Genomic DNA, 965,133 nt, shown 5'->3' with positions numbered 1-965,133 from the left:
GTGCAACTCAAGATACCTAAACCTGCTGTGTTCCCGTACTCGATGCTCGGTTTCCGCCGGTTGAGCTGAGGAAACTGACTTCCAGACTGCTGAAGCTCTTCACACCCTTCCCGGAGAATGCGCTGCTGCATGGAGCTATGGCCATTGGACGGACAGGGCCGTTGCATCCCATCCCATCCCACATTCACGTCGCAACGGCAGTTAAAGTAAGATGAGATGCCGGGGTGAGACTGTCATCTTGTCGTCAGAAATTGACCGGTACGGATACAGGCGCAACAAATGAAAAGCTTACATGTCGCAACTCGCAAACACGCAAGCAAAGTGAGTGACTCGGGATGATGAGTGGTTTCGTTCAAAAATTTCAGGGATGTCGTCCTTCATCTGGATGCTTGGGCCGTTGGAAAGAGTTTGTCCCTCAGTCATAGCCTATGGCAACTTAGCCATGTGTGCAACCGATGAAGAGCTCGAGGGGTAACCCTCACAGGCCGAGAATGTCGCATCTGCCCCCCTCTCTCTACCTCTTTCCCCGTGGTGGCCTGCTTGCTCTTCGCGCCTGTCACATATCATATCCCCTAGTAGATCTGAAGGCTGCTTATCTGCCGTCACCAGCCTTCTTGTCACCTTCTCGAAGGGTAAAGCCCCCCCCCCCCCAAAAAAAAGATGAACAGAGCGTCTCCGGATGCGCCTAATTGCTGAAGATAATTATGATAAGATTAGCCGGGCAAAGTCGATATCATCAGGCTGGTGGTATCTTGAGTGACATGTCGTGACAGCATCTTTCCTCTGACCTGGCCGCGATAACAATCTGCCAAGGGAGAGAGAGTGTGAGATGGTCCTTTGCACCTCGACTGGTTTCGGCGTGTCTCGTCCCGGGCTCTGCATTTGGTGGTTTTGCGCGGAATCCTCCCCATTGAAACGATTCTTGTGGTCGCCCGTCACCTGATTGACTTTGGCTGCGCCATCTAGGCCGAAATGCAAACCAGCAAGCCACCCCCGAAAAGGTTGCGACGGGCAAGCTTTCTGGACTGGACACTCGCTCATCGGCATCCCTGGACTTCGTTCCCCCCTCGCCCTCATCCTCACTCTCGACCCCTCCCCTTCTCAAGTTCTCCCCAGCACTCGTTTGATTGACCGGTGCGGGGCCTTTGAAGCACTTGTGTCACTGTGTATTTGAAATGTAGTTCGGTTCAAGGTGGCCGCCAACTTGAGACAGGATTTCTATGGTCCATCATTGCAGACCGCTTATTAGATGGCAAGGCTCTGTCGGTCTGTCCAAGCGTCTAAGACCGCAAATCCACAAACCCCCGCAGATATTCTAACTGGAGAAGAACGATCCCGAGCTGGCTGATCGACCCTTCGTCATATTGTCGTCGTGCCGAGCTTCCTCAACGGTCTGTTGCCTCCGAACCCCAGGTCTCCACTGTTGCCGAAATGTTAGTGGGCAATGCGGTTTTAGTTATCCGACCTACGGATATTTCTGCAAATTTCCAAAGTGACGAGCCAGACAAGCCGCATGTCGCCAGCGACATCCACATCCCGAGACGCCCCGTCGCGCGGTGTTGCAGACAAAACGTTCAGTGGATAGCTATCACTCAAAACGTACCGGGAGCCCCATCTCAATTGGGGGCCACAGTACCCTAGTTGCCGACACATGCGAAAGGATGGGATACCTAGGTGCTAGTTACGGAATAAAGAATTTGAGCTTCATCTTGTTTCCGGACTCTGGCTTCTTAGGGGTTGACGTAAGGCCATTCCGACCTTCTTCAGAAGGACTTTGCGACCGACCGAGTCTTCGAAGAACCGGGGTCTATATTAGCAGCGCTTCGGTCTAAGATAGTTGACTTGTCGAAGCATCGTTGATGAGGGGTAGCATGAGAACATGGAGGGTTTCCACTGGCAAAGCTTGGTCACCGAGCCATCCCTCTAATTCCGGGCTGCTCCAAACCATCCAAAAATTGGACAAGCCAGGCCAGGTGAGGTGTACTGATCCGGGTGATTGTCAACTAGGGGAATGTCGGCCACGCTCATTCATGCCCGATGAACCTGTACGACCGTCAACGAGCTGCACCCATCCCAGGAGTAACGAACCTAGCTCTGCACACCCTCCCAAGATGTCCTTCCTAGGTTCTCCGTACAGTTTGACGGCGGCTCTGCAAGTTCCAAACCCACAGATGGACGACATTCATTTGTCATCTTCCGTCACCTAACTTCGGCGAGCGATACGCCGCAAGTACGCAAAGCTCTTCGAAAGGGAATCGTCTGCTGTAGCCCGGCCATCCCGCGGAAAATTGAGACGGGCAGGCCTTGGTACCGAGCGCGGCGGGCACGGAGCCGTCGCCGCAGATGTTGCCATAGTTCGGCCACCCTGTTGAGTCTGTTGTGCAAACGTGCCCCTACAACCTCCATCAACAGACAGAAACACGTGACCGGAGCTCGCCCGAGTGTTATGTATCTGTACTTCGGTTACTTCAACTCAATTAGTCCCTTAAGTCCAGGGCAAGTGTCAATCATGGTCCCCTAACAAGGATCGGTCTCCGGGAGGATTTAAGATTCTCACAAGCGCACGGTGGCTCGTCCGGCGACTATGTACTGGCAGCGAAGAAACGGTTCAATTAACAAACGGGAATGCCAGGGGCCATTGCATTGTTGTCCCGTTGCTCCACAATGGCAACTGGAGGTTATTAATATTACCCTGTATCCATATATGTGTACGTGCGGATAAAGGTCTCGTTTGTGCATTTATACTTCTGCCACTTCATGAGTACCCCAATACTGTGGTTGATGTTCTACCCTTGGAATGGCGCAGCAGCAGCTGAGGCATGGAGATCGGCAATCCGCCAGCAGCATAGTTGGTGGTAGTCGGTGAGGGAGATGACGTGTCGAACTTGGAAAATGAGCAATACGACCGCCGCGTGCCTCTCAAGTTGACGCTCAGGCGGCCAGGAGGAGGGTCCGGCTGGCGGTGAGACCGAACACGCTATTCACGGTGATGAGAAGAGAGGACCCGTATGACTGAATGCGTGAATAGACCATCCGTATCAGAGCGTTACAATGTCTTTTGAAATCCCCAACTTGGGGAAGCACTACGGAGTACACAAAATGCATCTCCGCATAATGCACAAATGGCACCTGGCTTCCTTGCACCAACGTTGGGCCCCAAATGAACCAGCCATCCAGCCAGATATTGAGGGGCGGTCTGCTCTGCCTCAATTCATCACCAAGCATCAAAGGCTTTGACACTGCTACAGGCAAGCCTCTTCTTATCCCTGCCCAGCGAGCAAATCTCCTCAAACTTTACGGGTCCAATTGAGTATAGCACAGCCGGAACTTTTGCAAGCCTACGCGGTACTCACCCAAATCTGATCCAGGCACGCCAGGGCAGCCGATACGAGTGGACTCCAACTGACAGCAATCCACCGGGGCTCGACCGCTCGACAGTCGGAGACTCCCGCTCAACCTCATTCACTTTCCATCTCCAACGCCCAAGCGTAACTAGTTCTGCTTCATAGAACCCCTCATCCCCGAGGCCTCGACCACTGCTCTTCGTCGCTGAACCGCCATGGCCTCCGTTCCCCCCGGTCATCAAAAACCGCTTTAGGGGCTTTGACTGCCCTGAATTGATGTCTTGCAGCTGTCAGGAGGGTCCTGGGTATTGCTGATGTGACTCAAACCCCCCGTTCGACCCGCTCAGAGCACCCTGTCCAATATGCTGATCCTGCCTACTCTGCTAGGGGGCCGCAACGTCGAGGCCGCACCGAATGCAACGGGGACAAACAACGAGTTTCCTCGTTGCATTCGAGAAACGGTCTCCGCAGAGCGACTCGCAGGTGTCATTGCTCATGTGACGAGTTCCGGCCAGGGTGCTACATATAGAGTTTGCACGTTTTGGGTGGGTGTTTGGGCGTCAATCCTGCCACTTGTCTATGGATACGGATATGCCCATTGCCCCCGTCCTCCACTTTCCAGATTGAAGGGAGCTTTTGAAAAGGGCCGTACTGGGTCTCCCAGCCCTGCCAGACTCCTCCTATCTTTGACACGTCCGGAAGGATATGCAATAGAGGCGCCCCTGGCTAAGGACGAATGTATTCGTACATGCAAAGTATCCGTAAAGCCCAAATATCGTGACCTTGCACAGTGCCCAAGAACAATGGACAAGGATCAGGTGTATCAGCTTCCACCTCACTCTCGCTGGCTTTGATATTCAACGTGGCTTACCGTCAATTACTGAGAGTTGATTCCTTCAATGCGTGGGCCTGCAGCTGTCATGGAATCCCAATCCCGATTCCCCAGCGTGAAAGGCCCTTGAAACCCAAATCATGCAGCCTGCCTCATAGCCGAAGAGTCAATTTTGCCCGGACGGCGAGCCGGACCGACCGGCGCATCCAGCCCTAGAGCACGGGGCCGAAATGGAACAACATCCCGCTCCGCCAGCGGCATCTTGAATGGGGAAATGGTGTAAAGGGCACGACTTTGCGCAAGAGCAAGACCGACATCGTGTTGATACTCTCTCACACGTACATTGCTTTATGTATCCATAGATTTGGTTAATTGGACATCGTCGAGCTGGGTCCGCTTTCTGACCAAACTTGCTAGGGCATCTGAATTGCAGGTCATTCATGAGATACAGCAGTTGGGTTCCTCTCCAGTCTCTTATCTGGAACGACCGCCCATGACTATCTGTGAGGTGCAAACTCATATTGGTTGTCATTTTCTATCCTAACACTCCCACTGGTCCAGGCTATACCCCCGTCTTCAGACGAGCGAGGTATACAAATCTATGAGAACGAAGGTTTATTCGAAGCGAACATGATACGAATCGTTCGTTCCCAACATATGCAGGCTAATTCAGCCCATCCAGCCAGATAACAGCCACACAAAGGCGGAAATGGCATTATGAGATTGGCTGGCTGGGCGCTTGCTTCTCGGTCACTTGGCGTTGAATACAGCCGTGAAGCTCACTTGCGCTGTCTCCTGTTGGCTGTCTAGACGAGCTGATTGCTAGGAGCCCGGGAGATCCATGCAGAATTTGGTCTCCAACATCACTTGATTCGATGCGTTTTGTGATAGCTGGCTTGTGTGACGTGATAGAAGGTGCGCTCTGCAGGTGGTTCGCTGCAAGCCGCTGTCTGTTTTGCTATAGTATTTATGCAAGCTTGACAAGTCTGCAGTCCAGGTTGCTGCATCTATCGTACGAACACACCGTCATTTTTTGTTGGTGTGGAGTCATACCTGCACACGCCCGCAAGGTAGACTGTTGGTTGATTCGATGCATGTGCTAAATTATGCTCCGATGAGATCACGATGCTGACACAACCCAGGGGGTGACGGGAATCGTTGACGATCAAGAGGCACATGAGATTGGGGAATCCAATAAATTTCCATCTGAGTATGGAAAAGGTTCGGACCTTTGACCGACTCCCCGATGTCACCTCGTTCCGCTGCGGTCATCGTCTTAATGCAGACATTATCCCGCTCATCTCATGTAAGTGCCGCCAACCAACAACCAACACAGCAATCATCCAAAGCCCAACGATGAGATGGATTATTTTGCAGCCACCAAAACGCAAAGACCCCTGCTGAAATCACACAGTTTCCGCAATCTGTTAGAGCTTCTGTACATTTTCTTCTCATAGCTAAGCCGTCATATCTTGGTTTCCTCCAATGGTGGTTGAGCCAGTTTCCAGGACCCCGGGTCTAGAGTTGCGTGGCACACACCATGTTGTTGGTGCTCATCGCGATTTACAAGCCGGCCAGTAGATCTGCATCGGTGACAGATAACGGGCGTCTCAAGTCTCGGCGGCCGACGCTACCTCGATCGGGCTGTGAGAGGTCTTGAATATCCCTAAGCCATCTTCAAATTTCAACGGTTCTACCAAATTGTTGTCGCTGTCTTGATCAAGGGGTCCTAGTCTAACGGAGTGGCAGAATATGAGTAAGTGATGCGGCCTGCCGGAAACCCGGGCCAAGAACTCTTCATCGACGAGGATCGCGATCCTCCATGTTATTCCCGAGATCATAACCTTTTCTTTGTTATTGGCGCGGCTGACTTCTTGACCGATATTCCAGAAACGAGCCTGCCGTCCGGGAGGACTTGCTCACTTCTCCGCACTCCTGCGAGAATGAACGGATACGCGGTGTCGCAAGCCAAACACGTCGTCATGAGAAAGATGCCCATGAGATTGACGAAGAAACCATGGGCCTCTGGCCAGTACCACCAGAGCAGACCGGTTGAGCCAATCCAACCGGTGAGGGTGCCAAGTGCCCTACAGAGCCTTTCGAACAAGTGATCAGCATAAGATGTGTGCTCATATGACCCGAAACCCCCTCTCACCGAATGCAGCGGGTGCTTATCCTGACTGAGCAAACATGACCGTCCAAATACGACAGAATGAAAGGAACGATGAAAACGAGAACCGGGAAAGAGACCCCACACGTCAGAGCAACTCCAGCGGCACAGCATTCGAACCCATGACCTGCAGATAGCTCTTTTGGAATGGCATCAACACGCGTCAAGATGACACGTTTCGAGGATGAACGAGAAGAGGAAGCGGGTGTGCGTATATCGCACACCAGTGGCAGGGGAGACGACGCAAACACGGCATACAGTGAGATATTCTGACCCAGCACGTCGGTGACCCTCATCACGTATGGATGTTTTCTCATGAGACGAGAGAAGCCAACCCGCCCACCGATCGGATGAGGCAAAGACAGCGAAGGAGGCCCAGACAAACGGAAAACACTCACCAGATCGCATAACTCGCGCCCCCAGAGTGACCCCTGACGAGCAACATGGCAAGACATCCCGTCCCAAGGGCGAACTGCGCCAGACCAGCCGTCCAGAAGGCGAGCTCCGTACAGTCGAATCCCTCCCGTCCGGCCCACCACTTGCCACTCTTGTCTCCGTGCCCGGTACCGGGCGCCGACAGCCACCAGTCCGCGACAGCGTAGTTCGCCGCGCAGCCAAGGGCTACCATAATCGCAAGGATAGCGCCGATATTCTTCGCGACAAGCGGCGCGTGGCGCCACTCGTGTTTCGCGTTCTTGAGGGTCGTGTAGACGAGCGGTACGTCAAGAAGTAGCCAGACAAGGAAGCCGAGACGTTCGAGAGGGTGTTCAGCGACGCGAGCTGCGTAGATGAGTTCCCAGGAGAGGTTCAGCGCAAGGGCGAAGAGGGGTATGCCGTATGATTTTGTTCTGTGGGAGCGGATTGACATGAGTACATAGCACATGTCCCAGAAGATGGCGCCTGTGATGAGAAGGGCTCCGGAGGCTGGCACGACCCACGAGGGGACGTGAGGGGAAGGCGTGTCCGTCAGACCCATTTTGAAGGTGGTGATCTGCTCAGACGCGCCGATTTGGGTACCTTCGGACTGATGGTGATCGTTGCAAATTGTGATAGGGTATGGGTTTGGGGGAGAAATCAGACCATAGTAAGCGATAAAGAAGTATGTCTGCCTAAACGCCAAGGATACTCTGTAAGCAGAATGGACAAGCACCATCACCCACAGTTGGATTAACTAACTGAGAAGAACACCTTATGCTTTTATTGGCTTCGTGTTAAGATGGCCTGAAGATAATTCTAGTTCAGTAAACCTTCGTGCAGGCACCTCATCAAAGAGCGCACTCAAGAGCCAAAACCGGGCTAACGCGTCCAAAACGCGTCCAAGTTTGACGCGATACGGTGCGAGATTTGAAGGTCTCGTAAACTCCAATGATTCAAAATCGCGTCTGGAGCATACAGCCGCTCGTGAGACGCACTTCGGCAGTCATCGGTACCGCTGTCAGTACATGGGTACTAAAAATGGCGAGTGGATCATCACCACATCCGCATCTGTAGTGTAGTGGTTATCATCCTTGCCTTCCATTCCTATTCGGAATAGCAAGGGACCCGGTTTCGATTACCGGCGGATGCATCACGCGGATGATTAAATTTTGTTTTTTCCCTCTCAATTCAGGCAAAGAGAGAGAACCTGGCCAACTGGCATTGCTGACACATCTGGTTCAATTGGCTTTGATTCGTTAATTCAGGCAAAGAGAGAGAACCTGGCCAACTGGCATTGCTGACACATCTGGTTCAATTGGCTTTGATTCGTTGTTGGTATGTTGAAGGCCCAAAATGGCCGTTCCGGGCATGAACCAAAGCCAGAAGCAGGTTGATGTTGCGTTGAGAGGACTGGAAATGCCCATCAAGGATGGGTATAAAGCCAAGTTGAAGTATGTAATAAATAGTAGCCTTCTTCGTGACATTCCAGCCAGAAGGAACCGAAAGAGACCGTCCAATGAAGAAGCCTCATCGATATGCAAGGCTAAAGGCAAATACGCCGCTGATGCTTGATTAACTGTATGCACACACGCAAGCTCAACATCTACGCCAATGCAACTACGCAAATTTAGAACAATGTTTTTTAGAATCTTTCAATCACTATTTCTGCATAAAGGACGTGTCCTTTGTCACGATGCTGCTTGACAGGTTGGCTAGACTTGAAGTTACTAATGGTCAATGAAAGAGAGAAACTCGCATATTTCCTGTGCCATCAAAGACTATTACGTCGGCAAGACTGAATAAACTTTTCGAAAATGGATTGAGAGAATGAACTCGGTAACTCTACCCATTTATTCTGTTATTGCCCAATGTCTGCTACCTATCGTGTCAATCGGTGAAGCTGGCACCGAAATCCACTGCCGGGGGGCATGATACCTACCCCTCACTCAGATTGTCGGCACTGCTTCCGAGATAACGGCTTTTACCCGAGTGGTAGCCCAATGATCGTCGTCCAAACCACAAAACGGCGTGCTTTGTCTACAGAATTGAACATATGGTAAAGTCGCATATCAAATCATCGCGACAGGATGTTCCCAAGAAGGCCATCAGCGCCTCAGGCATTCTACTTCGTGCGCCGGTCGTCGACCTTTTCCCGAGGCTTGTCAGGTCTTAAGATCAACGCCGATCGTCTTCAAGAAACAATTCACCATACTTGTCAATGGGGAGCGGCTCATCGATATGGCAGGTAAGCCTAGTCATCCTTCCGAAGGAGCCTCTTGAATCGCTGACAACTCACCAGAGGCCCAAATGAAACTGGCATGGCCCGGCTGACTCTCTCAGATGAAGATGCCACCGCGAGACGATGGTTCATAGAAGAGACGCAGAGATTGGGTTGCGATGTTAAAGTTGATCAGATGGGCAACATCTTTGCTAGGCAAAGAGGATCACTGGGCTCAAAACTGCCCATGACTGCGATGGGCAGCCATTTGGATACTCAGCCCCAAGGCGGTAGGTACGATGGCATCCTAGGGGTCGTTGCTGGTATCGAAGCACTTAGAACGATGAAAGAGAATGGCTATCACTCTAAATTCGATATTGGAGTCATCAATTGGACAAAGTACGCAAATCCAGCTTCCGCCCGTCGAGCCCCTCATGGATTTAGATTCGCTGACTTAGCCCCATAGTGAAGAGGGCGCCAGGTTTCCTGGCACAACAGTCTCCTCCAAAGTCTGGGCAGGAGAAATACCAATACAAAGGGCTTGGGATCTGAGAGATGTTTCAAATCCCTCCATCACAATGAAGTCAGAACTCGAGAGACACGGATACTTAGGGAACACTTCGTGTTCGGCAACTCAAGGTTACCCGGTAGGGGCGCACTTTGAGCTACATATCGAACAAGGTCCTTTGTTGGAATCCAGAGGGAGAAAGATCGGAGTTGTTCGAGGCGTACAAGCCTGCAGATGGCTCACTTTTGCCGTAGCCGGCCGGAGTGCTCACTCGGGTACGACGCCTTATTCAGCGAGGAAAGATCCGCTATTAGCTGCGGCGAAGATGATTGCGGCCTCGAATGAACTGGCCCAGACATCTGGGGCTTTCGTGACCACAGGAATCATCAAAGTTCCTCCGGGATCGTCGACCAATGCAGTTGCTTCGCAGGCAATGTTCACACTAGATATTCGCCATCCAGATAATAAGACCATCTCTGAGGTCCAGGATCAATGTCTCGCCTCTTTCCAGGAGATTTGCCGCGAAAACGGCGTGGAGCTGAGCTGGAGCATCGATGTGGATTCCCCCGCCACCATTTTTGATGAGGACTGTGTATGGGCTGTCGAAACAGCAGCGAACGGTATCGTGGGACACGATGGCTGGCTTCGTATGACGAGCGGCGCGACACACGATAGTGTGAATACGAGCAAGCATTGTCCAACAACGATGATATTTGTACCCTGCAAAGACGGTATCAGTCATCACCCAGAAGAGTATTGCAATCCGGAGGATTGGTAAGTCATGATCGTATTCGAAAGGCAAGGAGTCATGTACTAAAGGTTGGTGTTATCTAGTGCTTTGGGGGCGCAGACACTTCTCGATTCTGTCATCATTTACGACAACAGGAGACTAGCAAAGCTTCAATAGTTGCCCACGACGTCAACTTAGAGCCAAATTACTCGGTGCTTTGAGCTTCTGCGGACGAGCAGTGAACACAACTCAATATCATTTGAAATCGCCAACTTCTGCATTCATTGCTACATGCAATTACAGCTTGAAAAGAATGACGAACATGATTGACAAACAAAACAGAAAAAATATGAACATTCCACGCCTCATGGGATACATTACACTGCCTTGCTTCTATAACACAAAAGCACCATCGCTACCTTAAAACTATTGACTCAAAGGCTGTTTTCTGTACTAAATGAGGATCCAACTTTGCGCGAAACCATACATGATAGTGCCCAGATACAGCCCGACCATAGTTTGAGTTACGCAAGCATCGGAAATTACAAATTCACTGACACGATGCGAGCCCAAGACCTCATTTATCAAGACGTTAGGATCCATGAAGGTTTTTCACTCTTAGTGAGTCGCTGTTCAAGCCATTGCATCTGATGAAAGTTCCATGTCGGTCGCGATGTAATGACTTCACGATACTTCATCCACCCGTCTCTCGTGCCCATTCAGCCTGCCCTCTCTTAGACTCTACATCGCTTTGGTGCTGGCCCTGATTCTGCGTATCTCCCAGAGTCCCCGCAAAACGGAACTGAAAAACGTAATAACGGCATAGGCGGACATCAATAATGCCACCCACGCACCACGAAACACCAAGAGCGCCACAAAGCCGGCTTGCATCGCGATCGCGGTCCATAGAACCACCCACGCACACCATGGCACCTTTTCTGCTGTTACTTGCGCCAACTGCAGTCTGATATTTCTCATCCTCAGTGCTGCTTTGAGATCTTGCTCGTATTCAGCCTGCAAGTCAAAGTCGTTGGGCTACAACATGGATTATTGTCAGGTCAACATAGATGTTCTGTAGTTATCAAACAAAACTCCCACATCAAAAGCAAGCGAAAGATGTAGGAGAGAAGAAATAGACTCACAGTGGCTCCTGACTCCATCCAAGAGGTCCTTGATCTGCCAGGTGTCGAGAGCCCGGAGTCTTGCCCACCGGCAAGGTTAGATTGTCCTGTTGTCGAGGAGTTATGGACGTTCAGTGCCACATGACTCTCCCCGGAATTCTCTGAGTTCTCCTGTATCTCATTTGTTGATACTACCCTGGTGTCTTCTCTTTCTTCTACAAATATGTCAGTCAATTTGTTGTTATTAGATTCACTTGAGAAAAAGAAATGTAAGCTACCTTCGGCGTCAAATACGTTGATGATAAAGACTATGAGGAGGATTAGAGGCAAGATTTGACCAAACTTAGGTTCTAATAACGATTCGACTTCTTCTTCCCCCGCCAAAGCAATCATAGAGACTAGGCTGTAGAGTAGATACACCGTATATGACATGTCTCGGAAGAGGCTCCAAAATATGGAATCCACCATGTCGTCGATCAAAACCGGGATCGCCAGTCTTGGAGTATGAAAAAATTTCGTGTCCTTGCTATACAGTTTCCGGAGCATTGCTTTGTGTTCTTCGGTTTCCTTTTGCGTCTTTTGCTGATAAAGAATCCTGAAATCCTTTCTAGACTCATCGGTGAAGCACAGAAGGCGCAAAGTGTTGTCTTGCAGAGGAAGAAATGAGTAAAGCCGGGCAACGGCATCGTAATAGCTCATGCCGAAAACCCAGATAAATGCAACTGCGGCGAGAATTGACAGCGCCAAGTAGTTCCTGAACCTCTTGTTGCGCATGCGGCAAGTTTCTCCCAATTCAGACCCAGGGAAGTGAATAAGTTATCAAGGATACTGCTAACCAGAAGACAGACCACTAGTAATGTCAAGAAAGTTATGCGTAACTTTGCCTGCCTTTCATGTAGTCTTAAGTATGGTGTCAGGCCATTTAGGCAGTTTGTATGAACACCGAAGGAGAGGAAGGCAAGTGATACGCCCACAGAAAACGAAAAGGACGAAATCGTGAGTATTTGTGAGTATAATGCGACAAGAAGCGCGAAGCTAGTGACTGAGAGCTGGTCGCTGATGGTCAAGAGAAGATGCTCATATCTCACACCACGCAGGCGAGAAATTTTCGATTCGTATGCCCCTAGTCTCTTGTGTATCATGGAGTCCATCTGGGTAAAATCCTCAGGGTTCGCCCTGCGAGTGACGTAGGCCATGGTCATGATGACATGGGATACTAGGACTGGGAAAACGAAGGATAGCAGGACCTTTTTTGCGTTAGTACTGAGACAAACCCCTCGAAAGATAAAGGCTTACCCCAAACCCCATGATATCAGGGTCGGTCAGGTCCTCGGCATCATTTTCGCAATTAACCATGTTGCCGTGCGACTAAAAATGTCCGCCGTAGTAGGAAAATTGTTTTTAGATGCCCTATGATGTGATAATCCATGGGAAGAAAGCGTTTTTAGGAGAATTTCGAGTGCATATGTATATATACAATCAGTCTGCACTCGGGCAAACCAGCTGTTCTCTGGGCCCTTTATAGCTAAGCAGCAGGTTCCGGCCAGCTTTCATGCTGCAATTTCTTACGCCTCACGACACAAATTCAGAAGAGAAAATTGTTCTTCCACTTCGAGAGTATGCCTGACAATTGTGACGTCACGAGTGGGCGAAGCTCTCAATAGTTATGCAGGCTGTCATTCACAAGCTGTGCCGTGCGGCAGGCTCTGAAGATGGAGGTGGACAAAGCTGGCTGTACACGCAGCTAAATTCATTAGCCGCCACTTGATTGGCGAATTACGGTAAAAACTTGCAGAACTTTTCAATACGAACACGAATTCTGCTTGGAAAGTGTTTTTGGCAACAATGGAAAGGCGATGTTGGCTTGGCATGATATATCGCATAAGGTGGTAGGGGTGTCTATCAGTCCCAATCCCACTTCCTGCGACGGAATTACGGCCAATGGCCACATATAGAGAATTCTAGTAATAAATAAGTGTGCATTGACGGTACAAGGCGATACATTCATATACATCAACGGTCAAGGACATATGAGTTCTCGCGGAAGTGAAAGAGGAACGTGTGAAATGTCTGTTCCCATGTCATACATCGTTGATGTGAGAAAAAGAAGGCCATTTTACAAAGATCCTGCTGTGTTTCCATCCAAAACTTCTCACCAAGAGCTTCAATAAAGGTTCAGCGCATTTTTATTCCTATCGTCATTCCGAGCACACCCTCCTCTAAGCGTGATGTCGCGGCATTCTAACCTGTCATTGGTGACAGCTGCCGCGTTGCATAGGTATGGTCAGCTCCCTGCAGCAAATGCCGAATCTGGGAGACCTTATGTGGTTTATTTGAGCCATTACTATTTGTGCTCATGATTAACGCTTGCGGCCTTGGCTTCTTATAGCCAATGCACTCTTAGGGTATGATCGGGCTGATTGGCTCAGAAGGAAGCAACGTTTCGACATTTCTTGAGGCTGGCGTTGTTTTGCTAGTTACTTCTCTACTTCAGCGTCTTGAAGCGCAGACTCCTCTAGATTCTGCTATCATTTTCGACAACATGAGAGGAAGAAAACTCTAATGGCTGCCAACGTTCGGATTCCACCCAGAACCTATCGCTCGAATTCCTGCGAATACCCTCACTCGAAATTTTGATACTTCAACGTCTACCAACTGTACTTGATTCCATCTATTGAGGTGATTTGGTGAGAGAAGTCATGCTGAGCGGGGATGACTGGGTTGATCTTGGAAGTGTACCGATACCGTAGTAGTTAGAAGTGTGTTCGAGGTTTCTAGCAATAGGCATTTTGTTGTTGTCTTCGCTACATACTTGGGTTATTGATTGAGTATCAATGAAGTCAATATTGCAGCCGAATCCAAGTAAGAACTTAGGAGGGAATCTTTTCCAAAATATCACCGTAATAATCTAAGACCACATGCAGCATCCAGCAACACCTCTTGGACCTAAGGTACTTCCGTATCCAAAAGTGCACACCCTCTGTTTGTCTACGAGCAGTTCGCAATTCCCGAACCGATAGGAATACATCCGTTGCCAAGTGTCTTGCACGGGTGGTCCTATCACACAAACAAATCAGCAACTTGACCCGTTCAAACCAGACAAAGATGGTGAGAATCATGTCCAAAAGTAGAAGAGAGAGCTTTACCTGGCCACAAGTCAATTCCGTCTTCAGGTCGCCATCCCAAAGGCATGTACCGAGGTCACCTCCCTTAGGAAGTCTGCAGTTCTATACCCATCCGTCAGCTACAGTGCGTCATCAGACTCCTTCGAGGTTTCAACATACCCACCATCCCAGTACTGAGGGAAGGAAGCTGACGAAAAGAACGGCTTGGAACTTCATGTTTGCGTTTGGGTAATTATTTACAAGAATCGCTGGAACGTATTTGCGACAGAATATAGGGTGCAAGGTAGAGACTGACAGCAGTCGAGACATACTCCAACAACAAGGTGTGCACAGAAAGATGACGGGCCAGCTATAAGTATCAAGAATGATTACGGGGTACTCCGTAGTGAGGATCTTCAACAACGGACAAGCCGCGTACCCGAAACAAGCTACAACGGGAAACTCTATACTGAGTCGCGCGCAACGAGGCTTGGGGGGCACGTTCACGGTTCTACGTGTTATTCAAACTCTAATTGATAAGTTCATCCCAGCAACAATTATCAGACGGGGCGAGTGCCCAACACACAATAAGCATAGGCAATACTGCCCTGTGCCGTCTGATCCCGCGGGACGCACGGCTTCAGGGCTCGCCCCCATAGGTTACAACTGCCGGCGGTTTGCGTTCAACGGCGCCGAGAGTAGTATTCTGCGAGCATTGTCCCGGCCTATGGAGCCTTCCAGAGTACAAATACTCAAATTCATCCCTCAGTGGACTTATATTTCCGTCGGGGACTGGTTGCCGATACTCTTTCTCACTTCCTACGCCTCGCGACGCTACTGAGTAAAGGGCTACTCTATGGTCCGTGATGCTTGCGAGACGCGGCAGGGCAGGCCGTCTTGGAGAGCGTGCGCCATTCACATCCTAGTCAGGACGGCAACGAAATGAGTGCGCCAGGGCCCAGGACAGACCGACTCCGCCGGGTCTGCTTCAATTCTAGAAAAGAGATTGCCAAGCTGTCAGTCGCTCTCTGCTATCTCTTGGCTTTCACGAAATAGAAGACCGGATGATATCACCCGATCAAACCCATTGCCATATAGAGTTTAGCACTGTTCAGCGTCGAGATGTACACGCATAGGGGGATGGAAGAACTTCATCTCATGCCATTTGTCGAAGCCTAGAATGTAAGATGTATGCTCCGTAGCAAACGCTTCAGGATTGTTCCAGATGGAAGGCAACTCTTAGTCAAGATACATTCTCGGCTAACCTAATTGTCATAATAGTCGTGGCCATACTCATCAACGTAGTCATCGCCATAGTCATCGCCGCCACAGTCATCGCCGCTATGGTCGTCGCCTCCATCATCATACCCGTCATCGGCATAGCCGTCATCAAAGGTGTCACCAGCATAGTTATCGATGTTGCGAGCCTCGTCAGCACCCGGCTCATCATCATAAATAACCTCGCCATATCCGGTGGTGTGCATGATACCACAGTCGACGTCGATGCCGGCATCTTCAGCGCCCTGCATATCATCATGAACAACCTCGCCATACCTGGTGGTGTGCACGAGATGATCAACGCCGCCATCGTCCCGATACTCCTCTGGACCCCTGTAAGTCTGCTCCTGGACCTCTTGCTCATCCTCTTCCTCCAGGAACGGTTGAGCCCCAGACGGCGGTACTTGATCAACCTAATCATCATAGTAGTCGCCGCCCTCCTCATAATCCCCCCTATCAGACCCCCGATCGCTATCATCACGACCGCGATAATGGTCCGAGGACCCAGACGAAGAACGACGCTCGTAGTGGTGCTCGTGATGATCAGAGTCTGAATCGGAATCTGCGGAAATTGTCAGTTTTCGCGGTCAACAATCGTCCAGACCGTGGCCCGGGAGAGGTGATTGATCGTTACCTAAAACATTGGCGATAAGCGCGCCTCCTAGCGCACCCACCGCGAGACCACCCGCCACGCCGAGGAACATGTTGCTGTTCCCGCTCTTCTTCTTTTTCTTCTTCTCTTCGCTGCCGTATCCCTGTTCATACTGCTGTCCATACTGCTGTTGAGGCTGTTGTCCGTAGGGCTGGCCGTACTGCTGTGGTGGCTGTTGGCCGTACTGTTGAGGCTGCTCGTACCCCCCATGGGGCTGGCTCTGTCCGTATTGCTGTCCTGCATAGTACCCAGCTCCGGCTCCCGCAGCTGCCGCAGCGGCACCGCCCGCATAAGCTCCGTATCCGGGCTGTGGAGAATGACCTCCGTACCCAGGTTGTGGAGAGGGTCCGCCATATCCCGGCTGAGGCGGTGGGCCTCCGTATTCGGGCTGTGGTGAATGTCCTCCATAGCCAGGTTGAGGCGAGTATCCCGGCTGTGGCGAGTGTCCGCCATATCGAGATGATTCCCCATACCCTCCATGGCCTGGGGGCGACATTGGTGGGGGAGACATGGCCGACGGTGGCGGAGGAGCCTCCCACTGAGAAGAGCCAGTTGCTTGATTGACGTAGTACCATCGTCTGCTGCTGTCATCAAACCGCTTGACCCATCCCTCTGGCAGTCGCGGCGAAGGCGGTCTTCCGTAGCCAGGTGAAGGGGGCCTGCCGTAACCAGGAGAAGTGGGCCTTCCATAGCCCGGCGAAGGAGGCCGTCCAAAGCTTTGCTGTTGTTGCTGCTGCTGAGGATACGGGCTAGATGATGTGGAATCGCCATACCTACCGGGATGCGGAGTGGGGTACTGCGGCGCGGTACCGTAAGCACCCGCGGCGGCGCTGGCAGCTACGCCAGCGGCGACGGACGACATGGCACTTCCCTCGGAGACGGGGTCGGAGTAGGCGGAGCGCGTGGGGTCACTGGAGCCGAAGGCGGCGGGGTGCTCGCGCTTGTACTCCTCGGCGCCATTCTGCGGACCACCGGCGTATCCCGCGGGTGGTCTGCCATCGTAGCCTTGGCTGTGGGAACCGTAGTTGCTGTAGCCGTAGTCCTGGTGGCCTGTGATGTGTGGTCAGGAATTGTTGCTGTGATGCTTTTGGAGATAAGGAAGGTGGGGATCTTGCGAAATTACGAGGGGCAGAGAGCAGATTGAGGTTGGAGGATTGTCGCAAAGTATCTCATTCGCTCACTCACCTTGGTTGATGATCTCTGGGTCGTCGGGGATCTTGAAGTTGCCCAGCTGTGATGCCAGCTTGGCGACGTCAAAGTTGCCAAAGAGCGACATTTTTATTCACTCCAGGCTGTTGTGTTTCTTCTCTTTCTTTCGGTAGTGACAGTTGGGAGTTGGAGGGATGAGAGAGAATTGCACGTGGTTGGCGGGGGATTTGACGTGTCGTCGCGGGGTCAAGTGACCAAGGTCAGGAAGGCAAGGTGAGTTGGGCCGTAGGGGGCAAAAAAAGAAAAAGAAAAAAAGAGAATGGCTGAGGTAAGAAAATAAGGGGGCCTCCCGACGGGATCGGGTTGCGCCTAAGGGAAAGAAGGTGCGCGCCGTGTGACGGGCGATTCGTAATGGGATTCCTTGGGCTGCAGGTGCGACTGCACGTCAGATTGGCTTTCTGCCCGTTTGTTTCGGCAGATCGGAACGCTGATGGCGGGTATTTTTCTGGGCTTTTTCTGGTCGCTTCCAGGTTCCATCTTGATGATTTGACCGTCTCCACGTTTACTCGCTTCCATTGCGTCGTCCGAACTTGGCACTCGGGACCACCCGTTCATCTCATAGGGCTGAAGACTGTGCGCTCACTCGCTCATTCATTCACCCAGCTGATGATCACCTGTGAGGAACTCAAATAAGAGGAACCCGAGTGAGAGTCAAATCCTTGAAAGATGAAATGAGATGAGCGGGCGAGAGGTCAGACTTAGACCAGCTCCAGCATAATCAATACACGCTTGAGCCAATCAGGTCAAACACAAAGTCATCTGCGTAGGATTCAAGCCTTTACATCAAAATGCTACATCGCTATACTATGAGCCATGAAGAACGGAGTCTACTTTGTAGGCCTAAATGCCATACATGGAGATGCTACACATCCCAATGTCAGACGACACTTTCACACTTACTCAGTCCCCGCTGTAGCAGCCGGTAGAGCAGGCTTCTGCCCATACACCACATGCCTACGCGCACAAAGCTTGTTAGCCACAATCAATCTTCGAGCCACCGTCCACAGTGAACAATGAAAGGGAAAACAAGGAAAGGATGTCAACTCACAAATCCAACAAAGCATGAAAAACCCCCGTCTTCAACTCCCTCCTCACCTCCGCAAGCTGCACCAACACCTCCTCCTTACTCCTCCCCAAAACACCGCACAGCAGCTTCAACGAGAACCCTTCCAACCCCTCAAGAATCTGCGCCAGGTTCAGCAACCCCTGGTCCTTGAAATGCCGGTGCCGCGCCCACGGCCCGATGGGCGTCTTGAACTTGTGGTGCGCCACGTGCTCGAACCCGCCGTGCCCGCGCACCCAGCCCTCGAGCTTCGGTCCGGGCCGAGGATCGCGCCCGATCTTGTCGAGGGTTTCGACAAAGGTCTGATTCCATTCGTAGGTTGCGTGTTCGGGTTTGTAGCTGCCGTCGTCGGAGTAGTATTCTGTGCTCATGTCTTGGAACTCGGCCCAGCCTCCTGGGTTGAGGTTGCTGTGGAGGGGGTCATGAGAATGAAGATGGGACAAGTTAGAGGGAATGGGAACAGGGTTACGTACTCGTAAATGTTGGCGATCAGCTTCGGCCAGTCCTGGATGGAGGCGGCCATGTAGCGGCACATGATAAAGTCGTACTTTTTAACGCCAACCCATTCGCTCTCGACATCGTCAATCTCAAACTTGACGTTCGGGGGTACCCTAGAGTCCAGAGAAGAAGAGTGAGCTTTGGAATCATCAGAGAGGGATTCATGACGAGACTTGACGCACCATTCAGGTTGGATAGCACTCAGATCATTCCCAATAACCTGCCCATCTCTTAGCAAAGCGAATCATCACCAATCTCACTTATCACGAACTCACCTCGGCGTTCTCAAAAATGTCACCAATCTCAACGGCCCCTACGGCCCGCAAGCGATTAGCAACGCATGGCTTCGACGATCACTAAGTTGCGCGATGGGACGTACAGATTCCAGTACCCGTGCCGATATCCAGGATACGATGGACCTTCTCCTTGGCCAGTGGGGCCAGCCAGAGCTTGCTTCCAATCGCCCTCACCATCATGGCATGAGCCATGTCGAGGCGCTCCATTTCGACCTCGTCGTTCGGGAACGAATACGCTACATTGAAGCGTCAGTGGACTGAACATGGGCTGTCTCCCTCCATTCTCATCATAATGCTGCAGGAAAGGAAGACTCACAGCCCGGTCTGAATGCATGATAGCGACGGCCATATTCTTCCGGGTAGTCGATGACGCTGGATGATAGGGACGCGGTGTAACTCGAACTATCTCGTTCATCTGGGTCAGGAACGAAAAGGCGCAATGAATGAGATGGGGTGGTGGGAATCTCAGAAAGCCATTACATCCTATCATCAATCGAAGAGTCGTTATCGCTCTACACCGGAAGTATTAGTAAACCACTGGTCAATCTACAAGAAAGGAATCTGGGCTGCGACGCACTGCAAATCCCTCATCGGCTTCAACGGGGTCATCCTGCTGAGCTGGTTCAATAGCCACCGCCGGAACGACTCGCGATGGACTCGTCGTCGATGCCGGGTCTGCGAATGCGACACCGGCTGCGGGTGCGGCTGTGGGAGGCGGTGTGCCCGGTGCTTCAGCCATGATGTGCGCCTTTTTCGTCTCACGGGTATGAAATGAGTGTAGGTATGTGAAAACGTTGAGAATAACACTAGTGAATCGCGCCGCTGCTCGTAGTCTCCCGTGTTTCGCGAAATCACTGTTCTACGCAAGGCAGATAAATCGTGACTACGCGCAAGATCAATCAGACTGGGCTTCCTCCGTCTGAAAGGTAAGGTAGGGGAGCTCTAGTTTTTGTATCTGCCCGTTTCCAGGTCCCCCTTCCCTTCCGTGTCTGCCAATGTGTGGCTTGCTGAGGGGTTCATCTTACAGCAGGGAACCTTATCCGTACTTGGATCAAAGGACAAGCATGGCAGGCCTAAATGGGCCGCAGCCAGTCTTACAGGCCCGACAAACCGCTCGGATGCAGAAGAGTCAAACGTCCTCCCGTGGGATTCGCTAGCCCGCATCCCGTTTTCCCACCGCTCACATCGAATTGCAGGACATCCGCCGAGATAACCCAGCGTTTCCAGCAAAATGCGTAGAATCCAGTCCAATGGAACTTGGGACCGGCATTGCCATGCATGTTCGGCGTTGCTACCCCTCTTTTCCCCCTGCACAGTGAATAAGGGTCTTGACCCGTTTGGGCCCTGATCCGAGTTCCCGGTCTACGGTATCGCAGAGCAGACACCACATTCGGAGTCAAGGCGACGTTTGCGACCGCATGCGGTGTGTCAGTAAACACCCCAATGCGCGTCACATAAATACACAGCACGAGTGGTTCTAGATTTATTTCAAGTTCATCATCATCATTCATAATAATAAAAGTCCCATCCGCCTCTGTCCGCAACGAAGCAATAGGGTATAGAACAGGAGTAGAATAAGAATCGAAACACTCGCCTCGCCGGGCGGCCATGATGCAAACAAAGGTCAAGAAAAGACCAACAAAAAATATCAAACAGTCCCAAACGCCCATAGCTATGCTTTACTTTTTGAAGTCCCCCATGCGATGCGAATGCCGTTCGTTCCTCCCCTTCCATGCAATTCCTCCATCCATGATTCTTTCCTTCAAACGGCGAAGCCAATTATGCTCATTCGGCAAGTGCTCACTTCTTCGTGGTACGAGCACTACGCTTGGCAGGAGTACCGTTGGCACTCAGGCCCAGCTCCTTCTTCGCCGCGGCAGTGGGCTTCTTCGCAGTCTTCGACACCTTTGCGCCCTCCGTCTTGGGGGCAATAGCCAACTTGGACTGGCTTGCCTTGGTTGCCTTGGCTGCGGTCGCTTTGGCAGGCGCGGTCTTGGTCGTCGCAGTCTTCGTAGTCGCAGCCTTGGAGGTCGAAGCTTTGGCGGTTGAAGCCTTGGTCGTAGCGATCTTACTTGTAGAAGCCCTGACCTTTCTCGCCTTTCCAACCTGCTTCTCCTCATCGGGGCTGAGCTCAGCAGAGCTAGAGCTTGCCTCGTCAGAATCAATTGGAGCCGTAGACGGGTCTTCGGACTGGCTTCTAGCCAACTGAGCTGCCCACTGAACACTCTTATTGTTCCTCTTAGCAGCAGCAGCGGCCGCCCGAGTCTCTATCTTGGGCGGCGCAGTCTTAATCGCCTCGAGCATCTCCTCAGCAGAAATCGCATCTCCCTTATTGTTGCGGGTATTCTGGCGAGTCAAAGCCGCAAGGTCCTTCTCCCCAGCTCTAATGTTACTCATTCCCTTGTTTCTAACCGGGATCTTGGTAACTGCCGGGGCCTCTCCACGCGCGACGGCGAGCTGACGTCTGGTGCGCACATTCGTGACAGGCGCAACTTCATCCTCATCGGCGGACTTATCGCTAGCCTTGCCTGCGGCCTTCTTCGCGTCTGGAACGTCAGCCTTAGCTCTGCGCTGGCGCTTCGGCGGCTGCGGCTTCTCTGGCGATGCCTCTCGTTCGTCAACTTCCTCAGCTTTGCGCTTGGCTTTCTTGGGGCTCGGGCTGTTAACGTCGAGCGATCCAAGAGGCTGGCGTCCGGTTGACACAGCTGGAGAAGCCCTTCTAGGAGGACGGGAACGATCTGCCGACGACGTGATCGAGAACGCCGGTGTATCGGCCCAGATGCTTTGATTGCGCTCTGGAGTGGCCGCCAGAAGGATCGGAGCGGAAGCAAGAGGGTCGGGCGAAGAGTGTGCAGCAACAGGTTCAACCGCTGGAGTGGGAGAAAGAACCGCGGGTTCGGCGGGCTCGACGGGCACGGGGAGAGTAGCCATAGCAGCTTTCCTGGCGTTGTGTCTGGTCAAAAAACCCCTAAGTAAGACCATAGAATCGTCGTCTTCCTCAACCGGGGCGGGCGCCTGTGAAGGCTCATGCGCCACCTCCTCTTCCTCCGCTTCGATCTTGGCTTCCTCTGCCTCAGTGGTCAGGCGAATAGGCGATAACGCGGTAGCAGTGGCCGGCTCGGTGGCAGAGTCAACAGCGTCGACAAGCTCTTCGATGGGTTCTTGCTCTTGGGCGAAGAGGGCAGCATGTTCGTCCGAAACCTTAAATCGGACAATCAGACGGCCTCCCTCTCTGCTGACAACAACCTTTCCATCCATATCCGTCTTCTTGGCCTCCTCAAACACGCGAGCGAGAGATGCAAGCGCCTGGATCGGGGATCCAGAGTGGTCCTGGAAGGAGCCAAAGATGTCCGGGTTCTCTCTGGCATCGACAACGACTGGCGAAGGAGATGGTGGCGGGGTTCTCTCTGGAGTAGCTTGGGCAGCTGCCGCAGATGCTGAATCAACCTCGAGGGGATTCTGCACCGCGTGGAGCTCAACCGACGAATCGGGAGCACCCACCAGCGACCCGGATGCTGGATCTTGAAGATCCTGCACCACAGGAAGCTGGGCGAAGCCGGCAGCAGGAAGAGATGCTCGGCGGAGAGGGGCGGAAAAGGAAAGACGACGTGCAGCAGGCAATGACTTGCGCTTCTTGAAGGGCGAAGTCTCGTTGCGGTTCTTGAAGAAGACCATTGGACTCGCGACTTCGACGGCAGCGGACTCGTCCTCGTGTTCAACCTCAGTTGCATCATGGTTCGTCTCGGTGACCTCGAGAGTCGATACAAATGAGGGCATTGCAAAGGTGAAGCCGGGTCGAACGGGGGATGACAAAGGTGAAGGCGACCTTTCTTCCATGACTGATTGGAGCGTGGCGAGCTTAGCCTCCAGATTGGCAGCGCCTCTAGCGAGCCTGGTCTTTCGGCTTGAGCTCGAGTGGTGTGTTGCCGTCGACGGGAAGTGAGGGAGCTTAGCAGTCGGGCTTTGAGGCTCCTCCTCTTCTTCAATGACTGAGAAGTCAGACTCTCCAAAGATGGCAATGGGCTGCCTGACGTTGCGATGCTTGGGCTGCTCGCGACCATGAACCCTATTGGATTCGCGAATGGCAGTCTCAAGCACCCAGTCGAAGCTTAGCTCTGGCATCGGGAACGCAAGAAGAGGCGCCATGATGGTGTGGGTCAGCAGGCCATTGTTATAGGCTCGCTTCTTCTCACCGTCATAGCTCCTCTTCCCACAGGTCGGCACGATGGGTTCGCCGTACTTCTCCACCTCCTTGTGGTATTGACGGCGCTGTTCGTGAACAGAGAGGCCGGCAGGAAGCGCCTTCAGGTCGTTGCGCAGGACGCGGCGAGCTTCGATCATGTTAATCACGCCGCTTTCGTCCACATCCTCCAGCCAGTACGGCTCCGGGTCGTCCTCTGCCGTGGGCTCGGCCACCCTCTGCCTCTTTCGAGGACAGAGGGCATACGCCAGACCGCCCTTCATGGCAATGTGCCGGAAGCTGGCGGCGGCCTCGAGCTCTTCCATGGCGAGGGACTCGGCAACTTGTCTTGCGACGGCCTTCTCGAACACAATGCCCCTGGGCTTCCGGTGCTTTGTGAGGGGAATACGGGCCCGTTGCCGGGCGAAGCTGGGCACTGGGGCGAGCGCAGACGTGATATCGAAATCGGCGTAGCTTTCGGGGTCGAAGGGAGTACTAGAAAGAACAAGTCAGTGAGGGAGTATACAAATGGGAAGGTGGTAGGCATACGAGAACTCCTTTGCAGCTTCCGAAAGTTCGATAGTGGCGAACGTGTACGGCTGCTGAGACTTCTTGGGCGACGGGGCGAAGTCAGAAACCATGGTGATATCGGCCATGGTGATGTCGAGCTTTGAAGGGGACTCGAACCCGCCAGCCTCCTCTACACCTCTTGAGGGCGACTGGCCGGGCCTGCTGCTTGTTTGAGACTCCTCCTCATCGTCGTCCTCATGTCCCTCCTCCTCTGCCGCGGACTCGGCCTGCTGTTGATTCGAATCGGAATCGCTGCGCGGGGACCGATCGTTGGAGACGAGGGATGCTGTCGGAGAGGTAATTGACATGACTGAGTAGTCGGAGACGGCAGGCTTCGAAGGACTCGACTTCGGAGAGAGATTGCGAGCGAGCTTGGGAGTCGACGCAGTCAAGGATTGGAAACTGGCGTCGGCAAATGACACCTTCTTCGGGGATGGGGTCTTGGTCGGGGCATCTAGCGGCATTGTCGATGAAAGTCTTGTAACGCCGGCCTTCAGTCTCGGGGTCTCAGCTGTGCTGAACTTCTTGACTGGCGAAGTGAAAGACATCGGAGCGAATCTTGCGGGCTGTGTTGTGGCCGCGGAAATGGGTGCGCCGCCTCCCTTGGTTGGCGTGGTGAAGTCGAAGTTAGAGAAGGCCATATCGACATTAGCGGTACGGTCCTGAGTGGGCTCAAGATTCGAGAAACCGGCCGGCGCCCTCTTAGGGCTGGCGGTGCGGTCGCGGGAGGAGCGCGCGGTAGGGGAGGGTGTGAGGTTGCCCGAGGGCGGGTTAAAGGTCAACTTTGGAAAATTCATCGCGTATCCGTATAGTGGCGGCGACTGCGAGACATTGACCAGATGACCGGATGACGAGGATAAAGTGTGTTGGAGGGATCTAGCGCGGGAGCTATGGCTTCAATGCGACGCGGCGCGGAGAAGGCTCTCGGACGTGATCGTGGGAAAAGTGGCCGCGGAGGCGCGATGCGATTTGGGGGCGGAAAAAAGAAGATAAACAAAGCGCGACTGCGCAGGGGGGAGGGAGATGGGACGCAGAACAACCACCGGATTGAAAAGCCAGGAAACGGCTCAGAAGAATCCGAATGACGATTGTAGTGCAGTGTTGACTGTGTCGTGGATTGTTAGAGTACGATACCCTGAATTGGGTGAGGTATCGGCTTGTGTCGCGATTGGGTTGTGGTTCCTGGGCGCGGAAATTGGAGGATGGATTGGGGAAAGAAGAAAAAAGGTTCAAGGTACCTCCAGGTTTCTAAATCGAGAACCGGGAAGGGGGAGTAGGAGGGCAGATATTGCGCAGGAAGGGGACCATTAAGTGAAAATCGGTGTGGTGGGCTGGCAACGGGCAACGCAGAAAGGGACGCTTTCGAGGTCGCCCTTTGTTTACATTCGAGGCAAGGCAGCCAATCGGGAGCTCCCGAGGCCCTCACACACCCTCACACAATTGAAGTGCCGCTTGCAGTCGCAGCTCTGGGGGCATCCCAGGCGCGCTGTGCACGGTGGCACGGTGGCACGGCTTTCTGCTACCGTGTCTTGCCCCACCATTCAGACGCCACAGCGCGTTTTTGGCCAATCAGCAACGTTGCAAGGGATCGACGAGGCTGAAGACACGTGATTGGTGAAAAAAAAGTTCCTGGGGGGCTCGCATCAAAGCTTTCGCGATGGCGTCCATTTGCGAAGCATCGGGGAGCTTTCCTGGTAGAGGTGTATGACGACGGACGCAAAGATCCACCAATCGACAACCGAATCCGACGATTCAACGACAGGCGCATAGCTTGCACAGCTTTCAAAACGACCCTACGACATAATTGACCGGTTAAGATACACGCACATTGCCCATCATGCCGCAAAAACCGATGCGCCTGCCGCCTGTCAAGGTCCTCCGTGTTCGTAACCCCAACGGCAAGGTAGAGCAGCCTTGCATGCAGGTCATGACCTCAGTTCTTGGTAATTCTACCTACCATGTGTTCGCTCGTCAATTTCCTCTCTGGCATATTCTCCTGTCTCGATGGAATTGCCTCATCCCAGCCACCAGATGAACAACCCCTGGACGGCATCGCAGCGTCTTCATCATCATACCCCTTGCGCTACATGGACTGACACTTCTTCTCCTACAGCATGCTGGGCCTCAGCAGGGTACAACACCTCTGGCTGCGCCGCCCTCGAGAACGCCCTACGCGGCTGCATGGATCAGCCCAAGAAGCCCAAGGAGCCTTCGTCCACCGTCAACTACCACCTCGGCCGTATGTACGACAAGATGATTCCCCACTCCAAGGGCAAATAAAGCAGGTCGCGCGGCGGAGACGGAGCTATACACCGAACTTATTGCAAATATGGAGGGGGCGACCAGGGCAACCATTTGGAGATGGAGGTCTTCCCCGAATGGCACACTCCGGGAAAGACCGCGAGGGCGATGGCGCTACGTTCACGACAGCTGAACCGACCATGGCAGCAGCAGAGGCGGATTCGGCCGATGACGGTTATATGAGCCGTCTGGAAGTGGTGAATCGAGCACAGCTTGTGGCATATGAGATGTACAACCATACTATTACACACGGAATTTGGCGTTCAAGAGGATCGACGTTGTATACTATGTACCATACAAGGCGGATAAAAAAGAATACTCGCTACCTTCACGTTTCAATTCCTGCAGACTCCCTTCATCTGCGACCTGATCTGATGAATCGACGGTCTTCGGCTACCCTTACTTCCACTCGCCGGGCAGAACTAACTCGACGACCAGCCGTGGATCATGACCTAACCTGATGTATAGCCGGAGCAGATGTACATCGTTTTCATAATCCTCGTGACTTGCATCTCTGAGACGTGGCAATTTTTGCCAGGGATCTTTGAAGGTACCCAACGTAGTCAATCGGTGTGGAAAGACAATTACGGATATCCATCAATACCAAGAGCCTGCATTCCCGTCTCTCACCCTCGAATCTCTCGCAAAACATAGGAACGCGTGTAACGAGGGCCTTGATACCTCTGTCCAAAGCATACCCGCATCAGAATCATGAGTTTATCTTCACAGCCTCGCTTTCGACACCAGTGTCCTTCATAACGCAACAAAGAGCGCCATCACTTGCTGTGACTTGATTCATGAAGCACTCAGATACCAAAGGCCTTTGGACACGCGAAGGTAGTTTGATCAGAACACTCTGTAGGGAAGTCCATTAAGTAGGTACTACCGTCATGAGGCTAATACGCCACTGCTTAACCAAATGGCGAGGGCGATTATTCAATCTCATAGACACAAAACCTTGACATTACACGCGTGCTACCATGGGAAGTTCCCAAGTCATGAGGAGAAAACACCCAAACTAGCCAATTAAAGCACCAACCTTCCATATATTCGATACGCCTGCGGGATTCCCTGACTAATTTATTACATCAACCACTCAACCACCTCGCAAACCGTTTGACCCAACCCCCATAAGCGCTGCTGTGGTGGTAACAGGCACGTTATTGGAGGTTCTGTATGTAAGCTCTGCTGTCTACGGCAGACAAAGGACGGTCAGGTGACCAGAAGTCGTGGATGGGCGCCTTCTATCGGCCGGTTTGGCGAAAGGAGAGTTAGAAGAAGAGGAAACCCGAGGGACGTATCCTCCGTGCCACGCCCTTAGGTGATGTCAGGGAGGCCATTAATGAAGCCCAAAAGATACAAAAGAAAAAGTCCTCCACGAGGAATCGAACCAAAAACTTGAGTGTCAGATCAATGGTCGAGGGGACTGAGATCCACACTCGGGTCTTCCCCCATGAACCCCTCGACCACCTCACCCGAATCACTCAAGTGACAGGATGACCATTGAGTAGTAACATATACCTTCTTGGTTGCCCAGGGGGAGGTGAGAAGGTGAAATGTCAGGTGACCGCGGACCGCGGGCGGTCAGCGTTCTCCCAAATGAATATGCCAGAAGGAGGGAAGGAGACAGGTAAACTTAGGAAGCCCGCAAATATAAAAGGGAAAAAAAGAAGAGCTCCTCCACGAAGAGTCGAACAAAAAGCTCAAGTGTCGTATCAGTAGCCAAGAGGACTGAGATCCACACTCGGGTCTTCCCCCAAGAACCCCTCGACCAACTTACCCGAATCACTTGAGTGATAGGAATGAAGAAGGAGGCACACAAGTACCTACTCTCTCGCCCTCAAAGATGCCCGAGTTGGCTGAGGGGCACGTTGCTCTGGTCCGGGTAGGAGCGTCCAGTGACCCCCCTGTTTCCTATTCTGAGGTATTCTTTAGTAAGGTACTTGTTGGACTTAGTCGTGAAAGGACCGGCTACTAGGAGGAGTCCTACTTTCCCTCGCGCTGTCGTTAATCTATTGCTAAATTATACTTCTGCTCAACTCCCTACGGAGAGGCTGTATCTTGTTTCCCCATTCTCCTTGTCCCCTCGCCGTACCCTCGAGAAACTTGAGGTACCTACAGATCAGGATGTCCGGGTCATTGTGGTCTTCGCCCCCGTCACGAGGCGATATGTAAACAAACACAGATCATATGCAGACTTGATCAGGCCGCGACGCGGATGGTAGGAGTGCGATCGCAGAAAACATCTTATTTTCGTCAACCCAAGAAAATAATGCGAGAGAAAAAAGTTGTCGATAGTGCAACATGGTGTAACTATCCCTTCCGGGGGTCTATTCTATCAACATGTACAGAAGCACCATGTCCCGACCTAGAGAAGACGATCGACCAATCCATCATGAATCACAGCAGGGCACTAGAATTTATAGACTCCTCCATCCAAGGAACTAGAGGTCCACCAAGTTTTCTTGCGTGACAAGGACATGCAGAAAAGATAATGGTTAGCCATGACAACCAGGGGAGGAATTGAAAATAATCGAGCCAAACATCAATAATCACTACAGAAGCAGGCAGATATCTCTTTCTAAGCGTCGCTAATTCGTGTGGACCACGTAAGCTGGGATCATCATCGTCCATGAAGTATATCAAACCACACATCACAAATCACAGATTACACAGATTTCAACACCTAGTAATGACGATGGAAGACAAGCAATCAAACGTCACCAAGCAAGGGAGGCTCGACATCATCATGAAGGAACAGTAACGCCTGTTCATTGTTCGAATAACCTTTAGCTAGCGCCAGTCAAGAACCCGATCCCCAAAACTGTAACGAGCGACATGGCAGGCATTCTCATTCCCTCCTGGCTGATGGCAGCTCAGTTGCCACCCAGCCAAACCGCACCCAACCATTTAGGCAAAAGCCAGATATCACAATTCGTCCCCCATCATCAAAGTCGTAACGATTGAAAGTAGGTTAGTCATCCCAGAAAGAGTAATCAACCAAGAGAAGAAGTGAAAGTGAAATGATGGGAGCCCTGGATGTATCTGCCCTGAAGAGTTCGATATCGAAGAACCCCATAGAGACGTATGCAAGCAACATCCAGAGTCGCCCAGGGTAGTTTGATGTCAAGTATTTCCAAAAAGAAGAAAAGGAGCGATCCGGTGAATGAGTGCCTTTGGATACAACCCCTGCATAGGGGACCGTGTCCTTGAGGGCAAGGAAATATGTGGTCGTGATGGAACCGTCTAAATTCTCGTGCGCGAGTCCGAATGCTTCTTAACCGCAAATGGCTGCCGCTACGAACCCCGTGATGTATGGTAGTCTAGCAGCCACGTGCTTGTTGATGCGATGCTGAGAGGTATAAAATGAGGTGAAATAAACTGCTCCGGACGCCATGTATGCAAAGAAATGCCCTCCGGTGGGTATATGGGTATGATGCGCCTGGGAGAGTCCCAATGTTCTCTCAAAAGACCTACTTCGACATAGAAATGAGGCGCTTAGGCCGTTTCTCCAACGCAGAACAGCTCAATCTCGCCTACCCCTCCCGGCGCAGTGGCGCGGGCTCCCTCGCGCCATTCGATAAAGGCGATCTGAATGTCATCGTCACTGGCAATAGTGACAAAGTCGCCATCCTCGTCCTGGTATCGGAGCTTAAGCATGCCCTTGCTGATACTGCTGTTGGTGAACCGCGCAAGTTTGGCGTCGATGCGGTCAATTAAAGACTGGTATGTGATGTTGAATGCAACAACCAGTGTGACGTAGTTGCCGCTGTCGACAAAGTTCACCTTGACCTTCAACTGCGTGGGAATCGGTAGGTCGGGGCTGGCAAGCGGGTTTGACTGAGATCCGCTGATCCCGCCAGTGCCAAGAGGAGGAGACAACATGGCATTCATAGACGCAGCCGCATCAATGCTGAGCTGCCGGTCATGGACAGAGTTTGGCGTTCCCTGGCGGGGATAGATTGGCTGAGCGGGGAACTGGGACATGGTGCCACCGTAACTTCCAGATTGCTGGTGGCCGTACTGGCGTTCTCGCTGAGCGCCCGGGCTCTGCGTGTTTGATCTGATGGGAACGTCATTTACCCTGGGCGAGCCGGTCTGCGACCGCGGGATATTCTGGTCGTGGGCTGGGTGTAGATGCGCCGGGATGCCAGGCACCGCCGGAACAGGAGTGCCCCCTTGAGTGCGACGAATGTTCCCGGGGGCGTTGATATCAGGAGTGCTGTACGATCTGCTGCGCTGCTGCTGTGCTGCAGTCTGACTGTTGGAAGCCATTGCCGGCAAAGACGGTCCGCGAGGATTCCTGTGCTGCGAAGAACCATCTCTCGAAGGAGCTCGAGGCATTGCGGGGGCCGTGTATCTCTGATTGGGATCTTCCCACCCAGGCTGAGGGGTCAGCGACTTGGGGAATTGATATGCTGGATTAGGGAACATATTGCTGGCGGTGCTCGTGCGCGAGGAAACAGGCGAATCGGCTACGGGTGAAAAGTAAGAGTCGCCGCCGCGGGCACCAGGTGAAGAGGCACCCGGAGCAGGCACCTGGGTCGAAAGACTGAGAGGCGCCGGTGGTTGCGGCAGAGGGAATCTAGGAGGCGGAGCCCTCACCATACCGGCAAGGCTCTCATTAGTTGCGGCGCGTTGCCGCAGGCTTGTGCTCGATGCGTTGCGAGGCAACATGCTGCCTCCTGTAGACTGAGTCGGCATGGGAAACTGGGCAGGGGCAGAGGCTGGTGGCCACAGTTCCTCGTCATCGTCATCGTCTTGCTGGTTAAGATACGGGTTCTCGAGCTTGCCAGCGTTTTCTCGTGTCCAGGCAAAGTCGGGTGCCGCCGAGTCGGGACTCGTAGCAGATTTGCTGGGCGTGTTCTCCTTACGTTGCGCCTCAAGGGCGACTGCCCATTTCTTCATCTGCTCCTCATTGGTGTACTTGATCATGAAGTTCTCCACGCCAGGATCGCCTTTCCACCAGATTTGGACAATGTAGGATCCTGTGAATTGGTTAGCAATCGAGGGTTAGGACTAGGGTTACTTCCTTTCCATACCGGGCTTTGCGAGGGAGACGATGTCAGTAACGTTCGTCATGAAGATCCTGCCCTTCAACTGAAGTCTCGCATTCTTGTTCCTGATCTTGGGCCCTGTAGACCTAGTCTTATCCTTCTTGTCCCTGCTCTTGTTCGCCGAAATTTCCTTGCAGCAGAGTAGTATGCATTCGAAGAGATAAATCTCGTACTACGAAAATCAGTGTTTGGTCCTGGTTGGGGATGGCAAATTTGTAGAGCAAAACTTACGTCCTTTTCTTGCTCGCTCTTCCCTGTGACGACAGTGTAAACACCATGCATCAGCAGCCTGCCGAACTGCTCCACGCGATGATTCTTCCAGTCGTCGACTCGGTTTCGCAAGTCGTCCAGAGCCTCGTCCAACAGATCTCGGTTGACTTCTTCGTTGGCCTTTGACAAAACTCGTTCTGCAGACTCGATACCGCCTGCCAGATCGGCCTTAATATCCTCGTCCTCGCTCTTTTTCATCAAGTCTTTCAACAACAGAGGGTACTTGACGAGACGCTGCATGGGCTTGAGGAGGAAGCCATCCAAAGTGTTGAAGTCTGCGGCCACGGGATGCCCGCTCGCTTTGATCTGGTCAAAGACTTGATTGGCGACTTGGGCTGCTTTGCGCTGATTGGCGATGAAGGGACGGTAGATGTCGAATGCATCTTCGTATGTGACAAATGGAGCACCCCAATGCTGTACAGTCTTGGGCATGGAGTTTGTCGTCTCGACACGGATCAGGAAACGGCGTTGGAAATCCAGGATAGCGTTGATGTTGAGGAAAATCTGATGAATGGTGTCGCCAGTGATTATTCCCTTAGTCTCCAAGCTACTTTTCAGGTCGTAGAGGTTCTCCAAATCTTGGACGTATTTTCGCTCCGTGTCTACCAGTTCCTTCACGATATGATCCCGGTAGCTCAGCTTGGAGCCTGGTTCCATAGGAAGATCATCTTCGGGATAAGGCTGGAGTTGCAACAAGAGACCCCGTTGCTCAGCGATGTCGAGAACGTAATTGACGACTTGAGTTGTCTAGGACGAGGTCAGATTTGGTCATTTTCAATTTACATGATTGATGGTGATCTTGAATCAGAGGTCACCGTGGAGGAGAGACAGCAGTCGTGTCGCATACCTTGACAAAACCAGTCGTGTCATTTCCTAGTACGTCGCTGATGACGAAGCATTCCGCCGAGGGTATACCCAAATCCTTTAGACACGCCTGAATGAATTTGAAGAGAGCAATTTTTGCCTTTTTGCTGTCGCTGGCACTGGCGTTTGCGCCTTCGATCTCGAGGGGCTTCTCTGGTTGCAGGGCGTTGTAAATGTCGAGTAGCGGATAACCGGTGCGGAACAGGGCCCACAGTGATTCGACAGGGTCGTTGGGGTCGAGCTCTTGCAGATAGGGGTCGAAGCCAGGTACCTGTGATAATCGCTGCTTCAACGACATGCAAATCTGGTAAAGGGACCGCGAGGCATCGGCCTTTTGGTTGATGATGTTGGCCGTAGCCTGAACGGGACCTCCATTTTGCGGGGGCGTCACCGTGGATGCGCTGTTGAAGGAGGCGAAAGAGCCAGAGGATGTGTACGCTGTCGAGCCGGAAAGCTGGCTGGCGCGGGGCGCATTACTCATGGTATTGGGTAGGCCGCCGATTCCGTTGGATTGCTGGAATACAGGAGCCGTGTTTGTTCTTAGGAGAGGAGCATGAGCCATGACGTCCTAACCCATCCGGTGAATGGAGGGGAGAGGATGGAAGGACACGACGGTCGACTACAACGACGACGGCAACGAAGAGGATCGGGGATCGTGCGAGGACCGAGGGGCGAGGCGGTGGAGGATCGATGAAGCGGTTCGTGGTCCTATGTCGAAGACAGGGTCACGTCATTCGGCACCGGGGTTCTCGAGAGTCGGTCTGGTCGAGTGGACTCGGGTTCAGGATATCGGTGCTTGGGCGGAGCAGCGACAATGTAGCGGTGGGCGTCGGGGAAGGTTCTCGTGGGCGATGGGCGTCGTCGGGAGAAGGGTAGGTTTGTTCTTGGAGGGCGAAAATGAGAACAAGGGGTTTGAGCGATGGGCGTTCGGACTCTAGTATTTCCCCCCCTTGTGGTGATCGAATAGGGCCCCCCTCTATGTGTTTTGCCGGACTTGGAACAGGCGGATAACGATGAGGAATAGGGACGTCTTCGTGTACGGGGTTTGCGTGTGCGTATGCGAGAGAGAGAGAGAGAGATAGAAGGCAGTATGTGTGTGTGAGACAGAAGTGCCGGCGCCGAAAGTCGGTGGAGGAGGGAGGTTGGGCTGGTTGGGCGGGTCTGTTTTTCGAGTCGACGAGTCGAAGTTGCGGAGCGGTGCGGAGCGATGCGGGCTATCGGGGCGAAACAAGTTGCCTTTTTGACCCCTGTCCGGTCCTTGATCCTCCTATTAGGTGTCACTAGTGGTGGGCGATAGCGTGTATCTCGAACAAGCCTTCGTGGGCCAAGAGGTATTGCGAAATGGATATCGTTTGGGAGTGTCGGTTGAGGAGTGCTAGGTTGCCGACAGAGAATTGCAAGTCGAGGTTGGAGTTGTCGCTGGATTTGGGGACGCTGTTGCAGGACGCAGGCTGATGCAGTTGGCGTGCATGAGGGTGTGTCTTGATTCAACCTGGAGGGGGGCTGGGTTAGGTACTAGGTAGTGAACGGCAGCATGGGGGAACGTAAAGCAAAGGTTTAGGGGGTAAGGCGAGAGGCACAGGCACAGGCAAGCCGCAAAGGCAAAGACAGAGGGGGGGGGGGACTATCCGTACCCTTAGGATCTGAGGATACAGAGTGTGGAAGCGCCTGAGTCTCTGTGGTTGCTTCAACTTGCTTGGGTGCTGGGGAAAGATCCAGGTCAGGCCAGCCAGGTCGGGTTTCCAGTCCCCAGTTCCTAGCTCCAGTTGCTGTTGCGGTCCAATGTGGTGCAGTGTCTCGTCGCCCGTGCTCTGCTGATTGCCTGGGCCCCTAGAGTAAGGTATTGGCAGCAGGAGCAAGGGGGTGATGGGTACGAATGGTGGGATAGTGGTGGTGGGCGGATGTTGTGTGAGTGGGAACGGGTTGGTTGGGCTGAGAGGTCTGAGGATGACAGATTCGGAACCACGTCCTTTGAGTCTTTGAGCCTACCGCGGTGAAGGAAAGGCAGAGAGACGCCCGGCGAAAAGAGAGAGAGAGAGAGAGAAAGAGGCACAAGTGGGAGCGGAGGTACAACTGCGCGGTACTGTGGTGGAGAGGCGGCCTCAGGTTGGCCGCATTGATCTGATGGAGGTTTTGGGCGTTTCAAATTAGCGGGTGATTGCGCTAGTCCAGATTGGGCTTGGTCTCCCGTCGCAGTGGACAGATTCACGTCTCCCATTGATTGACTCTGCCCTCGTGGTGCGCGCCCGGTACGTATCGCGATCCCATCAGCCTTCAGCCTTCAGGCGCGAGAGTACGTACATACGTATTGCAGGGCAAGCCTCGACGGGGAAGGAAGGAACAATTGATTAGGATGGGAATGGGGATATCTTGGGTGCGTCACTGGCCAGGAAGACCTCTATCAGAAATCAGCATCTGTGCTCTCAACAACTCTGCAGCATCACAGAGGAATATCGAGATCTCTATCACGGACAGAGCGACCGTCCACACCGTAGATCCTTGGAGACAAGCCTTGAGGCATACGAGAAGGAGGGCACTCGGACTGACAAAGAGGAGGGGGTTTATTGAGCACGAGGCAGAGGAACACAAGACCTGGACACATCCGTAAATCTACTTGGCCGGCACTGCATTGTTCGAGAAGGTTGATGGAACAAAGATAGGGGAAACTTGTAATGGAGGGTACGGATAGACCGGGGGCAGACTCTAGCACATGCAGACTCAATGATACACATTTTCCTGAAAACTCACTATCCAAACTATACGGATTGAGGAGGATTGTTGACTAACTACTTACTGTCTTGAGCAGATCCTCCATTCTGCCCGTCCCGTGTCCCGCATCCTGCGTCTTGTTTTCCGACGGCTGTCATTGTTATGCCCTGGATGACGAGCATGGAGGAAACGGGCCTTTCCTGGGGACGGGCAAGTACATCATCCACTAACAAGCATCGTATCAACGATATAAGGTACTCCGCAGTCTATACCGTACAGAAGTCGTAATCCAACGCTGTCTTGAGCCGATTGCAGACATCTTTAAACCAACAAATCACAACCATCAAGCTGTATCTGAAATTACACAGTATTCATATGCTCGAGCGCCTTCAAGCCGGTGTCGGGTTGATTGCCATGCCCCCATTGCGTCTGCAAGGTACTCGTCGCACGACATGCCTGCCGGGCCCTTTGTCCCCCCGCTGTAGAAATCAATCATCCATGGTTGCTCTGCACAATGAGCCGACTGCCCACTTGATGGTCCAAACCCCTCAGGCCACTTGCGCCCAACATGATTCGTATTGCTCAGTCAAGTTCAGCCGGAGACATGGAGATGGCAATATCATACGGTGAGCTGTTCGGCAAGTTAGGTAATCAGTCAAGATGGACTGCAGAGCACCTTGATATCTTTCAAAAAAGAATATAAAACAAGCTGGAGAGGTAGGTACCTTACATTAAGGGAATCTGGAAACAACTTCAGCGTAAGGTACCTTAGGTAGGTAAGGTGAGGAAGGTACGGAGCACATTGGGACCTGAGAAGGTACAGATAAGCCATCTCGGCTTAGCTAAAGCACCGGCCTGTGCTCCGATAAGACACTTGGGGAGTCTCGGGAAGGCACCAAGAAAGAAGGGTTCCTTCCTGCGCTCTCAAAGCCAAAATCTCCATGACCCCCTCCTGCCCTCTGAGCAAAGACATCCTGACCAACCCTTTTACATCCTCCGCAGTCAGACTTGATGCCGCATATTCCCTATCTTGGGGGTTGCATTCGACAAACTGACCTCGATGCGCATCGCCATCTCGGCCAAGACCCGAACAAGACCTGACCGGCCTGCATCAATCGACAACTGCCGCTGCAGTCGCAATCAGTCCATCGCGGTTGGTCTCCTCCCAACATTGAAACTAACGGTGCGCCAGGCGCCTTCAAGCACAGCCATCCGGTCGTGTCTGCACTCTTCGGGCCTTCCCCCCTTCGCCCGCCGTATATCCTGCTGCACATATCGCAAGGCGTCTTCTCTTCGCACACTTTGACCACATCTTGCGCTGCCGGCTGCTAGGAGGGATACAAACATTTGCCCCCCTCGCTCTCCAGACACCACTGTGCTATGCTGCCCGTCAGCAATTCAAACCGCCCGACCGACAGACTCACTCACCCACATACGCAGACGAGATCGGTGGATGGGTTCTCAGACAACCGCATGAGCGTCTCCCATCCGTCTGTTGTTTCGATGCTCCAATGCACGGAACTACCCTGCTCTCACGCTGCAGACAGGACATGCGCCGTGCAGCCTCGCACTGCCATCCCGGTCTCTTCTGACTCTGCTGTCGAGTCTCTTCAGGGTCTCTTGCGCCCACACACCGCTATCAAGGACGACGCTCACCCTGCAACTGTCGCTGTCAGTCTGTCCGGGCACACGGCTACCGACCGCCCGTTGAAGGGCATAGGTACCGTCATGTCTAGCTCCATGGCCACAAAACCTAATTCCCTGCGAACTAAGTCCTGGCTGGATATCCAATCCACAGCCGCGGATCAAGTCCCGGTAAGCCACCCTCCATGAGCTGACCAAAACACGTCAAAGACGTTGAAACACCATCTTCATGCACCTAGTAGGCTGTCCCACAAGGTCTAGGAAACAATGGGAGCCTCACATGACGAATTTATTTTGGGATTTTCTGGACCACTCAACCAACGCCTAACATGGGATGGCCGACATGGGTCACGACGGCTAGCCTCCAGAAAGGCGAGCGGAATCCACTCCGAACGAAGGATGTCCCGAGCAAATGTTCTCACCCTTCAGGATGCGCTGCAATGTGCTTCAGATTACCTCTTGTGCCTGTGCTGGATTGTGGGATGGGCTGTCGATGCCAAACATGGCGCTCGTCCTTGTTTCTTCCCGTGTACATATCCTGCAAAAGAGAATTACCTATGCAAGTCCAGTATCGCAGCTGGCCACCTCAGCCCCAGGCTTGGAGGCTTCAACGGTGCGTCTCACTCTCGGCCTGGGCGGTCCGGGCTGGGGCGGTGGTGCGAGCTGCTCGGAGCGAGAGGCGTTTTCGGTGGCTTGATGATGAGTACCGGCCCCGTCTCAAGGCGGCATGGTTGAGACTCGGCGGCCGCTGGATAGTTCAAGACCGATGCGATGCGCCTGAGCTGCACAGTTTATGCCATTCGCAGTTTAGCAGACGCCGTCAAAGAGCATGGGGATCAGCCGCGGCACCCGGTCTTTCTTTGCCCGTTGTTTGTTTTCCTCCAGAAAATTGTTTGAGGACGAGACATCACAAAGACAGGTGAGAGTCTATGATAGCATGAGGTTTTCACCAATGGTATTTTGCAGAGGATGCCAAGATGTCACCATTGGGCTGAGGCTCACACAGGACGGACAAACTGGGGATAGTCTATCGGGACAAATCTCTCGTGCATGCACCCACGCAAACCACGGCATCTCTCGCGGCCCATCCCTTAACTGGTAGGACTAGACCTCACGGATACGAATAGGGACCGTAGGACTCGTGGTGGATCCACGCAAAAGCCGAAGTACCCCGGAAAATCACTTTAGGCCGATTGTTCACGGAGTGGCCTGACGAAGCTCGGGGATTATTTCGCCTCATTCTGATTGTCCATTATCACAAACAGGCGTTCCATTCTGAGAGCACTCATCCAGAGCCTGTGCTTTTACGGACACAGCTTGCCTTGACTCATCGCAGTTCGGGAAACAATCTGATTATTGAGCGTCGCCTCGTGATCTTGTGCGCGACTCGATGCGCCCGGCAATGACACGCCTGCACTCACACGAGCAGCCTCTAATAGAGAAAGAACGTCATACCCCCTTCGGAGGCAAGCATTCAGAGAGGGGAGTCCCGGGCTGACGTGCAGAAGAGGCGAACACCCAAGAAACTCACCCGGAGGTTTTCTGGAGAATGGCAAGGTCAGCTCCGAACAGCGCGCGCACAAGAAAAGTTTCGTGCGACATGACTGCGGGCGGATGGGAAAGTCATTGAAGCCAAGCCGGCTTCCTCATTGGAGTTTTCTGGCATGTGCGACGTCGTTCCCGCCGCCTCTGTTCGTGCTCGACCTGCATCTGTCAGGAGAGTCCCTTAGAGATCACGATGAGGGATCCCTCGTGTTTGTCCTAATGAGCCTCCTGAACTTCTTGCCGCGCTTTCAGTACCTGAGAGGTAGGCGCAGTCATACGGATACCCGGACCGGGCGTTGTCACTTTTCGGAGGCTCACCGGGGAGGGCAGAAGCACCTGGTGTCGACTCATGGCTGAAGCCGGATGAATCGGCAGAGCGATCATGTCCACCTCCTTTCATGGTAGGGCCGAGAATTGGCCATTTCAAATCACGAGTGAGAGAAGAGAAAGGGGAAACTATTGATCAGGGCGGGACGTTCGCCGCCGCCGATCTGCACCGTACACGTGTCAGTTGACTTATCATTCGGCTTTCCGTTTTTCCGGCTCTCTCGACAGCAGCTCGTAGGCGCAAGGGAAACCATGAAGGTAGGTGGCGAGAAAATGTCTATATAATTTGCCTCACCTTATTTTTTCTTTTCTTTTGCTTAAGTGGTGAATGATGAGGCAGTCAACAGTAAGTACAACCGGCCTTGGGTAAGTGGAATGGGCCAGTATCAAAAAAGCGTCCTATGGCACCGGCCAGTGATGAAAGCCAAGATGCATGGGAAACAACTTGGAAGGTAACATACAGGAACCTAAGAGGTAGAGCTGAGTCTGGACACATAATTAGCATTTCATGTTGCGATGAACCATACTAGTCTCGGCAGCCCGATGGGAGTGGTAAAAGAGGGAACATGGGCTTTGCTGTCCGATGGACAAGTCGGCGTCGGAGGGGAGGGGAATCGTGAATGTTATTTATGTGTAGGTAGTCAAACAAGATAGAAGGGGATTCACTGAGAAGAAGAATAAACTTTCTTGGCCGATTGAGTTGTGAGCTTAAATTGGGAAGGGAGGTGTATCTGCGGGTATGAGGTATATGTGAGGGAACGCTACGGCTCATGATATGGATGGGTATTATGGTGATTATGTTTCAAGTAAGCTGAGGGGGGATGAGATCAAGGTCATTTCTAACCTGGGATCTCTGGGTAGTTGCAAGATCTAGATATGTGTCTCATGTACTATGCGAGTATCTGAGATCACGAACTCTCCAAAGGACAAGATCTCACCCTGCGTTCGTGGGGATATGCAAAATGCAAGACAAGTCGTCGGCCGGCAGCGGGTGTGTCTAAATCTGGATAGGCACACATGTGTCATACCACACTCTTGCCCAACTATAGTTAGTAAACTTAGGATTCCCCATAAGCTTGAGGTGAGGTCTTTTTTCACTTTTGAATCTTGCTTTCTGCTGGCACGTTCTGAATTCAACTCCACTCGAAGCCCCTCCCGCATTTTTGCCACCCGTTGCTGCTCATTTGCGGGTCTTTTGCGAAGCCTAGGTATTGTATGTATGTATTTCGTGCAGTGAAGCGGCAGGCACAAGCGGGAGGGGGAAAGTTGTAATTTGAGGAGTATGGCAACTTGAAAGTAGATGGGAGTGAGAGGGCTGGATGATGCATCATTATCTTTTGCTTCCTTTCACATTCTTCCCGGAAGCCGTTCTGCTTCCAGGAGGCGTTTGGGAGAATCTGCTGTCTGAGAACGCGACGGCTTTGGCGTATGGTCTGACCCTATGCCTTGCCCGCACCATGTAAAGTGATTGCTGGAAAGCTTTATAGGAGTAACGCAGAGTGAGTGAGTGGAATGCGGGCGGTGGACGGACGTGGCGGCAGACTCCCGCGGCCGGTGGTCGCTCCGCATTGCTTGGGCGGCCCCCTTGTTCTTGCGGCTTATTTTTTGCCTGCCGGTCCTTGCCTACTTTGTCTGTTGCATGTCCACACCTCTTGTCACTGACTTGGTCTGGGATCCGCACTCAGTATGGATATCAGAGGGGGTCGATGGGGGGATGAGGATGAGAGGTTGGAGATGGGCACCGTGAGAGGATGCCGAGGGGATAAGGGGATGCGATGCGATGATGATATTGGTCAATTGCTCTGATCAACAGACATGGAGACTGAGGAGAGTAAATAGCAATAGAAGTGTGAGGAGCAATGTCTTCAGACAAGAGAACAAGGATAAGTGATAATCGCCGGACCCGTCTGTTATTGCTCCATCATCCCCATCCCATCCCGCCACCTCCGCCCTCTCTCAGTCTGTCAAAAACTGGTTTGCATGAGGTATCCGTGGATCCGTATGCATAGTACCGTAGTTGCTCAGCGGTCAACTTGTTGTGATGCTGTGGTGCTGTGTTCATGTGTTTCCATGTTCCATGGTTCCCTCGTTTCCCCTCTCCTATCCCAATCACCAATTTTCCAGGTTGAGGTGATTCCCAGGGACCAAAAAACAGGCTTTCCAGGCTGCAAAGCAATCCCCGCCCAGTGCCCACTTGGCTTCCCTAAGGTTCCCGTCTTCTTACCGCCCGCCGCCGCCGCCGCCGCCTCTCGCCCTTCCGCACTCCGCTGCCTCGTCTTGCCTTCCATTGCCTTGTGTTCACCTTGCTCACCTGAACTGTCACCTAATTGTCCGGCAGGTCTGGATCGCTTACCTGCATCCGTAATTATTGCCCTGCCTGCTTACCTCACGGCGACATCCAGGCATCTTCAACCAACAACGGCCAAGCGCTCCCGCTACATTTCCACCCGCCCTGCCGCCCCCGGTCAGCCCAGCATCCAAACATCCAAACCTTCAACCCGCCGTTTAACATCATCCAACCAACCCTTCCTTTCCCCAATCCAACTCTCCATCTCAATCCCAAAATCTCAATCCAACCATTTTCCCACCCCACACCCTGTCCCATCTCCTCTTCTCTTTGCTTGCCTTGCTTCTGCTGTTGCATCTACACTCGCAGCTCTCTCGCCGCACCCATTCCTTGCTTTATTTTCTGGATGCGACACAACTAAGACAACATTCTACACTACCATTGCATCACCACCAATACGTAACCACGCCCATCAAAGGAACCCTAGCCGCCTTGCATCACGTCGCCCAAAGACTTCCCTGGATATCAGTCCGCCCATAGTCTCACTTGCCTCTCTCTCCCGCTGCATACTCTCGGCCAAGAAGACGACGACGACGACGACCACCACCACAAAGCATTCCAGAGAAGCCAATCGACCGTAGTCCACCCCGCGACCGAGCACGAACCCCGTCTGCCCCTCGCACGCATGGCCCGCGACTGCGCATACCTTGCCATTAGAGAAGAGCCGTAGAGACCAAGTCCTGCGCGACATCTCCATAACCTCTCGAACTACACACTCTCGCCAGACATGTCTGCCTTTACCTCACAACAGCCCGACGAGGGCTACTCCGAAGACCCTCTGAACCCTAGCTTCAGCGGCACTCAGGATGTCTCGGCCTCGCGTCCACCTGCAGACCTGCCCGCCTGGCTCGCCCAGCATCTCCCCGGCCTGTCCACCTCTGAAAAGACTGGTACGTTTACCTTGCCCTGTGATGCAGCTGCAGCAGGGCAGACGTTTGCTCTGCTTGCTCAAAGTCCTTGGGGTAACAACTGACACGACACTTTGCCAAATGAACAGAGCTTGCTATTGCTCTTCTCGACCAGCTACCCACATCGACCATCGTCGAAATCGTCGAGCGTCTACATCCTCGCATGTACATCAACTTCGTTCACTACTTGCCGACAGAAGTTTGCCTGAAGATTCTCGGATACCTCGATCCCCTCTCTCTCATCCACGTCGCCAAGGCTTGCCACGCCTGGCACGAACTGGCCCTCGACCGCAAGCTATGGGAGAAGCTGTACAATATGGAGGGCTGGAAGGCCATCTACTCGGAAGTCAACAAGTGGGAAGAAGATGCGAACAAACCTCAGAACCAATCCCCCAGCTCGCTCCACAGGGTTCGATCATGCGAGGACGGCCACACGCATAAGAAGCGTGCGATATCCGAAGACAACGATCTCGAGATGACGGACGCCGGGGCTTCGGTCACCAGGGAAGATTCGATGAACTCAATCATGGGCAACAGCATCTTTGGCAGCCCTGCCTCGTCATTCGGCTTCTCTCGGAGTTCAGCTACGCCGCAACATGGAGATATGGATCTGGACAGGTCGGCTTCGGGGTCCACACGTCGAAGTACAGAGAGAAATTTCGGCGTCGACACCAAGGGCAAGGGTAAAGCGTCGCCTATGTTGCGCGCCGCTCTTGTCAAGGAAGACTCGCTGCCGCCCATAATGTCCACCGACGCTCTCGGCAGAATCTCGCGGTCGTCACTATGGTCCTGGGACGCACCTAGCCGACGGTACAGGCTCGACTGGAAGTATCTATATACGATGCGCTACCGCCTGGAGCAAAACTGGGAGCTTGGGAAGTTCACCAACTTCCAGCTGCCCCACCCGGATCACCCGCAAGAAGGCCACCAAGAGTGCATATACAGTCTGCAATTCGACAGCGAATACCTCGTTAGCGGTAGTCGTGACAAGACCCTTCGTATCTGGAGTCTGCACACCCAGCGATTGTTGAGGCCCCCCCTGGAAGGCCATACTGGATCTGTGCTCTGCCTGCAGTTCGATGCGGACAAGGACGAAGATTTGATCGTCTCTGGAAGCAGTGACTCCAACGTCATTCTGTGGAAGTTTTCAACAGGACAGATGATTCAAAGGCTCAAGAATGCTCACTCTGAGTCGGTTCTCAACATCAAATTTGACAAGAGGATTCTGGTCACATGCTCAAAGGACAAGACCATCAAGATTTTCAACCGCCGTCCTCTTAAATACGGTGACCCCGGCTACGGTGATGGCGATGTCGTCTTCAACGCCCCGAAACGCGTCAGGGACTACGGATACGGCAATCCCATGGACGACCTGCCCCTCAAGCCTGCGTATAGCCTTATTGGTTCTCTGGACGGACATGGCGCGGCTGTCAACGCCGTTCAGATCCATGGCAACGAAGTGGTGTCAGCCAGCGGTGACAGAAACATCAAGGTCTGGGACTGGACAAAGCAGGTCTGTATCCGGACAGTCGTTGGCCATAGCAAGGGCATTGCCTGCGTGCAGTACGACGGTCGGAGGATTGTTAGCGGCAGCAGTGACAACGAGGTCAAGGTGTTTGACAGGTTCACGGGTCTCGAAGTCGCCAGTCTGCGCGCGCACACGAACCTTGTGCGAACGGTCCAGGCTGGTTTCGGCGATCTTCCTTATAGCGCTGAAGAGGATAAGGCTGAGGCCAAGAGGATTGACGAGATCTACTTTAAGGCGGTAGCTGATGGAGTCGTCAGCCCCTTTAGCGATCATGGCAGCCGCCGTGGTCGTGCCCAGGCCCGTAACGCGGGTAGTCAACGACCGGAGGACATTACGGCGTATGGTGCCATTCTTCCCCCCGGCGGCGGTGGCGGCAAATACGCTCGCATCGTGTCTGGCTCCTACGACCAGAGTATCATCATCTGGCGCCGTGATAAGGAGGGCGTCTGGAAGGACACGCAACATCTGCGTCAGGAAGAGGGAGCCGCGGCAGCGCAAAGCCAAGCTCAAGCTGCGGCAAGAGCGGCTTCACAGCTCACCGCACAAGAGATGCTGGCAAACTTGGAGTCAAGCTCCTCATCCACGACGCGCGGCACTCGGGGATCTTCTCCCAGGACGACCGTCGACAATCCCATTATTGCCACCATTACGCCCGATTCGGCACAGGCTTTTATGAACCTGATTGACGCGGTTGTGCCTCGGGGACCGACACAGCTGCGCCAGGCTTTGCACCATTACCCGACAATGTTGGTTTACAATTCACACATTCAGGCTGCTATTAGCAGAGAGCCAAACCCGCGCATCAGAGCCGACCTCCGCAATGTGCTCAACGCTGCTCTTTTGGAGACGCAACTCAACCAGTCGCGCCGTCTTATGGCGAACCGCGAGACGCAAACAATTGATCCGCCATCGCTGCCACCCTTGAATGGATTCGCTCCGTCGTCAAGCACACAGGTCCAGCAGCCGACTCTTACCAGATTTCATATGGAAGTTGTGCGCCAGCGACACGCTCAAGAACAAGAAGCTGCCGCCGCCACCGCCGCTACACCCGCCGCCGGACCTGCGACGCCCCAGGTGCAAGGACATTTACACATCCAGGGACAAGCTCAGAATCAAGCACAGCCGACGCAGCCGGGAGCGCCTGTTCAGACTCAGGCGACGCCGGTGCCGGTACAAGGTGCGCAAAACCCTGTGCCGGACGCGGCGCACCACCCGCACATTGCCAACGGCGACAACGGCCCTGCAAGGGTGTTTAAGTTGCAATACGATGCCCGCAGGATCATTTGTTGTAGTCAGACGAGTGTCATTGTGGGCTGGGACTTTTGCAACAATGACCCGGAGCTGGAGGAGGTTGCGCGGTTCTTTGGGACAGTGGACTAGAGGCGGACGACGTGGCGTGTTGAAATAGCAGTAGTAGTAGTAGCAGCATCTCACTGGCATAGCGAATCGTATCGGCAGAGGGAGGGCTCGTTGGTTTTATTTTTGGGAAGAAGAGGAGTGTCGGAACAATAAGAAGTGAATTCGAGTTGTGAATATGAATAGCCACAGTGCCTGGCACTTGTAATGAAGTGGATATGAGGTATGCCATTACGCCGAGATACGAAACTCTCCAAAAGCTTGCCTTTGCTCTCCCATGTAGTCTTTATCTCATTTCCTACACGACACTCTGCAAGCATATTAGCCAGCAGCCTCCTTGAGCTTGGCACCCTCCTTGGCCGGCTCCTCATCCACAAACTCGGGCAACTCCTCCTGCAAGAAACTCGGCATAGCGCCCATCTCGGGCTCCAACTCAGCCTCCATCCCCAACGCCTCCAACTCGGCATCCAGCTCCGCCTCGTCCACGTCCTCGGGCACATCATACGACCTCGCCAGACTCTCCTGGATATCATTTCCAATATCCATCAAATCCGCCATCTCATCCTGCAACCTTTCAATCTTGTCGATATCCACCTTCCCGTACTGCTTCTTGAGTTCTTTATTGGTCGTCTTGAGCGCGTCGACGGTGGCCATGGTATTTTTCAGGTTATCCTGCATCGTCTGCGCCTGCTCCATGTTCCAGACCTGGGACTGGAGCTGGTCGCGCTGGGACTCGTACATTTTGCGGCGCTGGAGGACCTTTAGCGCCTTTTGCTTTATCGCGTTTTTGCCGGGGCCGTCGCGCATTTTGGAGAGTTTTTGTTGGTAGGTGTTTAGTTCTGCGGTGAGGGCGGAGAGTTTCACGTCGATTGAGGAGATGCGGTCGTCGATGTTTGTGATTGCGCTGTTTAGGGTTGGTTTTGGGCCCTTGGGGGCTGCGCCGAAGAGGCGGTTCATGGTTGCTGGCGATTTGTGTGTGTTGCTGAGGTTCGTGGGGGAGGGGATCTTTGTCTCTTGGGGTGTCGGAGAGGAGGTGTGGTGAGCCTGGTGAGGTTGTGAGTATCTTTGGGTTTTGGTGGGCGTTTGTGTCGTTGCCTGGATGACGTTGCGTGGTGATGAAGCTGGGTGACGGTTATCGATAGGACCCCGCGGTCGGGATGGTGGTTGCGGGTGGTTGGGCAGGCCCCGCTGAGGCGCCAGGCGAAAGGGAGAAATGTAAGGCCGGTGCTCCGAGAGGGTTGGTCTTGGTGGACCCCGGATTTGCGAACGCGACCTCCCTTACCTTACTCTTGCCATGCCCGGCTTGGCGGAGACAGTGATGAAGCCCGGGTATCCGCTGTTCAACGGTCTCCAGATTGCCAGTCTATGTCTGATGACCTCGTTACATTCTATCAAACTCTGCGATTGGGACAGAAGTGACTGGAAGGTGGAGTGCTTAAGTCCACGAACAAGCCTGGAATATGAATGCTAAGAGTTCCCGGGCGCAAATTCCATGAGCATCAAGAGGTGTAGCTATACCGGTGGTGAACTCTTTTTTGTCTCTCTCTTCGGGTTGGATGCTTCCTCCCACAACCAGTCTGCTCTGGTCCAAAGCCTTCAGAGTTATTGCCTTCAATTCGGGATAAACGTAATGGATCCATTGCTACTCCGTTTTGACCCTGTGCCTTCTACATGCATTCCTGCCTCACACGGAGCTTTCGCTGAAGATCCTATCTGAAGCTCAAGCTTCCGTTCTTTCTCTAGACTCCTCGTCCCTCGTTATTTGCTTCCACCGGGAGGCTCATTTAGCACGGCTTCGGTGTTTGGCGCCTTGTCAGGGGTTACCGGCTACGCGCGTGCGCAGCGACTCGCAGTTACATAATGGTTTCCTCCCAAATCCTGGGCATCGCGGCTGGTGTCTTGTAATGAATCGCCAAGATTCCATGACTAAAAACAGGGCCCCTTTACCCCAGCTGTTCCGTATTGTCCTTTTTAAGGGGATGATTCGTCAGTGGACAATTAGGACAGGTGCTAGTTTCTCTGATTGTCCATGGCCCTTTGATCTGCCTGCCGTCACCATTTGCCTCTTGATGTATCCCATAGCAAAAGTGAATGTATTTGCGACGCAGACGGACCACACCGACCTGTGAGAAGCTGGAGATGAGACGGTCGCCGACGGAGGAGATGGCGGAAGAGGCCAAGTTGTGGACGGGCCGTCAGAGGTGTCGTGGTGACGAGGAGGACGACGACGAAGGTCCTGGTGTCGCTGGCGGCTCCGAGACTGAGGCTTGTCTTGGTGATGGTGATGATGAAGAGAAACCAGGGATTACGTCTTCAGTTTCTGAGCTGCCCATATATGTTTCAATGCATCGGTACGTCCATCAAAGCCCGGAATATCTGATGTTCAGTCAAATTGGGGTAGTAAGATGCTGACCTTTAGATAGCGTCCGCCGGCTCATCAATGCAAGTATAGGTAAGGACCAACTTTCAATGTCAGGAAACAAGTGTACTCACACTGAGATCTAGATGATCCATACACACTGAGCCAGTTGAGTGACCCGAGGATGAACATTCTCATCGTCCGGCCTCTCGTTGAGCGTCTGTATCATCCCAACGACATCACCATAGGTATGTGATCCCCCTTCTCTTCAGTACTACTCATGACTAACACCAAAACAAGTTTACTGCCTCCTTGCCAACCGCCTCTACTTCCTCCGCCAGCAGGCAACTTCAGTCCACCAACCCGTCAACGTAGCACGTGCAACGCTCTGCGAACTCGTAGCAGCCCGCGTCCTCCGCCGCTTCCACGAAGCCAACCCGGGCTCCCAAGGCCTCCTCTTCCTCTCGCGCCTCCTCGTCGGCGGCTTCGATCCGTTTGAGGGCGCCCCCGAAGCCGTAGAGTTCGAAGGCCGTCGGCAGTGGGCACCCCAGGAACGTGGTGGTCTCGAACGCAAACTCACCGCCCTCGAGCTGGCCATCCTCTCCGAGAGCAAGACCTTTATCTCCTCGCCCGGGTGCCAGCGCGTCATCAACGCCGTCTACGAGGGCCGCGTCGTCTACACCCCGCTCTCTTTTGTCGACATCTTGCCCGACCACTACGAGTACCGCCCCATCTCCCTCTACGACCCGCGGAAAGCACCCCTCCTGAACCACTACCGCCTCATCGTCCCGCGCTCCCGTAATTCCATAGAATTCGTTCAGTTCCTCATCCTGATGGTACTCTACTTCCTCGCTATGCTCTACCGTCGCAGCAGCAACGAGGTCTTCGAGTTCCTCTTCTGCATCTACGCTGCCGGCTGGGTCCTCGACGAAGTTGCCGCCGTCGCGGAACATGGCTGGGAGGTCCACGCGCAAAACCTCTGGTCCTGGCTTGACGTCACCTTTTCCGCAATCTACGCTGTATACGTCCTCGCGCGCATCTACGACGTAGGCGCAGGACACTTCCCCGACGGCCATGGCCTACACATCCTCCCGCTCGCGGCGCCGATCCTCCTCACCCGCGTCGCCTTCAACATCGCACCCGACAACATCGTCCTCATCTCCCTGCACGCCATGATGAAGGATTTCTTGCTGCTGTCGTTCCTCGCGTGCTGGTGCTTCATGGGTTTCCTCCTTGCGCTACAGTGGCTCATCGACTCCAACGATAACCTCAACGAGACGCCTTCGTGGTTTGCCATTTGCAAGTGGATGCTCTGGATCTGGTTCGGTCTCGACGGTACCGGCATCCAGGAGTCGACGCAGTTTCACATCATTCTCGGCCCGGCGCTCATGGTCGGCTTCGCGTTCCTCGGCAACACGCTGTTCCTGACGATCCTCGTCGCCGTTCTGACAAACACCTTTTCCAACATTATTGCCGACGAGGCGGCCGAGGTGCGCTTCCGCCGCGCGGTGCTGACTTTCGAGGGTGTCAAAAGCGATGCCATTTTCGCGTACCCGCCGCCTTTCAACATCTTTGCGCTTGCGACGCTGCTGCCATTACGGTTCGCCGTGTCAGCCGAGACGTTTCACAGGGTCAACGTGGCGCTGATCCGCGCGCTGAACTTGCCGACCCTGCTGCTCATCAGTCTATACGAGAGGCGACAATTCTCGCGCCGGATGAGGAAGAAGATGAATGGTGGCGGTGGCCGCCGAAGGTTCTTGGGGTGGCAGCTTTCGGGATTTTCGCCGCACGGTGATATCCAGGCCGTGTTCGATACGGCGCCACCGCCGGATGTTGCTGATTTGATCGAGGAGCTGGATAAGATTGGCGACGAGGGGTCTGTGACGAGCGAGGTTGTGCCCAAGTTGCCGGCTGATCTGGGCCGACCCATTCGATGGAGATCAAGGCTACGGAATGGGGTTCAGGAGCACGATGATTAAAGGAGGTTGAAGAAGTGCGGTCGCAGTCATAGTGGCTTATTATTGATTACATCAAGGCATCATAATACATCTATTCATGTCCGTCATCGTCCTTTCTTCAAAGCTTCCATACCTGAAGGTTACGATATCTCGCAACAAGAGGTTGCATCTGTCTGAACCCAATTCTTCCGTCCCGGATAATAGGTCCCGTGGACTTGTCGTCGTAAAACTCAAAGATGGGCAAGTCGTTGATGCGGAACTTCACCTCGCGCTTGTCCTTGATGACCTCAATCTTGTAAAACGCACCAGCGGCATCAGGGACGGGGGGCAAGGGGTCCGCGCCTTGAGAAACAAGGTGGAATCCAGGTGACTTGCGCAGGTTCGCCAGATGGAACGCCCTCTCTTCGGGCCAGCGCCTGCGGAAGTAGGACGCATGCAGCGTACGTATGTCGGAGGAGTGGTACTGCGGGTAGCTCCCGTTCCTGGGCTTGAGGGACGGGTCAAAGATGGACCCCTTGCCGTCGTCGGCGACGGTGGCGGCGCCGAAGAAGAACATGGCCAGGCCGGGTTCGTTGCGCGGGGAGAATTCCCAAGTGATGCGGATGCCGTCGGGGAAGACTTCGGGGACCCAGTAGACGAAGTAGTCGTCTGGGTTGCCGCCGCCCGAGAGCTCGAGGGTATCGTTGACGGCTGCGATGGTGAGGGGGCCTTCTGCCACCCAGGTTGCGACGTCGGCGGTTGAGTTCAGCGGGTTGCTGTAGAGGAGTGTCTCTGCCATAGTCGAGGTGGCTAGGGCGAGGAGTGCGGTGAGAATACGCATGGTGGATGGTTAAGAGGAGGAGAGCAGAAGTTTGAGAGCTTGATGACTTATGTGATGATCTCGACCCGGGGGCTTGGATGCTGATCTTCTGAGGAACCTCAAGGGCATGCTCTAAGCTGGAGAGACAATGAGGATCACAAAGGTCACATTGGAGCAGCTCCGGTGGATATATGAGATGTTTTGTAGCTGCACGGAATAGAAGACCGGTCACATCGTCTCAAGCGCGGCAGTAAAGTTTGCATCTTGGAGCGGAGTGATGCTGCACCGAGATTCCCGAGTCCGGGGTGTTCCCCCGGGAGTGGAGAACCGGGAGGTTGACAGGTGCGCCGAGCTAAGCTGAGAGGGGCAACTCCCGAGTCCCGCCATTCAAGTTTAAAGTCGCGCAATGTTGTCATCTGAAAGGTAAAAGGTGTGATTAATATAAACGGTCAAAATATTACCTTGAGAAGATGTCTCAGCCGATAGAGCTGTTGAGCCATGTGCAGTTTGTAGGTGGCATCCGAAATGCTTATCTTATGTCGCTTCTGCAGCCCTGTATCACGCCACATTGACCCAGAGTGATGTCCATAGAGGTGAAAATTTAAGGTGGAAACATGTCTCCAAAGTTAAGTTCTCTGAAGACTTTGTGCCCGGGCTACTCCGTGACCCTGCGTCCGAATCCGAACTCTCGACATTTAAGTGAAAATTCATGAGTCTCTGCTGGGGGAGCAGAGTTTCCACCAATTGAGGGGGTGGAGATCAGCGTCGCATCCGGTAATGAGCCTAAATAACCGATTTGAATGAGGCGGAAATTGCAAGTGTTCTTGGACAACATCTTGGCAGTGCCCGTGCTGTCCGGAGAGATAGTCTCCGTCTCAACTTTTACATTTGCAGAGCTGATCGGATGGCGTAACGTTGAATTGGTAACCGGCCGGACGGAGTGACACTGGCCGGGCCCGGGTTTCCGACGGCGCTATGGACGATGCCGTAGCGGCGCTGGCCCGCTCAGGTGTTGCCGGCGCCCATGTCTGCTTCACTTACCACAATGCTCTTGTAATAATAAAAGCCAAACGATGTACCATGCTTTCAATTAGGACCCATCCTTAGTTCCCAGAGTTTTCACCCAAAAGGAATTGACGCATATCGCAGCGCTGTTGATCCATCATCCATCATCATGAACTTTTAATCCCAACTTCCGAGTGGCTTTTCTCATTATGTCTGCGCACGCCTTTCCAAGCTTCCGCTTGATCAATAAGAGCCGAATAGTTCTGGAATAAACAGTAGTAGCCAAACCATGTATAGGAACTCCCCTGAGTTGCATGTATCTGTGACGTACCTTAGGCAAGCTACCTTCCCTCAAGTTCTCGATAGGACTTGAATCATTCAATTCTCGTGCCTTGGTGTTCATATTGCATGAATTCAGGCCTAAAGGTGAGGTAATAAGGTACGAGGAGAACCACCGCAAGTTCAAGTATGCCGTTCTCCCGACGACCAGGTGCTTGGCTACCATTAGATGACCTCGGACCCTGAGGCTTTGTTCAATTTCCCTACAAATAGAGCCCGAAAGGACCAATAATGGACCCCGAAGACGATATTGGGGCCCGAAATCACGGGTCTGAGCCGGAGAACCCCCACTTTCTACCGTTTCGTCTACTTTGAGATAGACGACAAGGCTCCTGAAGCTCCGACAGTGGATCTCTACCCGGGAAACTCCTCCGCCAACTCCGCCATCGGAATAGTATGCCCATGACAATGATGGGGACCTCAAAAACACCCAGTCTCGCTTTGCCCAGCTGGGCTGAGATGTCCCACTTAAGAGGTATTAACACTATGATTCTTCGTACGATGGAGTCATTCAGGCAACAGCTATATCTATGAGCCTTGTGACTCGACGCCTGACAGCATAAGTCGAGGGACGAAAGAAATAACCGATACACAAAAGCCTTGACATATCCAGATAACATTCTTACTATACAAATTACCCCCCGTCGAAATCATCACAATGGCTCCCGGCTGGCTTGAAAAGTTCATCGTCCGCGTAGACGCCACCCCGGACAAACGCCGCACCGAAGAGACACCTGCCCTGGAAATCCACTACACCGCGCTCAAAGATCATCGCCGCATCCTCGGCGTAAAGGGCGACACAATACCGCGATACGAAGTAAAACGGCAAGCAGTCCTCGCAGCCTGGGGAGACAAGTGCTATGTCACATCACCCTCGAATGGAGGCCAAGAAGTGGCCGTGATCGATTTCCACACCCTGCCTGCCCAGACCGAGATCCAATTCTTGCAACGTGCGCTCAAGATTGATATCAAAGAGAGCGATGGAAAGTACGAGTTAGGCGAGCTGGGCAATGTGCATTGGAAGGCGACGGGTATGAAGGCGTATGGACGGGCGTCGTGGGAGCTGAGGAATGAGACGGAGATGATTTTGTCTGTCACGATTGACGATCATCAAGTCAATGGTGTGATTTCTGTCTGGAAGAAGAATATTGGACAGGAGGCTGTCGAGGAAGTTGTCATGGTTGGGCTTTCCAAGATTGAGGAGTACAGGAGAATGATGCGGCATGCCAAGATATCTAGCATTGGAGTTGCTGCCAATGCGACGTGGTTGGCGGCGTAGTAAGACGTATTGGTGTTGTACTACTCTGTATCAACCTCACAACGACTTGTGTAATTGTTCAATCATCAGAAGTCAAGAAATGCGGTCCTTCGCGATTCTATCAAGAGATCTTCGGTACGAGATCAAAAGCAAGTCGGGCATTTACCTATTTCGTGCGTTTCCCAGAGGTTGTCAGAGTACAGAAGCAGACTTGCAGTAAGGCTCTGTCAATAGTCTCAACAGTGCGTCTCAATCAAAGCCTCTTGTTGCAAATTGGAGCCAGGTCTAAGACAAGTCAAATTTCGATTTTCATGGCAGACTTCACGAATTTCGGGTCATACGAAGTTGTGCCTCGAAACATGTTTACATTAACCGTGCCTGGAACCTTTCCGGCTTGATTTGGTAATAGTTGTAGAACACCTAAGACCTACAATGTTGTTCTTATCTTCTAGACATGCGATCCACAGCTATTTATACCATTATGCTACATGTCAAGTCCAGCCGCCTTCTTCGAAAGTATTGATAGAGTCTTCAACGTATGCTTGCTATACAACTGATGCCATATGATGAATCATTCACAAATCACTATCCGTAGTATTTGACCAAACCAAGCACGATGCCCTATTACTTCACACTCTAAATTTCACGTGCTCTTCCAAGTAAGGTATTCAAACGGCTACGGCAATATGCTTCTGACTGTAAATATTAGAAAACCACAACATCGAAGTTCCGCATAAAGTCAAAAAGCGCCACCTCTACAAACCTCGTATTGCCAATTATGACACAACCGTGTACGTTTCTCTTACAAGTTCCTTTTTGTCACTGTTTGAGAAATGCTGCTGCCTGGGGCTGCGTATCAAAGCGGAGACAATTACAAAGGTTGTTGTTTATTAACAAATACTTACGACCCAGTCTTGGCCGAAATAAAGACCCCGCAAGAAGCAAATGAGTGTCGTCTAATGCTGAAAAGCGCCAAAGCAATGCCGGCAGCCGAAGATATCGCACCTCTCGGAAGAAAACGCTCGTTGGACAAGGTTACAAGATGGGTCGTTTTGTTAAGAGCCGTAGGCGTAATTTATCCAATCACTGCCTAGATGTACACATAAAGTGCCACTATGGTCACGAACTTGGCATTTTCGTCTGAAGGGATCTTAAAACACTTAGGCATCAGGTTTTCTCACTAGACAAATCCTTTCAAAGTCTCACACCCGCTGGCATCAGGCCTTTATGCTCACACCACGACCACCTCGATTCTCTTCAGCAAACAGAAAGAGGGTCCCTCCAGCCCTACAGGCTCCAATATTCTTTTCCTTGCACAGCCTCGGAAGTGCCGTTAGCCGGGACAGACCACAGTCCCAGCAAGCAAAGGGAAACAGGGAGAGTGATAGAGGAAGATAGCAAACAACCCCCTCCCGTCCCGACTCGCTCTAGCTTGGAAATAGAAGGCGGGGCGTGCGCGCGCGGGGCGGTCTTTCTTCCCAAGAAATTTCCTAGGCGGCGTTTCTGGTCTTCGGAGCCCGAGTCCGTGCCGGGATGGTGATCCTTCGAGCTGCGAAAAAAGGATGGCAGAATAGGGGTCAACGTTTTGGGGAAAGAAGGAACTGGTGCGCCAACATCGCGAACGAAACCGCTTACTTTCCGTAAGGGAATAGATCTTCTTTCGGCAGCACTCTGACAGATGCATCTATAATGGGCAATACTGTCAGCTCCTCTATGTAGTATACCCGGCTGAGGGTCAAGATGAAAGCAACCATACCGACATGGAGGAACTTCATCCATGCCCAAGACTCCATCCACAATGAAGCCCCCACGCACACGGACGCTCGTGAGCACGGATACCCGTTGTGAGATTGAGAGAAGGACACCAAGCTGAGAGAAGGGGAAAGATGATCGTACACCCTCACTGCAGCCTTAGAGCTATTTCTTTCGCCATCAGCCCAAAATCTGCCTTGACTCCTACGAGAGGCCCACGAACTACATAGTATACCCCCCCTTAGTCGAAGGAACACAACAGGGACATGGAGAGGAGATACCTTGCATACACAGACGCTTATAGCGGCAGGTAAGAAGAACCCCGTACGCCAGAGAGCACTAGCATTCAGAGAAATCATACCCCTCCTTCTCTCCCCTTGCTCCTTCGCTCCCAACGGCATCGTGACAGGCTAGACTCGTCTTACGATATGCGTTTTCTTTCCCACTCCCTCTACCTTACAAGCGTAGGATTGCACCACTGCAGGCCCGTCGTCGGTCGAGCATGGTGTGGACAGTAGGTAGCGAGCTTATGTGTCCTCTGTACGGCGGAGGTTCCGCTGGGTATCCGGCGTAGGAGCATCAGTATGCTGGCCGCTGCTGCGCCTCATTGACCAACACTAGCAAGTATATGCCCGTTGGATGTAGCAAGGAGGGATCTCAATCGATGTCGAGATTAGTGAGCTCTAGGGGGCCTACTATGGATTGAGGTGCAGTTTTGCCCTCAATCTCAGCGGACGGGCGACGATCCGGAAGGGGAAGCCTTAAGGACAGGAGGGAGCTGGTTATTTGCGGATATGTAGCCTGGTCTGGCTTTCAAGCTGGTCAGAGTCTCAAGACCTTGTTCCGCTCGTTTTGTGAGTAGAGCTTGGCGTACACTTACACTCAACAGTCCAAATCCAAAAACCCGCAGGCGGTCGCTAAGGGAGGATACTGCGGCTTGCTGCCTAACCCAGTGACTCTTTCACGCAGTCAAGGTTGAACATCGAGGAGGATATGAGAATGCTCGCTTGAGCATGAAAAAACATGTCAAATGTATGTTGGCGGGTCGCTTTACGGTCAAATTTATAACGATTCGCGACATTCAGTTCTGTACTTCGCCTGCTATCGTCTTCTGGGTTATCCGCTCACTTATTGATGAATGATCAGCATCACAAGTGATTCAGTAGAAAGCTGGATTTTAGTAAACGAGAATTGGAACGAGATTGTCAAGAGACCAGAAGGCGTGTACAAGGCCGCGCGAGACAGATCCGAGCTACAGGGCCTTATTGCATTTCTATCGCGCTCTGGATGACTGCCTCTGGAAGAGTGCCATTCAGGGGTGTCATCGTGATGTCGTCCTGATCTTCGTCCCGCTCATCGACCCTTCCGCTTTCCATGCGTACCACGCCTAGGAGAACTTCTCTTAAGCTAACCCTGGCCACTTCTTCTCCGAACGTCGAAATAATTTCCAACATAGCCTTATAATGCAACGGCACCGCATAAGTGATTATAACCATCATCGTAGACTCCATGTCTTCGCAAAGTCTCCAGACTCCGACTAGAAGGGCCCACCCCTGAGACCCAGTACAGCCTCCCAACTCCCAACTCCTTCCGTAAGCGAAAGCAGGGTGAAGCGCCCTTCACTTCCCCGACATCGACAGAGGCGAGAAGGCGTTGGGCTCACAGTGCTCCATCTAGACCAGGAAGAAACAGAAAGAAATTCATCAGCCTTGGGTCCGCCGTTTCGTGGGTGATGGCAATGCTCTTCACTCTTCCCAGTCTTACGACGATCCCTCTGCGATCTAGAATAGGGGCTGGGATCTTCATTCAACCTCTAGCCCCTCACATCGACCCCACGGAAAACATCGTTTGCCGAGAACTAGACGTAGGCAACACCAACTTGGCAAACCTCCGGAACCATTACCACACCCCCAAGCAGACAATCAGCATCATCTCCGTTGCCCCCTCGAACATCCAGAATTCGCCTGCCTAACATTCTTTCCGCGGGACATTACGGATAGTTGTTGACGCTGCCTTGCGTCTACATTAGACCTCGCGCATCTAGCTCACTGCAGGCAGCATTTTCTCCATCTTCTAGAATCCAAAGTGCGTCTGGTTCCGCCCCCACTCTGACAGAAGAGACCAACTGCCGTTCAGAACACTAGCAATCGATGGGTTTGGCCTGCCTCAACTGTACGGATATGGATCACCTACCACGCCTCACCTCACCTTTCCTGCCTCGGCTCTTCCATCTCGGGCATCCAGGCAGCAATCTTACCTCCTAGAAAATTTCCATCTCGTTCTTAACCCCTCTGCAAGCAAGAAGCATCCCAGTCTGGCTCCAACTGTACATGCATCAAAAACGGGCCGAAGTAATACAACGCCCCAAGAAAGGAAGATGATCTTGGAAAAGAAACAGGGTGTCTTCACAGTGCTTCGATAGCAACCTGCGTCTGTGGTCCGATCCACTCATGTACCGAGATGTACGAAGCTCGGGATAAGGTAAAGTCAAGTTTCCCTCTCTCGCTGCAACGGCTCGGAGTAACCTTCAAGGGGAGCACGCGAGCATACATGCGTACTCTGGGAGTAGGAATCGTCGCTAGTCGTACGCTGAAAGAGCGTTTGGTTTGAAGCGAACCTTACACAGTCAGTAAGTAAACATATTCAACGAATAGAGACACATCAGTGACTACTGGGACGAGTAAACTTCTTCATGGCCAGCGTCAAAGCGAGGTCACATTCATCAACAATCTCATTGGGCACTCTAAGCGTGGATAAGTATCCGTACGGCAATACCTTGATCCAAGGCAACCATGAAAATAGGCAAGGTATCCAGCCATTCACATGTAACAATCCATTGACGGAGCCAGATGTACGTGCAGTTCAAGAGTCTGCAGTCAGCGAGGATCATCTAGAACGAGTCTCCATGCCATCTAGGAATACCCTCCCGTCTCCCCTGTTCCAGGCTGATGCAACCGTATATGTCATGCGATCCTTCCCTCTCCCACCCAACTCCAGGCCAAAGCCCCCTCTTCCAACGCCTTGCCAAATGCACATTCTTCCACCATGTATCCTCACCATCTACATCTAGCTCTAGCTCTAAACCGCAGGCTCTGAGCCAACTCAACGCTTATGCATCTACAACCTCCCCGAACCAGGCGGCATCCGAATCCCCATCGCTGCCGCACCCCCAGCCCCAGGAACCCTCGCAGCAACCTCGTCCACACGCCCCTTTTGCAGACTGAACCCGGGTGTAACCCACCCGCCGCAACTGCACCGGAATCCCCGCCAGCTGTACCTCCCCACGGCGGCGCCGCACTTCTGATTCGGGCACGACAGCCGTCCCTCCAACGTCCCCTTCTCCAGCTCCTCCCTCATCCACCCCAGCGGCTCCACAAAGACGTGTCCGCACGGCTGCTGTTGCTGCCGCTGGTCCCTAGGGGCATCGGGCTCGTGATCGAGTACGAAGCGCGGCGTGGCCAGCGTCTTGCGACACTTTTTGCACCGCACCTCCATGCCCTTGACGCTCTCCGCCTCCTCCTTGCTCGTTTCCTCGTCCTCGAACCGCAGCTTTGTCGGTGCCTGACCCGCGGCAAGGCTCTCGTCAATCTCCCTCTGGAACTCCCACCGCTTGTAAATGGGGTGCGACGCCACGTCTTCAGGGCAACCCATGATCCACCACATCTCGAGTTGCTTTATGAAGCCCGGGTTCGGCTCCGCAATCTCTCGCGTATTGCGAACCCACTTCACGGCGGCGGCGACGGCGGCTGCAGCCCTCTCTTGCGCTGCTGCGGCTTCCTCGGCGGACTTGGGCGCCCCTCCTGATGCTCCGTTCTGCGCGGCGGCCGTCGAGGCCGCGGACCTGCCGAAGCGGGAGGGGTGTTTCCAGAGGAGGTAGGCAACGATGGCAGAGACGGAACGGGACTTGCCCATGGCACAGTGGACATAGACGCCGCCTGGGGCATTGGGGTCCGGCTTCTCCCCGTCAGAACTGAGATCCAGCTGCTCGAATAGGGGGGCGGGGAGAATGGCATCCGGATCTGTGGGCTTCGCCTCTGCCGCCGCCGCTTTAGCCGAGGCAGCCTCCGTCTCAGACTCAGACTCGGTCTCCAAATCCTTGGCCACAGCCGCCTTCAAGCGCTTGGCCTTCTCCTCAAAGCTCTTGTCCTTCTGGGCCTCCTCTTCAGGCCCATCCGTGACGCTCTTCTTGCTGCTGCCGGGGTACAGCGCATCCTCGATGAAACGGACGGCCTTGGGCAGGTGAACGAGCAGGTCCTCATCCTCGACATCGTCGATGTCGATGACCATGTGCTTGTAGCTCTTTCCGTAGTTCTCCCAGGTGTCGGTCTCGCTCTTGAGACCGGCCGGGTCGAATCGCAGCACAGACAGAATGTGGGTGATGTTGCGCTCCTTCAGCGCTGAAGGGCGGCGCAAAGCCCATATGCTGGTAAATAACGTTAGTGAGCCTCACAGTGAAGATGACGACGGAGATAACGTGTCTCACCCGCCGACATAGAGCTCCCCCTTGCCATCGATACGGTTCATCGCCATTTCGACGCAGCTCTTTTTCAAAAGTCGGTGTAAAGCTTCAGTTTCCTCGCTGCCTTCAGGCTCGCCTGTGTAGATCTCTAACGTATTGGTCGGCGCTTCTTTTTCCTTGGGGGGTAGCACCTGCGCCGCGTCCTGCAATGCCGTCGTGGTCGTGGTCGTCAAGCTTGACTCGATCTCTTTCAATCGCTTCGTCACGTCCTCGGTTGAAATGTGGCCACGGACCATGCGAGTGGCTTTATCGATGAAGGGTTCAAAGGGCAGCTTGGCACAAGATACATGAGCGTAGTATGGTAGTGTATGACGGTGTAAGTTTCCCTGCTGTCTACGGATATTGGTGTGTGACCAAGAGAGAAAAGGGAGAAGGGGGAAACGAAAGAGTCAATGTCGGTGTCCCAAGCCCAAGAGCTACCAGAAAGACAGACCCCTCTCGCGTGCCAATCTCAGGATGCGACAAACGCTGGTGGTAGTGGTTGGGTGGTGGTGACGAGAATGACGCAGTTGTGCTTGTGGCTCGGCCTGAAGTTGCTCTAGCTTTGTTTCCCAGAATACTGCCGTTGCCGAAAAGAGCCAAGCCTCCACCTTTGTTTTCGTCGCCTCAGTCGTTGTGTTGTACGTACCCTCGTTCCCTCGTGCTCTTGGCTCCTGCCACTCGGCCGTGTGGTGGAAAGAAATGTCCGGCGTCCTGTTCCCTCGTGCCCGCGGTGTGGCCCCCCTTTCCCCCGCCTCAGGTCCAGGTCATTTGCCCCTTCCCCTCAGGGCACTTTCCCATGCCCACTATCTATTGTTACTAAGGTAGGGTACATTGGCATATTGGGTAAAGACAGAAAAAAGCCATGCGCCACCGCCACATCTCTCTGTGGCTCATAGGGCTGAGATCATGTGACCTTTTGTCAACCGGCGGCCTCACTGCGGCATGCCGAATTGCCGCTGATGAAGCCTTATGGCGACTTGGCGTTTACACAGAGCAAGGTACCAGAGCATGTGTTTGTTCCTTGCTCAACAGACACCAACATGGGGTACTCCGTACTGTAGCTACTCGTAGGCTGTAGCCAGCTGTGGATCTGATCAGGTCTCCATTGACTGTCAGACTACCTTCCTCTTGATCCCATCATGCCGATTCGGAAATCAAGTACTCAACCACATCACATAATTACGAGAAAGCAAATCCAAGCCAGGGACATGTCATGGATGGAAACAGTAACTTGTTCGAGATTTGGTAACTTTTTATTCTTTTCTCACTATTGCCCAACCTGTGTGCCCTGACCCTACAAAATACATTGCTAGCTTGAACTCTTCAGTCTGGCTGAAGGATGTGCTGCATTTCTTCTAATACCAATATCATTTCATCGTATCACCCCACCACTGACTGGCCCGATCATGCCTGGTATTTCCTCCAAATGGAATGCGCGCAACAGACAACTTGCAGATATGTTTCTGGTGCCTGAAAGCCCCTCATGGCAACCACTTATACTCCAAAGGCCCCAAAGTATGGGTGCTTCCAAATGGCCAGCCCATCAAACCCGAGGATGCTGCCCACATGCTTCAACAAAATGCTTTTGATTTTTTCTTTTTTGTACGGCGCATGGCACTGGCAAGGGAATTGCTAACCAGACCGTGGCGTTGGATTTTTCTCGACATGTTCCACTCGGCCCCGTGCGTCAACGGCCGTCTTTATCTTGACTGCTTGTCCAGTCTCAAATCGTTCGCTCGCATTCGGTGTATTAGTTGGACGCATCCGAGTAATGTCGCGCTACGCGCCCCGGAGATTTGCGTTCAATGAATGGCCAGTCAACCTATGCCATGGTCTCCGACGAGTCATCGGTAAGTCGAGCTTGATAGCTTGGCTTATGCTCATCTCGGAGTAGGATCTTCATCCAGCATGCAAGCATTTTCCAGCATGTTCGTCCATTTGCCGCTTGTGCCTGCGTGGCTATGCTTCAGATGCTGCCGAAAGTGATCTGCGCGGAAAAATTTCTTGCTGCTGTTGCACTCCCTGAACTTGTGTACTTCTTGGAGGTGGCGAATGCGCTCTTCCCAATCCTGGTCGGTAGCGTGTCGCGGTGCGGAAGCACCAGGGCCTCTCCCGTTTCTAGGGAACTCCTCACCACAGTAGCCACAAGAGTCTGCTTCACCGGGGCGATTGGTACTGTCGTGGAACGCACGATCATAGCCATTCAGGGCTGAGCAACTCCAGCTGTGTCTGCGAACATGAAGACTATTCTGGTGGCGTTCGGCCTCATTCTTGTTCTTGAATCGATTTCCGCAGAAAGAACATTCATACTGCTTCTCGGCTTCATGAGACCTGTTGACGGTTAGCGAAAAGCTTATGATATTTGCAGGGTCGGTACTTACGCCAACTCCTCAGCCGACTCAAATTTCTTGGGTTTCTTCGGGCAACAATCGCACATGAAGAATCCCGAAATTTTGGTTCCACCAGGCTTGCTCACCTCCGTAAGCTTGCGGGGAGAAGCGAGAGGCCGGCTTTCGCTAATGGTCCGCTGGTGGGGTGCCCTGGAAAGGGAACCGCGAGGCGAGGGGTTGAGCGACATTGATGCACTGTAGGGAGAGCTGCAGCTGGGGTCGGTTCCGCCGGGCGAAATCCCACCTGGGGAAAGGCCCCCTGGAGAGACTCGGCCAAACGACGACGAGCCCATGCTGGTAATGCTCCCGGTGAGTAGTGATAGGTTAGAGCTGTAAGACCCTGCGCGACCGGATGGCGAAGAGATTGATCCTTGAGGGATGACACTCAGTCGAGGCGTGGGGGATCCTCTTTGGTTTCCATCGCGACGGCGTAGCAAGTCACTCTGGGTGGTGAAACCAAGTGGTACGCTGTCGTCGGGATCAGCGGATGCACGGCGCTTCGCCCCAGCACCATCGTAGTGTGCTCTCATGGGATCCTCTATCCGCAATCTCTTCATAGAATTGGTCTCCTCCATTTCCATCTCCTCCACTTCGTAGCTGTGCGATGATGCATCGTCGCTGTTATTCCTTCTGGTGCGAGTAGGTGGTGACCTGTCGAGGTCGGAGACGGACCGAGGTGACCTATAGTCCTGGCCGAGATGGAATGGCTGGCTTCTAGGGGAAGGTGAGAGGGCAGAGTGAGGAGTCTGCGTGTATCTGTCGGGAGAGTCTAGTAGGTTTGACGTCTTGAGGTGCAACGGAAGACTGGTGGGCACGGAGAGTGGCGGTACCCGCATGTCGCCAGAAAGCCTCCTCGAGAAAGGGTCGCTAGTTGATGATGTGCTTGACGCACTGAGGAGTGAGCCAGGCGGCTTGTTATCGAACGTCTTTAGGGGAGCGAGCTTCTTCTTCATGTCGGTGAAAGCGTCGGCGCCAGACTGGAACTGGAACTGGTTGTGGTGCAGACCAAACCCGGCCGAGATGCTCGGCAAGGAACATTCAGATCTATCAATGTGAAAATGTTAGATGGGCACCCAAAATCTCGACACTCTCAAGTTTTTTTCTTCTAGAACCAAACTAGGCCCGATTGAAAGGTTGGGGATTTCCTACCTTGTGGAAGCCGAAGCTGAAGACGAACCCATGCTGGCATAACCCTCATCGTGCCTGTAACCGGACCTCATGTAGTGTGGCCTGTCATCCAAACTTCCCAAGCTGTCGTGGTAACTATGTTCTCTAGGGCTGTATGATGAGGGATCGCGGTAGTGTTGTCTGGGCTCCTGGTGATGCATGTGAGGATCGTCAAAGGGAAGTCGTGGTGGTGGTAAGGGCGGCGGTGCGTTGATTCTGTCTCCGGAACCTGGGATGGCGACAGAGGAGGAGTAACTGCTAGAGTCGAAGCGGTTTGAGTCTCTTGGGTTTGAGTCTATAAATATGCTGGGAAGACCCGCAGGCTCCCTGTATCTCGAAGGTGCCTCCATGATGTCGGCTTGTATCTGTGCAGTTGCTGGCTGAGGATTGACAATTCCAGCTGAAGCGGCGCCACTAAGGTTTATAGTGACGGAAGCACGGGCGTCATGAGTGATGGGCCGGGAAATATCTAGGGTTCTGATCGCGGTGGGATACGAGAAGCGTCCGAGGCCAAGGCGGTCGTCTTGGAGGCCGTGGGTGGCGATGGCAGTCGGGTTCGCCGTTGGTTGAGAACGGGGGCCAATGCAAGCCGAGAATGGCTGTCTCTGTCGGTCTCTCTCTCTTGCGTCACGCAGCGGTCGGGGCCGAGAGGAGACTGAAAAAGGAAAGACAAGACTAGACGGAATCGAGCAAAGCGGCGCGAGTCGTAACGTAGAAGAGGGAAAAGTAGCAGACGTCGATGTGGTTGGACTGGATGTACAATTGTTGAGTCCGGCGGTCTAATCGCGGGACAAGCAGAAACAGATCAGGTCCGGACGGCGTCGAGGAATGCGAGGAGCAAATGTTGTCGGAGGAAGCAGAGTGGCCGGAGCTGGGGTGGGTAGAGTTTACATCCGTAAGTCAGGTCAGGTCGTGGGGGGGAGACGACAGCTGAAATAAGAGGCGATTGTGTGACGACGCCAGCTGCTGTATGAATAAAAATAAAATAAAATCGACACCCCCAGGTATGGCAAGGTGAAAGAGGCGACTAGTACTTATGAAAAAAAGGCGGGAGAACGAGTCGAGTGGAGGAGAAAGACCTGGTCAAGGAGAGGAGAGGAGAAGGGGGTGGAGGGGGAGCCCAGGGAAGCTGTCGGCAGCGTCAAGCGAAGCTCCAGCGGCAGCAGTAGCGGTATCCGTAGGTAGCGGTATTCGTAGCGGTAGCGGCCCAGGGACCCAGATGGAGGCACATCCAAACCTCCAACTTCGGCGTAACGTGGATTGGAGAAGAAGCCCCCGGGTGGTTCCTTTTTACCCCCAGCAGGGGCAGCAGCAGGGGATACTGAGAGACAGAGGACAGCCCAGGCAGAGAAGAGACCTGATTGAGAGAGAATACCTGATACCCTAGCTTAGCACGCCTACTGTGAACGGATACACTAGGTCCTGAGGTATCCTTAGCCCAGGGCCTTACAGGGCAGGGCAGAAGAAGAGGAGGTGGAGAAGAGGAAGGCCGAATGGAAGACAAGAGGGGAGGGGTGACGGGAATGATTTGATGGGTGAACTTTGGAAGAGGGAGTGTATGTACTAAGTTGAAGGGGGTGGTGATAAGGAAGAGAGGGGGGGGGGTGAATCTCTCTCGTTGACGGGTAGAGTAGCGGGACGCTTGTTCGGCGAGCAGCCCTAAAAGGAATAGGATGCGGATGGGGACTGGCTAGTCATACACCAGGGAACCACGAGCACGACGTTGGGCGTGTGGCTGTTTCTTGTAGCCCTTTGAGTTAGTGCCATGCAAGCACATAAGCAGCAATGCAGCCCTGTCTGTCAACTTCTTGTCGCCCTTCCTTCACGCTGCGTCGGGGTGTGGGTAGCACCTAAGGTAAGGTAGGCAAGGTGGTGTAGTAGACTAGGTATTCGTAGCGGTAATGGTTGTAGGGAAGGGGGTTGTTGCTCGGATCGAGCGTTCGAGGGGAAATGGAAGAGAGAAGGAGGGCTGGGGACGGAGAGTCATGGGGGTGACGGAATGAGGTGCGTTGATGTTGATGCGACCAAGGCCACCCAGGCGATATAAGCATAGATAGCTCAAGGTGTATATGTGCGTATATGTGTGTGCGTGTGGTGTGTATGCCGTGCTGTTACTAGCCGCGTGCGTGGGCTACCTTGAATGGGCAAGGTGAGGCGATGGATCTAGAAGGCTCAAGGAAGCATCCGAGTCGGATCGAGTTGTTGGAGGAATCGAAGTGCGTCAAGGACGGCGGGGTGAGGAATGCAGTAATTTGTCTTCCTTGGTGATATTCGGAGAGGTGTGGGTAATAAGACGGCGGTGATGGCGTGCGGCGTGCGGTGTGCGGTGTGCGGTGTGCGGCGAGCCGTGGAGTCTAGACGGCGTCCGGGTCGTGTCCTTTGCCCGGTGCTAGTCTCCTGACGTACGAATACGGTATTCGTAGGTAATCAATAGTAATATGCCTTATGAGCCAAGGGAATCCGCAGGTCTGGGTCCGTCCGGACGAGGGCCGGGGGAGCGCAACAATGGAATGAAGAACAAAAGAAGTCGAGAATGGGATTGTGTCCGGGCGGTCTGGCAGGTGTCGCGACGGAACCTCGCTCGATTCAGCAGAGACGTGGAGGCACCTGAGTAAGAATCAGCACAGAACCTGAAAAAAAAGGTACGAGTTGTAGGTGAGAGAAAGCAAGGCAGTCAAAGTACCTTGCGTTCAGGTGGATGAATACCTAAGGCACCTAGGTAGTAGGTACTTTGAGGTAAAGTAAGGTGTGATGAAGATTGCTTCGACGCTCGCTCCGTGCGCGAGATGGAATGGCGTGTGAAGAAAGACCAAGGCGGGAATGAAGCGCATTTGAGGTTTCGTGGTCCGACTGATGAGATGGAAGTTGGGAAATCATCCCGAAGCCGAGGACGATGACCAAGCAGCGTGAGGTGAGCTGTTCAGCTGTTGGAGCATTTGTTTGCTACCTGCATGTTCCTATCGGACCAAGTCATCAGGTAAAGTACCTACCTAAGGTAGGTAAGGTAGGTAGGCACGATTTGGTAGGTACCTTCCATGCGAATTGATACGAAGAATTACATCACACGCATCATCTCAAGGGAAGAGGACAGGCAGAAGTGCTGCTGCCTCTTGCCCTCCTCTCGTTACATGTCCACCTTCCCTTTCTCCTTCCCAAATCAACGCAAATTCTCGTTGACGAAGCCACATGCATCACGAAGTGGGTAGGCGTGAGAACTATCCGCAAGGCAGGAACGATGCGCATCGACAATGAAAGAGGTACCGCACGAAGCGATGAGCACAGATCCATACCTTAGTTAAGATACCAGGTACCTTGGATACCTTTGGCGTAACTTCCCTTCCGTAGGTAGACACGTCGGTGAGGCAAGTACTCCGTACGGATACAGCAGGCACGAACATTCAGGTTGGCGCCAAGGCCAAGGAGGAACTGGAGGAATCAGGAAAAGCAAGAGGGGAAATGATGCGAAACGGGACTTTGGTGGATTTGCATCTCGCTTTTGCATCTTGCAGCCTTTGGGCTTCACTTAAAGAAAGCTACCTAAGACTAAGGCACATTTGGGTTGCCCGAGTTGCCTGCCTGGGTAAGCAATGAAAAGTAAGGTCGGTCGGGCTTAGATGGGGTCTGATGCTGAGCTCATACTGATGCTGATGCTGATGCTGATGCAGAAGAGGCAATGGATGGCCTTGCCTTGCTTGCCTCATTGCGGGCATAGAAGTTGCAGGTGTAGAAGAAACACACAAAGTGCATATCTCAAGTGCCACAAGCATCTTGAGGCAGCGGGGTGAAGGATCTCGCAACGGTCTCTTGGGCTCTTGAACAAGTGCTTAGATAAGCTGGGTGGGGTCCTTGAGAACCGTAGGTACTCCGTACTCCGTACTTCATCAGGTCTTGCCCATCTCACCCAAGAAAACACGACCGAGGGGACTGATATCAACCATAAGGTAAGAAACGTACCGCATTGCGCTCCCTGCTTGTGGTCCCTCACAGGCTCACGTCGTGATTCTGTCCGTCTCTCCGTTGAAAAGAGGAATGCGTGTGCAGTGTGCTCCAAAGATGCAAGTCCAAGGCGACACAGGGCAGAACAGGGCAGAGAGCGGGTTCCGTTGAATCATTCCATTTGCTGCGCGCTCCCGGTGCGTCCCTCCCGCGGTCCAGTGTCGTGGCTGCAAAGATCAGGGGTATCCGATCAGGATTAGCGCGGGTCCACGACGACGGGGTAGCACCGCATGGTGGCCCGTGGGAGGGGAGAGAGAGCAGACAAGGCAGGCGCAAGGGTCTCCGAGAGCAGGGCAAGGACCACGGCTCTCTCGACCTTCTCGTGCTTCCTTCCAAACAAATATCCCAAGTATCATCAACAAGTCCACTGCCCAAGCTAAGGTAAGTCCCTCGAGATACAATCCTGGCGTTCCATTCTGTCTGCTCGTTTGTTCTTTGCAGCCAAGAAGCGCATTACGCGTTTGGATACTATTTCGGCGAGGTATCTTGAGTCTCATTTCCTCGGTACTCCTACCCGCAGAGAGGCCTTCTCTGCAACCGTTCGGATAGAGCGTCAGTGTGAGGTATTTGGATGGAGAAAGAGTCAGAGTCTGGAGACAAGGGCTGCTCGGTAAGGCAAGGAGGAGGAAGAAGAAGAAGAAGAAGAAGAAGAAGAAGAAGAAGAAGAAGATTGAGTGGAAGACTGGAAGGCCCTGAGGGCATGGGGAAGGAACTTGGGACGGGGGGGTGAAAGGGTGAAAGGGGTGAGCACTTTCAGGATCATGTTCTCTGCCCAGGCATACAGACCTCAGGGCGTGCGCTAAGCGGATGGCTACTATACACACACCCTAGCATCTAACAGAGCTAGGGGTATGGAAGGAAAAATGAGGGTGTAGAATTGAGCCCTGCTGGCCCTGCTGGCCCTGCGCCTACCTCCCACACACGGGAAGGCAGGAGCGAGGGTGGGATTGGCACTGGGGAACCTGATGGACCAAGGAGAATGGATCGCTCCGATACGTACCTTGCCTCGGACCTCAGGTTGAACCTAACGTAACCCAATGGGAGACGAACTACAAAGTGCAGACTCCCGTCGTACATAGAGACCACCTCAGGCGGCATAGAAATACCCAGGCAAAAAGGTACCTTGGTCTGCAGCACACACACCTACAGATGGCATCCGACAAATTTAGAAAGACAAGAACGCACTCACCACTCTTTCCCATCCATCTCAGTCAGCAGCTTCCTGTAAGGTTACTAAGGGGCCAAGGTAGTAAGGTAAGGTAGGTTCCCAGCTCCAACATATGGTACTACGCCTACCTGCCTCTGAGACAGGATAGTAACAACGACGTACAGGGAAGGTGTGCAGAGGGAACCTCACCTTCCGCGGTTCCTTGGCTGACTAGAATAGAAAAGAGAGCACCATTAGCTAAGGAAAGGGAAGGCAGGCACGAAGGATAGGTACCCTGGTACATGGGCATTTTGGGTGAGGGTACCTTACCTTACCTCGCCTTACCTAATAGAATAGTTGCATCATTCATCACCTCTTCTCGCTTTTGCCTTCCATTGGGTTGCTGTTGCATTCACGTTACAATCCACCTCCCTACACTACATCTCCTTCCTGTGCACCGTTCCGACCATGTCGAAATTGTCGTCGTCGTCGTCGTGCGGCATGTCAGTGTCATTGCGCTGCAGTTCCTGTCCTCCCATCTTCTCGTCTCATTCGACCAAACGATGGTTCAAGACCCCGAGTGGCACCTCTCCACAACCTCACCTCTCTGCCTTACACCGTTTGACCGCAGTCTACACTATCCGCACCGCACCGCGGCGCACCGTAATGACTGCACCCTATCGAGGCAAATTCCAAGGTTCCAAGTTCCAACCCTACGCCTTGCTGCACCACCGCTGTCAACTCCAGACCCCCTCCCATCCAGCCCAATCCCGCCTCATCCTGGGACAACGCTTGTACGACCTTGCCTCCCCGCCACAGACAGGCCGACAGACTGACTCCCCAGTCCGGCGTTCAACCGCCGCTACTTTGGCTCGTTCCACCATCACGATGCTATCTTGGAGCTGCCTTGCCACTCTTCACTCCAGGCACAGCAAAGCAAACACCCTCAACGATGCTCGATCTCATTAACGCAGACATTGGCATTGTTCCCAGCCATCACCTGTTGTCTGCGGCACTGCTGCCCACGCCATTAACTTCTACCTCACCGCATCTATCAATGACCTCCTCGACTCGAACCGCCTCCACACAGGCATGGATCTCGAACCATTCGTACCCCTCCCTGCAGTTACCCCACCGCCAATCACTGCTATCAGACACCAGGGTACTCCACGCCGCACCCATCTTATCTTCATAACCTCATACAGGTACACTCACCACCATACGTACCTACATTATGTGTCTACGCTGCGAACGAACATACTCAAAGTCCCTGCACTCTGTACGTCCGACAACACAAGGCAATCGGCTCCATGTGGTTTTTGTTTTTGTCCGACATTGGCAAGAAGCAGTTCCAACCGCCATCGTCGCCTCTTTTGGTGACCATCATTGATTGCAAATATCGTTTTGGGTCGGTATCATGCCCTGTCTCTTGTTCAGAATTGCTATAGGTGCTTACCGAAAATCGGAACCCACTCACTCAATCTCCGCAGATTTTTGATCAAATGCCTACGGAACAGGTGCAAAATTGAGGGCCCTTGATGCCGCTATTTCCAAAGTCCCTCCCACTTTAGCCAAGCAGGCAGAGAACTACGGTGCCAATGCCGAATATTGGCGCCGTCTCGCCTAGCAAGCTTATTTATGTGCACTTGTTTGGTACAACCTCTCCACAGCGTATTCACAATCAGATATCGATAGGCACTGCAATAATCTTTGACAACGAAATAGCTCCCCAAACAACGAGTGGACAACCACCGAAGGGCAACTCGGCTTGCGTACTGACAAGCTCACAATGGCAGTGCCTCATGCGCTACTACAGAAGCTTCAATATGGCAAAACGCAATTTCCACGGTCTAAAGCCTCCGGCCTGGTTTGGCTAATTCGACGATCTCCAGGTTGCGGCGCTGCTACTGCTGCTGCTTTTTGCATCTCGATCTAACCACATCGATCTTCCCGCAGCCGCTCAGTCTGCCAAGCAAGCCCGCCTACGCGAAAGATCTCAAATCCGTGGTCGCTTTTAGCACTTTCAGTCTCGGGGTTCAGATGCGCGGTCAGCCTGCCAGGCCGGCCATCTCTTGACTGGGCTGTGCACGTCGGCACTTAGTCCTAGCAGCCAATAATGGGAATGAAAAGCGTCGGGGATTTCGCCGTCAAACCCTCCTCTCATTCCGCCGTTGCGCTGCAGCTCACCGTTTGCATGTTCATGCCAATCAGTCAGTCAAGGCCCGCTTGTCGCCCGACTGAGCACGGCACACCCACAGCGATACAAACGCACCGCTTGGTTCAGGATGACTGTGTTTACGAGCGGATCCTTGGCCAATCTTGACGCTCAAAATTGCGTCAGCCTTCTCCTCTTGCGACGACCACGACAACGACGACAGAGCATAACTCTGTCACCAAGGAATAGCTGTCTCGCCATTGGTCTTCAACACGGGACGTCCTTTTGGTCCAAGCCAGCTTCCGCTGACTTGCCTTGCGGAGGGCTATTCAGTTCTCGGTATTCACCTATCGGTTCGGGTCATTCTTTCACGCTCTCTCTGCGATCAGGTGATGAGTATCACATCATTACTCTTCACACTAGGACACCCAAGAGTCCGTTAGAACGAGCTAAGACGTACGGATAGCTTGCCCGGACTTCGTACAGGCCTCGGTTTGCTCCGTTTGGAAGGGTGGCCCCTGTCGAGATCCGAAGTATTGGACGCTATTTGGATTTCTCTCCCGCTACTGGAAAGTAGGGCGTAAGGCCCCAAGTTTGACGAGCCGCCAGCTGCCCCTTGTCGGCAACGCTGAAGCACCAACAGCGTCAGTCTTTTCGGACCACAATCCATATTTTGACTAAGCGCCTACAGCCCCCCGCCGGCGCATGGCTGAAAGCCTTCGCACCTTCTGTCGCCTTGGGTTCTGGCCATGGCTTTGAATACCAAGTGTTTGCGAGTTCCATTCTCCGTTCCGTCATTTAGGGCTGACAATGATGCATTTTCCGAACCGTGCCGGTACGGGCACCAAAGTATTGTCAGACAAATGGCCCTACCCTCCGTGAAAGGCAAGACCGCCGAGGGTCCGGGGCGCTAGTAGCATTTCCCACAGAGACTTTTAGGGCAGCCCTGCATGCCCACGTTTTGCAGGAGAGTACCGTAAACCCTCTCAGGCAGACCAGCAGTATCTCCTGGCCCTATCAGGCTGGCAGGCTGACGTCTATCTCCGTACCTGGAGGCTGGTGCGCCTTACCCAAGATGCCGGGCAGCCCAGTTCGCCACCAAGCTCCCTGGGTATTGAATGGTACAACCGAGTGTTATATTAACGAGATACGGTAGTACTAAGGTTGCGATAGATGGACAAGAAGAAACGACCACGCCAAGGATAACGTCTGCTTGTTGTTAAAGGGAAGAGGCATGCTTTCCAAGCAGACGGCCATCGAGGAAGTCCAGGCCTGGACGTTGGCTCCCTGCGCATTTCCTTCTTAAACGTTCGTACGTACGGATACACACACCACCACCCTTGACAGAGCGGGGAGGGTCGTGGTCCGGGCTTTGCAGCGAGGTTTACAGCGTGCGTTGTCAGTTCCCTTTCTGGCCCATCGGCAGGCCCAAGACACCGGCGGCCGCGAGCGATCTAGGCCATCCCCGTCTGAACTCGAGTACCCAATTCTGCGTGCGCAGTACTGATCACCTTACAACCCACGCAGTTCGGCGTGTGACGACCAAATATGGTGATTCTGCCAGGTCCTGTGTCTTCATCGGACACTACCGCTATGCCTACAGATGCAATCGTGGTGATACCGAATCTCGCCAACGAGGCCGAGTTCGCTTTTGTCCGCGGATAAGTTACTCACGGCGGCGAAGAGGCTCCCCAGACGCTGTGATCTGGCAAAGTGTGGCCTGTGACATGCACTGGAACATGCTATTCGCCAATCATGAAGAATGATTCCAAACCGGGAGACGCGTTAATAGAAGCCAGCGTCGCTTCCATTCAGCTCGCTTACAATCGTGCAGACTAGCAATCAACCAGACTTTGCTTACGGTCACATTTACGCTACGCAAAGCCAGCCACCCGTTGTCCGCCACTGAAGGGAGGCGTCTGACCCTACTTGCTGCGGAGTCTTCTCCGAAGACCACCTCGCAATTCCACGAAAGGGGAGAGTGACATTTAAGTTTTCGGAATCTTGCGCTTTCACTAGCCCTGACTGGCGCGAGACTTGTGGCAGTTGGCCATGTACGGTAAGCATGACAAAAGCTCATGCTCGCACGCTCAAAGCCCTTCCCTTCAGTGGATAGTGGCTTTCTTCAGTGCACCACTTATCAACGACTGCGCCGCGTCCGTCGATAGTCTGTCGATGCCCAGGCAGAGTCGTGCTGGAGCGTTTCGGAACGAATCGAGTACGAATACCCCGCACCGTAGGCGGTTTGATTTTGGAGCATCGGCAAGGTGGGGGTAGAACGGGGCCAATCGGCTCCGATGAGGGTTTCCCTGCTGCCCTGCAGTTCAAATCTCCACGCTGCAGCTCCAATGCTCCATACCCTGATCATGTCAACCAACGATCCAACAATAACAACAACAACAACAAACGGTCAACGAGGTTGGATTCTGGAGACAGGACATGTCCCTAGCGCACGTGGGTGATGGTTCATCTGACGAGTCATGCAACGACTCGAACCCTCGTCACATGCAAACCACATACGGATGGACATTGTTGGAACATTCATCAGCCACAAAAAGACAGCTCCGGCGCGCTTGCCAATCCAAGAAGAACGAATACCTACTGGTTGAGTGCGGAATGTTGGCAAGAGCCCGTCTGCCTTTGGATAGACTAGGACGGTATGATGGCGGAAATCCAACCCCAAAGCCACCTCCTCAGCCCTACACCGTTTGGGCCTCGCTGCCGCGGCTTGCTTAGCTTCGTGCCTCCAACTTGGCGTCTGTCTGTCGGCCTGTCGACAGGGGTATTCGTACTCCCTCGTGCCCCAAGCGGAGATAGGGCGTAGATCCTGCTCGCACGAGCCACTCCAACACGCTTGCGTGGGTTCAACTTGTACAGTATCTGTACGGAATACTTAGTCAGGACCCGGACAAGGCCGTGAACACGGATTTCACCAATGTCGAAGCAAAATGCGGCAGCAATAGAACTTCCTGCAGGCTCATTGCCATTCAAAAGTGACTAGAGAATAGGTACTCGGATTCTGGAGGTATGGTTGCATTTTCGACCAGGAACGAGACAGCTCTACTCATACTTTGTACGTCAAGAAAGCTTCGAAACTCGGACTGACGTTTCCGAAGCCTACCTCACGTCGATCTAGCACTCACGGCCGCGAGGACGCCGATGGTCCGGCTACTTCTGTGCGTTCTGCTCTAATGAGAGGGTCTAGTTCAAATCCAGGTCGACTTGCGAATGGCGTTCGCTGGGCAGAATAGACATACGCCGCCGGGATACATGAAGATAGCGCAGCCAGATTGGCGCCGCATTACGGGGCTACCACGGACGTAACCATCATAATTTCGACGATTTGGAAAACATTGCAAAAACTATGTTAACCTTCAGCGAGGCTTATACAAGTTTGTAGCTATTCGAGCAACGATATCGAGTTGGAGGCTTGGCCTCTTGAACTGACCGAGCCGGATTGCACCACTGTGCGCGATGGCAGAAAAGCTCTTGCTAAGGACACGCAGCGCCTACATGTTCTGAATCAACATTACCGCAGGCTATACTCGGGAAGCTTTCTGGGAGGCATTTTGGACGAATCTCGTGAACCATCACTGCGTGTCCGAAGTGATGAAGTGCGTACGGATACGATTGCAAATTCAATGCAAATGGGACATATGGACAATGGCAGGTACTGAACGAACCGGGATGCCGATTGAAAGGCCTAAAGAGGACAACGACCCCAGACCAGCCATCTCGAGAACCCCAGAGCGTCGCCACTGAACCTCAAACCGCCGCCGCCAGACGCCAGTGCTTCATCGCCCCTCACAGACTGCACGTCACCAGAGCCCGCGACTCATATTGAGCATCTCCACATTTCCACCGAGAGCACCGAGATCACGGGCGGAAACACACCTCCTAATCCTATCAGACTTGGAAGGCAGCAACGCTGACCCCATTGTCAAAACTCAGAATCCTACCGAGTATGAAGAATCAACAATGAGGCTCTTTGCTACTTCTGGTATCTCAACTCGAAGCCTTTCAAGGCCTCCCTGTCCGCCCTGTGCCTTTTCAAGGGGCCTCATTGGCCATTATCATGGTGTGACACCGTTAGAGATGCAAGGCAAAGGGGCCGGACCTTGGACAGCTGGAATTCCATGCCTCGGCACATTCAGACCCAAATCCTAGGGGCCTGCGGGTTCGGACGTCCTGATAACTGGAGATTGGGGGAGAACTGGAGAATGGAAGAAGGCTGTGCAGCGCAGTGTAATGGAGCTTGATGGAGTCGCTCCGATGGGTGACAAGGCGATGGCTTCCGTATTGGAGCGACCCCCGAGTCCCGTCATCCAATGGGCCATCCACGACCAGAATGGCATGAAACATTGCCAGGCTCGCCAACCCATGCAGCCATCCCCGAAAGCCCAAGCTTTCGTCTACTGCACTGCACACATAGCGTACGATTCGACCACCCAAAAGCTCCAGTCCGTCTCCTGTGATCTAGTGTATCCTCCCATGAGTCCCATGGCACCTGTCTTGATTCAGTACCCGGACACCCGCGGGGGGAGCCTGGCACACCCATTCACTCAACTGGCAACAAAATGGAGCTTGGCTATGCCTTACCCCTTAAAGGCTGCAACTGCCGAAGCCTCGCAATTGGCGTTTAGGCGCATGACTTCCCTACGACTCAACGAAGGGGACAACGAAGGGGACCACGACGTTCAGACGGCATGAGCTACTTGTACACTTGATTGCGAACGAATACGTACGCTGAGATCGCCCATTTTAGTCACACGCCATAGGCTAAGCATGTCTTCCTCAAACTGGGGCCTCCATGACACTTCAATAGGCCATTGGAATTTGCGCCACAGCTTCTCAGCCACGGGGTGTGAGTGCAGCCGCTAGCCTCTCCGCAAGGCTCGATGCCCGCTATACCTACCTCAATACCTACCTATTATGGCTTTCGATTCGTGTTCGAGACGAGTCACTAGGCATGGGATCAGCCGAGTCAGAACCACTATCCGTACGGATACAGAGTAGATGGCTTTGGTGCCCAAAGCTCCTGTAGAACATAAGCACACCGAAAGAAATAAAAAAACTCACCTCGGTGAGAACGAAGCTCATCTCTACTCCATACCTCTCTGTGCCTCCTTGCACGCCAACGGGTCTTCTTACCCACTTCGACTCTATCCATGGAGAATTTCCGTTTTCTGCTCTCACGGTGTGCTGACACGATATCGAAATCTCAACAGTCAATCCTAAAATGCAAAAGAGAGTCGAGGTTTAACGGTTCAAACTTCCAGGTCTTGCAAGCCCCAGCTAAGGATCCAAGACAAGCAATGGGAATCAACAATCCCAATGTCCGTAGGGCATCAGACCCCCCGCCGATCTTTGCTGTGGGCCGAATAAGATCTGCCATTCTAGCGGCCAAGCTCAGATTGCTCAAGAGCGCGTGCGGTGTCTACACCTTCTTCACCTTGAAGCGATCCAATGATGGAGAGGCAGAACTTCAGACGGACGATGCTAAGGATGCTGAGCGAAGAGAAGGCGGCACCAGTGCTGTTCTTAGCAACGGTCCATTCCCTATGTGAGTGGTGCAGCGCAAGCAATGTGGACTTGAGAAACACAATGTGCTCCGGTGCGGTCTCGAGTAACAGTTCTATGGATACGGACGCCTGGAATAGCGTGGGCATCTTAGTGCAACGATCGACTCCACTGCCATGGACAGTAAGCAGGCTGCAGGACGCTATCCCTCGGGAACAATTTCAAATCTGCCTCCCGAACTGCGCTTCTCCTAAGCTCAAGTTGTGGCAGAAGCCAATCAAAAAATGACTGCCTCTGGAGGTATCGGAGAAGCACAACTCTATTGCGGGGGAGAAACAGAACAGGCACGCTGGTTATCCACACAACCATCATTCTCGGCCGTATTGTTCGCATTACGCTCACTAGGCGCCATAATCACTACATGCCATCAAAGGCTACAGCCATCTCAAGTCAAGTTACCAAGCCAAGACCACGATTCACCTTTCCAGCTAGCACCTGACAAAGTACTCGAGTGGTTTGTCACCACATCGCTGGGAGCTGGGAGCTGGGAGCTGGGTGGCACAGGTAGCTAGATGTCATGGCCACAATGCATCGATCGAAGACAGGGCCGCATGCCCAAGATCAAATTTTCTTCAACGGCGATGACGTTCAAGGGCTGGTGACGACTGTGGCGCGGACTGCAAAGTGAGGGTTGGGCTTCAGGACTGTTGGTTCATGACTGCTGATTTCAGAGCGAGTTCTCTAGTCGTTTAGCGACCATGCCAAGGGCCCAATTCTTTGGGCACTGCTACCAATATCCTACTTTGAACCTGGTCTTCAACTCACCTACACTTGGATGTCAAATGTCGCGGCATAGCTCAGGCAATGGAAAGAGGGCAGTGTTTCCCTGCGATGTCTAGCTGCCCATCGATCGGTCGCAGGTCCAGACGTGTGCGGACGTCCCATTCACCTCCGGCCTGGTCCGTTCGCATGATGGCTTGGGGTTGCTGAAAACCGGCACGCCCGCATCAGGTTGAAGAGCAACCCGGACGACATCTCGGAAGGTGGGTGCGGGCGCGGAAGAGGGTCCTGTATCTACATCACCATCCTTCCGGAGAAGTTTTCAGGTCCCCAGGTAATCAATCACCTGGCTGCGTGGCGTTTGGACAGCGTTCCCGATACGCCGTGCCGGCGTCGTCATCCTCATTTGACTGGCTGTCATTCCAGCGAGCAGAGTCATCGACAACAGGAAGGGACAGTCCCGTGGGGCGGTGCTAAAGCTTAATCTCTAACCCGTCGTGCCCGCCAGGATGGTCATGGTTTCTGCTCCATGGTTTTTGCTATGGAGGGTGCGGAAGAGAGGCAATAACAGAACACTGCTAAAGGGTGTTGGCAGTTCGACGAGGACTATCGAGCCTTTCCCTGCCGGTTTGGTTGCCATTGTCGAACTGATAAACACCATCCACTTGGACGAACACGGTAGCCCTGCGATTTCGATGTCTTGGGCCCCTGGTCTAGGTACAGTATCTGTCCGTCTTGTGAGAGGTTCGCCGATTATCCAATCGCCCACCAAAGCTGCCAGGCAGTCCCAATCAACTTGCTTCGTCGGCGCCTCTGTACATACATCACTAAGTACACAACATGTCAGTCTAGGCCGCCACGACAAGCCACGCGACATCTAGCTAAAGCCCTGCGAGTAAAGGGAAATTGCCGCGGGCAATACCTAGCTGAGACAAGAGGTAATCCGAACCGACTCATTACACTCTCAGCCCACCGAGGCATCGTTGTACCTAAGCCAGGTCCAGTCTCACTCTGTGTCCCATCTGATAGCCGAATTACCTATATCTCCATGAATAGGACTCCCGCAACGTCGTGCTGTTGCAGCGGAGAACGCGAAAACGTAGGCATGCACGATCATCTCAATTCCACAAGTCCAGGCAGCTTATCGGAATCCCAAACAATGCCGGTTGGTAGTCAGCCCGATGAAATACAAGACATGCGCGCCCTGCGGTGACCGGGCGCTACGGTCTCATCCTGGAACCGAAGACCTGCAAGCAGCCGCGAGTACCTACGGATACAGGGCTGAACAGACAGTGACCAGATATCGACGGGTATGGATGTGGCGTTGCCCTTTCCGGCGACATGCATACACATGCTGACACGAGACAATGCGACGGCAGCACATTGTGGACTAAGCCGGCCGGCAAGGCTCGACTTTGAAGTAGAGTACCGCGAGTACCATCAAAGTGGCGTGCTGAGAAGGATGAAGGCGCACCGTTGCTTGTATCCATGTCTCAGACGCCTTAACACTAACGGTCTAGGTATTCCTTTCTTTCTCTTTGTATGCCCCATTGCCTGATGCATTCTACGCCGCTGCTCAGCAGAGCTACTGGCATTACATGTACAGCAGGCCGACTTGTCATGACATCTAGTTGGTCTACGCAGTCTGCAAGACGGCCGGCGAGCAAGGGGCGGGGCCATGCCCGCTGTGTCGGTAACTTCAACTTCCTTCACGAACCACCTCCCCTCCATTATGACCTCTTCTGCGTCCTACGGCGGTCATATGACTCAAAGGCGTACAATTAATAGTTGCCAGGATTATAAGCTGTCATCTTCGAAGCATCCTTTGTTTACTGGGATAATATTAGGCAAACAGCTGGCGGTGAAGAACTGCAGCCTTGGCCGCGAAAACACCAACGTCCCAACATGGCCTGCAAGGCCGAGGCAACCTGCATTCGCAATTGCTACGGCTCAGGTTGCGCCGTGATGATTAACTCATGCGCGTCGTCACGATTTTGAAGCCCAAGGTTTCGCAACTCTAAGGCACGGCATAAACGCTCCCATTGTCAATACGCCAATATCTCTTGCGGCGCATGCAGACGCCCGTCGATTCCGCCTCCCCTCTCACCTGACTCACACTTGATCCAGTTGCAAGATCATAACCCCAGCCACCATTCGCTCGCTTGGCCATATCATGCGAGGAAGTCAGACATAACAGCACGAGAATCGCGAGGGAATCTTCGCAATACTTAGGCCTACCTACGTACCTACCTACCCGTCTCCCTTGGGATGCGGCCGCTAAGGCCTGACAGCATATCTCCCCGCTCCGTACCCCTCTCAGCCGTCACTCAGCAGGAACTGTGCCGTTCAGGTACAGCATCGATCACGGTACAATAGACATGTCCACAAGATCCTTTATTCGTCTTGGTGCGTATTTGGACCAACGAAAAGATGAGGAACTCAGTCCTTCCGTGGACTAGCATTGAGGGGAAACGTTTTGAGTGGCCAGAATCCGCAGCCAACGGATAGGCGGTTCGACAACATCGACTGCAGCTCCCTCCGGAACGATGGAATGGCCCACGGCGTTTATCGGTTTTCGAATCTGTCAGATGGCATGGCTTGCTCCGTGACGGCCAGCTGCGAACTCCTACTCTGCACTTCATGCGCATCAGAGTAAGATCCTTGTAGTATAGCAGCAAAATCTGCAGCTTATTTTGGGGTCCTAATTCAATTCCACCGGCATCATTGAAGCCATTATTCAATGCTACAAGCTACGATAGAGGCGCCTCACTCATATCAGCCTTGCGTCTACTAAGATCTGCACGGTTGGTTCGCTCTCTCCAACGACCCTCGGACATTGACGTCCTCCCCACGCTACCTGCCACACAAGCGATCCGGCTTGCTACGCCTCGTGCTGAAAGGCTCTTTCGTCGCTGTAGCGAAGCTGACATCGGATGGGGGCTATAGCAGGGAATATCAACTGTGCCTCGGGCATATTTCGTTCACACTTTGTGACCTAAAGGCGAATACACGCTGTGATGAGAGACAGGCATCGAGGAAGCGGTGTGTCGGCCGTATGGTTGTCCGGTAGGTTCACAACAGAGCCTCCGGAACACGAGACGATGCCAAGGTCCGTACGGAGGTGAAGCTAATCTTGTGGTCGGTCAGGCTTCCGAATCAGTCGGTCGTCCGCCGGGCGAAGCGGGGCCCGTACCGAGGTGTCGGTTTTAGCGGGCACGGGGGCAGGCGTTCGGAACTTCAAACTGGCACGCGGAGTGATACCACTTGGTCCTGACAGGGCTGATAGCTTGGTCGATTTGACTCTTTCCGGGTTGTTACTCTTTACTTGAAGCTGATCTGCTGCCTTTCGGATCCATCCCTATCAGCATCGCCACCCCCGTTGTCTCGATCAGTCATTTCCTCAGCAACAGATAACTATTTGGGAATGCTGCGTCACTTACTCACTCAACATCCGGCATCAAGCCCACCTTGACAGTCGCAAGAGCCTACATAACAAGTACGGAGTACGGGTTGAGGAATTCGCAGCATCAGTGGCCTTGGGTACAACGGCACGAACTCCCGGTGAATGGGACCTGGTTTGGATATGGGCCCCCACTTCACTACCAAAGAGGATAACTTTCAAAAGTCCAAAGAGTTTCGTCATTCTCGTGTCTTGAGGACAGGCATCAGCACGTCTTTACCAGCATTTTCAATAGTTCCGGGGCTCTGCTGCATCTAGATCCGCGGCTGAAGCCTGGCCACTGCGTGTAACCCGCATGGCGTTGTGCGAAGTCGAGGGTCGTTACACTCAAATTGTCAGCATTGTGAAGGAAAATTAAAAATCGGCATGGCTTCTTCATCGGGACACGGAGCGAGGACGGAGGGAGTGCCCCATTCGGCAAGCGCATGGAAGCGGCCTAGAAGGATTTCGGAAGTTTGCGTGGCCTACCCGCCTGGCTGCCTGTCATCAGCTCATGTCGGTGATCCCTTCCAGTCAGCATTTAGTTACCAGCTTTTTCAGCTCTCGACGCTTAACTTGCGTGGAGTTGAACAAGATCGCTTCCAAGTTGCGCGAGACGTCGTGCCACCATCACGTACCACAAAGTGGGTATACGAGTACAGAGGCCCACGAATGACTAGCCGTATATGAAGTCTACGACGTTGCATGACAAGGTCGCGCAGTTTGACTCGCTGTCGAGAAGCCTTATTGGGCACGACAGGCGCGTCGACAGTGGTCCTCAGTAGGAGACTTTTGGTTGGATCGACGGCGATGATCTGCCGTCCTGGCCCCAAAGCCCAAAGGGCCCCGCGGTAGCACCGGGCGAGGGGCATGACTAGGACAAAAACCGAACAGGGCCATGCCTCGGGTTCTGAAGTGTGTAATTGCGCCGAACAGGCGGTGGTGGTGGCGTCTTGGAAACCTAGATTTCATCTTGGCTGCGGCTGCCTCTACTTACACCACCTATACTATTTTTTTTTTCAGCCGCCTAGGGATGATGGAGATGGGCCAGTTGGGCTGGCTAGACACTAGGGCCCCCATCGGCCACACTATGGGTGTCTCCGGTCAACCGAGATCATCAGAGTGCCATTCTTCTGGCCAAGGTGGTTCACATCAAGCGACGATCGAGAGGCATGGCGGCATGGAAGCATGGCAGAGGGGAGCCAGTCGTCAAGGAGTATCGGTCTTTGTCCCATGCCAACCGAACCCACCCCTGAGATCTCCAGTTCAAACGAGCTGCGCCCAGCGATCAGCCATGCCGGAGCAGTAACACCCGGGATGGAACCTCCCATCGGCGCGAGTGGAACAACGCAGGCAAGCAGAGATCAACTTGCGACGCGCATGTTTCCTGGACCTGTCCGGACACTTGTTGTGAACGGCCGGGAAGTTGTCGTACTGCTTCATTGTCCATTTGTCGCTTTCCCGGCTGGCGTTCGGTGCTTACGCGGTCCACGGAGGTAACGGTAGAGTGGCGGCGGGGACACACACGGAGCATTGACAAAGTTGCCAAAGCAGCAGCCCCCTGGGCCCCTTTCGAAGGGGCAGGCAGGTCTATGGGATACATACCAAGCTGCCCACGATGAAGCAAGTTTCTGTCAACAGCAAGATTTCAGTAGTCATCCTCATCCAACAAGGACAATTCCTGACTGAGGAGAGTTTAGCCTTATGGTCCCCCTTGCAGGCACCACGCTCACGGCATTGGGTTCGCAATGGCGTCGCACCAGGTGGGCAACGGCTCGTCGATGGCCTCCCAGACGGACAAGCGCTGCCCATCCGCCCCTGGGCCTCCGTGTGCGTTCCATGGGTTACGCGTGCTCCTCGCCGGGCCACAGCCAATAGCCGGCGGTGCCCCGGCCGGAGGTATTGCTCTCTTGGAGTCCCGTCACCGGCGTCTCGACTGCCGGAAGCCCTAACCATCATCTCCTTCGTCTATCCTTGCAGCCCCCATCCTTGGACGACGACCTCTCCCACGGATTGCACAGGTATTAGCTGTTAAACTGTTCCCTTCCTGCTGGGTACTACATAAAATCCCGCGACGCCCCCGTTTTAGGGAGATTGGCATCATGGCCCTGTCCCCCCCGGTGGCCCCCTCTCTGTCCCCGACCGGCCGGCCCTGTTTGTGGATACCTCTACTCTGAATTCGACATTGGATCACCGGCACGAGTGTGGCAGTGCAAGAAGCAATGTCCAGGAGGTTGCGAGCGTTCTCGACGAGTCATATTCAGCCTTTGGTAGAACCTCCAACCTGGCATTGCGTAGGCTCCCTTTATGATGTATCGCTATTTGATAAACCTTTGTCTTGTTTTTGGCTTTCTGACAGGCACACACGCGCTTTCTTTCTCCTTTCTGGACCACTACCCGGTCGAGGGAGAGCTTTGAATGCAGTTAGCTACGGCGGGGTTTCATGTGCTTATTTTTGAGTTCAATCTCGGCAGAACCTCCCGTCTGGTACCTGGGACCTCATTCCTTGACAGCTTTAGAACGGCGATGATGAAGCTGCAAAATGAGGGGTTGAGAGGCCGCGATAGCAACTCATTTCCCTGTCCCGAATCTATAACCCAATTCGGCAAGGCGACGATGTCACTGACCTGAAGCGATTGATCGCTCGCAGGCTGGTCAAGAGCCAGGGGGGACGGTCGGCGACTAACCACGACTCCTGGCCTGGGTTTACACACCATGGTATGGACCTGGTCCCTCTCTCTCACAGCTTGCGCTAAATCGCGAAGTTGAGAAAAACTCCCCTTTTCCCACCCCCTCCTCCTCCCCTTTGACGCCCCCCTTTCTTCTCTGCCCGGCTCTTCCCAGCCAGTCCCTGACATGCCGAGGTCGAGGACGGGGATGCCCTCTTGTTTGGGAAAGGCTTCAACCTTCTGGCAGCGTCAACAACCACGACGCGCTGATCAATGATCCCGCACTTTCCGCCCTACCGGCCACAGGCACGCCGCACAGCTAGTTAACTCCTCTGCCTGGGACACAACGCCAAGGGTCCGTCTGCCGCTAGGGCAGTGCGCTAACCCTCCAGTTGGGAACATGTCACACGTTTCGCTTGTAGGGCCGCGCAGGGCGGAAGGCCTACGCTTTTTGGCAAAGCACAAACCTTCAGGTTTCCCAAGCGTCCAAGGTCCCCACATGACGAGGAGAGGCAGCAGCAGCGGCAGCAGGTCAAGGTTCGGCTGAACGGGGGGACGGACACGGGGACCAGTGCCCAGTGTCCACCACCCGTTCTCGGTTTTTGTGTGCTGTTGCTTACTTAACCTGTATTGGTTGTACGAGGTTTTGCTAGACGTCTTCTGGAAGAACACGAGAAGGTCGTATATGCGAACTAGTCTCGGACTCCAAGGGGGGTAGGCACGAGGGGTCGACCACCAGAGCCTGGGGACAAGAAATGCCAAAGACGAGGCAATATCCGTGATTCAGCTGGCTTGACGGGCCTCGCCCCCAGGAGCAAGAGACAGGCCCATTCCAAACGGAGTGCTCAGGGCCAAACAATTGCTGCTGACCATTTGACGACTGGCATCCTGTAAGCATTTCTCTGGCCAGTGCCGGCACAAGAGAAGCAAGGCAGCGTTACGCGCGGGGTTCTTCCCATCATTACATTCTCCGATGCAACATCAAAGCTCAACTCTCATGGGGAGACGGAACACGACCAAATCACGAACTATTCCCCATGTGTAGTGTATCGTCCGCTGTCAAATCTGCTTTTTTCCACACTGTTACACTACTCCATCGTCAGGGCATGTCAGCGAAACCTGCGCCCGGAGACCTGAACCCTGCGGAAGTGTGTATATCAGATTCTGACCAAGGCTGATTCTGCCCGATGCCATAACACGCATAGGGGTGGGTGTAAGTATGGTTCAGTCCGGTCTAGAGAGTAAAGATACGGACACGGATAGAACGCTCTGGGGGCGACCGGGGAGGGGGCCGAGAGGTAATCAATCGGCGAAAATCTCGACTTGATCCTTGGAGTACGGACACGGGTGACGGGATCGGATAGGATAGGGAGAGGGAGAGGGCTGCCGCCGCCGCGCCATTTCTTTTCTTTCCCTCGCCTTCACCTTGGACCTGGGCTCTGTCCGTGGTGCCTGTCCCGGCCGGGTGCGTACGCAGCAGTCCGTAGGTACGGCTTGCTGCTCCATCAAAAACCCCGTTCCCACGTCGGGGATACATACGGATGGATCATCCAAGGGGTCTTGCATTCTTTTTGAGTTTGCGCCCTGTGGATGTTGCAGTTTGGGGGCCAAGTTCAACGAGGTTACGGGCAGGGCAGGGCAGGGCAGGCTGGCAGGGTAAGGCAAGGCAAGGCAGGGCCGCAGGGTTCGTCCGGGACATGGGCAAGGGGAGACGGACTGGAGGACTGAAGTTCTGCACTTTCTGCAGGCCTGAGGGACGCAGGAGAGACGGCGATTAAGTCCCTACGGAGGGGGAAGAGAACCCGGTCAGACGTACGAATACACGCTTCCATACCATGCCATGCCATGCGATGGTCCATGGTAATGGGCAACGACGATAACGAGTACGAACCGCCCTAGCGTTGCAGGCGAAGGGGTGTCCCGTTGCGCAACGCGGTCCCGGCATACATGTAGTGCGCCTGCAACCTGCGTATCCGTAGGGCGATGATCCCGTATGCTGGTGATGAGGATGAAACGCCTTTTACGGACAAGCTTCCTTTCTCTATCTTGGGGCCCGGGCTTGTGCAGAGGTTCAGAGATACTTACACTACATACACTTCACGCAGCGATCAGCGGTGCGACAAGCTTACTGTGCAGTGTTAGACTGCTGGTAACACGGAGGATACCGTCAGATTTCCAATCCTCTTTTTTTTCAAAGATTTGAGAAGCAAGCATGCTCGGCCCTTTTTCAGGATGAATGGAGCATTGGAGTCATGAGTCTCCACATTCTTCAGCGTCCGTCTCTGTTTTGACTATTAGTACGGTTCTCCGCGAATTTGCATCTCCGAAGCCACGGGAGCCACGGCCCACGGGGATATACGGGGTTCAAAAAAGGGTAATCACCGTTTGGCTGACCGCTGACCTTTGGTGCAAGATGTGTAATAAGGACTTTGCGAAATGGACAAACTACCCAAATGGGCTCAAGCTCCTGATCCTGAGTGTTACGTCACAAGGGCCTGACAAGTACTGTGCATTGCAGGTCCTGTTACTGCTGACTGTTCTTTAGGCTCTGGCATGCATTCTCTGGCATGCATTCTCTCAAGGGGGATGTTCCTTGCGGAAGATGCCGCCCGCGACGGCGTGTAATATGGCAAAACAGAAGCGCGAGTAGTGGCATTGCTTACGACAAAAAACTCTCTCACACCGCACTTTTGGCAAGTCAGGCAAAGAATCGCCGAGGTTCAACGAGGCAGGCCGCAAAGTAAGAAGGACGCTAAGACGGTATCTAGATTCTACACTATGAAGTACACTAAAACCACACAGCCTTGCCCGCCGGACCCTGGGGGGAAAGATTCAGATCGGACATGGTGTGGTACTTACTATCCGTCTCATCAACCATTCGCACGGCACACGTTTTTCTGAAGCTTTTACACTAAGACCAAAACCACGATGACCGCGACGACACGGACCAGAAAGTGTTTTCCCGGCGATGGCCCCCACGGCTTGCGACGATTTGGTGAGTTTTGTTGATTGATCGAGGTCGATCTTTGTTCGTCTCGAGTATAGTATACTGTTCCCCCTGGCTCGGTTTTGATAATGGCCACATGGCACGATGGGAGGTGGCTTTCTAGATCTCCGATTTGTTTTTACCTTACTGATAAGTTTTGGTCATTGAATGTTATCGACTGGTTAGGCTCTATCGTAAAAGGCTTATAGGAGCGGATAAGTAGTGTTTAATGAGCTGGCGATCTACTCCGGTGACGATGGCTTCGCATCTAAGACTGAATAGAGGCATTTTCTTGTCAGATCGTTCTGTCTTTGGATGATACGGAATTCGCTCTTCTCAAGAGGCATCGAATCTTTCTGCTTGGGGCTCGTTACGTTGCATGCCCCAGGTACCGGACACGAAGGTCCATGTTGCTTGGGCGTGCAGGTTCTCGATGCATGTCGTTTTCGCCGGTGCAAAGCATCCGACTTAGCAACGGGACAGTTCATTATCAACATTCTTCGTTGTTCTTTGATCATCCCTTCCAAGTCCTCTACGACTAGGTTCAGGCATGGCTTCATCGAATTTACTTGTTGGGCCATCTGTCCTTTGGCTTTTGCTCTCGTCAGCTCCGCTCAGTCCATGTCAGATGGTCGTCCGCCGTCAGTCAAAAGACATGCATTGAACCATTTTCAATACTATTGAAGAAGTCCGGACATGACCTTGAGGACACTACTGGGGCTGCATTATGCCGAAGCCTGTCATTCACAGGTCCTGCATTGGCTTGGCCTCTCTTGAGTTCCAGCTCAACTGGGTATCCGTAAATTTGCCCAGGTCCGGAGCAAATTCCGTCTAATGGAGACGATTTGATTTGACAATGGGACTTCTGTCCTCTCTCCAGTCTACGTTGTCTTCCATCCCCTCTCTTCCCCCTTTGCAATCTTTTCTTCTTCTCGTCCCCATTTCCCATGTGAGGTTGTGGATCAAGAGTATGTGTCGTCATTACGATCGGCTCGGGACTTGAATGTAAACCTCTGCCCAAAGAAGGAGATATATCACCGGGGGGTTTCCTTTGCTGCGCCTACTCTGTCTGCATTTGGGTCATATTCCCCAGGGGCAGATTGGCAGAAGAGGAGCCGTATCTGGCGATGTTCCAATATTTCTGTTCGGCATTAACCGAACATTCAGGGAAGGTGGTAGAGGAAAGACTCAGGTAATCCGTACGGATACTCTCAGAGCAGGGAGAAGGCATAGCTAGTGGTCAAGGAGCATCCAACCCGCCTGGGGTAGGGGGGAGGGTCGAGTGGGTCGTTATCAAGCGCTGTTCGTGTGCCTGTCAGAGTGGAAGGGGGGCGGGTAGATTTGGGTTAATGAGTAAGGCGAGTGCATCTTTTCTGGGTCGGGTTGCGAAAAGGCAGTGCCGTGGAGTTGCAGCCTTGCTGGATACTTGCGGTTGCTCCGCTGCCATTTGGGGGGTGTTTATTGCTATTCGGGGACACCACTTACTTTTGTTACTTTTGCTCTGCTCCATTGACCAGGAGCCTCCAAAACGACAATGCTTTGTCAACGGTTCGTAAGATGGCTCCGGAGGGGTGTAATCGTCCCAATTTTCACAGAGAATTGACTCTCACAACTCTCTGTCATATTCTGTCCGGCTTCTCCATCTCTCTCTGTGTGACTTTGTAGCCTGTCTCTGTTGATCATTCATGGCACGGACGGAAGTTCCGAAAGGGAAAAGAGGAATGAAGGTTCCACTGCGGGAACCTTCCCATCTCCTGCCATGAGGTCGTGCAACCGTGGTTCGTCTATGGGCATGAGAGAGAGAGCGATTGATTCGTACAACCTCGTGTTCGTCTTGCGTAACAGTCGACTTTGTCATGTATCTGTAAACTGCTTTGCATCCGTATGTTACGGATACTTGTCACTCACATCACGTTCCACTCTATCTCGGTGCGCGCGGGTGGGGTGGTTCGGTATTTCTTCATAGAAAGTAAGCATTTACCGATAGGGATCGATGACGCTCGCCATTTGAGTCAGATATCGCGGGTCCGTAATAACTAGGCTGCGTATCACTCATTATCTCAATGGTACGTGTAAACCTGTCAAATCTGCCACTGCAATCCTGCATCTTGCAGGGAGGCATCCAAGGGAACGGGGAAGGGGTACTTTTCCCGCTAACTTGATGCCATGAGGAATCAAGAAAACTAGCCAGATGCTGGGAAAATGGGGATCTTCTAACGACGGGACCAGGAACGGAGGTTCGTCTCGGATGTAGTGTAGTGTGAAGCAGTAGTGCCGTTTGCTAGTGCCGTTCAAAGGGTGACAATTTGCGATTTTCGCGATTTATTCATCGGGATGGCCCCCTTCTCGGCCTGGTTCATCCTAGACAAATCGCCGCACATCAATCTCACCAAGCTAAACTTTCCTACTGCCGCTACTACCTTCCCACGCGTGACTAACACTAGCCCCGATTGCTATGTAAACTATCTCGTCGATATCAAAGCAGCGTGCGTACGCAATCGCCTACTGGGTCCTCCATACTCCGTAAGTTAGGGGTTCGTTCCCATGGTTGACGTTGGAGGTGAAAATGAAAATGTCTTGGCAATTTCTCCTTCGCCCTGGTGCTAGGGTCAATAATGTTTTGGTCCGACACTGCGGCGAAAGAAGAGGATGCGCCCCCCTTTCCTCTTGGCACTATTCACTCCCCCGGAACCACCCCAGCGCATTACAACCGCGGCTTAAGTTTCGAGCGCGTAGGCGATGGGACGGACGGCTTGAACTTTGTTCCCCATATCCCATCTTCACCCTGCGCCCTAAGGCTCTTCATCATGAAGATGAGCGCAAAAAGTGAACCCCCTCCCCCCTTGAGCCAAAGAATCCTTACCGTCCTCGCCGCCTTGCCCTACCATGCGGTCCATGCCACCGCACCCCCTTCAACCCTTGAGCGTCCTGTATTCCTTCCTGCTCGCCTGGTGCCCTGGCCCTGATTCTGCCCTGCTGCCCAGTCTACTCTACGTAAATAATCTCCGATGGGGCGACGGGGCCCTTACTAGCACCTGGGACATCGCAACTGGGCTGTGAAGGGGGGAGGGTGTGCGGAAGGGCGGTGGTTTTTGGGTCGTTTTGATGCGTTCACATGGTGGGCGTGTGTTCTTGCGCTATGGGACTACACCGGGTCCACATCTTCACTCACCCCGTTCTGAACGGGGAAGGGGGGGGGGGGGTCCGGTGGTTGGGCGGAGGGAGGCACGTTTATTGTCAGATGCGGACGGGTTTGTTGTTTGGTTATGGATGTTATGGCCGTAGCGGACGTCGTCATCATGCAAAACTTTTGATGTGGGTTTGGAATAGGAGAGGGATAGAGACTTGGTGTTGGAGATTGGTGGCGCTGGGCATTCCAGCCCTAACGGGTGATGTGGGAGAGACCAAGGCCGTAGGGTCCGGATCCGATTATAGTCGCTCTAGACCCATCATATGAGCGTTTAGTGTTGATTCTAGGCTCTTGTTTTTTGCGGGGTGAAGGGTGAGAGGCATTCGGTCTAGAAGGTTGGGATGCGTTGGTGGAACTCCGGCACTTTTTTTTTTGGTTCATTTGATATTGGGACTTTGGAATTGTCTGGCAGCCTGGCAGTCTGAACTAGCGCGTGAGAGGGAGCTTATTCTACGCCGTCTCTCATTTGGCTTGGCTTAGGCTGAGACCATTGGCGATGTGATCGGGCTTACTCTATGGTCGGACCACGCAAGAGACGGGATGCGAGGAAGATGCGGAATTCCGAGGTGTTTCGGGGGTTGCTGACTGTGAAGAGCCCCGTATGGACAGCAAGGCTGGCCAGTGGACGGTGGACCAGAGACGAAAATGAGGTATCGTAAATGAGACTTGGCGATAGCGAGTAGACGTGTGGGAGAAGCTCTTTCGAATCGATCTGACCATGATTTTAGTCAAGTTGCTTAGGGTTGCATCCCCAAGACCTGATGTAAGCGTCGCAGAATGCTGACGATGATGACGGTTCCTGAAAGTCAGAGGGACGGCGTCACATTTCCTTGATCCGCCATCTCTGTCGAGGGTGATGCTCAGTCAGCCCCCCTCTTCCCGAATGTTGCGTGACGCGGTCCGGTGGGCTGTGTAGTTGGTGATGAACATCGGGGATCTCGACTTCACGTGGTTGATCGTGCTTTCCTGCGGCACAGGGCTGGCTACATGCGTCGGAGACTAGTGTTCGATGGGCTGTCGGTAGGTGGGATGGGAGGGTAGGGTGAGTTCGATGCGGCGGGATGCTATCAGGCGTGTCTCTTTTGTGGGTGTGAAGGTTTGTTGGCTCAGCTGTCAAATGTTGAGATGAGCCGTATGTTGTCCAATCCGGAGACGCGCATCTGGGCTGGCATCATGTCAGATTCCGGTGCCCGAAAGATGTTTCCGCATCTTCATCCTCCTCCGCGCTGATCCCTGGTGATCTCCATGTTGCTGACGAAGTGCCCTAGAATGCTTCTTCGGAATGTCGTATAGCGTTGGATGGCTTGCGGAAGTCCTCACGCTACGTCGAGCCTCGTGGTCGACTCGTCTTCGCAAGGACCGGTCTCGGGGGCGTTGTTGTCGGAGGCACACTTTGCCGGCCAGACGCTGGGTTATCGAGCTGTAGATGCCTTCTACTAGCCTGATCTGACATACTGTCAACAATGGCGGAGCTGGCTATGAATGCTGCAGCAGACTATTCGAATCCTTGACGTCCTCTGACTGGCCACGGTCTTAGCATGAGCTCCGTCTCTAAAGTCCGCTGACCAAAGTCGAAAGAGTGATGATCTCGTCCCGGGTATCCGACAAGATAGATACATGGGCGGCGGTGGCGTCGTGGTCATCAAAGGCGAACCTCCCCCGTGTCTACTCTACCGGGACGGAACGGGGGCGGAGTAGTCCGTTGTTATTGTCGTCGCGAGGAGACGGCAGAACTCCGCATCAAGGCGCACTCGGGGGCCGTTGGCCGAGATAGTCGCCGAAACCGACGCCGAAACCGAGCCCGAAGTTTGGGAAAGATTCAGAACTGTCCGCCGCCCCTCCTAACTCAGCCTTGCTTCCAACCGCATGAAGTCGGCGGGCCTCGAATGCGGTACCCGTGAGATACACGCCGGCGAATTAGTGCTCATGGAAGGGACTAGGCTTAGCCTTCTTGGTGCCACTCGTGGGAGGCGGAGGGCGTTGAATGGTTCAAACACGGGGTTGAGGTCTTGTCAAGGACGTCAGAGGTTGAGGACGGAATACTTGCCAGATCCAGGTTCATGAGGATCGCGCGATACTTTAGGGCTGCAGATTGATTGAAGTACTGGAAGCTGGGGGCGATGTGATGCTTTAGCTAAGAAGCTTAGCCTCTTCGTTGTTTTGAACGACATATGAAGTCCAGTGGAAACCTCTTAGTGAAGGGGAGTTACCGGACTTTGACGGTATGTCGATACTTCCGGAGAATAACATTAAAGGTGGACGGGGGTCTTGTCGATCCACGTGAATACGTGGAAGTGGATTTGAAACTTGGGGGCTATGATTGGCTGTTCCTATCCGTACGGCGTATTGATGCTTGGCCTACATAGCCGTGATCTCTAATGTAAGCTACTTACGGCCATTGGCTTGGCTGTAATGCCGTAGACGGGAACAGATTGTTCCAGACGGGCCTTGACGTGCAACGTGGTTGACCGCTCGACTGGGCTCTCTGAATGGGCGGTGGGCGGTGTCGTGGTATTTCTATTGAGAAATCGTAGTTCGTCTCCAAACTCCGCGTATTTGAGCGTCTTTATGTTTGGTGTTGTGCGCTGTGGTAGGTCGCCATGACGTATCGTAAAGCTGTCTCCGCGTATAGGCTGGCTCGGCAACGCCTGAGCGGCACCGCGTTTCACTGGGAATAGATGCACCTATGCCTGTAACCACCCACCACCTCCGCAAAGACAACCATGCAAAATGGTCATCATACAATCTCTGATTGGCTCTCGAAATTTCCCGTGGAGTTGTAGATGGGGAGTTTGGAGCGATACCGAAATGTTCGGACGGGACGATCTGCGGACAGCGATATGTTGGCATGATTTTGAATCAGGGGCGAATGGACGGGGAAAAGACATAGCCCCGGTGTGAGGAGAGGGCTGGCCGTCATGATGTATGGTCACCTCTGGATAAAACGGAAACGAATGTAGGGGGCGGGAGATGTACGTACAATGAGCTCTCGGCGTTATTGAATATAAATAAGAGACCGTGAGAAGGGTTCGTCGGAAGAAAATTGGCAACAGACAGAAATCATCTCATCTTTCATTCGTTTCTTAGCTCCTCAAACTGACACCAATATTCAGCAACTCAAAATGAAGCAGTTTTTCACCTTCATCGCCGCTGCTTTTGGCGTGGCCTCAGCCAATCCTCACCTGACTGCTGCTCACTTGGCCAACCCTCACTTCCGCAGAGCTTCCCCCACTGAGTGGACTCCTGCTGGACCTGATGACTGTGAGTACACTATACTGATGAACCAAACCTGAGCTTCCAGTGCTGATAATGTAGTCCGTGGCCCATGCCCAATGATGAACACTTTGGCCAACCACGGCTTCATCTCCCACGACGGCAAGAACCTGACGAAGGACGTTGTTGTGAAAGGTCTTCAGGACGGTCTCAACTTCGGGACCGATCTTGGAACCCTGATGTTTAACATGGCCCTTATTGCCAACCCAGAACCCAATGCCACATTCTTCACTCTGTAAGAAGCCCCTTTGAAGTCTTGGCGCAACGCACCACTAATCCAACATGTATCAGGGACCAACTTAACGTTCATAATGTCCTGGAGCACGATGCTAGCTTGAGGTAAGTTTAAGCTCTGCCCGTCTGTAGGAGAACAATGCCTCGACATATTTAGGCTTTGGTTCTTCCTGTTCGAGCTATGGAGCGATGAGTATATCCAGACTTGGCCTACACTAACACCTTGTCCACAGTCGCACCGATGCTGCCTTTGGCAACAATCATGTCTTCAACCAATCCATCTTCGACGAGTCGAGAGCCTACTGGACAAAGGATACCCTGGATGCGCAACAGCTTGCCAACAGCAAATTGGCACGACAGGTCACCTCAAGAGCTTTCAACCCCAACTACACCTTCACTGCAACCGTGGAGAACTTCAGTCTTGGCGAGGTCGCTGCCCCCATCATTGTCTTTGGCGATGTGACCGCCGGAACCGTCAACAAGACACTGGTCGAATACTTCTTCCGTAAGAGACACATCAAACATAGCTTCTTGAGACAACTGTAGACTAATATGTGGTTTGCAGAAAACGAGCGCCTTCCTGCTGAGTTGGGCTGGGTCAAGAAGGAGAACGCTGTTACACAAGATGACATCCTCAAGGTGGTCGAGATGATTAGAAACGCAACTGTGCTTACCACAGGTGGCGCGGCTGAGGCCCCTCACAAGCGTATGATTAGGGACTTGCACACTGGCTTGGGCCTGCTGTCCCAGTGAGGCATTTGATCTTTGCACTGATCAGTACATGTAATTATGTGTACCTGAGCGCCACTTTCTCTTCACATGTTATTTATCGTAAGGAGTTTGACATATTAGCACTGCTCTTTCTCAAAGATGTATTCGAAGCAACATTACCAAGCATTGCAAGATTTCCTAAACACGCTGTGGTCCACAGCCGCCCGGTCAATTACGTGAGCTTTCAGACGGAAGTTCTTATCATAGACCATAGCTGGCTCATAGACCTAGTCGCACCGAATCTTATGTGTAATTGAAGTGCGGACATAACGGTTTTTATTCTAATCACATAATGCCAAAATATCGGTATCACAATGAAAAGGGTGTCCAAAGCTCCTTCTAAATGATTGAGCAAAATTCACAGGTGGCCGCCTGTTAGTGATTTCGACACTAGCGTTGATAGCATGTAACTTCTCCTCATGAATACCTCATTCTGAGGCTTGGTAGGCGCGCCGAAAAGTATTGGTAAAAAAGTTATCGAATCGTTATTACTTTGCGCGAACCCCAGCTTTTGACCCACAACCTTAACATGGGATAACCGCGAGAGATTCCACTCTAAGAAGCACGCTCTAGCGCGCCCGTGACGATGTGCTCTAGTTGACTAGTGCTAGGCTCCCATTGGTGGATTTCACCAAGGTTCATGTGAGGTAACAGTCTTTCGGTTTTTGATATGACGAGGTGCAGCATTCAAATCAAAACATGGGGGCCGGACAACCGGAGTAGCTGTTCATAGGTCGGTAGGTATGAACGTCGACACTGCATTGCGCGGGGTACCCGGAGTAGTTGTTGATATATATCTAGTGGCCGTTCCTGGGCTGAACGATCATTGTAGTAAGATGTGAGCTAAGACGCACAATCCCTGATTATATACTGTCCTTGGCGCAGCTAAGAAATATGAAGTCTGTTTTAGCATTGGCCTGGGGGTTTCTCCTCAGTGGTGCAGTCGTAATGTCGACGGAGGTCAACAGCGATGGATTTCTCGATGCCCATAGAGTTGTGAAGAGGTAAGAAAATCGGAAAACACGTTGATAACTACTTCGTTCTAACAAATTCTGTAGACTCAAAACATCGCAAATCACGTACTTTCCGGCAGAGAATTCGACTGGTACCGGAGTTCTCGTTTGTCCCGGAGGCGGATATGCCCGCGTGTCCATATCAAAGGAGGGCTACATTCCTGCGGGGTTCCTGAACAAGCTCGGCATTGATGCTTGGGTTCTTGACTACACTACTATTTCAAACGCAACGGCACCGCTCTATCCAACACCACAAAATGAGGCACTGGACGCCCTCGAGTACATCAGAGCGCAGAACCGCACCACCAAACTCGGGATTTGGGGCTTCTCGGCAGGCGGTCATCTCTCTGCCGTAACACTCACCAACCCGGAGGCTGGTCTTGATTTTGGCATCCTCGCGTACCCTGTCATTACCCTTGAGGGAAACTACACGCACAAAGGCTCGCGAGACAACCTCATTGGCGCCAATGCGAGCGCGGAGTTGCAGCACGAGCTGTCAGCGCAGAATCGTGTCTCTGGGACCACCCCGCCAACCTTCCTGTTCCATACTTTTAGTGACACCACTGTTCCTGTGCAGAACACGCTCATGTTTGCGGAGGCCATGGCAGTCTACAAGCGGCCAACGCAAGTGCTCATCATCCCGGAGGGAGGACACGGACTTGGCTTAGCCCTCGATGACCCTAAGCGCAGCTGGACACCCGAATTGGCGCGGTTTTTGAAGTATTCGATCTAAATTGTAGAAGCTAATCGAGTCTTGGAAATCTCAACTATCGCTGAGAACTGTGATGGATGTGATATCTCGTCGAGGCAATGGATAGAGTCTGAGCAATAAACTGTTACGCGATCAACGTTACGTGCTGTTCATTCTAATGTGAGTGGCTCGTCATTTCTTCCGAAACTTGGCCAAGAGGCCCTTAGCGACGACATATGATCAATCGTCGTGTTTGAAATTGCAGTTATTAATCGTTGCCTCCGAGTTCGCTCCGGACCGTTCAAGCAATGATTCGAAAGTTTATGAGTAAGCAGCATTGCACCACGCTTTGAACAAGGAACGTCCCTTGAACTCTGACAGCCAAATGACACGGTTTCTAGAATTGCCCAACGCTTCTGCAATGACATGCAGGCGTACCCTGGAGATTTGGCAATAGGGGTCGGCAACTGAGACGAAAAAATTTCCGTCAATGACTCTCGGTGATGGTGATCGCATTTCCGCTCAGGAGATGGTGGAATTCTTTCATTCTCACTCCTGTAAGCGTTGATTTTCTTCATCACCACACTCGTTATCACGACGTTCGTCATTAAGTTGCGATATAATAGAAATCATTGCTATAGAACGCTCGTCTTTACACTTATTCCATGCTTGGCTTGTAGTGCCTGAGTTCAGAATGGCCCACTCACGTAAGTCAGCCCCAACTGCGCAATCCTCACCGTGCCCACCGGCATCGTCGGAACGTAGCTGATCTTCAGACTAGATTTTCCCGCCACGGCCAACGAAAAGGTACCGGCACTCTTCGGATGTCCATGTGTATGGAGCCATGTGCCGCTGTACGGCGATGCACAAGAAAAGCGCCGATATCACCATGCGCTGGCTAAGCCGAATGCCCCTGGCATTGCGCGACGTCTGCCCTCTGAAATTATCCTCTGCATTGTGGATGCACTATTCGATTTGTACGCCAAAGAGGTTTCTCTCGGTTATGAAAAGTATTGGGAGTCATCCTGTCTACCATATGAGACCGAAAAGATGTGCCCCTTTTGCATGCTTCCTCGCTTTGACGTTTGGCGAGACGTTGCAAACTTGGCAGCTTCGTGCCGCGCACTCTACGAACTTATCACGCCTGTGCTCTATCGGAGGGATGCGGAACAGAACCATTCTTCAGCTCTGCTAATCTCAGCGAAAAGGGGCAACGTCCGGGCCCTGAAGCTTGCGTTGGAAAACGGCGCAAATGCAGATGCGGACGATCACACAATGCCGCTGCAATGGACGAACGAATGCTTTCGGTATTGTGAGCATTGTGAGTACCAGGTTTGGTGGAGGGAGCCACGGAGACTCGACATGAGTGCACTGCACTGGGCGGCATTGTGCGGAAGGGAAGATGTCCTTGAAATTTTGTTGAACCACAAAGCCGGCGTGGGCCCCAACAAGAGGGCAGTAGTGCAACCGGGACTGGATGCAGGGAACTATGGCTCGCTGCCGTATGTGGAGGACTACTGCGACGAATATAACGCCAGCTTTCCCTGCCTGGCGCTGCAGACAACGATGGGCTACAACCCCGTGAGCTCTCACGGAGCTAACGCCCTATACTTCCTATTAGGAACCGGTAGAATGCGAGCGCACGAAAGGACCGTGGACATGGCGAGGCTTCTTGTTGACGCAGGCTCTTCATTGACGACACACGAAGCTGCGGAGCTTCATGCTCTCCATCAAGCAGCTGCATACGATAACGCAGAGCTAGTGCAATTTCTCCTTTGCGAAAGGAAAGTCGACCCCAATATCACGGATGCTGCCGGAAATACGCCGTTACACCATCATGTCGACTCAAGGTTCAGGGTTGAGGGTGGCGCAAAGGATACAAAGACGTTATCACTCCTTCTGAAGTACGGTGCGGATCCCAACTTGCGGAACGTTGATGGGTTATCGCCGCTAGACATTTGCCTCGTCACGACGTTGCTGGGCGCTGACAGAATGAAACTCTCCGTGTTACTTGCTCGGAGCGGAGGGACGCTACGAGATCGAGACTTGGGCCTTCACAGGTCAAGGCTGACCGATGAGCAACGAGAAGAACTAAATACTGCATTTGAACAAGCTAGACATTCCGGGAGAACTGAATGGACCGGAAGCATTTGACGGCGTACGAGGATATATAAGTACAGTGTCTGGGGTTTTGCGTCTAGTAATAAACTGTCTGACGTACTTGTAAGCATGGGTAGTCGGTTTTGGTCATCTATGAATGAAGTCTTTGTAGTTAACTTTAGCTCCTTTTTCAGGCAAAGCTCATCGATTTGAAATTAAGTGATTCCGGCCATTCCCTGAACTCTAGCAACCTTTCAACATGACCAGATATTTGTTGTTCGTAAGAATTACAGAACTCAAGGGCCGGCTGTGGAAGGCAGACTGAGTGGAGAAAACTACTTACTCCGTACATTTACCACCGTTTGGCCCCATAGTCGTCGTCTGCATGGAAGAGTTTAGTCGGGCGTTCAAATGGAATCCAGGCCACTTTCCGATGTCGTTGTTCTCTTGGATCAAAAGCACTTCAAGGTTGTCAAGTGATCGCCTTATGTGTCACTATATGAGTGGGTCATAGCAAAGTCCGAGACTTATGGCTTGTTTTCCTAGGTCCTTCGGCTCGGAAGAATCAGTGACGATCCTAGCATAACCTGCAAGTTTGGTAGCAACAACTGTATTAGAGTGGGCAGACAGCATTTAGCTTCGATCCCTACTTTGAGAGCCGATGGGAAGAAACAAGCTTCCTATACATGTGAAGAGATGAGACCACGAAATACCATCTCTAGTTTGACCAACTTTGGGTCACATTGGGTCATCGGTAGGCACCGACACGTGGAACCCCCACCCCCAAGTGCCGGTCCGGCGTTCGCCCACAATCCAGCAAACCCAGGAAGTTCAGACTCGAGCCCACAAATTCCGTTCTGACAGGAGAAGCCTCCAATGGAATTGGCTTTCTGGCTCCGTATTGTTTCAATCGCCTGGGTATCGGATCTGCACATCGGTGTCGGCATTGGGCCGAACCCACGTTACAAACGTGAATCGCTGCCCCTTTTCTCGGCGTGGAGTTCAACCCTTTCGCAAGCCGCAGTGCGTGGTTTTCCTGTGATAGAGTCTTCGGCGTTTCTATTTAGTTGGATGGCAAGCGGACGCTGGACGTCTGAGGACGCGTCTCCAGGAGGCCAGAATGCTCAAAGCATCTGGTGATGGGCTGGTGCCGTCCATGCCATTCTTTATTGGGGTTACTAATACCTGTCTTGCCCGACGGCCGTAACCTACTCATTTTTCTCATACAACGGAACAAGCGGACAATTTCTGACCAGGGCAAAAGGTAACCTCGTAGCCTCGGATTTTGTAGCCGCCCCAGCAGTCACGCTCACCGAGCCCGGCGCCTGGATCCGACCTCCAACGGGGCTGTGGACATGGCTCGTCGTAAGCTTTGCACCACTTTTTGCCTACGTCCCCATGTCTTGTGACTTCTTGAGCCGAAGGAAAACCGATGCAGTAGAGCAAGAGGTATCATGGCGGTTGGTACAAGAGTTGGGTCTTGGCAACTATTGTCTAAGTATACAGAGCTGAACTCCGATCTTGATTAGGGTACAGGTGCTAATCTGTTGGTGGTCAGCGCCTAAGTCATTCATTTGTCTCTGACACATTAGTCTTGCAGAGTCGAAAAATTGCCCCTTTCAACACACCCGAGTCATCCTCCCTGCTCTACTTCTTAGGTGTGACAGCACCTTCTCCAAAGATGTACCGCCCATCAACCGCCTGGGCTCTAGCTATACTCACTTTTGTGACTGGCACTTTGACCGAAGATGCTTCGGCCAACTACACAGAGCAGCTCCTGAGTTCTGGCACGGGTAAGTCTCTTGAATGTGCCCTCCTTACTTGATGATGAGCAAATGCTTACCAATATGTCAACAGTCAAGCTAGGAGCTTGGCAAGATGCCTATGACAAGGCATCGGCGCTTGTATCTACGCTCACAACCGAGGAGAAGATTTCAATTGTTGCAGGTGGTGATGGAGGCAACTGGACCGCGTTACACAATCTTGACTCCGCTACCAACCCTCTTACCTACTTCTACGTCACGACATGGCCCGCCGGTTTGGCGATGGCCATGACATGAGACACAGCAGCCGCAGAGGGCCAGGGACATGGCGTTGGCCAGGAATTCAAGGGAAAGGGTATCAACATGGCTTACGGACCTACACTGGAACCTCTCGGACGCTCAGCTTGGGGCGGTCGTTCCGGTGAGACGTACGGCGTGGACAGCTATCAGGCTGGAATTATGGCCGGCGCAGTCGTGAAGGGAATGTCATCTGCTGGTGTAACAGCTAGTGCCAAGCACTTCATCCTCAACGAGCAAGAGACAAATCGCATGAGTACAGGCTCTGGTGGAGGCGGCATGAGAGGAGGCGGATCTCCTCCAAGTGGATCAACCAACTCGACCCTGACAGCGCGCCAGGCATCATCGACGAACACCACAACGAATGGCACGACATCTGACGACGACTCTGGTTCTTACACTATTACCATCGGCGACAAGGCGTTTCACGAGACCTACCTGTGGCCCTTCTACGATACCGTCTACAATGGCATGGGTGGTGCCATGTGTGCCATGAACAAGGTTAACGGAACATGCTCATGCGAGAGCCAGGATCTCCTCGCCAAGTATCTCAAAGTCGAGCTCGGGTTCCCTGGCATTGTGTCTGCCGATGTCAGCGCGCAGAAGACGGGCATCAACGCCGCAAACGCTGGCATGGATCTCGCCTCGAGCAGTTACTGGTCCAATGAGACACTGGGCGTGGGCCTCACCAACGGCAGCTTTACCTCGGAGAGACTCGACGACATGGTGATTCGTAACATGATGGGCTACTTTCACTTGGGGCAGGATAACGGTTATCCCAGCCTGGCAGGCGTAACGGACCGCATCGACGACCGCGGCAACCACAGCGCCATGGCGAGACAATATGCTGCTGGGTCTATTGCCTTGCTCAAGAACACCAACGGCGCGCTCCCGCTGGTCAACAAGTCGAGTATCAGCATATTCGGCTTCCATGCTGGCCCCCGGTACGTGGGCGCAAATACCGCTCTTGGCGTCTACGACGGCGAGCCTTCGACAATGCAAGGCCACATGGCTGTAGTCGGAGGATCCGCCATGGGCTCGCTGGCATATTTGTCCACGCCGCTTCAGCTCTTCAACGAACGTGCCGCCAAGGATGGCTTCATGCTTCGTTGGTGGCTTAACGATACCTCCGAGACGTCCTTCAGCGGCATGCAGGGCTCCGGCACCGAACTCACCGAGTCCACCACTGGAGTGGCCGAGGACTCGGATGCGTGCACTGTCTTTCTCAATGCCTGGGGCGGCGAGGGTGCCGACCGCACGGAGTTGACCAATGCCGGCCAAGACACGCTCGTGACTACCGTCGCCGACGTCTGTAACAACACCATTGTGGTGATAAACACTGTTGGTCCTCGCTTGGTTGATGCCTGGGTTGAGCACGAGAACGTCACCGGTGTGTTGTATGCTGGAGCACTGGGCCAAGAATCCGGCAACGCAATTGATGACGTTCTCTTCGGCGCAGTCAACCCTTCTGGTAGACTCGTCCACACTATTGCTAAGAATGAGAGCGACTATAACCCGGATACGATGATTAGTGAGACGGAGTTGAACTTGGATTATTCGGATGGCAACTACATCGACTACAAGTACTTTGACCAGTACAACATCACGCCTCGGTACGACTACGGATACGGCTTGTCTTATACCACTTTCGAATACTCTTCTGATGTCATGACTGAAGCCTCCTCCAAGCTTACCAGCGGATTCGCGACTGGAGACAAGGCAGTGGGTGGCCGCGAGGATCTCTGGGATATTGTGGCAACTGTCTCGACCAGCATTACCAACACTGGTTCCTTGCAAGGCGCCGAAGTAGCCCAGATGTACATCTCCTTCCCCGAAGCAGCTGGGGAGCCAGTCAGACAGTTGCGTGGGTTTCAGAAGGCTGTGATCCGTCCTGGAGAGAAAGCTGACGTAGCTTTCCCTCTGAGACGGAGAGATCTGAGTGTTTGGGATGTCGTCGGACAAGAGTGGAAGGTTGAAAGCGGAGAGTACGCGATTTACGTTGGCTCTAGCAGTAGGAATCTCAAGTCTCAGGCTACCTTGAGAGTTGACTGAAAGGCTGGATGTAATTTTTTCATATAGTTGTTATACACATGTCTATATCTTGTATTCACAATGGCAGTGCCCAAAGCTCAATCTCAATAAGTACGTTTAGCTGGGCTCCCATCTCTTTGGTCTCTAGACACCAAGGATTATTCAATATTTTGATGAGAAATCTGTTCTTGAAATCTCTCAATAACCTACCTGCCCATTTTGATATGGTCTTGCGGTATGCTTGTCACCCGATGCTGATTGCTGATGCGGCCACTGACCTACCGACTGTCGCTATCGACCAAGCTCTGCTTGAAATACCATGGAACTCAACATGTGATGATTGGTAAAAAGCCTCATCCTCGGAGAACAGAGAGTCAGTCGAGTTGTCTAACATTAGTTTTCAGCTCGCAGGCTGCAGCAGTCTAGGAAGATGAATGGTTCTGATTTCACCTCAGGGGTACAGTTACAGCATTAAGTTGCATTGATGAAATATGCACTCCTATCCATGGTTGTATGACAGCTCCTATGCCATGGACCTATGACATTCTTTCTTAATGTCATGTCCACAAACTATAGAGATAAAGTCATATTCCAGCTTGAAATTATCTCTCAACTCAAGTGATAGACTGAATAAGGGATTCAAAGGCGCACGTTGTGAAGGGGTTTGCATTCCGTCTACAACTCGCCACTGCATGAGAGGAAAAGCTTCTGCTTACCACGCCTCAAATTCATCACCCGGAAATCCCGAGCTGGTCTTGCTACGGCTATTTCTCTCTCCATACGTGGCCAAGGCAACGTGATCACATCATCTACACATCTCACTTTAACGAAGCGCGCGGCTTCAAGAAGACTGATATCAGACTCCTGGAATAATGACCAAACAGAGATATCGATCGTTAGGCAAAGAACCGAGGTGTGACAAGTTGAACTTGATTGGATTGCGCTGTCATAACCCCAGCTTGACGCCTCATCACCATTGTGTCACGATCACATCAATTGAGCGAGTCCTGAGCTGTCACAAATAAGCTGTCAGCATCCATGATGCCTGTGCCTCTACAAAAAAGCCCACATACAGGTAGCTTGGGTCTTGTGATCGACATCCCGCAGAGCTAGATGCTTGCTCAAGTGCCTTGCGAGACTGGGCAAGTTTGTGGCTGACTGACAAGCCGGGCGATGGATAGAGTTCTCACGTAAGATATCCCCTCCATCGACTACGCAATCTTGGTTCTCCTCCTGTGAGGTACATGGTAGGCTATGCACCCCAAAAAGCGACACCATCGCCAGTGTTTCAAGCCCACTCACAAGCACTTCTATATATCATGCCGCGTAATGACTCCATTCTTATCATGAAACGGCCGAATTCTCATGTCAGCAGAGTCACGGCGAGGGAAAAGCCATCACGATCCCACTGCCGTCTTGGCTTGCAGAATAGGTGACGACAGATCGAAAGAAGGGGAAGTAGGTGTGCAAGCCTATGTCCTCTCCCAGACCCGGCGCCATCGTGCTGACAAGCTGACAAAATGTGGAATCTAGAATCAACGAAATCGCATCGTAACCCTGTCACCCGCCGTGGGAGCCCTAGCCTACACCAATGCCGGTTTCTGATCCCCGGTGTCAAACGCAACTTGAGCTTTTCCCTATGCCTACATGTAGTGTCGAGATTATCCTGGCTTGAATTGTGAGGTACTTGAATGGCTTCCGAGCGCCAAGTCCGAGGCGTCCAATGAGTCACAGTGACTCGTAAGCAGAGATGCTCGCTAAAGCGGGCGTCTGGATCCCAGCAGTTTCGAACGGCATCACACAGAAGTGGCGTAATTGTTTGAAAGCTCGCTACTCGAATAATGCGATATCAAGATAAACTATCGACATGTTTTGTGGTTTTCATGAAGAACCGCCACAGGGGCTGTTGTTCTCAAGTATACAAAAGTCAACCAAAATGTGAAGTCTATGGCGGTGAAGACCTCAACTAACCATCAGTCATGTGAGATTTAACGGAAGTGGAACGTCTGATGATCATGACCTGCTGACAATTCATCTTCCGCGGAGACTAAAAACCACAAAACCAACGATAACAACGAGCTCGATGAAGATATCACATCTCCCAGCCCACTGGCAAACGATATACAAACACTATGTACCTTCAGCAAAACCATTCAGCATCAAAGATCTGTCTCACAGCTAAAGATGGGTCAGCCTATAAATCCGAAATTCCGGCAGGCAAAATGATCAGCACACACTCCCGCATCATCAGAGTGACCGCTAGAGTGCACTCGTACCTCCTTTGCCTCTCGCCCCCTCGTTTCTCTTCCGTCCCCTGTATTCCTCACAATCCCCCATTATGACGCTGCATGGCACTTACACCCCTCCGAGCCATGCGCTATGCACTCTACCTCGACACCGAGGCGCGAGCTTCGCGACTGTAGACACGCCTGTGGCGTGAAGGATCGCGATTGGCTCACCCCCTCCCTCGTCCGGATGCAATCTTCGTCAATCCCATGTAAGAGCTATGATCTGTTGCGCAACTTCTATCTCAGCTGGGTACGGGAAGTGGACGGGATGGCATAGAGCTCAGAAAGGAAAGAGTGTGAGCCTCACACCAACTCTAGTTCACCCGCCCCCCCCCCCCCCTGCAACGGGCAAGACTCCTCCTCCTGTAGGTCTGCTGCATCGCCTAGGTGTGTTGTGAAGGTTTCGTATGTAAAGTTTGGCGTCACAGGAGAGCCCACCTCTATGCTGGAGAAGCCAACGGTGATCGACTTGCCAAAGTCTTGTAAAACTTGGCAGGCGTTGAGGGTGTTAGTTTGGCTCAGGAACTAGGATTGCTCGAGGCAGTATCCAAGCTCTTACCCAACCACGGTCTAGGATTTTTCGGTGACAGAGCTAAAAAGGCAACAAAAGCCACGCGAGGCTTCCAGCAAACCAAGACTCTATGTCCCCATGTCTAGACCACCACATAGCCGTAAGGCTGGCACTGTTCAAGGTGGTTGGCCTGACTAGTCCATAGATCAGCAACAAGTGCCGCTTGCAGGCCCGATGGTTGAGATAGGCTGATTGTACCCGACAGAGGCTCAGAGAGCCGGACTGACAAGTGCTCCCAAAGTCCCATCAAGCCTTTGCTGACCGCTCGACCAGGGCAGATTTTGGATCTTTGCCCAGTTGAGTGGCGGTTTCGAGTTATGAGGGACCGAAGGCTTAAGCTTCGTGCGAGGCGTACCGTAATTCTGACGATAGTGATTACGCCAGGGCCACTGGATATGCCTATCTGATTTGCCTCGAGTTAGGATCAATCAACAAAGTTCGGCACCGCGAGAGCGTCAAATAGAGACACAGCATCGGCACTGTCACTGTAGCTGTGCATCTCACGCAGCCTGGCATATTTGCTGCCCTGTAGCCAGGGCCTGAATCAGGGGGCTCAAACCAGAAGGCTTTCTGCAACCATGCAGTTAGCATACATGTACTTACGGTGCCTACATGCACCCTGGAGAGTCCCGCCTCTATCTTCGTCTGCAGCATTAATACCTTCGTATGAGCCTACGCCCGCTGCCCCTTGCCGATGTCAGCGTGCGTATGCATGTCTGTGGCGGCCGCCCGAGGCAGAAAGCACTAGTCGACAACTCGACGTTGGTTTGAGCGGGCTTTGGGCCCTCCCCGTTTCGTATTGCCCGAATAAGCAAATTGCCCTGATCCTGTACATGCTCATTCGCGGCACTTACCGTTGCCATGGCTTTGCAAATTGCAGGGATCCATTTCTCCATGCCCCGAGGATTTACGGAGAGATGACTGGAACCTCATAAGCAGGTTGTAGGCTGGGAAGTACCGGTAATATGGAGGGGCTGGAGTAGTGTAAGCCACGCCCAGCTTGAGAGGCAGAATTGGCCTTGTAGGAGCCTCATCACACCCTTCAATATTCATGAACTGTTAATTCGCCTGTTGGGTAGAAGCTAAGCTACGGCTTCTCGAATCATGAAGAAGTAAGTTGTAGGAGGGATTTAGCAGACGTATTAAGCGCTAGCTACGTTATGCACCAAACGCTCGGGAGAGACTTCTAAAACAGGAACTCTTCGCAGCAGTGCTCACCAAGGCGTGTCGATTGATCGCCATCCGATTGACATCGGGTAGCACGCGGATCCAGCAGTCCGTGTCAGCCCTAATCTTCTCTTGGACGGAGATGCATGCCGCCTACCGTCTACTGTAGGATGTTGGGGGTGTTTCTTTGGCCTTGTGGACCACGACGAACGTCTCGGCAGCATACATTCCCAGTCTCCCAGTAGTGTCTCGGGAACATACCACCATCAACACCATTTCCTGCAGGTTGGGGCGGCCTGTGCCATCCTCGCTTGCTGCTTCATGGAACTCCAGCTGTCTCCTTCACGCCACTCAAGTGCCTTGTCAGGCCTAGTGCTGACATGCGTCATGGCTTACGCTGCCGGGCAAACTTTGCGTGTGTCCCCCTCTCCTCGGGCCTCGAACGAATCAGGGCGTATAGAGATTCGCAGTATGCACTGCATTGAGATGGCCAAGAGGGAATCAGTGGAGGATATATGATCAAATTGTGCTGTTGGCAACATAGAGGGTTCCATCGCCGTGGGGCGGCATCTTCGGCCTTTAGTCGTCCGCGTGATCCTATCGCCGGCTTCCTTCGTCGACCCGACAGCAAGGGCCCAAACAACATAAATCTACCCAATTGACCCCAGTTGTGCATCCTTCGAGCATCGAGGTTAGCGGGGTAAACCGAATCATCATAGGTTTTCTCCCTCGGAAGTCCCTAGTCCTTCGGCAAACAGCCGCTATGATCCTCCGCGCCAGATCGAAGCTCTGGATCTCTGGAGTAATCATTGGCTTGGCCAGTGAGAAGTTGCCAGGTCTCATAGTCACACGCCCATGATCGCCGCCAAGGATACTGACGGAAGTGCCCTCCACGGCAGCTTGTGGTTCCCCAGCAACTCGCCGGCCCACCAAGGCCACTACAGTCGTCTTACCTGCATATAGGTAAACCAAGTCGCAACCAAAGAGACGTAAATGAACCAATGACGAGCTGTTCCTTGGACAATGATGTCTTTTCCCCTAGTGGAATGCAACCTCGAAGCGTTGTCCGCACGAGAAAAGATGACAGCCGGTGCCGACTCCAGATAGAGAGAGCTAATGCAGCAGGACTGATTAGGACAGAAATTGCTTTAGAATCCGTGTCCTAGTAATGGGTACCATCTTGACTTGGGGGTATATACAGACGAGTAGGTATATGAGGACAGGCTGGTCCGGGTGGTGGCATGGAGAATCATGTGCTCCGAGTGGGCTGACGGTCATGAAATGGCTGCGGAACCGGCGATTGTGCTTGTACTGCGGTCCCGTCTTTCGGGCTTCGGTGGTGAATATCTCAACTACCCGGCATGCCTTTCGGAACTGATGGAAATAGGTTTGGTTGCTGAAGACGTTCCCGGTTCCTCTTTGCGATCTCCATTTGTCGCTTCTTCTCAAGTCGGGCTCCGAAGAAGTTCCTAAGCCGTGTTAGCTGAAGCGAACTTTGTTCATATAGCACGCCAAAAGAGCTCATACTTTTGAAGTGCGAATACGCGTGGCTCCTCTTCCGCGGCCGGAGATGGCGTTTCGGTGCCGTTCTTGAAGTTTGTTAGCCGATATCCCAAGAAACCAGTCTTCCGATAGACTCAAGAAGCAACAAGCGGGATATCAAAGAGCTTGCCTTGACGCTGTCTTCCTTCTTCTCGTCCTCTGTCTTTTTGTCGTCCTTGTCTTTCTCTTTCTCCTTGTCTTTGTCTTTCTCTTTCTCCTTGTCCTTCTCTTCTTTTTCCTTCTTCTTCTTTTGTTTGTCTTCGTACTCCTTCTTCACACGCGCAACCTCGTCCTCGAGAGCCTTCTTCTTCTTCGCTTCAACGGCCTCTTTGTCGATGATAGGTGAGCAGAAGTTCTTGTCTTTCAGATGACTGGGGCAAACGTAGAAAAAGTCCTAAAGATCGAATTAGCTGCGCATTTCAGGGAAGAAACTATGGGCTTTACCTTATTTTCGGGAGCGACCAGGACGCTACTTGTGGCACGGTAGCAGACATCGCAGCCCTTGGCCGCCGTTTCCGCGACCTTGCGGTGAGTGTAGATATTGGAGAATGACATGGTATCGCTCAGCAGTGTATGATTATTTGGGAAGATTAGGGTGCCGTTGAAGGCTCGGTATTCAAAGCCTACTCCAAGGGCGGAACTAGCGTTAGCAAGACTCGAGGTTGGAGGTGCAAAGTCCGTGATGTTGCCTGACCTCCGAGGAAAGGAAGCTGTGGGGCACCCGGCAGTGACTTACCTAATGTGCTGTTCGGCTGGTGACAGCAGACGAGTGGAAACCGCGGGGTCAAGATGCGCGCCAAATCAGTGCCACTGCATTTGGGGCCTTGGGCGCATCCTCCACTGTGACGTCGCATCTTTCAGGGGCAGCCAGGGGAATGCAAGTCCCCCAAGGATGGTCCAAGCTCCCTTAGCTGGCGATAAGGAAAAAGATAAGACAAGGCTGACCTCGCACCTGTATTTTTTTCTCCCTTCACTGCGACTTAACTTCTGATGATCAAATACCTATGCTATTATGAACGAGCTCCTCTACGCAGTATTACCAACTTGCTTTGCTTTTTCCCTCGAGCTAATCTGGAATATGTCTCACACCTATATCCAGCTGGCGAAGTAAGGATACTGGAAATAACAACAATGATGTAAGGTTCTTGGGCGACTGCTGTTGTGGTGGTCGGAAGCATGGAATTGGCAATGAGAAACGACCACCATACATTGGAAATTGTAGATATTGGAGAAATATTGGGATGACCAAACATACCTATGCTGAACTATCAGAGTACCTTGGTCCACAGGGCTCGAGGTAATTGACAATTAGGGCCGTAAATGCCGAGTATTGTCATCGCTTTTGTCTCCTTGGAACCTTGAAGACTCGACTGAATCAGTGGCCCCTCGTAAGAAAAGGGGCTGCTGCCCGCCCCGAGTGTTCGCCGTACAAATTGCTATAGGCCTGTTACCGCCGCATTATGTAAGTCCGTGCCGCAGTGCACCAGGAACAGCCGCTTCAGCAAACAGCCGCCAGCTTCAACACGTCACATCACATAATTTTTTATCGACGTCGCGTCGAGACAGAGAAAACAATCCGGAAACTTCACTACATTCAAAGGGACGCTTTCCTCTACCCAGACGTTTCGAATCAGCCGCCATCTCGTTAATTTCATCGAACCCATCATCAAGAAGACACCGAATTTCTGGGACAGAAACAAATATTTCACCAAAAAATGGTTGCCGGCCTCGACAGCCAGCGGCTGGAAGCCGTCTTCCAGTCGCGACCCGACATCTTGCAGGGCATTCAAAAGGCAGCCAGTACTACCCTCCGTTCCAATTGCGCAGTTTTCTTTTCTTGAATTCTCAAATGTTGATTCTCGACTACTCAGACACACCCGATCGAGTCGCATTGTTCAACAATATCGCGAGTTTCGTTCACGAGCAGATCAACGGACCCGAACCGGCATCGAAACGCAGACGGATAGAAGAAGGCCCTACGAACGGTTTCAAGGCGTCTAACACAAACGGGGTGGCTGCAAAGCCTGTACCGAAAAGCATCGGAACCGGAAACGCTGCCGATGAAGAGGTTCTCCTTGTGACTAAGGAGATTTCCGTCTCCGTGCCCCAGCGCAAGAAGTACGAGCTCTGCTTCACAGCGAACTTCTTTTACGCGCGGTTGCCGAATACCACTGCACCCGTCGAGGGCATCATCTACGCTTGGGATGACATTGGTGCGTCTCCAACCGCACAGGAACTTAACATCCCAGCCAAGCTAACTTGCGCTTCAGAGTACCTCTTCTGCCTCCCCGTACCCGAGAAGACTCAGGTGCAGCACAACTACGTCCTGTTTCCCCGTGGAACATGCCTCCCGACGAAAACCTCACCCGAGAAGGAAGCTCTGGTATTCACAGTGCCTGCCACAGCCCCCAAGCCCGGCACCATCGAAGGCCCGAAAGCGAACGCTGCATCAGCAGTCTCCGACACCTACCGTGGCCTCTTTGATTGGGCGTTGACGACACACCTCAGCTCCGCTGGCAATCCTGCCGAAATCGTCGCAGCCGATCCCAACATCTTCCACAGCCTCGTCCGCCAGCCGCACAGACCGAATGAGAAGGCGGTACACGTCAAGGCCTTCCGCGGCTCCAAAGACGGATACCTCTTCTTCCTTCCCAATGGCATTCTCTACGGCTTCAAAAAGCCTCTAGTATTTCTGCCCGTCGACCGCATTGTGGCCATGAGCTACACAAGCGTTCTGCAGCGTACATTCAACATCGTGGTGGAGGTGTTCACCGAGGGTGACGCCACCGAGGAGATTGAGTTCGGCATGTTGGACCAGGAAGACTACGGCGGCATTGACGAGTCCTATGTCAAGCGCCACGGACTGCAGGACCGCAGTATGGCGGAGCAAAGGAAGGCGAAGATGGAGCTGACTGAGAACCTGAAGAAGAAGGGCGCAAACGCCGACGCTGATGCCAGTGGAGACGCGGATGCAAACGGCATGACGGAGCTCGAGAAGGCTCATCTTGAGGCTGAGCAGGCGCTCCAGGAGGATGAAGATGAAGACGAAGAAGACTATGACCCTGGCAGCGAGGGAGAAAGCGAGGGCTCTGGGTCGAGCGATGATGATGACGACGACGATGATGATGATGAAGATGACGATGCCGGGGAAGAAGGCGAAGATGGTGACGAGGAGATGGGTGAAGGTGAAGGTGAAGGTGAAGGCGAGGAAGAGAAGTGAGTTGCTAGGAGTCATGTGTGTTCAAGATGAGGCGGTTGTAGGATCTCGCTGTTACGGCTCGTGATCATGATAAAGGTGTACGATAGAGACGTCGGTCGTTAAATCGACTCCAGAGCATAGGCGTCCTCATACTGGATACCCGAGGGTTCAAGGTGAATCCACGTACAGCAATGCAACAACGGTGGAATCCACAGCCGTCTCTTAATCGCTGCACTTCCACTTGCTTGTAAATTACGGACACGAGGAAGAGAAGCCGTATTCTCCAGTTTCTTACAAAGACACAGAAGCTCTGCAGGTCCTGACTCAGCGAACACGGAACGCTGAAACATCCCATGTCAACTGAATTGACAGCCCTCCTAATAGACATCCAGAACGGTCGACTTGAGCCGAATACCTACTCCGTTACCTCTCACCCGATATTTCAAAGATGTGCATACGGCAGGATCCGATGAGTGTAGACACAGGCACTGGACCTTGCTTCACTTGTCTTACGAATGCGCATGGTTCAGGAAATTTTAATGAAGCTTACATTCAGGCACAAAATTCCTCTAATGAGAAGGTTCGGATCAAGGTAGCCTTTGTCTGGAGCATGTAAATAATAATATTGAGTCCAAAGAGATATAAGAGAAAGCACTCGGTGCCTAGCTGCTCGTTCATGTAAGCTCTGCCTACTCATTCTCTGTATATATTTATACTCCTTGATTGCTTACCATGATGAAGGCTACACTTCTTTGTCTAGCGTTCTTCCTGGCCTCATCAGCAGCCATCGCCATTCCCACCAAGACAGTCGTTGCCACAGCCTCCGTCCAGACGCCCACATCATTCAACGTCACCAATGTTCCGCCGCCTACAGGGGGCGATCGAGACCATGGCCAAGATGGCGAGAAAGGCAACCTCGCGCCCTGGGAACAATCGTTCTGTTCTATGAAACACCATCACGAAACAAAGTCATCACATCATAAGATGAAGCATCCCGCACATCTAGGGGGGAAAGACACCAAGGGCAATCAAGCGCCAAATTGGCAGCACTGCAAGAAACATCTCGGCAAGCATCTGCCTCCCAAAAAGTCGCCTAGAAGCTTAGCAGAGACAAACGGGACACGGGCATCCTCAGCGGAAGGTCATAGAGGTCAAAAGGAGCATGAGGGCCATAAGGGTCACAGGAGTCATGGGGAATGCTTCAAGAAGTGCGTTGGGTTCAAGATACCCTTCATCTCGAAGCTGATACCCGAGGGCATGATGGAGCCTGTCTGCGAGGGTATCTGTGGATGCAAGGGTTCTGAGCAATGTAAGGGTAAAGACTCGGGAGGCGAGAAGGAGCCGAAGGAAGAAAACCCTCCTATTCAGTATAAGGACATGAATGAGGTGCATAACTGGAAGGAATGGATTGCAAAAGAAAAGGAGATCAAGCCGGCCAAGGATAACGGAGATGCTCCGCCCACGACCAGAACGCTGAAAGATGTCTCTACGACACATGTATGAAGCCCAACAAGTACGCTACGGGCTTCTTGCTTAAGACTGCGCGGTTCGAAACTGTGTTCAGGAGCGAATAGTAAGGTTTGAGACAGGAAACTCAGCACCTCGCTCTCATGTGAATACACGACAATGTTACAGCTTACTTGTTGTTGTATACTACGAGCAAGACATCTAGAATGAAAGCTTTACATTCAGATAGCTTATACGGATTAGATATCCGGGGTCTACATCAGAATCCAGTGCGGCTGTTGAACCGCAAACATGCTAATTTGGGGCTCAGGAGCTTATATTTGTAGTGACGGAACAGACCTTTGGCTAGTTGGCCTTGCCCCAATCGTTACTCCTCGTCCACATTTGGAACTTCCTAGGGTCGTCGCCGCGATTCAATGGTACGCACTTTAGTGATCATAAGGCGCATCGATCATCGTGACAAACGATCGTTCCTCCCAGTGCAATTTAATATCGGTTACCTATCTGCCACGTGCGCAGCAAACCAAAACCCGTGGCTTATGCACATGAGGTCAAGCCAGACTCACAGACATGTGAGATTGAAGAGCCAAGCAAGCCAGGACGAAGGAAGACAAAGGAGCCCAAGGGAGATTACGAGGCGTTGTGATTGGTCCCCAATCCAGGCGTGGCTGACAATCCTCCCAATCTCCTGTAAGCGCTAGAGAGCTTCCCGCTGGCAGGTCCAAACAATCATCGGACGGGTACTTGAGTACAGACGAAGAACTGAGAAGGTCAAGAATTACGCATTCCGTGGACGAAAGCTCCAAACTTTCTTGCCATCTGGCACAAATCGAGAAATTTGGGTTCTTCTCAAACACTGTTTTGCCCAGCTCAACGCAACAACTCGCAATGATGGGTGAATCTACGACGGAATATACACCAGACACCACGCCTATATATGATTGCGTGGTCATCGGTGCCGGATACTCCGGTCTCGCGGCTGCACGACTCCTGAAGGATGCTGGAAAGAAGGTCCTTTTACTCGAGGCGCGCGATCGCGTTGGTGGACGCGCAAAGACAATACCGCTCGACAATGGCGACTACTGGGATGTCGGGGCCTCTTTCGTCGGTCACAAGCAAGATCTCATGCACGCTCTGGCAAAGGAGTTCGATGTGCCATTATTCAAGCCACCCAGCCAGGGAAAAATTGTCCTGGCTTATCGGGGCAAGGCGCGAAGCTATGCGGGCCTGATCCCGCCGGTGAGGCCGTGGGAGGCTCTGGACACGGGTCTGTTCGTCCGCCGATTCGAAAAACTGTGTGAGACGGTCAACATGGAAGAGCCGTGGCAGACACCAAACGCGGAGGAGCTTGACCGCATGACGGTGCATGAATGGTTGAAGAAGCAGGCTTGGACACAAGCTACCATTGATTTGGGCAACTTGGCGTTCGAAGGAACGATCGGGCAGAATACGTCTTGCATCTCGATGCTTCATGCCATGTTCTTTTTCAAGGGCGTGGTCAGTCTCACGTCAGGCTTGAGCTGCGAAAATGGAGCGCAGCAACATTTCATACAAGGGGGAGGCCAAGCCATTGCCGAGAAGCTGAGAGAGCACCTGGGAGACGGAGGCATTCGCTTTGAGGAACCAGTTTGCGGCATCACATACACCGAGAGTCTTGCGACCATCCGGACGTCTAGAGGAACATACCGCTCACGACGAATCATCTCCGCCATCCCGCCACCGCATATTCTCAAGATCGATTTCGAGCCAAGGTTACCGGTAGAAAAGACCACACTGCTCCAGCACATGCCGATGGGAGCCTACATGAAAGTCTACGCAACCTACAAAACCCCCTTTTGGAGGGAACGAGGCCTGACGGGAGAGAGCACGAACCCGACCGGCTTCCTCAGCGTGACCTACGACGCGACGTCGCAGTCCGGGGGCCCGGCCAAGCTCACAGGCTTCATCGTCGGCACCAAGGCGCGAGAGTTCATCAGCTTCAGCAAGGACCAGAAACGGGCCGTCGCCCTCGCTGGTTTTGCATCCGCGTTCGGTCCGGAGGCGCTCGACCCGGAAGAGTTCTTCTTCCACACCATGATGGAGGAGGAGTGGGCTCTCGGGTGCCCGATGGCGACGCCGGCGCCGGGGATGTGGACGCTGCTGGGGGAGTGGGTTCGGAAGCCGGTTGGGGCTATTCATTGGGCTGGCACGGAGACCTCGACGAAGCATTATGGGTACATGGAGGGCGCGGTATTTGCGGGTCAGAGGGCTGCAAGAGAGGTTTTGGAGGAGCTCAAGTGGAAGATCTGAGGTTGACGGTTCGAAAATGGGACGTTGTTTTTGGCAGATGGCCTGATGCAATTGAACATGTGTCTACAGGGGCAGTATCGGAATCACTGGCTTTTGGACTTGACAAATGACTTCGAGTGCATCACTACGCTGAATTAGTCTAGCATACCCCTAATTGAAACCAATGTGAATTGGAAGCCATATTCTATCAAAACCCAAGGCCGGAGATCTGTGTAAAGGCAGGGACTCAAAGAAGACCCTGGGGTAATCAAAGAGACAAGGTCACACAGCCATCGATGCTGTCCTCCTCAAAGATGGAACCGAAAATGATGCCCTCGTTGATTCCAGACTCGTGGAAACCGGACTTGGTGAGGTCACCGGTGCCGTTGATCGACTTCTTCAAAACGCCAAAGTGAAACTGTCCCTGTCCCGAGATGTCGTTCTCGATGGGCTGGCCCTGAGCGACAAGAGGGGCATTCCCTTGAGAGTAGTACACCTGTGTCAAGCTACGATATCAATGTCAGTAAAGCCGGCTACAGTCACAGAAGCAAAATCATGCACTCACTTCTTGCCAAAGTCCAAAGTCAGGGCAAAGTTGTGGAACACGCCCTCAGTGAACTTGGTCTTGAAGAGCTCCGGCGACGGGTTGGTGTTGGAGTTGCCAAACAGGTGGAGAACATCCGGGTCCGCCGGGTGAATGCCGATGAGATCGCCGTACTTGAGTGCGAATTGGTTCGAGCTGAAGATGGAGCTCTCCAAAAAGACCATTTGGTATTCGTGGGTTAAGTTAAGCGGCTTCTTAGGGTCCTTCATCATGCTCCAGTGGACCGTCTTGATGCCGGAGGTGGATGGGTCGGTGCCGTTATTGCTCATGGGCAGCATCTCTGCGCGGCGGAAGCCCGTTTGCACATTGGTCTCGGTGGGCGCGAAGATGGATCTGTCGTCAATGTTGACTTGGAAAGGCTTGTTTGCCGGGCCGTCGAGCTAAGGAAGATCGGTCAACTGCTGCCAGAAAGATTCATGTTGACGTGTGGCTTACCAGAGACGACAAGCCTGTCGGAATAGTGACAACGTCACTGGCCTTCAGACCCTTGCCGAAAACAAAGCCATTGTTGAAGGGACTCGCAGAGGTGTCGAAAGAGGCGGGTGTGAAGTTTGTTGGGATTCTGCCATCGAACTGGATAGGGCACTTTGCGGCATCGGCGGCACCAGCCGCGACCACAACAAGGGCGCCAAGAGAAGAGGAAGAGAAGTGCATGGTGAGTGGAGCGAGTGTCGTAAAATAACTTGTTAAAGAATGAGTGTAACTGACTAAAAGTCTTGAGCGAATGGAATAGAACTTCGCGACAGACGATTTGCACAGGGCCAAGCAGACTACAGTTCAGATGACAGATGCGACACTTGTAGCCGCATGCGAATCTATAAGTACTTGGGTGTTTAGTATCCCACCGGCCTACGATATTGGATAGAGACCTCCTCTCTTCGTCAATTGGTCAGTACAACAAGGCCATGGCCATGCTGGTATGGGTTAAAGAGAGTTGTTGACGGGGGTCGTGGAGTGGTTAGGGGAAGGATGCTTTATCTGGCTCGGTTTCGCTGTTGTACGAAGTTTCCGCCATTAGTCGTTACGGAACTGGCGGAGAATAAGGTGGAAGAAGAGCCTCAGCATGCTAAGTTGCGACTCGGTGGTTGCCGGTGGGATGAGTTTCCAATTTGTCTGAGACGCAATTAGAGTTTGCTTCATTCCCGAAGCTTTGGAAACTCCGCCGATCTTGAATCGTGTAAGGGGCAGAATGGAGACGGTTCATCCGTTGTCGGGCAGCCAATTTGTCGGATGGTCTGACATTGAAGTTGATGCCCGGAATCATTCGCGCCCTTCTTCACTCAAAAAGCTGCATCGCGTCGAGCTGGGGTGTATGGTTTTGTGTGCGTAACTTCATTTCGCTGCATTTCAAAGGGATCCAGGCTCAGTCTCCATGATGGAGCATCTGACTGCATACCTTACACGAAGGCACCCTCACTGTTCGAACATTGTCGAGTGCCAATGACAGTGAATAGCGATAAGCTTGTTAGGTTGACACCTAATTGACGCTATGTGTGATGACGTAGCAATTTGGAATATGTACAGTGAACGCATCATGGCCTGCGCATCATTCGCACTACAAAAAGCTCCATTATCTCATGGTAGCCAGAGTATCTGAGCTGACCTCGAGCACACATACCTTCTCCGCCGCGTTGCTATCCCCTAGGCGAATTGGCAACCCAACTGCTGCGGTGTTGCTGTGACGCCAAGCGTAGCCAGAGTGTTGATGGCGTACTCGCAATGAGCCGGCGAGGTAATGTGAATCGTGTCGTGGAAAAGGTACTTGCGAGCAGTGTAGGCACAGTTAGTCGACTTGTAGTCAGGATTCGGAGGCCTGCAAGGTTATAAGGCAGTCAGCGTCTTTGTTCGGAAAACAACGATGTTGAACAATATTTCGGGCCTGGTGTTGGAGTGCTTCACTACTTACACGACAATGCCAATGGGCAGAGCGTCTGCGCAGTAGCCGTTTCGATCAAGGTAGCCCGCGGTGGGACCGGTTGTCAGCGTGCCAGCCTTAATGGACCTCAAGCTCTGGGTGAAATCCGGTGCAAAGATGGTGATCTGCCCGCGATACGTGTTGTTGTTTCTAAGTTCTGTGATGAGATTGTTCACTGCTACACGGTAGTTGTTTGCGAAGTCGGCGACCTTGTCTCTGTCTGCCTGGGACAATATCTGAATTCTGGGAATGAGCTCCGCCGGCAGGACAGAGAGGAAGACAAAGTTACGAGCTCCGGCGCCATAGATCTAGGGCGAGGGGCCAAAGTCAGTCTCTAGCTCAATTGTTTTCGCGCTCTCAAGTCATGACGAAAAGTGGGTGCGTCGAAGGGGCGGACAAATGTAGCTCTTTACCTGGGCAAACTTGGTGCGGATGACTCCGATCAAATTGTTGATAGTTTGGGCTTGATTAGTGGTGGTGTTGTAGGTACCAAGAATATCATTGCCGGTGTTCGACGCCAGGAAGATAAAGAGAGAATCCCTAGCCGAAGCAGTACCTGCCGTACGAGCCGCTGTGAAAGCGGTAACGATCTCATTGATTTGATCATTCCAGTTGATGATAGGACTGAAACCGGGAAGAACTTGCGTGGGCACCGCATAGCGAGAGTCCGTTACCGCCCCGGGGTATGCAAACTTGTTGAGGACAACATTGTTTGCACCGCGTGCATTGGCGATGTAGTTTATATGGTTCGGCCCGTTTGAAGTCGTGCTGTAGCTCCTACCATCACCCTCAGTCAGCTTATTCGAGAAAATCCCAAAAGGATAACTGAGACACATACAAAGGACCACTTCCGATGTAGTCGTAAGATGCACCAGCTGTCCAGATGTTGCGGATTGTGTTGAAACCTCCCCAGTTAGCCCCTTGGGCATCGACTGCACCAGCGAGCAACGCGGCACACAAGGCGAGGGACGAGTTCCACTTGAGAATCATGACTGTCCCTGAATCAATTGGCGTCCGAGATCTTTATGTGAGCAGCTGAAGAGAAAAACGAATGGTGGTGACAGCTGAGCGAGTGATTGCCTGAGATGAGGCTGGTTGCGAATTGTGTAAGTGTAGATGCAGATGACATTGCTCAGAATGGGATCGCCGCCGTCCTATATATGATAATTGACCTCAAAGGCACTCCGGCATATTATCCTTGAGTAAGACGGTCTAGACCGCGATCACCGTTAATCAGGATCGCATTTATCTGAGCCTCAAACCTCGTCCTCGGATACGGATAGGCACACAAGCCATCCATTGTGGGCTGCATGACGTGTGGGATCGCTGAATTGCCTGGGTAACAAACCTTGCCGTACTTAATGAGTTGCTGTTCGGCTTGCACAAGTGTTCCTGGCTTTTAAAGCCTGTTCGCGCAATACCGTCCGAGGTTTTTAGCCTCCCCCGCGATCCGATGATCGGATGTTGGGAGGAAGACCCTCCTCAAGGGGCAGCAAGACGCATTGACTACGAAATTAGACAAACTTCGTCTGCCATCCGAAAACCCTAATCAGCATTATATTTTGGGAGTTGGTGTGATCCAATGTGAGCTCTGATTCGGCTTTGAGAGCATGGACGTGTTCATGTACGATACCGAGCGAAGGAATGAGGCAGGATTTGTGTTCCTATGTGTTCACTGACTCCCCTTCTCAGACCTGAGCCGTCGCCTACGCAACCACGGGCGTGCACAGGGGCCAGTGCACCGGGCAGTTTCCAACTTGAAGAAGAGCCAACTGGCCACTTACGAGTAGCCGACTGCGCGATTTTGAAGATCTTTCCAATGGTGATAAAGAACTTGTGGCTTTCTCAGACTGACCTTCCTGGGCTGCCCGACCAAAGTCGAGATGGGTGCCGTAGGAAGTTAAGGTCAATTCAACCGAGTCTTCCATCCGTGGTTGAGTTGTGACACTGGCTTTAATCAAGTCGTTATGATCATAGACCTTAGAAACCCCCTCTTTGTGCATTCTTTATTCTGACTAAAGTTCATCCTGTTTTCTTTGTGCAAATGTGTCTTTCAGTCTGATAGTGAATACAGAGGAGTAGGTTCGAAACAGGCGTTGAGTCGTGAATAGAACCCTCCCCCCATAACCAAGTGGTATAATACATAAATTCGCCTGCATCATCCGTCAAGTAAACGAGACATAGTCCTCCAATCTCTTCGCAACCGAAACAACAACCAAACACAAGAGTCACCATTGTTAAAGATCCATCCACCGAGCAATCTCAACAATCGCGTAGGTCAGTCCGTCTGTCATACCCAAACACAACACAACACCGAGCATACAATGTGTGAGGTCAAGCAAATCCGCGAGAGCTGTATCCGCTGCAGTGAAGTAGTTCGCCATGTCACGGATATGAAGCCTTGTGAGAACCACCTCCAAGTCAGATCTAAGAATGGAACTCTGGCTCACTGGTGCAAAGGCAAAATCACAAGAAGTATCCACGAGACATACTTTCCAACTCGCCATCCATGTAACGACGCTTCACATACCGCTGCCTTGTCGCGTTGGACTTCTCAACCAGCCAGACAACCACCGCCCGCTGGCCCCCAGCGCGTAGAGCGCCTCAGCGACCTAGGCATCCGACGTGGGAAGGTAGTAACCCAAGAGCCCCAGTGTCAGAATGAGACATGTGATAGTCTTTGTTGTTTGGAGCATTTCGAAGCTTGGCCCGAGGCGGTGCCAGAAGCTGTCAAGCAGCCCCAGACAAAGTACATTGGCCATCAACTCGATCCCGCCAAGCCCTCTCATGATTTTGACATAGTATTGGGCGTCTCGGTGGCTCGATTGGAGACACATCGAGTTTTTCGGCAGTTTAACCAGTGGCTTGATGTCCCTTCATTTCGTGTTAGACGCCTTGACGACACTGACTCTTTCTTTGATGACGATATTACTCTATAAGTAGGTGATGAGATCCAAGGGTATTGGGAGGAATTTTGTTGGTTCCAATTTGCAATCATGAGTGCGTGCTTGGATCTCGATATTGCACAGTTATGATATTGCACAGTTATGATATTGCACAGTCATGGATTGGCTCATCAAGACGATAGATTGAGGCAGACTAGGTAGGTAATAGAAGTCCTGGAAGTTGGCTTGAGGGTGCTTTAAAGTTCCAGCAGTGCGTGGCGAAGGAAGATGAAGTGACCAGGGGCTCTTCTCTGAACAACCTTTGTGGTATCTCTCAGACAGAAAGTCGAATACGTAAAATTATGACCATAATCCACCTCTCAAAGTATGCAGAGGTAAGTATGATTCAAAAAAGAAATGTCGACTCATCGGATCGTTAAGAGAGCAATTGAAGACGCCGGCAAGCTGAAACTGTCGTTCAGGACTTCGTCTTCCCTTACATCGCCCTCGGGCTCCCCAGACACAGTCTCGAAACTCTGTCCCGCCCACGTCCTGCTCACGACGTTCAGTAAGCTTGCAAAACAATTACAAGATGAGAAGTCCACTTACAATCCAGCATTAGCAGTCGTATTTTCCGAGAGCAGCATCTTCACCGTAGTTGATAGACCTGATCCAAGGCCCTTCAGATTAACGCTGATGCTCGGCTTCTCTTGTCCCCCGAGATGGACTTGCGTGTTCAAGACAACAATTCTGGCAAGTCGCTCTTGCTCCCATATGCCATACGCGGTAATAGTAATATTACTGGTCGGTATTTCGGCAACATACGCTTCGCTAGACTTCCCGATGGCTTCGTTGACAATCAGAAAGGCGTGATAGGATGGAAGAATGTGGGGACGAGTAATGTTTAGACCGTCATCGGAGTCGCTTGTTGGCTGTATCAGGTTGTATCTGAAACCTACCCCGTGGTGGAAATGAAGCCTTTGTATCCCAAAAGAGGCGCCAAGTAAGAGCCAATCGGTTGCCCAGAGTGCACTCTCAACAGTATTACTCAGCCCAGGTTGGCCATGGCTATAAATAAGTCACAAAGTTAGGACATCGTCTAATTAAGACGAGCGAGACTCACTTTGCATAAGAGTTTGTCTCGCCCTATTCAGATGTCAGTAGGTAAAATGAGATGGTGTGTAAAAGACACTCATACCAATAAATAGTCTAAACCCACGGATCTCACTGCTTGTATACCGGCCATCTTAGTAGTCAAGTTGCCGCGCACGTATATCTTGTTCATCAGATCTCCGGGGTTGACGACACGGCGTGGATCGAAGCCGCCAGAGTAGGCATGCTCCGTGAACTGAGTCGTCGCATTTCGAATGGTCGGGTCGTTCAGTATACCCAGCTGTAAGGGTCCTGCTGGCGTCCATTCTGGGGCGTTAGCTCCAGTAAAGGCCCCAGGCGACAGTGTGGGCCGATCTGAACCGGTGTGATTGAACTCGATCTCTCTGCTCACTGCCTCGGCATACTGTGCCCAGGTATCTGTATAGTTGGCAGTATCCCACTCAACGCCGTAGGGACCATTGTACACCGTCCGCGTCAAGCCATAAAAGTCAGGCTCATTTCCCAACTCGACGTTGACAAGTCGCACATTCTTGGTTAAGTTTGCCCGGTCCCCTTGAAAGGTCTGCGCAAGCAACCGGGCCTGAGCAACGGTCTCAGTCTGGTTCAAGGACTTGAGGTTGAGACCCCACATGAAGGGCGTTCCAGCCGGTAGATTCCCCGATAAGGCATAAAAGTCTCGGCCGATGTAGATGTGATCTGCCTCTGGGTTGGGGACAGTCTCAGTCGGTTCCGGAAAGGTTTTGTTCATGACCTCGAGGCTTAGGTCTAGAGTGGCTCTGTCTTGCGAGTTGGCTCCTACACGAAGGAATGGCATATGCCCGGTCCTCTCGCCTAGGTTTGAGAGAAGCCGGTTGAAGTATTCGTTTGGTTTGCCGACTTCTTGCCCGGCCCAGTCTGGCCAGCGGTCCATCTCTATGCTGAAAGCTGCGAGGTGAGGAGAGAGCTTTTCGGCCCATTCTGGTCGGTGACTTGGCAAATGCAGATTGAGATTATACCCAAGACCGTCGCCGAATGCTTTGCCCAAAAGGACGAGGAGAACTAATGGTATAGACATTTTGCACGATGCAGCGACTGCGCTTGGAGGAAAAGATGAAAAATAGAGCAACAAACTGCCGGTCTATGTAAACAACCTAGAAATCAGAACTTTGAGAGAACATCGTCAGTGACTTAAATACACTTCGGTGAAGGTGTTTGCCGAAACACCCAGCCGAACGATGATACGTCATGTCAAGATTCTGCCAACTTCGAACGGGGACCTAGCTCATCTTGGAGACAATGGGCAGTATCAATGGCAGGCTCACGGGTGAACATATCCTCCAGACAGTCACTTTCAGCTGTATTCCCACAAATCGCTGTATTTTCGTAATTGTCTCTGCTCCCGCTGTAGGTAGACGGGCAGAGCAGGGTGACATGGTTCCCCGCAAGAAGTCAAGTGTCACTGCAACACTACTGCACGGAATTGAGCTTGAGCAGCTACAGAAAAGCGCGATTGGCCATGCACTAGCCGATCTCCTTTGCCGTTGTTCCTGTGTATACGCGTATTTTGACGACGTAAACGGTAAAATTGATCAAGTGATCGCGAATGGGACGCCGAACCGGCAAAGGGCTACGTGGTGAGAAGCTGCACATGTAGCTGAAATTGCCGAATCTGTCGCACTGCGACTTCGTAACTTCGAGTACAGCCCAATCACGTAGCAGCAATCACTTTGAAGGCAGCCTTATGCTTGAGAAATGAGCTGCGGACGAGGTCCCACTCAAGTTGTCTTCAGCCAAATTGTGGTTTAGACTTAGCAAGTCTTGGAGATTGGTCCAGTGTCCATGAATCAAGATTAGATATGGGGATGCATTTGAATAACATAGTTGAACAAATTTGATGGTAAGCATAGATCATAACATCGCTCAAAATGCGTAGCTTTGTGTTAATTTAGTTTGTTCTGCCTTCTCTTTGTGGCGATCCACTTGTTAAGAGAGATCGAAGATACGTGAATCACGGGTACAACGGGCTGGAGTGAGTTTGTGTGAACGTAGCCGATCCTGCCCAAATAAATCGTGGCCCATAGACTTGTTCTGGAAAACAATTTTCTTTGACTCCATTGTGACTCTTTGTACCAGGACACTCGAGACTCAACCACAGGTCTAGTATTCACGAATATTACACCCATATAATACAACGGCCTCAAGTCAGTCTACGTATATCTGAAGGCTCTCTTACTATCGTCTTCCAGCTCACTTTAGAAATCACCAAACGCAAGCAACTTCAACACAACATTTCAAACAAGAACAAGAGTGTATAACCGCTTCTTTAGAGAGATACTTTTTCAAGGTAGCAAAGATGTGCATTATTTACTCCTGCACAGAAAGATGCATCCGGTGCAGACGCCCAATAAACTACTATGAGCGACGATTCCCCTGCGCAGAGCGATATTGGTACATTGATGAGATCTCTGGTGCCGAGATTCCCACGTGTCCCAATGATCTTAGATGGATTACAGGTATGGAAGGATGGCGGCCTCATTGTGGTTGGTGCCCGCTCACGAATTTAGCATTTGACAATCCCCCAGCACGGCGATAGTTGACGAGGACCGGCAGATCAAAGAATTGGGGCAAAAGTAGGCATGCATTACATGATTTATCTATAGAAATTCCTCCAAAGTAATTAACTTTGTGATGTCCAAGGCTCACGTGTGGCTCTTGTGGGTTTGAAACTCGGAAAGACTTCATCAGATCCTCACTTGATCTTCTTGAGTGACTGCAGCAGCCAATTATGCACTAGGTTCAGTCTTCGTGTATCATCATCTTCCGCTGTTTAACTAAGTAATCCTAGAAGGCATTCCAAAGTTTCATATATCCCGAATATCAAAACCCCGGTGCTTGTTCTTCAAATACTTTCTCTGCTAGAGAGCTGTCTTTTCTGTCTATTTTTGGACTTCAATTCTCTGTCTAGAAACTTGAATCTTCGACCTTGGACAAGACAAAGAAAAAGAACTCTGAACCCTCGATATTTTGGCTCTCTACTTTGGCTGACCTCGAACGTACCAATGGTTAAGCCTCTTTATCGGGATGGGCTGCTGACATCAGCGCTGTGCCTTGCATCTTACATGCATGGCTTGCCCAGTTGTCCCCCAACCTCACCCATATCATAGGAATCCTTTTCCATCTCCAAAGCGCAGCGATTGGCCATATCGGAAATCCCACTCGAGACCCCTCAAGGCGGTTGCCAAGCCTGCGAAACCTAACGACTTCTCATCTTCTCTCTGGCGGGGAGCAACGTATGACACTCGTCTCAACTTGATTGGAGATGGGACCTGGCCCAAGTTAATCTGACCGTCGCAGCGGGATGTGGGAAATGGAATCAAGTCTATTAGTGTCCTGTTAACCGTCTTGACGTGTTTTTACTTGTAGAAAAGAAAATTGCTGAAGTATTTCCATGCGAAACAGCGCCAGAGCGCATTTGATTGCCAATGAGCATCATCAATTTGATGAAATCTCGCGCAACAACCAGAAGAGACAAGTAGAGCACATTCAATCAAGCTACGGACCCTGAAGGTAGTAGTCCTGGAGGGTGCATCGGCAAGTATCCACCCGAAGAGCCGGCGCCCCGTTGCGGCATTCCAGATATCAGACCCTAGCGGCATATCAGGCAACAGTTGGAAAAAGCCCCCCTTACGGTCAAACGTATCATCAACGACCTGATTGGAGAGCGAATGATACAAGCCCATAAGGAACATCAGTTGGCCAAGATGAACCGGTCTCCAAACGAAGCCCCTCGTCCACATCTTTTTGGGCGAAAAAAGATAGCCCTAGAGGAGGATTCACGCTAAATTCTGACAGGCGCGCCCGCAGAGGATGGTGGATCAACTTGTCGTTCCTTGGATCCAAATTGGTATTAGTTTCTGGATCTTTTCCCAGGTCTGCGTAGTGCGCCACGTTGAGGACGGGCTTGTCTGGGATGATATGTAAAGACGATATCCCTCTAGTAGATGACCGTTGAGACTTTTCTCCTCCTAGTCACCCTGGCTGGTCTGCAGTTCTGGTAGACGACCAAATCACAATCAAGCTGGTGTTCGTCAAGTTACATCACTCAACAACCACGGCCAAGAAAGATGGCAAGTCAAGTCGGCCAAGGGCTCGGGAACATGGCGGGCAACGGTACAGCCACAGCAGGAAGCTTCCTCGCCTTCTTAGTCGAAGACGTGCAAAAGTCGACTTCCTCGTACGCTACGGTAGTGATTCTCCTCGTCTTTGCGATCTTTGTCCACAAGTTCTCGTCGCCCGAGCTGGACAGTCGCGAGCCGCCAGCGATGAAGTCTCGGGTCCCAGTCATTGGGCACTTGATTGGCATGATCCAGCACCAGAGCCGGTACTTCAAGGTCTTGGAGTAGGTCCAACTACACCCGGAATAAGACGTAGACAGGCGATGTATGCTGACACTGACACAGACGCCGGAACATGGGCATCGCGACGCTACCTATCCTAAATGGCAAGATGTACGGCATTTGGGACCCGATTCTAATCCAGGCCGTGTACCGAAACCGTAATCTTTCATTCGAGCCATTCGCAGTTGAGTTCGCGCAGAGGGAATTGGGCTTCAACAACGAGACGCTCAAGATAATTGAAAACGGTACCTTGTTGCCTGAGTTCTTTGAGGGTATCCACGTTGGCATGGCGGCAGATAACCTGCATCGCATGAATGCCTCCGCTCTCGCATACGTATCTGATGCGTTGGACGATCTCTGCAGAGGGAACGAAGCTTATGAAGCGACTAATTTCTGGATATGGGTGCGGGACTTGATGACTATGGCGACTACCGAGGCCCTGTACGGGCCCGGAAATCCGCTAAAAAAGGATGCAAGCCTGATGAAGGATACCTGGTGAGTTGTATCTCGTACACTTTGTGCAACGATCAAGAGGTCTCATACAAGTACAGGATCTTCGAATCGGACCTACCGGTGCTGATGCTGGGCATCGCGCCGTCCATCACGGCACCCAGATGCTTCAAGGCGAGAGCACGGCTTCAAGCGGCGTTGGGTGAGTACTACGGAAGCGATGGGGATTCGCACAAGGATGCATCGCAGATCGTCAGGAACCGCGCCAATGTTTTGCGAAAACACGGCATCCCGGGCAGGGAGGTGGGAATATTCGAGGTTGCGCTGCTGCACGTAGCCACCTCCAACACCATTCCGACGTTGTTCTGGTTCATGGTACACGTCTTTAGCCGTCCCGAGCTGGTGGCACGTCTGAGAGACGAACTCTTGCCGGTGGCGCAACATGGTGGTAACGGAGAGGTCACGCTTGACATTGGCACCCTTGACGACCGTTGTCCCTTGCTTGTGCGCTGCTATCGCGAGGCGATTCGCGTATCAAGTAAGGGAATGGGCAACCGACGCGTGCTGGAGGATACGACGATATCGGATGGTAGTGGGAAATCATATCTCCTCAAGAAGGGGTGCAACGTGCAGATGTCATCTCAAGTCAGCCACAGCTTAGAGAAAGCTTGGGGAAAGGATCAGGAGTCGTTTGATCCAGATAGATTCATCGTCAAGACTGGGAAGGAACATGCCGAGACGGAGAAGCTGAAGCGAGCGGCGTTTATACCCTTTGGCGGTGGGAGACACCTGTGCCCTGGACGCAACTTTGCGTTTGCAGAGAATCTCGGCTTCGTGGCGTCTCTGTTGCTTGGATTCGATGTTGTGCCTCTGGACGGGAACATGGAATCGACGGCCAAGGTTCCCAAAGCAGCGGGATGTTCGATGACTGGAGCCGCCGTTAAACCCGTCGATGATGGCGAGGGTTATGGAGTCCGAGTTCGGAGGAGAGAGGGATGGGAGGGCGTGAAATGGCGGTACATTAGCTGAAACGGTTTGAGTAGATGTCTGGATATAGTCAACGAAAATGGATTGAAATCTCCCCCAAGCCGTTAAGCGCATGATCCCGTGAAGTGCCATTCCTTGATGATGTAAGGCCTGTAGGACCTTCAGTTGATCGCCAAGACCTCATGTCCGGAAACCAGGTTTAGGTATTGTCGGCGTGGCACAAGATCGTAGTGATTGGAGTGAATAAGCTAGTTCCCACGGAAATTGGGGTACGATGATGATGCTACTGCGAGATTCGAGGGCCAGACCAGGGTGGAGCTGTCATGGAGCTTAGCTGGAGCAATCTGCCAAGAAATTTGGAGCTGGAGAGCTGGAGCTGTAGCTCCGGAAGCTCAGCCACACGCTACACGTGACTGTCATCACCCATTGACGTCATGGCAGCATTGTCGGGTTGCAGCTAAGAACTGGCGGAAGGTGCGATACTTGGCCCGGCAGAGAGCTCTTTCTTCTGTTGTCAGTGCTGTTTATTGTTCTTATTCCCTAGATTCCTTAATAGAAATGCTTCCTTGCCCATAGTTGAGCGCACATTAAACACCACAAACCAGAAACAGACGTCGAAAATGAGCTACGCGTTCCGTCGCGTATGCCTGCAACTCCCTACCAGCTTCGGACCTAAGCATGGTCCGTTGCGTCAAGCTTTCCGCCCAGCCGGGCCCGGCATTGTCACAAGACAGATCCCGGTGAACAGACGCGCGTTTGGGCTCTCCACGAGACGGCAAAGTGACCTCGACGACGCCAAGACCAAGAAGATCAGCCAAGATGACATGAGCAAGGAGGAAGAAAGGGAGAAGCTGGAGCGTGACGAGCAGATTGCGTTGAGAAAGCAAGAGGAAAGGCCATGGCACCGCGCCGGGGATGAGACTGAGCAGCGAGAGTTGTGCAAAGATCCCACAAACGGCGATAAGACTCGAGGTATGCCAGCTCTAATGTCACCTGCGCCCGGGCACACGTGCAGTGCATGATTACTTACTGTGAGCCAGGACGACTACTCACGACACCAACGAGGCTCTTGAAGCTCATCCTACCGCTGCCCTTCCACGCCGAACAAGCGCGGAACATACAGTCTTCCAAAGATAACAAGGACGATGACAGGGATTCAATCGCCCCGCTTGCCCTGCTTGTCCACCCTCAGCAGCCGTTGTCCTACCTCGAAAGACTACTCCAGGCTGAAATCCCGCCCATCGACGATGGTCGCCGAGAGCGAATCCCAAAGATATACTTCCGAGCAGAAGGAGACCACAAAGATGAGAACCAGGACAAGAGCGCATCGCAGAAGAAGGAGGGCAACGTCGCCTCTTACTCGGGTCTAGGCCACAAGGGCCCAAAGAAGGACCGCGATGAGACGAATTGGGTCAGATGGAGTAGCAGTACCGAGGTTGGCGACTTCATCCGAGACGCTGCGCGCGGCCGAGAGTTTGCAATTGGTATCGAGGGTTACAAAGAAGAGTTGCGGGTAGCTGTGCCGAGCTTCAATGACCGCACATACTACATGCGCGTTCGATTGCGAAGAATGTCTCGCCGCGTCGAGGAGTTGGCGAAACTCAAGCAAGAATGCGACACCCTTGCGCACCGTGGAGCACATCGCATGGCACAGGGAGGGTTCGGCCTCCTCGCCGGTTGGTGGGGAGTCGTATATTATGTTACCTTCCACACCGATGCCGGCTGGGATCTCGTCGAGCCAGTAACCTACCTGGCTGGCTTAACAACCATCATGGGCGGTTACCTGTGGTTCCTGTATATCAGCAAAGACCTCAGCTATAAAGCGGCCTTGAACATTACCGTCTCAAAACGACAGCAGGCACTGTATCAGGAGCGGGGCTTCGATCCCTCGGCTTGGGAGGCGCTCGTCCACGAGGCCAACTCGTTGCGTCGCGAGGTTCGGTTTGTGGCGACTGAGTACGATGTTGACTGGGACGAAACAAAGGATCTTGGCGGCGAGGAAGTCATGGAAGTTCTAGACAAAGAGAAGAAGGGTAGACGTCGGAGCGACGAAGACGAAGACGACGCCGAAGAAGAGCGAGCAGAGCATAAACGCAAAGAAGACAAGAAGAAGGAAAAGTCTGAAGATGGGAGCGAAAATAAGTCAGCATCATAGCCAGTTCCTAGAAACTTTTTCCAAGTGCGATACCCCTATATGAATATATTAGCCACATTCTAGCATGATTAAAACAAACACGTTTCGGAGGACCCTCGGGTAGCCCTGTCCTCGTTTCGCTCTGACACTGTGGATGTTCTGATGATGGGTGACTATTCTTTCAAAGACACAGAATGCTGGAGATGGCATGCCGTCCGCAAAGATCTGTCTGTTGTCGGGAGACTTGTCATGTGGCGAGGTGGTATTTCTCCAGAGTCAAATCGCGGGCACCGATCACCAGTTGTTGGGGGAAATATTTTCTCATGCTATCGAGCTCCATCGGGTGACCGACCACCAGACTCGGTGTGTTCCGGTAATACCTGCCGAGACGGGACGGATCGGCTTCACCGAGATGCTCCGCTTTCAACCGCTACGGCCCACCACATGCCAATTCCACAAGGCGTGCAAGGCCAAGGGAGCGAGGAAGGCCTTGAAAGGGAGGGGAGCTCTGACCCCCTAGGCGCCCAGACACCAAACTGCCCAACACCACCATCCCCGCCGCCGACGCCAACGGGAGAGCTTCACCCCACTTGGTTAACGCATCATCACACCACCACCCAACCAACAGGTCTCTGTTTGTCAGAATCTCGCAACCTTCCATATGGCCCTTCACTGAATGGCTGCGTTGACCTTCGAGAAGGGACACTAGAATCCATCCCCAGATCTGACGATACCTCTCCATCAACCGGGGGACATCAAGGCCTCGTCCGACGATCGAGTACAAAAGAACGACCGCTCGATATCACTCTGAGAAGTTGATCGACCCCGCCATTCTCCTCTTCTAGGCGTATCCCAAACGGCCACGACCCAACCCCCGATTGGACAAGAAAGACGCCTTCCTCTCTTGTCAGTCTGTCCTACCTCGCCGGGTCCCTAGGTACCCTACCTTGCCTTGCGTGCTCGCCCTCCGTCTCGTCCCCCTCCACCAGAAGCTAGAGCTTGGGCTACCAAGGTGTATCCGTACGGATAGAAGCGGTGCAGCTCCACCCCGCCGCCATGGCCCCCCAAATCATCCACCTCCCAGACGGACAGAAGTTTACAGTCACGCCAGTCTTTGCAGGCCTCTTTTTCAAGTCCCACGAGCTCAACACTCACAACAATCCTTTCCCCATCGGCTGGACGATCGTGCTCAATACCGAGGATGCACAACTCGAGGTGGATGGTGTCGACGGTGAGCAGGGCGAGGAAGACTGCACCCGCCGGCGGCACATACACAGCTTCAAACAACCCACACTACAGGGCGATAACCTCTTCATCTCGTCGATATCACAGCCTTCGAGCACCGAGTTCAAGCCCGCCGCGAGCCCAACACGCCAGATCGCCATGATGCTCTGGGTGACGCTCTATTGGTACTTCCATCAACCACAACCGTCACCTTACCTCACGACCGATGCATCGAGGCTAACGCCGGAAGAAGCGCGGCCGAAGGGTGAGTGGCGCATCAATATCAAGCGAGACGGGGTATTGCGGGGCAGAAACCTCATACCAAAGCTTGAGCGCATGGGACTTATTGCATCGCTGGACTCTGCGGTTGGGACGAACCTCAAGGATAACGGCGAGGAATGGTCGCAGATGTTTGTCTCGCGGCGCATGTTTTGGCAGATCCCGGGCCGGCTCTTCTTGTTCACCCTGCAGCGTACCAGTGCCGCATCGACAACGAACCCCGAATCGCCAAACGGGAGCAGGCCGACTTCACCTGCTCGAACCGAGTCGATTCACTCAAGGCATCATACGCCCATACACTCTCCGCACCAATCCACGGGGGGCCGTTTCGATGTCGACCTCCCCGGAGGACCACCGCCGATGACCATGGTCACGACATTGAACTTCCCCATCGGACCGTTCTATTCCAGTTCACATCTCCCAACGTATTACCCGCCAGCGCCTTTGATGTATACGGTCACCAACGGCGTGCGCCACCCCATCCGCAGGAAACCAGGCCGGATGGGCGAAGTCTTTTACTCGCGCTATGTGCCGAGCGTTGGGCAATATCTGTCATTTAGGGTAGCGTCACTTACACCAGAGCCTGTCCCATACCTTGGACCCCTGGGCCCCAAGCCTGTTGAGAATGGCCACCTCGCCAACCTCTCCGACACAGAGCTGCTGCAGTCGTGGCTGTCGAACCCGCGAGTACAGAAGTTCTGGGGAAACTACTCGCCAGACTTTTTGAGCAATGCGCTAAGCTCCAAGCACTCGTTCCCGGTGATTGGCATGTGGGACGGAGTGCCGTTTGGATATTTCGAGATTTACTGGGTCAAGGAAGATATCCTGGGCCAGAAGCTGGGGAACGATGCTGGGGACTATGACCGTGGCATCCACGTCTTTGTCGGCGAGGAGTGGGCGCGGGGACGGGTGCCGGCGTGGCTGACCAGTTTGGTGCACTGGTGCCTTACTGACGACTATCGCACGATGCATGTTTGTTTGGAGCCACGGATAGACAACGCGAGGTAAGACACTTCAGGAATATCGAGGGCGAACATAGCGGGCTAACTCTGGGGTCACAGATTCCTGCAGCATCTTCAATACGCGGGCTTTGCCAAAGAACGCGAGGTTGCGTTCTCTCACAAGCAGTCCTATCTGATGAAGTTGAATAGGGACGCCTGGGAAGGGCCAGCCTTGTGATGAAATGCGTAGGTTCCTTTCTATGAGAAGTCTTGGGAAATAAGTACAACACTATACAATAATATAATTGAAGTGAAGAAGTGATGGTGGATCGCATTACAGTGCTTACATGTGGTAGAGCCGATGTTGTACTCATGATGGATGATATAGGAGATACCCGATTTAAACCTCAGAATAGAGGCTAGAACAATCGAAAAAATAAAATAAACATGTCATTACGTCACATCGTCTTGCACATGTATCTATGAGATCGTGACCGAGATTCATCAGGTGCTGTTTCTCTCAGGTGAGCCGTGTAATTACCTAAGGTGCTTAACGCGACGACGTCACAGCGTAGTGCCCGAGTCGCGTGTCTGAGACGGGGGTTCCCAGTCCAGTAGCTTATGTGGGTCCCATTCCCTCCGACTACCTTATCCCGAGAACGTGGTTGGCTGCACGGCACGTGGGCGACATACCCCGGTCGAGTGCTGCGCTGAGGCACTGAGACAGCGGTTATCTTGTGACCGACGTCCGACAATCGAAACCATCGGATGCCAACGCCTCAAACCTAAACCTTTCCAAAGAACGACTGCTCGCGATCAGACAATTTGACCGCCTCTCCCGTCTCTCGATGCCGTCCTCTTTCTGGATTCAATAACAGCGCTGTGCGAGGGAACTATGACCGGCCGATCGCCTTCGTCTTCCGGCCTTCTTCCCATGCCTGGATCGCCATCGTCGTCTTGGGCAATGTACCGCGCCCGCTTATCTGCTCTCTTCCGAAATGCTGATACTCAGGTGATCGTGGCCTTTTGGCTACTGGGTGCGCTTTCTTGACCTCTTTGCGCTAGGTCTGTCTTTATGCTGACATGCGGGATAGGCCTCATCAACAATGTCCTCTACGTAATCATCCTCTCCGCCGCCCAAGACCTCGTCGGCTCGTCGGTCCCCAAAGGCGTGGTCCTCCTCGCCGATGTCCTCCCCTCATTCTTCACGAAACTGATCGCCCCCTACTTCATCCATCGCGTGCCCTACTCCCTTCGCGTACTGGTCCTCATCGCCCTGTCTTGCTCGGGCATGCTCCTCGTCGCCCTCACGCCGCCTACGAAATCCGTCGCCGTGAAGATGGTCGGCGTCGTCATCGCCAGCCTCAGCTCCGGTGGCGGCGAGCTCAGCTTCCTCGGGCTGACGCACTACTACGGCCCCATGAGCCTCGCGGGCTGGGGCAGCGGGACGGGTGCGGCGGGTCTGGTCGGGGCGGGTCTATACGTGGTGCTCACAGACTGGTGGGGCTTCAGCGTGCGGAACAGCCTGTTGTTCTCTGCTTGCTTGCCATCCATCATGTTCGTGAGCTTCTTCGTCATATTGCCAAAGGAGCCGCTCAAGGCGGGGCGGAAAGAGTACACGGTTGTTCCGGAGCAGGATCTGGAAGAGGAGGACGTTGAGGAGCTGTCGCAGAACGCCGCGTCGTCGGCTCTGCTTGCGCCGGGACCCGCGACCACTTCGACGGCGTATTCGGTACAGCACACTGATGCGCACAGCTTCCAACACAACTTGAAGAGGGCAAAGTCGCTTTTCTTTCCGTATATGCTGCCGCTTTTACTGGTATACATTGCCGAGTATACCATCAACCAGGGCGTTGCGCCGACACTGCTCTTTCCGCTGGCGTCATCACCGTTCAAGGAGTTCCGCGAGTTTTATCCCATGTACGGATTCCTGTACCAGCTGGGCGTCTTTATTTCGCGGTCTTCGACGCCGTTCTATCGGATCCACCGCCTCTATCTACCATCGCTGTTGCAAATCGCCAACCTCGTGCTCCTGACGTGCCACGCGCTATTTGACTTCATCCCGTCGGTGTACGTGGTGTTTTTGATTGTGTTCTGGGAGGGACTGTTGGGCGGCGCGGTATACGTCAACACCTTTGCGGAGGTCATGGAAAAGGTACCGAGCGAGGACAGAGAATTCAGCTTGAGTGCGACAAGTGTGAGTGACAGCGGGGGTATCTGCATTGCCGGGTTCGTCGGCATCGTCATGGAGGTGCAACTTTGCAACTGGCAGGTTGCGCATGGGCGGGATTGGTGTCGCAAGATCAAGGTTGGATGAGAGGAGACGATCAAGATGCTATTGCTGTGCAGCACCTGGGCAGCGGCCTGTGTCGAGCGTGGGGGCCCCGCGACTGGAGAGGGTTCTGGTACGATATCTTGCAAGGAGGGGTTGTCCCGTCGTCCACGATACAATCCGGGAACGGGCGCTTAGGTTACACGGGTTCGGGCCCGGGGGTTGGCCGGACGGGGGCGTTGATTAACGACGCTCAGCACGGCGTGACACGACTTTTATTCTCTTCCCTTTTTGATTCGAGAACAGTGTGATTCACTTGGGAGCGATCTGCATTACAGGCGTCAGCCACAGGATAGAACGGTCGGGGACTCCCTTGTCTCACTGGATTCGGCAACGCATGTCAATTGGGGAATAGCAAAAGACATGTGTGGACGGGCATGAAATCAAGCCAGGGCCCAGGGTGGTGAATGAGGCTGTTCCGACGTCAGACATTGTGCCACTTGCACGAGGGTCCACAAATACGTTTATAGGGGAGAATGGGCGCGCAGTCGCTTGATTTTCTGGCATGACTTTTTCCCCGTCTGGTTGAAGGAACAGCTGACACAACATGCCATGATGGGTCCCCCTTTCGTTTTTAATACCACAAATCATAAATGAGATCAATTAGAGGAATCTGACTGGCAAAGGACAGATGCTAGATTTCAGATTCAAGTTTCAGTGATTTGCTCATTGCACCATGATTCATGGTGGTTGAAGAGATTTCCCGGGCCAATCGGGCGTTGATACGTTTGTTCTCGGGAGGGTCCCGGGGGCTAACGTTAGGGACAACGCTGCATGGCAGACTGGACGGTATGTTCCAACGGCGTTGCACTGACCGCCGGGCGGCCATTTGTTTGCATTGTTTTTCAACTTGGCGCGGAAAAAATTCAGTAGGTAGAGAAATGGAAAGCTGAACTGATTAAAGTAGCTTAGGCGGACTTGTTCCGTGTCCGGCGTTGCTGCCACTTTACGGCGGTCAGCGGCGAGTGAGCGGCCAGCGACCAACCCGAGAAATTTTCTCATTCGCAGTCATTTGTTCTTCGGCGTCTTCTTGTATTAGCTCCCCATTCGCCTCGGGGTCTTAGTCTCGGTGGTAATTGTAGCCAAACGTTGATTCATGTAGGAAATGATATTTGTTATCCGCCACTACTCTCGGTCCATTTCCTTGAAAATTTCTCGCCTTCTCTACCGTAAGATCGCTTAAGGTGAGGCGTGCGGTCACCGGTGTAAGGCAGAGAAGGTAGTCACCGCTGGGCCTGTTCCGGTTCATCTTCGCCCAGAATTCTGAGTTCTCTTACACTGAGATTTGGATCTGGCAGTCTCTTTTGACCAAGATTCCAGGACTCGCCTTATCTGCACAACACGAAACAATTCTCCTTCCACTTCACCCCTGCTTTCATCGAACACAGATGGTATCATCAGCCCAGATACCTATTCTAGCAGTCACCGCTTTCTGGTCTGGTACTACCTTATACCCACGGCCTCCTCATCCGAATACACCTCCAAGCTCCGAATAGGCCTCAGGTCTCATTCACCTCATCTAGAGCTCGACCCTGAGCTTCTGAAGTGCCAAGTGGTTCTAGATTACGGATCCAATATCCGTCGTTCCTTCCCCCTGCAACCTTCCCGCGCCCCTGCCGCAGCTTCCATTTCCATTTTCCATCCCACCTTCGACCTCGACCTAAGGCTCGGCCTGCGTTGCTCGTCCGTTGCCTCATTCGGCTCTGACGACCCAAAGCCTGAGGAAACGGAAAGTGATACCACCACCGCCCTTTCCTCCTTCCCCTTGGAAAAGCGCCGCACCTCGACCGGACTTTTTATAGCTTCAACTTTTTCTGAATTCTTTCAATTCTTCCACCTTTCTACCACCTTTTCCTCTCTCACAAAAGGAACCCTCACGCTTCTACTCTTCACACCTCTTCCATTCACACATATTCACACCTGTAGGCGGCTCGGGCACAACTACACAATGGACGACACAGTCGAACACAACGACGGCATGGGTGACCCGCATCACGACGTGTCACATACCTCACCACAGCCCGCTTCCCTCATCACAGACCTAGCAGACCTAGACCTCTTTGAAGAAGTGAAGCCACGCACATTCCACCTCTTCAAGGACCTTCCGCCCGAGATCCGCACAAAGATCTGGCGTCTTGCGGCACCTAAGCCCGCTGTCGTGGAGCGCATATCCAACAGCACTACCTTGGCCTATGAACTTCACCGCCCTGTCCCAGCGCTCCTGCAGGTTTGCCAGGAGTCTCGTGCCGAGATGCTCTACGACCCTGAGAACCCGCGTGGTCTTAGAGATGAGCAGTTTGAGATGCTGCATCTCTCCAGAGGACACCAGGCGCAAGGCAAGGGTGTGTACATGAATTATCGTCATGATACACTGTTCATCTACAGAGGTAAGTTCTGCCTTTCACCCAATTACCTCACTTTCCCAACCAAGAAAAAAGGCATCAGAGACTAATACATTCACAGGACCTGCTCAGTCAATCATGCCCAGCGCTCTCTCCTTCATCAACCTCCGCCATCTCGCCATGGAATGGGGCCTCCGCCCCTGCTGGGTGCAGGGCCACTGCCACAAGGGCGCCCGTCTCCTCCGGCAGTTCCCCAACCTCAAGACGTTCACGCTCCTCGTCACCTTCCATCCCTTCAATACGGTACCTCTGGGCGAGTCGGGCAGAAAGCACCGCGAGCAGACGCAGAAGCGGCGGGCGCTCAATGAGATCAAGTCGTGGGTTCTTGGAGCCATTGATCAGGCTCTGGAGCAGGATGCTAATGCTCGTGCTGCTGCTGCTGCCGCTGCCGAAGCTGCTGCCAGCAATGATGCCAACGTCGATACTACCTCTGGCTCTTCATCTGAGCCTATATCCACAACTTCAGCTACGCCTCAGTCTTCTACACACACGACTGTGTCTCCGGCTATCTGGAATCCACCGGAGGTCAGAGTTGTCCCAAAGACAAAGTACTGGAGCATGCCGGCGTTGGCCTAGAACGTCCCGGACGACATTGCTTTCCAGACTGCTATCCATATCATAATCGATGGATCTCGGGCACTGGGCGAGGAAAACATGGATATATATTTCCCATGGGAAGTCATTAGCCGTGTTCCTCGTTAGTATATAGAAGGTTCCGTTTGCCAGCTTTACCTGGGGGTTCATGGGTATTAGCGGGGGAATGATACCCGTAAAGGAGGGAGAGGACGGCGGTTCCCACGGCACGGTGGAACTCATAAAGAAACGTGATAACCTGGATTACGGGGACATGAGGAAGCGTTGTTCTCTTCCTGGTTCTTTCAGCAGCATAGCATTGAGGGGAGGGGGGCTTGGCAAAGGGCCATGGCTTTGGGCTTGGGTTTTGCTTTCACGAGGGAAAAGGGCATGACTGCGATGGGGCGTTACTTGATTTTCTTTGATACCAAATCGATAGATGGATCGATTATACACAGCACCTCTCAGTTCTTACCTCTATGGTGGATTGATGAAAATAATGCCCTATCCTCCATAATTGTATTGTTCCGAATGCATTGAAACATCCGAGACAGGGCGTTGGTGAGAGCCTCAGGGCGGGATGCGACGCTGCTGAGTATGGTCATTCAGGGGAAGGGCCTATCACAGTACCGCTGCAAGTACGGCCCTTGGCCGACTTGGGGGCTTTGGTACAAAACAGGCGCCGTGGGTGACCCCCACGCCAGCCACACCAGCTGCGGAAACCAGAGCCAGGGCGCATCTTGGCAGAAAGTACGACGTTTGGTCCAAATTTCTCACCGCATTTATGTCGTGGAACGATTGTCTATCTTCTGGGACGGGATCCGTTGTATTGCCATTTCCGAGATCCAGGTACGGCAGGCACCTCGGTGCAGTTATCTCGTGCGAGTGCGAGGCGCGATAGGGACGGTTGTTCGGGAATACGATGGGTGGCTTCGGAGGACGGGGGAAGCTCGGTCGGATCTTTGGGTGCGGTATCCAGATGGGGTCTTTTCGGATTGTGTTGGTTCTGGTTTTTGATGGTCTAGGCTTGTTTTATGGGTCACGCTCTTATAGGGTACTTGTGAGGTATACAGCCTATTCTTCCTATCTAGGTCTGACGGAGGATCCGTACTCTGTTTGTTGCATTTTCACTTGCATCTGCACTTACATGCGCATCTGCAATGGAATCTGCTTGGCTGACAGCTTTGCGGAAGGAATGTTGGAGATGTGACCTGGCCGATGCACTGTCCCGCGATGAGTGGGCGTGTGAGTTGCTGGTGACTGCTGCTTTTGCAACACTCAGAATCTCCCCGTATGCCTGGAACATCATTTTTATCGTCCCTCTTGTCCTTTTCAAATCCATACTCTCGTTGGTGTTGTACTTCCATACGCACGCAAGGTAACTTAAGCAGATACGCATCAGGAAATCCGCGATGGACAGCAGCGTCTCGCTTGCCCATCGTACCGGGAGTAAGAACCGGGACTCCAACGAAAAGCATTCTGGAATCTCTCTTCGTTTGCTCAACCCGCTCATCGAATTGTTCTAGAAAGCTTCCACGCATGTTCTCTGCTATTCCTTCATTCGTAGAGATTTGGGGAAGATTTGGGGAAAGGAAAGGGAGGCATACTAACAAGGTGCAGCTCGGGGAAGGTGATGCACCTATGACGCACCTGCCCTCACCACACGCTCTTTCCCCGGATTCGCTCAAGCGTCCTGGTGTCGTCACCGTCCAATTGCAGGACAGCCTCCCAACATTCAACTTCATCGTATTGTCTAGCCCTTTTGACTCGCAATACTGAAGCCATTCACTGCAAACGAATCCTGTCGATAAGAAGAAACCCCAATATCAACAGAGACCGGAAGCATTAAGCTTCATCAAGATCACTATCTCTAGCTTATAAGTACACACACCCTCATCACGCCACAATGATCCCCGCAAGATCTCTCCCCCTTCGCCGCCTCGCCGCCGCGCGACCCGTTCCCGGCCTTGGAGCCACGACCCTACCAACCTTCACCGCGGCGCGCCGGGTTGGGGCTCAGGTCCGGTGGAGCACGCATAACCCCAAGGAAGGCGACCTCGGTGGACCCGGCGGGCAGGAACCTGTGCCGTCCACGAGCAGTGCCGCGCAGAGCTGGTGAGTGATCCCCGTCTCATGTGACAAGATTCCCAAGGGGAATCTTTGTGGTTGGATGTGTGTATCGTGATCCTGTGATTAACGTGTTTGGGGGACTAGGCCTACGCTGGTTGCTATTGCTGCTGTTGGACTCGGTGTTGGGAGCTATCTTGTTCATATGACGGGTAAGTCCAAGGGGCAGGGGACGGTGATGGAGAAGGGGGAGTTTGATAAGTTGGCGGAGAGGGTTGCATCGAGGAAGTAGAGACTGCTTGGTTGGTGATTGGGTCTGAATGGGTTCAAGCTTGGGTGAGGTTTGAGGGATGTTAAGGCCAAAAGCTGTAAAGGACCTGTGTAATTTCGAGATTGTAAATGAGCTTGCAGGCTTTCTGGAGAAAGATAGAGTCTTTCTAGAGACGGAAGCCGACTATCTGACGTTGAAGTTGAGGGATTCTGTTCATCTGATTCAACATTTACTGGTGGCGACAGTTCTACATACAGGACTTAAGGTAGGCATACTATACTCATCAACAGGTTGTCTAATATCACTACCTGTGACTTTGAAAACCTGAAATATGGACATCAAGACCGCATTTTTCCTCGCCAGTCCCCCGACGATCGTTTAATCACACTCGAGGCCGGTGCAAGACTTTCTGAGGAGCATCCCCACCCTAACACCACGTCGCCTTCAATATTCCTTCACGGGCATTACTGTTGTCAAACTTGATCTGTATTTGAGTGCGCCATAACTCTGAGTTGCCCGAGATAGTACTGGCACAACCCAAAACTACGGCTTTACCTGACTATTCGTCTCCTCAACTGCTATCCTATCTTACTCTGGATGAAAAATACGCTCTTCCAGCAGACGAGTGAGCTTACCGACTAATCTGGCCTCAAGATGGACCAAGGTAATAAAGGCTTACACCTCCTCGGTGGCTTTATCTCATGTTCTTTTGGCTGATTGAACTTGGTCCAGCTAGGAGTCTCATGAATTCTGTGGAGACATTGGTCTTTCGTCAAAAAGAATGTGTCTTTCCTGACCGACTTATTTACCTACACACAAGGTGTCGACTTATTTGGTAAAACCGACCGTCGGCCTCCAGAACGGATTCGCCCTCTATGTTTAGGGACTTAGGGGCATCGCGAACACCAGCAAGTGCTTCTCTCCAACTCTATTATGTGATACTTTGGATCAACGTTCGATTTGCAGGAGGGGAAAAAACTGAGTGAGCTCAAACCGGATAAGGAGGAAAAAGAGGCATAGCCGCAGTTCAATGTCTACGATGAGTTCTGCATCGTTTCTCTGCATCGTTTCGTAAAGGGGGACGCTGTAAATGATTGTGACACCAAGATCTACCGAACTTAATAGCAGCGGTATAAACCAAGCATGTTCGTCTCAAGTTCACTGCTCGAAGTTTCATTGGACATGGGTTCGTTCTTTCTTGATGTTGTTAGTGGAGCATCCGATGCTTATTGTTCTCTTACTTAAGCGGTAACTCATCCAGACCCAGTCGAGAAACCCACATCGAAAAGTTGTTTTCGGCCCTTTATTCATTCAACAACTCAGAAAGCGAGCATGACACACATGGGGCTTAGTATTCCCTTAATTCCCTTGATTGCTTAGAAAGCCATAGCTTAGACCCGTTGTTGCTTGTTTTTTCGAGGGTTATGCCCACCTTCTGTATCTGTATTTCCGTAAACCCGTGATTTCATCAGATAGAACTTGCATGAGTGTTGCTACGATCCACATATGCGAGATCCTTTCTTGATAGACATCACTTGGCGGATGCATTTGGCAACTGAGCTTAAAATCTAATCGCCGTACCTTAGCGCACAGCGCTATATCGAAGCGACTGTCCAGAATAGCACTTTGAGCATGAAAAGGCCTCCATTGCGTGAGGTTGCAATCGTTTTCGGGCATGACGTATGATGCCAAAGCTTTCCATGGTTGCCGTCCTCAATTTTGGACGACAATTGCCAAATCAGTCGCGGGAGCATGATTCAAACGTCCGCCACCCTGTTGCGCACTCTCCTCTCTGCTCAGCCCTCATTGGCCTTACGGGGCTATGCTGGTGAGCCATGAGTAGGAGCCCCCTGCAGGGGTCCCGCCGATCTACGTAGATATTTCCGCAGCGACGGGTTCCAGATCCCAGGAACGTTGGGTTTCTGATGGTTGATAAGCATCTCGCGCCGTCAACTACCGGTGGATCGGTCCGATCAGATATGCCCTCATTGCTCTCAGCGGTTGTCGACCGGCCAATGGCATTCAGAACCGCTGAGCCCCAATTGTAACTCGGCTTCTGCGGCTACGCCGTACTCCACCCTGCCGAGTCTTGAGTAAGTTGGCCCGTATGGATTGCACTGACGAAATGGTAGGGAGAGCACAGCTTTTTCGGTCAGCTCTCGGAGGGTCATCGCAAAATCCGGTTTAACGGGGATGGCAGCTGTTTGTATCCGCGCGGGTGACGTGATTGAGGGATTTCAAGAGCTTGGATTGGTTACGATATTGTTGAATCCTCTCCTTTGGTGTTCAATGATATAAACGCAGGCCTTCGCCTTCGAGACTTCGGCGTTGGCTCGATAACCATCTCAGTGAACATTCTTTTGCCGCACTTACACTCACTCTAGACTTCAACCTTGTACATACAGCTATGCGGGGCTTCCTCACCACATCTACCCTCCTCTCTGGAGCAGCGGCCTTGGCTGTCCGCTGTAACAACGGTTCCAGCAATGGCTACGACTACATCGTCGTCGGAGGCGGTACCAGCGGTCTGGCTGTTGCCAACCGTCTCTCAGAAGACCCTGCCGTGTCTGTCCTGATCATCGAGGCCGGTGGCTCAGTTTTCGACAACGTCAACGTCACCAACCCCAACGGGTACGGTCTTGCCTTTGGCACCGATATCGACTTTGCCTTCCAAACGACCAACCAGACTTTCGGCGGCAATTCAGTCCAGACTATGCGTGCTGCCAAGGCTTTGGGAGGAACCAGCACTATCAATGGTTTGTGGCGATCATCGATTAAGAAAGACTAGACTCAGATGCTAACGCCCAGAAGGACTGGCCTACACCCGCGCTGAAGCCTCCCAGATCGACGCATGGGAGCAACTTGGAAACGAGGGCTGGAACTGGAATTCTCTCTTCCCCTACTACCTCAAGAGCGAGCATTTCCAGACCCCGGAGCCCGCTCGTCAGGTTGCCGGTCGTCTCGAGTACGAGGCTGATGTCCACGGCGAAGACGGACCCCTCCTGACCGGCTGGACCTACGGCCAGACCAACGGAACCATGCCCGCCGTCCTGAACTCGACCTTCCAGAACCTCGGTCTGCCTTGGAATGAAGACGTCAACGGCGGAAACATGGTTGGCTTCTCCGTCTTCCCCCGCACCGTCGACCAGACCAACGCCGTCCGTGAGGATGCCGCCCGCGCCTACTACTACCCCTACCAGAACCGCACCAACCTCAAGGTCCTTCTGAACACCAGCGCCCAGAAGCTCACCTGGAGGAATACCGCTGCGCTCCCCACCGCTGATGGTGTTCAGATCGTTTCCGCCGATGGCTCCAGCAGCGTCGTCAAGGCCAACAAGGAGGTCATCCTCTCCGCCGGTGCCCTCGTCTCCCCTCTCCTACTCGAGCTCTCCGGCGTCGGCAGCACCAACATCCTAAAGCAGCATGGCATCAAGACCGTCGTCGACCTCCCCACCGTCGGTGAGAACCTCCAGGACCAGATGAACAACGGTCTCTCCTTCGACATGAAGAACATGAGCATCGACGGCACCCTCACCACCGTCGCCTACCCCTCCGTCGCCCACGTCTTCGACAACGCCGAAGAGGTTGCCGCTCAGATCAAGGCCGCCCTCCCCGCCTACGCCGCAAAGGTCGCCTCCGTCAACGGCAACGTCACCCACGCCTCGGACCTCCTGGAGTTCTTCCAGCTGCAGTGGTCCCTCATCTTCGAGTCCCAGATCCCCATCGCCGAGGTCCTTGTCAACGCCGGTTCGGGTTCCTGGAGCAGTGAGTACTGGGGACTCCTCCCCTTCGCCCGCGGCAGCGTCCACATTGGTGGCAACTCCACCTCCCGCGCCGTTATCAACCCCAACTACTTCATGCTGGATTGGGATCTGCTCGAGCAGGTCGAGATCGCGAAGTACATCCGCAAGCTGTACAGCACCGCGCCTTTCTCCACTTACACTGGAACCGAGACCCGTCCCGGCACGGACGTCGTCGCTGCTGATGCGGATGATGTCGCGGGCTGGGAGAGCTACATTAAGGGCAACTACCGTTCCAACTTCCACCCCGTTGGCACTGCTGCCATGATGCCCCGCGAGAAGGGCGGTGTTGTTGACTCCAGCCTCAAGGTCTACGGTACCGCCAACGTCCGCGTTGTCGACGCCTCTGTCCTGCCTTTCCAGGTGTGCGGTCACCTTGTCAGCACCTTGTACGCTGTTGCCGAGAGAGCGGCGGACCTTATTGCCAAGAGCTCGTAAAGAGGCTATAAGTTCTCAAGACGACTCGGTCGAATTCGACCATTCCTTTTTCACATTTCTCAGTAAATATTTTAAGCACAATTAGATGTTCATATCCATAGAGTAGAGTGTACAAAAGTCACTCGACTTAGTCAATTAAATTCGAGTTTAGATCGTATCTCTACATCCGCATGGAAACCAATCTCAGGTCGCTGAGATCTCGCATGACTGTCGAAGATTACTTACAGAAAGCCAGCCCCTAAGCAACGGTGTAGACAACCTTCTCTCCACTAACAGAACGCATGTGATCCTTCGGCGGCTCATTGACTTGCTTCGGACCAAAGAGCGGGATGCCTTCAGATGCGATGTTCTCGAGTCCTCCTGGCATCAGGCGAACCGGGTTTGCCTGCAACTTGACTTTTCCCAACGACGCTTCCGATCCGAGATAGTTGTAGAACTGCGTTGCAAACTCGAGGGCTTCGGGGTTGGCTGGAAATGTGACACCTGTAAATTGTCAATAAAGTAGGCCCATTGTGAATCATTTGGCAAAAAGCCTTAGGCCACGCACCTTGGTATTGGATCTCTACGCCAAGACCCTCCCAGACTGCACCTGTGATCGGCTTGATCCTGAACTTTGACGGATCAAACCCTGCTAGAGCCGGTGCTCGGAACACCGCCAGCTTTCCCTCGTTGACCAACGTATCATGCACACGTTCGACGGACGGAGACTGCGAGACCGCGTCTATGCCGTAATGGACTCCGCCACTTATGCCGCAGACTTTGCGTACCAATTCTTGCCAGTCAGCATCTCTGTAGTCAACTAGCTCGTCGTACAAATAAGGGGCTTGACGCAGCATGTTGTGTTTTGCGCTGCTGGCGGCACCGATGAGACGGATCTGAGTGCCGGAAGTTTTCTCAGCTAGGCGCACAAGCTGTGCGGCAAAGAGACCTAAGGATGTTGTTGCGCCGTAGATGAAGACGTTCACGGGCTCTTCGTTAGTGAGTTTGAGGTGGTCAAAACTTCGAGATTGGGTAAACGGTCCCGGGAGCTTGAGTCGGCTGAAGACACCTTGCGCGGCTGTAAGTCCACACAAACTGACAGTAGCAGCTTCTTGGAACGACATCCCGATGGGAATATTCCATGTGAGGTCATAGTCAATGACGACGTACTCGGCAAAGGCTCCTGGTCGGTAGTTGACCGAACAAGCTACATATCCATAGTCAGTATATCACTGGTCTGTTCAAACGTCTTGGGTTGTTCAACTGACCGCCTTGAACGAAGCCAGCCACATGTATTCCAATCTTGACACGGGGGTCATCGATGTTCTGGATGTCTGTGCCAACACTGGCGACCTCCCCAGCGAAGTCACTACCGATTACACGGTACTCTTGTGCCGCAATTGGCTTGTTTGTATAGAGCGCATCCACATGATTGAGCGCAACTGCTCTGACGCGGACGAGAATTTCTCTTGGTCCAGGTTCCGCAGTCGGGATATCTTGTACAGAAACGGAATGATCCTTCGGTTTTAAAATCAAGGCTTTCATCGCGGTGGCAGGGCTGCAACTTGAGGCTCAGTTTCGGAATGAATGTGAATATCGAGTGAAGTTTATTCAGAGCTTCTCCCAAATGGAGTATGATAGAATGTGTTTATATGACTACTTAAGTACCCGAGGTAGGTACCTGACTAATGGTAGGCATAGAATAAACCCAAAGCTAGGTCATACAATCGACTAACATGGCTTACAAATTTGATCTACTGATGTCGCGAGAACGAGAAAGTCCGTGGACTATTATGTGTAAACCCCGGTTTTCAAGCTGACGACGTGGACTTAAGCGGCCTGCTTTGTGAACTTAAGTCCGACCTTGTCTCCCACACACACAATCGGACCTTGCTTGAGTCAGTTCTCGCGAAGGCTAAAAAGTTGTATGCTTCTAGTCTTGGGAACCTTGAGAGATTGCCGCAAGACTTCACTGTGTAATCGCGTGTAGGTAAACAGCAACTTCAGAACTGAACATGCGATCTTCGACAAGGCAGTCCGCTGCATCCACCAGCCATGTTTGGCAGTCCTTGAGGGTCACCTTTTTACCTGACGTATCCTTGAAACTTATGTTAGTCAAGTATTCCGAAGGCATTGCGGAAGCAGATGTTTGCATAAAAGCACCTCTGACAACCTGCCTAGTAGGCAATCATACACTCATGAAGTGGTCTGTTTAGAGGAATCGCGGCCGTTAGGAAAAGTCGATCGAAAGTCTCACCTTGTCTTCGGCTGCATTCAAAGTCTTCCCGGGAGCCTTTGCCTTGTATGCACAAGCCTCGAAAGCGCAAACAGGCCTCTCATCAATCTCTTCCACTCCCCAATTGAGCATCGCGTCTTCGTCAAAGTGGCGAGCATCAACCCACTGCAGCGGGACCCTTTTTGTAGGGATGTCTGAAGTGTTTGTGAGGTCATGACTGCGTTTGACCTCGAATTTGAAGCCATTACGCACATCGCCGGTCGCGTGGATCTTGACACCGGTATCATCATCGGCACGAGAGCGTACAAAGTATGCCCAGTGGTCTTTGAATGGCGAGCCATTGTAGATCAGTAATTCAACCAAGAAAGCTCCAGGGGATCCTGTCGGGGGCACGGTTGGCGGCGGTGGGGCTGGAGGCGGAGTTCGAGCCTTTTCGACAAGCGGCCGGGGCGGAGATGGCGGAACATCGCCGGCATAAGAGAAGGACATTGGAAATAACTAGGGATGTTTTTGAGTGTTTTTAGTAAAGTTTCGCAATAGAGCTTATTTGATTCTTCAATGTTGAAGTTGAAAGTTCTTGATCCTGTTGGACACCTTCATGCACAATCAGGCAGCAACAGCAAACGCTACCGGCCCCAACATGATGTCTCAGGATTTCTTTGTTGCCTGGGGATCGCTTTAGCCACGCCATGCCATTGGCTCAGTGAACTCGTCCTGTAAGTGTAACCTTCATCGTCGTGTTTGGACTTTATATAACTAGGAAACGGTTAACGGGTGCAGTGTCGAAGGGACGAAGAAGCTATCAGTTGTTGTAGGTTCCAGGATACAGATTATGTTGTGAGGAGCGCCCGCGTTGAAATAGCGACGCATCCCTCTGCGGCGCTTACCTACGCAAAGATACCTGCAACACACTATTCTGGGCGTGCCTTGGCCGCCTGGCAGCCTAAGATTTATTCTCCCCAGATTCCGAGGCTCTACCGAGAATTTGTTCCCCTTGAGATCGAATTAGAAGATTCGGAAGCTTCACTACCTGTTTTGCAGAGTAGGTCGTCACGTAAAAGAGCCTTTTGTGAACTTTTTATCTGAAATATTGAGTCTATGAATCTACTAATTTGGTTGAGGATATCCAAAACAACGCTCGCTATATAAAACATGGCATATTAAGATATTGATATGATTTTCCCATGAAACATCAAACTGTAATCGTTGAGACCATCAGCTTATTGTGCCGCCGTCACCTTTCCCTTGGACTCCTTCTTGGGCTTGGACGAGCCGGAGTTCCACTTCTTGACGCGGACGAGGTAGTAAGAAATAACAGCAATGAAGATGTTGAAGAAAATGAAAGCCCAGACGATACCGAAGTTGCGCCAGCGCTCATCGTAGAAGATGTTGCTGCCGGCCAAGTACTGATCGGCATTACTGAGAGAGCAGTACCGGCAAGCCTCGGTAGCCTCGGGGTTCTGGAGCTGGCCGGGGGCGAGCTTGAGGTAATCCGTCAGGTACTCGCCGCATGTCTGATTGGCAGGCGGGTTGAAGACAGAGGTCTCGGTGGCGGAACAAGTGACGGGTCGGCCGGAAAGTTGGGTACCCACGATACCAGCAACCCAATAGGTGAAGGGGGACACGCGGTACATGAAGATCCAGAAGCCGGGGAGGGCAGTGGGTGACTGCAAGACACCGCAGAAGGTCAGACTCATGAGGACCAAGAGAGTAACCACACCTGAGGCGGTCTGGGCATCGGGGAAGGCAGCGATGGTCATGTGGGCGAAGGAGGACGCATAGATTAGAAGCTGGATGGCGTAGAGCATGACCAAGACCTGGCGGACGGAGCCCTGGATACCGATGATGGGGTAGTAAAAGCAAGCCCAGATGAGGATACCGGTGACAATTTGGTAGGGGATTTCGACAATGATGTTAGCGAACATGAATGCCTTCCAGGAGTAAGCCTTGCTGGGGCGTTCGCGGACCTCGTAAAGGGCGCGCTGTGTGACGAAGTGAGGCTGGATCTGCTGCACGATGGTGGAGAAGATTGTGATTACCATGAAAACACCAAAGACAACGTTTTGCATGCCGGCCATGGTACCATCGGCCTTCCAGAAGGAGAAACCAATGAAAAGACCTGCAGCGATACCAAGGAAGAACTTGGCGAAGACGTAGTTGGGCATGCGCCAGTACTGCTGGAAGACACGACCGGTGACCTCCATAAGCTGTGTGCTGAAGGGCATGGCAAACTCAGAGTGGGCACCAGCATCCTCGCTGCCAGCGACCTCCTCGTGCTGCTTCTCGAGGTGGATTCTCTCGATCTCGGCCTCGACGCCGTGGCGTTCATTGCTAGATTTCCAGACGCTGTGCCAGTCTTCGCCCCTGGAGTTGGTACCGTTGTTGACAATCTCGAGCATGTACTCAGCGGGGTTCTCCTCATCACCGCATCGGCGAGCGCCGTGGCCCTCGAAGTAGTTGAGAAGGGTGCGGGAGTTGTCGCCGATATCACCAAAGTAGACAGTCTTACCGCCGCGGGCGAGGAAGAGCAGGCGGTCAAATTGCTGGAAGAGGATGGCGCTGGGCTGATGAACGGTGCAGAGAACGGCTTGACCGGCATCGGCCAGCTTGCGGAGGAAAGCGCAGATGGCCCAGGAGCTCTGGGAGTCGAGACCACTGGTAGGCTCATCAAGGAAGAGAAGAAGCTTAGGCTTAGCTGCCAATTCGACACCGATGGTAAGAAGCTTGCGCTGTTCGACGTTCAGGCCCTCGCCGGGAACACCAACGACGGCGTCGGCAAAGTCGCGCATGTTGAGCATGTCGATAACCTCCTCGACGAAAGCGAACTTCTCCTCCTTGGAAACAGTCTTGGGCTGGCGAAGCATGGCGCTGAAGCGCAAGCTCTCGCGGACGGTGGCGGTAGCCAAGTGAAGATCTGAATAATGTTAGTTGAATGTTCAAAGAATGTTAAGAATGGAGAAGCTGCATACCTTGCTGCTGAACGTAGCCAGTCTTACGTTGGAAGCTGGCGTCAAGAGGCTTGCCGTTGACAAACATGTCGCCAGTGATGACACCCATGGTGGTTCGCTGAGCCAAGACATCGAGAAGAGTCGTCTTTCCGGCGCCGGAGACACCCATGAGGGCAGTGAGAGTTCCGGGCTTCACCCAGCCATCGACGTGGTCAAGCAGACGGCGGGGTTCACCCTTGATCTCAATATCGTAGACGACGTCTTTCCAAGTGAAAATATCCTTCTGGGGCGGGATTGAGTTGACGTTGGCCTCAGTCTCCTGGTCCTTGGGAACAGCCATCTCCTCATTGGTGACGCTGCGGTTGACGCCATCCTGGAGATGAGCAGGGACGCGGCCACGCTGGAAGACGAGAACCTCGGCGGCGCTGGTGGTGGAGGAGTTAAGCTCAGTAGCGACGAAGTAGATGATCATGAAGAAGAAGAGGAAGGCCAGCAGGATGCCAAAGTTGCGCCAGACGTGGGAGTAGTAGTACTGGTAGTTGGTCTCGATGAAAGCGTCGCCACTAACGGTACGCTGGCCAGCCACAGAGCCGACAGCCGAGCAGATCCAAGAGTCGCCAATCAGAGGAGTGTATGCGGGGATAATCTCGGAGCAGACGAACTCGCGGCCGTGGAACTCGTTGGCGATGAGAATCTCGAAGGCGTAGAAGATGGGGTTGATCCAGCGAATCCAACCAAACCAGTCAACCATCTGGGGAACTCTGATGACAAAACCAGTGTAGATGACAAGAGCCAAGACAAGCACACCAGCCAACATCATAGCCTGAGAAATAGTCTTAGTGATGGCTGCCATAGTTCTGAAGACGGCGCTCATGACGAAGGTGGAGATATAGGTGATCAAGAAGTACAGGAAGAATTGACCGGGTTCCCGACGAAGACCAGCGAGGAAGTACAAGATGAGGTTGAAACAGGTTGCCGTGACGAACTTGATCGGGATATCTGCGACGATACCGGCGATGGCTTCAGCTGATGGATGATAGAAGGCGTAGGAAGCATGCTTTTCGACAATGGGCCGCTGATCGTATAAACTGTTGATTTCGGAAATAGCAGTGAGAGCGTTCATGAGAATAGCCTGGAACAAGACCGAACCCTTGGAGTAAAAACCTGAAGTAGCGTCAGGAGTGCCGTAGAAGACCGAACCGATGATGAGAGCCAAGATGATGTTGAGAACAGCCGCTGTAGCTGTAGCCGAGATATCGTTCCAAATACGCTGGTAAGCGCGCTTCGTGGTCAGTCGCACTTGCATCGCCAAACTGATGAGGTAAGGAGACTTGGGGCGGACATGCTTTGCCTGTCTGTCGTTCTTCTGCTGGCGAAGCTCAGTGAGAGCATGACCGTGGGGATCAATCGGGTTCTCGTCGGTGTGCTGCTCGATCTCCTGGCGGAGAGCTTGGTACTCGGGAGATGCACGCCAGTATGCCTCAAAGTCCTCGGGGGTTCTGGGAACCTGGTTCTCCATGCCCGGACGAGCCTTGCGCTCGATGGGGTTGGTGACCGAGGTCAAGAAGTCTCCTGTGGTCTGACGCTGGGGGCATTCCCAACCCATGCGCTCGAAGTAGGACTTAGCAGCAGTGGCAGGGCCGAAGAAGATCTGGCGACCTTCGTAAAGAACGACAGCCTTATCGAAGAGGTCATAGATGGCCTGACTGGCTTGGTAGATGGCAACAGCGTTGGCACTGCCGGTGAAGTCGGAGGCAAGGCGCAGCGACTGAACGAACTTCAGAGCGGTCGCGGAATCCAAGCCACGAGTACTGTTATCCCATGCGCACATGGGAGAGCCAGCAAGCATCATCTCAGCGATGGAGACACGCTTTCTCTCTCCGCCAGAGACGCCACGAACGAAGTCGTTTCCGACCTTGGTGTTGTAGGTGTGGCTGAGACCACAGACTGCCATAACAACCTGGGCTCCTCTCTTGTGAGCCTCCTCGCGACTAAGACCCAAGGGTCTGTTGGATGGTGTGCGAACTGCGCCGGCAAATTCGAGTGTTTGACCGACGGTAAGATGGGGGAAATGTTTGTCAACCTGTGTCGAACGTTGTTAGTGAATATCAAACAAAACATTGGGGCGTGGGAACGAACCTCCTGATTGTAAACGGTTTCTCCCTTAAACTCCTTCATCATCTTCTTTTGTGGAATGCCGTTGTAGTGGATGACGGACTCGTCTCCAATGCTCAGACCCTGGAGTTCACCAGTCATCGTCTTCAGGAGTGTACTGCATCCAGAACCAGGGCGACCAAGAACGATCAAAAGCTCGCCGCTCTTGAGCAGGCCATCGAAGCTGTTGAGAATCCTTTTAGGCTCCTTCTTTCCGAAGCTAATGTGCTCGCCGATTCTGAGAGGTGCTTGAAGGAAGTCACCAACGGTCTGTTGCAGCTGCAAAGCAGCGCCAGTACCAGAAACGTTGAGATCCTTGTAGGCGACACCAGCATGCTTGAGGGTGATACCCTCATTCTGCATGGCTCGCATGAAAGCCTGGAGCCATTTTGAAAGATCAAAAGACTTGCTTGCAGGGTCCAAGGCGGGATCGTCTTGGCCGTAAGAGATATGTGTCGAAAGAGGACGGCCATTGCTGGCCAAACTTTGATGCCGCGAAAGGTTTGTTGCGATTCTCTGAAGTTCCCTCCTATCCTCCTCATCGATCATCATCGTATCGCGGTGGGTATCTCTCGTAGGGCTGGAAATGTCTCCATATTCTTCATCGGAGGAATCGCCATTCTTTCCCGTGTTGATGGGAGCAAAGCCGCCAGTGGGCTGCTCGGATGATGTTCGTTGTTCTCCGTTCATTGTGACTGAAGAGGTAGTTGTGCCGTAGCTGCCTCGGGTTGCTGTTCTGTCCTCCATGGTTGTAGATGTGATGACCAGGGGCGAAGCTCAGATGAGCTGGAAATTAAGGTTGTTGGTATTAGTCGCACAGCCGATTGGTGATGGTGCTGGAGTGTTTGCTAAAGTATGTTGCAACGTGTAAGATGCTCACAGACTGTATGGAATATTCGATGAAGACTAAAAAGCGAAATTGGGATGTATGGGTTTCGGATGACTATATTATATCAAGAACCCATAGTAGAAGCAGATCTACGGTGTACGCTTGCGGACATGGCCAACCTTCCGGGGCCACCGAGCTAGAGCCGTGATCCCGCCAAGCCAGCTGGGCTCTGAGTTTGTTGCGCGACTCTAGCAGACGGCCGAGACCATTTGGTGCGGAGTTCGCAGTGCTCCCGCCAACCGGCCGGCCGGTGGCTATGAGGTCACCCCTTGCCAAACATGAAGGCATTCTCCCGGGTCAGTACTCTAACCCCGAACTGTCGCGCACATGATGTGTAAGCTAGGGGAGAAAGCGAGCGTGTTCCTAGCGCACGGAGTGCATGTTGGGCTTTCCGAGTTCCCACCAGCATGGATGGCGGAGCGGGCGGGCTGTTGTCTGCCATCACAGTCCGTCCCCGACTCGGGGACTTGGAGTGACCCGAGAGTCTCGATAACTCTTCTAGCTTGGGTGCAAGAGCCATGCTGCGGCCCTAGAGACGAGTCAGAAGCTAGGCTTTGCTAAGCTTGCTAAGCCGTTTACGGTCAGAACATGGGCTAACTGTGGTCGAGACGCTCTGCTGTTTTCCGATTGCATCATGGTGGCTCCCAGTTTGGCCCCGTTTTGTCTCTGGCACTCAGCCAAGCATGCTATTCTGTCGCGTAGGCCCACCGTACATCTCTGCGTTGCTCGTAAATCTGGCGTCACATCGGGATGGGGCCACCGGCAGACATACGGGAGATTTACGCTGGGCAGGGCTGCGGCTGTTCACAGCGCACCGAAATGAAGCTTACGCAGTAACGCAGTACGGATACGCATTCCACCAACGGAACTCCCGTCCCCGAGGTACCGATGATTGTCACCGAGTGGGTATTTTGTGTCGGAGTTTGCAAGTTGTGGATTGTTGATTGATAAAGACAAGAAATTTCCCCCTTACTTCGAGAAGATGCTTATCGTTTCTGTCGCTGTGTTGCGGAGTTTAGGTTTCGATAACCCAGCGCAGTTGTTGTGATCAATTTGAGAAGTTGAGCCAGAGTCTTCAGCGAGCTAAACAAAACTGCGAGTCCGTCGCCACCAAGTAGACGTCACTTTGCAGCTACCGAAGTTCGGTGCATAAGACTTAGATGTTAGACCCATCGATGTGAGATTCAACTTCAGATGGAACTACGGATCCCGACTAGCGAATGTGCATTATTATTCAGCATCGTTGAGTGTTTCCACGTGAGGTGGGCGAAACATACATAATTCTCAACTGATGTGAATCACCCCTTTTTGATCCTTTTCCACATTCTCGGGTCCCGGGGTCCTGCAATCGGCTGAAATATCAGACCGCTGAGTCAGGCCTTGCATTGCAGGTCAAATCGTAGTGCTCTGCGCGACGACGCAGATCGTCCCTCCCGAACGACCGAGAATTTCCTAGGAATCTCCCCGCAGCATAAGCTTCGACTAGAGAGGAAGTTCAGAGCCTCTTTTTGAGCGGCGTTGACGTGGTTTTCTCTTCATACTTCGGTAGGCATTAAGATGGCATCTCTTGGCAGAAAAAGTCCGCTGCCAAGTAGAGTTTCCGCTGCGTCACTGGAAACTCTGTTGGTCATCTCGCAAAGCGAGAAGCTTCTGGCTGGAGAGGAACGGGGAGGGTTACTCATCAACCCGTTTGCCCCGTTGCCCCGGTGGTTCCCCCAATTCCCTTTTCTCGGTTTCCTATTTACTCCTTTTTGACACCCACTTTGCCGATCTTTCTGAGTCCCCAAACCGTCACAAACAAGGTTGCGCCGTAAAGCGCAAAGCAGTACCAAAACGACGCCCGGTAACCCTCCAACAACGCCATCGGGCTCTCCTTGTCGGCGAGGTTCGACCGGGCAGTCACGGCACTCGCAATGGCGCCCGATGAAGCCAGCCCTACGCTTTTACCGATTTGGGCAATGGCGTTATATACTCCTCCGGCCACGGCCTGCTTCTTGGCCGGAAACAGCGATGTGATCAGCAGATTAGAGATTGTGAATAACGTGTCAGCGCCAATAGCGTTCATAAACATTGCCCAGAAGACGCAGATCCAATAAGACCACGCGGGGTCAGCGATCGCCATCAATAGCGGCGACAGGCACGCCAGGGCGACGGCGATGAGAATCGCTAGGTCTGCCCGGACGCGGTGGACCACGAGACCGGCGACGATGTTGGCCAGGACTCCGCCCACGGGAGCCGGCAAGAAGCGCACCGATGTGTCGATTGCGGTGAGCCGCTGTACGTATTGGAAGTAAAACGAGCTGAGCTGCTCGGTCGCGTTGAAGGCACCCCATACCATGAAGACACTGATGCAGATGCCAGTGAAGCTGCGATTCTTCCAGAGTGAATTTGGGATTATGGCTGGTTTACCCAAGCGCTCTTGTCTTTCTACCCATGCAACGAACCCGCCGATTAGCACGGCAGAGATAGCGAGCAGCGCGATATTCTCTGGCTTCTTGATATCCTGGGTGCTGTCGGTGATCGCACTGTCAACGTCCTATTAGTTGATCTCGCTCTCCAAGCAGAGGGCGCATGCCAGACTCACGCAAGCACATAAGAGACCATTGAGAGGAAGGCACTGGCTAGGAATGCTCCAACCCAGTCAACCTCGGTCCTGAACCTGTGCCAAGTGACCGGATCTCTCTTGCCGATACCAGGCAACCACTTCAGCGCAATAATGAAGATGATTGTGTTGATGATTGCGGCGATGTGGAATCCCCATCTCCAGCCAATCGTATCTGTGAACACACCACCAACACTGAGGCCAACAGAGAACCCAATTGGTTGGCCTCCGCCCATTGATGCAAAGGCAATATTTCTTCTCTTGCCCGTGGGGAACGCGTGCGTTATGATACTAACGGCGGATGGGAGGCACATGGAGATGGCAATACCGGCAAAGGCACGGAACATGATGAGCTGGATCCCCGTGTTCGCCAGCCCACAGGCAAGGGTGAAGACAGATTGCAAGAAACATCCCATAAGATAGAGTGTTCGAGCACCGTAGAGATCGGCCATGGCGCCAGACAGTAGGAGTGTGCATCCGCAGGTCAGGGCGTAAACAGAGGCAGGCCTTGTTACTATCAGAATGAGTGTCCAACGACATGGGTCTTTTAGCATTAGTCCCTACCATAAGAGAAGGTTGCCATCAAGATGAACATCTCGAGCCATGGCCGGAATGCAAACAGTAACTATGCCGGCCAGAAGGGAGCTAATGCCTGTAATACAGGTCACTGAGGAGATGACAACCATGGTTTTACCCTTTGAAAGGTCGCCATTTTGACCATTCTCGGGGAAAACAGTAGTCGGGTCCAGCGACTGCGATAATGTTGATGTGGAAGCTGAGAGTTGTGGCAGTGGTGTTGCTGGTGCGTTGACCAGCTCCACTGTGGTCGTGGTCGACATCGTGAGTTTCTAGTTTGGTGGTTGGTGATTTATGGCCTTGAACCACCAAGCAGGCAGGCTGCACTCTTCACTTATTCAACTGTGGACTGAACAGAAACAATGGGGATACTGTCATTTCAGAGGGAGTGCAGGGCGCAGAAGACGCATTTTCATTATGCAATTGCGCAAATTTTTGACCAACCTGCCCGATCTCGGCCGAAGTGGACGGACCACCGAGTTGGCCCATTTTCGGGGAGGTAATAACATAATAACATTACACCGTTCGAAATTCACTGAGTCGCCATGACTAATGGCCACAGTTGAAATTACCACCAAGGTAGATTGGTATTTCTGTTGGTGTTCACGGAGTAGAGATGCCTGAGTCTTGCTGGGAATGCAGCGACTTCAAAGGGGGCTGATTGATTTTGGGGGTCTATGGGATGAGATAGTATCGCGCCATTATATTATTAAACTCCTCGGGACCGAAATAATCCAGTCTTTATAGTCATGTCTCGTAAAACTAGGTCGTCAAACAGGCATAAACACCCATCTCGAGACCTGCCTGCTTTCCTAATACACTTTCCCACGATCGGAGATTTTTACAAACATTTCAGCATCTAAAGGCTGGAATTCAAAGTTCCGAATGAGCTGCATAGGATTAGCACAAGCACCCGTAACATGCAATTAGATCACGAGGAATTGCTCACCTGGACAAATATCTTGTTCAATTCCAAGAAAGCGACAGACTTGCCAGTGCATCGCCATCGGCCAGCGCCAAACACGAGCTCAGTCTGTTTCTTCCACGACTTGACCGTCTCAGCATCGGCCTCAAGCCATCGCTCAGGCCGGAATACCCCAGCATCTTGGCCAAAGAGTCTCTTGTCGTGGGTCGCCGACGTCACGTCGTGCCCAATTCTGGTGCCTGCAGGCAGCTTGATGCCATTATAGATATCACCCTCGGGCCCAACCTGCTTCATTACCAGACCAGCAAAAGGGGGTTTCACACGGAGGGACTCGTATATGATTGCCTGTTTTCGACAATGATTAGTAGACGGATTCAAGGTAAACTGAACAGACCGGCTCTTCATACTCGAACTTACTTGAAGATATGGCAGTTCCTGAGCTTCTTTAAATGTGATGGGGTCTGATATCCTTCCTTCTGAGACTGCGTCCTCAATCTCCTTTATAAGAGACCCATACACAGAGAGGTCAGAAAGGATATAGAGCATCGTCCATTTTATGGCCTTTGCTGCTGTATCAGAGCCAGCAACCATCGGGAACATGATTTCGGACTGTGCTGAGCGCTGATCAAGGCCGCGACGTATGAATGACCCCTGTCGAGTTCGCGTTAGTGGACTACAAAAGTCTCTTTAGACCATCTTAAAGCAGTTGATAATTTACAAGTAAGTCAGGCTCATCCTTCCCGTCAGGGCCAAATCGAGCGGCAACGTGTTCTTTGGCAAGTCTGTCCACATTAGTTTTGTTATTCCAGCAGAGGCGACGGAATAAAACATGCATAGCAAATGCAAAGGACTTACCCCATGATCTTTCCAAAGCCATTCTTATCTGTAGTCTTGGGGCCAAGAAGCCGTAGAGCAATATCCGATGTGAAAATCCGTTGGAGCGGCGGAATATCCGTGAAGAACTGCAAGATGTCTATGGCCAAGTTTGACATAGCAACCAACCCAAAGACGTCTGAATTTTTCCGAAGAAGCCCAAGGGGCTGTCCAAACGACATCCTCGAGCGAGCATCCATAGCATAGTAGTGCGCCAGTCGACCAAAGTCAACAGGCTTCTGCTCTGGAAGCCCTTTACTCTCTGAATTTTCTGCTCCCGGCGGAGAGAGCTTGATGGCATAACTTTCTCGAATCAAGCTCACCAAGTCCGATATACCAGAATCAATGCTGGCTTCTAACCCAGGAATATCTTTGCCTTGGTATCCCGGTTGAAGCTTTGTTCTTAAGGCATGATGGACAGACTTATCGAGTACGCTGCCCATCATATCGTGATATGGGTCCAGCCGGGTGGCTTTATACCAGCTGCTCCGCCCATAAGTTGACTTGGCCGCCGACATGCGCCTGATGAGTTGTACATCAGACGTAATCAAGTCATTGGGGCCAATGCGGACAAGCTCGCCATATTTTGTCGATAGGTTAACGTACTCGAGGTACCCGCGAGAGCCTCGAGTGCGGATCCGAAACATAGACCAATAAGATAGGGAAGAGAGAAAAGGGCCAGGGATATGCGATAAACGAACCCATGATCTCAAGGTGGTGATAACCAAGTACACCGCAACTATGAGTCCGAGGAACTGGCCAAGCGGTGTCCAAGGTAACGTAATTGCGGACTGATACAGTAGAGGAAGCATTTCTTCTCGATATAAAATTGTCAAGGACGACTCGAAATGAGAAGCGGGGTGCTTTCTGACTGAAGAAGACGAATACAGAGTTTAGGCATCACTTTAAAAGTTGCTATAAAGCAGGCAGAAAAATCGATATTTCCAGTCCATTTTGGTACCCCTTGTAAGCCAACACCCATGATAATATTGAAGGAGTGGATATCGCGATTGTCCAGGGCTAGACCGGCTTACGCCGAGCTAGCGCGCTGCGTCGCTGACCGTAAGCTCGCACCGACAACCTATGATAAGACGAGCTGAGAACTATAAGTGTGATGGGGATGCATTGATTCCTTCCTTCCGCATACCGTGGGGCCTCATGTCTGCAACATGGAAGATTTGAGGCAGCCATTATGCCCCTTTGCGGCGGTGAAGAGACGGGGTCCATTCCGTGTATCCGTACTGATCAATGATATTCAGGCTGTATGACTTGGGGTGGCTCCTCTTCAAACGACAAAGACTTGAAAAGATACAGTGGGCCTCATCCCCTCCACTGGTTGGTGAACTCGGACTTTGATCAGCATCATAGACTGCAGCCTTTGTGATAGCGATATGCTTCAACCACCGATGGTAGTCCAGACCGATCAACTTGATCAAGGCGCGGATCTTCGGCAAACGCTGTCATGTCTGATCCCCACGTTTTTGAATGCCATCAACTACGTCTCGCCTCCAGAAGTCGACAAGAAAGCATTGAGGATAGCTCTCCTCGACAGAGCTCTCCGAGGCGGTATCCATCTCGAAGCCGACGATGCCTCGCAAATGCGATTCGAGGCCGGACTAGCTGTCGCTGCCGTAGGCTCTACATTAACGTGCTCCCCTTGACACTTCTGAACTCTCTCGATAGGAAATGTATCCTCTCCACCCCCTCGAAGTCCAGATTCACATCGGTCTCTTCACCTGGTACGGCTTCATCATCGACGACAAGAACGTCGAGCTAGGGCCAGACCTAGAACAATTCCAGACACGGCTTCTGATGGGGGAACAGCAGCCCTCGGCAACTTTACAGGCTTTTGCCGAAGTGCTCAAGTCGACAAAGAAGTACTACGACCCAATAGTCGCCAACTTGATCGTGCTATCCGCTCTAGCCTTTGTCAACTCCAACGCTATTGAGATCCGGCCGCAGTACCACACAATCGTCCTGTCAAAAGAGACAGTCAGCTGGCCCTACTATTTTCGAGATAAAGAGGGCCTTCCAGAGGTATATACCTATTTCTGCTTCTACAAGGAGACATGTCCAGATATCGCGTGCTTCCTGCCGGCTGCGCCTGAGATGGGCAAGTTTATCAATCTGACCAATGACATATTATCGTAAGTGCTCGTCCCTTCACTTGTGATGACCAAAAAGCAACTAGAATCTTAACATGGAATTGCAGATTTTACAAGGAGGAAAAGGCAGGTGAAATCAGGAACTATATCCACAAACAAGCCTTGAGTCTAAACCAAAGTCCCTTGTCTATACTAGAATCCGCCATTCTGGAAACCGTAGTTGCGTACAATCGGTCCAGGGCAATTCTGAAGAACAGTCATCCGTACGAGGGCATATGGCACGCTTACGCCATGGGATATGTAGCTATGCACTTGAATACCCGGCGCTACTACCTTTCTGAGATAGTACTGTAGATTTCTCTGCCGCCTAATAAACCTTTCTTCAATTCAAAGTATAGCATACTGTATAGATAGTCATGTTCTCCACAAACGACAATTGAGTAACTTTCTATACTGGAGTCTCGTTTAGCACCAGGCACAAATCCCCGGCGCCATGGTGCCAAGTAACGTCGGACTGGCTGCGGGTGTTCGGCTCTTACAGGATCCCGATCTTCGCCTCCGGGCCCCTGCAGCCGTCGCTGTCCATGTCGAGACCGGAACCGAAAGCGGGCGTGCACGCGTCGGGATGCGTCTGGGTTTCCACACCTGTTATTGTTCGCGCGATGACGTGCGAATTGCATTTCGTGGGTGATTTCTTATTGTCGATGGCGTTCTCCGAGGCACGCTAAGATGATGTGCAAAATATACTGTTGAGAGCTTGGTAGATAAGACTTCCAAGCAAAAGGGGCCCAAACGAAATTCTGAGATGGGATCTCAGCCCTCAGCTCTTTACCTTCCCCCAGATAACTATTAGTAAAGAGAGAACGGCTTTGTTTGAACGATTTCCAATTGTCCGATTCACATATAAACTGCAGAGTCATTCTTGGGTTACATCTTGGAGTGAAAATGTTTCCTCGAGATGTCGGAGGAGTGACAGAGCATATCTGCCTTCGCAGACTTTGATAGTGACGAGAGTTGGTTCGTTCCAGCTGAGGCCGCAATGTCATGGTCGCATCCATTCCAGTCGACAACGTCGTGAAGAGATTGTCTGAAATTGAGTAGTTCTTTCTTGGTGGTCCCTGGGATATCCTTTCTACAAGACAAGATAGATACGCCAGTCCCAATGCTGCAAGTATTTGTACATTATTACACATCTTTATACACTCTCAACCGCCTCTCGCGTAGGGAAAGCCATCAGAGCCCAGACGGAAGCGGTCCAATGCCCTCCCCTCTCAAGCCAACCCAACACCCCTCAAAGCCCTCATCTTTACGCCCTCCCAGCTATTCAGCTTCGGCCTCACGTCCAGGTAGAAGCTGGGCTTGCCGCGTGCGTCGGGGCGTCCGGCGTAGAAGTCAATGACGTACTCGACCTGTACGCCGCAGCGGTCGACGACCCAGTCGTGGCGGTCAAAGGGCGGGGTGTAGCCCAGCAGGGTATTCACGCGCGCCTTGGGGGACATGTTTGTGCTGAGGCCGAGGAAAGAGTGCAGTTTGGGGCCGTCGCAGCTATGGGCTTGTGTTAGGTCTCTTCTACTTCGTTCTTTGATGGTGGACGGGCTGGATTGAATCCAGAACCATGGTTGGAGACATGACTTACGCTGTGCCTTCGAGGTAAGGCGCCTCCCACTCTTTAATTTCCTTCCACGCCCTCTCGTTGACGGCGTTGTGAATCGGCACCACGGTCGCCATGTCTTGCGCGCGGGTATCGTGGCCCTTGCGCTTCATGGCGTCAAAGAACATCTTTTGGGAAGGGTATATCCAGTTCCCCGTCGCCTCGTCCGAGCCTGTTTCCTGCTCGTGGTTGGAGGGGCGGCTGGTTCCCGGGTACGCTGACGTCGCAGTCCTAGGAATCGTCGAGACTTCGCGCTCGGTGTCGAGGCCTGATTTGGCGGGTGTGGATGGTGGGAGGTCTGGTGTGTTTGATTGTGTGGTTGTTGCTGATGAGGTGAAGGGGATGTAGGACTTTAGGGACTGCGCCCATGATTGCGAGGGCTGTGGTGATGATGGCGCGGCTTCGAGAGTGTGGTGGGGGTGTGGTGTGTGAGGATTTGAGGAACCGTTCGCAGCGGAGGCTGTGCGGGCTTGTTCGAGCCAGGCCTCGCGGGATTTGTGGTCTACGGGACAGACTTCAGCGGCGGCATCGGCGGAGGCGGCGGGAGCTTGTGTCGCGGGGGCGTTCGTAGACGTTGGCGGCGGCGCCGAGGAAGAGGAGAAGGGCGTCAGAGACAGTAGAGACTGCGTCCAGGACGATGATGACTGCGCATCCTGGGACTGTGGTGACCCTGCCTGGGTCGGGGGTATCGGGTGCGGCGGGTGAGGAGGTTGCGCAGCGTCTGGGTTCGCGGCGCGGGCGTGCTGGAGCCAGGCTTCGCGGGCCTTGTGGTCGACGGGGCACGTCTCGGGTGCGGCGCCGTTGCTGGAGTCTGACATTGTGTGGTGAGGATGGTCTTCGTAGTCGATTGCGACGGAGGAGGATATAGTAGCTGCTGAAGGTTGGAAGCGGGTTAGGAAAACGAGGTCTACGAGATCGGCGTTCATTGTGGAGGTTTGGTATGTAGTTGAGCAAAGGTTGTATGGTTCATACCAGTCAGAGATATTCAGGAATGGAAGCCCTCGAAGAACGAAGAGGCAAAGGGATCTGATCCTTTATGAACCCCTCGATAGGTTTGGCGGCTTGACAGGTAACCAGATGCGGGACGGGGGCCTAGATCCAGAACCCGGGGATAGGGTTGCAGTGGTGTTTCTTTCTTTGTTTGTCTAGATCTTGGGGCGTCGTAGCTGGGAGGGGTCTTGCGACGGGAACCGCATTGAATGTCTGCGTTGGCGCAGCTGAAAGCCCAAGGGAGAGGGCGCGTTCGTTTCGTTGGTTCTTGGCTGGTTTCGTGAAGGGGGTTGATTCACGATTCCGCGACGAACGAGCGGGATGCAACGACTTTTTAGGTGGAGACTTTTTCTGTCCGTGTCTTCCATGCGCATCTGTTAATTTTTATTTTGGGATGATGTGATTGACGCCGTTTGATTGGGCGGTTGGATGATGGGACTGTCTGTCGGGTGCTTCCGATGACGCCGGGATGGCCACGGTCCACGGAAGCTCTGGAGGATTGATGCGTCAGCAAAATCCCGAGCTGCTGGATCCACGATCCGATATTCCACCGACAACCTGTGGCTCAAGCTATCAATATGTGGCTGGTGCTTTTACACAGAGATCGCCTCAGTCAAGCTTGTTGATGCTATCCCTAGGATTTCTGCCTCGGTGAGCTTTAGTGCTTACTACCACGTGATACTACGTAGATATCTCTCTACTTAGCATGATCTGTTGATGAAAAGAAGGTCGGAATAGATTCGTGCCGTCAGACTACCTTTAAATCTATTTGTACTGCTATTGTATGCCTTGGGTAAAGTCAAAATGCAAGCAACCATGTCGCGCCAGTTCAGACTCCCCCATCTATTCCCGCTATTCGTCGCAATCGCTCACACCCTCGGCGGCATCGTCCCATTCTTCGCCCAAGATGCTGGAATTCGTTCCTTCGGGCTGCCAGAAAGATTCGCAGAGTCACCCATAGCACAGTCGTGCTTCATCCTCGACGGCGCCCGCCTATCTATCCTAGGGATGGTCCAGCTAATCATGTACCTTCGCGGGGACTACGTGGGGGTAGACATCGTCATGGCTTTGCTGGTGTACGTTGGGCTCGTTGACGGGTACGTTTGCTGGCGTGAGGGTCAGCTGGGATCAGCTATGTTTAGAGCCACGTCGGGGATTGTTATTGGGGCATGGGGTATGTTGGGATTGACTTCCAAGCTGTGAATTGTTTGAGATTACCTGTATTTCTCAGAAGGAAAGGTAGAAAAATCCGATTTAGATATATGTTGTAAGTACCTGCAAGACGATATTTCCTCCAAGGCGGACCGAATTCCAGGGACATCTAGTCGTACATTTGCTCCTGTGAGTGGCTATAGCCATTGTTCACATGTGTTTCTTTCATCTGATTGTATTCCATAGACCATGAGAACCTCATAGTTGAAGCAACCGCAAAGCGGTCCTTGATATCATTGAGACTCATAAAATCATTGTACATCTAGACACGTACGGGTGCCATTCTGCACGGACCAGCAACCGACGTCAAGCCTCGGACACAGGTCACATCGCAAAAAATCGGTGGCTGAGGCTCCAAGCTCGGGTGGACGCTGGCAAGTCGGCTACCTCGGGAATTGACGGAAGCGGGTAGCTCAAGCCTCGAGGAAATTATCGGATGAATTTTACGTCCAAGCTGCCTTTTTGCTTAGGTGCCCGGTAGCTAACCTTAGGATACCTAGTTATAACACCTGCATGTGCCTATAGAAACAGACCAGAACTTCCCCATGGGCCAAGGGAAATCAAACGTGGCACGATTTCCCCAAACTGTTCCCGGAGCTACGGACGCAGGGTGCGCGTTTCTCCAAAGCTGCGGGAGAGAGAGCATATCACATGCGGGCCAACTAGGTGGTAAGCCGCGCCTGCTAAGCATTGGCTCGTAGTTCCGAAAGACGGTTACATTACATTAGCTGCAGGTGCTTCACATAGACTCTGAATAGTCTCAGGGAAGCATCATCACATGGGATTGATTTCAATGAAGCTCGGCTCGGCACACATGATTACGAAAAGAGTTCGGAAGATGTTGAAGTAAACTTGCTTTTATGCACGGGGTCTGTTGGTGTGGTGACGAGTCTAGACTATCGGTACAGGATCCTGACGTCGACGGTAGAAGGAAAAGTTGAGGACTAGGTATAGAAAATGGCCAAAGCAAGAGACAGGTCTTTGATGCCTGTGTCCGCTTGGGTGTTGGATGAACTCCCAGTAGAAACTCCCATAGTATCCCAGCAAAGCTTCTTACTTGACGGATGGGAATCGCTTCCATTGTAATGGATATCACGAAGCCGCCATAGTAAATCGCTTTTGTAACTTTTCCCTTGCCGTTGGTCACGAGCGTGCCGTGACGAATCAATATTGCCGACTGTTCCGTGCCCTGCCGAAGGCCCCAATCCCGGGAGCATTTGTGGTCGACGGTCTACGCGGAGGGTGGGATGTCCACCGTCGCTGTAATCTCGTCGTTTCGTACACACGTGTTGTCATCGCCTACTTTTGTGAACCTCGCCAACTCTCCACTCAGTTCCGTCTCTTCCTCGTCTCCGCGCCATCATCGCTCATTTTTTCGTAGTCCAGCCCGCGGATGTCATGGTAAATAATGTCTCCCTTAACCGTGAGGTCACAAGGGCGCGTTCCGTTTTCCGTTCGTCGTTCCGACATCACACTCAGCCGAAGAGGGCAGCGCCGCCGGACTCGACAGCCTCGATCTCAGCCATGTCGAGGGGCTGGCGGCGGAAACGGGCAGGGAGCTCGGAGCGGTCAAAAGCGACGCCAGAGGGGGGAACGACGGAGCCGAGCTGGTGGCCGGTAGAGCCACCTACGCCGGAACCGATGGTGCGCTGGAGGGGACCGTGCTGCTGGGCGTGGTCGCGGTAGGAGCTGAAGCTGGTGTGCTTGGGGGAGGCGGAGCCGTTGCCAAAGTTGGCGGGAAGCTTGCCGGTGGGCGAAGCTGGGTGAGGCGCGGGGCTGTGGTCGATGGAAGCTGGTGAGGTCTTGTTAGTATCGTGGGAACGGACGTTGGTGAGAACTTCAGTTAGAGCAGACGTACAAGGAATGGAGCGGCGGCCGAGGAACTTGATGCTCGGGGTACGCTCGGCGTGAGCGGCGGCCTGGCGGAGGACTCTGGTAGCGAACATTTTGAAAATGAGTCGAGTGGAAAAGGTCTCGAAAGATATGCTGGAGTGGTGATTCCGACAGGGTCCAAAGCTCGTTCGTTGGTGTGGGCGGTGGTGGACCGAAGTGTGTAGGAGGGAAAAAGAAGTTTGGTGGTTGAGCTCTCCTCCTCGCCTGTGATGATAAAGCTGGGGTGTGTGCGGTACGCGCTAGCGACGGGTATCAAGGGTGGTTATAAACTTTTGGGTGCCTGTGGCTTTTTGTGTATTTGACGGAAATGCAATTGGAATGTCTGGCGGGTGGCAGAACTTTATCAGCAGGGAGGAGAGCGATTTGGTCGGTTTTGGTGTTGAAGGAGGGAAGAAAATGAAGAGGTGAGAAGAAGGAAGAGAGGAACCAAAGGCGGGAAGGCTGATGTGGAAGGCAGACACGTCTTATTTCAGTAACCAGCACTGCACGCTGCACAGAGGTATGGGGAATTTTCTTCACAGGCCGAGAGACACCGCGCCGCCTCCGCCGCCGGCCGTGCCCGCCTGCTTCTGAGGTACCTCCACCATCCTGGCGGCGGCGTCTGGCGCTCTCTCACACACTCTCTACGCAGCAATGGTAGGTTTTTTTTTTCCTTCCCTCCTCCAAGGTTCCATTCTGTGTTACAACGCTCGGTTGGGTGTTAGCTGGTGGGTTCACTGGGTTGGGTGTCGCTGCACGGCCTGCTCACCTCAGCCAGATGGGCGGCTTCGGGAGGAAAGGCGACAGGGAACGGACAGGGAGGCAGGGGATGGCAGGACGAGCTAGCGGTGCACGCTGCAATGTGCATGGTGCCATGGTGGTAATGGGTGGTGGAGGTGGAGGGAGAGGAGCACAGGAGCACAGGATGAAGGCTGCAACGGAGGAGGGGAACAGACGATGGGGGTGAATCTTGTTCTCATGTCTTAGCGCGCCAGCCCCGAAACCCGAACCTCGGGCAGTGATTCCCGTCATCAAACAAGTCGTGGAGTTTCTAGAGACTCTGGTTGTGGTGTCTAGAGTTGCAAGCCCCGAGGAGACTCTCGGTTCGGCTGAGGAAAAGTTGCCATTGTCTCTTGGAAGTTGCAGTCCAGGCGAGGCTTGCTACATGATCAGAATCAACAACATCTTCTCTTTCTCCCACATCTTCTTGCTATGAACAATAGTTGAGCAGGAACATGGAGCTCCTCATGGGCTCTTGGGCTGTCATTCTCACGCAACTCGACCCAACTCGACTCAGTGACATTCGAAATCTTACAAACCTCCATTTCTAACAATCGTCTAATGTGCTCCTCCCCCGTTTCAGGCAATCTCCACAAACCCCAAGCGTCCTGGCTCGCGTCCCCAAGTTCCAACGTCGGACCGACCACGCCATTCCCAGACCACCTGCGGGCGACCTGCATAGGTATTGGACAATGAGACGCCGTCCACATCTGGGAACCCCGAACGCGTGGGAATCCAGCGGTCCCCGATCCCTTCCTTGTTGTCGGTCTTTGACTTGGGTCTGTCCAGTCTCCAAAATATCCTAACTCAATGACAATGATCTGTCTAGGACTCCAGATTCCAGAGCCTAGAGGTGTTCACTCTTCAACGAACAACTGCCCCTCCTCGTCGTCACTCCTCCGCTCTTCCGTCGAGTCGGAGCCCAGTAATTAATCACTCTGTTAACTAAAGTCTAACTAGTGTTAGTTCTCCGCCCTGAGTAGCCCTGACCGGTGACAGGACCTCAGTGACAGGCCACCGCCGCCGCCGCCGCCGCCAACCAGCGGACAGCCAGCCAGTCGCCGTAATGCGGGACACATTGATTTTACACGTGAATTGCACCTTATCTCTGCGCTCCCGCGTCATGGCACCGGCATCGAACCATTTTCCCCTCCTCCACCCATGCGAAAAAGTCTCCATGTCCCCATCGTACAGAGACAATGGGGACCAAAGTCCACACACACTAAATTCAAGAGTCGGATATCCGTATTCAGAATGTGAAAAACACACCGTCTCAGCCTTTTGGGGTATGTGTTTGCAATTTCGTCTCTTGTGCTCAAAACCGTTTCTTGGCGGCGGCAACTTTCACATCTGCTGTAAGGAGTATCTTTTGTCTAGACTCTACCTAGGGGATACTTGACGTGGCCGATGAGGAATCCCACTCATCGAACAGACATTGTCAGAACCGCAGCATCGCAAACCCGGTCTCTTCTGAGCCAAGCAAATGTCAATCTGCATTTCGGCATACCACCTCACCTAGGGCAATAAGCTCTCGAGGTCTGCCAAGACACATTTTCGTCCGACCTTTTGTGCGAGCGAAACCGAGCTCCAGTGGTCACCCTTGAACTTCCCCAGACTTCTGGCACAAGCCCAAAATCTGGAGATTAGACTTTTGTGCGACTCTGCAGTGTCTCTCTCGCTCTCCCTGGACTCCAATGTTTGTACAGTACACTGTCTTGACTGTCACTGTAACATGCTACCAACCCCCCAGGGCACTCTGCCGCGAGTGACAACAACTGCCGCGGTGTCCGGCGGTGTCCCGCGGTGCGGCGGTCGGTGTTCGGGATTTTTAGCCTAGTGGTAGCTGTAGCCTGTAAGGCCTGCTTGGGACTCGGGAGATCAGTGATCAACATGGCGCGGGGAAAGGGAAGGGGGAAGGGAAGGGGGAAGGGAAGGGATGGTGATGCGACGACCCCAAGGGCCCAAACCCATTGGCGAATTAGCAGTATTATCAATCAACTGAAAGCGCTGGGGAACGGTTCGCGAGGACAAAATGTCACATCCGGGGGAACCGGCGATACGCGATACTTTGGGGAAAACTGAGTGAACAAGACGAGGAAGGCAGCTGTTCAGCAAGGAATACGCAGTCCTCCTCCATGCTTCCCGATCCCGGTCCATCCACACCGCAACACCAACGAAACCTCTTCACGCCCAAAAGGGACAGGACTCGCAGTGTAGGAGAGTCTCTTCGACGGAGATGGGCGCTCTGCATCGAACGATTCTGCGGGCGACCGGGACATGATCTTGAACCAGCCAGTGGGCACGAAACCGCGACCGAGACACAACTTCTTCGCTTCTCTTCAGGCAGAGCACGCGAGCAACAGAAAGAGAGGGTGTCCTCGTCAATGAGACTTGGTCTCGCTGATGTGCGAGCTCTCTGCCGGTCGTCACATCTGTACGGAGTACATCTGCCTCTCCCGGGCAGTTTTTGCCCAACACGGCAAACCCTTCCCACCGGATCTAAGCAAGCCCACCTCCAGCTTAAGTCCAGCAAGCCGGACAAACCACAGCGAAGCCAGGAGTGACATACAGACAGACCAGCTCCAAGTTCAAACCCCCACGGCACGGACGCTGGGGAAGGAGAGGTGAGGTTGCAGCAGACGGCCAGCAGAATGGACTTGGAATCCCGGGCCCTGCATTGCATTGCATCAGCGCCGCTTGCGCGTGCGGCGCGCTGCTCTGTGTGCCTGTGTGGGAGTCTGCCTGTCTGCCCTTCCCGCCGGGGCCCTGGCCGGTTTGGAAGGGTTCTGGGTGGTTACCGGGCCGGCTAACGAGGTAAGACGGCGCGAATTGCAAGCCGCTGGGCACGTTTTTTTCCTTTCTTGGTGGGGTTTGGTCTCGTTGGGTTGCTTGTCTCTTACTAGTGTTGCCTCGACTAGAATTACCTTCTACAATGGGCGGCTACTGTGAACCTTTGGCGTCTGTAGCTCTCTTCTGCATAGGAGAAGACGCTCGGCTCCGGTTCTTGCTACTTTTTCTTTCGGTACTGTCCTGTGTAGGATTTCTTGACCAAGAGCCTTTCCTGAATTGCGACTTGTGGATAGGGCTAGCTTTCCACCATCAGTGAACTGCCCGGACTTCTCTCTCTGCCAATGTCTCCATGATCCATCTCCCTCTCCGACCGATGACGTGCTCCCGAGATTAAAACGTCTATTCCCCCCTGCCTGCCGTCTTCAAGAACCGAAAGCCGGGTGTCGAACCATTCCCGGCGCGAATCGCGCTGTGGGATTGCCACTCACTATATCCGTAGCAGTCCATCCCGATCCCGGTTGTACGCAATAGCACACGGAGCACCCGCCGCACCGGAGGTGTGGACGTCTACTACGCAGTATGGTGGTCCGATAACGGCGGCGCGGCTATAGTATGCTAATTAACTTGATTTGCAAGGCGAGGCGGAGCGCGGAGCCCCCAAAGACACTGTACACAATGCGGCGATTCGTGCGGCTAGGGAAAAGAATTCTTGAGGGTCCGCTTCAGGAAATGGGAAACGCTGAACCTAGTCCCCTGTCGCGCTTCGGGCTGCCTTTCCTTTTTTCCCTCTTGTCTAGTGGCCTAAATTGGGCAGGCTGCGATGCGATCGGAGCCGAATTGATCTGCATGTCTCCGTTCTGGGGAAGATGATCCTCGGGATCTGTTTCCCGTATTGTCGCTGTCGCTGTTTCGAATTCGGAACTGCTTCATCCCAATTTGGTGTTCAATTCCCATACTCCGTGAGGACATGGTGCAGTTTTTGTTGTTGCTAACTTGCTGCGAACGCCTTTCTGCCTCGACCAGCTCCGTAATAGGAGTATGTTGCTGGAAATGCACAATGATGTCGGGTTTCGGACATGACCTAGTACGGTCTTCATTCTATTCGACATGGCAAAGGAAGAACAAGAAAGGAAAGGTCGGACAGCCCAAGAAACTTCGAGTAAAGATTGCAACTCAAGGTCACAATACTTGCATCCTCCTTCTCACCATTGTTCATCAGCCAGACAGCCCTTTGCTTGGTTGTTGTGACATCACTTTCCATCGCAAACAAAGTCCAGTGTACATCGAATTGAGTTGTTCGCAAAAGTGACTGCCTCAGATCGGGAAGAGGGTCACAGGTATCATCAATCATACATCATGAATGTCATCCATCCCAAACACCTAGTTTCCCTTGAGCCAACCATTGTCCCAGCCATTGTCCCTTTGTATATTCCATCAGACTACAGCTCCTTCTTGTCTTCGAAGCCAATGCTGATACGCGGAGCAAAGGCGTCTAGGTTGGGCTCGTTGACATCCCAGCCCGCCTGCTCAAGTGCCTTAGAGTCCAACTTCTCGTTACTTCCGCCAATCTCGATCTCGTCCACGGGAATAGCGCCGTGGAGTAGCTTCTGACTGCCAGTCTTCGAAGCCAAAGTTCTGTCGTGGGCGAGCATGGTGGCGTAGTACCATGCCATGAGGGTGTCGATGTCGTTCGCCTCCGTGGGGGACCAGTCCCCCAGGAGTAGGATTCTGATCGTAGCGATGTCTCCTCTCTCGCAAAGGCAAAGAATGAAACCCGGATGAGCCTTCTGACCTGCCTTCTCGGTAGACTGCTGCTTCGGCGTGACAAAGCGGACGCGAGCGCTCTTGAGGTCCGCAGTCATGGCGTGGGCATAGCTCTTGGCAAAGCCAATCTTGGTGATGACCTCCCCGCGATGATCCTTGATAACGGGCGTCCAGAAGACGATACTCTCGCGCGAGGCGACCTGAGCGGGGGAAAGAATCTGCTTCGTCTGCATGTAGTGCTTGAAGAGGATCGTAGCGCGTTGCTGGTTGAGGACGTTGAGCTGAACGCAGCGGACCCCGAGGTAATTCATGCCGAGATGGACAAAGACGAGCACGACCATGAGCGCAAAGACGGCTTCCCTACTCTCAACGTAGCGAACGACGATGGAGCCCACGAGCAGACCGACGAGGCCGACAGCGGTCTCCTGAGATGCCTCCTTCGCGTTGAGCTCGCTGAGGTTGTTGCGACGAGCAAAGTGCTTGGAAAGAGCGGCCTTACTGGCGCCTGCAGCAACGCCACACATTGCGCGAAGAGCTTCTGCGAGAACGAGGGCGAGGACTTTGGTCCAGGGGTCGAAGTAGGGGCTGAAGAGGTCGAGGAAGAAGGCGCTATCGTTGAAAATATCAGCGAGGTAGCGGTATCTCTTGCACTCTGGCTCAATGACCAGGCCGAAGCGGTAGGCGAAGACAATTGTGGCGACGCGAGAGATTCCATCCTTGAGGATTGTAAGGAGCAGGGCGTATGTCGCGGAAGACGACGCGTCGCCAACTCCGAGGCCTTGAAGAATGGCCCGATTGGCAAGAAGGCCGGTGATTGTAGAGAAGAAGGCCTGGAGAGAGTCGAAGGTCTGGTAGCCAATGTAATCAGGAGTAACCGAGTCCGGGTAGCCGATTGGCAGGAATGCGTCGTAGAGAATCTGACGCATGTTGGCGAGCCCGGCTGTCGTTGAGGTTGCGAGGGCCGTGGTGAGAGTCGGGATGGTGTTTTGGTGAGACTGGCGCGCAAGTGTTATTTTTTGTGAGGCGGTATTGTGCAGCCAGCGGTGGGTAATTCTTCCGGTTCCATCTCTTTCCTCAATGAGGACTTCTTTCTCCTCGGCTCCTGCCATCCTTTTTCTGTTTTGTTGTTCGTTTGAGGAATCTCGCAGAGGGATGGCCAAGGAAAGAGCGATGTGGCAGGAAGGCAGGAGTGAGGTTGAATGAGAAAAGTGGGTCCGACCTTGAAGGCAAAAGGGAGAACTTTCAGGACGAGGAAATGCTGCCTTGCGATACGTCAATCAGCAATTTCTCTGAAATAAGCTCTCAAAGACACTGAGTTCGAGCTGATGTTCTTACCATCCCGGTTCTTGATTTTATTCCTGTCCAGATTGTTGGAGAATCTGTGCCATGCTCGGCTGGCATACTCAAAGCTGGCGACACATGCCACTTAGAATCGCGAGAGAGTACCCATGAGATATTCACTATTGTCTGTGTCCCACTGACGACACAGTCGCCAATACTAGCAGGAATTCGAAATGGTATTTAATTAGGTGTTTCTATATGCACAAAGAGAACTTTTGAGCAACTTGAAGCTTGTTTAGATGCCGCCAAAAATGGACTAAACAGATCATCGCTTAACCGGCTCACCATCCTCGCCAACAAGGTAAATATCCGACTTAATCGGGCCCTCACCAACGCCAGTCTGGATAACACGGCTGACACCGCTCTGGATGATCCCAGCAACAGTCTCGTCCAAGGCCACAGAGGACTTGAGATCCTTGGCGCCCTCCTTCCATCCACCGACGGATCCCAAGATAGGGGAGAAAGCACCAACGACAGCAGCAGTGTTCTCCTCGAGGTAGTAGATGACAGCGTTCGGGCCGGCGTCAAAGGTGTACGCAGCAATAGTCTTTCCAGCAGCAGCGTTGATCTGCTCTACGGCGCGAATGGCGGCGCGCGAGACGTCGTTCATGTAAAAGATGGGAGGGTAGGTATCCGCGCACGAGGAGTGGAACGAGTTAGAGTCGCGCATGGTGACTTCGGCAAACTTTTCGAAGTCGCGCTTGGCAATAGCCTCCTCCATCTCACCCATGTGCTTCGGCACGACCTCGGCGACGCGCTGCTTGAAGAGGCCCGACGTCGCGACCGTCTGCTGCATACCCGAAGTCGACGAGACGCCCTTCTTGGCCGCGCTGACGACCAGGATCAGGGCGCGCATCTCGGGCCAGTGCGACGCCTCGGCGACAAGGTCAGCCTTGGAGTCCGTGCCGTCCGCCTTGTCGCCCATCCTCCACGCGACGTATCCGCCAAACAGACTGCGGCACGCGGAGCCGGAACCCTGTCTCGCGATGAGGGACAGCTCGGAGGGGGACTCGGGGAGCTCGTAGAGGTCGGCGATGGCGCGGACGAGGGCGGCGAAGCCGGCGGCCGAGGAGGCGAGTCCGGCAGCGGTGGGGAAGTTGTTCTCGGTGACGATCTTCAGGGGCAGCTTGGAGAGCTTCGGGAGAGAAGGGGTCTTCTCCTCGAGGGCGGCGCGGCGGGCGCGCAGCTCGCGGAAGCAGGCCTGTGTGCGGGCGCCCGAGACATCGGAGGCTTCGCCGTTGAGGATGAGGCTGTCGCCTTCGGGATAGGAGGCGGAGCAGGATGCCGTCGTCAGGGTTCGGAGGTCGGCTTGGGAGAGGGTGACGGAGAGGGAGCTGTTTGTGGGGAGGTTGAGCTTCGGGTCGCGCTTACCCCAGTACCTACGTTTCTTAGTATTGAGACATTTTGAATACGCATCTGCAGCTTGGTATAACACACTTGACAACGGCAATGTTGACAGGTGCCGTGGTGCTGGCACGATAGACCTTGTTGTCTGACATATTGCAATCGAGTCTGCGGTCTGCTAGAGGCGGTCAGTGAAATCCAAGGCGGGGCAAAATTAAATGAGGTGATATTGGGATGCATTGAGAGGCAAAGAGAACTCATACCTTGTGGAAAAGAATAAAGACTTGAGGTATCACAAAGAATAATCAGTACTTGGAACTGCGTTGACTCCCGGAGGTTCGAATCTCTGCGGACAAGAACACTGGGATGGAGTTGGTGATAACTTGGCGGGGTTGCGAAGCTCGTCCCCTCACAAAACAATAGGCAAACAATAATTAGCATCAATTTCCAGGATGGGATTACCTGCGGTCTTTGCCTGAAGAGGCTTAGTGCGGGGTCCTCAGGGGAAACGGCGCTTGGACCCTGCCAAAGTTACGTACTCACTCTTCATTCAGTGAATGTCTCACAAGCTGAATCTTCAACTTCACCTTCCTCATTCATTTGATAACTCAGAAACACATTCACTTTTTTCAGCCTGTTCATATACAACTTGTCGTATGCAAGGCGCAACCATTAGAATTACACGTCTATGAATTCAAAATTTTGTAATGACCAAACGCCGATGCAATGCTCCAATACTCCAAGCGATCCCAGTTGCCTGATGCAAAACCCCCGTCTAATCATCTAGTCATGTCTCATTGCTCGTATCTCATATGCTCGTCGTCATATCATGAGACTGCTGTGTCCCGTAGTCACCAAGAATTGTAGGGCTTGAGCATCTGGCTCTGTTTCCTTGTGTTGCTTGCCCTCCTCAGCAGGCCTTCATGCTCTACATCATCTTTCTCCCTTCCATCTAGCCCATGAGCTCAGGAGGTATATTCTCCTTGTTCGACTCCTGTTCTTCATCATTGCAGAACCAGACACTCTGAGCGAGAGTGTCTATGGCTTCAATAGCGCGGAGAACAAACGGGTAATCGAAACTGACACTGGCTTGCATCGCAAGGTCTTCAATGTCGTCAACGGTCTCAGGCAGCTCAACCTCCGGCGAGTTCTTGTCGACGCTGATGCGGTACCTCAAGAGCTCTTGGCGACGCATGTCCAGCAGCCGCACAATTCGGCGAATAATCTGTCGGTCCTCGTAGATGAGGGGATCGTGAAGTTGGTCGATGGCGTCGTCCAATGCGAGCATGCGAGCCGAGCGTTCGACTTGCTCGGGAGTGAGGTGTCGGCCTGGGGTACCCTGTTCTGGGTTTGGATGAAGATAATGAAGAGATGCAGAGACTTCCCTATTGCCAGACGCATGCTCTTTGGTCATGGTGGCGGGTAGTCGACCGTAGTGTCTGTTGTGGTCGATTGCTCTGCCCATGATGTTGGGGTGTCGCTCTTGGAGAACGCCGACGGTACCTTGCAGTTCTGGGATTGTGTACCTCGATCCATCTTCGAAGCCGATGTTGATGTCCCCATTGGCTGGACGGAATTTCTCTTCAGACTCATCACAGAAGATGGTAAAGTCATCGTTGCTGAAAGGTTGTTGCTCCTCAGACATAGTGTTGTCTTCATCATCACCGAAGATGGCGAAGCCTCCACTACTGGTAGATCGTTGCTCCACAGAAGCGCCGCTGTCTCCGTCATCACAAAAGATAGTGAAGTCGTCGCTACTGAAAGGCTGCTGCTCATCATGAATAGCGCTGTCTTCGTTGAAAACAGGGACATTGTTAAGCGGCATGCGACGGAGAGTGGTTGTGGTGTCCCCCTGAGCCCTTGAGGCAGAGGAAAGAGTAGCTTCGATGAAAGGCATGTTGATTATGGCAATAGAAGTTAAGGTGGGTTGTAAAGAGAAAAGAGCCGCAGCTAAGACAATCTCGGGTCTTTTTGTATAAGAGCCAGAGATATGAGATGAGATAGGCGGAAGTGGAAAGTGAGTGAATCGCCGCAGTAGCCAACTGAGAATGAGATGAAGAGTAGAGAGTGGATTGTGTTTGCTTGAGGTGAGCCTGCAGAAGGAAAGGAAAAAGAAGCAGGGGATGGGCTGGCTTTTATTCCCAATTCTAGGAGGAAGAAAGTTTTGAAGTGATTTGATTGAGGCGTTGTGGCAGTCAAGGTCCTTCAAGTCCTTGATATCGGAGATAGCAGTCGACGATGTATGTACCCTTAGATCGTAACAGCCGGCTTAGACCGCAACTGTATACCGCAGTACCTTCATGTTCGAAAGCCGTCAAGGTAAATGAAGAATTTCCATAGCGTGAAAGTTAGCCGTGTGGCCTGAAACTTCTTTCTTGACCGTTTCGCCCCAGAGGAAGAATAAATATGTGAGTCAAGTGTTTTGATACCGGGTTTTTCTCAAAGTATCGTGAGTGATTTTGAGGGCATCGTTAGTTAGCTTCAGCGGGCTGGGAGGCCACACACGGGTTTTATGTCGCACCTTTATAGCAAGGGCTAGAATGAAGAATGACCTTGATGGTGCTGTGGAATAGAGACACCCAGAGGCTGGTCTGATACATCTGGAACTTTTATACAGCACATTTGATCTCCATACCCGAGGTGGGGTAGGACTCTAGTGGGCAGTCAGAAGCTCAGCTCATCTTTGCGTTTTGCTGCCAAATGCATTGGAATCGGAAATCAAGTACATTCCTTCGAAACAACGCGATTGTATAGACTCACTTCTAGTCTTTCTGGCCAAAGTTTACACTAGCGGATAGGATATAGGTGGGAAGGTCCTTAGTTCCAAGGAAAGGGTTTTGGGGGCCGGGGGGGGGGGGGGTTCCGGACCATGAATCTAACAGATCTCAAGAAATGCATCACCGCATATGAACCGTGCGATTACCACCTAACATGAAATCCTCTGTGTTGCAGCCAACAAGGTCAAAGCTACCAGGAAAGAAACCAAACAACATTGACAGAATTCCCTGTCAAAGGGACTCAGAGACGTCGCCTCGTCTGCATTTTGGCTAGGCTGACAGTCGATAACACTTCGCCATAGGGCTAATAAAAGCCCATCTTGACCTAGTTCTTGATGATCTTCTGCTCAAACCAGTCAAACCTGACCTACTTAGTATACCTTGCAGCACCCACATGGCAATGGTCGCCTGCCGCGTCGTCTGCCGTGATTACAACCTACCTTAGTGGGCTTTGTCACCCCAAGCATCCCGCATTGCCTCAGGTTGTCCTTTGAAAAGGTGATCGTCCGCGGCATCAGCAACAAAATACAGGACACTGAATTTTGTCGGCTATGCCCTTCAAGCTAAAATATGAAGCTTTGTCCAGGTACTCTGCCGGGGTTCGAACTTTGAAAGCCCATAAACCATGAGACAGGGGCCAGCGAGCTGTCGTTGGGACACCAGGGTCCGTGAAGACTTTCTCTGCTGCAGCAAAGTCCTGGACTCCCGAGTATTGAGCCAGGCCCTTCTCGGCATCGAAGACGGGGATACCCATAAGATTGTATAATCCATCGATACTGAATACCGCAGCAATGCGGTGGGCGAAAGCAGCAGCGCGGGCGGCAAGTATTTTGCCATCGAGTTTCCGACAATCCCAACCTACTTCATATTGACGATTGGTAGAGTTTCCAGGAAGTCCAGAACAGGGGAGACGACTGTTTCCCACTCGTGGGTGAAACCGATTCCTTGATAACGGCGTGCACAGATCTGTTCTGGGCCGTCGTAGCATAGCACATTCCAACCACGCTCTAGAATTCCGGCGCCATACTGATGGTGCATTTCTTCTATTGAGCCATCGTAACCATTACCCAGGACAATGGTCGGCAACTTCTTGTCGGCAGACCTACATGCCGGGAAGAAGATGACGGGTATGTCGAAGCTCGGTTCCTTGACCACGCGCCTATAACCATGGGCAACCGAGAGTTCGCCTAGTCAAGACACGACGTCTGCTTGTCGCAAGAAGATAGTATGCGAGGATCTTCCTAGTCGCCGTGTAGGTAGAAATCGGTAGCTCTATAATAGGTAGATGCTCGAAACATGGCGTCGCGGATTGAAACCGGATTCGTCAATTTGTTTGGTGAAGGTTGAGATCAAGAGCTTGTTGAAGAGAGTTAGCTTCTTTATCATCACCTATGAGTACGCAATTAGGCAAAGAGGCTTATCAAAAGATGACCATAGGCAACTTACTATTACGTCGGACGACAAAACCATCGGATCGTCAGTAAGCGCGACATTCTAAAGCCGGTAATCACGATAACGCCGAAGGGCGAGCAGTTTCCCATCGGGTTCAAGTTGAACAGTCCGCGTTTGCGAAAGTACTTTTACTGGCGAATGATATTCCATCACTTGCTTGGCAGCTTTGGCACATCCGCCTTGAATATTTCTCTAGTTAGGCTTTTTTTCAAGATTGTTCATGCCCAACTATGAGGTAAATAATCCTTGTGAAAGTAGATGTACTCATGTCGATGCCATATTGGAGTTGGTTGGTAAGTATGACGATTCGACCTCAGTTCAGTTGTTCCTGCGAAGCATGAAGTCAACCAAGGCATGAGTTAGAAAAAACTAGAGATGAATTTGCTATAGTCCACTTGCACCCGGTGTGATAGTAGGAGATGGCCAACCCTTCAAGGGAATTGAATCCGGAGTTTGTGGTAACCCCGAGACGCGATGAGTCTCGAAGCCCCTTTTGCTCCCGACATAATACTGGGAAGGGTTTTTGCACCAACACCAGCGACCCTGACTCGCATATACTAGCCAAAGCCGGCTAACAAGAGCACCCAGATACAGCCCACCTACTTAGGAAGACTTCCCAGTCACGTTGGGACGTAGATTGAGAAGTCATGGTTGGTACAACGTGGCCTAGTGGGTTTATTCCGGGTTTGTAGACCCATAAGACTGTTCTAAACGACAGGATCTGGCTATCAAGGAAAACGACTCATCAGGTACGGAACATAGTTTGATTACACGATGTCCACGTTGTGCTTCAAGCTCGCGCTCAACTCAAAATGCCAATCTAGACATCCCGATGTAGTACAAATCTGGGGAAGTTACCATGGCTACTGTAACATTATCACTTTTCTATGCGTTTGACTGCTAATTCTCATTGATTCCGAGAAGTGTTTCATCTCCGGTATGAGGAACGTGGAAATGGACTTTTCGTTTCTTACTACGCCACCCTTCCTGGTTTTCAAAATCCAGCCTCACAGAACGATACCACCTTCTACACAGAGAAAGTCCCCAGACAACAGGCATGCTACGATCGGTGCCGCAAAACACTACAGATTACAGATAAACTGGTCCCTCGTCACCCCCTCTGAGAAGAGGCATTGTAGCCCCTTCAATGTATGACAATGTCTGCGGCTGTGCGGGAGCTCTCATACTTAGTAATCGGACGAATCGAAGAGGTAAGAGTATTGTGCTTAGCGCATCGAGTCCGACTGGCACATTTTCGAGAGGAGAGATCAAAGCCTATGCTACTATATGTCCGACCTATGAAACCCATCCTACTTCTTCATACGCAGATTTGCCCGCTCTATAAGGGTTTGGCTGGTCATCTACCCACCTAACCGCATTTGTCGCCGTAAATTCCACCATTCTGGTTCTTCTGGCCATCTGTACGACAACAGTCTGCCGACTGAGTTGAGTTAGTTATCATGGGTGTTGATACTGCATAGCCAGCATGCTACTTACGCACTTGGCCTTCACTTCGGCACTGCAAAGTGGAGGAGGGTTGTTGCTTTGGCAGCCTCCATATATACCCTTGTTCTATCAGCGTACTATCCCGAGCTCAAAACCGAGATTTCCGACTTACCAGCCAATAGACACAAGTGCCAACATCTTTGAAGCAACATCCTTCGCCAGGGATGCGCTTCCACGGTTTGCACTGTGCTCGTGTGAGATTGCGAAATAAGCCTGTAATCAGGGTCTCTTACCGCACTGGCAACCGATGGGAGCAAGGCGGCGTATAGCAAAGCGTTCAGCTGCATGTTGTCTTGCTGTATAGTCAATACTTGTATAGTCTTCGATCTGGTGCGAAGGAGATTCGTATGAGTGAAACTGCTCGTACTATATAATATTCTTCTGCCTCCATCATGGACGAGTTCAAGCAATGCCGGGAAAGAACAATAAAACTCAATCTTTCTTTATTCAACTATAATTAAGTTTCGATATGAACCTTTTTATATGAATACGAAGAAAGAAATCATTTGTTCTATGACAAAAGTCCTAATGAATCTTGAGCAAATTCTCACACTGCTCACACTCATATCAATTTCAGCGATAACACTAGCCAAATCCGTCCCGAACTTAGTGATCGTAAAGTTCGCAGGGGCTTGATGTCACAGGACCCGTCTCGACACCTTAGACTAGGGCAATATTAGATTCATTCTTACATTATCCATAATCCTTTACTTATCGTATTGATTCGCTCTATTAAGCAGCGATTAGTACATAAGGGTTTAGTAGGGATGTATCAATAATTGCAGGAAGTAGGTAGCTACGGGAATATACCGACTATTTATATGATAAATAAAAAAAACAACTCTTATACTAGCATATCTTTAACAACCTCGGTTATGCTTACATAAGACTACATTATCTTATAAGTATAGTATGATAATTATTATAACGGCTGTAAGGGGATGGGTCCGACAGGATGTAGCTTATAGTTAATTCTGAATTCTATCCGTTATTCTCTTCTCTAATCGAGCACAGAGTTTTGCAGATGTGAATGCTGGTGCTTACCAAGACGATTGACGTCTCTAATGATAATCGTTGGTTCGTTACCATTTAACTAACTATACACTATTTCACAACTTCAATCATTAACCATATTATTTGCTATTCGAACTGTCACTACCTTACTTTGCAAAGCATGCAGTACATCGTCGACGTGAACAAGAGACCTAGTGAAGAGTGTGACTCTACACTTTGCCATATGAAGCATGATCATGATTCGCAACCTTCAAATATCCACCCTCATCGCCATAGAACCGTTCCTTTACGGGGGTCATTTTTCTTCGTTGTTTGGATGCTAAATCATGACATCTCAGCGCCAGCCAAAGATAGTTCTGATACTTTATTTACTCACCAGACTGTATTTTATTTGCCTTGTACAGTTGCGATGCATTCGCCATCGAACTGAGCAGCGTATGTGGTGCTCTCTGTCTTGAGATTGCACGACTGGTCTGCCGTGACACCAACGCGGGTTTTAGCTGCCCAAGGATAAATTGTCCAGCCCTTTCCGACGCAGCCTTGACCGACATTCTGGCCCGTAGAAGTTTCTCTGATCCAAAAATGGCAGCCTGGGGCCGTAGCGGCAATTGCAAGGCCTGCGTGGGCAACAAAGATAAGAAAGCGCATTCTGGGTTTGAAATGTGAGGTTACGAGTCTTCGAGCAAGTGCGATACAATCAGACCTTTGATTAAGAAATTTGCTATTGGTGCTGAAAGTCGAGCAAGGTCTGAAATATAAAATAACCTAAAGATATGGGCCGGGAGTGTAGTTGAAATGGCAACATGTGAGCCTATGAGGAGTCATGTTATGTTTAAATAACAATGGAACTGCGAGTCAGACCTAGGATCCAAATAAATTGGAACGGATATGACCGACAGTAGCGCTGTACAATAGAGTTCAGGAGACCAGACACCTGCAATCAGCCTTGCGCGGAATGTGGATTTGGCATCAATCGAAACAACATCATATCCGGTGGGATAATGACCGAAACCACCTGGAATCAATTAGTTGTGCGTAGATTCAGCAACAGGCGACCGATTGACGAAGTCCCCTTCTTTCTAAACTCAAATACGACCCAGAATCATACACAACCGAGGATACTCTGGCGTATTTCTGGACAAGTGCGCCGAAAAGTCACTGATGGCGCTATATCTTGGCCTTGGCCCAAGGGAAAAGTATTGACCACGATTGATTCATAAGTCGTCCTGATAGGAATGAGTATCAAGATTTAGCTCGAGAACAACGCAGAAGTCAATATAGAAGCCAGATAAGGTGCCAAAATTTCGGTAATTGTTTGCGAGAAAAAATAGATGAATAGCGAGAAAGATAAATGAAGGACCGGATACAAAGATCAGCCAGGCCACCGGATAGCGCAGCCACACAGGGCAGAGTTGCGGTTACACCATTACCACTGCCGCGTTCTGCCCAGTTTTGCACAACATTTAGTAGCCATTGGGACAGCGGATTATAGTGTTGGAAGCAGTCACACGGCCGCCGCATCCGTGGTACGCCATGGAGTAGCACAGTCCTTGAGCGCTAGCACCACCAGCAACCTTCTCAGTAGGCACGGTATGAACCTCGCAAGGCGTGACGTCGATGAACCGGGTATATTGTTCATTTATAGTCAGCCCCCTTCTCCTTATTCTCTTAGTTGAGGGTAAAGTATATACTTATACTAATGACGCCCTTACGAGACGGTAAAGCGAGGTCTTGCCTAGAAGAAGTAGACGTTGTAGGGACCGCAATTGCCACTATAGGTAATACCGGTAGGAACACTAAAGCAAGTCGTTGAAAAAAAAAATACAAACCTCTTGGATAGTTAATGTTGAATTATAACTAGTTTGTAGTAAGGAATAAATCATAAAATTAGAACGTTCTTATCGTTAATGATCTAGTACTTTTCTCTACGTTTAATTAAAAAGCACTTTATAAGGTAAATATCAAAAAACTACCCTCTACTTAACTACGCAACTTTTTCTTTTAAATTTATAATAATTATGTTAGTGTTTAATAATTTACTTCTTATGATACTTATTTTGTTTTCTTTTATGTATAAAAAAGTAATTCTTCTCTAATAAGTACTATTTTCATTAATCGATGCTGTCTAGTCTGATCCTATATAATTATTCCCAAGGCACAAAAAAATCATACAAGACCTGGAATTTGTCATGATTCTATCCCATTAGCTAGGTACGGTCTATGGAATTTGCTGAATGCCTTCCAGGTTGGGTCGACACCTCATGCCTAAGATACCTACCCACCTTTTGAGCCATATCTTACTCTACTGCACAGTAGGTTAGCATCTCAGTGTGGTAACAGCAGCTTTACACTGCCTACTGTAGCCGAATTTCGCGTACATAGGCGATTGAGTATCCACAAGACCCGACGGATGCAGAACGGGCATTGTAGGACAAAGTAGAGACCAGCAACAGAAAGGGGAACAAGGTGTATGATTGTGAAGAACACAACATCTACAGGCCATGTTGGTGGTGGGACTTGGCCTCCTCAAACCATTGAACACCGTGCTTCAATCTCGGCCGTAGATTGGCTACCCAGTTCAACGTCGCCAAGCACCCATCTTTAGCTTCGCAGCTCCTTCCGCCCATTTTCAACGAGCGGCTAGTTGCCGCCTTCATTTTTGCAGCTTACATACACAAACACAGCATTTTCGCGCTGGCCTTATGCCATGCTGACTTTCGAGATGTAGAATGACCAGAATCAGAGTTCGTGGGGGTCTGATGGGCTGCATATCCATCGGTGTCCGCAACGAGGTGCATCCCGAGCACATCGTCGCATCCGCAAGCTTCAGCCGTCTCAAACCCCTGGCTAACTATCTCGAAGATGGTGTTGGAGGAGATGCCACACCAGAGTCCCCATCCGCCCTGTCGTTGACGTCTCCCCCGCCTCGTGGCCCAGACCTTGGCCAGAAACCTCGACCACATTCGATGTACGGCTTCTAGCCAGAGCCAGCGTCCCCTGCAAAACCTAAGAGCTACTGCATACATGTAACTTCTAAAAGCTCGTCCTGAAGCAGGCCAGGCACACAGTCTTTGCCCTGGTTCCCATGTCGAATGATGCGATAGGGCCCCAGTCCCGTTTCAATCTCGGTCTACGGCAAGGCGAACCCATATAACCATCTGACCCAGGCCGGCGGTACGCAACGACTTCCACAATGATTGATCAAAACCCAGACTTCATTCTTCTCCTACTAGCACGGAACAGTTCTGTCTCAGATCAATACCGCCTCCTGATCAGCTATCAAGACTAGCATCATCATCATCGACGAGCATGAGATCGAATTAGCACAACATGTCTGGAAGACCGGGATCCGCCGAAGAAACGGGAGCCGACGTCGAGACTTCATCGGCCATCTGAGTGTTTGATCTGAGACCATCTAAGCTTTTATCGCTTCTAAGAGCGTACCACTGAAGACTAAAGCCCGGCGAGCTATCATGGCCGCCGCACTGCATCAATATGACTACATCTTCGCCATCACCACCATCTTCTCTTTTCTCGATGCTTGGAACATTGGTATGTCTCACCAGGTTGTGCTAGAATAGACCTGCTGCAGAACTTCGATGGAGCTGCCCGTACACATACAACTGACCATGTGGAATCCAGGCGCAAATGACGTCGCAAACTCATTCGCGACGTCTGTCTCCTCCCGCTCCCTCACAATGAAACAAGCAATGGCCATTGCTGCCGTCGCCGAGTTCTCCGGCTCCGTAGCCGTCGGTTCTCGTGTGACAGACACTCTCCGTAACAAGATCATCGACCCGTACCTCTACGCCGTCCAACCTAGCGTCCTTTTGCTCGTCATGATGTGCGCCATCTTCGGCTCCTCCGTCTTCCTTAGCATTGCTACGCGCAACGGCTTGCCCGTCAGCACGACGCACTCCATCATTGGTGGACTTGTTGGCGCCGCGACCGCGAGCGTGGGTATCTCGAAAGTTAGTTGGGGGTGGGATGGGGTGTCGCAGGTGTTTGCGGCGTGGGCTGTTGCGCCGGGCTTGAGCGGGGCGCTCGGCGCGGTGATGTTTCTGGTGACAAAGAGATTCGTCTTGACCAAGGCGAATGCTGTGCGAAATGCCTTCTTTACGATTCCGTTCTACACCTTTTTGACATTTGGCTCGTTGACGAGTGAGTCCTCGCATTTCGCTCCCCTACCCCATTGTACGAGAATAGTGATGATTCCTTCACACGCAGACTAACACGCTGAACAGTGCTCGTAGCTTGGAAAGGCGTCCAGCTCCAGGTTGAACTCACAGCAACCGAAGTCCTCATTGCAGTCTTCTCCGTCTCCACTGGCGCCACGCTCCTTCAAGCCTTCTTCCTCCTGCCCTATCTCTGGCGGAAGATTGTTAACGAAGACTGGGAGCTCACTTGGCTCATGATGTGGAAGGGCCCCTGGCTCCTTAACCGGCCGCCACCACCACTACCTCCAGCCGGAGTACGAAGAGTCAACATCAAGGACTATTACCGCGGTCACCTCACGGCCGACGAGCTCGCCTACGTGAGAGCATCGGAAACCCTCTTAGAATCAATTCAAAGCAGCCAAACGCCCTCAGACCTCTTCAAAGACGACCAACCCATCCTCTCGCCGCCAGTCCTCGGACCCCCTCAAACCCCAGGAGCAACATCGACAACATCAGCCTTGACAGAAACCACCCGCCAGCCCTCCTCATCCTCCTACTCCTCTACTTCAGAACACATCCCGCCTCGCCCGCCAGGACCCAACACGAGCCTCCCCGTCCTCGCCTGGCACCTCAACCGCATCCTCCTCCGCGGCCTGGAACAAGACGTCATCACAACGCAAAAGCGTAACGCCGTCCTCTCCTGGGACATCGCCGACATGCACGCCCGCGCCCCGCATTACGACAACCGCGCAGAACACATGTACAGCGCCCTCCAGATCCTGACCGCCTCCGCCGCGAGCTTCATCCACGGCGCAAACGACGTGGCCAACAGCATCGGACCCTTTGCGACGGCCTACGACATCTGGCGCACGGGGGGCATCGAGACGTCGGTGGGAGTGCCGGTGTGGATTCTCTGCTTCGGGGGCGGGGCCATCGTGCTGGGCTTATTGACGTACGGGTACCACGTCATGCGGAACCTCGGGAACAGGCTGACGCTGATTTCGCCGAGTAGGGGGTTCTGCATGGAGCTCGCGAGTGCGGTGGTGGTGATGATGGCGACGAAGCTTGCGCTGCCTGTGTCGACTACGCAGTGTATTGCCGGCGCGACGGTTGGGGTCGGGTTGGCGAATGGGGATTGGCGGTCTATTAACCCGCGGCTCGTGGCGTGGATCTATTTCGGGTGGTTTGTTACCGTGCCCGTGTCTGCGTTGTTTTCGGGGTCGTTGATGGCGTTGATTCTTAATGCGCCGCACTGGGAGGCGGCCATAAGGGGAGGATAAGGCATAGAATTTGCTTTCGATCGTGATGACGGGCCGGTAATAGGCCTTGGTGGATGTCGAGTCGTTGAATATGTTACGATACCCAAATCGTTGTGTTTTGGTTCTTTTGAGCGGGAGTCAACAGGTTCAGAGAAGTCTTGAATACTGCCTAGTAGAGAAAACCGCTTTGCGCCAGGAAGCAGCATTATGAACGCGTGGGTATCGCCGCTAGCTAGTCTCGCTCACACAACTCAGTGCAGTGCAAAGATCCGCATATCAGACTCTTTAGGCAGATACTTCAAAGCCCAGCCCACATGCCCATCAAGATACGCCTCCCCGATGACCGAAAAGTGCTCGACCGCGAACTCACCTTGCCTAGGAACCCTCCACAACTCCTCCTCCTTCTGCTCGTTCGTCATCGTGACAACGCCGCATCCAGGCTGTCTCAGAGACTCCAGCAACACATACTCAATCTCTGGTCCGTAAACCCCAGCATCCCTTGAGCGAAGCACGACGGGCGTGTTGCTGCCTACTAGATACGCAAGCACGTCCCCCGCCGAAGCTTGCGCCGGCACGATACTCATCCTGCCGCCTCCTGTGGAGGCTAATCGCCTGCCTTCAAGGTCGGAGTCGCCACTTGTCCGGGCAAAGTAGCCATAGAGGCGTTTGATGACACCGTTTGTGCCCGAGCCCACGAACTCGCGCTTCTTGCTGGCTTCAGAGGCCAGCCAACGCGCGAGGGTTTCGAGAAAGCCAGCATCTCCTTCTCCCGACTGGTCACCGGAAACGGATGACTGCCTGTGGAAATTCTCGAGTGCCCCGGCCCACGTAGTACCGACGACCTGACAAAGACGCTCATGCTCCGCTTCCTTGCCCTTGAGCGGAACGTGTCGATATTGACCGAACCTGTCCCCCGAGGCGTAAGCGTTTCTATACATCCCCATCAACTCGGATCTCGCGGCGTCATAGTCTCCAGTCAGGTACGAATTCTGTAGACCAAATGGCATCACGCAGCTGACGTGCATGATCGTCTCGACCTTCATGCCAATGTGGCCCAAAACAAGCGGCAGATCACTATTCGAAGACTGGGTAAAGGCATGGTGGACCTCCTTTTTCACTCTGATGTGGTCCAAGCTGTTGTCCTGGATCATGCAGAGCGGATTCCTCTTGGTGTACGAAGCTTCGAGATTCCAATCGGGTGCCCAGGATAAAAGGCCATCTAGTCGTTTCGAAGCGGGAGCATCGTCTACGTGAAACACCATCTGCTCAATACCAAGCTCGTAGAACATGTACTGGGCAACTTTGCCAAATGTACGACCGACCGACATGTTGTAGTCAATCTTCAAGTACTGCTCAACAGTCTCGAGATCACTAATGATGCCAAACGTGGCGTATACAAAGTCGGCTGGGTTCGTGGCGCCTAGCCCTCTGCGCGCCTTGACGGCGCGGTGTAGAGGGAGCCTCGACTGGCTGGCCCAGCTCGCGTTCATATCCGCCAGGACGCGCCGCCTCTCTTCGTCGTTCTGCGCCCTCGGTGACGAGCCTGGGCCGCCGCCACCGAGGAAGAAAGCGCAGAACTCGCGCCATCGTATCCGTCTGCTACCGCATTGGACCCAGGGATCTCTCGACAGGACAAGCTCCTGAAAGACCCAGACGCGCTCAAACCATGTCTTGGACAGCAAGCTCAAAGGCCCCCCTTCTCCTATCGCGGCGACGGCGGTACTTTCGCCGTTACCCGTGCCGGGCTCGGGGGCGAACTCACGGGGTACGGAAAACACTTCAGCCACGTCGGGCGTGAGATGGCCGAGGTGGATGACGGTGCTGTGGGCAGTCGAGTAGATTTGCCCCATCAACCTTACCTGGGCGTTGCGCTCGTCGACATTATCCTGATCAATGCAAAGGGCGTCCGCCCAGACCCTCCTCACGCGCGTGGGGTCGCGCAGGTCGCGCAGGGCGTCGTCGAGCGAGGCTGTGATTGCAAAGAGGTGCTCACGGCCGCCGCCATCGACGAGTCGGATCCGACATGCCCGTTCTGAGGTGCCCCATACGTACGACAGGGCTGTGTACGGGTCGATCAGGTCGTAGTCGCACTCGGCGAGGGTGGTGTTGCGTAGGGATCCCCTGAGTTGGTCTGCGCGGGCGGCGGAGGGCTCGAGGAGGAGCAGCCTGAAGGCGTCGTTGTCGTTACCGCCACCGCTGGTGCCGGTGCCTGTGGATGAGAGCGGTTCGTAGTCGTACCTGTGCTCGCATTCAGGCTCATACGCGGACATGGTGGGCGGAGCGCGGGGTGCAACTTGGCACTGGGTTTATCTTGTTCGGGGACCCGGGGTTTACTGAAGGTGCCGTCGGTGATCGGTCCGATGCCGCTCACTACCAAGTATCCGGTTCCGTGAGGTGAGGGCCTGGATGGAAGTGGAGACCCTGGCCTCCGCGGGAGGGAAGGGTTTCTCCCCTTCAACGATGACTAGATGGATGCTATTTTGGCAAACTCGGTGATAATGCAGATTCAAACTTTGCTTATCTTCGCGCGTACAGCTCGTTCCGACGGGATTTTGCCTTTTGCCCTTTGTTCTGGTTCTTTGGTACACCCTCTCCCGGATCGTCTTGATGTGAGGCAAAACGAAACGGAATTGGTATCTGCCCGCGGCTGAATCTTACATGCTTTTCGTCCCAAACCGGAGACGGGATGACAACAGATCTTACTCCACGTGACTCGGACGAAGGCCGATTGTTTCTTGGCCGAGTCAGCTTTAGTTTCACGGCAGTACGGTACTTTCGTCCATCTGATGTATGTATTGTTTCTTGCAGTGAGAAGATTGTCAGGGTCAAACGGCGAGCAGATGAGTCAATTCGGGTATCGGGATGAAGGATGCAATGATTCGAGAACACTGTTCTTCTTGGAGGACATTGCGCTTCATCTTGCCAAACGTAGATGTCGGCCGTGCCGTGATAACCAGTTATTAGACGACTCGGCCGGGGCGATTCGGTGTGCGTGAGGGAAAAATGACGACCAGCTGCGGTGGCGACCGAAACAGCTTGAAACCTTAGTCAGCAGGCTCAACGTCCAAGGAGAGACAAGATTATGCCTGAGGCTGAAGCTATCTAGAATGGAGCGGTAGGTACCTATAGAATGGAAAGAGTCAGCGGGGGATAATCCGAGCTCCACGAGGGATAGTGCGAGTTAATCCGAGAGCTCGTGACCGGGGCAAAGGAAAGCCGTTGCTGGAAAGCCAATCAAACCGTTACCGAGTGGAGACCCCAGGCCCCTTGATCTTGGTCCGTCCAGAGTCGAATCTCAATCGGATGGGATTCTGGGTCCAGGCCCAGAAACCACGTTTAGTGTCGTATCCAGCACGCGAACCTCTGCGCGCCAATCCCACGCTGGGAAAAGCGTAGATTCAAAGGCTGGCATTTGGCATGTCTAGGTGCCATCGCGCATGTCTTTCTCCAACTTGTCTCCAAAGTGGCAGAAAAGCTCTAGCCTCAAGTAGCTTCCCGTAGCTCGCACGCCAATGCCATGCCCGCGGCCCCCTAACCCATCCGAATTACTATGGTAGATGACGCCGCTGGAACTGCCTCACAGTCTACGGAGTACAACTCGTTAGAATCAAGTTGATCAGCAGGAGTGGACGAGACAGAAAGGCTGGAGCCAGCATGCCAGCAAGTCCTGTACGGCCAATGGGCCACGAGCCTGTGAGTAGTCGAGAGAGGGGGCATAAGAGCTGAAGAGAATGATGAACATTGATGAACATCATCATGGATCTATGGGCTATTTGCCAGACGGAACGGCCAAACCCCTTTCTGCTAGTCTCCGCTATTGCGTATTGCCAACCCTCCTTTGCCTCCCTCGGTCGTATCACGCGTATGGGATTTGCGCTTTCCAACTGCGCATCAGCCTTTTCTGCATGCCGCCTATTCGGATCGTCTTGTGTTGTTCCTGCAACATCCCACTTTTGATTGTCCGTCTAGCTTATGGCTTCAATGGGAATCCAAGCCGACTTGCGACACCAATGACGCTATTTCCTTCCCCTTTGCTTTCTTTCTTTCTCTTCTCCATCGAATGTGGCTATCCACAGTGTCAAAAGATCCGAGACGGTGAACGGAAGCTAGGAAGTTTGAAAAGTTGCATAGGGATCGTCGTCTGGCCGTACCACTTTTCTGAGATATTCTTGGGAGTTGGCAGAATTGGTCGAATGGTTGTATCCGTTACTGCGTAGGTATCCATACGACGCCCCCACCCCTCCCAAGAAGTCCTTCCCCTCTCCCTGATGACCCCAAATCCCTCCCCTTTCCCATCAATTTGTTCTGAACCCGCGGACGGGCGAGCCCCATGACAGACTGTGCCACTCAACGGTCTCGAACATGGATACGGGATATTACGTACGCGGCCTTGCTTCCGGGTACCTACATTTTTCTCCTGCGGCACTCCATTGGCGATGGCACCTCGCCAGGCTCGCACCTATTTTCCTTGCTGACTTCCGCTTCGCTCACCACACCCCTGGGCCCTGGTCCTTAGTCGTGGCTGTTAAGTGGGGTTCCTTTTCGAAGTTGTATAGATTTTCTGGGATGACAGGCATGGCAGCTGTTCCAGTTTCAGCCCGCTCCCGCTTCTTCAATTCAATCTTGGTGTTGCTGCGCTGCAGCAGCAGCAGCACATGCAGCGTCACCGTGCCGGGATATTGGATAGGTGAGACGGCAAAAAGCGATTCAGCCAACAACCACCACCTGGCTTAAGGCCTAGGTACACACACCTCGGCTGCGAGATACTCAGCTGAGCGCTATTTCGGAGCTGACTCTCTCGCTAGGTAGGCGCTGGAACGCTGGCTGGCACGAGCTCGGTGGTAAAAGTCTGGAAACTCTTGTTGCCGAATAGAAACGAATCGGGGAAAAAAAGACGCATACAGCACAGCTTGGTCCTCTTATATGGAACCTGCTGATGTTGCTGATGTAGGTGCACCGTGTATGGTGATTGGATGCAGCCACCATCCCGCAATGGAAGGCCTGCAGCAAGTGCAGTGCAGCCGGCCTGCAGGGAAAAAAGTCACCTACCTATGTGTACCCGAAAAGATGGGATGCCAATTGTTTGGCGTGTGTTGTGTGCCTCGTCTCATTCGTCTCGCAAACACGGAACGAGATAAAATAGGGAAGCAGATGAAAAAGTTAGATAGGACGAGCGCGGAGCACCCCAGCGGCTAGGTTTTTGGCCATTGCTGCGACATGACGCTCAATCAGGAGGTTAAATTGGAACGAGATGTGTGACCATCGGCGAACCACCTCTCACGCAGCACGAGCACATCCTGCTGGTAGATGATAGAGTGCCGTGATGTGAGGTTAGATAGATGAGCAGTATAGATTACCTCAGGTAGTAGAGAAACCGCGGGTAGATGGTAGATAGAGGCATGCCGCATGATGGGAACTAGAGGAAGTCGGCGCCATCCATCAATCCCCTCCCGCTTCGGGTTCGCAGTTGACGTTTTGTGGGGTCTTTGCGAGGCGCAGTCGGCGGCGCCAAGGGGAAACTTCCGTTAGCCAAGAGGCTGGAGCCTGGCCATTGGATGATTACGGTGTTTCCCGTTTTCGCAGCCTGCTGCTTGCTGCTTCCTGAGTTTGCTTCTGGTCGTTCTTGCCGTCTTCCTGCTCCATACCTCGGTTTGCGGGATGCCCCCACTTGGCCACCCGTCCATCATCTTTTTGTTGCGTTTATTTCGGATTGTAACATGATGTCTGTCCTTCATCAATTAATCTTCCCGCGGGTATCCGTACGTTGAGTTCGTTATCAACGGTGGGTCATAGGACTTGGAAGATCAAAGCACGTTCGCATTTCGAACGGATACTATCGCTAGACGAGCTTGCCAACTTGTGGCTTTTCAAGTTCCGAACCCCCCCTTGGCTTGCCATTGCCCAAGTTGCCCCTCCCTCCCCTGCGGCGCTGCCTTGACAGGCGCGCCATTTCCCTCGGGCCAATTTCGTCTGGTTCCGCCCCAACAGCTCGGCTCGCTAAATGAGCCACCACCTGGCACCACCTCGCACGGGGAAGGAAGGACCAGGGAGGGGCAAGCGACCAAGGTGGACGGGGTTCAATGGGACCGCGTACAGTAGCCGAGGGAAACAGTTCCCTTTGAGGTCTTGCGGCTTGCCAAGTTGCCATGTGCAATCAGAGGTCAAAGAAAAACCAAGAAAACCAAGAGACGAGGCAATGGGATTGGGCCAAAAGATTCAAACAGCCGCTCCAACCAAGACTGCGACACACACATACAAACCAGGCCAAGGCCCCCCCAAGACGAGAGAGTCTAGCCAGAGCTTGAGCGGCATTTCCAGAAACATTCTATCGCATGTTCAAAACTTGGGTCACGTTTTGACTCCAGACTCTCCTCTCACTCTCCCACCCACACATGCACTTGTCAGTCAAGACTCAACCATGGAGACGGATCTGCCGTATGAGGGGTTCTCGGTTCTACGCTAGTCAAGACTCAAGAGTCAAGGCTCGATGGGAGAAAAGGGCATTCCCAGCACAATCGCCACACTCCTAGTCTCTCCCGTCTCTCTCAGAGCAGGTGCCGTCTTTGTGTCAATGTGTCCTTGGTGTCTCTTCGCGGGACGGTGGAATTGAGTTTCAAGGGTCCTGGGTCCTCGTCCCACTTGTTCTCCATTCTTTTCTGGCGCGCTTCCCACTCAAGACGCGTGTTCTTGGGGGTTCTTGACTCTTGCCAACTTGTTTTTCTTCGCTCTTTCCTTTCTTCCACTCTTTGCGAGGTGCGTGGTGCGAAATGCCAAAGTGTCTGTGTGCGGCTGCCAAGTCTTCGGAGGGGTGCACTTGCTTGGTCTTGGTCTTGGTCTTGCCTAGTCTTAGCCTGTTGGAAAGTGACTTGGGAAGGAGCTTACGTGAATGAGGGAAAGGGCAACGCGAAGCCCCAGAAACCTGGAAGGTGCAAGTCTGGAGAATGGAGAATTGGGCAATTGCGTTGCAACAGTTTAGCCTGCGGCGCACTTGCACCCGCGTACTGAAGTGCGTACTTCCTGCCAAGGTGGTCCCGCCCCTCCGTATCGAGTACGGTCCTTCCTTCCCTGCCAAGCTACCTATTCACCCACTCAAGAGCCCCCAAGGTTTGAATAGTGGAAAGTCCCAAGGAGCTCTTCTCTTTCCTCGGTTTTCCTCAGCCGTGTTCCGGTGACCGTCACGGTTCCCCATGTCGACCGTGATGGATGTGATGTTCAGGTAATACGCGCACTGCGCACCGCTCACCACCCGCGCACTTCGTACCGTCTTCGGGTCCAATGGTAGGGAGGCAAAGACAAGGAATGACCTTCCAGAATGGCAGAATCCACCGCCTTCTCCAACATTGGAAAAGTGCCTGATTTGAGAAGGACCCCAATATTCATCGTTTCAGCCTTTCAGGGTCCTGTCAAGGCTCCCACTGCCCAGTCCAGGCCCCCCGGCCGGCGCAAGGTCAACCGGTGTCAATCAGATAAGCTCCTTCTCCTTTTTTCTTCTTTAATTTTTTTCTCCTTCCATCCTCGCTCACCCCGGTACACGCCCATTTCGTTTGATTTTCGAGTCTCACTCTCCGTAAATCTCTTACAATTGCTTCAATCTAGAGTCATTCGTCTGTTATTCTCGTCTGCTATCTGCCGTGTGCTGAGGCAAAGGCAAATGGCCAATGCATAGTTGCACCTTGCAGAGCCCAGCCCCCATTCTCCAGCAAGCCCGGTGGCCCCAAGCTCCCAAGAGGCGAGAAAGAGAAGAGCAGCAACGCAACAAGCTGCGCCCCCGGGGCTAGCGAAAGCGCCAACGGCCAATTTACTAGATTGGATCAGGGGGGGGGATTCGGGAAACAAGATTGGCAGATGGGGAGGGGTGTGGCCTGGCCCTGAATGAACTGGGCGCGTCCATTTCCATTCTGTCAATCTTTTTTTCTTTGCAAACTTGCGCGTATGTGTCCATACTATTATTCGTACGTATTCGTACCTGCGTACCTCTGCGTACTCATACGAATACTCGCTGTCATTCATTCTGCCCTGCATTTTCAGCGTCGAATATTCCATACACACAGATATTTTTGTTTGTTTAGCTTTCTCCTTACCTGTTCATACCTCTTTCATTTTTACTCACTCACCACATGTCTGATTGCCATGTCCACACAGCTACGCCATTGCGCATACAGACACACAGAGTACCTTACCTACACCACTTTGTAGGCACAGCAATCCGATACCTTGGCTGCAACCACAACCACCACAACCTGGCTGATGTTCGGTTCCTTTTTGTCTTGGCGGGACATCTGGGAGTGGGAAGCTAGTCGGGGAGATTGGAAAGACTACTTTCTTGCATCTCAATGATGAGAGAGAGTCTCTCCATCGGTTTCCCCCTCCGCCCCCCTGCACCATGTCATGTCTCCATGTCCACAGTTTCTCTCACCCTTGGCCCATGGTATGGCCCATGGCATGGCCCATGTCCCATCCTAATCCCAATCCCCCATATCCATCCCGTCCCCATCCAGTCACTTGCACCTCCCACAAGAACCCACGCGCACTGTTTCGACCTGCCTAACTCGAAGACAAGCTGTCCTTGACCGACGGTAGTCTCTCACACTCACACTATGAGTAGCAGCAACAGCAGCTCGCACACACTTGTGGCAGTGGGTTGACTCTTGGTGGTGAATCCAAGAAACCAAGTGGGTGTGGATGCAATGGAAAAAAATGATCCACAAATCTTTTGAAGAACCACCTGGGCACCCTCGCCTCGCTCCACGCTCCACGCTCCACGCACTCACTGCACGACCTGCTTGCTCCTCGTTACTCGTAGTCTCGTACGGGGATGAGCCACGGGGTATACGGAGTAGGTACCGTACCGTCCCTGGCATCTTTGCCGCCGCCGCTTGCTTCGTCTCGTATGGTGTACTTGGTGGTGCTTTTGCTGGTGCTGGTTGTTGCTCTTTCTCTCTCTTTCTCTCCTGGATGGAGCTGGTTTGCGGCTTGCCTGTTGCGCTGCTCCTTTCCATCCACGTTTCTTCTCACGTTCTCGTCTCGTCTCGTCTCTCCTCCTCCCCCCAGTATCCGTATCCATCCATCCATCCATCCAGTATTATCCCATTCACCTCACACCCCCCGTCGCCCTGTTACGTTGGCCCGTTGTCCCGTCTGCCCGTTTCTTGTCTCTCCCGTCCCTCTCTCTCTTGACTCTTGCTCGTTTGTTCTGCCCTTTATCCAGAGCCTGCCCCCCCTCCATCTTCCTAATTCCCAGGTCATGTCCATGTCGTCTGTTCTCATCTGAAAATGGCACGAGTGTCGACTGCTTCGCCTTTGCCGTAAATTCTCTTTCTCGCCATCTCGAACCGAAAGCTGTCCGACAGGGTCCTGAAGCTTTCCTGTCACCGCGCATCTTGCCTGCCGCCAGCCAGCCCACCCCCCAAGCAACCCAAGGTCGATAATACGTAAATACCGCATCACCCACCTTCGACCAGCCAGTTCGTCCCCGGCGCATCACCATCACCTACCCAGGTTCACCACCGAACCGACTCTTCCCTTTTCTTCTTCCTACCCTCTTGCGACTGGACCTCAACTGCCTGTTGACCTTGTACGCAACTGTGTGGCGATAATTTGAGTTCGATTGGGGTTTTGTGTTCGTTGGGCCAAGTTCGACCGCACCTTCCCTTCCTGCCTTCTAGCAGTCACCCTCTCGAATTCACCACGTTGACGAAACCTTGTCACCACCACCCACCAAATAAGAAATCGTCGATCCTTCTTTTTTCGACGAATCCGAAATTTGGCTACACAGCGCAAATTCTTAATCGAATAACGAAACGATCCATACAGTTACGAAAATGGATCGTGATAGCAGAATCATCACCCCCCGCGAGGTGGAGGGCATGATTGCAGATGGACGCACAATTGTCATTCTTGACGAAATGGTTCTTCGCCTCGACGGGTGGATGGGCAAGCATCCTGGTGGCCAGTTGGCTATCCTGCACATGGTTGGAAGAGATGCGACCGACGAGATCAAAGTGTAAGAGGCTCGACTTACCTTCCATGTCCAATTAACCTTTTGGTGCATCATATCTGCCCCCCTCCCACCATCTTCAGCTTGAGGCTGAGAACCCCCTCCGAATCTGGACCCTTATGCGGCGTGCCCCCATCATTCCCGCGGGTTCGGATAAATAATCTGAAAAGGGGTGGGACGTCGGGAAAAAAGAAGCATCCGGGAATGCGAAAGCGACCGAGATATAATCAGCAGTCTGGTTAAGCTTATTTTCCCACATGGTCCAAATGGTGGGAGAAGGGGGAAAGGGCCAATTAATATTTCGGATTCGCTGGACATTCGGACTCCGTTGTTGATGCGTTAAGTGGAATTAGTGTGCTGACATATCGCTTTTGACAGGTACCATTCGGCTGCCACACTCAACACCATGAAGGCCTTTCGGATCGGCCGGAAACCTGCGGGTCCCTGGATCAACATGACACCACCAATTAGGGGCGGCGTCTACACCAAGCAAGAGACCACAACACCCGCATCTGCACCCAACGCTGCCGGTGCTACTGCAGATGATGCCACGGACGCTGCCGTCGACTGCCCCTCGTCCGATCTCGATGAAGATGACTCCGCCGACGATGCCGTCTCCGATGTATCTGGCGGGAGCTCCCGCACGTCCCTGACTTCCGAATGCAGCAGTGCAGAGGTCGAGACCAAGCCCGAGCCCCAGACGGAGACGGGCATTAGACGTCGTCTTGCTGCACCTGCAGACCCAACCGACGATGCCCTCGCCGCCGGCCCCGGTCTGTCGGGCCGGAGCCGCATGACCGCCGACCAGTACACCGAGTGGTCCATCCAACAGAACATCAACAAGGATCTCGACGAGTACCCTTCTCTCGACCCTGCCGTTCAGCGCGATATCCAGGAAAAGTACCGCCTGCTTCATGAGCGTATCAAGGATGCTGGTCTTTACGACTGCCCCTACTTGGACTATGGCAAGGAGATGTGCAGATACTCGACTCTGTTCGCCCTCTTCCTCACTGCTCTGCACTATGAGTGGTACATGACCTCGGCCTGCTTCTTGGGTCTATTCTGGCATCAGATCATGTTCTCTGCCCACGACGCCGGACACGGAGCCATCACCCACAACTTTACCTTTGACACCCTCATTGGTCTCTTTGTTGCCGACTTCTGCTGCGGCCTTTCTATGGGATGGTGGAAGAGCAGTCACAATGTCCACCATCTCATTACCAACCAGCCTGTAAGTCTTCCGTATTATTCATCACGTCTCGATCTACGTAACTAACACGTCCCAGGAGCACGATCCCGATATCCAGAACGTCCCTCTCTTCGCTACCTGCCCTTCTTTCTTCAAGTCCATCAAGTCGACTTACTACGACGGCTTCGTCTTCATCTGGGATGCCGCTGCCGACGTTCTCGCCAAGTACCAGGCGTACACCTACTACCCCGTCATGGGCATCGCTCGCTTCAACCTCTACCTTCTCTCCTGGCTTCACGTCCTGTCCCGCAGATCATCCTCCCTGGGTGCCTCCAAGGCCTGGTGGATTCGCCCGACTGAGATTGCCTTCATGGCCTGCTTCTGGTACATCTTTGGCTGGCGTCTGATTCTCAACACTCTTCCAACCTGGCCCATCCGCATCGCCTTCGTTCTGGTCTCTCACATTATCACTATGCCTCTGCATGTTCAGATTACTCTGTCTCACTGGGGCATGTCCACCTCGGACCTTGGCGAGTCCGAGTCCTTTGCCCAGCGCCAGCTTCGCACCACCATGGACGTCGACTGCCCCGCCTGGTTGGATTTCATCCACGGCGGTCTCCAGTTCCAGGCCGTGCACCACCTCTTCCCCCGCGTCCCGCGGCACAATCTCCGCAAGGCGCAGGTCTTTGTCAAGGAGTTCTGCAAGGATACCGGCATCCCATATTCCATCTTAGGTTTCGTTGACGGCAACAAAAAGGTCATTGGAAGACTCGAGGAGGTCAGCGATCAGCTACGTACACTTCTCAACTGCCAAAAGTTCATGGCGGAGACGGGCGAGAGCGCCCTGCATTAGACACAGCATCAATGCATTGTTTCGGCGTTGGAGGGTTATTTTCATAGACTAGATAAAAGCTGTCTGCTGTCTTAATGTTCAACTGTTCATATATTCATTCTGCGACATGACCTTACACATATTGTCAACTGTAGTGAAATTTCCATGGGTGACATCATGTTAACCACCGTACAATACGGTACGGTGCAGCAGTAACAACCCCCCAGACTATTTCCAGAACTGAAGAAACGGAACCACGTGGTGATCGAGATGACATTAACATCACCCAGATCGCTGGCTCTGGGGAACCTGCACACGCCAGAGAGTCTAAACTATCCTCCGTATGGAGTCCACTGATGTGATCACCCCCGGACTGACGACGTTGAGACGAAATTAAAGAATGGATTGTGGCCTGACCACCCTCCTAAGACCGGGTACGGACCGTACGGATGTAATATGCAAGGGGGAACACGGAAGCATATCCTGGCCTGGGCTTGGCTGGGGCTCAAGAGGAGGTGGAGGAAAGGGGGAGATGGGTAAATGGGGGATCGAAGATCGAGATATTCGGACTTTGGAGAGGAGATTGTTGAGTCCGAAGCTAAGGTAAGGTTGTGTTTTCTGGTGGATCCGCCGGGGTGGCGCTGAGTAAGTGGTGCAGACTGCCGGTGCCGATTCCGGGAGGGCCGGGCTTGGGGTTGGGGAGATGGGTATATGTAATGTCTTGTTGACCCTTCTGTGTCTCTTTTTCCTGTGTTTATTTGGGGATCCTACCTGAGATGCCCCATTCCTGGGTGTCCTGGGTTGAATTCATGGTCCCGGCTCTGGAGGGTTGACGGGACGCTTCGTCAAGTACCTACACCAACGCCCACTCCGCCAACTCGCCCTCGTCATCAGGCCACGCTTCTCCGTCCATGACCCCATCGACGACCGCATACCCGACGACTACATACCCCCGGCTCCCCCTCGACCGAACGACGAACGGGACATCTAGCCCCGAAAAGACGCAGATCTCATCTCCCGGCTGCGGTTCCGAAACGCAGAACCCGAAGTAGTTGTGAGTGGTGAGGAACATGCAGCCAGAGCCCATAGCCGCGGTGATGTTGCCTATCTTCAACCAGGCGGGCGGTGCCTGTGACGCCACTGCTTCTGCGAGTGCTGAAGGTGTGGAGACCGCGGTCAAGGAGGCGGCATCGGGTTGCGTTCTTGGGTTTGCGTGGAGGATGCGCACGAGGAGGGCTTGGATGCTGCGAAAGGTTTGAAGTGCGTTTTCTTGAATTTCTTTGCTCGCGTCGGTGGGCGGTGGTGACAAGATGTCTGCGAGGAAGGCCTGGGAGATACGTCTGGCGTCACCTACCCAGGCGATGAAGTCTTGCTTTTTGTCTGCTAGGACGAAGGATAGGTCGAATAATGGGAGTTTGGGGCTGATCCTGTCGCCTACGCGCGCGACGCTCCTGCCTTTGAGGTAGAGCGTGTGTGCGTCGGGTGAGAATTTGTAGGAGGGTTTGCTGCTGCGGGAGGAGGATGAGGGGACGTCGAGGAGGATTCTGCCGTCTGTGGTTTGTTTGTTCCAGTTTAGGGCCCAGGAGGGGAGGTCTGGGACGGGGGTGACATGAGTGCTTGTTGCTGAAGTTGATATTGATGGTGACGGTGGTATCGATGTGTCTCCTCCATCGAGGAGGAGGAGATGGGTGAGACTGTCCTGTCCCAGGATATGCTGCCTCGTCGCCTCACGGTAAACCTTTCCTACGGGATCCGTGTAGTGGACCGCTACTTTTCCAAAGGTCTCTGGGAATATAGATCGTAGGGCGTAGATTTTGTCACGGGGTTCCGTCGACTGTAAGTACAGTAGCATTCTGAGCTGGTAGACGTCCAACTTCCCGCGGCGCGCAGCAATCTCCGCCGCTTCTCGATGCTTGTCGGCATCTGTAACATTCACAGCAACATCTGCAGTAGTAACAGTCGTAGTAGAAACGTCCGTGATGATTTTTCGACGCATGTTGATGGCGAGCTGGTTCGGGTCCGGGTGACTTTTATGGGCGTAGCCCCAGTTCTGGAGGATGGTGGAGAGGGCTTCGCCCCCGCCGTCGAGGCAGAGGATGAAGGCATTGCTGTAAGTTGCTTCCTGGAGGGTCCAGACGCGCAGCCAGTAGGGTGCGCGTTGAATTTTGGAGAGGAGGATTGGGTCTAGGTCTGTGATGGGGGCGTCAGTGAGAGGACGGGAGGTATTTTTCTGCAAGAGCGATGTAAGTTAAGACGCAGGGTTGGATCTCCCACGCTTCAGATTTACGTTCTGCGGCGGCGCTCACCTCGCTTCTGATCGTTCTTCACCCTCGGAACACCCTTGTACAAAGCAAGCACCGAAGCAGGAGCCCACTCGTTGCCAAGCCAGACAAACACGTACTTTGCCTTTTCGTAGAGTTCCGCCATCATCCCGACCTGGACGCTCTTCTCGTCATTGGAGGACTGGTTGATGCAGACGGCGTCGACCCATAGTGAGAGGTCGCGAATGCGTGGGCCGCGGAGGATGTTGAGGACGGCGGCGCAGTTTGGGGTTATCATTAGCGGGGGTTGTTGGATTTGCTGGGCGCCATTGGAAGTTGCTGTTGTGATGGTGGTAGTGTTTACTACTCTCAGGGGGACGTTTGAGGGTTCGCCTCCCCAGGTGTAGGAGAGGGCTGCGTAGGAGACTGGGTTGTCGAGGGAGGTTTCTTCAAACGAGCATTCGAGGGGGGAGGATTCATCTGCGGTGTTGACGAGGCGGATGAGGCGGATTGATTTTGGGGTGGAGAAGGGTGTGTATTGATACCGAGCGGCCATTGTTGAGTTTCGCTGTTGAGCAGAGATAGTCTGGTGGTCGTGGTGACATGGAGTTTCGCGATCACGGTGGTAAGAGTCCAGAAGCTAATGCCTAACTCTCTCGGTGTCGATGACAGCGGCAATAAAGATTGCTTTCCGGATAGATTCGCCCAGACCGAAAATTAAAAGCATATAAGCCGCGACTGGCAAACGAGATGATGTGTTCTGATTGTGTTTTTTATCAAGACCATGAGTCTCGATGTTTAGACCCAATGGAGAGGTTGTCAGGAGGCTATCACGTGGGATCTGCCAAGCGGCAGAGATTCAGCCGCACTTTTCAGCTGCGACTTGATGATTGCCAACCTAGGCTAAGTGCCCTAAATTATGATTCCTTGGGTAACATTGCCGAACCATCGCTGCGATGGACATTGTCAACTTCACTCAGCTTGGTTATCCTTGTGAAAAGTACTTCATGCAGAAGGAGATTCGGATACTATGTGGATTCTGAGTGCATTTGCGAGCATTCGTCCCCATGAATATAGCAGCAAGTTGGCAACATCAACTTTCTTGCGGAAGTCTCGATGACGACAGCAAAAGCAAAGTTCGCAAGTAAAACCTCGGATCTCTTGGAAATCGATGGCTTGGAGAAGCCTAGTTGCTCCTTCAAAAGTGCAAGTGACTAGAAACTTCCGGGCGAGACGGGAAAAAGACGTAAAGGCATCGGACACGGGCGTCTAGAAATCATCAATGGGACATGGAGTACTCAGTTTGAATGCACATAAATCCGCTTCTCTTGCAATTGTTTTAGTCGCTTCAGCAGAAATATAGCGATGCAGGGGAGGAAACACTGAAGTTTGTGTCCTCGACACCAAGAGTGGAATGTAAACATCTGCTCAACCTGATCGGCTATTGACAAGTCAACGATGAGGTGGTCCACGAACAAGAACCAAGGCTTAAACCGAACTAAATTGGTATAGTTGTTCAGGATATTGAACGCAGGTGCGGCATTGTGTAGGATTTTTGACTTGCTTGAATAGCCAATACTACCATGTCTGTACGGAGGTGGGTAGGCGTGGTCCCCTTATCTATCATACATGTTGGTTGTCTCTACCCCTGTTCAACTACTATAACGTCGTATTTCGATAAATAGAAGTGCTATACATACTCAGCTATTTGAGAGTCGTGTTGTTCTACCTTACGCAACAGCAATCGAGCACGATAATTGGCACCTGAGGTCCTACATCAAGAGCTGAACTTGAATGGATCTGGCCGAACTCGCTAAACTTCGTGGCCGTATGCACACCTCTCATACTTTGGAAGTCTTCCAAACAACCGAGCACCTTGAAATTGTGAATGACCCTATCAGGAGACGATTGCTACGCGTTTCTGGCCGGCTTCAGAAGAAAACTGAGAGAAGTCCTACTGCAAGAAACTCGAATTAGTTTTCCTTGACTTCAGACGAATTAAGCATGCCTACGCATGCATGTGAAGATCCAAGAGCCTCGAAACGAAACGCCACCAGGTTTGATACCTGTTTCTCAATGGCGAAGCTATTGTCTGACTCATGGCGTCACAGCGGCTTGACATTTTTTTCACAGAATTGATCAATTCTCGTGTTGGTGCTTTCAGCCTTCTTCGTCTGCTCAAAATCGAGAAGATTGTCGACGCATGTACATCAGCACTTTCTTATGCTCGCCAGGTTCCAGATATCACTCTAGTCACAGAATTATACCACTTCGCTTTGACACGCGGAGATAGACAAAAGCACCTCGGAGCTGCCGTGACTAGCAAAGTCCGCTTATAATGCGGGCCCCACAGCTTCAACGGGGACTTAGGAGCGCGAGTGTGACAAACCCCTGGCCCTACCTTACCAATGACTTACACGTAATTTATCCGCAAGCCAAGAAACTCAGTTTCCATCAGCAATGCTAAGTCAGGACATCCAGTTGATCCGAGTTCGCCGCGAACACCGGGGCAGAAGCCAGATCCGCACCCAAGCCGGGAGCTAGGGTCAGTTCTGAGCAGGCGTGCCGCGTAGATCAAGAAGTGAAGGCTATCGTGCAGAGAACTTTAAGCGTAAGATTACTTACCTAAATGGCGAATCTTTGAGCTTGTATGATGGATCCTCGTGATAGAGTAGGAGCCATGGAAGAAGATGCAATATATTGGATCTCTACAGGTGATCAAAGATAATAGGGACGGACGCCACAGTTGGATATGCCCGCGTATGTCAGTCATGTTATACACTCGAGTAGATGTAAAGTTGGCAGCATCGACTCTCACGTACCGAGTATTCGGGCTCGCTGCGAGCGATTCGGTGCAACGCCCGAACTAAGGTCTCCTGTCTGGAAGTTATTACTCTGCTACATGGGACGGAGATTGGGTAGTTGACTTGACACCTACCTGAGCTTTGAGCGATGTAGCCGTCGGCGAGTGTGGGATGCGTGGATAGTTGTCAACGACTAGATTAAATCTGATTCGTGTATATAATGCCGCTAGAGTAGGTGACCCTCTGAGGCGATGCATCGTTAACGATAGAGTTTTGCGAAACCCTTTTTCTGTTACAGGAGGAAAGTTTAAATCGCGCTTGTTCGGTAAACTGTGGGATGGAAACACCAATTTGGGACAATTGGGAGCGATAGACACGGATTCATCCGTAGAAATATTGGCTCTCATCCCACTTTGCCGAAATAAAGGCCGGGCAGTCCCTGACAACCTTTCGGGTATCATGGCCCCCAAGTGCCCAATGCTCCATCCTCGACCGTTCGGTCCTTTCTTATTCTCCAATGTCCGCCATTCTTGTCGTTGTCCCCAAAGTTTCCTCCTGCACATGTCCTACTTGAGCCGCCTCTGATAGATAGATTAGATTGAGGCTACTGCCCGCAATTGCTGTCACACCCAAAGCCCCTTGCATATAGTCACAGTGGCCCCTTTAGCCCCTGAGGCAATCAACCAGTGAACCCCGAAAGCTTGTCGGAATACTCCAGATGGATCCTCATGGGGTCTCCGAACCCAATTTGACGGGTTGAAACAGTTTGATGATTTTAGAGTCTGTTCGGTTTCGAATGGGACGGTCATGCTGTTCATCAAAAGTATATAGCTCGACGTTGCTGCCGCTGGAGACTTCAGACGATTCTAGTTCGGCACAAGCTTCGCTTCTCTCAACTTCAAGTCACTCCTTTTTGACCTTCTTCGCACTTTGTTGACCAACTCAGCATCTGCACTTTGCCCGTCATGGCGCTTTCCATTCTTTCCGCTACTCTTCTTCTCGCCAGCCTCGTCTCCGGTCAGGCGCCTGGCAATTCTACTGATGAACACCCCAAGATCGAGACCTTCCGCTGCACCGTCAAGGATGGTTGCCAGAAGAAGACCAACTACCTCGTCGTCGACTCAAGTCAGCATCAAATCAAGACTTCGAGCGGCGTGAGCTGCCTTACCGGCAACAACCCGCCCAACTCCACTGCCTGTACCACTCCCGAGGAGTGCGCGACCAACTGCCACATCCAGGGTATCGCCGACTACAGCACCAAGGGTGTCACTACCCACGGCACGGACATTCGTCTGACCATGTTCAATGCCGACAAGCAGAAAGTCTCTCCCCGCATCTACCTGTTGGAAGAGAACAAGCAGCGCTACGAAATGATCCAGCTCACGGGATCTGAGTTCAGCTTCGACGTCGACATGGTCAACTTGCCCTGCGGTATGAACAGCGCGCTGTACCTGTCCGAGATGCTTCCGGACGGTGGCAAGAACACAAGCTCCTTGAACAAACTTGGTCCCGCGTGGGGCACCGGCTACTGCGATGCGCAGTGCTTCAAGACGTCGTTCATCAACGGAGTTGTGAGTCCCCTCTGTCTCCCTGCCCGACACTGTGCATTACTAACACGAGAATCAGGGCAACTTTGACCAAAAGGGCTCTTGCTGCAACGAACTTGACATTTGGGAGGCCAACTCTCGTGCAACTCACATCGCGCCTCACCCTTGCAGCCAGCCCGGCCTTTACAAGTGCACCGGCGAGGAGTGCGAGAAGGCTGGCGTCTGCGATAAGTCCGGCTGCGCCTGGAACGCCAACCGCGTGAATGTGACCGACTTCTACGGCCGCGGTGCCGACTACAAGGTCGACACTACCCGCAAGTTCACTGTCGTCACGCAGTTCCCCGCCCAGAACGGCAAGCTCAAGGAGCTCCGCCGCATGTACGTCCAGGACGGCAAGGTCATCCAGAACAACGTTGTCAACATCGAGGGACCCCCGAAGATCAACTTCATGAACGACGAGTACTGCCAGGCCACTGGTGCCTCCGACTTCATGCGTTTGGGTGCTATGGAGGTCATGGGCGGTGCCATGTCGCGTGGTATGGTTCTGGCCATGAGCTTGTGGTGGGATGACTCGACCTTCATGTCGTGGCTTGACCAGGGCAACAACGGCCCTTGCAACGCTACTGAGGGTAACCCCTCGGTTATCACCTCGATCGTGGCCAACCCTGAGGTGACGTTCAGCAACATCCGCTTTGGAGAGTTGAACTCGACGATGAACATGAGGCTTTAGGCTACATGTTACTACCACATTAATTGAATAACTAGCCTCCTGAACCTTTTTTTACATTATCTTGATGATCTATAGTGAAATAGCCTGAGAACTGAGTGAGATTAATGCCGAAGCATAGGGGACTTTCGAAATTTCTCATATTATACCTCCGTCTCATTGACGCGATAGGCTTAGCACTTCTTCATCGTTGACTCAATGATCTCAGCAGCTTGCTCTGCTAGAGCGTAGACAGCCACTTGTAGGTTGGCCGAAACGGAGACAGGAAACACTGAAGTATCAACAACACGAAGACCCGAAACCCCAATCACGCGCAAGTCTGTATCCACAACAGTACCCATGGAGGCTGTGCCTGCAGGATGGTAGCATCCCCTGTGATATGTGTTAGAAGAAGTTGTCTTCATCCGCAGGAAGGCGTCACTTACCCTGCCATCTCGCGCACCCGGGCATCGATCTGCTCGTCTGTGGAGTTCAGTGTCAACGGCTCTGCCGCCAGCTCGCCCGCCACCACCTCTCTTCCCATGATAGTTTCATCAGAAGTCAGCAACTTGATGTTGCGTCTGATGGTCTCCCTAGCAGCATAGCGGTCGACATTAGTACCCAAGAAGTTGGGATCGATGAGTGGTGCATCCTTGATATCGGAGGATCGGATAGTGATAGAACCTCGGGCAGAGTTGATAAAGACAACCGAAATCATCAAGATGGCTGAACCATCCGCGGAAACCCCCGAGTACTGAAGCAAGTGTGATGAATGAGCGCGATCTTGCTTCAGCAACGGATGTACAGCGGGATCCGGGACCGATCCCTCGTCTTCGGCAATGGCAATAGCTAGACCTTCTTTCTCGAGAGAAGTGACCGTCATGAAATCGATGAAAGCCCCTAGTGCGTATTGAGACTGGCTGAAAACGGGATTGCCGGACTCCTTGGCGTATCCTGCTGATGCGTTCTTCAATTGCCAGATCGTAGGGATCAGAACGTGATCGTGGAAGTTCCGGCCAATCGCTGGTTGATCCAGAAGAACGGGGAGACCAAACTTCTCCAAGGCATCCGCGGGACCGATGCCTGAAAGCATCAGGATCTGCGGCGTGCGGTACGCGCCAGCAGACAGAATGGTCTCTCGTCCCAAAAGATCGGTCCCGTTCTCAAGCCTAATTCCGCGAGCGACGAGATGACCATCCTTTGGATGCTTCTCCACCAGGACTTTGGCGACCAAGCTATCGGTCAGAACCGTGATACCTTTGAGGGAGTAAACGAGCGAAGCAAGTTGGCGTTTTCCTTGGTTCCTGTTCTCCTGAAGGTCTGCAACACCAAAATTGTTCCCGGCATTGTTGTCCAGTTGAGGGAGTGCATCGATTCCAAGCACTTTCCAGGACTCGAGTAGGGGTTCGCGGAGAGGGAAAACGCGGCCGGTGGATTCTGGTGACTGAACCTTGACAGGGCCAGTATGCCCGTGAGAAAGGGGGTTGGTAAAGTTGTCAAAAAGCGACTCAGTCTTCTTCATGTACGGAAGTTGACCTTCGTAACTCCAACTTTGGTCGCCAACTCTCTCGGCCCAGATGTCATAGTCAACCTTGTGACCGCGGGCCCAGGCAGCTTCTTAGTCGTTAGATGACGCATGCCAATTCTGCAAAACAGTTAAGCTTACCTCCATTAATAATGCTACCACCTCCGAGGCCCTTACCGACAGGCGATACAATCTCCCGGTTGTCAAGATGGGTTTGTGGAACAGAGAAGAACCCCCAGTCGTATTCACCACCGATGGCATTGTTCATGTCAATCCATTCGATGTTCTCGACGGCATGGGTGTTGGTGCTAGCTTCAACGAGCAGGATTCTGAGGGTTGGGTCCTGTTGAAGCAACCTGTTTGATACCACGGAACCGGCGATGCCGCCTCCGACTACAATACAGTCCCAAAGAGTCATCTTGCTCGCTTTGTATCTTGAGTCGCAAAGAATCAGACTGAAAATGAGAGAAATAAAAGACGTGCAGTCATTCGCGGGGCGACGTGGGTAGGACTGGGCGGGAACATGATTAATAAATGTTGGTAATGCCTTGGAGCTGATACTGGATGACAACGTGTTATCGCTGGCGAGATTTTAACCCAGCCTTGTATCTCGGTCCGGCTCCTAACCTTGGTTCACGACAGAACACTGGATACCAAATTTCAGGGCACATATCGAAAATTCCGCACGTACGAGGCCCGCTGAGACTTGGTCTTTTCGCGCAGGGGCAATGGGCGGGCCGGCTTGATGCATGTGCTCTGCTGTTGGTACATTCAGGCTGGCTGTTGGACATCACAGCGGATTTTTGCCACCATGTAAACTATGGAAACAAGGTTCCACTATCCTGCATTATGAAGCAAAATATGCACGGCGGTTGAATACCACATTAGTTTGAAGAATCTGAAGCTCGGGACACGCAGCTTCGTCTTCGCCGGCGATGATTGCAAGCATATCTCCAATCGGAGTGCCTGTCAGGCACGGAACAACGGACTTCTTCCGCTGATAGAATCTAGCAAACATGGTCAGGATCCAATGTGGCAGAACCCCGTGTGTTTATTCAATAGCCGCGTTTCGCAGCAAACTGTTCCGAATTGTTGTTGGTGAAAAGTTTCTGGCGGAAGCCCTTGGCATCCCCTTATTGCCCATATCGTAACCTGGCATCAGGTACGGAGTAGCCCATCAGCGTCCGTGAGAATACATAGTACATGAAGCTGTGCCTCTTCCTTTGAGTGTATTACAAGATACTAGACAAGGGGAAATGTTTGCTTCAGTTTGCAACTTGCCGTAATGGGTAAGGTCCAGGTGTCTACACTATGCGGTTGGTTCAAGGTTGCATTCGGATTCGTAAAATGTGGAACCATAACCTCCTACCGACAGGGGCTTGAGCGAGGTTTCCAGGATATTTCACTTGGTTTTGTTGGTAAACTGCGTTGGTTGCGTGATGTGGTGATTCTGTCGCAAGGGACCGATGAACGATCCATGGAAGAGGGTTCGCTTCGAGATAATGACTGAATCTTTTCGATGTGAAAAGAAATTTGTCTTGGCAACCTCGGTTCGAGGCCGCAAGGTAGAGAATGGAACGAAAGGATCAGAGGCCCCTCCAAGAACAACAAAGTCCAGCAGTAGATCTCGCTGGATCATCTCCATGTACCCGGAGCGGTCCTTTCTCATTTTCGTCACTTGATGGGTATCTATATTCCAACATGGACGCGGTTTTGCCCATCTTCTTCGAACTCCGAGAGGAGTCTCCGACCCTGATCACAGACAGGTATCCGCCATTAACCCGCGATGGAGCCTCACTGGTTTTGACAGCGTGCATCATGATGGTGCTGACAACGCTATGGACGATCATGAGGTTCATTTCTCGTCGCATAACGGGAATACCTTTCCATATGGAAGATTACCTCTATTTCTCTGGGCAGGTATGTCACCGGCAAGAATGACTATATCTTTGGGCAAGAGCTCACCCTACAGCTTCTCTACTACGGTGTTGCAACGTGCTTTATTCTAGGTGGGAAAGCTAATCTTGTCATCCAACTCGAAAGATAAAGCGGCTAATGCATTTGTGATTAGGGGTTATCCTCGGCGGTGCTGGCCATGACGTTGGCGTTCTGGATCCGAACCTTCACGTTTCGCACTTCGTCAAAATCTTTCTGGCAGCACAGGTTATGTATCTTGTATCATGATAGCACTCGCGACTGTTTGGATCATCATGCGCATTATGTCAAAATACATTGTTGGCGCGGCCTACCTTGTTGAGGATTATTTCTACGTTCTTGGCCAGGTGAGCTGCTTTGAAAGCTTCGGCCTATGCTGGTCCACAGTTGGCTTGTTCCCGGCTCTTCTAGCTTTTATTCTACGGCGCCGCGACCTCTTGCATTCTCTGTAAGTAAAATGCTAGACCAAGGACCACCAATCAAGGCATCACAAGACTGTGGCGTTACTGACAGGCAATCTTTACTCAGCGGTCGTTGTTGAAGGCGCAGGATACAATATTTCCGATCTTGAACACAATATCCACGTAAACTGCTTTTACAAGACATTTCTGGCCGCACAAGTCACATACGCCGGCGGACTGTAAGCTATCAAACTGAGCATAATTCTGTTAACTCAACGCATATTCTCGGATTTTGGTCGCTGGTTTCGGATTTGGTGTTGGGTTGCAATAGGGCTCTCCATTGTTGGGGGACTTTATACAGGCCTCGTTGGATTGATAATTGCAAAGACCAAGCCAGATAACCAAGGTAGTAAGCTCTTATTTAGTCTGGTGCCTATCTTCGACATTATCACCGATATCATCACTGTCGTTCCTCCTATGAAGGTTTTCAGCACCTTGCAACTGTCGAAACCACACCAAATCGCTCTCTACCTTATCTTTGGTGTGGGTATCATGTGAGTGGTGTTCTGTCGAGATTTCAAGTCAATACTCTTGATGTCTCTACTCCGAAGACAACGATACTGATGCAACAACTGAATATAGCACCATCCCGTTCTCTGATGTCCGTTTATATCATACGCTTACCGTCGACTACGGGAACATCACGAAGAGTTTCGCTTCTGCACCTTATAGTGCTGTGCTCCAGAACGGCATTGCAGTCACGGTGGCATCGAGTCCCATTCTTCGACCCATATTCGATCGCACGATAGCTCGGTGGCTCAATTTATCAATACGAGGCAACGGGAGGACTGTTGCGACGGAGCCTATAAGGACAATAAGGACACTAAGAGGCCCCGCAACCACACGTAACCGTCCTGATGCGCGCACGACTCTTAGTCGGAGCGATGGTTTCAAGCAAATGACAGACAACAGCGATGCGGATGACAGCCTTAGCTGGGAAATGGAAGGCCTTGGGACCTTACGGCGGAAAAGCGACCAGGCGCAAATCTCGGCTTATGCAGAAGCGCAAGCACCTGATTGTGTCAGTCCTCTCTCACGGGGCGGAGGGATTTCTGTTACACAAACATTTACGATAGAGTCTCATGTGACCCGGCTGCCATCGTTTTCGGGCTTTGTCTCCACAGATAGTCAGCTCAGCAAGGCCGACGTAGCTTAGCATAATCAGGGGTGCTGGTGTTTATCATGACAGAAAACCAAAGAGTCTTTCAAATCTGAACATCTGATACACGGTTACGACATGGAGAATGTGGCGGCTCATGTTCATTTTGCTTGAAATGGTTTGAGTCGAGAGGAATATGAGTCTCTGGACTGAGAGGTATCTATGAGGGAAAAAGGGCAGTGTAACCTTCCTCCATGAGACTAATTCAAGGACCACATTCGACAGCAAAACCTCTGGCAGAGGCCTGTCGCAACTGTTCCAAGTGCTTCACCGCCGACCTCAAGTAACGTTTTTGACCAGGTCTCAAGGCTTCTGCCAACCAAGCATCAAGCTCTACCCGCCTCGTCAACTTCTCTTACATCTTGTTCTACGCTCTTCGCGTCATCGGATCTTAGAGCTGGAGCTTGGGCCCGACGATCACCTTCATAGCCGCTAAACAGGATTGTTAGTGCCGGAATAGGCTGATATGAGGAGTTACTTCGATGAACTTACAATAAAACATCCATCTGGTCGATTGTGACACCCTTCGTTTCGGGCAGAAAGAAGAATGCCCAGATGGTAGCTGTGAGCATCCAGCATGCGAAAAAGAACCAAACGCCATAGTCGAGACTACTGAAGATGTACGGAAGAGCTTTTGTGATAATGAACTGGATCAGCCACTGGGTGAAAGCGGCAAAGGTTCCAGTCAAATTGCGGAGAGCACCGGGAAAGATCTCTGCGGAGACGATCCATGGGATACCATTTAAACCGAAAGACCAGCTGTACTAGTCAGCATTACTGTTCTCTATCATTTGCAAGCAAGCAACCCACAATACTGAGTAGATCATGATGGCGGCGGTAGCGGCGCGGCCGCCAGCTTCCGTCGAGGCGGAAAGCTTTCCCCCGGCGACGATAATGGGTGCCGGATTGCCGACCTTGACGTAGGCACCGACGAACCATAAACAGAGAGAACAGGCCAGAGATGAAATGATCGTCGGTCTCCGTCTCCCCCAAATATCGATAAGTGCACCGTAAAAGATGATGGAAGCGACGGCCTTGACCAGACCATAGATGCCCGTGTATAGGGCCACATCACTGATGCCAATGGAACCGAAGAGCATGGGAGAGTAGTAGTTAATAGCTAAGGTATGGATCGTTAGCAGTGGGCTCCATCAGATGATAGTGACAAACTCACCCGCGGCACCGGACATGTTCTGCAAAGCAAACGCGCAGAAGACAAGGAGCAAACGGTTCCACATTCCTTTTCGCGAAAGTTCATGCAGCGATCCTCGGATGTAGGCGTAGAACCCGCCGCCGTAAGTCGCCGCAACCGAGGCTTCCTCAGCAAGTCTGGTGCGGATCATTTCCACTTCCTCTTGCATGTATTGATGGTCGATCGGCAAGTGTCGCAAAGCAACAAGGTTCCTATTCGCCTCCTCTTCGCGCCCCTTGCGGTAAAGCCACAAGGGCGACTCATGAAGCAGAAATCCTCCGATCAATAAAGCTCCAGAGGGAATGAGCTGAACAGCCATCGGCACGCGCCACGATGCTGAGCTTGTGGCACTCATGTTTTGATTGATGCCATAGTTGATCCAGAAGCCGATCAAAGATCCTGTCTGGTACGTGACCTCAAAAAGACCTGTAAGAATACCTCGGATTGAAGGGACCGATAGCTCGGCGATGTAGGAAGGTACCGTGGCTGTGATCACACCACAGCCCCAGCCGGTGAGTGCTCTGCCAGCATACATGTATGCGAGGTCGTTCGTGGCAGCGACCATGGGGATAGCACCAGCAAGAAACACAATGTTGCTAATGATGAGTGCCCATTTGCGACCAACATACTCCGTGACTATGGATGACAGGCATTAGCTTCAGCGATGGAGTCTAACGTTTACGGGGGCTATAAGGGCATACTGAAGAAACACATAAGCGCGCCCCCTAATGCGCCGGCTTGGAAGGCTGAAGTAATATTGGAAGATATCTCCTTGGATGTCAACGATGTGATGCCGAATTCATAGACGAAGCTCTTGCGCGCAATGGTTGTTCCAATGAAAGCGGAGTCATATCCGAAGCTGTCCAAGCCGAATTAGCACATTCTCTGAGGGGCCGCCTAGAGTTAGACCGGAGAATGAAGCAGGGACGAACAGCAAAGAGCCCATTGCAATGATGAAAGACTCTGTATAGAGACGCCAATTGTACACCTCCTTCGGCGTTGGTCGATCCTCGACCGCACGAAATCCACCCATCTTCGCTGCTTGATAACACTTCGGGATCTTGGTTCCACTCTCGGTTGTAGTTGAAAGAAGGTTGCGCGCGCCTAGACCGGGCGAATGAGCATAAGGATTGCGGTCAAGACTGACGGAGTTTGAGAGAGCGGCGGCGGTGCTACCAGACTATGCAGCTCATGGCTGTTGTACACTACATAAGAGAGAGGAAACAAAAGAGAGTCTCCATGAGGAGCGAGTTTCATCCTCGATTTCCGCACTTATCCCCGCAAAGATCTTCCACCGTCCCACACTCGGATCATGGGGGCGGGGTGAAATCTGGGGAATGGCGCGCGCTAGCTTTGGTTGACACTAGAAGAATCGGAGCTCGCTGGGGGTTTTGGTAGCAGGTTTACATCCTTCGCCCTCATTGACCCGAACACCGACAAATTTCCTAGGCATGGTTGCACCAATTAGACCATTCAAGGGGGGCCGACACGCCGATCTGACCCGAAGGACAGGGGAAGTCGTGAGGGCGGGCACGTCAATTGGAGAAGACTGGCAAGCGACGGTGGGGTTGTTGGAGTTGAGTTGTATTCATATTGGATAGCAGCGGCCCCTTCACTTCTTCAAAGACAAGGGCAGGAAACGCATTGATGCAAGGAAAGAAATCCTGAGGCGGTGAGAAGAGCCCTTAAGCCCTCAGCTAGTAGGAGATTCGACATGTGGAATGACAGTGTTACCAGCAAGTTCCCAAAATCATTGCATAGCCACAGCGAATGATTGCCAGGGCATGAAACATAACCCTCATCGGCTTCTACTTACAAATGTCAGCCGCACTTTAGTTCTCGTAAAGGAAGTCTCCAAAAGGTATCATGCATACATGCTCAGCACTGTTAAGCCTTTGACATTGTGCGCGAACCATAGACGAGAGTTCCTGTCAACAAGATTGTTGTACAGATGAATACATCCAGATCCTCCAGATAACAGTCAATGTGGATCCACACGGCTCAATTTATGAACACGCGGCCAGACTCTAGACCCCTAAGAGATTTCCCAAATTACCTAGCTAATACCTTGTTGTACAAAAACGGTACCGTAATTGCCAGCCAGCAATCACGCCTTATCTACCAAATACCGAATATGTTTTGAACTGATCAAACCTCCTCTGCACGCGTTTCCTCGATACCTCCCTCCACACCACCTCCGCGATGTTTCATTTCCTTCAAGATGTGTCCAGCGATGTATCGCGTCCTCCTCCATTCTCTCCCTCTATCTCTTGCTTCTCTACTGGATTCTCCAAAGCCTCGAAGCCACGCAAAGATCCGACGCTAAGTAACAAGCGCAAGTGCTAACATAAGATGACAGTGAAAGGCCAGTATCGCAAAGCATCGGACCAGCTTGTGGACGTGTCTTAAGACAAGCCAGAACCCTTGGGATGGGAGCTTGATGGGAGCTCGCTGAGAAGTGGAACGAGTTGCTTAGCTTTACTTGGAAACCTTGCCGCTTTCTGAAAGGGCCGGACCATCAGGCTTCAGCTTCGGAATCTTGGGAATTGCTGTGAGTCGACATAAAGAGCAAAAGGGATGAACGGGACTGCTACGGCGACCGTAGTGACCACTGTAGAATGCCGCATGTAAGCGCCAATATGTAAACTATGGGCCTCAAGGGTTTCCATTCATGTTATAATTGTCAATGAAGGGATATTTAAAATAGGAAGAACAAAAAAAGCAGGCATAAACGAGGCCAAAAGGAGAACGATGACGTGGTCATAGCAGTGAACACAGTGACTAAACACATGTATTTTGGGCCTCGAAAGCATTTGCCTCTTTGGTTTCGAGGTCTATGAGATCCTCAAGTCAGAAAAAACAGTTAGGATGCAGAGGTACCCAACCGTTTGGAAGTCAGCAAAGGCCTGTGTTTCTTGCATGACAATGTACCCTCTCTTTTCCGTTTTCATCCATTTGCTTGACATAGGCAATCCATCTCTGCACGGCGCAATCAGACTTGGCTCGGAATGTCCAATATCCGTCTTTTTTGGTATCCGCAAGAAACTTTTTTATTCTTCGATGATGCGACTGAAGGATTCCAGAACGAGCTTCTTTTAACCAAAATGATTGCCGAGGATGTTGAGCTCATTTGGAAGATGTTTGATCTCCCGCAATAGCTCCAGTCGAACTCGAGGGATGTGTTGCATGAGTCCTCCTATAAGACTCTTTGGTGTCTGTCCTGTGATGATATTCAAAGGATTTGGTAAGATAATCAAGCATCTCTCCATCTCTTTTTTGCGTCTTTCTCATCCTTTCCCTGTCGCCTCTGTTCACTTCTCTCGACTTTCGACTTCGTGGAAACCATCGAGTGTCGTTCCTTCTTTCTCATCGCCAGCGTCTTTTCTTGACTTCCTAGGCCTCATTTACAGTTTCGGGCACAAAGTCGCCTTGGGTCTGCAATATGAGCGCAGTCGAAATTGTGCCTACCTCAACGCTCGATTGATGCGTCTTATGTTCACTTTCTGTTTACTCTGTCAGGACCGATCTCTCACCTAAAATTCCAACGATTGATTCGAGTTATTCCTTGACCCGCTCTGGCGGTTTCATCTCCTGCTGCTTCTTTTTTTCTTTGTCTACTAGCGAATGGACTCTTTTGTCTCCTTCATTTTCGCCCTGTTGCCAAATTCATTAAAGCAACGAATCTCTCCGTATGTTTCTTGCCAATCAGCCGACGGACGAGAAATGGACCTGAAAGTCAATGTAGTTGATTGAGTAGTCAAATGTTTCCGGGTGGTGTATCTTTCAGATTTTCATTCGATCTTACTGGAGTCCAATCTCAGGCATCGAGCCATGATCACCTCTGTGAGGTCAAAGGCAGAATCAACAGGACCTCTTTCCTTTTCCGTGAGACGCATAATCATGCTCTCAAGAACTTTACCTGTATCCGGAATTCCATTGTCTCGTGGAAACCCTTTCGAGTTGTTCCATGCCGATGAGAAATTGGTGACGATTACTATTTTTGTGAACACCACCGTAAGTATCAAGCCTGGCATTCCTCTATGCCAAGTTCTTACTGTGGTTCAAGACAAAGATCCATAACTGTTCAATCATCGTTGAAGATAAGGGAGGCTTGAGGCAAAAGCCTCTGCACAGTCTACACTGGTGATCCTCCCCAATCTCGGAATCCGTATCTCTTGAGTGTATTGAGGTTGAACGAAGCTACAAGTTTCCTCATGACGCAAAGCTCATGCGGAACCATCTCAGGATGCTATGGTAACTTGAGAGTACTTAGTAGTGATCAAGATAGGTCTTCATCTACTACTCTATGTAAATCCACGAGAATCCAAGTCATGTAAAAACTCGGAATAATCATTAGTGAAACTCAAGTTGAATGGTCTTCCGGTCAAAGCTGCTGTATCTCTCAAAGCAGGAATTTTCCAACTCTGAGCAAAAGTATACTGCTATGTTCTCGTATAAGTACGCTGACTCTTTGCATTCGGGCGCTTATCAATTTTGGGTAGTAGTACAGTTATCTCATCACGGGCCTGTACTTGACATTTCCTCGGACCATATGATCCTATTAAGTCGAGAGTTCATTTACGTAATCCACGCAGTCTGGTGGTATTGTTTGTGAGGTATGTGTTCTGCGAACACGTCTCTAAAATCGCTCGAATTGAGCAGAATTTTCGCATATCTTGTTCCGTTTTCCGGCTTGTCTAAGCTTCGCGTAGAATGCCAGTAAAGACAGCCCGCACTTTGGCCTTCAATCGGCCTCTGGCGTAGCGCACTGTAGCTGGGTTTCCCTGGGCTACAGCGTCCGGGCCGTCCGGTGGCTGACGGTGTTGCCCCGCTCTTGAGTTGGACTGTGGCCGAAGAGAAGCATTTGCTCAGATCAGTCTGTCAAAGACCAATTTGAACATCTTCCAACGAGATGTAGGCTGAAGTACTGGTGGAGACATCGACGGAATGAACAGATGGAGGTGCATCTGCTTCGACTGCGAAGCTGCTTTGACCGACTGCGGCTCGGCGTCGGATGGAATGTCTTTTCGTCAAGATGTCCGGTCTGTCGGCAACTGTAAGCCCCACTAGTCGGCCGTTTTCCGAGCTAGATGGCACCATCTTTAGAATTCAGCGAGAATAGGCAATGCGATTGACCTCTCAGAAGCTCTCCCAAGTCCAAATTTCGTTCTAGAAGAAATCTTACGTTGCTCATGACCCCAAATGACTCTGTCATTCCACTTTGTTTCCCCACAATACCTCCGCAAAGTCATCTCACATCCTCCACAGAAAGTCTATTGGCCCCCATTGACCTCCGTCATGGTTCATGGGAGACTCATCCGAACTCACAAAAGGAGAGGAAAGCTTTGACCGGAAGAGACAAACACCTAGACGAATGGGTATGCGATCTTACGGAGTACGTAAGGCGAAGTTGACAAGGTCACCAATGACAAGAAGTGACAGAACTACTGGAGACCTGCGCTTGAAAGAACCAAAAGAAGACCATGTCCCAGCATCTCCAGATCGGGGAAACCCATCATCCTGTGGTTTGCGGGGCACAGCTGGCGATACTCTCGGCCATTAAACCTTGTCCCTCCCTCCGCACCCATGGAATGGTAACAGCGAGCAAAGTGCCGTCGTAATTACCATCTTCCCCACGGCATCATGCGCCAATTCGATGATCTCTGCCCAGTGGCCCTCGCTTGCCACGCTTTTTCTGCCTCTGGTATCCAGCTCCAAGAGAGACACTGCATGCTGCATTACGACGCTGATGCTGCCGCTGCGAGCTTGTCGGACCGCTCAACCACTCGGATGGCGAGTCGATGCAACAAATCGAGACCGGCGGCTATCTCCAAGCGTTGAACCATGCACACGAGCCCCAGTCGCTGACAGTTTTGGGCTTAACACCAAGAGCTTTGCAATAGCTTACATGTAGCTGCGTCTGCGGCCCAGGCCGTTCTGTTACTCTCTTCTTCTCTTCATCAAGAAAAGCACACAATGAGTTTCAGCGAGCAATACCGCGGGCGAACCCCCGCGCCTCCGCAACTCCCGCATTTTCCCTCTTGCTACTTGAAGGCCAATCTGCCACTAAACCCACCAATGCTGGGGTCAGTAGCGTGACCTGATTCCAAAAGTTGCAAATTACCTTAGACCACCGGCATGGCCGCCCCGCGTTTACTCCAGTCTTTCCCCAATTTCTAGGATTGCCTACCTAAATTCTTTCGTTTCCCACGCAAGGCTTGACCGAACCCCCGTGGGGCCAAGACCAGTGGTTGGGTTTCTTTTCGGCCCGTAAAGACAGTCCAAGAAACTCTCTCTGTTAGTTGCTTCTTGATTTTTTTGCTCTATGTACTCTCGTAACCATCATCGTCATGATCCGTCTCCGCCGAGCCTCAGTAGAACCGCACGCCCAGGGATCATGACTCCTTACCCTTGGTCCGTCTGCGGAGCTGTTTCCTTGGCTCTGCCCTGGCTGACGTCGTATCGAGAGCTCCGAATGACAGCTTCCCCGGTCCAGTCGGATCGTCGTCCTGGCGTGCGCAGCACGCGCAGCCGATATATAAGATGAACGCCTTGAGGGCCTGCGTTCGTGAGATTCTGGAGGTCAAGCGGCGCGTCTACCAATACTATCCATCGCAGCACAGCATGTCAGTCCTCAAGGGTGGTGCCGTCTTCACGGCCATCGCCTCCCTCGCCGCCGTCGCGGTCCCGGCTTCATCTGCCAGCGTCCCGACCATCACTCCCGAGTACCTCGCAACCGCTGGCAACAACTCCCTCTTCACCCGCTGGAGGCCTCGCTCTCACTACCTCGCGCCGCACAGCTGGCTCAACGACCCTTGCGGTGCCGTCTACGACCCGGCCACGGAGACATACCACTTGCACTACCAGTTCCACCCCAACCACGTCAACTGGGGAAACATCTCATGGGGCCATGCTGTCTCCAAGGATCTTTTCCACTGGACCGATGTCCGCGACTGGCAAAATGACTCTTCAGTGTCGCTCGCCTCTGGCAAGTACGCTTCCGGCCCTCTCTCACAGTTCACCGGCACCACGCAGCCCGTCAACATTGAGGGCGCCAGCGATGGCACACTCCTGACTTTCGGCACCGGTATTCACTACCTGCCCACGAACTGGAAGCAGCCGTACATTACCGGCACGGAAGTGCAGGCCATGTACACCTCCTCCGATGGAGGTTCCACCTGGGACGAAGTCGGCACCGTTCTCTCTGGACCTCCCGAGGGCTGGAACGTCACCGGCTGGAGAGATCCCAGCTTCTTCCCCTCTACGGAGCTCGACAGCCTCCTCCAGGTCAGCGAGCCCCATTACTACATGGTTCTCGGCTCCGGCCTCAAGACCGGCGATGTCCCTGCCCAGCTCCCCGGCGCCGCCCGCCCCGGTTTCATCGGACCCCGTATCCCGCTTTACTCTGCGCCCTCCTCCAACCTGACCCAGTGGACCTTCCTCGGCGCTCTTTGGGAGCCCGCCGCGAACTCGTCCCTCGGTGCCCCTGACATCACCGGATCCTACGGCTACAACTTTGAAGTCAGCAGCTTCTTCGACCTCCCCGTCGGCGACTCGGACGAGAAGGCCTGGTTCGTCACCATGGGCGCTGAGGGCGGCAACACAACCCAGCACTGGAAGGAGCAGTGGGCTTTGTGGAACCGCGGAGACGTCGCCCGCCGCGACAACGGCTCCGTCGAGTTCACGCCCATCGCCGGTGCCGCCCTGGACTGGGGTATTTCCTACGCCCAGGCCACCTGGAAGGACACCCGTAACGCCGACCGACGCGTCATGTGGGGATGGGCCAACGACGATATCCTCGGCGACTACGGCTACAACACTTCCAAGCAGATGGGCTACCAGGGTTCTATGAACCTCCCCGTGGAGCTCTACATCAAGGAGACCAAGGGCGTCCAGAACTGCGGCACCCAGCAGGACGGAAGCACCTGCATCGAGAGCTGCAACGGCCACACCGCGCAGACCCTCGGCATGCGCCCCCTCCCCGATGTCCTCGAGCTCCTCCGCGAGGGCGCGCAGACCAACGAGTTCGAGATCGGCCAGCTCACCGACACCACCAAGACTGCCTCCGCTGACCTCGGCACGTCCTACGAGCTGACTGCCACCCTCAGCGACTTCAGCGGCTCCGCGGGTATCATCCTCGCCCAGAGCCCCGACTCCGCTGAGTACACCACCATCAACTTCGACGTTGAGGCCTCAGAGATCAGCGTCATCCGCACCCACAGCAGTCTGCTGCCCAACTTTAACAACGCCACCTTTGTCGGCCACTTTGAGCCCTACCAGATCCACGAGAAGGGCGCCAACGCGACCGTCACGGAGGAGCTCAACTTCCACGTCGTGCTAGACAACTCTCTGCTCGAGATCTGGGTCAACGAGCGCTTCGCGCTAACGGCGCGCATTTACCCCTCGCGCAACGACAGCACGGGCTTGACCTTCTTCGCTGCCGAGGGCGGCAAGGCTACCTGGAAGGACGTCAAGGTCTGGACTGGCCTTGCGCAGGCGTGGCCTGAGAGGCCAGAGGATTCCAGCGTTCCCTTGGTATGGGATACCGCTGAGCAGACGAACAATTACACTTGGTGGGCCGGATACTAGGTGGAATATTAGTCCATAGACCTAGAAGTGATGAACACTAGATGATGATTTTACGCATGATTACAGTATAGAGTAATACCTATTACCAAAAGTAAAAGTTTTGATATAACACTCACGATTCCTTGCCTCTCACTGCCTGCATTATGAGATCAGTGATATGTTCATGAATATTCTTCCGGTGATAGAGAGCCTTATGCTCATCTGAACGCAGGATTTCGGTAGCTCAATGGTCATACAGCTGTCTTGAGCTCACAACGCACAATTTGAGCCATCTCAGACGCGAAACTAATAACAGACGATTGTCACCGACATCAAAAACACGAAAATGAAAGGGACGAGACTCGAACTCGCGCGGGTTGCCCCACCAGGAAACAGATGTTAAGCTGACCTTAACCTGGCGCCATAACCAACTCGGCCACCCTTCCGATGGTGATCCTTGGATATCCGTGGATCGGTGTGGTTGACGTCGGGGGCGCGGGTGAGGGAAAATAAAGCCCTAGAGTGGAGCATCGTGAGATTTTTCTTCAGGTGAAAACTTTCCGGAGCGGAGTCCGGCTTCGTGGGATGTGGGGATGACGCCGTTGCCACTAAGCTAGGACCCGATTCACGGAAGGACGGCAGTGGCTTTGGGGCTACGGGTATTGCGAGAAGATGAAACTGAAGGTATTCGTCGTGGTTCGTAGGCCCAGTCCAGCCTAGATCAGCTGGCATGAGCTAGGTGAGTGCTTAGCTGAGTAATGATTTGGGGAGCCTGTACTAGCCGACGTCAGACCTGACATCGGAATCGCTTCTTAATGTGGATGGGCTGGGGTGGTCAATTTTAATGGGGAGAGAATCACTCAGCAGCAGAGAAGCGACGAGCAAGAACTCAGTGAGATTTTCTTGACCATTATGGGATTTTGGCTCATAGTAAAGCGAGATGGTCCTCCTTCAACTATCCGCACGCGGCTCAAATCCTCGACTTCAATTACCTCAGGTTCAGGCCATGTTGAGTGGTGTTCCCCAGCAGAGTAATCCAGACCCAAAACAACACTAGGTAAACAGGATATTGGCTGAGCCAATGATCGCAATCCATCGAGTTAAGGATCGAATGGTCCGGATCGCCCTCCCTCCCTTCAAAATGTGGCTACACGAGCTCGGAGCTGTCAAAACGGCAGGCCAAGCAGAAGATACCACCCAATCATCCGGTAAACAGGTGTCATTGCTTCCCGTCTTGCTGCACATCTAAGCACTCTAAGTCGGCTCATCCATGGATTTGTTCACCCATGCGGAGATCTTCCGTGTGCACTGGTGGCTAACGATCGCGATCATCGCCTTGGAGCACCCAATTTGGTGCTGCGCGGCCCGTGACGTCATGCATACCTACCCAAATACGGTAAGTACCTAGCTCGAGCAGATACGCGCTTGACGTCGGCGGCGGCTGCATTCCAGCTGTTTGCTCGTGCATGATTTCTCCCCAAATCGTGATTTTCAGCTGTCTCAGCTTCGTAGCCCCATACGAGCCGATGAACCTCGAGACGACTTCAAAGATTGGAGGTCCCCCGCATCGCAGTCGAACGTCCATCCCATCGCTTCTTTCCGCCCACGAACAGGAACGACAGCAACCATGTTCAAGGGTAAACCTAGCGACATCGACGACATGGATTCACACGCACCGCCTCCACCTCCGCCTGCCACAGCACCTCCGCCTCCGCCTGTTGCTCCAGAACCCGGTGTAGACACCCCGGCGAGCCAATCTAGCTATGGATACTCCAGCCAGTCGACGATGGGACAGGAACCCGAGATAGTAGAGGGACACGAGGAGGAGAGACCAACAGACAGCCATCACCTGGCAGACATGGCTGCCAAGGAGAAGCCGATCGAGGAGAAGGGGCACGCCGAGCTTGACCACAATCATGTTGAAGTGAAGAACTTGGGATGGAACAACCCGCCCAGCAAGGTTGCGCAGCCCATGGTTGGCGGTCTGAGCAACGAGGATCTCTGGATATTGGTTCGACGATTTGACAAGGTAGAGCGAGCTGAACGAACTCTATGCTGAATTATGCCATCCGAAGGGATACTGATACTTTTCTAGCAAATTTTCCATGTCAAGTCGATTCCCGAGCCACCGGTGAGCTTGCCATTCCAACTTGCCGCGTATCAGCAGCTAAATGTAGATGGGCAGCTTGCAAACCTGGACATGAACATCGCCGACGAGGAGGAGTTCTCGCCTGATAAACTCCGCGCCCATGTCGAGCGCTTGTACATGACTGTTGTTGTTGGCTTATTCTCCTTCTGGAAGCATATTGTCCGTCTTCGTTCATGGCGCGAATACAAGCGCACCTCACTCTTCCTCGCAGTCTACTCCATCGCCTGGATCTTCGATTACGTCGTCCCCGTCTTCGCCAGCTTCCTCATCGTACTCATCCTCGTCCCGCAATCGCGAGACTTTTGTTTCCCTCCCGCCCCCGCTTCCCTCATCGACAGCAAGACCGGCGGCGTCAAGAAACCCGCATCCGGCGTCCTCGCGTCCGATGACTCGATTACCGGCGCACCCGAGAAGCACGCAGGAGAGGCTGTGGAACAGGAGGCGTCGAGCTTCGTGAACAGCATCTCATCGCTGATCATCAGCACGGCGGCGGGAAAACATCCTCAAGGCGATCCCCACGAAGACTCTTCTGTCCCCGACCCTACTAACATGACCCAAGATGTCGTCAATGCCAAGGATAAGACGGACGGCAAGGAACCCACTTCCCACCACGACAAGACCAAGAAGCCTGTTCACGAGTCCGTTTGGGTCAAGGCTAGGCCTGTGATGCATGGCATCGCCGACGTGAGTACTCCGACCCGTAAGCCACTTGTTCATGTAATTGACGACATAATGAACAGTTCGTCGATACCTGGGAGCGTTTCGGAAACGCCCTGAGCCCAACTCCACCATTTCCTCAGCAGAGACCCCGTCTTGTCCTTGCTAGCGTTATCTTGCCACTGCTACTCGTCTCCTTGTTCACAACCTCGTACATGGTGGTCAAGGGCACCGGGTTTGTGGTTGGATTCACCATCTTTGGAGACCCCATCATCCAAAGAGGCCTGGTGTTTATCAACCGGTCAGTTTTTCTTTCAACGTTGATTACTCGCGTGTCTAAAGTATGTCCAGCACCTACCCTCAATGGCAGAAGTATGTTGAATTGCGAAACACCATTCTCAAGGGCATTCCCACCAATGCTCAAGTCACCATCACGCTCCTACGTATCGGCGAGCGGAATAAAGCCCCGCTTCCACCTCCGCCAAAGTCCGACGTACCGCCACCTGATGAACCTCATGCAACCGCTGGCCAGGACCTGGAGCATCTCGGTGAGTAACCCAGGATTTCAAAATATTGCTAAGCACTGTCTCATAACTCACCAGGCGTAGATCAAGCAGAAATAGACGAAGCCATTCAGCCCGACGAGGCAGCTTTGGCGCCAGCTGAATCGGAAACGGCAGAGCACAAGCAGAAGAAGGGCCATCGTATCATAAACTTCATCAAGAGCACCGCCAAGGGCGGCATCAACACCACTCTCGCAGCGGACAAGGTAAAGGCCAAGGTCGGCGCTAAACACGCAAAGGACAGGCTGGGCGTAGTCAAGAAGACGCCTGATCCCGAGAAGGGTCCCGTCCGCTTCCCCGCGCGCTGGAAGGGCAAGAGAGGTCATGCTTATATCACGACTACAGCCACGACTCCCGCGCTCAGTTGGACGACGGAGTCAGATGACTTGAGTCCGACGTGGACTGTCACAATTGGTGATATTGAGGTGAGAACTTTCGGCACTGTCTCTCCAAATACCATGACTGACATGTACTCCGCTAGCAAATTCGCAAAGTTGGCGGACTTGGCTGGAAGTCCAAGATCTTTGTCGGCTGGGCTACCGATCGTGAGATTGCAGACGGCCTGATTGTGACGGATAGCATGGGCAAGGAGTACCATCTTACTGCCATCATTTCGAGAGACGAGCTCTTCAATCGTCTCGTGGCCTTGGGGTCGCAGATGTGGGAGGCCTGGTAATGAGGTTATGACATTTATGAAAAGGGAAAAGGACTGTAACATATACACGGCGTTCCAGAGATATTGATCATGCGGGTGGGATACAGCATACGAATTCCAAGAGCTGTACAGTAAACGGATACGTCATAGCAATCACGAGTCATCAATACGAACTCTTCAGAATTACGAGTCTATTTCTTGGCCTTCGGTAACTCTTCACCGTCCGCCACCCAAATGATTCGGTTTTTCTGTCATGTCTTTGAGCTAACAGAAACAGCAGGTGGCTCCAAAATCCTACACAAATGAATAACGTCTATGTAACAGTTTATCCAGGCCTCGTATCATGATTCAGGGTCTTGTCGGACCTGCCTCGCTCTGCAACATTTAGTTAATGAAATCTTGACATGACTGTATCGTGTAAACACCTCCCTGCATCCTCTGTCTACTTCTAATCCCTCGAGCTTCCCGCGTGCTCATTGCGGACACTGCCCACTTTACCAAGTTTTCTCCCTCGCCTCTCAAGATAGGCAATTAACAAAATCACCGGCACAGTCAACGCGCCCGTCACCAGACTAGCAATGTAACCTTTCCGATAATTCGGTGCATCCGTCACGGGGTAAAAGATCAGAGGCCACCAAGTCTACATGTACGTTTCATCAGTCAGCGCCAGACGAATGTTAATGGAGAAGAAATGGTAGCCCACTCACCACAAACGCAAAATCAAAAGAGTTCATGAACCCCGTCGTAATTGCCCTCAGCTGCAAATCGTGCGCCGTTAGGTCCGCCATCCACGAGTACCACAGCGCCTGCGGCGCATATGTCGTGCCCATGAGATAAAACGCGAAGAAGTACCCTGCGTCCGGCGGGTCCGAGATCAAGATTGCGCTGCTGACGATGAACGTGAACCCGATGCAGAGCGAGGCCTGCCAGCGCGAGCGAAGCTTATCGGAGACGGCGCAGTAAATGAAGGTCGCGACGATGCCCGTGGCGTAGGTCGCGGTCGGGTAGTTGTTTTGCTGGATTACGGAGTAGCCCCGGGATGCCATCCAAAGGGGTATGACGTTGTTGCCTATTGCTTGGACGCTGAGGGAGTAGACTATGTTCGCACGTCAGTAACATTCCAAAGGCTAAACGGTTGTGAAGACTCACGCATGAAGACGGTTGGGAGGAGCCAGAACTGCCAGCTGAGTAGGACACGTTGGAATACGCTCTTATCCCATGCTTTTGTCTGTGTTCTGCCGAGGCGGGTGACGGCGAGATCCCTCTCTTCTGGGGTCAAGAATCTTGCTGCGCGATGCTCTGGTAGGTCTGGGATAGCGAACCAGCCTTTCAACATGTCAGCTATCAGCCAAATCATGCCATGAGCACATGTAGGAACCCACCAAAGACGGCAAAGGGGATGGTGATGCACGAAACCACTATGAAAATAAGTCGCCAGGGCTCAATCGGGCCGTTAGAAAGAGACGCCAGAAGTCCCGCCTGGATCCAGCCTCCTGCCATGTTGCCGAGGTTGCCAAAGGCGCAGAAGACTGCTGCACGGGTGGCTAGCTCGGATTGCTTGTACCATGATCCGTAGATGAAGTGCGCGCCAACGCTGAGGTGCGGTATTAGCAAGGTAACTTTACGAGGCGCACTGGAAAACTTACTATGCGATTGCTGAAAAGGCGCCTTCGAAGCCATTGAGGACGAAAACTTGGTAGACGTGTGTTGCGCGGAATGTGACGAGGGTGAGGACGCTCCAGACTGTGTTCGCTGCAACGAAGACGTAGCGGGGTTTTACGATGGTGAGGAGTGAAGTTGAGGGAATTTGAAATACGGCGTAGGTGACTAGGTAAATGGTGTGCATGTAGTTGAAGTCCTAGAGTCGGGTCAGTAATTCTATCTTGCATACAAGCTTTTGGAAGTTCCTCTTGTTGAAGTATCTGGCGTCGCTCACCTTTCCTTGGAAATTCAGGTCCTCCTTCATGCCGCTGATATACGCTGTATTGTAGCTCGCGCGATTGACGCCGAACAAGAACCACACGACGGAAAAGTAAATGAGTACGGTGAAATCAAGCTTGATAAGCAGCGATCGCTCAACCGACGGCGGGCCCCAGAGGGCTTCCTTCATCTTTGACACCATCTCAGACACGGGCTGCTCACGTTTTCGATGTGAGAGTGTTGAGCCGTGAAGCAGCGGCGCCGCCTCCCCAGAGGTTGCACCCGGCATTTTGTCTGTTATTTGAAGCGAGCCTGCACGCCAGCCCGCGTACTACCATCCAAGGGTTCCACTGGGGTTCAACGATGTCGTCTTGAAGGGTTGCACATTTCGCCATCCCCAAATATCCCATGAGAGATAAAGAAGGGAAGGTCGTTGGGCTTAACCGAGGTTCGGCCGATGTCTCTAACCGCAACCATGAAGGGTTGATCCTGTCATCAGAGTTACACCCGTTCGGTACTAAGGCTTACAAAGGTCCTCTGGATCAGATGCTGAACCCCGCCTAACCCCACTACCCGCGGATTGCGCGATCTTGTCCGGTTTGATGGACATCTGAATGGGATTAGAGATAAGACCGTCAGCTTCAAAAACCCCTACTTCTTCATGCAACCTGTGCCGGAATAAGGTAGTTCTTGGAAGATCTTCAATTAGTCACTACCTTTCATAAATATCATTGGTACTATTATTTAGACTTGATATCAGTCTATTTGCTTCTCGGTCGGTATTAAAAAAATGTTAAAAGGGATCAATACTCTCATCATCTCATTGCTTTGCGTGTTAATTATTTCACCATCAAGACTACACTTCTCAGATCCGACTGAATGAGCAGAGATGAAGTGGTTTATCATGAATTTCCTACTATGTATTCAAGCAAGGGTCTAGTCAAATAAGAAAGACGATAGACGTTGCCTTGCCTCTGCATCTTCCCACTCCACCAATATCCGTTCCTTGGACTCCTCCATCTTGATTTGCACCATGGTTTCCATGGCAGCTTGCTCTTCCGAGCTGAGAAGGTGGATTCTAGTCTTCCAAAGCTCGCTCTTGGGAATATTGCCATTCGGGTCACGTTGGCCAAAGAACTTTTCATCTAGATATTTCCAGTAAATCGCATCGAATGCCCAGCTCTTTCTCGCGGCATAGTTTAGCCAGAAACGCCCCGTGGCCCAGCTGTCCCGCATGTACGCTGAGAGCGGGAACGGCAAACCTGAGTTCCCCGCCTCCTTCTCTGCGTCTTCCAAGGCTGACAGCCATGTCGGGAGGCGTCTCTCGTAATCAGTCGCCCAATCGTCAACGCCTTTTTCCCTGGATTCGGGTACATCGAGCAGCAGCCACCAGGGTGAATCCAACGTGAACTGCGTTGGCGCAACATACGAAAATTCCCAGTCGATAGTCCCAAGAACGTCGCCATTGCCATCGACGAGAATATTATCCGGCCTAAAATCGTCACACCACAAGTGGAAAGACCCCGAATTATCAGGCATCGGCATGGTAGCACGCGTGTGCTTGGCCAGGGCTGACCAATCGTCCTGAGCAAAGCCAAAACTCGATAATCGTCTTTGCTTGGCCAATCTGCGGAAAAGTTGGCGGGCGACGTATTTGGTCCTGCAGTCATCTTCCGAGGATATCATGTCGTTGTGCTGAAAGAGGAGCGTTGCCATTTGCATCTCGGCCAGCTCCACGTACCACTCATCGGCCGTCTGGTACGTTATGTCTTTGGCCGGTAACACCGACTTTGGTATGTTGGAAAGGTTGACCATATTACTCATGTTGAAGGTAACGGGCCGTCCTGCCACGCAAATAGATCCTGGGCTGGTCTCGACAAGGGCCCCAATACGCGAGAAGGTAGGTCGTGTAAGCTGCAGCACGCATTGTGCAATCTTGTGATAGAGGTCTTTGAGTTTGGTTTCGGGAATATCAGGGTCCAACAAGAGCGTATCAGAATTGGGCGGTGACAGGGCGTGCCCCAAGGTTTTTCGTGACCCCATGTCTTGGATAATGAGGAACGGGCCGAGGCCAGAAATGGGATCGACACCATACTGAAAAACCTTGGGAACTATGAGTTGAGTAAACTGGGTAAGGTATCTCGCCGTCGCGGCTTCGCTAAGCATCATTTCTTCATGCAGAATGCCTTGACTGAGACAAGGCAGGCGTATCAAGACATTTGCGGGAGAAGCTTCGCCGTCTAGTCGAAAGGGATAGAGGACGTGAAATCCACCGAGGATCAGCGGTTCGATGACCTTTCCGGGGGAACCCATCACGGTCTCGGCAAGGACTTCAACCTTTCGAGAGTGTGATCTCAATGAGATTTGCTCAACATCTTCGTCCCAGAGTTTATCAGTCTGGTCCCATTTCAGGTTGTCAGAGTCCTGCCGAGCTGCCATTGCGCTGATGAACGAGGAGAGTGAAGAAGGAATGCAAACGTGGAGGGGCTGGAACCACCAACCAACATCGTGTGGTGTTTAAGGCCATAAGTGCCTGAGGCTGCAAAGGTCGTTGGGCGGCCGAAGGTCGTGGAAGTTAGTGTGGGGGTTGGTGAGTGTCTTGGCCATAACAGGCTTAAGGAGGCGTAGCAGTTGACGTCCAACGGTAAACCCATTGACGAAATCTTCAGGGCCCAAACAAAGGCAGCCAGTTCACCCAGCTTCCGGTGAGTCTTGCAAAACCCAAGAGTGTCATGCATTGTGGAGCTACGATAACACATCAAGCATTCCCTGGTCAAAGCTATTGAATTCAACATTGGGGGCAGGCGCCGAATCGCGCCGAATTCTTTGATCAATGTCGCTCGGTCCACCAACATCAATACTTTACTTACCTATGACACGCCCGACTTGGCAGTGCACCTTTGGCAGACGATATCAAATTACTAAGACTTATCTTCACAGGCCGAGCAACGAAAAAGATTTAACAAAGTCACTGTGTCGTGAAGTAAAGTACTTGACGGGTCTCAAGGGCTTGGTCTGAGGCGGCTGGGTAGGGACAAGGCAGTCAGCAACTTAATTCTGTGGATACCAGCAGGGCCTGGAGCCCGGAGGTGATGCCTAGTGATATCCATCTTGAAGAACGAATTCTCAGAATTCGCTTCGAATGGCTAGAGGTGTAACAACCCCAATGTTCGGAACAAAGGTGGAATCTGGGGAGTTATCCCGACGAAGAGAAACCGAGCATGGGTTTTGGTAAACATACCAGTGAACGCTGAACAGTCTGATGCTGAGAATAAGGCGCTCAATGGACGGTAAACTGGGTGAGGAACTTGGAAGAAAGATGGTAAGCGATGACTTCTTACAGTCAGAAGCTCAAATAATTCGAAATGAAAAATTGCATATAATCCAGAGAAAGCTTCGGGATATGTTGTTTCATTCTAAAGTAGAGGCTCACACTCAAGCAAATCATCCCTTTCGACCTTCCCTGAATCGAGTAAACAACGTAAAGTTGCTTCCGGTATCGTCTTCATATCCCACCTCGGCGTTCCAAATCACAACTTCAACAGGCACGTCGCTGTCTTTATACCGGCTCAATATCTTGACTAATACCTTAGATTAATCAGGACGATTATCATGGAAGACGATGACATTACAGAAAACGGAGAGTACCAAGAGCACGTAGTCGACAAGAGCTATGCTAAGGGCGACAAGGCGTATGAGAGAGGTCAGAAGAACAGCAAGAAAGTAAAGAGTAATGAAATTATGGATGATACCGGAAGAGAAGCCCAGGCAAGACGTGCCAATATGAAACTCGTGAAAAATGCCGGAAGGGCAAGCAGAGAACGACGCGGTTATAAGGACGAGGAGAAGGATGACGAAAAAGATGGGGAGAAAGATGAGAAGGATGAGAAGAAAGCGACTTGATTTATCGCGTCATCCCCTCATTCGACGTCGCAACATACTTTAGAAATGTCCTGGATATCGTCCTCAAGTTTATAGGCTCATGTTAATTCAATATCGTCTCAGTAATTGATGCAAGGTCACTACTCAAGCCTGAAATTGGTAACTCTGAATACCCATGAGGGCATCTCGTCACGCGGCTCATAGATAGATTGACTGCTTCGGTTCGAGTAGGCGGTCATTTAAGAGTACGTAGGTCACGTTGGTCAAGGCAACAGTCAAAGCTATTTACCCAAGTACTTAAAGCACGGCCATTCCCTCTTCGGATTCAAAGGAACTTGGCGTGTCTCCCCACAACCACTACATGTAGGATTTGAAAACCTGAGCTTAGCGCATTTACCGGATATTGAGCGGCCGCTCAGAATAAGCATCGAAGGTCCGCGACAATCGATTAGAAAGCTAATCCCGTCTGCTGTATGTGATACTCGCAACTTTGACGGGAAGTTTCCTCAGGAAGCTGGGCCAGCACTCGCAGCGCTGACATTTCGGCACGTTTACGGGGTGAGCGTCCGTTCTCATGTCCCTGGTGACATGGTCGTACGAGACGAGTACATTGGGTGGAATACATGGGATGAAATAACTGTGGAGTACCTAAATTACGGTCCGGTACTGACTGAAAGTACTGTAGCTAACGGCATGCCTCTTTCTGGATAGCGACTCTGACTATTATGGGGTGACGCTTGATCATCTTGTTCCCATGGACGACGCCGATCCGGAAGTACTACAAATCAACATCATCGAGGTGGAGTCTGATCAAGGAAAGACCGCCAACGAATACGTGAGCTTTCCGGTTGATGCACTGGAATATACAGGAAAGAGAGTATTGGCCGTTCCCAGATGTTGTCAGAAACGAAAGGGCACTACAGATCGTGCAAGGGTCAATAACGGTGTTTTGCACAGGGATGGGCATCCCAACCCGCGGATGCAAAGCAAGTAAAGCAGTGGTAGGCCAATGTCGTGACCGTCAACAGTTGCATACTTGAAGGACGGCAATGATTATATTTGGATATGTCATGCGCCTTTTCTCAACTTTTATAACGGTATGGATACTTCTGAGGCATTGAACGACCTGTGGTCCGTGTCTACAAAGTGTCTCGATACTAGCAAGTCAACTCATTTCCATCTTAGTGCTCGCAGAAACTCCACTCCACATCTCTTAGCTCGTCGTTAACAGTCTTTGACAAGACTGTCCTTTCCTTCATAAGCTCTTCGCGCATCTTCTTTGCTTCGTCCATTTCGATCAGAGCGCTCATAGTCTCAACCATGTCGTTCGCTCCATGAATCTGGTCTTTACCCTCGAACCAATGCTTCTGCTGAGGAGGCACATTCGCCGTCGAAATCACGGGAACAGCAGGATCGACCAAGAACAGAGCCACAATCTTCCTATACCCAGGCTTCGTCGGATCCTCCAACCTGAAAGGCCGCACCCTATGCTGGCTCAAGTTTGAGAAGAAGAGCGTCCTTCCCGGCCGCGTCAGCACGCTGCCCACCTCCTGGAGGGTATCAGAACTACTACGAATAGCAAAGACCTTTTCGATGGACCTGTGATCGTACTGCTGGTAGTTGAGACGCTGATCCAGCTTCTCCCTGTTCCCTGGAGCGCGGAAAGCGAGCTGGGACTCGGTGATGTTAGCGCTATCGTAGTAGAAGAGCGCTGTGGCGCAGATGTGCTCGTTGAGTTGACCTTCGATATGCCATGAGCCGCCGTCGTAGGTTGGCTTCTCGGGCGTAAGGTGAATGTTGGCGAGCTTGACGATGACTTGGATGCGGGGTGCGTTGTTGAAGAATCCGGCTTGTTTGATGTTCTTGGGCGACAGCCTGAAGTACGAAGAGGGCTCTCGGACTTGCTCGTCTTCGCTGTGGCTGTCATCGTCGTCGTCGTCATAGTCGTCATCATAATCTTCCTCATCGTCGCTTTCATCACAGTCTTCATCGTCGTGCTCATCATCCTCAGAGGCCGCATCGTCGCTCTTCAGTCGCTTGCTTTCGTGGGCGTCTCTGCGTTGTCTGCCTATCTTCTCTCCAGTAGCAGCTGTGGGCTGGACCAAGTCGTCAATCTTCAGGTGATGGCCTTCTGGCCTATCCATGGGAACATTATTTTCGTTCCCGTCTAACTGGTTTCCCTGCTCAGGGACAGCATCGGGTATCGCAACACGCTTTCCAACCTTTCGAGCCCTGAGACGCTGCACTGGGAACTTTCTCACCCAGCGATAGATGATGTCCCAAGCTGGCAAAGCCTTCCGTATCAGCTCTTCGATTAAAGGGTACAGATCAGAATGTTCCCTTGGGTGCAAGTTATTGACATAACTTTCGATGGTGGGTCGGCCGTCTTCGTTAATAGCGACGTCAGATGGTAGCCACTGAAACTTCGTGGATACCAGCTCAACAGGTGCGCCTTGCCAGTCGAAAGTTCCACCTTCACCAACGTCGGACTCGTCGGGTTTCGGTATGAGGGATCCAGGTCCGCCAATTTCGAGGCAGTTGTCTAATGTGATACGTTGATGCATGATACGTGAGCGGCCGTACAAGAGTGGGAAGAGTGACGGGTGCACTAAGTCGAGAACTTTACCGTCACTTCCCGGATGCCAATCCTTTGCGACGTCGGGAATATCTTCGAGAGATTTGACGGCGACTTTGAGGCGATCAACCAGGGAGCTGGGTAGCAGCTTGTCTGACTTGATGACACAAGTAGAGTAATCCAGGACAGGAATGAGGCCCGTTTCCTCGTACAACGTTGACTTCTTTCGAAGTTCTTGCATGCACTTGGAATGTTAATGTCAGCTAATCAATGCAATTGATTCCTCGTGACCATCTGAAGGCTATAAGAGCTGGACTGAAACTCACCGCTTCAGCCATGTTCTTTGTGAAGTCTCCATGGCTTCTGTATGCCGACCAGTCCAAAGCCTGCACTTCTTCCTTCCACTTGGCGGAGATCACCGGATCTCGAACTTTGCGCCACCACTCAGGCTTGTTGGTAATGTCTTCCATGAATTTGAGCATGCAGACTTCTCGAATCAGCAGAGTACTGGCTTTCCAACTCTTGTTGGTGTCTTCCATAAGCACAGGGAATCTATCTCGCTTCTCTGGCAGGTAGTTCAGCGGCAGGCCGTAGCCCGGGAGACGAATCGCTCCGGAAGTATGGGAAATAGACGGAGGTTGAAGTTCATCGTTCTGGTGTTTAGAGTGAGTTACTGTTCCGTGATATGATAAACACCGGCTGGGTGCTTACGCTGAACTGTTTGAATTGTAGTTGGGTCATCTTGAATCATCCAGTCAAAAGATCGAAGTTTCAGGAAGTATAGTGGTGGAACTGGGAACCTAGATGAACAGGTTGTCGAAGGCTCCAAGTTGAAGTTGTTCTCAGATGCATTTTTACCAAAAGTAGCCCGACTAGCGCATGGCACAAATGGTACTTTATGTTCGTAAACAAAAGTCACTGGTTTGATCGGCTCGGGGATATTTCAGCGAGCTAAAATATTGTCCGCCAGTTGCCTGAACCTAAATTTATGGAACTTAAGGAACATGACTCGGTGGCGAGATGTCACTTCAGTGAATCTGTGAACATCAATATGCAAATGCTGTTCAGTGAGGCCAAGGATTGAAAGGTTGACGCTGCAAACTTCCTGTCGAACGATCAATAGTAAGTACGGTGAGCGATGGTGTATCTTAAAATGGAACGTTTGCTGATATGCGTGTGACGGGGAAGCTCGGAGCTACTCTCAATCGCAATAGAGGTAATGCACTTTCTGGGCCGTCTTCGCGTTCACCATGAAGCATACGGCTGCCCGCCCTAGACCTGTTCTCAAGATCACGGTAGCCATGGAGTTCTTCAAGGTCACAATGCTGGAAAGTAAAGACTCACCTGCATGGATTGTAGATTGTTTTCTTGATACTCATTACCTTATCTCGAGTCGCAATTTGGGTGTTTGACACATGATATACGCTGATAGTTGGAGTACGTTGATACTTCGGGGAAGGCGATAAGTGACGGCTCAGGTGGTATTCGGCTTACTGCGGCACATGGGAAAGGACCGACAAAATGAGCGAGCAGGAGGGGACTTTAGGGAAGGTACCAGTGTCTGCCTAGTCTTGGCATCATGCAAAGCGTGGTAGGCGTGAAAGTCCCGCTCTGGAAAGGTTCAGTGTACCGATTGGAAGAAGATATGTTTGTAGTTCAGATCATCATCCCACCCTCCAAGCCTTGATCTGCATGTGTCTTTGTGATGCCAAAACGGCGTCGATAATAGAAGCAGCGCTAATGGACTTAAGAGAAATTCCCTGATGAAAGTGAGTTAGGTACACTTTCAAGACCAACTTTCAACTCGAGAAATTTTCCAATAGACTTAAAGGGGTTTGTTTGGTATCACTTATCATTAAGTATTCGGTCATAAGTGAGAAAGCCTGAGGAGGTATCATCTAGGTAGATCTTGGTCCCGACACTGTCATGCACCATCTCTCACAGAGGCATCGCCAAGGCAACACCAGCAAGCGCGGCAAAAGCCCATACCGTCGCCAGTATTCCTACATTACCCCCCGCAGTCGTCATTCGGAGGCCGTGAGCCGCACTAGACGCCCCCGTCCCCGTCGGAGCCGAAGACCCGCTAGCAGCCGTCGTGCCGCTTCCACCTGCGCTGCTGGTCCCGGTCTGCGCAGCCGCGTTATAAATCATTGTCACTGCGGGTCTCGAAGCGACCGGTATCCAACCATCAGCCTGGGCATTGGTAAAGGTCCGCGTGCTAGTCCTGATGTTGTAGCTGGTGGGTGTGTACGAGTATACAGCTCCGGAGACGACGGTATTGTTGTAGGTGAAGGTCGCTTGCGCCATGGTCACATTGCCAACGAGCCGCTGACACGCCGTCATTGCGCCGTACACAGACTCTGGAACTTGCGAGAAGCACTCTCCGTTGAACCCTACAGTATAGCCACTGATGCAATAATGTTCGTTAACCTCTGGGAAAACTCTGCTATAAATTGCCGCGAGCTTGAACTTACTCGGGACAGCAAATGACCGCAGTCTCATTAATTTCGAGAGCCTCCATAAGAACGTTGACGATGGGGTTATACGCCAGCCTGTCACTCATGTACCCGGACCCAAACGGCACGCTGACGATAGGCGGGACAAAGACTCCAGACGAGCTGATCGTGCCCTCGGCATTCTTTGCAGCGACACCAGCTGTCGTGTACTGATCAGGACAGACGCTTGCGGGCGAGAAGTAGGCAATGGTGCCCGCGTCAACGGTGGCAGTGGCCGCTGAATGGATCTGATCGAAGACGGTGCCGGAGGGGAAACACTCGCCGTATGCCGAACCTTCGCATTTCTGACGGAAGAAAGGTTGGACGCGGTCTGTCAAGACGGATTCTGCGGCCAGCCAGAGGCCCGGGGATGAGGTAGCGCATGAACTAGGCGCAGTAAATATTGTTGTCAGCGGCCCGACGTTTGTGATTGCATGTTGTGAGAGTTCGGTGAGAGGCATGTTGGGCTGGCCTGGATTCGGAGTTACACTATACTCTCTGTTAGGGTTCTGTGTCTTCTGAACAAAAGTCGACTATGAACGCGATTTGCTAACAACGGGTTGAGGGGAAGTCGCTTTTAACTATAAGCTGACAGCACCAAGGGGGTTGCAATGAGAAGGCACCAAAGACAGCGGCTTGCATATTTTTCTCTTGGCAGAGACATGTCAGCTCGGTCTACCGCACTGCTCTCCAGGTTTATCGTCACATTAGGTTGTTTGCTAGCGCCTTCAAGGGCCAGGCAGACACAAGTCGGGCAAAGAGGGCATGTTACATTTCGTCATTCCACTGCCCGATTCAGCGACAAATGTGCTGTGCCGCACCAGGTCAGCGAGCTTAAGCAGTCTTGGCATGATTCAAGCTCTGGCGACGCTCAGGAACATATCCTAAGCAAGGAAGCTTGTTTTGCGTGTAGCCAGCCCTTCACGGCGCGCCTCGGACCGCCGATGGTCGGTGAGGTGAGTTGGGTTAGGATGGGTGAGATGGGTGAGATGGGTGAGTGGTCAGGCGGCATCTGTTGCTGGCGGATTGGTGGGAATTCCTGGGTAGCATCTTGGCGTCGTGGTTTGAAGGATTCGATAATCTCACTCTTTTCCATTGACCCCAAGGGAGCGAGCGTTGTGGGAACTTTTGAGCAATGTCATCAGAGTCGGCGAGCTTGCGATCGAAGGCAATGACATCAGATGTCCCAGATGGAGGGCCAAGATCGGGCGCTTTCGTTCCCTCATCCCATCGCTCCGTTTAAATTGCTCTCCGCGAGAGTCTGCCCTAGGTCCTTGGCGAGATCTACGTCGCCCTCCTGGGCTTCCCCGCACGGCGATGCTAACTACCAAGATGGTGAATAGCGCGATGGTACTGCGTCAGGTACCGAGATAGTCGACGTCGATCAATTTAATAAAGCGAAATGGGAGCGACGACTGGGCGTTCGACGTCCGGTCGTTTGTAAAGGGTATATCAACATCCCTAGACTCGTTTCCGTGGTCCTCTGCTTGAAGGCTCGAGAAGATTGTATTCAAGGTGTCTTTGAAGAGGCGTCTGGCCTACGCCCAATCTCAAAAAAGAAATGTCTTGAGGAAGACGACTTACCAAAGGCGCGGATCAAAATTCATCAACAGTGTGGTTCGACGCCTAGGATGTACTCAATGGAAATGTCATTGCCTATGACTGACTCTGTGGGGATGACCCCGGTATCTGATTTAATCCTGAACTCCGTCTGGTCCTAATTGTTCTGGGGCCGCCGATGACACGATGATGCTTTGGTTGACCTTGTAACCCAATCCCCTCCAAACGCCAATGCCAATGCTGCGAAACACACAAACATCATCAACCTGTCCCTCATGATGGGTACCTCATCCTGTGGATAGGGCCTCATGGGGCAGTTATTCATGACGAGATAAAAGAAAACACCCCACTCAGCAGACGTCCAACGTCGGGCACGCAGACTCAACGATGCGCGACGCGAGATTCGGACGCAGGACACGCTGGAAGTGGCCCAACTCGCTCCTCGGCTCATGTCTCTTGACCCTAGCCGTCGCCGTCTCTCCCTCCTTGGCCTCCTCGACCGCATCAACAAAAGCAAGCCTGCTTCTCGCCTCGCCGGCAACGATCTTGGCCGTATGCGCAATCGCGCGCTCACTCAGCGTGAAGGGCGAGTGGAAGAGGTACTCCTCGGGCTTATCGCACGCAGCGTACCCTCCGCTCGCAGCCTCAGCGGTCTCTGAGGTCTTTGCCCAAATACACGGCGTCCACGCCTCAGCGAAGAAGAGGTTATCGCTATCCTCGGTCCTGTTACCCCGGCCCGTGCTGTCTGTGAGGTCGTACTCGCGCATCTGCTTCTCGATAATCGCCTCGCGGACGAAGCTGGCCGTATCGATCTGAGCGGCCACACGGCGGGGGAATGGCACGCGAAGAGCCTCGCCCTTGGGAGCGGCCTTGAGACCCTGTTCCGCACGGGAGCGACGGTAGTGGGCTGTGGCGCGCTTGCTGGCGGGCACGTAGCCGAACTTGCCTCTCTCCTCCTCGGGGTTCTCAGGCTGAGGATCAGCGGTGCGCATCCATTCGTCCATGCGGCCCTTGATCTCCGAGTTCCATCGCGCGGTGAGGTGCGCCGCATTGGTCATCTGTTCGGCCTTGGTGTGAGGGCTAGGCGGCGCCGGACGCTGGGCGTGCCAGCCGGGAGTGAGGGAGACGTCGAAGAGCTCCGGGATGACGACGCGGAAGTTTTCAACCTCGCGCTCGTCGATGTCGCCGCCTTCCCGATCCATGTTGTTCAGCTTGTCGATGAGCGAGGCGTTTTGATAGGCCCAAAAGTCCGAAAAGGCGACAGAGTCGTTGTCGAGAGCGGCTTGGTAGACGCGCTCAACTTGTGCGAAGAGGGCGCGAGCAGCAAGGTCTACTATACCCTGGCCCAACTCTCGTGGCAGGGAGGCGAGGGTCCAGACATCCCACGTGCCGAAGGAGAAGACCCAGATGGTCTCCTTGGGGATGTTCTCGCGTGTCTGGGGTTGGGCGAGGAACGTGTCGATCTGGGCGGCAAGGTCGGCGACGGTATCGGCGATGGGGAACTGGTCGAGGAGAAAGTCGTAGTTAAAGCCCGGCGCCTTGTACTCTTCGATTTCACGCTGGACTTTCTCAATGGTATCGCGATAGTGTTGGTTAGATGTCAAAGCCTGCGCTGGGAGACTGATCAAAGGAGTGAAGGATTGGTGAGAGGAGCATCGGAGCTTAAGGTCATGTTAGTCAACTGTAATTTGAAAGCGACACGAACACAGAAATTAGACCTACCTCTTCACAAAGGGCCTCAGTCCATCCCTTGCTCTTGGCTCCCTTTCCGCTCGACGGCGTCGCGATATCAGGCGATCCAAACGCAACGACTCTCACACCACCAGGTCCGAATCCAGCATCTTCTGCGCTCTTGCCGAAAGGCGACCAGCTCCATCTTGAGCTTGAATCGAATATCGTGTCTGTCGATGTTGGCGACGTGAAAAACTTGCCCAGAAGAAGTAGCCCGCAAAAAGCAAGAACAAGCTGGACGATGAGCCGCGGGCCGCCTCGCAGGACTCGTGTAGATATGAAGGCGAGGAGCATCTTCAAGCTCATGTCGCACTGCTCAAACGGGTTGCCGGAGGCGCTACTACTGCTGCTACTGCTGTACGCCGCCGGTGATGAAGGCCGCCGTTCGTGGCGGGGGAGCTCCTTTGACATTCTGTGCGAGGTGTGTCGAGGGAACTGAGTTGCGTCGTCAAAGGTGACGATGATCTTTGGGATGAGTCCAGGCGCCACGGTTGGTAAGGTGAGTCGACGGGGCGACCGATGCGTGGCGTTTCTTCGTTCAAGTTCTGCTATTGTTTCCCCTATCTTCGTTGCTTAATTTTCTCCCGGGTATGAACTAGCAACAATGATGACGGGAAATATGTCGGCTGCCGTTTATGTTTCGGATAATATTTCGTGATCCCTCAGAGCGGTGGTTCACACAGCCCTTCCCGATGTAGTAGGCGCTCGCATGTGTGTGTGGTGTGTAGATGGAACACCGTTGTTGCTCGTGGTACCGTGCCAAGCCGGCAGTCGAAGAGGCGAAAAAGTCAGTGGTTGACCGCCAAGAGGTCGCTACACCGGACGGGCGGGATGGTTACGTCGGGGACGGATCGTGTGCCGGATTTTCGTCCGCTGATCTATTCCTGAGTATTCCACCGGAGGAGGCTCTACGTAAACAGATGATGAAAGCCGTGGAAACAAGAAAGAAAATGAGGAAAGGTATTTCTGAGGGATGATCAGGTACAAAAGTGTCAAGAGGTCAAAGGGATCCAACAGGAGGAGGGACGAAACAATAACCACACTAAAAGAAGATGGGAAGACGTCCCTTCAAAAAGCAACCTCTCAGACCCTCTTGCAGGAGAAACCGATGGGAATCTTGGTAGGAAAAAAGGGGGCCCTTCCTCCGGGTTTCCAGGGAACACTCGGGATGTGGCCCAGCCTTGAATCATCTGGGCGCTCTCAAGGTCACTAACTGACTATCACCGGGTGTGGCTACCGTACATTCTCCATGTCACTCGGTACTTTGATATGGAAACTGAGTAAAGAGGCATTCACCGTCGTCACCAATGATTGGAGGGGGAAAGGCGGGAAGGCGGCTTGGTCTGATGGTCTTGTCATCCATGATCCCCGGTTCATCCCAGCTTCCACCTCAAGTTGACATTCAGGCGAGCGGGGAGTGGGCACATCGGCGTGGTAGGCCTGTCCTTTCACCTCTTTTACTTTGCCTCATCCTCGCATTTCCTGGGAATGCAGCGGCGGGAGCGCTGAGAACGAACGAAACAGGAGCAGGGCCAGCTGAGGAAGAGAGCCATAGAAACCGCACAACGTTAGTCGGCGCTTGTCACTGCGGTTGCCGCACCGCTCTTGGTGTTGCTGGGGATTGTGTCATCCTTGCTTTGATGTGCAGTCGTCGTAAGCTCGAGTGGAGACCGTCATCTGAATGGGGGTTCTATGGGCTTGCGAAGTGCGCGTGTGTGGCTCAGGCTTTTTTTTGGTTTGGTTTTCTGGGACCATGGCCCTATCCTTTTCTCGGTCCGCCCCCTTGGACGGCGGGGATCAAGGCAATAAGTCTATTTCCATCTATAATAATTCTTAGCAGTCAACACTTAAGAATTAGAGTCTATCGAAAGAGAGGAGATAGTGAGAGGCAGTGGCTCTACAGACACTCTGTACGGATATCGGCTTCAGACCTGGAGACTCGTGGTGTCATGGTAGCTCAGGGGCTTGCAGACGTGTGTCTGCATCCGTCCAGGAGGCTGGATAGCATGTTGGTTCGTCTTGCGTCGTGTTTGATCCCCCCCGCTGTACCCGCTGCCGCGTTGGTGTCGCATTTCTGCAGGTTACGCAGCCCATTACATTTCTGGGCGCTCCGCCGTCTCTACTAGGCGCCCCAGTTCTGAGTCTTGCTGTCTTGCAACCCCATGGTCCATTGTCCATACCCATCGAAGAAGTCTCGGCCGTTGATGTTTTCTCTGTTTCGGGGGGTCTCATGACGGCTCTGGAGACCGAGACCGGGTATGCTTCTGGCATCTCTCCTCGCCCTCTAGCGGCAAACATGCTCGGGATAATTGCAGGCAGTTGACGGCATGCAGAGTCGGGTTGATGCAGGCAGAGGGTGGAATTTTGCACCAGTGCCTTGAACGTCCATAGGAGTCATGGCAAACTTCCTTTCTCCACATCCCGAAAGCCCTGCCAGCGGTCGAGCCGTGTCAATCATCAGCTCAGAGGAGAGTCAGCGACAGCGGCGAACCCAACTCATCTGGCAATGCATCACGCGAGTGTCTCCATCATTGATAGTAGGTATAGTGGGGAAAGCGGTTGTGCTGCAGGGTGGAAGGATGGTAATCCATATTCCCAAGCCTTGGAGATTCAAGGTTGTTTTCTTTTTTCTCACACACTCTGTGAGCATATCCTAGGCTCACAGCGAATAGTTCGCGCTCACGGCCTTCGTGTTCCCCCAAGAAGATGTCTTGACCGACTTGGCTGTGACATGAACGGTTTGTACTTCAGCGAAAGATCAGCCACCTGAGCAGTTCCCGAGCTAACCGGATAGCCGCTGCCGAGACCTTGCAGTTCAGTCTCTCTCAGAGTTCCCCCTCCCGTCAGATTTCACCCATCTTCAAGTCTTTGCGGCGCCGAGGACGGCATCTTCGGCCATCTCAATGCTACCATGTCACTTCAAGCTTACCGCTTGTGTGTTGCGTGGCTTGGAGCTATGTGCCGGCCGCCGGGCCATGGGGCGAACCCGAGCGATGCTGCAAAAACACACACACAACAACGAGAACCCATGGGCCATGAAAACAATTGCCCAGTCAATGCTGCCAAAATTCCCGACGGGGAGAAGGGGAGAGACAAGGGGAGTGGAATTCCCTTACCCCTGTTCCCCAAGAATCTTAGCACACGTCATTCTGGATGTCTCCGAGAGATTCCCAATCCTCGTCCCGCCCCTCAGAGACATGGGCGGATTCGCGGAAACACACAAGGAGGAGGCCGCGGTGGTGGGTTCCATACGCCTGTGTGACAGGCTCCGCGAAGCCCGCCCACATCGTTCACAAACTTTGAAACAAACGTTGATCTAGAGAAATTGAAAGAGGTCGAGAACAAAACGGCTTCCACGTAATCCTCGAGAAAGGTCAGAAGCCCCTCCGTTCTCGCTTGGCCTCCCTCCGAAGTGAGCTAATTCGGACGCGCCGCGTTGCACCGCCGGGGGAGGGACTTCCCATGTTCTCTCCCTTCTTCTTCCTCCGCCGCCCGCTCGGTCATGCGCCGTGCCGTGGTCCGCCCACTTCCCGCGGCTCTAAATTTGAAAAATGGGCGGCCGTCCTCGCCGCCGTGGTGGTTGATTGCGATTCGCGAGTCCCACTTACCTGGCAGATGGGGATGAGCCGAGGGATATGGTAAGATAAACAGAGAGGCTCAGCGTCTTTGAGTGTGAATGCATTCGTAACCTAGGCACTTAACAATCTTAAGTAGCATCTTAACTCAGCCTGGATGTCCACGTCGCCCTTAACCAGGCCTGCCCGCAACTCAAATAGAGGATCACCAAATGCTTGAACCCAATTAAGCAATGTTCGCAATGCCCTCCATGCCTCCACCTTCCGTCGCCACCGTGGTGGTTGACTGAACTGAATCTTCACCCGTCGTGTACTCCACATCGCGTGTATCCGTACGATTGTCATCGCCGGGCAATCACGCAACCCAAATTTAGAAGCCTCCCTCGAGATACATGCCCGTCACGGCGAGCCCAATCGCCGTGGTGAAGGGGTACTTCTGCGGGAACCCCGGTCCGCCGTGCTCCGGGTCCAGCCCGCTGGTGCCGGGGTACAGCAACGAAGCCCATCCGGCCACCCAGTAGATGGACCCCATGAAGCCCGCGATGCGGAACGACTCCTTCGACATTTCGGCAGACGTGTTGGTTCGCCACGTGAAGAAGAGGGTTGCCATGCCTAAGATCAAAGAGAGCGTCATTGTCTGCGCATTGTGGAATCTGAGTGGTTGTGGTCAGCTTTCGCAGATAACGGAACGCAGACATGTAGGCTGACGGCATCGACTTTTTCTGTCGTGCGACCTGCCCGCACAGAAAGGTAAGATCACTCACTTGGCATGTGGCGGCCACCGCGGATTATGGATGTGCGTCTCATTCCAATCGGCCATGTATGCGCCAAACAGCAGCATGATGCCGTCGAGGGTAAGGAGGACGCGGCCGAACATGCTTGCGGGCCGATATCAATGTCTCGGCAACTTTGACTCGTCGCGGTTCGCTTCGATCAATTGTGTATGTGGAATGCTTCAATCGAGCTATCGTGCGTCTTAGCAGTTGTTGAGACCAAGCTCGGCACAATAATCAAGTAAATAAAGTAGTGTGCATTCGTGGCTTGGGAGGCTCCTTTAACTCCTCACTTGTCCGCCAGACAGCGTCATCCGTTCATCAGAACGTCTGAAATGTGCAGAGTCGCGTCCTGTCTCGTTGCCGTGTCACGTCGACACCTGGTAGAGCGCCGCACTCCTCGTGCTCCGACTTTTACACGCGAGGAAGCCCGCCTTGACAAAGAAACTCAATGCGACTCGCTCACTTGGCTATAATCATCTCTGATTCAGACCCGGTTGAGTGATATCAATCCTACCTACCCATGTTCGTTCTCTGTTTTCCCTCCTCGTTGCCGGACTTAGGAGGAAGAGTGTTGGGGATCTCCGATGGGTTCCGGGCGTGCCGCCCTCGAGGCTCGCGGCAACCTCAGATGCGGCACGCGAGGAAACGCTCGGTTCCGGTCCGAAGAAACAGTAGTAAAAGTCGTTGTGAATGTGCAATTTGTGGTAAGGGATTGGAACATTGGACGTCAGTGCATATCGTACCCGTATCCTTAATTCTTTGAGGACTGGCTATCTAGAAGGCCGCACGCTAGGGATCCGTCCACCCCCACGAAGAGAACCTCGCCGTTTGTCTTTATCGCTCAATACTTGCTTTCAGGTTGCTCAATGAGTATATCTTCTGAGTTGATCACTGTCTTGGTGAGTAAGTGATTGATTGATAAACTAGATGAGTACGGTAAGTATAACGGGCTGCGCTCCGAGGAAATCCCGTCATGAGCCCCGTTTTCCATCTTACTCTACCTTAGCCGGTAGAATTACCACGGGCCGGGCGGACCCTGATTCCGGAATTTGCTCCGGTATTACACCACTTGCTTCGTACAGTGAAAGCTTCACACCACAACATTGTGTATCTCGAAGAGATGACTTGTATTTCATTTGAATGCACTGCCATAAACCATTACGAAAGCTGCAAGTTTTGGTTCGTATGCTGGCTTAACGCACGCTAGACAAGCGGCGTGCTCGGGCTCAAGAGGAAGGAAGTTTGCTGATCTCAGGGAGTCTCAATGCGAAAAATTGCCCCGCGAATACCAACCGCATTCAGGTATGTTGGCTCAGGTCGAACCATGCCCATGCTGCAGTTACGGTATGATGCCGTTGAAAATAATAACGTCTGTCGGTGAATGCTCGAACAGGTTCGGTAAAAGTGGAAACTCCATTCCTTGTATACATTCAGCGTCGTGGCATAGGGTTTAGTCCAGTCTCGATGTTTCGATTCGCTCAAGGAACGCTACTTGTAAGTGAGCCTTATTAGCATGGGTTCGAACATCACCACAGCCCATGTAGCTCGGACCTGAGGTTGGGGAAATGCTCGAGCGGCCGCAGCTAAAGGTCATGACGCCATTCCGGCCTCGAAAATCACAAGCCAGAAGCTCATCCCTACACTCAGGGCCCCAAGCTCTTCTTTCATCGCGCACACCAGACATAACCTTTTCCCACCTCCATCAAATATCCTCGAAACTGTACACCCGCGAGATACCGGTCCATATCCTTCGATAGCATTAGCCTTTAGACCTCGCTCTACATAACCATCCCCAATACGACCATGGTTCCCACCAAAAAGGCCCTCGTCCTAGGCGCAACAGGCAAGCAAGGCGCTGCCGTCGTCGACGCTCTCCTCGACCTCCCATCTAGCTCACCAACCCTCGAGATCCTCGCCCTTACACGAAGCCCCGAGTCCGCAAAGATCAAGTCCCTCATCGAGACGGCAAAGGCTAAGGGCGTCACTGTCACGCCCGTCCAGGGAGACCTCAAGGACTCCCCAGCGCCAGTCTTCGAAGCCCACCCACGCGTCGACACAGTCTTCATCGTGACTACCATCGGTAATGAGGACGCCATCGGAAAGGCCTGGGTTGATGCCGCCATCGACAAGGGAGAAGCCTCGCAGATCGTGCTGACGTCTGTTGACCGTGGTGGCGAGGATAAGTCATGGGTGAACCCGACCGATGTACCGCACTTCTTGCAAAAGCACGCCATAGAAGTGTATCTCCGTGATCGTGCAGACGAGCTTGAGAAGAATGGCAGAAAGCTTCGCTGGACCATCCTGCGCCCGACGGCGTTCTTGGATAACACCAACCCGGGCATGTTTGGCAAGGTGTTTGCGGCCATGTGGTCTACGCTACCCGCCGATCGGAGCTTGCAGCTCGTCTCGGTGCGGGATATCGGACTCTTTGCGGCCAAGGCTGTTGGGAATCCTGAGCAGTGGGATCGGAGAGCTGTATCGCTTGCAGGCGACAGTATCACTTACGCCCAGGCGAGAGAGACTTTCAAGAGAGTAGTCGGCAGCGATATGCCGCAGACGTACACCATCTTTGGTCAGGGCATGCTCTGGGCTATCGCCGATGTAGGCAAGATGTTTGAGTTCTTTAGAACTGAAGGTTATGGGGCGGATATTCAAGTTCTGCGGAAGGAGGAGCCACGTTTGCAGACTTTTGAGGCTTGGCTGAAGGAGAGTAGTGGGTGGAAGAACGAGATGAGCGGTCTTTGATATCTCGAGAAAGAAATGCAGCGATATGATATGATGGATCTGGAAGTCAACAATTAATTTAGGTACTTGAGACTTGTCTCGAACGACGTTACGCAACCAGTATATTTCCAGACCGCTGTCAAGTGCATTCGTTATCCAAATGTAATGTCGCCTTGAGTCGCCGAATGGAAGTCTGCGGAGGCATCACGACAGCTTGCAAAGGTATCTGTCTTCGCCATCGATGGGACGTCGGATTGTAGACCATTATACGAAAGAGCACTGGTTAATGAAAAAGGTTCAGGGATGTCGGAGAAGACAAGCCAAACTTTGCTTGATATGGTCATCTACCCGAAGTCACTATCAGGCTGGGTGACTAAGTGTTCAGGAATTTCGAAATCTTATCAAAGGGTGAAATTTGCGAACAAAAGATCTTCTCAGTGGATTGACGCATCATATTGATCCTGGGTCTCTAAGCCTCGCCACATGCAGACATTCTACCCAATTGTGTTGTTTGCATCTATCATATGCGCATTGCAATTGGGTCCGAGACTCTGAAGCTAGATCCAAAGTTCTCGTCTGCTCTCATTCAGGTTAGCAAGAAGCGCCAGCAAGATCAACAGCAGAGGTGGTGCATTGTTGGGGCGTAAGTCCAACGAAGGATCACTGCCTTGTCTAGGCAGCCATCAAGTTCCTTCCGCGATCCTCCAAGGAGGCAAAATAGGCTCATATAACGTAGTCAAGGTCGCGGAGACCTTTTGCCACTTGTTGTCAATATGTTTAGAGGTCAGCGCCTTCCAAGAACTTGTGACGGTACATCATAGTCGATATGAGGCTACTGTCCTGTTCCTTCCTAGTCTCATCCGGTATCTTACTCGCGAGGGGTCAGCAAGAATCGCTACTCACAAAAGCCCCGCCAGTAACCTCGGAAACAACGGCAGAGCAACAGAGTGCTGCCGCAGATATGGCTGACGCGATTGAATACGACTTCGTCCCGGTCTACATGCTCACAAAGCTCACAAATGAAGAAGAGGAAGCTTTTACATCTGCAATCTCGGCTCTGGAAGAAGGCGTTGCCGAAGAAGACGACTACCTTCGGCCGAAACTCGTGCACTGGACCTCGGATGTAGATGGTACCTTTGAAAAGGATCTCTTGCCTATGAACAAGAAGCTTGAACTAGAAACCACGTTGGAATCTCAGTCTCACTTCTTCTTCTATGCCGACCGTAAGAGTGTCGAGGACGGCGGAACTATCGTTGCGGGACACGACTGGGCCACCCTGTGCATCTCGAGGAGAGCGAACCAGAAATTCACCAAATTTTGCCAAGAGAGAGGTGTTAGCCTCCCAACGGGTGGCTGGAAGAGCATGGATGCTATCATCGTGCAGTTAACAGAGGAGATCATCTCCTGGGGCGTGACATGGGGCCGCCAGCCGGGGCCGTCCTGGAAATCAGCCTACCAGAATCTGGATCTTAACAACATGCAAATGTCTGAGCTCATCGGCATGCATGGCGAGGAAATCAACGTTCTGGAAGATTCCGATTGGGATGCACAGACTTTTGAGAAGAGGCTCCGGGAAGAACTTGATAAGATCAAGAACGAGCTTAGTACTTTGAAGATTCAAATCATGTAATAATTGAGACGCTAATGCTTATTGAGCCGTGAATGCTTGTTGAAAGTAAATGTGTTGATGCCCCAAATGCTTATCTCAGTTCTTGGAGAACCTTTGGGGGATCGGGCGCCGGGACACGAGCAGGTGAACCGGCTCCCGTCCCCACTGCCAGCCTCTCTTGGGTCTCGTCTGCATCGGCGTAACTTCGCGCTTGTAGATGCCTCTCTTGATTGGCGAACGAGCCGTACCGCATGTCGCAAAGAATGAGTCGCCGAATGCCTGGCAGTCCGTGTCGGTGAAGTTTTGGGAAAGGTTGGTGCAGAGCTGGCTGTTGCTGCTGAGGATGCCGCCCTTTTGACCGCATAGCTTTTGGCCGCCTGTTTGTACCACGGAGTTGGTGATGTGTGTCCTGCAGCGGCATTGAATATCGCCCTGCTGTGCTTGTACCATGACGAACCTGTTGATGTTAGCTGGGGATCGACGGAGCTCGAGGGTTTGGCGGGAGATCTTACATGATCGCCATCATGATGTAGGAAATAATGTTCTTCATCTTGTCAAAGTCGTTCGAGTTGGATGTAGTACTAGAGTGACTTGATTGTTTGGCTGTGGTCAAGAAAACTCTGTGTATCGTGAGTACGTTGGCACTGGTGGTGATAAGCCTTTATGTACGATGATCAAACTCCCGAGGCCACCTTGGCGCACGCGAACGACAACTCATGGCAACCTCAACATGCAACGAACCACTGTAGCAACCACACAGCGTAATGTGGGCGGGCTATCCGTGACTCGCGGCCTTCCACGAATTCTCCAGCTGTCAAGCGTCTGATGTTGGCCTCCTTGTGGCAGTAGCGCCTGACGGAAATGCCGATGGGGGATCTATCTGTGTGCTTGTCGTCTCATCTTTTTGGCCGCGCCTCATCAACCTGCCAGCCGCAGCCCGCAGGTAAGGGTTGATGAAGGGGGCTTGCAGGCCTGCAGCTAATTCTAGAAAAAGGGAAGGGGGAGTTAGGGAAGCATAACTTTTTCCCAAACGATCGTCCACGTTCGGATGACGTGTGTTCGTCAATGTCAGACGGAGCCGTTGGTGTTCCAGATCCTTGCGCGTGTTTCATAAAAAGGGGGCCACCATGGCTGCGCGCAACGCGTTCGCCCGTCGCAACTTGCCCGCTGACGAATTCTTAAACAGGAGCAGAAGAAATTACTTCAGCTCTCACGAGAAAAAACCACCCGTTAGTGAGGACTATGAGCCGACGGGCACCTCCTCTTCGGCTCGATGCATGCTGTTCATCGGCCGAGAAGACGCGTCAAGGGGATCATGGGGTTTCATCATCGAGATCAACAAACCGCATATCTGGTTTTGGGCGATGAATGCCAGTTAGGGGAGCTGTCATTCTCGGGATGCATCAGACTGATCTCACGTCGAGGCAATCCAAGTGGCCCTTTCAAAACCAGTAATAGCTATTAGAACAAAAGCTAGATGGAGGTTCTGCAATTAGTTGAATCATAGCCGCACATCACCCTTTTTGCGAGAAGTAGTCAAAGCCCATCATGAAACACCTAGCTAACTTTGAGCGATCAATTACTCCTCGTGGCACTAAGGTTTCCAGGATTACTGATAAGGTCCTTAAGACTAAGTGATTACAACATAAGCATATTCTGAGTTCTCAATGGGTGAGTGCAAAAGTAAGAACGCCTCATTCAGAAACTTTGGAGAACTTTGATGGGATGATAATTACTAGATACATCATTCTGGAGTGTCATCATTCTCATACAAGTCGGAGTACGAGTAAAATGAAAAACACAGTCTCGGGGGTGTGGATGAGTCCTTTGTTGTAACGCATTTCTAGTCTTGGGGGCATCTGCGAAAGGCACATATCAGAGTCTCAAGAAGCGATCTGATTAGTTACTGGCCATGGCTAAGATCTATAGTTTACCTAACCTTTTGTCCTTGATAATGCTGAATACCACGACTTGCACTGATTGATCATGGGAGTGCTTTTTTGGTCAGAATATGAACATTTGACACTTTCCAGCATGGAAATCACGCATTTCATGGCACTTGCGTACATGTTCAACATGAGTGTCACTTGTAGTACCTCAACTTAACTTGAGAAGCTGTATTCAAGGCGTTCATCTCAGCGTAGACTTGATTTGACACTCGCAAGCTGTTATAATCTCTGTAGTTGAAGCTTGGAAACAGCTCAAAGGCTTGCCTATGGTCTAGGATATACCTACCCGACACCACGCTGTTGTGGTGCAGGGTTCAACTACCTAACCCCTTCAAGGTTTTAGCCTTGAAAAGGGCCGAACCAGCCCTGCAACTAAATGGAGTGGTGATGGAATCTGCGCCGGCAGACGATTAGTCCATACTACGGCACAAAAGTAACATGATCCGTGTAGACATTGCTCGCCTCTTGTCAAGTGCGTTGACTCCAAAGTCGACTGATCCGTTTGCCTAAGTTCTGGCACAAAGTCTAGCAATTTACCCTCGCTTTACCTATTAATAAGTGACAACACATGGGGCATTGGCTAGAATGACAACACGAGAGAGTGTCCTGCAGTTGTACACTTTCATTGAGCCAGTGATAGCGATATTAATCGAAAACCTGCTCTTCCTAACTGACAGAGGTGAGAAACCTGAATTTGCGAAGCTTTTATTTCCAAACTGAGGCACGAAGCTCATGATAAACATACACCAGCTTAGCGTCTCTCGTAGTACCATACCATAAAGAGACGTAAATTCTTCTATAAAATTCAAAGTTAAAGGAGCGATTGAAAGCTAGAGTTTCCAAGGCTTTGATCTCGAGGTAGATTCTAGAACTGGACTCGATCATATGCAATAATGGCCATAACTTTCCACTAGATGACTCCTATACCCGTAGTTGCATCTCTTTGGCGAATACTTCCGATAATCTCAACCATATATCCATGATAGACTCCCATTGTATGCAGTATTATAAACCATGCGGGAGTAATAAATAATCGGCTAGGGGCTGATGTGTATCAAACACGTGCGGAGCCATGCAATCGCACGTATCACACTCCTGCTGGCAATAGGGGCGAGACGAAGGTCTAGCATCACGGAGAGTTTGAATCTCTCTCATAGGCTACACACTCTAAGCGCTCAGAGTAGACGTTAAATCACAATCGCTGCGTTGAAGTTGACTCGCCTGGCGCAGTCTAGTTGCGATGGAAAATCGAGTTGTCATTCTTCAGCTCTGGCTAAATCACCGTCAAATTTAAATCCAACCTTTCCAAAGAGAAGTACACTGGGGAAGGGCTCCCGGGTTGCCCTCATAGAATATGATCGCTGCCTGCTACGTAGATGTGGCCCGTCAGGCTGGAGTAAAAAGAAGCACCAAGCCTGTCTACTTTATTTTGCGTTGCAGATGGGAGCGCAAAGAGTGTCTAGAGAACGAGTGATACGTCAGTATTTCGTTGATTTTTCGAAAAATAGAGTCGCAAATGGCTTACTGCACTCAGCCTCGCTGGGCCTAGGACATGTTCGCTGGCAGTCCTCGCAAGCACCCGCCATAGCGGACGCAGCGTATGTAGCTAGAATAGCGAAAACGATCTGGAAACGCATCGTGGTAGATTAGATTGAAACGGTCAACGTTCTCGGTAAAGAGTACAGAAGTGATGAATAGTTGTGGTGTTTGGCTCTGATGATGGGATAGAAAGACGAGATGTTGTGAGTAGTTCGAGGAGGTCAGACTGCCTTTATGCCTGTAACAGTTCATTGTACGGAATCAAGAGGCAACCAAAAAATGCTGACGAGTCAGGTAATAAGAATCCTCAGGTTTGAGCTCGTTTGATACTCGCGGTCGCCAACCACTTGGCAAAGACTTCCATACTTTGTACACAGTGGTGCATCTGACATCCTGTTGAATGAGCCACACATGCTTCATATCTACTATTCTTTCTATATACAGTGCCGCCGCTGCTCGGAACTGGAGACTTTTCCTCGCAACTCTTGTAGGAGGGGGGCAGGCTTACGTAGAATCTCTCGATGTCATAAGATGCAGGAACAGCTCATAAGTATACATCAAATCGGATCACTCAAACCTTTGACAGCGCTCGCATGGGCAAAATGTTATGGTACGAATTATTGTCACGGTGCATCGACTGTGTTCATTCCATGGCAACTTTCAGACTTCAACTCAGCATTACTGTGACTTCTACGGCGATCCGGAGAAGTCCGCCGGTAAAGACGGGCAGTTTTTCTCTTCCAAAACCACGCCTGGCATGGAGATCCCCTGTCATCCGATGTAAGGACCCATCAGCTTCCCCAAGAGTATCACTTGAACTTAGCCGTCCGAAACCATTTCTTGTAACAAGGACAGAACTCTAACCTTTAGTTCGGATTCAAATGTTGGCGGCTACGAACACTGTCAGATTCTACGAGGCGCGTCGATCTCAACGCGATTGCGAGGGCAAGTCTCATCGCCATTCTTGCAGGTGCAAGGGTTTCCACGCTTGTAAACTTGGGTTGGTTAAGAAGTCGCCGGCTGAGTATCTATGCCTTGTTACTTGACGTCAGAGCTTTCACACGTGCACGGATGCATGCATGTAGTGCCCGACCGTGGAAAGCAACATAGCCGGGAGCTCTATTCCATTATATAGATTTCAGTACTCAGACCTGTATAGGGTATTCCCACGTCTGCTTTGTTTGGTGGTCCAAAGTTGTCCAATGCCCCCAAGGCGAAGACCTGGCTTCGTTTTCCGCCAACTCGCTAATTTTGGTACATGTAGCATTCACACACCCACTGGCCCGCGCTTAGCCGTATCCCATTGACATATCGAAAGCACTTGACTCTCCAAAGGCAACATCGCCATCGTCCCAAAGAAGACTCAGCATCAAGTCTTCCCCGCCAGATGCGGTTGGGTCAAAAGACAAAAGGTCTTGCCGATCACCTAAGTCTACAATAGCATCACCTGCTCTTTCAGATCGTTCTTGAATTCTGCCATGCTCGATGCTTTCGCGCAGCTGCGACGTCTCTCCCTGTCTATGGGTCTCAGGACTCTCCGCTAAATTGAATGATAAAAGTCTTTCAACGTATGGGGCACCCGCATGGTGTTGCTCGACCGGCGAATTGGTCTTGAAGGAGTCGATGGCTTGTGAAAAACTTGTGAGAAGCCGGTGATATTGTGCTGCTTGGGGACTCAAATGACCCAGAAAGTCCAGAACACGTAGCGCGCTATGGAAAGACTTTCCACGGTTTTGGGGTACGCCAGGGGCGAGTAGTGAGAAGCCAAGGACAAGACCGGCGGCAAATAACCAAGCCCTGAACCAAACATTAGTAACACGCATATTTGGACAAGATCAAAAGGGCTTACTTCAGTATGCACATGTTGCCCATGATTGTGCGCGAGTCCAGAGCGTCAGCACACATCTCGGCCATGAACACAGCAGCATCCACACAGGCATCAGATAGTTCAGCAACACTCTTCTCATCTTCTCCCCCTCCTTCATCATCGTGGTCGTCCATGAGTGACGTGTCTTTGTTGATTCGCGGCATGATATGGTGGATTAAAAACTCGCGAGTTGTCAGGATAATGCCAAAGTAGTAGGTACATGCGACGTGGATATTTCCAATAGCTATCTCTCGGTTTTGAGAATGATGAGAGTGGGCGGTTCCTCTCTTTGGACGTTGGCGCAAACCTGTTGGCAGGTCCTTACTCCAATGTCTAATTTCATCGAGGAATTGTTGTGCTCTGATCATGCCCAACTCAGATTCTTCGGTTAGAGTGTCGACGATCCTGTTCAGAATTGTGGCAAATGTGCATGCCGCGTCTACTGACAGATTTCGATGTCGGTTCTCATGAAGCTTTACGCTTCGTCTCAGTCGGCAAGGTGCTACACTTGTTGGTCTTCCGAGGATTGAGCTACACACAACGTCAAAAAGTCGTATGCTCTTATCGACCCGAGACCTTGGTGGTACGTCAGCTTCTAATTTGATTCTTTGTATGGATGAAAGGAAAGTTAAGAGACATGAAGGGAATAATATCGTACCTCAGACTTCGCTCGCTCTCCGAAAGAGACTGAAACTGCTCTGCCATGTGCAAGCCCATGACCGACGCCGCCTTTGTGGCAACCCCAAGGTACATAAACGCAGAGTTGCGACGACAAGCGCCAAACATATAGAAGGCCATTAACACAAAGCCGCGAGCGGTGTTCAGTGTGGGATCGCTCAACATTCCTTCGAACGACAGCTTGCGTGCTTCTGAGAAGTAACGAAAGGCTTTGGGTGCATCTCCTATCTGACCACGACATTGGGCACCAATCGCAACCATCATGTAGAGGCACAGAAGCCTCCCTGAATTGAAAGTAGAGTTGGACCTTTGAGACTCCGTACACGGTTCCTGGGCCAGAATGATAAGTTCTTCGATATCTGATTCATCGAACAAATCAAGGAGTCCACTAGACTGCGGCTTCGTCAATTCCACACTCAGTTAAACAAGTCATGAGAGCTTCCACTCACGGCGTCAAGGTAGCGCTGAACCAGGGTTTTTCTCTCAACGTTTTCAATGTCATCTGAGAAGTCATCGGTCTGCTGCACAGGAACTTGTGCCTCGAACATGCGGTGACATCCCTGACTAATCGTGAACCCTGGACCAAGGATACGCAAGCTTCCTCGCAGGTATTGTAAGAACGCAATGGCTGAGGCATTTCCGACGAATACTTTGGATTTCGAACTGTTAGCTCAGTGTGGAACGCCTAAGGACGCCTTAATATCGTCGCTGAAGCGGCGCGCGATATGGAAATCGTACCTTTTTCTCCACTACAGGTGTACATCATCACCGGGCGCGGACCAGGCGGCGTAACCGTCTTGCCGGACGTTGACGAGGCTGCGGTCTCGTTCTCATCTTGCAAAGATGATTCTTGCCGTTGATAGAGTAAGGGGGACACCTGATCACGCTGCCGAGTTCCTGAAGCGGCCGAAGATTGATTCGGCGGTGCGCGACGAGCCCTGACATGTTGAGGATAGGTGCAGGACGAGCCTATCCCGCGTTTGACGCATGGTCGACATGGCTGGGCTGCGTCGCATCGCTTCTTGGTCGCTCGGCACGCCGTGCAGGCCCTGGTGGACCTTTTTCGGTCTTCGGGGCGTACCGGCGGCCGGGGCATGGCGTGGAGTTTGTGTAGTGCGGTGCCTTGTATACGGCGGCCGAAAGTTGCGGGTCTACCGAAGAGGCGGCACTGAATGCAGGTTGCGGGCCGACGATGCAAGGTGCAATTGCCGCCAATTCACATCAGATGGACATGGAGCGATTTCACCGGGTTGTAAATCAGCATGTTTCGATCATGCTACGAAAGGTCGCACTGCTTCTCAAACCCACGAGGCCCCGTCATTGAGTAAGCAGATAAGCAACGTAAACATCATTGGAGTTGAGATAGGCTTATCAAAGTAATTCCCCAGATTGTCAATTACAATCAGCGGCCAATTGGTAGGGCAAAGTGAGACCCCATGAATGTGAGCGGTGCTCGGCCCGCACACTTATCGTTGAGCAACACGTAAGTCCGTAGGTCCGTAAGTCCGAGATCTACTTCTGTACGGAAGTTCCGCCTCCACTAACCAATCGAATGCTCTATCTAGTCAGCAGTTAGAATAGAAACTCGGAATACTGTCATGATATGAGCACTAGCTTATAATGACTCGGCCGGAGCTCATCCCGTGCCGTGTGGTGCACTTAGTATGAGTTGCTATCTTAATGTAAAGTGTCTCATGTTATAAGTTCTCAAACTTTCCCAGTCCACCGAGAGTGCCCCAAACTTGAAATCACGCCGATAAAGAAGAGTATACCGCGACGCCACTATGTACGCAGACATCAGCAAACCCCCAGCTCCCCTTCCCCAGTCCGAATTGCAGACGATTGGAAGCGGTATCTCAACACTGTCACCTCTTTCTCGCCGAGGGGTTGGGCCAGGACTCATTCTTCTTGTCCCTTCAGTCGACAATGCGCTAGCAATTGAGGAAGGCGTCCCCGCACTGCCCCTGAAATGGGCTGAGGAGGGGTACACGGTCATTGCCATTCAGCCAACAGCGTTCGAGAGCGGTGCACGCGAGACTCTAGATCTTGCCATCCGAACATTCCGCAACAGTGATAAATGCGACCCAAAAAACGTGGTAGGTCTTGTTGGTAAGTTGCAGTCTCCGTTACGGATTTTGGACATCGCTAAGTGAGATGCACCAGCATACGAGCCAGAAATGTGGAATACAGTTGCGCCGATTCTATCTGAATTCCCAGAGATCGTGAGTACCGTGGTGTACGCAGATAGCTCAGAGAGGTCTTCGATCTCTAGTAGCATTTCACCCTCAGTCTATCACTTTGCTGGAAAATCCGAAGGGCAGCCCTTGCGGTCAAAGGGTCGAACAGAATACTTCTACCCAGCAGCCAAATCCTTCAAATTCGCGACACCGTTCCAGCCGCACTTCGACTACAACATGGATATGCTCTCATACACTCGCAACCTGACTTTGCTGAAAGGCGAAATGAAAAGCCCTATTTTCGACTTGGAGGCTATCTGGGACGAGCATACTTGGTACGAGTTCGCCGATAGATCTGTGGAGCACACAATGAGCACAATGGTGCAGGAACCATATGTCAATCACATCCCAACGGTAAGGGAAAAGCCGATCGTGCAAAACGAAACAAAAGAACACAGTTTCTAACGTTTACTTACTCAGTTGACCGGTGGCGTTGGTCGCGGCAAGCTTACTGACTTTTATCGTCACAATTTCATCTTCAATAATTCAGCGGACACGGAATTGGAGCTTATTAGTCGGACCATTGGCATCGATCGTGTAGTCGATGAATTCATTTTCAAGTTCACACACGACCAGGAGCTTGACTGGCTGTAAGTATAAGCACATTCGGTACTTGGGGTAAGGATGTGCACTGACAAAGTGACTAGCTTGCCAGGCGTTCCGCCAACCAACAAGTACGCGGAAATCCCGTTTGCTGCGGTTGTCAACATCCGAGGTGATCGCCTGTATCACGAGCATATAAGCTGGGATCAAGGTACAGCCTTGGCTCAATTGGGCCTCCTTCCGGAGTACCTCCCTTTCCCAGGGGGTAATCTCCAGTACAAGGTTCCCGTTGCAGGCGTAGAGACAGCCATGAAGTTGAGAGCACGAAATTCTGTTCCGTCAAACGAGATGTTCAAGTTCACAACTCGCCCCGCAAACAGCGAAGGAGTGAATTCAGAGAAAGTGGTTCCGGCTGTAGCCGAAAACGGTGTGGCAACAGTTGCAAATTAACGGAGGATGATGCTTGTTGTAGGATTGGTCCAATGAGGTATTACCATTATGTGTAGTTGAAGTTCTATGGGCTTAATACCATACCCGATGTACCGTAATCCTCATGTTGAATAGCTGCCTGCGACGCGAGACTAAGGTATACATGCTCATCTGTTGTTTGGGGTATCTAAATATGTGATAGGCTCACCCTTCTACCTTTTTGATCCATTGCCTTGTACCGTAGACAGAGAAACGCGGTGACCACATCTACGAAGGCTGGCAGTTCTTCATCCACAGCCCTTGAAAGCACGTATTTGATTCTCCTGCTTGTGCTTTAGGCTTGACGAAACCACAAGCCCGGCATTCCATTTTGCAATTCTTCCGCAACTTCAACAAGCAAGTATTCCTCCAAAGTCCCTTTCTCTCAACACGTGCCTGTTGAACTGCGGCAGAATGGCATGCAAGCTCTGGATTAGAAGCTCTAGCATCTTTGACGAGTTGGATGATTTTCTCGATAAGTTCGTCGTATTCGTCATGCGACATCTTTGTGGTGAATTCTCTCTGGCGCACAGCTGCAACCAGGTATTGTACAAAGCGAATAAATTCGGGCCCCTGTTTAACAGTTCCTTGCGGCATGAGATTACCGTCAATGAGTTTCCTCCAGGTGAGATCCCAAGATCTGTCAAAAACGGATTCGTCGTCTCTTTTGCGGCGCTCCTTTTCCCACTCGGCTTTGCTCCATACCCCGCATGGCTTATTGCTGGGCACTGGAAGACTAAGGTCTTTGATGATACTGTCGGCCAAGTCGCTATATTTCAAGCGGAATTTGATCATGGAAGCAATGTCCATGCCGTCAGTTGAGGCCTTTTCCGACTCAATTGTGTCAAGGAGGGAGTCCTGAATGTAAGCGCCATGTCCGCTATACCAGTCTCCAGGCCAGAGTTCAACAAAAAGTCTGGACATTTCCACGACTCTTTCGCGGCATGAAGAGCATGTTGTCAAGGTCTGTTCGTCCTCGCGGCCGTTGAATGTGCAAGTGAAGTGCAAGTGCACTTGGTCGCATTCAACTTCGACAAGTTCGTTCAGTCTCGCCACCGCCTCGTAGTATTCTGAGACTAGCATCGTATCGTCACTAGACAAATCGATGAGGGAAAAGGCTTGGAGCATCATCTTGTATCTTCTTGGTGTGGTTTTTGTGTAAGGAAGCTGATGTGTTCCGAATCTGATGGGCTTTCTCGAACCAAAGTTTGTACTACTTGGTGAGGTATGCAGACTTGGTACATATATGTGCCTTAGCTACTGAGCTTTCTCCGAAACTTGGCTCCCTTCTGGAGACCTTGACTTTGAGGCTACGTCAACTTCTGCGGCCTAGGCCGTTGAGACTTTTGTTTAAATAATCAAATTGAGTCTGTCCTGGATTTGTGGAACCATGAACACCTTGTGAACCTCTTTTTGATGCCATCCACTTTTGGATATGATGGTACCATGGATTGTGTGGTTTCTGCCGGAGTGACAATATTGCGTACTTATCTAATGCCATCTTTGGCGCAATGCCACTCCATCAGGGTTTCGTAGTTATCAGGGTCTAACGTCGCTGTCGTGAAGAGGACCTATCGGCTTCATGTTACCACAACGGCCGCGATAGCTTCTCCCCTACACTGGCGCGTGGTGATATCTGCCCTTCCCCCTCCCCCCACCGCATAATTGAATCCTGAATCTCTCCAATCTTCACGCTTTCAAGTCATTTCTTTCGAAAACTTCTTCAAACTCCCTTCGGGTTTCAATTGCAGATGTTTGGGACTTTTACTACCAATACGGCGATTTACCTCTCGTGTTTCTTATACCGGCGATCGAAGCGATCATATGCATCTGTAGCATGCCGACCTATTACAAAACTTCAGAGGAGCTACGCCCAGAGCTCGAGGCAATTCGGGACTCAATTGATGAAGCGCTGCGAGCATTCCAACCATCTTTCTCTCGCGCCAAAACCGCCGGAACCCTACGGACAGATGCAGCAAGAATCAAAACGAGCCTCAAAGAACTGCAAAGTCTTTGGAACGGTCGAGAAATGAACCAATATTGGATTGCAATATGGACCTTGGTCAAGAAGATCATCACCAAAAAGATAATTCTATCTGAGGAAAATGCCGAAAGAGCTTTGAATGAAATCACGGCAAGTACACCCCTCCGACCCCTTCCACACCTGAACTACCTGATCTCTACTCACCACAAGTTATGCTGAGGAATCCGTGGTTCTTCCAAAACATCCATGTCAAGGAGTACTTAGCTAACGCTGGTGTTCAAGCGTAAATATACACATCCTTACTCCAGACACAAATTAGCATATGGCCTCAGTTCGAAGATCATGAAGAAGATCTCAACCGCATTGGTAGATTCCTGGGAGAATCCCGAGGATTTAACACATGTTGAGTTTTTCTACATACTCACCTGGATTTCCAATACCATTGGCAAGGAAAAGTCAGCATGGTTTGCGATCGAGGATGTCGAATGGTCCAACATGGTCACTTGCAGCTACATGGACATCAGAGAATCTATTGCTCGACAACCTTTCAATCTTCCTACGGCCATTACTCCTATGGATCGGCTAGCCCTATACTATATCGTTCCCGAGTCAAAAGATATCCTCCAACAAATCATCCCAAAGCTAGTTGGTTTCATGGACCATGATATTTTCAAACAAGAAGATGTGGCTCGCGAGATCTACGATTTGGGTTTTCTTCCGGCGCCTATCTCCGCAAAGGACGTACCAGAAGCGGCCAGGCGCCGAGCCAAGATGACTGATCCGTATTTGAAGAAGGTTATAGGATCAGCGATGATTCGGGGTTTGCTTCGAAGATGGATTGAAGCTGACCCCGATCCGGTCAGTATTCTTAAGCTGACCCAGGTCCGGGTGGAAGATCTTGGCAGCACGCTAGAAGATGAAGTTCTCTCATTAAGGGACTAAGGAACATGTAAGAGAATATAACGCTGCGTGTGGCTGGAAGCTGGACGCTCAGCTGTGACGGGCTCGAATAACTATTATTGTGTAAAAGTTGGGAAAGTTCACAGGCGAACAGCAGAAGAACAGTCCACAAAACTACGGACACAATCTTCGCGAGGGCAAAGGGGTTATACGGCTCAAATAGAAGCAGCTGAAAGCCTAGTGAGGCTTCGCTGTTATCTGGAGCCTTTCACAACCGATGACCGTCAGGCTGGCCGCAAATAGCGCTGGGTCGAGTTGCTTCCCCAGTCAATAAGGCAACGATAGAAACGCATCAAGTACCCCTGATGAGTTAGTAATAGCGGTGATATGCTCATCATAAGTTTATTATACCATGCGGTTCATACGATCCATCTGGTCCATCTCGTAGCTCCCATTATGCCCTTCAACATCGCTCCTCGTATCATACTGCACAACGATCTCGTTTGTCCTGACGATCTTGCCAAACCCGGGTTCCGACTCGACCCCAAGGATGCTTTTATCGCTCCGATCATCGGCGAGCTTGTCCCATTTCCTCCTAATAGAACCCTTTCGTGTTGTCGAAGTTGTTACAGTTACTGTGTTGGTACGCGCGAGGCCTCCGCCAAATCGAGACCCATTGGTACGGGTGGCGGAGTTGCCGTAGTACTTGCGAGCAGTACTTGCAACGTCGCGGATGAGGACACGGAGAACAGGTATGGAGGCCGCCATGATCGTTACACCTGATTCCACGGTTCCCCAAATGACGAGGTCGCTACCGTCATCTTCAAGAGAAAGTCAGTCTAGTCTCTTGTATCGACGCCTCTCGGTACCTTGTTGCTTACATGTAAAGTCTCCAGAAAGCAGAGTAGGAATCGTCGTGCACTTGACAATCGAGGTCCCGCCAGCGCTAGTTGCCAAGTTAGATGAAGCAGTTTAACACACCCCAAAGGACGAGACCTACAATAGTCCCATACTCATGGCAATGCCGACACCAATCTTCTCTTTCATCTTCATTTGAAGTCCCCAAATTAACTTCCATGGGAGCATGGCGAGCAGTATGTCCATTAGAGCAGAATATCCTGTCAGGTGTTAGAAAAAGGATTTGTTTGAGCAACTGTTGTTAAGCCATACCTGCAGCAAATACCCCGTAGTAAGCTGCTACCTTCGGACTCCAGCACTTTCCTGGTGTTTGGGGAAGCCAGTACTTTTCGATCGGGGTACACTGCACCCAAGCAGACATAGCGTTGAGGCCCATAAGGACGTTCATCGATACAATCGCACCCCATATCAAGTTTCTTGTCCAACCTTTCTCCTCGATTCGGAGTAAAGTCATCGCGAAGGACGTTTTGCTCCACACCGCCGATGTAATCGATATCGTACTGATGACATTGCCGTTCAAGCCGATCTGAGGGAAGTTTACTGGATTGATTTGGTACACATGTTTGCCGAAGCCGAGGGACACGTTCCACGTTGTTAATGCTGATGCAATCATCAAGGTGACCTAACACAATATTGTCGTCAGTAAGAGGGTCCTGACATATGGCGCAGAGACTGAACGAACCCAAGATGCTATGAGAACATGGTCGTCCCACCAGAGTCCACTGCGTTTCTTAAATTTGCAGTATAACCGTAGGCACAGAAAGAATAGCGACGCTCCAACCTGAGACCAGATAACCGCGTTGATCGTCTGGCCATAGTCCTCCGGCCGCCCCATTTGACCGGCCAAAAGGGGTTACTTCCTTCGCCCAAGCGATGTTCGGATGTCGAAGAAGGCTCAAGACACAGACCAGCCGTTGCGCGTTTGATGACGTCGAGAAAAGGCAAAAAGAATATCAAAGAGCAGCCGCGCAACTCGCGGCGGGTATCACAAACTAAAGAGGCACAAGAAAGAAGCTGAGAAAGGAAAGGACATAAAACGCGCATCCACTCGGAGTGTGGGGGATGACAACTGAGATATGACATCGCAACACCTCCTCTCCACCCCCTCAGCCTAGTTCATTACCTACAGATAGCCAATGCACCCGGCACTACGGGGAAAGGGCTGGGCTCCCTGCGAGTATGCAGGTGCCGACGATCGACTTGTAAGGATGAGACGATGATCACGCAAAGGTGTTGGCGCGCTGTAGGGTTCTCTCTAGTTTCAGATGGTGAACCCGGGGCAGATTGATGGCCTTCTAGAAGAATGGAAGAAGATCTCGTCGTTGCGTCCAGTCTCGACAGCGCTGTTTGTGTCAGGAAAGCGGAGCCATCTAGCTGGGAGTGACAGATTCCGGACTACCACCATCGAACAATCGTAGCGTGGCATCATATCATTGTGCCCGTGTCCGCGTTGTGGGGGGATGAACGAGCCAAGCAAGAGCAATGACTCGAAGTCAAACTGATCTTGGCTGGGTTTTGTGCTCATGCTTTGCGGACAATTTGCCGCTTGACCGTATGCTGGGTAATTTCTGCGACTTGTCAGAGAGATTGCAAATACGATTCCTTCTGTCTCGTGGTTCTTGATTGTGCCCGTTGAGATCGAAGAACATTTTTCGGTGATGTGAGGTTGAGTTCGCCATGGGTCAAGGGGACCCAGATTGAACAGCTCGCGCTCGGTTTTGAGCAGCCTGCACCTCGCGTCTCTGTTAAACTAACATTGCAAGGATCGATGAGTCGATAACCCTGCCTTAGCGTCGAAGTCAAAAAACTAAATTGCTTAGGTCGCATTCCGGTTCAGCTGGGAAAACAAGCGAGAATTGGAGATGTATTAGACGAGATGGCACGGCCAACGCCTATCCGCAGCAACGCTGCACAGGAGGAATCTCATCAACGGCTTTGTTTGCCGGCACGGCAATTCGCGACAATTACAAACACGAGCGGAGAGAGAAAATCTGCCGTCCGTCTCGTCCCTCTGGTTTTCTGACAGAATTCTCTCTGCCCTCATCCTACCTTCTTCAACGGGCAGTTCAAGATCTGTGCAAGGATGTGGCCCGAGTCAGGTAGGTAAGAAAGCGGCAAATCATCCGCGGCCCCGAGTCCGGGTCAGCTGGCAGGGCGCATGGCGGATGTCGTCTCAGATTGTCAATGCAGACAGGGGAAAACTCTGCTCATTGGGAGGCTCAGCAAATCGCCAAGGCGATGCACAACTGGGCCAATCGTGAGGTAGGGCTGGGCGTTGAACATGGTTCCCGGCTGATGCGTTTCGCCTGATGTATTTCGTCACCGAATCTATTTCAGGGTAAACGGGTGGGTTCCAATTCTTCGGTATGGCCGTTCTTTTAAGTACAGGCAACTTGCTTGTGTGCTCGCATTTGATTTCGCATTTCGTTCCTGTGCCGTGAGTGACACTTACTGATTTAGCAGCGCTGGCCTGAGCCAAATTGCCATTAGACTCGGCGATTTCACTGCCATGGAGAATAGTATCGCATACTGCAATCGGAGTTCAACTACAGACACGTTCCAATAAGGCAATAAGTAACGTAGGTGAACATGAGCGTTAGATGTTGAAGGCTGTCTGCTAATGCATGTCACTGGCTTATCCCATGTGGGTACCGGTAACTTGTTGCGCATCTAGAGAAGTAATTGTGGAAAGACTTTAAAGCAGTATCTTGACAGTGGGGTATCAACTAGACTTATGCAAGGAGACAATGGCTGAAACAGCTCGCGGTTTCCATTGTTTCTTCACGCAGGTACGCTAGTTGGTAGCATCACTATCAACTTGGGTTCTGGTGTTGGGTTTGTGACTTCCCTTGGTCTGGATATGGGCAAGCATCCAGCGTTGAGCCATTCACTCTCTTATCGAGCATCGGTCGCTTTTGCAGCAAACATAATAGACTTAGCAGACTGAATATAGCATATTCACTCTCCATTCGTCTCCTTGTTCAATCGGGCATTTCTCATCCAACGAAACTCAAAGACAACAATAATACGAGATCATCTGTCACACCTTAAACCTTGACCATTGTTGTATTGAACACCCAAGACATACTCAAAACACTCTCTTCAGCTCGATTACAAACCAACACTACTGTCAAGCAATTCGGAGATGCGAACACTCTGGCGTTTTGGCGACATCGAAATCTCTGGAATCAAATTCTTGCGCGTCAACTTGGTAGGTTTTGAGCTACTCCCGCGCATTTTATTTGCATACAACATGTAAATTTAGAGACAATTTGAAAGCGCCAATACATAGGAATCAAACCCCCTTCGTCTCCTTGCACGCATTGACAGGCTTACGACATGAAGACCTTTGCAAAACGCTGTCGACATGGAGTTGATGGGCGTACTATTTAAAGATCTAGATGGAATCCGATTAGCTAAGAGCCCCGAGCCCCCTTGGTATTCCACTTTGAGATTCGAGTATATGAGATTAACGAGAAGATGATAGTGTCAAAACTCTATTGTAGCTCCAACATGGCACTTATGAATGGACAGTGTCGAGGGTTGGCAGAGATATTCGATTACCTTGGCAGCGTTTCCTTTCTAATTAATTGCCTCACTTCAGCCCTTACGATTGCCTGCAACCATTCCTGTTGACCTCATAGAAACTTTTTGTAGATTTATAGGCTCTCGATAGCAGTCATTAGTATGGAACCTGCATAGTTCTCGCAATAGATTTGGATGGAAGAAAGGGTTCCGTGAGCATTGTGTAAAAACGTCCTGCTTGCATGTAATAGCTACGGTGCTCGTTACTAGTTCTAGAACTAATACCCTTCACCGGACCTCACCTATCCCTAAATATATAATGGAAACGTGTTAGATATAGACATCGCAGTCATGACCTTCACAAGCCCGCAAGACTAATAGCACTGCAGATCACCTTGTCTATCAATAAACGTTCATTATAAAGCACTAGTATTCATGGTGACTTCAGATATGTCGCTAAACAGATTTTCAGTTCCAAGAGAAACAATATAAAGCCGGCATGAACCACAAGTCGAACGAAAACACGTCATTATCGCCGCTCACTGCCAGTCTGGTACATTGATGGCCTTTTACTCGGGGTGTATCGCAGTACTATTCTCTCAGATTCTCACACAACCTCACGTACTCTGTCCCGACAATAAATCAGACGTGACAGAGGCAATACCTGTCTAGTCCAGGTAGAATTATCAGCTGGATGAAATGGCCAGATGGAGGGCCTCTTGAATAGCAGTTCAGACATTTCCGCATTTGGGGGAGGTGCGAGGCATGATGCATTCGGTGGCATACTGATCATACCTATATAGATCTGTTTCCTTTCTTCACTATTGGGTGCTATGTAATATATTTTTGACTGCATGGACGCGAGTGCTGGCATTGTTCAGTCCTGTAAAGTAGACTATTTACGATACCTACTCAGTGCCAAAGGATATTCTCTTTTCTCCCTGTCCCTATAAACATGAGAATGAGTCGCCACCGATATTTGTAGTAAGTGCGCTTGTCTCGATGGAAGTGTAAAACGTAGACTGCGGGGATTTCCTCCAGCCGATAATTGTCTTTCTCGTAAGGTGTTTCAGCATCCAAGCATACGATCTAATTGAAGGACATCAGAAACACTGGCTGTGATGCTGCGCCCCTAATGTACAAATGACCATGTAGGAGACTTAGCATGATGTTAATGACCTTTTTTTTCCAGATTTTTCACCTGTCAGGTGTCAGAAAGACTGCGCCGCAAAGAAGGCTGGTGCCTCTAGATTGCGGTTCCTTAGAATAAACTTACGTCTACAATAAAGACATTTGGTAAACTTGCAGTACTCACAAATCCCGAATGATATGAAACCACATGAGACAGATACACATCGGGCGATGATCTTATAGCTCATCAGCGTTGATTTTTTTTCCAAGCCAGGACTATGTGCCAGACGTGGGGGAGAGAGAAACAATCTACGTCACGGCTACTTCGACTATGTCTATTCGAAGTCGGCGGTTTTTGGGAGCAAACGTCGGGCATGATCGGTATCACTACACAGCGTTTGCTTATCTTCGATATTATATAAAAGAAAAATTATACATTCATATGTCAACTCAGAAGAAGATTATGGATGTTAGAGGGACGGTATAATGGAAGTCTTCACACAGAACTTGAAATGCCACTCTGACTAAGATCGAGCATCACCAGTACGGATCCCAGAGTTTAGCAAAGACTCAGTATAACTTAAGAGGTTCAAAACTTTACATATAATCTTAGTCTGCTCATTTATCGGCGGTTTGGTAAGTACCATAACGTACTTTATCTTATTAACACAGCTACATATTACCAGCATATAGTAGTTTTTTTTCCGGCTTTATAAGTATAAAAGATCGACCTTAACGTGATTACGCTTTTAAAAGAAATTATATAATATAATATACTTTTTAACTATATAATATACATAGTATATCCTAAGTACGCGCTTAATATAATATAATAATTTTAATACGAAAACTACTATTTAATTTAGGATAAGTAAGCTACTTTTTTTAATAACGGCACTAGTTAAAAAGGTTAATAATAGAGGTCGGCTATAATAATTAGCTATAATAATCGGCTATAATAGTTAAAAGCGGCCCTTAATTATAGAGGTTCTAAACTTTAATAATAACGTAGAGGTTTTTAAAAAAAGGGCTAAATAGGCTAATATTTATTATTTTTTAAAACTTATAAAAATTCTTTTTATTTTTATTATTATAACCTAATATGCATAACTAAGACCAGGGCCTACCCCGCAGGCTTATAATAACTATAGTACACTATATATATAAAAGTATAAGAATATAAAATAACTCTTATAAAATAAAAGAACTATAAAATAAGTTACGTAATAATAAGAGATAAAAAGGCCCGTATACTGAGAATACGGACCCCGTCTTTTTAAAATATAAAGCCCGTATATTTAAAATACGGGGCTTATTAAAATAATATATAAATAAAGGATATATTTAAAAATAAGACTTATATATAGTATAAACTTAAGCTAGGTTTAAAAATAAACTTCCTATAACTTCTTTAATAATTAACTTAGTATTAGATCTTATAATTATTTTTAACTATTTTTATTAAGAACCCCTTTTAATAAAACTATAATTAATTACTAAAGTTTTACTTATCTCACGGCTTATAAATATAGTTTTAAAAAAGCTATTTATGATTATAATACTATTTACTTAGTATTCGTAGCCTTAATTTTTATTAATATACTTATTATAATTAGCTAGTTATAATATTTTAATTACTCCTATTTAATAAGTTTACTTTATAAAAGACTAACTAAATAATATAAATATATCGATTATTAATAATAATAGTACTACGCGGCCTACTTAAATAGCTATACTTACTATATAATAATTATATAATATAATACTTAAACTTAAAAATAAAAATAAGTAGCTCTATACTTAGCTCTTAGTACCCCGACCTCTTTTAGTACTTAGAACTAAGTACCCTAGACTAAAACCCTATAACGGGTCCCTAAATACGCTTTAAAAATTCTTTACTCAAACTAGGGCTTACTTATACTACTATAAATCCTCCTTTATTACTAAAATAAATAAGGTTTATTATATAATATTTTTCTTTAAAAAGGACGCCCTTACTTAGTTCGAACCCTTTATAAAAGATTATTTTAAAAATAAACGTAGGATCTAAGAAATAAATACTAAAATTTTTTTTAATAATTATAATAAGTTTAAAAAAAGACTTAAGAAAACCTTCGGTAACCCTAATAAAGAACGAATTACTAAGCGACGGCTTATAACCCTTATATAAAAAGGGTTAGTTAGTAAGTACGTATCTAAATTTAAGTAAATTATTTTTAAACTTAATTAGGGTAATAAAGTATTTATAATAGCTTTTTATTATAGCTTAAAAAAAGAAATTAAGGATAACCTCTCTTAGTAAAAACGACTAAATAAGCTTTATAATTATATTAATATAATAATTAAGATCGATAATCGACTCTATAAGTAACGCCTTAAATAAAAAAAATAAAATACTTAGAATAACCGAGCTAAGCTTAATAATAAATATAAATATAAACTAATAACTACTATAATAGGGTATTATAATAAACTAATAAACCTTAGTGTTACTAAAAAAAAATAACCTCGCTAAAAAAAAGACTTTAAATACTATAACTATAATAAGCTAGGATATATAGCTAAAAACTATTAATAACCTAAACGTATTTAATACTAACTTATTTTAAAAAAGCGAGCTAATATTATAAATAAAAAAGTCCTCTATAAATAACTTTTATAAATAGCCTACTACGATAATAGCTATCTTATTTATTAAAATAGTAAAGAATAAATAGGATAGTACTTAAAATAACCTAAAAATAAAGGACGATTTAGATATAATATTATACTATTTATTAAGACTTTAGCGGTAATAATAAAAAAAAATACCCACTTATTAACCTTATACTCTTAAAAAAAATAATATTAAATATATTATAATACTCTCTTAGATTTATAAAAATATAAAAAAAAAAACTAAAATAAACCCCGTTATAAAAAATATATTTTACCTTTTCGAAAGATAAATTAAGTAAAAACTCCTAGCTAGTATAAGGGAGTAACTCCTTAAGTTTAAAAAAAGAGGACCTAATATAAAAAAAATTATAAGCGGCCTTATTTATATAGTATAACGAAATTATATAAACTAAAAATAATTTATTAAGTTTAAAGAAGGACTCGATTTAAATAATGTCCTAACTAAGTCTATTTATATAATATAACGAGTAAACGCTAATAAGAAATTTATTTATAAAATTAAAAAATAGCTTAAGGACCTCGTATATAAAAATAAAATTAAAGTACTTAAAAGACCGACTCTTAATTTCGGAGTTATAAAAAAAAAAAGAATTAACTTTAATTTTAAAAAAGAAAATATTAAAATAAGAACTAGTTCTTTTTATTTTAATAAAATAAAATTATCTTATAATTTAGACGAACCTCGTAACGTTACTTAATAATATACTTAAATAGAGATTAATTATAAAGTACTACTTAGTACTAATAATACTAATTTTAAAAAGGACGATAACGAACTACGGTATAAATATATTTATTTATTTAAGGATAATTAAACTATTTAGTTTTATAAAACTAGAGAACGTAAAAAGGTTATAATAACCCCTTATACAAATAAAGACTACTCTCTACTCGACCCCGAGGACCCTTTTTATAAAGAATTATTCTAAGTAGAATGTCTAAATAATAAATACTTTTAGTACTTTATATATAAATAAAATAGCCGTTTTTATTTACGAAGATATGATAATAAACTTATTAAGGATATTTATATAAAAAACTAGTTACTTAGTTAGATATTACTAAGCTTTAATAATAATAATAAAGTAATATTTAGCCTAGACCCTAGCTTTTTTATAAAATACCTTAATAGCGAATATATAAAATAAAAAGACTATAAATACGACTAATACTAAATCTACTATATTAAAAAGGCTAAAATATTAAAAGAATACTAAAAAAGATATAAATAAAAAAACTACCTAAAAAAATAAATAATAAAAAACTAAAAAAGCTAATTATAAAAGAACGACGAAAAATAAAAATAAAAAAAAGGTTCTTATATATAACTAGATAATATAACGACGTATACTTATAAATTAACTTCGATATTTACGGACGAGGGCTAAACGCTATTATTAATAGCGGCGCATAAAAAACTTATATTTTATTAAGAATAATAAATAAACTTAACTTATTATAAGTATAAAAAAATAACCTATATTGATTATAAACGGTAAAAGGAGAACGAGTTAACTATAACTACGGATATATTAATTAGGAGACCGTATACCTCTCGATATATATTAATAACTAATAAAAATAATTATAATACGATATTACGGAGATCGGAAATATTAATATTATTTTAAGAATCTCGTAGTTATGGAAGTATAACTTATAGATAGATTAGATTACTAGCTAAGTCCTCTAAAAAAATCTAGTTACTAAACGATTTAAGAAAAAAAAAGGTTTAAACGGATTTTTAATAACTCTTAAAGAACGAGAATAAATACGATATATAGCTTTTATTAAAATAATAAAAAGTTCTAAGAAGTTCGTATATAATAATAATAATCGAGGATTATAACAACTCTAAACTATACTTAAGGAGTATTAAATATATATAAAATTATTTATAGAACCTAAAGAAATAAGATTACTAAAATATAATAATTAGGATATAGAAATCGAACTTAAAAAAAGAACGTAACTTAGGTTCTTTTTAATATACTTAATAAACTAAAAAAAATAAGAATATTTTAATAAATATATTAATAAAAAACTTAAAAAGGGATATATTTAACTATTAAATTCCTTTATAGGATTATTAATATTCTTTATATTAAAAAAAGAAGTAAAGAAATAAAGACTTATTATTAATTATAAGAGACTTAACGAAATTATAAAGAAGAATTACTATTTCTTATTACTTATTACTAAGCTTAGAGATCTATTTTATAAAGTTAATTAATTTATTATTATAGATTTTAAAAAAGTATTTAATTAGATTCGAATTAAAAAAAGAAATAAATAAAAGATAGTATTCTAAATTCGTAAAGAGCTTTTTAAGTACCTTATTATACCTTTTGGACTTATTAATACTTTAGTAACTTTTTAAATAATAGTTAACTACGTACTCCGGGAGTACGTCGATATTTTTATTATTATTAATATTAATAATATTTTTATTTTTTCCCCTAACTTTAAAATATATAAGAAATATATTTATATAGTATTTTAAAAGCTTTAGGATACTAAACTATATACTAAACCTTTTAAATACGAGTTCTATATATAAAAAGTAGACTTTTTTAAATATACTATTATACTAAGATAAATTTATATATAAGTATTAAAAATAGAAGTAGTTAGGGACTAGCTTATACTATAGAACGTTAAGGACGTATAAGGATTCTTAGGATTCGTTAATTTTTATTAACGATTCCTTAAGGACTATATTAGTATAATTAGACCTCTTAATAATCTAATATAAAAAGATAACTTATTTATTTAAGACCCTAAGTATAAAGAAGTATTTATTAAAGTTAAGAATATAGTCGTCTCTAAACTAGTTATTATAATCCTAGACCTTTAAAAACTTTTCGAAGTTAAGACTAATACCTCGGACTTTACTATAAGAGCGGTTCTAAGATAATAAGACGAGTAAAGGAAATTTTATTTATATTACTTCTATTCTAAAGCATTTTATGGAGCAGAATTAAATTAATAAATCTATAATAAGGAACTAATAGTAATTATCGAAGTATTTTAAAAATAGAGACTATAGTTATTTAGAACTAAGTACGAAGTTATAGTTTATATTAACTATAAGAACTTTATAAACTTTATAATAAATAAGAATTTAAATAAATAATAAGTTAGATAGAGCGAATTCTTATTTAAATATAATTTCTAAATTATTTATTAAAAAGGTTTAGAAAATAGTAGAATAGACGCTCTTAGTAAAAAGCCCGATTACGAAGTTACGGTCCCTAAAGAAATATAAGTTATTTTTAAATAAGAAAAGGACGGTAGCTTTATACTAATTATAAAGCTTTTTATAATAGCTAGATAAATTAATACTAACCTAACTAAAAAGATAACCCCTAAACTTATTATAAAAATTTATAATATATTAGTATATAGTTATTAAGGAGTAACTAAAACGTAAAAACGGATTTATTAATATTATAATAAATCCGCTATACGTACTAAAATTATAAAAGTAATTAAAGACTGCGCAACTTATAAAAAAAGTAAAAATAGCCCGTATAAACCCTATAATAAGCTATAATTACTATAATTACTAATAGAAGTATAGTATTTAATTATATAGAATTTTATTATTAAATTATTAAAGTTTAGAGAACTATTTATTAAAATATAGTACGATAGTATCTTAGTTATAATTAACTAACTTACTAAATTTATATACTTTATTCCTTATAAAGAATTAAGTATTATAGAAGACCTAGTATATATATTTACTAAGGTTATATTTTTAAACTACGGTTTATTAAAAAAAATTATTTTTAATAGAGATAAGCTATTTATTTTAAAGTTTTAGAAATTTTTAATTTCGTAACTTAGTATAAACTATAAATTATTAATATTATTTTATTTATAGACTAATAGATAGATAAAAAGGATTAACTAGATCTTCGAAATATACTTTTATTATTATATAAATTATAACTAGGATAACTAAGTAGTACTCTTATTAATAGCCTAATTCGTATATAATAATATTATTAACAAAAGTATAAGGGAATCCCCGTTTTACTTTAACTACGGATTCTAATTAATAATATATAAAAAAATATAATAAGGATTATAAACTATAAAAACTATAATAAATATAAGTAAGCTTAAAGAGATCTATAAGTAAACTTTACTAAACCTTAAGTTCGTATAATAGTATATAAAGAAAAACGTAAATAGATTAAAAATTAGAGGACTATTTTTAAAAGAGGGGGACAGTACCTATCTCTTTTATTATAATATTAAAACAAAACGACCGAGCGATAAATTAGACTATAAAAAACTTAGACTTTTCGAAATTATTAAAATAGTCTTACTAATCAACTACGAATTAAAACTACTAAATACGATACGATACTATCCCGTCTTTTATATTTTATTACTCGAGCTTATATTAAAAGGATTATATATAGAAAATTATATTATTATTAAACTAAACTAACTAAAATACGAAGTTAAAAGAATTATTAATTATAGAATAAAGGATAATAAGAAGGAATACTTTATTAAGTAAAAGGGCTATAAATATAAAAAAAATATATAAGAACCTATTACGAACTTTTAATACTCTTAAGAATTTTTATAAGACTATTATAATACCTAAGAACGTCAGTATTTAGTACTAACGGTCCTAAGGAGGCGAACTTATTACTAATTTTAAAAAAAGTCTAGTTAATATTATTAAAAATACTTATTACCTAAAAGTTACTTACTACTTATTACTTATAAGTATTTAATATAAAAAGAACGCGATCCTCTTTTTTTAACTTTTATATACTTTGAGTAAAGGCCTCGATATACTACTCTTTTACCTTTTTCTAAATAGTTTAAATATAAGCTAAATAACTAACTACCTTTATAATTTCGGATTAAATCTAAATAAGTTTTATATAAAAATTAAGTAAAGTATTATTAGCCTCCTCTTTTTTTTTTTTTAAATCTTAATATTAATTACTTAGCCTCTTTATTATAAAATATTAATAAAACTATAAATAAAAAACTATAATAATACTTATAACTTAACGTAATAATAAGACCGTTATAAGGGCGCTTTAGATTTTTATAATCTTAATAAGTTTTTAACCCCTTAACTATACGATACGTACGTTTTATATAAAAGTATTAAGTATAAAGTATTACGTTATTAGAACTAAAGCGATTAAATATATTATTATAAACTAAATAAAGCTTAGAAATAGAATTACTTAATAAACGTTTTTTAATACGACCTAATATCGTATTAGTATATTTTAAAGAAATATACTTAACGAATCCCTAACCTAGGAATAAATAACTTATTTATAAGTCTACGGGACTAGACTTTTAAAAAGGAGACCTAATATTACGACTTAATATATATAACTAAGACTAGGGCCTGCCCTATAGGCTTATAGTAGCTATAATATACTATATATATAAAAATATAAGAATATAAGGTAACTCTTATAAAATAAAAGAATTATAAAATAAGTTACGTAACAATAAGAGATAAGAAGGTCTATATACTAAGGATACGGACCCCGTCTTTTTAAAATATAAAGCCCGTATATTTAAAATACGGGACTTGTTAAAATAATATATAAATAAGGGATATATTTAAGAACGAGATTTATATATAGGATAAACTTAAGCCGGGCTTAAGGATAGACTTCTTATAGCTTCTTTAGTAATTAACTTAGTATTAGATTTTATAATCGCTTTTAGCTATTTTTATTAAAAACCTTTTTTAATAAGATTATAATTAATTACCGAAGCCTTATTTATTTTATAACTTATAGATATAGCTTTAGGGAAGCTATTTATAATTACGATACTATTTATTTAGTATTCGTAGCCTTAACTTTTATTAATATACTTATTATAACTAGCTAGCCGTAATACTAATATATATAACTAAGACTAGGGCCTACTCCGTAAGCTTATAATAACTATAATATACTATATATATAAGAATATAAGAATATAAGGTAACTCTTATAAAATAAAAGAACTATAAAATAAGTTACGTAATAATAAAAAATAAAAAGGTCTATATACTAAGGATACGGACCCCGTTTTTTTAAAATATAGAGCCCGTATACTTAGAATACGGGGCCCGTTAAAATAATATATAAATAAAAAATATATTTAAAAATAAGACTTATATATAGTATAAACTTAAGCCGGGCTTAAGAATAGACTTCTTATAGCTTTTTTAATAATTAACTTAATATTAGATCTTACGATCGCTTTTAGTTATTTTTACTAAGAACCCCTTTTAATAAAACTACGATTAATTATTAAAGCCTTACTTACTTTACGGTTTATAAATATAGTTTTAAAGAAACTATTTATAACTATAATACTATTTACTTAGTATTCGTAGCCTTAACTTTTACTAATATACTTATTATAACTAGCTAGCTATAATACTTATTACTTTTAATATTACTTAAAGCTACTCTCTATTTAAACTAAATAAATTTATTAAATAAATCTACTAAATAAACCTATTAATATATAAACTACTACCTTAATAAGAACCTCTTAGTATATAATTAGTAATTAGTAAGCTAAAACTCTCTAAAGATACCCGTCGATAAGTCTACCCCTCTTAGGCTAGGCGCCCTTAGCTAGCTCGACGCTATAGCTATTATAACTAACATAAATATACTTAAAAAGTAATAAAGTACTTTTTAATAATACGGAATTTAGCTAAGTAATATTATAAATACTATAAATAGCTAGGCTAATACGGATACTAAGATTTAATATATTAATATTAGCTTAGTTATAATAGTTATAATAAATAAGCTAGAAATATATAGGGTTAGGGTAATAAGCTAGCGCTTTAAATAGCTCTTATAGGACCCCCTGGGTAACGATAATACTTATATAAAAAAAGAGATTATACTAGACCTAGCTATTTATACGGGCTAGTACTAAGAGGTCCTATGTACGTTAGAGTAGGTAAAGCTCGCCCTATAAGCGGCTAGAATTACGTAGCAGAAGGTTAGGAGCTATTAATAAAAGGGAGATAATGGTCGAGTCGGTTAACTATTTTAGTTAGTAGTTAGGTATAGAGCGCATTATACCCAGTTTTCCCTAATACGTAATACACGGTACGGCCCCGGCGGATTGCTCCGTCGGGGGGACATATTACCAGCATATGTTTCGAGTTTCAATTACCTACGCGTTCAAGCATAAAACAAGCGGAAGAGCTCAAGATATCATATCTTCAAAAGCCTGGATTTCAGGTCTTATTACGTTCATTCGCGGCGTGTTTAGTTGTTGCGAAGCGAGAATCATTGTTCACATCACAGATTCCCAAATAAATGATGTATTTTGACTGAGATATGCCAATAGTAGTCGAGCTCAATTATGTACACTAATCATCCTCTCTTCTAATATGATCTAACCTTCAATTATGCGGGTCATAGCCCTAATTGGGCCAACATGACCCGTTTGATTCTTCGCGCCTCAAGATCCAGATAACAGGTTCAGGATTGTCTTCCATTGCCCAAACGTTGAACTTCTTAGTTCAGTAACATGATAGTGGATCTTTTTACCAAGTTTTGAACATGTTCTAACTGTGGAGGTATCAATGCCAGTCGCCGTCTGTCATAAGAGGGCGTTCAGTGCGGCAATCTCTCGTAATGTCTAAGGTCATTACCATGTAGCCTAGGTATATCAATTAAGTACATTAAGATCTGATAAATCAAGCCAAAGCTTCCCAGTCAACAAACAGTTGTGTCATGGACAGGTCGCAGCTGACTCTCTACATATTTTACTCAATGAATGTCTCCCAGATGAAACCCGACAAGATTTGAGAGAAGCTGTGGAGTTAAGACTTGTGCTACCTAGATTAATCCGGGCGCCGACACCACCGTAAGGTACCCATCTGATCTTCGTCCAAGGGTGATTGTCACTGAACACTATGTTTTTTGGACAAACCATGAATTGTTCCTTTGATGCTACCAGTGACAACCACATTGCTCACGGCTTTGCAAGAGTTTGACGTTCATTGCTCAACACAATTTCGTTTCGCAGTTCCTAGAAGGTTGGAGACCGCTTGAAGCAATTTGACAAGTCGTTGGATAACATTCTTCGATCAGTTTGTCCATGGGTGGATTCGGGTTACATTGTTGCGGGAATACCTTCGTATCCCCGAAATGAGTGCCCAAGATGCCGCCCCACCGGACCGTTCCTTTGGTCCTTTACACTACTAAACGCTGGTCTATGCTGAGCGCCAGTTGAGGAGAGATGGCACCTCCGGCTTGGGATTGTCGTGACCTACATTTCACCCATGGGTACTGCTAAGCTACTTACGAAATTCCGGGCCAATTCTCTCGAGCAAGGCAATTGAGACGAAATTGCTTGACCCCAACTCGAATCCAGCATCAATCCCGATAACGGTGGTGTGCCGTCCTCTGATCGTATCAGGCCAGACCATGACTGGCTCGGTTTGTTCTTCGGATTGTAAGAACGCTAACGTCTAAGGGGTCTTGCCATTTCAATGGGGTGACTTGTGGCCTTGCGCCCACACAAAAATTGCCCCTCTTATAATCTATTTTTCTGACCGCCAATTGGTTCGCTCGCGAGAGTGTCTTCGAGCCGTTCAGTTGTTGAAGGATGGTCCCAACGGTGCCACGTTGGAAATGCTCTTAAACCTGGAGTCAGCCCCAGTGACTGCTAACGGACCCCAATTCTCTCCCATCGACAACCTATCAGATCCTTGCTCCTCTTCACAGACAACATCGGTTGTCTTTTGCAGGGTCTGAAGCGCCCCTGCATAGGATGGTTTCGAGCGTGGGGTTCTTACGTGGTGGTCGCCGTGGCTGATTGAAGAAGTCTTCTGCGGTGCGAGGCCGCAGGCGCGGGGTCTTTAGAGTGCGGAACACCAATGAATGGAAGTCATATGCTGGTGGAACTAAACGTTGAGTGTTGACAAGGAAAATTTCTGCTTCAGTTTTGGATATTTAACTAGCCATCCACTGGCCGCCGTTGGCACTGACCAGGCATCCCGTCATCCATCCGCTCTCCGGGGAGCAAATCATGCCAACAATGCCAGCAATCTCCTCAGCGTAGCCAGCACGTCCGCCGTATTTCTCAGCCATTTCCTTCTGTTCATCCGAGTCCCATTCTCGGATTCCACACAGCGGTGTAAGAGGGTACCACGATGAAATGGCTTGCTTCGCATCCTCAGAGGCACCTCGGAGCATGTCCGTCATGGTGGAGCTGGGGTTGCAAGAGTTGACGGTGCAGTGCTCCTTAAGCTCGCGCGCCCATGTGCGCGTCATGGCCTCAAGGGCGCCCTTGCTGCCGCCGTACAGGGTCAGGTACTCGAGTCCAACCTTGGAACCGACGCTTGACACATTAACGATGCGGCCCGAGCGGTCGGTGGGCAGAAGGGGCTTGATTGCCTGCGTGAGCAGGATGGGTCCAAGGACGTTGATAGAGTAGACCTTGTGGAAGTCCTCAACGTTGACGGCTTCGAGAGGCATGGCGTGGAAGAGAGCGGCGCAGTTGACCAGTATGTCGACCTGCGGCTTGCCTGTCTTGGTGCTGGGCGGCATGTCATTCCTTACAACATCGACAATCTTGGAGCAGCCATCGGGTGTACTGAAGTCGGCACGGACGGGAATGGCCTTGACGTTGTGTGCCTTTGCCAGTTGCTCAGCGAGAGCTTTGGCAGGCTCGTCAGAAGACTCGGTCAGATAAATGAGCACGACATTGGCGCCTTTGGAGGCGAGGTTCTGAGCAATGGCGGCACCAATACCTTGGGACTTTTGTCAGCGTAGGTGTTCCTAGAAATCCCAGAAGAAAACGGGAGGAAGGCTCACTCCTTGCACCACCCGTAATGACGGCCGTCTTGCCCTCATGAACTTTGTATGGAGGGGCCTGAGTAATGGGAACGGTAATCTGTGATTTGGTCATTTTGTTTAACGGAGAGTACAACGTGTTGTTTGTGCTAAAGTGAGTTCACGCCGTGTTCGATTTTCAAGCAATTTTCAACCGAATCATATCACGGGGTCTGGGGACCATGGTTATTAAGGAAAATAGGAGAAAATGTGACAGCAGCAACGTGGTGCCTGTTAATCTGTCAGACCGTCTTCTCTCTTACCATTTCTGGATCTTCAGCAAATGCTCTAGACCATTTCGAGCCTCATAAGCAGGGACTTTCTTGTTAACGAATTTGTCCACTTGCTCCACTATCGAGATCCAATGAAAGCATTGGTCGAGGTGGCATCGAGTCTTCATGGCCTGTATGATGATGGGTGATGTGGGACCGAGAAGGGGCGAATGCCGAAGCCATGACCATCGGTGTTCTGGTCTACACTCGAGGATACATGAGTTCGTAGACCGTAGCAATTGCAACATCAACAAAGGGATGAATTTCGTAGGTAAGATCAGCATCAATGATCTTTGATGTTGCATGCCATCCTGGGTAGAGTTCACTGCTAAAGCTACATCATGCCATAAAGTCCATCCGCACACGTGTGCGCCACGGCATGGTATATAATGTCCTTGATTGTCCCACCCAGCGGAGCCGGAAATCCGGCAAACGGGTCAAACATACGTTACCTGGTCATTTTACCAAAAATTGCCTCACAACTCCGTTTTCAGTCACCTCTTTGGGATTTGATGATGGTGCTGAGTATTACCAAAATCATCCAACCTGTAGAACCCCTGGTCCTGTCAAAGCGAAAGGCACCCTTCCCTGCGAGTAGGAGCTTTTCCAAGGGTTGCTCAAGGATACTTCAAGGATTTTAGCGACGCCTACCATCTCGATTGAAAAGTATCCAGGAGTTTTTCTGCCAGTGATCGGCGCGAAATGGGTGACATTGGCTGGCAACGTGTGTTGAAGACCACTTCCATATAACCCGTCTTGTATGTCCGCCAATCTGTCAACGATAGGTCTAGCCAGAATCGACTCTTGCTCACTTCTGTGGAGTAGTTTGTTCGTCTCGAACTTTGGCTTTTTCTTGTCGGCAACTACACGATCGTCCACTAGTCACTTGTTTTGTTGACTTGCTGTCCCCAGCGAAGCCCATCGCAACCTAAGAGCCAAGACTGTGAGACAGAGCTACTTGAAGTCAACATGGTAACAGAGGACCCTAACCGACGGTTCGTCTACCAACTTGAGGGCGTTGGCCTCAGCCTATTTGTGGTCTCTATTGTTGGTGGCGTCGTCTCTTTGATTGTGGTGTGCCTGAGGACATTCATTCGACTGCGGGCGAAGACGTTTAGTTGGGATGACGGCTTGATGCTCGGTGGTTTGGTAAGCTTAATCTTCTTAAAACCTTCGCGCAGGACCTTAGAGCATTGCTTTCCCTATTAATCCCGTGCTGACTTAGGCCTGAAGGTCGTTTACCTCGTCGATGTCGCACTCGCCTGCATGGGCGCGCTGAGTGGACTGGGCACGCGCAATGCAGACCTCAGCCCAGTCATGTTGGTCGAATCGATGAAATACTTGATGATTTGGATGATGCTCTACGTGGCAGTATTGTGTACTATCAAAACTTCCATTTGCATCACCACACTACGGATCGCTACTACAATGCCAAAGCTACGCACTGCCGTCTACGTCTTGATGGGGCTTACTGTCGCCACATTCTTCACAACCTTCGTCGGCATCCTCTTGTTATGCCGACCTGTGGAAGCCAATTGGGATATCAGCATCGTGTTAGAGGGCCGTGGCGAGTGCTCGCCAGTAAGCTCTATGTTGGCGCTGTCATATACTTCAACCGTCAGCACCATCGTTACCGACCTTGCCTGTGCCGTGCTCCCGGCTATCATTCTCTGGCAGACACAAATGAAGCTCTCGACAAAGATCATGGTCTCTTTCGTCCTTTCTTTCGGCTCTTTGTAAGTATTTTGCCCATTGCACCTGTCTGAGATGATCTTGATAGCTAATTCCTACCGTTTCGGTCACATGATTAGTGCCTCAGTCTCAACCATGATACGTACTCCATACATCGATCACTACAACCATCCACTAGACGATCTTGCCTGTATGATGCTTCCATTGGTCTGCCATGAGTAGAGTAGTTGCTGACTTGAATCGCTTAACAGTCCACATTGCTAACATCCCCCTTTGGTCCAATATCGAGACTGCCATTGGATTCATCGCCGGCTCCCTCCCTGCTTTACGACAATTCGTCATGCACCGTCGCTCGCCACGACCTACAACTTTGGGTCAAACAGATGCATCTCATGGCCTCCACCCGGGGTCAGTTGGGCTTGTTACTATTGGCGGTTCAGGAGTGACATCCAAGAGCAAGATACGCAAAGGCACAAATTACGAGGAGGACGAAGCAGGGCAGGGAGACTGGACGCGTCTCGATGAAGACAGCGTCTCGGAGAAAGGAAGCACAGCACCTGTTCGAGGCATTCGCAAGGACATGACCTTCGAGGTTTCGTCTCTACCAGGACAGAAGAATGGCCGGAGTAAAAGTTAATTACGCAACGTAAGTAATATGAGGGAGAAAGGAATTCCCACCCCGATATCGGACACGGTACTGTGACGGCTCAAAAGAATAGGTGGCTCTAGACTGATCCAAATGGAACGCCTAGTAGCTGCTTAGGCCCGTTGCTCAGAGATTATGCTTTTGCATGTACTTGAATGTTCGAATGGCGGCCATGGACAATAGGCGGGCCAAAGATAACTTGCTTGTTGTGCGTCCACGCCGTCAGCGCTAAGCTTTGTTCGGCTGTATCCCGAAGAACCTAGCGTCAAATTGTCAGACTCGGGCAAGAGATGACAACTTGAACTTCGCTTATCCCGATTACATTTGGACATGAAGCTGACACCTGTCCCCCACGCCTACGTCCATCCTACCTCGCCTCGAAGGCTTAGCAACATTACTAGCTAACTGTTTCTGATTCTCTGTTCTTCCACCGCCATACTGCCCTTCTTTCTTAGATACATAATACAACTCGTAGTCCAGCTATTAAGCTGACACCTTCATGTCTCTCCCACCCTTACCTCGTCTAGAGCTGGCTAAGTTCCGCTGGTATCCTTCTCCAGACGGACCCAGCTCTGTGAGGCGTCTCGCTGTCGGCACCGAGGCTTGGGTCGGCTTAAGAGAGCCGAACTCTCGTGGTCAGTACGACAACTACCTGAACACGTCTCTCCGAGTTCATGTTCCTGGAATCTCGTTAGAGACTATCGCGCTGCAAATCTCCAACGCCCTTGTCAACATTCGATTCCAACACCCTGAGGTCGGATGTTCCGTCACCTGGGCTACCGACCAAGATCCTCCCTTCATTGTCTATAATTCACCGAGCTCCGACGAAGTTGCCTTGAACTGGGGCCGCGGTCTTGTTTCATCAATTGCAACGGATAAAACTGGGCTTGAAGTTGCCGCTGAACTTTCGGAGGCGCGCCAAGAGAAACCTGAGCCGTTACCCCCGGTCAAGGTCTATGTCGTAGCTCAAGTGCCAGAGACAGGCACTCCACTTGAAAATGGCGCTCGAGTGGACGTGCTCTGTGCATTCAACCATATTCACTGGGACAGTATCAGCTCGCGCATATTCGTCGGTGACTTGTTGCGCGGTGTTGGCCAACAGTTCAACGCTGGCGACCAGAATCTAGCAAACAGTCCTTTCCATCATCCTTGGGGCAAGGAAATTGCCAACCTCAACGAGCCGGTCCTCGATGCATGCAAAACCAACGTGGATGCATTGGGAGAAGATTATGACAAGGCGCGACATGACTTCATCACCGAGTTGCTCAGAAGTGCGGTGAGTAGTTCTGCATATTCTTGGCGGCTTGACCATCCACAGCCCGTCCCAAGCGAACATGGTTTCCGTGGTCACTAACTCCTCGAAGACAAGTTGGGGGCTTCCTGTAACGAATACTACAGGCACACCTCGAACTATATGGAGAACCTTCAATACATACGAAAGTCAGGCCATCTCGAAGGCCATAAAGACTCAGCTCGGACCCCAGTTCACCTTCACTCACCTCGGCCATGCCGCCATGGTGCTTGCATTACTGCGAGTCAGCCCCTTACCAGGAGATATCTCGGACGCCCTGTTTCTTTCCTCGCCCTTGCCAGTCAACGGGAGGCGATACTTAAGTGGCAGCAATGCAAGTATTCGTTATGGGTCGTGTCAGGCGGGCGCGTCGGTGGAATTTGCACCACTTCGATCGTACGCTGTCGATGAGAGAAATCCTGAAGCAGTCAGAATGACACTCGCAAGCCTGGCTCATCATGTCAGAAACAGCTATCAGCATTGGCTGAAGAACGAGTTCCAATTGGTCATAGACCAAGTTAAGAGCAACTTTCTAGCCGGGTTTCTGGCATCGTGAGTAATCTCCCTCCCCCATTTTCAATTTCAATGTTTCCCTGGTTCTAAAGCTCTTCTGCTTAGAGCGCCTTCGTCCTTCCCACCGACAAGCTTTCCGGTACGAAGTCCCAAACACTGACAGCCTTCATCGAAATAACCCTTGGTGCATTTCTAACACGTCTTACAACTTTAAGGCCTTCGTCAGCGATGGCATAGTCGACAACTACATTCCAGGAGACGTTTTCGGCTCCAGCAATGAAAAGATCTACACCGTGGAGAGTTGCAATTTCCACCTGACGACTTATTCCTCTGATGTGTAAGGAGACCAATATTCAATTCCTGGCTTCGTTTGATCTGTCGAGCACAGTTGGTCCAAGCGTGTAATATCTTCATTCTTAACCATTGTCACTAACTATTTGGAATCTAGGCTTGTTCGAATGGACAGTTTCAAAGGCCAGACTAGTCTTTCTGTCTGTTTCAACAATGGACGTCTTGACGAGAACCTCGCCAAGGCTTTCCTGGATGCTATAGTTGATTTCATGATGGCATTTGCAACTTGAGTCCTCAATCAGACTGCCTCTCATATAAATGTCCGTAGCTTTAAATGGTACTGTACCTGAATTAGAAAACGACACAGCGTATCGTGTCTGTCGGAGATGAAGTTGGGAGCTCGAATACGTGCTTTAGAGTACTCTATTCGAAGAGGGGTGGTACATTCCAGCATTCGCTAATTAAGAATATTGATTTTCTTTTGCTGTCAAAAGTGAAAATGCACTATGCTTTCCCGTCCGAGAGAATTAATCTACTCTAGGTCAGTGTCAAATAGAAGCCGATGCTGGCCTGTCACATCTCATTCATTCACGTAAGAAATGCAATCCAGACGTTGGTGCCAGTGTTGACTGGAGTAAAGCGTTGCATCAAGGTCGAGTAGATTGGCAGGATATCTAGGCGCAATCTGGCCGGGCAAACATGGAGGTGCCATTGCCCACCCACGATGGATTCACAGCACGTGGAGCGGAGTATGTCCGCCAAGATTGGCTTATTATTGGTGCACCACACCCTCAACTTTGGCTAGCAGAAAACAAAATTGGACCAGAGCGGTTCGTCAGACGTCTTCCGAGTGCGTTTGTAACGTACATGTTGGATACAGCCTGTATCTCGTCTTACGTCTCGTTGATGGATGACATGTTTTTGTGGACAAAAGTGGTAGACGGCAACATAAATCTCCGGCAAAGGCACCTCAAAGTCCCGGAGACCCTTGTTTTTCGGCGCTGCCTCGGTCATTCTTACCCCGGATTTTGAGATCGGAATCCCTACCCGCCCGGACAGCAACCCCGCACACGAACTTTGGATTCTTTGTGGGTGGGCAGCAATTTATGAACCGACCCCAACGAGAAACCGTGAATCATGATTCGATGGTCTGATTTCTCGCCATCTTTATTGGAATCGATCGACTTGAACAGGTGTGGGTTTCCCTCTCCGCCGCAGAGACCTAAGAGCCAGGGAACTGGCACAACGTCCATCCAGTATATGAACGTCACGATTCCCGGGCTTAGAACAACTGGAGCTGTGCTCATCTCGTTGTCCAAGCGCATATTGGCCTGCCATCCATCCAATCGCAATTATGGCCATCATCGGGGCCAAAGAACATCATGTCGACCCTCAGTTGTCGCAAATTGCGCAGAATGACAAGACGATCTGGTACAAGAAGCCGAACCTGCGCTTCCTCTATCTTATTCTCATCCCAACCGGGCTCGGAGTTGAGTGGACTTCAGGCTTCGATTCTTCTATGATGAACAGTCTTCAAGCTGTTTCGTCTTGGTTCGAATGTGAGAAAGCCTCGCCATGGAATATGTTACCCTCCGCGATAACTGAATACTGATACATCCGAAACCAGACTTTGGTCGTCCTAATTCTTCAAGGCTTGGCCTCCTTAGCGCAATCTACTCTCTGGGCGCTCTGATGGCCATCCCATTCGTTCCTTACTTCAGTCAGCGTCTTGGTCGTCGACGAACTATCCTGATGGGATCATGGATCATGGTTCTGGGTGCTGGGCTCCAAGCTGGATCCAGGAACGTCGATATGTTCTTAGCCTCGCGATGGATTCTGGGTTTTGGTATCCCCTTTGCCATCATCAACGCTTCCTCGCTCATCGGCGAACTTTCCTATGCCAAAGAGCGCCCAATTATGACGAGGTTAGCTGAAACCACGTCTTGTTATTAAAAGATGCGACTTGCTAACTTGTTTACTATGAAGTCTGTTCAACGCTAGCTGGTTTGTTGGTATGAATCAAACCCTACCAAACGAGAACCCAGGCCGAGAACGTTGCTGATGTAGAATGATGACAGGGGCCATCGTAGCAGCAGGCATCACATTCGGCACTTTCCAAATGAGCACTACCTGGGCTTGGAGAATTCCTAGTCTACTTCAACTCGTACCCAGCGGATGTCAAATTGTCTTTATGCCTTTCTGCCCGGAATCGCCTCGCTGGCTGATATCAAAAGACCGTGGCGACGAGGCATTCGCAATTCTCAGCAAGTACCACAGCGAAGGGGAGAACGGCGAAGAGTTTGTCCGTCTCGAGTATGCTCAGATTATATCCACTATCCAGCAAGAGAAAGAGGTCGCCAGTAAATTCCTTTGGGCCGATGTCTTCCGCGATGCCGCCATGCGTCGTCGTTTCATGTTGGCTGGTATCATGGGCTTCTTCACACAGTGGTCTGGCAACGGATTGATTTCTTTCTACATGAAGAAAATCCTCAACCTTGTTGGTATCACGGACAACCACACTGTGCAGAAGTTCATTTTGGGCAACACGTGCTGGGGTAAGTCGTCTTGTTGCGGGCGAATATCGGTGTTCATGCTAATAGCCCGGTAAGGCTTCATCAACGCCGTACCGATCGCATTAATAGCCCCACGTTTTGCGAGAAGAAAAATGTTCCTCACGTGCACGATCGGTACTGCGTGTGTTTACACCGTCTGGACCGTCGCATCGGCCAGGTTCGCCATCGAGCAATCCCAAAAAGCTGCTATCCCAGTTCTGGTCTTCATCTTCGTTTATTCGCCGTGAGTTGATTGCCCTACAATCTTGTCCTTAAAGACAACCGCTTATTATCTCGTCACAGGTTCTACAATATTGGCTGGAATGCTCTTGCGTAAACATCCCTTACCCCTTCTTTTCTTCTATCTCATAGGATGAACCCGAAGATCAGACCGCTAACCCTACGCAGTTACACTTATCTCGTGGAACTTTTCCCATTCAGTCAAAGGTAAGGCTTTGCTGTCCTCTTCAGCCGGGATCTCACATCGTTTTTGCTATACTCCAGGGAGACTTTTGAGGCTAATATCACATATAGAGCGAAGGGAATTGCCGTGGAACAACTTACCGTCCGCTTTGCCGTTTTCTTCAACACCTATGTCAACCCGATTGCCCTCGACTCCATCGGCTGGAAATACTACATTGTGTATTGTGTGTGGATCTTGGTGGAGATCTTGACGGTTTACATGATCTTCCCCGAGACTCAAGGCCGCACCCTTGAGGAGCTGAGTTTCATGTTCGAGGGCAAAGATGTGCAGGACAAGGTTCAGAAGAATGCTCAGAAGGTGCTTCAAGTCGAGCTTGAGGATATTCGCGAACGACCGGTCTCACGTGAATCACGGGATGAGCCTGGAAACACAAAGGTGTAATGGAATTTCTCTGCAAAAACTACTTTGTAGAGGATAAGACACCTTAGGTCTCTTACGTTCTCATCAGAATGACGTCGTACGATTGCTTAATATTCGCACGATGTCCCGCAAGCTATGACTCGGGAAGCGATCAGCAAGAGAGTCTGACGAAAATATGCGTAGGTATCAGCTCGTATTATCCCAGAATGGGGAGGTTCCCTTCATTATAGATAAGCGGACGTGATTGACACGAAGGCACAAGACTACACCGCCTCTGGAATAGGAGACGAAAATCAGGGACTTCATGGGCTAATCGTTGTAGCTGGCATCAAGCAGATAACGCCGTCCACGGATTACACCGCAAAAGATGTTGAGAGAATGCTCGCAGTAAAGTAAACCGGCATATTGTTGAGCGGGACCTCAGTGGCATGACAAGTGATCAAGTACAAATCTCGTGGCAGCATTTGCATGATTGCCAGCGTGCCAAACTAATTGCAAATCATGGCCTACTCTTGCGATACAGTATTACACTTCGAAACAAGACGGAAGCGTCGGGAAAACTCTACAAATGAGTCTGTATAAGCTGTCTTGTTTAACATGAGATTACCCAAAGAAACATTATGTGGGCTCGTCTACCATGTCTGGGGCTATATGCTTTCCGGGTCGAATCCTCCTGAACCTGATATCTCTTCGCCACCCATTCTGGTCTTATGGAGTAATTTTGGTGGCTGGGACTACTATTGATCTTGCTCAGACGACGGAAATTGTCTGGCAGCGTGAGATGAAGTCGTCCGTCATCAACTCTCCATACATGATCCCATGGACATATGCCTCTCCAACTAACACATACTTTTCGCCATTCGTATCTCTAATATCGTTGTCGTAGCTCGTCTTGGCTGAGCTTTTCCTTAGCAATAGCGGCATACGACTACCGCGAATAAGCCAAACTTCGTCATCGACCTCAGAGGCCGCTGATCCAAGCCCAAGGTAGCCCTTCTCTGTCTCCAGTAACCGTCTCCCCGAAGCAATTAAATGAACCACCTTTGATAACGGATCTTTAATCAAGCTTTCTGACAAAGAGTCTTCGGGAATCGCCATGTTAGAATGTTGGGTGGATGTCTCTGTCGGCATAACCATTCTTGAATTTTCAATGTCTTCATCTCCCATGCTCATGGTATCATCGTAGGTTATGCACTTCTGTACCCACGCTCTTCGACTCTCTTGAGAGTCTTTGAGTAATTTGACGTCTGCAATCAGTGTCGACACGGCGACATCCATAAAACTCTCTCCTGTTGATTCATAAACACTCTGCTGACTGCTCAGATGGCGTAGCCATGTTGCGTTGCTGAAGATATTCTGCCTATCGAACTCCGAACTTTGGGTCTTTGAGACCCTATCGATTAGGATCCCCTCCAGTACGAGAGTAGTGGAACCATGACCCCGGGCCCCGTGGCTGCTCGATCCATCTGCAGTGCTGGTGGTATCGAACGTTCTCGGGAAATCGGACCCTCGTGCCAGCTGCCTCAGTCTTTGTAGGGAAGTATAGTGTTCAGGCCCATGAGATGAAAAGTCTGGAACCCACGACGGCAGATTTGGTAGGCGGCCTTCAGTCAGGCCTGCTAGTCCCAGAATGTCGAGGTTGGACAAACGTTTGATCAACCAAGTCGTCACCTGGGTATAGACGACTTCGACGGAGACATCGTAACTGGGGTCCACCTCAACCTGATAATTGCGACCCAGGATGCGTTGTATGACTCCCAGCGCGCCATAGATATGGTCCAGCGGGTTTTCGAAGTTGTAAATCCTCAGCCGGTGAAGAGTTTGCAGCACTTCAGCATGGCGCATAGCTTCGTCTGTGGTAGCTCCCCAGCGCTGTTTCTGCCAATGAGCCATCCCGTTGCTAACCTTCTCACGTCTGAATGCCGAAAGAGAGGTCTTTGTTGAGTTCCAAAGACGGTCTATCGTGCCAGGGCGTTTCTTCCAATCCGGGAGGAGTTCGCCTAGTGTGTGTATGAGCTTCTCATCCCAACGCACCCGAAGAATGAAGGCAGACAGTTTGTTGATGTCAGACCAGGCGAATTGGACCCTGCCGCACTGAAGCACAATATCCTCAGAATGAGGGATCGCTGCTTCCTGGACAACCCATCCACGCGTGAGCCATCGCTTCTTGAGGAAGAAGTTGAAGTACACTGGATATGACTTGCGCCACTCATCGCAGAAATCCTTGCCAAGCAACTGTATGATCTCGGGGTGATCTAACTCCGGCCCAACTTGTTGTAGGAAGTCAGCATTGCTTGCGGCCCGGGCCACTTCCAATATCCTTGGTATGAAACACCTGACAACCCAGTAGACTTCATAGGGGGGCTCAGTCGTGCCGAGCCAGACAATCACACTTCTTGCAGCCTCATAGATTTGACCCATGAGCTGGACTTGGTGGCATCTTTCTTGGCTCTCTTGTTGGTCTATACAAATAGCATCGACCCAAAGGTTATAGCCATTTTCAGGGTAGATCAAACGATCCGAATGATTAGCTCTACGGGATTGGCGTCCGAGCTCTGATGATTCTGCGTAGAAAGCAATGTCATTCTTGAACTGACGTAGAAAGTCGAAAAGATTTTGGCCAACTCGGAGTCGCCCACCATCGCATACTAAATGAGTAAACTGCGTCTCTGTTTTCTCTGAAGCATTTGACCCCTCATCAAACTCCGAAGGGCCCCATGTGTATGAAAGCGCCCAAAATGGGGGCGCATCATCAAGCTCGTAGGTCTCTAGTCGTGCCAAGAAGCCTTGTGCGGAGGAACTATCCTGGAAGATCTGCAAAAGGCGAATAGAATTCTCTGAAGGTAACGCAGAGTATCGGTAGGGACACAGCCCTTGGATTTCTCTCACTGCTTCTGCTTCCGTCGCCATTGTTGTTCAAAGTCTTCGAGGGCGGGGTAAAGAAAAGAGTCAGCCGTCGTTGCGTCAGAGAATCTGACAATTAAGTGATAGGTGAACATTTGATTGGCCGACAGCTCTCCACATGGTTCTTCCAGGGTCAAATCCGCGGTGAGAATAGTGCATAGCTAGGTACCTAGCTTAATGCTGGCGCGCTAAGATTAACTACTTACTTACTGGTGTGTCAAGTTTGTCAAAATGATTATCAATGTGGTCTTCAGCAGACTCTCTGATGATCGAAGAGACGTTCGGTGCATTTACCCCGAATTAGGACTGTTGTTTGGCGTGAAAAGGTAGAGTGGAATTCAGGAGCAGAGCCGTCTCACATCGCACCCTTGCAGAAGTATATCACGTCTTCAACGGCTGTCAGCCCATGGCGTGATACCTTCGGCGGTCCTTCGGTGACATTTTGTGAAATGTCTCAGCCGCAGGGCTGGAGAATAATTGAGTGTTGACCGTACAGATACTTTGCTACTTGATTCTGAGTCTCCCAGGCCGAGTCATGGGGCTGGGGGGCACGATCATACAGGGCTGAGACCATGGCTTCGGCCATGCATGAGAGTGGGATGCGAGGAACGTGAGAACCTCAAAGAAGGCGGAAACCCGCGTTCTACTGCTAGTTTTCCAAGACATGTACATCATGACTCAGTGCATGTGCCATTCAGGCTGAACCCGTGGTCTAGGACACCTAAAGTCAGAGCCCTACGTAGCTGGGTGCTGGGTTCAACTGCCATGAAGCGCTTTCGCAGGATGTATGGAGGCTGGAGTTCTGAATATCCGCAAACGTTCGGATACACGCCCTTGGCATTCCTGCGGTAACTGTGGTACCAGCACAGAAAATAATCCGTTCGAGAGAGTACATCTACATGTAAAGGTACTTTTCACCGAAAGATATGGAAGTAAAACTCCTACTTTTGGACACCCCCGGCTGTCATTTATCCTCCAGAGCCAACAGCACTGGCTGAGACTTGTTTCTAACCCCCATATTCCCTTTATTTGAGAATTGGTCACAGACATTGCCGAATCCGCTTCCGTGGTTTTGAAGTAGATTGGTTAAAGCTTCCAGATCGTTGGTGTCAAGTACAATTTGCACTCGCATGTTATGGCGAACAGGGCCGAGGCTGTAAGCTGTCTCTCCCTACTGAAAGCTAATCCAACACATTTTGATTTATTCAAGCTCAACATTTCTCTCAGTTTTATAATGCAGGATCTTCAGACACAGCCTCGAAGCCACTCTTTAATCCCCATAGGGCCGAGGTTAGATCAGGCTATATCCATACCGCAGCAAGCGCCCAGTAAAGGTGCCTGTCGTAAAACGTATTTGAAATAGGGTGTGACAAATGACGAAAGACCCAAATATGCAGAGAGGCCTGCGCAAAAACACAGCATTCCGCGTTATGAAAAGCGCCAAGGATGTTATACCATATCGCGGCCTCGCCTCGATGCCGTATGGATTCAAGTGCAAAAAGGTGAAGTACGACGCAGTCAAGTCTGCCTGATTTAGAGAAAGCCTCAGTGAGAGATCGACCGCTTGAAACAAGAGTTCCTAGCTCGTTACAATCGTGTGCACCATCAGACAACGAGGAACGTTGTTTGCATCGTTTCGCCACGGCTACGGTACCTAGTATTACCCAGTGCCATCTCCTCGGGTCCCGGGCCGGGGGCATCCCATGCGCCACCTCGACCCCGTGGGGTCCAAACATAGAAGCATACGTCGTTTAACGTTCTTTCCTAATTCCGGTCCTCTTCCCATCTCAATACAGTCTTGCTTACGCCACAGCCATTCAGACTCCTACTTTGGTCGGGGTCGTGCTGCTTTTCGGGAAGTTAGTGAGACACGCTAGATGTCAGGACCGTCTACCTCCCTGAGACTCCAGGAGGAGATTCGGCCCTTTTTATTCTGTCTTTATGTGGCTGGATGGACTGTTCCCCAGGCTCTGCAGTAAGACCCTTTATACGTGCTCCTGATTCCCATTGGCTTACTGCTAGACTCTCGATGGTTTCTCGGTCCCAGAAATGACGACTTCACCAGTCTTGTGTCTGAGATGTAGAATGTCGTGAGTAGGAAGTTCAGAACTTGGATTCTCATCGCGTTGAGAGGTTGAAATTTGAGACTCAACGTCTTCAACTGACGTGGCTAGAGTGCTATGTGCGACGATGATGCCAACACATTTTCAGCATCTACATTTCCAGTGCTATGTTTCCCGTTCAAATTGCAAATTGTTCAAGACATGCAGTAGGTTGTGTTCAAATCATACTGTCTCAAGAGATGAGTTAAAGCTCCCTACCTAAGGGTACTAGTCGAAAAGGCATGCCGTTGGTTTGGAAGCAGGGTAGCATGCCATGTCCCGGCTTAGTATGGTCAGGGGTTGAAAATCATCACCGTGAATTTGGATTCGACACCCTAAATACGCCTACTTACTGAGCGAATGGTGGATCATTGGATGACTGGCCAAATTGCACTCGGCGACGGAGAGGTTTAGATTTCTTCAGGGGGACTCTCCAACTTGAGCTTAACTCAAGATACAGTCAGAAAAGGGTTTGTATATATAATCCGTTGGTCCGCTCCGTCCGGTTTCTGTTTGCGTCAGGCAGGACATCACTCATGAGCCATCAAGAGTTCGACCCTGCAACAACTCTATACCGACAAGTTCCTCTACCTATGGAAGCCTCCATCATGTCCCCGGCATATGTGATCGACCTCCATAATGATTACAATCAGCCAGGAGATCATATCGCAGTCTGGACTTTCTCTAAATCGTGTCTTGACAGTCCAGTTGGCGATGAGCAAGATTTGCTAGGAGTCAAGGTGGACGTTTGGCTTTCCGCTTGTCAAAGAAATCGTACACTTACTATCAAGATCAAGAACGACACCGATCATACCTGTTTGTTGCACCTGGAAGACTATCGGGGTTTTGACATTTACTGAAGCGGATTCTGTTCAATAGATGGAGTGGAGGTCTCGTCTCCTTCCTGTCTGAAGCTAGATGTTTTACATCTCCAGACCGCTCATTTTCCCGGAGGTAAGAAACAAACCAGCCACCCTAGTATCGGTGATACAGTCACTATTCCCGAAATCTTACTAAACTGAACGTACCAAAAGACCTGATTCACGGCTCATCAATGATGGATCAGTCCTCCATGATTGCCCATGCTGGATCACTTGGAAATGGAATTAGCGGAACCAGCGGGAGCTATTACGCGTCTCTTACTTCGCAGTTCCTCATCGGCATCTTCAACCAAGCCATCCATGAGGACTTGAATCTCGAGAACATTGCGAGGGAAACCAGAGCCTGCAAAATGGACTTTGGATTCTGTACCTCGGTCAGCGGTCCTACGGCTAGCATCCATGTCGATGTTGATGGGAAACCTACAGCGACGTACAACACCACCCAGGCTGACATTGTAGACTGGCATGCTGCTCAAAAGCGACGGCCGCAAAGTCTCATCATGGCTGAAGTGAATACTGTAGCTGAGACTTCATACGGGCTGCAATCTCTGATGTGAGAGCTTATTAGCCCCTATTGACAAGAACGAGATTTCGCTAACCGCAAGTCTTAGTGACAAGCTACCCGGGCTCGCAAAGCCTATCGACTGGGATGCTCCAGCTGGTGGCGGAAAAGCGGCGACAGCTGAATGGATTGGCTCTGTTGAGTGGCCATTTCCCCCCACCTCCCTGAGCACCGTCGCTGCAGTTGCCGCTATTGCCAGTCATTTGATTGCTAGAGGCTACTCCTTGAGCTATGAAGCTCGCGAGAGCGGTGGTGGCGACGGCTGCAGAACGATCATCATGTTCTCCTTCGGTTCGACTGGCCAAGGAGTCCCCGAGGGATTCGATGCCTCCAAAGATTGGGCGAGCGCTGTGGGGACACTTGATCAGGAAGGCCCGTTCAATTTAGTCAACATGGGCTTGCTCAGGCAACACCCCGAAGTCATTGAGTCTTGCATGTCAAAGAGACGTTTGTCTCTAGGGGAGTTCAGAGACGCCCTGAATGCTGATGTTGATGCCAGCACAAGTATTACTCACAGATATACTATGCTGTGAGCTATGAAGTTATTGAAGGATAGGCAGCTTGAGAATATAAGTAGTAATTGATAACTCGGTGTCTGGCATCACTGATCACTGGATCTTTAGGGGTCGCTTCGACATCTGCTTTGCTTTGGCAATTTTGCGTGCATCTACCTAGCTGATACTCTTCGTACTGCCTAGATGGATGCACCACTTCTGCCGGTGTGCCTTGTTGCCACTTTCTATCACCGGAGCTGCCCACTTCCATGCTGAGGTGGGTAAGTGCCGAGCCTGGGCTGATCAAGGGTGCCCTGGTACGCCTGGACAAGTGATTACCCTATATGGCCATCCCGCAACTTAAGGTTTGAACTCATTATGAATCATCGTATATCAACAGCAGCGAATCCACTGACAATCTCACGATTGCTTTGTCTGAGGTATCAATATGCCCGTTGAGTCTGATAGCGGCGCGGATGTAGAACTACAAAAGAGCTCAGTAGCGATGCTTGAAGAAGCAGCAAGACAATTGACAGGACCATTCAGCTTCCATACTCTCTTGCGCACAACAAGGTAGCTCGGCCTACCATGAAAGCCTTCCGTTTCCTCGGCCCCGACAAGGGCCTTGCCCTCCAAGATGTCCCCATCCCATCTCCGGGCCCCGAACAGGCCCTGATCCGCGTCAAGGCTGCCGGGCTCTGCCACTCCGACACCCACGTCCTCCACGGCGGCGGCGCAGCGTGGATGTGCGCGCTGCCCGTGACTTTGGGCCATGAGGTTTCTGGTATCATTACTGAGCTAGGCGACTCTTCAACCACATCATTCAAAGTCGGTGACAGGGTAGCTGTTGCCTGTGTAGGCCATCCAATCGAAGAAAGAAATTTCCACGAAGCTCTAGGTGTCGGCTGCGACGGTGGATACGCCGAATATGCTGTCGCTCCCATCAAGAATCTTGTCAAGATTCCAGATCAAGTGGGGTTTGCCGAGGCTGCTGTGGCTACGGATTCCGTTGCTACTGCCTACCACGCCGTTGTCGCCGAGGGTCGGGTATCTGCATCGCACACGGTTGCTGTCATTGGCCTAGGCGGTTTGGGGTTGAACGGACTGGCGATTGCGGCACACCGTGGTGCTACAGTCTTTGGCGTCGACATCAACACGAACAAGTTTGAACAGGCCAAGGAATTCGGTGCTGTCGACTGTGCCACAGACTTGAGCACGTTCTCAGGCGAAATATTCGATGTTATCTTGGACTTTGCAGGAGCGCAGAAGACGGTTGAGACTGCGATATCCTCGGTGAGGCCTGGCGGGTGTGTGGTGTTAGTGGGGCTTGCGGCACAGAGCGTGCAAATTACAACGACGGCGATTGTCACGCAGAATGTCTCGCTCAAGGGCTCGACGAGCCCTAGCATTCAAGAGTTTACAGAAGTGTTGGACTTGATTGCATCAGGGTCGATAAAACCGTTCATGAAAGAGATTGTATTCGAGGATGTCGGAAAGGGGCTCGAGCTATTGGGTACTGGAAATGTTGACGGGCGTTTGTACACTGCTCCTTGATGCGGCAACAAGTTTGAAGAGAAAAGCATCCTACCTGGCGGGAATTGACATACACAACTTGTATGACTTAGTGAGAATTCACACAGATGCCACCAATCGTCAAAAAGTACACTGCCTGTATCATTTCCCTTACCTAAATCTCACTTTGGCATCGTGAAGCTCAATGGAGTTTCTCCATTGCGAACACATAGGCTAGCAGGCATTAACTAAGGTAGGCGCGGTCAATTTCAGGTACTCATGTGCTGCTTCCGGCCCCGGAGGAACAAGTCGGAGAATCGGAGCAGGCCCGAGGAAGGCGGCATAGATGACCGATCATCGGGAGTATCTGAGTCATTAAGACGGGGGCAATGCGGAGCGATCCTTCAAGATCTCAGTCCTTGGGTCCCTGTCACGAGCATGCAAGGTAGCGTTGCACCCTACACAGTAAGTTCGGGTCATCGGCCTGGCATAGGTATAGGGAGCAAAAACCGGCGATGGCATCGTGCGATGCTAGGGAGCAATGCGGCGTTCTGTCCGCCGCGACTTGGCCTGTTGGTGTAACCCGGGGTTGGCTCCTCACTCGACGTCACTTGATCATGCCACAAAAAGCAATGATAATCCTGTTTACAGCCGCTCGCTGCGCTCAGTCCCTCTCATGGCGGATCAGCCGTTGGGTCAAAAACATGCAAGTCTCCACCCCCAATGTAAGCTTTCCTGCAGGCTTCGGCGACAAACCGGCCAACGCCCCGAGCTTTCTTTGCGGTCGTTCGGTATGTTGCCTGCCGGGAATCGGTTGAGTGGGCGCCAGACTTGTACGGAGCCGTCGTTGGAGGCTGTTATGGTGCAAATGCGCTGGTAGGATGTTGGAATGATGTCACCCGCCGGGTTTTGTTGTTCCCGTAGAGTCGATGGGATACGTGCGGTTCAAAACGTGGGGTGTGGGGAGAGGAAACTTGGAGGAGGGATGGGTGGGGGTAAAGACGATGCAATGGACCCTCGGAATTAAGAATCTAGATTTAAATCTTACATAAGTACTACCTCTATGACCTCTCCGGAGTTCAACCTCCTCTTTGGACTCTTTCTGCTGATCTTGTGTTCCAGACGCTGCAGCAGCATGCTTGTACGACTTTCCATGATAGAAAAGACACAAGACAGTAGCCCAAAATGCCAAGTCCAACGGGTTTCCTTGCGAAGTACAGTGCCGCCAATAGGCTCTACAAGGGCTCGCTGCTCAATGCAGTGTGCTTCGTAGCCTCTCTGAGCGTGTTCTTCTTCGGCTACGACCAAGGCAGGTGGAAATCCTTACCATCGCTTGAGTGAAACAAGTTTGATAACGGGCACTACAGGGTTGATGGGTGGCGTTAACACTGCACGGAACTATGCTGAGTTAATGGGGTTTGGTCACTGGGACGAGCAGCAAAAGATTGTTGTTGTTGATAAGCCATTGTTGCAGGGCGGGATCGTAAGTATTTATTTAACTGCTTTGAATGCCTTCTGGTCTCACACTTTTTTAGGTTGCCGTTTACTACCTTCCCGGAACGCTCGTGGGATGCCTAATTGGAGGCTGGTTCGGTGATAGATATGGCCGCCTCAAGACTATTGCCGTAGCATGCATCTGGTCTATCTGCACCGCGGCTCTTCAAACCGCTGCCCAAAACGCGGATTGGATGTTTTGTGGTACGTTGGCATAGTCGCCAATCTTTAATCTGACGTTGAGACGCTGACCTGACTCCTGATCTCAGCACGAGTCTTGAATGGCATCGGCACCGGCATGTTGAACGCCATCACTCCAGTCTGGGCAACAGAAGTAGCTTCTCATACATCCAGAGGCAAATTTGTTGCCATAGAATTCACTCTCAACATCTTTGGTGTTGTTGTTGCATATTGGCTACAATTGTGAGTTTGCTACACCAAGTCAACATTATTGGCACCTAACCCAGTGATAGCGGCACGTCCAAGTACAAGGACCCCAATTCATCCTTCATCTGGAGATTCCCCATCGCCTTCCAAATAATCCCTCTCATCGCTCTGTTCATCATGATTTGGTTCATGCCAGAGTCTCCACGGTGGCTCGTGAAAGTAGGTCGAGAAGAGGAAGCTAGATTCATCTTGGGCAGACTCCGCGGAAACGAAGGTGAAGATGCAAAGGCTGCAGAAGCAGAGCTGCAGGAGATCATCAGCATTAGAAACCTGGAACACGACACCGCCAAACAGCAGAGTTACTTTGCCATGTTTTTCGGGATAGGCTCAGGGAAACTGCACACCGGTCGCCGTGTTCAACTTGTCATCTGGCTTCAAATTCTGCAAGAGTGGGTGGGAATTGCGGGAATCACGATCTACGGTCCCACGATCTTCACGATTGCCGGCATCAGCTCCGAGCAGCGTCTTTGGGTCAGTGGTGTGAATAACATCACCTACATGGTAAGTTTTTACCTATTTCAATGTTATGGTCGGAAAAGCTGACATTATCTAGTTTGCAACCTTGATTTGCGTGTTTACTATAGACCGTATCGGACGACGCTGGACCCTGTACTGGGGTGCTGTAGCCCAAGGCATCTGCATGTTTTGTGCCGGAGGCTTGGCAAGAGCAACTCTTAACGCTAATCCTGGCAACCGTTCTGGACTGGGTGGTGCCGCAACCTTCTTCGTATTCTTGTACACCGCGGTCTTCGGTGCAACTTGGTTGACGGTCCCCTGGCTATATCCCGCAGAGATCTTCCCTCTCCAAGTGCGTGCCAAGGGCAATGCATGGGGTGTTGTTGGATGGTCGATAGGAAACGGATGGACGGTGAGTGCACGACAGTTGTCCCTCGTGCTATTGTTTTGTCCCCTGCTGAGACCGTCTCCAGGTGCTTCTTCTCCCTACAATCTTTGAGAAGCTCAACGAAAAGACACTATATCTTTTCGGTGCGGTCAACTTCGTATCCCTCGTTGTTGTCTGGGCACTTTATCCCGAATCGAATCAACGAACTTTGGAAGAAATGGATCTCGTCTTTGCCAGCGACAGTATCTGGGCATGGGAGGCTGAAAAAGAGTTTGCTAAGCTCAAGGCCGAGAATCCTTCCCTTGTTCACTCAGCACACATGGGTCATGGCGTTGTCGACGCTGAGACGGGTGTGACTCCAAGTAAGGTAGACAATACTCATAAAGAGTAGGCTGCGTTGCTTTGGTATGCGCTCATTTTCAGACATCAAGAAGAGGAGAACGAGGGTTACTGCAGCCCTGCCCTGTGGAAGAGCTTTATGATGATACCCGAGTATTTGAGATATCTAGGTCAGTAGCATCACTAGCTACTTACAGACTGTTCACCATGGAAAGTGATACCTAATATCAACTCGAGATTATAGAATTTGAGACTTATTGGGAGCAATGAAGCATTATTACTATTTAATTTAGAGTATTTTTGTCTCGGCTCCTAGCTCTAGCCAGCGCACTTGGTCATAAACGCCCTTCTGTTCAAATATTACTCTCAACTGGTCTCTGTTCTCCGCAAAGTCTTCCCAGGATTCGTAATGCATTAGCACCAGGACATCCGCTCCAATCTCGCGAAACAGCCGCGCAGCCTCTTTCCCATCCATGGCGACCAGCAAAGGAGGGTCTGATATCGCAACCTCCGCTGAACCAATGTTGAGGATCGCAACTGAGACGTGGTATTTCTCCAATACTTTGGGGATCTCCTAGAGGTAGACTGTGTCGCCAGGGATGTAAATGACGTTGGGCAAGCCATTTGTTTCTCCAAACGTGGCTGCTCTCAGCACAAAGCCAATCACTTCACCTTCGGGAAGATGCTGACAGGGTACCCCAGTGACCTTAAAGTCCTATTCTCTTAGGCGAAGCACCGTAGTTTCACATAGCTTGAGAGCCTTCACACCAGGACGAGGCGCGAGAGTCTGGGCTCCGTCTTGCGTCGTGAGAACCCTGCGGCCGTCAAGAAGGCGCCGACCGAGTTCGTCCAAGTTATCGGGTGATCTTCGTGACTTAGAAGCACGGCGTCAATGACGGGGATGTCTTCGAGTTGTGTGGCCGGGCCTTTTGTGTTTTGGAGCACGGTTAGGCCCATATCCCACTCTGTGCCGGCCGGAGAGAAGAAGGAATCTATGAGGAAGTTGATGCCATCTATATGCAATATGGCCGAGACGGTGTTTATGTGAGTGATGGGAAAAGATGTTTTGAAGGTTGAAGTCATCTTTGCGGTGATTACTGTGGTTTCTGATTGAGGCGGCTTAATCGACGACCGGATGCTGTGCTTTCTGTAAATGAACTGGATGAGAAGATGCCGAGAAATGCGAGTTTGCACAAACTTTTCTACTTGGTTGATATGGATACGGTATTTCAAAGCTTGAGTCATTGTTACCGGATACATTCGCCTGAAAAGATTTCGTGGCTTTGCCATAGCCTATCTGTAGCCTAGGTATCCCATGATTTTGGTCTGACAACCTGACAAATACCTGCTCCGGCCAGCCCGACCAGAGACATCGAAGATGGCGACAACTGAAAGAGCATTTTGGCTGATTTTCAATAAGTCAAGAGAGAAGTTCGTGTTAGCAAGGGAAATTAAATCAGAAGCGATTGATTTGCGGAGTAAAACGACCGACAGGCTCAACTCTGGCTTTCGATGGCCCTTCTTGGATAGTCTACTGCTCTGCTCAGCCACAATCAACCAGTCTCTGTGGCTCAGTCGGTAGAGCGTTGGTCTCATACTACATACATATGACGCTAGATCATCTAGGGATATCCAAAGGTCGCAAGTTCGAGCCTTGCCAGGGACATTTCTTTTGCTGTACGGCCCTTTTGCACGATGCTTCCAACAAGCCCGTTGTTTTTGCCATGTTCTTTCACAATTATCATGTTGATTGTGTCTTTGAGTTTTGAGAAAGCTAGCGCCACGTGATTGTTTGACCTGGAGGATCCCTGGCGAGTGACGCGAACACGTGCCAATCGGGATATTTTCGGATCATGCCTTTTTGTTGATGGCCATCGAACCGCAGGGGTTGCCGGGGAAGCCTGACGAGGTAAGGTACCTTAGGTAAGGCGGGTGAGCCCCGGATGCCTCCCGCCCCCGCCTGCGACCTTTCCCCTTCCAATGTCACGGTGCGACTGCGACTTGCGACTGCCAAACCCCTCCATCCCTCCACATTTCCTACGCCTCCGACACACCTTCGCCTACAAGCAGATCGGTCCATCGTCATTGCCTGGTCTTCCCTAGGTCATTTACGGCTGGCGGTCACAAGGGTTCAGAAAGCGCATATTAAGCCAAGCCTTTGCTGCGTCCAACTTGGGCAGTTTGCCAGTGGCCATCTGATGGACCGACCTGTCACAGCTCGCCCTAAACCATGTCACGGACACCTCCCACACAGACGATGCAGCCAGCACCTCTAGCTCTGACATAATGCATCGGTTCGCCCTACCCCCCTCTCGCCGACACCGACGGCTCATGGCTGGCGCAGACTGTAGCTGAAAGCTCATATTCCCAGCTATTCTTCGTCCCAGCTGAGACATACGCCTATTACCCCGTACTGCCTGCGTCCATTCATCTGCTCTAGGTCGCCTCCCTAAGGTGCCGCACCTCCCACCACCATCTTCCACCGTTTCCCGTCAACTAGGAACAGCTGCCTTCGAGACACATCTGCCTTTCAGCCTTGAATCATCAGCCTACCAACCACTTCGTCGCCAAGGCACCAGGAGTACCCTTTTCGAGTCACATTGCTTACCTCGCCGACCAAGTGACCGTCGATTCATTGTCAAGAGGCAAAGGTTGCACACAGAGAGACATCTCTATAAAGACTTGTAGGCAGCGCCGAACATCGAAACCATGGCGGCTAAAGACGACGGCAAGAGCCCCGCGGCATTCGCAGACGAGATGCAGAAGCAAACCCGCAAAGAACGTCGCTTCGACGAGGTCGAGGCACAGCTCCCCAACCCAACAGTGCCGACCCTGCAGGCGGCCTTCGCGAGCGCCACTGGCATTCTGTCGCATCTCGGCAGCTACAACCCCTGGGGCAAACCCGTGACCGACGACGACATCGTCTGGCTCCTGGACAACACAGCGTACAAGCCCTCCCGTTTAGGCAGCTGGCAAGCCGAGTTCGTTGCCGCGATTTTCGAAAAGGAGCCGAAATGCAAGGTGGTCGATATCGTGCAGGGCGTCGCCGAGAAGCTTGGGCTCTCGGACGATGCAGAGGAGCGCAAGACCATTGAGGAGCGGATTATGCCGTTCCTGTGGGACGTGCAGCCGGCGCGACACCTCCGTGTCGTGCATCAGAAGAAGGAGCTTAAGCTGGGCCCCTCGGGGTCGAATGGCATCACTACGGATACACTCAAGATCCACGAGCAGCCCACCGGTTCGACGGTCACGTCCAGCGCAGCGGTGCCGCGTGGCGCGACGGGCTTGTTGGAGATGAAGACGTTCTTCGCTGCTCCAGAGGGATGGGCAATCATCTCAGGTACGTCAACATAAGCACCAAGACCTTGCCATGGTGGTTCGCTAACACGGCACTATACAGACATCGACGACACCATCAAATTGACGCAGACGAGCGACCCCATCGGCATCCTCCGCGAGACCTTTGTCAACGAGCCGAGACCAATCGAGGGCATGCCAGAGCTGTACCGGAATATCTCAGCACTCTTGCCGCAGGAGTCGCCATGGTTCTACCTCTCGGCTTCCCCATACAACCTGTACCCGTTCCTGAGGGAGTTCCGCAACAAGTACTACCCGCCCGGGTCCATTATTCTCCGCGATTCAAGCTGGAAGACGGTTGCAGGCTTGCTGTCGGCGCTAACCATGGCCACGGAGCAGTACAAGGTGGAGCGCATGAAGAAGGTGCACGACTGGCTTCCGAAGAGGAAGTTCATCCTGATTGGTGACTCCACGCAGTCCGACCCCGAGGCTTATGGTGATATGTGAGTACTTCTATTCCCTTCCTCAAGGCTTTCAACAGGCATTAATCAACAATCACAGCTACCGCGAATTCAAGGGCTGGATCAAGCTCATCTTGATCCGCAAGGTCACTGACATCGCGGCCATTGGCATCTCCGCAAAGAACGAGCCAGAACGTTTCGAGAAAGCTTTCAAGAACATCCCTCGCGATGACTGGTTCGTCTTTGAGAACCCCGTCGACTGTAACAAGATTGTTCGCGACACCATCGCTCAAGGCTGAAGAAATGAAGCAACAAGCTTTTCCGGAACATGGGATAAATTGAACCGTGTGAAACAGAACAATAGGGGGGGATACATGGAAAGCTACGAACCGGAGTTTCTGGCGCAGGGAAACATTCTCTTTTTCCGTATGGTTTGAACACGACCGTCACGACTTGGGGCCTCGAGAAGATATGTAGCGATCCTAATACAACATTTTAACATGTTTAGCTCTTCCTCCCTGTCGAGAACGATGTCTCTTCCTTAGTACCGCCTCTTTCGACCCTAGTCGACTTCCCCCATTCCCTCCACCTTGACTTTACCTGTATCTTATCCAGATTGTCGTTGACCAAGCACGATCTGGAACCATACGCCACCTGTGTCTTTCTTATTTAACCAGCAGGGCGGGGTATTAGAAAGCGCAGTGCCTACCTACCTATTTGTGCTTGGAAGAAGTCACGTCCGCCCTCCTAGATAAGCGGATTTACCCGGCACCGCTGCTGCCTTCCGTACATTCTTGAACAAGAAACTTGCTGTATATTAGGATGGGATAAGTGTCTTTGGGGGCAGACTCTTCCAGGGGTACTTCACCTATCCATTCCCCCACCCAGAGAGCTTGCGTATCTCAGTCGCGTTCATCCAACAACTCGGGTCATGATACGTATCTGTTCTGAACTCGAATTTTACCCAAGGGAAAGCGTTGTTGAGTATTCTATCTCTTTCCCACTTGCCTTCCAATGCTTTGGAGTAGGTGTAATACGTTTTGTATCTTGAGGGTCCTGCAGAAAACGAAAGCATGCCAAGTTTCCCCTCATTGAAGACGGTTGTTGTGGACGAAGGACCACTTGCTCGCACTGATTGAGGTGAGGCCGAGCCTTCAGCTATAGTTGACCAGTATTTTGTGATTTCATATGAGGCAGCACACGTAAGCTTGAGAGACTGAAGGGAACGCTGGCAGGAGATGATAGCAAGGCAGGTTTTGGGGGGGGGGGGGGAGGGACTTAAGTTGCCTTTCTTTCTGTTGTAAATGAGGCATAATTGCTGGCCGGCAATTACGGTTCTGTTTTTGTACGACACTTTCCAACCTTGCGGACGAGGACCTTCCTCCAAAGAAAGGCACAAGTCGGCTCTTCCGTCAAGACTGAATCTACCCCTTGCCGCATCAGCCCGTGGGCAGTCCCGGGAAGGAGGAAGTCGCAAATGGTATTTCCTGCCACAGAGAGCCACCATCTTTAGAAGAACTCACTTCCCTCCATTGACATGACCCACCGTTTACACTGGCCTCCTACGCCTCCCACATCCACAACTTCACTTCTCTTCCTGACCACATTCAACACCACGAACACCAACTTTGACTTTTTGGTCCAGCAACACTACTTCATTCGTTGTACACACGTCAGAAAACAGAGAGCCTCTTACTATCCGACAAACTCAACATCCGTTCGCTATCTTGTTCTGCGCCGATTTGTCCTTCCCACTTGGGCCCGAATACACCATCGCTTTTTGTCATGTCTATCAACAGTAACTCACCCCCGCCTGTATACGAACTCCGAGATATGCAGCCAGCAAACCCAGGCGTACCAGTAGCCTTGGGCGCACCTGCAGTACCAGACGTACCTGAAGTACCGGGCCCAATCGCAGCTTGGACACCGAGCGCCAAGAAATACAAAGCGCTTACCTAGGTCCTCGGCGGTCTCTGGTTTCTCTTGTCGGTGATACTTTTTTCATGCGATGCCGCTGTGATCTTCTACAGCTACGCCAAGGGCAACCACAACAGTACAGAGTTCTTCTTCTATGGATCAGTCGGCGCTCTTTTCGATGGATTCCTCGCCGCAAACACGATGTACGATTTGCTTCGACAGCGCAATGAAACTTTCAAGCATAGTCTTTTGTGCATATCCTGGACTCATTTCTTCGCGACCAGTACCATCAACCTGCTGATCGTTGTGGTTTGCCTCGGCAGCTTCAGGTCTCACGATCTCAGAAGCGACTGCTGGGTGATAGCCTCTCATTGCAATACATTGGCGGCGTCCCTCATCTCCATTCTGCCACTTTATCGGACTCTTTTCAAGAGTGAACCCGGCCGCTGCGAGTGTATGAATGGAGTGCAGGCTCCTGGCGATGTGGTATAATTGCGGTTAGGCGGATCTAGACGGGCACGCCGCACAAAGTTAAGCCCTGACAAGGCAATGGCGTGAGTGCGACCTCAACAATCATATCCTGCAACACCATCATCAGGTGTGGTTTCGTGAGGGCTGACGCGTTTGAAATCAGATCATGACAATCTTGCAGTGCTCTCTGGAGTAATGGCTCGAGCGAAAGTCGAAGCAGAAGAATAGAGAGATATGGCGGCGGACGGCTCTCAGGGCAATGGATGGGAGTAGCCTACACAAACAGCGAGAGCATGAGTTAGTATTTGCGTGGAAACGATATGTAAGGTAGCGTTCAGGCACTTGAATAGCAATACAAACGACAAAGTCTGTCTGTTGAGAAAGCTTGGCCACTCTGGGCTGGAGTCTTGACTCTTCCCTGATGCATGTCATGAAGCAGCCTGCCTGACGAAACGTCACGCTCTCAGAGGAACCAAATTGATCGCGATTGGCTAGAATGCCTTGAACGCATAGCAATTGAACGAGCAGTATCTTTTTAATTTCTTTTCAGAGAGGTAGATATTATCATAAACAAGATACCAAAGCTCAAATACAAGGCTTATTCAGAAGACCACTGGGCTTGACGCAGAAGAGGGTGCACTCCCCGACCTCGATCTGGTGCTGCTCGGGCCCGACCCACTGCTGGCAGTCGTACCACTCGGACCAGTCCTTCTTGCTGGTCCAGGCACCCGGGCCGGCGCCCTTGCGGACGCAGTTGCGGCCGTCGACGTTGATGATTTGGTTCAGGATGACGTTTTGGCGGTGGTTGTTGTATTGGTCTTTTGTGCAGGTGTGTCCTGCGAAGGAGGAGCAGCAGATGTTGATTGCGTAGGAAGTTCCTGCGGCGGCGAGGAGGAGGAGGGGAGTTATTGAGGGGAGCATTTTGGTAGTCGATGTGGGGGTAATGTGTTTTGTGACACTGGTGGGGAGGAAAGTCTTGGGTGTTGGGGATGTAAGAGGTGGTTATCCAAGCCGTTTTTGGTCATTGATGAAGCTTTATATTCACAGGTCTTTGACTTCAGGGGATACCGCTTCTTGCGATGTAAGCGTTTATATCCGGACAGCCGTGTAAGCTTTTTTTAGTAGGACTCGTGGAATCGCGTAGGTTCACTTCTTTAATCTAGCACGCATTCTCGAGATTCCGTGTAATCTCGGGTCTCGGGCATGTAGTTTGCGGCATCTCGGCGAAGGGGCAGAGAAATGATCTAGACGTGGAATAAAAAGACTAATTGATTGAATACGAGGGAGCGCAGGCCAGGAACCGGTAGGAGTTGTCGCGAGGAAAGCTTAACTTGAAGGACTGGAAAGCTTATAAGAAGTCCGTGCTTTACTGGGTTGACCTTTGGATTGCATGCAGATGATCGTGACTTATTTCCTTCACTCCGTACATGTAAACCGAGCAAGATGCTCTGAAGCGCTGGGTCAGTGGAGGGCGGTCCTTGGTGGCGACGTTCGGGCAGTCTCAGTGCACGGCAAGATGACTAGCAACGAGATCATGCAGAAGCCAGGCTTCATCATTGGTAGCAGCTTGTCAAGAGCTAGAGATGACGATGAGGTCGTTGCTATAAGATCTGATTGGTCGATTCTGGTCTCGATAGGGAGTCAGCTCGATCAACGTGTGTTCTCATTCTGATTACTCCTTTCGGACATCTCCAGAAAGCGGAGAATGACACTACTGCAACTCGGCCACTTAGAGCATGCCGATCTCCGGAGCAGGAACCGCGGCCAACACTGCTATGGGGGAAGTGCGATAAGGTACCCCGATCCTTGTCCGGGTGGCTTTGGGGTTCAACATTGAGGAACGAGCTCCCCGCACTTCGGCCTGGACGAGCTTCTGATCCTGGCAACACCAGAGCGATATATCCGAGATGAGGGAGCGGCTTGATGCTTAACAGCATTCATGGCTCGAAAGAAACGAGATTATGTTCCAAAAGTCAAGGGTATGTCTGCATTCCCTTTCGAGATGGAATTCTAGCGTCGAGGAAAGGGCAAAGTGGTTAATGAGTTTCATTGTGGATAATAGGGTGTTACGAGTGCTCTCAACGTCGAATTGACTGCGATGGCACGCGCCCGAGTTGCGCAAAATGTAGCAACCGTGGGATCACATGCAGCGGCTTTGTTTTGAAGTATAAGTTCTTGGATGGCTTTTCATCACGACAAAAATCCACTTCTGGGGGTCGAAGTGCGTTGCTGAAGCATTCCCTCGCCCAGACATCGGCGCATGGTTCCGTGAGAGACAAGTCAAAGGTGCTTGAACCGTTTCGGGACTCACAAGCTTGGGACGACGTGTACTGGAATAGCTCGGCGCGTACTTACGGTGATGGGGGCGAGGGGCCTAGTCAGGGTGGTGGTTCAGAAAGAGATCTAGGATGCGACGTCTCTAACAGCAAAGATCATGCGGACGAAGAAGAGGAACTACCTTTGGGTGTCATCGACGACTTGTGCATCATATCGCAAATTTCCTGGCTAGATGCCGACGGTGTCTTTTCAGGGCCACTATCGCTAGTGAATTTCAGCGTGCTGGAGCCGTGGAAGGAGTTTCTACTCACTCATTGTAAGTCCAAGGTTTACTAATCATCATCAATCTTTTTTTGCTCTACGACCCTCTGTGAGTTTGGGCTCATAATGCGATTCAGTTTCAGAAGCCATCGCCCCAGAAATGGTAGTAGTTGATGACATCAACAACGGCTGGCGACGTTTGATCCTTCCAATAGCATGGTCAAACGCAATGGTAATGGACGCCGTTCTTGCCGTGTCAGCATTCCATCTTTCAGGGAGGGCGATGTTGCAGCCCGTAGTCAATGCGGACAGGCTTTATGCCTTAGCAATCAGCCAGCTGCTGAACCGTAAGGACCTGGCAGATCGAAGCGATGAGCCCAAGCAGCTCGTGGTTCTGGCCATTGTTGTGCTTCTGGTTTCTGTCATGGTCAATGGTATGGCAGACTTTCCTATTGTCTTCCAAATGCTGGAAGCCGCCATCACAGCTATTGGAGGTGATACGGCCCTCACGGATGGAGGAGAGTTGGGCAGCTTTCTTTTGAGGCAGATTCGCAAGTAAGTTAGTGCCTTTGTATTCATGTTCTGTTGGCTGGATCTCTTGCTCATAAATGCTAGAATGCGAGTCTACGCTGCACCTCTGGTCAGTCAGGATGCCGGAAAGAACGCAATTTTGTACCATGCGCGAGAGAGTTTCGACTGTCTCTACTACTACTACAACTTGTATCCCGATCATTGTCCAACGTTTGACCTTATCGCCGATATCCGCCAGCAAGCCTTCAACATGTACCTCTGTCGAGTGTTGACAAACGACAACGAAGCCCCTTTACTCCCCTCATGTATCGATGCTATCGAGACGTTCCAACGGAGCCTGCAGGCTTTCCCAGAAGGCGCACTAGGGGAACACATACTTGTCTGGCCAACGTTCATCGCTGCGCTCGAGTGTCATACCCTTGAGCAGCGCCTATTCTTTGAACAGTTTCTACTAAGGCAGTATAATCGTAACAACTTCTTGAACATCCCGAAGGCTTTGGAGTTTCTGAGAGGTATTCGGTTGCAGGATACTCTTCAGTCAGACTGGCCTGCACTTATTCCGAGACTTCGGGTTTTCATCATGTAGAAAAGCCTCAAGCTCAAGGAGCCGCGGGCGGGTTTTCAAATTGAAAATATCAACTATTAGTCATACCTCTAGATTTGATGCAGCGCCTGAGGTTTTTCTGCTTGATGACTTGGGATGGCGACATGCAGTGTTGCCCGCAAAGAAATGACCATATGTTGGTTGAGAAAAGAATGCGTCCTTTACGAGTAAAGATACATGATAGTTTCTCCAGGAAGAAAAAAGGCTCGTACCTATCATATGACACGTCCAAATTCTGTGGAGACATCCCTCGCTGTTATTGTCAAGTAAGATTCTCTAAGTGTATATCACTAATTGTCATAAAGAAAGCAAAGGCCGTTCTCCACAAAGCCGAATCGCCGCTGGTGAAAATTAAAGCTCAACATATGGTTCATTTCAACTAGAAGTATGCTTGAGCGGAGCTTGAAAGGTGCCCATTGTTGCTTACACGTAGTATTTAAAGAGCATGACATTTCAAAGTCACATGAACTCATTGGGAACTTCCGATCAGCCATTTAGGAAAGCGTTCAACCTTTCGGCTGCATATGGCTCAGCGTAAGAAGTCCGTCAGGTAACAAGGATTACAGGCAAATGCAATTTGGAAAACTCCTGGAGCTAATCTGCCAGGCAGCAATTCAGGGGTAAGTATCCGTACTTACTGAAGAAAGGCTCGTGTTGCCAAGCATTGAACATCACGATAGGGTGGGTGCACACACGCATTCTTTGATCCTATGCAGGGAAAAGAACTCAATAAAGTCCCAATAACGCTAGGCATCAGAAGAGGAAGGACATTGACCTCAACGGATTCGATGAAAGGTACTACAGGCATATCATACGTACTTTACCTAGGTACCTGCAGCGCTTAGCAAACATCAGTACTGTAGATACATCACAGCATGCATGTACGTCCGGAATTGCGCGGTCACAAGAACACTTCCATTTCCTGTTGCTGCCCGAGACATGTTTTCATCACAGGTATCTCCCCCATCTCACTAGAGGTTTATTCATTTTCGATCGGAGAGTCAATCACAATCCCGGTTGAAGATATTTATTCTCCACCCTGGGACACAGCAAGGGGTTTTACCTTCGTCACATCTCATGAACCTCGCGTCGGGCACAATGCGCAGTTTTAATTTTGTGGAACGAGGAGTGATGGGGCTATTGTGGGACTAGAAGCATGTCCAGTGAACTGAAAGAGCAAACTTTTATTCGTGGATTCCCAAGTTAGGATATGCTAGTGACATAATACATCCTCACCAAAGAAAGTTGAACTACGTGTACACTTAGAGCTCGATACTGTGTTCAGGTGCATAGATCTCATCCAGACATTGGTTTCATCATATTTTGCATCTGGTCTATGTTGGTTTCCTAGTATCAAAGCCAAGCTTCATACCCCGCTCTTTTGACGGCCGCTCCCGCAGGTGAAAAACTCATTTGAGTCATGGGCATTAACTGTGCCGCTTCGTATCTGCCATGAATTAGTTCCAACAACTTACAAACCAAAATTTTAATCCCTCACAACACACGATAATGCTTGCATTAGGGTAAGTGCTCACTTGATTGCAGCCATGCCGCAGGTGGCTCGTCTTACATGGTCAACAAATTCTTGGCGTGCCCTTTCTGAGCCCCAGAGCGAGTGCTAGGAACTGACCGATGTTTTGCCACCTAAGGAAATTGTGAAGTGATACTAAACATTAATACAGTGATAGCATTGATGTTATGTCCAAGAGTCAGACCGCGGTCATAAGTCGGCACTCTTACTTCAGCATATCCTCAAATAGCTAAGCTTGGTATAAGTGCAGTTAGGTCGAAAGTATTTAATGCATGTACCACTGCCACAAGCTGAAGGGGAGCGTGCCGTTACAAACTTCACCTTGTCTAAGGAAAGTCAGACGACTTGCAGGTTTGATTGCAGCCACCGAATCCTTTTCTAGCCTCAATTTCAGATTCAAACTCGATTTAACAAAAGCTGTGACCTACATCAGCCGTCATGCATTTCAGAGTGGTCTTCTTAGCTGTCTTCCTTGGTCCGGCAGCGGCCGACTACCTTCAAGATACTCATTCGGTCCATGAGAAGCGAGAGAAAAAGTTTGGGTTGGGCTGGTCAAAGGTTGAAACCAAACCCAACCCCGGAACAATTATACCTCTCCAAATTGCTCTCCAGCAAAATGGGCTTGATGTAGCTGAGCACGAGCTGTTGCGAGTCTCCGACCCATCTTCTCCCGAATTCTCCCAGCATTGGACTCGAGCCAAAGTCGATGCTAGGTTCTCTCCTACAAGAGAGAGAATACATACAGTTCAGACTTGGCTCGGGGAGGTCGGCATCGGTGAACAGCACATTCGCCGATCCGCTGATGGGGGATGGCTTTTTCTGAATACCACACTCAGAGTGGCTGAGAAGCTACTCAAAACGACCTTTGGTGTCTATCTGGACCCCAAGAGTAACGAAGAGCACTTGGCATGTGACGAGTACAGCCTTCCAGATTCGGTTCGCCCCCACGTGGACTTTGTAATGCCAACTGTGCATCTGGGCATGGGAACGAGGATTAGGCAAAGATGGAATCAGCCTGATCATTCAGATGACCGCCTGGTGGGAGCTCGCGGCGACTTCAGTCCTCGATCTCTTCACAAAAGATCCAACACTACATTCACTCTCGACAACTGTCACCGGTACATCACACCTGATTGTTTGCGGGAACTTTACAATATTCCCAGTACAAGCGCCATCCACCCGAATAACTCTTTCGGAATCTTTCAAGTCTCTTGGGCCTCTTGGCTTCCCAAAGATCTGGACTTATTCTTCGGTATCTTTTCACCAAAGTCTGTTGGCTTCAGGCCCATCATGAAATCCATAAAGGGTGGTTACTGGCAGGACGAGCTTCAAGGAACATACGTAAATGCCGAGGCCGACCTCGATTTTGAATACAGTATGGCCTTGACATACCCTCAGCCAGTCATCAACTACCAAGTTGGTGAGAAGTGGCAGACCGGGACGCTGAACGGGCTCATCGCGGCGTTTGACGGTTCATATTGCGACGCATGGAACTCCTCTATTGATGGTGTATACCCCTCTCCTTCGGATGATGGATATCAAAAGGCCCACGACTGCGGCACAGTCCGTCCAGCTAACGTTGTGTCCATTTCCTATGCCTGGAATGAAGTCTCTTTTCCGAAGGCATATCTCCGAAGGCAGTGTCTCGAGTTTCTTAAGCTCGGTTTGCAGGGTGTCAGCGTCATATCGGCTTCGGCAGACTGCGGTCCGGCGGGAACAGGATGTTCTTGTCTTGACCCTTCTACTGGCCAAGCATTGGGCCCGCTGTCGACATATGGCAATTTCAACCCCGTAGTGCCAGCTTCGTGCCCATACGTTACCTCTGTCGGTGGTACGCAAATTCGCGCAAATGGCTCTGTCTACGATTCCGAGGTTGTCTTTCGTCATTCCAGTGCCACACATATCAGCTCTTCTGGGGGCGGGTTTAGCAATCTCTTTGACGCACCAGAATATCAGAAGGACGCAATTGATCATTACTTGCAACGCCCAGATATCAATGAGCGCTTGCAGAACTTGACGGGGAAGTTCAATCCACTGGGACGTGGGGTCCCCGATGTATCATCCAACGCGGCTAATTTCGTTGCCGCCATCAACGGCCAATTGATGACTGTCTTTGGGACCTCCGCATCAGCGCCAGTTTTTGCTTCTATTCTCACGAATATCAACGATGCGCGCCTACATGTCGGGAAGAAACCCGTAGGCTTTGTCAATCCGGTTCTCTATTCTCATGCAACAGTCATGACAGATATTGTGGAGGGCTCGAACTATGGCTGTGGTGTTGAAGGATTCCACGCGGGACCAGGCTGGGACCCGGTCACCGGTTTGGGAACGCCTGACTACAAGAAACTCCTCACTTTGTACTTAGATTTACCTTGAATAAATACAGGACAAAGCTCATACTAGCATTGTGGTTGTGAGCCACAACCAAAGTCATGTATTCGCAGTCCTGACACCTCCACACTCGCAGACATAAGCCATCAAGTCTATTGTTTCACAAAATGCTCAAGGTTCTCGCTCCCTATGTCCAAGTTGTGTGGAGCACAATTTTCAGTTCATGTGCTTGTGGCTGGGAGAAATGCATCAAACTTTTCCAGCAAGTCGGCGTGGCCGTTAAATAGAACCTCCAGCTTGCTGCGTGCCGCTGCCTGCTTCTCTGCCCGAGCAGCTTCCCACTCTTCTATCGAATCCCCGGGCGGAACGTTTATCTCCTGTAAAATTTCAAGGAAAGTGGAATATTTCTCTGGCTGGCTAGCCTCGAACCGGTTCTGAAAAGTAACACAAGTTAGTGTATAGGTTGTCATCGATTAAAAGGGGCCTGACCTACCCGCACTTCCTGGACAAAGCCAAGCGACTTGTTGAATTCAGTTTGGTCAAACACAAAAGGTGTTGGGTCGTTGGATTGATTTGGAATGCTGGGGGAGTCGGCTGTCGAATCTTTGGACTCCATGTTTTAAAATGTTCCTCGAAAGAGGGAGTTCGCGAAAGACCGAATGAGATTCCAAGTTGACCTTGCGCATCAAAGTTTGCTGGCGTCATAAACCTGACCTAGAGTTGGAGAGCTCTCATTCATATACCCCCAACGAACTGAACGGGGGAGTTTTGGACGCTTTGAGAGGGGCTCGTGTTGTCCAGTTGCAGAAGGGCTAGGCATAGAGGAACCATTGCCGCCATTTAGTGATGAACTCAACAGGGGCTAAGGTCTTGGCCCCTCTGCCCACGCCAAGGCTGTTGGTCATGGTGGTTTGGTCTCGTTGGTCGGATGCCGAAAATATCTCGGTGTCCAATTTGAAGCATGTCGCAGCCTAAATTACACATGCTGTGCCGCAACTTCGCAACTGACTGCCCAGGCGCGAAAATTATGGTGAGACCACAGTACAAAAGGTCCTTTTGGTGGGTCCACGACGTGGCATTGTGCGCCTACTGCGGAGTAGACTTTGCATGATCACACATCGTATCACCATTTAGCTCAAGGCCCATAAACGACCGCTGAGGCTTTAATTCCTTAGAAATGGGTTTATGGGTTTTACTGATTAAGTTTATCCATTATCCTGTAAGATAAGGTAGGCAATGCAAGACGTGTCGATGTGAAACCCTTGAATTTGGATATATTCGGTTCTCTACACTATCAAATCCAGTTTTCGTAACCATGGTCTTTCTGTTTGAAGTTTTCTGAGTCAAAGACTTGCCCGAGGCGTACGTTGGAGGGCCTCAAGAACCTCCTTGGCTCCTTGCTCCCCTGAACATAGCGCCCCTTCCATGTAACCCTTCCACTCGGTCGAGTACTCTGTGCCAACGAAATGAAGATTGCCAACCGGTTTTCCGTACACATCAGCGTACTCTGTGAAGTGGCCAATCTCAGTGATGGGTGCAAGCGCTCCCTGGCTGAACTGCTCGTGCTTCCATATCTGATCAAAGACTTCGATAGGACGAAACGCTTCCGAGTCAACGTCGACGTTGAAAACCTCGGCTACCTGCTTTATAACAAGTTGACGACGCTCGTGGGGGTACAGCTTTGACCAATCTTCCCCAAATTTGCCGTTGACGAAACAGGTGAGAGCAAAGCTCTGGGTCTCGTCGACACTGGTGTCGCGTGCTACACAGACAGGTCCCTTGTAGCTCATGAAGAAACCATTGAATCCAAGATCTCTCCACCAAGGTCTGTCATAGTGCAAGATCGCTTTGTTGTAGTGTCCAAGCTTTGACGAGTCGGTGACCTCTCGGACCCTTTGAGGCAATAATGGTGAGATGTTGAGATCGCGAAGCATAGCGCTTGGCACAGAGATGATGGCCTTTCTTCCTAAGAAACGCTGGTTTCTAGACGTGATGACAACAACGTGGGTTTGATGATTCTCAATTGCAGCGACAGGGGCCGAAAGATGGATGTTGCTTTCTCCGATGAAGTTGGCAATGCCATTTGCGATCTGTTGCGTGCCTGATGAAGAGGATTTGAAGTGAGCAAAGTAAAAAAAAGCCTGCGGAGAGTGGAGCTTACCGCCGTGAAAGCGCTGATAGTTGCCACCCGTCTGATCATCAGCACGAATTGAGAATAGGCCCCCATTGCGTCGGCAATAGTCAATGAAGAAAGCTGCTGACTCTTGGCTGGAATCAACTCCATGCATCACTCTAGCCCATAGGTTGATCATCTCCACCGTCTTTGGAAGAGCACCAAGACTTCGCACATATTGGTCAAGAGATACCCCGTCGTCCTCTCTCCTAGGAGCTTCGCGCTTCAAAGAGACGGCTTGGATATGGTCGCGAATCTTCTCGAGGTTCTCCTTTTCCTCAACAGAAAACTGACCAGACGAGAGTGAGCTCTGAAATATGGTATACACAAATACACTAACGAAGTTGGAGAGATTTTACTTACCTCGGGTATAATGCCGAACGGAAACTCGACCCTACTGCTGTCGGCCAGCTGCATGACGGCAGTACCTTTGAGTCTCTGCGATACTGTCGGTAGTTTGAATTTCTTGACATATTCCGCCATACGACTTTGCGTATTCTCGTTTATCCAGGCAGCACCCAGATCAGCGACGCCTCGTCCAGAGGCCAGCGGCACGCTCCACGTTTTGCCGCCCACACGATCTCGAGCTTCGACGACTGCGACTGAAAGCCCGGCTTGTTGGGCGGAATAGGCAGCCTGAAGGCCGCTGAGACCTGCTCCAACAATGACGACGTCAAACATAGTATGTGTGTAGGTAGCAACTCAGGTTTCAGAACAGATTGGTTTAGTGCCAGATGGTTAGGATGTTGGGTCGTGAGGGGCTTGGACTCGTTCCAGATGATGCACAGCTCTGAAATGCATCTTGCACAAAGCTGCATACTTATATATCTTCTGCTCACGTCCCGGGTCCAAATGTCTAGACAAATCATGTGCGCTCACTCGAAACGATATAGCTAATTTGTGTTGAAACTTGGCAATATGCTCTCCTTGCCGAGCATTGTCAACTTTCTTCCCCATTGAGTAAATCGAATGAGAAACCAAAAGAGCATCTGCAAAGACCTGTCCCGGCTCAGGTCGTGAAAGTCAGAAAAGGTCCCCACTGCCGCTCATGGGGCTGACGTAGATGAAAGTCAAAGTAAGGTAGGTCATGACCTTTTACCCAATGTGGTAAACAAAAAGAGAGGACTACCTTGTTGATAGGCCGGTCTACTCTTGCCACCCCTTGCTGCATGGTATTTCCCCGCACCCGGTGATCGTCGACTTCCCCCGAGATCGGGGCAAAGAATCGGGGTTCCACATCCTCGGGAGGCCCGTCGGACAAGCTCACAAGCGCATATCAAAGGAATTCGAAGGCGTATTTGAGTCTGTTTCGCTATAAATTGCTTTCCAGCCTGTTCATGTCACATAGATCCGCGGGGCTTCACCATCCCGCGGCTTGTGCTTTCCTTCAGCCACCCTTTTGTTGTGAACAGCGTAGAGTACAACCTGGAGAACTGCGAATGCCATTCCCACTGATACCATGATAATCTGTGTTCTCAGACCCGTTTGGTAACTATGATAGATCAGCGATGATCACTGAACAGCCTTGTACTGCCGCAGTGCTGGGAGCTTGAAGTACTCACAATGGGGCATCATTCCCTCGATAATACTGCGTTCCGACCATCAACCCACTGATGGAGAGCATCACCCACATCCTATGCAATATTAGCGTGCCTGAGTTGGGAGCTAGGTCTAAGCAAAATGGCAACCTACGCAATACTAATACTTCTTTCGCCTGGTTCTCTACAGTTGAGTTGCACCCATGAGTTGTTGACAGGGTGATACCCAACCGCGAAGCTGTTCACAGCCGTCCAAAGCCCCCAGCGTGACCACTTGCCCACATGAGGGTGTGCCGTGCGCGCAACGACCAAGACAATCAGATAACAAAACTGAGCTCCTATTACTGAGAATCCACGCTTATTGGTCTTGTCACTGATATAGGCAAAAACGAAGACGACGACCAAAGCGAGTGACGCGCCCACTGCAGCAAGAGCATTGGCCTGGATGCGGTTGAAGCCGAGATTCCTGATCCAACGTGTAAGTCATGGTACAAAAGAAAAAGAAAAACGAAAGCTTTTGAGCAATCCTGAATCATTTTGTCCAACACTCACATAATGATGGTAGGCGTGTAAGTGGTAAGAGGGCTCCAGGTGGAGAAGACGGCAAAGCTGCTCAGAAAATGTGGCCAGCGTTTCCAGTGCAGAATAGTCTTCCATACGAGCTTTGGAGGAATTCGCATTCCTTGAGCGCCGCCACGCTTCTCTTTGTCATCTACCTCTAGGCGCCTTTGTATGATACTCTTCTCTGAGCCTTTGAATCGGATGAGACCTGGGCTCAACAGCGGATCGGGGGTGTCTGGGGAACCGGGCAGAAGGAACAGTAGCGAAAGCCCAACAAAGATAGTAAACACGCCCTCAACTAGTCTTGATCAGTAAGCTTGAACCATAGATAGAAGTATCGCTGAGGAACCTACCTAGGAAAAGCCACTGCCAGCCACGCAGCCCACGTTCGCCTTCGAGCTTGAGGATGCCAGATGCCAGTATAGGGCTCAAAGCGTTTCCGCTAAACATTCCGAAGAAGCTTTAGAGGGTCAGAATAGATAACATTTGCTCACTCCAATGGCACTGACAAGATTGCGATGCGTTTGGCTAGTTCTTTCTTCGTGTACCAAGTTGAAAGGGTGTAGCAGGCTCCTGGAATGTAGCCCGCCTCCGCAAGACCAAGCATCATACGCGAAGCCAAGAAACCCTTGCGGTCGACTAGAAATACTTGCATAGTTGCGACGAAACCGAATAGAATTACTTGGCTAGAGATGTACTTGCGCGGCCCAATCTGATTTTCAATCTGTCAGCACCGTGGTCTCTGAAGGAACATAAGAATCATATGTATCAGTACCTAGACCACACTTACCTTTTGCAAGAGCATATTTGAGGGAATTTCTAAGATGACGATTCCCAGGAACATCAACTGATTTCCCAAATTAATTGTGTCCTGATTTACCCCGATGTCATTCGCAAATCCGCCGGTGAGCGCACTTGCAAGATTCATGCGGTCAAGTTGGAAAACAAGCAGGCCCAAGTACAATAGTGGAAGCACCGAGCTATCGATTCTACAGCAGAAATGTCAGCAAACCTTTGTCGGCGAGTCCTCTTCCTGCCATGTGTCAACTTACTTTCGACGAGCTCGTATTTCCTCATGATGCGTCCAGTCAGGCTCTATACCTGGTGTCACTTGTCCTGGCGAGTCAATAGACTGCAGGCTTTCCTGCTTCGACTCACTCATTTTGTCGTGTGCATAAGGTGGCAGGATGACTGAAACCTGAAGCTGTTGTCTCTTCTCCCTGCGAAAGGGGTCTGGTCATATTTTCAAAGGCAGATACTTCTCATCGAACCTCTCATTTCGGCATTTGGAGCTCAGAGGCTATCCTTCACGCCATCTTTAGCTTTACGGAACCCCAGGCATATTGAGACTTCGTGTACGAGTGTTACTCCAATCCATCCTTGCATTTCAAAGACCCATTCCGGTGCCATAGTCTTGGGAACGTCACGCAATCGCCCCCAAACCACAGTCTAAGGATGTGCCATGCCGGCAAACTCACTTTGATTCAGTTAGACATCCCGACCGATGGCTGGATGTTGTCGAAGCTTCCCCACTTTTGGTCTGCAGTCTAATGGCTATGACTGCCATCCTACCGAGCACGCAATCTTTCACCATCGCGCCAAGACAAACCCCGAGCTATTTATTCAGTACTGACTGTTATCGGGATTTGAACTTTTAAATGGCGGAAGATAAAGGTAGACAGCGTGAGTCTACAATTTTGACGTGAGATAAGCCCTCTGAAAATCTCATTGAACATGAAAAGTTCCGTTTAGCTGAAACCGCCTCCTCGTCCTTGGCCTTTTGTGTTTGCTTGTTTGCTTGAATGTTTGGTTCTCCAACATCGGATCCAATCTGCAAAGCTAAAGGCCGTTTGTGTCGTTTATCGGCCAGTGCCCACTTCTACGTAGACAGCAACATTAATAGAAAACAATACGTACAGAGAGGTGGCGGCGACCGACAGAGTAGGGGTTCTGCGGAGTGTGCCATCGATCTACTAGTCCAAGTTTGTAGGATTGAATCCCGGCGAAAAGCTCTGTGTGGGGCTACGGTTCATGGCGAATCCCTCCGATTACCGCTTCACCACTCCTCTTCAATCATAAGACGCCAGGAAAACAGTCTTTGAGTGTCTTTTGGACAAACCTCTGACCATACAGCCACCCAGAACCACCGCTGCAAGTTTATAAAGATGGCGAAAGAAGGGAAGCCCGCCAAGCGCATTGCAGTCATCGGCCTTGGTCCAGCCGGTGCCATCACGATCGATGCTCTTGCCAAAGAGCAGGCATTTGACATTATCCGGGTTTTTGAGCGTCGTGAGGCTCCTGGCGGATGCTGGTGAGTCGAAATAAATCTTTACGTGAGGACTGGATGGAGAATATGGAGCCCTTCAAACATAGTCCATCACAGACCGAGTAGTCACCCGTGTTAACAATATCTACAGGCTAGGTGAAGGGGAACCACCGCCGCTCATTCAATCAGATGAGCTCAAACTTCTCTCCTCCCGAACGGCAGACCTCCAGCTGCCAACAATTCCTTCCAACCTCCCTGCTCAACTGCCTAAGTCGAGCTCCCCGCGGTATTCTGAATCCACAGTCTACCCATACCTTGAAACGAACGTAGACTTCGTCCCTATGCAGTATACTCAAGAACCGTTTCCTACTGAGCAATCCGAACACTCAAGATCACTCCACGGAGAAGACACGCCTTTCAGACACTGGTCCCTAGTCCAGGACTACGTCCGTTCTCTGGTCGACCGAAGGGGCTACGGTGACTTCATCAGCTACAATACTACCGTGGAGCGAGCTGAGAAGGTGCCTGCAGCAAGCGGCTTCGGTGAGGAGTGGAAGTTGACGTTACGCAAAGATGGTGAGAACACTGATTACTGGTGGGAGGAGAGATTCGATGCCGTCATTGTCGCATCCGGGCATTACAGTGTGCCCTATATCCCATCCATTGACGGCCTGCCCGAGTTTTCTAGAGATCGTCCGGGAAGTGTGATTCACAGCAAGCACTTCCGAGGTCGGGACGCATTCAAGGGCAAAAAGGTCGTGGTAGTCGGAGCCTCTGTCTCAGCAGGAGACACTGCATTTGATTTGACCTCTGTGGCTCAAGCACCTGTATACGCTGTGGTGAAGGGACATACGTTCAACGGGTACTTTGGCGATGAGGCTTTCAACCACCCCCTGATCAAGCGGGTCGCCTCCATATCTCACATCGAACCGACCACTCGGACTGTTCACTTCGTAGATGGAACGTCTGCTCCTGGTGTAGACGACATCATTTTCGGCACGGGTTATAGTTGGACACTTCCTTTCTTCACGCCGCAGTCCTCCACCTCTTCGACCACGGCCAAGCACACACCAGTTCCTACCCCTCGCAACAACCGCATCCCGAATCTCTATCTCCACACAATTTACACGCCAGATCCCACGATCCTCTTCGTCGGTGCCGTCAACGCAGGCCTCACGTTCAAAATTTTCGAATACCAAGCCGTTCTCGCCGCACGACTGCTCGCAGGCCGCGTCCCATCCTCTCGCCTCCCATCCACGGAAGCTCAGCTCGCTTGGGAAGTAGACCGTATAGCCAAACGCGGCGACGGGCCGAAGTTTGCGCTCGTATTTCCAGACTTTGAAGAGTACTTTGAGGAGTTGAGAAGAATCGCTGGTCCACCCACGGCAGACGGAAAAGGACGAGAGCTGCTGCCTTTCAATAAGTTCTGGTTTGAACGGTTTATGCAAGGTCACGAGCGTCGAAAGGATATGTGGAGGAGGTTGAACGCACAAGCGAGGGAGACACTAGGAGTGAGAGGTTCTGACGGGAGTTTACGCCCAAAGTTGTGACGATATTGGAGCTTTGCAGAGGTCTAGATTAGGGTTTTCAAGTTATTCTGTGTCCCAGTAAATTTTGTGCATCAAGAATTGTTTAAAATGTTCTGTGGCAAACTACTTTTCTGCAAGCGAGCAACGTCTTTTGGCTTAGCCGACGGACTGACGGAGAATCTCAAGCGTCCTCCTGCTTCCATTGAGGTATTGTGTTTCAGCATTTCCGTCATGCCGGAGCCTGTGGGTATGTCGAAAGACGGACCCTGCTTTGGTGTCTTCGGCGTGTGCGACTTTGACGCTAATTACCGCCTTGCGATCTGCAGCTGCCTTCTTGGTTAGCCTGACGATCCAATTCAATATTTCCGTATGTTCCTCTCCACGTGTCAACTACGTGGACTGTAATCGTTCTGCGGACTTTTGCGTTCGAAGTCAGCATGCAATCCCTCTGGCATCCGCATATGCACCCATCCACACATATAGCCTTTGTGGCGTGCGATTAGCAGCCGGATTTAGTATTCATTGCGAATTCAATTGTGTTTATTCTCTGCAAGATATGCTTGCTTGATCGCAGTAGTAAAAGTGCGTTTATGTGAGTGAAAGTACGAGTGAGGGTACTTCTGAGTGAATTCAGTCGCGAGTGGAGAGTGGGACTGAGGCTGAGACTGAAAGGAGCAGTAAGACTAAGAGATATCACAAGACATCGGACGAAACATAACGACCACCCGAGTGAATCTTGTAGACAGTGTCTCATCCACCTAGGAGGTACTCATATCAGATTTCTTCAATCGGCGTAACATGAATCATTCCAATAATCACTTTGCGATGCACGTTGCAGCCTCTCATTAGGTCGCAGCTTGCAGGATAGGAGCATCGCTATTCGGGCCAGTAGTCACAGAGGAATCTTTCTATCTCTAAGTCATGTTTTATCGTATCTATTTTTTTAGATCCGCAGTACATGCTGGAAGAAACGATATCAAGCAACCATAGAGTGTAGACTGGGTCTCCCAGGCCGAATATTAGAGCCAAGGTCAGAAGAAGGATGTCATTCAAGATAAATGCCTATTTAACAATGCAGTCCTCTCCAACGTGGTCATTCCCAACAACAACGTACCGTGCTTAGAAGGTTTTTGATGCACAGCTATGAGACAACTAACGCAAATAGGAAATATGTTTAATAACTAATAGACAAGATAATATGTTGGCTTCTTAGGGAAACAACTTCTGAAAGAAAAAACACCGAGCAGAATCCTACCAAGTGCACCTAATCCTTGGCTTATAATTTGACAAGCCGCAATGAAACACCTCGTCATACTGAGAATCCTGGCGGCATCGAATGCCGCTAACGCCCGGGCACTGCATCTTACCTGGCTCATCCTGGGAACCAGAGTACACACATCCTTCGACACCATGAACATCAAACTCGCCGAGATTCGTGGGGAATTTTGGGTTCGATGAAGTGGTGGCCGCCGCGAAGGCACCCTTGGGCTCATCATCACAGATATCAATAGTGCTCCCTGTTGCGGACTCGTAAATGATCCAAGAACGAGCCAAAACCGACTCAGTGAACGTCTCCCTGAGGCCAATGAAGACGAAGTTTGGACGGGGATGGTCGCGGAGCTGGGTACAACTGTTCAGCCAGGCGGCAATAGCGCCATTTGTGCGGTCGACGGCGACGTAGCTGGCCCGACCTGTGTTCTGAAGGATGGCGTACCTCACATCACTTCCAGACACCCCGACGCCGCCGGCGATCTCAGGCTGTTCGAGCCAGGTCGGCTGATTGGGATAATTGTTGAGCCAGACCCTAGCGGCGCCATCGCGAGCACGTGTCCAGACATAGTCGGCCTTTCCATCACTAAAATTCTTCATGTTAGTGAATGATCTCAAGAGTGTGGAAGAAGCAGGCGTGCAGAGCATGGAAAGAGCCAGTGGCGGACATGAACTAACCCATTAATGTCAACAAAGTCAATTTCTTCAGGTCTCTGCCCAATGCCTGAAGCGTCAGCCTCCGGCAGTGGTCTCCAACTTGATGGCGGCTTGTTAGTTTCCCAGACGTTTCTGTAAATTGTTATTCCACCATTCGACTTGAGAAATATGTAATCATCATAGCCGTCGCCATCGATATCAGCGAAGCGCACATTCGCGCCGGGTCCCAGGCCGGTGGCGATCGATCCGACAGGGTCCCAAAGCCACTTCTCTGCCTTGGATTCATCGGGCCCCTTGTTCAAATACGCGTGTAGTTCTCCTGTTTTCGGGTCAAGGACCAAATAATCGTCTTTTCCATCACTTTTTGGAATGTTAGTTTGACTTGAATACCATAGCCGTATTGCAATTAAACACAAGGAAGCACAAAACTTGCCCATTAATGTCTCCAAAGTGAACAGTGTTTCCTGGACCAGCTCCTGACGCGATTGGATTTCCATTGTTGACTGGACTCCATAACCACCCCAGAGCATCATCATCATTGGGACCCTTATTCAAGCTTAAACCTTAAGGTCAGTCAAATTCAGTCATTGATAGCCACAGGTGACCAAATTGGATAGATGAAACTCACAAAACGGTCGGTGCCCCGGTGTCTGGATGAAGCCAAACATAGTCTTCAATCTGTAAAATAGTGAGCCAAGATTGGGTTCTAGTTTCAGTGACTATCGTTTCGGAAGAGGATAGACAAGGGAAAACTAACCCCATCGCCGTCAATATCGGCAAATCGAATGCCATCGATGACCATGGATGTGTCGGCATCACCCTGATTATACCACAGCCAGATAGCCCCGTTGTCGTCAATTTATGCGTAGTCATCTTTGCCGTCTCTGGGACCAGGACAAGAGAAGTCAGCAAAGATGGCCAGCTTCGTCGAGTCGAATGAAGCAGTATCAACTCAGTGCAACTCACCCATCCATGTCAGCCAGTCTAATGTTCTTCGGATCTTGCGTGATACCATCTGCAATCGTTTTCGCCTGCCCCTGATTGACGTAAAGTGGCACTCCTTCACTTCTCGTTGGCTGGTTCAAAAAGCCTGTGAGACCTGCCTGGGCGTCCCAAATGAGGTAGTCGTCGCGGCCATCGCCATCCACCTAATTACAGGCCGTGTTCGTTAGTCCGTGAGAGAAAAGCACAAAGGAGTGAGGAAATAACCCGTGTAGAACTTACGTCGGCGAACACAAGATTTGAGATATCAGATGTGCCACCAGTAGCAATGCCCCCTTGAAAATAGAAGACCACATCTTGCCCTCCTGCAGTCCCTGTGTTCATCCAATGGGAGAGAGACCCGCCAGCTCCAATATACACGTAGTCCGCGCGACCATCGCCGTTGATGTCCGGGAATCGGAGTGTGGCCCAGTTAGCATGAGGAACACCAGATGCTATTTGACCTCCGTCAATAAACTTCCATCCATTGACCCAGGACTCGTCTGCTCCATAGTTCCACCAGATCTTCACTGCTCCATTTTGCGGGTTGACGATCATGTAATCCTCGAGCTAGTTATAAGTTTGGTTAGCAGAGGTTGATTTAGGACGCATAAAGAGACATAAGTGAGTCTGATTAGATTGGAAACATACGCCATCACCGTTCATATCCTATAAGCCGTTAGCGAATCTTCATTTTTGAGGCTAGTTGCAAGAAAGAATTCGTCATGAATGACATACCGCCAAGAAAACAGACTCTGCAACACCGGCACCACTGCCGATGATGCTATTGTTCGTCCCTGCTGGAGACCACGGGGCGGGAAGGTTGTTGATCCAACATCGTATCTCTCCATTTTCAGGATTGAACCATATGTAGTCTGTACGAAACGATTGTCAAGTCAGACAGAGCCCAAAGCGTCTCTTGAACGGCAGCAGTGACTTACCTGCTTTCCCATCTCCATTCATATCATGCAGTGTGCGAGAGCTCAACGGTCAATTAAACACTCCAGCGAGAAGTTTTGATGGTCCAGTGACATACCGAACGAATTTGGAGTCTAATTTGAGTCCATCAGCGACTTTGCCCGCTTCGATCCAGTTTTTGCGATATTGCCAGCCGCCAGCTTTTCCAAAGCCGGATGCGATCATGCCTGTGGCTCGCCACACTGGCCCGCCCTTGCAAGTGCGCTCCCCGCCGCTCCCACCGAGAAGAGCAGCCGTCCGAACGCTGCTTCTCGAGCTCACCTGGATCGGGTTGATTCCCCAGCTCGGAGACGGGATAGCCCCATCTAAGCCGCCGTTCGCATCGATGCCGGGTAGTGTCGGTCGGTCTGGGTCGTCGCCCACAGGTTGGCGGATCCAATCGGAAGGGATCTGAGAGATGAAGTCATACCAGTAATCGCCAAAGTCCCGGTAGCCTTGATTTGTTGGGTGAATGCAGTCCCGAAGAGATCCTGTAGGGAAAGTAGTGAAATCGACCGCGAGAACGTGCTTGCCAATGGCTCGACGAGACTGCACGATGCCCGGAATGAGAGCCTGGTACTGAGCTGTATTCACCTGCTGGGCTTCTTCACAAGTACTGATGATCATAGCCACAAGGACGACGGCGTCCGGGCAAGCGTCCACAATCTGATCGATAAGCTTGCCAAGCCGACTAGCCGCTCTGCTCGGATCATTGCCTTGCTTAGCAATATTAAGGTTAGGATTCATGTCGTTTGTGCCGGCGTGCACAAGGATAATATTCGGCCGTTGCTCTAATGAGCTGCTAACGTGTTCCGAGATGTACTGGATCGTCTGGCCTGACCATGCAGCCTGTTGATGAGATTTCGTTCAGCAAGGCTCAGTGTTTGGAGGTTCCCAAGTTTCGTGGCTTACAAAATATCCACCAGACATCGTGCCTCCAGCAGACTCAGTCCCCACGAAGACAACTTCATCCTCTGGTGATAGTGAATTCGGTTGTCAGCAAACAACGTCGTAAGACAGTATGTGAAGTAGCCAGGGGTAGTTACTTACTTGACAAGTCTTGTTGCAGCTTTAGTCTGTAGCCGTTACCGTCGCCTCCATCCCTCTCGCTGAGGAATCCAACAGTGATGGAGTCTCCCACGCCGAGAATGCGTAGCTTGGTCCCTGGCTTGATGACCTGGAGCTACACCTTTGAAGGTCAACTTGTCACCAATTTCTGTACCAGCCCAGGTTCTGTATTTTTTCAAGTACTCCTGCGGCAAATCGGCCTCAGTTACGACATCAGCTCCGAGGAAGAGCTCTTCGGCATCAGCACCCGCTTCTATCTCCTCGCCAGAGGGACACTGGGGGTCCCATGTCAGATCACCCACAGCGGTGGAATTAATGATGGTGACCGTTCCGTCGGAATGCATGGTAAAAAGATCACCAACTGTAAACGCGGGTTCGACTCCTTCCGTGGGTGGGCTCGAGGGGGGTTCTGGGGCGAGAGGTAGGTGAGGATAAACATTTCCTAGCGCCTTTTGCACATATCTTGCCATGGCATACAACGTCAGATTCTCGCAGCTCTGGGCGATCCAATGGCCTGTGTCGTATTTGTATCTCGCAAGAGTCTTTGCCATCTTCGGGCTGTAGATCTGCAGAAGCTGGTAGGCAGGTGGAGACTCCCCTTCCTTTGGTACCCACATCTTGAGGTCTCAAGGTATTCGACGGCCGCTGCTTCATTGAAGTTCATTGTGGAAGCCTCTGAGTACAGCAAATTCATGATCTTCCAGGACTGCTGCCAGCCAGAATAAATCATGGATATCTCTTTCTCATCACATCCGTTCCAGTCAACAAGACTGGTTGAGAGATCGGTAATATTGCCGTCAAATAGGGACATGTCGTACTCACTCGTTGCTAGAGCATCGTGGAAATGATTTTCAGCCTCAGCAACGGTCAGATCCCGATGTTCGAGCGGGGTTGGGTGAAGAGCTGCCGCTGTCACAGCAGTAGCTAAAGAATAGCCGCAAAGGGCAATTCTTGCTGGGTGGGCTACCATCATCGTTCTGACGGATTTCGAGAATTGAAACTGAACAGAGCACACGAGTATTCTGAGAAACGCACTTGGTTCACGTGGGAAGCCACAGTCAGTCATAACATCAAGTCGATCATGGTTTTATACATGAAATCGTGGTAACCTCTCCGACGCCCATGTCCTGTCCAGCATGAGGAAACTTCTCTTTTCCTTAGCCGCCGTCACCGCTCGTATCGGCATCATTTCTCTATCGAGTACAGGGTCACTTAAATCTAATCCTTGGTACTACTAGCGCCCATGTTTGAGATATTGACGCGAAACTTCCAGTTGTGCGAACGGATTGATCGGTAATAGCGAAAGAAGCAGAAAGTCTCATGATTCATCCTTTGTACGGGGCTCATGCAGGCTGTGGTTGTGGATGTGGAGAAAAGCCTCATCAAACACCCCAGCATTTTAAGACTTTTGTCATGGGCATCAACCAACCCAAAATGTGACATGCTCGTGTCCTGAAGCGTTAATTCGTTGTTAAGAAAGGCAACATCATTGTTGGAGCTGTAGACTCTTGACATTGCAGGGGTTGTCTAGCTCGTGTTGACAACCAACAGACATTTCAGAACCAACAACCGCTGAAGACCAGCTTGGCAAGCCTGACACCCGCCAGTAAAGGTCTAGCTTTGTGGGCAGCTCATGTTCAAGTGCCAACCTACCCAACAGGTTCCGCTCTTGGCTGACACCTTCCTAATAAAGTCATCGCTGGGACATGGTGAGCCGCCCGCAGCGCGTTGAACCACGATTTGCATGCTAATTATGTCAGCAGAGTCTAATTCTACCCCACAGTCAAAATGCCAACAGGCAACCGCAACCACACACCATTCTACTTGGATCTGAACACATCCTTTTCAACATGATAATCTCGCCATCCATTTTTCTTGCCGTAATCATGTTCTTTGCGGGGAGCCTATTCAGGTCCTCCGCAGCTGCGGCGAGTCAACCAGGCTTGGCCTCCACGCGGACCAACAACATCCCCGACTTTGAGGTTACGGATGATGATGCCGGCGATGACCCTGAGAGCTTCCAGATGGAGCCTTCTATCGATAATGCACGATTTCGTTCCAACTTCTATCCATCCTACACGATGGTTTATGGGTGGCCTAGCACTGGAGGCTTCTATATGTTGCAATGCGACGGCGTAGACCTCGAGTTCCTTGGCGTTGACCGCCTCGTCCCAACACCGCGGAGCGATGATCCAGCGGAGGAGGATACTCACTGTATCAACATGCGCAAACTCGGTGCCAAGTTTTACCAAAGCGATTGGGATTACTATCTCAAGACCACCACACACGAGGATCTTCAGGATCGCTATCAAAAAGCGATGGAGCTTGGCAAAGATAATTTCTTCGCGGCTGAAGAGGCCAATAAGGCCGCCGAGAAGTTCATCAAGGTTTTTGGATGGCCGACAACCGGTGGAGTCTGGGCATTGAAGGTGTCCACGGACAAAGTCCACTCGTTTGGCATCAGAAACGCCTTCACGATGGACGAAAAGTGTCGGGCGATTGAGATGATGGGGGGAGTCTTTTATGCCGACCCAAACGAGTGCCCAGATTTGGACCTTGTATAGTCAAAGCTGGACTCGAGCACATTCGATATTTTGGGTTGGAACTGGTCGGTAGATGCTTTGCCCGTGCAGCAGATCAAGCCCTCCGTCGATTGCTTTAAGTACTTCATTCTTCTACTGAATTAAGAATATGACTCGTTCGATACAACAAGATTAATTCCAAGTGCACTGCGATAGCACCAGCCATGTTTCATCGCTCGGGCAACCCTTCGTAGTACTCGTGGTAGCATTTGGAGATTGCCTCAACTCTCGAAGACTGAGCTCACTGGGAATATAACTTTATCAGAAGTGGAAGCCAAGGACGGACGAATAACATTGGGTTCGGGCGTTTGTACTTGAGGAAAGGCTGAACTCACAAGTGTAAATAATAGCTAGCCTTCCCAGATCGACAGCTACTGGTAAGCTCAATGTCCACACCATCCTCTCGTCTCAATCTGAGAAGCCAACATCATCACGTGCACGCTACCTTCTATCTTATTATCCGGATTGTTATAACAACTATCTTAGATTTCTCGTTGCTTTAAAGCCTAAAACTCACGTGGCATCACTTTCGTACCCGGAATCCCCGAAACCCTTATTTCGAAAAACACTCGACCATCTCGAGACCATGAAGCCTTCCGCGCTCCTCCTCTTTGCCACCCTTATCTCGCCCGTGTAGCACTCGCCACCATAGCTGAAAAATGTGGAAGCCTCGGGGGGTTACATACACTGCCGCCTTCCTCGACACCAGCGGCGTCGACGCCGTCCAGGTTCGCGGCTTCGTGAAGCACCCCTTGGCCTGAACCCTCGATCCGGGCAAGCCGTCGGACCCCGCCCGCAGACGCAGACGCAAGGCGCAGGGACTACGGACGAGCATGAGGAGGGAATCCTTACCGTTAGCCGCTCGTGGTGGCATCATCGCGGCTGGCACAATAGCTGTGACGTCGATCCTGGCGAGTATGGGTGCTCGAGGGGATCATGCTACAAGGCGTGCGGTGGCAATGGGCGGTAGTGCTAGACTGCGAGGAACCGGGGGTTCGGATCACGAAATATGTGCGACCCGAAGTCTGATTGTGCGATTTTAGACGATGTCGGGTGTGTTAAAGGGTGCAAGGCTTATGGTTGCAAGTGATAGTTGAAACGTTCTTTGGTTTGTCGCGGTCTCGCCTTGACTTCGCATGCTTTCCGCCACATTTCAAACTTTGATTTAGCAAGCTTAACATCATCGATAATTCGACAATGGTATTACATTTCGAGTCTCCGTTCTAAGTGCAGACAGGTCGATTCTCGTGGATAGTAGTGGCGTTTGTCCGTGCATGTAATGATCATGCACCCTTCCGCAAACCTCCTCGAATCCATCAGCTTGTCAAGTCTTCATGTCAGACGTGTCACAACTCAAAATCTGACGACTGGTTAGTGCACAGCATTAAAGTATAGGAATTACCTCACAGATACCCAGCATCATTCAAATACTGTACTCCCCACAGGACCAGGTCTGGTCGTATGAAAGGATTCAATGGCAGAGAGCAACAAACATGTCTTGACTAGAAAGGCATATTCGATGATGTGCGCGTGCAAGTCCATGACTTCGCAAGGGTAGTCATCTCCGTAATCAGAGTGTTAGTCTTTCCGTTATTTTGGAGACTTCTCTACCAGGCTACTTTCTACATGATCCGGAACAACTCATGAGGTTGGTAAAATTACTCGATACCCTGTCACGACCAAGAAATAGAACTAAGAGTCCAAGATACCGCTGACACCTACTCAGGTCGCTCATGTACCGTTACTCTCAACCCCTTGGAATCCTCCGGCATCACAGGAACCACGGTATCGCTCGTGATCACGAGATCAGCAGCGGTCGTCTCAAAGAGCTTCAAGGTTCCGACATCATCTTTCCCTTGAACCTCCTCCGACCCATAAACCCTGAATAGTGCCGCCAGCGTGAGGTAGAGCTCCGCATATGCCAGATTGATACCTAGGCAAGCTCTGCCACCCTTGCCGAAGGACACTAGATAGCGGTCCAGCAAGGGGTCGTTAACCCAGCGCTCAGGCTTGAAGGTGTGAGAGTCAGGGAAGACACGCTCATCGTGGTGCACCAGGTTGCTGGTCATACTGAGGGGAGTACCGGGAGGTATACGCCATTCGCGATCGCCGGCGCGGTATACGAGCGTCTCGTCCGGGCAGATGCGGTGCAGCCGGTGCGAGATGGCATGGCTGAGACGGACGCCCTCCTGCACCACGCCCGTCAGGAAGGGAAGACGCTCGAGCACGAGCAAGCTGAGGGGCTGCGATGGATCGGGGATCGCGGTCTCGAGCTCGGCTTTGAGGCGCGAGAGTATGTCGGGCGTGGCGAGGACGAAGTACGTCGAGACGCCGAGCGCCCAGGCCGTGGTGATGGTACCCGCCGCTACGACGACTTCGCCCTCCTGCCAGAGCCGGTCCGTGGACTTGTCGTAGTCCGAGAGCTTGCTGTTCAGGATCTCGTGGAAGATGGTGCGGCGCGTCTTGTCGTACGCGTGCATTTGGTGGGCTTGTGTGATGTCGGCCACCTGTTTCTTCACACTGGTCTGAAGCTGGGAGTAGGCGCCCATGGCCGGGCTCAACTTGAGCAGCAGGGAGTCGGGCAGCTTGCGCAGCATGTCCATCAGCGAGGGAAAGTGCTTCAGAACATGGCCGGCTTTGCCGCCTTGAAGCATAGCATCTCTGAATGATGGATCAAAGTCAGCGGCCTGGAGTCGGTTCTCGCTTTTTCCAAAGGCATAGTCCTCGACAATATCTGAAGATTATATCTTAGTACGCAATTACTTTCTGGGCATTTAGCTGAGGGTGCTGACCGTTCGTGAGTGCAGCATAGGCATCATCAAGCTTAAGAGGGGCTCCGGACTGGGCAAACTCGCGGAGGCGTCCGAGGAGGATTCCCATATTCCGGTCTACCAGCGGTTGCAGGGCGCGAACGCTTTGCTTGGAGAAGTACGGCGATAGCGCCGCCCTGCGAATGCGGTGCTCATCATGGCCAAGAGTGCCGATCAAACTCTCGTCGACGCCGAAAGACCGGGTGATCCAGTCCCATTTGTCACGCTTGCGTCCGCTGCCAGCGTAGATGGTGTTGTAGAAGTCCGGATCCGCGATGTGAATCTCGTCGGGATTGATACGGACTATAGGGCCTGGTCGGGGATGAGTTCAATTTGACTCCCTTGATTTCCATGTTGGCAAAGATGACACTGACCATACTGCTTGTGCAATCTACCAATCTTGAAGGTGTACTCGGGCTCGGCAACTACATCGTACCAGAATTCATACCAGTATGTCCATGCTGCTAGCTTTGGGCCCGGAAAGTGAGAGATTGGGCTGAGGAAAAGGCGATACACAGTAACGTAGAGAAAGTAGATGATAGGGAACACGATGAGAGCCGCTGCCGCCAGCACCACCAATGGCCTGGCCGTCTCGACAGGAACGACGAATATCGACATGTCGGCTCAATCTTCGTTCTTCAGAAGAGACAGAGTAGCTGGGAAGCCCTATGGAACGGATATGGTATCTAGCTACGGCGACATGCTGCAAGCTTTTGTCGCTCAACAACAAGTCGTCTTGAGTTGTCAGCAATGTCGTCTTGGACCCGTTCACGTGTTGAGCTTGAATGCTGGGACCAAAATCCTACAGCAAGTCGAAGCATGCAGCCCAGTATTGTCTCACATAAGCCGGGGTCGAGATTGCGTGGAAATCTAACCAGCCTAAAAATGGGGGTCTACCCTTGTACACAGACCTTGATAATGAAGAAATTGCTCGTCAGCGTTGATTACAGGCCCTCGGATTCGTCTGCAACTGACCCTAACCGCTCGATAAGGCCGAGGCTTGCTGCCAGAGCTGCAACTGAGCCCTTAGTAAGCCCTAACGCAGAGAAATCTAAGTCAAGGCAAGGTATATCGACTTTATGGAGATGCTATTTACACGGCACTGAGGTGTTTGTGAAGTAGAATGGAGCTCTGCGTCGGTTGCGTGGGAGGGGGGGGAGGAGCCCTTCTGCAGGTGGATGCAGTGGGCTGGGCCGATCCGTCTGCTCCACAATCCCACACGGAAGGATTCGGGTTTGTGGAGCCCGCTGACGGGGTGGGCCTGCGTCGTCGGCGTCGCATTGTAATGTGCCCCGATTAGGCAGGCATGCCAATAGTGCGAGCGGCCCGCACTATTGGTGCCGTCTTGCCCGGAGTTTTTCCCCCGAGGGTCGTAGTGCCTTATCAACGTCGTTCCATGTGGCCTACAGTCAGCAGCTAATCTGCCTCAGGTAATGACATCGTATGTTTGGCTTTGGCCTGCATCTCTCGGCATGTCAGATGCCCTGAATCCAAGCTGGGAATCGATAAAACTAGTTGCCGAGATACCGAGTGGGAGGCGCACCAGTTGGCTGGGGAGACTGGGTTGAATTCTTTCCTTAGAACGTAAAGGATAATCGTTCAGCGTCAGATAGCAACAATTGTGTTCTCAGATACCATCAAACATTACACTTGTCCTGCACTTCCAACTTAGGCAGCCTGTCACATTGTTCAAGCTCGTCACCATGCCTCTGGAACGTGCCGATTTCGTTGGTGCCATATGGCTCACTACTCCTATTCTGGTCTTGTTGGGTTCCAAAACCCCGAGACACTTACGCTGGATCCTTTTGCTCCCTTTCGTGGGTGTTTGTCTACTTGTGGCTTTGGCTTTTCCCTTTGGCCCGGATATTGCAAAGAATTACACCTTTGGAACAGGTTGGGCACCAAACAGAACGTTCCATCAAGCTGATATCCTAACAGCATTGTCTCTTAGTCTTTTACGTCGCGTTGGTCAACTTCAACCTTCTTGTACTCGAAGACCCTTACTTGGAGCACAAGTGGACACAACCCACAAGCGATGGGAAGAAACCTCAACAGCCTTTCCACTCTCTCGGTGCATGGGACCAGATAAGATGGTGTTTTGATAATGCCTTCTCTACCAGAGGTATTGGATGGAACTGGCGGACTGCAACTCTACCTCCAGCTCCTGCTCCAGGCACCTCCAAGACCGCCTTCCTCAGGCTATCGATGCAACGAATACTACAGCAATACATGAGCCATGACATTGCTGCTGGTCTTCTTCTGTGGCTGACTCATGATGGGAAAATGGGCGTCGTTGAGTTAGACTTCGTCCCCCGTTGCATCGCTACAGCCTGCTGGTGGGCCTCATCAATTGCCGTTATGGACATCGGATATCATATTGCTTGCATGATCGGGGTGTCGTCCGGGCTTTTTTGGACGCGCATCGAAGACGTCCACCCGGTAAACGGACCTTGGATCGAGTGCTACACCCTGAGCAGATTCTGGAACCGCTCGTGGCACCAGAACTTTCGAAGGGGCCTGCAAATCCCTAGCAGATTCGTGGCCAGGAGAGTTGTCAGGGCACCTAGAGGGTCTATGCTCAGTCGGCAAACCCAATCGTACTTTGCATTCACCCTGTCTGGGCTGTACCACTGGGCGGCAGCAAAGATGGCAGCTCCATCTGAGTCTTTCCCAAGAACTCTCACCTTTTTTTTGCTGATGCCCAACATCTTGCTCTTGGAAGATCTGGTCATTAGTTTTGCTCAGGAGAAACTCGGATGGCATGGATCCTGGTGGCGTGTTGTTGGACTTGTGTGGACTTTCCTTGCTTTGACTATACTCGGTACAGGATTTGTGAACGACTTAGTCGCACCTGGACTTGTGACCGCTTTTCCGGCGCTGCCAATGTCACCCACTTATTATATGCTGAACACCATGGTCGAAAACAGGGGTTGAATCTGGTTGACAGCATTCATAACTGGGCAATCTATTGTACTGTTGTAGATGCGAGGAATTTTTGTAATGTTCGTAGACTATATAATAATTCTAGCCCCTGAGAACCATCATTTGATCTTGTGGCCACCAGGCACTAGCTCCGTGAACAGTCCGTCGCTGTCGTAGATGTATCTGACCTTTTTCAGGAACTCAACGTTTTCAGCTCCATAGCTTGCGACAGGATCTTGGTCTTCCGCGGCATAGTTCATGTACTTGAAAGGATGATACAAACCCTTTTCCTTCGCCGCGGCTACGGATTTCTCAAGAACGCTCTTGATGCCGGGAATCACGACAGCATCGTCTTCCTCACGAGACCATTCCCAGCCAAAAGAACAGACTGGAAGTCACATGCATTAGCCCATAAGTAACATCTCCGTTATGGTAGAAGAGATCAGACTTACCAATGAGTGGTCCAGATTCTTCATCGAGACCCATCACATTTCCTCCGCGCTTGGATTGTGCCCCGATGATGTTCTTCATCAGGGGTTGGATGCCCAACATTGGCGCAAAGCGTTCGTCTTCATGTAGGCCATTCTCCAGAGCCTTTTCGACCTCTTCCACAAAGTAGCCGGCCATCAGTCGAAGCAGATCCACATCCATCCTGAATGTAGCTGTCGTGAACCGGCTCCGCATGCCCGCGGGCTCTGAAAGATTCAGCTCTTCAGCAAGGTCCGATAGTGACGTGACCCTTGCCGTTGTGACAATCTTGGGAGCCCCATACATCTCGGCATCGTCTCTGAACTTGGAAAAGATGGGAGGTTCCTCTCTTCCTAGCGTGTCATACTGCCCCACGGCCCAGGCGAAGTTGCCCTGCATAAACCCAAGGCCTGCAAACAGTGAGGCATGCTTGTCTGACGGGGCGTCGTGTCCGAATTCTGCGAAGGCTGACGTGATGGCCGATGTCACGGATGGTAACAACGGCCAGACGTGCAGGCCACCCCACATGGGGCCTTGATCATACAAGTCTAGATCGAAACGGGTCACGACTCCAAAGTTGTTGCCACCACCGCGAAGCGCTCGGTAGAGATCCGGGTGGGTGGAGTGCGAGACGTCGAAGATGCTGCCATTGGCAAGGACAATCTGGTATCACGTCAGCTTCTCGTGTGGCAAACGTGGATTCTCGCATTGCGATCCCGGTCCCGACTTACCTCGTAGTTGCGAACGTTGTCGCACGCCAACCCATGTAATCCAGACAAGTGGCTAAGCCCACCGCCCAGAAGCAATCCTCCAACACCAACCCCAGTCAGTCGGCCCCCAACAACAGTCTTGTTCGTCTTATCAAGCTCCTTGAAGACTGCCCCCCACTTTGCGCCTGCGCCGATTCGAGCTACACCGGCACTCGCGTCCACTTCGATATTGCCTAAGCCGGCCATGTTGACGGTGATCCCACCATGACTATTACTGAACCCGGGAATGTCCGAGTGGCCACCCCCGCGGACGGCAAAGGGGCACCCCGTGGAGCGCGATGTCTGCACCACGAGTGCGACGTCCTGGGCCCCACGGGCGTGGACAAGGCAGGCCGGCCGGACGGCCTGTTGCTGCTGCGACCAGTACAGAGATCCGACGTCGACCCCCGGCCCAGTGATAGGCTGCTGCTCGAACTCTGCAATGTAGTCGCCACCCGACTCGACGGATAGCTGACTAGATAGCGAGACGCACTATCGATGTTAGGGGAGTGTGACTGACTGTCTTGACGGTGTAGCTGTACGTACCGCACTCTGGCATGAATTGGAGTCTGCTATGAGGCTTTTACTCGCTGCAAGGGGGGCAAGGAGGACGCAGGTCCAAGTCAAGGTCGATGATTGGCGCATTGTCGTTTGGTCTGACACGGTAGAACCAAGAAGTCTGAATACCGGAGAATGACGACAGTTGAGCCAATGATATTGGGTGTAATGTGGGCGTAATGTCGGAATCTGGCTGCCTGCTTCTTCCCAGAAGAATCTGCTTCTGATTACTTGCCCATTATTCCAGCCCACGATTCTCAGGCTTAAGTAGGCAGGAAGAGGTCATGGTCGAAAGCCGCCCGGTCCAGATCCCAGCAGATGCATTCGAAGACCGGGCATGATGCTCTCCTGTAGACAACGGACTCGATTGCTCACCTGCATGTAAGCTTCACGCCCTTCGCCACATGTGTTCGTCCCATGAGTCCTAGTCGCATCCTCTTGCAAAGACCGGTCTCGCCCTATCAGGCCAGGGTGTCTAGGTATGGAGGTGGAGCGGGAGTCGGGCCCGCCCCGTGTGTAACCCTGCAGGGGTACGAGGATCTCACTGCTTTCCATGCGATGCAGATGGGTGTCATTAGGATCTAACGTGCAGTAGTCCTTTCTTCAACGGCCCGACCCCTGGAGGATTCTGAAGTTGGCGCATCCTTCGCCGCGCAAATGGGTCCAATGACGGTGGTGTATTTACGAGAGCTATTTGCGGGTTTATCTTGCAAGCGAAGCATTGTGGCGTTCACCGGCGACGTCGAAATGTTTCTGGCCGAAGCGAAAGATAACATGGTATTCCTCAACAGGATAACGAAAAATATATGCTGTAAGCGCTAAATCAACGTTGTATCGACATTCGACAACAAGAACATGACCCATAGAGGGGTCGTTACACGGCATGCGTCACAAATCCTCGATCCATCCAACTCGTCTATCCCAACTTGGCAATCCCCTTTGTGCTTAGCTTTGCAAGGCACAGGCGGAGCATGGGGTTGGCTTCTCCTGTCAAACGCTCCAGTTGGTCGATTTCCGACTCCAGCTCCCGCTCAACGTCCCGCAAGCAGTCGAGCGTCTTCTCAAACGCTCCACACTTGCGTAGGCAGCTCACCAGATGCGCCTTGCTCTCTTTGGAAAGCGGAGAAGCGGTAGTCGTGGCTACCGTCGGTCGCTGCCTGAACACGCCAAGGATATGCCCGCGATATTCCGGGTGGTTTGCGAGGCAGTAGACAATGGGGTACGAGAACTTGCCCTCGTCCAGGTCCTCGCAGAGACCCTTTTGGGCCGCGTAGTCTCCGAAGTTCATGTAGTCGTCCCGGATCTGGAAAAAGCGCCCGAAGAGCAGGGTTAGCCGCTCGAAGTCGAGGCCTGGTGTCTCCGTAGCTGGGCTCTCGGCCTGCATGACCCGTAGCAACATCCTGAACATGCCGCCGGTCTTGTGGTCAATCATGTTGACGTATTCGGCCTCGGTAGGGCATGCCAGGTTGAACTTCCAGTACAGGTCCCAGCTTTGCCCGAGGTAGAGGCCTTCAAGCTCTTCAAGAACTGCTGTCAGTGCAGCTGGGCTGAGACTCTGAGCTACTTCCTGTACTGCCTTGACGAACATGAAGTTTGCGCTGTTGATGGACTGGGCTTGCCCGAAGATGACGTGGGCTGATGGGAGCCCCCGCCTGAGTGGAGAGTTGTCTTCCAGGTCGTCCAAAATGAGTGATGCATTGTGCAACAAATTTACAACTGACGTGATTGTCTTGACCGCTGCTGAAGGCACGTGTAGCCAGGTGTTAAGAGCATCAATCAGGGTGCCGCGGACACCTTTGGAAGGCATTCCTGAGATGTAGGCTGCCGGCGCATCCATGGCCAGGTTGGACGGTTTGTAATGGGGGTACTGGGAGACCGTTTGAATGTCGTGTTTTTGACACGAAACATCTACGTCCATGCTTCTCTTTTTCGGAACAATTGGCTCTTGTTCTGGACTTGCCATTCCGTACTCTGAGAGTTTTCTTTTGACTCCGTTGCCATTGACAACAGTTTTGACACTATTTCCGTTGATGGTGGCGTTGCCCCCGTCGCCGTTCGAGAGAATCTTGATGTCGGTGCTTTGAAACTTGGTAGCAGTTTCATTAGCAATGGGCATTGTCTTGAACCCGTCTCCGTTGTAAATTTGACCAAAACCATGGCCGTTTTGGCCGTTTGAAAGTGCTTCGTTCTTCCACGCGTTTTGTCTAGGACAAGCAGAGCACCAATAGTGGTTTCCTGAGACCGCTAGGCCAGCGCAATCAATCCATCTTCTCAACTTCAATGATATGTTGGGTCGAGCTGCATAGAGATCATCGCGGCGTTGACAGAAATCACTCTCTGACTTGATGATCCTGGATTTGACCGCCTCCTTGGCATCCTCGACTGAAAGTCCCATTGTTCGGGCAAACAGCTCCACGGCGCTCACAATCCTCTTGGATTGACCAGACTGGAGTTCTCTCAGTTCGCGCTCCCAGCTGAAATAGTCATTCGCCAATAAAAGACCTTCAGTGGCGGCGTCAATGATGGGCTGCACAAGCTCATGCTCCGCTTCCGAGAGGGATATTCCTAAGCTGAATTGCAGCATGGGCCAGAAAACTCTAGGAGCTGGTTAGGATTGATTCCGGAGATGCGGAGAGGATTTGCTTACAGCATGCCGCCGTTGTCACTGCGGTATTGTAGATATTCTTCTAATGTCTCTGCCTCCTTGTCGCTGTTCTTCTCGCTGATAGCGAGCCAGACATCACGAAAGGCAGCGAGCATATTCAACCCAAGCTCACGGTCGAGGTTGATACACTCAAGCATGCACTGTGAAACGAGCTTCTTGGTTTTCATTGCCCTTGAGTCAGGATCCAAATTACTCTTGTCGTCTGGGTTCAAGGCAGCATGGAGCTCATCGTGCTCGGCTTGGGCTTCCTCGATGCTGAGGCCCTCCCCAGTGTCTGAAAGTTTGTCAGATTTCATACTGCGGACAGGAATCTGGAAGGTAAAACTTACCATCATGAATCAAGCCCAAATCGGAAAGATATGCCAAAACTCCTAGACGCTCGGGAATGGCTTCAGGGTAAATGAGAGAAGACCAGTTGCCTACAGGCGAAAAAGAGAAGTAAGTCTTCTTCTCTCGGCCATCTCCCATTTCCCTAGCCCAGTCTCCGACAAATCGCCGGCTGGCTGCATCAGCGAGGTCGTCCCGTGGATGAACTCGGATCGGAAGGGTTGTAAAGCAACCCGTCTCTCGAGCTTCCTCCGCCGGTACGTGTCTCGATTGGTATGGTAAGGAACCCATAACTAGCAATAGCAGGATGAAATGCTTTGCAAAAGTTCAACTAACTGTCTCCGAAGATGAAATGAATATATGTGGGCAGCAGAGTCAACCACCCCGTTGTTCTTCCTTCGAGTTTAGATACTTGCATTATCCTGTGACCTTACTGGACTTCGTTGATAGTCGTTTGCCGCGTCAACAACTCTTCCCGAATAGGCTGCGATAAGCCCACATTCTGGGCCCAGCATGTGGGTGGTTTTGGTCTCGGTAGGCTTAGCCGATAACGAGACACCATCACCATCGCAATGCAGGGTAGTTGACTTCGTTGTGGAGGTAGGGGTCTGGGACTTCAATGCTACGTAAACTTACATGCAGACTCCAGGCGCTTACGTGATAAGGGCTGGCAGGGGTGTGGCCCATATATTCGAAGCGCGAAGACGCGTGCCAATAGAGATCGGTGACTCTGTGTAGTGGACCCTGATTTTGTCATTTTCTAGACGTGAGCAGAATCATGGGAAAGTCTGAACCTGTCTAGTTCCGTATGTTTAGACACCCATGCTCGTAAGCGCTAGTATAGAGCCCAGGCAAAGGATTCAAAGCCTGTAAAGGGAGGGGGTGATAGAAAGAAAGAAATAAATTTCAGAGGCCCGCCTTGCTTCGGTAGCCTCTGATCTTGCTCCGCCGTGAATCAGTGTCCCCGAACTTTACCCCCAGTCCCCCCTTCAGCTTTTGATATGACACTAGCTAGCATTTACAGAGCCGAGGCACGGGAGAGCTCGCAAAGACCAACCGTACGCACGGGTTTTGGAATCAATCTCAAGAACTGACGTCCCATCTCAGCCCAGCTCCATCCAGTCTTGCATCCGCACTGACGACAATCACGGATCTACACCATGGCCTTCACTTCACCATCATCGACCTGGAGTTTGGGACAGCAATTGAGTCTTGCATTGGTTATTGTGTGTCGTTCTCTGTAGAGGCAATCAAAATGGCTACTATTCTGACATTTCTTTCTCTTCCAGTTGGCGCTGGCTCTTGTGTCAGTCATCATCTATGGCTGCTTCTTGCATCCTCTCCGCCGCATTCCTGGCCCATTTCTGGCCAAATTCTCTCCGGTTGGTCTCTTCTCTCGATATGTGCGCGAGTGATGATTAAATTATGAGAACAGCTATGGATTATGAGGGCTCTGCACCGCATGCGGTTCAACTCGGAACTGCAGGCTCTCCATCAACAATACGGTAAGGCCCTCAGCATCAACGACCAAAGCTGTTTGACTGACGTGGTTCGTCTGTTTCAGGACACGTCGTGCGAGTCGGACCCAACGAAGTCTCATTTGCTTCACTTGAAGCGGAAACAGCAATTTACGCGAAACAAGAGGATGGTCGCTTTTCCAAGGATGGGACTTTCTTGACGCTTTTCTCGGACCTCGTGTTGAACGCTCCGACCCTCATCACCATACCTGACCCTGCACTTCACAGGAAATTGCACAAGGTGATCCAGCAAGCCTTCACACCTCAAGCGCTTGCGAGGCAAGAACCCATCCAGAAGCTGCATATTGACATGGCCATGTCCGAATTTGAAGAACTTACCAAGAGCGGCGGTACCGTGGATATCGCTGACACGTTGGAGACGATGTTCTGGGAGATCATTGGTGATCTTGCTTTCGGTGAACCTCTCATGTCTGGAAAGCGCCGTAAGTTGAAAGCGGTGCCTTAGGCATGCCGGCAGAAATGATGCTAACGAAGCGTCCCAGCTACTTACGAGTCATTGAAGCAACTTGGTAAATCAACGATGCCCATGGTCGAAGCCTTGAGCTTTTTCCTCGCCCTGCCTGGAATTGCTTCAGTACTTGGGATTGCTAGAAGCCTCATCACAGCATTGCCGTTTCCTTCGCAACTCTCCAAGCTTGTGCCATCTTCGAAGTTGCGCGAGTGAGTATCTGATAACCTCTTGATCATTCCGGTGATATTAATTTCGAATAGCTGCGCCGAAAGGCAAGATGGAAGAGAAGACTTTCTGACCGCTATCATGGGCAGCGAGAAGCAAGACCTGACGCTCGACGCGGATGCATTCTTCAGCAATGCCATGGGCCTGACGTATGTACAAACCAATTTCCTCAATGTGATTTTTGCTTAGAGATACCGCAGCCTGGCCGGATACCAGACAACAGCTACGACACTGTCCGCCACTTTCTACCACATCTTGCGCTATCCTGAGGCGTATAACAGAGTTTGCTTCGAGATCCGCTCGACGTTTGCCAGTGACGAAGAAATCACAGGAGCGCGCCTTGGCAGGCTACCATTCCTGAACGCCTGTATCCGGGAGACCTTGAGGTTGCTTCCACCCGCAAACGGCAAAACGGCGCAGCGTACTGCTCCCTCATGCACCATAGATGGGGTGCACATCCCTGCCGGTACCACGGTCTCCGCTGATCTTTACACAATTCAAAGGTCGCCGGAGTACTTCGCAGATCCCGCCAACTTCCGCCCCGAGAGATGGCTCGATGGTGCGGAAGATACCGAGTTTAAGGGGGACAACAGGACCGCTTATCGTCCTTTCCTCATTGGCAGTAGGGCATGTATCGGCAGGGAGATGGCGCAGCAGAGCATCCGACTTATTGTTGCAAAATTACTTTGGAAATATGACTTTCAGCAGCTGGATCAGAACGGGTTTGTTTGGGAGCGCGACGCTGGCAGTAGTCTCATTTACACGGACTACAAGGTCATGGTGTATGTGATGAATGCCAGCGGCAGATCACAACGTCTTCAAGCATTATCACGCTAAATCGATGTCAATTACTACTCTGGCGCCCTCCCGAATCTCGAGTAAGCGTGCCTCAATAGTATAGAGGAACCTCACGTTAACCTGTTGGCAACCGTAATACTTCCCGGTATTATGGCTTGAAAGTCTACGCTATTTCCCAGCTGTGCTCGAAACCCGTGATACCACAGAGTCGTTGAACACATCGTATCGACGAAAAGACAGCAGTCCAGTCCATGGAGGCAAAAATGACTCAGGTTGACTGGGGTTCAGCCCTGAGGGTGTGCGATATTTTCAAAAGATGGCGTTTCTCGTGTTGAGTAGGCTGTTCTAGCTCCCGCGTGCCGGCGAATAAGGCTGCCAACGTCCCGTGCGGCTGTGGCCGCTATGCTGGCGCCCATGGAGATCTCTGCAGTAGCGCGAAATCTCATTGGCTTCGGATATACCAACCACATGCGTAAAGCGTTTGGTATGAATGGGATCAAGAGCTGCGATCGCCATGCTGCACATTCCAGGTAGCTATTTATCATTCCATGGTGATAAAGCTATGATTACCTAGCGTAAGATCAGTCAGCATCACGTTACACCGATGAGACCCAACCTACTCTACATTAGCAAGGTGATCTCTTTGGGAATTTCTGCTTCCTAAGTTTTCGATGCACTTATGGATGTGAAAACTTGGCTCTGGAGTCGGATACGTCAGATGCTGTGCCGCTTCTCCACATAGCGACTGAGACTCATGCAGTCATCCGTATATCGGCTCTGGCTGTGGGCCCTTGGCTCGTTCCCAGAACGAGACGTACGAGAGTGAGTCGTGGGCCTTCCTATTTTGGGGACCCCTGTCCAGGTCTTGATGCAAGCAGTTTTGACGAAGATAAAGACGATGTACCATTGTGCGTTGTATTGTTGCAGCGCGTGAAGGAGGCCAGCCTCCCGTTGACGTGAGATCGGATGAGCCGATGAACATCACCTATGGATGACATACGAAAAGTGGCAACTAGCCATTGAACGACATGATCCCGTTGGATACCGAGGGGTATGTAGGCCATACTTCCGGGATGTGGACAATGGCTGATCTTCTTGGCTATTCGGACCGTGGAGTGAGGATTGTTGACGATGGCAACTGGTCCTGTAGGACGACCCATAATACTTGACATCGAATATGATTAATTGCTCTGATTTGGACATTTGAGGGAGCAGAAGTAAGAAGGGAATCGTTGCCGACATTCGCCTTTGATTGAGCACCTAGGTTTATTTTGACTCACACATCATTTGTCTTTTCCACAATACCTACTAGAGTATGAATCATGGATTCCCTCGCACTCAGTCCCGTTCAAAGGCAAGGACTTTGACGTAGTCCAGAGCTCGATCCCTTTTCGTGTTCAAGTCATAAAAGCACTTCTGGTTGTCTGCGAAACACTTGAAATGGTTGAAGTATCAGTCCAGCTATATATATCGCTCGTAGAAGTCTCTATCAAAAGACTAAAACGGTATCAACGGCTGGTTCTCATTGTCGGACTTGGCTATCTCACTCATTAAGAATAGACCTCATTTTCGCCAAGGGCAGGTCAGAGCTAGCAAGGGCCCAGAAATTCTTTGAACGATTGATAAGTCTCCAATATATTCAATATTTGTAGATTTTAAATACATTGAAGATGTCAATAATGTTCATTAATGCATGATTATATTATGCTATCTAGAGTGCGAGTTGAATCAACATAGCCAAGTCTGTGACGAGAGATAGACATGTAGCTCGTGACATGACGGGCGTATCCATATGATTACATGTAGCAATTTGGTCATTATCAAGCTGCAACAAACCGCTCCAAGGCATGTATGCACTCTCAAACGACCTTTAACTCCAATACTTAACATCAGCTTGTGCCCGAACAGAGCTTCAGGGGGCATCAAATATGCATGATGTACACGAATTTCCATGTCCAAGAGAAACCCTTGGCCTTGGAAGTACATCGCGTTTATTCCCCATCATTTTAAACTAGAGTCGTGATCACTTCCTGGCGGATTCGAAGCTCATCGAATGATGTCGAAGTCGTCATCTTTCACTTTCGAACGTAAATCACTGCAGCAATTTTCGCAGATACTCGTTCCAGACAGGTGTCCGAGCAATCAGCATAAGCGGAATCAGAAAACCAAATATGTCTTTCAAAATTTTGGCCTAGTCGAGCGGAGATCGGCGTCAAACAAGGTCACTTGATGTTTCGAGCAAGGCCTACCCCGTCCTACCGAGCACTGTGCCAAGCGCTTTCTGCGAGCCTCCGATGAATAGCATATCCTAATTCATGTAACGTATCTCTAGAAGGCGAACCTGGAATTGGGCTTTGGTCCGGCTGCTCTCGATAATATACTCGCCTGTGACATTCTCATCCCAGTCCACTTCTCCGAGTTGGTCTTCTGCCATATCACTCACAGACGATAATGGACTCTCAGCCAAAGCGTGGCCGGGCTTTCGTGGAGCACTAGTTAGTGCCCAGGCCTTCTCCTGGACAACTGTGAACCAGACGTCTATGATTAAGGAGCTGAGCTGGTGTAGTGATAGACTTTGGCCCGGAACACTCTCTGCTATGTGTGCGAGATCAACACCTGCCGTATTAACCTGAGGATAATAATCAACGATGGTGAAGGAGTTGGAGTTGAAGACTGAAGTGGGAATAGGCTACACCCTGGTAAGATTCTGCGAGGCTCTCAACGACGAGCCCCTGTCGGGTCCATACGAACCTATCTTTCTCAGCTCCAAATTGGTAATCATCACATTACCAATTTCAGAGATAGCATTACGTTCGTGAACAGACAATAGTGGTGTGCGGATTCGCACAGGTTGTGTGCCGCTTTCCCACCGTTTACTCATCATCGAGCTTCGGTGAGGGCATGCATCCCCGGATTCCTTCCGATGCCCCCCTCCGTGCTCACAGGATGAGAGAAACATGTATAATTGGCGAAGCCTGCGGATATGAGTCTGCTGTATCTACGCTTTGCAATTTGCGTCCAGCACAGGCGTGGTCACGAGCCTACATCTGCATGAGCATAATGTGGCCATCGGCCTTGGTCCTAACGCCTCCATCACGCCATCACGATCTTGTAAGCTACAAATGCTAGTCTTTCAAAGCATGTAGCTTATCGAGACAAAAAGAAGCTATATAGCACCTGCCGGGCTTTCGGTGTCTCATCTTGGTGAGGCATGGCAACACTTCCGTATGTCCCCTCTCTGAGGTGCAGCTCATCTTGGAAACTACATCAAAATTACAGTCTTTAGGAAGTGTATTAGTGTGGAGTCACAGGTTATACACTGTGTATCATCTTCTCAGAGGCCTCCTGTAGTATCGGGACCATGGAGGAGACTAGGGGTTGTTGTAGTGATGAAATGAGGCTTCTGAGGCACTCCCTCCTTATTTTACTCGGCTCTAAATTTATTGATCTTATGGCATGGGAGGAAACTTCGTACCTTGGACACCTTAAGAAATGGGGCTTAGCTCCGGTAACAAGTGCCCAAGTTCTCAGAATTGGCTTCGCCACCATAGTGTAATAGAGGGCTGGCTACCTCGGTATGACATGAGCACAGGAAGTTCAACAACACCGAAGTCAAATATATTATATATTAAGTGACCGGAATCCAATCGAAGACAACTAAGCCTGTGTAAATTGTATAGAACATAATTTGCTTCATAAGACATTCGAATATAGGTTTTCAGACCTTCCGGTCTGCGACTGTGGTCAAGTTGGAACACCTCCGTCACAAAATCGCACTCTTACGGCTTCAACACGAAGATCGCGGACAATACGTGCTAAGAAGAGCTCACTCTAAAATTCGCAATACTGCAGTAGAAATAGTGATAGCAGAATGCTTGCCGGATGAAGCTATTAAGAGCAACACTTTGCGCCTTGAGTATTTCAGACCCGCCAAAAGTAGAAGCTTGACTGTGCGATCAAGCCGAATGAAGTCCAAGACATGGAAATTGAGACTCATTTTGCACGTAGAAACGTGTGGTCAAGGTAACACCTGGTAAGAAGATCCTCTTAGCATACACTATTCGAAATATATCAGGTAACATCATATTCTCAAGTGCTCGGTGGTAGCTTCATAGATCTACTACAACCAAAAGGAAGTGGTAGTCTGAATAATTATACTCACCAGGGACCTAAAACTCAACCAGGTATCCAAAAACATCAAAAGACATACAACACCAGGGATTCGCTGGTCGTCACCGACCCAACTACTAGTCTGGCCCTCACTGGCTTATCTATGGGAGAGCGGACGGGATCCCGAGTTCTCCAGTGGGTGTGGTCGTATGTGATGATCCTGACCAGTTGGACCAGCCAAGGAGGGCCGAGTCGAGGGGAGAGGTGCCGCGGAGCCAAAGGTTGACGATGCCCAACAAATTCCCGACTAACAACGAGAGAACATCATGTAAAGTTATGACTAATACTTTCTTCGAGCCTACGCCTGACCTCAAAACGCCGCTCCCCCCTAATGCTTCTATGTGTATCGTTTCCGGGTCTTCCGGACTTCATTAAGAAAAGGCCGTAAAGGGTATGATTTGGAGAACACGAAAGGAAAAATCGGAAAATAGACACAACGCTCCACCGGCTCTGCTCATTTCCGGGTAAACCGAGAGAAGAAACTCTTCTTTGGCTCCTTGTCCTTGTCTTTCTCCTTCTTGAGACCCCTCGACTTGCTGGCCTCTTCTTGGGTATTGAGCTGCGTCGTGTTGTCGTTCATGACCTGTTGAGCATGCGAGACAGTTCCAGGGTGAGGACCCGGCGGTGGGCCCGCTGGTGGACGTGGTGGTGGCGGCGGTGGTGGAGGGCCCGGATGACCCGGAGGCGGCGGACCGGGGGGCGGTGGACCCGGAGGCGGCGGTAGCGGAGGCAGTCCGTACTGATACTGCGGCGGATACGGGTTCTGTCCGGGTGGTGGCGGGAACGTATACGACATTGGCGGTCCGCCAGGGGGCGGTGATGCAGGTGACGGCGGCAGAGCGTAGCTTTGTGGTGGGGCCTCGAGCATCGGTAGCTGGTTCTGCTGCTCCTGCTTCTGCTCGTCTGAGAAGAGGTCGATGACCTTGCCGGAGCTGAAGAGTCTCTCGTACACGGCGAGCGTGGTGCCAAAATCCTTGTGGCCGTCGACTTTGACGGCGTCGAGGAGCTCCAGGACGTAGGTTTGGCAGTTGTTGGTGATGAGGTTGTAGGCGGGCTGCCGTGATCTGATGCTCTGAATGACGTATTCGCCTGCGCGACGGATGGCGTCGTCGTTGAAAGTTGTCTCTCCGACGGTGAAGGTGCGCCATTCTTCGCGTTTATATCGCTCATTGGTGTAGATGACGTGAAAGCTCTCATCCTGGATGGGGTGGGTTAGGTCATGAAAGGGGAGCGATGAGTGAGTGAGGAGAGGACTCACCATCCACAGCTGGTGGGCGTAGTCGCCGACCAGGACAGCCCAGTGCTGAGTGGGATCGGGATACTTGTTGATCTTTTCTGTGATCATCTTCCCCAGACCCGTTTCTTCGGCGAACCACTTGCCGGCGAGGCCTCCGACGGGATGCCAACCGACCTCAACGACACGTGAGGGGCCATTGATGACGGGCTGTGTGACTGGGACGACATTGGGGGTCTGGCCCAAGCCGACGGCATGCTTTAAGGCGAGTTCACCTTTGTTGTAATTCTTCTTTCTGTCATTGAGTCAGCGCAATTCCCTCAATCATTGACGGTGAGCATGGCGGTGTAGTCAAGCGATGGTTGACAATGAGGGGTTGGAGCCTCGTAGGGCTGGAATGGGGGAGGGGTCGCAAGATGCGTAAAGTGCATAAACTGGGAAAAGATGACGCGCATACAGGAACTCTCCCACTTTGTCCCGCTTTCTCTTCCCTTCCTCGTCGGATCCCGGTTGTGACATTGCGATATCCCAACGGCGCGGCGCGGGTTTAATGGGGTCAAATGTGTGTGTGAAGTCGGGTTGCGGGGGGAGGAAGGAAGGATTAAGTGAGCGCCGATAAGCGGCCAATTTAGCTCCGGTGCAACAAGGAACGGCGAACAGTGACAGACAGGTAAATTGGTGTTGTTTGTTTGTTGGTTGGATGGGGGCGTCAGATCTTGGAAGGGGAAAGGGGAAATAATTGGGGGGGGAGCAAAGGCTGGGCGTCTTACAAATGGGAGGCCTTTGGACGGGAGGACGGAATACACGGCAAGTACGGAATTCGACCATCAGAGAACAACAAGAAAAATAAAACCAAGGCAGAATAAACACGATTACCGATTGCGAAACTTGCCATACGACCACAATCCACTGCCTCGATCCGATGGGCCTCGATGGCCGCGGGTTCGGGCTGACCGACACGTGGAGGCGCATTAACAATTTTTTAATCTAATTTCCAGCTGCACCGCGCCTCAGCTTGACCAATCAAATTCACGATGCGGCATCGAGTTGCTCTCTTCGGGGGCTAAAATCCACGCGGCCAAAGCGGCGCAGGCCTTGTTTTTATTTTTTTGCAACCACAGCAAGGCACAGTTGAGGCCGGAGCACAGCTGAGATGGGATGCAACAAGTAACAGCAGCAAGCCGCGGGTTCCGTCTGTCCAGCACTAATTGACCTCATGCACAGTCAACGGGCCGGTCCGACAAGGCTTCTTTCAACCTCTCAATGCCGTTTGATCACCAATGAAGGACCGTTGAGGACTGCCTTTGCCGCCTCCCGATCGGATTTTAGCCATCTCTTGGCAGGCACCCGTTTCTCAGTGTGGAACTCAATACGCGTACTCAGTACGACAAGTCTTGCGCTCATATGAATGAGACGAAGGGATTTCATAGGACTGCCTCCTCGCTCATAATCGTTCCATTGCTGTGAGCCAAACAGTCCAGGACCCGGACATATGGCAATGCATGATCGACCATTATGAGACGGAGCGAAAGCATCACATCTGTGCAAGCTCGGGCCCATCGTTCACAAGTCTAGTCGTCATCCTTTTGGTGAGACTCGGCTGGCGATAATAATTTCATCACTTAGATCTCCCGTGAGTAAAGATGACCACCTCTCATCAACCCTTATCTCACATGAGCCTTGAAATGACTCAGCATGCTTTTTGTTCAGATGATGTATGCTTCCTGACGTTCAGCCATCTGATCACTGAGCTCATGCCTGTCTACTCACTCTCGTAAATCCAGCGATAGATTTGGTGAAATTGTCTGCATAGGTACGCCTTGCGAGAAGCTCAATACAATCTTGTCGCTACTGTCACTGAGTATGCCGTAGTTCATTTCGGATTCACAGGGATGTCCTCTATCATTTGTCTAAATGAGCAAGTCCGATACAGAGTTTCAATGACTAGACTCCTGGTTCCTGACTGCTGATGAGCAGCTTTTTCATGTCATAGATGATCGAAAAACGTCTTATTCATCATCAACCTTCGAACATATTGAAACTGTGAGACCATGACAAACATCATCGAGAAATCCTCAACGTTATAAGATGTGCCACCAAATCCCATCAATAGACACTTCTCTCGCATCTAAGTAATCCAAGCCTCAACAACCTTCTCCGCCCTCATCGCATCCTCCAAAACCGCCTTCCGCCTCTCCTCCCCTCTCGGCACAAACTCAACCTCAAACCTCTCAGGCCCCATAACAAGATCAGAATGGAACCCAGTCTCGATACTCGTATCTAACCTCTTCCCCCGCGCAGGGACAACATCAAACTCCCACGCCAGCTTCGCAATCGTCACCAAAATCTGGTTCTCGGCATAGTCCAGCCCGGGACACATCCGCCGCCCCGCCCCGAAATTATACGTCGGGTGCCTCTTCTCCCGCTCCGCCGCCGCCGCCAGCTCCGGCCGCACGCCCCACGGGTTGTCCATGTATCGCTCCGGTAGGAACTCGTCCGGCCGGTCGTACCACGCTTCGTCCTTGTGGATCCCGTATGTGTTTGTCAGGAACCTCGTGCCTTTGGGAAATGTGTAGCCGAGGTAGGTGTCTTCATTTGCGAGGACGCGGGGGACACCCGAAGGCGCAGCGGTGCGCCAGCGCATGGCCTGCGTGATCGATTCTCGTTAGCTCTCAATTCCGGCCAGCAGAAGAGGGAAGACTCACCTCATTGAAACAAGCCCTCAGATACTTCGCCCTCCCAAGATCCTCAAACCCAGGCGTCTCCCCAGGCCAAACCTCATCAACCTCCTCCTGGAGCCGCCTCTGCATCTCCGGATACGCACCCATAATAAGCACAACAGTACTCGTAGTAGCAATGACAGTATCAACAGCAGCATCCAACGTCCCCGCCCCCAAAACAGCAAGCTCATGACTCCCATACGTCGGCCCCTTCCCCGCGACCTTACTCGCCTCCCCCTCCCGAACCATCCTCGCCATAACCGACTCCGTCTCCTTCCCCCTCCTCCCGCTCGCAATCTCCGCAGCCTGCGCTTTAGCCCCGTCGAGCATGTGGTACATCGTTCCAAACATCCCCTTCTTCAACGTTGCCGCCTCCCGCTTCCACCCGGCGAGGAACGCGGGAAGGTACTTCATCACGGGGAACAGGTCCACCGGCGGCGCTTGCGCGGGCGTGAGGAACCGCAACCACATGTCCTGCGTGGCGAAATACGTCTTCGTCGAAGCGACTTCATCGCCCTCCGCGACACGCTGCCCGCTCATCACAGAAAGCGGCGTAGCAAGAGCCCAATGTCTCAAGTGCATATGAAACTGCCCCGGATCGTCCAGAATCATCTTCATCAGCAAAGCAGCATGCGCCTCCTGTACCTGAACCACACGCTTCAGCTCACTGGGACCAAACAAGTGATTCCGCAGCGCCGTGCGCAGCTTCTTGATATGATGATCATTATTCATAAACAGGATCGTGCCGGGGTTGATGAGCGTGCTTGTGATGTACGGCTGCGGTCTATCCGAGTATATTGCGCCTCGCTTCTCGTACAGTTCTCTGATGTGTTCTGCGCTAGAGAGGATGACGTAGTTTTCGGTGCCGATTTTGATGCCGAAGATGTCGCCGTAGGTCTTGCTCCATTCTTGGAACTTGAAGAAGGCCTTTTTGGGCGGGAGTTGGAGGGCATTGCCGAGGATTGGGATGGGAGGCGGGCCGGGGGGGAAGTTGGGTGGTCTTCGTGTTTGGAGGACCCATTGGGTGAGGAAGTAGAGGAGGACTACGGCAGGGAGAATCAAGACGGCCGGGGAGCCGAAGAAGGATATGAGGCTCATGGTGGTGGCGATGTCTCTTGTTGTGGAAGAGCGAGTCGTCAAGGAGAGAGGGATGCGATCACGCGATCATACAATGTGGTCAAGGGCAGAGAGTTGAGAAGTCCTCGCACGTTGTCCCTCGGAAAGCAAACTACCCCTCGTCAACCCTCCTTTTATGCTTATCCATCCCTCTCAGCAACCTAATCAACATGATCGCCATCGAAGCTCGTGTAACTTTCGCCAAACACCTACTTGCGCGGCTCACGACATCTCACTCGCATCATGTCGTGACATCGGCACTCTTCCCCATACCCGACTGGACAAGACCGATGTTCCCCACATAAGATGACCGTTATGATGACCGTCCGACGTTACAGCAAGAAGCAGGCTCATTGAATGTACATTGTGTTTCAACGGTCGATCCGCCGTTGGGGCACAGTTCAGTTGGTCCAACATGATAGCATACCGTACGTAGGATGAGAACATTTGGCTACGTGTAACCATCCAACATCCCCTCTCGACGCGGAGTCGGCTGCCATGATCAGATCAAATACCTGCAAGCGATTGCGGGCCGAAAAGGATTTTGGCTCGAGCGGCATGCAGTCAGCGACGCGATATACGACGCTGGCATGCGAGGACAGGCATCCGCGGCGTAAGCAGAGTTGGAATCATACCAAAAAACACACTTCCAACGACATTCTCGTACCTGGGTATTAGCCAATCAGTTCAGAGGATTTCGTAACCTCGTTCGTTCAAGAGATCTTTGCCTAATCTGATAGACAATGGACGTATTGACAGTAATTGCCGTTGCCCAGACATACCAACGGGGCTTACTTAACAGGAAAGCTATAGCTACCGCCTCGCCACGTTACATGCCGTCAGGATTTGCCGCTCTCCCTCGGCGAGATATTGCCAGACCGGAAGAATGGCAAACGAGTCAACGATCAACCCCACCCATAAGAATCACGGAAACCAAAAAAAGAACAGCTTAGACCTGATGTTAGTCATTTCCGAAACCGAGAATCGAACTCGGGGCTATGCCTAACCTCTCACTGGAGATGAGAGGGCATCATGTTGGCCACTACACCATATCGGATGGGTTGATGAAGATTTCTCTATAGTGGAGGTCTACATTCGGTTAGCATCCGGTGGAGCGGACCCTCTGCTCACGTTGGCGGTCATCACGCGATGTGGGGTTTGGGACTCTAAAAGAGCCCACTTGGAGGTTGCATCACGCAGCTGGACAGGAAAGATCACGTAGCTCATCAGACACTGGATTTCACGATGCTTCAGATACGGTGTTGGTTCTGAACTTTCATTCGTCATCAGGATGCGTATCCTATTCATGATATCTGTCGGTCCCTGCTCCATCCTCAGAGGCAGCGTGCAGATTAGCCTACATATACAGTGTACACTTTTTGGTCTTTTAGACGCCGAGGAAAAGCCTGCCACATCATCCGCAGCGACGGCGGTGTCCAACAAAGGCACGAAGACCTGGCCTGGTATACCATCAACTCCGGTCCGTCCATCCATCTAAAGAGCAGCCACCATCCAAAACCACCAAAGATAGGATACACAATGGAACAAGACATCCTTCCTCCAACCAACTCTTGAGCGAGTGAAGGTTGAATCCAACAAGGAGTGTAGATGACTCCGATATCCACAAGCAACCCACTTCTGGTCGCTGTCGAACAAGGGAGAATGAGATATTTCCCAGAATGCAGGAAAAATGTGATAAGTCGATTCCAGCGCCGCGCGTTCTCGGGTCCGGCGGGTGTGGCCTCAAGCCCAGACAAGAAGTGCAGGGCAAGAAAGCAGATTAACGCCGTGGGTAGTGCCATCCCAAGGATGAGACTTTTCATGACATAGTACCTCAATAAGAGGTTAGAAAAATTGGGTATCAAAAGTGAAGCAGAATAAGGGGTAAAGTATGTCGCCGGAAATGTGGAAATGATGTTGTCCGTTCGATCAAATGTTGTCGCAATATGGTATGCTTCGTTTGTAGCCTCACATCGGTGTGGGCGTCGGGGCACCTCGGTCTCGGCTCATCCAGCCAAATAGGTCGCCGCGGCCCTGGGTGCTAGTGTTGCTGGTCTGGGGCTCAATGGGGGTTCGCACAGCCATCTCCCGAGGCTCCAGGAGTAGACTCTTGCGGTAGTAGCTGACTTGAACATTGCCTTGGTCGCTCTCACGAACACGCACAATCTGCGCCGCCATCCAATCCTGCATCTCGGGGATCTCAGTCAACCGATAAGGAATCTGAAATCGTTGGAGCTCTCCGATGATCTTGGCAGTGCGGGTGTGCTTATCGAAGTTGACGACGGTGAGACCACCGCCATTCTCCTCGCAACCATCGCCACCGAGAGTAGGAATTTGCTTGGTCGCAGGGTTGCCGATGTCAACAAACGTCAAATCCGTCAAGAACATGCCGAGGAATGGCAAGCAAGGAGGGACGTGGTCGTGGAGGCGGGTCCGGAGAACTTTGTTGTTCTGTGCGGGCTCGACAATGGCCTGCAGCGTGCGAAGCATCTCGCGGCGCTTGACGGAAACAATGTCCCACGTCTTGCGCAGACGGCTGATTGTACTGCTGTTCAGACTGCAGATGATGGCCATCAAACCATCGTAGTTGTGGAGTTCCAGGCATTGATGAGCAACCTTGATCCACTGCTTGATGACGGCTGCACGCTTCTTGACTTCCGAGTGCTGCAAGATTGTCTCTGCGACGAGATTAGACAGGTCAGTAGACAGGGCTGACATAGCCTTGACGTTGGGTGCATCGACACCGCCCTTCTTCATCCATTGAGAAGCAAGAAGTTCTTCGGGCATGATGGAGCAGAAGATGTTCATCTGTCTAATGGTGAGCTGGCGAGCGATCTCGAGAGGCTCAAAGTCCAAGACAGTGGGGTTGCTGCCGCCGTTCTTCCAAGCAAACAGCTGGTGAATTTGGCTTTTGGTCAGGGCCAAGGGTGGATGCGGCGTGTCGGCCGGGATGTACTGCGCAATCGAAGTGTTCGTCTTGCCCATGGAAGACACAAGGCGCGGGACAAGGGCAATGTCCTTGGCAACGCGCTGAGCAAGTTCCAGAAGTCGCCGGCCAGCGGAGGGCAACACTGCACCAAGCTCGTACTCCGCAAAGGGCTCAATGAGGCTAAGGGCTTCGCGGTCAGTCTCGTCGCGCCAGTGCGATTCGAGCCAACCCTTGAAGGCGTTGTATACACGGAGCCTGACTGGGCCGGCCATGTGGGGTGCCTCAGCTACGTAGTGGAATCGATCGATGAGAGTCTCGGCCAGCTTGAGCGGGCTACTGAACAAACGGAATGTGAGGTAGAAAGTTGACACAAAGGTAGCGTCGGGAGTAGATTCGTGGGTTGTAAGACGCTCAACGAGGGCTGGGAGGGAACCGCCCGTGACTTGGCCCTCCTTGTTGAAAATCAGCTCATGAGCGTAAGTCTTCTCGAGCATCTTAGACTCGACATCGTCAACTTCTTCGTTGATGGCGTTTGCACTTCCAGCGTTGCTAAGCTCTGACATGGAAGGCTTGAGCTTTGGTGCCAAAGAGTGATCGGGCGTGGTCGCGCGTGTAGATGTTTGAGAGACCAAGCTAGCCTCGGAGTCTCGGCTGAGATAAGTGCTGCTGCTGCCCGCGCTCGAGGCAGCCATACTGTCAACACGGGAGGAATTGTTGTAGTCGCCATCCTGGTTTTCGATGGGGCTGTATTCATCTCCCGGGAGCAGGGATGTGGACAGTTTGGGGAGAGGTGGCAGAGTCGGCCGCATCGATGATACGGAAGACACCATGTTCGCAATGTGTTCATTGTTAAGTGAAGACGGTCGGGAATTAGGTGCAGAAGAGTTCTGAGAGGAAGGCCGACGTCGGTGACCGAGAGGTTCACTACCATCGACGGGTGGTAGTTGAGGCAGTGGCTTGTCGTTGGCGACGAGACTCGGTCGTTGCTGGTGGTGGGGCGTTGGCGGCACAACGGAGTGCATAGAGTCAGAACTTCTAGTCGACCCCGCGACACTGGTCGCCTCGGTGGTTGTTGTTTCTGCAACGGACGGTGCGATTGATGGCCTCCGGTATTGCGGCTCGAGGGCAACATCGAGAACGCTTAGATCGATGCCCAGCTCGCCGGCCTCAAATTCGCATTCGAAGTCGCCAACACGCTCAATCGCCCACTTGGTCTTGGCTACACACTCACCAGCAGCCTTCACGCAGCCTGTTGCTGCCATCAACAACAAACTGTTGTCCTGTGGCATGATAACATCGGCATCCTGGAACACCGCGTGACGGATGATCTGACCTGCCGCTGTTACCAACTCCCGGATGCGCTCAAACATCATATCCCTCGCTCTAACCAGCATATCAGAGCTGGTGCTCTGACCACACACGATGTCCACAACGGCCAGCAACTCCCCACCAGACGTCGCCGAAAGTTTGATGGCGAAGGCCAACTCCGGCCGAGACTGGGACTGCAAGTGCAGACGGCCGATGAAGGAGCCCAGGTGGGACAGAAAAGTATCGTGGCTCTTGTTGAGGCGTTCCGAGACAAGGTGATGCGGTCTTGACAGGGGCGAAGGGCCAGCCAATGAGACGCGATGTGAGATGCTGGATGACAGCCGTTTGACATTTTGAGACATGCGGTGCGAGTTGGGACTAGCGGGGGACTGGAGGGTCGAAAGCCGCCTGCTATTCGGTGCGTTCGACGTTTGTGCCGCATCGCCTGTTTGTGAGTGCGTACCCCTGGTGGGTGTTCCGTTCGTCGGTCCTCGGGAAGCTGCATTATGAGTTGCATCGAACTTGATTTGATCTGCAGGTGGCGTCGGCGGGATGTAGGATTCTTCAATGACGGTAGCCATGACAGTCACTGCGGGGGCGCGTTGCCTACGATCATCCTCAAGGATGTCGAAAAATCTCACACCCTTGGTCACGATCTTGAAAGCCTTCAGGATCATTTCGTCAATGATATCATTGACATCTTCTGTCGGCTGGGCAATGCCCTTTTGGGCCTCTTGCAAACGCTTTGCCGTCTTTACCAAGGCCGACAACTCGGAAAGTAAGGTCTTGCGTGCGCGCCGCAGACTTTCGTTGCGGGTTATGATGGCCGACTCCCTCGTCAAGCAGTGCGTACGTTCCTTTTTGATAATGTGAGTAAAACAGCAACAGGAGGGGACGTGGCACAGAGTCAGAAGCTTACCAACAGATAGCGTACTCCCGCGATGATACCCTTCATGAATTCTTGATTGCCGAAAATCTCGCTGTCGTTTACTGATGTGCTTCGCAAAAGGTCCCAGAAGTTGAGCAATGCTTTCAAAAGGTTCCTCATCTCTTCCGGGTCATATGCCTCGCAGTAGTTGGTTGGAAGCCATCCCCTTGCGCCTGATACCAGCAGGGTTCCATCAGCCCATCCATTGGTGTGAATTGAGTGCACCAGAATAACATCTCCCTCGTTCAATGGAAGAGTAACGCTCGAGTCGGTCATGGCATAGCTTGGATGGAAAGGATAAAAGGCTCGCAGGAAGTTGTGAAAGACCGGTGGTGGCAGCTGGTCGGCCGCCAGGTCTTCCTGCGAGCCATTGGGTGTTGCGGGCGGCGTCATGTGTGATGCTGTGTACGACTTGGAACTGTAGTGGTCTTGTTTCGAGGACAGAGCATCGCAGGATCTGGATTTGTGAAGCTTGAGAGGGGCCACTTGGAGGCTGGCACGCATGGAATGGTCGCTCAGCATTACCATGGCTGCTGCTGGTAGATCTCGTAGAAAAGCATGGGCAACAGTCGTGTAAGCGATGTGCGCGCGGTTAATAGTCGTTGAGTTTCGAGGCCGCCTCCTCAGTCGGGTCCAGGTCCGATAATGCAGTCGTAAAGTCAGGTTCAACCTATCCCTCAAGTACGGTATCGTCCTGCTGCGCCTTTGCTGTGGCCTCGTGCGGGTATCGGATAGGTCAATGGGTGCCGGTGCTTCGTCCACGCAAAGGTCCAGTCGATTCGATCCAAGAGATATGCGCCTCTGGCGTTGTGTGTGTGTGTGTGTGTGTGTGTGTGTCCTTCCCTGAAGAGCAGTCGCGAGTCGCAAGTCCCTACTTCGATTGGGGTGATGTTGTTATTGTTATTGCGGTCAGGTGTCGAGATCGAGCTGTCAAGCTGATGTTGACAGTCAGTTGACGGCGGAAGAAGTGAACAGAGGAACAGCCCGCTTGGCCTGTGTGCAAGGTGGTTTTGATGGGAAGACGTAGAAGTTATGGAATGTAGGGAGGAGATGACGGGCATTGATGTGGGAGGGGAATAGGCATAGCAGGAATGTCATAGCCCTGGGACAGACGTGTTGGAGGGATCCTTGCCCAATGCTAATGGTGGATAGTTGCATACCAGGACCAGGGCTTGACTCAAGGTTTCGGGAGCCCAAGAAGAGGCCCTCCCATGTGAGTGCCCAAAGCGAGCGGACGATCACGTAGTAGGGAAGAGTGGAGGGTGGACTTCTGGAGGGGGGTGACCAGCCAGGCCAAGCGTCCGGGAACTTTGGAGGGTGTGTGGATGAAAGATGGAGGGATGGGCCTCTGTTGGATCATGGATGGATGGGCAAATGGGTGGATGAATGTACCGTGCCACACCACATTGTTCCCCTGCCCGGTACGGATAGCGTGGCGTACGTACCTTTTTGCCTTTGCTCGACGAACGGGGTTCTCTTGGTTTTATTTTTTTCTGATTTTTCTTTTGGCCAGTTTGTCGACGTTGAAGATCAGTTGGGGCCGCCCGCAAGACTAAGAGATTAGTGCGCTGCTTGAGGACTGGCTGGGCTTGCGACGGAGGCAAGCTTAGTCTATCGTGCGTCAGTCTGGCGTCTTTTGTCTCCCGAGGGACGGCAACACGCGACCCTTGAGAGGAACAAAGAAAGAGCTCGAAAGCCCTAGCTACCCGTTTCGCGCGTTCGTGGTGCGGATGGGATGGATGAGCAACAGGCGAGGAAAGCAGTGAGTGGCATGAATTGGATCGGATACATAGGCAACGGCGTTACGGAGTACGAAAGAGGAGAGCTGCTCCGTTCATAGTGAAGAGACGGCATGAGCAGAGGCATGTCACCGCCGTATTGACCTTCCCTTGGACCACCCGGTTCGCTCAGGTGTGTGGACGGAGCATGTATGCAGGAAGCTGGTGAAGTGCCAGCGCCAGGGGGAGGAGGACGGGGGAAAGAGAGAATGCGCAGAAGAATGAGAGAAGGCGCGAGGAATGCAATAGTTGTGATGTTCTGCTCGTACCTTATGCATGTGCATATGCAGTGAAGCTCGAGCGAATGTGACGCTGAGTCGTCCTTGGGGGTGTACCGTGTGACAAGCCGACAGGCAAGACAGACAAGATGCCGGCCGAGGCGCCGCGGACGCAGGATGCAAGACGCAGGTTCCGTCCCGTATCCCATCCACCCCTTGACCAAGGTACAGTAGCTCCTAGACTCGGCCCTCGCCCAGTTTTGCACCGTATGATCGGAGCCAAAGACACCCTAGGAGTCGGCAATGCAGCAACGCGGCGAAGTGAGCTGTAGAGTGTAGACAATAGCTAGCTGGATCGGTCCAACACTCCAAAAGGATAGGCAGAACGACATCGACAGTTTCTTTAATGGCAATCTGAAGACACAAAACGAAGAGTAAGAGTGTTGAGACTACCTAGTGCAATGTTCCTTGGTGAAAACTGCGCAGGGCCGGCGAATGTTGCATCTTCAACGAGCTCTCTGCATCTTGGACAGCCCTCGGACGGTGCTGTGACCCGTGAGGTTTGGAGGGAGGCGCAAAAGTCGAGCGCACTGATGCCATGATATAATGAGGGGAAATGGCCAGCGGCCGACTGGAGGTGCCGTGCGCGCGGCTGTCTTTGATTGCCTGCCGCCGGCCATGGGTGAATAGCCAGACCATTGCAACAGATTTGACGCGACGAGGGCCAGACGAGGTCAGATACTCGAGGCCACAACTTGGCAAGGCGAAGCGCGAGGGGAGGGAGGCGCCGTGGTGAAGTCTTGGGCTATGGCGATGCGCTCGGATTGCTGGTTTACAGCATCAGACGACAGGTGCCGACGGGAGAAGGCAATCTCAACACGTTGTTCATCAAGCCGAGCCATGGAACTATTCGGAAGACATACCAGCCCATGAGCAGGTAAATGCCAGCAACGCTCTTGCATTGCTTCTCGAAAGGCCGCGGCAAATTGCTGTTTTCGACAAGTATCGCAAGTTCGCAACCACGAACCACGGCATCTCCTGCCGCATCTTAGGTCGCATTTGTTTCTCCTTCTTGGGCATAGACAGCAACTTCCTTCCAAAGCTCAGGTCTGTCTCTCTCCCTCTCTCTTGACTCTTGACTCTTTCTCACGGACTGCGCCACCAAAGTGCGAGGCGCAAAGGAGACTCGGCGGCGGGCAGCAGCGGACGCCACCATGATTCCGAATGGAAGGAAACCACATCCATCCCCAAGTCTTTCCCCCTTATGACTTTGTCCTTCCGTTGTAATCCACGATTGCTTCCAAATTTGCGTCGACGCTCCAATCCGATGCTATCTTCCATCTCCCAACTCCACCTCTTTCCGTGTTGCGTTGCTTGCCCACATGTATTCCGGAGGCGGAGTAAGGTGAGCCCAGTACTTTGCTGGTTGCTTCGTCAGCTAGAAAGTGTGATTCGTACACTTGCTGCGTCAGTGGCCTGGGTTTGCGTGAGAGCAAACCCCTTGCTCGCAGCGGCCTGGTCCCAGCGGTCCCTCCCAACCTAACGGCTTGCCCCTTGCCCTTGTTCGACGTTTTCCCTCCTCATCTTCTTTTCTTTTTCTTCCCGCCCAGCTCCCTCCGTCCCCCTCCCCCGGTATTGAGACCCTCACACATACACACGACACGCCCTTGGGCGTGCTCTGTGGACCAACTGGCCTACGTAGTAGTTGACAAAAACCAATTGCACCAACATATGTGTACCTGGACTGGGTGGCCTGGGAGCTAGGTCCATCGACAGGGGGGGCTTCTTAGTGAACGACGGGGTCTCTCCCGGGCCTTAGTCTAGGGCTAGGGAGGAAGCCATTCCTGGCTTGCATCCATTTCCTTTCCCTCTTCCCTCATCTGAGAGGGAGTGTGACGCCGAGTTGTCGACGAAGAAGCGTGATGGTAAAATAAAAGTGAATGACCAGGGGCAAGCCGTCGACCGTCTGGAGAACTTTTGCACTGCGGTATCAGTGCTGAAGGCTGCCATTATTCCATCGTCCTGATTCCGATCATTTCATCAGACTCACGGGCGCTTGTTTGGGACGCCAAAACCTGAACTGCAGCCCCGAACAGAGCTTGTGGCGTTGCCTCCTTCTCCTACTCGTTTCCCTTGCTGTTTGCTGCCTGCAGGGCAGGTTCCGCTTGCCAGGGAGAATACGACGAACGACACATCGACTCAGCTCAGGGCAAAGTTGGCAAGGAAGTTGACGTGTGTTGCGCAGCCTACGATGCAGACGAGACGAGTCAACCGACAGAGCTCCTCTCTGCCGGGAACAAGGACCGCAGTGCCCTCTTCTCTTTTCGAATATCTCGGTCTCGAGTCTCGTGAGTCGCGGTCTCGGCCCTTGTGCCCTGCACTTCGTCATCATGCCCTCCCCCAGCTTGCTGGGTCCAACGCTTCCAGTCTCCAGTCTGTTTGCGGGCTAGCTCATGGCAGTGGATGCTCATGGTCTCGGGAGCAACATCGTTGGTGATAGTATACCCTTGTGAAAAGCTTTTGACCACAAGTGCTGGGCTAATAATCTCTGCCATGTCTGGTTGACGGGTGATCTGATGAGCAGCTCCCACACGAGGCTCGATCGTGCTCACTTGCATTGGACTCCCTTGTCATGCCTTTCCGTCTCGCCTCTTGCGTAGGGTCGTAGGCCCAGTAAACACTGCCAATAGCACCAGCCACTGTTTGTCCTATCTAGAGATGGGTCGCGTCACCGAGAGACGATTCCCCGGTCTACCGTCTGCCCCCGAGTCGAGGCACATTTTGACTTATGCCACACCACCGGTCTTGCGCTGGATCCCGGGCTTCGGCCGTCTAAAATCCGGCTTGTTGCCGAGCGTGGATGTCAACCTACCCATGGAACAGCCGCTATGAGTGTGGTTGATCAACCGTCGTTCAACGATTTTGTACAGACACCAGACATTTTCCGGCTATTTTGGACACTGTTCATCACCGGCCGACGAGCAGACGAGAAGTACGGCAATCCATGTGATGTGCCCTGTAGGCCGCGACCTACCGGAACCTCGCATTCTCTTCTTTTGTGAAGCTGGGGATTGTGCCATGATGCTCGTAAAGGGATGCGGAGCATTAAAAGAGTGTGGATGTGCTACAGCGTTCCCATCTATCCAGTCAATATTCGGGCCCGGGGACCCTTTTTCGGCCGCGATGCTCCATTCAAATCGGGGAAAGCCCACTGAATCAGAGGTTCTGTCTGTTCCGTCGCTCTTTGCAGCCAGCTGTCTTCAATGCTAATTATTAGTAATAACCGACTCGCCCAAAAGATAGCCAGCGGAGACACGACAGGTCGCGCCGGCATGCTATAGACGCCCGCTTAACATGGCAAGGTTGGTGGACTTTTGGGTGCTTGTCTTGGCCCAGCAACCGAACCGTAATAACTGAGCGCATATTTGTGCGAGTCAAATCATGCAAATATGTGAGGATTTCTTGTTGTTGGTGGCGCACGGCTACGGCCATATCTTGCTTTCTCCCGACTCTACATTGCTTCTCGTACATTGATTGATGTCTTCGTTGACACTTGGTCTTGGTCCCTCATCAGCCGTACCACAGGGCGAGCTTGCGTAAAGCTAAGAGCGCAGGGCAGCTCTAGCTGCGATTTGTGTCTCTCGGGGTATCATTGTCAGCTTGTTCTGGCGACCACTTCTTCGTTGCGCTGCCGGCTTCGAGACTGTATGCTTCCGTGGCTGTAAGCTTCCCTCGGCTGGTAAATCCTCTTCGCTGTCTAGAACTGGATAATGCCAGAATTGTGTGTACATTTTCCGTTGCGACCAAAGGATGCCAGTCTAAATTGCTTCCGCCCGAACGGCTATTGTTTGAAGCGCGTTCTCAACCGCAAAGAGAATTTGATGATCATGGATCAACAATCAAACGCAGATGCTGCTGAGTCGCTGGCGTGGGCTGCCCACAAGCCGCCAGCCATAGATGTGGCCTCATCTAAGACTGTTTCTCGGCTCTAGTGCAAGTGGCTCATTCCGGCTATGAGGCTGTCCTGTGCTCATCAGGACAGAGGAGCCAGAGACAGTCCTGGCCAGATGTCTTTGAGTATCATACCACCTGGACCATGCTGAGCCGCCGGGCAAATTTGGCTTGCGGAAGCCGGTGAAGCGAGTGCGTGCTCTTCGCTCAGGGAAGGACGTGAAATCATCGTAGAGGCCTTACAGGAAAATAAGCCTCTCCGCCGGTATCGGGTACCGATCAGGATCAAATGGCGGGGGGGTTCTGCAGAGGCATAGGTATGCGGCTGATAATGGTGGAAGTATGTACCCGGCAGCATGCACGGCGCAATGCGAGGTCGGTGATATGTGTGATGAGCGACATGAATAGAAGCGGGATATGCGTCTATCTGCAATTTTTGCCAGGTCATGGTGTTCCCGTGTTGTTTCTTTGGCGCCTTTGCAGAAGAAGGACTGGCTCGTAATGTTCGGCTGTGATGTTACATGCGCCAGGGTGCAAGTCTGGTTCAGGGCGACGCTTCACGGCCCAATCTTCCATTCGACGCCGGGCAATGGTACGGCAAATTTGTATGTCTGCCACAATGCCACTCTCGCGGTGGCAAAGATTGGCTTGACGGATTGCTTATTCAGGTGTTGATGTCGTATTCGAAGTGGTGGCCGAAGCCTTCTTTGCTTATTCTATGATATGTCACTTCATCCCGAGCCGCCCACCGTTGCGCGCCTCATCTCCGACATGCTGCACGATGCAGCGCGTGGTCGGGCATAAATCCTGCGGTATTTCCAATAACGGGAGGCAATCGTCAGGCGAGCATCGGATTCTCTCGAAGAGGTGGAAGAAAGCAAATGAAGAGTCAATGGCCGCAAATGGCTGTGGCTGTGGGATTTTCCGTGGTAATGAACTTACGAGATGTGAGACTTTGAGGCGAAGGAGGAAGAATCAAAGGTTGACGATCTGATGTTGTTGGTGGTTACGTGCCTCACGGACGTTCTTTTGGAAATCAACAGAAAAAGTCTAAGGCAATTGCGCCCGGCATGGACGTGTTCCTGCCTTATTCCAAACCGGCAGGTAATTAGGTAGTGGATGATATTCGCACCTTCCTTGAAGCCCCTGCATGCCTGGTACTGTTTTTTTTCGAGGTGCATACCTTCCGCTCTGCCCTGACGTGTGCTTACGTAGTACAGCCGCTGAAATGCAGTTGTTCAGCGGGAGTGCCGCTGTAGCAGGCGCTGAGCAAATTATTGATTATGTAATTCATGCTTTTCAAGTATTCCACACCTTTGGCAAAATGCACCCGATTCTATCCTTCACGAACTTGAAGTCCAACCTCTGTACAACTCTGGCTGACCTACGACGAACGACTACATCCAGATCTATATGGTGAACGCAGCAATATCTCGTATTATGCCCAGAGGTGGAATTATCGCCCTCAGGGGTTCTTCTTCGCCAAGATCGGATATCCCGTCGTCACTCGTTAGTCTTCACCGGCTTCTTGTAGGCTGCGGCTTAGCAACCCTCACTTCCAACCCCATCCCGCCGGTCACATATCCCCAATTCAATTTTCAAGCTGTGGAGTACAGCTTGTCACCAACAAGCTAATGCCGCGATCCTTCGCCCCGTATTTCACCCGACGTCACCGGGTGCCTGAACTGGCGGAGCGGCTACCATCCGAAGCCCTGGTCGTCTGAACTTGCAACGGACAAGAGGCGAGACCCGGCTGCCGCACAAGGGGAAAGAGGATGAATCCAGGACCTCATACTCCAGAGCCCAGACAGGGTATCTCGTCAATCTTGCTGGCCGACCCGTTGGACAACGGTTTACGGAGTATCATCCAGTTGGTTCCAGCTTCCAGCCTTTGACCCCTTCCCCCCGTTGCCCATCACTGCCATCCGGATCCCCGTCCTTGGCCTCCTCTTGGCCCTGTAAGCTTGGGTCATTGCTTGACCATTTTCAGACACCAGACGCAAGCCAGGCACGCAGTAGGACACACTAGAAGTCGGGAGCTTCGAGCACCTTTCCCGGCCGAGTCCTTCACCAAGGCAAGCGAGGCTGCCAGCAACCTCCGGCATCGACTTCCTAGCGTGCTCATTGTAGTCCGGTGATACCGCTACTGCACCTTTTTCCGTATAGCACCTGCAGCTCCAAACCCTTTACAGATCACAACTTCGTACAGCCCGGGCGGCGGCCGGATGTGCCAATGCTGCTCCTCAATTCAGTTCTCGTCACCTCGCTGCGGGTCTCACTGCCGGGGTATACACCTTTTGGGAAGATAGCAAACTCGAACTGAACATGGCCCCTGTCTGCAAGCCTCGCTATAGGCACGTGCGGTCCACCCACCAAGACGGAAGGCATCGTGCAGAGATGCCGGTGCCAGGCCTTGATCCCGCCCCGGCTTGTAGCACTGCATCGAACTCTCGCGAGCTCTCCCCCGTCAACACTAGACGCTAGACAAGCTATTGCCAACCTTGGTGCCACCTCTTGCTTGATCGACTGATCCCGTATCAACAGGTCTTCTCAATAGGTGAATGCAAGCATCTCAACACCTCGGTCGATTTAGACGTATAGAGGGTTTATAACAACATATAGAAATAGAACCCAGGCTCTTCGCGGTAGAATAATCTTGACCACGAGGTGAAGAGCCCATGGACGGATGTCTTTGACCGGAATTCACCGGGCATCTTCAAGGGTCCCTCATTTCCAAAGGTGCAGCGGTGACCAGGGAGCTTCAACCATCTTGACCGGCGCGCCGGATCTTCCAACTGTAACCGGGTACGGTTACAAAGATATCATGCCCTCATTTGCTCATCCTTGACCGGCAGCAAATTTCTGCCCTTGGCCGACCTGAATGACCCGCAACTTGACCCGCCCACTTACAACCGAAGAAATCTCATCAGTGTTGGCCTGTTGAGTTGTAAACACCAGCTTTCTTGAAGAGCCACGTCAAATAACGGGTTTCCAGGCTCTTTGCAGAATTATCACTCAAGACTCTGTGGCGTAGAGGGAAGAGTTTATCTCTGCATGTTGAGTAGGGTCTAATTATCTCTAGCTTCTCCATACATGAGAACGCGTGGCATGTCCATTCTTCCAAGAGCGTAAGGTGAGCATGAAGTGCTTGTGCTGATGGTATGGAAATGGGTACTTGAATGACATTGACTACGTAGTAGATTCATCACACTCCAACAAACGAGCTTCCTTTTTTCATTTCTATCCAGACCGATAGTAATACCGACGACCCACGCCTTTTGACTGCTTCTCGTCAAACTACCCACCATGGTCAGGCTAACGCAAGGGGAGGAGGATTCCGACTCGCAGTCTGCAGCACCTATGCACATCCAGGGGTTCCCGGGCCTGGGCTTGGGCCAGATCAAACTCTCAGAGCCCAGGCCCCCTGGTCAGTGCAGCACTCAACCTGCTTGTTTTCGATTGGTTTACAGCTGTGCCGCTCTTTGGAGAGCTCTGATGAGAGGTTGTTGTCTCATTACGCATTCTATGTAAAGGCAATCTGGGGAATGAAGGAGTCTCAATAAACGGTCACGACTCATTGCTTTGCATTTTCAAGCATGTATCCGCTCTATTGGGCGCTAGGGAGTCCGCTACGCAAGTTCGCTTCGTGAGGCATCGAGCAGGTTCGACTCATCGTTGGCCGCGAGCTTTCCAATTTTCGCCAGTGTTCGAAGGCTAGAGTGGTTGCATAAGGTCGATTGTTTGAGTTCGCCTTCAAGCAGTCTCATCACATGAGAATCTAGTTGGAAGTGATGCAGTGCGCTCGAGCTGCCACTCTCTAACGAGACTTCCTCTTGATGGACCCAAATGGCTCAACAACCTCGCCTCGTGTTGATCAGCAAGTATTCGGCGGCGTTTTAGGTCTAGCAAACATCACGTCAGACCATGTCGATCGGCCTCGTTCAACTCGGGCAACTTTGGTGGCCAGAGTGCGGTATGCAGATTACAAGTCCTTCGTCTATGAGTAGATCGGTAGCAAGCTCCGTTCCTGCAAGAAGCTCACCTACTCATCCCAGGAGCCCGGAGGAGGTTCCTGTAACGGCTAACGTGTACTCAATCATCACTTGCATTTACGACGACAATCCAACAGGAAGCAAACATTTCGCCCGGAATGGAATATGCTCCACATCATCATCACCACCAACAAGCCCATGGTACTCCGTAGTGCTGGGTGTAGCCAGCGAAATCCGAGCTTCTCCGGTAGCATCCGGGACCCTCGGCTTTCCTAACTACACTGGTTCCTGGCTCCTGGGTCCGATTTTGCCTCGCCATGGAGTTGAGGACTGCTTAAATGCATGCTAAACATGCAGCAAGGCACGGCGATGGGCATCCCGGCTTCCGGCCATGATTGCAGATGTTACAGCACCGACTTGGGGTTTCTGGGGTGTCATGAGTTGTCTTGGCTCGTCTAGGCATTGCCGCTCGTTGCGTCGCTCCCAGCTCGTTCGTCATTTGTATGTCATCTGCAAAATTGTACCATACTGAGCCTTGCAACTTCGACCTAGTATGCGTAGACACCTCGCAAATGTGTTGCTGGTCCCTACTATAGGGATCTCTTTTTGGCTCAAGCCACTTCCAAACCTACCACCATGTGTCTTCCAGGCGTGATATTATCGTTTGGCTGACATGGCGGAGGTTAACCATAGGCTTGTACACTGCAGAAACCGCTGCACCTCTGGCGCTCGGGCGGGCTTTCGACGTGCTTCCCCGGAGCGGCTGGACCCTGAGTAGCGGACGTGGCGGACAAACTGATCCTTCGATCTCCACCCCGACCTGCCCGCCCATCCAATCTTTCACAATCATCTCGACGCCGTCTCATCTTAGTAGCACATCGCGTCATGTTCCGCGAGTTGGCTGAACTCTGTTCTTCGGAAACCATTGCGTCGCGAATCCAGGGCGCTGGCCAGACTTTTTCGAGATGTCAGATTCAATGTTACTCGGCGCGGGCGCCTCTCTTGTGCACTCGTCATCACCAACATATTGCAAGCTGCACTCAATTCAACAATGAGGGTCATGTTCATGTGTACGATAATCATTCGAATCTCTTCACTGGCACGCTCTCAATTTCGAATCGCGTTCGCATCCTGCCCTTAGATTGGGTGGCTGGTGCAATATTAGTCTTGATTCTCACCACAGCAGTTCGAGAATGTGCTATGACGTTTTGTCGCAACATTCAACAAGATCGTATCCTGACCCCTCGAAGCAAGATCCTGGAAACAACCCCCCAAAAGTCGCTTGCTCGTTCTTTCGCCGTATACGTCTCTCGCATCATTCTGATATAGATTGAGCATCCTACTATAATCTCACGCCACCAAGCAGTCGGGGAGTCAAAGCTCAAAGAGCTAAAAGACTTTCGTGCTGATCAGCGGCTGACGAATGTTTGTCGACTTGAGATGGCAGAGCTATCAGGAGCTATGGCACCTAGGGATCTCGGTCTAATCAAGGTAGCATCGAATGCTATCGGGACTCTCGAATCTGCAGTAGCAGCATCTCGGCCTCCATATTAGGACTGCGAAGGTACCGCGGGGAAGGTATCTCCGGCCTTCCCACAAGATGTAAGCTGTGCTTCAAGCCAGCCGCCACGAGATGAGTCGAGGCCTAACTATGTGGCGGTTGATCGAGGTTGACCACGACATTTGTAAAGGCCGGCGGCCGAGAATTACTTGCCACGCCCAACAACTCTCACATCGACCATTGCAGCTCACCAGCTGTGAAGCTTGGTGGCAGCTACCACACGGGCCCTCAAAGGGTACTCCGTACGTTGGCTTGAGCTGGGGATGACGCCGTTCGATTCAGCCTTTTGCCCCCATGGACGCCTCCAACAATAAGTACGGTCTTCAATCAGCCACTCTTAGTCAATCGAGTTCTTTCGTCAAAAGCCACTGCTCCCTCAAGCTTAGTTCAAACCCGTTCAAGCACCTGTTACAGGTTCATGCCAAGACGCGGCCGTCGCATGGAAATGAGACATCTTCTAAGCCGGCAAGCCGGAGCAACGGACGTGCGAGCCTCTATGGCGTGGTGGCCAGAGCGTGTTCGTCTGCTTAGCCCCGAAGGCCGACGCAGGTCCCTGAAGATCATCTTTTTCCGTCTCGATCCGGGGATGGGTGAGAAGAGTCACTTCGTCTGCCTATTGGCTGGTGAAGGGTCATATCGAATTGTCTATCCTCACACGGCCCTTTTTCTTCGTGAGATTAACGAACTATTACCTTATCAAAAGAGAGATCGAGACGACCTGGGATCTTCCGCTAGTGTGCCTGCAGAGAGACCGGTAGATGATTATATCTGCCAAGTGCATGTCTCATAATTCATTGCCGCCATCATTCGAAGAAGTCAGCTAACTATTTCCGCCGCTCCAACGGTGAACGAGAAACCGCTCAACCGCTGGAGGAAACGCGACAAGGAATAAGTGATCGACAAAGAACAAAGATCCAATTTCAAAGTTCCTAAGTCAAGCCTGGCTAGGGCCAGCCGTTCATGCCGTTCTAGAAAAGGGGCGTATGAGCCTTTTCGTTGCCATAGGTTTTTCGGACGCTATGCCGCGTACAGTCGTCAGGCAGCAAGCTCCCGCCGATCGGGATAGCTTTTCGTCGTTGGAGCAGACCCTGATTCATGAATCGCGTGCTTGCTAGGGTCCATGGACTGATTGCGAGGCTTTCCTCGGCCGAAATCGCACCGCACTGAGCAGTTGGGACCTTTTGCTAGAGATTACCTCAAAAAAGTCCACCCCCGGTGCTGATCACGAGTATCCGGTGCAACGGATATTCAGGAACCCGGGACGAATCGAGACAAGACAGAACAAGATCGACAAGAAGAAAGAATCATTATACACAAAATTCGATATATCAGAGACAACCCGGCGGGATTTAAAGTTCATTATGGTCGGTATCTGATTGCCGAGCTCCGCATTAAATAATTAAAGAATGCAAAAGGTCCATGATTTTACATTCTCTTACTGAGGCGCATAAACAAATGCCAACCTGTCAATCTCATCCCCGTCCCGTCCCAAGTATCCGACAATCTGCCATCCCGAAGGCGCCGTGTGCGTCGCGCAATCCGACGTCGTCGTACCAGCCGCGACCGTTCGGCCCGTGCTGGTAGTCGCCTGGATGTAAAAGTTGCGCGTCTCGTTGCTCTTCTTGCCCCAGCAGAGCTTAGCAGCGGTCCAGTACTCAGTCGCAGCAAGCGTCAGCGTCGCGGCCGTGCCACCGGTACCGCCGTGTGTGAAGACGGTGCCGTCGGCGAGCGTGACAGCGACGGAGTCGAGGCGGTCCGCGCCGCGGAAGGTCAGGACCGAGGCCTTGGGCTTGGACTTGCTGGCGAGCGCGGGCAGGTCGGAGAACCAGTCGCCGTGGGGACCGCCGGAGAAGTCGGATTGGCGTAGGGTGGAGGAGAGGGACCAGGTGAAGTTTGCGGTGATGGGGTTGTGGTCTGTGAGGATGCTGCCGTTGGACTGGAGGAACTTGCTGCTCTCGTAGTTGAAGTAGGTGGCCTCGAGGTTGACGACGGCGTTGCCACGGTAAAAGGCCTTGTCGACCGTCTCGCAGTAGTTTGTGGTGCTGGGGTTGGCGCAGAGGGTCTCGACGGTGGGCACGACGCCGGCGCGCTCGAGCTGGAGCCAGACGTCGCGCATGCCGTTCTGCGAGGCGAAGACGCCGATCTGGTCCGACGTGCGGGTGTAGCGGGAGTTTGTGTCGCCGAAGACGAGGACGGCGTTGCCGACGGACCAGGTGTCGATGTAGTCGGCGACCTGGTGGAGGTTGCTGTTACGGGCCGTGAGGTCGCCCGCCTCGGTGCCGGCGTCGGTGTGGAGGTTGTAGACGTCCACGTAGACGCCCTCGGCGACGCGGAGGCGCATGAAAGTGAAGCCCTTGGGCGTCAGGCAGTCTGATCCGGAGGCATTGGAGCAGGTTGACCACTTCACGCGCTCGAATTCGATCCAGTCATAGTTGGCGAGGGTGTTGAGGCCGGAGCCGAGGGGCACGCCGCCGGAGGTTGCGGTGCGGTAAGGGTGCGTGTCCGTCTCATAGATGTAGGCGTGGTAGTTGAAGTCCTGTTTTCGGTATGTTAGTTATAGTACTGTTTTGCTATTTTTTGCCATTTCTTGGAGGTTCATGGCTAATGATAGCAGTAGACTTCAAGCTTGAAACAGTGACAGATGGGAAATGCTGGGATCGCGAGTCGTGGATGTCCTTGCATTGACGCAGGGACGGAGCAACATGTGGCTCATGCGCTTTCCCCAGGACCCCAGCCCACGCGGTCAATAGCAAGAAATAGCTTTTCAGCTGTCGGGAATAGATTGCTGCTCTTGTGCAAAGACTCACCTCTTGAACGTTGATGATGTCGTAGTTGTACTTGGCGAAGTACGATCCGATGGTTCGCGAGTTGGTCGTCTTGTCGCCGGGCACCTCGTTGTTCTGCAGGATCTCGGGCAGGCCAGCGACGTTCATGGCGAGGATGGTGAGGTCGCCGCTCGTCTGGGCCAGAGCGCCGGAGGAAAGGGCGCCTCCGGCGAGGAGCATCTTGAGGCTGGTGGGCTTCATGATAGCGACTGGATCTTCTGCTCGTTTCGCAACGTGGGATGTTTGATCGGACGGAGGGAAGGGAAGAAAGATCGACGGGCGAGCGAGAGGGACAGAGCGGCGCTGGCTGGAGACGAAATCCCAACTACATGCGAGAGAAACGGCGAGCAGTAGTGATATTTAAAGGAACCTTTTTCCCATCAACTCAAACGTAATTAACTATGAACTCCCCTCTTGGCAACACGAGGCGAACCAGACATAAACACCCTGGTTAACCTTCACACGATGTGGCATGTGCTAAAGAACCAGGGCTACAAGCAAGATTACAACAGCTTTACAGTTGAATTTGGGGAAGGTGACAAGCAATAGGCACAACGTGATCTACATTTGACTCGTGATGGGTGGAACATCTTTACGGTGGTTGATGCTCATCTCCCTCGAACCCCTCACTGCCGCGGCACTGGTGCCCAAATCGGTCGTTCTACCCCGTCCTTATCGACGTATCGACATGACGATGTAACCTCTCCCACCGGTCAATGCTGCACATGTCCGGGCCGTTAGATGCGGAGCGGTCGTAAAAGTCGGACAAAGGGGCAGCAGCACCGGACGAAAAGATGGAATATGGTATCCGTATAATACCGACACGAAATATATACACACGTGCGGTGAAGTAGCATCGCTACACTCAATAATGATACTCCATTGGCATGACACGTTTTTATCAATTTATTGAAATTAGGCATGGCAGACATGCTGACCGTGCATATCATAGAGAGGAGGGGGAGTTATACTCTGAGGTAAACATATTGTCCACAAGTATAATTAGACGGTCAGCTGTTTAGATGACACTGATTACCTTGATGGAGCTACAAAACGCACTTGGATAGAATTAGATACCGACCGCTGTGCAGGGGCTGGCTTTTTCAAGGTTCACATAGTGGTTTTCCTCAATCCTGTGCTGCCCGGCAGGCTCGAAAGTTGCACGTGGATCCACGTGGAGGGTCTTGGCTATGAGATTCGTCGACGAGGGGTTCTCCTTGTCGAGAGTATTTCTTCAAACGACCTGGCCCCCCACGAGGGGCAGATATTCTCACGACGTTTTATCGTCCCTCGGCGAACCAGCCTGAATCCTGGGGTTCCTCAACAACACGTTTCTTTTTCTCTTCGGTAAATAACTTCCGTCGGCCGAGTCTGCCGAGAAGGAGTCGCGAGTATCCGCAAACTGTAGGAAAACAAGGGCAACTCGGCTCAAGCGTTCGGTGCCGAGTTAGGAATGGGTCGAACACGTTCAGTTGATCTCATTTTTTGAGATGGAATGGCGTGTCTATGCGGAGGCGCAGATTGCACCATCCGAGTTTTACCGGGCGAACCATCATCATGCCGTTCCTGCGGCGATGCAGCAGAAGAAGACGAAGTCATCTCGCTCTCGGTAGGCATCCGTTGGCAAGATTCGGAACGACCTTGCGACGGCTCGGCTTGCGAAAGAGAAAAAGCGACTTGGCGGAGGTGCGATGGTGGGAACCGGCCACTCGGTGCCTTTGGGTCATTTCTGGGTCAGACGAAGCAGAGGATGGCCCGTCCGTCGTCGGTCCTCCCCGCCGGCGACTTTGTTTCGGCGCTGCCATGGTATGGCCGGGTTTCGCAACGGCCGTTGGGCCCCCAACCCTCGAACCCGGTGTCGTTTTGCGAGGCAGCGCGCCGAGGTCCGAAGGAGAAGAAGACGTGCGGAGCCTTGAACTTTTTGCCCTTCGCAACCGGTAAGTTCCATGGACCCGAGCAGCTGGGTCGGCGCTGAGTTTCACTCTCACTCTCTACTTGGGTCCAGCTAGGCTGATGCGGTACCAAACTATGATTCTGAACCAATTTGTGGCTTTTCCACGTACCCATAGATCTGGGCCCGTTTGCTGCTGTGGCCGGCATCGTGGTAATGAAAGCCGCCGTTATCGAATGTTGCATAACCCCGAGCTTTCCAATTTTAGAATAGAATGCAGTTTAGAGTATTGTCCCACGGTGGTTGGGAACGTTGGAATTCCAGTTTGAGAGCGTGGTAAAAAAGCCACAGTGGGGAGATGAACCCATCGTTGCCATGCTAACTTTGGTCGCCAAAACCGAGAGCCTCGAGAGAGGCGTGAGAAAGAGCGCCCCGAGAAAAGCATGACGCCCTTTGTTCCCGGATGGGTGTTTGGGGCTAAGAAAGTTTGGTGCCACACGGCGTGGCGCCACGGATGGGTTCCTGACATGATTTCTTGGCTGCTAGCTAGCCTCATTTCCATGGTTCATGACGAGTGAGCGTAATCGCGAGCGCGACCGCGTTGACGAGACTACGGCTGGTTGTCCACTAGTTGTTTTGACAAACTTTGGTAGAAGTGGTTTCGTCACGATACAAGACCATCGTCATAACTCAACGGAGCTGATTTCCAGTGGTCAACATCCTCTATATGCAACCGTTCAGACGTCACTCTATTCACGTAGCATCGCCTCCATGAGCAGAGGGAGGCAAACTTCTCCCTGTGAAGCCTGCAAGGAAAACCACTATTTCCAAGGCAGGAGACAGATAAGACAGCTGAATCTGAGCCTTGGTGCGGATAAGGGAGGGTGAGAGAGGGCAGGACTCTGACTCGGTGCTTGTTTGGGAATGTCTGCGCACGGCCCTAGCGGTGATCAGGGACCGCCAGGCGAGCTTTGGTCGGGAGGACTGAGCTCCGGGTCTCAGGATGGTCTTGAGCAACTCTTCATGCGGAGGGGTGATGTGATGCGATGGGGGGCAGTGGCAGGCAAGTTGGGAACAGACAAGACGCGGGTTCCGTGGGCCTTCCTGGCAATGGGGGTTTCCTGCGTTGTGAGATTTCGCATATTGGCCACAGTATGTGATTATGCTTTGCGATGGGTGCGGTTGTGGATGCGGAAACGGGAGGTCATAGTGACTGGTGTTATTGACACTTTTCGGGGTCGACGTGAGACTATCTTAGCCCTACAAGGCACCACAAGCCGACGGTCTCGTTCGATAGACGGATGGATCAGGTGGTATGTTCGGCAATCCTTTTGGAGGGCTCTCATGGATGGGCCGAATTTGAAATCTTTCTCTCGATTCCAGGGGCATTGATCTGAATGAGCATCACGGCCGTTGATCTTGGTGATCGATCATCACTAGGTCATTCACGATCGCTTGGGGTAAGTCCAAAGGCCTGTTTCGAGGTCCAGCAAGTTGCGGCAGAGGAATGAGACTTGAGGCCTTTCAGCTGGCATCGTGATGGTATTTGCCGAGAATTCCCAGTGCCGTCCGTTTACCAAACCAGTCGTAAGCCAGATTGGCGAGTCTCATGCATGCCTCTGCGATCATATGATGATATTTGCATGCAATATTCCTGACCAAACGGAGAGGGTCCAGACCGTAACATTTAGTTACCATCCGGCCATTTCTTCGGTGGGGCCCCGTCTTTGACAGCGGCATGCCAGCAAGGGAATCTTGCCCTTCTGTCGATGGACTACAAAGTCTCTCCTCGAATCGCCTAGAGTGGTACAGTGTCAAACGGTACCGTTCGAGGGTGTGGGGTCTGAGTTGGTGAAACGGGCCGGACGCTATTCGTACACTACACTCCATCTTCATCACCTTTTCAGGTGATATTAAGCATGATACGGTTACGGTCGGTCGGTTTGTTTTAGACGGGTTCTTTTTCACCCCTGTTCTGGACCCCGATGAGCGCTGAAATGGATGGGGGATAGAGGTAGGCCTGTCCATGTTGAGGTTGCTTGCGTGATATGCGTGAAATCAGCGAAAACTTCGGCACACTCGGACGGGTCATGATAACGGGTTCCTTGGAAAGCTTGGGTCGGCGATCTCTACTGTTTAGTCTGCGCTCAGTCTTACCCCTCTGCCCTGCCATGAAGACGGGCCAGAAGATCTGTCCGGTTACCGGTTGTCAATAAGCCCTGAAAGCTTTGATGTGGAGCCTTGCGCCCGTTTTAACGTATCCTTATAGAATTCGTCATCGCGATGCTTGGCGATTGTGGAATTGGAGCCGGGTCCAAGAGCAAGGGAATCGAGAATCCGGAATGAAGGACTATGAAAAAGCTGGGAACATGGGAACAGGTAGGGTGTTGCGTGGGCGCGATGGAGTTGCATATGCAGTGGTAGGGAGAGCGATGCAGATATCGAGGTGCTTGTGGGCAGGGGGTATCGCTGACAATTGTCTCGGGGCTCTCCCTGTAGGCAGCGATGAGGACAAGCTGTTGAGATCGCTCGACGAGATCAAAGCTCCTTCACACCAACGCCGGCTGGAGAAACTTGCGAGGACAGGACTATCCCCGCTGAATCCACGTTTTCTTCCTTCTTTTTGTCCGATGCGTGGGCTTCTGGGAAGACGTTCATGCGAAACTGGGCACATCACATCTCAGGCTGGGATGACCACAGTGCGTTTCTGCTATCTTGCCTCTAGTCCAGAGCGAAGTAGAACAGGATGCGTGGTTACACTCCGGAACACGCCGGTAGTAAACGGCGATTGCTGCGGTACCTATTGTTTCGCGAGCGTCTAGAAAACGTGGAGAAAAGGAAAGTGATGGATCCAAAAGGTGAGCTAAATTACATGATATCAACCGGACCAAGAAGAGACAATGGGTCTGTGTGCATCTGAACTCTCGGGAAAAGTCAAGCAAAAAGTTGAGTTGACTTTTTGAATTTCCCCTCTTCGAGAACATTGCTGATTTGAGATGCCACAAAGCGGACGCTCCGAAAGTCAGCCTTCCGCCCACCGGAGGCTCTTGGTTGTACTCGGAATGGACTCGGTGTGCCGGAACGGATGTGGCGCTGGGGCCCGGAGCAGGCTCCGGCTTCTCCCACTCGCCGGCTGCACCGCCGCCCATCTTCCCGATCTTCCAAGACAAAAATGACAACGCCACAACCCAGTCGATATACGTAATCGAGATGAAATACAAACAAACGCATTGAAAGCGTGACGTGAAGGTCATGTTCATGTTCATCATATCTGATGGAGCGTCATTTCTTCTTCCTTGCGTTTGGGCCGCCCCTGGTTGCCAGCGTCCGATATCACATTCATCCCACCAGACGCGTTTCACGAACCCACGCAGCACACAGTAGACATCTTTGCTCTTCTCCTCCGCCTCTGACAGACTTGCTCCATCTGCACCGTGTCCGTGCGCTCAAGGATCACAAGTTCAACTTGACTTGTAGCATTTCCCGACGACGAAGACGACCCTCGGCTTGCACCCTGCTTGCCCCTCTCTTCTGACCTACCCGGACTCAAGATATGATTGCGGACTGAGGATCACAGCGTCATTCCATCACATCGCAGACGGGCCTTTCAATAATCGTTAGTCTCATATTGACCAGGTGTCAAACCGTAAGCGAAGGGCACCTTGGAGTAAGAAAAGCAACGAGCTTCCCCTCTTTCCCGCCTAGTTCCCTTGCGTTCGCTTGACCATGCGGGGCGGCGGCCAGCACCTGGCATCATCACAAGCAGCTGAAGTGGACGCGCGGGGGTTCCATTTCTGCAAACCCATCCAAGCTCCAGCTGTCAATGCGGCCGATGAGGGCGCGGCGCGCGGTTTTGGTCCATCAAGAAGCAGAAGCGGTGGAGGGATGGATAGCCTGCCGTTTTTCTTGCATCCTTCCCGCACTGACCCTCACTCCAAAATAGGCCAGGACTCAGAATAACACCCTTGTCCCTGATGGAGCCCTGTCTAGGCCCTGGTCAATAATCTCGTCGTATTAAGAGCTGGCATCGTGGCTGTCAGGGTTCGTGATGCGTACCTTCAGACAGCGGCTGGGGGTGTAAATAGATGGAACTTCAAGGAACCTGGGAGGTGGATGAACAAGAGATAGTCTGGAACGAGGGAATTCGATTAAAAGAAGGTGAGAAACGTGCTTCGGCGTCGAGACCGGATTGACGCGGTTAGAGAGTATTGATTGCTGCAGGCCAGGACACACGAACCCCCCACTGTGACGCCCACCGGGCCACCGTTGAAAATTGAGATCATCCAGGAACATTCCCTCAAACTGTTGATTACATGGGTGGAATTTTGCTTGTATTGACCGATACGTCCTAGTCGGCATATCAGGGTCTTATCAGCTACCTCCGCACACGATCACGAATTGCCGTAACATCATCACTCGTGATTGTGCGATGCTGGACTGCTCTAGAATGAAGTAATAATTGCTCTCATGCCATAGTGAGTGCTGTTGACATCCCGCATATGGACTTAATCTCTGCCCTTGAGTAGACGTACAGGTATGCGATGCAACGTTCGGCGAAGCGATCGGGACGTGGGCGACAATGGTATTGCTGCATAATGGCTTAGGAAGACTTATCACTGTAACAGAGGCAAGATAGTATTGCTGTAGCTTTACTTTTCGGCATCGCCCGGTCTAAGAGCCAAGCCTCTACATAAACCTAAAGGCGAATTTTCTCGCTATTTGCCGAACATCAGACGGAGGAAGAAAAAGGCCTGGCCTTTCTGACCGTCGCTTGTCTGCCGATGACACATTGGTAGGGAGACCACATGGCAACTTGATCATCCGAAGACGAAGGAGGCTCCTCTCCGTTGAGGAGAGAAATCTCCACCCCGCGCCGGGCTGCTGAAGCGAGGGGACTGCTCAGCAGGCTCGCGTTTCAGACCGCGCCGCTGACAATCAGTTCGGCGACTTGTCCACTCTGGGACTTCTCAAAAGGGTTTCTGTTTATGCGACTACAGAGTTTGTGAGACGGTGAATATGTTCAAGTGATTGTCCGTTGCCGTGTGCGACAGAAGCAAACTGATGGGCGTTTGGAACAGGTTGACGTTTTGTTACGGTCGTCATACGCGTTTGGGAGGGTATATCACCGGTCTTCTAAACCTTATAAACGTATGATGAATCTCTTGAAATAGTATCGGTGATTGGGATCATGCATGACACCATGATGTAATAGCGACTTACAGACAGTATTAACAGTGGAAAGTCCTCGGTAGTTAGGATGGCGGCGACCAATGTTCGGAGAGTTTCGGGGTGACAGCTGGTTTCAAGGACTGAGAACGATAGCACAGCAGTTAAGTTACTAGCGATGCGACGCTGAAGACTGGAAGTCGCATAGCATCAGGCAAACTCTTAATGGATGTTTCGCCACGCTTGAAGGTAGCTTCTCCACAGGTTGAATGGCATCAATAGAGCTGTTAGATTCATATCATATGATCATTGCCATATTCGGCCCGTCGGCGATCTTGTTAAGGGCTGGGGCAATCGTAGTCGCCAAGTTATTTGAAGATGTTAATAAGCGCTTAGATGAAGCATGATTGTCAAAGTGCGGTCAGTTATTTCATTCTGCTACTAGACGCATGCCTGCCTTGAACGGGCTTTGTGGATTATTGGCTGAAATAGGGCACTTTGACTTGCCTTGGCTGTATGTTGACGACGAAGTGAGCGCTAGTATAATTGCCAGTTCATGGCTGTAATTCGCATGGCCTTGGTGTCAATCAAAGTTGGCGGTCATTAGCTTTAAGGTTTGTCAATACATCTCAATGATAGTGGTCTTTCCATGAATCGTGGAAATGAGGGTCTTTCTTTGCGCGCGAGTTAATTTCAAAGCTCTTGGCCAAGGCTTCGTAATTGTAATCCGAAACGGCGATTTACTTGTCATCAAAGTATCGTAAATAAATCGATAGATCGGGTTAGTTGTCAGAGACATATTGCAACTGTGGCGATGTATAGAATGTATCTGACCTCCAAATGTGACCATGATACAAAATGGACGACATCATGAAGTGGGTGGCTCAACCTCGCCAGTGTTTTCGTGCCACAGAATAGTAGACTGTCCATCAAGTATCAATGCCGCGAGCACCTTCAAGGTTTGGGTCGATCATGGCAACGTTTGTCGTTTCCCTAGATGTTAGGTTGTATTTAATGCATGCTCGATATTGCGGCATCACCTTCTTCTATAACAAGTCAACGACACCTCACACTAGTGTTTCTAAGTCGACTGTCCATGTTGCCCAAGCGATGTTGTATAGACTCTCGACGCACTACTGAGGTAGTATGATCGCAACCTATGGGAATAGGTTTCGAATGGTTTGCTTTGGCACCAAGGGAATGTCACATGTAGTTGGGTAACGACTTGACACTAATCGCCATGGAGCGATCCATGCCACTTATCAAAGTAGGTCTGCATAGATCAATTCACCTTTGTACTCTCTATCAAGCTTCATGTGAGACGTCACCACTATTTCCGTTGCTAACTTCTAAGCATGTTCTAGCCCTTCAGGATGCACAGTCAAACATAGAACAATGGTCACAGTCTACAATTCATGAACGAACCCGAGCAGACGAGGTGTTTGTCGCCTTAAATTTCAAGTATAAAGAGTAAAACCTTTTTTTTGCGCTCGTCTTGCTCGACCCCATGCTGGAGGTCTTGAGGTCTCTACACATTCAACCGAGACTAAGTCATTGGGGAACTTGAAGCGACGCTCAAGCACGATGAGAACACTATTTCAGGCTGAATTGATGTATCATCAGAAACAGTAAAGCTCTTGAAGAAGTATCTGGATGACGCGACTTTCCAGATCGCATGACATTTACCGGCCAAAATTCCTCTATCCTTCGCGCAATTGAACTCTGCAATAATCAGATCACTTCCGCTGTCAGCGCTTGTAACTAAAGTAAAACTCTTCAGTCATAGGAATATCCACTCACTCAAGTCAGGTATCTCGGAATAAGTCCCTAACAAAGCACCGAGGAACACCTCATCTGTTTGAATCAACTGTAGAATGAGTGCGATCATCAATGAGACCGAGGATGTAGCTGCTGCCACGAGAGCCAATACGAAGCGTCTGCCGTAGCCTGAACAGCGGCTGCTATGGGTGAATCAGTCTCATTGCTTAGGGGAACACTGAATAATTTTCCTCCCGTAGCAATCCTTGGCTAGCCGAGATGGAAACGAAGACCGTGATGGTGGCAGTAGCGGCGACGAGCTGAAGATACGCAGAGAATAGCGGATTGTGTATTCTGAAGGAAAACCTGGGTTCCTCGCAAGGCCGAGGGCCCACAACACCAGGAGGCCTTGAAGGTTTGTCAAGAGGAATGGAGATATTGTTGAAGTTTACTCATATACCTTACCTCATGTCACAGACTCGATGCTGGACATACGGCTTCTGGAAGAAGAACAGTCTAAACTACCTTAAGGCGTATTGGAGACCATCCCGCATGTCATCAGCCAGGAGACACCTATATGCATCAGATATGTCATATGGAGAAGCGGGCCTAGTAGCTCGCAGCGCGAGTACCTTGTGATCTGCATCGCATTCCATGAAGACCAAGAGGTCTCTTGAAACAGGGTCAAGCGAGCACGACACAGGCAACCTGGCAGTAGACAGAGTGGATGGTGCAACGACTCTTATGTAAGTTCCCGAATTTTCTTCGGATAGCCTCGTTGATCGAAAGAACAAGACCATTGACGACATGAATTTCGGCAATGTCCGCCCGCCCGCACCAGCACCGGTGGAAAGAGCCAAGACGTTCCCAACCACCTACCAGGCAGCACCTTGTTGTACATTCCGACATCGTCATTGTTGATGGCTTGCGAGAAAACTTTCTCCACTATTGTCAGATATTATATGCCTGATGTGTCTTCGCAGAATCGTCTTCGGCCAAAGTGCAACATGAAGAGCCCAGCACACGTGGCGCGTTGACATATGTTTGCAGGAGAGGTGGGATTTCTCTCTTATGTCCAAGCCACTCATATTGGCAAGTATGGCGTGGATCCCTGGTGAGCATGATTCTCACTCTATGGAACAATGTGGAAGTTATTGCCTTTCAGGCTGATGAGTACTTGTGTGCAAAGTGGGCCTCAACCACGACAAAATTTGATAATCAGCGTGTTTAGCCCAGTCGCTTACTCGAAGAAGCTGAAGTGCATGATGTAGTTGAACGACTGCCCTTTCATTTGATCCAAGGTTTGAGTTCACAGTTCATAAGTATTTGTCTATTTAGCGAGAAAACAATCAAAGAAGCGACATGAGATATACCTATGCAGCATCATCTCCAGAAAGTTTCCGAGGAACAACGCAGCTCAAGCCCAACGTCTTCCGTTGCGCCGTCGCCTTATTGTCCTTTTTTGCCATTTCATGATCCATCAGTTTTCCTGATCTTCTCAGAAAATCCTGGATACTTACTTAACTTAGGTAAGCTAGGTATCTGTTCTCTTTTGAGAAAGTCGAGATGAGTGGAGTAGTTACTTCTCGGACAGTAAGGTGGCTCCTGCCAGACCGTGAAACTCTGTCACAGGCTCATAATGCGAGGCAAACAATTGAAAGTTAAGATTAAGGCACGTTCCAAATAAGAGAAATAGACAAACTCAAGACTTTGTGTAGTGCATATTAAGGGAATGTGATGCATCTTTACAACCCTTGCCCTTCGCATAACAGCTCGCGCAAGCGTCATAATTCTCTTCACATTCACAGCAGTCTGAAAGTTCATAAGTCAGCAAAAGAATATTTCTTCACGATTTCCACGTTTTTCGGACAAGAAAAACTTACGATAGAAATTCCCTCGAGTAATCTTTTCCGAACAATGATCACAATAAACGGTAGAAGGCTGGAGAGTGAACATATGCCTTGCACATGTTTCTGGGTACTCCAGAAGAGACCAGTCATTGCCCGCCAGATGTAATTGTAAGGTGTGTTGGGTGGGATTCTTGCATCTCTCGCCCGTCTTGTAGCATGCATGACAGATATCAAAGTTGTCTCCATCGCAGTTGCAGCAATCTACACCACAACGTCAATTGTAGTCTGGAGACGGATAGGGCTGGCAACGACAGAAGTGACTTACGGTAGTATCGACCTTGGGTGACCAGCTCGTGGCAAGTACTGCATTGTGTTTCGGCACGCATTCCCTCAGACCATTGGCAGTCGCTGACCCAGTACCGATGAGATGAGCAGTCGACTGCGCAGACAAGAGCCGTGAGGACGTGATCTGTAGCCCCGCAGCTGGAACCGTCTTTGTAGCATCTTTCACACGAGTCATAGTTGCCGCAATGAAAACAATCTGCATATACTCATTAGTTGCGAGGACCTTCAGAGGTCGTGTGAGGAAACTTACGATAGCAGTTACCTTGGCGTATAGCCTCCCCACAATGGTCACACCCAAATAGTGTGTACTCTCCACCAGAAAGTTGGGAACGTGTGATGAACTCAACAGCTTCAGGTTCCCAATTTGAATATAATTTGACGATAGGTCTCTCCGGTGATAGGTCTTGGTTCGTGGCAAGTTGTAGCAGAGTCATGTCATGTGAAGCAGATAGGCATCTCGAGCCCTTTGAATAGCAGGCTTGGCAAAGGTCGAAATTATCGTCTGCGCACAGGCAGCAATCTAGCTCGGTACACGTCAGAAAATCAAGGACTGCGGTATGGGTATGTCATGTTGTACGTGTTTCAACTCGGAAGCTACGAGAAAGATACAAGAACATGGTGAAGGGGGGGGGAGGGCGGAAAACTTACGATGGTATTGCCTCTTCCCGATTTCCTCGCCACAACAGTCGCAGTTCATGGCACCGAATATACCCAAAAGACGAGGACAACATCGTCCCCTATTCTTTCCATACCCTGCAATGGCTTCCATGACCAAGGCCGACCCTGCCGTCGCCAAGAAAGAGGCCAATGCCTTTTCAGCCGTTTGTGCTAAGTCAACACCCATATTCCATGCACCAGCCACTTCCGGCGTTGCGACGATCATATCCGCTGTTGCTCCGGTCTCAAGGTCATGCAACTCAACCATTTGACCTTCAGGCAGAATAGTCTGGCCTATGGTGTCTCCCGTGACATTGACACCAACCTCCTGGAACTGCGCGGCCGCCCCTCGTACGGCATCGCCTACCGCACCGAATGGGTCCGAAGATAAAGCGTCGATGGCTGAAGCCTCCGTAGCCCCCGAACTCCCTAACGGCATGAACATGAGACTGTCCGTCAAGCCGTCGGTGACACCGAGCGTCACCATGCCGACCGCAAGGCCGATGGTCCCGGTGAGGGCGGATATAGCGACATCTCGCTTCCGGGTCTCGTACAGGGGAATATTGCGGCGTTCCAGCTCGGCTTGTACGATCTTGAGCTTCTGCCTGGCGATGTAGTATTTACGAGCTGTTAATGGTGCCATGATCATCGATGCGCCGCATGTTGGAAGAGCCATTCCCAGATATGTTCCTCCGCTGAAGGATGCCGTGAAACGTTGACGGGTCTTTACGACCTCTCTCTGCTGAAGCTCAGTGTCTGTGCTTGATTTGATCCGGGCAGTGTACTCGGATTTGTCAAAGTGGTGGAAGAGATCGTTCAGACCCATGATGCTTTAAAGTAGGGTCGCGATTCTGAGAAATGAAGTTCGGTCTTTCGCTTGTGATACAACCTCCAAAGCGAACGACAGGGCAGAATCGACTCCCTTGGCAGAATTGAGCATAAAAGGAGGTAGGAAGGAGGAATCTTGCTTTGTTGTAATCTTCAAATCGTAACGGGAGTAGCCAGTCTTCACTCTGGGAGTTGTCGGGGTATCTGGGTCTCATGTAGTCAGTCAACCCATACCATGTCAGCATGGAGAGATGGTAGGTTTACTGTCCTCGAAAAGACGATGTTGAGGAATTTTCTCAACGAACTCTTCCCAGCCCGCACTAAATAGCATCGAACCTATGCTTAACGCTTAGTAACTGTATGACTGCAAATTAGGGCTCGGTTCCTATCAAGGGATATCTTGATTTCAGATGGTGAAACAAGGCGTCTTCATCCACAAGCCAGAATCTTGGCATTTTGGCGAACTGCATGATTGGCATGCTATTTAGGAGTCATCTCTAAGCTCCCGTACTGTCTACCATGGTACGTGAACGTCTCTGTATCGATGTAGTGAGGCTTAGGGGGAGGGGGGGGGGGCAGTAGGCGTCTACTGAATGCGTTGAGGCTGAGGAGATGATCAATATGGTTCGCATATGACTGGTTCCTGCAGTCTCCTTCAGAATGCTATGTCTTGGCCTAAGATGAAGTGCAAAAGTCTCAATATCAACAGATCCATAGACGTTTGAGCAAATCTGATTGAAATAGGCAGAGGGGGACAGCAAGGCTCGGCAGATTCTAACTCAAGACATGGCTTGCGGCTGAGGTTCAGCTGACCGCCAGTCTGCTGAAAGTGAGACGTGAAGATGATTCCGGCGTCGTTCTACCTACAGTAGGCTTTGTGGCACCAAGGTTTTGAAAGACTTTTACAATTCCCGCTTCACGTAGAAGACAGCCACCATGTGGGTAACATCGTAATTCCAGTCAGACACTCGATACAGTGGTGTCTTCTTACAGCTTCTCGCTTAGAGCGGTAAGACTCACTTATCGGACACAATTTATCATTCAGCATTGGGGTCTAAGTACCTACTATTACCCGGGACAAGAGGCGTTCTAGCGTGTAAGCCATGTGATGAGACTAAGACAGGAAAGGCCATTTGCGAGATGAAGGCATTTACTCATTTCTGGCCTGGAAGAAGGTAGTGACAGGAGTTTTACAAAGCGCTCCAGACGTCAAGTTTCTGCACCACTTTCCACTCGCAGGGCATAGCGTGTCAACTTCAACTTTCGGATCCCATCGACCGGCTTCATAGCCGTCTGCCGTTAATCCAAGACTAGCAGGATCTATGCTCGTGGCTGAATCCATGTTGAATCAATGGGCGGCCAGCAGGTTTCAGTGACAGAAAATGTTAGCCGTCGATTCATCATACTTAAGACAGGTGTTAACGGATTCAGAACTTTCGATGTGGATAATTGTTCCGTGGATATCAGAGGATAGCGATCAGTGTATTTTCCCCAGGCGCTACGTGTTTCAGTACTCTGGCTCGGATTTAAGTTCTCCCACTTAATTGATTCTTACGGCATCGTGGGGCAATATCGACCTGTACGAGGAACAAGCCGCCTCATTCTTCATGTACTGTTCATTACCCACATCATGGAATAGTTGAAGCCGAGTTTCTTCATGCCCTCTCAATTGTCTCTCAAGATCAGTGAGATACCTAAACTAGATTTCCATATAGATCGATATATGTATAAAAAGTCCACCGTCATTTTCCAAGCTAATTGACCACAATGAAGCTTACGGATCGACTTTCGTTTACGCAATATCGAAAATGACATGTACCTATGTAACCTAGCGATAAAGCAGCATTGGCACAATGCCTGTGTTGACACCGTTAGATTTACTTGCCGGGCCGTCGGCGCTTACTTCGCCCGCGTTGTAGTAAGGTAGGCCCTAACATGACTTGCTTTCAGTCTTCCGTGAAAACAATCCTCCACCAATTCTACTATAGACGAGACGATGGATCCTTACTGTGGAAATTGCATGGCATTGTTGTCCTTATCGGGGGGAGGAGCCCGGCTCTTAATCTTTGGTAAGGCCGGCTGACGTGCTGTATCGCCTGCGTGACAACATGATTTCACTGAGACCGGTAATCTATTGCGGTACGATATGGCCGTTCTGACTCCAGCAAGATAATCTCGGACCGGAATTATTGACCCGACTGAGGCGGAGTCAGTCATAATCAATGTTACCCGAGCATCTCGAAAGGGTAGATGCACGACATGTCGGTGGTCGGTCCGGTCTTTGCAGTGTCCCTAGATGCGGGGTATTCGTGCTGCCAGCTGAGTAACCGAAATGTCTTAGATATCCGTTGAGTGATGCCCTCGTACCAATCTGTACATATCACGAGCCTGCCAGTAAAACCTCAACAATCTGTGCGGGGGATAATTTGTGTTTCTACAGTCGGTGATTTTCCAAGCTACAAGTACAACGCGTCATGTCCGCCATTACTAATAGCGACCGCTCTACGGAACTGAGTTTCAACGATCATTTTGTCCAAATTATCGACGGAAAAGCTTCTCCGACAGAGAAGAATCGTCATGGCATTAATCCGGCAAACCTGATTGCGAAAGCAGAGGTCCCTATCGCTACGCGCAAGGATCTTGATCTTGCCGTCGCTGCAGCAAAAGATGCCTTCAAAGCATGGTCGAAAGTTTCCTACGAAGACCGAAAGAGGGCAGTTTTGGCATATGCGGATGCTGTGGATAGCCACCGAACTCGGTTCAGAGACTTGCTGATCTCTGAACAAGGAAAGCCAGTATGAACCCCAAGCCGCATTCTTGTTTGTAGCATCAAATTGCCGAGCTACGCTTACACTTCCTAGATACCTCAAGCAGATGCTGAGACAGAGGCGGCGATCAGCTGGATCCGTGGCATGGCCGGAATCCAACTACCGGAGGATGTTGTAGAGGACACCGATCACCGGACCATTATCACTCGTTATGCTCCTCTGGGTGTAGTCGGCGCTATTGTTCCTTGGAACTTTCCCTTGCTTCTCGCGACGGGCAAAATCGCACCGGCCCTCCTGACTGGGAATGTGATCATTGTCAAACCATCGTAAGGATGTTGGCACAATGGGAACTTATGCTATGGATGCTAAGAAACTCGCAGACCATTCACCCCGTACTGTGGGCTGAAGTTAGTTGAACTAGCACAACAGTTCTTTCCGCCGGGTGTGGTTCAGTCTCTGAGCGGAGACGACGACCTTGGCCCTTGGTTGACAAGTCACCCCGGCATTGACAAGATCAGCTTCACTGGATCCACAGCCACAGGGAAATTGGTAATGCAGAGCGCAAGCAAGACATTGAAGAGAGTCACGCTGGAATTGTGAGTGTATCGGCATTGCTTATTACCTTATGGTAAAGACTGACGACAAAAGGGGAGGAAACGATCCTGCTATCGTGTTCCCGGATGTAGATGTTGACAAGGTCGCTGAGAAGGTGTGTATAATCCAGAGAGTTCGCAGCCTTGTACGACTGATTAAAGTACTTAATATAGGTGGCGTTTTTCGCATTTCTCAACTCCGGCCAGGTATGTGTTCTTAACCTATCATTCCTATATCCCAATACCTTGAGATAATGCTGTAGTTACCTTGAGATAATGATGTAGTTACACAGAACTATTCGCTTACACTTTACATCAGATCTGCCTGAATTTGAAACGTATTTACGTGCACGAGACCATCTTTGACCGCTTCAAGGAAGCCTTAGTGAAGCACGTCAAGGGGTACAACCTCGGTGATGGCTCACAACTTGGCGTCACTCATGGACCTCTGCAAAACTCGATGCAGTATGAACGAGTCAAGACATTCTTCTCGGACATCGAGTCTCAAGGATGGAAAGTTGCCGTAGGCGGCAACGTCGAGCAGTCTCAAGGCTACTTCATCACTCCTACGATCATCGATCGCCCTCCTGAGAAGTCGCGCCTGGTCGTCGAGGAGCCCTTTGGTAGGTTCCTCCAGCCCTTGCCAACCATAAGAGTCTTGGCTCTGATGCATTTTGAACAGGTCCCATTGTTCCTCTCCTTTCCTGGAGCAGCGAAGATGAGGTTGTTTCCCGCGCCAATGACACGTCGATGGGCCTTGGAGCATCCGTGTGGACAAACGATTTGGAGAAAGCTGCCAAGATTGCTAGGCAAATCCAAGCAGGCAATGTTTGGGTCAACACACACTTCGATCTCACACCTTTAGCTCCATTCGGAGGGCATAAGGAGAGTGGTATTGGAACTGAGTGGGGTGCAAATGGCCTAAAAGGGTTCTGTAATGTGCAAACCCTATTCCTCAACAAGCAGGTTGTTATTTGAGTAGTTTCAACATTGTCATTCATGCACTCCACCCTCACTTCAAAGACTGAAGTCTGTGATGGATCTCTGGTGGTTAGTCAATTGGTCACATATGTATTTCAATCTTGCTCTACACGATTAAAGCCAGCGGCGATCTTCAAGTATCTACCCCTCTTCACAATCATGTATACCGGTTAGACGTGAGTCCTTGACTGAGTGCGGCAAGAAGTCTGTTTGAATCATGAGCTCCCCGACATGCCTCTCCTCAATTGTAAGGATATTAGCCTGAAAGTAATATTGTTGAAAGGAGATAAGTGTTACGGCATTTTTGAACCCTTCAGTCCTTTCTTTCTGGTAACGACATGCAGCGTCAGTCATATGAGCGCTGGATATTGCAACTTGGATATTGTTCGATTAGCATGGGACGATCTACAATTATTAGGAGATAGACACATTATTTCACTTACCGGCAAGGTCCAATCAGCGCTACGAGACCGTCAAAAATATAATTTCTTCCCTTGCTCTGCGACACGGCGGCCGCCCCCAATGCACATCCCACAAAAACCCCTGTCACTGATCACTGAGAAATACCGCAAAGCACCAGGGCCCTCACCCAGCTTACGCTTTTTACTCGACGCGTCGCACTCTGGAACTAAAACAGAAAGTCCAAAGTGGCCGCTTTTCCGCTTCCCTAGCTTGAAAATGGGCCTGGCTACACCGCATACAGTCCAAATCCCGGTCTGAGTCCCATTCGGCCACCGACACGTCGCACGACATTACAGTTGCCTGGTTTTTGGGATGGGGTTGAAGAATGTCTGCGAGTGACTGGGTCTGGGGTGAATCAGCTATTAATATCGACAAGCTCCGCCAAGCCACGTGTGTGCAACTCCAACTCAACGACATCGCATTTGTATACACAAAAATGGCCGAATTCCTCATTGAAGACAAAGACTTGGTCGGGCTCAAGGGCAAGGTGGCCATCGTGACAGGAGGTTCATCAGGCATTGGCCTCGCTGCAGTCAACACGCTTCTTTCACAGGGTGCTTCGGTCATTAACGCAGATATTCAGCCGCCAGCGGAGCAACCCGAAAACTCTTACACGTTTGTGAAGGCCGATGTCACCGTCTGGGCTGAACAGATCGCACTCTTCAAGAAGGCAGAAGAGATCTATGGACGTATCGATCATGTCTTTGCGAACGCTGGCCTCGGTCCCAGCGCCAACTATCTGTCTACGGAAGTAGATGAGAATGGCGATTTGAAGGAACCCACTCACCAGCTTCTGGATGTCAGTCTCACAGGTGTAATGCACACGGCTACGATCGCGATATACTACATGCGGCAACAGGCCGAGGGTGGCAGCATTGTCATCAACGGTTCTACCACCGGTCTCCAACGGCTTCGTGCCGTGGACTACTGTAAGTTTGAGGCCTTTCCGTGGCTAGCCTTTCCAGCTAACAACACAACTCAGCCACGGCCAAGCATGCGGTCCTCGGTTTCGGACGTGGTCTGATCCCGCTCATCGCATCCGCCAATTTGCCCATCAGAGTCAACACCTTGGCGCCAACGTGGGCGGATAGCAGCGTACTGCCGGACTTGAAAGGCCTTATGGCCAAGATTGGAGTCGAAATCCAGACCGCAGAAGCGGTTGCCCGCGGCGCAGCGTATCTGATGGCCGATACATCCCGGAACGGGAATGTGATTCATGTGCAGCTTGGAAAGTACAAGGAGATTGACGAGGCCGTCCTGCTCCCGGCTTTTGAGTCTATTAAGGGTCCTGATTATCCTGGCGAGGACGAGGTTCTGCGCCGCCTGCAGGAACTCATGATGGCCGCGTGATTGTTTTGTTGTAAGCGTCAGTAAGGCCTGGGATTTGGGCACGGGCTGGAGTCAAATCTACGCAATTTTGAAAAAAAAAAAAACATCACAATCAGTCTGGAGTTTGACGGTAAACCAGAATTATCAGCGAACAGCCCAAACATCAAAGAAGGCTACGGCCCCTCGAACAATCGTAGTCAAGCTTATGAGACACGGAGACTCGTTTGATAAGATCTCGAAGTGACTCCTGAGCGGAATGGCAGCTGTATATTTCGGACTTAAGGTAGCCTATAACATTGAGAACCCCCCAGAAGCAGATATAGTCTGCCCAGTAACCCAATTCGCCTGTTCCTCCGCAAGCATAGCAACAACATACGCGACATCCTCCGGCTTGCCCATCCGATTCTCAAGAGGCGTCATGGCCACAATCATCTTGACGTGCTCCCCGTGAGCCTCCGACGCTCCTGAATCGCGCGACATATCCGTCTCCGTGACACCGGGTTCAACAGCGTTGACGGTATGTCCCGCCGGACCCAACTCCGCGGCCAGAGCACGCGTGAGACCCTCCAGTCCGGCTTTGGAGGCCAAGTAGAGACTCGCGGAGGCGTAGCCGCCCCGCGCTGCGACGGAGGTGATGTTGATGATGCGGCCTGGACGGCGGAGGTGCGGTATGACGGCTTGAGACATGAAAAAGGGCCCTTTGAGGTTGACGTCGATGCTCTCCTGGAAGTTTGCTGGTGTAACATCTGACACGGGGAGTTTGGACGTTATACCGGCGTTGTTCACGAGGATGTCGATGTGTTCTCCAAACGCTTTGACAGTGGCCTCGATGACCCGCACGGGAGAGTCGGGCGAGGACACGTCGGCTCGCACTGCGACGGCATCCGCCCCATTGCCCAAGGCTTTGACGCTGTTTACTACATCTTGCGCAACACTAACGCTGTTCTCTGAAACAAAAGTGATAACGACCTAGGGGTTCCTGTCAGAAGTCCAGGCTCATCAATGATCGGAAAACTCGACTAAGGTCTGAACTGACGTTTGCGCCTCTCTTGGCTAGTTCGACAGCAATGGCGGCACCAATTCCTCTGGAGCCGCCAGTCACGATAGCGACTTTGCCGTGTAGAGACTGAGCTTGCGTAGAGGCCATTTTTTTTTTTTTTTGCAGATCTTCACTGGATTGATGGAGTATCAGACCACGACGCTAGGACTGCAACAAACGTGGTGGGAACTGGGAAACGTTCTGAAGATAAAGCGGGGTCCAACCGATCCAAGACTTTTTTTAACTTTGAATTCTTTCCAATAGCAGTTAGGCATCTAGCAAGATCCGGAGGAAAATAACGGGTCTTGTAACACGGCTTTCGGGTGGGATGTCAAGAGTGAAGCTCCTCGATTCGCACGACTCGAACTCGCCTGTCAACAAACACTAGCTCTGTGCTCCCGGTCCCCGAGACTCCTAGATAGGTAGAATGCCTGCTCGCTCAGAGGTAAGGCAACCTATCACAAGGGACATTGCACTTCACTTAGGTACGATGGCAGTCAGAAGTGTCAGAAGTATGCTTTTATTTGTTCGAGTGCGCCATCTTCATGATAAGATGCGAAGTCCAATTCAGGCTGGCCTTTCTTACTTGCGATCTTGATGCAGCGGGTGCCCCAGTTCGCGGCCGACCCCTTTCCTCGCCAATGCTTGTGCTAAACCAACAACGCCATCAACTATGCCGAAAACAATCTATTCCTCCCTCATCGCTTGAGAATGATCAAAGAAACGAACTTGGTCCAGAGAATTTAGACGCAAGCGACAGTCTGCGTGCAGCTGTTGCCGCGCTGAAGGCCCTTGCAGGCCTCCTCGTTGGCTTTGGTAGCCTTGGCGTCAAAGGTGTCCGTTTTGCCCTTCTGGCAGACGTTGGTGTTGCCCGTGCAGAAGAGGTTGGTGCCCTGCTGGCAAACGGACAGGTAGTTTGCGGTCTCGTAGGTGGCCTGAGCGGAGGCGCCAGCGACCATGATGCTGGCGAGGACGGCGAAGGTAGGGAACTGCATTTTGGCTGTTGTTTGTGGTGGTGATTGTTTGAGATCGAAAGGGCGGCAAGTTGATATTTGGCAGTGAGTTATAGCGAGAGAGACAGTTGTGTGAGTGAGTGATGTTGAGATGAGGGAGAAATATCACGCCATTGAAGGGTTCACCCAATTACTTATATAGAATTTTCTCTCGTCGATTCACGGAGAGCAACTGCCGTCCAAGCCTTTGATAGAGCATCATAATCTCGCTGACTCGAGCCGATGTCTCGAGGCCATCCTAAGCGAAGCGATGCAACTCGAGAGCTTCCGAGTGGGATGGGTAGTCGGTGTCGCCGTGGAACCGTGGGCTTGGTGCGTAGTGCCGCCCAACCGAGAACCTTAAAAAGACCCGTGTGCTGAGACGAACACTTTCGGGCTTCTGTGGCGTGGCTTTGCTCTCATGCGTTCCATTTATATTAACAGTGACGTTTCAACTTGAACGCGTGGTGTCTCGCAGCCCTGATTAGTAGCCAAGTCTGTATAGCATTCCCTTGAGAAACAGTTGCCGGACAAAGCAATCGGACGGACAATGGCAACATAATTATATTGCAAAGCGGAGCGCTGTTGGACGTTGGCTCACTAGGCGCGCTTTGCCTGGGTAGCTCGTTGGTGGAAAGTGAAAGTAGCCAAGGCTTTCCCCAGATTCAATTGCGGATACTGGGCTCCGGAAATGTCATGCCGCTTTCAGGTGTTTGGGTTTATGGACCACGAGGCGCGCGCGTTGAGCAAGATTAGCAAGTCTTGCTAAGTCTTTGATAAGTCTCAAGGTTCGCGTATGACCTTAGTGATGTCTAGCGATCCTCAACCAGTGAGCTCAGTGTGTAGGCCTCCAGGCTCTCTTCACGTCAGCCCACAACGCGCCGAGTCAGTCGCAAAAAAATCGGAAGATTCAACGTGCATATTTTGAGTCGACTGCTAACAACACTTTGTTGCCAGTTGATTCGCCGGAAACGAGAATCGATTGTTATGATGAGGTGAGGTAGATGGCAGAAGACAGATCCCATCGTAGCCAGTGATTCTGTTGACCCAAGCGATGTTGCAAACGCACATTGCCGAGTTTAGTGGAAATGTTCGAAGTTGTTGAGTTCCAGTCCAGTGCACACAGTATTGCTGCCACAAAAACCCATCTCATGGACACAATGGCGTCTGAGCTGCTCTCAGCTGACAAACTCATCGAAGGGAGAGCCCAACAGTGATAAAGACCGGCGCAGAATTGTGTGCCACGAGAGTGCCTAACAAGGTTGTCTGCCCGAGACTGCCAAGTTTCTTGAGTGATCAGCGTGTCTTTTGGCCTTCGACTCAGTCTCCCACGTTATTCCGTCCGAACTGAACGATACTTGCCACGCGATCTCCAAAACTTAGCTCAAGCATTCTGCTCGTCGCAAACATAATAGGAAAGCTCCGGTTGACAGACGTCGGCGTACCCTGGTTCCGGCCTCGGAAGCCGGACACCGCGGTGCTCACGTAACTTATGAGAGGGGTCATGATCGACCCGTCCCCCGGGGCAAACATCCGGGGATGACTTAAGGTGCGCATTCTGTGGGATCAATGGCGCAATCGTATGTAAACTCGTTCCCGCCAAATAAACCTCGTGAAATGTAGACACAATACCGAACCCATTTAGCCGATTTCACTTGACGGGCGATAAGCATGAGCTGGCGAAGTAGGAGTCTTTGTCGGAGACGACCCGACGCTGGGTCTGCAGAAAGCGGATGGCGTCCGGTCGCACGTAATTGTGGCGCCCGACACGCCCGACCAGCAGACGCTTGTTTATTTTGTGAATAGTCTGAGGAGGGGCGGAATCGGCGGACCCTCCCACCAGGCACTCGGTATCAATTGCCGCAAGGAACGGCAAGACTAATGATACTTCTCACGACATTCTCTTATACATGCTGATGAGTTCTACTCATATCCGCTCATAAACCACGTTCTTGAAGGCTGGAATTAAGCGAGTTCTTGTGCACTTCAGCTCACTCTCAATTATGAGCACTCACTGAAAAATTATCTTGAATCCCTAAGTCCTGACTCACGGCCAAAACTCATCTGAGAATCAACACCACGAGGAACTGCCAATCTCTCCTGAGCATCATGACCGCCGACATCAGAGTCTCAATCGACCGCGGCGGCACATTCTGCGACGTCATCGCCGAAATTGACGACCGTGAAATTCTCATCTTCAAGCTCCTCTCCGAAGACCCGGCAAACTACCCTGACGCCCCAACAGAAGCCATCAGGCGCGTCCTCGAATTCGTGGAGGGGAAGCCCATCCCCATCGGCCAAAAACTCGATGGGTCGCGCATCGGTGCATACTCATTTAATCAACTCTCTTCGATCTTGTTTCTAACACTTTCCTAGCATCATGCCGCATCGGCACCACAGTTGCGACAAACGCCCTCTTAGAACACAAGGGCGAGCGCTTCGCCTTCCTCACCACCAAAGGCTTCAAAGATGTCTGCGTCATCGGCGATCAGTCCCGTCCGAAACTCTTTGATCTCAACATTCGCAAGCCCACGGCTTTACACTCGACCGTCGTTGAGATCGATGAGCGCATCGTGCCGGCAGACTACGATCTCAATCCAACGCCACTAGACAAGGAAGCCGCTCTCAAGTCCGCCTCAGTATCATCACCAACCTCATCCTCATCAACTACTCCCCGAGAAGGAGACCTCGTCAGTACACCAAACGGCGATCTAATGCGCATCCTCCGCCGCCCAAACCCAGATCTCATCCGCTCCCAACTCCGCGCCCTCAAAGATGCAGGCTACACCTCCGTCGCAATCTCCTTCATGCACGCCTACCTCTATCCCGCCCACGAAGACCTCGTCGCCTCCCTCGCCCGCTCTCCCGAGTTCGCCTTCTCTTACGTGACAACCTCGTCATCAACCTCTCCCACCATCAAATTTCTCAACCGCAGCACCTCAACATGCTCAGAAGCCTACCTCTACCCCGTCATCCAGCGCTATGTCGCCTCCTTCCACACAGGCTTCCTCCCCGACGCCCCGCCACGCCGCGTAGACTTTATGTGCTCCGACGGCGGCCTAAAAGCAGCCTCCCGCTTCCGCGGCAATGAGGCACTCCTGAGCGGTCCCGCAGGCGGCGTCGTCGGCATCGCGAGGTCCTGCTATGACCCTCAGGACGACACGCCCGTCATCGGCCTCGATATGGGTGGTACCAGCACCGACGTCTCGCGGTACGATGGGAAGTACGACTACCTTACCGAAACCTCCATCGCTGGCCGCACAATCACCACGCCCATGCTCAACATCGCGACCGTAGCAGCTGGCGGCGGCTCGATCCTCTTTGCGCGCAACGGTCTCTTAGCTGTAGGACCTGAGAGCGCCGGCGCGCACCCGGGACCGGCATGTTACCGCAAGAACGGGCCTTTGACCGTCACTGACGCGAATCTCCTCCTTGGGCGTCTTGTTCCGTCTTCCTTCCCTTCCATCTTTGGACCGTCCGCCTCTGAGCCGCTCGATACCGCCGTGGTCGAAGAGAAGTTCAAACAAATTACGGAAGAGTTCAACAACCAGACGAACCAGACTCTCCAGCCACACGACGTAGCCCTAGGCTTCCTAGACGTCGCAAACGAAACAATGGCCCGTCCCATCCGCAACGCAACAGAAGCCCGCGGCTTCGCCCCCGAGAACCACAACCTCGTCTCCTTTGGCGGCGCAGGCGGGCAGCACGCCTGCGAGATTGCCGATAAACTCGGCATCCGCCGCATCTTGATCCACAAGTTCTCCTCTCTGCTTTCGGCATACGGCATCGCGCAGGCAGAGCTACAGAGCGAGACCCTCGAGCCGTACGGCGCGAAATTTAAACACAGCGATAGCGCCGTACAAGGAACAGTAGCATCCCACGTCGCTGACCGTCTAGCTGCGCTGAAGGAAAAGGTGACGCAAGATTTAGTATCCCAGGGTGCGGATGAGACTTCTCTGGTCTTTGACGAGAGTCTTGTGCTGCGGTACTTTGGCACCGATACCAACCTAACAATCTCCCGCCCCGAGAATGGTGACTATGCAGGGAGCTTCAAAGCCACGCACCTCCGCGAGTTTGCCTTCTCGATGGACCGGGACATCGTCATTGAGTCGATCAAGGTCCGCGGGACAGGCAGCGCGGCCGGGAGCGCGTTCGGGATGCGGGAGACGTCTGCGACTCAGGAGCTCGCGGATAGGAGGAGCGGTGCTAGCGGTGGTGTAGCTGCCGCTCCAGAGCCGCGCATGAAGCAGAGGGTTTACATCAACGGCGGGTGGCGCGAGACGGGCGTGTATCGTCTGGATGAAGTTCCCAAAGGCGTCGTAATCGAGGGACCAGCTCTGCTCATCGACCAGACGCAGACAATCTTTGTATCGCCGACGTTCAGCGCGTACATCCTCTCCTCCCATGTCCTCCTCGAGAAGCAAACTTCCACGACAGCTTCATCAACATCGCCGCTCTCTACCTCCACAACACCAACACCGGCACCCCAGATCGCGGCACCAGAAACCACAGACCCAATCCTCCTCTCCATCTTCGCCCACCGCTTCATGGCCATCGCAGAACAAATGGGCACCACCCTCCAACGCACCGCAATCTCCACCTCGATCAAAGAACGCCTCGACTTCTCCTGCGCAATCTTCTCCCCCGAAGGCAAACTCGTCGCCAACGCGCCCCATATCCCCATCCACCTCGGCTCCATGCAATTCGCCATCCAGGAACAACACCGCCACTGGAAAGGCCGCCTCCAGCCCGGTGACGTCCTCCTCACGAACCACCCGCAATGGGGCGGCACACATCTCCCGGATCTGACCGTCGTTACCCCCGTCTTCGTCGACACCGGTTCACCCTCCACCGACAAGCCAGACAACGGCGGAACATCCACCCAAGAAATCGCCTTCTACGTCGCCTCCCGCGGCCACCACACAGACATAGGCGGCAAAGGCATAACCTCAATGATGCCTGAGTCCCGCCAACTCTGGGAAGAAGGCCTCAACGTACCCACCCTCAAAATCGTCTCCCGCGGCCACTTCCTCGAGTCCGACGTCATCGCCGCCTTCGAGAAAGCAGGTTCTCTCCCAGGCTGCTCCACCTCCCGCCGTCTCGCCGACAACATCTCGGACCTGAAGGCCCAGACATCCGCGAACCAACGCGGCATCCTCCTCCTCCGGAAACTCTGCGCCGAGCAAGGCGAGGGGAGGCAGGGCGTCGCTGTGGTGCACAAGTACATGTCCGCCATCCAAGCCAACGCAGAAACCGCCGTCAGAACCTACTTCAAATCCCTAGCCGCCTCCCACCCGAACGGTCTCTCCGCGACAGACCACCTGGACGACAGCACACCCCTCCACGTGAACATCACAATCGCCCCCGAAACCGGCACCGCAACCTACGACTTCTCCCTCTCGGGCCCCCAAATCTGGGGAAACTACAACTGCCCCGTCTCCATCACCCACTCCGCCATAATCTACACCATCCGAAGCCTAGTCGGCCTCGACATTCCCCTAAACCAAGGCTGCCTGAACCCTGTAGACATCATCCTCCCACCGCAAGGTTCCGTCCTGAACCCCGGCCCCGGCGTCGCCATCTGCGGCAGTACACTCGCCTCGCAGCGTGTCATCGACGTCATCCTCCGCGCGTTCGGGACACACGGCGCGAGCCAGGGCTGCGCAAACAGTTTCGGCTGGGGCATGGGCGGGCGGGACCCGGAGACCGGAGTTGTCGTCAAGGGGTGGAATTACGGGGAGAGTATCGGCGGCGGGGTGGGTGCGGGGGCAGGGTACGACGGTGAGCACTCGACGCACGTGCATTCTACGAATACGCGGCAGACAGACGCGGAGGTCGTTGAGAAGCGGACAGCTGTGCTTGTCAAGTCCTACGGTATTCGCAGAGGTAGCGGTGGTGTTGGGAAGCATCGTGGAGGTGATGGAATCACCCGCGAGATCCAGGCGCGTATTCCGCTCAAGTTTAGTATTCTTTCAGATCGGAGGGTGTATAGACCCTGGGGTATGGCTGGCGGCGGGCCGGGACAAAAGGGGGAGAACTATGCGTTCTTGTTCAATGAGGAGGGAGGGATGGAGAAGATTAATCTTGGCGGGAAGGCGATTATCAACCTGAAGGAAGGCGAGTATATCCAGGTCAATACGCCGGGTGGCGGAGGGTATGGCGGCGAGGAGGTGGAGGATAGACATCGGGGGTATGTATGAGACGAACGCTGCATCACGATATACAAAAGACATAGATCAGTAAAGCTTGCAGCAGATTACCACCAACATGCAATTATGACTGGATGTGACTTGATAAAGCCTTGTCATTACATATAAACGGACCTGATCCAACATTACAACATCCAATGCGTATAGCACATCATGGTATCTTCATCCCTCGTCAACGTAAAATACCCAGCAACTCCCGTGAGTATCATGCAGGCATCGCCCCCAGTTTCGCTTCAGCACGACAGCTTACGCGACCTCCTTCTCCAACTTGGTGTCGACCGTACCCGGGGCAGCAACGTCCGCAATAGTCTCGTCAGAGAACTTGAGATCCTCCTCGACGGTGACAGTGTCCTTGATCTTCAAGAAGATGATGGGCGCACCAATAACGAGGGCACCAGCAAGGCAACCCCAGGTAGCGCCGAAGATGGTGTTGTACTCGGTTTGGACACCATCGAGACGCCAGAAGACGGCAGCGCCGGCGGATTGAATACCTGTACCATGTCAGTATGAACGCGTTAAAACAGTCGAGGAACGCGTGACTTACCCTTGTAGAAGCCAGCCAGGTTGGCAGCCTTGCGAGAAGAGTTGGAAAGGGCACCCATGTACCAGTAGATGCTCGTCTGCCAGCAGGCATCGAAGAATCCGTAAAACATGTACAAGAACATGGGGCCAATGTAGGCCTCGCCGCCGTCGGTCCAGTCAATGGTGGGGTAGTCCAAGTTGCCCTCAATCTCGCCGCGAGGAGCTTGCTTCTTCTGCCATGCGTAACCACCGCCCCAGATGGCCATGGTCAAGACAAAAAGCGTAATGTAGGAGGCCTTTGCGCGCACACTACGGCGGACCTTGGGGAAGTCGAGGGCGTAGCCAAAGATGAGAGCACCGATAATCTGGGAAGACCAGTACAACAGGTTGTTGAGCGAGCGGGTGCGGGTGTTGAAGTGAGGGGCGTTCATGTCGTTGGTTTGGTAAGTGTAGAAGACGTTGGAAGTGAAGAACATGGGGAACAGAAGGATGATCCACGGGTCTTGGGCCAGAGTCTCCCACAAGCCCTTGAACTCAGACTGCCAAGAAGGGTTCTTCATAACAATGACCTTAGAGCCGTCCTCACGAATGATCTTGGGCACATCGCACATGAAGAGAGCAAGAATGGCACCGAGCAGCATGAGAACAATGAAGGCAGCGTAGGTACCATCAGTAACAGTGCTTCGCGATGTTGTGTTGATGTTCTGGCCGAGGGGGATAAGAGCACCGATGACAGCGCCGAGGTTGAAGATCATCCAGAACCAGGAGATGTAGCGTCCCTTTTCCTTTTCAGAGGGGTAGGACATCATGATGGCACCCTGGCCAGTCCACAAGAGACCAGCGCACACACCGAGGAAGGCACCGGCGAAAATGACGAAGCCTTCGTTCTGGTTGTGAGAGTAGGACAGGAACGAAGCGGCGTAGATGCAGTAACCCAGACCGCCCAAGCTAAGTGTCAGACGGAGACCGAGACGGTTGGCAAAGGTACCGGCGAAGAAGGCGGCGACGGCAAAGGTGGAGTACAAGGCCGTGTTGGCATCGTTGGAGGCCTTTGTGGAAACCTGACCACCGCCACCGAGACCACCGAGAGCATTGAACATTCCGGGGCAGAGGAAGCAGACGAAGGAGACCATGAAGAGCTGGATGCGGGGCGAAGCGTACCAGAGCTCCTTGCCAGCAATACGGAAGCCACGATACATGAAGCCGGCAGGACGGGGAACGGGGCCGTCAACAGCGGTTGTTGTCGGGGCGGCGGTGGCGGGCTCGACATCGGCCGCAGCCGCGGGCTCAGAAGCGTGTTTCTCGTCGACAGAAGACATCTTGGCGGTGGTGTGGAGTTGAAGAGGTGGAGAGGTTCTGAGGACAGACGTTGAGGTTGACGGAGCGGCGTTGCGCCTTGGCGGGACGGGAGGGATTGGGGCCGGTGGTGTGTGGCTGCCGCTTGGTGCTTCTCTCTCTCAAAGTGTCGCAGACTGGAAACTCAATCGTGCCAGACGATGGGTGATGGTGGCCCAAAGTAGCGCAGGCGCAAGGCTCGGTTCGATGAGTTTTGGTCTGGAGAGACTGGACTGAAAGAATGAGACGGGCGAGCAAAGACTAGAAGAAGGGTCCTGGGGGAGGTGTGCAGCTTCTTTATGGGACGGTTTATCGGGCTGCAGGTTGCAGTTGCACTGGGCGATGATCGTGGGTGGAGCTGTGGTCAAGGTCGCGGTCCCGACGTGCCAGGGTGAGGCGTGGCGGGTGCGAAAAAGATGACAAGGGGGCGGAGACTGTGACAAAGTCGGGTGGAGGTTGTGAGGATGATGGAGGTGGTATCCGTAGCTAGGGTAGCCGGGGTTGATTTGTTGACTTGGTGATATTGAAGATGGAAGAAGGGAGAAGGGTGTTGATGGAGGGGAAAGAGAAGAAAGATGGTAGCGAAGTAAGGTAAGGTACCGTATACGCCAATTTGTTTATCGCCGCTAACCAAACCGTGATACGGGAAGACAGGACGAGATTGGAAGATGGCAAGAGCAAACAGTGTCGGGTGTTTCTTTTTGCATACAAAAATAACTTAAAAATCGAGAAGCTTTGAGGGCTCGATGTTCAGACGCAGGGCAGGTGCAGATGGAAGGATACCTCAGGTGGGAAGGAAAGCAGCCAGCAGCCGGGGGCGTAGATGGCAAACGGGGTGTGTGAGGTGTGAGACGATGGGGAGGGACTCAGGGAGAAGATGTGCAGAGCTAAGGAAGGTGGCGCCAACGCCCGAATGGGACGGGACGGGTACGGGGTACGCAGCAGGTGAGAATTTGGGGGAAGGCACCTCACACGCGCCACGGCGCCTTAGATGGCAGGAGGCGGGAGATTACTGGCAAGACGGCACTGGCAGGAAGGAGCTGCCCCAGTCGACCGCTCTAGCAACGGAGGGGAAGGCACGGTCAGCTCAGGTAAGGTAGCAATGGGAACTCAGGAAGGAGTCGCCTTTCTCGTGTGCGTTCCATCTGACGTGTGACCGAGGTGCCTATCAGCGCCATGAACGAGAGACCTTGGACCAGGTTTGATAGATGGGCTGAGAGTAAGGCGTCTCCAATGTGCCAGTGTGGTGGTGTCAAAAGAAAGGTGGTAGGATGGAGTGGCAAGCTACGTGACAGTCAGAGGCAGTGGCCTACCTTGGAGGCTTAGATACGGCTCTTCAACTAGCAACACTCAACAGCCACCAGGCACTGGTAGAAGTGCGCCAAAGTTTGCTTGTCAAAGATGATAATGCCAATTCAAAGGTGACAGCAGAATTGACTGATGGTGTGGAGCATGGGGAAACCAAACCAGGATCTGGCGCCGCCGCTGGGCAACGGGGGAAACAGCCGATGGGTTGAGAGGAGCCACTGCACAGGGATGCGATTGACTGAACCGGGTAATCCACAGATACGGATGGGGAGATTTCGGTTCGGAGACCTGGCCGTGGACCTGAAGCTTGAAGGTCCAGTGTTGATAAGAAAGACTCCGGCCCGGTCAGTGCCGAATGATGGATGCGTAAGCAATCAGTCGGTCAGGCTTGATATCTTCTTGACGTTGATAGTTGCGGAATCTTGGAAGTTGGGTCTGGTCTGAGAGACGGGTACCCGTATGGCATTGTCGAGTCAAACAACAATCAAAGAAAAATGCAGTCCAAATTTAGACAAACTTCAACGGCGCCGGACGGCACGCGGTGGCGGCCTAAGCCAGAGCGAAGAGCGGCTGTCCACGGCAACGCGAGGTATCACGAGGTGGAGGCTCCAACGACGGTATTGGTTCCAACCTGCGAATAAGGTAGGGAGAATGGGTGATAGACGACGGCTGGAAGTTGAAATTGAGACATTCGCGTTGTCAAAGTCCCATTGTTGCTGACTGACTGGGCCAACCTCCCTCTCGCATCACACCACATCTGCAGAGGCCCCTAGCTGGTATCTGAGGCCGTGTTACACCACAGGAGCCATTCTTTCTTGCTTGAATGAGTCTTTCGTGATAGTGATTCCAACTTGTTGTTTGCCTCAATTCTCGTCATGTTTCATCTCAAGTCGCCTACCGTCACTTGCAGGAAGCAATCTGAGGTGCTTATTTGTTTTGACATGTGTGCCGCGCCGGGAGAAAGAAGCGAAATTCATCAACGAAATTCATGGTTCGTTGCGTCCCCACTCTACCCCAATCGATAAGCCCCACGACAAAGGGCCGATGCCTTGGGGTATCTGATTGGTCAACAGTTCGGGAGGTCACGAGGTGGCGCTTCCTTCCATCTCGGAGACTCTGATCGTAATTGGCTTATGGACTCCTGTGCCTCGGCCGTTTGGGGAAGGAGAAGTAGAGATGACATGCATCCATCACCTGCCGGCCGCCCGCACTGTGCCTTTTCAGTGCCGAAGACGCATCAAGTGCTGACAGCAGCACGCATCACAGCGAGTGCGAATGGATTCATCCTGCGGTCCACGGCATGCGGCTGATGTTGATTCATCTCAGGGTAGTGATAAGGTAGAATACGAGGTTGACATTCCTATATGCTCTACTTCCCCGAGTCTGCCATAGGGATCTGTAAAAGGCCGAGTGCTAATATCAAAACACTACCTATGCTTTTTGATCTCGTGCCTTCCCTCCACATAACAAACACAGTGGTAAAAACAGAAGCAATAGCCACCACACCACCACACCTTCCCCCGTGCGGAGAGATTTTTAAAGTGGCGCCCAGAGCCAAGATAGACAAGCGTCGACCAACCAGCGCGCTAGGCATCGTCCCTGCCCCCTGCCATCTGAGGTCCGTGCAGGATGGAGAGGTGCATGTAACGTTTCCCTGAGATTGAAACTCAAAAAAAAAAGAAAAGAAAAGAAAAAAAAAACAATGGAAAGAAGCGAACAGAGAAAAGAGGGGACCACACAATACGTAGCTGCCAGACGGGAAGAAGAAGCTTGTGGCTTCGGCTACAATGGTCGTCTGCAGATTGGAGATTCGATACAGATGCCTACTGCCTATAGATGTCTAACTCGCGCCTTGGCCAAAGCTATTCCCCAGACTTCCGTCCTTCAAGACTGTCGGGAATAACCCGTGCTCCCACGTCTACGACGTGTTACGGAGCAGGAGCTGACCTGACCGTGCCCACGGCCTGGGAACCGGCCAGTTGTATCGGCGACACGACGGGACTGATAGACTCTTGCTCTATCTCTCTCGTGGGTTCGTTACACAGATAAGGATGCTTGCATCGCACACGTTTCCCGCCCTATCTTGCAACTTTGATTCTACTTCAGACTATCTCCGGGGTCACACAGCAGCATTCGGGCAGAGTGTCAGCTTTCAGTCTTCCGTACGTTAGAATGGCAATCAAGGCTCATCTCTATGTCGACGTCCAGGTCGGAATGCGTGTCAGCAATCGACTCGATCTGAATACCCCGAGCCAGATCCTCTCACTATGGCCATCCTCAATCAAGCCACCCGCTGTTGCTCGGTTGCAGAATCTGAAGCTGGAACTTGGTCCACGCCTGGGGAACCGACCTGCCGGTCTTCCATCCCACGAGACCTGTATCTGATACCTGGACGTAACCACAGATATCTATCCATATCTCCCCAGACGTATCTGACCGTTACTTCCCTTTACCCCACACAACCCAAAGGTTACATCCCCACCCATCCCAACGTCCAAGTCTCCACGGTCCATTCCATCCCCAAACAATGGCTCTGGCAGACCATGGCGCAAGTTACAATGGCCGCCTGGTGATGTCTCGCCCATCAATGTGACATTTGCAGTAGACTTCTTCAGGGTCCGTCCGGTATCCGAACCCACTGTCCAACCCGCTGAAGGTCCAAGGAGGCGTGCCCAGTCTTTCAAGTTCCCGGCGCGAGGTGTTTCCTGTTCCATGGAGCTGGGTATTGCGTGACAGGCGACTACATCTTGACCCAACTTTATCATGCCACCCATGTTACTTCAAACTCGTTGACGATTCGTCAAGGGCACATCACGGCATCGGTGATGTAGAGTCTCATCCGGCCCTCCGGTCCCGGAAGTCAATCCCTCCGCCGAGCCTAGATGTTCTTGAACTTTCCGGTCGTTCTTTCGGCCGGAAAAGCGGAGTCCAACTGCCAGACTCCGAACAGGCAGATCATCAAAGCAGTGATTGACTGACACCTCACGTCTCCGGCACCGGTGCTTTGACGTCCTCAAACCTGGCATCCCCTCCTCGTCCCGCTGGGGCCCGGCTTCCACATCCGTCGACACATGTAGCAATTTGGTGCTCCATTAGATGATCGTCGATACTTGCCTTGCTCCATGTTCCCAAGAGATCATAGTCGCTACCAAACAAGGCTAACGTTGGTCCGATGGTTTCCTTCACGTAGCCTTTTATTCCACGTTCTCTTTAACAGTGGGAGGGGGGAAGTCGTGGGACTCGAAAAGGAGCAAATTCTCGAAAAAATAGAGTCTTTGCCCTACGGCGCCGAGCCAGTGCACCATTAGATGGATACTCCATTCTGAAGCAGGAAATCTGCAAATTCTAGACTTGCTGCGATTAACCTGGCCTCCAGTCCCTCTCCAGGCACCGCTCTAAGCTGCCGGCCGTCTGTGTTCGGGCGGTGACCTTCCCGGGATCGGAGGGCCGGAGCCTAAACGAATCTCCGGCCCCCGAAACCTCCGTCAGAGGCCATCCCTCTCCACTATCTTGCTTCGGGCTGGCGACACAGTCTTGCGCAGCCACCGGCAGATGTAAGGTTTCCACTTACTTTGATTTCGCCTCATGCTGCTGTCTTTACAACGCCCGAGACAGTATGACCAGGGATGAAATGTTCCTTCAGTCTTCTTATTCTCTTTGTAGGATGGTAGACCCGCAGTATCGCATGACTTGTCGGCCGTTCCTGGGCCTCAATCCTCGCGGGGGGCTTTGAAGCGTCAACAGACATTACAAGTCGGAGAGCGATGAATGAGATTAAGGACTGTGTTACCGATGGATCTGCAGTGCCATTGTCCAAATTGGCCCAACCAGTTGAAGAATCCCGTCGGCCTCCCACAAAATCACATTTTGTTCACCGTCAATTCTTAGTCCTAGAAACCTTAAAAATGGCCGCCGGACATGTACAGACATCCCGTGCACCGAATTACATACGCATAACGACATAACCAGCAGGGGTATACCTTCTCTCCCCAGGGCGAGTCAAGACCAATCCTCAACAGATAGAGTAGTTCTGAGGCTGAGTTCTCCCCAGGACATGACTGCCAAGCCTAGAGACGAACCACATTGATTGTGTCCATCAAACGAATACCGTCTTTAAGAAATTAGACTTACTCGCGGGAGCTAATTTCTACCCGGGTAGGTTGTGTAAAGTCCGTGATGTATGCGAAGTATTGGCGGGTACATCAGCGTGTATAACTCCATAAGGGTCTGAAGAAGATATAAAAGAGCAAGTCTACCTCCCCGGCCTGAGTCTCCGTCAGTCTATCGACTCAAGCTTTACACTCATTCCGCCCACTTACAGCCATCCTTAAAAGCCTTCCGCTTCCGAGGCCCTTCTCTTCCACTCAACTCGTAGCCACACGCCAAGATGCATTTCTCCGTCATCGCCCTCCTCTCCCTCTCCGCCCTCGCTCTTGCGGCGCCGCAAGCCAACGTTGCGCCTACGTGCGGCAGAGATAGCGACTGCACCAGCTTCTGCAGCAGAGGACCATGCACGAAGCCGTTCTGCGGACTCTCTGCTTTTGGGTACGTCATGAAGAAAGAAAGAATAAAGAAATTTTCTCTTGACTTTTTTGAGATGAGAGAACAGAGGATGCTAATGTTGGGTAATTTAGTGACGACCGCTGCTTCTGCGGAGGATGCTAGATGGACTATGTGACATGAGACAAAACCGTTGCCTCGGGGCCTTATGTTATCTTCTATATCTAGGAGATGCGACAACTATACATATGGACTACCAAATTTGAGGCGGCGCAGGGATTGGGCGAGGTGAAGAGATCGAGACCTTTGAGAGCGCGAGTTGGGGCGCGATGATATGTTCCATGCTTGGGAGCATCGAAATAAGCGTGCGTTCATGGCCAACGTTTTACCTTTCAAATGGCGTTCAAACGTTCTTGAAAAGAGAGAAAGAATGAGGAAAGGGTGATTCAGGGCGTAAGTTGAGTTTTGATGAAAGAAAATAAAAGAACACATAACGCTAGGTATTCGTTCGTGGTCAATCAGGTGCCTACTGATCCAGCCCTTAGCGGCGTATCTAGGGGAGACTGGACGAAGTCCCAATTCCTCCGCTGGATACGGTCGTGTGTGACAATGCGAAGTCTTCGAGGATCATCAATTGTATATTGAGAAAACGCATTGCAAGCTTGGCCGTTTGCCTAAGCCATGGCATGATTTATACCAACGTCACCTTTGTGTTCGGCAAATCAATCTCAAACAACTCGCCTTCCATGATGCCGTGGACGTAAGAGTCCCCCACAAAGGTGAAGTCTCTCTCATGTGTTTCTCTGTACGGCCCCGGGAGAGGTCGCAATATCAATGGCACTCGTCCACCTTTGACGACCCATATCTGATCTCCGATTTGCGCGTCCCTGCTAGCGAGCCCAAACAGACCAGTGTCTGATATGAAAAATCTTCTGCCTCCTGTGATTTCTACGTTATGGTTTCCGAAGCGATTGAGCTGCTCGATCACACTCGTAGGAAGGTGTGCATCGGGTACAGGTACATTTTTGTATTTAGTACGCTGCAGCAAATTCCACCACCAACGATCATGAAGAGCTCGCGTCCTGTCGTCCGCCTGATAGACATGTACCCTTTCAGGTAAGGTGACATCGAGATTCGCACAGATTGTTCTCCAGAACGCATCCAGTATGTCTATTCGAGCCTTGCAGGCGCCGAGCAATGCACAATAGGGATCTTGAGGCTTTCGATCCACGTTTGCCATTTCCCGCCATTGTTGAAGGGTTTCTGCATGGTAAATCCCAGCGTCACTGGGGGGATAAGGCTCGTTAGGCTCTCCAATCTTGGCAATGGAACCACCAAGACGGCCATCTAGGATCAACCTTTTGAGGTCGTTTGTACAAATCCGCGTAGATGCAGTCAAATTCAGCCCACAGGCTTCGAAGCAAGGTGCTAATTTTTGCCTCTCATGCAGCAATCGTAAGCGCCAATATTCGCCAGGCCTGCTGTCACTCCAATCAGGGACCCAGGAAGGAAGTCCAGGCGGTGGACGATGGTAGAAGCCACGGCCACGGTACTCTTGCGACATGGAGGGGAGCACGTGAGATAGTACATCTAAGTTTCCGTCTTTTTCGATGAGGTTGATAGCGACTCTTGCGTAAACTTCGGCAACTGTGGCGTCGTAGTCAATAATGTCCTTGGTGAAGCTATTCGTAAGCCCGAGCACGCCGTAAATCTTGTCTTTTGGGTTGGTTGCATCTCGATATCGGAATGTAGACGCCAGCTCCAAGAAGTGGACTTGGCCTGGGGAAGCGCGTTGGTCTTGAGCGGTCTTGAGAACGAGAGCTATCTGCCTTAGGTAGGGCGACATGTCCTGCGAGAGGGATCGACCGCTAAAGAGCTTTGATGGCATCAGAGCATCGATGTTGCAGCATTTCTCGGATGAGAAATGCTTTTTGAAGCTTCGAGCCATGCTGTCGATCTCTCCGTTGGCAAATACGTGCTTGCCACACACATGTGTCACCGACTTTGCGAGAAGAATTTCCTGGACGGTCCAGATACGCTTGTACCAATCTCTCGACTTCAGAAACGCGAATAGTTTGAGCATCGTTGCCCTTGTGAGGAATGGGTCAGACTTGGCATCTTGAGCCTCCGGGACTCGCCAATGATGATCAGGAGATGATCCAAAATATTCTATGAGTTTGCAAATGTCCTCATGGTATCTTTCCTCGTCACCTAGCCATACGACAACTTTTTCAGCGCCACGGTAAATGATGTCCATAATTCCTACTTGGTGCTTGCGTTCAGCGTTGTCGGTTTGATTGATGCAAACAGCATCGACCCAGAGATCTAGGGCTTCTCCCGCTCTTCTGAGATGCTGCAAAGCGTTTTTGAGATTTGCTGTAACGTTCATCGCTTCCCCTTGCACCTTGATCGTTCTCGTGTGTGTGGGATCTCCCCAAACATACGATAATGCCTCATATGATGCGCCTTGGGTGATCGTCTTGAGTCTGCACTCTATCTCGTCATCGAAGGACCCTGGTAGCAGCTCAAGGATTCGAATTTGCTGCGAGCGGTAGTCCAAAGGGACGTAGATGTTGGCAGAGCATACATTCGATTGATTGGTGGCCATGTCGTTCAGTCTGCCTTGTGCAAGGAAAGAAATTCGCAACTAACTCGGCGCCGAAGTTAGACGGATGATTCTGTAACATTACAATCGTGGTGGTATGACACCTCCAGTAAGCCAGTATCTCAACTGCTTCAAATATACAGCTTGCTCTTCGTATACCATGCCTGGTTTTCCCATCACATATATGGTAGGGAACAACAGGCAGAAACATTTCACGATGTACATATGAGAGGATGTCGTCAGTAATCACTTGAACAGGTAAGTTTCAAACTGTGCTCCATGCAGCCAAGTGGGCAATGCTTGCGTTGCTAGAGTCCAAGCTGAAAAGTTTTCCAAGCTTCATTAGCAACTGTTGCCTTGAGCCGGTGCGTCATTGTCAGCCTGCGGCCCTATTAGGGAAGGCGATTCTGCAGGCTGTGTGCCCCAGAATGATTTCACAGGCTGAAAGCCTGCCACGCTTTTCTCAATCTACAGGCGTAGCATTCTGATGTTGACCGCATCAGGCTTCTAGGTCGCCTTGGTGCAACGATTCGTAGTTACTCGAGGCTTGGCACTGAGGCGAAGCTAGGCACCGCCGAGTGGCTCAGAGAGGCTCAAAAGGGGGAAAGCCAGTCTGCCCGGCGCCTTCTTGACGAGTATGAATTGTAATATTTGATTCTACTTCTGTAAATGGATCCAGCGTGCATTAAAACGAGGACTGATCAAGGCTTTATCTCTACATAAGTACCCTCGGGGAAGCAGACGTGCTGGGAGATGGCATCCTCGCCGTTAAACATACCGAGAATTCTGTCCTACCAGCTACATCAAGATACGAGTATCCAATGTGATTACCCGTCATCTGTTCATTGTTCTTTCTTTTTGGCAGAGATTCTCCAAGATGCCAGTACTAAGCCAGACTTACAGATGACAGAACTTCACCTTGCTGCAGCTTTTGGTACCCCTGGTATTTGTAGTCGCATTCTGGACGAAGGTGTACCGGTTGATATTTTTGAGACTAGCCTAGGTACACCGCTATGCACTGCAAGCACGGAAGGAAGGGTTGATAATGTTAAGCTGTTGCTTCAGCGTGGTGCGAACATCAATTTGCAGAATGCAAGAGGCTCAACTCCACTGCTGTGTGCTGCATATACCGGTTCGACTGAGGTGATGGAACTCCTGTTCGACAAAGGCGCTCTCGTAGAACTGGAAGCCGACAAAACAACAGTGCTTCACGTTGCTGCGCAAGATCACGGGCCTTCAATGGTGCACTTAATCTTGAAGCATATGAAGCAACGCCATTCTGAAGACGTGATCGGGCTCCTGAACCATCACGATCATTGGGATAGAAGCCCTCTGCATATATCTGCGCAGAAAGGAGACCTGGGGACTGTACGGGCATTGGTTGACGCAGGTGCATATATCGACATCGAAGATGCGTTGGCAAGAACTCCAGTGTATTTTGCTGAGCTACACGGTGAAAACAAAGTCAAGGACTTCTTGATCAGCAGGGGGGCCAGGATCGGAGTTCCGCGGATTGAGACGATTGAAGTCGAGCTTGAGGATGGAACCACTCTCATCGTGGAAGTGAGTGACAAGAACCGCGAGCCCGGTGAGCAACCTTCTAAGCTGTGTCCCGAAGAGGCAGCACAGATGATCTATGATGTGGAAGGGACAGTTTTTCCTTCTCCTGTCAAAAGGATTCACTTCAAGAACTAGCGATGGCGTTATCATGTGCGCCTCACCGACGGTAGAGACCTGGACGAGCTACCCAGTTCATAGCTTTTAGGCAACTACTTATATGGCGGTACGTGCAATCACGCGATGAGCCAGCGTGTCTCTGATGCCACCCACTCAGCTTACGTTGCAATGTACAGTAAATAGTAACATTATGGGACGAACTGGGAGTATTCCATTTGGGTCAATTCTCCTATGTATAGGTATTTTGTACATTTGAGCGGCGTTCACAAGATTCGGTGTGAGCAAAGGTCTACGTAGAAAGGCTAGGTCAAGATAGGAATGAGAAAAATGGAAGTTTGTTACCTCATCCCTTACAGTTCATACATGCCACAATTCGTTCCTTTGTGATCACGCCTCTCATGGCGCGAGAAGGGAACAAGAAGGAAGGAAAATGTGTAGGAGAAGAAGAAAGATTAGATCTTGAGAGACCTAGTATGACAGATAGTTCCACCCGTCGCGCAGACGGTCACGGTGTTGGCCTGGCACTGTCCGCCAAAGCCGTAGGTTTCCGAGGCCCCGCCGCCAACGATCGCGTAGACGTTGGAGGCGGTGGTGATGGTGATCCTAGAAGAGTCACCGGAATATGGGCTGCTAAAAGAGCCGCTAGACTCGGTGCCTGTGGAAGCAGGCAGGTAAATCGAAGGCCGTTGACTTTGGGAGCTTTTGTCCATTCGTTCCCCAAAAAATCACCATTCATCTGGAGCACCCATGACGGCAGTGGCGTGGGCAGAGATGCTCGGGAGAATAGAGCTGGAGATGGATGGCCTTTGCAGCAGTGACGGGGCAGACGCGGTGGACTCGGCAATCATCTAGGTGGTGACGATGGACTGTAGGTCTATTGTCTAAAATTAGCATCTAGCAGCCTGTAGGAGATCGTAAGAAGGTACTTACAGTGGGGTATCAAAAGTTCGTGTACACCCTACTAATACGCGTACCGACGCGTTTTCTCCTTAACATTACTTTTCTTTTTATATCCTATAATTTTAATAAATAGAGGCTAATTTATAGGTTTTTTATTTTTAAATAATAAGAAGCTATAAGGCTAACTATAAACTTATAAAAATTTAATAAGTAATAATTATTATACTTATAATAATTAAAAAGAGCTATTACGAGGTCGTAATATTTTTTAGCTTATTATACTTAATAATATAAAAAATAGTTTATTATTTTAATTTAAGTACTAATTTTAAGTCCTTACCCTAGGAAGGAAGGTTAGAGAATCTTTTTAATAAAGAGAAACGCTCTATAATTAGATCTATTTAAATTAATTATTAATAGCCGTATTTTAAACTAATTATTAAATAGTAAAACTAAGTTAATTTTAATATTATTAAACGTATTTTTAAAAAAATAAATTATTATAAATAGAGAGTTATAAAAAGACTTTTTATAATACTAAAAATAATAACTAAAAAGCTCGATTTTATAAAAAATTAAATCTAAAACCTAAGAGAATTAATAATAATATATAATTTAGTACGAAGACTTTATATAGAGATTTATTTATTAATTCTTAATAATTTTAGTCCTAGTTCTCTAACGAATCGTTCTATTAAAATAATACTTCTACCTTAATTAAATAGGTATTTAGGTTATTAAAAAACCGCTAAAACAAAGATTTATTAACCTTATTAGTTACGTTAAGGCGAATATATTTATTATAATATAAGTAATAATATAGAAAAATAATTACTCTAAATTAGTATTCTTTATTTATAATAACCGTTCTTAACAATAAGGGTATAATATAAATAGCTATATAAACTATTTAAAAAAAGGGTATTTATTATATATAAATAATGCGCGTTATTTTATATAAAATAATACCCCTATTTATATTATAAAACGGATAATAAAGTAGTTTATAATTTATAGGATTTCTTAGCTTAAATAGCCCCTATATTCGCTAAACTTTAACTTAATTAAGTATTATTAGCGTATAATAAATTTTAATTTATATAAATTATATTTAGAAATATTTATTTTAAAGAGGAATAAGTTAAATATAAAAGAATTTAAGTAATAATTAAGGGTAGCGTAGGAGGCTATATTATTAAAAAAAATTCGGAGTCTAATTAACTCCTTATTATGTTAACTTATAATAATAATTTAGGTACGTAGTTAATATATATAATACTAAAGAGTAAACTTAAGGCTTTTTTTTATATATACTTTTGCTATATAAATTAAAAAATTAATAGTTTTGCGGCTAGTCGAAGTATAGTAGTAAAAATGTAGGAGGTTGGGTAATTAGGGGCAATGGTGGGGTGTACACGAACTTTTGACACCCCACTGTAGGTATTTTCTGTTCTAGGGTACCTGGCACGCCTGGGTATCAGTAACTGGCACTGACGTTGGGCGACACCCATACCAACATGCTACCGGTGCATGGGTCGCTGCTGACAAAGCCCTACCGGATAAAGCCCGGATCACTCCCACAGCTCAAGGTCGGTTCAATTGAGCATTCTCCTTGTGCTCTCCATCATTCGATATCCGCGCGACAGTCCACGCAGCGGTTGCTCTCATCATAAAAGTCCATTGTATTGAGCGACAAGATGGACACGCTCTCATGGATGCTCCTGGCTTTTGCCATTTACATGCTCGCAAAAGTACGTACCCCACATTCGGCCTCACAACTGCGCCGCTGCCTCACCCCTCTTCATGAGATGTCCATGGCTATCCTCCCTAAACGACACCTGAAATGCGAGTCCCACGCTGCTAACTAGTAAACTCTTCAAAGACACTATTCGCAGACCGCTCGCCCATCCCCGAGACATCAGGCAAAGTCTACAAAGTCGCCAGCGCCGGCGAGCTAGACGCCCTCCTCGCCTCCACCACCAACGTCGTCGTCGACTTCTACGCCGACTGGTGCCCGCCCTGCCGCGCCATCGCGCCTGTCTTCTCCGGTCTGGCCGACAAGCACGCCGCGGAGGGGAAGCTCGCGTTCGCCAAGGTCAACGTCGATCACGTCAACAACGTCGCTGGCCGCTACGGCGTCACTGCCATGCCGACGTTCATGTTCTTCCAGAAGGGAAAGCCTACGGGTGTGGCTGCCAAGGGAGTGACGCCTCGTCAGTCGGTTGTGTTCACTGAGGATGGCCGCGTCGACAAGATTCGGGGCGCGGATCGGGCTGCGTTGCAGGCTGTTGTGCAGGCGCTGGCTGGTGAGGGAGGGGATGCGAAGGAGTGATGAGAGTCAGGATTGGCGTGTGCGGAAAGTTGGGCCTTTGAAGGAATACTTCCGTCGAGGGTTCGAATAGCCAAACAGTGGATCCGCATGTCAATGAGCGATTTTGAACGGAAAATACTGAAAGTGTGTTGATGCTTCAGAGGCCAGTGTCTTGACTTGAATCTCAGGAAATGTTACTCGACCTTGGTGATCACATCCTCATCTTCGAGATCGATTTATGGATTCAACAATGACAGCAATCCAGGTACCCTAGAATGGATGCCTGTCGGTCTTTCCTTGTCCCGGTCAGGGATGTATACGGCAGAATCGGTTAATTGAGCTAGCGGTGGGACCCCGAGTCATCTAATTCGCGAAGCAGTTAGATCAACAAGGGTGAAGATGTGGGCTAGGCAGCTTTCGAATGTCGCTCATGCTGACATGTTTATTTAGTCGAACCTCACTAAGATAATCGACTGACGTCCCATTGCCACTAATGTTCACCAGACACTTCTATGTGAGAAGAGACTGGTACCGTGTGTAGACATATCGTGAACCAGCTTTCGAGGCATCGACACCGAGTCAACCCGTCACGATGGCTTCCTCTCGCCCCACCAAAGTCCTCAGCGTCGGGCTTCCTCGCACGGGGTCCTACTCCATGATGCTCGCCCTCACCGAGCTGGGTTACAAGGACGTCTACCACGGCCTCAATGCCATCGATAGCCCCGATGACTGGCGCTTTTTCGGCCGTGCCTCCGACGCCCTATTCCCGACATTGCCCTCATACACCGGCAAGGGCATGACCACCGCCGACTGGGACCACATCTTTGGACCCTGCGAAGGCATCACCGATATCGCGGCCCCCTTCACACCATCGCTCATCGATGCCTACCCTGAAGCGAAGGTCGTTCTCGTCATCCGAGACTATGAAAAGTGGCGGGTATCGATGAAGGAGGTGATTTCAGGCATCTTTGGGCCCCTGACGTGTTTCATCCGGGACTACGTCGAGCCCATGATGGGCGCAGACAGCGCAGGGAATATTCAGAAGATGATGCTGGGTTGGGTGGGAGCTACCGACGTTCCCGACTTGGAGTCGAAGCTCGGCGAGGTCTATGAGCGCCACCACAAGTACATCATGTCGACGGTCCCCAAGGAGAGGTTGCTTGTGTACAAGCTCGGGGAGGGCTGGGGTCCCTTGTGCGAGTTCCTCGACCTGCCAGTGCCGGACATGCCGTTTCCGCATGGGAACGAAGCTGCAGCGCTCAGAAGTAAGATCTTTGACAAGCAAAAAAGAGTAATCCTGGAAGCCGGTGCTCGTTTTGCGCCGTGGCTTGTCGGCGCTGGTGCTGTTGCCGGAGGGCTGTGGTATACCCTGTCAATGTAGTGGGCGGAGTGTGGCGGCGTGCTTGGTTGTCAAGAGCTGCTTTGCTTCACACTCCGGCGGTGGTATCACGTCTTTTGATAAGCCTCTTGACCGAGAAGTGGTTGGCTATATCTTGTAGGAATCCGATGGGAGGATCAACCTCGCTCAGCAGCTCCTCGTACGCGGTTATCCGAGGGGCATCCCACACGAGGTCGACCTCGTCCGGCCGCAGGGTTTTCGTACCCTTGTAGCACTTCCAGAGACAGAACAGAAGAGGCGCTAGAAGAACCATAGTGTAATGTATGAAGAAAGAAGCTGGGTCAAACGGACTGAGTGACCGGTAGCCGTAGCAAATCACGACACATGTCATCCAGACCAGGCCAATGTACGCGCTATACGGCTGAAACCGACCGATGTAAGGGAGACGAGAGCGGTCAAAGTTTTGCGTCTTGCAGGCCCTGTGAAAGCAGTTGTATGTGACGCAGATGACGATGTAGTCAATAATAGTTGCCGCGGTTGTCAGCGAAATCAGCCAGTCGAGTACCTTTGCCGACGAGCTCGAGAGCTGCAACAACGAGAAGAGAGGAAAGACCATGACCACGGTAAGGCAGTAAATCGGGGCCCCCTTCTTCGTCGTCTTGGTCAGGAAGCGCGGGGCCCTCCCCTCGAGTGCCAGACCATAGAGCGTTCTTGTAGAACAATAAGTATAGGCGCTGCCGGCCGAGAAAATGGTGGTAGCCAAGAAGAAAGTAACAACGTGAGGCAGGATACCGATGCCGAGGTTGCCCATCGCGATGATATAAGGCGATGCAGCCGCGCTGCCAGTGGAGCCCCCTTTTCCCGTGTAAATCGCGACGAGAGTCGGATCCTTATGACTAACGACGATCCCAGCGGCCAGGCCACTACCAACAAAGAAGATCCAGATGCGCCAATAGACTGCTTTGAAGGCCGTCTTCACGTAAGTACGAGGATGTTTGGCTTCGGCGGCCATCATTGAGACGTATTCGGGTCCGACGCAGGTGAAGGATGCGGTCCAAAGGGCGGACAGGAAGCCTTCGAATTTCCCGAGGGGCCCGGTGCTGGCGTATTCGGCAAAGTAACCGGCGGACCAGGCTCGGAAGCCGTAGGCGTCGCGCTGCGGGTTACCTCCCGCCATAGTGATTAGAGTAAAAGCCAGAAGCATCGCGAGCAGAATGACTTTGCCGCCGGAGAGGTAGAATTCGGCTTCTCCGTAAACGCCGACGGCAAAAACGTTAATGAGGCTAAGCAATAATGTTAACTTTGCTCTACAGCCTCGGGCTCTTCCTGACACAAATAAAGACCACAGCAAGCACCGAGGAAACATACCCATAGAGTATAATGCACCCAACACAAATCGCGTAGACTGGAATTTTGTCGTTCCAGTATGAGACCACTAGCGTCAAAGCCACAATCTCGAACGGTATCAGAAAGACTTGATAGAAGAAGAAGTTCCAGCCGGCCATAAAGCCGAACGCATCGTCGACCCATTTCCCCGCAAGTCGGACAAACCCGCCGCTTACGGGCATGTAAACAGACATCTCGGCCATGCAGTTATTGCACAGCGAGAGAATGATCGTATAGATGACAAACGCCAGAAGAAGGCTGCCCGGCCCGGAACGCTGAAGGGCGCCGCCCATACTGACGAAGACAGCCGTGCCTATGGAGCCTCCGATGGCGACGAGCTGGACCTGGCGGTTACTGAGGCGGCGGTGGAGGCCATCGGTGGCTATGGGTACTTCTTCGGTCTCGGTGCGTCGAGTGGAGGTGTTGGAAGGATCTTCGATTGAGGGTTTGAATACCACCGTTTGGCCAACGATGGGCTTGGTCGAGTGCGTTGGTGGAGTTGACATGGTGAATATTCGTTGATGGAAGAAGGGTTGGCATGGCTTTCAATGGAAGAACAGGAGGGTAAAAGGGCGGGGATCTTCACAGAGCAGAGTTTTCCCAATATCAAGCCGTGGGGCCAACAAGGTGCGAGGCTGTTATTCGAGTTGGATGCTTTGGCGGCAGTTCTTAGGAGTGGCTATTCTCGTGGACATTCGCGGATTGCCCAAGACTCTCGCCATTATACGGTCTGTAGGATTTCATGGCGAAGTCTGTAGCTGGATATACAAGGCACCGAGAGGAGGTGATGATCATCTGGGAAACCAGTGACAACAAAAAGATTGGAATTCTCTTCATTGTTTGCAGTTTGAGTAACGAGCTTGGGTCGACATGAATCACTCTCACACCAAGCCGATGAAGGCCAGATTGGTTGACCGTGGCGGAATGGTCACGGATTGGGGGCATTCTCAGTTCCGCCCACTCTGAGGCTATAAACTTGTCTTCTCTGTTAAGTCACGATGAAGATAGTTCAAATCTAATTTCACTACTGGTCTTTTGCTTGAAAAGACCAGTTATGGGTGTACCTTGATGGGGTCTGGATCGGTGACCGGCCGGCGTCTTTTAGAGGAAGGTGGTCAGATGGCCCGATCATGATACCGGCTGTGGTGACTTGCCGCCGGCGGTTGATTACCATCATAGTTGACAATTTGGAAACATTTGGTCGTCGCTCCTAGACATTCATCTAGACTGGGACCAATTAGTTGACTCTTTAGTAGCTTTCATATTATCGTAGCAATGTCCGCGTCCATCATTCAGTGACATATTCACCGCAAGGCAGTCGCTTTGAAGGCTTGAAGCGACGGTCTAGGAAGGATCCCTAGTTCCTGGTGTTGAGTTTCTAATGGTTATCTATTCACAAATACTAAAGCAGGAACTTATTCTGGGTACCGCTGGTATACGTGTCAGTAGGGCAGGGCTTTCGGCCAGCACTAAGTCAAATTATCATATATTGAACTGCGTAGTGTGTATGAGATATGAGACGTCGACGGAGAAAGTTGGTGGGCGTAGCCGACATTAAGTACCCACGTTGGGTGTCATCAGGAACGGCCGTTGTAGACGGACATCACCACCGCCTTCTTATTGCTCTTTTCTGTCCTCATATTCCCATTGTATTATAATGCGGCGCAGCATATCACTCCTAGGTCAATGAAGCGCTTTCAGAATTAATTAAAGTTGGGCCAGCCTGCCAGGTTTGCGCGACCTGTCCGCGTACTGTACCGGAGTTAGCTCAAGAGACGGGGCCTTACGACCAGGAAACATTTCCCCTCCAAGGAATCCCAAAGCAAGTTCGCTCTCCTCGCTCTACGTCCAGATTCCTTGTCTGTCGATTTAGCCTTCTAAATCCGAGGAACTTGGCCGGTTATCAGCATTTCGGATTCGTTTAGAACCAAGTGACAAGAATGAACTAGTCCACTGGGGTTGATCCAATCAAGGATGTCGTGAAGTCTAAGATGGCTCCTATTGAGGAGTGGACTACTGAAGAGCTACCAGCCTCCGAGTCTGAGTGCCTATTTGGTAAAGAAATCCGAAAGGTGGAAACCGTTTCCATCAAGATTAAGATACGAAGGTTTAAATCGGAGGACTCGTCCACGTGCTAGGCTCTTGTGAAGTCTGAAATAGTCCTCATTTAAAACAGAGCCAATAAACTAGAAGTCGGATTGCCAAGAGCTTAGGATTCGACTAGCTTCAGGTAGCCTATTCCATTTGTTTGCCTTTACGAAGCCCTATCGAGCCTAGACTCGTGCACGTTTGTCACGATTCTCCATCACTCTGACTTTACACTAAAGATTTGCGAGATTACCTCGCTTTTGAAAGTCACCGTGTCCGCTGTGTCCGGGGGGAGGGGGGAGGGGGATTAGAGTTTCACAGCCTCGACTTAGGCGTTAGGCGGATCCGTTACACTGAATGGGTCTTTTTCTTATTCGGGAACCTGAAGCTTCGTAGACTCATGTCAACTGCTAGACTCAATGGAGTCCTCCGACTACTCCGAATAACTTCATGTTCACTATTTGGAGAATTTGGCTCAGAATGCCGAACAATGTTCTGGCCACTGTGAGCTGCAATGCCAAGGATGAAATCGAACTCAAACACATTGCCCACGGCTGTAAGATTGATATTGGTTTCCATCATGAGTTCTCAATTTCTATAAAAGGTCTGATTATACCGGCGTAATTGTTCAGATTGGAAGACATCTCCAGACGCCGAAGATTCAGACTACTATCTCTTCTTTCTCTACTGAGCTCGCTCCTTCCGACATTTCATTTACCCAAACCATTCTTGTACAAGACATCCACAAACTCTCACAATGAAGTTCTCTACCGCTCTCTTCACCATTGCCACTTTGGCCACTTCCGTCTTTTCCACGGCTCTTAGCCCCCCTGACAACTCAGCCATTGGAGCTGTTAATATGGATGTCCGCGAGGTCGCCCCTCTCGACTCATCCCCCCTTGAAGCCCGTCAGGGCTGCTTCACCCACATCCTCCCGGTTCTCAGAATCAACCGAGACAACCGCCGAGATATCCAGGGTGATCTCGACGCCCGCCGCTCTATCGAGTGGAACCCGAACCGTAACGTTCGTGCCATCATCGATTTTTCGTCTACGACCACCCGAAACCGCCAGCTTAGATACCAGATTACCAACCGATCTCAGCTGTTTGGCGCGGCCATCATCTTCAGCAACTACCAGGACACCATCACCGGCACGGTTAGGGAGACCATCAGGGTCCCGATCGGTCGCGCTACCGGAATGAGTCTCAGCCCGACCCCTACGACCGGCGCCGGCTGCATCGTTCTCCCCCGTCTAGATGGTACCTGGTATGCCCAGCTAGAGTAGAGCAATTCCAACGCTGCCATCCAATAAGGGTAGCACAGACAACACACCAACCTGTACTCCAGCTAGTATGTCTTCCAGCCAGTAACGCGAGGAACATGGAGGGGATTCGGTCAATGATGCAAGGACGAAGGGAGTTATAAAATGACTTGGCTTCAACCGTGGGTTTAGCTTCGTTAATCATTCAAAAACAACAGGGCTCTGAGGCTGTGTACTAGTGATGTTGAGAGTTCCCTTAATTCGCGCTGTTTAGTTTAGTATCAGCATAGTACTTTGTATCAAGAACAAATACAGTCACTGTTAGAGATATATACAGCCAAGTATTGCCAACTTGAATCTGCCGATGGTTTCCAAAGAGTACCGTGAGCTGAATATTACGCGAAGTTGACTGTGATGGAAACGCGAGTGAAAGAGCTGGAATAGCTTGGAAGCTCACATCAGTTACACGAGGCAGCGTCGAAGGCATGAAGGGAAATCAATATCTTGTACAGTCACTGTGTGACAGAGCCTTCCTGGTGATTCTCTTCTCACAAAGGCTTTACCTATTTAGAGAAAAGAATTATTGAAAAGTGACGTCGCAACGACGCCCGACAGGCGCAACGACAAAGAAGTTTTCCATCTCCATCATAGAGTCTGTCATGTTGCTAGATAACTTGAGGCCAGGGCACTGTTTGAACAATACAGCAGCCCCCATACGATTTTCCATTCGAGCGAGGTGCTGACCAATACAGACTCGTGCACCGGCACCAAAGGGGCAGAAACTGCTTTTCTGGTGTGGCGTGAGCATCTTGGGGTTCATCCATCGTGACTCGTCAAATCTGAAATAAGATTAGAAGGCTGATATTGCTTCCGAGGACCAACAACTTACTTGAGTGCGTTGGGATAGACATTTTCGTCCCGATGAAGAGTATAAGCCTGAGTCTCAACTTCTAAGCCTCCAGGAATTGTATAGTCTCCGAACTTGGCGCCTTTGGATGGAACAACTCGCGGCAAGTTGGCCGGAATGCTGCCGTAGAGGCGAAGAGTTTCATCGATGACAGAGTTAAGAAGAGGTAGCTTCTCAAGGAAAGCATCGTTGAAAATGTTGATATCGTCAACCGCAGCGACTTCCGCTTCAAGCCGAGCTTGAAGCTCAGGCCTTCTCAAGACAGCCCAAACAAGGTACGTCAGAGTCCCCGCCGTCGTATCTGCGCCGGCAAAGATCAGATTAGACGCCTCGCTTTGGATGTAATCTTCCGTAAGCTCGGCTTTGTCTCCGGCATCGCACTCGGCTAAAGCAGTAGCGAAGAGGTTTGACTTATTGTCGCGATGTCTCTTCAAATTTTCAACAGCTCGACCGCCGTATTCGCGGATCGAGTTTCCTGCGTTGAGCATTCGTCGAAGCGGCTTGAGTGGGATGTAATGAGAGATTGCATAGAGCCACGGAAGCTCGTGCTTCAAATAACTCCCAATCCCGACCAATTGAAATGTGTCGATGTACTCGTTTTTCTGTTTATTCCTGTGGTCAGCTACTAGATTTCAACTGCAGCATGTGACACTCGATGAACAAGCAATGGTACAGCTACACTAACAGTTGACGTACCTTGCCAGATTCTAGTAGCTCGAAGGATTCACCAAAAGCTAGTTGGCCAATCACATCTGAAGTCATGAGCATCGACCAATGGAGTATATCGCAGGATCCGTGGGTAGCCTCGCCCTTGATCCTGTGAATCGCCTTCGCAACCTTCTCCCTCACAACTTCCTCGCAGTTCTGTCGAAGGCTGGTGGTAGAAAAGGCGCGAGAGAAAAGCCTACGCATCACTCCGTGCCTCACTGGGTCTACTGTAGCAAAGACACCAATTCCGATGCCTGTATCTCCAACGAACTCCTCATACCATGGCGATTTTAGGAAGCCAGAACCGATGCGATGGATCGCTACGAAGCCGTCGGGATCTGAAATTGCGACCTGATACGGCGAGATCCGTACAACGGTACCGTACTTTTCATGGAGGGAGTGAACGTAGTACATTCGCCGGCCGATTGTGGTTTGCCATTTGAGTATGTAATGGGTGATGCGTGTGTACCATGGTCCTGGAATATGCTTGAGAGGGTTGCGCAGCCACAAAGAACACAGCTAGATGTTTGTTAGAAGGTTTCACTGATGTTGCACGAGGTAATCCAACTTACCCGCAAGAAACCAAGCAGGCACGTGGTCCCAAGCGCCCAGGACACTACGACTGGATCGGTGAAGAGCATGGTCCAAGAGCTCTGGAGGCGATGGGGTTGCAAATCTGTACCCGGAAATGAAGTGATGAAGAATCTAAGGACTTTCCTTGGAGCTGCGGGTGACCATTTATGTATATGAGGTGGCCAGGCATTCAACGGTGCGGGGAAGAGTTGATGGCTGTAGGCCGATCGCCGAAGGCGATTCAGGGAGCCGGAGATGTGGTTGATGGGTGAACCAACGACCAACAAATTCTGGGCTCGGATAACTTGCCCAACGGGGAAGGTCAGAAGTCTTCTGTACCCATGTTCCTGAATAATGGGACAATGATGAATGGCTGGTAACGTTTTATTGCAACTGCACATGTTGTTTGGCATTGCAGGCCTACTGGTAATGCCAACTGGGGTAGAAAATCGCTTCGCTAAGAAATCATCACGGCCAGCTTTGTTGAAGAAGAATCGGCCTAATAAGGACAATAAGGACATTCTGAAAAGTCCGGTGACAGAAGGGGTATTACATCATTGGGTGACCTGATGTTTGGTGCAGATTAGGGCTGCTGAAATGTTACTCTCTATTTGTCCGTACTTGGGGAAAAGTCTTTACCGCATCAACCAGGCACGAGTACTGAATATCCCACACCGGCCGATATACTCACGATCGGTGGCCGCATCTCGCGACATATTTAGTCATAGCTTCGGACGCGCAAAGAGAATTAGCGCCGAGCCCGAGAAAACCAGGTGCACATATTTCTAACTAGGCAAGTAATATCGTCAAGTGCCTGAGCGACTACATTATCATATTAGTCGTTGATTTCTTGGCCCGCGGCCGCTATCAAACAGAACACAGACGCTTTCGTTTAATGTAACAATTGCAGCTTGGCTGAAGTTCTAAGATGATTCTTTCAGTCAGCTTCATAACACCCAATTGGTCAAATTTGAAAAGCGATAGTTGCGCCCACCGGAAGCTTCACGTAGCTTTAACGCCAGTAATGAACGTTATTTTAATAACCGAAACCATTTGACTGAAGGCTATTCGCCCGAATGATGTCATGTTGGGGTTGTTGTGCCAAGGCCAAATTTCAATTTCATGTCGTATCATTCTATCGGCGGTTTCTAACTAACGTCTGTCTATAATTTCCTATTTACTTTCTTGTCCCTTACGGACTGGTATTTATTTACAAAGTCGTACATAATCGCTATGTGCTTAGCAGAGCATGCTCAAATTGGGTGTTACCAGTGCTTACACGAAAATGAAGGGATGACTGACTGGCAATTCAGTCTTCTTAGGTTGGAAGCAGCATGTCGTTGAAAACTGCTTCAACACAACGGTCGTGCTAAGTGGACCTTGACAACAGTTTCGTCTTGTGAAGTGGGCATCTTACGTTGAAATTGATCCATGCCCTGTTACCAAAGCCCTATCATTAGAGCCAGTCGCAGAAAAAAGGGACCACAGCATGCCACTGTTCTATTGAAGGGCGGATCTGAAGCGATGAAAAGCTCTGCTGCCTGGTGGCTTCGACTCCTGGATCTAGTATGCGATTCCATCATGTGGGTGGAAAGCTCGGACCGTACCGCCTAGGTCAACGGTGACGATAACACCACGATGCCGAACCTTCTGCCCTTCTGCCCATGACCCCTGAACCCATGACTCGGGAGCTTCTGCCAAGAGAAAAACGACTTTCCTTCTGCGCTTCAATACGGAGTGATCCGCCGGGGACTTAGGAACAGTCTTGTGCCCCGTACCAAAGAGCTGGCAACAAGCAAAGTTTAACGGCTGCGGCTCCTGCGAATGCGCAGCATCCTTAACATGATCTTCAAAAGATGCGAATTAAGCTTTCTCCCCTTTATTTACCACAATTAGGTTGAGTATCAGATGAGTGGGGTAAAACCGAGTACTAGTCCGTATAACTTCACATCAAACCACGAAAAAATGATCAAAGTCTCGGTAGAAAAGGTTCTCGCAGGTCCGGTCATCATTCGCTTGTTCTCAATAGAAAATTCAGTCACTCTTTTGTTCTCAAAGCATTCAAAATGATTCTGCCACACGCAGCTGTCCGTTCTCTTCAAGCACTTTCGCTGCATGCGCCCCGCGCATCTCTCGATTCGCCCGTCACGTGCCCAGTTGTCCTGGATGGGCGAATCCCCCAAAATTTCACCTTGCAAGTCTTCGATACCTACGCCAGCCCGTTCAACCCGGGATACACAAAGGGCCCTGCGAAGTGGTCCGAAATTCTCTTGTTTCCCACGGTTCCGACACCCTCGCGATTCGAAGCCTCCAACGCGACTGGGAACTTCAAGCCTCTCGAAGTCACCATCAACGACCAGTCCATCTTCAATCCCAGCGGCAACAGCCCGCAGCTAGGCTTTCGTCGCGCCGGACTGCTGCTTGGCAACGGCTCCGATGCTTCAAATCAAGGGGTCATGACGACACACTGGAGTTCCATGCAGGATTCGACCAGAAAGCTGAACTTGACGCACGAGTATCTGACGTCTTTCCACGAGACGAACGACTCCGGCGGTGCGCAATTTGCCCTGCAGATTGGCACGCCCCTCGGGCAGAACAGTACGGCGGGCAAGCCCTTGTCAACCGACTGGAAGATGCTGGACAGAAATAACAGCGTGATCTTCTCGACGGCACTCAAGTTTGATGTCTGGCAAAACTGGGCCGTCACCCTCGATGTCCCCAAGAAGTAAGTCGTATTCCCATCGCGTCGAAAGGGAGCAGGTGACGGAGGATTCCGGTGTCTAATGATTCATCAGCACGATTCAAGTCTTCTTCTCGGAAGGAAACGATCCACTCAAGTCCGTTACCGAGGTCCTCCCGAACAACAACGTGGGCGGGGGTGCGCTCCAGATCGGCTTGCTCAAGAAGCCCACCGAAACCAGGACGGTTGTGAACGATGGATTCCAGGAAAGCAATCTGAATGAGGGACAGATACTGGGTGGCATCTTTGTCGAGAACAGCGCAAACGGGTGCGTGTCTCTCTGAGCCTACACAAAGGCACAAGTTTCGGTTGCCAAGTCTGCGAAAAGATGGTGGGAGAACATTGGGGGCGGACGCTCTGGGATTGGGCTCGGATAGTGTGGGAATCCAGAACCCGGTCTCGTCCCACAAGATGTCTTGTTGTTGCTTTTTCCAGGTGGTCCAAACGGCTCTGCAGACCAACAACGAACCTCCCTTTCATTCTCTCCGGCTCTCAGCATGTGGGAATCTGACTACGGGGCGTAAAAAAAGCAAAATACTCGTTAAAATGCTGCCCACGCCACGCTTTCATGTAGAGCTTGGCGGTGCTTAGACGAAGAACGACGGGCGACTTGTGTGATTGATGGGAGCATGTGACCAAGACATTGTGCTGCAGCGTGCTCCTTCAAGGACTGCGATGGTATTGGACAGATTCCTGCCCTCTTATCGGGCCCTTTTACAAATTATGAGTGAGTCAGGAACATTGAATTTGGGCCAGTGGGTTGGGCGCACGTCAACATGTTGTGGGTAGCTTGCCAGGCTTCTTCCCTCCATGAAGAATGTCTGGATCGATTTTCTTGACTGTGATGGTCCACGGAAATGCGTATATCTCCTGCGACGAGCCGAGGTAGATGACGGAGTAGACGGCATCCATGGCTTAAATCGATCCAATCGAAGCATGACTTTCTAATGAAAGGGCAGGTCGTATCGATGTTTGACATACTCGGAAGGTTTGCCTTGCTTGGACTGGGTAGGTTGTGAATTAGGGTAAATGATATTATTCTGAGTCAAGCAGGGTGAAAGTCGCTTCTTTTGCTGGTACTAGTAGCTTCCATTCTGCTAGAGATGTTTGAGCCTGCTCTATGCATCGCGAACATGCCTATATGACATGAGGCTGTCGCAGTGTTGGGGAGCCTGAGCAGTTCCTTGAAGCTGCAGGGTCTATGAAGAGAATTGGGCAAGGTTAACTCCCACAAGACTTGGTCCGAAAATACGATGTGAGGGGTTGCAGAGACAGTGGCGAGGACGATCAGGCTACTTCTAGCTGATTGATCCATAACCCGCTCTCATGATCTTTCAATGACTCATCATCATAAAATCAGGCACGGGGATGACGAGAAATAGTTCAAGGCCACCAGCGTGTTTCTTCAGGTGGCCATCGACGGAGATGACCCTGAATAGCTTGTCTTACCCCTGCAATTAAGAGGATCAATAAGTTGCGGTGGGTTGTATGCTTATCTGCCGGGCCTTGGATCGACATCTTCTTTATGCCGACCGATGCCAATATGAAAGTTCTAGTCCATTCGAATATTACATCGCAACGTATATAGTTCGTATCGTTTTAACACTTCAATATGTTGTCATAACTGCCGCTGCATCCACAAACTTGCTCGTGTTTGCACACGAACTCTGCACATCAAATGCACATGATTGAGATATGTAGTATGTAAAGCAAGTTGCGAATTCATCGAGTACATCAAAGATGGATATCCTTGTTTCGGAACTTTCTAAGCCTGATGTAGAGGAGGATGAGATGCGATTGGCGCCCACGCGCCCACTTAATCCGTGATCTTCCTTCAAGGAGGATCATTCCCGGCATCCTCCTTACCGACCGAGCGGCGCACTAAGGCTTCAGAGCCTTGGTCCAGAACAATCCAATTAATTGTTCCCTTTCGACGATCTCCAGTCTTTTGATCAATAGTCGGTTAGTTCGGAGCAACCAACTTGACTGTGGGGTATGATGAAGGGAAACCTCCCTGTTTTGTCTTCATGGCGAAGACAACGGTGTGGCAGTTGTGCCCACATCGCCCGTTTGTGAGCTCATGGGTGCTGGAGAAGAAACGACATGCATAATGAGAAATGGGAAATATCTCCTAAACCCCGTGAAATGGTGCGACTAGGCAGACCAACTAAGAACCAATCAACTGGGTCTGACAGGTGTGATGGCCAAGTCCAAGCGCTCCGAAGCAGGCCAGGCAAGTCAGTATGCCTGCATTCCAACAGGAACAGAACATTATGCACGGTCTTCTGCCCGGTGGTATTGCCGCAGAGAGACCAGTGTCACGCCGCATTGATCCTCGACGGGAGTGCCGTGTCAATCCGCACAGATGCTTCCCGATTTTTTTGATTGCGAACGACAGGTTGAGACATTGGTGTCTACGGACGAAGCCACCAATCAGTATGAAACGGGGGAATCGCAAGAAACATCGTTTTTGGACGAACTAGGCTCCATCGCCTCAAACTTGGGATGACATCGTGGTTCCTTTGAGGCTATCCCTGGTCCTCCTATCGAGTTGTGAAGACTTTGAGCTTCGGGAGTTAGGCTGACAGGCCTCGAGGTATAAGAGCATGAGATATCACTGAGCATAGGATATATGTTGAAGAATCAGTAGGAACATCAAGAATCATCCAGTCCCTTCACGACTTCTCACTTTCGCTTTTTTCCAGTCACACATCTGCCAACCAAGTGCAGCGCACACTCTTTCAACCATCGCCATACCAGACTTCGCTCTTTTGACAAGACATTCCCTTCAAAAACAACCACAAACAACCAAACCAACTCCCTCAAAATGAAGACCGCTACCATCACCACCATCCTCTTCGCCGCCCTCGCGGCCGCTAGCCCCGTTGAGATCCGCCAGACTTCGGGCTGCAAGGCCTTCACCGTTCTCTTCGCCCGCGGCACCACCGAGATGGGCACTCTCGGAACCGTTGTCGGCCCCGGTCTCCAAAAGGCCGTTGCATCCAACGTCCCCGACTCCGTCTTCGAGGGCACAACGTATGCAGCTGACATGGCCGGCATTATGTCCGAGGCAACTGGCTCCGGCCCGGGTAGTGTCGCCATGGCCAACCAGGCCAACTCGTGGCTGAGCAAGTGCCCCCAGACCAAGATCGTCCTCACTGGCTACAGCCAGGGCGGCATGGTCGTCCACAACGCCGCTAAGAAGCTCTCGGGCAAGGCCGTCGCTGCGGCCGTCACCTTCGGTGACCCGTTCAAGGGCCAAGCTGTCACTGGTGTCACTACCGCCAAGTTCAGGAGCTTTTGCGCTGCTGGCGACGGTGTCTGCTCCGCTGGTGGCTGCGCTAGCTCCGGAAGCTGCTCGAGCCAAAGCGCCTCTGGCCACATTGGATATGGCGCCGATGTCAACACCGCAGGCACCTTCCTCAAGGGTGCTCTCGCTTGAGTGCAACACCAGTGAGGCATGTACGTCTTGATAGAAGGAGCATCTACCTGTAGATGCTTGAAGGGAGCCCTGGATTTGTGGCATGGATATACGATTGGATGTCTGGAACTTTCCTTTCTTCACAGTATGGCTTTAACCTTCTTGTATTGAATACACCTACCTAGTCAATGACACTGGTTCTTACTTCAAATTCCCAAATTGATACCCCATGAGATCCACCATCGCGAAATAACGTCGATCTAGTTGTGTCTATCTGTAGACATTCCACCACTCATTACGTTAAGAATACTGACATAATTGATCGCTTCAAAAGACTGAACTGGACTTTGTGTCCTCCGCCCTTTGACTCTACATGTTGATGGGCAATTAAGTCTCATCACTGTCACTTTCGTGAGTACTGAACTTCACACGAGACTCTCTCCATCTCTGAAGTAACGGCAGACCAACACCAGTCCAGACAGTCAACGCCACCACGAATGCAAGCGCGCTCTTCCACCCATGTGTCTTGGCAAATGCAGGGGCCTGTCCGCTCGGCATCTGCAGTTGCTGGAAGGGAATCACAACAGCCTGGCCGACGGAGACCATGAAGCCAAGCACAAAGGCGCGCTTCTGTTGATCGCCGCCGCAGGCCTCATTCGCCCATCCCGCCAGCAAAGGCGTGTAGCAACCATAGCACCCTGCAAGGATGAAGACGGCCATGCGTAGCATATGTGGCACGCTCCATGCCGCGAGGACGGCGTAGACGAACGTCAGAAGACACCCGACCGCGAAACAGACAGGTCCGCGCCGGCCAATTTTGTCAGAGACGTAGCCTGTGGAGACCATGAACACGAAGTTGATGGCACCGACGCAGGTTGGGATGTTGTTGATTTCTGGCACGGTGTACATTTTTGTTGACTTGAGGTACAGAGTGAAGTATTGAATGATGTAGGAGCCGCAGGTCAGAGTCCAGAAGGAGTAGGCTGCTGTGAAGGCGTAGACTTGCCACGAGCCGAAGACGCGGGTTATAACGGACCAGTTCATCTTGCCGACAGGTTTGCGGCCTTCTTCTTCAATCCGCTCGCGAGCACGTTGCTTTTCCCAGTCACTGAGGTAGAAAGCCTTTGTCGTGTGAGGGGTGTCGGGGAAGCAAATCTAACAATAACGTCAGAAAGATGCGATGTTCTATGGAAGTCAATATCGAAGAGAGGTACTTACGACGCCGTAGATCACCACGGGAATGGCAAGAATGAAGTCAAAGACAAAAAGCCATCGCCACGCTGACAGACCACCTTTTCCGCCCATACCCGAATACAAGGCAGACTGAAGATAGCCGGAAAACATCTGCCCCAAGACACCGCTCATGACGAAAAGGCCAGAGCGGCGGGACAATTCGCTTTTGCGATACCATGATCCGAGGACGTACATGACGCCAGGCCATGCGGCAGACTCAAACAAGCCGATGAAAAAACGCAGGACATAGAACTGCGTGGCGGTCTGGCACTTGAACAGGAAAAGCACGAAGAGAGACCAAGTGCAGAGGCACCCGGTCAGCCAGAAGCGCGGTCGGACGACAGTGATGATCAGGTTGGCAAAAGAACCGCCAATGATGGTTCCAATGTTGAAGTACGTGTTCATCCAGGACAGTTCGTTGCCGGGACCGAAGTTGAGCTCTTCCGACATGCCGGATACGTAGGCATTGGAGATGTTGTTTTGGTCAAGCTAAAGAAGAGCACTGGAGTCAGCATACCGGCTGAACGCGATGCTTGGGGGCAGGTGCATTCACCTGTTTGATGAAGAACATGAGACACGAGAATGAAAGTAGAAACCAATCCAACTTGAAAATCAACTTCTTCTCCTCCGGCGATGTGCCGGGCTCGTGCCAGTGGAACCATCCCGCGACTTCAGGTTGCTGTGGGGGCTCCGGCTTGGTATCGGTCTCGGCCGCGACGGACGTGGTCGAAATGCCGTCCTTATCTTGGCTCCGGTTGGTTGGGTCGACTGCCTTAATGGCATTGGCCGCGTTGGTATCGAGATGCGGCGCCATCCTGGTTCGAGCTGCAGCTATCACTAAATCTGATCTCGTCGCACGATCACAAGAAAACTCCAAACGTGCCCACGGTCGGTGATCTAGGCCAAGCAGATGGAGCGTCTCTGGCAAAAGTGAAGATTGAACCTGGGCAGGAGATTCTTTATCATAGCATATCCCTCCCTCGATACACTAGAGAAGCGGTCGATGGTCCGAAAAAAGAGACTTGATAACGATTTTTACTGGGTCGAGCACGACATCGGCAGTCGTTTCTTCAAGCTGACTTGACCGAGACTGTCCTGTCACCGACTCACCATTGGCGGCGAACAAAGCGCCATCGAGAACAAAATCTTTTTCCCTTCCGATGTGGTATCGGGGAGGGGCCTTGTGTCCTTACCCCTTTTGGAAGTTTCTGTCGGGCTAGTTCCGGTGCTTAGTGACTCCTTACTCGCACGCCAAGCAAAGGCCGCTCTCGCTTCGGCTTGCTGGATCTCTCCCCGCTTCTTCGGCTTCTTATGCAATACGCCCTTTGGATAACGGAACGGCGCCTTACCAGAAGTCCTCAACGCTGGGTTGATCTAACGTGATAGTAGCTATCAAACACATACTAGTTAAAGTTCATGTTGCTACCTTGTCCGTGAACTTTGAGGATCTCTGATGACTCCTTAAATTATCAGCTCTGACTTGAAACTACTGACTTGGTGCCTAAGACAAGATGGTTGACTTTGTGAACATCAATGGCGCCCGCCTGGCATACCGACTAGCTGGGCCTGAAGATGCACCGCTCATGATCACGCTGCATGGCGGTCGCGGAATGGGTACGCTGATTGAAAGTCCAGCGTGACAAGACGAGCTTCCTGATCAAGGGTTGACATTATCTAGGTGATCATAAATCCGACTTCAAAGTCTACGGCCAGTTAAGCGATAAGATTCGAGTTATATCCTTCGATTACCGTGGCCATGGCCAAAGTTCTTTGACTAAGCCTTACACCTTTGAGCAAATTGTCGATGACATCGAAGCGGTGAGACAACATTTCATCGGAGATGATCAGGTCATCATCTGCGGCGGTAGTTTCGGCGGTTTCCTTGCACAACACTATGCCATCAAGTACGCCCCGAAAGTATCGCATCTGATTCTCAGAGGGACTGCACCATCTCATCACCGTGAGTTGTGTAACCTGCACTGGCTTTAGGAGGGCTGAGCGTTGATAACATCACCACCAGACGAGGCCGGCGCCATCAAAACTCTGGAGGCGAGGATACACAAAGTTCCTAGCTTCTCTGTCGACATGTTGAAGAACAAAGTCTTTGGTGCATATGAGAGCGACCGCGAGTTTCAGTTGGTTTACTTCGCCATGATGCCGCTGTACAGGGAAACTTTCGACCCCGATGCAGCGTTGAAGAGCAACCTCGATGGTGTATACGTCGCCGAGTCTCATAGTAAGTAAACTTCAACCGAGTCAATTTGTGAAATGTCTAGACTAATTGACAATCAACTCAGATGATCTCTACTCTGAGAAAGAGAAATACTTTGATTACACTGAACAACTCTCTAAAATTACAGCGAAGACTCTGGTAGTCGTGGGCGGCAAGGATTGGATATGTCCTCCTGGTAGGAACTTTACCAAAATTGTAGAGTAACTTGGTCCACGCTAATCATGAAACGTTGCAGAAAACTCGAAGTTGATTGCTGAAAGAATCCCCGGAGCTAGACTTTTGTTGGTTGAGGGCGCTAATCATGGTGTTCATGCCGAAAAGCCAGAAGTGGTCCTGGGAGAGATTCGCAAGCACTTGGACATCTAGTCTCAACATTCTTGTCAAGCTGCTTTGACTGCCTATCGGCATGGCGCTTCGGTTCTCCGATGAGTTTCATACTTACGAATACCATTGGCAATGAAAGCACGTCTTATGACTTGGCGGACCATGATGCACTTCATTGGGAACATCCTCCATCTTACAAGGTAAATGGGTTAACGTTACTTGGGTACATGCGACTCATTCTCTATAGACGCTAGTGTTATTCATGAATCTTACGTCAAATTTTCGCCGGCCTAGTTTTGTTCTCTTCAGTAACGCTATGCCGTACTTCTCTCGTAACCTTGATGATTCGCCGTGTGCTCTCCGCGTCATCGTCATGGTTGCTGTTGTTGCTGTCATTATCCCCCGCTCCCCCAATCACCGTCACTCCTAGGTCCGTTTCGTATATCGGACCCTGTCGTCCCTTTCCCTGTCCAAAGGTCACGAGGTTTGTGTCGCCCGAACGGTTGTAGGGTTCCTGCGTGCTGGTATCCTTGGCCAATCGTTTAAAGAAAGCTCGTAGCATTGGTAGCGAGCCAGCAATGATGCCTAGGCCACATTCGACGATTGTCCAGAGAACTATGTTACCTGCATGGTCTACACAATTGCAGGAATGTCAGTGTGCTGCTTTGTACGGATTGTAGCGAAACAATCGGGATGCGTGGGTCTTCTTACACAGAACGTCGCTCGCTTTCATGTACGCATTCGTGAAGGGTACTCGGATAATACTCGCAATGCCAGCTCTACCAACAAAAGTAGTTAGTCAAAGCCTCATGTACACAATCCCCTACGTTTAGCAGAGATCTTAGAATATCACTTACAAGAGACCCAGTCCCAGAATGAGCCGCACGTAGAACTTAAGTCGGGATCGCATTTGCACATGCCGAAGCAGAAAGAACGGAATTGCCGCAACGCTAAAGTCGGTGATGACATTGGCAACGGATGCCCCGTACGAAAGCGCGGTGGCCACGATTGGTGGCCAGCAAGTTCCCGGTATACTCTTATCCCAGTACCTATCGAGGGGGTGGCATTGATTCAAGATAACGATTAGGCCGGAGCCGCTCATCAAGAAGGAGAGGCCTATCAATCCTCGCAGGATCCAGAGATAGACCTTCTGATTTGTGATGCGCATTAGGGTGATGCAGATGCTGGACTTGATGAAGCACAAGCTGCCAGCGTAGAAGGCTTGCCAGATCAAGAGTGTCTAGTTTTCGTTGACCGTATAGATTTAGCAACAATAGGCCTACGAATTTGTATGTAGTAGGTCTGTCCAATGCCATCACAACGTACCTTGTAGCCCTCTATGCTCGTCGCTCGATTCATAGTCTCATCTTTGCTCGCTATGCCAGTAAAAGACCCGTAGATCGCAACAGCGGACTGGCCCAAGTTGACAGACTAAACGAACGGTCTTGCAGTTAGCTTCTTTTCAGCCGACCGGAAAATAGTCGACCTACGAATCCCGTCAACATAGCCCAGTCGTCAGAACCGATTTTGTTCGTCTTGAATCGAATGAACACGCGCATGGCCATGACGATAGTTGTTAGAATCGCCAACGTGACGGTAGTGACTAGGAGCCCTAATGCGAGCCCCTGAGGCTCGACGGCCTGCCACGTATCGTCTCCGGCCACATTGGACATGACGATTCCTCTCCGCCGATTTCGTAGTAGCTGAGCCGGAGACGAAGAAATAGTCTTGGGACGAGTCTCGAAGAGGAATCGATTTCGGTTTCTACATTCTGCGAAGACGCTATTAGTAGTGAAGAGGGTTTCGGAGAAAATGTACAGACAGCAAACCTTGTTACCGAAGCGGAGGTGATGACCGTGGTCCCTCATGGGAGGACCAAAGTTCTCTATTGCACCCAGGTCTCTGACATCCCTGGCATGGACTCGAAGGAGCGTCTTTGCATGTGCGTTGGCCTGATTCGGCTGCGAACCGCGTCAGGTACGAATACGTCAAGCTCGGGTTCAATCAAAAAAGTCTGTTGGAGAATTAAACGGATTGGAACACCCCGGCAAATGCACCAGTGTGGGATGTTGGTTGTGTGATAGAATGCGGTACTTGACAGGGGCCCTGGGCATATGGTATGGGGACGGGAGACGTCAAAGCGAAAGGTTGCATATGGAAACCCAGCACCAACAGTATCTTGGCAAGTCGGCAGCAGGGAGCGAGGGGGACTACTCCGCCCGTACGGAGTAGAAAGTACATTTCTTCGTTCTTACATATACTATGTAATGCATTCTGACTTTCCAGTCAAGGTGTTGAAGGTGTATTGTCTTGTTGAATCATTATCCGTCAAAGTTCATGGATCATGGACTTTGTCTAATTTTCCTGATTGCAATTGTTTCTGACCTTAAACTATCCCCTATACATGGATAATTTATGCGAGTCGAAGTGCCTGGGCATTGGACGCCCAACAGGATGGATACGCGGCCAGCGGATGGTCTGACCCAGTACCCGCCCGCATCACCCCCGTTGACAGCTGAGCCGGGGATATATGCAGGAACGCGGGGTTAAAGCAAGTTGTCGTCTTGAAGATAACTAGAGTCGGGGTCCTGGTCGTTGACCGCCCATCCTTCTGAAAAGTCCGTCCGTCTTGACCTTCCTGAGCATATCTGAAAAAGGGCCCCTGAGCGAAGATCCTCATCCTATAAGACCATCCAGAAATGGTTTTGATGTCACCTAGCAAGTCATGTAATTGAACCCCCTTTTTCTTCCTTTTTCCTGATCTTTGAAACCGACTTTTGTGCCAAGGAGCATATCATTGTCAAAATCTGATTTATCAACAGCGCAAGCGAGTCAGAAACACACCTAGAATCTATACCATCAAGCTTGCACTTTGACGACTTATCATGGCCATCGAATACGAGGTCAAGGGAAAGGTAGCCCTGGTTACAGGAGCTGGATCTGGTAAGTAGTCTCCATCTCTACCAGACCTTCAATGACGATACCCTTGGGTATTGATCGAAGATAACTCGATCGCCGGCTTGCATGATATTCATGATTCTTCTAGGCATCGGTCTAGCCATCACCCAGCGCCTTCTTAACGAAGGCTGCTCGGTAATGATCGCAGACCTCGTCCTCCGCCCAGAAGCCGAGACCACCATCGCATATTTCCCCCATCCGTCTCCATCCGCAGACAAGCCCTCAGCCGCCTTCCACAAGACAGACACGACAAACTGGGCCCAACTCAAATCTCTCTGGGCGGCAACCCTCGAAAAGTTTGGCCGGGTCGACATCGTCGTTAATAACGCCGGTATCTTTGAGCCGCCCTGGTCGTCCTTCTGGAACCCGCCCGGCGTCTCGCCTGAATCGAAGGATGATGCGGACGCTGAGGTGGGATCGTACCACATCTTCAATGTGAACACCATTGGCCCCATCCGGCTGGCGCAAATAGCTATCGACTACTGGCTACAGAACCGCGAGGTCAAGGGGAATCTGCTTTGGGTGTCGAGTATGGGCGGCTACATCCACTCCATCCAGACGCCGTTTTACTTTGCTAGCAAGGCGGCTGTTCTCAGTGTCGTCAAGTCGCTTCAGGGGTTGAAGAAGTTGGTGGGGATCAGGAACTCTGTTATCTGTCCTGGACCTACGAGGGTACGTGAATCTTGGAAGTCCACACGCCTGTTCACATAACCACAAAGACTGACATAAGCGCAGACGCCCCTCTTTGACCAAGAATTCTGCCGCGACCGCTTGCCAGCTGAAGATCTCGCCCTATCGTCTGAGAACCTTGCCAACGCAATGTTCTCGCTGTTGACGGAGGAGCAGTATGGCAACGGCAACGTGCTCGAAATCATGATGATTGGCAGCAAAGAGGAGCCCAAGATCCATACTAAGGAGGTGCAACTGGAAGCTCTGTACCCGACGGCTAGCCCCATGGGTGCGGGCACCAAGGCTATGGAGGCAGAGCTAAACTTTATGGGGATGATCGCTGAGAAGGGGATGCGGTCTAGTTGCTAAGTAGGTCACAGGCGCTAGTGTAGATAGGTTAACAATGTCAAGGCTATCCGTACATTTTCGAAGTGATTTTGAGGGATTACAGGCTGTTTTCCACGCCCTCAATTCTTAGGTTGGATCAAGAATGACTGTAACGGCATTTTGATACTCCTTAGGAGACTTACTCCCTGGCCCCCTCGCTAAGAGCGTTCATGGGTTTCTCCCTACTACCAACCAGCGCGTACAAGCTCCGGGGACTTGACGGGCTGCTCCGTTCTATGTACTGCCCGCGCAAGACCCCCCTTGCCTAGCGGTGGATACTCCACGGTTCAGGATGCGGAACAAGAAGCCGTTCTTATCATGGGGAGTGACCCAAAGAAGCCCAGGCAACATCCAATTTGGAAGCCGTAGGACCATGCCAGAATAGCCGAACGTGACTTCGGGATCAAAGATGCCAATGAAATCGAACTTTATTCGTCGCTCTAACACATTAAGGTATCTAGGTACTAATAAAAGTAACACAAGCAGCCGGCTACAAGACAGGATCGTATCAGAGAAATCCCAATTCCAATGACCCCCAGCCATAGTCCATAGCCGATTCATCATTCCCTACCGCCGCCGAATGGCGCGTAGGCCCCGTGGGCGAAAACGCAGTCTGGCCCCTAAACCCCGCCGGCGCTGAAGCCTGCCCGCCACAATCGTCCGGGAACTCGTGAAAGGCATAACACGTCGACCGGCCGAGGACCTCCTGCATCAACGCGACGAGCCGCGTGATGAGTGGCCGCACCATTGCCTGGTACGATTCTCTAGACGAGAACTGGCCGCTGCCGCTGCCGCCGCCGTAAACATTGTTGTTCCCGGGAAAGTGTAGAGTCGTGTAGCCGTTATTGGGCACCCCTGAGATGAGACCCATGAACTGCCGAAATACCTGGGCGGCTTGACGCGCCTGGTTCCAACCCTCGGGGAAGGCCTCGAGGATGCTGACGATGACGGCGACCTCGTCGCGGGCGGAGAAGGATGTGCATTCTGCGGCGCAGGCGATGAAGCTGTGGATCAAGACCAGACCGACGGGGAAGAGGCGGCACAGTGTGACCCGGTTCAAGGGGAGCTGGCGCTGCTGGAGGAGAACCGAGGTTGACTGGAGATGTTTCTGGGCGAAGCGCAGCAGCTCGACGGCGGAGACGATGGTGCCGCACGAGTTGAAGTGGCAGGGGTAGTGGAGGAGGAGGAGAAGGTGGTAGTACCGCGCGCTGAGCCAGGTGACTGAGTTGTGGATGGGGACGTTGTCTGGTTCCAGTGGGGAGACGAGGCACCCGTTGCTGTACCAGTTCTCAATCTCGGAGCGGATGTTCTGCACTATGGCGCGCCTGTCTGCTTGCGAGAGTGCGGCGACCTCGTGTTGTTTGCGAGTGTGGATCTGCTTGAGGATGCGGTCTTCAAGCTGCCTGAGCTGGATGACGTGGCGATTTGTTTGGAGGATGGAAGCGAAGTGTTGACGGTCTGGGGAAGCAAACTCTTCGATTGTAAGGCCTGGCAGCGGGACGTCGACGTTCTCGTCGATGAGGGCTACGGGGAGACCTAGAGAGATGGCCATCATCCGGTCCAAGACGTAGATACTCCAGAATAAGCGATGGCGTAGCTCAATGTCCATGGCGGAGAGATTCTTGTCTTCGGAGGATCTCCTACTCAATCCGAGGAGCATGGCTTGGCGGGAAACGATGCCTGCTATAGACCACGTTGAGATGCCCTTTGGGTCGAAGAGTGAATACAGTGCCACCAAGACGAGGATCTGGATCGACTCGAGGTCTTCTCTCACGAGACACTCCTGAATGATGTCGGCGTAGGCTACGTCGAACTTGGAGGCCGTGTCGTTGGGTATTTGGCCGGCGCGCTGCAAGGTTGTGCATCCAATCGCCATGATAAGATAGAGCAGCGTAGAGTCGGCATCTCTACGTCGCTTAGAAGTTTCGCCTAGTGACTCGAGGTCTCGCAAGACTTTAGTCCTATTGACGAATGGGTAAGCCCGGTTGACGTTCCGGAAGTAGGCGTCAACGAATCTCCTCGCAATAGCGTCGCGAGGCAGGCTCGAGGATGTGAAGCCTTCTCCATCGCGAAGGCTCTCGATGCCAAGGATCCTTCCGGGCTCTGGCGCTGGCTGGAGCAGAGCTCGCATGTGATCATGGCCCCTTGACGACGATGATTCCGTGTCTACGTTGACCGCAAGACTTCTTTGATCAAAGAGGATCGGGCCCGATGTGCCAAGCGGTTGCTGATGTACGGCAAATGTGTCCCGCGGTTCCGCGCGGTTACTCTCTGCACTGATAATAGACCCGGGAGTAGCTCCATTCGCCGCTGGCGTGGCCGGAAGAATGTCCATCGCCTGACCCACGGCCGTGATCGTAGTAGCCGCCGGCGAGGATCCCAACACGGAGGCAATATCTGTGCCCGTGTCAAGGCTCTCTACGCCAGGGGCGCCGGCGACGGGCAAGTTCTCGTTGATGAAGCGCGAGAGCCATTCTATCCGAGCGCGCAGATGGTGCGTCTGGGCAGCTGTAGAAGCGGCGGGAGTGGAGAAAGAACACTTGTGTCCCGCGTTGGCACATAGGGTGCAGATGGGAAACGTGCGACTGCACTTCTTCTTGAAGCTGCGGCAGCGATCACAGGCGGGGATATCACGGGTGACCTTTGGCGATGATGCCGAGATGGATGATGGCACCGCTCCTGCTGCTGCTACTACTGCTGATGCCGATGCTGCTCCGGAGGTGGAGATGTTGGCAGCAGCCGCACCTGCGGAAGGACTTTGACCTGTCAGCGCAGGTGAGATTGGACCTGACGGCGGCGCTGGGGCCGAGCCAGAGACTGACGCCGCGACGGCTGCTGCTGCTACCGCTGACGATGAGACATCGGGGACGGCATCCGGAGGGCCCGGGTGGACTGCTGGGGACGGTGTCTGGGGCGGCAGTGGAGGGCGTATGGCGGGAGGAGAAGCCGAGCGGCGCAGGGCTGGCGAGGATGGGGAAGTCTGTCGGACGCGAAAGCGATGAATATTTGATCTGATGTGTTCGGGCGACATTGCGACGGTGCGACAATGCCAAATGGGATAGGGGGGACTGGGCGACGGCGAGACGCCGACGTGAGAGCGCCCGTTTCGTGTCGGGGCTGTCGGAGACTGGACTTTTGGGGGACGTTTCTTCGCTGGACACGTCGCATACACAACCGGTTGGTCGGCCGGGAGTGGGAGTGTGGGATGGGGGATCCTTTTTCGAACAGAAGCGAGACTGGAACTGAGTCGGGAACCTCTCCGCTTGTTGTTACCTTGCTTCACTTGCTCAATGGATCGTCATCTGCAGGGCAGAGGCAGAGAGAGTTCTTCAGCGGCTGTGCGGTTCCATGGCTACGGGTCGCGTAGTTTGATGGCAATCGTTTGTCGAGTGGTATTTGATTTTCTTGCAAAGAGAAGAAGAGTAAAAATTCTCTTCTCTCCCCTCCCCAGCGTTGCAACGAGGCTGTCCTGCCTTACTACACACTACCCGTACCTAGGTACGTGTACGCACTATCTCTTGTTCTGCCCAGGTCGCTCTCCGCGCAGATCCGATAGCCATCCAGTCACTAAGTCTGGTACTGGGAACCATGAAGCGGCTGGCAAGACGGATAGAAACACCAGGAGTACGGCACAAAAGTACCACAGTACCAGACAGTTGCCGATGGTGAAAGAGCACGACTCAAGCGGGCGTTCAGCACGCCATTACCGCGGTCTGTTCAGGGGCGACGAATGAGGAGTCTGCTTAGAGCGATTCTTCTGGTTTAGTCGGCCCAATTTGGACCCGCTGTCGGGGATCCGTCATTCGGAGTTAATATTTCCTGATAATTTTGTTTTTGTGTTGAGGGGGAGGAACCGAGGAAGAGAGAGTGGGAGATAAGGGGCCCGCCAGCAGTTGGGGTGTGCTGCTACATTTTGATAGTCGGCAACTGAGAACTTCTACTAAAGCATCAACAACTTGGAAGCAAAGACAGTGTGACGGAGTCGAGAAACTGGAGAAACGTTAGTCAGATGCGTACAGTAACTACTTTGCGATGACTTGCATGGGAAAGAAATGTTCATGCCAAACTGTCAGACTCTTCCAAGCGCTTATAGTCTCCCCCCCACCCGCCCAACATGTCCCAGACACGCACAAATGGCGCTCGCGCTGGCGCTGGCGTGGTCGGGCCAAGGCCGACTCGCGCTGGCAGTGGGCCGTTCGTCCGACCAGCAGAAGCATATCGCCGAACCAAGGTTCGTCTGTAGTCCTGTACGGATACTCTCGTCAGGAATCTTAAAGTCCAAGAGTGTGAATCGCGTGATGCTCATGCGGAGCATCAAGCACACATCGCTCAGAGTTGCCTGTCACTCTTTCCATAAAGCCGAGTCTTCTTTTCATCGTTATCGTCCGACAGTCTCATCAGTGGTGCTACACAGATACCCCTCCCTACCGTCGCTTCCTCGCTTCTCTACAACCCCTCGTCGCATCCAGACCCGGCCGGACTCCGCTGCCATCATGTCGCCCATGTACCTTGAAGACAAACTCAACATCGACCGGGTCGCCGTTATCGGCGCCGGGCCGTGCGGCCTGTCCGCCGCAAAGTAAGCCCGCCGATCCGGCCCCAGGCGACGAGTCCCACGCCTTATACATACTTACTTTATTCGCACTCCAATAGGTACTTGCTAGCAGAGAAGAAGTTCTCCAAAGTCCAGATATTCGAACAGAGGGATACCGTCGGCGGCGTCTGGACATACAGCCCCTTGAACGTCATTGACGGTGACTTCAGCATCCCCAGGACACAACCGACCAAGAACCCGGACACGGCCATTGCCGTTGAGGGACACGATGCCAAGCAATTCGTCTCTCCAGTGTATGATTACTTGGAGACGAATATCCCCCACACACTCATGAACTACTCGGATAAAAAGTTCCCCTCAGATGCCTCGCTTTTCCCTCCTCACCAAACAGTGAAGAAGTATCTGGAAGACTATGCCGAGGAGCTGAAGCCCATCATCTCTCTGTCGACGCAGATCCTCTCCGTCAGAAAGTCTTCGAGTGGCAGTGAAGTTTATTGGGAAATTGAAAGTCTGAACCTCAAGACAAATGAGACCAACAAGGCGCAATTTGACGCTGTCTTCGTCGCGAGCGGACACTACAATGATCCCTTCATCCCAGACATCCCTGGCCTTGCCGAGTTTGACAAAGCACACCCAGGCTCAATTTCCCACTCCAAATTCTACAGGAATGCCGAGCAGTATAAGGGAGAAGTGAGATGAACCATGCCCGCAACCCCTTAACCTGACCAAAGTCACTCACACTCATTACAGAAAGTCATCATCGTCGGCAACTCAGCTTCAGGCATCGACCTAAGCGCCCAAATCTCAACAGTCTGCGCTCTCCCCATCATCGTCTCCGAGAAGACCGTCCCCAACACCCCCGCAGAAGACCGCTCATCCTGGGCTAAACCCGTCCCCGAGATTCTCGAATTCATCTCCGAAAACAGACAAGTCCGCTTCGCTAACGGCGAGACCGAATCCGAAATTGACGGCGTCGTCTTTTGCACGGGTTACTTCTACAGCTTCCCTTTCCTCCGCGACCTCTCCCCTCCTGTCGTAACGGATGGCGCCTACGCGCGGAATCTGTACGAGCATCTCCTCTACATTGACGACCCGACGCTTGCGTTCGCGGGTATCCCGCAGCGCATCGTGCCGTTCCCCGTGTCGGAGGGCCAGGCTGCGTACGTTGCACGCGCATGGGCGGATCGTCTGCGTCTGCCGAGTCGCGGCGAGATGAGAGAGTGGGAGGCGCGGATCCTCAAGGACAAGGGCGAGAGTAAGATGCTGCATAACTTGGCGTTTCCCAAGGATCTGGAGTACATCAATATGTTCCACGCGCGGAGCCTGGAGGCGGAGAAGAGAGAGGGTCTGGAGAATGATGGTGTGGGAAAGATACCGCCGTACTGGGATGATGAGAAGCGGTGGACGAGGGAGCGGTTCCCTTTGATCAAGATTGCTTCAAGGAAATTAGGAGAGCGAAGGCATGAGATTACGACGTTGGAGGAGCTTGGGTTTGATTACAAGGCTTGGAAAGCTGGGCTAAATGAGGAGGAAAAGTTGCTTTGAGCATTGCTCCCTTATGGCTTAACCATTTCTTCCCTCTCCGTCTTCTGTATAGATCTTAGAAGGAGCTGGGATAGAGAAAGACTGGAGATGTATACGCTGACGCCATCTAGCACTTGATAGCTACGTTCTCGCGCGCGTGTGTGTGTGTGTGTGTGTGAGAGAGAGAGAGAGAGAGAGTATCAGAACTTATCCCATCAAGCTGACTACTACTCATGGTGCATATCAGTCATCGACCTCTACGTGTAATGTCTAGTTCAATGCATCTCTTCTAGTTCACTATACCAACTTGAGGGTAATTCTCTTCGAACGCCTCGAAATGTTAACACCTCTACCGATGCCACCAAATCAGCGTACAGTAAGCCCAGATGAAAAATGGCGAGGTCCTAGAATCTACTTGGTATAGGCGCTATGGAGGAGAAATTGGTATACAACGAGCTTACAAACTTGGACTCGTGAGCGCAAAGCTGACAAATGGCCTTCATCCCAAACTACACCTGCTGGCTGCCCGCGCGCCACGAGCGCTCGGAGTTCCGAACCGCGCGGGATTGATGCAGCTTCCCCGCTCTGGGAAGCTGGAGAAGTCTATTTTTACGTCACGTTCACCTACTTTGTGGAAGCACATCTGCTCCCTTGATATGCTTCCTAATAAAGCAATCCATTCGCTAATAGCAGGCCCCTCATCACGCCACATAATATCACCGCAGTTAAAATCCCACCGGCTCCAAGTCGTATCAATCCATCAAAAGTATATGAGATCTGGTATCGCACACTTACCGACTTGCATAGGTCCGACCTGCTTTCGTTCATAAAAGTACAAAGCTATTACCTCAACACACGACTAATATGAGTGAAGAGGTGCGGTTGCATACACCTATGAATACCAAAAGCATGCATGTTAACCCCTTCATTACAGAAAGACCCCATCCGGTACCAGCCCGGAAAAGGCGGAGGTTTCGAGCGCACTGAGGCCCAGTTCCGCAACTTCATCGCGAATGATGCCAACGCCAAATTTGCAGCTGAGAAGGGTCGCTATGCTCTCTACGTCAGCCCCGGGTGTCCTTGGGTAAGCCCTCATGTACATCAAAGCGAATGCCCCGCTAACAAAACGCAGTGCCACCGCGTCATGATCGTTCGGGCCCTCAAACGCCTCGAGGACGTCGTAGACCTCTACGTCGCAGATATGGGCATGGGCAAAGAAGGTTGGCACTTCACAGATAGCCCCGAGGCAGCGAAATTCGGCGTTCTTCCGCGCGACCCCGTCTACGGCTTCATGACGATCAAGGAGCTCTACCTCAAAGCAAGTCCCGGCTACGATGGCCGTGTCACGGTCCCTGTCCTCTGGGATAAGAAGTTGCATACTCTCGTCAGCAACGAGTCTAGCGAGATTATCCGTATGCTCTACACCGAGTTCGATCACCTCCTTCCCGAGGTGGATCGCGAGGAGAGTCGACCCGGCGGCGGCCTGTACCCTAAGGAGAAGCGTAAGGAAATTGATGAGATCAATGAGTGGGTGTATCACACGGTCAACAACGGTGTTTACAAAAGCGGGTTTGCGTTCACGCAGTCCGCTTACGAGGAGAACGTCGACGCCTTGTTCAAATCTCTAGATCGTCTAGAGGATATTCTCGAGGACCGGCCTTTCCTGACCGGCGATCACATTACTGAGGCTGATGTCCGCCTGTTTCCAACGATTGCCCGGTTTGACGTTGCATATGTCCCGATTTTTATGTGTAATTTGGGCACGATCCGGAACGATTACCCGAATCTGCACCTTTGGTTCAGGAGGTTATACTGGGACCAGAGTGAGAGGACGCACGGCGCGTTCTTCAGTACGACGGATACGTGGGTGTCGAGGTTCAAGGAGGGATATGGCAGTGCTAGGACGAGGGTCTTGGGAATTACCGGGCCCCTTATAATTCCAAAGGGCCCTCGCGTTTTGGTTCACGTGCTCAAGGAGGAGGAAAGGCTTAAGTGACTGTAGTTTTCTTGGTTGCGAGGTCTGAACTTCACAACCAACTGAGGTCGTATATAGTTCAAGGTAGTCAAGCTATGACGGTAATACCTGCCTGTTGCAACAACTCAAGAAACCGGCTACATCTCAATTGGCCGCCATCAATCATTTTACTATGATGTACTTGACTGCATTTAATCTTATCAGGTCCCTCAACACATGTCTATCCTGGGCCAAGAAGCTTCTCGGCATTCCAAAAATTTCCGAAATGTGCAATACACTATTGCCGGGCAAAGCCAGTAGTCAGCCAAGCAAATAGGCAGAATCAGTGGCTGCGGCGGTGTAAGTGAGGTAGGGGCTGTGACCCATCAGCACGCACTGCTGCTTGGCGACAGGGTCGCTGATCCTAACAGCAAAGCATGTCCCAACGAATCAGAGTGGTGAGGAATGTGAACAAACATCAATATCGTCTGGCCACATTTTGCCACTGCCTGACTTGGTTCAGCCTTCTGGGGCAGAGCGTTTCGCCCGATTTGAGGCAATCAATTCGTTGAAGAGAGCTTCACCTGAGTCTGCCAGTGTTAGACAGTCAGCCTTGGAAGGCTTTTCCGTTATTATATTAATGGCAATAAGACGAACTAGACTGTAAGTGCGCTTGTTTGTACTTGAAAACGTAGATCCGCCATCTTTCTACTATCGCTGATTACACATTCTGCGGCTGCCATTAAACCTACAAGAGCTTACAGCGGATTTGACGAGACCAGATAGGTCTGAAATATCTCCGAAACATCGCGCCGCGCGAAGATCATCAGATTACTTTACAATTCTAATGCCTCCCATTTCGAAAAGCGGAAACTCACTAGCCGCTCTCAGCATCTTCAAGACATTCGAAATTCGAATAGCTCATATAACCTCAATCACCTCGAGGTACCATACCAAACGAGAAATTGGCGACGATTACAAGACCCACATACGTCCAGGCCCAATTGCAGGCATCTCTCTAATTGCCATAGTGTTCGTCTTTCTCATACTTGTCGTCTGGAGCAGGCAAAGAGCCAGGGCTAGAGAGGAAGCCATTTTGCATAGGTACAACGATTATGTCAGCAACGTCGTGGCTCTCGAGGACCAGCAGAGAGACATCAGGAATGGGGGCTATGCCTATGGTCGAGGCTATTTTCCAAAGCCACAGTATACCGCAGCCGATGATGATGGCAGTGAGCGTGCTCGACGCCTGATGAAACCGCTTCCACCGTTCCCTGGCAAAGCTGGCAGATCCCAACAGCAGTCATGACTTTGATGGGCAGGGCATGGGTGTTTTTGAGATTCTCTTCTATCTATGAAACAAAGCCTCGATTTCTACATCAAAACAAATCAATCAAGTAAACCTAGGTCGAGAGAAGCCGTGCCTTGTGGTTAAAACATAGTATGTAAGATCCTATGCACTGTCGTCGGGCGCGCCCGAGCCCTCTGCGTGTAAAGACTTACAGTATGTCCCTTGCTTCTTGCCGTTGCATCGCCCTTTGATGACGGAAAATAGAAGATTCTTTTATCAAAATATTCGCTCAGAGCCGGGCAGGCACCAATCTTCGGGGTTTCTGGGGACGAAGGGATGCTACTGGGCTGTCATAGGTATCACAATCAGCTCCCCCGAGGAGCGATGTGGAGTCAACGATTATCTTCGTCGGCAATTCTGACCAGTCATCGACGACATCTCATCGGCGTCCGGGTTCCAATATCACGACCATCTGAGCGCAACATGTCGCAATCATGCTCCAGCGTCCTTATGAGAAGGAATCAAGGTCAGCAAGGCACAAATCAGTTCTGTGCTGGGCAGACCTGAATTTCCATAAAAGCTGGCCTCCCTTCCGCATGTCCAAGTTACGAGGTTCGTCCTGTTCATCAAACGGAAGAAAGGATTGTCTCATCTCAGGTCTACCAAGCCAATATGAACATTCGTATCCTCCCTTTAACATCTCAATTCGTTCCCAACATGGCCACCATTGCCCCGGAGATCGCTGGTGCAATGGATAAATCCATCAGCGATGCCAAAACCTTGCTGAGAGAGGTCGACTTAGACGTGAGTAGTCCCAAGCACCGCCGTTTGTGTCCCGCAAAGGGACGTCAGCACAAACTTGTCCAAGCTGATCCAGGCTTCGACGTTCTAGATATTCCATCATCCGGAACTCAACTATCAAGAGTTTCACGCGCACGATGCTCTCGTCGAAGTACTCAAGAAGCTTGGTTTCAAAGTCACCCCTCACGCATACGGAATTCCTACATCTCTGGAGGCAGACTACGGAGAAGGCGGCCGTCTCGTCGTCTTCAACGCCGAGTACGACGCGCTCCCTGAAATCGGCCACGCCTGCGGTCACAACCTCATCGCCACCGCATCCCTAGCTGGCTTCATTGCCACAGTTGCCGCCCTGAAGGCGTCCGGCAAGCCTGGACGCGTTAGACTTCTAGGCACTCCGGCCGAAGAAGGCGGTTGCGGCAAGGGCATGCTCGTAGGCAAAGGAGCATACGACGGCGTCGCAGCCTGCGTTATGGCTCACCCGGCCCCAATGTTCACCTACGGTAACGAAGGGCGACACGGTGACGTATTTGTCAATCATGTCTCTGCCACCGCCTTCAGAATCAAGTTCAAGGGCAAGGCTGCGCACGCCGCCGCCTCGCCTTGGGAGGGCGTGAATGCTCTCGATGCTGCTGTCCTCGGCTACAACGGCGTCAGCATGATGAGGCAGCAGATGACGAAGGATTCCACCGTCCATGGCATCTTCACTGACGCCGGCGTCAAGAGCAACATCATTCCCGACTTTGCTGCCGTTGACTATACCGTGCGCGCGCCAACCATTGAGAAGACCAAGGAGCTGCGAGACCGCGTCATTGCGAATTACCGCGCTGGCGCCATCGCCACGGGCTGCGAGATGAAGGTCGAGTACGATGTCTTTTACGCGCCCTTGCGCCCGAACAAGCAGCTTTCTCTGGTGTTTGCGGACGCTGCGGCAGACTTGGGCATTCCCATGTGGTGCGACGTGGACACCAAGGAGGTCATCTCTGGGGCTACCGACCAAGGGAACGTTGGCTGTGTTGTGCCTGTCATCCATCCTATCTACGGGATTGAGGCCAAGGAAGGGCAGAGTAACCACACTGCCGGCTTCACGGAAGCTGCCGGAGCCGAATCGGCACACGAACGAAGTCTTATTATTGCCAAGGCTCTGGCGAGGTCCGCATGGGCTGTCTTGACCGACGATGAGGTGGCATCCAAAGTTCAGCGTGAGTTCGAAGAAACTGTATCGGAGAGGAGGTTGAAGATTTCTTTTGAGGAGGAGATGCCTCTTATCACGAAAGACTCCTCTCAGATGAGCACACCTGTTAAGAAACTTTGCTCTTGTGGCAACGGAGTTTGAGCCATAGTTGTTTGATAGCTAGGCCAGCAAACCGAGATTCCGCTCTCTGCCTTCCTTGAGTAACATAGCATAGCTGCTATTACCAAGCTTCTGTAGCAACGAATCCCGATGAATCGCGTCGTTTATTTCTCTCGCCATAACGAACACTGCCCATTGGTTCCGCCACATGAACGGTCTATCTGGCCTCTGGGTAATCATTCGGAAAATCACGCGGATTAGACCGTCCTTGGCGACGGCAAGATCTCGTTGGATCTGTTCAGATGGTGAAGCAGAAGCCATGGTAACTAGAACACAGACAAGGACAGCATGGAAATGGGATACAATGCTATATGATGCTGTGATCAACTTTGTATCGGCTGGATTAGGGGCGTCTGCCAAGAGGAATATGGCCGAATAGTCCTGTTCAGCCCCTCGGAAGTCAGCCGCTATTATTGGCCAGTCCAACGTGGGATCTGCAAGATGTAAAGTGATATAGGAAAGACTATATTCTTACCTCTCGTAGACGATGTAGCGTGGTCACTATGTCATTCAGCTGGTCTTCGTCAATACCGGATGCTTGGACCCGATGCAATTGATCGAGACAAATGTTCGCCAAAAAGTGAAGCTCCAGGGGCCTCGATCGCGCTACATCATCCATCAACTCTTCACAAGGATACAACGACCCGAAGTAATCAGCGTGGACATTCCGGGAACAGGCAAACAAGGAGCGCGATGCATCATCGCCGGAGAGTACCAGGCGAGAAACTTTGCCTCCAATGCCGCAAGATTCAGAGTCCAGGTCCTCATACGCTATGAAGAGCAGGAGACTCGCGACAAGACTCCTGTTCGCAGGCAGAGCCAGAGGAGAAGAGACCGAATCAACAGCGGATTTCTCTTCAGGAGATGTGCTGCTGGAGAGATCCCGGAGTGGGGACTCCTCGGCATCGAAGAGGTTCAGAAGACGATGCTTGCGGACGTAGTCTGCTACTGCAGAGCTGAGCTTCTTCATAGCCCGACGACATTTATCATCCCAGATCGCACGGTACGTGAGTTGCAACAGCCAAAAGGCCATCAAAGTCTTTGTATGATTACATATCGGCTGTTGCATTCCGTCGACAAAGCTGTTGGTTCCCATTGTGAAATGAGACTTGGCCGTGGTCAACACTGAACGGTTCGGGTGGTTCCGGGCAACGGTGCCAAGGCATGACGCCAGCAGCAAATGCATGACCGTGGCGTCGTCGTAGGCATGATGAAGCAGGATGGCCAACTTGGACCATAAGAAGGTCTTGGGGCTACACTTTGAGAAGACGTTCTCGAAGAAATAGAGAGCGTCCTGCTCCAAGGGCCCAAAGAGAATCGAGCACCGGGATGGTATGTGTCCAGTGCTCAGCAGTGCTTGAGGTGATGCCGCTATGTTCTGATTAAACATAACATCCATGGCCATGCCTTCGTCATAGTGCGCTGCATGATTTAGAACCGGATCAGTCGTAGTTGTCGACTCGTTTTCGTTCACCGACGTCGTTGAGGGACTCCCTCCCCAATCAAGGGGACTTTTGTCGCTTTCGGCCCTTTGCTGGACAGTGTCTTTGGAGATTTCCTTCGAGGGCAAGACTGGAGGAGGCATGTACTGAGGGCGAGATTTGGCAGGGCCAAACCCGCGCCTTCGCTCTCGGAGGGGAACATGATCTCCACGCCACTGGCAGTGACGCTGCAGGCGACTGCATCGCTGGCATGAAGGCCGGTCCTCTGAGCACTTGACCTTGGATCGTGCGCAGGTAATGCATCCCCTTGTCGATCGACTCCATCGGCGGGATACTGTAGTCGTGTTGTCGAGCATGGCTGGCGATAATGCCTGTGAAGTGTCTTGCTCAATCGCTTGCGCAGTCGTCGGCGCGAGACCTTGAACAATAAGGAATTAGATCGAACAACGTGAGGGGTGGCATGGTGTTGACGGGGGGAAGACGGCCCTATAATGAACGAAAAGCAAGAGAGTGCGATAGTTGAGAGAAGTTATTGATAAGAGATACAGGAGAATTGCATCATCCCGGAGTTAACGACTTACTGTCGCTGACGCTCCTGATCCCTGAATCGTGCATAAGACTATCTCAACTCTAGGGTACCAACTTAGCCTGAGTGGAGAATTGCGGTCCGAATTGGCCACTAAGAGTCTTCGGACCGAGAGTTAATTGAACGAACAATAATAGTTCAGCGTGATAGTAGACCACCTAGGTATTAAGATACTTATCCTATCTAGAGATTGTCAACTTTCAGACGACCTCAACTTAGAGAATTGTGATAACTGAGAGCTTTCCCCAGAGAAAAGACGAAATAAGTCTTTTTTTTTTTTAGACCACACAGTTGTCGTATGTGAGGCATCTAAAGCGGAACCCACCCAACAGAACAAATAATCTCGTCGAGCCGTGTGATGATGGATGAATCAACTTTACGTGGAGAGGAGCACCGAGGAAGATCCTCCGAAGGGCAGGGGCGGCTGAAGAGCATCCAAAACACGACCAAGAAACACCGATGGTGGTCCTCTGAAAACTTGCAATACATACCACTAGAAGACTCAGACGAAAAGGGAGATGCAGGAGATGCATGGGCGCAAGAGTTGAGAAGAAGCAAAGCCTCCCTTTGGAGATGGCGTTCTGCCACAGCACTGCTCCTATTAGCCTTAATCCTATCCTGGCTCCCGTTCTCAACTTCGAAACTAAGTCGACAAGACTACCCCCAACCAGAAGAAGGCGAAGACAACGTCCTGAAGTGGATGAAAGAAGCCGAAGTCGCCGAAGGACACTTCTGGTGCGGAAACTCGACTATCGAAGCCAAACGCCGAGGTTGTGCCTTCAACAAGCTGCACAACAGATGGATGCCCCCAGCCTGCACACAAGATTTCGAACACGCCCGACAAGCCGTACTTGAAGCCCTGAGCGGCGGCGAGGAGGAGCCAACGTTTCAGTTCTACAGGGACGACGACGGCAAACCGGGGACTGAGATTTCCGACGAAGAGCTGGATGAGTTTGAGATTTTGACGCCGGCTTGGACGACTGTTGGACACCACATGACGCACTGCATGTATCTTTTGCTGCAGGCTGCTGCGGCGCTGAATTTGGGGACAAAGGCGGATATGGTTGTTCATGCGTGGGAGCATGCGAAGCACTGTGCTATGGTTGTGTTGAATGAGACGAAGAAGGCGCCGGCTTGGAATGATGTCAAGAGTTTTGGGCATACGCAGTCTGGTGTTTGTTGGTAAATATCTACCTAGGAGTCAATGCAAGGAATACTTGAGGTATTCACATAGTCCATGGAATACGGCAGGTGTGGGCAGGCCCGTACCTTCCTGAAGTTGCCGTGAGAAAGCCATATAGGTCCCAGTATGAGCACCAAGAGATGTAGCCCCCAGTTCAGCACCCAGGGGGGGTGAGGTGAACTCTCTTTTTGCATCGACTTAGACAAACCTAATAATGCTTTATCTACGTATCGGGCGTCCGGTATGAATATTTAGCCAGTGAACTCCGACATGAGCTGATTTCGTCTTGAGAAAGGCCGCAGCCGCAGAGGGCAGACATAAATCGCCAACTCTACTTATTTAAGATAATTGTTAGCATGAACCATCACTGCGTACACATGGCATGTATCCAAGCACCAATTAAGATTTGAAGCTGAATACTCCTTGAATGGTAATTACTCGCCCATCCATTTCAAGATATCCAAGGTAGGCTAGTAAACCTTTCATGAGCGCCGTCTCTTAGCACAAGTACACGGCACAGGCAACGACTTGCGCGAGAAGCAACTCTCCCCAACACAATCCAAATCAAAGAACCTAATAACCTCATCCGCCTGATCAGGAATATTATGATCAATCCCATGCGCCAAAAATGCCTCAAACAGTCCTTTTGTCCCATACACACTCTTCGTCCACCCCGCAACAGGATCATCCTCCACAACCTCCGTCGGCGTAGCCCCCGTCCCCAGCACCGTAGTCCACATCTTGATCTCCTCGTAGAAATTCGTCACATTCAGCACATTATCCACGTCCCCGTGCAAAACCTGCAGCTTCGGTCTCGGGCCGGCGTACCCCGGATACGCAGCCTCCACAATGGCAGCCCACTCCTCGCCCGTATGCGTGATCCGCCCGCTGGCGCAGTCGTCAGACCACACGGCGAACCCATCCGCAGCATAACACCCAAATGGCACGCCCGCGAATGCCGAGCCCGCGGCAAAGACGTCCGGGTACGCCCCGACGAGGACGTTTGTCATCATGGCGCCGGAACTCACGCCGGTGACGAATACACGATCCGGATCGACGTCGTAGTTCTGCAGAGTCCAGCGGACCATACTCACGATTCCCAAAGAATCACCGCCGGCGTCGTGCGAGAGCGTCTGCGGCGAGGAAACATCCCAGCAGTAGTCTGCGGTGTGGGGCGTGGAGGGGTATATCGTGACGAAGCCGAGGGTGTCGGCGAGGGGCCGCCAGGGCTTGTAGTTGAAGGCGTCTGTCGCGTTGCCGTGGCACCAGTGCGGGAAGACGAGGAGGGGCGCGTTGGGGATGAGAGTGTCCGGGACGTAAAGGTAGAAGGAGACGTTTGTGGGGTTGGGGCCGAAGTCGGTTGTGATGTGTTGGAGGGAGGCGGCGGTCGCAAGGGCTGGGAGGAGGGCTGTTGCCCAGGCTAGATGGAGGCGCATTGTCGAGGTCGTGGTTTGGAGAGAGGTGATCTTCACGATTGCGATCTGGGGAAAGATGCCAAGAGAACGAGCTGGTATTGTTCTTGAAGTGGGATCAGAGCTGCTTCTTATGTGCTTTTTGAAAGAGCTGCCCCAGCCACCCCCGCGATACCGGGCATACGGGTAGAAGAAGGGGTAGCATATGATGGCCCTTCATGGTGCTTCATTCTCACTGGTTCAATTGGCATTGGGGTTGATTGAGGTTGCATTTCTTGCGCGTGGTTGGTGGGGATGGTGTTGTAGAGGAGATCGTCGGTGGAGATGGACCATGGAGGTTCGTAGCTCCGTTTCCCAAAGCGGGAATGTGGAGCCACGGTGAGCCGGTGAGCCGGGTCTCATCGGTGCGAGAAGTCCGAGAATACGGCTTCTACTCGCAATGTCTTCTGAATCGATGGCGATCCTGGCAATTATGATAATCCGAGCAATTGACGGCTGTACTTTCCAAAAAATTAGTGGATGGATAATATTATACGCTCTACGGCACTGTTGACTCTCGCATCTACAAAGCTCTCTCTCCGTTAACAAGTCGAGGAGACATCACTAGATTCACCATCACGAGATGCTGCTTGCAAAATACCCATTGATTTTGATTGACCAAGAACTCCGGACGACGCAATCTCTGCCCTATTGCACAATATTATGTCAATTGTCGGCCAAGCCAAGTCTATGTGCCGTTTCTACCCCACCATTCTCTACGCCCTCGTGAAGCCGACTCATCCCCTTATTTTCTCTTGGCGAACGAAGAAGCAGTTTTCTGAACCTTTGTCGGCGGTGCCGCCTCCGCATCGCTGTCGTCGTCCTCATCCGAATCTTCAACATCGTCGTGATCGACCTCGTCCTCGTCAATAACCTCCTCGCCCGAGCTCTCATCCTCCGCCGCAGCAACCTCCTCCTCATCATCTTCGTCATCCGAGTCGCCGACGAAGCCGTTGGCAGCAGGAACCTCATCGTCATCGTCGTCGTCAATTCCCAGGAGCGCATTCCTTGCGCCGTTCAACACCGTCTCGGCATCCTCCTCGCCCTCGACGTAGATGGCGCCCTCTTCCTCGTCGTCATCCTCGCCATCCGCGTCCTCGAGCTGTCTCGCGGCGTCACCCCCACGTGTCCGTCCGTTCCTGAGCTCCATCTGCGCATGCAACATGTCCAGCTTGCCCTTGAGGGCGAGCAGGCTCGGCAGACCGCGCGAGCGCTCGCTGAGGACCTTTTGTAGCGCGACTAACCGCTCCAGGGCTTTGGGCTGAACCGCCAACGCTCCGCCGTGTACGATGAGCGTCCACTTGACCCAGTCCATGAGGCTGCCCGCGCGACCGGGCCGTCTGTGGAAGCGGGCGGAGAGCTTAGTGAGGAGGACGCCGGCGAGGCTGCTGTCGAGGCGCTCAATCGTCTGCTTGATGCCTTCGGGCTGGCTGGTCTGCAGGCAGTTTTCGAGGAGATCGGTGTCGTCGGTCTTGAGCGCCTGGGTGAGGACGGTGCTGAGAGAGGATAACGACACGGGCTCGAGGCCCTTTCTTGATGACTGCGAGACGAGGGCCTTACTGCTGGCGTCGTCTTGTTGCGCGAGCATGGCGGGGACGTCGATCGTGCCGCGGATCAGCTCGCCAAAGGTAGGCGACCCTGCCTCCTCTTCCTCCTCTGCGGCGCCGGCCTCGGCATCGGCCTTGGTTTGTATGGTGGTGGTTTCTTCTGTAGCGGTGCCGTTCACGGCTTCCTTTGCGTTGCCGGTCTCGACCTCGGCGCCTTCCATTTCCTCGTCTGAAACATCCTCATCGCTCTCCTCGCCGGAAGAAATTTCAATCGCTTCGTTGGCGTTGCCCTTGAGTGCGGCCTGCAGAGAGTCTGTCGCGGAGACGGCGGCTCTGCTCTCGTCAATTGTGGTCTTGGAAGCCTTGGGCGTCGACTTGACGACTGGTGCCGTGAATTTGCCGGAAGATCTCCGCCTTGATGACATGGTAACAGATTTTTGGGGGGGTATCTCGAGGGAATCGGGTGGTGGAAACAAAGGTGGGAAAAGTCGTGATCGAGTTCCTCTCCTCCAGCAGCGACAGACCTGCTTGAACTTTTTTTTTTCTGCCGCCAACCAATTTTTTTTTCTGGTTGGATGTACATGACCGCCCGCGGGGGGTCTCGCTGACATAATGAGTCGAGGTGGGGCTGTTCTCATCAATGTCGGGTCTGGTCGCGATATTCTCGGCTTCGGAAAGACCTTTCGCCGACGTGACGTGCCTCCATCTCAGCCGCTTATGTAAGTGGAGGCTCTGTCCCATTCATCGTTGTTGAGTTTGAGGTCAAGAGATGCATCTGCATAAATCACGAACACTGATCGACGCGATGGACGACTGTTGACTGTGAAGGGCAGTCTGTTTATAGCCTCTCGGCTCAATCATTTGTCTGGATCTGGGCCGCACGCTGTTTGTCTAAACACGACCGCGTAGTAGAACCGACGCAAGTTCCATGTCGAGTCAAGCAAGCGGCGACGCGACAGTGCGCAAGCCGGAATCTGAAGGAAGCTATTCGCAAAGGTGTGCAAAGCCTCAAGCTAGAGCAACAGAGAGAGCAACAGAGTCTGGCCGGACCATCAGAACTTGAGAAGCTCACTAGTAAACAAGAAGGTGATTGAGGGCATGGACGCTGCTGTCCAGCTACCCTCGAGCGAGAGCTTTTGCGCCACAATGAGCGTTGGCTATTGATTGGCTGACACGGTTCTCAGGAAGGCTTGGTCCCGTCTCTCTGTGCTATGCCATATTTGTCTCATCGCGATCCACTGTCAAAGCATGATTGGTTCATCAGACTGCAGCTATCCCTGTCGTATGCCCTGGCAAGGGTAATCTGTCGAGCTCTGACTGGGGTCAGCGCGACTTGGCGGGTTCCTACAAATAAGAAGTGGCCCCGAATTCTGAATTTCGCGCTTCTGATGCAGAAAAGTCCTGGAAAAAGTTCAAAGAAGCCTGACATTGGTCATCTGATCTGTCACGAGACCTCGGAGAGATACAGACACCTCGGAGCGAACAGTGTTGGCTCAGAGCTTTCTCTTATTCGATTGGGGATCATTCCGGTACGTACCGATTTTGTTTCCCGTCGCATCCAACAAAGTCAATTCTTTTTCTGCGCTTCCCAACTACCACCAAACACGCCCTCACCTTACGACTATACTCGCACTATTCTGTATCACCAGTTGATTGCATCGCGTACACGACGTGTTGAGCTATTCCTCCGGTGTTTGCATCCCCTCTACTGTCGTTTTCTTCCTGCCGATGCAACGGACGGACCGCGTTGGCTTCATCTGCCACCACTCTATCTACCATTACCTATGGACCATTATTGTACTTTCAGAAATGAGAAACCATGTTTGCTCTTGCACAGCCTACGAATTGATGTCGCGCGCTCCGCCTGGCCCCTCCTGCTTGGAATCCAAGGTGTCGCGATGGCTGGCATTTGTTGCGTTGCCTGTGTCGCGCCCCTTGGCCTGGTTCACTCATCAAAAGTCCACCAGCCTCACGCATCTCCTACATGATCGACAGGCTCAGCCACACCTCAGCTTGCATTACTTGTACTTGTACTACGATGCCAATACTAACCACTGATGGGTGTCTTTAGGAAACAAATCGATACAAGGCAAGAACAAAGCATCACAAACGCGCCTCGAACTTTCTTTAGGTGAGTTCGCAACGCATACGTACTTCGATCGCCGTATCCTCAATTATCGGTCAACACAAAAAGAAAGAGACGCCTTCCCGTCTTGCATTTCACATTCAATATTTCCCACGTCCCACGCAGACACGGTCCACATGGCATCCCAAGCCCCCAGTCACATTTCCCAGCCTCGCGCGTTTAGGCCAGATCCGGGAGCTGAACAAGCACCTCATTGGCTAGTGCCTCCACAACTTGCATAAATATGCATTTTATGTCACCTTGCGGCCCCCCTCCCCCCGGTCCACCCTCGTCCTCCTTCAACTTGCTCTTCCAACCATTTCCTCGCAAATTCACGATCTCTTCCCTCTTTTTTTCTCAAGTCTTCCCCGTCTTCCGTGCTTCCTCCCACTCGGACCTCTTTCCTGCCTGACCCTTCTGGCTTCAATCACCCACGCCCCCAGTCGTCGATCACTCAGACGCACTGACCACCTTCTCCCTCTGAGTCTCTCACTCACTCACTCTTTCCCTCTCTGACCTCTACCCCCCCGGTCTTTCCTTCCCGCCTCTTTCTCGTCGTCTCGTCGTTGCTGGCCCGTGGCTTCCTGCCCAACGCTACGCCACTACTTATTTTTTGTTTCTGCCGCTGTTTTCAGGCTGCACCCCCTTCTGAAGCAGGACCCGTCGCCCAGTCGCGAGTGCGCGCCTTCCTCCGATAAGGCCAGATAACCGGCTGTCCGGGGACCACCCTTCCCAAGCTCGTTCTTTCTCATAAATAGGACGCGCCGCCATCTCGGCCAAAAACCACTGACGTGCACGCGATTTCCTCCGCCCAGGTCCTCCACCTTCCCGTATCGCCAAAAAAGTACCTCGCACCTGCCATTCGCGACGCGACACGGCCGGATTAACCATTTCGCCCATCTCATCGTCGCCGCAACCGACGATCACCTCGACTTGCGACACCACCATATAATCAATTGCGCATCGTCACTCATCGTCGGCGCATTCTCGAATCTTTTCTCGGATATTCCGCGATATTTTCGGTACCTCCATCTCCCACAATCGCCTCTATCGATCCTGCTTGCCTCGCGCGTGCATCCAAAAGCATCGCGACGCACCTTCTCTAATTACAACCAAAACCGCGCCGGCTCTTTGCTCCCAGCTGTCCCTGCCTCGCCACATCCTCTCGTATCTCGAATCATCGACGCGATTGCTACTGCTTCACGCGCGACGACTTCAAAGTCATAGGATTTGGTTTGCGCATACACCGCCGCTCGAGTCAGCAACACCAAGGCGCTATCCCCGACGTTAGCCAACCGACTCCTTATTGTGCATCCCGCCATCGCCGCAACCTGAAAGACATCTGCGCGCGTCGCTACCTTCATGTTGCGTCGCGCACAGTAAATCTGCCCTTACCTCAAACACCACATGGCAGTCATGGCGTCGCCTCAATCAGAACGCGCCGTTCCGGATCAGAAGCCGACCGAATCCACACCAGCAAAGGACGATAGCAAGCCCGAAACCAATGGGTGAGTAGTAGTTGCATTTATTAAGCGATGGACTTCATTTGCCCGTTCGCACGGCTTCTCTCAGAGCACAATTGCTGATGATTGCTTCTCCTTCCACAGTCACACCTCCCCTGCTGAGAAGAGCTCCGAGAAGGCAGACGAGTCCGCAAAGTCACCCAAAACCAATGGCGACAGGAAGCATGATGAGGAAGTGAAGTCGTCGTCCGATGCGAAAGTGACTGCCGCCAACGAGAAGGAAACGGAGAAAGAGGAACCAGCCAAAAAGTCACCTGCACCGGCCGACGAATCTTCCGCCAAACCCAAGTCCGCGGAGCCTGAGCAGTCAAAGGAAAGCAAGGAACCTAGCAAGTCTTTGAGCCCCCCCCCTGCTGAGCTTCCCAACGACGTCGATATGGCAGATGCGCCAGAGGTCGAAAAGGCGGAGAAGAAGACCGACGAAAAGCCAGAGGAGAAGGCAACTGAGAAAAAGGCGGAGGCTTCTGAGCCTGCGAAGGCTGCGACAGAAACCAAAGACAAGGACGTCGAAATGAAGGAGAGCGACGACAAGGTCAACGGAGCAAAGGACGAGTCGCCGGCGGCTCCTACGACTGCCGCTGATCAAGAGGTAGATCTCCAACCAGCAAGCTTGTCTCAATTGGCCATTGACAATGACAAGGAAAAGGACAAGCCCTCGAAGCCCGCAGACGAAGACGTGCCCATGGCGGAGGCGCCATCAACCGTTAGCAAGGTTTCTCGCGAGAGAGAAGATGACGCGGATGCTGAGCCCGCTCCCAAGCGCGCGAAGACCGATTCGAATGATGGAGCCATCGAGTCCACCGTCGAGGTTAAGCCCCAAGGCGCGCAGGACGATTTGGCCAAAGGCGAATCGGCTCTCGAAGACCTCCCTTCATGGATCGATGCCGCACGCGACCCCAAACCCCTTACATCTCACCAAACGAGAGAATTCCGCAAGGTGTTGGCGGGTGTAAAGAAAACCAAACACGGCGCTCACTTCAAGGACGCGGTTGTCAGGATGTGGCCTAGCCTTGCTGAGAGCTATCTCATGCGGGTTAACAGACCCATGGATATCGGCGAGCTTGAGCGAGGCCTGCGCGACAACAAGTACAGCAGCCTGCGTCAGTTCAAGGATGATCTTGGATTGATCTACAAGAACTCCGTCACTTTCAACGGCATCAACAATGAAATCACATTCGCGGCGCTTAGTGTGGTTAAGTTAGCCTGGACCCGCGTTTGCGAGATTCCTTCCGACGAGCCCGCAAAGTCGAAGCCAGTGCCGAAGCCCTCCCGATACTCAGAGTCACGGACATCAGCCCCTCCGCCTCCTGTTCGTAGGCAGCCTAGCATTGCTGCCGCGAGCCCGCCGGCAAAGGCGGAGGCCGAAGCCTATGCCGTTCCTCCTGGTGGTGTGCCGCAAGTTCGCCGTGCCTCGACCCAGAATGACTTGGACCGCCCCAAGCGCGCCATCCAGCCCACCAAGAATCGCGACCCCGACTACTCCTCCAAGACCTTCAACCGGAAGAAGTTGCCCATCGAGCTTCAATTCTGCTACGAGGTTGTCAGTGAACTGATGGATCCAAAGAACGCCTCCTGCAACCTCGCATTCCTGTCCCCGGTCGATCCCGTGGCTCTAGCCATCCCCACCTATTTTACCATCATCAAGCGGCCGATGGACTTTGGTACGATTATGGCCAAGCTCAAGAGCTATGACTATCCTGGTATCAAGGAGTTCCAAACAGATGTCAAGCAGGTCTTTAAGAACTGTTACAAGTTCAATCAACCTGGTCAGCCCGTCTACGAGCAAGGCCAACAGCTCGAGCAAATCTTCAGGGGTCTGTGGTCAAAGAAGGAGCAGTGGATAAATAAGCACACCCCCGCCAAGCCAGTGGATGACGGCTCAAGTCGTGATAGTGAAGACGAAGCCGAGGAAGAGGAAGAGGCGCCAGCCCCTGCAGTTGATCCCTCGGTGGCTGCCACGATTGCATTCCTGGAGAAGCGTCTCGAGCAGGAGACGAAGCAGTTGACCGAGCTCTACAAGACGGCGGACATCGCTAGTGACGCTGTTATCGACCTTCAGCAGTCTTTGCTCACCACTATCCGGCAGCGTCTCATAGACGAGAAGGCCAAGCTCACCACCACAAAGCCTGCCAAGAGCGCCGCCAAGGCCAAGCCGCCAAAGCCTGCTAAGTCGAAGGCGGCTAATGTCCCCGCGAAAAAGGCAGCCGCGGCTCCCGTCTCGAAGAAGAGCGGTGGCGGCGTGGCCAAGAAACCCAAGCAACGAAACATGAACCAAGCTGAGAAGGATGCTATCGCGAACGCTATTAACGAACTTGAGAGTCCTCATATAGAACGTGCCATCGACATCATCAAGAAAGATACTGGCCAATCGGTAAGACAAACCGATTTATTACCTTCATTAGATATATGCTAACCATCTTTGTAGGAAAATAGCAGTGGCGAACTCGAATTGGAGATCGACCAACTCACCAACGAGGCGCTTCACAAGTTGTGGGATCTGTGCAAAAAGACTTTGCCGAGCTTTGGGCAGGGCTTGGGTTCGAATGGACCAGCACGTGAAGCATCACCAGTGAACAACGCAGCGGCAAAGTCGTCGGCCAACAAGCCGTCCAAGTCGAAGAAGAACAAGCCCATGAATGCTCAAGAGCAAGAGGCTCGCATTGCCGAGCTCGAGCGGCTTCGCAATATGTACGACGGCAAGGAACCGGGTGATCAAGAGCGACCCGGTAGCTCCGGTCGTGCGCACGAAGCTCCTGTTCACGACAATGACAGTGAGTCTTCGGATTCGGAAGAAGAGTAGAGGGGCATAATGAGTAGCAGCAGCTTTTTGGGTCCAAAAGTCGCTATGTGGCGTGGGGAGGACGACTGAATGCGCCTGGTACCCTACGATAGGGGAGTTTGGCGCTGTACTACTTGGCTCATTCCGACACGCTAGAGAGGGTTTCCCTCGCGTGACGCTCAGCAGCATCTGAAGCGGGCGCTTCCCAGGCCCGTTGCCTCACGGCTCTGGGTCGGGGGCGGACCGCGGGGATAGCGATGACCGTGGACGTCGCGGAGGACTCCTGCGCATTGAGCGCGCAGGCGATATATCTGCCCTACAGCCGGATTGAGAAGAGCGTTGATTTGCGGGCGTTGTGACTGTATGCCCAATACATAGCATCTTTTATTGCCAGCTAGCGGACGTCAAAAGAGGCTAGCCAATATTTGAGCTGTAGAATATGATGTATAAAACTTTTCAACCCGTGCTATTGATGAATGAGAAAGAGAACGTCATGTGGCCGTGTATTGTAAGTCTACATCGCGGAGACTGCTTCAAGTGAGCTTGACCTCTATGGCGGCGGCATCATGCATCATGGATGGCCGCTCAGTACTTACCCTTAGCCCTCATCTTCCATGTCTTCTTCGCCGCAATCGAGACTGTATCGAGTACGTCGTGAGAGTCGAGGCTCGGCCAAGGGTCTCAAGGTCAATGGCCTGCTTGTATGGATGAATCAGCGCCAGCAAACGGCGCTGGGGAGGAAGATCGGATTGACCGATGCGCAGAGTACCTACTAAGGCACGGATTGGTTACGGCATGAGAAAATGGCTGGAAACAAATGTGTGCAGCTAAATGGGTGATCCGTATTCAGAGGGCTCCGATGAACGTGAGATTTGGGCTGCTTGGGATTGGAATGTTTTGGGAAGCGTTGCGGTGACGATGGGATATGAACTCATGGAGGTTGAGGATGTAAAGATTGAAAGGGTGGGCTGGGCCGATGAGTCCCGGCGTGGGCCCGGTGGTGGGTGCCGGGCAGGGAGTCCACATGCGGCCGACGAGAAAGGTACCCTCGGGCCTATGAAGACCTAGACTCTTCGTGGAAAACAATGTTCCCTTTAGTGATTGTATTAATGGAAAAAGATTTCCATTGATATCGATTATAAGAAAAGATGGTCTATGCGTTTTGTGCTCGCTAGATAAAGATGTACAGTTGGAAGATGTTGGTCATGTACCGAGTACGTGTGGGAGTTTAGCCGAGAATATTGTCTCTTTCCCGTCCCTGTCTGGTGATGCCCCTATCAAGATAAGGTAAGTTTACCTTATGTTTAACTCCGCCAGTTCATTGATATCGTCGTGGTTTCTTCTACACTGTCCAATACCCTGCCTCATGATCCCTAACTTTTCTTCCGTTCTGGCCTAATTGCTTTCTTTGCAACATGGCCGCTTTCTTTAGCGGAGAACGGGCTCTGCAACTGTATTGCCTCATGGGTGAGATTACAGTGCCGCCAGCCCTAGTAACTTGGCTCAACATAACTATCTTCAATATGGGGTAGTTGCAGGCTTGCCTAGCCATGGGTGTGGCAAACTAAATCCAAGACGCGGTGGCCCATCTGTGTCTCTACGTTTACTCATGAAGGCTTCCTCATGGTACAGCAAGAGCCAAGCACGAGATCATCGCAGCCACCACCAGAGCTTTCATGGCGGGCTGCGAACGGGAGGGGCTGCTGGCTTGCCCACTCATGCGGCTCCCTCCGGCCCGGGGAGTCGCCGTCACCGTTGTGCTTTGGGTCACCGTTACTGTTGCGACGGAGGCTTCTGGGACTAGAAGAACGCGGAAACCCGTGTTGTTAGAATTACACGTAGGTAAAAAATAGTCCAGGATAGAGTCTCGTACGTAACGGGGTCAAGGGGAAAAGGACCGGGGTGCTTACGTGGATGTGTGACGCGGTACCAAGTCATGGGGAGAACGTAGAGCTCCGACATGGCGATGCAGAAGATAATTCTCCTCGCGTCGGTGCTGCCTTGCGTTTGGAGCATGGTGATTGTATCGCACGTGTTGCTCGGTCCACTACCCTCTCCGATTAGTACGCGTCCTTTTTGCGCAATCTTCCATGATCCCCAAGATTCGGCCAGGCATGAAAAGGAAAGAAATGAAAGTGGTCGGTCCTTACCAGTCTGCCTGTCCAGTCGGCCCAACAGCATAATTCCCAAACGGCCCGCCACACGATGTCGCCATCTCACAGAAGGGATTGTTCCGCGGACAACAGACCCCAAACTTACTATCCGCAGCAAAGTAATTGTCTGCCGGACATGTCGCCGAGACCCAGGCGCCGGACTGGGAGTACCACGCGATGAAATTCGTGCGGCCGTCCGAGGACCGGGGGTCGCCTTGGCGGGCGCGGAGAAGACGGTGCGATGCGAAGACCGGGTCCGGGGCCGGAGTGATGGTTAGGTGCGGGGCCTTGTAGGCGCGGTTCGGGGGTGCCGCTGGTTCATTTCTTTGATTTTGTGTGCTGGTTGTGGTCGGGGTCAGAGTGGTTGTTGTGCTGCCGAGGACGATGTTGCTGAGCAGGAGGAGTAAGAGGAGGCGGAGGAGGGATAGTGTCGAGAGAGGGGTCCCGTACACTGGGGGTGAGATGTGCATCTCGAGAGCGCGTGGTAGAAGCGCTGCTGCAGCTTCATGGAGTGTTTTCTCTCTCTCTCTTCTCTGCAGCTCTGTTGATGAAACTTTGCGGTCTGAGGGTAATAGGTCTGAGCTAAGGGGTTCGGGAAGCGAGCTGGTAACGGGTATTAGAGTTGCAGTGGGAAAGAGTACAGGAGAGAAAGAACAACAACGTAGAAGAAAGGAGGGTCACATTCTAGCAACGTTCCCGACGCCCGAGACGGGCAGGAGGGGAGGGAGATGACCTTTTTACATTTTAGTAGCCTTGGTGTGAGATTTTCGGATCGTTAGGTGGAATGGTTTCTGCACATGAGGTCGTGCGGTGGTGCATACACCCACCCCACTCCCAGTTTGGACTCGAGATTCGTGAACCGGATCTGTCGTGCTGATCATGCAAGTTCGAATGGGGAGAGGCCACGCGTGCAGGCCTGGACCAGAAGTTCAGAATGGTGGATGAATCGTGTCTGGTTTGTCAGTACTTCGATGATATGGGTTTAGAGTACGAGATTCTCGGGTGTTTGGGTGAGCAGGTACGGTAGAGTGAGATCATGATGGGCAAGACTGGGATACAGGGCTTACCGACGGGCCGGCGATGCATCAGAGGGAAGGTATGTGTGTTCAGCTCCAGGCTTCACCCGCAGACGATCTTGCAGGAGCCCGTGAGTCTTGTCAGAAATGTGGCCGTGAACCTAATACGGCGGAACGCGATCCCGTTCGTACTAGGATCATTGCGGCTAGTCTTACGGGACTCTTCACTTGATCTGAGGGAGGTGTGAGATGAGGGGAAGGAGGATTGTGGCCATGAATAGACTTGTGGTGTGCGTGAGATATGGGTAGTTAGGTGAGGACGATGGTTGGTGTAAGCGTAAGATGGTAGGGCTGCGATTGGCTTCAAGGGTGCAGCCTTCTTCGGGGCAGGATACAATCCTATGAACGGGAATAGACTGGACTCTTGGTTCAATAGGCTGCCCGTGTCGGGTGGCGGGAGGCTGACACTTCTCGTCAATTCACAATGGTTGCACTAGTATATCTTCATTCTCGAAATGAGATACTTTTGAGGGTGACAGCATTCATCGCCCTAGTCAAAGTGCGTAAATCACTTGCAGGTGACTACTCGCCCCCTCATCAACCCTCTCGTCTTTGTCAATCTCTTCAACACCAGCTTCTAGAACCGGAAGCCTCGATCCGTTGTCAAATCGCCACTTACATCCCCTCAGAAACATCGGATAAACAGCGTTTGTTCAAGAGCAGGATTGGGAGAATCCGAGGCGAGTAAGGGGTCTACGGCTTCCAGTCACAGTTAAGGTGAGTAAGTCACTGAGAGTGGTCGCTATCGCTACCGCTGCCGATTCGGCGAGTCTCAAGGCCCCCGTGAACAAACCACTTCCAGCCTTTGAAGGGGGTCGTCCGAAGTTGAGTGCGGAAGCTCGGAACCAGAGTTTGGTAATTGTGAACGTCGGATCAGTTCGCAGCCGTATGGCTCGCACGGCGGCCTATTTGAGTCAGGGTCTTCCCGGTCCCTAAGGCGGTCACTACTTGGTTGCGGAGGGGAGATCACGGATTTCTTCTGCTTACAAGCCTGTGGGCTCATTTCCCAAGAGACTTTGGTTTGAGCGAGCCTCTTCATACCATGTTGACTATGCAGCAGATCTCTCCTCTCAATTCGCATACGACTACAGAACCAAAAGGAAATACTATTGGGGCTTCAAGCTGTCGAGAATGGGTTTATTTTACCTTCTGCCAACACCATACGCTACCATCATAAGTTGGTTCTCAGCCGCAGATACCAATTACTTAGATGGCCGCCGTATAACCTGGTAGAGGCAAAGAGCTGTTAAGTGTGAGTATATTTGTGATGAACCCCGACATCCCAAAACGCAGTAGGTGTTCGTGATGGTGAACTATAACAGAACCCCTCCCACGAAAGGCCACCAGCGATCAATACCTATATGAGACAAACGGCAGGTCAAGGCACGTGTCGAAGAAGTCGAAACCGAGTTTTCATCTCAACATTTGAACCCCGTTGCAGAAGATACAATCTCAAAACATGACTCTTCACTCCATTGAGGGTAGCTCAGGACTTAGCTAGTTGCAAAGATGGCGGCAGCGAAACGTGGTGGTTGTTGGGTAGTCTGGCGCCTGAAAAGGCGTGCTGCTTGACTGCAAGAAGTGAGGGTCTCTCAAGGGAATCGATACGATTGCTTAAGCCATGTTTACATCGTCCTGCCCGAGTGATTCATGTTTGACCAAATTGTGAGCGAGCTGCTTGTTGCTAATCTGAGCTTGATCTTGCCCGTGGTTGCTAGGAAGCATTGTGGGTTTTGATCATCTCGAGTCTTGAGTAGCCTGTCTGTTGATCAGGCCCTGTTCATCAGGATCTATTCACCAGGACTTCTGGTATTCGATATGTGCACTGAGAGACACCCCTTGATTTACGGAATGCCGACATGCACTCGCTCCGGCGCCGCCGTCACGGTGGACACATCCCCGACATCGGCAACCCGCGGCCGGAAAAGGTGGAGCCCGACTCGGAGGATTGCGAAGCGGATGTCAGCGGCTGACGCTGCGCCCTTTCTTGCAACTACATCATCCCCCGTGCAGGTTTCCCAAAACCCTTGACAGCAAGTGGAATTCGAGGCTTATAGAGAGCATCAAACTTACGAATCTTCGGTTGACTCACCCATGATGAGCCTGCCATCCTTCCTACCGCCCTTCGCGGGCACCGAGATCCGGACCGTGGAGATGCACACGGCCGGAGAGCCGGCGCGCATCGTATACGCCGGCTACCCAGACATACCGTAAGTCTACCTCCACCAGCATCTCTCACATCACGAGTAAACCACCTTCACCCTCAATGAGAGACCCCATCCCCTAACCGGTGACCAATTCCACTCCTCCAGCGGCACCCTCCTCGAACAGCGTTCCCTCGCCCAAACCGACCACGACCACATCCGCCGCAGCATAATCTATGAACCGCGCGGCCACGCGGACATGTACGGCGCCGTCCTCCGGCCCCACACAGAACTCGTCGACGCAGGCGAAGCGCACATGGGCGCCTTATTCCTCACGCACGAAGGGTACGGCGCGATGTGCGGGCACGCCACCCTCGCGCTCGGCAGGTTCCTCGTCGACTGCGCGGACGAGACGGTCTTCCCGCGGCGGCGGGAGCTGGTTGTTGATGAGGAGCGGCAGACGGTGGAGGTCCGGTTGCATGCGCCCGTTGGGGTGGTGAGACTCACGGTTCCTGTTGTGAGGGTGGATGTGGATGGCAGCACCGGGGAAATCTCAGGGTGGAAGACGGATACGGGAAGGCGCATTACGTTTCTTTCTGTGCCGACTTTCGCTACGGCTGTCGATCTCTCTGTTCCGATCCCGCGGGATCTAGGTTGGCCGGAGCTAGGTGACGCCGCAGCCGTGGCGATAGACGTTGCGTTTGGAGGTGCATTCTATGCTGTCGTCTCCATAGCGGCTCTAGGCTTTCCGTCGTCTCTTTCGAAGCCGGACGTCAGCGGCCTCAGTAACGCAACCAAGAAGCTCAAGCAAGCCTTCAACGCCTCAGCAGACCTCCGCGCCCGCCTTGAAGATCCCGCAGACGACGAGACGGTTCCGGGTTCGCAGTATCTCTACGGCATCATGGTCACCGACACAGGTAGTAACGACGTCCTCCCTACAGCACAAGGCTGCGCGGGCGCGGAGACGGGGCTGTATTTCTTCGGCGACCAGCAAATTGATCGGAGTCCAACGGGTTCGGTCGTGCAGGCGCGTGTTGCGTTAGCTGCTGTGCGGGGCGAGAGGAAACTGGGCCAGTCGTGGACATATCACAGTCTTGTATCGAGGGGTGTTGGCGGGGATCGCGGGGCGTTTGTAGGGAGGCCAGTGGAGGAGGTTGAGGTTGGTGGGAGGAGGGCTTGGAGGGTTGAGGTGAGTGGACAGGCTTATTATACGGGCTCGAGTACGTTTGTGATGGAGAAGTGTGACGAGATTGGGAGGGGGTTTTCTTTTCGGGGATTTCAAGGGTGAGGGCCGTGATCTCAACCAACCATGTAACCATTCATTCCGTTACTTCTTCGAGTTATATCTGAGGGCATCGCTCACCCTGGGTAGCAGCAAGGTCATGAACGTTCACGAGCAAGTCACTCATCTCAGCAAAACTTACAAAAATTGGAATCTGGGGATCCAGCAAAAGAATAACTCGACGTTGGCCTGATTCGAACAGACGCTCCCGAAGGAACAAGATTTCTAGTCTTGCGCATTAGACCACTCTGCCACAACGCCGTGGATTCAACCCGCTTTGGGCGGGGATGACAACCTGGCGAGCCCTAGGCGCTGATGTTTGTGTGTCGTAGATAGTGGATCACGACGTGGATTAGGGTCGGACAGGGATGGGTCTTGTGTGTGGTTGGGTCTCTTGGGAACAAAAGCATCGGAACGGTCAAGGCTCTCTCCCCCACCTGACAGATCCCAGAGGTTCGCTTCGAAGTGGACTGTCGTGCGTTGTGGTTAAGAGACATACTGCAATGTAGGAGATGGAAGTTGATAATAGTGCAACTCTGGCTCTCCAAACTATGCGTTCGGCTTCTCAGAACCCGCGGTTGTTCAGTTTAGCCGATATCTAGGAGCTCAAAATGTCTAAACGGGAAAAATAAGCACTATCCCGATGATATAAACCTTCGTGTTCATAGCGCTGTGGCGGCGTAAAGCAGTCATCTTAATCGTCTTGTCAGCGATCTTAGCGCGAGCGGGGAAAATCGACATTTGGCCGTGTAAGATGAGTAAACGTGGGCGGGCAAGTCGTGGCGTCACATCGCATTACCTTACTCCGCGTCAAATATTAGCCGCATGTAATTGCAAAGGGCGTCAACTTCCATCCTGATATTATAAACCCCAAGAAACTGCATCGCAGACATCTCACACAACTCCAGAAAGCCAAGGCGTGAATACGAATAAGCTCTTATATCCAGTCTCAACAACTATCCTAAGATCATCTACACTCTACAACACCATCAAACAAGAAACCATGACGACCTTTGAAGGCTTCTCCCCCTTCACAGTAACAACCCAAACCTCCCCCGACGTCGTAATCCACGGCATCAAAAGCGGCGACGCAACCACCTCCTCCCTCCCGCCCCTCCTCCTCCTCCACGGCTTTCCCCAAAGCCACCACATCTGGCACAGCGTCGCAACCGCCGTCAAAGACCGCTACACCGTCATCGCAATCGACATCCGCGGCTACGGCAACAGCTCGAAACCAGATGGCGTCCCCTCCTACGCCAAATCCGCCATGGCGCGGGATTGCATCGCCGTCATGGACTCCCTGGGCTACGACGAGGACACCTCCTTCTACGTCTGCGCCCACGACCGCGGCGCGAGGGTCGCGCATAAGTTATGCGTAGACTTCCCCTCCCGCATCCGCAAAGCAATCTTCCTAGACATCTGCCCCACGCTGGTGATGTACAAGACCACGAACCTCGACTTCGCAAAGGCGTATTTCCACTGGTTCTTCCTCATCCAACCCTCACCTTTACCCGAAACTCTCATCAACGCCGCGCCGCGCAAGTTTCTCGAACTCTTCATGGGCGGACGCCAGCTCACGGGCCTGCAAATCTTCAGAGAGGAGGACTTCGAGTTCTACGCGCAGGTCATGGGCCAGCCGGAGGCCGTGGGCGCCATGTGCAACGACTACCGCGCGAGCGCGACGTTGGATCTCGAAGAGGCGGAGGCGGATCTAAGAGAGGGGAGGGTGTTGCGGACGCCGCTTGTTGTGCTTTGGGGGAAGCACGGGGTGATTGAGAAGTGTTTTGATGCGGTGGGCGAGTGGAGGAAGGTTGCTGGGGAGGGGGTTGAGGTTCAGGGGAGGAGTGTAGAGAGTGGGCATTATATCCCGGAGCAGGCGCCTGAGGAGGTTGTTAAGACGATCAACGAGTTCTTTGTGTGAGGGTTTTGCGGATGTCGTTGGGGGGTTTGGAAGAAAGGCTTAATGTCATGATAGGATCTGTGGAATTGAGTTGCTTTCGAGCGAGTTTATGAGCATTTGATCTTGATTTGGCTTTGATACCACAGCGATGCTCGTACTGATACGAATTCTGCACCAGAAACGAGTTAGGTTTAAGAGGAGTAACCTCATCTCAGAAGGGGATGTGAGCGGCAACTCAAGTTGAACGAGACTGGAAGAAGGGATTAAAGAAAAGGACTCAAAGTGCTGATTGTGGCTGGGATCACAGAAGTCGGTCATGGTGTCGTCTTGACTCGGAGTTCAAGAAGCACCAAAGTCCAACGAGAATGTAAAAGAATAAAGACGGGCTTCGACCGCCAGCCCCGCACCGAACGGCGGCTACCCCAGATGCCGATAGCAAAGCCGTATACGGCATCGGTTCCAGGTTCAGGCAGGTTCTCAAACTTTGACTTTATACATCCCATAATATATCACACCTGCCGCCGAGCTTTCATGAAAGTTTTCCCTGGCCTCAACCTACTCAATTCAACAGCAGATGGTATTATTGTTCAGAGCTACGTAAGGTGTCAAGCAACACACGAGACGTTTTATAGACCTCCTTGGCTAGAAAGATGTTGTTGGAATTTGGCCGCTCAGGACTAACGAGCTTAGGCTGAAGGCTATTTTGTTGGAAATGCCCTCGTCTTGAACCGTGCTGTGACACCCATGAATGTGTTTGTCTCTTCCACACTCGTCATTAGTACTCGTAACCTCATCAATCTGTGTTGTGCGCAGATCATGTTCACAAAGCAGTCACATAAACGTGCATACATCATCGCAGTGAGGAACCACCGCAGTGAGAAGCAGCAACGAGATACTGAGTCAAATCAAACGGCCGTTGCCGTTGAATTCGCATTCCAATGTACCTATTGAAATCTCATTGCCCTCTGCGGTGTCAGCACCCCTGAAGGTAAGGTTCGTGTACATTCTGTCATCCTCACTGATGCATCAAATTCTCCGCGTTGGGAGCATCTGCACTCTGCATCCTCTTCTCGACGTGACCCACAACGTTGCTGCGGCCCATTCCCGTTTGTGTCCGAATGCTGTTCCTCTCCACCTGCTTTGACCCCACAGGCAGCATCTAGAATGCGAGCTTGCAGCTCCTCTTATCGTTCTAGGCCCTCAACACCTCGTGTTTTGTCCTGTATCAAACCACCAAATCATGCCGGTTGCTGCCAAAAAAAGTTCTCCCTGTTGAGAAAGGTGAGAGACAATGTGAAACGCCTCGTTGAAATCGCACTGCCTCTATCAAATCACCCAGTATGCTGCTCTTCTGCTCGGTTCGACCATGCTGTGTTGCCCGTTGAATCCTCGTCTCTAATGGCGAAATGTCAAAAACTGCACATTTGCTTTTTTTCTCTCGTACTGTTGTCGCGACCGTCTAAATGGCCCAGCTGCCTCGTCTCTCTCGTACACCCCATGCGAGGGAATCCAGGCTGTCCAGATCCGGGTGTTGTCTAGCCCACTCGTAGATGTAGGATTTTAGCGCCTTCCATCTCGGGCATCTCTTCTCCTCTGCCAACTCAGCCTCAGCCGGCTCCATCAAATGACCACTTGCCATCTGCTTCGCGTCATCAGCTTCAAGCTCTTCGACGCTGACTTGAGCAATCTTGGCGAGCTCCTCGTCAAAGGCCCTTGCCATGGCGGGGTATCCCAGCGACAAGTAGTTGTAGACCTGCGTGATAAAGATGTCGTCGAATTCCGATGCAATCTTCTCCTCCAATGCTTTTTCGCGCTTGAGGCGGTCCTCAAGGCCAGCGAGCATGTGAAGACCCTTGGCCTCGCCCGATCGAACGCGGTGCTCAGCTGTGTTTGGTGTCAGAGTCGCAGACGCATAGTCCGATCCAGGCTCATCCGTCAATGAGCTCTTGCTAAAGGCTGCGGCGAATGGGTCCGCAGGGGTGGCGGCTGGAAGCGGTGTATGCAGCATTCTGGGGCCTTGAAGATGTGGTGGTACAATGGCCTGATCGCTTTCGCTGCCCCGGAAGCAGTAGCCCCTCCACAAGCCGGCTTCGCCCGTGGCATCCCTGTTTCTCTCCTCGACGGTCGGGCCTTCGGTGAAGGGGTGGTCCGGCTCAAGCTTGGTCTGCTTCGGCGAGGGGCATTTTCGGAAAATCAGGTCCTTGCCCAGCATCGGCGGGGACGCCGCCTTGCGCATCTTGCGAAACTCGCTCGTCTCCGCAGGGAGTCCGAAGTTGCCGAACGGGCGGCCAAATCCGCCTTGGGGCTTTCGGAAGCCTGTTTCGGGAACGACCTGCGCAGGTGCAGCGATAGGCACCTGGGCAGGCTTGCTGGCCGCGTCTGGCGGAATGTATGGCATGCCAGTTTCGCCAATGGGCTTGCTCACCGGCTCTGGGGGAGGAAGCTCCGGGCGCCGCGTATCTTGGGTAGCGATTGGGTCAGGCGCGATCAGCGGCATGAAACTCTCGCCAATCGGTTCCAATGGTCCCTTGGAGCTGGTGTCGGTGGTGTGGTTCCTCTTGTTCGTCAACCACATGGGATCCGGCGGGGTGTCGAGTTCCATCCTGTCGAGTTCGGAATCGTTCTTGGTGCTTTCGTCGTCGTCATCGTCAAAGACAGGCGCGTGCTCGCCTCTGGCAACAGCCAGATCCTGGGCATGCTTCTGCATCTCCTTTTGCCAATATCCAACTTCTGAAGACTTGCGGCGGGGAGCATGGCCATGGCGGCCCCTTTGCTTGGCCTGAGTACCGGTCTGCTGTGGTGAGACGCTCTCTGGCGTGCTGTCGTCTCCCGAACTCTCTCTGAAGTAGAAATGGGCGGCGCCTCCCTCACGCGGGCGACTGTTGGGGAACGCTGCCAGAGCAGCCTCTTGCATCTGGCGTTCAGCCTCCATGGCAGCCCATTCCAACATGTAGGTGCCTGCGTTCTCATCTTCCGACTCTCTTCGTGCGCCCTTTGGTTGCCTCTGAATCTGTTGAGTCTGGGAAGCGGGCGAAGCAGCGCCATCGTTCAACTTGCGTCTCGACTTGTTCCGTTGGAGGTAGATATGATTCGTGTAGGGTGTGATGTCGGTCTTATCGGTCGGGCGAGTGGCAGGACCAGCGTCGCCCTCCCTACGGGCGCGCCTAGAGGTCTCGATAAGTTGAGGAGCGAAGCGGCGTCTCGGTGCCGGCTGGCTTTGAAGAGAATGCAATTGCGGCGGCGGCTGCTGCATCCGCTGCTCGAAAGGATTGGGAGAGGGCGTTCGCGGGGTGTGTTCGGGAGTCAACTCAGGTGCCGGGCCTGTTTGATGTTGCTGTTGCTGAGATTGCGGTTGTTGCTCGGTAGTCTTACGTACAGACTCGAAGGTGGTCTCGATAGGAACGGGGACGAACCGCCTCCGCGGCTCGGTGGATTGAGCCATGGCGGAGGGCGGCAGATGGAGAGTTGGGGAAGGATTGGCGAAAGGAGAATTTCGAGGCGTCGATCCGAACGAGAGGAGTTGGATAGGGCAGAGAACACCAGGCCGGATGGGAAAAGTTGGTTGGGAAGGTTGTGTTGGAGAACCCTTCTTTCAGTGAGACGAGGGGCAGAGTGAGAGTGATGGGACGAAAGAGTGACGCAGAGGTGGCCCCGGTGTCGGTTGAGGGCAGTACCTAGAGTGTAGATGTGGTGGTAGAGGCTGGTCTGTGGTCGGGCGATGCCGCGAAGAGATATTGCTGTCGCTGCCCGTGCGGCGCGTAGGTGTTGAGGAGGAGGAGAGAAAGGAGGGTATGAGAGGAGGGAGGGAGGGAGGGAGGTAGTAAGACGGATAGATCGTGGGTTTTGTCAGAGGACAAGACTCGGAGGTGAGGAGGTAAGGTACGGGCACGTCTTGTTCGGTTGAGCCCTTGTGTGTCAATCGTGGGAAAAGACGGAGAGAATGCAAAGGGGCATGCGGCGGTGACCGGTCACAGGGCGTATTTGGCTGGAAGCAGCGAGCACAATACCTTCGTACCTACCTTACCTACGCAGTGGAGGGCAGCGATAGTCGGGAGCGGCAACAACGACAGGGAACGAGGAAGAGGGCAAGCCGCAAAAGCAGGATAGAGGTATAGTACAATGACAATAGGAGTGTATCCGATACTTGTTGAGTACCTTGGAGTCATGCGAACATGTATGAAGCCATATACGAAGCTATGTACCGTTGGAGGCATATTTGGCTGTCGGAGATTGAGTCTGACAAGTATTGACTCGTATTGAGTACCTCACTTCCATCCAGCAGATGGCCAAGATACCTCGTTCCAGAACCCAAGCAGGTACTTTTTATGGCGATTAAAGCAGGGCCAGCGCCGCCAGCAGACTGACGACCACGGCGCGGACAGGGCGGATGCGAGGGTGTAGTGGGGTTGGGACAGGTTACAGAGTGGGATGACAGCTACGTACCTACCTTACCCTGAGCCCCAGACACTGTGCCAGGTACCTGAGTGATGTACATCGTACGAAGTACCTACCTAGGGTATTGTGGGTGTTCTCGCGGGGCAGGAGCGAGGGCAGTCACCGATGCCGTGGAATGAATGATGTTGGTGTCGTTCCTTCCCTCACCTTCCGCTCTTTCCTCTACCTTAACTCGCACCTGCTTTTTGAGTCTTGACGTGCTGGGACATGCCTTCCTCTTTCTCAAGATTACGAAATCGGAGGAAGGAATAAGGCAAGAAACAGACAAGAAGGAAAGAGTCAGACTTTCTTACCTAATACTCTCAATTGCGTAAATAATCAAAATATTTCAAAAAGAGTCCAGACTCGACTTTGTCAGAAACACGCCCGATGTCGCACAATGCCCCCGCCCGCTCTCCCCGCTGTTGCAGTGTATCCGTTGTGTGCACGCACATCCTCCAGGAGTCCAGTGTCTCTCTCCATTGCTCCCACTTCTCCCTCTTAGGTCTGGAGAAAGGTGAGCAACCGGAGACAAACACAGTTGGAGCCGGAGCCAGCCACACCTTGCAGGTACATGCTGATCCCGTCGCTCTCTCCGCCCATTGAACAATTGCGCCCTGAATATCCACGATACCTCACCAGTATCTACTCGATTGCCGACCTTACTTTGTACCTTGACCGTATCGGCGGCTCAACTAAACATACTCGGATGGGATGCCCACAAGGGTCCTTTTTGGTCGCGTGTTTTACCACTTGCCACAGTACGCAATTGTGTTTCCTACTCCCCGAAATCTCCAGTCTTCAGTCCATCTCCAGTCTCCAGAGACCACCTCCAGAGCATCCATTTCTCTCGTTTCCCCCCCTCTGCCCGCATTTTCTCTCGTACCCTTAACATAATAAGGTGGGCACCAAGGCCACCTGATCTGACTTGGGAGGCGATCGCTCCAGGGCAGGGCAGGGAACAGAGCCCCGAGCCACGCTTCAGCTGACTGTCCGCACGCCAGCTTTTACGTCTCCAGCCTCTCCTCTACCGGTACGGAGTATTGCCAATACGGATATTCGTGCATTTCAGAGTGTCGCAATCCAGCACCTACGCCGCACGCCGTACGTACGCCACAAGATATCCGTATCCGTACCTACCGGTCTACCAAGGTCCCTGACATCATCGTCCCTTTTGACCAATTCGGACTCTCAGAGTCTGCCTCTACTCCGTGCGGATACATGTGTTTCCATAGACGTCCCGCTCAGTACGACGAGTACGACGAGCTCGACCCGAGAATTACAGCCATGTCCATGACCCGTTATTGTGCATGCTATCCTAGCCTGGAACCTGGGCCAGCCTCGCTCTCCCCTTGGGGGGCCCACGAGCACTCAAGTATCGACTACGACTCTCGAGCACCGACAGCAAACACACAGCGGCATCATGCATAACTAGGTGAGCACTAATAAATAGGTGCGGGCAGTGGGCACCGCTGAGCACAGCAGACGACTCTCTGGCACCAGACCATCACAGACGCACACCAGAGCCATGAGGAATGCTTGGCTTGCGCAGTGAGAGCCCGCCAACGACAAAAGACGTTGGTCATTAGTGCCAGCACCCTCAAACTTTCGCCGCCTTCCGTCTCACGGCCCCAACCTCGACCTCGATCTCGACCTTCACCACAATCAACGCCAATGCAATAACATGGAGAGAAGAGGAGCCCCTAGAGACAACAGCCTGTCAGACTTGACGGAAATGGCGTCTGTTCGCCCCCGGATCTGTCCCCAATGCGGCCATGCCTATCAAACTAGGCCGCTTCACAGCCCGCTAAAACTTCTGCCAGCCGAACTTTCAAAAACTTAGACTTTTGCGCCCTCTTCTCTGCGACTCTGCGACTCATTAAGCAGCCCTCGATAGCACACGATGGATTCGAGAGCTCTGTCACAAGGCCACTCACCACTGGCTCAGCAGCGTCCAGCTGCCCCTTCTGTTTACCTTTGCATCGCATCGCGTTGGGTGAGGGTGAGGGTAAGGCGCCTTTTGGCTTGGTTTTCTCGGAAGCTTCTCACCGATCAAATATCCCTGCACTGGCGCTAGCACATCCCAGCGTTCCATTCAACAATCATACCGTCGCTCCGTCTTCCGCCTCCCGCCTTGGAAAGACAACAGAAGGGCCAGGCTTCTGTTGTCTCTTGTCACACTCACGACACCCTCATCGCCAGAGTACGGGGCAGCTTCCAGGAATGCTCACTCTACCCACTGTAGGGAACTGCATTTCTCTGAAGACCTGGGGTAATCTCGCAGCCCGGGGATACCGTATTGCTAAGATGAGGTAATGAGGCGCTGGCGTGGCTGAGGTTCTATTTGCGATTCAAGCCCCGAGATTAGCTACGAAACCTGACCCAAGCATTTTGCAATGCCAGCAGCCTAACTCACGATGCTTCCGGGCATGTCATTCAATATGTATGGACCTCACCAGGGATGGCTCCTTTCGGGGAAGCCTCCCGCTGAGCGTCACTCGTCGTCGTCGCGCTGCACTACCAGGCACTACCCGACACCTCAACTGACGCCATGTTTTCTTGGGAACTTGGAAACATCGGACGACTGCCGCTTCGGGAGCAAGCAATTGGGCCTATTGAGCCACAGGAGTTCGCAATCGACCCGTCCATTGTGCAGAGAAACGCATTGTCCAAAGCTTGCCAGCTGTGCCAGCTCATCGATCCAAGACTGAAAGCATCCCACATTCCACCCACGAAGGCGAGCCCAAGACGTTGAGCGAGGAACTGGGCGACGACAACCGTCAACGTCGGTCAGCGTCACATCACGTTCCTAACAGTCACTTCTTGTTTGTTTCCGCACGGCCCGCGGGGGTCGCTTCTTTTCACCTACCTATCTCGGCCGGCAGTCGACGTACGCCTCATCTGATGATCTGAATCACAACCAACAGTCCACTACTACCTATCCGTGCTCCGTACCAGTATCCGGGGCAAGCAAGCATGCTCACCGACGATCGCCGGCCCCTATGAATGGCTGAACCCCCACACCGCTGTCCAGACTTTGGCATCTCCCCACGGCAACCTATTTGCAGTTGCAACGCCCTTGTTTCGTTATCTCTGCTCCTCCATATGTGAAACTTTTTGGTGTTACCACTGCCACGCAAACGACAATCTGGTCTTTCCAATGATGACAAGAATGCCCAAGATTCACCGATACCGGCATGATGCTGTCTTGCCGCTAAAGAACGCTACCTGGGCAATGGATGAACCCATCAACAGACAACGCACCGTTAGCTGAGTTCGTCCACAGGAACCCCGTTGCGATGCATGAAGCTATGGAAAAGGGAGCCGCAGGAATTCCACTACAGTCCAACTTCACCTGAGCCAAGGCATTAACCCCGGCCGTCTTGATCGGTGAGAATTCACGACGACTTCATTCTTGCCCGCACTTTCAGCTCAATTCCCGAGCACCTAGAGCGGTGCAATCGCACACGTGCCCGATTGCTGCTTTTTCCTGCCACGCGCGCTCGCCATGATACCACCCTCCAGCTGCAAGCCACATGCAGAGAAGTCAGTTCTCGTGATAATCAGGGACTCAAATCCGACATTATTGGCCGACTCGCTGCTTCGATGCGGCCGCTAAAAGGCTCTGATGCATCTGACACACACCGCTCAGAGACTCTTCTGTTGAGACTAGTCAGAATCGGTGTCCATCTGGAAGGGATGGTGCAGCCAACCGGCTTGGTGCCCGCTACTCGCTGAGTCGCGGGCCTGGGCATTCCTACTCTGGGACCTGGCCTTCCGTCCGGGGGTTCGACCTCTCTCACCTCTCCCCAACCCCGGAAGCCCAACATGTGACCCCGGAACGGCTCAATAGGATGCGGTTCCGGCTGCACCCGGGACCGGCCGGTCGGCTAGGATAGACTTTGTCTCCGCGTTTACGACTCCACCAGTTCCGCCCGCCGCCGGGTATAGGTCGCCCTGACTCGCCGAGGAAGCGGCACTTTGGTTTTTATCCGACACAACCTCAGATGCTCCAGGGACCTGTTGATTCGGATCATGTTGCCGGCGCCATTATCTAGAATGAAAGTTTTCGAAGTTTAGATTGAGGTTTTCAAAATGGAAAGGAGCGGGGATCGGGGGAGACAGAGCCTTATTTCAGAATCCTCATCTGAAAGCCCAAGCAACGTCGCTCAGAGAGCCGTGATAATCCAGAGCATTGCACAGATCATGAAATTATGAAGAAGTTTCCTACTTGCCTTCCGGCCGTTAGCCATGAGTTTGGCCATTAGGTTTGGAAGATCCAGGCGACTGGCTTTCTGAAGTGTCTCGAAGGCTCATACCGAAGACGTCTACGCAAAGTCTTGGAAGATGGAGAACTCACGAGCTAATATAGCGAGATAAGCGAGGAAGAAAGATTCTTACGCCTTTGCATTTCTTGATGGTGCGCCTCACACAAGTCGCCAGACAGGCGGTTTGAGGTACTCCCAAACGGACGAGCGGAGAAGATCAACATGCCATATCGAAGCGCTCGAGACGATGGCTTTATATCATCAATCATATCTTGCTACATCGACAAGAGCTGACATTTGTGGTAGACAACATGTAACTGTTCACGCGTAGGCAAAGGCCTTGTAGCCGGCACCTTACTTGTCATGATGTATTCTCATACTGATATCTCGCATATCACATTCGTCTTCCAGATATGATCGACTTTATCCTGTATTGTCTACCTCTTCACCGGCGGACGAATCACTCTGTCAGTTTGAGAGGCATCTCCATATCTGTGTCACATCCACAATCACAAGCTCAATATATACCTTAATGGCGCTTATCATGAACAGTATCGAGGCTTCGGATGTTGTGCTCGCAACTTCCTCATTGCTAGTCTGCAGTCCTACATGCCACCCATATATAGCGGGCAAAAAACCAGTCAGTGGCTACCTTGTACGGGGTATGACAACTTACCACAGGTCTGCAGTGCTTTGAATAATAATATCGAGCGAGTTAGCACCGTCAAGCGCCACATTCATATATATCCAGTAGTAGCCTGGGAGGAGAACACCGCTTCAATCACCCAGCTTTCCTTGGATATACTACCCATTACGTCGCCGATATCTGTCTATAACGCTTACAGGGATTCTACTACGAGACTGTGAGATTGCTGATAGCCTCGTGTATGTCACTATGGTTGTTCTGGAGTCTTGCGTGGCCGTTTACACTCTAACTCAACTCTATGTTATCAACCCAGATACGATCATAGCTACAGAGTAGTCTCAAGAGGATTCAGGAGAACGGCGGATTCCCATAGCGCCAGTCTTTTAACCTCAACTTCTTTCTATCTTCTGAACCTGCTTCTCTGCCTTGTTTTAGCACCCACAAAGGAGTATCAATTGACCGTAATGTACAACTTGTCAACCTTGCCGACAGTTACAGGCTCCTGGCACTCATTTTCGTGACCAGCGTTATCCAGTCTAAACTCCTTTGAAACGTTCTGAACCAGCTCATTAGGAGCCATCATGACCCTGACATCCCCGGACAGACAAGATGGGATGCAAAACCAGAAGCGATTTGGCAAGCTAGTAAATGATCACTACCATGCCGCTGCTTGGATCAAGGCAAGGAGATAGAAGCATCACTATAAGAATGCCATCATAGTATGAGGGGTAACACGCGACGCCGCGAGCGAGCGAATTGCAATAACCGGCCCAGCGGTGATCGTGTTTGATGAGAGGCGTTATCGGCAACTTGACCAAGGCAAGACAAGCGTTTGATAAGGATGATGATGGACGAGGATATGAGCAGCCGCAAGATACATGAGACGCATATGCCGCTGCTGCTTCTGCTCGTGCTTCTACATATCAGGCCGGTGTGACCCTGCTGTCTCTCCAGGCTGTACCATTGCCAACGCTTCACGCGGTGCAGCAGTGCAGACGAGACAGGCATTATGCAAAGACGTTGAGGAGATTGCATCCTGCAGCCACCGGCGTGCGTATTCACGTATCATACCTAGTAGAACTCGGGAATCTTGGCCCGAGGCATGCATGAAGAGATGAGCACGAGACGCGCTTCTTTCTTCTTCTATTCCTCAAACGGGCGGCGACGTGATACGGCATGGTCTACTACAGTTCTGCAGATACTGGTACATGTACACCGAAGCGAATCGAGTCGATACAAGATAGAGAACCATACACGCCCACCCCCTCGACGCGGTTTGAACGCGGGTGAAAGTGGCATCTAGATACGGCCGCGTCTAATTTCGCGGCCGCGCGTTGGACGTGACGTTTGGTCGTTTACGGTTCCTGTGCCGTAGGATTACTGCCTGCCGAGATTGTCAAGTGTGATGAGATGGGCGGGACCTTGCATGACGATGTACGAACTCATTTACGGGGAGGACATGATGCGGCGTGTGAGTGTCCCGCCGGTTATCTGTCAAGGCAATCTGAACGACATTATCAGAACTGTGAAATTAGACACACTTCTAGGCCGGGTGGATTCTAATCTCCTGATCTTCATTCGACCACTCGTGGATTGCGATAGAGAAAGAAATGAGGAAACGTGATATTGGAAGTTGGAAGGCTTGCACCCTCCACCTAGCGTTATCACAAGCTCACGATAGCCAAGTCCGAATACTAGAACAGAAGCATCGCGAGTTTGGGGCACAAGAAAAGCCTGCAAAGGCTTTGGGCGCGAGAACCGCAAACTCGCCCCGGTTCCTTGGTCTCGGTCTTTCTGGGCCGCCGCCACGATCCCGTCGCTTATCTCTGCGGCGGCCTTCCGTGGCCTGCGGGCTACGGGATAACATCGCGCTATTGAAATCCTTTTCTTGCGCGCACGGACTTGAACGTGACCGTCGTTGCATTTTTTGTTCAAGTAGTTGTGATGGCGGCATTTGGGGAAGGATCACGAAACTGTTCTTGGTTGTGGTAGAGAGAAGCAGGAAATGTGTTTATACCGATTTTCATGGAACTATGCGGCGAAATTTTGGGGCCGCAAAAATGACTTGACCGTTGGAAAAACATGGTTCAGCCTTTGGAGGAATCCGGGGCAATGGGTACAGTATTGCCGGGTTCAAGGTTTCCAGGACGCCGGGTCGGCTGGACTTTCATGTTTTTCTTTGCGAGTCAGGTCTCCGGGTTGCCTCCCCCATTCTGATTTGGATGGAATAGAGTTTGTGGGTTAATTACCTCAAAGGTGTACGCAGTATGGAGTAGGTAATCAAATTGGACATTGTTTGGACGACGGGCCATGTCATCCTGCTTGCGAACTGTCATACTGAAAGCAGCATTGGTACATTCTTGGACGAACGGGACGGCAGGGGTATTCTGTAAGTGCTACGACTTGTATTAGTGAAGTTGACTCGATGACATGTCCACCGATCCCGATCTGCTCGCGACCGCGGCTGCCCGTGAGAGAAGGATGAAGAGAGTTAGAGAGAAGTCAGGCGCCCAAGAGGAACCGCATTGGAACTTCCCTTCCGAAGAGAGGGCCGTCGTGGCGGAGGGCACGGGCTGGTGGGAGCGGGTTGGTCGGGTCCGGTGTTGGTTTGGCATGGAGCGAGGCCAAAGTTTTGCGTTGTGAGAGGTTGGTCTCCTTACATCTGTAGGTAAAGCAAGGCTTGTGTTTCCCCTCGACTCTAGCGATTGCATCCGGAGTGCTTTCCATTCAGTAGCCGACTGGAGGCTTCGGAATGTGTTGTGGGAGTTTCTCCAACGTGTTCGCGGGGAAGCACGGCAGCGCGACTGAGCCGCCTCTTGAAGTGCCGGGTAAGTTTACTCTGAAGAGGGACGGATTCGGTCTCGTCAAAAAAATTGGGGCCCGGGGTGGGATTACTGGCCCAGAAGACACAAGAATGGCATTCAACACATCAAACGGCATTCAGACAAGCTCATGGGTCACTATCCATTTGCGGTTCATCAATTTTCTATGTGCCAATGCTGACAGCGTGCCGTTGCCGAAAGCAGGCGGACCGGTGGATGATGGTGTCCTTGGCCGACGAAATCGATGTGGTTCTCGACTTGCGGCGCGGGTGGTGTGAGTGTACTTACTCACGCTTATGATGGGCTTGTGTGGTATGGCTACAGCCAAGCATCGACAGAGTCTTGGGGCTTTGCCTCTTTGTACATCCAATTCGATGGACCATTGTTGACGGCTTGGATATGTTTCTAGGCGAGTTTAGAGAACGACAGGTAGGCGCGCAAATCCGGGGGCGTTCTTCACTCTTTGCATTCCTCAATGGGTTCTACACCATGTGGAAGCGTTGCTTTGTGGAAGAGAGACACCGAAAGAAATGGGAACATGCGGAGAGAGAGGTGCAAAGCCACGCGGCGTGCGTCTGGGGTGGTAGTGGTCGCGCCACGACGCCACAACGCCGTCCCCGCTGCGAACCTACGGGCTGCGAACTGCTGGTGCCAGCGTGATCGTGGCTTCGTGGCTGCGTGGCTGCATGAGGTGCGCCCGGGAGGTGTGTTGGCTGGCTGGCTTAATTCTCTCGACTCGAGTCTGAGGGGTGGTATTGGGGTCGTTGGTTGGATCACGAGGGGGGTAGTCTAAACGAGATCAAGTTTTCTTTGCCATTATGGTTACCTTATGTTTAGGTCCGGCTTACATGGGTGGTTGCAGAAGAAAAATGCATCCGAGTGTCAGCGTTCGAAACTTTCTGCGATTTGGATTTCCCGCTAGGTAGGTTTTGACGGTCTTGGTTGCCTGTACGAGAATGGGAAGATCGAGATCTGGGTTCACGATTGTTGCGGTGAGCTGTCCGCGGTGAGCACGGCCGAGATATCGTACCCCGGTTGGGCGCAAAGACGAAGGCAACTCGCAAGACGGGAGGCCGGAATCGGCGCTACTGTAAATGGTGTCTTGGGACTAACCGTCGCTATTGTCAACTCCAAGTCTCCAACAGGATGGGAAACGGACAACGCTACCCTATAATCTGGAGACTTCAATGCAGGATGACGATTTGTCCAGCGTAGACGGGCATGGGACTAAGGAAAACGCTCAGACGGACGGAACGGGGGGCGGGTATGCGGTTCGGACGTGCCTTTTGCCCACTTGAGCATCTGTTGCCTTAGTTTAGCATGTTTAGCTCCTCCTCTCCCCCCTTGCCATGCCTTTTTTTTCGGCCTTCGGCACCGGAGGATATTTTCCCTCATGTCGGGTTTTGTCTGCACTTGCTGGGAACTTGGGAGCTGGGAAAGTGGGAAGTGGACGATTCTCACAGGCATAGAATTGGGGGCCTGGAGACCCTAGGTTCTCCCGCTCCTTGGTGTGTCGTGAGGTTTCGGGAACTTGATATGTGGGTTTCAGGGCGTCTCTCGGATTCTGCGGAGGAAGAGACGCATCATGCGGATGCTCTGGATGGATCATGGACATGTGGTGACGGGCGAGTGAGACCCAATTACAAGCGTATGATATCCGCTATTCCTTGGGGAACTCTCGGCTACCGGGACTTGGGAAGCTTGGGGGGACTCGTCTGGAGCCCTCTGAGTCCCATCTTTTGCTCTTCATGCCCGTTGCCGTGATGTAGGCCAAGGTTTCCGGAGGCCTGGGAGACGTGCTGCTCCGGAGCAACCAGCCGGCTCGGCTTCTCCTGGCGATTCTGCGACCTTTTTGCTTTACCCAGATGCCGCACGCACGCACGCACGCACGCCAGAGTGAACAGCCGAGACATTCGAGTGCCCAGCGACGAAAAGGAAGATGGAGCGCTTGGTCGTCAAACGTGGACTCACTTGGGTCCGCATGCGTAGTTCAGCCCATGCCTCCCAGCCCCAGACCGCCGTTAGCAGTGGACGTTCAAGTAGGTAATCGAACGGAAGGGGGTGTTCTAAAAGCCTGAATTTCAGAGTTTCCGGACAGCAAACATGTGGCGTCGGCCGTCCGCTCTTGGGGATGAGATGGCAGGCCGGAGACTAAGGAAGTAAGCGCAAGCGCGGGGGCTACCGCTACGTTGTGACATTGACCGACCATCGCCTATTGGGGGCTATTTTCTTGCGATAAGGAAGATGAGATCAAGATTGATGATTTGCTCGAAGGCTTTGCATCGCTTCAAACTCTGGGAGGGTTCATTTCCCTGAACTGACGCCGGTCTCGGTGTAATTCTTTCTCGCTGATAAGTCCGTTGCATTGCGTCTCATCTCATGCGAACTACGGATACAGTGATACAGTATCTATGTACTATCTAGGCTCGCTCACTCACTCACTCAATCAGACAATCAATCACATCCCTGGCTGCTAGCTCACCTGTCATATTTGCGATCATCAGCCACGATATCGAGGGTACAGATAACACGAAGCCACTTTTCTCTCTCTCATCCTTCGACGTGGATGGGTGTAGTATTCGTCTTATTTGACTTTTTCATGAGCCAATAGAGTAAAACATTGCTCTATTCGGACGAATCTTAAATTGGCCCAAAACTTTTTTCACTTGACTCTTGTCATCTCATCTCACGAAGTTTGTTTCCATTGTTCTTTTTCTCACAGTGATACATTTCCGCCTCATTTCCCGCGCGTCTAGCAACCCATTCGATAATCCGATGATTGGGTACAGCCCTTCTTCTTCTCCCCAGGCAACGCAACGGGGCAGAGTATGAGCCGTCAAGACCGTCCATCAACCCCTGAACCCTTCGTCTTCAATAGTGCAAGCGGGACCGCAAAAAAAGAGCGGGAAAAAAAGAAAGAAAAGAAGGATCCAGGAACGACATCATCGTCATCCTTACGGGGCCAGCCAGTGGTGGTGGGGTGAACAAGAATGATCCACGTTTTGCAGGTACGGAGTACGAATTGCTCTGTACCTCCTTACCCATGGGTTTTTTCCTTCCCTTTTTCGTACTCTGCTGTTCTGCCCGGGACAATATCCCTGTTTGCGCTGCGTGTCGTGTGCCTCGTTGCTGCGTGCCCCTGACGGGGAAGAACCCTCTTGTCGTTTCTTCTTCTGCTGCGACTCGGGCGTTTTTTTTTTCCCCTGATGTGATTTTTATTCGTCACCCGGGAGAGACGAGGAGCAGTACCCAATTTTAAGAATTGCTCCACAAGCAACGCCGAGAGACACGGAGGATGGGTTTGTCTGAAGCGGCGACGAACGGAAGGGAGTCACCACAGCAGCGAAAGCCAGCAGAAAAACCGCGCATGTTAAGGATTGAGGCCAGCGGAAGGATCGTAGAGTTTAGAGACACGGAGACTTTGTCACTTTTGATGATGAGAATACGTCAGCTTCAATATGCTCTCCGTGTCGGCTTTTACCTCCAGACCGCGAAGCTTTTTCTCATTGCCCAAGAGGGGGAATGTCTTCAGGGAGTGGCCTTGTCGGAAGCTCACCTGTCAAACGTCTCTTAGCCCGAGCTTTCTCGTTTTGTTTAAACTTTTAGGGGGGAAAGGGGACCTGGGGGAATTCGGAAGAGTCCTAGCAGGCGAGATGCCGCAGTCCGGTTGGTGTTGATCTTGCCATTGCTTTGTTCCTCCCCGCAGACTTCATCTTTGTTCCTCATGTTTGATACTGTCCGTCAGCCGTCCATCTCGAAGATTGGCTTCCTCCGGGGAACAAGCGCAAAGTCCAGTGCCTACTAGGTAAGGATACTGCAGTAGACGGCGGCGGGCGGCGGGCACATCTTTCTCATCCAATCCCGCGACCTCCACATTGAAAAACAGGCCGCTTACATACTAGCCCATCGCTATTTGACCAGAGGAAAACCAAGGCCCCGCGGACCAGCAAAAGAAATAACGTGTGGGAAAATTACACCGGGAAATACAGCTGTGGTTTGCAACGTACCTACTGCGAGTTGGGGTTTACTCATTACAAAAATACAAGAGTTTCTCGTATTTCCATATGGGGACAAATTCACACCCCCTACACCGGCATCCAGTAATACACTGCTGCACTAGACTCTAGAGTGCTCACAAACAGTTTCTGAATGCGGATTGGACGTGGTCTGGAACTGGGACTTGTTCGAACCGGACCAGCTGAAGACGATGAATGGATCCTTAACGCTGGGGACGGAGCTGCTTTGTTGTTCTACGCAGTAGCTTGACCAGCTGTCAATCATCAGTGCGTATCTCCAACCTCGAAGGGCTCGCTGTCAAAAGTGTGTCTAGCCGTCTGCCAACCACCCTGGTCGATTTGTTTGCTTGATCCCAGACGTGCGCGCGTGCGTTTGATGAGATAGCCGTCCGTGTCTCTCTGCGGGTACCATCTTCTTTTTTTGCAACCCCGGAAACTATCTCACTTTTACGGAGTACCTTACACGTGTACACCATATCACACCGCGTGGCCTGGGGTTGTTGTTTAAAAAAGAGAGAGCCAAGTCAGAGGCAGTTGGACCTTATCTTTTGGGGCCATGCATGGGGTCGAAGTTTGAACGGAGGGGCGTGTGCGTCCATCATGTTCATCTTTCCCACTTGGGATCTCAGGTGAAGTGAAGAGCATGAGAAGCAGATGAAGGAGTGAGAGAAAGAGAGGTACAGAGAAACAGAGACGGGACGGGAGAGAGATAGAGGAACCATGATCTGCTAGACATGGCTAACACTTCTCCGTCCCCTGGTGCCGCCATGTTCCTTGTTCCTTGAATTGGGTGGTTCCAGACCTAGGAAACATCCTGTTCGCTGCCCAGTACTCCGTAGTCCATCCACCCTTGAACCTGCCCGGCGAGCGCGCGAGTGCGCTATCTTTTGCCTTGCTGTATCCGTCCCCGTTCAGAGTTCCCCATCCCATCCCCAGTCCACCGCAGTGGGTGTGAGTGAGTGAGTGACTGCGCAGGTGAATATGCCCAGTGAGTGAGAAGTGTGGTGTCCATCTCATCCACACCCGCTCTTTGTGGGAATACACAGCAGTGTTTCCATTATCCATAGCATGGCCCAATATCTACACACCCTTTCCCACCCTCCCCGAATCCGTCCCATCCCATCCGTCCCCCATCGTCGTCACTCGTCCTCGGACATTGCATTGCAGCTCACTCGCAACTTACTCATCTTTCTCTCACTCTGCTCTCACTCATCCTCGCTCTCTTACATACTCTCACACTCTAATCACCTTTCTCTCTCTTGCAAAGGAGGCGCAGGTTGTAGCAGGACGATATCTTGGCTTCCTATACCCCGTCTGTGCCTTGAGTCTCTCGCAATCATTTTTCTTCGCAGTCCTCTTGTTTCTGTTTATTCGTCTCTTATTCGGCTTATACCCCCTCGGCGCAGCCACCGGTACCTTACCTTTCAACCCACCATCCATCGGCACAGCACATCAGCACTGCGACGAAAGAAACACTCGGGTTTGGAAACTTGCGGCCCTTGCACCGGCGCATTCCCGACGAACCGCCTTCTTTGGTACCGGATGCTACGACGAAGCAGCGCTCGACACTTGCAGCAGATCCTCCATGTTTCGCGCGCTACGTCACTGTCACCAGGTTCGCAGATTGAAACAAGGAGAAGAAAGGCAATAGCAGAAGCAGCAGCAACAACAACAGCAACGGCAGCGGTAATTCCACCACTGCACAACGGAACACAAGAGTTAAATTGTTGCATCACCAAATACCACCAATAACAGGGCCATATCACAGACCACACACACAGAGCAGCGAGCAAACGCCAAGAGTGAACAAGAACCCAAGCGCCACGACTTCGTCCCATCGTCGGCGCATCCAAGTGAATCCTCGATCACCGTTGAGCACCAGGTCAACAATCACTTCTTACTCCAGACGACAGTGTTGGACAAAGGTGCACCGCCCACGCAGGGACCGCGACTCGGAAACGCCATCCCATCATCGCCGCCCACCAAACGAACACACCCCAGGCTCGACGGAACCGAGAAACTCGCAAACCAAGCAGACATTGACGACGTTTTACCGTGCTTATATTCTTTTTGCTGCGCCCAAAACTCGTTTTGAGTCTCCATCACAGCAATGGCGCACGCAGCCTACGCCTCGGTGCGCAGGTCCTCGACGTCGTCCATGGGCTCAGACTTTAGCGACGCAGATGCAGCAGCAGGCGGTATGGGAATAGGAACGAGAACGAAGACAAGAGCACAGGACCGAGACTACACAAAAGACCTGGCCTCGTCGTCTTCGCAGCCGTCCGTATCCGCCACGGCAACGCCCAGTCCCGCCAACTTTCTGTCTCTTGCCGACAAGAGCTTCACGCCTCTGTCCATGGACAGCGACCTGTTTCCCGATCGCGATTTCGACTTGAGCTTTGGCGGTAGCAGCAGTAGCGCGGCAGGAGAACGCAAGACGACGAGCAGCCCAAGATTCCGCGACCAGCAGAGGTCGACGTCACCACCGCCAGCGACAGCGATGGCAGCGCATACACAGGAGACTAGGACGAGGTCGAGGTCGAGAGAAGCATATTCAGGATTAAGCTTACAAGAAGAGACACTACTATCCCATGCGGCGACCGGAACGACTTTGGCAACGACAGGAATGGTGGCAGCGGCAGACGCAGACGAAGAGAGAAATGTCTCGGGCGCACGCGACACGACGGAAATAGAGTCTCGGCCGCGGCGGTCGGGGTCGCACTCGAGAAAAAGTCAAAAGGAGGACGGTGACGGTCACAGCACAGAGGCAGAGTCAAGGAATGTTGGAGACCGAAACGAAGAGTGCGAAAAGTACGAAGATGACGAGGTGCCGCCATTCGCAATTTCGTCTAGGAGCCCGCGCCAGCGCCGTGCCGGGTCGACGCCGCTATCGCTAGATCCGCTGCAGGTGAACAGGGGGAGGGGACGGGGCAGGGCGCACGAAGACGAAGAGATGGAAATGGAGCTGGAGGACAGGTGCACTACCGCTGCCGCTGCCGCTGCTGCTGCGTCTACCACTGCTACGGGTACAACTACAGCGACCATTACCGGGACCGCCGCCAATACCAGCGATCCAAAGGGGAACAGCGATAACGATACGGGCACCGATAAGAAAACCTTACCTAAGGTCGGCAGCGATAAGAATACGGGATCCGATAAGGACACGGCTGCCGGTAGCGTCAGGGATGGCGCCAGCACGTCCCTCCAGCTACAGGGCCCCCAGCCAGCGCCCGCGGCAGCGCCAACAGCAGCCATCCAGGAGAAGCAGCCGATGCCCACGGGCAGAGTCATGGCCTCTGCGTCTGCGTCTGCCCCCTTGGCCCTTCGTACGAAAAATATCAATACCACCACCGTAGACAACCTGAATACGAGCGACCAAAATACGAGATCCTTTGCTGCTGCAACTGGTACCATCACGAGCCCGGCAACCTCGACTTCTACCACCACCTCCAATTCTTTCGCCGCCTGTTCACCCTCCTCGACTGTTCTCTCCGCCCCTGCTGCCCTCGCTCGTCACATCTCCACCTCGTCCCTTCGATCCAACAGCAGCCTCATCTCTCAGATCCAGGACAGTTTGCAACAACAGCAACATCACCACGCCTCTTCGGCATCCACGCTCGTTCGTCCCGTCGCCCAACCAATCGTTCGTACAACATCCGACTCGGGCACCTTTACACTCAAACACCCCGTTCCCGACCTCAACTGCCGCTCCGGCGCCTACACCACAAACGTCGCTGCTCTCGAGAAGTCGGCCGAACGCCTGTCTATGACCAGCTCCATCGAGGACGCCATCCGTGACTTGCATGGAGAGTTGAAGCGTTCCGATTCCCGTCGTTCCTCCATACTTGCCGCCAATCTCGCCGCATCAAACTCTCCCATCGACGAATCTTCGGCCCAACCCGGTCCCCTTCGCGTTCTCCCTCCCGTCGCCTCCATCGTCGAACTTAACAACAACGCCCGCCTCGGCGGCTACTCTCCCAGCGGCTACGTCATGTCTCCTAATCACTCTTTGACCGGCCGCCTGCGTTCCGGCTCCAACAACTCCCGCGGCCGCCCCGAAATCGATGTCGATGCTATCATGTCGCGACACGGTTCTGGAAAGGGGTCTACCAGGAGTGCCCGCTCCGGAAAGCCTTCCCTTGCTGAAATTGCCGAGTCGGAACCCGTTGCCCTAACTGGACGTGTTCTCGACGAGGCCGATCACGCCCCAATCCCTGTGACAGCCGACGACGACGCGACCATTCGCCGTCCCAATACCAACGAAGAGAACCGCGGCAGTGTCTTCAACTTGCTTGGCGAGATGGATCAGCAGTCTGGAGGCCTGGGCTTGGATTTTGGCGGAGACAGCGGCAGGCGAGACTCCGACGATAGGCCGCCCACGCCGAGATCAACCTCGACGTTTGACCACACCAATGCCTTTGGAGACTTTGACGGCGTGCACTGCCAGCCGGAAGACCTCGAGCGGAGCGAGTACGACTCGCGTGAGCAGAGCGAGTACGGCGACGCGCCCATGCCCGTTCCGCACACCATGCCCATGCCAGACATCCCAGAGCCTCAATACGAAGCACCTCCGCCGCGTATGCCACGAAACAACAGGGATACCATGCGGCCACAATCCTACTTTGACGAGCTCACCGGCCAAGAAATGCTCTACTACCCCGCTCGAGTGCCCGCTATGCTCAACTTGCCGCCCAAGCTGTCCAGGAAGCCCAAGACTGAGGTCCGGAACGCGAGGCACTCCAAGGTGCTTCAGGCCATGGGCCATCCTGGTTTCGGTCAGGCGAAGTATCTACCTCAGGACCCCGAAGCGTCCCAGGTCCGCGAGTCCAAGATGTGGTTGCCCGATCCGCTTGCCGGCCACGGTATGTCATCTTTTGGAGACGACATCGGGGGACAGCACTCGGGTGACGCATCGCTCAAAGAACCTGCCGCGGTCGATTCCCATGTGCCATCCGAGCAGGGCGACCCGTTGCTATCAAGTGATGGTGCTGCTGCTGCTGGTGGTGCTGAAGGACCAGAACACATGCCAGAGGATCCCCCGCCAACGCAACGCCGCAAGTCCAAAATGCCAAGGGCTTCCAACCTGCCGCCACAACTCCGAGCGAGCGCCTTTTTCGATTTGCCGTCCACAACACCGCAGATCGAGGTCAAGGGAGGCTCCGCGATGGCGACGCTCGACAGCATTCTTGATGCCTCTGCCAATGCCCCTGTCAGTGCCTTCACCGACCACGCTTTCGCAGGAAAGTTGGGCAATGAGACGTACGGCCCCGATAAGAAGAAGAACCGCAAGTCTACCGCCACCGTCTTGCTTCCCGAAGAGCATGTGCGGGCCGCCTCGCAGAAGAAGAAGGGCGGACTCATGCCATTCAGCAAGAAATCCGACAATGGATCCAGGAAGAATTCCATGGCCGGCAGCAGAGAAGAGAACCAAGCTCTTTCTGATCACGTTGACGGCGAGGATAGGGAAAAGGCCGAGGGCGAGGGTTCAGATGAGGAAGAGGAAGAAGAGGAAGTCGATGAGTTTGCAGGAGTTCTCGATGGGCCCCCCACCACTCTCCTCGCTGAGCTGCAGTTGCGCAAGTACCACGCGAAAATGCGCACTCAGAACCCGAACCGTAACGTTGGGCAGAACGGCATGCATGCTACCCTCATCGAGCTGGACGCGGTTGCCGAGACGCAGAAGAGGCACCGTGAGAAGAAGAAGATTGCCCTTGCTTGGGAAGTCGATGGTGCCAAGGAGGAGGACCATAGTTCCGACGAAGACGAGGTTCCGCTTGGCGTTTTGTACGCCGGCAACCCGCACGTGGCTGAGAAGAATCGACCTATGGGTCTGATGGAGCGTCGTGACCTGGAAGAGAACGAGCCTCTCAGTGCCCGTCGCGCCCGTCTCCACGGCCAAGAGCCCCCGAGGATATTGGCTAAGCAGAGGAGCAACTTTACTCTCAACGCTGGTCTGAGCCAGATGCGCCTCAACCAGATGCCTTCCGCCGAGCACTTAAGGCCCGAGGAGGAGTCGGAGGACGAAGCTACTGCTGGAGAGACTCTCGGTGAGCGTATGCGACGCCTCAGAGCCAAGGACGAAGCCGAACACAACAATCTACCCAACGCCCGCCCCGTCAGTCGCGCATTCTCTGCGGAGATCCTAGCCCAGTTTGGCGATAACGATGATAAGAAACCTGGAGACAAGGGCAAGGAGAAGGAGGCCCAGCCAGAGGGAGAGGAGACACTTGGCCAACGTAGGAAGAGACTGCAGGCCGAGCGCGAGGCGCGTGAGCAGGAAATGATGCTCAGCGGTGGGCCTGTCCAGGCTGAGGCCGAGGCGCCTACGCTTCGCAAGAAGCACAGTCTCGCTGACGTCCTCAACTCCCACCCGATTGCCTACAACCCAGCTCTGGACGAGCAGCGCCGCCTCGAGCAGGAGAGGCGCAAGGTTCGGGAACAAGAGGCCAAGATGGCTGCGGTCCGCGCCCAGATGCCGCAGACCCTGACCGGACCGAACAATCAGCGGAGTGGCGGCTACAAGAACGGCGCTTTCAACGACGCCAACGGAGGTACCGGTGGTGGGCTGGGTGCTCGAGGTCTCCTCGCGCAGCCTGGGCTCCCGCCTGTCAATGGCACCTTGGGCGTCAATATGGGACCTGGCGGATGGAATCGCTCTAGCATGGCCTTGAGCAACTACGGAGGGCCATTCCAGCAGCCCATGCAGCAGCAGCATCAAGTGTACGGAAATCCAGGTATGGCTCAGATGAGCCAGCCGAATCTGGGCGGATACGGAGGCTACACTGCTGGTGGTATGGGAGGCATGAACAACATGGGGGCCATGAACGGCATGAACCCCTACGGCGGAGGCATGGGTGTGCCGATGCAGATGCAGCCCATGGGTATGCAGCAAGGTATGGCGCCGATGCCGATGCAGCAGATGCAGATGCCTATGCAACCCGGCCACAATGGGCAGATGCAGTCCATCGAGCGCTGGAGGCAGAGTGTCATGTACTAGACGAAGGCCAGCCCGGATCTACAATACCTCGACCGACCAACTACCTACCTACACACTAATCTCTGGGCGGATGCACAGTCTGCAGGAGCTGTATATAAACAATCACACACAACTATGGCATTGCGAGGGGAGTTGGATTGATTTTTCTTTTGTTTGAATAACCTTTAGGTGGTTTTGCGGAGCACAGAGCGATGCGAAGCATTAGGATACAATAGGGGGGTTTTGGGGGATATGGGTTTCTCGGGTTTACCTTGACCAGGTACGAGGGGATTATCACATCACATACAACGTATACATACCAATTCTAATAACCACAACTGTGAACCTCGTCTGCTTTTCGTGTGGTCCAAGCACTGTTGAGAAAGTGAGCAGACAGCCTGAAGACAAAGGTTGCAGGATGGATGACTTCACGAGGTAGGTGCTTCCTGTCGAGTCTCTCGAGGGAATTCTGGTCCAAAGTATGGAGGTATGAAGGCGTGTCACTAGCAGATCTGTTTGCTAATCTGCTCTGATGTGTTTGTGAATTCGCTGTGAACTGGTAGGTGTCTGTGTTCCTCAAGGAAACAAGGCTCCATTATGACTAAGGACAAAAGGCCTTTGAGCCAGGTTCAGTTGACTATATGTCTGCATAGGCTTGATGCCCTTGCCGGTCAGGCCTACTCCTCACTACTGCCACCCTCACCATCACTGCCACCAAGGTGGTTTATAACGCAGAGATCAAATTGTTCGTCTCGAGCCTAAGTGCTCTCATCGTTAAGTGTGACCCCTCGCGCTGGGTGGGGCTGGCGGCGGGAGCCCGTTCTCCATCTCCCGGCCGGACCCACAACGTCACACCTCAGACAAGATCGGCGTCAGCCGTCTCTATGCCTGAAATGAGGTCTGAACCTCCCACGAGCCTCAATCACTATGTAAGTATCTCCGCTTAATACATGATCAGCCAACGCCAACCAGGAAAACAAGAGCCGATAGTTGCTCTAAACCTCAATCCTGCGCGACAAAAGCCACCAGCACCGCCGCGCAGGCCGCCGTCGCCAGGATGATATCCGTCCTCCGCCCGTCCGTCATGACGGCTAAGCTGGCCGCGAAGACGCTGGTGAAGACGGCGATCATGCAGAGGCGCAGGACCTCGTTGTGGATGAGGTAGAGGGTGACGATGGCGGCTTGGACCACGAGGGAGGCGGCGAGGACGGTGATTATTGTGACGAGGCGGGTGACGTGGCGGGCGGAGTAGTATTTTACTTCTGTGGTTTCCTTGTGTCGTTTTCCCTGGTTCAGACTATCAAGAGCTATTCAACGAGGCTGTGATAGAGAAGGACTGACGTACCGCTAGGTATTTCCCTGCGAGATCTTCGAGATTTCGGGTGAGGAAATCTGCGCCTGATGATGCGGCGAGGCCGATGAAGTCATCTCGCTTGCCTGGTAGATCGTGGCCGTGGCCGAGGAAGGGTTGTTCGGAGTCGAACCAGCCTTGGAAGACACGAAAGACTCGATCGTTGGGGGCTGTAAACTTCATGATTTGGCTTCGCAGAACCAAAGCTTCATCTGTTTCCCGTCACAACGATTGCACTTGTGGTCAACCTTCGAGGCACGTACGGTATTCTTTTATGGTTTCTTGTAGTCGATTCACAAGATCCATCTTCTTGGCCTCTCTTGAATCCTTTTCTTGAGCTCTTAATGCAAATACTTCCCAGCATTTGGTAGCGAGACGGCTAGCATCGTCGACGCTTGTAGCGTCATCCTCGTCAGACTTTTGTAGTTCGGCCTCGATCTCAAGCATTCTTGACTGTAGGTGAAGAAGGTTACGAGCGCTCAAAGCTTGGAAGCTTCTGAATACGGATAGCTCAGGATCAGATGCAATGAATTCCGAGAAAGCTGCATGGCTTAAGACATCGGGCGGTACGATAGTCATGTGTGAGGTGGGGGTTATCTCCTGCTCAGTCGAACAACCAGCGTTACTTGCACTGGTGGCAGCCATACTTTTGAAGAACCTAAGGGAATATATCGAGAACGTTCAAGAGGCCAGAAGATGCCAGAAGGGGAAGTCGAAAACGTATGTTGGCTAGAACGTACTTAGTTCAAGCATCTTTGTCATGCGCGCGCCGAGGATTGTCTTACTTCAGTCATCACTATGCAAATCAAAGCGGACTGTGGACTTGTGCAACAATGCCACCTAGCTGTCTGGCGAGGGGAGTTCGTGGTTGGATACCCAAATTCAAAGCGTCAATATGCCTGGGCAATGAACTGGCCAACCACATCCACTCCGGACAGGACTTGTCAGTGGCGCAGCCATGATTCGAAAGACATCCTCAAAAACACCATTGCCTGATCTCCTCTTTCCTTCAGTAGCGAGCTTCTTACTTTCTTCCCAACCTTCGACATCACACACACTGCCTAAGGCGACCCTCTCTACGAGCACCTACCTTCAGAAACTTGCAAGATGGTCTCATGTGATTTCAACCTTGAGGGCCTGGGAGGGTGGATTGCTACAGGTATTCCAATCGAGACAATGTCGCAGGGAGACGAGTTGGGATTGTTGAAAATGCGGCTGAATGAACGTGCTCTCCGAGACAATATCGAATCCCGCTCCCATTGGAATCCTCTACATAACCACACAATTCCACGTTCGCAATGCAGATTTTGCAGCTTGAGTAGGCCGGGGAGGCAAAAAGGTAAGGATGAATCGCAATCCGCTCTTCACATTGCGTCAGACAACATTGCTCATACAAATCTCATCCCCTTCTTCAGCGACCAACCCCAACGAAGGCATCATTACAGCACGAGGATTAGTGGACGGGTACCATGTCAACGCACTTCCCGATACTGGCGCTGGCTGTAACTTGGTGTCTTCCTCGCTCGCCAAGCGACTCGGTTTCGAACCGCCGTGCGACTCGCCAGAGCAAAATACCGGCCTCTGCATGGCCAACGGCAAGACCATCATGAGTGCGGGAGCTATCAATGCCTCGTGGGCATTTGTGGAAGGCCCAGAGCGTACCTGGCATCTCACATTTCAGGTCATCGATGGTTTTGCTCTAGACCTCGTCCTAGGAAGCGAATTCCTCAAATCGTCAGGCACAATGAACCAACACCGGGCTCGTCTTAGCATAATTCCTCGACCTCAGTGGGCTACATCGGTTCTCTTCACAAGCAGTATTGGATCTATAAAAGAGCGGCTGCGAGGGACAATCAATGGTATCGAGGTTCAGGCACTTGCGGACTCAGGATCAGAGTCAAGTCTCGTTTCGCTCAACTTTGCGCGCTGTCGTAGAGATTGGCATGCAGATATTGATTGGAGTGACCAGCGTCTTTTGCGTTTCCCTGACGGCAAGTTTGAACAGACTATGGGCTCCATATCAGCAACCTGGGCGTACGAGAGCCACTCTTTGGGCTCGGCATCAGCAACTTGGGCGAACGAGAGCAGTATCCTATTTCACATTCTTGAGAGTTGTGTTCATGATGTCATCTTAGGTCAAGCTGCGCTCGAAGCGATTGAAGCTTTCACTGAGCATGCTTCTTCGTTTATCGAGGTCGATGAAATCCCAGCGCCGATGGAGTTCAACTTGGTCATATGGGTACCTGCCAAGCGACCGAAGTTCGACCAAGCCACGGATACAGGCGCCACGCCTTCGCAGAACCAGCAGACCTCAAACGAGCATCAAGAGCTTCCGCTCGAAAGCCAGACTTCGGAAAATCACACGGGACTGGGTACTTCTCTGTTCAGCCCTAGCTCCATGTGGGCTGAGTTGAAGAAGAAGGGGAAAGCAAACAAAGAATTGAACATAGAACGTTGGCTACGACCTGCTGCTGGGTGGCCCAAAAGAGACGCTACAATTGCAAAGGAAGAACACAGAAAAAACACTGAAAAACAAACAGGCGACCCGCCTCAGGGTCATAGAGGTTCTGAGTTATCAAATTTCATGGCAAGAGAAATGGAGTTCGAGGCCAGAACCAACCAAGATTCGCGTAAATCAAGGTTCTTGTTTCGCTGACTCGACAGTCGATGCCTGACAATGCTCCGCCAGAACCGTCATCTTCGTGTGTTTCGAAAGTCTCTGTACAAGCGCCAGGAGGGGGAGAGTGTCGCTGGCTGTGACTTGGCTCGTAAATCGACAGCTTCTTGAGGTAAAGAGTAGTAATAAAAGTCGATGTCACGAGGACAGAGGCATCGACCTTGCGGCTTGGGAAAATGGTTGGATCGGCGGCCCTGTAGTTAAAAGATCAATATCAGCCCTACGGAGCAAGACTGGATTATGATGCGCCCGTGCATGAAACATGCCATGGATGTTTCTGGCGCTGGACAAGTGTCCCGATCTTTTTTTGGAGGCAGCCCGAGTTCAGGGGGAGAATGCGCGTGTGCAAGTACAGTCGTCATTTCTAGAAGCACTGTATCTCCTCTAGGCATTTAGCCGCTCAAAGCCGTACCAATACGAGCTACAAACGGTACAGAATCCCTGAGCTGCAATGGGGGGGACCTCTCCATCTTTTTTTTGTCGGAACGCGTATCGCAACGGTTAGCTCGCGTGCTGCCGGACCGACGTCGTCAGCCCCCAAACCAAACATTTACAGATTATCTGCCCTCCTCCCGCTGCCTCCGACATAAGCGGTAGCCAGTTCTTCTTTTTTATCGCCACAGATCGCCATACCTCGGGAATGGAAGCGTCACCGCTGACCCGTCAGGCCCCGCCCGAGGTCTTCAAGCCCAAGATCGTACAGCTGTACGAGTCGTTGTTCAAGGTTCGACAGCTCCGCTTCTCCCTGCCTTTGTGACCCCTCGACCATGTCTCTGTGTGTCCAAGGTACTCTGTCGCCGATTTCATGTAGGACTTGTAGCTAACCTTCTCTCTCTAGGTGTGTTCTCTCCTCGATCCTTATACCCACGAACCCCGAGCTTCCCCCATTGCGCCTGGCCGAGCATTCCCCCTTGACGATCTTCAACTTGCGGACCGCATGGCCGTATCTTCCTAGACATTACTGCTACGCAAAGAAGCAGGATCCTGTACATTGGCAACCCGCTGATACGAACTCCATGATTGAGTAGGACGCCGAAGATGACGCAGAACGTTCCGAGGGCTTCTGGCGCGAGTTCTTCCTCCTGCGGCCCGACCGCCCCGCCCTGAAGCGAATTCTCGATGGCCTCGGGCCGGCAGACATGCTTGCGTTGGAGGAGCATACAGGGGAGCTTTTCGCGCGCGCTGTCACTGCTATGAAGAGTGGACAGGGTGTCGCAGATCTGCATGCGCTTGACGTGAGTAGGGCACAAGCTCGTCCCTTGGCTTTCGCGCTGAAGCGAGGTTTGAAAGTTGCTGACTTGGACTGGGAGGATGGTAGACTCTAAGCGTGTTCCTCTGCTCGGCTCTTTCGAAAAAGTATGCGCACCCTAGCTCGGATATTATTATCGTCTTGGCTGGGATCGATTATGTCGATACGATCTTTACGGACTTTGTGGGCGCTGTGGACCAGATCATTAGGAGTGGGAAGAGCTGTGAGTTTGGCATACGGGAAAGCCACTACGGTCAAGTACGAGACGGACTAACGCGTTGCAGTGGAATTGCGACAAAAGGCTGTCGAGGTTGTCCTGGCTGTGACGGCGGGCGCATACCAGACAAGTCTCTTGACATACTTCATCCAGAGGGACCTCTTCCCCTCAGTAATGAAGGTCAGATCATTCTACCCTTGCAACTTGTGTGAGCCTCAACTAACGATCCCGCAGTTTATACAAGACACCGACACAACGGAGCGCATCCTCAGCCCCTTTTCCCTCCTCGGCCTCTTGGCGAACTACAACAAATTTGAGTTCCAGAACCCCTACCAGATGCGACTAAACGACTTTGTCAACGAGGCGACAATCAAGAAGATCATTCGGTGTATCGGCCAGACGTGCGAGAGCTTGACTACACAATTCGTGGATGTGCAGGACGACTTGCCCGAGGGGTGGACGTTCAACGGCACGCTGCGTATGATTGGCCTCGGCGCGGTTGCGAGGGGCCCCAAGCCGGAAAAGAAGCCCGTCTACGATGCCGAGACCATGAAGCAGATGTTTACGAAGCTGTGAGTATCCTCTGGCTGACCTTGGAGTGAAGAAATGTGGCAACTGACAAGAAGCAGACCTGGCGAGGAAGCAGCCGTGTTGCTAGCAACCTATGACTTTACACACGCCAACAAGCTGTTCTGCTTCAACCTCGCCACCCTGCCTGCCGAAAAGGGCGAAGAACAGCCATTGGCGGCCTTCACATCACTCACCTCCTACCTACTCCAGCACGCCCATCTCTCCGAACGCACGACGCACTACTCGCATCTCAACCTCATGGTCTTCCGCCTACTAATTGAGGATCCCGTACTATGCAAGCGGATATGCAGCGAAGAGTCCAAGGGACAAGTCCGTCTGTGTCGCCAGAGGCAACCGTTCCTCCCGCTGGTCAGAGGAGACCGGATTCTGGCGACGGCCGTGCTGGATACCATGGTGGACGGCATTACACACAACCTGCGGAGGAGGCTGGACGTCGGACTCTACACACTCTGCGTCGGAATCCTGTTGCGGGTGATTTCCTATCTCTCGAGGTCACGGACACGACTGACATATCACTGGGCGGATCTCTTCCGCGCGTTGCTGAACCTCATTCGGTTCCTTACACAATACGTCGCGGACCTGAAGGACCTTTCGCAAATCGACCTCCTGCTAGACAACGTCGTCAACCTCGTGGCGCTCTCGCTGTCGGCTGGCGAAGGATTCCTGCCGTCGCCAGCGGCATACGACGATCTATTCTACAAGGTCGTCGAGGCTGGCGACACGCTGACCAAGTTCAAGGAGAGCTATCAACTCGGCAAGCGGCCGAGCAACTCGATAGACACGCTCATTAGCGTGAGCACGCACTACAAGGAGCTGCTGGCTGAGGGCGGCAAGAAGAAGGGGAACCTGACAAGCATGCAGGTGACGGAGGTGATCAAGCAAGGGTACGAGACGCTGAGTATACAGGCGAAAGAGGGGCTTGATACGTGGGATCGGTACCGGGAGGCAGATGAGAGGACGTTGTTGAAGAAGATGGCGAGGGCGGCTGTTGCTGATGTGAGAGGGTTGGTGGAGCGGTGAGAGATGGTGAGCTGTGAGCTGTGAGCTGTGAGGCAAGGTGGGATGGGTGATAGACTGTATGATATTAATGACACCCGAGATGATTCTCATGAAGCATTGTGTTGGAGTCTGGTTGATCTATGTTTGGCATGCTCAATTGAGGCTCATTCACTGCGGCTCCAGACTTAAGAGCTGATGTCAACCTCGAGCTTCCTGACCTTCAAGGTTGTCATTCGACACACAAAGTGTGGTTCCACAGGCTGCTGGGGATTGGATGTAGAGCTCTTCCTTGTCAGTCCGGGCAAACCTAATCTCGAACCACATCGATTCCCCGAGAGTCCAGGAAACTCGGCAACGTAGTGTAACACTGGACAGACAAAGTACCTGACTAAGGTAGTTTGGATAAGTTAAGAATGAATAATGCCTTTGAGGCCCTCAAGGTATGAGTTGGTCATGAGAAACAAAGCAAGAGCCAAGGCCCAAAAGGCACTGAAGGAAAAGAGGCTGCTTTGTCATCTGTCACGGCCGTTGACAAATTACAGGCTTCTGATTGGCTGAAGTGCACCCGGTATACTGGAGACCGCTCACCATGTCATAGCCGCGCCACGGCGAGAACCTGTCAAATGACCCCCCCTTGGCCCCAGCTTCTGTTGCTTTGCTCCGAGTGCCAGCCACATTCCCATTGCCAATCCATCCCGACCGCAAAAACCTCCGACCTACAATTCCCGCCTGTTTCTTTCGTCACCGTCGAATGATTTCCAACCCTCTCAACCTCAACACCTGATCCTTCGACGACAAACGCCACAGAACAAAACGGGAAAGCAATCTCACCTTGGTGTCATTCCTTCTAGCAAACTCGACTTCGTCACAAAGACACACAGCCTCTAGTACAAAGATGAATGCACCGAGGATACTCAGCAGAGTGGCGTTCCGCCGCTCCTGCACGGCATTGCAGTGCGCCTCTGCTCGTCGCGCCTACGGCAGCCCGTCTTTCCAGTCATACCCTCTCTACTCAAACAACACACTCCCTCCGGCGAGAGGCGACGGCATCCCCGAGAGCTCCATCGCATCGCCGGATGCTCTGCCGAAGGTCAACGAGACGAGACCTCCCAAGATCCCCTCGCAAATGGCGACAGCCCACCAACAATCCTCGACACCGAGCACTCTTTCCTCTTCCTCCACCACACAGTCCTCGACGACAAAGACAACAACAGCAGCGACCTCATCCGCAACAGCCAAGGCCACGACGACGTCATCAGCAGCAACCGCTGCCGCCGCGGCCCCCGCGCCAAAGGTCTCCGAACAAGCAGCTCAAACCCCCAAGCCAGCCGCCCGTCCGAAGCGCACGCTCCGCGCCCGCAAGGCGGCGATGAAGCTCAGCCCCGCGGCGGTAGAGCAGCTGCGCGCGATGCTGGACCAGCCGGAGCCGAAGCTTATCAAGGTCGGCGTGCGGAACAGGGGGTGCTCGGGCCTGGCGTACCACCTCGAGTACGTCGAGAAGCCGGGGAGCTTTGACGAGGAGGTTGTGCAGGACGGCGTCAAGGTGCTGATTGACAGCAAGGCGCTGTTCAGCATTATTGGCAGCGAGATGGATTGGGTTGAGGACAAGCTGAGCCAGCGATTTGTGTTCAAGAACCCGAATATCAGTGAGTCTACGTCGCTTCTTACCGTCTTGGGAAAATAGTATGCTAACCACTTGAATAGAGGAGCAGTGTGGCTGCGGAGAGTCTTTCATGGTTTGAGAGGAGTTTGTAATACAGCAGACTGAATGAGTCGCCAGCGAGAGAAGAGACAGCATGAGCATGCGCTGCTTTCGTAAGCGGGTCAATGGCTTCGATATACACTTCATACATGGCCGTCGTCTCCATCATAGAGAAGGGGAGATTGCTGACGGCACCGACACCGGCATCAAGTCATGCTACGGCGTCTTTGTACATCACGGCTTCGTTCCGAGCACTTTTGATATTTCGGGTTGAGGATAAAGGCATTGGGAGGCGTTTCATACAGATGTAATGATACCTACGAGAAGACCCGGCTCATCATCCGGGCGCGAATCACTGAGATTATTAGTTTCACTTTCAATTGAACTTGAAGAGTGAATCAACTACTTTGTTATCCTGAATGAGATCATACGGACTTTGTATCCGTATGCCGAGCATGGCGGGCGGGCGGAGGCCACAGTGTATCTACGACCGAATCCGAGTGCCGGGCAGCCCCACCGTCGAGAGAGAGTGCGGCTTCTTACCCGACGACTGCCCTGTGAATCGACACCCCCGGCAGTGGCAGTCGCCTCCAGACGGCAGTGGAGTGAAGGGACCTCCAGGCTCCTGGAGGTACCTGAACTGCGGAGCGAGGCGTCCCGTGCCCCACTAGAATTTTGAGCTCAATTGCCAGGCGCGTCATTGCACTCAAAAATTCCCCCAAAGGCGCGTCTCCTCCAGTCACAGTTCAACCCCCAAATTCACACGAATTCGCGATAGTTGCACCAACATCGTCGACTGCACACGAATTGACGAATCCGGACGCCAACACACTCCAACAATAGCCAAGCTTGAGCCAAAGCCTACCCATTGCATGCGTCACAGCACTGTGTCTTCCATTCAAAATGGCAGCAGTCGACTGCCCCATCTGCAACAAACCCGTCAAGGAGACGCTGATCAACTCCCACATCGACTCGGGCTGCCAAAACCACATCTTCAACCCTGAACGAACCTCCTCCCCGCCGACAGCGACACAGTCTAATGGCACTCCCGGCTCTACACTCACCTCATCACAAGCCAAACGGCCCGCCTCCTCCTTCTTCTCGACCCCCGCACCGAAGCGCCATGCCCCTCCCGCCAAAGTCCTCACGACTCCGTCCAACGGCACGACAACGACAGCGGCAGCGACGACTACCCGGCCCATGGCAGGAATGAAACGAAGATTCGACGACGGGCCAGGCGAGTTGCCCTCTCCCATGGCGACGGCCACCGACACAGACAGCGAAGCAACCCAACAAACACAACCACCAGAAACCGGGCCCTCGGCGAAGCGCACAAAGACAGCTCGCGCGGCGCCCCTCGCAGAGCGAATGCGTCCCAGGACCCTAGACGAAGTCTGCGGCCAGGACCTCGTCGGTCCGCACGGCGTGCTGCGCAGCCTCATCGAGTCGGACCGGGTCCCCTCCATGATTCTTTGGGGAGGCTCGGGAACGGGCAAGACGACGATCGCGAGGTGTATAGCGCACAGCGTCGGCTCACGTTTCATCGAGATGAATGCTACATCATCCGGCGTTGCCGAGTGCAAGAAGCTCTTTGCGGAGGCGGCCAACGAGGGTGCTCTTACGGGTCGCAAGACTATTATTTTCTGCGACGAGATACATCGCTTCTCCAAGTCGCAGCAGGACGTCTTTTTGAAGCCCGTTGAGGCGGGTACGATTACACTCATTGGCGCCACGACGGAGAACCCTTCTTTTAGAGTTCAGGGCGCGCTGCTCTCGCGGTGTAGGACGTTTACATTGTCTAAGCTCTCGAGCGAAGACGTGGCGAGAATCCTGCTCCGCGCCATTGACGAAGAGGCGCGAACGAATAACTTCCCCGGTAGCCCGCTCGTCGATGCGGAGCTGGTGACGTACCTGGCCGCCTTCTCGGACGGTGACGCCCGCACAGCGCTGAACCTTCTTGAGCTCGCGCTTTCCCTCTCTACGCGCGCGGGTACGACGAAGGAGAGTATCAAGGCCTCCCTGACCAAGACCCTTGTATATGATCGCGCAGGCGACCAGCACTACGATACCATCTCCGCCTTCCACAAAGCCGTTCGCGGATCAGACGCCGACGCGGCGCTGTATTACCTCGCACGCATGCTCCAGTCTGGCGAAGACCCCCTGTTCGTAGCACGACGCATGGTAGTCATCGCCTCTGAAGACGTCGGCCTGGCAGATAACACTCTACTCCCGCTCGCGACGGCGGCGTATACCGCCGCGCAGCAGATCGGTATGCCCGAGGCTAGGATCCCTCTCGCGCACTGCGCCGTGGCGCTGAGTCTCGCGCCGAAGAGCACGAGGGCATATAGGGGTCTGAATAATGCCTACGCGGCGCTCAAGGAGCCTGGCGTGGCGGCGTTGCCTGTGCCGCTGCACCTGAGGAACGCGCCGACAAGGTTAATGAGGGAGATGGGGTATGGGGCGGAGTATAAGTACCCGCCGAATTATCGGGAGGGCAGAGTGAGGCAGGAGTATTTGCCTGATGAGCTTGTTGGGAGGCGGTTTTTGGAGGAGAGGGATTTGGGGACGGAGGTGGATCCGGATTTGGAGATGGAGGTTGAGTCTTGAGTTTTAAGTTTTGAGTCTCGACTTTTGAGTCTTGATGTCTTGAGATCCATTCTGGGTGGGAGATGACCGACCTTGTGGAAAGGGGTCGGTGGTTGATTTGAGCATAGCATTATACCTTTCCGCTTAGGGGTATACGGCGTCGTCTTGGATGGCTCCGGTCTTTGGGATAGAAGCTCGCCGGACCTAAGACGGACAGAGAACACTGCGTAGAGCGCATGGCATGGCATGGCGTCTAGGATAGGCATCACATCTCGTGCTCAGGCATGATGATGGAATATACATGTAATAATACGTGTACTCGAACACGCTCTTAGGCTGTGAACGCGGGGAGCATTGCGTTGACAGGTAACATCCATCTGAGAATCGAGACTTGTTCATACACGCCACGATGTCTGACAAGCAACAGCCCAGTAGCTCGCACTCAGTATAAAATCTCAGACTGGTGATGGTGGTGTGTGTTATGAAGCCCGGTCCAATGCATATGGAGTCTCAGGAAGCTGACCATGTCATCAACACCTTGCGGCTCGTTAACCCAGTGACCTCCAGATTGATACTCATGCCATTCCACTGTACATGAATTCACGAACGAATCAAGCGTTGTCCGCAGCTGCCGACCAAGGTTGATGTCAACGTCTTCATCGTCCACAGCGTGAGCGAGGAAAATAGGAGTCTTAGCCGTTGAATCTGTCCCGCTCGCTCTGCGATAAAGTGAACCCTCCTCCGCCAATTCATCAATGACCTCAGCCGGCGGCATCCAGCTGCACAAACCAATCAGCCCACCTAATCCGCCTAGCCTTGACGTGGTCAGAAAAGCGGCTATGGAGGTTGCGAATCCCTGGCTGATACCGCCTAGGAATATCTTATCCATCGGAACCAGGGCAGATTCGCTCTCGACGAGGGCGACGAGGTGTTCGATGCTTCGTCTGAGGCCGGGTTGTTGGATACCGGCTTCTTCTTCTGGGTTTTCTAGTGACCAAACGTCGAACCACTGTGACATTTCGGTGCCAAACCTCCTGGATGGAAGGAGCGTGGCTCCGGGGAAGACCCAGCGGATAGATGGGAATAGGTCTGGAAGCGTGCGTGGTTGGTTTGCTGGTTCTGATGCTTCGCTTTCGAAGAGCTCGGTTGCGAAGTCAGCGCAGGTGCTGTCTCTACCGTGGAGGAATATGATTGTGTGGGTGTGAGACGCTCGAGGGTCGATGGTGTGCGTAGTAGATTCCATTATGGTGATGTCGTGTTAGGTTCTTGAAGCGGAGATGTGGGATGTCTGTCTTTTGGGGGGGGGGGGGGGGGTGAGGCTTTGAGGCATGTATGCCTACCAGAGGTGGAGACCGAACCTTGACGGTGCCAGACCTGGTTAGTTGCCAAATGTCGTACTTTCCTCAGGCCGGGGATCTTGACAAGCAGTCTCGCTTGCTCACGAAGCAACCGCGACACCTCAAGCCCATTAGCTTACTCAGAGCAGGACTTTCTAGCGGAACCACCTTGACATGCAACTATATGAGAAGCTCTAAAGTTGGTGACAGGTCGCAAATCATCGTAGTCCGTTCGTGTTATAAGCCTTGAGGTGGGGTGTTGATCTGATTTATGAAAGAGGTCGTGGTCGCGAATAGTGGCCCCTTGGACGTATGTGATTTGTTAGTTATTTGACGCAGACTAAAGTTTCGGTATATCGGTCTCCTCATCGATATCCTCATTTTTGCTATCCTTCATGTTGCTTTCCTTGTCATTTTCGTTCTTTCCAGTTATGTCTAGTAGCGCTTGAAGGGTATTCTCCCAGGGAATCAACCAAAAGGATGTAGGAGATTTATGATGCTCCACCAACAGAGAGAAGTACTAGTTACCTTGGCTGCATGGTGTTGATCTTATCATTTTCGAACGCTATGTAGTGTGGCAGGCTTTCTCTCTTTCAGAGCTGCAGCGGTTCATAAGCCACAGCTGCACATCCACTGACAGTATGTGGGCCAATAATGTTGTTCTTGGGTCAGATAAGAACCTGGTCTGGATTCGTTTTCAGCTCTCTGCAGTGCCAGTGAGTGCTTCCATTAATATTTGAGCGTTGGCCCGGTGGGCAGGAAACCTGCAGGATATCTGCCCTTAAAAAAAAAGTGAGGCAACCAATCGAGAGACGGTCAGATCGCAGGGGATAGGAGAGTCGTAATTCAGCAAGGCGGCGGACATCTTTTACTCTTTCAGAATTACGTACTTAGAGACCCCCTTCGCTCTAACCATCTACGATGCAGCTTGCATTAGGGCTTGCTGAAGTGCATTGATGCCCGAATCTTGTCAAGTTAAGGAGCCTGGAGATTTGAAACATTTTGCCCAGACTTCACTCCTTGCCAAATCCCGATCTTTTGGATACTTTCAGAGGCTCCGTTGCGAGGAGTTTCCCACATCTTGCGGCCATTCTACTTGCCTTTCATCTCATTCATGGATGCAGACACGTTTGATGGTATGGCAACAGGTGCGGCGGCCAGCGATACGCCAAGCCGGCCAATTGACAACGACAGCCAGACAATGGACGACACGCACGCATCGGAGTCACCTCAATGGTCCAAGAACGAAAGTGCACAAAGTCTTCCTGGGAAGGAGGTCGACCACACGATGACTCCTCAGGCAGAAACATCATTACACCTCTTTCTTGGCGAACTCGACTCTGAATCCGAGACCGAAGCCAAGCTCGCAGAGTTGTCCGCCATTCTTGAAGCGTCACCGGAAGACATTGATACTCGATCATTGGAGCCCCCTCACAAGACCCCTTTGCAGATTGCGATTGGGAAAGACGTTTTCCAGACCTTCAACTTGCTGATAAAAGCTGGTGCCGATGTCAATGCCTTGGATGGAGAAAATACACATTCATTTTACCACGCACTTGAATATGGTGATAGCGCGTACTTGAAAGTACTCTTGGAACGCGTGGGCCAAACAGAGCACCCTACCTCTAGCGGCCGGTGCTTTCTCCATCTCTGGGGCTTTTATAATCAAGAAGAAAGTATAATGCGACGTCTGTTTGAGTTTCAACGACATTTCCTGAACGAACAATCGTTACCTTTACTCCAAACACCACTCAACTATACTGTCTCTCGAGAAAATAAGAAAGGCGTTGCTTTTCTACTTGAAAAAGGGCCAAATCTTGGTATCGTGGATCGGGATGGAAGGTCGCCCTTGATGACGGCGCTCAAGGAAAATACTTCCGAGATCTTTGACATTCTGGTTAACCATCTATTCGAACCTGGGAGGGAACTCGCCGCGAAAGATGTCATTACTCGGAACAACGTAGGAAGGTCTATTTTCGTGGAATTCTGCAAGTTGAGGAGGTCCGAAAACGAGGCATGGGAAGCCTCTTTTGCCAAGCTTCTTGACAATATTCTTGACAAATTCCCTCATTTGGACTTCAATACGACCCCGGTTTACGAAGGCCTTCTAGATATTGCGATATTTTCGACAAAGCACTCTGAGAGCAAAATCATGGGCGAATTCGCGTTAAGGGTCGTTGGTTGGGTACCGAATAGATTGCTTTTCCAGAGGTTCCAGAAAGGTAAAGCGGCAGTCCCTCCTAGCATATTTAACGATTTTGACTGATCACAAGAAGACGCTACTCTTATGGATGAGATTCTTTGCTGGCTTGCATGTCGAAAAGAGCGGCACAATGTAGCCGTTACCATTTTGAAAGAACTGACTGCTCAAGATCAGACTGCATATATCGAACAGAAAGGCTGGACGTTGGCTCACTGGGCGATATATCATAGATTGCCTTCAGTACTTCTACAATGCCCGCCTTTGACAGCCGGCGAGAAATCTCGCGGCCAGGAGATTATTAGTCATCTAAAAACGTCGAGCAAAACAAAGGAGCCACAGCCTTTCGCAAGGGACAGTGCCAAGGAGGTAAAACAAGACAATCAAACGACCAGGAATGAGCAAGGCCGTACAGAAACTCAGGATCGAGTCCTTGATGCGATGAGGGATATCCTTGACTTCATCGGCCTAGAGACAACTATTAGAGCCAAGGAGCCCCTCCGAATCACCAAACCGATCAACGGCGGAATCAAAGATTGCTTGAACGGGTTCCAGGCGAGCATTGTTGAAGTTCGACAGAACAAAAATGAGTTCAGCATGGGTACCAGATTCAGGGGGATCTACAATACCATTTATGATGAGAAGGAAAGTTTCACGACAATCAGAGACGCAATAGAACAGTTCCAAAAGTCGACTAAGAAATGGGCTCCAAGAACCCGAGTGTCCGGGATATCGACTTGGAAATTGGCTCGAAGCACCCAAGTGCGAGAAAGGCATCACGTGGGTCCATCTTCCAGCAGCCAATGTAAGCCTGACAAATTATCTGAATTTTCCTCGGGATGAATGAAGCTAATCAAGTGAAAGATGGAATGGATGATGGTGAGATCACCGAATAAACTTTCTCTCATACGTTCTACACTTCATCCTACATTTCAAAACTAACAGTATTAATGAATAGGATACTGTGAAGAAAATTTATATTTCGCATCCATCCCGACTCGAACACTGGAACGAGGTTGCTGCTTTTTTGCGTGCAAGCTGGTCTCAGATCCCAGACAAAACATCCCCATCACGATTCATGCGGCCTCAATACGTCATTCTGAATCATAAGGATAAAACAGGCAAAAGTTAGTCCAAGTGCCTTTCCTCTTTGGATATTGCATCCATCTGATGTGGCCTCAATATTGCAGACAATGACACTTATTCCCCGGGCACTGGCAAGAATGGTGGACTGGCTTCCGCTTTTTACGTAAGACCAGTCAATAACAACATCGAATACTTTTGTAGACATCTGATGATGAAAGCAGATGCCGTTTATCTTGACCGACTATAAGCGACATGAAACAAACAACAATAGGAGAGACTTCCAAGACATTCTAAATGGCTATTACCAAAGCCGGGGCTCCGTCATTCATGATGCACCTACACTGGACGAGCACTACTACCGCTTTGCTGCAGATGAGGAGTCTCAAAGAGACCGAGGCCACAGGAACAAGAATCAAGTCTTCACCAAGTATCAGCAAGAAAATAAGACGGGTGAGCCATTGGGGCTCATCAGGATCAGCCAGTTATGGGCCTGGACGATTGAAGACGGCAAGTAACCTACAAGAGATCAACTTTTTATCGCTAAGGTAGTGCATATAACTAATAACAGTATAGAATGGTTGATCACATCCGCTTCCTGTGCCGAAATCGACAACGAGAGAACAATTACGTTTATCAACTCTATCGTCGACCACCTGCGCACTCAAGTTGAAGATGGTAGTCGTGAACGTGGCCCGAATTCTGCTGCAGAGCTGAGCAAATCCATTGCCGAGTACTGCGTTGGGACTTATGACAGACAACAAGAGGTCCAGAAATCGAAGTCTGACAAGAAGAATGGAAATCAACAAAATCTCGCGAGGCATGTCACGAAGGACAATGTGTCTACCGACATAAGCGGATCGACCACGAGGCATGAAGCCGAAACCAGCGAGATATCGATCCGCCAAACTTTTTCTAATTTCATCAACCGAATTGTTTGTGATGTCTAGCCTAATACACTCGACAAAAAGCAAATCAGCTAATCAACTTTATAGGGAAGACAAGAAGCCGACTTATATGGCCAGTTTTCCGGCTATACAAGGACTTTGAGGCAAGAGGAAGGGACTAGCAGTAGTCACGGCAACCCATTGACAACCGAGGAAGCAGTCAAGAAGGCAGCCCAGCTTTTGTTCGAGATCAAAGATGTCCGTCACGAGTTGAACATACTCAGAACCGTTGCCGAATTTCAACGGAAGGTTCAGTCGCGCATGGATGGCAGAGAGCCTGACGCGATCAGCACTATGTTGGATGCAGACCTAACAGCTGCATATGTCAGAAATGACATTGATGAAATGGACAAGCTTGCTGGGAGGATTAGAGATGCTGTGAGTTCATCATCCCAACACCAATTGAGATGAGCAAAGTACTGATGATTGATTTCAGTTGCATACCACCATCACACTTCACGAGAGTGAGATTTCTCTAGACCAGGGGAAAAGGGTGATGATGTTTACGGTGATTACTGCTTGGTTTGTAAGTCTTCTCAGTACTCAATCTCTCCCTGTTCAAGGAAATAACTAAGTCATTGCAGTTGCCTGCTTCATTTCTCACCTCTTTGTTCGCCCTGGACGTGTCATCTTTTCTTCAAGCACCATTGTGGTCTCTACTCGTTACCCGTATGTGTCTATCATTGCACCTCTCCCCTCGGCATACTAACACCGCCTCCTTAGTGCTTGTGCCTTGTCTCGTCCTCGGGTTGGCGGGAGGCTACATGTATTACGGGCGGCACATCAAAAATGTCGCGAGCAAATTACCTCACTCCTGGGAAACAACTCCAAAAGACGTCTCTCACAGTCAAAGGAAAGAGACAGGAAACCTCACAGTGGGCAGCACATCAGCCGCCAATACAAGACGAAACGGGCTTTGGCGATCCTTGCCCGGGGTGAGACATCGAGGAAGCAGAGGCCGTGAGAACGGCGTAGAAACTCAAGTCTGATACCGTTGACTGGGCAGCATTCCTTCGAAATCTCTCCATGGAATGATTATGTGTTTAGACCATGTCAATTAAGCTGGAAAGATCACCGAGGGTAGCCGTGCCGCACAAGTTACTCAGGTAGGTAATACCTACTTACCACATTAGTATTAATATACTGGATGGAGAAACCATTGTTCTGGTCGGTGTGATGCGAGTTTGGCATCGATAGATGATTGACTCCAGTGAGTACCTATATTCGAAGTGCTTCCCAGAGAAGAGAAATTGCGGTCATAGTTTGTCAAGTCTGGAAAGTCTGTACCAAATGCTTCTAATGTTCCCTTCGTGAGTACTTGCAAGGAGCTAGGGATCCATCTGTATTACGATCGCTCTCTACCATAGAAGATGTTATATGTGTGACAGGTCCAGTAAAGGACATAAGTAGAAAAGATCTAAGAAGTGGAATTCGTCCGAGACACCTGGGATTGACATATCAAAGCAGGTTCGATAGTCCTATTCACAATCTCTCCCTGGAAACTGCAGTCTGACTACTGGTTTCATTACCCGGATGTCCCTGTGCAAGAAGACCATTAGTTCATTGTACCATGACAAAAAAGCCGAAAAGAGCATTGAATCTACCTTGAGGCATTGGAGAAGCGCATGCCGGGTGTTGGCGATTCTGCTGTAAAGCAACTTAAGCCCGGACCATACCAGGTAGGGTAATTCGTGGGTAATAAGAACTTCTGGCCTTGTATATGTACAGTCAGAGTCAGCCAACCGGAGAATGCTTTTCGTCTCGAGCTAAATTCGCTGGGACGTGGAGTGATGCGGACTGAGTCTAACTTCCGCAAGATGATAGGCTGCACAAAATCTTCTCAGTTTCAATGTGTTCCAGATGCCAAAAAGACATGGCAGAAGAGGAGAATTCCCATCAACAAGTCCAAATGGAACTAGGAGCGGACCGAGCTGAATCGATAGCATCATGTCTACCACGAAGAAGTTGATAGAGGACCCGAACCCGAACCGGTTTTCAGTTTCTTTCGACTCCAAGAACAATCTATAAATGTGTTCCTGTCGATCTTCTGGAAGCAGGTTTGGATCATTTATAGTTGTATAGACGCATCGTTTAATCTCGTCGAAGTGTGTGACATAGCTGCAAGGTTGTGCAGGTGACGAGCTTGATTCGACATCGTCACCGCTCATCTGGCATTGATGATATGAAACCTCAATATCAACGGGTACTTCTTCAGCCTGGTTTCCTTTCATTTGAGAACTTTAGTCAGTACACGACCTGCAAAAGTACCTTGGTTCCATGATCGCCAGGGACTTACCTGTGCGTACCTTTCCCACTGCCATCAGTGGCTGCACGAGCAGGAGAAGAGCCACGATCTGACCGAATCCCATACAGGTGGACTTCGGGGTTAGTTCTGGGGATCTGGCGAAGCGACGTAGGATGGCCTGGCTCACCGCAAATGAAAAATTGAAAATCAGGCTTGGTTATATCGAAAGGAGCGAGGAGGAATAACGGACCCCTGGAATTGAACGTCGCCTGGCAATGTTTGCTATGTCGCAGATGCCAGCCACGCACCTTGTAATTACTCCGTCATCATAGGTTTTGACCGCAAACTTGTAAAATGGTTCTGGCCGATGACACTCGAGACGGAGCTTGGCATCAAAGAGAGCATCGCGCTTCTGATGGGCAGCGGCCTTCTCTTGGTCCATGTCCCAAGCCAAAGCCCCCTTATAAAGTAGAGAGGGACGGCCCATGAGGTTGAGCAATGGCGCAACGCCTCGCCCAGTTTGATCCTTCAGGTAGAAGTTTTGCAAGCGAAAAATGTAGCCGCTCCACAAGTACAGAAGAGGGATGAGTGGGTATTGGGCATACCAGACTGACATCCCGCTCGATGGGTTTAAACATGCTGCAGATGCAGTACCCCCGCCGCCGTGGTGCCAGTCCATATCCGAGACCACAGCGGTCGTGTACGTCGAAAGAATGAGCACGCACACCATGGTACATACTCGCAAATTAAAGAACCATCGACTTTGGGACTTGTATGTCTGTCTGAGGATGTCGAGGGTAGCCATATGCGACGTAGAGCAGAGCAAGGCTAGACTTTGCGCCACGGAGAACTCAAATTGGGACACCTTGTCTTTGCCCAAGATGGTGGCGACAAGTACCGAAAATCGACCGTTCCGTAGGGCAGACGTATGAACATGGAAAGGCCGTCAGCTTTCCCGTACCTGATGACCAATCTATTTCGGCAGGAAGGGGAGAAGGGAAGTGACAGAAAATCAGAGAGCAACAAGGCCAGTATTTCGCAGTCTGAATGTAGATAGACGAAAAGTTGTAATTCACGTTCATCGCACAAGACCGACAAGACCTTCCGAAAGCGAGATAGAGTGTGATTCGAGTGGACTGCGAGACGAGAAGCCGCCGGTTTCAACCCAAAGAACGCCCCCTTGATGGCCATCATTCCCCCTTCGATCCTCCCAAAAAGATGGGATCTTCGGTTCCAAGCGCAAATCTGGGTCATCTCCCGCCCTGCCAACCAAAGTCTGACACCGAGATATCCGAAATTACATAAGATGGCAGCCAGTCTAAAGTTATGCGGCTCCTTGACGAGGTGCCACGATGAAACCGTATTTCTGGCGTACTGGTAGTACTGTAGGGGTAGTTCCCCAGATTCGGCTGGGCGCAACCCTGCAACCGACCGATCTTGAGACGTTTCAGCGAATGGCTGTGGTGGTGGGGTTTTCCTCTTTTTGGCTGTTGGCGACAGCGTCAGAGCACCCCTGCTTAGCCTTTGCTTGGGGGTTCGTCGTTTTGGGAGAGGGTGCTGGACAAACTCGGCAAAAGCTGACACCAGGTCAAAACTCGTCTCTTCTTCTCCTGGCCCTCCTTGTTTGGGCCGGGGCCGCCTTCACCTCATCTTTTTCGTATGGCTGATCGGTATAGCCCGTTTTAAGGTCGCAGGTGTGAGGGGTGGTTTGAAGGCGGTGCGACGTGTCGCATCAAGCTTAATTTCCCTTGCCAGACTCAGTTTCTCCAGTTTGCAGCCTGGGTGCCGCAGTCTGGCGGTGTTGCTGGCTTTGATTTAAAGACGACTCGATGGCCTCGACTTCTGTGTCTCACTTGTTTTGAGAATCATCCCATTCGCTCACTCGACTTTCCAACTTGCAAACCTTCTCTTCGTTCGGCTGGTCCCTTGTTTCATTTAAACTGTTCATATAACTTAAATTTTCAATTCTTCACCCGACCTTTTCGCCTCCTCAGCAAATATGAAGTTCACCGCGGCTCTTTCCCTGGCCCTTGCCACCTTCGTGGCCGCCATGCCCGCCGAAGATCTGTCTAAGCGCCAGGCCATCAAGAAGGGCGGTAGCACTCTGGTCTTCAAGGAGCAGGGTGGTGTGCCCGGAAACGAGTGCCTCACTTTCCGCAACAACGGTACGATTCCCTGCGATTAAGACCCTCTCACGCTATCTGAGGCGACCTCACACTAACACGTGTTATCTGCTAGGCGAGATCGTCAACGCTGCCTGTGTCAACACCGCTGCGGACAGACAGATCACCCCCTCGACCCAGGGCGGCAACAACGTTCTTCTCGTCCAGCGTTCTTTCACTGCCGGCTTCAGACCTGACTTGGTGAACAAGCAGGCTTGTGTTGGCTTTAACGGCACCGCTTTCCGGGCTGAAGACTGCGCCTCGAAGAATGTTGAGTTCGTGGCCCAGTCTGGCAACCAGCTTGTTGCCTCTGGCGGCGCCTGCTTGAACGGCCACGATAATAAGGCACAGGTGACTGTGTCTGCGCAAGGACAGGGCTGTGCCGAGTTCACCACCACCTCTGTCAAGGCTACTGCCCCGTGAGAGGCGAAGTCTCACAGAGCGCTAGTCATGGCTGACAGCTCATGTATACCATGGGTTCACTGTGTGTCTTTCACAAAGCACAGGGGAGGGGGACCTCAATAATACTGCGAAAAGATATCAAAATTAATAAACGTCCAGAAATGAAATTGAACTTAGAGATCTTGTGATTGATCCATGTTGCTTTGCCTGAAGGCTACTACCAAGTGTTCATGTTGCAGATTGCGGAATCGGGCCCAGCAGGCTACAGATTGGTACCTCTCTACAGCCCGATTGGTATGGAATGGCTCGAAGGTTGTTCCCGAAAACTACCAAAATCCGTGGGAATTTCGGGTTGCGGGTGAAGATTGGAACCCAGCTCTGATGACTCAATGGGACTTGGAGAGACAACATGACCGATACTCGAAATCGTTACTGGCAGAGTGGGTTGAAGCACGATGCCCGATTTCCAAATTTGAAGACTGGATCTCAATAAACAACAAGACGTCGCTATACCATCTCCTTTCGGCAACACACAGCGCTTCAAGGGCAATAGGGGAAGGTCTTTCGGATCTTATTTCAAGAAAGCCGAAAGAAAATGATCGCTATGTGGGTCGTATATCGAGGCCAGAGAACATGCAACTTTGGAATGAGCTAGGAATATATGGTAGCACGGACATGGTCAGTATCTCGAGATAGAGGTTTTTTTATACAGAGCTGTATTTTTGATCTACATTCAAATTGAAAAGATGTCTCACATGGTGAGATATGTACCGGCCTAATGGCCTAACGCTGCAAGCCTTGCAATCTCATCAGCTGCAACATCACGTCCTGGGCGACTTATAGTTCTCTGTATCTTCTTTGCGTTTTGGCTCATCGATAAGCTGGCAGAGCCGCCGTCGACCAGTTTCAGAAATGCGCTGCTGAGTTCGCTGAGCGAGAAAGCAGGAGCAGATTTCCTGTTGCCCCAAACCCCAATGTTGATCGCTTCTACACGTGCAGCGTAGTTATAGAGATCTAACCAGGCAGGAAGGATGAGCTGCGGTACTCCGGTACTAAAAGGCCAAGCATCAGTAAGATACATGTTGTAAAAGCACATGTGCACGACGCAACTGAGCCGAGACTTACCTAATAGCCTCGTGATAACAGTTCGCACCACCGTGATGGACAGAGGCAACAATGTTCCCCGTCTCCAGCAATGCAGTCGGGTCAACTGTTAACCACTTTGAAACCCTCAGACGGTCATTTCTGATAAACTTATTTACCAAGGGTTTCCAGTTCTCGTCCTTCAGACTGGCGGCTCTATTGAGCTTCCACAGAACCTGAACATCCGTACGCTCCATGACGACCTTCAATGCACCAGCCATATCTTGAGCTCTCCCTATGTCGTATTCGAACAAACTACCTAGATTGACGAGCACGGTCGGTGCCTTAGCCAACCAGGCGGCCAGTTCGGGATCTTGCTCTTCTGCCGAGGTACCCGAGATGACAATGGGTCCTGTAGTAGTGACATTGGCGGGAAGGAAATCGAGAGGAATGGCCGCCGCCGGGGTGTGTTGGGTAATGAATGCGCCTTTTCCAGGCTGATGGATGTTAAAGAAGTTGATTGGGTCTTTTAGTCCATGACTGGCAAGAAATTTACGTTTCTCGTTGAGCTCTGCATTAAACATCATTGTCCATGCGAAACTTCCCATCTGGTAAATGTTCGTAGGGATATCTCGCCAAGGAACGGGGAACTCGTGACCGGAGCCAACCCTAGAGAACATGTCAGTCTGCACTGCTGTGCTGTGAGGTCGGAGATCATAGACTGAATGTCGGCTTACGCTGGGAACTTCCAAAATCCCTTCAGCCATGGCTGGTCTCCGGCGAAGCAGTCAGCTAGGACGTTCGGTGATAAAATTGCGTGCAGGCGCCCGTCTCCCCGTGTTGCATCCATCCCTGGTCGGTGAAACATGTCAAGTACCACGATCGCAGGATCAATATTTCTGATATGATCCCTTATGCTCTCGTATATCAGGAGATGATCTTCCCCAGACCATGGCGAGATGAATTGCGCCATATCTTCATTCAGACCCGTCAGCCCTGCGACCCCGGGCGGCTGCATCCAGCTTAATGAGGAATTCCGCCCAGACGCCTCCTGGAAGTTCGGGCCCGGTAGGTCATGGAATACAACAGAACGGGCTTGCGGTGTCTTTCTGCGTGCGTAGGTAGTTATCCTGTCGATCTTGGGCTTGATTTTGGACCATGACGCGAAGTGAATAGTGATATCTGGGTGGCGCTCGAGAAGGGAGTAAACAGTTGCGACGTGGACATTCGAAAGACCGTGCTCAATGTTGGTGATGAAGAGAACGGTGTTGTTCTTTCCGATGACGGGAGTGAACTGTTCACTTTGGGCTCCTAGACCACGGCGAAAGGATATAACCGCAGCGATGAGGCCCACGATACATGCGAAGAAGGGTTTGGCGCGTTTGAAAGCAGTGGCTGCCATGTTGACACCGTACGAAGGGTCTTTCAGAATAAAGTCCAAGGCAAAAGGGCGCGAACAAGGCGAAGGAAACAGGGATCCTGTGCTCTTATGTAGCGGAGCCGAGACCAGTTCCAAACATCGCTCGATCAGGGTTTGAAGCAACAATCAGCCCTCTTTGGCATTGTACATGCTCGTAAATGTTAATAAGACATTACGGTCTCTTGCAGGCGCCGTCAGCTTACATGTAAAGGCCTGAGTGGATAACGCATCCGATTTCGCGCTGTATATGTGTTGTCGGCTTATTGTGGACACTTACCAGGTCACAATCGGTGTGACGAACCGATAACTCGCCTTACGTGAGATCTTACCGTTAGATTTACGGCCCTTACATGCTTGCTGCCAAGATATCAGCTCATTCAAAGACAGCAAGTCCCGATTGATAAGATCAGCAGGTTATCCACGAAGGAATGCCTACTCGCACCAACCTTCCCAATGTAGATTCTAAGGTCTGACGCGACATGAAGGTAAGATGACCCCACGCATTAGCGACAGAAAGAAAGAACTCACCAATCTTCCGCACAGACTCTGAAACAATTTCTTTTCGGCTGAGATGAGTTAGTAGGCTTGAGTACTCGGTGACTTACAGGGAGTTATGGGCAACGCTCCTCATGATATATGCTCTTGACTCAGCGTTCCCTCAGAACATCAAATAAGAGGCTTGAAACAATTGACAGTGCCCACATGCAGACTCGAATGCGCATCCTAGGTCGTCTTGTCCTGCCCCGATCAGATGAACAAATTTCGTGCCTGTACCATTGTTATAATTCCTAAACAGAACCTTCCGTCGATAATACAGGCGACCTGCACCTTCGGAACCACTTGATAATACTACCTGAGGTGACACGCACTTGTCAACCGGCAAGGTATCCTTCCCTGTATAAGAGGTCATTCGTGATTCACGGCGCCAGAACGACAAGAAAAGCATCATGAAAAAATGTGTCCAAGCAGATAAGTACATTGTTAAGTGCCTTTTGTGTCGTTGTGATCTTATTGTGATTGGGCTGCTTGATTGGGGCACGGAAACCGCAACTTTCCGATGATCGAGATTAGCGCCCTCTGCCCTTGCCCGTCAACCCGGCGCGGAACAAACCAACATTCAACCAACCCAACCAACAATCAACAAGGTCATATCCGGACACCATTGATCTTTCAGACTATTGTTGGCATTTACGCGAGCCCAATCAGCTCTGCAGTATATAGATAAATGCATCTCCCTAGTGGTACGACAGTCGCTACGGGCCGCCTACCCAAACAAGCACCCCGCACCTGGCAATGATAAAAGCACTCAGTCTTATGGAGAGAGTCTTTCATTTTTCCTCATATGCAGATATAACCCAAACTTTTCAAAGTTTTCGGGGCATTGAGCACAGATTCTGCCTTCGTTGTGAGCTATCATGGAGGTTCAGTCCGTCCAGGTCTTTCGATTGGACGTCAGGTCGCAATTTGAAGGCTTGAGCAAGTCGCAGCAGAGATATGCCCATCATATGGCACGGTAAGTGATGACATGAAAGAGACACGACTGCTTCGCTGACACTCAAGAAGTGCAGCATGGCACGGGGCGAGAATTATTCTACGACAAACCTCGCCAGAATCGCTGAAAATATTTGACTTCATCCTCGAGCTTCACGCGGCGTAGAATGGCGGTTGGGATCAACTTGCTGATGAGATTGGAATCGAAGACATGCACCAATTCCTCACTTACGTGGCAACCTTTTTGTCCAACTTAGGCAACTACTATGTTTGTCGTCGCAAAACTCAGTTGAGTTGATTCCGCTAACTATTTTAGGGATCCGGCGACCAGAAGTTCATCCCAGCCATCCCTAGGGCCGTCTTCGCAAAAATTGCAACCAAGTCTGACAGACTTCAAGCTTTGTATAGCTCGTTTGCTGACGCTGTCTATTCATCACCGCCCTTCAGTCTTGGATACCCGGGGGATACCACTCAAAGCACTTACTACCCGGGAAACCATATCGATAAAGAGGAAATCGCAATGGTCTCTCAAGTCCTAGAGCAAAACTCTATTTACCCAGAGAACACCAGATTGATGAAAGTAGACGGGGATTATGAATTTGAGTTACAGATCGCTTCTTCCCATGATGGAAGTCTTGGTGTCTTGCCGTTGCCTGACGAAAGAGGCAGCGTGAAGCTCGTGATGGGGGATCATGCAGTTGAGCTGGAAAAAATGTGCGTCGAGTTGACACAAGCGGCGAACTTCGCATCCAAGGAGTTCCAGAAAGCCTTCATCGAAGAGTACGTGGAGAGCTTCAGGACTGGAAGCCTAGCCAAGTATCGAGATTCACTGCGAAACTGGGTGAAGGACAAGACGCCGGAGATTGAGAATATTTTCGGCTTCGTTGAGCCATACAGAGATCCACATGGAATACGAGCCGAGTTTGAGGGTCTTGTTGCGATCGCAGACGCCGCGGAAACAAGGAAACTGACGAGATTGGTCGAGAATTCGACACAATTCATTCGCAAGTTACCTTGGGCCAGTCCCGAAAACGACGGAAAGGGGGTATTTGAGAAGTCTTTGTTTGACCCTCCTGATCTCTCAAGTATACATAGTAAGTTCCTGTGGAAATCACGGGAACATCAACTTACTGACATTCCAAAGCGCTGGCATATTGCTCCAGTATCATATTTCCGGGAATCAACCTACCCAACGTACTCTTTTCCAACTTTCTGCTTGGTCAGCTATCGGCACAAGTTAACTTATTGACAGTACAACGATATCAGACAAGAGACAGGTTTCAAGAATGTCATCATTGCCAATCGCATGGTTGCGGAGAGTAAGGCACAGGGTTACGCATTCATCGAAGACTCCGAAGAAGCCGCATTCCGCAAAGCTAAGTTCCCGACCTACTATTGGTGGGTTGTTCTGCACGAGCTTCTTGGACATGGCACAGGCCGGATGATGGTTGAAACGGCAGAAGGGGACTACAACTTCGACATTCAGAACCCGCCCATTAATCCTCTCGATGATCACCCAATCAAATCCTGGTATAAGCCAGGACAGACTTGGACCGGTCAATTTGAAGATCTCGCCACAACAGTTGATGAGTGCAGAGCAGAGCTAGTTGGGGCGTACCTGATGGATGACAAAGATCTCTTGGGAGTTCTTGGATTTACAGATGCCACAGACGTGACAGCTGACGATAGTGAGAAGCAATCGGCAATGTTTGGCACCAGTTAAAATACTGACGTGCGCGGTCGAATAGTCGCGTACAACATGTACCAGCAATTGGGTGTAGATGGTCTGCGTGGTCTTGCCAACTACAATGTCGATAGCAAGGTACGGTTGAAAGAACATATCTATCAAGTTAAAGTATTCGCTGACATCTGGTCATAGCGTTGGGGTCAAGCCCACAGTCGAGTAAGCACAAGACGCAGGTAATTAATGCGAAGACCACATACTGACAAATTGATAGGCACACTTCGCAATTCTGAACTGGCTACTTCAGGACGGCGGGGACTGTGTGGAAATTGAACATGACAAGACTGCTGAAACTTTGACAGTCAGAGTCAATAGAGCAAAAATGTCCACTCATGGAAAGCCAGCACTGGGCAGGATGCTCTTGCATCTGCACATGTACCGGTGCACAGCAGATGTACAGGCATGTCGCGTTTACTACGAAATGCTTTCGACATTGACTCAGGAGCATCTGGAATGGCGGAAGGTGGTGGTGGCTAGTAAGCCACCGCCACTTGTGTTTGTCCATGCCAATACGTCTCTGGAAGAGGATGAGGTTACTTTGAGAGAGTATGAGCCCACAGTTGAAGGTCTCATACAGAGCTGGGCCGAGCGCCATGTCTAAATTGCAACCAAGTCTTAGGGCTTGTAGGCATTGTTAAACGATTGTAATGGTTACATGTATCAACGAGTCTGAACCTATACAGTCTTGAACAGTGGAAGCCGATAACAGTCTTGATGTCTCAATGAAATCAGTGCTAAGAAGGTTAAATCAACTTGTAGAGTCACGATGGTTCTGCTGAAAACGGAAAAGGTTTTCTTTTCTTTTTCTTGATGAATAGTTGTACAGTCGAGCTAGTCTACTTCTCAAATGTAGAAGGACCCTCGTCCAAATACACTCCTGTTGACCTTGAGGCATTTTGGTGCAAGACAACACCGTGCCGGTGAGGCAGATAGCTGAGTATGGTGGAAGCGTCGAAGCAGGAGAAAGAGTGTAGCTTCCTGGCCTCAACTACGATTCTAGCTAAAAGGATGCATGGTCTTGACGGGCAAGCGTTTCGGCACGGAAGTATCATGCCCTGGTTACTCTCCTTACGTTTAAAGGGTTGAAAACCATTGAACGGGGGCCTCCTTTCAATCTGGCATGTTCCGAGTCATCCCCGACGTGGAATCCTCACCTAGTAAAACAAGAGATCTAAAATATCCTTCCGAATTCAGAAAAAACAATACAGTACACCCACACAAACTCCCGACCTATGCGGGGAGGGGTATGTGTGTTTCAACAGTGCCCATTCAGTATGTGTGTATGGTGCCTTAAGCTGTATAATCACCTACCGAAAATAGTACCTTACGGGCCAGGGAATTTAGGATCTGTTAAGCGTTCTTTGCGTACCTTTCTCTTCTATGTTGCCTTCCCCAAGGTGGTCTCCATTGATTACGTATAACCACTTTAAACTTTAGAACATAAGAGATTCAGAATAGTATCTTGAGGAAAACACAGAAAGACTTTGGAAGATATCGAGCAGAATTGACACTCGGGAATATGTATATACCAGAAGCATACTGCTTATACGAGGATGTAGTCCCAACAGAGTTTGCAAGTATGACAAAGAAATTGAACACTGTTGGAAAACGCCCCCTATCCGCGTAGGTAAGCAAAGCACGTCTCTTAACGAGCGAATCAGCGACAGCGCGGATACGGCCGCATGGCGCGGACAGCCGCCCGTCGTCAAGCCCACCCATTCTTACTCGTTGCGTATCCCTTTTCGCCGTCAGTCGCGTTCTGAATATCTTCCTCCCCCTCGTTTCCGTGGCCTTCGTTTGTTGTCTGAAAACATCCGTCTTGCCCTGAGAGTCATTCCAAGCCTACGGCAAACAAAGTTGTGGAAGCCATCAGACCCGCCCCCGCGATTGACCTTCCCGTCAGTTCACAGTCGCATCGGACCCATGATGGCCTCCTCCACCGCGACTACAGAAATGGAGCCTCTCATCAACTCTAACCCGATGCTGCAATCCTACTACGCGTCTCTCGAGTCCCGTATTGGCTACCGCCTGGTTCTGGGAGGAACACGGCACTTCGGCTATTGGGATAATGACACCTACTTCCCCTTCCCCCTTAGTCGCGGCCTACGGGCCATGGAGGACAAAATGGCCGAGGTCCTGAATTTGCCTAAAGGATCAACGGTGCTGGATGCTGGCTGTGGAAATGGCCATGTTGCAAAGCACCTTGCCAGCAAGCATGGCCTCCGAATCGAGGCATTCGATGTCGTCCAGCGCCATGTAGAGAGGGCGAGGAAGACCATCAAGAAGGCTGGTCTCGAGAACCAGGTGACTGTCAACAGGAGAGATTACCACCACTTAGAGTCGCTGTCAAACGAGTCATTTGATGGCATCTACACTATGGAGACTCTTGTTCACGCCACGGACCCGGAGACTGTCCTGGCAGGCTTCTTCCGACTGCTTAAGCCCGGCGGCCATCTTGCCAACTTTGAGTACGACCACGAGTTCATCGGGGACTCTCCGGAAGTCATGGCCGAAAATATGCGCAAGATCAATGAGCATGCCGCCATGCCTACAAACGACCGGTCACATCCGGGCGTTTTCAAGCAGCTCATGGAGGAAGCGGGCTTTGTGGATGTTGAGGTTCGCGATTTCTCCGAGAACGTTCGCCCGCTGTGCCGTCTGTTCTTCCTCCTTGGAATCATCCCTTACATCTTCATCAAGGCGTTCGGCCTTGAGCGCTACTTCATCAACACCGTCGCTGGTGTGGAGACTTACCGGGGCAAGGGTCGCTGGAGGTACATCGCCATCTCAGCTACCAAGCCTGGAGAGACCATTGAACCCCCAAAGTCTCGATGAAAGACTGGCCCACTAGCTCTGATGGATTTGGAGTTTTGTGAAGCTAAGAACTGTGTTGAAATCCAAGGCACGCTGAATTTAATGAGAACCGTTTGAACGGTTTCAGTCATGGGAAAAACAGTTTCGGGGGAGAAGATAATCAATTTATGAGAAAGTGCCGCGGAAAGATGAGGAATGGTGAACTTGAAGTGGTCATCCTACTAGAGTATACCACTCACGATCAATCCAATGAAGCCGAGTCATGATGCAAGTTTGTCTACACCGTCCATGTGTGAGCTTTTTGGGGGCATGGTCGGGGAATATGATTGAATGTGCACTGCATCACGGGTGTAGGTGCCATTCCCAACGGTGCGTTCGACCAGCTCATGACCTGGGTGGATAATGGGACAGCCCCCGAAACCTCGGCTGCCGTTTCTCAGACGACTGGAAGCCATATCAGCAATCTTTGCGTTTGGCCGTTGCAGCAGGTCTATGTTGGCGGTGACCCCACAGCTCCCAGTTCGTACGGCTGCTAAGCCGACCCTGCTGCGTCTTAGTCTCTTGCGGCCGAGTTTCCTTTCTATCAATGATCTATATATACCATTGATATTCGAACAAACATTCTGAGACCAGTATGTCTGGCTGCTCCTTTGGATTTGGTCAAGGACCAGTTGCGTTCGTGGCTGACACGGCAGGCATTGGTAGCGAAAGGCCTGATGGGAGGCGCTAAGGGTTCGTAAGGAGCGCGAGGGTCCTCGATGAGCTAGCCAAGTTGTATAAGCTCGTCGGGCTGGTATTCGGTGCTAAGGAGAATGAGATTCGTCTTGCGCTGAGATTTGTTGTTATTCATCATCACCATCATCTTGGCGGAGCCTCGGCTGTAAGATAACATAGAAAGAGAGGAGACCAAGCTGGGCGCCTCTTTGATGAATTATTGTAAGATAAGCGTCACTGTATGTGTTTCTGGGTCGTTACTGTGTCTTTGTTAGATGTGATCGAGGAAATTATCCCATCGTTGACCATACTGAAGATGAGTCACTCCATCTGTCCAAACACCAGTCTCAGCTGTCGACAATTTGCGGCGCCTGTTTTAAGATTGCATCAGGAATCCAGCCACACGGCCAAGACGAATGACTTTATTACTGCGCAGTGGTCGACGTGCGGTCTCTCGGCGTCGTCGTGTACAACTTGATTTGTGGTCTTCTGCAATACAGAGATGAGGACAAACGGGATCGATGGCGGGCAATCAGAATTCCTGAAAGATTCGAGAATGACTGCAAGAAACATCCAGATAAACTCGAACTCTTCATTTCACGGGCTACGTTGGTGGTCATGTCACCAAAACTCTTCTGCCTGTCCATAGCAGTAACTCGGATTTGAGCCACCGTGATTAGTGCATCAGTTACCCCGCATCCCTGGTATTGTGGGCTCACGTATTTCAGTTTTATGCCATTGGTGCACCACAAACACACAAGCCAACATCGTTGGTGCGTGACAAGCAACCCCCCCCCCCCATATTTGCGTTTATGGGGAAGTGTTGTTCGGAGCCTTCGCGGCACAAAGAAATTATTCCAGCCAAGAACCTCTCCAGGCAGGCTGTGTCTTCCTGTCGCAAGTATCATTATGCTGGTGAAGTACGACGAAGGTACATGAGAGGATGGACGGAGAAAGGAATGGAAAGAGCCTGTCACACATCTGGGGATTTATGTTGGTCAAGGCTTTCAATGCATGCCCGCTTGGGGAGAGAGCGCATTGCCGGTCCCCCACAAGCTAAGTACGTAGCATGAATCGTTGCGACCTTCAAGACCGCACTTGCCAGCAGAAAGCTGAACACGCAACGATCTGAGGACCCATTTCACTCGCTTTTGCCAAAGTGCTTTTACCAATCAAATTGATTGAAGTTTAATAAAAGGCTTCACAAGATGCAATTCTATAAAAACGGCGGACAGACGCCATCTTGCATGCAGCTGTCGACCCTGCGACGCGCGCGCTTAGTTGAGTGCTCATCCACGTTCACCACAGGGACGCAATGAACTCAAGCCAATCCAGCGACGCACATGTCATAGGGTCTCACTGATGCAGCTACTGATTTGGCTTTCCAGGGAATTTCTTTCTGTACTATCCACGACCTTACGATTCAAGCATACTTACCAAGGCGCAACCTTTCCTGTCGTGAACATGAGATCTGAGCGCAACAGATATTTCATCTTCCCTAGCGTCGACTACGAGCCTGACGATCTGATTCAGCTCGGTCAGCTCATAGAGAACCTTTACCATCCAGATGAGCACATTGCGCCGCCCGTCATCCAGCCTGCAGGTGCCGTCCATGTTTTCCACGAAAAGGACTGGTCCCTAGGGAGCCCCGAGAATCGACCAGAGATATGGGGATCTTTGCAGACATTCCATCCGTAGTCACGGTGGAGGCATCACGCCAAGCAACCAACTCATACGAAAATTCGTGGACCGCGGCCCAACTCGAGACGGTATTTCTTCAACTTGGAGGAGCCGGGGAATCCGATTACGTTACTTCCAGCGTCCAAAATGCGAGGGTGCAGAAATATCTTTCACGCGAAGGGTTCTTCAGGAAGAGCATCCTTAAGAGACAAGAGCTCTACATGATCTCGGGCATCAAAATCGCGAGGAGACCTGGTCAGAGCACAATCGAAGGCGAGAGCAGCACGCCAGATCACGATTTTTTGGGTCGCTTACAGTCTGCGTAAAATCTACATCAACCTCAGCAGTAACAGGTCACTGCTGGGACCCGAAATGTATGGGGGCGGTTTGCCTTGAGGAGGATACGGGCCTGAAGAGATAGATTTGGAATTAGGAGTTGTAAAAAACTACATATTGTAAATGACATAGAAAACCGTTGCATAGTACTGGTTGAGAAAGAAGACTTCTGGCAATGTATTCTTTCTCTGGACGAAGGGATCACGGTTTGATGTGACTGATAGAACCGAATAGAACTCCTTGCGTTTGACTCTGAGTAGCGCGACCAAGGAAAAGAAACTGATCATTGCCCATCTGCACCCATTAGGAAAAGTTTGAGGCAAATGTACCGAAAGCTGTTCTCAATCATTAACACTCATCCCTGGTCTTTGAAGTCTAAAAATAAGCGCCTGGTAAATCATTAAGAAACACTAGCAACTACTTGTTCCATGCATTCAAGCAATGCCTGAGCATTTGCGTAAAAAAAGCCACACCATCTTCCTCACCCCTGAAGTTGAAGTAGTTATCCCGGCCCACCCAAGGGTTGAGGTAATTATGCTGACCAACAGATGGTGCCATGCTCATCTTCAGGAGTATGGCCCGAATAGCCTCAATCGTCTTGAATTCCAATCCCGGCCCGAGATCCATCTCAAAATAATTTGCGTCGTAGAAGTGATAAAGAAGGGCAACAATGGAGGCAACTATTGGTGTCGCATACGAGCTACCCGACATGGCCACCCAGAGCCCCGGATGCTTCTTCGAACTCCTCTTGTCTACCACTGTTAGACCCGTATCCTTACGATATAGGGCCTCAGGCCAAATCGATACAACATCTTGACCAAGAATGCTGAAGCAAAAGTCCGCATCCAGGCCTGGCCTGGGGGTAAATGCGCAGTTGTTGCCATGGTGGTCGCTCGCAAAGATCTTAAAAACTCCCAAAAGCCGAGCAGGGAAGGCAACATTGGCCCTTGAGCCCCCAAAGTTGCCTCCGGAAGCGCATATTATTTTGTTTTTCCAAGTGGCTCTACTGACTGCCTCTCGAAATGCTGATGTTTTAATTCGAGGGAGTGCGATCGATGTGGAGATAATGTCTGCGTCCCACACATCGATGGCATGGTTGATTGCCTAGTCACAGTTGTAAGTTTATGACTTTCATAGATGTATCGGCTCGTGATCACATACCGCTGTGACTTTTTCTTCTGCGTAGGGATCGTCCATCAAAGAGACTTGCGTTATGCCCACTCGGGCTATAGAAAGCTCAACAAATGGCGCAAGCTGGAGCACGATCCCAGCGATAAAAGTTCCATGTCCCTCATCGTCGATTGCCTCTGCGCTAGGGTTTTCTGTCGTAAAGTCCTTGAAAAGGGCAACACTTTTGTTCCCTGTTTGCCTGAACTCCTGCCATTGACGCCTGACGATGAATGGATGAGTTCTATCGAGGCCGGTGTCAATGATGGTGATCTTGATCCGCTCCACGTCCTTGTTATGCCGTGTATCGATGATTGTGTCGCGACCCTTGATAAAGTCTTTGACCCAATGTTCGCCATTTCTACAATTCACTTTTAGATATTGAGAAGACTCAGGAATGCCTTGCAAGATATCTTGTCTTTCACAAAGGGAGCAACTCTTACTGTATGCTTTGCACTATGTCAGTGCCAATATCGAGCCGTGATTCTGTTGATGTAAGCTTTGTCAGTATAATCAATCTAAAGAAACCCCTAAAAAGCGCCCGAAGTCATTAAATACGCACCAGATTCCGATGTTTCGGCGTATCCCGAAGCCGATCTCCTGACTGGTTGCCGGATCTGTGGATCTACGCCAGAAGTAGCTCCGAAGGGGATTTCGGCGTTACGTCCTGCAGGCAACCGATCTCTTCCGGAAGATAAGCTGCCAGACTCGTTTCGAAAAGTTGCCTCGGTTGATGGCCCGTTGGCTCTGGGTCTCGGCTGATCGAAGTGCGTAGATTCGTTGGGATGAACTCGGTGTCGTTGGAATGGAAAACTCCGTGCGTCACCGCTTCCCGCTCGAGTTGGCCTATTGCTAGATCCGGAAGAAAACATTGAGAATGACATGGTGAAATAAGAACGAAGTTTTTACGCTCCCCGTAACGTTGAGTTGACCGATCGGATGAAATATGAGCTAATTCTCAGTGATTGAAAGCAATGTGTCGCGGAAATCAGTCGGGGACTTGACCGAAGTCATTCCTTAGGTAGATATATGATGTGCTTTGGTCTGAAGGCTGGAAGTTCAATGTCATGGTCGACCAACGGCGGCGTTTCCGACCCCTGCCAAAAGCCCTGCTGCTTGTAAAGGCAGGCGCGCGCTTACATTTCTCACCTGACGTGCATGTAATGCTCGGCGGCACTGAACCCAGTCGCGGAAACGGCCAGGGACAGATACTGAGTTTTCCAAGATGATTCTAACCTGAAAAAAAATACTCTTTTCTTACTACAATGCATCTTGTCATGAGCGTCTGTCATAAGTCTGATCTCTGCATGTGTGGGGTCTGTGCAGCCCAGAATCATCAAGAAACTTGCGTCTTGCTGTCTCATTCCAACGGGTGGCTCCACACTTGTGCTGAGTGTCTAGTTGGTACATCATGCATTGCTTCAAGCTACCTTGACACTACATAGACAATCGTGTGTGCACCCTCAGCCGCCAGTTCTAGCACTCCGGACAGGAGACGTCAACCCTGAATACCTAGTCGAACATGATCCCCATCGAACTTGGAATCTCTATATATGCTTAACTTGAACGTCAGCTTTGACAGCAACGTATGCTATGTGCACAGAAGTATAGTGCAGGCCCTGGGTAGACGCCCCCTCAGACTGGACTTATGCAATATCTTATTACCCGTTGACCCTATTTAAGGCCTTGGCCAATGTAGATGTCTCCTGCGAGAACCAACTTAGTACATGTATGCGTTAGACGATATCTTCATACAAAACCATCGGTTGGCTTACGCGCCAGCCACTGAAGAGGCCAAAGTGGGACCAAAGTAGAAATGCAACCTCTTGAGCGCGTAACAACAGCATCCCCGCATACTAGACGGGCGGTTAGGTGGCTAGTGTGCAAAATCAAGGCGGCTATCCTCAAATTGTTGTGAAGAAACCACCACTCTCCGCTTGCAGATATGTGCAATACATCACTTTGTGATCGGCCTCCCTGATCTGCTCAGCGCCCATGAAGAGAAAAGACAAAGGCGCGAGCTATGTGTTTCCGATGCCTTTTCAAAGCATAATACCAACGAATGCACGACTACAAACGGAGCTGTTACGGAGAAATTAGCCAGTAGATAGTTAAGGATGTTCGGTACAAGGCGTTAAGCTCAATACCTGTATGGAGCTTCCTTGGCAGTGTCATATCTCAAAATGGCTGATTTCGAGGAAAAGAACCTCTCACGATCCCCAGTACCGTTCTAGCCTCTTTCCTGTCGAGAAAACTCTTACTTCCGCCGTATGCAAGGCGACTAAGGCGCCCCGGTCTTGAAAAGACGACAGGCACTCCTCTTCCAGGCCCATTGTCCCTTCGACAAACAACATAGTTGATTCGACAATAGCTACCTCCTCGTGCACGATCATTCAGTCAAAGACGCGGGGTCAAGGTCATATTAGATAGTCGGCCTATGCATACATTTCTGGGCACGCCGGAAGAAACACGATGCTTGCTAATGAATCGACAAGATCAGCGCGGTCCGTATGCTTCCTCTGCCAGTGTCAAGCCGTGGATGGTAAACAGGTGATAGCCACAAGATAGATGGCTACTAAAGCTATGAGTAATCCAAGCAATTAGCAAAACAGTCATCTTACTACGAGTTGAAAGGGTTCATAGCTAAAGTATCCAACCAACATGCTAATTATCGGACATGACATTATTGACACAAAAGAAGGAAAACCATGGGCCAAAGGCACTTCACGAAAGCTTTCGAGCATGGGTAAAACGTGTATTAGAAAATAACTTCCGAAGACATCAATCTCCTCTCAACGTCTTGTCTGTTTTGACATGCATTCTGTTTCCCTCAGGCCCCGTATGTAACCTTCAAGCGGTAGCAGTCTGAGCCACAATGAGTCCCTTGGCACTTCCAGACCGCCCGGAGCCGCTGCTGAAGTCCCAATCAAACTCCTGCGCGCCAGTCACGGTGACTGCGCTTCCATCTAACTCGATAGTTTGCGTCAAGGTCACGGTCGAGACGGTGTTGGCCATGCCTAGGGCCATGTTAATCAGCATATTCCATTGTTCTCGTTCTCTCACTGATAAAGATGACTTCAGGTCGTGACTTACGGACGCCACCGAAATCATAGGTGAAGCTTGGGTCAGAGCATGACGCGGTCTCGGTCTTTGTCTGTGGGTTGTAAAGATAGCTGCATGTCACCTCAATCGGTGCAGCGAGCTGGCTGTTTGTGTACGTTGCGTCGACGCCGTAGGAGAGGTAGCCGCTAGCGGGGAAGGAGACAAATCCAGAGAAATCCCAGGAGCCGTAATCAGCCCTGCGGACGGCGGCGGCCGTGGCCGTGGCCGCAAAGGCGAGAATGGAGGCGGCGTTGAAGAGCATCGTGGGCGAAGGTATTTACAAGGAAATATTGGAACTTTGTCAGAACGCTCGAGAAAAGGGCAAGAAGATAGGGCGTCTTATTGATACTAGAATTCACTTTTCGAAGGGACGTGGTTGTTTCTAACATTTATACACTTGAGAATGATCGTCATAGCCGCATGGCGCCAATTGCCCACCTAAAGTTGAAGTGCCTTGGGGTATCCATACGCTATGAACGATGAGAACAAAGACGCGCTATGTAACCTTCCCTTCATACGGTCGTAATCGTCAGGCGAGTAGTCTAAAATACGAAGGATAGGCACGTCGTTTACCATTACAGGCACTAGGATGGCACGGTTTGACCTGATGGTGCAGCACCTAATTTGCAGAGCGGCCTTTCCCCAGAATAGCCGTGCTATCCCCCACCACAAGCTGCAAGGCACCTATGGACAAATGCAAGTAAGGCCCTGTCCACGGCCCACTCTCCGTCACATCCATAAAGAGGTGGTATTCGTCATTGGAGTGGTCGAGTGGGAGCCGCGTGCAATATTTACTGTTATTAATGTGTGCAGGTACCCCTCACGCTAGTTATGTACGCTTTCTTACATGCCTCTATGTATTACCGGAAAATTGTGGCGAGGTAGCAATAGTTTTCGGTATCGCATTCAGGGGACTCGTGCAATACGAGGTTGATGAGACTACACCGGTGGACGTGCTGCCTTGATTTGACCGAACAGCTGCAGACTGCTAACATGCGAGGAAGCAAAGGAAACTCCGCGCTGTACTCCACCAATTACTGTCTGACAAAACAGAAATCGATGCGGCTTTAGGACTTGTTGAGCTGTACTACCTTCGTGATGTGGTTTGCCGTTGGCTCGCATTTGCCCCACACGGTTCACGCCTCCAGTTGCAGCTTACGAAAAGCTCATTCTTTCTAGATGACTCGACATTACATTATGAAGCTAATTTGTAGCAAATGTCTTTAACGCAATGTGAGAGCCATTTTCACTGATGTTCATTATGGTCGATGTTCAGTCAGCGTTTTGGTAAGTGCATGCGCGGTGGCTCCCTCGCAGGGTCCATTTCGAGTAAGATTAGCTTGGCGTAAAATTAGCTTGGCGTTGTCGAAATCAACGAATAACAACAACCAAGTTGAGACGTTCCAAAGATTGCAGACGTTTTCGAGAAGGTTGAAAGTTCTTTAACATCGCCAGTTGGTATGACCTCGTACATGGAATCATGGTGAATTGATAAAGCATACGACATCTTGGAATCCCCACAAGCCCTTGAACATCTCTTCCTCCGTTCGATACTTCTCCCGATAACTTCATGAACTAAGCCGATACCCAGAAAGAACCCTGAACTAAACTTTGAATACTTCGAACCGGTATTGAATATCTTCCCCACCTTAGCCAAGCAGAGTTTTAGAGACATTCAGCCAACAATTTTCGCGCTTGACTTGCCTTCCGAATGTTTCATCAGTGTAACCAGCCTAGTCAAGACGGCATTCGCCACCTTGCGCCGCTCGCTGAAAATGCCTCGTTGTCTGGAATCCAACCCCTCTGATGCTCAAGCCCCGATCATGAGTCTTCTCTTGTGGAAGGGGTTCTCAGAGGTATTGGCAGGAAGGGAACGACGGGTTCCGGGAGGGGAAGGTGCCGGTTTGGACTGTCCTCCAACCTCAAGCTTGAATCCACTTCCATCCCTCAAGAAAGAGACAGAGTACTCTGAGTTGCAAGTCGCGGCACGGACGGTGACTTCTTGGCGGGTGTTGGGATCGTTGTTGTTGGAGAGGCGGACAGTGATGTCGTACTTGAAATCTTTGTTCGAGAGCCAGACCTTGCACAGGCCTGTGGCTTGGTCCCAGGCGACCTTGGCAGCCACGACATATGCGGTGACAGAGATGGGATTGGCTCTTCTGCAGTTGAAGACACCAAAGTTGAACCAGCTGCCTTGACGGGCTGCCAAAGCGGAGGGGTGGTTCGGAATGAGGCTAGGAGCTAAGGTCAGAAAAGTTCGAAGAGTGCGAAGTGAACATAATTACTTACGCCAAGTCAGTGGACGCTTCACGCTTGAATGTGTCCTCAATGTCGCGAACGGCCAGGTTCTTGAGCTCGTTGTACAATTCCGAAGCACCTGGAGAGGAAACCTCCCGGTCCACAACAACAGGGCTGGGCTCTCCGATGGCGATGGCTGAGGCAGTAGAGGCCAAGGCCCACATAACGAAAGAGGAGAGACGCATTTTGGAAAGTGACCGTTGGATAGTTTGAAAATGAAAGTAGTGATTTTGTTCAGAACGAAAGGAGTGTGATGATGGCGTTGGTACAGGTTGGCAAGACTCGGAGGAGGCATACGACTTATATTCCCCTTGGCCAAAAGGGAGTATAAGCATATGTCAACTCGCCCCTCTCGCATCTTCAATGATTACTGCCCATGTCTGGAATCTGCCCAGGTCGGTAATCGGCGTATGAAAAGAAGCATATTAGATGAACTGGTTTGAACTAGTCACGGATGGCTCGGAATTCAGGCGAACTTCTACCAAATGTATAGGCTGTAGAGTTTTTCGTGTATTCCGAGTCAGGATCGCGAGAGTTAGCTGACATTGAACTTCGTATTGGAGGTGTCAAAGCTTTCACCATCCGAAACGAGGCGGCGCAGAAGTTTGCTTGAGATTGTACCCGCCAACACCCCCTGCTAGCTGATGTTCGCTCATCAAAAAGTACTGGAGTGACAAAAAAAGTCTATAGAAGAATGAGATGAACACATAGAGTGCTTAACGACTTGGCTTTGTGTGCAATGCTTGGCATCAGGCTTATTTACCAGTGATACCAGCCTGCATCCGAGGTTAGGCTTCATGAATCCTGAATTTCGAGACAAAGTGCCTCGCCCAACAGCAACAAGTAGCCGTTCCAGGTAACAATCTCCCAGCGCCACGGAAAGATTACCGATCAATATGAGAGCATTTCAACATTTACAGCACGTAGTAATGTGAACGATTCTGTCTGGCTTCGTGCTTAGGAAAAAGACATCTCATAATTGAGCCCTATAAGGAACGAACCCTTAGATTAGCGCAAGGTACAACCATGACTACACGTACGCTGATTCGACAGTCATTACCAGTCAAAGCCAATTCGACCGATCTGGCCGAAACTGAGAGGGCGAAGATGAACTCAAAATTCGCGAACCTTCACGAATCGGGACATTCGAGACTGGGCTGTGTTCGAAGACCACGAATGCAGTGACCCCTGCGCTTTTGGGGTCCATAAGTCTAGGTAGGTTGCGGCTAGTGCAAATCACTCACTATAGGTCACGAACCATAAGGTTGACTGTGCTTCGAATAAGTTCATCCATCTCGAATCATCCGATCATGAGAAGAGTTTTCGGTCTCAATATTTCATGCTTTCCGTTCATCTAATTTACTTTTGAGCAGCGATCGGTTGATGCCGAGCTCAGACTTGCGACGAGAACTCCGACGGATTCGGCAACATCATGGCGGGATATACTCTCTGTCAGACTTGCTAGTTGAAAACGACTAAAACAAGATGTATATAAATCATGTCCTCCGTGTGAGTACTAGGTCTTCTGGACCACACCACCTATCCACTACCACCTTATCGCTGTCTTTACCATCTATCGAGCTTTCGTCTCACTTCACTCTTTAAACCAACGATCTTTCTCACTCTTTCTAAAATGCTTCTCAAGTCACTTGGGCTTCTGTTCCTTGCGTCTGTGTAAGTACTTAGCTATATCAATACTAATTTGCCCATAGCTAACTTGAATACGATACAGAACAGTCGCTGATCTGCACTCTTACTGTGCCTGCCAATATGGCAGAGACAAGGAGCTTGACTTTGAGACTACCAAGAAAGTAGCCGAAGACCCTTGCAGCAACCCATTCACTTGGGGTGAGTTTGCTCTTATCCTCAACTTGATACTTCGGCGGCATACTGACACCTGGTAGCACCCATCGTCTATCAACCACATCAGGCACTTACCTGGGCTGCTACAGACAGAGTCAGGTGGCGTGGCTCATACGTAAGTCACATCAAATCGTCTCAAGGTTCGGAAACACGTACTGACATGAACGTTAGTTGCAATGCGCATCAGGAGAAAAGTGCATCGATGGTGATGACTTTGTTCGCCAATGCCGCAAATTCAACCCCAATGCTGATGGGGCTTGTGTTGAGTGCCCCGGCTGGCCATCGCAGAGTGGCAACGGGGAGATCATTTGCAACTAGTCTGCCATCGCGATGGGAAAGGACATGTTTTTGGCTACGGGATTTTGATGTTTCTGAATTGTTTTTGTTTCTGATCGCCTGGTTCTAGTTACATGAGTGCAACTAAATCAAATTTTGGGATGCCCCTTGAGAGAACCGCATCAACGTGAAGAGAACAAAAGTGACATCAATATCATGCACGTTTGTGTATGATTTAGATGAGTCTTGAGGAGCCAAAAGTGAGTCATTGGCATTGATGTGTCTATATGACTTGGGAGACACGGCCATTCGCTTTGAACGTGCATTTCATCAATTCTGCAGATCAGCGGAGTTGATGTTAAGCTTAACTCGAAGCTCGGAAGCGGCAGCATTTCTCTGCATGGCAGATCGGCATCCGTTCCCCGAGCACGTTCATCTAGGCCACGTTGAAGTCGTCTTTCTTTGAGTGGGGCCGGCGGCACGTCTCGACTCGGGATCCCGGGAGTTTCCCGCGGCGAGGTTCTCCAGCTTATCCCGCCGGCATCTTCTCGAGTGATGGCCGCACCGTGCCCCTTGGCGGCTGGCATCAAACTATCAAGCCGTACTCCCGCATCCGTTGAGGCAGATAATAAGTCATCGCATTCTTGTGTACAAGTCTGTTGGATCTGATACATGTGAGTCGAATCATCTGGTGTAAGGACTTGAACGACTCATAGTTTTTTGTCAGATATTTGAGATGTCGAAGACGACAAACCAGGGTCCCAACTGGCGATTGGCATTGGGTCTTCCGCTAGCCGTTGCTGGGATTTGCGCCTATCTTTGGACAGGGCAGAATGGAGCTAGCCAGTCGACTACATCAAAGTACAGCTCAATAGCTTCGGTCACAATCAATCAAGGCACTATTGCGGGCAGACTTGTGACCGACGGCACATTCCCAGAACCACTGGAGGGTTTCATGGGAATCCCATATGCACTTCCTCCAGTCGGACAATTAAGATTCAGACATGCAGTCCCGGTGCCGTCTGGGAATGGAACACTGGAGGCATTTGAGCTTGGTCCAAGGTGACTCTGAACCCAATCCTTCGAGAAGTTCAAATGCTAACAGACATGTAGATGCCCGGGAAAGCAGCTTGTTCCTTTCACAGATGACGAATGGCTCGGCCCTGACTGGGAAAGCGAAGACTGTCTGACGATCAATGTGTATCGACCCAAGGGGCACACGGCCGCTGCCAAAAAGCTGCCCGTTGCTGTGATGATTCCTGGCGGGGCCTTCAACCGTGGTGCTGCACGGATGCATAATACCCCGTCTATGCTGGCGTGGTCTGAGGAACCCTGGATCGGCGTGTCGATGCAATATCGAATTGGCGTTGCCGGTGGGATGAACAGTGCACTGACGAAGAAAGAGGGTCTGCTTAACCTCGGACTGAAAGACATGTATGTGGCTTTGGAATGGGTTCAAAAGAATATCGCGGCTTTTGGTGGTGATCCTGATGATGTGACTATCATGGGGTTATCCGCCGCGGCGCATGGAGTTTGTTTGACATGCCTCCCAAGTTGGCCGTTGCTGACATCACTTAGATCGGGCATCTCATCATGGATGTCAACCAGAAGAAGACTCTCTTCCATAAAGCCATCATGGACTCGGGAGGCCACACTGCTCGAGTTGTGCACCCGCCTGAGTCTAAGCTGAATGAAGCTCATTTCGAAGAGTTCCTTGAACTCACCGGCTGCGGTAACAGACCTGAGCACGAGATACTCCCCTGTCTTCGAGCACTGCCATCCTCCACAATCATCGAGTCTGGCCAGAAGATATATGAGCAATCTAACCCTTCTGTGCGATGGGCTTGGCAACCGGTGCTAGACGGAGACATCATTTCAAGGCGACCAATCGACGCATGGAAGTCAGGAAAATGGAACAAAGTCCCTATTTTCACAGGATCTGCCCATAACGAAGGAGCAATGTACGTTCCCAAGATGGCATCAGCCTCTGAAGACTTTGACAATTTCTTCCGCACACTCTTGCCCCAACTTTCGGGCAAGGATATAGCAGATTTGAACAAACTCTACTCAGATCCTTCGAAGAACCCTGACTCGGAATACGTTGAGACTCGACCTCTTGATATTGGATCACAATACAAGCGCGCCGAGGCTGCGTACGGTCACTATGCGTACACATGCCCCGTTCGTCAGACTGCGATCTGGGGGAGCAAGTCATCAAGTGACCCTCCCGTGTACCTCTACCACTGGGCCTTGAATAAGACGGCACTATACGGCGCCAATCACGGCGACCAGATGCGTTATCAGACTTACAATGCCGAGGTCAGGTCCATTTCACCAAAGCAAGATGAGATTGCCGGCTTCATGCACGCGTACGCAACATCCTTCATTGTTCATGGCGACCCGAACAGGATCAAGGGCAGGTTTGATGGTCGCCCTAAGTGGCTACCCTTTCCAGGCCAGGAAGGCAGAAAGGTAGGGAAGACAATGATCTTCGGTGAGGGCAACGACGAGCGTGCTGGTGGATCTGGTCTGGGGACTTCGGCTGAGTTTTTGGACTACAAGTGGGCGGAGAAAGAGTGCAACTTTTGGTGGAAGCAGACGGAAAACTTCGAAGACTAAGTCAGATGGTCTTATACTCAGCTCGAGTCTTTTCAGCATCGGCGAGGTATGCTTCGTATTGTTTGGAGTCTTCGAGAAATCAGTGAGTACTAAGCGTGAAATGAAGGAAACAGCTCAGTCATTAGTCATAGGCCTATCATCTACTATCATACATTGAGGCGTCAAATCGCTCATCAATCACATTAAAACATATCCCATAGATTAGGAAATAGCTCATCAATCATAGGAACATCCGACGACATCATCAGTTGCTGAAACTCCGGAACCGTTGCCGAAGGGCTGTCGGCAGTTTGCAAACGCTCAACAACCTCGCCGTACTGAGCTAAGCAGAGATCACCCAAATCCCATCCCGAGTTTTTTTGGTGAGATTGTAATGAGTCGATCAGGTTCTTTGCCAGCTTTAAGGATGCACTCTGAGCCAAGCCACCGGCGGTGTTCTCGGTTTCCAGAGCGCATCGCAAGAGGAATGTCATTGCTGATGTGAATGCGAAGGCACTGACCGGCAGCCAGAAGTCGCTCAAATGGATCTCTTCCAGTTCCTGCACGAGGAGAACAATCTCTTCCGCGGCGCGGCGAACTTGGATGTATCGGTTGGTGAGTGCGTCACCGGGGACTGCGTCTTCCTGCTTCTCGATATCGAGCTCGATCCTCCTGCGGAGTAACACAGTTGAGAGATAAGCCAGTCTCAGGTTCGCCGCGCCGGGGATATGTAGGTTGTTTCCGCGGGTAATGATTCGCCTGACATCGTCGCTAAGGGAGTCTTCCCACTGACCGAGGCTCAGCTCTAAGTCAAGAGATGTCTGGCTGCTATCTTGGTCTCGACCCTGGTTGAGGTTGTAGACATGCTCCAGATACTTATCGAGAACCCCGGTCAAAGTGACCAGGCCGATAAAGACCGAAGCGGCCGCAATTTGAGCTTCGCTTGCGTCTTTCCCGGTGAGATACTCCAATGAGGGATCCGGCACGTCGTACTGATAGCGCTTGATTTGGGGTGGCGTTCCATAGGCTAGGCTCAGCCTGCACCTTAGGTTAGGTGTATTCTACTTTGTTATCGGCGGTAAACTCACCATTTGTCATGAACCACGAGTGCCCACCATATCTTCATTCGTAGACATTTCTCCGGCATGGAGATGTTCCAGTCCACAGGGTCTCTGTTGAGCCCTAATGACTGGGCAAGTGATACAGCGGCGCCGAGCTGGATCTCGTTCATGATCATGGAAGTAGTTGGCCTCCCTCCCACATTGAGGATAATGGCGATAATGGTGGATATTCCTGGCGAAATATGGAGTTCAGAAAATAAGGTTTCTGTGGCTTGATTCCAGATAAATCGAGAGTCCGGGCAATACTGTGAGGGCAATTCTGGGCTGGTTTTCCAAAAGATCATGGAGTGGGCATAAAGCACGGACAAGAGCGCCGGCGATATTCTGTCTCTGGCTGTGTTGAATTGGTGTTTGAATGAAACCTCGTCCAGAAGCGGAAAACATATGTTGACCTTTTGGAAGTAACTACGCGGGTCAGGTCAGCAACGACTCTCAGCGCCCACTTCTGCTTCTGCTAGCACGGCTTCACCATTGACATGGCAATGGCCTGGAGGTGAAGGGCACATTAGCAACACCGCCAGAACTTACAGATCTATAAGTTTCGAAGTCCACGGCTCCAGCATCTTTTCGACAATCTGATATTTTTGCAACGGTGCCGTCTGCCTCGGTGACAGACCATAGGGACGCTTTCGGACTGCTGTAAAGATGACTGGCTTCCGAAGACCCCCGGCCATTGTTGGACGGGGCAACTGGCCCACCTGAGCTCCTGGCCTAGGCTTCACCACACGGATCATCCGTTCGTGGATGCTTGGCTCAGAACTCAGATAGTCAGCCAACACCTGAGTGTCATTTGTAACAGCTGGACCAATGATGTGCGAGTTGTCTTCGTCTTCAGGACTGTCCAGTGCCAGCATCAAATGGGTGTTGTGCGGATCAAGCACAACTTGGGGGCCCGAGCTGGACGTCGTGCTTGTCGGTGGAGAACACGATGCCCCTATGCCACCACCCTGGCTCTGAGGTACAGAGACATGGACCTTGGCTGATGCCAGAGGCTCCCGTCGACATGGCGTGTTTGACTGAGGGGTGCGATAGGATTTCTGGACTTTTCCGGGGTTGAGCGGTGCTCGACCTGCACTGCGAGGAGACGGTGGGAATTCGCAGTCCGTGCCATAGACGTGGCACATTTGACAGGTTGACGACGTGATTCCCTCTTGCTGCTGGCATCTTGACTTGCGCCGCCTGCACTGCAAACAGGCTGGGCGCAAATGGGACCGGTAAGGCCGGGGCGTAGGCTGATCTGTGACCGTGGACATGGTTGCGTGCTTACTGCTCGTTTCTGGCGTTCAGTCGTGGTTTGCAAAGTCCGTTCATCGGCAGACCGCACTCGGGGAAGCTGAGTGGGAGTTGTGTCTTTGATATTTCCCCGCGGAAAGGTCCACAACCACTATCATGGCTAAATCCCGACCAACTCACGCTAACGAAGATAAGTTGTTAGTCAACGCGCAAGCTGATAAGGCGGAGGTTCACCGAAATGTCTCCACTCACTCTTCAACCGTCGATTCAACCGCTTCGGCACCTAAATCTGCTCTCCGGTCTTCATTGGTTTTCCGACAATGGCAATGGCTGCACAGTGTCCACGGCGACTCCACTCCTTCATCATGCCCCCATTTCAACGCGGGGAATTTCCTTCAGACCCAGGACCCTTATCAGCAATTGGGTCTTGCTAGTGAGGACTGCTAGGATATGACGCTGGCTTGGGCAGATAATATCGCCTGATATCTTATCTGTAGCCTATGTTGTCGGGAGTAGGCCGCCGCCCAGAGATATGTTCGAACAGTCGCTATCGGTTAGCCTCTTATCGAGTTGGGGACTTGGTCTTGGGGTTGGTTGAGGAGTCGACAAAGCCAATGCCGGAAACCTTTTACCTCTGATAATGACAATGAATAAAAGGAGACTCCCGACCTTGGAGTTTGCCGATCCGGGAAAGTCCCGACATCTCGCAATTGTCCGAGCTTGCGACTCAACAATTTCGCTTGACGTTGTAAAGCCTCACTTCATTATAGCAACTTGCGTTTACTACATGTAATTCTTGTAAACTAGTTGTGCCCACATCGTCCATCGCGTGCTTGAACACAAGAGCGACGACCCGCTCGCCCACTTCCCCGGACTCCACAATGGCGGTTGAGGCTTCCGTCAACGCAGAGCAGCCCAGGCCCAAGGATCTGGAGATCGCGGAGAAGCAACCCTCTCGGCCGGGCAGTATCGGCGAGGACCTCAAGGCCGGTCAGGTTGAACTTCTCGATGAAGCCGAAATCTTCTTGCAGCAAAATGGTCTTTCTCATGCGCATCTGCGAGAGCTCATGGAAGATGAACAGGCCCAGAAAAAGCTTGTCCGCCGGGTAAGTTTCCCGGTCTCGTTCCTCTGGAGGACTCCAGCGTCATCCCCTGTCTTCATATTGCGAATTCTAACGCAAGTGCCATTTTTAGATCGATCTCACATTGTTGCCCCTTCTCATGGGAACGTACCTTCTGCAGTATATCGACAAGCAGGCCCTGAGTTACGGCGCAGTATTCGACCTCTTCGAAACAACCAATACTTCTCAAAGCCAGTATTCATGGCTGGCCAGTATCTTCTACTTTGCCTACCTTCTGGCAGAATGGCCAGCAAGTTACCTTGCTCAGCACTTCCCCACCGGCACCATTGTCAGCATCTTCGTCCTTTGCTGGGGAACAGTTCTCACCTGCACCGCCGCATGCCATAGCTTCGCTGGGCTCGCCGTCTGCCGCTTCCTCTTGGGTGCTTTCGAAGCCGTCATCACACCCTGCTTCATGATGATCGTCAGCATGTGGTACACCAGGGCGGAGGCGCCGGTACGCGCTGGATCTTTCTACTGCTTCAACGGATTCGGTTCCATGATCGGCGGCATTCTGTTCTACGGTGTCGGTCAGGCAGACGGATGGGATGTTTGGAGAATCATCTTCATTATATGCGGTGGTCTTACCATCGTGTGGGGCATCGTCCTGTTCTTCTACTTGCCAAACAACATCATGACTGCCAAACGATTCACCGTGGAAGAGAAGGCCCTGCTTATTGCTCGCAGCCAGAGCAACAAGACTGGTGTCTTTAGCCGAAAGATCAAGCCAGCTCAAATTAAGGAAGCATTCAAGGACATTCAAGTGTGGCTTCTGTTCTTCTACACCCTTCTCAACGAGATTGTCAACGGTGGCATCGCCAACTTTGGCAAACTCATTGTTAAGGGCTTTACAAAGGATGCCCTCTTGACGACTGCCTACGGAATTCCGTATGGAGCCTGGGTTGCTTTTTTTATCTTCACTGGTCCCTTTTGCGCTTCGAAGTTCAAAAACTTCCGGACCATTGTCATGATGACGTGGGTTTTGCCGACACTCATTGCTGTTTCCCTTTTCTTGAAACTGGACCGCGGCAACAAAAACGGGCTGTTGATGGCATACTACATTGTAAGTGGTGTTCTTTCCCTTCTCGAATGTTGCTTCTAACAAGGTTTGCAGAGTCCCTCTTTCGTCGGTGCTCTTGTCGTTGCGCTTCAAATGCCGGCTGCGAATGTCGCGGGTTACACCAAGCGTGTGACATCAACAGCCTTCGTCTTTCTAGCGTATTGCGTGGGAAATATCATAGGCCCGCAAGCTTTCCTCGCTTCGGAAGCGCCCATCTACGGTACTGGCTGTAAAGTTATCATGGGTTGCACTGCCGGTCAAGTCGTGTTGGCTATCGCCATTCGGCTGTTGTTAATTAAGAGGAACAAACAGAGAGACGCGGAGGCGGAGGCCAGTGGGCAAAATGCGGAGGATGTATCTGATGAGGTTCTCATGGACTTGACGGACTTTGAGAACAAGAAGTTCAGGTACTCCTATTAGTATAAGATCCTCCGCGCCTATGAGAGCAAATGTTAGTAGTAATCGTGAAGTCTAAGAAAACGGCCTGACCCTCCATATCTTCAACGGCAGTCTTCCATACTCGTTTAACAGAGTTGAGCCGAGGCAACTAATGAGAGGCTCAACAACAAAGCTTCCAATGCAATTACTATACCCACTCCATGCCACACGTTATACACACTAGTAATTCTTCATCGCGGAGTCATGAGTCAACACGCTGGTGCTGGTGCGGTACTAGTAGTACTCGAAACTCCGCTCATCGGACGGAACTATTGCCCATCAGCTTCCACTCTGGAAAAGAAACCCGAAAAGAGTTGAGAGGCGTGAGCTCTTTTCCACTCCTGATACCTTGGGCAGAAAACCTTCTATGTCATGATGCCAAGCCATCGAGTCTGTTTCACTTGATCCCTCGAAGCCCGAAGGCGTACCGGTCGGATGAGGCTACGCGTCGCCTTTCTTACGCACGGTTGGCAAGAGTGATCATAAGTAGACTAGTTCGCTCTTCGTCCCAACAACGTTGATCGATTGCCCAGCTTTGGGATGAAAGACGAGCGAGTCAGCCTTACTTGTGATCGTAATCCCGACAATCCGGGGTGCGATTTTATGTCGGCACCCATCAAACTGGTATCTATTGCACAGCCGATGTTCGTAATTCTCTTTACTAGGGCGAAGAGTCATGTCTCTCGTCACGAAGGCTACCAGGCACGAACTTGCCAAGATCCTGTGTTAATTGGCGGCTCGGCGGCACCAAGCCCTTTTGACAAATAGACTGTTGGGCTGTCTTTCAACTAGGATTGACACTTTTAGGTTTTGTTCTCTTCCTTAAGAAGACATCTAGAGCTGCAATGCAACCCTCCGAAACTCCGACGGGGTGGATCAACAGCTCCGTGTAATGGTTGCGCCCGGTTTTCTTTGGCGAAAACGAGTCGGCACCCGGCAACGTAGCCTTTCAGTACCTACTGAGAAAGCCTATGATGGCAGTTAACAACTTTGTTCGTTGCCAAGTTCAGCATGGTTGCAAACCAGCCGTTCTGGGCACCCTATCCGTAGATTGAAGTTTGTTAAAACAGTGGCTTGGCCCACACCACCACTAAGGACTCACGCACTAGACTTCTCCGTCCATGCCGCAGCTGCGCGTCACGTTGTAGCCGCGCGCAGCCGTCAAACTCTACACCATCGCCCAAATCATCTCATCCCTGTTGCGTAGAGGAACCGGGCTCTGTGAGATTGACAGCCTTACGGAGATTTATGTTTGGTCTTCAGTGAGATTCAGAATTCCCGGGTTCCCAGGCGGTATATTCTGCGACGCTGTTGGACATATCGCGAACGCCAGGAACATGCCTATCCACAAAGTCCGTGAGGCGTGCGGGCAGGAGGCGCGATCCAGTCTTGCATGAGAAACTTTTCATCATCACATCATCAGAAGGATTCGAAGTGGTACTCTTCCTAACGTTAGCCTTGAGCTTGTTTGCACAGAAGGGATGAACTGATTGACATAGACTGGGTGAAGTTGTCTTCGCGACATTGTGGACCACAACATGCCACCACTAAGGCTGGTTCTAGACTGTCTGGGGCGAAGTACTCAAAACTTTCAATATGCCTTATCTAAGCGATCGAATGCTTATAGGTTGTGACCGGGGGCTTGTAGCTCGTGTCATCGTGTCTAATCCAAGGGTGGCAATATGTGGGCGTTTCATGTGGTCTCGTGTCTGTGGCCCGCTGCTTGGCTGGGTGCTATTGATAGCAATGTGGTCTTCTAAGAGCTGCTTGGCAAAGAGGCGCTATGCGTAGTAAGTAAATTGCGAGCTGGTCTTTATTCTGCATCATAATTAATTAGATCTTTTCTGACAGACGATGGCTTCGAGAATGCGCCGGTCTTACCGGCTGTAGAAGTCCATAAATGTGCAGTATGTTTTCCGCTTCTACCGGCGCATGTCGAATCTGCGCCAGACCGACCAGCTCCTCCGTCACTCATTATTTGTTCTGTCCACTCATTACAACATGTCATTCAACTTACGTTCATTACTGCTTTCTGGCTCTCTGCTAGCGTCGTTGCCAGTGGTTACATCACATGCATCGCATCAAAGCATTAGCAAGCGCGATCTTTTCGATGGCGAAGCCGTCATCATCAAGGGGCAATGGTCATGTAGCCCTCAGCAAATTTTAGATATAGATCAGGGCGTTGTCGAGGCACATGAACTCGCAAATGCAGCTCTTACTGCTCTTGGAAAGTCCAATGTTGCGAGGACTCCAGCGTACTTCTCGTGGTTCGGACCTGGTAAGCCAACACACCTGTCGTCTCTTTCAAGGATACAAAGCGCTTACTTCGCCCTTACTGCATAGAAAGTGGAGGTCCTTCAGCTTCTAATCTCATTGAAAAGCACTACCGTCCTGTAATCGACTCCCTCAAGCCCCCGAGTGTCGAAACAGCTTTCCGATTTTCCCCTGAGCCTTTGTTTCCCCCCAATACAGTGACAGACAGGAGTCTTGTCTTCGGCTGTTCCGGAAACAATGGACCCTGTGCAGACGGTCAAATGGTTGCGGGTGTACAGAGTGCGACAGATACCGAGGCCGCAGTCTTTGGGACCACTTTACTACTACTATGCGAGACCTTCTTCGATAAGACCCGGCCGACCAACCAGGGAATGGTGAAGCAATGGCAGGCTGAAAGTGCCATCGGCGACATGTCGAAGGGTTTCGTCTTGGTCCATGAGACCCAGCATATGCTCATTGCCACGGGTGCGGGAGAACGTGCGGATGATCTCAAGAACCCGTTCTTCGGATTCCTTGATGATAGGTCTGAGGACTGCTACTCTGCCACATGGTAAGGCATTTCCGGACTCGAAATGACTCACCTAAGAGATCAATCTATTAACTCTTATAATGTATAGCTGCTCCCGCTTGTCAGCAGCAGAGAAGGTAAAGAATGCGCAGAACTATGCCATCTTTGCACTTGATTCGATGGCGTTTCCCAACGCAGAAGAACAGCCCGCTTGCCCAGCATCACCTGCATCCTCTACTTTGGTGCGCCAGAAGCGCCAGGTACGATTTGACAACTCGACAACTTCGTCGGCGCCACCCTCTTTGTCCCGTACTCCTTTGCCGCCCACCATCATCACTTCAACCAGCAAGCGTAAGTCACTAGTCACTTCTCTGAGAACAACACGTTTACCATCTATTCTACATTGCTAACGAAAGCGGCCTGATGTAGCTCCCTCGAGAGTTGCGACTCCGACACCTTCTCGTAGCGCAGAGCCCGAAGTCATCACAGTATCAGGCACTGTCGCAGTCGTCATCCCCGCGGGAGCCGTTGCCTTTGGCGGACCGGGCGGTGGCCTTGCCTCGTTCGGAGGCGTCATTGTCCCCGTTCCCGAAGGACAGACAGTCAGCGATCCCTCGAAGGATCCCCAGCAATCAGGGCCCGATGAGCCCACCAACACTCCCCGTCAAACCCAGTCCCCGACAACGAGCTCAAAGCCAGTCAGCAGTTCTGCACCCTGTAGTAAGCCTGCAGAGAAGACCTACAAGCCAGCTGTCGAGAACGTCTGCGAGGATTGGTCTGGCATGAATCAGACAGCCTTCAAGCCTCTAATTGCAGGCATTCCTCTCGTAGATTGGGAGGGTGCTCCTGTTGTTTCGACTACGTCTATCTTGGAGACCGTGGAGGTGACGACTATGCTGGTGACAAGCACCGCAGCCCCCGCGCCCTCGGCTACACCATCAGCGGAGCCAAAGGTCGACCCTGTCGCTTGCTACAATTTTGACATCAACGCGTACGGATACTGCTGCCCTGGTGAGGGTAACCCTTGCCAGAACGATGTTGGAAAGTGTTACTTCAATGGAGAGGGTGTTTCAGGCGGTGCGAGTGGTATCGTGCCCGATGGTGCGCGGTGCCCGCCTCCCCCGGGTGCCGAGTATTGCAGAGGTGCTTGCGAGGAGTAGAATCAAGGGTGTGGAGAGATTACAGCGGCTTGATTTGGAATTCGAAAATACGAACTCGCACATCGCGAGTGCTCTCAATAGAGATACCCTAGGAATGCTCTTGTAGACGAGCAAAGATTTGAGCTATAGAGTTAAATATTACTCAAGTAACTTCTATAAATCCACTGCACGGGTGAAAAAAGGGAATTCGGAAAGATCCCACTTGCGATGAAGCCTTCCAGGGCGAACAGCCTGTCCAACCACTTTTGTGTTCAGTGTCACGAAATTTCTACGCATTTGCAACTTCTGACACTGCTTGTTGCCTTTGTCCACTATAGTTGAAGAATTAACTTACTTGATTCGGCTGGATTTGGCCTCCGCTTCAGGGCCTGGATCAGACTCATGAGTAACAGCTCCTCTATTCATCAATGGGAGGCTAGTTTAAGAGTACTGAACCTTGTCCTTGCCTTTCGGAGGATTACGATCCCTAAGTTTACGGTCAGGCCGCCTCCAAAGACGATAGAACTCGTGCTTTAGCCATTTTGTTATCGGTGAGAGGCTCATATGAGAACTTGCGCTTTACCACGCATACTCAGCTCCTTGTGGTATTAATGTGGAGTAAGTTTGAAAGTATCTATTGAGGCGAAGTCGATACTGGTGACACAGAACGGTGATTAATCAATCATTCTCGAAGGGCGTCTGGTCAGAATGAATGAAATCGGCATTGATCTATCGTCTAATACGTTGGGGCTTGGCTGGAAAGCAAACAAAATCCAATCTAAGATTATCTTGCGTGGGTCATGACTACTCCATGATAGGATGAAACGCCCATATCTATAGCTTCGCAACACCGAACCCGTTCTGCCTGGCCCGTCCAAGCAGACCTCTTGAGATGTCCTTGAGCTTTGCGGTTCCCATCAGTGCCATAGCTCTTGTCAACTCTCTCTCGAGGATGTTGAGAACTCCCTCGACTCCCTTCTGACCATCCCAAGCCAATCCCCACAGTGCAGTTCTGCCAATGAGAACCAGGTCGGCGCCGAAGGCGAGGGCCTTGAACACATCGGTTCCCCTTGTGATACCGCCGTCGACGATGACTGGGATTCTGCCTCTGACAACGTCCGTGATCTCAGGTAACGCCTCAATTGTCGACGGCACACCGTCAAGTTGGCGCCCACCGTGATTTGACACAACGATGGCATCCACACCAGCCTCTACTGACCTCTGCGCATCTTCCGCAGTCAAAATTCCCTTCAGAACGATCTTCATCCTGGTTTGCGACCTCAACCAAGGAATGACCTCGTTCCACTCCAAGCTGGCGTCGACGAGATGGTCGTGGTTCTCTTCTTGGATCTTCTTATGCTCCGCCATCGTCTTAGCGCGCAAGAGTAGCCCGGCTGTGGAAATGGCGCCGGACTTGCGCGACTCAACATTGGCCATAGCAATTCCTGGAGGGAGCTCCAGAGGGGTTCTCCGTTCTTGCAGGCGGTTGCCCAAGATGACAGTGTCGACAGTCAGGACCAAGGCCTCGTAGCCCGCATTCTCGGCTCTCTTGATGAGCTTCGCCGTGAGATCTCGGCTGCCGAGGAAATAGAGCTGGAACCAAGGACGGGGGTAATCTGGGCCGCGCTGGGGGATTGCCGCTGAGACATCCTCGAGAGAAGTCGTGGCGTTGCTTGATAGCGTGAGGTTTGTTCCGAGGTTGAATGCGGCGCGAGCAACGTCGAGCTCGCCCTCCCCGCCGACCAGTTTCTGATAGGCACTCGGTGCGATCGCGATCGGGATATCGTAACGTTTGCCGAAGATTGTGGTTGAGGTATCAATGTCGCTCACGTTGCGAAGCATTTGAGGCCGTAGGAGGATGCTGCACGGTAATCAATGGTTAGAATACTAATCAGCGGTGAAGATTGCGAGGGATGCGACTCACTCATTGTAGGCTTCATGATTGCGCGCAAGTGTATACTCGTCATCAGCGCCGGTCACGTAATAATCCCATACTGGCTTGGCGAGCTTCTGTTGCGCGATCTTGTGAACGTCCGCGATGTTCACCGGCTCCATGATTGGCTCTTTGATGAGCGTCATCTTGCCTCGAATGCTACGTCTGCGTGGTGTTGCTTGGTAGTGGAGGCCTAGGTTCAAGCGAGAAGCTATTGTCGTCAAAGATCAAGCAATTGGCAACCTTATCAGCGCGAGAGGATGGGACTCGGAGCTTTATTTACTCGACCGAGTGACGGTCCGATCTCGGGCCCACGATGGATCGCGTCACTCGGTGCATGCTCGGTATCCGCCCGGCGGTCTCGTCAACCGCTGCAAGTTACCCAATTCACTCGAGGGTGGGTGAACTACCGTTAAATCGTGACCCGTCAGACTGGATCGGTCCCAAACAGAAGGAAGCTTCGTTGCTTCAGCGTTCGTGTTGGAGCTTTATTTAACGTCATACTTCCAAAGCATTGGCGAATTAACCCTTGCCTGACATGGAGCTTTCCCTGCTAGAGCATTAGCTGCTTGTGGGGTCAAGGCTCTGGCCGGGATTTTTTGCCTCTCTGAGAATCTGGAGCTGAAAGTTCTGGGGAATGACTAAGGTGACCCCCAACAATCCACAGATACTCCTGAGCTCCGGGTTATATCCCCAACATCTTAAGCTCAGGATCAAGGGGCACGTGGGGGCAGTCAGAGGTCGTCTTTCAGGAAGGAATCGTAGTTTTGAGTAAGGTAATCATTCGAAGCTTGACTGAGGCTCTGCGTGACAGCACGGGCAACCTGCCATGAATACACTCATCTGGATTGTGGGGTAGCAATACTGCTCAGGTCACAACGGCGACCGTACCGCCATGCCCTCAACTTTGAACTCAAGGTCAACGCGCGAGCTTTGAGAAGGTTCCTCCGTACGGATGTCAGAAGATCAAGGACTTACAAATAGCTGCACAATCACACAAAGCATCCGAACAAATCGATTTGTCTCGGTGAGACTCGGTGAGACTCGACGATACTGAGGGTTACAAGCTTCACGCTGAGGTGTCTTGTTAAGACATCTTCGCTGACCTGTATGCGTGCATCACTGAGTCTGCCTATCGAATGCCCAATGACCTTCGAGTCCAGTAATCCAGGCATCACATTTCAAAGCATCTAGCTTTGAGTGGTACGAGGTTCTCAAACGGTCGCACGAATTTCTTTGGGATAAGTGCGTTGCGCAAGCCTCAAATTCAAGCTTTATCAATCGTCACAATACATAAGAAAGCTCTCAACTCCTCCATGTCGGACAAGCTGCTTGTTGTAAGCTGGCGCGCGGGACTAGGTTCTCGTCGCGTGGTAAGCGGCCTGAGTCGCGACTTTTCCGGTTCCGGAAAAGTCGCTAAACTCCAGAGAGTCGTCCTTGTCGTCATGGACACAGTGGAGAAGCATTTGTCAGCTTGAACTGTATTAGCAATCCGCTTCACATTCCAGCTACGCGAATATCTACAGCATCTTGCAACATATATATGTACAATTGCAACATCCTGCGGTAGCTCAGCTTTGATCACATATACTCGACATCATAGTCCAAATAGTTCCCATCTGAATTCATTGTTTACCCTATCCTCATCTCGTCACATCCCATCACAATGGCTGCTGCACGTCCCACTGGTCTCATCGCCAAGAAGGGCATCGAGCTCTTGACATTCGGTAAACTATTTAAGACAATACACTCTGAGCTATGAACTCTTGCTAAACGACTGTACTCAGGCACTCCGAATGGCTATAAGGCTAGCATCATCTTAGAGGAACTGAAGGAGGCTTACGGGCTCCCTTTCGTAGTCCAAAGCATCAACATCATGCAAAACATCCAGAAGGAGCCATGGTTCACATCACTCAACCCCAACGGCCGCATCCCTGTCATCGTAGACCATGACAACGAGCAGCTTGCTGTCTTTGAGGGCAGCGCCATTCTCAGCTATCTTACGCGCAAGTACGACACTGAGCACAAGTTCTCATTCGCCCTCTCGGACAATGACTACACCCGGGCCGAGTCTTGGATTGGCTGGCAACACGGTGGACTGGGGCCCATGTGAGTGTAGCCGTCTCATGATGTTGAGGGGAGAGACTAATGCTTTCATCAGGCAAGGTCAAGCGAACCACTTTGTCAGGTTTTCCAAGGAGAGAATCCCCTACCCCACCCAGCGCTACGTCGGTGAGACGGAGAGACTGTTTGGCGTTCTGAACACCCATCTCGATAAGCGGGACTTTGCTGTCGGTCCGGGTCGCGGGCGCTACAGCATCGCTGATATCTCAATGATTGGGTGGGTGCAAGGCGCTCCCATGGCAGGCGTGGATATCTACCAGTTCCCGAACGTCAAGGCATGGTTGGACAGATGCTATGAGAGACCTGCTGTTCAGCGAGGCATCCAAATTCCCAGCTCTCCGTACATGTCGGTTGCCAGCATGGAGCAGAGACTGAAGGAAGAAAAGGACCTTGTCGAGAGTGAAGCCGAGGTCAAGAAGCAAGTTGATGAGGCGAAGAAGGCTTACGGTTACGTCTACTCATCACCGTAGATTATGGGTGGAAACCATAGGTCGCCTTTGGCCTTTGTATGGTAGCGTTAAACAAAACTTTTGTGACAGAAACGAAATTGTAAAGCGCGCTTCACTTTGGATGGAGGTGCAAATGCCGTTGATTTTAATCCGTCTATTCTAATCCTTGCTAAACAAACTACCAATGTCCTCGACATAAGTGCCCTGCCCCATTCTATTCCTCAAAGTATTGAGAAGACCTTTGCCGATGATCAAATTAAAGCCAGAGCCTGGATGAATAAGCCTCCTTAGGAATCTATTCCTCCTCAACCCGAACGGAGAGATCAATTTCCTCCTTGCGTCGACGAACCGAGATCTTGACATCCGAGTCCGATTCGCGCGTGAACCCAAACTCTGCAAACTTCGGCTTCTGTCCCTCGACGAATTTGATGTCGTACTTCAGAAGCATATGAGCAAGCAGAACCTTGGCCTCATTTCCCGCGAAGAAGCGGCCCGGGCAGGAGTGCATGCCGTGACCGAAACCCATGTGGTTCACGCTGGTGCTGACAAACTGGCTGACTGCGTCGTTGGGGCCGCCGCGCTCACGGTAGAATCGATAGCCGTCGAAGACGTGCGGGTTCTCGTAGATTTTGTCATCCCACATGCGTTCGGCTGAGACAACAGTCGCGCTGCCGCGGCTGATAACCGTTCCATCGGAGAGCTGGACGTCTGCTGTGGCGCGACGGGCCATTCCCACTTGAAAAGTCTGTGAGCAAAGTTTCCTTGGGTCTGCAAGTCATGCAAGGAGAGCATTGAAAGAACTTACCAATCTGATTCGGCTTCAGTCGCTGACTCTCCTTGAGAACACTGTCCATGAGCTTCATGTTGTACAGCGACGTCTTCTTCCATCCTCCTTCGCCAATGACTTGAATTGCTTCTTCTCGAAGAGGTTGAATAAGCTCAGGGTGCTGAAGAATGTCGTAGAGAGTCTGGGTAACTAGGTCCGCCGTGGTGTGGATCGCCACGCCAGCCAGAATCAACTGTGCGACAGCTGGGTTGAACTTCTGCCCCTTGGCCATCTCCTTGAACCACTCGATGGCATCGTTGTACTCCTCGACAGAGTCCCCTTCCTGTTGACGGTGCTTGATCTCCGCAAAGACTTGAGTCTCGGCGTCTCTGATGTACGCGCGCAGCTTTGTGGGTCCGGGGAGGAAGTACACCACGATGCCTCGAAGGAACTTAGGCCAGAAGCGGAGGTTCTGCATCGCGTGGACGCTGAGCTCGACATAGCCTACGATGGTGCTCAGCCATTTCTCGTTGCGTCCTAGCCGTTTCCCTACAAAGATCCGGGATGACATCCGGGACACAATCTTGAGGATTTCATGTTTGGCCACCGTGTCATGCCATTCTGCGCCATTCATCAGCACTGAGTCAAAATCCGAGATGTTGATGTTGTGGGATCAAGTGTACCAGTCGAATCACCTAGCGTGTCCTGTAGGCTTTCTTCAACTTCCTGCGAAAGAATGCCCGAAATCCTACCTACCAAGGATCGTTCAAGGTTAGCATTAACCAAGGCGAATAGGTGGCTACAAGATCACCGCTAGACGTACCAAGGGTCTTGGTTAGCCTTAGTTTGACCACATTCTGAATACGTTCGGAAGGATGGCAGGCTTCCTTGTAAGCCTCGAAGCCCGCATATTGTCCTTGGAAGTCCTTAGTCATGTATGTTAGTAAACGTTTTCTCGTCGAGCAATCGAATCCCCTGTTATCCCCCCTTCGAAGACGCACCTCGAATAGGCCTTGAACGAAGCTAAAGCGCTTGTCGTTCCGAATCTCCTGGCCAACATCAGGTGGCAGGATAATGACATCTCCAACATCACACAGCACACGGAAAGGCTTGCCGAGGAAGTCCTTTGCAGATGAATACAGCATTCGGTAGGAATTGAATACGAACTCCCGAACAACCCTGTCCGAGGACCACTCGAACCGTCCTTTGGGATTGAGATACGGGAGCTTGGTGCCATGGTCTCTCATCCAGAACAGCACGAGAATGGCAAGTGGTACGCATGTCCCGAGCACATAGTACCAAGGGGTTTGGCCGACTTCTTGGCGGTCCGTAGCCGCGTTGATGAGCGATTCGTTGGAAAAGGTAGTAGTCTCCATAATGGTCGTGTAAGAATTGATTTATTGTCTGGCGCTTGATTGGTGCAATGGTGTTCAGATAAATCTGAGAGCTTCAATCCCAATGTGGCCGCACGACATATACCCATCACCATGGCGGACTATCGGACTGACGACAATTCGGTGGGACGTACCAGCCATCCGGACGTTGAACCTCCGTGAGTCCGCGATCAGTAGTTTTCGGACGAATACATGTTCAAGCCGGCCCGTGTCCGCACCGACTGAACACAATCCGGACGGCAACCTCTCAGATCAAGCCAATCGAAAGGCTCATTGACGGGCGTTCGGACAAATATCGATCGGAGGACGGTGCTCATCCCACCGGTCTCGATGTCGCAAGTCAGTTTGTCTCCAGTCTCAACTGCCAGCCAAGACGCGGCTCGTACCGAACGTGAAGTCTGGCGCCAATCAATCTCTGCTTACTCAACACTCTTGGGGTTCATCTCCATCTGCCGGTGGGATCAATGAACCATGCTCAGGAAAGTTATGTCACGACTAAATGATCAACTCAAATTCAAATGCCGTCAGGAAGTCCCTTTTCATCATTTCAGATTGCAGTTATCTACGGTCACTACAGATCTTGGCTTATTTGCCCATGCTTTGTCTAAAGTTCATCTAAGCACGTAAGAGACGGTTCCAAACCAATAGAGGAACTCTAGCCATCTTCAAGCGAATTTGTCGGTGTACTCCGCAAACACTTTTGCCCAGCATCAACAATCTCATCTCGTCCTTCCCAATCTTACTCTTCAAGAAATGTGCACCTTTTTGGATTGCATACAGCGTCTCAAGCAAAGAGCCAGTAGCGTTATTACGAAGAAGTCAGGGTGACGTGATTCCAGATCACAAAAGGAGAGAGAAAGGTGCAAAAAGGGCAAAAAGGGCAAAAAAGGGCCCAGCAAGGAGTCGAACTCAAGGGGTCGAGGTCCGTCTCAACAGAGACATGTGGAAATCCCACGACACCAGCTGAGTGTTCCGCTGGGCCAAGGCGCCCAAGCAGGCGCCTTCTACTTGTGTGACTGGGAAGGTTGAGTTGATTGTATAGGCTTTGGCTGTTGGTGAGCAATGAGAGAGGGCAACCCGGATGGGACGAGGCTGGGATAGAGTGTGAGACAGGAGTGGGTGCCAGGTGATCGCGGGCCATCATGTCCGCCGCAGATGTTTAAGTGATCCATCCAGGTTCCGATACAAAGCGAGTGCGACATGCACAGGGCCGGTTGAGCTGGCTGTACAGCATTGGGGATTGATTCTCAAATATAACCCGATCTGGGTCAAAAGAGGCTTCAGGAAGCACGCTGATTTCCAGCAGGGAAGATATTCATGGAAAGATATTCCCGCTGCGTTTAGAATAAGGCATCGACGATGAAGATCGTACCTATCAACCCCGACATCGGTTGCTGCTAAATTAAGAGACTCAGAGCTCAATGAAATGAGCCGGACGGAAAAATACAACTACTTTCAGTTGAAGAGATCCCTCCACATTTCCTTGAAGCCATAGTGAGGAGCCCTGGAATCGTATATCTTGGCCGATGTTCCCTCCTTACTAAAGCGGTCAAAAACCGTGACTTGACCGCCCCCTGCTGCATCGAATAATGTCTTTGTCGGCCTGGTGGCTCTCTCGCGGATAGTTTCTGCCACAAGGGGCGCGACATCGGCGTAACAAGCCTTGAGCTCTCGCTCAAGCGAGAAGTACGGCTTCTTCGCCAGTTCTGGCGCCATAAGGTTGTAGGAACGCGTGATCGCATTGAGGTTGTTGACGGCGAGGTTCATATACGAGCTCTCAGTTGCAAGCCAATCAGAGTCGCGGAAGGGTTGTATCAGTGGCCGAGCAGGCTTCGTCGGCGCTGCCTCTGGTCCGGCTTCGCTAGTGCTGTTGCCCTCGACCGCCTGTTGACGCACCTTCGCCATGACAGGATCATCGGTCACATTGGTGGGAACCGAAATACTGTCGCTGTTCCTCTTGCGCGGATTATGGCGTTCCTCTGCAAGAGCATAGTCCTCGGCCAGTTGCATCTTCTCCTCCAAGCTCCCACCTTTTGACGAAATCATCCTGGCGACGTGCCTCCTCCAGTCGTTGCGTAATCTTGCCCTGAAGATGCCAGCGGTTTTGGCCAACTCTTGCTGCTTCTCTATCCATGGCGGGACAATCTCCTGCCTCTTGATCATCTTGTTCATTATGTACTCGGTGGTATCGATGAAAGGGTTATCGGCTCTTGCGTCTCTTTCTACCCCCTTGCCGCGAGGGATGTTCTTGAACTGCCCACGAGCAATGGCGTCCTCTATTCTTTCGTTGGCCAGTGACTCGAGGCCTGATATAGTGTTCGGCACAGCTCGAGCTGCTGCTCCAAATCGGTCGCGGAGCTCTTTTCTAAACTCTTCGCGTTCCTTGGCGCTTTGCCCGCTCTCCTCTTTAAATCCCAGTGCAGTATATGTCGAGGCCTTCTCGCGAGCATTCGCAGCCCGCTGGCTAGGATTCGTCTTTGACTCTTTTCGCATCCGCATGTCAACGGGCGGAATCTGGAATTGACCCCTTAGCTCGGGCTTGAGGGGCTTCTTCGCATCGTTGAGCATTCGCAGAACCGTATCAGACTGCGCCTCGTCTCCCGTCCAAGCCTGCGCCGCAGCTATTGAACGTGTCCCCTCGCCTGCTGAAGTGGGCATTTGAGCCTCTGCGAAAGCGGATGCGTATTGGGATCGGAATTTGGCGGTCTCGACCTTGTCGAGAAGCCGCTGCTTCAGCTCTTCGGAAAACCCAGCATCCTCGATAGCTTGACGCCCGCGCCGGCCACCAGTCAAAAGAGCTTCTTCTGTAGCTTCCTCGAGCTTTCGCGACATGGCTCCCTTTTCTTTCTCTGGGCCATTATCACTGCGATTGGGTGTTGGAGCTTCGGAAGCTTCGGGAGATCGGTCGGATGTGTAAAATCGACATCTCGCTGCGAGTGGTTCGGTGCGCCAACGTAAGGATAGACGGCGTCCCCAGGGCAGCGGTGTTCGTGAAAGCCTAGTCGCCATACTCAAGATCCCAGTCCTCGGTGGACGTCGGGGGACAGAACATGGTTGAGAGGGTCGAGCTATGGCCGCGGGTTTGTTAAGAATTAGCCTTGCTTTCGTGATGTCAACGAAAGGAAGAAAGTGGCGATTGACGGAGTTAAGCACGGGCCAGCGGTTAACCAGCCGATGGGGTCCACCTTTTCACGGAGCGCGATCGGGATAGACCCATATTTTGTTCGGTAAGACAGTGCTGCCAAAGCCGGCGTATCTCGGCGATCGAATGCCTCCTCGCCTTACCGGCATCCAATTGTAACTACCTTGCCTTGAAAATTGGGTGCAAAAACAATTTGCTGATACATGAACAGTCTTGCCGCTACTTCCGGTGACACTGCTATTATCATCATGACTTGTCCTGCACTCGTAAGTTGACTAGCAATCTATTCTATTCTCCGCTTGCTAGAACAGCATGTCACCCAAGACCCTGAAGCAAGACTTGATGGAATTGATTCGCACCATAACAATCCCTAAGCCACACATTATATCACAAACACACAGACCCAGAGTGAGATAGTTTCATCCATTGCCCGAGAAGAGTCGATAAATGCTTAGTTGACTTATTTCCCATCGCAATCCTCCATACCTCTTTACTTTCCAAAGATCTGGTGACCCAATACTCAAACGGTAAAATCTACCAACACCTTGTCCATCTCGGCGTTAAAGCTCTCATAGTAATCCTGTCTCTTATCCTCAAACGCGTCAAACATGGGTTTCGCGGTTCCCACTGGGATCTGTTCCTCTCCGTTGACCCATCTCTGGTAGACTTCATCGGCGAATTCGTCTACCGGCATGCCAATAGCATGGCCGTTCTTCAAGTCCGGCTGATTCTTGGCATCGTGCAGTTCCGTCTGTACTGCAGGCGGGTAAACTTCAACAATCTTGACCCTTGAAGACGCATCCTTGAGCTGGGATCTGAGTGCGAGAATAAAGCCGTGCATAGCAGCCTTGGAGCCACTGTAGTTGGGGCACCGCTTCATCGGAATGAGGCCGAGCTGAGATGTGGTGTAAAGTAAGGCGGTCTGCTTGTCTTGCTTTGAAAGATGGGGGAGGAAGGCCTTGGTCAAGTGGACATGGGAGAGGTAATTTGCGAGAAGTTCATCATAAACGATGTCCAAACTGACGGTTTCAGGCTTGGTGAAATCGATACCTCGCTGAACTCCGGCGTTCAGAAATACACAATCAAGATCAGGGTGCTCGTTGATTATGGACGAAGCAAACTCCGGAATCTTTAGATATTTCGTTAGTCTTATCCTTTACCATACCTTCATGAAGGGGAAGAGCCTCAACATACCGACTCCAATTCGAGGATATCCACGACAGCTGCCGCAGCCTTGTTCGCGCCGTGCTTCGCAACGAACTTGTCGAGGTTCTCCTTTCTTCTACCGGCAGCGATGACGAAAGTGCCATTCTCGACAAGTTTGTCCGCTAGAGCTGCACCGATTCCCGAGGTCGCTCCGACTAATAGGACTTTCTGGTAAGGCAGAGACATGATAACTGCAGATGGAGTGGCTAAGACCAATTGGATATGTGAGTCGCGATGTAACAGAAGAAAGCGATAGCTAACGTAGATGTTTAGTATTGCTCAGATTTGGCTTGGAATCTCAAAACAATCGTGCTTTATATTCATATTCATACATTCGAATTGGCTAGTGTTGGCTAGCAGCCAGGAATTTCTAGTGAACCCACGACATTTGTAAGCCTGTACAGGATTTATCAGCGTAAAACCTGTATAGAATCTGAAGACTCGACTAAACCCTAGCTTAGAAGATTCTGGGCTGATCGTGGGGATGGATCGGTCCGCTTGTCGTGGTACGGACTGCTCCGGTTCGCCTCCTGGTCCGACATGTCGGCCAATGGGGGGCCTACGCCGATTCAGCTCGGATTACCCCCACACCACGCTATAAATTTGAGTAGTGAGCCAACAACCACCGGTCTCACTACGACCAAAGTAATACGTCATCTCGTTCTTCTTTTCCCTACAATAACGAATGTAGCAAGTCATTCCATGGTGCACTTCTAGTTGACTTAGACATGTGTATCTCCCTATGCTGTTCGAGTCTAGGTCCGACCTACTGATCCAGGCTTCGCTGTAGACCCTCAGTCCTCGCATACTGCTACATTAACGACCAACTTGAGCAATGCCATGCGTGACTTCTTCAGGTTCTAGCATACTTGAATATCTTTACGTCTTTAAAGTGCTAATTGTCAAGTAAACTGCTAAATTTCAAAGATTTGGCAACGCCCTGTCAAATCTACGCCCGCACTCTTGTACACAAATTGGCGGGGACAACTTCCGGCTGTCAACTTGGTCAATGCCTGGTTCACTCACGTAAAAGTAAACCAACTCTCATCTTCACGTTGACCAAATGCAGGACTGCTTTAATCAAACATAAAAATACTGTCTAAAAGTGACTTCCGAGTCTAGCCAGCGCATAGTTCCATGCAAGCTCAAGTGATATCTCGAGGCTCTTCTGTGTTATTCAGATGATGATCTGATTTCTATGGCTTCCTTCTGTCTTCTCAAACCGCATGTTTGTCAAAGTATACTGTACAAATCCTTACGACTCATAATTTGTTCTTGATTGAGATATACAAGACCTCCGCTGTTGCAAGCACTTCACCGTTCTCATCCTCTAATTGAGCCGCAACAAAATACTTGCGGCCCTCAACTCTGGCTATCCTCGATCTCACTAGCACCGTTCCCGGCGCAGGAACAGGCTTTCGAAATGACGTGTTCAAGTAACCCGTTCTGAAATCTTTGTTGGGCTCTGTACCCGTCGGCCTCTGGGCTACAATGTGAATGCCCGTAACTTCATCCATCACCAAGGCAACAACGCCTCCGTGAGCCGTCTCGGGAAACCCAATCATGCCATGGTCAAACGTGATGAGAGAACACAACTCATCGACCTTCCAATCGGGACCTTGCGGCTTGGGGTGTATGATCAACCAGGCTTTGATGGTGTCTGGTGTGTTGAGAGTTCCGCCGACGTACGTGTTCTCTCTTGTAGGAAGGACAGTTCTGTTTTGGGAGACTTGCACCACGTGGGACGAAGTGTCGGATTGACTGAGGAGTCTGGCACACCATGGGATGGACGCGAAGTGCTTGTAATCAGGGTGTGACTTGACGTCGGTGTCAGTCATGGTCGGCGAGTTGATAACTGGGTCGATAAGCTGAACTCAAGACGTTGATGACGGAATTGCAAGTGACAAGTGAGGGTGAGGGGTCCGGCCCCGACACCTCGGGTTCGGACTGTTGCGGTGGGTCTCACGAGACACCCGAGGTAGTGTAACTTGGAGAGGAAACTAGTGCAGGGGTTGGAGGACCCTATCGCGTCCTTGCAGTTAAGCTAAATGCACATGGAGGCTTGTCTAGGACTAGCTAGCACAAGAGGCGTACAACCCTGAGCATCTTTTCTGCACTCCATCAACGGCCACTTGTCGATATATCGGACGACACGTGGACGTCTCGGTTTTGGTCTCATTCTCGAACACCTCGTATCATGGCCCAAGTAGCGGCTTCAGCACCCATGACTCGCAGCCCAGCCATGCCATGTCACCACGTATTGAACCTTTGCGGATCACGGAAGCAATAGCGCTATTCTAGACAACCGACACCAGTCATACATAACATGCAATGAAGTCGGTTCAGGGCTACAGAAAGTGTGTTTTAAGCTTGTTATAATCTGATTTCCAAGCCATCGAAAGCTTCTTAGAGTTTCGCGCCTCGATCAGAAGCTCGTTTGTGCTCCTCGCGCCACGCAAGGTCACTCAGAATCTCCTCACTCCCACCACCAATGACTTTCAAACGGAGGTCCCGAGAAATCTGCTCCGTCATGGTCACCCCCTTTTCGTAGCCTATTCCGCCGTGGATTTGCTGGCTCTCTCTAACGGCTTGCTCTACGATCCTGCCGCCTTGGATCTTTGCCAACGCAATTCTGCTTGCAACGTCCTTGGTCTGCCAGCCGTGAATATGGACGTGGTAGGCAATTTGCTCCAGCCACGCCCAATGGCCCTCGACCTCGCGAGCAAGCGCCGCCAGCTTATGCCGTATAATCTGATTCGAGGCGAGAGGTTTTCCAAATGTCTCTCGATCATGTGCGTGCTGCAGTGCCTCCGAAAGACACATTCGGGCTTGTCTGTTGCAGTCCACTGTGAGGATGAAGCGCTCCTTATTGAAGTTTCGCATGATGATAGGGAACGCCCCGTTCTCTTTGCCCAGCAAGTGATCAGCTGGCACCTTCACGTCTTCCAATACGACCCATGAGGAACCACCGGCGTTGTGCCCGGAATTGTGGATCTTCCTGATCGTGACACCGGGGGAGTTCAAAGGCACGACCAGCAGCGAGATACCACTCCGCCCTGGCTCGCCCATTCGGACGGCGGTGGTCATGTGGGTTGCCCAAGGTGCTCCCGTAACCCACTTCTTGCGGCCGTTGACGACATAGTGTTTGCCGTCGGGAGCTTTCTCTGCAGCAGCCCGGATGGCGCTCACATCACTGCCGGCCGTGGGCTCCGTGATGGCGAGACAGAAGCTAGTCTCCCAGGTAAAGAGACCAGGAAGCCATCGTCTCTTCTGCTCCTCAATCCCGGCAGCAAAGATGGGCGGCGCACCCACATTGGATGCCCCCGCCAGAGCGAGGGGGACCCCACTGGGCATGCGGGCCATCTCGTCCATGAGAACCAGCTCGTGAAAGACATCCAGCTTGTCGAACGCAATACCCGCAACAGTTATGAGTTCCTTGGGTCGGTACTCTTTTGGGACATCGAGGAAAGCAAGACCGGACTTGGCAAACTTCAACCTCGCTGATAGAGGGGCTTCCCCAGCTGCCTCCCATTCCTGCGCGTAGGGAAGCAAGTGAGTGTCGACAAAGTCTCGTACGTACGTCTGGAACCGCCGGTGAGAGTCATTGTAGTAGGGACTCTCCAGAGCATGGAACCACGCCGGCTCGCCCCACCTGAATCCCGTGTTAGATGATAACTTGAACGGATGAGGAAAAAGGAGGGATCGGGGTAGTACGGAGCGAGGACGCCTGTCGTCTTGTATTCCTTACCGGGACCGGCCTGCCTTGATCCTTTGGCGGTTATCTCGGACATGTTGCAATTTCGTTGCCAGTTCTGTGACCTGTTATGCATTTGATGTGCGGAGATTGGTGCTGATGACTGGACATCCGTGTCCAAGGGGCATGGGTCTCGTAATTGAATGAGCTGGTCCTTGAGAGCACTTGGGAACGCTTTTTGATGAAGTGGCAGGCGATAGACACCGCGCGGGGAAGAGGAAGTTGCAACCAAAGCATGTTACGCTAAAAACTTTGCGTTTGCAGGGAAGCACTTTCAAGTGAAGTTTGTATCAGACGTGACTAGTTCAATGCGATGCGATCAAGTTGGCGCGAGTCAAGAGAGCAAAAATCAACGGCGATTGCTCAATCTGGCCGGTTCCGCCTGAACTCCGCTTCAGCTCAAGAGGTGTTGGTCAGTTCGTCCGGGGAAGACAACAAGGGTTATCGGTCTTGGCCTCCGAGAGACAACCCGCGGGGTCCTGACAAAAGTCCGAGGACCTGGATCCCGCTCCGTACCAGGCGCCTACCAGCCCCAATCAAGAGAGCTTGCCTAACGAGATTTACGACCAGTGCATCGTAGCGAGAACAAAAGCTTGTTTCATTGACAATCCCAGTTATTCCGTTGTGGAGTGCCAGCGACTCGTTTAATTCGTGGTGATTCAAATCCCCTCACGCGGCAAGGGGGTGCCTACAACTTCTTCTAGACTTTGGTGCAACAACGTCAAGTACTCTCTACACAACTTCACACGTCGTATGAATAAACATATAACTAAATAGTGGTCGACCGAAGATCCTGTACTTCGACAATCTTTCCACTTCTTGGGTTAACAGCGAGTTCCTGCATGGTAATAAACTTAATCCTCAACGGGTTGATAAGGTCCTTCTCGACGTGTTCCCGAAACATGGGACGCACCACGCCCATCTCTTCCCTCAGCTCCGCCTGCAGCTGTGAACTCTCCTCATCTGTAGCCGGGGTAAATGCGACGTTCAGAGTCAAGAGGTCTTTTCTGTCTTCTCGTGTGACAATGGCTTGCAAACGTCGGACTGGTCGGCCTCTGAGGATCGTGGACACTATGCGCCGGAGGTCCACGAAGTCGACGGAAACGGGTCCGAGGCGGATGGCCGTGCGGTCCCTGTCGAGGACACGGAAAAGGCCTAGAGCTGGGTCAACCCAAGCAGCCCGATCTCCAGAAGGGTAGCGAACAATGGGCATGAGTTGACGCTCCAGGTTGGTCACGACCAAGCTGCCGACCTCTCCTGGGGTAGTAGTGACCTTGCCGTCTTCAGTGATGATCTCCACGATGATGTTTGGATCGTTGACTTGGTGAAGCCTGGTGTCGTTTGTGTAGTGCTCTGGCTTCGGTGGTAAGCCGATGATTCCGCAGTCCATAGACCCGTAGACGACGGATCTGATTGTTGCATTCGGGAAGGCAACTTTCAGCAGCCCCGCCTGATCATCATAGAATGCTTCCCCTGAGAAAAGCAGCAGGCGGACATATGAGTGGGTCTTGCCACTGCTGAGGATGCGTTCTGAGAGTTGCAACATGGTAGTCACCGTGGCGAGGATGACCGTTGCCTCGAACTCAACGATCTGTCGTTCCATAGACTCCAAGGATACGTGTCCAGCTATGGGCAGCTGGACTGCACCGCTTGGAAGATGATAGACAGAGAGGATGTGCAATAAGAAGCTGCCGTAAAGGTCGCCGGCGTAGAACAGATTGGCAACCATGTCTCCCTCGCCGACTCCGCAGCGTCCCAAGCTCTCTGCTAGTTGTGTCGAAAGGCCATGAAGTTCCTTCTGGTTGTAGAACGACACTTTGGGGTGTGTGGTTGTTCCTGGACAGAGCAATGTTAGTATACATGTATTACAAGTTGGTCAACCCGTCATGGAGCCTGGAAGGCAGCCTATGATAAGTGGTATGAGAAGTGCGCACAACTCGCCTCCAGTTTTGAAAACTATGCCATCTTTCTGTTTTGATGTCACAACCTTACTGTTCCGACATGTGTTTGATGCCCAGAAAGATTCATGGTCAACGACGGGCAAATCCCTTAAAGACACCGACGCATCTTCAAGAGTCTTACACAGCTTCCAGGACTGGGCGTAATAAGGAGAATTCAATTTGACAAATCTGATGAAGTCTTCGAGCCTTCTGGCCTTGGAAACCGTCATGTTGTTGATGTAAGGTATCAGTGCATCTAGAGTTCGGGATGCTACGAGTTCAGCTTCAACTCGAGGCTTTGAATAAGTACTCAAAGAAAATGTACGGCCTTCGGTTATGCCACAACAATTCTTAAGTGCCCCCTCATAACTGCAACATAGACACGAATCTCACCGGCAAACGGGTAACGGCACACGCAAATTGTCGGATTTGATTACTTCCTAGATCCTCGCCGTTGGAACTCCCTCTTGCGCATCTCACAAGAGTTCTGCATTGTATGCGTACAGCGATTAAAGTTTCGACTCGCAGGGAGTTGCGACGGCTCTGATTGAGGCAAGAGTTGCCATACTGACAATTGTCAATAGACATCCGTACTTGCACCAAACCCAAGACAACCAGAGAGAGAAAGGGTTGCCCCGGATCCCGATCCTCGTAACCTCTGCTCATTTCTAGAATCCACAACGAAGCCAATTAAGCTTTTGACTGCTTCCGTCCAACGGCGCAAAGTCTCGCAATCTGGACAGGACGTGCGCCGAGGCCCCCGCTAACCCTAACCTTGTGCTCAGGCCCGGCCTCGTCAGATTGACAAAGATAGCAGATGGTGGCTGGCAATACAAGAGAGACCGTAGACGGCTCAGCCACAGAGCCGGTCGAACTCGTTCGGGAAGCTCAAAAGGGGGCGCATTAGCACATGTCAAAGGTCAAAGGGAAATGAATGACTTGTGCGTCCCTTTCTCCCGCAATCCTCCCCCCCTCTTTCCGTAAAGCCCCGAGTGGGACGCGACGTTACCGCACGGTCCCATGTTTTGAACAGCTTGGGGGCGGTCTCTGAATCTGGGCAATGAGGGGAGAGGGATTGGAGAAGATGGAGAGGTTCCTGAAGCCAAAGACCCCCACCGTTTGGCCAATGGAGTTTGTCGAAATGCCACTCTGTCAACAAATGGAGTTCCCAGGGTCCTGTTAGGTGCTACCACCGTCTTTCTCTGCCTTGGAACTCCACGTTAAACGAGATTCAAGCTCAAACATACACAGTGGGTTTCATTTCCCACTTGGAAGCAGAGAGCAAGGGGTGCAAAAGTGTTGGGGTTGAGAACCTTTGTGTGGGCTTTTTCCAAGACTTCTGTTATCCGCACGTGGAACCGGACCCTTGGAAATCTTGCACGACTAGGCCAAATTGCGTTTAGTTCCGTTTAAGCGACGAAGCCTCTTCTTGAACGTGCTAGGATCTTGCAGCAGATTAGATCCGCGTTTCTCAACACCTCCCTCCCGAGTTGCCAGATACGCGTTCACCGCCCGGGACTGCTGGCTGCCTCTTTGATTGTTTCATCTTATGGTACCATGGAAGGTGTCATAGAACTGACACTTCGGCCGCGAGGCCACGTTTGCGAAGGAAGACACCGAGACATTCTTCAACACCCACGGTACCGGTTTTTTGCTTTGTGCTCGACGTGTGGCGGCCATCATCGAGTCATGGAATATGCTGCGGAATACGCCCAGCCCGAGGCTCTGCGATGCTTTGGGGCAAGCCACAAGGTTAGACCCAGTGGCGAGTCACGTCTCGAGGCAGTCTCGAGCAATTCTAAACACTCGACTTTTGACAGCAGTAAGATGAAATTTTCTGCCGCCGAGCCTAACCCCCCCAATGCATGTGGGCAAGGCAAGGCAAAGACAACCTAGCAAGGGAAGGGGGGAAACCGAGAAAAAAAAAAAGTAGTCCAGACTGTTTGGACCCCTATTCCAGGGATCGTCTCTCACCGTGGGTAACGGCCCACCTTTAATGCTGCCGCTCCTAAAAAAAGGGTCAAGGAGACACGTCTCTCTCGTTGGCGGTCTGCTTCCCGGGTCCCTTGTGAAGTCTGACTAGAAACCTTTTTGTCTTTTGCCTAACCTCGGGCACCTGAGAAAATTTCACCCTTTTCCCCAGACCTCTTAGCTTCAGCTTCCCTCTGGTTCCTTCCTTTACTCATCCATAATACGGTGCGGTCTCGAGAGCGTATCCTTCTTTCCCCTTCGTTCATCTCATATTATATCCATTGAGCAATAGTGAGGAGATCCCAAACAACCTGGTCTGCACCTTATCATACGCAATGGCGACCCAACGTACCTCGTCTACCGTGGTGGTCGAGAAGCCCCAGAAGGTTAGTCGGCAAACAGCTTCCGATGCGCCGCCATCGATCTCGATGACCGATCATTGATCACTGACCCTCCTCATAGAAGACCAACGAGCCTGTCTTCCCTGATATTCAGACCATCAGAGATGCCATCCCGGCTCACTGCTTCGAGCCTTCGCTCGTGACTTCCTACTACTATGTCGTCCGCGACCTCACCATGGTCGCCGGCCTCGTCTGGGCTGCTCTCACCTACATCCCCGGCATTCAGGACCCCATCCTGCGCGCCACCGCCTGGATGGTCTACGGCTTTGTACAGGGTCTCATCTGCACCGGTGTCTGGATTCTCGGCCACGAGTGCGGCCACGGCGCCTTCTCCAAGTCCGACAAAGTGAACAACATCACCGGATGGGCCCTTCACTCCTTCCTTCTCGTCCCCTACTTCTCATGGAAGTTCTCTCACCACCGCCACCACCGCTTCACCGGTCACATGAAGAAAGACATGGCCTTCGTTCCTGCCACCGCTCCCAAGCCCTCCAAGAAGCCCTTGTTCGGAAGCATCGACCTTCACGAGCTCTTCGAGGACACGCCCATTGCCCAGGCCATCAACCTGCTCACCCACCAGCTCTTCGGATGGCAGGCGTACCTCTTCTTCAATGCCACCGCCGGCAAGGGTAGCTTGCAGCGTGAGGTCAACGGTCTCGGACGTTGGCTGGGTGTCAGCCACTTCGGCCCCACCAGTGCCGTGTTCCGTCCCAATGAGGCTATCTTCATTGCCATTTCTGATATTGGCCTGGCCATCACCTTCTCCGCCCTGTACTATGCTTCCACCATCCTCGATGTCTCCACCGTCGCTCTCCTCTACGCGGTCCCCTACTTCTGGGTCCACCACTGGCTCGGTACGCCCCCCTCCCCCTTCACTTGTGATCCTTGAAGCTTGGCATTTGGGTTTCACAAGCAAATGTGTTTATCATAGTGCTAATTGACCCCTCAGTTGCCATCACTTACCTCCACCACAACCACCCTGAGGTCCACCACTACACTGAGGAGGGCTGGACTTTCGTCAAGGGTGCCATTGCCACCGTTGACCGTGAGTTCGGCTTCATCGGCAAGCACCTCTTCCACGGCATCATTGAGAAGCACGTTGTTCACCACCTGTTCCCGTAAGTTTTGCCTCTCATCATGAGAAATCTCCCGAGCCATCGCTAACAGATCCTAGCCGCATTCCTTTCTACAAGGCTGACGAGGCTACTGAGGCCATCAAGCCTGTCCTTGGTGACCTGTACAACCACGATGGCCGCAGCTTCCTCGGCCAGCTCTGGTCCGTTTTCGGCACTCTCAAGTATGTCGAGAACGACCCCAACTGCCCCGGCGCCATGAGATGGGCCAAATAGAGGGTGGTTGCTGTACAAAATGCAACACGGTTTTCTTTAGACGGACATAAAGAGACATAGACGACATAGACATTTTTAGACTCAAAGACCGCAGAGTCAAAGCTTGATAGAGCGGAAGCACGTAAGGAGTTTAGAGACAAGGGGAAATAGACCAAAAGTTCTCGACCAAATGGCAGGGCCAAGGCTCAGAATTCTTTTGAAACTGCATCTCCACCGTGAATAAGGCACAGTCTTGTCGTTCACCATGATGTGAGATATTCGTTTTTAGGTTCTCGTGATGACAGACGCGTTAAAGTTAATGAGTATTTTTGGGCAATAGGCGACCTTGCCAAATGGTTTCCTGAAAAGGAAAGGAAGTACCGCGAGATAACTGGAAATGAGTAACATGGGATTACACTTGAACAGAGTTTACACCAAGCACATCAGATTTGGGGATCGAGTGCAACCTATCTCCATGTTCCCGCTTAATTTGCATGACACGCGATTTCCAGCCAAGGAGTAGCCCAGTCAATGAGTGTGTACCATTCTGGACCATCCGATTCGCGCTTGCGTCGTCTCTTGGGTGCCATGTTGGTGAACTCGCTTGTTCCCAGACCGAAGGAAAAGCGCAACAAGCCCAGCTCCCTGGGCTCCCATCATCCGAGCTAATATAACAGAGTTTACACAGCTTGAAACAGTGCGCGCAGCATATTCACGACAGCCTCGCAGGCTGACGATGGCTACATGTACATCTGAACTGAGTCGTGCAATTCAAAGGAGCCTCGGACTGTTGTGCAGATCCAGCCACGTACCGTAACCTCCGGTCTGGGTTGGCTTGCGCAACCTCTCAGCAGGAAGCACCGGGGCTAGCGGGGGGTCTAGATCACGAAATAGCTCCTGCAGACTTATGTGTGTTCGTCTTATATCATCCCGAGGAGATGGCTCCGGGTCTCATGTCATAGAAGATCATCGCCCGCTTCCTGTCAAAGATTGTTATGTCCCTCTGTTCTCTTATTGTCTCTGACCTTTCATCTCATCATCCACCAGTCATTCAATCATTGAAAAAGCATCGCTAGCATCTTGCCCTGATCAAGACGATCAACAACGGCGACACAATGGCGTTGGCCTACATACTTGCCGTCTACTTCCTAGTAGTTGTCCTCGCCGGTCTTCAACTCAAACAGAAGATCAAAGCTCTCAAGTCTCCCCTGAGAAAACTTCCTGGGCCTTGGTATGCTCCTCTCACAACATTGCATTTACGTTATCTCTTCTCAACCGGAACCATCTGGAAGTTGGTAGAGAGAAGCCACAACAAATATGGGCCGATTATCCGACTCGGCCCCCGACAGGTCTGGATCTCTGACAAGGAGGCCATGAAACAGATCTTGGTCAAGACGGATCTTCCCAAAGTTGCCATGTATGCCGAAATTTCCAGAGACAAATTCAGTCCCGGACTATTTGGCGAGATGTAAGTCGTTCCCTTTTTTTCTGCCCACAATGTGCACTTGCAACGTGAGCCTAACTCAACGTCGTTGGAAAAAGTCGCCAAGAGCCGCACAGGCGCCTTAAGCGTTTCCTGTTCCCTGCTTTTACGGTCAACTACATTGACAACCTTGAGATGTTCTTCAAGAGCACCGTTCGTGACGTGCTCAACAAGTACCAGACACAGATCAACGAGGATGCGGTACACTATGCAAAAAAGGGTATCGAGGTCGACTTAATGGACGACCTTCACAACGTGGCCCTTGACATGTAAGCCAATACTTCCGCAGCCATCTTGGTCTTTCTCTTGCACGGCTTCTTACTTGAGTAACAGCATGGGAGAGTGTTCATTCGGCAAGGGGTTCGGACAGACCAATCCCAATAGCTTAATCGAAGATGGAGTTGACGAGAAGATTTGGAAGTCAATCCCTCGCTCCATTTTCGATGGTCTCAGCAAGCGATACCAGGCAAGTCAATCTTTTGTTACAGACGAAATGTCTTGATTCCCTCAGTGCTTACTTGTACAAAGACTGTATATGTCAAGAAATTCTTCCGCGCCCTGGGAATCGACCTCCAATTCGACTGGCCCGCCGAGATGATCACAGCAATCGACGCCGTAGTCCAACGACGCAAGCGCACTCCGGACGTTGAGCGCCGAGACCTCCTCCAGCACCTTATCGAAGAGGGCAAAAAGCCTGACACCGGCACTAGCATGTCTGTCCGCGACATTGTCGACCAAATGGCCGAGATCCTCCTTGCCGGTTCCGAAACAACATCCGGCACTATCGGCTGCCTCTTTCTCGAGCTTGCCCGTAACCCCGACGTCCGCGCCAAGCTCTTCGCCTCTCTCCCGTCCAAGGGCTTCAACGACGAGATTGTGACCAGCAAATCGGTTCGCAACGAGGAGGAATACGAGTACCTCGAAGCCTGCATCAAGGAGAACCTCCGCTTGCATCCTATTGCTTCGGAGATGGGCCGCCGGACTGGCAATCAGTGGATCAACCTCTGTGGCTATGATCTACCGCCTCACACAGTAGTTTCGGCTTCATACCGCGATCTTCACCGCAACGAGGCTTTCTGGCCCCAGGCAGTACGGTTCTGGCCCGAGAGGTGGCTATCCGAAGACAAGAGAGACGGGGCACCCGCACCTGAGTAAGTCCCAATGGTTTCCTTCCCATAATAAAATCTTCGTACTAACGAAGCCTCCAGTATGGACGCGTATTACCCCTTTTCTGGAGGCAAGCATTCGTGCATTGGTATCAAGTAAGTCTTAGTACAATGCTTCTCGTTATTGTCGAGCAACTATGCTGATAGAGTCGATAAAGCTTTGCGTGGGCCGAGATGAGAATGGTTGCCGCCAATCTCTTACAAAGATTCGATGTGCTGGAAGTTCCGGATCAAGACATAGACTTCCGCCAGTACATCACCATGCAGTTTGCAACTGGTCACTGGAATGTTGTTCTCAAGCCAAGAAATTGATTACAAGTCATTAGACTCTTACGAAGAAACATTCACAAAGCATGACCTTTGGCATTCGGATTGAAAAGAATCCATAGCTTGTCTCTCTAAAACTGAGTTGCGGGGTTGAGATTTGTGTTCAAGCGATAGCATTGTACGCCAACTGTGTCCAAGGCATCGATCTAAGGGCAAACTGCGATCTAGACATAAGCGAGATTAAATATAATTGGTTGATTGCATTCAAGGTGCGCAACAGCTGATGAATCGACTATCTAGATAGTCTACGTCTTGCAGGACTTGGCTAACCCCCGTCCCTAAGTCCTTGGTAGCGGCTTACACGGATGAGAGACTTTGCCTGAGATACTGCAATAGTCAACGCTCCCACCGGCTATGTTGCATTCAACAGCTCGGAGGGACTAGAACAGGAAGTACTTGCAAAGAACCCCAGTTCCAGCAATGACCACCAGCTTGACGACGTGAGGGTGTTTCTGGGATACTACGTGGCGGGAAAACTCCGCTCATAGGACAGAAACCATGTTCCTTACTGCAACGAAATGCATGTGAAAAGCTTATTCGCGAAGGAATTTGCAAAGTGCGAGCGGTTTATCTGCCCTTGTTAAACCCCCATAATGGGTCTGTTGCATGCTATATCGACGGACCGACGTTGACGTCTCAGTAGCATGGGTCCGGTTGATTCGGCATGGAGCAAGCAAGTGGCACCAGAAAGCTTATTTCGTGGCTACGGTGGGGTAATTAACACGAGACATATTGATCGAGCCAAAGGTCGCGCGGGGGTAAGGCATTGGAGAAGATGGCCGTCGGCGTAGCCTGCTTGATATCTTCTAGGCACAAGATTTCTCCACTCAGTGGGGGAGACGGATTCGAGGGACTCGAAAGTTGGGAGGGGTTTCGGCATCGGGATTGGGCCCGAGAAGACATTTAACGCTGCAGGCAGAGCCGGGATCGAGACAGGACAGCTTGCATTGGGGTCCTACTTAACCTATCTGAGGTAGCAGATCAATGATGTCCGAGTCATTTGCTATCATGACCGGCTTTGGCTATTAATTCTAGGGTCCACCACGGCAAAGGGATCTCTACAAGAGCCGAAGAAAGAAACGCAAGGATGATCCGTCTCTTCAGTGAAGCTTGAGCCAAAGATGTAGATCTATCTTATTTACTAACTTCAGCCGGTATACAAGCATTGCGGCTGCATGTCTCTAGATCAGATACGGAATCAAGCCCGGGCATCTAGAGAGGACCAAAGAAAATTACCAACGCGAGAGTCAAAGATCTCAAGTTCTAGTCTTACATAAATAGCTGCAAGATCAGCTCAAGTGAGCACTTAGGATAAGCTTCGAACAACTTCGGAAGACCGTTTGTTATGGGAAGGTAAAGTGCTTTGGCCTGAATTTGCAGCCGACGGGTTACCTTGAATCTTTGTCTTCAGATCGACCATTAGAGTTACTGCGTCGACGGCGGGTTAGTTGCTAATGATGCAGCCCCAAACCGTAGGACTAGCAGACTCAATCTAGCGTAGTTCCCAAGCCTAGCCCTTCTATTTCATCTGATTCCTTTCGAGTTAAAAAATGCTGATGGAAGCCTGTGGATGAAAGGGGCCTAGATTAAACACTACAAGCAGTCCAAGCTAGGTAATCTGGTCAGTGGGCATCGGCTACATTGTCGTTCGCTTTAGGGTAATGCATTTCAGGCTTGCAATCTGAAGCTAGCATGAATATAGAGGCCACCTAATCGAAATTATCTTAGAAACTTTTGGAATTCTATCTACATTGATGTTCTAAGCCGAGTCCTCCTCCTTTAAGCCAAGCTACTACTAAAGTCTTATTATAAACCAAGACCTGAGCTGAGGGTACCATAGGCGGGAGTTCACGGCTTCACAGCGTAGAACCTGCGGTAAGCATCGTCAACTCTCTGCAGGTAGTACGTTCCAGGAGCCATGACTTCAATACTTCCAGCAGGCTCATAGCCTTTGGCGCCATATGCCTTCAATCTGAGAAAGCAGGCCTGCGAATTAGTGATTAGTAGCGGCTCGCAAAAACCCAGGGTTAGATTCACTCTCACCTCTTCATACTGCTCAGGCGTACAAATTTCACGTTGCTCGAGACGCTTCATAAGATCAATCTTCTGGACCATCTCGCTGAGATCTCCCGTAATCTTGAGCCCATAGAGAGTGCTGGCAATACCGCTGCCATACTAATGTCGCGTCTCTCGTCAGCAAGATATTCGCCCATGAATATTACAAGACTTACACTGAACATGCCGATAGTCTTCCCAACACTGTCTCTGAGATCGATGTGGCTGATCAAGCTGATGAGAGAGCAGTACAGACTAGCTGTGTACATGTTGCCGCATAAAGTGGGAGCGGCAATGCAGGGCTCAACTCTCGCTTTAAAGAGATCCTTGGACTGGGTGACAAAGATCTTTTCAAGTTCCTTGCTCTTCAGAGACTCCTCGTAGCTGAGCCCGCGGAGCTCTTCCGTCAACGTCGCCTCCCATCGGCTCTTGTCACTATCCAGTCGGAAGTCGTTGTACAACAGTCGTCCATACGACTTGCTCACAATCTTGCAGTTGGGGGTGTGAAATGCCATGTAGTTGAATATGTTCAGCAGGTTGTCAGTATCAGTTTTCGGCCCAAGTCCGTTTGTGCGTTGGTTAGCTGCTTCTACCTTCTCACGAAGACGTTGATAGCAACCGTCCAGTGCTGACATGTACGACCGAAGCGACTCATGTCCATTAACCAGAGGGAACTCTGCTTTGAGATCAGGTTTGTAAAAGTCGTAGGCATGGGTCATGAAGGTTCCCTTGAGCGCCGGCTCCATTGAAAGCAGCGCATTTGGGCCCACGAGCATGGCGACACAACCGGCACCGCCCGTGGGACGAGAGGCGGGCTCGTTGTACAAGGCAATGTCTGACGCAACAACGATAGCGTTTCGGCCGTCCCATGATCTGGACTCGACCCAGTTGACAGCGTTGAACAAGGCGCTCGTGCCACCGTAGCATGCGTTAATGGTGTCGATACCTTCCAGGCTGGTGTTCCCGGCAGGCTCGAAGAGCTGGGTCAGCACTGTCTTGACAGACTTAGCTTTATCAACCAAGGATTCGGTGCCAACTTCGAGGCGGCCAATCGAGTTGGGGTTGATGTCGTACTTTCGCATGAGCGAAGATATGGCAGTGAGGGCCATGGAAGATGCATCTAAGCTAGTCAGTAGCTATCGCTGATGTAGAGGATGCCAGACCCAGAGCCTGGCCGAAGTAAGAGTGCCCTGGACGGGCGATAACTTACCCTCACGGTCGTTGCAGAAGTTCATGTATTTGAGGCCCAAGCCAATGGTGTATTTACCCGCTGAGACGCCTTGGTGCTGCTCAAAGAGAGACTGGTCCAAGCACTGGAGTGATTGATGTTAGCTCTGATAGATGATGTATGAATTTGTAGAAGGAGATGCGGACCTGTCCAGGGACGTAGATTTCCATGGCTTTGATGCCAACATTCTCAGGGTATGCCATAGCGAATGAAAAAGATATTTGCTTCTAAACAAAGAGTGAAGATGTAGAACAATGAAGATGTCCACAGTATGAGACTCAAGTGATAGATGCAATACTATATTGATATGATAACAAGACTTGTCTGCTTAGATATCATGCGCTTGAACCATTGAAGTCGCAGAATCCATATATACACAAATTGGACTATGCTGGCAGGAGCTTGATGCTGGGCATGACCTGAATTCAGTAACCTGAAAGCTAGAAGCACAGCCCACGAGATGATCTGGTGTGTTGAGATCGATATCATCCGATTGTTTCCCCATGACCAGCTGAATGTCTTATTCGACAGCCTTCTCTGTCACCCAATTCAGCCTTCTCGATACGAAGAGTGGTGATTTCTCTTGCGAAAATAAGCTTGATCTGTCAACACAGCACCTAGTGCACCCTGACAAGCTGAAGCCGTTGCTTGATCCTTGTGTTTCCACCACCCAAGGTTAGTTCGACGGTCCGCTTACGGACCAACTCAGGTGGATGGAGAGACAAGCAAAGATGCTGATTCGTTCATTGTTTCCGTTTTTCGATCCGTCGAAATTGCTCGTGAACTGAACCTGGTACCTATTTCATGGATTTTACGCCATGTTTCAGCAAGGGTATTTATGATAGCTATGGAAACCGTTGGGAACTTTTGCTCAGGAACCAGTCGGGCGGACCAATCACCAGTCCAAGGTGTCTTTCACTACGGATGCATCCGCGACCCCACATCATAGTCTTTCTGCGACTCCACGAATTGAGCTGCTACCCCATTGCCAAGCTTTTCGTGAGAGCCGCGCCGTCATAACGCGAAACGTCAGGCTTCTTCTCCCTGGGACAGTCAAGATGCAAGGGCTTGCAGGGCGTGGTTCATGGCATTCGTGTCTACGCGTCGAGCGTGGCTTAGCAAATAGATAAGCGAGAAAGATAGGGAAAACAAAAGTACTCACACGGCCACACCCACTGCCCCAACAACACTTGGTAGTGGAACAGGGCTCGGGAACGTAGATCCGAAAGGTCTCCATCGAACGTGATGCACTGCTCATCTAGTTCCTTCAGAATGTCTTGAAACAAGTGGCCGATGGCTTCCAAGCTTTCTCTCTCCCCCTCTAGGACAGAGACAGAAGGTGGTGATGTAAGACTTTGCCGAAGACTCAGCCACCACGAGATAATCAGCGCTAAGCGAAAAAAGGACGAACATGTCACCCATCAGCAATTCAACTCTTGAAATGACGATCCGGAACATGATTGCTTACCAGTCTCATATGCTACCATTGGGCCAAGCCCACCGAATTCGAATGCCGCCTTCCGCTGCCTATGAGCGATGCCTGTCACGGTATCCGCCAACCAAGAAGTCGTAGCGTACTTGATAACAACAAGAACTTTCCTTTCAGTGGGGAAATTGGGGACTGCCAGATGACATTGAGGTTCTTTCGCGATTCTCTTCAGGATCTGGAGCTCCTGGCCCATGTAAAGATGATGGTACGCAGAGCTTAGCAGACATAGACAGTCCGTCATCTTGGGATCGCTCTTCATGCTCTGCGAGCCTCCAGCGTGAGGGTGACTGTGCCATAGAGTTTCCCAGGCTTGAAGGCTCCTCTCTATCTTTGCACAATACTCACGATCAAGGATGGGGGCCATTTCAGGAGAGTACCGTTCTCTAGCACAAATGTTCGCCACGAGAGCCCCAATCAACGTGAGAAGTCCAAATGAGCTCATGGCTACCGCGGGATACTCGCCAGTGAAAACTCGTCTCGAAGTTTCGACGAGATTGACTGGTTTGTACGCCTGCCATTCCTTGTTGTGGGCCCATTCTTCGGCTGACGGTGCTCGCCAGAGGCTGTCGTTTGAGGGGACGATCATTTCCGCTGTTACTTGAGGTGCGGCGACACATGTTGATTCAGGGTCGAGGAGCGATATGGCAGCGTTCAGAATGCAAGTCCAGCTTGCAAGTCTGTACATATAAATGCAGGGAGTTAGATATCGTATTGCATCAGTGGGGGACCAGACGCTCACTGACCTGCTTAACGTCTCTATGAAGACCCAGTCCTTCCAATCAGGGTCCTGAGCTGACTGGACTCCGCGAACTTGAACTTCTACTGCGCGCAGTAACTTGAAAACATCAGAACAAGGTGACTGTGAGATTACTTCAAAGCCAGTGGTTCAAAGACGCCTGACTTACATCTGTTACAAGCGAGAACTGTCGTTGCGCTTGTCGCGCATACCGGGGGTTGGCTGAAAAGGCCCCAAACTGAATACACAATAGGGCAGTCTGTATTGGCCACAAATCTGAGATAGAGCTTTGCAAGAGGTCTTGCTCGTACTGGAGGCAGAATGAGAACCGAGCACAGAGGGACGAAAGACATAAAGGTTGAGCTACGCACCTGAGCTAGGAGATGGCAGGAAGCTTCATAGGCCTTAGAAGCAGGACCATGCTCTGATACAATGCAGCCACCGATGGCCAGCATGCCCAAAAGCAAAGATGCTGCAAGATAGTGTCGCAACTAGTTAGTCAAGCCTCTTTGCTGCCTACTGCGTATGTTGCCTACCTGGAGTAGTTGAAAGGATGAAAGTCGGCCGATGCACTATGGGCGTATGTATGTCAAAGTGTTCGAAGTACGCGTTGATCCAACGTGAAATCTGATTGCGACTGAGACAGATTGAGTCTGAAGTGCTAATTGTAGTGCCCTTTGCCTTGGCGAAAGCGTTGTTGACTGCAATGGCATCGTCATCCGAGCAACTGAACAGATGAGGTGTGTCATAGGAAGATTGGTACTGAGGTAGGCTTTCGGGAGCGTCGAAGGATAGCGAGGCTGGTCTTACACGTCGCCTTGGATCTAAGAGGATGCATGTCTCTGCAGAAGGGGGTGAGATGATGGCGTTGGTATTGAAGTCAAACATCAAGTCTGTGACGCCCCTCAAATCGAAATCGTCTGGGTGGATCTCAGATATGAATGAGTCTCCGAGCATCAGAAAGTCGGAGAGATTGACATGCTGTTCCCCCGAGCCAGGATTGTTCTCAGATGTGGTGGATTCAGTGTTCTCTAGAGAGGCTTCTTGGCTGAGTCGACCTGTTTCGTCAACTTGCTGAGCGGCGATAGTGGTATCCAGAGCAAGATCGGCCTTGCTTATTGTAGCACTCTGATCTACATTCGATTGAGGCGAGCTCAACTCAGACTCGGCTGTATCTTCATCTCCTGATTGGCGAACAACGATAGAATCATCACTGGATTCACCGCCCTGAGGAACAGCCAGGTTCGCAGTACTGATCTCGTCTGTTCGGCTGTCAATGGGACTAGTGGTCACACCCGAATTCTCCACATCATTGAGATCTCTTTGTGGTTCAGTCTGATCAACTGGCTGGCAACGCCCTTCTAACCTGAGAGTTCGATGTAAGTAAGGTATTCATGACCAGGACCTCAAATTAACTTCTCGGCCTACATCAAAATATTGTCTAGTGACTTTCGAGGATCATGTTCTGCACAGGCCTGAGTGTAGCCCTCTTCATGTTGTGATGTCGGTAAACTTTGAGCAGGCTTCCCTGGGCACTTCTTTTGATGTCGACGTAGAACATCTGTCCTGCCAAAACTAGCGCCGCAGGGCAGACATTTGAAAGGCTTTCGGTTCTCATCTGGCCCAATTTAATCAGCTGAAAGATCCGATGGACGAGGTGACCAGTAGACTTACGTGACGCAACGTGTCGTATGAGATGCTCCGCCCTGATAAATGTTTTCTGGCAATAGGTGCACGTATGTGGACGCGGGCGCCCCGGCTGTGCTTGGCCATCTTCACTTGCTTCATGTTCAGGGTGTATCAGAAAGTTGCTCTTACGTCATCAAGAGAGGTGGACGGGTGCTCACAGCTTCTAACTCCCCGCCTAAAGGCCGACTTCTTCATCTCTCGTGGAGACGAACGGGCGTTGTCTCGTTGTCGACTCATTTCCGCTAATATAGCCTCTATGCCGTCTGTTCTGTCGTCCTCGTCTCTTCTCCCAGATGCGGTGAGCAAGTAGGGATATTACTGGCGAATCAAGAAAGATGGAAGTTGTCTTCAGCGCTTTCGGCAATTGAAGGAACGGACATGGAGTTGCGGGGATCCGTGACGCTAGGACCCGGGGTAGGCGGTGCTGATTCAGGCCTGACTCAACAGGTGTATCCGTAGATGGGGCGCTTTCCAAAGGGCCGCTGTTCTTATGTTGTACGAAGCGTGGAAAAGTGCTTGTCGCTAATGTCTTGGCTTTGCAGCGGTGTGTTTGCACGGTTTGACCGGAATCCGGCCAGTCCTAATCCCTCTGCGTGGGTTAAGTCGAAATCCAAGTCTGTTGGCGATGAGTTTGACAGTGTTATTTTCCCGAGTTTACTCAACCTATGAATGAATCTTAGGTGGACTGTTATTTGAAATAATATCATATCATAGCAGGTGCTATGTTTTGGATATTTGATACAAGGTCTTGTCTGCGATGACTATTGATCTAAAGTCTTTTCGTGTCCGCGCCTTTCAACCACTGTTAACACTAAGCCTCTGCTTGACAATTTCCGACACCTCATCCCACTTCTCATCGACCAATCTTTCAGCATCGTTTTCCCAAAGATACAGATTCTGCATCATGGTGGCGTTGATGTCGAATTCCTCCTTGAAAGCTTTGCTGTCCTCATCATGCAAGTTGTGCCATATTTCTCTTTGCTTGATCCCAGTCGCCTGTGCTTCGGCAACGTAGTCGTGTCGGATTTCGAAGTAGGTATGCAAGGCTAGGGGGATATTGCCTGCACATTTTGAGAGACATTTGGCTATGGTGGCTCCGTCTTCGATGGCTTGACTAGCACCTTGAGTCGAAGTGGGTAGAAAGGGATGTGCAGCATCACCCATCAAAGTAATTAGCCCGGAGTCTGCGACCCATTTGTCGAGGCAAGGGCGGTACACGAGCTTCCAGTCAATGACTGAAGGCATCTTTTCCCACACTCTTCTGACAGCAGGATCCCATCCTTCTAGACATGCCAACACATCATCTTTGGTGGCCTCTTTAGTCCAACTCTCCGCGACGTCCCCAACGTCTTTGTGAGTCAAGACCGCATTGATCTCTTTTCCACCCTGCAGAGTGCTAATGAACCCATGAGAGTCCTTGGCCAGGAACAATCGGATTGAATCACCATCTCTGAGGAATTTACTGGTCAAAGGGTCATCGCGAAGGAGGTCACCGCTCATGAATGATCGGTAGATGGCGTATCCGCTTGCCTGAGGTTTATCTTCATAACCCAGCACAGTCGTGCGTCCCTTGCTTCTGACGCCGTCCGCGATGATGACGACATCTGATTGAATTATTTCTCCTGTGGAAAGGGTTATGCTAGGTTGACTGGGATCGTAGACTTCGACTCGCTCGCCAAGCCGGATTTTGACGCCCTGTTCGAGAGCGAAGTCCTTCATAATGAGGTGGAAGTCGCCTCTGTGACCGATGATTTGGCGGCATCCGTAATTCTCCACGGACTTTCCAATTTGGTCGTCGATGCCAAGGACTTTGTCGGATGAATCGAAGTTATAGATGCGCATCTCGGTACTCTGACTTGCAATTGGCTCCATTCTGGACCCGACTCCCCAACGATAAAGAAGCCTTGCCGAGTTCGAGCCAAAGCCGATACTATCACCAAGGCGCAGGAATTCTTTCAGTTGATCAACTATCAAGACATCATAGCCTTGACGACGGCACGCAATGCCGCATGCCAGACCTCCAAGGCCTGCGCCGACTATCGTGACTTTCAGGGGATGAGACATGAAGAGGGATTTCGGGGAAGTTAATATTGATGAAGAGGAGTTGAGAACAAAGTTGAGAACAAGTAATGATTGGAATTTGACAACGACTTACTTTCAGAGTGGTCCTTCGATGTTGCTTTAAACCATCTTCAAACAGGTCATCCAAAGTCGTCGACTTACATGCCTTGTGGGGTAGGCGACCTACCCCACAAGGCATCGGTTCGCCCCCTCCACATGCATAGGATGGCCTTGAATACATCAATAGATGGTGTCGTCGGCCTGTTCAAAATGCGTTTGAGCTTCCGTGCTATTGCAAACATATCGACTCACTTAGTGTCGAAAGAACCCACGTATTCATCATGTCCTTCCTCCAAATTCTCCTTCAATCTTTGCGGGACAATATTGCTGTTCTCGAACATGAAGTCCGACAACACGATCTAGGAACCCCCCAAGTATGGGACCCGGAAGCTTCTACAAAGTTCGATGACCCCGAACATCTGATCTCTTGGCAAGCATTTGAGGCTATTGAGAAGATTCGCGTTGACGTTCGCGCTCTCGATGCAGCGGTCACGCCCAACCACATCAAGCTGCTTGAGATGGGTTTGCAACCAGCGCGGACGAATGCACTCAATGTGGCAGTGTCCCTTGGTATCACAGATGTGATCAAAGATCTTGGGGGTGATGCGAAGCTCGAGGATTTAGCTAGCCGACTGAATGTCAATGAGCAGAAACTAGGTACACAAGCAGCCCGTATTACGCCGCTTCTAACGTCCAAAGCCCACTAATTATCATTCTAGGAAGGGTCTTGAGAACTTTGGCTACTGAGTACATCTACCAAGAAAAGCATCCAGGTGTTTTCAGCAATACGCGGCATAGTAAGACTCTCGAAAAGGAAGGAAGTGCTGCTCTATTTCTGTCCCTCTTGTAAGCTCCAATCACGGTCCTGGGTGTGCATTATCAGTGGTCTAACAAGCGAAGAGCGGACGAGGGCTTAAGGAGCTCTGCAGGTCTGCTGTCTCATATGACAGATATCAAGACCAAAGACTCTTTTCTGGCCACAGATGCTCCATTCTGTTTCACAGTAGCACAGAATGGCGAAACTTTCTTCGAGCACATTGGTCATCCCGAGAACTCTAGGGCTGCGCTTAAGGTGATCAAGGGTGTTGTACCATGGCTCAACGTAAGTGTGCTCCGGTATACATGTCGTTAAATTTGACTCTGGCTTAACAACACGTCTGTTATAGAGGACAACTAGGCCAGCGCTTCTCAATGACTACCCCTGGCATGAGAACCCCAAAGCTCGAGTTGTTGATGTCGGGTGCGGTCCAGGTGACAGCGGATTTGACATAATGAGGAACAATCCGGAGCTTCATTGGACTTTCCAGGACCTTCAGCCGGCCATCGAGAGCTTGAAGACCGTGAGTTGCGCGTGGTATAAAACTGTAAGCCGGTACTGACGTCCCAAACAGAACCTGCCCGAGGATATTGCACAAAAGGCTGCGGAAGGAAAAGTCGAATGTGTCATACAGGACTACTTCGAAGAGAACGCAGCAGAGGGTGACATATGGTACCTCAGAGGAGTTCTGTGAGTACTAGTGGTTTCCGAATTGCGTATAAACCGCCCCGCTACGACATACTGACACATTTCAGGCGCGAGTATGATGATGAAGACGCTGTCAAGATACTTACCAACGTTGCGAACTCCATGAAAAGAACTCTGGGCTCACGGATGGTGATTAACGAGATATGGAACTCGACTCCGTTCATTGTCAGTAATCAGAATACGGCCCCGTCTACTCTGACACCTCATCAACAGTCAAGGCTTCCGGACCTTGCCAACTTGATGACATGGAATACTTTGTTCTTCTTCGGCGGCAAGGAAAGATCGGTGCCAGAGCTCGAGTTGATTCTTCGAAAAGCAGGTCTGAAAATCAGCCGGTTCTTCCAATTTCGCACGATCACTACCATGGTAGAGTGCTCACTAGCGTAGAGGGTATGGTTGCAAACTTCCATAGCTCAAAAGCAATAGACTAGGTATCATCTGCTGTCTTTAGCGTACGACTCATGAACAAGTGAAGACATGTATAACCCCTCTTTCTATTTCTGTTTCATCAATACTCCGTGTAAGTACCATTCCAATCATTTCAAGAAGCCTTGGTTTCTATCTTCTCTTCCTCGCCCGCTACGATATCCTCGTCGCCTTTCTTCCAACGATACTCCTTCTCAATGCCTAGTTCTCTTTGCGCAGTGTCGCAGAGCTTTGCGTTCCCACAGCCGCATACGGCCGGCTCCCTGATCCACCGATACGTGATACTCCACCGATCTTCTCTCTTCCGCACCGTCCCATCAGGCAACGTGTCCGTCTTCCGTTTCCTGATTCCGTGCTTCCAATGCAGTCTTGAGTCTCCCGACATCTGCAACATGCTCCTCGGGGTAAGATCTACTTCCACCATCCTTCCTTCCTCGCCATCGTCTGGTGGCAAGGCGAATTGCATCATGACGGGCGATCCTAGAGATAGCGCATATAGCTGATCATATGCGGAATGAGTATCGACATGGGGCGGGATGCCGGCGCCGGGTGGGTAGTGTTGCAGGCAAACTTGGTCCGGTGGTCTGCCTTCGCGTGTAGGAATTAACGGCTCCAGCCAGTCCGGGAAAGGGCTGAAGGGAACGTTGGGATCCACGCCGAATGTTTTGTAGTCGAAGGTGTAGCCGTAGTGGAGAGACAGTCGCCCAGATCGGTCTGGCCATAATAGCTCGTTGCGAAAAATGTGTACTAACTTTTCCTCATGCTCGGCTGTAATATAATCGTCTTGCCAGAAGATGCCCGAGGGCTGAATCGAAAGTTCGTTCATTGCGTCAGTTTCAGCACCATGCAGAGCTTTCGTTGTGCTAGTGGTGATGAGTATGAGTTGTTGAATTACACTGCTGGATGAGATGATGTTGAACCAAAAATTAACTCAGCAGCAAAAGTCGTTCAGTGTGGCACCACCACGGAACTAAAGTGGGGCACGTGCGGGAAACCGTAGCGGCTACGGATGGGAAAGAGAAGACTCATTCTAAGATTTCCATCCATAGGAACCTCACTCATATCACTTACAACAGCCACAAGAAGAGTCCTGAGTTTGATGCTAAGTCAAGATTCGGTACCAATAAGATACTGCTCACAGAGTCCGCTGATAACGCTGTCATGGGGGTGACCATGGTCTCTGTCGTTGATGATAATATCAGAACAGGGAAGGAAGCCTCAGTGATCCCAACCACTCCAGCTAGGTACCGTAGATGAGAGCCTCAATGTATGCAGATGAAATTCTTGGCAAGGAACACGCTTCTCGGTGGGTTAAAAGCTGCATGTGACTGCGACTGCCACTGAATATGAGGGGTGGGGTTGTTTTCTTTGCTGTTGGGGGCGGCGGGGTAGACAGAACGGAATGTAAAGCACTCAAAAAGCATGCCGTATGCCTTGTATACATCAACATTAGGTCCATGGACTTGAGAACCCTACTGGTATGAGAGGCTGCTTCCGGCTTGTCATTAGATTTGAGAGACAGCCAGATAAATGACTCAGGTGATGATAACAGTGAATCGATCGGGTCGTACAAGCATTGCCGACATCCCATGTCGTGGATGAAACGGTTCTGAAGCTTGATCCCCAGCTGTGCCTCGCTAGACACGGCAAGCCCACTGCTAATCAAATTTGAGACGAATGACGGGATGAACGATACATGAACGCAGAGCACAGATGGGGAGGCAAGCTTAAGTAGGTGTTAAAGAATGAGTTTTTCAATGTCGCATTAAGCAGCAGACACTAGGTATATGTGTGGGTAGGTAGGGGGACTAGATTTATGTAACCGTTCCGTTGAACAAGGCGTCCCTTTAAACCAACCGTCTTGTTCGTTAACGCTTTTTCCCATATCCCGAGAAATCTGCACAAATGTCCAAAGCAGAAAAGGCTGGTGGTGGGCACGAGGGGCAATGGCAAATAGGCCGCACCATCCAAAATATGTGCCCCGAAAGAAAAGAGGTATCCCATGCGCCGTCAAGAAGCTCTGAAGATTAAGGAAAACATCCATTACTGGGCTTCGTCATCGTGGCGAGGTTTTTTTGCGTGGGTTTTGTGTGAGATGACCCCCTTTCCCCGACGAAAAACTCACCCCAGGCAAGGGAAGAAGACTGGACCAGGCGGAAAGAAAAGGATGAACCTTTCTTACGCGGTGAACTTGTCGCCGAGAGTGACGTCCAGGTGGCCCTTGTAGTAGCCCTTGCAGCCGACACCATCCTCAGCCTCCATACCGGGCATGTAGGCACCCTCGTTGGTGCCGTCAGACTTGACCCAGGAGCAGGTCTTGCCGTTGGCAGCGACCTTCATGCCGAAGTAAGCCATGCTCTGGGAGCCGGCGACGAGGACGGAGGCGTCGGCACCGGAGTTGCCGCCGTTGGGGGTGGAGCCCCAGTCGAACTCGAGCCAGGTGCCAGCGAACTGGCCGATGGGGGTCTTGGGGACCGTGGAGCCGGAGCCGCAGGCGCATGAGCCCTGGGAGTCGGCGTCGAAGGCGACGTTCTTGGACTGACCCTCCTTGACGGTGAAAGTAATCGCGGCGAACCAGCAGCCGTCGATCAGGCCCTTAGGGCCGATCTTGTTGAAGCACGAGCAAGAGTAGTCGGCATCGCTCGCGGTGAAGGTAGTGGTGTAGTTGTAGAGGGAGACGCTGGCGTCGTTGACGATCTGCATGTTGCAGCCCCAGTTGTCCGCGCTGCCGGTGTTGCCAGAGTAGGCGATCTCGGCGATGGTGGCGCGCTTGCTGTTGGAGCCGCTGCAGAAGGGGGTGTAGACACCGCCGGTGGAAGCGGCAGAGGTAGCGGCGGGGGCGGCAGAGGTGGAAGAGGGAGTCGTGGAGGGGAGGATGTTCTTGATGAAGGTCAGGTCGCGCTCCTCGACGGCGTCAGCGCTGCGGCGCTCGTGGAACTTCTGGTGGTTGTGGGCAGAAGGGTGGGCAGACACGCCGGCGAAGGCGGCCGCGAGGACGACGGCAGAGGTGAAGTGCATCTTGAACTATCGGGAGATCGTGGAGAGATTCGTAAAACTCGTTGGTGGTTAAGAATGCTAAAAGTTGTGTTTGTTTGCTAGACCCGTCCGGAAAAGAGTGACAGCGGGTTATCAAGATAACTCGCGGATTTGGACGATGGTTTGAAGAGAGAGTGGTGGTGTCAAAAAAAAACCAGAAACCGGGATGTGCCAGAAAAGGGAGGGAGATGAGAGCCATTTTGAAGGGATGGAAATAATCTCACTCGAAGCGCCCTTCTGCGAGGCGTGTTAGCAAGAGACATTGTCAAACTGGGGGAACTTGGTGTGTTGACAGGGGCGTCGTCACCAAGACATCGCGTTCTGCTCTATCATCCACCATCAACAGCCCATCACAACCCGTCAACAACCCTGCTTAGCCAGGAACAGACACCAAAACGGGTAAAGGTCCAGAAGTGATGACCGAGAGGGCTGGGCGATGTGGAGAGGGGCATCGCTGGTTCCAGGGCCAGACAGGCCGGGCCAGGAACAATCTCTGTTTCTCTCGCTGCTTGCCAGCTTGGCTCTGCCAACTCAGGCACACGCACACACAGACACACACACTTCCCTCTTGACGTGTGGGAGCCAGGAACCAGTAGGGAGACATGGGTAAGTCGGATGGTGGAGGGAAATGGGCCATGGATGGATCATGGTGCACCGCCGGCGCCAGGGCAGGATTGGACGGTGATGCGGGAAAAGGGGGTGGGGAAGGTAATTTCACCGCACGCCAATTCCAAAAGGGCCACGGCCAGCCAAAGCTTGGTCCCAGGTTCGAGTCCAAGCCAATCCCTCCCTCAAGGTCGCAGTAACATTCCATTGACAAGCCAACCAGAAGCCAAGCATCACTAGACCGTTACACGGCGGACCTGCCAATGGGTGATTATCGACTGGGAAGATGAGATACTAAAGCTTGGGTTTGTTTGGTTTGATGGATCGTCATCAAAAGTATTTCCATCTCATCTTGGGGTGATGCGGATATTCAGCGCCTTAAAGCCACATCACACACACACTGAGATGAAAACATCCCGTTGCTGTTGGACAACGCATCAGTGCCTTTCTCGAGTCGAGTGAAAGTCCCCTTCTTTTCCGTACGCCCCATGGATCCCACACCAACAAATGCCGGCAGGAAAAGCGCGCCGGCCAGGCACACCCGCACGTTAGGTTTCTGGCTGCGTGAGAGAGGGGAAGAGGCTTGCCGCCATGTCAGGAACAGTCAACTTAGCTCCAGCGCCTGGGCCTGGAACCTGGACCTCGACCTGGAACCGGAACACGAAATCTTGGACTTGGTCGGTGGACCACAAACATGGCACCCACAAAGTGCCACCACACTCCAACTTTGCACGACGGGACACTCCAGAGAAGCACAAGCTATGACGGGAAGATCGACGCTGCCCGTCCACAAGTCCACAAGCGACCTGCAGAATCGCACAAAGTTCTGCCTTGCTTACCTGCAGTGTTTTGTTGTCCGCTGGACCGGATTCAGGTTTTTCGAACCCTTCCAGACGTGATAAGAAGTCTAGAGCGGTACCAACTCCAGATTTTCGTTTCTTGCTTTTCTCAATTTCTCTCCATGACTCCGACCAAAGCAGAGACTTTCCCTGGTGGAGATCCGGTGGAGGCGTCCGAGTGCATAAAGTTAAATCTCTCACCCAAATGCTCATGAACAGGCGAGTTGACGCCCCCGAACTTCAGAGACAGTCGTCACTGCTTGCCTTCCATGACGTTGCATATCCAAGCCCTATAGTCGCAATACCCCTTCATCGACGTCCTATTCGTCCTTCAACCTGCTGTCAGCATGCAAAGTTCGGCACCCGAAAACCCCTCAGTTGTGTTCTGGTCTTATCTGCAAGCCTCTCGGAAGAGGGTTGACGACTCGATATCTGGGAGCATCGAAATGCAGCATAGACGCATTCAATCGTCAAGATCATCCGATGGAGACAGCCTGATGGAGACAACATCACAGCATTTGTGAAGTGAGGGATTGGAGATTGCCTGTACGGATACGGACACATACCATTCAAGAACAGCAAAGTCAGGATAACAGGCAAGGTGATCGAGGCGCCTGGCTGGGTTTTGCTATGCATTGTGCCAATGGAGCATCATTCCATCTCTCCCTGAGTTCTTCCCTTTCACCTCCCTTCGCTTACCATATTGCCCTTCCAATATTCGCAGGATGTTTCCTCGGCAGTGCAACACAGCTCATTAGAGACTTCGTACTCACGGCGTCCCATCTTTCTTCTCCCATGTTCCGATCCCAGTGCCGCTGCCGCACAACGGCCCGTACGCCGCCGGGGTGTTTGAAAGTGGGAGTGCCAGGAACCGATGGGGTCTAGATCTTCCCAGCTAAACCCAGCGGAAGCCCGTTCAAGCCGCTCAGCGTAACGGATACGGCGACCCGGTCCACCAGGTGGGAACACAATCACCATTCAACCTGGTCGCTATCCGAAATCCCTCCCCCCTTCTCCCTCCCCCCTCGAACTGGTTCCAAGGAAGAGCCTTTTCTGTGCAGTGCGAATCTGCGATTCCTTCTGTTCCGTTTCTCCACTGGGGCAGTGCTGGCAGCAGAGGCCAGTGGGCAAGTGGCAATCCTGAACGCGTCATAGGCCTCGTCAGGACTGAGGGCAGATGGAGCTACCGCCGGTCCAGCGATGGCCTGCAGGCTGGCTGCTTCTGCTACTGCAGGACCAGCTGTTAATCAGGCATTCAGGGCACTGAGAGCGTAGGTATAGACATGTGCGGGAGGGAGCCCGTCAAAACGGTGTTTCTCGGATGGCCTTGGGGGTTCGGAGCTTATCGCTGTTTACCGCGAAAGACAACAAGTTCGGACGAGTCGATCTTTCTCCTGGGGGCTTGGCTTGCGGCTGTGTACGCAGTAGAGTCCGGACGGCGCCAGAGAAGGGGGAGCCGCACCCGGACCAAATGCGCGCCCATGTGGCATTACCCGGAGGGACCTAGGTTGTTTGCCTCTAAGAATAGTCTTCCCTTTTTATTGTTTCCCTTTGGTGCTTGGCCCGCGTGGTTGCCCAGGGAGGCAGGTGGAATGTGCCTACAACAATTGTTCCTGAAGATCATTCACCCTTTGGGACAACTTTGGGCATGCTGTCGAGGACTCGACCGAGATTCGATCTGACTTGTCGACTGATCTGCCAGATCAACAAAAGAGTATTCACCATTGTCTTCCCCTGGGAAAGGGGGCGAGGCCGCCCAATGCACTTGACGTGCACACGAATTTGGTGTCACCGCTATCAAGCACGGGACAACGCTTTAATGAAGGGCGAATTGGCAGTTGATGCTGCCACGGCACCCATGGGCCCCAAAGCAATGAAGCGCTACTTTCGCGAGAGCAACCGTCTACCTTGACCAGAGAGAGAGTCATGTGCACCGCCGGGCCTATAGACGCGCACAAATCCACCCGCCCTCACGCATCAGCCACCACCGCCACAGCACCACTCTTACGATCACCAATTTTCCCGCCAGAGGAGCTCCTCGCCTCCATAGGGTCTCGCCCTGGGCCCCTGAGCATCACACCACAAGTCTTCAATGACTCAGCAGCCCTGATGGTCTAGCGGTATGATTCTCCCTTAGGGTACATCTTCGGATTCACCTATCTGGGAGAGGTCCCAGGTTCGAATCCTGGTTAGGGCCCAATCTTTTGCATTTTTGCCGTTCTGAGTTGATAGTCCCGTTGTCTAAGGCCACAAGCTGTTCCTGAAGAACCGGCAAGCGTTGCAGACGTGTCTGCGCAGAGAAAACGTGATATAGATGAGGTGAGTAAGTTTTCTCGTTGCTACCCTGAGACCTTAAGTTTCAGTTTGCATGGACTATGATGGAGAAATAGGTAGAACGATAGCTTTCATGTTTGGTTCCCGCAAAATCTAGTATGGGTTTGTAGTTGTTGAAAGGTCTTCTTCCTTGTTTCAGCGATCAATATTTCAATGTCGTTAGAACTTGAATGTTAGAGGATTTTGAGCTGAACGCTGTCTTACACTTGGTGGTCATGAAGGGGAATTAGACAAACTGCAAGCGCAGAGAAGAACGCCGAGATGCATTTATGTCACGACAAGAAACATGAGATGCACCATCAAGGTGAGACCACGGATTGAGGTGAGCCAATACACAAGGTTTGTAGCGAAGGGTTTTCTTTGGTTGACCCAAGATACCGAGATAGCTAGCCGCAGTTCACACTCGATTTTTGACTCAGTCGGTGATACCTCTCTGGATAAACTTAATGACACAAATGCCTGGACCGCGGTCAGCTTTTGAAATTCTCTTCCTTATACCATTCAAGACAGAAAAATCAAACATCACATTTCCGACACGATCAGCTGAAGACGACATACCGCATCCATCCTCAAGGCCTGCGACAACTACCATCAAACATGAAGTTCTCCGCAACAGCCGTCCTCGCCATAACCCTCTCCATCACCAGCGTGCTGGGGCAACAGACGCAGGTATTAAAGCAAGGTCAACCCACCTGCACGGGCAACTACTTCAAGATGATGAACCTCAACCGCAAGTGGATGATCCATGCCATGGTCCCCGACGTCGACAAGATCCCCGACATCTGCGGCGGTCTCTGGGACAACCTCAAAAAATTCCCGGTATGCGCCCCAAGCCCGGACTCCGGCTGCGAGAACAAGTGGGAGGGCATCATGACCTGGCGCTTCGCGACGGTGGGGATTTGCAACGAGGGCATGGTTGGTGCCGCGTGGTGGGAGGCCACCAGGAATAAGTTTGGCCCACTCAAGTGCACGAGCAAGAAGAGGATGTGAACCTGGAGAAAAGCGTATTTCTTTCACCCCAGACGTGAATTTTCTCCATCTTTTTCGAATACCAATATGGAAGCAGCTCGTAACGGTATCGTCGCGGATGTTTGTGTTGAAAAACGGTACGTAGTAGTCGCGGTGAAGAGATGTAAACCTGCTAAACATCGAATGTCTTAGGAACCACATAAGCACCTTCATCACTCTCGGCAATCAAATCGATACCTACTTGCGTCGATTATAAAGGCGGAGAGGGGGGTTTTTCTCCTGGGAAATAGGAGGGTTAGAGAAGGCAAGGTGCCCATCAGCCTTAATCTGTCTCCAGGTTAGAACCATTCTATGGCTTAGGACCACGTACAGCATCGTTAGTCTAAATCAGGGTTAAAACAGTTGACCGAAGGGTCCAGTAGCATGAGATTCGAAACGAGTGGTCTATTGAATCATGTAGTAATTCTAGCCCAACTATAGAAATCCATGGATTCTCGTGTAACTATCGTCCTTGACACCCGTACGCAGCTCATACTCCACAAACGTCAATAACCGTCCCCAATCACTTACCTACCGAGATGGGGGATCACAGGTGTCAGTATCATCCTCATCAGGGCTTGAAATCCATAACTGATTCAGAGCATGGGTAGGGCACGCAACTTGGAGGTGTCGTCGCATGATGAATCAGCCGCAGCCCTTCTGGCGTTGTATACTTGCCCAAAGATTGAGGCACCCCAAGTCTGGGGAATCTGCTGTGGACTTGTCTCGGAACGAACATGGAGTAGTGGTGATTCATTTCTCTCGCTGGCCGGGTTCAAGTCGTATTTCTGGGGTCGAACTCTACCAGCTCTACCCCCGTACTTCACCATCATATCGCCTTTCACCTTGAGTGGTGTATTCATGAGAGGTTCGAACCAGTCAGGCGTCGTGAGGGGACCCTCCTCCTCCTCATCTGAGATTGCTGTCTGAAGACTGCTCGGATGAGGCGTCACATCTCCACGGGACCAGGTCGATTCAGTAACATCTGCTGCATCAGTGAATCTCACTTCCTTGGTCTTTGTCAGATCCAGCGGAGCCGGTCGACGGCGGGAAAGTCCCCCATCAACAACAGGTGATCGACCTCGAACAGGGAACGGGGATGAATACTGACGAGGAGTCGGCGTCGGCGCCATAGAGGCAGAAATACTAGCCCGAGACTTCCAGTTCTTCCGCATCCGGTATCCCCTTTCTAAGCCAGCAAGCAAGCTCTCGCCATTCGAAGGCCACGGCTGATGCTGATCTTTTTTATGAGAGAGCGGACAACTCGCGACTCTACACGGGTAGAAGATGCAGCCGAGTCCCGCCTTTTCCATATGCTTCTGCTCCTTCTTGGAGATGTGCTGGTACCGAGCCCGATCAATCATGCGGAGGCCCGCCAGGCTTACGCCCTGCTGATACACTTCCCCAGTCATGATGCGGGCTCTTGTCCCTCCAGGCGTCGCGATGATGACGGTGAGGCTCTCGTCCCAGGCACTTGTTTCGTTTTCGTTGCGAGAGACGTGAACACTGTGGCCGTGAAAGGTGCTAATAAGCTCAGCCTTGCTGAGATATTCGACAAGATCGCTGGTGAGGTCCTGTATGGCACCCCAGGTCTCGGGTAGCCACCAGGGGTCTTCTTCGGGGTTGTGAGCGGCCCTCGCGCCCCAAGATGATACGACCCGGAGTTGCTTGGCGGACTTGGGGGTATCCGGAAGGTTCTGGGTCTGATCGATCAGCATGTTCAGAGGTGGTGGCTGTTGTTTGCTGTTCATAAGGTCTACCGAATTGGCCCATCGAAGGCATCGGCTGTCGTTCTGATTATCCTCCAGACTGTCTTCATCGCTTGACTCACTAGTACATGAATACACACTTGATGAAGAGTGGAACTCATACTTGGATCTCGCCGGCGGGTCCAGAGTTGAGAGGTGATTCAAGTGCGTCGTGGCGACTGATGCCTCAGACGACGCCTCAGACTGGGTCGAACCCGACCCAGCTGGGATCGGGAATCTCGAGATTGCGGTCCTGGCTAGAAGAGGCAAGCTGTAAGACTTACCCTTGTTATTCCGGGGAAACGGACGTTGCTTCCCGGGAGAAGGCGCACTCGAACGGCTCAAGAACTCTTTAGCGAAGCCGTGGGCCGATTCTCCAAAGTACTTGTGCGGCGACGGATAGAGGAACTCGTAAAAGTCCTTGGCTGACTGTTCTGCCGACCAGCGGCAGTGTTCGCAGACGAACTGAGCAAGGCGTTGGACTCTCGTCAGCTTTAGGGTGCCGCAGGAGCCTAGGATGGAAGGTGAGATGTTGGCCCAGTTAGTGCCGCTAGGGATGTTGACGGTGTTGGCGCAGAATTGGTTTACGTCTTCGAGTCGGATGAGTTGGAGACACACCTTGCATTGGGAGGTTGGCTGGAGGATAAGACACATGATGATCGGAATTCTTGTGAGGATGAATGAGATGACAATCGCAATGTCGGGCTTTGTCCTTTAGGTTAGATGGTCAGATGATGCCTAGAGATGGTGGTGAAAAAAGTTGTGCTGGAATGCTGGAGGCCAGGAATTGAATGGTGATATTGAGGGTTTCTGCGTTGATGTGATGGACTGGATTGGTAAGCTCTAGACTGAAGACGAAACGAGTTGCATTTATACGCAGAAAATAATGCAGATCTTTGCAGACTCGCTTCATTGTCTCCTTGTCATTCAGCACAAAGAGCCTTTGCAGTGGTAGATAATGTGTAAGTACTACGTTCCTGAGCTGAAAGGGGGAATCAAGTCAAAGAAAGTCAGCCTTTTGTAGAATCAATGGTCTTTACTATCTAATAATAAGACAAAAACACCTTTGATGCATGTGTTGAGTTGATTGGGCGTTGACGTTGCCGGACTTTTCTCCAGATCTTTCGTTTACCACGGGAAAATGAACAGATCGTAAGCTGTTTGGGGCAAATATCGAGATTGATGCATACGACAGCAACCTATGTCGGAACGCAGGACTTTTCAAAAACTTCTAATTGCATAAGTATCTAATTCTAGTCTTGTGGTGTTGAAACGTTTCTCAAATCCGTATGATGTATCGAGACCGAGAAGCGCCCTTGACTTCAATGAATTATTAGGAGGGTACCCCTTCGCGTTGGCGAAAGCTCTCTATAACGGGCTGCCTCAGTTGGTGTGAGCAATTCAGCCAATGTGAATCTATCAACATTCTCTGCATTCTATCGAGGTTCATATCGTCAACCTTCTACTCCAACAGAGGCCATAGTCTCGCGTCGCCCAGCTAAGTGATGCGTCTCTGCAAGAACGTTCCGTCATGTCGCTTCCGTTCGGTAACTCAAGTAATCGAACACACCAAACTATATTGTGTAGGGCCTGAAGTCATTCGGCGTCGTTATCTGTTCTCGTGCAATGTCCACGACGGACTCCCAGTTATCCTCCTCGCTGACCTCATCGAGGCAAAGGTCAATAACTGCCCGCGCCACATTCGAGAAGGGCGTTTTCGGTTTTGGCGGACATTCGAAAGGCGTGCTTCGCCAGCCACGTTCCTCGTATCTTCCGTAGCAATGATTCCACTCGGCGGTGCAGCGAAGCTCTCGATCGACCTCCCGGATCAAGTCCGACCAATTCGTGGCCGCCCTTCAACCCTATTGATCTTGTGCGTCCTCAATCTCCCGTGGCGTAATTACCTTCATGTCGTATTTGACGCATAGTTCTGGCAGGCGTTTGGCGCTACAGTGGAGGTCCTTCATCAGGTCATGGTCTCTCAAGATCTGCCTGAGCTCCATGATGAGGCCGCCATACAGTGCCTCCTCGCGCGTGAACTGTTCGAAGGCCCTCATTCCGTACCGTATCCGGTTACAATAGACGTGCGCTGTTTCCAATACGCCGTCGTATATGGCCCCGACTGCTTTCTCAAGTTGGGCTTCGATCCAGCTTGTGACGGCTGCGATTGCCGGAGGAACCTCTTTTCCGGAGATTCTGTACTGGTTTCTCGTGTTCTGCCAGGCAGTTATGTCATCATGGAAAGCCATGAAGTCGTTGGCCTGACGCTCAGCCACAAGCGCTCCGATAGTAGTTATATCCATGTTGGGTGACATGTTAGTATGTGAGGTGTTGTGAGGGAGTGTGGAAGAGATGTCTGTGGTTTGGGCTTTGATAGTTGGCTGCTGGGGTGGGATCTTATGGGAGGATGCTTGACTCAGTTAGATTTCGCTAGGCCTCAGCAACCTTGACTGCCCAAGGTTCACGACGGGCTCGAGACTCCGTCCAAAGTGAGCCACGACACAGCAACTTTGTGTGCGGAACGTGTAAAACTACAGCATCAAGTGTCAGCATATCCTAAACTTGCTCATCCAGCACGAACTTAGGTGTTCAACAAGGTAGTCTGCTGTTTTGAACTACAGGTTACGGTCCATGGTGCGGGTTGAGGTAAGCCAGCAAGGTGCCTTTTCACCACTACCTGAGAGATCGCATATCTCTGAAGGTCAGAGCCATACAGCTGTCAAGGTTTTCCGATCTTCACATCACAGGTGTACCTCCAATCATAGTATCAAAAGAGTGACTGTATTCAGGTCATACTTGAATGTTTGTATCTTGTGTACTTGATCTCAAACCATGACAAAGTATCCAATCTCGTGTCACCTCAACCCAAACCTACCTGATCTGGAAAGCAGCGAGCGACCATGTCCCAATATCTTCGGACGAAAACAAAATGACCGTCCCATCAGACTACCCCAGTCTAGAGCTCGTTCTGCTTCTTGCGGGCATCAATGATGGCAAGAGCCTCCTCGGCAGCCTTGACTCCAGAGAGAGCCATGGCACCGAAAGTCGGACCTGAATAACACCCGAGGACGTTAGCAAAACGTAACACTCATCTCATCAAACCAAGTATGTGAAAGGAGACGACTCACCCATACGGTTGGCACCATCAACCTCACTCAACTCCATCCCGCCCACAATCAACCCCGGCACAATCTCCCTCGTCCCCTTGACGATCGCGTCCTCGGCACTCTGCATGTCCAGCCCGCGCATGCCGCCAAGCTGCTCAATCTGCTTCATGCTCACAAGCCTCTTGACGCAGAACGCGCCAAATGGGCCGTCGTGGCCGGTAGTCGACACCACGAGCGGCGCGTTGATGGTGTTGGGGTCCATACAAGACTGGTCGTCGTGGTGCATGGAGACGAGCGTCCAGTTGGTCACCACACCCGCAACCCGCAGGCTGCCATCCTCGTTCTTGCGAGTAATCAGATCCTCGACCGTGGTGGCATTGAACAGCTTCACGTTGGAGAACTGCAACACCTTGCTCATGACGGTGGACGTGAACAGCGCAGCGTGCTTCACCACGACAAAGTCCCCCTCATCCTCGTACGGAACACCGACCTCGTCCAGGAAGGCTTCGGCGGGCTTGCGCATGACCATGGCGGAAAACAGCTGCCCTCCAAGCCACGCGCCACCACCGGGCGCGACGCCGGCCTCGACGATGGCGATCTTGAGGTCCGGGCGGGCTTTGGCGAGGACGTAGGCCGTGGAGAGACCACAGGACCCGGCGCCGACGATGACGACGTCGGATTCGGCGTAGGTGTCGAGGTCGGAGAAGTAGCGGCGCGTCATAGCGCGCGAGACCTGGGACTCGCGGATGGGGGCGAACTTGAAGGTATCCCACTTGCCGAACATGTCTTCCACCTTGGTAGAAGCGTTGGCAGCGGTGGTGGGGACGGGGGTAGAGGGCTTGGACTTATTGGCCATCACAGGGACGGCGTAGTCGCGGACGGGGGAGATTGCAGCGGGAGGAGCCATTTTGTCTTTTGTTGTCGTTGGGGTTCGGAAGAACTTCTCGAGCAGGTGTGTTCTTGGTGTAATCTATTTGTGTTAGGGTGCATGATCCTTTCGCTGGTATTATCCAGATCAAGTTCAAGGCCGTATATTCTCAGCCACACCGTCGGCATCGGTTGCTAACCCATCATGGGGAAGAGTGATGGTAGCGACGTCTGCGCTCGGGTGGGCACCGGCTCATGCATTTGCGCTCAAGAGTTTTCACATACTCGTGAAGATGCTTGTACGGCAAAGTGCCTCCTGTGAGGGTGTCAGTCTGTATGCGTCCGGTTACACGGAAATGGGCCTACTATTTGTGTGTGTATATCGAAGCTGGTCAACGAAACTTGGTTACAAGAAAGGGAAAAATAAAGAAGGGAGGAAGACGACCGAGATATGAGCATGTTATATAGACAATTGATAAGAGACTGCATAGCACGAACTTTGGACTATCTCCTGCGGGGTAAAAGACATCATACATGCGCAATCCTGAGCCCTTTTCCCCCTTCAGACCTCCGCCCGCTTGCTCGGCCAGCGCTTCTAGGGGCGGGATCGGCCAGTGCTCTCCCAACAGTATTCATGCAGTACATAAACAGTCCAGGTCCTAGACGTACCTCGCGTCTCGCCCCGACGATCACCGCGAGTACAGTTGTTTGGTACACATTTGCCCCCGTACATTCACTTCCACGTCCTATGAGGTGCGAAGTAATCACAGAGGGTGGAGGTGTCTAAACTATGTGTCGTTGAACCCCACCGGCGGAGTCGTTCCCGAAAGCCGATGGCACCCGCCTCCGGGATCGGTTCCTTGCCCCCTCCCTCCCTCCCATCCCTTCCGTGCCGTTAACTCCCGCCGACCGGTCCAGAAATTACCGAGAATTCCAGCTTCGAAGCAATGAGAAGTCGGACTCAAGCATGTCTCTGGAATCCATACATGTGTAACACTTGTCCACATTCACAACAGTATGAAAAACAAATCATCAGGCTGAAACTAAGGTTTCCTACCACCCGCCGACGCCGGACGAAACCTCCCGCCTGCATGCCGTCACCCCACACCTCCTAGCGAGCCCAGTCCAACGGCACGACACGGGCGGGGTGGGGCGGGCGCTCCTTTACTTCACGCGGAGTTGCTGTTAGAGGCATTGGCGCGCCCGCGTACCTCAGCACCTTATACCCCCAAGGCAATGGCAAACGTAAAAGGTACTCTGTACAGAGCGTACGAAAATTCGCGCACCAAGAAAGCACAGCAATGGTGCGTAGTAACGTGATGAAAGGAACATGTGAAAGGAAACTTGCTCAAATGGGCCGTCTCTGAGTGGTTGCTGAACTTAACCGCCGATGTAGGATTGGTCCTTATCAGACAGCGAGTCCTTACTTGGGCCGGGCATCTTAGATGGTGTGTCTACCTGCTATTGACATGGAGATGCACGTGCTTGGCAGACATCATGTTACTACCATTATTGAGGGACACTTGTGTACACCAGTGTAGGGTATTGAAGCGCTGACATTCAGTTAAACAATAATATTTAGTATGTGATTTGGTTTATCTTGATAGCTAGAGCAGAACAGGCTTGACATGCTTGGTGCTGATGAGTGTGCGATCGCCTAGTCCATCGTGCCTCCAGAATCGTAATCGATCGTCGATGGGACACCGGACCAAAAGTAGACGATCAAAAATCGGTCGGTACGGTCAGATTGGTGCCCCAGCCAGGCCATGATAACACACATCGCGACCTTTCGCAGCTTGAGGGCAGTGTCACTAGGGCCATATTATATAGGCCAAACACGAGATGTAGTCGTGATCGTGGAATGTTCCCCCGACCTGGTCTCGAAACCAGAGTATGTTTTCTTTCCTCCCGCTGGAAAAGCTATTAGGCACCTGTCAGTTCAGGAACCTGCAGGTCCTTACAGTAGTGCCATCGACGGAAAGTGCGCGAGGTGACCAGTTCCGACGATATACGCGATGACATTTGCCATCATCAGCTCGCCTTTTGCGCCAATGCCGGAATGCTCATATACCCGCTGCTACCACCGCCACACCCTTTGTCCTGCCCAACATACTCCTCTCCAGTCGACAGCAAGACAATTCCGCCTCTTCGCCCCCCGACGTCGTCGCTCCTAGCAATGGACGGACTACTCGCCCACCCCACACTGCCCTCGGAATCCTCGCCCGTGGTATCAGACTGACTATCCTCCGACTGCAGCACATCCCAGAACCGGCGGGCGGGCGTGTCGCCCTGCCTGCTGAGCTCCGCTATCGCGCTGGCGTGCCCGCGATCGTACCAGGGCATGAGGTACCATCGCCGCGGCGCGAGGAACATGACTTCGATCCAGAGGACAAATATCATGAGCGCCACGGGTTCCTTCAGCCTCAGAAGCGAGAGGTATTGCTCCGACACCAGCGACGGCCAAATGATGAAGTGTTTCCATATCCTCGGCCGTCCGGGGAGAGACATGATCCAGGATTTGAGTGCGCCGAGGGCCCCGAGGTATATCTTGATGTCTTCGACTGGTATCCCCGTTGATTCGGGGCCTAGGCATAGAAACTCAACAAACTTGGCTTTCTTCTGTATGGTTGGCCGTAGCAGTATGTCGCTGCTGTCGCGCCATACTTTCACGTCGACTTGTGCTAGCTTGTCCCGTATAGGACTCTTGAAGACGTGCGGCGTGACCGTGTCTGAGAATCTGGCCGCTATCCGCATTACTGTAAGAGCTTTGCAAGGCTCAAACGTGCTGACCTGTCCCATCACCTTCTCGTCGGCAAACGGTCGGTAGTACCCAAAGATACCGTTGCACATGGAAAACACAAAGGTAGCCAGCCAGTTCTCCTCTGTGACCTGAGGAACAGCTAGCCGGAAATAGTTGCTCGCTTGTATGGCGTGTTGGCAAGCCATCGAATAGTATCGCTTCGCGTTTGGCGGTTCGAGGTAGCATAAGTGTAGGGCCGCGATAGACAGCATGCTCTGGTGGATGAACACGTTGCGTGACGCCAGCTGCGGCACCCATCTCGACCACACGTCGCACTTTCGAGGATCGGTCTGTAATGAAAAGGTGAACCAGGCCTCGTTCAGGAAGTGGTGTTTGAGCTCAGCCTCGTCGGCGCGAAGCTTCTCGGCAGGTAATGAAACGCTGAGGGCATCTCGTGAAGACGCGTGCGCCGCAACCGTGGCGGCACGGCGGACCATACTCAAGGTATCGCTAGCCTTTTCTCCATTTTCGCGATTGAGGGCGTCTGCGAGTAGCCCGAGATAGCTGCAGTGTTCTTGGCGACGGCGACAGTTGGCGCATACGGGACCAACGCAGTCGCACTAGAACCCCATGTCAAGTTAGCAAAAGAACAAGCTCCCTGAGATAGTACAGTGTAGTATTGGGAGACTCAGACGGCGATCATGTCTTGCTCGGCTAACCAACATCGTGACTGGCTGAAGGAAGAACCCAATAAACCGGGACTCCGACATGCACGTCACCAGTCTGTCCCGATATTGGCGGCCCACGTCTTGCTCATGCCTACCCGCCTCTTTGCAAAAAGGATCATTCCGTACCTTGACACGACGCTTTTTGCACTGTCGGCACCCGTTCTTCGTCTTTCCGTGATACTGCCTTGAGCCCTTCGGCATTCTATCGGTACACAAGCTCGTTTGCAGACGTTCTGCCCTTTGCAACTCTTCAGATTCGGATCGGACGCTGGTTAAATTCTGTCCCGGTGAATAGGCGGGCGGAGGAGGTGGCGCGGGAGATCAACCGTCGACGGGCTGACTACTTGTTTTTAAAACAATCCGTTTAGTTCAATATGCGAAACGTCAGAACTTGGGGAGATGCTTGACCTTGTCAGGGATGCATGGCTGTCCTGACGCAAACTCAACTTCAACGCCGCACGTCCCCCGCTGTGACAACGGGGTGACAGAAACCCGAGTAGTGATGTGTGAGGGGCTGGAGCTCACCGAACGGCGGGCAGTGTAAGCATCAAAAAGCTGTTGTCATGCAGGGATCAGATACCGACATACGGCTTGCCGCACTGAATTAGCAATTCGTTCGCCCCAGGTGGGAAAAGACAGCTGCCAGTGCGAGGTTTCTTGATCTTCACGATGGTGCGTAGCTGGCTCGGTGTGGTGCCTCTTTGCTCAACACACCCGCAATCGTTCTCTGTCTCCACGTGCCGTAGCATCTCGACAATCTCGGATGGGTGGCCGGTCAATCCCTCGCCCATGTCTCAAAGCACCAGGGGTCTTAAGCAACCAGGTTGCAGCGAAGAAGACGTCGAAAGGCGAAGCTACACTTCGATCGAGGGTCCATGGGAATGTCCCTTAGAAGATAATCTCATGTTGTGGCGGGGGAGACATCCGCCTCTGCCCAGAGACGAACATTCCTCGAATCGATGTTGGCTGTTGTTAGTCCCGGAGTTTAATCAACGACTTCTTCTTGGGGATCGATCGTCATAGACGTGGTTGACAGTGCCATCTAGGTTTGAAACAAATCCAAAGACGTTTCGCACTATGGTCATAAGCTAAGATGGTATGCATTGACGTGAAGTTGTAGCACTTGGATACCCCGTTGGCTTTGCAACGCTGATGCCGCGGTCGTACATTGGCTGGCTGGTGCGTAGAAGGCAAAGCTGCAGGTGTAGCCCTGAACTCTCGTGCGTTGCGTTTGGATGCAACAGCCCGCTGCTATAGTAGCCAGACTGACGGGCTAGGAAAGGAATCCCGGCCGTTTGCCTGGGATATATACCTTACGAAGTACACACGCTGTAGCTAGGATGGCCATAAGGCGTTGGTGTTGCGTGATCTCGAAAAAGAGAGTTCTCAATGACAAATGTGCCCTCTTCAAAGCCTCCTATGGAACTTAGCTGGCTCACCATTGGCGTAAAGCATGGGCAAAAGTTGCCAAGGGTTCGGATGGCGTTTGGGACAGCTCGATCTGGATGTCGTATGCTGTCAGTGATCTCAAACTGCTTTGAAATGAGCAGGTCGGACAACGGCTGGAATGAAGGCCCACAGGGGCGCAAGTAGTTCGGTAGAAATCTTATCTCAAGGCACCATGTGTCGATCATAGTCCCGAGCCTGGATCATATCAAAGAGGAAAGGAGCTGTCACACTTGAGCGTGGACGTAGATCATCGCCTGCCACCATCAAAATAGGCTAGACTGGAGGATTCGGTCGCTACGGCCCTTCTTTTCAGCCGCATGCCTTCGGCTTTCAGGCAGGAGACTTTCCTCGTGGATTGCTGTAGAATCGGGCACAAATTGGGACGTTTTCGCGCGAGTGCAGAAGTTTGCCATCTTAGGTAGCTGAAGCGATGAAATATTCGCTGACAGCGTGACTTCACGAAGATTCGAAAGCTCAAGCCCGAGATATCAAGAGAAACAAGGGGATAAACAGGTGATCCACAGGTCAAAGCATGACGAAGCCCTTCTTTTCCCAGCCTTTCTCGAGATCTGATACAATATCAGCCCTCATTCGGTGGCTGGAATAAGAAATTCCACCGGCAATATGATAGGCGAGCGCCTTTCGTGACACGATTGCTCTGAGAGGCGTTCTTAGCGCTGACCACACGCGTGTGCAACGAAGTTTTAACACCCCTAGCCATATGAGGGGAGGGGATTTCCCATATGATCGTGCCATACCCTCGATCAAAGCCTGATGGGAGCTCTGACGTTTATTTCTCAATACTGCGCGTTGTGTCGCTCTGATTGATCTCCCCGAAAAATGGCAGACGTTAGCGCTCATAGTACGGAGTCGGCAGGTAGAAGTTATTCGATGATTGTAGTCACAGCGGCATTGCTGCTAGTACCGGCGTTCTTGCTGAAGAAGCTTATGTTTCCGAACTTCGATCCTCGTGAACCCCCGGTGCTTCGTCCGAGGCTGCCAGTTTTCGGCCATATTATCTCCCTCATCAGAGAATCAGGCGGCTTCTATGCCAGGTTGTAGTATGTTTTTGGTTGTCTGAACAAGTGCACATTCTTTTGCTGACTGGAGCATGAAGCAAGGAAAACAGATTGCCGATTTGCACACTACCGATGTTACATGGCAAGATGTACGTGGCAAACTCGCCCTCTCTGATCGCAGCGGCTATGTGCCACGGAGACATCTCCTTCGAGCCTTTCCAGATCGAAGCCTCGTCGGCTGTGCTGGATCTTCCGAAACATCACATAGACACCCTTATGCAACCAGGAATCTTGCACCAGATCGAGAAAACCATGGCGACAAATCTACGCCAGGATGCGCTCCAAAAGATGAACCATGCTGCTCTGAAATACTTGGCAGGGGTGTTGAACACAATCAATGGCATAAGCCCACTCGAAGAGTCCGATGGATTCGAATGGATCAAGGGCACCTTGACCATGGCCACTGCGACTGCTCTGTACGGGAAGGACAATATGTGGGACGCCAAGATGCTTGAAGATCTTTGGTGAGAAGAGAGTGCATAATGAGCGGCGTGGCATTCGCTAACATGAAGCAGGACGTTTGAAAAAGGCGCAGGGCTCTTGGTGATGAAGGTTGCACCGAATTTGGTCGCTCCCAAAGCTATCGCTGCCCGAAAGAGGATGAGTGATCTTATCCGACCTTTCTACCAGGCACGAAAAGATGAGAACTCGGATGTGGCAAAGATTCTTCAAGACCGAGCTCGGTATCTACGCGAGCTGGGGATGGCCTCCGAAGACCTCTCTCAAACCGAGTTTCTGATTCCCTTTGCTGCAACGCTGAATACGGCGTCGAACCTGTTCTGGACATTTGCCGAAGTTTTCTCCAGGCCAGAGTACGTTGAGCGTGTCCGGCAGGAAGTTATACGGGTGGCTGTGGAAACCAAGAGCGAAACGGGACGAGACGTGACAATTAATGCTAAAAGCCTGGAAGCAGACTGTCCTTTCCTCGGCGCCTGCTTCCGCGAAGTTCTGAGGCTCCACAGTGCGCAGATAGGAAACCGACGTATTATGAAGGATGCTACACTGGAAGACACGGATGGCCGTCAGTATCTGTTGAAGAAGGGCACCAATATGCAATGGTCGGCAAGCGTCACGCATTTCATGCCGGAGATTTGGGGCGACGATGCCGCTTCTTTCAAGCCGGAGCGATTCCTTGACGTTGATCCCCGGGATGAGAAACGGAGACGTGGGGCATTGATCCCGTTCGGCGGCGGCCGCCATCTGTGTCCCGGCCGTCACTTTGCCCAAACGGAGACCCTCGGGTTCGTCAGCGCATTAGCGCTCGGGTTCGACGTGGATGGCGTTGAGGTTCCTGCGGCGGAAGCTCCGCCACTAGGTGGAGCGACAAGACGACCGGCGAGTGATCGGGCGGCCGAGAATATCAAACTTTCGCGGCGGAAGGGTTGGGAAGACGTGACGTGGAGATTTGTATGTTAGGTCGCCCAGTAGAGCCTACAGCTTCTCTGCTCAAGATCTCTCCCGTCTGGTGTGAAGCTAAAGTGGAAGCATGTCAAATCGGTGAAATGTGGTGACCCTTCATGTTCACGAAGCAGGATCTTAGTGGAGACGCTTGTAGGGTCAAAAGTTGCGAATGCAGACCACTCAGTGCCTTTGCTTGGGCAAAACTGAGCTGAAGCAACCGATGCGAAGTAGTCCCCCCGTATGATTGGTGATATCGCTCAGCAGCGACATACAATGTGCGGAAGTGGTTGCAGCCGGCAAGTGGCCCCCCTGTCAATCCCGGCGTCATGCGTTGAGCTGTCAGTCTGCAGGTTGAAGAGTCTCTGACGCCGCATTTGGCAGAAAGCGGGAGGATGCGGTGTTGCGTGACGAACCAGATGGAGTGTCGTGCCGCACATAAGACGAGGGGAATCCAGCCATACACGGGTGACGGAACAGCGGGCGATAGTCGACGTGGTCGATCTTATGGGATGATTCGGCGAACCGCTATCAGCCAGGCGCCTTTTGGCCTCCCGCATTGGTGATGTGATGCAAGGATGAGATATGGGGGCCGGAGCGATAGCGAATGGCGCATAGAGTTGGACGTTGATGAGCGACTGGCTGATGGAGGGTGAAAGACACGCTGACAATGTGCATTTGCAAAGCCGGTGCCGAATTCATGGCAGAATAACACAACGTTTGACCGCGAGGTGACCAGACATCCCATCCCTTCCATGATTGTAGTTTGTCGTTGGTCAGGGGGCCTCCAAGCGCGTTCGTTGGCTTCGCTTGCTTGCTCTCAAGGGTCTAGATGAGGTAGTGGATAGTACTCGGGTCTATGCATCTATGGCGGGTAGGCGTCGGGATGAGCCATCGGTGAAGGGCATTGGGTGAAGCTATGGTCGTCTTTGCCTCTTCACCGCCCTCTGGCGGCCGGGGGGTCTGTTCAAATCCCCTGCATCTTTGTTGCGGTCAGGGTTTGCTAGATATTGACCTACTTTTCTTGGATTGTTTTTTTTGCAAGGAGCGCGGATAGCTGCCGGCGGGCCCTGTGGCATCTCGCAAGGTAGTGCAGTGATTTTTTTCTTCTTTTCTGGTCTTCGGCTCTCGCCGGACGCTGTTGCCCCGAATAGTGTGATGTGCCTGATGTCCGACGAACACGCACAGGAAGAAGACAAGTTGCCGCGGTTAGAGCAATGACTGGCCGATTGTCGGCAGAATTAGATTGCCAGGGTGGAGTTGATCGAATAGCTTTCCGCAACTTTCTTGGAATGGTCAATGGATGAGGTAATAAGGTCAGGTCGCAAAAGAGCTTTTCCTCGAATTTGTTGTTGGTGCACTGCGGAAAGGAAAGTGCGTGCCTTGGGCGGGTCGATGTCGCAGGGCAGGCACGGGATCTTGGGAGCGAGTTTGGGGAAGGAGCTGTTTGTGGGGACCTTCCAATGGAAGGGGAAGGGTGACGGAAAGAGCTACCACGGCCCACGCCGTTCTTTCTGTTTTGCTGTGCTATGCTTGCCTAAGCTTCCTCATGGGATACACCTCCAATTTCGAGACGAGGAAGGCGCAGTTTTGCGTGATAATTGATTTTCTCAACCTCTTCCCGGGCATTTTACATTCGAGAAAACAAGGTGTAGCATTTCTCCCTTCTTGGTGCATCTCTGCTGGAAGCGAGACACCGAATGCAATGGCAGTCAAGAGATAAGTCATGAGTCTGAGGTACTTTATTATTATGATGGCAACCAGTCACCCTGTTGACGCACCTGCTTCATCGGCCTTGCCTGCCCCCGCTTTCCTTCTCAGCCCAACACCAAGGCCCAGCGGTGATCCATGGACGGGGAAGGATAGGCCGGGTGGTTGGGGGGACCTGAACCCTGCTTGACTGAAGGAGCCCCTGACCACCCTGACGCGCCCGACCTGATCGTGTCAACTTTCCTTTCCTCGGTGCCTCTGCATAGGTACCTTACGTAACTTCCTTTCCAAGTTCCCTCAAGAACAGAAGAGCCTAGGGCTCGTTGAAGCATTGAAGTGCTCGAGTGACGGGAGTGACATGGCCTCCCGTCCCAGTTGCACGTTGACGCTGACTGTGCACCAGCACCATCGTCCCGTTGTCGGTGCCAGGTGGGCCCCTTCGAGTTTCTCCTCATTCCATTGAGAAAAGCGAAGGGAGCTTCAGGTTTCCAAGATTGTCGGGCCAGGTCCGGGCCCATGCGACACTCAGCGCCGCCCGTCATGCCGCTGCTGCGCTCCTGCACCTGGAAGCTCTTCATGGCAGTGGGCGGGTCCTTCCCAACTTTCCCCCCAGGGCCCCAGGCACAGAAAAAAAACACAAAACTGGGTGATCCGGTCATTTGATGCGTCATCATTGGCTGGGGCTGACCTGGGGGAAGGAATGGAATGGGGGTCCAGGGTGGCTCCCAGGAGCGAGGGGAAAGGCGGCGGGCGGCGGGCGATACGTACCGGCAGCTTTCCCGTCTTCGTCTCGTCAGTCTGTCACTGAGTGAAATCTGTCATTGTCACCGTCACGTAACTAAGGTACTGAGGTATTGGGTCTGCTACTGAAAGCATTCGAGTGAATTGCCTCAGTCTTTCTTGTCTTTGCGCATCTACTAGCCTGTCTGTTAGCTTTGAGTGAAGCAGAGAGTGTGAATTCATAAGGAATAGCCAGGTTACACATAGGAAGAGCCCCAACAGCTCCATCTTACAGATAGAATGTGCACCTCATCTTCTTCAGCAAACTGATACGAAACATTCTTGAGCATGTCAGGATCTAGCCATAGCGTCGGTCATTGAGGGTCTCGTTGACATTGCGTGTACCTGGGTGGAATAGGATATCACCACTTGCCGGATGAACTTTGTCGAATTATCATACTACGTGACTGCTTACATCTGCCGTCAACAACGGTCGATATCAAGGTCAAGTTCATGGCCACAGCATCGACGCGACACCTTCTCGAGTCTCAGATGAAAGAGTTGAAGTGACAAGAGACACGCAGACACGGCGCGCAACACCCAAGACAATACGCAAGGCACGCCACCTTAATTACCCCAACCTTTGCCTCCATTCCCCTTGCTGCGGGTGAGATACCTGACTCTCTCCATCATAATTGTACTTTTAAGATGCATGAGCATGGTCGTGTACGTAGCATCACGCCAAAAAGTTACCTTTAACCTCAGCGAGAACAAAAGGAAGACACAGCCCTTCGCACTCTCGCACGACTCGTCCTGGGGAACCCTGCGCCTTGGGGCCAAGTTTGTCCACCGCCAGTTTTCCAGAGGTGCTTGGAAGTTGGGGCATCCCGCATGCAACTCTCTGCATTGTGCATTCTGCATCTGTCTGGTGGCTTGCCTTGCTTTCCCCTCCCTCCCTCTCTTACGATTCGAGCACGGCAGACAAACCCACTCGTTCCTTTGCCTGCCCGAAGACTACCTTACCTGCCCGGAGACTAGAGTGATGATGTGACAGCCCATTTGTAAGAAATGCTTTGCAGAGCTGCCGTGCGTCCCTCGTTTCTGGCATGCGGCGATGCGCTGTCGACTTTCAACGTTCTCTTCTTCCCCGCCCTCGTTCCTGTTCCCGTGTTACTCGATCAGATGCTTTGACCTTTGACGGCAGTACTATTGCCAACGGACAGTCGCACTAAGACTCTGCGGACCGTCTCTTCCTGCATAAGCTTACCTGACCTTACCTTGCCATAGTGTGCCATGGTACGGATAGGGCCCCTTGGATCGTCCATGTCCCCTTGCGCATCTTCGTCCCCCCTCATTTTCCCCCCATCGTCTCCTTGCTGCTCTCCAGCTCCTCCACGCCTTGCGCGCCGTTCGGTCCTGTCTTGAAGCTTCTGCGTTCGTCGTGAGGCGCACGATACCCTTTCAGCTTGGGTTCCTGCAGCTTCGAGAGGAAGGAACTGTTCAGGAAGGAATACACATCTGAATACGTATCTACCCCGATCCTTCTTTCCTTCTTTATTTCTACATCATCGGCTCTTTCCTTCCATCCAAATCGACATTAGGGAAAGTACGTAGCTGATTCCTTACCTAAGGTACCTTACCTACTCAATCGGATAGTCACGTGAAGCCATCACCACATTTTTCTCGAGTCTGGCGCGGTAAAAGCTACCTACCGGCACCTTACGACTCGACTTGAGCATCCACGGACAAAGCAACCTCACCAACTCATCACGTCAAATCTGTCAATCGACAAAGGAGCCCACCGGCTTGCGGTAGGGAAAACAACATCCATACATACTTCGTTCCCCGGGCGCGGCGCATCGACATCATCGTTTCCCATCAACGGGGGGCCACCTGTCTCACTAGCGCGAACGAACCTTCCCCGGCATCCCTGTCGCGTTCCGGCTGATTTGCGCCCATTTGCCAGCGGCGGCCCCAAGGTCACCAGCTCACGGTCCCAAGTCCCCCAACCTGAGGTACGGATAAGTCTCCAAGCAACAGCAGGTCGAGTGGTCGAACTCGACTTTTGGACCTAGCTGCGTCTCCAGCTTGACCTCTTACCACCACCTTGCAGACTGCAGTGATCAAGGGTGAACCACCTTGTCACCTTGACCTTGATCTCGACCTCTCTCTTGAGTCTTCCCCCCATCCCCGAAGGAGACAAGACAAGACACAACCATCTCCTCAACCCACCCACACCAACAAGAACCGGGACCCTGTCGCCAGTCCACCATCACCTCCACCTGGACCTTCACACCCCTGGCCCCCGAGGTACTGCAAAAAAAAGAGGCGAGGGCCAAGGAAAAGAAAGAGAGGGAAAAAACGAGAGTGAGCACAGGCACAAGCTGTTCAATGCCAGCAGCCGGCCAGCCCAGCTCCACCGAAACAGGATCCGACCAGGGGAATCCAAAATAATTCTGCGTCCGTGTAACACAACAGTGTGTCGCGATCTTCCTCTGTTCCTCGACCCTTCCCTCCTACTTCCCTACCTTGCTTCACACCTCACCTCACCTTGCCTCTCACCCTCAACCTTACCCTCCCACAACACCACACTCTCGGTTCTTGAACCGTCGCCTTGTCGAACCCTCACCACTGCGACCAGCACCGAACGATACCTTTACCTATCGAGCGATCCTCTTCGGCACCCGCACACGAGTCTGCTTTTGCGATAGCATCCACTGCACCCTAGTCGCCGTCGCGCTGACGCACCCTCCGACACCTATGTGCAATCCACCCTGTGGGCTTTGAGCTAAAAACTCGGCGCGATGGATCCAAGACAGCCGCCACAGCTGCCCTTCTCGCGCAACGCTGCTTCGCAGTACAGCCGCTCACCTTTTCCTCCATCGTCGAACGCGACCGCGACATCAACACCGAACCAGTCGCCATTCCCACCCGTCTCCCATCCGCCTGCGAATAATCCTCCATATGCCGAGCATCAGCGGCGCTCCTCAGAAAATCCATACTACTCATCGGGCCCGAGATCGTTCCCACAAGAGCCCAGCTCGGGTCCTCCTCCTTCGGGCCACTCTCGACACCCGAGTGCATCCTCATTACCTGGTGGCCCGCCGATGAATCGTAATATGCCTCCTCCTGGCTCTCCTCCCCAGCCCGGGAACCCACCTCCTCCGGGATCGCATCAGATGGGACACTATGGCTTGCCTGTGCCAAGAGCTCCGCCTTTGAATGTTGGTCATCCAACTTCATTTCCGGGGGGCCGCGAGCTACCCTCGCTACACTCAATACAAAGAACGGGAAGCACCGGTAGTTCAATGTCAATATCCTCCATGCTGGGCGGTCCTCCGGCAGCGCAAAGAGAGTCGCAGCCACCGCCTTCGCATTTTCCTGCGCCTGCGACCTCGGCGCCTTCTGGGCCGACGTTCGCGCCGACGATGCAGGCTTCCCCGAGAATGCACTCTGCATCTTCCGACTACCAGCCTTTCAGAAGACCTCAGACACCAGACCATCAGCGCCCGTATGATCCGAGAGGCAGCGCTGCTGCATCACCACAGGGTACTTATTCGACCACGCCCGAGATGCAGCGGTACGGCACACCCCAGCAGAGCTACCACCAGCGCGGACCTTCAGCTCAAGATGGTAGAGAATCGAGCCGAATGCCTCAAGGCCCTCCGCCGAGGCCTACGAGCCAGCCAAAGTCGTTCCAGAACATGCCGCCGAGGTCTGCTGATATGGGTCGAAATAACGGACCGGAAGAGATGTATCCGAGGCGAGAGGAGATATCCAGAGGCTCAATGGAGTACAATCCTGAAAGACCCGGTCTGAAGCCCATGACCTTTGATGACCGTTACCGCGCAGAAAGAGATCGCCGGGATGAGATCGAGTTCAGGGAAAGGGAGCAGGCGAGGGAAAGAGAGCGCAGAGACAGAGCATATTCGGGAGGCGACGGCGGTCGAGGACCTCCTGTACACCAGGGCGAATATCGGCCCCAGGAAGTTCAAAGAGGCCAGCCTCCGCCATTTACCCGGCCCCCGGAGCAGCAACGTGAACAAGGCCCTTGGCCGCCAAGACAGCAGCCGCCTTTTGATCAGTCTAGAGTACCGTACGATCCCGCTGGATTACACCCAAGGCATCACGAATACCCTCCGACCTCTGCGCCTGGCTACCCACCTCAAGGTCAGGGTCATCCCGCTCCGGCTCCTCAGTTCCAGCAACAGCCACCTCCCAACGATCGGTATCCTCCCAATCATGCTCAGCAGCCCCCTCCAGGCCAGCCCGGGCCACCAGGGCAGCCCGGCCAGCCCGGTCAGCCGCACCTGCAGCTACAACAACCACAACAGCAGCAGCAGCCTTTTGACTCTCCCGAGCGACGGATAAATCACTTACACCCCCAAGGGCAACCGCCTCCGCCGCATCGCCGTCCGGCCGAGGAAGGCCCGCCGCCTCCATCAGTCGCATACAGCACACCTCATGGCCCGCCAATGTACGATTCGCCTCGCAACCGACCTGCGGAAGAGCATCCAAACAATAATCAAAGAAATTTGTTGGCGGTCCAGGAAATTAATCGGAAAGGACGAGTGTCGCCGCTGCCTCAGGCTGTCCAAGGAGCACAATCACGACAGCCAGGACCACCAGGGCAGCTCAGCATAAAGAGCGAGTTTGGTAAGATGTTCTCCGGGATAGGAAGCGGAGTCACCCTTACTGGCAGCCCTGTCAACACCGTGACTCCATCGCCATACACAAACGCGAGTCTTGCAAGACGCGACGAAACAGACGGCCCAGCGCACGAGTCTGGACCAGACACAGCAGCGCCCAAACCCAAGGGCAGGCGGAGAAAGTTGAAGGAAGATGAGACCAAGGGTGACGAGGACAGCACGGGACGACTGACGCCTGTTGGTCGAGCAAAGCGCCCGAAGACTCATCAACACCACCACCATCAGTACGTCCCGGTTCCCTCTGGTCTTTCTACAACGACTAACGACGACAGCCATCATCACCATCACCACCATGGTCATCATGCTGTCGATCACGCCAATGCCCCCACCCCTACTCCCAGTGGCGGCACGCCTTTCAAGAACGTAAAGGGAAACACTCCCATCCCATCTCCGACAGGACTGGCGAAGGATTTGCCGGCTGCTCACCACCATCATGTTCCTCGACCAGCGCATCAGCATACACACGTTAAGGAGACGCCCGCCAAGCAGGCCGTGCAGAGCCCGACGAATCTTCTTCCTCCCAAGCCGAAGACAATTGTAACCTCCAAGGCTGTGGTCGAGTCGGTTGCTCACTTGCCGCGAACCCATCTGGGCGATGTGCTCTATGAACCCAAGCTCAGCCCCGCGAGACAATTGCCAAATGTTCCATCCGGCCGCGGATTTTCCTCGACGCCAATGCCACTTCCTTGGAATGTCATCAAGGACAAGGAGAACTGCACACTGACGGTGAAGGTACCCAAGGTGCACCTGACTTCAGCGGCAAGGGAAGAGATCACGGCTCGCAGGGCATTATGGGGCACAGACGTGTACACGGACGACTCGGATGTCGTTGCTGCCTGCATTCACGGCGGATGGATTCGGGGTGAATGGGCTGATGATGTGGACGTGGCAATGTTGGACCTCGATCGCGGTATCAATGCCCCCGAAAAAGAAGTTCCGGCAACGAAAAGACGCAGCAAGGAAAAGGAGAAGGAGGAGAAGGCCCGGTTGGAGGCCAATTCGGCCACATATCTCGAAAAGCCGCCCAGGACAGGCCCTGTCACTGTACCCGTCGATCGCGATATGCACGTCAGCCTCGTGGTTCTCCCACGATTAGATAAGTACGGTAGCACTACTCGCTTCGGCATTCAGTCGCGAGAATTTGGTGGACGGTACAACGGTCGACAGTCGATCCATGACGGCATCAGCTACATGATTACGGGTATTCGCTGGGTCACGAATGGCGCCGGCACGCAAAACCGTCTCCGTGGCAAAGGCCGCAGAGAGCGAATGCGCAAGGCCATGGGAGAGATGCACGCGGCCAGCCGAGGCCTTAACGGGGCTGAGCTGGAGCGCGAGAAGCTTCGCCTGAGTAAGATTCGAGGAGAGATCGTCTCCGGCACTTGGTGGAAGAGAAACCAAGGTTCGCGCGCCTTTGGCGAGGACAAGGAAGAACGAGCGCCGAGCGAAGGAGACAAGGAAAACAGAATCGACGGCGAGCCTCCTCAAAGTGCGGCTCCCAAGGCGAACGGAGTCAATACGAATGGCGCTTCAGCGGCCGATGACGACAAGATGGATGTGGATAGTGCCGCCGCAAAGGTCTCTGACGTTCCGGTTGCTTGAGATATCTATCACGGCTTGATTTAGAGACGAATGGCATATATGAGCATTGAGCAGCGGATGACAAAGTTGGAGTAGTTTTGTAGGAGTAGCGCTGGTTATAATACCCAATACTTTTTGAATACTTGAAGTGGTTCGAGGTCATGAGATGGTATCTTGATGTGATTATGGCGACTAGTTACTATACACTGATGATACAATGCGAGAGGACCTCTTCATTTAAACGTGTTGCCTAGCAGGGGATGTCCCAATGTCTTCTGGCGTCGCTTTGCAAGTCGAATCGGCTCCATCTTTATCGAGGCCAAGTCGCTCTCTCTCTCTCTCTCTCTCTCTCTCTCTCTCTTAGGAGCGCTCAACTTCCTACCAGATGTACCCCGCAAAAAAGACATGAAATTATCGTTCACGGAACATCTAGAAATCCGTCACGCGACCGTTGTAGCTCCAATCACCACCAGACCCCCAACGAAGGGGCTCCCGCTTGGGCCCGCCGACCTCGCCGGTGCGCGGGTTGACGTCGCCCTCGAACTCTGCGGGGGCGCCGCGGACGTAGTTTGGGTGCATTGTGTCTTCGTCCGTTGCTGCGATCGTGGGGGTCGCGGTCGCAGTGGTAGCAGGTTCGGTCGCCGTTGCTGTTGTGGTAGCTTCGGCTGCGACTGAGGAGGGGGGTGAGTCGGCAGAGGTAGATGAGGCGTCGGCGGGAGGTTCAGATTGCTCTTCGACGAGGTGTTGGAAGGCGCTCGAGACGGAGGCCTGGCGCTGGAGACGCTCGAATTCGGCTTGTTGGTCTGCTGGGAGGCGAGGGGGCGCGGGACCGCGGGAGAAGGCTGAGGTTGAGGAGAGGCGGGCCGGGATTGAGGTTGAGGGTTTGCCGTGGGTGAGGTTTAGGAGGGGGCGGAGGCGGAGGAGGCGAGACATTTTTGGGTTGTGTTTTGTCGGCTTGGGGTTTTGTCTTCTACGTTTGATTTGTGAGAGTTTGGGTTGGTCGAGGTGGGGTGTAGAGGCGTTGTTGACGGTTTTGGAGGTGGTGATGTGAAGAGTGCGGGTTTGGAGGTGGACGATTTCGGGACGATGGCGAAAATGCTCGGTAAAAGAAAATGTCACAATGTCATTGACGCGGGTTGGTCGGAGCGCAGCGCAGTGCAGCGCGGGAGGCGTTTTTGGTTTTTGTTTGGACCCTTGCTGGCAGCTGCTGCACACTTGGGTTCCCCAATGAGCGGCGACATCCATGGCTTTGGGCTTCCGGTGGCGGAGGCGGATGGGGCCGAGGTTTGCCGTCGCGGAAGCTCAAAGGTGCCTGGGCAGGCCTGGAGGTACCTCCCGTGTGGATGACATAATGGGATGCCCGTGGGTGGGCTCTAAACTCTGTGATCATGGAGTTTGAGCCCTCATACCAACTGGTTGTTTGATTGTACAGTGCATTAGTAGCTCGAGAATTCAACTCATTTCCAGAGAGAGTTTCCTGTCTTTGTTACCAAGGTGTCACCGCCACTATTGTTGATTCGACCTAAGCAAGGATCACTCTATCTACTCAGTATATCTCGAGATTTATTCCATCCGTAATACACTCCCAACACGGGGCACTGTCGACCGGGCAAAGACCTATATAGTATCTAACCGATTTCATTACCAACTTACACGAGTCGTCATTGGTACATGCCTAGTGACATTTCAAACTACGCTTGTATTCCTAGGCTTCGGTCTCAGATCACCCAGAGATAGATGCCTGCCTGCCTCTTCCAAGGGGACATCTCTTTAGCACACGACGAGTTTAAATACCAGACACGTGTATGGCTGCTAATCCTCCCATCTACGTACAGCCACACGGAGCACTCGTGTCAAGCAGCTGGTTAAGCTACCCTACCTTACCATATAAAAGAGCTTAAGACTTACGCCTAGTTCTCAAGTCTGACAGAAGTACCGTCTCATAAGGAACTATTGGGAGATAATGGTAGGTTGTATGTCTCGTGAAGGGACAGACTCGATGAGGCGAGTAACTGTTTCATCAGCTTTCTCAAAAAGTCTGGTTCACCATTCACAGACGCTACCATCAGTATGTCTACCTTAAGGTTCCTTACCTTCTCCATCACCCCTCGACGTGGCCTAGAACATGCCAATGGCATGTTCCTAAAGTTTGATGGCCGATTAATGCCACAGGACAATAGGAAAACTGCGGGTTCTTGGGCAAGGAAAACCGAAAAGTGCCTCTCTCCGCCTTTATATACAGAAACCCTTGGTTCTCGCGTTTGGCCTGTGATTCGTGATAGAGACTTTTTCATCTGCCGCCCACCTCCTTCACCGTGACTTGGACTATCACAATATTCCACGGCAGCGTATGTTCCCTTCGCCCACGGTAGCGACCGTATCATAGCTTATGAATCACAATCTTTCCACTCCATCAACGGCTATTGAACCATTGATGGATATTCTCTGCCAAGACTACTAGGAACCAAACTTCCAAGACGGCATTATGGGCAACCTTTCACATGACTGGCGAGCTGGCGCTTTCAGGAACACATCATTCTGGGAAGAAGGGAAGATGGATGGCAATGATGTCAAGCGCTCCAATCATATTCACGTCTGCATCGCTGCCATCCCGACTCGCCGGGAATCCCAAGCCCGACACGCGAGCTGATGAACAACCCCCTGGTAAGCTTAAACTCACGACGGCAACCCCGGAGAATTTAAGCTTCAACGTCCGTCGGCTCCAGGAACGCACACCCATGGCGCGGAGTACAGCAGTTCGCATGCATGGTAAGGGATCGGCTTCTAAACGAGCACGTTTCTGTCCGTTCTACTAGGTAGCTCACTTCGATATCGTGTTTCTGAGAATGCCGATACAGTCCCGGCACGTCTATCCAACCGGAAGAGACTCGCGTGTTCGCATCCACAATCCTCAGTTCCACGATTGTCTTCGTCCAAGGACCATGCCCGGCGCGTGGTGTCCATCGTGGGGTGTCCCCCGGACCCCCGCTCCGGCAGGGGCATCGCCCGCTAATCCCACCAATCCCCCACCTCCTCCGATATTGCGGTCTCGAATCTTGGCAGAATGGCTGGTTTCTCTTTCGCCGGGTAGACCGCGGACGGCGGGCGAGCGGTCCACTTTGAAGACAACGCCGAGTTGACTGACTCCCCTTCCCTCTCCCCGAGAACTGTCTGCCTATGATGGGCTTCTGAGGAGAGTAAACCCGAAATTGGCGGGATGATTGCAGTCTGTGGCGTGTCTGATGGGCTCGCTTACACGGAGACTGACCCGCGGCGTATGTGACGTTCTCGGAAGATGACTTACACGGCGATGCCCTCCCACTCCCTTCACACCTCCGTGATGAACGACCTTTGAGAAGCGATATAAATCTCCTCATCCACTCCCTCTTCCACTCCGTCCTCCCACCGGCTCACTCTTCATCACAAGAAGAAGGGACCTCCAAGTTCCACCCCATCACGCCCAAAATGCGTCTCCTCTCAACCCTAACATCCTTCCTCGCTCTCGCAGCGGCACCCCTCGTCTCCGCCTTCACAAACCCCATCCGCCGTCCCGGCGGCTCCGACCCGTTCCTGACCTATTCGGGTGACGGCTACTACTACCTCCTCTCCACGACCTGGTCCACCGTCGAAATCGCCCGCTCCACCACCATCGAAGGGCTCAAGACCGCCACCAAGAAAGTCGTCTACTCCTCCGCCGACGCCTCGCGATGCTGCAACGTCTGGGCGCCCGAGGTCCACTGGCTGGGCAACCGGTGGTATATCTACTTCACGGCGGGCGGGAGCGCGAATTTGGATAATCAGAGGATGCATGTTCTGAGGGGTACGTCTTACACCACACACTCACTTACACACTCCTCTTCTTCTCGTCACTAGCTTAAACAATGCCATGAGAGCCTCGCCACTAACACACAACAGGCGGCACAACCCCCTGGGACGCCTACACCTACGTAGGCCGCATCGGCCCCGACGAATGGGCCATCGACGCCTCCGTCCTCCGCACCCCCTCCCTAGGCGAATACCTCGTCTTCTCCTGCTTCCACGGCGCAACCTACCAATCCATCTGCATTCAAAAGCTCAATACGGACTACGTCTCCACCTCCGGCTCCGTCGCCCTCATCTCCCAGCCCACCCAATCCTGGGAACGCGTCTCCCACCCCGTAAACGAAGGCCCCGCGGCGCTCTACTTTGGCGGGAAGACCTACCTCGCGTACTCGGCTTCGTACTGCTGGTCCGCGTCGTATTGTCTGGGTTTGTTGACCTGGGACGGGAGCAGGGCGCCGACGGACCCCGCGGCGTGGACGAAGGGGAATGGGTGTGTGCTGAGTAGTGGGAATGGGCATTATGGAACGGGGCATAATAGCTTCTTTGCGAGCCCGAAGGGGGATCAGACGTGGATTGCGTACCATGCTACTGCGAATAGTGCGGGCGCGTGCGATGATAGTCGGTATACCATGGTGCAGATGCTCGGGACGCATAGTAACGGCTCGCCTAACTTTGGGACGCCTGTTGCTTTTAGTTATGCGTATGGTGAGCCGTCCAAGTGAGTCTGGGTTGGGAGGGAGGGGTTTGCGAGTGATGTTGGAGGGAGGGAGAGGTAGGGTGTTGATGACTGATGCTGGTGATGAAGATATGATGGAATGAGATGAAGCTACAAATAAATGGATTTGGGGGGAGTGAAGGGGGGGGGGGGGGCATATATGAGATTTGATGCTCGATTCTTGTAAATACTGTGTTATTGGAATTGGAAGTACATAACAATCGCGTTCGTCTGAAGTTTCTGATGCATTTTCAAGCCAATCGACTCATCAGGAGACAAAAATAAGGGTGAGATGGTAGAACGTCACTGATTCAATGTAACTGTGTCAGACTAAATTCATGGAATAACGGACGTGAGAAGAGATCCTTTGGGTTAGGTAGGTACTTGGGATCAAAACGTGGGATCAGAACATTAGGGCTATATATGACTGACCTTTATGGATCTTAATATTTCATTGTGGGTTGCTCAAGTTACGAGAGGCGGCAGGTGTGAAGGTATTAATTATTCTTGGTTGTCCTATTTCCAACTCGACTGCCGGCATCAGCCTTGTGCCATAGCTCTCTACACTGCATCCGTAAATGCCTGTGGCTCGGGCCGCTTACTCTATACAGGGTATGCCATCATTAAATTCCTTATTTCATACTCTACTTGAGGTATCGTGTGTTCAAAACAATTACGCCGTCGCTGTTGGATGATATCATTCGATAATGTCGGGCGCAGTCAGCCCGACGTTTGGAGTATCGCCTCTCCCACCTTGATCCTGGCTGGGCAATTCTGGAGGCCGCATATCCTAAATCTGGCCATTGCCGACGAATTCCCGCTGCACTTCAATCTCTCCGCTATCGGCGGTAAAACGTCGCTCGAGAACCCATCTAGTCTCGCCACTCTCCTCCTCCTTGATATAAGATATACTGTCCGCAGACCCCTTGTGTTTGTGACCCATGCCGGGCCTCCGCTGAGGTTGGGGCGTCGGGTCGATCCGGGGCACGAGGTTCGGATGCATAGCTGTATCCGGGCTCTTCATCCATAAGCCCGAGTGGGAAATGGTGTTGGAGATTGACAGCTCATCCATCTCGTCGGACTCTGGAACGGGGTCAAATGCCGCGCTGTGCGTGAAGTGGGGAGAGTTCATGACCACCGCAGGACTTTGTGTCAGTGGTGGCAGAGGCGGAGGCGGTGACCCTAGAGTGGGCATGGACATGGTGAGAGTAGGGGAGCCCGACGTGCTGCCTGCATCCGAAGAATCCATGTCGCGGCTGCGAACAGAGAATGCCGAGTTCTTACGGCCATGGCCATGTATGCCCAGCATGTTGTGAGGCCCCGGGCCCCAAGGTGAGCTTCCACCTTCGCCCCTCTCAGATCTTGGTGACCCCTCCCGACTGGAGACCAGACTGGCCTGTGATCCACCCCAAGCCCTTGAACGAAGCCGCATCAGCGCTGATAGGCTCATGTTATCGTCACCATCAGCCATCATGGCAAGTTGGGCCAGGCCAGGGCTCTGGAGACTTGATGGACCGGAACCGATGCCAGGCGGGACCGCGAGACTCATGATCGAGTTACGATTCGAGTACTCGGATCTCTCCGTGATAGGCGTGAGGTTGGGCTCTCGAGATACTATCCTCCCGGACTTGCTTCGGGATACACCCGACGGCCCAAAGAAGCCGCCGTTAGCATATTCGAAAGGCTTCTCATCCGATCCGTTGGAGCTGTCCCTACTGTGGCGCCCACCTCCTTCGACAGGAGCAGAGTAGAACCCAAACTCCTGACCATACCAACCGTCAGAGTCGTTGGCAAGGGCACTAGCGTTCGCCTCCGCAATGAAGTCGTCATAGTCGACATCGTAATCATTCAGGTCTTCGCGAAACCCAGTGTCGTCGTAATCATCGTAGTCGTCCATATTCTCATGCTGTGGAAGGTCATCTAAGGATTCTCCACTGGGCGACATCAGCTCGCTTGGAGGGGGTGACGAGTCTCGTCGAAAACGACCATTGGCGGCGGCTTCGAACGCTGCTGCCGCCAGAGCAGTTTGATAAGCATCCACCTTGTCCTGGCCCGTCGCTGAGAAACTAGAGGTCATTGCGGAAGATTCCTGGCCTTGGGCGAGGACGTCGCTGCCTCGTTTGGACTCGTCGACAGAAGGAGCCGGCATACCGACGCTGAGGGAAGTATGGGCTGTCGATTGCGATACATTGGAATGCGCAGACAGGCGAGACGTGCTGTCTGAGATTCTCTTGACATTGTCAGGGGCACTGCCGTCTTGGACGCTAGGATCTTGACTTTCGCCGACCTCGGCATCGGTTCCTTGCACTTTATTCTCAGGCTGGGTGGTGCCACCAGTCATCGCAGCTCTGGCAGCTTGAGCTCTGGCAAAGGCGCCCGGAATAGGACGGCCATACTTGTCTGTATCGTCCAGATCAAAGATGGACTCGTCAAAGTAAGAGCCGTCCCCCTCGCCAGCAAATTCCAACTCATCGAGAAGGCCGTTATCAAAATAGAGATCGTCCTTCTTAGGGACTGATAGTGGAGCGGGCGACAAAGACTGGGTTGGCTCGCGCAACGTTTTGTCCTCGTCTTGCAGCTTCGTATCGGTAATATTCAAGCCGTCGATCGGAAGTTCGGCAGCTGAATCAGTCGTAGTGGGCGACAAGTTCTGATCGGGAGCAAAGCCGGGACTCAATAGCTGGTTCAGATCTGGCGTATCTCTCGAGATGGCGAATCCAATCACCTTTCCGTCTGCATCTCTCGGCGTCGCTAATAGACCGGCGCTGTGTGGACTGGTCAAGGCCGAGGGAGGGCCTGATCGTTGAAAGACAAAGCCAGCAAAGTTCTCTTGATCGTTGTCTGGGTCGTTTGCAGCATCCTCGTCGAATTCGATCTCAACTTCTGGGACCGGATCAAGAGCGAAGGGGTCGGTTCCAGCCGCATCGAAGTCTTCACCGTCGTCGAGACCCAAAGGATCTGTGCCGCCAGCGTCAAAGTCCTCCTCGTATCCGTAGTCGTCTCCAAAGTCATTGCTCATTGGAATCGGCTCTTCGAACCCGTCGTCCTCCATCATCGCATCGTAATCAAAGTCCTCGTCAAAGTCGTCGAACCTAGAATCACGAGGTCCGCTAGGCTCAGGGTCGGACGTCTTCCTCTCGAGTTCGCGTTGACGATGTCGTTCTTCGAGCAGCTTCTCCTGCTTTGCCGCGCCGACCATGTCGAAGCTGAATCTGGAGGACGTACTCTTCAATCGGCGGGGCACAGAAGAAAGAACATCCTGCCCAGACACAGAGGCATGTCTTGAAGGGTTTGCTCTTGTGGACGGTGTTTTCTTGGATAAGATCGAGGACGCACTAATTGAGGGCTTCTTGGAGACGATTGAGGCCGAGCTCGACGATGGTGCGGTATCGTCTTTGGGCGGCACGTCGGGCAGAGGTTTTGACTCCAAGTTCAAGCTGCTTCTTGTCTTTACCGACCCGCTCCCTGATTCAACAGCTGGCTGTGATATGACGCTGACGGAGCCCGAGCGACCAGATTCAGAAGCACTGCTTGTATTCCTTCCATGTTGAAATGCTTGTGATGGTGCTGCGCTCTCTCTGGACGACGTCTGGCCCAAGTCTGACATCTCCTCAGGTATCGGCGGTTGTGCTTTCGTCCCAGGGGTTGGCGCCGCGGCAGGGCTGGGACCCTCATTATTGGGGATGCTTCGTCGTGGTCGTGGAGCGCTAAAGTCATGAACTCTTGTCCCGCGAATTCGAGGATCGTATGACGGGTTTCCTCCCAGCGGGAGAGGCGTCAAGTCTGGTGCATTTTGACTTGTCTTTCTCCGTGCAAGCAGTGTTGACATTGGGTTTTTCAGAAAAGGCAGGCCTTTCCTACCCTTCGGGGCATCGGAACCATGGTTTGCCATGCGGATTGGCTCGCTCGACAACCTCGTTCCTGCAGGGCGACGTCCGGTGGCAGGATAGGCTTGAGCTTGGGGCGAGCTCTGTGTATTGCCCTGGTGATGCAGCTCGGTCGGGGTCGCAAAGGAGCCGGCATGTTTTGAGGCACTCGTGGGTTGCGGTGGGGGTCTCGTCGGAGGGGCGGTGTTTATCGGCGGGGGTGCGGGCTTCGACCTTGTGAATTGACTTTCGTGGCTGCCTTGAAGACTCGGAGACGCGACCAGATCCGGTGATTTCGCCGCCATTTGTTGCTTCTTGAGCTGTTGTTGTTGCTCCTGTTGCTCGCGTTGGTATTTGCGCAAAGCGACGCCACCGAGGAAGCCAGAGTCTGCGTTGTATGGCGAGCGCACCGGTGGAGGCACGGGCGGCTGGGGTTTCTGCGTGTTGAGCTCTGGCGTCACCCTGATCTTGGTATCGACAGTCGGTCGCTCGAGCGGGGACGGCGATTCGGAGCTGGATGAGGTGACGCGGGGAATGGGCGGCAGGGTGGGAGGCAGTGAGGAATTCGTTGTCGAAGCCTGGGGTCGCATGTCTGGGCTTAAGGCGGCATCTTGAATGAAGGGAGAGTGCTGCTGTGGAAGCGAGGGATCCCAGGGAGCAGCGGCCGAGGGCTGTTCGGGGTTTGGCGAAGTGGGATTCGACTGTCCCCTCCGGTGGATTCGTAAATGGGAAAACATCGTCGTGGTTTCGGGACGGACGAGCTACTGGATGGATGGGTGATTCAGGCGCGAACGGCGATCCGAACCACCGGCGCAGGGGTGGCGGGTGGTCGCAGAGGAGGAAGCAATTACGGAGTCAGGTTGGCGGATAACGAGCGAAGGGAAGCTGGATCGAGCTCGCGACTCCAGTCCTCCAAGTCCAATATAGTCCCCGAAAACTAGGTACTGGTAGTGTTGGCACAGGAGACGAGACGACGTTGACGGTGTCAGTCTTCAGCCTCTTGAGCGAGACGCATTCACCTCCTTGCAGACAGAGGCGCAGTCATAGTTCGTCTGTCCTGGCTCGGATGCGATGGTGTATCAGCGTCAGTTTGCGTCGGCGTCAGATGCGTGTGTGCAGGCGCGAGCGTTGGGAGTGGTGTTGGTTGGCGGTGGTGGTGGTAGTGGTGGAGGGATGTCTTGGAGATTCGATGCAAGCTATTGGTAACGGTGCTTGCTGGGCATTAGACGGAGGATGCTGAAAGAAGAAAAACCCGAGTCATACGCCTGCCTGGAAGGAGTAATGAAAGGACGAGTACCTTGCAATAATAGTAAGGTATGGCGGGGAAGAGAGGTGGGAGCAAAGCAGTGGTGAGGATGGCAAAATCAGGTTCAGGATGACGGGATGAGAAAAAAAGAGATGGAAGGAAAAGAGGCAGCAGATAACGAATAGAGGTAATTGGAGAGCATCTGTAAGCAGGTTGGGCAGGCACGAAAAACTGCTGGATGCCGTTAGCTGTGACCACTTCTTTTCTGCTCTTGTCGCATGCCTTGCCCGGTTCTTAGTATGCGAGGTGGTATTACTCCCAGCTGCTTTTGGCGGCTGCGTGGGAGAACCTTGTCCATGCCATGCCAGTCAGGCCTCTATCTCTCTACCTCTCTGTCTCTCCGTCCGTCTACGGCCTGGTTTGTTTGGACTTTGCATATCTCCTTCTCGTCATTTACTGCCATTCAAGTGACTACTAACCTGGTATCCTCATGCCGAGCTTCTCAAGTCATAGAACATCTTGCCAAGGAACAGCCGAAAACGCAATAGTAGATTCTGCGAATGCTCAGACATTCACAGTCCAAGGCCTTGGCTGCTGCTGCCAGCACTCCAGGACTCGGCCTCGTCTGCTGGGCCGTGCGGCTTTTTGCAAACACTAATCATTGTTACCCAACATCCAGGGTCAAGGACTCGGGACTCCAATTTCAAGGATTTCAGCAGTGCGAAAGCTCAGAGAATGGAGAGTGAACAGAGTCACCGCTCGGGCTGGCGCGCCCACTGCTGCAGGTTAGCCGTGTCAATGTCATCCATCATGTCATCCTCGATGGATGATGATGGATCTTGGAAAAACGCACCAGGGTTGCTGCAGGCCATCGGGTAAAGGCAAGAAAGGGTCCAGTCCTCCCCTCCATCAGTGGTCTCTCCAAACCTCCATCAAAGACAGATGCCTGCCCGGAAATCAATAATAATAGCCAAGGTACCAGAGATGGCTTCCGACTGCATCAGCCCAGTGGCTGCTACCTCCGGGTCTTCGGAACAGACGGCTCATTGTCGACTCCCTGCCTCGTCTTCGTCTTCGTCGCTACTTTTGTCCTCTCTCCATTCCTCCCTTTCTCTCTGTCTTGTCTCGTCTCGTCTGGACTCTGAGCAACCATCCCACACATCGACATCCACACGACATCCTTAGCACATCAGAAACCCTCCGAGTGCGTCTGATTGGGTCGTGGCAGACGCAAGGCGAAATGAAGCACACCCATTCCAGAATCCAGAGATCCATCCGCCAGTGCTAATGGCCCCGTTTTCTCCGACCCCCACCATCCTTCTGACGCGGAGCTCGAGACGCCAGATTATGTGATTATGTCATCCCACACAGCGCCTGGCCAAGGGACGTGGCTTACATAAATATCGTCAAACGCCTGGCTTATGTAATTACAATCACATGCATAGCACAAGCACATGCCATCGAACTCTGCACAACTAATGCAAACCTCACCGCGAAGCAAATGTCATTCCCATTCTATAGCATTAGGATTCTACATCTCCAGCACCAACTGCAACTTTCCCAATAACGCAGTGCCTAGCGCAGATCGTCCCATCACCCCATCCTTTGCGACCGAATCGTCTCGTCCCAACGGGACAAATGGAAGGATGAAAGGAAGACGAAACCAGCCAGGCAGATGGCTGCCCACATCCCTATGATCGCCGTTGGCCCCATCACCTGGTCCCTGATGAGACGAGACAAGAATTGCTCCGACTCGTTACACAGCGAACTTGACGCGACGACAACGGCAACGACAACGACATGCGATACATGCCATAAACCGTCACGCACGCGGCGGCCCGCATCTGGCGTTGGAGCTTCAGAATCTGGGGCGATGTGGAATGTGCCAGACCAGCGCATTGAGCTAGCTCCCTGAAAACACGAGGCGAGCGGCCCAACGCCGTACGGTTGCGGGATGTTGATCTCTGGCACATGCTCGCTTGTCAACTTATCTCCACAGACCCCATTTTTGCCGCATTTACGAGAACTGGCATCCTGAATGACTGTTGACATGCAAAAGGATAGTAAGCAGCCATCACGAACGGATACCACCACGGCAAAAACAAAAGGTCGACGTTGGCCTGATTCGAACAGACGCTCCCGAAGGAACAAGATTTCTAGTCTTGCGCATTAGACCACTCTGCCACAACGCCAGTGGAAGGTACTGAAGCGAGTCCAGGTTTCATGTCAATCGGCGAGAATTGAGAGCTCATGTACCGACAACTATTGGGTGGCCCAAAGTCGAGATCCGCTGGCCCCACCGAGCGGGTATGCTCCAGGCGGGGCGCTCCGGTCTAGATCCGGAGCGTAGAAAGTTCCTGTTCAAGAAAACCTCTATGTCGCCGATAGACTTGGGCCTGTACCGAGTAGGTTCCTATACAGACACAGCTTCTGGTCGTTATAGATTCCTGAAAGGTACATGATCAAAATGGCATGGTTCAATGCCAGATCACATCTTGAAACGTCGTGATGAGGAAATAATCAGCTGGAAGCAAGAGCTCTGAGCATCATATTTGCCTCTCAAAGGCAGGGTGTTGTTGAGCTATAGAGGTGGATCGGTCACTACGCATTATACCTACACTCACCTTGTGGACTTCGGCTTGTTCACATGTCCAACCGATGCAGACGAATCATACTCTCGCCCCATCTCGTCGTCGCTCTCGAGGTCCCCAGCTTCGGCTGTCGCCCTTGAGGCATCAACAGCCGCCCTTCTCTGCAGCTCCCACTCCTCAGTGATGTATCCAGACCTAAACCCACCAGCCTCCAGATCCTGCTGGAAATCCATATTCGGCCCAACCAGCGCCGTGGCCATCTCCCTCGTCAAAGTCATCACCTGCTCAAGCAACTCCTCCTTCGCAATCTTCAAGTCCCGGACCAGGTTTCCCACAACATTCATCTCCATCCCGCTGTCCCCAAAGTGCCGCCGAAGCGCCCCCTCAATCCCATTCCACACCCCGTCCGTCGTCTTCGCCATCCCCTGAACATACCCCAGCGCAGCATCCCACATGTCGCGATACACCCGGTTCATAAACTCCATCTGCCCCAAATCCGCGCGCCGTGTCAGGTCCTCGATGATAGTCTTCATACGATTTGAGTACTCGCCCCTACGCTCCGCCTGGGCCTCGCTGTCGAGGTAGGTGAGCCGGTGCCGGACACGGCAGTCCGCGCAGAGCTTGTGGGCGCGCTTGGCGTACTCGTCGCGGTGGAGGGCTTTGGCGCTGCGCTCGTCTTCGAAGCCGGCCCAGACGGCGCGGCATTTGTGTTGCGGGAGGCCTGGGAGGGCCATGTGGTTGCATTCGCGCTGCTCGAGGTATTCTGCAAAGTAGTCGCCGCAGCCGCCGTTTTCGGGGCTGAGGCAGCGTTGGAGGGCGAAGACTTTCATGCACATTGCTAGGTTTTCTGCGGTTTCTATAAGTTTTTGGTGGAGGATGGGGTTGGGTACCTTGGATGAGTCTCTCTTGGGTCGGTTATTAATCGTAGATTTGGAGTTTCTTGCAGTGAATGTGTGGCTTTCTTGTAATGCGAGGTGATGTGAGTGATGTACAGTCAACGGTCTCCGGTTTGGGATAAGGCAGCAACTCGCTCCTGATATATACTAATGAGTCGAGTCCTAAAGCAGGCCCCTGACTTCGGGAGGGAATGCCAAAGAATCTCGAGACAAGGTGTGCTGAGACAGAAGGCCTCTAGTATTGACAATTTGTTTGTCCAACACAAAGGCGCTTATCGAGGTTACAGCACGACGAGACAGCACGGACAAAGGGGTACTAGACGTCCGCCCTTTACCGCGAGTAGCATCGCTTGTCGTCAAATATCCAAGAAGAAGGTACACAACATGCCGAGTTGAGGTATTCAAGGGCTCGAGGCGGTCTGTGTGTAGTTAATCTGAGCTCTGTGCCTGATCTGGGGCTGTTGCTTCGTCTGCCTGTCCTGTTCCACTGTTTTCGACTTCATTGCAGAACAATGCCTTGATGAACTTGACCGTGTACCCATCAAGGTGTTCTTTGACGGTGTTGTCTTATTGCTCACACTCTCTAGGCAACTCCGAAAACCGAACCGAGTCAATGAGAATGAACTTTCCTAGATCCCTGGAAGGGATGATCAAGAACGAAGAGAACGGAGATAGGGGGGAATCGAGCTATAAACAGAGTGCTCTCACTCAAAGTCTTCAAGCTACTTGCCCAACTTGAGATCGCGATGATGTCCAGTTCCACCCTCTCCTACAAAGCCATCGATAGAAGCTTACTTTATATGGGAAACCCTGATTAAAGTGCTCTATACCTAGCTAAGACTCACAAATTAGTCGTTTCAGAGGCTTCTCTCATAAGAAAATCGAGAAACCTGTTGTCGCGGATAAGATCAACCATGTTAAGATCATGTCTAGCACCTATCATCGTCGATTTCCGACTCCGAAGGTACCTTTGGCGTCGGAAGCATAAGATTCGGCGCCGGAGAATCTTTCGCAGTTCGTCAGAGCGAGTTTGGTTTGGGTCGACATGGGGATAGGCAAACTGTTCCTTTCAACATAAGTATGGGATGAGAAGGTCCATGCTACTGGAACAGGTATGGACTCTATCTTGGGCCCCAAATTTATGACATTTACTGACAATAGCGCCTAGCACGAAGACACGCGCTTCCGCCCCAGTAACAAGCGTTTCGAAACTCTTCAGCGCCGCTAAAGTTCTCTTGAAAGGCCGATTTGGCGGCCAGAATACTCGAGTTCTGGATCCGAATACTAGCAGACAATCCTTCATGTCTCTTCGGTATTCCAGTACAGCCGTAACGTATACCTGATGGGATGGGATCCAACAGTCGACACAGGGTATAGACAGCGGAAGAAAGGATGTCGGCAATCGACAACGTTCAGAGGTGGGTCAGCCTAATTTGGACGTCAGGATCGATTTCAGATGTTGTGACCATGTTCACTCGTCAACACAAGACGTGATAAAGAGCCGCAATACCCAGTACAACTACTCAGAGAGTAAAAAGTTTTTTTCGGCAAACCTTCGATTAAAACACGAACAAATGACACAGTTATAAGATGTGGGCTTTGGCTAGAATATGAGGGCAATTCCAGCCTCCAGCTTTGACAGCAGAACTTAGAGTGACCTGTATCTAAACCACTCCAGGCTACAAGTACCTTATTCAGGCTGGCTTCAACATTTCCTCCTTACCAAACTGGATTTGGTTCCTCAGTCTTCTCCAGAGATTGTAAGAACTCGCCATCGACTTGCGATGCCTCTTCTCCAATGCTTATACTCAGGACAAGCGAAGACTCTAGTCCGGAGCGCTTTTCGTAGTAGTCTGGAAAGAAACCCACGCCGGGCTGCCAGATCCCAACCTGCGGTTCTTCGGTCCTGTGAGAAAATTGGGTTGTGCGAGATCCCTGTGTACTAGAAGGTGATCCCAGCGAAGAAGGACGTGACGGAGAGCACTCTTCCAGGCCTTTTAGCAGAAGGTTCGCGACATCTTCGTGACCACTTAAACGTGCCCAATCAAGTGGAGTAGTTCCATCCATTCCATCCTTCACATCGATCGGAGCCCCGTTGCTCAACAACACCTTGACCACATCAATACTGCCCTGACTCGCAGCGCTATGTAACGGCGATACACCGTTGAAGTCCTGCTTGCCTGGTTCAGCGCCCGCAAGTATGAGGCGTTTGATGATTGTGATGTGTTCCCTTATGGCTGCAGCATGTAGGGCCGTTCCTCCAAAGCGGCTGCCCGGTGCATTGATCATTTCGGGTGTTGCCGACTGAAGCAAAGACTCCACCACCTCATCTAGACCTATAGACGAAGCATAGTAGAGTGATGTAGCGTGTCGCGGATACACGTCCCACTTGAATGAGGCATCTGCGTTAAAGACCTGGACCCAAGACATGAAGTTTTGCCGATCAGATTCCGAGAAGAGCCGCATGGCCAGTTCCTGGGTCTCTTCACTGTAGTCTGCGTTGCGAGCATGGTAGAACCAGTATTTGGTTGCGTACTTGAGAAGTGGGAACTGCTTCAGTCGAGACAGGTACTCCTTCTGGGTACTAGAGGGACCATCAGAAAAGGGCGATAGCAACAGGTAGGTAAGGCAGTCCTGAGCTAGCTCTCGATGGCTTGAACCTGAACGAAGGGAAAATTTTGCGGTTTCCGGGACTTCGACTATCTCAGCAGAGACGAGATAGTCTCGAACTGAGAGATGAGAAAGCATCACATGACCGTCAGTTGAGACGGTGATGAGGCTTTTCCCAATCACCAAGATGTCTTGCGGACTTCGAAGGCGTGATTCGTCGTCAATGACATCGGTCCCTTTCTCGATGGCCAGTGCCTCCCATAGCTCATGTAGAGTGATGGGTACCGGTGAGAACGCAAGCCAAGTCAAGGTCTTCTGGATGAGAGGGATGTCTGAAGGCGGCACTTTCAGTAGGGATCGGCTATAAGTCTCATCTAGCCCATTTGGAAGCTTTTGCAGAGACTTCTTGATGTCTCGGATGGTTCTACACTGACTCAAAGAGTCGAGCTGACATGCTGCCCATTGGAATCTGATAGAAGCAATCAGCAATACTAGACTCGGCGCTGGACATTGGCGACTTACATCCCACAGGACCTTGATAAGAGTGATATCTGAATGCTCTCTCTTAAGCCCGAAGATAGCCAACTCAGGTCAGCGTCGTATTCGAGTCGTGAACTGACGTATCTCTGTATGTCTTCGTCAGTATCTGATGAGTGCTCTTCCATGGAGATGCGTCGGGCGCTGGAAAATGCCCGTTGAATCTGTACGTCGTTGCGGCTTGTCGCAAAGATCTTTATCGCTGTTGTGAGATCGATTAAGCTGGCCAAATGCTCCGCTACTGCCTTACAATCCGAGACTTCATCAACGGCATCAATAAAGAGGTAAACCCTCTTTGTAGCAGCGATAGACGCGATGGTGCCACTTAGCAGCTCGACAGTCGGAGGGTATCCGAAGTTTTGTTTTATGCTGGCCTTATGTGCGCTCGACAAAACTTTGGGGAAGTCATGCAGTTGAGCGCACAGCTGTGCTAGCATTGTTCCTAATACATTGGTCAAGATCTGTGTATCAGGGACACGAAAGTCACAGTAGGCAAAGGCGGAAAGACAGTCTTGTTGTTCCAGCGCGGCAACTGAGTCGATGGCCTGACCTCTGTCTAGATTATTAGCCACTGAGCATCGTGCTCCCAATTATATACTATTACTTACATCATGACCGTTTTCCCACAACCGGCTGGATCATCTCGTTAGAATTGCTGTAGTCATTTGAAACAGCAATAGAAGGTCATACTCACGTGGTCCAGTCAGCCACAGTAAGTTGACGTCGCCTTTCAACCACTCCTGAAACTCTTGACCAACGAGAAGCCAACCCGAAGTCCCATTTTGGTGGGATTTTAGAGCTCTATCGTGAGCTTGGCCCGGTCTTAGGGGAGAAAGCCAGTCAACCACTGCCTTCTGTTGCTCGTCTGCAAGTTGTCAGAATACATGATAGAATGCCGCCTCTATCTAACCTGTTCACTTGTACCTAGTATTGCTGTGCTCAGATTGCTATCTATACGTTCAAGCTGCTCTCGAGAGTCATTCATCTTGTAGTCCAGCGAAATGGTGAGTCGCTCAACATTGCGCAGTGTCACTCTAAATCATCGGAACGTGGTCAGGAACAATCTCATGAATTTGGGCGAAAGCTTAAACTGACGCGTTGTGAGAAGTTATGGCTAGTTGCAAGCCTTCTTTGCAGCGCTGCAAATTGGCAATGGACTCTTTCGTGTCGTTGAGCTTTAGCTTCCACGATATCGAGTTCACTAAAGCCTTTGTCTTTGAGTCCAAGAGATTGGGAATCAGCTCGGGCTTAATTCGAGCTTCGAGGGCCTGGAGTTGAGATAAGCAAGTTGCAAGCGCAGGCTTTATTTTCGCGGATAGCTCGAGTGAAGTATCGCCGTGGTCAGGCACTGGGGATTCAACTAAGTTTCCCTGATCGAGGACTGACTGAACTGCTTCGATGAGGTTTCGAACATCGCGGACTTCCTCAATTATCTGTATCAACGACCAAGTGATCTTCTTCATCCCTGATCGCACGTCGTAACAGAAGGCAAGGATTGAGGAAGCAACCTGCAGCGCGGCCAGAACGCCCATACTAATACTTAAGGGGTCCATTTGAAAAGCATCGAATGATCAAGACTTCAAACGCAAGTTCTTGACTGTGGTAAAATCAAGCAAGTAAATAGCAGCAACTTTGTCAACTTGGTGATAGGTAATAGAGCTGTTTATGCTTGACGGAGGACTTCCATAGTGATTGCAGCACAGTTTCCCGAGAAAGCTGAGGAGGGGACTGTTCATGGGTGGCTCAATTTGGATAGCACACCGGTGGGAGCCCAGCTGGAAGCCCGCGTGGCGGTTCGCTTCTACCCTGGGAGGCTGTGGACCTGTGGTTCAATGTTACACAGAGGAGCAGGCAGACCTATAACGAGCCAAGCTCACCATCCAACATGTAAATACATGCACCAACATCCAACTAGCTGCACTTCATTACCTGCATGCCGTGTTGGCCATGCAAGACCTTACGAGAAGAAAGAGAGTCCTTGTCCAGGGTGCGTCGGCGGTAAAAGCAATATTCCCCTTAGTTAAACGGGGGGCGAAGGTACATGTAGAGTGAGACGGGATGCAGCGTGGCTAACGATAAGCATGTTTACCAAGAAACAAAACGGGTATTCCTGGGTGATCAGAAGACTTGAAACCTGACTGTACAGCTGGTACTCTTGCATGTGAAGTGGAAAAACCCCGGCTGACCTCCAATTCTGCCCTGTCTTCTTTGAGATGTCTACTTAGACGATAGGGAAAGAGATAATGATTGCCGATGTGGAAGCAGGCTGGCATTCCAGGATCAGTCTACCTTGCAAAGCGCCCACCTCATTGGCGTTGAGGCACTAAATCTGGAAATTGATTCCCTGCCTTTTGAAAGACTCATTGGATAGACTTCTCGGACTCTGAGTCCTAATGGCACACTGCCACTTGCCACATCGGCTTCCAACTATCGACCACCCCATGCCATGTGTGTGAGGAATCTTTCAGCTACATGCAAGGCCTTCATAGCCCGGTATCTGCAATGCTGCCAGCATAATGCGCTGAATCATCGCGTGCGCAAGATGGAAATTGGCCAGCAGGAGGCGTAAATTCTGAGACCCCAGCCCCTCTGACTCTCTTATATCAAGAGCGGTGCCTCGTTTTACTCCGCCCTCCTGGCCACTCAAGTGCTTTGTACACTTTTCCGGCATTCCACTCTGGCTGCAGCGCTCTACCGCCCACTCATAATTCGACTTTGTTGTGATCGGGGTTTACCTCGTCCAACTTTCAGCCTTGATTTGCTGCCTCATTCCTCAGAAGGAAAATCAAATTTCTCACGTACATATATCCTCGAGCGCTCCGAAGCATACAGGAAATGTCGCTCGAACGATTCGAGTCCCCAGAGCCGATGTCCGAGGCAGGTTCTTTACGAGAAGAAGCCATGCAATACCACAACGAACAAAGGCAAATCGCCTCTGCTGGAAAGCTTCCGAATGGCACCAGTACATTCAGAAAACGAGGCTTTGGGACAGTGGAGCCCACGCCTGCCACTCCAGCAAAAAGACAACAAACAGGGTTCATTGACGGCCCGCACACACGGAAAGACCAGTTGACGAAGGGGCAGCAGCTACTCAGGGCAGCCAACTTATACGAGAAGCGATACGACTACAAAGATTGCCCGATAGAGCAGGGCGAGATTCGTCTCATGTTACTTAAACGGAATCCCAACCGATTTGCAGAAGTCATTATCGAGTTGAAGTCATTCCCAATCCAAGAGATCGTGGAAAACCCCGAGGATTTCAAGTTCACGGCTCTTTCATACAACTGGGGCACCGGAGACGAGAATAAGATCGTTCTCGTCGATATGCTTCAGGATAACGAACCGCCAAGTGTACCGGTAATGCACGACTTTTCAGAAGTCGCGACTCAGTTCAACCGAAAAATGAAGCGATTAAGCGTGAAACCAAATTTATACGCTTTTCTCCAGGAATTCCGACAGCCGGACAAAGAGGTGGCCATCTGGGTAGACCGTATTTGCATCAATCAAAAAGACAACAAGGAGAAGCAGGACCAGGTCGCGATCATGGGTCAAATATACTCAACCGCAGCCAATGTCGCCATTTGGCTAGGCCCAGCAGACGAGCACGGCAAGACTGACAGAGCAATGGACTTCATCAGCTTCATACTTCAAGACGACACGGGTGAGAAGTTCAAAGAAAGGTACGCGACAAATTGGTCGGAGCTTCTGCATCTCATGCGGCGTCGATGGTTCTCTCGGCGATGGATCATTCAAGAACTTGCTTTAGCAAAGAGTGCCGAGGTGCGCTGCGGCTCAAAGAAGGTCAATTGGAGGGACTTTTCAGATGCTGTTAGCATTTTCGCACTCCGATTCGACAGCATCCTCAAAGACATCAAGCGAGACCCGAAATTAGAGAAGTCGCTGGAAGGAATTAAGGATATGAAGCCACTTGGTGCCCGGATCTTGGTCGACGTTCTATCCAACACATTCCAACGACAGGTCGACGGAAATATATATGCTCCCCGGCAAGGACTCGAGAGTCTGATCTCATCATTGTCTACATTCGAAACGTCCGATCCTAGAGACACTATATACACGCTCCTCAACCTTGCCAAGGAGACATGTAAACTGCCATCAAGCAACAGTGTGCAACAACGTCGACAAAGCATGCAAGAGGGAAACCCTCCGCCCGAACCAGACTACAGCATTGACTTGCTCCAAGTGTACACTAACTTTATCAAATGGTGCATAGAGGATAGTGGCTCCCTGGATATTCTTTGCCGTCACTGGGCGCTCCCTGAGCTCAAGCAGGTTTTGGATGAGCATTACCCAAGGCTCGTGGAGCTTCCATCATGGATCAAAACAGTACATGAATCTGCTTACGGCTCGCAAACCGAAGGCTTCGGCGGACGAAGAACAGGAGATAGTTTTGTGGGTGTGCCGGAGGCCCGTTGCTACAACGCTTCTCATGGGCTTCCACCAACAATCTCCTTCGGCAGAGACAATGCACTCCCGAAGCAGCCTGACCAACCTTCAGATGAGAATACTGGCGAGGAGCATGATAAAACTGATTCCATTGCGCCGTCCCGACAACGACCTGTGGCTGGTCGAAAGGTCCTCCGCGCGAGACGAATAACATCAGACATGAACCTCACGATCACTATTAGAGGGCTGTGCATTGGAGTCGTCTCGGATACTCATCCAATGTACGAAGGTATTATTCCAAGGCAAGTTCTGCGGAGCTTGGGGCATGATCCGAGAACGGAGCTACAAGGCGTCGCAGACACTGTCTGGAGAACGCTCGTGGCAGATCGGGATGCGGATGGAAAGGCGCCACCGGCTTGGTACCACAGAGCTTGTATGACCTGTCTTGTATCTGACACCGGGGCCGGGAATATTGACACGAATGCAATCCTCCAACAAGATGAAGCTGCGACGAACCTCAAAGCAGACTATTTAAAAAGAGTGCAAGCTGTCTGTTGGAACAGGAAGTATATCGAATGCGAGGCTGCCCCTGAAGATAAGAACAATCGGAAATTGGTCGGCATAGCTCCTCAGGATTCTAAAGTCGACGATGTCGTGTGCATCCTGTACGGATGCTCCGTACCCTGTGTTCTTCGTCCCTTTTGGAGTGAGAGAGGGCGCGGAGAACAGCCATCGTACTATGAGCTTGTAGGAGAAGCGTTTGTGTTGGGACAGATGGACGGTGAAGCACTTGATGGGTTAACTGAGGAGGAGTTGGCGGGAGAGGATTTTCGTTTAATGTAGAGCGCGCAATATATCCAATTGCCAAGCCTAAAGTTGAGCCCGCAACTCACTTTCACAATGAGCCAGGAACCTGATTCAAGAGAGCCGGATTTAGCGCCTCGTGGAACGCAATTAGCTTTGTCTTAGCTTTTCTTGGTGCAAGAGCTTGACGAAGCCGGAAAGTTCGGCTTATGATGTAATGGCCTTCTAAGAGTCAAACATGTCACCACACAGACCCGCCGAGGCAGACCACATCCGTCACACCACGAACAACCCCTTCTCCACGGACATCCGCAACATAAAACATCAATTCGGACTACTACCTCTTTTCCAGTCGTTGCTTCGGACATTGAACAAGTAGATATTCTAGACTTTTTCTAGCTCACCTTTTCCCATCGGAACTCATTACTCTACACGAACTGCATCTTCACCAATTCAACGTCATCTCTCTCACAAGCACGAGTCATGTTTCTCTCAAACAGAGCGCCTGAGAAGGCCCTTCCCCGCTTCCAGACAAACACGCCACTGGATTCAACGTTCGATAAAGATATTCGGGATACGCATCTCATCTATGATTATGATGCTGAAGATGCAGAGGGCAACCCGGAAAAGTGGAGGTACGAAATGTGGTTCTTTTCCGAGGACCGTGTTGTCTATGCCATCCACGGTGGGCCCATGAACGGCCGCATAAACTACCAGACGGCGACTTATCAATGCATCCGGCCCGGTGAACTGTGGCAGGTCAACTGGTTGGAGGAGACGGGAACGGTGTGCTCCTTGGTGTACGACATCCCCAAGCAGAAGATTTCGACTCTCATCTCATTCTCGAGAGGGCACTGGGAGAACCCTCAGGCGGCACATGGTGATAAGCGCAACCCGGGAGACTTTGCGAGATGGAGAGTTCTCTCGAGATTCGGAAACCAGACAGATAGATTCATGTTGTCTGAACAGGCAGATATTGTCGAAAACTTCAAGGGAAGAGGGGATCTTGTACCGATCGAGGAGCACGCCAAAACGTTCTGAGTCTTTCTGCAATGAGCATTGTGCTTTTAAGATGACAACCTGTATAACTAAGGGCCGGAAACAAATCAAACAATCATGGGTTTCTTCACGAATGATTGCCAGTCAATACAAGTTCGGAGCCATTATCCAAACAGCACAATTCATTGACCACTTTGATTGTCCCATATCCAGATGGGGACTACCATGCATTCAATATGCACCCTATTGTTTCCCATCGCACTTGGCAGTGGGGACTCTGGTGTCAAGGCCAAGTTCATTCTACCGGCACACCTTCGTTCTGCCGATTGACGGATCATTCTCAACAACACATTTCAGACCATCGCAACATCTCGTGAAGAAGGGGTCGTTGTCGTTGCAGAAGTCTACACTGGTCAGAAAACTGCCTGGGAAACGAGAGCAGCCACCTAAGTATGTAACTTGAAGACTTACTATCAGCGGTTCTGCAGTTATCTTGACGTTTGAACAGATCACCTCCATTACCATTCACCTGAAATGTGTTAGTTAGACACGAAATGTTGACTGTTCTGATTATGAAGGCTTACCGAGCGTAGTACAGCAGCCGATATGACGGCGATGAGTGCTGCAAGAACGGCGAGAGACTTCATGGCTTTGGCTTTATGAGTAAGACAAATACTTGAGGACGTGTGGGAGCAACAGAGATGAGAGAGTAGGAAAGCAAGTTGAAAGGCTTTGGAAGGACTGGATGAGCATCTGTCTGATGGTCAAAAAGAGTTCCTTGTGTTCGGATGGCAGCTGTTCACTCGCTTTATATGTTCACTTTCTGGAGTCGAAATCCTCATATATCTGTCAACCTGAACAGGCATCCTGGCTCAGGGACTTGGCAGAATTGTGGGATCTCTGTCTGCTACTGTATCAAATACGCTTGGGTATAGTTGTCCAGAACAGTCTTGTGATAAGGTACTAAACGACCGGTCAAGTTTAATATCAAGGAGTCAAACGAGGGAATCCATGGGGGAGACTAGAAAGTGCCAATTGAAGAGTCTAACTGGGATAGTGACCATGCCAGGCACTAAATTCTAGCCGCAAAGTAACATGAAATGTCCTCGAACAGCTCCAATGAACGGTGACGCCGGGCTAAGCCTCCGCCTCGCTTTCGGTTCAGTTGCGTGGATGGTTCGTCTGAAACAGTCGTCTGAGACTCGGAAGTTTAACCACCACCTCAAATTAGTATTCAAAGATGAAAGATGCAGAGAGACGGTGGAATTATCTTCCGTTATTGCATCACTACTAAGAGTCACTAGGGCTCTTCATAGTATTTGATTTTGTCAGTATATCGGAGTTTTGCATTCACAGCCGTCGGAGTACATTAAACATCCGGCCCTGCTTCCCAGTGCATTGCCCAAATACTATCATGAGACTACTGACTTAGCTACCAGCGGGACTATTGTTTGTGTTAATTGCTGGCAAACAACACCCTACTCTAATCTGTAAACCCATGCCTTTTGGGGCGACAAAGTTCCCTGGACGATGTTTTTCCATGCTTTTTCGATGCCATTCGTACCTCCGACACCACTTCCCCATATCAGCTCAAGGTCTGCTACGCTCTCCTCCTCGAGGAACCTTCGGAACGTTGATTCAGCGCCGTCGAAGTATTTACCTGCACCCTCTACAGCAATCCCAGCGTCTACAATACCAGTCGTGTTGAGCTGAACAAGTCCCCACTTCTTGAATATCGCCATCGACTTGAGGGCCTCCTCTGGTGCCATGATCTTTGGCTCTCCTCCAACTTGGATGTTGGTGAACACAGTTGATTCTGGGAGCGTTGATTTGATGGCCTCGCGGAACTCCTCTGTCTCCTTCGGGCGGCCACCGAAGTCAGCTACAACCACGCGTTTGGGTTGCAGTTTGGCAATCCAGTCAATCGTGTCTTTTGCGGCGAGCTCGGAGTAGTTGACCGTCTTGATCTCAAACGCTGCCTTTGGGTTGGCTTTCAAAGAATCTGGCGCAGAGGTGGCCTGGAGGAGAGCCAAAGGTCCGCCATCTGACTTTCTGTCTCTAGCCAAGTTCCACGAAAATGACCTGCCGGTACGGCTGGATGCCGAGAGACTGACCACAACGGCTGAGCTCAGGTCCGCATCCTTTTCGGTCCATTCCCCGGCTCCCACGCCGAGAGGATGAACCGGCTTGAATTCCGTAGCGAAGGTGAAGCGATTCATGACATAACCGCAGTTCCAGATAGGAGAGACATTGGCAAACCATGCCTGGTACTCTTCCGACTGAGCAGACTCGTCGACAAGATTGTAGCGATTGTAAATGTTCCCAAGTCCCTGCCTGTGTTCGCTGACCTCGCGGAAATGACCCTCTGGTTCGCTCGGAACGAGGGACAAGTCGACCGGATGAGAAGAGGTGGGCCAGTACCCATAAAGCAGGCTCTTGGCCGGGATAGCCTCGATGTTAGACTCGAGCACCCGCGCAAAGCCCCACGCCGGGACGATGCCCCACTCGGCCCGGTCGTTGTACGGTGCCGGTGCATCCAAAGGTACGGGCCAAGTGTTCCACCATTGCAGCATGTCACCCAGCTTCGCATACGAGAGGTTGTTGCTCGTGATCCCGATGAGGGATGTGCGGACGCGGATAGAAGAGACGCCTAGCTGCGGCAACGGCAGATCAACTGCAACGGTCTCATGTTTGGAGAGGTCGCGCTTGGAAATAACGTGGATTTCGGACACCATTGCGGATGATTTACGCTGGGCTGGGTGTGTAGGATATGTCTCTCTCGGCTGGGCTGTTGGCTACTACACTCGACGTCTTTGAGGCATAAGAGTCAAGGATAATAATGAAAGGTTCAAGAAATTGGCGTACATATATCACAGATGCGGTCAAACTCTAACCCGACCTTGTCTCACATCAGCCAGCAGTCAGCTTTATTGTGAGATCCAGTATTTTGTCAGAATATTCACCCCACCGACCCATAATCTTGTATCTAGACCCCATCCAAAATGGGCGGAAGGTCAGCGTCAGTCAGATCCTCTAAAAAATCCTACAAACTTACCATTCAATTCCCAAGACCGAGGATTCCGACTATTGCTATCAGTCGCCCTGCAGTACCTCGAGGTATGTTACCAATTGAGTCATCAGCAAGCCGCATAAGGAAGTTAGAGAGCGGGGTAGGTCAGCACTATCTCACTCGACAACGTGCACCCACCAACGAGTGGAACCTTCCTCCACCTCTGTTCTGGCCAAGTAGATTGTCAAGGCAAGTCAGTTCGACGTCTGCGCAGGTCCGAATCAATTGATAGCAAACAAGGTGTCGTATGATGATTCTATTCACGTGTTCTATATTCTCTTTCTCTAAAGTCTCAAGCAGTCCCGAATGCCTTCTGGTGGCCGACAAGGGTAAAGCGGTAGTGAACTTTGTTCGCCTTCACTCTCTCAACAGCCTCCTTGCATCCTGCCTCCGAAATATCAATAGTCTCAACCCAAGGTGAGATGCCCTTCTCGGCGGCCAACTTCAACAGAGCGTTCATCTCCTGGTTATTTCCGATGTGGCTACCGGACATCTTGGCAGAATTGCTGGCGAAGAGGCCTGCGGGGAACTGAGGCAAAGGCTTGTCTGGCAAGCCGACCATGTGGAAATGACCGCCGACCTTAAGAGTGGACAGGTACGTCTGAAGGTCAAACTCGTTGGTCATGTCGGAGCAGTTGAGCATGAAGTCGAACTTGAAAGCATAAGGCTTAGCCCAGTCCTTCTTGTTGGTGTCAATGACTTCCTTGGCACCCAACTTCTTGCAGTCTTCGGCCTTGTCCGGCGAGTGGGTAACGGCGTAGACTTCCGCTCCGAGTGCCTTGGCCCACTGCAGACCGAGGTGGCCGAGTCCGCCGATACCGACAATGGCGACGACTGACCCCGGGCCGACACCACCCCGTACCAGAGGTGAGTACGTGGTGAGACCGGCGCACATTAGTGGGCCAGCATTCTCCGATTTTATCGCATCAGGAATCTTGAAGGTGAAGTACTCGTGAGCGCGAATGTGACTAGCAAAGCCGCCATGTGCTTGGCTTCCATCCTCGTACTTGGCATTGTATGTGTCTACCAGACGATGTCAGTACTGGGTCGAAACCTCTGCTGCAAGAGGAAAAGCTTACCGACCAAGTGAGGGCAGTAATTTTCATTCTGGTTCTTGCACTGCTCGCACTTGAGGCACGCCCAAACCTGAGCACCCACACCAACTCTGTCGCCCACCTTGATCTCCTTCACGTTCTTCCCCACAGCAACAGCCTTGCCAACAACCTTGATGGCCATTAATCTCACATTTCAAGACTAAGATCAGGGGAAGCAAGACATACCTCGTGGCCGACGCACAGGGGACCCTCGTACTCGCCCCAGCCGCCGGTGATAGTGTGGACGTCAGACCCGCAGACACCGCAGCATTCGATCTGCACATCAATGTCGTGATCTTCAAAGGGTTTCGGCGTGAGAGTTTCTTTGGTGAATTTGTTCCACGAGCTAGGCCCTGCGGTGCAGAAGCCAGTAAACTTCTCTGGGTAGCTCATTTTGATGGGTATTGTCGGGTGTTATGACTAGACTTGCTGTTTCTGAACTTTGCTGCCTCGATTGCAAGTCAAAATAGCACTGAATTTGCTGATAATTGTACTCTACTTCTGTTTATATACTCACGAGGACAACTGATGACGCTCGGATTGCCTCAACCTTCCCCGCGTCAGAGCTCTCATTGCTGCAGCCAACGTAGCCATACCACAGCTGGACCTCGGGCGCACAATTCCAATTGTTCAATATCTGGGGAGGATGCATAGGTGAATGACGTCTATGAAATCCCCACCAACGTCTCGGTAGGCGCCGAAATAATCGCGCTAAGTCAGGAGATAAAGTCCCGGGTGTGACAACCGGTGGCGCTCAGAGTGAGCTAGCTTCGCCCTTGGCTTCCTTGAGCGAATCGCTTGCCGGATTGGGAGACATGCACTACATGCTAGAAGCCTCATGACGACAGTCTTTTTTCATCGACTCGGCCCGGCAGCTCATAATCACTGCCATTGTAAGTCTTCATAGGTCTGGAACTTCAATGCTGCCGATCCAAGTTCAAATGCCGATTCAAGCGATGCCAAACGGAGGCTCAGAGCCTCATTAAGGCCCAACCGGGGTTTCACGGGAATACTTGATCGGTGCGACGACACCGACTAGGGCAAATATTTATCCCAACATCCAGAAAATCTGCTGCAGCCTTTTGCCTCGAAAAGGAAAGTATGGTCAGGGATAGAAGCTTGGTCGAAACTAACATACTGTTTTCTGGAGATGCTGGGTCGAGCTGCTTCACAGCCCGTGCATGGGGAGGTTGAACAATGCGGACTAGGTTAGAAGTAACCGAGCTCCCAGGTCATAGCTCATTCATGTTCACATATCTTAAGAGAGAATGAAAGAGTTTCAACGACTGAAACCAGGATTTCAATCACTGGTAGAACGTTTCTAAACTAAAGGAGGAGTGCTAATGGACATGCTAGCGTATGATCTTGACTTGCCCCCAAATCCCTTTCCTTCTATCACTGGACTTCTGAACCTCATATTCTCTCAACAGACACTTTAGCTCACTAGACTTAGCAGTCAGCGCGGCCAACGATGACACTCCACTTATCCTTGTGCCACGTTTGACCATCGATCCACTCGCCGTTGATCTTGCAGACTTGAATGATATGATCCGTACCGTCAGCAATCACACCGAAAGAGTCAAGCTCGCGCGGAGTCTGTGCCTGAAGAAAGTTAGCTTGAAAATAGCCTTGTCAAGATGGCATTACTAGTGTACTTACATGGTTACACCACCAAATCGCGGACTTCCAGCTGCAGCTCACACGAGCGCAGGTGTTAGGACCAGGTGGGTGGTGAGGCTTTCCCTTGACGCCTCTGAGGTACTTGGAACCCTTGGCGATGATACTCTGATCAGCCATAGCCTTGGTGACGTTGCACGCGAAAGCGGCGCTGTCAAAGTCGTTGCGCTTGTGAACGGCAGGAGAGGGAAGCTCGAAGTCGAGGTCAAAGTCCTCCGCGTAATTGGAGTTGATGACCTGGAGCTCAGCAAGAACCTGCTCGACCGTTCCGGAAAGAATCAACTTCGCGCCTCCAGGGGCGGCCTGGACCTCCCACTGTGGGACAACGATGTCGTAGCCATCAATAGGGGCTTGAAGTTCCGAGACTTGGTTTAGATTGGGGAGAGCAGAAGCCTGGTTTAGGTTAGTAAACGGAAATTTGGAATGAGGGAAGGGAATATTCTACGCTGACTGTGAACATGGCAGTGTGCATAAATATGTGGCTGAATTGCATCTTGGAGTTTGTGACGGTTGGTGATGGATAAAGATAGTAGTGAAGTCTCGCTGTAGTCTCAGAAATGCCTTGCTGAGTGCAGTTGAGGTAGCATATGTTACGGACAATTGAAAACAAAGTTGGCGGTTCTTTCCTTTTATATACATTCCTGTCTCCTTGAAGCCTTAGGTGAACAGACTGAAGCGTGGGAACGAGGGATTCAAGACCTATGCTAGATAACACATCAGTGATTCAGTGTGATGTGCCCATAATGTGTCTATCACTAAGGGCGTGCGGACATTCAATGCGTTTATGCCATTGATCCTGAAGTAGTACCTAGGACCAGAAGTCTTGTGGTACCTTAAATGTTCCAATTCCAAACATATTACGCTTATTACCTAGGAGACGAATGGTGAAGACCATGGCTCGTCCACTAACGTAGCATTTAGGGAAGCACAATGGGTAACAAAGATAACGAAATGATAACAGAGTGATTGCCGATATAGCGTCGATAATGCACTATACATCTTTGTATTAAAATGTCATGAAGTTTCGGCAAGCACCGTTTTACCGAGGCATGTTTTTCTTTGTGAAAATTGATTGAAATAGATTCTGTGGCCGGCTTGACAAATATGGAATAAAAGCTAAACCGCCTGGACTTGCGGAGTCAACCAGCCGCAACCGTCTCGCGTGCCTTCTTCTTCTCGTCAGGGTACTGCACCGACATATACCTCAGATCTCCCGTCATGCCAATATTCCCTACAGGATTGAGACCAAGCCACTCCTTCAGCTCCTCGCTACAGGTATCCTGGACTTCCTTGGGAAGTTTGGCTGTCCAGTTGACCTGTTGACGCATGAATGGTGCGGTGTAATATCCAAACAGAAGTGCCCGATCCTGATCCTCGGTGATGTTGCTACCAGAGGTGTGCCACACACGACCGTCCATGACAATGACATCGCCGGCCTTACCTTCGAAAGAGACTAGCATCTCTGGCGCATTATCGGGCACCTCCTTGCGATAAACCCACTTGTTCGATCCGGGTATGTATTGGGTTGCACCGTTCTCCTTGTTGACATCCGTCAGACACCAGATGACATTGAGCGCCCAGACGTTCTGCCACGGATCGGGAAAGACGATACTCTGGTCCGAATGCAAGGCCATACTCTGCGATCCGGGTCGGGCAATGTTTGCAGTGAAGTTGCTGATGAGGAAGTTCTCCCCCAGTACGGCCTTCACCATGGAGATGGCAGTCGGGTGAGCAATGAGCTCACGGAAGATCTTGTCGAGCTCTAGCAAGTAGAACACCCGCACGTTGCTGGGGTTGGGGTCCAGGAACGACAGGTATGTGTCCTCGCCACGAGCTTCAGCCGCTGCTTTTGCCTTCCATAGCCGGTCAAGTACGCCAGCAGCCTCTTCTGTGGTGAGAACCGACGGGACACGAACCCATCCGTGTTCTCTGAGGTGAGTCTTTGCCTCCTCTAGGTCGGAAGCCATATTGACGACAGGCGGTACGAAGCGTATATGCGTTTATGCAAGGCCGTGCTGCCTCAAGGAATATCTTCGAAATACCTTCAAGAGAGCAGGTCAAGGATCTCACAGCCCTTTGAAAACGGAGCGATAGTTCATGTGGCAGCAACGATACACCGAGAACCTGGAGGACTCCCAACACTTAATCAAAAAAGAGTAATGGAAATGAACGGATTGGATCAAAGAGAACGGAGGTGAACTCAATATATTCCCGGATTCGTTTCCAGAAGCAGGCTCTGCCAACCCCGCCTCTATGCATGCTACCCTCGCATCGATGCAGCTTACGGCGAGTGACGAATTGCAACTACCCAATAACACTTACGAACTTTACATATGATCGGCATTCGTTGGGCCACAACCAGAATGCACGGGGTCGCTCAGTCGCAATATTGATAAGAGGACCGCGTTAGGCATGCAATGTGAGTAGACGTACTTATTCTAGCCACAGTATCCGTAGGTAACTCCAATTAGGTTGCAATATGAATAAGTTGACACCGTTGCTCATGAAGACCGCTGATCAGGGTCGCCGGCACAGACAAGTTTGACGTAACAGGAGCTCCTAAACGCACGTGGGCGACTCCTTGAAAGTTGAAGCAGCATGAAGACATTGGCAAACTGCTACTCGCATCACAAAGATTGGCGCTTCCAGTCGTTGGATCATCCCGAGCTTTATAAGAGGTCTTAGCCCCGACCATGATCGATGATCATTGAGAATACATGAAGCTTAAGTTCATGTGAATCTCTTAGATCCTGGTCTTGGGTCGCCTCATCTACGGGTAGGTTTGTTTACGCCGTGCGGCGAACTCATCAGGTACGGGACATACATAATGGGGGCCATCAAAGCCCTCCGATGCGTAAAGTCTTCTCCGTCTTCTTCCTCGATCCGAACCCTCTACAACCGCCTGTATCATAAAATCAGCCTCCAGTCTTTTCTTGATGGGATAACACTAGAAAGTAAAGTCTCGACTTACGTCGACACCCATCTCATCAGCAATAGCAAGGCCGGCTCTTACTAGTAGTCTCCCCGCTCCCTGGCCCTGGAACTGAGGATCACACATCAACATATCGAGTGCTATAGCTCGCGGAAAAGAACCAAAGATTAGCTTCAGATTTTCAAGTAAATCAGGTAAGGTTCGAGCTTCTCCAACGTACCAACTAATCTTGCGCCGCTCTCCTCGATAGCTCGTTGTCTCGGCGCAAGAAAGCCACGAGAGATAGCTTGTGCAAATCTCTTCTCCTCATCGTTCTTCCAGTAGTCACCAACAAGCTCAGACAGCGGCGGGACAGGGCCGCCCTTATAGACGTTCCACTTTGCAGCCGCCACAATCTGGCCAGTGGTCGTGTCGATGCACTTCAGGAAGTTGCTATAAGGATCTCGATGAAACATAGCGAGCATACGCTCGCTACCCAATTTGCGGCCTTCGGACGCGCTGTGCTCAGGGAAGACTGCATCGACAAATTCGTGGTCGTTGGCAAAGGCCAAGGAAACTATCTCGAAGACGCGGGGGATGTCGGTCTCGGTACATCGCCGAACCTCTAGATGCATCTTTTGGCTATGCATAGTCTCTTTTGGGCCTGCTGATCGATCTCATGAGGAAGAATACTTCGGGAATGGCATCGAGGTGTCGAAGTCAGGCTCAGTGCAATTGAAATCTCTTCTTTCTTATTTCATGCTCGTGTATGGGGCAAGAAATGTCCTTGAGCCTTTTGAGTTCTCTTGACATCATTTTGAGTTCGCTCGTCTCAAACAGGCGAGTTGCTGACGAAACCGAGCTCCACGGATCCGCCTTCTCAGCGGCGCAGAGGCACCCTTTGTGTTCTTCGCCATCAGATTCTGACACGACTTATCAATAGAAACTGAGCGCATGCGTTTTTGATATTTTCGGTCCCTGGGGAAAGCTCGCATTTAGAAACAATGCCGAGATAGAGTGGAGATGCTAAGGAAGTGTCGGCAGTTCTGTCGCATCCCCTTGCCATCTACAGGTTTGGCTATGGTTCAATTGTGATGCCTATTGAATGTTCAATGATACAAGAGCTCTGATTGCCTCGACTAATCATTAATCTATCCTCCATCTTTCCCAGATATATGTTGATGAGTGATGGCGGCGAGATGTCCGATGTTGTAAACTCAAAGGCGGCTGGGGCCGAACGGTCAAGAACGGTGATTGGTTGCAATCTTCCTGTCACGATCGGGGATACCTAGCTTCTGCAGCAGCCACCACATTCTCCCTTTCAATGGGAAGATTCGTTCCGTCAAAGTAGGAGATCCTTTGTGGCTTAGGAAGTCTCAAAGACGGCGCTCAATCGTATGATTGGCTATCAGAATTGCCATATGCTGCTTTGGGCATCCCTTGGTCGCATCGAGTCTAGACCACTTGGCATAGTCATGGCAAATTCGTTGCGTTGCGGGCACATGTAAGCCGTCCTTAGACAATTCTCCTCTTAAGGTTCGTTGGTCGATCAATATCGGCCAAGTGGGATATACTAGAGCCCCTGTCCCAGGTGAGATTTTGAGACGGCAGCTCGGGCATTGACCGGTGATCCTTCGAAGGATTCTGCCCTACAGCGCTAGTCGGTCAAATCCCAGACGATAGCCGGAACTTTGGAGTGATATCCAGCAGGCAGCGGCAACTTGGGGGTTGGTATAAAACGGTTTCTCCCCCGTCGAAGCTTACGCAAGTTCCAATCTTACATGTTTTCCTCGAAATGGACGCTTCACATTTGCAACCAAAGCCCGCTGCATCGAGCTCCGACTCCACGTCGTCGAGTCCGGACCCGGCGGATGGGCTTGCCCCGCTGCCGACCGTGAGGCGCGGGAAGAAGAGGTACGCCGCTTGTGCCAACGTACCGCCGTCCTCGTCTGACAAGGGGCTGCAGAATCCCGGGAATGTCTCCCCAGATGGCCACGTTTTCTCTGGGGAAGCGACCACGAGTTAAGCGAAGTTGTGCAGGCAAAGTGCGATCGGGCTGCATTACGTGCAAGTAAGTTGCCGCAACGTCTTGGCTCGTATTCGATGCTGACCCTGGACGTCTAGACGGCGACACATCAAATGTGACGAAACTCGCCCCTTTTGTCTGAAATGCACCAAGTCGCCTCGAGGGCCCGGCGTATGTGAAGGCTATGAATTCCAGCAGAAGCAACCAGATCGCCAAACTCAACCACGCCTGATCATCTCAAAGGGAACTTGGCGGGTCTGGCCTGCTGCTGTCCTCAGGGAGCCCGGCTATGAGTCGGCATTCTTCAGCAACCCGCAGGAGAAAGTTTACTTTGACTTTTGGCAGCATCTCGTGGCTAACATCTACCTCTTCCCAAACGACATCATGGTCCGCGTCGTTCCGCAGCTCGCGCGTCGTGAGCCAGCGATCAAGCACGCCGCCCTAGCTATGGCTGGGATGGCCCGCGCCCTCGTTCCATCGCTCATTAGGCGGTCCAGGAAGGAACTTCACGCCAACGGACCGCACTATGAGTTCGCTCTACAACAATACGGCCGCGCGATTAAGCTTGTGCGAAGTTCTCAACCATCAAGCGAAAATATGCTCTGGGCCATCGTCTGCTGCGTGCTCTTCGTCACATTCGAGTGTCTCCACGGCGATCGCAACGCAGCACTGTCGCATGTGAATCATGCTTACAAAATGATGGAGACCTACTTCAACCAACGCTCCATGGTCGAGGACGGTCCCGTGACGGACTCAATCCGCGCAGTGTGCGACGATGCTGCGTGGGTGTTTCAGGGTCTGACGATGCAGGCCTGGTCACACAATGTGTTGCACTCCAAGGATGCTACGCAAATCAGCTGGTGTTGTCGGGGCAGCAAGCGTACTTATGCCGTCGAGGAGATGCCAACCGTCTTCACAGATGTCCACATGGCACGGCGTTGGTGGAGGGTCGTACAGCATTACACGTGTCATAGATGTCCCATCTACACGGAAATGTTTGTCGACGGACTCTCGAAAGAGATGCTGGTGGGCAGCTATGTGCGGCCAGCTCTGTCTCCGAGTCACCTGAATGAGCTGGCCACTGTACTCCCTGAGTTCCTTGGCCATCTACGACGTTGGCAGAATGCCTTTCAAGGTGTCTACGATACCCTGCGGGCGAACCAGGAACACGATTTCCACGCCTATGTGGATGCCTGTAACTTGCGCGTACAGTACCTCACTCTCTGGACCGATGTCTCAAGTCTGAGTTACAAGGATATCAAGGTGATGATCATGCTGACGCCTTCATTCCGCGAAATGGTTCAGCTTAGCCGAATCGTTCTTTCGGCGCAACAGAACTGCGGCGGATGCACTGAGACATTCAGCATGGACAACGGTCCTACTCTACCGTTGTTGATTGTTGCGTGTCGATGCCGAGAAGACAGTGTGAGACGAGAGGCGACAGAGCTACTGGGCAAGTACCACCGCCGAGACGGGCTTTGGGATAGTAGGGCTTTCCACAGCGTCGCGCTGAAGAATGTGGCGATTGAGAATGAGAACACGGCTGAGGGAGACGATGTTGAGCAATGGTCACGCATGTCGAGACGCGAGGTGCACTTCAGTCGCGAAGGGGATGTGTCCGGCAGAATGTTCAGATGGCAGCCGGATGTGAAGGAGTGGAAGCATGTTGAGGAATCTTTGTCGATGATCTGCTAGGAAGTAGTTTCGCCGGCAACATAAGTAGCTTCTTGTATCAATGACTATGAAGTAGACTAATGCTGACCACCCGTCAAGTGCTGCAAATCACCTGGAACTCGGCTTCAAAAGTTCGTGAATCCATCGTTTCCTCTGGCCGGCAGATGCCCTTCTCATCACTCAGATGCAGTTCACCGGCCCTCTGTGACATCCAGAGCTTCAACATTACCTTTCTCATGTCCGAGGTGATGGGAATCTGATCGAGACTGTCGCGGGTGGCCCAAATTCCCATCGAGTGCTCCTCCTTCTCAGCTTGGAACTCAGTTCCTTCGACAGTACCTACGTAGCTCAGCTGGAGAGCATGGCGCTTCACGATCTTCTCTTGCCCTGTCGACGTTCCCTCGATCTTCTCAGTGGTGTATCTTATGCGGGACAACGGAGTGGTAATGTCTAACACCTTCATTTGCGTCTCTTCGGCAACCTCGCGTACGATAGCGTCACGAATAGTTGAGTCCGCTGCGTCGACCTTTCCTCCGGGTATCTCGAAAACGTCCGGGTAGTGTTTCTCGTGGGAGTCGCGTTTGAGGAGAAGAATGCTGGGGGTCGGAGTGTCATGTCGCAAGATCGCAGCGCCAACTGTCACTTTATCGATTCGGGCAGAATCGCTTGCGGTGAAGTGGAGCTGGGCTTCATCGCGTGACGATAAAAACTCCATGCCTCGTTCCAGTTTCTATTCACCTATAACTACAAGCCTTTTCGTGACGGTCTTCCAGGCTTCAGCCGTCAACCAGTTCCGAGTGGTGCTGGCATGCAAGTGAAGTAGGCGAAGACGAAAGAAGGAGATGAAGTAAAGAAGGGCAGCGGAAAATCGACTTTTATGACTACGTCGGTCACATTTCGCACTAAGGGGAGTAGTAGTACTAAGGTGCTAGTGAGCCTTCTGACCTAATGTGGCCGCGAAAATGTAGAGCTATCAAGGTAGAAGACCCTTTTGGACTGTATGACTGCATGTGATGGCTAAACAAAGGCATTGCTACACGCCTTCCAAGCATTATTTTGAAAGATTCAGAAACTAGCACTGTCGTAAACCACATCTATTCAAAACCACTAGTAATTACAGTACATCTTCTATCTGAAAAGGAGGTGGCCGCAAGATAGGTTTTGATCCTTGATTACGGTCACAGAGTTTCTGCAGCTCCGCACCGTCTTCTTGGAGCCAAATTGGAAGAAAATCCCGAAGTAACACATCAAAACCCTTTGCGCCGCTTTCTGCATATGTGTTGGCATGCTTGGTTTCAGACCAGATCCTTGACAAGTCATCAAGAAAATGGTTTTCATCCTTCATGCCGTAGGAACTGCTAGCTTCGTGCCACTGGGACGCATCATGCCACCAGAGGAATATTCTATCGATCTCGAAGTGGACCCAAACGATGGGGTCCGCACCATGGAGTAAAAAAAGCCTGAGGTAGGGCACCCATGATTTGAAAAGGACTTTGTTGGCCATGGATACAATAACCCATGCTTGCCAGCAAGTTAAACTCATCTTCGATCGAGTTGCGAGTAGAGATAGCCCATTAGGATCTGCCCCTGCTTCAAAACATTTGGAGATATACTCGCATGTCCTCATTTCATATGATGTCTTTGTCGAGTCCTTTTCGAAGAAAAAATCAAAGATCTCAGGTAGGCAGAAGTCCAGAAGCATGTTGTAATACATGTCCCGTTTGCTTCGACGTCCCAGTTGGTAAAACCCACTATCCAAGCTGATCGGCCATGAGTCTGCCATAAGATCGACGTATACAGCAATACCCAGGCTTCCATCAGTCTCTATGGCGTAAAGTAGTTCGGATAGATCGAGTTGAAACGGTCCTGTCCGACTAATATATGGTCCGATGCTTGGAGTCGGGGTTTGAACTTTCAGAATGCGGATCAGTTCTTCGCAGAAAGTCAGTAGCCGATCTTGGGCCAACTCGCGAAATACAAAGCAAATCCAAACAAAATGCTTTATCGTAGCCACCATACTTCTCGCGATGAACCACTTGCAGGGACGAAATAGTTTCAAAGATGCCAAGAAAGCCTGGAGTCGGAAATCAGCCAAGTCGAAGGACTGGGCTTCGGCGTCGATGAGACTTTTAATGTGTGGCTGCGACAAGAACTCAAACACGGATCGATGTGTGCACACAACCAGTTCGCTGGAAGGGTGTTCATCATTAAGCTTGCCAGGGTTGTTGTACCACGCATGATTATGCAGAAATGCACTGTCCGCCTTGTCGATGATCTCGAGATGGTCTTCTCGATGGATTCGTGCAGTTCCGTTCTGCAGGCTGCTCTTGATCTCGCTATTGAGATTTTCGTTTATTTTGTACTTGTTCTCGTCCCGCGATGTGATTTGCTCAGAAGCCTGTGTAAACCCCAAAAAGAAGCCACATACACCCCTCATCAATCGTGGTCGATCATCACCTCTAGGAGATTGTACCTCAAGAAGGCCCATGCAACGTTGGTAGACCAACCGCCTAGCCCTATCTTGTCTTGAGACCCAAGTTCCAGTGGCGTCTTTTGTGGTTGGAAAGCTGAAAACGAAGTTGGGATCCTTCTCATAATCGTCTAGGAATGCAAGTTCTGTTAGACGTAGGGGTGAGTTTAGTCGTCTCGTACGGGGTCTCTTCTCCTTCTCCGCTGCGAGGAGAATCGTTCGCATCGCCCTCAATCTATCCTTCTTGTTGGTGTGAGTCCCGGTTCTTATGGATGCCAGAATTGACGCGAAGAGTTCTTCAAGACCTGTAGGCAAAGCTTCGAGTCTTGCCTCGAGACCTTCCACTCGTTCCCCAGAAAGAAGACCCCACTTAATACCTTTCAGTGTAATCTTCACCCAGAGAAACACGCCTTCGGCTTTGTCCTTGATCTGATCTATGAGATGTTCAACTCTTGGGTTCTCCGAAGAATATGATCTGAATTCTTCATTGTCGGATAATTCGCTGTTGATGTACGCTTCGATGTCTCGGCTCGTGATGTCTTGCAGGCGAATTCCAGGGTAGTTGACTAGCCTCTGGCGAAAGACCTCCCATTCACGGCTTGAAACGCACAGCTTTATATCTTCTGGGACACTCCTAGACCAATTTCGAAGCATCTTTATCATCTTGTCATGGTCTCCATCAAATTCATCTAGGCCGTCGATGAAGATTGCAATCTTGTGTGAGAAAAAGAACGCCGTGTGTTGCAAAAGATGAGAGAAGGCAAACTCAATCTCGGAGCTCTGGATTGAGAACGCTTTACCTTGAGAAGCTTTACTCCATTGCTTTGGAAACACGGTCTCGAGCAGGGCGGGGGCTTGCTCCAGAATAGAGTATAAAAGCGCCCGAAGTAGTCCATCTAATGACTTTTGAGCTGTGGACCCAAGCTTCCAGAAGAAGAAGTTTGCCAAAATCAGCGTCTTTTCTCCAGCCCAGTCTTTGAGATAGGATTCCGTAGCTGTACTTTGGCAGAGGTACTTCATAAGTGTCGATTTTCCTGCACCAGGTTTGCCAGAGATATGGAAGATGCCTCCTCCACGACCTAACCAGTCTGTTAGGCTTTCTTGTGCTCGAAGCTCTTGAGCAGTTCTTCTCAAGGATACGTGTGACTGATAATTCGATTCCTCGTAGGAAGAGGCGTCTGATGTTGCACCAGAACCCGGTACCTCAAATGGATCGGAGTTCTGGCCGCCTTCGTTGGGCGACTCATTGTCTCCTCGAGACACATAGCCTAAGCCATCGCTATAGCTGGACTCGGAAGCATCGCTCGAATCGAAATCGCTTGTGGACGGTGTGCACGAGTCCAAAAGCCAGGAGAATGTCTTTTCATGAGCGCGTTCAATCTCATCGAACCTCCTCGTCATGTCGCCAACGTAGAGCTTCTCCAAGATCAAGCGCTGGGCATTGCTTTCGACAGCCTCCTTCGAGCGGGACAGAATATCATTGGCATTTTCCATCAAGCCCGGGACGTGTTTCCACAGCTCGATGTTGGATTGCAGTTCCTTGATATTCTTGCCCAAATGCTGCATTTTAGTCGCGTTGATGTGTCCTTGGGCCGAAATCTCATCGAGACGGCGACTCAATTCCGATCTAAGAAAAAGGAACATCATTAGCAGGCGCACGCGTCCATTTCCTTATTGTCTGATCCAAGCTTCTTACCTCGTTAGTTGAGTGAGCTGCAAATGGATCCTGGATCTACAATCATCTAACTCTTTCTGGAGTGTTTCTTTTTCATCCTTTTTCCGGAAATCCTTGACCATCTTTGATAGAATGTGGCGCTTTTTGGTCGACTTCAGCCCAGCTAGGAGGGTCATCAGCTGAACTGTGAGGCTCTTGTACTCCTCAACAAGATCTAGCAGCTGGGCCTCATTTGTATCCCTTGGCGCACCAATACCCTTCGTATTGAGACCCGCGACGTGCTCCTCGATAAGTTTGACTCGACGCCCCAAATCAGCATTGTCTTTGAACGTCGCGGACCCGGTCCGCCCAATCTCCCGTGCCACGCCGACATTCTCGGCCGCAAAGTCGATGAAGGTTATGATGGCACTGACGAGGCCGATGATCTCGAGTGGGGTCATGTTTCGTAATGTCAGAGTGGTAAAGCCATCGAGGGGGAGGAAGGAAGGTGCTGCCAGGTTGCGCAAGAGTGCAATTGCGTTCAGGGCCTCAAAGCGCGATTCCGCCTGGCGCGTGTGAGAGTGTTTCGTCGCCAAACGTTGTCAAGGAACGAAGTGAAGCGATCGAAAGTGAGGGGTATTGGTAGAAGCGTGATTGGGGGGGGGGGGGTAACAGAGAGTCGTCTTGGAGCAGGCTCTCTGTCAGATACTTCAATTCTGCCTACAGGATAAGCCGTGATTGAGCCAATGATGGCAAGAGCCGAAGCGGCGAAGTTGCTGCAAGTTGCTATTCTCGGTGTGAATCTGACCAATCGCAGCTTCCATTCTGAAAGTGAGGCATACTTCCCAGGCGACCAACGGCGAGACGACATTGCCTCTTCTCTTGTGCTACCTATAAGCTACCCCGTCGTTGGTACTGTCCTAAGTATCTCACCAACTGCTAGAGTTGTCATTACATCCGTCTCTAGTCTTTCTCCAACTTTTATTTCATGTCTGATTATTCGTGGACGAATATGGGGTGAAAAGGGTGGGATAGCTATACCACTTAAAGAGGTACATACATATATATTGATGCCATCTGGCAGCATGGAACATTTTATCTCACAGCTGTGACGTTTGATGAGATGAAAGAATTCATCTCTACTGCAGTCACACCCCTTCACTGACCTTCGCACGCCCCTAATCCGAATCAATCACGATAACCTCAACCTCCCGTACTTCCTTCGAGACACGTGTTGATACCTCCGCCTCATCCCTCTCCCCGAACTCCCTCTTTAATCGAGCCTCCAACCACCCCCCAAACCCAGCAAACATCCCAACCCCCTTCCACCTCTCGCAAATCGCCCTCATAACCTCCATCCTCTCCCTCTCAACCTCCCTCATCCGCCCCTCCATCCACCTTCCTCCCCTCCCCCCCTCGACAACCCCCATCTCCCCTAAACCCCATATGAACTTGGCCTCGCAAACAGGACAAAAGTACGGCGGCTGTCTCGAATCCTCACCTAAACCCCCCGTACCCTGCATGACGCAAGCATAATAAACGCAGTGATCCATCCCAAGACAATGCCCAACCTCATGAACCGCCGTCCTCGCAACACGTGAAAACCACATGCCATACAAGTCCTCCTCCGCCAGCTTCTTATTCCGCGATGCCTCCCTCGGCACAAGAACATTCCTCGACGCAGAAATAGCAGCGCCCATAGCCGTCCCCTTCACCTTCCTCAAATCAACAAGAACCTCACCACCGCCCTCCTTCTTCCCCTTGCCCTTCCCTTTACTCCCCCTCCCATCCACCTCCATCCCACCTCCCCCCCCTCTCACCCTCTCCATCTCCTCCTGCTCCTCCCACCACTCACACGCCTCCATCACAAACCGCCCACAATGACTCGCAGGCCACCCATGCCCCCTCTCAACCCCCATAACCCCATCCATCGCCGGCCGATACCGAAACGAACTCACAGTACAAATCCTACTCCCTCCAAACGCCCGCCCACAACAGAAGTCATCATCTTCGTCTTCGTATAGATCCTGCGCGATAAGCATACACGCGGCATACGCGTCGCCCGGGAGAACCCCTGAGAGGGCGTCGAGGAGGTCGTTGAGGTTGAGTTGGTATTTGGCGAAGTCGTCGGGTGACGGGCGACATCTGATTCCGACGACGGAAGATCCTGTTGCGAGACCAATCATGAAGGCCTTCTTCTCCTTCGCCTTCCCCCGAGGAACGCCCTCATCAGCCCACTTGACAAACCTAAACGCAGTAGGAAGAACCATCACCGGAAGAGGATGATAAAACGCCTCAAAATACGAGACCACATCCTCCACCTTCGGCTGCTCCAAGCTATCCGCCGTACGGCCCTCCAAAACAGGAACCTCCCACTCCCTCATGAACCCAACATCCCCCTCGACACCCGGAAAATCGGCAACATACAAAGTCTTCCTCCCTCCTGTAATCCGATTCCTCCACTCCCCGGAAGCCCACGCCCGCAAACTCTGCGGCGGATACCGCGGTTCCAGCGCGAGGTCGTCGTCGGGGAGGACAAGCGGGCCGGGAAAAGTGGAGGGGTCAGGCGGTGCGGGGACGTCAGATCCGGAGCCGGAGCCGTAGCCGGCGCTGCGGCCGGGGTTGGAGTTGGGGTCGGGATTGGAGGTACCAGCATCGGCATCGGCAACCGGGATAACCCTCCCAGACCTCGTCGTCGCCGCGACACGTTTCTCAACGGGTACGCGGAGGAACCCTGCCCTGGAGCGGCCGTAGGCTGAGGCGTCGACGACGATGGATTTGTGTTGGCATGTTTTGGGCTGTTTCCGGGGCGCCATGGTCATGTGAATTTGTAAGGTGGACGGTCGAGATTCCAAAGCGCTGACGGGAGATGCGGCGAGTTGCCTTATAGACGTCGTCCTCAAACTCTCACGTTTATCAGCTTTGCTGTGCCGTAGGATGAGTCATAAACGAAATCCCAACTTCAAAAGCTCGACTTCACCATTGTTCACGAAGCGATTCACGAAGACGTTGAGACGATACTTGGTGGGGGGGCCAAATGACCCCGCTTTCGGCGCTGCTGCCTACGATCCGGAAAAGCCACCAGACTCAAGTCGCCCTCTGCTGCCAGTCTTTCACCTCACCTAACCTCACCTTACCTTGCCTCGAATTACCTGGGCTTGCTAGCTAGCTCCTCAAGTCCATAAAACGTCTACCTAGAACAGTCAGCCTCGCGAATGTCGAAGGCGAACCATGCAGCCTTGCCTTACGTTTCGCAATTCATCCCAGTGCGAACCATACTCAAAGTCTCCCAGGGACGTGAGAGAGACAGAGACGCCTCGTCCTGTTTGCGCCTCAGTCGCCAAAGAGCATCAAATCCAAATCAACAATACCTCCCTCGCAACGCCGTCAGTCGCAGCTCTCAGATGTATCACCAGACCATGCCCCCAAATCAACAACGAGAAAAAGACCGAGAAATTCATGCAAACGCGAAAGGACGCCCGGAAAAGCCTCCTACATCACATACCATCCGAGCAAAGCGTCTCGGTCCCAAAGAACCTACAAACCCTCACATATCCTATCCCTCTCTCACCTTCAAAGATGCCACAACTCAACCTACCTTCGGACCCGGAATCCGCGGAATATCTCCCCGTTAGGCCTGCCAAACCCTCAGACGAGGGGGGGGGGGGGGCAAAATACTGCTCACGCTCATGCTCAGACAGCGACAGACAGGCGCATAGATCCTCTCGAACCCTCAATCCTCAACCCTCAAGGCTCTACCCGCGGAGAGAACCCTTATCAGTCTTTCAACCAGCAGCCCAGCTAAGGTAAGGAACCGTGGGCACCAAACGGGAATAAAAAAGAGACCAACAAAGGGTAGTCAAAACGCCCTCCAGCACGAAGAGCGAGAAGGGAAGAGACACCCGCGCTCGGCCAGGTCTGGACCTCATCCTCTGTTGCTGCCTCGAGGCTTGTGCCCTTCTGCCCAGTGTCTCGCAGCATTCCGTGCATGTGCCGCGCGAATCGACATGTCGCCGCCGATGTCGCGCTTGCGCTTGAGCAAACAACTCAGCATAGACCTCTTCCTCCTTCTTCCTCCTCCTCCTCCTCCTCCTCCTCCTCTTCTCTGGGATAATTATGTTGCAACGGATAGACTCACTCATAACCACAAAAGAGCGATGCCGCGCCCGCACCGCCGGGACCGCAAATTCTTCCTCCTGCAACCACATGGACCGCGCGACCCCACCACCGCAGGACTACCGTCCGTCCCGCAATCCACACCCGCCGTCCGCATCCGCCGGGTCTGTCGCAGCGTGGCATGCCGAACCTATCTCCCCGTCGCGTCTATTGTAGAATCTGGCATCGCTCCTCCTTCGCTCTCCGGAACCAAGCCTCATCTTTTCGCGGGATAATTATCCCAAGAGCAATGATCGTGTCAATGCCACTCTCAAAAGACAAAGAGTCCGAGCCTTCAGGACTCACCAAGGCTCAGTTGCTCACCGATCAAGCTTGACCCATCAAACGCCCGCCATCTCTGCCCTTCCCGCTCGTCCCGAGGCACACTACACTGCCCATCAATCAACATCTCGTCCCCGATTGCGCGCCCCGTCCCATCCCGTGGTTTGCCTTCCGTTGGCCGGGCGAATGACGCGACGCCACAACATACTTGGACATCCAGAAGCTAAATAGCAACCAGGCCTTGATGTATGCCTTCTGCCTCGGGGGTAAATTCCTCCAATCCATCCCCCTGATGATTCGCGCGCATTGAGGTTGTCCCACATCCAGTCGAGTAGTCGCAGCCAACCATGCCTCGGTAGAAGTTTGTACGCGTCGTCGCGCGAAAGGAACCAAAAAAGCTAGACCGTCGCAAAATCTCGTGTAAAATATTAGTGACAACCCAAAGAACCATGAAAACACACACAAAGTGTGTAAGCTCACCACACCATACGCGTCGTCGCCCGCGTCGCGGTTGGAAGTTCTCGACTCTGTAAGAGCAAAGCGCAAAAAAGTTTCCCGGCTCTGAAACCAGCCCGTCTTTCCCCGGAATCCCACCTCCGCGAACCGCGGCACCAACCACTCTGACCGAGCGCATCCCACCCGCATCAACCATGGTGAACACCCAACACCAACGTCCACACCCCCTCCATCCCGTCTCCCCCCCCCCCCCCCCCCCCCCCCCCCACACCCCCCCCCCCCACCCCACCCCCCCCCCACCCCCCCACCCCCCCCCCCCCCCCACCCCCCCCCCCACCCCCGGGCCCCCCCCCCCCCCCCCCCCCCCCCCCCCCCCCCCCCCCCCCCCCCCACGGAGGAGAGACGAACGGTCACCCCAACGAACAGATGCCGTCTGCAGAACATAAGATCATTTCGTCTCTTCTCACCATGACGGGAGGAGCGCAGAGTTCAGCTCGCACGTCGCAGGGTCCTGCTCGTGCCTGAACCTAAAAAAGAAGACAAAAGAGCCCTGTCCTGCGATGCTGCATCCGAGGCACAAATCGGACGTGGCATCGCTGCTGGCCACACGTGGTCCAATGGGGGATCGAGGGTACCTGGCCAGTGACGGGATGTGATGTGATGGCCGCGGCGGCAACATCATCCCCAGCAGCAGCTGTGGCATCGTATCGAAGGATCACCCTCATTCCCGACAGTTGTTGAGCGGCAAAGTAGCAGTGCACTGCGTTGTGCCTGACATGCCGTTGGGCAAATCCTTTCCCCCGTCCGCGGACTATCGCCAACGGCCACGACGCTGCATCTCGAAGGGTGCCAGCCAGAAAGATATCCGTGTCGTCACCAACGACTTGCCCTTCACCGGTTGGGCCTGAGGTGAAGTTGCAATAGAAACCTGACCAGGGCCTTGCCAGTTGGTAACATTCCCTCGATCTGCCTAGGCCGGACCGAAAAGTGAACCCAGCTCGAGGTTTCCGCAACCTAAGTTTATCGCTCGATATTCCCCATCAGTGCGCCGTCGTCCCCTTACCCCGAGATCACATATCGATCGATTCCGGGGTTTCGAATGTCTCGCAGCGAAAAGCACAGCATCTCCTTGGTAAGACGTAGTAAGATAGAAAGTAATCTGCGGCTTTCTTCTTATCGCGGGTTGACGGGCGATCACGGGGTCTCAGACATTGGTGGCGCCGAACCTTTGCATCAGCCCGCAGCATTCCTCGGTCCCGAAAGGATAAAGATAAAAAAGAATTCCCCGATTGAGCGTGCGCGCGCGCCAGTCCAAGCTGCCACGAGGGCGCAGTCTGTAAGGTACGGGTGGTTATTCGGAATTAGCATCGAATCCTCTGCTCTACATGCGCCTCGGTGTAAGTCAAACATAGAGCAGACAAGAGTCCCAACGCGCAAAACTCGGCCATTCGCCTTTTCGCGCTCAAGTTGCTGTCGCTATCCTCTTCTATTGGCCAGTCCGGGCTTCAATGTCGGATTCTGGGCTTGCTGGCCCTGTTGAGTAAGGTATTATTGATTTGACTTTGACGCTGCAGCGCCCTTCCTTTGAATGGAGAAACGCAAAGAAGAGAAAGACTCTTCCACAGCTCCAAAGCGGGAATTGGCTTTTCATTCCTCTCTCTCAATTGACTTTTCAGCCCTCAAAAGCGCCATGAAGTGTTTCCCAGGCATCGCCGCCACCAACCCCAATATCGGGGATCCTTGGAATCCAAGTTATCCTTGCAGGAATGTTCCTCTAAAGATTTTGACAGCTATTTGCGGTCACATCGAATTCCAGCCATGCTCCCGCTTTGGGGACACTCGCCCGTGCACACACGCAATCGTGACACCAACTGTTGGCGCCGATGTCTCCCGCAACGCCTCGTGGCATCGTGCGACGGAGTCCCAAAAGAAACACCCCATTCTTTGCCACACGCCGCACCATGACGATGGATGGCCTGGAATGAAAGGCGAAACCGCCCGGAAGCGCACCGAGCTTTCCGGCAGGAAGGCCGGGAATTTCGTTGTCTTCGGTCTAGGCGGCCTGCTTGACCCGAACCGCCTAAAGTCCATCCATGTCTTGTTGAAGACGACCTTTCATCTCATTGAACGAGTAAATCATCCACCTTGTAAAATTATTCGCCGTTATTTCCCTCGTATCTGCCGGCATCAACTGTTGGGGGTCTAAGTAGACCCGTGGACCATCATCATTACCAAATAGAGGAGGGGGCGCACGCGACATCAACATTATCCAGGTGTCGACAGCCTGGTTCCGAGGGAACTGTAAGCCGCTTCAACGGATGGCTTACAGGTAAGGACGCCACGCCCCTCGCTAGCTACCCTCTTTCATCCCAAACATAGAAGTAACCTACCGCCACTGTATCATCCGAATTTGGAGTCCGTCGGGACCGGAGAGTGAAAATTCTGATCCCTTTTTTGCCTTTTTCTGTTGAGATTCGAGTGCCGACCTTGGCTTGACGGCTTGCCTGCGGTGATGGGTCTGTGGCTTGCCGCCGACCGATGACTTCGAACTTTGAGAAAAGTCTCGCCGCATGCAGATTTTTCCAAACCGCTGATGTCCAACTGTAAGAATGGAAGTACCTTTTCCATTTCTTCTTCTTCTTCTTCTTCTTCTTCCTGTTTGGCCGAGTCCAGGCCGGTCCAAAGGCACCGGTCTTCCACGCACGCAGGCTCAACTCAAAGGCCAAAGAAGACTCAGGCGAGCCTCCGCATCGGCCTTCTGTTCGGTCATAATCCCCCGTTAGAAATTCAGAATCATCGGGCCCCCACCCGGTCAGCCGGCTTCGTTCCCTGACATGGATGTATGCAACTTTTTTCAGTTCACATGTGAAGTGGGCACAGCGAAGAGGCTGTTGGATGAGGGATCCTTCTTCCTGTGGGCTTCCTCGATGCAACCGTACTGACAGAGAAAAGAATTGGGCGGTACTGCTGCAAGGTGAGGCTTCCACCCGCGCTTCTACCGGAGCCCTAAGGCTAGAGCCCAGGCACCGGATGGTTTCCGTCATGCCCGTCACCGGCCACCCGTGTCTTCCCCTCTCGCTTCCGTCCCCTCTGCATTTGGTAATTCGGCATCGGCGAATGAGCTGCCAATCCAACCCTCCATCAGGGCACGACTAATGCAAGGGACGCAAGACCAAGGGGGAAAAAACCTCATCTCCAATCCAGGTACCGCACCGGCGGGCTTGAGAATATCGACTCAACAAGTGCGTGCAGACTGCAGAGATTGTGACGCTACACACCCTCTTCCGTACACTAGACACGGCTGCACCAGTTAGGTGTAGTAGATGCAAGCCTTGGGTATAATCAATGGCTGTGCTCTCATGAGGGTGTCGAACCCCAGGTGCCTCGGTCGGCCAGGTTCTGACCGGCCCCAATTTTCTCGAGGCTGGCCCGTCTCCGGTCGACGGCGCAGCCTCGAGGACTATTGGGGCAAGCGCCAACGGGATTTGCGCCGCTTGCCGGCTTCGAGAGGGGCGAACAGGTAGACCGAAGACCGAAGACCGTTGGAGTGAAAGCTCTCGCCTTCGCTACACATTTTGCCCAATGGCAGGCAAAAGGGACGAGAGCCAACGGAAATAGCAGAATGGGCTCCCTAGCCCGCACAAGAGAACTCCACCCATCGTGATTATGATATAATCACATCTCATTAGATCGATTAGCCAACAAGATGTCGTCAGATCTTAGGAGGCAATGGTTGGGCGTGCCATGTCCCTATCTGGTTCCACCGGGGCTGGCCGGTGTCCCTCTTCGCGAACCACGCCGTTTGCTGAGTGAACTAGGGCTTGAGCTCAGCGGCGTATGTACGGACGGTGTTAGGTCAAGTCAGAGGTACCAGGCAAAAGTGTCGAGCATGCAATAAGCGAGCAAGCCTGTTCCGCTGCAGCAAGGAAGGATCTGTAGCCCCACCTTGAGATTCCACCGGCAGGCCTAGATGAAGTGATTCGAGAGACGAAAGCATCCGATGTGCTACGGCACTGTGGATGGTAAAAAGTTTTCTCGTGCCGGGAGGAGCTCTCGCCAAACCCGCCGTATATGCAGGTTGGCCGGCATACTCAGAAGCCACATCCCTTCAGTTAACGACTGGAAACATTTTCGGGCGGCACCGAAGCCAGGTGGATAGCGAGTATGTGACATATTGCTACGTAAGGTAGGAAGACTTCGTTTGTAGAGATGGACTTTTAGGCAAGAAGGTCATGGCGAGAAATTGCGCAGACCGGAGGAGAAGAATAAGTTTCGTTGCGAGTTCTCGCGGTTATCAGCCAACTTCTCAGTGACGGCTGATATTACGGCCGTTAACGCGCTGAACCAGGCGAGAGAGATGTGGGAGCTCTCTCCGCACAGCGAGGGGAAGAGTCTGCGTTACGAATGCATTGGCGTTCTTAGGGATAACTGTGCTCTTGTCTAAGCTTCGCAGTGGCCCGCCCTTGTGCCATACGGCTTTGATGTTGTGCCGGTGCAGTGGCATCTATCCTTGAGACGGGAGTAACAAGACGGGAGGCAGGATAGGAAGGACGAGCCGACCAGCGTTGTCATCCGTGGAGCCACCTGATAGTGAGACTGGCCCCCAGACCTCGATATCTTTGCGAGACGTGGAACAGAGTTTGCTTCCAAGGCAGATGACGATGCTGGAAGCCGCATGTGGTGCCATTATCCGAGAAGAAGCAATGATGGGGCGGCCAGAAGACGAGGTTGCATTCGAGTCGTTGCTGAAAATTCAAAATTTAGAAGTTGGCCAAAGTGGAGGATCCTTGTTCAGAATGTTGGTGGAGAATGCCCGACACACGTGGTATCGGAGCTCAGACCTGCGAGTTGAGACTTGAGAGGGGCTCCGCGTCGTGATCTTTGCTCCAAGGTCACAGTGTGATGCTAGGGGGCTGTACCCGTAGCATTCCTTTCCTTAAGACAACACATGCAGCGCTGACGGGGGCAGTGCGAATTCGGAGCAGGGTGCAGCTGTCAAAGAGAGGGCCGAGATGTCGATGTCCAAGAAGAACATGCTTCTGTTCATGAAAACGCGGAAAGTGGTGGGTGCAAAATGACTCTCGATGCTGGATGAGTCTGGCCATGATGAAAGCACGATGTGACCGTGATGCCGGCAAGCTGATTCAAATTAAGCCTCGTCGATACGGCGAACTCAAAGCCGGCCCGCCTTTTCCCAAGCTGCTTGTTGAATCTTGGAGCCGTCGGGAGCCTCAAACCAGTACGTATAGGTAGCCGTCCACGGAGTATTCGATTAGGTGTGTACTCGTCGTTCAGCCAGGAACCGGAAGGGATCGACAAGTTGCGAGTCAACAAATGCCTGCTTTGACACATCCCAATGAGGCGAGGTAAAAGGAGATGATCGCGCGACTCCGGGAACATGGCTTGCCCATGTCCGTTGCCCAGGCGAACTGGCATACCGGTCGAGGCGCTTCCGGGACTTCGGGGCAGTACTATATCTAGCGGCGAAAGACAGGGAGAGGACGTTCGTTCTACCCCACCCCTGTAGCAGACGTGCGTACGACAAGATGGGCGCCAAGCGCTTGACTGGCCAAGATCCAGAAATCCGCCTGATAGAAGCAGAGTCATTCACCAAGTTCCATCCATCCCGCCAGCCTCAAAGGAGGCGCTTCGTTGCCCTGAGTGAGGCTGCCAGCGTTTCGCTACAATATTCTGAACTTGCGACAATGGTCTCGCGCCATCGAGTCTCCCTGTAGCAGCGACGCTTGGCAGGCAATATGGCCAACGGACACGAGGTGCTGGCTGAATCAAGTCAAAGAGGGAGCCTGGCAACTTGCAACGCGCTTCTCTTGCGGCTTCAGCTGGGCAGCAGCGTTGATACGTTGGCGGCTCGCGGAGAAGACGTACACATTCCCCAGCCTTTTTTTTTCCCTCCTTAAGAAACAAATTGCATTTGTCATTGAGATCGAATTTCCAGGCAGCAAACTGATGGGGCTAGATTTTGCGGAGTCGGAACTTGGAAGTCCAGCGAGTGCTGACGACCATAGGACAACTCTCGACCAACAATACTCAGCGCTTGAAGGAGCCAAGCCCACGGTGACCATGGCGCTGCATCGGAATGGGAAGAGCTTCAGCAACCTGATATGCCTCGCCGGATGAATGGACAACATACCGCCCCGCGTATCGAAAAGCATCCTCTTGTCGCAGTCCAGCTTTCGTCTCCTGATGTCCCGTGCGTATTCGTAGATGCGCGGCTGCTCTGTTATGACAACCACTGCAAAGCAAACAGTGTTTACCTAGGCAGCCCATGGGCGTGAGTTCGACTGTTTGTTATGGTGCATTGACCTGAGTGGGGTTCTGCCCGTGTCGTAATAACAGGAAACTATCGTAGTGACAGTCGCTGCTATGACCTGTCCACGCATAGTTTCGACCCTCGGTATCCCGTAAATCCATATGAGACTTTCGCAGGCCTCGTGAAGTTGCGATGGATAGCCCTGGCATTAAGAGGATGTTGTAATATCGGACCAGGGCGCAGCACGTCATTCGCCAATTGCGCCGTTGTGGACCACCAGAAGCTGGAGTCTAGGTCTTCCTTGGCCCTGCTCGACAATCGTCATTCCTCGCTCAGGTCCTGGCAATTCATCGAGATTCTCACCCGTCAACCAGGTCCATGTCAACTTGTCAGTTGGTCTCCGCTGTGGGCTGCACTGTTTACTGCGTATGTAGAATGGCACAGGCTTCTTGGAAGCCAGAGCCTGAGGTTGGGGTTGAGGTACCTATGCTCAAAGCTTCCGAGTACGCAAGACCTTTCGCAATCTGAAGGCCTTGAGCGTAGTCTAGTCATGGCAACCCGTATGGAAGTGCATACAGGTTGATGAGGTCTACCACAGTAGATGTTCTTTCAACGACCACGAAGCTGGCTCTTCGCAGCTTCGTGAACTCGCAAAAATCGTATCCTCCGCCCAAGATTGTTCCTTGGCCCAAGTCCATGTCGTGGGAAACCTGACTCTTGCATCACGGCTTAGCTGCGACTGCTCCGGCGTTGCCCAGAGAGGCGGCCCCCAAATTCCATCGGATCGTTCCATGCCATTCCATCAGCACCCATCTTCTGGGGGCTGGTCACTATTCCTTAGCAGGAAGGAGGAAGCCACATCGCTCCCCGCGCCACAGCGTTGCGTTACCCGCCGACCTGGAACATACCCGCTCGCAAGGAGGGGACGAAGGCAACCTAACGAAAGGCGGGTGAATCGTGAGTCGTGGCTGGGGAAGGGACTTGATATGCCGAAAACGGATTGAGGGGCCGCTGGGATCCTCCAAAAGCTTTGCTGTCTGCGATGCTCGCCCAGAAGAGCGTATAGAGTATGGGGTCGAGATACTGGCATACTGGCAGTCCTTGATTTTGACAAGCCGACCTCTACAGTTTTTGTCCATGATGGAATATCGCACCACAATGTCCGGCGTTGCTAAAGAGTCGATGACTGCACTGATGGGTACCCAATGGGCCACATGCCCTAGACCATACTTGGTGACAAGCACTAGCAAATCTTATCCACGTTACTCTTTGTTGTGCCCCGAGGTCCGCCGTTTCCGGGGCTTCAGTGCTGTATCCATACTGAGCTCTTGGTCGCTGCGCAGTGGAGTCACGAACCTCCCACTTGGGGGAAGTTTATCAAGCCCTGGCCCTTGTGGACAACGAACCCAATCAAGCGACCGAAAAGCTGGGAACAACTCGACAATCGACCTCCAAGCGAGCGAAAAGAAATCTTGGAGAACACTGCGGTAGAGATGGCCAATGTAGAAGAGCCAATCGGGTAAACTATACCTGCAGCGAGGACTGCTGAGGGCTATGGGGATAAATGATTTGGTCGACTTGGGCGTCGAACGGTTTGCGCACCAAAGAACTTGAGATTGGGGTACCATACACAATCGAGTCGAGGTGCTGCTCCGGGCTCACGGTCTCGTCCCTTTGCCCGAACCTTTGGACGACATAGTTTTGAGTGATACCTTGTTCGTGTACCTCAGAGAATCATCGGCTTATTGGCGAGTACACTGGGAGAATAGGTCTCGAAGTGACTGACGTTGAAGGGCGGAACCGGTCGGCAACTGGTCGTCGGGACAATTGCGACTATGACGGTTGACCTCGTAATAGCCAGATCATTGTGCATGCATAATGCAGCGAACGAATCCAGCCGAGTTATGCAGATCCGCCGGAGCCATGCTAAAGTGTCCTTGTCAACTGTCAGTGTCAGGCCCACCGAGCTCTTGGAGCCGGACCCAAAATCGGCAAAGCAGGATCCGCCTGGGTGGAGAGAATGAGAAGGCCCAGAACGTACTTGTCCCAGCAGAGCATGCCGTGAAATAGTGGGCATCTCTTTGGTTCAACCGCGGTGCATGTTGGCCATGGCCCATCCTTCTGTCAGTGGCTGGCAAGTCGCGAACGTCTCCCGCGAGCCCTCCTCCGGCCAACGGGGAGCACAACCCGTACCAGGGGTGAGGGGACATTGTGCAAGGACGCTTGACCATTCCTGTAGCCCCGGTCAAAGCAGAGGAAAACGTTGGACCGGGACCTGGTACCCTGGCCAAACTCACAGACAAGGGGAGGGGAGGGGAGGAGGACGAGCTATGATCCCTGATGGCGAAGGAAACGAAACAGAATCAGGATTAGTGTTCTCGGAACAACAGAGGCGGTGCCAAAGCAGGGCAAAAAAGACGGCGGCCCCTAGGCCGAAGCGGCAAGGAGGCATGCCGTCACCGACAACAGGTGGATGCAGAGAAGAGGTTTGATACGTGCCCATGGTTCGAGCTGTTGTGGTATCTGCCGGACGAGGAAATGCGGACCGTGAGGGTAGAAGAGGGGGCAACGAAAGAGGTGTTGAGGAAAGCCTGGAAGAATTAGATCCGTAGCCATTAACTCACTGTGTCGGTGACCGAAAACTTACAGGCTACAGCTAGATGCCTCAAAGTCAACCCAATGACGAGCATTGAGGCTCCAACATTCCCAGCAATGAAGAACGTGAAAGCCAGGTTTGGCGGGCAGAAGATGGGGGGGGGGGGGGAGAAGCCCTGAACCCTGCCCCACTCCCTGTCTGTTCAGCCATCGACTGGCGAATGTCCATTGGTGTCCGTCGCTCCGCTGCAGCAACGTTGTTGTCGATGGACTGGCAGCCGCTCAACTGTTGTACGGAGGCTGCAAATATTGCAGAGGAAGGCCGAAGTACTCCGTATGGATACTGGGAAGTTGACTGACGGTTGGCTGCTGCAAGGTCTGCTCTGTGACGTCCACTGCATAAGAGTTGGCTGTAGAATAGCCCAGGAAAAGATGAGAAACCCTCGCCAATGGCACCATCCTGCTTCTGTACTGCACCTGGTAAGTACGAAGGATGCCATTAGGCATGGGCAGTGTAAATTGCCCATGGTAATGACAGAACAGGTAGTTGAAAACTTTGGAGTCTAAGGCACGTATCTTTGGCGTCGGCAGAATGTCACCAATGGTATTGTGGATTGGTGGACTGACAACACCACAAAACCCCGATGAACTACCTTTGCAAAGGCTAGTAGGCTAGCTTTGCGCACCACTTTGTGCCGTGCCGTTGGCATAGCAGTGACGCAGCTTAAGTGGTTTGAGAACCGCCTCCCTCTCGTCGCAGAGTCAGGTTCAGTCTCTGTAGGCAGTGGACTAAACCAACTACCGTGGAAACACGAGAGTCACGTCAGCCGTACTGTCTTGCTCAATATCGCCGGTGTCTTGAACATCGGATGGGAATCAGCCGTGGCAGGTCTCACCGGCGTAGACGGACGACTCGTGCCATTAGAGCATGACTCCATCCGATAGTTCTGTTGTAGTCATTGGAAAACTCGTTGAAAAAGCCTTTCAATACTCCGTTTACCTAGGCTGGAAACAGTACGGAGATGTATTTTCCCCATTCCAAGTGAGGCCCCTCCCCAACGTCGAAAAGCAACGTCGAAAAGCCGAGGGCAAGCCGTAAGCCGCAAACGAACATGCAACATGAGAGCGTGGCTCCGGTATAGGGCACAGCGCAAAACCCTGAATCCCGAAAGGCTTGGGCCGTCTTTGAGGCAGAGATCTCTGACCGCCGCGTGAACCAATCGACCCAGTAGCAGAGGCGGAGGCAGAGAGACAGAGAAAATGGCGCTTAAGGGAGCTCATCCACTCTCCTCCTCCACACTGAGCCTGGGGGCATTGCGCCTAGGCAGTCGAAGGCGACACACGGACCAGGGGATGAGGTTAAGCTGTATCTGGCGTAGAACGGGTCGCTGGGTAGGCACTGCGTATGTACTCCATAGTTGGGCTGCGGGCGAGCTTGTTGTTGACAGAGAGAACTGGAAGGCGGACTCCTAACAGAAAGGGTCCTTGGTCCTTGTTTTCTTCTTTTGCCTCGAGGCTTGACCATGTGGGAGGTGACTTTGAAAGAGACGGGGGTTGGCCCTGCCGAGAGAGTCAGAAAAGAGAGACAAAGGAAGACAAGAAAAGAAAGAATAGCACGAAACGACAGAGGCGCCCTGTTGCAGCAGTTTCCGTGCATCCCCGTCCCGCAGACCCGTCTCGGGGGGCAGAGGCAAGATGCAAGAGAAGCGAAAGCCTATTCTCAGTCGGTGTCCGTAGAAAATTGCCAGTGTCTTGATCATGAGTTGTGTAAAATGGCGGAGTTGGAGTATCCGCCGTACAGCCATCGTGGGGTTTGGCCGGGGGATGGAGGGAAAAAAAAGTGTGCAACGATGACTCCCATCAGAGTTGCAGCTAAAATGACTAAACCAATAGGACGTAGCTCCCCTCCTCCGTTCCTGCTCTTTGTCGACCTCGTTAACCGAACTCGCTCCTGCCATTCTCGACTGACTTAATGGGAGTTGCCTACTAATCGGAAGGTAGACAATGGGTCCCTCCTTCTCTCCGTCATCAAGTCCAGCTATGTACTCTGGAATTACACGGAAGGAGAGGATGGAAGACAATGCAAGAAGGTCTACCTAGTCTGGCCTTCCTTCCTTCCTCCCATCCATCGCACATGGCACCAGTTCGTTCCTTCCCTTCCTTGCCCTGACCTCACCATGCTTCCATGTACCTACGTATTTAGGTACCTCCTCTTTCGGCCGGGATCAGGGTAAAAAGGCCCAGAACGCAAGGAAGGAAAGGCTCTGGGAGATAGGTACGTATCCTTCCCTGTCTCTACCTGACCTTCCTTCCCAATCAGTGTACCTTATGTTGCAGGTTTCCCATTCAGTCCGGGCAGGTTAAGAATAAGTACGTACCGCCCTCAGGTATCCAATGTTGTGTTTTTTCCCCCTTCCCCTTCTCCTCCCGACTCCAGTTGCCCTCCTGCCCTCCAAAGAAAAACACAAGAGGTAAGCACACAGAAAAGTTAGCTTGGATCTTAGGTTGGGTTTTTAGCTAAGACAAGGAAGGTAAGCTTGAGTTTCCCACCAAGCCTTTCCATCCTAGCTCCCGGCCACCGTCTTCCATACCCCCCCGGCCATTTTTCCTCACACCCCCCGCTCCGATTGCTCCTTCTGGGTACCTCGTCTCCACTTCTCTCGCCCACTTTGCCCATGCAGTTCGCTCGGTGTCTTCAAAGTCTTCCCATTCTTCGTCTTTCTTCGTCGCCGTCGCTGTAAAAAGCTCGCACACACCCCCTCTCCGTCCGGACCCACGCCTACACAGTCCTACGCTGTATGTACGTACCGCCGCCCACATCGAACCCTGCCTTGCCTCTCTACCTTGTCTTTCTTGCCGACTGCCACCCGTCTGTCCTGTCCAAACATTTTCTTCTCCCACCCTCCTTGTGGGAAATATCACCTGGCTGGGAACCCATCGCCGTCTGGTCTGGTCTTGTCTCGACTTGTTTTTCGTCCGTCATCTCTTCTCCCGCAGACGCATAGTCGCTCGTCGCAAACCATAAGCTAGCACCCGTCGCCAGTCGTTCGATCCCCTCTTAGACTCTAGACTTCTTCCGTTGTCTAACCCAGCAACACCTCCACGGCCTCATATATCGACGACCGCCTCACCTCACGTCTAGGCCTTTGCGTTACGAACCTCAATTCCCCGCGACCCTTCAACGACGCTGTCATCCCCTCACGTGTGCGCCCTGCAGCAGCAAGACCCGGAGCTATCAAGTCAAGTGTCGCATTGGGTCCATCGTCAAGCCCATTTGATTGGAAGAGGAGGCATCTGCACCGGGGAAACAACAACGCACGCATAACCAAATTCCTGTTGGACCCCCAGTACCAGCACACTCACGCCCAACCACCGCCAGACAGGCCGAGGTACCCTGCACCAGTTTCGTACACGTGGGACGACTTACCGCCCTTGACAAACGGCCGGCTCAAACATCAGATTTGACTTCATTGGAGAAAACCAGGGCATTTCCACAGCGCTTCTACACTGCCATCACTCACTCAGTCACGACAACCATCACCGCCTCGGAGGGGAGAAAAAAAAAGAGTTCGAAACAGCACAACGCCACGTCGCTGTTGTCGGCTGGGGGAAAGAGAGACAACATAAGCAGCCAGTACAGGATCACGAGAATGTGGAGTGGGAAGATCCGGCTGATAGGAACCATCTGAGTGGCGTCGACAACGACCAAGTACACCCCAAAGAGTACTTACACCAGTCCAAACCCCAACACACCCACCTCGCGACAATAACGGCAACCTTACACGACTTCACGTAGGATACTAAATGCATGTGTACCTGGAATGACATCGGATAAGAGTACCTGGCACAACACAATTGCTTCATCTCATCATCACCGCAGCAGCATCTCCCTGTTTAACCCAACGTCTGGCTACCCCACCGCGCCCGTCAGAATACAACTAAGCGATACAAACCTCCGAACATCCAACTTCGACATCTGACGCAATAGTAACCGCACAGCATCGTCTTCAACGTTGCTAAATACTCCAAACATCTCGGGCAGACATCATGTCTCCCAGATTGAAGCCATTGCTGCTACCCCAGCTTGTCGAAGAGCGTCGCAAATTCGAAGAGCAACAGCCCGAATTCCCAGAAGGCGAAATGGACCGACAGTACGTTTACTATACGACGAATTCCTCGTCTTCCGACGTTGCATCACCCGTCACACCTACCTTCTCAGCAAGGGGGCATCTACGCTACTCTAGCTCATCTTCCTCACTTGACCTCCCGCCCACCTGCGTCAATGAAAGCCCATCATCGCCAACATCAACTATCCACACAAAGTCCTCCAAAAGGCCACTTCCTGATGTGCAAGAGGAACCGTTGGAGCGAGACGAACTCGACGAAAGCACCATCTTGGCCGAGCCGTTCGACTTGTACAACTGCTTGTGTAAGTCAAATTTTGCTTCTGATAACTCGTTCGAAACTAACATGCCAAAATAGGTGACGAGCCTTGCATCCACCACGAGAGTTCAGAGACGCTCAACAGCGTGTACCCTGCAGGCTTTGATATCGACTATGACCTTGGATTTTCCAGTGATGGCGATTTTACATCCACGTTGGGTAGAAAGAGGAGTGGAACCGAATCCCCCTTCTCCGGCCTGGCTACACGTTTGGGGTCACGATTCCCACATCTCTCACGCTGGAAGTCTACAAAGCGAGCACAGTTGACTGCTTCGCCTACCACCGAGCTGACGTTTGAGATCGCTCATCCTATTTCTCGCGCGGCATCGTCAAGTCGGTCTTCCTCCTTGTCTGGCCCTACACGGCAGATACTCGACAGGCTCAACGAATACTCGGTCCCTACTCCCGCCACTTCCTTTTGGGAGAGCAGCGAAAGTGTGGACTCTCCGGCTCCCATCGACATTGAAAAGGCCAACAACGAGAGAGAAAGCATCGAGCGTGACCGAGCCCTAGCCGCAACCCCTCTGCTTCCTCCCCTCTTGATGAACAGCCCACCGACAGAAGTCTCTCATCCCAGTCCTCTTCAATCTCCCAGCGTGGATCCGTCAACGCTTTCATTGGAAATCCCCTCCCCTCAGCCGATGGCTCAGATTTCTACGCCCTCGCTTAGCGCGAAGCCGTCAGTGTCTTCTTTCCGCCACGTTCAATCGAGCCAAGAGCTACCAATTGGGTTCCCTTCTATTGTACAGGACCACGACGAGTGGTCGGACCGCCTTGGGCATGCCAACTTCACCATTACTCCGCAGCCTTACCAACCGGTGGAGGCTGACATGGAGACTCTCCGGCTCTTACGAGCCGATTGGGAAGCCGCTCGGGTCAGCTACACCAAGCACCTTGTGCGAACCGGCGAAAACTATAGCGAGACTTCCAAGATCTATGCGCTCACTGAGGCAAAATGGGCCGAGACTGAGAAGAATTGGCGAGCCTTCCACGAGCAGACGATGGATCGCATTGAGGCTGCCAACAAGTCAAGCAGCCAACGCCCAGGAAGCTCCCGCAGCCGCAGTCGTGGTCGCGTCCGCGCCAGCAGTGGCGGCTCTGCCATACTGCGCAGACCTACCCAAGACGATGCCTTTGCCAGTATGCAATGGCGCCGCCTCGAAGACGGCTTACCCACCGCGATTCCTCGACTTATTGATGCCGAGGGCAAGTTCCCCGAGCGCGGTGATGAAGACATTGTCGGGCCTATGGAGCGCGACACGAAAATGATTCGCTCCAGGAGCGAGGAGCGCAAGGGAGGCCGTTTCTGGCGCAACCTGGCCGAGAAGGTTGGCATTCGCAGATAATGAATGCAGCCTTTAGTCAGACACCGCCCCTCCACATATTTCATTTCAGTCGTCACTTCGAACACGGATTTAGCGGCTAAAATATCTCTTGTTACGATTAACGACCCTGAAGCAACGACGATGATAGCGTGTGGCTCACATCGAACATCACCATCTTTTTTTTCTTCCGATTACATTCTTCACATAGGATACCCGACTATCATCGCTCATTTTACCACCACGCCTCGACCAGGCCACGTCTTACGACATCTTACGAACCAACTTTTCCTTTTACTGTGTCTCCTTTCTGGTGTCAACCACCACAAATTTTATTGTTTATGTTTATTATCTAGTACTCTTATTGTTTAAAATAGCAAGCGCCCATGGCGGCGCTGCAAGGCCTGTAGATACTTTCTTTCTTACGGGAGAAACATATGGAGCCACCGGAAGGAGTGTTCAAAAAGAGGGAGAAAAACCTTAGACTTGGGGGAAAACCGCACCGGAGTTGCAGACCTAGGCCCACGGGATAAAGTGGCAGCCTGTTTAGTTGGATTTACTTGGGCGTTTCACAGGCGCAAAGCTCGGCGCTACGGTAGGACCGAGCCCAGCCATCTTGTACAGACTTGTTTCTTTGATTTGGACTCTGCCACATTGGCGAGCCCTGCTGCGACCGTCTTTGGTCGCAATTTCAAGCCTCCAGCCTTGAGCTGTGAGCTACAGGTGTTGGGTGGTGGATAGACTGCCATCACATGGTGGCCGAAAATAAACCTACTTGAATACCTGGCATTCATCCCAAGCTCTCGCGCTCGTGTTCGTGCCTTGATTCACACCATCTTTGTGATGTATGCCTCGTATGAAGCTCAACGTGGTGTGCCTCGTAGAGCGGAGAAGTTAGCTTGTCGCATTTCATCAGCCGCTGGGCATGTTGGGGAACCACGACGTCTCCCCTCCCCTCCTCTGAGCTACAACCCGACCCCTCGCTTCGTATCTCTGTCCAGCGCGTCGCGATCGCGACGGATGTAACGCTGTCGATCGCCGGGGCCTGACTACCCCGCGGCAAAAGGCCCATCGCCCTGGGGAGGTAGCTATGGTACATGTAGCCTACTAGTCCTGCCGACTCCCCCGCGCGAGTACTACATGGACAACGAGTGGTATGTATTATTGGTGTCTACTACTTATCGGTATCGCTCAGCAGCTGTCGGCTTTTGGCGTGTGCTTGGGTTTATTGGAGAAGGGATTGGTTTCTTGCATCTGCCGATGACAGGTGCGCGTCGTGCATTGCATGGTGAGGGATGGATAGATTACCATGTTGCAGACGTGCAGACTTGCAACGGCTGTGAAAGCATCGGAGATGGAGACCGGGGAAACGTGAGGTATGTTGAGGCGGCTCTGGGGGGGACTGGATTCGGTCTGGGCTGGGCTACGCTGTAGTGGGAGAGGGTTGTGGGCGTTTGACGCCACGTGTTTCAGATGCAGGTCGCCGTGACTTTCGCTGGAAAGAACGTGGGAGGCTGGATGTGTTGGAGACGGGGAGATACTTTGATGTTCGGCTTTGGATGTGAGATGGGGTTGGTTCGGGGAGGATAGGGTGGTTGATGGAGGTATGAGGGGTACCTTTGTGAAGGCGGCTCTTTGCAGATTATGCTGCGGGTTGCCTCTTTTTGCACTTTTGCTGTCTCCTTCTTCCAGGTGAGGTACGTAAGGTAGATACTCGGCCCGGCTGTTGTGCTTGTCTCTTAGATGTGTTGACTATGGTGGCGCAGCTTCAAGTTCGGCGGGAGTTCAGCGTGTCCCAATCAACCGGGCAGGAGTGACGGAGTCTGGCTCCGGCGGTTGGTGGAGTTGGCTACTTTAGGTACTTGATATGCGGCCAAATCGTCCGCAGGATAAGGTCGATATGAACTTCTTTGGGGTTTGACAGGCCTGGGCCTGTTTGCATAGGGTAGGTGCAGGCGAGAGGAGAATTCGGGAGGCGTCAATGGCTTGCGTTGTTGGGGTCATCTGCGGCTGATGAAACATGATGGTAAAGATAGGTAGATCGCTTGGATGAGATGGCTCCCGGGAAGAGGAGGGGATTAGGATGCAAGCAGCTCGCCGTACGGAGGGTTCGGAGGTGAGAAGCGAGCGGGTTGAAGGATGTCTCTGTTTCTTACTCTTAGTTGTCTTCCGGCGGGATTGCGAAATGTGATCAGTCAGGTTTCAACGCCGGAACGGTACGTGGCGGACGGGGATGGGGGGATCTTGGCTTTGGTCGTCGGAGCTGAGCTGAGGTTTCGGGTACGGGTAGGCATGGTGGGGAAAATATGACAGATGTCAAGTGTAAAAATGACCGATACAGACGAGGCTGAATCCGAGCCCAAGAAAGAGAGAGGGAAGAGGGAGGGGATATGCGGGCGTGATGTGGCAATGGGGACGGACATATGCATTGCCGGGACGCCATGCTCCGGGCGCCGGGCGGTGGCTTTGGGGATGACGGAGAATCATTCGTTTTTCTGGCGGACAGTGAGGGGATGGGATGCTATTTATGGCAACGGGTCAGGGATTGATTCCGGGTAGACTGAGAGGACATCCGGATGTCAGATGGTATCTTGATGGAGCAGGTCTTTGGGATAAGACTGTTTTTCCTGGTTTACGGATGTGGGTGGGTCCCGACCGAAGTTCGGACCGGGCCGAGATCGTTGGTGGTGGGGATCGGGTCACGGAGGTTGGATGTGGAGCATGTTCGGATGAGGTGGGTTTGGGTGGCGTGGGGGGTCTACGGTCTATTGCTAGCCTCATCACCATTTTTTGGTCATTTGATGATAGTATGTACTTAGCTTTCGATTGAAAACATGGTATTCAGAATCAAAGGAAAGATCACGCGGAAGGGTAGACCGCCTATCATGCCTCTAATTGCTAGGGCTAAGTAACAACGAGGAATCGGGTTCTAATAGGATCTGTACTGACAAAGCTGCCATTCTTAGAGCCATATCTGTGTTGACCGAAGACAACAGATGATTATTTAGCTACTTCATAGATTACCCGCTCATAGATGGTGATATACCGGTATCGACGAAGACCTTGTACTTCACAGCAGGAAGCATAGGGCTCCATCAGGTTGCTCAGGAATCTGGATGTGAGTGGTTGAACTCAGAAGAAAGCCACCATATTCTTGATTTTTGACGTGTATCCCATTGAAGGTGAAACAGTCCCTACATTGTACATTTTCATACATTATATCAAACATTGTTTTCATCTCTACCGCATTTGCAACCTGAGAACCCATGTGAGGTGCTATGTGGATTGATTAAGGGCCATGGAACTGCCCTCTTCACGCCTTCCGCCTATTTCTACCGCGATTCAATCTCAAGAAACGCCAGTTTTCTCTCTGTGATATCCACTAAAGATCTGTACGAAGTCGTGTTAGGTTGAGTACCTATTTACTGTAGTATATTGGCATGGTTTGGTTGGGGTATCATACCTCTCGCCTTGACACAATCTCGTACAGAAGTTTCCCATATGAAGGGTCAGCGCTTGATTTTGTAATAGACCGTAGTGTTAATGTGGCACCATGATCTGATAGTAATTTCGTGATTGGCCAATATGGCCTCAAAATTTCCAGATTCTTTGCTCGTGTTTGATTTTCGCTCCCATATCCGGCGATGAGCAAGCGGTCGACCCAACGTGACCAAATGGTCGAGCCGTCACTCCGGAGCTGAAAGTTAGGGTCCGCTCCGTTTTCCAGGCAAAGCCTGACCATGTCCAATCTGATCTCGCTGATCGAATTTCTGTATAATGCATCCATAAGGAGAGGCCAGTGCAAGTGATGTTCATCGGTTGACGGATAAATCGTGTTTCTGCTCTTGGAGCCACGCAGGAGATTTTTGATTCGCGATAATTTGAACCTGCCGAAGCTGTCAATGGGCTCCTCAGAAAGGCGAGGTTCGAGGCATCCAAAGTGCATCTTGTTCTTGACATATTCCCTTACTCCGAGCCGTACCGTAAGTGATAGGAAGCTAGATCCCTTGGCATTTTCATGTTTCTCGTTCAAAGGAAAGTCTGTGTCTTTGACCGAACGTAAGAAATTTGCGCGAACGACTTCGTCGCTGCCGAACACTCGTGTAGATGCTTCACACAGAGAGTCGAGCAAGTTGATCATAATCTGCACGTTCTCTGGCTTAACTTCCGAGGCTGCTTTCAAACAGCGTGAGACGAAGACTCTCATGGCCTGAAGTCTGTGCTCCTTCAACAATTCCAGGTATTTGTCGTCTTGGAGAGATTCATTCCTGTCTTCAATCCGGCTATTCTGAAATCCTAACAAATATGCAAAGCACATGCGGATATGGCAGTCGAAACCTGACGTTGCGTCTCTAATCTTCGTATTGACCTTTGGGCGGAGAGTGAAGTCCCTGACAGTTTTATGGAGATATTGTACCGATCCATAGCTTGAAGATGGCGGCACCGCCACCTCAAGGAGTCCTAGACAACGACTGTTGATTCTACGCCTCATTGTCTCGGTTCGCTCGCGCAGCTCAGCCTTTGAGTACTCCCGAATCGGTAGTTTGGTCAGGTTCTCAATTTCTTCATCTGCAAAGCCGAAGAGAATAACGGGAGGCGATATTTTCCAAGCTTCCAAGAGTCGGAAGTATTGTGCTGCATGCTGGAAGTAGAATGGATCTAGGGAGTTCAGAATCGCGTTGTAGAGGTTTTCCAATTCCGGGGGAAGTAGATCGAGTCTTCTTTGCATGTCGGAGACTCTGTCGTCATTTTCCATTCCGGACAGAAGAGATTTGACGACAAGACTAACCCATAGGAAAACCCCGACCGCTTTGGTAGCGATGTTGTCTTCTAATTGTTCGGCGTACTCAGGTTCCCTTATAGATAATCGCCTAAACCCTTCTTCCTCAGAGAATCTCTTCGCAATGAACTTTCTGATGTCATTGTAAGTCAAGTCTTCGAGCTTCAAACTAGGCCTATGCTGGAAGGCTTCCTCAAAGACAACCCATGGGCGACTAGAAACGCACACCTTGACATTGGGGCATTGTAAGAAGACCTCGATCAACGCGATGAGTTTCTCCAGGTCTCCAGAAAACTCATCGAGCCCGTCAATGAAAAGACAGAGGTTTCGTTCTTTCTGGGCTTCTGTGACCACAAGTCTTATCATTGCTTCCAGTTCGGCCTCTGTCAGACGGGAGGGCTTTTCATTGAATAGAGACATTGCTTCCCAAGTGACAGGCGCCACTCGAGGTATGATTTCAGGGCAATGTTGAAGGATTTGGAAGATAAGCGACATGTAGAGGCCTTTAGGCGACGCTTCCAGCTCATTTCCAGATGCCCAAAAGTAGAAAGATGCGATGATCAGGGGTCGGCTTCCAGCCCACTCCATTAAATCGTTGCGGCATCGCTCGAACCGAGCACCACGTGAAACGGGAGTATCCGTCGTATTTTGAGAATGGTATTCCGATACCGGACTACAGATGAACTTCATCAGGGTAGACTTGCCTGAACCGGCTTTCCCTGTGATCCAATAAAGCTTACTATCGGACTTGAGCCAATCTTTGAAGTTTGACCACTTTTCGGAACCTGCTGAAGGGTGCTCAAATATCCAGCGGAACGTCTCTTGGTGGGCTTCAATGATTCTCGAGTGCCGATCATCCATGACCTTGTAAGCGAAGCTTGCCAAAAATACAGCCCGAAGTCGCATTTCTCGATTACGAGATAAGGTGATTGGTGGACGGTCTCCGTCTCCGTCGTAGTTCACACTGGCTGTTGTCAAATGGATTCGCTGAAGCACTCCACGTCGCAACTCCACTGCGCTCTTTTGTCGCTCTTCTGGTTCAGCGTCGAGAGAACGAACGATAAAAGCGATAACCGCATCGCCTGGTGCATACCATGCAGTGTCCTCGCCTTCATTGAGCGAGGTGCTTTTGAAGGCCCCGGTGCTTTCCTCTTGGATGATGTCAAGCCTCTCGAGAATGGCAATTTGTTGCCCTTCTGACTTCGTCGCGTAGTCCCTGGGAAGATGCATTTAGCGTCAGAAAATAGCTCGAAGTCCACTCTTGAAGAGACGAATATCATGAGGGAAGAATGGATATATTTGGGGCATCATGAGGACATGGCGTTTATCGTACCTCAGTGAGTTCAGGAGTGCGGTGTTCAAATTCTGGTTCAAAGACGCAACCTCGCTCCTCAAACTCTCAATCTTGTCCCGATTCCATGTTGCCTTAAATGCGTTGACAACAACACCGCGCGCTGTCTTGTTATCTGTTATGCCGATTCGATCCAGGGAGTTTTTGATTTCTGCAAAGTGTCTGGTGCATGCGTTTGCAACCTCTGTGACCTCTGGGTGCTGTAGTAACAGCAGTGACCGTTCAGATTCGGGGATTTGCAGCCGCTCCAAAGCAGCCTGTTGGCTTTCCACAAGATAGCGAAGACTCTGCAAGTCACCAGGCGCGCTCCCGCCCGCACGATGGATCTCGCGGCATTTGTTCCCAAACTTGGTCGCAAATTCCACGAATTGTAGGACGTTGCCGGCGATGGCGAAAGCAGCAGCGCCTTCCGCCATGTTATCAATGATGTAGCGCGTTTCCGGATTGCTACGCGATACTTTCTGATGAGCAGGCAAGCAATCGCGCGGGTAGCACAGGAAATAAATAGGGGACGGGGTGGCGGACCAGAGAGCCTGATTCTCAGCCCTCGCACCATCATCTGCTCCGCCTCAAGATTGAGACAATGGGGTTCATCAGCAGGCTCCCGACATGTGCAGCCTGTGCTAGATTGGCAGTGGCTGGGTCGGTTGGCTTATGCACTTCGCTGTCTTCTGCCACCCTCAGTTGGATATCGAATCGTTATTGGCTATTCGTGCTTGGGGGTCCAGCTTAGCCACTACATAAAGTACTTCGCACTTTTTGATTGTGAAGAAGCTAGCAGCCTGCAAATATTACTCGTTGCTCTGAGCCCGGCTTGTGGGCATTGTTGAGACGATCTTCACAATCAAGAGCGACGACCTGTGAGGTGAGAAAGATTTTGTCAAAGCAATATACGGATTTCCCCTAGTTTCCTCAGAGCAGTCCTTAACTCATCAACCACCAAGTTCAATATGCAGACTCGTTCTCCTGGACCATACAACCTGAGCTAGACGGGCGATCTGTTTTGAGCGTCTACGTGTAACAACTACCTCTACATTGTAGATCGCCCCATCGTATCATTCATGGCGTCGCTTTCCCTGTCCCGCTTGCACTACATGTGAGTAATTCAAGATCACTACCTTACTTCATAGATAAAAACATAAGCACAGCTCCAAATGAAGTCGCCAATCTCTCTGAATGCATTTAATTTGAGTAGACTGAGAAAAGACATACTTTCTCCACGCGATCGTATCATGAGTCGAAGACCATTCATGTTACTTTCCCCACACTTGAACGAAATCACTCCCTCTTGATGTGATTGCACCACATCATGCCCTTGAAAAATACCCATCAGCCTGTTCAGCCTCATCTCCAAGCTGTTTGTGCACAATCTTATCGTCAACCGTTACCTTTGTGTTCTCGGATTCTGTTAAGAGTCTATGAAACGCCTTGAACCGATTACGCATGACGATACCAAGCATTATGGGAAGTCCAGCATCCTCAGTTTTTTGCCGTTTCAACTATAACCTGCGTGCAAGTCTAGTTGATCGCACTTCTTGCAACTTTCAGGCATTTCTTCTGTGCTGCCAAATGCGTAGTACTCCTGACCGGAAACCTTAGCATAACCATGATGATGCTGCTTCAGTTGCAACTCCAGTCCATGTGGCATACTGTATACTATCTCTTGCCTCTCTCTCCATGAACATCGATATTCAAAGGATCGTCATGTTTTGAGCCGTCAACTTTACTGCTGTTTGCTTTATGATGTAAAAGCCGATTGGTCGAGGACCACGACACAATGTCTACGATGGAGAGATGATCTCGTGGAGTGCGGCGAAAGACAGAGCCAAGATATAGCACGGATACGACAAGACCGGCACATAACGCGAGTCCGGCGATGACGGCAATATATAGCGGCATTGAGAAACTCTAAAAATGCTGCCGCGCAATTCGGAGTCACACGGGCTGACTACATACATAAGACTTTGTCTTGTACAGAGACTCTTCGTACATATCACTGATTACCATACAAAGAGATAATCGACTCGCCATGGCCAGCACAATCGGGACTAAAGCTACCCGACGGCCGAAGCTCCTCTTGTAACATCCTTTTGAACCTACCGCTGCTATTATCAACCACGAAAAGGTCAAATCTGCATGAAAATCCGGGGGCATTCTGCAAGCTTGTAGCTGTCCTTCCCCTTGGTATTTACCTTTTCTTGACGCTTTTTGTTTGTGAAGGGGTTGCCGCGGTTCTGCGTGAAGGATGGCGCTGGAGAGGCGACATGGACTTGCAGAGGCCTGAACACCGGCAGGATGTACTCCAGAAACCTTGCTTCAGTAAATTAGCCTTCCAAGAGACCGAACATGGGAAGGTTACTGGCAGCGGCATGCTATGGTTTTGATAGGGAAGAATATATGATAATCTGGAGATACGAGCCGCCTATTGATGTGCAAGCTTTCTGCGGGGAAAAGTCATTCGACCGTGGAAAAACGGTATTGAAGACGAATTCTCATAAAGTGCACCGGCCACGGCGATCTATGGCTGGCGCTGGAGCGAGATCAGCGCAAGTCTCTCCCATGGATGGGAGGAAGATTGGAGAGTTCCAATTGCCGATCGCCAAGATCCAGAAATCACCACGAATTAAGCATTTGAAAGGTAAACCGAGCTTGCTACTGCGTGTACTCAACCGGTGCCATGAGAAAAGTGATGAAGGTTGGCTATCTATATGGAAATTAAGGACAAAGTTCAAGCAAAGTATGGTTGGCCGAGCAAAAGCCTATATGCGCGAACCTCCAGACATTGCTTGACGGAGTGCACGTGGCGAGTGTAAGTTCTGAAATAGTTTACACTATCACAGCATCGCCCAACAGTCAAAATAGACACAAGAAACATCTTAGTTAACAATCTACTTGGTTCGCATGAGGTCAGCAAGCTATTCAAGTCTTGAGTAAAGTGTGCACAGTAGTTGTAGGTCCAAAAAAGCTGCAGCCGAACCTTCCATCCTTGCCAAACTTTAACGGAGAATATGACAAACAGGAAAAATCACCGACGACGAACCACAGAACCTAGGCCTCTCTACCAGGTTGTCGCGTGCAGAGTGAGCTGTCAGTCAGTCACGGCAAGTTAAGCGCAGCGTTGCGTCCGATTCAATCCCCGTGAGTATCACCTTGGCGCGCGCGGATAACTCAGTCTCGACCTGCGGCGCCAGGAACATCCATTTTTGGTGCTGTGCCTGTGAGAGGTAAATTCAAACGTCTAGGGGCCGGTTCGTCGGTTGGAAATAGAATGGACTGTTTGACATTGATGGTGGGTTGGGTGGAGATCCATCGTCTTAGCACCGACATTAAGTTCCAGATTGTGCCTGGCCGATCCGGGGTCCAATCGGTAGCGCATGAACGACAGCGGGAGAGTAACGATAGTGCCGAGTCATTGGTCATAAACAAAATACTGTTAATTGTCAGCCAAATACCAAGCTGTTGCGAAAACGAGGCCCCTTATTGGACCGAGATGAGTTCCGAATCAGGAGTCGCTAAGAGAACGTGTGCTGGCAAGGCTCTTTTTGATGCCGGCCGGCGCGCCGGTGCCCCGGAATAGTTCACGTCAAGACTCAAGGCCCCTCCGGGTCCCACCCGGCCGCCAGTAGCGGCAGCGAATGATGGGATGACAGCCCCCAAAAAGCCATCTACTTGGTAAGCGACTTTATCTTAACACCCGTTTGCTAAGATGGGGAAACCTCATGACTATGGTGCAATTGGATGCTCAAAATAGTGTCTTCCTTGTCCTAATCCACTCGTAGTAGCGCGCGGTCACTTAGACTTGGAATAGAGATTGTGATCTGTACAGGACGAACCTTCTAAGCGAAGGTCATAATGGCCTCTTAATATGACTTTAGGAAAGATATAAAGAAGATTGAGATCTCATCTCATTGAAGAGAAATATTCTAGATCATCATCTGATCCACTAAACATCAAGCGCAAGCGCCATTCTTCTTTTCCATCTCACCTTTATCTTTTTCTTATTCCTTTCTCCCATTCCTTATCCCAGTCCTTCTCGACGAAGCTTTTCAAAATGACGACTAAGCAGGTTCTGTCTCTTCTTCCTCTTCTCTTCAGCGCGGGCTGGTCATCCCCGGCGCCGTTCCCTCCTAAGGGAGGTTACCCCGGCGGTTTCCCGTCTCCTGATGGCAAACCAGGCTTTGCGCCTTCCGGAGCCGTCCCGTCGTTTCCTCAGGAGTCTGGTGTCGCGACCCCGGTCAACAACGCCCTCAAGCCTGCCGCCAGCACGACCCCAGGCAAGGGGGGCAATAACACAGGCGGCGGCCCGACCCTCCCCGCCGGCTACGCAAAAATCGTCTTCGAGGACGACTTCTCGACGCAAAAGGCCGGCGCCCTGCCCGACTCGTCAAAGTGGACCTTTGACGTCGGCACTGGCTACCCCGGCGGCGCCACCAACTGGGGCACGAACGAGATCCAGACCTACACCAAGGACACCAAGAACATTGCCATCTCGGAGAGTGGCACCCTAACCATCACGCCCATCAAGACCGGCGAGGCGTGGACCTCATCTCGTATCGAGACCAACGCCGCGTCGGACTTCACTTGCCCGGCTAAGGGCAAGCTGCGCATGGAGGCAAGCATCATGATTCCGGCTTCGAACCCGGCAACGCAGTCCGGCATCTGGCCCGCCTTCTGGTCCATGGGCTCCGCCTTCCGCACAAATGTTACCTCGTGGCCCAGCGTCGGCGAGATCGACATGCTCGAGGTCTCCAACGGTGTCGGCACGGTGTTCCAGACGGCTCACTGCGGTGTTATCAACGGCGGCCCATGCAACGAGAAGACTGGTCTCAGCTCCAGCGCCGAGTTCCCGCGCGGCGAGTTTGTCAAGATTGCCTGCGAGGTTGATCGGTCTGCCGGCGGCGGTTTCGCCACTGAGAAGCTTGTGTGGTACCTCAACGACAAGGTGACCAAGACCATCACGGGCCAGGAGATTGGCGACGAGGCTGTGTGGAAGAACCTTGCTCAGACCCCCAAGATGATCCTGCTCAACGTCGCTATCGGTGGCGAGTTCCCTGATGCCAAGGCTGGTACCAAGACGCCCAATGCTCAGACTGTCGGCGGCAAGGATTCCCGTATGGAGGTCAAGTACGTTGCTGTCTACAGCACTTAGATACCTTATTTCTTGCCATCTACTGGTGGCGCCTTTTCACTTCTCTTCACACTGGTCTTGCTCTGATCTAGACATCGGCGCTGACAGACATTTGCATGGCAACTTGGAGCGGCTTTGATATTGTTTGCTTAGTTTGTTGGAGTTTGCGAGCGAGTCTTGTTTTTGTATATTAGCATAAGTACGGACGCAAATGAAAGAACACTCAGACCACTACCTCTATCTTCTCTTCTCTCTATGAATCGGAACGACTTTATTTGGGCCAGATAGAGTGGCCACCTGCCCATGTTTACTCTTTCTATTTGACTTCAGTTTCAATTGCTGAACAGCCCCACCCTCAAGTGAAAGACGAAATACTTTGACCAATTCATGAGAGCATACACAGTAGTTGCAATATTCATCCGCATTTAAGCACCTGCCACTTTAAGCGGTACTCCAAGCCTGTGATCAACCAAGAGATTGGGATTATTTTGAACAAGGAAAAGTCTTGTTGTATTGTGCCACTCGAAAAGGGCGTAAATCGCAGACTTACGCGGTATACTATGTACAAAGAACTTCTAATATGTACCGGAAAGATACGTCTCCTCTATAAACAACCATCTATCGCTTTCCTCACGGCGTCTAGATTCTGACCTAGTACACTCTAGTACTTGGCAGAGCGGCGGGCCTTGCGAGCACGGCGGCGCTTGCAGCCAGAGGGGCTGCTGGGAGCAGGGGCAGCAGCAGCGGAGGTAGAGGCAGCGGCGGCGGAAGAGGTGGTAGCGGGGGCAGCAACGGTAGGAGTGGCCGAAGCGGCAGCGGAGCTAGTGACTAGGGTAGTGGGGGCGGCAGCAGCGGGAGCCGAAGAAGAAGCGGCAGCGGCGCTGGTGGCGGCCGGGGCGGAGGCAGCGGGAGCGGAGGAAGCGGGGGCAGAGCCGGAAGAGCCACCACCCTCGTAGACAGCAGGGCCGGGGATGACGTAGCTTTGGTGTATTGTTAGTTTGTTGTTTTTACGTGCCTTTTTCCTATTGATAGTGGGTGAAAATGGGTGTACTTACTTGGAGATGGTGTTGTAGATGTTGATCAACAGACCAGGGTCGGTGGCCTTGTAGGCACCGGGGAAGACAACACCCTCAGGCTTGGCCGTTCCAGATCCTTCTACCTTGAGTTGGTAGCAGCTAACGCCTTGGTTAGCTTCGTGATCGTGTCTGTGATGGGTGGAAGTGGTTGAAAATACCTCATGTAGTACTGGGCACCGTTGGCGGAGCCAGCGGCGTGGAGAGCGACGGTCTCGGCACGGAGAAGGTAGTCACCAGGGGCGATGTCAGAGGGAATGACAACGTTCTGCTTGCCGCAGCCCTCGTTGATCAGGTCGTTACCCCAGGTGTTGTTGTTGGCGAAGTAGCCAGACTCGAAGATCTTGAAGAAAGAGCTGGAGCCATCGGCGGTGGCGGCGTCGGCGACGGAGCTCAGGTAGACCATGACGGGGCCGTGGTGGGCACCTCCAATAGCCTCCTCAGTGCAGGCACGGGTGTTGTGCTGGTGCATCTCGACGGTGATGGTGTCGCCGGCCTTGACGCCGCAGGTGGTGGTGGCTGCAGCGGAGTTGGCGTTGCAGCGCATGTCGTTGGACGTGGGGTCCTGGACGGGAGAGTTGGAAGCCTGTGATTTCTTGTTAGTCTCTGATGATGTTATGCTTGGGACTGCTGTGTAAGTCGACGTACGGGCATGCGGACGCAGCTGGACTCCTGGTCAACACCGTTGACCCAGAGTTGCTGGAAGATGGCGTGGCCGGCAACCATGTTGGCCATGGAGGCGGTAAGGGCGAGAGCAGCGACAGACTTCATCTTGACGGTGATTTTGGTTTGGTTGTTGTGAAAAAAAGAAGGTGATTTTCCGGGCGTTAGAAGAAGTGCACACAAAGGTGAGAAGTGAGTGAAATGACGCCGGCGTCGAGCTGTAGAGAAGGACTGAAAGTAAAGAGTGGACAGATGAGTGACTGAAACTGTTGAAGAGACAAAACAAACTCTCTTCTCGAGAAACGAGGAGAGCGAGATGCTATATGTATGGCCTCTCTGGGTTCCTCGCATCACCCCCCTCCATCCCCCTCCCCTCCCGTCTTCAACCACCAACATCGTCCTCGGTCTTCCTCCTCCTCCCCACCAACCGGACATGGTCAGGCCAGTTTAGAGCTGCCAAGCCTAAATTCTGGAAAGGGGGACCGCAATCCCGTCCCACTGGCCCACGACGCCGCCTCATCGGTTCAACTAACAACCAGGGATCTGATACCTCGAAGGGAAGCGTTTAATCTCTATACCGCAAGGGTTCGTCAGGAACTGAATGGGCACACAGGCTGCAGTACCGCTTTCCCGCCGTAAAGAAGCAGTCCCGGCCGGGCATGCTCATGGGTGTCACCGGTCGTTCATTGGAGCAATAATCTTGAAAGGGGTTAACGTTGTGGGGATGCCCGCTGTTGTGTCTAAATTGCGGGATGTGTGCCTTGCAGCTTCGGCTGCGCGGGTGACGCGCCCAGTTCGGGTTTGTCGACCAGGGGTTCATCAACTTGCAGCCAGTTGGTGCGGCTTCTATACGGATTCGCTTTTGCTTATTCGGCTGGATAGGTTCGCAAGGCGGGCATCCCTCGCTTCAGTCGTCCCAACTTGACCCCAAGCTTAATTTAACCCCTTGGAGGACATCGCTGTCCCTGGAGTCGGATCCAAGTGTTCAACCACTGGCGTGACGGCAACCAGTGCTGACCCCCGTCCAAACCTGAAACACAAACAGCATGTGGCCCCTGGCGCTACTCAGTTTGGCCAAGATAAGACCACAGCAAAAACTGCTTGCTGTTCCTTTTTCTCTTTCAGGACTCATAGAAACAGGTGAGTTTACTGGTATAAACGAACACAGGCAGAATTCGGTGGAACTCTCGTGCAAAGCAATATGTGTCAGCAGCAAAAGTCTTACTAAACTTTGGCAGGCGACGTTGAATAGATTGAACCTTAGCCCTCGCCCGTGAGATCGACGGAGAATCACTAACATATACTTTCCTTGGTACTCGCGTGTCTCCGTGTTGCTGGACCGTTTGGCGCAAATCAAGTTAATCAACCCAGGTCTTGAATGATTCCGATTGGGCAACGGAGTGATCCGCGATCGTCATCCTACCCAGGGGCGAGCGACGGTCCTGGGGCTCGATGGATTGTGTCACCCAAAGTGGTCCAACCCTGGATGAGCCCTGCAAGCCCGTCTTCAGTGGTCGAAGCCTGTACCACTGGCGGACACGTGCGTTACGGGTAGAGATGACTTTTGGTCCTTCTGGACTTCTGAAGTAGGAGGGGGAGGAGAACGATGCAGAACACAGCCGCTCTCGAGTCAATATGCTGGCTCTGACACTTCCCTTTGCGGTTATGGATTGACTCAATTCGTACGCCGCACTAACGCTCTCGACCAGCTCCAGCCGTAAATGAACGCCTGTTGTAGATGCCAATCCGTCTCTATTGCTTCGCCAAAAGACAAAGTTGGACCAATATCCTTCTCAACACCTCGGTTCTCAACTTATCAGCTTATGTGGAGAGCATACGGTGGTTCCCCAAGCCTTTAGGCGGGAAATCATCTCCGAGTGAAACGAGTCTAGATCTTGGGGGCCAGTTCGGGGACGACTGAACTTTTCGATGGGGGGTTTACCCTTTTAGCGCACCGCACCGCTGACCGCTGCACGTTTAATCATTTCGAAACCAGGGCCGCCAGTTCTGGCGCCTGGGCCATGCATGGTCCATGGATGATGGCGCCAACCGTCAACGAGCGAAGGGGAGAACGGGCTGCGGCAGGATAGAAAAGTCTTGGCCATATCGTGCCGCTTTAAAAAGAAATAAGGCCAATATTTTCAACCATGCATCTGGCGGCAAGTGAGGATATCGTACGTCATACCTGGTAGTGAAGTCCCAAGTTGTAAAAGTCTGAGAGCGATTTCTTTGATCGTCTCGCATAATTGTGGTATTGCCTGAGATTACTCCAAGACTAATGACACTTTGTAAACTACCTAACCATAACTCTGGTGTTCGTGGTACGCTATCTAGGGCTTTATCGGATTCGCCTCAGACACTCAGCCCAGAATCGTTGATCAGCAATAACTCTCTAGCAAGTTGACAATGCTTTCGATCCAATTGTCATTGAATTGAGCCAGAATATGAGGGGACGTCATTTCGTGAACGGCAGATGCAGCAACGGCACTATTTTGCCGGTTTAAAGACGGTGTGCATCAGTCAAAAATTAAGCTTGATGCCATCTCTGATTTAAGGTAGCCTATGGTCCTAGGCTATTCTTGACGACACATATTGGCCCACTCGACTGAAGAAATCTTCTGGAACCTGTGGATTCCCTATCAAGGTATCTCAACTTCATCTCGTACTCGTGCCGAATATCCGAGTACCATCTTTCTACCCCCTCCATTCCCAAAGTCCTTTCCTCAGCTTTTGCACCCGGCAATTCTTTTGAAAGCTGCGTGTTTTCTTTTACAAGAAGCTCACCTTTGTGAGAGCAGATTTTCATGATAAGGCACTCGATAAGGGTATGATTCTTTTCTGGCCCGATGCGGGGCAACATTGTGAGCATCCACGGCTTGGCTATAAACCTCTCTTGTTGGATTCCAAAGCCGCGGTCTTCAAACCTCTCGTCTAAACTTCTTGCGCTGATCAAAGACCTGATGGCGTTCAGTGCGACGCTCAGGAGACGACTGGAGGTTGAACCGTTGGAGAGCAAAGTCCCAGCGACTCGCGATGGTGTTCGATCTTGACCAGGTAAAAGTTCAGCAATGGTCTTGCCAACTGCTGAATGTGTGTTATGAAACACGAATCAGGGCCATCATCCCTGAATTCGGCAAGATAGCCATCTTTTACCGCTGGTCTGTGATGGTCATGACCTGGGGTAGTGGTGCAGGCGCATTTCTCATCTCAACCGCAACGCGGGTGTCGTGTATGCGTCGGTCAAACATCTTAAATTCGAAGACGCCCTCGAGCTCACGCCGAATATTGGCCAACTGCTCGTGCGCCTTGAGGATCTCATCGGGCTTGTTGTCTTGATGAACATGAACCTTAATCAGAAACATCCATCGCTGCCCGGGATCCGCTGGTGACATGGTGTCCCATGTAGCTGTTTGAGTGAGAGGGCCATTGTCGCCGTTCATCTGGAGAATGTAGTGTCTTGAGAGGCAGAATTCTACATCTTCTCGGAAGAACTGATAGGTTTCCTCAATAGCCTCGCTTTTGAACCTGCATATCGTCAGATCACTATCGTCAACAACGGGTGACCAAAACTGACTGGTAGTTGTTGTCTTTCATCACAGACAACAAGTTCCGCTGGTCCCAAATCTCAGTCTTCTTGCGCTGAGTAACCGAGGAGCGGACCTGGGGAGGATCAGGGAAATCGGTCCACCGGAGGGTGCCGGCACGCGCATTGAAGTCCACTTCCGGAGCGGTCGGGCCGAAGTCCTTATCCTTGAAGACCTCATATCGGGCCTGAAGGATGTAAGATTGACGGCTCAGTTGCTGATGCAGGTCTTTCCACAGCATCTGAATGTCCTTGCGCGGCGTTTTGACGATCGAATTCTGGTTCGAGATTCCGCCGGGTTTGCCTGGGCCCTTGAAATAAAGGACGCGATGGAGACTCTGCCATGCGGGCATGGCGCAGAGACCGCCGAGGACGGAGCATGCCGCCTGAATATCATCGTCGTCGACGAGCGTCGTGAGAAAGAGCTCGTACATTTCGATTGACGACAGTGGCGATGGTGACGGCAGATTTCGGGAAGAACTCGGATAGTGAGGCGTGGGGGGGTGAGAGTGAGAGAGAGATTCATGAAAAGCGTCTCAGTGAGGTGAGTGTGAAGGTCCCGTGAAATCGCTCTACCGATACGTACCTGCCGCGAATCTTGGGTCACGTGTTAGCCCGTCACTCAGGCGCGTTGGCGTCGTCGCGCTTTCTGCCGGTAAAGTGGCCAAGCCCCACCAAAGCTCGCTGCTTCCTCCCAAGCTCTGAGCTGCGATTATCGACATGCAAACGTCGCTCTGGAGAGTCAACAGCAGAATACTGTGCTCACTGATTAGCAAACGAACGATTCACTTCACTTGGATCATGTCGACCTCAAGTTCGTCTACCACGAAGCGGAAGCAAAGAGAATCAATTTCTCCACCGGCGGTCAAACGGAAGGTTCAGAGCGGCACAACGAGTAAACTCTTCTATGCCTACATCATCGTCCACCATTGACTTTTGGCCTTTTATAGAAAACGCAGTTGCCAACTTCTTCAAGCCTACTTCTCAAAAGCCAAAGGACCGCACAATATGGACCGAACGCGCACCGAACGACGACACCCCTGCGACACTACTCGTTGGCCGCTACGAACCAGAGGAGCCCTCGACCGAGTCGGAAAAGAGGAGGAAGGTAGCTGCCTTTGACCTGGTATGACAGCTATGCAGCTTCAAATAATCCAAACCATTTCAATTGACGACTAGCCGCCCAGGATTCGACCCTAATAACAACTGCTTCGGGCAAGAAACATGCCGACGCCGCCGAAGACTGGAAGTGGTGGCATGCTTCTGTTCCTGGTAAGCTGCGGGACATGTACAACCACGAAGGGTATACTACCAGCACTTGGCTCTCAGAGTGATAGACATCAGCTAATCTTGATAGATACCGTATTGTGGTGCTGTCCAATCAAGCCGGTATTGTTCTCCACGCCGACCCAAAAGCAAGAACGCCGAAATCGACAAAAGACCGAGCCTCGGCGTTCAAGCAAAAGGTCAATGCCGTCTTGACACTGCTCAATATCCCGACCACGATTTACGCAGCCACAGAGAAAGACATATACAGAAAACCGAGGCCGGGGATGTGGAAGGAACTTTGCGCTGATTATGACCTTACGGAAGACGTTGACCTGGAGGAGAGCATCTTCGTTGGTGACGCCGGTGGTCGCATTGCGGCATCGAAATTCTCCAAAGACTTCAGCTGCTCCGACCGAAATCTTGCCCATAACATTGGGATCACATACAAAACCCCAGAAGAGTTCTTCCTCGACGAGAAGCCTCGGGACTTTGTCCGAGAATTCGACATCGTCCATTTCCCGTACCCGAAGGACCCCAATTCAGAGACATCAAGTGCCCTCTTTGAGAAGAAGAACAAGCAGGACATTGTCCTCTCCTGCGGCCCGCCAGGTGCTGGGAAAAGTACATTCTTCTGGAAGTACCTCAAACCGTTAGGTTATGAGCGCATCAACCAAGACACTTTGAAGACGTCAGTTCAGCTCAACATGATCAAGCCCTGCAAATACTAATGTATCGGCAGTAGAGACAAGTGCGTGCAAGCCGCCAAAGAGCTACTTAGTGGGGGCCAATCAATAGCAATAGGTCAGCTCTCGCACGAGTCCTTTAGCCATTCCAGGCACTAATTCAGTACAGACAACACGAATGCTGATCCCGATACGAGAGCTATCTGGGTCCAGCTTGCAGCGAAACACGACCTTCCAATCAGATGTGTTTGGTTCAAGACGCCACTTCATATTTGCGAACACAACGATGCCGTACGATCCATGAATGAATCCGTAAGTCCAACTTAAACTGCAAATACATGACTGTAGCTCATGCAGGGCAGCTTAACCCCGAGTCACGAACCGCACTGCCTAGGATGGCCTTCAACGGATTCAAATCCCGCTTCAAGGAACCAAAAGTGAAGGAGGGTTTCCAAGACATTACCGAACTCGAATTCGCCTTCAGAGGAACTAAGGAAGAGCACGAAGTGTGGGCCAAATACTGGCTTTGATGTCTCAGATCTGTTCCAAAACATTTCCAGCCAACGCGAATGTGCCAGCGGCTCGAGTCGATGAAACTCTGACGCAAGTCCGGCGCAAGTCCCAGCCGACGCCACGAATGTCCACCATACTTCACGACGATGTCTGACTTCGACAACGCCTTACGCCAGTACATTCGAGAATAGAGAGCAAGCTGCCATGGTCAAAGACGGTGCATAAACTCAACGTCTCGGTCGCCTGTCCGCTGCTTCCTCGTATCTAGCCCGGTCCCGGCCAGAATAACCTGCTTCTCTTTGTCTAGGCGTCTGAGGAATAGCCAATGAATGACGATCAGATACTCGGTGACAAATATGGCACCAAGCGAGAAACTTTTACAAGAAGATACGGTGAACTTCTGTATATCTGATCTGCCACAGCACCGGCAGTATTGCCGACTGTCTGTTGCATCTCAATGGCCGTGGCGCGCCGATATTGTGGTGCTGTATTGACGTTGAGCCATGCCAGGTTCAGCCCTGTGCCGTTGTACACTGCGATAGTGCAGACGAAGCAGGCAAAATATTTGACAGCACTGTTACTGACACCAATCAGTATTGCATAGCCTACTGCGCCTATAAGATTGGTAGCGAAGAGGAAGTGGAATCATCAGCTACTCTACTATGATGTTGGCTGAATGCAGGTCAACTCACCATGCCTGGTGCCGCATGTCCATGATGACTCGCTCCTCATCACTGAGGAAGTATGCTTTGCGGACATCGCTAGGCAATTCGAACCATACAGCAAAGGCGCATGTGATACCAAACGCCCCCTTGATCAGACACATCCATCTCCAGCCAGCGTATGCACCAACGCCGTCCATTTGTAATAACCCGTATGCCAACAGGCCACCAAAGGCACCGGATAATGCCATGCACGAGACGAGGTAGGACGTGCGCTTCTTGATCTCATCTCGTTCATATACCATAGTTAGGTATATGTTGAGAGAAGGGAATAGACTGCCTTCGCAGACGCCGAGGACCAAACGACAGGCGCACAGGCCGCCGACATTCCGAATTAGACCACTGGCTACTGTCGTGACGGACCAGATTACGCAAAGTACTGTGAGAACGAAGCGGGGTTCAAAGCGTTTGACGAGGAGTACAGCTGGGACCTCGACGGGCACGTAAGTTACGAAGAGGGATACGGCTGGGGGGTATTGCTGGTTTGTAGCGCCGATTTCTTCGGGCATACCGGCGACTTTGACGTTTCCTGCATCGTGGTTAGGATTTTGATCGTAATTAAGAAGTGGATGACAGGAACAAAGCTTCCGGTACAGTGATGGAGACTCTCAAAGGAACCTATGCAATACCTACCGATGTTGGCTCTATCGATGAAGCATGAGAGATAGACGATGAAGAGTACGGGCGTGATATATAGGTCCAGCTTTCTCACGACTTTGGCTTCTTTGGCACGATCGATATGGAGATTGGTTGAATGAGCAACGCTGATACCATGGTTGTTGACATCGTGGCTGCTGCTGTTCTTGGTTTCTTCTAAGATTTGGGTCTCGGGCATTTCGAAAGAGTACAGTATTGTATCGCTCAGGTGTGAACTAATGTTTCTCAAGATAGGTTGAGAGAGAATTTGACTAAAGTATAACCGAAGACATGTGCAGAGTCTACGCAGACTATGTCATATCATGCCCATCTACAGATTATGGGTTCATTTGATCTTTAGCAACTCAGTAACAACTTCCCAATCGATCTCAAGGATGATGTAAAGATCAGATAAGTTGCTCGCAGCCTCGTTCCGCATTTCGGTACAGAGTCAGGAAAATCCACGGTTGTGACATGAATATTAAATGCTTGAAATCATGTCGCCTTGGCTATCCGGATCCATCCTCGTCAACCAAGGACTACCGGCGACTGTAAAGCGCGATAGGCAAATGAAGTGCGGTAATGATCGGGTTGAAGCGGGTTGGCAACCCGACTTGACGTTCGGTTTTAACACACGGCGCGGGTCGCGAAACCGTCTTCATCAATGGGTAAACTCCGGTCGGTTCGAGAGCCAGCTGCATGACATCCAGTCAGAGGGAGTTTTCAAGCCTTTGCAGGTGGCCGCATCCTAGTACCCGGGGCTAGGCTTCACATCTGTGGTTCTCTTGCAAAGGCAATACCCTCTATTAGACTACTCTACTCTGTTATATTCCCTGTTATCCCGCAAAAAGATATCATTTCGCTATCACGATAGATGCTACCTCATGGACAAAAACAAAGACAGGGGTGATAGCAGGCTAACTGGTTCAGTGCCATGCCATGAGCTCAGCCAGCCATCAAGTTGGAAACGCGTCACAGTCCTTGATCAGATGTACTTCATCGAGCTCAGGAATAAAGATTCTCAGGTTCATGAGGCGATAGTTATCTCGGGCCAGCAAGCCGAGTCGTTGATACCCCAGGTTGTCACACCTAGCCCCAACACCTAGCCCCACTTCGGAGGAGGTTTCGGAGGCTTCGGGGTTCGCCTCCGGTGCCGAGGCCGGGAATGCGGCAGCCCTGATAAGCTGCGTGTTGGAGATCGGATGGTGCGATTCGGGGAACAATGCGGGGGATATGCAAACTGATGATTAGATCGGGGACGGACTCCTAAGTAGGAGAGATGCAAAATGCTTTATAACTTCATTGATCTCAAGCGTCCAAGTGTCTAGCTCAATTGGCTCAGCGTTTACCGATCCGATATACCCCAACGATTCTATCTTTGAATCACCTGCATTTCATCGCTGTTCACAATGGGCTCGCTTGGGCCAAGTAGAAAGAGAATTAGAATCGCGATAGGTAAGTTGAGGGCTTCAGTAGGCAGACTTTCGGCTAGTGTCCTGACAGTCTTTTGCTTACAAAATATCACCAGATCGCGGCGGCACTTTCACCGATGTGCACGCTTATATACCCGGCTCTGATGAACCAGAGATGGTATTCAAACTCCTTTCAGTAGACCCAAGAAACTACAAAGATGCACCGACCGAAGGTATACGACGCGTCCTGGCGCATTACAGAGGCGCACCAGTATCCCGCGATGAGCCCCTCGATATCTCCGACGTCGAATCAGTTCGAATGGGAACGACTGTGGCGACGAACGCCCTGCTAGAACGACAGGGCGAGCGCGTAGCGTTCCTGACTACCAAAGGCTTCCGGGATATGCTCGTCATTGGCAACCAGGCCCGGCCGCACATCTTTGATTTGAGTATCCACAAGTTGCAGAATCTGTACGAGAAAGTTGTCGAGGTTGAAGAGCGTGTGACGATGGAGGAGTTCTTGGAGAATCCGGAGAAACAGCCTATTGACGTTGAAAGCGATCAGGAGCTTGTGAAGGGATTGACGGGCGAGCCGGTTCGAGTCCTCAAGAAGCCTGATCTGGGGGTCGTAGCAAGCCAGTTGAGGGATCTGAAGGCTGAGGGCTTTAAGAGTGTTGCGATTTGCTTCATTCACTCCTATCTCTACCCCGATCACGAGAATGAGGTAGCGGAACTAGCGCGATCTATGGGCTTCGATGTTTCCGTGTCTTCTGAACTGCAGCCAACAGTAAGATCAACCTCCCTCCTCTCATGTACTGCTTCACAGGCTCACATCCGTCTAGATGAAGATGGTATCCCGAGGAAACTCAGCAAACGCCGACGCGTACCTCTCCCCCCTCATCCGCCGATACGTCCGCGACTTTGGCAGTGGCTTCAAAGGCGGCCTAGACGCCATCGCGAGCAAGCTCCTCTTCATGCAAAGCGACGGCGGACTCTGTCTCTGGCAGAACTTTTCTGGGCTACGCGCAATCCTTTCCGGTCCCGCTGGTGGTGTCATCGGCTTCGGCAAGTCCTGCTATGACCCTGAGACCAAGATGCCGGTGATTGGCTTCGATATGGGCGGCACTTCGACGGACGTCAGTCGCTTTTCGGGCACGTATGATCATGTATTCGAAACGGAGACGGCTGAGGTCACGTTGCAGACACCACAGTTGGATATCAACACTGTTGCTGCTGGTGGCGGCTCGATTCTGCATTGGAAGAATGGACTGTTCGCGATTGGGCCGGACGTGAGTTACCACAGCATATTAGTAGCTCTTCGGTGCCGTGAACTGACATCAACTTATAGTCTGCCGGCGCTCATCCAGGACCTGTATGCTACCGCAAAGGCGGACCTCTCACAGTCACCGACGCAAATCTCTTCCTTGGTCGTCTACGTCCCGAATACTTCCCTTCCATCTTCGGACCAAAGGAAAATGAACCCCTCGACTACGGCGCAGCAGCCGCAGCTTTTCACACTCTGACCGAGAAGATCAACTCCGAAGAGGGGAAGTCATTTACCCCGGAAGAGGTCGCTAGCGGCTTCCTTCGCGTCGCCAACGAGAGCATGAGCAGACCCATACGCTCGCTCACCGAAGGTAGAGGCATCCGCACATCAGACCATGTCCTAGCTACATTCGGGGGCGCCGGCGGGCAACATGCGTGTGACGTCGCTGAAGCGTTGGGCGTGGAGCGCGTCGTCATACATCGGTTGTCATCCATCTTATCGGCGTACGGCATGGCGCTGGCTGATTTGACGCATGAGATTCAGCGTCCCAAGGCGGCTGAGCTTTCTGACCTCTCTGATAAACAGCTGACAGAGGAGTTCAAGGTTTTGATGGATGAAGCTACAGCGACTTTGGTCGCTCAGGGTTTCTCAGATGAACAGATCGAGCACGAGCTGTTCCTCAACCTGCGATACAAAGGTACCAATAGCTCGCTCATGATTCGAAAGCCTGAGGGGTCGTGGAATTTCACTCGTCAATTTGTCGAGCACCACGAAGAGGAGTTCGGCTTCGTTCTGAACCGCGACATCCTTGTCGAAGACATTCGCGTCCGTGCGTTGGGCAAGACGCCTGATTCCAACGTGACCAGCGTATCGCAAGCTCTGAAGTCTGTTGAGACTAGGCTAGTAGAGAGCAGCAAGAAGGCTAGCACTACGAAGTTGTACACAAGCGGCAAGTGGCATGAGGTCGACCTCTTCAAGCTCGAAGATCTTGCGCCGGGTGAGCGGGTCGTTGGTCCGGCAATCATCCTGGACCAGACTCAGACCCTCATGATTCAGCCGTCTTGGATTGCAACTGTGCTTCCTCGTCACCTGCTTCTCGACAAGGAATCGACTTCACTAGGCTCCGTCAGTGGAGCCGTCGAACTTTCAGCAGAGACAGATGAGGTCGATCCTATCCAGCTATCAGTATTTGGTCACCGGTTCATGAGCATAGCGGAACAGATGGGCAGGTCACTGCAAATGACTTCGGTCTCCGTCAACATCAAAGAGAGGCTGGACTACTCTTGTGCCATTTTCTCACCTACAGGTGGTCTAGTAGCCAACGCGCCGCACATCCCGTGTCACCTAGGCGCCATGAGTTATGCGGTGGCCTACCAGGCCGAGCGCTGGGGTAACTCCCTTCGCCCAGGAGATGTGCTGGTCTCCAATCACCCGGCCGCCGGTGGATCCCATCTCCCCGACGTGACGGTAATCTCACCAGTGATTGACGAAGACACCAACGAAGTCCTCTTTTGGACAGCTTCTCGGGCTCATCATGCCGACATTGGCGGTATCTCGGCTGGCTCCATGCCGCCGCATTCCAAGGAGATATGGCAGGAGGGAGCTTCCTTCCTATCCTTCAAGCTGGTCGACGGGGGCAGATTCGACGAGGACGGTCTTGCTGAGATCATGCTGAAAAAGCCGGCTTCGTACCCTGGTTCTTCTGGGACAAGGACGTGGAACGATAACGTGAGCGATCTGAAGGCGCAGATAGCTGCGAATCAGAAGGGCATCAGGCTCATTCAAGATTCGATCAAGGAGTATGGTCTACCGACGGTTCAGGTAAGTGCAGTCTATCTAGGCAATATACCCGTGATCGGAGCAGCGAACAATTGACAGTCAACAACAGAAATACATGCTCGGAATCCAGAACAACGCCGAGAAGGTAGTCCGAAACCTTCTCCGCCAAGTTCACGATCAGTTCGATGGTCTCCCACTCGAGGCTGAGGACCAGATGGACGATGGTTCTAAGCTCAAGCTCAAGATTCGCATCAATCGCGAAGAGGGCTCTGCTGTTTTTGATTTCACAGGGACGAGTCGGGAGATGTACGGCAACCTCAACGCACCCCGCGCCATCACCTTCAGCGCCATCATCTATGTTTTGCGTTCGCTGGTCAAGGAGGATATCCCGTTGAATCAGGGTTGCTTGGCTCCCATCAACGTCATCATACCCTCTGGGACGATTATATCTCCTTCGCTGGGTGCTGCAACAGTCGGTGGGAATGTCGAAACGTCACAGAGAGTGACGGATGTGGTGTTGAGAGCGTTCCAAGCCGCAGCGGCTAGCCAGGGAACGTGTAATAACTTGACGTTTGGGTATGGAGGTGAGGTGGTCGACGGAAAGGTAAAGCCTGGGTTCGGGTACTACGAGGTAAGTTATCGATCGTTTCTCACCCCGTCAGTCATCGTTTACTAAATCCCATCGAAACCAGACCATTGCAGGCGGCGCCGGTGCGGGACCGAGCTGGGAAGGCCAGTCCGGCGTACACGTCCACATGACCAACACTAGAATCACGGATCCGGAGTCTCTAGAGCGTCGGTACCCGTGTATTCTCCGTGAGTTCGGTATTCGGCGTGGGTCAGGCGGCCGAGGCAAGTATAATGGAGGAGACGGTTGTATCCGTGAGATCGAATTTCGTCGAGACTTGCACGTCAGTGTGCTAAGTGAAAGGCGGACAGTTCCTCCGTATGGTCTAGCTGGAGGTGAGCCTGGAGCTCTGGGCGAGAACGTATGGGTTCGGCATGACGAGTACGGGACACGGGAGATCAACCTTGGCGGGAAGAACAGTTGCGAGATGAAGAGGGGAGATCGGATCATCATCAGTGAGTCAAGTCCGTCGATGTCAGGGATATTGTTTTGCTAACAGCTCGGTAATAGGGAGTCCGGGTGGAGGTGCATACGGTGCCTTGTGAGGTCGTCGTTGTTCTTGGGGATGATACGATGGTGTTTTCATGGTGGGCCGGTCGTTCGTCGTTTCCATAACCAAACCCGATGAGGGCGAGGGAAGCTATTTAATAGAAGTTCAGAGAGAGAACCACAACTTTAGAAATTCTGGAGACTTGCCAGGATATGGGACCAGACTTGGCTCGAAGTTGACGCGTAAGACTAAGGACCCCCAGCTTGGCCTCGGTTGTGTGTGCCGTGATGCCGTGGTGCCGTGCTTCCGTTCACGCGGTGCCGTTATAGCCGTTGACGGACATTCTTAGCATCAAGGTTTCACGCCATTTTGCAGGAGGAAACAAATTCCCCATGTTGACTGGTGGAGGCACTTGCGATGACCTGCATTTGACAGATCCGATCTTTCGGATCGACGCTTTTTTTAAGATTGAGTTTGCTCGGTGGGTGCACTTTTTCGTGATCCAAGCGCCCCACTCTTTTAACTTCATCCTATGAAGACTTCATCGCATCGATAAGCAACAAGTCTGACCACTTACCGTATTCTCGCCGGCAATTTTAGTGTTTATACACTAGTTGTTTCTTTTCTCAGCATGGCGTGTTCCGTTTCCTTGTCGAAAGAGGTTTGTGCAACAAATACAAGCGAAGATGGGGTCTCTCTTCGCTTGGAACTCGGAAATTGTTCTCTAACGACCGGGAGAGCATCAAAAGCTTAGTCCAAACAAATTGCTAGGCAAGATAATTTGCAGTAAGCGACTTCACTGCCTACCGAGCACAGTCTAGCATTATCTACACCACCACATGAGGATGCGCACTTCCACCCCATTCATCAACCTTGGGGAAGCCGCCATCGCTGGGACTAAGATTTCTAGAGCGGAGAGAGCACGGCCAGAGTTAACATTCAGCTATATGTTGATGTAGACGAGCAGAAATATTCTTTCGAAGGATTTCAGTCAAACAAGTGTCACTTAGTCGATTGAAAATCACCAGCGGAAAGCAAAATAGTTGAGTCAAGTCATGAGGATTATATTGTAGGTACATGTTCCCCATGTCCATATGTACAGAGAATGACCAAGGGGCCAAGTGATGCGCATCAGCTTACACACCACAGAAAAGAAAAGGTGATTTCCCTCCTAAGTTCTTTAACCAAAAACAAAGTTCACTTGCAGTCTCTCAGAGACTGAGTGCGGCAACTGCAGCACCATCGCCGCTACAGCAAGCTGTGTTGGCGACCAAGACCGGAACTCAAGAATATCAAATAGCTCAGGAGCGAGCCATTTAGCAGGCCTTGAGGGTAGAGTACTTGCAGGCGCTGGAAGGGCCAGTGCCGATCTTCTTGGGCTCGTTGCCGGGGGTGGTGCCCTGGAACTCGGTGCAGATCTCCTTGACGGAGGTGGCGCAGGTGCCGGTGATGGTGGAGGTGTCACCCTTGTTGGAGTTGATGCCAGTGAGCATCTTGCCGTTGTAGGCCTTGACGTTCTTGACAACGACGGTGCGCTTGCCCATGGTCTTGCAGTTACCGCAGGAGCGGTAGAGCTTGCCGAAGTCGACGACGGTGAAGCCGTCAATGGTGACGGTGCCGAGACCGTTGTGCTGGATGACCTTGTCCTCGGCGCCGCGGGCACCACCGCCAATGATGGAGGCGTTGCCGTCACCCTTGAGGGAGAGAGCGTCCTCGCAGACGGCGGTCCACCAGACGTTGTTGATGGTGCAGGAGCCCTTGCAGTGGACACCCTCGATCTGGTCAGCACCGATGATGGCGTTCTTGAGGGTAGCGCCGTTCTCGAGGAGGAAGACGGCATCAGCGTCGCCACCCTCAGCCTGGCCAGTGCACTTGACGCCACGGCCGTAGGTCTTCATGCCACCATCGAAGGTGCCCTTGACGGACTGGGCGGACTTGTAGGTGACGGTGCCCTTGGAGGCGGGGATGGGGAAGGAGGCGCGCTTCTCGATGGCACCGAAGTTGTTGGGGGAGGACTCGGCGCCGGGGGCGGCGATGACGGCAGAGGCCGAGAGGGCAGCGAGGACAGCGGAGAACTTCATTTTGAATGTGGTGGTTGGTTTAAGAAAACACGTAGAGTTGGAAGTAGTTTGGAAGTGTTGACAACGAATGAATAACCACCAGGGCTAAAGAATGTGAGTAGTTGGATGAGTAAAGAGAGACTGTAGCGGAAGATGCTGATGAAGGTGATGAGGAATAAGAGAAAAGAAGGTTTGATGGACGGGAGCTTGCAACCTTCTTATATCTTTCGATCTTGGGCAGATTCTGGGAAATTCTGCTCTCCTCCCAGCTCCTCAACAACATACTTTCCCCTTCCCGCAGGAGTCATCCTGATCCTGCATCTCATTCAAGCTGCCAAGACCTTAGATAGTGGGACCTTGGTAGGTCGAACAGCTCACAGTGACACGGATACACAAGCTTTTGCCCAGGGCTGGGGGGTGAACTGATGCGACGAGGGCCAAAAGTTCACAGCCCGCAGTCTGGCCCACGATGGAGCTCACGGGAGTGTTGGCGAGTGGCTAGTCTGTGTCCTGGTTCAATGGACGAGCTACACGCCCCCCGACTTGAGCTCACGGGAATGGGATGGAAGGGACATGGCCCCCTTCCTCTTCCTCGCCTCTGCCTGAATCGACAAGGACGGGGAGTTAGCGAGGAGTCTGTCGATTCATTTCGGGCAGAGCCTCCCTTCCCTGTCCATATGATCCACCCCGATATCAGAAAGTGGTTCGGGCGCCTCGGCGAGCCGCAGTCATCAGCGCAGCGACAAGCTGTTTCAACGCTCGAGGGGGCAGAAAGACTGCCCAGTCTCTAAGGAGGTGCACAGCTTGACATGGAGGCATTATTGTCGACAATTTGGCCAAAGCTATGGGCTCAGGGGATGACCCATGACCGTGCTGGATATGGGTTGGATATGGGGAACCTGAGCAAGTTGGAATTTCACTCTTTTCTTTGCCTTGCAGACCCGGTATTTGCGCTTACCCAGAGTAGGCTCGCATGTCGTATTTGTCTAAAATGTGGCGCTGTCTTCCTGGTTAACCATGAAACAAGTCAGGGGCTGTCACAAGGTTGGTATGTGAGTTGAAAGATTAGACCATGTTCAAAAAGATGGAGTTGAGATCCACAGTAAAGTCCTCTTTGGGAAAACTGCGGATGTGAAGTCAGAGATTTGGGGGATTTCTGCAGTCCTGGGCAGCACTCTGTTGGCAGAATGTGTGTCTCGCTCTCGGAGCTTATGCCGTGAGCAGAAAGACGCAAAAAGCAGACTGTCGGCCAGAATCCGCAATGTTTCCGTCGCTAGCGCGCGGGAACAGCTCCCATTGGTCAGCACCCTGGTTTCGGTTGTATATCGAAGGGAGATGAACTGGGGCCTTTTCGAGATGGAACCAACGTCTATTTAGATAAGACCCGTTACCACGGTCCTGAGTAATTCCCGGCCTCACGGACTGGCGTCGGAGGAGAGAGACTCAAAAAGTGGCTATGGGCGGCGGTAGTGTCCTCACTATTCTAGCTGGTTTCTGTTTGTATTCTAGCGAGAGTTGATACCCAAGACATCGGGACTACGGTAGTCGTCTGTGAGTTCTTGGCTCCTTGCAGCCATGGTTGAGCCGTTTCTCGAATAACCTCTCGAAGGTTTAGGGAAAATCTGTCTGACGTGTTTTGGGGTGGAGCGTGATCCCGCAAACTCTGATTTTCTCTGCCGCACAATGAGGGTCCCGGCTAACCCAGGATGGCACTTTTAACCCGTGGCAAGCCTGATATTATTATCTCTTCGGATTTCCCCCAGCTGCTGGCAGCATATTGTCAGTGCACGGCGCAGCCCAGTCCCCCCTTGACCGCAAAATCTGCCCCCATGGACACATGTCCGCCATCCCTGTTCAAGCTTATTGACCTTAATCAGCTTTCCGGGGTATCGCGGGAGCCGAAGCAGAGAGAAAAAGCTGGACCAGCGCGATGCAGGCTGTGCGCTAGCAGCCAGGGGGGCGGCAGAAGCACGTTGCCGCTGAGACATCGCTCATCTGAACCAGATCCAACATGCGGCATGCCACTGTCAAAGTTCAGCTTCCGCCAGTGGTGGATCAAAGTCCAAAGCTGCTGAATCAGTTCGGTAGTCTTTTGCGACATGTCTAAATTGCAAACAGCCCGAGACATACCCCGCCAGACATAATGCGACAGTCGCGATAGAGTCAAATGATCTCCAGTTCTAACAATATATCACCAACGCGCCTGCGTCTGGCATTACGGGTGGGATGCGACTTGCAGGCCGGAAACAGCACCATCGGGATCCGAAAAAGGCCAAAGGAGGCTCTCAATGTCACCGTTGCCATCGCTTTTGGGCCTGCCCTGTCGGACGAGGCTCCGATTCCCGTTGCATCGAGACATGGTTAAACAACGGATACCGGTTTTTGTGCTCTGGCGGTGTGTGAGTGAAAATCCGCTTGTTTGCCGAACCACCTGGGAATGCGGATAACCCGTGGCCTAGGCACGAATAGGCGAAGATGGGAGCGGAGATCGGATGCTCTCAACATTATCACCTTAACACTAAATATTGACCCATGAGGGTGGACATCATAGCAGATGAGCCCGGCAGGCTGGCAAGGGGGCGTGATCTGGTGAGGCCCGGTTCTCCTAGTCATGGATCTAATTCCACCAATGCGAAAACGATTCAAGTTCTGTGGGATAGTCGTGTGTGTGTGCCCACGGCACTCACTCCAGAAACGTGATGGGTTGTGATGTGTGCCAAGAAAAGTCTGGAAAGGAGTCGCCAAGACTTTTCAATAGAGTGTGCCAAGACATTCTGGCACCCATAGATCGGCGCACTTTTGGGCTGCGCTGGCCGAGGTTCCCGGTCCAATCGAGACAATTCGGTCGCAAAGAGCTTTGTTTTGCTTGAGAAACCGGCCAAAACTCTGTGGTTTTTGACTTTTTCGGCGTTTCTCGACGAATTTTCTTGTGTTTGGGCGATGCTCACTCGAGAGCCGAATTTAAAGATTAATCGGCTTCCGTACGGACTGAGCCGGGAGGCCTCCCCAGGAACCGCAATCGGTCTTAAGGGGCCCCCGACTCGCCGCTCGCGCCGTCTGTGGGGGTCGGAGTCGCCCGTCTACAGTCTGGCCAGAATTGTTAGTTGAGGGGGTCATGGCCCATGGGTGGATCACGTCCTTGTGTGAGAAGCCCACCCCGAGATTGCGCCCCAAAAGGGATTACGGGACAATAGGCATCGGTCAGGAATTTGACAACGTACCAAAGCTGGGCTGGACCAACAAACTCCCTGGGCTGACAGCAATCAATATTGTCCATCAAGGCTCTCAAGACTTTCGACATTCAAGTTGCCCGCCCACGAGACTCTGGAGGGGCCAACCTGGATGTCGGGGCCACATTGAGATCAACGTTGTATGAGTGGCACTCTTCTCCCGCTTCTTCTCTTGCTTCATGCTCTGGGCTCCCGTGCTAGAAACTCCACTTTTGGATGTAAAACACAAAGCTCTATGTTGGAGACTCTTACCAGCCGCACCAGACAGACGAGCCAGTCTCCTCGAATAGTGCACCCTCTGCCGTTTCTCGTATAATGAGCGGAGGTTGTGTCTTGTTCGCAATCTATCTGTATTCTCTCTTTTCAGGTGAACGACCTAGGCTCACCCCTGATCTTCATTGTGAAGCAGCAGCAAGCGCCTTTACGCACTGAACTACTACCTCACCCAGCCACCTCTCATGAACTGCAAGATCTTAAGACAGGGGCCTGTTGAATATAGGTCAACTTATGCTATCTCTTGCAGACTTGCTTATACCCATGATCAAGCATCGTACAGATTGCCTTGCCGCATGTGGCCTGGGATGTCGCGATTACAACATTACGCCTGACCCTCAGGCACAGAGTTACATCCGCAGATACGACATGCGAAGAGCGTACCCTTCCCGGATGGGCGGGATGCCGTCAGGGCGATCATTGTGTTCGGACGAATCCGTGACGATTTGCCCATGGGACTACTTCCAAGGGCAGAGCTCGTACTTTGCAGGCCAATAACACCCACCTCCCACCTCGGGGCCGGTTGGGGCCCAATAGTCGATTCCATTTCCGCTTACCTAATAACCTTCGTCTCATCTTCAAAAGTCCACTAGTGTCAACAAATGAGAGTATGATGATGTTTTATGCCTGCAATCACTGCACAACACTTGATTCAGAGCGCTGACTCGGTTCTGAGTTTTTCGGAGTGTATGACAATGAGGTTCTACACCAATCCATCCTTCCCTTGAACTACGTAAGTACGCGGTAATAAGCAGAAATCCAGCTTTGCGCTCTATGCATCGGTGATGATTACAAACTGATATGGCCCCTCGGAAATGCATTCCGTCCGCAATCCTCAATTTGCTTGCTTCATTGCCCTGGACAGATCACACCCATGGCGCCGAGACTAGAACCCTTGCCAAGGCCCGTATTACTATGCAAATACACAGATAGCCCCAGCGTAATCTGTGCTACCTTGAGCTTCTCTTTGTCAAATAGGAACTTTTCATCCGCACACAATATCTGTAAATAAAGTAGACAGCGGTTGGTGAAGATGATGGCGAGAAATCGCGCGAAAACGGGTGACGGGTACGCTCTCCGTGCGTTCCTCTAATGATTGATCCAGAGATCCAGCAGCTTTACCTCCTTTTACCGCACAGCCTTCACGCTCTGTGGACAAGATGTTACAGAAGTTGCGGTCTATCAGTCCGCCTCCAATAGCCCTACTTGGATCCCCGCCAAGGTATCCCAAGCGAACATCACTCCAAGCCTCTGGTCGGTTTCTGACTCTTCACGAGGCCAAGCAGCATCCACTCAAATGACAGACATCTTCACAACCTTGTTCGACGGCGGGCGCTGTGGTGCTTCTCAGCGGAGAAAGCCGCCCGTAAGCAAAGCGTTGACTGCTCCATCAGACAGGTGTTACCGCCGGACCACTGCCGCTGCAAGGGGAATTCCAAGGTGCATATGCTTTGCCCCTCCCCCTAATACCCATTACATGGCTCGGTACATCGCTTCATCAGGATATGGAGGGCTTTCTACATAAAAGTGCCGGCGTGGTAACATCCACTCAGTCTAGATGAACCGAAGTAATAGCCGAACCTCCTCTTGACATTTCATGTTTGCCCGCAGATCGTTTCTCAATAACAATCCAGACTCCAGAACACGTGAAAGTTGTAACATTGGGTGGCGTTCCGTTTACCTCGTAATTATTGGCTAATCTATCAGGATTCTGGGTTCAATGTAATAAGCAAGCGAACTCGCAATTAGCGGTAGCTTGACAGCGTCAACCCTCGTCACCGGCTAGCCAAGCTTCTCTTCACCGCATCTTTGAGAGCTATCGAGCTTCTCGCAGGGAAACATACTTGAGCAAGCTGCACTCTGCTTCCAGGCATATAGAATTCTACCACTGAAAGCGTGCGTGTGAAGGAATGTAGGGAGGAGTGGGCTCAATGGTGTATCAGCTACGCGAACCTTTCGGACTTCGCACGTTGAGTTTATGGTCAATGACACTTTTCATCCGAAGTCGCTGGCAATTGGCGGAAAATCATAGGCATCACATTCGAGCAACTCTAATTTGGAGGAATACTGATCCAGGTTTCATCGGCATTGCGGTGCAGCGGCATGTTGCTCGGGACTTGTTATCCAAGTTGGCTCTCTTTATGCCGAGCAGCATGATCGATCTCGAACCAGAACATTCCTATCGGCTGACCTCATGAAACTCGCGTGAAAATAAAGAGAATCACGTGCCATCTTCCTGCCTGCGGTACTTCGTAAAAGATCTGTTGGAAGCCTCTTCGTACGGACTCTAAAATCTCTAAACGGCAAATTGTGAGCGATGTTCTCTTCCACACGGTGGCTTCTATTTTTTTCGTGTGACATAGAGACGCCCAAGATTTAGGACAGTGTACCTCTGGCTCAATATTGAGTTCGAAGCTCCCATGTTACTATCGACGCTCGGTCGCAATAAAAGAAACATGATTTGAGTTCAGTCTACGTAGCCGTGCGGCAAGCGGCAACGTGGGAAACTCGTTTCCGCCCCCATCATTAACGGATGACACTATGGTTCGCTCAGTAATCACCCCCATGAGGAAAGCCAAGTCGCGCATCTTGACTTTTTGGCACATTCCCACCAACCCTCTACCAAATGAATACAGACTGCAGTGGAATAAGGATCAATAGACTGCGACCCCTTAAGACCCCATTGCTCGCCATGGTCTCAGGAACAGAACCTCATGTGTTACACGTTCTGTAAGACGGGTATTGCTGGTACATACTATAAGAGACAATGAAGTTGATGTAGCATGAACTCAGATATTACAACATCAATCAAGTATGACCAAACTGAATTTCACTTCATTTAGAACGTTTCCGCTAGTATTTGCCAGGGTATCCAAGGTAACTAAGAACGCCACGAGTCACGATACGAATCCTGCAAGGGATGACCCGAGACGATGTTTTCTAGACAACAAGTGAATGAGTCTCGTCATAAAGCTGTCAAACTTGACCGTGCGCGTGCTTGCGACGGATTTGATGCTTCATCAACGATAGCGACTGTCACAGTTTAGGTACATGTACTTCTACCTTAGAAGAGTCTTCGAATCGGCCGAGCATCGGCGGTCATGCAAGACAAGTAAGTTTACGGGCCGACTTGTAATCTAGTCAATTGAATGTCGATTGCCCTTTAAGTGTGCAAAATCCACCCTGTTCATCTCAACTCGATACACCAAGTCATGCGTGTGATTTACTTCAAGCTGAAGCTGTCGACAGAAAAAAACGTCAAAGTATAGTTACGAGACTTGAAGAATAGTTGCAAGCATCGAAGCTCGAACTGCTCACTATTTTCGACGGTGTAAGAAACAAGTTCGCAAGTCTCTACCAGTTGTAGTTGTCTCATGTCGCGTATTTTGATTTTCCGGGCTGGTATGACCAGTTTTTCTGCCGACCCAACTTCAACTTCCATTCCCTTACACATAGACCCTAGGGAGAGAAAAGGTCTAAAGCTCCGTCAAGCTACCAAAACTGCTATTCTCCTGGACTCAACTGGCTGTTTTTGCTGAGTCCTCGCCGGTAAGACTCAGCCTCTGTTACTCGGTGTGGTGAGCCCTTCCTGCCCCACTTTCTTTCTATTTACCGTCGCCATCCATGTCAAAACTCCACCCCACACCTCGTGAACTCATCAAAAATCCCTTCCCGGCCCCGGCTTCACATCGAGTTCACCACTCCATCCTCATTCGCCCTGATGGTCTAGCGGTATGATTCTCCCTTAGGGTGCATCTTCGGATACGACCATCTGGGAGAGGTCCCAGGTTCGAATCCTGGTTAGGGCCCAATGCTTTTGATTTTCATAATTTCACGACATCGACGATCTCATTTCGCCTTTTTTTTGTCCTGATTAGCCGCCATAGACCTTAGAAGTCAGCTATGAACGGCCTGACAGTAGATGAAACCTGACGAGACATATCGCTCTGTCCTTACATGAAGGTTCAAGGCTCGCTAACGTGGATTCGGCTCTGAGAGCTGGACTGAAAGGAAGATAGATATATGATAACAATTCGAATTCATTGACTGGAGTCCTGCGGTGCTTGATGATCATCAACGTCACTTTACCGCAACTGCGCAGGTAAAATACGGAATAATCAGCGGTGGTGAACCTTGGGATCTTCCAAACTTCAATAGTCCCGGTCAGCTAGTAGTTCGCAGTGAGTGTTGTCTCAGGCCTAAATACTCGACGGCCTAATAGTACCAGTGGTGAGCGTTGCTCAGCCGACGTTCCACTATGATGTTGAGCGGTGGGGAGTCAATTTGGAGATATTGGTGACTGAAGAAGCTACTGGAAAAACAAAACCAAGGAGGCTTCCAAGGCAAATGCCTTCAAGGTCGGCTTTGATTAGGATGATATCATTGTAATATTGACCAATCAGTAGTAACCTCATGTGATATCAAGCATCGAGCAGATCAAGACACCGGCGTGTGCAGTCAGGGAATAAAGAGACTAGGCTCATTGGATATCGCATTCCCGTACTAGACTGCCTGTTGGATTGCATCTACAAACTCATCTTCGTTATGAAAAGACCAGAGCACATCAGGCCATGTATCTACCCCGCCCGCTGTACGCGGCTCAACTCGGAAATCCCTTGACGCAACGGTGACTTGGCTCTCAAACACGAGATATCGAATGCTTCGGTGACTGGCACCTCAATGTCTTGCTCGGCGCACTGAATGTGGAGAGTGGTTCGGCCCGTTCTCCGCAGATGATTCTCTTAATGGAATCCGATTCGCTGATGGTATCGAACCGCATGAGTGCATCTTTCCAGTTGTAGATCAGCCTAACGCCCACTGGACGATTTTGCCTTTTCGAGCAAGCTGCCGTTGCATTCATGCTACAGTTCAGGCGTGATCTGATGCCTCCATCCAGAGACTTCTCGGACTGCCGATGACATCTTCCATCGTTGTCGTAAACCCCGCTCATTCCCTGATCCACGTAGATGGCTGGATATAACCCCCCCTTATCTGTGCAAATAATCTCCATATCACACACGTCATCATTTTATCTCTGTTCGAAGCGGAATTCTTACGACAACATCCCATCGCAGAGTTGAGTTGTCAGTATGGCTCAGCCTATCGAGGTCGATGCCCTTGTCGTGGGGGCAGGATTCGGCGGTATCTACGCAACATACAGCCTGACCCGCATGCAACCGCGCATGAAAGTCCAAACTATCGAAATGGCCAGCGACGTCGGAGGCACATGGTACTGGAATAGATATCCCGGTGCCATGAGCGACACAGAGAGCTACCTGTATCGTTACTCCTGGGACAAGGACGACCTGCAAACGTATCCCTGGTCGCACCATTACGTCTACCAGCCCGAGATCCTGAAATATCTAGAACATGTTGTGGCGAAGCACGACTTGCGAAAGTACATGTCGTTCAACTGTCAGATGCAGTCGGCGACGTGGGACGACAGTCTACATTGCTGGCGGATCGAGTGCTCCTCGATAGGGACCAGCTCCGAAAGAATCGTGTATCATGCTCGATACCTCATCAACTCGCTTGGCGTACTTTCCAAGGCGAATTATCCAGACATCCCCGGCTTGAAAGACTACCAGGGCATCACGTGCCACACTGCAAAGTGGGATGATACTATCGACCTAAAGGGAAAGAGAGTCGGCATAATCGGGAGCGGTTCCACCGGCGTGCAAGTCATGACGGCAATCGCACCTCTCGTGGGTCAACTCATTCTCTTCCAACGACGAGCACAATACTCGGTACCCAGTGGCCAGGGGCCAGTCGACCCCAGCTACCGACAGAACATCAACGCAAACTACGACAAGATCTGGGACAACGTCTGGTCCTCGAGAATGGGATTCGGGGTCCCAGAAGTAACCCGCAAAGCGACCGACGCGACGCCCGAAGAGAGAAAGCAGGCCTTTGAGGAAGTCTGGTCCCAGGGAAACGGGTTCCGCTTCATGTTCAGCGCCTTTGGCGACATCGTCACCAACGAAGAAGCTAACGAGGCCGCCTGTGACTTCATACGCGGCAAAATCGACGAGATTGTCAAAGACCCTCGTAAAGCGCAGATTTTGAAACCTCGAGAGGCGTATGCGAGACGACCGCTCTGCGATTTTGGATACTACCAAATCTTCAACCGCGATAACGTTGACGTGGTGGACCTCCAGGCGAACGGCATCAGACGTCTGGTTCCTCAAGGGGTTGAGTTAGCCGACGGGACCGTCCATGAGGTTGATGTGCTCATTTTCGCCACGGGATTCGAGGCAGTCGACGGCAGCTACACGAGGATCCATGTGACGGGTCGAAATGGCACGTTAAAAGACCATTGGGGTGATGGAGCTACGACCTTCGGCGCCGTTGCTTGCGCTGGCTTCCCCAACATGTTTCTCATTTCTGGGCCTCAGAGCCCTTTCGCCAATTTCCCTCCCATCGTGGAGTTAGAGGTCAACTTCATCATGTCAATTATACAGCACGCCGAAGGCTCGCCCTTAGAATTAGAGCCAATAGAAGGCGAGGGGGCCGGTAGCTTGGGCGAAGAAGCAATCCATACACGTAGCCCAAGGAGGCGGATGATCATGGAGGCCAAGGGGCAAGCCGAGTCAGACTGGGTAGGGCTGTGTAACAGCATGCTGAAGGGGTCTCTATTTGCCAAGACTCCCAGTTGGATTTTGAGCCAGAATATTCCCGGGAAGAAGACCAACACTAACTTCTTCTTTGGCGGGCTGCGTCCGTATCTCAAGTTTGTTGATGAAGAGGTCTCTGCAGGGTTTCCTGGATTTCACCACTTAGTAGCGCATGGAGATGCCGTTGCCCACTTGTGAGCTGGCATGATGCTATTGATTCCACGTATTCTTTGAGAGCATATAGCATATTGGTAAACATATACTGACCATATGGCCTGAACTTTAATGGTCCTTTTTCATGTTGCCATGGTTGTCATCAGGTGGCCAAGGTAGACCATGAACTATGTCTCGACATTAGGTGGGATAGGTTCAATGTTTCCTCAAGGATGGTAAGATCACTGGAAGATCTGTATGCGAAAGTATGGATATCTACGAGCAATATCAGATATTTCCCCATTCTACAGCACCGGTTCGCTCGCACTCGATGAGGACAGCCGCCGAGTGGCCTCTAGTGAAGTCACCCGGGAACTGAGCAGCAATCTACAGGGCAGTACTTACTTTATTGGCCAATGCCGTGCCAAGGGATGCAAAAGCAAGAGGCCGCCAGGTCCGGGTTTCCACGTTCGTTCACTGTTTTATTCTTCGAAACAATTATCGAGATCAACAATGAGGCACGAAGTAGGACGCGTTCCTTTGTTCTGGCTCAAGAAGGTTCGTCACACTTGGGGACAGTGTTCTGGCTGCTTGGATAGGGACGGAATTGATACGCGCTAGAAATCCGCGATTCCATAAGTGCAACTAAGCAGAGTCACATCTCATGCAATTCCCCAAATCGTAGTTACCTAAGATGAAACACCGTCAAATAGGGTAAGGTCTAATGGTCCATTTGGAAATTTGTGCTGGTTACATGGTTGCCGGCGCATAACGCGGACCAATCCATTCATACACTACTCGTACCTCTCTCTTACCAAAGCCCAAGACTTGCGCATCCCAGTCCCCATAGACTCCTCATCAATCTCCTCAACCGTAGCCCATCGATGTCGCGCGTGCGACGAGACGAGGTCCTCAGAGCAATCTACCTCGAAGAGATGCACATGCATCGTAAGCTTCAGGTGAGAAAACAACCACGGCACACTGCCCAGCTCCCCGGCATGTTTCAGCTTCCACTTCTTGTTTCCAACACCGTTGATGAGTCCCGATACATATCCTTGAGCGTCCTTCTTCCGCGACGTCGCGGTGTTACCGCTAGTAGACGGCAGCGTGTGGCTGGGTAACTCCCACAGCCCGGCGAGGAGTCCCTTCTCCGGGCGCCTGTGTATCAGGAATCGCCCGTCGTCGCTGCACCGAACTGCGCAGACCAGGGCCTCTTCCTCTCTAACTGCTTTCTTGACCACCTTGAGGGGGAACTTTCGAGCGTGTTCCGCGACGATTTCTAGTGTTCTTGCATCGATTTGGGCAACCTTGGGTTGCACTTCCTCCTCTTCCTCCTTCCTTTTTGCCGTTTTTGAGGTGAAGAAGGCAGACAGCGTCGCCTGCTTTGGCCCTGGTTGTGTCTTTACGCCCTTCTTAGCCCCCTTTGCCGGCTTTCGCTTCAGCGACTCAGCTTCAGAATCTTCCTCAGAGAGCGTGGTCTCGTCTGCGGCTTCTTCGAAAGGTTCGCAAATCGAGCACAGGTCCTCAATATCCTCGACTTTTTCAACCGCTTTCCTCGGCTTCTTGGCTGCTAGTTGAAAGCCCTCTGCGTACGCTCGACACGTAGAGGTTACTGGACACTCGCCGCAGTTTGGCTTCGGCGTGCAGACGGTGCTTCCGAGTTCCATCAAGGCCTGCCCCCATCGCCCAGGACGGTCACTTAACGGCGCCTTCTCAGCAAGCTCAGTGCCATCTCCGTCAGGTCCGTCCTTCGCAACCGCCTTGACGAGCGCATCTGCAGCTGCCCAGAGCAAATCAATGACAGCCTTGTCCGTCTTGGCATTCCCATACAGCCCCAACTGCCTGCTCAGCACGCGAAGCACATTCCCATCAACCATGGGTGCCGCCTCGCCAAACACAATAGCGGCGACGGCACCCGCCGTGTACCGGCCCACGCCCGGGACTTTAGCCTCGAGCTCGGCCGTGTCGGAGGGCATCAGACCCCGCCAAGCCGGGTCCGCGACGACCAGCTTTGCGGCCTCGTGGATCCTCGTAGCGCGGCTGTAGTAGCCCAGCCCGCGCCAGGCGCTCAGCACGTCCTCAGGCTCGGCGGCCGCGAGGTCGTGGACCGTGGGCCAGCGGGTCATCCATCTGTTCCAATAGTCAATCACCACGGCGACGCGGGTCTGCTGGAGCATGATCTCGCTGATCCAGACTTCGTAGGCGCGCTTTTCGAGGGCGCTGCGGAGGTCGGCGGCGTCGTTTGGCGAAGTCTTTGCAGGATCGATCCAGGGTTTGCGCCAGGGCATGCCGCGGGTTGTGCTAATGGAGTCGAACCAGCCGAGGAGAGCATCGCGCCCGCGCCGGCCTGGTTGGCCATCTAGGAGGAGAGGGCGGTGGTACGAGGTGGCATGCGCCCTCGTTGCGGCGGGCGAGCAGCAGGCATCCTGCGTCGCCGGCTGCTGCTGGGGTGGACCAAAGAGGCGCGCATGGAGTTTTGCGGTGTCTGCTTTTCGAGCTTTGGGGTTCTTCTCGACCTTGCGCCTCTTTGGCGGCGGCTCAATAACGTCCTTCACATCGTCGCCGTCGTCGTCTTGAAGAGTTGGGTTGAAGTCTTCTTCTGACGCGTCCTTGGATGCCGGGGGTGATACAGGTGCACACTTTTTGGTGGCTACCGAGCGTGATCTAGACGTCGGCTTCTTGGTTTCTACATCTGGCTCGCTGTCGACTTGCGCCAAGATCCTCCTGGCTGCTGCGAGTGAACTTTGTCGACGGACTAGACGACGTTGAATCATGGTGATGTTTGGGAGACGCGACGAGAAGACGCGTCGTGGAGTAAAGCGGTCCGAATTTCACTTCAGGTACATTTGACGGGTGAATAGCAAATAATTAGCGTCGATTCAGGGACGCGTTCGCTGCAATTCAGATCGCAGCGGACAGTCAGGGTCCTGAAGCGCCGCAGCTCAGGCACAGACCACTACAATCCTCCAAGATGCACGCAAGACGTGGTCTTTGTTATGGACAGCATATTAAGCAACGGCAAACTCTAACACTGAACATCTACAACTTCCAAGAGACGGATCATGGAGCTTCGACTTCGGTCCCAGTATCAGCATGATCAGCAAAAGGAAAGTTATGAGCAGAGAGCAAAAGATTCAGGTCCTACCAGGATTCGAACCTGGGCCTACGGAAGGATCTAATTATATTTCAATCAGAATCCGACGTCCTAACCAACTAGACTATAGGACCAGCTTCACGATGATTCTTGATGACGTTGCCGCCGAATCTCGCCGTCCATGGCAGTCCACTGCCGTGTCGTGAACGACCAGCGTGGCTTGAATACCGCCATTCGAGCAGCTGGGGACGTGAAGCTTCGGTCCAGGTAGCTTGAAGGGTGGTACAGTCTCGTGATGACCCTTCACTGGCTCAGCTTGCCTTAGAGTTGGACTCCTTAGCTGCATCTGCCAGACAAACCGGCCATCGTGCCTCACTCTGTCCAGCCATCGCCAGCGCAGGTCATCCAGTTCACTCCAACGAGCTTCATACCATGCTTATCGGCGAACTCAGCAGGCTTCCATGAGCGCCTCTGAACAAATTCCTCTCCGCCGACATCCTCCTTCTTGAGATCCAGTCCTTGGGGTTCCCGGTAGAGCAGGAAGAGGTACCTGTGCGGCTTTGAGCTACAAGGTAAGGCAGGGTCAGCAAGGTCACTTTTAAAGGCTGCCCAAATCATTGAGACTGTCTGTCTACTCACTCGTCCTTGGGTCCGGGTCCGAGAAACTCAGTCAACGCCGGCTTCGTCTGCGCAACGACCGCGCCCCCACTGAGCGGCTGCAGCCCGGGTAGGACCCAATGGCGCCAGAACGCAAACTGCGGGTTGTCCGGGGTGGGCGCGTCCGGGTCTGTCAGGAAGAGGGTGTACGAGGCACCAGATTCGGCTCCCTCCTCGGCCGCGAACGAGATGCTGGGCGCAAGCTTGCACTCGCCCGCGCGGAAGAAGTTGCCCACATCGACGGCCTTATCCGCGAACGAGACCTCGAGCTTGATCGTCGGCTTAAAACCCTCTGGTATCAGTACCGCCGCTGAGCCCGGGACGAGCTTGGCTTGCTCGAGCGTGCTGGTGAGCTTTTGCGCGTGGTCGGAGAGTGACATTGTTGCGAGGGAGAGAGACAAGATGGCTCAAATGGATTGATGTAAAGTCAACTTGAAGGTTGAGATCGCATTCTTGAAGGATGTTTTGAATGATCGCCTGCGGGCGATATTAGCCCGAGGACATGATGCGTGATGACCTACGCGGGGTTGAGCGTGGGATGAGGGGAATTGACGCCAGTGGTGGAAAATTGGTGGCGTAGCTGCACGAAGGGTCTTGGCAGATGTAGAGGTTCTCGTTGTAACATATGTCAAGTTTGACTGCGAAAGAAATATCCACGGGGGTCAAATCTGCTGCCGTGGGAGTTTGGTGGCTGCAATGGTGAAGATAATAGTCTCGTGAAATTGGAAGTCGTCGCAGAGACAGCTCAAAAGGACCACCATGGTTGATGGTAATATGAAGCCTTGTGCGCTCCATGATCGACCAGCCAGGAGCAGCCTTTACGTCTTTTTCTACATCATGCACGGAGTAGAACGAGAGTAAGAAACACGGTCGAGTTCGATTTCTCATCAACATAGCTATTCTAGAATCCAGCCCTCCATTCGAGGGGAAATCACCAAGATCCATGAGATCAGTGGATTGGATAAACCAACTAACAATGGTTCACCAAGAAAGGCTCTTCTCAGTGGGGGAGTTTGGTGCGAAGCGTAACTTCTCGTACATCTTAGATCGCCGCAATCCAAAACTTTTCCCGTGAGACGATCTGAAGAGCTAGGGCAAACCCATCTTCGGCCATCTCAAATGTTCGCTTTTTTTCGCCGCCTTTTTTCTCTTTCCATTCCTGCCTACGCCCCTTGCATCGCGACCACTATGGCGATAGGAGCGAACTTGGGCAGGAGCTCGGGCCAAGCGCAGCGACAAGAGCAGTCTCTCTACTAGAGACTCTAGAGACCGTAGCATGTTCATCCAATCATATCTCATATCCCCGATGGCACAATTGGCTAGCGCGTCAGACTGTTAATCTGGAGGTTGGTGGTTCGAGCCCACCTCGGGGAGTTACAGCGGTTAGATTCCGCCTAGACATGAGACCCATTCCTTTTTGCTTTTGCGCCTTTCTCGTTCCTTCTTCCTCTTACGGTTATACCTAGGAAGCCGGAGTTTTCAACGATATTTCTCTTGTATCCATCCGGCGAGCAATCACGGGCCAGCTTTGCCCTCCGGCGGGTCCACAAATACCTATTAGGCTGTTTTTGCTTTGCCGCTTTATAGATATGTGATCCGTTTTCTAGGCGGCAACAGTAAGCAATCAGACTTCCCGCAGAGGTAACAAAAACCTGATTTCGGAAGACTTTAAACTCGTTCCTGGCAGCTTCTACGGAACTTTCCAGAGACTGCCATACAGACAGCCCGATGATAGGCAAAAGGTGTCAATTGACTCTTACTTGCCATAACACTTGGGATCAATGACCCCGAGCCGGAGCGGAATCCGAGGTGCATTGCCTAAAGCAAAAACGATCGTGAGGGGTCAGTCGGGTGGGCGGCGTAATCGCTTGGACCCCATGACAGCTCGAGCAAGTTCTATGGACCAGGACCGCAAGACATGGAACGAAAAGAAGGTGATCGTTCCGGATGTTCCGCTCCAAGTGGTGATGGTTGATAGTGCTAGAATGCATCCCTCTTCTAGGTTTCTTCTCTCGAATACTCGCATTTACTTCTCGTCCGAGGTTGGGCTGCTCGGAAAGACTCTCTGCAAGCGCCCGCCAGCTAGCGTCTTGGACGTCAGTCGAGTCGATGGTGATGAGGCCTCTTAAATCGAGGAACAGATGAAAACTTTCGAAGCTGGTAGAACAAGCTTTGATCGAGAACGGACAAAGTTGGGAGCGCCGGCTGGCAATGTAAGGCTGCCTGCGCATAATGTTGAGACGGACTTTCTCTGCGCTGAGTAAGGTCGTAGAAGCTTGTTGCTGTAGAGCGAGCGGGATCTCTAGGTCAGACTAGACGTGTTTGTAGACGAGAAACTCCCATAGCAAAATCGATATGGACTCTAGGGGCAAGAGCTGAGCATTTGTAGTCCTTAAAGTGCGCAGCTAACTTGGCTAAACGACTTGGCATTAAGAGGCCCATCTTGGCACTATGGGTGCTCAACTTGGCGTTGACAGCTTGAAGGCTAGAGTTGAGGCTGTTAAGGCCCAGGGAGTTGGCTCACGGCATGGCAGACAGTCGATCTCGGGAGATGTCTGCAATGCAACTGCATTCCACCTCCCACGCTTGCCCGCCGCGGCGCCGCCATCTCGGTCCCGCATCTCAGTCAAGCCAAGTTCCCCGACCTCAACTTTCGCCATGAGTAAGGACCGACGATCGTACACGCGTCTCGCCGCTCCTCATGTTCACGACGCACCGTTGAATCAAGGTTTGATCTGGGTGCATGCAGCCCCTCAACCGCTAACCCGATTTTAATGTCCGAGCCGCCGCGATTGGAAGACTACGCCCTCAACTCCTTGAGCCTCTCATACCCTCCCATCGGAACTCACAATGGGAACTATCTCGCGTCCAAACTACATGCTCCATCAATAATCATATGATGCTCGGAATGACCATCCCATGGCCACAACGAAAGCGACGCCGAGGCGGGTTTCCCATGTCATGGGCCGTGGCAGGCAATTTCCACCGGTGTCCCGTGCAGCCCCTCGTCGGCGGAACCTTTTTTAGACTTCTTCTCAACACCCTTGGGAAAGAGGGGCAAGGCGGGGTAGCTTCGTTGAGTAGCCGGCGAGACCGTCCGAAGAGCCAAGTACCATGTGCAAGCCTGGCCTGTTACGCCCAACTTACACCTGCACTGTTCAAGGTCTTCGCGCCCAGGTGTACAAGTCCGGTGTCTGTGAGCCCAGCAACGTCAATCATGATCGACACTATCCGTGCTGACACCCTGGATAAGCTCTCTGGAGTTGGAGCTATGATCCTGGAGTAGCTAGGTCAGGTAGCTTGGGTTCCTATCGCACATTCTGGCTATTCTAACTGGAATATCCTACTGGTCTAGTTGAACATGATAATGAGCACTATTCCAGTATAGGTGACTTGATTCGCAAGGAGGACTCTGGGAGGAAGTCTTGTGCAACTGTCCGCACGGCTCGGGGCATAATATTCGCATGCTACGTAGTCGGAGGCCGAGGCTCTGCGGCCATTACCAATCAGTTGAGGCTGCCACACAAAATCTCGCACCCACACACCCACATATAAGAAGCTTTCGCCGTGCCGGGACAATGACCTGCAGAAAGATCCGTCACCCTGGAACCCTAGCTCAAAAATGTCAACCCAACAACATGGAAATGTCATTGAAGAACGACATGCGATTCGAAACAGTGTACTTCGGATCACTTAGATGAACTGGTGTAGACCGGACGCGTTTACGTTTACGGTGCGGCTTTTTCCACAGCTTACAAGAAAAGTCTTCTTTAAGCTCGTCTTTCTATGCTGCAAGATTTTGTATGGTTTTCAAACCGAATCGAAAAGTTGGCGGCTGATCGTTTTGCATGAATCAATGACACTCGACATATTCCCAATTACGGTGAAAAGGTCGGTGAAAAGTCTCCACCAAGTATCGCATATTAGTGTTTACTCCATGTCGAGAGTGAGTTCTTCAGCTAGGTCTGGAACATTAGGAGGATTGTACCAATCATGAAGCTATCCGAATGGCATGTTCTAAGCTTCACACTACGCTCCCTTGTCCGCGTGGATATCTCCTCGACTGAACCGACTCCTGCACGAAAACGGCAAATTTGACTCCAACTCCACTACTAGGAGGAGGGGCAAAGTTGGACATCGTCCTCCAATTCACTATCAAGTAAACCTGTTGCCGTTATGCGCAGCATGCAGACTGGCCTTAATTACACACGATGCTTGCGTGGACCAGAAGCTTGCTTTCTGGCGATAAGCAATTCGGTTCCTGGATTGCCCCTTAACTCTAGGCCGCATCTAGACCCGGTCTCAGCCAGAATGTCATCCTGGTGTCCGACAATCCTTGGATTTTCATAGGCGGCATGGCTGTACCCATGATATTGCCATTCGAAAAAGTCAAAGGCGAAATCCACCATGTTAGCTTAATTTCAAGCTCGGCGCCAACAACCTCAAAAGTTGACTCAACGATTACGCTAGCTTCTCTCAGCGGCTCTTCTCATATCCCGAAGGAGGCCGACGGAGAAGGATAGTGATCATGAGACTTTGACGCTGAGATGCAGAAGCCGGCTCGGGTAGTCTTGATCGTATCTCTTTTCAGGAGTTCTAAGCGAGTATTCGTCCCTTGATACTCACTGATGTCCATCAGTGACAAGTATAAAGGCCAGGCAATTTCTTCTCGTACTGAGCTGTGCTGTCTGTATTACAAGCCAACTTGACTGAACCCTGGCCGGTCTATGAGTCTCTCTCTCACACCTGTTTATCAACTACCCTTATACCCACATAAGCGATCAAATTATATCTTACCACTGTTTTTCCGCAACATCTACAACATGCGCTTCCTCTTCACCATCACTTTGACCATATTAACGGCCGGTGTAGCCGCAGTACCCGTCGCAGTGCTCCCCAGCCTCATTCATCCCCCAGTTCATGTCTTCAGGGCTGACCCTGCCGCCGAAGCTGCCGAAGCGGAGCCCAATATCGAGGCCCGTGGAGAGAACAATGTTGATGTGTCTGACTGGCAGCAAGAGCCAGAGATTCAAGCCAGAGACGAGGCCGCGACTGAGGCATGGGACCTAGAGCCACAGACCCAACCGCGAGACGCCCCTCATATCCAAGCCAGAGATGAGGCCGCTCTGGACAGCGTCAATCTTGAGACTGAGATTGAAGCCCGAGAAGAGCCTCAGATCAAAGCCAGGAATGAGGCTGCACTCGAAAACTATGACTTAGACCCCGAGGTCCAACTCAATGACAAGCCTCAGAGCAAGGCCAGAGAGGAAGCTGCTCTACCTGACAACTTCGACCTGAAACCTGAGATCCACGCCAGAGATGAGCCTCATATCCAAGCAAGAAGCGAAGCTAAGGCTGCATGGACTGACCCAGACTACCACGCTGGAGGTGTTACCACCGCAGACGACTGGAAGTACAGAGACAACCTAGCCAAGCTCGACGCCAACAACTGCGGCGTAGACTGCCATCGCTCCCTCGACTCATACCGCTCCAAGGTGTCCAGAGAACACAGGCCATACTACGACCGAAGCACGAATTACCACAGCAACAACTACGACCACCATGACTACAATTATGGAGTCCAAAGATCTTCCCGCGCTTCGAGGGGCGAACACAACACACCCGCGGATGACTGGAAGTACAGGGACAACCTCGTCAAGCAGGACAACCACGATTGCGGCTCGGGCTGCAAACATTCACTAGCCTCGTACCGCTCCGTGGCCTCCAAGGATTCAAGGATTGCTCGGGAGAAGGACTATCATAACTACAACCACCAGGATGACAAGTACAACAACTGGCATCCCAAGGACTATCATGTGAACGGCAACGGTTATAACCATAACAACGGGCATTATGACGATAGGACTATCAGGACCAACACCTACTATCCCAAGGACCATCATTCTACCAACTATAATGATATTCATCATAATGATTACCATGGCAACAATTACCATACCAATGGCAACGGCTATGACCACCATAACAATGGCCACGATTATGGGGTTCAGAGGTCCTCTAGGGCGTCGAGAGGAGAGCACAACACCAGGCAGGATGAGATAAACCACAAAAACAATCATTACAAGTTGGATCATAACGACTGCGGCTTCAACTGCCAGAAGTCCCTTGCCTCGTATCACTCGGTCGCATCTGCAGACTCGAGGCGCTCCAGGCAGTCGAGGCAGTCAAGACAATCTCACGGAAATCACGGCCACTAAGAATCGAGGGGATGCTCTCGTTTTAATAGTTGAAGAAGCCGATTATCAACATGATTCGAGCCTGCAGGAATATTTGGAGCCTCCCAAGCACGAAAGATATCGCGATGCGAGATGTGTTTAGCAGGCGAGATAATGACGTGGTCGAGTTAGTGTACATCGAGCTCAGATAATGGCAAGTCAGTTAGCAGTACATTAATGAAAATGAATTTTGACAGACAAGAGCCAACGAATCATCGAGAGACGATAGAAAAGTAATCACAGCGTTGTTCGTCAATCATGATAGCTTGATTATGATGTCGACGGGGAACACCAGGAAAACCTTCACTATCACATTTGGTTTTGCGCAATATTTACTGCGACGGTATACGGTATACACATGTTGTCCAAGGAACTTTTTGAGTGATAGGAGGTGTTCATTAACCGGGGCAGCAGGTCAGACCGGGTATTCATCGCGGATGTGAAAGCGAACGATGCTTGGCAGGCTGGATAAAGACAGGCTTTCTTTTCAGTATTCCTATCATGAGTTCAACTTACCACTCGTGCTTGCGCAGCGGAAAGACATAGAAAATGGGCGCTCTAGGGTTGGGTAAGAAAAGACTGTCCACGAACTCAGGCTTTATGATTACGATAGCATTGAGAGCTTGGGAAGCTCCTGTCACTCGTTCATCTTGTTGAGACTGAAGTGGATTATATGTTGTAAACTACTACCTTCGTACATGTACCGGGGTAGAATGTGCTATCCTGATTAGCAGCCAATATGTTCCTTCTAAGTAACTTTATGATATCAACATGGCTGTGCTTTAGTAGCGAACTTTACTTTCTAGATGTAATCCGTTCCAGGGCGTATCTATGGCTGATTTGCTGCACTCAGCACCAGCACTGACTCACACGTGGGATAATTGATCATTAACTAGGTTTATGGGAGTATTGACAGCAGAAAAGGAGACTTAGAAGGTGGTCTGGGCCGCTGCGAACGGCCCTTTCACCCACCTAATTACTACCAACGGAGGAATCATAGGCTACGCCCACCAACTTCCCCCTTCCATACACATCCGCAATTCAATACCACATCATAGAGTTTCTTACCGGCCGAAAGGCTTTCCCTGCTGACGTGTATAACAAGAAGATTCTCTCCAGGAGAGTTGCGCTGTATGGCTATCCTGCTCACCGGGGGAGCGACCAGTGCCATCAACAACACCCTCTCTTCACGACAATTCAAAAATAAATGATGCAGAGCAAAATAAAGACTCCTCGACGGGGAATTGAACCCCGGTCCCCTGCGAATCGTTGAAATTCAATGACAAGCAGATATCCTCACCACTAGACTATCGGGGATGTTGCTGTGACCAAAGACGCTCTCACGATGATGATGGAGGGCGACGACCCCACCGCACAACTCGCACCTGGCTTTTAGTGAGGTGGAGAATGAAAAGTTTTCATTAGAATAGTTCAGTAGACGTTGGCAATAGAGATCGAGAAGATTCAAGGTGGGATGACATTGCCGTGGTAGCAGCATTGTTCGTGTCTCAACCAGTCAGTAACCGTGGTAGCACTAGATCTCCTGATGACAACAGTTTGGCTTTTCAGAGATGCTTTCACCTTCAAGCTATGTTGTGCAAATGTTACTAATGGCATTCTGAGTCTTCAATGGGTTGAGTTCCGAGATGAGAGCATAGCGAACCCGGAACCGAAGTCCCCACAGAGGTTCGACAATGTGCCTTCTACTCACAAGCTCAGGGCCGTATATCCAAGGTTGACACCGCGATGCAAACATAAACGACGTGACATATCTAAATGACATACTTCAAGCACAAGTATAAGGACATGGTTTACATCCAGCTAGGGACTGCGTAGTGTAGCAAGATCAATAAGGCGTAAGTTGTGTCGATGAACGCACCCCACAATCAACCTTCCATGTAGTTGAATAACATGAGCGATAGTGAAAGTATCGTGATCCAAGCGCATGAAGTGACTAGGTAGTCACAACCGTTTTCAACCCGCCTTTCTTCAATTGAAGATTGATCTTACACCATAGAAAGACATTGGAAATCGGACGTGACCTGGATTCCTTAGTGCAATTATGCAGCTACTGCAGGTTTGTGGTTGAGACATTGGGTTTGATAAGCTGACAGGAGGATTGTCAACGAAGTTGAATAGGTACTTGCCAGTAGTTTCTAGATGATTTCTCCGGTGAATAGAGGACATCCACACGAATGTGCGACTTTTCGAAATTGTCTTGATTGTGGATGACATACCAAGTATGATTACGTGATGTTCAATGGGTATTCAAACTAATATAAAGTCTAACAAAACACACTCGTAATTACAATACCCCGGTTCTTGATCACCTGATGACATTAATTCATTCCTTTCTTTCATGAACCATAACGACATCATCTGACTGTGGATAACCAAACGTTGCGCTCCGAGGTGTATTGGGGTCCATGACAGACCCTGCGTTCGATTGCGTTATGTTTGACGATAAAGTACCTGACTTTGAAGACTGTCTGCCCTTGGCGATAGGTGTGAGTTCCTCGTTCTGCACCTCACGCTTCGATTTACTTGACCCCGTAAGTGATTCCCGGGTGTAATTGACAAGTTTGGGGAAGAACCTCCACGCAAGCTGTCGGGCGGCAGGCATGCAGGCAACGAAGATCCCCACGCAGAGCTCCACATAGGACCAAATAATACCCCAAAGGCACTCGGCTATGTATAAAAGTCAGCTTCGACATTTAATCATAGAACAATAGTGTCACGTACCAGTGATATTGAAGCTCGTAGCAAACACCAGAAGACTTTTGATCCGTACAATGCTGACTGAAGTGAGGCTTTTCTGTCGTCAGACTAGAGCATGCGAACAACGTTGAATCAACGAAAAGACTTACAAAACGCCTACACTAAACATCGCCATCACGCCGATTTTCTTCTTGAGCTCCATGTTAAGCTTATACAGTTGCGTGGCCGGTAAAATTAGCATCCACACGTCGAGCGCAATGTTAAACGCTACGTGCGTCAAGCCGATTGTGTTAAGATCTGCGCAGTGGCCATCTTGCTCGCCATCCCACCCGTTCCAATAGTGCTGGAATGGCTGGCACTGAACGAGGCTGAGCAAGATGTAGCCTCCCCCGAGAAGAAAGTTGAAAATCTGCGTGCACCAGAGAAGGGTCCTGAAGCCTTGAATGTTGAAGACTCGTATGTACAAGTATATTACCGATGCCTTTATGACTGCCAGTCCTGAGATGTAAAAGAGTTGGAGAACGAACAGGAGCTGGGGTTGACTTGTCAGATGAATTCTAGGGACTGTGTGGGATTCTTACTTTCAGAAACATTGTAATCTCATACGGCTGTAATGTCCAGATATCTCGTCCTAAACCATGTCGCATCACTATTCGAGGTTGTTAGTCAAATCATCTCAAAGCTAACCGGATGAACTTACTGGCGAAGATGATCGGCGGAAAAGGTATCAAAAACGCCTATATCCGTATCAGACCTGTATTCTTGAACGCGCTTGGAATGTTGGATTGGCATGCATACAAAAGCGATACATATTGCTGTATCTTCTGCGCCCCAGGGCGCAAGACGCATAAACCTAGCCGACAGTCTGATTGCCATGAAAACCACCGGTAGGATGAATAAAAAGATTGTCGTGTATCGCGCCGTACTCGTCCGATCAGTCAGGGGAAACCCGCAGGACGACCACGTCAAGTTTGTAACAGCTAGATCATTGCATCAGCATCAACAATCCAACACATGATCGAGCGTCAACTAGCAAATTCGACATGCTTACCCAATGCTTCCTTTATCGTGCACGCATCTTTTACGCAGTCGCCAACAAGCCTGTTGAAAGTCGGATCGACACAAAGACATGTTTGATTCGAGATAGTGCAAGGTGATTGGGGAAGAGCCGAAAGAGCGCAGGATATCTCGAGAGAGTGTTAGTATGGTCACACCAAGCCCGCGAGAAACTCGTGGAAAAGTCGTAGGATACTGCTTACAGCGCACTGAGGAGCGTCAGCAATGGAGGCGGCTGACGCCAGCCCTGTTAGCCCAGTCAAGAGCAAAGGGAGGAAAGAAGCCTTCATGGTGCAGCTCAAGGGTTTCCTTCTTGGTTCGCACCAGAGAACGCAGTGGTCTTTGATCGGGCACTCTGAAACCTCTATTGTCGGTATCCCACATTGCATGCGTGGCAGCGTGGGATTCTCGGTATTATACGAATCTACATAATCGACGGAAACAATGCTAGTGTCTACCATCTTTTCGATGATGCACACTGAATCCAGACCCAGAAGCCGGTCAACAAAAAACCACATCAGCGGCAAAGACGATCCCTCAAGATCGGCTCAAGTGGGAAAGGGCGGGCAAAGGGCTTGTGGGCGCTTCAGCTTTGGCGAGTAGGGGATGGCTGTCAACGCCAATGGGCGCGTTCTTGGCCTGGCGTGCATTGTTGTTGAAAGAAAACAGATCGTTTTCGTGTACGGCTATGGCTGCGTCGAGGACGATAATTGCGCCACAGGCGCAGCGTGGCGGGGAGGCCATGGCTGGCAATACCGTCAGCTCTTGGGGTAACAAAAACCGCTTTTTGCATATCAGTTCGACGGGCATCAATCCGTTCCCTGTGGCTATCGAGAGAGACAATGCTAACCTATTGAGGCTGGTCTTGGAAAGCGCAATCCACTGTGTTTATTACCGTGCAATGCCGTAAATGCTCCGTGGTCGCGGATAGCGAGACTGGATCGCCGGATTTGGATCTAGATTCGCCGAATCGCACATCGTATCTAATGCGATAAATTGGATCGCACGTGGGGTACATCCATGCCCAAATAGCGGGTTGAAACGAACTCGGAGCTACCCTCCGATATATGTTTGTTTGTTTCAACAGCCGGCCTGTTGTGCTTGCCGTGTTACCTCAGGCAAGATAAGATTTCTTCTCAGACTCAGCCACGTGTAGCGCGCGTCTGAGGTTTTGGAAGACGTCTTAATTGATTCATTCAACAGATCATCCGCTCGACGACGGCCTCAAGAATTTGAGTGTGTGCCCACCTTGCTTTACGTCAAACCCTCTACACCACCATCCGAAGGTTCAAGCATTAACCGTCAGAGGTTGAGACGAGACAAGGACACTCCCTGGATCTAATCAAGATTATCAATCAATCTGCATATATCCGTGCCCCAGATCAAACGTTCAATAGCTTATCCGTGAAATGAAATCAACAGGGATAAATTTTGAAGGTTCAAGTGTTGATTGAATCTAAGCCATAATACGTGATGAACTATAACCTCGATATCGACTAGAAAGGATACATTATCACAGTGGAAGAGAAACCTGATTTGAGTGGTAAACCTCGAAAAGGTAGGATTGTATTCATGTCATTATTGGGTATATTGCATTCATTAGATACCCTTTTCAACTATTGAAAACCTCTCAGGCTTCTTTCATACACATTTTGTTTTAGACCTGGGCAGGCTTCTTCTCGGCATGCTCAGACATTCCCTGGATACCCTCAGCAGCCTCCTGCTTCTCGTTGTAGACAACATCTCTCGCCTCGGCATCAGCGTTACCGTGGAGACCAATTCTGTACCAGGGAAGCTCGAAGAGGCGATCCATATCCTCGAGAGCACGGCCAGAAGTCTCAGGAACGAAGAACCAAACCCAGGCACCACCGATGAGGGTGATGGCGGCGAACGACCAGAAGGTACCCATGGGCGAGATTCCACCGACGGAGGTGGATGCCAGCATATTGGGGACGGCACGAGAGTTGCCGTACTGGTTGGCAAAGTGAAGAGTCATGGCCCATGAGGTGGCGAGGGCGCGGACACGGAGGGGGAACAGCTCAGCAGTGAGGAGGTACTGCATGGAGTTCCAGCCGAGAGCCCAACCGAAGCCAGAGACATAGATCATGGCGATGGCACCCTTGCTGACGCCGACCAGGTTGGAGGGGAGCTCAAAGGACTCGTCGACACCAAGCTTGGGCACGTGGGTGAGGAAGGAAGCAATGTAGACCATGGCAATGGCTTGCAGAGTGATACCCGTAAGCAGAGCGCGCTTGCGACCGATGACATCGACCAGGAACAGCGCACAGCCGATAGCAGCGACGAGCTTGACGACACCGAAGACGGCGGTAATGAGAAGGGACTCGTTCTGGCCCTCGATACCGAGGATCTTGAAGAGATCGGGAGCGTAGAGGGTAATGGAGCCGGCGCCGGACCACTGGGAGAGGAACTGGACCATGGTGGTGAGGTAGAGACGGTACAAGTTGCTGGGGACGAGGAAGAGCTCCTTGACCTTTCCGAACCAGGTGGTACCCTTGGTGGCCTCGAGCTCTTCCTGGTGAGAGTGCTGGATGGCGTAGATCTCACGGGTAACGTACTCATGGTCGACGGGGAGGTGACGGAGGTGAGCCATGGTTTCGGTGGCCTCCTCAATCTTACCCTGCTTGACGAGGAAGCGGGGCGACTCGAATTGGAAGAAGGTCAAGATGAAGATGATACCAGCGAACATGATGTGCAGGGAGGTGGGCACGAGCCAGCGGTTGTGGGTGGTGTCGCCGAGGTGAATCTGGCAGCCGTAGTTTGTGAAGTAGGCGAGCACGATACCCAGGTAGACGAAGCCGGTGAAGACGCAGGTGCAGAGACCACGGACGGAGGCCGGGGCAATCTCGGCAAGGTAGACGGGACCGACGACGGGTGTCTGGCCGACACCGAGACCGGCGATAAAACGACCAGCATAGACGGCGCCGAGGTGTCCGTTGTTGGCCATGAAGATGGCAATACCGATGATCCAGATGACGCAGAGTTGACGGGTAGCCCAGATACGGCCGATCTTATCGCAAATGACGAAGGCACTGTACGTGGTATCAGCGGTTAGAGAGAGTTCTGCGAAGAGACTTTGAAGAGGGAAAGTGTAGCCAAGCTTACAAGAGAGCACCAGCGACGGAACCGAGCTGAACCATAGCAGAAACGTTGGCCTTGATGTTGGTCTTCTCGGCAGCGCTGTATTGATCGTAGTGAATGAACTTTTGGAAATCCTTGGAACCGAAAGCGCCAGAGATGAGGCCCTCATCGACACCACGGGCCGCGCCCATGAGGCCGAAGGAGATGACAGCGAACCATAGCCGCCAGTTGAAGACGCCCTCGGGTTCACCGAGGTCGCCCAACTTGAAGATGTTGATGGGCTTTTTGACACCACCGCCTGCCATGTTGATGGTATTTGATTTGCTCGCACGGGATATTCAAGATGGACAAGAAAGGTGTGGGAGGAGGTGCGTGGGCTTTGGGGTATGAACACGACGGTTGAGGAACAAGAAACCTGAGGAAGAGAAAGGAGTGGTTCCTATTAATACTTAGATCTGAGGAGAGAAGGAGGAGTAGGGCACACGTAGATCCATACCTCCCTCGTTCTACATCACACTAGATCCCATCTTCGCGTGGACCAACCCGACCTATCTCCCCCGTCCCCGCCCCAGAGAGAGAGATGACAGCCAGTGGCCAATGCGACCCCATGGGAAAAGAAGGGTAGAGGATGTCGGGATGGATGGTCTCCGGCGACTGGCCAATCGCTCAACTTCCGTTCCACCATCGTGAAAAAATTACGAGGGGAAGGAATGAACGGATGGTGTCCTTGTTACGAAACTAAGCAAGGGTGGCTTGAGATGGGGGGTACCGGTATGGGGATGAACATGGAGATGCGTGGGGAGGAGACCTGGCGAGCAGCGGCGGTCGAACAAGGTCGTGAAGTGGGCGGCAGCTTGCCCAAATCCGGCCATGCCAACCGCGCGCCGGGGGCGGGTTTGGGGTAGGTTGGGGAAGACTAGGGAGACTAGGAAACATAGGAAGACTAGGAAGACCAGGAGGGGGGGGGAAGGCGGGAAGAAGGAAGATAGAAAGGCGACGAGGATATTGCCGGTCAGATCTCCGGTGGCCTTTGCAGCTCGTACTCACAAGAGCCGCTGCCTATCGTCCATCTTGACTGTGACATTCGTCCACCTTCGTAGTTTTTCTCGGGCACACCTGTAACTGTGTCACCGCATAGGACCTATCTAATTATCCACTTTGATAATGCAATGGCAGAGTACACGTTATCCTCTCGGATCTTCGGCATGCTGAAAAAGGAAGGAAAATGTGTTGATGAATTACTCATTGCTGGGACGAGATATCACAATCTGAATCACAGCGAAGAACCGCCGAGTCGAATTGATGTAAGTGAAAGTTGACGGAAAAGCAGGAAAAAAGGGGACCAAGAAAAAAGTGAATCAACGGAAAACACGCTGATACAAAACTCAAATTTCATAAGCGTTCACCTGCCCCTCAAAAAGCGAGGATAACCACTGTTTGACATCGGATGACTGGTTGATTTAGCTCAAGGATAACCGTGGCTATAGGCAGCACGGTCTTCATGCCGCCCTCATTCGCTTTCATATTTCGACATACGTTGGACTAGCGAGGCAGCCTATACTTGCCTCAACCGACGCGTTGGGATCAAGAGGCTCCCGCAACTTTCCGTAATGCAACACACCTACATGCCATTCCATGCAGTAAGTTTTCGTAAACTGCTCTATCATTAGCCAAAGCGTCAGACGGAGCTACGCCGCTCGTTCCATAGCGCACCGACGGCGCGCGCGAACGTTGATGGTGGTGGTCGGGACAAGAAATACGCCTCAAGTCTTGTTTGCGCCGGCAGGCTGCTGTCCCGCGTCGCTGGATTGGAACCAAGACTTTTCACCAAGGGCGATCAGCCAGCGCCAAGTGACGTGATGTCTCCCCCGGCTGGGCGTCTGGGCTCTGCCAAGAAGGAACCTGAAGAGCTGGCCAAGTCGGGCCTGGCGGCAGGGTTTACTGAGGTACCTTACCCAACGGCATCCAAAGTTGCGGTCCGGCTGACTGCTCGCGTGTTCTTGGCTCTTCTCACTGTGAGACAGACTGCAGTGATGCACTGCCTGACTACCTACCTAGGCTACGGATGAGTCTGTGTGTGCGTTGACTGCGTTGTTCTCTGTGTGTGCGCGCTATCGTGCTACCCCTGGCTGATATAGGAGTTGGCTCCGCATTCTCCGCGCTTTGGGGTTTGGAGAAGATGAGATGGTCCAGACGAGCAACCATTTCCCCGCAACACACCACTCTGGCACTGCAACCCTCCTCAAGGATTTCTAGAAACATTGGCTGCGATATGACTCGTCGACGGCCGATGCTCGTTAGTCTTGCTGACAAACGGATGAGCTCCAGGAGGAAGAGGGGACCAAGAAGATGGAGAACAAGACTGGAGTACGGTAACACGGTCTACGCAGAGGTAGCGAAGCCTACTGCGAAGAGGAGGGGGGGAAGATGGAATCCAAGACAAACCACTCGCAAAAGCCCCATCATCGGCCCATGATCCATGTCCAAAAGGCCGTTTGCGCGCGTGGAACCCAACAAAAACACGCAAGATTTCCCCCATCCCCATATCTCAAAGTGCTTGTTTCGTCGCTGGCTAAAGTGCTAACGCAAGCTGCCTTGCGTAAAGAACTGGATACCCGACAGGTTCGCACTCCGCAAGCTCGCAGCTCGCAGCTCGCCGCCGGCCGGTGGATCCCGAATGGACCGTTTCGGGCTTAAGTCGACGGGGCCATCAACTGCCGCTCGGCCATCTTCCGTGAGGGCGAAGACGGAGTGCGCCCGCGCCTCGAAGCCATTTTGGAATCGAGTCATCGCACCCCGGTCTGCTCCGGTTTATTGATACTTAGACGTGAAAAGATGCAGAGCGCCAGAGCCAGAGCCCGAACGGAGACAGGCTAATTCAGCCATTCAGCAGAAGAGCAGACATCAGCCTGCGACAAGGTCTGGCCCATCGGGGTTCGACCGACGATATTCGCCTCTCTCTTTCCTCTCACAGTGACTCTCGATCTCTTTCTCTTTCATCTCCCTCGGCTCGGTGCCCATTTTTTTCGTCTCCTCCCCTCATTTTAGCCAAATAAGATGGATCTCGTAGTGACTCTGACCCCGTAGAATAAGCTTACATGTCCGTACTTGGCCAACCAGAGGAACGATAATCTGCGCCGTGATACTTTGATACGCCTAGTGATTCGTGAGCTTTGGGGAAGATCCGGCGACAGCGCCAGGGTATCTCGGCCAGATTCCAAGTTTCCCAACCTCGTCCTAGGGCACGGTCTTGGTATCAACCCCAAGTCCCTTTGATGGATCATGGGCCTCCCTTCAACTCCAAAGACCCCACGGAGAAAGCTTCCTTCAATGGGGATGGTATGGGGAAAACTGGAGTTGGAATATCTAAGCGCTCAACTTACAGCTCGCGTGAGGTCTTGGCGCTTCCACACACACCAAAAGAGTAGCAGGCAATGTAGGACAGAGACGCACACCATGTTCTTAAATGGCACATTCTCAATAACAGGGTGCTTCTTGTCAACCTCGACGCGGACGGAGTCCACCCGTCAGGGTCGTCACATGGCGAAGGAAGCGGAGGAAGTCCAACAGGCAACTCCCAGCCACCCAGGATCAAGCATGCAACCTACAGGTTTGCGGGGATTTCACGTCTTGGTAAATTAGACCTCATACGATCGTCCCACGCGGCGGCATGCCAACAAGAACTTTTTTTCTCCCTGAATTACACTAAGTATATTGGTCAAATCCTTTACCTGAGAATTTCGATGTTGGTGAAGAACTGGAGATCCTTTGTTCAAACTCAGACCGGCTTCGGAGGGCAGAATAGAGAGCGAGTCCGACTGATCGACGGTTGCAACGCTACTAGCGGCACTTACCAACGGTCCCAGAAACCTGATTTGTATGCTCTCCCCGCGCAGTTCCTTTGTGACCGCTCCCATGGGCCATCGGCCATGTAACAGTCCATCCTTGGCACCGAAGTCTCGCCCTTTCTCCGCGTTGTGCCATTCCCCTGGGAAATCCGTACAAGATTACTCACCCACGGCCGACGAGACTCATCACTTTACTCATCTTCTGACCAACGACCTCCACATACCCTTGGTGCATGTCGCATAGTGGCTCTCCCCAAAGGCGACAACCCACTCAGCAGCAAAAGCGTCGTCAAAAATCCTCAGCAGCATCATCTGCTCCGGGTCCATGTCCACGCCGCAAACCTCGCACGGCGCGTTGACGGTTTCTTGGTCCTCGGCGGACAGCGTGACGATGTTCTCACACGAGCCGAAAAAGCACAAGCTCTGCCCGGGGGCCGATGAGCAGACTTCGCGGCGTACCACCGCGACGTGGGCGCCCTTGCATCCGTCACGCGGAGTATTCCCGCCTACGGCGCCGGTGCAGTTTGCGGAGGCAATCCACTGGATGCACATGACTGGTAGTGGTTATCTTTCTCTTATTTCCCTCGTCAGGGTTATAGCTGCTACTATGTGAGTGAGATCCGAACGTGACAATCAGTTCTTGTGTCGTATCCGAAATTTTGCTTGATGTATTGCAATTGAATTCTGGGTAGGCAGAGGATGTTTGCTGATACTAGCGAACTAAATACCTTTACCACTCGGTGACTCTCGCTAAACAGACTCTATGTTTGTGTGTCAAACAATAGCATTGTCTGTCATTTGAAGACCCAGCCCTTACCTCAATCGCCATATTATTTGTTCTATGAGCGAGTTTGATTCACAACCAATATCTTTAGTTTTTAGGTCGCAACACACACACATATCCCTGCACAATCAGATTTCAATGTATTTTCTCTTTGTTTGGTTACGTTCTGTTAAAACAGGACATTACATATCTTTGAGCATCCAGTGAAAGTCGACGTTCACAAAAGAACGCCAAGAAACCTTGGCAACCGTGGTTCCAAGCCACTTGGCATCGCCAAGATGGGCTCCAGCTAGAGCCTCAACTCCAATGACCCGCATCTGCACTTCTCATTCAAACGGTCTGATATTACGTTCCTTTTCCATCTAGAAAACAATGTGCCCCAGTGGGATGCTGCAGCGGACACATCCTCCCGCAACCTAATCGAGACATGACATGAACCATCACCCCCGGCCCGCTGCCGCCATCTCATCAACGAAGGTGCCGCATAGCCGGTCCAAAACGTGTCAATCCGTCGACCAACCCGCAGCACCGGAGTAATCCTCCTCCACCACAAAATTCTCCGCAACCTGTCAACATGCTCGCTTCCCCAGACCAGGCAAAGTGCCATGCCACGTTCCTCCTTCCTTCCCCATGGGCCATGACGGGGGTGAGGTAAATGAATCACCCCCTCCGAGTTGAGGAACATGAACCCCCGGTTCCAGAGAACGCACGCCACTTACACCCCTTTGATCCGTGAACTGCGTGCTCGTTTGAGTGTAGCTACCGCGCCGCCCCCAACGTTTCCCCAACGCGACCCTTTACCCCGTGCCGAGTTGCGTTCCCCCAAATTCCAGAAGAACTTCCCTTGCCCTTACCGTCCTCTCGTCGTCGTACCCCGCAAAGACCACCAGCTTCTCCACCGCCAACTTTGCATACTTCTTACTTAACTCCATCTCCCCCATGTTACGGTACACCCCAGCAACTATGCCATAGAACTCGCCCGCCTGCGCCGTCAACTCTTCTTTCACCAGGATATCTTCAAGCTCGTCGATCAGCTCCGCCACCAGAGACGGCGAGCCTGCGAAGACTGGGTCCTCGAGCTCCGAGAAGATCTCCGACAGCCGTCTGCGGTAAGCATCTGAGATGGCCAGCACTTCGGGAGAGGAACTACAGAGCACGCAGGTGCAGTTGAAACCCCACTCTTGAAGAGCCTTTTGCCGGTCTCGGTACAGCATGTTTAGCATCGAGTCTGTACGTTCCTGGTATTAGTCCTGTTCAAATGGCTGTGCGGGACGGGTTCAGGGTTCTTACAACTGATGCTTAGTTCCTCGCCCGGCAAGATGTCTTTGTACGCCACGATTTCTAGTTCCAATGTCCGGGGCGAGAAGCGGGTTATTGCACTAGCTTTTGGTAAGCACTCTATCTTTACCTATGTTGTCTCGAGAAGGTTGCAGGCGTACTTAGGCTTACAAGCATGATTGATTCTCTGATTGGTGTCAGAAAAGCTGGAACAAGATGCTAGAAGCTGATCACCTACCGCGACCTTTGGAAACAGTCCAAGGTGGGCAACGTTATTGAAACTTGCGCCAAATGTGTTTGTTCGGATGATATCTTCCAGAACATGGCCCCCGGTGCTCCTAGAAAGTTCAAACACTCTTTGCTGATCCTCTCTCGGCAGCCGAATGAAGCCCTCCTCTAACACCCACAGAGCCTGCATCCAGCTAATCGGCTCAGATACTTGCGCCAATTGCACAACGACAGGGTGTTCCCTCAAGATGACATCCCCCGCGCGGATGCGGATGTTTGCGACAGCTCCCAAACCTTTACCCGGTATCGTCTCAACATCGAAGGGAAGTGGGTCGGCAGAATCAGGTGAAGATTGAGTACTGGCCGATTGGGTGTCAAAATCCTCAACGAGACTGACATCACCGGCTGCAACCTCTGGGCTTGTGATTACGAGAAGACCTTTGTTCCCCCGAAAGTCTTCTTTGATGAAAGCGCAGTGTTGTAGTGTCTTGTTTGACTTTGGGCCGACACATACCGGCTCTTGCGTCCATGGGCGCCATTCCGTGACCTTGGCAGCCTTCCCTGAACTATACTTCAATGGGCATTGTTGTTCAAACTCGATATTGGTAAGTGGACTAGGGGTATCAACAACGTGGTTGAAAGGAGTTGACGAAACAATAGTCGTAACCAACAAAAGGCAACTCCAAGGCCAAACTATAAACGAAGACAAGCCCATCGTAATCGCAACAAAGAGATAACATATGGAATTCCTAGGAGAAAAGCTATCCTCGAAACGACATGACCTTATAGAAAAGTTTCCTTCAGCCAAGCAATGGGAGCCTCGCCACCACCATTATAGCCGACCAATCGAGATAGTTGCCGCTGCCACCCTCCTTAGCGAAACAAGTGTGGCATTTAGGCTCAACCCGCGATACTACGACCCCTTGCGATGATCTTTTTCTCGGCGCAGGATCTCGCTAGACTGAGATAGCTCCCGCTTCTCTGCATTTCTGTAAGGACCGGAGCGTCAAACGCCGCGATGCCAAGTTCTGCCAAGATGCTTGGTTTTTGGAGAAAGTCGTCGTGTGGCACGTTCTTTTAGCTGGGCTGGGCAAGACTTATGAGATGGAGGGGAACCCTGCAGCCATGGCGAAATTTGAAGAGCGTCTTGGAGTCAAGTGAGTCTTATTGGGTTCCTTGATGACGATGCCAAGACCAGGGAGAGGGGGATGATCTGTGGTGATCGGGGGACGAGTTTCGTCAAAAAGGACAGCTAAGATCACAACGAGGGTATATCTAGCCGGTAGTATTCAAGCTCATTTGCTTTGCTTTGAACGTAACATGCTTCAGCATAAGACGAGCAAAAAGATACGGTTGCTAGTTCAATCGCTGACGGGAATTGAGCCCGACGTGGCTGGTTACTGTTAGTGAAATGTTCGACGATATTCAGGATAGGCGTCTGGTGCTTACGGGTCGAACCCACAACCTTGAGATTAAGAGTCTCACGCTCTACCGATTGAGCTAGCCGGGCAATTGATGCGGTTGATGAAGATTTATCGGGTGGATTGAAACTGATGGATTCCAGGTTGTGCGTGAGGTGAGGGCACGATCCACATTCAACACCAAGGGCATCCATCGTGAACCCTCCGGACGACCCGGGCCTCGGCGGGTCGGGGTGTGGGCCCTCTTTCGGGATGGCGTTTCGACTTGCCCAGCCTGGAGCAGGGTAGGGGACGGCTTTACAATGTTCTAATTTAGGATAATAATCTTGTTTTTAGCTCTTGCCCCTGTGTCTTTCGTGCTTACAAGAGGATGAGATCACAGGTAGCTTATAGAATTAGGGAGCTCAAGACAGGTACTCGCTCATATGATGACACAGTTGTGGATATTGCAATCATTCAATCCACATAACGTATAACGTGGCGAATGAACAAACGAGATTAAGGCCTCATCCAAGTGGCATACAATTCCGACACGCAGCGTTTTGGTTTTAGTTGATTCTCTTCGCGATTCCTTGAGCTCTAGACTCTATCTTATCTATGGCAACGTGTAACCACCATCAATAACCAGATTTGCGCCTATTTTTATTAGCTGATATGACAAAATAGTGTCCCTTGGAATTGAGGAGAAATACCTGTCATGTAACTGCTCGCACCACTTGCCAAATACACGTAAGATCCTTTCAATTCAGCAGGCTCGCAGAGACGACCGCCCGGAATCATGGAGAACCACTTCTTCCTCCACTCCTCGGGATGCACCGAAAGCACTATCAAAGTCAGATTTTCATCACTCAATAGACTCATGGTATCGAGATTGAACTTACTATCCGTTGCAATAAAACCGGGCGATACGCAGTTCACTCTCGCAAAGTCGACCCACTCGACAGACAACGACTTGGCCAAGTGCACCACCGCCGCCTTACTAGCATTATACGCCGCCTGCTTCTGCGGGACGTTAACCAAGATGGCGGAAACTGAAGCCGTGAAGATTATGCTCCCTCGACCATCACTACCACCTTTCAACTGCCTCTCAAAGACCTTGGCAGCAGCTTGCGCAGTCCAAAAAGCCCCGTGAAAATTGACGTCCAGCATATCACGGAACTTGTCCTCTGGATATCCGATGGCAGGGATGTGGTCCGCGATTCCGGCATTGGCAACGACAACGTCGAGCTTGCCGCCTCCGACTTCCGTTGTCGCAGTCTCAATGACGGATTCAACTTCCACCCTGTTGCGGACGTTGCATTTGTACGCCTTTACAAGCACACCGTTGCCTGATGCAGATAGTTTGGCAGCCGTGGCATCGGCTTCTGTGGGGTCGGTGCTTGTGTATGTGATTGCGACCTTGGCACCGGCCTCAGCGAGTCCGCGGGCAACTTCCAGGCCGATACCTCGGGTTCCGCCGGTAACGATGGCTGTCTTTCCGGTCAGGTCAAAATGCGCGATGACGGGCGCTGTCGGGTTTGGGTGGCTTGGAAGAACCATCTTGGATATTCTGTTGCGTCTCAGGAACTAAGAGGCCGTTGGTGGGTGAGGACAAGGATAAGATTGCAATGTGAAGGCCTGGCTGTTGTTTGCTGGCCAGCTGAGAGCTACGTCCAGGAAATTTGTACCGATGAGAATACAATTACGATGGACCCTGAAACCCTTTACGTCCACCGGCGAATTAGGCCGACGGTCGACAGGCTTCCGGAGCGGGAGGGGCCATTTCGGTGCGGGGAAGATGCTGCACTCCGGGTGCCTGTCACCCCCGTCCGCCCATCTAAAGGCGGATAGTAGGGAATCGACTGAGGTTGGTAAATGACAACTGCCCAACTGTTTGCAAGAAGACGGAGTAGCGGATTCTATCCGTATCGCTTGAAGTAGTAAGGCGCATGAGAAATATTGTAAGATAGTATCCAGGACAGATTGGTGGCATTAGTGAGCAGTGGGATATGAGAATTGTTAACTAGCCACCATATGTGCACGTACATCACCGACCTAGGATTTGGGAGATTGTCCAAAAGTATAAGCAGTGACAGATACATGAATGTTTACTTCTTAAATCCTGAGTCATACCAATCTACCGAAGGCTGTGGAGCGTTTGACATGAATGTTCAATCCATATTTTCGTTGCTGACTCAATACAAGATCGCATCATTTGGGTACACCTTCTATGACTACTTTGAGAGTGTTCTCTTTGGCCTGCCTCACAACCTCGAACGCCTCAAGGGCCTCCTCGAATTTGTAGCGATGCGTGATCAACTTCCTTGGAAGAACCTTTCCACTGGCAACGAGATTCACAGCCTCGGGGTAACATCCTGTTTGATATCGGATCGACCCCTTGATGGTCAGAGCTCGGATACAAGCTGTCGTGATGGGAAATACGATATTCTAGTTTTATGTCAGTAAAGGGTGTTACAATGTTCGGTGGTCAAGTGTGCAAGAACGAACCTCTTTTCCCATGCCAGCTTGAACAAATGTCCCGCCTTTCTTCGCGGCGAACACACCAGCCTGGATACACTGCTCGGCACCCGTACACTCCAGAACGACATCGGCCCCTTCCTCAAGGCCATAATCTCGCACAATCTTCTCCCCAATAGCGCGAGCAGCGTCAACGGGGTCCTCCGGAGCGTCAGGCAGCTTCTTCGAGACGTACACATCATCGGCAGCAAACTCTCTCGCAAACTGAGCGCGAGACTCGGACACGTCAACGCCGATGACCTTTGTGGCCCCATACGCCTTGGCAACAGCCTGACACAAAACACCAATCGGTCCGCAGCCAAACACTAGAACCGTTTGGCCACCCTTCAGTTCCGCCACTTTGCAAATTTGGACGGCGACTGCAACTGGCTCTACTAAAGCACCGTCCTCGGAAGACATGTGCTCCGGAATCGGGTAAGTGTAATCACTGGCAACAATATAGTACTTCTGCAACGTGCCATCCCAGGGAGGCGTTGCCGCGAAGATTGTGTCTGCGCATAGGTTGTATGAACCTGAACGGCAGTAATCGCAGCTATGCAAATTGTTAGAAGCCGTTGCTTGCCTATGTTGATGGTTGGGGAGAAGCTCACTGCCGACACGGAACACCTGGCTCTATCGCTACACGGTCGCCAACTTTGACATTCTTGACCTTGCTTCCGACCTCGACAATTGTCCCTGAGCTTTCATGCCCCAGAACAATGGGCGACTCTAGGATGAAGTCACCGATCCGGCCTCGCTGCCAGTAGTGGACATCGCTCCCGCAGATGCCCGTCTGCTCGATGTGGACTCGGACGTCGTATTCATCGCGAAGTATTGGGACTTTGCGGTTCTCGAATGAGACGTTCTTGACAGAATGAAGCACGAAAGCAGGGTTCTGGGCAGGATGTCAGCGAGATCAAGGGAGCAGGGGCAGTTGATAGGGACATACAATTTCGCACATTCTGGATTGATTCCTTACAAGGGTTAGATACGTGAGACCGAGATGACCTTCAAGATCTGGAACTCTTCAATGATCTTTAGTGTTCAGTCTGGCAATCACCTTAATGTGGGTGGAGGTGAAGCATGGACTATGGCCGTGACGTCGAGGACGGGGTGGGACCGCCGTGCGGGGCCGGACAGTGAATCGAATTCGGGCGACAGTAGTCCGATGAGCATTGAGCGCCGGACTAGAGTCAAAAATTCCAGAAGCATTCTGCCTACTTCAGGGAATTCTTTTCACTGAAAGTCTAGATCAGTCTCTGGAGTCTACTAATAGAACACACTCTTCTTTAGGGTCGTTGTGTCCGGGGAGTCGACTTCCCCCTGACTTTGCAATATCTACAAACTGTCTTATTACCTACACAAGTATGGAGTCTACATATCATACCCTTGTTCAGCGTATCATCCTCAAATGGGCTGAGAAGAGGCGCACATCATCCGACACCTCCAATATACATCCCCGCCTCATTATCGCCCTCGCAGGGCCACCGGGGTCCGGAAAGACAACCATCGCCCAGACAGTCGTCTCCGCCATCAACGCCTCCCAGGAACCCCACCCAAAGTCTATTGTGCTATCTGCGGACGGCTTTCATTTACCTCTCGCAGCTCTCCGGGCGCTTCCTAATGCGGCGGAAGCAATTGCTCGCCGCGGGGCCCCTTGGACCTTTGATGGCCAGGCTGTCATCGACCTCGTCCGGCAGCTGCGGGCTTCAGCAGGACTGCGACCCGTACTTGCACCAACCTTTGACCACAAAGTAAAGGATCCCGTTTCCGATGGGTTCACTGTAGACGCAGATGTTCAGGTTTGCATTGTTGAGGGGAATTATTTGCTCGTGGATGACGAGCCCTGGAACCAGATCGCAGATTTGGTAGATGAACGGTGGCTCGTGAGAGTTGAACCTACACTGGCACGGAGACGAGTTGCCGCGCGGCATCTCGCAGCTGGTATTGAAGAAACAATGGAAAGAGCTCTCTTCCGGGCAGAGAGTAATGACATGGTCAATGGAGAATTCGTTGACAGGCACAGTGAGGGTAGATACGACGTATTGATCGATAGTATAGAAGAGTTACCCAATTGAGGAGCATCTAAGATCGACCTTTCGCGGATGACAATCCGGACTAGCCTACTAGAGCTGAGGGTGACAGAGATCCGGCTTTGGCTTCTACCCGGACCCGGGGGACCTTGGCGAAAGCGACATCAACTTTTCTGAGCCTGCAGAGTAACTACCTCTTGGAAACCAAAACGGACTGAATGAAAAGGTTGTGATTCAAACCAGGTATTTGAATGTCTCTCGTGAACAGCTCGGGCTGAAGAGTTCCTGTCGCCAAAGGTATCAGAACTTCTAGTCATCCTATCTTCTGACTAACCTCCTACTCTATCCCATCTGTCGGCTCGTTAGTCAAGCAACATGGCAACAAATGGTTCCACGAATGGGGCGAGAAAGTCTATCAGAGCCTCCAATCCGCCCATCGAGGATAGTGTCTTCAAACAGTTCCGCCTTGATGGAAGAACGGTCATAATCACTGGTGGAGCAGGCGGAATAGGATCAGAGATCGCCAGGGGCCTCGCTGAAGCCGGTGCCAACGTATTCTGAATCTCATCCCCAGTTCAGTACATATGTGGCTGACACAGATACCATCTACAGATCGCCATATGGTACAACAGCTCTAAAGCCGCCGTTACCATTGCCGCAACCATTGCGGAAGATTTTGGAGTCAAGACAAAGGCTTATCAAGTCAATGTCACTAACTACCCTGCCGTCGAGGCAGCAGTGGCAGAAGCGGTCAAAGACTTCGGTCGTCTGGATGTCATGATCGCCAACGCCGGAATCCCGTCCAAGGCCGGGGGCCTTGATGACAAGGTCGAGGACTGGGATCGTGTACGTGCAGTCGACTTTGACGGCGCGTACTACTGCATGAGGGCGGCTGGTCTCGTGTTCCGTGAGCAGAAGAGGGGCGTAGGCATCATCACTGCGTCCATGAGTGGTCACGCTGCAAACGTACCGCAAGAACAGAGCTGCTACAATGCCTGCAAGGCAGGAACCGTACGATTATACCATCTTCTTTGAAACACCTGATAAAGGCATTTTGGCTGATATTAAGGACTTGTAGATACACCTAGCGCGGTCTTTGGCTGTCGAGTGGGCCAAGTGGGGAGGACGCATCAATTCAGTGTCTCCTGGTTACATCGATACCGTCATCTCGGGTGATTGTCCGTTCGAGATGAAGGAGGAGTGGTTCAGCTTAACACCACTGCGCAGAGATGCTGATCCGAGGGAGTTGAAAGGCGTTTACCTGTACCTAGCGAGTGATGCTAGTTCCTACACAACTGGGGCTGACTTCATCGTGGATGGTGGGTACACGGCACGGTGATCTAGAATAGCTTGACACATCAAAATCTGTTCAATTCAAACTTCAAACGTGGCATCTATGAGAGGTTCCTGTCATTCACATCTTGAACTCTGAACGTATAAAGTCATGCAATGAGAAAATAATTCTGCTTGAATTACTTTTGAACTTTGTGGTAAGGTAGTATCCGCAACCTCACACCACAGTCAGTCTCAAAAATATAAACAGAGACTTATTGATCAAATACTAGATGATGGTAATGTATATTTACAGACCTTACAGGGAGTAATACCAACTCATATCTCAATCTGACTTTACTTCCCTCATATTCGCTTATCAGTAATTCTGAAATAAAGTGAATTAGGGAAAAAGCTGCAAGTAGAGACGGATGTCCTGATACCATCTCTTACATGGTTCGTTTTGGGCATCATAGGTTTGTGCTAAGTCAATAGCATAAGTGACTTTTTCACAGAGAAAAGATTGTCTTTTTGATCTTGGACTTGGTGACATTTTATCCATCTAGCTTTATCAGCCATAGTGTTCTCACACTCTTGACTTCGACATTAAATACTTTTCGGCGGCGCTTGGTTGACGCAGTATTTCAATTTCACAGCTAAACTAGATGTCACCTCGAGAGCATGGCGGCGTCGATACATCCGAGACTATCAGGCCGAAACCCGACCAACCGATCCTCGATATTTCCCGAAGCCTGCTATTCTTGAAGCTGCAAACATCTTGCAACCCGGCTCAACCTCGTCGTCGCGCCATGATCGAAAGATCCCGGCTGGCGGCCCCCATCCACCCTCGCCTAAATTCCCGACCTACGACGGCTGCGCGTTATTACCGGGCAAAGCTACCCGAACTTGGACTTGGCAACAATGCCACAACTCACCAATAGCGACTGTCACTCCTCGTCGACTAACTCCTTGACATCCCGCTAGTGAAGGGTGACAGTCGTCCGTCGTCCCCGCACTTTACCAACCGCACATCGGACTTCCTTACAATACCACGCAAAAGCATGACTCGCGTGACAGGACGTATGCAGATGCAGCACAGCTTGAGTGATGCTACCCCATGGGCGAATCCCCCCGTATTTTCAACGACCCATTTACCACGTTATGTGGGGTAAACGAGCATGCGGAGGATTGCCGGACGCGGTATTCCCAGGTTCCGGCTGCTTGGGAACTATCTTGTTTGCGTACGAAATGCTCCGCGACTAGTTGATCACCAGCCCCCATGGGCTTCCTTCGTCCAAGTGCATGTATAAAGCTCTTGCGGGTCCCGTTCGCGAACTATCATCAACTTATTGTAACCTTGCCTTATCTTGCCCATACATCGTCCGTCACATCTCCGTGTTAGTCAATGTTGCAAAAGCAACCTCGGAAATAAGCCACCATGAAGGACGAGCAGATTGTCGGCGCCGCCTTGGCTGGAGTTCTTCCCAAGACAGACAGATACTGGTTCCAACAGCCGCATTTGCTCAGGTTGAATCTGCTACTTCTGATTCCTCTACTGTCCTCTTCAGTTGCAGGTTACGATGGTGAGCGCAGAGATAATTCCCAATCCCTCCTCTCTGTGTAATCAACAGCTACTGATACCACATCTTTACGTTGCATGTAGGCTCCTTGATGAACGGCCTTCAATCCCTTCAACAATGGCGAGAATACTTTGGACATCCGGCCGGCGTAAGGCTGGGAGTTGTGAACGCAGCGCAATCTATTGGATCTGTTCTAGCCCTGCCTATTGTGGGATATCTGGCGGATCGCTTCGGCAGGAAGCCCGTTCTCCTGTCTGGGATCATTCTCATCATCATCGCCACGATAATCCAGTCCACCTCGATCAACCTACCGATGTTCATCATCTCGCGGCTAGTTGTCGGCTTCGGTGGCATGTTTGTCGTTCATCCGAGTCCCATGCTCATTGCTGAATTAGCTTGTAAGCACCCGGAACAAGATGAGATAAAAAACTTTTCACTGACGGACGACGAAAAGACCCGACACACCGTGGAAAATACACATCAGCTTATTGGACTATGTATTATCTTGGTACGTGAAGCCCCCAATTTTGGATGACTTCCGGAAACTGATCCAAAACTGGACAGGTGCGATCTTGGCTTCCTGGACAACTTTCGGCTGCCAAGATTACCAGAGTGAGTGGGCATGGCGGGTCCCCTCCATTCTTCAAGCCGGCTTCCCACTGGTGCAGCTATGCTTCTATGCCTGGGTTCCAGAGTCACCCAGATGGCTGGTAGCACGAGAAAGAACTACAGAAGCAGCTGCAATTCTCGCAAAGTATCATTCAGGGATTCATGCCCCATCTGAAGGCCATACTCCTCTTGTCCGTCGTGAAGTGGCCGAAATTGTCCAGACAATCCAGCAAGAAAAGTCTGCAGAGACGACGGGCTGGGTGGCGTTGGTATCCACGCCTGGCAATCGCAAGAGGACGCTAATTGCAGTTTGTGTGGGAGCGTTTGCCCAGTAAGTGCTTTCCTGTGGGTTCTTTGGAAGACTGAGTAATTTGCTGATGTGTTGTTCTTCAGATGGAATGGCATTGGCGTAGTCTCGTACTATCTCACACTTGTTCTCAACACCGTCGGTATCACGGACACCTTTACACAAACCTTGATCAACGGTCTTCTTCAGATCTTCAATTTCGCTGCCGCTTTAAGCGCTGCCTTCCTCGTCGACCGACTTGGCCGTCGAACTCTATTCCTTTGGTCAGGGGCAGGCATGCTGGTGAGCTACATTGTCTGGACAGCCTGCTCAGCTGTCAACACAGATACCGGGTCCAAATCCGCTGGAATTGTTGTCGTCGTCTGCCTTTTCACCTTTTACTTCCATTACGACATCGCTTACACCCCACTTTTAATGGGATATCCGACCGAGATTTTTCCCTACTCTCTGCGTTCCAAAGGCATCGCGGTTGAGCTATTCGCAATCTACGGGTCACTGATCATCGCGGCATTCGTAAATCCCATCGGTCTAGAGAACATTGGGTGGCGTTATTACATTGTCTTCTGTTGCTTTTTGGTAGTATTCTTTGTCGTTACGTGGGTATTGTTCCCGGAGACCAAGGGGTACAGCCTGGAAGAGATTGCGGTGATTTTCGACGGGCCCCAGGCTGTGGAAAACTTTGAGGATGCTCCAGAGTCGAAGGAAGAGAAAATACTTGCCAAAGGCGGAATTCACGATATCGTACATAAGGAGGAGGCATAGTCTAATTTCATCTTTCATGGATATGCGTCTTTGGGGCGCGGACAGCTCTAGGGAATGATCTAGCGAGAGATACCGCAACATTATGAGGTAAATTTAATTTCAAGAGTGAATAGTTCGATACTCATTGGATTAAGGCAAAGGGACATCTGCCAATTTGACTGGAGATACCATCCATCAGATAGATCTCAAAACTATACTACAATCACACCAGCGAGCTGTTATCAACTTTACTTGTTTGCTCCGGCCTCGGGGAGGGATTTGGTCCCCTCCACAATTGAGATCTACTTTAGTCCCTTGTGTCGACTGAGTGCAGACGAGACTCATAAACCACACGTTCCATGAACCAGTCCAAACGACAGTTCTCTCAGCCATTCTCAAGAGCCGACTAACACCGGACGGAGCTCGGCCGTGCAAGGATTGCATCCTCCCTGATCGCGATCAGATGGTGTTGTGGATCACCACAGCGCAAGCGTGCGGAGAAAAAAGGGCGGGGCTTCACTTGAGTTCGTTGCGGTTGGAGGCCAACCTCACCTCACCACATGTGTGCCAGACCAACACTTTATTGATTCTTCGCCTGTTCCTGCATGTCATGTCATGACGTCTTCAAATACGGACTACACTCGCCCTAAGTCTTCTCAGCCGGCCCCTGTTGCATTGTCAAGGACGGTTACCGCTCCCCGGCTCGAATCGCGATCTGAATGCAGAGACGGTTTTGATGCTTTACTAAGCACTCCAGAGAGCCCGTGGAGAGAGTCGTGACCAGCTTCAAACCTAAAGGAAGATGTCGTCCTCAGGTGCGACGGGTGACAATGAGCCGGCAATTCCTCAGCCGAGCAACCTTGACCCCCTCAGCATGGCCTTCCCGTCGGCTGATCAAGCATGCAAGGAGTGCCGGAGGCGGAAAGCCAAGTGCAACCGGGCGATTCCGACATGCAACTTGTGCGTAAAGTACCGCCGGCACTGCCTGTACGAGAAACACGCCCGCACCCCGTTGACAAGGAAGTATGTAGAACTAATTCGCTATCCCTAGTGCATAAACGTCGAGCGCAAATGGGCCTCTTACGCTGACATAACGCCCTTCTGCAGACACCTCACGGAAGTAGAAGAGAGGTTGGAGCGGGCCGAGGCAATCATAACACAGATGAGAGCGCTGATGCCGGCCCAGCTAAGATCGGGATCTAAGCTACCCAGTCCAAGAAACCTAGGAACACCGGCGCTGAGGAATGATGAAGAGGACTTTGACTTTTCAAAGCTTGACACCCCGGCGCCATTGGAGGCGGCCCCCCTTCCGGCTCCTCTCCCGGCCCCCTCGGCCCAAGGGCCCGACGCGCTCCCGCAATGCGAAGCTGTCCATCTTGAGCCGTCACAGCCATTCCAAGCATCATCACTACCCCAGAATCATGTCCCGTCCTCAGTCCTACCAACCTCAAACATGAGATACGAACCCCCACGGGCTTCGAGAACTGCTCAATATAAACCTCACAATGACACATCGCACAGAGACCTCAACCTCCTCGAGGCTCATCCCACGGACGACTTCGAATGGGACGAGCAAGAAACCCTAACAAACTACTCGGCGTCTCCCGAGGCCATCTTAGAAGCCGACTTGAACGGAGAAGTAATCGCAGATCCCATCGCAGACGGCATGGCCTCGCTCGCCGTCAGCGAAAGGGAATCAGGCTACCTCGGCGTCGCGTCCGGCGCAGCCCTTCTCCGTCTCCTGGAACCATCAACACCGAGACGAAGAACTCAATCCTCCTCCTCAAGACCTGGTATAGGCGCAGGGCCCCAGCAGCAGCAACATATCACCAACCACTTACAAAACCCACTCATCGCGCAGCAGCCAGATCCCAACAGACACATCACAGACGCAATGATAGACGCCTACTTCCGCCTCTACCACGTAAGCTACCCCATCATCCACGAAGCCACCTTCAGAGCGCAGTACGCCGGCGTCATCCCCCGCCCCAGCGGCGACTGCTGGCTCGTCCTGGCCTACACCGTCGCCGCCATCGGCGTCTACACCACGGCCGCGAACCTCGACAACCTCGACACCTCGCTCTTTGCGCAGGCCCGCTCGATCTTGTCCTTCAACTTCCTCGAGGTGGGCAACCTGACGCTCGTCCAGGCGCTCACCCTCATCTCCAACTACCAGCAGAAGCGGGACAAGCCCAACTCCGGGTACAACTACCTCGGCCTGGCCGTGCGCATGGCCATGGGGCTCGGTCTGCACAAGGAATTCCAGGGGTGGAATATCTCGCCTTTGAATATGGAGATTCGACGGCGGGTGTGGTGGTCGTTGTGTGTGTTCGATGTCGGGGCGACCATCACGTTCAGCAGGCCGTCCGTCTGGCCGTACGAAGGCGTCGAGGTCTCGTTGCCATTGAACGTCGACGACAAGGTCACTTTCCCTACTGGCTTGGATTTGTATGGGCTGTCACTAACCTCCCTCGTAGTCATTAACCGCCATCTCAAAATCATACCCCCCAGAAACAGACGGCATAACCCCCTACACAGCCGTCCGAACCCAAGCAAGCTTCCATATCGCCACAACACCAATTTACACAAGGGTAATCTCAAAGCCCCTTCCCTCCCCAGACGAGATGCTGCGACTAGACGAAGACCTACTTGATCCATGGCTGGCAAGCGTTCCGTCGTACTTCTCCTCCACCAGCCGCGTGCCGCCAAAATACGCTCTCGCCCACGCCGTCATGAACTGGCGGTACAGAAACCTCCGCATCATAATGTACCGCCCCTTCGTCATCCGTCGGGCCCTACAAGCCCGCGATAGACGATCAGATGACTCGCCAGATAACGTCCGCGCTTTCGAAAAGTGTCTGGCAGAGGCCAAGGCAACCATCACCAGCATCAGCGAGTTCTGGCAACGGAACGAGCACAACCGTCTCGGTGCCTGGTATGCCTTGTAAGTACCAACATCCGCACCAGTCTCCTTCTGGACTTCCTCAATTTACTCACTCTCCCCAACCTCTAGATACTTCCTGTTCCAAGCGGCCCTGATACCCTGCATCTGTCTCCGCAACGACCCAGCATCACCCAACGCCAGAGACTGGCAGGAACAAATCACGACCACAACACGGTGCATAGCCGCCCTCGCCCCCGTAAACTCCAGCTCATCTCGATGCTACCAAGTCATCATTGACCTCTGTGGCAGGTTTCTGGATAGCAATGAAATTGCGCTGCCCGTAGCCCCCTCCGCGACGGCTCGGGCAGATTCCACAACGTCTCCTAGCTATGAGGACAATGCAGCACAACCTTCGGCTCCTGAGCCCATAGATGAAAGCCCTCAGACCCAGATTAACAGCGTTCTCTCTATGATGTGGCCTAATGTGCCTCCCTTAGAAGCGGCTGACGTCGTCATGGGCGACGACGCGTGGATGGAGTTCCTTAAGGGAGGGACAAGTGGTGATGGTGATGGGATGTGGTTCGGGAGCTAGCTAGTCTAGCTACCTCTATCAAAAAGCGGACTTCAGCGGGAAGACTTGCAAGCAAACAATCTGATGCGAGGAGATTCCACTATTAATGTTGCGCTCTGTCTTCTACATGCCTTTACTCAGGAATCTTCCTTTCAAAGCTATGATTATCCTCAGTTCCTTCGTCGACATCAAGCCAGCTCTCATGACATGTCGTGAATCTCCTCCGAAAATCTTCCGCATCAGCAGATTGTGTCGTTCATATGACAGAGGACTTCTTTCCCTCGATATCGATGTTCTCGTCTGAGGTTGCATCCCTTGTAACAATTCTCATAGCCCACTGAACCTCATCCCAAGTTGTCTCCCTGATCGACAAGAGCGTTGCTGAGCGACCAATTGCAGCCTTCTTGTCTTCTAATACCTTGCAAAGACATCGACACAACTTGTTCTTTCCTTCGGGCCCTAATAATACCTTGCTCTGATCATCCACAGGCCCACCGCTCTTCCAGCCCCTGAATACGCCGCTGAGAAATGGCTGCCGATCGGTAAAAAGATCTCGCAGCTGCACATGTTGTACTCTGGCAACGTTCTCCCGGTTGGAGTAGACGACCCGCGCGAAAAGCTCAAAGATAACGTCCTGCTTCTCCCGGCTACATTTAGCTTGCGTATTGAGCTCTCCAACTCTGAAACAAGTGCGCATCATGATCGTCGAAGAGAGTCCAACGACCACGGAGCGGTCTCTCATTTTGTCGGGGAAAGGGGGTCTGACTAAGGGTGCCGGGCTCGAATGCTCTTTCAGTGATTCCTTGGTGCCTCTAATGCTCATTTCAGCCTCATGATCCGGAGAAGCGCCAGCCGCAGTTGCTGCGCATTTTGTCACAAGCTCCCAGTCGACATCATCATCAAGAAGATCAGGTTCAGTCAGACCAGTCTTTAAAGCTTCGATAGTGTTCATATCAGGCTCGGAGAACTGCAATTTGGAGTCGAAGCTTGAAGCTGATCTCGAATCGCAGTCCATCTTCCGTATGACGCTTGGCGGAGGGAAACCAGGAGGCTCGTCCCCAGTATCTTCTAGAAGCTGAATCATCTCTTCTTCGTCAAAGCCTTCGAGACCATAGTCATCTTCGACAGTTTCTTCACTCTTTGACGACGATTGGGCAAGGCGATCGACGTTGAGCTCAGGAAATGGCTTACCGGAATCTTCATCTACATTAGACAAGGTCTCAGATACGGCATCGTGGTATTCACCAGGTAGTTTCTCCATCGGGACAAAACCTTCGCCTCCAACGCTGTCCAGATCTACATAATCCATCCAAAAATCTGACAGATCGGGCTCTGCCACAAAAACATGCGTGGTTGTTTGCAACGACAAGATCGGCGGTGTCTCGGGTATCTCGACAATGTCATCATCTGGGCTTGTCGGGATCTGTGGAGACTGCGGGAGGTCTACGGGAGGGTACTGCTGCCTTGAAGTTGCGACAAGATTCGCTGGAAAGCCGGGCTCGAATGACATCTGAGGCAGGCCCTCATGATCGAAGATGTTCGGTCCCACGCAGGCATCGACAGCCAACCGCTTCAACGGAGAAGAAATTGCAAAAGATGAGCTCGGCGTCAGAGGTCGTTTTGGAACGTTGGTGGGCTCGAAAGCACTGGCGACATTTTGCATCGTGGACGTCGAGTCTGCGGTATGTGGTACTTCGAAGGTGTCAGTCTTTGCTAGGTAAGAAGACATGAGGAAATGCTACCAAACTACTTCTTCCGTGATTTACAAACGTCTTCAGCCTTGAGCTACGATGACATACAGAGAGCGGAAGTCTAGACAGTCGACGTTCTGGCGGCTCGATAGTAAGTGACAGTGCTATGAGGGAGAAGAGCACGATGAACGGGCAGAGGGGAAGGTTTCAAGTAGGCAATGGAAGTTCATGCAAATGTGTATTGCTTCTTGGACGGAAGGCGGGTTCCTTCCTTTCCGAGAGGTACCTAAGGCATTGAGTTCAGGCAGTGGCTGCGATGCAGGGCAGGAGCGAGTGCCGTTGACCAGGTGAAGGAGTTGGTGACAGGAAGGAGCAAGACCATCTGCGCCTCCCTTTTGTTATCTTTTCTTCTTTCCTCGAAACTAATGGAAGGTAGCAAGAGGAAAGAACTGAGTCGTGGTCAAATCTGCGTGCAGTTCCTGGGGCAATGTGTCCTTCCGGGAATAATCCAGAACCATGGCATTTGCAACTGAAAACACCACCATACATAGCCAGGCAGTGCTCCTTGTCACTTCACGATGCCTTCACTGTGCTACCTGATCAGATGAGGGATTCATTTGATCGCGTCTTGGACTCGCCTATACGAAGACACCAATCTTCTGAAAAGCCGTCACCATATGCACCGACTCTCAATCATTAGCCTCGCCGCCCTTGTCGTTGTCATCAACAGCCACAGAAGACCGGTAGTCTCGTCCTTCCACAATGACGAGCATCTTGCTCATCTGCCGAACAGCTCTCGCTTGGCAGATGATTCCCGATGGCCGATGAATGCAATAGGAACCAGATCCAACTACCATAAGTTGTATGTTGGCCGATGCCTATTGAACTGAACCGCTGACACCTGCTTTACCCCTAACAGTCTACTCAATTGTTCTTTGCCAACTCAGGAACACAAACCGTTGTTCACTTGAACATGTGCAGCTGGTCCAAATTATCTGGTGAGTTTTCGACATGTGCAGCTACAGCCACTGATGTCGATGCCGCCGCTGGCACGGCAACACTGAGACACGGACAAGACAACGACGTTGAAGGGTCTCCTCCTCCACGGGGCTAACGACACACCCCGAAAACCCTCTTTTTAATGAAGACTGGCAATAGTACGATATGGACTACCATATCACGTATACATCACAAGATATCCTACCGAGGATAGACTGTGGCCCCTCACTGAGAGGAGAGCGCGCGCCGAGGCGAGTCACGAAGCTATTCGCAACCCGTGGCTCGGTCCGCGCAGCGGAGGCACGGGTCGGAAGTGACATCAACCCGCATTCCCGAGCAAGTCAGGAGCTCTAGCCGTTCAAGAGCAACGAGACAGAGATCGTCGCTGCCATGAGGTCGATTATCTCGATTTTGTCAATCAGGTACGATGCCGCCGCCTCGGTTTCGATGAGAGTGCTCCCAAAGGGTCCCAAACAGACTACGTCAGAACGAGCATGTGCCCCATTTGGAAAGCGAACCCTCATGAAAGCCGCATGGGTCTCGCGCGCTATCGGGTTGGCGGCCTGTCTCAGCGCCACGAACCTGTCTCTCTGATCAAGACTGAGACCAAGCAGCCACGGCGCTGGGGGATAAACAACAGTGGAAAAGGGGGTAGAAAGATGCCTCGGCGGCTCGGACATTTGCAAGCAATGGGAGAACGTTTAGCGGATGGCGGGTAGACCGTCGGCGGTGATGTCAGTCCTTCAGTCAGGTGAGAGCGCAAAGGAGCGAAGGGTTCTGTGTGGTTGGCGCGTTTGAAAGTTAGCTCCCGCGGAAGTTGGGCCATGTGGTTCCGGGAAGCGCTGCGCTGGCGTCCAAGGTGTCAAGGGCTAATCAGTGCTAGCAAGCGTACAAGCGGAGGGGTGTGTGGGTGGGTGGTGTTGAAGGATGCCCGTGTAGGAGGATTCAAAGTGTAGAAACCGAAGGCCGCACGGGTAGAGGATCGATTAGCCATTGCTGAAAATAACAATTGACTATCATCCGATGTTTTCAAATAATATCATTAAAATAATAATTAAGATAACAATTAAAAACAACAATTAGATAGTATTGTCGAAAGCCAAGATCTGGCGAGAGACATGGCAAAGCTACGTCTGCTCCCCAAGGTTCAACGCCGCACATGTCTGCCGGCTTATTAGTCACCTCAGGCACGGGATGAGATGACACATGCTGGCGCTCCTTCATCTATGGCTTGCCATGTGAGTGAGGCGCTCACTGAATATCCAAACGATGCGATACCGCAACGTCCGGGGCTTCTCATTGCACGCCCAACCCGTATTTTTGACCACTGGCAGACTCTCAATGCCTCCCGGATCTGACGGAGCGGGGGATCAGCCACTCCCCCGTTACTTCGCATGGGGGGGCTGGTGCAGTGCGACTCGAGGCGGTGCATCCTCCAAGGTCCCAAAATCGAGGTTACGAGATATGCAATGGAACCATCCCTCGTCGTGAGCCCAGGCAGAAATCAGCTGCAGTCATCGATTGGAGATGCCGAGGATTGTATTTGGGGGTCAAGGTACTCGTTGGGAGGGCAAAGCAGCTACCTTTGGAATCAGACACCCGACTCTACTTGCCGTATTTTGACTTTTGAATCTTTTGCCTTTGGGGACCTTTCTGATGTTGAGTCACGTCCTGCGAGTATACGTTCAACAAAGGCTCTTTTTGGGAATTCTCGGGGGTGACCTTAGATACGGATTTCAACCAGTCAATCAAGGCCTTGATGAACACATGGACTGTCTTGCATGAGGTGCCATCAACAAGTGTCAATCCGTCATCCTGGTAGCGATGAGCCTGGAGAGACAGGGCAGAAACCCGGTTGCTTTCTGTTTATTCTCCTTTTTATTATTTTGTTTTTCTCGGAACTTATGGGAAATTTAGCGCTGCGATGGAGAGACCGTCTCGCTTGCGAACCAGACCCTGGATACTTGTGGAAAGACAAACTACAAGTGAGATTGCCATTGACGGGGCCTTAACTACTACCTTGAGCCCGTCATCGCCGGCACAATCCAAAAACTGAAAGTGCTATCGCCGTTTATGAGAAGTATTGAAGATACCTCTTTGGAGATTGTGAGCGCAATCATGGGCACGGAAGACATAACATGAAAGGGAGTGTGGCAGTAGGGGCTGCAAAACAGGCGCATCGTACATTTACCCAACTTCTTGGGATCAGATATGGACGCATCAGATCTGGTTGATGCAAGCAGAGACATATGACCGGGGGCTACTAAAATGAAAAATAAAAGAAAGTAAGAAAATCATTAAAATAATGAAATAAAGATAAACAGAGAATAAAAAGTTGAACAAAGATATTGATTATCTTCAGCTCAATTTCTGGCATATCACCAACTCATACACCCACACACATACGGACAAACACACCACCATCTTGAACTGAGCCCCACCGTTTCCCCCCAGATGACAGCAACGGGACCAACTACAGACACAGCTGCTAAAATGGTAGCGCCGACGGTCCGCCACCGTAGCCTCACCCAAAAGGAGTGCTAATCCGCCAGCGCGTCCGTCTTTCTTCCATCCCACCCTTTCCCTTCTTCACCTTTCACCTTTGTTTCCTTCACACCCCCAGACGCATCCCAGGTCTGGGCTCCCAACTCCCGTCCCCTCACCGCTCGGGAGGCTGACTTGGACTTGCATATACACCATGGTCACCAGGCCCTCTTCCTGATGCGCTGGCATCTCTCCCTTACTTCTCAGCGTTGCAGTCGCAGTCGCCAGGGCTCTGTTTACCATGTTTACCAGCAGCAACCTCAAGGAATCGTCATCCAAAAGGACCCTAGAGATAAACTCACCACCACCATCCGACGGAAAACAAGCCTCGACATCTTGTCGATGAATCGGCTGATGAGGCAGGCCGTGCTGCCTCCGGACTCTGCTACCACCAAATTGGCCTCCCAAGCGTTCAAAGACGTCCTGGTCGTATCTCATCGACATCGAGATGAGGGAACAGCTGTCACATCCCACGCACGCAGCCTTCCCGAGGCGCCCCCGTACGTACCGTACCGCATCTAATTGAATACCTTGCCGTTTGGTACCAAACATCCTCAACACGATTGATGATGGTGGCGGCCGGGCTGCATTTCCGGTCGGGCACTACACCACCACCCGCTGCATCTCCCGGCGAATCCTCTCCCATGCCTTCCCGCCGCGCCGGTCTGCTGCCAGGACAAGGTGAGCACTGAGCACGGGGGTTGACAAACACAAGATGCAGAGGACCAGATTCTCCCTTGACCGAGTTGCCAAATATCGCAAATCGCCGTTGACAGCCTGTCAACCGCTGTCCGTCCCATTATCACGGGTGCCCCCGTTTGGAGAGCGGTCGCGTCTCCTCCACTCGCCCGTCTCCGACCTTTAACGTTTCGCTACTCTGATTTCATGTCCCTTTGAAGCTCACCAAGCTTCTGCGCCTTGCATGCAACCGCCGCATTGCTGCATCCGTCGCAGTTCCCCGGGCCAACTGGCATTCGATCTTTATCGTTCTCGATACGAAATGCACGCCCGCCCAAACCGCAGTGTTTCACACCACAATTGCTGGTAGGCTGATGGCATCTTTGCGACCGGTTTCTCTTTCGCCCCGGCTGGACCGAAAGCCTACCGTTCTTGGGACGTCTATCTACGGTACGACATACACCTCCCAAGTTTTCGAGATCAACTTCACCGTTGTGCTACACGCGAAGGTGGCGTCTGCCGTACCTCCCAGCAATGCCGGCCAAACGTGCAACTAATCCCCCTCTTCCCTCCCCTCCTTGAATGCAGTACCCGCGATCGTCTCAATTCTAGATGCGTCGTTTTGCCGCCCAAGGGCAGCAGTGATACGGAAGGCTGCTGATAGCCCCTCATGCCTTGAACCCTCCACGTTTCCTGGTTACGGACAGCAGCAGCGGCACTCCCATACCGAGGGGTCATTTGGTGCCCGCATATGCGGACAAGATGCGAGGCCAGGTGAGGCGGCAAATCGCCGCGCCCGCTGCCGGATTGTCGGTGTGGCTTGGAGGCGGCCACAGCTTGTCACGTTCGAATGAAGGGCCATTGTCACCGTTACAAAATGCCCCCCAACTACCTCGAACCTCGAAGTTTCTTCCTCTTGTGGCATACCAGGAACCAGGACTCGATGTTCCTGCGTCTTGTTGGGCAGCGATTGAGCACCACTTTCGTTGGTTTCCCCGCGGCGGGGGCTGTCTTCGGTGACATTATTCTCTTTACCGCCCCCTCCATTCTTTCGACCAGCAGGTGTGTTTGTGCTGGGCATCACGTTGTTGAGACACGCCAGCTCACGCATATCCGATTGTCATGCAGGGTGTCATCCTTCCTGTGCAGCTGTCACTTTTCCTGCCAGCAAGCTTTACCTCGGGGGTAAGCTTTATCACTAATACTTTGATCATTTTGATCACGAATCCTGGCGATGATGCCCAGAATTGCCAAAATTGACACCTGAGTTTGCGCAAGTGAACCTGAATTTCCCATTTTGAGGCGCGGACAGTAGGGCTGTTACACGGCGGTACGTAAAGTGGATGCCAGACTTTCCGTTTGTCTCCTTCAGAGGTCTCTCCTTTTTAGTATTCAATATTTTCTACCTTATTGAAAGAATGCTGTCGAGAAGGTAATGGTGTTGATATATCGATGGGATTTGAATGGTCAGCTCGTTTATTCCCACCGTTTTCAACGCCATTCACAGGGATCCAGTCGTAATGAGACCGTCAGCGCCTCGCTGGCCTGCTTCGTTTCTAAGTATTGGCAACACGCGGTAATCTGCAGGGGGGCAAGGTACCAAGTAATCTACATTGTTGCGAATAAGTGGCTACGAAAATGCTATTTCATGCTTTCATAGAGTTATTCGGGTAAAATTTCTGCAGTGTTTTTGCTTCTCTTTCTTTGCGGGTCATACCTAAGCCGTGTAAGTGTCCCGATCCACCTCTCCGGGCCTTTTATGGACACCCGGGGCCGAATGGGTCCACTTCAGCTCCGGTCGGCGGTAGGTTCGGATGTCAAAGTACCTGTTTTCGGTCAACCCGAAATCTGCCCACGCTCAAGAAAGAATGACTCCTGAATCATTCTAGCTAGGCTTTATATGTTTAGTGGGACGAGATTGTCCTTCTATCAGAAGAATACAATTAAAGGTAAAAGATGACCAATCAAGGAGATACCCAGGCGAGGATGTCTCTTAGCGGGCGCGACATTTCCTACAGATGTATCGCTGGGAAATTATCATGAACATTTCTTGCCTCGCTTGTATTCCAAAACTCTCTGCAGTCCGGCTCATCAATCAGGGTATTTAGCATTAAATAAGGTACGAGCCTATACGTGACTTGAGGCATCCGCATTGCCGGATATTGAAGGTAGTCAGAGCCCCTTGACAGACAAGGTGCAAACCACTCATTATCTGCGGCAAGGCAAACTTCTCTAGCGTCCCTGAAGCTTTAATCTGAATCGTACATATTTATTCACGTCTTGTTTTCCACTATCGAAGATGAGTCGACCGGCGTCGATGCATCTCGTCTGCAGGTGATTGGTGACTGTCAGCAGAAACAAGACCGTGCACTAACACGTTTGCCGGCTCCTCCGGCCGAAATCTGTTAGCGTTGACAAGTTGGTGCCCCATTATGAGTCACCTCGACTAATCGCAGCGTAACGCAACGCCGCTGAAAGTCTCGGCACCCTGTCAGTGTCGCGGTTGCAGATTGGGAAGCGACTCGGAGATTCCACTACATCCGGTCCGGGGCCAAACCCACCTGGGGTCATCGTCAATCATCGCCACCTGACTGACAACACGCGGATTTGTCAAATACAGCCTCTTCGCCTCGACATCATCCCGAACGACCTCTCTTCGGCAGCAAACCTTCAATACTCGCCTTTGCCAGCTGAGGTAGCTCATCAAGAGACGGACAAGCACTGCTCCACCCGCAGTCCACCCATTTCTCCCTGTTCTTTTTGCATTTCATCCCGTTCAGCTCATCCACAATTTCCAACGTTGAGCATTTCCAATTCCGTTCACCACGCGCGAACATGATTTCCCTCACAAAACAGGGCGGCAATACGCACCAGCAGGCCGTTCCCAGGCCTCGCACCGACCGCGTGGTCCCCAAACCCGTCCCGGAGGCTCAGTCCAAGGATCCCCGCGGCTACCAGCTCGAGCAGCTGCGCAAGCGCTACTCGCCCCGCGAATCCACCGCCGCGGACGGCACCACCACATCCCTGGTCTTCCGCATCAAGCCCTCGGATCCGGATTTTCCCTTTGAGCTGGAGCACTTGCAGTGCGACCTCCGCGTGCCGGAGGACTACCCCGATGCTGTCCCCGTCCTGCACGTGCGGAATAGCGATATCCCGCGCGGCTTCTGCATCAACATTGAGCGCGGGTGGGAGAGGCTCGTCGAGGAACGCCGGGGCGCTACGCTTCTCGCCCTCACCTACGCCCTGGACAAGAACCTGGAAAAGTTCCTGTCCGAGCAGGAGGTGGCTACCGTGAAGTTGGTCACCTACAAGGACGAGGGCGTGAAGGATACCCGCCACCTCGAGGCCGCCGCCATCGCGGCCATCCCGGGCCCTGCGACCCAGATCACAAAGACGCCATCCCCGGCCCCGGCGCCGCCTGTGAGGCACTACACTCCTGAAGAGTACTTCACCAAGGAGGAGATGGCGGCTGCCAAAGCCCGGCGCGCGCAGGAGACGCGGCAGTTGGAGACACGCATGGGACGGCTGTCTCTATACCGCCGATCGCCGGACGGCATCGTCTACACGCTCCCTTTGGAGCCTCGTCGCCGTGCCGAGCTATCTCCTGGGTTGCAAGGCGTCAAGACGGTCCATCTTATTGTGCCGCTGCTATACCCGCTGCAACCGCTGCGTATCCAGCTCAACGAGTGTGACTCGCAAGATGCCGAGCCCTTGGAGGAGCTCTACGTACATAAAGCAGCGGAGCAGAAGCAGATGACTCTCACGAGCCACCTGAACTACTTGGCTCAAAACATGCACGTCTTAGCAAAGCAAGCAGCGGCGCCGCCTAAGACTGCTGCTGCTGCTGCTCAGGCGGTATCAGCCCAGGAGCCTGAAAAGGATTCCAAGGCAAAGGCACCGGCCGTGGATGACGATGACCGCAGCCATATCAAAGTCATCCCGCGTCCACCGGAATGGAGCCGTCCCGGCGCCGGTGAAGACAACACAGATTCGTCAGACAGCTACGATTCAGAAGACGACTCGGACGAAGGCGGCGCCGACCTCGACGCAGAACCACCCAGCCTCTCCTCCGGCCTCACCCCGGAAAGGGGCACATCCATCTCCTTCCCGACCATCGAGCTCCACAGCATCGAGCTCTTCCAGGTCTCCATCCTCAACCTGAGCGTCAAATGCTCGCGCTGCAAGACCATCAACGAGATCACCGGCCTCAAGCACGAGGTCCCCCAGACCTCCACCTGCCGCAAATGCGCCGCCGGTCTAGCAGCGCAGTTCCGCCAGACGCTCGTCCACGCAAACTCCACCCGCGCCGGCTTCGTCGACCTCACGGGCTGCACCGTCTCCGACATGCTCCCCAGCACCTTCATCCCCGTCTGCGCCAAATGCTCCACCGCAAGCCAGGGGCTCGTCGCCGTCCGCGGCGACGCCGTCACGAACGTCTGCCGCGCCTGCCACGGCAAATTCACATTCAAGATCCCCACCGTCAAGTTCTTGGCGCTCTCCGCTGGGGGGCTCGCGGCCCCGACGACGGGACCCCTGAAGAAGGCCGAGAAACTCGGTCTCCACGCGGGCACCCCGCTCCCGGACCGCGGCGCCTGCGCGCACTACCGCAAGAGCTACCGCTGGTTCCGGTTCTCGTGCTGTGCGAAAGTGCACCCGTGCGATCGGTGCCACGACGAGGCGGAGAACCACGTCAACGAGTGGGCGAACCGGATGGTGTGCGGGTGGTGCAGTCGCGAGCAGCGGTATTCGCCCGAGGCGTGTGGGTTCTGCGGCCGGAGCGTCATTGGGCGGAAGGGCAAGGGGTTCTGGGAGGGCGGTAAGGGTACGCGGGACCGTAAGTTGATGAGTCGTAAAGACCCGAGGAAGTTTAAGAGAGTCGGTGGTGGTGCGGCTGCTGCTGCGAAGAAGGACTAAGGTGGATGCACGATGGGCCGTGTTGGTGTTGGGATGATTCAGCTTCCTGATAGGAATACGCAGTTTCCATCACTGAATAAACATCGTGGTACCAGAACACGCAGGCCTTATGAGATGTTCGGTGCCCTCTTTCCCTAACAACAAGCATGGGGCCTGGTGACCGAGGGGTGAAAGCCGTGAAGTGCTGACTAGTACGTGATGCTCCGTACTCTTCGGGACTCCTGCTTTCGAACCTCGGTCGGCTCCTGTTGGTTTCTTGCCTTTTCCACCCCCAGATATCAATATCGTACTATTCATCGGCCTCTTGTCCAAATCACAACTTTTCAAATGTACTTCTTTTGTCTTTCAAAAGAGCAGGTATATACAGGCAGGGTCTCAATTCACCTCCCTACTAACACTTGGAACCGCCCTTCCATGTTTGAGATGTCTAGATACTTTCCCCCATATTGACCATAAACTCGCCTCGCCAATACGAAAAAGAATCAAACCAAGAAACACCAAATCCTCAACTGCCAATAGCAACCCCCATCAAACATCAAAAGCGGTTCCCGCACACCCTCATGACCACCAAAACCGCAACGGTGATGAACATCTCAACTGCCGCCTGCCGGCCCCTCCCTCCGGAAATCCCACGCAAGCGCCGATCCGACGACCCTCGGGCGGCACACGGGCGGATAACATTCGCTGTGCACAAATTCCAATTGTGCAATAACGGTCGCTTATGTGCGAGTTGTGTGTGGCTGGGCAAAAGATGTGATGGGAATCATTTCTCGATTTATCGCCCTTGCGATTGGACGTTATTCTTGTCCTAATCCGTCACATGAGTGTTGATATGCGAGTTTTGATTGGGGTAAAATGGGCACAGCGAATGGAGAGAGAGGGCTGAAGAGTTATGAATGGTGGCGCGGTTGGTTGAGAGGTAAGCGCTTCTTACCACCATCACATCTTTGTTTTAGGGGGGCTGAGGTATGACTTGTGACGGATCTACTATTGGAAATGGAACATCACTGTTTATTGAAAAGTATGTCCAGGGTGGAATAATAATAAAAATTTAGAAAACAAAATAAGAGTTGTCGAAAATTTAAAAATGTTGCAATAAAAATATTGTAATATTCTGAAGGCTGTATGTACCCCAGGTCACCCAGGCACGCCAGGTATCTTCCCGATTCTGTACACCCTCATGAAGAACATCCAACGCCACCATCGTCTCCGCGCCCTCCCAACCACACCAGCCAAATTAGTTCTTTTCTACCCCTTGCCTTGCATCAAAACCCCATCTTGTTGGAAAACCCCCATGTCTCACGCCGAGAACAAAACGCAAAGAGACATCTTTAGAGGAGAGGAGAAAAAGCCACGTTCCAAAAGTCGCTTTGCGAAAAGAGAAGCCGAAAAGCACATTTCCCCTTCCCCTCCATTCATGGTGTTGAAGAAAGCCCACAAATCAGAATCGCGTATTTCTCCCGGGGTAAGGTTCACCGGCTCGTCGGGGGCCACCGGGAGGACGTTCCCCGGAGAACCCAACCCGCTGGATCTACAGACTACAGCTCGCGCTAACACCGCTTCCGGAGTCCGGGTCCGTGCTTCTCTGTTTGGGCATATCTTCCTCTGCTCATCTGCATCCTTTTCTCGCACGAGACCGGCCCCGGGGAAAGGGGGGGGGGGGGCAAGAGAAAAAGATCAGATCAGATGTGATACCCTGAATCCTTCTGCAATGTCCCCGGCCCCCCTATGATGACCCCTTGCGCCCCTTGTAGGAACAGACTAGGGAGGCAAACTTGGGAGGACGCGCCATGCAAGTTCGGTAGGGAGAGAGAGAGAACTGGCGCGACGTGAAAGGCTCGGCTGGATGTGAGAATCTGCGGGGAAGTCCTGTGGATGGAAAGGGACAGGGCCGGAGGCTTTGGAACTTTGGCAAGACGCAAGCAGCTTTTTGGCAAACATGTGATGACACTACAGTAGACCGCTCACCGGTGAGCAAGGGGCGGATATAACGAAAGACTCCATTTCGGTCAACAAACCTCAATGTGATCTTCGCGGTTGACTTAACATTACAGACCGGATTAGGCCTGAAAACGTCCCCTTTGTGTGGCATGTCTCTTCCTGAAGCAACGGGGCTCCAACGTTCATCATCAGCATCCTTAGTGAGCCGTTCTAGTTCGTGGGTTCGCATTTTGACTTTCAGCGCCCGGAAGCTCGCCCGCGAGGGAAATAGAGATCTGATAGCTCGCCTCTTAGCCCCAACACAGCTCCCCGGGGAACCTTTCCCATGTTTTCCTAGTTAGCAGTTCTCATCACGTACTCAAACTCGACTCACATTAGCAGGGACTCTTTAGCACCATGCGATGAAGATCAAAGACGAACGCAAAGATTTGGCCTCGGGCCTAGATTGCACGACTAGTCCGCCTTACCACCGGGAAGTTCTTCCCCTAGTGTCGAAATGGCACCGGTCACAGGAGCTACAATAGCGCGAACGCCTAATAGCGAATGAGATACAATATCGTCACCACATACTTTACAAGCCACGCGAGACAGTCTTCTACTTCATTTGGGCAAAGGGAAGAAATCAGCACCGGTCTGACGCTCTGACGTTCTTCCGGCGCATCACCAGGTCCTCGGGGTAGCTGCCCCGGGGTTCCGGCGCGTGTAAGATTGATTCGCGCTCCGGCTTGCGTCGGCAGCCTCTCCGAGAACCCACCCTACAAGTCCTTGCCTCTCCCCCGGGAGGGCGCGAACTTGTCAATCTAGGACTTCGCGAGTATGTGCCTTGGTTGGACGGCGCGGACGGCGGACGATCTGGCCGCCATGCCGTGCGGCTCAGTCGCGCTGACCGGCAATGTCTCCCCGGATTTTTGGTTGTCACCTAGATGTGACCATGTGTCTTGTTGATCTGGCGAACCCTTCAACGGTCTCATCGTTGAGTTTCTCGTTGGCGGCAATGGTGAAGGATTTCAATGACTCTGAGGTCCGTCTCAAATTTGAATAGTTTGACTTTTCACTACCTACCGTTAGCTTGTCTGACCTGCTCTTAGCTGTATCGTATGGTATCAATAAGTCATTGCCGTGCTTGTGTAACCGTAAGCTACGAATCCGTCCTGGTGCGCTTGGCTGTTTGCCCCAGGCCTTTCCCCCCCATACCCCAGATTCGCCAAGTTAATTTAGAGGCTCAGGAACACATGCCCTTCGTATGCGCGACTCAAGCCGACCATGTCGTGATATGAGGCATACAGATCCCAGACCTGCTGCTCGCCGCTTGAGTCTTCTTGCGGCAATCGATATCATGAGTCGATTGGCTAAATCCCACTTCGTCAATATCCCAAGTTTGTGACCGCCCAATAATGCCGTCATCGAGTTGACTTGTACGTGTCAAGGGATTGCATGTGAAATACCTTTCCCGACTCCTCAAACAAACAATCAACGTCGCAAGTTCTGCAGTAGGGAAAGCAGCAGGAAGTTGTTGATCTTCGGCATGTGAAGTTGCCCCAAGCTTCCTGTGCAATGAATCAGCAACCTAAGCCCGCAGGGTCCTCTGCAACCTCTATAATATGAAAAAGACGTGTCCGTATGAGAGCCAAAGAGCCAAAATAAGGTCAAGTCCGTCCCGAATACAGAGCTTCTGTCATGGGGTCCCCAGAACCTCGCTCAACATCCCTCCTCCATCTCTGAATCTTCCTTCAGATCACGATTTCCACCCTCCTCCCAGCCGGGCCTCTCATCCGAATCTATTAATGCGAGATTTCTACGAGCCATACACCGACGAACTCTCGGTTGGAATAACTTGGGATTAGAAGTAAGTTGCAGGTGACTCGCCGGATCCCCTCCAACTCTATGCGCTCTCAGCAACCCGTATTTCCCCGGGTCTTACGTATATCCTGTGATGCTCTCAACTTGGGACGACGGAAAACATGACTCCACTGCAGAGCACCCCCCCTCCTCCATATCCGCCCTCCACCCTTTTGTATCGCGCGACTTTCGTCATGCGCATGCAGGTACGCGTTCGACGAGGAGGAGGTGCTTCATGCGGCGAGGGCCCCGGGGTCTGGACCGGTGGCTCCAGCTTCCCTCTTTAAGGTCTTGCATGATTTTCAAACGTGATGATTAGTGGTGGCTGAGGCTCTGCTTTCCAATCTACCTGCGTGTGGTGTGCTCTTCCCACTGCTGCCATTGCGTCCGTCGACCAGATGATGTTGACTAGGTAGGTTGCAAGGCTCTTTGAAGGGCCAACTTGCACTAGTCAACTCTACGCTCTCATCCCGGGAAAGCATCCAAAGAGCCGGCAGTCTTCCTTCAGCCTGAAAAGGTATCAAGCGACGCCGTAAATGACCCAACGAATTCCCTCAGGATGTCGGCTATGGCCCGATACCTTCTGGCAAAGTTACCCCACAAAAGGCTTGCAAGAGCCGCTGAAGATGAGCATGACAGCTCGCTTCTACCGCAGCAACGGATACGGGGAAGAGGGGGGGCCAAGCTTGGCCAAAGTTTGGCAAAGTATTCAAGGATCACAATTGCCTGCCGGTCCTGGGGTTGCAGCCATATCATGTGGCTGCTTTTTACGAATTATTCATACATTGTATTTATTTTTGAGGCTGACAAGTGTGCCACTTCAAGAACCCAAAACCGTTATCACCCTTCTCTCTCCGCAAAGAATAACGGCGCACCCCTCTCCCCCTACCATTTTCGACGCCTGATGAACAGCACCCCCCCTGTCTTCAACTCGGGCTCGATAACAACAATCCCAGTTTCTTGGGAGGGAAGGAGTCAGTCAAACAAGGACTGCCCGACAATACTCGTCTCTAAAGTCCAGACTGATCCCCTTTCTCGCTGTGAAATCGGCCGAATTCGTTCTTCACCTCCTCCACACCTTATGACCTCGTGACCGGGACGGTCAACCCCAAGCGCATCCCCATATTGCAGTCGTAAATGCACTAGGATTGGAGTGAACCATAGGCCCGGACAAGTCGTGCCATGTGCCCTTTTTCCAGCCCGCAAAGGAGCCGCAGTGCTACCGACCCTTTCTCCGACCTGTAGGGTCAGGCAAGGCTGCTAAGAGCCGTAGGATACCCAAGGTAGGCAGCGCGGTCTTGGTGGCCATGTGTACGTACATGAGAGTGGCGTGAACTTGATGATGTAGTCTCGATGCTACTCCCGAATCCCGAAAGCAGACTCAGCTGTCTGCACTTCGCGCTACACATTCCAAACGGGAAGCGGCAGCCGCCCGACTCGAAGAGTTTTCCTCTTTCAACAGTGGTGCTGCTGTTATTGGTGACAAATTCGAGAGCCGCGTATGGTCAGTCGAACCCCCCGTCCGCATCGGAGAGGCTCCGAAAGGAACATGAACCCACGCGACGTACGGAGGTCTCGGAAGGTGCCTAATTTTGCCGTCGTAACGCCGTAGTTTCCATGCAAGGTACGGATCCGACATGTTCGTGCTATTTCGACCTGTCATCCAACTCCAAAAACTCCACTATTAAAATTTGTACGTGAACCAAAAACTCTGCGAGCTTCCCCCCACCGTTCATCGAATCGAAAACATCGTGAACATCACAGTGAGAAAAAAAAAATGAAATAGGCCCCCATGTCTCGAATCTCGGTGAGGCCTTACGCAATAGCCACGGTTTGAAAGAAAGAGCCCAAGCCCCCCGTCTCCAGACTCCATAAAGGCCCCTCCGATCGTCCCAAAATCTGGCACCCCCTTCCCTGGGCGACCACAGCGGGCCGCGCAAGTCTTCTGGCCCCCGAAGTTTCTTTGAGTGTAAGACGCGAAGAGCCTGGAGGGGAGAGAGTCATGTTCATATCTTGAGAAATCAGTGCGTCGTCGGTGCACGTTCCATTGATACGCCTTCCAGACCTCCTCTACGGATACTCTAAAGCCACGGCGAGGCTACTATCTGAATCGCCTCACCTTTAGGGGGCCTGTCATCCTGTGGCAATGGATGGAGGCAGATTAGTTGATCCTTCCGGGGTCGCTCCAAACTACCGGCTGAATGATAGACTGTAGCCTTGTATCGTGTACTATGACTTTTCCAATCTGAGCGCAACCACCAAAAGCAGCATTTGCAACCTACAAAGACGATACGTTTACGTACATGTAGTTCAATAGAGGTTACAAAAGAAGGGCCGGCCGGTACTGACTTCCCCAATGGGAGATCAAAATTCCGTCATTCACTGGTTCACAAGGGGGGCTCTCAAAGTGCAAGTCCTCAACGACCGGCAATCTGCGAGTCATGGAGCTGGCTCGCAATGAAGAACTGGGATGAGCCTGGCTCCGGGACGCGGTTCCGTACCCGGGTAGTCGCTACCACGATGCTGGGGCCGTCAAACAAGGAGGGGGGGGTTCGGCCTTGTCTCTGGTCTCTCTCTTTACCGCGGAGATTCTCCGCTTGAGTTGAGAGGGCGTTCAAAAGGGGAGAAAATAAAAAAACGTGGCAGGGAGATTGGCTCTCTCTGGGGGTAATGGCAAGAGGTTTCTGTGACAGGCCAACCCCTTGTTGAAATGAGAGAGGACGTGCGCGGTGTTCTGGAAGCCGCTGTTGGAATATTTTTGAATTTTGGAGTATTACCTCCACGTATTTTATTTTATTTTACTTGATTATTTTTATTATTTGGATTTCCGTTTGCTCGCACGTCCGTGAGAGGGACCGTCTCTTGACTCGTAGCTCCTGCGTCCGTCATCGGTTTTGGCTTGTCGCTCAGTTTCCCACAACTGAATTAGGAGTCACTGATGGCATCGGGAATTTGAAGTTGCGATATGATGACAAGCAAGACATCTGGGGTTTCTGCAGCAGATGGGGATTCCACCAACAAGAATGCGCGTATGGAGAACACGCTGTTGTGTTACCATGCGGCGCACTTGAGGTTGTGGACCGAACTACCGGGATTCTGGTAGGTGAACGAACGGAAACCACAACTTTGCAAAATGACGTTGCCGATAGCGATGCCAAGATAACGGAGGGCAACATGGAAACGGACGAAGACAAATAATTGAAGGAAAATAAGAAATAGAAAATAAGGGTCAAGCGACGAAGTGGTACATCCAACCGCAAGGTCACAATGCGTACAGATAGGCGGAACATGGTGAAAAGGGACGGGACCTGGAAGTCGACCCGCCGTTCCCCGGGGCCCCGAGATCACAGAGATCAGACCGAAAACCAAACAGACGTGGCGACGGTGCAGTGCTGGACGCCTGGAATACACCCCTATGACTCTTGTAAAGAGGACTATGTGGTTGAAGGGCAGACACACACCAGTTCGAATTGTCATCCGGAGGCCCAGCGACGTTCTGCTTTGACAGAGAAGGGTTCCGCGTCCATCAAAGCGTTGATGCTGCGCCCACGCCACTCTCTCCTACTCAGGCGTTCAGCACACCAGACGTCGCTGCCATCCATGATTCCATCCGTCCATACCCTAGGGCGCCGTTTTCTTCTGTGGTCGAGCGCCGCATCGACCTGCCCCAGCCGGCCGGGCATAGACTGACGCCTGAAGCCTGAAGCCTGAAGCCTGGAGCAGCGTAGCAGCGTGTTGCCTCTCTTTGTCTTCCCCCATCTTCCCTCCCCCCAGACACACCGTCCTCGGCTCATCTGCTCTTCCCCGCGGAGAGGGACAAGACTGGACGGGCCAAAGGTCGTTTTCGGCGAAAGGGAACCGGTCAAGTGACGAAGCCTGTAAACTCTGTCTGGCGAGGCTGGCCGCCCCTAGATGACCAACATGGGATGGAAAGAGGGGAGGTTTCATATCTTTCAATGTCGGATATTGCTATCGGTCGGGGGGAGCAGCGCTTGGGGGATAGTAAGACACGGCGCGGAGCCGACTGCGATCGCGAAGTGACATTGAGAGACTCTGATGAACTATCTAGCGAGAAATAGCGATCTCTTAGACTCTGCTTCATCGACGAGCGCGACGCAGCATTGGCAAATGGCCTGCTGTTTTGTGGCGTGAGATGTTCGTCAGGAATGTCACCCTATCGATGCCCCGAAAGCACGCTCTGGCACGGTTGGAAGACATGCTGTAGGGAGTACGGATAAGCCTGTAACGGTGTAACCTAGCTGCGAACACTCTCACAACGGATCAACGTTTAGCAGGATTGTCAAAGGCCTGATGCGCACATGTCGCGTGGCTCACTTCAGGGTTGAAGGTTCCGCGGCTACTCGCTTCTCACCCCCTCCCTCTCCCCCCGGACTGAACTTCTGAAGCCATGCCTTTGGCACTCTGTCCCATCTCCCCTGCCCCTTGTCTTTGACTGCCTGCCTGGCGTTGACCGTCACGAGGGCACCAAGGATCGGCGGCCTGGGCGCTGGCAGCTGGCACCGCGCATTAGAGCTTGTCCGCGTCAGGTGCCGAGGTGCATTTCGCTCCAAGGTGATGGCTTCGGCAATGCTGGCTGGGAGCTGCGACTTTCTCACGAGGGGGGAAACTGAAAGCGTTGTTCGACGAGCACTTTACTGCTCTAATCTGGAATCTCGTGATTGGAATTGATGTGGGTTGTCCCCGTTGCCCACAGTATTCTAACTGGGGAACTCAATGTAACTCTCTGGTTACCTTGGACGATGGACAATAGCAGACAGCATCGGCGATAGGTGGTTCGGCGGTGACGTAGCTTTCCTCGCCGGGCCCAAGCTCTCGGCAATGGCCAGGCCTGGGTCTCGAGCTCAGTCACCTGCTCACCGTCCCCAGCCTGTCCTGCCTCGCTTAAGGAGGTGCCGGCGTCGCCGGCATTGCGGGAGAGAACACATGAGCCGCCTACGAAATTGGTTCGGCCGCGAACTTGGAGCTTTGGGTGGCCTCTCGGTAATTTGTACGCATATTGCCGCGGGATCAAATGATCGAGGTCTGAGTGAGTGACCCGCGAAGCTTCGATTGGAATGTAAGACTTGCTGCTTTGGTTGATGGGGAATACCGTGAAGAGCATGTAGGCCCGTAGGGTCCAGTTCCACCATGCATACGTGCGATTACGGGTCTGGAAGTAGGTCACATCTGTCTAGCATCTCGACTCTCAAAGTTCAGCTCAATATACCAGTATAGCATGGGCAAGTAAAGGCATTCGGGTTCTATGTGCTATCTGATAGGAAGCAGGTAGAATCATAAAAGAAAAGAATGAGAAAAGCTTGTTGGGCTTATAAAAGAGACAAGAGCCCCTTCACGCTGTTTTGACTCTAGGAAAAGATGCAAACAAACGAAAATGGCCGACAATTAGGCCAGAGTCACTGACTGTAGCTTCAACCTCCAAATCTTGACACAGTATCGGTGAATCGCAACAAAGTTGTGAATGATTCGACCTTGCAGTCCTCTTATTCTTGCCGTGTCTGGATGCCACTCAAGCCGTAAGCGCAATTCCTGCGAACAGAATCAATTCTGTACGACTCCCGAGTTTTGGCAATGAAGAGAGTTTCAAGAGGCTCCAGCTTGGTATTCCATTGCTCGCCGACCTTGAGATGAGAAAGATAAATTGTTTGATGTCCTACCCATTGTTCATTATCGACTTTTGACTTGGTATGAAGCCTTAGTAATGTATCATGCTTCTGAAGTCGGAGGAAGTGGCGGGCGTCATGCCGGATGGAGACCGGAGATTCGGGCGTGTCCCGGGTCTTTGCTCCACAGCCGGGAGAGAGACGGCACCTGCCATTCGGATGTGCCTGGCTCGCCATCTTGCAGCATACCTCCGTCATTTCTAATTCACCCATCGTTATTGAATATCTCAAGTGTCAATCGTCATTGTTAGATCTGCAAGTTTTTTTTAAGTTTTTATTTTTCTGATCAGTGGCAACTCACATCATATGATCTCGGTATCTATATCATGAGCTGGCAAGTTCGATATCATGCCTGCAACCAGCTGCACCAAAGGTTGTCTTTTTTTAGTCGTCAGCATCGTGATGACAAACTTCCACCCGAAATCCCTGAATTCCAGCAACACCATCCCAGTAGCTGCCATGCCTTTGGAATACAGCGACATCAGTGGCAAGCAAAGAGCGTTCGCGTGATCACTGCCAAAACTCAGTTGAGCATCCATACCAAATCCACCCGAACCAACCAGGAACAGAGGCACCATTTGCATCGTCGAACCTCCAAACGCGGATAGCAGAGAAGTGTGTTTCTTCCAGCGATCTCTATGCCGGATCAAGTTAGCAATGACAGACCACCACTGGCCTGACAGCACGTCTAGCACTCGACGGTGCCGAAAAGATCTCATTGCCGCTCCTTACTGCCGCGCCTCACTGCCGAAGAAGATGGTTTCATTTGTCTCGGATGCCGGGGCGTTTAAAGAAAGTCTGGGGTAATAAGCAACATCAGGCTGAGGGTTCAGCCCGAACGCTGAAATTCCCGAGATGGGTGGTGGTCGCCTCGGTGTGATATGACAGGGTTCATGTTAGTCCCTCTTCCTCATCCTAGAAGCCAAGTCGTCCAGGAGAGTTGAATATCGGCAGAATACGAGATGGACTGATGAGAATCCGATCCGCGCATTGCTGAGGACGAAGCTAAGAAGCGGAATTGACGGGTTGCAGGAGCTCGGAAAACTAAACATTGGCTCCCCGGAACATCGACGAGTAACGTGGCCTGGACTGGAGACGTGTCTAACGTCAAGCCCGGGAAAACCGCGTTTTGCTTGTCTTGTCGTCACTAACCGTGTGCACACGGGACCTGCATCTGTATAGCCAAGTAAGAACGGATAAGCTGGAATAGCCAGTAGATCCCAACGGTCTAGATCTTCTGACTCGAATGGTTTGTTCGTGTCGCCAGTGTACCCCGGCATTCCGCTGCAGGGTCATCGAAATAATTCAACGTCCGGGGAACGCTGTCCCGGGGCAACGGAGTGCAAATGACCGGATGACGACGGCGGCGTTGGGGGGTGTGTCCTCTCTCATCCTCGGTGAGAGCGTTTCGGCGGAAAGGTTCTTGATGAGCTGGAGTTGGACTAGAGGACGGAAGGGAAGCTTGACACGTGGATCTCGCGGAGAAGCACTCTACCGGCGCGGGACCTGAGGGCCACCCTCTCTCCCTCTTGGTGCGTTTGCGGTCTCATGGCCATCGCACACTTCAAGCTTCCATCCAAGTTTGGAACTTGCCTGCCGTGAGATTTTTATCCATTTCTGACTCGGCAATCTTTCAGTGCTGATTCGCAAGCGCCTTGTTTCTTTCTTTCCTGGATGCACACCTCTCGAGTGTAGGTTTCCCCCGAGTTATTATTCCCCCGTCTTCACACCACCAGCTCTCAAGGCACAATTAAACGCCGGTGACGTGGTTCGTGTTTCTTGAGATGATATTTCCCGTCCCTGAGCTTCACTCAGCCTAGCACGAGGAGGGGAGAAGCTCTCGAAATGTAGGATGGACAGTCACAAAAGCAGGCAAATAACAAAGTTCACGCTTGCCTCCCCCGCTGCAATGAAACGATGCCTCTAGTCATGAATCACAATCACCCCTCCCCCTTCTCTCTGGGGGTGTCATTGCTTGGAATTCGCAAGTCAAAATCCAGGCCACTATTCAATTGACCCGCACAGGATTGGATGAACGCCGTAGTCACCGAATAACGAGACTCGACCGATGACATTATGCTAGGTAGTTCACTTACTCTCTGCGTCCCAATTCCCAATGGCCAGTGCTTTTCACATGCTCCCTTCGACGCTCCCAGACGCGGCGCATAGGAGACTGTTCCTGCGACTGCGAAACGTCTGGTATTCTTTCCTTGCACTCTTGTTCCGTGGTTGTGTCGCGCAAACACCGACGGAAGTTCCGTATTACTGAGCAAAAAGAAAAAAGAAAAAAAATGAAATGAAGGTTGCGCTCTCTCTCGCGCGCCCGCGCGCGCCCGCGTCGACCAACATCTTCTCCACGGTGATGGCGTACTGCATCAGGGGTCGGTGTGACTTGGTGCGTCTGGAAAGTGAGACAAGTCGAGCCTTCTGACAGGCTTCTATTTGTCGGTTCGTTTACACGGGCTAGCTAGCCAGCAGCTCGTGGGATTTCGCAGGGCTAATTACCGTGCAGTAGGCGACCATCGCCGACCCCCTCGCGTGCGGATTGTCAACTTTCCCCGGAGAAAGCCATGGGCAAATTGAACCCGAGGGACTGGGAGGATGAATGACAGGTCCTGTCGTGGATACGACCTCTCCCAGCCATACTACCGGAATCCTTCGACGCAACCGGTTTCGGGCAACGGCGAGCCTACGTCGAGTCGAGGGTGAAGAGCCGACGCCAGCCAAGGATCGTGAAAGTTTAAACGTCTTTCCAAAATGACCCCCCCTCAAGAGCACGACTCTTTCTGCGTTCGGGATGATAGCCCGCTTGAAAGCTTGGCTTCTTACTGCGGTAGTCTTAGGGCCGCAACTACGTACACCTACCTCCCCAAGCACCGCAATCTCTAGTCATCGGAGATGCGAACACTAATTGATAGCAAGCGCAAGCTTTGGGTTGCCGCCCAACACGTGTTGGTGTGCAACGATCTGGTGATGGAATTGTTCTAGAAGGTGGGTGGGGAGGCCTTCCGTCCCAGGAAATGAGTCCCGGAAAGTTACGAAGAGGGGCCGGACGAGGGGCCGGGGAAGGGAAGCCGGTGAATTGCTGTCGGTAGGGTGGCCTTGGTTGGTTGGGGAGGGAAAGGGGGGCGTGGTCTTGTTTCCGGCGGGGGGGGGGGGGGCTAGTCTCCGGCGGGGTGTTGGAGGTTGGAGATGGAAAAGGGCAGACGGCATGGGTCTGCAAGAAAATAAAATAACAAAATAATAATAGAAAGGGCAATAAAAACGAGTTAACAGTAGGTGTGGTGGTGGGAGGTGACAGTTGGTGTAAAGGAGCCCCCCCCCCTTGGCGAGGCCTGGTCAGAAAGCTTCGGGAACGCGCTACACCACGAAGGGGAGAGAACCCCGAGGTCTACCGAGCAAGGTGTGGCCCGGATTGGGCGTGAGCCAGCGTGGTCACCCGAAATACTTTCGTTTTTCCACGAGATGGTGCCGTGGAAGGACCGACGGTGGAAAGTCTGAAAGAAATCATCGAAGATCTCATCCAAAGTTTATCACTTTTAATTATTATTTGGGTTAAAACAACAGAATGAAGAGGGTTGGGAAAGAGAGAGAGAGGAGATAGGATGACGCCCTCGGCAGCCCATTCAGATCGCTTATTCTTTTCCCGTTCGCTCTTCTGTCTGAAGGCAGGGTAGTGTTGACAAGCGGGGGAAAAGACCGTTTATGGCGAACGGTTGGGAAAGGCGATGCGGCGAGCATTGTCGCGAATAATGAAGATCATAGCGAACGAATGAGAGGAGCGCGTTTGCTTGGATTCTTGAACCACCAAATACTAAAGCATTAAAGTTAGAGAAGTGTTCGAATGCGGCCGCGATGTTCCAACATTGGCTTGAGTCCATCCTGAGCAGATTTTTCCAAAACTCTCATCGCTCGGAAGTCGTGAAATTGTATTATAGACTCTGAGGAGGCGTTTGGGCTTGGCTGGACTCTCTTTCTGTTGGAGCTGAATAGGACCCTGCAGCTGGTCTTGTCACACTGCACCAAACTGCAAACTTGGGATCAGAAAAATTAAGGTTATGTCCTTTCCCCCTCGAACACCTTGAACACGGTGACACAAACAGCTCGGTGACGGTCGGTCAGTGCTTCCTGCGCTTCGGACTTCCCTAGCACCTGGACAAATTCCCTTTGCCGTTTGACGTTTTGGGGTGGTTGGTGACTAGTCATCGGGATAGCTATCATGTACACTCGAAACCAAGGACGGATAGAAGCCCGGATGGGCGTTTATTCAGAAAATGAAAACGAAATAAAAAAAAAAAGTAATAATTCCAAGTAATAGCCGCGCTGTACCGTTAACAGATGGCGAGAAGTATCCTGACGAAGTACCTGATGTACCGTCAATCCTGAGTCATTATTCCCAACAACGAGCACCACCACTGAAGCCTATGCTAGAAGACAAAGGTGTGAAATCATCAGAGGAAACATATCAACCACGCCAGAGCAAGGGGGAAAAGACATGGACCCGGCCGGCAACGCGTAACGGGAGCTCCCCGTCTGCCGTGCAGAATCAATGTCTTGGATTTTTCCCTCCCGAAGAGGGTGTTGGTAGAGAGACGGGTAGACGCTCCAATAGTGATGGGGTTGTATGACATCAAGCCTTTTCCCCCATCGGCGATGACAGGCTTGGTGTCGCGCCAGTATTGGGATAGATCATCACCAACTTCTATTCCCCCTCCAAATGACCACACCCCCAACGGAAAATCAGTTCTAAAAAATGGACTGTGGATAGCAAGAATTATCAGATCATGGGATCTATGGGATCTGACTTGATCGATGAGAAGACCGCATCCAGTCAGATGGTGATCGATGTCAGGGAATCTGACACGGATTCCCCGTATGTTTTTGGTGCGAATGGGAACTGGGCAAACGTCACTGACGTCTTTTTTCAGGGGTGGGGAATTAAGGGACCATGGGGTTCACGACACAAACTCTGATCAAATCTGGGGAAAATTTGGTCACCCGAGCCCCACGATTTCGTCAACTTCCAAGTCAGCCTTGCCGATGGGGTTTGCGTCCCAGTTCCAGACCTTCAATGTTTGGCCGACGGGATGGCCTGGAACAGACGAACGAGTCAAACCCCCGGGACCTTTGGGGAGGAAAAACAAGAAAATGCGAATCTCGTGAGGTCCCAGAGGTTCACAATGGACTGATTTTGGGGTGCGGTTCCGGGGTCCGAAAAGGAGTCCAGACGTCGGATCCGGGGTAGACGATAACGTCATGTTCCCCCCACCTGGGGGGCTCACTCTGTTTGCCGTCAGGGTTGTCTATCATTACGGGATGAGGAATCTCCATCCCAAGATTGAAACCACAATTGACTCCGTTTTGACGTCTGTCGAACCCCAATTGTGGAAAAGAAAACACGAGATTAGAAAAATATGAAGAAAAAATAACAAAATGGTACCCATGGATAATGAAAAAAATTATTAAAATGTTTAGCGCTTGAGGAACTGAGCATAACCCTGCTTTTTCTTGGACCGTTTCAAGCTCTGGAGAAGCAATCGACAGCAGGGAAAACTACACGCACGCACACCCTATGAGGAATTCGAATTAGGCAATCTGCAGCTGTATGCAGAACATGCTGCAACGATACAACCAGGGGGGAAAGACGAGTGGGGGTTCGCAGTGAGAAGAAAAAGAAGATCCAAAATGCACGTCAAAAGTCGGTGAGGCAAGCCGTACCGCTCGGCTGACTGCCACGACAACAAGAGAGGTGTGGAGTTTCTCTCGTCCTTTTCCAATCGCATTTCGGGTGGTGAGGGGCTACCTGTACACCACAATGACCACACACACACACAAAGAGAAGAGAGAACGAGGCACAACACCAAGAGAGGATGGGGGTAGCAAAGGCGTGATCTAGCTTGTTGTTGTGCTTTTCCCCTCTAGAGTCGTATTCGTAGTGGTCTCCTGCAACACCCGATAGCCTGCTCTACTTCTGCATCGGCCCCTCCATCCTCGACGTGCCTCGCCTTGAGCTTTGAGCTGGCTCTGAAGCCACCAAGGCTATCTCGTCAACGGCGCCTCGTCGCGGGAGCGAGTCCCGGACCCGGCAGCGGGTTTTGCGTGTGTGGTTGGTGTGGCTGCTTGAACGAAAGGTGTGGCAGTCGTCAGCCACCAATTGAGTTCTAGCAATCGCATCACCAAACTAATCAACTGGCTCTGAACTCTCAATACCACACGCTCAAACCAGATCACCCCCTTGCATGTTGCTTGTTCACCAAGCGTATTTTGATATCGAGATTCGACAGATGGTCAATTGCAAACCAATTCATGTCACCAATTCGTTCTCAGTTTCGAAACGGCACAAGGTGGATCACGCGATGGAAATCTGAACAACCACCACGCAAAACGTCGACCCTACTGTTGCAATTGCGACTTCTCGCCTAAGTCTCAAACTCGAACTAAGGCAGGCCGACCACCGATGCTGGACAACTCACCACCTCCCTCTTTCCTCCCGCCGCTAATACACCACAGTAGCAAGAGAGAGGGCAAGAGAGCCAGTCAACAGAATCTGCAGCTCCACGCGGGCAAGGCGCAAAGAAAAGAAGCGGTTACACACCCTCTATTATTTCCCCGCCCCCTGCGCGGGCAGCTGGAGCTAAAGAGCTCGGAAACAGCCTTAACCGCCATCAACATCCTCGTTCGTCGGGCAGAGCGGTGAAGAATTACACGGTCTGTCTCGAGGGTGTATATACCGGACCTTGCCCTTCGGCTATTGAAGAAAAGGGCATCTCGTGGCCTGGCCAAGTGCAACACCCCCCACCAAAGATGCAGAACCCGTTCAAGAGAGAGAAACTCATTACGTGCAGTATAACGATGCGGGGTGGTTCCCTCTGTGCGTGTACTGCGTATGTTCTTTAGCTTTTCTAAACCCTTGACCAAAGCCTAGAGGCGAAGAGTCATCGTGTGCCCTTGTCGTTAGTAATCTGACGTGTTCTTCTGGCATTGCTTCTCTGTGGTGGGGGTTATTGGAAAAGTGAGGGGTTTCAGGGCTTTCTCAACACTAAATTTGGCCTATTCTCCATTTCGAGAATTGATACTGACCAAAATGCCGCGTTTCCTGGGGAGGGGGTGGAAAGTCAAGACTGAAGCTTGGGCATCAACAATGGCTTGAGGAGAACAGTCATACGCACAGCAACGGGGAGAGGGTCAAGCATTGAGCTGGCCCAGAAGGAAGCAAAAAGTGATAGCTTCGTCTGCCCCTCACTATCGTCGCCATTTCTGCCTCGCTAACGAGGTCGTGGAGGGGTAAACGGGGCCTGGGGTGTAAAAGCCTTGCCCCCCAAAGGCCAAAGGCCCAGGTAGGCCGTCGCTGGTGACTGACGAGGCATCGTGGCCCTACCGCGGCTACGTGCGGATGCAAAGTACTCAAAGTCCCTGCAGAATCTGTGACCGTCCATCACGGTTCCGCATCCCCGAATGAGGGGGGAGGCCGCGATCCAGCGCATCGTGACCCCCCGTCCGTTCAGCTACAGCTTACAGGGCGTTCCGCATATCCCGCCATGCGCCTTCACTCAATCTGTCTTTCTCTCTCGGGCATATCCCGACGATTGATTACCTTGACCTTACAGCGACACATGCCCTGCCTGGTAGTACGGGGCCCGAGGCAAGACTCGGCCACAATTGTAAGGGTCCTTTGCCATCGTTATACAAGTCACCTGAACGACTGCGTGGGCTATCGACAGGAGGCAACCAGTTGTACCGCCCATTTCTTCATCGCCGAAGAGGGAACCAAGATCCCGCCCCGTCCGAGTTACGCCTCCCCCGAACCGCGGTGCGGACATTTCCCCGCGAACTATCCGTACCTACCTCACTGTTCCGCACGTGATGCGGGACGTCCTAAGTTTGGAGGGAGGAGAAGAATTCGTCAGCTCCAGGCGCAAAGCCACACCCTCTCACGTGCCACTTCCGCCCCACCCCGAGAAGTTGGGGCTTAGCTCGCGCTCCGTCCTGAGGTGTCCGTCTCCAAAATTTCGGCCAAACGGCGATGCCGCGGGCCCCGCAAAGCCACCACAGCCTCAGGTGGATACCCCAGCAGCTTACGCAGTCACGTGGTAGTGTGAGAAGACCAAGAGCCGCGCACAACAAGCCACACGCACGGCCCCCCCCAGATCCCACCACGTGCTTCTGGCCTACGGAACCGGGGTGTGAGGGTTAATGGAGCCAATCATTGTGTCCAATCACACTACTTCATCCCAAAGATGCCATACCCTTGACGCTCTTTTGTAAGTCGGCCCCTCTTCTTCGAGGTGGAGATGGTTCACTGGATTAAGTAGAAAAAAAAATATTCGAATAAAATATTGAGAGAAAAAAAGATACAACGTTTGAACAGTCAGCAAAAAAGCCAAGATGGCACCGGGAAGACCCCGATCCCACCCGCGGCCTTATTATGGAGTTGCACCCACAGTCCAGACTTTTGCCTTGCAAGCTGAGCATGTCGGAGAGTTCGCTGCACCTGATCCAATTGAGTGCATACATCGAAACCTCCCTATGGTGTTAGTACGAATAGCAGGCTTGTATTCGTCAGTTTACCGGCACTTATTATGTGAGCCGCATGGTTGTCTGAGGCAAAAGGCCAAGAGCCATCAATCCGTCCCATCCCTTTCCATTACTCCATCACCGAGTTGGGACCGAAATATTCTCGTCACCCATTCACGGAGGTTGTGGATATACACAGTAGGTTGTACTGAGAAAAATTCATCTTTTTTTATTCGCTTGAATTACCATAGAACAAGGCATCTACTGTGGTTTCTTCTTTGGCTGTCACGTCCCCATAACGCACACCAAGTGTTAGTAATCCAGTCTGATCGAATGGACTGACCCAGATGACCGGCCCCGGAGGTGGTTCCGATGCGGACGAGATTCCGCACTCCTGTCTCACCAACCATTCTGTTGCATTGTTCCAAAAGCCTCAACACCCAACACCATATTTTAGCTCACATGCATCCATCGGCAGTCGGCAATCTCTTGCTTTGACGTGCTAGATCTGAAGCGGGGAATCGCATCGTCTCGACATCGGAAGAAGGGGCTTGGCATTATCGGATTGACAGTATCCTGCTTGAATACCTTAGATGGGTTGCGTTATAGAGTTCACATGCGGGAGTCGCAGCTATGCCAAGCAGAAACGGGTTGGATGGCACTCGTCATATCTTTCCGGTTCCCATTATCGGCAACTGGACGGCAGGCTGCTTACAACCAACGGCATCAAGCACGGTCACATAGTTCGGAACGTTGACAAAGGTTTAATCGGATCCGGGACAGTCACACCTGCCCCTCGAATACAGTTTTCCGATTGAGGGTGGCATTCAATATCTTCCCCTGCCCATCTGCCATGTGTCAGAAAAACAACAAAAGGACGGTATGCTTTTTAGCCCTACTGCGTTTTCCCAAATCTCGAAACTACCTCGGGACTACTTTTCGCTCCTTTCGACGCTTGATACTCATCTCGGGCAGTCTAGATGCCGGGTCCAGAATCCCAACCACCACGAAAATGGTTTCCAACGAAGAACCCGGACATGCTAGGCCTTTCTAAATACCGAAAAAGAAAGGAGGAGAGAATGTGGAGTTTCTTGGAGCCGTTCCTAAGAATTGCTAATTAGATCTGGAAACCCTCTAAAGTGGCTAACTTAGCATCCACGAAATCCACTCACTCCCGACCCCATCCCAACGCCTTCTTCTCCAAATTTTGTCACGCAGGGAGAAGGGATGGGACGGAGGACTCGTGGACGTGAGCCAGTGAACCCAGGGCCCAGAGCCTCATTGGAACTCGTTACGTCGCGGGCCTTGCGCGCACTCGCCGAACCGTCTCGACGAAACGCGCTCTCTCGTCTTTTCTTCTTCTCTTTCTCCACAAAGGCGCCGAGTCCAGTGGCAGTGAAGGACTCGGGGTTACTTACACGCACACCTAACAATGCCCTCCAATCACCAACCTCCTATTCTCCAGAATTTACCAAGTAACACGATCCCTCCTCGCGCAAAAAGCCGGTACAGAACCACGCCCATACAAGAAAAGAACCAGAGAAACTTAGCCCCGTCATGAATTATGAGCAGATTGCAATCACCTGGGTTTTCCACCTGGTAGTATACACCTGCCCACATAAAACTGCCGGAATGTATAGAACCGTGTAGACGTGGCGGGGGAAGTGGTTGCGGATCAAACACGATTAACCTAACGATTCCACACCACCAACCGCATCATGCTCGCGTGGCATCTTTGAATAGAACGCGTTCGAGACCATTTCGGCCACTTTGGGACAATTTTCAATCTCTAGAGCTGGTGCACTTTACCTATCGACAATAATTCCAGCGAAGTTGATCGCGAAAACACTACGACGCAACTGCAGTAGTGTCAAGACCGCCCAAAAGAAAAAGCACGCCCATGCGCATAATGATGCACCAGCCGGCAGAGTAGCATCGGGGGAAGAAGAAAGACGCTTCGAGTTTTCTAATTGGCGTTTCTTCCACGCTATTGAATTCGACTCAATTGAAGGATGGGAAACTCGTATCGAGAGAGTTCGGCGTGCGCGATATCGATAAATCGCCATCGTATCAGCAGCCAGCAAGTTAACTAAGTATTGTCGTCTTCTCGATTGGTGCACGAGAAGTAGGATGACGGTAGAGCGACCACTGGCAAACCCGCCTGTTCTCTAGATAGCTTCAGCACAGGATTTTGCACATGTCAGCGCAAGTTACGCCCGTCGCCGCCCCCGGATGCGTGACATCAAGGACGCAGCAACTCTGACCCTTTTTTTTTTTTTCTCCCCCGCTGGGACGATGAGATATGCAGTGGTCTGGGCTCATACTTGGTTCAGCATCCACAGCAATGACCTTTCAGCGTCTCCTTTTCTGCCGTTCAATGTCTCTACACTTTTACAGAGAGTACTTCCTCATCTGCCTCATTTCCATCAGCAATCGAAGTCCCGTTCCTCGTGACACAAGCCAAAGGATCAATGCAATCGCAAGCCTTTGTTATCCTTTGCTTCCCCCCCGCAATCTCAAAACCAGATGTATCAGAGAAATCAACGAAAAGGAAAACCGAATTAAACGCCTCTCTGCGGCCGGCCGCTCCCCCCTCACTCTCGCAAAGGACAAAAACGCCACGATATTTTAGCCAAAGACATAGAACAGGGCAGACACGGAGCCGCGACACGATTTAAGCCGCAAGGCTCATCCGCAGTATAGGGGGGAGGGAAAAAAAAACCGGCAATGTGCCGGAGGTGCGCATACCCAAATCAAGAGAAACAGACGAACGAAGACTCACACACACGTAAAAACGCACACCGGAGTCCGGGCACCACCGCAGACTCAAGCCATGAAGCCTCCCTACGAGCCTCCGAACTGACGAAAAAGAGCGATAAATAAAGCCCTGTCAGCATATCTAGCGCAAATCTCCCCTCCTCTTCCTGAGTCTTACTTACCCCTTGTGCGGCGGCGGCGGCGGCGGCGACGGCGTCGCGCCCCTCCTCGAATTCCGCGGAATGCCGGGTGAGCAAGCCACGCGCCAAATTCCCAAATCTCTTTTCCCTCAAATCCTCGGGGAGTCAAGGAGCGGGCATCAATACCTACCTACCCAGTAAGAAGGACGTAGAATTGAACCAGGTACTTCTTATGAAGAAGTAGCAAGAGGGTAAAGTCAAAAAGTATCGCAGCCTGTTTCCCCGTATGGACCATCACACCATCAGAGAAGAGATCAGACTGTCAATCTCGCAATCTTCCCCCGGATCGCAAAGATACCAAAAGGAAAAAAAACATCCATCCGATAACGAAGGTATCCAAAGGTCGTCGGTATCCCACAATGCCAATGCCACTCGACAAAAGTCTTTTGCGATCCGGGCACCCGCACAGAGTACCTTAGGTACGTTTAGAACCAGGCGTTTACGCGTCTACATTTGTCCCCAAATAGTTATTTCCTCCAAGAATTCTGTATCCCGTACTGGACTGCCGATAGGTGTGTGTGTGTGTGTGTGTGTCCGTACCTCTGGGAAAACATTTTGGGCTTCCTACAAACCACAAGCCAAGATCGACTCCTCACCTGACAGCCTCAAACTTTATCGACCACCCCCCTCCTCCTCCTCCCCATCCATACATACACTTATTCCCCCGCTCTCCCCCATCAAAATCTAGCCACGGCAACAACAAAATCACACACATGATCGAAAACAAGATCCAAACAAACAACAGATGAACAAAACTCTCTCAGGGAAAAGCAGATCCATCCATCCCTCGGCAAACACTCCAGCTCGGCAAAAAGACCTGTGCTTCCTCACCAAACCTGGACGGGGGGGAGGACAACATCAATGAACAATCACAGGCCAACTATTCTCCTCAGTGTAAAAGACATCAAGAGTGAATCAAAATTTTACCCAAAATGCGCAAAAAAGGTGATTAAACGCATGTGGCAGTCATCCCCTTCCCCTTGCCCTCCCTCCCCGAGAAACATGCAGCGTAAATCACGTACCTCGTCCGTACTCTGGACTGGTATCAACCACCTCTCACTTTCACATGTCCACGAAACCATCCCTCTCTCCGCAATCGCAAAAATGCCAAAGCAACAATACTCTAGGATTGCAAAATCCAGCCCATTCTCAATGCGACTCTTCCTCTTCCTCTTCCTCTCCCACTCCCACTCCCCTTCCAATGTCCCTCCCCTGGCGCAGCCCTAGCGTAACCCGCCGGCGCCTTGGAATCCCCCCATGTCAGCAATGGCCGAGCCCATGCGGTAGCTATGTCTCGTCTGTCTGCCTACCCATTGCCTTAGTACTCCGTACTCCGTAGATAGAACTCGATAATGCACAACACCGATAAACGGGCTCTGCTTCCGGTCCCCGGGTGGCTCGTGATGGAGCGCAGCTCTAGCGTATCGGCCAGCGGTGAGCGCATGGGCTTTTCGTCTGCGCTTCTGCCATCAGTCAGCAGTAGCAGCAAGTAGTCATCTGCCCGGTCGCGCAAGTCCATACAATGCGAGGCAACGCCTGTGGTGAGTGTCACAGGGCACATTGAATTGAAAAGAATGAACAAATGAATGAATTGCAGCGTCACAGTGATGATGAGACGAGTGTTTGATTGAATGGCCAACTTTTATTCATGTTTTTGCTAAACTCTTTTGACGATTTTGGGATTTTTTTGGCTTCGTCGCAATGATCTTGCTTTTGTGGTCCATCTGCGCCGACCTTCTCGTGCGCTTTTTGTTTTTCAAACCAGCTTTTTTCAACCTCTTCTGCCCTTTCGGCCGTTCTCGTGGGAGTTCTCCACTTTTGGTCTTCCACCACCCGGTTTTTCTTCTCCCCCCTATGTCTTGTCATCAGCATGCCCCAGTCAGTGTCAGGTCCTGCTGTTGAAGTCGCCTTCGGGCAATGCCTTCTGTAGATGTGTTTTCCCCTCCTGTTGGTCCTGTCCATAGAGTACAATCCACCTCTCCTTCACTACAAAACTTTCAAACAACCATGTAAATGCAGAGACCCAGACCCATTGATAAAACATGAAGGTGGTATGTTGCGAAGACAAAACAGACCATGGTATCGTGTGATGAAGAGACGCCGTGCAAATGTGTGAAAATTAGAATCAGGTCCAAAAGGCCCACCCCGAGGCCCAATGAATGCACCCGTGTCGTATCATGGGACTGAATAGTCCCAACTATGCGCGCCCATGATTATGGTACTATGATGAATGGCAGAGCCGATGCGATGCCGCCGCGCGCAATGCAGTGTAAAAGCAACCAGAAATAGCTGTGCTCGAGCGGGCTCGAAGGCCACACGCTCGTCAGATATCGTGATAAGTGTGTGTGTTTTGTGTTGTGTTGTGTGTGGCGCGGTAATGTAATAGGGATTTACCATCCCTTGGAGTGGTAGCCTCCAAAGTTGTCAGTATCCTTGGAGAAATACTGGGGGTTGACCGGGGCGTCTCCGTTCTTGAGGCAGACCTTCTCGGGGTACTGCTTCAGGTTGGCGACGTCGTGAGAGGTATGGCGTCTCTTGAGGACAGCGTTGGCAGTAGACGACTTTTGCTGGCGTTCCCAGAGAAGGTTGCGGCGAAGAGACTCGGTCAACTCAGTCGCAAGCATGTTGCGCCGGGTAGTGCGGGGAGAAAGAGCAGCTTGGAGGTGGCTGTGGCTGGCTGTAGCATGGATAGGCTGGGCAGCCGAGCGAGGCACCTCGTTGATGGGCTTCAGAGGAGAAGAGCGATTGCCGCGCTTCATCATGAGAGGGGCGTCATCAGAGTCGTTCGGGGAGACGGCCAAGGTAGGAGGAGCCGGGTGGCTAGTGCGCGACCAAGGGAGTGCCGAAGTAGACTGGGAAGCAATGTTGCCAAGCTTGGTGGAGCGGTCGTTCTGCTCAGTCATCATGAGCGTGATCAATGAACGGCGCGAGGTCAAGTTGACCTTGGAGTCGACGCGCTGGAAGAAGGTCTTCTCATCAATGCTAGACTTGTTGCTGTCCTCAATAGAGTCTTCCCAGTCGGAAGAATCGTCGTCATCATCAATGGCGCTCTCGTCGACGTAGTCGGTCTCTGAGTCGTCGGCAATAGCAGAGTTGTCGTCGTTGATCATGCGGGTGGAGACATGGTCGGCAAAGGAAGTCGTCTTCTTCTGACCGGTGAGCAGGGAGCCGGGTTGGGAGGCAAGAGCACTCTTGAGAGAGCTGTCCTCCTCGGAGGAGCCGCCGACCTGGAACATCTTGCGCTTCTGGACAGGAGCGGGAATGGGTCTGAGGTTCTCGATGCTGTGGCCTTGTTCACTCGAGGAGCAAGACTCGCCAATGGAGAACATGGGCTGCTTCTTGGACAGGATGGGCTTGGCTGCAGGTGATGACCTCGGCTCGGGAATGGCGGCGGGAGAGATAACCTTGGGAGAGGCAGGGATGGCTCTGGGGATCTGGGATGGAGAGAAGCCGCGGACGACGGTGGTGCGAGAGGTGATTTCGGGTGAGGTCGGCTCTTGGGAGTGCTCTTCTTCCGATGACTTGCAAGGCGACTCGGTTGTGGTAGATCCAGAGTGCTCGTAGACGGGGGAGGCAGGGGCCAGGTCGGGAGTCTCCTTCATAGGAGGCATGTAAGGGGAGGCCATTTGCGGAAGAGGTGCAGACAAGGGCTCGTTCTCCTTGATAATGGAGACGACCATCTTCTCGAAGTCGCCGGAAGTGATGTGGCGTTCCTTGCCACGGCTGCGGTTGCTCGCGCAAGAGTCCTGTCTTTGGATTCTGGGGCGGATCTCGAGGGGTGCGGACAATGAAGTGAAGTCGACTGCCTCGTCGTCGTTTTCTGACTCAACACTGCCGGACAGTTGAGGAATATCTTGTATTCTGCTGGCTTGGGGAATCTCTCTGGGCAGGCTGGTGGCGGTGATGGAGGCTTCTTCCTCCTCGGTGCAGCAGAACGTTTCACGGTTCCACAATCGCCAGCTGAGGTTTTCTAACCTGCGACCCTGCTCAACAGACTCTGCGCACTTGGCAAAGACTGGGGGTGTGTTAGTAGGCGCGTAGTGCGCGAGCTCCTTGAACGGAGCAGCCAGGTACGAGATGCTTACCAGTCCACATGCTGTAGAGGTTCTGAGGATTTGAGGTATCCACCTTGTTGATGACATTGGTGTCCACTGTCAGGACGTGCGTATCGAGAGGGTAAGGCATTGCGCCGAGATGGGCTGCTCGAATTGAGCAGCTGGAGGTAGTCGGTTCCGCGGATATGGTGGTGGTTGAGATTGAAGAGACACCCAGCGTTGAGGGTGTATTGGGATTCAGTACAGTAGGGCAGATTCGGCACCTGGAGCGAAGCGAGATGGATGTTGTCGAGATCAGATTTGGAGTCGCGGGTCGTGGTTTTGCGGGTGGCGGTCGATGATGTCGACGATGAAGTGATGGGCGCTATGTACGTCGGGGAAATGATGTCGCTGGAAGTGCTGATGCAGACGTCGAGGTGCGGAAGGGCGAAGACAGGAATGCTTTAATATGATGGCGTTTACGGGAGGGGAATCTGGAGAATGCTGGCTCTGGATGTGCGGAGAGGTGTCGAGTCGATGGTCGAGATGTGCTTCTGGTGGAGCAATGAAGTAAGAGGAGAAGGGAAGGGTGGAAAGTCTGGGGGAAGACGGACGTTAATAATTATCGTCACCTCGGGTTTGGCCAGAGAGAGTTGAAAGATGTGGATTAGATGGCAGCGGAGTGGGATGCATGTAAGTAAGTATAGGTAGATGTAATGTGCGATGGGCAATGGGAAGAGATGGGGATTGGGGGGGAGTGGGTGGAAGGGGTGAGAGTACCTTAGGATTTTTGAGGGGGGGGGGGCGTGGGAAATGTTGATGCTGGCATGGGGGTGAGTCGCGGTGAGCAAAGTACGTATATCCTCGCACCTCCCTCAGCATGGGACAAGAAGACAAGAGGGGAGGGAGGAGCGAGCAGGGGCCCCCGGCATGGAGCACCACTACCTGGTAAAGAGGGAAAAAAAGAAGAAGGCACGAAGGAGGGAAGGGAAAGAAGAGGGTGTGGGTGCTGAGGTGTGGGGGTGTGAGTGAGAATTGGGTATGGAGAGGTAAGGTACGTACTGCGAAAAAATGAGAGAGAGGAGAGACCTTGGGACCTGAGGCCTTGGGTTGTGACGACGGAAGTGTTGAAGCAAAGTGGAGGTAACTCGTGTATCCAGGTACGGGGCACAAAGTACCGCCAGTCGGTGGCTTTTCTCTTTTCCAGAGGGGACTGACCCTCCCCAAGACGAGCATCACAGGAAATACCACTTCTTCTCAGTTACCAGGTAGGTATTCGTGCGGATATACGGACAGCATTCTGCGGTTGCTCAAGCTCTCGACTGTCTTTGCCTCCAGTTGTATCTGCCCATCTGTCCTGGCGAGAGACGGACAGGTCTGTTCTTCTCTGCTGGTTCTTTCGGCTTGTGACGACGCTGGGCCTCTTCGTGCCGGGTGATTCAGAATCAGGTCTAGAGCAGAAAGAAAGACTCAACTCAGTCAACCTAAGTCAGTCATGTCAGTGTGTTCCATCCCAAGCAATGTCAGGGTGTCAGGGGTTCTGAACGACTCTTTGCGGCGGTATCTCGGTACGTAGCCGAATGTACAGACGTAAGACTCCACGAGACCACAGAACCAGAACGGAGAGAGCGCGGAACAGTAATACCAGCACCCAGCAGCGCAGCCATCAAGCGCAAGACGGCAAGGCAGTCACGGGTGCGCAAGAGACCTTCTGGGACGGTCAACGACACAGGGATACGTACAAAGGGCACTCCAAGGGCCCAAGGGAAGGGGGTTGACGAGGTCCAGAAACTTGTCGTTCGGGGAAGTTCGGTACACTGCCTGGACGGGGCAAGTCGTGGTGGCTCCCCCCCGGAGTTCGAGAGGGGGTCCAGGAACGTGAGCTGTCTTGACTCTTGACTTTTGCTCTGATGTTCCCCGAGAGACTCCTCCCAGAGAGACAGTAGCTCCCTTATTCTGATCTCGAACCAAGCCCAAAGGGGCATCATAGGGCAATTGAGCTGAACCCCATACGGCAACCCAACGCGCGATTTTGGGAGCGCGGATGACCCAAGATACTACTCCTTTCGGTATAGCTCATGTCTGTCGACACTTAGCCGTTTTAGGCAGTACTCCAGTCCGTTGAGGCGGCGAACGTCGACGGTCAGCTGTCCGCTCTTCCCCCTCTCCGTTCCATCCCTCCACGTCTTCCAACTTCAGGAACGAAAACTTTCAATTGAGACCTGGGGCCTGGCCCAGCTCAGTCCGTTGGGCTCCACGTTCAGCTCCACGGACGCCTCGCCCACGGGACCGTTTGGGTCATGTGACGGGAGTCTTCTGGCCGTCTTCGTCGCGGCATCACCAATCCAGGCCCATTAGATTGCCGCATTGCGTCCCGTCTGTCCGTCGGTTGTTTTGTCACCGTCAGCACCTCGGCCAATCCAGACCAAGCTACTCCGTATGGAACATGCCAATTCAGTCTCCATATCGCGTCTCCGTCACGGTTCTGGATCTTTGGGGGGCACAGAATCTTCGTACGTACGTTCAAGAGAAAAACGGAGACTCTCCCTGTGCGGAATACGGGGTTTCTGTCACCAATTCTCAGTGGCTAAGTCGTCTGGCCGAATATGCGCCGCGCCTCATCTCCACGTTTTCCATCCAAAAGTCTCCATCGGCCTCGTCTCGACCTCCAAAGACTCCTCCACAGGCAAAGGCTCCTCCGCAGAGTCCACACCTCTACCCCCGTCCGGTCCTCCGTCGCGCTTTTTCCGTCAACCGTCATTCGGTACCTGACCGAAACACCCGTACACTACCCAAAGAGGATAAGCCAGAGATCTGCTACCCAAAGAGGCCTGGCGTACCTCCTCGATCTACCGTCCTGCCGGCACTGTTCCCCTTCTGGCACCCTCACAGACCGCGACGGCCTAGAACGAATGCAGCCTCGACAGCTCGCTGCCATTTACAGCGATTTCCGTCTGGTCACTGGTCACGAGCCGCCGTGCCTCTTCCCGCCGAAACGGATCGCCGTCCAGCTCGAACCGTGAAGGCAACGTCCATCAACGCCCTGTCCCTGTCGGTCCCTGTCCAGCTGCTCACCTGCCCTGCGGCCTCGCTGCTCTTCTCCGAACCTGGGGAGCCACTGGAGGGGAAAAAGACTTGTCCTGCCAGAGGGAAAGGGTCCCTGACTGACTGACTCCTTGAGCTGAGAACGGCACAACGGAGGTGACAACGCACAACGAGACCACCAGAAGAAACGCTCGACTCGACTGGTTCGCCTGGTTCTCTCTGCTGTGCCCGTGACTTCGGACCAACCCAAACCGATGCTTTTTCAATCTCTGCTTCGAGGCTTTAGGTTGCTCAACCCTTCCGTCGGGACGACCGCCAATCGCTTCCCCGGAAACCCCCCTTTGAGTCTTGACGTTCACTCTACGAATACTGGGGTCAAACAGATGCCCTGGTTCCGAACGTTCCAATTTCCCCAGCATTCGTTCCCGTCCCTGATGTCTGGATCACGAGTCGCAGGTGCCGCTGCAAATACAGTGCCCGTTAATTGGATTGCCATGGCATTGTCACCACGAGGACAGACTTGTCGCAGCCCCTCTTCCGCTTCGAGCATCTCCAAACCTACGGATACCACAGCCGCGAGGTCCCTCGGGACGAAATCCGGCCTGCTACGCGGAAGGATAGGTTTAGGCGCAAGATTGAAGGGAGAACATCTTTCGGCAACTCGCAGTGCCCGTCCGTGTCCACGAGACTATCTCTCATGGTGGCTGCATAGCCCTCGATAGTGTCGACTGCTCATAGTGAGCTGGCACCAAAGCAGCTTGCTTGGGCCCGGACTCGCGACGGCGACAAGGTCAATTCGTCGTCGCCAAATTTGGTTGCGGACGAATCGGCGGCGGCCCGTCCTTGAGCGCTGACACGGCGATGTGACATGCTCTGACCCCCTCGCTGGCTTGCGACTTTGCTGCTTGACTGGTTGCGGCAGCGCGTCTGCGCTCGCCCCAAATCGACCCCGTGATGATGCCCATCACTTAGGTCATCAACAAATCCTGCCGCTTGTCGCCTGTCTGCCGCCTGCCCGCTTCGCCCACGAAGCTCAGCCCTCGTGAGGCGTCAGTAATGACAAGGGACGCCATAATAACAGTCATTCTCAATGTTGATCGCAAGGAGGCATCCTATCTACAGACATGCACATCAGCCAAGCAGCAACTTGGAACCTGGTATCGATGATGAACTCAACCGCCCTGCTTGCTCATCGCCTCATTACCTACCCCGCGGTTGGTTGCCAGAATGTCATGGGATCCAGTGTTCATCAACGGGTTGGACAGGGGGTCGGGGGCAGCAAGAGGCAGAAGGGCGCTTTGTGGGCTCTCTCACGCCCCGGGATGAGTTGTTCTTCCTGCTCACGAGAGACACTCATGCCAACTCAGAGGTCAGAAAGAAGAAGGCCAAGACGTATGCAGTCGGTGTCAGAAGGCATGGTTGAGACTGATCGATCCTGAGGGACCGACAGAAGCAGCATGCCAGACCTTCGTTAAACCTTCGAGGCTTTCTGGTTCCTGAACCAGGCGAGACATTCGTTCCCGAACTCTCAAGCCCCGGCATGGGTCAACTGGTCACCAGGCCCCAAAAAGTGCCTCGTCACAGCACCTGGGGGAACTTTGGAGAGGCTGCAATTGGACCCTTGAAACGTCACCTTTTCCCCAATGCAGTTGCTGGAGCAGTTCCTAGAGACTGGTGTTCATTTCACCGCGTTGGTGGTCACTCGTCACTCACCTTGCAGTTCGTTTTTCTGCCACTGGACATCACCAAAGCCCTACAATCCAGAGTTTCAGGCTTTCAGGCTTTGCTCATGGTCCATGTGGTTCACTCATCGCGCAATGACCGCCGCTTGTTTGACAACTCACATTTTCAACTCTACGCAAAAAGCAACGTTTGTCGTTCGATTGGGACCTTGCTTGACAACAGTTTGGTCAAGTGACGGGTTGCCTCTGGAAGCCCAAAGTCAAGCCAACGCCGGCACCCCACGTCTCGTTAGGTACCATGAAGCAAACACCGCAGCTTAGGGGGCTGAAGCCACTGCCACTCTTTTCCTCTTTTCCCTCACCCTGAAGCCGCGCCACGCCTGGCATCACGGCGACTATCAGCGCGGGATGCTAGTTCTGTGGGAGCACCCGTCCGTCCGTCACGGTTGGCGGAGCGGCCAATACCCCCCTACTCTCCGTGGTCATCTGTTCACCCTTGACCCAGGGTGACTGGAGGATTCTGGCCTGCCTATCTCGCTGTATCCTTGAATGTTGAAGCCCGATGTGCACGGCATTTTGATACGGGCTTTCGGCGCCATCGTCGATGGGGAGCTCCGCCCGTGTCAAGCCCGAATTGACAATGGCAGAGCACAATATTATCTGCCAGGGGGCACTTGTCGTGAGCGCCGTCTCCTTGGTGTTCGCTTCGCAGAAAACGGTCTCCGGGGGACCACGATATCGCTTCCGCGACCATCTAGCAGTCCCGAGGCCGTGGTAATCATACGTCGTGCGGAGCTAATGGGAAATGGACAGGCCCTACGATCCTGCTCCAACTCACCCCCGACAACGGACCGAGAGACAAAACGGAACCCGCGAGTAACATGATTGTGAGAAGACGCGAACATGGTGACGATCATACGAGGCAGGAGGGAAAAAAGGTATTGTATTAGCCTTGCAAAGATATCGCTTGCGCACATGAGAACACGCGACGCCGAAGCCAACGGCGCAGTTGGAGCTAGGGGAGAGGCTTTACGAGGAATCAATCACTCTTGATTCCTTCCCAAACTCCCGGATGCCGGTGTGCACGGGTTCTAAGATGAAGGGCACGGCGCAAGCCATACTCGAACTGGGTACCCGGTGAGCATTCCATCGAAAGACCGATGGCGCGACAAACAATTGTTCGGTGCAAGTTGCGCCCTCGAGCCGGGGTGGCATATTCGTACGCTTAGTGTACGAAGTAGACATGGCCAGAAAAGATGAGACGACTTGGATCCAACAACCCGGATTATTGGAATCGTGGGATTGTCAGGAGTGTCGTTAACTGACAGGACTGTTGGTTCTCCTCCCTTTTCCTTCCTCGGCTACGACTATACCCATGGTATTGCGAGTTGTTGCGACAAGCAGGTCAACGGGGGATGGGTGAAAACTGATATCCCATGGGCCATGAACCCATGCCATCATTCACGAAAGGACGGAGCATTCACCTGAAGTTGACCTCGGCCGGGGGTGGGAAGGGGGGGGAGCGGCCCGGTTCTGGAAGGCCAACTGATGCATCCCAATCAAATTGACTTTGCTACACCCGGTCACCGGTAGAGGGATTGGGAAGGCGATAAATCATACAAAAATCCCAAGAACCGGGGACGGTGTAGACGCTCCACCACTCATAGTCCACTGCTATTGTGGTTGGTTGGGCGCAACAGGAAAAATCGTGCACCTCGGCCTGGCTTGCGGTACTTCTTCGCTTCGCCGCACACAACTGCAAGCACACCAGGCCACCCAGGTTCCGCCAAGGTGAGGAGAATGCCTGTGAAGGTGAAAAGGTGTGGGAGTTGGAGATTGGAGAGGGGAGGGGGAAGGGTGTGGTTCTTTGAGCAGACGGGTCCCGACAAGGCATCTCCAACGACGACAATTACGACATGGCCCTCCGACTCCCTCTTTCTTGTCTTCTTCTCTCAAAAGGTTCCCAGGGGACTGGACGACGACACCCATGATGAGACGAAATGGGCCGGGTCCCCGGTTCACACTTGACTTTTGACCTCACATATCTGATTTTGTTTTTGCTACTACGGATACTTTCTAGGTCGCTGTTTGCACGCCTTGTCGGCTACTGCGAAAATGATACGTCGCATCGGCCGAGAGATTGGGAACCTTGGCCTCGGGAATATTTACAGCATAGAGTTTGTGCCTAGCTATCCCTACGGCGCCTTAAGCTCTGGGGAGAGGTGGTGGTGGTCAGTCACAAGGTGACTGATAACATCATCGCCAGCATCTGAGCATACAGATACCAGTACGTAAGGGCGAGAGGGAAACCGGACAAAAATTGGCAGAGAAAGGGGAGAGAAATGGTGTGTGTGCCTCTGCCATCCCGGACAGCATGCAGGGATGGGTTTGTCAATCGGGCTTCCACAACGAGAAAGCAATGTGGGGGCGCGCCCTTCTCAGTCCGCGGCGGACGGGGCCGCTTCCGGCGCGCTGGGCCCCGAACTTCTTCTGTGAAGGTTTGTGCATGTGTGTGTGTGTCAAGCTCAGGAAAGGAATTGCGGAATTTCCTAGGCCGCCCGCGGCCGGGTCAGCTGGTGATGTCCGAAAAAGCAAATACGTGAAAATCGCGACTTCTGTCATTGGCGCGAGGGAAGGCAAATAGTAGTTTAGCCAAGACGAAGCTGACTCGAATCGCGGTAGGTACGGAGTAGGCCTGGTTGTAATTACCGGGCTTTTCGATGCGTCGGGATGTAGAGTAGGTCCCGGATTTCGGAAGATGCTTGGTGCAAGGTAGTGCGAGTCGACCATCGCGATTTGGAGGGCGTATGAAGCATCACGATCTTTATCGGTTCACTCGAATCGACGGCACGTTTGCGTATTTGTTTTGCTTTGAAAATCGTTTTTCCCTACAGCGAAAGTCAGTGTCCGCTTCTGCTGAGACTTGCCATCTCATTCCTGTTTGTCGCGTTCAGTCGTTCACTTGGCTTGATGGACAGTTTGCAGTACACTACGTATTCCCATAGGCTACCTATACTACGTGGCTGAAGGCGGCGGTCAGATGCGCGGAGACGGAATGCACGATGGGGAAAAGCCCAGCGGCGGCTCGCGGGCCGGCGACTCTTCCGTCCGAAAGGGGATGGGGGACGGTGAGCCCCCCCACGCGCGGTTGGACCGAGTTCCCGCCTCCCTGCCACTGCTCCAAGTTCAGAGAAGAGTAGGTAACCCGTAAGAGTGCAAACTGCCTCCGGCTCCGGGCCAGCGTGCACCCCCACGCGCAACAGCTCGGTAGGGAGCACGGAGTACCTTGAAGCCATATGGCACTGGCGGGATGGCATTGGTACCGTCGTGGTAGGCTGTAGCATACCATACACAGGCTGCACACCAACTTCTTTTGGGACCCTGGCGTGTTGTTGGGTGGGTTGGTTTGGATGTAACCACACGGGGCTGGCTCAAAGTCCTTGTTGTATGTGGGAGATTTGCAAACAGGCGCGGACACGCAAAGGCGCACATGTGCAGGCCCTACCGGCCGGAGAGGGAATCTGGGCGGTGTACGGGGTACGGGTGCGGCGTAGGAGGATGCTATGTGACGATGAGGAAGGAGGTGTGGCTTCTTATCGTGGGGTATGGGGATTAAGGGGGGGGGGGAGCTTCTTTGCTTTCTTCGAGAAGGATTATGGCTTCATGAGGACTGGATGGGGTGGTGTAAGCCGGAGATGCGAAAATTTGAAGTATCATGAAATGATGGGGCGTTTTCCAAGCTCCGAGTAGTTTTGCGCGTGGGGGGGTTCAGGTACTCAAATCCTCTGATAATTGCCGTTTATAAAAAATTTCAACATGTATCGAAATGCCTGAGCCCTCAAGACGCGGGATAGCAAGTTCAACATATCCCGCGTTTCATGCAACAGTCCCAGCTACGGGGTTGTGCGGGTTTCGCTAGACTCCTCTCGACACCGAGGAATTGTTTACGACCTGGCACCGCTGCCATCAATCGCTGCGAAACGGGGGGGAGTTGATATCGCCATGGCCGTGAGTTATGTCGATCAACCTTCACCTTTGCCCTCGGTAAGGGGAAGGCGGGCGGTTGACCACGTACCGAACTTTGCTATGGCTGAGCGCCGTGTTGTTTCGCGTATCAGAGGTATTGAGGAGTGGGATAGAACCAGTTGGTCCAGTGAGAACGGGAAGGGGAAACACGTGGGGAACGTGATTTGCTGTGTTATTGCAAGCTGTTATTGTTTGCAAAATGGTAGCAGACGTTGCTTTTTCTCTCGTCGCTTGGTGTCTTTTTTTCCCTCTCTTTTGCGCTATTGTGCTAGTCAAGTCTAGTTGATAATACATGTACCGATCCACGCCTAACGGACGGATAACGACGACCCGTCGGCTTGGTTGTTCTCATCGCATTGGAATCGGCGTTTGGCGCGGGAGAAAAAAAGGACATGACTTGTTTCTATCACAACTCACAAGACAATGTCTTTTTTTTTTTCACTTTCTTTCTTGCTAACATTTTAGGTTATCAAAGGGGGAGGCCATCAAATCATGATAAATCTGGAAACCAGTTTCAGAGAATGCATGCAAAGCTGAAGAGCCACTATGGATACCTTACTGCGTACAGATGCATTCACGTCGTTCAACGGGGTGGCCCCGTTTCCCGACGATCCGGGGTTGCTTTGGCACTTTACCCGACGATCTTTCAGCAGGAGGCCGACGTACGGATAGATCGAAGGCCTCCGTTCGGCGTTTGGCGCGCAGGGAGAACAGGAAAGGGAACGGCGGCGCCTGGAAGCGGCGGCGGCAGCGGCATGCGGCAACAGTAATGGTAACGACAACGGCGTATGACCTTGCATTTTGATATAAAAGTGACGATCTTTACTGATACTTTCTTGTCGTCAATAATGACAGCTACCCGACGGGAGAAGCTTAATGACTAGTACACTCCAAGTGCGCAGATTGATAGAGCAGTACGGGATAGAGTTGGCGATTGCGTAGGCGCGTTCACGGTTCCGCCCTTCTCACCCCCCGCTGTCAGATTTTTGTTTCGGGAATGCTCAGCTGACCTACCCATCTCGTCATTTGTGACGGCGAGTCGCGCGGGACAGGCCTGAGCTTTTGTCTCCACCCGCGGAGAGACTGGCGAGCTTCCCCGGATGACAAGGAGAGAGAGAGAAGAGTTTGGATGGTGGGGCTGGGACCATTCTTGGGCGATAGGATTACAGTGGTTTTTGGAGGGGAATAACTCCAAACGGGCGAACGGCTTTTCTTTGGAGCAGCGCATGCAAAGCAGGGTAAGAGTCGATGAGATGCAGCTGGGTCCGCGTCCGCGGTACGGACGTTATGTGCGTGACGGCATACCGGGGACGATTACAACTTGTTGTGTAGGAGTGCGTCGTTTCTTATTTCAAGTCAACCGTTCTTCTGGGGCTGCGACGTTGGCGGTTGAGATCCAAAGGGGGGGGGGGGTTCTGTGTGAGTGGTGTGGGATGTATCGGTCTTGGATTCAATAATGGCATCGTGTGGTTATCTCCAGGCCTGCGTGTTTGTGGATAGTCCCCAGTAGCCGTCCGACGCTCTTGATCAACAGACAAGCTGCGGCAGGTGTGTTTGGGGAATGCTGTATTGGCGCGGGTGACGTTGCTCTTCACCAGATGTCCGGCCAGAAAGTACGCTCAAACCCCAGTTCCAGACTTCTAGCCATGTTTGTTTGCTTTTTATCAGACAACTGCTACGCTGGAGGAAAGCCAAGACATGGGGGAACCGGGGATTCTGATCCGCGGTAGTAGCCTTCATTGACCTGGTTGGATATCGTTGGGGTTGATTGTCATTCAGACGATCGACAAACAATAGTCGGTCGTATCTGGGAATACCATTGATCGAGAGATGTTAAGGGCGAATCGGTGATGATTCTTCAATGGCAATAGAGCACGGCTTGGTGCAGTGGTAGCAGCATGGCTTATCTTGGATACGGAAGGCTCGGCGGGTAAGATCTACGGACGTAATGTGCGATGCCCTGAATAGGGTAACCTGAACAGCTGAAATCGGCATCAAGCTCTTCTCACCCCTGGAATCAAACGGGACGGGAAACGGTGAAGGCTGAAGCACGATGACATTCCTTCCCGCAAGTCTGGGGTGGGGGAGAGCGGTGAGGGCGCATGCATGTCTATTTCTCTAGTAAGATCTATTGAGATCCAATGCAATATGTTTGACGCGATCCGATACGATACGATATTTCATGCAAGGCTTGCTTACCTGCACGGTACATGTAGGGTAGGGGAAACGAGTTACAGATGTTATCCGTACCTTATACAGTAGTGGCGGAAGATCGAAGCCGGCAATGGCCGCGCAGGTTCGTTTTCCTGCAGCAGCGGGAACCGGGGAGGAGGTAAGGGGACGGACGGAGAGGGTGGGCGCGTCAACGTCCGGCGGCAGGCAAGCGGGCGGACATTTGAGAATATGACGCGCGGGTCGCAGTGACGGCCACGCCGGCGTCCGCCATGGCGGGGAGCGGTGTAAGTTACAGATTTGCTCTGTTTTCTGTTTGATCTCGTCGTCGGAATTTCTATATCCTGGGCCGGACTATTGGCTTTTACAATTATTCCGTTTTACTTCGGACAACCGTTTGAATAAAACAATAATAATAAAAAAGAAAGAAAAGAAAATCGAAATGTACAGATGCCTATCGCCGGTAAAGGTTGCGTGAACTTCAACCTCAACGGCATGTTTCGCGGCTTTGCGGCTTGAGACCTCCCCGCAACGTTGTGAAGCCCGAGATGTCACTGATGCAACAAAGTGAGATATATGTCACCAGACCCAAGCCCAATGTCTCTAATGTGCGGGCGACGGCACGGAGGGGAAGATGGGGAGGAGGAGACGAGAAGCCCGATGTTGGACCGGATGGCGGCGGGCCTCAACCCTCCGCACCCTCTGCTTGATTCATGTTCAGCCGACGAAAGGGCAAAAGAAACAAGCCATCTACGGGAGGGCTGAGATGTGCAACGCCCGCCACGGCTTCACTCGGCCTCTCAAAGTAGGGCAGGCAGGCAGGTAGGAAGGCAGGCAGGCAGGTGTAGCAGGCAAGGCGGGAAATCCGAGTCCTGTCTTGTGTAACTCGGTCTTCCCCTCTCGCGGCAGAGTCGTGGCGTCTGGAATAGGAATGAACGGTTGGATGGCGAATGTGCCTGATGATCAGCATGTCCAGAAGATTCAGGACCAGAGACTTTGAGCCTCGTTCAGCCGAACCTTTTCTTGCTTTTTTGAATGTCTTGCACTTTGTAGCTGAGTCTGCGGGTTCGAGAGTCTGAACGTGGCACTGGACTTCTTTTTCCTCACGACACTCGGCGCGACGGGTAAGGATCTGCGGCCCGGAGTCTTGTTTCGGCCTATCACGTTTCTGAAGAGGCATGTAGACGCAATGCGAGCCGTCGAGCTATAGAGAGGAAGTCTACCAGTGTAGTTGACACCTGTCAATGAGGATGAATCGTTGAAGCCAAGGAAATATGGCAGTGATGGTGATTGTCGGCGGGCTTGGCCACCCCGCAAGCCACCAAACTTTATAGTGTCATGAACCCCTGCTGATTAGCGCCACCCGACCAATCGCTCACATTTGAATCAATATCTGGTAAGGGGCTGCAGGGAAATTCATCTTTCCCGCCGTTAGATCCAGATCTGACTCTCGAGGACTAACATCTCGTGACTCGAGACCGAATATCATGGCTTTGGGAGGCATGAAAGGGCTTGTTTGGGAAGTTGTAGAGAAGCAGCTGAAGTGTCATCGATGGACGGTGATTTGATGCAGCTGGAGTTAGTCCCTTGTTCTGTCAGTTGTCACCTCTCGAGGGGGAGATTAGTGAACCACAGAGGCGGCACTGCTCAAACTTTCAGCGTTTGCACCTAGGGATTAGTCGTCGTCGATAGACGTCTCGGTAATTCGCAACTGTTGTTGTGTTGTACGGGCTGCTGAGTCGTCTGGAAAGAATCGGTCGGTACCTGGGGTTCACCACGATGTGTTGGCAATTGCAAACACGACTGGGGTGGGCTGAAGTTTTAGGCACACCAACGATGGTTTGTGGCGCTAGTAAGTACGGGGAGATCAGTGTCGCTTCCCGTCCGGATACATCTAATTACTGCCATAACTTGTGACCAATGAAATCGTGTCTATTGAGGCATCTCGATGGCTGCCACACTCGTTGCTTCATCAATGGGCATATGGTAAGAGTCTTTCATACCGAGGGATGTATTCGTATCCTAGGTGGCTAATTGATATGAAGACTCCTCAAGACTCGTGATGAAGCTCGGTTGCACTTTGCCTGCCGCAGTTACGTAGACGCTTGTGCCATGGGACTAGAGACTCTGAGAGACTGCCAGATTGGCGAGGGACCAGCTCTCGGGAACGGATCTCGGAGTGGCCACGGCGTTCATCGATGATGCAAATAGTTGGGGTAATATCAGAACACCGAGTGGTTCCCGAGCTGATGATCTGCAGTAGGCTGGTGGTAGCTTGAACATGTATGTTTGCCCGCATTCCTGTAAGGTACAGCAATTCATTGCATCAACAATGGCAAAGTGTCAAATGTCAATAGACCCAGATCGAGAAGCCTCATGAATGCCACATATGTCATTGTCGGGATACTATAACGTCAATCGAATATCACGGGTTCACCGACAGGAATTTCGTTGACTAAAATGAGAAACGGAGACTCAAATATTATATTATTTAGCTCTGCGTCACAAGACAAATCATTACTTTAAGTCTATTAAATCTCATATTTAAAAAATAATCATCTGTCAAATACTCCAAGCTGGGAATGTTGACCACATAATAAGCATGAACACGAATCTCACCTAGTGACCCCAGCTGAGCCCCTTCCTGAGGGGCGTGTAAAGTGAGATGAGACGAACATGGGCAAAAGAGGGCTGCAAAAGCATGGTACTGGCTGGACGGAGTAGTATGGCCAAACATTTCTTCTTCTTCCTTTTTACCCAGTAGGTCTCCCAGCCCAAGCATCCGCGCATTCCTCACCCACTCATCCGGACCTCCTTCACCTCGGCCGGAACGCTTCCCCGGACGGGAAGGCCTGCCAGGGCGTGGCAGGCCTGGTGAAGCGGCACGCACATCACGCACACCACCACACACATTGAATCTGTCTTTTTGAGACAAGCCTGGGGTCACATTCGGCCGGAAGAGACATGAGCAAATCTCCTCTCTACCAACCTATTTCTTCCCCCCTCATTCGCAGGGGTTTCTCTGTCAGGTTTGCTCTGGAGGGTAGTGTCAGGAACGCCTCTTGCGTCGTTGGGAAGGGATGTTTCGTATTTTTGGCAGTTTGGGGATGGGTGGTGGAGATGTAGGCAGGTATTTTGGCCGTTCTAGATTCGGCCGGCTGCCTATGCGCCGGCAGCATCTCTGCAAATCTCTTCGTCAACCCCTACGAATGGATACCCACGATTTACAACCTCTGTTACCGATGTTCCCGCGATGCGCGAGGGTACCGATGGACGCCGTGGATCTGGTCAGCTGTCATTTATCACATTTTGGACAGAGTTTTTCTACGACCATCATATTCCCACGCAAACCCATAATAAAATCAATACCCAAAATCGAAAACAGCACCTGGACCGCGGGACTCGGGGGATCCGTGCCTGCCTGAGATGGAGGGGTAAGTAAGACCTATTCACGAACGTCGCCTGCCGGTTGGGAACAAAAGAGTCAGGCAAAACTACGCTTGGAGATTCATTCGCAAGCTGAGCCGGTAAGGGGACATTGAGAATGCATAAATCAGCTAGCGACCTTTAATACTCCACTATCGAGAGATCTCACAAGGGCGGCGCCGGATGCCTTTTTTGTTTGGGGTTTCTCATCGAACTAGGGTAACCTGATGGCATTTACATGTGGTTTAGTTCTCCTCTAGCCAGTAGAATCCCGTCGCTGGATCCGACGGTCGTTGATCCGTAGGCCGGTATGACGGAGGGGGTAAAAGACAGACACGGGCGTTGTCTCTGCCTTCGAGACAACGAGGACCTGGAAGTCCGATGGGAGAGCCGCGGGGGAGAGACCGAGAGACTAGACTCACAATGACCCCTGTCACCTTCATTCGAGCGCTGGCCACACACCAGCAGCCTTCAGGCCTACTCAGATATCTATGTCCGTTTATCCTGCTGGTTGTAGGTATCGCCTTGAGATATCTCACATGTGCAGATTGCTGCCCAGGTCTTCCTGCCATCGGATCGCGCGCATAGTCGCACGCGGCTTTTGCCTGTCAGCAATGGTGCAGAGCGACCCGTCATCTTGAGAAAACCTTCCACGTCGGCTTCTGTCATGCGTCTTCGCGGCAGCACACGTCAAGCGAAAGGTCTAGACGGGCAAATAGACCCGTGGTCTGCGCAGGCAGCCTTGTCCATACCGAAAGTCTCCAAACAAAAGGGTCTGTAGCGCACCAACCACGACAGTTTTCACGGAGGGGGGTCCGAGCACGCAAGAGAACGGCGCGTCGTTCGGTCGTGGAGCATCGCCCGGGATCGTAACGGGGTCCCTGTTCACGACAGGCGGCCGAGTCGGTGGTGAGACCGAATTAGGCAAGTGTGTTCGCGTGGAAGAGTCGAAGGGGAGAAAGCAAAAGGCGTGATGTTGTTGCCCTGCGCGTGCTTACTACAGGCGCGATGGTCAATTCCAGCCCGAGAACTGAGGAGGCCGGCCATTCTGGCTTCGTCTGTCCGGAGTCCAGGAACTGTTTTGCGATACGGGTGAGGCCAGCATTCCTGTACATCACTCCTATGCCGTTTTGCCCCCTTTCTTCTCCGGAGTGACGGACCTCCATTCATCGAGTTGATAAGCCGTCTTGTGTCCTCGGCGTTTGCTCAAAACCCCTTTGGCTGCTTCTCAAGTCTAGACTCACCGAAAGCCTAGTCTCGTATTACGCCCTTATCCACTTCCCCCTTCGTGTATTTGAGTAACACGGGAATGTTTCTATCAACATCTGCGGATAGAACGGAATATCAGACCGTGGGTCGAGGCATCGCGAGCGTACGGAGCATTCTCCAATTCTTTCCCTTCCCACGTCCATGAACGCGCAATTACCGGTAGCAGCTACTGCATGTCTGCCTCTTCACGTGATACCACCTAACGGTGTAGGGAGATACTGGTCATTGCAAGTTGCGAGCGAGGCCACCGAGGAGTCCACAAAATGACCGTTGTGTCCCCGGACGGAGGATCAGATTCTTGCACGATGGTGGCAAAACCCGCTTACGCCCAGCCCCCTCTCGTGCCTCTAAACCCCGCGACTAACATCGTCTCGAGCGAGGCAACAAGGCTATCAAACTTCGGATCTTCGTCTTTACTGGGACTGGTGGATAGATTCGACGGAAGGAGGGTCTTTCGCCGGCCTACGGGGACTGAGAAACGCGAAGGCAGATCACCTCGTTCGCTCCAGATGAGAGAATTCAACAAATCCGGCAATCATCTTCACGTGTCTTGATGGGCAACAAATGATGTGCGCGCGGTCTTTCAGATCGCATGTCCAATTTCTGGGGACAATCTTGCGCAAGGCGCATGATCAGCGGTGGTCCCTGAATGGGACCGCGATGAGCGTGGAGAGATTGTCTGGGGAGGATCATTCGGGGTCCTCCTCGGAAGAAAGTCAGATCTTGGAGGTGAAGCGAGACATTGAGCATTCACATCCAACCTCGAGAAAGCGATGGCGCCGGCGAGTCGTCTGGATGTTTGACCGAAAGACATGGCTATGAACAACCACCAAACCTCCTCAGGCAGTCACCCTCCGGAGCTTTCACCTGCGCCGGTGGTCCATCTGGCGGCGGCCCCAGAGGGGTCAGCAGCGTGACATTTTCTGCAGCCCTGTTGCACAAATCATGCGGCAGAAAGAGAATCCTCCACCAGTCGGCACCCGTGGCTAAATTGCTCGGGTAAATTTATTTGGCCACATGGCGGCCCGTTTCTCTCCAAGAAAGGTCCAGCCGCCTATTGAACTGTCACTACGCTATCTTCTGCGCTACCCAACCTTCAGAAGAGACGTTCGATGCAAGAAGGGTCCTGACTTGGTCCCGGGATGGTGGCTCAAGCGGTACACTACACTACAACCACTCAGAGTCGGCTGATGGTTGTTGATTTGTTGCCCTAACCGACACTTCTGCTTGACAGGACTGGACCCTTTTCATGATATCCCGCACCGGGTTGCCGGACTGGCGTGGACGACGAACTGTCCCTGAGAACTAGACTGCCACACTGCTAGGTTGTCTCTTGAAGTTTTCATCGTCCATCCAACCTGGTTTGCTAGGCCAGTCTTTGGAAGAATCCACAGGCTCGCCTGGCTGGTCTTTCTGTGAGACCAGGTCCAACACGAAATGCAAAGCCCCACCAGTGATCTGATCACATCGCATCCTCCATGTCCTCCCCCCCCCCCGGTTCATCTTGAGCGAATTCTCACGAAGGTTTGCGACGGTTGTTCAGCTACGGAGACGGGAAGTGAGGGGAAGGCATCAGCAGCACAAGCCAAGTTGGCCGTTCTACGCATATTCAAAAAACCTGAGGGCTCCTCATTGACATTCGAGTAAACTCCAGCTATGTACCGCAAAAGCGGAGATTACCGCGGAGAATCTCCTACAGGCCACAGCTCTTTGTCCCCCTCGTGGCAGCCCAACGAGCGACGGAGCCCCACGATGTCTTGACGCCTGAGATGGGGGGGATAAAGCGGTTTTTTTTCTGTCGCCTGCCCCGAGCAAACCCGACCGAGGTGGGACCTGGTCATCACGAGAGGAACCGCTCCCTGGCGGCGGGGATAGCAGGTCCCTGCAGACCGAAGTGATTCCAGCCTTTGAGAGGACGTTTATTACGCAAACACCTGGGACTGTCACGCTCCCGTACCGAAGTATCTTCTCCTCTTTGTTGCGCCTGGAGACACGAGACGAGCGACAAGGGGTGAATATCAAACGGGACAAATCCCAGTTTCGAGAAAGAGGGGAAATGGGCAACGTCTTTGGCGCTTTTCTTCACAATAGTGGATTTGTCTCTCTGATGCCAGGAGAAGAAGGAGGAGAACCTGGAACTTCTTCTTCTTCCTTTCTCTCTTTCGGGGCCCGCTCCGTTAGCTGTCACCACCGTAGTCGCACCGAGTTCCATTTTGTCTAGTGTAGCCTATCCACATCGTTGGGACTCTCTGTCACATACACCTTGGTCCACGAATGGGACGTTTGCCCGCCACAGAGGAGTCGAGGGGGGTGGGTGGTGATTCTCCCGGCAAAGTCACGATGCTCTGCGAAATTTCTGCGTCCAAGAAAATCCCACGAGAGGGGTTGGGTTACTAGTGTAGAGCCCACCTGGCCCAGCAAAGAGACAAGATGCCAGATGGCGTCCGCCGGGCTGCATCGTGACACGGAGGGCGGAGTATCAGACCCTGATTCTTGGAGTCGCGGAGGGGCATAGTATGAGAAACGCTTCGGAACACCCTCCGTAAAGTTGTAACGGACGAGGTCGCATTCACGTTGTAACCATTCACAGACCAAGAAAATCCTCGATTAGCCAATTCTCCAACTGACGTCTTCTTCAGCGACTTCTTTTGCGTTCCGTTTCTGGTACGACTCATCCCACTTCCGAACCAAGGAACTGGAACCGTCGCATGGGATGGTTTTGCCAACCTTGGCCGTTGAAGTGTCAAAAGTCAAGACCCTGATTTTCGTTCCTATCACCATCCCAGGAAGAACCAACTTTTTGGCCACCTAGTTCTTGCCGCAGTATGTACTATTACAATCACCTTGCCGTAAGAGGAGATTTCGAAGAAAAATCAGGGTGCAGTGGTGCACACCACAACCTGAGCACGATTCAGGGTCTGTCCTAGTCCACCGCGCTCCGGTTCTTCTTCTCATCTGATCTCGTTGGCTTTTACGCTCACGCTTTCCATTCGTCCCACCCTTCAATGACCCCCCGGGTGAACGTTTTCACATTTCTTGTTTTCTTACGCTCCTCACGCTTCTCACGCGCCCAAACATCTTTTGGCTCTGCTTCTGGTCAGAGATGGCGAATCTGAAGCCGATTCCCGAACTAGCTACTTAGCTGGCGCTCGCTCGGCGGACAGAATACCGAGTTAGGTCCACAATCGTCGTAGATACTCTGGAGCTTTTGCCAAGCCCCCTCATTCTCTCTCCGCATTCTGCGAGGCTTGCAAATACCGTACGTGGGACCTCCACGAAGGTTCCCCGGAATATCGCCTCATGCGGAACATTGAATGGAGACGGTGGCGTCGTCGTCGGTTCGGCTTGTGCCCGGCAGTCCAATCTTTCTCGCAGCTTCGTCGGCTTCCTTATTTGGTCATTCGGCCAGGTTCCAGCAGCGAGAAGAGTGGAAATGTGACCATCGCGGCCAGGAGTGTGGATTTCGATACTTCCACTACAGGACAATGGCAACTTACAAGATACGGTGAACCAAGAACCGTGATCCTTGAATCCGGGAAACATCAAGGTGGGTATCAAAACGGTTCGTGGACCAGAGGTTGGAGATGAGACCGTCGCTTTGGAAATACACACTTTCAAAAAGCTACTTACTAGCCTTGAATATTTTATTCAATATTATTGATATTATTTTTCTTGGTCCCAGATTTGTTTAATCCTCCAGCTTATTCTGAGTTCCCTTGTCTCGGAGGCTAGTTGCAGACATTGATCCGTTGTTTGTTCCCATGACTCCAAGATTTGCGGGAACAAATCCGTTTGCGTTCGGAAAAGATTCCCTGTAACCTGGGGTCGACGGTTGCAACCCCAGATTTTGCTGTCTTCCTTTTCGTTCCAACAGGTTACGCCGCCCCAGGATTCATTCACCCTCTGGTGACGCTGTTTCGAATGGACCCCTTGCAACTCCTGAAAGACAAGTTGAAGAAAGCTCCCCCTCCTCTTCCGCCCAAATATAATGTAAAGGGCTGGATGGATGGATGAGAGAGGGTGGGTGGCATCGATAAGGCAGAGTCAGCAAGCATGTGTCTCCTTACTGTCATTGGTTATCGCCCTGCTGAGCCTCTCGATCGCCGTCATTGAGCTGCAGCTCTAGGCTTCAGCATCGCATTGCTGCGACTCAATAGTCTCTTGCTCGCCCCGATTATGGTTCAATGGTGGTGCCGCCCTTCGCATCAACCCAAATATCTATAATGGGTTCCTGTCCTCGAGGGGCGGCGCTTGTCCCCATGGTCTGAAGCGCTGCCGCGGGGGCTCACACACCCGCGTCTCTCATCTCCCCTATGTGTGCTTATTTGACAGCTCGAGGTTGCAATCTACGTTTGGTAACGGAAAGACTCCAGGAGCGTCTTTCAGACACTATTTTCGTCTACATGTGTTTTCTGTTTTAGGTGGCCTGGGTGCATGGTTTGTTATTCTTGTCCGTTTCTTCTTTGCGACTCTGTTCGGTCAAGGATGACTGCAAAAGTTAGTCACGCGGTACACAATGGAAAGCAAAATTGCATGTACTGAGCGCAAACGGCGCAGTCAGAGAATGACACCTCGGCGAAACTGATGTTTACACAACAACGATACTTCTTTGCCGCCTCTGACCATCCACATTGCCCGTCCAGGTGCTGCTGACCAGCGCCATCGTGGAGCGGCCAAGGGAACAATTGCCGTAATGGGAAGGTCAGCCAAATTATTGCAAGAAGGCAAAAAAGCATATGCCAAATCTCTATTCTCACACCACCAGATCAGATGTGCCTGCTTTCAGCATCTAGCGCGCCTTCTTTCCCCCATGCCGCACGCTTGTATCCTTCCAACGGTTGTCGGCAAAGGGTCGTTTCCCCTCGAAAGGCGGGGGAAACGAAGCGCATGTGGCACTACCATCATCTCCAGCTAGGCTAGTGACTACTTTTTCTCCGTGATTTTGACTCTGCTGACGCGAGTATGGTGCCTGGACCCTTCACTCGTCGTTGGATGAGAACGAAGAATAGAGGTAAACGCTGAGACGGAGGAGGGGGGTCATGCGTATCTAGCCGGCGATATGCCCCGCGCCGCGCTCTTTCACTGCGGGAGAGAGTCAGGGACCGGAGATGCGGTGAAGAATCTTAGACCGCCGGGTCGCCGCCTACTGCAGGAACTGTATCGGACGGAAGGCGTATGACTTAGCGACTTACCGCCATGTCGCTTGAGGCTTGACCATGAGGGTATCATCACGAGTCGCACGTTAGGTCAGCAAGTCGCTCCCTGCTTCAGCTTCCGTGTCACAGTCTCCTATGCGAAGAAGTTCGCCATTGTCATTCTGAACAGCTTCCTGTGCCTCGGGATGTTCGCTGCAGGTCTGCGGCGGCGCGCAAGCCAGTCCGAGACAGCATCAATTCTGAAGTCAGCCCCCACGCAACCTCGGCGGCAGCGGATGGAAAGGCCTCAGCTGAGTCACCAAGCCCCCCTCGGTGGTCTCAGTCAATCTCCAGAAGCCTTCATGCTAGACTCGTTATCCCCCCGTGGTCGGCGGAAATCGCGGGTTTACGGAGAGATTTGGGGATTTGGTAGGGCTTGGGACGGGCCGCCGCCGTGGGTGATGGGGGAAATGACCGTCAGCATAGCGTGACATTGAAGTCTTCCCTCCAACAACGATGACTTTTCGTCAGGTTGGGTGTGATTGATGTGTTGGCCGTTTGACGCCGCGGCTGAGCAAATAGACCTCGGTTCTGATTGTCAGGTGCGCAAACATGCAGCGCAATTACTGAATGGGGTCTTATTTCAGACAGACTAGACGGCTATTGTCACTTCCTACGTGAGGCTTTCGGCTTTGCTCAGTCGACACAAATGTGAGCACCAAAAGATGATTGATGTCATGCCTGGGGTGTAATACCTACGGCCGTTGGAGACATTTTTTTCATGAACTCAAGCCTATCCCCCACGCTGCAGGTTCGGGCCTTTCGCTCTTCTAGCATTTGCGTATCTCGCGGTAGGATCTTCCGGGGCGAGCGGGAGTGGCGTGGATCTTGCTGACGCCGACAGATTGCGGGCCGAGATGCTCAAGCGACATTTACGTGGCGTGATATTACATATCTTGCGTACTTATCTGGGGAGCCTGGCTGGGGAAACTTGAAAGATGCTGACGGCCAGGTCTTGAAAGACAGATTGGTGGTCAGACGTGGGCTGACGACATCACTTTCGGTGAGGTTGTGGAGAAATATGTCTGCAACATCGGTGAGGGTTAGAATGAAGTAGGCTGGCGGCGAAGTCAATTTCCATGACAGCAGGATCCGGAGGAAGCCGTGGTGTCCGCGGGTGCATTGCAAAAAGCTTCCGGTACGTGAAGATGCAGAGAGATCGTTCCCATGATCGCTGCCGCCAGCGTATCCTCGTTGAAGAACTGCAATGCCGGGTGGCTTACGGATACTACCTCTCTATCTTGGAACCTACGCCTTAGGTCCAAGGGTGTATGAATATACTTCGGATAGGGCATTGCAAACTACATGTGGGCCATCCTTATGATGGAAGTATTCCTTCAGGACTGGCATATCGATCGTCAAGGTTGGTGGGTATTCGATGACATACACAGCGACAAGGACGCGAGGAGTAGGCCGCTATTGAACCCTCCGCCTGCCAATGATGAACCACGATATAGCATCATCAAGTGGTTCCTTCACTCAATAGGTACAGATAGCTGAAATGGAACTCTGCCAGGCTAGTGTCGCCCGAGACTATCTATTCAGTCTAGTTCTTTGGCTTCCGCTCATGCGGAAGCCTAATACAAGACGCTGCATGAACTCACAGGTCAGATCCCCAAGTGATGGACATTGTACCTACTCAATTCCTAGATTGTTTGATGAGCTTACCACCGGACTCGATACAAGTAAACCACAATTCATTGTTCATCCCCTCGGGAAGTTTTTCAACCATGCCATAAAAGGACCCCGATCGAAAGTACCCGCAAAGTGCCAAACGTCATAACGGCCCGATATCCTTAGGTCTTGCTTACTTGCCTTCGAATGAAGCATAAGCTGGCGTAGCTACAAGATCGCAGGGTACTGTATGGCGATAACGGTCTCAGTCAATGATGACCACCTCGATCCCGAGCGTGTTCATGTTCGGCATCTGCTGCCAAAAGATATGCCAAGATGAAAACCAACACGATTCTGTGCCTTGGACCTGAGCGGCGGACGCAGGCAGCCATTCGGCTTCAAAAGAGCCCGCTGTCTCTGTGTAGCTTTGGGAAACATGGCATGGATACTGTGTTCCGTTTCCGACCCAAGAAGGGGACATATTTCAACACGGGTTTACACAGACGATCTCTTCAGCCTCGAGTAACTACTTAGAAGCACAAGGAGCACAGCTACGACCGACACGAACTCGGAATGGGTATCACGGTGAGGTATCTCGGCCGACATAAGCATCAACAGTATCCTGTACCTATCCCTAGAATCTTAAAAAGAACATTCAAAGGTCCCTTAGGGTGCGCAAGAATTTGTTGTGAAGGTCATGTGCAAAAGTTTGTGCGATGAAGTCAAATTTGCTGTCTCGCCTGCTCATTCCAGAAACCAGCCTCTCACGCTATTCTTCGCGTCTTCTTTCCATCACAGAAAAGTCAAAGGTTTCAGAACACATGCGTGTCCCAGGAGAAAGGCTCGCGGTGTGCTGTCAGATAGATCATGCTGAGATTCTCGGAGTCGCCGGATCAAGCCATCAGGGATTCAAGGTAGGTCATCGAAGAGTCCATGTCATCATATACGAGACTGGCGCCTCTTCACCTCTGAGTACAACAGGTTGTAGACCAATGCCACGAGCTAGGCTTAGCGATCGCGCGGCCCGACAAATCTCGCAGTCAGCGGAGGCCGCAACCCGAGCCGAAGCTAGTAGACGCGGTGCCACGCAGGACAGCCTCGGACGGGGTCGTTCAGCAGGAACCATGGTGTTTCCATGTGTGGTAGTCGTGCTTCAATCTTGTATGCAGACTTTGGGCTGAGGTACTGAACACAGGGTGACACAATCCTCGGCTTACCCTCGCACTGCGCGGTGGGCGGGACCAGGCATGTCCCGTGGGGAGAGAGGTGAGACGAACAAGGGAAAAGAGAGGGTAAAAAGAATTGGCGATGTATGCAAGGCGTGACACGATTGGGTCAGATCTTGTCTATTCCCGGGTACCGTCGTACAGGATGTTGTGACGCGAGAGGTCAGTTAGTCCTCCCCCGCCCCCGGCCTTGTGCAGCCGGGAGCGAGCTTGATTGTCCGTAAATGACAGGGAGGAAACCGGGATGATATTTCAGCGAGAGAGGGGCCGTACGGCCGACGTGGGTTCTCGGACACTGTTGGACAGGCCGTTCAAGTTCTTCCTGGTTTCCGTTTATTACGAACTGCGGATTCTGGCTTCGGATCAGCAGTCACAAGGCGCTCCTTCACGGATCGAGACAGCCACGCGTAACGACTTGTTCGAGGGTGGAGGATGCGCGACTTTGTTCAGCCGTTATTCGGTCCGGTGTTCTGGCAAGTCAGACTGATTAGCCAAGGTTGAAGAGAGCGGGATGTGACTCTGTTGGGAAATCCTTCCGCTGAGCATCGCTTGTGGCTGACCGAGGTGCCAGGGATGATGGTACTCGGTGAGAATTTGTGTGCCAGGTGACTTTCTCTCAGCAATTTCGGGCCCGGGACTTCGGGTCAAGTGCCTCCACGGTTCTTTGAGAGAAGAGAAAACTTCTTTATTGCTATCCTTGACTGGTTAATACCCGAATTTGTACTAGGATGGGGTATTCGCGACTTGGATTTTAAGCAAGAGCATAGTTATGGAATCCGAAGGGATGATGTCCTGAACTTGAATTGTGTTAAACACACACCAAGTGATCATGAAAGCCACATCGACTTTGTTCGTAGAGCTGATATTATATAGCAAGGGGACATGCACCCCATATTCCTCAAGCACGTTGCACTGGCATGGCTATTGCCATTGTACGGAGCAACTGGTGAAGATTCTTCCCACCCCAGAGAACATCATATTGTGTCAGAGGAATAGTACCGCACCTATGGCGTAGCCACTCCGGGTGGCAGTGCCATCCATCATGGCTGAAGTGGTGGTATTTCAACCAACCCCATCTTTCCCAGGGATTCGGTTCCTTAACATGGGTGACAGGTCTGAAGGAGATGTTGTCTCGAATCAACCTCCAGTAGATCAGAAAGACCATATGGGCAAGGGGGTCGCGTGCAGCATTTCTTCACCGGTAGATGCCAGATCGGGAGCACGCGTGTTTTAGGCTAAACGCGGCGGATAAACGAGGCCTTCCTCACCGCCGGTTTGCTCAAGCAGAATTGGGGTAAATAGATGTACACTTCAGGCGCTGTATCCGGAGTTGACCTGGTTATGTAGTCTTGTCAAGGTAGCTGCCTTCATGCTAGAACCCAGCTTGTCGTGGTATCCAGGTAGCAGAGCGTAATGCAAGATGGGTGCATTCACCGTGTAAGTCACCAATATTCTATGCCTCCCGCCATGAATAGCGGTAAGAAATCCAGCGATGAGGAGCTTTCGCGAACGCTACATGTATTCGCGCTCCAAACAAAGTGCATGGATCAACAGTACATGCAGTGGACGTATATATGCACCCATGAAACAACATACACGTCACTCAGTCCACTCGAAAAGGCTACGAAGTGTGGAAGAGTTGCTCCGTTGGGCTATATCAGATACGGTACGTATATTGAGAATGGTTTTCATGATCTCATGACGATATACCGCACCGCATATCCGGAGACAAGGGCAAAGGAGTCCCTGGAGAAAAGGCAGAGTAGCTTACATGGGTATCGGGCCGTGTCATGTTCTGCCTAGAGCGGCTTGTCAGGGCGCACGCCGAGAGGCATGCATTTCACGAATTGGGGAGCGACTCACTAGAGGGCTTCATCTTGATGAGGCATCACTGGGCACAGTTTCGAAAGTGGTCTCGTGGTGTATGATCTTGTCGCAAGCTGGATATCCTTCACTGCGTCTGCCACGTCGAGTGACAGAATATGACTGAGTGGTGGGTCTCAATAAGCGAAAACTACCTCGAAACCGCGTATCATTCCCTACGAGCTCGATCTTAGGGGACGGATTCTTCACAAGTATGGCATTTAGACCTGGTGAGCCTTGGATGAAGAGTGAAGACAGCGTGAGCCATGATGTGCCGCCGCCATACTCCTACTCCTCACCAACCCTCCATACTCGTCCTTTCTTAGTGCCTCGGCTTTATCCCCTAATGCCAAGGGTGATGGCGGACCGAGGCGGTCCAGGAGGCTCTCCAGGAAGTGTTGTGATGGACAAGTCCATTGTCATGAGAAGAAGACTAGTCGTTGGGCAGGAATGTGCCGCGGCTTCGTATCATCTGTGAAAACGATGAAATTTCAAGATCCTTTTGGGGTTTGATACCTTGGCTTCGATGAATGAGTGAGTGCTGATAAAAGTAAGTTTTTAGTCTGATAGCGAGAGCACCGACATGGAAAGGCCACGAAAGGACTCAGGAGAACATTCTCAAGGACGGTTTCGTACACAGGGCTATCTCGCATGCGATCCTTCCTCAAATGCATCGCTGACTGAAGTACGTATGATTCACTCCCTTGAAGAAGAGACTACTAGCATGTAGCTTGAGACATCTTCCGGGAAAATCTGGCTACTGGCCATAAAAGCACCTAGCTATCTCTAGATTGAGATATATGTCTTTGTTTCTCGGAGCCTCCTCTTGAAGTCTTGTCCTAGATTGTACACACGGATGCCGGCTCTCGAAGACTGCCAATCCCTTTCTCACCATTCGTGGGCTTCTATATCGTAAACTTAATCGGCTGCTCCGAAAGGACGGCAGATTTGAGTCTCCTATCAAGCGTCATATGACTGAATCGACAAACCAGATTCGGTCGTAGGTAATAGATGATTAGCACAAGTGACTTGCTTCTTTCAGGCCATATAGCCAAGGGAAGTTTCTCAATCTTCTCAAAGATAGAGCCGCAGAGATTGAACATCGCCTGCAGGGTTGCTCGGCATATCCTTTCTCTCTTCGAGGCAATCGACAGGGCTGAACTGAACTCGAACAAAGAACACTCGGTAGAAAGATTGGTTCCTTTCGTCTCCAGATGGAATGATCGGCAGCAGACAAGGTCCAAATTACCTGAGATCAACCATCATCTGCAATCGGTCGTAGTACCCTAGACAAGCCAACTCGGTGTCTTTCCAGGTACACAAGCATTCGTTCTAGGTTGACGCTTGAAGACTTGTCAATTTCGTTTCTCATATAACGACATCATGTGGGATTTTCAGAATATTCATCTCATCACCATATTGATCATTCCGATCCCATTGACCTTGGCAGCCGCATCATCGAACTTCATAAACCACACCTCACAACCAAGTATAACACTCATCCGCAACAGGCACCTCAACACTGTAAAGCTCCTGCGACCACCACTGCGTCGCAAACCCAACAACGCTAAAAAAGAAATCACTCTTCACCGAAAGCCCCTCCTCACAACCCGTATTATTCTGACCAACACTGATACCCGTCCCATTCACCCCCTGGCTCGCAGACAGCACAAAGTCATTCACCAGCTTAGAGCGCGACGTTACCCCCGAGCTGAGATCGATGGCGCCGCCGAGGATCTCAAACACGAGCTCGACACCCAGGTCGACGTAGGGGTTCACGCCGACGGCGGCCTTTTCGGAAATGTTGGCGCGCGCGGTCCAGACAGGGTCCCAGCCCGTGGCGGAAGAGGATGCGGCGTCGACGAGGTCGAGGTGGAGTTTCGCGTCGGGGAAGGAGATGCCTAGGTCCGTGGTAATGGATGCTTTGGCGTCGGCTTCGAGTTCGACGCCGATGGCGAAGCCGATTGCGGGGCCGAGTTTGATGATGCCGGGGATGTCGACGAAGTTCTGGGATTCGGATGTTAGTCGGTGTAATGCGGCAAGTTTGAGAAGTGATCACTTACGTAGCCCAGGTCTTCGGGGTCGTAGGTAAAGTTACCAGAGTACGGCGCCTTAACGTCGACGGTGAGGCCGAGGACCGCGTCAAAGGTGGTGTCAATGTCGAGGGCGAGTTGCTCAACCTTGAGGGGGATGATGCTGTACTTGAGTGTGCCGGAGAAGGTCATGTTGGACGTCAGGGAGGCCTCGTCGGCGGTGACGGAGAGGTACGGGTCGTAGGTGAAGAGGTTCGTGTCGGCGGGGAGGGCGAGGGTGTTCGTGATGTGAACGCCGCCGTCGTCCCACTTGATGTCACGCTTGCTGGCGGGGTTCTGAACAGGGACGTTGGAGAAGGAAATCTCCGTAGATGCTGGTCAAGGTGGTTAGCACATGTCTTTGTGTAAGGCGTGAGACAAAGACTTACTAGCCGTGTTGGCAACGTCGCTCTTGTGAGCGTTCGCAACAACCTGAAGAGTCTCGGCGTCCCAGGTAACGGTGTCAACCAAGAAGAAGCCGCGCTCGTTCTCGGCATCGCAGTTACCCAGGTGATTCGTGACCATGACAAAGTCGTCGAGCGCCTGCCACTGCTGAGACGTCTGCTCAAAGGCGGCCGTGGCGTTGAAGGTGACGGTGATGCTCGCGTCCTCAGCGCACTCGACGCTCGCAATGGCCGCGACCTCCTCGAGGACGACCGAGGGGTACTTCATGGCCAGGACGACGCTGACGAGGCTCACGTCGTCGGCGGCGCCGTAGTTGAGAGTGATGTCGTTGGACGGAACAAGGTTGGCCGGGTCCGTCTTGTTGCACTCGGGCCGCAGGACAGGGGTGAGCGTGGTGGTTGTGTTGGCGGCGGCGTGGGCGCCGGTGACCATGGCCACGGCCAGGGCGAGGAGGGCGAGCATCTTGGCGGACTTTCGGGGAGGGAATGAGTGAGTGGCCTACGCTTGCTGGAGGCTGAAGAGACAAGATCATGGCATTGGAGGAGGAGAGCTCGCTCATATAGATGTCTTAGACGGAGGATGTCTGACGGTCATTCTTGCTGCCCCCGGGTCGGCGATGACGGGTTGAGCGTGCGGGATTCGAATCACTGCCAATATTCTCTCCGCCATCCTTGTAAATGGCATGCAGGAACATCCCTCGCGAGTCGTGATGGCCTCACGGGAATTCTTCTTACAGGCCCCCTCCCGAAAAGGGAACCTTCTCATCTTATTCCATGTCACATCTCACTTTCGATGCACCATCCGCACGCGTTACCATCGGGCCCTCCGCTCCACATGCCGGTGCGCGAGTCGCGGAAGACGTTACCAAAATGTAGCCCGAGCTTATCGATAATCGAAAGGGATTCAATAAATCCCACTGCGGTGCAACGTCGGGGCCCTGATTTTACGTCACATCGAACCGCGGGGTCACAACTTTGTTTTGCGTCTTATCCACGAGATGTAGTAGCAAGAGCTTCGGCCGAGCTTGTGAGAGGAAACCCGTGCCCCGCGAGAGAGGATCCCATTGGACATCGAAGAGAGCTCTACCGCGAGGGGGAGCTTTGACAGGATGCAAAAATTAAACACATGCCGCCGAGGGGATTGCGGGATCGTGGCATCTCCGGCGGGGGCACGTCGGGCGATAGCTCCCGGAATGGCGCTCGGCGGGGACGTTGGGGGCCCGGGCGCTGTTCCCAAAGGGGAGTTGAGGCCGAGTCGGTACCAACGGCGGGAAGTCGGTGACCGATTTCGGATGTTTGGAAAGGGGAACGTTATGTACTCTATAGTAGTGCGCATTATTAATAGCACCGAAATAGTAGATATGTATGCTCTTGAATCATTCATCAATGAAAATGTCTAAACGGGGCGCTTTGCTAGATGACTTGAGGTTTTCAACTTGCACCTGATGCAGTCTCTCGACCACTTATTCAATCCCTCGTCATCACAGGATATCCTTGACTGAGAGGGGGGAAAGCACAAAGAAGATAGAAAAGTATGATGGGTAATAGTTATGACGGTTTGGTATCACCATCTCGGCTCTGCTCTTTCGGTCGCGGGCGTCTCCAGGGCGTTCTTGTCGGCAAAAGGGTCATCGTCGTCTTCCTCCTCCTCCGAGTCAGGCTCAACAACCTTCTGGACAGGAGGTCTCGGGGGCTTCGCCGGAGCCGGTGCGGGCGGGGAACGCCTCGCCATCGGGACCGGTCGGGGTGGAGCAGGCGGACGGGAGGACGGAGTGTTGCCGATGCTCAGACCAGAAACATCAGGGGGAGGCGGAGACATGGATTGCTTGGCCTTTTCCGTCACCACTGTAAATTTATTAGTAGAGCTCTTGAGAATCGATAGGAATACGTGGACGCTTACTTCGGTACATGTGAGCTTGCTCGGCAAGTTCATCGTCGGAGTCACTGTCGGCGTCGATCGAGCGGTCGAGCTGCTCGAACGTCATGAGCGCCGTGACAAGCTCGTCGTTGGCGCGAAGGAGACTGCCGAGCCACTCTTCGGATTCAATGTGGTGGATCTGTGGCAACTAGTCAGAGAAAAGCATCAGGCGGCGAGGCGCGAACGTGACTTACATAACGAAGGATCTTTCGTCTAAGCTGTTTGCAGCTTTCGAATTGCTGTACAGCCTGGGCGTTATCAGAGATCCGTTCTCTCTCACGGTTGATGCTCTGCAGGTGGTTGGTGAGGTTGGTTGTGGCGATGGAACTTTCAGCAATCGCGCTCTTCATTGCGTCCTTTTCCAGTTCCAGGTTGAAGGGTTTGCGCTTGCTCTTCTTGTCCTTGTCCTTCTTCTTCTTATCCTTTGACGACCCGAAGAAGGAGCCGCCAGAATGGGAAGAGGATTTGGAGTGGCTCAAGGAGTTGGTGACACTGGATGTGTTGCCATAAGGCAGGTACGGCGTTTGCTGAGGCCTGGATGACTCGCCCGCACGGGTGGTGGGCGAAGGAGGCTTGTCCTCTTCCTCTTCCCCGAAAGGATTCTCAGTCTCCCGCACAGCTTTGGATCGCTCCTGAGTCACAGCAACCTTGCGCTTGGGTAGTTCCTAAAAGAAATTAGTTGGCATCGGCGAGTAAGAACGTCGGCCGTACCTGGTGCAGTTTCGCAATACGCTCCAAGCCTGGCGTGCTCTTGTACTGAGCCCAGCTGCGGAACAACTCGGTACACTTCTTTCTGACGTCGGGATCAGAGAGATCAGAGGTTCCGCAGACCCTCAGTCGTTCCAACAGGGGCTCGTCGGCGAAAGCTCGTTGGAAACGTGGGCCAGCGTTTTGGATCAAGCCGTCCAGGATGGTCAAAGCTCTGAGCTGGCGATGGACGTTGCCGTACTTGAGCTTCTTGCGAATGGCGCGGGCAGCTTCTACGGGGCCCGAAGCTTGCAGCTTGATGACTTCCACAAGGTCCGGGATGCCACTCATGTCATCTTCATCGTATGTCTCGGCGGTCAGCGTCTCAACGCTCACCGTAACGGCGGAATATGGTTTCTTCTGTCCTTGGTGTCAGTTCCTGTGTACTCTACAGGTAACATAGCTCTTTTGAGGCTACATGAAGCTTTCGGAGGGTTTTGAATAGGCATCATCACAAGACAACGTAGCTCTTGAGCATCCACTATCAATCCATCTAGCCTCACCGAAAGCCCCCGTGCGGCTGTAACCACCCGATATTGCGGAGAGCTAGAGATGAGGGGGGGCGCGTACCTGAGAGAACATGATGCCCGGCGTACAATGCAGTGAGGTATCTTGAGTTCAAAGGGCAGTAGTCCTTAAGCAAGCAAGGACTGGTATGTAGCTGTGGTGTTGCGGCTCAACCCAGGTGGCTGGCCGGAGGAGGGGTCGAGAGGTGAGGTCGCCGCTACTTAGCGGAGGAGTGTCCGCCTGAGGATATAAGGATGAGGGTGGCAGATGCGGGAGCCTGGAGCTAAGGTAGTCGGTCTTCGCTAGTGAGGCTGTTCAGATTGTCGAAAACGATGCAAATGATAGATATGTAGTCCGTCGTCAAGATCGGGCTCCGGGTCGGGCTCGGGATGGAATGTGCATGAAGTGAGTGAATGAGGGACGGACGAGGCAGTCTTGGTGGGGCAGGGAGGGCGCCCTCCAAGCTTAGCTCCGCGGGGTGTCTCCGGTACGTACTCTTCGGGTGCGCGTGAGCCTACCTACCTTAGGTGTGCTGGGCCCCGCTGACGTAGTTTCACTCAAGAGCCCGTGGAACCGACCCTGAAAACTGGACTTGAACACAGGTATTATGCAGCATGCTGGTAAACAAAGGAGAAAAAACAAATTCACTCAAGCATTGAAGAGTTTTCACTCGGCTTCTCAAGTCTTCCCCATCAAAGTTTGGGTCTGGCAAGGCACATGGTTGGAGAAGATGACCCGAGTTCAAGGTACCTTGCCTAAGGTACTGCTGGCCGGACCTCTCTGAACAGTGAGCTTTGGGATGTCCCGTCAGCACATCTGACGAAACAAAGCTCGCACAAACGCTGGAAGCACGAGCCACTTCTCCTGGGCCAACCAGCTTCAACCCTGTGGAGTCATCACTCCCCTGAGGACCACCGGCACTGCTCGGCGCCGTGATCCGGCTTGGCCAATCGTAGTGACTGGCCGAAACAACATGTCATGTGATCCTACATTCTCCAAAGATGCTTTGAACCTCGTGGACGTCTAATGATTGGAAAGAAGAAATGCATTTCACGCGTTTTCCGTTCTTTTTGGGAGCTCTCAACTGTTGCTTCTGGCTTCTCAAAGCTGTTCTAGAACTTGATTGGAATTTTGGTCACTGTTCAATGGGTTGAAGCTCCGAGTCCAAGCATGGCACAAGTTACCAACAAGAACCTGGCTATCGCGGCCTGCGAGTGCAGTCCAAAGGTATTGCTTCCCGGGTTGAACGGGATCGAGTCAGGCAGTATCCTATGATAATCGGTCTTGCGAGAAATGTTTAGGCACTAGTCTCGAAAGATGGGTCCGATTGTTCGTTCAGGCTCACTTAACTCACGGCGTACCTCAACTTAGCTATGAAGCAATGACATCTTTGTTCATTTATCTAGGACATTTTCAATCGCAGACTTTTTGGTGCAACTCCATACCAATGCAAAACTGATAGTCAAGTAAAGAAACACAAAATCTTGATTCGGCAGTACCTGTCTTCCAAACTTACTGTCTACTTCTCTGCATCCTCACCAGCATCCTTCTCAGCGATAATCCTTCGGGGCCTCCTCAACAGGGTCGAAGCAGTGGCACTTGTCCTTGCTGTAGTCCATGGACTAATGGCATCTTGTGTTGTGGCAATGTCCATACTTGTACTGACGGTTGGAGCCGTCTGGCTGCTTGGCAGTAGCCCACTTGCAAAAGTCGACCAAAGCGTTGACAGCACCCATAGTCATGATGATGAAAAGTTTGAGGAAAGTTGGTAGCTGTAGTCGAAATGAAACACCAGAGTGGCGGGTCAGAAAATGGCTCGGTGAGTTTAACAATGTGCGAATGAAATCATTTGATGTTGTTGATGAGGATAAGTAGATTCTGTCTGGTGGCTTCGATCCCTCTGGTTAAGTAGTCTCGGCCGAGGACCCTCTGAAGCCATATACTAAGGGACCAGAAGCTTGGCCAAGTCTTTACGACTCTCTAGATCTAAGCCGATGGCTTATTGTGCTCCCTACATAGCGTGAAAGACTCAATGCATACTCAGAGATGCTGTTAGATTGAAACGTTGAAGACTTGAAACCTCGAAAGCTGTGTGTCAAACAATCATTAGCCGTTCCCCGACACATGCCAGCAACAGATTCCGAGGATATATCCTTTCATCAGGTTTTCTGATGGATGGTTGTACTTCAGGCAACAAAGGGATACCGTCCCCCTTTGTTGGCGTAGGATGAACGGATCTTCCAAGTCGGGCTGAGCACTTGAGTAGACTTCACGATCAAAGGTTGTAGAAACTATAGGACGAACAAGGGAGTATCACAATCAGTGCAATCCTTCTTGTTGTAGTCGACGCCAGCAAAGACCGCACAGGAGTGTCCTGCGCCTGTTTCATATCCTACAAGCACTTACGCACGTGCTTAACTATCAACACGAAATGCCATCATCGCTCATCATCCAGCTAGAACTCGTTCCCACCGGGCTGTCTTTGCTTCCAATCAATGGCTTCGCGCCAGCTTGAACAATAGCAATATCCTTCGAGTAGGTGTGGTGTGCCAGAAGGAAGAGAGGGTGTTCTATCCCAACCAAGTATCAGAACTTGTGCGTGCTCCAGTCCTTACCTCCTTCCTCGTCTTCATCCCCTGTCTCCTCTGCATCGCCGTTTTCTTGAGCATCGTCATTCGCGTCGCCATTCTCGTTCTCTTCATCTTCGTCGCTATCATCATCGTCGTCGTCTGCATTGAAGTCCGGCATGACAATGCTGTTCAAGAAGGTGATCTACATCATGTGTCAGCACATCCATCATCCAAACGACAACCAGTCGGCAAAGGGTTACTTACGAATGGGTGCATCGCGGCAATGATCTCACAAATCTGCTCTTGGGCATCGTTCTCGGTAAAAACCTTGTCATCAACCTTCTTGCTAATCGTGAAGTTGCGTAACTTCAATAGCTCGATGTCGCGGTGATCGACCAAGTAGCCCTACGAAAGCGTGATTAGTAACGATCCACAATGACCGTGGTCTTCTGTTCGCCCTTAATAGATTGCAGGACAAAAAATCCGACATAGGCATACCTTGGGCTTAGTCTTTAGCGCATTCCCCTTATTCGTCTCAGTAAATCCCTTCAAAGCCGCTTCCTCGCCCCCCTTCTGCAACGATTTGGGCAAAAAAGTCCTCTTGAACCTCTCATCATTCAAGACCCTACGCCACCGACGCGGCCGCTCATCAATACTCTCCCTCAACTTCTGCAAGTGCGACGCCTCAGGACACCATAAGCCGCCGCCCACAAAGCAAGAGCCTGGCTGAAGATGGATGTAATAACAGGCGTAAGGTCCCTTCTTACCCGTTCTAGACCATGCCGCAGAGAAGTGAGCCTGTGAGTTATTGACCATTAGTGTCATTCTCCCACGGAGTTTCAAGCAACCTGATGGCAATATGGAATGTCAAGGTACCTTGTAAGGAGTCGGGTCCTTGCTGAAGCGAATATCGCGGTGGATGCGAAAGACGAGGTCCTTGGCCGGTAATTCTGGGATGGTGAAATCCACTTCGGTGATCTTTGGTGTGATAGTCTCGACAAAGGTGTTCCAGTCTTTTAGGGAGCGTCTATACTCGCCGTCGTGGCCTGGACTAAATCAGTATTCGTAGAATACCAAGAGGATTTCCTTGTGGGGCCTACTCTTGAGCCAAGATCTCTGGTTGTGAGCTTTGAGGTCCTTCAAGAACAATAAAGTGTTCTTGTGAACGGTGTCGTCGGAGTAGTCCTGTCCATCGAGCCCTCGAAGCTTCTCATGCGGAATGATAGTGACCCTACTCTCGTAATCTTCCTCGTCATCTTCCTCTTCGTCCTCATCTTCCTCAGGTTGGTCATCCTGATACTCATCCTCAACCTTCTCAATCTTCTGCCTCTTCACTGCTTTTGATTTGCTGGGCGCGGGCTGTGGCTTAGCTTTAGGTTTAGCGACTGAACCCTTTGGCCGTCCACGTCCACGCTTCTTGGGTTGCTCCTCCTCCTCTTCTTCATCATCACCTTCGCTCTGCACCTCATCACTGTCAACCTCGACCTTCGCATCTCCATCAAAGTCATCATCGTCGTCGTCACTCTCGAAATACATGCTCTTCTTGGGAGTGCTTGAGACGCGCCGAGACCGCCGCCGGGGCTCATCCTCAGCAGCCGGCGACGCAGCACGCTTACGGGCTGGCATGATTTTAAAATACTTCTCCTCAATTGTATCCCAATAAGTCGATGGATAATTTTTGAGGTCGGATCGCTCTGCAGCTAGCCGTGGTGTGCATGCGAAATGATTGGGTCTCAGAACCAGGAATTCAGTATCAAAAGCCAGAAAGGTGTCGTGCGTCATCGAGTGGGCGACCGCGGGGGGCACGACGACGGACGCGCCGGGACCCAGACGCAGGCTGAACGCGCCATCACATGACCTTGCACGTGGGCTTATCGTCTATCAGCGCCGCGCGCATTCCGCGGAGGCGGGACCGGACCTCGAACGTCTGCCGTCCAGATAGAATCAAAGGGCCGACTGGCTTCCTGTTCTTCGAATGGCCCGGTAGCGCCCACACCAGATTTCATTGTCCGCTACTACCTCTACCCACTGAGAGTACTCTTCTTGACTGTGAAATCTTTCGCTGACTCACTAAACGGAGTTTAAGCGTGAACTCCAACCATCACAACAACGAAACCACGGCACTTTCAGGCTTGTTCCGCACCGGGCTTGCATGAAGTTCGCATGACCAAAGCATATCTCAATCTCATTCTCAAAATTTACGAGTGAGATGCCGTGAATGTCGGGATGAAATGCCACCCCCATGAGGAGGGACTTGGTTCATCACCCTTGCATACCCTGATTGATATTCTGCTGGTATATCGAACTTGTCGTGAGAATGCCTTGAGACCGCCATCATCTACGCAGTCGTCTGTTTCCTCCAAGGGAATGATAGTATGTGATTCTAGTCATCCGAGCGAAGTAGAATGATGCTACGCGACTCGTACAACGAGATCCAGCAGGAGATGTTGATGACACTGTGCAGAGGATGTTGTTCAAACAAGGCTTGGCAGCACAAGATACAAGACCGTTGCAATTCGTTGAAAGACAGCCATTCTATCGTCAAGGGGGCCGCGGAGCCCGAATTCCGACAACTTTAAATACCAAGCTCACACACACGAGTCACCCTCGGGGCAAAACTCCGCCAGCTGAACATGTCATTGCGCCTGACGTCCGCAACATGGAAGTCTGCCGCGATGTTGGAAATGGCACTCTCTGCACCACACGACGGCTTCTTCCGGAGCTCCCTCTTTCGATAAAGACAGACATCTTTAACCAGCCGATTACTTGCCACATGTGTCTTGACTTGAGATCCGCTGCCCCTAAGCCTGAAGTCAATGCATTCTCGAAAAATCCGCACAGGGGCGGGTTTCTGCGAAGGCCTCCGAGACTCCAAGATTGCTTTATGTTTTCATGGTCGACTATAAGTACAACCGTGTTGGATCCGGTCTTGTGCTGAAGGATCCAGCTGTTATCCATGGTACTTGACAACTTCAGTAACACACAACCCAATTCCTACAACTCTTAAACTACCATCACACCCAATCATGGTAGTAGTCGCAGTCGCCGGAGGCACGGGCGGTGTCGGTAAGACCATCGTTGAACAATTACAGCTCAGCAAGAAGCACGAGTTGATCCTGCTTAGGCGAAAGGTGAATGCTCTAGCCGCAGCCACATGCGAACACGCTTGAACCCCTTCTGACCAGGCCCTCTAGGCTCCTACCACACTCGCCTCAGGTGGCGCAAAGATTGTGCTTGCTGACTACGGCAACATCGAGGCGCTATCCCTGCTGCTCGAGAGGCACAATGTCGAGACAGTCATCTCCACGATTGGTTTCGTGGGCCCGGAGGCCGCTCAGTCACAGCTCAATCTCATCGCCGCGGCCGACAAGGCCAAGCCGACCCATCGATTCGTACCCAGCGAGTTCTCAGTTTGGGTCTCTCCAGAGTAGGCAGATTCCTTCCATCCCGAGACACCTTCCTGTCTTAGTTGCCGTGGAGTCACTGACACCTAACCAGCGACACGAACGCGGCGGTGTTCGGTGCCTGGCTGGACGCAATCGCCGCCCTCAAAAAGACTGGCCTCACGTACACCCGCGTCATCAACGGGTGGTTCATGGACTATTTTGGCATGCCGCACACCCCAAGCAACCTCGCCCCTCACACCTGGGGCGTCGACATCGCGAACCGCCGCGCCGCGATCCCCGGAACAGGCAATGAGCTCATGACCCTGACCTACTCGGTAGACGTGGCCCGCTTCGTCGTTCGCATGCTCGACGACACCGACTGGCCCGAAATTAGCATCATCAGCGGCTCAGACACCACGTTCAACGAGATTCTGGGAATCGCGGAGAAACTCACGGGTACGTACGGTCTTGAATCTTCGAAGCAAAGTGCTATAAGGGTCACGTAGCACTGACATGGTCTACTTTCTTGCCAGGAGCCAAGTTTGACGTCGTCTATGACGGAGAAGAGAAGTTGAGAAACGGCCAGGCAACCGTCTGGTCGGCTGGCTACGGCGCAGGACCGGCGTCAATGGAGGAGACGCAGGCGATGATCGCTCTCTTCGGGTTGATGAGCGTCGAGGGCAGGATCCTGGTGCCCCAGGGTAACCGCCTGAACGGAAAGTACCCAGATATCCGCCCCATAGGCATCGAAGAGCTTCTCACCAAGGCCTGGACTGGAAAATAGGATTCGTTCTGTCTCAGGACTAGTGCTTAGGTTGGAGTACTTTGTCTGTCATCGTCGGTAGCTTTTTCGTCTCTGCCGTCCAATCCCCCTAACACAATGTCGCCTCCTTGTTTAGCGTAGTCTCTCTAGGATGAAGACGCATCTCTTGATCTCAGTTCTCGTAACCCTCAACATCTCCTGCTGCCGCTAGTACTCTTGCGCGAGGGTTGAGTCTCGATTGATGGTGACTGCATTCATTGTGACGAAATTTTTGTTCCCTGAGATCCATTTCAAGAAGTGAATCTACGTTGCTCAATCACAGCCAGACACGCTGCCACAAGTCGCTGCCTTACGCGACTGAGTCCGGAAGCCTAGTCTGCCGATCCATACAAACTGGACCTCACACACACAACTCGAGGCAACAGTAAGATGAGACAAGTAAGCCGACTAGTCTAGACCGGCATAGGGCCCTGGCCGCCCGGCTGCAGGCTGAAGTAGAGTTAAATGTCGATCCGAATCCAAAGTCCCAAAAACCACAAAGTATAGTCCGACTGCCCCGCCATATGCGGTTTTGTGGACATAGCAGAGATCGACCGCCAGGCCACACCCGCACGGCCATGCCGTTTAAATATCCTAGCCTCACAATCAACCTAGCCGCTCAACGTCGCTAGAAAGTCTCCGCTCGGTAATAGAAAGCGAAGGATTCTAACCGTAGTAGAGCTTAATCTTAAAGAGTATGGAGAAGTAAAGGAGCCGCAGTACTCTGCTGACAGAAATCTCACACCGCCCCATGAAGGAGCAGCCGAGTTCCGTGCTCCCAGCCTTCCTAACGGTTTGAACCGGCATGGTTTATAGAGTTGTCCACCTGAAAGAGTATCAATCTCAATGGTGCCGACACGTCCAGCAAAATGAAGTAAGTGTATTAATGGATCCTTCAACCAAAGTCCCGTACATCTTACGAAGATATCTCATGTATCGAGACAGTGCCATTTTGCTACTCAGAATGCAGTCGACGCACCCATGCTGACTTCTAGCTCGGGGCTGTGTACCAGGTCTCACGATAGTCTCTCCCAAATTGGCAAGAGAATCGTCTAAGAGGCGAGACTTGAGATCTCTGGGCCTCCTCATTGGTGGTATAGGAGTGTCCCCGCTAAGGCTTCCCTAATTCCTTTTCATGTTGCAAGAGGATGATCTCTATACCCACGGCTCTAGGTGCCATCATCAATGCTCTAGGCGTGTTCCAGCCGCGGCTCCCTCGAGTCACTTCCGACGTTGCAATATGATCATCCGGAGAGTGATATCCAAGACCTTTCTGATGTAAGAGAATCATCCCAATATCCTAGCCTCTAGGCATCATACTTGGCGGTATGGGACTGCCCTAGCAGTGGCTCCCTAAGTCTCTTCCGATGTTGCAATAGGATCGCCCGGATGGCAACATCCAAGGCTTTCGGTATCGTGATTGGCTGTATAGAGGTTCCCTGGTCAAGGCTACCATGAACCCTATCTGACAATCCTCAATCCCCCGGCAAGAGGGCATCGAAAAGACCTTCGATGTTCAGATTCACGAGATGGGCTGTTAAGCTACCTCAAAAAACAATCAAGGTGGCGAGCCAACGTAGGACATTGTTGATAGGCAGAGACGCGAACTTGGATACTTTGGTCCAAGATTCTAGTTTCACAACGTATTCCCGTCTTAACTTTAGGAGGGGAGGAGTCGAAGGATGACACAGAGACAACGAAAGCGGGCACTTTTGGTTTGAGGTCCTAGTCCCGCGAAGTATTCACCTACGGCTTGACATCTAGAGGCAGCAAAGTCGGGTACTTTGGTCGAAATCCCAGTCCTACAATACATCACAGTCTAGAAATTATGAGAAGAATGACGATACAGATTCAACTATAAAACCCTCCACCCATCCCAACTCCCCTTCCATCAGCATCAGCTTCTCACCTCATCACAACACTCTACACTACATATCATCTTCACAATCTTCCCAATCTACTCGAAGTACCAGTCCCAAAACCCCCCCAATCCTCAAAATGAAGTCCTTCACCGTTATGGCCATCGCCCTCCTCGGCCTCACCAACGCCGCCACCATCCGCATCTGCAAGGACCAGACCCTCGGCAACTGCGTCACCATGGACGTCGGCGGCTGCAGTACGTTCCTCACACCCTCGGATTCATCCCTCAGACTTCTCCAGCCTTCAGGCTTCATTTCTCTCCGCCCTCAAAACGTGAAGCTAACAAATGTCATTCTAAGCCAACTTCCCCGGAAACATGAACGACGTCGTCAGCTCCGTTGACACCGGCAGCGCCACCTGCACCTTCTTCACGTGAGTTACTACCGTCTACTTTATTCCCTTCTTCCAAGAATGGAGAAGATGAAACATTCATTTGCTCTGTATACATCAAGCAACATCGTCAAGAATATCTTCTGACACAATTTCTTCAATCTACTAGCGACGGCAGCTGCGGCGGCGCCTCCTGGACCACCAGAGGTCTCCAGAACACCGTCCCCTCCAACTTCAACGACAACCTCAGTTCCGTCCGCTGCTAGAGGGAATCCCACCCTCCATGGTTTGGAAAGTTGGGGGCCGTTTCCGACGGAGAGGCACTCCACGAGACATGATGGTGACATGGTGTTTTCTTTCAGTACTCTCTTATTATGGCCCACAGCAACGTGAGGAAATAAAGGGGGCTACCAAAAGTGATCTTGACTTGAGAATTTTGATGCTTTCTTGGTTTCCGGAAAAGAAGCAAGCTAAACTCGATATCGAATCCGTTTTAGTTTACTACCTTAGTACTTATTCCTCCTCCATATAGAAAATAGACTCTTTGAGTCCCCCATGTCCCCTCGCTTGCTTTACAGTCAATCTGTCTCTTGTTGTTTACACCCGTCCTTGGTAAACTTCTAACTAACTTCTGACACAAATTCGAATTCGTTTGTAAACTAATCGCATCAATATTATTCCTCGTTGACAAATCGATAATCAGAGAGGTTTTACTATAGTTCAACAAACAAACCGATCTTCCACTACGAGGAGGGAAAAAACAAGGCAGATACGGAGTAGTCCATTATTTGTTATGTTAATCCTAACTGTAGTCTTACAGCCTTGAAGTGTTCGTACACTCGAGGCCACTCCGCTTCCTCAATCACATTACTCGTGTTCTCGCCGAAATCATATTCTCAGCTTAATAACTGCAAATCAAACTTAAGCTCTTTAGGATCTCAAATGCATTTAGTAACTTTCGAAGAACGGGAAAGGCAACCCGGCTTATACGGTAGTCAGCCAAGTAGGACCATCACAAATGATCAAGCACCAAACGCAACGTCAGATATGAACATTTCATTATTCATCTAGCAACCTATCAACGCCACACAATCCCGACAGGAACCACATCTCTCATCCGTACTTCATAACCCCTCAAAGATCAAGCCAGACTAAGGTGAACATACGACGAAACAACATGGAAATAGCTAGATCAAACCGGCCGAGCCGCGCCACCCATCCGACGAGCCGATGAGCCCACCAAACAATGTACACGCGAAGAATAAAAAAAAAAGGTGAAAAATAAAACGCAGTGCAACTGTTTCTCCGACACCTTCCTTACTGCGTCAAGGCACGTAACATTAAAACGCCAAGCCAAGGTTTTTTTTCCCTCCCATCCCCCGCCCTCTCTGTCTCCTGCGTAGTCTGGCTGGTCCCTGTCTGTCGGTACTCCGCCGCCGGTTCGACGCCCCGAAATCCCGACCAGGGGTCGCGCACGCTCTCCCCCTCCGCAACATCTGAGGGTAGACCAATGACACGCTGCCATTGCTCGATTCATCCACTTCTGCATTCCGATTCAACGCATTTGGCCGTTGAGAGCTTCTTTCCATTCCAAAAAGACCTGGACCAGCGACTACGCCGCCTTCTTGCGGTCTTCGAACGCGGAGAAACACGCATGCGACAGGGAAACTCCATGTCCTGCAAACAACTGCATCGGGAGAAATCATGTCTTGGCGCTGAGAGGTCGACCGACATCAAGCCTCAATGATGCCGCTACTCCGTCGAAAACCGTACAAGCCATGCAGTGCAACAGCCTCAACCAAATACTTTGCCATCTGGGGTCCGACCACTTATCCAAGATTTGGGTCATGGGCAATGCGTCCCAGGGGTGTTCTGTCGCGGGGCTTCTCGACCAAATCAGCATACCCATCCAGGCTTGATCCCATTACTCTGACCATGTCGAAAATGTGCGAGCCCTTGAATGTCTCTGCCCAGAGCCTGATGACCGCTGCAGCTAGCTGTCTCAACCTTGTGCTGTCGTTCGCAGACACCTCGTTGTTGGCAGGTTGGCCGGTGGTAGGCCCACCCAGGGATGGATCGATGGGCACAGCAAATTCCGTCTCGTCCAGCATTCTCCTGACCGATTGTAGGAGATTCTTTTCTTCGGGGGTCGCAGGGGGGTCATTCGGTCCGATCGATGCGAGAGTAAGGAGCCATTTAGATAAGAGAATGGCGCATTCGAAGTTGCACACTACAAAGAAACGGGGTTAGCTAGAACAAGCGATGTTTGAGAAGAACAGGTACTTACAGGAATGTTGAATGCTCCATTCCAGGCTCTTGGTCCTCGCAACATAGTTGACGCCGGCCTTGACCAACATGGACAAAGCATGAATGGCCTGGAACACGGCTCTATGCAATCTCAACGTACGGACAAGGAGGGGCATATTGCTCAACGACGAAGCAACTAGCATGTGATCCCTGGTCTCGAGGGATCGGTTGGGCGGGATCTCGGTGTATAGACGGATATATGCCAAGCGCAGGAGTGCGGTAGAGTTGAACGCTACCGGACCACCCGGGAACGAGTCGCTGTTGCCCACATGCCCCGCGTCGGCCGCCCTCAATTGGTGTCGGTGTTCGAAGCTCACCTGCCATATCCTCAGTGCAGCAGTGACCTCTTCCACATCCTCCGGCTTCAATCCCCTCTGTGGCCCAAACGGCGAGCTGAGTGCGAATGAAGTTTGTTTCAGCAGGTAAATGTGCTGAAGCAATGCGTGGATAAGGACATAGTTTCCGAGGGATGACATGTGCGGAGGCAAGCCCTGGGGCGAAGTCGTTAGGACTCTGGAGAAGGCGTCGTGGACGGTGATTTCGACAGAAGGATAGTTTTGTCTGTCTTCCTGCCACTGCCATGCCGATTCAGCCCTCCACAGCCTGGACGGGTAGGGCAAGAATAGGCCAAGCTCCGAAGTAAGGATAAGAGGCGGCATGTTGTACGCGATACTGCACAGGTTGAAGAAGCAATAAGCTATGAGCTTGGTGCGCGTAGCTCCCTCAAGTCGAATCCAAGTCTCCCAATCCGGTGCAACGGCCGGGCTGGACTCGGCTATCAGACCCTCTTCGCGAACGAGCATAGCAAGGTGGCTCTGAAGAGATAGAGCCTCATGCAAGATTGCTTTCGCTCCCCAAAGCCCGACTGCGAAGAGCAGCAAGACAGCCTGTGTGGTCTCAAGACGAGCTTGCGGAGTGTTTGGCGAGCTGCGGGGAAAACGTTAGAGCTGAAAAGCAGAGCAAGATGGGAAATACACTTACAACGGCTCGCGATGAGTGTCCTGTGTCATCGGGCGATCCTGCTGTGCCGAGGCAAAGGTATGCCTAAAGCCAGAGCTGGGAGAAGGTCGGGTCGAGTGTGGGCTGTACGCAGCGGGCGTCGGTAAAAGAGCATGTACCTCATGACTATGTCTCCTTCGAATCTGCTCGAGCGCAACAGCCTTTGCAGCATACCACAGCGCATGACCCCGGTGGCTCTCGAATCGGTACTGTGCACCAACAGCCAAGATGGCCAATAGAAGCTCCGGTGCCATCTCGGCGGGCGTCAATGTGGGTATATGCAGGAACGGGAGATACTCGTGGAAACCGCTGATGTATCCCTCAAGGAAACGAGTGAGTGTATGTCTAGACGGAAAGACAAAGTCGTTTGGAATAACGGATGAGAACTCCTCCAGTCGGTTCTTGATGACCGTGTGGTCGACGGCAGAGATACGAAGGGGTGCTCTCATTGACTCTTCGTGGCTCCTTGGACCACCTTCGATACCCTCCCGACCATCCGGCTGAACCGAAGGGAACCGTGACGGAAACTGCGATGATGGCTTGGACGGGCCACGGTGATGCATATCGCCACGGGGCCACAGTCCCCCCATCTGCTGATCAGACTCGAACGGAGGTGGCAAGTAGTGCGAAGAGGGCGCAAAGTCGTCGAGGAAAATGTGATAGTCGTCGTAAGGTGCTGCTTGGGGCTGAGGAACATATCCCGGTGCCAGCATGTTCTGATCCTCCCGTGGCCGTTCGGGATACCCCATCGACTCATCATAGGACTTGATCCTCGTATGATCGGAAGGCGGACGTCCCATCTCAGCCATCATGGGTTGCTGCATGGGGTTCACTTCGCTGGCCAGAGCCGCATCAGAAAGTAGATCGAGGTTGCAAGCAGCGGCACGGGCCGGGCCTGGCATGCGAGGATCTGGGGCCATGGTGGATGCCACGGCCGTTATTGACTCCTGGTGATACTGGGGCTGAGGTGGGCGCTGAACGCCCAGCATTTCGTGTTCGACATGGCTGTCGGAGGAAGATGGCGGATTGTGTGTGCTGGATGAAGTCTTTCTTGGCCGATTATTCTCCTTGCTGCCCTCGTTGAGGTGAACGAGCTTCTCATGGCGGACAAGGAGATCACTGATGTCCATATAAGCATATTCCTTCGTCAGAGTTGGGAGGGGGAGTCGGCCGTGTTGGAGTTGAGCATCAAGAACAGGGAAGAGGTGGAGTCGAAAGTCGGGGTCTTGGGACGGGGGAACGTCTTGGGGATAAATCAAATCAAAGCAAAGTAAAGCTGGGTGGTGGTGTGGTGTGTGTGGAAGGTGACAGCATATGGATGGTGTCGATGTGGTGAGGTAAGTGTACTCAGGCAGGCCGCAGGACGGGTGAAATGACGAATGACCAGGGGCAAGGTTGATAGAACTCACCGTCGTCCGAACGTTTTCCCACAGCGAGCCCAGCCGCAGGCAAAGGGCTTCTCTTTGGTGTGTGTCCTTTCGTGTCTTTGGACATGCTCCACACGCCTATAATGCAAAAGCAATGTAAGCTAGCCGAAGGTACAGCCAGAAAGCCAAAGCCAAGGCAAGGTAGGGCAATCAATCATCTAGAGAGGAGAGTTGGGGGACCTTGCAACAAGGAGGAGGGGAAGCCGACTTACCTGAAGCGCTTGCTGCAATACTTGCACGGTAACGTCTTGGGTTTTTGCTGCCGGGCCTCACCATTTTCCCCAGCTATGCCAGAGCCTCCATGAGGCTGCCCCTCTATGGATTGGAGTGGCATCATTTTGTGCAAACGCTACCCAAAGGAGCGACAGGTAAAGGGGGAAAAGAAGGGTACCGTGTGCTCGGCTAGGTAATAGGATAGCTCAAGGACCACCGAGGTCACACAGCACGAGAAAGTGGGGGAAATGGAGGAGGTAAGGTAGGCGGAGCAAGCAGAGTTGGGCTTGAAAGGGATACTTTGCGGGGTGCGGTGTGTGTATCGATATGAAGATGATTGTTGTAGAGACAGCTTTCAGGGTCTCACGAAGAGCAGCAACAGAGAATTGTTTTGACAACGGTCCTCTGCTAGCCCCCCGTTTTCGTCTCTTTCCATGCAAGCCTGGCGTGAGCGAGTCTCAGATGCCTCTTGGTAGGCGTAAGCGTCCACGGGCGGTGGCGGCCGGCGTTTGCAACTCGAATCAACCGGTACCGCAAAGCATGCGGGAGACGCGCGAGGGAAGTGAGGAGTTGGGATTCGGAGTGGAATGTCCCGGCTGTAGTGGTGATAGGTAGGGTGGGCAAGTTGCGAGGAAAATTGGGCGCGAGGAGGAGAAGATTTGGGGAAGAAGGGAAGTACTGGTGTCACGGCACCACGAGTGACACAACGGATACAGGCAGAGCGAGGTTGAGTATGAAGGAGATGTGTGTGCGGTGGGATGTTGCGGCAATGTGTATGGATGTTTGTGCGTTGGGCTGAGGACACAAACAAGCATGCATGCGAAGATTGAGCGTGAACAACCAAGGCGTAGTTACTCGGCTCAAACAATAACAACCTTGGATAAAATGGCAGCGAGGTCGAAGTGAATTGGCAGGGAGGGGGTGGGAGAGCAAAAGGCGGGGAATTGATGGATGAGGAGACTCTCGGGAGAGGAGAGCAGCAGTGAGAAAGAGGAGAAGGATGAGGAGAGACGCGACTGAGTCGTAGGGCGAACCAAAGTCGTAGCGAAGCCCGGCAGAAGTTGAAGAGGCAGAGCGCGGGGCAGCAGCAGCGAAAGAAAGGGAAACGCTGAGCCGCGACGTATCTTTCTCAGTAGCCGATGAGAAAGAGAGGCGCCGACGTCGACGTTAACGTGTGCAGAGACAGAAGCGCGGAAAAGAGAGGCTGGAGCTGTCTCGGTAAGCTAAGGCAGGTAGCTTGGAAGCTGAGAAACTTAAGCTTGGGATGCTGCGGAAGAGGGGAAACACGGAGATGCCGGCTGTCTGCGGCGCGCGTGCGACAAGGAGACAATGCTGAATGTTTGGATAGGTAAGAGGATATGATCGGCGCTACTACAAAGCTTTGTGGTACCGGTACTCGAGGCGGCAAGTCTGATGTATAGATGGAGATACTACGTGTATCGGGAGGGGAAATTTTGGAGGTCGAAAGATGTCGCGTGAGAGGCGGTCGGTAGAAGAGCTGGCTGGTGTGCCGGCTGTTCAAAGTTGAGGTGGCGGTAGCGACAATGGAAGGTCTGATCTAACGGAGTGCCGCGGAAGATTAATGGAGGAGGGATGCTTTCGCATGCAACATTAATGCTTGATACGTCGTGTATACAGGACCGGCGCGTGTGCCAATGGGGGGACGATTTGGAGATGGAGCTGGTAACGTAGTTTGATGATGGCGGCCCTTTGCGTGAGGAGGAGGCGGGTAAGGTAGGTGAGGTGGTAGGTGTGAAGAAAGCGGAGGCGGAGGAGGAGGAATTGAGAAACGTGAAGCGATGAGGAGGCAGAAAGCCGCGGTGGTAATGCGTTAGGTAGGTAGAAGCAGGGAGGGAGTGTAGTGCGCCCGCGTGTCCAAAGTGTGAGTCTGAGTCTGAGAGTGTGCGCGCGTGTGTCCGTATGCGTATGCGTGTGCGTGAGCGAGTGTGAGTGAAGTGCCTGGCGAGTGATGGAAGTAAAGTGTATTTTGTGAGAGGTGTGATGTGAGGTTGCCCGTGAGTGAGGTTAGGTGAGGTGGTGGTGAGGTGGTGGCCGGGTGGTGGTAATGGGTGGGAAAAGGTGGAGAGAGTGATGAGGAGAGAAAGAATTGGCTTCCGTTGAATGGGGGAAATCCAGGCAAGAATCTGGGGTCTGGGGTTGTCTCCTCTCTCTCCGCATTGGAGAAGCACCAAGGTGCCTTGCTCCTGCTTCGTGCTGCTACTGCCGCTGCCACTGCCGCACTCGTAGCGTCTATCACTGGTCGCTCTTTCCCGGTGGTCCTTCACCTTACACAGTACCTACCTTACCTGACCTACCTTACCTAGGTAGATAGGTACCTTAGCTTATTACGTACCCATCTACGTATCTACGAGCATAGGTACCTAGGTCCATCCCACCATCCCCGACCAATGACAAGGTAGCTTACCTCAGCCAAACCCCGCTGTCCTTCCCAATCTCTCCAATCTCCAAAGGTACCTTGCTTGTCTTGCCTCCCATACCTCCGTTCGGATATCCCTAGGTTTCGATCCCGGAGCCGGCAAAGAGACCTTGCATCAGTAGCAAGTAGATAGAAAAAGGTCAGAAGAAAAGGGCAAAGGGTGACAAGCGCGCAAGGTATCCGACCCGAGTATGATGTCTACCTACATCGAGAATCGAAAGGAGTCGAAGGATTCTTGGGCGAGCGAGATGATTTGGAGCAGCAGCATTGAGACTCTGAGACTCACCTCACTCTGGGTGGCCTTGGGCATCCGTAGTCAGGTATCCGTAGACTCAATTGTTAAAAAGGGGACTTTGAGGTTGACATGTGTGAAGTATCTTTTTGCGTTTGGTCACACCAACAAGAGACCTTCCTCGGATGACCTAGTCAAGTAGCGGCTGGGCCACGCTTCAACCAAGGACTGCCCTGTTCAACCACCCTAAAAGATGGTTGCATGTGGTGGGGGAAGCAGGGCGGGGAGCTTCACAGCCAGTGCCAATGGGAGCTCAGCCATGAAATCATCCCTCGTCGGCAAGGGCCATTGGAGGCCGATGATCCAGTCAAGCAATCCAGTCAAGCAGATACCTACGGATAACTCTAAGGCACTTCCGTCATCTGCTGTCGAGTGGGCTATATCTACATCTGCACCGTGGATCCATTGGTGAGCGGGCGAGATCCCAAGACGCAAACTAAAGCAAAAGAAAAAAAAGAATCGGAATCTCGTCTCATCTCAACAAGCTTCTACTCCAATCTGCTTGTTGTCGTTGCGGCTTGCTGGTGGGCTACCAGGGCTGTTTCTCTTCATTCCAGACCATCACCAACTGATTGGCTCTTGTCTTCTTTGCACTCACACGTCGGTATTCCTCTGCCTCTTCTGCATCTGAGTACCTAGCCAGGCTAATTGGCACACAAGCAGGCCATGCTCTTCCTGGACTCTGCGTCAACGTGTCCGTGCAAGCTGCCTTGTGCTGCACTGACGCCGGGAGGGGATCATGGGTGCTTCTCCATTAGGCGTCTGAATACACACCGGGGACACTGCTGGTCTCAAGACGCGCCAATGGCAGCTTCGCAATAGCGGCCAATCGTGACAGGGAGCCCTAGATGAGACGGCCACATCGCCAACGGACCACTCATTCGTCCTCTTTTTGGAGAAACCACACGACGCCGTATGTCCAAGGCCAAGTAGTCCGTAGTGTATTTGAACGTGCAGAAGTCAGGCGTGCGGCGTGCCAGGAGTGCCAGGGTAGTGAGAAGAGATGATCGATCTTATCCATTTCGAAACCCCCCCGGGCTCTCGGCCCTGATCAGCTTCACCTTCCCGCTGTTGTAGAATCGGGCGAGGCGAGACGAGGCAAAGCTCGGTTTGCTGCTTCTGGGCCGGTGCGTTCCTGTGTGGCCTAGCTCAACCCAACCCCCACCCCCGGTTGCTGTGTGTCATGAGCTTCAAAGGAATCTGAATCTGGAGCTGGGACTCCAGAGCGACGGCCACCATCCCTGCACGATGGACATTGGGGTTTGAGCAGCTACATACCCTCACCTCCCAGCAAAAGCTACCCAGCTCCATATCTCCAAATGCGGAGTCCGAGACGCGCACTGGAAAGGACGGGAGCTTGCCGGAGGGAAGAGGGGATTAGTAAAACGTAGTAACCTTCCGAACAAGCTCCAAAAGCTGTAGAGGCAAAATAAGTTCATAAAATAACAAATCAGCCACAGGACTGTTACATGGCGTGCGACTTGGTGGTCTAACACCGTACCACGTAGGCTCATCTGCCCGTCGAGACTAGGTAGCGAGCGACGAGAGGAGCGGGCACAAGAGTCGCAGTCGGGTGTCTCGGTGCAACTGCAACGCAAGAGCATCAAAGGTTAGAAGGGGGAGACAAGAACAGAACAGGGAAAAGATACATTGCCTCTAATGATTGATTTCCCCAAGAACGACAAGCCATACCTGTGGCATGCATGTCTGGCTATGCTTCCGTCCATTATTAGTGTGTGCTCAGTCGATCCATCATGCTGAACCCTGTCAGACCATTCTGTGCCCTTGGGCCGCGGAAGGGTATATCCGTCAGTTTCCTCGTGCTTCTTGTCGTTCTCGTGAAATATTTGTTACTCTTTTCTGAGGCACGCCCGGCAAGCATCCGGCCGATACTCCGCTGGCTCACTTGACCAGGCTCGGGCCCCCCTCTTTTTTTTTTTTTTTTTCTCCTTCGTCCAGGTCTGTCTTTCTCTCGATTTCGAAAGGGGCCTTCTGGCTGGCGGGAAATTGCGACGAATTTTCGGGGACCCATTCGTATTGGAGACCCTTCCATGAACGTGACATCCCATCTCCAAGCTACCTTGCAGTTGAGAAATTTCCCGATGGCTGCAGCTTGCAGTAGCCAGAGGGAGGTCGGTGGATTGTTCCAGTTTTGTTGTGCGTGAGGTGTGGTGAAATGGCGGGAAAGGGAAAGGGTGGGTGTGGGAGGTGGGAATGGGCGAGTTCTGAGGATGGGAACCAAGCTCCAATGCCAATTGGGAGGGCATCCACCTCAATGCGGAGGAGAGGCAGGCACGACAGGTACCTAGGCAGGAAGGAGTACAGAGTACGCAGGAGTCACCTTAGGCAGCTTGCACTTCAAAGTCTCTTAACTTTCTTGCCTCAGTAATCCCGATTCATGGCAATTCATGTAAGAAGTTGCAGCGGGCAAGTGCAGCGGACGCACCTGCGCTGAGTCTGAGGTGCCTGCCTTCCCCGTTCAACCTGGCCTGGAAGGTGCAAAGTGTGGGGTAAGCGCTGGTGACAAGGTCTGTGCTCTCTACTGCGTAAGGTATGCCCCATGCTCCTGCCTCCGTGCTCTCGACGACCGCCCCACAGTCGCCGGATTGTCCTTCCCCATTTTAATGTTTCCCATCGCTCCTCCGTTTTGCACAACAGCAGCTTCGACTAGAGCCATCTCATCGCCCTCTATCTTCACATCGGTGGACAAAGACTTTGTCTCCAACTTTTGTGCTTCATGCTAATACCTCCTACATCTATAGGCTATCTGTACAGAGTATAATGCATAGTAACCCCGTATCCGTATGTACTCGAAACTCTCCTCCTCGACATCCCCTGCCTTGCTTCTCCTCGTCCACCCCACGTCGCTGTGCAATCCCCCGGCATTTACGACCCCCAACCAAAGGTTCCTCAACGTCCAGCGGGGGAGGAGAACCTCGGCGCCAATGTGTCAAAACCAGCTAAGCTCCATCTTCCTCTCGCGTCCCCTCCATTCCGAATTCGTGTCCACTCCGGCCGGGAGCCCCCCCCCCCCCTTTGACCTTTTTGGGACTCTATCGCGCCTGAAGCTGCTATCCAACTTGCCGGTGGATCAAGGTTTTCCAACCAGAACTCTGCTAGAGTCTTGCATAAGCATTACCCTGTCACCTACAGCCTATCTCAAGCTCTTCCCGTTCTGATCCGGGAAGCTACATGGCTAGCCAAATCGATATTGAGATTCGAAGCGCAGGACAGCGGACCACAAACTCGCGGACGCGGAATAAAAGCCGACGTCTGAATAGGATCGCTCGAAAAAAGCTGAGGGCGGGCAAAACTCCAGAAGTCCTATCATCCATCTCTCGCAACGATTACGGATATAAACATCAAGCTGTCCAAATGGCAGAGCGCAGTGATCAAAGGTTCAAGCACGGGGCTACCTGAGACCGTGGTTCGTCTTGGCTGACCCGTTCGCTTGGACTCCCGAAATGTTTAAACACACCCGACCTGCCCGCAAGTGCCGGGAGAAGCAACCCTTACAATCGGTCCCATCACCGAAGCTTTGCGCGCTGGATGGTCCCCTCCATCATGACTATCGAGATCCCGATAATCGGCGGGCGTTCCGTCGTAACATGGCTTTCTCCAACGCCAAGGCTAGAGCTTAGAGTACTCTGCAGTGATGCTTCCTCGATGTGTAGCACCTTATCAATGCTCATGGCATAGCCTAAATCTGTGCTTGTTCCGTGGAGATATATTTGCGGCGACGGATATAGTAGTGATGTCGGGTTCCAAGCATAGGTTTTGCAGTCTTCATAATTCATGCGGTTAGCGGGTCCATAAGCTATCTTGCTATTTGGTTGGAGCAATAGGAAGACTAACTTGAATCCTGTCACTCTTGGTCGACATATTGGTGCCGTAGTGACCTTTCGACCCTATGATCTTACCTCGTAAATATGAACTGCGAGAGATTATCAGGCGCCATTCACTTATTCTGACAGCGGATATAAAACTAACAGGCCAATAGACCTCTCTCGGAATAGATTTCAAGCCCAGACCGTCATCGTATGCCGAGGCCTAAGGGCCTGTCGTTGGTATATTTCGTAGATGCCCGTGAAAAGAAGGTCAGAGGCAACCGAGATCATTCCTCCTGCGTTATGCCATAAAATCATCAGGATCGTCTCCCATATTGAAAACAAAGGTCATGGGTGCTTCCCCTCAGCCTCATTAACATGTTCGAAGCTGATGCGTCCAGGTTTGGAAGGGAAAACACAGGACTAGTGGCCTGTCCCTCTTGAATCCTCCCAAAAGGCCTGACCGCTGACTTCAACTGGAAGAGAACACCCGGCTATGCTTCGCCTCAAGAAGGAGGACCATTTCGAACGCTGGCAGTAAGTTCGAAGCTCAGGCATGGGCTTTCATCAGCCTTGCAGCTTATATTTGTCGATAGGTATGAATCTTCCATAATTCGCAGTAGCCAGACGCAGTAGGCATCGTCAAACCTCAGGCAGCAGTAATATATCCCAGTCAGCACCAGCTCCGGCGCAATCGCGGTTAACGGAACTTCTTGTCACATGAGAAACAACTTCACGGTTTTGTTGGTCAGGTGCTCGGTAGTGATACTCTGTGGCGCTAGAATATAAAAGAATCATAACTGAGGTGAGTACCAACGCGGAGCGGGGGGGGGGGGGTCTACAGAGCATGGATTCGTCCATCAAGTGTTCGCAATGGCGAATCAAACTCGGAGAACAGTATCCGCAATTCGAACGAAAGCTTGGCCGTCGTCTTCTGAGTACATGCCAGTGTACGTTTCTGGTTCTGGATCGTCAAGTAGTCTTTCGTAGCCTCTTCATAACCTGCTGGCAGTTTGAGTCCTCAGGCTCGCTACTAGCACCTTATTTGCCAGTAACGAAGGGGCCGGAGGTCAAGAATGACTGGAACTTATCGGTAGAGGGTGGCCTGACGATGTCGGTCTGATTTGAGCCGCAACTCTTTCATATCCTGGCGCTGATATAAGACTAGATGTCTTCTTAACCAAACCATCTGGATCGAATGTGAGCCACATTTTTCATAGACATGCGGCTAATGATATCTGTGCCGCACCATGCCAAATTGACGGCAATGGTTAATGGACAAATTGAGTGTTGGTGTCATACCCCTGGCAAGAGAGCGGCATATGTAAAGTTCTCGAGACCATATCTCGAACCCCGGAGCCAGTTGCCTCATAGTCGAAAAGGTCGAGATGGTCAGCTTGAAGAAGCTGGACACAGGAGAACCCCCTTCTCCAGGTCCAAGTCTTCCATAGCATAGATTTCAGTACAATGACAACAAATCCATGCAATGCTGAAAGCATCTCGCTCCAACTCGTAGAGCCATGGTTATCAAGGTCCCCTTCCAGCTGCAGTCTACGAGGAAAGTGAGAAGGAGGCAGGTGGAAAATGCCTTCCCGGTGTAAAGTCTTGCAGCCCCACCCGTACCTTCCCACCTACCACCTCCCTTCTTCCCGTCTTTCGTCGAAGGAGGCTATTTATATCTCCTCAACTTCATTCCTGTCACCAGCACCCATCCGGATTGACCGGGTGGTTTACACTCTGACGCAGAGATGTTAAAAGAAATACTCCAATGAAGCCGTGCTGGCCTGAGGGGCGCGCTGTTCGAATCTGGGCAGGGGCGTGGACTATAAGGTCAGTATCCCCCCTCCATTCCTTTCTCTTTTTTTCTTTTTTTCTTTCAAAGGTCCATTTGAATGTCTCTTTTATGATGTCATCCCCAATAGAGAATCTCTTTGGTGTTCTTTTCATTTGTATCCCATTCTTTTTGTTTATCCCAGTCCAGATATGCCCACCCAATTCTTCCTTCATGCTCATTCCTCGTAGAAAACCACTCGCCCATGGCTCAGAGATCCCATAACGCAATCCAGCAGACACTGACCGTCCCTCGTCCAACGTCTTCAACATCCCTGACATCCCTCATGCCTTGCTCTCCTCCAGCAGCTCCTTCGGCCACCGCACCTCAAACCCGCTCACCGTCTTCTGAATCTCCAAATCGCCCGGGTCTCCATCAAACAGCGGCTTCTCCATCTTCTTCTCAAACACCTGCTCGACAAGCAACCCCCTCTCCCTCACGACATCGAAGAAGGCCAGGTCCTTGTGCCTCAGCCACGGCCGGTACGACGTGAAGAACACATACGCCACGCTCCCTTCCTTCCTCGCCAGCGCCTCCCAGATCGTATCAGCGAGCTTCCCGTGCTCAGAGTGCCGGAACAGCAGATCCGCCAACACCAGCACGTCAAACTTCTTCTCTCCCCCCTCGGCTGAAGAAGCAATCTCCGCCAACAAAGGCTTCACGTCCGCGCCCCAGACATACCCCTTGGGCACCACGACCCCCTCCAGATCCCCCGCCTCATCCACATTCTTCTGCATCGTCATAACGATATCCGCGTCCGGGAAATCCGACACCACGACGCGCTTTGCGCCCAAGATGCCCGCCGTCAAACTCGGCAGGCCGGCACCGGCACCGAGCTCCAGCACCGTCTTGCCTTTGACGCGGGACGGGTCCGCCTCAAAGTAGTCTGAGACGACCCGGCTTCCGTTCCAGAGGTGGTGCGCTTCGGTGGGCGAGTAGCCGACCAGGTGCAGAGTCAGGACGCGGCCCGAGGCGAGGGTGTGGGTTTGCGAGGTGGGTGGCGGGGTGGGCGGGTAGTAGTCCTCCGGGTCGGCGAAGAGGTCGCCTGTGTCGCCGTCGGCGACGTCGCTTACTGGGCTCATTATGAAACGTGTATATCGTTTGCGAAGTGCGTTGGTGGTGGTGGGTGTAGTCCCAGAGCAGCCACTGAGAGGTATCTTGATACCCTGGTTGAAGAGGGGCAGGCCCAGGTGAGAGACCTTGTGATGAGCTGAGCGCTAGGTTGTCTCTCTGTGAGACTCCGGGAAATAATGATGTGACGAGCTTCTCTCTGTGAGAATACTTTCACTTGCTGAGTATAGCTAGAGCATCAGTTACGGTCGGGACATGGTGAAGGTTGAGATCAACTTACTTGAATGAATGCGGGGTGTAGAGGGGTCAATCGCAAATGAGTCGCAATTTTCGACATCTTTTTTTTTTTTCTCTTGCGACGAAGTGAAGTGGGTACAGTGTGAGACTGTCCTCCATCTCCAACCAAAAGAATGAAGTATTGGTGGGCTTGAACACAGTGTGAAGCAGGCGCTGGCACTTCATCTCCTAAGTGTATAAGAAGTGCTGAGTGAGTTCTCTGATCTCGATAAACGAGTCTCATAAGGATATGATCAACTCTTTCGGACTATGCCTTCAGGTTTCTTTATGCCTCCAGCATCCTTTCATCGGCACCAATTCGTCTGAGAGAAATCGCTCATGGACCACGTGCAAAGAAGCCTACCAGCCATAAAAGGAGACAAGCCGCTGGTATTCAAAGTCTTCGTTCCCTTTCTCCAGAAGATGAGCAGCTTTGAAAGAAGCCTTGCTTCAGCAAAGCTTGATTCTGGCACTAAGAAAGGGCGACTAACGATGTCAAGCTGTGTTCACTCCTGGCCACTCACTCACTCACTCCATCAAGCAGGAAGAGACTGCGCTTAAGACCGCACGTTTAACTACTATTTACTACAAGACTATCGACTAGTCTTCCTGACGTCCCTGTAACAGGGTTATCTTATGACATGCGTAGACTTAGGAAGGTTCGGCCTGGTGGCCGGGAGGTTCAGATGAAGATCTTCTCGTTCTGACACGATCCCGTCTTGCTATCTTATAAAAGGATTCACGCCAGCGGCATCTAGCGACTCTCGGGCAGAGGCAATGGGCCGGGACAGGAGGATTAGTAGCAGTGAGACTGATGATGGTGCTGAGGTTGAGCTTGCCGTATATTGTCGGGTTGCCTGATTCACTCAAGCTCACCCCCATCACCCCATTGAAAGAGACAAGAACCAAAGAAAGGCCCTGCCAACGCCCATTATCCAGCGACTCGGACGTGTTCGTCACACATCGTGCAGATGAGCGTGATGAGCTAGCATGACGAGCTAGCAAGTATTATTGTAGTAGGAAAAAGGCCATGAGCTCGCCCATGAAGCATCTCTGCTGGGTCTCTCAAGACCAAAAGCCTTCGAGACCACTACTCCTCTAGAACTACCAATTCAATAATAGCCTGACTACTCTTAACAGATCACATGCCATGTCGGAATCGAAGGATCCTGAGTTTTCAATATGAACGGTCTTCTTGTCAAAGGTACAGGCGGGGTTGTATAACACCATGAACCAGACTTCTACCTCTAATGCATGCTCTTTATATCTTTCAACAAGTAGGCCTAGCTTCTTTGAAAAACAATACCTTCGTCCAAGTGACTCGCGCCCATTCAAGGGACACACATTTGTCTAAAATGTTCGGGCCCAAGAAATTCTATATTCAAGCCAAGGAAGTTCAAACACAGGCATACTAAGAGACTTACGTCCCCGCAAGAGATTCGCATTAACTATCTCATAACTCCGTCCACGACCCAACAACACGCACATATTCATTACATACTATCTAGACAAGCGAGACGAACGTAGTAAACTATTAAGTATAACCTGAAGGACATCGCCTCTTCCTCTATCTATCTCAGCCTAGCAACCCGCACGTATTCGTTACATATCGTTCAAACGAGTGAGACGAGCGTGCCAAGCCAGTAACTTTATACATACCGCCCTATTCACCTACCATCCCCTCTAGTAAATTATCGCTCTGACTTGAAGCCCGACCCGACCCTATCATGACCGCCGAGCCACCTCCCGAAAAAGTCATGACGAAGACAGATAGGGCGCATTCATCCAGATACCGACCGAACGGATACATATACTACCTTGCCAATCTACCCAGCCTGGATCCAGACCATGACAACATCCTCCCCCTTTACACTCACATCTCCCCATTCCTCACCCAAACCTCTGCTTCGCCAGCTCCCTCAACCCCTTCATAACACCCTCCTCCCGCTCTCGATACTCCCTAACCCTCTCCTCCCGCTCAGCAGCCCTCGCCCTCGCAATCTCCTCCCTCCTAACCTCCCGTTCCGTCTTCTTCCTCTCCTCCCTCGCCTTCATCGCCTTCAACTCGGCAAAACTATCACCGCCGCCCATGAGCTCCTGCTCGCCCACCTCCGCCACCCCACCATCCCCACCTAACCCCTTCTCCCGAAACTCCTTCATCTTCTCGTTGACCGCCGCCCTCTTCTCGAGCTGCCTCTCCCGCGTCCCCGCCTCCGCGCGCGGGGCGACGTCGTCCAGCCTCTCCCGCTGCAGCTTCCTGTCCTCTTTCCGAGCCTGCCGGAGATCCGACGCCCGCGCCGAGCGGTCGCGCGCCGCTTCCTCGGCGAGGGTCTCGCGCTGCAGGGAGAGGTCTACCATGTTGGGGATCCCGGGGCCGGAGCGCTGGCCGGTACCTCGCGAGGTGGGCGGTAACCTCGGTCCAAGATCATCGTCGTCATCGTCATCTTCCTCGTCGTTACGATCCCCATCATCCTCCTCATCAGTCCTCTCCCGGTTGTAATCTCTCTCCTCGCTCCTCTCCACCACCTCCTCTCTCCCCCTCCCATCAGAGCCCCGCGAAGGAAGCCCCTCAATCCCGACCTCGAGCGCCCTCTCCTTGGCGGAGACAAACATCTCGGGATCATACCACCCCTGCGACAGCTCCCCGCGGTTCCACTTCCCCACGAAACTCTTCCACCGACCCCTCACCTCCCTCTCGTCCATCTCGCGAATGTCCTTTTGCTTCTGCAAGTCGAGATAATACGCCAACAGCGGCCGAAACACCTCCATCTCCGACTTGCCCAGTTGGCGCGCCTCATACGGCAACGACGCTGCCGCAGCAGCCGCCTTCTTCTCTTTCGAAGCAGTGCCGCCCCCGCTGGCAGTGTCACGCGGCCCATCCCGGTGCCGACGATGATGATGATGGCGTCGATGCCTGTGTCTCGAATCCCGATCCTCCGGGTCATCGCGGTCGCGGTCGCGGCGGCTGCCGCCGTCGTCTCCGCGGGGAGATCTCATACTCCGCTCCCGACGCGAACCGCCCTCGCCGACGGGTGACCTCCGCCTCACTTCGTCCCGGTGCCGTCTCGGCGACCTGGACCGGGAGCGGGCCCGTCCGTATCTCCGCTCCTCACCCCTCCGCTCATCCGAGCGCTCGTCGTCTCCGGCCATACTTCAGAGGACGAATTGACGTTCAAATGAGTGAGTCGCGCTCTCGAGCAAGGATGCGCCAAGTTGGGATGAGATTAAGATGAAAAGATCCACGATAAGGCACCCTCGTTGACACACCACACGCAAGACCCTTCCTTGCCTGTTTGCGACACGTCCTTCTCGAAAGAAGCTCGGAAAACAAGCTTTTCTCCTTGCTTTTGGGGTTCGTTCCCAAAAATGTGACAAGCAAGGTCGCACGTCAGATATCTCTTGACAAGGATGGCGACTGTTCTTTCCCCAAAGAGAAACTTGACAAAGTGAGGTAGTAGGTGTGTGGGGTAAGGATTTCTGGTCCGGACGTCGAATTGTGGCCGTCTCTTTGTTTGACCACAGTTTCAGGCTGCGAGAATCTGCCGCGACGGTGAAGCCGATCAGCCGAAATTGGCCTGCGCACCCAAAGGAAGGGGGTGGCAATATTCGGAGGATGCCGAATGGGGTTGATTATCCAAGGTGTATTTTGCGGCGGTAGGTAATGAAGAAGCTCGAGAGGTGAGGAATTGTAATGGTGCTAAATATCAAAGTACGATACGGTGGCTGCAAGGTTGGTCGTTTGCGGTGATGTTGTTGTACGAGAAGTTGACGTCCGTGCCTCCTGACGGCAAGGAAAAAGTTGGAGACTCCCCTGGTCTCGCGGCGTGGCTGCCCTGGGGACCGGAGCGGTGGGTACCCCAACTTCGGCGCCGGAAGGCAGCACACACCGTGCCGAGTTCCCCTCTCCTGCCCACGACAACTCCGAAAGTAATGTCTGAATTACGGCACTTGAGTCCGGGTTCTATCGTCTGTCAATTTCGAGCTGTCTCAGCCCAGTGTAGGTATTTCTCAGCTCATTCTTGACTTCACTGTGAACGGTACGCGAGGGAAGTGTTGAATGGTTTCTGTTTCGATTTCAATCACCGGATCGTCAAACGTTCTATGAACGAGTATTTATTCTATCAGTACTATGATGCGGCCAGTAGAGGGTATCGTTCCAAACACCGCGTATGCAACTCGAAAACGGCTGAACAATGCCGACCTTCCAAAAGACTCCTTCGTATCCACCGTCGAGGGTAAAACATTCCGCAAAACCTAATCCTTTGCGGACCCCAGCTCGACACACCCGAACACCCCTCATCCTGACTCGGGCATGGGCGAGTTATTGTGTATCGAGCAGCCAAGGCACTGACAATCGTCGCCGCATGGACATGACGACGTCTCGCCAGCGCATCCGTCACCGTTGAACGGGTATGTCACGAAGAAGAAGTCGTTCGCCGAAAGTGCCTGCTCTTCACTCAACACTGAGGCTCCATCGGAAGGTGTTTGCGGCCCAGCAGGAGAACCGCTGTTTTCGCCATTCGTATGTGCATCCATTCCGCGGGCGCCAGTCCCGTTGGTCGTTGCCGTCTCCGAGTGCCCATTCGTGCCGTTCGTGCCGTTCGTACCATTCGTCATTCCATAAGAGTCGTCCAGCATACTTGTGTATGCAGATCGCACGTAGTCTTGTGTCGCATCGTTGTAAGGGTGAGCTGCGCAGCCCACACACTGGCAGCCGTCGCCACAGCTGCACATGTGTGATGTTGATTCGGGCATCATTGGGGTTGTACCATCTGGGGTAAAAAGCGAGTTCGGCATGCCGTATGCGGCCGGCGGCGGGATTGGTTGACCATACTGCTGCGCCTCCATCTGCTGCTTCCACTGTGCAGGCTGTAGCGGTGACATCCAAGACCCGTATTGAGGCGGATATGTGAAAATTGTTGGTTGGAAGTATGAGTTGAACATGCCTTGGGGCATGGCGGTAGGTGTCTGGAAAGGCGACATGGCTATGGCGCTCGACGGCGACATATGGCCATTCGACATGTGATGTACGTTTGTGTCTATCGCAGGTGCCTTGCTAGAGCAACAACCGCCCTTCTTAGGCTTTGCTTGCGTCTTGGGGCTCGAGCTGACACTAGAAGGCTGTGTAGAGCTCCCTTCGGCTTTGCTTGGCCCTGAGCAACATGAGCCACCCGTGCTGGTGCTCGTCAACGAGGGCGGAGGGGCGGGCTTCGGTGTCCCATTTGTCTTTCCTGAGCAGCAAGATCCCCCATTCGACGCCGCTGCCATCGGAGTAGGCGTTGTCGCAGTCTGTGGCTTGTTGATGGCTGATGGTACGGCATTTGGCTGAGGCATCGACATCGCGGCTCCCGGGGGGAACAGGGGCGCAGACATCTGCTGTGGGAACATTGGATACATGATGGGTTGGTGGAAACCGCCGTTAACGCCGCCCATCATGGTCATACCGCCGTACTCCATCCCATTTCTAGGTGCGGGCATACCCGGTATGCCACCGTTGGCTTGTGGCATGTGATTCGCTTGGGCCATGTCGTATGGCGGCAGTATGTTGATATTGGTGGCATCCATCCTCTCGAGGTTCACGGGGTCGAACGACTGCTTGCGACTGGCCGCCTTCGGGGCAGACTTTTGTATGCGAAAGGAGGCGGCGGATGCCTTGGTCGGAGACATTGGCGGGACATCGCTCGCCGGCGATTCTGCCTTGATGACACTGGGTGATTCTGCGGGGGTTCCGGCGTTGCTGGAACCGCAGCCGCATTTCTGCTTTCTCGGGATGGCGGCCGTTACACTACCACAGCCGCAACCGCGAGAGGGTGGATGAGGACATGTGCTCAAAGGTCTGCCGGGCTTTCGAACGGGGACCATCAAGCGTTCATTCGCATGGGTGCATTTGGTGGAGCGATGACCACGGATGCATGGCTCGCTAGAGGGCGAAGGGTGAAGTGGTCAGCTCAGGGTCCTGCGGAAAGCGGGATGCGGGATGCGGGATTCCATCGATGCACAGAGAAATCGCAAGTCATGACCGTAGTATGACGAAGGAAAACACGACGAGGAGAAGACGAAATGATGGAGGACAGGAACGGAAGGAATAGGACGTTGCGACTTACCAAGCCATCTTCTGGCCGTTGATGAGCGGCATGGTGGGCTGTGGTGGGGGTGGCTCTCAAGGTTGCTGTGATACGTGAGAGGAGGTAGAGATTTTGGCGATCTTCCAAGTTGCGGTAGTGTCTCCGGGCTTCTCTAAAAAGGTAATTGCAAAAGTAAAAGCTGCGATGAATGTCGCTCGCTCAGGCTTCGGCCCCAATAGACCTCGGACGGTGGGAGTGAGCGGCGGCGTGGAACATGAAGGCGGGAGCCAGCTCTCAAGGTGCGGCGGCGGCGTTCGTCGAGTCTTGGTTCTGGTCGTTCCTATGGTTCGCGGTCGCTGCTGGTCGGTCTCTCTGGTGGGCTTGTTTGCGACGCAGGCAAGCAAGCTATGTATCCGGCGACGATGGGTGAAATCGGCTCAGCGGGCAAGAAAGGCCATGTGATGATCGAGCGGGCGCCGGCGGTAAGGTGAGTCGTCGGGGGCTTCCAGCGCAAAGCAAATCGGTAATGATGTCGAGGTGAGAAATGCAGGATTGCAAGAGCTGGAAATTGGCGAGAGAAACGAGCGGCGTTTCGAGCGTGAAGAGGTTTAAAGCTGCGCGCAAAGGCCGGGGGGTCGTAAGGAAGGGCAGGTTTCTGGGTATTGAATGAAATGGAAGTAGACGGGACTCTGAGAGAAGCGCCGGGTCGGCAAAGCAGTGGGATCGTTGCTACCTTTACCTTAGCTGCCCTGGTACCCAAGGTAAGGTATCCGTAGTGCTTAGTGTGTGGTGTGTGGTGGTCGGTGGTCAGGGAAGACAAAGTCACAAAGGCGGGTTAGCAAAGGGCAGAAACAGCGACGGTCCATGGGAACAGGAAACGGCCCAGTGGACCGTTTGAGGTGGAAAGGACGTCGGCGTCGGGGGAGACGGGGTTTGGCCTGTACGAATAGTCCACTGCGACTGAGGAAGGAACAAACACGGTCAACACCAGTAGCACCTGCTCGAGTCGAGTTAAGGTACCTTTGGGTAGGTGACTTGAAGAGCAGTCAAGGCAGGTCCCTTCTTTCCTCTCTCTCTTCCTCACTCCTTCCCCCGACCCGAATTCAGCAAGAGGTACAACCATTGAACCACCTCATACAGGTAGGTAGGCACTTGCCTCCTCTCGGGTAGCCTTGGGTCCCTGACCAGCACTAGCGGCCCCTATGCTCGATGTCCTACCTTGGTCCTTGGCATCGTCTAGTCCAGCCCAGTGTGAGCCTGTGAAGGTGAGTGAGTTCCAGTTCCGAGCCACCCCAGCCAGCAGCGGCAGGAGGAGACGCCCAAGAAAAGCACGAGCAGTGGACAGCGGCGGTGGGCGTGGGCAATGGATGGGGCGCGGCGGGCGGGAGGGGGGTGAGCGAGCCAGGTGAGGGACGGCATCCCGGTAGCGCATCGAAACAGCCCCACGTGCGGGGGGGTTTACTACATGCCTCGCTCGCTGTCCGCCGCCTGCTTCACTTTCTGCCTTGCTCGGATACTCGACGCATGGATGACAAAGATAATTCAGTGAGGGTACGAATGCCGTACAGATACCGAAATCTCAGTGCCCCAGTGACAAGTTTGCCTACATCAGTATCTGCGATGAAAGCCCGGGCGGGAAGAGGGGTCTGTCTGCAGCTCTCATCACAGACGGCATGTCATGTCTGTCCGTACACCCAGAACCACTGGACAGGTACATACAGTACATAGATACCCTTTCCGGCTATGCCACCTCAACCTCGTCTTACAATCCGAGCCCAATCATGTCCATGGTCCCTCACTGCCAACCTCAATGCCTCATAAGACTTGAACATGGGATGATTCTAGATGGTCCTGACTATCCATCTCTCTTCGTCACTCTTGTTCGGAGCAAGCTTTTCTGACGGCAACTTTCTAACCAACTCTAAGGCACGTTATCCAACACGATAGCAGGGCCAACCCAGCAGCACCACCACCAACCCAGGAATTTCTGCGTCTGCTTAAAACGGCAAGCCGGGCGCGGTTGGGACTTTACCTCAAGCCCGTAATCTATGGCCTGGACGCGGCGCGCTTCCCACGTTGACATGGCGTTCGCCGCAGAAGCGTCCCGAGCGTCTATCTCCCTCACTCTCGGTGGGCTTCTTAACCAGATAGAATACCTACCAGCACAAGACATGCCGCAACGCATCGGAAAAGGGAAAAATAAAGAAAGACGTGAGAGAGATGTGGCTGACTAGCAAGACAACGCTCCCGGCCATGAGAATAAGCCGCGTGCTCTCCCTTCTTCTGCCGGGATATGCTGCCCAACTTGATAAGAAGCTAACTCTGGATCGCCGTTTAGTACCGAGTTCCCGTTTTCCCTTTACCCTCCGTAACCCAGTCTGTCTCTTTACACAGTACATGAGAATATGGGAGCAGGCCCTCAGGGTCATATTTCTTCTTCATGCCATTCTTGCATCTTGACATGTCGTCGTGCCCCCCCATATCGATTGTAAGCTCCGTCATCAGAGGAACTGTAAGATCATGTCAAGGGTCCAGACTCTTGAGATCCTGTGCGACCACACATGCACTCACACTCACACTTACTCACACATTACGGCTGACCGTCTGACTGGGCTCATCCTCTCACTCCCGCGAGTCGGTGCCGAGTCCGCGGTCGGCCCAGACTCAGGCTCCCCCCTTCCAGGCTCCAGGCCGGGAATCAGGTCACCTACGAAAAGAAAGTCGGAACTTTTCAGGAAACTCATATTGCCTACTGTGAAAAGTACATCGAACATCGATCTCATGTACGACTTGAATCCGATTCTGTGTCTTGAAAGGTCTCGCCACGGTCCAGTAGTTCACTCATCCTCCCCGTGTTAGTGGTTCAGCCAACGACAACCCGCACGGATATCGCGCGCGCACCGATTTTCCCAAGGCTCAAAGCATTCCGAGAACCCCCATAAATGAATTTGTTTTCCCACGGCCAGGCTCTCTACATCAGGAAACTCGAGCGCGGGGACAAATCCATGGGCAGATAGAAAAGCGAAAAAAGGGCGAGGACTACCGTAAGAGGGTGGGAGCGAGCAAGTAAAAAAAAAAAAAAAACCGACTACATACTCCACCGTCAGAGGCTCGAGAGGCAAGGGAAGTGAGCAAGTTTTGATTGGCCGGATCCGGGCAAGCACCACCAAAAAGTCACAACGAGACGGTCGTCGAACCAGACCACCCCTCTCTCGCTCTCTCTCTCTTTCTACAAGCCTACCCAACAAGAAACCGCTTCACACGAAGAATGCGTATCCATGGCTGTGCAGAAGTAGCGCTCCGAAAAAAGGTACCCCGTGGTGGGACACTTTGTGATGTAACCTGTGTGCCTGTGTCGTTGGCATTAAGACGGCTTCTCTCTTCATTCTCCGCCGCAACTTGTGGCGCGGGGCTAGATATATGTTGCTGAAAGTGAGGAAGGGAGAGATCTCTGTAGAGGCAATATGTAGACGGCTCGTCAATTACTGCCCTCACCTTCAGGCCAAGGTGAACCCGCCAACCGACGCTTCACTTATGCCGTCATATCTCGTCCCTTTCATATATCCATCCCCATGGACTTGTGTGCCCATCACCCTTTATGCATTGCCATGCCGCACTCTCTCTAAGCGGCTTCGGGCAGCCCAAACTTGGACGGCCGCCCTGTCGTCCTTCTGCAGGACGGCTGCCATATCCCCCTCCCACATATACCCCGTCCCGCTCACGGCCCAGTCAAGACACATGCGTTTACAATACTATTCTTCAGATAAACCCTGGATCTTCATAGGGTGAGCAGTTTTTATCAATCGTCCAAGCCCGCCGTCTCGCCCCTGGTGTCGTCTTGGCCTACTTCAAGAACCAGCGCCTGCGTCCGCCACGCGCGCTTAGTTTCCCTCATCCGAATCCCCAGAGTCAGCAAACATGTCCACTGCTCTCATCCTTTTCCGAGGCTGTCCCTTCGGCTGGCTTGATAATTGCAAACGTCCAGCAGTGGGGGCGTCGTCAGTCTTCGCGGCCTCTGCCGTTCCTTCTACCTTGCTGCTGGCCTCGCCTGACGGTGACTGATCCTTTGCCGTTTCGGTTGCGTCCTCTTCCATCGGCTCCCCCTCGACATCATCATCCACCATGGGCTCACCCTCCACATCCTCCTCGCTCATTGGTTCGCCCATGACATCGTCCTCTTCCATGGGTTCACCGGCAACATCCTCCTCGTCCATTGGTTCGCCTTCGACATCCTCCTCCTCCTCCTTGTCAGCTGTTGGCTCTGGCGCTCTCTGATCGAGGGTCCTCGTTATGGCAACATCGGCGGCCGGCATCGATGACTTCTCAACCACCTTCCATCTACCCTTCTTGGCTGCGTCATCTTCGATCTGCTCTTGCGTCTTTAAAGATGGCGGGTTTTCGAAAGTTTTGGCAAACAACTCCTGACTCTCCGTTGGGAAGACACACCAACCTTCCCAGAGGCTCAGAACTAGACCAACGCTTCGTTTCCACTTCTCAGCCCGTAGTCGGCCCCAGTTTAGCTTCTCAGCCATCAGCCCCAGACCCTCAAAAATATTACGCTCTTTGAGTGCTCCTTCGAAGATTTGTCGATACCGCCAAGCACGCTGAATACCGCTACTAGATGAGGCGGATAGCACGTCGCTGACAACGTATAGGCCCACAAGGCTTGCGCCGCTCGTGTCAGGGCCCTCCTTCTCGGCTTTCTCTTCCGGCTCAGCTTCAAGCGGCTCTGAATCGTCCCTGTGTCTTCCCTTCTCTTTGCCATTCGACTGAAACTCTGGGTTGGCCGCCGTTAGTGCAAAGGGCTTCTCAACATTCGAGACGATCATGTCGACGACCTCTTTCGCACCCCGGCTTGCGTGCGTAAGCGCAAACGCTGTAACTCGGGCGACATCTCCTTTCCGAATCTTGGATAAAGTTGTTGGCAAACGTGATAAGAGATGGGTAAGCTTTGCTTTGTCGAGGGGATTTAGGAAGGTAGCCTCTGCTTCAGGCCCCTGAGTCTGATTCTCGCGGTTCTCCCCGTCAAAGTCCTCGTCGTCTGAGGAGTTATACTCCGAGTCGGATACAAATTCGTCAAGTTCTGTGACAAACTCGAATGGCAGACCTTTCTCTGGAGCTTTCCAGGCATGGCTGCCGTCGAAAAGCGGTAGATACCGTCCCTTGTTACTCCGAGAAGACGCTCCCGTGACGATCTCCCATAACCGCCATCGGTACCAGATGCCTCCTTCGCTGCGAGCGTCCCAAATCCAAGCCCATTTTTCCTCCCGTTGAACCTCGGGGCGGCTCATGAGCAAAGCCTCAAATTCCACGCCGTGCTCGAGAACCGACTCGATGGTCCTGTTGATGAGATGTATCATCTTTATATCGTTTGGAGGCTTGACAGGCACGTGAAGAATGCTGCTCCGATTGATTGATCCACCAATATTTGGGCCATACGAAGTTGGCGGCGCAAAGCCTCGATGGAAGGCATGCTGTGTTGTCGCGTTACCAGGTGCTGTCGGCTGTGATACAGGCTTGGCACCAAAAGGTTGCGATCCGGCAGATGTGCCACCCAGAGTCGATGTTGTTGCGGTTGCTACCGTTGAGGATAGATGCCGGTGCAACGACAAGTAACAGCCGTAACCCAGGTAGCGATTTTGTAGTGAGCTCACGACTGCATCCAGTTCTGTTGCTGGCGTGTCTGGCGATAGTGTGACAATGGCCACGGCGCATTTCTTCTCCGTGCCCGAAGGTCCCATAGGCGGTAAGATCTTGACGTGTTCGACATTGAGGCTTGTCGGGATCAGTGACTTGATGAAGGCAGGCGATGTTCCAGGCGGCAGCTGAGAAAGACGCAACGTGGGTCTAGCCACTGCGACTTCCTCGGCTCTCGAGTCTGATTTGGCTTCGTCCTCGTCGTCACTGTTGTGGAAGACCTTGGCGACCGAACTTGGTTCTTCCCTTTCCTCGAACCCGAGCCTGCCATCTCTGTCCCTCTCCTGTCGGTATGCGTCGAAGCCCCTCTTCCTTCCAAGCGAGCCAGGCGAAGGTCCCAAGCTTCCAGGACCGCTCTTGAAGCTCGGAGTAGGACCTAGACTACCTGGGCCACTCTTAGGATTGGATGCGCCAAAGTGTCGCCTAGATGGTGCAGGTGCGCCCAACGGAGTGCCGCCGAACCCAGGCACCTTGGGCTGGGGTCTTTGTGAAGGCATCGAGCCAAACCGGCCGGTTCTCGGGTCGTCATCGTCATCGTGGTCGAAACTCTTGACAAAGTCTTGGTATACTGCAGCGGTCTCGGCAGCCTCGCGGGCCTTCTTTGCTTCGGCTTCGGCTCTCTGCTTCTCGAACGCGGATTGCTTGGATGGTTTCTGGAGCTTCGCCTCCACGTCGGGAAATTCGACGAGGTCTTTTGCCGATGACATCGCTACCGGTATAGCCTTGAAGCTTCTTGTCGCATAGTCAGACTCGATAGGAATCTTGCGGGTTCGGAACGCGCGTAGTCGTAGATCGCAGTTGACGGTATTCGTGAAGTTGCAGGAGAAGTTCAGCGCAGTGCTCTCTGTAAGTGCGCCCGTAGACCTGTCGCGACTTGTACAGTGTTCTTAGCAGATATGCCGGGTTCCTCGTACTGTTCTGCTGCCACCTGCTGCTGTGGCTTGACCCACTTGAGCCACACTTTCCTGACTTCGCACCTTGTGTGTACTTCACCCTGCGGTCTGCTTGCTGGTACGAAGCTCGGTGTTATTGAGTTTACAGCTTCAGTGGATGCTTCAAGCCACGATGTAAAGCTGAAGAAGACACGGCAGAGTGTATGTAAGCTAGGCAGTAGCTTACGGAGATGTTTCTCCCAGCTATAAAAGAAGAACCACACAACCTAACTTTTGAGATATCACCACACTATCTTCTGCGTCCCAGTGCTCTCGTAAGACCTGCTCCAAACCGCTTAGGACGACGGAAATACCGAAAGACACCAGTAGATATTCCCAACACGTCTTGCTCTACACTGACGGTAGCACCTTTACACAATAAAGAGGCTTTCCAACACGTCTCTTGTCAACATGGACCCTGCCATAGATCTCAACAACATGAACACAGCCAACTCGACCGATGTTCTTTCCCAGCACGTCCAGGAAGAAGGGCATGCAGGCTCCACCCGTCCATTCGAGCTTATATCACGCACCGACTGGATGAGATTAATGTATCACACAACTTCTCAGCGCGGATCGACACCTCCAAGTAGGGAATATCTCTTACCGCGGGTAGACACCGTTGATGAATTCATGCAGTGGCGGCAAAGTTTTGTTCAACTAACCGTATTCTTCGACAATTGGTTTCTCCAATTCATTTTCAGCATCTTCGACTTCTTCCGCCTTCAATATCGCATCTTGGTCACTCATTGGAGTGAATACTCAAAATGGGAAAAAGAGTGCAACAAGAATCCTTGGGGGGAACTGGGAGGGCCAGATTGGATTTCAAGACGATTCCCCTAACCCCAAGTGGAGGGCTAAACTTGTCGTGGAAGTGAAGGATATAAACGGGATGGATATGGGGTTCCTCATCCGTCAAGATCAGGCTGTTTGGTCGTGGAGAACCGAACCACCTCACGCGGCTTCCTTTTGGGATCAACCAAGACATCAAGATGTGGTGATTCCCATCAAAGCAGAGCCACAATGGTAGTCTACGACTTCATTGGAATGGGTAGTCGTACAGTACTATTTCTTGCATAGTCATCGAACGATGGAAACTTCAAAGGCAGGCTTATGAGCCAGACAATTGTTCTTTATTCCGTTCTTATGAAAATGTACCTATCCGGCCCTAAAACCAGTTCTGACCTCCCAAAGCCTATGTCCTTAATTAGGATATTGCGGATCACATTGCTTCTTTCTAGCCTCTCTCGTCGTCTTAGCTTCCCCCAGTAGCTTCGGCGGGGTATTATCCCTAGGGGTATAAAATACAGCTCGAGAACGGTACCGAGCGTTATATTTATAAGAATATCTTGGGAGGTAAGGTAGGCGATCGTCGCCCACGCTCTACTTTCAGACTCATTTCTTTTCTTTCAATAACTTCCAGAAACATCTCTCAACGGCTATCAAGCGCGCAGCTAAGTACTTCTCGGCTGCCTTCTTAATCACATTCCCGGATAATACATATAGCCCTGTCATAAAGGCAACATGGCCTGTGTTTCCCTCCGCCCACCACCATCAATAACAACACTGCTTACCACCTTGCGGATCTAGTCAAGTGTTCAAAAATCCAAAAAGACAAAAGAGTTCACCTCCCCTCCCCCGGTGCCGAGCTGGGGGCTACATCTCTGGTGCTCATGCTGGGATTCGAACTTGGGAACCCGTATGCGCTGAGCCTGTCGTCGAGTAGGCTGGTTAGTGAAATTTGCTGACCATTAAACCATTCCACCACCCACGCCACAGTTTAACCTGACCCTCGACCTAGGGGGCGCCTGCTGTGCTGATGACAGTAATGGAACTGAGGGGGGGCACACACTCTTCTCGTGGACAATATGTGGATGGGAGGATTCGACTGTCGTAGACTGGACCCCACAGAGTCATCGAAGCCGCATCAGACGTATCATACTAGATCACAAACACCACCAAGTCTCGTAAGGGGAAGAGAAGAAAAGTCTACATCTCGGACCTAGAGATATATATTATCAGGCAACCTCGAATCTAAATCAAGAAGCTTATCAATAAAATGTATATTACTATATAAATCAAAAAGAACCGCTGTATATATCTCTTTTGTTCAAGAAAAAAAGAAAACACGTCCCTTGCGTTAATGAAAGAGCGAGAGTAATAAGCAAGTATAGCGCCAGATAAATAGCAAATATATTAATGAGGACGGATCCCGGCGGAGGCGTGTGTGTTATCAGTCGAGAGCGGCCTGGGTTAGGCTATCGTATGATCGGTCAGGCTAAGAGGTGCGAAGCACTGCTGTGTGGACGGGCAATCCTTTGGGCTTGGTAGCTTAGTGTTTGTGACGCCTCGGGGCCAGTGAACTCAGCTGGATATTTGAAATGGGGCCAAACCACGGCCCTTACTATATTTTTCCTCACTCTCTCACGGCATTTGGACATTTCATCACACAAGATCTCATTAAGTGCCGATACCCTTCCTTCTCGGGCATCCATCGAGGATACGCCCGAGAATACTCTAGCGCGAGATGACCACGAATAACAGGCATATTCTCTAGCAACGCCATTTCAGTATACGCAAGTTCCGGGCAGAAAAGGGGAGAAGCCATTTGTCCACTGGCAATACAGTTCGGTTAGTTCTCTACCGCAAGAAATAACACTGGATATGACTTTATCCTCTGGTAACATTGTGTGCCTGGTACTTTCGAATGGAAGAGGAGGCAAGGCCGACACTTATACTCCTGACCGGCCGGGATTGGCTGCCTGGATGCCTCGAGTATGGACATCAGGAGATAGACATTCGTTCTCAGATTGTCTCCCCTACCGATACCCGTTGCTTGGCTATACGAACATCCCGAGCCGAGATCAGACCGCCAGCATCTGTGCCCTGGTATTTTGCACATAAATGAACGTCATGATACTTCTTGGACGTTCTCCGTGAACTATAAGTTAGAAATAACTAATGTCGAGGTCAGTGGTCAACAGCCTTGAATCCAGTTTACATGGCGACGCAATATCAGCACGGCCTTACTGTAGCCACCTGTAATAACCTTCCTTCGCCCAGGAATAAGACCACTGGGCGTGCCAAGCATGGAGGGACAGCGATCACGGGAACCAAAAAGAGGGACACGAGCTGTTGTTGTTGTCGATCTTTCCAAGATCCCACTTCGTGAGAGTATCGTGATATTGAGACCAACCCATAGGCCCAAAGAGAAACTAGGCAGATTTCGCTCTACCCACATAACCGGACCGGAAACCCAAAGAAACAAAATACTGAACGATGGATATCACCGCCAAGAAATCCACAAAGCCCCTTTTTCTTTTCTTTACTCTCTCATCATGATCGAGGCGAACTCGTCGTCTATGAAAAGTAAAGTCAGTATCCATCAACAACTTTCCCTCAGTCCAGCTATGCTAGCTAGGCTGGAGCTGAGGGAGAGAGGAGGAAAGTGAACGGGATCATCTTACAGTCAATTGATCCATCGCCATCCTTGTCGGCCATTTGAATCATCTCATCAATCTCCGCCGCAGTCATATTCTCACCCAAGGAGGTGAGAACGTGGCGCAGCTCCTCAGCCGAGATGGTGCCGCTTCCGTCTCGGTCAAACACCTTGAAAGCGTTCTTGAGCTCCTCCTCGGCATCGCCGACCTGCACCTTTTGCGCCATCAAGTTGAGGAACTCTGGAGAGAGAAAGCCCGTCAGCACAACAATGTCCCAGAGGAGCATCTCGAGGAAGACTCACCATTGAAGTCAATGGTGCCGTTGTTGTCGGCGTCGACCTCGTTGACCATGTCGTTCAACTCGGTGTCGCTGGGGTTGAGGCCCAGGGACCTCATCACCTCGCCAAGCTCCTGGGCGGTGATGTCACCTGCAGGGACAATGTCAATTTCCGTTGATGGGATGGGAAAAGGTAATAGAGGTATCGCATATAAAACAAGAAGGGTAATGAATGAAAAGAGCAAGATGAGATGGAAAAAAAAGGGGTCTAAGCCAGCTCCCCTCTTCCCGCGCCCATCCTACCAAAGAGGGTTCAAGTCGAGTTTCAATAACCCCCCAGTTTACCGGTGGCAGGAGGCGAAGCAAACCAAGATAATAAAGGGTTCATCGGAGTAAATAAAAACTAACCTGTTCCATCCTTGTCCTATTTTGCGCAGACAAATCGTCAGTAAAGATGATCGATTTGAGGTTGGAGGAATTTATTGCGCAAGCTCTACACAATGCGCCTCCAGCCTGATGGAAAGGGGGAGTGAGGGGCATTGAGGCAGCCCAAGTGACGGAGAGAGCTCGGAGGGGTGAGTGAGAACTTACGAAGAGGTCAAACACCTCCTTGTACTGCGCCCTTTGCTCCTGAGTCAACTGTGCAGCCTGTCAAACGCATGTTAGCTGCAGCTCATCTGATAGTCTCTCTCACACAAGACTGGCGATCCGAATCTCACCATCTTGTTTTTTATTAATATGTGGCTGTTTGTTTTTGGGTGATGGGATTTTGTTTGTGAAGGAAGATTTGGGTGAGGGTGGTTTGAGACAGGGAAGACGGCGTGGGACAGCTGAAAGCGGGGATGTGACCACGAACCCCGCACGGTGTGGGCGGTGGGAAGAGCAAAAGGATTCATACGGTCTTGGTACAAAGAGCCGTGAGGAACAAAATGGTGGGCTGGGCTGGCCATGGTCCAGGTTGCATCAACGCTTCCTTGTTTAGAAGCCCAACGGTCATGATTAAGTCAGCCTTGTGGTGATGTGATATCTGTCTGGACCTGTTGCTGTGTTTGCTGTGCGTGCTCAGGCGATGAATGTATAGCAGCCAATAGTGGAACATCGGACCGCACAGCGCAAGGCTTGGTTGGAGTGCCTGCTTTCTGCTACTTGCCTATCGTTCTTGGTTCCATTCTCTCTATCTCAACCTCGCAATTTATCGACGTCTTGTAGCTCACATCGTCATAGAACAATCATTATCGTGTGAACAGCAAAAAAATCAGAATGGCAAAAATCATCAGGGGCCCAACCGCGATTCGAACGCGGGGCCTCGCCCATTCAAGCTATGCTGAAGGGTTTTTAAACCCGAAGGGCGAATCATACCTCTAGACCATTGGGCCTGATATTGTTGAATGAAATTTTCAAGCACGAGCGAGCCTAAGTCCACGAGCGCGCCTGCCTGGTATCGAGAGTGCAAAAGATAGGGAAGGAGGCAGTCTCTAGATCCAAGTTGGGGGACAGTGGCGGCTATTTGAGCTCAGCCCGACAAGCCCAACGCACTGATTTCATTTCCCGCCATTTCATTGCCTGCCAGGATATGACATCGATTATCTTCCGTCAACCATCGCTCATCGCCGAGTGAAGCCCAAGACAGCCAACGGTCTGCTGCACAACTATCGTCAATTGCCATTCTCCTCTTGAGAGGAAAGAAAACCAACACATCCACCCACCCACCGCCTACATCGGAAAAGCCAAGTCTTGCCAGGTTGGAAAAACCACGCGACCACGTCCGTCTAGTACTGCCGCAACACCTAACCCACCGCCAAACCTTTCCCTTCATGCAAGTGTCGGCCGACCTGCAAATCAACCTTACCGATCCCGACTATTCCCAACTGGCGGAACCCCCACTAACACCATTGACCTTACATGATGACCCCTCCAGACCACTCCTGGTCACAGGGGAGGGCAGAAATTGGGAGAAGAAAGACACCGGTCGGCGCCCCCGCCAAGCAAGCCCGCACTCCAGCAAACTCCCAGGCCTGTCCCTCGTCCGGGGTGGAGGAAAAACTTACGATACACCGATGAAATGACCCCGCCAACGCCATTTCCAGCGAGCAAGTCGACGCGAGACCTACCTTACTCCCGGGAGTCGGGAGACACTACCGACCTCCCACCCAATTCGATAACCCAGCCCAGACTCTCCCCCAGCAGAGGAAAAGGAAAAAAAATTTGATCTCCGATAACGCCCTTCCCTCGTACGTGTGGCCGCGTGCGGTGAGCTTTCCGCACCGCCAATTCCACTCCCAGAGATCGACCCGCACTATTATTTCTTCGTCCTATCCTATCCGTCGCATTTCTTAAGGTAATGTTTTCTCTCCTACCCTTTTGGCTTCAAAGAGTCTCGAAAGTACCTCTGCCTTACCCCGTGTGATCTCCCTGCCTCCCGCTCCCGCGCCGGGTACCCGCTCCGATAGCATACGAAACTCCCTCCACGGCATAGCCCCTCCCACAGACACCAACACCAGACGAGAGCCACAAGATGCCCTCCGACCCGGCGGCGGCTGCGGCGACAGAGCCAGCACCCTCCTCAATTCTCATCATCGGCTCCGGCGTCTTCGGCCTGACCACAGCCTACGAGCTCGCCCAGCGCCCACGCTACGCCTCCACAAAGATTACAGTCCTCGACCGCTCTCCGATCCCCGGCCCCAGCGAGGACGCCGCCTCCGTCGACTCCTCCCGCATCATCCGCGCAGACTACGCCGACCCGGCCTACGCGACCCTCGCCGCCGAGGCCCAGACAGAATGGCGCAAGACCTCCCACCCCTCTGACCTCGGCGCGGAGGGCCGCTACAGCCAGTCCGGCCTCTGCCTCGTCGCCGACCCTGTCGCCACAGCCTCGACATCGTACTTTTCCTCCTCCTCCGCTTCAGCAGCAAAGACCAACGCCGACGCCAAGCAAAAGGCCAAAAAGACCTCGCTCGAATACGTCCGTGAAAGCTACAACAATGTCGTCTCTCTGGCAGGCAAGGATGGCGACAAGATCATCAAGGAGCTGCCCACCCCCACAGCCATCAAGGACTACCTCGGCACCCCCGAGGCCCCCGGCACATGGGGCTACATCAACCCGCTGGCAGGCTGGGCCGACGCCGGCGCCTCAATGTCCTACCTCGCGCGCAAAGTCGTGGCCCTCGATCGCGTCACCTTCGTCTCGGGCGTCGCAACCCGCCTGAACTACACACCCGACAAGTCAACCGTCACAGGCGCAACCCTCCAAGACGGCTCCGTCCTCTCCGCCGACCTCGTCGTCGTCGCAGCCGGCGCCTGGACCGGCGCCCTTGTCGACCTCTCCGGCCAGGCCATCGCCACAGGCCAGGCCGTAGGCTACATCGACATCACCCCCGACGAGCTCGAGGTCCTCCGCAAGATGCCCGTCACCCTCAACTTCAGCACCGGCCTCTTCATGATCCCCCCCTCGGGCCTGCAACTCAAAGTCGCCCGCCACGCCTTCGGCTACCTCAACCCGACCGCCATCCCCCACCCCTCGCCCCAAACCCCGCCCTCGACAAAGTCAACAGTCTCCCTCCCGGCAACCCACCTCACCGACCCGAACCTCAAATTCCCCGCCGAAGGCGTCGCCGCCCTCCGCAAAGCAGTCCGCACCATCGTGCCCATCCCCGCCATCCACGACCGCCCCTTTGTCCACACCCGCCTGTGCTGGTACACCGACACCCAGACGGGCGACTTCCTCGTCTGCCACCACCCCACCGCCCGCAACCTCTTCGTCGCCACCGGCGGCAGCGGCCACGGCTTCAAGTTCTTGCCCGTGCTCGGTCGCGAAATCGTAAACGTGCTCGAGGGCCGCGGCGACGAGGTCTTTACCGAGAAGTGGCGGTGGAGGGAGGTCAAGAGCAAGGCGGACGTGACGGATTTGTACGAGCACATCATGACGGAGGACGGTAGCCGAGGAGGCATACCTGGTCTCTTGCTGAAGCAGGAGCAAGCCAAGTTGTAGACGGAAGAATTAACACCCATCCATCCACCCAATGGAATCGCATTGATGTAAGTATATGCTGAATGTAGATACCATGTAGCGACCGTAGACATAAAGCTGTTGAAAATGTACAGTCATGAAATAATATCAAGAGCCACAGGGAATAGAGCTTGCGTTGAAGTAGTTGTGATTTTCAAGTCTTTTACGAGATGTAATGAGTACGTTCGACATTAGTATGTAGCTACGTCAGTCACTAGTCACTATCACAAGGCAGACAGAGATGTAATAGAAACCGGGTGTTGGCATTGTACTAAAAGAAAATGCCGACTTATCAACTCGAATCAAACTCGCAGACTGAACGTAGAGTAAGACTTGAGTGATCGGTTATGTCGCCTAAAACTAGGCAACGATCATTGCAAAACCGGTTTCCCCCCTTCCACCAGCAGTCCCTCCCGACCTACTGTCCAGGAGGCGACTTCAACTCCGTCTCATCCCCGTTGATCATCCCCCATCCGGTCCGAGACCCCAATGCATCTAAGTCGAGTCCATTAAAAACGGCAAGGTCGACCTGCGCATCTGCCGTCGACGGTGCCACGAGCAGTCTATGTAGTGCCGCGGAATGAGAAATCTTGTTCTTTTCATTTGAATCAACCACCTAACCGGAAACTTCCGGCCCAGGTTACCTCCTGTACCAACGCCAATGCAATGCAACGGAAAAGATGAAGTGAGCAGAACGGGCGTCGATGATTGTGTCACAACCATATTGCCAGGTGACGGACGCTCGATTTTTTTTGGGTTGTGTGTGCGAAAAAGAATTCGTGGTATCGTGAAAAAAGTGTCTAGTCGTACAAAGTCGGTGGTTTTGTGTATGGTGGTAGTACATCGACTGGGTCAATGATCTATCCATGTGTTCAAGTGTCTGTTTAGACCTTGCGGAAATCTGAAGAATAATTAGTAAGTGAAGACCGGAGATTAAGAAAAGGTACTTACCCTGAAGCACGGGATAGATCATCTCGAAGGCCTGGTAAATCTCCTCTCGCACCTTGGCACCGGTGAGGACGATCTTGCCGCTGACGAAGATAAGGAGCACAATCTTGGGCTTAATCATGCGGTAGATAAGACCAGGGAACAGCTCAGGCTCGTAAGAACTGAAGTTGTGATGGCGCGAAGCAAGACCCTCCAAGCGAATGGGGAACTTGATATCGCAAGAGCCGACAATGTTCTGGATCTTGAAGTCCGTGAACTTGGCGTTGAAGCCGAGCTTCTGGATGATACGGGCGTACTTGCGAGACGCAAGCTTCGAGTCATCCTCGGACTTGGCACCGGTGACGACCATCTTGCCGGAAGCGAAGATCAGGGCAGTGGTCTTGGGCTCACGAATACGCATGATGACGGCAGCGAAACGCTGTGAAGTCAGAGTCAGCGACAGTGCAACTCGAGTGGGCATATTGTCTCACCTTGGGGTTGTACTCTGCGTTTCTCGCGTGCAGGGCGATCGTCTTGAGGTCCAAGCGGCAGTCCAAGTTTACCGTGGCAACGATGTTCCTTGAGTAGGCGAGATAAGCCTCATTGAGCAGAAAAAAGATCACTCGTGATATACATACTGCAACGTAGGAGTCAAGCCACTGCCACCCTGTGTCGCGGCAGGCGTCGCAGCAGGTGTCGCGGGTGTCACCCCGGTACCGTTTGCAGGCTGCTGGCCGTTGGGCACAGGGATTTGTCCGTTGACGGCCGCCTTATCGCCGTTCGCCTGGGGAGGGAGCTCGTGAGCGCCGCCGGGGAACGAGAGGGAGCCGGGCGCGGTGAAAGCCTTAGCCTGCGCCGCACTCGTGGGATGGGTCTGAATCGCCTCCATGATTGCGGTGGATGGATGATGACCTGAAATCGAGAATAAGAGCAGATCTGAAGCCTTGCTAGTTAGTCTCGTTTCTCGAATCGATTGTAATAATGATAAAGAGTATGAAGTGTGGATCCAAAGATGGGGACTGTGAAGTGATAATGAAAAGGTGTGAAAATGGGTCAAGCGCGGCAATATTGTGTTGATGGGAAGCTTTGGTGAAGTAAAAGATGCAACATTATGTTCGGAGGTTGGGGGGCCAATCACAGGCGCCAACCACCCCCCACGGGTTTGTGGTAGATGGGAAGGCACGACAGAGATGATGGGCAGGCAAAGGGAGGAAGGCACCCCGACCATGACAAGAGAGGAGAGAAAAGGAAGGAGGGCATACCAATTGTTGGAGATGAACAAATAAATGTCTCCCCTACAGTATCTGCTGGGCAGTAGGTATGTAGGTATGCGCGTGTATCTTGCGATGCGACTTTTCTTGCGATCAGTGCCGAGCTTGTGACAGCGGTGGGAACGGGATGCAAATGGATCAAATGAGGTAGGTCGACGAGAAGGTCGTGGGTTTCGTAGGCGTCGCTTCGATAATGTCGCGAATGACCCAGATACCAGCAATCAACTCGACGTCTCTGGATACCTCGTCACGGTTCAAAGCACGGTGTCTCTATTCGGCGACGGTGCGTGCGATGTCTACAGAGTGCAACGGACTCGTTCTCGACCTGGTGTGTCGTCGGAAGGGGTTCGCGCGGGAAGTCTGACGAAGATATGTCTCGAAAGGAACGTATTCCAGTTCTTTTCTCGTCTCAGAGTACGAGATCCGGGGGGACACTTTCAGTTAAGAAGGTATACCGCCTGGGGGTTCTGAGGATTGACGGGTTCGTCGGGTGGTTAATAGGGAGAGGAAGAGAGAGTAAAAGTCGACTTCCAAGATGTGGAAACAAGAGTCGCGGCAGCGAGCTGTGTTGTCCAGAAGGATCGCGAGGAAGTAGAGTGTAGGTTGATGACAGCAGATGTGTCTATCGTGGATATCGGACTTGTGGATGTTGCGATGACGATGACGACAAAGGACGATGCGAAATCGTATCTCTGAGTCGTGATTGGAGGATTGGGGATGGATTGAGTGGGGGTGGAGAAGGAAGATTAGAAAGGCCGAACGTGAATGGATGACTACGCAAGGCCGTCGGTCGGAGCTTCCGCGCAAGAATTTCGAAACAAGCGGGTTGGAGGGAGGCCTGCCTCTTTATAATTTTGGCCATGGCCTACCTGAGCAGTCGCCCCAACGACACCCCCCTGCCACACAACCCAGGGGCCCCAGGCAGCCAGTGCGCCGTGGCGGTTGGTCCTGCTTGACATTGCTTGTGCTTAGCGGCCACGCTAAGGGCATGCACCCAATCAGCGCCTTGGAAAATCTTCATTCTATCTCCTTCCTGTCCCCATGTACCCCTGCTGTGACTACCCCAGCCCCTGAAGTATCGCAGCACCGCGTTTAAGGTCTCTGTACTTTGCATTGTGAAATCCGTTAATTTTCAACCAAGTCGCTCTCTTTTTTTGCGACAATGCATTCTGGCCAGTGCTTACCCTTCCAGTTCCACGCCTTCCAGTCTTTCTTGATTGAATCTTTGCCTCTCCTTGCGTTGCTTTGCCTTTTACTTGCCTCTGGCGTGCCCTTCTCACAGCTGCCCAACCTGCCACTGGCCAGCTCTTGGACGTCCCTTCACCACAGAGGCTGAGATGCCCTCCCTGATGGATCCTACCTATGTCATCATCAGCTGCCATCCTTTTTTTTTTGTCTTGTGCTCTGTTGCCCCGGAGCCTGCTTTCCTGCCTTCTATCCGTAAATTTTTCTTCCCTTTCTTTTTTATCGTTGCCCCCTGCCAGCTGTGACTCGACTCGCTTGCCTAGGTTCCTGGCCCATCCCTGATGGCCACACTTTTTCCGTCAACGCAACCCGGCGTGATCATCCACTCCGATCGCAAGCACTTTTCTTTCTTCCTCGCTTTCATTTCGGAGCTGTGGGCAAACTGCGACCTTGACCTACCGCTTCCCTACTACAGACACGGCTTTCACACACTTGTCAGAATGCGACACTCTTTTCAGCACTGCTCGCCACGGCGGCACGACGCGACGGGTCAGCACTCAGCAGCAACAGCAACAAGACTGACATGACGGCGAAACCAACCACATCTGACAGGAGCATGACGGCGATCTCATTCGCTCCAGCCATGCGCTCAAACAGAGGAATCGGAACGAATGGCGCGTATTCGTTTGTTCACACCGCGCAGTACGGAGTATGGACTACGGATACCGCACTGCATCCCGCGACAGCTCAGCCCAAAACCCTCCAAAAATCCAGCCGGGTAATAGGCCGTGGGCCGTGTCAAGACCATCTGGACGCCAACCAAATGCAAAATCCCACTGGCGGCGCTACCTCGTACGGGTGCCGCTACCACAAACGCTACCCATAACCCATAACCCACGACCTGCCGACCCATTCCGCCATTCCGCTCGCTTCTTCCTCCTTCTTCCCAGTCTGCCAGTGCCAGGCCCGCCTGGCTGTCTGTCTCTCTCGCGACTAGCCATAGTCAGAATACTCCGTACGGATACCAGTCTGTCCCAGGCAAGCCCAAGCAACATAAGCCAGGCAGGCTCCAACAGGCTCCTCAGCGCCGCGTCAGTCAGTTTCTTTGGCAGCTGCAGCACACCCACCACGACTCCAGGAGTCCAGAGTCCAACCACTGGGGGGTGTTGGTCTGGATTGACACCGACTGGGCCCCCCCTTCCATCCTCGCCCCTTTCTGACCTGCCCCCCCTCCCCTCCCCCCTTTTTATGATTTTTCCCAATCCTCTCGTCCCAGCAACCCAAGGGCTTTCTTTCCCTCTTCCAACCCTCTTCTCTCAGTCTCCTACCACACGCTAGCGCTCTGAAACGCTGAGCCTGCCCCCTACTTTGATGGCCTCACTGACGATCACCTCCGACACGAGCTCAGTCAGTGCAAAGCGGCGGCAGCGGCAAGAACAGCAACAGGAGCGAACGGCCTCTCCGTCAAACCTGTCAGAAGGGTCACCAGACCACGTTGTCGGCATGTCGCCCGGACGCGAGGACACGACACAAACGCGGGGACCGAACAACAAGGAACAAAAGGGACCGTCATGACCACCAGGCAGGAACGCGAAAACGGCAGCTATTTTTCATGGCGCCTGCACTGCTTTCGGGCATTCGCGGTCTGTTGGCAGGAATTTATGGGCCGCGGCAGCAAACAGACGGCTTGCGACGTGTGAGTCATTGACTTCAGACCGGCTCCAATCGGCCAGTGGCCAGCCATTGGTAAAGAGGGAGACGGGAGAAGGGGGAAGAGCATTGAGAAAAAGGGCTGGGTTTGCCAGTCTGATCAATGGTGCGTGTTTGTCGGTCGCCTCCTACTGCGTACTCTTCCCACCAGGCCCCCGCAACAAGACTGGCGCGTCAAGGTACTGGGTACGCGAGCCTTGCCACGCCGCGGCCCATCACTGGGGACTATACGCAGTATACCCATCTCTGGAACCCGAACTTTCGCCCGATGGAAAAACTCTGTCGACATCCATCAAAGAAGGTCCTTTTGCGACTTGTCTTTCCCCAAAGAGAACTGAATATCGTGTAAGTCCGCTCACCAGCAGCCAGCACCTCTTCAACTCGACCTTTTGTGTCCGCTTGACGTCGCTCTAGCCCAAGCATGGCTGGGCGTTGCTTCGCCATGGATGCAGAGAAAGGGCGCTTGCAGCAATATTACAGATGCAAATTTTATTGCAATCTTACAACAAGGTATCGGGTACCAGGTCTATCGAGAGACTGGGGGCGATGGTCCGTGCACGCACAAGTACCTCTGGATCCATTCCCAAGTCGAGGTACTTTGTCTACGTCTTCGGCTTTGCCCTCGCGACTCATGCATGTGTGAGCCCCATTGCCCCAAACCTCAGGCCAAGGTTTTTCCTTTTTTTTTTTCTTTCACACCCCAAACTCGTGCTTGCAGCTGCTCCTTGCTGGCGCTGCTTGCCAGGTGCTTGCTTTTCTATACGGTTTTAAGGCCGCATCTCGGCCTTGCGGGCCCTACCAAAGCTCCATCTGCGCTGCGACTCATGCAACTTCAAACATCAAACTCGTACTTTGTAAGTCCGACAGCCTCGTTGGAAAATGGAGGTGGCTCACCCTCATCCTCGAACTTGACACAACCACTCCCTGAGACTGTCACCGTATGTATCCTATTTCTGCCTCCATCGCGACGCCCAAGGTTTGGCTGCCCATCGCACTGCCAGTTCTCCTCGCTTTGGGCAGCGTGCAGAACCCAGCAACTGACCTAGAGTTCCCAACTAAACGTAAGAAACCAAACAAAACCCAAAGAGCTAGCTTCACGACTCAATCAACTGGCACGCAGAGCACGCCATCAGACCGAGATTCAAAATAAAGCTTCAAAAGAACGCTTGTCCGACTTGAAAGACTGCACTCCAGCCACTGAGACGGGCACTGAACCCGCATTCTTTACATATTTGCAATGTGTCCCGTAGAAAAAAATCGTGGGCCTCCCCCCCTCCTCCCCCGTTCCAGCCTCGCCCAACGCATGGAGTTCATGAACCTCAAGTGTCTCGCAAGTTCGCATCGCACCCTTGGTTGTCTCCGATGTCGTTCCCTTCTCACCCCCTCCCACCTGCCCCCTCCCATTCCCGCATTCCGCCCGACTCGGGGTCTACCTCCGATCGGGTGCCACTCCGCACAGTCGCAACTTGAGCACGACCTGGAAGAAATGTTATTTTTCCTGCAGGGACTCTCTCTGTCTCGCGATGTACGTGTCGACTTGATTCAGCAATGGCCCCTTCCTCCCTCCCTCCACCTTTCCGCTTCTCACGTGCGGGAAGTATATACTATCTTATCCATCCATACCCTCCATCGTCAATCACGAGCCGACGAGAACGACGTCGCGACAGTAGGGACCCCTTGCCTTTTTCGCGCCCCTTGTCTTTCCAGAACTTCGACGTCAAAGCAGGCAAGGGACGCGTTGGGCATTCGTCTGATATGCCGCACACTGGGCACACACTGGACACATGCACACATACACATACACGCTCCAAGTCGGGGCCAGCTTGCCGGACCAGCCTAGACGGGAACAATCGCTTGTGTCGTCATTCATATGTGCAAACTGAACTGCCCAGTGGGTGAGTAAGGAAAGGGTATCGTTGTATCCTTCTTTGCCGACGCGGACTGATAAGGATATCCGTACTGCGTAGTCAGTTATTGCTGCTGCTGCTGGTTTGGATTGTTAGACGGTCTCTGCGCAATCACATGGCAAACTTCGACAATTTCTTTGTCATGATATTCTGCCTTTTACTCATTTTTGACCGGATATTCCGACTACGAATACAACCTCCACCCCAAGTGCGGTAACACAAAACCCCCAATTGACACCGGTATTGTATTCGGGAAGAGGCCTCTATATGTTCAAAGCCCATGCTCTCGACACTCCCTTGCACATGTTGCCCCAACTCTTCCATCTCCCTCCGTTTTGAGCAATATCGTATAAAGATATCCCTGCTATAGTCCTTGGTTCGATCTTATGGGGGAAAAGATGTGACGGTCTTTTGTCCAGATCAGATGAGAGAAAGAACATGGTTTTTCTATCCGGTAGTAAATACTCCCAGCCATGATGCTGATGGATATATAAAAGAGGTCTCATGACATGTAGTACTTGGGACCCTCGCCACCCTGCGGGACCTGCCAGTTGATATCCTGGTTTGGCGCCTTGATGTCGCACGTCTTGCAGTGGATGCAGCTATAAATGTAAAAAGTCAGTAAAACGTCCTCTCGTGATAGGAGACCTGTAAAGGAAACGTACTTTTGCGCGTTGATCTGGAACCGCACCCCGAGCTCCTTGGTCTCGTCCTCAACATATTCATACACGCCCGCCGGACAGAACCGGTTCTCGACGCCCTTGAACTTGGGCCACGTCTCCCGCGTGTGCTTCTCCCAGTCCTTGACCTGCAGGTGCACCGGCTGGTCCTCCTCGTGGTTCGTGCCCGTGCGGCTGACGCTCGTGAGGATGTCAAACGAGATCTTGCCGTCCGGCTTGGCGTATTCAATCTTGGGGAACTTGTCCGCGCTGCCCGTCGCCGCGTGGTCCGGCGTCTTGTGCTTCAGCGTCCAGGGGACGCGACCTTTCAGGACGTACGCCTCGAGACCGGAGTAGGCGATGCCGCCGTACAGGCCCAGCGGGGTGTGGAATGAGGGGCGGAAGTTGCGGACTTCTTTGAGTTCTTTCCAGATGGAGGATTCGCGGAGCTTGTCTTCGTAGTCATATAGGAAGACGGTGTCGCGCGGCTTCTCCTCGGCCTCCTCTCCCTCTCCCTCCTCCGCTACCGCGCTGCTGCTGGACGACGAGGAGAGTGCGTTGAAGGCGGCCTCGGCGGCGAGCATGCCCGACTTCATGGCGTTGTGCGTACCCTTGATCTTGGGCAGGTTCACGAATCCAGCCGAGTCACCAATCAGCGCGCCACCGGGGAACGCGCACTTTGGGATCGACTGGAACCCGCCCTCAATCAGAGCGCGCGCGCCGTATGTGAGGCACTTGCCACCCTCGAGGACCTCCTTGTACATGGGGTGGTGCTTCATCTTCTGGAACTCGCCGTAGGGCGAGACCCAGGGGTTCTCGTAGTCGAGCGCGACGACGAGGCCGATGCTCACCAGGTTGTCCCCGAAATGGTACATCCAGCCGCCGCCGTACAGGTCCTTGGACAGCGGGTAGCCCATGGAGTGCGTGATGGATCCCTTTTGGAACTTTTCCGGCTGCACCTCCCACACCTCCTTGATTCCCAGCGCGTACGTCTGGTGCTGGCTATCGCGGCGCAGGTCGAATTTCTTAATGACCTGCTTGCTCAAGCTGCCGTGACACCCCTCGGCAAAGAGCGTGCAACGCGCGTGGAACTCCATGCCGCGCTCAAACGCGTCCTTTGGCTTCCCGTCGCGGCCGATACCGAGGTCGTTTGTCGCGACGCCCTTTACGCTGCCGTCAACCTCGTTGTAGAGCACCTCGGAGGCGGCGAAACCAGGGTACACCTCGACGCCGAGCTCCTCGGCGCGGTCGCCTAGCCACTTTGTGAACTGGTTGAGCGAGACAATGTAGTTCCCGTCGTTGTGCATCTGCGGCGGGGTCGGTAAGGGGATCGCGGCCGACTTTGTGAGGAAGCGCATGCGGTCACCGCCGGCGGGCGTGGCGTACTCGAAGCGGTCCGGGTTGTCCTCGGACAGCCAGTCCGGGATGAGCTCGTCAATGGCCGTAGGCTGGATGACGGCGCCCGAGAGAATGTGGGCGCCCATCTCGCCGGCCTTTTCGAGGAGGAGGACGCGGAAGTCTTCGTTGCCGGCTTCGTTGGCGAGCTGCTTGAGTCGAATCGCGGCGCTGAGACCGGCGGGGCCTGGAGCGTTGAAGGCATTGTCAGCTCAATTGGGATCCAGACACAAAATGTATAGCACGAGGGCGTTGGGGGTGAAATGGTTCCGTACCGCCGCCTACAATGACAACATCGACCTCATCTGCTTCACGCTCAATCGCTGCCGGATCGAATTCGTCGTCCTCATTGCTTCGTCGTGTCCTACTCGTCGTGAAAGTGCGTGCGCCAAGAGGCCTGAAGATCGTAACGCCCGCAGAGCCCCGTGTAGATGGTATACTGCCAGTCGTGCTTCTTGACTGGGTTGTTGAGCTGGTGGTAGCCGTGGTGGCGAGTCCTGCTTGAGCGGGACGTGTAGCCCGGAATCGACACCTTGAGAGGTTGCGCGTGCTGCGCTGAAGACTCCTCGCGAGAGGTGACGCCGAGGTATTCATCCTGGCTACGGAAATATGTGCGCGAGCGTATGTGTATGCTTTAGTTGATCGTGTCGTAGATCGGGATTGTCCCTTTCTAGTGAACCGGACTACCACAAGGAACGTCCAAGTCGGCGTGGGCGTGGTTTCGCTCCGTTCGTTTCCCTCGTGCGCTTTGAGAGAGGGAAGCCGAGGGAAAGCTAGTGACGCGGGCGCAATTGGTGTTTCTCTCACTTGACCAAGTCACCTTGTGGTTCGTCAATTAGGCAGTGGTGTGTGGTTGAAGTCTAGCAGCGGAACCTAGAGAAGCAAGGAAAGAAAAATGGCGGCGGATCTTTTTCAATTACAGTAGACGGCACACTGGGGATCTTGACGAGCTTCGTTCCCTCCCCCCGTCTCTAATACGTAATGCGAGGGGTGGTCAAAATGCTTGTAACTTGCCGCCCACCAGCTCGGGCCCTGTGGTTTCCTGTGGGTGGTGATAGCCGAGAGAAACCGGTCGATGGTGTTTGGACTCGGTCAGTACTTGCACAATACAGCCATCTGTAGCTCAACCAGTAGGTAGACCCTCGGTATCCTTGGATGCTCTTTTTACAGCTGAAAGGTACCTACGTATCAATGGCCGGGAGAAGCCGAGTGACTTCAAGCAGGTCAAGTAACCGTCGGACGCTGCAAAGAGTTTAACGTCTGGGGCGCCGAGCTGCAACCATCCAATCACCGTCTGCAAATTTCAAATGTGAGCTGGGTCCCTCCGATGTCGTTTCGGCTGCAGGGGCACCTGTTGCCGTCGGCGTAGCCTTCATTTTGGCCGAACACAGAATGTTTAACACTAATAATTGCGAAGTTGAGAACAAGACATTTGTGGGTGCATTCACTCTATACAATTTTATATAATTACTGGGCACAGTCAGGCCATGCTCACATGACTCTATTGACGCTGTCGTTTTGTTTATACACCTTCGAGCGCTATCAGCCTTGGGTTCGAGTCGGCGCTATTGTCTTTGGTGTCGCTGCATAGCTGGGAGGCACATCTTCCTCTCTGGTACCCCAATCACTCTCCTTCGTGCCGACGGTCAGCTCCAACACACCGCCGTGGTAGAAGAACTCGTGGTTTATCCAATTCTTCGTGTACGGTTTTCCGTTCAGGGTGGCGCTTTGAATGTAGATACCCTCGGCAAGTTCTTTGTCATCCTTTGCGACCTTTCGGATAACAGCGGGCTTAGGACCCCGGCTCTTGAGCCGCACCTCGGGGAAGAATGGCGGGATGACGAGGTACACGCCCTGCCCTGCGACGGGGAAGAACCCCATCATGGCAAGCGCACTGAAAGCGCCCATTGCACAGTCATCATTGCCAGGGATGCCGTTGATCGTGGCGTTGAACTGCGAAGGAATGTAGCTCCGTGTGGTGCGCGAGCTGAGGCCGGGTCTACCCGCATAATGGAACTGGAACACCGTAAGGAACGCCTGTTCGTTGCCCATGTAGACAATGTTGCCGCTGTGATAGTATTCGAGCCTGTCGACAAACGCATCCCGACCTCCCATCAGCTTGATCAGAGTTGCCATATCCTGCGGTGCGAAGAACGAGTACAGCCAGGGTGAGCCCTCGTATGTCGCCTGGGCAGTGTCGAAGTAGCAGAGATGCTGTTCGGTATTGGGCGAACAGACACGCGTGTTCTGGTACGTAAACGAGCCATTCATCAACTTCGGCATCAGGAATCCCATGTACTTCGTCCTCTCGATCTCCTTCTTGTCCTTGTCTTGGATGATGTCCTCTTGGGCCGGATTCCAGAGGTTCTGCCAGTTTGCGCTGCGCTGCATGTATTTCTCAAAATCTTCTTTGTGGCCGAGTCCCTGGGCCATCTCGGCGATGCAGAAATCGTCGTACGCGTACTCAACGGTCCGAGAAATAGACCTGCTGTGTGGTCCGGTCGATACTTTGTCCATATGATCCTGTGCAATGTATCCCAGACCAAACCAGCTTTGCAGATTGCCGCGGCCTTCGACGCCATAGTGCTGCGGGGCCACTGAAGAATTCATGTTAAAGACTGTTTCGTTGTAGGAATCCTAATCACATACCTTCGGCATCAGAGACCACAGCCTCATATGCGGTCTTCCAGTCAACCCCGTTGGTTATGTTCTTTAAGTATGCGTCTGCGATCACGATATCCGCGTTCGATCCTCCTTGGCTAAACCCCTTGCAGAAAGACATTCTGCAGTCTGGAAGCTTGCCAACAAATCTGAAGATATCTAGCAGTGTTCGTACCATCTGTGTCTGAGCTTCAGGATCTATGATCGTCAGAAGTGGATGCTGTGCTCGGAATGAGTCCCAGATGCAGTAGAACGAGTCAAAGTACGGTTCGGACGACTCCCACAACGGGTTTTCGCCAGTGTAGTTCTGCGGTGACAGCAGACTCCGATATAGACCCGACCAGAAAACAGTCTTCATGTCTTCACTGACGCCTTCCGTGCTAACACCCACCGTTGAGAGCTTTTCAGCCCAAGTCGATTCCGCAGCACGCACGCTACCGTCAAAGTCGAATTTGGGGATATCCCTCTCGGCATTCTCGCAGGCTTTGTTGACAGAGATAAAAGACAGGCCGACTCTGGCGAGGATCTGGTTATTTGTGGGACGCTCAAATTGCAGCCACGCGCCAGCGGCGCCGGTAGGGTTGTGAATGCCACGCGTGAACTCGGCTAGATATTTGTCTGTCACGCGCGGGTTGTCCCCCTCGAAGACGCCAGATTTCCGAATAGGGGCGCCGTGGAAGTCGGCGCAGAAAAATGCTCTGTAGCTGCCCTGACCGAAAGAGGGTCTGAAGGTGCCGTCACCAACGACGCGGCCAGACTCGTACACTTGAATGCCTCCGCTCGATCTGCTCTGGGCAATGTCCGTGAGGTCAATAAGAATTAAAGGGCTACTCACGACTTCAACCGTGTTGAGGTCCGCTGCGTTTTCGTAAGATACGGTATCGTTTGGTGAGAAGTTGAAGCGGAAGAGAGTTGTCCGTTCCCCTGCCGTCATCTCGGCGCCAACAGTATTGGAAATATTGACAGCAAAGTAGCCTGGACGGGCCACGACAGAGTTGTTTACGCGCCAGAGGCTTCGTGATTCTGTTGTGAAGTTGCAGGCCATGTAATCATCATTGGGGCATCCAGGATGAGGGAATAGAGGGAAATTGCCTAGAGAAGGTGACTGTTCGAACGTAAGTAAGACGATATGGAGTTGGGCCGATAGAATGAGTAATTCTTACACCTCCGGTTCCTGTTTAGATCAATCAGCATTGTGATCAGATAAACAGATGTTGTGGTGACGTACCAGAGTCATGTAAATGGGAGAAGCCGGTAATTTTGGAGTTGTCAGATACCCAGCCAGCCGCATTCTCGGCTCTGGAGTCCGTGTCTGCACAGGCTTTGGCCATTCCTAGTGGAAATGTCAGAAAAAGTTGTGCGCCGCAATCAAAGATGCCGTATCACTCACCATACGGTAATGATGCACCAGGAAACACATGGCCTGATGTTTCGTCAGATGTATACCAGAGTATATTAGGCAACCCGACTGACCTCCGTTGGTGGTTCCGATTAACGGATTGACGTATCTCAGTACGGCTCGCTGTGCTCTGAAATCGGACTTGGTGCTGATTAGGTTGATGAAGCCTCGTGTTCCGGAGAGAGGCCACCATAGGACCAAACAGATGACAACAGCAGCGAATACCGCCAGTCGAACAGGTCGGGACAGACCGATGGCTGGGACGAGGAGGGCCATCTTGGACTGGAGTCAAAGGTCGCCGTTCGATTAATGACCAGCAGCCACCAGATGCCCTCAAATCAAGAGTTGAAATAGTTGAACAGAACTTCTGCCCATCAGAATGCCTCCAGGGCCGGACGAAGACTAGCTCGCCGAAGTGATTGATCTGCTTATGCGGTCATGGGGATGTGACCTCAGCAAAAATCTGGCGATGAGTTAGTGCATGTCGGTGAGGACTGCCCGGATCACACCAAACCAAAAGAATTGTAATTGTTGATGAAAGTGGTGGAAGTTGAAAGTTGACGATGAAGAAGTCAGAGCTGCAAACTAAGTGGAGACGGCTCCTAAAGGTAGACCAAGGGGATAGTCGAGTGTCTCTGGCCTGACGTATGTACGGATAGCTGGTTGGAGCTTGGTAGGGATGGATGACATTCCTTGGTGTGCGATGCAACTTTGTTCGGAAAGTGACGACTGACGAAATGGACAACAATTCCAACTTCAGCTGAAGTCAGAAGTCAGGCAAGTCTCGGCAGCTCGTGCTTCGCTCCGTCCCTTTGGTTCAAAGCGGATTCATGCAGCAAGTGCGAACGATAATGATGAGATTTCGAACGGTTAAGCTCGAAGCTTCAAGGCACATGCCGCGGAAGGGGTAACAGGACACATGTTGAGAGACATGTGGGCAGGCAGTCCTTGTTTAAAAAGCCCTCCGCTACTTAGTTTCGTCCATGGCAATTCACCCGATGGGATGGATGGATGGGGGCAAACAAGGGTTCTATTTTTTTCTTCCCCTACGAATACCGTATTACTCCATGTCTTTCCGCCTCCTGAAGTGTCTCGCTCTGGAGCCACCAGCCCAAAACGGTAACCTTGTCGACGCCAATACGCAGTAGAGTAGCTGGACCACCAATTGACTTGATGGATCATCTGCAGCTGGCCGGCCCTTTTTTGAGATGGCGATACCTATTGCCTTGGGGATACAAGCTTGGCACCCATTTAGATTGCGGAATCTCTGCTCCAAAGTCCCAGTCTGGCTAGGGCTGAGGGGGGAAATAGGTCATGTAGGTGTCGAAATCTGGCCCGAATAGCGTACCATGTCGTGTCTGCAGGATGAAGCGACGCCAAATCAAGCAGGTCTGACGGGCTGATGAGCTGAGGTAGCACAGCTGCAGAGCCTGATCAGTGATGGGGGCCGCATTGCAGTAACCTTGCCTTGAGCTGCTTGAATTACCAACCTGGTCGTCACAAATAAGGTTAAATGTTAGTGCAGTTTGTGCCGAGTCGCCGAGTCAGCCGTCCACAAGCCATTTCTCACAGTAACGCCGCCAGAAATACTTCCCATAGTGTAGAACACTCTGTGACTCCGTCTCCAAGACAAAGAGCCACGTGCTCCGAGTTGGTCCCTTCCACAACGCGCCGTTTCTTGTGATCATCTTCTTCTTTCCCTGCTCTCTTCATCGGCATGCCTTCATTCTCACACTGACGCTCCGTGGTCCAGGACGTAGTCCGATTTTCTGTAACGGTCAGGTCCATTATAGCGCAAAGTTTCTCGTTTGCTGGCCTCGTCACATATCCTGCGACTACCTCAGAAGCCGCGCATAGATCATCCCGACTTGGCTCTGGTTTCCAGTGGAAAGTCCAAGCGGACTCTTATCCGCGCTCAGTTCCACCACGAGCACAATCTACCCAAGATACATCAACAAAAAGCTTCTGGAACATGTCTTCGCAGCAACTTTTGTTCGAGCAATCCGGTCCGACAGCGCGGTGGACCTCTCTCCCCCACCCATCCATCTCATACAATGCATACTGCGTCTTCCTTCATCGGAGGATACCTGCCTGCGAACCACCACCACAATGCACGGCGCCGAGTGGCTGCCGTTGGGCTAACGTTACCGTCTCTTAGCTGGAGATCCAACAGCTGCATCAAGGCGGAGAACCCTGTTCCTCCATCCTGCCATCCTGGCTCCAACTGCCTCGATTCATTCTTGACCTCTCCCACCGGCTATTCTGGAAGCTTGAGTCGGGGACAATCCTTGTCTGTCAAGAAGCGTCAGGGTCCCATCAGCGTTTGAGAGCCAGCTCATACCGACCATGCCTATCTATTCCCACTGCCTTGTTGAAGCTCGCCGGCGCATTCAAAACACAATTCGTGGCCTGAGCTTCGTGGACAGTCTGGGCTGCTCGATGCTAAAACGTCGTGGAAGCCCATGGACTCTCTTTCACAGACTTGAGCGTTGGTTTACTTCAACCTACCCACCTCACCCGGAATATCTTCTTCGTCCTGGTCTTTTCCCCATTCTCGTCCCCCACTTTGACGTACTGGCAGACTTGCGGTGGGCACACTAACAAGCAAAACGACATCATTTCCTCCTGCAATACGACAACGTTCTCTTATTAGTCTCCATATACAACGTTTCCTCCCCCGCATCTTGATCATCTCCCCCGCTCATCATCCAAGGTCACGCGAACTGTAGTTCATCCTTGGATCAGAGGAACATGAGGACCCGGACAGGCACTTGACCAACCCCTCTCCGGCTCTTTTTATAATGATGCCCTGTCCGCCGAGGGCCAGGCATCGCGACGTCCGGCGGTCGTGACCGCAACCTCGTTGGAAAAACACATTTCCATAGTCATCATGGCCCTCTTATACGGCCTCGCCTTCGCCGGCCTGGCGGCAGCTAATCTCAGACCCAACTGTCCTCACTTCACCGACTACGCGGCAACGCTTCACGAACCCTTCTCAGAAGGCGTCCATAAGCTAGCCTACCAGCGTCCCCCGCCAGAATGCCGCACGGCTAGTTATCCCGAGGTCGAGAAGACCATCACCGAGATGAAGGCTCTCGTCAAAGATCCGGACCTCTATCGTCTCTTTGAGAACACGTTCCCGAATACTCTTGACACTACCGTCGCTTGGACCGGTGCTGCCGAAGATAATGCAGACGAGGAGCTCAGCTTCATCATCACCGGTGACATCAACGCCGAGTGGCTCCGGGACAGCAGTAATCAGTTGCAGAGCTACCGCTCTCTACTTACACGCAACTCCTCGGCCGGTTCCCTCGCTGCTCTATACCGCGGCGCAATTAACCTCCAAGCTCGTTACGTCCGCTTTGCGCCTCACTGCAATGCCTTCCAACCACCAGCGGAATCCGAAATAGCCCCCACAGACAACGAGGCCGGCGGCGCGTCAGATCACATCTACCCTCAGTACCCGACCTACTCCTTCTTCGAGTGCAAGTACGTGGATCCCCCCCTCTGTCCCGGCCCGTCCCTCAGATCCTCGAAGCCTCGTCCAACTAACACGACACATCAAGATACGAGCTAGACTCTCTCGCCGCCTTTCTCCAGCTCTCCCACGACTACCACGCCGCCACGGCAGACAAGGACTTCTTCGCCCGCTTCAACTGGTCCAAAGCCGTCGCCGTCCTCCTCAACACCACAGACGCCCTCCGCACGGGAACCTACGCCGCAGACGGCACCCTCAACCCCTCCCCGGCCCTCTTTGAGCGCCGCGCCGTCTCCGCCTCCGAGACCTTGTCCAACAGCGGCAACGGCGCCCCGACCCAGGCCGGCACGGGAATGGTCCGCAGCTTCTTCCGCCCCAGCGACGACAGCTGCATCTACCAGCTCTTCGTCCCGGCCAACATGATGTTCGCGCGCTACCTCAACTCGTGCGCCGAGATCATGGACGGCATCGACGCCGGCCTCGCCGAACGCATGAGGGAGTCGGCTAAAGTCGTCCGCGAGGGCATCGAGGCGCACGGGAAGACGACGCACCCCAAGTTTGGCGAGATTTACTCGTACGAAGTCGACGGCTTCGGTAGCCACAATATCATGGTCAGTCCCTCCTCCCAACCTCACTTACACCCCCCCCCCCCTCAAAAACGCCTTTCTTTGCATTCATCTAATACACAACCCCAGGACGACGCCAACATCCCCTCCCTCCTCTCCGCCCCTCACTACGGCTACCTCTCCGCCTCGGACCCAATCTACCAAAACACCCGCCGCTTCGTCCTCTCCACCTCGAATCCCTACCAGATGCGCGGCCCCGTCCTCAACGCCACCGGCGGCCCCCACATTGGCCCGGGAAACGCCTGGCCCATGGCCCTCATCGCCCAGCTCATGACCTCGGACGACGACGACGAGATCGCCGGCGGTCTGCGCCAGCTCGTCGCCTCCACCGATCGTCTAGGCCTCATTCACGAGTCTGTGAACAGTCACGACGCTTCCAAGTGGACTAGATCATGGTACGTGATTTGGGTTTTTTTGTTGTTGTTGTTTTTTTTTTTGCTACGAAAAAGTCGTGGTAAAAACGCTGCGCTTATGCTCCCTCACCCTACCCTGATATTGGACTGGGATTTTGCTAACGAGGTATCTGTAGGTTCGCATGGGCGAATGGTCTCTTTGGACAGATGATGCTGGATCTGAGAGAGAGGAAGCCGCATCTTCTTGAGAGAAGTTATCAGTAGAACGGTCGAAATATTGCTACATATGTCATATAGTGCCCATGGTGATTCATACATATCTTTGGGGTCATGACTGCTAGCAATGTTGCCCCTACATAGTGTTAGTATAGTAGATATGCAAAGAGAGTGCCCATTCAGGGTTGGTATCACACCCACTGCCATTTACAGACTAAGACTCTATGCCACGTGATGGCATCTTCGCATCGTAAGCCACAAACCTACAGGCCCTTTTGCGGTGCAGTAAAATGATACATTTGCATTTTTGAACACTAGTGATCTGCTCTATCTTCACGTCATAACGTCATGAATGCCCGTCCAGCACATTCTTCTAGGCTACCGCTCGCTCAGCTGAGATCGAAGCCAGCTCCCGAGGAAACCGCATAGAGCAGCTTCTGTCTGAGAGTCTCCTGGTTCTTGTAGCGCGGCAACTTCAGTAAGTTGACACAGGTGCTGGTACTGGGCAGTCTCTCCTGATCCTCCCCTCCATCCCTGATACTGAACCGCGGGCTGAGCTGCGAGAAGCCTAGCAAAGGTGCTCGTGGCGTACTCGTAACGTACTTAAGCACGTCGCGCCGCTCCCGGTCGGAGAAGCTGGCCATGACTTTCCAGAACAGCTGAACCGTGGGGTGCTCCAGTCCGTCGTCCCCAATCTCATACAAGCCTGAGTAGACCGTGTTCTGACGCAGATCTTCAATGTCGATTTCGGAGCTGTCGCCTCCCACGAGACGCTGCAACTCGTTTTGATTGAACATTGAAAGCCACGCAGGGGCAATGATCGACCGAAGACCTCGAAGGAAAGCGGCCGTTTGCTGTGCGGGTTGGGCAACGAGGCGATGACGAGCAACATAGGAAATGTAGAGGAGGCGGTTATCGTTGGTAACGGCAACATTCTCACCATTTGGAATCAGATTCCGCGTGACAGTGCGAACAGGTTCCCCTGGCAAAGACACCTGATCATTAAGCGTGAAGTCCAATGCCCAATCCGCAACATTCCCGTGATGGTTTTTGAGGCGCAACATGCCCTGGTACAACTCCTCATCCAGGTCCCTGAGGTCGTTCACATTGCCCCTGTAGCTGTTCTCTCCGGTCTGGCCCGAGATCCATTTCAGGAGGAAGAAGCCAGCAAACGCAATGTCAACCAGAATCCCTTCGTACATGCACTTGCCTACAATCCGGCCGAGGAACTCGAACTGGCGGAGTAGACTCTGGACTTGGTCTTGCCATTCGGCTGAGCGTTCTGGAACTCCAGCTCGTTTCAACACCTGCCTGAGCTCGTCCATTGCAGTCGGGTTGGGGTACAGGAGCCCCTTGCTGTTGGCCGTGAAAAGCGAAATGCCATCCCTTGGCCCGAACGCTTCTGTCGTGACGCTTGTGAGGAATTCTTTAGTAACTCCGCCACCATCGATGCCAGCTTCGACCGTATCGAATTGGTCGACAAATTGTATCTGTATAGGTTCTTTGAGGCCTTCGCCAAGCTCATAGAATTGCTCAAAGGCATCCTTAAACACCTGGCCTCTTCTGATTTTGCCATGATGTCGCCCAGCTGGACTACGTCCGGGGGAACGCAGAGGATTGTGCAGCATCGTCATTCTCCACTGATCAGCATCCATGCCCTCCCTCCGCTTGTGTTTGTCAAGATAGACGAATTGGCGGAAAATCTGGACACGGGTATCGAATGGAATGACAAATGGCATGTGTCTCAGAATCTCCAATTTTGGCCCGATCACGGCGAGTAGACGATCCCTCTGTGCTTTGCGTTGTTGAGCCCGAAGCTTCTCAATTTGTGCATGCCGTGATACTCGCTGTCCGGCTACGGTGTGAATAATACCGCTGTGCAGCCCACCCATATTCGCGTCTTCGTCAACCTCGCCGTCTTCGTCGTCACTAGAATCGGAGACTTCGTTCTGTCGTTCTTGTTCAGCGACAACAGCACTGACAAACCCCTCCATATCAAATTTCGATGTCATGAGCCAGTGGTCTCGGGGCAAAAATGGCCGTCGAGAGTCTCGTTCGTACAAAAGTCGTAGTGCCGTAGTTACGATGCTACGCAGGCTACCGAGGTCAAGTCTCGTATCAGCCGCATTGGCTCTGGGGTCTTGGCTTCGAGCCTCCTTCGAGGTTTTAGCGGTATTACTACTGCCGCTTCCAAAATACGACTCAAGTTGTGTCATCGAGATCGGCTCGGAATGTTGGATGCCTTGTAAAATGTCCGCGGCGTTGTAATGTAGCGTGAAAGCTAAGTGCTTGAGCACAATGGTCAAATTCTTCACTTCGCTGAGAGAAAGTCCGCATGCTCGTAGACGAGACGTTGGCCCCTCAGTTTTGATTATGTCAGGGAAGATACCGCTGAAAAAGTCTTCGTCGTCGCTCAAGCGAAGAATAAAGATGTAGAGCTCGAGGAAAAGAAGGACAAGTCTCCATTCTTGCTCATGCGAGTCACTTGACTTTGACGATTTTGACAAGTAGTCGCGCAGCAGGTCTTGTACCGATGCCGAGTTTTGCAAAATCTGCTTGTGAATGGTGGTCTGGCTCATAGCCTGCCAAAGAAACTGGATTGTCGGCAAACTTCCCAAGCCCGTGCTAACATCTCCTAGGAAGAGCCGCATACGGATATCATCGCCCTGGCTTGGAAAACAACGGAGAAGAGTGAGAATGTACCCGGACAGCAAGCTGGCGCTTTGGAACTCATGACTTGAGGATTGAGAGCCAAAATTACTGGATAATGTTAGCGACTTTCCGAGTGTAGGAAAAGGATTCACTAACGTAGTGAGCTCGGCCAAAAGCGCCGAAATTCCATCTCGGTTGACCAGAGATGTGAGCTGATTGGTGATGTATGCAGGCAATGGGCGGATCAACGACTCATCCGGGTTGCTAGAATCCACATTCATCGAGGCCGGATCGGCTACTCGAACAGATAGTCGCAAGCTGATTTCTGTGGACAAACTCGAAAGCTGAATATGCAATGTGTCTAGGTGCTTAAGCCCCTGGCTCTTCGGTCCAGCCCTTTGGTATAAGCCAACGAAATGTGCAAGAAGCCAAAGTTGGGCTTCCCTTTCAACACCGCGTATCCGTCCGTCACTATATATTCTTTTGATGGCTGAGGCGAGTCGATCGGATTCGAGATTTTCGGAAATGACTTTCGAGTGCTCTTCGACAAGATACAGGTCATGACGAGTCAAGAAGGACAGCGCAAATGCCTCATAAGCGGCCACCAGATACTCATCAGTGGATGCAGCTTGGAGCGGCCCGAGGAGAGCTTTCGAAGTCGACTCTAAAGCTGCCGTATCCATCTCCGGTACTCCACATATCTCTGCCAGGGCTGTATAGTACTGTCGAAATGATTTAGAAAGCGAATCGGGGGCAACACTTATGATGTGTGTTAGGAGTCTGAGAAAGAGTCGGATCTCGTTGTTTTGACTGCTAGAGGCAGCGTTAGTTGACATCGAGCGTTGTTCGGAGATGGACACCAACGATTTCTTCGTTTGTTCGCCTAGAGCATCCACAAGTATCCGAACAAGACGTGCCAGCCTGGGTGCAGGAAGGTGGCTAGGGGCAAGGCACTCGAGGTTGGTCGTGTTTAGTTCTCTCGCAAAGAGCACCAAGCGTTCAACATCGTCGGGTCGGGTCTGGAAGGTTGTCAACAGCAGTGGCAACGCCGTCGCTAGTCTCTGCTGTGTACCAAGGTCCGAGGTACTCGAGTACAGAGTATCAAAGGCGTCCCGGCGAGAGTCTCGAAGCCGCCTCCTAACCCTGTGGCCCCTCCATGTTTTCTGAATCTTCTCGGAGGCTTTCAGCCTGTCTCGGTCCTGCTGTCTCTGTGCGCGTTCGGCTTGGGCATTAGAAACGGTCTTAGAGGCTCCTGAGCCTGCGGCAGGCGTCCATGATGTTGCGGCAAAGGGATTGAGGCTCTGGCCACTGAGGTTCACATTCCGGGGGCGTCGGGAGTTGCCCGTGAAGGTGGGAAACATGTTTCCTCGGAGAAACGATGCCTAGTGAAAGAAGTGAAATGGTAAGGTTGTACCATGTCAAGAAGAGATTCACAGAACCAACAAGGTGCAGGTAGCTGCGAAGGTGGAGGATGAGGAAGTCGCGAGCGCGGTTGACTTCCAGAAGCTTCAGCACGTTCGGATGGGGTGTATGTAATCGAACTGTCACTGGAGGGGGATTCACAGGCTTGGGCATCGGCTCTGGTGGGGTCTGCCTTAGTCTCTCGAGGTGCCTGGCTTGGTGAGGTAAGCTGGAGCTGGTCCCAGCGTCAGGTTGTGGAAGGTTCCGATGTGACGCGTGCAGGCACGAGCTTTCTGGCCTGGTGGGTCCTAGAGCCCGGGGACAGCAAGGTCAAGTAAGGTACGTATCCTACGTTGGATAAGAGAATGGGGGCGGATGAGTCCAAGCGCCGCCCCCCTTGCACCCTGCTATCCGGGGAGGAACACACAAACCGACGTTGACCTAATTGCTGCTAGTTGGCCATAATCATGGTGGACATATCCGATGACATCTTTAAAGATGGATGGGCCCGATGATGAAAGGTCACAACACAAGGCAAGACAGTTATTAAAAATCAGTAGCATCAACATAAGGCTGTCGCAGAAAATGGAAGTCTATCATGGCCGTGTTATGCTTTCAAGACACGGCTGACTCGGATTGCCGTCTCTTTACTCGCGCAAATGTCGGTGAAGATGCCAGCCCAGGTGAACCCGGATGAGGAAGGTACTCTGCTGTAGAAAGGTTGAAGAGTCGTGCGAAAAGCATCCAAGATGTTCAATGCTCAGGAAAAACTGCAGGAGAGGTATGGCGGTAGACTCTTGTCAAATCAAGAGGATCCCAACGGACTCTACGCGCATGAATACCTCTATACAAAACTACAAACATGTTGCACGAGCATTCATCCGGGCTCTGATAATCGTCTGTTCTCTTGATAGACCCCCAAGCATTAGCCAGGAGGAGATGGGCCGCGGTTAACAGGCTCTGGGGCTATACTGGTATAGATATGCAGAAGAAACCCGGCGCCCGCATGTTGGTAGTTCCATTTCAGCCTGAGGGCGAGAGGCTGAGTGCTTCAAGCCGTCTCGCGTGTCTTGGGCTTCAACATTATTAAGGTGCTTCAGTTTCGGGCCCTCAGATTCGTGTCTAAGGCGGCAGCTAACGATTTGATGGAAGTGCCGGCTTTCTTCGTGGGCAATTGTGACACAGACAAGCGCATTTAGGTACCACGTTCCCAGCCACGGCTCTTGGTGCGAAATCGCCCTTGCTTTTTTGGAAATGAGCAATGTCCCTGACGTTGTTTTGTCGCACACCGCAGAAAGAGAGAAGGCCAGCCAAGTGTGACATTCTCATCGATCCTGTCTGCCGTGACTGGCTGTCAGTCAAGGTAGCATGTCGCATTACTCCTCCTTACTATGCCTGAACCTGTTTGTTTCTACCAAAAAGGTGCTCCAGACACCTCCAGATCGGCAATCTTCTTTTTTTGTTTGTATTTTCGTCACAGGGTTCGCCGTTGAATCGGAAATGGTCGCATAAATTTCTGACGTTTCTCCACTAAACCAGCTACCTCAACGCTCGTACTTGTGTCGACGCTGGCCTGATGTTCCTATCTGTTATCAGTGAGCTCCTACTACTATTTACGATAGTGACCGAATGACCAGGACTTGAACCGCTTGTACCCCACCTTGCTGGCACATGCCCTGCTCCTGGCGCGGGCTGCCCCTCCCCTCGACAAAATCTGGAAGGCGAGGAGGGACACACAGCATGAGGAGCAGGAGCGCCAAAATCGAGTGGTGGGAAGGCACCACCCTCCACTGCAGGTAGGCAGATCCAGTAAAAAAAAAAAATCATCCCGCGAAAGCCACATTCATTGAAAAATCTCTCCTCTCTCTTCTTCTTTTCTCCGTTACCAACCACACCAAACCCTATCAACAACCCCCTTCACATCTAAAGAGGGTCTGGCAAGGAGTACGTCTTCGTACTTGTTCTCTGTCTCGCTCACTTTTTCCATCAGAAAAAACTTCAAAAAAAAACTTGAAAATCCCCCATCAAAAACTCCCAACTTCCATAACGGAATTCCCCTCCTCAATCGCAAGAAAATTCTAGAGGAATCGTTCACCGAGCCTCTTTTCTTGCTTTTACCTCCGCACCTGCCTGTCAATCTTGCAACAAGTGCCCCTCGTGTGTGTCGGTCAAACGTCACACATCGCCATAACCTCATTCGACGATACAAGGCTCGCCTTCTCCTCTTCTTACTCTTATCCCCTCCGACCACATCGTCTCGGTCTCGTCCAACGACCGATCGTCAGATTTTTTGACTTGGTATGTGCTGTATCCCCTCACATCCCCCCTTCTCCTACCTCACCGTCGACTTCCACCAAAGTGTGCGGCTCGCAAATTGCTACCCCGCCTTCCAAGTCGCGGGCTCATTCCTCCGTCATCTCAACCTCCCTCTAACGTCCACTTGGTGTTGCAGTATCTTTTCCCCTAGTCAATTCTACTACCGATACAATGGCTTCCGCTCCCAACAACGGCGCTGTCGACCAGCTCGCCAACGACCTGGGCAACGCTTCCCTCAACGGCTCTGACTCCAAGGCTGCCCCCGCCATCAACACCAATGTTGAGTCTGCCGCTCAGGGCGACAATGCCGACACCGCGGGCCCTACCCCCAGCTCCGCTGCGCCTCACCCCCAGGCCTCCGCCTCCCTCTACGTTGGCGAGCTCGATCCCTCTGTTACCGAGGCCATGCTTTTCGAACTCTTCTCCCAGATTGGTTCTGTCGCTTCCATTCGTGTCTGCCGTGATGCGGTTACCCGCCGCTCTCTCGGCTACGCCTACGTGAACTACAACACTACCTCCGATGGCGAGAAGGCTCTCGAGGAGCTCAACTACACCCTCATCAAGGGCCGCCCCTGCCGCATCATGTGGTCCCAGCGTGACCCTGCTCTGCGCAAGACTGGCCAGGGCAACGTCTTCATCAAGAACCTCGATGTTGCCATCGACAACAAGGCTCTTCACGACACCTTTGCCGCTTTCGGTAACATCTTGAGCTGCAAGGTCGCCCAGGATGAGAACGGCAACTCCAAGGGCTACGGTTTCGTTCACTACGAGACCGACGAGGCTGCTTCTCAGGCTATCAAGCACGTTAACGGCATGCTTCTCAACGAGAAGAAGGTTTACGTCGGCCACCACATCCCCAAGAAGGACCGCCAGAGCAAGTTCGAGGAGATGAAGGCGAACTTCACCAACATCTATGTCAAGAACATCGCCACCGAGGTCACCGACGATGAGTTCCGCGACCTTTTCGCCGCCTTTGGCGACGTCACCTCTTCCTCGCTTGCCCGCGACCAGGAGGGCAAGAGCCGCGGCTTTGGCTTTGTTAACTTCACTACTCATGAGGCTGCTTCCAAGGCTGTCGACGACCTTAACGGTAAGGACTTCAAGGGACAGGACCTGTACGTCGGCAGAGCGCAGAAGAAGCACGAGCGTGAGGAGGAGCTCCGCAAGTCTTACGAGGCTGCTCGCATGGAGAAGGCCAACAAGTACCAGGGTGTCAATCTGTACATCAAGAACCTCGACGACGAGGTTGACGACGAGAAGCTTCGCCAGCTGTTCGCCGATTTTGGCCCCATTACCTCTGCCAAGGTGATGCGCGACAACGCTACCGACTCTGGCAACGAGGATGAGGGTTCTTCCGAGGAGGCGGACAAGGAGAACAAGAAGGAGGAGGTCAAGGCCGAGGAGAAGGAAGAGGCCGAGAAGACCGAGGAGAAGGAGGACGGCGAGAAGAAGAGCGAGAAGAAGTCGGACAAGAAGCCCCATGGTAAGTCCAAGGGCTTCGGCTTCGTCTGCTTCAGCAACCCCGACGACGCAACCAAGGCCGTTGCCGAGATGAACCAGCGCATGGTCAACGGCAAGCCTTTGTACGTCGCTCTTGCTCAGCGCAAGGATGTTCGCAAGAGCCAGCTTGAGGCTAGCATCCAGGCTCGCAACCAACTCCGCATGCAGCAAGCCGCCGCCGCCGCCGGTATGCCCCAGCAGTACATGCAGCCCCCCGTCTTCTACGCCGCGGGCCAGCAACCCGTCTTCCCCCAGGGTGGTCGCGGCATGCCCTTCCCTCAGGGCGGCATGGCCATGCCTCCCGTTCAGGGTGGCCGTCCGGGCCAGTTCCCCGGAGGATACCCCCAGCAGGGCGGACGTGGTGTTCCCCAGCAGATGCCCCCTGTCTACGGCATGCCCGGCTCCTTCCCTCCCGGAGGTGCCTACCCTCAGCCTGGTAACCCGCAATTCATGGCTGCCATCCAGCAGGTGCAGCAGGCTACCATGGGCGGTGGTCGCGGCGGTCCCCAGGGCGGCCGTGGTCCCGTCCCCCAGGGAATGCCCATCCCCGGCGGCCCCGGCATGCCCGGCTTCCCTCCCAACGCTCGCCAGGGTGGTAACCAGCCCGGCGCCGGCCGTGGTGCCAACCCCAACGCTCCCCGTAACGCTCCCTTCCCCCAGGGTGGCCGTGGAGCCCCTGCTCAGGAGCTCAACAGCGGCAGCCTCATCCAGCAGCAGCTTGCTGCCGCTGGCGGTAACCCCGGCCAGCAGAAGCAGATTCTCGGTGAGGTCATCTTCCCCAAGATCCAGGCTATCCAGCCTGAGCTTGCCGGAAAGATCACCGGCATGCTTCTCGAGATGGACAACGCTGAGCTTGTTAACCTGTAAGTTGAAACAACCCCTACGTACACTGATCTCTCACTAATATTTCGCAGCATCGAGGAGGAGTCTGCTCTCAAGGCCAAGGTCGACGAGGCCCTCGGCGTCTACGAGGAGTACATCAAGGCCCAGGGTGGCGAGGAGGGCGAGAAGAAGACCGAGGAGACTAAGGCCTAAGCCATCTCCTCCACATTCACGCAACGTCATGAGCATGATTTCCTTATGTCATCATACCCCTTGTTATTGGGCATCCTTTCTACGACCAGTGAGCATTCAACGACAACGCTCATGAGGTCATTGCTCAACACGGATTGGGAAAAGTTATTTGGAATGAGGCGGCATAATCGACTGCATTTTTTCACGCCAGAGGGATCTTCACGACATGCTTTGCTATGACGGCAGCTCTTTCTGGGGCCTGTCGTCAAATCCTTCGGGGCCTGCATGTGTGGATAGATTTCTCTACTGCCTTCGTAGGCAGAGAGATTGGCGGCTCATCCCTCCCTTGGGTGGCTCCTGTTCTCTTGATCTGCCAGGAAGGCTCGGTGGAATGCGTCATTTGCCACCCAGTATGGTTCTCCAGGAAGGCGTTTTACGGTTGTATGTTTGAGTCGCACGAGCTGCCTGGCTTCGCTCGCTTGCGATGGCACCAATACCCCACACAGAACGGTACTCGTTTCTTCAGGCAAACAGGCAGATGGTGGTTTTGAGGAGGTATGAAGTATCTCCTAATAGAAAGTTCAAAAATACTCGGCGTCCCTATACTGTGAAGATGTCTTAGTGTGCATGAGTGGATCTTTCTCTGATTAGTCCACTTTTGGAATGAGAAGATTGTTCGGTTGTCCATAATGACAGCCTTGGGTAATGATGGAGGCGTCCCCTTGAGCCTGACGGATCCAACACGAGTGTCAAACTTGAGGTGATGCTCACTCGATTTTGCCGGGCTTCGTCTGGGAAAATATGACTGAGAATTAGGACCTCATTTCTCGAGTACTCGGGAGGCCATAAGCTATGAGTGTGGGCGGAAGCCATCCTACGTTGACAACGGCGAAGGGGAGAGTGCAGCGCAAAAATTGCTATAAGAATACTTAGAACACGTCGAGGCGAAACGTCACTGGGGTTGAACTTGCATCTTGACATGTTGAAACGTAAGATAAACCAGGGTCCAACGTTCACGTCAATGATGTGTTCAAGAAATAGGTTGTTGACATGACCAACTTTCAAGAATCACGGCTAGGTGCAGTGTGAGGGCTCTTGAGATATCTTGTCATCGTCGACTACTAGGAAAGGTTGGCCTGGCCAAGCCTGCAGAGTAGTGTATCGCGTAAGGAGCTGCTAGTGATGATGCTTTGCCAGTCTTCCAATGCCAGCTTTTAGGTGACAGCAGCTAGTGGGTGGCTTTCGCTCCCATGTATATGGGAAGAGTGATTAGCAAGCATGGCAGCTATTTCCTGCTACGTAACTTTACTTCGGATATTTCCCTTCTAAATCTCTTGGAACTTCCCATCACATAAGCCTAGTCACTGTTGAATACAACTGCGATAGTCTTGGATGGATGATCGTACTTGGATGAAAGCGTCAGAGTTGGCATCTCGCGATATGGACTCAGACAAAGAAATCTCGGTAGGGCACTAGTCTTAACATCGTATCCAAGCTAAGCTGCCTCCGAGGGTCAAGGCCGAGAGTCGTTGACCTGAGCTGGGATACAAGCCCTGTTGTGGGAAGAAGGGAGGCACAGTCCCCAGACCTTGAGTAGACGAAGTATACAGGCTACCCGTCTGCGTAGTCTGATGAGAATTGGCAATCGCCATCTGGATTTGCACGTTGACATTCTCAGCCTGTGATGTCCTCCTTCCTGACCTAGCTTCAAGAATATTTCGGGGTGACAAATTTCAAAAAAGGCAGACAGGAACTGGAATCTATGCGGAAAATTCTGTGTTCACGGCTGGGAAGTCATCTCAACTTGAAGGAAGTAGACGACGGATTTTCATATCGACGTTAGGATAGAGTACCTGAAAAACGCCACTTGTGATGTGAGAAAAATATCTTATAGCTTCACTCACATCATGTATGAGGTGAGACATCCTTCTCGCAGATGGCCCGTCCGTAGCCGCGACGTAATGGCCAGACAATAATTTGTGGCGAGAACACTCTAATTTAATTACTCTGGATGTTGCTGACCATTCCAAGGATCTAGGCTTCTGATGTCGAGTTCCGCGGACACCTGTCAAGCCTACGATTGAGAATAACAGTAAATAGTAGCTGCCATGCTCGTCGAAGGCTTCACTTCATTCCTCAACCTCACATTGAGTTGATGGACTCGTTTGGGTAAAGCTTTCCTAGGCCAGGTTATATCACTGGACAAGTCCCCTACCAGAACGATAGGCGGATGGTGGCGAAGATAGAAACATTCATGACATGTGCAGAGAACTTACAGATAATGGCAATGTTCCTCATTCAATTTGGCTACATCCTCATAGCAGAAGTTGATCGAATGTCGTCCACCTTGACAAAACTAGTGTGAGTTCTCAACATTGATAGGACTCCAGTTCGAGCTTCACAGATAGCGCACTACAAATGGAAAAAAAAAAGCCAGCAGGGCCACGAATCTTGCAAAGGTGGTAGATCTTGAACCACCTAGACCAAACCAATAACACATGTATCGACAATCAACGATAGCTTGTACCCTTTTCGGGCCCCTCGCCGTGAACGTGGTCGGCAGGCCGGATGGAGCAGGTCAAGTGCGGGGCCCGCATCTGCACCCACGACCACGGAACCAACCAGCCAGCCAACCAACAAGCCTGACCCTAAGCTTGTTAAACAGCTTACGCGCTCCGCTCCTCCAACCCACCGAGCGAGGACCCAGTCCTCGAATCTCCCCTTGGTGTAGTTGGTTTATCACGTTCGACTGTAATGGTTACATTGTCATCGAAAGGTCTCTAGTTCGATTCTGGAAGGGGAGAACCATCTCTTTTGCCTATTTCTTCTTTTTTTTTTCTCACTGTTGTTATTGGTGCGCAATATGCATTGCTGTTGAGATGGGACAGTTTTTTTTTTTTTTTTTTTTTTTTTTTTTTTTTTTTTTTTTTTTTTTTTTTTTTTTTTTTTTTTTTTTTTTTTTTTTTTTTTTTTGTTTTTTTTTTTTTTTTTTTTTTTTTTTTTTTTTTTTTTTTTTTTTTTTTTTTTTTTTTTTTTTTTCTTTTTAGTTTTTCCGAGGGAAAGATTTTGTTCCTGGTGAGGAGGCAAGGTTCGGGGTTGTGGATAGGTACCAAGGTATCAACCAGGCCCCTTATTTATCTACCGCTCTGGACACCAAAGCAGTGAAGATTCAGAGTCAGCTACGGACATTTGAGAAGCTGTGAGACTCAAAGGCGATATTGAATGGCATCAAACTAAAGATTTCGAATTAACTACATACATTGTGTAGACACGCAGACACCATTTGCAACGCGATGACATTTGGGCTTTCCCGGATGATTGTAAGCTTGAGTTTCATCGCAAGTGCACAGGAAGTTTACTCTGACAAAAAGGACAAAAATAGATGGGATCAAAGTCCACGGTAACTTAGTCATATGGAACAGCAGGGGATGGAGGGTATCTACATAACCAATGAGTGGCTGCCCTGCAACGACAAACTTCATGTCGCTAGCAACTGAGCACGAACTTCACGATCCATATAACGGCCTTCCAATCCAAAGAAAACAAGGCAAAAACATGCCCAGATCGTCATAGAGGAGAGAATGTTCAAGATATGCTACCAAAAATAAAAGAATGATTTCGCCCGGACTTGAACCGGAGACCTTCAGTGTGTTAGACTGACGTGATAACCAACTACACCACGAAACCTGATTGGATGTTTGTATACGGGGACAGAAATGCTTCAGAAGGGCTATTGCGCCGTCAGCGCTTGAGAGCAGCAGCATCGTCAGGAGTCGACGTCAACGTACAAGAGATAGAGACAGTTGCGGTTGTTTTAAGCAGCATGTCTGCCTGTAATTGGCACGCAAGAGGCAAGAAACCGAAATGTCCAGGTGACGTCGTTTTCCCCTTGGCCATTCAAATTCTCAGATATGAAGCATCTCCAGGACAGCCTCCAGCCGGAACCAAGACCCTTCACCATTTACATCCTCAAAACCACACTCCAGCTGCCCAAGCCGGCAAGATTCCGAACATGATTATGGATACCTCTCATTCGAAAATCCATAATCCTTTACATCGGTGAATAGCATAGCGTCCCCCACCCAAAGAAAAGTTCGAATTTCATCCATCTCGGGCACGTCCCATCAAGAAAGACTCTTCACCACGCAGCCCCACCCATTCCAGCAGTCCCAGCGATCCCCAAGTCTATAAAATATCGTCCTCCCGCCGCAACTTTTAGGAATTTTCTTCTTCTTTTTTTCTTCATGTCGACAATACTTCAGAGAATCATTTCTATAGTATTCGACCTACTCTTGGTTCCCTAAAGGAGCTACAGATCCCACCCTGGTTGATGATTGATATCCTCGATACCCTAGAGTGATAAACTCTTGGTTCTCGAACCCTCCGCAATGAGGGCGGGCCTTAGGGCTTGTATAGAGAACGGTGATGATCTCGTCCCCTGTTCGCGGTCTTGCCCTTGGGCGCGCGGGAGGGGTGGGCATCGATGGACGTCTGACAGGCTCTGTTTTTCTCTTTTTTTCATTACGTGCTGGAGCATGAGACTCTGGTCGTGAAGAAGAAGATTCTCGTGTTTTTGATAGGAGGAAAGGAATGATTCGAAGATTGTCAAGACGTTCATAGGTCAATTGTATTTCATACGCCTAAAATCCAGAACCATTCTGTTGATATACAACCAGGCCCAAAAATGCTCTAACTAAAATACAAGTTTCATCATCAATCTTTAAGACCCCGTTGCGACATCACCCATTTATTCGGCAACCCAGACGGCGCTCATGCCCATACCGGTACCGATACACATAGACGTGTTGCCAATCTTCTTACCCGTCCGCTTGAGCTCGTACAGCAGCGTCGAGATCTGCCTCGCGCCAGTGCAGCCCAGCGGGTGACCGAAAGCGATGGCGCCGCCCTTGGGATTGACCTTTTCGAACGGGATGCCGAGCTGCTCGGCGCTCCACAAGCACTGCGACGCGAACGCCTCGTTGATCTCGTAGATGTCGACATCCTCGGTCGCGATGCCGGCCTTGGCGTTGGCGACGGGAATGGCCTTGGCGGGACCCTGGCCCATGAGCAGCGGCGGCAGGCCGACGATGGCGGCGGAGACGAACTTGCCGAGGATGGGCTGGCCGAGGCGCTCGGCGGTCGAGCGCTTCATGAAGAGCACGGCGGCGGCGCCGTCGGACACCTGGGAGGCATTACCGGCGTGGATGCCGCCATCCTTTGCGAAGGCGGGCTTGATCTTGGCCAGGGACTCGGCAGTGACGCCGGCGCGGATGCCGTCGTCCTTTGCGACGGTGATCTCCTTGGTCTCGCCAGACTTGGGATCCTCCCACTTGACCTTGAGGGGGGTGATTTCCTGGTCGAAGAGACCCTCAGCCTGGGCCTTGGTGGCCTTGGCGTATGAGGAGGCGGCGAAGGCGTCCTGCTTGGTGCGGGGGATGCCGAGGTCCTGGGCCATGTTCTCGGAGAGAACGCCCATGGGGACCTTGCAGTTTGCGGCCTCGGGAGTGTTTTCGAGGAGCTCAGAGAACTCGGAGACGGCGGCGGGGCTGTATGGGACGGAGGGTCAGTTACTGAGATTATGAGAACACAGGGCCAAGGAGGGCACATACCCGTATTGCGTTGACATGCTCTCGACGCCGGCGCCGATACCGACCTCAATCATGCCGGTCTTGATCGCGTTGATAATGTCCACGGAAGCCTGCAGACCAGAAGAGCACTGGCGGTTGAGGGTGCGCACGGCAGTGGTCTGGGGGAAGCCGGCGACGAGGGCAGCGGCACGCATCTCGGTGGCACCACCGCCGGGGGCCAGGACGGTGCCGACGGCGATATCCTCGACGAGGGCGGGGTCGATCTTGGAGCGGTCGAGGAGGGCCTTGAGGACGCCGGCCATCAGGTCGGCGGCCTGGGTGTCCTTGAACCCACCCTTGCCACCCTTGGTGAAGGGAGTTCGGAGTGCTGCGGTGACGACGACCTGCGGGGGAATACGATTAGACGGGCCCGTTCTATAATAATCTGGATAGAGAGCGGTCGGGAGCTTACATCGTCGGCGTTCTTCTGGAGGATCTTGTCCTTGCCGCCGGCGGAGAACTGGCCGCCAAGCTGAGTCAATCTCTCGAGGGCTGTTTTGAGCGACGTGGTTAGTAAAAGAGGCGAAGTGGCCGCCAGCAGAGTGTTGATTGCTACTCACCACCCATTGTGATAGATATGAAGCTTCGAATATAGAAACGAGAGGGTATATAGATGGATCAAACAGATGGAGAGCCGAGATTGAAAAGAGGAGATGTAGGTGGAACAGGTATATCAATACAAAAGTGTGTAAGGGGAACTGTGGCGGGCAAGATGTATGTCTGGTTCGGATCTCAGATGGGACAATGAGCCTCGGATGTTCTCAAAAACGGGTCTCTGACAAAGGAGCAGCAGGGTACTTGGTACACCTTGAAAGAGCTGGCTGATGTCAGCTGGGGGTCATCCAGCGCTGCACCTCACCTTTCTGCAGCAGCAGCAATCCAGTAGGTCCAGCAACCAAAAAAACCGGCCGAGGCATCCAAATTCCAGCGACCACACCGCATTGGTTACGAAACTCCGGGGCCCGAACCCCACCCTTTTTCTCTGGAGAACTTGGGTGCGGAAAGGTATCCGTATCTCACCTAGCTGCCATTTTCACATGCTCGCTTCTTCCCCACTGAAGCGGTAGCAGGTGCTGTTTCTGGCTGTTGGTGCGCTGCGACAGCAACCTTGGTCCCCACGTTCTCCCGCCTCCCCCGTACTTTTTCCTCCCCTGGTACTTACCTTACGGGGAATAGGCACGCCAATAGCTTGCGTCACAAGCACTTTACGGCAGCCCAGGTGATCAGCGTCCCGTCCTCCTACCATTCTTCTCTCGCATTCTCTTTCTTAGCCTTCTTAGGGCGTCACGGGACCTCTGGCGGCTTATGATACCTCGCTGCGAGGCTGGTGAGCTTGATGGCCGCCCTTTTGTGCTTGGTCCATCAGGTGCAACACGTGCTGGCTTGGCTTGAGCAGCAACCTTCTTTTTTTCCATGTGAAGATGCACCGCGAGTCAATCCTTAAAATCCCAAGCGCAAACCAATAGGATAATTGTTTCATCCACATGGAAACCCTAGCCTCGAGTCAACCTACGTATGCAGCTACTTGTGGAGAAACAAGCAGCTGGAAATGGAGATATCGCGACTTTATAGGTTCATCATAATACAAGGTCATTGTTCTACATATCTGTGTATGTCTCTCTCTCTCTCTTCTCCGACAAAATATCTGTATAGCTTCTCTCCCTCTACAATTTGGCCGTCGGCTTGATCAACGCCAGCCTCGCCTTCAGCGCCGCCTCAGCCTCCTTCTCTATTCTAGGAACCAAGTCCTTGACCGACGGGATGTCGTGAATCAATCCAATAACCTGTCCGGCCGTCCAAACCTATAGCAGAAAATGGTCAGCTCGATACTTCAAACCATGCTCAAGTGAAGGAAGAGGATATACTCACGCCATAGTCTGGATCACCCGTGATGAAAACCTCCTTGCCCCTCTTCCCGCTCACGAGCGGCGCAATCTCGGAAAACTCGCCCGACGTGCTCTGCTCCTCAATCTTGATCGCCTCCTCTGTGACCTTGTTCTTGTACAGCCGCGTCGTGTTTCTCCACCGCCGAAGCAGCAGCGCCGTGTCCGTCTCCTGCGCCTTGACAATCTCCTCCTTGATCTTGTGATGGATCGGCGCCTCCAGCGTGCACATGAACCGCGTGCCCATGTTGACGCCCACCGCGCCCAGGCACAGCGCCGCCGCGAGCCCTTCGCCGTCCGCGAACCCGCCGCTCGCGATGAAGGGCACCTTCAGCGACTGCCGCGCCCGCGAGAGGAGGATGAAGTTGGTAATGTCCGACTCGCCCACGTGGCCGGCGCACTCGAAGCCGTCGATGCTGAGGAAGTCGACGCCGAGCTTGACGGCGCTCTGCGCGTGGCGGATCGTCGTGCACTTGTGCAGGATCGTAACGCCCGCGGCCTTGAGCTGCTTGATGACGGGGCCCGGCGAGTTGCCGGCCGTCTCGACGATCTTGATGCCCTCGTCGATGACGACCTGGGCGTAGGCGGCGTAGTCTGGGGGCACGAGGGCCGGAAGGAGGGTGATGTTGACGGCAAAGGGGTACTTTGTCAGGGTCTTGCAGCGCTGGATCTCCTTGCGCAGCTCCTCGGGGGTCGGGAAGATGAGGGCGGTGATGATGCCCAGCGCGCCCGCGTTGGAGACGGCCGAGGCGAGGTCGGCTGTGCCGACGTGCTGCATGCCGCCCTGGACGATGGGTACTGTGAGGCGAACGAGAGCGTGTCAGCGATGAGTTGTCCTCTCTGGTACTCTACCCGGCATAAAGGGTTAGGATGCGCGCCATAGTGACGCCTGCGAATGTGATGTGTCGTGCGTCTTCTCGCGAGCCCTGCTCTGACGTACCTTTGATACCCAACCGTCGGGTCAGCTCAGTGTCGAAAGGCATGTTGGGCAGTCGGAGCGTTTTCTTTCTCTATTCGATTCGATTCGATTTCGGTACAAAATGTTGTGTTACGTGAAGAAACAGGTTGAGGGACGAGGGCGACAATCAGAACGAGGCAACAGGAAAAAGGAGACAACAAACTTCTAAAGCGTCTAGTCTAGATGGTGTAGATTGCAGACGTGATAATAAAAAGGGACAGAGTGGTGATTCTGACGGCAGTTTGGCTGACTCGGTCTGGCCGGTCAAAGGACGACGGCTGCTCAGCCCCCCCGATCGGTACCTTGGGACAGTGGGGACGTACCGAGGTAACTCGGCCTCCACCAACCGTCTCCCCCGCGTTTCCAGGTGCCAGGCCATTTTTCGATTAGAGCGAACATGGGGAAACACGGCCGACCCCATTTCGTGCCGTTCCTCTCTCACATGGCCAGACGCCATCTTTCCGCCGTCCACGGGACTATTTCCGTAACCAGAAGGCTTCATCCCTGACACCAGCCGGCCTGGCTTCACTCACTTTCTTCATATTCTGACAGAGAACGCAGCACACTGTATCTTCATCCTTGATATACTGAATCATCAAGGAGCTTAGCACAACAACACTTCGCAGGCCAACAGACTAGACAGACGCGTAGCACGGCGCTTCCACCTCTCAGTTCCTCTGGCTTCAGCCTTTCACGAAGCCCCATGGCGTGTAATATGTGACGCTGTGCTCCCTATCATATTGAATCTCATCGGTCAATAATCAAAGCTTCCGAGGGCCGCACACTGGACCCCCGGGTATCTCGATACCTGGCTGCCCGTTGGTCAGCAAGCACACCACCTAAGGACGATTGGATGTTTGTGCCCGATATCAACAGCGCCCCATCTCTCTCATCTGGCGGCTCTTCGAGGCGTTGGTGCCACAGCATCTAGGCTACGTGATGCGAATCCGACCTAAAGGAACGTCATTAGGCATTTGATAGTCGCCGTCCGCAACTCAGTTCAATCACAGGAACAATGCCTGACGTGGAGTGCATGATGCAGAATAGGACGTCCATCATTGATGATGATGGGTATGATAACACAGCTTGCCCTGAGTAAAAGCTCAAGTGCAAACCTCGAGACAGGGCATACAGACTCCGGCACGTCCTTCACACACACGGAACAGCGGAACCGGAGATTTTCGACACGACAGTGTCCGGTTGACATCCGTTTGTCGGCGAAACTGTCAGGCCCCCCTCAAACTTTCCGGATGACAAACACTGCCAAGGGCTATCGAGCTTAATCCCACATGGCCTCATCGGCTACGAAGAAACGCTCCTAGATAGGGACGTCTGGTTTGTGACCCACCAAGCAGATGGTGACGAGCCATGCTGCCGGTGTTGTCTGGCAGTACAAGATTATTCGTGTGATACCTCATCACGTCCGTGACCAGGACTGCTCATGGCCTTTCCCCGCTGCATGTCGTCTTCCCTATCCGCAGGGCCGGCGTAATGTGTATCATCACGCTACCGGAATCGCCATCGACGCTCGTTTTCGTCCGCCTGATGTGTGCCTAAGAATGTCAATGTAGACCTCGATGAGCTTGCTACGTCGGGATTCGGAATCCTTTCGTGGCCCGACTGTTGGACGCCTTCTTCGTGCATCTTGACGACCAATAGTTCGAGATAGCCAAGGCCTTTTGTGTTCACCATTGGCCCAAGCTCAATTCCTGCCCTGAACGATACTGTTGATCCGAGTCGCCAGGTCCAATGCGCTAGATGACCATGTCGTCTTCAAACTTTTGACGTGCAGGTACCGGCCTCGAACGATTCGAGACTCTGAGAGAGACCCCTTTCTTGCTCCCGTGCTCCCTAGCCATGCGAGGGCGATCACTGACGAGGCCTTGCTTTCATGCGGCCATCCTGGCGGGCGATGACATCTATGTAGTAGCAAGGAGACGATCCACGTGGGCTCAAATGAGGTCCCACGGAGACAACTGTATGCCGGACTACCGCCCGATAGATGATGTGGCAAACTTGGCCAAGGAAAATGTCTTTCCAGACATCGACACGTAGCTCGATCAAGAGGAAGCCTGCTTTTTACGCAGCAACTTTGCTGTGAAACAATGTGGCATCCTCCTTCCGTATGTCTCTATTCGAACTTTGGTGAGACATGGGCGGGAGATGTACATTTGACGCCGGCTTCCCGCATCCAAAACGGTTTAGCTGCCGTTGCTGCGTTGGCGGCGCCTCGCAGGGCGGCGAAGGATGAGGACGCAACCGTATGCTCCCGACAGATTGACCGAAGCAGCTAGTTTGGGCTATCGACCGCGTTGCGCCATCTTTGAGGATTTCGTATGGCAGCAACATGCCACCAGCCTCGGCCATCGGTTGGTAATCGGTACCTGGACTGGAGATGAAGTTGGCAAACAAGTCGGGGAGGCTCGGGTATGCGGACTCCACCGAGACTCGCAGAGCCATCCATTTCCGCGTCTCGGTGTCATTGGAAAGACCAGCCCCATGCTATGCGAGTACAGGTCTCCTTAGGTCGCAATGCTGCACGTAGGTGGTGAACGTCTGCGGGTGGCGGGTGGGAAGAGCCGTATGGAAAAAGAAATATCGCAGTCACCCTTGTTTGTCCGGGGGTGATCGAATCAGTGGAGAAGAGTGGAAGAAGCCTTCGAGAATTCCTCCTGTGAAGCGGCAGTGTTTACTCCGTACGCTATAGGACAGATTCTGCCAGACACGGCGAGCATACTGGCATCATGCTCCTTTGCGGGATGCCACAAACACCCAGGTCGGCGGGACCAAACGCAGTCAATAAGCAGTGTTGAAAGGGGCTGGCTAACGGATTGCTGCTGCAGTGCTGACCGCTCATCATTGATTTCCTGCCAACCATGGGGAAGCACGGGAGCTATGGCGCACTACCGGCCAAGCCGCACTCGGAGACTTGCCATAACTTCGGCAAGGGCTGAGGTAGGTAGGAAGAGTTGGAGCAGAGATCTGTATCCATAGGTGTTATCCGTTTCCAGCTGGCTAGTCCTCAATCTCCAATGGACTTACACGGATGATGATCACCCTCCCTCCCGAGTCCCGCGCAGCGTCCATGCGTCGACATTGGAGCGAGTTTCCGTCTCAGACGAGTCGATAGGTTCACATCAGAGCGTCCGCTGTGTAAGGAGAGAGAAAGAGGGAGAGGCAGAGGCAAAGGGATAGGGGAGGGGCGCGGCCACAAAGGAGGCAGAAGAGGGCTGCGGTAGTTCCGGGGGATGTTGGAACTGGTCCCGACGGGTTGGTCAAGAAAACATTTCAACCAGATGGACCCTGGTTTCGCCCGCACATCCTGCAGTCTGCAGTCGCGTCTGCACGCTGTCGAGCGCCGGAGCCCCCTGACCTTATTCCTGGTCCTGGTCACAGTCCCGCCAAGGGCGAACGCCGATCCGCGAGCAAACATTGGGGCGGCACCGATCTGCTCATCAGTTTGGACTTTGGAGCACTCTGGAGCGCGATAGAATGTTCGTCCGCTGTTGAATGTTTGCTCAAATGTTTCCTCGTCAACTATCGAGGGTTGCACAAACGGAGGGAAACATGTTGAACAAAGTCAAAGTCCGAAGGGGGTCTCCTGTCTGCGGATCCTGTCTAGCGAGTGCGCGAACGGTCGGGTGGTGGATGTGAGGTCGCATTTAGGTGTACGGATACGGAATAAGGCGGTGACGAAAGCTGAGGTGTGAAGTGTGAAGAAAATGATTTTTTTGTCGATTTTGAGTTCAACAACGGGGGCCTTGCGACCGGGACAGGGCCAGAAACTTTTTTTTATTTTACCATAGGAAGGAACCTGGAACCCTGGACCCTGCCCTGGCGCCTGCCCGACGTTGACCCCAAGTCTTCCGGTGCCAATGGTGGCCTGCCGCTTCCTCCTGATGCCCGGGAGAACAAGAAGATGGAGACGAGAAAGACAGAGAGACACACGCACACCGAGACAACCTTGAAGTTCGTGGCTTGCTAGGTTTATTCGTACACGACGCAGTCGAGATGCCATGGATATGATGCTCGCTGCTCGCTCTTTTCTTTCTCCTTCTGCCCCTTGCTGTGAAGGTTCCATCTACTCCGTACGCTACTCCATACCGATACGGATGTAGTCCCAGCGCACAGTCGCTGCAAGCCCGAGGCCAACCTAGTCTTTCGGCTGCGCAGATATTCCCTGTCTGTTCCTGCCTCAGTGCTTTTCCTCTAAGTCGTTCGTTCGTGTCCTGACGGGCGCATGGAGCACCAGATGCCCCGTCATTCTCTCTTTGATGACGGCCTCATTCTGTCAAAGGACCTAACCTACATGCTGAGTAACATTACACAACATGAGCATTGCATTACGGGCTACTTGCAGTGTAGTGTGTAGTGCGTGTGTCTCGATAAGACAACCCTGTTGAATGTCTTGCGGAAAGGCTGAAATGCTTTCTTAGAGTAGCATCCCTTCCGACTGCCGTCTGAAGTGAAAAGAAAAGTTTAAAGACATAAAAGACGGTGAGGGCAGAATAACTCCACGGAAGGACACCGGCATCGCCCCGTAGACTAAAACAGAACGAAACAATAAAACCGCCGGCAAAGCTTCGCTCTGTTGTGTACGGATGCTAGTGTTGCTAGCCAACTGGGTCGCTGCGCATCCGTACGAAGTAATGTAGTATTCAAACGATTTCCTCACTGAGACCGCGCCTTATGATGAATGTCCCCAGCGTATGGAGTACCGAGTACCTCTGGTAATTACCTTACCGTAGAAGTAGTTGCCCGGGTGGGGAGAGGTTTGTGAGTCGTGACTATGAAAGGACTACTAACTCTGTGCTAAGGACCAAGATGGCAAAGGTAAGCACGGGAAACAACCAGGGGTTGTAACTCTCAAGTCACAATGTTTCGCTCCACTTTAGCCTTTCATTTTGCTCGACTCACACTCATTCAGAGCCGTCCAGTCTCCACGTCCCCGTCATTCTCATGCGACCTTCTCATCCTCTCACCCTCACCCTCACCCTCACTCTCATCCTCACCTCTTACGCTCATTTTCACTCTCATCACCTAGTCTTTCATTATCATCCACCATCACCACCACCACCTTGACCATGCAAGTACTGTACATATCCAACCCGACACATCATAAGGTACATACGCATATACGCAGGTCAACAAGCCCAGTTCCCCGGCTTCCCGGTTCCATATCCCCCCTTCCTACTGCTCCCTTCGTTTCGGGGAAGCATGACGGTTCCTAGACTCACAGGCTAAGACGCCAGGGACCCCTTCGGCTGGGGCTGTTCCCATTCCCCGATGCCACCAAGGCCGCCAATGCCTCCACAGACCAACATGGACCGCCACGACTGGTGATCCACCCCATGTTCTCCAGCTGCGAGGTGCCCGTTCCTCTATAAGCTGCTGTACGTGCTGCTCTAGCTGCATTCGAGCTGCAGTTGCTCAAACCCGCCGGTCGCCTGTCACTCTGGACGATCCCGCCCGTCCTTAACCATTGCTAGCTTCTAAGCGGTACTAGGTCACTCACTGTGAAGAGCTTGGATACTCGAGTGCCTTGCTAAGAAGTGTGGATACAGCCACGACTATCGGCAAGTCCCCTGGACCTGATCTAAACCCGAACTGATGAGGCCTCTGAAGCCATTGAGAGCCTGGGACCAGCCAAACAGCCGCACGTACCTCACCTTGCTTGCCTTTGCTGGGCACACGAGATGTCATGACATTGTTTTCATGTTCATTTGCGATATCGAAGCCACGAAGCTAAAGCTACACGTTCACAAACAGCCCAGCACAAGCGCGTTGAGGCGAGCAGGGGAGCAACGGACGTAGGTCTCACAACCACATGCTCGTCTTGCAGATGCCATGTCTTGGACAACACTCTCTCACACTCTTCACCAAACCCAATCTGTCTCTGTCTCTGTCGTCTTTCACATTTCATAATTGTCCTCACCAGCAGCATCGGTATCATCATCATCATCATCGGTGGTCTGGCCCGCCCTGCCAGAAATGCCCTGCTTCGCCCTGCCCTGATCTTCTTCTCACCCCACCCCAAAATGACGATGAGGAACCAGTGCTGCCCGATCCCACCCCCTTTCCCCCCTCCGCTAACTGCATCAGTACGGTGGTACATACATCACTCGCCTCTCCCCGCCCTTTTCCTGCCGCATCGCGCATTTGAATCGACGTGGCTCGGCGGCCCTTTTTTCTTCCCCCTGCTTTTTCTCTTTCCAAAATAAACCGACATGCTTCAACGTCAGTCCATCGCCGTGAGGATGGTCTCGATGAGGCCCAAACGACGCTGACCGAGTTTCCTTTCATCGCAGTGTATGGAGGCGAGACTGTTCCTCTTGCCCAACCATCGGGGCTGCTTAGCAACTTGGTATTTCCCACCCCCCGGTTCGTTTCGCTTCACCGGCTGGCGGAGTCGATGCCGCCGGAGAGGGTCCTGGCGTCGCTCTCCCAGTCTCCAGAGCTGGTCCCGGATGCCACTGCGGATTGCCTAGTGCTCGGGTGCTCAGGCTAACTTCCAAGGTACCTTACCTTACCTCACTGCTTTGCTCTGCCACGCTCTTTTTCATACTTTTGCCCTAGCTTGATTGCCCAATCGTCGGCTTGTTGGCTGATGTCAATGCTATTATTGTTGAACCCTTGCCCCCTGCTCTCATTTACCTATCCGTACATATCGCTTTTCCCTCCACTCTCTCTTATGACTTATGTCTCATGGTTCATGTACAGATCAACAAGTGCCAGCCAGCCAGCCCAGCCCAGCCCTGGTTGCGATCTAGCTCGGGTCGGCTGAAGCGTTAACTGCATGGGACGTGGTGCCATCGTAGCCCTCTCTCTAGCCCTCCAGCCTCGCCGCTCTATTCTTACTCTCACTCCCATTCTCGCAATCTTCAAATAGGCTCTTCACGTATCTGGAGGCGTTCATTCGTCCGTTTGTTGCTCGCTCTCCTGCCCGCGGATTAAACATCTGCACGAAACCTCCTCCCAATCTCTTCCCATGTACTGTGTAGCACGTCAGGCACTCATCTTGGTACATGACCTGGATACGGATACACGCAGCTCACTTTCGTGGATACATCCAGGCTGTATGCATCCGCTTTCCGTAACCTTCGTTTCCTCTCCCTTTCTCGGCTGGAGATTCCAGTCATGCCCCTGGTCAGCTCTTACCCTGCCTTTTCCCACCGTTTGCACCTCCATCTTTCACCCCTTTGCTCTCCTGTCGGCCTAGGTACGGAGTACTCATCCGTCTGCTCGATCGTCCACCCCCTTCACCCTACCCCCCGGCTGGCCTTGTACAAGCCCTTGCCTCTGCGGCTTTGAAGCTCCCAATCATTTCCCTCTTCCACCCCGACGGGTCGGCACTCCACGCCAGCTGTGTGTGGCCTTGGACCCCGCCGGACGCTGGGTAAGGGAGCCTGGCAAGCCACGTCCCAATCAACTGTTCGCTCGAAGCTGCGGCCATTTCCCGGTCTCCCTTCACAAGTAGCGTGTATTCACCTTACCTACAAGCCGTGGAGCTATGCCATCTTGTCTCAAGTCCCGCAAGCCCATATTTCCCAGCTGCCTGTTCATAAACCCATGATTGTCGGCACCCATGTACCGGTTGACCACGCGGGGGGTTCAACGACTAGCATATGTGTGTGTGTGTACATGTGTGTGTGTCCAGGGGTGTGTGAGAAAAAAAGAAAGCAAGAAAAAAAACTCTTGAGAGAGTGTGAGAAAAAAAAAAAGGGAAATAATAACCCAAAAAGATGACGCTAGGAGATCCAAGTTTATCACGACGTTCTGCGGCCAGTACCACACTCCCCACGTCCGGTCTGGTCTCTGGTCTGTGGTCTGGCATCAGACGAAGCAGAAGCACTCACACCCAAGTGGCACACCCCTCTTCTCCTCCTCGCCGCCGCCGCCGCCGCTCCTACTCCTCCTGCTGCTCGTCAGAGACAAGTACCAGGGCATGAAGAAAAAGAAAGGACACAGGAAACCGACGCGGTCCTGCCGTACCAAACCCAAACGGAATTGGGACGTGATGTTGTGTCGTTACTTCTTTGGATCATGTCCCTTTTCTCTCCATCTTCCCTTCCTTTTCTCTCCTCCCACCTCTCCCCATCCCAAGATGCAGCATGCCGTAGGGTACCAGCCCAATTGATCCCTTACCCGTCTGCATTCGTTGTGCAAACATTTCATTGCCTTCAGAAACAGCTTCTAGCTAATCTCGTCCTGCCACATCACAATCTTTTCTACTCCAATGGGATTATACCCATTTGTTTCACGGCCGACCTGATCCCGAGTATAAGAACCACAAAGTTTCGCTACTCCATAATCGTTTGTCTTGAGAGATATCCACGATCCCAAACCGACTACTACAACATTGATCATCTACTGCAATCTGCAACAACTATTGCTTCGACAGCCCCCTCGGCCAGTATACCTCTATAAACCTACTCTTTGTTGCTTCGGCCAAACAATTGCACTGCATGTACTCCAGCAAGTCATACACGTCGACTGCCACCATGTCTGCTTCGTCATACAGCAGTCAAGCAGGCACCTGGCAAGAGCGACTTGAAGGTAGGGATCCGCTATGAAGATGTCGGCCGTTATGGACAACGATGCTGACCAATTGTCCTACAGACGCTTGCCGCGAAGCCAACATAATGCCACCCGTCTTCCAGATCGTTTCTGACCGCCGTGGTAAGCTACCTTGCCAGCAATCACCCTAGCCGGCCTGTTCCCCTTACTGATTGATCGTTCTCCAATTAGGCGGCCGCACCGCTTGGTCCAGTCGAGTAACTGTCCACGGCCGTACCCTCTCCGCACGATTCTGGTACGACGGCAAGAACCTCAATAACGCGAAAGAAGACGCCGCCGAAATGGCTCTCAACTACCTTACCGGTTCGAATCCCAGCTCGCCAGCCAACAGCAGAGGCAGCTACTAAAGAAGACAACGAAACGAAAGACGGTTACAGACGTGCAAAGATACCCGCAACTTGCAGCGAAAACATCCATTCGAGCATCAGCGTCTAGCGTCACACTTTTTTGTCTCTTTTATCTTTCAACGCACTTTTCTTGCTCTTACTTTCCTGGGCTTTTGTTTCGGATGTTCAACTGTACGAATACACACCTGGAGTTGAGATTGGGAGACATTGGCCAAATGCCACACGGCACAAGGGGACATCACGGAACATCGGCGTACGGCTACATTTCTACCTACGGTCCATTGGGAGGCTCCGAAAAGGAAGATGGTGCTGAGTTGGTTGAGGAGAAATGGCGCAAAAGAAACATTTGTTTCTCACCACATCAATCCTCAAGGGGGCGGTGGGAGGGGCACGCGGCGGCGTGTCTCGCTTCTCTCTGTACTCCTCACACGTGTGGAACAGGGACTGGAGCTGAGAGAAGAAATTCCAACACGAGACAGAACCTTGGCGAAACAGTACCGGCAGAACAGTTGACGGGGTCACGAGAGTCTCTTTCTCATTTAATTCCTTGTTGTTTTGGGCGGCGTTGCGAAGCCGGGCCCAGGTTGGTAATTGGGTTGCAATCTTGGACATTTTTTTTGCCATTTTTTTTGTTTTTCTTTACGGAGCGGCGTTAATGATGGGAAAAGCAACCACCAGCGCAAGGGATGCTGCCGTGGCATAGCTAGGTAGAAAAGGGATTTCCGTTGAACGGAGCTGGTTCCTCTTGCAAAGTTTCCAAAAGAGATGAGGACCAACATGACGAGACTTCCTTTTTCCTGACGAGGGCGTATCCACTTCTTCCCACACCACTCTGCATTCAATCCACGTGCGACGAGATTAATTCTCCGTTGTTATAGCCTGCGGTGATAACATGGGGATTCTAGCTCATGCAAGGACAAAAAAAAAAAAAAAAAAGACATTGGTGGCTTCATGATGGCAAAGCTGATTACTCTTCAAGACGACGGGCGCTGGAAGGGGGTGTCGATTGGCACGGGGAGGGCGAACGGACATCGTTTGTCCACCTCAATCTCTCTCTGTGTCTACTCTCCCCCACGATGACATAGGTATCTTGGGTTTACTAGTTCTACTATCACCAATGCAGGAGGTCGTTGCGGTGTCGGCGGACGGTGGGCGTGCTGGCTGCTCCCCTCCCTCCCCTCTCCGCCCTCGCCCCCCTGGACAAAGATGAGCTAGGGAGTCTGCTAGCAACGGGACTGCGGCAGATCCCACGCCAACGCAAAGCTGTCTTGTCAACCTAAGTTGTGTTTGTCCGCGGTTGGCCTATGTAAGGTAAAGTAGGAGAGAGAATCTCGAAGGGGGAACCTAGCCAGCCTAGCTCTCATGAACGGTGGGGAGCTGAGCCAGCTGCCAGCTGGTGCTTTGCGCTAGGGAGCTTGTCAATGGAATGACAAAAGTTGTGACAACTCTTTTCTCTCTCGGTCTGCCCCCCCTCCCCCCGTGAAAGATACGAATGCCTACCTAATCCACGAAAAGATAGAGATAACAACCCCCCCCCCCCCGTTTTGCGCATCCGCGGGATGTGGTGAGAGGAGGGCAGACAGATGTCGCGCGACGGGCAGAGAAAGTGAAAAGAGCCGCTAAATGCCGTACTGCAGGAAATCTGCACGGAGGGGGGAGTGAGTGACGGCGGCGGTGGTGGTCTATGCAGCGTGTGGCGTGTGGCAGGCAAGGCAGTTTGAATCACGCATCCTCTTATTTTTTCGGGGCGATTGTGATTTGTTCCCAACCTATTCGGTCTACATGCAGCGAGGGGTAAAGGCAGGTGTTCGGAGATGGGGTTTAGGTGTCAAGGTGTGTGTAGGTGTGTGTGAGTGGTATGTTTCTCTCGCTCTTTTTAGGTATTCTGTTTGTCGAGGAAATTCGCGGCTTCGACATGTGGGTGGCGTTTGTGACTTAGATAGGTAGGTCCCCTCAAGTTCCCCCATCCCGCCATGGGGGCGAATCTGGCAAATGGCACATTGGGGCATTGGCAAAAGGACTGAGTGGGTGGTTGAGAACCATGGAACTTTGGTCCCTTCATGATGGGCAAAAAAAAAAAGTTTGGGGGCGGGATTTTCTGTGTCACTGAGACATGAAAGAACCCACATGGTGAAAGTGCGGGATGTCGACAAGACGTGGACGCCGTGGGCATCGGCCAAGGGATGGGGTGAGTGAATTAGGGATTTCTCTTTTCCAAGACACTTGCTGCGGCTTCAGGTGGGATTTGAGATGGGGGAGGGGAAAAGGATTTGGATTCTGTTGTTGGTTTGGCGGCCGCAAGAGAGACCTCGCTGATCATCCTGAAGGAGCTGTAAGCCGCTTCGAGGGAGAGTCTCGTGACTGGCGCTGCTTGCCGTGCCTGGCATTTGAGAAGAAAAATGCCCGTTGGCTTGCAGAGGAAGATGTTGAGTATCACACAGCGAATCTGATGAAGAGGTGTGGTGGTATTAGTGAAGAAGGTCTGCATATTCGGTGAGCGAGAGCGGGAGGTGGGTTGAGATTAGCTTAGGTAAGATGATGTGAGGTTCGTCTCGGTGGGCGGCACGGCCCCGACCGGCTTTAAGCTGGGATGTAGCCTGTAGAGGGAACGTACCTGCCTTACCTAAGCTTCCAGCACTGCTTTCGGAGAGCGGAGCTACCCTTCTCCGGCGAGAGCCCCACTCTACTCTGAAGCTCGGGCCCAGCTTGAACTGTAAAAGTGTAGGTAAGCAGTCGATGTTGCGAAAGTGGAGCGGCAACATCCGCGCGACTCAATAATTTTCGTGGATTGGCCGCGCTGGGTCGAAAATCGCCAGTCGAATTCAGGGTACCTTTTCCAACAACTGCGACGTCCCGACGACTCGACGCCCCTCAATCGGAAGTATACGAGACGACCTCGGTAGTTTGAACACATTCAGAGCAGCCATGTCTCTGCGGCCGAGCCTACAGACCGCCTGCCGGGCGCTCGCGCTGCGGTCTCGACCCCTGGCCCAACGACAGGAACCTCTAGTCTGGGCGGCGACAAAACGAGGATACTCTGACGAGCTGCGCAAGGGTGAAAGGAGCCAGATTCCGGTATTGAAGAAGACAGAGAACGCAGCTTTCCCTCAGGGTCAGGAGGTGCCTGAGTCCGCGCCGGGACAACAGCAGGTATGGAATTTTTGATACCAGGAGGAGGAAGACTATGTGGACGAACGAGGCGGGGAGAATAAGGAATTGCTAACAATCCAATCTTGCAGCCAACAAACGAGGCACTTGAAGCTGCCGCGGCACTGAGCGAGCTCGCAGAGGCGGCAAAGGGACACAGCGCCGGTCTCCAGGGCGGCCTGACGGAGGCCCAGGAGCAGATGCTATACGCCGAGGGCGCCATCCCGCCTACACAATCGGACGGCAACGGCCAGCGCGATCTCGAAATCATAGCTAGCGGCGGGCTTCTCGCGCAGGCTGGGGACGCCGACGAGGTCGCCCCGTCACGGTCCTACAAGTTCCCGCTGCCTACGCTCCCTCTGCCGCCCCATAGCCATCTCAAGTCCCGGTACCACCCCGTGCTAGACCAGTTGACCAACCTGATGATGCGAGATGGCAAGAAGGCCCAGGCGCAAAGAGTACGCCAATCCCAACTCTGGAAACATATGACAAGATCTTGTGTGTCGAGGCAATTGCGAAGAGAATTATGCTGACATTGCGTGCGCCTGCGTAGAATATGGCCATGGTCCTCAACTTCCTACGAACCTCCCCTCCCCCGATCATCAACCCCAAATACCCGCTCCTTCCCGGCGCTCCGCCGCCGGCGCACCTCCCGCTGAACCCCGTGCTATACCTCACACTGGCCGTGGACTCCGTGGCGCCCCTCATCAAGATCCGCCGCATCGCGGGCGGAGCTGGTGGTGGTCGACCCCTGGAACTTCCCGCACCCCTAGCGGTCCGCCAGAGGCGGCGCGCGGCGTTCCAGTGGATCCTGGACGTGGTCAACAAGAAGCCGTCCAAGGGGTCCGGCCGGACGCAGTTTGCGCACCGCGTGGCGGACGAGCTGATTGCCGTGACCGAGGGGCGGTCGTCCGTGTGGGAGAAGCGGTTGGCGCTGCACAAGTTGGGCACGGCGACGCGTGCCAACTTGACTGCTAAGCCTGTCAAGCAGAATATGTAAAAGGGGGTTGAGGTGTGGGGAGTAGGTTTTGTACGAAGACGAAGAGGGGGAGGGAAAAATAAGATGTTGAGAGAGAGATTTGTAGCAAAGCTGTATATTGTACTATATCATCCCGCCCAAATGTCAGAGCTCGAGAGGAGCCTTTCTGCTAAGACTAATTGTCGCCATGAAGAGTGCGTTGGTGGTTCAAGTCTGAAGGCGATGATGTGTCAAGAAGGACGGATTTTGCTCTAACATTCAGCGAGAGCATCCGCATCACTGTGTCAGCGTTGCGCACATTGCTGACGGCATCATCCCCGGCTCATAGCCCAGTCTCCAGACCCTGTACTGTACCATTCCTAAGTTGTGACGAGAATGCCACATCTCCCATTGAGACTCTCCCAGGAAGCCACGCTACCCTTGCGGAAAAGACTAAGAATGGCTCCGGCGAGAATCCAGGCAAGCATCAAGAGGCCTCTCGCCATCGTGACCACCGCGTTGCGAAATGACGCCCGGCATGGTCAAACGGCAGACGTAGACTGCAACACAGCCTCAATGTGGTGTAGATAGTTCACTATGTTGTTCGCAAGGGTCTAATGCATCACTGTGCCCCAAAGGATAAAAGGCGGGGTCTCAACGAGGCGATGATAACCAAAGTAACAAAAGGCGTCTGCAACTCTCCGCAGCCCGAAAAGATTCCCGTATTCGATTTGGACTGCGGCCAAGCCACGATACCGTCGTGCCGGCGCCCAGGAGCATTTTCAAAATGGCTTTTCACGTGATGGACAGATGACGTCTTGTCTTACTGGCTCTTCTCTCTTTTCTTCCTAGAAAACCCCGGGCGGTGCTCTGGTCATTGCCTACTGCCCGTACTGTACTGGCTGGCCTACCTCTCCGGGGCGGGCGGCTGAAAGAGTCTTGGGAGTGGTGTTCTAAGGCAATCGGCGCCGTCAACGGTGAACAAATCACCTGCCAAGAAGACGGCCGGTCTTGGCGGTAAGACGCCGGCGTCGTCATCATGGCACTGTCGGAAGCACTGTGCGGCGAAGCGTCTTGCGTCCTCCCCGCCGCTCGGTAGATGTGAGTGGAGGCTGAAGTATACCTTTGTGGGATGATACGGAGCGCGAAGCGCAGGACGGGTTGGACGGGGACGATGGCGGAGGCCGCGGGACGTAAGTGTTTCCTACGGGGTTGTGCTTGTGGACGAAAAACCACTGAAAACAAATATTTGTAGTGGGGGGCGGGCAGGGAATGCGTCATTCACTTTCAAGTCAGTTTTCTATCGTTTGATCTGAGAGCTACACAGTTGAGTGTTCAGCACCCCGAATCTTTGAACAGAGGGGCACAGAACGCTTTCTTTTCAGAACAGTTACTTGCTGTCAATCATTTGACCATTTTTCTCATTTAGATACCATACGATAAATCAGCTCTGAAACCAGCCCTGTCGATCTCGTTCGAACATCGAGAGATAAGTGAGTGTTTCTCAGATCTTCCTCAGATGTTTCCCTATTCTTTTTTTATTCTTTCTGGTTTCAAAGCACAGTGGTCCTCAGGTACGTACACCTACCTGTTTGAGACGGTTGAGTGGGCACAGAGCATATGTACTCTTTGGATGGTTTGCATACTTGGGGATGGAGTGTCGTGCATCAAATCAGCAGACAAACGTCGGAGAAGGGAGGGCCCGGGGGGGGGGGGGAGCGTAAGCAGAGTTGGAGGTGACATCCCATCTTTCGATTGAGTTTTCGTGGGGCAGCAGCCCCAATGGCTCTCGGACGATTCATCGGAATAAGAATTCACTGGGCACAGAAAGGGCACCACGAAATGGCACCAATTACTTTTCCAGGTTGTATAAGTGAAGTGGGATGAGATGGGGTACCTCACCGGGTTTCCTGAGTGGGCAGGTACCAGTGGTACCAAGACGGGTGATGACGAAGCACCCACGGCACGCAGATGGAGAATGAGAAAGGTTGAGCAAGTAAGAAGCTGTCTCTCTCGGTCTCTCTGCAGCACTAGGGCGCTACGAAATGGGTGATCTTCTTCAGACTCTGGGGAAATGAGTTTGGGCGCAAGAGAGCAGAGGAATACGGCCCAAATGGGGTTGGCTGGGCTGGATAAGGTGCCCATGGCTCCATTGCCAATCTCATCCCATGTTCAGAGAGTCTTTGCCACAGCAATTGACTCCATGTCAAGTGGTCAACTCCCTTGGACAGAAGAGTCAAAGGACGGGCGATATGTTCATCAAGAACGTAACAAAAACGACGAATTTGGATCGGATGACTGCATCGCTCAGGCCCTGTCTGCACCACCACTTTAAGCTCGGTGCATGTCAATCTATCGATCCGTACAGAGTACTACAGACACAGTCACGGGCCAAGGTCACAAAGGCAATGAAAGGAAAGGCTACGCACTACAGACTAACACTCCGTACACAGAAAACGAGGGAGGGCGCCGTCAATAGTCAACTGGTGTCAGAGATGTCGACACTAAAAGACGGAGCACCTACCCCTCCTCGGTCCCTTCCCACCATCCACGTTATCCACGTTCCCCCCCTCCCCTTTGACCCCTTCTGATCCTCCACCGTCCCATTTCCACAACCATCTCTCTCAAGTCCCGTCTCTCAGAACCTAGAGGTGCCTCCAGTGCCTGCCACCCGCAAAACCCAATCCCCACCTTTTCTTCTCTTACCTTACCTCAGGTCTACGGAGTACTTTGTACTGGTTCGTTCCCAGCCCGCGCTTGTGTTGCCGCTGCCACTGCCACTGCCACCGGGGAACTTTGGGCTGGACTGGGACTACCGAAGTAAGGTAACCTTGGCTAAAGTAGTACGGTAGGTAAAGAAGAGACTAGGAACCACCTTACCTTACTTTCCACCCTTTCTGAGGATACCTTTCACAGTACCTTATCCTGCCATTCACTCACTCCACTACCACCAATCGTGTGTCGTGCGCTACCTTACCCTCAGGTTCCTTCAACTCCTTGTTGTTTCTCTCCTACCTTACCTTACCGCACCGCACCCTTTTTTTTAACCCTTCTCTTCTCCTCCTCCCCCTACCACCGCAACTAACTATTCCTCCTTCATCTGGTCTTGGCAGTTCGACTCGTGCTTCATAAGCTAATTTAGGCCTCCACACACAGCGCACCTTCCTCACTTTTGGTCTGGTCCCCAACGGAGCCATGATCTAAGGAGCCTCCGCCGACCTCCATATCCCAACTGCCCCTACACAATGCTGTTTCTGCCATCCAACTTGCACCGCCAACGTCAACATCGCAAGATCATCCCCCGTTAGATTTACCACAACCACGTATATCCGACCCGAACCAGACCCCCGTATTCGATTTTACATCAACGAAATCATCACTATCCTCAAGCGAACGAGTTATCACCGCTCTTGTACCACAAAAGCGACGCTCGTAAAGTCCTGAACGAGGCTCCTTCCCTGCCAAGAGCGCAATCCGACTTTCGACCCCATTCAAGATGTCGCACCAACCCATGAGCATGGAGGCCATGCTCGACGAGGAGAGAAGAGATGTTCTGGCCTTGCTCGAGGGTACCGCTGCAAGATCCAACTGGAACACGGGCTCGCCCGTCTCTGCACGCTCGCCATCGCCCTACACAACGCCTCGCTCGCCCGTACGAAGTATGCTGGATATCGGCGCCGATGGAGGTTCCAAGAGCCCACGACTCGGAAACGCCGTACCGGTGCGCAGCATGTTGGATATCAGCGGCCCTCCGGCTCCCGTTCGGAGCATGCTCGATATCAACACCTCGGCTCCAAAGCAGGCTGCCAGTGCCGGCCCCAGTTCTCCAGTCGAATCTCGTGCACCTCACCCGAGGACCTTTTCCGACTCACACTCCCAGAAGCCCAGCTTTGGCCCGCGCGCCCCAATCAATCGAATGGATCCGACACTGGACTACCAATTCTCTGATATTTCTACCAACAATATCGGAACTGCTATGCCGAAGCGCAACACACAGGGAAAGGCGCTGGGCGTGAAGAAGCCGGGCGGCGGTGCCATGGTCGACGTCATGCGCGGCAACGAAATCCCCGGCATTATCCTTCCCGGCGACAGAGCCCGCCACGGCTCTATTGCTAGCAATCCCGTCATGGGTGGGAGAAGCTCTAGCAGAGGTCAGGGCAGCAAATCCAAGTCTCCTCATGGCAGACTGAGCATGCGCTCCCGCTCGCCCAATGTCAGTGGTCGGCTCCAGCAGATCCCTGGAACTGCCATTCTTGATGACGGCCGGGTGGTGGACATCTCAACCGCCTACCGCAAGCTGTCGGATGCCAATTTGGCATTCTCAGGCGGAGGCCTGTCTGGGCTGGCCGGACGCAAAAAGTCAAGCGCAGACGATGCCGGACTTGGACGTCTTACCAAGGACTACCTCAGCCCTGATGGAGAGGAGCTGGAAGACAGCAGCGACGATGACGCGCACAGTTCTTCTGATGAAGAGAACGAGAGAGGACGTAAGATGTCGCCTCGAGATGAAGAGAGCAATGCAAAGTCCGGCAGCTCAGCCGACAAAGGTGACCGCAAGACGCTCAGTTTACTTGCCGCGGCTGAGGAAGAGCGTAAGTAACCCATGTTCGTGGTAAATTCAGGTGCTAACAAATTTGCAGGCCTGGCAGTCAGTTCCAAGCAACCTCAATACAAATACAAGTCATTGTTAGACGAACCTTCCATCACACTCACCAAGCCAGGCGGCGAGAAGTCAAAATCCAAAGCAGGCATCCGCCCGACCACGGCGTTCGACAACGAGCCAGGCTCGGGAATGGCGTCCGCTGTGAACTCGGACGATGAGGAGGAGCTCAACGACATCAAGCGCGCGCAGAGACTTGCCTTCTCACGTACAGAAACCCTCAACAACCCCGAGTTTTCACGAACTCTACGCATCATCATGCGCGGCGAGTTTGATCAAATCCAGAAGTCGGCCGAAGAGGAGCATCATAGGTTGAGAAAATACCTGGTGGCAACCGATCTCAGCGAGGAGTCGACACACGCCCTGGAATGGACCATCGGCACCGTTCTGCGAGACGGCGATACTCTCATCTGTATCTACTGCGTCGATGAAGAGACTGGTATCTACTCGACCGAGGGAATAATGGTCCCCGACGAGCGTGCCGCGCATCAGGAACAAGCAGCTGCTATCAACGCCATGTCCGGCGCCAAGTCACCGCCGCCAAACATGACCAGCGCCCCGCCTTTCCCTCACCTTCCGCGAGCCTCGGCCTTGAACAATAGCGACTCTTCTTCGCCGGCACCGTCCAGTAGGGAGCGCGGCCGCGCTGAGGAGGAACGTCGTCGTGCGGTTAACGACATTCAGGAGAGGGTTGAGCGGCTGTTGCGAAGGACTCGACTTCAAGTGCGAGTGATTGTCGAGGTCATTCACTGCAAGAATCCAAAACATCTCATTACCGAAGTGATTGATATTGTCAGCCCTACGTTGGTAATCCTGGGAAGCAGAGGCCGTAGCGCTCTCAAGGGGTTAGCTATCCACCCCATTCAACTCCACTGTTTAAAAACCTGCTAACTATTGAATAGTGTGATTCTTGGCTCGTTCTCCAACTATCTTGTCACCAAGAGCTCGGTGCCTGTCATGGTAGCGCGAAAGCGCCTTCGCAACAAGAGCAAGTACAAGAGAGGCCCTCTCAAGCAGGTCAACGACCTGAACAACCCGGGAACCAAGAGCCTCGCCAACGCCAAGGTCGACTAGAAGGATCCCGCGCCGAGGCGTAGGCTGTCAGGACTGTGGAATCGCTTCAACGCGAGGCGAGCGTCGTGGGCTGAGGAGAGGGAGGAGGTAGAGCCAACGGAGCAGGTGGAGCAGGCGGATCGGCGCAAGAGCGCTTGATGAGCAACACAATTTCCTTTTCATCATGTTCGTACAAGCCTTCCATTTTGGACAGGCCTGAGACACATATCCCGGGCACTTTGTGGGAGAAAGGCTTGCCGATTGGGGATGGGACGAGGAGAGCAAACGTGATTCAGGCTAGATACGAACCACGCGAGGCGTCTCACTTGTTTCTTATTTCCCTAGGGGATTTGACGATTAATCATGTCATAAAAAGCGGTCTAGCAGCAGACACAACAACCAACAGGGTTGAATTCATACTCCATTCTACAATTTCAATTCCATTCATGGTCTATGGTTCAGTCCTATCAAGAGACGTCGCGATAGAACGCGAACAAGTCGGTGGCGTTCAGCAATGAGAACCCCGGTGATATCCGGGCCGACGTGATTGTGCATGGACGACGGTGGATAAATGCAAGAAAGGGAGCAGATGAATTATGCCAGTCCGAAATACCTTTTCCGACACGGGTAAACGAACGTTCGTCATGGTAAAGAAGGAGTCACTCTTGAGTAGATTAGAGTCGTCGTTGTCGTCTGTAAGAGGGGGGGGGGGGGGGGGGTCCCGCCCGGCGACGGTTGATTCGGTGACGGGACTGAGAGAGTGGAGCACTGGTGCGGGGTGATAAGATAGTGAAAGTGGCTGATTGGGGCCAACTCAGTTGCGTTTTTTCTGGGTCCTCTTGTTCAACTGGGCCAGTGCCGTGTAAACCTGAGATTGCCTGCCCGGCCTCGATGGTACGTACGCAATTGTGCAATTGTACCCTAGAGGAACGGGGGGTTACCGGTAGGTTGAGTGTGGGTTTTCGTTTGAGGTTCGTTCTGATAGAGCGTAGGCTAGCAATGCGAGAAGCCTACTGTTCTCTGTGGTCACTGGTGTACTGCGTAGCTTCGCTCTGGGTAGGGGTTTTCGTGCCTTGATCCATCATGATATGGCTGTGTACATCTTATGTGTGGACATACGCCGATTGGTACCTCTCAACTTCACGACTTCATACAATACCTACCTAGTGTGCCAGTTCTTAGGCTGGCCCCTCCCTCCCCTAGAGACGCGAGTCTTGGGTTCCCTTGCCCACACTACCCGCGTCTTGTTGGCGTCGCCGTCGAATCGGATGCTCCCGAGGCCTTGTCGGTGAGTCACTTTGATTGGATCGCGCAACTCATTTGGGAACGTCAAGAGACGGGACTTGGGAGAGGTTTGTTTGTTTACGTTCCAAAGTGGAAAGACAGCCTGAAAGTCAGTGGGAAAAGCAGGACCCCGCCTTCCCATTCTCGTGCTTGACATTGGGTGACGGGGTCCCGTGACCAGGGATGCAACCACTTAAACGTCCGAGGGGCAGACACGCTTGTTTCCTAAAACACGAACGACGCGGGTTGAGCTGGGGGGCGCATGGGTGCTTTGGGGACAGGGGGAGAGGTCAGAAAGGGAGATACGGTTTAGGAAGAGGAGGAGGATGGCGTTGAGATGTGTTTCCGGCTGCTCATTAACTGTACCTTATTGCGCTACGGCTCTTGTGCAAGTGGAAGGACGGCAAACTGCGAGGGCACGGGAGAGCGCAGAGCGAACAGAGCAGGAGGGTACGTACTCGCGCAGGTCAATGTTCGGTGTAGGGGCCCCTCTCCAGCCCCTCCCACCCAATCCAGGGCCTGAAATCCGGCCGCTCCCTTGACAGGAATCGATCTGTGATTGGACGGCGGCCTCGAACCTGGCAAGTGGGGACTTGAGCTCCCCAACCTCTCGATTTCGACTCGTTCGAAAGACGACGCAAGGTGGTTCGGGGTGGGCATTGGGGGGTCCAGGAAGGTGCTGCTGGGGTTCCTGCTGCATTAGAAAAGATGAAGAGAGGAACGGGAAGGCACCGTAACTCCCTCCGCTCCCCTCTCATTCCCCTTCCCTCTCGAGGAATTGGATGCTGCTGCTGTTGCTGCTTGAGCTTCTCCATCTACTTGCTGCATCTCTCCCGCTTCTTCTTACCTTGTAACAACCCTCCACTGCGGCCACTCTCAATCAGGTCACCTGCTACTTCTTTCTACCCACTTTCCGCCCAACCCTGACCTATCCCATCTTGTCCTGTCTCTTGTGTCCTGTTTAAGAAGACAGAGAGAGAGAGAGAGAGATACCGGTAGAGACAGGCGATCCTGCGAGGCGCTTGGCCTGTCACCGTTACCTTACCTACCTTACCTTACCTTAGATCCATACTCAAATTCAACCTTTCTTCATCCATACTCTTACCTCTCTACTCTTATCGCACCCGCGCATATCATTCCCGATCGAGTTCAGTTTCACATTGGGCTGGCCTACCTTATAACTTACTTGCCCTGATCGGTTACATCAATCCGAGGCACTTCTTACATTCCCCTTGCTCTCAACTCTTTGCCTTATACATCCCACTTCCCCCCCTCCTGCATTGCGCTCCCGCCATACGTCAAGTGAGCCAACAAGGTACTTCTCTGCGCCGTACTAGCCGTCGACCTGCAGAAGAAGTCCGTCTCTGTCGCAACACCGAGGCGACCGCGGTGAAGGGTGTGCGCCCAACCTATTCTGACCCTCATGCTTTCCATGCCGTCGCTGGTCACCGTCAACAACAACGTTTCCCTGCTGAGCATTACAATCGCTCCAAGCACATACGTAGCAACGCTGACCTTGTCCTTTGTCTTCGTCTACCTATACATCGTTCAGATCTCGTGGAAACCGACACTGCTACCAAACGTCAGCTATTTTAAGCGCACAAGTCGAACCACCAAAACCGCAGAAGCCGCAGTCGAGGCGCCTTCCCTCCCACCACCACCCACTTACAAGGCCTTACCCGCACCACCCGCCCCCGAGGCCAGCGGCGCACTCGTCCGTCGCAGCAACCGCCACTCTTCCCAACATTACCAGCACGAATATGATGATGGCTACGAAACATTCGACGACGTTCGATCCTCTCGATCATTTAGACGCCTCCTTGGGCGACTTCGAGCCGACGACCCCGCCACCGGGCAGGAGGGGTCCCCAGGGCGTGAACTTGTTCGGGCACCCGTCGCATCACTCGAGCTTCCGGTCAGACGACGCGGAGAGCGACCTGGGCCCGGACCCCGAAAACTCAGTCTCCGTCGGTGGTTACAGTCCTCCGGCTTGGCGCCGCCTCGGAAACGGGAGTCGCGACAGCGGCTTCTGGCGGCGGAGTGATGACCTGCTAGGCGCATTCTCTCCCCAGCTCCACGGACACCACCAAGGCTTTGGCGGATTCAAGTCGAAAGAGTCAAGCCCCGAGTACGATAGCGATGGCGACGAGGGCGAGTCGGTGCTGCGCAGAGCTATGCGCACAAGGTTGCCGACGGGGAGCATGAGCCCCGATAAGGCCCGGTCGCCCAGCCCCGAGCCCAAGATGGAGGATAGGACGATCAAGTTGGAGGATATTCCGTGGAAAGAAGCAAGCCCTTCAGAGGGGACATTGAATCAAGACAATTGTATGGCCCCGTACCTGAAGCCCATTCCTCTTCATCATGTGTGTACGACTGCTTTGGGAGGGTATCAGGCTGACCTCGCCGATAGATATCAGGTTCGCGTTGCGCGCAGAAGTACAGCAGCGTACAGAACCTATCGAAGCCCTAGTTCATTTCTTCCGCTCAAAATGGCGATTCTTGACTCACTCGTGGTCTTCCACGATCCTGTCCATCCTCGTCGCCGTGCTCGCCATAACGGCGACACATAACCTCTTCCAGCCCGCTGCGCAACAGCCGGTGCCCGACCTCGTCAAGGTCGCAGGTATCGCGCGGTCTTTTGAACCGCTCATTTACTTTTCCGAGAATGGCGCATCCCAGGTCGGCGACCTGCAAGCGACCGGCGTCGCTGTCTGGGACCTCGGCGAGAGCGTGCGCTCCAGCAACATGACTTCTGCGCCTATCATTGTCAAGGAGCTGGATGATCTCAGTGAGAGCTTAAAGACTCTGGCTGTTGAGCTGACCAAATTCTTTGCGAACGTTGATGGCGACATTGATGGGTAAGTTCCACCATGTGTTCTCACTCATGAAGCATTGCATTCTAAAATCGACTACAGTATTCTTATAGTCATGGACTGGGCGCGCAGAGAACTCTCTCAAGTCCAACACCTCCCCTCATCGCCCTTCACTGCCGCCTTTGACAACATCCACAACCTCCTCTCTGAAGCAGGCGTTCTCGAAGACGGCTTCGGTAGCCCGACTCGCCTTGGATCTCTATCGAGATACATATTTGGCATGTCCAACCCGCAGCGGACGCGCCTCACTCTTCAGCGCACATTCAACGAGTTCCTCACGGTCCTCGAGGATGCCATCAACTCGGAGCTCCAGCATTCCCTTGCCCTGTTTGCGCTCTTCGAGGCCATCGACCACCAATTCCTCAATCTCGCGCGCACAGTTGTCCGTGAGGCATCCGCGCAGGACGACCTGCACGCAGACTCGTTGTCGTCACTCTGGACGCGCATCTTAGGCGCCAACGCCGCCGAAGTGGCCAAATACGAGCGCAACCGCCTTCTGCTACAGAACGTGAGGGAGAAGACAGTACGGAACAAGAGCATCCTAGTCGAGCACAACGGCAAGCTCATGGCTCTCAAAGCCAATCTCGAAAACCTGCGACGCAAGCTAGTCAGCCCGCTCGTTAGGTCTGTCAACTCGAGCACCCTGACGCTCGAGGACCAGATCCGCGGGCTGGAGGACGTCGGCGGCTACCTCGAGGGTGTCCGGACGCGGCAGAAGGGCAAGTTGATGGAGATGCTGTACGGGAGCGTCGGCAATAGTCGGCGGCTCATTGAGGAGCGGACGTATGGCCGTACAGCATGAGTTGACGCAACTGGGATTTAGAGAAAAATCATTTGGGTCCTGGATTCATCGTCTCCTTGTTGGACATTTGCCCTTGTACACTGCATCATGGCGTATACGGACACTTAGAGGAAACCCCACCCGGACGGCGTTTCTTGCTGAACTGGGGATAGACTTTTGCCATCGAAGCGAGTGGGGGAGACAAACGACGTCCCTCGCGCATTTTCACATTGGAGTTGAGGATGGAGGAATATGGGGAATCGTCTACTGCATGGGTACTTATTCCCGGAGCACGTACATTTGGGGTTCATAAGCTGACAGATGTCAGTTGGCGTACAGTGGCGACTCGCCTTCTCAAAGTATGGGGGCAGCATGTGCTTCACAACCGCCTTGCACGGAAGACACGGAGGGAGGAACTTTTTTCGGTGATGGACATGGATTATGGGCAAGGGCGTTTTCGGGAGTTAGTAACCTGTAGGACCAACCGCATGTAAAGACTCTGGGAAAGGGCGTCTTTGGGATTTGAAGGTTTCGCTGAAGTGTAGGTAGCGGAAATGCGAATGAACGCGTATACTTCATCAAGATATTTGTGCGTAGATCATGTCCTATTGTGTAATTTGGGAGGAAGCTCATGACATAAAAGGCGGAGGTATCGGTCGTATGTTTAAGTCGACAACAGGAGCAGTCACATAGTCTGTCATGATGATGTACTTTCTTGGTATCAGGGGTGTCAGCTATGTTTACTCCTTCATCTTGAGTATGCTTGTACATCTCAAGACTTGTAAAGTCCGACCTGTCCAACTGTCGTATCGGGTCGGCTTTGGTAGTGGATTATTGTATAGTGAATACTATAGCAGACAGTGCCGATGAGTATAAGCAGCAGGCTTCAGATGTTGTCTTGTGTCTTCCATGAGCGAGATTTACCTTCCTAGGTAGAAGGTCAAGATCCTCGCTGCCGCTGCCAGCTCCCGCTTGCCGCAATGGTCGCGAAGAAGCACACGGCCCAGTCCTACATGACCTTCGTTTCCAACTCCTCCAGGTTGACGAAGGGATTATTCGTTGTGCCTGGGTGGGTTTTTCACACAGAGTAGCTAGCTGGCTAGGCGCGTGTGAGGTGTGTGCTTAAGCCAGGGGATCTGTAGATGACGATGACTAGTAGAGTATATATTTCCTGGCTGCGCCTCTCTTACTAGGTCTGACGACCAGATCCGTAGTTTTTTCGCGTCCTTTGTTGATGAATATCATCTCAGGGCCCGGGTTAGTTTCGTTGTAGGGAAATGGGATGCTCGTTTATTGAAAATGCTGTCGCTGATCTGCGGTTTGTAGTATTAGGTCAATGGACTCGATTCTGTTCATGTGTCTGTTTTATTGTTCTCGTATTGCGGGTTGAATACGGCGAGGGAAAGGGAAGGGATTTTAGAACATAGATTGCCGTCCTTGAGGGCTCTGGGAGATGCTGAAATTTGAGAGCTGCTTGCAGTGTGTGTCTGCCGAGCATTCGCGATATGTCGCAGAAACATCATGTGGCAACCGATTTTAGAAGCTGTAGTGGATGTACACATCAAGAAACCACACCCGTTTCAGTCGTTTTTTTAAACGCCCATGGGGTTACCACCTCCGTCTGTTCGCTACCTTTCTAGGTAGTTGGATGTTCTATCCTCTTTGTAGCTTGCGGATTTGGAAATCCTGCGAGTGAACCCCAAGTCTTTCTCTCTACTTGTTTACGAGCCATGTCGTGAAAAACTATTACATTCTAGCTGATAGTTGGATCATAAGGTGTATAAGCTGTCAGTATTGGGGGATAGTGAAGGAAGCCGCTGGAAACATTTGTTCGTACATGGTCTAAAGGATATCGTGGAAACACAGTAAGAAACCCCCCCCCCCCCTTTATCATGTAATCCCAGCATTGCAGCCCATCTATAACCAAACTCCCCCATTCCCAATCCCCTCAAAAGCCCTCAATCTGCGTCCCGATCCCCTTCTCCTTGGCAAGCTGAATCATATGCATCCCAACCGACAAATCCATGAGCCCCAGCCCGACACTCTTATAAATCACCGTCCCGTCCTTGAGCCACCTCACCAGCGCGTCCTCCTTCTTGCGCTTGTCTGCCGACCTCTGGCTCGAGCTGCGGCGCAGCATGCTCGGCCCTTTGCTGCTTCCACTACCGCTGCTGCCAGACGTCTTTGTCGAGTCTTTGCTGATGGACGACCGTGGCTCCGATAAAGACGCGCCGTCGGATCCCGAGAAGGCGGACTTGATGGACGGCGTGCCGGAAAAGTCGAGCTTTTCGAGCTCCGAGGCCGCGATGCTCGCTGCGTCGCTGTCGGCTGACGCGGAGGCTGCGTCTTCTTCGTCTTGCATCCGGCGGAGCATAATTAGTTCTCCGAGTCTGTGTAAACAATCAGCTTCCTAGTTCCATAAAACCTCGAGTCCAAAGGGCAAGTGAACTTACTCAACAAGTTGCGTAGGCTGTAAACCGGCCGAGATAATCTCCCCAGCCTCCTTCAACGCTCCGTCCAGCGTGTCCACGACAATCACCCCGCCCTCAGGCGCATGCTTGTGAAAATGCCAATGCGGCTTCTCGTGCTTGGTAGCCTGCAACAGCAACCCCTCAGGCAGCTCCCTCATCGCGGGCGTGTAACTCCCAATCGCCGCAATCAGCCTTCCCTTCCTCCGTCCCTCGTGGCTCGTCAGCACCTCGGCCTCAAACAACTCCTCCGTCGACGGCGTACAGCAGTACACCACATCCGCATCGCGAATCTGCTCCCTCAACAACCTCTTGAACTCGCCGTACCCGGGGGTCAAAATCCCAAACGTCGTCTCGGACCAGCCTTCGCGCTCCTTGATGTGCGGCGGCACGCGGTAGAACTGCTTCATGAAGTCGCGGGCGTCGTCGGAGAAGCGGCGGTTGATGACGTTGACGTGTTTGATGGTCGTGCCGCGGACCAAGAGGGCGAGGCGGACGTGCCAGTAGGCTTGGAGGCCTGTGCCAAAGACGGTGATTGTCTTCACGGTGGTGCGGCGGGCGAGGAGGCAGGTTGAGGAGAGGGCGGTGCGGAAGGCGGTTAGGGTCTTTGCGTGGAGGAAGCCGATGGGTTCGCCGGTGGGGGAGAGGAGGGTTACGGCGCCTGTGGGTTGGATGGAGGGTTTTGAGGGGTCTTGGGATGCTTTGCTGGAGCTGAGGGTTACGACTATAGGGAGTTTGTTAGTGATTTGAGAATTGTGAGCGGATGATGGAGGGCGGGGTGGGGAAGGTTGAGAGGATTACCTTTGCAACCCATGCCTTGGGGACCTACGGAGGGCATGTACAATGTCGTCGCGCCTGTCTTGAGGTTCTCTGTTGAGACGCGCTCCGGTTGGTGATATGTGCCATCCTCAATGTTGTGCGTGTTGGTCGAGTACTCGTGGAGAGCGGTCGAGATGACCTTTCTGAATCCGTCAAACTCGTCGGCCGTCAGATCGGCCAGGATCTTTTTGATCTGGTCGTCTGTGAGAACCGTCAAGACCATGGCGATGCTGTGAGATGTATATGAAAGGAATCTTGTTGTTCAGGCTTATTGTAGGCTGTTTGTAGTGAAATTTCTAGTCTTGCCCCTCATCAACTCTCGATGAGATGAGATGTTACTTGTGGGAGGTAATTTGAACTTGTTCGAAGCGGGGTTCTTTATTCGTGTACTTCGTACACACTTTTGGCTGACTCGGGCTTATGGGAGCTAACGCCGTGCTTATATCGGGATCTGGCAAAAACCCCGGGGGACGGGCTTATAAACAGAAAGATTGTCGATTTCTCATCTACATTTTCCACCGGCTCATCCGCGCCAAGAATCTAGCATGGCGGCGCCGTTGGCGTGCCCCTCGATGTGTGAATTCTGTAGTATGATGTAATTGTCGATACTAGGTCTAGGCTCGTCTATGTGGTGCTTACTGACACAAGCCGTTCATCTCCACATGTGCGCCTCCGTGGGCTGTGGGCACACGTTTCTCCGTGCTGCTCGCTCTCGTAACTTTCTGATGTATCATGTTCCCAATGGAGCTATCCTTGAGTGAAAAGAACGGAAAAAGTAAAAGGCTTGGCAACAGATTATACGAGGGAATTGGGGCGGGTTGAGCCATCAAATCTTGGCTTGGCACCCGAAAGCGAAGCGGGCTTAGCGGGTTGGCTGGGCCGGCGTTCCGGCGTTCTAGGGTTACGGTGCACCGGGCTTTCGGCCTCGAATAGAGGGTTAGGCTTCACCGGCCCCGGGTCCGATACGGACCCTGTCGACTCCGGATGTGCATGAAATGAGCCGGAGGTGTCAATGCCATGAGGTCTTGTTTTGACGGGAGGCGGTGGCGGATACGGCCCTTCGGCAGTCTACAAAGATCGGCAAAGAAACAAATCCCCTCCCAAGTTCGTCCCAAGGGCTGACTGGCTGCCTGATGTCTGCCTGCTTAGCTTGAAATGTGATGTCAGAGGATTATACCCAAGCGGGCAGGAATGTCAGACACGTAGATGCAAATAAGAACGCACATCCAAGAACAGAAATAATCTGGCAGGAACAACATTGTGTTCAAAACACCATCTACAGGGTAACAATCAAAATGTCACGGTGCTCTTTCGTCTTCGTCACGGCCAAAAACGCAGACATCAAACTCATCAACCGTTTCCTCCTCACCATCCGGGACTGGGAGTACGGCGAAGATGACACCTGGGACTGCTTCACCCTCGTCACCTCGAAGACGGAACCCCTCCCGCTAGACGCAGAATCCACAAAGCCACCACTGCAAGATTTGCCTCTAAATGAATGGGAAGGCAGCTCCCTCGAAGAAGTCGAAGCCGCGGTTCTCGCAAGGGGCAAAGAGGAGGACTCGGCGTATGGCAAGCAGCAAGGGCCCAACAACTTAAGCCTCTTCCTCGTGCTCGACGACAAGAGCGTCGAGGACCGGACCGTGATCCTGTGCCAGCGGGCCATTGACTGGGACGCGGAGCCGCTGACGTACCCGGAAGGGTTCAACAAGTTCCGGACGCCGTGGACATCGGCTTACCTGGACTGGTGCAACCTCGACATCTCGAATATCGGATGGTCCGAGATGTGTGACTGGGAGGACGCCGACGAGGGAAAGAATGAGAGGGACGGGGTGTGGTGGACGTATGGGAATCACGTTGAGGAGCTAACCTCTGAGGAGAATAGGAAGAAGCGGGATGCTGTGATTAAGGAGCTGGAGGGGCTTGGGCAAGCGTGATGAATAGCTGGACTAGGGAATCATGAGTCGCCATCGTGCTGTTCTCGCTCCTAGCTGTGTGAGCACACGGTGAGTATACAAATGTTTAGGAAGGCAGTCCCATTCTCGAGAGTTCAAAATCAACCAATTCCAGGCACCTGAGTAATGAACGAATCAGGAGCCGGCAATGGGGATGTGAGCCGCCCCAGCCGGAGCCCGAGGGAGGCTTTGATAGAGTCCACGTAGGCTCGCCGCTCATGTCGCCCCATCTCTCTGCCACTCCACGACGCGTGTACGGCGTCCATCGTATTCGCAGAAATCTCATTGCGACTAAGCAGAGAATAATAGCTGCCTGAACAGCTTAAACTGGTAGAAAGCGCATCAAAGGGGTAGTGGAGGTGGTGGCATCGGATAAATGGTAGAAGAAAACCATTGTTTGAGGCCCTGAGAGTTCAATACGCTTTGATTACCGTAACTTACAGTCTGCAAAATCATTAAACTCTCCTCGTATTACCATCAACTATCGCAATCGCAAAGAAAATACCTCAACCACAAGAATCGAAGTCTAGGCGGTATTAGAAAGTGTCACGATAAGTCGAAACAAGAAGTCGACCCAACCCGCCAACGTCGTCTTAAGCAAACCCCCATTCCCAAATATAACCACCCAGCCAAAACCGAACAAAACAAAAACGGGGTTGCTACTCAAGAGGTACGGAGCACGGGTGTCGGATGAGCACACAGACAAACCCTTTGGAGTAGTGGCACCCGGTAGATCGGCCGTGCATTTTCAGGTCCCTCCTCCTCCTGTGCCCCCCGGGCCCGGAAAGTGTCAGGACGTTGTTTCATAAACCTCTTACACTCTATCCCATCTTTTTCTTCTCTCTCCCCCCCCTTCTCTTCTGAAGCGACCAGTGACATTTCTTCCTCACTGGTTCCACCACAGGGTCATAGTCTGGCGAGGGGCACCCTTCTCTTTGCGCGCATCAGAAAGTGAGGAACAACGCTGTTGGCCTGTTTCTGCTGGTCTTCTTTGAGGGTTGAACAGGAACAGCAGCACACATTCAGAAAACCGGGCACGGGACACTAGAGAGCACAAGACATACATTTGCTGAAGATACAAGACGAAGAAAAGGGATAATAGCCTCAGTAGCAGCCAAACACGGCTCTCGAGCCCGACCATCTCGTGTTGCCTTGTAAACGAGAACCTTATCAAGAGTGGCAGGCTGCACGATCAAAAACAGGCACCTCATCTTACCGTACACTCAACGGCAAGAGAACAGCATCCCTACGCAAAAAGGCCCCTGCTCTCGCTTTCAACCACCTCGCAGACGGGGAGAGCAAGATAGGGAAAGGGAAACCAATCACAATACCTGTCCCCGTCTCGTCCCTGACCGTTGGGAATCTCGAATCCGTCGAATACTTCTCTTGTCTCAATCCAGCTGTTGAGAACCTGAGCATCTGTTTAAAGAGAGAGTGGTACCAAAAAAGACCCCTTCCCGCAGACAAGAAACAGAAAGAACCCTGTTTTCTCCCTCTGCTCGCCCGCGCGCCTGCGACCCCTGGAAACTTGGAAAGTTCCTCCCAGAGAGTGAGCGCCAAAAGATCTCACGCCCCAAGGTCCCAAGGAAGCCGCAGCACCACCAACCGGCACACCCAGCCAGGCCCCAACCCACACCGCAGCAGCTGTACACCAAATCTGACTGGTCCAAACGGGGGCGCCCCAGAGACCTGCCACCTACCAGTAACCACCTACTGCGTACTCCGTCCGTACCTACCGCAGCCCGCTGGGCCAAGTCCAAGCCTCAAATTCGGCAAAAGAGGCTACGTACGACGCTTCCTCTTCTCTTGGCCGCGCCGCCCCGGGGAAAGCTGACAACAACACTTCACTTAACCTCACCTCACCCAACCACTCCACCTTCAAACCTCGAAAACCAACAAAACAGCAGTCCAGAAAGCTCGATCCTCACCAGACAACGAGCCAACACCCACATCAAAAGAGACAATCAACTCACCGATCCTACCACAATCCGATCTCCCTTTACTCCCGTGCCGTCGATCCCATCTCCGTGAGCTGGAATTCGGACCATCTCCACAATAGCTCAGAAAGTCCACGTACGCCAACCTAAAAAGAAAAACGTTACCACCGCAAACCACATCACACTACCGCCAAGATGACGCTCAAGGAGGAATTCGCGACCAGAAACTTCAGTATGTTTACCTTCCCAATGGCTTTGCGTGGCTGGCGCTGTCTTCCTCATTTTGAACTTGTTGCTAACCTGTCACTACAGGCATTTACGGCCAATGGTAAGAGCTTCCCTGCTCAGCCCATCATCCCTCGCTCCCTCGCGCAATGTCCCCCCTTCGATTGCCTGTCCGCGGGGACACGATTCGAGATGAATATTCCCCGCGGCAAGCTGCGATTGCGGAAAACCTCTCTAGGAGAGCTTGTTTCGGCGCAATTCACTTTGGAAGGCATAACGGCTGACTCGAGAATCAATGCAGGCTGGGCGTCTTGTCGATGATCTTGTGCTTAGCACTGGGCATCGCCAACATCTTCACCATCCATCTCCTTCTCATCATCTTCTGCGCGCTCGCCTTGTAAGACTACCTGCGCTCCCTCAGCTCTAAGCCGGAGCTCCGTTCTAACGTAAACGTCTAGGGCCTCTGCGCTGGTGATCCTCTTTATTGAGGTCCCTCTGTTGCTCCGAATCTGCCCTACCTCGGCCACGTTTGATGGCTTCATCCGCAAGATCTCGACCAACTACATGCGCGCCGGAGCCTATGCCGGCATGGCTGTCATTCAGTTCCTCAGCACCATCATCGTTACCAGCAGTCTGATCGCCGCTGGTGTGTTCCTATCGCTGACGGCCATCTGCTACCTTCTCGCCGCCGTCAAGGGCCAGGCCTTTGTCGGCAGCAAGACGCTTGGTGGCCAGGGTGTTGCCCAGATGATTGTCTAGGAGAAGAATCAGCAATTAGAATGTCGGGGCAATGAGTTGCCCAAATCAGCAGCTCCGGACGAAGGAGCGCCGGCGCCTGTAACGACAGCTGAACAAGTATAGGCAATATTAGTGATATCCAGTGCCTGGAAGCACGAACAAAATGGGGGGACGAAAGGGTTGTGGAGTGTATACAATTGCGAGTATCGAGGCTCCGTGATAGGCCACTTGGCGCGTGAAGCGCAACGGGTTATGAGAGGTTGCAGAGGGCAACGCGGAGACTGGTGTGTTTTGATATGCAACGACCGGCATATTCGGAAAGGAAACTCGGCGTCCCGGGACAAGCTCAGGCTTTGCGTGTACGACTTCGGATTGCGCTTTTGGTTCTTAGAAGCTCCGGAGGTTATGATAGCTTTCTTCATTGCACTGGATTTTCTGTTTCGGAGCTTTCTTGAAACTTTTGATGGTTCGCTCTCGTGCGCATTGAGCAGAGTCGAGTCGTCCGACTGCCTCCATGCGCGTGTACCGCTCCAGATCGGAGTACGGCAGAAGAGGATCGGCATCAAGCTTGCCAGCTCACAGCTTACAAGTGATGTTGCGCAAGCTTCCTAGCATTGTTCTTGTTCAGTCGCTATAGCTTGAACCACAGCTAGCTTGCGAAGCGAGTCAACGGTGAGGATCGAAAGAAAATGGCACTAGTGGTGCCGGTGGCGGGAGGAGGGGGAGCCAGCCAGGTAATAGCTCGCAGGCCTCGGAGCTAAGGTGAGCAGCCAAAAAGCTACTTCTCATGCAGAGGGACATCACGCACATTATGAAGCGTGACCGTGAAACCATGACCGCCGTTTGGGGGTTTGACCCAGTTGGACGAGCTAGATAGTTCATGATGGAGGTTGGAGCGGGAGGGGGGCATCGCCGGAATCTGCCCCTCATGTTTCTAGTCGCGAACTACCTAGTGTGAGTGAATACTCAAGTTTTTTTTTCCCTTTCTTCTTGCTTCTGAACGTATCCTGTGAAACCCCGGATATTGACGTATGCCTCGTCATTTTTTTTTTCTGCGCGGGGAGTGTAACATGATGAACGGTTAGCTTTGTGGATACCTGCCGTGCTACCGAGTACAGACTCTCTCTGGCCTTCCATTTTCTGGGGACGATGGCGTTCGGTTGATGGGAGATAGCAGCATCCATCCGTACGACGCCAAGAAGTAAAAGAGCTGGCGTAACTGGCAATTAGGTTATGGCAAATAGTGTTTGTCAAAAGTCGAGCGCATTTATATCATCACCCATCGCATTACTGGCAATGAACCTGGTCGTAAGTTCAATGGGTAGAGACCAAGAAGTTGAGGACGGCAACGCACTACATGGCGTCATCCAGCAGCAGCGCCGTGCGAAGACGGAGCTGCTAAAAAAGCCGTGGCCCAGCTCTGGACGAAACGAACGGCACAGTGAAGATGCAAGAAAGTTGAACGGAGCTTCTGGCCCTGATCGACCGTGACGATGTGTTTCCCCGTTTTCCTCCCCACAAGGGTCCTGCGAGATGAAGGAAGGGTTTGCTTATCCAGAAGAACCTCAGTCGCGAAGCTGGCACAAGGAGTAGGATTTTCCCGGCCGGGCCAGCTCAACTTTTTTTTCGAATCTTCGAAGAAACCTCGGGAATCACCTTTGCTTGGAGCTTGTTTTGAGACGATCGGTTTCCCGGTCCCGCCTCTCGCCCAGGGCGTTCCAGCAACTGTCATCATCCGAAGAAAGCCAGCCAGGTGCTGGAGCATTTTCCAGGGACACTCGTGGATCGATCGTCAAACAATGGGGCTCTTCCCGTCTCCAGTTGACGGTTAATAATGACAGTGCATTGCTGGATAACGGAGCCGTCTACGCTGGTTCCAATTCTCTGTGACAGTCTGACGGAAGGACCTCCACTTGGGATGTCGTCAATTGAAAGACATCCGTAATTCTGACGGAAAAGGGAGCGTTTTGGCCGTCTGAAAAAAAGAGCCGGGCTGAGCGCGAACGGTGGGAGGGAGCCAAGACCGTGACAGCGGCCGTCAGAGGCCGTCGGAGACAGCGTCCGACACAAGCCAGCTCTCAATGTTTAAGCGATTGTAGGAGAGGCATTTGTTCATGGCCCGAGGACCAAGGCAATTGAGAAATGCCGCCCCGAGAAAATCCCTCGAGCATGCCCGCATGCGCTCCGGCGCCCGTCCAGATGCTTCCGAGTTGCCAGAGATGGAAGCCCGAGAGGCGATGCCGTTTAGATCCAAGTGATGCTCCTGGACAAGCGCCCGCAGTCACAGTCCGAGAAGCCGGAAAATCCAATTAAATGGATCATGTCTCTAGTTGTTGCGGTGAGAGATGAGTACGTATTCCAGAGAATAACAGTGTGGTGCAATACAGGGTAAGCTAGTATATGAACCACAGACTGAACAGAGAGACTGTGAGAGAGTATTGCGAGGGATCACGATGGTCCATTGGCAGGGTTGTCTAAAACGGCTCCCTCTCTTGGGCATGTGTTTGTGTGGGAAATGTTGTATCGAGATCCAAACGGACGAGGCACCGTCGTCTGGCCAGCTGCAGGCCGGTGCCCTTTCCATGCAGAGCTTGCAGCATCTCGTGGTCTGGGAGGTGGGGCTGGTCTTGGGAGACAATGACACTGGACTCTCGGGGGCGGGAAGAGGTCAAAGGCTTTTAGGGCGAGTCGAGGCGCACTGTAGACTTGTTGTGTTGGTAGCCAAAGACGCAATATGGTCCGGTAAGGTCCAGGTATCTCGCTGGGCCTCTCTTCCCGGTTCACGCATCCGGTTCCTGGCAAAGGTACTTGACGAAATAGAGAAGGTACCTGCTCTCGGGACCGCCCATGCCCCGGGTCTGGCCCGCCTGAGGCTGGACGCCTGGGGGGTTGGTGGCCATGGTCAGCGGGTGACTTTTCGAACTTTTCTCAGTGGACAGTTTCGATTGGGGCGCAGGCGGGCTCGACCTTGGACCAGACGACGCCCTGTGGAGATGCCGTCCACTATGGGCGAGGGCCACGGTGGGTATCCTGGGACCGGCTGCCCTGCCCGCCGCTGGATGAGTCCAGGGTCGACTTGTCGAGAGGACGGGAAGCTGGCCATGTCTTTGTTGCCTCTGGACGTTTGAGCAGCCAGGGGAAGAAGCAATGTTGTTGATTTTTGATGTGTGTGTGTGTGTGGTCCCAGGTCATACAGAGAGTGACTCTGAAATTAGAACGTGGTGAAGAAGAATGCAAGGTGGCCGGATGTGCGTGAACGTTGCGCCAAGTCGTGTCTGTTGGAAGACTGGAACGAAGGAACCCCCCGTGTCCCAGATGGACATTCCCAGGGCGCAGGTGACTCGGGACGAGATAGGTTTCGCGTTGCTGATTCTAGATTTCGACGCTGACGCGAGCACACACAAATGGGAAGCAGAGCACGTTTGATCTGGTCGAGGCGTTGGCAGGTGACGGCCGAGGGAATCCACAGTCACAGTGCCCTTTTTTTGTGTTTTCCCCTTCCCCGTCTTTTGGTGCTATTTGTAGTTGAGTGCTTCGGAATCCTTGGAAGCGGGTTTGCGGACGGCCGGCGAATTTGGCGAGTCGTTGAATCTCAACCAGGTCTGTAGACTGGTTTGAACGCAATTGGTGCTGTCCTGTGCTGGGATCTTCACACTCAATTGAGCCTCTGACGCCTCTCTCAGAGTGGCAGCTGCAATAAGAGTAGACGTGGATCTGGGTTGGAAGGACGCTTGGTTCGATCGATCGATTGGGGGTGGGATGATGGAGAGTTTCCTGGTCAACTTTCTTCCCGATGGCCCTGGAGCAGTCGGTTGAAGTGTTCCTGTCTGAAAGTAACAGCAAACAAAGCGAGTCAACAGAAAAGAACAACTCACTTCTTGCTCATATCAGCTAGCTGCTTCCTGGACGCGATGTTGCTTTGTCTGGTCCGTAAGGTAGGTAGGTAATAGCTTGCCGTTCGTATCGTTGAGAGGAAGGTCGTCCCCTGACGTTGAAGACAAAAAAAGGTACCTTGCTGGATGGGAGGTATCGTAGGTATTCGTACATTTCGTACAAGTACACGACCTCGTGGGGAGGTAAGAAAAAAGACTTCGACTTTGATTATTGCAACTTACACTACAATTCGAGGTGAGCACCTCAGTCTCCAGCGCATGCCGTATGATGCATTAGTGGGCAAATGGCGGGGTACTGTGGATTCCCCAAAAACAGATCATTCAGTACTGTGCCAATACGGGAGGAGACTTACTGTATGACAGCAAGCCCTCAAACCTGCAGCTTTCAATGCAAAGAGTGCCACCAAAGTGCGCATCGCCGGCACAGCGTCAACTCGACGGCCAGGTACTCGAGGTACTCGTGTACATGTTCTCCTGCTTTTCTCGCTGGACCGGCATCGAGCATCCCTGCTTTTGTGCCATGGAATACGTCGCTCGTGACTGGCTGAGAGAGGGCAGCAGCACCGTCACCGAACCAGCTGATTTCGTCAAGCCAGAATATAAAAGCTCGAGGGCCAAGGTGACTTTTCTCCTGCTTGCTGCCCACCCCTGGATTTACTCGTCATATCATCTGTTCAATGTGTGTACTCAGCATACAAATCAACTCTCTCACCATCTTCCATTTGCCCTTCACCTCGCGAGCGTTACGATAACACCAATTCCACACAGCATCACGGAATAGCCCAGCTCTTTAGGGTCTCACTCCCACCACCTCAATTCACCTTATCTCTTATCTCTCACCTTTAGGAAGCTGTAAGTGGACTCCGTCCTGCCAGACCGCACTCGTCATTGTTGGTTTCCCACCGGACTTCCCTCCCTCCCTCTCCCGCACCATACGGCAATCAACAACCCTTCCCCCGGTTTGCTGAGCTTGGTTTACTGCTACTACTCCGTACTGGTATCCCTACTCCTCCGCCCACACAACCCTCCTCTTCCTCCTCCAAGTGGTCGTCCAATGCTTTGCTGCACATTGTCAGCACACCACCACCAAAACCATAACCATCGCCCTGCTTGATGCAGGTGTTGGGGAAGGACAGGGCAGGCAGGCCCACCTTGCGCTTTTTCAGCCGGGGCGGACTCAGCTATCACCATCTTTCGGTGTGTGCGAGTCTCCTGTAATGGAGCTCTCTGGAGGCTTTTACCTGCTTGTGGTGCAAAAGCCTCCCTCGTGTACCTTACCTTACTCGTGATATGACACCGTCTTATCATCGGGAAATCACTTACCTTATCAACAAAGATTGAGCGTCAAAACTCAAACCCGCTGTTCCCAGCAAGGCTGCATTCTTCCGGTCGCCCATCCGGTGCTTGTGTTGTCTTGTCTTGTCTTCTCTCCCCGCTCCTGCCTGTCTTGTTTTGCCTGTTAAATTCACCCTATTCCACTTTCTCCAGTCTTGTTATCTCGCCTTCAGCTGCCACCCACACTAGAAAACAAGGCGGCTACAGAATACACACCAATCGCCTGAACAAGGGGGAAGGGAGCACGTTCTGCTCTTTGCTTTGACACACCGCCTCAAATCCATGTACTAATTGCAGCTTCCGCGCTCTCTAGGCTCCCTGTTACTTGTTGCGCCCTCTTAGTCGCGCCTAGATCAAAAGCTCGTCCAGCCCCGACTACTACACCCAGCAGCACCCCCGATCATCTTCAACTCGGCTGCAAGTCGTTGTATTTCTCTTTTCTACGTATTCGACAAACTACACAGTCAAAATGTCTACCGCATCAGTACAACAACCGATTATCCCTCCCCGACCTTCTAGGAGTCAGGATAAGGAGGAGAACACCAACACTTCGTCTCTCCCCAAAATCCCTCCTCGTCCCATCAAGCGTTTCGACCGCTCCGTCTCTCCGAATCCCGATCGATATGCGCCCTCTCCACTGAACGAGAGCCCTTTCTCAAAGAGCCCCAAGGCTACTCGTTCCTCGCCGAGCAATGGCTTCCTCTCTTCTCACGACCCCATCCATCACCGCCCCGGTAGCGTGTCTATGCCTTCCGTTGGTGAGGAGGGTAACGAATACGATGCCATCAACGATGGATTTGTCAAGCCGCCTCCCAAGGCACCTTCATCTCCTGAACACACCCGCTTCGCTGCGGAAGATCTGAAGCTTCACGCTCCTAAGCCCACTGTTCCGGCTCAGAGTGCCAAACAGAGAGTTATGGCAGTGACCCGCACCGATTCGGATAAGGCTGCCTCCTTTGGCATTGGCAAGCCCAGCAGTGACGACACCAGACCCAGCAGTCTCAGGAAGAAGGCCAGCTCGAGTGCCCTGTCTCAAAAGTCAGAGAGTGCCTACGGCGATGAGGAGCATGGCATCCCCGAGATTGGCCAGCGTGTTCCCATGAACCCCCACTTGGGTGACGTCCAGGCTCCTTCTCCTGCTCCTGGTTCTGGCGCTGCTCCCGAGAGCCTCAGGTCGGGAACTCCGCGAAACCACTCCCGCAAGCACAGCTCGCGTGGTTTCAACGAGCTCCCTCCTGGCAGTTACGGTCTTCATGGCCACAGCACAGCTTTGCCCACCGACAAGTTTGAGAAGGCCTGGTACGACAAGCACCCAGATTTCCTGAAGAAGGACTGCAAGCCTTCTCTCCACGATCGCCAAAACGACTACGCCATGAGCAGCACGGATCTGAACAAGATTGTCAAGGAGACCCACAGTCGTGGTTCTGGCATGGGTAAGTCGTGCAAACATAATTCCACGAGTATAGAGGCAGTCACTAACTTGAACAGGAACCTCCGCTTCATATGTTGGCACCCCCAGCGAGGAAGTTGGATACCAGGCTTCTGCAGAGTACACCTCTCGCATCTCCTCCCCTGAACTTCAGCGCATCAAGTCTCCTCAAAGTCCTTCGAAGGATTCTCATCCTCAGGTTTCTGTGTCTTCTCCGGACAATGCTGCCGGAAGCGATGACGGTATCGTCCACGTCGACGAATCTCACAACCGCCGCAGGAGTTTCGTGTCGCACGACCCTGGACACGAGAACAAGTACAACGCACCTATTCTGGCCGAAGACGAGTCTGGAGGAGACGTCCACCCGTACGACCTCCAGCCCGCTGTTGAGCCCCCACCAGAGCGCTCCGGCAGTGCCTTTGAGATGGAGAAGCCGAACCGTCCCACAAGTCGACCCACTAGTATTTACAACAACAACCAGTCACAAACCGACCTGGTACACACCCCACTTGAGGATGTTGAAGAGTACGAGCCACTCTTCGACGAGGAGCGCCCGGAGGGCAAGAAGTCTGAGGCCGAGGCAGCCAGCTCGAAGCCTCGTCACAAGTTCCCAAGCAAGGACGTCTGGGAGGACGCCCCTGATAGCGTCAACTATACCGCCGAAGTTTCGACCCCGGAGCCCACAGAATCAGAACGACCTTCCTCCAGACGCCGTTCCGAACTTCCCACAGAAAACCCCGCCTTGGAGTTTGCGCGCAGACAAGAAGAACTCGCAGAGCAGGAAGGCCGTGGGGTAGATGCAAAGCAGATGAAGCCAGTGCCTGCCGCTCTCCAGAAGGCGAAGGAAGAGGCTCGCCCGATCATGTCGAACCGGTTTCCCAGTCGCGACGTCTGGGAGGATACGCCAGAAAGCGCCATGCACGAGGCTATCGTGGACACACCTGAGCCAAAGGATGAGTCCCCGGTAGAAAAGCCGTTTGTGCCAGCACGCCCGCAGAAGAAGGGTTCACAATCGAGCGCTACCGCAGAACCACCTTCCATTCCTGAGCGGCCAAGAAAACAGAACTCGACAAGTGAGGATAAGGCTAAGCCGGCTGTCTCGGAGAAGTCAAAACCTCAGATTCCTGCTCGCCCTACCAAGACCCTTCCTTCCGGCGTCGACTCCAAGGAGCAAGACTCTGCTCCCAAGCAGAAGCCAGCTATTCCTGGCAAACCTGCCGGAGGCAAGATCGCAGCGCTCCAGGCCGGTTTCTTGTCTGACCTTAACAAGCGCCTTCAGTTGGGACCTACAGCTCCGAAGAAGGAAGAACCCCCTGCGGCGGATGTTGCTGAGGAGAAGGAGAAGGCGCCCCTCGCTGATGCTAGGAAAGGTCGTGCTCGTGGTCCCCAGCGTAGGGCTCCGGCGGCGAAGAGCCCAGCTCCCGCAGCCGTTGAGGCCAAGTCCGGACCTACACTCTCATTCTCTCCTCTCAGAATCTGCTGGAGCATTGGCGATAGCGGTGTTCTAGAGGTCGACGACGGTTCCAAAGAAGAACCCACCAAGGAGCCGGTTCCCGAGGTCGCCAGCACGGCTGCAGAGACCAAGGAGATCAAGCCTGAAGTCGTCTCGGCCAAGACGGAAGCACCCGAGGTGCCCGCCACTACGGAACCTGCTGCAGAGACTGCGGGAGTGGCCGAGGCTGAGGTTCCTAAGCCTGTGGAAGCTGAAGATGGGGCTGAGGCGCCGAAGGAGGTCGTGAAGACCCTGGCGGCTAATACTGCTGGCGAGCCTGTGGTCGAGGCGACTCTCGAGAAGGGTGCCGACGTCGAGCCTGTTAATGTGAAGCAAACCGGAGGCGAAGCGGCATAAAATGTTGCAGAGTGGCCGGTACGAGAGTGAGTGATTGGTGTGTCATGACGCAAAAAAAAAACAGCACTAGACCGGCATTCTGTTGGCGTAAAGTTTTTTTTTCGGTTTGATGGTTTTCGGGTCATCCAGCTATACTTTCACGTTCCCTAACTTTGCCGTATGACGTTGCAGCGATTTGTTGAATAGGTAGCAATTTGATACTGCGTTTGTTGTCTCTTTCCGATGGAAGGACAGCCTCGCCTTCCGCGTCGGCTTGTGGATGATCGCATACATAGCCTGGTGCGTGATTTTGTCAAGTGTTTCCCAAGGTAATGATGTAAGACTAAGCGCAGCTCCTGATATGAAGGACAGCATGGCCGGCACATGGGATGAGGCACTGCCTTGCGCACCTCTAAGTGTCTCGTGTGGAAAATAGGCCATGTTGTAGAGGGTGAGTACATTTGCACGTGTGGTATGACGACGCAGTTTGCATGCTTGTGATTGATTGTAGGCTATGAGGGGGAGTGCTGACTCTGAGAGATGTTTGCCTTGTTGCTGAACCTGCGAGATCTGAACTAAGCTACTAACCTACATCTAGCATAGAAAATAGAGAATAATTCGATTCGGTTCTTACTTTACATTGTTTATTTTTCAAATGCCGCGGCATTGTCCCTGTGACTACTTATTCCTGACGAACTCGTTGCGCTTGATGGAATGTATAAACGATTTCCCGCGACATGGAGTTGGTTTATGAACAACTACAGTATATATCCAGCCGTTGGCTCTTCAGCTAAGGCCAGGTACAGGTTCACGTCTGCGTTGATTCGTGACTGGTGTCCAAAGACGGGATACCGGTGTTTTTCAAAGCGCTCTCGAGAGGAAAATAACTCACCTTGGGAACATACCAGCCCTCCCTACATATGATCAATGATATAAGCGACTCGGGGAGGTCACCACCAGGAAAGCTGGACCTTTTTACTTTCCAAAAACCTCTTTCCATTAGTGCTCCCTCCGAATCAGCCAGCGATTCTGAAGCATGTCATTAGATGTTAAACCACCGCTCCCAACATTTTCTTACTCTACATGTTCAAATCGTAGAATCAAGCGCTCGCCTACGGGCCGCGCCGTGTAAGTGTCATCCTGCTCGATACCCGTATCATCAACCACATGCGTCGTGAAATTCGTCCAGATTGCTGCGGCTATGAGTTTCATCTCTGGAGAGTAGTGAAACAAGTCAGTAAAGGCAGAACTCTCTGGCACAAGAAGATGAGTTTGACCAGACATGACGGGAAGGCTCACCATTCATTGCAAAATTCGACCCAACGCACATCCTTCCCCCGCTCCCGAAAGCCCAGAAATACCGCAACATCTCCCTCCGCTGCGCCTCACTCGTGTTCCACGCGAGCCAGCGGGTGTGATCCCAGACTTCCGGGTCCGGGAAGACGGCTGCGTTGCGGTGGAGGGTGTACCCCAGCGCCGCGACGCGGACGCCGCCGGGAACGTGGAAGTCGCCGAGGCGGCAGGGCGGATGCGAGTGTGGGGTCTGGCGGGGTTCCGGACCGGGGATCGGGGCGTGGAGGCGGAGGGTCTCCATTATTACGGCGTGGAGGATGGGGAGGGCGTCGACGTGTTTTGGGTCGGGGAGGGAGCCGGGTAAAGAAGCTGCGTTTGTTTCTGTTGCGTTTATTGGCATTTTGAGGTCTGGTGAGAGGGTGAGGAGTTCTTGGCGGAGAGACTTTTGGAGGCCTGGGGATCGGGAGAGGTGCCAGGCGAGGTAGGTGAGTGCTATCCCCGCCGTCTCTTGGCCTGCTAGGACCTGGTCTAGGATTTCGGAGGCGACTGATTCATTCTTTTGGAGGATTGTCGTCGGGTAGAGGATGGAGTCTTGCCCGTTTACGCGGCGCTCTTTTTCGATGCCGGCTTCCATTGCGCAGAGGACGACTGGTTCGTCCGCTACGTCTCTTTTGTCTTCTTGACCTTTTCCTTTTTCTGCAGCAGCAGTTCCCCCCTCCTTCTGATTACCACCAACGTACTCCCTCGCCCCCTCGCAGAGCCGCCAGTTCCAAGCCCAAATCTCGGCGTTGGCGTCGTCCACCCACGACGGGTACAGCTTCCACAGCCCCATCCCCAGCCGGGTAACGAGCGCGTTCAGCCGCGGGGTCTCCTGCGGCCAGAAGCCGTGGCTCGCGCGCGCGAGGTAGAGTTGGAGCCAGTGGTCCCTGTAGGCCTTTTTGCGGAGGAAATCTGTGCTGTTGCGGAGGCCAAAGGTGTAGGCTGTTATGAAGTCCATTGTGGAGGCGAGGAAGGTGGAGAAGACGTCGATGCCGGCGCCGGGGGAGGGTCCGGGGTTGCTGGTGCTACTGCTGCCGGTGTCGATGTCGGTGCTGGTGATCTTGGTGTGTCTGGATGATGAGGCGGAGAGTAAGGGGAGGAGACGGCCGAAGAGGATGGCGCGGGCTTGGGCTTTGGCGGGTTCCGAGGCGTGGATGAAGGATTTGGCGTAGGCGTTTGAGACCATGCGTTTGCGGAGGGAGTGAGGTTTTGAGGCGAGTGTCGAGAACATGTTTGGGACGCTATGAACGTAGTTTAGCAACAGACAGCTCTCTCTTGTGACTGAGATATCCCATGATCGCCGGTAAGTAGACTCACCCGTAGTTGTTAAAGATGGAGTACCACTGGTCCTTCTCGAAGCCGCCCTGGTACACCGTCTTGAGGGCATCGTAGCCGTCGACGCTGAGCTCGTTGGGCCCGATGCGCACGACGGGGCCGAGCTTGAGGTGTGCTCTGTGAAGAGTGCGGTTTTGGCGGTTGGATTTCCGCGTGTATAAGATCCAGAGGGGGGAGATGTGACATGACCAGTGTGGAGCCGGGATCTTGGACAGGGGAGAAAGGAAGAGTGGTTGTAGGATGAGGGTGTAGAGTAGCCATGCTGCTGCGCTTGCAATTGCGACGGGAACCAAGTTGAAGCCCATGTTGGTAAGTGAAGCTTGCTGGTATGTTTTAACTCATATATTCAAAGGGTGAGTTGATTTCCTGTGCGATTCGGCGATCTAGCTCCGGGATTTTCGTGTAAGTCAACGAGTTAGACTCCTTCGTCTATTGAGACGAGGTGTTGAGGTCGGTCAAGCCCGAATATAAAACAAATAGTAGCAATCATTCGAAAATCCGGCAACTGGGCCTCGAGTGACAAGTACGCCCTATGCCCGACTCATAGCCAGTCTAGAGGAAGTCAAAGTGATTGTTATCGTCGAGCTTATCACTTCCCTCGCCAGTGTTATCTGGGAATTGCTCTGAGTTGTCATTGACCTGCACTAACAGCGGGGTCAACTGCATTTGTCACTTGGTGTCTCATGAACTCGGACCAGGCCCAAGGTACGTACACGCATCCATGACCTACCCATGGGGTGTGAGCAGACTGGCCATCTACCTTAAAAACACGCCCTGAGCTTACGGTCGCCGTAGCCGCTTTACATGCAACTACCGGGGGCCTCTGTGGTGTCATAGACAAAACCGACCAATCCTAACAGGGCCTGACTCCAGGCTGCCACTGCACGGTGCCTGGTCACTGTGACTCTTTTGTACTTTGTATGTGGAGCTGGCTGACAACTTCAACGTCAACCAATTTCTTACCACTCTTTCAATAGCTTTCGGTTGTTGCCGTCCCCGGGATTTGATGAAAGACTTTTGATATATTTATACAGGAAGAATACATGGTCTGGAACTAGGTTTCTTGTACGAGTTGCTTCACGAAATTACCCACACAACCTTAGCTAGAAGACTTTGTCCACTCCCTTGTCACTTTTCACATCCATCACATACACATCTCACTCGTCAGTACGGATATCTCAACACCAAGCCCCCTTCTCTCCGAGCCTATCCCTCTCTCATCATATCTCAGTTGGCATCCCTCTTACACTCCATGTCACTCAGATACCAACCATCAAACCAAATAAAGAGAGTCTTCAGAAGAGACTCTTGAAAACCAAAGAAGAAATGTTTGACCAACTCCCAGACGACATCGTCTTGGAGATCGTCTCCCATCTCAGAACCGCACGCGATGTAGCCCGCCTGGCATCGTCGTGTAAACACCTGCACTCCCTCCTCAACGAGGACGGTTGGCGCACCTTCGTCAGGACCTGCTTTCCCCTGCACTCCCTGCCACTAGGCAAGACTCCGCCCAAATGGGATGAGCTGGCAAACACCCTCACCCGTCAGGCCCGCGCATGGGACATGAAGGCCTTCCAGACGACCGCCTACACGGACGACCGCCGCCAGGACGGGAACTACTTCACGGGCTTCACTAACGCCGGCCGTCCCTTCTACCCCGTCATCGATGCTCGCCTCGTCTTTGACAAGAGCTGGGAGCTTGCCACGTGGGGCGCTGGAGAGGACGTCGTGGGCCGCTTCAGGCCTCACAACAGTCGCGGCGAGTCCGACGCCTGGTTCCGTATGGAGGGCAAGACGAACGGCTACGAAGCGGGCGTGGGTGATGTAACCGCCATCCACCTGACCGAGCCCAATGGGAAGCTGGGTCTCCTCGTCGGCAGGGCAAATGGGGATTTGCACCTCGTGTCGGCGGCCCCCGGTAGCGCCGGCAAGGCTCTCTCGACCTTTAAGATTCCCACGCCCACTGGAGGTCTCGAGGCTACCACTTGGACGTCTATCGGGTCCATTGACACCTTACCGAACCAGACTTCAGTGATCGCGGGCAACCGCGCCACCGTTAGTCTCTTCTCCTTGGACGCAGACGAGACCGGGGCCGCCACCGCCGCCCTCCCGCTCGACTCGCAGACCTTTAACGTCCCAGGCCAGGGCGACAGGAAGCAGTTCGTTCACTCTGCAAAAGCCCTCAACAACGACACCATCGTCTGCGCCCTCTCCAACGACACGGACCCGATTCGCTACCTCACCGTCACACCCTCAGGCTTCACCCTCAACCTCGCCTCCAAAAATCACTCCCTCCTCGCCTCCCGCGGCATCGACACGGAAAAGAAACAGACCGTCCGCGCCATCCAGCCCGTGAACCCGGGCCCCGCAGGCGCAGGTCACACGAACCTCCTCCTCAGCGCCTGGGACGACGGCACTATCCGCCTCCTCGACATCCGCACCCCGTCTCCATACGACGTCCTCTACCGCGACATGTACCAGCCCTTTGAGACGCACTCGTCCCTTCTAACCTACGGCTCGGATCACTTCGTCGCGGGCAGCAACGAGCTCGAGGCCCTCAAAGTATTCGACTTCCGCTGGTCCAAGTCGTACCACCACTCCGCCGCCCTGCCGTGCTGGTCCGGCACCCCCTTCCCGGATCCTCTAAGGGGCACTAGCAGCCGCTCCCTGAGCATGCGCGGCGTCGGGTGCGATCACCCGCGCGGGAGGGCATGCGTCTGGCACGAGTACTCCAGGAGGGATTACTACCGTCCCAACTACCGCTTCCACGTGATGCCCTTCCGGGACGCAGCCCGGTCGTCGACGAGCCGGGTTTTCTCTCTGGCGAAGGCGTCGGACGCGTCGGACTCGTTTTACGTCGGGCTCGCGGGCGCCGTGGCCGAGTTTGCTACTACCGTCCCGGGGGAGGCGGAGCAAGACGAGGTCGCGGCCTCCGTGGCGGCGGCGGCGGAGAAGAGGGGCTGGAGGGCGCGGGCGTCGCATTTCAGCTTTGCTGAGACGGACGATGGGTTGCTGACGCCGGGGATGTCGATGAGTACCTTTATGCCGAGGCTTGCGCAGCGGTTCGGGGACGAGGTTGGCGCGCCGCAGTTCCGGGAGTGGTGGAGTAAGACGCCGCCCAAGACGGCGGCGTGGCATCGATGGGATCCGAGCTTTTGGCGGCCGACGCATTTTACGTTTTGAGGGTTGGAAAAATAGAAAGACAGATTTCGGGGAGTTTTGATAGTCGAGAACAAGGGATCAGTGGAAAGACACGGAGAAGGGAAAAGTTAGGGGGAAAGGGATTAGCCATAGTCGAGAAAAAAATACCCGTATAGTCTTAATATGACCGGGCCGTACATAGGACTCGGACAGAGTTTAGAATACAGTCAAATCTACATAGATATGCAATGATCACCAAGCAACAATCGCTTCATGGCATTCGCCACAGAAACTTCGTTGTCGTCTAAAACAATTGTTCTCTTATTTAATACGTATCTCCAGTTACCACGCCGCATCGCCGCCCTACCACATCCCCCGTACCCGCTTCCCTCCTCTCACCTCGACCATCGCGCGGAAGGGGAATTATATTATTCCAATCAATGAAAGAATCAGTGGAAGAAAGGAAAAAGTACGTAATTCATATAGAAAAAGGGATAAGAATGCAAAAGCTCAGCCCCCCTCACGGGGGGCCTACGAAAATCACCAGGCTCACTCCTTACGTACTATTCCTCAGTTGTATCGGTGCTAGTGATTTTTCACGAGAGTCGAACTCGTGACCCATGGGCGCGGGGCAATTCAAACGAGGACATTCCCCGCCACGTCATGAGCCTTGGTGACAATTCGACGTTTATGGATCAATTGTATACCTCTCCTCCCTCTGGCAAACTTGCGGCGTGAGGGAGCCTAAGGAAATGATACAGGTTGGAGTACGCTTATGTTAATACAGGTATACACAAGCATGACCTTACAACAATCACTCTACAATCTCGACCGTAAATAACGTGTCATTACATGTAACAGAGGTACACATCACCATCGGCTATTCCGCTCACTGCCCTGCCCCGCGTTACCTCTTCTTTCCCGCTCGAGCATTGCGTCAAACTCGGCCTGGGCCTTATCCTTCTCCGCATTCCTCTCCTTTTCAGCGGCATCGTACGCATAGTAATCGGCACCCTTAGCCTCTTCCTGTTGGCTCTGGTTGGCATTCCCAGAAGCTCGCGGAGGCTGTCTCGAGGCTTGCCGCAGGCGATCCCACGCTGAGCCGGTGCTAGAGGGTGATGATGACTGGGCTCTCGCGGCGGGCGAAAGAGGTGATGCATCATCATAGTCCAAGTCGTCTGAGGATCTGCTGCTGCTTCGCTGGGGAGAGCTCTGCTGGCCCGAGCCCCATCCTGATCGGCCCTCGGAAGATGGCGGATCTCTCGAGTAGCTTGTCGGAGAAGAGTAGTTGGATTCCGAGGGTAAACTGTACCCTCCCGTAGAGCTCGAAGCAGAGAGTGTCTCGTAGTCCCTGTTCTGCGCTGACCCGTCGTCCCCAGCGCTGCCTTCGCCCCTCCTCTCGAGGATTGCATCAATGTGGGCCAGTATCTTGCGATACTCATCAATCCTTTTCTGTATGAGCGGAGTTGTTTCCCTGATCTTTTCATCCGACTGGGGCAACGCGGCCAGCGACTTTTCGAGTTGGCTGATGGCTTCCGCAGTTCGCTGGCGCTGGCGCTTCAAGGCGGTGGCTGGCATTTTGTCGGCCGTCATCTGGACCAGCCTCTCCGGCTTCATGTCCTTGCGGAACTGGTTGAGGCGCTCATCTCGAGCGGCGGATGCCATGGCCACTGAAGTGGCATATGAGGCGACAAAAGGAGCGATGCCGAGACTGGTGAGGAGGAAGTAGGCCGTAAATCTTGTATTGTGCCATGCGCGGTTCGCCAGACGACCCTGGAGAAGCGGCCTAGAGGCACTTGGAAAGGCATCGGGAGTGAATTTGATAAACTTGGGTTGCCAAAAAGGGAAGCGGTAGGTGCCGCGGGTTTGCCATGTCAAGAAGCCGGCCAACGCAACGGTGACGGGGACAGTCCATGCCGCGGTTGCGGCTTCTTTGTAGGCTAGTTGGCTGAGGACGTTGACCTCATCCTGGGTGGGTTGGCGGCCCATGCCTGCTGCAGCGGTGTCGAGCATCGCTTTCACATTGTTAGAGTAGTTATCGGGATTGCGGAAGAGTAGGCGCTGCAGGAGTGTGAGCTGCGGCGGTGGAATCTGGTATTCCGGGGACCCGACGATGTCTAGGTCGTAGCCATTGTCGTCGCTGGAGTTGGGGAACGCCATCTCATTGGCTTCACAGCCAGGTCTCAATTGACCCGACAGATATGAGGCGAAGCTATGAAAGGCCGGAGAGAGTCGAGCGACTGAGTTGGCGTCAGATCGATTGCTGAGGTTTGTGGTGGTATGGTATGGTCAACCTTCTAGAGGCGGCTCACCTGTTGGTGTTCTTGAGAGTCCTGACGTAGTCGGCCAGAGCTCTCAGGTGGGCAGTTGGAGCTCTAGTGGATCCACACCTGCATCGGCAGAGTGGAGACAACACCCCGAGCTTCCCGGGCTATCGGCAGAGAGTTTCTCCATGTCGACTTCGGGACACCGGAGCACGCGCTGTATCGCCATTCCGTGTCACCGGTGTATCGCCAAATCTGGTCATTGGGCATTCCCCTTCTCGCATGATACTCTGTATCAAACGAAACGAAGAGGGACATCAATACAGTCGATGCTTGCAGTATCTATCAAGAGATGATAGACCTTCAGGATAGAACGGAGAGAAGATGGCCAGGCCGCCTCTGCACTTGAATAACTGTGGTTGTGTAAAGGAATGTACCATGTGTAGTTGGTAGTCTAAGTATTTGACAGTCCAGTCATTCCAACACGAGTGTACCACGGGGATGAATGGGAACATTGAGTAAGTACTAACCTCAACGTTAGCCAGGATACTACTGGAGACGAAGCAATTACAACTGTAAAATTCAGGTATAAATACACGGACAGGGACATTGCCTTCCGCTCCACACAACATGCGAATGCAAGACATTCCGCAGTGGGTTCAATTGCGCTTGCCCAAGGTGCAAAGTCGATGTGGGCGGAGATGGACTTGTTCGTTGCAGGGGCGATGGCCCTGCGCGCCCACCGCCAGGTCCCCAGATGCCCCACATATTACCGGGAACGTGCATCGACGCGTATTAAACAAACGTGGAGCTAGAACGCGTCCCAAGCGCGTCGAGGGACAACCACTCTAGCACTTCCTGAGGGGCCCCAACTGCCTCTTCACACCCTTGCACTGGCATGATTGGAACTAGCGACGACGTTCACGATCTCTTGTTTTCGGCACTCGAGAAGCTGAACCCGCCGATATGCCTCTCAAGAAGTCATACTCGGAACACGTTGGTCTCCCATCGAAGGTCAATAGGAAAGCATACCCCTCCATACGATATTTGCTGACTTTGTTACAGAACCGCTCGTGGCAACGTTCGAAGAGCAATCCAGTGAATGCCCAAACATCTCGACCTTTGGCACCCGTCTCCGACAAAACGAAAAACAAGCTAAATCAATTCCAGTTCCAGACTGGAGTCAAGGCAGAGACTGCCGAGCAGGAAAATGGCACCGCAACGGAAGATTGGGTTTGCCAATCCCGAGACGATATCGCTATCACCCCATCGACGAAGCTGAGCTGGCACGACCTGATGGCGTCGAACGCTCCCAAGGAAGAAAAAACACAAACATCTCCAACCGAAAGAATCCTGTGGAACAATGAGAGGGACAAGAACGACTTGAACTACGCTGCTGCCCTTTCGCCAATGATGCATAGGAAAGGCCGTAAACGGGCCAGGAGCTCGTCGCCCATATCATCCCCCGCACAAAACGAAAAGCCTACCACGCCTGCTGTCAATGTGAAGAAGCTTAGTGAGGCACTGAAATCGCCACATGCAGACCCGACCTTGGAACTCTGGGATCGATTCTCCCTTAGCAGCAATGGAAATGTTACGCCACTCGGTCTTACGAACCCCACGCTCGCCAATCTCATGTTCTCTTCATCTCCGCGGAATGTCAAGACGGCACCTGCACAGGCAGGTGACAGCAGCCTACGAAGAGCAATCAGTTGCGGCCTCAACTGGCCAAAGAGGAGAAGAGTTGAACGCTCGGATGCGCCCTCGTTTACTAGCACATTGACGCGGGAGACGACCGATAGTTCAAAGAACTCACTCGTAACAGCTCTGCTGGACACTGTTACGGGAAGCATGCAAGAAGATAGCCCGCCAGAGGATTTCGATCCATTCATCGACCAAGACATGGAGTCCCCGTCTCTTAAGAAGAGAAAGACCAACGCATCGAGGCCGACATCGCTCTCACCGTCGAGGAAAACAACCCGAGCCCCGAGCCTACAGCCTGCGGAAAATGCTTCTGATGTCGGTGTCGCCCAGGATCTAGGTCTGGAACGGCAAACGAAAGCGGCTTCGGCGGAGTCTGAATACGGAGACGTTGACTTCGACGACTTTGACGAGTTTGATGACGACACCTTCCTCGAGCTCGAAGCAAGCATCAGTCTATCAAACTCCAAACAAGAGGCGAGGCCAAGCACTCCTACTCCCGCACCTGTTTCTGTGCAACCCACCAAGCAGAGCAGCACTGGCTTGGAGGACGAGTTCGGTGACTTGGACGATGATATTTTCGAGGCTGCCGAGGATATTTTGGAAAGCGCAGTAGCGACGGCCTCCCAATTGCCGACGTCTGCAAAAACGCATCTTGACGCAACAAGTGTACCTGTCCCTAGACAAGACGACTTGGACGATGCCTTTGGAGACGACTTTGGAGGAGACTTCGACTTCGATGCGGCAGAGCTCGCTGCGACTCAATCGGTCCAGAAGCCACAAGCCTCGCCGGCGGAAGCTGTACGTCCCAATCAACGAATACCACGGTAGCAAACGCTAAGATGAAGGTAGACAAACCAAAAGCCCAAAGCTATCCAGCGATATCTGGTGACCAATGTCCTAGAAAACGAATACACTGACGAGCGCGGGCTTTCTCGATTAGAGAAGGTAGGTTGATCAAGTTGATCCAACAACAATCGCTGACGTGTGGCCAGATTCTCATCATTCAAGCGGAAGGTAGCAAGGCCATGAAAACGATCCACCTTCGAGGTGATTGGTTCGAGACGCCGGCACACGCAAAGGCATATGTGCATGTTATCGGAACGTTTTCAGCCAGTGGACAATGCATCATTGATGATTCTCACAATATCTTGATCCTACACCCTGATCAGTTGGTATCGGCCACCGTCGTGGCTGATTCATTTAGCTGCATGCGCCGAGCAGTACTACAGGACCGCGTTAAAGCGACTAGCGAGGCTACTGCTCCTTTGGTGTACGGAACGATGTTGCATGAAATCTTTCAAGAGGCTCTGATGGCGAATCAATGGGATCTTCGGTACCTCAGTGGTGTCATTGACAGAGTCATGGAGAAGCACATTGAGGACTTGTACAAGATCAAAGTCAGCACCAGCATCGCTAGGGAACATCTCCAGTCGAAGATGACGGAGTTGAGCTGCTGGGCCACGGCTTTTGTAGCCTCTCAGCCGAATGTATGTCATATCTTCCTCTCTCCTGATAGTCGCTAATGTTAGCAAAAGCTCGATGCTGTTGTCCTCGACCGCAATGGCAAGAAAGCCAGCATGTGCGTCAGCAAACTGCTCGATGTCGAGGAGCATGTTTGGTCGCCCATGTACGGACTGAAGGGCAACATCGATGCTACCGTTCAAATCACCTTGGAGGACGGCAAGGATACCAAAACGCTGACAGTCCCATTCGAAGTCAAAACGGGCAAACATGCCAACAGCAATCACATGGCGCAGACTGCGCTCTATAACCTGTTGCTTTCCGATCGTTACGATTTGAACATCGTTTATGGCATTCTCTACTACATGGAAACGTCGCAAACAATGCGCATTCCCACCATCCGACACGAGCTACGCCATATGATCATGCAGCGAAATCAACTAGCCTGTCATATTCGAGAGCGGAGTGTTCAGCTGCCTCCTATGAAGAGGAGCAAGAACATGTGTGGAAAGTGCTATGCGAAGACGTCTTGCTTCATTTACCACAAGCTCGCCGACGACGGCGATGGAGAGACGAGTGGCATGGACAAGCAATTCGACGAGGTTGTCAAGCACCTTACGCCAAAGCACCAAAAGTTCTTCCTCAAATGGGAGAATCTGTTGACGAAAGAGGAGAAAGAGACACAGAAGCTGAAGAGAGAACTCTGGACGATGGTCAGCAAGGACCGAGAGAAAGTGGGAAGATGCCATTCTGACGTCATCATTGAAGAGGGCTCAACGTCTGAGGACTTGGGCACCTCCAAGATCAACCGGTTCAACTACACGTTCGTGAAGCGAATTGCAACTCCAGGCCATTCTTTCCTAGAGTCACAGTTGAATGTTGGAGAACCTATAGTTGTTTCCGATGAACAGGGCCACTTTGCTCTCGCCTTGGGCTACGTTACTTCTGTTCGAAAACAGAGAATCAGCGTAGCAGTCGACCGACGCCTACACAACGCCCGCATCAAACAGCCTGGCTTTGACGAAAACGACAACCAGGTTTTTGCTAGCATCATGGAGGTCGCCCCTGAGGGCTGCACCGCGGATCAATCTCAGGGCAAGATCAAGGAAGCGCCAATCCGCTATCGTCTTGATAAGGACGAGTTCAGCAATGGCATGGCCACAGTCCGAAACAACCTTGTACAGATCATGGCGGAAGGCGTCTTCGGGTCTCGAGAGATCCGCCGCGCTGTGGTGGATTTGGTACCCCCGAGATTCAAAGCAGCACCCACGCAATACGTTGTAGCCGATCGGGAATCTCTGAATGTCGACCAGCATCGAGCGATCGAGAAGGTGATGAGTGCACAAGACTATGCGCTAGTTCTTGGCATGCCTGGCACGGGGAAAACGACCACCATTGCACACATCATTCGGGCCTTGGTCTCTCAGGGCAAAAGCGTCCTTCTTACTTCTTACACACACACTGCAGTCGACAACATTCTCCTGAAGCTAAAGAATGACCAAACCCCGGTTCTCAGACTTGGCGCTCCAGCTAAGGTCCACCCGGAAGTCCAGCAATTTGCTATCCTAGCTGGTCAACCTATGAACTCTTTTGAGCAGATTAAGGAGGCGTGGCACGACACGCCCATCGTTGCCACCACTTGTCTCGGCGTTGGCCATGCTCTTTTCAACGAACGCACCTTCGACTACTGCATTGTTGATGAGGCCTCTCAAATCACGCTGCCTATTTGTCTTGGACCAATCAGGATGGCGAAGACGTTTGTACTTGTTGGTGATCACAATCAGCTTCCTCCTCTAGTCCAAAATGAAGAGGCCCGAGAAGGCGGGCTTGATGTGAGCTTGTTCAAGCTTCTCTCCGACACCCATCCGGATTCGGTGGTCAACTTGGAGCACCAATACCGTATGTGCGAGGATATCATGACTCTCAGCAACACTTTGATCTACAAAGGGAGACTGCGGTGTGGTACTGAGGAACTTCGGTTCAAGAAACTTGATGTGCCCAACATGAATGCGCTGAAGAGCCTTCACTACGATTCGGCATCGACGCTCAGACTAGGGACTCCGAAGTCTGTATGCACTTCCATCAACCAAAACTGCTGCTGGCTCCGAGACTTGCTGGACAGCGAGGCTCGAGTCAGGTTCGTCAACACTGATACCATTCAGCCCCTTACGAGAGAAGAGGCAAAGGGCAATCGGATTGTCAACCCGGCTGAAGCACGTATTGTAGTTCAACTCGTCGAGGGCCTGCTTACAATAGGTGTACCCGATGGGGAGATCGGAGTGATGACGCACTACCGCTCTCAACTATCTCTGCTTAAGCATGGCCTTCGCGGACATGTGGGCGTGGAAATGCACACCGCGGACCGATTTCAAGGACGAGACAAGGATGTCGTAATTCTCTCCTTGGTTCGGAGTAACGAGAGCTGCAGCATTGGTGAACTCTTGAAGGATTGGCGACGTATCAACGTTGCATTCACTCGCGCCAAAACCAAGCTACTCGTAGTCGGAAGCAAGAGCACCTTGAAGGGTAGCGGAAAGGACGAAATGCTCAGCAAGTTCATCGGCCTCATGGAAGAGAAGGATTGGATATATGACTTGCCGCCTGACGCATTGGATAACCACTATTTTGACGACACGGCGACGCAGTTAACAGCCAGTGGTGTGTCTCCGATGAAGGTGAAGAAGAACACCAGTCCGAGAAAGGGCGTCAGTCCAAGAAAGACCCCAAAGCTAGCCATGGGGAAAGAAAACCTTGGAACGGGGCCTAAGCGGGCGAGAATTGGAGAAAAGGTACTTATGAAGGATAAAGTCATTCTCAGGGATATACTTAACGATATGACGAACGGTGCTTATTGAGGATATCGCACGGTTTGGAGTATCGGCAATTGGTTTAGGATTATGAGATGTTAGGCGTTAGTTGGACTATCAAAGACGGAAATTCAGGACGTCGAAGGGTTGACAAAGGAGAGAATTATAGGTCAACTCAATAATGGCATTTCACATAATTACCAAATCATGACGAGACTCTGCAAATCATGGTTCTTGAGGAAATCGCCTAAGAGCTGTCCACCAATTAGATGGTCGCTGAGATGTAGCAACAATTCAGTAACTTGATCTCAACGGAGAGGTTCTGACGCAACTTGACATCAGAACAACAATAACTACGGAACCCATTCACGCCATCAAATGCTTCCGTCAGTGTTCAGGACCATCCCGTTGAATGACGAAAGAGGCAAGCACTTGCCGGGGTTCAGCTGCTCGAAGCGGCAGCGGATCGGGTGGAGTCGGCAATGAGCACGTGATCTTAGATGACTAACGATCCCGACATGGGTCCGAGAATCCAACTCCAATCCAACAACCTCACCCGTGAGTGCCAAACGACTCAACAGCCGAAGTACCGCGCGCCCGCGAACGCAACCCCCATCCGCCCCTCACCCATCACCGAAAATACGTCAATTGAGACGTCCTTACCTTCCACTCGCTCCTCTCTCGAAAAAGGAAACTACCTTTCTTCCCGACCCGACGATGACGGCGATACGACCGACCGCGGCCATCCGCGCCGCCCGCGCCATCAAGACCTCTGCGGCCGCTGCCCCGACCACGAGGGCTTTCTCCGTAACGGCCCGTCGCGCTGGTGGCGGTTCCGACTTTGATCCCCCTTCTGGCTGGCTCTGGGGCGTCAAGCCCGGTGAGAAGTACGAGAAGGAGGGCTGGGAGACGCCTTTCTACACCCTGTTCTGCGGAGGCATCATCGCCACTGGCGTTGTCCTTGCTTTCAAGCCTGATACTTCGTGAGTGGCCACTCCTTCCGCCGCATAGATCCGTCGATATGGAATGCATCGAATAGAACTTGAAAGGCTCAGGGTGCTCTCAATATCGGTTGTGCCGGGATGAGGCAATTTAGACATTAGGATTGTTTGATCTGTGGCTAACATTACCTGCCCGCACTACAGACTCGATACCTGGGCCCTCGAGGAGGCCAGGCGGAGATTAGAAAAGGAGGGCATCCTGCCGGACCCCGAGAAGTGAAATGGAAAAAAAGCCAATTTCTGCGACCACTTGCCATGAACAAACCACTGAATCAACTTTTTTCTTTACCTGGAGCTTGGTTTTTTGAGAGACATATCACCTTAGAAAGGAACGGAACGGAAGACACAAGGAAAACCGAGCCGCGAGGATGGAAGATGATGTTCTAGAGAAAGGATGGAGCGGAGAAACAGGGAGAGAAAGAAATATTTCCACAGAAGGGGAAAGCAAGCTCGCTGCCGATAACTTCTCACGGCGACGGTGTCTCTTTCTATTTCCCTGGGGAAAAGTGTATATGACCTGCCCTTGAACTAGCTTTCCTTTTTTTTCACCGCCCTTTTTTTACTCAACCCCGTGAGGGCCTTTCGATCTTCGTGAGCCTTCTGCAATGACTAGATTTGCTATTGATGACGCATGGCATAGGGCTACGGAGCTTCGTGACAATACCTCGAAACTCAGCATTTGATATTGTTGAGTGTGTATAGCGAGGAAGACATCCAATGGCGCCAATGGAGCTTTAGCAAGTGAATATTGAGGAAAGCTACTAATGTGACCTCTTCTGGTAAGCTACTTGTTCTTATCGAACCTTTGGCCGTCGTTTCAACACGGATTGATGTAGCCCAAGAAATGAATCTAATCAATCATAGAAGGAGGGCGGTGGGTTATCGCCGATGCCAAACTCATTCACTACCAAAATTGAAATCCAGCCTTTTTCTTTTTAACAATCATATTGCACGCTTTCCAGTTGGATATCTACAAGTCTACATGCCGTGCTGACAACCAAATTTATGCAGCAACATCCGGAGCAATGTAGCTCCACTCGTGCTCCTCGTCGCCATACTGTCTTGCCTCCATCCAGCCCTTAATTCTTAGGGTGATCTCGCCAGACTCCTCGGCCTCGGTGAGACCGCAGTTGATGGACTTGCCCTTCCAGGCAATGGTGCGGATAGGGCTGACAATGGCAGCGGTACCGGCACCAAAGGCCTCAATGAGGCGGCCTTCCTCGGCCGCCTCGTCGAGCTCCTTCATGGTGTACTTACGCTCCGAGACCATCCAGCCCTCGGGCACGAGTCTCTCGCGGGCGAGAGACAGGACGGAATCACGCGTGACGCCCTCCAGGATGGTGCCGTCGAGAGGGGCGGTGACGAGCTCCTTTTGGCCTGTCTCCTTGTTCTTGATGGCGGCGAACATGTTCATGGTGCCGACCTCGGTGACGTACTCCTCCTCGCCAAAGAGCCACAGGTTTTGCTGGTGGCCGCGGCTGGCGGCCTCGAGCTGGGGCACGATGCAAGGGGCGTAGTTGGCGCCGAGCTTCTTGTCGCCGACGCCGCCGGGCCAGGCGCGGACGGCGTAGTCGGTGGCCTCGAGGGAGACGGCCTTGAAGCCGGTGGGGTAGTAGGGGCCGACGGGGGAGGCGATGACGTAGAGCAGGGCGGAGCCGGGGGGACCGACGCCGAGGGTCTTTTGGGTGCCGATCATGGTTGGGCGGAGGTAGAGGGAGTAGCCGCGCTCGTCGGGGATGTAGTGCTTGTCGAGGTTGACGAATTTGGAGATGAGCTCGATGAGGGAGGTGGGCTCGAAGGTGGGCAGGGCGATGCGGGCGGCGGACTTGTTGAGGCGGGCCATGTTCTTGTCGGGGCGGAAGAGCCTGACCTGGCCGGACTTGTCCTTGTAGGCCTTCATGCCCTCGAAGCACTCAAAGGCGTAGTGGAAGACGCAGGTCGCGGGGTCGAGGGAGAGGTTCTGGTAGGGGACGATCTTGGGATCGAGCCAGCCCTGTTCTTGATTCCACTCAATGGTGAGCATGTGGTCTGCGATAAACGGTCAGCAATTGCAACATTGAGTGATGGGGAGTTGGGAGAGGAGGCAGTTGACTGACCAGTGAACTTGCGGCCGAAGACAAGCTCCTCGGGGTTGCCCAGCGTTCCGGGAGTCTTTGTCTTCTCAATGGTGAGTTTTGAGGCATCGAGGCCCAGAGGCTTGGCCGCAGAGGCGGCGGCGGGCTTGACGCTGTAGAGTCTTGCTGATTGCCATGCGGTGGCTAATCTGGGAGAGCTGCGGGGGACTCTGAGAGCGCCGGCGGCGCGGGGGAAGAACTGGCGCATCATGGCGATCGGTCTGTTTGGTGTTTTGGTTTGGGTATAAAGCAGAAAGTGAAGAAAAAAGGAGGAGGTTGAGGATTTTCTCAAAACCTTAAAACACAGGAACAAAGATGCTCAGATAAATACTCAAAGATGGGAGAGCGAGTGTGACTCTTTTGCAAAAGGAAACCGAGATACCAAATCCTCAATTGCGGTCAACGGTGAACCAATTGACCAATCCAATGCTTGATAAAGGACAGACAAGTGTAGTAGGGCGAAGGGCGCAATTTGAGGATGGCGTGTAGGGTGCGGCAAGAGTCAGGATTTCGGAGCGTTATCGGACTTCTAAGCCGTTGCTTTCCATGCGCCGCCAGATCCAGAGATCCAAAATTGTTCGTTCAGGGTCCCGGCTCCGGAAGCGTCCCGCTATCTGAGGTGCAGCAGGTGCATGGCAGCATGGTCAGCACGCAATACGTACCTGTCAGGTACTGATTTCAAGATGGTGGGGATGATGTAAGGAAACCTACCAGGTACCTATGTATAGAGCCAAGCTGTCCCAAATGGAAGACCTTCTCCGTAGCTTAGGTCAGCCATCCAATTGGTTCAGTGTCTTCTGTGCTTCCCCTAAGCTGCGATCAGAAGGTGGGCGCCCCCAATCTCAGTGCAGGTAAAGGTGTGCCCAACTTATTTGAAGCCGAGCCTTACCTTACCTTACCTTAGACGCAGGGGTGGGCACTGGCAACTGTGGGATCATCGCTAAAAAGCATGGATGGTCATTTTGATTGGACTTGAGACGCTCTTGCCTATCAGCGACGTGGAAGTCGACGCGGCTGAACGAGAACATCATCTTTGGGCCAACTTGCCAATTTCATGTCACTGCGCCCTGCGTCTGCTGTCTTTTATTGAATTCAAGTCCATACCAACTCCCGGCGCATCTCCGGAAGCTTCCTCGATTAAGCCTCGTCGGAGGTCCCTCTTGACATTTCCAAAGTGTCCCCTCCACGGTACCCTCCACCACCTACATCGCTCGTGGTCAAAGACTACGTTCCTCCTTCTGAGTGTGGGCGCGATTGACTTGACGAACGTCCCGACTTGGCGCAAACCCCATATCTGCCTCCAGACCGTCATGACGATCGAGTTCCCTCAAGTTCCGTTTCCTCCGCCTTGACGACGACGTAGACGACCCACGTTATAAGACATACCACAACCATGTTCTCCTCGGCACTCAAGTCGATATCATCGACCAACATCACCGCGAACTACTCCATCTCCTCGACCCAGACCTCGTTCGCCGGCCCATGGAAGATTTACGACTGCAAGAAGAAGTCTACCGGAAAACCATACAGCGTATTTGTGTTTGACAAGAAGGGGCTCGACAACCATGGAAGCAGTCTAGGCAGATCAAGCGCGTCCGCCTTCAAGCGAGCCACTGAGGAGGTTATCGAGCGCCTGAAGAAGGAAGCCTCCAGCTTGGCGAAGCTGAGACACCCGAGTGTTCTCGAGCTCGTCGAGCCAGTGGAAGAAACAAGAGGTGGTGGACTACAATTCGTCACGGAAGCTGTCACGGGCTCTCTGGCGGCTCTGCTGCAAGAGAAGGACGACCAGGAACGGAGTGGTGGGGTTGGCGGCCGGTCGAGTCGTTATGTCACCGAAGATTCTGATGGTGTGCGCCGGCGGCGCGAGTTGGAGATTGACGAGCTCGAGATCCAGAAGGGTCTCTTGCAAATTAGCAAAGCTCTGGAGTTCTTACACGAGAACGCTGGGTTGGTGCACGGAAACCTGACACCAGACGCCATCATCGTGAACGCCAAGGTCAGTGCAGCCTATTGGTCTTGATAACCATGCACTGTTGCTGACTCGAAACAGTCCGATTGGAAAATCAGTGGTCTCGCTTTCTGCGCGCCGTCAGAGGGGTCCAACAAGCCGACCTCCTTTCAACCCATCAGCCTGTCAGAGGTGCTCAACCCAGACCCTCGACTGCCTCGTTTCGTGCAGCTGAACCTCGACTACACCTCTCCCGACTTTGTCATTGACAACAACTTTACCCACTTTGCCGACATGTTCTCATTAGGTCTCCTAGCCGTGGCCCTTTACAACTCACCACATCAGTCTCCCATCGAAGCTCACGGCAGCTTATCAACATACAAGAGAACATTCGCCTCGTCATCCACAGTACCGTCTGCTACCAACCAATTCTTATCATCACGACCTTTACCCAAGGAGCTGGTTCAACATGTTTTGCCGCGCCTGATAACACGACGACCTGCTCAGCGTCTCACAGCAAAGGAATTTCAAGAAAGTGAATACTTCAACAACGTGCTTGTTTCGACAATCAGGTTTCTGGACGCTTTCCCAGCAAAGACTCCAAACGAGAAGGCTCAGTTCATGAGGGGACTAGTCAAGGTTATGCCTTCATTCCCCAAGACTGTTATGGAGAAGAAGTTATTACCAGCATTGCTTGAAGAGATGAAAGACAAGGATCTTATAGCGTTGATTCTTCAAAACGTCTTCACCATCGTTGATTTACTACCCTCTGCGAGGAGGGTGTTTGCCGAAAAAGTACGGCCAGCATTGAAAGCAACATTTGCCCCACCCCCGAAGAAGGACCAGGCTCCTGAGAGGGACCCGACGAAGGATGCTGGGTTGATGGTTGTGCTCGAACACATGTCTACAATCTGCAACAACTGCAATGGCAAGGAATTCACTGATGGTAACAACACCCACAACATGAAAATATCTAGCGGGACATACTGACAGCTATTTAGATATCTTGCCCGTTGTTTACGCAGCAATCGAAGCACCAACACCGGCCGTTGTTGACGCGGCCCTGAGAGGTCTACCTTCTATTCTACCAGTTCTCGACTTTAGCACCATCAAGAATGAGCTATTCCCAGTCATTGCGGCCGTGTTTAGCAAAACGAGTAGTTTGGCCATCAAGGTGCGCGGCTGCCAAGCATTCGTCGTCCTGTGTGGCGGAACATCCGACGCGGAAGACGATGGCCTCGATGCTTTCGGTACTTCAAAGAAGAAATCAACTTCGTCCTCTAGCATGCTGGATAAATACACCATGCAGGAGAAGATCATTCCGTTGATCAAGGCTATCAAAACGAAAGAGCCTGCGGTCATGATGGCAGCCCACGGCGTTCTGCGAGTTGTAGGTGAAGCAGCCGATGCCGAGTTTGTGGCGATTGACATCCTTCCCATTCTGTGGCATATGAGTCTCGGCCCTTTGCTCAATCTCAAACAGTTCCAGAGCTTCATGGACCTTATCAAGAAGTTATCCAAAAGAGTGGAAGACGAACAGACTAGGAAGTTGCAAGAGCTCTCTGGTACCAACGGCAGCACTGCCGGGGCTAATGAGGACTTCATGGCCTTTGGCGGCGTCAGTGGGACCTCTTTTGATGCCTCCAATGGAGCGACAGAAGACGATTTTGAGAGCCTTGTCAAGGGCAAAACGACACGAACGTCAACTTCGGATGCATTCTCTAGCTGGGAAGAGACACCCGCTGCGGCAGCCAGAGTTACCTCGCCCGCGCCCGGGAGTAGGTCAGCAACTCCGGCCTTTGCGTGGTCAACTCCGAGTCCTACTCAGACAGCACCACCTCCAGCGCCTAAGCCTCAACCTAGTTTCCGGACGGTGACGCCTGACATGGGTTCTTTCCAAGCCATGACTCCAACATCGACTCAATTCTCTAAACCTCTGCAGCCAACTTCGCCAATGTCGCAGCCAGCGGCACAGCCCAGCTCATCCATCAACTGGTCCACGGCATCGGCAGCAACTTCTAATCCGTGGTCGTCGTCGTCAACATCGACGCCGGCCTTCTCGGCCGGTAACTCCATGTCGCCACCTCCGAGCTCCGCTTTTGGTGGAATGAGTACGCCCATGTCCAACATGTCGCTCGGTGGGCAAAGACCAGGCATGTCACAGTCATCTTCGTTTTCCCTGCCGCCACCGCCCGCCGGTAATTCGACGGGTGGCTTTTCCGGATCTTCCGGGTTTAGCCTACCGCCGCCTCCCAGTCACACGCCGCCTGTGCAATCAGGCTTGAGCGCTTTCAGCAAACCTGTAGCTAGCACTGGCATGGGCATGATGAGTCAACAATCGATGAATGGCCTGAACAGTATGGGCTCGCGGCCTGGTATGGGTATGAGCATGGCGTCTAGCGGCAGCATGAATAGTATGATGAATAGTAACATGGGTATGAACGGCGTGGCTGGCCTTCAGCAACAGCAGCAGCAACAGCAGCAGAAGCCCCAGCAGAAGAGCGGGTTGGATAAGTACGAGAGTCTGATTTAGGGGGCTTTCTCTGGAAATAGCACAGCTTTGGTTGCAGTCAGGGCATCCCAGAGTTGTTTACATGATACACACATGAGTTGATACTTTGTAGAGTTGCGCAATTCAGGGCGTTGAGGGACCGTGCCAGACATTTCTTCATCGGTCGAAGAGAAAATGCCATATGATTCTAAGTTGATGTGTATATTTGCCATTTAAGAGCAAAACAGTAACTCGCTATTACCTACTGATATTGCTAAGAGAGTCGGGGATGAGGAAACTCTCACGACTCAAGGGGTTACGGATGGCGCGATAGCAAAAACCGAAGCAAAAGCGGAATTAGTGTTTGTGGGCCGAGAGTCCCCCCCGCAAAGTCAACATTTTTTGCGAGTTGCGTGGACTGAACAGGTTTGTTGGCGTGGCACATGACGAACGAAAGGGTCAGGTAGATTTTGCCGGTGTGAAGTCTGCCAAGAACGGAGCGCTGATGCGATGAAGCCCTGTCGACTCTTTCAACCATGGTACATAATCCAGAGTCGTCGCTCGCTCTGGTCGGACAAGATGGATTTCATTACAAGTGATAACTCGAGCATAATTATGGCACTTTGTTTGAATGAATGGTGTGGTTTGGGAAAGGAACGGATATGTTTCATGAATGGGGGAGAGCAAAGGCTTGTCCATGATGCGATGATTTGCGGAGAGAGTGACACCTGCGGTCCCCGCCCGGAGGCGTTTAGTTACGCAAATCCATGTTCAAGAGTCGCCGACCACTTTCTTGACGGTTCGCCATGCTTTGCTGTTTCTACGTCCTTTCTGGGGTTGAGCCCGTCTCGTTCAAGCAGACATCAGAACTCATCTTCTTGGAAAGACATATCGATGGAAAACGATAAAAAATAGATGGCCATTAGAGACTCAAGGATACGGGCGTAAAGTACCTAGCCTGTGAGGGAGTACCATCACGTTCCCGATGATGTCTATCCGTAGATCATCATGGCACTCCGTCACTTCAGACAAGTGTAATACATTCAGGTTTACCGCCGTGCCGCCCAAGTTTTGGCTTATGATTGAAATAAAGGAAATTGGGTTTACCTCCTCCCCCTTCTGACAGAAAGCAGTAAGAAGGAGGCGTCCAGCACGACTGGCAAGCCTGGGCTGGCATTGGGTTGGATTTGGTTAATTAGTATTTGTTCTGGGTAACGCAACCAGCCGGGTGTGTGATGGTGGGCGACCGAACGAACCGCGCCGGTCAGTCACATGCAGGACGGAGCCCTTCGAGTGAGGTGAAAGGTAGGGCATTAAAATTGGCGCTGGCTCTAAACACTCGTTTACCGGCCGTTTAGAGAAAGATACCTACTGCTGCGGCATATGATTGTCGTTGCATATTTGGGGATGGGGGGGGGGGGGGTGGTGGTGGGCTGAGCCACGGTTCTCCTTGAATGTAAAGTAGAGGTATCGGATGGCTTCCTTTGAGTTATGTTGGTAAAGTCGTGTTGGTGGTCACTGATGGGAATGAAGGTTCTGTCAAACGAGAGAGATTGTTTCTTTCATAAAGGACTGGTATTGTTCAGAGAACCGGGCGGTGAAGCATCTGGTTTGAACTATTTCATGTTCGTTCGGATGAGTTGATTCCCATTGTGATGGAGTCCGGCAAGGTTAGATAAGGGGGTGAGTACATTTCTTGACGCCAAGGGGGTTAATCATCCTGGGAGCGTCACTCGCTCGGATCAAACAAGTCAAGCCAAGGTCACAGCAAAGTCAGAGACTGCATGAGACGGAGCAACGCAATAGAAACTCCAAAATACGCTCTCTTGACAAGAGCAGCCTTCCAGAGTTGATGCGATGATTAACGAATTGAAAATACGATCGCAAGGTGATGCAATTTCACGATTTCTTCCATGAATATGATGACAGCGATTATCGCCGATGGATCTCAATGGAGGTACTATTCGGAAGTGTGGCGGGTACAGTTAGGTACGGTGAGCATGACGGATTCATCTGATTGGAGGGCTGCCACTCGTGTACGTGTGAGTGTGTGGTGTGTCTTGGACCCAGTCACCAGTCTACCACCACCCCGGTCAGACATTAGGCGCAGGTAATCAAGGTAATCATTATATCACAACAAGGAACAAGAGCGAAGGGACGTTCGCCGCAACGGGGGAGGCAAGGGAGGGGAAACCGAGATGGCATCAAGCGTGACAGATCCGGTAGAGAGTCTTTTCACCATCGATGCTGATAAGCGGAAGACCACTAAAGGATGGCCGAGTTTCATTTGAAGCCAGGTTCCGAAACTCTCTGATGTGAGGACGGGTACGCGGTTGAGAACGGAGGAGGATGAACGATGGTTGGATGTGTGTTTGGTTACTAGATTTGGTTGGACGGATTTGTACTGTACACGCACACCCACACACTCCTTCTTTCTTTCGTCTTCCTCCGTCTCCCTGTCCCTACACTCTAACTCAGATAATACGGTTTGAGTGCTTTCATCGAGCGAGCGATTTGGAGTGGTTCAGGTGGCTTTCCTGTCTACCTGTGCCTGGCTGAGCATTGTGTTCAGGTTCTCCTCACATTCCTTGCCCTTATGCTCGTCGCTAGAGACAGATGCCTTGGCTCAATTCACGTATCTAACTTAACCTTGCCCCGACTGACATACTTTGACAGCGCGCTGATAGTTTATTACGTCTCATCCATCAATCAATGGTCCAACTCCATCGCGCTGATGGAGATGTAGAGAACTTGGGGGGCAACACACTGGAATAAGACCGATCGGATTACAGAGCAAGCATGATTAGGTAGTTAGCATGGCATTATTGGATTTGTATTCGCGTGCGTCTACATCTGCCTCAGCTGAGTATTGCTAAACTACGCTTCCATGCTTTCATGTACCTTAGTCTACTAAGACGGATCCCCCCGGTCAACCTTTTTGCCTTTTTGATTGCCCTTCCCGTTTTTACCTGGCTTGGTTTTCTGGTGCTGTACTGCGTAGGTCGTCGTACTCGTTCGTTCGATCATTCGTCGTATCTGTACTTTCTTGTCCTTTTAATTACTTTTGCTATGTAACTCGGCCGGTCGGTCGCTCACTCAGTCACGCACTCTCGGTGCCACGTTCCAACCAGAATACCTTTTACCCACTGATTTGCCTACTCGATCGTCTCTACGGGGGCCCAGATCTCGTTCGCCCGCTTCCGTGATTTCCCTTTTCCCTCTCTCCCTCCGAACTCATATCCCCTTCTCTGCGCAGTCGACCACGCACACACACACACAAGTGCTTTTACTTGCTAGCCTATTTTTTTCTCATTAGCCCAGCTTCCTTCCCTTTCGATTGCTTACCTCCTCTCCCTCTTGCTCTTGCCATCTCTATGGCCTGCCTGGTACCTTACCTCACCTTACCCTCTTTCTCACCAAAAGTAGTCATTGAGGTACTCTACACCTAAACCGACGACGACGTTAGCTCGCTTTTTTCACTCAACTTCCTTCCCACATCCCCCTTCCTCTTTTTCCCTCTCCCCCTTCCCATCCTATCCGGAGACCGGGGACCTAATTTGAACAAGTCCCTCCATCAATTCTAGGCCGTCGCTTCCGTTCAGTCTCGGTCGGCTTGTTTCTCGCCAACCCATCGCAACTCTGCAACTCAGTTTCTCTCTTTATCCCAGTCTCTCTACCATCAGACGCGACTCAAAGGGAAACCAACTTCCGGTCCACCCACCACTTGTTCCATCATCCACTTGACTTTGGTGTCAACTCTTACCGTCTACCCAACTCGCCTCGCCGTTTGTTGGTTCTTCGCCGCCTCCCGCTGTTCACGCAGAATTGCAACTGATCCATCTGCTGCTTACCTGCTTGCCTGCTTGTTCAATAAAGACCAGGGCTCAGTGTCATATTCGTCACGCCACCCTAGGGAGATAACCGACAAGTTTCGAGCGAAAAAAGGCGGAACTCGGCCACCGCACTCAACTTCACTCACAGCCAAGGCATCCTTTTTTTAAACCCTCCTTCTCACACCCTTGAGGGCCCGACCGTCTGCAACTTTGTCAAATCTTCTTGCCCATCCACAGACACACTCGCCTTTTTACTTTCTCTCTTCTCTTTGCACAAATCCATCAAATCGTCAATCGGTCTACCTGGACTCGAACAAGATAATTTGGTAAGAGCGTAACAGAGAGAAGAAGAGGTCCAAGTGTCGTTTCTCTCTCTTACGCATTTCTGCAGCCAACTCTTGCCGCTCTTCATTTCCCCTTCACCCAGCCCATACCAGCCCAGTCTTTGTCCAGGCTATCATCCCGCCTTGTCTCACAAATAAACCTGTCGAGTGGTCGGCAGTCTCGCGCCCCATCCATACAAGCAGACACGTACGCCCAGCTAAGTGAGCCTACTTTACTCTGCTTGGTATCTGTCAACTTTCAAGCTTCATCTCATCACCCCTTTATCCACGAAGGGAGGTCTCATCAGCAACACCGTCATCCCCTCATTTCTTCCCATCTTGCCGCACAGAGCAGTTGTCAACAGGACGAAGCCCAAGATGAAGACTCAACGGGCGGCGACAAAAGCCGTCACGGTCAAGAAGCGCAATAACAACAAACACAAGAACGCCGCGTACAAGGTGGACACGTTTGAGGTACCCGAAAATCCAACCCTTGAGGACATCAAGCACGCTGTCGGTCTTCAGGAACTGGAAGAACGCGTCAGAGATGCCAAAGAATCTGCATGGGAAACCGACTCTCTGCTGGAGGATGCCATCGCTGAGATGGGCGATGCAAAACTTTCCTCGGATGGTAGGTCTATCTCAGTCATTCATTCACTCACTCACACACTACCCATGCGGCGAGCATGACAATTCCTTGCTACCTATGCTGGGATTACGTCTTCCTCTTATTATCCACTCTCCCTCGATCGCTTCTATTACCTGATTGCTAACTCGTGCCTGAAAGATCCGGACAGCTGCACGCCTGACGAGGCCATGGGCCTGCGCCACCAATTAAGAGCGCTTGGTCCCGCAGAATTCTGTAGAAGAACCGTGGACGCCGGACGCTACACGGCCAAGAAGCTATTGTCGGCATTTGGCCTCAAGCCTCCCGCCTTCCTCGAGGGTGCCGAAGATGAGGCCTACTTCAGTCTCTTGTCGCTGGCCATCAGCCGAGAGCTGTCTAAACGCGCGAAGTTGTTTCGCTTCAACACGGTGGACGACGCCGTGGACCTGCTACAGCGGAGCAAGAACATCATCGTCCTAACTGGTGCGGGCATCTCTACCTCGCTCGGTATTCCCGATTTCCGCTCAAAGGGTGGTCTCTATTCTCAACTTGAGCATCTGGGACTCAACGACCCGCAGGAGGTGTTTGACATTTCCGTCTTTAAGCATGACCCGACCATCTTCTACACCGTTGCCAAGGACATTCTGCCGTCGACCAACCGTTTTACACCGACTCATGCCTTCATCTCCATGCTTGAGAAGAAGGGCAAGCTGCTTACCAACTACACTCAGAACATTGACAACCTTGAGGCCAAGGCCGGCATCTCTCAGGACAAGCTTATCCAGTGCCACGGTTCTTTCGCAACCGCGACTTGTGTTCAGTGTCGCTTCAAGTGCGATGGCGAAGAGATCTTCGCCGATGTTAAAGCTGGCAAGATCCCGCGTTGCCCCCGCTGCATCCAAAACCTTCGTCCCAATGGCAGCAGTAAGCGCAAGCGCTCGGCGGGCACCGAAAGAAAGCGCCGCAGGTTCAGCTCCGACGATTCGACGTCAGACGGCGAGTACGACATCCCTAGCGTGGGCGTTATGAAGCCCGACATCACCTTCTTCGGCGAGGCGCTGCCTGATGAGTTCAGCAGGCGTCTGACGGAGCACGACCGCGACAAGGTGGACCTCGTCATCGTTATCGGTACGAGCCTGAAGGTGACGCCGGTGTCTGAGATAGTATCCTGGCTACCGGCCAACATCCCCCAGATCTACATCTCGCGCCAGGCTGTCAATCACATCAACTTTGATATTGACCTGCTTGGCGACTGCGACGTCGTCGTCTCGGAGCTGTGCCGCCGCGCCGGTTGGCCGCTCGAGCACGAGATGGTGCCCCAGGACCAGGTTGTCAAGGTGAACCCGGACGGCGGGTGCGTGAGCAGACACGTCTTTGAGGTAGTCAACCCCAAGCAGCCGCCGCCGCCTATGCAGCAGATTTCCAAGCCCGAGACTGAGGCCGAGACGGCGAAACCGACAAAGGGACCCAGAAAGCCTCGAAGGTCGAGAGACGCTGTCTGAGACTGGAACTTCTTCTTGCAAGTTGTCAACCACCTCACCCTCGCTCTCTTACTCGCTTTTCTTCTTTCTGTCCGCTCATTGTCTCTACCTACAGATACTCTCTCGTGCCCTTCTCGCTTTCTCAGATAATTGCATCTGAGAGCGCTTCACGCGGCACCCGTCAATGGTTTAGAAGGGTGAAGAATGCCCATATACGGTACCTGATTCGACGAAACGACACAAAGCCCCCAAAACACAAGACGGAACGGCACTATTGCCGGTAGCAGCAATGCAAGCGTCAACGAACAGCCTGGTACCGCAACCTACACTCACTGCCCCCGGTCAAGTCTCGGGGCTTTGTGGCTGCGGGCCATCGCCACGTCGCCCCCTTCTCGGTTTTGGCCAGACACAGCGCGTCAGGCATAAATGGTTTTTTCCTATTACTCCACAGCGCAACACAGGGCAGCACCGCACCACTTCGGTCAGCGAATCCGTAGTTGCGCTCTGCACCAGCCCTCTCACCCTAAGTAATCTCGACCTTTTGGAGTCTCTTCATATGGCAGCCAAAACGGTCATCGCGTTGTTCCCTTTACGGAGGAATACATCAACTCATAACCTCAAACCTCAAAACGAGGTTTTCTTTTTCTTTCCTGATACCACAGATTGCGATGTTTTGAGCCCTTTTTTCACTTGCACTTGCTTTGTTATTTTGTCGGCTTTTAATTCGAAAACGGAGGTGGAACAGGGCTGACAGAGGAAAGGAAGAACGTGGCGGAAACGGCGTTTGAGGCTCTCGCGAAAGGAAAACCCATGCACGGTCTGATTTGCCTGGTGTCTTTAATTTGTTTCGTTTTGTCAGAATACCTAGAGAGAGGGGCCCTAGAGAGGCTTTTTCCCCCTTTATTTTACGCGCGCACCCGCGCAAATGTCCGTTTTTCTCTAGAGACAGAAACTCAGACAGAAAGGTTCCCGTTTTTTGATAGTTGATCAATGGATTGCAATCATCAAGATGTCAACGATACTAAGGAGTTCAACATGTGCACTGTGACGATGGTCTCTGAACAAGCTATATCATAAGGTACATACATAGATGTGAATGTAAGCCAAGTCAGCGCAGAACGGCCCAGACAAGGCAACGCTGGTTGAATCTCGAGTAAGGCAGCATTGGTGACTCAAGCATTCTGTCACCTACCCGTCTTACATGCGCCAAAGTGCATCCACCCCCGCGAACCATACTTCAAAAGTCGAGTGGCAACTCAAGGCTGTCCAAACAGCCTGCTCACCGGTGTGACCTACCCAGCAAGGCAACCGAACAGCGCAACTTACTATACGAACGACTGATTGAGGGTAACCCGGTGCTTGGCAAGGAGGGCGGGGGCGGGACTGAGGTTTGGTTGCTTGCGTTACCTTTACGTGTATCTGCCTAGCAGGCTACCACGCACCACCGTTCTTCTCATTGAGCCTCACTCGCGTGTTATACCTTACCTTGCCTCACCTACCAACCCCCTTTCAAGCCTCGATGGTGGCGGTAAAGCCCCTTACCTTTGCCCTGCCTTGTATTGGTCACAGGATATCTGGGTGAAGTTCACTACAGGGCGGGGGCGGACGGGAGGGTTGATTCGGGGATGTAAGTGCCGGGTTCAAGCGAGAACTTGCAACAATGCCTCAAGGCAAACGCGACGCCGTGATCAACGAGGATACATCAGATGGCACGATCAGCTGACAACCAGAAGCCGTATCTTCAGCAGCAAACCTGCCTAGAAAGCCAGCTCGACGTTGTTGCGGTCACAGCATCCCTAAGTAGGATTCATTTAGCCATGTAATCGGGCTAAATTGACAGTGTGCCACTGGCAACCATGGCGGTAAACCAACCTCGCCCCGTCATCGGCTGCATCTGGTTCTTTGTGTCCGAATAGTGTTGATGTTCAAGTTCGTCTCGTATACCTACTAAGATCAGCGACACCGCCACGAAAAGTGTTTCCAACACCCGCCCGCTCGCCAAACCTTTCTTTATCGAGTAATTTCTGGTGAGTATTGTTGGTTTCTCATGAAGGCATAAAGTTAGACAGTCTGGTGTTGAGATCTCTGCAGGGGGGTAACTAACTCGCCTTCCAATCTTTCGACATGACTGGCCAAACCATTCGATGCCTCGTGATGAGACCTCAATCAATCACTGTCGTGGATCGTGGGTTCTCATGGATTCAGTCAAAGTAAGACGGCTTCAACCGTTGTCTGCTCAGCTACTGCCTCTATCGCTCATTGTATACAAGCATTGCCCAGCTGTTTCGTCCTGAGAACTTCTGCATCTCAAGAATCCACCTTTCACTTTACATGTCCCTTGGAATTGCGAATTGAGAAATTCATCTAGCCACGTCGTTAAGAATATTTTTTACTGATTATGAGTTCCCTCTTAATATGTTCAGGCTTTCGTCCCCTGGTTATCCTGTTAGGTCTGCATACGGTCATCGGTCTAATAATAATGTGAAAGCAAAAAAGTGAGGGCTCAAAGCCTCCTCAAACGGGATGACCGATTGTCGCAAAACCCCGCGCATGAGAACCAAATACTCGTACAGATACATTGCGCGCTCTGAAATTTTTCTTTTCGCTCACAAACTCCACGTGACCATATGTAAGTGATGTCGCCAGTACCGGGCAACAGTTAATGTACTCCTCATTGCTTGGCCGTCTTCTCATCTCCGGCCTTCTCGTTTGTAGTGGTTTCCTCCCGGGGTTCTTCTCTGATCGAGTTCTCTCGAGAGACCCCTCTCCTAACATTATTGTCAGAGTCGTCGCTATCCCGACGTCTCCGTTCGGCAGGCTGCCAGTTGGCAGCAATGCCAGCAGCCACAATGCCGGCCATGACGGTAGGAGCACCGAGGGCCGAGTTGGAGCGGCTGCGCGAGCTGCGAGAGCGCTTGCGCGACTCGGGTGTTGCGGCGAGGGAGCCGAAGCTGTCCTCTCGTGTGGGCGTAGAGGGTGACTTGATAGAGTTGCTACGCGAGTGTGACGGGCTGCGCGAGCGAGCAAAGGTTTCGCGGGGGTGCTGTACAGCGAACTTCAGGTTGTTCAAGCGTCCACCCTTCATGCGCTTGATGAATGCCAATTCATCGCGGACGTCGGACAATGGCTCCGGATACATCTCGAACTGCTCCTCATCTGAGACCGTGAGGCCCGGAACGGAGTCCTTGGCGCGGCGTTTGAGGTAATCGGGGATCAAACGCTCAATAAGAGCGTCGGGGATGAGACGGATGACCACGCCGAAAGGAATGGAGATCAGTCCAAGGATAATGGCCATAGCCCACTGGGTTCCGGTTTGACCCTCGTCGGCGATCTGGAACGCGGCTCCGCCAAAGAAAACAATGAGGATCTGTCCACCGATCATAATGGCGCTGATGCCAACGAAGAACATGTTCTTTGTCAAGCCCTCGAAGATGTTGAAGTTGTTGTCCAAGCGACGGTTGCTATCAAGCTGTTAGTTCCTCGAGTTCGAGATAACGAAGAGAATTTACACTTACTTCCACTGGTTGAAGATCTGCATCCACACGAAGGTATTGAAAACCAACGTGGCGATCTGATCATCAGGGATGTGCTCCGGACCAGGAACAACGGTCTCCTTTCCGTAGAAAAGCATGAAGGTGATGGCGAGTTGGTAGACGGCCTGTCCGAGAATCATCTTCCACATCGTAGTTGTAATGATAGATGCATTGCGTCTTTCAGGCTTTCTGTCAAGAACGCTGTCTTGGGGAGGATCAGTAGCGAGGGCAAGGGCTGCGAGCGTGTCCATGATCAAGTTGACCCAAAGCAGTTGCACAGCAGTGAGGACTGAAGTGCTGCTCACGGCAGTGACAAACGTGAGAATGACGGCGGTAACGTTAACCGTAAGCTGAAACTGGAGGAATCGTTTGACGGCATCGTTGACAGCACGACCCCACTTCAAAGCCTTAACGATCGAGTTGAAATTATCGTCCATAAGAATAATTGACGAAGCTTCCTTGGCAACCTCAGTACCCGCAATTCCCATGGAAAAGCCAACGTCGGCTGTCTTGAGCGCAGGGGCGTCGTTGGTTCCGTCACCGGTCACAGCGACAATGTCTCCCTTTGCCTTGAGACGCTTCACCAGGATTCGCTTGTCCTCGGGACTCGAGCGGGCGAGAACGCAGAGACGCGGGATAATGGCCTCTTGCTCAGACTTGGTGAGGTTGCGGAACTCAGGACCCTCCATGACAAGCCCATTAGGTTGCAGAATACCACATTCCTTAGCGATAGCTTCAGCCGTAAGCTTGTTGTCTCCAGTGACCATGCGAACCATAACGCCCGCCTTCTGGCACAGCTTAACAGCCTCCGGAACTCCCTCGCGCAAGGGATCCTGGATACCAACCATACCGATAAAGGCCATCGTTCGGAACATGAAATCGAAGTCGACCTCGCCTCCATCAACGCGACGGGCATTGCGAGGGGGCCACTGTTCGAAGTCCCTGTAGGCAATGCCAATGGTTCGGAGTGATCGGGAGGCGTAGGTATTGATTAGGGTGTTGACCGTCTGGAAGTTGGCCTCGGTCATCTGTACAAGGGTGGCATCCTGAGACGGGTCACGGAAAATCTGGTTGCACTTTCCGAGAACAATCTCGGAAGCGCCCTTAACGTAGACTCGGGCACCTCCTCCGGGAAGCTGAACGACGATTCCCATACACTTGCGACCAGAGTCGAAGGGAATGAGTTGAAGAATCTTTGCGTTCTCGCGTTCCTCAGCAACAGGACCCATGCCGAAGTAATCACGCGCCAAGAGAAGCAGCGCGGTCTCCGTCTTCGATCCAACGTATGTCTTCTCGCCGTCAACCTCACCTTCAAAAGCCGTAGAGTTGAGTGAGATCGAGTTGACGAGGATTTCTTTGACCGGTGCACTGAGCATCTTGGCGAATTCCGCAACCGAAATATCAGCAGAGGCATCGAGAGCAGAATCATCGCCATCGTTGGATCCGTCAGGACGCAATCCGCCAAATCGGTGGGTAGTACCAATAGTGCCAGCAACGACTTGCATCTTGTTTTGTGTGAGGGTGCCGGTCTTGTCGGAGCAAATGGTATTGGCATTTCCCATGACCTCACAAGCCTTGAGGTGCCTGACGAGATTTTGATCCTTCAGCATGCGTCTCGTAGCGAACGAGAGGGCGAGCGTGACGGCTAGGGGAAGTCCTTCGGGTACAGCGACAACGATAATAGTAACAACGGTAATGACGATGTTGATAAAATCCTGTCCCTTTTGAGCTGGGGTGACCGAAGCCGGTTGCTTGGGGAGCTTGACGAGGAATTCGATGAAGAGGACGATGAAGAGCAATAGACCTGCAGCGCCTCCGAGCTTGGCGATGTATTCGGCAATGATGTTAAGCTTCGACTGTAGGGGTGTAACCTCCGGGTCCTCGTCCAAAGCCATGAGAGTCTTGCCGAATGATGAGTGGATACCGGTAGATGTAACCATAAAAGTGCCAACGCCTTCCATGATTCTGGCGCCAGATTGAATGAAAGGATCCAGTTTCTTCGGGTCATCGCCGTTCTGAATAGCTGTGAAGACTTCCTCGCCGTTTCGCTTCTTGATGATGTCCGATTCTCCCGTAGCTTGAGACTCGTCACACTTGACATTGAAGCCTTCAATCAAGATTCCGTCGACGGGGATCAGATCACCCGGCTCAAGGTGAATCACATCTCCAGCCAAAATATCGTGTACTGACAGCTCGATGGTCTTTCCCGAGCGGACGACCTTGACGTTGCGATCCTTCTTCCTCTTGTTCAACTTGGCGAATTGCCTCTCTTTGCTGTAGTCGTTGAGGGATCCCACAATAACAACGATGGCGATAGCAACCACAATGGCAACACCTTCGACCCATTCAACCTTTGGTTCGTCGGGAGCGTGCGGCAAGCCCACTGTCTGGTAGATACCAATAGCGAGTGAGACTACCGCGGCAGCTGTCAGAAGCATGAGAACCTTATCCTGGTATGTAATCCACATTAGCTGAAGAAGAGTCTTGCCCTTCTTCTCGGGGATCCGGTTGTCCTTAAAAATGCGCTTGCGGTCGGAAAATCCGCCGTCGTCATGCTTAGCGTGGTGGCCAGTGTTTTGTCTCGCGGGGGCTGCCGGGGTTTCGCTCTCCTTGAAATCCCCAGATGAGTGAATGTGAGCCGTTGCGTCGTTGAAGGAGACTTGACCGTCTAGGTGGACTTCATCCAAGCTCAATCCGGCCTTGCGATCACTGCGAAGACCCTTTGCAATACCAGTCAAACCTCCAAGAGCGTAGTATGCGCCCAAACTCTTCGGGTTGAACATCTTGTTAAGCTGGCCAGGCGTAAAAGCAAAAGGGTTGTTCTCCGCAACGAAATCTCCTTCACTGCCCTTGTCTGGACGCAGAGCGCTATCGTCGTTCATAATTTTCTCGTTGGACATGGGGCTGGGCTTCATAGTCTTTTCGGTTGACTGGCTCAGTACAGCAATGGTCTCGCCCTGGGAAGACATGTCGTCGGAATCGATAGAATTCTGTCGAGAGCGCAAGTTGCTGGGAACAGCCAGGAAGGCACGGTCGTTGCCTCTCAAGGTCGCAACAGGACTGGACACATTGTGCGGGCTTTGGGGCCTGCTGCTATCCTTGGCGTCGAAAGAGGTGTCGGCACGAAGCTTCGGTTTCGATGGCTTCTCTTGGGAAGCTGACCACGGCGCACCAACACCTTCCGGTACGGTCGTCGGACTGACTGCCTCATCTTTGGGCGATCCGGGTGAGTTGGACACGTCTTGTTGGGTTTCCTGAGCCATGGCTGGTGCAGGACTTGTGGTGTCGACACCGGTGGCAGACGGGTCTATGGTGATGGTCGGGCTACAGAGAAGAGAGTCAGTCCTATATCCAACTAATCGTTCAGAGGCCAACGGATGCCGCTGACTGCAAACGTACGCTCGATTCCTCCGTTGCGGCGCAGGGCCATCTTCGGGGGTAGAATTCGGATCCATGGTTCCCAATCAAGCTCGACACTGCCGCCTTGTTGCGGCGGCGTGTGATGGTGAAGCGAGGCAAATGAAGTGCGCCAGTGTGTACGAAAGAAGTGGTAGCGTGAGGCTGTGCCGGTAAAGGAAGGAGGCAGCCGGGAGGCGAAAGGAGCGACGATATCCAAACGAGGTAAACTATTTTTGAAGATACAATGGCGAAAACCTGTCGTCAATGTTGAAGACTAGGTTGAGGTTGGCAGGCGTGTTGTAGTTGTATTATGCAGAGCGCAAGGGCGCGTCGTGGTGTGATATCGATGAGGGTATCCGCGGTCGTCGGTCTCGACAGTGGATATCGGCGAGTGCGTATGACTGCACGACGTCCTAAGATGAGTAGAAGTGGTTTTGGTAAAGGAAAACGTTTGGTATCTCCTTCTCTCACTCTACATTGCGGGACGCAAAGGAATGGGCAGCCAAGCAATCAGAGAAAAGAGACAAGGCGAGGGAATGATGCGATGGGAGAAAGATGGGACGTTGAAGTTGGTTTGAATCAGTCCAAGTCCATTCCCAATTCAAAGCGCCTACTAGGAGCCAAGACTGGAGTAAGAAGAGCTTGAGACAAGCCAGCGACTAGATCAGGTGGCTGTCTTGGTAGTGATGTATCCGTTCGGTACGGCCTGGGAAAGAGGGACCTTGGGGGCAAATGAACGAAATCCAGGACGACAGACACAGGACGGGATGAAGAGGAGGTTTTGCCCCTTGTCACGTCTCCTCTGTGTTGAGCATTTCGTGGGAGGCGGCGGTTGTGCCATGCCATGGCATGGTCTAGAAAAGATGAGTGAGAGTTTGGATCTCCCACATGTGGTGCCAAGAAGGAGGCAGTGCAAAGAAGTATACCTCATTGGACGGAGGGAAGGTCTCTACAGGGGTAAGCCGGTGTATTTTGTACTGGGAGTGCTGCTACTCCGTTTGCGGGTTAGCCTGCCCGTCGTTGCTGGAAGGGGTCCCAGTAAGGTACCTAGGTAGCTTGTCAGGAGAAAGAAGCTCATCAACGCCGTACACTTCATGTCTCGACGCCTCCCATAGCCATTGCGAAGCTACCTCCCTCTACATATGGAGCCCTGGCTCGCTCTCTCCTCATCACCAAAAGGTGGGAAGATCCACCCCGGCCCCGTGTGGGGCAACTTCCCATTTCACACGGTACGTTGCCAAGGCCAAAGGTACCTTCTTCTTTTTTTTTTCCCCCTTCCTTTCCACCCGTCGTGGCAGTGACGCCCTTTCCAGCCAAGTCCTTCAAATTCATTCCATTAGAACAGACCATCATCGTTGCTTTTTCCCCAAGGGTTCGGTCCCTTGAGACGTTCAGATTCTGGTTCGAAATATGACGCCAGCCGAATCGAACCGGTTATATTTCCAATATCCCGATTCCCCCGTTCCCCAAACATTGGATTCGTCTTGCTGCTGACTTCACAGGTTGTCAAACTTCATTTCTCAACTTACTACAGACACTCCAAACATCTGGGCGGTTACTACTATTACCTTGCCTATATATGATGCGTAACCAGGTGGACTTATTGGCCTAGGGTGTTTTGCTTGGAACAGGCCCTGAATCAGGACGAGAGCGCGACGACTGGATAGCACATGCTCGCTCTTATCAAATTCAACGGATACCTCTCGCTCCACAAGCCCACCGTCGGCGCTACCTCAACTTTGACAGCAGCGTTTCTATACTCCGTACGGAGCACGCAGTGCGCATCTGCTTCATTTGTTTCGACATCGTGTTTCTTGGCCGCTGCGGCACCGACTCTTATAGCGCCCCATACGAATGCTGCGTAGGCACTCCTCGTACTCTGTACAAAGTCACACCAATCATCTGGCCATGGGTCTTGCACTCGTACCCCCAAGAACCGACCTCCATCCTCGAGGCTGAGCGCCAGCTTGACTCCCGACGCCCGGCGGCTATTGAACAACCTGTCAAGCTACGTAGGAATCAAGCTCCCTTTTGAGAGACTCCAAACGAGGACTGGCTCGCCTTGGCTGATACTGTTAGTCGCCTCACGGATAAGCAACTTGAATCATCGATGAACCTAGGGCTAGCGTCTTCTGAACCTGCGACTAGAGGAGCAGAGCAGCACAAGTTGCCCACGCCCATTAACTCCCGTACAAGTCCAGCATCTCGATAAGATCTGATTCAGCCATCTTGGTAGTCTTCAACATGACTATCTACTTAGGTTCTGGCAAAGTAATTGGAACTTTCGAATCCAAAAACACCCACAGTGCGACAAAGTGTTCGATCGGGCCAGACCTGCGGGTGGGATGGCAGGCTGCAGTGGCCCAAGATCGACAGCCAGAACAGCATCCTGCAGTACAAAGCTTTTACATTTCCAATAATCGACCAGCTTCTTACTCTGTAAGCCCCCTTCCCCCGTGCCGCATCTTCTCTCTCTTGGTCTGATACACACGACGGCTTTTCCGTTGTCTGGGGGCTTCCAGGGCTCTTCCATGTGGTGCTGAAGCAGGCGTTCTCGGGAGGCATACCAGCCATCCACGTCGAACATAGCGCTTTCGCCTTCTTTCAGACACTTGTGCCGTATCACATCTAGATGATTGTGCCTTGCCTCTTGTCTGGTTTGGTCCGGGGTACCGGGGATCATGGGCATACCAAAAAGCAAGGACGTGCCTTGTTGAGCGAGTTCGGATCATCGCATTCCAACAAGCCGTCTCGGAAGAGATGAGATAGATATTGCATCACAAATCGCATCTGTCATTTAGGCCACTCTGGTTTTGCAAATCTCACATTCGCATTGCCTGACCTGCACTGGACAGAAATGGCGCCAATAAGTAGACGGAAATATGGCGACATTGACCATCCTGTTCTGTGCTACGGCGGTTAACTGGCTCGTTGGGATGTGCGCGCTGGCTTGCCCAGTCTGGCAGGTCGGGACCGGTTGTTTGATACGAGCAGCAGAAAATGCACCAACAAATCAACCATCGGCCGGCTGAGGTGGTGTCCGCTTGGTGGTCTGTCATCTCTTTCAAGGCCGACGTCAGGTACGCTACACTATTCGTACTGTCTCTACGGATACAGATATGCGACTACGAATACAAAGTACCGGCTCGAGGTTCAGAGTTCAACAGCGGGGCAACGCAGCGACAGATGCCAAAACGCCAAGACAAATTTTCATGCCAACGCTCGATGGGGCTCTTTAGGATTGCACTCGAACCTGCATGGCTTGTCCCTTACCTTATCTCAAGGTTGGACAAGGTCAGGGTTTGCACGAGATGTCCGCCGATGCTCGCCTCAACTAAACTTCATGGTTTGAAATTCCACGAATTTTTCGCAAGGTGTAAAGTTGCATTGATTGTACGGATATTTGCGCGACAGCTTCTTCTTTTTTCCACTCCTCTTCTCGGTCTGTCTTGACGGGCGGCACGGCGGCCACACCACTATCGCGGCACAAGACCAAAAGAGGCACCGCAGCCAGGCTCCTACTCGACGATCATGCACAATGACGAGCGACTCGATTCCTAGTCGTAGCTCTCACGTTAGATGGAACGCCCCTCCTCAGATTCGAGAAGGATGGTGTGGCTTACTCCAAGTTGATCGCGCACATCTGACGTCTTACATGAACGGTCTTACTTGGAGCTTCTTCTTCAACACAGCAATTCCTCTCAAACCCGCAGGAGCCAGGAGTAGTAGCATCATCATCATCATCATTATCATCATCATCATCATCAGGGTATGTCTCAATCATCATTGAGAGCTGTGCATACTACAGGCGAACTCCGGAGGCACAAGTCCGGGAAGTGGGTGGAAAGCATCAAGTGCTAGGCGAGCGAAACCTTTTACAGTTCAAACTTGCCTTCGAAGCATTTGGGTCCAATTTCTCGGCCATAATTCTACAGTGGAAGAAACGTATTACGGAGTATGGACCCGGGCCAGAGCAGTCAGAAGCAAGCAACAGCTGGATTGACGACCACCCACAATTTTCATCGCATTCCCGAATCCCTTTAGCAGCTGTCTTTGTCAATGAGTGACAACAGGCGAACCGAACCGCTTGGCATCCATAAGCAAGATGATGCCAAGACCAAAGTCGCCAAATTACGACAGTGGCCGCGTCTGTTCAAAGATGAACAATAAGACGGCAGGTTCTCTGATTCATGCCGGATGGGACGTTTCTCCTATTTTGCAGAGGCGCAAGAGTTCAGAGTTGCAGTTGGGTTCTCCAGCGCAATCTTGGCCTGCTCCGCTTGTTTGTTTTGGCGCCCTGGACACGTTGGCTCTGCCTCGAATACCAGATACCATCCCGTGCTCCCCTCGCACCGGAATGGCGGGTGCCCACTACTTAATTCCGTTACCGACATGAGAGGCATCGGGGCCCTGGCCGAATCGGACGGGCATGGGCCACCCGTGGGACGTGGGTGAAGGAGACGGCGCCACGAAGGTCCAGACTTTGGAGTCTCTGAGTCTTTGAGTCCTTTTCTGGAACTCCACATCCCAGCTTCCCGCGAATGCCAGAAACCTACTGTTTCTCCATGGTCGGTCGGCCTTGCCTTGTTGACCACGGGCACACACGATGCCATGCCATGTCATGCTATACTTTGGATTCGTGCCCGTTCTCGGTTACCGCTCTGGGCGCCCTAGATGCCCGGTCTCTTGACACAAAGTGAGTCGATTCGCTTAGCAGGGCTTTCTTCTCTGCATTGTCATCATCATTCCGGTACTTGATCTCCCGGCCCTAACCCTCGAGGAACCGATCTTGACCTGTGGAATGCTTGAACGCCTAGATGTGCAATAGTGTCCACAAAAATGCCTGCCACCTTCGTTTTACATAGTGCACGTCTGTGGGTGTCCTGCCGCGGCAACCCAGCTCTGGTGAAGGCCTAACAAAGACAAACCCATTCATCTCACAACTTTTGACTACAGCCTCTGGATGCCTGACCGCAGTCCGATTCCAAAGAAACTAGCCGCTCTGGATTCGGTAGCCTCGACGCCTGAAAAGGCAGAATTCCCATTCAGCCGACGAATCCGCGGTCACGGCTAGCATCAATCCGTGGTCAACCTGGGAGTACCACAGCTTTGCTCCGGTTGCTTGTCTCCCCAACATCCGAGAGCCGACGAAACATCAACATCCAACCATCAGCCAATGCCGTCTAACACCGTCCACCATCCGACCCGAGGCCTCTTCACCTCCGCATCTTGCCCCGCATCACGCGAAGCTGTCGGTGGTATAATCACACATTTGAATTCGGCCCAATCAACTAACAACTCAAAAAAGAAGTAGTCAACTACAGAAGACACAAACCTTATCGTTTCTCATCCGAAGAGCCAGTTTGCGTCTTGACTCGCCAGCTAAACAGAGTCCCAAAAGACTTCAAACTACCTTTCCAGTCCACTGCGGTAGTTGACTTCCAGCTGAGCCGGAGGTGGCCTTCCAAGCTGTCAAGTTTCGTCAACGACATCGGACCCCAGCTAACCGACTCTCAACCCGCTCGGTTCCCCCTCTCAGACTCGCAACTCGTGATATTCAGCTCGACCTTCACCCCTTCTAAATTCTAGATTCTAGATTCAGGTCTAGACTTTCCCAAACTCAACACAACCCCAACCACAACCACAACCACAACCACAACCACAACCACAACCACAGCTGCCGATGAGTGAGCGGCCAAAAAGACGACGCTCGAGAGTCCACCTTGCCCCCTCCATTTTGCTACCTACCGCCCGCCTGCCGGACTAGACTGAAATACGTTCTCCGCTATATCTCACAGCGGCAAGGTATCATCTAGTAGTTGATCTCTGCATGACCAACCGGCTTGCGCGCCGTCATCAACAGACGTCGATTGAATGAGGCTGAGCAGCTTCGGAGCGTGGGAGCGAAACTTTCTCGGCAATCACTGCAACCCAGAGAATTCCTTGATACCCAATCATTCAAACGAGGGAAGGAGAAACATCGGGTCAGCCTGCGGGTGGCGATCTGACACTCAACCCTCACGAAAGGCAACTTGAGGCTCCCTCATGACCCCGTAGGCTCTCTCCTAAACCTCGGGTTTTCAATTCAATCGGCGGCCTCTGCAGCTGAAAAAGACATCGTGTTCATCGACACTTTGTTCATATCGAATACGCGCTTTAAGCAACAGGTCTCAGCTAGGCCACTCTTGTGACACCCAGTCGAAGAGGCAACCCGGTTCGGTAGGTATATACCGAGCCAGTCATTGAGGCTGTGCTCGCCGGCACAAGATGTTTCACTGCAGCCAACCACGTGGTGGTGTGTGGTGACCCCCAATGTCTGACGACCCGTGGTGAGATTCGACCTGGTGTCACCGAAACAAACCCGTCAAGACAATCTTCCCAGACTTTCTCGTTCTCGCAGCGCCCGCCGCGCGATACTATTGTCCGGGATTTGCGGATTGTCGTGTGTGTATGTGTGTGTAACAGTGTGAGAGGGCGTGGCGTCAGTTTGCCTTCCCGCCGCCAACGGGCTTGCGGGGCCGCAAGCGAAAGGCGGTCAGCTCACTGTCCGAAATCTCCGGCTGCAAAAAACAACTTACAATAGCTCTCTTGAACGAGCACATGACATCTGAACAAGTTTAATCTCATCCAAACCTTTCTTTGGCTCAAGTAATATTGAACATTCAATGACACAACAACCGAGCACTGCTCTTTTTGAAAAAGAGAGAACATGAAAAAGAACATGGTTCGGTTGTGCGTGTGTACTTTGCGCTACCCCTTCTTGGCAACGCTTGGCAAACGTTTAGATA

General features: G+C 52.0%; 327 protein-coding genes across 327 annotated transcripts; 160 read left to right on the top strand and 167 right to left on the bottom strand.

Annotated features, from left to right (window-relative positions):
* Positions 1 to 6,013: 6,013 nt before the first annotated feature.
* On the bottom strand, positions 6,014 to 7,499 carry CPAR01_13354 (uncharacterized protein; the record flags this gene model as incomplete). The annotated part of the gene is made up of 2 exons (XM_060497608.1): positions 6,014 to 6,356; positions 6,745 to 7,499. 2 exons carry the CDS (start codon positions 7,497 to 7,499, stop codon positions 6,014 to 6,016), a joined length of 1,098 nt encoding a protein of 365 aa, XP_060344001.1.
* Positions 7,500 to 8,116: 617 nt separating this feature from the next.
* On the top strand, positions 8,117 to 10,396 carry CPAR01_13353 (hydantoinase/carbamoylase family amidase; the record flags this gene model as incomplete). The annotated part of the gene is made up of 5 exons (XM_060497607.1): positions 8,117 to 8,214; positions 8,850 to 9,008; positions 9,063 to 9,380; positions 9,448 to 10,263; positions 10,324 to 10,396. The coding sequence occupies 5 exons, from the start codon at positions 8,117 to 8,119 to the stop codon at positions 10,394 to 10,396; spliced, it is 1,464 nt and encodes a 487-aa protein (XP_060344000.1).
* Positions 10,397 to 14,328: 3,932 nt separating this feature from the next.
* CPAR01_13352 (uncharacterized protein) lies at positions 14,329 to 14,681 on the bottom strand (the record flags this gene model as incomplete). Its single annotated transcript, XM_060497606.1, has 3 exons — positions 14,329 to 14,397; positions 14,487 to 14,567; positions 14,625 to 14,681. 3 exons carry the CDS (start codon positions 14,679 to 14,681, stop codon positions 14,329 to 14,331), a joined length of 207 nt encoding a protein of 68 aa, XP_060343999.1.
* Positions 14,682 to 16,135: 1,454 nt separating this feature from the next.
* CPAR01_13351 (WW domain-containing protein) lies at positions 16,136 to 17,650 on the bottom strand (the record flags this gene model as incomplete). The annotated part of the gene is made up of 3 exons (XM_060497605.1): positions 16,136 to 16,284; positions 16,357 to 17,424; positions 17,560 to 17,650. The coding sequence occupies 3 exons, from the start codon at positions 17,648 to 17,650 to the stop codon at positions 16,136 to 16,138; spliced, it is 1,308 nt and encodes a 435-aa protein (XP_060343998.1).
* A 242-nt stretch (positions 17,651 to 17,892) lies between these two features.
* CPAR01_13350 (methyltransferase) lies at positions 17,893 to 20,179 on the bottom strand (the record flags this gene model as incomplete). The annotated part of the gene is made up of 9 exons (XM_060497604.1): positions 17,893 to 18,154; positions 18,484 to 18,537; positions 18,632 to 19,054; positions 19,120 to 19,364; positions 19,420 to 19,457; positions 19,524 to 19,676; positions 19,757 to 19,812; positions 19,921 to 19,952; positions 20,018 to 20,179. 9 exons carry the CDS (start codon positions 20,177 to 20,179, stop codon positions 17,893 to 17,895), a joined length of 1,425 nt encoding a protein of 474 aa, XP_060343997.1.
* A 338-nt stretch (positions 20,180 to 20,517) lies between these two features.
* CPAR01_13349 (uncharacterized protein) lies at positions 20,518 to 20,679 on the top strand (the record flags this gene model as incomplete). The annotated part of the gene is made up of 1 exon (XM_060497603.1): positions 20,518 to 20,679. The coding sequence occupies one exon, from the start codon at positions 20,518 to 20,520 to the stop codon at positions 20,677 to 20,679; it is 162 nt and encodes a 53-aa protein (XP_060343996.1).
* A 561-nt stretch (positions 20,680 to 21,240) lies between these two features.
* On the bottom strand, positions 21,241 to 24,987 carry CPAR01_13348 (uncharacterized protein; the record flags this gene model as incomplete). The annotated part of the gene is made up of 2 exons (XM_060497602.1): positions 21,241 to 24,115; positions 24,170 to 24,987. The coding sequence occupies 2 exons, from the start codon at positions 24,985 to 24,987 to the stop codon at positions 21,241 to 21,243; spliced, it is 3,693 nt and encodes a 1,230-aa protein (XP_060343995.1).
* A 1,040-nt stretch (positions 24,988 to 26,027) lies between these two features.
* On the top strand, positions 26,028 to 26,470 carry CPAR01_13347 (CHCH domain-containing protein; the record flags this gene model as incomplete). Its single annotated transcript, XM_060497601.1, has 2 exons — positions 26,028 to 26,133; positions 26,304 to 26,470. 2 exons carry the CDS (start codon positions 26,028 to 26,030, stop codon positions 26,468 to 26,470), a joined length of 273 nt encoding a protein of 90 aa, XP_060343994.1.
* A 3,519-nt stretch (positions 26,471 to 29,989) lies between these two features.
* CPAR01_13346 (CDC24 Calponin) lies at positions 29,990 to 33,244 on the bottom strand (the record flags this gene model as incomplete). Its single annotated transcript, XM_060497600.1, has 4 exons — positions 29,990 to 31,479; positions 31,534 to 31,720; positions 31,780 to 32,565; positions 32,666 to 33,244. The coding sequence occupies 4 exons, from the start codon at positions 33,242 to 33,244 to the stop codon at positions 29,990 to 29,992; spliced, it is 3,042 nt and encodes a 1,013-aa protein (XP_060343993.1).
* Positions 33,245 to 33,658: 414 nt separating this feature from the next.
* CPAR01_13345 (uncharacterized protein) lies at positions 33,659 to 34,900 on the bottom strand (the record flags this gene model as incomplete). The annotated part of the gene is made up of 3 exons (XM_060497599.1): positions 33,659 to 33,949; positions 34,317 to 34,504; positions 34,672 to 34,900. 3 exons carry the CDS (start codon positions 34,898 to 34,900, stop codon positions 33,659 to 33,661), a joined length of 708 nt encoding a protein of 235 aa, XP_060343992.1.
* Positions 34,901 to 35,122: 222 nt separating this feature from the next.
* CPAR01_13344 (uncharacterized protein) lies at positions 35,123 to 35,383 on the bottom strand (the record flags this gene model as incomplete). The annotated part of the gene is made up of 1 exon (XM_060497598.1): positions 35,123 to 35,383. A coding segment is annotated over one exon (261 nt), but the record flags the coding sequence as incomplete, so codon positions are not given.
* Positions 35,384 to 36,451: 1,068 nt separating this feature from the next.
* CPAR01_13343 (uncharacterized protein) lies at positions 36,452 to 37,732 on the top strand (the record flags this gene model as incomplete). The annotated part of the gene is made up of 4 exons (XM_060497597.1): positions 36,452 to 36,544; positions 36,600 to 36,888; positions 36,935 to 37,206; positions 37,487 to 37,732. 4 exons carry the CDS (start codon positions 36,452 to 36,454, stop codon positions 37,730 to 37,732), a joined length of 900 nt encoding a protein of 299 aa, XP_060343990.1.
* Positions 37,733 to 40,977: 3,245 nt separating this feature from the next.
* CPAR01_13342 (uncharacterized protein) lies at positions 40,978 to 41,835 on the top strand (the record flags this gene model as incomplete). Its single annotated transcript, XM_060497596.1, has 1 exon — positions 40,978 to 41,835. One exon carries the CDS (start codon positions 40,978 to 40,980, stop codon positions 41,833 to 41,835), a length of 858 nt encoding a protein of 285 aa, XP_060343989.1.
* Positions 41,836 to 41,981: 146 nt separating this feature from the next.
* On the top strand, positions 41,982 to 45,070 carry CPAR01_13341 (WD domain-containing protein; the record flags this gene model as incomplete). Its single annotated transcript, XM_060497595.1, has 2 exons — positions 41,982 to 42,144; positions 42,252 to 45,070. The coding sequence occupies 2 exons, from the start codon at positions 41,982 to 41,984 to the stop codon at positions 45,068 to 45,070; spliced, it is 2,982 nt and encodes a 993-aa protein (XP_060343988.1).
* Positions 45,071 to 45,367: 297 nt separating this feature from the next.
* CPAR01_13340 (Snf7 family protein) lies at positions 45,368 to 46,003 on the bottom strand (the record flags this gene model as incomplete). The annotated part of the gene is made up of 1 exon (XM_060497594.1): positions 45,368 to 46,003. The coding sequence occupies one exon, from the start codon at positions 46,001 to 46,003 to the stop codon at positions 45,368 to 45,370; it is 636 nt and encodes a 211-aa protein (XP_060343987.1).
* Positions 46,004 to 46,906: 903 nt separating this feature from the next.
* CPAR01_13339 (nonselective cation channel) lies at positions 46,907 to 49,384 on the top strand (the record flags this gene model as incomplete). The annotated part of the gene is made up of 5 exons (XM_060497593.1): positions 46,907 to 46,947; positions 47,155 to 47,397; positions 47,470 to 47,498; positions 47,552 to 47,653; positions 47,706 to 49,384. 5 exons carry the CDS (start codon positions 46,907 to 46,909, stop codon positions 49,382 to 49,384), a joined length of 2,094 nt encoding a protein of 697 aa, XP_060343986.1.
* A 97-nt stretch (positions 49,385 to 49,481) lies between these two features.
* On the bottom strand, positions 49,482 to 50,183 carry CPAR01_13338 (YesU protein; the record flags this gene model as incomplete). Its single annotated transcript, XM_060497592.1, has 1 exon — positions 49,482 to 50,183. The coding sequence occupies one exon, from the start codon at positions 50,181 to 50,183 to the stop codon at positions 49,482 to 49,484; it is 702 nt and encodes a 233-aa protein (XP_060343985.1).
* A 1,981-nt stretch (positions 50,184 to 52,164) lies between these two features.
* On the top strand, positions 52,165 to 52,785 carry CPAR01_13337 (uncharacterized protein; the record flags this gene model as incomplete). The annotated part of the gene is made up of 1 exon (XM_060497591.1): positions 52,165 to 52,785. The coding sequence occupies one exon, from the start codon at positions 52,165 to 52,167 to the stop codon at positions 52,783 to 52,785; it is 621 nt and encodes a 206-aa protein (XP_060343984.1).
* A 4,848-nt stretch (positions 52,786 to 57,633) lies between these two features.
* Positions 57,634 to 59,271, bottom strand: CPAR01_13336 (dual specificity phosphatase; the record flags this gene model as incomplete). The annotated part of the gene is made up of 2 exons (XM_060497590.1): positions 57,634 to 58,939; positions 59,000 to 59,271. The coding sequence occupies 2 exons, from the start codon at positions 59,269 to 59,271 to the stop codon at positions 57,634 to 57,636; spliced, it is 1,578 nt and encodes a 525-aa protein (XP_060343983.1).
* A 608-nt stretch (positions 59,272 to 59,879) lies between these two features.
* CPAR01_13335 (uncharacterized protein) lies at positions 59,880 to 60,095 on the top strand (the record flags this gene model as incomplete). Its single annotated transcript, XM_060497589.1, has 1 exon — positions 59,880 to 60,095. One exon carries the CDS (start codon positions 59,880 to 59,882, stop codon positions 60,093 to 60,095), a length of 216 nt encoding a protein of 71 aa, XP_060343982.1.
* Positions 60,096 to 60,897: 802 nt separating this feature from the next.
* Positions 60,898 to 63,248, bottom strand: CPAR01_13334 (uncharacterized protein; the record flags this gene model as incomplete). The annotated part of the gene is made up of 3 exons (XM_060497588.1): positions 60,898 to 61,348; positions 61,399 to 62,451; positions 62,557 to 63,248. Coding segments are annotated over 3 exons (2,196 nt in total), but the record flags the coding sequence as incomplete, so codon positions are not given.
* Positions 63,249 to 65,822: 2,574 nt separating this feature from the next.
* On the top strand, positions 65,823 to 66,770 carry CPAR01_13333 (uncharacterized protein; the record flags this gene model as incomplete). Its single annotated transcript, XM_060497587.1, has 2 exons — positions 65,823 to 65,868; positions 66,403 to 66,770. The coding sequence occupies 2 exons, from the start codon at positions 65,823 to 65,825 to the stop codon at positions 66,768 to 66,770; spliced, it is 414 nt and encodes a 137-aa protein (XP_060343980.1).
* Positions 66,771 to 73,273: 6,503 nt separating this feature from the next.
* CPAR01_13332 (uncharacterized protein) lies at positions 73,274 to 74,582 on the top strand (the record flags this gene model as incomplete). Its single annotated transcript, XM_060497586.1, has 2 exons — positions 73,274 to 73,486; positions 74,040 to 74,582. Coding segments are annotated over 2 exons (756 nt in total), but the record flags the coding sequence as incomplete, so codon positions are not given.
* A 605-nt stretch (positions 74,583 to 75,187) lies between these two features.
* On the top strand, positions 75,188 to 75,646 carry CPAR01_13331 (uncharacterized protein; the record flags this gene model as incomplete). The annotated part of the gene is made up of 2 exons (XM_060497585.1): positions 75,188 to 75,435; positions 75,547 to 75,646. The coding sequence occupies 2 exons, from the start codon at positions 75,188 to 75,190 to the stop codon at positions 75,644 to 75,646; spliced, it is 348 nt and encodes a 115-aa protein (XP_060343978.1).
* Positions 75,647 to 86,516: 10,870 nt separating this feature from the next.
* Positions 86,517 to 86,822, top strand: CPAR01_13330 (uncharacterized protein; the record flags this gene model as incomplete). The annotated part of the gene is made up of 1 exon (XM_060497584.1): positions 86,517 to 86,822. A coding segment is annotated over one exon (306 nt), but the record flags the coding sequence as incomplete, so codon positions are not given.
* A 1,059-nt stretch (positions 86,823 to 87,881) lies between these two features.
* CPAR01_13329 (uncharacterized protein) lies at positions 87,882 to 88,232 on the top strand (the record flags this gene model as incomplete). The annotated part of the gene is made up of 1 exon (XM_060497583.1): positions 87,882 to 88,232. One exon carries the CDS (start codon positions 87,882 to 87,884, stop codon positions 88,230 to 88,232), a length of 351 nt encoding a protein of 116 aa, XP_060343976.1.
* A 3,346-nt stretch (positions 88,233 to 91,578) lies between these two features.
* On the top strand, positions 91,579 to 92,716 carry CPAR01_13328 (uncharacterized protein; the record flags this gene model as incomplete). The annotated part of the gene is made up of 6 exons (XM_060497582.1): positions 91,579 to 91,717; positions 91,772 to 91,964; positions 92,021 to 92,068; positions 92,121 to 92,156; positions 92,197 to 92,468; positions 92,529 to 92,716. The coding sequence occupies 6 exons, from the start codon at positions 91,579 to 91,581 to the stop codon at positions 92,714 to 92,716; spliced, it is 876 nt and encodes a 291-aa protein (XP_060343975.1).
* A 966-nt stretch (positions 92,717 to 93,682) lies between these two features.
* On the top strand, positions 93,683 to 94,480 carry CPAR01_13327 (endo-1,4-beta-xylanase B; the record flags this gene model as incomplete). Its single annotated transcript, XM_060497581.1, has 2 exons — positions 93,683 to 93,738; positions 93,793 to 94,480. The coding sequence occupies 2 exons, from the start codon at positions 93,683 to 93,685 to the stop codon at positions 94,478 to 94,480; spliced, it is 744 nt and encodes a 247-aa protein (XP_060343974.1).
* Positions 94,481 to 95,132: 652 nt separating this feature from the next.
* Positions 95,133 to 96,592, top strand: CPAR01_13326 (uncharacterized protein; the record flags this gene model as incomplete). The annotated part of the gene is made up of 2 exons (XM_060497580.1): positions 95,133 to 95,145; positions 95,220 to 96,592. The coding sequence occupies 2 exons, from the start codon at positions 95,133 to 95,135 to the stop codon at positions 96,590 to 96,592; spliced, it is 1,386 nt and encodes a 461-aa protein (XP_060343973.1).
* A 1,627-nt stretch (positions 96,593 to 98,219) lies between these two features.
* CPAR01_13325 (beta-glucosidase) lies at positions 98,220 to 100,650 on the top strand (the record flags this gene model as incomplete). The annotated part of the gene is made up of 3 exons (XM_060497579.1): positions 98,220 to 98,331; positions 98,396 to 98,575; positions 98,615 to 100,650. 3 exons carry the CDS (start codon positions 98,220 to 98,222, stop codon positions 100,648 to 100,650), a joined length of 2,328 nt encoding a protein of 775 aa, XP_060343972.1.
* Positions 100,651 to 106,003: 5,353 nt separating this feature from the next.
* Positions 106,004 to 106,752, bottom strand: CPAR01_13324 (uncharacterized protein; the record flags this gene model as incomplete). The annotated part of the gene is made up of 4 exons (XM_060497578.1): positions 106,004 to 106,124; positions 106,183 to 106,244; positions 106,334 to 106,591; positions 106,642 to 106,752. 4 exons carry the CDS (start codon positions 106,750 to 106,752, stop codon positions 106,004 to 106,006), a joined length of 552 nt encoding a protein of 183 aa, XP_060343971.1.
* Positions 106,753 to 107,912: 1,160 nt separating this feature from the next.
* On the top strand, positions 107,913 to 109,417 carry CPAR01_13323 (uncharacterized protein; the record flags this gene model as incomplete). The annotated part of the gene is made up of 2 exons (XM_060497577.1): positions 107,913 to 107,997; positions 108,069 to 109,417. 2 exons carry the CDS (start codon positions 107,913 to 107,915, stop codon positions 109,415 to 109,417), a joined length of 1,434 nt encoding a protein of 477 aa, XP_060343970.1.
* Positions 109,418 to 110,131: 714 nt separating this feature from the next.
* On the top strand, positions 110,132 to 110,899 carry CPAR01_13322 (uncharacterized protein; the record flags this gene model as incomplete). The annotated part of the gene is made up of 1 exon (XM_060497576.1): positions 110,132 to 110,899. The coding sequence occupies one exon, from the start codon at positions 110,132 to 110,134 to the stop codon at positions 110,897 to 110,899; it is 768 nt and encodes a 255-aa protein (XP_060343969.1).
* Positions 110,900 to 111,751: 852 nt separating this feature from the next.
* On the top strand, positions 111,752 to 113,152 carry CPAR01_13321 (flavin containing amine oxidoreductase; the record flags this gene model as incomplete). The annotated part of the gene is made up of 1 exon (XM_060497575.1): positions 111,752 to 113,152. The coding sequence occupies one exon, from the start codon at positions 111,752 to 111,754 to the stop codon at positions 113,150 to 113,152; it is 1,401 nt and encodes a 466-aa protein (XP_060343968.1).
* Positions 113,153 to 113,399: 247 nt separating this feature from the next.
* Positions 113,400 to 114,389, bottom strand: CPAR01_13320 (uncharacterized protein; the record flags this gene model as incomplete). Its single annotated transcript, XM_060497574.1, has 3 exons — positions 113,400 to 113,637; positions 113,697 to 114,115; positions 114,171 to 114,389. 3 exons carry the CDS (start codon positions 114,387 to 114,389, stop codon positions 113,400 to 113,402), a joined length of 876 nt encoding a protein of 291 aa, XP_060343967.1.
* Positions 114,390 to 115,376: 987 nt separating this feature from the next.
* Positions 115,377 to 116,640, bottom strand: CPAR01_13319 (fungal cellulose binding domain-containing protein; the record flags this gene model as incomplete). The annotated part of the gene is made up of 4 exons (XM_060497573.1): positions 115,377 to 115,548; positions 115,642 to 115,958; positions 116,064 to 116,427; positions 116,489 to 116,640. The coding sequence occupies 4 exons, from the start codon at positions 116,638 to 116,640 to the stop codon at positions 115,377 to 115,379; spliced, it is 1,005 nt and encodes a 334-aa protein (XP_060343966.1).
* A 1,334-nt stretch (positions 116,641 to 117,974) lies between these two features.
* Positions 117,975 to 118,589, top strand: CPAR01_13318 (uncharacterized protein; the record flags this gene model as incomplete). The annotated part of the gene is made up of 1 exon (XM_060497572.1): positions 117,975 to 118,589. The coding sequence occupies one exon, from the start codon at positions 117,975 to 117,977 to the stop codon at positions 118,587 to 118,589; it is 615 nt and encodes a 204-aa protein (XP_060343965.1).
* A 371-nt stretch (positions 118,590 to 118,960) lies between these two features.
* On the bottom strand, positions 118,961 to 120,702 carry CPAR01_13317 (uncharacterized protein; the record flags this gene model as incomplete). The annotated part of the gene is made up of 4 exons (XM_060497571.1): positions 118,961 to 119,087; positions 119,145 to 119,603; positions 119,659 to 119,681; positions 119,764 to 120,702. 4 exons carry the CDS (start codon positions 120,700 to 120,702, stop codon positions 118,961 to 118,963), a joined length of 1,548 nt encoding a protein of 515 aa, XP_060343964.1.
* Positions 120,703 to 123,751: 3,049 nt separating this feature from the next.
* On the top strand, positions 123,752 to 125,503 carry CPAR01_13316 (uncharacterized protein; the record flags this gene model as incomplete). Its single annotated transcript, XM_060497570.1, has 3 exons — positions 123,752 to 124,026; positions 124,088 to 124,519; positions 124,576 to 125,503. The coding sequence occupies 3 exons, from the start codon at positions 123,752 to 123,754 to the stop codon at positions 125,501 to 125,503; spliced, it is 1,635 nt and encodes a 544-aa protein (XP_060343963.1).
* A 578-nt stretch (positions 125,504 to 126,081) lies between these two features.
* On the top strand, positions 126,082 to 127,616 carry CPAR01_13315 (uncharacterized protein; the record flags this gene model as incomplete). Its single annotated transcript, XM_060497569.1, has 2 exons — positions 126,082 to 126,433; positions 126,502 to 127,616. 2 exons carry the CDS (start codon positions 126,082 to 126,084, stop codon positions 127,614 to 127,616), a joined length of 1,467 nt encoding a protein of 488 aa, XP_060343962.1.
* A 1,035-nt stretch (positions 127,617 to 128,651) lies between these two features.
* CPAR01_13314 (uncharacterized protein) lies at positions 128,652 to 130,277 on the top strand (the record flags this gene model as incomplete). The annotated part of the gene is made up of 2 exons (XM_060497568.1): positions 128,652 to 130,102; positions 130,160 to 130,277. The coding sequence occupies 2 exons, from the start codon at positions 128,652 to 128,654 to the stop codon at positions 130,275 to 130,277; spliced, it is 1,569 nt and encodes a 522-aa protein (XP_060343961.1).
* Positions 130,278 to 130,934: 657 nt separating this feature from the next.
* Positions 130,935 to 132,356, top strand: CPAR01_13313 (uncharacterized protein; the record flags this gene model as incomplete). Its single annotated transcript, XM_060497567.1, has 2 exons — positions 130,935 to 131,076; positions 131,134 to 132,356. The coding sequence occupies 2 exons, from the start codon at positions 130,935 to 130,937 to the stop codon at positions 132,354 to 132,356; spliced, it is 1,365 nt and encodes a 454-aa protein (XP_060343960.1).
* A 1,963-nt stretch (positions 132,357 to 134,319) lies between these two features.
* Positions 134,320 to 135,349, top strand: CPAR01_13312 (uncharacterized protein; the record flags this gene model as incomplete). Its single annotated transcript, XM_060497566.1, has 2 exons — positions 134,320 to 134,758; positions 134,835 to 135,349. The coding sequence occupies 2 exons, from the start codon at positions 134,320 to 134,322 to the stop codon at positions 135,347 to 135,349; spliced, it is 954 nt and encodes a 317-aa protein (XP_060343959.1).
* A 1,903-nt stretch (positions 135,350 to 137,252) lies between these two features.
* CPAR01_13311 (uncharacterized protein) lies at positions 137,253 to 138,012 on the top strand (the record flags this gene model as incomplete). Its single annotated transcript, XM_060497565.1, has 3 exons — positions 137,253 to 137,461; positions 137,561 to 137,625; positions 137,975 to 138,012. The coding sequence occupies 3 exons, from the start codon at positions 137,253 to 137,255 to the stop codon at positions 138,010 to 138,012; spliced, it is 312 nt and encodes a 103-aa protein (XP_060343958.1).
* Positions 138,013 to 140,091: 2,079 nt separating this feature from the next.
* CPAR01_13310 (GMC oxidoreductase) lies at positions 140,092 to 141,922 on the top strand (the record flags this gene model as incomplete). Its single annotated transcript, XM_060497564.1, has 2 exons — positions 140,092 to 140,440; positions 140,496 to 141,922. The coding sequence occupies 2 exons, from the start codon at positions 140,092 to 140,094 to the stop codon at positions 141,920 to 141,922; spliced, it is 1,776 nt and encodes a 591-aa protein (XP_060343957.1).
* A 238-nt stretch (positions 141,923 to 142,160) lies between these two features.
* Positions 142,161 to 143,446, bottom strand: CPAR01_13309 (uncharacterized protein; the record flags this gene model as incomplete). The annotated part of the gene is made up of 3 exons (XM_060497563.1): positions 142,161 to 142,405; positions 142,470 to 143,108; positions 143,170 to 143,446. The coding sequence occupies 3 exons, from the start codon at positions 143,444 to 143,446 to the stop codon at positions 142,161 to 142,163; spliced, it is 1,161 nt and encodes a 386-aa protein (XP_060343956.1).
* A 424-nt stretch (positions 143,447 to 143,870) lies between these two features.
* CPAR01_13308 (uncharacterized protein) lies at positions 143,871 to 144,626 on the bottom strand (the record flags this gene model as incomplete). Its single annotated transcript, XM_060497562.1, has 2 exons — positions 143,871 to 143,999; positions 144,159 to 144,626. 2 exons carry the CDS (start codon positions 144,624 to 144,626, stop codon positions 143,871 to 143,873), a joined length of 597 nt encoding a protein of 198 aa, XP_060343955.1.
* A 731-nt stretch (positions 144,627 to 145,357) lies between these two features.
* On the bottom strand, positions 145,358 to 149,986 carry CPAR01_13307 (ABC-2 type transporter; the record flags this gene model as incomplete). Its single annotated transcript, XM_060497561.1, has 3 exons — positions 145,358 to 147,051; positions 147,107 to 149,168; positions 149,225 to 149,986. 3 exons carry the CDS (start codon positions 149,984 to 149,986, stop codon positions 145,358 to 145,360), a joined length of 4,518 nt encoding a protein of 1,505 aa, XP_060343954.1.
* A 1,883-nt stretch (positions 149,987 to 151,869) lies between these two features.
* Positions 151,870 to 153,569, bottom strand: CPAR01_13306 (uncharacterized protein; the record flags this gene model as incomplete). Its single annotated transcript, XM_060497560.1, has 3 exons — positions 151,870 to 152,653; positions 152,713 to 153,237; positions 153,295 to 153,569. The coding sequence occupies 3 exons, from the start codon at positions 153,567 to 153,569 to the stop codon at positions 151,870 to 151,872; spliced, it is 1,584 nt and encodes a 527-aa protein (XP_060343953.1).
* Positions 153,570 to 154,118: 549 nt separating this feature from the next.
* On the bottom strand, positions 154,119 to 155,916 carry CPAR01_13305 (benzoate 4-monooxygenase cytochrome P450; the record flags this gene model as incomplete). Its single annotated transcript, XM_060497559.1, has 5 exons — positions 154,119 to 154,196; positions 154,256 to 154,576; positions 154,649 to 154,882; positions 154,950 to 155,013; positions 155,087 to 155,916. 5 exons carry the CDS (start codon positions 155,914 to 155,916, stop codon positions 154,119 to 154,121), a joined length of 1,527 nt encoding a protein of 508 aa, XP_060343952.1.
* A 579-nt stretch (positions 155,917 to 156,495) lies between these two features.
* Positions 156,496 to 157,900, top strand: CPAR01_13304 (longiborneol synthase; the record flags this gene model as incomplete). Its single annotated transcript, XM_060497558.1, has 4 exons — positions 156,496 to 156,735; positions 156,788 to 157,251; positions 157,317 to 157,509; positions 157,679 to 157,900. The coding sequence occupies 4 exons, from the start codon at positions 156,496 to 156,498 to the stop codon at positions 157,898 to 157,900; spliced, it is 1,119 nt and encodes a 372-aa protein (XP_060343951.1).
* A 580-nt stretch (positions 157,901 to 158,480) lies between these two features.
* On the bottom strand, positions 158,481 to 159,786 carry CPAR01_13303 (cytochrome c/c1 heme lyase; the record flags this gene model as incomplete). The annotated part of the gene is made up of 2 exons (XM_060497557.1): positions 158,481 to 158,754; positions 158,846 to 159,786. The coding sequence occupies 2 exons, from the start codon at positions 159,784 to 159,786 to the stop codon at positions 158,481 to 158,483; spliced, it is 1,215 nt and encodes a 404-aa protein (XP_060343950.1).
* An 880-nt stretch (positions 159,787 to 160,666) lies between these two features.
* Positions 160,667 to 161,053, top strand: CPAR01_13302 (uncharacterized protein; the record flags this gene model as incomplete). Its single annotated transcript, XM_060497556.1, has 1 exon — positions 160,667 to 161,053. One exon carries the CDS (start codon positions 160,667 to 160,669, stop codon positions 161,051 to 161,053), a length of 387 nt encoding a protein of 128 aa, XP_060343949.1.
* Positions 161,054 to 162,537: 1,484 nt separating this feature from the next.
* On the bottom strand, positions 162,538 to 163,008 carry CPAR01_13301 (uncharacterized protein; the record flags this gene model as incomplete). The annotated part of the gene is made up of 1 exon (XM_060497555.1): positions 162,538 to 163,008. One exon carries the CDS (start codon positions 163,006 to 163,008, stop codon positions 162,538 to 162,540), a length of 471 nt encoding a protein of 156 aa, XP_060343948.1.
* A 593-nt stretch (positions 163,009 to 163,601) lies between these two features.
* Positions 163,602 to 163,901, top strand: CPAR01_13300 (uncharacterized protein; the record flags this gene model as incomplete). Its single annotated transcript, XM_060497554.1, has 1 exon — positions 163,602 to 163,901. A coding segment is annotated over one exon (300 nt), but the record flags the coding sequence as incomplete, so codon positions are not given.
* A 4,042-nt stretch (positions 163,902 to 167,943) lies between these two features.
* CPAR01_13299 (uncharacterized protein) lies at positions 167,944 to 169,377 on the bottom strand (the record flags this gene model as incomplete). The annotated part of the gene is made up of 1 exon (XM_060497553.1): positions 167,944 to 169,377. The coding sequence occupies one exon, from the start codon at positions 169,375 to 169,377 to the stop codon at positions 167,944 to 167,946; it is 1,434 nt and encodes a 477-aa protein (XP_060343946.1).
* A 497-nt stretch (positions 169,378 to 169,874) lies between these two features.
* CPAR01_13298 (diphosphomevalonate decarboxylase) lies at positions 169,875 to 171,108 on the bottom strand (the record flags this gene model as incomplete). Its single annotated transcript, XM_060497552.1, has 2 exons — positions 169,875 to 170,988; positions 171,047 to 171,108. The coding sequence occupies 2 exons, from the start codon at positions 171,106 to 171,108 to the stop codon at positions 169,875 to 169,877; spliced, it is 1,176 nt and encodes a 391-aa protein (XP_060343945.1).
* Positions 171,109 to 171,905: 797 nt separating this feature from the next.
* On the bottom strand, positions 171,906 to 172,850 carry CPAR01_13297 (uncharacterized protein; the record flags this gene model as incomplete). The annotated part of the gene is made up of 1 exon (XM_060497551.1): positions 171,906 to 172,850. The coding sequence occupies one exon, from the start codon at positions 172,848 to 172,850 to the stop codon at positions 171,906 to 171,908; it is 945 nt and encodes a 314-aa protein (XP_060343944.1).
* A 1,321-nt stretch (positions 172,851 to 174,171) lies between these two features.
* CPAR01_13296 (uncharacterized protein) lies at positions 174,172 to 174,768 on the bottom strand (the record flags this gene model as incomplete). Its single annotated transcript, XM_060497550.1, has 3 exons — positions 174,172 to 174,265; positions 174,321 to 174,506; positions 174,593 to 174,768. The coding sequence occupies 3 exons, from the start codon at positions 174,766 to 174,768 to the stop codon at positions 174,172 to 174,174; spliced, it is 456 nt and encodes a 151-aa protein (XP_060343943.1).
* A 1,783-nt stretch (positions 174,769 to 176,551) lies between these two features.
* On the bottom strand, positions 176,552 to 176,975 carry CPAR01_13295 (uncharacterized protein; the record flags this gene model as incomplete). The annotated part of the gene is made up of 4 exons (XM_060497549.1): positions 176,552 to 176,623; positions 176,680 to 176,748; positions 176,801 to 176,872; positions 176,922 to 176,975. The coding sequence occupies 4 exons, from the start codon at positions 176,973 to 176,975 to the stop codon at positions 176,552 to 176,554; spliced, it is 267 nt and encodes an 88-aa protein (XP_060343942.1).
* Positions 176,976 to 178,089: 1,114 nt separating this feature from the next.
* Positions 178,090 to 178,350, bottom strand: CPAR01_13294 (uncharacterized protein; the record flags this gene model as incomplete). Its single annotated transcript, XM_060497548.1, has 1 exon — positions 178,090 to 178,350. One exon carries the CDS (start codon positions 178,348 to 178,350, stop codon positions 178,090 to 178,092), a length of 261 nt encoding a protein of 86 aa, XP_060343941.1.
* Positions 178,351 to 181,175: 2,825 nt separating this feature from the next.
* CPAR01_13293 (phosphate-repressible phosphate permease) lies at positions 181,176 to 183,139 on the top strand (the record flags this gene model as incomplete). The annotated part of the gene is made up of 3 exons (XM_060497547.1): positions 181,176 to 181,254; positions 181,345 to 181,863; positions 181,947 to 183,139. 3 exons carry the CDS (start codon positions 181,176 to 181,178, stop codon positions 183,137 to 183,139), a joined length of 1,791 nt encoding a protein of 596 aa, XP_060343940.1.
* Positions 183,140 to 183,369: 230 nt separating this feature from the next.
* CPAR01_13292 (HET domain-containing protein) lies at positions 183,370 to 185,388 on the bottom strand (the record flags this gene model as incomplete). The annotated part of the gene is made up of 1 exon (XM_060497546.1): positions 183,370 to 185,388. The coding sequence occupies one exon, from the start codon at positions 185,386 to 185,388 to the stop codon at positions 183,370 to 183,372; it is 2,019 nt and encodes a 672-aa protein (XP_060343939.1).
* A 1,461-nt stretch (positions 185,389 to 186,849) lies between these two features.
* On the top strand, positions 186,850 to 187,852 carry CPAR01_13291 (uncharacterized protein; the record flags this gene model as incomplete). The annotated part of the gene is made up of 2 exons (XM_060497545.1): positions 186,850 to 187,331; positions 187,456 to 187,852. 2 exons carry the CDS (start codon positions 186,850 to 186,852, stop codon positions 187,850 to 187,852), a joined length of 879 nt encoding a protein of 292 aa, XP_060343938.1.
* A 4,033-nt stretch (positions 187,853 to 191,885) lies between these two features.
* Positions 191,886 to 192,605, bottom strand: CPAR01_13290 (uncharacterized protein; the record flags this gene model as incomplete). The annotated part of the gene is made up of 2 exons (XM_060497544.1): positions 191,886 to 192,172; positions 192,221 to 192,605. 2 exons carry the CDS (start codon positions 192,603 to 192,605, stop codon positions 191,886 to 191,888), a joined length of 672 nt encoding a protein of 223 aa, XP_060343937.1.
* Positions 192,606 to 192,939: 334 nt separating this feature from the next.
* CPAR01_13289 (fatty acid desaturase) lies at positions 192,940 to 195,157 on the top strand (the record flags this gene model as incomplete). The annotated part of the gene is made up of 3 exons (XM_060497543.1): positions 192,940 to 193,121; positions 193,494 to 194,346; positions 194,402 to 195,157. The coding sequence occupies 3 exons, from the start codon at positions 192,940 to 192,942 to the stop codon at positions 195,155 to 195,157; spliced, it is 1,791 nt and encodes a 596-aa protein (XP_060343936.1).
* Positions 195,158 to 195,989: 832 nt separating this feature from the next.
* CPAR01_13288 (HET domain-containing protein) lies at positions 195,990 to 197,953 on the bottom strand (the record flags this gene model as incomplete). Its single annotated transcript, XM_060497542.1, has 2 exons — positions 195,990 to 197,326; positions 197,443 to 197,953. 2 exons carry the CDS (start codon positions 197,951 to 197,953, stop codon positions 195,990 to 195,992), a joined length of 1,848 nt encoding a protein of 615 aa, XP_060343935.1.
* A 3,213-nt stretch (positions 197,954 to 201,166) lies between these two features.
* CPAR01_13287 (glycosyl hydrolase family 7) lies at positions 201,167 to 202,478 on the top strand (the record flags this gene model as incomplete). The annotated part of the gene is made up of 2 exons (XM_060497541.1): positions 201,167 to 201,772; positions 201,828 to 202,478. The coding sequence occupies 2 exons, from the start codon at positions 201,167 to 201,169 to the stop codon at positions 202,476 to 202,478; spliced, it is 1,257 nt and encodes a 418-aa protein (XP_060343934.1).
* A 170-nt stretch (positions 202,479 to 202,648) lies between these two features.
* Positions 202,649 to 204,997, bottom strand: CPAR01_13286 (GMC oxidoreductase; the record flags this gene model as incomplete). Its single annotated transcript, XM_060497540.1, has 5 exons — positions 202,649 to 202,847; positions 202,901 to 204,068; positions 204,121 to 204,539; positions 204,671 to 204,735; positions 204,860 to 204,997. The coding sequence occupies 5 exons, from the start codon at positions 204,995 to 204,997 to the stop codon at positions 202,649 to 202,651; spliced, it is 1,989 nt and encodes a 662-aa protein (XP_060343933.1).
* A 1,192-nt stretch (positions 204,998 to 206,189) lies between these two features.
* Positions 206,190 to 207,531, top strand: CPAR01_13285 (uncharacterized protein; the record flags this gene model as incomplete). Its single annotated transcript, XM_060497539.1, has 3 exons — positions 206,190 to 206,362; positions 206,741 to 206,869; positions 206,958 to 207,531. 3 exons carry the CDS (start codon positions 206,190 to 206,192, stop codon positions 207,529 to 207,531), a joined length of 876 nt encoding a protein of 291 aa, XP_060343932.1.
* Positions 207,532 to 207,860: 329 nt separating this feature from the next.
* Positions 207,861 to 209,759, bottom strand: CPAR01_13284 (uncharacterized protein; the record flags this gene model as incomplete). Its single annotated transcript, XM_060497538.1, has 6 exons — positions 207,861 to 207,966; positions 208,027 to 208,293; positions 208,345 to 208,654; positions 208,709 to 209,362; positions 209,428 to 209,585; positions 209,659 to 209,759. 6 exons carry the CDS (start codon positions 209,757 to 209,759, stop codon positions 207,861 to 207,863), a joined length of 1,596 nt encoding a protein of 531 aa, XP_060343931.1.
* A 5,510-nt stretch (positions 209,760 to 215,269) lies between these two features.
* On the top strand, positions 215,270 to 217,315 carry CPAR01_13283 (uncharacterized protein; the record flags this gene model as incomplete). The annotated part of the gene is made up of 1 exon (XM_060497537.1): positions 215,270 to 217,315. The coding sequence occupies one exon, from the start codon at positions 215,270 to 215,272 to the stop codon at positions 217,313 to 217,315; it is 2,046 nt and encodes a 681-aa protein (XP_060343930.1).
* Positions 217,316 to 217,693: 378 nt separating this feature from the next.
* On the bottom strand, positions 217,694 to 218,026 carry CPAR01_13282 (uncharacterized protein; the record flags this gene model as incomplete). The annotated part of the gene is made up of 2 exons (XM_060497536.1): positions 217,694 to 217,837; positions 217,904 to 218,026. 2 exons carry the CDS (start codon positions 218,024 to 218,026, stop codon positions 217,694 to 217,696), a joined length of 267 nt encoding a protein of 88 aa, XP_060343929.1.
* An 895-nt stretch (positions 218,027 to 218,921) lies between these two features.
* Positions 218,922 to 221,339, top strand: CPAR01_13281 (uncharacterized protein; the record flags this gene model as incomplete). The annotated part of the gene is made up of 6 exons (XM_060497535.1): positions 218,922 to 219,323; positions 219,390 to 220,127; positions 220,184 to 220,401; positions 220,452 to 220,648; positions 220,703 to 221,088; positions 221,145 to 221,339. 6 exons carry the CDS (start codon positions 218,922 to 218,924, stop codon positions 221,337 to 221,339), a joined length of 2,136 nt encoding a protein of 711 aa, XP_060343928.1.
* Positions 221,340 to 221,766: 427 nt separating this feature from the next.
* CPAR01_13280 (major facilitator superfamily transporter) lies at positions 221,767 to 223,527 on the bottom strand (the record flags this gene model as incomplete). Its single annotated transcript, XM_060497534.1, has 6 exons — positions 221,767 to 221,958; positions 222,026 to 222,414; positions 222,468 to 222,644; positions 222,701 to 222,912; positions 222,965 to 223,176; positions 223,255 to 223,527. The coding sequence occupies 6 exons, from the start codon at positions 223,525 to 223,527 to the stop codon at positions 221,767 to 221,769; spliced, it is 1,455 nt and encodes a 484-aa protein (XP_060343927.1).
* A 647-nt stretch (positions 223,528 to 224,174) lies between these two features.
* CPAR01_13279 (phosphotransferase) lies at positions 224,175 to 225,677 on the bottom strand (the record flags this gene model as incomplete). Its single annotated transcript, XM_060497533.1, has 1 exon — positions 224,175 to 225,677. One exon carries the CDS (start codon positions 225,675 to 225,677, stop codon positions 224,175 to 224,177), a length of 1,503 nt encoding a protein of 500 aa, XP_060343926.1.
* Positions 225,678 to 226,850: 1,173 nt separating this feature from the next.
* CPAR01_13278 (uncharacterized protein) lies at positions 226,851 to 227,141 on the top strand (the record flags this gene model as incomplete). Its single annotated transcript, XM_060497532.1, has 1 exon — positions 226,851 to 227,141. The coding sequence occupies one exon, from the start codon at positions 226,851 to 226,853 to the stop codon at positions 227,139 to 227,141; it is 291 nt and encodes a 96-aa protein (XP_060343925.1).
* Positions 227,142 to 227,510: 369 nt separating this feature from the next.
* On the top strand, positions 227,511 to 228,114 carry CPAR01_13277 (uncharacterized protein; the record flags this gene model as incomplete). Its single annotated transcript, XM_060497531.1, has 2 exons — positions 227,511 to 227,759; positions 227,830 to 228,114. Coding segments are annotated over 2 exons (534 nt in total), but the record flags the coding sequence as incomplete, so codon positions are not given.
* Positions 228,115 to 228,301: 187 nt separating this feature from the next.
* On the bottom strand, positions 228,302 to 230,436 carry CPAR01_13276 (uncharacterized protein; the record flags this gene model as incomplete). Its single annotated transcript, XM_060497530.1, has 3 exons — positions 228,302 to 229,939; positions 230,022 to 230,348; positions 230,407 to 230,436. 3 exons carry the CDS (start codon positions 230,434 to 230,436, stop codon positions 228,302 to 228,304), a joined length of 1,995 nt encoding a protein of 664 aa, XP_060343923.1.
* A 1,197-nt stretch (positions 230,437 to 231,633) lies between these two features.
* Positions 231,634 to 232,651, bottom strand: CPAR01_13275 (uncharacterized protein; the record flags this gene model as incomplete). The annotated part of the gene is made up of 2 exons (XM_060497529.1): positions 231,634 to 232,102; positions 232,170 to 232,651. 2 exons carry the CDS (start codon positions 232,649 to 232,651, stop codon positions 231,634 to 231,636), a joined length of 951 nt encoding a protein of 316 aa, XP_060343922.1.
* Positions 232,652 to 234,100: 1,449 nt separating this feature from the next.
* CPAR01_13274 (uncharacterized protein) lies at positions 234,101 to 235,892 on the bottom strand (the record flags this gene model as incomplete). Its single annotated transcript, XM_060497528.1, has 2 exons — positions 234,101 to 235,411; positions 235,473 to 235,892. 2 exons carry the CDS (start codon positions 235,890 to 235,892, stop codon positions 234,101 to 234,103), a joined length of 1,731 nt encoding a protein of 576 aa, XP_060343921.1.
* An 896-nt stretch (positions 235,893 to 236,788) lies between these two features.
* CPAR01_13273 (uncharacterized protein) lies at positions 236,789 to 237,607 on the top strand (the record flags this gene model as incomplete). Its single annotated transcript, XM_060497527.1, has 1 exon — positions 236,789 to 237,607. The coding sequence occupies one exon, from the start codon at positions 236,789 to 236,791 to the stop codon at positions 237,605 to 237,607; it is 819 nt and encodes a 272-aa protein (XP_060343920.1).
* A 1,819-nt stretch (positions 237,608 to 239,426) lies between these two features.
* Positions 239,427 to 239,933, bottom strand: CPAR01_13272 (uncharacterized protein; the record flags this gene model as incomplete). The annotated part of the gene is made up of 2 exons (XM_060497526.1): positions 239,427 to 239,709; positions 239,821 to 239,933. The coding sequence occupies 2 exons, from the start codon at positions 239,931 to 239,933 to the stop codon at positions 239,427 to 239,429; spliced, it is 396 nt and encodes a 131-aa protein (XP_060343919.1).
* Positions 239,934 to 241,635: 1,702 nt separating this feature from the next.
* On the top strand, positions 241,636 to 242,577 carry CPAR01_13271 (NmrA-like family protein; the record flags this gene model as incomplete). Its single annotated transcript, XM_060497525.1, has 1 exon — positions 241,636 to 242,577. One exon carries the CDS (start codon positions 241,636 to 241,638, stop codon positions 242,575 to 242,577), a length of 942 nt encoding a protein of 313 aa, XP_060343918.1.
* A 940-nt stretch (positions 242,578 to 243,517) lies between these two features.
* On the top strand, positions 243,518 to 244,186 carry CPAR01_13270 (uncharacterized protein; the record flags this gene model as incomplete). Its single annotated transcript, XM_060497524.1, has 1 exon — positions 243,518 to 244,186. One exon carries the CDS (start codon positions 243,518 to 243,520, stop codon positions 244,184 to 244,186), a length of 669 nt encoding a protein of 222 aa, XP_060343917.1.
* A 75-nt stretch (positions 244,187 to 244,261) lies between these two features.
* Positions 244,262 to 244,715, bottom strand: CPAR01_13269 (uncharacterized protein; the record flags this gene model as incomplete). The annotated part of the gene is made up of 2 exons (XM_060497523.1): positions 244,262 to 244,622; positions 244,678 to 244,715. 2 exons carry the CDS (start codon positions 244,713 to 244,715, stop codon positions 244,262 to 244,264), a joined length of 399 nt encoding a protein of 132 aa, XP_060343916.1.
* A 2,823-nt stretch (positions 244,716 to 247,538) lies between these two features.
* CPAR01_13268 (uncharacterized protein) lies at positions 247,539 to 247,751 on the bottom strand (the record flags this gene model as incomplete). The annotated part of the gene is made up of 2 exons (XM_060497522.1): positions 247,539 to 247,573; positions 247,640 to 247,751. The coding sequence occupies 2 exons, from the start codon at positions 247,749 to 247,751 to the stop codon at positions 247,539 to 247,541; spliced, it is 147 nt and encodes a 48-aa protein (XP_060343915.1).
* Positions 247,752 to 248,942: 1,191 nt separating this feature from the next.
* CPAR01_13267 (uncharacterized protein) lies at positions 248,943 to 251,294 on the bottom strand (the record flags this gene model as incomplete). Its single annotated transcript, XM_060497521.1, has 5 exons — positions 248,943 to 249,450; positions 249,503 to 249,925; positions 250,179 to 250,591; positions 250,648 to 250,847; positions 250,937 to 251,294. The coding sequence occupies 5 exons, from the start codon at positions 251,292 to 251,294 to the stop codon at positions 248,943 to 248,945; spliced, it is 1,902 nt and encodes a 633-aa protein (XP_060343914.1).
* A 688-nt stretch (positions 251,295 to 251,982) lies between these two features.
* Positions 251,983 to 253,428, top strand: CPAR01_13266 (carboxymethylenebutenolidase; the record flags this gene model as incomplete). The annotated part of the gene is made up of 4 exons (XM_060497520.1): positions 251,983 to 252,307; positions 252,362 to 252,789; positions 252,856 to 253,025; positions 253,083 to 253,428. The coding sequence occupies 4 exons, from the start codon at positions 251,983 to 251,985 to the stop codon at positions 253,426 to 253,428; spliced, it is 1,269 nt and encodes a 422-aa protein (XP_060343913.1).
* A 246-nt stretch (positions 253,429 to 253,674) lies between these two features.
* CPAR01_13265 (uncharacterized protein) lies at positions 253,675 to 254,577 on the bottom strand (the record flags this gene model as incomplete). Its single annotated transcript, XM_060497519.1, has 1 exon — positions 253,675 to 254,577. One exon carries the CDS (start codon positions 254,575 to 254,577, stop codon positions 253,675 to 253,677), a length of 903 nt encoding a protein of 300 aa, XP_060343912.1.
* Positions 254,578 to 255,283: 706 nt separating this feature from the next.
* Positions 255,284 to 256,372, top strand: CPAR01_13264 (uncharacterized protein; the record flags this gene model as incomplete). The annotated part of the gene is made up of 3 exons (XM_060497518.1): positions 255,284 to 255,584; positions 255,641 to 255,713; positions 255,763 to 256,372. The coding sequence occupies 3 exons, from the start codon at positions 255,284 to 255,286 to the stop codon at positions 256,370 to 256,372; spliced, it is 984 nt and encodes a 327-aa protein (XP_060343911.1).
* Positions 256,373 to 256,735: 363 nt separating this feature from the next.
* CPAR01_13263 (uncharacterized protein) lies at positions 256,736 to 258,083 on the bottom strand (the record flags this gene model as incomplete). Its single annotated transcript, XM_060497517.1, has 5 exons — positions 256,736 to 257,151; positions 257,212 to 257,276; positions 257,331 to 257,448; positions 257,501 to 257,870; positions 257,931 to 258,083. 5 exons carry the CDS (start codon positions 258,081 to 258,083, stop codon positions 256,736 to 256,738), a joined length of 1,122 nt encoding a protein of 373 aa, XP_060343910.1.
* Positions 258,084 to 273,567: 15,484 nt separating this feature from the next.
* Positions 273,568 to 274,525, bottom strand: CPAR01_13262 (short-chain dehydrogenase; the record flags this gene model as incomplete). The annotated part of the gene is made up of 2 exons (XM_060497516.1): positions 273,568 to 274,367; positions 274,432 to 274,525. The coding sequence occupies 2 exons, from the start codon at positions 274,523 to 274,525 to the stop codon at positions 273,568 to 273,570; spliced, it is 894 nt and encodes a 297-aa protein (XP_060343909.1).
* Positions 274,526 to 275,690: 1,165 nt separating this feature from the next.
* Positions 275,691 to 277,050, top strand: CPAR01_13261 (uncharacterized protein; the record flags this gene model as incomplete). The annotated part of the gene is made up of 4 exons (XM_060497515.1): positions 275,691 to 275,870; positions 275,955 to 276,457; positions 276,533 to 276,603; positions 276,665 to 277,050. 4 exons carry the CDS (start codon positions 275,691 to 275,693, stop codon positions 277,048 to 277,050), a joined length of 1,140 nt encoding a protein of 379 aa, XP_060343908.1.
* A 508-nt stretch (positions 277,051 to 277,558) lies between these two features.
* CPAR01_13260 (uncharacterized protein) lies at positions 277,559 to 279,444 on the top strand (the record flags this gene model as incomplete). Its single annotated transcript, XM_060497514.1, has 5 exons — positions 277,559 to 278,335; positions 278,505 to 278,902; positions 278,969 to 279,002; positions 279,079 to 279,200; positions 279,312 to 279,444. The coding sequence occupies 5 exons, from the start codon at positions 277,559 to 277,561 to the stop codon at positions 279,442 to 279,444; spliced, it is 1,464 nt and encodes a 487-aa protein (XP_060343907.1).
* A 1,064-nt stretch (positions 279,445 to 280,508) lies between these two features.
* Positions 280,509 to 282,571, top strand: CPAR01_13259 (major myo-inositol transporter iolT; the record flags this gene model as incomplete). Its single annotated transcript, XM_060497513.1, has 8 exons — positions 280,509 to 280,713; positions 280,782 to 281,079; positions 281,141 to 281,166; positions 281,233 to 281,709; positions 281,764 to 281,950; positions 282,010 to 282,039; positions 282,115 to 282,153; positions 282,241 to 282,571. The coding sequence occupies 8 exons, from the start codon at positions 280,509 to 280,511 to the stop codon at positions 282,569 to 282,571; spliced, it is 1,593 nt and encodes a 530-aa protein (XP_060343906.1).
* Positions 282,572 to 283,300: 729 nt separating this feature from the next.
* On the bottom strand, positions 283,301 to 285,460 carry CPAR01_13258 (heterokaryon incompatibility protein; the record flags this gene model as incomplete). Its single annotated transcript, XM_060497512.1, has 1 exon — positions 283,301 to 285,460. The coding sequence occupies one exon, from the start codon at positions 285,458 to 285,460 to the stop codon at positions 283,301 to 283,303; it is 2,160 nt and encodes a 719-aa protein (XP_060343905.1).
* Positions 285,461 to 288,164: 2,704 nt separating this feature from the next.
* Positions 288,165 to 289,532, top strand: CPAR01_13257 (uncharacterized protein; the record flags this gene model as incomplete). The annotated part of the gene is made up of 4 exons (XM_060497511.1): positions 288,165 to 288,372; positions 288,492 to 288,510; positions 288,550 to 288,990; positions 289,049 to 289,532. 4 exons carry the CDS (start codon positions 288,165 to 288,167, stop codon positions 289,530 to 289,532), a joined length of 1,152 nt encoding a protein of 383 aa, XP_060343904.1.
* A 549-nt stretch (positions 289,533 to 290,081) lies between these two features.
* On the top strand, positions 290,082 to 291,047 carry CPAR01_13256 (uncharacterized protein; the record flags this gene model as incomplete). Its single annotated transcript, XM_060497510.1, has 1 exon — positions 290,082 to 291,047. One exon carries the CDS (start codon positions 290,082 to 290,084, stop codon positions 291,045 to 291,047), a length of 966 nt encoding a protein of 321 aa, XP_060343903.1.
* A 1,143-nt stretch (positions 291,048 to 292,190) lies between these two features.
* Positions 292,191 to 294,181, top strand: CPAR01_13255 (uncharacterized protein; the record flags this gene model as incomplete). The annotated part of the gene is made up of 7 exons (XM_060497509.1): positions 292,191 to 292,265; positions 292,315 to 292,488; positions 292,541 to 292,703; positions 292,769 to 292,922; positions 292,973 to 293,447; positions 293,500 to 293,814; positions 293,876 to 294,181. The coding sequence occupies 7 exons, from the start codon at positions 292,191 to 292,193 to the stop codon at positions 294,179 to 294,181; spliced, it is 1,662 nt and encodes a 553-aa protein (XP_060343902.1).
* A 522-nt stretch (positions 294,182 to 294,703) lies between these two features.
* On the bottom strand, positions 294,704 to 295,212 carry CPAR01_13254 (uncharacterized protein; the record flags this gene model as incomplete). The annotated part of the gene is made up of 2 exons (XM_060497508.1): positions 294,704 to 294,844; positions 294,898 to 295,212. The coding sequence occupies 2 exons, from the start codon at positions 295,210 to 295,212 to the stop codon at positions 294,704 to 294,706; spliced, it is 456 nt and encodes a 151-aa protein (XP_060343901.1).
* Positions 295,213 to 296,838: 1,626 nt separating this feature from the next.
* CPAR01_13253 (uncharacterized protein) lies at positions 296,839 to 298,186 on the top strand (the record flags this gene model as incomplete). Its single annotated transcript, XM_060497507.1, has 3 exons — positions 296,839 to 297,469; positions 297,530 to 297,929; positions 297,988 to 298,186. 3 exons carry the CDS (start codon positions 296,839 to 296,841, stop codon positions 298,184 to 298,186), a joined length of 1,230 nt encoding a protein of 409 aa, XP_060343900.1.
* Positions 298,187 to 299,672: 1,486 nt separating this feature from the next.
* On the top strand, positions 299,673 to 300,296 carry CPAR01_13252 (uncharacterized protein; the record flags this gene model as incomplete). Its single annotated transcript, XM_060497506.1, has 2 exons — positions 299,673 to 299,777; positions 299,847 to 300,296. The coding sequence occupies 2 exons, from the start codon at positions 299,673 to 299,675 to the stop codon at positions 300,294 to 300,296; spliced, it is 555 nt and encodes a 184-aa protein (XP_060343899.1).
* Positions 300,297 to 300,860: 564 nt separating this feature from the next.
* On the bottom strand, positions 300,861 to 301,196 carry CPAR01_13251 (uncharacterized protein; the record flags this gene model as incomplete). The annotated part of the gene is made up of 1 exon (XM_060497505.1): positions 300,861 to 301,196. The coding sequence occupies one exon, from the start codon at positions 301,194 to 301,196 to the stop codon at positions 300,861 to 300,863; it is 336 nt and encodes a 111-aa protein (XP_060343898.1).
* Positions 301,197 to 302,236: 1,040 nt separating this feature from the next.
* CPAR01_13250 (uncharacterized protein) lies at positions 302,237 to 303,930 on the top strand (the record flags this gene model as incomplete). The annotated part of the gene is made up of 4 exons (XM_060497504.1): positions 302,237 to 302,254; positions 302,442 to 302,868; positions 302,951 to 303,368; positions 303,429 to 303,930. 4 exons carry the CDS (start codon positions 302,237 to 302,239, stop codon positions 303,928 to 303,930), a joined length of 1,365 nt encoding a protein of 454 aa, XP_060343897.1.
* A 1,987-nt stretch (positions 303,931 to 305,917) lies between these two features.
* CPAR01_13249 (aorsin precursor) lies at positions 305,918 to 307,952 on the top strand (the record flags this gene model as incomplete). The annotated part of the gene is made up of 2 exons (XM_060497503.1): positions 305,918 to 307,675; positions 307,947 to 307,952. The coding sequence occupies 2 exons, from the start codon at positions 305,918 to 305,920 to the stop codon at positions 307,950 to 307,952; spliced, it is 1,764 nt and encodes a 587-aa protein (XP_060343896.1).
* A 79-nt stretch (positions 307,953 to 308,031) lies between these two features.
* Positions 308,032 to 308,426, bottom strand: CPAR01_13248 (uncharacterized protein; the record flags this gene model as incomplete). The annotated part of the gene is made up of 2 exons (XM_060497502.1): positions 308,032 to 308,244; positions 308,304 to 308,426. The coding sequence occupies 2 exons, from the start codon at positions 308,424 to 308,426 to the stop codon at positions 308,032 to 308,034; spliced, it is 336 nt and encodes a 111-aa protein (XP_060343895.1).
* Positions 308,427 to 309,153: 727 nt separating this feature from the next.
* On the bottom strand, positions 309,154 to 310,664 carry CPAR01_13247 (amine oxidase B; the record flags this gene model as incomplete). Its single annotated transcript, XM_060497501.1, has 3 exons — positions 309,154 to 309,911; positions 309,972 to 310,272; positions 310,347 to 310,664. 3 exons carry the CDS (start codon positions 310,662 to 310,664, stop codon positions 309,154 to 309,156), a joined length of 1,377 nt encoding a protein of 458 aa, XP_060343894.1.
* A 654-nt stretch (positions 310,665 to 311,318) lies between these two features.
* CPAR01_13246 (inner membrane transporter yfaV) lies at positions 311,319 to 313,244 on the bottom strand (the record flags this gene model as incomplete). Its single annotated transcript, XM_060497500.1, has 8 exons — positions 311,319 to 311,475; positions 311,546 to 311,617; positions 311,676 to 311,987; positions 312,074 to 312,380; positions 312,436 to 312,542; positions 312,592 to 312,806; positions 312,873 to 313,071; positions 313,135 to 313,244. The coding sequence occupies 8 exons, from the start codon at positions 313,242 to 313,244 to the stop codon at positions 311,319 to 311,321; spliced, it is 1,479 nt and encodes a 492-aa protein (XP_060343893.1).
* A 1,003-nt stretch (positions 313,245 to 314,247) lies between these two features.
* Positions 314,248 to 315,898, top strand: CPAR01_13245 (thiol-specific monooxygenase; the record flags this gene model as incomplete). Its single annotated transcript, XM_060497499.1, has 2 exons — positions 314,248 to 314,393; positions 314,500 to 315,898. 2 exons carry the CDS (start codon positions 314,248 to 314,250, stop codon positions 315,896 to 315,898), a joined length of 1,545 nt encoding a protein of 514 aa, XP_060343892.1.
* An 824-nt stretch (positions 315,899 to 316,722) lies between these two features.
* On the bottom strand, positions 316,723 to 321,782 carry CPAR01_13244 (uncharacterized protein; the record flags this gene model as incomplete). Its single annotated transcript, XM_060497498.1, has 14 exons — positions 316,723 to 316,781; positions 317,245 to 317,732; positions 317,825 to 318,163; positions 318,228 to 318,366; positions 318,432 to 318,481; positions 318,770 to 318,951; positions 319,028 to 319,354; positions 319,436 to 319,453; positions 319,523 to 319,568; positions 319,821 to 320,590; positions 320,654 to 320,715; positions 320,792 to 320,924; positions 321,112 to 321,367; positions 321,421 to 321,782. 14 exons carry the CDS (start codon positions 321,780 to 321,782, stop codon positions 316,723 to 316,725), a joined length of 3,231 nt encoding a protein of 1,076 aa, XP_060343891.1.
* A 913-nt stretch (positions 321,783 to 322,695) lies between these two features.
* Positions 322,696 to 323,373, top strand: CPAR01_13243 (uncharacterized protein; the record flags this gene model as incomplete). Its single annotated transcript, XM_060497497.1, has 1 exon — positions 322,696 to 323,373. One exon carries the CDS (start codon positions 322,696 to 322,698, stop codon positions 323,371 to 323,373), a length of 678 nt encoding a protein of 225 aa, XP_060343890.1.
* Positions 323,374 to 324,050: 677 nt separating this feature from the next.
* CPAR01_13242 (uncharacterized protein) lies at positions 324,051 to 324,152 on the top strand (the record flags this gene model as incomplete). The annotated part of the gene is made up of 1 exon (XM_060497496.1): positions 324,051 to 324,152. One exon carries the CDS (start codon positions 324,051 to 324,053, stop codon positions 324,150 to 324,152), a length of 102 nt encoding a protein of 33 aa, XP_060343889.1.
* Positions 324,153 to 324,224: 72 nt separating this feature from the next.
* CPAR01_13241 (uncharacterized protein) lies at positions 324,225 to 324,434 on the top strand (the record flags this gene model as incomplete). Its single annotated transcript, XM_060497495.1, has 1 exon — positions 324,225 to 324,434. The coding sequence occupies one exon, from the start codon at positions 324,225 to 324,227 to the stop codon at positions 324,432 to 324,434; it is 210 nt and encodes a 69-aa protein (XP_060343888.1).
* A 675-nt stretch (positions 324,435 to 325,109) lies between these two features.
* Positions 325,110 to 326,819, bottom strand: CPAR01_13240 (uncharacterized protein; the record flags this gene model as incomplete). The annotated part of the gene is made up of 3 exons (XM_060497494.1): positions 325,110 to 326,125; positions 326,184 to 326,513; positions 326,576 to 326,819. 3 exons carry the CDS (start codon positions 326,817 to 326,819, stop codon positions 325,110 to 325,112), a joined length of 1,590 nt encoding a protein of 529 aa, XP_060343887.1.
* Positions 326,820 to 327,904: 1,085 nt separating this feature from the next.
* CPAR01_13239 (uncharacterized protein) lies at positions 327,905 to 329,135 on the top strand (the record flags this gene model as incomplete). The annotated part of the gene is made up of 2 exons (XM_060497493.1): positions 327,905 to 328,094; positions 328,153 to 329,135. The coding sequence occupies 2 exons, from the start codon at positions 327,905 to 327,907 to the stop codon at positions 329,133 to 329,135; spliced, it is 1,173 nt and encodes a 390-aa protein (XP_060343886.1).
* Positions 329,136 to 329,242: 107 nt separating this feature from the next.
* On the bottom strand, positions 329,243 to 330,985 carry CPAR01_13238 (FAD binding domain-containing protein; the record flags this gene model as incomplete). Its single annotated transcript, XM_060497492.1, has 4 exons — positions 329,243 to 329,511; positions 329,576 to 330,254; positions 330,323 to 330,832; positions 330,887 to 330,985. 4 exons carry the CDS (start codon positions 330,983 to 330,985, stop codon positions 329,243 to 329,245), a joined length of 1,557 nt encoding a protein of 518 aa, XP_060343885.1.
* Positions 330,986 to 331,814: 829 nt separating this feature from the next.
* Positions 331,815 to 334,181, bottom strand: CPAR01_13237 (geranylgeranyl pyrophosphate synthase; the record flags this gene model as incomplete). Its single annotated transcript, XM_060497491.1, has 3 exons — positions 331,815 to 333,495; positions 333,546 to 333,837; positions 333,893 to 334,181. The coding sequence occupies 3 exons, from the start codon at positions 334,179 to 334,181 to the stop codon at positions 331,815 to 331,817; spliced, it is 2,262 nt and encodes a 753-aa protein (XP_060343884.1).
* Positions 334,182 to 335,050: 869 nt separating this feature from the next.
* Positions 335,051 to 336,941, top strand: CPAR01_13236 (benzoate 4-monooxygenase cytochrome P450; the record flags this gene model as incomplete). Its single annotated transcript, XM_060497490.1, has 7 exons — positions 335,051 to 335,116; positions 335,180 to 335,272; positions 335,326 to 335,395; positions 335,455 to 335,850; positions 335,911 to 336,088; positions 336,140 to 336,253; positions 336,305 to 336,941. The coding sequence occupies 7 exons, from the start codon at positions 335,051 to 335,053 to the stop codon at positions 336,939 to 336,941; spliced, it is 1,554 nt and encodes a 517-aa protein (XP_060343883.1).
* A 2,269-nt stretch (positions 336,942 to 339,210) lies between these two features.
* On the bottom strand, positions 339,211 to 339,507 carry CPAR01_13235 (uncharacterized protein; the record flags this gene model as incomplete). Its single annotated transcript, XM_060497489.1, has 1 exon — positions 339,211 to 339,507. A coding segment is annotated over one exon (297 nt), but the record flags the coding sequence as incomplete, so codon positions are not given.
* A 2,019-nt stretch (positions 339,508 to 341,526) lies between these two features.
* On the bottom strand, positions 341,527 to 342,825 carry CPAR01_13234 (uncharacterized protein; the record flags this gene model as incomplete). Its single annotated transcript, XM_060497488.1, has 2 exons — positions 341,527 to 342,601; positions 342,764 to 342,825. 2 exons carry the CDS (start codon positions 342,823 to 342,825, stop codon positions 341,527 to 341,529), a joined length of 1,137 nt encoding a protein of 378 aa, XP_060343881.1.
* A 1,609-nt stretch (positions 342,826 to 344,434) lies between these two features.
* Positions 344,435 to 346,124, bottom strand: CPAR01_13233 (cytochrome P450; the record flags this gene model as incomplete). The annotated part of the gene is made up of 2 exons (XM_060497487.1): positions 344,435 to 344,953; positions 345,012 to 346,124. The coding sequence occupies 2 exons, from the start codon at positions 346,122 to 346,124 to the stop codon at positions 344,435 to 344,437; spliced, it is 1,632 nt and encodes a 543-aa protein (XP_060343880.1).
* A 1,370-nt stretch (positions 346,125 to 347,494) lies between these two features.
* On the bottom strand, positions 347,495 to 347,944 carry CPAR01_13232 (uncharacterized protein; the record flags this gene model as incomplete). The annotated part of the gene is made up of 1 exon (XM_060497486.1): positions 347,495 to 347,944. The coding sequence occupies one exon, from the start codon at positions 347,942 to 347,944 to the stop codon at positions 347,495 to 347,497; it is 450 nt and encodes a 149-aa protein (XP_060343879.1).
* A 166-nt stretch (positions 347,945 to 348,110) lies between these two features.
* On the bottom strand, positions 348,111 to 351,835 carry CPAR01_13231 (RasGEF domain-containing protein; the record flags this gene model as incomplete). The annotated part of the gene is made up of 2 exons (XM_060497485.1): positions 348,111 to 351,236; positions 351,299 to 351,835. 2 exons carry the CDS (start codon positions 351,833 to 351,835, stop codon positions 348,111 to 348,113), a joined length of 3,663 nt encoding a protein of 1,220 aa, XP_060343878.1.
* Positions 351,836 to 353,756: 1,921 nt separating this feature from the next.
* Positions 353,757 to 354,002, bottom strand: CPAR01_13230 (uncharacterized protein; the record flags this gene model as incomplete). The annotated part of the gene is made up of 1 exon (XM_060497484.1): positions 353,757 to 354,002. One exon carries the CDS (start codon positions 354,000 to 354,002, stop codon positions 353,757 to 353,759), a length of 246 nt encoding a protein of 81 aa, XP_060343877.1.
* A 1,568-nt stretch (positions 354,003 to 355,570) lies between these two features.
* CPAR01_13229 (uncharacterized protein) lies at positions 355,571 to 355,921 on the bottom strand (the record flags this gene model as incomplete). The annotated part of the gene is made up of 1 exon (XM_060497483.1): positions 355,571 to 355,921. The coding sequence occupies one exon, from the start codon at positions 355,919 to 355,921 to the stop codon at positions 355,571 to 355,573; it is 351 nt and encodes a 116-aa protein (XP_060343876.1).
* Positions 355,922 to 359,420: 3,499 nt separating this feature from the next.
* On the top strand, positions 359,421 to 359,738 carry CPAR01_13228 (uncharacterized protein; the record flags this gene model as incomplete). The annotated part of the gene is made up of 1 exon (XM_060497482.1): positions 359,421 to 359,738. A coding segment is annotated over one exon (318 nt), but the record flags the coding sequence as incomplete, so codon positions are not given.
* Positions 359,739 to 364,242: 4,504 nt separating this feature from the next.
* CPAR01_13227 (endonuclease/Exonuclease/phosphatase) lies at positions 364,243 to 365,833 on the bottom strand (the record flags this gene model as incomplete). Its single annotated transcript, XM_060497481.1, has 2 exons — positions 364,243 to 365,343; positions 365,615 to 365,833. The coding sequence occupies 2 exons, from the start codon at positions 365,831 to 365,833 to the stop codon at positions 364,243 to 364,245; spliced, it is 1,320 nt and encodes a 439-aa protein (XP_060343874.1).
* A 1,533-nt stretch (positions 365,834 to 367,366) lies between these two features.
* Positions 367,367 to 367,732, bottom strand: CPAR01_13226 (uncharacterized protein; the record flags this gene model as incomplete). The annotated part of the gene is made up of 2 exons (XM_060497480.1): positions 367,367 to 367,623; positions 367,696 to 367,732. The coding sequence occupies 2 exons, from the start codon at positions 367,730 to 367,732 to the stop codon at positions 367,367 to 367,369; spliced, it is 294 nt and encodes a 97-aa protein (XP_060343873.1).
* A 789-nt stretch (positions 367,733 to 368,521) lies between these two features.
* Positions 368,522 to 368,665, bottom strand: CPAR01_13225 (uncharacterized protein; the record flags this gene model as incomplete). The annotated part of the gene is made up of 1 exon (XM_060497479.1): positions 368,522 to 368,665. One exon carries the CDS (start codon positions 368,663 to 368,665, stop codon positions 368,522 to 368,524), a length of 144 nt encoding a protein of 47 aa, XP_060343872.1.
* A 2,132-nt stretch (positions 368,666 to 370,797) lies between these two features.
* On the top strand, positions 370,798 to 371,058 carry CPAR01_13224 (uncharacterized protein; the record flags this gene model as incomplete). The annotated part of the gene is made up of 1 exon (XM_060497478.1): positions 370,798 to 371,058. The coding sequence occupies one exon, from the start codon at positions 370,798 to 370,800 to the stop codon at positions 371,056 to 371,058; it is 261 nt and encodes an 86-aa protein (XP_060343871.1).
* Positions 371,059 to 376,558: 5,500 nt separating this feature from the next.
* CPAR01_13223 (uncharacterized protein) lies at positions 376,559 to 378,125 on the bottom strand (the record flags this gene model as incomplete). The annotated part of the gene is made up of 4 exons (XM_060497477.1): positions 376,559 to 376,582; positions 376,623 to 376,887; positions 376,937 to 377,144; positions 377,291 to 378,125. The coding sequence occupies 4 exons, from the start codon at positions 378,123 to 378,125 to the stop codon at positions 376,559 to 376,561; spliced, it is 1,332 nt and encodes a 443-aa protein (XP_060343870.1).
* A 2,476-nt stretch (positions 378,126 to 380,601) lies between these two features.
* Positions 380,602 to 382,466, top strand: CPAR01_13222 (aldehyde dehydrogenase; the record flags this gene model as incomplete). Its single annotated transcript, XM_060497476.1, has 7 exons — positions 380,602 to 380,922; positions 380,989 to 381,221; positions 381,276 to 381,491; positions 381,544 to 381,604; positions 381,663 to 381,695; positions 381,808 to 382,111; positions 382,171 to 382,466. 7 exons carry the CDS (start codon positions 380,602 to 380,604, stop codon positions 382,464 to 382,466), a joined length of 1,464 nt encoding a protein of 487 aa, XP_060343869.1.
* Positions 382,467 to 383,367: 901 nt separating this feature from the next.
* Positions 383,368 to 384,281, top strand: CPAR01_13221 (short-chain dehydrogenase; the record flags this gene model as incomplete). The annotated part of the gene is made up of 2 exons (XM_060497475.1): positions 383,368 to 383,860; positions 383,914 to 384,281. The coding sequence occupies 2 exons, from the start codon at positions 383,368 to 383,370 to the stop codon at positions 384,279 to 384,281; spliced, it is 861 nt and encodes a 286-aa protein (XP_060343868.1).
* Positions 384,282 to 384,548: 267 nt separating this feature from the next.
* On the bottom strand, positions 384,549 to 385,407 carry CPAR01_13220 (short chain dehydrogenase; the record flags this gene model as incomplete). The annotated part of the gene is made up of 2 exons (XM_060497474.1): positions 384,549 to 385,229; positions 385,297 to 385,407. The coding sequence occupies 2 exons, from the start codon at positions 385,405 to 385,407 to the stop codon at positions 384,549 to 384,551; spliced, it is 792 nt and encodes a 263-aa protein (XP_060343867.1).
* A 635-nt stretch (positions 385,408 to 386,042) lies between these two features.
* CPAR01_13219 (uncharacterized protein) lies at positions 386,043 to 386,294 on the bottom strand (the record flags this gene model as incomplete). The annotated part of the gene is made up of 1 exon (XM_060497473.1): positions 386,043 to 386,294. The coding sequence occupies one exon, from the start codon at positions 386,292 to 386,294 to the stop codon at positions 386,043 to 386,045; it is 252 nt and encodes an 83-aa protein (XP_060343866.1).
* Positions 386,295 to 388,400: 2,106 nt separating this feature from the next.
* On the top strand, positions 388,401 to 392,491 carry CPAR01_13218 (uncharacterized protein; the record flags this gene model as incomplete). The annotated part of the gene is made up of 2 exons (XM_060497472.1): positions 388,401 to 388,614; positions 388,668 to 392,491. The coding sequence occupies 2 exons, from the start codon at positions 388,401 to 388,403 to the stop codon at positions 392,489 to 392,491; spliced, it is 4,038 nt and encodes a 1,345-aa protein (XP_060343865.1).
* A 255-nt stretch (positions 392,492 to 392,746) lies between these two features.
* CPAR01_13217 (major facilitator superfamily transporter) lies at positions 392,747 to 394,341 on the bottom strand (the record flags this gene model as incomplete). The annotated part of the gene is made up of 2 exons (XM_060497471.1): positions 392,747 to 392,991; positions 393,045 to 394,341. The coding sequence occupies 2 exons, from the start codon at positions 394,339 to 394,341 to the stop codon at positions 392,747 to 392,749; spliced, it is 1,542 nt and encodes a 513-aa protein (XP_060343864.1).
* Positions 394,342 to 397,034: 2,693 nt separating this feature from the next.
* On the bottom strand, positions 397,035 to 397,259 carry CPAR01_13216 (uncharacterized protein; the record flags this gene model as incomplete). The annotated part of the gene is made up of 1 exon (XM_060497470.1): positions 397,035 to 397,259. One exon carries the CDS (start codon positions 397,257 to 397,259, stop codon positions 397,035 to 397,037), a length of 225 nt encoding a protein of 74 aa, XP_060343863.1.
* Positions 397,260 to 400,052: 2,793 nt separating this feature from the next.
* Positions 400,053 to 400,330, top strand: CPAR01_13215 (uncharacterized protein; the record flags this gene model as incomplete). The annotated part of the gene is made up of 2 exons (XM_060497469.1): positions 400,053 to 400,210; positions 400,300 to 400,330. The coding sequence occupies 2 exons, from the start codon at positions 400,053 to 400,055 to the stop codon at positions 400,328 to 400,330; spliced, it is 189 nt and encodes a 62-aa protein (XP_060343862.1).
* Positions 400,331 to 400,856: 526 nt separating this feature from the next.
* Positions 400,857 to 402,773, bottom strand: CPAR01_13214 (uncharacterized protein; the record flags this gene model as incomplete). The annotated part of the gene is made up of 1 exon (XM_060497468.1): positions 400,857 to 402,773. One exon carries the CDS (start codon positions 402,771 to 402,773, stop codon positions 400,857 to 400,859), a length of 1,917 nt encoding a protein of 638 aa, XP_060343861.1.
* A 900-nt stretch (positions 402,774 to 403,673) lies between these two features.
* Positions 403,674 to 404,465, top strand: CPAR01_13213 (uncharacterized protein; the record flags this gene model as incomplete). The annotated part of the gene is made up of 1 exon (XM_060497467.1): positions 403,674 to 404,465. The coding sequence occupies one exon, from the start codon at positions 403,674 to 403,676 to the stop codon at positions 404,463 to 404,465; it is 792 nt and encodes a 263-aa protein (XP_060343860.1).
* Positions 404,466 to 407,044: 2,579 nt separating this feature from the next.
* CPAR01_13212 (thioredoxin) lies at positions 407,045 to 407,679 on the top strand (the record flags this gene model as incomplete). Its single annotated transcript, XM_060497466.1, has 2 exons — positions 407,045 to 407,098; positions 407,230 to 407,679. 2 exons carry the CDS (start codon positions 407,045 to 407,047, stop codon positions 407,677 to 407,679), a joined length of 504 nt encoding a protein of 167 aa, XP_060343859.1.
* A 571-nt stretch (positions 407,680 to 408,250) lies between these two features.
* On the top strand, positions 408,251 to 409,039 carry CPAR01_13211 (uncharacterized protein; the record flags this gene model as incomplete). Its single annotated transcript, XM_060497465.1, has 1 exon — positions 408,251 to 409,039. The coding sequence occupies one exon, from the start codon at positions 408,251 to 408,253 to the stop codon at positions 409,037 to 409,039; it is 789 nt and encodes a 262-aa protein (XP_060343858.1).
* Positions 409,040 to 409,085: 46 nt separating this feature from the next.
* CPAR01_13210 (uncharacterized protein) lies at positions 409,086 to 410,889 on the bottom strand (the record flags this gene model as incomplete). Its single annotated transcript, XM_060497464.1, has 2 exons — positions 409,086 to 410,280; positions 410,366 to 410,889. The coding sequence occupies 2 exons, from the start codon at positions 410,887 to 410,889 to the stop codon at positions 409,086 to 409,088; spliced, it is 1,719 nt and encodes a 572-aa protein (XP_060343857.1).
* A 2,339-nt stretch (positions 410,890 to 413,228) lies between these two features.
* On the top strand, positions 413,229 to 413,756 carry CPAR01_13209 (uncharacterized protein; the record flags this gene model as incomplete). The annotated part of the gene is made up of 1 exon (XM_060497463.1): positions 413,229 to 413,756. The coding sequence occupies one exon, from the start codon at positions 413,229 to 413,231 to the stop codon at positions 413,754 to 413,756; it is 528 nt and encodes a 175-aa protein (XP_060343856.1).
* Positions 413,757 to 414,312: 556 nt separating this feature from the next.
* On the bottom strand, positions 414,313 to 415,988 carry CPAR01_13208 (cytochrome P450; the record flags this gene model as incomplete). Its single annotated transcript, XM_060497462.1, has 4 exons — positions 414,313 to 414,571; positions 414,622 to 415,241; positions 415,336 to 415,866; positions 415,920 to 415,988. The coding sequence occupies 4 exons, from the start codon at positions 415,986 to 415,988 to the stop codon at positions 414,313 to 414,315; spliced, it is 1,479 nt and encodes a 492-aa protein (XP_060343855.1).
* A 1,998-nt stretch (positions 415,989 to 417,986) lies between these two features.
* On the top strand, positions 417,987 to 418,944 carry CPAR01_13207 (uncharacterized protein; the record flags this gene model as incomplete). The annotated part of the gene is made up of 2 exons (XM_060497461.1): positions 417,987 to 418,645; positions 418,716 to 418,944. The coding sequence occupies 2 exons, from the start codon at positions 417,987 to 417,989 to the stop codon at positions 418,942 to 418,944; spliced, it is 888 nt and encodes a 295-aa protein (XP_060343854.1).
* A 2,543-nt stretch (positions 418,945 to 421,487) lies between these two features.
* CPAR01_13206 (cutinase) lies at positions 421,488 to 422,102 on the top strand (the record flags this gene model as incomplete). The annotated part of the gene is made up of 1 exon (XM_060497460.1): positions 421,488 to 422,102. One exon carries the CDS (start codon positions 421,488 to 421,490, stop codon positions 422,100 to 422,102), a length of 615 nt encoding a protein of 204 aa, XP_060343853.1.
* A 366-nt stretch (positions 422,103 to 422,468) lies between these two features.
* Positions 422,469 to 424,128, bottom strand: CPAR01_13205 (major facilitator superfamily transporter; the record flags this gene model as incomplete). The annotated part of the gene is made up of 3 exons (XM_060497459.1): positions 422,469 to 423,236; positions 423,300 to 423,803; positions 423,868 to 424,128. 3 exons carry the CDS (start codon positions 424,126 to 424,128, stop codon positions 422,469 to 422,471), a joined length of 1,533 nt encoding a protein of 510 aa, XP_060343852.1.
* Positions 424,129 to 424,825: 697 nt separating this feature from the next.
* CPAR01_13204 (uncharacterized protein) lies at positions 424,826 to 425,913 on the top strand (the record flags this gene model as incomplete). Its single annotated transcript, XM_060497458.1, has 5 exons — positions 424,826 to 424,928; positions 424,993 to 425,274; positions 425,335 to 425,550; positions 425,612 to 425,722; positions 425,783 to 425,913. 5 exons carry the CDS (start codon positions 424,826 to 424,828, stop codon positions 425,911 to 425,913), a joined length of 843 nt encoding a protein of 280 aa, XP_060343851.1.
* Positions 425,914 to 426,145: 232 nt separating this feature from the next.
* CPAR01_13203 (uncharacterized protein) lies at positions 426,146 to 427,838 on the bottom strand (the record flags this gene model as incomplete). The annotated part of the gene is made up of 5 exons (XM_060497457.1): positions 426,146 to 426,504; positions 426,583 to 426,650; positions 426,729 to 427,111; positions 427,198 to 427,302; positions 427,362 to 427,838. Coding segments are annotated over 5 exons (1,392 nt in total), but the record flags the coding sequence as incomplete, so codon positions are not given.
* A 918-nt stretch (positions 427,839 to 428,756) lies between these two features.
* Positions 428,757 to 429,867, top strand: CPAR01_13202 (uncharacterized protein; the record flags this gene model as incomplete). The annotated part of the gene is made up of 3 exons (XM_060497456.1): positions 428,757 to 428,814; positions 428,918 to 429,501; positions 429,565 to 429,867. 3 exons carry the CDS (start codon positions 428,757 to 428,759, stop codon positions 429,865 to 429,867), a joined length of 945 nt encoding a protein of 314 aa, XP_060343849.1.
* Positions 429,868 to 430,393: 526 nt separating this feature from the next.
* Positions 430,394 to 432,916, bottom strand: CPAR01_13201 (fungal specific transcription factor domain-containing protein; the record flags this gene model as incomplete). Its single annotated transcript, XM_060497455.1, has 1 exon — positions 430,394 to 432,916. One exon carries the CDS (start codon positions 432,914 to 432,916, stop codon positions 430,394 to 430,396), a length of 2,523 nt encoding a protein of 840 aa, XP_060343848.1.
* A 1,462-nt stretch (positions 432,917 to 434,378) lies between these two features.
* On the top strand, positions 434,379 to 435,985 carry CPAR01_13200 (thiol-specific monooxygenase; the record flags this gene model as incomplete). Its single annotated transcript, XM_060497454.1, has 3 exons — positions 434,379 to 434,464; positions 434,539 to 435,130; positions 435,191 to 435,985. 3 exons carry the CDS (start codon positions 434,379 to 434,381, stop codon positions 435,983 to 435,985), a joined length of 1,473 nt encoding a protein of 490 aa, XP_060343847.1.
* An 843-nt stretch (positions 435,986 to 436,828) lies between these two features.
* CPAR01_13199 (glutathione S-transferase) lies at positions 436,829 to 437,960 on the top strand (the record flags this gene model as incomplete). Its single annotated transcript, XM_060497453.1, has 3 exons — positions 436,829 to 436,840; positions 436,899 to 437,048; positions 437,097 to 437,960. 3 exons carry the CDS (start codon positions 436,829 to 436,831, stop codon positions 437,958 to 437,960), a joined length of 1,026 nt encoding a protein of 341 aa, XP_060343846.1.
* A 1,921-nt stretch (positions 437,961 to 439,881) lies between these two features.
* On the top strand, positions 439,882 to 441,343 carry CPAR01_13198 (amidohydrolase; the record flags this gene model as incomplete). Its single annotated transcript, XM_060497452.1, has 2 exons — positions 439,882 to 440,013; positions 440,102 to 441,343. The coding sequence occupies 2 exons, from the start codon at positions 439,882 to 439,884 to the stop codon at positions 441,341 to 441,343; spliced, it is 1,374 nt and encodes a 457-aa protein (XP_060343845.1).
* Positions 441,344 to 441,361: 18 nt separating this feature from the next.
* Positions 441,362 to 443,159, bottom strand: CPAR01_13197 (uncharacterized protein; the record flags this gene model as incomplete). The annotated part of the gene is made up of 3 exons (XM_060497451.1): positions 441,362 to 441,795; positions 441,837 to 441,862; positions 442,006 to 443,159. 3 exons carry the CDS (start codon positions 443,157 to 443,159, stop codon positions 441,362 to 441,364), a joined length of 1,614 nt encoding a protein of 537 aa, XP_060343844.1.
* A 591-nt stretch (positions 443,160 to 443,750) lies between these two features.
* On the top strand, positions 443,751 to 444,575 carry CPAR01_13196 (uncharacterized protein; the record flags this gene model as incomplete). Its single annotated transcript, XM_060497450.1, has 1 exon — positions 443,751 to 444,575. One exon carries the CDS (start codon positions 443,751 to 443,753, stop codon positions 444,573 to 444,575), a length of 825 nt encoding a protein of 274 aa, XP_060343843.1.
* A 479-nt stretch (positions 444,576 to 445,054) lies between these two features.
* On the bottom strand, positions 445,055 to 446,008 carry CPAR01_13195 (feruloyl esterase B; the record flags this gene model as incomplete). Its single annotated transcript, XM_060497449.1, has 1 exon — positions 445,055 to 446,008. The coding sequence occupies one exon, from the start codon at positions 446,006 to 446,008 to the stop codon at positions 445,055 to 445,057; it is 954 nt and encodes a 317-aa protein (XP_060343842.1).
* A 760-nt stretch (positions 446,009 to 446,768) lies between these two features.
* On the bottom strand, positions 446,769 to 447,995 carry CPAR01_13194 (uncharacterized protein; the record flags this gene model as incomplete). Its single annotated transcript, XM_060497448.1, has 1 exon — positions 446,769 to 447,995. The coding sequence occupies one exon, from the start codon at positions 447,993 to 447,995 to the stop codon at positions 446,769 to 446,771; it is 1,227 nt and encodes a 408-aa protein (XP_060343841.1).
* Positions 447,996 to 451,102: 3,107 nt separating this feature from the next.
* On the top strand, positions 451,103 to 454,018 carry CPAR01_13193 (uncharacterized protein; the record flags this gene model as incomplete). Its single annotated transcript, XM_060497447.1, has 3 exons — positions 451,103 to 451,203; positions 451,303 to 453,589; positions 453,644 to 454,018. 3 exons carry the CDS (start codon positions 451,103 to 451,105, stop codon positions 454,016 to 454,018), a joined length of 2,763 nt encoding a protein of 920 aa, XP_060343840.1.
* Positions 454,019 to 455,604: 1,586 nt separating this feature from the next.
* CPAR01_13192 (uncharacterized protein) lies at positions 455,605 to 456,620 on the bottom strand (the record flags this gene model as incomplete). Its single annotated transcript, XM_060497446.1, has 3 exons — positions 455,605 to 455,797; positions 455,871 to 456,044; positions 456,148 to 456,620. The coding sequence occupies 3 exons, from the start codon at positions 456,618 to 456,620 to the stop codon at positions 455,605 to 455,607; spliced, it is 840 nt and encodes a 279-aa protein (XP_060343839.1).
* Positions 456,621 to 459,323: 2,703 nt separating this feature from the next.
* Positions 459,324 to 460,658, top strand: CPAR01_13191 (proline racemase; the record flags this gene model as incomplete). Its single annotated transcript, XM_060497445.1, has 2 exons — positions 459,324 to 459,436; positions 459,500 to 460,658. The coding sequence occupies 2 exons, from the start codon at positions 459,324 to 459,326 to the stop codon at positions 460,656 to 460,658; spliced, it is 1,272 nt and encodes a 423-aa protein (XP_060343838.1).
* Positions 460,659 to 461,655: 997 nt separating this feature from the next.
* CPAR01_13190 (uncharacterized protein) lies at positions 461,656 to 462,573 on the top strand (the record flags this gene model as incomplete). Its single annotated transcript, XM_060497444.1, has 1 exon — positions 461,656 to 462,573. One exon carries the CDS (start codon positions 461,656 to 461,658, stop codon positions 462,571 to 462,573), a length of 918 nt encoding a protein of 305 aa, XP_060343837.1.
* Positions 462,574 to 464,011: 1,438 nt separating this feature from the next.
* Positions 464,012 to 465,994, bottom strand: CPAR01_13189 (uncharacterized protein; the record flags this gene model as incomplete). Its single annotated transcript, XM_060497443.1, has 1 exon — positions 464,012 to 465,994. One exon carries the CDS (start codon positions 465,992 to 465,994, stop codon positions 464,012 to 464,014), a length of 1,983 nt encoding a protein of 660 aa, XP_060343836.1.
* A 10,052-nt stretch (positions 465,995 to 476,046) lies between these two features.
* CPAR01_13188 (uncharacterized protein) lies at positions 476,047 to 476,331 on the bottom strand (the record flags this gene model as incomplete). Its single annotated transcript, XM_060497442.1, has 1 exon — positions 476,047 to 476,331. The coding sequence occupies one exon, from the start codon at positions 476,329 to 476,331 to the stop codon at positions 476,047 to 476,049; it is 285 nt and encodes a 94-aa protein (XP_060343835.1).
* Positions 476,332 to 476,587: 256 nt separating this feature from the next.
* Positions 476,588 to 476,800, top strand: CPAR01_13187 (uncharacterized protein; the record flags this gene model as incomplete). The annotated part of the gene is made up of 1 exon (XM_060497441.1): positions 476,588 to 476,800. One exon carries the CDS (start codon positions 476,588 to 476,590, stop codon positions 476,798 to 476,800), a length of 213 nt encoding a protein of 70 aa, XP_060343834.1.
* Positions 476,801 to 479,806: 3,006 nt separating this feature from the next.
* Positions 479,807 to 480,490, top strand: CPAR01_13186 (uncharacterized protein; the record flags this gene model as incomplete). Its single annotated transcript, XM_060497440.1, has 1 exon — positions 479,807 to 480,490. One exon carries the CDS (start codon positions 479,807 to 479,809, stop codon positions 480,488 to 480,490), a length of 684 nt encoding a protein of 227 aa, XP_060343833.1.
* Positions 480,491 to 480,848: 358 nt separating this feature from the next.
* Positions 480,849 to 485,735, top strand: CPAR01_13185 (uncharacterized protein; the record flags this gene model as incomplete). Its single annotated transcript, XM_060497439.1, has 1 exon — positions 480,849 to 485,735. The coding sequence occupies one exon, from the start codon at positions 480,849 to 480,851 to the stop codon at positions 485,733 to 485,735; it is 4,887 nt and encodes a 1,628-aa protein (XP_060343832.1).
* Positions 485,736 to 486,716: 981 nt separating this feature from the next.
* On the bottom strand, positions 486,717 to 487,710 carry CPAR01_13184 (uncharacterized protein; the record flags this gene model as incomplete). The annotated part of the gene is made up of 3 exons (XM_060497438.1): positions 486,717 to 487,001; positions 487,060 to 487,277; positions 487,329 to 487,710. 3 exons carry the CDS (start codon positions 487,708 to 487,710, stop codon positions 486,717 to 486,719), a joined length of 885 nt encoding a protein of 294 aa, XP_060343831.1.
* Positions 487,711 to 488,410: 700 nt separating this feature from the next.
* On the top strand, positions 488,411 to 492,819 carry CPAR01_13183 (uncharacterized protein; the record flags this gene model as incomplete). The annotated part of the gene is made up of 9 exons (XM_060497437.1): positions 488,411 to 489,705; positions 490,179 to 490,242; positions 490,299 to 490,447; positions 490,581 to 490,728; positions 490,771 to 490,977; positions 491,061 to 491,214; positions 491,276 to 491,388; positions 491,443 to 491,780; positions 491,838 to 492,819. The coding sequence occupies 9 exons, from the start codon at positions 488,411 to 488,413 to the stop codon at positions 492,817 to 492,819; spliced, it is 3,450 nt and encodes a 1,149-aa protein (XP_060343830.1).
* Positions 492,820 to 493,693: 874 nt separating this feature from the next.
* On the top strand, positions 493,694 to 494,540 carry CPAR01_13182 (iron-sulfur cluster assembly accessory protein; the record flags this gene model as incomplete). The annotated part of the gene is made up of 2 exons (XM_060497436.1): positions 493,694 to 494,444; positions 494,503 to 494,540. 2 exons carry the CDS (start codon positions 493,694 to 493,696, stop codon positions 494,538 to 494,540), a joined length of 789 nt encoding a protein of 262 aa, XP_060343829.1.
* An 863-nt stretch (positions 494,541 to 495,403) lies between these two features.
* Positions 495,404 to 497,107, top strand: CPAR01_13181 (ATPase; the record flags this gene model as incomplete). The annotated part of the gene is made up of 1 exon (XM_060497435.1): positions 495,404 to 497,107. One exon carries the CDS (start codon positions 495,404 to 495,406, stop codon positions 497,105 to 497,107), a length of 1,704 nt encoding a protein of 567 aa, XP_060343828.1.
* Positions 497,108 to 497,528: 421 nt separating this feature from the next.
* Positions 497,529 to 498,329, bottom strand: CPAR01_13180 (phospholipase/Carboxylesterase; the record flags this gene model as incomplete). The annotated part of the gene is made up of 1 exon (XM_060497434.1): positions 497,529 to 498,329. One exon carries the CDS (start codon positions 498,327 to 498,329, stop codon positions 497,529 to 497,531), a length of 801 nt encoding a protein of 266 aa, XP_060343827.1.
* Positions 498,330 to 499,537: 1,208 nt separating this feature from the next.
* CPAR01_13179 (uncharacterized protein) lies at positions 499,538 to 503,642 on the top strand (the record flags this gene model as incomplete). Its single annotated transcript, XM_060497433.1, has 9 exons — positions 499,538 to 500,645; positions 500,700 to 501,428; positions 501,814 to 501,872; positions 501,931 to 502,220; positions 502,278 to 502,641; positions 502,702 to 503,031; positions 503,090 to 503,179; positions 503,238 to 503,322; positions 503,377 to 503,642. The coding sequence occupies 9 exons, from the start codon at positions 499,538 to 499,540 to the stop codon at positions 503,640 to 503,642; spliced, it is 3,321 nt and encodes a 1,106-aa protein (XP_060343826.1).
* Positions 503,643 to 504,419: 777 nt separating this feature from the next.
* CPAR01_13178 (uncharacterized protein) lies at positions 504,420 to 504,884 on the bottom strand (the record flags this gene model as incomplete). The annotated part of the gene is made up of 1 exon (XM_060497432.1): positions 504,420 to 504,884. The coding sequence occupies one exon, from the start codon at positions 504,882 to 504,884 to the stop codon at positions 504,420 to 504,422; it is 465 nt and encodes a 154-aa protein (XP_060343825.1).
* A 61-nt stretch (positions 504,885 to 504,945) lies between these two features.
* Positions 504,946 to 505,628, bottom strand: CPAR01_13177 (uncharacterized protein; the record flags this gene model as incomplete). Its single annotated transcript, XM_060497431.1, has 2 exons — positions 504,946 to 505,150; positions 505,207 to 505,628. 2 exons carry the CDS (start codon positions 505,626 to 505,628, stop codon positions 504,946 to 504,948), a joined length of 627 nt encoding a protein of 208 aa, XP_060343824.1.
* Positions 505,629 to 506,897: 1,269 nt separating this feature from the next.
* On the top strand, positions 506,898 to 507,483 carry CPAR01_13176 (uncharacterized protein; the record flags this gene model as incomplete). Its single annotated transcript, XM_060497430.1, has 2 exons — positions 506,898 to 507,063; positions 507,137 to 507,483. The coding sequence occupies 2 exons, from the start codon at positions 506,898 to 506,900 to the stop codon at positions 507,481 to 507,483; spliced, it is 513 nt and encodes a 170-aa protein (XP_060343823.1).
* A 754-nt stretch (positions 507,484 to 508,237) lies between these two features.
* On the bottom strand, positions 508,238 to 509,947 carry CPAR01_13175 (uncharacterized protein; the record flags this gene model as incomplete). The annotated part of the gene is made up of 3 exons (XM_060497429.1): positions 508,238 to 508,514; positions 508,588 to 509,214; positions 509,283 to 509,947. 3 exons carry the CDS (start codon positions 509,945 to 509,947, stop codon positions 508,238 to 508,240), a joined length of 1,569 nt encoding a protein of 522 aa, XP_060343822.1.
* Positions 509,948 to 511,380: 1,433 nt separating this feature from the next.
* Positions 511,381 to 511,622, top strand: CPAR01_13174 (uncharacterized protein; the record flags this gene model as incomplete). The annotated part of the gene is made up of 2 exons (XM_060497428.1): positions 511,381 to 511,478; positions 511,529 to 511,622. The coding sequence occupies 2 exons, from the start codon at positions 511,381 to 511,383 to the stop codon at positions 511,620 to 511,622; spliced, it is 192 nt and encodes a 63-aa protein (XP_060343821.1).
* A 45-nt stretch (positions 511,623 to 511,667) lies between these two features.
* On the top strand, positions 511,668 to 513,801 carry CPAR01_13173 (dipeptidyl-peptidase 3; the record flags this gene model as incomplete). The annotated part of the gene is made up of 7 exons (XM_060497427.1): positions 511,668 to 511,724; positions 511,773 to 512,550; positions 512,601 to 512,650; positions 512,709 to 513,144; positions 513,205 to 513,278; positions 513,336 to 513,359; positions 513,415 to 513,801. The coding sequence occupies 7 exons, from the start codon at positions 511,668 to 511,670 to the stop codon at positions 513,799 to 513,801; spliced, it is 1,806 nt and encodes a 601-aa protein (XP_060343820.1).
* A 1,325-nt stretch (positions 513,802 to 515,126) lies between these two features.
* CPAR01_13172 (uncharacterized protein) lies at positions 515,127 to 516,035 on the top strand (the record flags this gene model as incomplete). The annotated part of the gene is made up of 1 exon (XM_060497426.1): positions 515,127 to 516,035. One exon carries the CDS (start codon positions 515,127 to 515,129, stop codon positions 516,033 to 516,035), a length of 909 nt encoding a protein of 302 aa, XP_060343819.1.
* A 2,157-nt stretch (positions 516,036 to 518,192) lies between these two features.
* Positions 518,193 to 518,426, top strand: CPAR01_13171 (uncharacterized protein; the record flags this gene model as incomplete). Its single annotated transcript, XM_060497425.1, has 1 exon — positions 518,193 to 518,426. One exon carries the CDS (start codon positions 518,193 to 518,195, stop codon positions 518,424 to 518,426), a length of 234 nt encoding a protein of 77 aa, XP_060343818.1.
* A 735-nt stretch (positions 518,427 to 519,161) lies between these two features.
* CPAR01_13170 (thermostable alkaline protease) lies at positions 519,162 to 520,795 on the bottom strand (the record flags this gene model as incomplete). The annotated part of the gene is made up of 4 exons (XM_060497424.1): positions 519,162 to 519,848; positions 519,906 to 520,272; positions 520,355 to 520,397; positions 520,474 to 520,795. The coding sequence occupies 4 exons, from the start codon at positions 520,793 to 520,795 to the stop codon at positions 519,162 to 519,164; spliced, it is 1,419 nt and encodes a 472-aa protein (XP_060343817.1).
* Positions 520,796 to 522,761: 1,966 nt separating this feature from the next.
* Positions 522,762 to 523,275, bottom strand: CPAR01_13169 (uncharacterized protein; the record flags this gene model as incomplete). Its single annotated transcript, XM_060497423.1, has 2 exons — positions 522,762 to 522,928; positions 522,975 to 523,275. 2 exons carry the CDS (start codon positions 523,273 to 523,275, stop codon positions 522,762 to 522,764), a joined length of 468 nt encoding a protein of 155 aa, XP_060343816.1.
* Positions 523,276 to 524,823: 1,548 nt separating this feature from the next.
* On the bottom strand, positions 524,824 to 525,496 carry CPAR01_13168 (uncharacterized protein; the record flags this gene model as incomplete). Its single annotated transcript, XM_060497422.1, has 2 exons — positions 524,824 to 525,247; positions 525,303 to 525,496. The coding sequence occupies 2 exons, from the start codon at positions 525,494 to 525,496 to the stop codon at positions 524,824 to 524,826; spliced, it is 618 nt and encodes a 205-aa protein (XP_060343815.1).
* A 1,448-nt stretch (positions 525,497 to 526,944) lies between these two features.
* Positions 526,945 to 527,492, top strand: CPAR01_13167 (uncharacterized protein; the record flags this gene model as incomplete). The annotated part of the gene is made up of 4 exons (XM_060497421.1): positions 526,945 to 526,985; positions 527,044 to 527,159; positions 527,216 to 527,289; positions 527,346 to 527,492. The coding sequence occupies 4 exons, from the start codon at positions 526,945 to 526,947 to the stop codon at positions 527,490 to 527,492; spliced, it is 378 nt and encodes a 125-aa protein (XP_060343814.1).
* Positions 527,493 to 528,186: 694 nt separating this feature from the next.
* Positions 528,187 to 530,069, top strand: CPAR01_13166 (carboxylesterase; the record flags this gene model as incomplete). The annotated part of the gene is made up of 3 exons (XM_060497420.1): positions 528,187 to 528,512; positions 528,564 to 528,981; positions 529,029 to 530,069. 3 exons carry the CDS (start codon positions 528,187 to 528,189, stop codon positions 530,067 to 530,069), a joined length of 1,785 nt encoding a protein of 594 aa, XP_060343813.1.
* A 182-nt stretch (positions 530,070 to 530,251) lies between these two features.
* CPAR01_13165 (fungal specific transcription factor domain-containing protein) lies at positions 530,252 to 532,422 on the bottom strand (the record flags this gene model as incomplete). Its single annotated transcript, XM_060497419.1, has 3 exons — positions 530,252 to 531,086; positions 531,137 to 531,574; positions 531,698 to 532,422. 3 exons carry the CDS (start codon positions 532,420 to 532,422, stop codon positions 530,252 to 530,254), a joined length of 1,998 nt encoding a protein of 665 aa, XP_060343812.1.
* Positions 532,423 to 533,283: 861 nt separating this feature from the next.
* Positions 533,284 to 535,003, top strand: CPAR01_13164 (allantoate permease; the record flags this gene model as incomplete). Its single annotated transcript, XM_060497418.1, has 3 exons — positions 533,284 to 533,508; positions 533,597 to 534,586; positions 534,638 to 535,003. The coding sequence occupies 3 exons, from the start codon at positions 533,284 to 533,286 to the stop codon at positions 535,001 to 535,003; spliced, it is 1,581 nt and encodes a 526-aa protein (XP_060343811.1).
* A 2,019-nt stretch (positions 535,004 to 537,022) lies between these two features.
* CPAR01_13163 (uncharacterized protein) lies at positions 537,023 to 538,963 on the top strand (the record flags this gene model as incomplete). Its single annotated transcript, XM_060497417.1, has 4 exons — positions 537,023 to 537,299; positions 537,365 to 537,845; positions 537,913 to 538,154; positions 538,233 to 538,963. The coding sequence occupies 4 exons, from the start codon at positions 537,023 to 537,025 to the stop codon at positions 538,961 to 538,963; spliced, it is 1,731 nt and encodes a 576-aa protein (XP_060343810.1).
* An 813-nt stretch (positions 538,964 to 539,776) lies between these two features.
* On the bottom strand, positions 539,777 to 541,021 carry CPAR01_13162 (FMN-dependent dehydrogenase; the record flags this gene model as incomplete). The annotated part of the gene is made up of 2 exons (XM_060497416.1): positions 539,777 to 540,803; positions 540,867 to 541,021. The coding sequence occupies 2 exons, from the start codon at positions 541,019 to 541,021 to the stop codon at positions 539,777 to 539,779; spliced, it is 1,182 nt and encodes a 393-aa protein (XP_060343809.1).
* A 1,520-nt stretch (positions 541,022 to 542,541) lies between these two features.
* CPAR01_13161 (uncharacterized protein) lies at positions 542,542 to 543,469 on the top strand (the record flags this gene model as incomplete). The annotated part of the gene is made up of 3 exons (XM_060497415.1): positions 542,542 to 542,602; positions 542,663 to 542,984; positions 543,037 to 543,469. 3 exons carry the CDS (start codon positions 542,542 to 542,544, stop codon positions 543,467 to 543,469), a joined length of 816 nt encoding a protein of 271 aa, XP_060343808.1.
* Positions 543,470 to 543,743: 274 nt separating this feature from the next.
* CPAR01_13160 (p450 monooxygenase) lies at positions 543,744 to 545,590 on the bottom strand (the record flags this gene model as incomplete). The annotated part of the gene is made up of 4 exons (XM_060497414.1): positions 543,744 to 544,183; positions 544,254 to 544,835; positions 544,898 to 544,966; positions 545,038 to 545,590. The coding sequence occupies 4 exons, from the start codon at positions 545,588 to 545,590 to the stop codon at positions 543,744 to 543,746; spliced, it is 1,644 nt and encodes a 547-aa protein (XP_060343807.1).
* A 1,473-nt stretch (positions 545,591 to 547,063) lies between these two features.
* CPAR01_13159 (uncharacterized protein) lies at positions 547,064 to 548,617 on the bottom strand (the record flags this gene model as incomplete). The annotated part of the gene is made up of 1 exon (XM_060497413.1): positions 547,064 to 548,617. The coding sequence occupies one exon, from the start codon at positions 548,615 to 548,617 to the stop codon at positions 547,064 to 547,066; it is 1,554 nt and encodes a 517-aa protein (XP_060343806.1).
* Positions 548,618 to 549,270: 653 nt separating this feature from the next.
* Positions 549,271 to 550,142, bottom strand: CPAR01_13158 (uncharacterized protein; the record flags this gene model as incomplete). Its single annotated transcript, XM_060497412.1, has 2 exons — positions 549,271 to 549,879; positions 549,945 to 550,142. The coding sequence occupies 2 exons, from the start codon at positions 550,140 to 550,142 to the stop codon at positions 549,271 to 549,273; spliced, it is 807 nt and encodes a 268-aa protein (XP_060343805.1).
* A 1,076-nt stretch (positions 550,143 to 551,218) lies between these two features.
* CPAR01_13157 (thioesterase superfamily protein) lies at positions 551,219 to 551,794 on the bottom strand (the record flags this gene model as incomplete). Its single annotated transcript, XM_060497411.1, has 1 exon — positions 551,219 to 551,794. One exon carries the CDS (start codon positions 551,792 to 551,794, stop codon positions 551,219 to 551,221), a length of 576 nt encoding a protein of 191 aa, XP_060343804.1.
* A 568-nt stretch (positions 551,795 to 552,362) lies between these two features.
* CPAR01_13156 (acyl-CoA dehydrogenase domain-containing protein) lies at positions 552,363 to 553,747 on the bottom strand (the record flags this gene model as incomplete). The annotated part of the gene is made up of 2 exons (XM_060497410.1): positions 552,363 to 553,608; positions 553,671 to 553,747. The coding sequence occupies 2 exons, from the start codon at positions 553,745 to 553,747 to the stop codon at positions 552,363 to 552,365; spliced, it is 1,323 nt and encodes a 440-aa protein (XP_060343803.1).
* Positions 553,748 to 554,479: 732 nt separating this feature from the next.
* On the bottom strand, positions 554,480 to 555,880 carry CPAR01_13155 (AMP-dependent synthetase/ligase; the record flags this gene model as incomplete). The annotated part of the gene is made up of 2 exons (XM_060497409.1): positions 554,480 to 555,546; positions 555,703 to 555,880. 2 exons carry the CDS (start codon positions 555,878 to 555,880, stop codon positions 554,480 to 554,482), a joined length of 1,245 nt encoding a protein of 414 aa, XP_060343802.1.
* A 2,076-nt stretch (positions 555,881 to 557,956) lies between these two features.
* On the top strand, positions 557,957 to 559,371 carry CPAR01_13154 (fatty acid desaturase; the record flags this gene model as incomplete). The annotated part of the gene is made up of 4 exons (XM_060497408.1): positions 557,957 to 558,007; positions 558,084 to 558,876; positions 558,972 to 559,140; positions 559,197 to 559,371. 4 exons carry the CDS (start codon positions 557,957 to 557,959, stop codon positions 559,369 to 559,371), a joined length of 1,188 nt encoding a protein of 395 aa, XP_060343801.1.
* A 1,094-nt stretch (positions 559,372 to 560,465) lies between these two features.
* On the top strand, positions 560,466 to 562,311 carry CPAR01_13153 (cytochrome P450 3A9; the record flags this gene model as incomplete). The annotated part of the gene is made up of 6 exons (XM_060497407.1): positions 560,466 to 560,818; positions 560,893 to 561,102; positions 561,167 to 561,303; positions 561,345 to 561,984; positions 562,042 to 562,095; positions 562,158 to 562,311. 6 exons carry the CDS (start codon positions 560,466 to 560,468, stop codon positions 562,309 to 562,311), a joined length of 1,548 nt encoding a protein of 515 aa, XP_060343800.1.
* A 1,863-nt stretch (positions 562,312 to 564,174) lies between these two features.
* Positions 564,175 to 565,812, bottom strand: CPAR01_13152 (hydroxymethylglutaryl-CoA synthase; the record flags this gene model as incomplete). Its single annotated transcript, XM_060497406.1, has 5 exons — positions 564,175 to 564,312; positions 564,370 to 564,501; positions 564,558 to 565,501; positions 565,592 to 565,694; positions 565,756 to 565,812. 5 exons carry the CDS (start codon positions 565,810 to 565,812, stop codon positions 564,175 to 564,177), a joined length of 1,374 nt encoding a protein of 457 aa, XP_060343799.1.
* Positions 565,813 to 567,030: 1,218 nt separating this feature from the next.
* CPAR01_13151 (uncharacterized protein) lies at positions 567,031 to 569,657 on the bottom strand (the record flags this gene model as incomplete). The annotated part of the gene is made up of 8 exons (XM_060497405.1): positions 567,031 to 567,775; positions 567,842 to 567,957; positions 568,004 to 568,072; positions 568,206 to 568,306; positions 568,371 to 569,200; positions 569,263 to 569,452; positions 569,509 to 569,540; positions 569,653 to 569,657. 8 exons carry the CDS (start codon positions 569,655 to 569,657, stop codon positions 567,031 to 567,033), a joined length of 2,088 nt encoding a protein of 695 aa, XP_060343798.1.
* A 661-nt stretch (positions 569,658 to 570,318) lies between these two features.
* Positions 570,319 to 571,395, bottom strand: CPAR01_13150 (salicylate hydroxylase; the record flags this gene model as incomplete). Its single annotated transcript, XM_060497404.1, has 1 exon — positions 570,319 to 571,395. The coding sequence occupies one exon, from the start codon at positions 571,393 to 571,395 to the stop codon at positions 570,319 to 570,321; it is 1,077 nt and encodes a 358-aa protein (XP_060343797.1).
* Positions 571,396 to 571,925: 530 nt separating this feature from the next.
* Positions 571,926 to 573,556, top strand: CPAR01_13149 (uncharacterized protein; the record flags this gene model as incomplete). The annotated part of the gene is made up of 6 exons (XM_060497403.1): positions 571,926 to 572,301; positions 572,364 to 572,490; positions 572,545 to 572,746; positions 572,811 to 572,984; positions 573,036 to 573,151; positions 573,217 to 573,556. The coding sequence occupies 6 exons, from the start codon at positions 571,926 to 571,928 to the stop codon at positions 573,554 to 573,556; spliced, it is 1,335 nt and encodes a 444-aa protein (XP_060343796.1).
* Positions 573,557 to 573,710: 154 nt separating this feature from the next.
* On the bottom strand, positions 573,711 to 574,421 carry CPAR01_13148 (2OG-Fe(II)oxygenase; the record flags this gene model as incomplete). The annotated part of the gene is made up of 1 exon (XM_060497402.1): positions 573,711 to 574,421. The coding sequence occupies one exon, from the start codon at positions 574,419 to 574,421 to the stop codon at positions 573,711 to 573,713; it is 711 nt and encodes a 236-aa protein (XP_060343795.1).
* A 953-nt stretch (positions 574,422 to 575,374) lies between these two features.
* On the bottom strand, positions 575,375 to 575,599 carry CPAR01_13147 (uncharacterized protein; the record flags this gene model as incomplete). Its single annotated transcript, XM_060497401.1, has 1 exon — positions 575,375 to 575,599. The coding sequence occupies one exon, from the start codon at positions 575,597 to 575,599 to the stop codon at positions 575,375 to 575,377; it is 225 nt and encodes a 74-aa protein (XP_060343794.1).
* Positions 575,600 to 575,773: 174 nt separating this feature from the next.
* Positions 575,774 to 576,613, bottom strand: CPAR01_13146 (uncharacterized protein; the record flags this gene model as incomplete). Its single annotated transcript, XM_060497400.1, has 1 exon — positions 575,774 to 576,613. The coding sequence occupies one exon, from the start codon at positions 576,611 to 576,613 to the stop codon at positions 575,774 to 575,776; it is 840 nt and encodes a 279-aa protein (XP_060343793.1).
* Positions 576,614 to 577,785: 1,172 nt separating this feature from the next.
* On the bottom strand, positions 577,786 to 578,712 carry CPAR01_13145 (uncharacterized protein; the record flags this gene model as incomplete). Its single annotated transcript, XM_060497399.1, has 2 exons — positions 577,786 to 578,159; positions 578,643 to 578,712. The coding sequence occupies 2 exons, from the start codon at positions 578,710 to 578,712 to the stop codon at positions 577,786 to 577,788; spliced, it is 444 nt and encodes a 147-aa protein (XP_060343792.1).
* Positions 578,713 to 581,007: 2,295 nt separating this feature from the next.
* Positions 581,008 to 581,400, top strand: CPAR01_13144 (uncharacterized protein; the record flags this gene model as incomplete). Its single annotated transcript, XM_060497398.1, has 1 exon — positions 581,008 to 581,400. One exon carries the CDS (start codon positions 581,008 to 581,010, stop codon positions 581,398 to 581,400), a length of 393 nt encoding a protein of 130 aa, XP_060343791.1.
* Positions 581,401 to 582,014: 614 nt separating this feature from the next.
* Positions 582,015 to 583,820, bottom strand: CPAR01_13143 (uncharacterized protein; the record flags this gene model as incomplete). Its single annotated transcript, XM_060497397.1, has 1 exon — positions 582,015 to 583,820. One exon carries the CDS (start codon positions 583,818 to 583,820, stop codon positions 582,015 to 582,017), a length of 1,806 nt encoding a protein of 601 aa, XP_060343790.1.
* A 1,208-nt stretch (positions 583,821 to 585,028) lies between these two features.
* Positions 585,029 to 585,469, bottom strand: CPAR01_13142 (uncharacterized protein; the record flags this gene model as incomplete). Its single annotated transcript, XM_060497396.1, has 1 exon — positions 585,029 to 585,469. One exon carries the CDS (start codon positions 585,467 to 585,469, stop codon positions 585,029 to 585,031), a length of 441 nt encoding a protein of 146 aa, XP_060343789.1.
* A 653-nt stretch (positions 585,470 to 586,122) lies between these two features.
* On the bottom strand, positions 586,123 to 587,180 carry CPAR01_13141 (thiazole biosynthetic enzyme; the record flags this gene model as incomplete). Its single annotated transcript, XM_060497395.1, has 2 exons — positions 586,123 to 586,217; positions 586,295 to 587,180. 2 exons carry the CDS (start codon positions 587,178 to 587,180, stop codon positions 586,123 to 586,125), a joined length of 981 nt encoding a protein of 326 aa, XP_060343788.1.
* A 1,991-nt stretch (positions 587,181 to 589,171) lies between these two features.
* CPAR01_13140 (uncharacterized protein) lies at positions 589,172 to 590,809 on the bottom strand (the record flags this gene model as incomplete). The annotated part of the gene is made up of 2 exons (XM_060497394.1): positions 589,172 to 590,500; positions 590,735 to 590,809. 2 exons carry the CDS (start codon positions 590,807 to 590,809, stop codon positions 589,172 to 589,174), a joined length of 1,404 nt encoding a protein of 467 aa, XP_060343787.1.
* A 2,139-nt stretch (positions 590,810 to 592,948) lies between these two features.
* Positions 592,949 to 593,119, top strand: CPAR01_13139 (prostacyclin synthase; the record flags this gene model as incomplete). The annotated part of the gene is made up of 1 exon (XM_060497393.1): positions 592,949 to 593,119. One exon carries the CDS (start codon positions 592,949 to 592,951, stop codon positions 593,117 to 593,119), a length of 171 nt encoding a protein of 56 aa, XP_060343786.1.
* Positions 593,120 to 593,223: 104 nt separating this feature from the next.
* On the top strand, positions 593,224 to 594,552 carry CPAR01_13138 (prostacyclin synthase; the record flags this gene model as incomplete). Its single annotated transcript, XM_060497392.1, has 2 exons — positions 593,224 to 593,600; positions 593,652 to 594,552. The coding sequence occupies 2 exons, from the start codon at positions 593,224 to 593,226 to the stop codon at positions 594,550 to 594,552; spliced, it is 1,278 nt and encodes a 425-aa protein (XP_060343785.1).
* A 5,216-nt stretch (positions 594,553 to 599,768) lies between these two features.
* CPAR01_13137 (histone deacetylation protein Rxt3) lies at positions 599,769 to 603,275 on the top strand (the record flags this gene model as incomplete). The annotated part of the gene is made up of 1 exon (XM_060497391.1): positions 599,769 to 603,275. One exon carries the CDS (start codon positions 599,769 to 599,771, stop codon positions 603,273 to 603,275), a length of 3,507 nt encoding a protein of 1,168 aa, XP_060343784.1.
* Positions 603,276 to 603,683: 408 nt separating this feature from the next.
* Positions 603,684 to 604,187, bottom strand: CPAR01_13136 (uncharacterized protein; the record flags this gene model as incomplete). The annotated part of the gene is made up of 1 exon (XM_060497390.1): positions 603,684 to 604,187. The coding sequence occupies one exon, from the start codon at positions 604,185 to 604,187 to the stop codon at positions 603,684 to 603,686; it is 504 nt and encodes a 167-aa protein (XP_060343783.1).
* Positions 604,188 to 606,719: 2,532 nt separating this feature from the next.
* On the top strand, positions 606,720 to 607,798 carry CPAR01_13135 (glycosyl hydrolase family 43; the record flags this gene model as incomplete). The annotated part of the gene is made up of 2 exons (XM_060497389.1): positions 606,720 to 607,074; positions 607,170 to 607,798. 2 exons carry the CDS (start codon positions 606,720 to 606,722, stop codon positions 607,796 to 607,798), a joined length of 984 nt encoding a protein of 327 aa, XP_060343782.1.
* Positions 607,799 to 608,581: 783 nt separating this feature from the next.
* On the bottom strand, positions 608,582 to 612,394 carry CPAR01_13134 (uncharacterized protein; the record flags this gene model as incomplete). Its single annotated transcript, XM_060497388.1, has 1 exon — positions 608,582 to 612,394. The coding sequence occupies one exon, from the start codon at positions 612,392 to 612,394 to the stop codon at positions 608,582 to 608,584; it is 3,813 nt and encodes a 1,270-aa protein (XP_060343781.1).
* Positions 612,395 to 613,463: 1,069 nt separating this feature from the next.
* Positions 613,464 to 613,649, top strand: CPAR01_13133 (uncharacterized protein; the record flags this gene model as incomplete). Its single annotated transcript, XM_060497387.1, has 1 exon — positions 613,464 to 613,649. One exon carries the CDS (start codon positions 613,464 to 613,466, stop codon positions 613,647 to 613,649), a length of 186 nt encoding a protein of 61 aa, XP_060343780.1.
* Positions 613,650 to 615,523: 1,874 nt separating this feature from the next.
* On the bottom strand, positions 615,524 to 616,330 carry CPAR01_13132 (uncharacterized protein; the record flags this gene model as incomplete). Its single annotated transcript, XM_060497386.1, has 1 exon — positions 615,524 to 616,330. One exon carries the CDS (start codon positions 616,328 to 616,330, stop codon positions 615,524 to 615,526), a length of 807 nt encoding a protein of 268 aa, XP_060343779.1.
* Positions 616,331 to 618,109: 1,779 nt separating this feature from the next.
* CPAR01_13131 (uncharacterized protein) lies at positions 618,110 to 621,069 on the bottom strand (the record flags this gene model as incomplete). The annotated part of the gene is made up of 6 exons (XM_060497385.1): positions 618,110 to 619,469; positions 619,523 to 620,089; positions 620,146 to 620,170; positions 620,232 to 620,402; positions 620,462 to 620,571; positions 620,633 to 621,069. 6 exons carry the CDS (start codon positions 621,067 to 621,069, stop codon positions 618,110 to 618,112), a joined length of 2,670 nt encoding a protein of 889 aa, XP_060343778.1.
* Positions 621,070 to 622,438: 1,369 nt separating this feature from the next.
* On the top strand, positions 622,439 to 624,784 carry CPAR01_13130 (uncharacterized protein; the record flags this gene model as incomplete). Its single annotated transcript, XM_060497384.1, has 1 exon — positions 622,439 to 624,784. The coding sequence occupies one exon, from the start codon at positions 622,439 to 622,441 to the stop codon at positions 624,782 to 624,784; it is 2,346 nt and encodes a 781-aa protein (XP_060343777.1).
* Positions 624,785 to 625,228: 444 nt separating this feature from the next.
* On the top strand, positions 625,229 to 625,786 carry CPAR01_13129 (uncharacterized protein; the record flags this gene model as incomplete). The annotated part of the gene is made up of 1 exon (XM_060497383.1): positions 625,229 to 625,786. The coding sequence occupies one exon, from the start codon at positions 625,229 to 625,231 to the stop codon at positions 625,784 to 625,786; it is 558 nt and encodes a 185-aa protein (XP_060343776.1).
* Positions 625,787 to 626,044: 258 nt separating this feature from the next.
* Positions 626,045 to 626,391, bottom strand: CPAR01_13128 (uncharacterized protein; the record flags this gene model as incomplete). Its single annotated transcript, XM_060497382.1, has 3 exons — positions 626,045 to 626,169; positions 626,216 to 626,273; positions 626,329 to 626,391. 3 exons carry the CDS (start codon positions 626,389 to 626,391, stop codon positions 626,045 to 626,047), a joined length of 246 nt encoding a protein of 81 aa, XP_060343775.1.
* Positions 626,392 to 627,222: 831 nt separating this feature from the next.
* Positions 627,223 to 628,479, bottom strand: CPAR01_13127 (uncharacterized protein; the record flags this gene model as incomplete). The annotated part of the gene is made up of 1 exon (XM_060497381.1): positions 627,223 to 628,479. The coding sequence occupies one exon, from the start codon at positions 628,477 to 628,479 to the stop codon at positions 627,223 to 627,225; it is 1,257 nt and encodes a 418-aa protein (XP_060343774.1).
* A 627-nt stretch (positions 628,480 to 629,106) lies between these two features.
* CPAR01_13126 (alcohol dehydrogenase GroES-like domain-containing protein) lies at positions 629,107 to 630,301 on the bottom strand (the record flags this gene model as incomplete). Its single annotated transcript, XM_060497380.1, has 3 exons — positions 629,107 to 629,837; positions 629,894 to 630,038; positions 630,095 to 630,301. 3 exons carry the CDS (start codon positions 630,299 to 630,301, stop codon positions 629,107 to 629,109), a joined length of 1,083 nt encoding a protein of 360 aa, XP_060343773.1.
* Positions 630,302 to 631,357: 1,056 nt separating this feature from the next.
* On the bottom strand, positions 631,358 to 632,078 carry CPAR01_13125 (uncharacterized protein; the record flags this gene model as incomplete). The annotated part of the gene is made up of 3 exons (XM_060497379.1): positions 631,358 to 631,510; positions 631,568 to 631,978; positions 632,031 to 632,078. The coding sequence occupies 3 exons, from the start codon at positions 632,076 to 632,078 to the stop codon at positions 631,358 to 631,360; spliced, it is 612 nt and encodes a 203-aa protein (XP_060343772.1).
* Positions 632,079 to 632,724: 646 nt separating this feature from the next.
* CPAR01_13124 (phytanoyl-CoA dioxygenase) lies at positions 632,725 to 633,552 on the bottom strand (the record flags this gene model as incomplete). Its single annotated transcript, XM_060497378.1, has 1 exon — positions 632,725 to 633,552. One exon carries the CDS (start codon positions 633,550 to 633,552, stop codon positions 632,725 to 632,727), a length of 828 nt encoding a protein of 275 aa, XP_060343771.1.
* A 776-nt stretch (positions 633,553 to 634,328) lies between these two features.
* Positions 634,329 to 635,131, bottom strand: CPAR01_13123 (uncharacterized protein; the record flags this gene model as incomplete). The annotated part of the gene is made up of 4 exons (XM_060497377.1): positions 634,329 to 634,355; positions 634,410 to 634,487; positions 634,557 to 634,657; positions 634,738 to 635,131. 4 exons carry the CDS (start codon positions 635,129 to 635,131, stop codon positions 634,329 to 634,331), a joined length of 600 nt encoding a protein of 199 aa, XP_060343770.1.
* A 1,160-nt stretch (positions 635,132 to 636,291) lies between these two features.
* CPAR01_13122 (uncharacterized protein) lies at positions 636,292 to 638,217 on the top strand (the record flags this gene model as incomplete). The annotated part of the gene is made up of 3 exons (XM_060497376.1): positions 636,292 to 636,410; positions 636,463 to 636,567; positions 636,621 to 638,217. 3 exons carry the CDS (start codon positions 636,292 to 636,294, stop codon positions 638,215 to 638,217), a joined length of 1,821 nt encoding a protein of 606 aa, XP_060343769.1.
* A 73-nt stretch (positions 638,218 to 638,290) lies between these two features.
* CPAR01_13121 (uncharacterized protein) lies at positions 638,291 to 645,136 on the bottom strand (the record flags this gene model as incomplete). The annotated part of the gene is made up of 4 exons (XM_060497375.1): positions 638,291 to 638,926; positions 639,320 to 642,293; positions 642,363 to 642,886; positions 644,279 to 645,136. The coding sequence occupies 4 exons, from the start codon at positions 645,134 to 645,136 to the stop codon at positions 638,291 to 638,293; spliced, it is 4,992 nt and encodes a 1,663-aa protein (XP_060343768.1).
* A 415-nt stretch (positions 645,137 to 645,551) lies between these two features.
* Positions 645,552 to 646,130, top strand: CPAR01_13120 (uncharacterized protein; the record flags this gene model as incomplete). The annotated part of the gene is made up of 2 exons (XM_060497374.1): positions 645,552 to 645,621; positions 645,718 to 646,130. The coding sequence occupies 2 exons, from the start codon at positions 645,552 to 645,554 to the stop codon at positions 646,128 to 646,130; spliced, it is 483 nt and encodes a 160-aa protein (XP_060343767.1).
* Positions 646,131 to 646,327: 197 nt separating this feature from the next.
* CPAR01_13119 (uncharacterized protein) lies at positions 646,328 to 646,711 on the top strand (the record flags this gene model as incomplete). The annotated part of the gene is made up of 1 exon (XM_060497373.1): positions 646,328 to 646,711. One exon carries the CDS (start codon positions 646,328 to 646,330, stop codon positions 646,709 to 646,711), a length of 384 nt encoding a protein of 127 aa, XP_060343766.1.
* A 991-nt stretch (positions 646,712 to 647,702) lies between these two features.
* CPAR01_13118 (uncharacterized protein) lies at positions 647,703 to 647,895 on the bottom strand (the record flags this gene model as incomplete). The annotated part of the gene is made up of 2 exons (XM_060497372.1): positions 647,703 to 647,734; positions 647,796 to 647,895. The coding sequence occupies 2 exons, from the start codon at positions 647,893 to 647,895 to the stop codon at positions 647,703 to 647,705; spliced, it is 132 nt and encodes a 43-aa protein (XP_060343765.1).
* A 1,008-nt stretch (positions 647,896 to 648,903) lies between these two features.
* Positions 648,904 to 649,592, top strand: CPAR01_13117 (uncharacterized protein; the record flags this gene model as incomplete). The annotated part of the gene is made up of 2 exons (XM_060497371.1): positions 648,904 to 649,344; positions 649,497 to 649,592. The coding sequence occupies 2 exons, from the start codon at positions 648,904 to 648,906 to the stop codon at positions 649,590 to 649,592; spliced, it is 537 nt and encodes a 178-aa protein (XP_060343764.1).
* Positions 649,593 to 652,759: 3,167 nt separating this feature from the next.
* CPAR01_13116 (uncharacterized protein) lies at positions 652,760 to 653,351 on the top strand (the record flags this gene model as incomplete). Its single annotated transcript, XM_060497370.1, has 2 exons — positions 652,760 to 652,944; positions 653,240 to 653,351. 2 exons carry the CDS (start codon positions 652,760 to 652,762, stop codon positions 653,349 to 653,351), a joined length of 297 nt encoding a protein of 98 aa, XP_060343763.1.
* A 2,931-nt stretch (positions 653,352 to 656,282) lies between these two features.
* CPAR01_13115 (uncharacterized protein) lies at positions 656,283 to 656,579 on the bottom strand (the record flags this gene model as incomplete). Its single annotated transcript, XM_060497369.1, has 1 exon — positions 656,283 to 656,579. The coding sequence occupies one exon, from the start codon at positions 656,577 to 656,579 to the stop codon at positions 656,283 to 656,285; it is 297 nt and encodes a 98-aa protein (XP_060343762.1).
* A 3,547-nt stretch (positions 656,580 to 660,126) lies between these two features.
* CPAR01_13114 (uncharacterized protein) lies at positions 660,127 to 661,868 on the top strand (the record flags this gene model as incomplete). The annotated part of the gene is made up of 2 exons (XM_060497368.1): positions 660,127 to 660,508; positions 660,562 to 661,868. 2 exons carry the CDS (start codon positions 660,127 to 660,129, stop codon positions 661,866 to 661,868), a joined length of 1,689 nt encoding a protein of 562 aa, XP_060343761.1.
* Positions 661,869 to 665,226: 3,358 nt separating this feature from the next.
* Positions 665,227 to 668,391, bottom strand: CPAR01_13113 (uncharacterized protein; the record flags this gene model as incomplete). Its single annotated transcript, XM_060497367.1, has 3 exons — positions 665,227 to 665,262; positions 665,308 to 667,840; positions 667,958 to 668,391. The coding sequence occupies 3 exons, from the start codon at positions 668,389 to 668,391 to the stop codon at positions 665,227 to 665,229; spliced, it is 3,003 nt and encodes a 1,000-aa protein (XP_060343760.1).
* Positions 668,392 to 672,026: 3,635 nt separating this feature from the next.
* CPAR01_13112 (endo-1,3-beta-glucanase) lies at positions 672,027 to 673,124 on the top strand (the record flags this gene model as incomplete). The annotated part of the gene is made up of 1 exon (XM_060497366.1): positions 672,027 to 673,124. The coding sequence occupies one exon, from the start codon at positions 672,027 to 672,029 to the stop codon at positions 673,122 to 673,124; it is 1,098 nt and encodes a 365-aa protein (XP_060343759.1).
* Positions 673,125 to 673,764: 640 nt separating this feature from the next.
* Positions 673,765 to 674,947, bottom strand: CPAR01_13111 (glycosyl hydrolase family 61; the record flags this gene model as incomplete). Its single annotated transcript, XM_060497365.1, has 4 exons — positions 673,765 to 674,083; positions 674,159 to 674,278; positions 674,338 to 674,762; positions 674,825 to 674,947. 4 exons carry the CDS (start codon positions 674,945 to 674,947, stop codon positions 673,765 to 673,767), a joined length of 987 nt encoding a protein of 328 aa, XP_060343758.1.
* A 3,041-nt stretch (positions 674,948 to 677,988) lies between these two features.
* Positions 677,989 to 678,856, bottom strand: CPAR01_13110 (uncharacterized protein; the record flags this gene model as incomplete). Its single annotated transcript, XM_060497364.1, has 2 exons — positions 677,989 to 678,364; positions 678,414 to 678,856. The coding sequence occupies 2 exons, from the start codon at positions 678,854 to 678,856 to the stop codon at positions 677,989 to 677,991; spliced, it is 819 nt and encodes a 272-aa protein (XP_060343757.1).
* A 473-nt stretch (positions 678,857 to 679,329) lies between these two features.
* CPAR01_13109 (polynucleotide kinase 3 phosphatase) lies at positions 679,330 to 680,904 on the top strand (the record flags this gene model as incomplete). The annotated part of the gene is made up of 6 exons (XM_060497363.1): positions 679,330 to 679,548; positions 679,610 to 679,725; positions 679,780 to 680,379; positions 680,431 to 680,492; positions 680,544 to 680,686; positions 680,737 to 680,904. The coding sequence occupies 6 exons, from the start codon at positions 679,330 to 679,332 to the stop codon at positions 680,902 to 680,904; spliced, it is 1,308 nt and encodes a 435-aa protein (XP_060343756.1).
* A 319-nt stretch (positions 680,905 to 681,223) lies between these two features.
* On the bottom strand, positions 681,224 to 682,444 carry CPAR01_13108 (major facilitator superfamily transporter; the record flags this gene model as incomplete). The annotated part of the gene is made up of 3 exons (XM_060497362.1): positions 681,224 to 681,467; positions 681,580 to 682,138; positions 682,243 to 682,444. 3 exons carry the CDS (start codon positions 682,442 to 682,444, stop codon positions 681,224 to 681,226), a joined length of 1,005 nt encoding a protein of 334 aa, XP_060343755.1.
* A 1,210-nt stretch (positions 682,445 to 683,654) lies between these two features.
* CPAR01_13107 (hydantoinase B/oxoprolinase) lies at positions 683,655 to 687,876 on the top strand (the record flags this gene model as incomplete). The annotated part of the gene is made up of 7 exons (XM_060497361.1): positions 683,655 to 683,700; positions 683,774 to 684,444; positions 684,500 to 684,946; positions 685,006 to 686,745; positions 686,813 to 687,334; positions 687,396 to 687,786; positions 687,842 to 687,876. The coding sequence occupies 7 exons, from the start codon at positions 683,655 to 683,657 to the stop codon at positions 687,874 to 687,876; spliced, it is 3,852 nt and encodes a 1,283-aa protein (XP_060343754.1).
* Positions 687,877 to 689,137: 1,261 nt separating this feature from the next.
* Positions 689,138 to 689,902, bottom strand: CPAR01_13106 (pectate lyase; the record flags this gene model as incomplete). Its single annotated transcript, XM_060497360.1, has 1 exon — positions 689,138 to 689,902. One exon carries the CDS (start codon positions 689,900 to 689,902, stop codon positions 689,138 to 689,140), a length of 765 nt encoding a protein of 254 aa, XP_060343753.1.
* Positions 689,903 to 698,474: 8,572 nt separating this feature from the next.
* CPAR01_13105 (uncharacterized protein) lies at positions 698,475 to 700,196 on the top strand (the record flags this gene model as incomplete). Its single annotated transcript, XM_060497359.1, has 1 exon — positions 698,475 to 700,196. One exon carries the CDS (start codon positions 698,475 to 698,477, stop codon positions 700,194 to 700,196), a length of 1,722 nt encoding a protein of 573 aa, XP_060343752.1.
* Positions 700,197 to 700,945: 749 nt separating this feature from the next.
* Positions 700,946 to 702,925, bottom strand: CPAR01_13104 (A/G-specific adenine glycosylase; the record flags this gene model as incomplete). The annotated part of the gene is made up of 1 exon (XM_060497358.1): positions 700,946 to 702,925. The coding sequence occupies one exon, from the start codon at positions 702,923 to 702,925 to the stop codon at positions 700,946 to 700,948; it is 1,980 nt and encodes a 659-aa protein (XP_060343751.1).
* A 692-nt stretch (positions 702,926 to 703,617) lies between these two features.
* Positions 703,618 to 704,282, bottom strand: CPAR01_13103 (phosphatidylethanolamine-binding protein; the record flags this gene model as incomplete). The annotated part of the gene is made up of 2 exons (XM_060497357.1): positions 703,618 to 703,810; positions 703,885 to 704,282. The coding sequence occupies 2 exons, from the start codon at positions 704,280 to 704,282 to the stop codon at positions 703,618 to 703,620; spliced, it is 591 nt and encodes a 196-aa protein (XP_060343750.1).
* Positions 704,283 to 705,800: 1,518 nt separating this feature from the next.
* Positions 705,801 to 706,031, top strand: CPAR01_13102 (uncharacterized protein; the record flags this gene model as incomplete). The annotated part of the gene is made up of 1 exon (XM_060497356.1): positions 705,801 to 706,031. One exon carries the CDS (start codon positions 705,801 to 705,803, stop codon positions 706,029 to 706,031), a length of 231 nt encoding a protein of 76 aa, XP_060343749.1.
* Positions 706,032 to 708,725: 2,694 nt separating this feature from the next.
* Positions 708,726 to 710,120, top strand: CPAR01_13101 (uncharacterized protein; the record flags this gene model as incomplete). Its single annotated transcript, XM_060497355.1, has 1 exon — positions 708,726 to 710,120. One exon carries the CDS (start codon positions 708,726 to 708,728, stop codon positions 710,118 to 710,120), a length of 1,395 nt encoding a protein of 464 aa, XP_060343748.1.
* Positions 710,121 to 712,482: 2,362 nt separating this feature from the next.
* Positions 712,483 to 714,202, bottom strand: CPAR01_13100 (uncharacterized protein; the record flags this gene model as incomplete). Its single annotated transcript, XM_060497354.1, has 6 exons — positions 712,483 to 712,826; positions 712,881 to 712,948; positions 713,006 to 713,388; positions 713,438 to 713,505; positions 713,557 to 713,593; positions 714,116 to 714,202. 6 exons carry the CDS (start codon positions 714,200 to 714,202, stop codon positions 712,483 to 712,485), a joined length of 987 nt encoding a protein of 328 aa, XP_060343747.1.
* Positions 714,203 to 715,569: 1,367 nt separating this feature from the next.
* Positions 715,570 to 717,316, bottom strand: CPAR01_13099 (uncharacterized protein; the record flags this gene model as incomplete). Its single annotated transcript, XM_060497353.1, has 2 exons — positions 715,570 to 716,962; positions 717,036 to 717,316. The coding sequence occupies 2 exons, from the start codon at positions 717,314 to 717,316 to the stop codon at positions 715,570 to 715,572; spliced, it is 1,674 nt and encodes a 557-aa protein (XP_060343746.1).
* Positions 717,317 to 717,796: 480 nt separating this feature from the next.
* On the top strand, positions 717,797 to 719,080 carry CPAR01_13098 (uncharacterized protein; the record flags this gene model as incomplete). The annotated part of the gene is made up of 3 exons (XM_060497352.1): positions 717,797 to 717,912; positions 718,150 to 718,315; positions 718,682 to 719,080. 3 exons carry the CDS (start codon positions 717,797 to 717,799, stop codon positions 719,078 to 719,080), a joined length of 681 nt encoding a protein of 226 aa, XP_060343745.1.
* Positions 719,081 to 719,190: 110 nt separating this feature from the next.
* Positions 719,191 to 719,487, top strand: CPAR01_13097 (uncharacterized protein; the record flags this gene model as incomplete). The annotated part of the gene is made up of 1 exon (XM_060497351.1): positions 719,191 to 719,487. One exon carries the CDS (start codon positions 719,191 to 719,193, stop codon positions 719,485 to 719,487), a length of 297 nt encoding a protein of 98 aa, XP_060343744.1.
* A 1,251-nt stretch (positions 719,488 to 720,738) lies between these two features.
* CPAR01_13096 (uncharacterized protein) lies at positions 720,739 to 721,411 on the bottom strand (the record flags this gene model as incomplete). The annotated part of the gene is made up of 3 exons (XM_060497350.1): positions 720,739 to 720,777; positions 720,866 to 720,999; positions 721,084 to 721,411. The coding sequence occupies 3 exons, from the start codon at positions 721,409 to 721,411 to the stop codon at positions 720,739 to 720,741; spliced, it is 501 nt and encodes a 166-aa protein (XP_060343743.1).
* A 1,029-nt stretch (positions 721,412 to 722,440) lies between these two features.
* CPAR01_13095 (uncharacterized protein) lies at positions 722,441 to 723,688 on the bottom strand (the record flags this gene model as incomplete). Its single annotated transcript, XM_060497349.1, has 5 exons — positions 722,441 to 722,871; positions 722,934 to 723,022; positions 723,083 to 723,108; positions 723,160 to 723,608; positions 723,664 to 723,688. 5 exons carry the CDS (start codon positions 723,686 to 723,688, stop codon positions 722,441 to 722,443), a joined length of 1,020 nt encoding a protein of 339 aa, XP_060343742.1.
* Positions 723,689 to 725,165: 1,477 nt separating this feature from the next.
* Positions 725,166 to 726,109, bottom strand: CPAR01_13094 (alcohol dehydrogenase GroES-like domain-containing protein; the record flags this gene model as incomplete). The annotated part of the gene is made up of 3 exons (XM_060497348.1): positions 725,166 to 725,206; positions 725,263 to 725,394; positions 725,452 to 726,109. 3 exons carry the CDS (start codon positions 726,107 to 726,109, stop codon positions 725,166 to 725,168), a joined length of 831 nt encoding a protein of 276 aa, XP_060343741.1.
* Positions 726,110 to 726,760: 651 nt separating this feature from the next.
* CPAR01_13093 (D-xylulose reductase A) lies at positions 726,761 to 728,027 on the bottom strand (the record flags this gene model as incomplete). Its single annotated transcript, XM_060497347.1, has 4 exons — positions 726,761 to 726,997; positions 727,058 to 727,619; positions 727,678 to 727,961; positions 728,016 to 728,027. The coding sequence occupies 4 exons, from the start codon at positions 728,025 to 728,027 to the stop codon at positions 726,761 to 726,763; spliced, it is 1,095 nt and encodes a 364-aa protein (XP_060343740.1).
* A 406-nt stretch (positions 728,028 to 728,433) lies between these two features.
* On the top strand, positions 728,434 to 730,438 carry CPAR01_13092 (short chain dehydrogenase; the record flags this gene model as incomplete). Its single annotated transcript, XM_060497346.1, has 4 exons — positions 728,434 to 728,934; positions 729,466 to 729,651; positions 729,712 to 730,110; positions 730,178 to 730,438. The coding sequence occupies 4 exons, from the start codon at positions 728,434 to 728,436 to the stop codon at positions 730,436 to 730,438; spliced, it is 1,347 nt and encodes a 448-aa protein (XP_060343739.1).
* Positions 730,439 to 731,809: 1,371 nt separating this feature from the next.
* Positions 731,810 to 733,629, top strand: CPAR01_13091 (uncharacterized protein; the record flags this gene model as incomplete). The annotated part of the gene is made up of 5 exons (XM_060497345.1): positions 731,810 to 731,954; positions 732,035 to 732,349; positions 732,406 to 732,459; positions 732,516 to 732,891; positions 732,954 to 733,629. 5 exons carry the CDS (start codon positions 731,810 to 731,812, stop codon positions 733,627 to 733,629), a joined length of 1,566 nt encoding a protein of 521 aa, XP_060343738.1.
* Positions 733,630 to 734,410: 781 nt separating this feature from the next.
* On the top strand, positions 734,411 to 737,084 carry CPAR01_13090 (fungal specific transcription factor domain-containing protein; the record flags this gene model as incomplete). The annotated part of the gene is made up of 4 exons (XM_060497344.1): positions 734,411 to 734,631; positions 734,716 to 736,030; positions 736,086 to 736,552; positions 736,622 to 737,084. 4 exons carry the CDS (start codon positions 734,411 to 734,413, stop codon positions 737,082 to 737,084), a joined length of 2,466 nt encoding a protein of 821 aa, XP_060343737.1.
* Positions 737,085 to 737,319: 235 nt separating this feature from the next.
* On the bottom strand, positions 737,320 to 738,792 carry CPAR01_13089 (uncharacterized protein; the record flags this gene model as incomplete). The annotated part of the gene is made up of 1 exon (XM_060497343.1): positions 737,320 to 738,792. One exon carries the CDS (start codon positions 738,790 to 738,792, stop codon positions 737,320 to 737,322), a length of 1,473 nt encoding a protein of 490 aa, XP_060343736.1.
* Positions 738,793 to 742,474: 3,682 nt separating this feature from the next.
* On the top strand, positions 742,475 to 742,819 carry CPAR01_13088 (uncharacterized protein; the record flags this gene model as incomplete). Its single annotated transcript, XM_060497342.1, has 1 exon — positions 742,475 to 742,819. The coding sequence occupies one exon, from the start codon at positions 742,475 to 742,477 to the stop codon at positions 742,817 to 742,819; it is 345 nt and encodes a 114-aa protein (XP_060343735.1).
* Positions 742,820 to 743,852: 1,033 nt separating this feature from the next.
* On the top strand, positions 743,853 to 744,164 carry CPAR01_13087 (uncharacterized protein; the record flags this gene model as incomplete). The annotated part of the gene is made up of 1 exon (XM_060497341.1): positions 743,853 to 744,164. The coding sequence occupies one exon, from the start codon at positions 743,853 to 743,855 to the stop codon at positions 744,162 to 744,164; it is 312 nt and encodes a 103-aa protein (XP_060343734.1).
* A 1,646-nt stretch (positions 744,165 to 745,810) lies between these two features.
* Positions 745,811 to 747,889, top strand: CPAR01_13086 (CHY zinc finger domain-containing protein; the record flags this gene model as incomplete). Its single annotated transcript, XM_060497340.1, has 1 exon — positions 745,811 to 747,889. The coding sequence occupies one exon, from the start codon at positions 745,811 to 745,813 to the stop codon at positions 747,887 to 747,889; it is 2,079 nt and encodes a 692-aa protein (XP_060343733.1).
* A 4,962-nt stretch (positions 747,890 to 752,851) lies between these two features.
* Positions 752,852 to 753,222, top strand: CPAR01_13085 (uncharacterized protein; the record flags this gene model as incomplete). Its single annotated transcript, XM_060497339.1, has 2 exons — positions 752,852 to 752,910; positions 753,018 to 753,222. 2 exons carry the CDS (start codon positions 752,852 to 752,854, stop codon positions 753,220 to 753,222), a joined length of 264 nt encoding a protein of 87 aa, XP_060343732.1.
* A 1,353-nt stretch (positions 753,223 to 754,575) lies between these two features.
* Positions 754,576 to 754,959, bottom strand: CPAR01_13084 (uncharacterized protein; the record flags this gene model as incomplete). The annotated part of the gene is made up of 1 exon (XM_060497338.1): positions 754,576 to 754,959. The coding sequence occupies one exon, from the start codon at positions 754,957 to 754,959 to the stop codon at positions 754,576 to 754,578; it is 384 nt and encodes a 127-aa protein (XP_060343731.1).
* Positions 754,960 to 764,786: 9,827 nt separating this feature from the next.
* CPAR01_13083 (uncharacterized protein) lies at positions 764,787 to 765,444 on the top strand (the record flags this gene model as incomplete). The annotated part of the gene is made up of 3 exons (XM_060497337.1): positions 764,787 to 765,011; positions 765,073 to 765,233; positions 765,264 to 765,444. Coding segments are annotated over 3 exons (567 nt in total), but the record flags the coding sequence as incomplete, so codon positions are not given.
* Positions 765,445 to 771,211: 5,767 nt separating this feature from the next.
* On the bottom strand, positions 771,212 to 773,006 carry CPAR01_13082 (uncharacterized protein; the record flags this gene model as incomplete). The annotated part of the gene is made up of 2 exons (XM_060497336.1): positions 771,212 to 772,836; positions 772,907 to 773,006. 2 exons carry the CDS (start codon positions 773,004 to 773,006, stop codon positions 771,212 to 771,214), a joined length of 1,725 nt encoding a protein of 574 aa, XP_060343729.1.
* Positions 773,007 to 775,301: 2,295 nt separating this feature from the next.
* CPAR01_13081 (uncharacterized protein) lies at positions 775,302 to 776,027 on the top strand (the record flags this gene model as incomplete). The annotated part of the gene is made up of 1 exon (XM_060497335.1): positions 775,302 to 776,027. The coding sequence occupies one exon, from the start codon at positions 775,302 to 775,304 to the stop codon at positions 776,025 to 776,027; it is 726 nt and encodes a 241-aa protein (XP_060343728.1).
* Positions 776,028 to 777,993: 1,966 nt separating this feature from the next.
* Positions 777,994 to 778,465, bottom strand: CPAR01_13080 (uncharacterized protein; the record flags this gene model as incomplete). Its single annotated transcript, XM_060497334.1, has 2 exons — positions 777,994 to 778,377; positions 778,421 to 778,465. 2 exons carry the CDS (start codon positions 778,463 to 778,465, stop codon positions 777,994 to 777,996), a joined length of 429 nt encoding a protein of 142 aa, XP_060343727.1.
* A 2,017-nt stretch (positions 778,466 to 780,482) lies between these two features.
* CPAR01_13079 (uncharacterized protein) lies at positions 780,483 to 780,926 on the bottom strand (the record flags this gene model as incomplete). The annotated part of the gene is made up of 1 exon (XM_060497333.1): positions 780,483 to 780,926. The coding sequence occupies one exon, from the start codon at positions 780,924 to 780,926 to the stop codon at positions 780,483 to 780,485; it is 444 nt and encodes a 147-aa protein (XP_060343726.1).
* A 1,782-nt stretch (positions 780,927 to 782,708) lies between these two features.
* On the top strand, positions 782,709 to 783,065 carry CPAR01_13078 (uncharacterized protein; the record flags this gene model as incomplete). The annotated part of the gene is made up of 1 exon (XM_060497332.1): positions 782,709 to 783,065. One exon carries the CDS (start codon positions 782,709 to 782,711, stop codon positions 783,063 to 783,065), a length of 357 nt encoding a protein of 118 aa, XP_060343725.1.
* A 16,787-nt stretch (positions 783,066 to 799,852) lies between these two features.
* On the bottom strand, positions 799,853 to 801,312 carry CPAR01_13077 (uncharacterized protein; the record flags this gene model as incomplete). The annotated part of the gene is made up of 3 exons (XM_060497331.1): positions 799,853 to 800,380; positions 800,437 to 800,780; positions 800,835 to 801,312. The coding sequence occupies 3 exons, from the start codon at positions 801,310 to 801,312 to the stop codon at positions 799,853 to 799,855; spliced, it is 1,350 nt and encodes a 449-aa protein (XP_060343724.1).
* A 117-nt stretch (positions 801,313 to 801,429) lies between these two features.
* CPAR01_13076 (uncharacterized protein) lies at positions 801,430 to 801,954 on the top strand (the record flags this gene model as incomplete). Its single annotated transcript, XM_060497330.1, has 1 exon — positions 801,430 to 801,954. The coding sequence occupies one exon, from the start codon at positions 801,430 to 801,432 to the stop codon at positions 801,952 to 801,954; it is 525 nt and encodes a 174-aa protein (XP_060343723.1).
* A 459-nt stretch (positions 801,955 to 802,413) lies between these two features.
* Positions 802,414 to 804,096, bottom strand: CPAR01_13075 (VHS domain-containing protein; the record flags this gene model as incomplete). Its single annotated transcript, XM_060497329.1, has 5 exons — positions 802,414 to 802,694; positions 802,750 to 802,906; positions 802,962 to 803,432; positions 803,479 to 803,874; positions 804,085 to 804,096. The coding sequence occupies 5 exons, from the start codon at positions 804,094 to 804,096 to the stop codon at positions 802,414 to 802,416; spliced, it is 1,317 nt and encodes a 438-aa protein (XP_060343722.1).
* A 1,444-nt stretch (positions 804,097 to 805,540) lies between these two features.
* CPAR01_13074 (uncharacterized protein) lies at positions 805,541 to 805,763 on the bottom strand (the record flags this gene model as incomplete). Its single annotated transcript, XM_060497328.1, has 2 exons — positions 805,541 to 805,619; positions 805,678 to 805,763. The coding sequence occupies 2 exons, from the start codon at positions 805,761 to 805,763 to the stop codon at positions 805,541 to 805,543; spliced, it is 165 nt and encodes a 54-aa protein (XP_060343721.1).
* Positions 805,764 to 806,607: 844 nt separating this feature from the next.
* On the bottom strand, positions 806,608 to 808,217 carry CPAR01_13073 (uncharacterized protein; the record flags this gene model as incomplete). The annotated part of the gene is made up of 5 exons (XM_060497327.1): positions 806,608 to 806,793; positions 806,856 to 806,996; positions 807,090 to 807,389; positions 807,468 to 807,637; positions 807,692 to 808,217. The coding sequence occupies 5 exons, from the start codon at positions 808,215 to 808,217 to the stop codon at positions 806,608 to 806,610; spliced, it is 1,323 nt and encodes a 440-aa protein (XP_060343720.1).
* A 1,400-nt stretch (positions 808,218 to 809,617) lies between these two features.
* On the top strand, positions 809,618 to 810,761 carry CPAR01_13072 (uncharacterized protein; the record flags this gene model as incomplete). The annotated part of the gene is made up of 4 exons (XM_060497326.1): positions 809,618 to 809,722; positions 809,786 to 810,018; positions 810,090 to 810,433; positions 810,484 to 810,761. The coding sequence occupies 4 exons, from the start codon at positions 809,618 to 809,620 to the stop codon at positions 810,759 to 810,761; spliced, it is 960 nt and encodes a 319-aa protein (XP_060343719.1).
* A 2,016-nt stretch (positions 810,762 to 812,777) lies between these two features.
* On the top strand, positions 812,778 to 813,295 carry CPAR01_13071 (uncharacterized protein; the record flags this gene model as incomplete). Its single annotated transcript, XM_060497325.1, has 3 exons — positions 812,778 to 812,895; positions 812,999 to 813,071; positions 813,199 to 813,295. The coding sequence occupies 3 exons, from the start codon at positions 812,778 to 812,780 to the stop codon at positions 813,293 to 813,295; spliced, it is 288 nt and encodes a 95-aa protein (XP_060343718.1).
* A 1,563-nt stretch (positions 813,296 to 814,858) lies between these two features.
* CPAR01_13070 (uncharacterized protein) lies at positions 814,859 to 817,465 on the bottom strand (the record flags this gene model as incomplete). The annotated part of the gene is made up of 3 exons (XM_060497324.1): positions 814,859 to 815,259; positions 815,317 to 816,263; positions 816,318 to 817,465. The coding sequence occupies 3 exons, from the start codon at positions 817,463 to 817,465 to the stop codon at positions 814,859 to 814,861; spliced, it is 2,496 nt and encodes an 831-aa protein (XP_060343717.1).
* Positions 817,466 to 817,740: 275 nt separating this feature from the next.
* On the bottom strand, positions 817,741 to 818,099 carry CPAR01_13069 (uncharacterized protein; the record flags this gene model as incomplete). Its single annotated transcript, XM_060497323.1, has 2 exons — positions 817,741 to 817,840; positions 817,975 to 818,099. 2 exons carry the CDS (start codon positions 818,097 to 818,099, stop codon positions 817,741 to 817,743), a joined length of 225 nt encoding a protein of 74 aa, XP_060343716.1.
* Positions 818,100 to 822,979: 4,880 nt separating this feature from the next.
* Positions 822,980 to 823,218, top strand: CPAR01_13068 (uncharacterized protein; the record flags this gene model as incomplete). Its single annotated transcript, XM_060497322.1, has 2 exons — positions 822,980 to 823,030; positions 823,069 to 823,218. The coding sequence occupies 2 exons, from the start codon at positions 822,980 to 822,982 to the stop codon at positions 823,216 to 823,218; spliced, it is 201 nt and encodes a 66-aa protein (XP_060343715.1).
* A 290-nt stretch (positions 823,219 to 823,508) lies between these two features.
* CPAR01_13067 (uncharacterized protein) lies at positions 823,509 to 823,883 on the top strand (the record flags this gene model as incomplete). The annotated part of the gene is made up of 1 exon (XM_060497321.1): positions 823,509 to 823,883. The coding sequence occupies one exon, from the start codon at positions 823,509 to 823,511 to the stop codon at positions 823,881 to 823,883; it is 375 nt and encodes a 124-aa protein (XP_060343714.1).
* A 2,763-nt stretch (positions 823,884 to 826,646) lies between these two features.
* CPAR01_13066 (nicotinamide N-methyltransferase) lies at positions 826,647 to 827,444 on the bottom strand (the record flags this gene model as incomplete). Its single annotated transcript, XM_060497320.1, has 1 exon — positions 826,647 to 827,444. One exon carries the CDS (start codon positions 827,442 to 827,444, stop codon positions 826,647 to 826,649), a length of 798 nt encoding a protein of 265 aa, XP_060343713.1.
* A 2,155-nt stretch (positions 827,445 to 829,599) lies between these two features.
* Positions 829,600 to 830,859, bottom strand: CPAR01_13065 (uncharacterized protein; the record flags this gene model as incomplete). The annotated part of the gene is made up of 1 exon (XM_060497319.1): positions 829,600 to 830,859. One exon carries the CDS (start codon positions 830,857 to 830,859, stop codon positions 829,600 to 829,602), a length of 1,260 nt encoding a protein of 419 aa, XP_060343712.1.
* A 1,146-nt stretch (positions 830,860 to 832,005) lies between these two features.
* CPAR01_13064 (copper fist DNA binding domain-containing protein) lies at positions 832,006 to 833,845 on the bottom strand (the record flags this gene model as incomplete). Its single annotated transcript, XM_060497318.1, has 2 exons — positions 832,006 to 833,629; positions 833,814 to 833,845. The coding sequence occupies 2 exons, from the start codon at positions 833,843 to 833,845 to the stop codon at positions 832,006 to 832,008; spliced, it is 1,656 nt and encodes a 551-aa protein (XP_060343711.1).
* A 708-nt stretch (positions 833,846 to 834,553) lies between these two features.
* Positions 834,554 to 835,959, bottom strand: CPAR01_13063 (uncharacterized protein; the record flags this gene model as incomplete). Its single annotated transcript, XM_060497317.1, has 3 exons — positions 834,554 to 834,808; positions 834,913 to 835,031; positions 835,752 to 835,959. 3 exons carry the CDS (start codon positions 835,957 to 835,959, stop codon positions 834,554 to 834,556), a joined length of 582 nt encoding a protein of 193 aa, XP_060343710.1.
* A 1,696-nt stretch (positions 835,960 to 837,655) lies between these two features.
* On the bottom strand, positions 837,656 to 841,153 carry CPAR01_13062 (coatamer subunit protein; the record flags this gene model as incomplete). The annotated part of the gene is made up of 3 exons (XM_060497316.1): positions 837,656 to 840,335; positions 840,386 to 840,440; positions 841,069 to 841,153. The coding sequence occupies 3 exons, from the start codon at positions 841,151 to 841,153 to the stop codon at positions 837,656 to 837,658; spliced, it is 2,820 nt and encodes a 939-aa protein (XP_060343709.1).
* Positions 841,154 to 843,728: 2,575 nt separating this feature from the next.
* Positions 843,729 to 844,842, bottom strand: CPAR01_13061 (calmodulin; the record flags this gene model as incomplete). The annotated part of the gene is made up of 6 exons (XM_060497315.1): positions 843,729 to 843,763; positions 843,871 to 844,083; positions 844,146 to 844,271; positions 844,529 to 844,544; positions 844,712 to 844,768; positions 844,840 to 844,842. 6 exons carry the CDS (start codon positions 844,840 to 844,842, stop codon positions 843,729 to 843,731), a joined length of 450 nt encoding a protein of 149 aa, XP_060343708.1.
* A 1,793-nt stretch (positions 844,843 to 846,635) lies between these two features.
* On the top strand, positions 846,636 to 848,108 carry CPAR01_13060 (FAD dependent oxidoreductase; the record flags this gene model as incomplete). The annotated part of the gene is made up of 1 exon (XM_060497314.1): positions 846,636 to 848,108. The coding sequence occupies one exon, from the start codon at positions 846,636 to 846,638 to the stop codon at positions 848,106 to 848,108; it is 1,473 nt and encodes a 490-aa protein (XP_060343707.1).
* Positions 848,109 to 849,010: 902 nt separating this feature from the next.
* CPAR01_13059 (transcription factor TFIID) lies at positions 849,011 to 849,942 on the bottom strand (the record flags this gene model as incomplete). The annotated part of the gene is made up of 4 exons (XM_060497313.1): positions 849,011 to 849,027; positions 849,078 to 849,492; positions 849,545 to 849,632; positions 849,692 to 849,942. 4 exons carry the CDS (start codon positions 849,940 to 849,942, stop codon positions 849,011 to 849,013), a joined length of 771 nt encoding a protein of 256 aa, XP_060343706.1.
* A 1,908-nt stretch (positions 849,943 to 851,850) lies between these two features.
* Positions 851,851 to 852,096, top strand: CPAR01_13058 (uncharacterized protein; the record flags this gene model as incomplete). Its single annotated transcript, XM_060497312.1, has 1 exon — positions 851,851 to 852,096. One exon carries the CDS (start codon positions 851,851 to 851,853, stop codon positions 852,094 to 852,096), a length of 246 nt encoding a protein of 81 aa, XP_060343705.1.
* A 1,027-nt stretch (positions 852,097 to 853,123) lies between these two features.
* CPAR01_13057 (uncharacterized protein) lies at positions 853,124 to 854,265 on the top strand (the record flags this gene model as incomplete). Its single annotated transcript, XM_060497311.1, has 3 exons — positions 853,124 to 853,205; positions 853,371 to 853,564; positions 853,600 to 854,265. Coding segments are annotated over 3 exons (942 nt in total), but the record flags the coding sequence as incomplete, so codon positions are not given.
* Positions 854,266 to 855,628: 1,363 nt separating this feature from the next.
* CPAR01_13056 (electron transfer flavoprotein-ubiquinone oxidoreductase) lies at positions 855,629 to 857,774 on the bottom strand (the record flags this gene model as incomplete). Its single annotated transcript, XM_060497310.1, has 3 exons — positions 855,629 to 855,728; positions 855,792 to 857,367; positions 857,456 to 857,774. 3 exons carry the CDS (start codon positions 857,772 to 857,774, stop codon positions 855,629 to 855,631), a joined length of 1,995 nt encoding a protein of 664 aa, XP_060343703.1.
* Positions 857,775 to 858,722: 948 nt separating this feature from the next.
* CPAR01_13055 (glycosyl hydrolase family 92) lies at positions 858,723 to 861,516 on the bottom strand (the record flags this gene model as incomplete). The annotated part of the gene is made up of 6 exons (XM_060497309.1): positions 858,723 to 859,777; positions 859,830 to 860,946; positions 861,005 to 861,015; positions 861,070 to 861,174; positions 861,232 to 861,264; positions 861,315 to 861,516. 6 exons carry the CDS (start codon positions 861,514 to 861,516, stop codon positions 858,723 to 858,725), a joined length of 2,523 nt encoding a protein of 840 aa, XP_060343702.1.
* Positions 861,517 to 864,007: 2,491 nt separating this feature from the next.
* Positions 864,008 to 865,961, top strand: CPAR01_13054 (uncharacterized protein; the record flags this gene model as incomplete). The annotated part of the gene is made up of 4 exons (XM_060497308.1): positions 864,008 to 864,729; positions 864,807 to 865,329; positions 865,414 to 865,739; positions 865,874 to 865,961. Coding segments are annotated over 4 exons (1,659 nt in total), but the record flags the coding sequence as incomplete, so codon positions are not given.
* Positions 865,962 to 866,302: 341 nt separating this feature from the next.
* On the bottom strand, positions 866,303 to 869,926 carry CPAR01_13053 (HECT-domain-containing protein; the record flags this gene model as incomplete). Its single annotated transcript, XM_060497307.1, has 1 exon — positions 866,303 to 869,926. The coding sequence occupies one exon, from the start codon at positions 869,924 to 869,926 to the stop codon at positions 866,303 to 866,305; it is 3,624 nt and encodes a 1,207-aa protein (XP_060343700.1).
* Positions 869,927 to 872,453: 2,527 nt separating this feature from the next.
* Positions 872,454 to 874,817, top strand: CPAR01_13052 (4 family polyadenylate binding protein; the record flags this gene model as incomplete). The annotated part of the gene is made up of 2 exons (XM_060497306.1): positions 872,454 to 874,645; positions 874,697 to 874,817. The coding sequence occupies 2 exons, from the start codon at positions 872,454 to 872,456 to the stop codon at positions 874,815 to 874,817; spliced, it is 2,313 nt and encodes a 770-aa protein (XP_060343699.1).
* Positions 874,818 to 879,082: 4,265 nt separating this feature from the next.
* CPAR01_13051 (uncharacterized protein) lies at positions 879,083 to 879,277 on the bottom strand (the record flags this gene model as incomplete). Its single annotated transcript, XM_060497305.1, has 1 exon — positions 879,083 to 879,277. One exon carries the CDS (start codon positions 879,275 to 879,277, stop codon positions 879,083 to 879,085), a length of 195 nt encoding a protein of 64 aa, XP_060343698.1.
* Positions 879,278 to 879,543: 266 nt separating this feature from the next.
* On the bottom strand, positions 879,544 to 880,990 carry CPAR01_13050 (acetyl-CoA acetyltransferase; the record flags this gene model as incomplete). The annotated part of the gene is made up of 4 exons (XM_060497304.1): positions 879,544 to 880,342; positions 880,406 to 880,767; positions 880,836 to 880,915; positions 880,984 to 880,990. 4 exons carry the CDS (start codon positions 880,988 to 880,990, stop codon positions 879,544 to 879,546), a joined length of 1,248 nt encoding a protein of 415 aa, XP_060343697.1.
* A 1,097-nt stretch (positions 880,991 to 882,087) lies between these two features.
* On the bottom strand, positions 882,088 to 883,289 carry CPAR01_13049 (2-nitropropane dioxygenase; the record flags this gene model as incomplete). The annotated part of the gene is made up of 3 exons (XM_060497303.1): positions 882,088 to 882,225; positions 882,293 to 883,104; positions 883,247 to 883,289. 3 exons carry the CDS (start codon positions 883,287 to 883,289, stop codon positions 882,088 to 882,090), a joined length of 993 nt encoding a protein of 330 aa, XP_060343696.1.
* Positions 883,290 to 891,765: 8,476 nt separating this feature from the next.
* On the top strand, positions 891,766 to 892,188 carry CPAR01_13048 (uncharacterized protein; the record flags this gene model as incomplete). Its single annotated transcript, XM_060497302.1, has 3 exons — positions 891,766 to 891,820; positions 891,884 to 891,943; positions 892,013 to 892,188. The coding sequence occupies 3 exons, from the start codon at positions 891,766 to 891,768 to the stop codon at positions 892,186 to 892,188; spliced, it is 291 nt and encodes a 96-aa protein (XP_060343695.1).
* A 2,826-nt stretch (positions 892,189 to 895,014) lies between these two features.
* Positions 895,015 to 896,335, top strand: CPAR01_13047 (30S ribosomal protein S7; the record flags this gene model as incomplete). The annotated part of the gene is made up of 3 exons (XM_060497301.1): positions 895,015 to 895,338; positions 895,428 to 895,793; positions 895,889 to 896,335. Coding segments are annotated over 3 exons (1,137 nt in total), but the record flags the coding sequence as incomplete, so codon positions are not given.
* A 3,454-nt stretch (positions 896,336 to 899,789) lies between these two features.
* Positions 899,790 to 902,027, top strand: CPAR01_13046 (universal stress protein family; the record flags this gene model as incomplete). The annotated part of the gene is made up of 3 exons (XM_060497300.1): positions 899,790 to 900,885; positions 900,934 to 901,798; positions 901,856 to 902,027. 3 exons carry the CDS (start codon positions 899,790 to 899,792, stop codon positions 902,025 to 902,027), a joined length of 2,133 nt encoding a protein of 710 aa, XP_060343693.1.
* A 2,686-nt stretch (positions 902,028 to 904,713) lies between these two features.
* Positions 904,714 to 906,965, top strand: CPAR01_13045 (uncharacterized protein; the record flags this gene model as incomplete). Its single annotated transcript, XM_060497299.1, has 4 exons — positions 904,714 to 905,164; positions 905,211 to 905,657; positions 905,701 to 906,148; positions 906,206 to 906,965. 4 exons carry the CDS (start codon positions 904,714 to 904,716, stop codon positions 906,963 to 906,965), a joined length of 2,106 nt encoding a protein of 701 aa, XP_060343692.1.
* A 1,927-nt stretch (positions 906,966 to 908,892) lies between these two features.
* On the bottom strand, positions 908,893 to 910,454 carry CPAR01_13044 (UbiD family decarboxylase; the record flags this gene model as incomplete). The annotated part of the gene is made up of 3 exons (XM_060497298.1): positions 908,893 to 909,334; positions 909,398 to 910,136; positions 910,214 to 910,454. 3 exons carry the CDS (start codon positions 910,452 to 910,454, stop codon positions 908,893 to 908,895), a joined length of 1,422 nt encoding a protein of 473 aa, XP_060343691.1.
* Positions 910,455 to 911,526: 1,072 nt separating this feature from the next.
* On the top strand, positions 911,527 to 912,168 carry CPAR01_13043 (uncharacterized protein; the record flags this gene model as incomplete). Its single annotated transcript, XM_060497297.1, has 1 exon — positions 911,527 to 912,168. One exon carries the CDS (start codon positions 911,527 to 911,529, stop codon positions 912,166 to 912,168), a length of 642 nt encoding a protein of 213 aa, XP_060343690.1.
* A 2,150-nt stretch (positions 912,169 to 914,318) lies between these two features.
* CPAR01_13042 (golgi apparatus membrane protein TVP18) lies at positions 914,319 to 915,107 on the top strand (the record flags this gene model as incomplete). The annotated part of the gene is made up of 4 exons (XM_060497296.1): positions 914,319 to 914,355; positions 914,436 to 914,451; positions 914,650 to 914,745; positions 914,807 to 915,107. 4 exons carry the CDS (start codon positions 914,319 to 914,321, stop codon positions 915,105 to 915,107), a joined length of 450 nt encoding a protein of 149 aa, XP_060343689.1.
* Positions 915,108 to 917,539: 2,432 nt separating this feature from the next.
* CPAR01_13041 (uncharacterized protein) lies at positions 917,540 to 918,214 on the top strand (the record flags this gene model as incomplete). The annotated part of the gene is made up of 1 exon (XM_060497295.1): positions 917,540 to 918,214. One exon carries the CDS (start codon positions 917,540 to 917,542, stop codon positions 918,212 to 918,214), a length of 675 nt encoding a protein of 224 aa, XP_060343688.1.
* A 387-nt stretch (positions 918,215 to 918,601) lies between these two features.
* On the bottom strand, positions 918,602 to 918,883 carry CPAR01_13040 (uncharacterized protein; the record flags this gene model as incomplete). Its single annotated transcript, XM_060497294.1, has 1 exon — positions 918,602 to 918,883. A coding segment is annotated over one exon (282 nt), but the record flags the coding sequence as incomplete, so codon positions are not given.
* A 1,900-nt stretch (positions 918,884 to 920,783) lies between these two features.
* Positions 920,784 to 923,592, top strand: CPAR01_13039 (uncharacterized protein; the record flags this gene model as incomplete). The annotated part of the gene is made up of 2 exons (XM_060497293.1): positions 920,784 to 921,747; positions 921,803 to 923,592. The coding sequence occupies 2 exons, from the start codon at positions 920,784 to 920,786 to the stop codon at positions 923,590 to 923,592; spliced, it is 2,754 nt and encodes a 917-aa protein (XP_060343686.1).
* Positions 923,593 to 924,645: 1,053 nt separating this feature from the next.
* Positions 924,646 to 926,543, bottom strand: CPAR01_13038 (cytochrome P450; the record flags this gene model as incomplete). The annotated part of the gene is made up of 3 exons (XM_060497292.1): positions 924,646 to 924,770; positions 924,871 to 926,144; positions 926,221 to 926,543. The coding sequence occupies 3 exons, from the start codon at positions 926,541 to 926,543 to the stop codon at positions 924,646 to 924,648; spliced, it is 1,722 nt and encodes a 573-aa protein (XP_060343685.1).
* Positions 926,544 to 927,564: 1,021 nt separating this feature from the next.
* On the top strand, positions 927,565 to 929,421 carry CPAR01_13037 (uncharacterized protein; the record flags this gene model as incomplete). Its single annotated transcript, XM_060497291.1, has 1 exon — positions 927,565 to 929,421. The coding sequence occupies one exon, from the start codon at positions 927,565 to 927,567 to the stop codon at positions 929,419 to 929,421; it is 1,857 nt and encodes a 618-aa protein (XP_060343684.1).
* Positions 929,422 to 930,249: 828 nt separating this feature from the next.
* Positions 930,250 to 931,833, bottom strand: CPAR01_13036 (uncharacterized protein; the record flags this gene model as incomplete). Its single annotated transcript, XM_060497290.1, has 3 exons — positions 930,250 to 931,642; positions 931,692 to 931,754; positions 931,796 to 931,833. The coding sequence occupies 3 exons, from the start codon at positions 931,831 to 931,833 to the stop codon at positions 930,250 to 930,252; spliced, it is 1,494 nt and encodes a 497-aa protein (XP_060343683.1).
* Positions 931,834 to 932,609: 776 nt separating this feature from the next.
* Positions 932,610 to 937,663, top strand: CPAR01_13035 (DNA replication factor Dna2; the record flags this gene model as incomplete). Its single annotated transcript, XM_060497289.1, has 5 exons — positions 932,610 to 932,657; positions 932,709 to 934,145; positions 934,197 to 934,292; positions 934,340 to 934,834; positions 934,883 to 937,663. The coding sequence occupies 5 exons, from the start codon at positions 932,610 to 932,612 to the stop codon at positions 937,661 to 937,663; spliced, it is 4,857 nt and encodes a 1,618-aa protein (XP_060343682.1).
* Positions 937,664 to 938,332: 669 nt separating this feature from the next.
* Positions 938,333 to 938,836, top strand: CPAR01_13034 (NADH:ubiquinone oxidoreductase 11.6kD subunit; the record flags this gene model as incomplete). Its single annotated transcript, XM_060497288.1, has 2 exons — positions 938,333 to 938,598; positions 938,761 to 938,836. The coding sequence occupies 2 exons, from the start codon at positions 938,333 to 938,335 to the stop codon at positions 938,834 to 938,836; spliced, it is 342 nt and encodes a 113-aa protein (XP_060343681.1).
* Positions 938,837 to 939,619: 783 nt separating this feature from the next.
* On the bottom strand, positions 939,620 to 940,941 carry CPAR01_13033 (branched-chain amino acid aminotransferase; the record flags this gene model as incomplete). The annotated part of the gene is made up of 2 exons (XM_060497287.1): positions 939,620 to 940,644; positions 940,713 to 940,941. The coding sequence occupies 2 exons, from the start codon at positions 940,939 to 940,941 to the stop codon at positions 939,620 to 939,622; spliced, it is 1,254 nt and encodes a 417-aa protein (XP_060343680.1).
* A 1,182-nt stretch (positions 940,942 to 942,123) lies between these two features.
* CPAR01_13032 (clathrin-coated vesicle protein) lies at positions 942,124 to 945,211 on the top strand (the record flags this gene model as incomplete). The annotated part of the gene is made up of 3 exons (XM_060497286.1): positions 942,124 to 942,726; positions 942,781 to 943,624; positions 943,680 to 945,211. 3 exons carry the CDS (start codon positions 942,124 to 942,126, stop codon positions 945,209 to 945,211), a joined length of 2,979 nt encoding a protein of 992 aa, XP_060343679.1.
* Positions 945,212 to 949,703: 4,492 nt separating this feature from the next.
* CPAR01_13031 (Sir2 family protein) lies at positions 949,704 to 951,434 on the top strand (the record flags this gene model as incomplete). Its single annotated transcript, XM_060497285.1, has 2 exons — positions 949,704 to 949,956; positions 950,113 to 951,434. The coding sequence occupies 2 exons, from the start codon at positions 949,704 to 949,706 to the stop codon at positions 951,432 to 951,434; spliced, it is 1,575 nt and encodes a 524-aa protein (XP_060343678.1).
* A 2,650-nt stretch (positions 951,435 to 954,084) lies between these two features.
* Positions 954,085 to 958,401, bottom strand: CPAR01_13030 (calcium-translocating P-type ATPase; the record flags this gene model as incomplete). Its single annotated transcript, XM_060497284.1, has 3 exons — positions 954,085 to 954,874; positions 954,929 to 958,270; positions 958,346 to 958,401. 3 exons carry the CDS (start codon positions 958,399 to 958,401, stop codon positions 954,085 to 954,087), a joined length of 4,188 nt encoding a protein of 1,395 aa, XP_060343677.1.
* A 1,086-nt stretch (positions 958,402 to 959,487) lies between these two features.
* Positions 959,488 to 960,380, top strand: CPAR01_13029 (uncharacterized protein; the record flags this gene model as incomplete). The annotated part of the gene is made up of 2 exons (XM_060497283.1): positions 959,488 to 959,574; positions 959,958 to 960,380. 2 exons carry the CDS (start codon positions 959,488 to 959,490, stop codon positions 960,378 to 960,380), a joined length of 510 nt encoding a protein of 169 aa, XP_060343676.1.
* A 965-nt stretch (positions 960,381 to 961,345) lies between these two features.
* Positions 961,346 to 962,412, top strand: CPAR01_13028 (uncharacterized protein; the record flags this gene model as incomplete). Its single annotated transcript, XM_060497282.1, has 3 exons — positions 961,346 to 961,425; positions 961,760 to 962,114; positions 962,227 to 962,412. The coding sequence occupies 3 exons, from the start codon at positions 961,346 to 961,348 to the stop codon at positions 962,410 to 962,412; spliced, it is 621 nt and encodes a 206-aa protein (XP_060343675.1).
* Between the last annotated feature and the right edge of the window lie 2,721 nt (positions 962,413 to 965,133).

Source organism: Colletotrichum paranaense (genome assembly GCF_030867605.1).
Source record: "Colletotrichum paranaense strain IMI 384185 chromosome Unknown Scaffold_12.1, whole genome shotgun sequence".
NCBI classification, from domain to species: Eukaryota; Fungi; Ascomycota; class Sordariomycetes; order Glomerellales; family Glomerellaceae; genus Colletotrichum; species Colletotrichum paranaense.
The sequence above is the reverse complement of the archived record's forward strand: the minus strand, read 5'-3'. Positions and strand labels throughout refer to the sequence as shown.